The sequence below is a fragment of the Ambystoma mexicanum genome, chromosome 6q, assembly GCF_040938575.1.
Source record: "Ambystoma mexicanum isolate Mex_15411 chromosome 6q, UKY_AmexF1_1, whole genome shotgun sequence".
Lineage (NCBI taxonomy): Eukaryota > Metazoa > Chordata > Amphibia > Caudata > Ambystomatidae > Ambystoma > Ambystoma mexicanum.
In genome coordinates this window covers 978,537,103-979,503,028 of record NC_090937.1, presented here as the reverse complement: position 1 = coordinate 979,503,028, position 965,926 = coordinate 978,537,103, and the positions used below count along the sequence as shown (strand labels likewise).

Below are 965,926 nucleotides of genomic sequence, written 5' to 3'. Positions count from 1 at the left end.
CAGGCATGATATGTGCTATTAGTGCCGCATTTTGGTGCAGCCAGTCTAGTCACTCCTCAGTTTGGTCTGACTTTTTTTTTAACTGCACATTTCTGATAAAGCAGACCTGCTAAGTGTAATTACCTGGCTAGACTGGCACTTGGGTGCTTCCAGTCTAGCCGTTTCTTACTATGGCATTGTATATTTTTCTGAACATCTGTAATAAAATGATATGATATAAGTCATTTATAACAGGCCTGTACACAAGTGTTTCTAGGCACAACAAGAAAAGGGTTGGGAAGATAGAGGGAGAATAAGACAAACAATCTTACCAGGCCTTGTGTCATTCAGATCGTGCAAGTGCAAGAACAAGAAATGGGAGGGGGAGTGCAAGGAAGAGGGGAGGGGAAAACAGGGCAGTAATGCTCTGAGTGGGTGCAGCCAGGGCAGCACGGCTCTGGGTAGTGCAAGTTGACCAATGGACTGTAGGGTTACAGTTACAGCCCCTTTCTGCACGGTAGGCCTGAAGGCAGTGCAAGGGTGACTGATCAAGAAAGAGCCTGGACTAGGTGAGACTCTGAGGGTAGCCAACCAGTCGGTACAGCAGACGGGTAGGTCAAGTAGGTCAGCAGGGGAGGGAGAGAAAGCAGAGGAGAAGAGGAAAGTTCTGACCTGCTTCCGGAACTTCAGGTGGTCCGCTCAAGTTTGAGAGGGGCAGGGAGGCCATTCCAGAGGGAGGCACCTGCAAAGGAGAGAGATCTATCCCCCACTCTCTGCCTGGAGAAGAGTCTAACCCTTAGAGATTTGGAGGTATCTGGGGGGAAGGGCTCGAGAAGGAAGGTATTTTGGAAGAGAGCGTTGGATGTAGTGTGGGCCCCGGCCCCAGAAAGCCTTGTGGACAATGCAAAGGGTCTTGAACTTGATCCTTGCAGCCACCGGGAGCCAGTGGAGAGATTTCAGGGCTGGAAAGATACAATCCCTCAGTTTAAGGCCAAGGATACATCTCTCAGTCCTGTTCTGGATTAGTTGCAGAGGGCGGAATGTAGAGGAAGGCAGATTGAGAAAGAGGTTGTTGCAGTAGTCCAGTCTAGAGCGAAGCATGGCTCTGGAAACAGTGACTTCTTGGTGACGTCCATGATGTGAGGAGAGAAAGAGAGAGGTTTTTTGCCTTGAAGGAAGGTGAAGGAAGAGTGCCCAAGGTGGGCGGCCAGAGTGAGAGAGGGAAATCAGGGGCACGGGTCGCAATGAGAATGATCTCTGTCTTACTGGCATTAAGGCAGAGATCGCTGGAGGCGCACCAATCCTGAATCGCGGATTGACAGTCAGGAATGAGCGAGAGAGGAGAGGATCCTGAAGGAAAGCTGTTTGTCAACCGCATAACACTGAAGGTTAGAGGAGAAGGTAGAGATCAGGTGGGCCAAGTAGAGTTTGAAAAACCCAGGTGAGAGGATAGAGCCCTGGGGAATGCCACAGGTAGAGAGAGAGGTGGCATATCGAAAGGGACCAAGTTGGACCTACAGGGGCAGTCATGAGGAAGGAGGTTGGCCACTCCAGGGCCTGATCCGTGATGCCCAGGTTCTCAGGATGGCATGGTTGACTGTGTAAAAAGTAGAGGAAAGATCAGAAGGATTAGGACAGAAGGAATGCTGGAATCAAGGTTAGAGAGCAGATCTTCACGGGTGTACAGCAGAGCAGTTTCCATGCCTCCGGCAGCTCTAAAGCCAGACTGATGGTCATGGAGATAACCAACAGATTCAGTGTGGAGAGTAAGCTGGGAGATGGCCAGCTTTTCCAAGAGTTTGCCCAGGAAAGGGGTGATGGAGATTGGGCAATAGTTTGCCGGGCAGGTAGGATCGGCAGACAGCTTCTTGAGGAGTTGGTGCATAAGGGAGTGCTTAACGGGAGAGGTGAACGTTCCAGTGGCGAAAGAGTGATTTCAGAAATCGGCCAAGGCTGGAGCGAGGGTGTCAATATGGTCCTTGATGGTTCTAGAGGAGCAGGGGAGCACCTGTTTGGACGACACTTTCATAGATCGAACTTGTCTAGAAACCTTGTCAGGTGTTGTCAGGGAGAAAGAGGACAAAGGTGGAGAAGAGGTAGAGATGGCCAAAGGGGGGCAGAGAGAGGAAGAGGGAGAGGAAGAGGAGATAGAGGAGGAGATAGAGGACAGCATGTCCTGAGTTTAGCAGAGACGTGAGAGGCCAGAGCCATACAGAGGGCCTAGGAGGGAACAGGAGGGGCGGAGACCGCAACAGGATTGACCAGTTTCTTGCAGATTTTAAAGAGTTTGGTTGTGTTGTTAGAGGCCGCAGAGACCCAGGCTTCAATGAGTGCTTTCTTCTTGATGAGTGTTATTGCTTTGACTGGCAATTTGGTGCAACCAGTCTAGGCTTGTCTAAATGTGGCCTGGCATGCTTTACTGTAATGTTATTATGTGTCTACACTGGTCTACATTGTGCAGAAGTGGGACATGTTTTCAATGTGGCATGGAATTTTTAATAGCAAAGCATTAATGTTCCTGTGCACTGTGGGTGACTTGAATGTATTAGATTGGCATTACCCTACAAACCAATTGCAAACACTCTGACTTTTTAGCCAATTTTTCTCAGAAAGTGTGCTGTATATTGCATTAAAACACATATTTATATATTTCTCTTAGTACAGTGTGCGGCATACCCCTTCAGCAGCACGTTTGTGCGTATTGTGCAAGCGTGATCATCTAGGCCGGCCCAGAGTTTGGCATGACCCGTAATTTGTTGCCGAGATGGGGGGCCCCTCTCAGCATGGCTCGCAGGGGGGCCCACATTTTGTCTCACGCCACTGAGTTCAGACAGTCAGCAGCAGCGCCGCAGCCCGGGTAATGGTAATGGTAAACAAACAAGATTCTTAACTCTGCTGCCTTCTGCGCAGCTTGCTCATGCGTTCCCCCTCCCCCCGCGCCGGCCGCCTGCGCATTTGGAGCGTCACGTGTCCAGGCCAGCATACTGCACATGCACCTGTGAGTGCGCAGTCTCAGCTTCAGAAGCCACTAGCCAGGCAGCGATGCATGCTCCTGACTACTGACAGCGTGAGAGAAGTGTGACTCCGCCGACTCAACCTCCTGGGCTGGAGTCCTGAGGAGAGACCTCACACTTACTCAGCCTACTAAGTAAGGTAAGTCAAGTTAAAGTAGCCCCAGGCAGGTGTGTTTTTGTGCAGGGGTGCCACAGCGATGCAACACTTCCTGTTTAGTCAATGTTTCAAATTCAGGAAAAGCCAGCGAGCCCCTTAATTCGTCCCACTTGTTAATTATGTTGCACGCGATCAATTGTAACACTTCCCCATGTTTCCAGTCTGGCACCTTTAAAGCTGCATAAACTGCTGATGGCGCCAAGCGGGGAGCGAGGGGGTTTTGTGCAGCACGGTTTCTCACCACACAAACCTGCGCAGCTTGTTCACACGCCGTGGATCTAAGCAAAAGATCGTGCACAGCTGTGAAGTGCCCCCCCCTGCACCCCCATGTCCTGTCTGACACCCTGGGAGGTGCAGTGCATGCCGGGCCGAGCCGGCATCGCGTGTTGGTGGAGGAGGGTTTAATTAGAGGGAACAAATGAGCAACTGTCATATATAATACGCTGCACGTGTTAACTGTACAAATGTGATATTTATACAGTTAACACATGTGGCGCCTTGAAGTTGAAGGAGCTGCTTGTGCTTCCTCAGTGTGGGCCCGCCCCATGCAGCCTTGCATGCCCCCCGTGGGCAGGCGGCATACTTGCCAACATTCTGTGACCAAAAAGTCTAAGATGTAGGATTTTTCAAGTTTCAAAAATAATACTTAGCATAGCAATGACATCACAGGAAATTACAAACCATACATTGTTGGCACCACTGGAGCATTCTAAAATGCACAACCCATCAAACAGCACAACATGGAGAGATGTTGAAATGTTTACAATGTATAATTTTGAATGGTAAGTTAACACTAAATTTAATTACCCACCTTCACAGAAGGTAATCACACAGAGCTGGTAGGCAAGGTTTGCCACCCCTCAGAAGCGTCAGCCCAGTAAGTACATTTTTATTACTGCAGTGGAGGTGGAACACTGAACAACATGGAGACTGATACCCTCCTCAGTCTGATAGGCAGATGCTGTGTGATGGCGGTACGCTCTGCAACTTGCCTTCACTGGTGGTAAACATAAGGTCTGTCCCTGCAAGAGTGCAGGGCAGAGTCATGTAGCTGTCAGGTCAGTGGATTGATCTGAGCCCATCACTCAAATGTATCACTTATCCACCCACCGCACAGACAGATTAATTGCCTTAGAGTCACATAAATTACCTGCCACTATAAAAAGCAGTAGGATCTGTCACCCAAATCTCTTTAGGCAGTAAGACTGCTTAAAAAGCAGCAGCCCGCGTACTGCCTAAATCAGTAGGGTTGGCATATATGGGGTGGTACACAGGCCCAAAACCGCTGTCAGTCTGGGGCCATGCTGTTTGCGCAAAAGTTGAGGTGCAGCCATTCCAGACCTCTTATACCCTGCCGGCCTCCAAAGAATAAACCTATGCTATCTTTGTCTTGCCCTTTAGGCACTGATCAAAAAAACAAACATGTTTTTGCACAGGATCTGCCCCTACACGACCCCACAACATTGCACTGCAATCCGCTGCAGAGGACAGAAAAAGAGAGGAGCAAGGGAACGGAGAAATGGGAACAAGAACGGAGTGCAGAGGAAAGATAGGGATGGTTTGCAGCACGGGGTGACCAGTGTGTGCAGGGGAGTGAGGGGTGCAGGAAATACCAGAACACAGGACAAGCCTAATCACACGCTCTTCTCAATACAATCACACTCACAGTGCTGCCACACTGATTGTTTTTCACAGGCTTTCACTCCCAACTCACCTTCTCTACACAATGTTCTACATCCTAATTATGGCCCTCCCCATCAAGAAGACATTGCCAGTAGCCTAACAATCTAACTGCGCCATGAGGCTACCATTCCACTGAAAGCTATGCCCAAGTCAGGCTGGAAATCTCTAGGTGTAAGAAAGAGAAGACACGCAAAGCCTGTCTTCACTGTATGACCAAGGATTTAGCGTGTGCTCTCAGTTCCGTCAGACAGTTGGACTGCAAAGTGAAAAAAGGGTAGAAAGGGTGCAGAGGACAGAAAAAGAGAGGAGCAAGGGAGGGGAGAAATAGGAACAAGAACGGAGTGCAGAGGAAAGATAGGGATGGTTTGCAGCAGAGGGTGACCAGTGTGTGCAGGGGAGAGAGGGGTGCAGGAAAGACCAGAACACAGGACAAGCCAGGAATGGTGGGTGGACACCCATTCATTTTGGGACGAGCTATGCTCAGGCCATGAAAGCCTTTTGACCTGGCAAGTGGTAACATTTTTACGTGAACTGAGCCTTCTGATGTGCGATGCCAAATTGAAGGATTTTGTACTCTGAACTGCTTTTCTTTTTCTTAATTTTCTTCTGTTTTCTTTTCTTCTTTTCTCTTGTTTTATACAGTGATGATATATGTGATTTAATACGTACTGCTATTTTAATTTTGGGAAAAGTCGAGTTCTTTGACTAAAACACAATAAATCAATAAAAAAAGCAAAGTCCCAATGTGTGCCCTGTCCCCCCCAGATTTAATGGGTCTCCTACGGCCCTGGCTCAACGACAGTTATAAACCAAATAAACCTCATAGTTTGGGGATCTCGCATTAAGAGCAAGCTACCCATAAGTGGGCACGAACCCCAAAACCTTTCAGCGCCGCAGAAAAAAGAGGCTAAAGGGGGCATGAAAAGGGGCTAAAAGGGGGTTGGGGCGAGCAAAGCATGAAGAGAAGAGGCTAAAAGGGACTGGACAAGAAAATGGGCTAAAGGTGGCGCAAAGAGGGCTAAATGGGCAAGAAAAGGGGCTCTTCTTGGACTGGGGGCAAAGAATGAGGATAAAGCGCAGGAGCTTTAGTGAGTGTGGTGGCTGGGAATATGGGATGGTTCTGGCTTTGAGGGGGGCTCGAGGGCCAGAGGAACACATAGTTGGTAGGTAATCAATGAATGGCTGGGGTAGGACAACGAGTCAGGCAGCAGAACCCGAAAGTCAGATGGGAGGGCTGTGTTTGTATTTATTATTTATTTATTTTTTAATTTCGCAAGTGGGCCTAGTGGCTGACCCCTGTTTTGGGCAGGCACTGACCCGAGAGGAGGGTTGGCCAGAGCCCAAGCTGTAACCCGGGCCGGCCCGAGTCCTGTCAGGCTCGCCCACCTCCAGTGAACAGGGTCACGTTATGGATGTATTGTTTAGCCCATTCCCGGTTCTTTCTATGAATGAATGTCATATAATGATGTGTTATTTATAGAGCGCTTTTGCCAAAGAGCTTTACAGAGAACATATTTACATACTATACCACCCAACCGAAATTGGTACTCATTTATCGACCTCGAAAGGTTGACAGGCTGAGTTGGCCTTGCCTGGATTCAAACCTGCGATCTGCAGATCACACACAGATTGCAGCAGCGAGTGTTCACCACGCTGAGCTATCCAACCAGCTTGTATCAAAGGCCATAGACAAACGAGAGCTGACCAAACGTCACAGACTGCAGCCAAGCTTATTTTCTGGTCTGGTTATTTTACATACATTTTTTTTTGCTTTTTTAGAATTTCAAATGTTCCTCACATAATCCACCAAACGGCTAGTCAGTGTCACACAATGAATACATTCAGTATTACTGCACAATTTAATTTGCTCAGTGTATTTACATTTTTTTGATTTCAGTAATAAAACCCAGCTGAGATTTCTTTAAGATGACATCAATTAAGGTTCTTGTACTTTAAGATTTCAATTTAAGAGGGCCAACATGAAGGTACAATTCTGCTTCTTTTGCACAGCATGCTTCTATAAGGATTTTGATAAGATATCATCATGTTGGTTTATCATGAGATGTGTGTACAGTTCTACAAAACGGGATATCACAGTCGTTTTTGAAAGTCAAATATTCACATAAAAAACTCCTTGCTACAGGACAAGAACTGGAAAAGACTGTGATCAAGTAGCAATATTACGGACTGGGCTCCAATCCCAGCATTAACACTTAACCATAGTGTGTGATCTTGGGAAACATTGAATCTCACAATGTCTAAAGTGTTAACATTGCCAGCCTGTAAATATTTCCAAAATGTCAAACACGACGTGTCTGGTTTTTATAGTAGCCCCACTCGTAGATCCACAGTGTACTTTAAGATTTCCTCTCGTGCTTGGCCTTGGATGTAAACCTGCTAAATCGAGGACTGAACAATAGGCGTCCTCCACTTGACCCTAATTTCCAGTGACACTTTGGCTCTTGAGCTGCCCCCTCTCGACCTTCCTGGCCCAGGTCTTGATGAGTTCACCTCTCCTCTTCCTCCCAGTAATTGCTCTCCTTTTCTCCTTCCCCTCTACTATCTCTCTTAGATGTCCCTCCATTTTCTTCTTTGCTTTCACTCTGCATTGATGTTCTTCTTCACCCCCTTCGTTTCCCGGTCTCTCTCTGCCTCTCGCTCAAGCTCTCTCCATTCTCATTGTACCCCTTCCGTCTCCTCTCCTTCCTCTATGCTCTTCTCCTCCTGTCCTTTCTCTCCCTGCAGGCAGGCAGGGGTGTTGCTGGGTCTGTAAAAGATCAGGGGCTACACTATTGTCGGGGTTGTCGTAACTCGGGGCTAGCTAGCCGTGGCTACAACCAGAAGACCAGGGGCTATAGCCCCCCCTAAGCCCATCCCCCTAGCAACGCCTCTGCCTGCAGGGATGTCTTTTTGCTCTCCTTTCATTCCTCCTCCTCCCCTTACTTTCTTCCTATCCGTTTTCCTCTACTTTCTCCCATTCCTCCCTCCAGTTATGTCTCCTCCAACTCTTCTACTTTTTCTATCCATAACTCCTTTCCAACATCTCCCTCTCCCCCTGTTCACCAACTATCTCCCAACTCCCACACCTACCTCTCTGTCCTTCCTTTTATACTGTGCGGTCAAGTGGCACAGCGAGTAGAGCGCTCGCTTTGACATCCGTGCGCGGGGCCAAACTCAGCCTTTCATCCTTCCGAGGTCGATAAATGAGCACCACACACCGTGGGTAATATAAGCAGCGCTCAGATACCCGAGGGTTCATAGTGCTATATAAATGCCAAATTATTATTATTATTATACTTTACTTGTAATTGGGCTCATTTGTTTTGTTTGTTTGTTTTATTCACTTTTTGTGCGCGCCAGACCCAGGGGTAGCAGGGCGCAGTGGCAAGAAAATGCGAAATTTACAAGATTACATCATAGCAAAATGTACATTAGAAAATACAATCATGAGCAGGAAACCCAACACAACTGGGCACTAATTGGTAGAAGGCTTTATGATTGGCAGGGGGCGGGATAAATGGGAAATGTTCCCCATGTGTGGCTGTTCTAGCCGCACAGCACATCCTGGTTCCCTATAGCAAGGAAGCATAAAGATGGTCTGCCATCTTGAAGTCTGGCAGCCCACTCTCCATGCCTCCCCGACTTCAGATTGGCGTTGTGGAACTCCCTGTCTCTACATTGGGCTGACTTGTGGCACTCCCCAACAGCAGCTCTCATGCACTTGTCTCGCATGAGCCTAACATGCCTATTCGTTTTATTAGGTTGTTTACAGAGGCACATGCCCTCACGCTTGCAAGTGGCAAACTCTGTCCTTACAACATCTCTCCTTTTCAAACTGCAGGGGATACTTCAGGGGTTCTGGGTCTGCAAGATGGAATAGCATACAAGGTTAAGGATGAGACTGAGACCCTGGGGGGCTTTGCTATATACAGTGCCTTAAGTGGCACTACAAATCGAGCCGAGGCTCATCGAGGGGGCGTGGCCTAACAACGGGGGTCTTCGTGGCCCGTTAGGCAACGCCCCCTTGACGAGCCCCGGCTCAATGGGCTACTGGCACCCCTGCCAGGCAGCCTTTTGTAGAGATCAGCACCCTCTCCTCAATAGAGGAGAGGGTGCTGATCTCTGCATTTATTTTTTATAGGCCTGCCTGGCAGGGGACAGCGCCTCGCCTATTCAGCCTTAATGGTGGTGCTGCCCCTCACCAGCTGGGGAGGGGCAGCGTCACCATTAAGGCTGAAAGGGTGAGGTCACTGGAAGCAGAGGCCTTTTTCCTAAAGACTGAAACTCCCGCGAATCCGCCGGTGCTTCAGTATTTAGAAAGCAAGGCCTCTGCTTTCAGCGGCCTCACGTTTTCTCCATAATGGTGGCGCCAGCCTACGTGCATCACTTGATTAAAGGGATGCCTCGCAGGTGCAGGGCCACCATTACGGCTAAAAGGCATTTTTTTCTGAAGCCTGAAGCTTTCGCTCACGAGTGAGAGCTTCAGGCTGTAGAAAAACATGCCTTTTCATGTAGTGGCCGGGGCTGCCAGGGGAGATTAGTGGGCCCCGGTAGGGCCCCGCCTCAAAACGAAATTTCCCACTTAAAGCCCTGGCTATATACCACCTGTGGGGCCAGCGTCACAGAGCAGTCAATGGGCCACAGCCACCACGGTCTCCCAAGTCCCCATCCCCTAGCATCATGACACTGACGTAGTCACATCATCCCTATATTGCACATCACAAAGTAATTTGTTCTTGAATCTATCAATGCTATGGTATGTGCACCCTTCTAGTTGCTTCCCATCGGTCTACTTATCCATCTTGAGCACTTGGTTATTCTGTGATGTTCTGCATCTGTGTGGGGAAGGTGGGGCAGAACATTGTTCACACGGCTACTCATCTGTGTCTCCATAACATGGCCTGTTTACCTTCCTCTCGGCTAGTATTGTTGAAATGCGTCATGTATCTATGCTAGAACACATGTAGCCTCACCGGAGACTGCCAATGTTGCCCTTGTGATGCCACTTGTCTATTATTCTGAATCCAGCACTGATTAAAGGAAGTCTGTAAAACTCCATTCTTATTTGATTGCTGCCATGGCAGCCTCTCAGGTTAAGGATTCAGCGAAACTGTTTGATGGTGGCACTAATCCTGATAGGGAGATAGTTAGGAGAATCAGGAGGTGGTGACGGGTTTCTCAACCCACCATTAATTGACATGTCACCCAGAGGGCTTGAGCAATCATTTAATAACAGAACATGTACTCTAGAGATTTCTAAGAGGGCTAAATAACCACTACATGGGTGCATAAGATCACCTCCCCGGGGACCTCTAGTTATGGATGTTAGAAGCAGGTCATCTGTCCTCAAGATGATCTCCTGGAATGTAGCGGGGCTTAAGGTCAAAGCCATTCACACAGAGAGGGTCATTTACATTGTAAGCAACGATATTGTCTGTCTGTCTATACAGTGGGCCTCATTCTGCCCTATTATGAGGTTCCCTTGCGGTACCCGCTCTGGACGTCTGGTCAGACCAGACGTCCTTTGCGGGTCCCACGAGGGGACCAGGGAGCTAACAACGGCCCCGTTGTTAGCTCCCTCCCCATTCCCATTGAGCCCTATAGGGGCTCGAATGGGAATGGGGATTGTCCGGGTCCGGGTTCCCTGAATGGGGAAATACCGGGCCCTCCTAGGTCGGAATGGCCCGGTATTTCCCCATTCAGGGAACCTGGACCCGGACCCAAGTTTGGAGGCAGCCTACCTCCAAACTCGTAATGAGGCCAAGTGTGTCATGGAGCAATGGCAGCCGATGGAGAAGACTGTTGGGGTCATTACGACCCTGGAGGTAGCCATGCCGCTGTTTGCGGCATGGCTAACTCCTTTCCGGGTACCGGGTCCGGGTTCCCAGAGTGGGGAAATAACAGGCCATTCCGACCTTGGAGGGTCCGGTATTTCCCCATTCAGGGAACCCGGACCCAGTTCATCCCCATTCCCATTCGAGCCCCCATAGGGCTCAATGGGAATGGGGAGCATGCTAACAACGGCCCGTTAATAACGGGCCGTTGTTAGCATGCTGGTTTGCTTGCGGGACCAGCTAAGGCCGCCTGATACCGGGTCCCGCGAGCAAACCTCGTAATGAGGCGGTAGGGGTTTAACGGGGCCGGCAGCTCTAGCGGCCCCGTTAAACCCCTACCGCCAGGGTCGTAATGACCCCCTGTGTCGTTGAAAGACTGTAAGCTTTTCTAGAGGTTGATAGCAAAGGGATTTGACCTCATAACGAACAAGTTTAGGGTTCAATTCCCCCAGATAGTTGGGTAAACCATTTCCAGAATTTGTTTTTTGACCCCGATAGTGTAGAAAAGGCTACAGCAGTAGACTATAGAATTAGTGACATTGTTTTCTCTAAGGAGGAAATATTTGCTTGCATTAAGGTTTTTCGTAATGGGAAAGCGGCTGGACCAGCAGGGATGCCATTTCACCAAAATGCCAGTGGTAGCGGAAGTTACATCACACGACCCTTGATCACTGACGACATCTTAGGAAGTGATGTCATTTGACCCCTTCCCCAAGTGGAATAACAGGAACTGATGGCATATGACATTTTAATTGTCATTGTAATGGGTTATTTATATCAATAATTATTTTTGAAAACACTTATATGAAGTGCGCTTCTGGCACGAACAGTATTATTACACCAACAAAATAACTTTTTCAGTAGTATTTATTTTTTGCATTGAGATCATGCGGTTTCCTTTTTTATACATTGGTACACATCCTTATAATTATTTCTTCTCAGTACACATCCTTATAATTCTTTCCTCTCATTTCCTCTCAGTACACATCGTTATAATTATTTCCTCTCAACACGTGTTTCCCCACGTGAAATACACGTGGTTCATCAGGAGAGATTCTAATTAAGAGAAGAAAATTATACAAAAAGTAAGACAAGATTAACTCTTTTTTAAAACAAACAATAGTGGTGGTAAGTGTTATAAGCAACTGTAACAGTATTGCCTTTCAGTTATACTCACCAAAATTCTGTGTTTTGTAGTATTATTTCAGATATATTAGTCCTTTGTTCATAATTATCTCTCTCATTTATGAAAATCTTTCTTTATTAAAGTAAGATATAAGCAGGTTTCTGTGAAATAGTAAGAAAGGGTATCATGCGTTAAACCCAAGCTTTCCTGTTTCTCCATGGCCTAAAGCTGTATAGTCCTTAAGATGTTCCATTAAAGCCCAGATTCTATTCCTCTCATACGAAAGTTACCTTTTGTTGCCCTTGGTATGATTGCCTCCGGTCTGCCTCGATCCGCACTGCTTAACTATACGATTTTCTCTTTCTTTTATATAAACAGGTATCTCGCAACGTATGATGTCATCACGTCACGCTGCATGATGATGTCACATGTTACGCTGCGCAGTGACATCACACACCACACAGAGACGTCTGGCAGCCATTTTGATTCCATAATTTTACCGTGAGACCTTGATAATTTGTAAGATTTCCTAATTTTAATTTGTCTTACTTATGAGACCTATATTTTAATGATACCCAGCCTCAAAGAATATATGAAGGGTAAGAATAAACGAAAGACTACAGAAAACAAACGAAATCCTAAGAAATAGAAAATCACCTCTTAACAAACAGCTTGACTTTTCTTTGCTACTTCTTGATACATTCCATATTTTAACCCTGAAACAATACTTATCTTTAGCGAACAACTTGTACAGTCTATGCTACTGCTTCATACATTCCATAATTTAACCATAAAACAATACATGTTTAGACCTAACGAAAAAAACAAAAGTTGAGTGAATATGCTTTAAACTTGGTGCTTTTTCAAAGTCTTATACATTTATTTCCAGAAGAATTTGAGTGTAGTAGTGTGTTATAACCAATAAGCCATCTCATTTTCTGAGTTCAAACCAGAATAACAGGTGTCCAAAGTACATATCCATTTAGTTTCTCTTTTCCTTAATTGTAGCTCTCTATTACCACATCTTTCCATTGTGTAAACTCTTTCAATACCTAGAAACTTAATTTCTTTGATGTCAGTTATTTTATGTTCTTGATTGAAGTGTACTGCCATTGGGTATCTCATGTCCTTATTTTTGATTGCTCTTATATGTTCTTGTAATCTAACCTTTAGTGTTCTAATTGTGCTTCCCACATATCTTTTTTTGCATATGCATGTTATTACGTAAATCACATATTTTGTATTGCAATGAATATATTGTTTTATCTTTTGGCATCTTCCATTTGGTAGTCTTATTTCTTTGATTCCATTCTCCATTTGATCGCAAATACCACAATTCCCACAGCTGTGGGTTCTTATTGGTGCCGGCACTTTTAGGAATTGACTGAGAACCTCAGGTTTATCTTCTTTGAGATGACTTGGACTAATTTTTTGCTTTAATGTTGGAGCTCTTCGGTAAATTATCCTTGGTTTGACGTCTATATTCTGTTTGATCGTATCATCACTTTGTAGAATATTCCAATGTTTAGTCAAACATTTCTTTAGAATATATGCTTCGCTGTTGTAAGTGGTGATAAAGTCTACCTTTGTTTCTTTATTCTTCAACTTTGGTTTATCTTTCAGTAGTTCAATTCTGGGTATTTTTTCAGCTCTTCTTATAGCTTTTTCTACTTCTTGAGGTTTATAGCCTCTCTGTATACATTTTTCTTTAAGAAGTAGGACATGATTTTCATATTTTTCTTGTGAGCTACAATTCCGTTTTGTTCTTAGAATTTCACCATACGGTATATTTTTGATTATATGCTTCACATGGTTACTTTCTACATGTAACACTTTGTTTACTGATGTTGGTTTTATGTATAGATCAGTCAGGATTTTCTCTCCATTCGTGTAAATTTGCAGATCCAAGAATTCTATACTTTCTGGGCTTGTTTTGTCTGTGAATTTGATATTATAATCATTTGTGTTTAAATAACCAATGTATTCATGTAGTTGACTCGTATCTCCATTCCATCATTAGAATATCATCGATATACCTTCCCCAGTATACGATACGTCCTTCTGTAAATACTGGGTGCTGCCATGCATGATTGATCTCAGTGACCCATGAACAGGTTTGCGTATAGGGGTGAAAACTTAGCCCCCATCGCTGTACCCTGCTCTCGTCTATAGATTATTTTATTGAACATAAAAATGTTGTTGGTTAAAGCAAAATGCAACATTTCTAAAATCATTTTATTTTGTTGAAAAAATTAGATTGATCTTGATTTCAGAAAGAATTCAGTTGTTTCTAAGCCTTTAAGATGTTTAATACTGGTATATGAAGACACCACGTCCAAAGTTACAAAAAGAAAACTTTTCTCCCAGGGTATTTCTTCCATCTGTTGGATAACATGTTAGCTGTTTCTTAAGTATGATGCTAAATTAGTTGTTAGTGGCTGAAGATGTAGATCAATATATTGTGATGCTCTTTCTGTTAATGAACCTTTACCGTTTATTATCAGTCTGCAGACTGGAAATTGATCGAATGTTTTGTGAATTTTTGGCAGAAAGTATATTATGGGCATAATTGGGTGGGTGTATTCAAATAGTTGTATTCTTCTTCAGAGAGTAGACCCATTTTTTCCCAGTTTTTGATCATGCAATGCCATTCAATCTGCAATTCCTTAATTGGGTTTTTTTGAAGTATGGAGAAACAGTTCCTGTCATTCAAGTGTCTATTTCCTTCAGTTATGTAATCCTTTCTTGGCATAATAACAATGTTACCTCCTTTATCTGCACTTTTAGTTACCCATTGTTTATTTTTGGCTAGAACATCAATAGCTTTTGATTCTTTGAGTGAAAGATTATGTTTGAATTTTATTTAGTTGGTTTATTTTTGAGATAATTTTGTCTCAAGTCTTCAATCACCATTTTTTTAAAAACATCTATCACATTGTTTTCTGCCATTTTAGGAATGAATTTTGATTTCAATTTTAAATTTGATTCTTCTGCTTGCAAAGGATTGATGTTCTGTTCTTCCAAGAACATTTCTGTGGTATAATTTTCCTCAGTAAGATTCATAATATTCAATGTACCTTCTACAATTTCAACTGAAAGTGGTGAAATTTCTTGTTCTGCCTTTTTTTGTTTTTTAATCATTACTTCAGCAAAGTATTTTTTTTATAATTTCAAGCAGAATTTGAACAAATCTACTTGTGTATGAAAGTAATCAGCCTTGTTTGATGGACTGTAATTTAATCCTTTATTCAGCACTGTAGTTATTGTTTTGTCTACTTCCTGTCCAGTTAGATTCATTACTAAATTCACCTGATCCTTTTGTCTTGTGATCTGGTTTGCATTCCCCCTTGTCCGCTTCCTTTGTTTTTGCGTTCCTGCTCTCTTTCCTCTCTTGTTTTTGGTAAATTGGTTGATGTACTTTCGCTTGTGCCAGGTCTTGTGCCCTTTATATTCATCATGTCTTGTTGAATGTTTGATTTCGTGATGGACTTGTGCCTGCGGAATTCTTCTAAAAAATTGAATTCATGTATTCTGTTCGATGTACTTGGTTCTTCTGTTTCTCTTTCCACTTCACTACTTGTTTCTGTATCTGATGATTGAGTGGTTGAGGGTAGTATATTCACATTTTTATTGATTTTAGAATAAGCTTTTGAGATTGGTGTGGTTTTTCCTTTTATATCATATTTTCTCTGATATGTGTATACTCTTCCAATCTTATAATCAATTTCGTCCCTTAGAAACGCTTTTTGTTTTTTGAATTTCAATTCTTCAGTAAATTTGTTCAAGTAATCATCCAATATCTGATCATTTTTAAAGGTTATTTCAGCAAGATTGAATTTTTCAATTGTTTCTTTTAATATTTTTATTTCTTCTAATGCTTTCTAATGTGCTAATGCCGAATGATTTATAATTTTAACCATCATGTCTTTTGAAGTTTTAGTGAGGAGTGCCTCCCAATTTTCCAAATCTTCTGTGTCTTCATCTTCGAAAGATGGGAAGATACATATCCTTAAGCCTCGTGGGATTCTTCCCATATCCATATACATTCTTAAAGTTTTCATCTCCCACCACTTTGCTAATTCTTTTTTAGAAACTGCTTCCAGTCTTTCAAATAGATTTCTCAGTTATGGGTTATTTATAACCTGATTAATACCCAGAGGGTGCTAAGCGCGGACCCGATGATTGAACTTGTGTAGCCCCATCTTGTCTTGCTTTCAAGACAAGCACGTTGCCCCTGAGCTATCCTCCCAAGCTATCCTTGCCCCTTGACAAAACAGAAAGTGGCATCCCATAGTATTGTTCATCAGTACAGAAAGAAAAATGTGGTTACGATATCACTGTAATATGATATACATTTCACACAAGAATGGATTACCATATGGAGCGTTAATATCATTGTGTATAGGCTCATATTACCAAATGACTGTGAATGTAATCAGATGTCCAACACAACAACCTGGACTATTGTACATCACTCGGGCTAAACTGTGAACAGACAGAGCATCTCGAAGAGACCTAAACCCCAAAGCACAGGCATCCAGTGCCTGCCAAGTGTCTGGCCCTAGACTGGAAACGGCAACTGACCAACACAAGTCCAACCAGAAGACAATCAGAAGCTGTACCACTTGGACAAAACCCGGAGGGATTTTCTTGTGAACAGTGCACTTTGAACGATTGCACAGCAACCCACTCATGCCAGTCACCCAGAGCCTGAATATCCCCCAACCATTTTTATCATGGGCACCCCACTATCCACTGGGAGTCGCTAAAGGTCCTCCATCAACAGCTTTAAATGTCTGCCACCCACTCCCGCCCTCCAACACCATACACCTCCAATGCCTTGCTCCAACACCTTCATGTTTACACAGTGCCACTCTGCAGCAACTTAAGTCTCCATCATTCTCCAACACCATTAACCTGAAGCAAACTAGCAACTTAAGTCTCCAGTACCCTCCTTCAACACCCCAACCGTGTGAGTCTCAATTACCCTCCTCAAACTGCTTATATCTGCATTCAATGCATTTCAATTCTCTAACAACACATTGGCCCTCATCATAAGGTTGGCATAATGGGTTTACCGGCACCGGTAAACCCATTCCGCCCCACCATGAGGCCTCCTTGCGGGACCCGCAATGGGCGCCTGGAAAAACCAGGCGTCCATACCGGGTCCCGCGAGGACACCAGGGAGCTAACAACGGGCCTGTCATTAACGGGCCCTTTGTTAGCTCCATCCCCATTCCCATTGAGCCCTATGGGGGCTCAAATGGGAATGGGGATGGACCGGGTCCGGGTTCCTCGGACGGGGAATTACCGGATCCGCCAAGGTTGTGATGGCCTGGTAAATCCTCATTCGAGGGACCCGGGCCCGGATTGCGGTAAGAAGGTAACCATGCCGCTAAAAACGGCATGGTTACCTCCAACCTCCTGATGAGGGCCATTACGTCTCAAATACGCTCTGCCACATCTGTAAGTCACTAGTACAACATCTCATGTCTCCAGTACCGGCCTCCATAACATTGAGCCTCATGCACACACCTCAAACCCAGAGCTGTGCCAGTGTTTATGAATGATTTGAAACCTTCTAGCATCACCTATCTGTTTTGCTCATTTGGTAAGAAACCCAAAGTTTTATTTGTCCGATGGGAGATCGAGGGGAAGGATATGTTGCAGGTCACAGTAACTGCAGGATTTTTTAATTTTAAAATGTAAACAGCAGCAGCAGCAGCTCCATGAGATCACCCCTAGAAAAGGCCCATTTTATTATTTTCTTTGATCCTTTATATGTTGCTTAATGCCAGCCTCCTCCAGTTTCTAAGCACTGGAACAGGAACTGAACCCATGTTGCACTGCATCTTCTTATCCCCGAAGCACGGGCGTTGCCCCTGAACTGTCCTTCGAAATATATATATTTTTATTGCTTGAGGAAGCAACAGATGGTTTACTTAAAAGGCGGAGGACAACTTCATGTAAATTAATTACCTCACCCTGCGTCTATCTACAGTGTGCCTGTGATGCAGGTCTGGCAGATCTGGGTCAGGACACACAGTGCCCAGGCAGGATTGATGGCAGAAGCCACTGGGCTCACCCCTCTCATCACATGCCCAGTGGCTCACTGGATGTGCAAATCAGACAACGCGAACCACTGATGAGATTTGCGTTCATGCTGTGCTGCAGACTGCTCTTACCCATTCCCAGCTAGCTAGACCTAGCCCCCACACCCTGCCTGTTGCTACAGTACTGGGTATGAGCTGTACAGACAGCCCCGCCTCTAAACCCAACCGGTCAGGCATTATTCGCAAATGGACTGCCAACCTGTTAGTGATGGCGGCTTCATGGTTTTTCCTGCATCCCTGTTATTTCTCCAGCTAACAAGATCGAGATTCCAGGTGAAAAAAGCTGTGGCACATTTAGCTGCATTTACAACCACCTTTTTCAGGTGCAACACAGATATCTGCTCTTGGCACTGCCTCTTTATCCAGTAGCCCAGGGTTTGCAAGGACAGGTCTAGGGGTAGCAGAGGGGGAACCAGGGGTAGCAGTTGCTACCCCTGGCAACCCCTAAATAAGGTCCCTGTGGACCAGATGGATTGAGTGGGTGCTGATCTTGGAAAAATGCCATTAGCCAGTCTGAGGCAATTCCAAGCTTCTAGAAAAGTGCCATAATTGTTCAAATGTTTAAAAAGGACTGTATTAATGACCCACACTGCTACTGTTCCATTACTCTTTTGGATATAGGGAGCAAAATATTTAATAACTGCCTGAAAAACAGATTGGAGGAGTGAGCATTCCCAAACAACATACCCCAAGCTGCACAAGCAGGGTTTAGGAAGGAGCTTTCGATCATTTATCATTGTTTTATTTTAAATGCTTTAATCTAAAAATATTGCTCTGTGAGAGGGGCGTAGGCTGTATGTAGCCTTTTTGAACTTTTAGTGCCTCATTACGAGGCTGGCGGAATGGGTTTAATGGCGCCGGTAATTGTGCCGGCGCCATTAAACCCATTCCGCCCTATTACGAGGTTCCCTTGCGGGACTCGCTCTGGACGTCTGGTTTTACCAGGCGGACTAAGTGGGTCCCGCGAGGGGACCAGGGAACTAACAACGGGCCTGTTATGAATGGGCCCATTGTTAGCTCCCTCCCCATTCCCATTGAGCCCTATGGGGGCTCGAATGGGAATGGGGATGGTCCGGGGTCCCTGAAAGGGGAAATACCGGGCCCTCCTAGGTCGGAATGGCCCGGTAATTCCCCATTCAGGGAAGCCGGACCCAGACCCGAGTTTGGAGGTAGCCATGCCCTTATTAAGGGCATGGCTACCTCCAAACTCATAATGAGGCCCTTAGAAAGCGATTGATTCATTCGACAGGGAGGCCATGTGGGGGAAGATGGCATTCTAGAAGGTCCCCATGGGCTTACTTCAACTAAGAGAAAGGAGCTATATGAACACTCATGCACTAGTCGGGTGTTCAAAAGAACATAATAAGGGGGTTAAACAAGGATGCTCTTTAACCCCTCGTTTATTCATACTATTATTAGCAGATTTGAACCCCATATCTAGTGCTAGTGCTGGGAAATGTGCCCGTGGGACCTCTCCTGTATGCAGATGATACGGCCTTGCTTGACCTAACTCCCGGTGGGCTGCAGCAAAGCCTAAACTATGCAGATAACTACTTCAGAACTCATAATCTAAAGTTGAATATGAATAAAACAAAAATCATGGTTTTTGAGAAAGGCAAAAACAACCACTCATTGGGCCTCATCACGACCCAGGCGGTAAGTTACCGCCTGGGCCGTGACTTTACCACCATGGCGTAAACTACGTTTACGCCATGGTGGTTGGCGGACTTACCGCCCCATTCGGACCTTGGCGGGGCGGTAAGTCCCCAATCCCCATTTACCCTTCCCCATTCCCATTTTTGCCCCATAGGGCATAATGGGAGTGGGGAAGGCGTTAATTACGCCACCGTAAATTACGGTGGCGTAATTAACTCCATGGTCCCTTAGCGCCATGGATTTTAACACCTGCTAAAAGCAGGTGTTAAATTCGCCATGGCGCTAAGGGACCTCGTACTCAGGCGGTAAGGGTCGGCGCTGTTTACGGCGCCGTAAACCCCTTACCGCCTGGGTCGTAATGAGGCCCATTGTTTTTAAAAGATGTGAAAATTGAGGTAGTGGCCAGCATTTGCCATTTAGGATTATTTTTTGCAGAAAATGGGAAATGGACCAAACATATAGACATGGTAGCCGAGAAAGCTCAGATGAGGATGGGCGGCCAATTAAGATTTTATCATAAGTACGGAGGATGCATTTTAAACCAGTTTAAATGTTTACAAAATTAAGGTGGGGACAGCACTGTTACACGGAAGTGGAATGTAGGGGTACACTTACTGTTATACAGAATAGCATTTTTAAAAAGTTCACGCGACTCCCACTGGACACTCCAAACAGTGCTCTACTTTTAGAATTAGGGGGTCTCAAAATTTGAAACACAGGCAAGTATCGGATTTGAGTCTTTTTCATGAAGACCCAAATATCCAAAATGCACTAATGGAAATTGGAAACTCCCCCGCGAGAAACAGATATACTTCGTATAATGAGGGAGGGCTGATAATTACTTGTGAAATGGGAGCTTGGATATGTGAATATATTAAAGCAAGCAACTTATGCCCACCTAAGATCTGTTTTAATGCACAGAGCCGCATACGTTGATTTGGAAGCAGATAGGAGAACGGCATGCAACTTGGGAACCCTATGCTTGTATGCCGCTCTGCGGGTGTACACAGCGACAGGAGGTAAAGTGTGTAACGAATATTCCGATGACATGTGCTTCCTCTAAACGCACGTATTTGATGGGGCGGGTAGAAATGACTAATGCTTGCTTTTGTGATACGGCTTCCCGGAGGACGGGTGTCATTTTCTACTGATCGGTAACTGCGTTGTGGACCTGTGTAAGAAACTGCTGAAACAGCGCTTTATCCGGAATAACATTAGGCGGTGCAGGGGAGGCAATGTGCTATATTATGAATTACAATCATGCAGTTTTTTTTTGTCACTTGTATTAATATGTAAGGCTTGCGTTAATTCCTCGAGCAGGATATCTGAAATGTTATGTTTTGATTTTTGATTTTAAGAGGAATTTTATAAAGTTATTAAACGAGCGGTCTGGAATAAAGTCTACACAATGTTTTACCAACTGGTGATGGGTGGTATTTGCAAATTGTCTTTGTATTTATTTGACCTTATCTAATGCAAATGGAGAAATTAGAATTTAATAAACTATGATGATGACTGGGGCAAAAGGGTGTGGGCCAACAGAGATCCTTGGATCCTTTAATTTATTTGATTTGGTTGGGGGGGCACATTTTCTGTGCCTGGGGCCCTAAAATCTGTTTAGACAGCCCTGTCTGTGCTACGTTCAGTCTGATCACAAGAAATGCAGTGCTGCACTGCAAGAGAGGGGTTGGGCCTTCCATCAGTGTCAGGGCATTTCAGTCTTTTCATTTGAAATCTTTCTTGCAGCCTTGATTGCTATTTCTTTCCAGGAGATCAGACACTGATTCGGTGACGCCCACAGTCCTGCCATGGCAGTTGCAGACATAAAAGCTGCAAAGTTACAATCCCAGCTACAAATCAGTGTGATGAGCTGAAATTGAGCTAAGCATAGCTGCAGCCTGCTTCGGCAGCTTAAGATTTGTTGAACCTGAGGCATCTGCATGTGTTTGGCAGTCATATACTTTCTCCATCCCACACGTATCCCAATAATATTTGGACCAATCGGTGTTGTGAAATCAATCGAATCCCACTAAACAAGGCAACTGTCATGTCCAGGTAAATTCTCATAGGTGTAGTAATTCTGAATGTATCTTTGCATCTTATCCCCTACCTTTCTGTAGTAACCAAAAGGAATGCTAGTGGTTGTCCAGAAGCAGAGACCAGTTGTTAGCCTCTTAGTTAAAAAAGTCCTGGTAGCTTTATTATACATATATCTAGTTACCCTTAATGTATTTGCAGGACGGAGCACCTATCAGACATCCTCATGCACTCCAGCTCATGCCTCCAACGGACACATGCAGAAAACTCACACTCATCAACATTGGCCTGAGCTGTCAGTCACACACTTGCATCAATATTCTGTCAGCACGCAACAGGACAATGTTCAGCCGGTCACTTCACTCTCCGACAGAAGCCAACTTGCCCATCTGGCCCGCGACAGGACCACCCAGTAAACTGCTGAGTTTGACAATGTCCATCTTGTCCCCTGTCATCTTCGATCTCTACATGGAACCTCTTGTGGAACTCGCCAACACAGACATCAATATACACCAGTACACAGATGGCACGCAGCTTTACGTAAAGATCAATTGCATCAATGGCATCCATCGACTGAAGCACTGCAAGTCTGGATGTCAAGTACCAACCTGAAGAAAGTCGACCTGACAAATATCGAAACATTCACCTAGGAAAGTCCAGAAAGTATGCCCAAGACCAGAATTGGCTGCGGGACATGAAGCACGATAGATTCATGACTCAACTCTCACCCAAAGCAAAATCTCTCAGCTTGACCATCGACTATGACCTATCATTCAAATCTTCAAGAAAAGACTCAAACAGCATGGTACCAGCTTGCACTTCTCCACAAAGTCAAGCCTTTTAGCTTCACTGCCAGTTTTAGAATAGTTGTCCAAGCCCTGGTCATCTCCAACCAGGAAGCAGACAATGTTCAGTTCACAGGAGTTCCAAATGCTGCTCCGGACCATTTGAAAGCCATCCAGTGTGGTGCAGCGTGCCTTATCACCTGAATGAGAAATCTTGACCACATTACCCCCATCCTTAAAGTACTGCACTACCCATTTAAGCATGCATCAGGTTCAGGACAAACTGCATCCTCTACAAAGCATTAACAACCAAAAGACCACTCTACCTGGAGGGAAACCCATCATCTCTGAAGGCCAGCACTCCACCAGAAGCACGAAATCGCCTGACTGGAAACAAAGGACTGCCTAAGAGAAACAACTAAAACACGCTTTTTTATGCTAAGCACCCTGACGTGGAACAAGTTACTAACACAGATAAGACTGAAACCCTCTAACCTACCTGAAGACCCTACTCTTAAAAGAACATCTTACCAATTGCTGATTACTCCACTCAAACCTACTTTTTCCCCTTCAGAGATGCCCCCCGTAACCCTCTGGGTGTCTCCCCCTGTGTACAGAGCTACGCCGCTTGGCAGATATAGGTTCTCATTTTATATATCCTATACATGCAAAAAAGGAGTGTGAGAATTTGAGTGAAGGTTTGGCAAGACGCAGATTAGTCCCAGAAAAAAACATCTGAACTGGAGAACTTCCAGCCCTTTAAGACGAGGTAGCAATACTAGAGATGAATGGGGACGCAGAGATTACTCATAACATCAATAATAAAACGACTCCAAAAGTAGACAAAAAGATAACTGTTTGAATGTCAATTATCTAAAACAGGGAGTACAACGAACGTCATCGGACGTATCATAGCAAGATCTCAACGAACTCCACAAAAAAGCACTCTTTTATACTAAAATCTCGTCATAGGTGACGTACAACCTGCGTATTACTAACGCCATCCTATGTGGCAAACTAAAAAACCTACTAACAAGTGTGATTGGGCCTAAGGGAATATCTTTGTATATGTTCCATACTAGTCTAATGGGCGTGAAAGAGGTGATGGGTTTCGTAACATCAGTGGGGCAACTAAGCCCTTCCCTTAAAACAGGTCACTATGAACATCATTAAATACACAACGTCCCATTGGTTACTTAACTATAGGGCCCTTAATCATGCAGCCCTCTATCATTGGCTGATTTCTAACCCCTGTCAGCCCTCCTCCACCCACGCTAGCGGCACACAGGCCAGACTGCCATTGCTTGGTGAGCTGGTCATGACCATAGCTTCTCACCAATAAGAACATCATCCAACATCACCTAAGTGGTCTACTGTCAATCAGGCCTTTTGACCCTGTCCTTGAAAATGTTCTCTGTTCCTGCAGAATACAGGGGAGTAGAGATACACTCATTTCTCATGCGTAGGTGTGACCATCATGCGCGTCCAACTTCCTCCCTCCACGTGACTGAAGACCACAAGATTGAGCTAAGCCGTATTAAAGAGACTATTTTCCAATGAGCCTCTGATATCTTCTTTGTTCTTATCCACGTCTTCAGAACAGGTGGTTCATTCCTTCACAGATTGCAACTAATTTCTGTTCCTTCCAGCCTGAAACGACCTTGGCTTCTTGGCTCATTCAACCTCGCCTTTCTGCAATTCGCCTGTATTTCAGTTATTTTCCTACTGCAACACATTTGGAAAAGAACGCAAGGGACCAGTCAGCTCTCAAGCTTTCTTTAACCACACCAACTAACAAGGGTAGAAAAAGATCTAGGCCGTGAAATAGAGGTTGAAGAGTGGGGGAAAATATGGACGAGGTTGCACAAAAGCTCTCAATGCGTCACAAATAGGGAAGGTGGCTATAAGTTATGCTACAGATGCTATAAAACCCCAGTCCAGATTCAGAAGGCTGATCCAACCGCTTCGGGATGCTGCTGGCGTGGTTGCCCCGCTCCCGGATCACTGTTCCACATGGTATGGGACTGCCCAAAGGCAGAATCATACTGGAGAGAAATATTAAAACATATCAAAGACATCACTGGACTCTCTTTACCCTGGGATCCGGGGATTGTTTTACTGGGGTAGACGGGGCGGCGCATACCCATTGTCAGGGCAAAGATCCAGCCTGTGCACCCACCTGCTCTTAGCGGCAAAGATTGCCATGGCCAAACTATGGAAAGATGAAGGGGGCCCATCAACGACGATGTGGTGGTTCAAATGTTGGGACATAGAAGTGGCCAAGAAAATTTCAGCCATCCGAGCAGGCGCCCTGAATAGAATACTGACCACTTGGGATCCGTTTTCGACTTTGCGGCTAAATTCCCAACCCTTACCAGGAGGCCCCCTCTCACCAGATGGCTGCATCATAGCCTGCTTCTCTGAACAATGGGTGCTATGGGGAACAGCCAATGGTAGCATAACTAGAGACAGAAGGGGTCCGAATGGTGCCAAAGCGGTCTCCCACAAACACAGGAAGCCTCTAACATTTCCATGTATTCGACAGCCACCTCGGGGAAACATGACAATATGAATTATCGTGTACTTGTTGCTGCACTGTGATTTTTGTATTAATCTGTAAAATCTAATAAAAAGTTGTTTTTAAAAAAAAAAGAACGTTTTTCCTTCTTTTGATCCCGCTCTGCTATAATGCGTGGTGGAAGACTCCATTCCTTACTTGTACTTTATACACATACATATATTGGCGCTTGGCGCAATCTAATTTACTATAAAGCTAGCCTCCTGAAAACTTTGTCTGCTTGCGTTACTTTGCATCTTTACACGTGTGAATTGGCTTTAATAATTTAATTGTTTCTTCAGCATAAGCCTCTTCATCTTGAGCCTAAGATGTTGCTTATCTTTGATATTTTCTTGATGCCTTATAGAATATCCGCATTCCCTTGTCTCTGCATCTTTTCTAAGTACGTCAGCTCAACTCTCGCATGACGTCACCAATCAGCTCTCTCATGCATTCGTCCTTTTCCTTCTGGGTTTTCATTCAAATAACCATCATATCGTCTTGGATGTAGGTATGGGTTTCCCAACGGGAACCTTGCCTCCAGGATTCTCTTGGGTATAGGCACTTCCCCTGGTATTGCTCGAGTTTCCCACTCTGGTACCCAACATATAGGCAATATGGGCGAGGTGATTGAGGTGGGGGTACTTAAATCCTTCTTTACACATCCATGTCGGGTGTCAAGCTGTTGAGTTTCAGAAGTTGGTCATTCAGTCTAGAATTGAAGGGTTTCACTCCAAAGGTGCCCCAGAGCTCTTTTGTCCCTGACTAGGTGTCCTCATATTGTTTCTAGCTGTTGTAAACTGTCAGTTGTCTTGAATGAGAGTCTGAAAGGGCAGAAATTCTGCTTTGAAGGTGATTCTGTTCTCAAGGGAAATTCCTCATTAAGTCTGTAATTGGTGCCAACTAGATGGCTTACGTATCAGGCTCATGCCTGGTGTGCATGTATAATAGTACTCAGCATGTGTGACAGTTCCTCGCAGGTGAAGGTGCCCATTACCCTTATCCCCTGGAGGGTCAATGTCCTACTCCTTTCACTTTGGATAATCGTTTAACAACCATATTAGTTGGTTCCTCGAGTCTTGATCCAACGCTCTAAGCTTCTGGGGGGCTCTGAAGTGCAGTGGGACCAGAAATGTGTCTTGGGTTGTAGGAGAAAAGAGGCGCATATTGTCTGCCGTGTGCCCTAGGAGCATTGAATCCTTAAATAAGATGTCTGATGTTTCATATCTCGCTAGCTTCATTCAGTCTGGACGTCTTAACAGCCTTGATGCGAAGGCGATGTTGAAACCTGGAGACTCCATGCTGCAATTTAGGATAAAATGCATGACCACTTGTTACAGGCTGTAGAGGAAGCCTCTGGGGAGACATGGTGTGACTTCATGTGGTCGGGCATTGAGTCATGATCCAGGTATCCCCCAGGTATGTATAGATCCCGACAACCCTTGTGGGCAAATAGTACCAACATTAGTACATTTGTTAAAGAACCTGGGGTAAAGGGAAGGCATGCAGGGCAGGCATACATGAATTGCTAGTGCTCGCCTCTCCCATGGGAATGTATTTATTTATTTTATTTGTAAAGCGCGTAAACACGGCCCACAGGCATAACAGCGCTGGACATGACGCACACACGACGACAAAAAAGATCAGGTCAGATAGGACAGGTCTGCACAGGGCTCAGTCTGGAGAGACCGTTGCAGGGAGGACAAGCCAATGGAAAAGTTTGGTACTGAGGTCACGTTTGAATGTCGAGAAGCTGGAGCACGCTATTAAGTCAGGGGGCGGGGCATTCCAGCATCTAGGCGCGGAGTGCGGAAAAGGACCCCAGTGAAACTATGGACAGTTTCGATGTGGGGGAGTGCAGGGGTGGGAGTTGTTAGATCCTAGGAATCCTAGGGGCCTGTAGTATGGTTGGAATCTGGTTATTCCTGCCATTGTATATGGAGGGCCCTCTTGATGAGAAATGTTTTGTTCACATACTCTTCGACGGTTAGCTTGTAGGGATCTCGATTCCGCCTGGTACTAACAACAGCTTTACTGCCTCAATGAAAATTGGGAACTGGGAGGCAGCGATTTACCAGTTCTTGTTAAATATCAAACCTGAAAATCAGTTTGGAGAACTTTGTAAACGCCTGTGAACTTGATCCATCCAGAACACTGATTTCAGTGCCCTGCCTTTGCGCGTGAAGGCAGCATGAGAAGAATTGCCTTTTTGGGCTGCCAAGGATTCTCTTTAGGTTCTTTGCTGAATGAGCCCTGTCTCAGGGAAGAGGGAATGTGATGCTTGCAGTGTGAGATGGTCACTCGCAGAGATCTAGGGAAAAAGTGGGCACCACCTGTAATGAAACAAGTATTGAGATATTCAAGCCAAAAATAACGTAATCAGATCATTCAAATTTCAGAAGGAATGTGTTAAGACCCAAAGCACTTGGGTGCTTAAAGGCATGGTCTAGTAAAAACATTTATTGTCCCTACGGGTTGGCCATGTTTTTTTAAGCCTAAGTGGCTCGATTTTAGAAAACTTTCCTATGGACCTTACCCGAGTTTTCGTCCATTAAACGCACGCGAAATCAAGCACCAGGGAGCCGCCATTTTCTGATAATCCTATCTTTTCCCCCATCGCCCTGGCTGACTCGTTTCAGTGCTCTGGTCAGCTACCTTCGCCGCTTGTAGCCCGTGTGAACAGATACCAGTACCACCGCTATAAATTATTTTAGTTTGTTTAACACACAATGGCTACAATAATGCCCTACATGTACGAGCCCGAGTATACTGAGGAGGAACTACTGGAAAGAGAAGCACGCGAAAACGATGGGGATTCGGACGGCAGTTGGCAGGACGAATCAACAGATGAAGAGCCTGGGCCTAGTCGAATGGACGGCGTCTCCACCTGGTGCACATGCAATTGGTGTGAGCTAATGCCGACCGAGGAGGAGAACTGCTGTTGCCGAGAAAACTCGGGATGCCTGGCCTACATTTCGGAAGGCGAGCCACGACCGCAATGCATCACCGAGCTGCCAGACTTCAGGGCAGCCTGCCTCACACGGGCCGTGTTGAGAATAATGATGGTGCTTATGCACGAACTTCGCGCAACTGTTCGTCCTTGTAATCCAAGTAACGAGTAAGTATACTCTGCTTATCATGCCACTCCTATTTCATGTTCTTCTACTATATCCAAAATTACATCTACATATCATTGTAACGCATGTAAGTCGTTCAATAGTGTGCATTGTCTAGATAGCATTTGTCCGTGCAGAATGCCATTAGTTACAAGAATTGTCATTGACAACAAACGTTTATTAAACTTATCTTGGTCATTTAAAAACAGTTTGATTCATTCCTTTTCACAGGTGGTACAGGCTGGTGGCCTATCGTTCCTTTACATGGTGGCTCCACGGGAGGCTCGGGCACCGCGTTCGAAGAGTGATATCCGCCTGTGCCGTTCATGCCATTAGAGAAACGTTCCCGAGTGACAGCGGTCAGTACAGGGGATTTTCTCTCGCTGTGCTGCAACCTGAACTGTACAATGTTTAAAGTCTTGTATTTTTGTGTCATCAAAATAAGATACAAAATAAAACACCACATATATTTTAACAACGGTTGTTTCAATTTTTTAAATGAATCAAGTGTGTCTCCATTCAAGGATGGACATCAGACATCTGTGCTCCGAATGGGTGAAGGTCTGGTCGCTGTGAAGCAGGGTGGTCACTATCTATCTATCTATCTAAGCTAACATAACATATTCTCGATAATGCATGCACTAAATACCACTTGTTCAAAGTCTTTCAGTGGGTTATGTCTCTATAAAAGTCACACATATGTCTATACTAACAATAACCATTGGATTATACAGGTCTTGGGTCTTGACCACTATAATACACCGGTTGAAGTGTGGGTCTGTGCTCACAAGAATCTCTGGTATGTGGCATTTGTTATTGATAGGCAACGATATACTATCATTGATTTAAAGACGATATACTATATATTGATATAAAGGCGGTTCGTGCCGGTGGATGCGCGCTGGCATGGGGGACTGTCAGGGGCACGAAAGGCCAAGGTGCCAAACTACATGTACACTTCAAAAGGTGTCCCACGCCAAGGGGCCATCGGTCACATGGCCTCCTCAGACCCTGTGTCTCCAGCCAGGCCTCCCCTTGAAGCAGGCCGCCCCCCTGCAATCCACATAAGTGTGTCTCCATTCAGCAGTCTTCCTGTGCCTTATCTGCACGCCCCAGGCCCATCCATCCCACCCCCCTATATCAAAGGCGGTTCGCGCCGGTGGATGCGCGCTGGCATGGGGTGCTGTCAGGGGCGCGAAAGGCCAATGTGCCAAACTACATGTGCACTTCAAAAGGTGTCCCACGCTAAGGGGCCATCGGTCACATGGCCTCCTCAGACCCCGTGTCTCCAGCCAGGCCTCCCCTTGAAGCAGGCCGCCCCCCTGCAATCCACATAAGTGTGTCTCCACTCAGCAGTCTTCCTGTGCCTTATCTGCACGCCCCAGGCCCATCCATCCCACCCCCCTGTATCAAAGGCGGTTCGCGCCGGTGGATGCGCGCTGGCATGGGGGGCTGTCAGGGGCGCGAAAGGCCAAGGTGCCAAACTACATGTGCACTTCAAAAGGTGTCCCACGCCAAGAGGCCATCGGTCACATGGCCTCCTCAGACCCTGTGTCTCCAGCCAGGCCTCCCCTTGAAGCAGGCCGCCCCCCTAAGACCACGACATACATACGTCATTCATTCACAAACACACCCCTGTTTCTAATACTTTATAAACCACTTGATATTTCTCATGAGAACATCTTTGTGCTTTGCAAGTCAACTCCTGAACGTGTTACCTGGCAACCACTGAAATCTACGCTAATCTGCTCGTCGTCGTGCTATCCGTGAACTTCTGTGACCGCTTAGAGCAAACCCATCATTGTGCTACCTGCGGCCACCCACCTATTCTCCTGCAAAATACTGCTCTGCTTGCTGAATCCAACTGTTTGTTGGTCAAGGTAAGGCCATGTATCCTAGTCATATTTCGCAGATTTTTAAATTTCTATCTATTTGCGAGTTGAGTACACAATAGTGCTAGGTTCATTAGTCTCATTGCTATTGACTTGAGTTTCCATTGCTATGCTATCAATAGATCTATTTATTTTCATCTGTGTCTATTGTCATCGAATTGCACCCTTCGGGGGTCCAGTCTATGATGCAAGCATGTTTCCTTCTCGTGAAATACAGAACATCCAAGGGATGAGTCACATGTTCAGTTTTTAGTCACATCATTTATACATTTCTGCAACTTATGCAAATACTAAGCCGCACATAATGAACTGATATAGTTTCTGCGACCAAAACAAACCTTGCATTGATCATTGTATGATTCATTTACTTTTGTATCAAATCTTTATTCTTGAAGATTGTATAATAATGTCGATATTTACTTTTCAGATTTATCAACAATGCCTGCCTGTTCGATTAGCGGTTGCCCTTCGAAGACCCATGCTAAATCTGAAGGCACTACAATGCATGTATTCCCGAAAACTGTTGATCGAATAAGAGAATGGGTCAGACATTGCGGATATCCACTGGATGAGCTGGAAAGTAGAGTCCAACAAGTCTTACAGGACAAGAGGGGTGATCGATACCGCATCTGCAGCCAGCACTTTTCCTTGGACATGTACACAACATCTTGGGTAACAAAGAAGAATAAACGGCGAACGACACGGAAATTGCTCGAAAATGCTATTCCCACTCTATTCGTCCACATTCCGCCACCGGTGAGTCAAGTGTCCGGATTTAGCTTTAGGCCTTGCGGTAGTGTGTAGGTATCCGAACGGATTAATTGATATTGTAGGTGTTCTATCCCTTGTAATAATTTCGATATTGATATGAGTGTATAGTTTTTTGAATAATGACATTTACCAATATATTCTTTTTCGATTTCATAACCCACAAACACAATGTATATAAATGGGAACAGGGAACTGTGCTGTATTGAGCATTTTACAATTATTCTGTCGCCTTACATGGCTATTTTTAATATTGGCATTTCATTATCAATCATTAATTTACCTTTACAACTTCTTGACTATCCCTTGAATCTGAAGCAAGAACATTCTACATCCTTGACGTGGTCGCAGTTATCAACCACTTCTAGCGCGTATCAGGTAATCTTAATAGGCTAATCCGCTACAGACCTGTTTTATGCATGTCAAGTAATATTTTTATTTTATCGTGTAATCTTTTTACCGAATGTTTGGTTAGTGCTTTCCAATTGATATACACCTTAGTTATCGTCCACTGGTGTTTGTTTTCAGTTATAATTAGTGTTATCCATACTAATGCAAGTACTGTCTTTCAGGGAGATGCTGAAGCGTCCGCCACATCAACAACATTTCTAGATGTTCTTCAACAGCAGGAGGTATGGATACTGACAGCTCCATCGAGCGTCATCATCCGAGCTGGAATTCTTGTCGTTTGGTTGTTCTACACAATGTTTCATTCGTGGTTAGCCGTTGATATGTACCTGTGCTGTCGACCCCAGGTGTGTGTTATGTTTTCACTATTGTAATCCTCACTAATGCAAGTACTATGTTTCAGGCAGTTGATGGAGCGTCAACCCCTGCACTTGATGCAGAGCCTGACATTCAAGTAATTCCAGGGGAAGTGGAAGCGGGACCATGCGTATACGAATCGGCGCAACAGCTTTCGGAAGTGCGCACTACATTTGCAACATCCATGGATATTCTTCAGCAGCACGAGGTATGGATAATGACAGCTCCATCATGCGTGATCATATAACCTGATTCCATTTGCTATACTTTCTTCCCTATTAACGCAAGTGCTAAGTTTCAGGGAGACGGCGAAGCTTCCACTACAATCACAACATCCAATTTAGATGATGCAGATGTAAATAAATCGGCGAAATAAGTCGATGAAATGTGATCATATTTAGATTTTCCTTGATTCTTTTGGACAATGCATCATTTGCAGTTATCTCTTTATATGTACCTGTGCGTTCGACCCCAAGTGTGTGTTATGTTTCCAATATTGAAAACCAAACTAATCCAAGTACTGTGTTTCAGAGAGACGACGGAGCTTCCACCACAATCACAACATCTCATTTAGATGATGCAGATGTAAAGGAATCGTTGAAATAAGTCGATGAAATGTGATCATATTTGGATTTTCCTTGATTCTTTTGGACAATGCATCATTTGTGGTTATCTCTTTATATGTACCTGTGCCGTCGACCCCAAGTGTGTGTTGTGTTTCCAATATTGAAAAGCATACTAATGCAAGTACTGTGGTTCAGGGAGATGCGGATGCCTCCTCTCCAATACAACCATTCATGGCAGTCCATGCAGAGGTATGGATACTGACAGTTCCATCGAAATAGATCATCACTGGTCGAATACTTGTCGTTTGATTGTTCCACACAATGTTTAAATCGTGTTTGGCTATTGAGATGTACATGTGTGTTCGTCCTCACGTGTGTTTTATGCTAACAATATTTTGATACATAGTAATGAAAGTACTATGTTTCAGGGAGACGATGGGGCCTCATTCCGTGCTGTCTATGCGGATACAGAAAATATAGTTGTTGCAGCGCAAGAGGAAGGGAGGACATGCGGAAACTAATCGGAGCTACAGCGTGCAGATGTTGACGGTCGAGTCAAAAAAGTTGCAAAGAAAAAAAAACAAAAAAAGGTTAGTTACAAACAGTTCATAACTTTAAAAAAATTTTGTGCTGGGGACTATTTTATGTTATTTTCCAGTCAATTCTACTACACTCCATCTTGTGTTTAAACTGAACATCCCTTTTCCAATCTCTCCTCCAGTTACCCGTGGGTGTCAGAACTATACACACACAGACAGTGAAGCGAATGAGAGATTTGGCTTGCCAGACCATGTACACTATGGAGGAACTATTAATTGAGGCGAGGCGTGTTCAGGCTCGAGATGCTCATGTCCAATGGCCAGAACATGAATTAACTGTGTTTGGAGACTAGAGCAAAGTTGCATTGGACCATAGCTACAGTGCGACCGCACCACCACAAGAAGATGTTATTGAATGTATTGAAGATAGCTCTGAAGTAGTTGCAGATCAATTTACAAAATCTACACCCGCCAAAAATTTGCCACCAAAAAACCTGTCAACATTGTTGTGTTCTCCCATCAATGTTGAAGTAATAGATGTCGAAATGACAGAGAATGAACCAGCCGCAGCATCCATAGACGCATCAAACCTTGATATCAGCGATATTACTTTCCAATGTGTTGAAATCTCCACAACGTCATAGGCCGAAACAACGTTGACGCAGGATGACAGTCTAATGAAAGAGAGCAAATACATTGTATTCGACAGTTGTTTGATGGAAATTATAAGTATGCTGAAATGTGTGCATTCCATTAGAGGGAAAGTATGTGGGAAGCCATTGATTAATGTGACTCGTCAAATAAAAGGCAGTAACGTCAAAATAAATGCCGCCTGTAGATCAAATCATAGGTTCTCACGGGCTGCACAACCGATGCTGGGGAAACTGCCAGCAGGCAATCTACTGTGTGCAGCTGCATCACTTTTTAGTGGCTCCAGTTTTAGAAAGTTAGAGGCTTTCTTTCAGTTTGTGGGACTCCATTTCATTTCTAAAGCGCTGTACTACATATACCAACGTGATTATCTGTTTCCGGCCATTAGTGATGCTTGGAAAATTGAACAATTGTCTCTAGCAAGTACATGCGAAGGCAAACGATTCAGGCAAGCCGGCGATGGACAGTGCGACAGCCCTGGATTTTCTGCCAAGTACTGGACCTACCACTTACAATCAAGGGGAATGCACATCAACCTCATAGCCACGGATAGACACATTTCAATTGCCAAGACAATGAGAGAGCAGTTCCCACATATTAAACATCAATTTGACGTATGGCATCTTGCTAAATAAATCAATAAGAAAATCTCGGCTGCAGGGAAAAAAAGGTTTTGAAAGTATTTTGCAGTGGTCACATTCTATCACCAACCATCTTTGTGGAGCTCAAAAACTTGTGAGGGGTCAGTGGAAATACTACTTGAAAAATGGCGGTCACTGATGCACCACTGTACCAACGTTCACCGGTGGACAGCAAATGAACATTTCCACCAATGTGAACATGGCCCTTTGTCCCCAGAGGAGGCACGGAAGAAGAAGTGGTTGATTCCATCTTCACTGACACACAAAGCCATTGAGAAGATTGTTTTCGACAAAACTCTATCAAGAGATTTGAGAGGACTGACAGAATTCTGTCACACAGGAGATTTGGAGGTGTTCCACAATATGTGCCTAAAGTACAGGCCAAAGCGCTTGCATTTTAGCTTTCGGGGCATGAAACATCGCACTCTACTAGCGGTCTTGGCCCAAAACAGCAATGTCGGACGTGAACAATCTAGGACTAGGGGTAAAGTAAGGATGCCTCGCTACACTAAGGTGTTTTCAAAAAGAAGTAAGCAATGGGTGATCAAACCAGTCTATGATCAAATGCAGTTCGACTTTGTGAAAGGCCTTATTGTTGCTGTGTTAGAGAAGCACAGATATGGAATTTTGAACGTTTCTGTGCAGAGCAGTGATCCATTGCCACCGAACATTGCGACTGTGCCATGCCCACCCGAAGCACAGCTGAATGTGAAGTACAAATCCCGGTTTAAATAATTGCAATACGATTGTCTTTTTGTAAATAAATGTTATTGTACAGTGTACCTGTAAACCTAACCCCCACCTTCACCATCATGGGTGGCGGACAAGCTGGGTGTCATCTTTGAATTCTCTCTATTCACCTCACATATGTGTATGTATATATTTTTCTCATGTCTCATCTCATGTAAATGTAAATGTTGCGCACTGTTAACGGAGGGGAGGCTTGTGTATTGCAAATAATAAAACAAACAAACAAACAATAAATCTCACTTTTAACTCAACTCCTATGGTACTTTATACTTTCCCTGACCTTCCGCAAAAAATTAAATGTCTCAATTTGGGCTGCAAAGCTTGCAGACAACGGGGACAAAATTGGGGCACTTAGAACGCGCCAGCCAAGCGGGCCGTGGCATTTGGGAGAGAAGCCAGTTCGCATTTGCACATTGAGGCGCACTACATAGACGGATTCTAAACTTCAAGTTCTCACAGATGCCTATACTACGTGATGTTGCAAATAAAGAATGCGAAGGACAGCGCCCAGATGAGGCCCACAAGTCGCACTGGAAGTATAAGGGTCTATTGTTTTTTGACCTTGAGACAGGGACCATGCCGAAAGAACTACATTTGAAGGGAGTGCGCAATAACGTAAGAGACGATAAGGCAGAAAATTCAGAAACTAGACCGAGTTTCATTTTAGTTCAGTATACGAAAAATCGTTGTCAAGAGCACGGTCCGTTTTACAGACTGCATTACGAAGAGACACAATGGAAATTTCAAATATAATGTAAGTAAATCTTTACACGCTTTTATACCGGAATGAAGATTTAATGAATGGATGCATGAATAAATGAATGAATGAAGAGCTAGGAAAAGCAAGTAAAACGTGTTCGTAGTGGGCACATGGGCATGCAGGTCCACTGGTCTCACCGATATCGGTCCTTGGCCCAGCCACTTTTCCCTGCACTGCCTACCTGCACTACGGGACTGTCTCTGTATCCTTCAGCCCCTTCTCCCAGCATTTACCTTGCACTTGCCACCAGCTGGCCCTATTATTTAATTTGTATTCAACTAACCATGTACAGCCCTTCCCATGCGCGATCAGAAAGACACCTGGCCTAGTAGGATCGTTGTCTGTCTGCCCTTGTTCCCCACCTGCCTCGTCACGCCTAGAAACACTTGAGTATAGGCGCGTTACAAATGCCATATCATATATCATATCATTCCTCACGCATGTAGACTAACTGTCGTTTATCATTGTGTGTTGGCCTCGATTTATCTCGTTACTTTTCGCATTGATTTTAGAGACAAACATACTCCATTGAACTATCCTTGCAAGCAAATAGTTTCTGATCGGCCGTAATAAATAAAATGAGTAATATTAATGAAGTTCGGCTAGCGAGACTAATTATAATTTTTTTGTTTTCATAACAGGTATTTGATCCCATTCTGCCACTGCCATCTGTTTGAGACACCGGCGGATGGATTCTTCAGCAGACACCTGCAGCTTCGTGTCAACAACTGGAGCACGATCACCATATTATGGGACGATCGCCAAGGGCCCACATGACCTTATGCTGTGCTAGTGGCTAGAAGCAACATATCAACCTTTAGGCTGGACTAGTGCCTAGTTGATGGAACAGCCTTGCGGTTCACCGTGCTTCCAAAGTGATTCTTTTTACGAAAATGAACACTGTGTGTACCATAAAGGAACAGCGCGTGACTCAAGATGAAACGGAACAGTTATTGCGGATACAGATAAAAGAAAATAAATGGCTTTCGGAGTTCATATGGCAATTGCTGAATATTCTATAAACATTTAATGTCAAATAAATGTACTTTACCAAATGTACCGTGTTGCTGTTTCATTTTAAAGTACAGTTTCATATTCCGAATTGTGGCGCGCTGTGTTGTGAGTTGATCTGTGTTGGTTTCCGGGTTCTGTGTGGAGTCGCGCAGAAGACGACTGAGCGCGTTTGCCTGCGCAGCACAGTAACGTCACGGAGAGAGGCGGGGAATATGTATGTTTTGATAATGTCAGGCTCTTGGGCGGGGGAATTGATTTAGTGCCGCAAAAGCAGGTCAGCCAGGGCGATGGGGGAAAAGATAGGATTATCAGAAAATGGCGGCTCCCTGGTGCTTGTTTTCGCGTGCGTTTAATGGACGAAAACTCGGGTAAGGTCAATAGGAAAGTTTTCTAAAATCGAGCCACTTAGGCTTAAAAAAACATGGCCGACCCGTAGGGACAATAACATTTTTTACTAGACCATGCCTTTAAATACTCCAAGAGAAATCCAGGGACAGCCGTCCCAGGAAATCGTATGCTCGACCTAAACTCACATCATTTCATCAAATCGATCAAATCTATGCGAACTGTTAACCTAATAGTGACATATGCATTAGATATAACAAAACCACAGAAAAAGCCATAAACATATAGTGGACAGAGCTTTTGTTCTACAAAAAGAGGAGGACAATGGGTATTACCCAAGTTGACCAAGGCCGATTTGCCCGAGACCGATTTGGTCGAATTTTTTGTAGCTGTTTTTTTACCGCAAATATATGTAGTGGGTGGGTTTGGGGTATTAAATAATATCGGGAGATTTTGGGGGGCTGCAGGGGGATTCCCCCCTCATATATTTGAGTTAAAAAAAGAAGAAAAAAACAGCCAAATCGCCCACGGGCAAATTGATACGAACAAATCGTATACATCCGGACACTGCACATGACGGGCGGTCAGCCATTGCATTTCAGACAAGGCCCGTCTTCAGGGCGACCTCCAGATGTCCACAGCTCCATATGATCTGTGCCACGTCACAACATTGAAAGATACACCAGTACCATCTCCTGAACAAGGCGAGAACTGCAGCCTCGGTTTAGCTCGTTGCGTGCACACATCCCCGTGTGCTTGTGGGCCCACTATCAGAGCTCTACCACATTGCAATCTGGGCCTCTCTGAAATGGCTGGACACAAGCAGTTAAAAGAAGCGATGGGCTTATAAAAGGTCTTGACACCCAATGGTCTCCTCAGAGCACTTTATCTGTGGGCCCATGGATGGGCAGGGTACTGATCTCTGCAGCTTGGGTAGCACAACTCAAACAGGCACTTTTGGCCTCAGGCAACAATTGGTGGTAATTTGGTGGTAATCCCATTACTGCTACATTACTGCCACATTACCGCACCGCCCAACTACGAGTTAGGTGCAGAGGTGGAGGATTCACCTCCAGCTAATAGCTGGAGGTAAATCCACCACCTTTCTGCCAAAAAAACCTGCAAAATCAGCAGAATTACCACAAGCAGTAATTCCACCAAAATCCCAAACTAATGGGGACTAATACTGCCTGCTACGACTTGTAATCCAGCTGTAATTTTTCCACACCAAGGGGTGGTAACAGTAATTCCGTTTGGTGGTAGCTTGGCAGATTTACTGCCGAAATACCAGCAAACTCATTAGGAGGCTGTGTGTCTTTCTATGTCATTAGGAGGCTGTGTGTCTTTCTATGTCTAACCAATGAAAGTAATTAATCTATGGGTATACACCATATTTAGTAGTTTAGAATTAACCAATTTTCAGTATATTTAGTATTCCGTCAAATAACTAATAGTTTGTAAAGTATTCGGCCGAAGCCAAATATGAAGCCGAATAGTTGTTTATTTAATAAATCCTAGTACAAACATAAAGGTGGGACTTACTATCCCATAATGCTGTTTGTTAACCTAAAGGGCAAGACTGTTTTATGTGTTCAGAACTGATATGGAACAACTTGAGTCCTATACAAATTATCCCATGGGTTGCACGAATGCTCCAAAAGAGCTGTGATTTATTTTGTGCATGTGTAACCATTGTTTGCAGACATGAAAGTGACTTGGGACCAATGCACAACGAGCCTGAACTTTACACTTGTGCAAATAAAGGCTTTAAAAGCCATTTCAAAACATTCCCAGGTAGAGCGGCTGCCTTTGCATGCGTTGGGCAGGGCATGTCCACTTATTAAGGCGCCTTTTTGTTGCATTTCTCTGCAGGTGCACCTAGTGTTTGATTTTATTGCACAGCGCTCTGTGTCTAAAAGTGCAGGGTGTGCAGCTAATATCTGCATGTATGCAGGGACGTCATTTAGGGGTCGCCAGCAGTTGCACCTGCAACCCCTGTGGTATGCCTTGCTACCCCTAAAAAAAAAAAAACGAACAAAAAAAAGTTTTTTTTCCTTTTTTTAAATTGAGGCTCCTGGTCTGTGGCCAGCAGCATGTGGCTCTTTGTTTCTGGAGTGGATGGTTTTCAGATAGGTATAGCCGGTAAGATAGCTCACTGGGTTGAGCGCTTGTGGCTGCACTGTGTGTGTGTGATCTGCAGGTTGCAGGTTCGACTTTCGGCAAGCTCAACTCATCCTGCTGAGGTTGATTAATGAGTACCAACACAGGTTGGGTGATATTGTATGTATATATGTTCAATATGAAGTGCTTAAGCTTAAGTGATGTATCATACCACATCATTATCATTTGGCATTGGACGTCTGCTTGCATTCACAGTCATTTGGTGATATAGGCCTACAGGCGCTGATATTAACGATACATATGGTGATCCATTCTTGTATGAAACATATATCACTTTACAGTGATATCGTAACCATGTTTTACGTATTCTACTTGGAAACAATGCTATGTGCTGCCCCTTCCGGTTTTCACAAGGGGTGAACGGTTGTGTTCCATCGCTTCCCGTGATGTCACTTCAAGGTGGGGTAAATTGACATCACTTCCTGTGATGTCATCAGATGTCAAAGGTCATGTGATGTCACTTCCGCAACCCCTGGCATTTTGGTGAAATGACTCCCTGCATGTACGATGTGTAGAAGTATGCAGAGAAGATAATTACTTCCCAAACACAGATGTGTCTCTTTAAACCTGTGTGCAGCTTTATTTTCCATCCGTGGATGACTCACAAATAGGTGATTATAGTTTATTTTATTCAATGGAGAAAAGAACCTTGAGACTGATGTTGTTTTTGTGTCTTCTTTGCCTGATGTCGTGTGCTAGTGTGAGTAAAACCTTTGAAATACTGTATGAACAGTAAAGCAGTCCTCGGTATCCAGCGTATAAAGGTGAAGGTTTGGCGATGGACGAAAGAGGGGGGACCTTGCCCTCAGGATACAGCCCATCTACACCACTGGGCCCAAATCCTGGCAAGTCAGACTCAGCCTTTCACCTCCCTGCAGCAAATGAATGTGTGTATATGAATGAATGAACGTATTCACCACAGTCATTTGAAAAGACACATACGTACATAGTACATCAAAGAAACAGTAAACGATCTTGCCCCACTGAAAATGAAGACAATAAAGACTGAAACCATAAAGAACACCTGGTTCACCAATGAAATTCTTGTAGCCAGACAAGAAAAAAGAGCACTCGAAAGAGCCTGGAGGAAGGATCCTAACGCAAATACACAGGCTAATTACAAAAAATCCATCCTTAATTATAAAAAACTCATCACAGAAGCAAAGGCCACACATTACAATGCAAGAATAGTGAATGCTCAATCTAATACAGGGGAGCTTTTTAAAATCCTAGCAGAATTCCAAAATCAGCCCCCAACCACTCACAACATCATCAAGGACAATAAATGGTGCCAGAGTATTCATGAAGCTTTTTCACTCAAGATTGACTCTCATAAGGAAAAAATAAAAAAAGCCCTAGGCAATGTAACATCCACGCAAAACATTACTGACACCACTTCACCCAGTAACACTTTTAAACACTATACTGAAGATGAAGTATTTAAAATCATAAAAGACCTCAAAGACACGTCCTGTCCTGCGGATGACTGTCCCACAAGCACTCTTAAAGAGTCTTTAGAAACTCTGGTTCCATGGACCACTAAACTGGTTAACCTCTCTTTTGATGAGGGTCTGGTGCCGGAACTGTTAAAGTCGGCATGGATCACACCCTTGTTGAAAAAGGAGAACCTCGATCCAGTGAATAACGACAATTACAGGCCTATTACCAACGTGCCTTATGTTCTCAAAATAATCGATAAATTGGCCTACTTACACCTACAGGCCCATGTCGAAAAATACAATATCCTGGGCACCCGTCAGTCGGGCTATAGGGCACGTCACGGGACTGAGACAGCTATGCTAGATCTCAAATCTACCTTAGCTAGCATAGCTGATAATAATCAAGCTGCCCTGCTCATGTTACTTGACCTCTCCGCAGCCTTTGACCTAGTTGATCACAGCTTACTGGTGTCAAGGCTCGGAGAGGTCGCCAAGTGCTCCGCAAATGCATCCAGATGGATTGCCTCCTTTCTGGGTCCCAGAATAGTGAGAGTTTGCGTGGGCGATAGCCAATCTGCTCCAATTTCTCAGACATGCGGAGTTCCGCAGGGCTCCTGTCTTTCACCCTTGCTCTTCAATCTATATATTCATCCCCTTCTTGACCTCTTAAACAAACTAGGCGTACAATATACGAACTACGCCGATGACACTCAGGTGGTTATACAGCTGAGTGGCCTATATAGCAGCGATTCTGCAACCATCAACAAAATATATAAAGCTATACAAGATTGGATGGCCTGCAACTCTCTTGCCCTTAATGATAAAAAAACTGAAATCCTCATCGTGGCATCTAAAAACATTAGGGCGAAACTAGATCCCGACTATGCTAGCTTCCATATTGCTGATAACACCATTCTCGTCCAGAAGAAGGTCAAGACCTTGGGAGTTGTTCTCGACGAAGATCTGTCAATGAAATTTCACGTTTCCAGCATTAAATCAAGCTGTGGTCTCATAAATAAGAGAATAGGGTACATTCGCCCATTCATATCACAAGAGAACTGCGCTCTTCTTTCCACCGCACTAATCAATTCTAGATTGGATTACTGTAACAGCCTCCTTGCGGGCACCACAGCTCTCAATATCCAATCATTACAAGTGGCTCAGAATAATGCTGTGCGCAATATTTTCATTCAGTCCCGTCGCACACACATTTCCAATTTCAGGAAAAAACTTCATTGGCTCCCTGTCAAACATCGGATAACCCATAAGATATTAACCACGACCCATAAATGTCTTAGTCTCAGCAGTCCCACCTACCTGTCAGACCACATAAGCATTAAGCCAAACGTCAGGAACCTTCGGTCATCCTCAGCCATTATACTCAAACAGCCAAAAACTAGGACAGCTAAATTTGGAGGTACTACTCTTGACGCACAGGGACCCCTACTATGGAATAAACTTCCAGCCCAGATGCGGCAGATTCAGAACTACACCGTATTGAAACGCGCCGTAAAAACATACTTTTTCAACATGGAATAAATTCTTTGACTTATCTCCTTCTCTGCTCTATACAGGTTACTCTATATGTTTGTCTGTCCTGTTAAGTTTCTATGTGCGCCCTGAGGCCTACGGGCATGTTGGCGTGTTACAAGAATTAAAATATATATAAATAAATAAAATAAAAATAGTGCCTGAAGCACATGCGTCGTTGTGCTCTTTGCAGAGGTGCGCTGTGGCGAGAGTGTGACGCAGGAGTCCGGTGAAGAAAGGCATAGAAAGATGCTAAGCTCTCTGTTTCCACCAGGCAGGGTGGAGTATAGCAAGGGCAGCTGGTATGGGTTTGGGGTGCATGGAAGGGGGGCATCTCTGAAGGGGTAGGTTTGAGTGGAGTAATCAGCAGTTTGCAAGATGTTCTTTTAAGAGTAGGGTCTTCAGGTAGGTTAGAGGGGTTCAGTCTTTTCTATGTTGGTAACTTGTTCCACGTCAGGGTGCTTAGCATAAAAAGGCTGTTTCTCTTTTGCAGTCCTTTGTTTCCGGTCGCGCAAGGTCATGGCTTCTGGTGGAGCGCTGGCCTTCAGAGATGATGCGCTTCCCTCCAGGTAGAGTGGTCTTTTGGTTGTGAATGCTTTGTAGAGGATTAAAAGAGGAATCCAAATAGTGTTATTTGTTCAGAATTTTTTGTTTATTGTCAAAGTTGTTAAATGCCCTTTAATAAATACCCTGCCTTGACACGTGTTTCACTGTCTTGAGTGTTCAGATAGTTCATCAGGAGGGAATAGAGAGTCTTTTAGCGGCTCAAAAAGCAAGAGAAGCCTATTGTCGGCTAACAAAATGTCCAATTTTATCTAAAAATAAAGGAAGGTTAACATTTTTTACTGCATTGCTTTCTAGTATATTGCAGACAGTTACTTTGTAGGTTCCCTTAAACATTTCGCTTGAAACCACTACGTTTTATTTTAGCAAATTAGTGCTCAAAATACCATTGATTATTAAGGTGTGTGTGACTTTAACAAATCGTATTTGTGAATAGCTGCTGGTGTTGTTAATAAATTGAGTGAATAGTAAGGAGAAAAAAAGCACTCACTTTTGAGATATTCTGTGGCCAGAATATATTTTGGAGATTGTCCTTGTAAAGCGTTTTGTATTTTTCCCCCGCTTCCTCTATAGTTTCCAATTTTGAAAAAGACTGTAAAAATAGACCTAAGCGAAACAAAACTCTGTAATATTGTGGTCAGTCTTTGTTTTTTACATTCGTCTTATAACTAGCATGAAGGATTCTAATTCAATATTTTGTCGTTTAAGTTTGTATGGGTAAGTTCTAGTTAGGCTTACCTTTTCTGTTGCAGAGACGATCCTACTCTGCTGCAGAAAGAAGATCCTTTCGGGTACGGGATCTGCTGCCTTGATAACCTGCATTCCGCACAGTGTGTAGCCGTATTAAGTGCTTGTTTGGAAGCGCGGTCACGTGATAGTGGTTGTCACGTGACCGTGAGTCCTCCATCTTAGATTGGGACCATTTAGGTTTTTTGTTGAGGTTTTGCTGTTTTTTTTGGTTCCTTTTTAACTAGTAATATTAATTACGCTACGGGGAGTCAGTGAAGGGATTTCAGCGCCAGAGAGATGCGGTCCCTGGGCTTGAGGCCAAGGATAAGCCTCGCAGTTCTGTTCTGTATGAGTTGCAGAGGGCGCAGGGTGGAAGCAGGGAGGTTGAGGAAGAGGCTGTTGCAATAGTCCAGCTTAGAGAGAACCAGGGCTCTGGAGACAGTGAGCCGCTGGGGGAAAGTGAGAAAAGGTAGAGTTCCTCTAAGGGGGGCCGGCCAGGGTGAGAGTGGGAAAGCGAGAGCAGGGGTCCCAATGCTAACAATCTCAGTCTTACTGGTATTGAGACAGAGGTTGTTTGCAGCACACCATTATTGAATAGCGGACAGACAGTCAGATATGAGGGAGGATGAGGTTGAGGGTAGCCTGAAAGATAGTTGCGTGACATCCGCGTAACACTGGAAGTTGGGGTGAAAGTGGCAATCACACTTGCCAAGGCAGCCATATAGAAGTTGAAGAACCAGGGGATAGGTGAGATCCCCGGGGAACACCACAAGTTGAGAGAGCGATAGTCGAGAGAAAGACTCTGAGTTCCACCTGGGATGGGCGGTGGGAGAGAAAGGTGGTTAACCATGCCAGAGCCTCACCTGTGATTCCCAGGGTGTCACAGAGATGTGCAATCAGGATGTTGTGGTTAACCCGTGTCAAAGGCAGAGGAGAGGTCAAGGGGAATGAGGACAGAGGGAGTGTTAGTGTCAAGATTTGAGAGCACGTTTTCACAGGTGTACAGAAGAGCAATGTACGTGCCCCTGGATGCTCTAAAGCCAGATTGACGGTCATGGAAGCAACCAATAGATTCAGTGTGGATGGTCAGCTGAGAGATAGCCAACTTCTCCAGGAGTTTGCCCAGGAAAGGAGTGATAGAGATAGGGTTATAGTTTGCCGGAATGAAGGGTTCGGCAGAGGGTTTCTTGAGCAGAGGGTGCACAACGGAGTGCTTAAGAGCAGTTGGGGAAACGCCAGTGGAAAAGGAGAGATTGCAGAGATCAGCCAATGCTTGGGGCGAGGGAATCAATGTTGTCCTTAATGGTTTTGGAGGGCAGGGGTCCACCTATTTGGATGAAGCCTTCAGAAGTCAAGTAAGCTGAGTGTAGGCATGACTGCACTGTTCAGACCAATTGTTTTTTCTGGTCTTTTACCCCCTGTCTCCTGGAATCCAATAACACTTTCCCTGCTGACACTCATTCTTGCTTCCTAAATGTAATTATGATTGTAAATGAGTGTCAGTGAGGGTTCTGTGGTTCCATTCTACTGCTGGCACCTATCCAATAGCCAATAACTTCCTTACTTCCCATCAGCCCCACAGTCTCTGCCATACTATGAACCCTATGTACCCGCATCAGCCTATATGTCTCTTCGGTAGCCACCGATGTCTCTCCCTCAGCTCACCCAGGTCATCTCCACGAAATCACAGGTCTACCCACCAACATTCTCAGCCTCCTGATATCACCCCCTTGTCTATCATGTCCCCTCAGCAGCTGCCCCATCAGTCCAATTTCTCCTGCTTGGCACACTATGCTTTTCCCCTAATAGACTATCCCATCTTGCCCCCATGCCTCCATAAACGACCTCCTCAATGTTGCGGATGTGTACCAAGCAAACTCTACATATCTGCCTCTAAGCATATGTCACATTTATTCCGCCTTGCCCACCACATCAGAGCTCCATGGCTCTTCTTGTCTCCTATATAAAACCCTCCCCCTACATCACCCATGTCTCTCAATCAGTCTGCCTTGCCTCGCCACATCAGCGCTCCATGGCTCATCATGTTCCTTGTATAACCAGCCCACAACACCTATGTCTCTCATGCAGACCGTCTTGCCCCCCACATCAACAATCCATGGCTCATCCTGTTTGTGAGTATTATTGCTGATTTAAGTATTCATTTTGCCACATTACACCCTCACTATGGAGGTCATATACAATTTCTCCAATGCATTATGTTGTGGGCTTTCTTACATTCAAATATCTGTTCCGACACTTTCCACAGTTTCCTACATTTTGGGGCCGATTCATGGAACAAACGTGCGCCGAAAATCTACGCGCAAGCAGGCGCAAGCAGGCGCAAGCGGAAAAAAAGAGTCCCTGCGCGTGTCTTCCTCGGGATGTGCGCCAAACCCGTGCATGGCGCACACGTCACTGCAACATCCCGAAAGACGTGCGCGACGCGCACAGTGAAAGCGCACAACCTCTGCGCATACACTAGAAAGTGGGCGGAACACGGGGCGTAACGCGCGGAATGGGGAACAACTTGCGAAAACAAGGGCGTTACTGGGGATGTACTGCAGGGAAGCAGAGGGAACGCCCACACGCACCCGAACCACACGTATTCATGGAACGGAATAGGGCAAAGCCACGCACAGCGAAAGACACGCACAAGCCGATACACGTCCGCCACACGAAGGCAGGCGGTAGCGTCCCTGCGCATTACAAAAGTGGCAACATACAGCAATTGTGCGAGCGGGGCACGTGTATTTCGGGGGTTCGCGGGAAGTCACACACGCGACCTGGCCTGGGGGAGCGGGCTACGTGTATTACAGGGGTTCGCGTGAACTTTTTCACGCGATCGGGCCTGGGGGAGCGGGCTACGTGTATTACAGGGGTTCGCGTGAACTTTTTCACGCGATCGGGCCTGGGGGAGCGGGCTACGTGTATTTCAGGGGTTCGCGTGAACTTTTTCACGCGATCGGGCCAGGGGGAGCGGGCTACGTGTATTACAGGGGTTCGCGTGAACTTCATCACGCGATCGGGCCTGGGGGAGCGGGCTACGTGTATTACAGGGGTTCGCGTGAACTTTTTCACGCGATCGGGCCTGGGGGAGCGGGGTACCACTCACCGTCTGCCTTGCGTGTAGTAGAACGCGTAGCCAACACCAGCTGTGAAGTAATAGCGTGTGAACCCCAACGGATGGAAAACACACGCACCGCACGAAAAGCACGTACAGAACATAAAGGCACGCGGGATCTCCAAGCCCTGCCAGGGCAACGCCCGTGCGCAAAACATCACAGACGCGCTTACGCTGTAAGGGCCTTTGGTCCAATGAAATCGCGTACGCGTGCTGACGCGCTTACGCGCTAAGGGCCTTTCCTCGAATTACACGCTGACGTGCAGATTTTTCACGTGCCAAATCACTCCGTATCAAGCTGGCCACGCGAAAACACACGGAAGACCACGCTCCTGCCCAGAAGGCCGAATTACTGCCCCCAGTGCCCCGAGCAGCCTCCCACGTGCCATCTGCTGCTGCCTGCCTGCCTGCTGCCACCGTGCCCTGCCATTTGGTGCCTGCACATCAGCCATCTGCAGGGGTCCAGTTGCTGTGTCCACCCCTGCTGGAACAGTAGACTCCCGACTGGGATACCATCGCTCCACAGCCCAGCCCCAGGACCCAGTTGCCCACCCACGCCTGCCTCGGGGGTCGCCATGTCGGGGCAAGCACCATCTGAGACCAGTGGCGACCCCCAGCCAGAGAGGCAGAGGGCCACCAGCTTCAGTGAGAAGGAAGTTGGTGTCCTGGTGGAGCATGTCCTGGGGCATTATGATGCCCTCTTCGGAAGACCACGCGCCAACAAGGAAGGACGGGAGAGGATCTGGGACGATGTAGTGGTTGCCATCAACGCGGAGGGGGTGGCAACCCGCGACATCAAGCACATCAAGAAGCGCTGGGAGGACTTGAGGTCCAGGACCCTCAATAAGGCCCGGCGCCTCGCGGAGGGGGGCCGGGCACGCCTGAGTGACATCCAGATGAGGGTCCTGGAACGCGTAGACCCAGTGCTCCACGCCCAGATCCTTCGGAGGCAGACCCATCTGGAGTTGGCCGGTAAGTGGCCAAGCATTGCTGTGTGAGACAGGGCATGTTGCAGTGTGCTGGTTGTCTGATACCTGCCTGTATGTGTGACATAGGCCATGTACATATGTGTGTGTGCAGGGACATCATGGTCAGGCATGTGAGTACAGTGATGTGTTCTATTGCAACATGGGGGGCTCTGTGCGGAATGGACACATGGAAGCATGGCAGTCTCTGTTCCTGGACATGGGTGGGGGTGAGGGATGGGTGCTGGTCCCATGTACACGTATGGTGTCCATGTGTGTGTGTCTGACCTGCGTGTCTGTGACTTGTAAATGCCATGGATGCATGACACATGTCTGTGACAATGTTCAGATTCACTGATGCAGCCTAGTCATCCTTGTATCCACTGCGTCTGTGGTGTACGAGGCCAGATGGATGGAACTACGGTGAGGTGTGTGCATGTGATGGCAAGACCCATGATGCATGTGAGTTTAAAACCAACATTGTATGAATCATGAGTCCCTTGGTCATGTATGCCAATGTCCATGGCATGCGCCATGCCTGTTACTGTATGTGTTTTGCCTGCACTGACCCATGTGTTGTGGAGGGACATGATGGAAGTGATGTATGACAGTGCCACTCATCTGCTGTTGCTTCCTGTCTAGGGGACCATTGTACAGTACCCTGATGCTTGTGTTCTATGTCTCCCTCTACACAGTGGCAAGTGAAGAAGAGGGCGGAGAAGGCGCTGTGGAGCAGAGCGGCGGGGATGCCGCCACGGCTGCAGCTGAAGGGGTGGGTGAGCCCCCACAGGGGCTTGCACCAGCGGAAGACGGCGTGGAGACATCCAGGTTGGTGGTTTCCACAGAGGGGGAGGAGGCCGCTACTGAGCCACACATGGGGCCTGGTGGGGGCATCCCCGCTGGTGCAAGTGGTGCAGTCCAGGGCCAGGGGCAGGAGGCAGCACAGGTCGCCGTGGAGGTGCCTGTGCATGTCACTGTCCCTGACACTGTGACTGCACCACCATGCACCAGCAGGGATGCCCCATCCCAGGCCCGTCCGCAGGTAGGGGAGATGTCCATGTCATCTGACACTCCTCTACCTGCGGACGAGGGGACCCCTGGCCATGTGGAGAGGGTCCTGATTGGTGTCGCGTTGCGCACGGCTGGCATTCGTGATGAGGTGCATGCTTCCCGGGAGGAGCATGCACATCATCACGAAGAGCACCGTGCGTACGTGAACCATTTGGGAGCCGCCATGGTCGGGGGTTTCCTACATGTGTGTGGCCTTCTGGCGACCCTCTCCTCCTCTGTGGGGGCTATGCGCCAGTCGTGCTCCATGCCGTCTTCCGGCCCAGATGCCACCAGGGCCCCCCAGGGTCGGACTGGGACTAGAAATAGGCCCGGACACACAAAAAAAAGTGGCCCACCCCTCGCCTCAGAAAAGTGGCCCACCCCTCGCCTCAGAAAAGTGGCCCACCCCTCACCTAAAAAAAGTGGCCCTCAAACCATCATCCGTGAATCGCGTCAATTCACAACTTAACAGAAAATGCTACTTATGGAGGGTTCATGTGTCTGTTGCATGTTATGTTTTATGTAAAACGCCTGGGAAAGTGATAACTGGTCCGATAGCACAGCGAGTAAAGCACTATAAAAAAAAACAATTAGAATTAGAGCACTTGCTTTGACATTTGTGCAGAGCCTGCTGATGCAGGTTCAAATCCCGGCAGGATCAAACTCAGCCTTTCATCCTTCCGAGGTCGATAAATGAGCACCACACACCGTGGGTATTAATAAGCGGTGCTCAGATACCTGAGGGTTCGTAGCGCTATATAAATGCTAAATTATTATTATTATTATTTTATAACATTCCTTTTGTTCTTTTTAAAAAATAAAAACATCATCACTTAGTAAAATACTTATTTTGCAGAACCAGACTCAAAGCATGTCTACTCGTTGACACCAGTAATGAAAATAGAGTTGCATTTAATAAGCAGTACACAGCCAAATGATGACACAATAACAACACAACTCATAAAATAACATAACGTTGCATACAGTTCTGTGACAGGGTCCACAGCTCCTGGAAATCCTGCTTCCAGCTTCATGAAAATCCTGGAAATCACTCAATCAAGAGTTCCTGCAACAATGCACTTTTATGTGCAACCAGGTCGATTATGTCCGGATTTTGCAATTGGACAAGCACATTACGCTCCACTGACATGAGCATAAAGGCTTCGAGGTTGTCCTGGCAGAGGTGGTTTCTTAGGCGGGTTTTAATATTCTTCAATTTTGAAAAACTTCTTTCACATGCTACCTGTGTGCAAGATAAGGTCAAGATGAACTTGTATGCCAAATACAATTGCCGGTAAGCACTACTAAAAAGTTCATACCTTTTTAGAATTGCATAGCAACATATTGCACAGTTACGGCATGTATTGCATTTCTGTACTAAAGGTAGCTCTCCAAAATCTTGTAGTGCTAGATCTTCACTGTGTAGGGCTTCAAAGGCATACTCTTCTGGTAGTGTCCTCCTCAGTTTAGTCCACTTGCTTGCAAAGTCTGAGAGTTCTTCCCTTAACCCCTGTAGCGTTATGGAGTCATCCAGTCTTTCAAGCAAGGAGCACATATTTGTAAGAGCATTGTCGGGTAGACTTTCATTGAAATTTTTGGGATCCAGGCATGCTATATCTGCGGCAAGTGATGAGTGGGTTTTAAAACGACTAGTTAGGCTTTGAAGAATGTTGTCCATAATGGCATTATGTACAGTAACTCTAAACCGGTCTTTAGCCAAGGTGATTGGCTCATCCCTTGCATTCATTCCAGGCATCCTCTTTTTGTGGGCCACTCTCCCCTCTGGAAGTGCAGTTTCTACTCTTTTATCATAGCCTCTCTCTTCCAAGCCCACGTTGGCCCATTCTGCAAATTTTTCAGCTGCAGAATACACAGAATCAAAATTTCTTGACTGTGCAGCAAGCGCTTTTGTAGTGTCCAAGACCATTCTTTGTGCCTGTAGGATGTCCATTCCACTTGTCTGGAGGTACTTAGATAATGGAGTTGTCGAATTAAATACTCTGAGATATAACTGAGCTGTGAGCACTGTTTGGAATTTGCACAGAGATTCAGAAAAGTTTAAAGCTTGGTAACGGACGTTTGCATTGAATTTATCTGTATTTGAGCCAATATTATTGAGTGCAACAACCACATCAATGAACATTGCTTTGTTTGGGTTATTAAAGGAGCCAAAAACATTCCGTAGTGCTGCATCCTTTGCCCACCACCTTGTTTCTCCTATTATTTGGATTGTGCGGCCTTCCACAGACAGCTCACGCCACACATCCATCCTTTTGTAGGACTCCCTGAAAAAAACGGCACAGGAGTTTAACAGGCCAAACAAAGCCATGGATTCATTTGATACTTGTGTCCCCTCTACAAGTACAAGATTTAATACATGTGCATAGCACCAGACATGTATTTGACCAGGGGATTCCTTACTGAGCCAGGATGTGAGACCATTGTACTGCCCCTGCATATTGGATGCACCATCGGTTGAATTCCCAATGCACTTGCGTAGGTCCAGACCATTATCTTTAATAACACTCTGCACCAACTCAAACAGCCCCTTTCCAGTAGACAAAGTGCAGTTGGTTACTGCTAGTAGGCGTTCATGTACAGTGTCAGTAACATATCTAATAATTATAGAGCACTGATCAGTAACACTCACATCTTGGGTTGAGTCTATCTGAATGGAAAATATCTCTGCTTCCTTTATTTCTTGACAGATTACCATTTTGATCAGTTTGGAAATGGCTTCAATCACATACCCAACTGTAGTCTTTGACATGAAGGTCACAGAAGCACCCCGGCCTTGCCCAGTTTTCTTTTTGGATTTGGTTTGAATGACCTCAATATGTTCCTTTAGAGGTCTGTCATATTTACTTAGGAAGGATTTCAAGGAAGTTGCCATGATCCAGCTCTTCATTATCCAGCTCGGACATGGACTCTGATTTCCCACGAAAACTGAGCCCCCTTTTCCCAATGACTTTTACAACATCAATAACGCGCTCCAATATGTCTCTCCTTTTTCTGATTTGCTCACTTCGAGCTAATTTCTGTCGGTGAAAGAGTAAACCGCCTATGTCAACCCCTGAAAAGTTTAACATATATGAATCTGTGCACCTCCGGTGACCTTGGCCTGCCTCATGTTCTGCAATGCGCTGGTAAATACGCCTCCAGTTTTTCATCCCGTTGATGAAAAGACCCCTCTCTCCACGTTTAGTAAACGCTAAACAAACTGTGCAAAAAAGGGCCTTTTGTATTTCAGAGTAACTTAACCAATACCGTTTTGCCCCATCTTTCCTCCAAAAGGCTAAGCTGGCTTTGATGTGTCTATGTTTGGGAGGTTGAATTGGATGGTGCTGAAAGAAATAGGAAAGTTGATCTGGTTTTGGACGTTGAAACAAGTAGTCTGCCACCTGTAGATCATCTTTCCGTGCTCTGTGCTTCACACCCCCGTTCCCTGAGTCTTCAGTATGTTGTAAAGCAGATAAAGATTCTTCCGAATGACTAGTACCTGCCACTTCCTCTGGGGAGATGATGTTGTCTCCAATTATTTCTGGCAGACTTGATTCTGACACTTCCTCCTTGGGGGAATCTTCAATTGTTCGTGGCAGACTGGTGCCACCACTGGCTGCCTCTTCCTCGAGATGGACAGCCTCAATTATTTCTGGAAGACTTGATTCCAACACTTCTTCCTTGGGGGAATCTTCAATTGTTTGTGGCAGACTGGTACCACCACCGACTGCCTCTTCCTCGAGATGTACAGTCTCAATTATTTCTGGCAGACTTGATTCCGACACTTCCTCTTGGGGGGCACATTCAATGATTGCTGACATTGTAGTTGCTGAAGCATCTGCCTCTGTTGAGATGTCTCCAATAACTGCAGAGACTCTGGCTTCTAGTCTTCTCACATCTTGATCTCTTGTTGATGGGTCCAGTGAAGAACCAGGTTTAACACTTATACCTGAAGAAGATGGCTGGTCACCCTCATCCACTTTTCTCCCAGCAACACCACTTGACATTTTGATGGTCTGACCTGTAAACAGATCTTCAATTTTTTTGTTTTGCCGGATTTCCTCTTCAATTCGCCTTTTCTTCTTTTCTCTTAGTTTTTCTGCTCCTCCCTTTCTTTTTTTTGAATCCATTTCTCCCCTAAAAAATAAAATTAGCTTAATTGTGCATCGGATTCCTACCTTTATCACAGTAGGTCTAAGTAACCTGGCTGCCAGTGCCAACATCCAAAATATAATTTCAGTAAGAGGAAACAAGTGCTTGTCAGCATTTTCAGATGCGACTGTCCCCAGCCTCACCATAACCTCCCTCCCAAAAAAGAGAACAATATCCAGCTGGGTCTATAAAATGCTGAGTCTAACAGTAATCCAGTCCCATGGCATGGTAAATGAACTGGATGCATGCATCTTATTTCTCCAGGCGAGCAAGCAGTGGCCTGGACGTTGTATTATGGCATGACGTCTCAGAAAAAAATAGTACCCAAAAAGGAAAGCTGCATTGTAATTAACTTATGAAAAACACCAAGGGTGCATGCAGCAACATACATATAGCAAGTGAATGCCTGCTGCATGCACACAAATGCACACATTTGTGTAATCATCCTACCCTCCACCCCAGTGTTTGAGAGTGGTATAATCCAGGTTTTCCTTTTGCCCTAGCATACATTAGGCCTGGATGCAAATTCACAATAACAAAACGTGGCCAGATTGAAAGAGGAGGAATAGGCTAGGAGTTCTGCCTGGTCACTGTTCTGCTTATATGCTGGACTGGAGCCTAGGGTGGCCGTGCATCTGTGGGGAGACAACAGGTGTGCACAATAAAGGCTGCCAAAGTAGTTTGAGTGTGCTATACAGGACCACCTTACATTGCACTGCATTGAATATGTACAGTCACTAGTGGTTACTTACCCACAGGGATGAGCTTGCCTGGCTGGCTGTTGGTAGCTCCGCGCTAAGGCCTGACTCGAGTGGATACTTGAACAGTGACCTGCCTGCAAAAAGAAACAAGGTAAAGATGACGAAAACCCAATAAACACAGTATATAGCATATAAATACAGTGCATGGCTTGTAACAAAGATATGATGGGCACCGAAGCAAGCATCCCCCAATAGCTAGGGGCTAAACCGTAGTCTGTCACAAAAAAAGGAGTAGAGCATCCAGGTCCATAAAGGCTATATGCAAATTGAGCTAAAAAACAATAGAGGATGATTTGTGATGTGTTGATGTATTCCTTGTTTCATTTGGAGGATGCAAATTGCTAAAGCATTTCCAGATAGTAATGTGCTATTGCAGGGAACTGGGATTGCAGTAAACAGGTAAAGGTCATTTGAATATAAGCTCTAAACTAGACATCAACTACAAGGGCTTGTAAAAAACAATGTGTGTGAGTGAGACTTGATACAGAGTGAACACTGACTGAGGAATCTGTGCCCAGCAAAGCGCAATGCTATAGAAAGGAATGCATTGCCTACCACGGTTCTCACTGCGCAAACACAGATGTTTCTACAGAATCAGTGCCATTAATGAAACACTACCTTTCACCCCTTGACAAAACAGGAAATGGCCATGAAATAGCATTGTTCCTAAGTACACTATGAAAAATATGGTTATGATTTCACTAATGTGATATACATTTAATACAAGAAAGGATCACCATATGTATCAATAATATCTGTGTCTATAGATCCATATTGTCAAATTACTGTGAATACAAGCAGACGTCCAAGGCCAAATGATAATGTTATTGTATAGCACTTACGCGTAAGCTCTTTTTTATAGAATAAATATGCATACAATATCACCCAACCTGTCTTGGTATTCATTTATCGCCCTCAGGATGAAAGGCTGAGATGACCTTGCTGGGATTCGAACCTGCAGATCACACAGACATCACAGCAGCGAGCGCTCAACCCACTAAGCTATCATATCGGCTATAGTAAAATGAGCATCTGCAGGTCTGGTGCAAATTTGGCCGCATTTCAAGACTGTGTGCAATGCATCTACTTTTCAGGCTCTGCCCACAGTAGTGCTTGTGTGACAAGGGCCTCAGCAAATACAAGTGCATGCATGACACAAGGCAATGGCGCCTGACTGTTGAGGGTAGTTTCTAAGATCCCAACGTGCAGTCTCTAGTAAATCACGTCCATGACAAGCTGCCAGCCAATCCCAGGGCCTTGAGCACCTGATGGTAGGCTGATGTTGTTAGCTGGATGTCAAAGCCAGCCTGAAAACAACAACATCACGTCAGTAAAACACTGTCAGTAAAGGCCCTGTTTCTGGAACAAACCACCAAGGCATCTTTCTCCCTTTCAGCCCTACAAAGGGAACCCGGCGCAGTGGAGCATGGTCGGGGAGACAGCAGGGTATGGTCATACATGTCAGCATGCCCCATTCCATTCAGAAGATGGTAGTCAGGTCAGGTGCTGCTTGTTTCTTAGCGTTCTGGGACTTGTAGTCTAGGATTGCCCCTTATGACTCCAAGACTACAAGGAACAGAAGGCAAAGATAAAAACAGGAATGGACTACCATCTCATAAATTGAATGGGTCCTACATGTTGGCATGTATGTGGTGGACATGCAGCAAAGCCACAACATGCTTGAGTGGTGCAACGACCATTGTGCAGATTGGGGTTTAGTCGCCCCCTAAATTTTGGGTTAAGTTGATTTGTCCTGGGTGATCTACACAGCGTTGGCAGAACAAGACACAGACAACGCCTGCAGCTGCACAGTTAACAAAGGCCTGCAATTAGTAACGCAAAGCATTTCATTGTTGGAAACTGCATTTGAATGCATACATTTTTAGGCAGTTGAAATCGTGATGGGGTGTTAGTACTAACATGTCAAGGGAGTGATTGGAAGGGTGGTGGGGGACAGGACACAGCTCATTCACACGGCAGTCTTTCTGTGGGCGCTTTCAGACTTAAATGAGAGAGTTAACTGCTTGTAACATTGAAGCTGAACCAAAATAGTCTCATTAGACTGTGTAAAGAAGTTAGATGCCAGCACACAAGTAAGTTTGACCCCTCCTACCTGTCGAATACCTATCACTTGCCCACACAAAAGCTAAAACTACCATAATGTCCGCTTCAAAATGGTGAAAGGAAAGCACCTGGGCATATGCCTTCCTATTTAGTCCCGATAAACAATCCAAATGATTGTTTTTGTTACCGAGGATCACTGATTGCATAGAAAGTTAACATAAAGATGCACTGAAAGTATCGGGCTATTCAAAGCTTGATAAACGGCAGTGCACCAGCAGTCTTTGGTTCATGCACTAATGAATCATTGCTGCCCAGTTGTCGTTCTTTCGTCGTGCAAGCGAGGGGACGGGTTATATTTATCAGTGTGAGTTGTGACCAATCACGGCTGTCAACTTCAAGCCGGTAAAGTGGCAAACGGACCATAGATAAACTCTAGCGCCGGTGACTGTGCATTCTTACGTATGACTGCTCATACTGCTAGTGCCTAGTAGTTCCCCAAGGCATTGGCAGTGTACTTCTGAAAGAAGTCGGCCACACTGGCGCTGCGGCACCTCCACCCTGAGTTACCCGTAACCCACCCAACGGTGTCGCGTCGTCGTTCATTAACCCCGGGTCACAATGGACGCCGGCGGGATGTGAAATTGGAACGTCATTAACACTGATGATATGATAGTGAAGTTGGCATGGAGGAGTTTGAACCCAACCCAGGTGTTCAGATTATAGAGTTTGCAATGGACCACTGCTAAACATTAGGCAAACCACCAGCCAGCTATACACTTAGAAAAAGGCAAAGGAGCGCGGGAGCCCGATAACGTATGCGCAATTAGAATGCAAATTCCAGCAAAGTGAATTTTAAATGCGCCTATGCCGTTCTCCACAGTAAAAAGCGAGATGCATGTACAGAAGTTAATCAACTGTATTTGTTAAAATAGTACACTAATGGCCAGTTATGTAAAAAGTTGACAACGCTCATGAAAAAGTACACTTCCACATATCATTTAGATAGGGATAGATACTGTGGTGCATTTGGAGATAGGCAACAGCATATACATTACCAAATACAATTAAAAAGGCTCAGCGAGTTCAATGCTTGCTATTGCTACATAGACAAAGGAACACATACACATTGCCGTTTCCAGCTCAAGCCCCCAGCCCCGCACGCACACCCTGTTCCTTAAAATTGCACATTGCATCACATTTTAACAGAAAACTCCGCCTTGGGCACTATTCAAACAGTGCCACAAAAGGAAGTTAAGGAACCGTTCCAGCTCAAGCCCCCCAGCCCCACGGCACACCCTGTTCCTCTTAAATTGCACAATTTGCATGATCACATTTTAACAGAAAACTCCCAGTGCCACAAAAGGAACACATTGTGGGCAGTGGGCTGTTCCGTGCGTGGCGTGCCCGAGTGAGTCCGAGACAAATATGCCCCACTTCTTCGACTCGAGTCGAGCCAGCCCAGCAGTGGCCCGCCGCCAGCACCCGCGGCGCCGGCCGGCGGCCGCCACCAAGAAGAGAGTTAGCTAAGCTAGCTGCTAAGCTCAAACTGGGCTCCAGCCTCCAGGGGCCCTACTACACCTCCCCGCCCCGGCCGGCTGTAGTGTAAAGGGGCGGGCAGGGGTCAGACTCAGAGCCCCACCGTGGTGCACGTGCACGTGCACCGTGCATGCATCTCTTACCTGAGCAGCCTGGCTCGGACGGTGGAGGCTCCTCCTGCTGAACTTCGTCTGCGGTCTCGCTGCTGTCTCTGTCTCTCTCTCGTACTCGAGTCGTCTCTGGGATGATCTGATCATGGTGGAGAGAGAGGCCCGCGAACGCCCAATTTATTCTCTAGGTAGTTGCCGCGGCCCGCCGCCCGGCGACACAGAGTCTGGGACAGCGCCGCAGCCTGAGCCACATCCATATTCCAGAGTCCCCGGCCCAGCCCCGCCCAGGCACAACAGTTGTTTCAACTTTGCACAAAGGGCAACACCTTCTCCTGAAAAGTTGAAAGCAAATTGTTGGGCCCGGGCGGGCGTGGAGGAGGCCGGCGCCTGTGTGCTGTGCCCCCTGGGGGCCTGGGCCCAAGTCCAGCCCCCCGGCCCAGCCCTGGCGGCAGGAGGAGGCCGCAGGCGGCGCAGGCCTGCTAATTTCATTAGCAGAGCGACGACGGCGAGCCGGGGGGCGGCCCCCCAGGCCCACAAGGCGAGGGAGTGAGCACTAGTGACAGTGAGCACCATCTACGCCCATGCCATGGCTGCACGGTGCATCTGCATGATGCATAAATTATAATGCACGATGGCATCATGCAAATTTGCTAATTAATGTGCTGCTTCCTCCTGCTTTATCAAATCATCAAAGCAAGGTAACAACAACGTGTGTGTTGTTACCTTGCTTTGATGCGTGACAGCCAGCCTGACCCCTGCCCGCCCCCCCCCCTGCTGCAGTCGGTGTGTCAGTTTCCTGCGCCTGAAGTGCGAGTGCGAGCGAGGCAGCAGCAGCCAGCCTGGCCGGCCCTGCTGAGTCGATGCAAAGTTAACATGTAAAAAAAAAAACACGGCCCGGGCCCGGCAGCGCTGGCACACTCTCTCTGCCACTGCTAGCCACTGCCAGTGCCGTGCAACAAACAGTAAATAAAAAAAAAAAAACAGTAAATTTAAAAAAAAAAACGGCCCAGGGGGTGGCTTCACGAAAAACTGGCCCCCAGTTCTCAAAGTACACCGGCCAGTGGCCGATCGGCCGATGCGGCCAGTCCAACCCTGGGGCCCCCTGTGGACCTGCCCCGACCAACGCAGCCAGCTCGGTGGGGACCCCATCCCTGCCACAGTCGGGAGTCGAAGGTCCAGCAGGGGTGGACACACCAGCAACTGTCCCCCTGCAGATGGAGGATGTGCCGGCATCATCTGGCAGGGCACGTGCACAACGGCATCAGTGGATTCCATCAGCCTGGATGCCGTCGTGCTGGCAGAGGCAGTGGCGTCGGAGGCAGCAGCAGGCTCGACGTGGGAGGCATCATGGCTCGGGGCCATCAAGATCAGAGGGGCAGGCATCGGCCGGAGGGCAGGAGAACCCTGGGATGGCAGTGTCTTCCGTGTGGGAGCAGTTGGTCCAGCGGATAGGTGCGGAGCGGCAGCGGGCGGAAGAGGAGCGGCTCACCATGGTCAGGGCGGAGTTCTCCATGCGTCGGGCGTTGAGGCGGGCTGAGTGCCTCGAGGAAGCTCACAGGGAGTTTGAGCTGGACACGGGGTTGTCCCTGCGAGACCTCGGGGCCAGGACAGAGTCCCGCCTCCGGGACATCGACATGGAGTTCGATGATGCCCTGGCCGGCAACATCACAGAGTGAGCCGCAGGACTTGCCCGCTGCCATTGTATATAGTTCTTTAGTTAGTTAGTGTTAGGTTTCCTTTATTTTTTAAGTTTTTTTTGGACCGCTCGGACAATGGCCACTTTTCTGTATATATTTTTTTCATTAGTTAGTAGTAGTAGGTTTTATTTATGGTGTTGGGCTCATGGACCCTGGGATCTTCTTGTACATAGTTTGATGTTTGGAAAACATTTGTTGGATTTATATTTCTGTTCACCATGAGGCAATGGTTTTTCCTTATTTTTTCCCCCCATTATTTTGCTTTGGACTACATTAGTTTTTGGATTCCTTTGTTTTTTGATTTTTTCTATTAGTTCTCGGACATGGACCATTTGTATTGTCATCCCCATTGTTGTGTGTTTTTTTTCTTTACTTCATTTTCATCTTTAATACATATATTTATTACTTACATTTGTGGTATTTTCTCATTGGTTTCATGCATGTCATGATATGGGTTTTGACATTCACTTGCACCCATTGTGTATGTGTGTGTGACGGACATGTGTTCATTTACATACTTGCCATTGGGGTTGTATCATGTAATTGCATCTACTATGTGGGTGGATGCAATCCTTGGCTGGGTGTTTGTGCTGGGTATGCTGCCCATTACTGCCATGATTGCGTTTCGTCAGGACCTGGGGGCTGGGGGACATGAGTGGGGGCCTGCTGGGGGGTGGGGGTGCAAGTGGACATGGTTGGGGGCCTGCTGGCAGGTGCCCCACAGTGCTGGGGGGTGGGGGTGCAAGGGGACATGGTTGGGGGCCTGCTGGCAGGTGCCCCACAGTGCTGGGGGGTGGGGGTGCAAGGGGACATGGTTGGGGGCCTGCTGGCAGGTGCCCCACAGTGCTGGGGGGTGGGGGTGCAAGGGGACATGAGTGGGGGCCTGCTGGGGGGTGGGGTGCAAGGGGACATGGTTGGGGGCCTGTTGGCAGGTGCCCCACAGTTCCGGGGGGTGGGGGTGCAAGGGGACATGGTTGGGGGCCTGCTGGCAGGTGCCCCACAGTGCTGGGGGGTGGGGGTGCAAGGGGACATGGTTGGGGGCCTGCTGGCAGGTGCCCCACAGTGCTGGGGGGGTGGGGGTGCAAGGGGACATGAGTGGGGGCCTGCTGGGGGGTGGGGGTGCAAGGGGACATGGTTGGGGGCCTGCTGGCAGGTGCCCCACAGTGCTGGGGGGTGGGGGTGCAGGGGGACATGAGTGGGGGCCTGCTGGGGGGTGGGGGTGCAAGGGGACATGAGTGGGGGCCTGCTGGGGGGTGGGGGTGCAAGGGGACATGTGGCTTGGCTGGGGGGCATGCCCATGGTGGATGGGCTGCCTGCGGGACATGACCAGGGGTGCAGGGTAGTCCCCTGTGGTGTGGGCTGCTTGCAGAGGTCGTGGAGGGGGTAGAGGGGAGACCTGGGAGGACCCAAACTGGCAATTCACCTCTTCAACTTCCCGCACACCCACGTAATACACTGCCCCACTCGCACAGGCCCAATCGCATGTAGAATTTCTCGCGCACCCCTGAAATCCACGTACCCAGGCCAATCGCGTGTAGAATTTCTCACGCACCCCTGAAATACACGTACCCTGCTGAAATCGCGTGTAGAATTTCTCGCGCACCCCTGAAATACACGCGCCCAGGCTATTCGCGTGTAGAATTTCTCGCGCACCCCTGAAATACACGCGCCCAGGCTATTCACGTGTGGAACTTCACGCGCACCCCTGAAATACACGCGCCCAGGCTATTCGCGTGTGGAACTTCACGCGCACCCCTGAAATACACGCGCCCAGGCTATTCGCGTGTGGAACTTCACGCGAACCCCTGAAATACACGTAGCACGCTCCCCCAGGCCCGATCGCGTGAAAAAGTTCACGCGAACCCCTGAAATGCACGTAGCACGCTCCCCCAGGCCCGATCGCGTGAAAAAGTTCACGCGAACCCCTGAAATACACGTAGCACGCTCCCCCAGGCCCGATCGTGTGAAAAAGTTCACGCGAACCCCTGAAATACACGTAGCACGCTCCCCCAGGCCCGATCGCGTGAAAAAGTTCACGCGAACCCCTGAAATACACGTAGCACGCTCCCCCAGGCCCGATCGCGTGAAAAAGTTCACGCGAACCCCTGAAATACACGTAGCCCGCTCCCCCAGGCCCGATCGGGTGAATAAGTTCACGCGAACCCCTGAAATACACGTAGCACGCTCCCCCAGGCCCGATCGCGTGAAAAAATTCACGCGAACCCCTGAAATACACGTAGCCCGCTCCCCCAGGCCCGATCGCGTGAATAAGTTCACGCGAACCCCTGAAATACACGTAGCACGCTCCCCCAGGCCCGATCGCGTGTAAAAGTTCACGCGAACCCCTGAAATACACGTAGCACGCTCCCCCAGGCCCGATCGCGTGAAAAAGTTCACGCGAACCCCTGAAATACACGTAGCACGCTCCCCCAGGCCCGATCGTGTGAAAAAATTCACGCGAACCCCTGAAATACACGTAGCCCGCTCCCCCAGGCCCGATCGCGTGAATAAGTTCACGCGAACCCCTGAAATACACGTAGCACGCTCCCCCAGGCCCGATCGCGTGAGTGACTTCACGTGAACCCCTGGAATACATGTAGCCCGCTTGCCGTGCTGGTACAGGGTTAGCGCAGCCCTTTGCGCTGGATTGGGGATTTTCATGGCTTTTCCCTGCGCGGAAGGCGTTCTTGGGGGCGTAACTGGCGCTGCTGCAAGGTCGCTGCGCCACTATGCGCCACGGCTGGTTTTGGTGGCTGGAATCCATGAATACGCTGTGCGCGGAAATGGGTTTTGGCGCACGCGGCTGGCGCAGGGATTCGCACGCGCACACTGTGCGCCAGCCGCGTGCGCCACTTGTGCGCTGAATTCTATGAATTACCCCCTTTGTCTTTCCATGACTCAATATCTTGCAACAGCTATTTCCCATGCAAATTCCACCTCTGCATTTACCCTCACATCTTATGATGACATGGCTAGATTGCATACTAGATCAGAAATATGGATCAATATATATATATATATATATATATATATATATATATATATATATATATATATATATATATTAATCACCAATCTATAATCAAATAAACAACCTACCTGAATTATATTTCTCACTTCAAAATCATTTTTTCCCAAGGTACAGCTCCACAAATTCTAGGTGCCATATATAACTAAATTACCTCTCTAATGTTCCCAAAAAACAACCTGTCTACTATGCAATACAATACACTAATGCAACTTCACATTCATATGTGATCTTGCACACAATCTGTGATACACAATGCATATGTGTGTTGACAGTGATGTCACTATCCTAGGTCCCCAGACTGAGCCCACATTGTGTAGAGTATAATTGTGGATTAAGTATTAATTTAGCTAACATACACCCTCTGATTTCACACACCCTAGTACACAATCACACCCCACACTTTTTAGACAAGAAACATGCTGCATTTGGAGTTTAAAATCTATTTATTTAAATGAAACCAAAGCTGGTTCCCTAACATTTTGCTGGGGAAGACGCCACAATATAAAACAAACATATGCAGCTTTTTTTTTTTTTTTACAAAATGAAGAATTTACCTGCCTGTGAAAATCTCACTAACTATTTTTATTTTATTTATTTTATTGAGCATTTGTTGGCCGCTTATACATCAGAATTGTGTTTCAAAGCGCCACAAGGCTAAATCGGAAGGGAACAGGGGAAATAAAAAAAACATTGGCAAAACAGTAAATGTACAGTTGTGGTCCTACTAGGCCTTGTGGTATTCAGATTTGCAAGTACAGTGAAGAAAAGTGAAGGAGGAAGGAATGGTTGGGGGGCAAGGAATGGACAAGGGCTGGTGGGGGGACCAGGAGGGCAGTGCCGAGGGGAGCCAAAGAGGAGGCCTCAGACTAAGCGGTAGTGCCGCCGACTCACATGGGTGGGATGTAGAGCCGCCAAGCAGGGGCCTGCAGGCCAGTGCAGTGGGGGTGGAAGTGCTGGTATCGACTGGGTACTGGGCCTGGTATCCTGTGGGATTCATGAAGACCAGGCCACCGGTCGCAGTGGCAGTGGGGTGATTAGCAGGGAAGGGAAAGAGGTGGAGAAAAGCAGGGTTTTCAGCAGTTATGAGAATTTAAAGAGATCTGGCTTAAGTCTGAGAGGGGCAAGGAGGCTGTTCCAAAGGGAGGCGCCAGCCAAGGAGAGAGGCCTGCCCCCTACTCTCTACTTGGAGAAGCATTTGACAATCAAAGAGTTAGAGTTAGAGGAGCAGAGGGCTGTAGCAGGGAAGAATTTGGGGAGGCAAAGTTGGAGATAGCATGGTCTCAGGCCCCAGAGAGTCTTGTGGATGATGGAGGGGGTCTTGAATTTGATCCTTGCAACCACTGGGTGCCAGTGGAGAGATTTTAGGGCTGGAGAAATGCAGACTTGAGACCATGGATACGTTTTGTAGCCCTGTTCTGGATTAGCTGGAGGTGGCATAGGGAGGAACAAGGGGGGTTGAGAAAGAGGCTGTTAACATATCTAGACATCGATTTCTAAATAGCAGAATGCAATTGACAGTTCCTTTGTTTCATCACCACTTTCTGGCTATTGTAAGTTAAAGACATTTGCAAAACATAGGCCATTCAAGCCAGTATTGGCATCCGCAAAAAATTAAACAGAAAAATGACATTACACTTTTATTATATTCAATGTACATTCCCCATTAGCAATGTGTTCCCAGGTGCAATGTAGTGTGGTTGGTTTCTAGCATATGCATGTAAATATAAGCAATGGTGGGATGCATCAAAATCAACAAGCTTGAGTTTAGGGAAGCTCTGCTATCAATTTAGAACACACATATTATCGATTCATCTACACTGCATAGGAATATTATTTTATAATGTTCTGACACTGTAATAAGTGTCCATCTCACTTCACTTTACAGATCTGGTATATTTAATGCAGGGTCCTCCCCTTTCTGCACTATGTCATGAGCAAGGTTTTAATTTTCATTTAAATTCATATCATTTTCTAAATTGAACTGGCCCAGCTAACTTCCCTTTTATCCCAATAACTCTTTTTAAATGACTATGCCTTCACAGGTCTTGATTTATACATTCTCTGTTAGGCTATGGAGTGCTGGCAACAGGTTCACAGCCCCAGTTGTTGAGAATACCTGTGAAAACACTGGGTTATGTTTGCTTGGCTATGGCTTAAAAAGACTGTCTATGCTGCCTAGAAATGCTGTTGGGTCCCAGTTTAGATTAATCTTATCTTGGCTATGAAGATGCTTAAAAATGTGCAATATACACAGGAAAAAGTGATTTCTTCTACACTGAATTAAATCTTCCTCGGGTTTGAATACAGTGAAAACGCAAGGTGCATTTCACAACAGAATGCTAAAGAATTCGATTTGGAATCGGTTGCCTCCTAATTGTTCCCCCTCCCAGTTCCACCCATTTCAGGGACTTAGTCAAGAGCAGAGTATAGAGGGGGGCATATAGAGGGCATATATACATAATTGCATTGGGGCTTTGCATAGTCACCTTTACATACTTTCTTTAAGGCACAGAGCCAGCATGTGCCCTCAAAGCCTGCAGGTATTCTTCCCATTCAGCTAGGCGTATTTGCTGTCTGATCTGTCTGCTTTAGGGTAATCAGATATTCCTCAAGGATATTATGTATCACTCCAGGTAAAAACCACTTCAGTGTTCTTCTTGGGCATGGCACATTGTCTCTCTTATCATAAGATGTCATTTCATCTCACCACCCATCCGATTAGACAGATTCCACTTTCTGAAGCTTTCAGAATCCCAGAGCTCCTTCCCTACTTCCTGTTTGTGCCTTCTTACATAGGCTCTCATTTTCCCACACTATGCTATATTACATCACAATTTTTGAGAGGTCAAATCTGCCCATTGGCTGGCTTAACATATTGACACCCCCATAGGACACACTCCTTAATGTCATAGGTTAATCATATTCTGAATATGTGACAGGGATTGGTTTTGGGCAATTTGGACACAATCTTATTTTCTTCCATATCTTCCAGTAAACATTTTTCCCCCATCAGCGAGACATAGAATTCCAGATTTGCATGATCAAGCCAAATTCAGGCATGTGCAAAATGTTTGTGAGATGAAATTCGACTGAATTATTAATATTTTTACAGGTTATTAGTTATTAATAAATGTTAATATATCATGTTTGGTCTTGTAGTTCAGGGGAGACTCACAATGTCAGCTCAGTTGTCCTTTTTTCAAAAAACCTATGCATTATGAAGAAGATCTCCCCTGACATACTAGCAACTATCACTGCTGCCATAAACAATTACTGCCAGTCAGGATTGGTTCCTTCAGAGCTGAAATCTGCAAGGGTTCTCCCCTTCTCAAGAAGCCCTCCCTTGACCCCACAATTCCTGCAAATTTCAGACCTATCTCTGTGCTTCCCTTTTTGTCTAAACTCTTGGAATCTCTTATCACCCCCCTCCTATCTTCTTACCTGGAATCTTCCAAATGTTTTAACCATGCCCAGGCTGGTTTTAGGCCAGGGAGGGGCATGGAAAGTGTGCTTGTTTCTGTACAAGACGACATGTCCAGATTAGTTGATGCGGGTGGACTCAGTGTTCTGATCCTGTTAGATTTGTCAGCTGCATTTGACACGGTCGACCACCCAATTCTGCTCTCACGCCTGACACAGATCGGGATATCTGGTCCAGTCCTTGTGTGGTTTGCCTCCTTTTTCTCAGAATGTACCCATGACTCTCGCCATGCCCCCTTTTCTTTCGTCTGCCTGTCCCCTCACCTGTGGTGTCTCGCAGGGATCCTCACTTTCCCCGATCCTGTTTGATATCTATATTTGGGCTCTGGTCTGCCTCATTCGCTCCTACGGACTCAATTGTTATTCATATGCTGATGACACCCAAATCCTGATCCGTCTAGACCAAGATCGGGCTGGGATCTTGTCACGCCTTCATGACTGTCTGCAGGCGGTTGGGCACTGGATGGACCAGAACTGGCTTAAACTCAATGGCGACAAAATGGAGGGAATGGTGGTGGGTTGTCCTCTCTGTGGACCCCTGATTTCTGGCCTACCTCTCTGGGTCCTTTTCCTGGCCCAGTGAGCAAAGTGAAAAATCTAGGTGTCACTCTTTCCGCCTCCCTCTCTATGTCGAACCTGGTCACTGCTGTGTGCCAGTCTGCCCACCATCAGATTAGAGTCCTCAAGAGGGTCTTGCCCATGATACCAGAAGCCGTCCGCCCCCCCCGTGGTGGCGGTAGTCCTTACACGGTTAAATTACTGTAACTCTCTCTATCTATCCCAACCGATCGGCCTTATGCAGCGTCTTCAGCGCATGCAGAACCTGGCGGCCAGGTTAGCCACTGGCTCTCCCTACGGTGCCCATATTTCGCCAGTGCTCCATCGACTTCATTGGCTTCCAGTGGCCCAACGTGTCCATTTCAAGTCACTCTGTATTGTACATCGTGCGGTCCATGGCCAAGGAGCAGAGTTTCTGCAGTCCACATTCCTTCGCCATACCCCTGAACGTGACTTACGATCCTCCACCACTAATCTCCTTACTGTCCCTAGTTTTAATCGTGAAAGGGTTGGCGGCAGAGCTTTTTCCATTGCCGCCGCCAAACTCTGGAATAATCTTCCACTGTCACTCAGAAGCACTCTGAACCATTTCGGTTTCAGAAGAGCTCTCAAGACCATTCTATTCTAGCCTCTGCGTTCTTTCTTCACTGGTTCTCCCTTCGATAAGCAGTCTTCTTCTCCAGTGACATGATGCCCTTGGGCGACCGTGCACTATGCACATTCAATTAACATAACATTATAAATATATAGCCAACATTTTTTTCTCCACCAAATGATTGGTCATTTAAATGGTGAGCTTTATTCCTGTTGAACTCTGCATGTTAATTCCTCCTTTCAATTAATGATTAATATGAGCGACTGGCAGGTGCCTTTATTGGATTTTCCATTAGCTCGCAAATGGTTATATTTATGGGTGATGTAATGTCAAAGTTGATACTTTAAGTGCATTATATTGCCTTTGAAGCTGTGGTTTTAAAACCCAGACCATTCTCTCATGTGACCACTAAGATTTCATCAGAATGGAGGACCATGCAGTGGGCTCTTCCAGAATGTGTTTCAATGTATTTGTAGGAGCATGTCTCTTAAATCGAGCCCATGCTGCTTGTGCAGCCCATTAATCGGAGGCATTGAACATGGAATTATTTTGTAGTGTTGGACTAAAGGGGCCTATTTGATGACAGGATAAACAGATATGGCTTTCCAAATGGCTGAGCTAATCCCTGGGACCTCCAATATAGTTTGCCTTTCCCATTCAATTTAATCTGAGTTTTACCTTATAGTAGACACACTGAAGAACCAGCAAAAACATGTTTTTGGCCAATATGCCTAATTCCTAATATGTTAAATACACCCAATTATATCTGTGTTTTAACATGTAGGCCTTCATTTATAGTTACATCAAAGTGATTTCTCTTCCATAGTGTGTACAGAAAATGATAAGGCACGTGTACTGCTTCCAGGGAAAGAAACATGTTTTACATTTTACATTATTTCACATGCCTTGAATGAAATACATTACAGAAGAAATCAAACATTGTCAATTCTGAAACATATATTGATCTTTGTAGAAAGAAGTTTAGTATTCAGAGGAGAAGTAATTTTCTTCATGTAGGAAATGAAGCTTTGCTCCATCTGCAAATACATGGCATGTTGGCTTAGGAAATTAAAGGTGAAATGCTTTGCTTGTGTGATTTATGTAAATAGACATTGCAGTGGCACAAGCTGGTATTTCTTTATATAGTTGCTGATGTTTCTCACATATGTAGAAACAGGCAGCAATTCTGTCGGATTTCTCCTTCCATTTCACAAGTGCGCATTCCCTAACATGTATTTGATAGAAAAGTAGTTCTCAGCATGTCTTGCTCGTAATTGACAGTTTAATAGAACCCAAGGTGCTGTGTACATGAATAAACATGCACTTCTCAACACTATGCACTCTGATTCAGCCAGTCTCTATCTTTCTTCCACTTTCTCCTACAATGTTCTGTATGTAAACTGTCCTCCCATCCCATGTATCTCATTCAGTCAGCCTTGCCTCCCCACATTTGCGCTCCATGGCTCATCCTGTCCCTTATGTAACCTGCCCCCCCATAGCACCCATGTCTATCATTCCGTCCACCTTGCACCCCCACATCATAGCTCCATAGCTCATTGTGTCTCCTATATAACCTGCCCCAGCTGTAAGGAAGGCATGGTACCAACAGTAAGACAGACACAAGGGACCACAGTTCAAGGGTGTTTATCAAACTTAAACAAGGGTTTGAAAAACACCTATCCTAAAACAAAAGATAGGAGCATGCTACGACTATAAAATAATAATAATGCAGTCCTAGTGGTATCTTGTCAAAGTAAAAGGGCCTATACTAATGAACCTATTGCCAGTCCTTACCTCTAAATACAAATAGTGTGGGAAACAATGTTACGAAAAAGAAAGAAGGGTTCATAAAATGGTATGTCAGGGCCTTCCTTCCCCATGTTTTCAGCACGGGATAAGGCAGTACACTCCAGCTTAGCACAGTCTCTGGCTTCTCTAGCATGAGGATATAGTTAAATCATTAGCAACAGGGCATTCTGTTCCCAAGTCTCTTTGTCTTTCAAAGTCTCTTCATTCAGACGGCCTGATACGACAAATAAATTATACGTTCTTTTCTTCTTTCAGATCTTAACAACTACTCAATTTCATAGGCGATTCACTATTCACCTCGGATGCCCCTCAGCTGGGCTCAGATCCTCTCAACACAATGTTCTTCACATTGGATCCCCCTCATCGGGGCTCAGATCCTTCTCTTATCACAATGCCTACAATCTCGGGTGTCTCTGTTCACCTTGCATTCCCCTCAGCTGGGCTCAGATCCCGGATCCCTCTCAGCCGGGCTCAGATCCCCCTCAGTTGGACTCTGCTCAACTTCATATACTTTTTCACCAATTATCGAAGACTTTCGAATCTGCACAGGGTTTTGCTTGACCCGTTGCAGGACCACTTTGATTTCACAATTCTTTATCACTTTTACAATACCATCTTTCAGCTGGAACCCTAACAGAGACTTTAGAATGAGCACCCATGTGGTACCAGACCACTCTCTCTAGGGTATCGTATCTTGGCTTCAAAGTTCAATCACTCCTCTGCTGTTTAATTATGTTTGCATCGCTTGCCAGATATGCTTCGTACACTGTTCTCCTCAGTTTTCACTATACAATGTTGCCGCTTGCAACCTTGGCTTCAACACAGAGCGGTCTGGTACCAGTCTCCTCAACTCACCTGCTGTGCTGACTTCACTGGTCGTTGCTTTGTTGCAAGAGCCAAGGACAGTGCCACAGCGGCAAACGATTCTCCCAGCCTTCACTGTCGACCCAGGAGAGCCCCGGGTACCTCCGACACACAATGCAGGTTTCTTCAGCCCTGATTCCTGGTCTTAAATTTTTGTTATTCTCGAAGGTGCATGAAAGTAACTGTCTTTTGGTGAAAAGGTCAAGGGCACGTCCCTCCTTGCAATCCTCTTCGGCCTTGCCTTCATTCGCCTTGTGTTAAACTGCTATCTTGGAACTGCTACTTCCTCGTGTGCTTTGCCTCGTTCCGAGTGTGCTTTCGTGCTCTGCATTTTATCCATGTGGGGAAGTGTGATGGAAGTCTGGTGTGTGTAATAATCAGTAATTGCCTGACCCTGCCTGACCATTGTATTGGGACATGTCAGGTATACAGCTCAGGTGTTAGTCCGTTTTCTCTCACAGTGAGCTGTCCATGAGAAAGTGTTTGTGTTGGAAAAGGGGCGTGGGGGCTGAGTTCCTAAGTATCCTACCTGGTAGGATGGGGTAAAGATGTTACAGGGAAGGGGATACCACGTCTCACCATCCGGTGTCCCACTTCCACTCCCCAAAGACCCCTCACCCAGGTGAACCTCCTGCACTGGTCCACCCCCAGGAACTGGATTCAAAAGCGATAGCCATAACCTGGCCACCTGGATAACAGATCCCCGGGGACTACTGGGTGAGACACCTTCAGGTTTCTCACACAGCCCACAAAACCTATGTCTCTCTTTCAGGCCGCTTTCCCCCCACATCAGTGATATGTGGCTCATCCTGCCCCCTATGTAACCTTCCCTTGTGCCCCACTGCACCCATGTCTCTCATTGAGTCTGCCTTGTCCCCCCACGTTATTTCTCCACGGTCCATCCTGTACCATATTTAACCCACTGAGTGGCAAATAATGACCACTCATGATTCTGGTGGATTGATGAACACTTTATTTAGTAAAGCAATAAGCAAACAAATGACCAACGGCAATACAAGACTTCCGCGCATGTGAAAGTGAACCCCTCTCCCTCCTTGTTCCAGATCTCTTATGCTCACAGTAATATATGAATGTCAATGGAAGAAGGGTCGTATCAGCCTGCCAAGGAGGTCACACCTTGCAACTTTAATTGCTGACTGAGACAAACCCTCATTGTACAGACTTTCGATGCCAGCTGCACTCGGCAGTGCTTGTTAGTGTTATCAGTAAAAGCAGCACAGTGCAAGGCGACTACACTCCCTAATACTTCACACTCTCCTTGAGGCAGGCGAGAGGTCTAGTAACATGACATCCACCAGCTAAAGCTGCCTTTCAGTAAAAGGCAAGAGCAGAGAATACGCTCAGCTATGTCAAAACAGATATGTGTCCAAAGCGTGAACAGTGGAGGCGAGCATTCTTAAGTGGTGTGTGAAGCGCTGTTCTAAGGGTGACATGGGCAGTGCAGTGTACCATCTACCCTTCATGCAGGCTAGAGGCAGTGGTTTAAACATAGTGTAAAGACAAGCAGAATATACAGTCACACAGTGGAGGGTAACAGGAGGGTACTTATATGATTATGCCGTATTACATTTTTTCTATGAGACCTTCACTCCAGTCTCATTACACACATTTTTAATAGTGCATTCTTCGCATCCAGGCATGTCATGACAAATTGTATCTACATTAACCTGACAGTACATTACTCGAGCAGTTGGCGAAACATCTGAACAGGAGCTGATTGCCCCTTGACAAAAGCATTCACATACCATGGACAGACAGGATAACCCTAGAGGTATGACCACAGCTATGAGCGGAATTCGCCCAATAGACTATCCTAACGGCCCCAACGACACGCAAACTCATTGCTGCTGTGTAGGGGGGTTACGGCATTATGAATGTGTGTGATGATATCCGTGATATTGCTAGGGTAATCTGGAAGAAATATACAGCACTCGCTCTTTATGACTGCGCATGTGCCCCCTGGGAGGCTAATATGATATGTAGGGTCATACAGTTCTAGAGTACCATTGTGCGGATGGACAGCTATCCATGGGACAATAGTGACAGGGACACAGTGGTGGCGTTGGCCATGTCTTCCACTAACAGGGATAGCTGGGTCAAGCGGTTTTGGTTTATTTTGACCCCAAGGGCTGGTATCAGGTACTCCACCCCTGCAACAAAAGACTCCCAATCTGAGTTTCTCTTAAAGTGGGGTGGAGCACGGAAAGTGCGGGGGTGGCACACCGCAGGCAAGATATATCCCAGGTAACAGCTACCTCCCCAGTTAATGGGCAACCATGCATAAGCCTTATCCCCACAAATGAAATAAGTTCCAGAGTATGTTGCTTACACAGATTGAGTGAACATGAACCCAGGGTCAAATGCGAGCATAACATTGTTAATTACTACACTAGAGCAGGTGGACATTTAGTGCATACATTTTGTTGTTCCCATATACAGGGACCCTTAATTGGTATAGCATAGGAGCCTAGTTGCCATTGAGGGCAGACGAAGTGCAGCAGGTTTGGTCTGCACCTGGTCTGGGGTGGGGATTTTCGGCGGCTCCTTGAACCACATGTTCCCGACAGGGTCTGGAGCCTTTGGAATGGATAGTCAGCATGAGGTCCAGGAAGAGATCCCCCCACTGGAAAGGAATGAGGGCAATCTGAAACTGGGCAGACATGCTGTGAGTCAGGTGGGCACACACACAGCTGTCCGTAAGGTTGAAAATACATTCATTCGGAGCCAGGATACCGTGGAGGGCCGCTGAGCGAGCTGCACCATCAGCTGAAGCATTTCCCAAAGCGGTAAAGGACTGCGAGGGGTCCTGTCCTTCGCATTTCACTATGGCTAAAATAGCAGGGAGGAGCAATGCGCCCAATAGAGTTGCCTCATATCTTCCATTCTGTATTGGGGTACCAGTGGATGTCAACTATCCACGCTGTTTCCAGAGGACAACAAAGTCATGGACCACCCTGTGGGCGTACCTGGAGTCGGTGTAGATCGTGACTGATCTACCCTGAGCCAGCACACAAGCACGTGTGAGGGCCAAGAGCTCAGCTACTTGTGCTGACTTGGTGGTGGGCAACCTGTGGGCTTCTAGGACTGAGTGGGGTGTGCATATGGCATACGCATAGAACAATTTTCTGGTCTATGGAATACATGTGCATGAACCATCGGTGAAGAGAATGAGCTCTGGGTTCAACAGGGGCTCATCAACCAGATCAGTGCGAGGGGACAGCAATGTCTCTACGACCACCTGACAGTCATGTGGCTCCCTATCTTCAAGGGTTGGTAACAGTGAGGCAGGATTAAGGACAGGGCAGCGATTTAGGGTCACATTGGCAATGGAAATGAGCATCTTATCATACCTCGTAAGGCGGCAATTAGATACATGTTGGGTTTTACCTTTTAGCAATAATGACAATATAGTGTGGGGGAAAGAAATAGTGACGGGATGCCCTTGGACCAAGGAGTCATTTTTCTGAATCAATAGGGCAGCGGCAGTGACAGCCTGCTGACAAGCTTGGAGCCTCACCATCACTGGTTCCAGAGCTACGTTGTTGAAGGATACAGGTCGATCGATACTTATCCCCATGTAACGGGGTAAACACACCTTGAGCAAACCCGTTGCGCTCATCGCAATATAAGACAAAGGGCTTGCTATTATCTGGCAGACCTAAGGCCGAAGTCGATGCGAGCGCCTGCTTAATGGTGACAAAGGCATCTTTGGCTTCCTGGGACCATGGCAGGGGTTTGGGGTCAAATCATGGGTGAAGTTCTGAAGGGGCTTCATGATAGCTACAAACCCGGGGACCCTTTGCCTACAGTAACTAAACATCCAGATGAACCCTCTGATCTGTTTCTTGGTCCAGGGTTTTGGGACTTTCTGGATTATGGAAATCTGATTTCTTAGCAAGTACTTTCAACAGAACCATTATGACTTTCTCACACACTTCTAAGGAGGGGAGGCTATGAACAGATAGTCTACGTACTGCACTAGCATCTACACTCCTGGGAACTGCACCAAATGAAGGTCTTTCTTTGGAATTTGGGAAACCAGTGTGGGGCTTTTCTAAATACCCCATTGGAAGATGAGTGAATGTATATTGCATCATTTTAGGCGTGAACGCGAAGAGATAGTGACTCTCTGGGTCTATGGGTATAGAGAAGGTGTATGGGTATAGAGAAAAAGGCTGAACACAAATCTACAACAGTGCAATACTTGGCAGTGTAGGGAATACACAACAAGATTGTAGTGGGAATGGGTGCCATGGGATAAGATGGTAGCACAGCGGAATTCACTGTATGCAGGTCCTGAATAAAACGGTACACTTCTTTCTGGCTTCTTTTTAGACAGCATCAGGGTATTACAGGGACTGGGTTTGGCACAATGATACCTTGTTGGAGCAGCGATTCTATTAACGGGTGAATACCCTCTTCTGCTCATCACTAAATAGGGTACTGAGACGCACATGGCAATGGTTTAGCAGGATTTAGTGTGATTGTAACTGGTTCAGCACTCACCATGTAACCAGTGTCATTCGCATGGGTTGACCATAAGCAGACCGGGAGCTGGTCCAATATCCACTGTCACGGACAGGGGCTATCAATCCGATCATCAGGTTTCGAGTGGGCTACTTCTTGTAACAGCTAGCACTTCGTGCTCTCTATGAGCGAGGATAACCAAATACACACCATCCGAGGAACAATGAATGCTACAACTCAGTTTACACAACAAATCTAATCCAAACAAATTCACAGGAGAACAGGGGCTTAGTAAAAATGCATGCTGTTCAGAAATAGGTAATAACGTGGCCATCATAGGGGTGGACATGGGGTGAGGTATTGGCATACCTCTTATGCCTATGGCATATACTATCTATTCTGTCGGGGCAAACTTGCATGCTCTTAGAGTGGAGTGTGAAGGCCCTGAATCCACATAGCGTTACACCTTTTGACCCGCCACCTTACATTCGACATAAGGGGCAGCAGGATTGATCGATATAAGCGGTGCAACAAGCTCTGGGACCCCCTGGCAATCCTATACATTGGTCATAAGTAGTGACTGTGTGGGCAGACACTGCGCAGCCCCTCCTGGGACGGTCATATGTTCACCCCGACCGTCATAATGAGGCTGATTCAGGCACTTGGCTTTCTAATGCCCAGACTGCAATAATTGCACTGGTCAATGTTTGTGCTTGATGATATCCTTCGGCAGCTTGTCCTGCCTGAAATGACTGGGGATCCCCCTTTCCCTATCCACTGCCCCGTGCCCGGAACCCTCCTCTTCCTTGAGAGGGTTGTAAGCTCTGTATTTGTAGTGCCATAAACTTGGCTTCTGTTGTTTCTTTCTGCCTTTCGACCTTCTTGTGAAAATGTTGTGCGGCCAACACAACCTCAGCCAACCCCTTTCCTTCCCATCCAATCATTATAGCCTTGATCCCTTCTGCTACCTTGGGTTGCAACCCCATAATACACTGTGCCAGTACCTCATGTGGTGCGGTAATCGTGGCATCCACAATCCCTGAATGTTGTTCAAAGCATAATTTCAGTCGTTCAAGATACTCCGCAGAGTGTTCTCCCTTGGACTGATTGCACGAGTTAATCTTGGCACAATTAGTTTTCCGAGGACAAATGGTAGGAATAATTGGCACCAGTCTATCAGTAAAGGTCTTTCAATCTCTGGGCACAGCGCGTCCTTTGGCTGGCCAATTTCCCTGTGTTTTAAGCAGAGCAAACGAGTCCAGGGGTAACACTGCACGCAATAGCTGGTTTAAGTCTATGCAAGTGGGATGGTAACAGTCTATTATTACTTGGAGCTCTTTCTGGAATTTAACAGGATCTTCTCGTTTCTTGGGGAATCACTGCAGCATGTTAAATATGTCAGTGGTGCTCCAAGGGGCATGTACTGTGACTAGGGTGTTGCTTCCTCCCGGGAGCTGTCTGAATGGAAATACGCCAGTGCTCGAGTTTAGTATAGAGTCTGGGAAGCCTTTGAACGTGCCTCAGGATGGTGAAAATAATTGGGGTTTCCTGTTTTATGGGTTTATTTATTTTACTTCCGGTGGTGTTTTTCCAATTTTTTCAAAACATTTTAGAATCTGTGTTTATCATTGCTTTCCCATTTGCCTCTTTCAAAAAATCGCGGGCAACGGTTTTTTTCCAGCGTCAACACAGAAATATTCTTTTATTTTTTCATTGCGTGCATAAGTAGGGTAATATCTCTCAGTGCAAGATGTTATGAACACATTCACGTTATCCCAGTAATATCTAAAAAAAAGGTAGCAGGCGCTCCTCTCCAGAAAGAACACGGCATGATAACCTGCTCTGAGATGAGAGTTTGCAGCACACGCTTTTTGCTCACTGTACCCTTCACAGATGGGAAATATCCATTTGCATATCAGCCTTTGTCCCGCCCACATGGGCAGTCCAGCACCGAAATGCTATGGCAATTCCTCTCTGAACAAGAGTACCAAAAGCAACCCCATACACGTGTTTCAGCCTTGTTGGGCCTCATCATTGAGGTGAAGCTTTGTCTCTCTGAGCACAGTGAGCAGGGAGTCCACGTCTGGTTGCCCCCAGGTAACTCAGGGTGACCAAACCCAAGTTCCTTTCAAATATTTCAAAAAAGGTAACAGGCGCTCCTCTCCAGAAAGAACATGGCATGATAACCTGCTCTGAGATGAGAGTTTGCAGCACACGCTTTTTGCTCACTGTACCCTTCACAGATGGGAAATATCCATTTGCATATCAGCCTTTGTTCCGCCCACATGGGCAGTCCAGCACTGAAATGCTATGGCAATTCCTCTCTGAACAAGAGTACCAAAAGCAACCCCATACACGTGTTTCAGCCTTGTTGGGCCTCATCATTGAGGTGAAGCTTTGTCTCTCTGAGCACAGTGAGCAGGGAGTCCACGTCTGGTTGCCCCCAGGTAACTCAGGGTGACCAACCCCAAGTTCCTTTCAAATATTTCAAAAAAGGTAACAGGCGCTCCTCTCCAGAAAGAACATGGCATGATAACCTGCTCTGAGATGAGAGTTTGCAGCACACGCTTTTTGCTCACTGTACCTTTCACAGATGGGAAATATCCATTTGCATATCAGTCTTTGTCCCGCCCACATGGGCAGTCCAGCACCGAAATGCTATGGCAATTCCTCTCTGAACAAGAGTACCAAAAGCAACCCCATACACATGTTCAGCCTTGTTGGGTAATATCTAGCAATTCTACAAGTCAAAATGATTGTAGTAAATCATGCAGTACTTTTTCAGGGACTATTTGCCCATCCTTGCCCTTTCTTTTCTTCCCAACTGTCTTTGATGAACATACAGTTTAAAGCTTAGCTATCAATATTACTTTGGCAACCACATTATAGCAGTGATGACTGGTGTGTGACCTGGATGGGTACAGATCCCTTGAGTCACTCAGTGTGGTAATTTCTGCCCTCTGTAGAGACAATCAAAAGCGGGCACCCATTAATATATGCAAAGTAAGTGAACATTTATTAAAGTGAAACACACACATTTAGTTGAATTTAACTTTCCCCTTAGAACAGGGGTCTGCAACTGGCAACTCTCTAGATGTTTTGGACTATGACTCCCATGATCCCTCACCACTGACTATGCTGGCTAGGACTGTTGGGGTGTGTAGTCCACTACATTTGGCGAGCCAAACGTTGCAGACCCCTGCCTTAGAAGAAAGTGCACAAAACAAATTAGCATTTACCATTTAATAAACATGAATCAACCTGGAAATATAATCAGAGGGACGAGAATGTTCAATAACTATGCTGGCAAAGTATAAAGGTGCCCCCCTTTTAAACATGATTGCATGATTAATGTAATGTGCAGAATTCCTTTGAAATAGGTGTTTTCAAGCATTTAGGGTTTAAACAGAGTAATCTCCGACAGAAAGTGAGGCCTGTGCACTATTGCGCCATTGGTAGATATGCCAAGTTAACCTCCACACTCCACCAGACCCATGGGACATTGTTTCCTCAGAGAGTCAGTGGGATGCGGAGTACGTGCCTGCAGGGACTACATGCGGTCAATGAAAGTCTAATATGACACATTGTGCAATCTTGAGTGTATGGTGCAATGTGTGTATGTGCAGTGCACATGCTATAAGCCGCAGCTGCAACAAACAGTGGCCAGTGCAAATGTGTCGATGCTTTGCACAAAGGGCCAACATACAGGACAACATTAATCACCAATAATGCCTTTTGAGAACCCTAATAAAGTTAATGAAATCGAAACTAATGGGTACGTGTTCCTTCATACTTGATTTAAATTGACCCTAATTAATTAATGTATCCAATATTACGATTATGGTAATTAATATGTATTTTCTTTTACTCCTTTTAATGTAGAGTCACTACTTCATAAGACAAAATGTCGTTGGAATGCGAAAAATGCATTGTCATTTTGGGACTCATGCCGCCCTCAGGAACCGAACCACGGTTGCCCGGTTCGCAGGCCAGCACTTCGCCTCTACCCCCTATAACATGTTTTTTTTTTTAAACATTCTTTATTAAGTTTTTTAAAACAGTCAAACATGACCTGACCGTCCCCCTGCCCTCCCCAACTCACTCCCTCCCCATCCAGTCCCCCCACCCCCTCTCCCATCCACCCCGTGCCTCAAGCGCCATCCAGTCCCTACCCCGACTCCCGCAGCGCCCGACATCTACCCTATAATATGTTGAGTCTTTACATTGTTATTTTTCCTTTCCTTGGCCCAGCAATGCGGCTAATTTCTGGTAGCCTGCTGTGCCCTTCCATATTGCATGAAATATTCAGAGTCTTCGCAAACAATGCCCCCAGAGGGAGTTTTATGGCACAGTACTGCACTGTGTGACCACCTGTCAGGGGCTGCCGTTCGGCAGATGTTTATTCTGCAACATGAAAATGCCCTAGTAGTGGTTGAGATCACGCTATATAGGTAGCTATACATGCCATACCTGAGGAGAGGCCCCAACAGAGACCCTTCTGAGTGGACCACTTCAAGGGACGCCATTTGGGGGTAACCAGGGGTCACAGCTGCGACCCCTGAGGTCTCCCTTTCTACCCCTGTGGTCTCCCTGGCTACCCCAAAAAAGAAATAGTTTTTAAACGTAAGCTCCTGGACTGCGGCCAGCGCCCTGTGTCTCTTTGTTTCTGGAGGAGCTTTAATGTTCAGGCCTCTTAAAAAAAAGTGGGGGTTCCACAAGTCTAACACTTTGAGCAGTGACCCTAAATAAGAAAGACTAGGAATAACACATGTTTTGTCTTTCTGGCATTCTATACAATAAATGCTAGACTCATTAAAGGGTTATTTCAGGCACACTTCAGGGGGGTGAGTCACTGATTTAGTCTGTTCTTAAACACCTCAACTCAGCCGTTCATCCTTCTGAGGTTGATAAATGAGTAACAACACAGGTTGGGTGATATTGTATGATTATTTGTTAAGTGCTATATAATAACACATCATTCTCATTTGGCCTTGGACATCTTCTTACATTGACAGTAATTTGGAAATATGGGCCTATACCCACTGATATTAACGATACATATGGTGATTCATTCTTGTATGGAATGTATATCACATTATAGTGATATTGTAATCATATTTTTCGTAGTGTACTTAGGAACAATGCTATGTGATGCCACTTCTTGTTTTGTCAAGGGGTGAAAGGTCGTGTTCCATCACTTCCCGTAATATCACTTCAGGGTGGGGTCAAATGACATCACTTCATGATATGATATGATGATATGATATGGCATTTATAACGTGCCTATACACAGGTGTTTCAAGGCGTGACGAGTCAAGGGAGGGGAACAGAGGGAAGACAGACAGCGATCCTACTAGGCCAGGTGTCATTCAGATCGCCCAAGTGTATGGCAAGGGGAGGGGGGAGAAGTGCGGGGTGGGAAGGGGGCGAGGACAGTGCAGTATATGGGATAAGAAAATAAATAACAATAGGTAAAGTACGACCAGCAGGTGGCAAGTGCAAGGGTAAGTACAGACAACAGATGTCAAGTGCTGGTAGTGGGACTGTAGGGATATAGAAAACAGTCCCCAAGTGCGGGGTTGCCAGGAGGGCAGTGCAGGAGTGCGACTGGCGGGGGCGGGGACCTGGGCCCGAGATCAGAGGGCGGCCAGGCAACCAGTGCAAAGTCAGTGTAGGCCAGGAAGTCAGCAAGGGAGAGGAGGAGAAAAAGCAGAAGCAAAGAGAAAGGTTTTGAGGTGCTTTCGGAACTGAAGATGATGCTCCTCAAGTTTCAGGGAGGCTAGTAGGCTGTTCCAGAGGGAGGCCCCAGCCGAAGAAAGATCTACCACCAACTCGTTGCTTGGAGAAGCGACTGACCCTGAGGGAGTTTGAGGCAGATGAGCGAAGAGCTCGAGGAGGAAGGTATTTAGGAAGAGAGAGTTGAAGGTATTGAGGCCCCAGGCCCCAGAAGGCCTTGTGGACGATGCAGAGGGTTTTGAACTCAATCCTCGCAGCCACAGGGAGCCAGTGCAGAGATTTCAGTCCTGGAGAGATACGATCCCTGGGCTTGAGGCCAAGGACAAGTCTTGCAGTCCTGTTCTGGATAAGTTGCAGAGGGCGGAGATTAGCAGCAGGCAGATTTAGAAAGAGGCTGTTGCAGTAGTCCAGCCTAGAGATAACCAGAGCTCTGGAGAACGTGAGTTTGTCATGTTATGTCATCAGAGGTCAAGGGTCGAGTGATGTCACTTCCGCTACCCCTGGCATTTTGGTGAAATTACATCCCTGACCACTTCCCACAAAAACACGTTAGGTAGCCTTGTTCTTTCTACTTAAAGGGGGGGCTCCCCCATGTTTATGAAAGATAAGCGTGATAGTTTCCGTTCTAAACACCCTTTTTGCAAAGTCAGACTTTGTAATTGTAATGCATTGTTAATGTCTGTCGAACTCAGTCCCTCACCTCAGCAGGGCTTGCGACTGATGAGTGTGGGGGGCCTTTAATTGCAGCAGCTTGTGTGGCAGAGGACTCACGTTACACCGGGAACCCTCCACAGTATGTGGCTTCCGCTGTAAAACAGAGCTGCTCCAGCGAGGCAGTGAACAGAAGGCTCCCCCCGCTTCTGACTGGGAACAGAAGGCTTGCCCACTCTTGGATTGTTGCAAAAACCATATCAATATCCACTGTTGTGCCCTACTTGTTTTTCGAGGTGGCGCTTTTAGCTCCTACTTTAGAGCTGATCCACTCCCTTAAACAGCAGAGGCCCTGTCTGTCTGGTGCCCGCTCTGCGTAACGTGAGACTTTTGCTCCCACTTCCTTGGAGCTCAGTTCCCTCACCAACACAGGCCCTGTGATGATCCGTTTGCTCCAATGAGCATGGGGGCCTTTGACTGTAGCTGGCTGGGTGGCAGAGGACCTGCGTTGTGCTGGGGCGTTAAATATGTTCTTGTGGAGTGATCAATGTGCAACTCCAGGTGCTGCCACACAGAAGCTGCCAATCAGGAAGTTTCCGATTCAATGGAGCCGACAGGATAGCGCAGGGGCAATGTCTTTGTCTAGGATGCAAAAGCAAGCAGAGCAATACAGCTTCGAATCCCACTCCTGCACGTTTGATTAATTAATTCTCTAAAATAACCAAAGTTTTTCAGAGTCCACTGAGTAAGCGAAAAACAATCTGGGGAACTTAAGGCGGTTGTGAGGAAAAATCAGGACCATCACTCGTTGATTTGGTGGGTTGTTCAAAATGGCTGGGTTGTGACTGTCCAGAATGTCTTCAGGGCTTCCTTTTGTCTGGGGCTCCCCTTAGAGGACTGGATATAATCGGTTGTATCTGGTTTTGTGGGTCGGGACCCGCTGGTTTGCGCACTCATTCTTCGTGTATTTTACTTGCTCCTGGAGCTTCACCTGCGAGTCCTTTAGTGCCCGGATCTTAGATTCAGTTATTCTCTTAGTGGCTTTGGTATACCATTCGAGGTAGCCATCCAACTGGCGTTGGTGTACATGTGAGCCCTTTTTCTCTAATGCTGTTTGCAAGTTTGTTATTCTGTCTAGAACAAATGTGCCCTCCTAGGTGACTCAGTCTGTGTGCATTCATTCCATTCCTGCCATTCATCCAGGTACTTGCATGCTTTTTGCGAATAGTGAGCAAACACAAAGTGGGCTGGACTCCCTTTAGGAGGAAGCAGTACTTGTCTAAATTGCCCTGCACTCATTTTCTTGGGGGTGGTGAGAGGGTTAAGACAAGGTTTGGCTCATTATGGGTCCGGATCCATTCCTAACCCTGTCTGCACTGGGACAACATCGAGTCCCGTGGCTGGCAGTGTGGGTATGGCTCATGAACTTAATCGGTCTGCCATGTCTATTTGGCAGCTCGGGTATCCTCTGGGCCCTGTTCCTCCCCATTACAGATATTTCAGAGAAACACTGCAAGTGTAGGTCAGGTTCAGATAAGTGCTGCATCACATTTCATTTCCCCCATAATCCTACCTACAATGCAGAGCAGTATTCACTTCTTCAGAGACGTGGTATGTAAGGGTCAATGCCAAGACACATAATCGGTAGAAACACAGCCTATTACAGCTCCCGTACTAGGATAGAGGAGAGTGTGAAATGTAAAGCAGGGTTGCAAACTTTCGTTGCACAGAGGGTTTCAAGTGACAAGGTCTGGGTCGAGAAAAGGCAATCCTGAACGACATCATGGTCTCATGCCTTCTCAAGTCACTAGGGAGCATGGATGCGCTGCTTTTTAAACTCCGGTGGCCAACCATCTTACTCTTTTTTTACTTCTGATAACTAGTTTTAGTTTTAGGCATACCACCTGCATTCCCATTACTCCAGACAGATTCTATACTTTGAATCCACATACAGCTTTTTTGACCAGATTCAGACAACACAACACATGACATCACAATACATTGAGGAAGTTCCCTGTGTTCATCAATCCACGAATTTTCTTTCGATCAGCTCTTTCCTCTGCATCCGCTCTGTTTGCCCCCTTCGAGTCTCCGGGCGTTGAGGCCAGCCCTCCTCTCTGACGAAATCATCCTTTCTTGGGCCCAACGGGGATCACCGGGAAGTGCGCCCGGCGGCCCTTGTCTGCCCACAGAGCAGCAAGATCTGACATCTAAGGCACCAGATTGTAGTCGAAAATAACGACCACTCACAATTCTGGTGAATTGACAAACACTTTAGACGTAAGTAAACAAATGACCAACGGCAATACAAGCCTGTGGCGCAAGTGAACCCTCCTCCCTCCTTGGTCTAGATCGCTTATACTCAAAGGAATAGATGATTGTCAATGGAAGAGGGATGGTCTCAGCCTGGCAAGGTCACACCTTGCAACTTTAATTGCTGACGGAGACAAACCCTCATTGTACAGTCTTTCAATGCCAGCTGCACTCAGCAGAGCGTGTTAGTTTTATCAGTAAAATAAGCATAGTGCAAGGCATTTCTTTAAGGGGAATACACTCTCTAATAATTTGCACGCACAGCGAGGGAGGCGAGATGTTTAGTAATATGATGAAAACCGTCAGCTAAAGCCGCCTTTCAGAAAAAACGAGAGCGGGGAACATGCTTAGCTATACCAAAACAGATGTGTCAGATGCGTGAGCATTAAAGGCGAGCATTCTTGAATGGTGAGTGAAGCGCAGTTCTAAGGGTGTCATGCGCAGTGTACCATCTACCCTTTATGCAGGCCAGAGACAGTGATTTAAACATGGCATGAAGACAAGCAGAACATACTGTCACACAGTGGTAGAGTGATAGAGGGGTACTTATATGATCATGCCTTATTCAATGTTTCCCCCACACCACCCTTTCCCCCTCCTCCACAGCATCCATGTCGCTTTAAGGCTGCATGACCTTCTAGAGCCTCATGCGTCCCTCAGATCCCCAATGTTTTCCCCTTTGCTAGACCAGTTTCTCCAGACATGTCTGTTTCATCCAACTCCAGGTCAGCATATGGCACCCCTCATATCTCTGTATTGTCCCAGTCATTGTCTCCCAGGCCATCCATTTATGCCTGCCTCATCACTGCCCTGGTTCCCCATGTCTGGCCCCAGCCCCCCTGTCTCACCCATGTGCCCCATGAAGACTTCATGGTTCCTGCTCACGTCTATCCCTCTCCCCTCAGGCGCTTGCTGGAGAGGGATCAAATTCTCCTTTGGCCCATGTAGCTGCGCATGGGCAGTCTGGAGGAAAATGATGCTTAGGAAATCCATGTGTCCATTGGCCGGAGAGGAACTAGGTGCGGAAAAAGAGCAGCAGGTGGCTTGCAATGAAGGAAATAGGATTCTTTTTTATGTTTGTATAATCTTTATTAAAAATTCCAGTTTGCAGCCTGCCAATAAACAATGGTTGATAACAGCCACAAACAACCAACTACTAAAACGAGCAGAATCGAAGGCATCGTTAATTTCAAGGGACAGTGGTGAGCCTGGTTGGATCAGAGGTTGCAAAGAAATTCACAAAAGTCGAAAACAGCCACTTATGGGAAGCAACTGGAAATCTGAGCTCCCCTAAATGGTGCTCCGGGCAGGGGTTCCCCTCATCAAACCTACTGGTACATTACAACTATATGGCCCAGGGCTTGTTCAATATCGTATACACTTTTACCTGATGAGAGATACAGTGATGAGACATACAGTGAGGCACATTCTTACAGATTAAAAGAATGAATATAGGCACGAGTTGTACCGAATGTGCAGACACTATCAATATTACAATCATTCAATGGCCTGTGTGTGTTCTAGAGAAAAGCTGCCAGATGGTATGTATCCACCAGAAGACCAGCCACACAGTCTTCCACTAAAATATTTAAACAATTCAAGAAATATATATGCCCTCTTAACAGTTGCACTATAGAAGGCACTCCAGGTGTTCACATCCCTGCCCGCTGCAGACTTCAAACTGGAATAGGTTTAGAGCCCTAAACACGGACGTTGCATCGCATATCATTAATTCCGAAGAGCAGTGTGCAAGCCAGCAGCGGTACTCACTTGGCGAAGGTATTCAAGCAATGGCGAAGCAGTGGGGGATTACCTATGGTACAAGCCCCTTCCTGGACATGAACATTCTAATGGGATTCTTTTGCTGAGGCTTCTGTCCCTGTCATCTTGCTAAATGCCCAAACTCCTTAGATTTTGCCCCCCACCCCAACAGGGATATTCCTGATCTATTGTCTCCCGCCTCTGCTCCACGTCCAAGTCCTTAGCCCTTTCCTCCCCATCGATGGCCAAACTGCCTAGTTCTCTCTCCACTGACAAACAAATGAATCCTGCTTCTCAAGTGCCCCATTACCAATCTCCTACTACACGCTCCCACCTCTCTCTCCACTGTCAAATTCCAGAGCCCTTTCCTCGCCTTTCACCAAAGGCGTCTGGGGTTCATGATGGCCAGGCAGATGAGGCGCTTCCCACCACCCATGGCGTTCACTACTAATTCAATGACAACTAAGGATCCGCCCCTAAACAGAAGTATGGTTGTTGATCAGTTATATCTAACTCCATCATTACACGTCTTAAGCAGCAAAGACATAGGTTTTATAGAATTTCTATCAAACTAGGCACAAACTGTCTCAATGCACTTCTGTAGTTTGATATCTACGGATTTCGGTTCCCGCAATGCAGGGGTCTCCGTTGCACGGTAGAGATTACCACTCTGATTAATTCTAATATTGAGATGGAAGATCCCCCAACCTCATAAAAGGGAGGAAAAGGTAATAATGGAGAAGAGTGGAAAATTATCACTGAGTAATAACTATTTTTGGCTGGAGTGGGGTCCTTTGCTACCCTATTGTTTAAGAAATGCTGTTTTGGGAATTCTAAAAGAGGGGCAGAGAATCAATATAATAACCCCCATTTGGTTAGGGGGTGATGCTACAATGCAGAAGTAGGTTAACGGATGGGAGCTATCCCTGAAGATGAAAGAAGGGTTGGAGGAATATTCGGGAACGTCTTGGTTCAAAACAATTCCAACGCATACTATGTTACCACTCCAGACAATGATCACTCCATTCCTAGCTTTGATTCCATCCTGGTAAAAATAAATGTCAATACTGGCTTTCTGCAGGACATTAATGGCTAGAAAGTAAAAAATTGGTGCCGCAACAAAAATCCCTCAAAGTAATCACATTTCCCAGAAGAAAAGTTGATACATTAAATCACCTTTATATTACATGTCCGAAGTTAGCATCAATAAGCAATGTTGTATTCTGCATATATAGAACATATAAGTGAAACCAGGAAAACACATTTTTTGGCAGAGGGCATTGGGTGGACAGGAGCATTTATTAAAATTCTCCATTTTGAGATAGACGGACATTTTAGGTATTTAAAAGTGTGTTAATACTTTCCCACTGGTTACTATATAATTTGATTTAACTAAATTGAAGAAATGATCTAATGTATTAATCTATGCAATATTTCTTATGTGGATTTTTCATGTTCATTCTCGTGTATAAGTTATTATAAACCATATGATACTATAATGAATTGAAAAAGAATGTCAACTATAACAGAATCGATGCAAAGTCCGATTGTGTGGTCAGGCTGTAAAACATTCATTTACAGTCAGGTCCCTGGGTGGGAGGCAGAGGGGCTCTGCAGCACTGGAGTAAACCATCTGTGCCTCCCAGGAAAGGGGATTTGTATATGACCATTCTTCCTTCAAAGGGGGTAATATTCTTACAGCTCTAAAGACCTGGCTGGGCATTACACAAAGGCTGAATAATGCCCACATGTCTTTCATTACCACCTAGCGAGAGGAATTTAGGAGGTGGGGGGATATTACCTAGTTCAGCCCACCTGGCCTGTTTATCAGATTGCATTCACAAATGAGTAGCAGGACAGCCAATCACAGTCTTCAGAATGCATTCCTTAACTGCTAGTATAGGACTGCTTTGGGGCCGCCTTTAGAGCACGGCGCAGCCTGATTAGAGGACTGAGGACTGGGGCAGGAGAGGGCGGTGGCACTGCCGACACGGTCATGTTCTTATACAATGAGTGGCCTTAGAAACCTTCAGTAAGTAACACCATTGCCCCCTCCCCTCTTTCTTGAGGCCTCTGCACCTAAGTTTAAGTTGATAGATTGGGGGAGGGCCAAAACACCATTATTCATGATCAATAAGGGTACTGCGAGAACTTCCTTCTCCTACCCTTCGCAGCATGCATTTAAGACTGAGGCCCCTACTTGTAGTCAAGTAGACGAAGGCCCTGAATACAGAAAGTTGCATTGAAAAGTGATTGTGGGCCAGTCCCATAGAAACAAAGAACTTGCTCAGTTGAGGACCACGGTGTGCTGTTACGCAGTGCTTACATAATGTATAAATGCAGGCCATGTCAAGTTACTGGTCGAAGTGTTTCGTGACTGTATGTTCAAGGGCTGCTAGGCAAACACATAAAATAGGACGAGAGCCAGCACACCGGTGCTCAGCTGGACAGACTGGGTGGGCACCGCCCGGCTTGGCTGGCTGCACAGCATGCACGCCACCCTGGACCAGGATCCATCGTTCGGCTGTGCCTTTGTTCCAGTAATATTGCACATGATGTTGTAAACATCCACTGATCTGATCGGAGCAGCTTTGAAGTTTTGTTTGAAATCTGAAAAAACACAGTAAAATGATATTGGTCTCTGAATGATGAAAGGTGTGCACTTAAGAGTAATACTGGTTTTCCCATCATGTCAATTAAAAGTAACACACGTGCATTGCAGGCTACATTTTTGGTTATTATTTATACATAAACATGTTGGGCATCATTGTGCTTGTGGTGCAGGTCTGCGCTTGTATTGGTGTGTGCATGCCTTTGATGGGGTGTTCACATAGTGTGCAGGCGCTGGCATGTGTGGATTTTGAGGTCTGTATTGTCATGTGTGTTTTGCAGTGTGTTGGTTTTGGTGTTCGGAGATGAACAGCGAGAAAAAAAAAATCAAATGATATGTTAGTCAAGAAAGGCCCCAAACAAAGATGATGATTTTTTTTTCACAGCGATTCATACATTAATGACACAAACGTTCTCTCTTCCATCCTTCCTCCCACCTTTCCGCTTCTCATCCCCACATTGTTGCGCTACACTTCCGTTTCTACCTCACTAAGTGGGAGGCTGCATGCAAGGAGGGATGCACAGCCTGCAGTCATCCTTCTGTTATCTACCAACACACTGCACGCCCCTGGCTGTGCCATTCACCAGGGGCGTTGCTAGATCTGGAAAAGATCCGGGGCTGATGTCGGGACTCGAGGCTAGCTAGCCTTTTGGTTGTAGCCCCTGAGCTTCTATACAGGGCTACCACCAAAACACCCGAGGCTATAACCCATCCCCTAGCGACGGCTCTGCCATTAGCTAAAATCCCACCCACTGTACACTGTAACCATGCATGCCCCCTGCAATATCCTTTTTCTGAGTGTTTAGTAGCAGACGTATGGAAAGAGGCTATTTTGACACTCAAAATGGCTCACCTGGCAAAATAAAATACATTATGTAACACTGTCTTTGTTTATTGTACATGCACCCATCAATACACACAATGGGCCTGATTCACAACGTGTTTTTCAATGGGACATACCCATTGAAAAACACTTTATGAATCAGGAGGTTGGACCGCTGCAGTGTTCTTTGGATCTGAAGATGCTTTTTCACTGCTTTAAGAAAATGCACCAGTGAGAGTGGGCGGGGGATATAAGATATACCTGAATTCGGGCTAGTGAGGTTGTGGGAGGCAGACTTATTTAGAAAATGAGCACCAAGGGTGTTGCTAGGTCTGGAAAAGACTCGGGGCTAAGCTAATGTCGGAACTGTTGGGACTGGGGGCTAGCTAGCCTTTTGGCTGTAGCTCCTGAGATTCTATCCGGGGCTACAACCAAAAGACCAGGGGCTATAGCCCCCTTAACCACCCCTAGCAATGCCTCTGATGAGCACTATCTACTTTGGAGAAAGGCACCCGCAAAGCAAACAAGGGCAGCCACTCACAAACATAACTGTCATACCCCTTCGAGATTGCCCTCCTCCCCAAAGCAGAAGACTTGCCATTGTGCCACATTGCTTGCATCTGCACAGTTCCTCTCTGGGAGCTGGCAAGAAGGGGACAGTCTTTCACCTGGTCTTCCACAGTCAAAACAGGAATTGCAGGCAATGATGAACAGTGCTGTTCATGTAGCTTCGGTGTAGGAGCTGTTAGGAAAGATTTCCATTCATGTGTAATTTCCCTCCACTCGTGAACCCCCAAACTTTTTGCTTTTGTCTGACCATCCTAGCCTGACTTTTACCAGTGAAGCTCAGCCTTCTGCTGTACTCAGCTGGGCTTTTGCTCATTTTGTTAAGAGGAAACTGACATGCCCTTCAGATTGTCAGTACCGGGAGACTTTGTTTCCCTTAGTCTTTCACTTTGTTACCATTTCTTGGTAACTTTTTATTAGTGCACAATGCACCTTCCAGTACAGTGTGGTGGGGTCTCTTTTTCATTTTTAAGGCCCTAGACACCCTTGAAGGATTTTTGGTGAATGTCTAAGTGTGCCCAGGACAGAGCTGGTGGCAGCTTTTACTTTTAAAGCATTTATGACTCTTTTCAATGGTCGAAACCTTGTTTGCCGCGTTTGGCCCAGGACAGTGGCCAGTGCCTAAAATGGCCCTGCCACAAAGTCCTTTGTTCTGTCCTTTGGCCATTTTGTCCCTTTGCCTTCCCAAGGTCGAGTAGACCTGGGAAAGTCCTTATTTGGTCATGCAGACCCCTGCGCAAACCGAAGTTTTCGCGGGCTTCTGCATGTCTTGTGTGTGTTCGCCCCCATGATGTAAGCTGGACTGTCTAGTTCCAATACACATCCAGGGGGGCCTGAATGTCTGGTGTGCTGGGAGGACTGTGACACTGTGGTCCATGATTGGTCCATGTCTGGGATGGTTGAATGTGAGCAGATCTCCCATTGGATGCCCTTCATTTGGCGTGAAGCAAACTTTGGATAAGAGAAGGCACCCTACACCCATTCCAGGTTGATCTTCTGAGTTCACACTGAACTCAGTAAAGGAGCCAAGTATCCTGACCAGAAGAAACAGATCCGTGAAACCGCTGGTGACCCGCTGGAAGGTTTGGCATTCTGACCCCACTTTTGTCCCATCGGAGCCCCTGTTTCTCATCGATAATAGTAGGCCTGCAAGGGTGCTTCGACCCGTTGGAGTAGTGGGACCAACTACTCTCGGCACCTCCTGCTTAACCTACAAACGAGCCCCTTCGGAAGTGTTCCTGGACCGCCCAGAGAACTGACCAGCTCGTACGGGACCTTTGCTTTGGAATCGCCGCTATCTTGCGTTTCGACTTGAGACTTTGGAAACCGTAAGCTGTTGGTAGAAGGCACTCTTTTGCCGACCTTCGTACACCTAGCATTCCTAGGTCTGGAATTAGGAGAGTCTGCCCAAACCTGAGCCTATGCGAAACCCGTTTCACCCCGCTGTTGTGGCGAGCTTCGTGGGTGCCTTCCTGCTGTGACCCCATGTGCCCTAAGATGACCTGCAGTGGAACTGACATGGTCCCTACTCCAGAAGCAGAGAACAGGCCACTGTCCCGATACGGACTAAGATCCTGGAACGCAGCCCTGAAAGGCAGAGAGACGCGTAATGGCTGGACTCGAACCTGCAAGCGAAATGGACTTGACAAGCAAAGTTTGGTCCGGACTGCGTCGAGGGTCAGTGAGTAGTTGCAACACATACCGGTGGCCCCTGGTGCATCCATAGACTTTTACGCACAAGTGTCCCCCAAGGGCCACTCACCTTTGTTAGGGTAGCCTGTGCTACCATCCTATTCCTGATTCCTGGAAATCACTCTGCCCCCTTGTGGAGACCTTCCTTGAATAGTGGAACCTTATTCTTCATCGTCTCATCCACCTTCCTGAGACACTACAGCCCCTTGAAGAGACTTAAACGCCCAATCGAGCTCTGCCGCACTAAACGTACTTTTGAGCACACTGCTCCACACTTCGTAAGGATTGGACTACCTATTAGTTAGAATTGCCTAAAGTATATTTGCACTGTCTGACCCTCTTCTGTTATGGGTTGTGGATCTATACCAGCTTAATATTGCTTTAGGATAATAGTTACTGTGTATATATTCCCTAGTATTTTGTTGTGTTAGCATTGTTAATAATTACTGTGGTTTCATCTTGTGTTTGACTTAAAAGGCCTTTAATAAATGTATATGTATTTTTGATATATACACCTGACTGAGAGTAATTTGTGGTGTTGTTTACTGTGTGCGCTCATTGTGGTCCTTCGATCACCCTCACCCCTCCTGAAACCTAGTCTTGACCTCCGCCAATGCGACCTTGATTGGTCTGGCTTGTCCAGAAGCTTACCCTGTTCCAAGAAACTAGGCTGGCCTTTTGTACTTTGGCCCACCTTTTCAGAGTTCAGAAATTCATATTAACAAATTGGTGTACAGTGGTGGGATAGGATCGAGGGTACTCATTGTTGCGCACTGGTAAATGTACCCGAGTTACACTTACCCAGGACACAGTGACCTTAGTGAAAACTGCAAAGCTAATGACCTATCTTTGAACATGAAAGCAATAACTAACATAACTTTTCTTTTTTTTTTTAAATATTTTGTTTATTAACATTTAAAAACACAAACTGCTGGATGCCAGCACCAATTAATCAACTTTTAAACTTCTTCTACATTTGCACAAACGATTAAGAGGCTCTATGGGGGGAGGGGTATGAGGGGTTACATGCAGATCAAGCATTATGTGTTACTTAAAGAAGGAGTCTGATAGAGCGGACCCTGGTCAATAGGTTGCGACACAGCTGGAGGGAGTCCGGGGAGGGCCGTAACCAGTCCCGGCCTTCTGTCATGTGCTCTTCATGCATGGTCTGAGTAAAGTGGGCTGGCAGTTCCCATGTTTGCCAGCGTGAGGCTGGTATTGATGACCCAACTATGCTCCGGGGCTGTGAACATTGATGATTCTCCTAACCTATATCACACTACTCTGCTCGCTAATGCATTGGGTTTGACTGGGTTCAGTGGCCTCCTCATCCCCGGAGTTCAGCAGGTAATATATATATGGGTCCCACATGTTGGTTGGTGCAGTTCGATAGGAGGTGAGGTTCCGATACCCTGACTCCAAATCATTACTCCTGGCAACGTCCTCAAGGGAGTCTTCCACTTTGGGGGGCTTGGAGCCTTTCCAATCTATTGCCACTTGTCTTCTGGCCAGGAGTTGCAGTAGACCAGCCAGTCATCGTCTACTCTTGGGGATAGATCTGGAGTGCCCCAGACGCGCTACCATGGGGTCCATTCCTAGTTCTCGTCCCAGTATCTTCCCGACTGTTTTGTGAAGCGCCCTCCAGAAGGCACACGCCATGTGGAGAAAGTCTGCCCTTGGGTCGCTACATCTAATACAGTCAGTGGTTGCCTCAGGAAAGAACCCATGGATCTGCACCGGAGTATAGTAGTATTGGTGCAGGTATTTCCAGTGTATCAACTTATATCTGGCATTTACTGCAATACACTTGGTACCCATACAGCAGAATCTCCACTCTTGGTCTGAAATTGTGTGACCTAGCGAGTGCTCCCAACTCCTCCTGGGCGTGTCGTCTGCCACTTTGATTCCCTGAAATAAAGCGTACATAACGGTGGGTCCCCGGTGAGCATTCTGTTGAATATTGGGGCTGACATTGGTTGCTCTGGGAAGGTAGAAAACATCTTTTGGAAGGTAGTCTTTAACCTAAAATACGAGAACACATCTAGGGGACTGAGATTCCCTTTCATTTTGAGCTCATTCAGCATGATAAACCTCCCCTTTGGGAACAGTTCCCCCAATTTGGTTATCTGCAGTCTGTTTATAAAGCTGACACAGCCCCTCTCTGAGGTGAGTGGGATGCCCGGAGTGAATAAGAGCAGCAGCTCTGGGGAATATATGACTTCTGTCCCAGCCCTACCTTCTAGCTTTGCCCAGGACATGCAAGTGAGTTCTACCATGTTTCTGGAACGTCGTCTTCTCCCGGGTGCTGTAAGGATACTGGACCTGAGCAATTTAGGGGCTGCAAGAGCCCTTTCCACCTCTACATGCCTCCTCTCCCTCTGACCTCAAAACCAGTGTAGGGCATATCCCGCCTGTGCAACTGTGTAATAAGCTTATAGGTCTGGTACAGCCAGCCCCCCCCCCCCGATGCACTGGTGCCGTTATATTGTCCCAAGATACTCTTAGTTGTTTACCGGCCCAAAGAAAGTGAATGAGTGATGATTTCACCTCCCTGAAATACTCTGGGGAATCCCCTATGGGTACATTATTGAACACATATAAGAATCGGGGGAGCAAGATCATTTTAATTAAAGAGACCCTACCATACAATTGAAGTGGCAGGTGCCTCCACCTGGCAACGGCCTCTTTCGCGTGTTCCAGTGCCTTCTGGTAATTGCTTTCGAAGAGTGTGCGTGCATCTCAGGCTATCATGACTCCGAGGTAGTGGGTCTGTGAGAGTTGCCATTGGAAGCCCCATTTATCGGCATATTGTGCCACACTGTTAGTCAGCGGGAAAAGGACTGATTTGGCTGCATTAATTACCAGGCCTGAGAATAATCCAAACTCAACCACCTCCTCCATGACAGGGTCCAAGTTTAGTTCTGGATCCTTGATATATAACACCATGTTGTCGGCATATAGTAAGATCATCACCCTATGTTTAAAGAGCTGATTTCCTCTATGTATGTGAGCCTCTCTGACCCTTTCCGCCAAAGGCTCGATCGCCAGGGCAAATAGGAGCGGGGCAAGGGGGTAGCCCTGCCGCATGCCCCTGTGTAGAAGTATGGTTTGGGTGAATCGGCCATTCACCTTTATTTTAGCTGTCGGGGACTTGTATAATAGTGCCACCATTGCTATATGGTGTTCTCCGATCCCCATCCTGCGTAACACTGTGAACAAGAAGGGCCACTCCACCGATGGCGTCCAGCATTGCAGCCACCACCTTGTCCTCCGGATTGATCACCGATATCAGCCCCCGCATTCTCCTAATCCCAAAAGAAGTCAAGCGGCCAGGAATGAATCCTGACTGATCTGCCTTTACCATTTTCGATATCTGCGGTGCCAATCTGGAAGCTACTATTTTGGCTAATATTTTATTATCTAAATTTATTAGGGAAATTGATCTATACGACACACAGTCGTTAGGTGGCTTCCCTGGTTTGGGTAGCACCGTCACCACTGCCTCCCATAGGGACTCCGGTAGCTTCCCCTCCCAGATGCTCTGTCGTTACATTGATACGATATGTGGGCCTAGTTTGGGAGCGTAGTACTGATAGAAGTCGGCACTGAAGCTGTCCGGTCCTGGAGCTTTCCCAGACGGGGGATTTGATGGTTGACAGTACCTGCTCCAAAGTTATAGAACTGTTAAATCCTGCCCTTTCCTCCCCAGTACACCTGCACAGTGCTGTTTGGTCAAGGTACCCTTCTAATTCAGTTTGGGTTGCCGATAATTGGGAGAAGTATAGGTTTGTGTAAAACCTGCCAAACTCCCGGTTTATTGCTTCATCGTCAAACCGCTCCTCTCCCCGACCAAATATTATAGATGGAACTCATTCCTTATGCGCCTCCACTCTTGCCGCCCTTGCCAGAAGCCTGTCTAACTTTTGTCCTTCTCCATATTGCCTCACGGACGCTCCCCAACCCAGCAACTTCACCTCCCTGTGTGCCAACGTCTTGAATTGCTCTATTAGCTGTCTGGTTTCGGCCTGTCGTTCGGGGGTCCCCAGCGTGCCCACGGCTTGTAATGAGCCAAGATGGGTCTCGATGGCCGTAAGCTCCTGTCTAATTTGTTTAAGTATGCCAACCTCCTTTGCAATGCACTCCCCTCAGATCACGCATTTAAAGCTCTCCCAAAGGGTTCCCGTGGACTCTAGTGATCCTGCATTGAACTCAAAGAAGGTATCAATGGCCGCCGCGATCCCATCTCTAAACAGTGTATCTGATAAGGCCTCCCCCTTAAATCGCCATGGTTCCCTTTCCCTCCCCCACCCTACCAGTTCTACTTCTAGGAGTACCGGGGCGTGATCTGAGAGGGTGCGGGCCAGAATGGTAACCACAGTGACTGATCCCATCATCCCCTGCAATATTAAGAAAAGGTCCAGGCGAAAGGACTGAGGAGTGGAAGGTATATTGTCGTGTCTCCCTGTTTTTCAGCTGCCATACATCCTTTAGCTTCCACATCTGAACCATCCCCCTATCTCATTTTGGCTTCTCGTGGGAGGCCGTGTTGGGCCAGGTGTCTGATCTAGTACATGGTCTATGACGTCGTTAAAGTCACCGGCCCAGATTACCTCTCCTTCTGGAACTCCACTTAGTTGTTGGGATAGCCACTCTAGGGTCGTAACCAAGTCTTGATTGGGCCCGTAGCAATTGACCAAGGTGTATAGACAGCCTTGAATTGTACCTTGAACTACAAGTTCCCTTCCCTCAGGCTGAATCCTACCTTGCTGTGAATGAGAGTCGGATTAGAGTAGGAAGAGAAGTATATGTGATTACCCCAAGTTTTCCCGAACCACATCTCACCTGCTTTCCCAAGATGCATTTCCTGTAAGAATGCCACCCCACTCTGTGACATTGCAGGTATAGCAGTACCCTCCGGCACTTGGATGGACAGTTTAGCCCCTGCACATTCCATGTTAGGAGCCTAATTGACCCTGCCATAGTTGGAGTTCTTCATTCCCCTGTCCCAGTAATGCACCACCAGACTCAAGCCTATCCGCATTGTGTGTTTGCCATCCTCCTCCCTCTCCCCGCCACAGCCTCCTGTGCGTCAAAATATAACCTCCCATTGTGCCTCTTCTCCCTCCCCCCACCCCCTTCGACTTCCCCAACCTGTCAGTACCATCCATGCCTCCCCATTCCCTATGCTGGCTTCCCCAACTTGCCAGACCGTGAACTGTTACCTGCTTATGCTTGGGTGTAAGCTAATGGGCCGACCTTTTCACCACACCATTGACGATAGTGTCTGTTACTTGTCCTTTAGTCTCAGCCCTTCTTGCCATCTGTTTTGGGAACCAACAGTGTGATCAAAGGCCGGATCTGTCACATGCGTTGTTCCCTCTGGGCCTCGGATTACGAGGTAGGCATTCCAAGAATTTGTTGGCCTCCATTGGGGTTTTAAAGAACATCGTCTGCTCCTCGTGTTCTACCCAGAGTTTGGCCGGGAACATTATGGCGTAACGTATGCCCTGTTGTTGCAGTCTCTTTTTAACATCTATGTATGTGCGGCGCGATGCTTGGACTTTGTCGGAGGAGTCAGGGATGATCCTAATGCGGTCTCCTTTGTATGTGAGGGTCCCTAGTTCCCAGCTCTCTGAAGTGCTGAATCCCGGTTGCGGTAATTCAGCATTCTTGCAATAATTGGGTGTGGCGGTGCTCCGGGAATCGGTTTCCTGCCGCTGGGAATTCTGTGTGCTCGTTCCACAATAAAGATTTCCAAAAAGTTCCCCCGGCCCAGTACCTCCCCCAGGATTTCCTCCGTTATTGTTTCCATGTTTCGTTGGTCAATCGATTTGGGAACTCCAATTATCATCAGATTGTTTCTTTTCCTGAGCTCCTTCAGTGTTCTTGTTACTTGTTGTAGGTCCCTTGATGTAGAGGCTGTCTCGTCTTTGACCGTGGAGATCCTCCTCTCCGTCAAGTCGTTCCCCATGCTTGTCTAAGCAGACCTGCATGTGGTAAGCGTGTTCATTTTCCCGTCTAGGGACTGTATGCTGCTTTGGAGCTGGCCGAACATTACCTTTATATCTTGGAATGCAGTCGAAGTCGAAGAGTCCTGGGTGTCCTGCATGCTGCCTTCGGACGAGTGCCGTGTCTCGGCTTGTCGTGGCTGTGATGCATCTTCGAATTGGAGCTTTGTCTGCTGTTTTCCTCCCTTGCCCGCTTTGGACATGTTCCAAGCCTGTGTGCTTCAGTTGGTGTTGCTCCCGGGTGATACTTGATTTGTTCCACTCAAGGGGTCGCAAGGTGCATGCTCTGCACTTCGGTGTCAATGTGGTCGTCGCTGCCTGCTGTGCGGTGTGCTACATTGTTCTTGTGTGACCACTGGAGTGGAGTGTGCACCACCACCTCAGTGCTAGGGGAGAGCACCAGTTGGGTTGACCTTGCTCCGGTTTGTCAGTAGGGGGGGTGTCGTCCAATTGAGTGGCCACCCCCAGTATTGCGGGACTAACGGGCCCCCTCTGATTTTACCACCTTCAATTCCCCCCAACTTGACACCCAGGTCAGGCCTGTGTGGTGGTCCCGTCATGGTTTGTCTTCTATCCGTCCTTTGTTATGAGGGCCCAGGGTCCCCGCTTGTGCCAGCTTTTGCCTGAGAGGCCCCTGTGGTGTTGCACCCGGTTATCTTTGGGCTGTTGCCAGTTCTGACTGGTTCGGTGTCGTGTGGTCCTGTTCTGCTGTGGCCTTTTCTCTGGACTTGTGGGTTGTGTTCCCCACTATTCAGATTGGATGACCCACCACACCAGTGTAGAGCAGCTGGGGAATCAGGGCTAAGGCCGTGTTGACCACCCCTTTACAATGTGTTCAGCAGTGCACCTCGCAGTGCGTTGTTCGGAGTTTTGTATTCGTGCTGCCTCAAACGTTGCCTGCTGCACACCCCTCATGTGCGGGGTCTAGGGACCGGGTTACAAGCTCCAGCCCACAGCTATCGCCTTGATGTGGGTGAGGGGGAACGCTTCTGCCACTGCTGTGCATTCAGGGACGGCCCTCTGACAGGGTCCTGTTCCCAGTACCAACTCCTGCATGTGGTTGGGGCGCTCCAGCAATGTCACTCCCCCGTGGCCACCCGTGGTCCTCTGGTTTCTCCTCCAGCCCCGTCTCCCCTAGACGTATGGCCAGCAAGTGGGTTGATTTTATAGGCCGCGCGGGACCCTGTGAGGTGGCTGCAGTCACTGGGGTTGGGGGTGGCCTTCCCACTCCACTAAGCACGGTCATCCCCGCGTGGCCCTGCTATCCAGGGTGGCTTTGACGCTACTGCAGGGATATTCTCCCCTCATTGATGCTCTGCTGCTCCTCCTTGTTGCTGCGGGTGTTGCTCCTAGATTCTGTTGGCTTCCCTCGGGCCTTGTTGCCTGCTGCAGCTGACGTCCAGGTGTCCAAGACCTGTTGTTCCTGAGGCGGGTGTCTGGGCTGCAACTTTCACTCTCCGCCCGGCACCCGCCTCTGAAAGTGTCCGCTCCTGTTTCCGTACCCGAATCAGGACGCTCTTTGTGTAAGAAGTCTTCTTTTCCCAGTTGTGCAGTGGTAGGAGACGTCGGGCTTGTTGTGGGTTTCTCTGTGTCCTGATGCAGGTGCGATGCCGTCCCCCTGGTCCCACAGTGTCTGCGAAGAGTCTGATTACCGTTCCAGGTCAGCAGCAAGTCCTGGCGCGCGGCCCCCTTGGGTCACTCTTGACAGGGTGCAGTACCACACCTGAGGTGGTTCTTCAGAGACTCTCGGGTATCAGGGCGAGAGTCCGCCAGTGGGTGTCTCACTCTGCTACTTATCATAAGTTTCCGAGACAACACTGTTTCACCTGGCATTTCCTCTCCCCTCTGCCGTGATATTGGGAGCTGGTGTCGGGTCTCCAGCGTAGGATGGTTTCCCTCGGGCTGATTTGCTCCTCCCATGTCGCAGCCGTTGCCAGTGAAGCGGCTCGCTCTGCTCTTCCCCAGGATCGTCAGAGCTTTAAAATCAGTCTGATTGCTCCATGGGTGATCAGCCACTGTACCCTACGCTTCTGGCTGGTTTCAGGGCAGTTTAACGGCTGGATTTCTGACGAATATTGAGTATGGTGTGGCAAGCTCACGGGCCTGCAGTGATCTTGGTTGGGCTCTCTAGCGCCCCCCCATAACTAACATAACTTTGAATGCTTCCAAATCATAGACACTAAGAATGTTGTGTACCGAAAGAGGCTTATCAGCTCGAGGTATCAAAGTTGAAATGATCCAAAGGATGATGGATTGGCAAGAGCATCAACTCAATGACCTCACTTCAGATGATAGTGCAGAAGGTGGTGGGGTTGCTGTAACTGACAGTTCTTACAAACAGTTCTTACAGGTGTCCTGCCTGTGGTATTTAAGCAATTGCAATATATTTCAATGCAAATTCGGTCAATAAGAGACATTCATGCAAATTACTAATTTTTGTCGTGTAACTGTTACACTCACCTGGTGTCCACAGGGACGCCACCCAGCCGGGTTACTCGCTGGTATGCTTCTCAGCTTTGCCCTGATGTGGTCTGCGGGGAAGGTTCTGCCTTGTGGTAGAATTGGGCGTGCTCTCTGTCCTGCCTTCTTTGCAGGGGCGCGTTGTCTTTCATGGGCGAGTGCGGTCCAGTTACTTCACTGACGCCGGCCCGTTTGATATTGTTCAGGTAGGTCTTATTGCTGTTCTTTAGGTTTGTTGCTATCCTGCATGCCTTTCTTTGTTTAAAATGTCTCTTTTTTTCTCCCTTAGGTATGCAGAGCTTCAGCGCGGCGAACTGGCTTGGTTGAGCCCCGCTGGTAAATGATGGCGCATTAAGAGCGCTATGATGCGGTAAGTAAGCGTTATGCGCAGCGCTGCAAAGTCTTGCCTTTGCTAACTTGTGTTTTCCTTCCTTGTAGGTCGCGGTGTTCTTCAGCGCGAGTGGAATGTTCGGAGTGGTGCCAGCCGAGAGGCGACCAGTCAGGTTAGCCTTTTGAGCAGTTCATAATTTGTAAATGTCTCTACAGCTTTCTTTAATGTTGCCTCTATCTTTCTCTTTCAGGTCGTTCTGTCCAGGAGGCGTGCAGATTCGAGGAAGCTGTTCTCAGTAGCTGCGAGGGTTTAAACATGAAGACTGCAGGTAAGATGCTGCTGCTAATGATGTTCCTTTTGCCTTCTTGCAGGTTCTGCTCCTCCGAGGTTCGAGGGAATAGCTGGACACGGTGAGCGTCACGTTGCAAGCTGCAAAGTAACACGAAGCATGTTCTGCAGTCAGGGTGTGGTTTATATAGCCCAGGTAAAGTAGTACCAGGGAAAGTAGTTCCAGGCCTGCCACACCCAAAACACTAGACCGCATAGCTTGGTTCTTACGGAACCAAGCTATGTGGATGCCTCCATGTTGGCTGACAATAAAGTAGTTCACAAGCACATTGTTGTTCATGGTGTATAAGGAATGGCCCCATGAGGACTTTTGAAGAGGATGCCAGGCTCTAGAGGCCCGAGTCCTGACTCCACCTGGCCAATGGGTTTGCCAGAGGGGGTTTTTGGGCAAGGGTCGTGACAGCACTACCCCCTAAGGCCCCTCCCATGGTGTTCCTTCTGTCTGGCCCAGGTTTGGTTGGGAAGTTCTGTGGATATTCTCACTGGGCTCCCAGGATCTATCTTGTGGTCCAAATCCTTTCCAATCGACGAGATAATATAGCTTGGTCCTAGAGTATTTAGAGTCCAAGATATCTTTGACTTCGAATTCTGGTTCTCCGTCAACAAGTATGGGTTTAGGTGGTGTCCCAATCCGTGTGCCCGGTTGCATTGGTTTCAGGAGGGACACATGGAATACCGGGTGGATGTGTAGATTAGGTGGTAAATCCAGTTTCACGGGTGCCGGCTTGATAATTGCCTTAATGGTATAGGGTCCTAAGAATCTGGGATGAAAGGTCCGGGTTCCCTTGATGGGTACGAATTTAACTGCTAACCAAACTTTGTCTCCTACTTGATAATCAGGGGCCTTTTTCCGGTGTTGGTCAGCGAATCTCTTTTGTTTTTCTTTGGCATGAATAAGGTGTTCCTTGCCCTTTTGAAAGCCTGACTAATGGTTGTGTGTAGAGTCTTTACCGCTGGCATTTCCAAGCTGGCTGGAAGGTCTAGTTCAGAGGTACGTGGATGTCTGCCATGAAGGGTATAGAAGGGCGTTTGTCCCGTGCTTGAATGCAAAGAATTGTTATATGCATATTCGGCTATCCATAGTGGTCTTTCCAATTCCTTTCTTCCTGCTGCATGATGCACTATAAATATTGCTCAAGTGTCTAATTGGTTCTCTTGGTTTGGCCGTCCGTTTGGGGATGGTGACTGGTAGATAGCTGAACATCGATCTGCGCCATTGCACAGCATTATTTCCAGAAGTTTGAAACAAACTGGTTGCAGCGATCAGAGACCAGAACCGAAGGAAGCCATGTAGCTTAACCACAACCTCCAGGAACACTTTTGCTAAAGTGGCTCCGTCTGGGAGGCCTTTGAGAGGAATAAAATGCACCATCTTCGAGAATAAGTCCACAACTACAAGGATGGTGTTGAACCATTGGCTTGGAGATAGATCAGTGATGAAGGGAAAGAGTGTGCCATGGAACTGGAGGAATGTCCAATGGTTGTAGGAGACCAGATGGTTTTTGTTTCTGTGATTTATTTTGTGCACAGACACCGCAGGACTGAATATACTGAATGATGTCCTTACGCCAGGTAGGCCACCAAAAGTTCTCTTTCACCTTAGCTAGGGTTTTGGTGATCCCAGGATGCCCTTCGATCAGTGAATCGTGATTGTTTGAAATAATATGCTGTTGTAATTCCTTCTTGGGTACATATAGATGATCCCTAAAAAAGGGTAGGCGGTCCTTGATGGTATATTGTTCTCCTTGAGTTTGCCATGCGAGGTAGGCATCAGGATTCATTGTCTGTTGGATTTCTTTTCGTAGTTCTGCTTGTGTTAAGGCTGTCATGATACCCAAGAGTTTGTCTTCAGGTATAATAGGTACTGGGTCTGGGGTTTGTTTATACTATTTAATCTATGCCCATGCGAGATAAGGCATCCGCCTTTCCGTTTCTGACTCCTGGTCAAAATGTGATTACATAATCATATTCGGCGAAGAAAAGGGCCCACCGTAATTGGCACGAGGACTGGGCCTTGGCTGTTTTGAGATATTGCAGGTTTCGGTGGTCTGTGATGATTGTAATGGTGTGTCTGGCCCCCAGAAGGTAGTGCCTCCAGGCTTTAAAGGTGGATTTGATAACCAGGAGTTCCTTGTCCGTGATGGCATAATTAATCTCTGGAGGTGAGAACTTTTTCGACCAGAAGGCCACAGGATGTAGCTGGCCGTTTTCCGGGTCTCTGTGTGAAAGAACAGCCCCAATTGCGAGACTGGACGCATCAGTTTCAACGACATAAGGGAGGTCTGGTCTAGTGAAATATAGCGTTGCTATGACTGATGTAAGTTTATATTTATGCAACCAAATACTTGTTTTTCCGAATTAAGTTGGGAGTGTGGATTTATTCACAAATATGCGTCGATCTCGTTACAGAGACCACTGCGGAATAGATATCCCCCATGGACGAATCCGCGGGTGACGTGCAAGTCATTTTTGAACACTCGCATTTTTTGAAGGTTAGTGGATTCGGCGTGGCAAACCTTTCTGAAAGGAAGGTTATGTTATGGATAAGGAGGTTTACACCATGACCATCACACTGATTATTGTTCTTTTGTTATTTTTCATTATTTGTTTTTTATGGTGTCTCAATCTTGGTAATCTCGACATGATTAATGGAACCTACATCACCAATATGAAAATGGGGTAATGTACTAACGCTATTGTGTTTTAATTTATTTCTTTTGACTTTTGATGATTTGGTCAATATATGTATGAATACATTGATATGTGAATGTTTCATTGATGTTTTGGGAACTGATGATTTTTTTGTTTGATTTTGTGATGCAATGTTAATTATGCTATGATAGTTGAAATTTAATACCTTGGGAAAAGGTGTAATCACAGGCCCTGAGGAAGGGTTCATACCCGAAATGCATAAGCCATTTATGTGATGAATTCTGTCATGAAAATTTGATTTGAAGAAAACGTATGAAGGTTGATGAATTAAAGAGCATTCGTAAAGAAAGACGCAATATGAGAATATTCTTTACCATTATTTTTGAATTATACCACTTTATAGTGGATTAAGGATGTGCAGCCCACACCGCTGGCCACACGGCCAAGGTCTGTTCTTGTAGGGGTTCCGAACTGGCGTCATCATGTAGGTGATAATGTCTATCATCAGTGGGGTTTTCACATTACTCAGTATCTAACATGCATGCATGTGCAGAGGCATTTATACTCACCAATCAGCCATGTGTCGCCATGCCGCCCAGCTTCCAGGTCCCGGTTCAGGGGTGACCATCTGAAAATGAAACTATAATGGCTTGACCCTGGATAGTTGGCATATACTGAAGTGATGATTCTCTTGGCATCACATACTACCTGCATGTTGATTGAATGCCAGTGCTTGCGGTTTCGATATATGTGCTCAGTGGCCCTGGGAGGACGTAGAGCCACATGGGTGCAATCAATGGCACCTAGCACTTTGAGGAAGTGTGCCACCCCGTAAAAGTCCTGGACCACGGCCTGCCTTTCTGCTGGTGTTCTGGGCATGTTTATGTGCCTGCGGACTGAGGGGCATGCAGTCATGATGGCCAACACATGGTGTAGGCAGCGTGACTGTGTGGCCTGGGACACCCCCCCCACTATGGCACTTGTCCGCTGAAAAGAACCAGTAGCCAAGAAGTGCAGTACATTGAGTGCTTGCGAGCACAGGGTGGGTGATGTGAGGTCATCCTCCCACTCACTCACCAGGTCTAGGATTATGTGTGTTGGAAATCTGTACCTCCCATCCACCTGGTCATCAGGCATCCCAAAAAGGCTGGTCCTGGGTAAAAAAATGCAGGGCCTGGCTATCCTCCTCCTCTGCGGTGTCCCAAGACCATTGCTGCGAGGAACAGTATATTCATCATACCGTCTGAGCTTGTTTGTCGTTTGCACGCACTTTTATGCTGCGCAGGGCCGCTTACGGCTGCTTCCTGCTGGCGTACGTGTTTCCGGATTAGCGTGTCTTTTTTGGTGCACGCCTTTCCCCGTTCGATTCCATGAATACGTGTTGTTAGTGTGCGTGTGGGCGTTGCGAGCATTTAACTCCTGTACTTCCCCCGTAACGCCCACATTTTCACACGTTGTTCCCCATGCCGTGTGTTATGCCCCGTGTTCCACCCACTTTTCTTGTGTGCGCTGCACTATGTGCGCTTTCTGTAAAGATACCGGTGGGGGGTGTCTGTACTTCCGCTCTCTATATGGTAGAGGAGAGGCACAGCGGACCCCAGCCAAGATTCTCTATAGGGTAGCAATGGATGAGCAATCAAGGCCTAGCTTCTCAGGAGGTGATGCGGGCTGGTTCTTTAGTACAGTGTAGTCCCCGAACCCCCACAAAGGAATGTCCGCACACTGTATTACTGAAAACACAGTCTTTATATAATTAATATTCAAAGGTATGTACACGATCACAATAACGCTTTTTGTACTCGGAAATCAACCATGATAAATATATACAATTCTTAAGTGGTACCACCAATGTTATCAAATCTCATTAAAGTGAATCAACTGTACGGTTAAAATGACGCACAGATCAATAACAAGGAAACCAGCAATAGAGATAGGAGGTAAAGCAAGAGGGTTGAAACAATAGGCAGAATACTGGCCCCTACCGATAGACACCGTTCTGTGTGGAGATCCCCCCACCTGGGCAACCTGTAAAATAAAGATATATAGCACAAGCCCAGTCCATATATTGTTCACTAGTCTTATTTCCTCCTATTAAGTTTTTACCCCCCCCCAATGTACCTGGTGGAGTAGAGTTCTTCGAAGACACGTCGAAGGATCCTTCTTGAATGACTCCCTTTAAAGCAGGAGCCACGGATCGTCGAGAGGCGTCGAAGATGGTGAACTTGTCGACGGCGGTGATGGGAAGTTCTAGGGTGCCGAGACCACGGCGTCGATCCAGGCGGTGCTCGTCAGCGACGTCCTGCCAGGATGAGGTGTGCGGGGAACCTCGGCGATTGATTGTTCAGGACCGCAAAGAGTTTCAGAAGAACTGTGGCCCAACAAGGGCATCGAGTCGTCAAAGTCTTTGTGGCCTTCAGGTGGCGGGAAACCCACCGGCGGATTCTCCTCGGCGTGTTGGTCGTCCTCGACTTTCTCCGGTGGGACAAAGCGGTCGACGTTGCAGACAAGGGAGTCCTTGGATTCAAATATTCTTAGGCAAAGGAGCGGGCGGCTCCGGTCGTCGGTGGCACGGCATCAAGGGGTCCTCACGGCTGGGCAACACAACTTCGACGGGCCTCCAGTGGTTACACAACCCTGCGAACCCTGGTCAACGGCAATAGACCTTGACAGCGGCGAAGTCCGGATGCTTTGCTTCGTTTTCCTCGGCAGTCCCATCTCGGGTCGGCAGCCTTTCAAGGGTCTGACTTCCAGGGAGCTTCGGCAAAGGTTAGCGGTGCTCGATGGTCCCTCGGAGTACGGGAAGAGGGCGCCTTCCCAGGTCCTCTCTCGGATCAGTCTTCGATGAATACAGCAGCTTTCAGATCAGGTCGAAGCAAATGCAACAGCAAGTCTTCTTCTTCCAGCTGGGCGTTGAGGATCAGCAGTTCCAGTTACTCTTGAAGTGTAGACACAGCTTCTGAACAATTTCCAGTGGTGAGAGGTCCCCAGATATACTATCTTGTCTCTCATCCACACTGCTGGGTCACTCTCAGCAGCCAATCATACAGAAGGGCATTCATGCAGTCAGTCAGCTAATCAGGCACACAGTGCATTCAGGCCATCCTCCTCCCTCTCAGACACTCACAACAAGGAATGTGGATTGGGACAAGTACCCAGCCATTCAATACTACACACTGCATTCAGGCCAGTTTTGGGCAGGGCTGTCTCAGTCTTTGTCTCTCATACCAGAAACAAGACAGCGACAACAAGAAGTGCATATTGGTCACACACTTCATTCACCCAGGTCCCACCCACAGGGTGTATCCACAACATACAGTCACTGGGAAGGCTCCAGCTAGTCTGGACTGGACTTTACAACAACACCATATATGGAACTTCCACCCAACAGCCAGTCGGGGGGAAGGGACAGAGTCAGGGCTTCCCAGGACTTTGGGAAAACAAGGTAACAGGCAATAGAAAGCAAGAGGCCACAGGGGCCATCTTGTTTTCTATCAGGAATCAACTGATTTCAGTGGCAGGGCCTGGGTATCCCAAAATGGAGGATACTCAGAGCACCTGTCAAATTCAGCATGGAGCTGCCACCAGCCCATACCCTGCTCTGAGGGCCACCCACAGTTGCCCAAAAACATACATTAGGGGCACAGGGCTGTACCCCCACACATGGGTGCCGTAAGGGTATCCCATGGGTCTGTGCACCAAACCAAAAGAGAGAGAGCTGCACCGCCAGGAGTCCCACATGAACTGTGCGGAAAACACGACAGAACACACGATAAAAAGGCAATAAAGGACAAGGATACGGAGGCCCTGTCCCTCCAATGCATTTCCAGCATCACAGTGGCCCCCCCCAGACTGAGGTGGAGGGTGCCTAATCTCCCACGGGATAGACACCCTCATCCAGACGGTCAACATGCCTTCTGGAAAGGCCATCTGCATTATCGTGAGTCTTCCCTGGTCTGTGCTCTATGGTGAAGTCTAGCCCTTGCAGGCTAATGGACCACCTGAGCAGTTTCGGGTTTTCACCCTTCATCTGCATAAGCCACTTCAGGGGCTTATGATCTGTTTGGACCTTGAAGGTAGACCCCGTAAGGTAGGGCCTAAAACTCCTAAGGCTCCAAACTATACTGAAACATTCCTTCTCAACAGTAGCCCACCTAAGTTATCTACCCTTGAGTTGTCTACTGATGAAGATGATAGGATGTTCCCTCCCTTTGTCATCTAACTGGGACAAGACAGCTCCGATTCCAGTGTTGCAGGCATCCGTCTGGACGATAAAGGGTCGGCTGTAGTCAGGCGCACACAACACAGGTGCCTTACACAGACTTTCTTTCAAGCCATCAAAGTCCCTCTGACAGTCTTCAGTCCAATTAACCTTCCTAGGCTGTTTGGGTGAAGTCAGAGCTGTCAGGGGTGCAGCTATGGTCCCATAGTCTGCCATGAAATTGCGATAATACCCAGTGAGGCCCAAAAAGGCTCTCACCTGGGTTTGAGTAGTGGGAGTCTCCCAGTCCTGTACATCCTGTACCTTACTGGGGAGAGGTTGGATTTGACCCCCTCCTACCTCATGACCAAGATATGTGACTTTCCCCTGAGCTATCTGGCACTTGGTGGCTTTGATAGTGAGGTTAGCCCTTTTCAAGGCCTGCAACACCTTACCCAGATGTGTCAAATGCTCTTCCCAAGTGGAACTGTAGACGGCAATGTCATCTAAATAAGCCACACAAAAGCCTTCCAGCCCACTGAGCGCATGGTTGACCAATCTCTGGAAGGTGGCAGGGGCATTCTTCAACCCAAAAGGCATGACCCTAAACTGGTAGAGTACCTCTGGTGTTGAGAATGCCATATTTTCCTTGTCATGGTCCGTCGGAGCTATTTGCCAATAGCCTGAGGTGAGGTCAAAGGTGCTCACAAATTTGGCAGCACCTATGGTGTCCACGAGCTCATCAGCCCTGGGCAATGGGTGCGCGTCAGTCTTGGTGACTGCATTGACTCCTCGGTAGTCCACACAGAACATCCAATCTTTGGTACCTGCCTGGGAACTTGCCTTGTGGACAAGGACCCCGGGACTGGACCAGGGACTGGTTGAGGGTTCAATAACACCCAGATCCAACATCTTGACAAAACCTCAGCCTGGATGTGGTTCTTAACAGTATCTGACATACGGTAGCTCCTGCTTTTGACAGGCACGCTGTCACCACTGTCAATCTTGTGCTTACACCACGGTGTAAGGCCTGGCGTCAGTGAAAATAAAGAGGCGTACTGTTGGAGCAAAGTCCTGAAGGCCCTCTGCTGCTCGGTTGTCAAATCTGGAGAGAGATGCACTCCCTCCACTGAGCCATCCTGAGGGTTGCTATACAGCAAATCAGAAAGGGCTCACTCTCATCCTCTTCTTGCTCTGAAGCTAGCAAGAGACATGAGACTTCTGCTCACCGGTGGAAAGGCTTGAGCCTGTTAACATGGAATACCTGGGGGGCTACCACAGAGGCTCCCATGTCAACCAGAAAATTGACCTCGCCCATCTTGGAGATTATCCTGAAGGGTCCAGTCCATTTATCTGCCAATGCCCGAGGCTTGGTGGGCTCCATCACGAGGACCTCCTGTCCCGGAGTCCAATCCACTTGCGACGCTTTAAGGTCATGCCAGTACTTGTTCAATTCCTGGCTGGCCTTGAAATTTGCTGTTGCCTGACCCATCATCTGTGTCATCCTCTGTCTGAGGCCTAACACATAGTCCCCCACTTGCTTGGCGGGTCCTGGAGGGTTGGCTTCCAAACCTTCTCTGATGAAGGCAAGGGGCCCCCTCACGGGATGTCCAAAGAGTAACTCAAAGGGGCTGAAACCAACACTCTCTTGAGGTACCTCTCTGTAAGCAAACAGCAGGCATGGCAGGAGGAGATCCCATTTCCTCCTTAGGGGCTCTCCCAAAGCACCTATCATGCCCTTGAGAGTTTTATTAAATCTCTCAACCAGACCATTGGTCTGGGGATGGTAAGAGGTGGAGAACTTGTAGGTTACTCCGCACTCTTTCCACATGGTCTTCATGTAACTAGACATGAATTTGGATCCTCTGTCAGAGACAACCTCCTTAGGGAATCCAACATGGGTGAAAATGCCCAGGAGAGCCCTGGCAAACACCTTGGCAGTTACGGTCCGAACGGGTATAGCCTCAGGGTACCTGGTGGCATGATCTACCAAGACCAGGATGAACCGATGTCCACCTGAAGTGGGAGGGTCCAGGGGACCAACAATGTCGATGCCCACCCTCTCAAATGGTGTGCCAACCACTGGCAATGGCTGCAGTGGGGCAATGATACTGCCTCCAGTCTTGCCAGAAAACTAACAAGTTGGGCAGGTCCTGCAGTGTGACTCCACTTCTACTCCCATCCAAGGCCAGTAGAAATGGGCAGAGAGCCTCTGCTTAGTCTTCTTGGTACCAAGATGACCAGCTAAGGGTACCTCATGCGCCAACTGCAGTAGGAAGGGCCTGTAAACCTGGGGTACCACCAACCTCTTGTGGGCACCAGGTTCAGGCTTAGTGGGCTCACTAACAAGGAGCTCACCCTCCCAATAAATCCGGAATGTCCTAGGCACTTCTCCTTGCGCCTGGGACAGGGCCTGTTTCCTCATACCTTCGAGAGAGTGGCACTCTCTCTGTCCTTTACAGAAGTCTGCCCGGGAGGGTTCCCCTTCAGCTAACAAGCATTGAAAATCGGGATGATCCTCCGGGTTCAGAACCTCTCCCACAGGAGAGTCTTCTGGCTCTTCTCCCACAGGAGTTGAAACAGGGTTTACCGCTGGACCCAGCCTGTCCGGAGCATGGATCCCAATGGGTGCTGTAGGAACAGCAGGAAGAGAAGGAGCTCCCTCCACAGAGGTGGCCTTCTTGGTTTTCCTTCTTCTTGCCTTAGGCCTTGCCTTTGGCTCGGGTACCTGACTCACAGCCAGACCCTGTGTCACCTGTGACCTAGTGGCCGCAGCAGCAGTCATGGGAAGACCATCCGAGATCAATCCCAACTCTACTAGATCATTACCTAACAGAATGTTAGCAGGGACATTGTCCTGAACCAGGACAGGAAGCTTTGCTGTCTTGTCTCCAATTACGAGTGTGACTAAGGCTATAGACGATAATTTGGGAGGCCCACCAGCTAACCTAATGGTTCTCAGAGGAGCACCTACATAGTCCTCTGGCTTGAGCAGGGTTCTGTCCACCACTGTCATGCTTGCCCCAGTGTCTCTCAAACCAGAAGAAGGCTGGCCGTTCAGGAGGACACTTCTCAAAAACCTACGGGTGTTCTGTGGGATAGTCGCCAGTACTTCTGCGTACTGGTCCCAGGCCCCAAGGGACACTAACGAAATTTCTACAGAAGCACCAAATGTGATCCCAGTAGAGGAGAGGAGGACAGTGGCCTCTACCTCAGACATGGGGTGAGGGTAGGTCACGCTGACAGCCTATACTCCAAGTGCCTTACCTTTACACTTGGAGTCACCCCTCTTGTGATCCAGAGCCCCACAATCCCAACAAGTGCCGGGAGTGCGGGTTACGGTACTGGCACCACTGGGAGCCTGCTTTGCAGCAGGTGGATCACTACTCTTATTCCCATCCACAGATGACTTATCCCCACTAGAATTTTGAGTTTTAGGAGAGGAGGGTTTAGGTTCACCCGACTGTGACTGCTTTTGGGACTCCTCAGCTTTCTGAGAGGCCCCCTTTTCTTTGTCCTTATCCTTCCCACTGGAGTCCTTAGGGGACACCCGGTGGGAGACCCACTTGTCAGCCAGCCTAGCCAGCTTCAAGGGATCCAAAATGTTCTGGTCAGCAAAATACTGACACAGCTCCGGTGAACAGGCTTCAGAAAAATGCTCAAAAAACAACAGGTGGGACAATTCAACAAAAGTTTTCACCTTGTAACCATCAATCCACCCCATCATGTTCATATGCGCAGCACTCACCCAGTCAACCCAAGTCACATTCTCTCTTTTCTTAAAATCCCTGAACCTTTTAAGGTATTGGGTAGGTGTCTTGCCAAACTTGGCAATTAAAGCAGACTTCATACACTCATACTGACCCCGGTCTTCCACACTCAGCTTCAGAATACAGTCATATCCAGTCTGAGGCACTCTGCTTAACAAACACTTAGCCCAATCTCTTTTGCCAACATCATGAATTGCACAAGCCATTTCAAACGCTTCAATCTATTGGAGGATATGAGAACCCACCACAAACACACCAACCAAATCTTTCATACATTTGGTGGCTGGAGACCTGCCACTCTCAAATGGTTTAGCTGAAGTCTCCACTCTAGCTTTCTCTAGCTGGATTCTTTGGTGCCCAGTGTCCCTGTCTTTGAGTATCACTTGCTGTGCCAACTCCTCTTTCTTCAACTCAGCTTCTGTTGCCAACTTTTTGTATTCAAAGGCTAACTGTTCCCGTTGTAGCTCCAATTTTAAAAGTTCAATCTTCAGGGCTTCCCCTGAAGAGCAGTGGTGGGGTTCGGAACAGAGGCATCAGGAATGGTGGCATTCCCAGAAACAGATTCAGTAGAACCCCCAGGAGCAGAGTCCTCATTGGTTGCATTCCCCCCTCATCAAGAGTTTCACCATCAGTCTAGTAGTCCACCAGGGCAGCTATCAGCTCAGCCCTAGATTTATCCACAAAGTCTAACTCCCTGGCTTCACAAGCACTCTGGAGAGCCTCTAAACTCATCCTAGTCAATTTACTATTTGCAATAGACTCCATTGCTTGTAATGCAGTTTATTTAATTAAGGTTTGGTTGTGTACAAAAAAAGTGCAGATATTTTGTAAGTGGCACGGTTATACACTGATTCTTAAAACCATAAGCATCCCACCGCTGCCACCAGTGTAAAGATACCGGTGTGGGGTGTCTGTACTTCCGCTCTCTATATGGTAGAGGAGAGGCACAGCGGACCCCCAGCCAAGATTCTCTATAGGGTAGCAATGGATGAGCAATCAAGGCCTAGCTTCTCAGGAGGTGATGCGGGCTGATTCTTAAGTACAGTGTAGTCCCCGAACCCCCACAAAGGAATGTCCACACACTGTATTACTGAAAACACAGTCTTTATATAATTAATATTCAAAGGTATGTACACGATCACAATAACGCACTTTGTACTCGGAAATCAACCATGATAAATATATACAATTCTAAAGTGGTACCACCAATTTTATCAAATCTCAAAGTGCATCAACTGTACGGTTAAAATGTCACACAGATCAATAACGAGGAAACTAGTAATAGAGATAGGAGGGAAAGCAAGAGGGTTGAAACAATAGGCAGAATACTGGCCCCTACCGATAGACACCATTCTGTGTGGAGATACCCCCACCTGGGCAACCTGTAAAATAAAGATATATAGCACAAGCCCAGTCCACATATTATTCACTAGTCTTATTTCCTCCTATTAAGGTTTTACCCCCCCAATGTACCTGGTGGAGTAGACTTATTCGAAGACGCGTCAAAGGATCCTTCTTGAGTGACTCCTTTTAAAGCAGGAGCCACGGATCGTCGAGAGGCATCGAAGATGGTGAACTTGTAGTCGACGGCGGCGATGAGAAGTTTGAGGGTGCTGAGACCACGGCGTCGTTCCAGGCGGTGATCGTCAGTGACGTCCTGCGAGGATGAGGTGTGCGGGGCATCTCGGTGATTGATTGTTCAGGACCGCAAAGAGTTTCAGAAGAACTGTGGCCCAACAAGGGCGTTGAGTCGTCGAAGTCTTTGTGGCTGTAACGCTCACCTGATTCTCGCAGAGGCGCCGGTCTTGACTGGGCGACTACCGTATCTTCAAAGGTGATGTGTAGCACCCGGTTGGCTCTTTGGGCTGGACCTCTGTGCACTGTATGCCTGACGTGTAGAGTAAGATGTCTGCAGATAGAAAATATGGGGTTAATGAACTGGGGTTATTGGGGTGTCCCTATCTCTTTCCTCTTCTCCTCTCCTGTAGACCCCAAAGGTTAACGCTCTCACCTTAGGTAAGTGAATGCCGAGCTCTCCATCTGCCTCGGGGCAGGGTGCTGTAGCCAGTTTCTTCACTGGATAGGTAGCGCAGGCCTCTTGACTTCAGAGGACTGCTGTCCGTCGTTTACTGCACGAACGGTAAGTTTCGAGTCATTCAAATGTCTTTTTAAAGTCTTTAGTAATGATGTCTCTTGTTTTGCAGGGTTCCGGCGATGGCGGATGACGGGCTGAAGTGAGTTGAAGATGGAGCCCGTGTGATGAATAGAAGCGCCTGGAAGCACGTGAGTAAGCGCTTGTTGCCTGCTTCACGATGCGCTCTAACTGTCTTTTTATTTTGCAGGTACGAGTTCGGAGCGGCTGCAGGGTGCCGGAATACCCACTGGATTAGATGTGGAAAGGAGTAATGGCACGTGAGTATTAAAGTTCCCCAATGTCTTTAAACGCACCTTGTTTTGTCTTTCAGATGCGGATGCAGCGCCGAAGGCCTCCGGAGCGTGCGAAGAGTTGGTAAGCCTTTGCCTTTCCGATGCCGGAATGCTAACCTGTTCTTTCTTGTCTTTATAGGTGTTGCTGAAGACTGGATTCAGGATGGTAAGCCTTTGCCTTTCAGATGCCGGAATGCTAACCTGTTCTTTCTTGTCTTTATAGGTGTTGCTGAAGACTGGATTCAGGATGGTAAGCCTTTTTCCTTAGGCCCAGGACTGGATGCAGAAGACACGATGAGCGTCCTGCTGCAGAGGGTGCAGAATAACGCAAAGCAAGATTCATCCACCGGGTGTGGTTTAAATAGCCTCCTGTAGTGCTTAGGTGTCTCCTTCCACAGCCACGCCTAAGTAAGAAAAGAGTTCCTGGTAAGAAAAGAGTTCCTGCCTTCCAGAAGAGTTCCAGTGTTCTAAATCTAGGGAGTGGCTCCAGCCCCACCCAACAGGAAAAGTAGTTCCAAACAGAAGAGGATCAGAGGCTCAACTGGCAGGCAAGTAAGCAGCATGGTCTGCTGCAGGTAAGTCCACCCAAGCATTATGAGCCCGGCGCTTCCAGCGCTGGGACTGGGCATATTTATGAGCCTGGTGCCACTGGCGCCAGGACTGGGTCCAAAAGGTCCCAATTGGGACTGGTTGGCACTCGGAACCTGGGTTATGGATTTGCTTCCAAGGGAGTTGGGAAAACCCTGACCTTTTGGAAGCAGAGATCATGACAGTACCCCCCCTCAAGGCCCCTCCCAAACCGGGCTTCTCCGGGGGTTTTGGCTTGTCAGGAAATGTTCGGTGAAATCTTTTGATTAGGCGAGGAGCGTGGACATATTCAGCAGGTTCCCAGGATCTCTCTTGGGGGCCGTAGCCTTTCCAGTCAATTAGGTAGAATAGTTTAGATTTGGAGATTTTTGAGTCCAGAATGCTTTTGACTTCAAACTCGAGTTCTCCATCCACTAGGATAGGTTTTGGAGATTTGGTTAGTCGGGTTTGAGGTTGCACGGGTTTTAATAGAGAGACGTGGAAGACCGGATGTATCTTCATGTGCGGGGGCAAGTCCAACTTGACCGCTACTGGGTTTACTATGGTAGTGATGGAATAGGGACCAAGGTATCTTGGGTTGAATGTGCGTGGCCCTTTTAGAGATAGATATTTGGTGGATAACCAGACTTGATCCCCTACTTGATAGTGAGGGGCTTCCTTCCGATGTTGGTCTGCTCCTTTCTTGTATTGTTCTTTAGCCCTTTGAAGGTGAGAAACAGCTTCCTTAAAGGCTTGGGTGATTGTAGAATGCAGGTAGTCTACTGCTGGTGTTTCAAGATCTTGGAGGGGATCCAACTCCGAGGTTCGAGGGTGACTGCCGTACAAAAGAAAAAACGGGGTTTTCCCAGTTCCCGAGTGGACAGAGTTATTGTAGGCATGCTCGGCTATCCAAAGGATATCTTTCCAAGTTTTTTCAGTTTGTTGCAGCATGCAGCGTAAATACTGTTCCAGAGTTTGATTGGTCCTCTCGGTTTGTCCGTCGGTCTGAGGGTGGTGACTGGTCGATAGTCTCACATCAATTTGAGCCGACCGACAGCAACTTCGCCAAAAATGAGAAATAAATTGACTACCTCGATCCGAAATTAGAATCGAAGGAAAACCGTGCAGTCGGACGATGTTTTCGAGAAATTCTCGGGCCAGAGTTGCTGCTGTTGGCAAGCCTTTGAGCGGAATGAAATGCGCCATCTTGGAGAATAAGTCCACGATTACTAGAATCGTATTGTATCCGGAGCATGGAGGTAGATCGGTGATGAAGTCCATAGAAAGCGTATGCCAAGGGCGAGGTGGGATGTCAATAGGGCGTAAGAGGCCTGCTGGTCTTTCCTTTTGACTCTTGTTTTGGGCGCATACTCCACAGGACATTATAAAGTCTCTGATATCTTTTTTCCAAGACGGCCACCAGAAGTAGCGCTTGATCTTTTCTGAGGTCTTGGCTATACCGGGATGACCTTCCATTAAAGAGTCGTGATAACAAGAGATTACTTTTTTCTGTAAATCTGTGCTGGGTAGGTATAATCGTTCTTGGAAATACAATAAGTTGTCCTTTACTGCAAAGTCCTTTCCCTGCAGATGCCAATTCTGTATATCTGCTGGAGTTACAAGTTGCCTGGCTTTATCCTTAACTTCCTCTATGGATTCTGTGGCGATTACACCCAGAATTCTTTGCTCGGGAATGATTGGTACAGGTTTAGGGTTGATCAAGTGTTCTTCCACTCCCATCCGAGAAAGGGCATCGGCTTTACCGTTCTTTGTACCTGGTCGATAGGTAATTATGAAGTCAAACTCGGCAAAGAATAATGCCCAACGGAGTTGTCTAGAGGATTGGGCTTTTGCGGTTTTCAAATATTGCAGGTTTCGGTGATCCGTAATCACAGTAACGGTGTGTCGGGCCCCCAGCAGATAATGCCGCCAAGCCTTAAAGGCAGACTTGATAGCCAGAAGTTCCTTGTCAGTAATCGTGTAATTGACTTCAGGAGGCGAGAATTTGCGGGACCAAAATGCCACGGGATGCAACTGATTGGTTACCGGGTCCTTTTGTGATAGAACTGCCCCCATGGCAAGGCTTGAAGCATCAGTTTCCACGATGTAGGGGAGTTCGGGGCGAGGGTGTTTTAAGATTGGTGCAGAGATAAATTTAGTCTTCAAATCCTGGAAAGCTTGTTCCGCCTCGGTAGACCATTCAAAACGTTTGTTTTTCTTTAACAAGGCAGTGATGGGCTGGACTATTCGAGAGAACTCGGGGATAAACCTGCAGTAAAAGTTAGCGAAGCCTAACATGCTTTGCACACCTTTTACGGAGGATGGTGATGGCCATTTGAGAACTGCATCGACCTTCTTTGAATCCATACGCACCCCGCCAGGTGATAATATGAATCCCAAGAATTCAACTTCAGTCACGTTGAAAACACATTTTTCCAACTTAGCGAAAAGTTTGTGTTGACGCAATCTTTCGAGGACCATTTTCACGTGTTTCCGATGTTCAGATTCCGATGAAGAATAAACGAGGATGTCGTCAATGTAAACAACAACACATACATCTATGAGCTCTCTGAGGACATCGTTCATAAAATATTGAAAGGCGGCCGGGGCATTGCAAAGTCCGAAGGGCATGACCTGATATTCAAATAGCCCATACTTGGTGCGGAAGGCCGTCTTCCATTCATCGCCCTCTTTTACTCGTACCAAGTGGTAAGCTCCTCTAAGATCCAGCTTTGTATATATGCATGCTTTTCTGACTTGGTCCAGGAGTTCAGGGATCAAAGGTAACGGATATCTATTCTTAACGGTGATCTGGTTCAGGGAGCGATAATCGATACAAGTTATAAGGTCTCCTTCCTTTTTTGGAACGAAGAACAAAGCTGAAGAAGCAGGGGACTTGGAAGGACGAATAAACCCATTTGCCAGGTATTGATCCAGGTATTGTCGAAGGTGAAGGTTCTCAGGCTCGGTGAGGGCATAAATTCTACTACAAGGAGGAGTAGATCCAGGTATCAGGTCTATCTGGCAGTCATAAGACCTATGAGGAGGTAGAGAGTTAGCCTGATCCTTCCGGAAAACATCTTGGTATTCTAGGTATTCGGGAGGTAACTGGGGAGTCTCTGAAGAAATTGCGGCCAGTGCAACACCAGGTGGAGGGTGACAAGTAGAGACACATTCTGGAAACTGGACCGTTCTTGCTCGCCAATCGATCAGAGGATTGTGTTTCTCTAACCAAGGTATTCCTAGAATAATCTGAAACTGAGGGGCCTTGATCACATCGAACACGATCTTCTCATGGTGTCCATCTTGACTTACTAGCGTCACTTCTTGAGTGGTATGCGTTACTGGCCCGGAGGCTATCTCCGTACCATCCACCGTAGTAATGACGTCCTTTACAGCCTTGGGACAAAGAGTTAGATTCATCCTCAAAACCATTTCATGATCCACATAATTGCCGATGGCACCGCTGTCGACGTAAGCTTCAATTGCATGTAATCGATCCGGATTATCAGGGCTAATGAGGACCATAGGTATCACGAAATGCGAGGTCACGGAACTGGTTTTTACACTCGGCAAGAGGACCTCTATTCTTGTCGGGCGAGGTTGTTTCCCTGCTCAGAGTTTGTAACTTTGGTAACTGCAGCTCCTACTGCCTTCTTGGCAGGTTTCACCGGACAGTCTCGAAGAAAGTGCCCTGAGTTTCCGCAATATAGGCATAATTGCAACTGTTTCCTCCTTTCCCGCTCCCGTTGTGTTAGAGGACCTCTCAGACCCCCTATTTGCATGGATTCCCCGGAGTCTACCCCTTTGGAAGGAGTTGGCGGTTTGGAAAATACTCGAGCATCAAACTTGGAACGATCGGCCTTCCTGTTCTGCAGCCTGTGATCTATTTGAACGACCAAGTCTATGTAATCCGAACAGTCTTGTGGGGGATTCACTACTTGGGCTAAAACGTCTTTGAGCTCTCCACGTAGACCTCTATAAAACAGCGTAATCCTTTTGTCCTCAGGCCATTGAGTTTCCACTATTAGTCTATTGAAAGATGCAATATAAGCCAAAAGGTCTTGATTACCCTGTCGCAACGAAAGAAGCTCATTGTCCAAGGCCTGTCCCTGTGAATGTCTTGCGAACAGTTTTTCCATACTAAGCTGAAAGGCTTGAAAATCATGGAGAACCGGATCATCTTGATGAACTAGAGGGATCGACCAGTCTGCCGCATTGCCACTAAGGTACGAAAGTACAAAAGCTACTTTAGCTTGATCAGTTGGAAAGGCTGCTGGCCGGCATAAGAAGTGCAACCGGCACTGATTGATAAATACTGCAAACCTCTTTGGGTCACCAGAAAATCGCTCGGGCGGAGCCAGAGGTACATTCCCAGGTAGGTTGATCTGCACTGGATTCATAGAGGATGTTGAAGGAAGATTTGCCCCTGATGCGGGTAACGGGGTCTGTCCGGCTTGTGACTGTAGCACTTGTCTAGCAAGATTGTCTGTTTTCTCCTTGGAAATAATTAGTTCCCTTCTTAGAGCATTCGTTTCCTGACGAGTTGCATGCACTTCTGCCCTTAGTTCCCCAAGTAACCGGGCTAGGGGGTCAGTATCCGAGGTTTCCATAGCGCCTGGGCGAGAGTTTTGCGGTAGGCTTTGCGTTCTGTAACGCTCACCTGATTCTCGCAGAGGCGCCGGTCTTGACTGGGCGACTACCGTATCTTCAAAGGTGATTTGTAGCACCCGGTTGGCTCTTTGGGCTGGACCTCTGTGCACTGTATGCCTGATGTGTAGAGTAAGATGTCTGCAGATAGAAAATATGGGGTTAATGAACTGGGGTTATTGGGGTGTCCCTATCTCTTTCCTCTTCTCCTCTCCTGTAGACCCCAAAGGTTAACGCTCTCACCTTAGGTAAGTGAATGCCGAGCTCTCCATCTGCCTCGGGGCAGGGTGCTGTAGCCAGTTTCTTCACTGGATAGGTAGCGCAGGCCTCTTGACTTCAGAGGACTGCTGTCCGTCGTTTACTGCACGAACGGTAAGTTTCGAGTCATTCAAATGTCTTTTTAAAGTCTTTAGTAATGATGTCTCTTGTTTTGCAGGGTTCCGGCGATGGCGGATGACGGGCTGAAGTGAGTTGAAGATGGAGCCCGTGTGATGAATAGAAGCGCCTGGAAGCACGTGAGTAAGCGCTTGTTGCCTGCTTCACGATGCGCTCTAACTGTCTTTTTATTTTGCAGGTACGAGTTCGGAGCGGCTGCAGGGTGCCGGAATACCCACTGGATTAGATGTGGAAAGGAGTAATGGCACGTGAGTATTAAAGTTCCCCAATGTCTTTAAACGCACCTTGTTTTGTCTTTCAGATGCGGATGCAGCGCCGAAGGCCTCCGGAGCGTGCGAAGAGTTGGTAAGCCTTTGCCTTTCCGATGCCGGAATGCTAACCTGTTCTTTCTTGTCTTTATAGGTGTTGCTGAAGACTGGATTCAGGATGGTAAGCCTTTTTCCTTAGGCCCAGGACTGGATGCAGAAGACACGATGAGCGTCCTGCTGCAGAGGGTGCAGAATAACGCAAAGCAAGATTCATCCACCGGGTGTGGTTTAAATAGCCTCCTGTAGTGCTTAGGTGTCTCCTTCCACAGCCACGCCTAAGTAAGAAAAGAGTTCCTGGTAAGAAAAGAGTTCCTGCCTTCCAGAAGAGTTCCAGTGTTCTAAATCTAGGGAGTGGCTCCAGCCCCACCCAACAGGAAAAGTAGTTCCAAACAGAAGAGGATCAGAGGCTCAACTGGCAGGCAAGTAAGCAGCATGGTCTGCTGCAGGTAAGTCCACCCAAGCATTATGAGCCCGGCGCTTCCAGCGCTGGGACTGGGCATATTTATGAGCCTGGTGCCACTGGCGCCAGGACTGGGTCCAAAAGGTCCCAATTGGGACTGGTTGGCACTCGGAACCTGGGTTATGGATTTGCTTCCAAGGGAGTTGGGAAAACCCTGACCTTTTGGAAGCAGAGATCATGACAGTGGCCTTCAGGTGGCGGGAAACCCACCGGCGGATTCACCTCGGCGCGTTGGTCGTCCTCGACTTTCTCCGGCGGGACAAAGCGGTCGACGTTGCAGACAAGGGAGTCCTTGGATTCAAATGTTCTTAGGCAAAGGAGCGGGCGGCTCCAGTCGTCGGTGGCATTGCGTCAAGGGGTCCCCACGGCTGGGCAACACAACTTCGACGGGCCTCCAGCAGTTACACAACCCTGCGAACCCTGGTCGACGGCAATAGACCTCAACAGCGGCGAAGTCTGGGTGCTTTGCTTCGTTCTCCTCGGCAGTCCCGTCTCGGGTCGGCAGCCTTTCAAGGGTCTGATTTCCAGGGAGCTTCGGCGAAGGTTAGCAGTGCTCGATGGTCCCTCGGAGCACAGGAAGAGGGCGCCTTACCAGGTCCTCTCTCGGATCAGTCTTTGACGAATTCGGCAGCTTTCAGATCAGGTCGAAGCAAATGCAACAGCAAGTCTTCTTCTTCTAGCTGGGCATCGAGGATCAGCAGTTCCAGTTACTCTTCAAGTGTAGACACAGCTTCTGAACAATTTCCAGTGGTGAAAGGTCCCCAGATATACTATCTTGTCTCTCATCCACACTGCTGGGTCACTCTCAGCAGCCAATCATACAGAAGGGCATTCATGCAGTCAGACAGCCAATCAGGCACACAGTGCATTCAGGCCATCCTCCTCCCTCTCAGACACTCACAACAAGGAATGTGGATTGGGACAAGTACCCAGCCATTCAACACTACACACTGCATTCAGGCCAGTTTCGGGCAGGGCTGTCTCAGTCTTTGTCGCTCATACCAGAAACCAGACAGCCACAACAAGAAGTGCATATTGGTCACACACTCCATTCACCCAGGTCCCACCCACAGGGTGTACCCACAACATACAGTCACTGGGAAGGCTCCAGCCAGTCTGGACTGGACTTCACAACAACACCATATATGGAACTTCCACCCAACAGCCAGTCGGGGGGAAGGGACAGAGTCAGGGCTTCCCAGGACTTTGGGAAAACAAGGTAACAGGCAATAGAAAGCAAGAGGCCACAGGGGCCATCTTGTTTTCTATCAGGAATCAACTGATTCCAGTGGCAGGGCCTGGGTATCCCAAAATGGAGGATACTCAGAGCACCTGTCAAATTCAGCATGGAGCTGCCACCAGCCCATACCCTGCTCTGAGGGCCACCCACAGGTGCCCAAAAACATACACTAGGGGCACAGGTTTGTACCCCCACCCATGGGTGCCGTAAGGGTATCCCATGGGTCTGTTCACCAAACCAAAAGAGAGAGAGCTGCACCGCCAGGAGTCCCACATGAACTCCTGTGCGGAAAACACAACAGAACACACGATAAAAAGGCAATAAAGGACAAGGATACGGAGGCCCTGTCCCTCCGATGCATTTCCAGCATCACACTTTCCCTGTGTGCATAGCGCATGCCGTTTAGTGACGTGTGCGCCCGCGTGCGCCCCCAACGAATTTCACGCACATCCCAGGATTTACACGCGCACTGAATTCCATGAATCAATGTGCGTGGCTTTGCCATGCGTGCGCTGTGATTTTCACACTTGTTCTGCGATTTTCACGCTTGCGCTCCCCTTTTTGGCACACATTTATTCCATGAATCGGCCGCTTAAATTCTTCAAAAGCTATCCTCAGCCTTTTAATATTCATGTACCACTTTTCTGTCTTTGCTCTATGGGCACACAGTCCCAATCTCTACTACTAGACCAAAAATTGTTCTCTCTTTGCCATGTTACTTTTTGGCACTTTTAAAACCTGGTGCTCCTAACAATTCTGAACTTATCAGGTCACCCTATGAGGTTGTCCTACTGCGAATGCATTCCTTCCTTCTTTTTGAGCTAACAACTTTTATTCCTGTGTGTTTTTGTGCATTCTGTGTCTACATATAGTTGAGCTTACATGTGAGCTTACTTACTCGTCCTCTGTAGTAAATTCATTTTGCATGCCGTGCACTTTATTTTCACAAAATGCAACATTCTCTTACTCTTATTTGAACCCGAACCATTCCTCGCATTCATTGCGGCGTGGTTCCTTTTTATTGCCATACTCGCATCAGCATAGCTACTTTATCGCTCTACTATAATGACTACTGGGAGTCATTATGCCCGCTCTCATGGGTTTATTCACTAATGGCTTGCTGCACAGGAGTGCTGCTCGCTTGGAGGTCACCCCTCCTTTTTCCAACGTGCTAGTTCTGTGCATGCTGTCGACGTCACATAGGCTGGCACTGTACACCATTACTTCCTGGTCTACAAGATTTCTCTGCTGCAGTAATCGGCGCCACTTAATTCAGCAGCCTAAGATGCAAGGCACGACGGTAACCATATATTCTGTCAATACTTCAGACATCCCAACTGATAAGATAGCTCAGCGAGTTGAGCGCTTGCTGCTGCGATCTTGAGCGTGATCTATAGGTTGCAGGCTCAAATCTCTGGCAGGGCTAACTCAGCCCTTCATCCTTCTGAGGTTGACACATGAGCACCAATTTCAGTTTGGTGACATTGTATATGACTGTGTGCTCTGTAAAAGCGCTTTCAATAAAGGCGCTATAACACATCATTATCTCCATTAGTCGTGTGCTTTACCCCAGCGGCACCTGTACTCTAAATCTATTACCCTGATTGATTCTTAAAGAACCGTTAGGGAAGAGAATCTCTCCCGCTGGCACTATTTCTTCCTTTACCCTTGAGGATTCATCATGTACAACATATTCACCCTCCCACTTTTCAATGACCTGGATCGTCGCGACATAGCCTACACCAACGACACTCAAGTCCTACTCCCTCTAACCAGCATCTATTAACAAGATGCTGCGGCCCTAACCAAGATCTACAAAGCCATCCAAACATGGATGGCAGCCAACGGCCTCTGTTTAAATGTGGACAAAACAGAGATCCTCATAGTAGGCACCAAAGAAACCCTTATGAAGCTCCCACCACAATACAAAACCTTTACTATCGACAACCCCACCATCACTTTCCCAGCAGCTGTAAAAACCCTAGTAGTATACCTTGACTCAACCCTGTCCATGTCACATCAGGTTAATGCTATAGCCTCCTCCGCCACACTCACCACTAAGGTTATCAATGCAGTCAAGCCCTTCCTCTCTACCAAAAATTGCCTATCTATTGCCAGAGCTACAGTAGGCACCAAACTAGACTACTGCAATGCCCACTTCCTGGGCACCTCAGCAAAAAACCTCAACAAATTGCAAGTCACACTGAATAATGCCTTGAGGGCGGCACTGAGTAGCCCCAAAAGGGAACACATCTCACAGGCTAGGAAAGATGCACGCTAGCTACCAATAAAAGAACGCATTCTTTTCAAAACCATGGCCATCACACATAAATGCCTAAATGTAACCTAGTGAACCTACATAGCATATCAATACTGCCATCCCTTGTACTATTTTTACCTGTTCAATGTATTCCTTTACCAAGTGAGCATTCTGTAACATCGCCACAATGCCCCAGGGCTGGCAGAGTGCTGTAAAAATGCAAAATAAACAAAATAACCAAATCTTATCACTGTGCTGTCAGCCCTCATAATGGCATACTCAATGGTTGTCATCTCTACTCACAAGGGGAGTGACCCCTTATCATTGGGTCCAAAGATTCCCCTGCAGTGTGCATGAGGCTTACCCTAATATGAGTCTCTGAATGTGCATATTCATTAATATCAGTTCTATTTACATATGGAATAAGAATATTTCTTCAGAAGTATTTTTGAACTGGAGTCCACTCTGTACTCCTCCTCTCATTCATCAAAGCCCTTCCTTGATTTGTCAGATGTACACTAGGGGGCATACTGTCCCTTTTTCTTATAGACTGTTCATTCTGCACACATCTTTGGCTTCCATGCATCTATGCAAACATGTTCTAACCTACCTTATGTGTAATGCACAAGAGTAAGGCTCCCAACCCGTCCATCCTGCATATTTTGATCGTCTCGCTGCATATTTTAAAACTCACCCGGGTTATTCTGAGAATGTCCCTAACTTTTTTAGATGCCTCTATCCTAGAAGCTTCCCCCATTTTAAGATATTGCTAACTATGAATTCGATTTACCTCTACCATTCCCGTTGCCTTTCCCATGGTGTATTTTAACACTTGTTTTGCATTGTTTTTTGTGCTATTCTTTTCTTGCAGAAGCCTGCACTTAATGCACAAAAGTAGTTCATGCCAGCATGAGCTTTTAACAGCTTATGGCATTTCTAATAGCTCCCCCATCTAATATGTCTGGAAGCAGCACTATAAACGCTTTCAAGACCAATGCACTTTAATTGTTTGCACAGCGCTTCATTATGAGCAGTAATGCTTAAATATCTTCCCTTTGGCCAACTGTCATCAGTTTTGTATCCCCACAGCTAGAAGACCGTTGCTGTCTCCTTTAGCTAATGTGATCTCTGCCACTTTTCCTTGTACATGCATCCACTTCTCGGCGCTAGAGTTTCTGATGCCCAAAATACAGAATGCATTTCAATCTGACCACCCTCAAAGAAATGCCCTTCAAAGTCACACTGTCCAATTGGCTGTTATGCTTAAGGCAAACAAAACCTTTCACATTTTCCAATATGCATTGATACACGCTTTTGATTTAAAAAATCTTATCAGAGGCTCATTCATTTGTACGCGATTTATAACTCTTCTCATCCCTTTGTTTTCCCCAGCTATAGCCTCCACGAGCTGACATATTTTCAACTAATTAATTTTGCTCACAATGCTCCCGAGTGCTGCATTCCTTTATTCTCTCTTAACTTAAGCCAATTTTTGTTTGCCAAACTTCTTCCTCAAGGCTGCTTCATCGCGCGATATTACAGCATTCCTGTCTAACTAATCTCCGTCTCACTCCCTCATGTTTTGCCTCAGTTTTGCCACTAGGCAAACTAAAACATAATTGATGTTTGTATTCCTGCTTGCGTACTACAAGAATCTCATTATTTCTGCATACTTCCTTTTTAAACTGTATTTTACTATTTCTTTCCAAATCTCTCATGTCTATTCTCAAAAACGTTTGTCAAAATTTTGTTTTGTCTCATATATCACTGTCACTTCTCATAACTCATTTTGATGTGTTTGGTCCAAGTACAATCTCTTTACGCATTGGCCTGACTTTCTACTGCATTCTACACATAAAAACACCATTTAAATCTCAGCTACATCTCTCTGAAATTGTGCGCTCCTGGGCACCTTTTCTCTGCCTTCATGTCCACATGCCTTCCAATTTTTGGAATCTTAATCAGCTGTAGCTTTTGCATGCAGCTGCACAAGTGTCCTTTATCACGCACACATTTTTCTCTAAACCAAATGCCTTCTAAATTTTTAAACAACACATTTTTCTTAAAACCAAAAATGACACGACGCCAGATAGCCTTATTCATGCTTCAAACAATAGCATACATTTTTGATAGCCTATTGTTCTATCAATGCAAGCTTTCTCATTTTAAAAAGACACCAATCTTGTCAACACCTCAGTTCATGTCTTAGAGGCTAGCTTTGTCTTGAAACAAAAACAAAAACTGGCATTCCTTTCCACTGCAGTTCCTGCGCGCCTCTGCCTTCATGTTACGCGCTTCATACTCTATTCTAGTTCTTTGTTCAAGAACCATTTATAAATTAATGCGATTCTTCTGCCATACAAAGCCTATCATCTGTCTGAAAGGTCTGACCTCATTAACTGTTTGCAATCCCACACAGTGTTTTTTCAAACATGCTCCTGCGTCATTTTTTTTTTAAACACCAACTTTAGTCTATCTTTGAAATACTGTATCTTTATCTACTAAACACGATTCACTGTAGTTTGCGGTGCATGTCGTAAATTCCGTTGTCAAGTGTTAGAAAATCAAGAATCAAGAATTTAACTACAGAGTTGCTGGGTTTCAATATTTTATAAAGGGAAGCAGTTTCTTCCACGCAATTTGTGTTTATCTCACAAGGGTTTGTCTTTTTTAACATGAAAGCAACACAGATTTGTTTACTTTGATCTCTAGTATCTATTAATCTCAGAATTTATTTACATTTGATCACTTTTAAATCTTGGCTAAATGGCAATTCTTTTAAAATCAATTTGAAAATGCATTTTTTCTTACTCATAGTCATAAACAGTACTGCAAAGTGCACACATTGGGACATAAAACATGACACATAAACAAAACCAAACAAACAACACACTTGGCCGACCACATACAACCTATGCTATCTGCTCTCTCAGACGCATCTTGACCCTAATGTCTGTTCCGACATGGAACTTAAGCCTATCTCTTTCGGATTGTCTTTAATCAATCTGGTCTCCTAGGTCATCCCATTTACAGGACTTTAGAAAAGGGCTTCTGCTAGCATTCTTTAAAATGTAGGAACTGGGCGTGTACTCTTATCGTGTCCACACTCCCGATAACTCTTACTTGCTCTGCAACACTCAAGTCAGGTTTCTCAATAACTCCTTAACGTCTTGAGTTAATTTCTATTGTCTCTTACTCTTTCTAAACTACTTATATTACACTTAAAAAAAAAATCTTAAAAAAATTTCTTTAGTGAGGTTCCCTACACTTGGTACATCTTGTGTCTAAAAAGACCATCAACAAATAATCTCAAACATTTTTCTTAGTTCCCCATGAGTGTTTTAAGTTGTTTCTAAAAAGCTGTTAAAATTAAACTGAAAAATAATTTTCTAAGAGTGGTCTCCCAATGATTTCTAAAAATGGCACCCCGAAATAGGCCCCTAAAGATGCCCCCCCCAAAGCGGTACCACAATAATTTCTAGGGGGGTACCCCAATACTAGCCTCCCCAATCCACAGATGATAAAGGCTCTCTGTCATGCTATCAAGCCTGCAAGACCCTCAGAGGTCCAAGGTCTTATGCCATACTGTTCTGCCTGCATGTCCCTCCTCTTCTACTGGCTAGGGCAGCTGCAGACTGCCCTTCCCCCATCTTACTTTCTAATCCATTCTCATCCCTCCCATCCAGGCAGAACAGTATAGCTTACCTCATTCCTTGGTCCGTCATTACTGGAGACATTTTGCTCAGATCCTGGCTAGGCTCACCAAATGTGAAGATAGTTCCATCACCATCTTTTCCTCTTAGGCCTGGCATCTCTAATGGCAGAAAGGGGACTCAGGTACAAGCAGGAGACTGAAGCAGGTTTTCCAAGACATCAGGTTTTTTATTCTTCCAACAGACCGGCACACGGCATACATCTTAGACAGCACAAGAACTCAGCACAAATTCATAGAATTTCCCTCCTTTTATACACATCTAGATTGGCTCTGTTCCCTACCTATGATGCAGAACACTCTCATAGATTCAGGCACTCCGAGACAAGCCCCTTCCCCCTTTCGGGTTGGCTGACTGAGCTGCCAATTCACAAAAGTTTCCATGTCATGTCCACACCTGTTACTGATTAGATTGTGTGTGCTGTACTTAACCTTTAAATGAGAACATTTACTGACGCCCAGTCTGGGATTATTTTGGCACCGGCCACACAATTCCCTGTCCCAGAGGCCCTAATATGGGCACGAGCTGCATCCTCTTTGCTAACTAAACCAGCCAAATTCATCATTCACTGTCTTCCCTTGAATATTATCTTGCTTCCTCAGAGCACACTGTCACGATTAGAGATATGACACACGGAAAGTCCCATTCTCTGACTACTGACTGTCCTTGAACTTATCAAGAGGTAATTCTTTTTATTTTAACACTGTTCTACAGAAATTCACTTAATTAAATATACAGCATTTCTCTTCAAGGTAATTTGCCTTAAAGCAGTGGCCTGTCACAAAATGGTGGATTAGCCTATTTCTAGTCATATCTTGACACCTGGTTAGTTTCTAATCTAGTTTTCTTAGTACATGTACTTATCATGTACTACTTAGCCTTTCATTATTTAAAACATTCTGACCTTATAATCATAACTCAGTAAAAAGCGCTTGTGCTTTGAAGCGCTATGATTTCAGTTTTCTGCACATTTAAAGACATAAATCGCTCCACCAAGTTCCTTACGCTTGGTTTAAGTGAGGGGGGTCTGTCCCCACTGAATTCAGTTTAAGGGGTGGGGAGTTTAGACTTCCTGTTCACTTCAGTGACGACAGTTTACCAAAGCCAGATGCAGGACACAGAGAGCCTCTCTCTCCTCTTGGATAGCCAGCCTCCACATTGCTTCTCGCTGCGCATCCTCTGCATCTACCTGGGGTTCCGACCTTCAGCACTTGATCTGCACAGTGTCCTACTGCTGGCATCGTGTCGGTCCCCACTTCTGATTTCTCCTGCTGCTGCTCTCACAGCTTCCACTGCTCGCACTGCTTCTCTTAACCTGCAGCTGAAGGGCCTTTAAATGTTTAAAGGTGCCGCTCGGATGTGGGTGGTTACAACCACTAGACCACTCACTGCAGTTTAGTAACTCTGCATCCCTCTTCCTCATCTAAGTACTAAGAGCATTATGGGACTTGAAGTCCATAATTTGCTTAGTTGTTTTAACGTTAGAATCTTCAACTCCACAATAAGCCATCAAAACTTTATGATCATTAGGGAAATTATTCAGAATGTTCTCTCGTTCATCCTGACCCGATCCTCCTTCCATGTGATCTTCCCACATAATACCACCCGCAGGGTCAGAACCAGGTAGCGGCTGCCTTTCCCTGGCCACATGAGAATCGTTCCAGGCCAGGGCTGCCGGCATGATCTCCTCTGATTCATCACATACATTGCTGCCTGTTTCTCTGATCCATTGCCTATCAGCCGCTTTCTGGTCTGAGGACTCTTTCCTGTGCAAAGTGGGTAGAACAGTCTGACAGCTACCTAGCGTGTTGGTTGTGTAAGCAGCCATTTAAGAGTTTATAGTGGTTGGTGTGGTATGATACCGCAGGTTGATAAGCCACTCTAGATAAAGTCACTTTCACTAATTGCGGTTTGGTTATTTCAACAGGATTTGAATATTGTTAGTGTAAAGTTGGGCACATGAGGCAAAACTAGTAATACCATGTGCTAGGGAGTGCATGTAAGCAATAATTAAACAGGGAGAGAAAGTGGAGCCCTGAGGTACCCTACATGTTAGGGGATGGGTTTGGGTTGGGGGCAGGCTGGGATCCCAAGTGTCATCTTTGTGGATCAGGCTTGTAGAATGGATTTTTCCCAGGTGTGTTGGACGTGGTAAACAGAGCTAATATAGTCCCTTTTATATAGCTGCTGTCAGAGCCGAGGGCTTAGCAGATGATTAAAAACCATGTACAAGGTCACCTTTGTCTTTTATTTTGTACCAAGTCAAACAAGCATTAAGTTTGGCTAGGCCCATGGGGATTTTCGTAAATCAGTTGATCTTTCAATTAGGACCGTAGTTCCTTCCTCTCCCTTAGATCAGGTCAGCCTTTTTGTCAGCAAAGTCATTCACATCATCTCTGAGGTTTATAGTGTCCCACACTTATTTCTTGGCCTTCGTTTGTCTTTCTTGGTTGCTGCTGATGTTGTCAGGGTCCGGTGATGGTCCACCTGGATTCTCCTACCAGGAACCTCAATCTGATAACTATAAGTCTCCTGGCAATTGCTCAGATGCTAAGTCGTCAGGGGTTACCAGGCTTCCTGCCAGGCCTTCAAGATCTTTTCTTGGAACCACTGTATGGTATTGGGTCCTTTTGCTGACACCCATTTTTCAGACAGGTGTTTTGACGCTGGGGTTTTGCCAAAAATTCCCATCTAAATGTTGGGGGGGTGGGAAAGGGTAAATAAAAGGTAAATAAAAAAAATGAATGGGAGCTTGGGGGTGAACCCCCCCAAAAATAATTGAAAAATGTTTTGAAGAAGTTTTTTGGCAAAGCTCCTGTGGCAAAACACCCATCGGAAAAAATGGGAAATCACATGGAACCCACTGTATGATCTTTCTTAGGAACAAGGTTCTAGGGACCTTCTCTCGCTTGCCTCCATTTTGTCCTCCAAACCCTCTCTGTTGTTTCCCATCTCTTTCCTTGTTCTCTCTGCTCTCACCCTGGCTCCTCTCTTCTTCCTCTCCACAATTCCCTCTAGTCTTCCCCTTCTACTTCTCTCTTACTCCTCTCTGTTCTCTTCTCCTTACTGCATTCTCTCTCTTCCTCCCCTTCAGCCCTTCTTATCTGCTCCCGCTTTCTCCTCTTCACTTCCATATTCTCTCTTTCTCCGTGTAGTAAATACCCTCCATTGATGTGACAGTCCACTCACAGACCAGACCAGCTGCAGGGCAATGATGGATTCCAATGATGGATTCCAGGTGACTTTATTGTACATAAGTGCATATATAGAGAACTCCAGTTACCTGCAGGGTATTTACATAGTACATGGAAAGTATGTCATGGTAACATCCAGTGCCAGGGAAGACACCCACCGGCCATCCTCATACATCCAGCTCAGGCCCCCAACTGCCAATCCATGGAACACTCATGCATCACACTCACTCAACATTCCCCTGAGCTGACATCATCCATACACCAACATTATGTAAGCATACATTCATGGCCAGTGAGACAAACAGGACTAGCTCACTACATAATATCTCCCGTTCATACAAACAGTCATAACCCACAACATCTCCCTTTCATACGGAAGACACTCACCAGGAAAACATGCATAACAGATGCACACCAGTCATACGCCTACTGCAACACCAAGCAACCTCCCATCCAGAGCTGCCAACCCTGAACACAAGGTCTGCCACACCCTGGCACCCCCCCGCATAGCGGGAATCAACCACACAGCAACTATACACCAAAAGCGGGACACAGGTGGGGAAAAGGAAAGAGAGTGGCGATTACCCAACACTGGAACAGGGAAGCAACCTGCCTCAAGGATGCAAACTCCTGCGCAGAACTTAATGCCCGCCAACGTCCAAACTCACGTCCATTCAAAGAGAGTGGCGCTGCCCATACCCAGAACAGCATGCACAGAAGGGGACGTGTCCACACCTCTTCCACCCTCACAACCTCACACTCATAACACATGCAATCACCTTCCAAACCCAGTCCAACCACTCAATCCCAAGAAAAATACAAGAAGAAACACCTACCTACATTCATCAAAGATAGCAAGAACACATGCGCCTAGATAACGTACATCAATCACCACACAGTTTCCCCAATAGTTTCACCACACCCGGCATACCAGTTTCTCACACAACAACACTCACCCACATAAAACAAATGGGGAAGAAACGGTACTCCTGGCAGTACCAAATTAACTGCATAGCACACTATATAACTATAATATGCAAAACATTTTTATCTTACAAACTTATTACAATACACTCTTGGCCAACCTATACACACATAACTATACAAAGGTACCTTACATAGATCCACTAATAATCTTCATATTGCGTAAAACCATTAAATCTCTTGAAAACAATATTTTTTAATATATTTTTTTAAGATATTAATCTCTTTTTTATTTTTTATTTTATTAATCTATTTTTGTTAAAGATATTAATCTCTACGGCACACATCTTTTATCTTTTATAATTTTCCCAATGTAACATCCCTTAATTCAAATTAGAGTACTCTTGTAAATTGGCCCAAACCACAACCATTTGAGGCAACCAAAACCCACAGTAACTTAAAGTAGGTGCAATTCGATGCTCCCTAGTAGCACCTCATAACGAGTGCTATCAGAAAATTTCCCACAAAACCACATTTCATTTTTGGTCAAAAATTCCCACAAAAAATACACTTTTAAAATTTCTCAAATGAACCACACTTTTCCCTATGACCCTCCCTGACGCCAACAAAACAATGAGGCGCTAGGTACCGGGTAGCATAATACCATCCTATTCATATGTAATGCAAAACAACAAAATACTTTTCCTATTTAATCCATAATGTAGGCCACAAGACATAACGTTACTTCGACAAGACAACGTCCCACAGAACTGCATACACATGACATTACCTCATATTATTCTAGTTGCAGTCTCCAAACATTTGCATTTCACCAAACATTTGCATCATTATACAACATTCCCTGCATTGCCTTGCATGCAATTTCAAAAATTCACTTAACAAAAAAAAAATGTCTTTTAAAATACCCAAATGCTGCATTACCACTCATTGTTGCATTCCCACATAATATCGTATTGTCCCAAATAGTGGAGGATTGGTCAGGGCCACGCACTAAATACCCTGAATAAAATATTCGTTGAATTATTAGGCTGTATTCCCAATCAATTCCGCAAGGCTGCTTTTCTTTAAAGAAACAAGTAATGAGAACAGCAGTGATCTATCGCTTCCCTTGTTCATTATGCATAACATCCCCTTTTCACTGGGACTGAAAAATATCAGCTCTCAACTGCACCTCGTTCCGTTGAGCACAACATTTTAATTACTGTCAGTTGTACATCACCATAAAAAATGTTTCCGAGTTCATATCCGCTGCGGAGCCATGGACAACCACACCAGTCTTCATTTATTTATTTATTTTCTCTGCCAACTTCCAGGCCATGCTGTGACTTTCATAACACACGTCATTACTGCGCCAGACGCACAGCTGGTGCATTCCTCAGATGACTTGGAACTCCAAGTGCTGACAATTGAAGGCTTTCCTGCTCCCAGGTGTCAAACCGCCCCTCCCATCTCACGCCGCCGTCGCCATACCATGTGGAGATTCCAGGTACGTCATCGTATATTCTGTGGCACCGAAGGAGTCTGAACTAGCTGAGCACTGCTAACAGTCACTTTCAGCTGACGCCGTCCATAAATCCGGCAAGTTTGATCACCATTCTGCCCCGTAAAATATAAAAAAAATAAAAACTACAGCACTGAATATATATTATTTTTGGTCGTACTCTTTGTCAAAATACCAGCATCAATACACCGCACTTATTTACAAACAGCTAATGGCCATTCATCCCGTTTTCGTTTCCCATTTATCTTGATGGACACATGGAGTACTGCCGCCACCTGCTGTACCATTAAGTCGATACATGTCTATTTCGATATTTGATTGTGTAAAGTTCCAAGGTTGTCCAACATACGGCCGCTGGCCACAATGCGGCCCTCCAAGCCATTTCATGTGGCCCGCAAGGCTGTACAGACAACATTGAACAAATAAATAAACCGAGCCGTGGCGGAGGACTGTTACTGCCTCTGGTGCCGCATGCAAGGGGGCACCAGAGGCAGTTACAGGCCACGGCCCAGTTTATTTATTTATTTGTTCAATGTTTGTCGGGTCCGTGGATCCGATTTATTTATTTATTTCTGCAATGTTGGGTCCGACCAACATTGCAGGAATAAATAAATTAATCGGGTCCACAGACCCGACAAACATTGAACAAATAAATAAATAACCCGGGCCGTGGCCTGTAACTGCCTCTAGTGCCACCGGCAGCAGAGGCAGTTACAGGCCACAGCCCGGTTTCAGGGGTGCCGAGTACGTGGGTGCTCCGGGCCCAGGCACCCGCCGGCAGAATGAAGTTGGGGCTGAGACCCCCCCTTCCGCAAGCCGGATAAAAGAGACGCAGTATGGTGGCCCTTTGTTCCATCCATGCTGTGTCTCTGTCTGGCGGCCCGGGTAAAAGCCGGATAAAAAATGATGTTTAAAAATTGAGGGACGGATGCAAAGCAAAATGCTCTTGTTTTACATCTGCCCCTCAATTTCTAAAAATCGTTTTGGTTCGGGTACCTCTGTGTGCACGGATGTAGAGGTACACCCAACCCAAAACGATTTTTTTTTAGAAATGGAGGCACAGATGCAAAGCAAGTCTGTCCCTCAATTTCTAAAAATCTTTTTGGGTTGGATGTATTTGTACATCTGTGATATGATATGATAGTTTATTTATATAGCGCCTATACACAATGTGTTTCAAAGCGCTTCAAGGCAAGGGAGGGAACAAGGGAAAATACAATGACATTCTTACAGGCCATGAACAGTAAGGATGTGCCACCCCTCTTGGCAAGAGGGGTCCACAGATGTAGAAGTACAACCAACCCAAAATGATTTTTAGAAATCGAGGCACAGATGCAAAGCAAGTCTGTCCCTCAATTTCTAAAAATCGTTTGGGGTTGGGTGTATTTGTACATCTGTGCACCCCTCTTGGAAAGAGGGGTGCACAGATGTAGAGGTACACCCAACCCAAAACGATTTTTAGAAATGGAGGCAGAGATGCAAATCAAGTCTGTCCCTCAATTTCTAAAAATAATTTTGTGTTGGATGTATTTGTACATCTGTGCACCCCTCTTTTGAAGAGGGGTGCACAGATGTAGAAGTACACCCAACCCAAAACTATTTTTAGAAATTGAGGCACAGGTGCAAATCAAGTCTGTTCCTCAATTTCTAAAAGCCTTTTTGGGTTGGATGTATTTGTACTTCTGTGCACCCCTCTTGGCAAAAGGGGTGCACAGAGTAGAGGTACACCCAACCCAAAACGATTTTTAGAAATTGAGGCACAGGTGCAAATCAAGTCTGTTCCTCAATTTCTAAAAGCCTTTTTGGGTTGGATGTATTTGTACTTCTGTGCACCCCTCTTGGCAAAAGGGGTGCACAGAGTAGAGGTACACCCAACCCAAAACGATTTTTAGAAATGGAGGCAGAGATGCAAAGCAAGTCTGTCCCTCAATTTCTAAAAATCTTTTTGGGTTGGATGTATTTGTACATCTGTGCACCCCTCTTTTGAAGAGGGGTGCACAGATGTAGAAGTACACCCAACCCAAAACGATTTTTAGAAATCGAGGCACAGGTGCAAAGCAAGTCTGTCTCCCAATTTCTAAAAATCGTTTTGGGTTGGTATTTGTACATCTGTGCACCCCTCTTGGTAAGAGGGGTGCACAGATGTAGAGGTACACCCAACCCAAAACTATTTTTAGAAATGGAGGCACAGATGCAAATCAAGTCTGTCCCCCAATTTCTAAAAATCATTTTGGGTTGGATGTATTTGTACATCTGTGCACCCCTCTTTGGAAGAGGGGTGCACAGATGAAGAGGTATACCCAACCCAAAACGATTTTTAGAAATGGAGGCACAGATGCAAAGCAAGTCTGTCCCCCAATTTCTAAAAATCGTTTTGGGTTGGGTGTATTTGTTCATCTGTGCACCCCTCTTGGCAAGAGGGCTGCACAGATGTAGAGGTACACCCAACCCAAAACGATTTTTAGAAATTGAGGCACAGATGCAAAGCAAGTCTGTCCCCCAATTTCTAAAAATATTTTTGGGTTGGATGTATTTGTACATCTGTGCACCCCTCTTAGCAAGAGGGGTGCACAGATGTAGAGGTACACCCAACACAAAACATTTTTTTAGAAATGGAGGCACAGATGCAAAGCAAGTCTGTCCCTCAATTTCTAAAATTCTTTTTGGGCACCCTTCTTGCATTGCATCTGCGAAGGGAGGTGGCAGGGAGAGGGCAAATGAGACTGTTTGCATGTTTCTGAGTGTGTACGTGATGAGGGTGAATGCTATGCTAGGGGCGGGGAACGGAGGCGTTGAGAGAGCTAACTCCCCTGAATTCTAAGGAAGGTAACAGCGTGGGAGAGGGTGGGAGTGTGGGGTGAGGTGGGATCACCTTCTTCAGGGGTTTAGCGGGGTGGGTGGGCAGTAGAATGTGATAATTCTGCCTTTTGACCACACAAATCGGCCAAAATAAATCAGTCTTTTTTGTATTTGTTCTTCAAAATGCAAAGTTATCACATAGAACCCAGTATGGACCTTGCCATAGTGTTGACCTTGTTCAGTGTAATAGCATTCAATGGGACAGTACTTGCAGGGCATAATGGTGTAGAGCTAATGGGCTTCTATATTTTTAAAGAGACAGTAACAGCACTTCTCAGCAGGGCTGTGTAATCTATTTCCTACTAGAGCTGCCATATTTGAAATGGGGCAATGCTGGTACTCCTCAGTTAGCTCGCTGAACAGCGCTTCTATAATTGTAATGCTATGCTTTTGTTGAGGCAATGCTAGTTCATCTTAGTGGGGCTGCTAAACTTTTGATGGGACAACATCAGTACCTCACAGTTGAGCTGGTACACTCTTATTGACAAGGCCCTAGCACTTCTCAGCAGATATATTTATTTTAATTGGTTATTTATAATGCGCATAATATACCCAAAGGGATCGAACCTGTGTTGCTCCATGTCGTCTTGCTTCCAAGGCGAGCACGTTGCCCCTGAGCTATCCTCCCAAGACTCTGAAGATCTGAAATATATTTAATGATACAGAACCAGAACTATTGAGCAAGTCTAACATCATCTTCATCATCATCAGAATAACTCAACACTGTTGTGGTTATACAAGAGCTAATATATTTAAAGGGATGGAATTACTCAGAATGTAGCAGCACTATTCAATAACCCAAAGTGCTTAAGCATGGTTAAGGTGAAAATACAACACTTTTCACCATTGCGACAGTACTGCCTTGGTCAGAGTTTCACACTGAAGAAGTGAGTAAGTGATCCGGGTTCTGCAGCCCACACACACACATGGGATTCCCATGCACCCACTTGCGAGATTTGCACAAAATTAGTGAGATTGTGCTCCAAGGTAGGAGGCACATGCACAGTCTTTGCTCTGAGGTTTGACACACTCACAGGATGGGATGGCATTTCGTTCTCCCATCCTAGTTGTGTTGCTCTGCCTTTTGAGGGCTACTACAACCTGGATGATTATAGAGGGGTGGAGTAGGGGCAGTATTGGCCTACTGGAATGCAACTGGAAGGCTTAAACCTCCTTCTTACTTGACTTTAGTATATGCAGTACATGCTAGTCAATGTTTCCACTGTTCTGCACCCCCCAGCCCCCTCGCACCAAGTTGGCGACTACGTGCAAATGCGGTCATATAACTGCTGGTGATGTCACTTCCTATATTTGGGCACCCCTCGGGAAATTCATATGTCGGCTCCCCTGCCCGGTTTATTTATTTGTTCATTGTTTGTCGGGTCCGTGGACACGATTAATTTATTTCTTTCTGCACTGTTGGGTCTGACCAATAAACCGGGCCGTGGCGGAGGACTTTTACTGCCTCAGGTGCCCCCTGGAATTGGATTATGCTTCTTTCATTACCACAGAAGTAATATATGTGTATTACAGAGATAATCTGACATATGTATTGGGCACACTGCACATGCTCAGGCAGAATCAATCATGCTCTGGCCTAATTTGGGAAGAGCCAGCATAGACATGTTGCTACAGAGGCATAATTTGGGCACAACCAGCATACCAATGTGTTACACCAGTGACAGTGCTGTCTTACACTGTGGACACTTTGATCATTAAAATGTGTTGTGTTCTACAATGTTCTTTTCTGCTGTTGGTGACATGGAATGTACATGTTCCCCTTTAGAACTGATTATAAACTTATGGCTTTTTGGTCACTTTTCCTGCTGTAAAATGTACAATTTCAGCCCCATATTTGGAAAACAAATCTTGGGGGGGACCCCCCCCAAACCCTCCCTAGATCGTTATAGCTTCATCGCTACGCTTGGTCTCCCCCACTATTTCAGAGAAATATCAACACATACATACTGGAAGAAATCACAAGAAACTAACCTTTGATCACTGCCCTTGAGACCAAAAGCTATCTTTGGGACTGCATAGCTATGCCTGTGATGTTATTGTGTCAAACCTCACACACCATCGCCTTTGAATATACTGCTTTGGGTGAGGGTGTTCACTTTTGGCTCACCGGCCCACCAGGTGACAAAAAGTTAATGCGTCGGCCCCACATTCAAAAAGGTTGGACAGGCCTATACCAACACCATGCCTTTAATGGGAAAGTGGACTCTCATTCATTTATCCTTATCTTGGACTTGAAATGATCATAGTTAATACCATAAGTGGATATTAAGTGTTTTTTTTCCTTTCATATTTCCTTAAATGTGGATTCCTGGAATCTCTTTTCTACTGGATGAGGGCCTCCCTCCCAGGAAATCCTCTTCATTTTTTTTTTCATTTAGCTGGGCAGGATGTTTTTTTTAATCTGGACATGGGGGAGCGGTGGGTGTCATTATTGGGCTGTCCCCCCCCCCCACTGCTTCTCCTTACTTATAGTCAGTTGCAGAAGTCATCTTCCACTTTACCATGCTCCTTTTTCATCTGGTTTTCCTCGTCGTCAATTGTAGTACATACCCTCCATTGATTTGACAGTCCACCCACAGACCAGCGGCAGAGCCATGATGGATTCCAGGTGACTTTATTGTACATAAGTACATACATAGAGAACTCCAGTTACCTGCAAGGTATTTACATAGTACATGGAAAGTATATCATGGTAACATCCAGTGCCAGAGAAGACGCCCACCGGCCATCCTCGTATATCCAGCTCAGGCCCCCAACTGTCAATCCATGGAACACTCATGCATCACACGCACTCAACATTCCCCTCAGCTGACATCATCCATACACCAACATTATGTAAGCATACATTCATGGCCAGTGAGACAAACAGGACTAGCTCACTACATAATATCTCCCTTTCATCCAGTGGTCGAAGTGTACAATAAAAAGTAGAGGAATGACGTTCCCTCTGCCTCACCCCATTGCCCCACCCCCTTTTCTGCTCCTTTCACTCCCAAATACCAACCGTCATTCCCCCCACTCCCACCCCCAATTCAAACCAACCCTCAACCTGGGTCCACTCCTTCCTTTCCTCCCCTCGACCATACACCATGCTGTTTTTTAAACCAGTTCTCGCAAGTCTGAAGAAAACACAGTGAAAGAATATTAATTTAAATTACCACTATTAGTGTGTCATTGTCCCCCATCAGCACGCAGCTTTATGAAGCCCCCCCCTTCCAATCACCCACCATTCACACCTCTCAAATGACATTCCCAGGACTACAGCCACGGACGCCCTCCTCCATCACCTGCAAACCGAACTGTGCCACAATCACCACAGAGCCTACAGCAATTCCCAGATTGCTGCCTGACTGCTTGGGAATGGGTTTCATGCGCGAGCAGTCCATTGAAATAAACAAAGTTTAGCCAGCACTTGTCAGATAGCACAACGAGGCCTGACACAGGATTGTTACCGCCACAGCCAGTGATTCAAATCCCCAGCTAGGGGAACATTCTTTTTTTAAGTGGTCTTTCCAACCGTCCTGGAATGGTACTCCGGGTCACATAAAGTAAGGGAACTATAACACATTTCCCTGAGAAGTAAGGGAACATCGTCCCCTTTAGTACCCTCTCACTTTGACCTCTACCCTCATCTCCTCTCTCTCTAATCTTCCTCTCCTTTGTGCCTCCATTCCCTTTCTTCTTACCATTAAGCTCCTCTCCTCTCTGTCTCACCTCTCCCCTGCTCCCTCTCTTTTTCCCCATCATCTTCTCTCTCCATGCTCACTCCTCCTCCTTGCCACCTCTTAGCCACTCTGCCGCTGTCTCTCTCACCGTCTATCCTTCTCCCCCTTCTCTCCTCTATGCCTCCTCCTCTCCCATTTCACTCCTCTCACCTGCCCTTCTCCTCTCCGGCCTCCACTCTTCTCTGTACTCTCCATCTCTTGCCAGCTCTTCCACGCTCTTCTCTAAACTTGCAATTCTACACTGACTCCAAGCTCCTGCATAACTCCTCTGCTTTGTCCCGTTTATACAGGGCTGCAGGGCTGGGCCAAGTCATTGTGGGAATGGTGTCAGCTGTGCAGATGGTATAAATGTGCCCAAAGATGGGGCAGAAGCTATGCCAACTACTAAGCCACCAAGTGATTTGAATTGTGGAACAGAAGGATCTACATGTTCACTCTCCATGTCTACAAAGTGAGCGTCTACTATTCTGAAAACATTATGAAAGCCTCCCTCGTTCTGAGGAGTCTTTGCAAAGGCTGGCAGGTCCGCCCTTTGAATTCTCTCTGCTGCCTTCTGACTTTCCTCTGAGCTCTGCAGGCCTTAGCGAACAGGTAGGCATGGGGCTTGGAGTGTTCATCTTGCACACGTTTTATAAACGTTGCTCGAAAAAACATGTACCTGAAAAATGTAGCTCACTCCCGTACTCCCGCCAGGACAGGTTCCGTTTCTAATATGCATCATAATCAATGTTATGGCCTACACAACTTCCAGGAAAATAGTGGGGTCTCCAGGGGAACGGTAATCCACCTGCACTTGAGCTAGGGATAGGATGGGAATCCATCGCACCCCCCAAACACTGCTCCCAGAGCCTGCATACAGATCGGGTGGTCGTCGGCAGCCCTTAGGGTCACCCACCTCCCATTCTCTAGCGTCCACAATGCTGGCATGTTTAGTAAGATCAGTATACGCTGCCGGTTAGTGGGAACCATTTTGAGAATGTCCTCTCTGAGGTAAATCTGTACAGTTCCTGTGCTCCTTGATGGACGGGAAATAGATTGTTGTGAAATAAGTCTTCTGTTTCTAAAAAACCTTGACCTCTTGGGCAGAGCTTACAATGTAGTTCAGGACAAAGGTATACACCCTCAGAAGCTATGAGGTTGTCAATCCTCCTAGGATCTTCCCCAAGGGTTCTAGGTGGTCTTATCGAATGATTTTTGTTGAATTCCATTTGGTTGAATTCCCTTTGTTCTTTTTTTACAATTGACAGCAAATATATGCTGGGGGAAACCTCCGCAGTCGCCCAACCTCCCTCAATCTTTATTATGATGATTAACCCCGCACCCCCTCAACATATATTTGCAGCCAAATTCGTCACAAACATTTCGACCAATTCGACTTCGACCAATAAAATGTGATAGCATCTCCCATTACCTCCTCGAGAAGGAAAGTTGGAGTTGGGCCTATAGGATAATTCCTGGGGGTGTGTGCTTCTTCGGCAGATTTTTTGCAGCGGCCGACTTTAGATAGCCTGGTACTGTGTGATTAAGGAGTGTGTGACACGGTACAGAGCTGTGTTACTGAGGGTTTAAGCATCTTCCAGCACTATAAGGGCTTCCAGGCGGGAGAGGCCCTGGAATGTGAAGTTCTCATTGTCTTTCACTTTAATCGGTTCTTCAGTTGTTGTGCGGGTGAGCGTATTGAGCCTCTGAGTGGTGTGGGGTGCGGGGTGACGGAGCTAGGGATAGTTGGAAAGGTGGGCTTTTGGAGAGGATAGGTAGGTATGTTTAAATATTTGTCATTTTATTTGTGGTGAATGTCCCATCACTGTGAAGGCACTGGCTGAGAAGCCAAGTGGGGGCTTAGAAATGTAGATGGGCAGATCCCAAACATTAACACTTCAAAGGAGCGTTGACTAATTGAGGAAAGGGTCGCTCCTACGCCTTTTGCTCTGTTAAGACCAATAAAAAAGAGCTGCATGTTTAACAGTGAAGAGAACGTGTGAACAAAGAATTGGAGCTCTGTACACCCTTCTGAAGGTACTGTGGGAGCGGGTCCGGACACTTTGTGCCACCTGCACCTCTCCTGACGGCTGTCTGTGTGGTACCGTGTGGCAAAATAAATCATGAGCTCCCCCATTTGGTATGCCAGTGGCGTGTGGGAAACTGAGTAGCAGCAAACTATATCATTTAATGCGAGTGCTACTTAATTTTTCTTTCTCCAGGAGATGTTCAGAAGTTGTTAAACGCCCACGGACCATAGCAACGAAACCTTAATTAGTGAAAGGAACTACTCTTGCCCGCTGACCAGTGAGCCGGGACGTATCTACCTTGGGCCACGTGCTTTCAGTGGACGCCTGACGCCTGTTTCTCAAGTGCATACAGTATTAATTTTCTCGGATATATCTAGTGTGGTAGTCCACTCTTATTTCTTCTATCAGTGAATTGTCCTACGTCTTTTAAGCAATTTTTGTTTTTCACAGAGAGTCTGTTGTGATGCCGTTTAGCTATGGCTTCCCACTAGCACAATACAGGAACGGCCGAGAGTTTCATATCCAGCTGCTGGCATAAAACTCTCTCCACAGAGCAAACGACCACAGCCTTGCTTAGGCTGCGTTGGTTGTGGTGTAAGCTGGGGTGATAGTCAAGGTCATGTGCTTGGTGCATCGAGCAATTCACCAGAAGGCCCGCCTACTCCTTGAGATGGCCGTGCACGCAATACTCCCTCAAGATCTCCATAACTTGTGTCTCAAGGCCTATTAGAGGTCCCCAAATTTAGATCTGCTGCTGGGGAGCAAGAGCAGCTTCTATTCGGGATTCAGCCGGGAGGATAGCTCAAGCAGAGCATGCTGGCCCTGGGAATGGGACCATGCGATATCCCAGCCAAGCCATCTCAGCCCTTCACTCCCTTCAACCCCATGTGACAAACCGGGGATAGAAACAAGCAACAGCAATGACCAAGTGCTCTGAAACTGATACAACACCAACACAAAGAAAGCCTTCCATTAGATCGTAGGGCAACAATTGACCACCTTTCAATCAATTGAAATGGTTTCTATTTCCAAGTTATTTTGGAGCTGGTTACGACCTGCTAGAATGTCCGGGCTCTCACCTCTGAATCGTGTGTTCTGAGGGTCAAGCTGCCTTGTTGAGGTGTTTGTACTCTACCTATAGCATGATGTGCCATTCCATACCATTGCACACCTTACAAATCACCACCTCAAGCTTTTGAAATGTTTCAAAGTCTCACCAAACAGAGAGACCAGAATCTGATTCCCCCCAGAGGAAAAGTGTGCACTGGAGTTGGCAAAGGCAAACCAGATGAAGCTCACCTGGTGGTCGTTTTCTTTAACACATTGGGGACAGCTGCATGTTTGCAGTCCTCTTCGTGCAATTGTCATTGTTTGCAGTAGACCTGGCGTGTTTTGACTCTTTTGACTGGGGTAGCCCAAGTGGGGCACTGCCCTATGCATGGGTGGCATGAAGTACGGGCGCACAGAAACATAATGATCATAGCTTAGGATAATGGGGTGGCACTTGGGGAGGCCAATCAGATTCCAGGGATAGCACGTGCCACCGCAGGCCACTCCCTGGACACGCCACTGGAGCTCTGGACACATGGCAGGAGGCATTTAACACGGATTGCTTTTGCAGCAGGTGTTGCAAGATGTTGGAATCCTCAGGAATTGAATGCTTTTCCTCTAGCATCCAAAGGTGGCAAAAAGCATGTGTTTGACAGGGTGGGTGGCTGGTAGTGACAGGGATGTCAAGTACCCAATCAGGTGAAAAAACGTTATGCATACTTTTTACACCTGATGTAGAATTCTGCAGCGTTGGAAAATTGTGACTAATGTGTTTATGAGGATTTGAGGCACTAATATTACTGTTCACCTGTGTTGTACAAACCGTGTTGCTTAGACTCCAGGCTGCAAGACGAATGGCCAAGGTTCTCACCTCAGTCTGTTCCAAACCCGTCTCTCCATCCTTGCTATGCTTTCTCAGACTTAGTTGGCCTGCAGTTACTGTGTCGCCCCAAACCATTGTAGCTAGCAAGGTTGTAACTTACCCATTAGCCTGCATTTGAAATACCGTGTGGTCTAAGCAAGGGCACCCGTTTGACTGACCAGTAATATGAAAAGTTTGCCAACGCATTTCCAAGCTAGTGTACGTCGGGCCTTTGTTAGCAAACAATGGTACTCCTCCCACGCAAACCAAGCAAACCAAACACAAACCACCTGTGAGTGCCACGATGAGGATACAGGGTTTCCTGGCATTAACAGGGACAGGCCACCTATGCTTTGGCTGCGATCAGATCTCAAGTGAAGTACATGAGTAATGGCCTGCATTTAGAAATCAAATGCTGCAGCCCCCAAACGAAAGGTGGGTGCATGCCAACTGCATGTACGGCTAACAACCGAAAACGCACCAACGCTCAGTGACTGGGTTCTCCGACCTGAAGCTGCCAACAGCACATCAAAGCTCTATTGCTCTTCTCCCTCTCAATCCCACTAACAAAGTTTCCCCAGCCCTCCTTCTTTTTCTGATCCGCCAAAGCGCCAGGAGACCACGCAAGCGGCAGCTGTGTCCGGCAAAGACCAACTAGCATAATATTACCAGCTTTGGGAAATGTAAACACCGGACGTGGAGCCCAACGACATACTAAAGAGCCGCACCCCTGTAACATACCCGTAACATACCCATTTTTAAACGTATGTAAGGTCATTTCTATTAAGGTTTGATTTGAGATCCTCCAGTCTTTGCTGGTTTACTAAACTGTTATACTTCTTTGAAAACAAGCCTTGAGGAGTGTTTCTTAGCAGCACGTTTAACCCCCTTTCACCTCACTGATAATGCTGCCGGTGGCGAATGGAAGTGACCTACTACTTATATCATCATTAAAAACATTTTACTAAATTGTGCAGTTGCTTCTATATGGAGACTTATCATACCATGATCTGCCTCGAACTTAAAATCAATACATTTTCGGAACAGTCTTTCCTGTTTTAGGCCCGTTACTATGCATTTTCCTAGTTTAAAGTTAACAAAAAAGGCCTAGGTTCTTCCAAATTGGGAAGCATCTGTTATGATTCTATTATTGTGAGCTAGCCCTGTGCCGTTTCAGAGTCCCCCATGGATTCTAGAGCGGCACGGGAGAGCCGGTAGTAGGTGCAGCCAAGACAGGAAGTAGCACTGCTGCCCCGGTGCTCCAGGGTCTTTCTGTGCCAATTACTTTGGTGAAATCCCATCGCTGCATGACTTCTTTCCACAAAAAATTGGCTACGAGCTAGCTAAGTGGAGTGAGCGGTAGTGCTGGGGAGCTGTGGGATACAGAGTGAAGGAGCCCCATCGAGCGACTGCAGCGGGGCCTTGGCTTTGCGCCTGCTGTGCTAGTGGGCAGCGGCTGGTTTGCAGAGAGCGCCCATAATGGCACTGGCAACCCTGCAGTTGATTTTTTGGAGAGTGCGAGCTCCGCTGTTGGAATGACCATGTGTGGGCTTGTTGCGCTGATGCTGATGAAGAAACATGTAGCTGTACATGCTAGAGGAAAACACCTGAAGTTGTGAGTGTGCGTTTCTCCATTTTGGATTGGCTTCGAGTTCTGTTCTTCAGAGCGCACTCCTACTCATACCGAATATGTTCAAGGAAGGCAATTGGGTCAGCGTCAGTGAGCATCGAAAAGTGACGAAAGGTCAGTCCACGTTCAGGAACCCGCAGAAGATTGAGAGAGTGGGCAGAAGACTGGGGTCCTGGATGATGGAAAGGTATGGTCGTTTGATGACATTGTTCGGTCCTCTGTTAATGCACCCAATGATGATTCGCTGGGTGCAGGAAGTTTGGTGCAGTTCCCGAGTCATGAGGAGCAAGCAAGTGGCTCTGGAGTGTCTGCTCGGAGGAGGAAGATTTTGCCCAACATCAAAGATGACTTTGTATATTATTGAGTTTTATCCTTTGCAGTTACCCAACTGTCAGTCTGTCTCCCTTTTCTCTTCTCCATCCTCTCCCCTGTGCCCCCCTTCTTTTTCCCCCCTCTTGATTCCCCACCACTGTCTGCAGGGAAAGATGTTATGATGCTATTATTCTGAGCTAGCCACCTGCCATTCTAGAGTCCCCCGTGAGATTCTAGAGTAGCATGGGAGAGACGTTAATAGGAGCCGCTAAGGCAGGAAGTAGCACCGGTGCTCCAGGGGTCTTTCTGTCCCAATAAACCGCTTACCTTGGTGAAATCCCATCCCTGCATGACTTCTTTCCACAACAAATTGGCGATGAGCTAGCTAAGTGGAGTGAGCAGTAGTGCTGCGGAGCTGTGGGACAGAGAGTGAAATTAGCCCTGTCGAGCAACTGCAGCTGGGCCTTGGCTGTGCACCTGCTGTGCTAGTGGGCAATGGCAGGTTTGCAGAGAGCACCCATAACGGAACCAGCAACCGTACAGCTGGTTTTGGAAGAGTGCGAACTGCGCTGTTGAAATGACGGTGCGTGGGCTTGTTGTTCTGATGCTGATGAAGAAATGTGTAGCCGTGCATGGTAGAGGAAAGCACCTCAAGTCGTGAGTGTGCGTGCCTCCATTTTGGACTAACTTTGAGTTCTGTTCTTCAGAGCGCACTCCTACTTGTGCTGAATATGTTCAAGATAGGTGATTGGGTCGAGGTCAGAGAGCATTGAAAAGTAACTAAAGGTCAGTCTAAGTTCAGGAATATGCAGAAGATTGATAGAGTAGGCAGGAAGACAGTGGTCCTCGAGGATGGAATGGTATGGTCGTTTGATGACATTGTTCGATCCTCTGCCAATGCAGCCCATGCTGGTACGCTAGGTTGAGGAAGTTTGGTGCAGTTCCCGAGTCATGAGGATCAAGCAAGTGATTCTGGAGTGTCTGCTCGGAGGAGGAAGATTTTGCCCAAAATCAAAGATGACTTTGTATATCATTAAATTATATCCTTTGAAGTTGCCCAACTGTCAGTCCGTCTTCCTTTCCTCTTCCCCATCCTCTCCCCATGCACACCCTCTTTTTCCCTGCCACTGTCTGTGGGGGGAGATGTTATGATCCTATTATTCTGAGCTAGCCCTGTGTCGTTCTAGAGTCCCCCATGGATTCTAGAGCGGCATGGGAGAGCCATTAGTCAGCGCTGCTATGGCAGGAAATAGCACTGCTGCCCTGGTGCTCCGGGTGTCTTTCTGTCCCAAGAAGCCACTCACCTTGGTGAACTCCCGTCTCTGCATACCTCCTTACCACAACATGACCTTCTTCTTCAAAATCTTGGCAAGACCATCCTCCAGGGAAAATACATAAGTGTGTATAAGTATTCAAGATGGGCACCACCTTGCATTGAAGTGGCTAGACATGATCTGACAATAACTGAAGCTGAAAATTATGAATAATAAAAATATGGAACATAGGGACAAAAATGAAACTCTTTTCATTTAACATGGGGGCAGGGAGCAGGCCGAGTTGGGAGCAGTGGACCCCTTGTTGTTCAGTAGAAATAGGAACAGGATGAAGGGTAGCCACCTCTGAGATGTGGCAAGTCAGTGTGCCTGAGGTGGATACAGATCCTGTGGCTGGGGGCTGCCCACCCAGAAGCTTAAACCTGCTGACTCTTCTCCTAGGGCTAGACCTGCGGTGCTTGGATGTCTCCAAATCTTGTATGGCCGAACACTGCAGCTGAGCTGCCGACCTACAGATTCACTACAATGAGGTTTAACATCCTCATCTTCACAAATCTGGCCACCTCATATTCCCGACCGCTAAGGGGTTGTCCAAGCCCCAAAGGGGCCGCTAGGGGGAAACCCGCATAACAGGACTCCCCTCTGTCCACCCCCTCCTCTCTGCAGTCATCTCCCACCATCTCTCCGAGAGGTAGGGTCATCTCCAGGGTGAGAACATTCGGTGCGCCTTGGAGACAGCCTATAAGGCGGGGGGGACGGGAGCTCAGTCTCTTTCCAGTTCCCCCCTGCCTGAACACCCACCCACACCCTTCTTGGCTAGTGCAGAGCAGACAAGGACCCCATAGGTGGTTGCTGACAGGGGAGAGTTACAGAATAAAATTGTGTAAATATGATTAATTTTGTTTCAGGGGATTTCGAGGTGTAAGTTGGTGAACACTGTTTGATCGTTTTCTTCATTGACATAAATGTAGATGTGATCAAGATGTGGAGGTTTCTAAAGTAAACATTTTTGTTTCAGCAGATTCCGAGGTGTAAATTGGTGAATACTGTTTAAATGTTTTCTTCGCTGTCATAAATGTAAGGGATCAAGATGTGTACATTTTAAATTCTGGTTCAGAGAACTTCGAGGTGTAAGTGGTTAAAGTACTGTTTGCTTGTTTTGCCTTTACCATGTATTAACTGTTCCATTTCTGTCACAGGCGGAGTTTGGGGCAGTCCTAGCGAACTCTCCTAGGAGGAGAGTAACGCTGCGGTGTGAACCATGGTCAGGTTTCCGGATGGCCGCACTCGAGCCAAAATCAGACGATGAGCACTGAGTCCCTTAGGGACTTTGCAAGTGAGGATTCCTCACTTGCAAGATTCAGTGGCCCGAGGAAGAAGTACTCTGTGCAGTACAATCTGGAGCATATGTCCTGTGCCTTGCAAATGCCGTGGGGCCGCAAGGGGACACCGTGAACATTCAGAACTATAACATTGCCCTACTTTTGGGCCACTTTTAAAACGTATGGTCGTGAACCATGATGTGTTTAGGGCTGGGACTGCCCCCTTTTTGTTGTTATGCTCCAATAAATTGTGATCTTTTCTTTCCAAATGTTAAATTAGTGTCTGTCTATTACTGTGGTAGTAGGGTTAGGGTCTATGATTGGTTCTGCCCCCCAAGGAAGTGCGGTGGGGGGCCGATGGGGGCTGACACCAATATGTTTATGTTTGTTTTTAAATGTTTGACCGGTCGCTTCACTTTATTTGCCTGCCAGCCTTTTCCCCACCTCACAATGAGTGTTCAGTTATCCCAGCGCCTATATGCCGTTACTATACACACTTTGCACGCTTTAAAGCAAAACACTGAAATACTTAAAGGGATAGTCCAGTAAAAAATGTTATTTAAAAAATAGATAGGCAACATTAAAAAAAAAATACCTGCACTTTTTTTTTAAACTTCCTATGTAAAATTTTGAGCTATTCAAGCTCAAAATTTGCAAAAGCAAGCTCATGGGCGTATCCATTTTGTGAAATGGATGCCCGCCTGTGCTGGCTTTTGCTTTTGCGGCACTAATGAAGGAAAAGCAGCCATCTGTAGTAAACAAATCTACCGCTGGGTGGCTTTTCCTTCATTGGTGCTGTACGCGGAGGACGGGGACCGGAGACCAGAGCAGGAAAGCTGCAGCTGAATCTCGGTAAATGCTATTAGAAATAAATACTTAGAAATAAAACCGCAGCTTTAAAAACGTTGTATTTATGTTTGCGGTCGCTTTTGAAGCGACCGCAAACATAAATACAACGTTGTGTTTGAAAACGCTGCAGTTTTTCTTTCCAAGTTTCTCAGGCTACTCCGGCTCGGAGGAGCCTGAGAAACTCGGAAAGAAAAACCGCAGCGTTTTCAAACACAACCGCGTTGTGTTTCTGCCTGCTGTGGCTATCACTTTGGGTCTCCGGTGCTCCCCCATGGGGGAACCGGAGACCCAAAGTGAAAGCCAAGGCAGGCAGAAACACAACGCGGTTGTGTTTACATGCCGCACTGTTTCTGCCTACAGCTGATTTCCCATTTGGGGCTCTCGGGCTCCCCACGGGGGGCCCGAGAGCCCAAAATGGGAAATGCTAAATGCTGCAGTGTTTCTGCCTAAATCTGATTTCCCATTTGGGGCTCTCAGGCTCCCCACGGGGGGCCCAAGAGCCCAAAATGGGAAATGCTAAATGCTGCAGTGTTTCTGCCTAAATCTGCTTTCCCATTTGGGGCTCTCGGGCCCCCCGTGGGAGCCCGAGAGCCCCAAATGGGAAAGCAGATTTAGGCAGAAACACAACCGCGTTGTGTTTCTGCCTGCCTTGGCTTTCACTTTGGGTCTCCGGTGCTCCCCTAGAGCCGGAGGAGCCTGAGAAACTTGGAAAGAAAAACTGCAGCGTTTTCAAACACAACGTTGTATTTATGTTTGCGGTCGCTTCAAAAGCGACCACAAACATAAATACAACGTTTTTAAAGCTGCGGTTTTATTTCTACGTTTTCCGGGCTCCTCCAGCCCGGAAAACTTAGAAAAAAAACGCAGCTAGTTCTTATTTTTTAAAAAAAAATAAATAGCACTTACCGAGATTCAGCTGCAGCTTTCCTGCTCTGGTCTCCGGTCCCCGTCCTCCGCGTACAGCACCAATGAAGGAAAAGCCACCCAGCTCTGGCTTTTCCTTCATTAGTGCCGCAAAAGCCAGCATAGGCGGGCATCCATTTCACAAAATGGATGCACCCATGTGCTTGCTTTTGCAAATTTTGAGCTTGAATAGCTCAAAATTTTACATAGGAAGTTTACAAAAAAAAGTGCTAGTATTTTTTTTAATGTTGCCTATCTATTTTTTAAATAACATTTTTTACTGGACTATCCCTTTAAATAACAAGGTCTTATTTGCAGACTTGTTTGAAAAAAATTGCATGCTGAAAGTAGGCAATAGGAATTAAAATAATTACAAAAATAAATGTTTTGAAAGAGAAAGGCTAAACGTACGATTTAATAAGTCCCAATTGAATACAATTGCACTCGGGGAGAAGCATTGTATGTTGTTGCCCCCTTGAAATATTCTTTCATCTTGGCCTTATGATTTGCCTTAAGACCTAATGAGATTGGGCCTCATCATGAGTTGGGCATTAGCCCTTAAATGCGGCGGTAACGCTATTACTGCCACATGCATGGGTTGGCCCAATCATGAATAGGTGGATAAATGAGAGTTTTACCTCCAGTTTTTTGCTGGAGGTGAAAATGTCCCTTTACCACCCGTTTTCAGCCGTTTTGATACTATTACCACTGGCGTAATTACCGGCGGCAGTAATGGTGCCATCCAACCCCATTGAGACAAGGGTACGTACCGCTACTCTTGATCTGACGCTAGTAGCATCACCTGAGTATCGGTAACCCTATTTGCACTAGCGGTATTACCGCCAGGATACCGCCAGACTCCTGATGAGACCTATTGTGTGGACACAATATTGGGGCCCATTACGAGTTTGCCAGTGTGAGGGAAAAAAGTGGAGGTAATACCGTTCACCTCTATTTTTCCTGCAGCGCCAAGCTAAAAGTTTACCTGTATTGCCTTTGGCAATATTACCAGATGCTAATACTGCTGATTTTTGGAGGCAAAAAGGAGGAGATACCTCCAGCTCCAAACATCAGTGGTCTTACCATCTGGTAATAGCACCGGAGTTAATACTGGCAAAAATCCCCAATGGAGTAGGACTCCATAAAATGAGAATTTACACCGTCAAATACCTACAGTGGTATTACCGCATGACCAAGTGGAGGTAATGGTAATTCTGTTTTTGCGGTATTGCGGCAGATTTACCGGCAGAATGTCAGCAACCTCGTAATGAGCCCCATTCAACCTTAACTTGTTCCTAATTTGTGCAGCTATCACTGGTCTTCTTTTCTAATTGTATGCCTCTATACAAATATCCATAGTGGTTTACAGCGGGGGGTGGAGGGGGGATTGGATGGATATACTTGCTTCCAGGAGATGACCAATGAACGGTGAAACAATCAACTTGGTGTTTGAATTGCAAACAAAATGCATCAATAGCAGCACTGTGAGGGATTTCATGGGCCAAAAATATTTGCTTACAGAATAAAGATATTAACACCAACTGCAGAGCATACATCCGGCACTTCAGAGAGAGCTATAGAAAAACTCTCAGTCCGGTAGATATTCGGATGGGTGGCAACGATGTGACTAACAATGCCTCGTGTTTGGCACGGTGCATGCGTTGAGGCCTATATGAGACAGGGCACCTCTGCTCACCATCCTCTATGGGAAATGCTGCTACTGTGAGATTTGTGCATGAAAGACCCTGAAGACATCATGCTCACCATGCTCATATGCACCACCGAAGAAAATGGGAGAAATGAACTTGGGCAACCCACCAGCAGCGAAGGTGTGGCGGTGGCAATGGTCTACAGGATTGGTCTGGGCAAGTGCTCCACTTGGCCTAGAGTTATGGCATGACCCTGCGTTGATGCCTGCTCACCAGCAGCGTCCCAGATTGGTGCGTTCTTCCTTCACATCTGCTGGAGAGAAGTTACATGAAGACCCAGGCGAGCTAGGCAGATGGGCAATGAGACAGACAGACCCATTTTAGCCAGGTGTGCACTGGGATCTAAAAGTGGCCCTGGAAGTGGTTTTCAAGTGGCCCTATATTACACCAGCCAAGCTTGTCTTACCCCTCTAAGTGAGGTTTGGGGGGTTCTATGTTCAAGAACATTTTGGAAAATGGGTGCAACTAGTGTATTGTAAAGCACATTTGTCCCTATATAGGGGCTAAAAAGTAGTTAAAACAAAAAACAGACACATAACATGCTACGGGTGGAGAAGGATTTACTGGAAAATTTATGGCAAATTGTTTTTCACAAGCGAAGTGGGGGAGTGGGGATGGGGTCAGATGGAAGAAAGAGACTAAGATTACTGGGAGAGGGAGGAGCACAAAACCAGGTCATCCACACAAAAGAGGTTCATGATAGAGAGGCCCACTAGGAAATTCCCAGATCACCCTGTGGGCCAGTCCACTGATTTCAGCCCCTGGCTTCTGGGATGTATGCTGTTTATTTGACAGGTTTGTGCAATTTCTTTCCCCGATGAGTCCTCATCAGAGGCACACACAACATGTATGCCCCCTTTGGGTCCATTATCTTGCCAGGATACACTGCGTCCTTGTTCTCCTGTGCGAGTCTTCTCCGAGTGTATTGTTGAAAGTGTGTGGTGACAAAGTAACCTCGAGCTAAGCATCTGTCAGTCTGTGGACATATGACATGGTATCAGATAGGTCAGTGTACCTGAGACTAGGATTCAGGGTCAATCGCGGAGGAAGAGCCCGATGAATGGTGGTCTGTATGCTCAAGGAGGTTGCAAGAAACCAGACAACGGGATTCAAGCAATTACAGTGAAGAGAGGGTCCCCGAAATGGCCCTTATGTCCCCTATGCGCATGTCAGCCCAAAGGATAAGAAACAAGGGCTGCCACTCGTTGTTTGGCCAACCACCGGGTGAACCAGTGCATATCACGTATGGCAACAGATATTCTCTTAGACAACCATTCAAACCATATCCAGCTGATGTCTTTTCGCATACCGGCACCTCATCATTGGATCAGGTTGGCTGATAATAACAACCAGCTATGTTGACATCATTAGTGACAACACGACATAGCAACATTAGTCACAAAGTAAATTCGCATTTCTGCACGAAGTTACGCAGACAAACATACACACACGAAGAACATGCTTACACCATTCTGTAGAGGACAGATACATATACATACTGTCAGAAGCTTTTTCTTTAGACTAGCAGTGATCGAAGTGAGGGGAAGCGGCTAGGAGCGGTGCTCCTCTACTTTTTTTTTTCACACGGTTACCATTACTATACTTTTATTTTAAAAAGAAACCGCTCCGGAGCGGTTCTTTTTAAAATAAAAGTATAGGATTTTACAGAGGTCGGGAAGTCAATCACAGCACTGCACTCGGACTAAACACCCATGTTGCAGCTGCGGAGCCGCCAGCTGAGCCTTCTTTTTTACGTTGAGGAGTTGCAGGTATGTAATGGTGGAGGAGGCCGAGAGGCCAGTGGACAGTACTACTGGGTCAGGAGAGAGGGACTATTCAGTGGACTGTTCAGTGAAGTCCACTGTACCGTCACTCTCTTCCGACCATATTTTTACTGTGTGTGGGACGTCACGGGACCGCCACCTTCAGCCTGCCTTTCATTGCTCTGCAGAGGCAGAGACATAAACTTCCCGTTTGGTGCCATTAATGAAGGCCTGTGTTCCGCACTGAAATACTTGTGCGGAAGACAGGCCCTCGCCTCGTTATTGGCACCAAATACTAAATACATGTTCTATTTGTTCTTTTGACTTTGTATTCAGCTGTGACGCGCTGTCGAGTTGACAGCATTTTCCCGCTGAATACAAACTTAAAAGAACAGTGACACTGGACCTTATCAGTGGCCAGCCGACCTTTCATTGCTCTGCAGAGGCAGAGCCATAATCTTCACATGTATTTGGTGCCAATAACGAGGGCTCGTCTTCCACACTAAAATACTAAATACTAGCTAGTATTTTAGTGCAGAACTCAGTATGCATTAGGGTCTGCTGCAACAAGATAGAATTACGATTACACCTGCAAAAAATGCTTTGAAAATGATACGTTTAGTTAAGAGTCATTTGTTGCAGTGTGACTGGTGTCTTGGGCATGGGGACACAACAGCTGTTTAATGCAGTTTGTGCAGCGAAGTTCAACGAGCCTACAACACTCAGAATGCATTGGTTTGATGCATGGAAAGCACAAGACTGTGACATTTATGCCATAGCTTCATGAGTCATATGGTCACTTTGCAAGTGAAGGCACACTTTCCATGGATACAACCTGCACTATGATGACGAGTTCCTGGTATGAATACAATTTGGTAGGACATATCGGGATAGTACGATAACAAAACGCATCTTTCAAATATTAATAGGTCGGAACTTCCAGACTGAGACATGAAGAGGGATTGTGCAGGGAAGGGTTCATGTGCTCCCAAACCGTCATTTGGACGAGTCTATGAGAACACTAAGCACCAGGAGGCTGTGCAAATATGTCGCTGAAATACAGCAATTAAACGAATAAAAACAGCGTCAGTCCTTGCAAACAACAAGTTCTGCTACACTGATAATATACTGCATGGCGCTCTAAAAACCAATAACAAATGCCAACATTTACATATCCAGTCCTGATTTATTTTAGTGAACAGGTTTTACGTGCTGTGACTTCAAGTCCCATATATGTAAAGAAAAATGGAACTAACTACAAGTCCTAGCATGCAAAGTGATGTGACAAAAAATCTAGAAATCCAGCTGTCAACAGAGAATGCCCAACAAATACGTTGTTCTTGAATTTTAGCAATCTGCAATTGAAACCACATGCTGTTTGCACAGGTACAATAATGCTGCCATGGAGAAAAAATGTGGGCTGTGGGGGCAGGCCAACAGGGAACATAGCTCCACTACTTCTTTTCATGCACTTCGATCACTGTTGACTAGCCAAACACAGAAATGCAAGAGAACAAAGCATGCATGCAACTAGCTTGCAACCACTTCATCTCAACTAACTATGAGGAACTGCAGGGACGTAGAAAGAACCTGTAAGGCCCTGATCCTTACTAATATATAAAGAAAATATTAGAACGTATAGGGAAACCATAGAAGGACTGTAGTGAATTTGCGCAAAGCCACAGGCCTCAAAACACGGAAGAAGAGATGCAGACTCTGCAGCGTGAAGCACAGAGCCAGTGTTCGCAGCCAAGGACATGGGCCGGTGGAGAATTCCTGATTTCCAAGGCAGTGATCCACCTGCAAAATACAGAATAAAATCCTCAATAATTGCAAACTAAAGGTTTTGTGGTCCTCTCCCATGTGACCCAGCCGAGCCGAACAATGGCATTAGACACATGGTGGGAAGAGGAGCTGTTCACAGCGTAGCAGACAAGACGGATGCATGCGTTGTCCACAGAACATTGCAACCTGCAGGCACTCTCCCAGGCTGGGTGGCTATATCAGTCGCAACAATGGGGACACACAGTCTTTCCCATTACCTTGAAAAGGTACACCGAGCGCATTGAACAGAATAGGGTCCAAGGCCTGGGGAGACCCACTCCAGCCAATTCAGTGCTCCAACCGGGGGTGGTGTATAATGTTGCAGGGGTCAATGGTCATCGTGCGACCCTGAAACAAAGTAATAGATAGTTTTTGGGGACGTCTCAGGCGAACCCACCTGACATGGGAAGACCAATGGAATAACTCCTGTAGGGGATTTTCATAGGTGGTATCACCCGAGCTACCCAATGGATACAGCCCTTAGGTTTTTGGGATGGGTTGGTGGTTGTGATGTCACTAAGAAACCAAAACCAACTGATGGCGGCTCTGGAGCTGTGATTGCCAGAGATTTTGTCGTTTCCGGTATGAACCCTGTCTTTTGGAGAATTAAGATGGTTTATTTGCCCCATGACTGAGTTCTCCATTATTGCCGGAGGGAAGGGCTCGGCTTGGCCCCACATACTCTGCTGACTTGTGACAGTATGGATACGAACACCCCCTCTCCTCTGGTATACTATTACAACATATTTCCAAAAGAGCTGGTACTCTGATGGATCCACAAAGGCAGTCAGAAGAAGAGAAACAAAATGACAGACAGTGCACTTATTGATTGTCCTATGAAGGAAGGCTTGCTGAATGGTCATGTGCAACAGAAAATGTCTGTATATGGGGTTGTTCTGTGAAATCCTTGGAAGTAGGGCTCAAGTCAAGGGAACACGTGGGTGAATGGAGTCCCCCACATTTTTCAGAGAGCACCTTGTTAATGCTTATTTCTGGTGACACCACATTCAGTTGATAGGTTAATGAGTCCCCTCACTTTTTTTCTTTTTTTTAGGACTTGACCCCTGCTTGCATGCCATGATCATTTAAAAATAAATGGACACAACTATAATATAGCCTGGACTATGTGACGTTGTTGTGGCTGTGTTTCCCTGAGTCCACAGTAATTTAGCAGAGTGATTCCTGCCCCTCATGTCCCCAGCCCTCCAAGATGTCAGGCTGGATCCAGGTCATGATCACCTACATGGCCCTCAAGGGCCTCTCCATCCCTCCAAAGACACACTTGGAGTCAGACTTAGCGCTTGTGGCACCAGACTCACTCACTCCCATAGGATAACATTGGGGATTGGACTTGTAGTGCATTGATGGGGACAAGATGGATGCCCCCACATATTTCGGTTCCCAGAACTGCATGTGCAGTCTAGTCTTTTGGGTGTGGTTCAGCCCAGAGACACCTCGGATACCCAGAGACTATTTAAGCCACGCCCAGGCTGAGAAACATGCTTTGTGTTTTCTGCACCTGCAGCGTGACACTCACCGTGTTCGGATCGGTCTCCAGTAGGCCTGCATCTTTCTTCTGCGCTCAGCTCCTGCAAAAACAGGAACACTATTAGGAACAGCCTTACCTTGTGGCGCTTCTGCCCCTCATTCATCGCTCCTTCTGTTCTGTGGGCATCTTCGGCGGTGTCATTCCCATCCCGGCACGCCGCTTCCGAAGGAAAAAGGAAAAGAACAGAAAAAAGGCATTAGTAAGCATTCAGCAAATCTTCGCTTATTTTTTAAAGACTGTACGAGCTTCAAATGCTTACCTGAATCCCAGCCGCTCTGGGAGAACTCTATCTCCGGAACTTCTCATCCATCTGCAAGAGGGAAAAGACACTCCAGGTTAGCGTTGAAACATCTAGAGGTGCCGCATACCGCGCTTACTCACCGCATTTCTTCTTCATAACTGGCATCCATGCTGAAAACGTCGCGGCACCTAAAAGACACAGAAAAATAACTCAGTTCAATATAAACACGAAAGGGTCGCATCGCGCATCGTGCTCTCACTCACCTTCAGCGCTACTCATCTCAGCAGCACATCGCCATCCATGGACGCCGGCCATCATCTAAGGAAGGAAAGGAACGAAGTTAGAGAACTGTTCAAAAGACTCATTATACTTACCTGTCGGACTGTTGCCAGTGAAGTAACTAGGCAGCAACGAGCCCGCATCAATCAACGCGCCCCTGCGCTCAAAGCAGGACGGAGAGCACACTTTCCAAGAAAATAAGGCCCAGTCTCCAGTCTAGTAGACTCCAGGGAAGGGTTTGAGGTCATAAGAGGTCAGAACAGGCTGAGTGACGTCCCTGTGGATACCAGGTGAGCGTTACTGTGACCTGTATGCAGAGGAGTACAGAAGAGATACCCCTTGGATCATGACCCTGTTGTCAGCAATTGCCTCACTCTTAAAGATATTCTATGCTATGCACTTATGCTATGTTGTCCTGGAATGCCATGCTAAACGTAATTGTGTTGTCGAGAAAGGCAATGATGTTACCTATTGTGACACATTCACAGACTGGAGGATATGAGTATGGTGACCATGGGATGCTGGGGACTGAAGCCCACTCTGCAGTGCTAAATTTGTGCCGGTATTTGTCGGTGGCCAACACTGCCACTCTTTCTTCAGCATCAGACAGATCTTAAAAGAAAAGAAAATGCCAACACGAGGCGGCCCACGGCCGCACTCCACAGTGTTTCAATAGCAGACTAGCAGTTGCAGAGGCCTTGCCTTGGTGCTCTGTGCTGTCCACCTTTGACACGGCCGCCTCATTGTGGCATTTCATTTTTGGAAGCAGATCTGACTGCTCAGCCACACACTCAGATCTTAATTTATTAACAAATAAAATGGCAACAATGACTGGCGCGGAGGTGCCTGTGCAGCCGCTGTGTTGGAATTTTTTTTGTGGACGAGGAGGTGGTTCATAAGATCACTGGGCACTCCCTTCACTGCTGCAGTGCTGATGTACTGCAGCAGCAGCACTGCACAATTGCTGTTGCCGACGGGTCTGGCAATATGTAGCAATAATTGATCGCTGTCGGGCCTGCCGGGCCTATGGATGCTGCTGCGGCGGGTCGGGTCCTGCTCCAGGCCAGTTCACTAACTTGTGACAAGTAAGTGAAGTGGCCTGGATGAGGGTGACCCGACCCATCATAATGCATAAATATATACTTACTTTAAGTAAGTAATGTTGGTTGCCGCTGGGGCCTGGATTTGCCCCGCTGACAAATAATTGCTGCTGGCTATGCCGCCGGTAAGCAAATCCTGCTCTCCGAGCGGTGCACCGCTCTAGCTAATTAATTTTTTTCTCTTGACGCTGTGGTGTTAAAGATTTTAAAGAGGCGTCACACTCCAGACCAGGACTCTTTATACTGGCCAGGGATGCAGCGCACAATCAAAATGCTTTAAAATGTATGAATTTGGATTCAGCTTTGAAAAGGCAGCCAACCCGTCTCACACCCCATTAACGTACAGCCTTTGTCGCAATGGACCATGAACCACGGTGTGTAATGATAGAATATTTATTTATGTTTAATCATGAAAACAAATCAAACACATTCAATATAGCGCAGCAATCACCAGTGTGGTGATAATTACACAGGAAAATAATAGAATACACTTAGTTTGACCTTTTAACATAAGATACACAATGCACAATTCAATGAAAGCAAGATTACTTTTGGGTAGTGCTTTTAAATGGCACCACAGTTAAGTATTCCCCCTGCAGCACTATTTCAAACCCCTGTTAACCAAATTTTGTGTGGGTGAAAAGGAGTAGCAAGGAGTCAGGCAAACTATGCAGAAATCAGATTGAAAATCTGACCTACCATGCCTGAATAGGAGACAAAATCGGATTGAGTTCCCAAGAAAAATGAGCAAAATGGCACTCGGAATTACTGAATGGTGATTTTACAGGTGGGGTTCAATGAATAAGGCAAGAATGTATGGGGCTGTACTAACAAGGCAAGAAAACTCGCAAGCTACAAGGCAAGGTACTAAACAATGGGCATACAGTGTAGAAAATTGACTTTGGAAGGAAAAGCAGTGCAGCAAGAACCACACGTGGCAAAATTGCAATTGCTACGTTTCACAGGTTTAAAATAGCAAAACATCTTGGAAAAGGAGCTAAACAGACAAAAATCGGAATACGGTTTTAAAGCTAAGGTACAAAGGCACATCACAGGTATGATATGAAAGAAAGTGAAAGGGAAACTGTGGATGGATGCCAGTATGGGATTCTTAAATGGAAAGGAAAATGAGCTTTTTAAATGAAACAGTTGCATAGGGAAAATCGGTTTTAAAAGGAAAATGACAAGCTTTACTGAGACTATATTGTAGTGGCTAGAAAAGAGGAATGTTGCTCGCGACAAAGCTTAATTTGCAATTTTAACCTCTTCACGCTGTGTGTCTCTTTATATGGGAATTAATTAATTTATTCCAAATAGTACTAAGACTTATAAAGCGGACTGAAATGATTTGGAAAGAATGGCGCTAACACATGGAAATTAACACAGATTTTCCTAAGAACAGGATACACAGAGGATTCAGACCAATTTTAAGGATTTTGCTAGTGTATTTATAGGATTTCTATGGGATTGGACATAATACCAGGTAACATAGCATGGGATGCAGTTTTGGGTTACCTGGGAAGGGAAATACTTACAACAAGCACTTGAATGGAATAGTTTGAACAGCCTGCCGGGCCTTTGGACAGCGGAACTTGGGGCTGGTCACTGTGCAGCAGGGGCTCTCCTCTTGGAGTGGAAAAGCTGGGCCTGGTGTGGTCTCTGTAGACAACGGGGTGCATCAGCTGGGCAAAGCAGGCGGCTGGGCAAAGCAGGATAATCCCAAAAGGGTTTAGCAGCCTTCTCCCCTTTTACCCTGAATTATTGGGATTTTTGTAGGGTTTAATTCTGGATTAGAGGTTTAGCCTGGGTAAGAGGTTCTGCCTGGATCTGCTATCAGCTACCCCTGGCCTGTCACTGGAATCTGGAATCTTGCAGGGTGAATGTGGAATGTCTGGATCTCTGGATGTTGATTTATGAATGCTGGATTTTCTTGAATCTTGGATTTTTGAATCTTGGATTTTTTTGAATGTCCTGACTGTCTGTATGTGTCCACCCTATATAGACCAGATGACATCAGAGGATTTTTACTATGTGGGCAGAACTAAACTAGACATACCTCCAAATTAAATAGGTCAGCCTGTAACTATCTCCCTGTAAGCAGATTGGACTGAAGGAAGTGACTCAGTTTTAGTGTGGGTGTTTTTTACAATGTGCTTTGTTCTACCAAAGTTACTTTTGCCAAAATCAGTTATGACACAAAATGCTAATTTTTATAAATGTCACCCTTATAAAAATTAGGAAGGCAAATGCCATATTTCACAAGGAACATTTCTGTCCACACGCCAAGTGTGTGCGATGCTGTTTAGTCATTCTGGCAATCTTTCACCATTTCCATGGAAAACATTTCACCTAAAAGTCTACAATTTCCTAGATATATACATATTATCACTGGACATATTTTCATTAAGTTGCAAGACTGTACCATGTATGCTTTCCCCAAAAATGACATTTTACTGCCGTTTGCGTCCACAACATGTCCAAAAAAAACAATGATGTCTTATTTTAATGGCGCAAAAATGACATTTAAAATGGTCATAATTTCACATTACTGTTTCTTTAGATTACTGACAAAAATGTCCTGATATGAACAGTTTTTGAAATCAAATGGATGGCATCTGTCACTGGAGGGCGGTCCTTAAGATTTCCCCAGTCATCCTACCCCAACTGTGTCAGTTCTGGGCACATGGTTAACGTAGCACCCTTTCATTCTGGCAAATGCAGCTGAAGAGAGGTGTCACAAGGAATTCACACTTGCCTGTGACAAGGCCAGTTCCCCTGATCCATTGTCCCATGCTGGAGAAATTCCAGGAAGTCTGAAGAGGTCAGAATTCCCACACCTTGGTCCTTTCATGCTGTAAGGAAACTTCCTTTCCCATGAAGCTGGTACATTTAGAAGTGCCTGCCTTGCAAGAACAGGTTTGGCAGCAATTTCAGGGCCTTGCCATGATGTGGAAGTTCTTTTTGTGGGGTAAAATACAGTACACAGAGTACAATATACTTATATTTTGGCAGCATTTCTTCCCAACATATATAGTTTTGTTTCAGGGCATGTCACAGCATTATTTTCATTGAGCTGGTACAATATCCACTCACTGCTTTGCAGAGCAGTACAACGCAGGTTTATTTTTACTTTCCCTGGTCATTTACAAATGCGATTTTCTTTGCATCTTTATTCTTTACATTTCCATAGCTCTGGTCAATTTCTAACACACAGGAATATGTTCAAACACAAGAGTTCTTTGAACTGACATAAACAAAGGGAGAAAGAGAGCGTCTTGTGAGGAATTTTGCCAGTGTCACTTTGTTGTAAGAGTAAACGCTTGCCGTACAGCCTGGAGTGAATTTCTCTGCTATTTTACAGTTTTACTTGACACACATGTCATTCAGTGAGGAACGCCATCCTTTGCTGGTGCACAACCTGAAGATAGATGGGCATGAATGTGTCTTATCAGCAACCAAACTGTGTAATGGTGAAAAGATGGAAATAGCATCAGTGCACAGTCATTTTAAACACAGAACATTTTCTCTTTCAGTTAGAAATCTTGAGCATAGCAACGCTGCACCAGGCTGCTTTTTTCTTTTTGGTGCATAGGAAAAAATAACTGCAGCAATTTTCGGGGTGTTCTATGTTTCCTCTCGCCTCATATGTGCTCAACATAGCCAGCGCAGCCATTATTTTTGGTAACTGCTAAAACACAGTTTTGATGTCAGGGAATAAGTGCTCAGCAGAGCCAATACAGCCATTCTTCTTTTAACTGCTGAAAATGCAGTTTGGTGGTGCAGGGGAGTACTGCTCGCCTGGTAAATGTACCCCACAATGGTGCCCTGTGGATCAGCAAGGTGACAGGTCACCCAACATATGTCGTGCCGTGGCCCGTGACTGTATGTGTGGCAGCCAGGCAGGGGTGTGCAGACTCAGTGAGTCTGTAGACACACCCTTGCTGGTGCGCACAGGGTGACAGTGGTTGGTACACTGCTGAGGCGGTCAGCGGCAAACATCCTTTTTTTGGTCCCAGGACTCCATCGTCCCCTTGCAGTCGGGTCAGGACCAGTGCCTCCGGAGTCTTGGTGCCGGTGGGCTCAAAGAAGCAAAAGGTAAGTTAATTAAACCAGCCAGAGCCAGGCAAGCAACACTCTCATGCACGCACAGTGAGATTGGACGAGTTCAGTTGCTGCAACTCATTCAATCTCACTTTGCATGCGTGGAAGTGGAAGTGGAACGAAGGAACTGTGGTACTGGCTGCCTGCAATGCATCCAAAAAAGAAGGAGTGGGGTCGTCAGACAGATGGCTGGGGCGGGCGGGGCGGCGGCTATTGAAAGGGTTTGGGGTGTCTGAACAGGATCACAAACTTTGGCTCAAGTAGTTGGATTTCAGATGCATCTAATAATGTGTAGATTGCTTACAAAAAACACAAATTGCATAATAAATCCAAATGGCAGCATGTAAATCCTTAACATGTTAAGCCAGAAGAATATCATTGTGGCTTTAACTTCCACATACTGAATGGTAAACTACAAGTCCCAGAATGCAAGGTAATGCTAACTTGAAAAATCTAGCTAAGCCCACGGTACTTTCAGTGATTTAAGACATGTAATAAAAGAAGTTGTGTAATAAACAAAGGTAGATTTGCAGATTCTCTTTGTCACACACTACCAGCACATTATTATTCATGGTGTTGAAACTTTTGATTAGTGGCTTAAAACAACTTTGTTTTGCATGTCAAAATAGTAGACATGATGGATGTAAACAATCTTCAAATGGGCACTTTGTGTTGCCCACTTTAACTTGCAGAGATTTACAAGGTAACTGGTATTTTTGAGCTCTCTTTGTGATGGAAATGTTCCATCATGCACATGAAAGTCTCTGCCACTGAAATCTGTTTTCGATCTGAGCACCTCCACGACCTGTAAAGCAACAGACGGTGTGTGCGACAGTGCGTGTTTGTGTCAGTGTGTTTGACAGTGTGTGTGTGTGCAGTGCTTGAATGTCCAGCCTGAACCGATTCTATATTTGGCTCAGGTGAAAGGAGCTGTTTCTTGAGCCTATGAACTAAAGGTACGCACTGTAAAGGTATTAGTGGTACGGCGTACCAATGATTCATACTACACTTCTATCTCTTGCATGACCTGTAAATATTGCCAGGCCCGTTCCCTGATATTTCAAAATGGCCAACTCCTCAGAGTAATTTTGTTCTCAGTGTGCGCACTTCAAGAAAGCTGCGCTCATGGTTTATTGGCGATAGCACTGCTTTGTGTATAGTAATAGGGAGTTCTGGCATATAGCTCATCACAATTTGTTTCTTGGCACTCTCATGGCAACACTACTTAAAGAAATGGGACCTCTAATCTGTCTTCCCCATCTATACTGTGTTATGTGTTATCTGCTCATTGCTACAGGTGTGTCGTTTTCATTAATGGGCAGGTGGTGGGCCAGCACTGAGTCAGGGCACCACGGTGCCGCCAGAGCCGGCATTAAAGGGCCAAGATTTTATAGGCCATGCCACTTATTTATTTTACAAATTAAGCACTGCCGCCTTGTGATGCAGGACCAGTTACAGCATACAGAGGATCCCCCTGGTTACCCACTCCAGTCCTAGCCTCATCTGTAGGACCCAGAGCACCAAATGGAGAACTATTTATGCCTGGGGAGTAAAAGTATGCAACAGAGATTCCATAGAGTTGGAGAGAAAGCCGAGTGCATTGCAGATATGAGCCCTAAGGCATTCACAAGTCGGTGGGTACAATTCCTGAAATCGAGCTGTTACAACAACTGAGATCCCAGGACATTCTTAATACAGAGAACCACAAACCCACTCAGCTCCACGCGCAGGGTCCCATGGTTGTCAGAGTGGAGATGAGAAAAGCTTTGCTCTCACATGTTTGTAAATTTAGTGGCATGCACAGAGCCAGGACAGAAGAAGCAGCAAGTCTCCAAATTGTTGGAGACATGCAAGCCACATACAAAATGATTTCAAGATCGCGAAGACATACTGCCACCACAGCCAGCTGTACTGCGTAGCAGTTCACTGGTCAACTCAAGATAGATAGGAAATCTGTAGTCTGTATAAGAGGCGTCCAAGGAGTTATCTTTGGTAAATTTGGAACAAAGGATTGGAAAGCTTGAATCCAATTGGTCATCTTATCAAGACTTAAATGTACACTCAGGCCCTTCCATTCTTCAGCGTATTTCGCATTTAGAGAGGATGATGCAAGATCCCTTAAAAACTACGCCATCTTTACCAATGTTTTCTAATATAATTCGACCTATTGAATGTGATGACGTTGAAGACATAGCTAATCCTAATGAATCTTGGATTAGTATTGATTCCCATGTGAGAACTGAGGGTCAACCAATACCGAGCCAGACATGTCGAGACTCTATCCTAAAACCACAGAAGCTGGGAGGCTCTTTGTTAAATAAGAAAAAAATTAAACAGTTGTCATCTAAGCTTATACAAAGAAATAAAAAAGCTCTCTCAGAGTTAAAAATAACATCGCAGATACCTCTTCTTCCAGATGTTTCTACGTCTCTCCCTCATAAATCTGCTGCCCTGCTAGCATTAAGCAATGAGATATCTAATAATGACTATGTTAATATACCCGATAATACGCGGGTTGATGGAACTACACAAGATATTCCTCCTCCCTCTCATATTGCTCCCGCTCACAGGAGCCTAGCCGAAGTTTCTAAATCATTCCCCAACTATGATCCACTGCATGAGCTGGTCTCTCTTTTAACATCTAATACTGATAACATACCGCCAACACAGGCCTGCTCGAATGTTCATACGAAATCAGTAATCCAAAATGAGGTTGATTCGACAGGTGCTACAAAAGTATTTCTTCCTAACGCTCCGATAGAAAAAGTAGAAGATCGTTTAACTGCTTTGAGAAATGCAGTCGATTCTTATCTACTTAACAGAAGATCTGAAGTGCTATCTGATACTTTACATACCCTTGAACAGCCCCCTCATACACATAATGTTAATAAAAACCCACAAAATGACGTTAATGTTCTCAAAAACCGATCTGATAATTATATGAAAATCATGCCTCCTCCCTCTAATATGCAGCACCTTCGAAATCAATCTAAAGATAGAAATAGGTGTAACATGAATATACACAATGGTAGTAATAAACGTTATGTAAACGACGATAGTACTGCTTTTTTAAAGAAACTTAACCAGTATCACACTCTGATCTTAAAGTGCCGGGATGGTTCTTTTCCAAAATATGATTTATGTTGTGCAAGTGTCTTCAATATATTTGGAGACATAGAGGGCCTAGAAGCCATTTCCTCATCAGATGTGGATCAAGTGGAGTTTCTTTGTGATAAAAACCTTTCCATCGTTAGGCTATGGATAAAATCTGGTATTGTTCGCAATACACTATGGAATGCCAGAATGGAATTGTTTAATCTGGGTTTTCTGTTAGCCCAAGACCCAGCACGCCAGCAATTTAAAGAGACTGATGGAAATAAGGCTATTGGTGGTATAAATTCTGATCCTTCATGTAACTGCAATTATTGTACTAATTATTCGTCTTCTGATCCCAATGTAGGACCCAATGTCTACTCGTAACCACGAATAACCGTTTCCATCAATACTTTTTCACTTGCTAGTTGGAATACTAGAGGGTACTCTCATTTGCAGTGGAACTTAGATAATAATTTGAATAGTTATGATATTGTAGCCCTACAAGAAACATGGTTATTAAATCTTCCCATATGGGACGATCATGAGATTAGTTTACTACCAGCAGCACATGGTGGTAAAGGTAGACCTACAGCCGGGTTGTTAGTAGCAGTAAAAGTGAGCAGGGGATTGAAAATCATACCCTGGCAAACACCAAATAAATTCATTCAATTGGTTAAGATTCTTTTCAACTCACAGACATATGCACTTATTAATCTATATAGAAACCCCGTAGGCATCACTGACGATAGCTTTTATGATGCCCTGCCCTGTATGTTTGAGCTTATCTCAAATGAAACTAATATTGTTGGAATATTGCTAATGGGCGATTTGAACTTCTCCTGTTTCTATTCTAATAAGAGGAATTGGAGTCAAGAAGGTGCAAGATGGAATTCCTTTATGGAAGATCATGGATTAAGGTTGATAAATGGTGCAATCACAGGTGATATTCCACCTATGAATACCTGGGAAAGAGGTTCCTCTAAATCTACCATCGATTACATCTTTGTTTCGAACTCCATATTTACAAACATTAGCAAATTTGAGATAATCAAACAAACATCTAGTGATCATCACCTTCTATCTTTACATTGGTTGGCAGATAGTGGTGACCACACGAAAATTGCAATGTTCTATAAACATACTCTATCTGTTAATAATGGTAGAAATCGATTCAAATGGTCTTCCAACAAATTACTTGCTTTGAATGATGCAATTCTAGAAAATCAAATTTTACCCGGGCCCAACTCTTATATAGATATTCTTAGCACCTTCGCGAATCCTCTTCCTGTTCATAGTAAACCAGGTAAAAGACATGTTCATAGCTTTGATCTGCTGCTGTATGAACGAAAGAAAGCCTATAGAAGAGAGATTAGAATTGCTCAGAAATTACCACTAATTGATCAAAATAAGGCTGTTAAAAATGCTTCTTCGAAATATCGCAACTGGGTACGAGCAAGGAGAGCTACCTTGTATCAAAAAGATAGTGAATGTTTTTTATCAGCTTGCCGGGGTAAAAATTCAGGCCTTATATGGGAACTCCTGAATAGATGTAACATCTCAGCCCTACCACATGTGCAGCTCAATGGCGCACCTGAATCGATGTGGGTTACACATTTTTCATCCTTGTATAGTGATCCTACGATGAACCATTATATTTACAATAGTATCGTTGTAAACAGTTGGTCTTTACATTTTACAAAAATGACCATTCAAACTTTCATCAAAGCTTCTTCGTCATCTAGAGCGGCAGGTTTAGATGGACTGACCAATGTAATGCTCAAACAAAATATACCAGAGTGGTCATTAATTTTGAATAATATGTTTCTGCAGATACTACAAACTAAAAACATTCCGCAATCATGGCGTTCTTCTGTAATTATTCCAGTCTATAAAAAAGTGATCGGACTAACCCGAAAAATTATCGTCCAATAACGTTACTAGACGTACCGGGAACAATTTTTTGTAGACTGGTGTTAAGAGATTTTATTGACTGGACAAAGAAAGTAAACCAGCGTGATTCAGCACAGACTGGATTTGTAGCAGGGCTGGGCACGAGCATTAATTTAATAACTTTAAATGCTATAAAACAACAAGCAATATATAAAAAGCAAGCCAGATATTTTGCGTTTGTAGATCTTCATTCCGCATTTGATTCGGTCTCAAGACCAAAACTTATAGATAAGTTAGTCAAAGCAAATTGCCCGTCCACTCTTACTGACATTATTTTTGCCCTCCATTCACAAACCAGGGTTTATGTAAGGCTAAACTCTGAGGGGCTTCTATCAACCCCTATTTTAACATTTAGAGGGCTGAAACAGGGATGCATTTTGGCGGCTGCCTTATTTAACTTTTTTATTAATGATGTGCAGGATATTATTCACAAAGTAATCGCTGACGCTCCTAAATTGAACAATGTAAAAATCTGCGCATTGTGGTATGCAGATGATCTTGTGTTGGTATCAAAAACCCCAAGTGGTTTACACAATCTCTTGTTAGCTTTATGCTCCTATTTCAAAGAAAATGAACTTGTAGTGAACACGAGTAAAACACAAATAGTTACATATGTTCCTAAAGGCGCATAGAAACATCTAATGAATTGGCAGATTGATGGAATATCCTTAAAAACGGTACCAAATTATGTTTATTTGGGCCTGATTTTTGAGGGCACTCCAACGTTAGACTCACATCTGAATAAAATTAAGCAGAAGCTAACCATAGCAATTTGTCAGACACGAGTATGCATTTCTAAATATGGTAAATTTTCCATCAAAGCTGCCATCACTTATTGGGATCAGAATGTTGTAGCAACCATTCCTTATGGTATGGAAACACTAATTGTTCCTTTAGGGTTTTTGAATTTATTAGAAGCCAAGTTTTGGCGTTCAATCTTAAATCTACCTCAATGTATTCCAGGAGTGTTAATAAGATACGAATTGGGATTAATTTCTCTAAGTGCACTATATAATTGGCGTTTATGTGCCTTATTTCGTAAATGTTTACTATCTACATATGGTGACTCTACATTATCTACTATTTCAAGTTACCTAATTAATTCTACAGAAATGTTCCCAAAATACTGGACTATGAAAATTTTAACAATCATGGTACATGCTGATATCTCACTAAAACTGCTTATTGCTCATCCAGAGCTGGCAAAGAAGAAGGTGTATATGATGGACTGGATCGACACCAGAACTTTGTGTCTAACTTATAAAGACTTTGATCCTACAATCTTTGGTCCAAAACGCTATAAAAACATTGCGTCCTATTTGCTTTTAGCACCATCTGCTGCTTTAAGATCTGCAATTCTTCGCTTAAGGTTTAACATCTGGCCTACCGGTGAGGTCAAAGCAAGAAGGAAACAAATTGCTTTTGAACATAACTGGTGTCGGTTCTGTAAAAATGTTATGATTGTGGAATCCCTTCAACACTTAATACTGGATTTCCCTGCACTTAGTACACTAAGAAAATTGCACTTTGTTAATCATTTTGCATACTTTGCACAACTCGACCCAAAAAATAGATGGGTCGCCTTGGCTGCTACTGATTGTATGAGTATAAGAATTGCAACAATCAATTTTTTACAGGCCTTGAACCTAGAATGATGATGATTGTATAATATGAATTAATAAAGTTTTTGACTGTTTTATTTGGATTTCTATGTTTAAGAATTTTCTAAATGTATAAATTGAAAAAGTTGATATAAATTCAACTATATTCAATAAAATAAAAATAAAAAAAATAAGAGGCATCCATCACCGAACACACACACACACCCCCACACCCCCTCCCCCCCACACACACATCCCCCCTACCTGATGGCAGTCAGATACTTACATGATCCCGACCCAGCTCTGCTGACCCATAAAAAGGGAATGCAGCCATGTAGGAGTGTGGGAGTTAAGAATCAGTTTGCAGAGTAGTAGGGCAGTGCAGTGAGGAGGAAGAGATAGGCAAAGGAAGTGGAGATGAGAGAGCGAAGACTGGAGGAGATGGAGAGTGAGGAGCAAAGCAGGCAGAGGAGGGAGAGCAAGGTGGAGAGGAGATCAAGAAAAGTAGAGGTAACATGGGAATGAGCAAAGGAGGCAGAGGGAAGCCAAAGGGAAACAGTGTGGAAAAGGGACAGAAGAGAGAAGGAAAGAAGGAATATCAAGATCAGAAGGGAGGAAGAGGAGAGGAGTAGCTGAAAGAGGGAAGGGCCCAGAGAGGGTGCAGAGAAGGGGAGGCTACCCCAAGACTGGGGACTCCGCTAAAACCCTTGAACTGGTGAAGGAGAAGCACAAGGAGACTAGTACCGGCCTAAAAAGAGGTGTGTGGTGCGTGATGATCCCAGGGGTCAAACGAGTCTGAAAGAGTCTGATGCCTGACCCCCATCCAGATTGCCCACTCTACCAAGGGTGGTGGTGCCAAGTAATCAGCAGGTCCTGCAGGGCCGATGCAACCCCCTGAGAAAATGATCAACAGTCAAGAAAGACCAATAAATGGCAAGAAAGAAGTGTGGGACACTGTTAAACTCAGAAACTGTGAGTGACTGTTTGCTGCCAACAAAAAGCAGACCTGGTTAGGAAAATGGGAAGAAATGAGGACAACTTCTTTGGTGTGAACAAAATAAACTTGTTGTGAAGTTTTACTTGGCCTTGAGTCTTCTGTTGATCCTGCTGTCTGTCTAGCACTATGCAGCTAGGGCGTGGTACGTGTGGCAAGGAAAATACACTAAGCTATAGCACCAAATAGAGCAACCTTTCATACCGTGCTAGGTATGATGTCTTACCACACTATTTCATTATGCTAGGCTATGCCATGATATGATATGTTCTGTTTTGCTGTGCTATGTGGCTGTGCTAGACTAGGAAACGCTATGTGATCTTTTTAATGGATTGCAGGCCATAGTGAACTTATGTATATATGCACTATCATTGTTATCGGTTGTGCAGGCAGCGTCTCATTATGGCCTGCCTGGTGCCGTGGACCATTGCACACGCAAGGTGGGCCATGCATCCATGTGATTGGTGGATGGCCGCTTCACAGATGACTGTTAACAATTCATTGTTTGCTGTACATATTAACCAGTACACTCAGGCATCCCTCCCTATCTCGTCTAGAGATGGGAGATCCATCCATAGCCCAGTCATCCCTCCACCCCAGCATGGTTGCTAGAGATTTGCATGTACAATCTATCTCATTTAATGATGATGGCCTAAAGGCAGAATGCAGTATTGCAGTGTGGGGCTTGCATTGCATATGGCAATGCAAGCCATGGAATGTTGGCTAGTGGTGGAACCATGGGTTCCCTCAGGGTTCCACAGATTACAGTTAGGCACTCAGGATAGGAGATGTTACTGGAAGGATGTTATCACTTATGCTCTCCCCATCCCTCTAACCTGTTACCCAGAAACTGAAATAAAGCTTATCTACTTTCTCACCTTTTGGCTCCTGCATAGTCCCTGGATTCTGTCTGCCATTCCTGAGTCTACACACTACACGTATCTATCGAAGTCTCCCTCAGGGAACAGTCTAGATGGTCCCTGCTCTAAAGGCATTAAAATGACTTAGGTTGAATTATGTGCCTTTCAGACACGCAGGCGCCACTTGCTCTTACCCTAACGACACGCCCACTATTCCTCTGCCTAAGTCTAGCTGTCAATCTGACTTGCCTCCATCTACTCATCTCCCTCCTACTCCACCGCCTGCCTCGTCTCTGTCTCCCTGTCACTCCGATGATATTTCTCTCTCTACTTCTGCTACTCCATTGCACCCACAAACATGGACATGACCGCTATGTTATAGTACTGCCGAATATCACGTGAGGTCATACATGATTGTGAAGAGAAGTGTAGAGGAGCAGTCGAATACCTCTACCAGAAGTCTGACCCCCCCATTTTGCCTATATGTTGGAAGCCAGACATTGTGACATGCGCAATGCCAGTAATGATGCCTATACCACAAAAAGCCTTTGAGACAAGGTATCCATTAAGAAAAACCTAGCTGATGTATCGCTGGAGAACTGACGGTCTCCTGGAAGAAGTTCCCAAAGGAATATGAAGATAAATAAAAGAGAAGATTGGTGACGTCAAATGAAGTAAAGGTGATGCACTGAGAAGAGTGACCAAAGGAAAGGGTGTATAGTCCTTATATAATCTGACAACGAAGTAAAGAATCGAGACGGCTTCCACAAGTGGAATGAAGATTGCATGTTTGAAGAGCAATGCAGAACATGCAAGCCGTTTTATAACTGTACAGATGCAGCAACGCAAGTAGACTTAGTAATCATGAGGCTGGCTATAAGTAGTAAATATATATTTTTTTATTTAAAGTTTTATTGGTTTCACAAAGCACAAAGAAACCTTTAACGATGGATACCTTTGAATCTATATGTATCATGTTTCCTTCTTCATAATAATACTTATTGAAAACAAATAAAAACATTTTTAACCCATAATAAACCCAATCAAGAGTCCAAAAAATGAAAGTAGCAAATGAGGTCTAACATTCAATTGTAACACCAAATCAGCCCAAAGCAAAACTACCATAAGAAGGGATCTGTCAGCAAGACCCTATCCTTCATTAAGTACTGGTGAAGGTTTCCCCTTAAGACCAAAGAGTATGTCCATGAATTTCAGCATTCCCAGTACCAGGCCCATCCTTTCCCCTATTAGTATCCAATCCCACCACTCTGTGGCAAATAGAGATATTATTTGATTAAGTTGTGTTCATTAAGCATACGACATTCACTGACCACATGGAAGAGAGATTCTAATTTCTATCTATTCTCACAGAATCTACAAAAGGCACTTACTACCCCTATTTGATGTCTCTTCAATGTACCTCTCAGGTGGGCATGATGTTTAAACGGAATCTGAGAAGAAGGTCTCTGTAGAATGCTGATGGAAATTTCTGAAGATATACTGGCAGATCATTCAGACACTTCTTCGCCTTCCACCAATTATAGCACAGGGATTTTTTGTTTCTCGCCTCACCAGTTTGAATCTAATCTGCTCTTTCCAGAATTCCCTTCACTTTCAGGGTTTTTTTCATCAGCAATTCAATGTCTATTTCATGGTAACGTAGCACATTGACTATCTGAAGTGCCGACTCGCTAAAGAGATTATCATTTGGCATGTCCTGGGTTCTTAATATGGAGGAACATATCAACCCATCAATTGACATACATTTCCAGTTTAATGAGACCGTTTTCCATAGAACTATGGAGGCCTTCGAGGGCAGTCGCAATTCATGGCGGATTACCTCTATATAAAGAGAATTTGGTCATCTTAAATTTTGCACCAAAAGAACCCCTCCATCAAGGCCCATACCTTCCATTCCAAGCTCAGGAGCATCTCTGCCCTATAGGTTATTAAATACGAAAAAGGGGCCGAAGCATGGTCTCTTGTCACATGGATTGGATGGAAATAGAAACTGGGCGTGCATCACCAGACCTGAAGATAAGAACGTGCTCACACTCCCTTCTATTCTGAGGAGCAATGATACTTTGCAAGGCCAATTTCAAAGACAATTGGAATGGCAGAAGGCATGAGTGATGATAGATGGTGGACTAATAGAAATAGTCAAGTCCACCCACTGACACCTGGGGTACCATCTAATGTGCTGCTAGCAAATCAAATGTTCCGTAAGGGCACAATCGTGCGAACCAATTATAGAGGGCCATATAACAAAGAGCCCTATAGTTTAAGAGCAAATGATATACCTTGTATTAAGTAACTGTTGAATATGGCTTGCACTAGGGGTGGGCATAAGTTGTCCACCTGACTGTAGAGACCCAATCACAATCCAATCCCTTACAGAAAGTATACTTAGATGTTCCCCTTAAGCCAATCACAATCCCAAGTAGGTTTTCTTGGTTGCCACATTTTCTATATAAGTATGTTTTTTTATGAACTACTTTGAGACTATGCTGTGTGACATCCGTTGATGTCTGTTGTAACTCCCTGTTTTAGACAATTGAAATTAAAACAGTCTTTCGGGACACTTTGCCAATTTACTGAGTCGGTCTGATCATTTGGTGTGAGAGTTACTCTGCATCTCCCTCCATCGTACAATGTGTTACCTCGATTAAAAGGGCCATATAGTTCATGTGGTAGTTCATGCGGTAGCAGAGGATGGTTACGATCCATCGACCTTTAAGGCTCGAGAGTTTCGGACGATCGAGCACCCTTCACCATCTAGCCAGAAGATCACGGGTTTCATGTGGAGAGCAGTCGAATAGAAATCTTGCAAGAAAATCGAGACGGTGGGCAGAGCCCCTCTTTGACCAAATACCTACCTGGAGGTTGGAAGGCGAATATGGTCGATTGGAGGAGTGAGCCGATACCGAAGGCCTCGAGCTGAACTTACAAATGGTGAGAAAACTAAGGGGAATGGCAAACTGAGGGGATGGGATTGTGATAATTTAGAAAGTAACGGGATTGTATTAATTTAGAAAGTAACAGGATTGGGATAATTTAAAAAGTAACAGGAAATGTAACGGGGTAATTATAAAAGTAACTAGAGATATTTATTTGTGTCTAATAAGAGAGAGAGAGAAGAAAAAAGCCCAGGATTCCTAACCCAAGGGGGTTCTAGAAGAGGTTATCTCACACTCTGATTGGAGTAAACTAGGCTGCGTACAGTACAGGTCTGTATGAGGAGACAATCTACACTCTGTGATCAGGGTATTATTAGGGGCAGGATGATGAGTGTGATCACCGTGATTTAATGTGAAGAGTCGACTAGTCTGTGTGTTTGTGTATATGTGTCAAGCTAAGGTGTCGAAGAGCGACATATGTAAAGGAATTCAAAGAGAAAGTCAAGGAGTTATACTGTCTATCTAGAGAAACTGTCGGTACCGACTTAGAGGCAGATTGAGATTGATGAAAAATAGAGGTTCTGAGCAGCGACTGTTGGAGCGTGCTCATATTTATTGTTTTCATAAAAGTATTGTTTGTAAACACAGGTAAGTAGTGACAGTCAATTGAGACTCATCACAATGGGACACAGTACTCCTCTGATTTATGTAAGACATTGCCGAAACATATGCCCAAGCTCAAACAGTATAGTGCAGAATGGGTAAAGGGCACACCAGACAAGATGTTCATGACATGGCCACAATGGGGAACGCTTTCAAAAGCGGTACTGCAGCACATGAGCACATAATTGCACACTGCGTACACATGGAAGAAATCAGAAAAAAAGTTAGCTATTTTAGAGCTTTGGAAGATGTACCAGGAAGAGAGAGAGGATCTGCCGCCTGAGGAGTGAATGCTTAACCAATGCAGGGAGGAAGGTGTCGAGCCTTCTGCTCCCCTTGTCTCACCTGAAGTAAACAGCGATAGTACGGAAGACGTAGGATTGTATCCGTTAAAGGAACTGAAAGCAGCAACGGGGTATAGTAATCCGATGTACGAACCACCTACTTATAGCAGTGATGATAGTCCTGAGGAGACAAAGAAAAAGGAGGAGATCTTTAAGATCTTACAAAACAAGAAGGAGAAAAGTGAGAGAACAAATGCATCGACAGACATAGAACGAGATATAAAGATATGAAAAGAATAGAAGGATAAAGCTGATGAGGTAGCGCTCGTACAGAATGAATGGATGGGAGGACAGATATTACTCAAGCTAGATGGAAAAAGTATTGAGGAAGTCAGGCAAAGGGAAGATCAAGACGAACAAGATAGGAAGGACAGGGAACGAGAAAAGAGATTGAAGGAGGATGAAAGCAAAAGAAATAGTAGACTACAGCGAGAACAGATGTATCAGGAGGAGCAACAAAAGAAGGAAGAATGGGCAGAGGAGCAAAGAAAGTATGATAATAGGCAGAGAGCAATGGAAGAAAGAGACAGATGAGAGAGGAAAAGAGAAGAGGAGAAGGCACAGGAATTAAGGGATAGAAGAATGCAGAGACGAAAGGAAGAGGAAGAACGAAGAGCAGGGATAAGGAGAGAGGAAACAAGACCGGAGGAGGAGAGAGTTAGATGGGAGACGAGAAAGCGAAGAGAGTTAGATGAAGAATTGGAACAAAAAATGAGACAACGGGAGCACGACATAGATCGTATTCAAATGGAGCTAATGGAACCGAGTCCAGTAATACAATGGGGCAATATAGAGGAGTTTCTTCCATTAAAAGAGGCAATGCCAGGGCCATCTAGAATGACCCTAGAATAGCACTTCGATATAGGAAGCATCAGAGATAGGACCGATAAAGCCTATCCAGACTTAAGAGAAGGTAGCAAATTGGGAAGCCGAGGGAAGGGAGAACGATCCCTGGTTTTTCAATCACGAAGCGAAAAAAGTGATCCATTCAGCCTCGAGTATAGAGCCTTTTCCTTAAGTAGACTAACCTTAGATAACGATAAAGGGGATGAAAGTCACACTAGTTGAGGACTAAACATGTCAGACACAGAGAGAGAATTCTTCCGTGGGGAAAAGGGAGGACGTGCATGCGCCCCGAGTGACGCCTGCAGGCAAACAAGGAAGTAAGATGGTTTGATCTAGAGCAACCTAAGGATAGGACGCCAGATCCTATAGCATATCCAGAGCATCTCAAAGGACAATCGCATAGCGAGAAAGGATAATCACAGCCATATGTAAACAGGTTAAGATCATTGCAAGGAAAGAGACGATCGGGAACCATTGTTCCTACTATGGATAGGCAGACAATGGGAGCTGATTGCGGTTTGGGTTTCAAGCAGTTTCCCTTACTGGAAGAAGGAGGAGCAAGACCACAATATGTTCCATGGACACAGATGGATAAAGAAAATTTGAGGTGTAAACTCCCTAGTTTAACGGCAGGTGCAGGAAAATGGATTTATGAATTAGAGCTGCATGGCTCTTTCCTGACCTTGTTTCTCTCTACCACAGCTTGCGTAAAGCCGAATTGCAATGGAAAAACTCTCAATCTACTTCTGAATTTATTGCACTTTCATCTTTGCATTCTTCCTTTGACTGTGCATTACTTCCTGCAAAAAAACATTATTTTTCTGAACTCACACTTTCTCTATCCCATCACCCTCTTCGTCAACTTCTTCAAATTGGAAAAGGAAGAATGCAAAGATGAAAGCGCAATGCATTCAGAAGAAGATCGAGAGTTTTTCCATTGCCATTCGGCTTTACGCAAACTGTGGCAGAGAGAAACAAGGTCAGCAGAGAGCCAGGGCTGAGGAGTGTTACAAGTAGGAGAAAAAGAGCACAGAGGAGAAACTGAGTCTAGCATGGATAGTACAGAGGAATTCAGGGTACTAGCAGCCGTATCAAGAGAAAAGGAAGAGAAGATAGAAATTGATGGAAAAGACGAGTGCAAGGAAGAAAGAAAAGATGCAGAGCCAAATGAAGAGAGATTACGATGAGAAAAGATAGACAAGGAAGAAGAAGAAATTGGCAGAGCAGAAGGCGAGGCAGAAAAGTAAAGTTGTAAGTGATCAGAGGCATAGAAGTGTCAAACGGTAATTATATAGTGCCTCCTTAGTATTTATATTGGCCAAAGCCCAATCACTTTACGTGGAAAACCATGTTGCAAAGGTCCGATTTTTGGGTTAACTTCGCCGCCATTTTAAGATTCAGCTGCCATTTTAATTTCTACTTGTGTGTTCTTCATTCTAAAATGGTGGACTATGTTTTCAGCTTGAAACCAAGCCTCCGGACCTTTGAGTTCTGTCAATGTTTAGGCTGTCCAAGACCCGACTGTTTAGACTGGGTAAAGAGACCTTGCGCTCCATATAAACTGTCATCTAAGTATTGTCTGCGCACACAATCCTCATCCTTGTATAAACATTGCAATTGTGAGGAGACAACAAACAATGCTTGCTGCAGGATTTGAGAACATACATTGTCATTGTGTCTTCATGGACATGCAAACCCATCTAATCCTTTGCATATTATTGTATAAGCTATATGTGAACTAGGCACGAACTCTAGACCAGGAATTATTACCATGTAGAGAGACTGGACAATATTACTCAGAATTGTGTAAAAGCACAAATGTTTCTAATGTCCAGCACTCTCTCCTCTCTTTGATGGGCTGGTAATCATTGCGGGGTGTTGAGAGCCAGATAGCTATCTGTGTTTCTTTGTAACTGTACAGAATAAAGATCTGTGAATCTTTTTAGCCTGTGATTGGTTTATTTCCTTTTGTGGTACTCAGCCTCGATATTCCTTTGTTTTTACAGATGGCGCTCGAATAGGGACCCTCAAGATTGATGCCACCTTGTTGAAGAGTTGCCGTGGCTATCGGACAGGGATCGGATGGTGAGAAAAGGGGGCCCCTTTTTGGATGAGATGCGATACCTCAACAGTACTGCAAAATCTGATCCCTGGACGGTGAGCACGTGATCCGAAATGGCATCTTGACGATGGTCCATATACCGAGGCGGCCACTTTTGCTGAAATCACCAACCACGAGGGTCCTTTGTTGTCCTTAGTAATCCGATCGGACCTCCCTTAGTCCTTTGAATCAGGTGAGTCGTGCCCCGATTCCTAAGTATCCTGATATTTGATTTGGAGTATTGTCCTCGCGAGCACAATTATTGCCAGGTAACACCAGTAATCTGACATGCCTGAGAAATTGTCTGCCTGTTCCAGGGCGTTATTCTGCAGAGACAGACAATCTTTGATATTTGGCCGACCGGCGCCACTGGATGGGTCGCCGGCATGTCTATGAACTGTAAGAACGGCATTTGGTAGTAGAGTATTCGATAATATTTGGCACAGACAAGCTAGACATGTTTCTGAATTTTAGTGGACAGTCAATGGTAGTTTTGAGATTGCCCGAATAGTGTTCAGAAACTATATTTTTAAAGAAAGGGAAAAAAATGCTAGACCTGCAGTGTTTTGATGTAATACAGAATTAGAAAAGAGAAGCTATGTAGTAACTTAAGAGTAAATAGAAGTATGCATGTCATCATATGTTAAAATTCTGAAGAAAACCACAATTTTATGGTCAACAAAAACAGTCAGAGTCTGTTAGGAGCATAGATAGGGTGCTTTAAACTTGCTGTATAGAAAATATATCTGTCTAAAGATGTGTATGCCCTAAATGAACTAATTGATAAACTCCTAAATGAACAAAGGCTTGGTGCCACTGCATCACCTCCTTATGTACCTATTCCTGCTGTCTTACCTCTTCTTGCTGTTGCTCCTTCTCCGGTAGTAATTCCTGTTCTTCCTGTTGTTCCTCCGTCACTAGTTATTTGTTTTCTAGTGTTGTTTCTCTACTTGCATCTCCACCTTTTCTGACTGTTATTGTTCCAGTAAGTTCATCTTTTGTTGTCAGTAGTAGTGTCTTCACTATTTATTGTACAGGATTTATCTACTCTCTTTCTTTCCCAAGCGGTTTTGCTTCGCTTGTAGCTGATAAAGGGGCGAACACTGAATCAAAAGTTGTAACATAGGACATGGTTTCCAAAGAGAAGAGGAAAAGATTTGAATGCATGGGCTAAGCAATGTATAGAGAAAAGAGAAAAATGTAATGTTTTAGCTAAAACTCCTTATTCTAGACTGTATTCCCGATCAGGATGTCTTTATTGAGGGGATGGGGATACATTTGGTTGAAATGTGGAATAGATTGACGGACGCGGATGTCCCACAAGGGTTGAGGGATTTAAATGTTTTAGGCTATTCAAGCGATTCTGCAGAGAAAGTACCTGAGCATGTCGAGAGGGTTTTGAGTTAAGAAGGGAGTTAGAACGGTTACAGAATGTTGAAATAGATGGTGATAGTTTGGATGCTTTTATGCGCAGAACGGTACCTTCCTCCTTGTAAGTCAAAGAGTGAAGAAACGCGAATCTGCACAAGGGATGCGCTTAGATGGATTTTTGAATGTGTTGATGTCTCCCACAGAAGTATATGCTACGTATAGCTAGTATACTCCAGAAATGCAGAAAATAAGTGTTACAGGTAATGATAGAATACCTGAAGGAGGAGTGTATAAAAAAGAAATGTGTTGTCCCGCAGAATTGATGATTGTCTATAAGGGAGCTCTTTTGCACCCGATATTATTCCTACCACTTTTTAGCACCTGATCTGGTTTTTTCTTTCTTAAACAAATGATCTGAGTTACCTACTTCTCAGTTGCTTATGAGGGAGGGTCCTCCAACATTTGTTCTTAGAGTTGAGATTCAGATAGTTAGAGAGATTGCTCAGAATTCTCTGTTCTTTTCGCGAAATAATCAGCTAAATAATCAAATAATATGTAGATAGTAGAAATATCTTTGATAATGCTTCCACTGTCTTTCTTTCTAAAGATCTTGTCTTTGACGACATATTGTTCCATTAGGGTGGCCCGAACAGGGTCTGAAACCGATGCCTATTCCTGTTAATCAAAGAGGTCTCTATGATGTGATGACGGTGGGGAATAGGAAGCATCTATTTATTCATAGATATGTGGGCACAGAAGTGTTCCGTTGATCATTCACGGGTTCCAGACATTCCACTGTGAGGGAAGAATAACGTTTTTAGGATTCTCTGGTACGCCAGAGGTTAGTTTGATTTCTTTTTTGGTACTGATTTGACGGGGTCCATTCGCGGATTACTGTTTGTTCCTTCTGACAACGAACTGTGGAGAGAATTTTGTTGGGGTTGAATCTGATGAAGGAATTAAATGCGGTAATTAATTGTTCTTAGGATGGAGTGCGTTTGACGATTTCACCTCAGTAATGTTCTGCCTCACAGTTTCCGACTAGACCTTTACCGCCAGAATTTAGGGAAGTTCCAACGCGTTTTTGGGGGGTTCATGATAATGATGTTGGTACTTTACAGACTGAGCCTGTTAAAATTGTTTTGAAACTTGAAGTTAAGTTGTCAAGAATTCCACAACATAAGATTTCAGTTGATGGTGAGCAAGCTTTTGAAGTGTATAGTTTTCAATTTTATACATCAGGGAGTGATTGAGGTATTGCAGGAAGTTGGTGCAATAGCCTGATTTCACCGGAGTACAGGAAAGGGGATCATGCGATTCTATTCCGTTTCATTGTCGATTTACGCGCTATCAATAAAATTGTTGCTCCACAATTTCCTATTTGTGCCTGATGTAACAACAATACTGACAATGATTCCAGCTTCTGTTACTCCTTTTAGTATTATGGATCTTAAGAATGCCTTCTTTGCATTCCCATGTACATGAACAGTAGATATTTGTTCGCGTTCACCTTAGGGGGGCGCTCGTTTAGATTCACCCGTACACCACAAGGGTACACAGAGAGTCAGAGTATTTATAGTAGGGCTTTGGAAGGGCAGTTTGAGACACTTGAGTTGACTTCCGCTTGCACATTATTGTACATTGATGACCTTCTCTTAGCTACAGACTCGGAAAGTGCTTGCAAAGAGGGTACCGTGTTATTGCGTATTAATCTAGTAGAACATAGACATAAAGCTTCATTTGATAACGTTTTAGTACTGTTGACAGGAGGTCGCCTATTCAGGGTATCTCCTGTCAAAGGAGGGATCCTGTCAAAGGAGGGAAGAAGATTGACACACAAATAAAATAAGCATTTCTAGCATGTCTGTCCCAAATACACAGAAAGAAGTTAGAGACTTGATAGGAATGGCGTCTTACTGTAGATAGTGGATCCAAAATAAAATTAAAAAACACAATGTTGGCATTCACAAAGAAGGACATTTCTTTGCCACTACAGTGGAACTTGGATTACCAGAAAGCTTTTGATCTGCTCTAGACTGCGCTGTGTTCAGCACCAGTTTTTGGCACACCAAAGTATGATGAAGCCTTTGTGTTGTATGTGCATGAATGTGATGAATGTGCTTTGGCTGTGTTAATACAGGAGCATGAAGGGGGGGGCGGGAGAATAGACTGTGCGGTTATTTTTTCCTCCACACTTGATCCTGTTGCATGCGCTTTTGCTGCGTTGTCTGAGAGCTGTCGCTGCAGCTGCTGCATTTGTAAAGCAGAGTGAGGGGATGGTTCTAGGCCATACTTTAACTGGCATGACACCTCACTCTGTAGATGTTCTGTTAATAAGAACACAAAACGCAACACCTTACTTCCGCACGATCAACAAAATATGAATTGATCCTATTTGTACCGCATATTCATATTGAACGGTGATGCGTATTTAATTTGGCTGAATTGATTCCTCTTCCGCAAGAAATTGCTTGCAGTGACGAAATGTGACATGACCGCCTTTATACCGCAGAGTAAGAAATTAAAGACGGGATTGATTTAAATGATGCACCTTTGAACGATCTACAAGGAGAGCTGTTTTTTCGATGGCTCCTGTTTTAAAACTTTCGGATGGTACTTCCATTGCTGCTCATGCCATCACTACACTAGGCAAGATTGTGGAAACCAGGAGAACTTTTGCATAACTCTGCCAGGCCGCAGAGATTATTGCACCGATTTAAGCTTGTGAACTTTTTAGAAAGATTTAGAGTGAATATATTTACAGATAACTGGTATACCTTTGGAGTGGTTCATAACTTGTGTTAACAAAGGGTAGAACAACGTTTCTTGACCTCACACGGAAAACAAAAAAATCCAACATGGCACCCCGATAGTTCAGCTACTCTCAGCACTTGAGCTTCCTACTCAACTAACGATCATGAAGTGCATAACACATTGAAAGATAGTAGATGACGTAGGGAAAGGAAACATTTTTGCTGACAGAATAGCTGTATGGATCTCTATTGATTTGTACTTAGAAATGTATGTCAGGAAAGAGACCACAAATATATGTACAGTAGATGAAGGTATTGATTTGATGAAGGACATTCAAGCTGATGCTACTCCAAAAGAATTTAGATACTGGGCTGCGGGTTTTAGCGAGTTTGGATGAGGAAAGGTGTTGGGTAGACAGTTCAAAGGGGAGACGTATGCTACCCGATACAAGCCACCTCCATGATCACAAAGGCTTGTGGCCCCGTTTACATACGTGCTAGAAAAATCCATAAAATACTAGAATCTGTCTGGGTAAACGCAAAACATCTCAGTAATTTGAAATAACTAGACACTTATATATAGCTCCATTGTCCATATGGATGACCCCACAGATTAGAACTGGAATCCCCCCCTGGATGAAACCATGGAGGGGAGGCCAGCTAATATTTGAAGTCTACCAAAAACCTAGAGTGTTAAAAATATGTGGAGTATTTGCTTCTTGCTAAATGCTGTAAAGTAACTCAAGACTTTTATTTGATTTATTAACAGGTGCGAGAAGCCCTCCCAGTTAAGTATGAGGGGCCAGGTCACAGAATTCGACCAGGTAGATGGGTGCTCCCGAAGTTATTTGAGAGAGCATCCAGTCTCGCACCACGTAGAAGAGGACTGCTCCAGGTCCCGTTGGCCACACAGACTGCTGTACGAGTAGATGGGAAAAGACACTGGATCGGCACACATCAAGAAAATACCTTGCTCTTTTGTCATCTGACGGAGAAGAAAAGAAGAAAAACTACTTGCCCTGCTTCTAAGGATCAATCAATCTTGAATAACATCAAGGGTGCTTCGGAGATACTTCCTGAGCCTGTGGGGCCTGGGGAGACAGCTGCTTTGTCTTCGAAATCTTCTTTGGATTGTCCTGCACCCTTGAGTAATCTTTCCCTTATTTCATCACTTCCATCAGGAAGCAACGACACTCTGTTCGCAGATCACGCAGTACCAGGAGTCTTAAGGTATGGTCTGCACCCACGGCACTAGACTTACTGCACAGTGCGGCTGTGTTCACAGGAAATGATTGTTTAGCGTGTCCTTTGCCACTTTTGCGCTCAAATATAAGCAAGTGGTTAGGGACTGGGAAAGACTATCTTAAATCAAGAAACCACGTTTTCAGGAGATCACCAGCAAACGGACTACAGTGTTTTTCGCAGGAACTTTTCGGGGAAGAGCTGTGAGGAACAATGCCTGTCGTTATCTCTACTCGTACAGAGCAATTGAATGACTGTGTGGCTAATAAGGACATTGGACGATCAAATACATAGTCCGTGAGGACGTATTGTTTCCTCTTAACTGTGTTAACCAGTCTTACAGTATTGATCACTTTTAGGTTTTGGTACATAGAAGGGGAATCCGTCTGCTCAAAAACTTTGATACCTGTTGATAAATGTTTTTATTATGTCTTTTACTTTCGTGCATCTGTACACTCTATCCTCTAGGGAGTCCCAACATAGATGGGGCTATTACAATAATGCCCTTTTGTTAATTATGAATGTGATCCATGTCATTTCCAATAGAATTAATTAATGGGTATGTTTGCATTTACTACAATATGGGGAAAGGGGTGGGGCTGGTAAATTGATCCTTTGCCTTTAACTACTGTATGCGATGCCTCTCTAAGGGCACTATTCTTTGGTCAATTGGAGTGACAGCATCTCAGGGAATTTAGATGGCACTAACTCGGATGAGTTGAAAGGCGAGTTCTGACACCACTGGGATGTTCTCTTTTTTAAATAGGATTAACCCTAACGTTGCTTTATTTAGGCCTTTTTGATAAATTTTCCAAGCCCTTCTAATCATTAGTTTCTTTTTCATAATGCCACCCGTAGGCAACCGGGATGCCACGTCTCCTTCTTACACTATCAATCAGAGCCCCTACTCTGTTTCCTTCTGCATACAAAGAGATAGTTCTTAGTCAATGGGTACCTTTAAGGGTTGTATCAATATTGTGAATTTGATTAGTGAGGACAGACCTCTGTATGTAGATGATTCTGTTCACTTAATTTATAGCAATAAAGGTATTACTGCCAAGGGTCTACTGGCAGACAATATATTCGATGAATATCATTTAGGATCATACTTTATAAGCTATTGGCTTAGGCCAAAAGGAGGGTTTGTCAAACCTCCTTAGTATTTATATTGGCCTAAGCACAATCGCTTTACATGGAAAACCGCATTGCAAAGGTCTGATTTTTGGGTTAACTTCGCCGCCATTTTAAGATTCAGCTGCCATTTTAATTTCTACTTGTGTGTTCTTCATTCTAAAATGGTGGACTATGTTTTCAGCTTGCAACCAAGCCTCCTGACCTTTCAGTTCTGTTAATGTTTAGGCTGTCCAAGACCCGACTGTTTAGACTGGGTAAAGAGACCTTGCGCTCCATATCAACTGTCATCTAAGTATTGTCTGCGCACAAAATCCTCATCCTTCTATAATCATTAGGACAATATAAAGCAAACCTTCAGCGTGGACGCAGGCCGAATGCAATTGCGAGGAGACAACACACAGTGCTTGCTGCAGGATTTGAGAACACACATCGTCATTGTGTCTTCATGGAAATGCAAACCTATGTAATCCTTTTCATATTATTGTATAAGCTGTATGTAAACTAGGCACAAACTCTAGACCACGAATTATTAACATGTAGAGAGGCTGGACAATATTACTCAGAATTGTATAAAAGCATGAATGTTTCTAATGTCCAGCACTCTCTCTCCTCTCTTTGACGGGCTGGTACTCATTGTGGGGTGTTGAGAGCCAGATATCTACGTTTGTTTCTTTGTAACTCTACAGAATAAAGATCTGTGAATCCTTCTAGGCCATGATTGGTGTATTTCCTTTTGTGGTACTCAGCCTCCATATTTCTTTGTTTTTACAGAAGGGGCAAGAAGACACAGGAGAAGAAAAAGGAAGTGAAGAAACAATTTGATCAAGGCAAGAACCAGATTGATGAGAAGGAAGGGAGGGATGAATATGTAAATGATAAGAATTAGTGAGTGAGAGTGACATAGAGAAAGATGAATTGGAGGAGGGGAGATTGAAGTCCCTGAGAAGAAACAGAGGCGAGGAAGATGGGAGAAGATGGGATAATAGAAGATCTAGATGTTCAAGAAAATCAGTAGCTAAACCAGGAGGACGATAAAAAAGAAGCGAAACCAGGAAAGGATTCGAAAAGGAAGACAAAAGATATTCAAAGGAAGGAAAACTTGGGAGGCTTAAAGGAGGAGTTAGAAGTCCAGGAAGAATTATAGAGGATTCCAGTGCCCCCACCACGCATCCATGGGCGAGAACTGTGGGAGAACGAAGTGGAAGCAAAGTGAAAGGAAGCTGCAATGAAAGAATTGTCACGGGTAATCCAGGGTTCTGTTAAGCAGAGAAAATGAAAATTACAGCAAAAAATGAAATGAAGGATAGAGTGAGATTTGTTACAAACTGATTGAGCATTCAGAAGACCAGAATTCTACTGGGGGAGAGCATCAGAAGTGATTAGAGCACAGAAAAAATTAGAATGATGGCATGTACGAGCAGAGGATTACTGAGGAAAAGTATGGTGGGTTATCCTAGATGGAATAGGACAGGGCATGAAGACAGAAAAGAATCTGAGAAGAAAATAGATAGATGACTAAATGGCTGGTCAGTGCATGATGAGGCGCGAACAGGGGAAACAGGAATAGTCAAAACCCTTAGAAGGTCGCCCTTTGAATGGGACGCCCAGGGTTTATGACGTCCTAGAGGCACTTGCAACCTCAGCCAAAGACCTTTTACTGCTAACTGGCTCTGCTAATAGCCCTCAGCTTCCTGCTCAGTAGGTTCTCTCAGATCCTATTGGGTAATTGAGTCAGCTGCTACCTGGTGCCTACCTCTTTCTAATCTATCCCCAACACCTTTCATCTCCCTCTAGAGGCTGTAACTTCCCCTGAAAGTCTTCATAAGGGCCTTTAACGCTGCCCCTTTTTCAGTCTCCATTCCTGTCCAGCAGGCCATGGGGTCTTCTGCATCTTTGTCCTATGGTTCTCTTCTATATTCGGGAAGTTATGCTTCAAACAGGGTTTTGGCAGTGTTCCTCAGTCTCCCCTATTACTTAGCAGTCTTTTGCTAGTTCCAGATTCACCACTTCTGCCCAATGCTCCTCTTTAGTTGTTAATATGGGGTTTGTAGGGTAGGTTTTGGGCCGCCCATTCAGCTACTTAATGGGGAAGGGAGTCCATTTTCATTAGGGCAACCAGGTCCATCCTCCTGTTTTGGGCCAGGTCTTGTCAACTACACCCAGCTACATTGTAATACTTGTGGTCCCTGGTGTTGTGTTGCTTCCCGGGATCCATGCTCCATCCTAGTGGTCTGTGGAGCTGTGAATCCTGACAGCTGTAGTCCCTTGCGTCGAGATACCAAGGCATTCTGATCACTATGCCACTGAGGAACCCCCTTAAATATTAGAAAGAGACCTGGCCAGGCAATAGGCAACAATGTACACACATGGCGCCACGCACACTGGAGACTCATAGACCAGGTCCCCCTTGTCTTCCCCAAACCGACTTTGGAGTAGGTCTGGCTCAGGTGTTTCCCTGGCTACCTACCCCATTATCTCAAGGGTCCTGGGACCCCCTTCACAGGACCCTGTCACAACAGTGCCTACTGCAAAACAGAGTTACTTTGTGGCGTGTTCTCATGGGTTTGGATACATTTTCCCTGATACCAGTGGTATCACACTCTTGTGGAGCTCTCTTAGAAGTTATTGATATAATAAGCTTTCGACACAGTTTGTTTTCGTGATTATTAAACAAAAATTATTTTATCTCTGACAGGTCATGCCTGCAATCATGATTGCATGTGTTGTTTAGATACTCAGCTGCAACAGTTCTTCTAAATACTCAAGTACTCATCATGATAATGGTTGACCCACAAACACAGGTTTGTCCCCTAGTGCCAGTGATTTTGAGCAATACCATACAAATCCAACTGTGACATGATGATGAAGAATTGCCCAACATTCGAAGATAAAACTGGGAATTACATCCCACCCTGCTGGAGCAAATCTCAGCGTAAGCAATACAATTACGTTGTCCTGCTGTGGTTTTGTGGATACCACACATTTTGCCTTACACTTAATTGACATGAAGCATGCCTCCTCCTGTACCTGTTGTATGACAACAGTGCCGCTGTCTATCACCCTATCCCTGCGCAGCCCCATTCTGGCCAGTGTCCTTCTCTTTGTCGCCCCGAAACTACGAGGTCATGAGTCTTGACAGCAGCACAATCATCAGACATCCGGGGAGTGAGAATCCTGAACAAATAAGAGCCGGAGGCAACAGAAAATCAGCCCAAATGTAGCCAGCCACTATGTGACCTGATCCAGCCCAAAGATCAGCACAGAGAGAGGTAGTCAAGTCTGCAGGTCGCACCACCATCACGCCAGTGTGAGATGGGGCGAGTTGCGCACAGTAGCATTTTACAGCTACACAAACTACACAGATGACACCCAGGTTCTCATCACGCTGTCAGGATGCTACGATGTTGACTCTAAGCTAATCAACGATATCATATTCGGAAATACAGGCATGGATGGCTGCACACATCCTTTGCCTCAATGACGAAATAATGGAGCTCCTGATTGTCGGCACTCAGGCTCGCCTTAACAAATTGGACCTGCAGTATATGTCCTTCAACATTGATGGACACCCGATCAAAGTTGCGAAGGAGATAAAAACCTTAGGTGTCTATCTCGACGCCACACTGTCCTTAAACAAACAAGTGAGCTCCATTGCCTCATCCACAGATTACACCAACAAGCTAATCAACGCCTGTAAATCATACTTGTCCCCCACCAGTTGCATGACATTAGCTAGAGCTCTAGCGCTCTCTAAATTAGAATACTGCAACACGCTGTTCCTAGGGACCTCTGAACAGAATCTCAACAGACTCCAAGTCCTACAGAACAACGCCTTATGAGCAGCACTAAATATTCCCAGATCCATCCATATTACCAGCATTAGACAGAAATCCAACTGGCTGCCAGTGCGCGGTAGAAGCTCACTTCACGCTTTGGCTATCACCCACAAATGTATGGCCAACTCTGAACCTAAATATTTCTCAGATAAATTCTCCTTATACCAGCCAGCCCAACCCACCAGATCCTCCCAAACACACCTACTATCAGTTCCCAGGTTTAACCTAAAAACTGGAGCCAGCTTCCTTGTCTAAGCTGCCAACCATTGGAACTCCCTGCCTCCCACCATTAGAATGGAACCCTCCCTCAGTGCCTTCAAAAACAGGGCAAAAATCTGGCTCACTGATAAATCTAACATCTGAAGCCCCGGCTGCCAGTGGACCTGTACCGTATCTGCATTATTCTGATTGTTTTGCCCTTAACTGTATCATATCTGCACTATTCTGTTTGTTATGCCCTTACTGTATTTATCTGTTTTCCAGACCTCTCTAACCTTGGTCGACCCACCTGCTAGCTTCTTATGTATGCCTTTTTTTGTAAGTATGTTTCTGCAACATGTTAAGCTCTCCAGCACCAAGTTACCTCAGAGTTAGGTGTGCAATACAAATAATAAAAAAATACAAATACAAAATACAGCTGAGTGATCCTCATTCGAACTGGGACAAGGACTTTGTTGGACCACCATTGTGGGAGACTGGCAGACCTGCGTGTGTAAAAGGTGTGGTGGTTAACCTCCTTTTGAATGTTTTGATGATTCTAACACCTCTCCGGGGAAAAGGGCTGTCAGGGTTTGGCCTATGGAACCTGAAGAGGAAGGCAGCTAATGAAGAGGGTGAGGGAAGGATAAAAGTGTGGGTTGTTTGGGTGAGGTCAAGGGAGGAGCATGATGACCAAGGGATCAGGTGGAGGAAGGACAATGCACAGGAACGTGGAGGAGACTTTTTCATGGGTGTTCAAGGTGAGGTATTAGTTGGTGGGAGTGAGTGGAACTGGTGTTTGAGTGTGCATGAAAGGTGTGCAAGCGATATTAGTAGTGGGAGAGTAGAAAGCAAAATAGAGGTGACTCGGGAGATGAAAGGAGGGTCACTAAGAAAGATGGTGGGGTTGGACCCAATTCTTATAGTGTGGAGAAAGGAATAGTAGTTGTGTGGAGAGGGGAGAGTATTAGAACAGAGGGAAAAGAGAAAGAGTAATAAGGACTAAGATCGGAGGGTGGAGGCAGACAGTAATGGGAGGAATGGACAAAAACTGGAGAAATCTCCAACAGTGTTAGTTCCACCTAAGTACTAAACACAGTGGTTAACTTGAACATATACACAATACAGTTAAAAATGTGTAACAGTCTTCTTATCTGCATAGACCATCTTTATTTGAATATCTCCTTCACCAAAAATACACAGTGACAGAAACAGCAGCAGTGGCCAATGCATTTCGGACCAACGTCCTTCGTCAGGGCAATCTCTGGCATCAAGTGGAGCTAAGATGCCCTTTTAATCGAGGTAACAGATTGTACGATGGAGGGAGATGTAGAGTAACTCTTACACCAAATGATAAGACCGACTCAGGAAGTTGGCAAAGTGTCCTGAAAAACGTTTCAAATTTCAGTTGTCTACAACGGAGTTACAACGGACATCAACGGATGTCACACAGCATAATCTCAAAGTATTTCATAAAAAAACATACTTATATAGCAGATATTCATCATACGTGATGTTATACTACGTGGAAAACTAAGAAAACCTACTTGGGATTGTGATTGGCTTAAGGGGAACATCTAGGTATACTTTCTGTAAGGGATTGGATTGTGATTGGGTCACTACAGTCAGGTGGACAACTAATGCCCACCCCTAGTGCAAGTCATCTTCAGCAGTTACTTAATACAAGGTATATCATTGGCTCTTAAACTATAGGGCTCTTCGTTATATGGCCGTCTATATTTGGTTGGCACACTTGTGCCCTTCTGGAACATTCGACTCTCTAGCAGCACGTGTCAGTGGGTGGACTTGACTATGTCTTCCCATCCAATTAGCCCACCATCTATCATCAATCATGCCTTCTGCCATTTGAATTGTCTTTGAACTTGGCCTTGCAAAGTATCATTGCTCCTGAGAATAGAAGGGAGTGTGAGCACGTTGTGATCTTCAGGTCTGGTGCTGCATGCCCAGTTCTATTTCCATCCAACCCATGTGACAGGAGACCGTGCTTCGGCTCCTTTTTCGTATTTAATAGTATTAAATGAATAAAACTTGGCGCTCATGGTGTCTTTTCTTCGCACCTTACGTTCTCTGTTTCTTTAAGGATAAATAACCAGTTCTTGGCTGCCCCAGCTTTTGACACCAGGTCAGACAGCCTTCTCGAGCCTTCCTCGATCTTCATCTGCTTTATTCGCTGTGCGACACTCTCAGCTATTAATCCTTCCTTCTCCATAAATCTGAGCTTACTAAAGTTGTGACGTCGAATATCTAGATTCTATATATATATAGTGGCGGCACCGCCTGCAGTCTATTAACTAGGTATAGCCAGCCTCATGAATAATTAGGCTATTTGCATTCCTGCATCTATACAGTTATGAAACTGCTCGCATGCTCTGCAGTGCTCTTCACACGTGCAATCTTCATTCCGGTTGTGGAAGTCTTCTCGATTCTTTACTTCATCAAATTCTATAAGGACTATACATCCTTTCCTTTGGTCACTCTTCTCAGTGCGTCATCTTTACTTTATGTAACGTCACCAATCAGCTCTTTTATTTAACTTCATATTCCTTAGGGAACTTCTTCCAGGAGACCTTCAGTTCCCCAGGGATACATCCGTGTTAGGAAGAATTCTCCAGAATGGCTAATTTCCTTTACCTACTGAGTCCCTCAGCAGCTTTGCTGGATTTCTAGGATACATTTTTTTCACCTGGTAAGAGTGTGAGCCTTTTTTCCCACTCTTACATGTGTTTTGCTGTGTGTGTTTAACATTTTTGTGTTCATAGACTCTGGAGCCTCACCTACTCCGTAGGCATCATCTTTTACTGTGTGTGTTACAGAGCACCTTCAGTGCATTGACACAGGGTTGTCTTTTTCAGACTTCCCACTGAAACTCAATTTTTCTGGGACTGACTACTGTCTCCCAGAAACATGTAAAGTTGCCATTGACTTTATTAGTCTTTTTAAATCACAGACCCAGTACAAACTATCTTACATAGAGTTTTGGAAAGGGTTAATAGTTATCCTTTTTGTCTGTTTCTCATGGAACATTGTTTCGTTCCCTTTCCATTAAGAGTTGGCTGGTGGCAGTGGTAACTACCCTATGTTTCATACCGCAGTGGTTTTAAAAACCTTGGTATTGTTTTAGGCTATCTTAGTAGCCTCGAACTTAAACCCGCTGACCATATGTATTTTTATACGGTTCCGGCTGGGTTTATTTGCCATTTCTTTTTGTAAAAGTCTTTCTCGTGTTTTACTCTGTGCGCCAAACCAGGTTTGGTTCCTTTGTTCGCCGTCCTTTGGCGGACTTCTGCACAGAAGCCCTCCTTAGGGGCCTGAATGTCTGAGGGGGACAGGATGTGAGGGAGGGGTTTGGGACTCCCTGCACAGGGTCTCCTTGGAGACCCATGTCACACTCTGGTATGATTGGCTGTGGTGTACTGCCCCGGCGGGACAGCCACCCTGCAGTGTGATTGACAGCCAGGCTGTGTGAATGGGGGAAAACTGCATAAAAAGCAGGTCTCTGGGACTGAGAAGGCAGAGTCGCCACTGGATCGAGAGAACCGACGAGAAGCTGACAGAAGAGCACCTCTACCACGACTGAACCTCCCGGTGAAGCCCTGCTGCGGGTCTGAATCTTCAAACTTTGACGACAGGGAAGATCTGCAAGGAATCTTCTCCCCTTGAGTTGGTGGGACCAACCAGTTCACCAAACTGCAAGCCAGGCCTCCCATCTCTGGTCGAATTTGCTGTGCACAGCTACAGTGAACCAGATAGCCACGAGGAACAGACCCTGCTTAGGTTTTAAGGAGTGCACCTTTTATTTGTTGCTTTGCTCTACTGCTGGTTTCTTCCCTGGGCAGTGCAGGAGCCTCCAGTCTTCCTACTTTCTGTCAGTCTTACAGTCGCTTCAGGAACCGTGAGTCTGCAGGACCTGCCGGTACGTCCGCCTCACTACAGCCTTCTTCATCATTTAAGGTACTGTTCAAATCCGGTCGCCCGTTTCGTCCGACCGCGGTAAAAGTGCTTGAAAGCTTTTGCCAATCCGAGGGCTTGTCCTTCTCTATTCTTTAAAGTAACTTTTCGTCCGACCAACTTCGTTCTGAACTCTTGGCAAATCCTTAACCGCAAACTACTCTGAACTGTGTGATCCTCTGCATAGACTTTGGTCCATTGACTTTGGCCCAGGCCTCTTGATTTGATTTCCTCACTGTAGTTCCTTTTTCTAGATTGCCCTGCTTACTTACTTGTTGGTGCTGCTCAACTTCAGTCTAACTTTGTCTTTCCCTCCCTTTTAAATTGCTGGAGTGCCATTTTGCTCACCCTTCATTTTGAGCCTAACTTGTCCAGAACCTATTGGGTGTGGTGTAGTGTATTAAGCTTGTGATTTTTCAACTGCTTGATAATAGTGAAATGTTTTATAAGTGAGGTTTAAATAAATGTATATTCTTTTACCCAGAAACCTTGAGTGAGCGTTTGCTTGAACCGTAGTAATTGCTGTCCTTTGTGTAGCTATTGTTTCTGCTCACTTTACTCTTGAGATGAGTCTGGCTGCTCAGCCATCGCTACCACTTTACTGTGTAGTACAGGCTTTTACCAAAGGTGAATTTGTACTGTCACTTGTAGTCTTAATTGTGAGTGGTGTTCCCAAAGGGTACTGCGTATGATTCTACCTAACAATCAGATAAGGTTTTCTTAATGGATACCTTGTCTCAAAGTATTTTCTTGGTATAGGCATCATTACTGGCATTGCGCATGTCGCAATGTCTGGATTCCAACATATAGGCAAAATGGGTTCGGGACTTCCGGTAGAGGTATTTGGCTGCTGCTCTACACTCCAAAGCAGCTCTGCTCTGTTGGGAGAACACAAAAAATCTTGGCTTCTCAGTAAGGGGCAAATCTACACGAGTTACTGGAGTAGGGAGAATCAAAGGAACTTCTGCCTTCTTTGGATCCATAAATAATAAATCAGAAGAAACAAGAAAGCACAATGCGATCCTGCAAAAAAGTATTAATGTCAACACCATGCCTAACATGAGCAGGATAAGCTTGAAGGTTAAATACAAAAATAGTAAGCACAAGACAATGCACATCTCCCTCTGGCATAACCATAAAATCAGCCAATCAAATATGCTGTAAGAAACGAATCTGGGTACTGCTCAAGTGCGGTCGGTTAAGCATAGTCATGGCATATCAACAACTTTCTAAAGTTAATTTCCAAAGATTCCTGTGGCTCAAGCAGTGGGTTTGCACACCTTCTATAATATCTATAAGGAGTGTCTGAGGGGAGCCACCGTCCAAAATCAAAGTTTGCATTTATCACATCTTTGCCTTATCGTCCTTCTTCTTCGTCATCGATCGAGTCTGCACATGCTGATATTCAAATTCTTTTCTTGCTTCTGGATCAATCATTGGGGGTGCGACGGTCTCACTGATATGCCGCTTTACGTCATTGAGGTAGATCCAAGCTCGCCTTTCTTGGACCTTTACTGCTGAGGGAGTAACATTTTCAACTAAGTACGGGCCGTCGAACCTTGGCTCGTGCCACTTCCTAGTGTAGTTTCTAATTAGCATGGTATTTCAGTGTTGATAATAGTTCTGAAGGTCTGGTTGCTGAATGGTTTTCATCTGTGTTCTGAGACCGACCACCTAGCGCTTGAGTTGATCTGAAATGACAGAGATACTTGCGGTCATACATGTCAAATATGCACATAGCTCATTTCCTAACAGTTCTGCAGTTTTCTGGGCATCACTTCTACTCCTCAATGGAGGAGTTAAAGGTATTCTCATTCACCTCCCTGTCACTAGCTTGTGGGGTGTGTGGTGGTGATCCAAACGAGGCTGATTTCTTAATGCATACAAAGCTAAGGGCAAGCAATGTAGACATCCCTTCTTCAGTGTTAATTTAAGCTTGGCAATCCTCTCTTTAAGAAGACCGTTGAGTCTCTCACATAGACTGTTTGCTTGCAGTTCATAAGCAGAAGAAAATGTGTGCTTAATACTCAATAACAGACTTATCTGTTCAAACACTCCCTTAACAAAATGTGGTCCATTGTCAGATCTCAGCACCTCATACACTCCCCATCTTGGTAAGACTTCTCATACTAAAAATTTCGCTGCGCAAGTGGCATCAGGGTGTGCACGCTGACCTGCTTCCATCCACCTGGGGAAGGAACACACCACCACTATCACGTACCTATATCCATTACATACTTGCAACATATCAACATAGTCAATATGTAAATGCTGAAAAGGACCATTCGGTTGAGGAATTACTCCTCTAATCACAGTGTATGCCTAGTGGTAAACTTTTGACATACGATGCAGTTTACTACATAAAATGCAATGTGTTTGAACAAATTTGGCACAAACCATTCTTCTGCAACAGTTGCATCAAGGCTTTTCCTAGTTACATGTGCAGGATAGTGCAGCTGTTCAAGCACTACCTTTAATAATGCTACTGGCATCACTGGCCTTCCAGTGCTCTCCTATCGCCATAATGCTTCTGTGGGGATAAAGAACACCCCCTTTGTTTCCATAATTCCTGCTCTTCCCGTCGTGCACTGCCTTGAATCTCCATTAATTGTGTTCTTGGTAAATGATTAAATCCTTCGGTCACTACCATAATCGTGACTACTTTTTCCTTAACATCTGGAGTAACAAAATTTAAAAATCTGGTGAATATACAACCCTTTTGGCTTCTGCATCTGCGGCTTCGTTCCCGCAAGAGATAAAATCAGTTTGCTTAGTATTCGCTGCACATTTAACTTTCGCTATGGCTACTGGGAGTTGTAGTGCCTTAATAGGCCTGTCCAATGAAGATGCGTGTTGCACTGGAGTGCCGTCTGTTCTGAGGTAGCCCCTCCTTTTTTGGCATGCTAGCCTTGCGTGTACGGTTGATGTCACATAGGTGGAGTCACTGTACACTGTCACATCCTGCCCTGCATGATTTTCAAGCGCGACAATAAGCGCTACCAATTCTGCAGCTTGCGCAAAAAAGTGAGATGGTAGTCTTGCACTTGCTACAAACTCAAATTCGTCATTTGCTCTATGCCTCACTACAGCTGCGCCAGAATGCCTTTCTCCACTAGTTTGCTAAATTTTCAAAGAACCATCAATAAATAGAATTTCCCCTCCTGACAGTGCATTTTCCTTTACACGCAGTATGTCATCATAAAACTCTGTGTAATTTGCGCAATCATGCACCTGCTCTCCTTGGCAAGGTTCACTATTTTACAATCAATATGATCACCTCATAAGCAGAGGCTCTCTGAGATGTTAATGTACCCTTGGGTTTTTCTAAAATGGCAAACAAAGCATGCTCTACAAAAGCATCATAGAACAACCCATTATAATACTTGTAGATTTCTCAATCGCGAACGCAGCTGCTGCTAATAACTGTTTGCAAGGGAAGTGTCCTTTCATAACTGGGTCTAAAATCCCACTGAAATATGCCAGAGGTTTGTACCCTAATGTATTCCTCTGTGTAAGCACTGCTGTCATGACCTCCCATTTGTGTGTGAAACCAAGAAAAACTCCTCAGCATAATTTGCAATTCCTAAAACAGGAGCTGTACAAATTGCCTTCTTCAAACTCTTCCTCCATTATCTCAATCCATTCTATTTTCTCTTTATTCACTTCAAGCCTGCAAAAGGGGTCTTGTGTACAAACTATAGTCAAACACCCATGCTCTTACATAACTAAATAGTCCTAAAAACTGTTGCATCTGCTTTACCATGTGCGGTTTTACAGTTTTCATGATCGCCTCAGCTCTTTCAGGCGTTACCCTCTTTCCTTCATGTGAGATCAACTGGCCTATGTACAACACCTCTTCTTGACAGTACTGTAACTTCTCTTTGTCTACCTTGTATCCCTTGTCTGCTAGGATAGTCATTAACTGAACTGAGTCTTGTCTGAATTCGTCTTCTGTCATGCTACAAATCAAGATATTATCTACGTACTGTATCACAGCGCTCTTCAAATCAATATTGCCTAGGTCCATCTGCAGGACCCTGTTAAAGATCAATGGGTACTCACAGTACCCTTTGGGCAAACAAGTATTTTTCAGTCGGATTTGGCAAAACGTAAATGAAGACAAGTCTTCTGAGTCCTTGTGCAACGGGATTGAGAAAAACGCATTTTTCAAATCGATGACCGTAAAATATTGCGCTTCTAGTGGGATACTGCATAGTATCATCGCAGGATTAGGAACTATAGGAAACTCTGCCTCTACAATCTGGTTAATCGGTCTCATGTCCTGTATGAATCTCCATGTCTCTCCCTTTGATTTTTTCACAGTGTACACCGCGGTGTTGCACGACAATTTTGACGGTACAAGGATACCTTCTTCAATCAGTGCTGAAATAGTCTTAAAAATACCCTCATCAGCCTCTCGAGACATTGGGTGCTGTCTTGCTCGAGGTAAAATCACTCCTGGCTTCGGTTTTACCTCCCCTAGCCCATTCAATAGGCCTACATCATAAGGGCCTGTAGTCCATAAAGCAATTGGCACCTTCCCCAAGTCTTCATCTAAGAATGCTGGGCACTGCCACATTATCACCATTCACTGTGGGATCTCTCTTTTCTCTATTCTAACCCAATATGTAATGCTCATAGAGAATACCACTTCATCATCTGATGGGTCATCTTTAAACATTTCATCATCAGTGACGTCAGTCAGTCTCTACCCTTCCCCAATGGCAATCACTGTTCTCCACGGTCTACCCTCATTACCTGTTCCTTAGAGCATTGCCATTTCCACTCGTACTATGGCTGCATCTAACTCTAGGGAACAGTCGGTGCCCCAAATTCATCTATGGGTATCTGTGGTCTAAATAAAAATTCATAGTCCTTCCCACTAAGCCAGGTAACCATGTTAACAGAATGCTCACTCCATAAATAAAAACTTCTGGTTCCATTTGGCACCCCTCATAGAGCCATTTGCCCTGTAAATGCCAATATTCATTCGCCCACATTCATATAATGTATCCCAGGTGTGGAACACACTGGGCCTCATTAGGACCCAGGCTGTAAGGGCTTTACGGGAGCGTAAACAGCGCCGACCCTTACCGCCTGATTCCGAGGTCCCTTAGCGCCATGGAGGATTTAACACCTGCTTTTAGCAGGTGTTAAAATCCATGGCGCTAAGGGACCTTGTTGTTAATTACACCACCGTAATTTACGGTGGCGTAATTAACGCCTTCCCCACTCCCATTATGCCCTATGGGGCAAAAATGGGAATGGGGAAGGGTAAATGGGGATTGGGGACTTACCGCCCCGCCAACCTCGGAATGGGGCGGTAAGTCTGCCAACCACCATGGCGTAAACATAGTTTACGCCATGGTGGTAAAGGTACGACCCAGGCGGTAACTTACCGCCTGGGTCGTAATGAGGCCCACTATGCCTTTATCAGTAAAAGAAATCGTCATGTTAAGTTTCGTCATTAAATCTCTCCCCAGAATGTTAACTGGTGTCTGCCGTGAATACAAAAATGGAACAGACATGTCACACTCTCCTATAGAGACTGGCAATTCATCAGTAAAAGGAACTTGGCCGGTAGCTCCAGAGAATCCCTGAGCATTCATGGCAATTCCCGACATTGGATATTTTCAATCTCTTATACATGAGCGAGTTGCGCCAGTATCTACTAAAAACAAAAAAGATTTGCCTCCTATCGTCACATCAACCCTTGGTTCCTCTTGGGGGTCGGGTATCACTGATAGTACTGAACACATCAGGTAGTTCTGTGAGCTGTCCTATTGCGGATACAGAAAGAAAAAGAACCACCGCTACCTCCTGCTCCTGTTAACCTACCGACTCTTATTAGTCAACAAACCCCACAGACCAACCCACGGGGGTTAGTCACAGACTTAACTCCCGTAGACCAAAATAGTTTTAACACAATTTATTCAGAAAAAACATCCTATCAATATCTAAACCATGACATATAGTTATTCATACATCAATAAAAACAAATCAATAGGCACAAATCACAACTCATTCGTACAGGGTTAGTCCATTGTCATACCAAGCATATAATGCTATTGTTAAATTCAGAAAGAAGTTCTATTGGATCTAATGAGCTGCCAAGATCATATCAGTGTCTTACATAGAGTGTTACAAGGGTAAATCTTAATATCCAGACCCCCTATTGTTATTCACTGTGGGAAGAACACTCCCTAAACGTGTTCTATAGAGTTTGTAGTCACTCTTTTCCTTGAAAGAAGTCTCAGCACCGTGTCTGGAAAGTGCTTGTTGACTGTCACTTTCCTTCGGTTTTTAAATGAAAAACATGGATAAGCAAAATTGTTGTCGACGCACTGCGTTTTGGGCTTTTATGTTGAGATAGCACCCATCCATGCAGTGGTCTTCTGAAATGATGTAGCAGGGCCTTCATCAGGACAGAAAATGAACCATTTCGAGTAGAACATAAAACTTCTAACCCCCTATTCGCCTTCTACAATTTAAAAAGAGTAAAACTATATGAGGATATTGGTCTACAACTGAGGAATAAATACACAGTCACAGGCAGGTAGGACTGTGAGGGTAGCACCACTCACCTGGTTGAGTGGTCCAGACAGGGACAGATAATCGAAAATGAAAATCACCCAAAGGATGTTCTTGGTTTGTTTCGACCCACAACTCCAGGTCGTTAATGGCAGAAGATACGGCTAATATACCTGGAGGCTAAAAATATGTGTATATATTATAATACCCATGCTGATGACTATCAACAAAAGGTAAATGCTCACACAGGTGAAGAACATACCTTCAAAGCAGAACACTGAAGCACGGATCTTGCGCCGAGGAAATCACTGAATGTGCTGCGTCTGGGCAGCCCCCCATTTTTGGATCACGGGATGACTCAGGTTTGAAAAAAGGCCTGGGAAAAAGATGTACAGAAAAACTATAATCCCGGCACTATAGCATAGCTGACCAACCGGAGGGCATTCACTGTACCCGGTCATACCTTGTAGTAGACCTGTTTGCTGCACTGGAATACGGCCGAGGCAATCGTGTCCGTCTCACAGTGGGAGCCCCAAAATTCTTCTATTATACAAGCCTGGGGCAAGCGCCTCCATTGTTAACCTATGAGTAGGAAAAACGGGCAGGTATCACACCGCTGTTCGAGCCCACCACTAATGCACAAATTGAAAGCCAGCCTTATTGGAACGCTGAGGTGTCATATTGCGAAACTCCCTGTGCCACTGTATCAATACCCGTGCTGGCCGAAAGGCGTCTTAATACACCCTTGCTAGTGTTCGTGATCACCTTACAGAGGGTGGGAAACCATGGGGGCCTTACCTGCTCCCGCTTGATCAATATCCATCTTCAAACCTTCCGTGCACTAAGGAACCGCTCTGCCATCTGCACCATGTCAGGGCAGGCAGGTCCTAAACCAGAATGGAAATAGGACTACTAAACCAGAATGGAAATAGGACTACATTGAGCATGCTCTCAGTAACGAGGAACAGCCGTAAACACAAACAATGGACTAGGGGCCAAAAAGAGTAAGCTCCTAAATACTGCTGATGGCTATACTGCAACAGACGTGTACTTTACCGACCGTGGTGGACATTATTTTAAATAAATGTAAGACTTGTGGTCCTGCAAACGAGTTAGACTTAAATATAATCTGACTTGTACAAGGGACCTGGCACCTATTCTGATAGTTGCAGGAGTGTGTAGGTCCGGTCAACCCCACGCCGTCATGCCTATTCAAGGATACACGGCTATGCATACACAGGTCCTAAAGTGGTATAACTTGCATGACATGCGCTGTGTACAACAAAAAAAGGTCGACTGTGGAACACTCATAACCAGACACCACACGAGAAAGATGTTATTGTTTATACGAATAGTGGAATAGTAATTAGCCCGCGCTATGCTGACATGAAATGCTGAAGTGTGACCATTTGCACACCCAGGTGTAGTGCTAAATAGATGTAACGCTGTCAAAATGTATATAACCACTCTGTGCCTTGACACAACATCAAAATATATCAAAAAACAAACAATATATAAGCGATCAACAAATGGTATCTTATACATCACGTGGGGATAAATACAATATAGCTGTTGTCCGCTATATACAGCCACCGCCTTTGACACATACATGTTGTTGTTTTAAACAGATGGTAAATCAGATGTACATGAAATACTGAGATGTGACCAAACACACACAAAGGTTAGTGCTATATAGATGTAACTATGTCAAAATGTATACACCGACTCTCTGCCGTGACACAACATCGAATTTATCAAAAAAACACAAGCAGACAACAAACAGTACATGGGCGATCAACACATGGTATCTTATACATGACATGGAAATATATACAATATAGCTGTTGTCCGCTGTATACACCCACCACCTTTAACACATAGGTGTTGTGGTTATTAAACAGATGTACCACAACCGCAGCTTCTACTTTTCTGACTGAGAACTGTACAGTGAGAGATTGTATTTTCATATGGTTTACATCTTCCATCTTCCGCACACACACCACCTCTCTCCTACAGTGACAAGGGAACATGTATCAATCTACAAAATTAGATGTGTACCAACAATGGTGGGGCTCTATACATATCCCAGTGCTACACTGATGGATGAATCCCTCATCTCTTAAAAGAACAGGTTCCACTCAATACTAGTGTTCAAAAGAAAGAGCGAAAGACGACTCCCAAGGGAAAGAGGGATACAAAGGTCAGACACTGGCGAGTCCGCACCGAGGACATCAGAGTCAGCCATGCAGTCTGACCGACATGAAGGAGTACCTCATGGTCGGAGGGGGGTGTCTTCACTGCCCTATGTAGACAGGCTAAGGACATTGCCAGGTAGATGGTGATGCAGGAATATTACCCCTGCAATAGACAGGAGAACTATGAGAGAAGAGAAAGAGGGCTGTGCTTTCCAATTTCCGCTACTAGAGAAGGGGGGAGTAAGACCACAATATATTCCATGGCCACACAGGGATTGAGAAAACTTGAAAAACAAGCTTCCAATGCTGACATCGGGAGCCGGAAAATGGATACATGAGTTAGAAAAAATGACAGGAGGAAACACGCTAGCTATAGGGGACATCAAAGGTCTCCTGATCGCCGTACTTGGTGAGAGAGCAGACAATGTGTGGACACGGGCAGGCTACCCTGGTGTACCCACAATTAATACTGCGCATGATGGAGCACAATTTAATAATTGTAGAGCAGCAGTATGGAAAGCGCTACGAGTACTTTACCCAGATATTTCCGATATGGGAGCTATAATGACTCGAAAAATGAAGGATTCTGAAGATCCGTTAATTTATATACAGAATTTCCAAGAAGCATCGGTGCTCAAAACGCATGAATCTTTGACCAAATCTATGCCCGTATTTTACCATATATTATGCCAAGGATTGCCAGAACCGGTACAAAAAACAGCTCAAGAAATTGGTGGGAATCGAAGCTAAACCTTGGGCTGAAATACAATTGACTATTGCACATTATTGTAGACTGTTGCAAGAAAAGAATCGCAAAAAGGAAGCAACTCAAAAGGGTGAGGAAGCAAAGTTGGTGCAAAAGAAATTATCAAAGTATGCTCTTGAAGGAGCCATGCTAACTAGCGCAGCTGAACAAAGCATGCAGCAGGTGGCTGGTCCACAACAGAATAATCAGGGTAACGTAGGGTTTTACCCACGGGGAAGAGGATTTAGTGGAAAAGGATAGCAGAGCAATCAGGGAGGTTTCCAAAATAATCAAGGAGGCTTTCAAAATATGCAAAATGAAAACTCGGATATGTCAAATGGGCAAATAATCTGACCACTGCCAGTATGTTGGCTGTGTGGAAAGACAGAGCATTTGGCGGGCACATGCAGAAGTCAAGTCATGATGCAGAACGGCCAAGGAATGGGAGCAGGCACGGCGAATCCACCTGCAATTTTACAACAGGGCACTGCACAGAAATACACGATGCAACAACAAGCGCCAGGACCGTAACAAGGAGTGCAACCTCAGAGCATGGGCAGTTTTCTACAAAGACAAACCCAACAGGCACCGTTGCAAGTGTCACACACAATGAGCACAGCGCAGACCCAGAACCCTGGAAGGTAAAGTAACAATGGGAATGGGGAAAATCCACAAGTGTACAGTGGGCCAAACTTATATATGGACTAGGACAGCTCACTGGGAACCCTGATGTGCTCTATCCTATCAGTGACACCAGACCCTCATAGGGGACCTAGGGTGGATGTCGTTATGGGGTTAAAGAACATTCCTTCCTAGTGGACACGGGTGCAACACGCTTGTGTATACGTGAAGGCAAGTTTTCCTTGTCCGGCGAGGCCATAGATACTGAGAGTTTTACAGGAGCTCACAGTCGAGTTCCCTTTACAGACGCACTCCCAGTCTCCATAGGAGAGTGCAAAATGAATGTACCTCTATCATATTCACGTCAGACCCCAGTAAACATTTTGGGTCGAGACTTAATGACAAAGTTGAACATGACAATTTCGTTTACGGAGGAGGGCATAGTATGCTCCACTCCAGGAATGCACTACTCAAATGTATGCGAAATGATTAGAGCATACTCAGGACACATAGCCATGAGGGCCATACCATTGGAGTCAGAAATTTTCGCATATGGCATGCGTGTGCTTATGGCGGGATTGCCAGACCTTGCAGACAGGTTCATGAGAACCCCAGATGAGTTTTTATTCAGACAAGGAATACCTATGCATGAGGAGGAGGGACATGTATTTCCCTTGATGATACATGCAGCTGCAGTGCAAGGGAAAGTGGTATTGGTTGACGGTTACGATGATGAAGGCAGAAAATGGTGCGTGATTATCGCCATCGAAGAAGGATATCAAATGACTGATGTCACTGATGATGATCTGTTTGAAGAACAAGCACACATGGGAGAGACAATGGTGGAAGTAAGTCTCACCTTTTGGGTAAAGATGATCAAAACAGAAGTGCCTCAGAGAATGATGTTGGCGCTAAAACGTTCTGAATATTTTTATGATGATATAGCTAAAGTGCCTGTCTCAGTGTGGACTACAGGACCCTATGACATAGGCTTCTTGAAGGGGGTGGGAGAAGAGAAATTTAAAATGAAACCAGGAGCAATTTTACCGATAGCCCAACAATATCCCATGTCCAGAGAGGCAGATGGAGGGATTGCTAAGACAATTTCTAACATGATGGGCCAAGGCATCTTAGTGACGTCAGAGTCACCATGTAATATGGCAGTTTATCCTGTAAAGAAATCAAAGGGGGGGTCTTGGAGGCTAATTCAAGATCTTAGACCGACAAACAATATTGTTGAGGCCGAGTTACCTTTAGTCCCGAACCCTGCTACAATATTATGTAATATACCCATCGAGGCAAAATATTTCACGGTGATTGACTTGAAAAATGCCTTTTTCTCAATCCCGTTGCATCGTGACTCACAAGATCTGACGTCATTCACGTTCAGACAAATGCGTCTGAAAAGCATGAGGCTACCACAGGGATACTGTGAGTCTCCGTCTATTTTCAACAGAGTCCTGCAGAGGCTCTTGGGCACTATTGCATTAGAAAGTATCGTCTTGCAGTATGTGGATGACATCCTAATCTGTAGCACCACAGAAGAGCAATGCAGGCACGATTCTGTTCAGCTACTGACTATACTGGCTCAGAAAGGATATAAGGTTGACAAGGAAAAGTTACAATATTGTCAACAGGAAGTGTTGTACATAGGCAGCTAATCTCACATGAAGGCAAGAAAGTGACCCCAGAAAGGGCTGAAGCCATATTGAACATGGCTAAGCCACACACGATAAAGCAAATGCAGAGCTTTCTAGGCCTGTGCAACTATGTTAGGGCATGGGTTTTCGATTACAGCTCTTATACTAAGCCTTTACTTCAGGCCCTAAAGAAGGCCCAAGTGACAAAAGAAAAGATTGTATGGTCTGAGACAATGGAGAAAAGGTTTTCTGAACTCAAGAGAGCGATTTGTACAGCTCCAGTTCTCGGAATTCCCAATTATGCAGAGGAACTTTACCTGTTTTCACACACAGATGGCAGCGTTATGACGGCAGTGCTCGCTTAAAAAACCTGGTTGGGGTACAAGCCCCTAGCATATTACAGTGGGAATCTGGACCCAGTAATGAGAGGCCACTTCCCATGCAAACAAAGTTTAGCTGCCACAGCGTTCGCCATACAGAAGGCGACAACCATTGTAATGGGATGCTCCATGACCTTGTACGTCGAGCACTCATTATTTGCCATTCTAGAGAAACCAAAGGGCACATTGACATCTCAGAGACCTTCTGCCTATGAAGTGATCATATCAAACCCATTGATTAAAATAATCTGATGTAAGATAATGAACCCAGCTATGTTTATAGCAGAGCGGTCACTGAAGGAGAGCCGATACATGACTGCACAAATTATGAAGAATTCTATGATAAAATTCCCAGGGTAAAAGAAAATGCCTTGGCAGGAGGAGAGATCGTCTTTATTGACGGGTTTTCGAGAATCGAACAATGTGGCGTCGCTGTGATAAAGAACACAGCGAATGGAGAGTTTCAAGTGCTTCTTCATGCTCACGCAGGCTTAGCATGCTGGAAAAGGAGGGGCTACCTCCGAGTGGACGGCATGCCAGTGCAGCACGCAGCCTTATTGGACAGGCTGATAAAGGCACTACAGCTCCCAGTGGGCATAGCGGTTGTGAAATGTGCAGCCACATGAAAGGGACAGATTTTGTCTCATGCGGAAATCACGCAGCAGACACAGAAGCCAAGCGTATGGCATCCAAAAGTGAGACGATTATGGAAGTGGAAGTGGCGTGCACCCATGAAAGAATTATGGTTACACGCACCACACCTGAAGCCTATAACAATCTTGGGCAAACACAACTAATGGAGCTCAAAGGGGAGGCACCACAGGAAGTGAAAAACCTGTGGAAACGTCTTGGGTGTTCCTTAAACCCCTCTGACAGCTTGTGGTGACAAGACAGCACTGGTAAACCAGGAATGCCTGTAGCCCTACTAAAAATAGCGCTGGAGCAGTTACATTACCTGGCGCATATGACAAAGGAGAATCTAGCAGCAACGCTCGCGAAGACTGGTTCATACCGAATTTAGCTGAGCATGTTGCATTCTTTATGGTAAACTGCATAATCTGCCAGCAATTCACCACTGGGCACACATTAAAAGTAATAAGAGGAGTCATCCCCAGGCCAAATGGGCCTTTTCAGCACTTGCATGTCGATTACGTCGACATGATTCAAGTATGCAATGGGTACAGATACTTAATTGTTGTGGTATGTCCATTCTCTAGATGGATAGAAGCAGGTCCATGTACGCACCCAAACTCTACCTGTGCAGCCACATTTTTTGTGAGGGAAGTGTTCCCCAGGTGGGGGGTTGTGAAGTCATGAGATCAGATAATGGGGCTCACTTTGTCAATGCAGTCTTCGAGCAGATTAGCTTGCTGCTTGGTATAAAGCACAAGTTCTCATCGCCATATCATCCAGAAGGTAATGGGTTCTGTGAGAGGCTCAACGGCTTGTTAAAGAAAAGGATAGCCAAGTTGAAGCTTACGCTAAAGAAGGGATGCTTGCACTGCCTTCCACAGGCACTGTATGCTCTTTGGAACCAACCTGGCTCTGACCATCATCTTACGCCTCACGAGATAGCCACAGGAAGAATAATGAGAACTCCCCTCACTCCCCGAGATAGAGCTAAATGTGATGCCCAGTTGACAGGAGAGGTTTTTGGGTCTGAAATGCAAAACTATCTCAACTGTATGACATCTTGCCTTACTGTAATTTCAGACCAGCTGCAGTGACGACGAAAAGGGTGCAGTGCAGCACACAACACAGAAGGAGACACTACACCAGACTCAGCTCAAGGTCTACGTGTTCCACTCATCTTCCCTGGAGACGCCGTCTTGGTGAGAAACCGTACAAGGAAAAAGTGGTACGAGCCAAGGTTCAACGGACCGTTCACAGTTGAAGACGTTACTCCATCCGCAGTCAAGCTACAAGTAAGAAGAGCTTGAATCTTCCTGGGTGATATCAAGCCATACATCAGAGGAGCCCCCCTGCCTGCACCCCACCACGAAGAGACTACAGACAACGGGGAAGAACCACAGCATGTGCAGACGAGATCCATGATGAGGAAGAAGGACGCACCAAGTGGAGGGCCAGCTGAGCGCCTCTTCGCCTACCCGCTCTCTTCAGCTGCTCCACGAGTGCGTTTTACTGCTCCGCTGATTCGTGCTCCGTGAGCTTTCCTGCACGTATCATCATATTGGTGCTGTCTGAGACCACGCCCCCTTTCTCCTGGAGGACGTAAAGGTGGACACCCGCGCGCACGAGCAGTGCCTCTTCGCCTACCCGCTATCTTCAGCTGCTCCACGAGTGTGTTTTACTGCTCTGCTGATTCGTGCTCCGTGAACTTTCCTGCACAGTACATTTTACTTAATGGCCTGTGAATAACTAGAGCCGATTTGAAACTTCATACCACAGACTATAGCTTGTTTTCTTTTACTCTAGTATCATCATTTTGGTGCCGTCTGAGACCACGGCCCCTTTTTCCTGGAGGACGCAAAGGCGGACACCAGCACCAGTGTGCGCGCACCAAGCGGAGTGCCAGCTGAGTGCCTCTTCGCCTCTCTGCTAAGTGAGCAAGGGTGAGGGTTCACTCGGCTGGTCCCACCGGGTGCGACGGGGTGTTAATTAGCGGAGTACGATATCATTGCATAATACTGCCGTGCATTAGAAATCGCGTCTTCAACATGCAGCGCAGACTGCAATCACTGAAGGCGGGCATGCCGGTTTCTGCCCACTCCCTCGCTAATCCTTTAAACTCTGGCTCTTCAATCATTAAAAGTATGAAGCGGCCCGCTGCCTTAATGAGCTCTATGCCTGCTAAACATCCTCCAACACCGAAAGGGAAAAAACCCATATCGAAATTGGCGGTACTGGCGGACATTCGGAAGTATTGCAAAGACTTTAACCTGGAGGTGACTACGGCTCCGGTCCATCAAACAAGTCAATCAGAGAATCGTGTGGCTGTCTTGTCGCCACCAACTTCACAAGACAAAGCGTGTGAAACCCATTACACGCCTGGTGAGACAACCAAATCAGTGGTCGTTTTATCACATCATGCTCCATCGGATAACACGCTTCTGGGCTCGATCTCTAATGCACCTTTTCTTGCAGGGCATGTTGTGCATGCTTTGCCTCGTGTAAGTGAACTAAATGTGATTAACCTGAGTGATCAAACATCAAGATCATATCACAAGGTGCCCCCACATTCATTATCAAAGTCTCTGGTGTTGTTCTTAGACTCGAGTCACACTTCTGCTAGCAGCATAGCTTCTTACTCTGCCCCAACACCGCGCAAAGTATGTGATTCCCCTGAACCACCTAGAGCTCCTCCTCCTGACTCTATCACTAAAGTGCTTGAAATTACTTTCACAACTATGAATTTAGCACTACAAACAATGACTAAACTTTTTGAAACTTTAGAAGGAAAATGTGCATTCAGCATGCGCAGATAGAACAAATACTACAATGGCAACGTGAAACATCTGTCTTCTTGCATAAATCTTTATCACAACAAACATTAAATTCTAACCAAAGAGTCCCTTTGTCACTGACATCAGTATCTTCACAGACGGTCAGTGATCCGACATCTGACTCAATATTGCCGGTGTTTCAGAACCCCATCACTGAAATCAGTATAAGACCCACGGAGGGTAATTTTGCCGGTGGTTGTCTCCTCTGATTTGAAATTTGCTGATTCCCAACAACCACAGAGTGCACAACAATTTGCAGTTGTTCCTCCAAAAAATAAAAAAAACTGCCTATACCATCTTCAATAAAGCCAAAACAACCCCTCCAATGACAACGAAAGAATTGAAACTTCCCAAAAATCAGAAAGCTCAAACGAAAAGCAATGGAGCAAAAACTAAGCAGTTCATTAAAACAATATCGATGCCAAAAGCGACAAAGAACTCACTCTTCACGACCTTCGCTTCCAACAGTATGGAGAATGTAGAAGTAATATCTTATGCTTCCCTTGACGATTTGGTAAATGTGATTACAGAACAACAACCCCGACAGGTCCACCAATCAAATCTGCCCCAAAAAACAAAAGATCCCTTAGTGTTGCAGAGGTCTGAAATTCGAAAAGCGGTGGACGCCTATATGTCGGCTCATTTACCATCAAATAGAATAACGGCTAATCCTTTGACTTCAGAGATCAAAAAGCTAAAAATTGGGAGTAACTCTAATGTAGACAGTAAAACTTCACAATCCATACATAATCATATCCAACCCAAAAGAAAGTGTGCGAAAGAGTCTTTAGTTTCACCTGTTCAAACGGAAATTCCTAAACTGAATAACCAAGACTGTAATCCTCCCAATTGTGAGATTGAGTCCCTGGCTCGCTTTGATCCGGGATTGGGTGAGCCTCTTACAATTGATTCGACCCAAATTATACAATTACTTCAATCAATTTTGACAAAATTCTTTACCCCAACTCAAGCTAAGAGTTTGAAGAAAAGCGAAGGGACAAAGGCTTGTGATTCTAAAGAAGATCTGTTTCCGCTAGTAAGCCAGATACCAGCCTCCTATGCGGTGACCCTAACGTGTCGACCAACACCATCACCACAATATGTTTTGAATCGACGTGCGGCCTTGGCAATCTTTTCAGACATACCACAGTTGGCAGACATCAGGTCATCCAACATCATACTTGTTGACTTGTCAAATTAGAAATTATATTGTGCCTCCTATTGCTATGAATATATGTATATTGGCCTACGCCAAGCTGCTAACAAGCTGCTTATAAACTACATGTGAATAAACTCGCATTGCAAGGTCCTGACCTTAGAAACCATGTAAACTGTCATTTTGGGTCAAGCCGCCATTTTAGGTTTTCTTGTTCTATAAAGTCACCATGTGAGCTAAAATGGTAGCCTATGTTATTCAGAACAGAACTCGATTGTCATGACCTCTGTACAGCTAATGTATAACTTGCCTGCAGGCCACTTGTTAGGGTCATGAGCTGAGACCTTGTCCTTCTGCTGACCTGTGTGCAATGGATTACCTGTATCACCGAAACTGATCTATAATTGAATGAGAACACCTGCTTAACTACATTATATAAACTAAGTCCCGCATTGTAATGTTAGGCCTAGAGCATACATTATTACCATTTCTTCTTGTTAATGTATAAACCTAAGATGAACTAGATTTGACCTGGCAAGGGACCCAAGAGCAGTAACTTATTTATGGAATGGTTAACCTGCAGAAAGGCTGGACAACAGGCTGGAGAAATGTATAAAAGCCTGACTGTTTCAATGAATATTTGCACTCACTGAGCACACCGAACCACGCCGGAGTTCGCTGTGTTGTACTGAGGGTCGATAGCTATCTGAATTTTGTTCTGTTCTTTTGTAACTGGATTCAGTATAAAATAAAGTGCTTTGTATGTTCCTTTGTAACCTGTGTTTGGTGTGTTTCCTTTTTGGTTACCCTGCCTCATATTATTTCCTTGTTTTCACAGTTGGCGCCCGGAATAGGGACCCTAAAGATTGATGCCGGATTATTGAAGGTTGACGCACGCTATCGGACCGGGATCGGACGGTGTGACATAACGGGCCCGACTGAACGAGACGCGACACCTCAACAGCGCTGCACGATCCGTTCCCTGGACGATAGCCATGTGGTCTGAGACGGCATCTTGACGAGGGTCAATTTTTTGAGGCGGGCAGATTTGCCGAAAATCACCATACACAAGGTAAAATTCATTAGGTAAGTCCTTTGTAAACCGATCGGTCCTCCTTAGGTTTGGTCAGGTGAGTCGTTACCCGACTCTTAATTCAACCCTGACAATTTGAATTTGGCGCATTGTATCTGCAGACACAATTATTGACCAGGTAACACTGAGTATTTGAGAAATGCCTGGGAAATTGTCTAGCTGCTTTAGGGCATTATTCCGCAGCGATAGACAATCTTTGGAATTTAGCCGTCCGGCACCACAGGAGGGATCACCGGCATGTACTAAGTACTGTAAGCATGGCATTGGAAGTGTAGTATTTAATACAATTTGGCACAGACAAACCAGACATGCCTCCGAACTTCATTGGCCAGTCAATGGTAGTTTTGAGATCCCTCGTATTGAATATTTAGAGTCAGTCTTGTTAAAAAAGAAGGCCAGACCTGCAGCATTTGATGTTTTGCAAAATTGGAAAAGAGAAGCGTTGCAGCAGCTTAAAAGTAGGGGAAAACATGTGCGCCGTCATAAAACAAATGCTGAAAAGGCGTTGTTATATGATCAGGACAAACAGTCTGAGTCGGTTAGGAATATGGACAGGGCTTTCTCACTCGATATTCAGAAAATCTATCCTTCTAAAGATCTTCATGTTTCTGATGAGTTTATCGACAAATTGTTAAATGAACCAAGGCCTGGTGCCTCTGCACCACCTCCGTATGTTCCTCTTCCTCCTGCTGTACCTCTTCCTGCTGTTATTCCTGCTCTTCCTGCTCAACATATTGTTCCTATTCCTCCGGTTGTTGTTCCTCCACCTGCTCCTCTGCCTCTTCCCATTGCACCAGTAATAGTACCTCCATTGAATTTGCCTGCACCCTCACTCCCAAGTAGTTCTGTACCGCTTGTAGTTGATCAGGGTGCGGGGTCGAGGATTGTTACTTGTAATACTGTACCTATAGAAAAGAAACAGGATTTGTTTGCATGGGCTAAGCATTGTATGGAGAGAGATGATCGAGCTAATGTTCTTGCCACACTTTCTAATATGGATAATTTTCCTGAGAAAAATGTTTTCATTGAAGGTTTAGGGATTCATTTATGTGTAATGTGGGGTAAATTAAATAATGCAGACCTCCCACAAGGGTTGAGGGACCTGAATACTTTAGCGTTTTCAAGAGACACTGTGGAGAAGGTACATGAGCATGTTGAGAGGATATTTGAGTATAGAAAGGAGTTGGAAAGGTAACGGAATGAGGATGACGAAGAAGAAAGTATGTATGTACAGAAACGATTTCTTCCGTGTCATAAATCGACATGTGAGGAGGCGCGAATTTGTACAAAAGATGCGATAAGATGGATTTCAGACATATCGATAACTCCAGTTGAGGTATATGGCACATACAGTCAATATACGCTAGAAATGCAGAGGAAAGTGATGCAGGTAATGGTAGAGTACCTGCAGGATGAATGTTTAAAGAGAAAGGTTAGTTGTCCCACAGAGTTATTGAGCATTTATAAGAGAGCTTTTTCACTTGACACTTCTTCAACTGCTTTAGCGCTCAACTTAACTCTGTTGCTTAGTAAGTGTTCGGAGTTGCCTACATCTCAGTTGCCTATGAGAGAGGTTCCTCCGACATTTGTCCCAAAGGTTGAGATTCCTGCTAATGCTGCAGCAGGTACACCTGCTGTGGACATTCCTGCACATTATGTATCGCAGTTTGTTCACGTCCCGTTTTCACGACAGGAAGTGAATACTATTAGACAAACTATTCCTGACATTAGGAAAAATCCGACAGGGTTCTATAAAGAGATAGAGTCCGTTTTGCAGTCCTCAGTGTTTACCCTAGGCGACATTGATTTGTTATTCCCTGTACTCCTGCCTGTAGATTTGTGGAAACAAGTTAGAACTATAGACGATGTACCAGGGTTGGGAGATACATGGGCTAACATAGTTAGGCTTGATGGGGAAAGGCCAGCTGGTGAGAGACCACCTCAGGTGATACTAACTTTGCCTGACAGAATAATTGCAAAACTGAAAACTATAATCCCCGAAAAGAGAATTATTTGGGACAAGCTTACGGCCTGTGTCCAAGGAAAATCTGAGGGTGCTACCGAGTTCTTTAATCAGTTCGAACAGGTATTCTCGGATTTCAGTGGACAAGACTTAGGCATAGAGTCTGGGAAAAGATTATTTGTGGACAAATTTGTACGTGGATTGCTGCCTGACATCAAGTCACAAATTATGTCTTTTGAGAGCGCTTGGCAGGCGAAATCCCAATCAGAAGTACTGCACATGGCTCAGTACTACGAGAACCGTGTCAATAATGAAAAAGATAGAGTCGAGAAGAGAAAAGGTGATTTGAAGACTAAAGTATTGTTACAGAAAATTGTTAGAGGCCCCAGAGGGGGTAGTTCGCAGATTAGAGGTCAGTATGTTCCACAAGGGAATGTGCCCTTGGGTCCTGTGAATATTAACCAGTGTGCCTATTGTCGCCAGGAGGGTCATTGGCGTGCACAATGCCCCGTCCTTCGACAGAGGTCGAATAACACATTTGGAAATATGGGTAGACGATCCAGAGGTCGCCCGGGTGTAGGGGGCCCTGGTAGAGGCCAGTTTTCGCAGGATCCCCAACGACCTTTTTCACAGGATAATCAGACTTCGAGTGTGGATACTAGAAACATATTTGATCATCCTTCTGCTGCATATCTATCTGAGGAGCTTCCTTTTGATGATATTTTGTTTTGTTAGGATTGCCCGAATCAGGGTTTGGAACCTACACCTATTCCCGTTAATCAGAAAGGTCCCTACGTTGAAATGGTAGTGGGAAATAGGAAACATCAATTTTTGATAGACACTCATTCTCGGGTTCCAAACATTCCACTGTCAGGGCAAACCAATGTTTCTGTAGGGTTTTCTGGCACACCAGTTGTTGGTCCGGTTTCTTCACTGGTACCTATTTCTTTGGGTCCCTTTACGGACCACTGTCCATTTCTCTTGAATTCGAATTGTGGAGAGAATTTGCTGGGGTTGAATCTGTTGAAGGAATTAAATGCGGTAATTCATTGTTCTTTTGATGGAGTGCGTTTGACGATTTCACCACAGCAATGTTCTGTTTCGCAATTCTTGACTAGACCTTTGCCGCCAGAATTCAGCAATGTACCAGAGTGTTTGTGGGCAGTTGGCGACAATGATGTCGGTGTTTTGCAGATTGAGCCTGTTAAAATAGTTTTGAAACATGGAATTAAGCTGCCCCGTATTCCACAGTATAAGATCTCAGTTGAAGGCGAGCGAGCTTTGAAGAGCATTGTTTCCGATTTTGTGCATCGTGGGGTGATTGAGGAGATTGCAGGAAGTTTGTGCAATAGTCCGATTTTACCCGTGTACAAAAAAGCTGATAATGCAATTCAATTTCGTTTTATAATTGATTTACGTGCCATTAATAAAGTCGTCGCTCCACAATTTCCAATTGTGCCTGATGTGACGACAATATTAACCATGATTCCAGCTACTGCTACTCACTTCAGTGTTGTGGACCTAAAGAATGCTTTCTTCAGTATTCCTATACATGAGGATAGTAGATACTTGTTCGCGTTCACCTTAGGGGGACGCTCATTCACATTTACTCGTGCACCTCAAGGTTATACTGAGAGTCCTAGTATTTATAGTAGGGCTTTGAAAGAGCAGCTTGATACCCTTGGATTGCCCCCTACTTGTACGTTGCTTCAATATGTTGATGATTTGCTTTTAGCCGCTGACTCTGAGAGCTCTTGTAAAGAGGGCACTGTGTTGTTGCTCATCCATCTAGCTAAGCATGGTCACAAAGCTTCGCTTAAAAAGTTTCAATATTGTTGCCAGGAGGTCGCCTATTTAGGCTATCTCCTGTCAAAGGAGGGAAGAAGATTGACACCTGAAAGAATAAAACACATTTCTGGCATGTCTGTCCCAAATACACAAAAGGAAGTTAGAGCCTTGATAGGTATGTCTTCTTACTGTAGGTTATGGATCCCAAACTTCTCACTAGTGATAAAAACGATGTTGGCCTTGACGAAGAAGGGTATTTCTTCGCCATTGCCATGGAATACGGAGCATCAACATTCATTCGAGTTGCTCAAGACTGCATTATGTTCGGCGCCAGTTTTGGGCACACTGAACTATGAGAAGGCCTTTGTGTTGTTTGTGCATGAATGTGATGGATGTGCTTTGGCTGTATTAACGCAGGAACATGGAGGGAAGAATAGGCCATGCGGTTACTACTCTTCCGCCCTTGATCCTGTTGCATGCGCTTTGCCAAGATGTTTGCGCGCTGTCGCTGCTGCTGCTGCGTCTGTAAAACAGAGTGAGGGAATGGTCCTAGGCCATGATTTAACCCTGATGATGCCTCACTCTGTAGATATTCTATTGAACAAAACCCAAACGCAACACCTCACTTACGCACGACTGACAAGATATGAATTAATCTTGTTTGCTCCCCACATTCAAATTAGGAGGTGCTGCGTTCTTAATCCGGCTGAACTCCTACCTTTCCCGCAAAATACTTTTTGCGGTGACGAAGAGTCACATGACTGCCTGTATACTACTGAACAAGATACAAAAGGCAGAGTTGATTTGAAGGACACTCCTTTGGATAACCCACAAGGGGAGCTGTTTTGTGATGGCTCCTGCTTCAAACTACTGGATGGTACATCCACAGCTGCTTATGCAGTCACTACATTGAGTACGGTTGTGGAGACCAAGAGAATTACGCATAACTCTGCGCAGGCCGCAGAGATTATAGCATTGACTCGAGCTTGTGAGCTTTCTGAAGGGCTAACAGTAAACATATATACTGTTAGCCAGTATGCCTTTCGGGTAGCTCACAACTTTGGGAGACTTTGGTCAGAGAGAGGGTTTTTAATTTCGCATGGCACCAAGATTCTACATGGCTCCCTGATAGTACAATTGCTTTCAGCGCTTGCGCTCCCTAGTCAGTTAGCAATCATTAAGTGCTCAGCACATCGCAAGATTATAGATGATGTAGGGAAAGGGAATGCTTTCGCTGATCAAATAGCTAGACAAACTGCCTCTGATCTCTTCACGGAGATGTATGTTTCAAGGGAGACTCTAGATGCCTATGCAATGGATGAGGGTGTTGGGTCTGCACGGGATATCCAAGCCGATGCCACATTAGAAGAATCCAAGAGGTGGGCTGAGGGCTTGGGGAAACTCGATGATGATGGGTGTTGGGTGGACATGGTTGAAGGGAAACGGTTGCTTCCTAATGCCTATATAGTAATGATGGTTACCATGGCACACGGTCCCACACATGTGTGCGCTCAACAGATCACGAGAATGTTAGAGAAAGTCTGGGTGAATGATAAGATTTCAAAAATTGCCCAGCATTATGTCCAAAATTGCATGATTTGCCTACAACACAATGTGGGAAAGGGGACAGCAACTCCAAGAGGTAGCTTTGGGCCTCCTTCTGTCCCGTTTGAAGTGATTCACTTTGACTTTATTGAAATGGAGCGATGTAACAATCTAAAATATGTCCTTGTGGTCATTTGCGCCTTTAGTAAGTGGGTCGAGGCTTTCCCTGGTAAAGACGCTTCAGCCATGACCACTGCAAAGACCATGTTAAAGGAATTCTTCCCACGGTTCGGTTTGCCGAGAGTTATCTGGTAGGATAATGGTCCACATTTTATCGCTGCTGTAATTCTACAGATATATACGGCATTGCAAATTGACAAACCATTCCATTTGGCCAGACATGCTCAGAGCGCCGGATTAGTGGAAAGACACAATGGTATCATAAAAAACAAGCTCGCTAAGACGTGTGCCGGCACCAAACTAAAATGGCCGGACGCCTTACCGATCGTGTTACTTTCAATGCGGACAACCCCTCAAACTAAGACTGGGCTCTCTCCCTTTGAGGTGGTAATGGGAAAACCTGCTAATATTTGGGGTTTGCCTAAAAGCTGCGCATTGCGCGATGTAGAAAATGTACTTCTCTCCGACTATTGTAACCAGTTAACTAAAAACCTCTATTTCATTTATCACCAGGTGTTTTCAGCTTTACCTGTACGGTTCACGGGCCCAGGACACGATATACAGCCTGGAGGTTGGGTCCCAGTGAAGGCCTACGCAAGGTCTTCCTGTCTCGCTCCTCGTTGGAAGGGACCCTACCAGGTGCTGTTGGTCACTCGGACAGCAGTGCGGGTCGCTGGAAAGAAACACTGGATCCACGCGACGCATGTCAAGAAACTTCCTCACCCGACGCCACACGTTACAGAAGAAGCAGAACCCCTTGCTGATGCTACAGTCCCTGATCTTGGAGTAGCAAACAGCGCTGTGAGTGCGTCGGAGAATTTCTCTGAGCCCGTGGAGCTTGGGGAACAGTCCATTTCGTCTCCGCACTCTTTTGAAAAATCACTTCCGGAAAATACTGTTTCAAGCTCTGCGACTTCCGTCGCCTCTGATACGTTGCTTCCCTCAGGAAGTGACGACACCTTATTTTCGGACCAAACAATCTTGGGTACCACCAGGTACAACCTTCGACGAAGAAAATAGAACTACGGCACAGGTTTTTCCGTGCATTTGAGAAAGAGAAGTGATCGAAAGTTTTCCTTTGTATAAGAAAGTTTCTGTTGAACAAAAGGGAAAAAAAGGGATTCTGCTGGCTAGGGTTGGGAAGGACTAAGAAATCGCACGACAGTAGCGTCGCCAGCAACGAACATTGGGGTCGTCGATTGAGGAACTACAATGCCTGCCACCTCCACTGCTGCTCCCCGCACTGGACCTGTGAATAAAGGGGTGACCAACTTGGACAATGAACAATGTGCCTGGGCCCTGAAAACGTACTGCTGTGTTTTGATAACGATAATTGTTATTTTTGCAATTACTGCTGTAGGACTTTGGTACTTTGAAGAAATCTATCCTCTAAAACTTTTACTACCGACCGAGATTGTACCGACTGCTTTGACTCCCTCTGTACAACTTCACACTCTGTCCCCTAGAGACTCCCAACATATTCAAAAGTATCATAATAACACTCTAATGATAGTAATGAATGCAACGCATGCCATTTTCAATAAGAGTAATTGTTGGATTTGCACTCATTTACCGCAACATGGGAACAAGGGACTGGGATGGTATATTCACCCTTTACCTTTAACGACTGCTTGTTATGCTTCACTTAGAGCACTGTTCTTTGGCCGATGAAATGATAGCATCTCGGGGAACTTTGATGGCACTAATTGAAATAGTTTTGAGAAATGGTTTCTGACTCCCCTGGGATGCTCGCTTTTCGTAAATAGGAGTAAGCTCAATATTGCTTCTATTAGGCCTTCTGATAGACTGTCTCGTCCTTTCCAATCTTTGATTTCCTTTAAAATGGCTCCGATAGGCAATAAGGATGCCGTGCCTCCTTCTTATACTGTTAACCATAGCCCCGATTCAGTTTCTTTTTGCATACAGAGGAATGGCACCCGGTCAATGGGAGATTTTAAAGGTTGTGCCAACGTTGCAAATTTGATTGGGGAAGACAGACCTTTGTATGTAGGCGAACCTATCTATTTTGTTTGCGGTAATGTAGCATTTCCATGGTTGCCCAGGGATTGGCAGGGAACTTGTTATCTAGGAATCCTGTTACCTGGGGTGTTTATAGCAAGTACTGTAGAGGTTTCGAAGGCTCGTCCACGGCAGGACGAGAATGGCGACACTCCAGCACAGGTTTTAGGAGATGTAGCGAAATCATTCCTTCCATTCTTTGGGCAGATAGCGAATTCTGAGGATATCAGGAAACTAGCGAGAGTACTGGAGAGAACCATCAACCGGACCACAGATATACTCTATAATATGACTTTAGAGCAGAAAGCGATCAGATTGGTAGCGCTTCAGAACCGGATGGCATTAGATGTCATTCTGGCTGAACGTGGTGAAGTATGTAATCTAGTGGGGTCCGCTTGCTGTGTTTTCATACCGGATTCCTCCCCAACTATTTTTAAGGCAATACAGAATCTGCACATTCTTAGTTCAGAAGTGCATGTTCCCGAGGGAAATTGGGATCTTAGCGCTTGGTTCTGGGACTTCTTGCGGTCTTGGGTTTGGAAAGTGTTTTCAGTCTTGCTGATTATTTTAGGAATTCTGCTATTACTTTGTTGTTGTATCCAATGTCTACCAAGTATATGTTCAATGCTAGGGGGATGTTGCGCTCAGGCGATAGGTACAATAGGACATAAAGTGTATGCCCCGGATAAAACCTCTAAGGAGTATGTACTGAAAGAGATCTTAGTAAAAGATCTAATGGTGATAGATATTTCTGACAGCTATTCAGGGTGTATGGACGATGACACATGGAGTTTTTTGCAGGGAGATCAGAAGTAGTTTAGCACTTGGCTTAGGCCAAAAGGAGGGTTTGTCAAACTAGAAATGATATCGTGCCTCCTATTGCTATGAATATATGTATATTGGCCTACGCCAAGCTGCTAACAAGCTGCTTATAAACTACATGTGAATAAACTCGCATTGCAAGGTCCTGACCTTAGAAACCATGAATACTGTCATTTTGGTTCAAGCCGCCATTTTAGGTTTTCTTGTTCTATAAAGTCACCATGTGAGCTAAAATGGTAGCCTATGTTATTCAGAACAGAACTCGATTGTCATGACCTCTGTACAGCTAATGTATAACTTGCCTGCAGGCCACTTGTTAGGGTCATGAGCTGAGACCTTGTCCTTCTGCTGACCTGTGTGCAATGGATTACCTGTATCACCGAAACTGATCTATAATTGAATGAGAACACCTGCTTAACTACATTGTATAAACTAAGTCCTGCATTGTAATGTTAGGCTTAGAACATACATTATTATCATTTCTTCTTGTTAATGTATAAACCTAAGATGAACTAGATTTGACCTGGCAAGGGACCCTAGAGCAGTAACTTATTTATGGAATGGTTAACCTGCAGAAAGGCTGGACAACAGGCTGGAGAAATGTATAAAAGCCTAACTGTTTCAATGAATATTTGCACTCACTGAGCACACCGAACCACGCCAGAGTTCGCTGTGTTGTACTGAGGGTCGATAGCTATCTGAATTTTGTTCTGTTCTTTTGTAACTGGATTCAGTATAAAATAAAGTGCTTTGTATGTTCCTTTGTAACCTGTGTTTGGTGTGTTTCCTTTTTGGTTACCCTGCCTCATATTATTTCCTTGTTTTCACAGACTTCCCTAGAAACAAAGTGATCCTGAGCATAAAACTTTGGATTAATTCTAGAGTTGTGCAAAAAAAACCATATGGCAAGCAAAAGATTCTCTTTATAATTTGGGCTTTGAAAGGGCTGTTGTTGACGTTTAAAACCTTCAAATGAACCCAAAAAAGAGCTCTCTAGTGGTAAAAATCCCAATTTTATTCGCAAAGATGATCCCAACCCTCATACGAAATCAGTAGCATGCACATGTTCACAAGCTCAAAGATAGCCAATACAAGCTGTTTCGGGAAATTGGGGCATATTGTTCAGCTGGAACACGAGAGGTTATAAGCATCTATCAGTGAGTTTCAGTGATCTCATGAAATACGATTTTATAATGCTTCAAGAAACTTGGCTTATGAATCCCCCCCTTAATAGATGTTTTTGATGTTTTTCTTAATGCTGCTTTCAAATCAGCCAATAGGCGCCCCTCGTCAGGCCTGCTAATCGCTATTAAAACGCAAACAGGAACCATAGCTTGTCAATGGCCAACGACAAATTGTTTCATGCAAATGGTAAAGGTTAGTAGTATATTGAATGTATATGCACTTATCAATTTGTACTGGAACTCAGCAGGCATTTTGGACGTACGGTTTATGGAGAATCTATACAACCTTATGCTAACAATTTCATTGGATAGTTCAATTAAACATGTCATCATTGGAGGTGATCTCAATCTCAATTGTTTAGGCAAAACTGCACAGCAATCTAATTCAAGACGTAAAATTTGGGACAAATAAATTACTTCCCATAATCTGGTGATGCTCAATGAATCATGTGAGTCCGACTTGCCTGCTCATGCAACCTGGCGGCGGGGAGTCTCTGTCGCCTGGATCGATTACATCTATGTAAGTGCCTCCTTGTTCTCAACAGTGGATGTGTTTCAGATTGTGAATACGCACTATAGCAATCATGAATTACTCACTGTTAAATGGCGAATTTGAACAGGACCAAGAATTATTGAGAAAGCCCCAGCCCTTACAGATTTGTCTGTTAATACCAGAGGCAATAGACTATGATGTTCAGAACAACACTTGCAAAACTACAATAAGTTTTTAGTGGACCAGCTTTATTCCATAGAAAATTCTCTTAGTACTGATACAACATTTTATACAAAGATGCCTCTTTTTCTGACTGGAAGTCAAAGAAACCTATACACTCAAGCAATCAGTTGCATCAATATGATGGTGAGCTAAAAGTGAGGAAATCGCAATTTAGAGCCAAAAAAAGATCTATCTGCCATCTTCAAGTAAATTTAAGAAGTGTGGCCCTAGTGAACATCAAAACCCGATATAAACACTGGTTAAGAGCAAGACGGGCTTCACTATATCAAAAAGATGGCTCTCACATGTTGAATCTTATTCAAACCAAAAATTCTGCAAGAGTATGGTCTATCATCAATGGCACCCATACTGGATCTCAGATGCTTGCTCAAGTAAATAGCGTAACAGAAAGCAACTGGATTACTCATTTCACTAATCTTTATGCTACTCCAGCAAACAAGGCGAGTCTCGATGAAATGCCCTGCCCCTCCAAGTTCTATCTGAAGTATGATCTCCTGGATATACATTTATGTATCAAATCTATTAGTCGCTCAAGAGCCTGTGGCCCCGGCGGCCTTTCTAACTACATGCTTAAACAAAATCCAATCTTGTGGGCCCAAATTCTTTATAATATCTTCACTTTAGTAAATAAACACCAAACCATCCCGCAATCTTGGCGGCATTTGGTAACTGTTCCGATATACAAAAAGGGCGACCGTCAGGCACCAAGCAGCTACCGTACAATAGCTCTTTTGGATGCTCCTGGCAACATTTTTGCCCGCTTTCTGTTGAAGGAACTTAAGAGTTGGATTTGTAACTCAAACTTACTCGATCCTTTACAGGTGGGTTTTGTATCAGGAGCGGGCACGATCCCGAATATTATGATTCTACATCTTATCAAAACAAATGTAAACCGTGGCCAAAATTTATTTATGTCCTTCGTAGATTTCAGAGTTGCTTTTGACTCGATTGATAGATTACTACTATATCAGAAATTAATTAAATATAATTGTCCCCCATCGTTACTAGCCCTTATTATGCTTTTACATACCCACACCTCAATGCAAGTGAGGTTAACATTGGATGGGCTACTATCTGCAGATATTTGTACTCAAAGAGGATTAAAACAAGGGTGCATCTTAGCATCTACTCTCTTTATTTATATTGGATATTAGATGCGCCTTTCAAAACATCATCTGTGATGCACCAAAATTGGGTCCACATTCCATTAATTACTTATTATATGCTGATGACTTAATTTTGATAGCTCAAACGCCGAGTGGGTTGCAAAATATGCTAGACAAGTTAAATAGTTATGCTTCTTCAAATAACATGATCATAAACACTTCCAAAACAAAAGTTCTTGCACAAGCTTGTAAGTTTAAGACAACCATCAAATTGCTACACTGGCACTTGGGCGCAGAAAAACTTGGAAAAGTTATAACCTATAAATATCTAGGAGTTTCAATAACTAATTCATTGAGGATGGATAATGGTACTGTAGAGCTTCAACAAAAACTGCAACCTCTAATTAATCAAGCAAAACTCTTATCGCATAAATTTGCAAAATTTTCCTATAATCATATCGTAATGTTTTATAGACAAAAAGTAGTACCCATACTAACATATGGTGAGGAGACGTCATTACCTCGACAATAAGCCATTTGGGATGCGACTGAGGCGAAATTTTGGAGAAAGACTCTATGGACCTCATTACATGGTATGCGGTAAGGGTTTACCGGTACCGGTAAGGGCACCGGTACCGGTAAACCCTTACCGCCTTACTACGAGGTCCCTTTGCCGGACTCGACCTCAACGGCTGATTTTACCAGCCATTAAGGAACGGGTCCGCAAAGGGACCCTGGTGCTAATTATGGTACCGCAATTTGCGGTACAGTAATTACCTCCTTGCCCATTCCCATTGAGCCCAATGGGGGCAAAAATGGGAATGGGGACGTGCCTTGGTGAATGGGGAATTACCGGCCCCGCTCACCTTGGAGTAGGCCGGTAATTCTGCCATCCACCAAGGCGGACACGGTAAAATACCGGCAGCAACCATGGCGCTAATAGCGCCATGGTTACCGCATACCGTGTACTGAGGCCCTATGTCTTCCTAATTGTACACCTCGAGCAATGATACGATTTGAAGTTGGCTTGTCTTCATTAGTTTCTCAAGTACAATGGAAAAGATGTGCCCTGTTAAGAAAGTGCCTAAGCAATTTAACAGCTGTAAATGTAGTTGGTATGTTGGCCCGATATTTAATGACCTCTAAGGATTCATTTCCAAGTAAATGGTTGGAACATACTTTAAATATTCTCGCTGATGCAGACATTCCACTGGAAATGCTATTACATAATCCTGGCAGAGCCAAAATAAAATTGTACCAGATGGACTGGATTAATATGATCAGTCAATGCTCTCAGTTAAAAGATTTTGATATAATGCTGTTTGGCCATAAGAAATTAGGAACAATGGTGGACTATCTTTACAGATGGCCCTCTCCCCAATTGCGCAGTGAGTATCTACGTTTTAGATTTAATCTTTGGCATACACTAGATGTATTAGCAAAAAGAAAATTGATAGCAAACAAGCAAAACTATTGTAGATGGTGCAAATCAAGAGTGCAGAAAGAAACATTGCAGCACTGCCTAATTGAATGTCCGGATCTAACAGATTTGAGAAAGAAGTATTTTTCAAGAGTGACTATGCTTTTATCCCTTATGAATCAAACACAAGCGTGGCATTGGCTTTTTACTAATAAGACACTCACAGTTCGTATTGCAATTGTACAATATCTTAATGCATTGTTTGTTTGTTTGTTTGTTTATTATTTATAGCGCGCACCAAACCCGAGGGTAACCGGGCGCGTTGTTCAAGGATACTTTAAACTTTACAGGTTACGCATGCTTACAAGTGGTACATCGTAGAAATTACATAATGCAGGACAGTAGGGAGAATATACATTGAGTATAGTATAAGCATATAACATAATATATACAGGAAATATGCAGTAGGAGATGGAGAGTATATAATTATGTGCATAGTACGTCGGTAGAACAGTAGTTGTGTTGGTGTAGGGCAGGACTATTGGTCATTTTCTTTGATCCAGTTAATACAGTTAGATCTGAAGAGAGCGTAGGATTGGGTAGATCTCAGGCCGGGCGGGAGGGAGTTCCAAAGCTGGGCAGCTTTGACCGGGAAGCTGTTTCCTCCGGCCGTACTTAGTTTAAATGGGGGTATCACTAGCTGGTTGGAATATGCTTCTCTGGTGGGTCTAGTGGAGATTTTTCTGTTGAATCTAGCAGCTAGGTATTTGGGTGCTAGATGGTTGATACTTTTGAAGGTAAGAGAAGCTGTCTTGAGTTTGATTTTGTCCGCTGTGGAGAGCCAATTGGATTGTCTTCTAGCCTCTGAAATATGCTCCCTTCTTGGAATTCCTAAGGCAGCTCTAAGAGCATTGTTCTGTAGTGTTTGAATCTTTTGCAACGTATGTTTATTGGCCCCTAAGTATAGTGCGTTACAGTAGTCCAATTTCGACAGCACTAATGCTCGAGCAAGGGTTAGGCAGTTGGCAGTGGATAGGTATGGTTTTGCGGCTCTAATCAGCTTGCAGGTATATGCGGTGCTGGATGCCATTGCGCTCACCTGTTTGGTTAGGGAGAGGTGGGAATCAAGGTAAAACCCTAAAGTTTTTACCTCTTTTGCCACCTTGATAGTGTTGCCGTCTATGACGAAGGAGGAGTATTCTTCTTTTAATCTATTGATGTTTTGTGTGTTCCCCAGTATGATAAGTTCCGTTTTGTCATCATTCAGGCATAGCCCGTGGGTGGCCATCCATGCCTGAATGATGAGATAAATCTTGTTCACCAAGGCCAAATCTTGTTCATAATCCCCTGAAAGTGGTATGAGAATCTTTGCATTGTTCAAATCTGGCTAATAGACCATGGCCAACTTTTCATTATTTTTAATGTCATATTTTTTATTGTTTCTTTTAATGTTATGAATTTCGTGTTGCCGATGTATTATTTATGTTCTTATCAAAAATATGTATTTGTAAAGAAATCATGAGATATATTGATCAAGTTGTTATATAATCAAGTAATCATGATCTGCTTTTTATACGTTTTGAAAGGTTTAATACTTTGAACCCACCAAAATAAAAATAAATTTAAAAAAAAGAAAGACGCATGACACGCAAAGTAAAGATAAAGAACTTTTTGCAGGTTGTGGCTTAAATTGGACACTTTCTCTAAGCAAAAAAGGGAATAAGGACATAAAAACGGACACTCTGTGCATCCTAGTTGCAGGGTGAAGAAGAAAATTGCGCGTATAAGCCACCACATGTTTTGTTGATTTGAACTTTTGAACTGAGGCACACTTAAGCCGTGATGAGAAAAAAGACTATGACAAATTTCGACCAAGGATATTTACATTAGAAACAGATACAGTATCCCGATTCACCCAAAACCGAGACTTTGTTTGGAAGCACTTATGGTGTCCCACAGTAGACACATCACAAAGGACGTGGTCACCTATTTCAACCTAGTGTTAAGATCATACCCGTCACTGGTAGGGAGGCTCACCAGGGTCACAGACTTTCTCCAAGATCCTAAAAACGAAAAAAATAATAAGACAACTGCTTACTGTCATTGCCGAACAATTCATCATATTTCCTGAGTACAGCGAGAAAGAAGCAAATGCTCCCAACACATGCGGAAATAGATGAGCTTATCAACACACTGTTCTGTTGCATAATTGAAGACTGTCCAACTCTTATTGGAAGGACGACAGACACTCTCACATTCCTTCGAGATCCAGCGAACACTGAACATTTAAGCCATCTTTTAAATAAAGTAATCATTTTGTTCGCACTCCACGCAAACGGACAGTGCAGACATTGTTTACATCAAGGGAAACACATATAACCTTGAAACAAGCAAAGACAGGACAAATGTCCCTGTCACCATAAGACAGCAGATTGGTGCACAATGTCCTTTTTCGTCTAGTTACTGACTTTCCAGAATTGATGGGGAGACCTATCGAGGTTGACGTCCTCACCTTCACCAGAGATCCAGCTAATGTCGCACAGATGGGAATGCTCCTGCACGGAATCATACCCCAAGTGGAACTTTCCAACCATCAGAGAGATTATCTGAGGAGATTCTGAGGAAACTTTCTGCTAAAGGGACAGATCGAGGGAGCAGGAATAAAGTCAAGAACTTTATTTGTTATATTTGTTGTCATTTTTTCCCTATTTCTACATACTGACCAGTGTCCAATATGTCCTCGGGACTGAAGCAAATTCGAGGAGTGGACTGGGAACGTACTTTGAACATGCACAGTAAAGGTGACTCATCGAAGTATTATTTTAATCTATTTTTCCCATACTTTAGCAAAGGAACTGTATCCTGTATTAAGAGACAATTGTCACTCGCAAGAGGGGGGACACTTGTGAAGCACCTGACACTTTTGACACAGAACGTGAAGAACAATATTGGGTGGGGGAACAATAACACTGACATTTGGCGAATGATCGAGATGGGGGCCCAGAGCAGCAACCTGGTCCTCCCACAAGCAGAGAGGCACCCCCGCTTCTCTGGAAGAAAATGCTGTCGCCTTACATATCGAACCATAATGTACTCATGCATTGTATTTATCATTATTTTACTGTCATTAACATTGAGAACTGCATTTTTTATTGGTGCACTGAGCGTTTCAATTTCAGTGCACCCACCTGATGATACACGCATGAAACCCACAAGAGCACCCAGACCCTATATAGTCATTCCAGTCCCTAGAAAATCGATGGTAGAGTAAATGAACTTGAAATTATCGTGATTAATAGTGATATACACACATTTATGGTAACAAATGAGTAGGAAAGCCGGAGACAGGGTCGGCATGAAAATAATGAAGAAAAAGCACTGACAACTACACGCACACACACACTGAATGCACACGAAACAGGCCTAGTGTCAATGACCACAGAACCACAAACGAAAGCAGCAGAAAAGATGGGACTGCCTACTATAAAATTCTTCAAAGAAGATAGTGGGAGAAAACAAGAAGAATTAAGAGAAAGGCCAACAGAAGCAGTCATATCAGAAGCCCTTAAGAAAATAGAAGCGGCCTCAGAAAAACTCTCCGCAAGGACACAAATGTTAGTAAACTTACTATTCCCATACAAAGACAGAGCGAGGAAAACGACAAGAGGAACTGAAGAACAGAACAACAGACTGTATTACCCATCACACATATTCTAACACAAGGAACAAGTTCCAGGTCTACAATACAGCCATATACCGGACCAGTGTCAGCCTGGTTGGCATGGGCATTTGCATGCAGCAGAGAAAAGATGCATGAGGACCAGGAAAGAGCTGCCAGACTCTTGTCCACTCAAATGGCGCAGATGAGGAAGCCTGAGGAAGCCTGCACCATGGACCAGGATACCTGAAAACCCTCGAGCAAGAAAAAGCACTACAGAGGCATTCAGAGATGTTGTTATAGCAAACTACAGGAAAACCTTAAGAATCAAGAGAAGCATGCATGAAGATAATAATGAACTAAACGACTACCTGGACAGCACAGCACATCTAAGAAACAACATTTGGTACCAGCACATGAAAGAAGTTGGAAGACAAAATTCAGAAGGAGAATGCTTTGTTTGTGCACTTCTACCGTACAGCATGGGGAAATCCAAGATCTTTGTGGCTGTAGAAATCGATGTCCCAACAGCACACTGTCTCTCACACATAGCAATGTGCAACACCAGAGGCCAGTTCATGGGAAATGATGCCTCGTTGATCTGGGCAACTGAAACAGCTTATCCCGATGAAGATGATTATGTCAAGGATATTAAGACGAGAAATAGAGCCCATACTAGGAATCACGTGATTAGGTACGAGAAACCTGAAGTTAAAGGAGCAGGAATAAGATGGGAAATAAACCCGAGACTGAATGTGCAAGGAAAAACACCAGAAGAGGCTCATATTTGGAAAAACAGAGGCCAAATGCAGATTTGGGGAACAGTGCTTTCACCAAACGGATGGGAAGAAGGAGTAGTGATCTGCCGAGCATGGATGGTCCTTGGAGCCTGCAACGAAGCAATAGAAAACTCACTCAGACTGTGCAAACCACTATGGCCAAAAAGTACAAAATTACTGACATGGGTCGAAGACAGAGGAGGACCCTTGCAGATAGTGGCACTAGAAAGCCCGAAATTGTGCTTCAGGAACAATGGCACAAGGAAGATGGGAGAGAATCAGAACTGCGGACACATTTTTGAAGCTCCAGGAATGACTCATGGGACTGCAGTAATTATGGATCCTTATTGGGCATGTGGATCAAAAGCATACATCAGACTGCCGAAAAACTGGGGAGGCATATGCACAATAATGTCCATGTTCCAGCACTAGTGAACCCGAAAAGGGACCTAAATATTGACAGTTTCCCAAAAGCAGATGCCCATCTGAGGAAGAGGAGATCTGTGGAACTGATAACTCGAGTGAAGAGAGAAAAAAAAATCTGGCAAATCAGAAGAAGTATTTCATGCAATCCCATATGAACACAGGCTGTTCAGCCTCACCTCATCAGTGTTTGCGACAACCTTCATGCCAAGATTCCAAGTTGGAGCAAATACTAAATGGTTGCAGATAACCAGATGGGAGTTACTGCAAACCATCAACACGACAATAAAAGGATTCAATGCGATCAAGGAAGAGTTAAGAGCCATCTGACTGATGAATCTCCAGAACAGATATGTACTTGACATGATCACAGCTATGGATGGAGGAGTTTATGCAAAAATTGGAGAATCATGTTGCACATTTATACCTTCTCACAACAAAGAAAATGGAACTTTAACAGAGGCCATAGGTATGCTGACAAACCTACAGAACCAGATGATCAATGAAACCGATGAAGTTGATGATGACATCTGGTTTGGATCGCTGTTTTCATGGGTTCCGCAATGGATGGCTGATGCATTCAAGTTCCTAGGAGCCCTGCTAATAATGATATTACTAGGATTTTGTGTTATCAAGATAATAATCTCGCAATGCCAGAAAACTGCAAAGAAAGCCATAGGGATGAAGATCATGATTGATGTCAAACCAGGATGGAAGCCCATCTAACTGATGATGAAATAAGAAACTTTGTAAAGGCCAGCGAGCATGCGCCAGAAGGTACAAAGTTTCTTTATCCCAGGAAAAGCAGAAATTATGAAGGAAAATGGAACTATTGCAGCCCAAATGGACAATGTCAGCTAATGACATGGAACAAAGACGAACATGTAAGGACAGCAGGAAGTCTGAAAGGAGTGATAAAAATATGGACTCCAAAGAGACACTACTTCAAACCATCATGTACAAACCCAGAAGATGAAGAAGAAATGAATACAGAAGAACCAAGTAAGACGAATCCAAAAGAGGAAGCGGAAGTGGTCGATGTATCGACCAGAGGGGGCAGTGTACAGGAGGTCCCAAATATAGCCTGCACTCCAGTCGCCCATTTTGAAGTACAAGGAACATTCACACCTAGATATGTGACGTATGATGAGCAAATAAACCAGCAGAGAGCCGCAGTAGGGTTCTGCCCAGTGCCTATCAGAAGAACAATACCTATTGAAGCACCAATAACCAGACAACCATGGACAGTAAGGTATCCATTGAGAAAACCTTACCAGCAAATGAAACAAAATGAAGATTGCTTAAACACTGTCCCGGAAGAAACTCAAAAGGCCTTAATTGAAGACGAATGGTGACGACACGAGGGCCCGGACAGACTCACAGATGAAAGAAGCAACATCCAAAAGATGACACACAGAGACGAAACGCCATGAATAAGGATATTGTGAACTTAGAAGGAGAGACGATGTTGAAATAAAAAGAAACTTAAGCCGTAAGCAGGATGAAGATATTCAACCAGCTAAACAACCTGTAAGAAAGCTAAGAAAACAGTGCAGCTTGATTTGCTAAGTAGAAGAATAGAGCGGCAAGCGCCACCTATACATATCTACCTCAACGAAGCACAATATATAAGTGCGAGTCCACTTTACACAAAAGCAAAATTAACTCAGGTTACTAGGGGTCAAACAGGACAGGATTCGTATTCCCGCTAAAAACGAGAAGAGATGGCTGAATCAAAACTCAGCAAGAGCAGCTTGTGCATGGGAAGCCAAGGTCAGACCGAGAGAAGGAGCAAACAGTAGCTTAGAGGAATCAAAACTTAAGAACAGAATAGTCTATCTCAGGAATGGCGAGATAAGGAGGCCCAGGCAGGTGGCAAGCCGAATAAAAATGAAATGCGCAAATAGAAGGAAAACTAGGCAGATTCACGGTGTGCTAGCCCGTGACCAGCCGAGCGAGAAGAGGCACAGTTTCACACCTACGCCTGGCTGTCGCCCAGACAGAGATATCATAACTTTTTCTGACAAGAAGATACAGTTTCACAGCCAACTAATTGACACATAGCCACTAAAGTAATGATTGATGGAAGGGAGGCCGGGTGAATCTTGGAGCATCCTGCACCTGGTTGACCATTCTCCGTGCTGCCATTAAAGTGGAGCTTTATGCATGCCAACCCAATCACAATGGACCAAATAATCCAGGATCCTATAGATAGTAGAACCAATGGGACGTTGTACTTTTAGTGACGTCCACCGTAGTCATTTGTGAAAGAAGGGCTTAGATGCCCACCTGATAGTGTTTATCCAATCCCCACACTCCGTTACCATATACAGATATAGCACCTATATTAAAGTTACCTTTTTCCAACCAATAGAATTGCATGTTAACTTTTGAGTGTTACACGTCAATGATGATGAGTTTTGGGTATAAATGTTACTGTTTGCATGAAGTTTTTGGGAGTTGAAGCGAGACGGGCTATCGCATCACTGTTGATTTCCATGTTTCCCCGTTTTTTGTACTTGTCATTAAACGGACTCCCCTTTGCCAAAACATTGAGTTGTCCTTATTGATTGGTGTTGGAGCAAGAAAACCTGCACCCCCATCCATCTCAAGGTGCAGCTATCTCGTTTTAAAGTACTGCCGAGCATACCCTGACTCTATGGGCCGGCCGAGGGTCTCTCGGTTCACATCAAGTAGGGTCTTCGCAATGGATACCTTGTCCCAAAGGCTTTTTGTGGTATAGGCATCATTACAGGCATTGCGCATGTCGCATTTTCTAGTTTCCAACATATAGGCAAAATGGGGGCGGGACTTCCGGTAGAGGTATTTGGCGGCTGTTCTACACTTCTCTTCACAATCATGTATGCCCTCAGGTGATATTCGGCAGTACTATAACATAATGGTCCTGTCCATGTTTGTGGGTGCATTGGGGTAGCAGAAGTAGAGAGAGTAGGAGGGAGGAGAAAAGGTGGAGGCAAGTCAGATTGACAGCTAGAATAGTGGGCATGTCGCTAGGGTAACAGCAAGTGGCGCCTGCGTGTCTGAAAGGCACATAATCCAACCTAAGGCATTTCAAAGTCTTTAGAGCAGGGACCATCTAGATTGTTCCCTGAGGGAGACTTCGATAGATAGGTGTAGTGTGCAGCCTCAGGAATGGCAGACAGGATGCAGGGACCATGCAGAAGCCAACGGGTAAGAAAGTAGATGAGCTTTATTACAGTTTCAGGGTAACAGGTTAGAGGGATGGGGAGAGCATAAGTGATAACATCCTTCCAGTAACATCTCATCTCCCATCCTGAGTGCCTAACTGTAATCTGTGGAACCCTGAGAGAACCCATGGTTCCACCACTAGCCAACATTCCATAGCTTGCATTGCCATATGCAATGCAAGCCCCACACTGCAATAATGCATTCTGCCTTTAGGCCATCATCATTAAATGAGATAGATTGTACATACAAATCTCTAGCAACCATGCTGGGGTGGAGAGATGACTCGGCTATGGATGGATCTCCCATCTCTAGACGAGATAGGGAGGAATGCCTGAGTGTACTGGTTAATATGTACAGCAAACAATGAATTGTTAACAGTCATCTGTGAAGCGGCCATCCACCAATCACATGGATGCATGGCCCACCTTGCGTGTGCAATGGTCCACGGCACCAGGCAGGCCATAATGAGACGCTGCCTGCACAACCGATAACAATGATAGTGCATATATACATAAGTTCACTATGGCATGCAATCCAGTCAAAAGATCACATAGCGTTACCTAGTCTAGCACAGCCACATAGCACAGCAAAACAAAACAGAACATACCATGGCATAGCCTAGCATAATGAAACAGTGTGGTAAGACACCATTACCGACCACAGCATTAGAGATTGCTGCATTGGGTGCTATAGCTTAGTATACCTTCCTTGCAACACATACCACGCCCTAGCCGCATAGTGCTAGACGGACAGCAGGATCAACAGAAGACTTGAGGCCAAGTAAAACTTCACAACAAGTTTTTTTTGTTCACACCAAAGAGTTTGTCCTCAGGTAATTCTTCCCATTTTCCTAACCAGGTCTGCTTTATGTTGGCAGCTTACAGTCACTCACAGTTTCTGGGTTTAACAGTGTGCCACATTACTTTCTTGGCATTTATTGGTCTTTCTTGGCGTTGATAGTTTTCTCAGGGGGGGTTGCATCGGCCCTGCAGGACCTACTGATTACTTGGCACCACCACCTTTGGTAGAGTGGGCAATCTGGATGGGGGTCAGTCCTGTTTGACCCCTGGGATCATCACGCACCACACACCTCTTTTTAGGCCGGGACTAGTCTCCTTGAGCTTCTATTTCACCACGTAAAGAGTTTTAGCAGAGTCCCCAGTCTTGGGGTAGTCTCCCCTTCTTTGCACCCTCTCTGGGACCTGCCCTCTTTCAGCTACTCCTCTCTTCTTCCTCCCTTCTGATATTGATATTCCTTCTTTCCTTCTCTCTTCTGGCCATTTTCTACACTGTTTCCCTTTGGCTTCCCTCTGCCTCCTTTGCTCATTCCTATGTTACCTCTACTTTTCTTGATCTTCTCTCCTCCTTGCTCTCTCTCCTTTCCCTGCTTTGCTCCTCACTCTTTATTTCCTCCAATCTTCTCTCTCTCCACTCCACTTCCTTTGCTTATTTCTTCTTCCTCACTGCATTGCCACACACTACTCTCCAACTCTGCAAACTCATTCTTAACTCCCACACTCCTACTTGGCTGCATTCCCTTTTTATGGGTCACCGGAGCTAGGCCGGGGTCATGCAAGTATCTGACTGCCATCAGTTGTGTTTTTAGTGTGTGTGTGTGTGTATGTTCGGTGATGGACGCCTCTTAGACTACAGATTTCCTATCTATCTTGAGTTGACCAGTGGACTGCTACACAGTACAGCTGGCTGAGGTGACAGTATATCTTTGCCATCTTGGAATCATTTTGTATATGGCTTGCATTTCTCCAACAACTTGGAGACTTGCTGCTTTTTTTTACCTGGCTCTGTGCATGCCACTAAATTTACAGAAATGTGAGAGCCACGCTTTTCTTGTCTCCACTCTGATAACCATGGGACCCTGCGAGGGTAGCTGAGTTGTCCTAACAACTTGATTCTAGGAATGTTACCCACCGACTTGTGAATTCCTTAGGGCTCATATCTGCCATGAACTGGGCTTTCTCTCCATCTCTATAGAATCTAGGTTGCATACTTTTGCTCCCCAGGCATAAAGGAGTTCTCCATTTGGTGGTCGGGCCCTACATATGAGGCTAGGACTGCAGTGGGTAACCAGGGGGATCTTCTGTATAATGTAACTGGTCCTACATCACAGAGTGGCAGTGCTTCATTTGTAAAATAAATAAATGGCATGGCCCAAACAATCTTGGCTCTTTAATGCCGGCCCCGGCGGCACTGTGGTGCCCTGGCTCAGTGCTAGATCGGCCCACCACCTGCCCATTGATGAAAGCAACACATTTGGTGCAATGAGCAAAATACACATAGCACAGAGTAGATGGGGGATACAGATTAGAGGTCCCGTTCTTTAAGTAGTGTTGCCACGAGTGAGCCGAGAAACTAATTGTGATGCTCTATATGCCAGAGTTCCCTATTACTATACATGAAGCAGTGCTATCACCAATAAACCATGAGTGCAGATTTCTTGAAGTGCGCACACTGAGAACAAAATTACTCTGAGGAGCTGGCCATTTTGAAATATTTGGGAATGGGCTGGCAATTTTTGCCGGTTATGCCAGAGATAGATGTACACTATAAATCATTGGCAAACCGTACCACTAATTCTATGACAAGACAGGAGACTCATAATATGCATTACAATCTTTACTCTGAAACCACAGCAGCAAAGAAAAAAACTTTTACAAACATAAAAGTTGTAAAGAACAGAACTAAATAGAGTTCAATGTCAATGTAAGGGAGCTCCCCAATCCATCATGGAGGACAGGTCATGCCCTGCAGGAGACCAATGAGCAGGACCCATCCTTATATAAGTCCATTACTCTAAACCCAATTCCTCTTTTTTTGCTGCTGACACCACAGCTAAGTCCTTCCTTTCAGTTTGTGTCTTGCATGTTGTCAGTAGAAATAATAAACCTTAATTTGTTGTAGCATTTTGGTGTTACATTTAATGCATATTGGTCCTTTATAAGGCATGTATCTGGCTTTGCATGGTGTGCCCAAGTACTGTTTATTTAACTTTGTAACCTCGCGCTGGATTGTGTCACGCCCACCTGGTCTCCACAGGGGCGTGCTCGTGTCCGCAGGATGATGTCTGCACTGGTGTTGCTCTGCTTAAATGAGGGTGCTAGCTTGCGTCTTCCCTTCGTTCTTGCCTCAGGAGATGTTCGCCTGCAAGTCAAAACAAGATATTAGCCAATTGAATGGAGCTGGTTTTGGTTTTCACCTCCTTCCGATTTTCCTTGTCTTCCTCTGGCTCACCTTGGTTTTTTAATGGGTGATCTCTCCGTCCTGCACACTCTGGCAGGGGCACGGTTACACTGTCATTCATGATCAAGTTACTTCACTGATCCGATGGAGGTTGCTGAAGTGGAAGGACAGGAGTAAGCAGGTAAGTCTCTATTCCAATAGCTCCTTGGAAAAGCTGCTTTAAGTCTTTCTGCTCAAGGTATCTAATGTTCGTTCTTGTCTTTCAGGTGCGGCATTAAGCCGCTTTCGGATGATGGGATGACTCTTCTGACAATGATGAGCAGGATTCCTGCCGGTAAGTATAGTGCTGTGCGGGATGCGCTAATTGTTCGCTTTATTTAGCTTTCCTTTGCTGTGTGCGACTAACCTGCTTTGTCTTTTCTGTTCGGCAGGTGCGGCGCAATTCCAGGAAGAAGATGGAAGAACCGTTTGACGGTGTCGAGTGGCGGTGCAATGCAGAATGATGGAGAACTGCTCGATGGAGTACCTGGAGGTGGCCGATTCAGGTGAGTAGTTACCCGAGAGGGTACCTTCTGTTCGGTTGTTCTACAGATGCGGCGGTCCGTGGGTAAGAAGAAGGCGAGGTCAGGATGTTCTGCAGGTAAGGCCTTCAATGCGTGAATAACTCCTGTTCTTCTCTTTTCACAGGTGCCGATGGATAGAAAACTCTAGCTGGGCGTGGGAGAAGGGAAGCAAGAGCTGGACTGACACGGTGAGCGTTACGCTGCAGGAGTGCAGAATAACGCGAACCGTGTTCAGTTTGCAGGGTGCGGTTTAAATAGCCTTGCAAGTAGTTCCAGGAAAATAGTCCCCTTAACTGTATCCTGCCTCTCAGGTAAAATAGTCCCAAGCCACACCCTGTACTGAATGGCTTAGCATCTCAGAGCCAAGTATATGGACCACATGTTTAACACCTACCAGGACTGAGTCCAGGTAAGCCTAGCTGGGGCCTGAGAAGCCCCCAACGAAGCCCGAGGCAGGGATGGGCTCGCCAGTTTCAGGGTTTTGGGAGGATGCACCATGACGGCTTGCCTCTGGGCATTATGTTTAGGCATGTACTGTTTTCTTTGCTTTGGTCTGAATGGAAGCTTTGCTTCAGACCCGGCGCACAAGGGTCTCTCTTTTATGTAGGATTTATGGTCTTCACAGAAGCTGCTAATGCTTTGTGCCGACGTGCATGAGCATTCGCTTTCTTGGTCTGAATGGAAGTTTAATTGATGTTTATTTTAGGTTTTACTGCCGTCAAGCGCATGTCTGATTGAAGCTGATACAGCTTCTAGGCCAGCTCACGCGAGCCTCTGTTTTGTTTGTTTAGCCCTCAGTGTTTGTTGGGGCTGGGTGCCCTCCGTGTTCAGAAGGCCTGGGAGTTCCAGGTGCTGGATGAACAATACTACGGTGGCGCAATAGCTTATTCAGGCCTGCAGTGCTGGCGACCCGAGTGCAAAGCCCTTTTGTGGGCTGCAGTATTCTTTCGGAAAGCACAACCTCCAGTGGCTCAACGGCTAAGTGCTTGGTGTTGGAATGCTGGGGACCTGTGTTCTAATACAATGTCTGGAACATCATGGGTATTTAGAAAAATGTATATTGATTAAATGTACTTCTCTTTTTCCTTTAAATTGCACCTGGGACTGCCAGATGCTGCGGGCGCGCTCGGTCCGCTATGTTTTTCCTATGTTTTCCTTGTTTTTTTTAAATATATTTTGAAGCCAGACTCTGTAGCACAGTTGTCACTTGTATCTGGAAGGTTTCAGGTTTGAACCAATCCTCCAACTTCAAAATTCTGAACGTGTTGGGAAAAATAATTACAATTTTAATTACCATACGCCCAGCCATGCAAAACCCGGTCGGGGTTTCTAAAAGGAAAACCGGGTTGTCTGGTCGCCCTAGTTATGCGGGACAACTTGAGCAAGCCCAGCCCGGATTTTTTCACTTTAACAAAATTATATATAATTTTAATTACATTTTAAGTAGGAATATTTTGTAATATACATGTTTGGAACCTGCCCGCTCAAGTGCCTGATGCGCTTCTAGTCTGCAGCCTTGTTTAAGCGCGGCATATGGCATAGATGATTACCTTTACTATAGGTGTGCCACAAACTTGCTTGGTTGCAGGCTTTGCCTGTATTCTTCTGCGAGATGAACACCTCGTGTGCTGCTGGTTCCACACCCTGCTCGGGTGAGCAGTTTGAAGTGCACTTGCTCAGTGTATTCCTCCCTTAAGGTCGGCAGCTTGGTTTAGGTGATGAATATGGCAGATGTCATTATTTTCCCTGTAAGCGTGTCATAACCTGAGCGGTTTCAGGCTTTGCCTGGGTTTTACTGCGAGGTGCTCCCTCGTGTACTGCTGGTTGCCACACCCTGCTAGGGTGAGCAGTTTGAGGTAAACTTGCTCAGTGTATTCCTCGCTTAAGGTCGGCAACTTTGTTTGTGCAGCAGATGGCATTGGTGGATACCTTCACGGTCTGTGTGCTATAACCTGCTCGGTGGCAGGCTTGGCCTGTGTTCTTCTACGAGGTGAACCCCTCGTGAACTGCTGGCCGCACACCCTGCTAGGGTGAGCAGTGGAGGTGCACTTGCTCAGTGTACTCTTTGTTAAACAATATATTTAAGGGGCCTGGAGCACATTTACGTTTTCAGAATTGTCAGTAGCCCGGATAGCTAAGTAAGCTTCAGCTTCTATATGGGGCCAGGGTTCGGACCCCTGTGGGGGTGTAACCCCACTTCCTTGGCATATTATATTATTTTATATTATTTTATATTATTTTATATAATCATTAAGTACTTTAAAGAAAAGAGTGTGTGGATATGGTTGTAAACAGACCCATGTGGGGGGTTGTACCTTCCTCTTTAGCCATCTCTCAGGTGTTAACCTTTGGCTTTTAGTTAAATTCTGTCACCCTTTATGCTAGTTAGTTTCAGGACAACTCAGTCCGTTTCCTTAGGCATTTCCTTCCCCAATAACAATTGCTCCACTCAGTACCCGTGTTCATTAAGTTGCAGAATTTTCTCTCGACATGAGGAGGAGAAAAATGGCACTTTTATGTCCCTATTGAGGGCTGCAGGGCTTGGTTCTCTCTTTAGAGGGTGGCATGTTTCCCTTACTATTTGTCCCATTATGACATTCATTATACAATTAGGAAGGCTTTGTTGAGCAACCATGTTCTGATTTGGATTAGTGTTTGGAAACACTTGCTGGTATCAGAGGGATGGGTTACTAAATATTATTTTTTTAGCGCCAGCCCCATGGTTTTTCCTCCCATGGCTTGGCCTGTTTTCCGCTAATCGTCTAGCGGTGTGTTATAATTTCTCCTCTGCTCGAGGAGTACAAGCAGGGTTCTGTACCCTCAAGAGAGTTGTTTAGTTTCTTTCATTTTATATTTTGAATACAGTGCAGCGAATAGAGTGCTTGCTTTCAGATCTGTGCAGAGCCTACTGCTGTAGGTTCCTATTTTGTAAGATCTAAATCAGTCTTTCATCCTGTTGGGATCGATAAGTGAACACCTCACCACACACTATTGGTAGTAATGATGAGCAACATTTGTATACCTTCGGGTTCGTAACACTATATAAGTGCTATTTTAGCTATGGGCAATGTGCTTAATTTTTTCCTTCCCCTGATCCCCAGAGAGGCCAGTCAGCTTTAAATGCATACAGAGGCTCAGGCCTCAGTCTTTGAGGGGACAGTGGTCCCAGTATTCTTTCACAACCGTTCATTTTCAGAGCATGATAATTGTCCAAACGTGCTTTCCCCCCTCGTTCCCCTTCCCGCCATCCTTGGGGGAGATTGCATCATAATAGTACACCTCTTGGAGTAACACCTGATGGTTTCCGTTTTCCTTTTACAGGAGTTCTGGCTCATGACCAGTGCAGACTCGCACTGAGCATTTCCCTCCCGTCAGTTTACATTCCTTTGCGCCAATTTCCTGATATTTCACCAAGTTAAGCGGAGCCCCCTTCCACGGTCAGGGGTTGTTGGTTAGAAGTGCAAGAGTGTATTTATTTTAAGGGTGTAAAGTGGGGCTTTAGTGTGGTCCTCAGGGTAGCCTTCTTCTGGGTTGCAAGGTTTTCCTTAGATAAGTGGGGGAGGTTTCTCCTCCTTTGGGAAGGCACAATATCCCTTGGTGGGATAGAGGAGTCTGGGTGTGCTACTCACCTTCCATTCAAGGTATTACGGCCCTCTATCACAAGGCGTTCCGTCTCTACATTAACTATCTCAGAAGGTGTCTGTCAGTGCGATTTCCAGAGGGCTGGGATATATTTAGTTAATGACTTGGTTCTCCTAGTCACCTGCATGGCAGGTAGACCTTTTGGGTTTTCACAGGAGATGGTTCGCAATAAGGTACCAGCACAGGGTGCTGGGGCCTTTAAGATTCCTCAGATTGGCTAAGATAGAGGTTAGTCCTCTCCTGGTGAGCACTTCATTTTAACTGTTTAGTGATCAGTTCTGTGCATTTTAAAGTCTTTGCTAAGACTATGGAATTTAGTGGTCCTCCTTCGGTTAGTTTATGATCCTCTAGGGGATTTATCAACCATGGAGGAGGGAACTGGGTCCAAGCACCTGGCACATCTACAAAGGGGTTCAGATATCACTATGATGGTAGCGATTGGATGTAAGATACATTTTTTCTCCTTCCCAAGTTCGGTCTTTTAGGGGTCAGGTTTTGTAAATATCTTCCTTTTGTCATGATAGCAGAGTCCTTCTGCAAGAGCTCGGGAGATCTGTTGGTCTCCGTCTTGGCGGTTTGGCAGGTTTAACCTTTCAGGTGGGGCCCCTCTCTTCCATTCTGCTTCTGCCTCCAGAAGACATACCTTTCTTAGTATACACATATGTCGGGGGACAATTGTGGGTTAAGTCTATTGTTTTTCAGTTCCGCTCAGCACTGATCGTCCTATTACAGATTAACAAAAATGACATTTGACTCCCATTTTACCTTTTATGAACATTTGTCTTTCCCCCTTGGTTCCCCAGTGTAGTTATGTGACATGTCCTGTTTCTAATACGATATCTTCCTTTAACGCATGGGAAGGAACCTACAAAGCTTTCATCCATTATGGGGTGTTTTTCTTTATCTCCAGGAGACCTAAGTTTTTATCTTCTTTTGTTTGCTATCTAGGTTCCCAAAGATGGTATGAATTTAAGGGTTTTAAATGTTTGATTGGACAACAGAGGAGTTTATTACTCTGATGAGTTTTTCCCTAACCTATTAGTATAGGAAAACTTTGTTCAGTGTACCCCCCCCCCCCTTTAACCAGTTGGTTTTGGTGGCCCGTAAGGAACGCTGGATTTGACACATCTTCCAGTTGTTTTTCTTGCAGTGGATTTGGCTATGCCTTATAAAACAGTTATTCGGGCAACCTAGCCTAGTCAGCTGATTGATCAAATGAAACCATTTAAAATATTTTCTTCTCCTATTATTTTTATTATATTGTCACTATTGTATTGATCATGTTGTAATAATGGGATGCAAGGGCTTCAAACTTGCATAATATGAGCCTCCTGTCTTGTCATAGAATGGCTAATCCCCCACACTAACGTGAGATGGGGGTTTAGATTCTATTAAAGACAAGGAGCCAAGTATTATGCCACCCACCCACCCTTGATATGATATGTTATGACAGTTATGACACGCATATAAACAGGTGTTTCAAGAGAGAACATTCTTTGGTTTGTTGTTCTTCCCATCCACCAACCCTTCTTGCTTGTTGTTCTTACGGCTACGAGTTGAGGTTCTGATCAGGAGTGTGGCTCACAGTTTCAAGATGTGGAGTGTGTGGTACGAGAGTTTCGCTGGATTTGTCGTCATTGTTTATCATCTGATCTGTGCAGTGGACGTCTGGTTCAAGACAGCAACAGAAAGAGGAATTGGGTTTAGAGTAATGGCCTTATATAAGGAAGGGTCCCTGCTCATTGGTCTCATGCAGGGCATGACCTGTCCTCCATGATGGATTGGGGAGCTCCCTTACATTGACATTGAACTCTATTTAGTTCTGTTCTTTACAACTTTTTTGTTTGTAAAAGTTTTTTTCTTTGCTGCTGTGGTTTCAGAGTAAAGATTGTAATGCATAATACTTGCCTCCTTGCCTTTAATAGAATCTAAACCCCCATCGCACGTTGGTGTGGGGGATTAGCCATTCTTTTAATGTTTTCAGAGTGTACCTTTACTTCATAGGCTCAAGAAACAGGTCCTTTCTCCTGAGCCAAATATAGAATCGGCTCAGGCTGGACATTCAAGCCTTGCCTATTTCCCAAATCACAGCCACATACATACATAAATACACACATACACACGCACACGTGCGCACACACACACATACACACACACTGTGGCATGGCATGCACGGACAGTCACTGGCCACGGCACGACATAAGTTGAGTGGCCTGTCACCTTGCTGACTCACAGGACACCATAGCGTCAAGAGAAAAGCGACGGCAATCAATTATTGCTACATATTGCCAGACCCGGCAGCAATGGCAATGAGCATTTCATTGCTGGGATGCTGCCAGGCAGGTGTGGTGCTACTCATACCTGCCTAACCTCCGGAATTTTTCTAGAGACTCCGGAATTTTAAGCATTTCTCTGGGTCTCGGAAAAGTCCCTTGAATCTCAGGAATTTTGAGATTCTTTCCGGTCCGTCATATTCTCCACCTGATTGGCTGCTGCTGTTAGCCAATCAGGTGGAGAATATGACGGGACCGGACACAGCGCGAAATGTTCGTGCCCACTGCCTGCACCACTGTAATAATAGTGCTTTCAATCCATGTCATTGGATTGAAAGCAGCATTATTTCTGATGCGGCGCCGCCTTCATTTTGCTTACAATAGCACTGAAAATCAATAATTCAATTCTATAGTAAGCAAACTGAAAGCGCCGTCGCCGCAATAATAGTGTTTTCAATCCAATTACATGGATTGAAAGCACTATTATTTCGGGGGCGGCGCTGCCTTCATTTTGCTTACTATAGCATTGAATGAATTATTTTCAATGCTATAGTAAGCAAACTGAAGGCTACAACAACCTAGTTTACCTTTTTGACAGGTGGGCAGGGCGTGTGGGCGGAACCGTGTGCAAACGGGCGGAGTCTTGTGTGGCTGTGGGCGGGGCTTACATCTCTGGAATTTTTATTTTCAAATGTAGGCAGGTATGGTGCTGCTGCTGCAGTGCATTAGCACTGCAGCAGCGCAGGGAGTGCCCAGTGATCTTCTCAACCACCCCATCCTCCACCACAAAAAATGTCAACACAGCGGCCTTACAGGCACTGCGCACCAGTCGTTGTTGGCAATATTTTTGTAAATAAATCAAGATCTGAGCGTGTGACTGAACAATCAGACCTTCTTCCAAAAATGGAATGCCACAACGAGGCAGGCGCACCACAGGCAGACGGCACAGGGCACCAAGGCAAGGCCTCTGCAACTGCTGGCCTACTATTGAAACACTGTGGAGGCTATAGCAGGCCAGCTGCTGCAGACGCCTTGGTACACTGTGCGGTCGCGGGTCGCCATTTTCTTTTCTTTTATGATTTGTCTGCTCCTGAAGAAAGAGTGCCAGTGCTGGACCGGCAAATACCAGCACTTCCGACTGGGCTTCAGTTCCCAGCACCCCATGGTCACCATACTCCTATCCTCCAGCATCCGGCCTGGGAATTTGTCACAATAGGTACACATCGTTGCCTTTCTCAACAAAACAATTACGTATAGCATGGTATTCTAGCACAATATAGCATAAGTGCATATAATGAAATATCATTAATAGTGAGTCAATTGCTGACAACAGTGTCATGATACAAGGGGTATCTCTGCTGTGCTCCTCTGCATACAGGTCACTCTGCTAAATTACTGTGGACTCAGGGAAACACAGCCACAACAACGTCACATAGCCCAGGCTATATTGTAGTTGTGTCCATTTATGTTTAAATTATCATGGCATGCAAGGGTCAAGTCCTAGAAAAAAAGTGGGGGGACTCATTAACATACCAACTGAATGTGGTGCCACCAGAAATAAGCATTAACAAGGTGCTCTCTGAAAAAACTGGGGGGACTCCATCCACCCACGTGTTCCCGCGGCTTGAGCCCTACTTGCAAGGATTTCACAGAACAACCCCATATACAAACATTTTGTGCTGCACATGACCATTCAGCAAGCCTTCCTTCATTGGACAATCAATAAGTGCACTGTCTGCCATTTTGTTTCTCTTCTTCTGACTGCCTTTGTAGATCCATGAGAGTACCAGCTCTTTTGGAAATATGTTGTTATAGTATACCAGAGGAGACGGGGTGTTCATATCCATACTTTCACACTGTCACAAGTCAGCAGATTATGTGGGGCCAAGCCGAACCGTTCCCTCTGGTAATAACGGAGAAGTCAGCCATGGGGCAAATAAACCATCTTTATTCTCCAAAAGACAGGGTTCATACAGGAAACGACAAAATCTCTGGCAATCACAGCTCCTGAGCCACCGTCAGTTGGTTTTGGTTTCTTAGTGACGTCACAAACACCAACCCATCCCAAAAACCTAAGGGCTGTATCCATGGGGTAGCTCGGGTGATACCACCTACGGAAATCCCCTATATGAGTTATTCCATTGGTCTTCCCATGTCAGGTGGGTTCGCCTGAGACTTCCCCAAAAACTATCTATTACTTTGTTTCATGGTCGCACGATGACCATTGGCCTCTGCAACATTATACACCACCCCTGGGTTGGAGCATCTGGATTGGCTGGAGCGGGTCTCCCCAGGCCTGGGACCCTGTTTTGTTCACAGCGCTCGGTGTACCTTTTCAAGGTAATGGGAAAGACTGTGGGTCCCCATTGTTGCCACTGATATAGCCACCCAGCTTGGGAGAGTGCCTGCAGGTTGCAATTTTCTGTGGACAACGCATGCATCCGTCTTGTCTGCTACGCTGGGAACAGCTCCTCTTTCCACCATGATTATAATGCCATTGTTCGGCTCAGCTGGGTCACGTGGGCGAGGACCACGAAACCTTCAGTTTGCAATTATTGAGGATTTTATTCTGTATTTCGCAGGTGGCTTACTGCCTTGGAAATCAGGAATTTTCCACCCGCCCATGTCCTTGGCTGCGAACACTGGCTCTGTGCTTCACGCTGCAGAGTCTGCATGTCTTTTATCTAAATAAATAAATGGCCCAAACAATCTTGGCTCTTTAATGCCGGCCCCGGCGGCACCGTGGTGCCCTGGCTCAGTGCTAGATCGGCCCACCACCTGCCCATTGATGAAAGCAACACATTTGGTGCAATGAGCAAAATACACATAGCACAGTATAGATGGGGGATACAAATTAGAAGTCCCGTTCTTTAAGTAGTGTTGCCACGAGTGAGCCGAGAAACTAATTGTGATGCACTATATGCCAGATTTCCCTATTACTATACATGAAGCAGTGCTATCTGTAACGCTCACCTGGTTCCCACGGGGGCGCTGGTCTAGTCTGGATTGCTGTGGCCTCTTCTAGCGTGATGCGCAGGACCCTGAACACCGATTGGACAGGACCTCCAAATCGTGCTTGCCTGGCCCGTAGGAATATCCTTCTGCAGATGAGAAAGGGGATTAACAGTCTGCAGAATAGTGTGCTAGCTCCCCCCTTTCCCCCTTCGTTCCTCTCTAACTTCCTCCAAACCCCGGTTTAAGCTCACCTTATGGTTTGGAAGGATGAACTCTCCATCCTGCTTCTGGTGCAGGGGCGCGCATTCGTCCAGTTACTTCACTGGTTTTCAGAATGGCGCTGGCAAAATCCACTTGACTTTCCTGAGCGATGCGCCGTAAGTATGAAAGTTCAAAGTTCAAGTGAGGCCCCCTTTATGTTGTCTTTCTAACCTGTGACCTGTCCTTTATTTCAGGTGCAGAATGAAGGCGATGCGTCGAGGGGTTAAACTGCCGAGGTGAGTAGTGATGAGGGCGATCCCTCTAAATGTCCTTATCATTCCCCAGAAATGTCTCTTGTCCTTTCCCCATAGGGGCCGGGGTACGGTACCTGCCAACGGGGCGGCGCCGACCCGAAATGTGGAAGAAAAGCCGGTAAGTATTATGGCTGTTAATCAGGCTTTCCTTCTGTGTTCCTTCTGCTCACCTTTTGTTTCTTCCTCTCTCCCCTAGGTGCAGAGATGTGGCGTCCGATGCTGACAGCCGCGATGGAGCCGGGAGATGTCTCGAGGACAGGTGAGTGAAGCGTGGCGCTGCAGCGAGCAATGCGATGCTTTTAAATGGAAGTCTTTCTTCAGGGATGCTGGCGAGAAGATTCCGGATGCAGGTAAGAAGTTTGAAATAGTCCTTGGTTTTCACCTTTCTCTTCTCTTCCTTCCTTGCAGGTCTTCCAGGTTCGAGGCGGGCGTGGCTGGAGTCCAGGTGCAGGAGCAGACACGGTGAGCGTTAAGCTGCAGGAAGCAGAACAACGCGAAGCATGAGCTGCTGTCTGGGCGTGGCTTAAATAGCCTCCAAAGAAGTCCCAGGTATGTATCCTTCACCAACTAGGTATGTATCCTTCCCTGGCCACGCCCGAGTGAAAAAATAGTCCCTATGAAAAAATAGTCCCTTTCAGGTCTCAGGGAGGCCTGAAGCGTGCAGCATGGTCTGCATCAGGTAAGTGCACAAAACACCTCCCTTTATGAGCCTGGCGCCTATGGCGCCAGGACTGATGTCCAACATGAGCCTGGCGCCAAAGGCGCCAGGACTGAGTCCAAAGAGCCCCTATAAGGGGCAGCTGGGCTTTTACCCGAGGGCATGATGCCTGCTTCCGGGGGTGCTGGGCCTGGCCTGGTGCTCCGGGGGTAGGCATCATGACACTATCACCAATAAACCATGAGTGCATATTTCTTGAAGTGCGCACACTGAGAACAAAATTACTCTGAGGAGCTGGCCATTTTGAAATATTAGGGAATGGGCTGGCAATTTTTGCAGGTTATGCCAGAGATAGATGTATAGTATAAATCATTGGCAAACCGTACCACTAATTCTATGACAAGACAGGAGGCTCATAATATGCATTACAATCTTTACTCTGAAACCACAGGAGCACAGAAAAAAACTTTTACAAACATAAAAGTTGTAAAGAACAGAACTAAATAGAGTTCAATGTCAATGTAAGGGAGCTCCCCAATCCATCATGGAGGACAGGTCATGCCCTGCAGGAGACCAATGATCAGGACCCTTCCTTATATAAGTCCATTACTCTAAACCCAATTCCTCTTTATTTGCTGCTGACACCACAGCTAAGTCCTTCCTTTCAGTTTGTGTCTTGCATGTTGTCAGTAGAAATAATAAACCTTAATTTGTTGTAGCATTTTGGTGTTACATTTAATGTATATTGGTCCTTTATATTATAAGGCATGTATCTGGCTTTGCATGGTGTTCCCAAGTACTGTTTATTTAACTTTGTAACCTCGCGCTGGTTTGTGTCACGCCCACCTGGTCTCCACGGGGGCGTGCTCGTGTCCGCAGGATGATGTCTGCACTGGTGTTGCTCTGCTTAAATGAGGGTGCTAGCTTGCATCTTCCCTTCGTTCTTGCCTCAGGAGATGTTCGCCTGCAAGTCGAAACAAGATATTAGCCAATTGAATGGAGCTGGTTTTGGTTTTCACCTCCTTCCGATTTTCCTTCTCTTCCTCTGGCTCACCTTGGTTTTTTAATGGGTGATCTCTCCGTCCTGCACACTCTGGCAGGGGCGCGGTTACACTGTCGTTCCATGATCAAGTTACTTCACTGATCCGATGGAGGTTGCTGAAGTGGAAGGACAGGAGTAAGCAGGTAAGTCTCTATTCCAATAGCTCCTTGGAAAAGCTGCTTTAAGTCTTTCTGCTCAAGGTATCTAATGTTCGTTCTTGTCTTTCAGGTGCGGCATTAAGCGGCTTTCGGATGATGGGATGACTCTTCTGACAATGATGAGCAGGATTCCTGCCGGTAAGTATAGTGCTGTGCGGGAGGCGCTAATTGTTTGCTTTATTTAGCTTTCCTTTGCTGTGTGCGACTAACCTGCTTTGTCTTTTCTGTTCGGCAGGTGCAGCGCAATTCCAGGAAGAAGATGGAAGAACCGTTTGACGGTGTCGAGTGGCGGTGCAATGCAGAATGATGGAGAACTGCTCGATGGAGTACCTGGAGGCGGCCGATTCAGGTGAGTAGTTACCCGAGAGGGTACCTTCTGTTCGGTTCTTCTACAGATGCGGCGGTCCGTGGGTAAGAAGAAGGCGAGGTCAGGATGTTCTGCAGGTAAGGCCTTCAATGCGTGAATAACTCCTGTTCTTCTCTTTTCACAGGTGCTGATGGTGTCATGATCTCTGCTTCCAAAAGGTCAGGGTTTTCCCAACTCCCTTGGAAGCAGATCCATAACCCAGGTTCCGAGTGCCAACCAGTCCCAATTGGGACCTTTTGGACCCAGTCCTGGCGCCAGTGGCACCAGGCTCATAAATATGCCCAGTCCCAGCGCTGGAAGCGCCGGGCTCATAATGCTTGGGTGGACTTACCTGCAGCAGACCATGCTGCTTACTTGCCTGCCAGTTGAGCCTCTGATCCTCTTCTGTTTGGAACTACTTTTCCTGTTGGGTGGGGCAGGAGCCACTCCCTAGATTCAGAACACTGGAACTCTTCTGGAAAGCAGGAACTCTTTTCTTACCTAGGCGTGGCTGTGGAAGGAGACATCTAAGCACTACAGGAGGCTTTTTAAACCACACCCGATGGATGAATCTTGCTTTGCGTTATTCTGCATCCTCTGCAGCAGAACGCTCATCGTGTCTTCTGCATCTGATCCTGGGCCTAAGGAAAAAGGCTTACCGTCCTGAATCCAGTCTTCAGCAACACCTATAAAGACAAGAAAGAACAGGTTAGCATTACGGTCTTCAGTGACAGCTCTTCACTTACCTGGTCCATCGGCTGTCACCAACGCCTCGCAACGCCTCGCGCTGCATTCCGGCATCTGAAAGACAAAGGCTTACCTACTCTTCGTGCGCTCCGGAGGTCTTCACACTGCATTCCGGCATCTGAAAGACAAAAGCTTACCAACTCTTCGCACGCTCCGGAGGCCTTCGGCGCTGCATCCCGCATCTGAAAGACAAAACAAGGTGCGTTTAAAGACATTGGGGAACTTTAATACTCACGTGCCATTACTCCTTTCCACATCTAACCCAGTGGGTATTCCGGCACCCTGCAGCCGCTCCGAACTTGTACCTGCAAAATAAAAAGACAGTTAGAGCGCATCGTGAAGCAGGCAACAAGCGCTTACTTACGTGCTTCCAGGCGCTTCTATTCATCACACGGGCTCCATCTTCAACTCACTTCAGCCCATCATCCGCCATCGCCGGAACCCTGCAAAACAAGAAACATCATTACTAAAGACTTTAAAGACATTAGAATTACTCGAAACTTACCGTTCGTGCAGTAAACGACGGACAGCAGTCCTCTGAAGTCAAGAGGCCTGCTCCCCTTATCCAGTGAAGAAACTGGTTACAGCACCCTGCCCCGAGGCAGATGGAGAGCACGGCGTTCACTTACCTAAGGTGAGAGCGTTAACCTTTGGGGTTCTACAGGAGAAGAGAAAGGGAAGAAGAGAGAGACATTCAATAACCCAGTTCCTTAATCCCATATTTTCTATCTGCAGACATCTTACCCTTCGAGTCAGACATGCAGTGCACAGAGGTCCAGCCCAAAGAGCCAGCCGTGTGTTACACATCACCTTTGAAGATACGGTATACGCCCAGTCAAGACCGGCGCCTCTACGGGAATCAGGTGAGCGTTACAGAACGCAAAGCCTACCACAAAACTCCCGTCCAGGCGCTATGGAAACCTCGGATACCGACCAGCTAGCCCAGTTACTTGGGGAACTAAGGGCAGAAGTGCATGCAGCCCGTCAGGAAACGAACGCTCTAAGAAGGGAACTGATTATTTCCAAGGAGCGAACAGATGATCTCGCTAGACAATTGCTACAGTCACAAGCCGGACAGACCCCATTACCCGCATCTGGGGGAAATCTTCCTTCTACATCCTCTATGAATCCAGTGCAGATCAACCTACCCGGGAATGTACCTCTGGCTCCGCCCGAACGATTTTCTGGTGACCCAAAGAGGTTTGCAGTATTTATCAATCAGTGCCGGTTGCATTTCTTATGCCGGCCAGCAGCCTTTCCAACTGATCAAGCTAAAGTAGCTTTCGTGCTTTCGTACCTTAGTGGCAATGCGGCAGACTGGTCGATCCCTCTAGTAAATCAAGATGATCCGGTCCTCCATGATTTTCAAGCTTTTCAGCTCAGTATGGAAAAACTGTTCGCAAGACATTCACAGGGGCAGGCCTTGGACAATGAGCTTCTTTCGTTGCAACAAGGTAATCAAGACCTTTTGGCTTATATTGCGTCTTTCAACAGACTGATAGTGGAAACTCAATGGCCTGAGGACAAAAGGATTACGCTGTTTTATAGAGGTATACGTGGAGAGCTCAAAGATGTGTTAGCCCAAGTAGTGAATCCCCCACAAGATTGTTCGGACTATTTAGACTTAGTCGTTCAAATAGATCACAGACTGCAGAACAGGAAGGCCGATCGTTCCAAGTTTGATGCTCGAGTATTTTCCAAACCGCCAACTCCTTCCAAAGGAGTAGACTCCGGGGAACCCATGCAAATAGGGGGTCTGAAAGGTCCTCTAACACAAAAGGAGCGGGAAAGGAGAAAACAGTTGCAATTATGCCTCTTTTGCGGAAACTCAGGGCACTTTCTTCGAGACTGTCCGGTGAAACCTGCCAAGAAGGCAGTAGGAGCTGCAGTTACCAAAGTTACAAACTCTGAGCAGGGAAACGACCTCGCCCGACAAGAATAGAGGTCCTCTTGCCGAGCGTGAAAACCAGTTCCGTGACCTCGCATTTCGTGATACCTATGGTCCTCATTAGCCCTGATAATCCGGATCGATTACATGCAATTGAAGCTTACGTCGACAGCGGTGCCATCGGCAATTATGTGGATCATGAAATGGTTTTGAGGATGAATCTAATTCTTTGTCCCAAGGCTGTAAAGGACGTCATTACTACGGTGGATGGTACGGAGATAGCCTCCGGGCCAGTAACGCATACCACTCAAGAGGTGACGCTAGTTAGTCAAGATGGTCACCATGAGACGATCGTGTTCGATGTGATCAAGGCCCCTCAGTTTCAGATTATTCTAGGAATACCTTGGTTAGAGAAACACAATCCTCTGATCGATTGGCGAGCAAGAACGGTCCAGTTTCCAGAATGTGTCTCTACTTGTCACCCTCCACCTGGTGTTGCACTGGCAGCAATTTCTTCAGAGACTCCCCAGTTACCTCCCGAATACCTAGAATACCAAGATGTTTTCCGGAAGGATCAGGCTAACTCTCTACCTCCTCATAGGTCTTATGACTGCCAGATAGACCTGATACCTGGATCTACTCCTCCTTGTAGTAGAATTTATGCCCTCACCGAGCCTGAGAACCTTCACCTTCGACAATACCTGGATCAATATCTGGCAAATGGGTTTATTCGTCCTTCCAAGTCCCCTGCTTCTTCAGCTTTGTTCTTCGTTCCAAAAAAGGAAGGAGACCTTAGAACTTGTATAGATTATCGGTCCCTGAACCAGATCACCGTTAAGAATAGATATCCGTTACCTTTGATCCCTGAACTCCTGGACCAAGTCAGAAAAGCATGCTTTTTTACAAAGCTGGATCTTAGAGGAGCTTACCACTTGGTACGAGTAAAAGAGGGCGATGAATGGAAGACGGCCTTCCGCACCAAGTATGGGCTATTTGAATATCAGGTCATGCCCTTCGGACTTTGCAATGCCCCGGCCGCCTTTCAATATTTTATGAACAATGTCCTCAGAGAGCTCATAGATGTGTGTGTTGTTGTTTACATTGACGACATCCTCGTTTATTCTTCATCGGAATCTGAACATCGGAAACACGTGAAAATGGTCCTCGAAAGATTGCGTCAACACAAACTTTTCGCTAAGTTGGAAAAATGTGTTTTCAACGTGACTGAAGTTGAATTCTTGGGATTCATATTATCACCTGGCGGAGTGCGTATGGATTCAAAGAAGGTCGATGCAGTTCTCAAATGGCCATCACCATCCTCCGTAAAAGGTGTGCAAAGCATGTTAGGCTTCGCTAACTTTTACCGCAGGTTTATCCCCGAATTCTCTCGAATAGTCCAGCCCATCACTGCCTTGTTAAAGAAAAACAAACGTTTTGAATGGTCTACCGAGGCGGAACAAGCTTTCCAGGATTTGAAGACTAAATTTATCTCTGCACCAATCTTAAAACACCCTCGCCCCGAACTCCCCTACATCATGGAAACTGATGCTTCAAGCCTTGCCATGGGGGCAGTTCTATCACAAAAGGACCCGGTAACCAATCAGTTGCATCCCGTGGCATTTTGGTCACGCAAATTCTCGCCTCCTGAAATCAATTACACGATTACTGACAAGGAACTTCTGGCTATCAAGTCTGCCTTTAAGGCTTGGCGGCATTATCTGCTGGGGGCCCGACACACCGTTACTGTGATTACAGATCACCGAAACCTGCAATATTTGAAAACCGCAAAAGCCCAATCCTCTAGACAACTCCGTTGGGCATTATTCTTTGCCGAGTTTGACTTCATAATTACCTATCGACCTGGTACAAAGAACGGTAAAGCTGATGCCCTTTCTCGGATGGGAGTGGAAGAACACTTGATCAACCCTAAACCTGTACCAATCATTCCCGAACAAAGAATTCTGGGTGTAATCGCCACAGAATCCATAGAGGAAGTTAAGGATAAAGCCAGGCAACTTGTAACTCCAGCAGACATACAGAATTGGCATCTGCAGGGAAAGGACTTTGCAGTAAAGGACAACTTATTGTATTTCCAAGAACGATTATACCTACCCAGCACAGATTTACAGAAAAAAGTAATCTCTTGTTATCACGATTCTTTAATGGAAGGACATCCCGGTATGGCCAAGACCTCAGAAAAGATCAAGCGCTACTTCTGGTGGCCGTCTTGGAAAAAAGATATCAGAGACTTTATAATGTCCTGTGGAGTATGCGCCCAAAACAAGAGTCAAAAGGAAAGACCAGCAGGCCTCTTACGCCCTATTGACATCCCACCTCGCCCTTGGCATACGCTTTCTATGGACTTCATCACCGATCTACCTCCATGCTCCGGATACAATACGATTCTAGTAATCGTGGACTTATTCTCCGAGATGGCGCATTTCATTCCGCTCAAAGGCTTGCCAACAGCAGCAACTCTGGCCCGAGAATTTCTCGAAAACATCGTCCGACTGCACGGTTTTCCTTCGGTTCTTATTTCGGATCGAGGTAGTCAATTGATTTCTCATTTTTGGCGAAGTTGCTGTCGGTCGGCTCAAATTGATGTGAGACTATCGACCAGTCACCACCCTCAGACCGACGGACAAACCGAGAGGACCAATCAAACTCTGGAACAGTATTTACGCTGCATGCTGCAACAAACTGAAAAAACTTGGAAAGACATCCTTTGGATAGCCGAATATGCCTACAATAACTCTGTCCATTCGGGAACTGGGAAAACCCTGTTTTTTCTTTTGTACGGCAGTCACCCTCGAACCTCGGAGTTGGATGCCCTCCAAGATCTTGAAACACCAGCAGTAGACTACCTGCATTCTACAATCACTCAAGCCTTTAAGGAAGCTGTTTCTCACCTTCAAAGGGCTAAAGAACAATACAAGAAAGGAGCAGATCAACATCGGAAGGAAGCCCCTCAATATCAAGTAGGGGATCAAGTCTGGTTATCCACCAAATATCTACCTCTAAAAGGGCCACGCGCATTCAACCCAAGATACCTTGGTCCCTATTCCATCACTACCATAGTAAACCCAGTAGCGGTCAAGTTGGACTTGCCCCCGCACATGAAGATACATCCGGTCTTCCACGTCTCTCTATTAAAACCCGTGCAACCTCAAACCCGACTAACTAAATCTCCAAAACCTATCCTAGTTGATGGAGAACTCGAGTTTGAAGTCAAAAGCATTCTGGACTCCAAGATCTCCAAATCTAAACTATTTTACCTAATTGACTGGAAAGGCTACGGCCCCCAAGAGAGATCCTGGGAACCTGCTGAATATGTCCACGCTCCTCGCCTAATCAAAATATTTCACCGAACATTTCCTGACAAGCCAAAACCCCCGGAGAAGCCCGGTTTGGGAGGGGCCTTGAGGGGGGGTACTGTCATGATCTCTGCTTCCAAAAGGTCAGGGTTTTCCCAACTCCCTTGGAAGCAGATCCATAACCCAGGTTCCGAGTGCCAACGAGTCCCAATTGGGACCTTTTGGACCCAGTCCTGGCGCCAGTGGCACCAGGCTCATAAATATGCCCAGTCCCAGCGCTGGAAGCGCCGGGCTCATAATGCTTGGGTGGACTTACCTGCAGCAGACCATGATGCTTACTTGCCTGCCAGTTGAGCCTCTGATCCTCTTCTGTTTGGAACTACTTTTCCTGTTGGGTGGGGCAGGAGCCACTCCCTAGATTCAGAACACTGGAACTCTTCTGGAAAGCAGGAACTCTTTTCTTACCTAGGCGTGGCTGTGGAAAGAGACATCTAAGCACTACAGGAGGCTATTTAAACCACACCCGATGGATGAATCTTGCTTTGCGTTATTCTGCATCCTCTGCAGCAGAACGCTCATCGTGTCTTCTGCATCTGATCCTGGGCCTAAGGAAAAAGGCTTACCGTCCTGAATCCAGTCTTCAGCAACACCTATAAAGACAAGAAAGAACAGGTTAGCATTACGGTCTTCAGTGACAGCTCTTCACTTACCTGGTCCATCGGCTGTCACCAACGCCTCGCAACGCCTCGCGCTGCATTCCGGCATCTGAAAGACAAAGGCTTACCTACTCTTCGTGCACTCCGGAGGTCTTCACACTGCATTCCGGCATCTGAAAGACAAAAGCTTACCAACTCTTCGCACGCTCCGGAGGCCTTCGGCGCTGCATCCCGCATCTGAAAGACAAAACAAGGTGCGTTTAAAGACATTGGGGAACTTTAATACTCACGTGCCATTACTCCTTTCCACATCTAACCCAGTGGGTATTCCGGCACCCTGCAGCCGCTCCGAACTTGTACCTGCAAAATAAAAAGACAGTTAGAGCGCATCGTGAAGCAGGCAACAAGCGCTTACTTACGTGCTTCCAGGCGCTTCTATTCATCACACAGGCTCCATCTTCAACTCACTTCAGCCCGTCATCCGCCATCGCCGGAACCCTGCAAAACAAGAAACATCATTACTAAAGACTTTAAAGACATTAGAATTACTCGAAACTTACCGTTCGTGCAGTAAACGACGGACAGCAGTCCTCTGAAGTCAAGAGGCCTGCTCCCCTTATCCAGTGAAGAAACTGGTTACAGCACCCTGCCCCGAGGCAGATGGAGAGCACGGCGTTCACTTACCTAAGGTGAGAGCGTTAACCTTTGGGGTTCTACAGGAGAAGAGAAAGGGAAGAAGAGAGAGACATTCAATAACCCAGTTCCTTAATCCCATATTTTCTATCTGCAGACATCTTACCCTTCGAGTCAGACATACAGTGCACAGAGGTCCAGCCCAAAGAGCCAGCCGTGTGTTACACATCACCTTTGAAGATACGGTATACGCCCAGTCAAGACCGGCGCCTCTACGGGAATCAGGTGAGCGTTACAGAACGCAAAGCCTACCACAAAACTCCCGTCCAGGCGCTATGGAAACCTCGGATACCGACCAGCTAGCCCAGTTACTTGGGGAACTAAGGGCAGAAGTGCATGCAGCCCGTCAGGAAACGAACGCTCTAAGAAGGGAACTGATTATTTCCAAGGAGCGAACAGATGATCTCGCTAGACAATTGCTACAGTCACAAGCCGGACAGACCCCATTACCCGCATCTGGGGGAAATCTTCCTTCTACATCCTCTATGAATCCAGTGCAGATCAACCTACCTGGGAATGTACCTCTGGCTCCGCCCGAACGATTTTCTGGTGACCCAAAGAGGTTTGCAGTATTTATCAATCAGTGCCGGTTTCATTTCTTATGCCGGCCAGCAGCCTTTCCAACTGATCAAGCTAAAGTAGCTTTCGTGCTTTCGTACCTTAGTGGCAATGCGGCAGACTGGTCGATCCCTCTAGTAAATCAAGATGATCCGGTCCTCCATGATTTTCAAGCTTTTCAGCTCAGTATGGAAAAACTGTTCGCAAGACATTCACAGGGGCAGGCCTTGGACAATGAGCTTCTTTCGTTGCAACAAGGTAATCAAGACCTTTTGGCTTATATTGCGTCTTTCAACAGACTGATAGTGGAAACTCAATGGCCTGAGGACAAAAGGATTACGCTGTTTTATAGAGGTATACGTGGAGAGCTCAAAGATGTGTTAGCCCAAGTAGTGAATCCCCCACAAGATTGTTCGGACTATATAGACTTAGTCGTTCAAATAGATCACAGACTGCAGAACAGGAAGGCCGATCGTTCCAAGTTTGATGCTCGAGTATTTTCCAAACCGCCAACTCCTTCCAAAGGAGTAGACTCCGGGGAACCCATGCAAATAGGGGGTCTGAAAGGTCCTCTAACACAAAAGGAGCGGGAAAGGAGAAAACAGTTGCAATTATACCTCTTTTGCGGAAACTCAGGGCACTTTCTTCGAGACTGTCCGGTGAAACCTGCCAAGAAGGCAGTAGGAGCTGCAGTTACCAAAGTTACAAACTCTGAGCAGGGAAACGACCTCACCCGACAAGAATAGAGGTCCTCTTGCCGAGCGTGAAAACCAGTTCCGTGACCTCGCATTTCGTGATACCTATGGTCCTCATTAGCCCTGATAATCCGGATCGATTACATGCAATTGAAGCTTACGTCGACAGCGGTGCCATCGGCAATTATGTGGATCATGAAATGGTTTTGAGGATGAATCTAACTCTTTGTCCCAAGGCTGTAAAGGACGTCATTACTACGGTGGATGGTACGGAGATAGCCTCCGGGCCAGTAACGCATACCACTCAAGAGGTGACGCTAGTAAGTCAAGATGGACACCATGAGACGATCGTGTTCGATGTGATCAAGGCCCCTCAGTTTCAGATTATTCTAGGAATACCTTGGTTAGAGAAACACAATCCTCTGATCGATTGGCGAGCAAGAACGGTCCAGTTTCCAGAATGTGTCTCTACTTGTCACCCTCCACCTGGTGTTGCACTGGCAGCAATTTCTTCAGAGACTCCCCAGTTACCTCCAGAATACCTAGAATACCAAGATGTTTTCCGGAAGGATCAGGCTAACTCTCTACCTCCTCATAGGTCTTATGACTGCCAGATAGACCTGATACCTGGATCTACTCCTCCTTGTAGTAGAATTTATGCCCTCACCGAGCCTGAGAACCTTCACCTTCGACAATACCTGGATCAATACCTGGCAAATGGGTTTATTCGTCCTTCCAAGTCCCCTGCTTCTTCAGCTTTGTTCTTCGTTCCAAAAAAGGAAGGAGACCTTAGAACTTGTATAGATTATCGCTCCCTGAACCAGATCACCGTTAAGAATAGATATCCGTTACCTTTGATCCCTGAACTCCTGGACCAAGTCAGAAAAGCATGCATATATACAAAGCTGGATCTTTGAGGAGCTTACCACTTGGTACGAGTAAAAGAGGGCGATGAATGGAAGACGGCCTTCCGCACCAAGTATGGGCTATTTGAATATCAGGTCATGCCCTTCGGACTTTGCAATGCCCCGGCCGCCTTTCAATATTTTATGAACGATGTCCTCAGAGAGCTCATAGATGTGTGTGTTGTTGTTTACATTGACGACATCCTCGTTTATTCTTCATCGGAATCTGAACATCGGAAACACGTGAAAATGGTCCTCGAAAGATTGCGTCAACACAAACTTTTCGCTAAGTTGGAAAAATGTGTTTTCAACGTGACTGAAGTTGAATTCTTGGGATTTATATTATCACCTGGCGGAGTGCGTATGGATTCAAAGAAGGTCGATGCAGTTCTCAAATGGCCATCACCATCCTCCGTAAAAGGTGTGCAAAGCATGTTAGGCTTCGCTAACTTTTACCGCAGGTTTATCCCCGAATTCTCTCGAATAGTCCAGCCCATCACTGCCTTGTTAAAGAAAAACAAACGTTTTGAATGGTCTACCGAGGCGGAACAAGCTTTCCAGGATTTGAAGACTAAATTTATCTCTGCACCAATCTTAAAACACCCTCGCCCCGAACTCCCCTACATCATTGAAACTGATGCTTCAAGCCTTGCCATGGGGGCAGTTCTATCACAAAAGGACCCGGTAACCAATCAGTTGCATCCCGTGGCATTTTGGTCACGCAAATTCTCGCCTCCTGAAATCAATTACACGATTACTGACAAGGAACTTCTGGCTATCAAGTCTGCCTTTAAGGCTTGGCGGCATTATCTGCTGGGGGCCCGACACACCGTTACTGTGATTACGGATCACCGAAACCTGCAATATTTGAAAACCGCAAAAGCCCAATCCTCTAGACAACTCCGTTGGGCATTATTCTTTGCCGAGTTTGACTTCATAATTACCTATCGACCTGGTACAAAGAACGGTAAAGCTGATACTTTTTCTCGGATGGGAGTGGAAGAACACTTGATCAACCCTAAACCTGTACCAATCATTCCCGAACAAAGAATTCTGGGTGTAATCGCCACAGAATCCATAGAGGAAGTTAAGGATAAAGCCAGGCAACTTGTAACTCCAGCAGACATACAGAATTGGCATCTGCAGGGAAAGGACTTTGCAGTAAAGGACAACTTATTGTATTTCCAAGAACGATTATACCTACCCAGCACAGATTTACAGAAAAAAGTAATCTCTTGTTATCACGATTCTTTAATGGAAGGACATCCCGGTATGGCCAAGACCTCAGAAAAGATCAAGCGCTACTTCTGGTGGCCGTCTTGGAAAAAAGATATCAGAGACTTTATAATGTCCTGTGGAGTATGCGCCCAAAACAAGAGTCAAAAGGAAAGACCAGCAGGCCTCTTACGCCCTATTGACATCCCACCTCGCCCTTGGCATACGCTTTCTATGGACTTCATCACCGATCTACCTCCATGCTCCGGATACAATACGATTCTAGTAATCGTGGACTTATTCTCCAAGATGGCGCATTTCATTCCGCTCAAAGGCTTGCCAACAGCAGCAACTCTGGCCCGAGAATTTCTCGAAAACATCGTCCGACTACACGGTTTTCCTTCGGTTCTTATTTCGGATCGAGGTAGTCAATTTATTTCTCATTTTTGGCGAAGTTGCTGTCGGTCGGCTCAAATTGATGTGAGACTATCGACCAGTCACCACCCTCAGACCGACGGACAAACCGAGAGGACCAATCAAACTCTGGAAGAGTATTTACGCTGCATGCTGCAACAAACTGAAAAAACTTGGAAAGACATCCTTTGGATAGCCGAATATGCCTACAATAACTCTGTCCATTCGGGAACTGGGAAAACCCCGTTTTTTCTTTTGTACGGCAGTCACCCTCGAACCTCGGAGTTGGATCCCCTCCAAGATCTTGAAACACCAGCAGTAGACTACCTGCATTCTACAATCACTCAAGCCTTTAAGGAAGCTGTTTCTCACCTTCAAAGGGCTAAAGAACAATACAAGAAAGGAGCAGATCAACATCGGAAGGAAGCCCCTCAATATCAAGTAGGGGATCAAGTCTGGTTATCCACCAAATATCTACCTCTAAAAGGGCCACGCGCATTCAACCCAAGATACCTTGGTCCCTATTCCATCACTACCATAGTAAACCCAGTAGCGGTCAAGTTGGACTTGCCCCCGCACATGAAGATACATCTGGTCTTCCACGTCTCTCTATTAAAACCCGTGCAACCTCAAACCCGACTAACTAAATCTCCAAAACCTATCCTAGTTGATGGAGAACTCGAGTTTGAAGTCAAAAGCATTCTGGACTCCAAGATCTCCAAATCTAAACTATTTTACCTAATTGACTGGAAAGGCTACGGCCCCCAAGAGAGATCCTGGGAACCTGCTGAATATGTCCACGCTCCTCGCCTAATCAAAAGATTTCACCGAACATTTCCTGACAAGCCAAAACCCCCGGAGAAGCCCTGATCCTGGGCCTAAGGAAAAAGGCTTACCGTCCTGAATCCAGTCTTCAGCAACACCTATAAAGACAAGAAAGAACAGGTTAGCATTACGGTCTTCAGTGACAGCTCTTCACTTACCTGGTCCATCGGCTGTCACCAACGCCTCGCAACGCCTCGCGCTGCATTCCGGCATCTGAAAGACAAAGGCTTACCTACTCTTCGTGCGCTCCGGAGGTCTTCACACTGCATTCCGGCATCTGAAAGACAAAAGCTTACCAACTCTTCGCACGCTCCGGAGGCCTTCGGCGCTGCATCCCGCATCTGAAAGACAAAACAAGGTGCGTTTAAAGACATTGGGGAACTTTAATACTCACGTGCCATTACTCCTTTCCACATCTAACCCAGTGGGTATTCCGGCACCCTGCAGCCGCTCCGAACTTGTACCTGCAAAATAAAAAGACAGTTAGAGCGCATCGTGAAGCAGGCAACAAGCGCTTACTTACGTGCTTCCAGGCGCTTCTATTCATCACACGGGCTCCATCTTCAACTCACTTCAGCCCGTCATCCGCCATCGCCGGAACCCTGCAAAACAAGAAACATCATTACTAAAGACTTTAAAGACATTAGAATTACTCGAAACTTACCGTTCGTGCAGTAAACGACGGACAGCAGTCCTCTGAAGTCAAGAGGCCTGCTCCCCTTATCCAGTGAAGAAACTGGTTACAGCACCCTGCCCCGAGGCAGATGGAGAGCACGGCGTTCACTTACCTAAGGTGAGAGCGTTAACCTTTGGGGTTCTACAGGAGAAGAGAAAGGGAAGAAGAGAGAGACATTCAATAACCCAGTTCCTTAATCCCATATTTTCTATCTGCAGACATCTTACCCTTCGAGTCAGACATACAGTGCACAGAGGTCCAGCCCAAAGAGCCAGCCGTGTGTTACACATCACCTTTGAAGATACGGTATACGCCCAGTCAAGACCGGCGCCTCTACGGGAATCAGGTGAGCGTTACAGATGGATAGAAAATTCTGGCTGGGCGTGGCAGAAGGGAAGCAAGAGCTGGACTGACACGGTGAGCGTTACGCTGCAGGAGTGCAGAATAACGCGAACCGTGTTCAGTTTGCAGGGTGCGGTTTAAATAGCCTTGCAAGTAGTTCCAGGAAAATAGTCCCCTTAACTGTATCCTGCCTCTCAGGTAAAATAGTCCCAAGCCACACCCTGTACTGAATGGCTTAGCATCTCAGAGCCAAGTATATGGACCACATGTTTAACACCTACCAGGACTGAGTCCAGGTAAGCCTAGCTGGGGCCTGAGAAGCCCCCAACGAAGCCCGAGGAAGGGATGGGCTCGCCAGTTTCAGGGTTTTGGGAGCATGCACCATGACGGCTTGCCTCTGGGCATTATGTTTAAGCATGTACTGTTTTCTTTGCTTTGGTCTGAATGGAAGCTTTGCTTCAGACCCGGCGCACAAGGGTCTCTCTTTTATGTAAGATTTATGGACTTCACAGAAGCTGCTAATGCTTTGTGCCGACGTGCATGAGCATTCGCTTTCTTGGTCTGAATGGAAGTTTAATTGATGTTTATTTTAGGTTTTACTGCCGTCAAGCGCATGTCTGATTGAAGCTGATACAGCCTCTAGGCCAGCTCACGCGAGCCTCTGTTTTGTTTGTTTAGCCCTCAGTGTTTGTTGGGGTGGCTGCCTTCCGTGTTCAGAAGGCCTGGGAGTTCCAGGTGCTGGATGAACAATACTACGGTGGCGCAATAGCTTATTCAGGCCTGCAGTGCTGGCGACCCGAGTGCAAAGCCCTTTTGTGGGCTGCAGTATTTTTTCAGAAAGCACAACCTCCAGTGGCTCAACTGCTAAGTGCTTGGTGTTGGAATGCTGGGGACCTGAGTTCTAATACAATGTCCGGAACATCATGGGTATTTAGAAAAATGTATATTGATTAAATGTACTTCTCTTTTTCCTTTAAATTGCACCTGGGACTGCCAGATGCTGCGGGCGCGCTCGGTCCGCTATGTTTTCCTTGTTTTTTTTTATATATTTTGAAGCCAGACTCTGTAGCACAGTTGTCACTTGTATCTGGAAGGTTTCAGGTTCGAACCAATCCTCCAACTTCAAAATTCTGAACGTGTTGGGAAAAATAATTACAATTTTAATTACCATACGCCCAGCCATGCAAAACCCGGTCGGGGTTTCTACAAGGAAAACCGGGTTGTCTGGTCGCCCTAGTTATGCGGGACAACTTGAGCCAGCCCAGACCGGATTTTTTCACTTTAACAAAATTATATATAATTTTAATTACATTTTAAGTAGGAATATTTTGTAATATACATGTTTGGAACCTGCCCGCTCAAGTGCCTGATGCGCTGCTAGTCTGCAGCCTTGTTTAAGCGCGGCATATGGCATAGATGATTACCTTTACTATAGGTGTGCCACAAATTTGCTTGGTTGCAGGCTTTGCCTGTATTCTTCTGCGAGATGAACACCTCATGTGCTGCTGGTTCCACACCCTGCTCGGGTGAGCAGTTTGAAGTGCACTTGCTCAGTGTATTCCTCCCTTAAGGTCGGCAGCTTGGTTTAGGTGCTGAATATGGCAGATGTCATTATTTTCCCTGTAAGCGTGTCATAACCTGAGCGGTTTCAGGCTTTGCCTGGGTTCTACTGCGAGGTGCTCCCTCGTGTACTGCTGGTTGCCACACCCTGCTAGGGTGAGCAGTTTGAGGTACACTTGCTCAGTGTATTCCTCGCTTAAGGTCGCCAACTTTGTTTGTGCAGCAGATGGCATTGGTGGATACCTTCACGGTCTGTGTGCTATAACCTGCTCGGTGGCAGGCTTGGCCTGTGTTCTTCTACGAGGTGAACCCCTCGTGTACTGCTGGCCGCACACCCTGCTAGGGTGAGCAGTGGAGGTGCACTTGCTCAGTGTACTCTTTGTTAAACAATATATTTAAGGGGCCTGGAGCACATTTACGTTTTCAGAATTGTCAGTAGCCCGGATAGCTAAGTAAGCTTCAGCTTCTATATGGGGCCAGGGTTCGGACCCCTGTGGGGGTGTAACCCCACTTCCTTGGGCATATTATATTATTTTATATTATTTTATATTATTTTATATAATCATTAAGTACTTTAAAGAAAAGAGTGTGTGGATATGGTTGTAAACAGACCCATGTGGGGGGGTTGTACCTTCCTCTTTAGCCATCTCTCAGGTGTTAACCTTCGGCTTTTAGTTAAATTCTGTCACCCTTTATGCTAGTTAGTTTCAGGACAACTGAGTCCATTTCCTTAGGCATTTCCTTCCCCAATAACAATTGCTCCACTCAGTACCCGTGTTCATTAAGTTGCAGAATTTTCTCTCGACATGAGGAGGAGAAAAATGGCACTTTTATGTCCCTATTGAGGGCTGCAGGGCTTGGTTCTCTCTTTAGAGGGTGGCGTGTTTCCCTTACTATTTGTCCCATTATGGCATTCATTATACAATTAGGAAGGCTTTGTTGAGCAACTATGTTCTGATTTGGATTAGTGTTTGGAAACACTTGCTGGTATCAGAGGGATGGGTTACTAAATATTATTTTTTTAGCGCCAGCCCCATGGTTTTTCCTCCCATGGCTTGGCCTGTTTTCCGCTAATCGTCTAGCGGTGTGTTATAATTTCTCCTCTGCTCGAGGAGTACAAGCAGGGTTCTGTACCCTCAAGAGAGTTGTTTAGTTTCTTTCATTTTATATTTTGAATACAGTGCAGCGAATAGAGTGCTTGCTTTCAGATCTGTGCAGAGCCTACTGCTGTAGGTTCCTATTTTGTAAGATCTAAATCAGTCTTTCATCCTGTTGGGATCGATAAGTGAACACCTCACCACACACCATTGGTAGTAATGATGAGCAACATTTGTATACCTTCGGGTTCGTAACACTATATAAGTGCTATTTTAGCTATGGGCAATGTGCTTAATTTTTTCCTTCCCCTGATCCCCAGAGAGGCCAGTCAGCTTTAAATGCATACAGAGGCTCAGGCCTCAGTGTTTGAGGGGACAGTGGTCCCAGTATTCTTTCACAACCGTTCATTTTCAGAGCATGATAATTGTCCAAACGTGCTTTCCCCCCTCGTTCCCCTTCCCGCCATCCTTGGGGGAGATTGCATCATAATAGTACACCTCTTGGAGTAACACCTGATGGTTTCCGTTTTCCTTTTACAGGAGTTCTGGCTCATGACCAGTGCAGACTCGCAATGAGCATTTCCCTACCGTCAGTTTACTTTCCTTTGCGCCAATTTCCTGATATTTCACCAAGTTAAGCGGAGCCCCCTTCCACGGTCAGGGGTTGTTGGTTAGAAGTGCAAGAGTGTATTTATTTTAAGGGTGTAAAGTGGGGCTTTTGTGTGGTCCTCAGGGTAACCTTCTTCTGGGCTGCAAGGTTTTCCTTAGATAAGTGGGGGAGGTTTCTCCTCCTTTGGGAAGGCACAATATCCCGTGGTGGGATAGAGGGGTCTGGGAGTGCTACTCACCTTCCATCCAAGGTATTACGGCCCTCTATCACAAGGCTTTCCGTCTCTACATTAACTATCTCAGAAGGTGTCTGTCAGTGCGATTTCCAGAGGGCTGGGATATATTTAGTTAATGACTTGGTTCTCCTAGTCACCTGCATGGCAGGTAGACCTTTTGGGTTTTCACAGGAGATGGTTTGCAATAAGGTACCAGCACAGGGTGCTGAGGGCTTTAAGATTCCTCAGATTGGCTAAGATAGAGGTTAGTCCTCTCCTGGTGAGCAACTTCATTTTAACTGTTTAGTGATCAGTTCTGTGCATTTTAAAGTCTTTGCTAAGACTATGGAATTTAGTGGTCCTCCTTCGGTTAGTTTATGATCCTCTAGGGGATTTATCAACCATGGAGGAGGGAACTGGGTCCAAGCACCTGGCACATCTACAAAGGGGTTCAGATATCACTATAATGGTAGCGATTGGATGTAAGATACATTTTTTCTCCTTCCCAAGTTCGGTCTTTTAGGGGTCAGGTTTTTGTAAATATCTTCCTTTTGTCATGATAGCAGAGTCCTTCTGCAAGAGCTCGGGAGATCTGTTGGTCTCCGTCTTGGCGGTTTGGCAGGTTTAACCTTTCAGGTGGGGCCCCTCTCTTCCATTCTGCTTCTGCCTCCAGAAGACATACCTTTCTTAGTATACACATATGTCGGGGGACAATTGTGGGTTAAGTCTATTGTTTTTCAGTTCCGCTCAGCACTGATCGTGCTATTACAGATTAACAAAAATGACATTTGACTCCCATTTTACCTTTTATGAACATTTGTCTTTCCCACTTGGTTCCCCAGTGTAGTTATGTGACATGTCCTGTTTCTAATACGATATCTTCCTTTAACGCATGGGATGGAACCTACAAAGCTTTCATCCATTATGGGGTGTTTTTCTTTATCTCCAGGAGACCTAAGTTTTTATCTTCTTTTGTTTGCTATCTAGGTTCCCAAAGATGGTATGAATTTAAGGGTTTTAAATGTTTGATTGGACAACAGAGGAGTTATAAACATATAAACAGGTGTTTCAAGAGAGAACATTCTTTGGTTTGTTGTTCTTCCCATCCACCCACCCTTCTTGCTTGTTGTTCTTACGGCTACGAGTTGAGGTTCTGATCAGGAGTGTGGCTCACAGTTTCAAGATGTGGAGTGTGTGGTACGAGAGTTTCGCTGGATTTGTCGTCATCGTTTATCATCTGATCTGTGCAGTGGACGTCTGGTTCAGACGTCCACTGCACAGAAAGAGGAATTGGGTTTAGAGTAATGGCCTTATATAAGGAAGGGTCCCTGCTCATTGGTCTCCTGCAGGACATGACCTGTCCTCCATGATGGATTGGGGAGCTCCCTTACATTGACATTGAACTCTATTTAGTTCTGTTCTTTACAACTTTTTTGTTTGTAAAAGTTTTTTTCTTTGCTGCTGTGGTTTCAGAGTAAAGATTGTAATGCATAATACTTGCCTCCTTGCCTTTAATAGAATCTAAACCCCCATCGCATGTTGGTGTGGGGGATTAGCCATTCTTTTAATGTTTTCAGAGTGTACCTTTACTTCATAGGCTCAAGAAACAGGTCCTTTCTCCTGAGCCAAATATAGAATCGGCTCAGGCTGGACATTCAAGCCTTGCCTATTTCCCAAATCACAGCCACATACATACATAAACACACACATACACACGCACACGTGTGCACACACACAAATACACACACACTGTGGCATGGCATGCACGGACAGTCACTGGCCACGGCACGACATAAGTTGAGTGGCCTGTCACCTTGCTGACTCACAGGACACCATAGCGTCAAGAGAAAAGCGACGGCAATCAATTATTGCTACATATTGCCGGACCCGGCAGCAATGGCAATGAGCATTTCATTGCTGGGCTGCTGCCAGGCAGGTGTGGTGCTACTCATACCTGCCTAACCTCCGCAATTTTTCCAGAGACTCCGGAATTTTAAGCATTTCTCTGGGTCTCGGAAAAGTCCCTTGAATCTCAGGAATTTTGAGATTCTTTCCGGTCCGTCATATTCTCCACCTGATTGGCTGCTGCTGTTAGCCAATCAGGTGGAGAATATGACGGGACCGGACACAGCGCGAAATGTTCGTGCCCACTGCCTGCACCACTGTAATAATAGTGCTTTCAATGCATGTCATTGGATTGAAAGCAGCATTATTTCTGATGCGGCGCCGCCTTCATTTTGCTTACAATAGCACTGAAAATCAATAATTCAATGCTATAGTAAGCAAACTGAAGGCGCCGCCGCCGCAATAATAGTGCTTTCAATCCAATTACATGGATTGAAAGCACTATTATTTCGGGGGCGGCGCTGCCTTCATTTTGCTTACTATAGCATTGAATTAATTATTTTCAATGCTATAGTAAGCAAACTGAAGGCTACAACAACCTAGTTTACCTTTTTGACAGGTGGGCAGGGCGTGTGGGCGGAACCGTGTGCAAACGGGCGGAGTCTTGTGTGGCTGTGGGCGGGGCCTACATCTCTGGAATTTTGATTTTCAAATGTAGGCAGGTATGGTGCTGGTGCTGCTGCTGCAGTGTATTAGCACTGCAGCAGCGCAGGGAGTGCCCAGTGATCTTCTCAACCACCCCATCCTCCACCACAAAAAATGCCAACACAGCGGCCTTACAGGCACTGCGCACCAGTCGTTGTTGGCAATATTTTTGTAAATAAATCAAGATCTGAGCGTGTGACTGAACAGTCAGACCTTCTTCCAAAAATGGAATGCCACAACGAGGCAGGCGCAACACAGGCAGACGGCACAGGGCACCAAGGCAAGGCCTCTGCAACTGCTGGCCTACTATTGAAACACTGTGGAGGCTATAGCAGGCCAGCTGCTGCAGACGCCTTGGTGCACTGTGCGGTCGCGGGTCGCCATTTTCTTTTCTTTTATGATTTGTCTGCTCCTGAAGAAAGAGTGCCAGTGTTGGACCGGCAAATACCAGCACTTCCGACTGGGCTTCAGTTCCCAGCACCCCATGGTCACCATACTCCTATCCTCCAGCATCCGGCCTGTGAATTTGTCACAATAGGTAACATCGTTGCCTTTCTCAACAAAACAATTACGTATAGCATGGTATTCTAGCACAATATAGCATAAGTGCATATAATGAAATATCATTAATAGTGAGGCAATTGCTGACAACAGTGTCATGATCCAAGGGGTATCTCTGCTGTACTCCTCTGCATACAGGTCACTCTGCTAAATTACTGTGGACTCAGGGAAACACAGCCACAACAACGTCACATAGCCCAGGCTATATTGTAGTTGTGTCCATTTATGTTTAAATGATCATGGCATGCAGGGGTCAAGTCCTAGAAAAAAAGTGGGGGGACTCATTAACATACCAACTGAATGTGGTGCCACCAGAAATAAGCATTAACAAGGTGCTCTCTGAAAAAACTGGGGGGACTCCATCCACCCACGTGTTCCCGCAGCTTGAGCCCTACTTGCAAGGATTTCACAGAACAACCCCATATACAAACATTTTGTGCTGCACATGACCATTCAGCAAGCCTTCCTTCATTGGACAATCAATAAGTGCACTGTCTGCCATTTTGTTTCTCTTCTTCTGACTGCCTTTGTGGATCTATGAGCGTACCAGCTCTTTTGGAAATATGTTGTTATAGTATACCAGAGGAGACGGGGTGTTCATATCCATACTTTCACACTGTCACAAGTCACCAGATTATGTGGGGCCAAGCCGAACCGTTCTCTCTGGTAATAACGGAGAATTCAGCCATGGGCCAAATAAACCATCTTTATTCTCCAAAAGACAGGGTTCATACACGAAACGACAAAATCTCTGGCAATCACAGCTCCTGAGCCACCGTCAGTTGGTTTTGGTTTCTTAGTGACGTCACAAACACCAACCCATCCCAAAAACCTAAGGGCTGTATCCATTGGGTAGCTCGGGTGATACCACCTACGGAAATCCCCTATATGAGTTATTCCATTGGTCTTCCCATGTCAGGTGGGTTCGCCTGAGACTTCCCCAAAAACTATCTATTACTTTGTTTCATGGTCGCACGATGACCATTGGGCTCTGCACCATTATACACCACCCCTGGGTTGGAGCATCTGGATTGGCTGGAGCGGGTCTCCCCAGGCCTGGGACCCTGTTTTGTTCACAGCGCTCGGTGTACCTTTTCAAGGTAATGGGAAAGACTGTGGGTCCCCATTGTTGCCACTGATATAGCCACCCAGCTTGGGAGAGTGCCTGCAGGTTGCAATTTTCTGTGGACAACGCATGCATCCGTCTTGTCTGCTACGTGGGAACAGCTCCTCTTTCCACCATGATTATAATGCCATTGTTCGGCTCAGCTGGGTCACGTGGGCGAGGACCACGAAACCTTCAGTTTGCAATTATTGAGGATTTTATTCTGTATTTCGCAGGTGGCTTACTGCCTTGGAAATCAGGAATTTTCCACCCGCCCATGTCCTTGGCTGCGAACACTGGCTCTGTGCTTCACGCTGCAGAGTCTGCATGTCTTCTTCCATGTTTTGAGGCCTGTGGCTTCGTGCAAATTCACTACAGTCCTTCTATGGTTTCCCTATACGTTCTAATATTTTCTTTATATATTAGTAAGGATCAGGGCCTTACAGGTTCTTTCTAAGTCCCTGCAGTTCCTCATAGTTAGTTGCGATTAAGCGGTTGCAAGCTAGTTCCATGTGTGCTTTGTTCTCTTGCGTTTCTGTGTTTGGCTAGTCAAAAGAAAAAGCTTCTGACAGTATGTGTATATATCTGTCCTCTATCTACAAAATGGTGTAAGCATGTTCTTCTTGTGTGTATGTTTGTCTGCGTAACTTCGTGCAGGAATGTAAATTTACTTCGTGACTAATGTTGCTAAGTTATGTTGTCACTAATGACGTCAGCATGGATGGTTGTTATTATCAGCCAACTTGATCCAGTGAGGAGGCACCGATCTCTGCGAAGACATCAGCTGGATAGGGTTTGAATGGCTGTCTAAGAGAATATCTGTTGCCGTACATGGGATACACTGGTTCACCCAGTGGTTGACCAAACAGGGAGTGGCATCCCTAATTTTTTATCCTTCGGGCTGTCATGCACATAGGGTACATGAGGGCCATTCCGGGGACACTCTCTTCACTGTAAATGCTTGAATCCCGTTGTCTGGTTTCGTGCAACCTCCTTGAGCATACAGACCACCACACTTCGGACTCATCCTCCGCGATTGACCCTGAATGCAAGTCTCAGGTACACTGACCCATCTGATACCACCTCATATGTCCACAGACTGACAGATGCTTAGCTCGACGTTACTTTGTCACGACACACTGTCAACAATGCACTCGGAGGAGACTCGCACAGGAGAAGAAGGACGCAGTGTATCCTGACAAGATAATGGACCCAAAGGGGGCATACATGTTGTGTGTGCCTCTGATGAGGACTCACCAGGGAAAGAAATTGCACAAACCTGTCAAAAAAACAGCATACATCCCAGAAGCCTGGGGCAATAATCCGTGGACTATCCCACAATTTGGGAATTTCCCAGTGGGCCTCTTTATCATGAACCTCTTTTGTGTGGATGACCTGGGTTTGTGCTCCTCCCTCTCCCAGTAATCTTAGTCTCTTTCTTCCATCTGACCCCATTCCCCCCTCCCCCACTTCGCTTGTGAAAAACAATTTGTCATACATTTTCTAGTAAATCCTTCTCCACCCGTAACATGTTATGTGTCTGTTTTTTGTTTTAACTACTTTTTAGCCCCTATATAGGGACAAATGTGCTTTACAATACACTAGTTGCACCCATTTTCCAAAATGTTCTTGAACAGAGAACCCCCTAAACCTCACATAGAGGGGTAAAACAAGCTTGGCTGGTGTGATATAGGGCCACTTGAAAACCACTTCCAGGGCCACTTTTGGATCCCAGTGCACACCTGGCTAAAATGGGTCTGTCTGTCTCATTGCCCATCTGCCTAGCTCGCCTGGGTCTTCATGTAACTTCTCTCCAGCAGATGTGAAGGAAGAACGCACCAATCGGGGACGCTGCTGGTGAGCAGACATCAAAGCAGGGGTTCCATGTGTTAAAATCGCAGCAAAAATGGCCATGAACACAAAATATTGCGGCAAAAAGGCTGTGGTTTTGCTGCCACAATCCATTTAAAGGATGTGGGGGACACCCCCACAACCCCCGGACCCATTATACCATTTAAGTGATGCAGGGGACACCCCTGAAATCCCTGCTCCTCTTAAATGGTGTAATGGGGCACACCTTTAAAGGGTCAAATGACAGCATTTTTGCAAGTTTTTTGTTCAGGCAACATTTTTGCCGCAATTCTATCACTGCATACCAAAGCAGGGTCATGCCATAACTCTAGGTCAAGTGGAGCACTTGCCCAGACCAATCCTGTAGACCATTGCCACCGCCACACCTTCGCTGCTGATGGGTTTCCCAAGTTCATTTCTCCCATTTTCTTCGGTGGTGCATATGAGCATGGTGAGCATGATGTCTTCAGGGTCTTTCATGCACAAATCTTACAGTATGGTGAGCAGAGGTGCACTGTCTCATATAGGCCTCAACGCATGCACCGTGCCAAACACGAGGCATTGTTAGTCACATCGTTGCTGCCCATCCGGATATCTACCGGACTGAGAGTTTTTCTATAGCTCTCTCTGAAGTGCCGGATGTATGCTCTGCAGTTGGTGTTAATATCTTTATTCTGTAAGCAAATATTTTTGGCCCATGAAATCCCTCACAGTGCTGCTATTGATGCATTTTGTTTGCAATTCAAACACCAAGTTGATGGTTTCACCGTTCATTGGTCCTCTCCTCGAAGCAAGTATATCCATCCAATCCCCCCTCCACCCCTGGCTGTAAACCACTATGGATATGTGTATAGAGGGAAGGGCATATACACTAAAATAGAGGTAAACGGTATTACCTCCACACAATGGGCCTCATCATGAGTCTGGCGGTGTCCCAGCAGAAATACTGCCAGGATAATAATAATAATTTGGCATTTATATAGCGCTGCGAACCCTCAGGCAGTTGAGCGCTGCTTATATATTACCCATGGTGTGTGGTGCTCATTTGCTGACTTCAGAAGGATGAAAGGCTGAGTCTGGCACTGCCGGGATTTGAACCTGCCTTGGTGGCAGGTTCAGCACGGATGTCAAAGCAAGCTCTCCACTCGCTGTGCTATCTGACTGGCTGATACAGCCAGTGCAAATAGCATTCCCGCTACTCAGGTGGCGCTATTAGCGGCATATCATGAGTAGCGGTACAGCAGTACGTTCCCTTGTCCCAGTGGGGTTGAAGGGCGCTATTACTGCCGGTTGTAATAGCATCAAAACGGGCGGTAAGGGGAAATGTTTACCTCCAGCAAAAAGCTGGAGTTAAAACTCCCACTTCATGATTGGGCCAACCCATGAATGTGGGAGTAATAGCGCTACCGCCACATTTAAGGGGTAAGGTCGAACTCATAATGAGGCCCACTCATTAGGTCTTAAGGTAAACCATTAGGCCAAGATGAAAGAATTTTTCAAGGGGGCAACAAAATACAATGCTTCTCCGCGAAGGCAATGGTATTCAATTGGGACTTATTAAACCGTAAGTTTAGCATTTCTCTTTCAAAAAATGTTTTTTAGTATTTTTTTGTATCCATATTGCCTACTTCAGTGGAAAATGTGCCTGGTAAGGGCATCTAGGCGCTGGGATAACTGAACGGTCATTGTGAGGAGAGGAAAAGGCTGGCAAGTGAAGCGAGCGGTCAAACGTTTAAAAAAAAACTAAACAGAAAAATAAGGGGGCAGCAGAGGAACGTGTCAGGGAGTGGAAGGGATTATAGAGCGAGGCAAAGGACTAGGAAGTATGGGGGACACCCTCCTTAAAGATCAGGTCGGCAATAAGAGGTGGGCAGATTTGTGAAGATGAGGATGTTAAACCTCATTGTAGTGAATCCGTCGGTCGGCAGCTCAGCGGCAGGGTTCGGCCATATAAGATTTGGAGACATTCAAGCACTGCAGGTCTAGCCCCAAGAGTCAGCAGGTTTAAGCTTCTGGGTGGGCAGCCCCCATCAGTATCCCCCTCAGGCACACTGAATTGCCACATCTCAGAGGTGGCTACCCTTCATCCTGGTTCTATTTCTACTGGCCAACAAGTGGTCCACTGCTCCCAACTCCGCCTGCTCCCTGCCACCATATTAAATGAAAAGAGTTTCATTTTTGTCCCTAGGGTCCATATTGTTATTATTCATAATTTTCAGCTGCAGTTATTGTCAGAACATGTCTAGCCACTTCAATGTGAGGTGGTGCCAATCTTGAATACTTATACACACTTATGTATTTTCCCTGGAGGATGGTCTTGCCAAGATTTTGAAGAACGTTCTGTTGTGGAACGGTGGTATGCAGACACAGGAGTTCACCAAGATAAGTGGTTTATTGGGAAAGATATATCCCCGGAGCACTGGGGCAGCAGTGCTACTTCCTGCCTTAGCGGCTCCGACTAATGGCTCTCCCAGGCCGCTCTAGAATCCATGGGGGACTCTAGAACGGCACAGGCCTAGCTCAGAATAATAGCATCATAACATCGCCCCCCGCAGGAAGTGGTGGGGAAAAAAGAAGGGGGGTATGCGGGAGAGGAAGGGGAAGAGGAAAGGAAGACAGACTGACAGTTGGGTAACTGCAAAGGATATAACTCAATAATATACAAAGCCATCTTTGATGTTGGGTGAAATCTTCCTCCTCCGAGCAGATACTCCAGAGCCACTTTCTTGCTACTCATAACTTGGGAACTGCACCAAACTTCCTCCACCCAGCGTACCATCATTGGGTGCATTGACAGAGGACCGAACAATGTCATCAAACGACCATACCTTTCCATCATCCAGGTCCACAGTCTTCCTGCCCACTCGCTCAATCTTCTGCTGGTTCCTGAATGTGGACTGACCTTTAGTCACTTTTCGATGCTCACTGACGCTGACCCAATTGCCTTCCTTGAACATATTCGGTACGAGTAGGAGTGTGCTCTGAAGAACAGAACTCAAAGCCAATCCAAAATGGAGGCACGCACACTCACGACTTGAGGGGCTTTCTTCTAGCATGCACAGCTACATGTTTCTTCATCAGGAGCAGCGCAACGAGCCCATGCACCTTCATTGCAACAGCACAGCTTGAACTCTCCCAAAACCAGCTGCAGGGTTGCCAGTGCCGTTATGGGCGCTCTCCACAAACCAGCCGCTGCCTACTATCACAGCTGGTGCACAGCCAAGGCCCAGCTGCAGTCGCTTGATGGGGCGCCTACACTCTCTGTCCTTCAGCTCCCCAGCACTACTGCTCACTGCACTTAACAAGCTCGTAGCCAATATGTTGTGGAAAGAAGTTGTGCGGAGATGGGGGTTCACCAAGTTAAGTGGTTTCTTGAGACAGAAAGACCCGTGGAGCACCGGGGCAGCAGTGCTACTTCCTGCCTTGGCGGCTCCCACTACCGGCTCTCCCGTGCCGCTCTAGAATCCTTGGTGGACTCTAGAACGGCATGGGGCTAGCTCAGAATAATAGCATCATATCAGGTCCTTCCCAATTTGGAGGAACCTAGGTCTTTTTTGTTAACTTTAAACTGGGAAAATTCATAGTAACGGGCTTAAAACAGGAGATACTCTTCTGAAAATGTATCGATTTTAAGTTCGAGGCAGATCACTGATGTGATGAGTCCCCATTTAGAAGCAAATGCACAATTTGGAAAAAATATTTTTAATGATGATTTAAGTAGTAGGTCACAGCATTATTAGTGAGGTGAAAGGGGGTTAAAAATGCAGCTAAGAAAAGTAAAACACTCCTCAAGGCTTGTTTTCAAAGTTGTATAACAGCTTAATAAACCAGCAAAGATTGGAGAATCTCAAATCAAACCTTAATAGAAATGACCTTACATACGTTTGAAAAGGGGTATGTTACGGGGGTGCGGCTCTTTAGTATGTGGTATGGGCTCCACATCCGGTGTTTACATTTCCAAAGCTGGTAATATTATTCTAGTTGGTCTTTTACTGGACACAGCTGCCACTTGCGTGGTCTCCTGGCGCTTTGGCGGATCTGAACAGGAAGCAGGGCTGGGAAACCTTTGTTAGAGGGATTGAGAGGGAGAAGAGCAAGAGAGGGTTGATGTGCTGTTGGCAGCTTCAGTTCGGAGAACCCAGTCACTGAGCGTTGGTGCATTTTCGGTTGTTAGCCGTCAATGCAGTTGACATGCACCCACCTTCTAGTTCTTTACATTTCATTTGGGGGCTGGAACATTTGATTTCAAAATGCAGGGCATTACTCATGTACTTCACTTGAGATCTGATCACAGCCAAAGCATAGGTGGCCCGCCCCTGTTTATGCCAGGAAACCCTATAGCCTCATCTTGGCACTCACAGGCGGTTTGTGTTTGTTTTGCTTGGGAGGAGTACCATTGTTTGCTAACAAAGGCCCGACCTAAACTAACTTGAAAATGCGTTGGCACACTTTTCATATTGCCAGTGAGTCAAACGGGAGTCCTTGTTTAGCCCACAACGTATTTCACAATGCAGACTAATGAGTAAATTACAACCTTGCTAGGCTCATAGTATAAATCAGTCCTGGAGCCTAAGGCGCCAGGCTCATAGTCATCACTTACCTCAGGCAGACCATGCTGCACATGCATCCAGGCCAACGTGATATCTGGAGGGACTATTTTTCCACAAGGACTACTTTTCACTCGGGTGTGGTTCTTGGGACTTCTTACCTGGGACTACTTTCAAAGCTATTTAAACCACGCCCGATCTTCAACACACGCTTCGCGTTATTCTGCATTTAGCAGCGTAACGCTCACCGTGTCAGCAAACCTGCATCCAGCCTTCTGCCACGCCCGCCTCGAACACGGAGCCCCTAGGAGAGAAAGGAAAATAGAAGAAGAGGTTAGATTACAGACTTTAATCTGATTCCTCATCTGATTTCGGATCCTGCATCACTCCGAGCCTGAAGGGACATTCTTCCGGCACGCGTCGCATCCCAGCTACAGCGCCGCTCCATTTTCACCAGCCCACAGCATCTCCGACTCGGCGCTGCCTCCGTCACTTTTTCAGTGATTTTCAACACCTGGGGAAAAGACATGAAAAAGCAAGGTGAGCCTAAAGAGACTAAAAAGACAATCACTTATATTACAAGACTTACCTGATTATCACCGGAGGCTTTATCCTTCAATACGCTGCATCTAGGAAAATAGGAAAAGACAGTGAGCAATTCTCACGCACCTTTACAGGACAGTTTGGGTAATACAGACTCTTACCTGGACACCGCCAGCAACCTCCAGACAGAATTTGCCGCCGCAAATCAACAGGGGAGTGCAAGAGTGAACTTTGGACATTTTGAACTCTTTAAAAACTTGGCAAACTCAGGACTCAATAATCGTCCAGAACCCCAACACCTAAAACCAGTGAAGTAACTAGTATCTATGCGCCCCTGCATGCCACGCAGGATGGAGAGCTCACCAATCAAAAATATAAGGTGAGAACACTGACTAGGAATATCGGAGGTGGCAAATGGGGAGAACGGGAGCAGGGAGAGGGGTCTGCATGCACACCCATGGGGCTAAATACCTTTCTCCATCTACAGGAGAATATTTCTACGAGTCAAGTTTACAAGACTGAGGGGGTCCGTCCAGACGGCCATCTTTGCCCTACGCTTCACGCTGGTGGAGGCTGCAGCTGTCCGGGTTCGATCTACACCCCTGTGGGAACCAGGTGAGCGTAACAACGTGTGACAATTGTGAGAGTTGCTGAAAAGATGGAAAATTAAATTAGGAATATGCTTGATAACTTACATATTCATAACTGTTCTACATTTTATGAAAATGACAAAAATGTGCCACATGGGATATGCTACATCATACGGATTTGGCGGTCAGCTTGTCTAATTCCCCATGATCAGCTAAAACTGAATATATGTTTTGTATGGCAGTTGCTAGTACAATTATGAAGTTGTGATACTTAACACATTTTTGCCCAAAAGTTGTAAGGAGAACAAAGGATGGTGACAAATGGAAAAAGACAGATGTTGCTCCAAACCCCTAAACCAATCCTGACTGGGGGCGGAGAGAGAGAGGGTAACTGTCCAATTCTAGTGCCAGGGATTATTGCAGGGTACTTCCCCTAGATTGTAAAATTAGTGAAGTAATTTCTCCTATATAAGGGGGAGTGTACTAGGACTTAGGACACATACAAAAACCAGGGAGACAGAAAAGGAGGATGGTCAGAAGGCTGCTTAAACTTACCATCTTTGAGAGAAGAGTGACCAGACCCCTGCCCTATCTTTGCAGAGTGTCCTGAGATGCAGCTGGCCTTCCTGAAACCTTTAAAAAAGGCTTGCCATGTAAGTAGCAATAACCCCAGCCCTAAATTGCATAAGCCCTTAATTTTTGTAGCAGTGCATGCAATATTTCCCCATTGAAAACCCAAATTGCCAGTGTAGTTCAGTCATCCCCCCATAGAAGAATCTCTTGTTTGCCTGTGTATGTTAGCATGTCCCCTTTGAAAAACTCTGCATTTGTCTGTGTAAATCCTTAGTATTTTTGCAAGTAAATCAATTAATTCCCCCATTATATTTCACAGGATTGAGAATGTTAGCATTCAAAACTAACTCTCGCTTCCCAGTGTCTTCTGAGTCATATAGTCATAAATTGCTTCCCCAAAGAATTAAATTCATTAGGAGCTAAAAACCAAATTTGTCTGTGTATTTAAAGTTTGCGTTGCCAAACGAATTCCTATTTGCATCTGTCAGTTTAAACCCCAACTGATTTCATTAGTGTGAGCAATCCCTTTGTCCAGAAGTCTACCTGTTATGTGCCTCTGTCATTGTAACTGAAAACCGATTTTCCTATTGTAAGCTTCCCTATTTCCCCGAGCTGCATGTCATTGTAATCCTTAGTGAAAACGAATTCCCATTTGCATTTTTCTTTTCCATTGCCCACGTGTTGAATTTCCCAGAAAACGATTTTCCTACTCTATTTCTATTTTCCCGGGTGTGCGGATTAGTATTCTCTAAACCTCTGCCTGTCTCCTAAGTGTAAGCAGTACGAATTTTCTATTCTCTCCCCTAGCAGTTGTGAGAAATTATAAAAAAAACATTCTTCCATTTTGCTCCAAAAACAGGTTTTCATTTTCTTTACTGGCTTCCCATATTGTGGTGGTGGGCTTCACCCCAAAACCGATTCCCCCCCCCCTATATCCTAATCCTTGTCACTGCCTTCGATTCAAAGTACCCAAGTCAAATTGATGTTTGCGGGTGAGTGTTGCAGGGGGGAGTGCTTAACTGTAGGTGCTATCACTTTGTGTGGAATGGTTGTTTTCCTGTGTTGTCATTAAAACAAAAGCGAGTGTAGCAGTCTATTTCAACGTGGTCACTCTAGATAGGATATTGCATTTGTGTTGCCACAATTTTGGTGGCTGTTGTATTTTGATTATCCTCCTTTACATTGAATAATAAATTAATAAAATATCTTATTAAGACCCACCAGCCTGGTTCCTAGTCCATTGTGTCACGGGGTGTTGGTGGAGGTTGGGTGCGGAACGGGTTGGAGGCCTGCTCAAAAAAGGATCCATAGTATACTAAAAATAAAAAGCGTATTATTGTGCGCCACATTCAGTGTAGGGGAAGGAGTTCCCTGGCTGGCGTCTGCCGTGTAATAAACCATGACACCTGTAAAACACTAATGTTTTTTGTCAGTATCTGATTTGGATGCTAGAGGAAAAGCAGTAAATTCTTGTGGATTCCAACATCTTGCAACACCTGCTGCATAAGGAATCTGTGTTAAATGCCTCCTGCCATGTGTCCAGAGCTCCAGTGGCGTGTCCAGGGAGTGGCCTGCGGTGGCACGTGCTACCCCTGGAATCTGATTGGCCTCCCCAAGTGCCACCCCATTACCCTAAACTATTATCATTATGTGTGTGTGCGCTCGTGTGTCTGCGCTCGAATCTGTAGTATACTAAAAATAAAAAGCGTTTTATTGTGTGCCACATTCAGTGTAGGGGAAGGAGTTCCATGGCTGGCGTGTGCTGTGTAATAAACTGTCACAAAGTGGGGGCTTGTTCCGTAATTGTGGAAGAGTTTTCACTTGTGACAGTGCAACACAGCAGACTAACCCATTGAAGGTATTGTTACTTTTAGTGGATAGAAAGCTGGGTTGCATTGTAAAGGCTCCATCCAAAAACTTGTACCCTAGGTGTCAGAGCTGTGTGTCTAAACAAAATATTGTAAGCATAAACTAGGCAGGAGCAGGGTGGGGATTTTGCCCTTGCATAGACAACCCAGCAGGTACAGAACACTCTTCACAATGAGCACAGTGGAAATTAACATGGCTAGGCAGCACCCCCTATACATATTTTTCATTAAAGGTGAATGGGCAGAACAAAAACATGAAGCCTGGCAATCTAGAATGATGCAAGAGGTGACCCCTATAAATATGAATGTGTGGCAGGACAGCGGCCTGTTACATCAAGCCCTGACAGAGTTCTATATGACGCAGAACAACAAAGATGAGCAAATTAAAATGGTCCAGCTCACAGCATATATGTACCTCCACATGATAGTTATGGAAGAAAGGTAACATAGATTCAACAAAAAAAAACAGAAAAATGCCAGGGCTGGTGGAAAATTATGACATGTAATGTAACTTTTATGTGCTTTTGTTTTTTACTAAATATTTTGTATCATCTTTGTAAAGGCTTAAGCCAAAACAAATAAAAAAAAAAAGAAAGGTACCAGGAGAGTGTAGCATTGGTGCAAAATCAATCTGAGCTTTTAGATTAAACACAGGGGGTCATTACGAGAATGGAGGTAGCCATGGTACTATTAGCGCCATGGCTACCCCCATACCGGGTCAGGGTTCCTTGAATGAGGAATTACCGGGCCATTCCAACCTTGGAGGAACCGGTAATTCCTCATTCAAAATACCCATCCCCATTCCCATTCGAGCCCCCATAGGGCTCAATGGGAATGGGGAGGGAGCTAATAACGGGCCGGTAGCTCCCTGGTCCTTTAGTGGCTCCCACTAAGGGCGCCTGGTAAAACCAGCCGCCCTTAGCAGGACCCGCAAAAGGACCTCGTAATGTGGCGGTAAGGGGTTAAAGGCACAGGCACCCTTACCGGAGCCATTAACCCCTTACCACCAGGGTCGAAATGAGGCCCACAGAGTGAGTTAAGGCAGGTACAGAGCCAAAACTCTGAGTTAGAATTAGGAAACATTATTCAGCAGCTAAAGGATGAGTTGGCAGCACAGCAACAAATTAATTCAAAGCGAGAGTCACAATTTTCTGTACTGAAAGAGGAGTGCCAAGAAGGGGTTGAGAACCTAAAAGAGAGTCCGCTAAAATTGAATCAACAAGTGATGCACATTAGACTCTATTTAGAGGATATGGGCGCTTTTCAAAATCAGATTACAAAGTTGAAAGAGGAGAACAACCAGTTGAGTATTAAAGAGGTCCATTCCCAAGAGGAATTTGACCAGGAGCAATGGAAGTTGAGCGCTATGAAACAGCAAAGAGATAACCTCAGTGAACAGAATAGCACACTGTATTGGGAAAAAGATGCCCTATGCCAGGAAGTGTGCCAGTTGAAGGCAGACCTGGAGAAAGGCGAGTCATGTTTTCAGGAACTAACTAACATAAAATTAGAGAATGAAAAATTAATGGGGCATATGAGACAAATAGAATGTGACCTAGAGCTGGTCAAGTGGCACAGCGAGTAGAGCGTTCGCTTTGACATCCCTACAGAGCTTGCAGAACGCAGGTTCAAATCCCGGCAGGGCCAAACTCAGCCTTTCATTCTTCCGAGGTCTATAAATGAGCACTGAAAAACTTACAAAGGACTGGGGAATTTTTGAACTAGAGAGGTTCAAGACAGTCCCCCTTACGAAAATTTAAATCAAAACAAAATAGTCTTGACACCTCTCAAGGAAAGGCCCTTTTGGGATCTAGATTCATCCCTGGGAGAACAATATGAACTGGATTCCTCCATGGCAACAACTGATGCTCAGACCAAATTGCAAAAAATATATTTATCTTTTATTTAATACAAATCATTAGGTAAAAAACATTTCATTAAGAAATAGCATTTAATTTTTTAAAAAGACTTTTCTTTAAAAGAACGGTAAATGAACCGTCAAACTCTCGAATATAATGGAAAACCACAATAGTATAGACCTAAGGAAAACTAGTGCCAAACAACCAAATAAAAAAAAAACTCAAATAAGTGGAAAAAAATATACAAACCTAATAACAAGAGACTAAACTCAAAAAATGTATACCAAAACAACTATATGACATGAAAACAATATGTGCAATTATCACATAACAGATGAGACACACTTTGATGTTCAATCTGAAAGAATGTCTACATTGAAACACTTATTTAGATTCTCAGTGACAAATGGCTGCAAATGCCTTATTAAGTTTGTGACAAAATTCTCACAATTAAAATATTAGCCCGACATGTTTCATTCCCATTAATCTTAAAGAAGACAGATGGTGGGAAATTCTTCAGGGGACGATGTTGAAAACATCGAGTAGCATGCCAATGACTCGGTGATGTGTCGTATTCAATTTGCAACACTTGAAGCCAAAAGAGGAGAGCAGTTCATAAAAGGAGCCTTCTTTTGATTATGAAGGAACAACCTGATGGACAGAAAAATGAAACAAAAGACCAAATCAATTGGAACCCTCCTGTCTAAAAGTGTGAATAGTGTCTCTATTCAAACTGATTGTCAAAATTAAGGCTTACCTTGCTGCTCACTTACCATTAGTGGCAGGGGTAGTAACGCGAACTGCTTTAGTGGGACCAATTTTTCTTTCTGAAAAAAGTATGGACAAGGGGGGATATTTAGAACATGATTAGTGGTTGCCTACTGCTAGCAAAAATGATTAACCTGACAAAAAAGGATAAACAGTCAAGAAAGTATCTAGATGCCTGACTGAAAACATGGCATTCACTATGCTTTAGACATTTGTAGCATCCGAAAAGAAAAAACGCCGCTCACACGTGAACAGGCTCTAAAATGTCAATAACAAACGGCTGCAGCAGAAGGGAAGCACAGCAACTTTTGTGCTCTTCGCCTACGGTTGTGGACCGGCTTTTTAACAAAAGGGGAAGAAAGAAGAAAGAAATCTACCGTGTCACATCACGCTATTTCTTTCTGCAACGCCAGCCGAGTGGATGGAAAAGAGACAAACAACAGGTGGAACTAACCTGTTCCGAGACCAAGTTCTCCAGTGTGTCCACAGCTCGCACGGGGGATGGAAAATACCTTCTACAGTTCCTCCGTGCTCTACAATGCTCAGCTGCCATCTCTAATGCGACCGGTGTCCGAGCGTTCTTTTCTCCGCCTGTGAAAAAGGAAATGGACACGCCTAAATATCGTATTCAGCATTGCTACGCTGAAAAACTACGGCGGTACCGCTAAACCTCTCTGCAGCAACAGCTGCGATCGGAATATCGTATAGTACACAGGCTCCTCTCACCTTACTATTTCGATGGAGGTGCTCTCTTTTGTTGTTCTTGCGCTTGTCTGGCTACTGCGAAACTCCGAGGTTGATCGGAACAGCAGTGTATTTCTACTGGGCTGGTATAGAGTGTAGAAACGGACGAGGGAATACAAGATCGCTGCATATCCAAATGTATGCCGGCGGCCATTTTCAAAGTGGGTGACCTTCTTATACCGAAATATAGGTCACCTAACTGGCCAAAGGCTAAGTCGGAGGGAAAGCAGTCTGGAAAAAGTGAACATGACAAAATAATATCAGAAGGAGGGGGAGCTTATAACACCTGTTTTTTGCCTCCTGGTCAACCCGTCTGTAAACGAAAATATTGCCAGCAAGAACCGTGTGGAGCCCCTACAGGGGAAGCAAACAACGGCTACATACGGAAGTAGTTAAGGTGCGGCAGATGCCTGAAAAATACAAGGGGGGAAGAGCAAAAAACCTTAGCTAACGCGGTCCCACTCGATGTTCTCGTTGAGGCCCAACTCTACCGAATTACATAGATAAATCAATCTTTGTTCTGTGTCAAACAATTTTTGCTTATTTGCCGATGTGTTCTCTTTAGAGGACATCTGTAACAAAACACTCAACTTGAACGACTCTGGTGAATGATCCATAGATAGAAAATGGCCTACCATAGGGGCTGAGATGTTCTTATTACGGATGCAGCTTTTGTGTTCGATGATTCTAGTTTTTATTTTGCGTTCAGTCATCTCAATGTGAATTTTGGGGCAAGGGCACCAAATAACATAGACCACCATATGTGAGTTACAATTGGTGAACTGCCTCTGTTGCCAAGGTTTGGACAGGCCTAAATCGATCTCCTTAGTGCGTTTGGTGCTTGAACAGCAGCTACACCGACCACAGGGTGCATGCCCGATGGTTTTTGGTAGCCCCCATGATTCAGTCAAAGTTAATTGAGATGACTGTACTGAAATATCATTCCTGGTGACCAAATCTTTTATATTATGGCCTCTTTTGAAAGCACACAGAGGTTTCTCGATCGGGTAATCACCGGTATCTAAAATCTGCCAATTGCGTTTAACAATGGCATTTACCTTGTTCGAGATGGTGTTGAAGGTACTGACAAATACGATTTTATCATTATCTGATGTTCCGTTGCGATATTCGAGAAGGGCTTCTCTGTTGTTATTTTTTGCGCGTTTAAAGGCTCTCCTCACAATCTTTTTCGGGTACCCTCTTCTGCACAACTTCTGGCTCAAAATAGCTGCTTCTGCTTCGAAAGTCGCCCTATTAGAGCTATTCCTCTTGAGTCGTAGGAATTGTCCTACTGGTAGATTGTTTCTAATATGGCTCGGGTGACAGCTGTCATACTGCAGGAGTGAATTTCTATCAGTCGGTTTATGATACGGCTTAACTTTCAACGTGTTGTCGCTCGCATCAGCCCAAATCGTGATGTCAAGAAAATTGATTGAGCTCCTGCTGGTGGTAGCAGTAAACTTCAAAAATGGGTTCTGTCCGTTAAGCCATATTTTGAAGTTATCAAACGTCGTATCGCCATCCCAAATAATGAGGATGTCGTCAATATAGCGCCTCCAAAGATGCAACTGACCCAAAAAAGGATTGAAGGAGCTATAAATGGCGCTTTTTTGAAATGATTCGACGAACAAATTGGCCGCAGAAGGCGCGACTGCTGCACCCATGGCAGTGTCATGTACTTGCTGAAACAGTTGCCGATTGAAACTGAAAACATTTTCTTTTAAAGACATAGATGCACACCAAAGTATGAAACTATTGGGACACGTTCCTTCTTTTCTTTTTTCAAGAAGCACCTCTTCCAACACTTCCAGAGTCTGATCTTGGGGGATACACGTATACAAAGATAAGATATCTAAGCTCACAAGCATTTGTTGTTCATTGTTGAAAGGGTAGTTCTCGATAAGAGTAATCACCTCTGTAGTATCCTGAATATATGAATACATCTCCAGGACATACGGCTTCAGATATTTGTCCGCAAATTTAGAAAGCGGTTCTAATATGGAACCTAGCCCTGAAACAATGGGGCGACCTGGAGGGTCAAGAAGGGATTTGTGAATCTTGGGTAAGATATAGAACTTAGATATAGAAGGTTTTGTGGCTGTCAAAAAGTCATATTCTTGTCTACAGATCCAGTTTCTTTCGAGAGCTTTACTTGTTTTTTCTTCAATCAACAGTTTTAGGCGGGGTCTAGGATCTTCTTGGATTTTCTTATAGAATGAAGTATCATTCAGTTGTCTAGTGCATTCTGAGATGTAAAAGGAGCGATTGAGTAATACAATAGCCCCTCCTTTGTCTGCCTTTCTGATAATGATCTGTTCATTATTTTTCAGTTGGTCGAGGGCTTTACGCTCTTCCCGCGTCAAATTTTGAAAGAAATTGGTGTTCGCATTTTTCTTTTCCAATAATAATAGTTCCGCAAGCACTCTTTTTTGAACACTAAAGCTTCAGGTGTAAGGCTCGAGAAGGGGGGGTGGAAATCAGAGCGGTTTTTCAAACCGCTGGCGTTGAGTTCACCCTCATAGCTCTTATCTGCAAAAAACTGTCTCAGATGTATCTTGCGAAACAGTTGGTGGAGCTCGGTCCTCATCTGGAAGCCATCGTAACTCGTAGTGGGAACAAACTCTAAGCCTTTGTTGAGCAATTTTTCTTCTGTCATGGTCGGGGTGTAGTTGGATAGATTAACTAGTAACCCCTGGTGCTCCTCAATTGGCGGGGTGCATAGTCGCAGTCGTCGTCATGCGTGTCCTCTTCTAAAAAATGTTGTATTTGGGGAGGGAGCCCTAGTCGGCCTCTAGACGGTCTATTGTAGTTCTGCCCCCTACTATTGTTCCTCCTTCCTCTACCTTGTTGTCTCATAGGGTAGCTGCTATTCTTCTGTGCTCTAGGATTCGAAGAGGCGTCTTCGCCAGAGGAACCGGATGAAAAAGAGGTGTTACCAAAGTGTACCTTCCGCTGATTCTGAAATTGGACTGTTTGGTTTTTGGCTGGATCATAACCTTCTTGTGTGTATTTAAACGCCTTTTCGTGGGAATATTCAGTAAGATCTTTTTTCATTCTTTTGATCCTTTCTTTCGTGGTGAATTCTTTAAAGTCGACCATCTCCTTCATGATTTCTTCTAGCCTCCGTTTAAAGGTATCTAGAGGGACTAGTTTCTTAATTTCAGCTTCCATTTCTGTCAGATCCTTTGAGATTTTGATGGACATCTCATTGGCTGTGTCTATAATAAGAACAAGCCAATCTCTCCCACATTTATTGGCGATATAACTCCATTTAATCACAAACTCCTTATTGTCCAAAAACAATCGGGGTTTGTTATGGACGATAAGTCCTTGGGGGAGGGTGCCGGCTCTTAAGTATTCAATCATAATGGAACCATGAAGCTCTGTCCTCACTAGACGTTTTTTTAGTTGGGACAGTTCATCCCAATTACTCAGGTTTGATATTAATGATCCTTCTCCTTCCTCTGAGAAGATGGAAGCTCTAGCCAAAAGTTCTTCAATGTATTTGTCGTCAAAACTGATTACCTTCTCCACACTCATTTTTAGGGGTGTACGTAGTTGGTAACAACCAGCTCAAAACGTGTGCTCTACAACTTTAAGATACCAATCAATTCTTATACGAACTAGGTGTGGTGCATATACAGGCAGGCAACTGGTACCCCCACTAACAGGATTTATGCCAGTCAGTCACTGTTAAATGTTCAATATATCAACCCCTTGAACCAATACGAGAAAAATCACCACTTTAAACAGTTGCTGTGCCCATATTAGGGACTACAATGAGGTCCTGCGGCGTGAACCGCGCTCAAAACTGAAAAACATACAAAGGACTGGTGAATTTTTTAACTAGAGAGGTTCAAGACAGTGCCCCTTACGAAAATTTAAATCAAAACAAAATAGTCTTGACACCTCTCGGGGAAAGGCCCTTTTGGGATCTAGATTCATCCCTGGGAGAACAATATGAACTGGATTCCTCCGTGGCAACAACTGATGCTCAGACCAAATTGCAAAAAATATATATATCTTTTATTTAATACAAATCATTAGGTAAAAAACATTTCATTAAGAAACAGCATTTAATTTTTTAAAAATACTTTTCTTTAAAACAACGGTAAATGAACCGTCAAACTCTCGAATATAATGGAAAACCACAATAGTACAGACCTAAAGAAAACTAGTGCAAAACAACCAAATAAAAAAAAACTCAAATAAGTGGAAAAAAATATACAAACCTAATAACAAAAGACTAAACTCAAAAAATGTATACCAAAACAACTATATGACATGAAAACAATATGTGCAATTATCACATAACAGATGAGACACACTTTGATGTTCAATCTGAAAGAATGTCTACAGTGAAACACTTATTTAGATTCTCAGTGACAAATGGCTGCAAATGCCTTATTAAGTTTGTGACAAAATTCTCACAATTAAAACATCAGCCTGACATGTTTCATTCCCATTAATCTTAAAGAAGACAGATGGTGGGAAATTCTTCAGGGGACGATGTTGATAAATGAGCACCACACACTCTGGGTAATAATAAGCAGCGCTCAGATACCTGAGGTTTTGTAGCGCTATATAAATGCCAAATTATTATTTTATTATTGTTAGAGCAGACAATATAGACCACAAATGCGCAGAGCGAGGAGATTAGTCTCCTGCAAAAGAAATGGTCTGACTATTCCCAGACAATACAAAACGCATAGAAAGAAAATTAGGCCCTTTCTGAGGAGAACAGGGGAATCCTGGGCCAAGTAGTAGCACAAGGTAAGGTCATAGAAGCCAGTCAAGCCCTGATAGAAGAGCACAAAGATCAGGCCTCTGCATACTATCAAGAAATAGGGGCTGAGAAAGATAAATCAGAGAGATTAGAGAAGGAGTGTGCTTGGTTTAATCAGGCATTGAGGAACCCTGAACTGTTAGGGAATGGAAGGGCAACCCCTGATCATGGTGTGGTGTCCTCTGTACCAGGGGCCTCAAGCCAACTCACCATCCTGTATGCGCAAGGCGCTGCTAACTTCATACCTATGAGTTCACAAGAACCAGGAACCCCATTAGGCAGCTGGACTCAAGTAGGCCTAGCATGGCTTAGACGGAAGGCTAGCCCCCATCAGAGATTGATGAACGTGCATCGTTCCTTAGGTTTAAAAATAGTTTGGCGAACACATCTGACCAAGAGGACACCTATGAAGAACAGATCAGGGAGCTAGACTGGCAGAGACATAGGTTACAAAGGGACCATCTGGTCCACATTGCAGATAAAGAAGAGTCAGAGTTAGGCCCCAAAAGAACATTCTGAAAACCTCCACCCATTCATGGAGATGGGGGGAGTTCTCCACCAATCCCGGAAGAAGGGAGGAGTCAGGTGAGAACGACCCCTGGGGGAAAAAGGGAGTCCAAGGGGAGTGAGCCAGAGGGCCCACAATACAGCAGGGGAGAAGAGACTAGGCCAGTCATTCTGGGAGAGACTCCCAGTCTCAAAGAATCAGGGAGCGCATAGAGGATAGGGACGGGACCACAAATAGTAGCAGCTCTGAGTCTGAGGGCATATGGACTCGGGTGCAGGGGAAAAAGAAGGCTGCCAAACAAGAAAGAACTCTGGTAAAAGACCCCATTCAGCAAATAAAAGCCATTAGAAACTTCATGGCCCTTTACCACAAGGGGAACAGACCCATTTTGGGGTACGTATGGACTCCCACAGCTCAAGGGGGGATCCAATCAGGTAAGTACGGCCCCAGGGAACTTTCCTCCAAATTTCCTACAAAACTTCCCTCAGGAGGACAGTAATATTCCACCCTCCAATTTAGGTTTCTTCCCTAGGCACCCTCCAAATCCCAACTTGCAGAATAATCCCCCTCTCTCTCCCTGCTTTCAGGATTCTACACCACCAAATCAGGGAGAAGGGAGACCAAGAATGAAGGGCTACCAGAGAAACCCTCAATACCCAAGCTACTCGGTAATAAGGGACAGCAACTCCTCCCGAGAGCAGAAAAGATTTGATCCTAGACCCCCATATCAACCAGAGAGAGTGTTGCAACTGGAGCGCCAGGTCCAGAGCTTGACCCAAGACCTGAGTCGCATGTTGATGGCTCAGCAGAGCCCTCAAATGAACATGGCTGCCCATAACAGCTCGAACCCAGGGTCTGGCACCCCGGAACAATGACGGGGAGAAATCCCTGACAACCAACAGGTTCCAGAGGAGGAGGCTCGGGAGGAAGGGGATGCAAAGCCCTAGAGGAAGCTTCCTTCCTCACCCGTGAAAAACCCCTAGAAACCTGAACATGAACCCATATCTCCTACCCCAGAAAAGCTGCAACCTAGGGCACAGAGGGCAAGTAGGAGAAACCAAGGGAGAAAGAGGACCCATTTTGTGGAGGAAGGCCACGTCCTCCAGTTTGAAGGGGAAGAGTCCCTGGAGGATTCTGGGAAGAAAGTCTTCTCTTTCAAGGATGGGGAATTCCTCCCAAAGAAAAATGGGTCCCAAAAGACCCTAACTTAGACTGGATAAGTATGGGGACTGACCTAGAACCGCCGATCCCTGATCCCCAGAAATGTCACACCATTGACTTAGAAATAAAGGAGGGATCCTACCCCCAAACCGGTTCAAGTGACTGCCTCCAGGAAGAGGGAGACAGCACAGAATCAGGGGAAAAGGGGGATTCCCAAACTCCCCAAATCTCAGGATGCCACATTTTTTCTACAGATTCATGAACTCCGACACAAAACTGCCCAAGGTCCCACAGTGTTGGAGTTGAAAATAAACAGATTAACTGCCCAGTTGGCCCAAAAAGCACATTTCCTTTGTCCCCTGGAGGAGAAAGAAGGTAGGTTTTATTCCCCCATGCGGGTACAGGGCCAGTGTGCATTTTCAGCGCTGGTGGACACAGGATCCCAAGCCACCCTTCTATCCAAAAAGGCATTTGATCAAATCAATTCAGGAAGGGAGGAGAGTCACCAAATTCCCCTCACACCTCTTCCTGGACAACTCCAGAACTTCAACGGAAATGACATTCCCGTCGAGGGGACTGCAGATCTGGAGATCAAAATTGGGCGACACAAGGTGAAACACCTGGTTATAGTCGTCACTCCAGAGGGAACATCCTGTCTCCTAGGGAATGACCTCCTCCGGAGGTTGTCACCCCTAATAGACTGTGTGAACAAGGTCCTCTGGACACAGACTAACTGGCCAATAAAATTAAAACAGAGCACCAACTATGTCAGTCTAAATGGCACATGCCATATGGTTGAGCAGCGGTCTGACAAAATATAGTTCCACTTTAGTAACAATCAAGTCGCTGACATAACTCTAATTGATGTAGGAGAACAAACTGGTGATGGGAACCCATCTCCATTCATGAAAATCAACCTTCCTCCCAGTTTTCAGTGGCATTCCACACTGAAAGGAAATACCCTGAAATGTTATACTGATCCACAATTTGAAGAAAATCCAAACCCCATGATAAAAGGCGATGAAAAGCCAGCTCAAAGCTTGGCTGATATTCAGAAAAAGGGTGAACAGCTGTTTTTCCCCATTCAAGTAAATGTGGGGGGCCTGTTCTCGCCAGAGTATGCCTGAATAATTTAAAAATCTTAATCAGCAAAGCGTTATTCAGGAAACTCCCAAAAGATCAGACCATTCCCACATTTAAGTTGATTGATAAGTGGGAAATGGGTCAGGAAACTCCCAATTCCAAACATCTGCTGCATGCTAAAAATTTCCATTGGTAATAAAAGCATGGAGCATAATTGTTGAGTTGTGCGAGATGTCCCCTCGGCCTTCTACTTAAGCAGTGACATTCTCAATCGATTAACAATTAATTTCGACCTAATTAATATCAAAGTCTAGTCCCGACTGGGGGGTAACCCCATGGGCTTTGATAATTGTGAAAAAGCATTCCAGTCAGCTCAATTGCTGCCGTATGCAGTTGAAGTTCAAACTGGAGAAGAGGTGACCATCCCAGGACTGGTCCGAAAATTCACTACCCCCCTAGAAATTAAGAGAGGACAAAAACTCCAAAACTTGGACGCTTATGTAAATTTAAATCACCATCTCCAACAGCAGGGTTTTTTTAACCTGACCCCACTAGTTGACTTAGAACACAACACCATTCGAATATTGATGGATAACAGCGATGGTATCACTCTGGGTGCAGACACCTTTATTGGAATGGCGGTTGATGCCCAACATTTCTCCATTGACTTAGAGGATGAAATCATGGAACAGATCCCCAATGACTGCTACGATTGTGACGATAACTTACCTCCCGAAAATATTATCACCCGGCAAGGGGGGAATTTCTTGGTGTACTTTTCCTCCCCCCCGGGGGAGGAAGAGGTGACCTGTGACATCAGGAAGGATGAGGTGGTATTTCAGGTCAACGGTAACTGCCTCTCCTACCTGAATCCTACTGTCCACGCCAACACCATAACAAGAGATCTCTCCACCCAGCTGGAGGATACTGCGGAGATTGCAAAACCGGAGATATTTCCAGGCTTCAGGCAGATGGTTGAGGAACAAATCAACTTTGCTGATGCCTGTGAGACCGAGGAGCAAAAGCAGAAGCTGAAGCAGGTGTTTCTGGATTTTCAAGAAATCTTTGCTGAGGACTCATATGACTGTGGTCGTACCGAGATACATTCGACATCAATACCCACCGACCCGGGGATGGCTCCTGTATTCGTGAAGCAATATGGGTTGACTCCCGCGTCTATGGAGTCACTCACGGAGATCATAAAGAACTTAGAGTCCCGTGGGATAATTCGTCCAGTCGACAGTACCTTTAAAAATCCGGGGATACTAAAACCCAGTGGCCAATGGAGACTGTACGCAGACCTTAGGGAGTTGAACAAACGGGTGCTCATGTCCCGATGGCCTCTTCCATAGTAGGGAAGACCAGTACAAGCTGGCCTTTACCTTTTGGGGGGCAGCAGTATAGGTGGACCCAAACCCCCTTTGGATACAGAAACTCTGGCAATGAATTTAAAAATGTTCTGCACAAGGACATGCCCGACTTAGGTGAAAGGGGAAACCTGGCCTATGTGGATGATGTTCTAATTAAAAGCTCAACTGTGGAGGAACATATTGCAGAAATCCGGTTTGTTCTGACTCAGTTTAAGGAAGCCAGAGCAAAACTGTCCTTCCAGAAGGCACAGTGGTGTAAGACCCGTGTGAACTTCCTAGGGAATGAAATCACCCCTGAGGGTCTCTGTCCCCAGGCGAAAAAGGTGAAGCCTTATTAAAATTGAAAGACCCCACAACTCTGCGTGAACTAAGAAGCCCTCTTGGACTGACTAATTATAGTAGAAAGTTCATAGAAGACTACGCAGACGTCATGAGACCCTTGGTCCATTTACTAAAGACCAGGGTCAAGTGGGAGTGGGATTTGTAAACATTAAAAGCAAAAACAACCTATACATGTGTTTGTAAAGAAAAACGGCTTTAAAAAGCCACAATGGAAAAAGATATCACTGCTCACAGAAAAATGTCAGGAAAGCAAAACATGATGTGTGGGGTGACCAAAGCAAATGTATATTATGTTTCACCCACAAAACTCCAGTAACATTTGAAGAGACACTTACTTCAGGAAAAACCTGTTGTGGCTGAGATCAAAATTTCACAATGAAAACCCCCACCTACAGGACGGGATGTTACATCTCCCATCTAATGACGACCTGCAATAGAATCTGCTGATTAAGGTGTTGAAAGCCCACTGTTCCCCAGACTGGCTGACCTTGAAGGTAGTTCAAACAGGGACTTCAAAATAAAGCCATCCTTGGCAGAAGCATGACAAAAAGGTGTGAGCCCTTGTTGCACCCACTTCAAAAGAGCCCACACTGACTTTAAAGAGGTTCATAAAAAAACTCTGGTCATAGGTGAGCCCGGGGAGACGGATGGCTGTGGGGGATGAAGCAGCCATCCATTTTGCTGACCAGGAGACGCTCCCAATTAATTTAATATACTATTTTCGTTTAAGAAATTTTGCGCAGCAATCAGACTGAGGATTGATTTAATTTTTATGCAATTTTTCATGTAATTTCCAGGCGATATTGGGGGTATAAAATGCATCTACCATTGACACTGGGAATTGTAATGGCCAGTTAGTCTAGGTTTCTGGTTGAACTGAACATGTGACAATTGTGAGAGTTGGTGAAAAGATGGGAAATGAAATTAGGAATATGCTTGATAACTTACATATTCATAACTGTTGTACATTTTATGAAAATAACAAAAATGTGACACATGGCCATGCTACATCGTACGGATTTGGCAGTTAGCTTATCTAATTCCCCATGATCACCTAAAACTGAATATATGTTTCATATGGCAGTTATTAGTACAATTATGAAGTTGTGATACATAGCTAGTTTTTGCCAAAAAGTTGTAAGGAGAACAAACGATGGTGACAAATGGGAAAAGACAGATGTTGCTCCCAACCCCAGAACCAATCCTGACGGGGGGCAGAGAGAGAAAGGGTAACTGTCCAATCCTAGTGCCAGGGATTATTGCAGGGTACTTCCCCTAGATTTTAAAATTAGTGAGGTCTTTTCTGCTATATAAGGGGGACTGTACTAGGACTCAAGACACACACAAAAACCAGGGAGGCAGAAAAGGAGGACGGTGAGAAGGCTGCTGAAACTTACCATCTTTGAGAGTGGAGTGGCCAGACCCCTGCCCTATCTTTCCAGAGTGTCCTGAGATGCAGCTGGCCTTCTTGAAACCTTAAACAAAGGCTTGCTATGTAAGTAGCAATAGCCCCTGCCCTAAATTGCATAAACCCTTCATTTTTGTAGCAGTGCATCCAACATTTCCCCATTGAAACCCCCAATTGCCAGTGTAGTTCAGTCATCTCCCCATAGAAGAATCTCTTGTTTGCCTGTGTATGTTAGCATTTCTCCATTGAAAAACCCTGCATATGTCTATGTAAATCCATAGTATTTTTGCAAGTAAATCAATTAATTCCCCCATTATATTTCACGGGATAATGAAAGTTAGCATTCAATACTAACTCTCGCTTCCCAGTGTCTTGTAAGTCATATATTGCTAAATTGTTTCCCCAAAGAATTAAATTCATTGGGAGCTCAAAACCGAATTTGTCTGTGCATTTAAAGTGTGTGTTACCAAATGAATTCCTATTTGCCTCTGTGACTTTAAACCCCAACTGATTTCATTAGTGTGAGCAATCCCTTTGCCCAGAAGTCTACCTGTTATGTGCCTCTGTCATTGTAACTGAAAACCGTTTTCCTATTGTAAGCTTCCCCATTTCCCCGAGCTGCCTGCCATAAGCCTCAGTGAAAACAAATTCCCATTTGCATTTTTCTTTTCCATTGCCCACATGTTGAATCTCACAAAAAACGATTTTCCTACTCTATTTCTATTTTCCCTGGTGTGCTGTTTAGTATTCTCTAAAACTGCCTGTCTCTTAAGTGTAAGCAGTATGAAAGTTCTTCTATTCTATCCCCTATTAGTTGTGAGAAATAATAAAAACCCCATTCTTCCATTTTGCTCCAAATACGTGTTTTCCCTTTCTTTGCTGGCTTCCCATATTGTGGTGGTGGGCTTCACCCCAAAACCGATTTCCCCCCTATTTCCTACTCCTTGCCAATGCCTTCTATTTAAAGTAACCAAGTCCAATTGATGTTTGGGGGTGAGTGTTGCAGGAGGGAGTGCTTAACTGTAGGTGCTGTCACTTTGTATGGAATGGTTGTTTTCCTGTGTTGTCATTAAAACAAAAGCGAGTGCAACAGGCTATTTCAACCTGGTTGCTCTAGATAGGATATTGCATTTGTGTTGCCACAATGTTGATGGCTGTTGTATTTTGAGTATCCTCCTTTACATTGAATAATACATTAATAAAATATCTTATTAATACACACCAGCCTGGTTCCTAGTCCATTGTGACACAGGGTGTTGGTGGAGGTTGGGTGTGAGACGGGTTGGAGGCTACTCAAAAAAGGATCCATAGTATACTAAAAATAAAAAGCGTATTATTGTGCGCCACATTCAGTGTAGGGGAAGGAGTTCTCTGCCTGGCGTCTGCCGTGTAATAAACCGTGACACCTGTAAAACACTAATGTTTTTTTGCCAGCATCTGATTTGGATGCTAGAGGAAAAGCAGTAAATTCTTGTGGATTCCAACATCTTGCAACACCTGCTGCATAAGGAATCTGTGTTAAATGCCACGTGCTACCCCTGGAATCTGATTGGCCTCCCCAAGTGCCACCCCATTACCCTAAACTATGATCATTGTGTGTGTGCGCTCGTACTTCATGCCATCCCTGCATAGGTCAGTGCCCCACTTGGTCAGTACCCCAGTCAGAAGACTCTGAACACGCCACTGCCCCGCTCCTATTTGCCATGGTTTGCACTATGAAGTGCAAAAAATGCATGGAAACCCAGGTCTACTCCACCAGGAGTTGTGCATTGTGTGCACTTTGCAGTGCAAACAATGAAAATTGCACGAAGAGAACTGCAAACATGTAGCAGTTCCCAATGTGTAATTAGCATGTTAAAGAAAACGACCACCAGGTGAGCTTCATCTGGTTTGCCTTTGCCAACTCCAGTGCACACTTTTCTTCTGGGGGAATCAGAGTCTGGTCTCTCTGTTTGGTGAGACTTTGAATCATTTCAAAAGCTTGAGGTGGTGATTTGAAAGGTGTGCAATGGTATGGAATGGCACATCATGCTATCGGTAGAGTACAAACACCTCAACGAGGCAGCTTGACCCTCAGAACACACGATTCAGAGGTGAGAGCCAGGACATTCTAGCAGGTTGTAACCAGCTCCAGACTAACTTGGAAATAGAAACCATTTCAATTGATTGATGGGTGGTCAATAGTTGCCCTACGATCTAATGGAAGGCTTTCTTTGTGTTGGTGTTGTATCAGTTTCAGAGCACTTGGTAATTGCTGTTGCTTATTTCCATACACGGTTTGTCACATGGGGTTGAAGGGAGTGAAGGGCTGAGATGGCTTGGCTGGGATATCGCATGGTCCCATTCCCAGGGCCAGCATGCTCCGCTTGAGCTATCCTCCCGGCTGTATTCCGAATAGAAGCTGCTCTTGCTCCCCGTCAGCAGATCTAAATTTGGGGACATCTAATAGGCCTTGAGACGCAAGTCATGGAGATCTCGAGGGAGTATCGTGTGCCTGCCCATCACAAGGAGTAGCTGTAACAAGGGGGTTGTCCTCCCCTCTGTGAGTCTAAGTGGTGTACGCAACTAGTTAGGAGTACACTGATTTATATTGACCCTAATGGGAGCACATGTCATTCTGGGCAACCATTAAGCAAACTAACATGATAGCTGGTACTAAACACATAACTCAAACAGTATATGGAACGAATTTTTAATTTTTCATTTAGCTTGTTATTGTAAGCTGTTTTTTTTTTTTTTTTTTTAAACTTTATTTTTGAGCTTTTCATAACATCGGTACACGTGCGCCAACATGGTGCACCCTCTTAATAACAAAGGAAAGAAAAGAGGGGAAAGGAGAGAGGGGGAGATGGAGGTGAAGGAAAGAACAAGAGAAAGGAATAATATAACGTTACCCACTAACAAGCTCTCCCGCCAAGGCCACCCCACCACTCCCGTGTCAGCAGAACAGGTATCAATGCGTTCATTGCTTAAAACGGACTCAAAGTTATACATTAGTTCTTCAGTCATAAAGCTCCATCTCACGTTCCAGTGGTATCGGAATCAAATGATACAGTACTATTTAGCAGATATGCGATGTATGGTCCCCAAATGTCCGGGGGGCGAGCGTGCAAAGGTAGGGTTCTAATAAATTCACTCTCTACGTCCTGGCAGTATGTTACGTCTTTCTTCCAGTCTTCGATTTTGGGTAGAGGGCCGCTGCCCCACGCCATGGCGACCCGCCTTCGGGCCAGGACCAGCAGGAGTGACGCTAGTTTACGGGATGCAGGTTGTAGATGTCTAGTGAGGCCGAGAAGAGCCGCCAATGGCAGCGGGGCCACCGGCTCCCCTATGATGTCTGCAATTATTTGTAAGACCGAGACCCAGAAGCGCTGAATTCCCGGGCAATCCCATGCTAGATGAAGGAAATCTGCACGCGGCGTCGTGCACCGTTCACATTGGGTCGAGGCTTCTGGATGATGTTGATGCTTCTTGACTGGAGTGTAGTATGTTTGATGAACGAAGTTGAAGTGTATTAGTTTAAAGCGCGTGTTTATGGCGACTTTTTGAGTTTGGCGCAGGATATAGGACCAGTCTTCAGCGCTTATTGATGTCTGAACGGCAGATTCCCATTTTTGCTGTATTTTAGGATTAGGTGTTCCTGTGTCTGCTACGAGGGAATTGTAAAGTCGCGATACCAGCCTCCCCTCTCCCCGCGCCTGGATGGTGTTGTGTAGCAGCTCCCATGTGGGGGGTTGTTTGGGGAATGAAGGAAACAGTTTGTGCAGGGTGTGGCGCAATCTAAAATAAAGGAATATATCCAGGGAGGTGTTCCCCCCTCTGTCCTTGGCCATTTGTGGGGTAAGGAAGGTGCCCTCCGGGAAGAGGTCCCCGAAGGAGTGGACATTTATCTTATCGGCCCAGATTAGGAAAACTTTTTCATTCGTGAGTGGGATGCCCGGTATGTGTCTGATGGGTAATAGGGGGGAATATCTTACGTTTACGCCGTATTTGACAGCCATCTTTTTCCAGATTGCATATGTGGACAGTGCTGTATTCAGCGAGTTATGTGGTACTGGGATTTGACTTATAATGATGGCACTGAGCAGGTCTGGTGAGGCTAGGGCGCGTTCTACCTGCACATGTGGGCGTACGAAGTGGGACATATACCAGTAGCTCAAAAAATGAGCTTGGGCTGCCCAATAGTATTTTTCTATGTCTGGTAATGCTAGGCCCCCCTTTGACGTTGGAAGAACTAGGGTGTTATACGCGACCCGCGCAGGTTTACCTGCCCATAGAAGTTCCAGGACTGCGGACTTGACTTTCAGGGGAAAGGCTTTGGGGAGTAGGAGCGGGATATTAGAGAACAGGTACAGGAGCTTAGGGAGAATGACCATTTTCGTCAAGGAGGTTCTGCCCCACAGTGTTAATGGAAGCGTCTTCCACCTGTGTATCCGTTCCTGGATGGCGTTCAGCGCGGACACATAGTTGTCTCTATATATGTCGTGGTGGTTGCGAGACATATAAATCCCCAAGTAGCGCACCCTTGAGTTTTCCCACTTGAAGCCGTGATCGTCTACAAATTCGACTGTATTGGGGGTCAGGGGGAACACTACAGATTTGGAATGATTAATCGTAAGGCCCGACATTTGGCCAAACTTTATTACTTCACGCATTACGGGGTTGAGGTTTTCTTGGGGGTTGCCAATAAACAGTATCACGTCATCGGCGTAGAGGGAGACAATCAGTTTGTGAGGACCTAGTTTAAGACCCCTATGAATTTGGTATTCCCTCAGTCGCGACGCCAGGGGTTCCATAATGAGGGCAAAGATCAGAGCAGAGAGTGGACATCCCTGTCTTGTTCCACGTTCCAGTGCTATGGCCGAGGACCTAGTGTTGCCCAGGGTGATGTAAGACCGGGGGTTGTTGTACAATAGTGACACTAACTTAATGAAGAATTTGCCAAAGCCCATTTGTGTAAGCGTTGCTAACATGAAAGGCCACTCCACGGAGTCAAACGCTTTTTCAGCGTCAAGAAGCACTGCTATTGCTTGTTGTGTGGGGTCTATGGCCTCGATAACACCAAACAGACGCCTAATGCCAAAGGTGGTGCTGCGACCCGGAATGAATCCGGCCTGGTCTCCAATTACCAGAGCCGGCATAAGAGGGAGAAGTCGTGATGCGAGAATTTTTGCGAGAATCTTATTGTCCAGGTTGATCAAAGAGATAGGCCTGTATGAAGCGCATTCGTCTGCGGGCTTACCGGTTTTATGCAGCACTATTATATTGGCTTCACGCATCGTAGGGGGGAGGCTGCCCCGTTCAACAGATTCTTGATAGACTTGGAGCAGGAGAGGCGCCAGGATAGCCGCGTGTGCTTTATAGAACTCTCCCGTGAGCCCGTCTGGTCCCGGCGCCTTGGAGCTCGGGAGGGATTTTATTGTGTCCAATATTTCTGTTTCTGTTATTGGTGTGTTCAGTGGTTCTCGTAGGACTGCCTCTACCCAGTACAACTCAGTGTCGTTGAGGTACTCTTGTATCGAATTTGAGCTCGAGCCACCCCTGGAACTGTATAGGTTCTGATAGAAGTCCTGGAATGTATTGGCGACGTCCTCTTCTGTGTACACCAGCTGTCCGCATGCGTCCTTGATGCATTCCACTCGGGTTGGGGTTTTGTCTATTGAGAGCAGCCGGGCTAGTAGCGCACCAGGTTTCTGTCCCTCTCCGTATTGACGGATTCGGTGGGCGCGGCTGAGGAATTTTAGTTCCCTTTCGGCTGTTTCCCTGTATTTCAGGAGTTCTTTTTTCAATTCTGCTTGGAGTTGAGGGTTTGGTGCCTTGGAGGCTCTCAACTCTATCTCTTTTAGACGTTGTTCGCTGTCGGAGAGCTCTCTACGGATTAGCTTTAACATCCCGTTTTCTTTGGATAGGCATATACCTCGAACGAAGCACTTCAGCGCTTCCCATACAGTGCTGGCCGAGTCGACAGAACCCTGGTTGATCTCAATGAAGGCTGTCAGTTCCTGACGCAACTCAGCTGCGAAGCCCGCATCCGAAAGTGAGCCCGGCTTGAATCTCCATCCCAGTCCGGGGACCGTTGTGCCTGCTAGAGAGGCCTCAAGTGTGACCATCGAGTGATCGGAGAGAGTGCGTGGTAGAATTTGACTCGTTCCCCATGAGAACGGACAGTGGGTAGATGCCATAATGTAATCAATCCGGGAGCTTGTGTTATGGACGGATGAGTAGAATGTGAAGTCTCTCGCGTTGCGGTTATGCTGTCTCCATGTGTCCGAAAGATCGAACGCTTGGCATATCTCTCGGACTTGCATGCTGGCTTTGGACGGGTTCCCAGTTGTGTTGTGGGATTTATCAAGTTTGGGGTCAATTGGCGTATTTAGGTCGGCTCCCCATACAATAGTTGCTGTATTGAACTTTCCAAGTTGGGACATTACCCAGTTGAAGTTGTCGGGGCCATCGGTGTTTGGAGCGTAGGAGTTCACAATCACCACTTCTCTCCCTGCGATTATTCCTCTCACCAGTAGGGCCCTTCCCTCAGAGTCTTTCTGTGATTCAATTAGGCTAAAGTTGGTCTTTCTATCTATCAGGATCGCAACCCCTCTGGCGTAGGACGAGTACGACGAGAAATATCTATGGCACCCCCAGGATTTGGCCCACTGAAGTTCCGTCGTTGGCAGGAGATGGGTCTCTTGGAGTATGGCAATGTTGATTTTGTGTCTGCGTAGATACTGGAAAATGTTCCTATTCTTCGCTGGTTGGTTACCGCCACGGATGTTCCAGGTGGCTATTTTAAATGTTCTTGCTGACATTTAGGAAGTCAGGTAGGTTCCTGTCCAGTATGATCTGAGGGTGAAACCGGAGTCTAGATCCAGGCAGGAGTGTGATGGGCTTGTCTTCCGAGTGACTTGTGAGTCGCGGTGCTGCTGCCTTGGGATGAGAGTGGGGGGAGGCCCGGGTGCGGTCGAGCATAAAAAGGTAACTGAAGAACATCAACTTCCCTCCCTTGCGTGGGCAACCCCCAACACGCCCACGATGTGCCCACCCGTGACTATAAACTACAGCCATTGCTGTGCTTAGGGCGCGGGTTGCCGAGCCGGAGGCCGCGTGGCCCCGAAATCGATAAATTTGGTGTACTGTGGTGAGTAGTATGTGGTTGCTCCGCTCAGCGGTGTCGAGAAAGGGACTCATGTCGGGTTTCTCCTCCTTCGATCGTCCCGTTGTAGATTCGGAGCATTGGCTGCAGGTCTGCAACCGGTCCTGTCCAGGTATTCGGCAGCCTCCTCAGGTGTGGTGAAGAAATGCGCCCTCCCGCCATGCTGGATGCGGAGTTTGGCGGGGTACAGCATGGAGTAAAGGATGTGGTTATCTTGCAGTCTGCGCTTAATTGACGTGAAGGAACGCCTCTGTGTTTGTACTGCCGATGAGAAATCGGGAAAAATTTGGATAGGGTCGCCGTCAAATTGGAGTTTCCCCTTTTCTCTGGCTGCTTTGAGTATTGCATCTCGGTCTCTATAGTTGAGTATCCTAGCTATGATCGGGCGTGGGTTCGCTCCCGGAATAGGTCTGGCTGCAGGAATCCTATGTGCTCTCTCGACTATGAATAGCGAGGAGAGGACCTCTGATCCGAACAGTTCGGTACACATGCGTTCAATATAGTCTTCCATTTTGGTCTGGGTTTGTTGTTCCCGGACCCCGACAATTCTGATGTTGTTTCTCCGGGAGCGGCCCTCTAAGTCTTCATTCTTAGCGGAGACGGCCTTCAGTTGGGATTCTAGCGCGGAGACCCTGGTGGTTAGGGCTACCGCACCATCATCGAGATCCGACACACGTTGCTCCAAGTTGTCTAATCTATCGGCATGTTGGTCGAGGCGGTGCTGGATACGATCTACTTTGGAAGACAGATTGTCCAGTTTGCTCCCCAGGCTGCCAATTCCGGCTTTCAAGTCTAGGAGAATTTCTTTGATATCGAGGCCGAGGGTCGGGTCTTCGGTGGGTTCCATGACTTTTATCGGGGATGCAGGTCTGCCGTTGGGATCTGTTTGCCTGGTGGAGGAGCTGGCCTCAAAGTTCAGTTTTTTCTGCGACTTGTCTGTCTTCCCCATTGTCTGCGCACTTCCACCTGCCCCCCCTTGGCTGTGCGTGTTGCTCACCCGCTAGTGTGATGGGCCTGAGGCCCTGTGCCGACGCTGGCGATGAAGATGCGTAGCCGCAGAGTTTGGTGTGTATGGGCAGAGAGCCCGGACTGTGGTGAGCTTGGAGGTCCCCTGCAGCCACCGGATCGCAAAGGGTATGCCGTTAGGTGTCCAGTTGTGGCCACTGGGCTAGTGTGCCGATGTCGCACTCAGCTGTCCCACCAGTGTAGTCGGTGCTCAAGGCGTTTTGGTGGAAAGCGGCATAAGCCTGTTCGCACTGGCTGGTACTGTTGTATTGGTTCCGGGGGCTGGAGGCCAGGGAGTGGGAAGAATGTCTCCGTGTCTGGCCTGCCCGCAGGAGAGAGCCGCCAGACGGAGGTGTTCGCCGCCCGGGGGGGCCGGGGCCGCGGCGCCGCAGGGGTACCGTCGGATCCGCAGGCGATACGGCTGGCGCCGGCACCAGCTCGTAGTACGCCGGGCTGGCGAGGGACCTGAATGCGCCGGCTGGCGCGCGCCCGGCTGGGCTCCTACCTCCTTCTCTCGCCGGACCACGAGCCCCCGCGGGGACGGAGACCACAGCGTCTCTATGCGCGCCTGGGGCGCGAACGTCAACCCGACTCCACTCGGTGGGCCGCCGCCGAAGAGACTGGCGTCGCAGCGATCCACACCGCCGGGGCACTCCACCCCCACCCGTCTCGGGCCTGCTCCGACGGGCCGCGGCCAGACGTCTGGAACTCCGTCGATTTTGGGATCCTCGGGGCCCGGATGGTATCAAAATGTGCAGCACGGCGTCTGGGATCCGAGCAGCGTGCTCTACGTTGAGTTTGGGCACCACAGCAGGATGGATGTTTCAGGATATTATCGGGGCCATGCAGAGCTCCCTAGGAAGCCGCCATCTTGCTCGGCTCGCTAGCGCCCCCCTATTGTAAGCTGTTTATTTTCTTTTTTATGCAGTAGTTCAAAGGTTACTTTGCATAGTTACTTTGCATTACAAACCATAGTGTCATAAAATCATGTACATAGTTAGATATTCACTGGAGAGTAATATTTGTGACATGGGATGTGGGTTAGTAATTTGTGCGCGTGAACACTATCTAGAAAATACAATGTCCCATGTCATTGGAAAAGAAGGGCACACTAAGAAAGTGTGAGTAAAAGAAACAATACGTCTTGGTCTCTTCTGCCCAGCTGAAATCTGACCTTATATTAGGTCTTTACACAAAGAGGTAATTTAAAGGGCCTCTATTATAGCTAGTGCTATATCAAGACAAAATATAACGAAAAAAGGCTGCCCTGAGGCGGGAAGGACTGGAGGGCTGGAGAAGCTGTAACAAGGGGGTTGTCCTCCCGTCTGTGAGTCTAAGTGGTGTACGCAACTAGTTAGGAGTACACTGATTTATATTGACCCTAATGGGAGCACATGTCATTCTGGGCAACCATTAAGCAAACTAACATGATAGCTGGTACTAAACACATAACTCAAACAGTATATGGAACAAATTTTTAATTTTTCATTTAGCTTGTTATTGTAAGCTGTTTATTTTCTTTTTTTATGCAGTAGTTCAAAGGTTACTTTGCATAGTTACTTTGCATTACAAACCATAGTGTCATAAAATCATGTACATAGTTAGATATTCACTGGAGAGTAATATTTGTGACATGGGATGTGGGTTAGTAATTTGTGCGTGTGAACACTATCTAGAAAATACAATGTCCCATGTCATTGGAAAAGAAGGGCACACTAAGAAAGTGTGAGTAAAAGAAACAATACGTCTTGGTCTCTTCTGCCCGGCTGAAATCTGACCTTATATTAGGTCGTAGGTATTTTTGGTCATCCAGGAATAATGCTGGTTCGTTCCGCACTAGGAGACCAAGAGGTATCATGTTGACACGGAGGTATTCCCGTAGAAAATGTCCGTGAACCTCGGTGCGGAAGCAACGTTTCTTGAGGTTCAGAAGATCGTCACCAGTGGCTGTGGAGGCTAGGTGTTGTTGTGCCCCCTCCATGTTGAACATGGATGGGCCTTGTATGATGTCATTGATCTCAGTTTCAGAGAAGCTGAAGGTCTGTTCCATTGTAGTCAGAATGGAACAGTGAGTAAGAGAAGGGAGCACGAGGAGTGGAAGGCTGGAATGCCTAAATGGGAACCTAAAAGGTAGGAGATGTGCTGGCCCAATTTGAATGGGGGGGCCCGTATGGGGGACCTTTACACAAAGAGGTAATTTAAAGTGCCTCTATTATAGCTAGTGCTATATCAAGACAAAATATAACAAAAGAGGCTGCCCTGAGGCGGGAAGGACTGGAGGGCTGGAGAAGCTGTAACAAGGGGGTTGTCCTCCCCTCTGTGAGTCTAAGTGGTGTACGCAACTAGTTAGGAGTACACTGATTTATATTGACCCTAATGGGAGCACATGTCATTCTGGGCAACCATTAAGCAAACTAACATGATAGCTGGTACTAAACACATAACTCAAACAGTATATGGAACGAATTTTTAATTTTTCATTTAGCTTGTTATTGTAAGCTGTTTATTTTCTTTTTTTATGCAGTAGTTCAAAGGTTACTTTGCATAGTTACTTTGCATTACAAACCATAGTGTCATAAAATCATGTACATAGTTAGATATTCACTGGAGAGTAATATTTGTGACATGGGATGTGGGTTAGTAATTTGTGCGCGTGAACACTATCTAGAAAATACAATGTCCCATGTCATTGGAAAAGAAGGGCACACTAAGAAAGTGTGAGTAAAAGAAACAATACGTCTTGGTCTCTTCTGCTCGGCTGAAATCTGACCTTATATTAGGTCATCACAAGGAGTAGGACGGCCTTCTGGTGATTTGCTGGATGCACCAAGCACATAACCTTGAATATGACCACTTTGGGATTACTGCACAAAAACACCCAGACTCGCTTGTAGTGGAAAAAGTCGCTTTAATGTGACAGGCCGCAGCTCACAAATAAACAGCACCACCCACTTCCTTTACTGTGCTAGTACCCCATTGTGGTTCCCCCCTTCCTCCAAAGGGCCATGTTCCCGGCATACCCCTGCAACTCCCCTCTACACCAAACTCCACTTTCCTATGACCTGTAGCCAGGCTGACCTGTCACATCAGCAACAAAGAACCTTACATCATAATGCCCAACTAACACCCCAGCCTGTCACACGAAAACTACCAGCCCCCTTGACCCTTTAACCCTCACACCCCAAAAACCCTGTCCTCAGATGTAGGGGGAAAAAACGGACATTCCAATTAAAATCTTCACCCCCCACTCTTTATACCCCAGACAAATCCCGAAAAAGAGGATGGGCGGGCGGGGACACACGCTCGTCCTCAACTGTCGCGAACCTTCCCTGCCCGCCTTTATACCCCGCAGCGGCGCACTATGCACAGCCCAGCTTGCTGGCCTGTGAAGCGCCCAAAACCACCCCGGGGGAAAAGCTTTGCTTTCCCCCGCAGCTCCCCTTTGGGCTTACAGCACAAAAACGCCCAGGCTCGCTGTTAGTGGAAAAGATTGCTTTACTGTGACAGGCCACAGCTCACAAATAAACGCTAACCTGGCTCCCTGGCCTTACATACTAACATATCTGTTTTTAACAAATTGCCAAACAATTTAATAATTAAACACTTTTCATTCTCCCACAATTAAATAATTAAAGCAATTCAAATTCCCCCTTCCTATCCCTTGCTCCCTTTCATCTCCTTAACATCTTCCTAAACCTTCCTTCCCGCTTTCTCCCTTCTTCTCCCCGAGGCCATGCCCCTCCATCTTCAATACCTGTTCCCCCTCTTTGTACCCCCAGGGTAGCCCATTCGTGCAAACAGCACCACTCCCTTCCTTTCCCGTGCGTGTACCCCATCGTGGTTCTCCTGACCCCTCCTCCAAAGGGCCATGTCCCCGGCACCTGAAAAACCCTCCCCTGAGGTGTTCTTTCTGCCCCACACGCCCTTTACGTTTCCTTCTACAACCAATTTTATATTGTCTCCTGCACTTGCAATGTTACATCCACAAGGTAGTAACTGTTCCCGAATACCGATAGATGCACTCTATCATCTTGGAAGACTGAGAAATCCTCATACACTATCTCTCTGTGCTCAAGTACTTGTAACCCAAGCCACCCTACAAAATGCTCCCATCTCCCTATTGATTTTTTTTACTTGTTCTTTCTACTGCCCCTTCATTCACTGCTCCCCTCCAAACTCTCATCGGCAATAACTTTGTCCAGACCAAAATTACCTTGACCCATATCTCCCGTAGCCATGCCAAATCCCTTTTCATTTTCCTCAACAAAGCCACACCCGTGTCTCGTACCAAATCATTCTCAACCGCATATATTATTACCCCTTCCGGGACCCCATAACGCTCTTTGAATCCCACCAACAGTTGAGTACCAAAACTCCTTTTTGCCGCCTCTTTCCCCACCCATTTCACTATTGAATGTCCACAAATCCAAATCTGTGGCAACTCGCCCCTCCTCCGAGCCGCATCTGCAAAAAAGTATTATATTGTGAATTTCCTCTCCTTGACCTCCCGAAATCCCCCCAGCCCGTCCTCTGTGCTAGCCCAAGCTCTCAAACAGCCCCTTTTCCAAAATCTCTGATATATCCTTTGTACTTCCCCGACCTCCACCGACCCAGGTTTTTAACCTTATTCTCTGATAACCTCATCCTCCCGGGCACCACTCCTTACTATACCTCCAGAAGCGCGCCCCACCCTTTCCTTTCTAGACCCATCTTTGATCCGCAGATCTTTTTCCACCTGCTTCTGATAAATGAACCTCCCCACGTTAGACCCCCTTCTTCTGTTATCATGTTCCCCACCTGTTCTCCCTTGTCCAACCCTCCAGCACCTTACGTCCATATCATCATGTTTCCCCCACTGCACCAAGGACCCTCGTGCACCCCCGTCCATGCAATCCCTTCTCACTGCTGTTCCCCCCAGGCACGAGGGGCCATCCTGCACCGCCGTCCATGTCACTCCTTCTCAATGCTGTTCCACCCCTCTGCACCAGGGGCCAATGAGCACCCCCATCCATGCAGTCCAATTCACATAACCTGCCACTTTACGTAGCCTCTCGGCACACTTATCCCCTTGATTGCTGCTCTTCTTCTGCTCCTTATTCGAGCCCGAAACTCTGATATAACCCCTTTTTTGCCCCCATTAAATACGTCCAATAATCTAAGCCAAACTTGCCATTACCTTTAACCGTACCTTCCACCTTCGCCTTGCGATGTGGGAACTGAGTTCCCACCCTAGCCCGTGCCATGTCTTCTACCAACCTGCGAACCAGGTCACTACCGGACACTCAAATTTGAGATACCCACTTAACCTCTGCTTGTCTCTCATTATTGTTTTCCATGCCGCTATCACCCTCTCAAACCACCCCACAAGCCTTCTCACCTTCTCGTGCGGCAAGCGTGAGGGTCCTAGCGCCGCCTTCCACTCCTTCCCTATAAAGGTCAACACCCCCACCGGCTCTTTTGTTATCCTACCACCACAGCACTCCCCCTTTCTGCATTGATGTCTGACAATCTCAACATCTTCGCATTCCTGTCCTCGCCCGCTCCCTTGCGATCATTTCGCTAATGCCCCCTCCTACATAACCCACTGCAGATAAAAAAAACCTGCACCAACAAAGCTAAAATGCAAAACCATGCACCTGAAAAAATGCCCAGCCCTCAGGCAATGCTTTGTCCCCATAACCTTGACCCCCCTCCCTTTAAGCGTAAACTGAGCCACACCCACGGAACCGCAACTTTAACTGGTGTACGGGCCTTCCCCGCCTACTCCTTGCCCTGTTCCTTGCCCTTTCCCTCTGTCCCCTAATTGGAAGCATTGTGTACTCGGGTGCCGACCCGCGCATCTGCTGCACTCGTGCTTGAATTTGCACACTGTCCTTGTGCATCCCTCCCTATTGAAGGTCCAACATGCTGCTGAGGGCTGACCCCTACCCCCTCCCTCCGGGGTGACGAGAAAGGGCCAGTAAGGCATGGGTAAACCGCTTGCTATGTGTAACATTGGAACTGGCCACCCCGGCGCCATCCATTGCTGCCAGAGATCCATGTCGATCTCACCCTACACCGCCTGGCTGTCCTCAGCCATCCTCGCCCTGAACTCCTCGTCATATCTTAGCCACGCAAAGCCCCCAAAACTTGTGAATGCCTTCCTTATCACATCCATGTATTTCAACAGTGCTACGCACCTCTCTGGGAACTTCTCCCAGTAAACGCTTGCATAAATAATAAAATCTGCTGTCCAATTCTCAATCGTGACTGGTACCTTTGGACGAGAGGCCAACTCCCTCTCCTTTTCCGTAGACCCCTCCTTCACCCATACTTCCCTATGCAGGAGCTTAAAAAAGTCCACAAATTCTCATGCCCATATCTTATCCTTTGTTACCCCCATCAAATCCGCAGCCAATAGCTTCGTAATGCCCATGTAGGGCAACCTTTTATCCTTCCCGGTACCTTCCGCAGCCTTCTATTTCGGAGCCTGTATTGCCTCAGGTGCTATGGGCTCGTCCGCATAGTCCGTCTGCACCTCCACCGAGGATACCATCCACTCCATCTCCATGGCCCCAGTGGCCAGTAAGCCCTTTTATCCCCCTTTCCCCTGTACCCCAACCCCTTCCCTTCCTGCCCCCCACCTTGTGCCACCCCTGTGCCAAGCTGCTGACCCCTTCCCGCTCCCCTCTTTCTGCCCTGCTGTCGCCCCACCACAGCGTGGCCTCCATTCCAACACTCCTCATCTCCTCCCTCTCCCGGCTCCTGCTGCGGGGACAAAACATATCAGCAGTCTCCCCTAACCGATTTTCCCGCCGTCCCCCTGGCCTCCTGCCCGCCATTCTTGGCCTTCCCCTTCCCACCTTAAACCCCTTCTCACCCTTTCCCTCCCCCTTACATGACTGTACCCTTCGTCCTACCACTGTCCCACATACTCCTCCTCCCCTTCGTCATCCTCGGTGCAATACCATGGCTGTTGCAAGGTCATGCTCGGGACGGGAAGCTCCGAGCCCGGGGTGTCTGCCCTGCCGCTCCATCAACGTCTTCCCAGTGGGGCTGTAGAAACCCCTACATGCTCCTCCCTTCTCGGGAGAGGGGTCCTCTCCTCCACCCTTTGGTCCTCCGTGCTAGGGGCCGTGCTGCGCCCCTAGTCTGTCTACGTAAGTCCTCCAGAGGAGCCGTTCTTAAGCCCTCTCCTGTCTCCACTTCAGGAACCGCGGGGGCCATACTATGCCCTCTGCCTGAAGTCCTCCTAGACGGGGAGGCCGTTCCGCACCTCTCCCTTTCCTCACTACTCGCTGGCGACCGTTTTTTCCTCCTCCCACCTGAACTCTTCTGCAGGTATTTTTCTCCCCTACCCCTCCGCACCGCCACCCCTCTGTGGTCCCCGGCGCCCCTATCTTCACCCCCAGCCTACCTTGCACCCACTTGCTGTCCCCTACCACCAGAGTCCTCCACTGGCTTTTTGTCTCCCAACTCCCTCCTTGACCCTTCACCTACCTCCCCCCCGAACGCTCTCCTGGCAATCTCCTCCCTGCTCATCCTGACCCCTTTATCCCAACCTCCCCTCTACCGGCCGCAGGGCTACATGCAACCACTGCAGCGAGAGCCCCATCTTCGGCCGCCCTCCGCTGTGGACTCGCCCCACCAGCTCTTGCTTTCCCTATAATTTCACCCACCGCCCCCTCGAGCTGGGCTTTGGTTGCCCTGCTAATAATCTTCAGGGCCTCCTTCAACGCCTGGGCAGCGGCCAGTCCTTTCCTCTTTGACCCTTGCTCCACCATCCTGCTGCAGCAGCACTGCTTTCACTGCGTGCAACTGCCCCTGGCTGCTCTTCAAAATATAAGCTGGCCCCCGAGCCGACGGCCCCCCGCGTGAACTGCTTTTACTGAGAGGGGGTAAATACCAGGCTTCGTAAATTAAACCTAAGTAATTCCCCCTGCTACCCTATAAATAACCCAACCTGAAAAAATGTATTTTCTATTTAAAACTTATTTCCCGACTTCTTTAATTTTATATATATATATATATTTTTTTTTTTCTTTTATATATCTAGCTGCGTGCCCCTCAGATCAATGAGCGTGCTGCTAATGAGGCCCCCTATACTGCTGTACGGGTCAGGCAACCGCTCGACCGTGCTGCAACCCACCGCGAGAAGGACCACGTGGGCGAACCTCACCTAAACCAGGAGCTAAACGACCCGTTGCGCCTTGGCGTCTTGCTGAGCTCACCGACACAGAAAATCCCCTCATTACGAGTGCCACACTTACCCACCAGCTCACAGCGTATGCCACGCCCGCGGAAGGTACTTAACAAGGTAAGGTGGGGGGGAGGGTACTTTATTTACAGTACCCCCGGCTATATCTCAAAATTAAATCGTAAGTGGGGGCCCCCGGGGTGGCTTTGGGCGCTGTAGAGGCCAGCGAACTGGCCTGAGCATAGCGCACTGCTGGGGGGATATTTAAGGGGCAGGGAAGGTTCGAGAGCAGGTGACCATTGAGGGCGAGTCTTTGTCTGGGTCGCCTGCTTCTGAGCCTTCCCTGCGTGGGGCCTGGTAGAGTAAGGGGAGGAGGTGAGGTAGGCGAAGGGGTAGTGTTGGCGAAGGGGAGCGGGTGCCTTTTAGTGAGGGCTATATAAAAAAAAATAATAATAATCTGGTGCCTGCAGTTGGCAATTATCGTGGTAGGTGTAGGTATTCAGAGTTCGGGGAGTTGCCGTATATAAGGTATTCCCCAGGCGTATCTCCGTTGGGGGGGTACCCATTGCGGTGTGGCGGGTCTGCTCATGTGTTCTTAGGCCCGTGGGGGGGCTCCCTGGTGGGTCGGCGTTGCCGTTTTCTGCTTGCGGGTCTCCCTGGGGGGTCCGGCGGGTGAAGTGCGCACCAACCCCGGTTGGCTAAGAGCGGACGCCTGTCACGGTCTCGGCGCGCGAGTGCAGTGCGGGTGGTCCCCCAGCAGGGGGCTGAGAGTAGAGAGAGGGAGGGGTTTAGGGGCTCGACAGCAGCCAGGAGAAGGAGACGGGTGTTCAAGGATGGGAGGGACGGTTGTGGGGGAATTTTGGCAGGTGGGACGGGATTTAAAAAAAAAAAAACGTTTTGATGATACTGAGTTAGGCAATACTTTTGGAACATTTATGTAGTGACATAGTTGAATTCAGGGTTGTTCATAGGGGGTTATCTATTCTGTCGCCTGTACCCACAGGTAATTGGGGATAGCTGTTGTTCACTTTGTTTCTGGGTTTTCTGATGCTGGAAAGGTGGTTTTAGTTTTGGGCTTTCTTGGTGTGATTCCTGTTAGGGAGGGGGTCGCGGTCCAGGTGTCAGTTAACAGGTCGCAGCAACTTATATGGGGTCCATTCGGGGGTGGGTGGCCAGAGCAAGTGCCTGGTAGCGCCAGGGAGTAGCTGGTGTTAGGGGTTTCGGCAGGAATTATTGTGGAGGTCAGGCTGCGGTGGCTGGGGTATTGCAGGGTTTTTTCTGGTGTTAGGGAATTGTGCCTGGTTCGCTGGAAGTTTTCCTTCCCGGGGTCGGCGGACGCGTTGGGGTGCTAGTGGTTTGTGTGGGTTGTTGGTGAGGAGTGTTTTATCGGGACGGCCCACGAGGTTTTGAGGGGTGCCGTACGAAGATGGTGGGCCAGAAGGCTAATAAGCAAGGGATCATTGATGCCAAGGCATTGAGGGAGGCCCTGGCGATAATCAGCAGGGCTTCCAAAGCGCAGCTTGAGGGGGCGGTGTCGGAGGTTACGGGAGGAAAGGAGGGAGATGGAGGTAGACCGCAGAGGAGAGCTGCAGCGGACTGAGTGCTTGCAGCAGTAGCGGCATGTAGCCCTTTGGCCGGTAGAGGGGGAGCCTGGGTGGTGGGGGGCAGGAGGTCCAGGAGGGAGACTCCTAGGAGAGCATCAAGAAGGGTCGGGGAGGGGGAAAATAGAGCAAGGAGGGTGTCGGGATAGTGGATGCAGGCAGAGAAGGAGGTGAGAGGAATGTGCGGGGGTGAGGGCCTGGCAGAGGAAGAGAGGAGGGGAGACGGGGTGCGGAAGGGGGCGGAAGCACAGAGAGGTAGGGGAGGTAAGTATCTACAGAAGAGTGTGAGGGCGAGAAGGAGGGAGTGGTCACCGGAGAGCAGTGAGGAGAGGGAGAGGTGCGGAACGACCTCCCCATTTAAGAGGGCATTAGGTGGAGGGTTTGGGACGGCCCCCACAGTTCGTCAGGAGCAGCCAAGGGAGGGTTCGAGAACAGCCCCCCTACAGGATATTGGGGTGCAGCCTACAGGGCGCAGCACAGCCCCTAGCGAGGAGGATCAGAGGGTGGAGATGAGGACCCCTCGCCCAGGAACAGAAGAGCAAGCAGGGGTTCCTACAGCCCCGCCTAGAAGAAGGAGAAGGAGCGGTGGGGCGGATGCCCTGAGTTCACCTGAGGAGGAGCTACCCGGAACAGGCATGTGCTTGCAACAGCCCTGGTATGGCATTGGGGATGATGATGGGGTGGAAGAGTATGCGGGCAATGGGGCGATGAGAGTTACATGGTGGCTAGGAGGATGGGGGAGAGGAAGCGAGGGGTTAAGGTGGGAAGAGGATGTGGAAAGGTATGGAGGTCAGCAGCTGCTTGGCCGGGGGAATATTGGGTTAGGCGAGTCTTCTGACATGTTTTCTTCCCGCAGCAGCAGCCCATTAAGGAGGGAGACGAGGAGCGTTGGAGTGGAGGCAAGGCTGCAGTCGGGCGACGGCAGGGCAGAGCGAGGTGAGCAGGGTAGGGAGTGGTCAGATGCATGGCAGAGGGGAGACACGTGGTCAGGGGTAAGTGGGCAGGGGGTGAGGGGGCAAGGGGTGAGGAGAGATGTGGGCATGCAGGCTGTGGGGGCTTTTTGTGGGGAGAGAAAGGTTTCATCAGTGGAGGTCCAGACTGATGGGGCGATCGAGCCCGGGGCAACGGAGGTGCAGGCAACGAAAGATAAGGAGACAGAGGGTAAAGTGAAAGATAAGAAGCTGCCATATATGGGCATCATTAAACCATTGGGAGCACACTTGATGGCTTCTACAAAGGATAAGATTTGGGCCGGTGAATTTGTGGACGTTTTCAAGCTGTTACACAGGGAGGTCATAGCCAAAGAGGGTTCGAAGGAAGAGGAGAGGGAGTTAGCCTTGCGCCCGAAAGTTCCTGTGACAATAGAGAATTGGACATCAGCATTTATCATATACGCCAGTGTTTACTGTGAGAAATTCACAGAGAGGTGTGTTGCACTGTGGAAGTATATGGATGTCATTAGGAAGGCTTTCACAAGCTTTGGAGGTTTTGCGTGGGTGAGATACGACGAGGAATTTAGGGCAAGATTGGCTGAGGATAGCCAGGCGGTTTGGGGGGAAATAGATATGGACCTCTGGCTGCAATGGATGGGGCCGACAAGGCCTGCGCAGACGGTGCACACGGCAAGTGGCTTACCTGTGCCTTGCCGGCCCTTTCTTGGTCGCCCCGCTCCCAAGGGGGCAGGGGGAGGAGGCAGGGGTCAGCAGGTGGCAGTGTGTTGGGGTTTCAACAAGGATGGATGCACACGGACGGCGTGCAGGTTCAGACATGAGTGCACCAGATGCGCAGGTCGGCACCCGGTTACACGGTGCTTCCAGCAAGGAGATCTTGGGCGGGGGCGGGGAGCAGGACGAGGGATTGTTGGGAAAGGCTTCTACTCCGGTTAAGGTAGAGGTTCTGGAGAGATGGCTCCATTTATATCCGGACAGGGAGCGGGTTGAAGATCCTGGGGGATGGTTTTAGGGACGGTTTCAGGTTAGGGTACCAAGGTCCGAGGGTGCGCAGATGGGCTGAAAACCTGAAATCGGCCAGAGAAAAGGGGGATGTGGTTAAGGAGAAGTTGCGCAAGGAAGTGGCAGCCGGGCGGGTGTTTGGTCCATTTGTGGATTTACCGGGCAATTTGGTGATATCCCCGTTGGGGGTGGTGCCCAAGAAGGTGCCGGGAGAATTCAGACTGATACATCATTTATCATGGCCGGAGGGCTTGTCAGTCAATGATTTCATTGCCCCGGAAGATTGTGGGGTTTCACATGCGAGCATGGACCAGGCAGTGGAATTGATAAGGAAAGTGGGTCGCGGAGCATTTTTGGCCAAGTGTGATATCAAGGCAGCGTTCAGGTTGCTGCCGGTGCACCCTGAGGATTTTTGGTTGCTGAGAATGCAATTTGAAGATTGCATCTATGTAGACAAGGCTCTACCATTGGAATGTGCAATTTCTTGTGCTTTGTTTGAACGTTTTAGTTCATTCTTGCAGTGGGTTTTTACTTATAGTTCAGGTGCGGAGGGGGTTTTACACTACCTGGACGATTTTTTGTTTATCGGCGGGGCGGATGATGAATCTGAGTGCAGGAACATGTTTCAGACTTTTCAGACATTGATGCAGGAGCTGGGGGTGCCTTTGGCCGAGGATAAAACAGAAGGGCCGACGGTGGTTTTAACATTTTTGGGGATTGAGCTGGATTCCAGGACAATGACATCACGCTTGCCGCATGACAAGGTGAGTCGGTTGGTGGGTTTGCTGGAGAAGGTGGTGGTGGCGCGGAAGGCGACTTTGCTCGAGATGCAGCAGTTGGTAGGGCATTTGAATTTCGCATGTAAGGTCGTGGCCCCGGGGCGTACCTTTAGTAGGAACATGTCGAGGGCCATAGCGGGAGCTAAATGCCCACATCATCGGGTGAGGGTTTCAGGGGCGGTGCGGGAGGATTGCAGGATCTGGCTACGTTTCTTGGAAGGATTTAACGGGGTGTCCACGTGGCTACAAGGGGATCCAGTAGTTTGGGAGGTGCAGATATTTTCAGATGCAGCAGGTGCGGGGGGGTTTCGGAGTCTTCTGGCAAGGTAGATGGTGTGCGGAGAGGTGGCCTTCGAGGTGGCTGGAAGAGGGGAGGAGTATTGCATTCCTTGAGTTCTTTCCATTGTTGGTGGCATTGGATCTGTGGGGCAGGGAGTTGTCAAATAAGGGTGAATTTCAATGTGGACAATGAGTGCGTGGTCAATGTCGTCAACAGGCAGTCAGCGAGGGACCAGAGGGTGGCGAGGTTATTGAGGGAGTTTGTGTTGCGATGTCTTGAATGGAATGTGCTGTTCAGGGCTACGCACGTACCGGGTAAAGATAATGGCATCGCTGATGCATTATCTCGTTTTCAATGGCAGAGATTCCGTGGATTGGCACCTGGAGCAGACCAGATCGGGCAGCGGATCACGGAGGAGCTGTGGAAGCTAGGAACCTGAGAGCTCTGTCGATAGTGGAGGGCTCTCTGGCACCGTCGTCTAGGGCACCGTACAGGAGGGCGTGGGGAGAATTTCTAAAGAGGGGGGCTCGTAGCTGGAAGGGCTGGGAGGATGCTGAGGAACGCAGAAGGGATGATGTGGTTAATTTTCTTTTGTGATGTATGGATAACGGTTGGTCGAAGGCCACCATAGCGGGGAAATTGGCTGGAATAGCCTTCTACGGCAAATGGTTTTGGGGGTTTTCACCTAATGGTGGGGAGTTGGCGAGCAGGATGTTAGAGGCCTGGGCGAGGGAAAAAGGTGGGGTGAAGGATAGCAGAAGACCGATATCAGCAACCCTGTTTGTCAGATTATGCCGGGCCCTGGAAGTAGTTTGCTGGTCGGGTTGGGAAGGGGTTATGTTTCAGGCTTGCTTTACATGGTTGTTTTTTGGGGCATTCAGGGTGTCGGAGCTTGTGGGAGCGAAAGGGGGTGCGGGTGGATGGGTTGCAGTGGGAGAATGTCAATTTTTCGGATTTCGGGGTAGATATTTGGATTGGAAAGTCGAAAACTGACCAGAAGGGGAAGGGCTGCTGGGTGTCGCTGGGGTGGGGAAGTAAGGCGCTGTGCCCGGTGAGGGTGGGTTTGGCATGGAAGGAATTATCAGGGGGAAGGTCGGGATGGTTTTTCGACATGCTGAGGGGTCAGGGGTGTTGGCAGCGCAGGTGCTGGGGGTTCTGAGGACAGCATTGGGGGTTGTGGGGGAAAAGCCTGAGGTTTTTGGTACGCATTCATTTAGGATGGGTGCGGCATCTGAGGGTAACCGTTTGGGGTTGTCGGAGGATAAGGTCAAGAGTTTGGGTAGGTGGAGGTCTGGGAAGTATAAGGGATATATCAGGGAGCTGGGGAAAGAGTCTGGTTGAGAAGGGGCAGTGGGGTCGTGGTGAGGGGGATCTTTGTGGGGGTGGAGGTTCGTAAGTGACACTGTGATTTCTTTTTCAGAGACTGTGAGGAGGCCGGGGCAGATTCGGCAGATTTGGATTGTCGGGCATTCGATTGTGAAGTGGACGGGCAAAGAGGCAGAAAAGAGGGTTTTTGGCATGCAATTGGGCTGCAGCTATGAAATGGGGATTGTGAGGTGGTCGGGTCTTGGGGGGCTGTGCTGGGATCAACTGCTGCCCATGCTAACGGGGATGAAGGAGCGTTTCGGGGCCCCAGACGGGTTAATCATACATGCTGGGGAGAATGATCTGGTGTGGGATACGGGGGTAGCTTTGTTGAAGAAAATGAAGAAGCATGGCTTAGGGAAATTTGGCCTAAGGTAAGTTTGGTATGGACTAAGTTGTTACCGAGGAGAGTGTGGAGGGGTGCAGTGAGTGAAGGCGTGGTAGAGCGTACAAGAAAGAAGATAAACAGGGAGATGATAAAGTTTTGTGGCCTGACAGCTGTGCGAGTTCTTGAGCACAAGGAGATTATATATGAGAACTTTGAGGTTTTTAGGGAAGATGGAGTTCATTTGTCGCTTTGCAGTAATAGCTACTAGCTTCTGGATTTAAGGTTGTTGGTGGAGGGTATGGTGAAGATTTGGAAGGGTTGAGCAACTCAGTGGTGGGGCAGAAAAGAACACCTCAGGGGAGGGCTTTTTCTGGTGACGGGGGGCATGGCCCCTTTGGACTAGGGGGGAGGCAAGCAATGGGGGGGACAGTGCGGGTAAGGATGGGGGTGGTGCTGTTTGCACGAATGGGCTACCCCGGGGTGCAGAGAGGGGAGCAGGTCTGGAAGATGGAGGGGCATGGCCCCGGGGAGAGGGTGGCAGAAAGCAGGGACGAAGGCTGGAGAAGATGGTTAGGGAATCGAAATGTTAAAGCGGTTAATTTAGTCTGGCCAGGTTAGCGTTTATTTGTGAGCTTTGGCCTGTCACATTAAAGCGACCTTTTCCACTTTTAAGCGAGTCTGGGTTTTTGTGCAGTAAGCCCAAAGGGGGGGACCGGGGGGAACGCGTAGCGTTTCACCCCGGGGTGGTTTTGGGCGCTGCACAGGCCAGCGAGCTGGCCTGCGCATTGCGCGCCGCTGGGGGGGGATTTAAGGGGCAGGGAAGGTTCGAGAGCAGGCAACCGTTGAGGGCGAGTCTTTGTCCCTGCCCCCCCCTCATTTTTTGTGAGGTCCATTGGGGTGAGGTAGGGGTGGTTGATTTGTGAGTGGGAATTCTTTTGTTTTTTTTATTTTCCCCCAGGTTTTGGGTTTTTTCAGGTTGTTATTGTGTTTAGGGCATAAGGTAAAGGGGGTTGTCGGTAGTTTTGGTGTGACAGGTCGGGGCGTTAGTTTGGAGGAATGTTAAGAGGTTTTGTTGCTGATGTGACAGGTCGGCCTGGCTGCGGGTCTGAGGTAGAAGGAGATTGGTGTTGAGGGGAGTTGTGGGGGTGCATGAAGTATGTGGCGGGGCATGGCACCTTTGGATGAGGGGGGAGGCAAGCAATGGGGGGATAGCAGGCAAGCAATGGGGGGATAGCACGGGTAAGGATGGGGGTGGTGCTGTTTGCACGAATGGGCTACCCCGGGGGTGCAGAGAGGGGAGCAGGTCTGGAAGATAGAGGGGCATGGCCCCCGGGGAGAGGGTGGCAGAAAGCAGGGATAAAGGCTGGAGAAGATGGTTAGGGGATGGTAAGGACCTGGAGATAGGTAGGGAGGAAGTTGGGGTTATTCATTCAATTGTTGGCGGCTTAAAGAGTTAATTAGTTATTTAATGTTCGGCAAAATGTTAAAGCGATTAATTTAGTCTGTAAGGCCAGGGGCCAGGTTAGCCTCTCACATTAAAGCAACCTTTTCCACTTTAAGCAAGTCTGGGTTTTTGTGCAGTAAGCCCAAATTAGCATGCACTCTCACCCTGGCCCCCCCCGCTCCACTGCCCTCAGCTTACCCTACTGGATCCTCAAATCCAGTTGCTGGCATTAAACTCTCCATAGAGCAAACGGCCATAGCCCTGCTTATGCTGCGTTGGTTGCCGGTGTAAGGAGTGGGGCCACACCCCTGCTTATGCTGAGTTGGTTGCTGGTGTAGGAAAAGGGGCACCGGAGGGAACGCGAAGCGTTTCCCCTGGGGTGGTGTTGGGCCCTGCACACCTGCGCATAGTGCGCCACTACAGGGTATAAAGGGGGGCAGGGAAGGTTTGGGAGCAGCAACACGGGACAAACGCTCGTCCTCAACTATCACCTGCTCCCAAACCTTCCCTGTCCCCCCTTTATAGCCCGTAGTGGCGCACTATGCGCAGTGCCCAAAACCACCCTGGGGGAAACGCTTCGTGTTCCCCCTGTGGGATGTATTTACCCATGCATCCGAGCCCTACCTCAAAACTGTGCAGTACTGACATGGAAAACATCATGATGGCCAGAGCTTCCCAGAAAATGCACAGGGAAATGCATGAAGAATAGGCTGCCACTCATTTTTGCCGATGTTATGGGCACAGAAGGACGCTGCCTAAAACCACCATTGGACTACCCACACAGTAGTCTGAAACCATTGGGAGTGGAAATGCTGATTGACAAAAGCAAACCCATAACTGTTGGGAATTCATTTTCTTAAATCCCAAAAAGGGGTGCAGTACCAGTACTCACCACTATCCAAAAGCCGGCGTTTTAAAACCACCAGATTTTGTAGAAAACTGAATAAATGAACCCAAAACATGCCAAAGAAAGACATTTTAAGAGGTGGATCCAATGTAAAGTTATATTCTGAAGTGACTTGAAGGTTTATAACAAGACTAGCTGAGCTGTGGATTTCAGCAGTTTAAGTAAATTTGGACTGAAAGACACTACAAATCTAAATGTTTAAAAGAAATGAGTGACCTACTTTGAGTGTCACATAGGTTGCAATTGTTTAAATGTCATAGTTTTAAACTTAGAATCAGCATCCTAGCTGCATATGTAAAAAAATGTCTTGACTTAAACTGGGGAACAGAAATGACATGTAGCTAAAAACTGGCTTAAAGAGATTCCAATTTTGCCTGGCAACTACCCCCCATCAGGAGTGAAACTTGAGTCACAGCTGTGTTCCCAGGCCTATCTGCCTTTTGCTGGCCACACTAAGGATATGCCATCTCTCTGATAATTGAATTAAGGGGAGCCCCCACAGAATACAGGAGCTCTGAACAAAGCCCTGTCCTGACTCAGGCAAATGTTTTATTGGCGGGAGTCGTAAATGGAGCTTCCTCTTGGCAGAAGCTGGGAGGGGCAGGGTCTCTGAGCTTGGCAGAAACTGGAAAGACTGGTTTCTGTACCATGTGACATGAAAAGACACACCTCTATAGCCAGAATATGGTTTTAGAAAAAGATGAATAACTCATAGAGCGGACTTGTGAAAATTATTTAAATGACACCATAATTCTTGTGATTTTTCTGCCCACATTTTAAGAGGTTTTTAGAACCGGTGGCATGTTCAGGGGGGTTTTAGCGGAAAAGAGGATATTACTCAAAATGTGTGCATGTGAAAAATCTGACACTTCATCAACTAATGTCCATACTCCTTGCGCACATGTGTGTAAATTTGGGGTAATGTCCGGTATTGCAAACCAGTTAAAAAGTGCAAAATATTGCCATTTCTGAATGCAAGCTCCCAGGAAGAGCAGAGTTTGAACAGGGTATACCTCCTGTGATATGTGATGGGTGCATGTAATTTCAAACCACTGTGTAGCTATGAAATATGTATTTGGGTCAAATCTAGATTTGTGTGCAAGTTGACAGGAGGAGTGGACTTTCTGCAGGCTGTAAAATGACATCACTCTGACACAACTTAGCTCCCCCAATCAGGGGAGAAATGAAAGCTTGGCCAATGATAAGTGGAGAGGGGCTGGCTAGTGATGCTGCTCACACACACCCATTTTAAAAACACATAAAAGCAGAGAGACAGGACAGATAGAGACCTTCAAATCCATTTGCAGCTGGAAGCTCTGCCGGGAAAATCCATACTTTACCTCCATCAACCTTCAGAGACCCAGACCAGACCAGCAGAGTAGAGCTGACCTGTTAGCAGAACCAGAGAGAGCTGACCCAGATCACTGTGAAGTGCAGAGACCAGAGTCCAGTCTAAAACCTGACCAGATCCGTGGCGACGCCCATTTAACTCAAGAATATAGTGTGAGTACCTAGAAAACTGTGCAGAACCAATCTCTTAGTTAAAATAATATAATTCAATCCTATTTTAATCTAAGTAGAACTGTCTCCTAACTGTCACCTGTCATTTGTAAAGCTGTCACTTGTCATTTTCTAGTTGCAAGCTGCACTTGTCTTTTTGAACTTTAAAATTTCAAATCTGAAAAACGACCTTTATTTAATCGCTCATATCTCCGTAACCGTTTGTGCTAGAGACTTGCAGTAACTTTCATCTGAAAGCTGGGATCCTAGGCTTTCCTAGGACCCCAAAACGATATTGATAGCCCTTGTAGTTCTTCTGTAATAGCGCCCGGCGCATTCGCGAATTTTGCCGCGATTTGCAAATTTCTTCACGTGTAAAAATCTGCTGCTGCTTGCCTTCCATTTGCCAGAAATTCGTTTAACCTGCTAATTATCCCTGAATCATTGCTAGTGTGAGCCTGGACTAATATTAACTAGATACCACTCACCCTGAACCTCTAGAGGGAATTAAAAGCATTTTAACATATTTTCACTCCATTGCCAGCACATATCAAAGCATTTGGGCCTGTGTTTTCAACGTCTGTAGTCTAAGTTGCTGGGGTGAACTGAATTACATTTGAATTGCATTTCTGAGAATTGTGTGCCTTCCTTCCATTTCCCTGAATTGCATAAAAGGGGGGGGGTGAATTGTACAAGAAAGTGATTACATTGTCTTTGCTGAAATTCTATCAAGTTATTTTCTTTACTGCATTTCATTCCACATTGCATCCATTTGAAACCATAAAAGTATTGTTGCTATCTTATCCATTTCATGTCAACTCCTTAGTGATTATCAAGAAGTGTGCTAGTGCCAGATTCTCCGTTGTTAATCTTTATCATCTCAGATTAAGTGTGATATTCAATTATTAATTTATTATAAAGCGTGATATATATATATATTGTTTAATTTATCAAATAAACCTTTAACTTGCAAAACAGAACTACTTCTTGGCTCAGTGGGGTCAGGAGGATTCCAAGAGAGGGGTGTTATATAAGGGTAGTCATCCAGAACGCATGAACTGGACATAAAGAAATATCAATAAGGGTTTCCATTCAGTATCCCAGACTAGGCATTGACTTAGCTGTAGTGTTGAATTGAATCCTCTTACAAATTGGGGGCTCGTGCCGGACGTTTGGATTAGATCTATCACTTGTGCAGATTAATACAGCGTGCCAGCTGACCAGATACACATATCCGGTCGGAGCACACGCTGTGTTACGCTGTAAAGCACTTCTCAAAGGAACGCTCTAAGAAAAAGGTCTGTTTTGCAAAAATAAAATACAAACTTCTGTAAGTCAGGACAGAGACCAATCTCTAGAATGACGACCTTAGTAGACATGAAAATAGCCAGAGAGCACTTCTTACATAAGTTATTTGTGAGAGGTGAGTGGACTCACCAGGACCAAACAGTCTGGTTGCAGGCCATCACACCCCAAATCACGGAAACAGGGTCAGATATATGGAGAGACCAGGGTCCCTTACATGTGGCCCTGAGTGAACTATATATGTCCTCTAAGGCCAAGGATGAGCACAACAAGATTGCCAGGGTAGCGGCATATTTATATTTACATATGGGAGCCATGCAGGACAAATGTGCTGAAGGCCAAGATCTGGCGAGTAGGCAACTGCTGGCATTACAGAAGGCCCAATCTGAGCTGGACTCTTCTGAGCAGAGGCTGCTCAGGAGCCAGGAGTCAGAAAATGACAGTAGGCAGTATATCATTAAAATAAAAGAGGACATGGATATACTGCAACAGGAAAAGGCTGACCAGGATACTAGATTTCTGGCCCTGCAGAAGGAGCACCGAGACAGTTTGGACTCCTTACTGCAGAGCCAGAAAAAGCTGGAGCAACAATTAGACTTTAACAGGGCATGCACGGAGCAGGTAGCCACCCTGCAAAGTCATCTAGATAGAGTGATGGTAGAGAGCAACAAGCTGATTTCGAAAGACCTGGATACTCAGGCAGAGTTTGATGAAGAACGCCAGAAAGCTGGTGCCTTTCAAAGGCAGAGGGACAACCTGGCGGCACAAATGCAGGCTCTTAGTCAGGAAAGAGACGCCTTAGGCCAGGAAGTCTGCCATTTAAAAAGAAAAATGGAAGAAAATCACCTGGCCCACCAGGGACTGGGTGACCTCCAAAAAGAACACCAGAACTTGTTAGAGCACACCAGGAGGGTGGAGGATGCTCTAGCAAGAAAGGAGCAGGCCAATAGGGACACAGCTCAGGAGGTAACCCTCCTGCAGCAAAGACTGGCCCAGTGCTCCAGGACCAATCAGGAAACACAGAGAGAGAATGAGGCTCTCTGCCAGCACAATGATAGGCTCCAGCAACAGGTAGCGATGCAGGAGAGACTGATAGAGTCTAGTAAGGCCTTAACTGAGGAACTGAAGGCACAAATGCAGGCTCTTGCATTGCAACAGGGAGCAGGGGCGGATAGAGATGAGGTTCGCTGGGAAAGGGAAGCTCCGGAGCATAACCTCAGGAGCCCTAGTACCAGAGGCCCTCATACCTCTCAGTCACTGGACTCTGCCACCCCCATATTCCCTGGCTCACATGAGCACCGGGCCACAGGGATGGCAGATTACTATCCAGCCAGAAGCATGGGGCTCATAGGCCAGTACCACCCAGGAATGGAGGGGCGGGCATCCGGGTATGGGCACCCAAGCACAGTGGAACTTAATGGGGAACCCCAGGAGAGTAGGCCCATTAAGGGCATCCTGAAAACCTCTGCCCAGTTAGGTCAGTGGAGGGGGTACCCATCAAATCCTGGCAGCAAGGAGGAATCTGAAGACTCCTCTGAACTGCGCAGGACACAGGAGACGAGGTCCCCACATTCTGCCAGCCATTCCCAGGCTCGCAGAATCCGGGAAAACCTGGAAGAGCAGACAGGAACCTCTGGGAGCAGTGCCTCTGAGTCAGAAGATGAATGGACCAGGGTTACCCGGACCAAAAGGGCCAATAAGGCAAAAAGGGCCTTGCTTAAGGACCCCTTAAAGCAGATTAAGGCGATCAGGAGCGTCCTCACGCCTTACCATAAGAACGCTAAGTATTCTGTTTGGGAGCACTTAGAGTTGTTTGAGCAAATGATGGAGACTTTCCATTTGAAGGACAGCCAAAGCTGTATTCAATATGTAAAGTGGACCTTCTCCCCGGAATACTCCAGTTTCTTTGCGGGGCTGGAGGACCAAAATCATGTAAGATGGTCCACCTATAAGGCGGCCATCTTGAAACATTTTTCTGTTCACAGAAATCCTCAAGAGGCTCGCAAGGCAGCCTACAATTTGCAGTGTGGGGAGGATCAGGCCCCACAAGAGTTTGTGCAAGAACTGAAACGTGCTTTTGCGCAGACCACCAGAAGGGTGCGCACAGACAGTAGAGAATTCATTAATACATTTTTTCATGCCTTGCCCAAATACATAATGACCCAGCTCGTGAGGGATTTTCACGAGAAAAGATCTTTAGACTGGGTCATTGAACAGGCTACCCGGATCTATGAGGCGCAGAAACCGGTAGATAGCAAAAGTAATGCCCAGAAAAACCCCAAAGCCAACAGCACCCCTGCTGCTGCCAAGGTGGCAGAGGTAAAGGTCACCCCCGTTTTGGATTTGGAGATGGGGGGGGCTAAAAACCTACATGCACCTAATAATGCTAGGCCCAGAAGGTCCTCGGGCCAGTCACAGACAGGGAGCCAGGGAGGCAGCCCCACAAATGGGCTCCCTCGCTCTCCTTATTATGTAAGTCCCCGTTACAAGGGAAATCGACCCATCCTGGGTTATGTGTGGACTCCTCCAGCCCAAGGGGGGAGATCCAGCCAAGAACCTAACCCAGGGAACTTCCCTCCTAACTTCCCACAGGAGGGCAGAAATTCTCCAAACCCTGGGCAGAACTTTTTCCCCAGGTATCCATCCAATTTCCAGCCCCAAAATCCTCCACCCTTCTTTCCCCAATTCCCTGAGCCCAGACAACCTAATCCGGGAGAGGGGAGGCCAAGGGTGGAGGGGTACCCAAATCTTCCCAACCCGGGGTATTACCAGAGGAGGGACAGCTACCCTTCCCGGGATCAGCCCAGGGGAGAAAACAGGGCCCCGTATCAGCCTGAGCGGGTTTCCCAGTTAGAGCACCAGGTTCAAAACATGGCGCGGGATCTGGGTCACATACTGAGGGCTCAGCAGAACCCTCAGATGGGCGTGCCGGCGCAGAACGCACCCAACTCTGGACCTGGTGCTCCAGAACAATGACGGGGGCAGCACCCCGATAACTCACCGGTTCCCAGGGTGGAGGCACAAAGGGAAGGGGGGTGTAAAGCCTTGGAGGAAGCTTCCTTCCTCACTTGTAAACAGCCCCTGGAAACCCAGGAACCGGAAACAAAATCTCTTGCCCCTGAAAGTCTGCCTCCTAAGGAGCAGAGGGGGGGTAGGAGAAACAAAAGACCCAAACAGACTCAGTTTGAGGAGGAGGTACAGATATTCCAATTTGAGGGAGAGGGATCCTCAGGGGATCCTGGGAAAAGGATCTTCTCCTTCAGAGAGGGGGGAACTCCTCCCAAAGAAAAATGGGTCCCTAGGGATGCAAATCCAGACTGGGGAGATGTGGAGACTGAGCTACCGCCGCCCACCATCTCATCCCAGAACCAACAGCAAGAAAATCCCCTGGTTCAAACCCATCCTGGTGACTGCCTCCAAAAAGGGGGGGGCGGCCCGGAACCGGAGCCAGGGGAACCCACAATGGCTCTGATCTCCAGTTGCCAAATTTTTCTTTCAGATTCCCAAGGCTCTCCACAGAATTCCGCCCAAATCTCTTCGCTAGCGATGTCCAAAACCAGAAAGCTAGCCCACCAGTTGTCCAAAAATGTGCATTATCTGTGCCCCCTTGAGGAGAAGGAGGGAAGATACTATGCCCCGGTACAAGTACAGGGGCAGGGTACAATTTCAGCGCTGGTGGACACGGGATCTCAAGCTACCCTTCTGTCCAGAAGGGCCTTTGATGAACTGAATGCAGGAAGGGGAGAGAATTACCAAATTCCTCTCACCTCACTTCCTGGACAACTCCAGAACTTTGACGGGAAGGAAATTCCCGTCGAGGGGGCGGCAGACTTGGACATTAAAATTGGGCGACACAAGTTGAAACACCCAGTCATAGTTGTGACTCCAGAGGGCACCCCTTGTTTACTAGGGAATGACCTCCTGAGAAGGTTGTCACCCCTAATAGATTGCATAAACAAGGTCCTCTGGACCCAGACTAGCCGACCAATAAAATTAAAACAGAGTGTCAACCATGTTAGTTTAAACGGCACCTGCCACATGGTTGAACAAAAATCTGACCAAGTAGAATTTCACTTCCAGAACAACCAGATTCCAGACGTGACAGTAATAGCAGTAGGACAACAGACTGGTGATGGGGGGTCCTCTCTATTTCTGAAAATCAACCTCCCTTCCAGTCTAAAGTGGTACTCCACGCTGGAAGGAAACACCCTGAAATTCTATACTAATCCACAATCAGAAACTCCCACTCCTATAGTCCAGAAAGATGTGAAATCAGCTCAGAGCCTGGCTGATATTCAGCAAATTGGAGAGCAGTTGTTCATCCCTGTTCAGTTAAATGATGGGAAGGACTCTGTTCTCGCTCGAGTGTGTGTGAACAACGGTAAGAGCTTCATCAGCGAAGCCATGTTCCGCCAACTCCCAAAAGATCCAGCCATTCCCACATTCAAACTGATAGACAAATGGGAAATGGACCTGGAAGCACCCAATTCAAAACATCTCCTGCCAAGCAGGTGTATGCTCAAAATCTCCATTGGCAACAAGAGCATAGTCCATAATTGTTGGGTCGTGCGAGACGTCACTGCCGCCTTTTACTTAGGCAGTGACATTCTCAATCGCTTTGCCATTAGTTTGGACCTAATAAACTTCAAAGCTTGGTACCGATTAGCGGATAATCCCATGGGCTTTGATGATCCAGAAAAAGTATTCAGGTCAGATCAATTGCTACCTTATGTAGTTGAAATTCAGGTTAAAGAGGAAGTCACCATCCCAGTAAGGACCCGACAATTCTCCCTGGAAGTGAAAGTTAAAAGGGGACAAGAGTTGAAAAACCCTGATGCTTACATACATCTAAATGCTTCTCTCCAACAGCAAGGGTTAGGGGTAAACCCAACTCCATTAGTCAACATAGAACATGACACCATTCCAATAGAGGTGGATAACAGCGACTTAAAGAGTATTACTCTAGCCGCAGGCACCATTATTGGAATGGCGGTTGATGACCGACATTTCTCCATTGATCTTGGAAATGAACTGTTAGGACCAATCCCCAAGGACTGTTTTGACAGTGACAGGGATGACAATACAACACCAGACAGAATTTTTACCCGGCATGGGGGGAACTTCCTGTTGTACACTTCTTGCCCTTATGGTAAGGAAGATGTGACTTGTGACTTCCGGAGGGATGAGGTGATTTTCCAGGTCCATGAGGGCTGCCTTTCCCACCTGAAGCCTCCAGTCCAAATCAGCACTCTGACCAGGGACTTCTCCACCCAGCTGGAGGAGGCCGCTGAAATAGCCAAACCAGAAGTCTTTCCAGGCTTCAGGCAGATGGTGGAAGAGAGAGTCAACCTAGCTGATGCCTGTGTGACTCTGGAACAAAAGCAAAAGTTGAAACAAGTTTTCTTGGATTTCCAAGATCTCTTTGCGGTAGACTCATATGACTGTGGTCGCACCGACATCCACACAACAACAATCCCCACGGACCCTGGCATGACTCCTGTGTTTGTGAAGCAATATCGCTTGCCTCTCGCATCCATGGAGTCCCTTACTGAAATAATTAAGAACCTTGAGTCCCGGGGAATAATCCGTCCAGTTCACAGCACCTTCAATAATCCGGTGCTGGGAATATTAAAGCCAAACGGCCAGTGGAGACTCTGCGCCGACCTCAGGGAGCTCAACAAACGGGTCCATACTTCCCGATGGCCTCTGCCTTACATTGACCAAGGGCTGGCCCAGATCCAGGGGTCACAGGTATTCACTGCAATAGACCTGACCAATGGATACTGGACTGTGCCTGTCAGTAGGGAGGACCAATACAAGCTGGCTTTTACCTTTGGGGGCCAGCAATACACATGGACCCGGACTCCCTTCGGATACCTTAACTCCGGTAATGAATTCAACATTTTCCTACATAAGGCCATGCCCGACCTGGGTGCGAGGGGTAACCTGGCTTATGTAGATGATGTCCTCATCAAAAGTTCATCTGTGGAGGAACACATAGCGGAGATCCGTTATGTTCTGACGCAGTGGAGGGCCGCCGGAGCAAAACTTTCCTTTCAGAAAGCACAGTGGTGTAGAACCCGTGTTAATTTCTTGGGGCATGAGATTACTCCTCAGGGTCTCTGTCCCCAGGAAAAGAAAGTGGAAGCACTTCAGAAACTGAAAGACCCCACAACTCTGCGGGAACTAAGGAGCCTCCTTGGACTGACTAATTACAGCAGAAAGTTCATTGAGGGCTACGCAGAGATCACCAGACCCCTGATTCATCTCCTGAAGGGGGGGTCAAGTGGGAATGGGGTCCAGAACAAGCCGAGGCGGTAAAACAACTCAAAAGAAGCCTCTCACAAGCGCCTTGCCTAGCTTACCCTGTCAGAAACAAGGAGTTCTTCCTGGAGACGGGGTTCTCTAATACGTGCTTGACGGCAGTATTATACCAAAAGCATGACAAGGTCAATAAAGTAATCTCCTATGCGAGCAAAACTTTATCCTCTGTGGAGGAAAAATTCAACAATTGTGAGAAGGCACTCCTGGCAACAGTGTGGGCATTGAAGAATTACTGCCCGTTTATCCAGGGGGAACACATCATAGTGGAGACTCCACACCAGCCTCTGCAATATCTCCAAAGTGACAGAATCCGGGCCGGAAATGTGAGTAATTCCCGAATTACTTCCTGGATTCTGTCAATGCAAGGCTTTCCTGTGGAGGTCAGATATGGCCAAAACAAGAAGAGTCCCCTCGCACAAGGTCTGGCTGACTTGCATGATTGTGCCAGAGAAAACTGTCTCGAGGACGAAAGTCTAAAAATCAAGGACAACATGGAGGCATACCTTAATTCCCCACACAAAGTCTTTGAAGAGGACAAGTGTGAGGGAATGCCCACTGTCTATGTGGATGGATGCTCGTACCATGTTGACAACAACGGGGAGAAAGAACTGGTGGCCGGCGTAGGGAATGCATGGGTGAATGAGTCCCCAGAACCCTCCGCTGGATACAAAATTGGTCCCCGAAGTAGTCAGGTGGCAGAATTGATGGCTGTGCATCAGGCCATCCTCACTGCTGTCCAGCATCAACTCCACGAACTGGTCATAATCACAGATTCGGATTATGTACGGAACGGGTTCGTGGAGCACCTGGTTAATTGGAAAACCAGAGGCATGTTATGTGCTAACAACAAACCCTTGAAACATGGGAAGTTGATTCAAAACATTGATGACCTGGTTACCTCGAATGGGATGACCATGTATTGGAAAAAGATCAAGGGTCATTCCAAAGTAGAGGGACCAGACAAAACTGGAAATGACTTAGCTGATCAGCTGGCCAAAACTGGGGCCATCCAAGGGGATCTAATTGAGATTGAGTCCCTGTTGGGGGAAATCCAGGTCACTGCTATCACTAGGTCCCAGACAAATGCTCACAACAACCTTTCAATTGCACAATGGAGTAAGGAGACCCCTGATGCTGATTTGATTACAGCTCAGAAGGGGGATCCAGTTATTGGTAAGTTTTACCAACACCTTGAGGACCCTGAGAACTTTCCCCTGACGGATACCGATTACATTGGGAAAGAGGACCTAAGAGTGTTGATGAAATGTCCAAAAATGTTCCGAATCCAAGACGGTTTGCTGGTAAGGAAATCCAAAGCTGGCCACGATCAGTGGGTGGTTCCTACCTCATTCCGAAGCCTGATGTTAAGTCACGCCCATGATGCGGCCACCGCCGGTCATAGGGGGTTTCACACAACATTGGAAATCTTAAGAGAGGTTGCATACTGGCCACACATGGGGCAGGACCTCGACCAATACTTGAAGGGGTGTCTTGTGTGTGCACAATTTCAGCCATCATCCCTCACGCACCGTGCGCCTCTCCAAAAGAGGGGGATGACACTGCCATGGTCAGATTTACAAATCGACTTTGTAGGCCCTGTGATTCGCTCTGCTAGGGGGAATAAGTACATGTTGACTGTGACCTGCTTGTTTACCAAGTGGGTGGAATGTCTCCCAGCCCCAAATTGCAAGGCAGAAACCGCAGCTGCCCTGATGATTAACCACATCTTTTCCCGTTTTGGTGTACCTCAAAGGATTGAGTCAGACAGGGGTAGCCACTTCACCAGTGAAGTAATGACAAAGATGTGGGAGATACTGGGGGTCAAAAGGAAGTTGCATATTGCTTATAGACCAGCTTCTTCTGGGGCAGTAGAGAGATATAACCGAACCATTGTGAGCATCTTAAAAAAGTTTGTGGCAGATTCTGGGCCAAGTTGGGATATCCGATTACCTCTGGTCCTAATGGCCATCAGATCTAACACTTCATCTGCAACCAAAATGTCACCATTTGAGTTGATGACTGGGCGCAAGATGGTGCTTCCTCAGCATTTGCTCTACAGGACCCAAGAGCAGACACTGATAAATGCCTCCACTACTCATGAGTATGTGGAGAATTTAAGGAAACACCTTCAACATGCTTTTGCTTATGCTCAGCGGAATCTAGAAAGATCGGCTGATAGCATGAAGACCCACTATGACCTGAAGACTTCCAGGAAGGAATATCAGGTGGGGGACCGGGTCTATCTATACAACTTCCAAAGAAACCAGGCAAAACAGCGGAAATTCTTGCCTACATGGAAAGGACCCTTTGAGATCATCGACAAGATCTCCCCTGTGGCCTACAAAATCCACATCCCCAAAGGCGGTTTGGCAGAGGGGGAAGACAAGTGGGTCCACATAAACCAGTTGAAATGTTGCCATCCCAGGCACACTCTGCAACAACTGGAGGAATCCTCTGGAATCCTAGCGGGTACTGTCTCAGACTAATTCAGTTCCAACCATAAAACATACCACATCTAGTCTCTAAAATATTGTGATTTGCATGAAACTGTCTCTTAGTTATACTGTTTTTTTTTCAAAATAAGAATGTAATGTTTCGTTATGATGAAATGCATATGCTGCCCCACTATCTCAACAGTGGTGGAAAATGTCTATGAATAGGTATTGCCGCTCTTCCTTTGTCGTCCTAGGAGAAAGAAAACCTGGAGACGGGACAAGGAGGACGATCCGGAGACCGGGAGCAGAGACGCAACGGGCCCGGGGTACCGCCCAATCTTCCCATCAGGACCGGCGAGGAGAACCGATCGATCAGTACCGGATGGAGGAAAAGATGCTGAACTGTGCCATCTATTGGAAGAAGATGAGGAAACATCCCAGGTCTTGCGAGTCCCATTAGTGAAATAGAATGGCCATCGCCAGAGGGGGGCTTGTGGGATGTATTTACCCATGCATCCGAGCCCTACCTCAAAACTGTGCAGTACTGACATGGAAAACATCATGATGGCCAGAGCTTCCCAGAAAATGCACAGGGAAATGCATGAAGAATAGGCTGCCACTCATTTTTGCCGATGTTATGGGCACAGAAGGACGCTGCCTAAAACCACCATTGGACTACCCACACAGTAGTCTGAAACCATTGGGAGTGGCAATGCTGATTGCCAAAAGCAAACCCATAACTTTTGGGAATTCATTTTCTTAAATCCCAAAAAGGGGTGCAGTACCAGTACTCACCACTATCCAAAAGCCGGCGTTTTAAAACCACCAGATTTTGTAGAAAACTGAATAAATGAACCCAAAACATGCCAAAGAAAGACATTTTAAGAGGTGGATCCAATGTAAAGTTATATTCTGAAGTGACTTGAAGGTTTATAACAAGACTGGCTGAGCTGTGGATTTCAGCAGTTTAAGTAAATTTGGACTGAAAGACACTACAAATCTAAATGTTTAAAAGAAATGAGTGACCTACTTTGAGTGTCACATAGGTTGCAATTGTTTAAATGTCATAGTTTTAAACTTAGAATCAGCATCCTAGCTGCATATGTAAAAAAATGTCTTGACTTAAACTGGGGAACAGAAATGACATGTAGCTAAAAACTGGCTTAAAGAGATTCCAATTTTGCCTGGCAACTACCCCCCATCAGGAGTGAAACTTGAGTCACAGCTGTGTTCCCAGGCCTATCTGCCTTTTGCTGGCCACACTAAGGATATGCCATCTCTCTGATAATTGAATTAAGGGGAGCCCCCACAGAATACAGGAGCTCTGAACAAAGCCCTGTCCCGACTCAGGCAAATGTTTTATTGGCGGGAGTCGTAAATGGAGCTTCCTCTTGGCAGAAGCTGGGAGGGGCAGGGTCTCTGAGCTTGGCAGAAACTGGAAAGACTGGTTTCTGTACCATGTGACATGAAAAGACACACCTCTATAGCCAGAATATGGTTTTAGAAAAAGATGAATAACTCATAGAGCGGACTTGTGAAAATTATTTAAATGACACCATAATTCTTGTGATTTTTCTGCCCACATTTTAAGAGGTTTTTAGAACCGGTGGCATGTTCAGGGGGGTTTTAGCGGAAAAGAGGATATTACTCAAAATGTGTGCATGTGAAAAATCTGACACTTCATCAACTAATGTCCATACTCCTTGCGCACATGTGTGTAAATTTGGGGTAATGTCCGGTATTGCAAACCAGTTAAAAAGTGCAAAATATTGCCATTTCTGAATGCAAGCTCCCAGGAAGAGCAGAGTTTGAACAGGGTATACCTCCTGTGATATGTGATGGGTGCATGTAATTTCAAACCACTGTGTAGCTATGAAATATGTATTTGGTTCAAATCTAGATTTGTGTGCAAGTTGACAGGAGGAGTGGACTTTCTGCAGGCTGTAAAATGACATCACTCTGACACAACTTAGCTCCCCCAATCAGGGGAGAAATGAAAGCTTGGCCAATGATAAGTGGAGAGGGGCTGGCTAGTGATGCTGCTCACACACACCCATTTTAAAAACACATAAAAGCAGAGAGACAGGACAGATAGAGACCTTCAAATCCATTTGCAGCTGGAAGCTCTGCCGGGAAAATCCATACTTTACCTCCATCAACCTTCAGAGACCCAGACCAGACCAGCAGAGTAGAGCTGACCTGTTAGCAGAACCAGAGAGAGCTGACCCAGATCACTGTGAAGTGCAGAGACCAGAGTCCAGTCTAAAACCTGACCAGATCCGTGGCGACGCCCATTTAACTCAAGAATATAGTGTGAGTACCTAGAAAACTGTGCAGAACCAATCTCTTAGTTAAAATAATATAATTCAATCCTATTTTAATCTAAGTAGAACTGTCTCCTAACTGTCACCTGTCATTTGTAAAGCTGTCACTTGCCATTTTCTAGTTGCAAGCTGCACTTGTCTTTTTGAACTTTAAAATTTCAAATCTGAAAAACGACCTTTATTTAATCGCTCATATCTCCGTAACCGTTTGTGCTAGAGACTTGCAGTAACTTTCATCTGAAAGCTGGGATCCTAGGCTTTCCTAGGACCCCAAAACGATATTGATAGCCCTTGTAGTTCTTCTGTAATAGCGCCTGGCGCATTCGCGAATTTTGCCGCGATTTGCAAATTTCTTCACGTGTAAAAATCTGCTGCTGCTTGCCTTCCATTTGCCAGAAATTCGTTTAACCTGCTAATTATCCCTGAATCATTGCTAGTGTGAGCCTGGACTAATATTAACTAGATACCACTCACCCTGAACCTCTAGAGGGAATTAAAAGCATTTTAACATATTTTCACTCCATTGCCAGCACATATCAAAGCATTTGGGCCTGTGTTTTCAACGTCTGTAGTCTAAGTTGCTGGGGTGAACTGAATTACATTTGAATTGCATTTCTGAGAATTGTGTGCCTTCCTTCCATTTCCCTGCATTGCATAAAAGGGGGGGGGTGAATTGTACAAGAAAGTGATTACATTGTCTTTGCTGAAATTCTATCAAGTTATTTTCTTTACTGCATTTCATTCCACATTGCATCCATTTGAAACCATAAAAGTATTGTTGCTATCTTATCCATTTCATGTCAACTCCTTAGTGATTATCAAGAAGTGTGCTAGTGCCAGATTCTCCGTTGTTAATCTTTATCATCTCAGATTAAGTGTGATATTCAATTATTAATTTATTATAAAGCGTGATATATATATATTGTTTAATTTATCAAATAAACCTTTAACTTGCAAAACAGAACTACTTCTTGGCTCAGTGGGGTCAGGAGGATTCCAAGAGAGGGGTGTTATATAAGGGTAGTCATCCAGAACGCATGAACTGGACATAAAGAAATATCAATAAGGGTTTCCATTCAGTATCCCAGACTAGGCATTGACTTAGCTGTAGTGTTGAATTGAATCCTCTTACACCCCTGTGCCCCCTTCTTACACCAGCAACCAACGCAGCATAAGCAGGGTGAGGCCGTTTGCTCTATGGAGAGAGTTTTATGCCAGCAGCTGGATTTTCCTCTCTCGGCAGTTCTTGTATTGTGATAGTGGGAAGCCGTAGCTAAACGGCATTACAACAGACTGTGAGAAACAACAAGAACTGCTTAAAAGACGTAGGGCAATTCACAGATAGTAGAAATGAGAGTGGAATGTGAAAGGGAGCCGACCAAGCTCCCTTACGTGCGGGGCTTCCGCAATGAGGCCTGTGGCAACGCAAATGAAGGAAGACAGACACAGCTGACAGGGTGAACCCCCAAAGTCACTTTCCCCCAACAGTTTGGCTCAAACTGGGGCCATAATGATGCGGGAGGGCGCGGGGGCGGGCAACGTCACGACGTGACAACTACCACACTAGATATTTCCGAGTCAATTAATACTGTATGCACCTGAGAAACAGGCTTAAGGCGTTCACCGTAGGCCCGTGGCCCAAGGTAAGATTAGGTCTCTGCTCACTGGTCAATGGGCCAGATTAGTTCCTTTCACTAATTAAGGTTTCGCTGCTATGGTCGGTGGGCGTTTAACAACTTCTGAACAGCTCCTGGAGAAAGGAAATTAAGTAGCACTCGTATTAAATGATATAGTTTGCTGCTACTCAGTTTCCCACACACCACTGGCATACCAAATGGGGGAGCTCATGATTTATTTTGCCACACGGTACCACACAGACAGCCGTCAGGAGATGTGCAGGTGGCACAAAGTGTCCGGACCCGCTCCCACAGTACCTTCAGAAGAGTGTACAGAGCTCCAATTCTTTGATCACACGTTCTCTTCGCTGTTAAACATGCATCTCTTTTTTCATTGGTTTTAACAGAGCAAAGGGCATAGGAGCGACCCTTTCCTCAATTAGTCAACGCTCCTTTGAAGTGTTAATGTTTGGTATCCGCCCATCTACATTTCTAAGCCCCCACTTGGCTTCTCAGCCAGTGCCTTCACAGTGATGGGACATTCACCACAGATAAAATGACAAAGATTTAAACGAGCCTACCTATCCTCTCCAAACGCCCACTTTTCCAACTATCCCTAGCTCCGTCACCCAGAACCACTCAGAGGCTCAGTACGCTCACCCGCACAACAACTGAAGAACCGATTAAAGTGATGGACAATGAAGAACTTCACAGTCCAGGGCCTCTCCCGCCTGGAAGCCCTTATAGTGCTGGAAGATGCTTAAACCCTCAGTAACACAGCTCTGTACCGTGTCACGCACTCCTTAATCACACAGTACCAGGCTATCGAAAGTTGGCCACTACAAAACATCTACCGAAGAATCACGCACCCCCTGGAATTATCCTATAGGGCCAACTCCAACTTTCCTTCTTGAGGAGGTAATGGGAGATGCTATCACATTTTATTGGTCGAAGTCGAATTGGTCGAAATGTTTGGGACGAATTTGTCCGCAACTATATGTGTGGGGCAGGGGGTTGGGGGGGTAATCATCATAATAAAGATAGGGGAGGTTGGTGGGCTGCGGGGGTCTCCCCAGCATATATCTGCTGCCAATTATAAAAAAAAAGAACAAAAGGAATTCAACCAAATCGAATTCGACAAAAAACGCTCGATAAGGTCACCTACAACCCTTGGGGAAGATCCTAGGAGGATTGACAACCTCACAGCTTCTAAGTGTGCATGCGTTTGTCCTGAACTACATTGTAAGCTCTGCCCAAGAGGTTAAGGTTTTTCAGAAACAGAAGACTTATTTTACAACATTCTATTTCCCGTCCATAAAGGAGCATAGGAACTGTACAGATTTACCTCAGAGAGGAAATTCTTAAAATGGTTCCCACTAACCGGCAACGTATACTATTCTTACTAAACATGCCAGCATTGTGGACGCTAGAGAATGGGAGGTGGGTGACCCTAAGGGCCGCCGACGACCACCTGATCTGTATGCAGGCTCTGGGAGGAGGCAGGGGTCAGCAGGTGGCAGTGTGTTGGAGTTTCAACAAGGATGGATGCACACGGACGGCGTGCAGGTTCAGACATGAGTGCACCAGATGCGCAGGTCGGCACCCGGTTACACAGTGCTTCCAGCAAGGCGATCGGGGGCGGGGAGCGGGACGAGGGATTGTGGGGAAAGGCTTCTACTCCGGTTAAGGTAGAGGTTCTGGAGAGATGGCTCCGTTTTTATCCGGACAAGGAGGGGGCGAAGATCCTGGGGGATGGTTTTAGGGACGGGTTCAGGTTAGGGTACCAAGGTCCGGGGGTGCGCAGATGGGCGGAAAACCTGAAATCGGCCAGAGAAAAGGGGGATGTGGTTAAGGAGAAGTTGCACAAGGAAGTGGCAGCCGGGCGGGTGGTTGGTCCATTTGTGGATTTACCGGGCGATTTGGTGATATCCCCGTTGGTGCCCAAGAAGGTGCCGGGAGAATTCAGACTGATACATCATTTATCATGGCCGGAGGGCTTGTCAGTCAATGATTTCATTGCCCCGGAAGATTGTGGGGTTTCATATGCGAGCGTGGACCATGCAGTGGAATTGATAAGGAAGGTGGATCGCGGAGCATTTTTGGCCAAGTGTGATATCAATGAGATCTTTTTCTGTAGGTCGAAAGGTATTGGTTTTACTTCTACCTTCGGAAAATAAAATGCTTTTCAGGTGGCATAGCCCTTATGAAGTCATAGAACAGATGGGACCTTCCAACTATAATATTTCTCAAACTGACAGAAAGATTGAACCTCACATCTATTACATTAATCTAATTAAAGAAGGGAAAGAGGACCCTATTAAAAATACTTCAGTGATATTAACCAGTCTTTAACTGAAGAAAATGAGACCAATAAATGAATAACTCTTGACTTGGCACAAAACCAAAAGCAAGATCTAATGGACCTCCTACAACAATTCCCTGATGTATTTCGAACTGAACCAGGAGGGGCTAAAGAATATATCATTATATTCATACTCCTTCAGGAATGGTTGTTCACCAGAAACCTTACAGAATCCCTGAGAATAGGAAGAAAATTATTCAAGAGGAATTAGAAGCTATGTTGAGAGCGCATATCATCAAACCATCTCAAAGTCCTTGGTCCTCACCCATTGTACTAGTTGCAAAACCTAATAATTCAAGGAGGCTTTGTATTGACTTCAGAAAGGTTAATGAAGTATCAGTTTGATAGCTACCCCATACCCAGGATAGATGATCTTATTGATTGATTAGGGGAAGGAAGGACAAAAAAAGATTATAAGTATATCTATCCACAATCGATTTAACAAAAGGATATTGGCAGGTACCAGTTAAAGGAATGGTTTGGTCAAAAATGTTTATTGCCCCTACGGGTCGGCCATGTGTTTTTAAGCCTAAGTCGCTCGATTTTAGAAAAATTTCCTATGGACCTTACCCAAGTTTTCGTCCATTAAACACATGCAAAAACAGGCACCAGGGAGCTGCCATTTTGTGATAATCCTATCATTTCCCCCATCGCCCTGGCTGACCTGCTTTTGCGGCACTAAATCATATCCCCCGCCCCTGAGCCTGTCATCAGCAGACGCGTACTACCCATTTCACAACGCCAAAGCACGTCTCGTGTCAACATTCGCTGCGCTTCAGCTAATGACGTGTCGCCATGGAAATGGCAGGACGCCTCTTTCCTCAATAAGTATAAACAGACCGTTTCACAACACACAGCAGCAGATTTTCGATTCCATTCCTCTCTCTGTGTTACTTTGAGTATTCTGTGACTCGTTTCTGTGCTCTGGTCAGCTACCTTCGTTGCTTGTAGCCCGTTTGGACAGATACCAGTACCACCGCTATCAATTATTTTACTTTGTGCAACACACAATGGATACAATAATGCCCTACATGTACGAGCCCGAGTATACCGAGGAGGAACTACTGGAAAGGGAAACACGCGAAAACGATGGGGCTTCGGACAGCAGTTGGCAGGACGGATCAACGGATGAAGACACTGGACCTAGTCGCATGGACGGTGTTTCCACTTGGTGCACATGCAATCGGTGCGAGCTAATGCCGACCGAGGAGGAGAACTGCTGCTGCTGTGAAAACTCGGGATGCGTGGCCTATATTTCGGAAGGCGAGCCACGACCGCAATGCATCACCGAGCTGCCAGACTTCAGGATAGCCTGCCTCACACGGTCCGTGTTGAGGATAATGATGGTGCTTATGCACGAACTTCGCGCAACTGTTCGTCCTCGTAATCCGAGTAACGAGTAAGTATACTCTGCTTGTCATGCCACTACTATTTCATGGTCGTCTCCTATATCCAAAATTACATATACATGTCATTGTAACGCATGAAAGTCGTTCAATAGTGTGCAGTGTCTAGATAGCATTTGTCCGAGCAGAATGCCATTAGTTACAAGAATTGTCATTGACAACAAACGTTTATTAAAATTATCTTGGTCATTTTAAAACAGTTTGTTTCATTCCTTTTCACAGGTGGTACAGGCTGGTGGCCTATCGTTCCTTTACATGGTGGCTTCACGGGAGGCTTGGACACCGCGTTCGAAGAGTGATACCCGCCTGTGCTGTTTGTGCCATAAGAGAAATATTCCCGAGTGACAGCGGTCAGTACAGGGGATTTTCTCTCGCTGTGCTGCAACCTGAACTGTACAATGTGTAAACTTTTGTATTTTTGTGTCATCAAAATAAGCTACAAAATAAAACACCACATATATTTTAACAACGGTTGTTTCGATTTTTTAAATCAATCAAGTGTGTCTCCATTCAAGGATGGACGTCAAACACCTGTGCTCGGAATGGGTGAAGTTCAGGTCGCTGTGAAGCGGGGTGGTCACTATCTAAGCTAACCAAATATATTATAAATAATGCATGCACTAAATAACACTTGTTCAAAGTCTTTCAGTCGGTTATGTCGCTATAAAAGTCACACATATATCAATACTATCAATGAACATTGGATTATACAGGCCTTAGGTCAAGGGTCTCGACCACTATAATACAGTATTTGAAGTGTGGGTCTGTGCTCACAAGAATCTCTGATATGTGGCATTTGTTATTGATAGGCAACGATATACTGCAGTAGGGGTCTAATGTTAGTTGGGGATCTGCTAGGTGGCCATCATGGCATGGTCAGTGGTCTGGCACATGAAGAGAATACCTTGCAGGGACACAGGGTCAGAATGGCAGTTACTTTCCACTGGCGAGGGTGCGTGGGCAAGGACACGTTTGTGGAGATGAACGAGCCATGTGCATGGTTCAAGCCGGTTCACATGCAGGACCGTGATCTCAGAGAGTGATGTGTTACATTTATTAGCTGTTGCAAATACCTCTGGAGTTTTCCAGTCAGAGTGGGAACGAGGGTGTGGGCCATGTGCTCTGCGCGCTGTGCTATCGCAGTGAGGCCTGGTCACCAAAATGGAGTGGAAAGGGGTACAAAAATGGATGCCCTGTGTCCTTTAACATCGCATAAGGGCAAGGGACAGGTGCAAACGGCCAAGGTGCCAAACAGAATGTACACTTCAAAAGGTATCCCACGCCCAGGGGCCATCGCTCACATGGCCTCCTCAGACCCCGTGTCTCCAGGCAGGCCTCCCCTGAGGCAGACCGCCCCCCTGCAATCCACATAAGTGTGTCTCCATTCAGCAGTCTTCCTGTGCCTTATCTGCACGGCCCAGGCCCATCCATCCCACTCCCTCTATCAAAGGCGGTTCGCACCCGGGGATGAGCGCTGGCATGGGGGGCTGTGACGAGCGCAAACGGCCAAGGTGCCAAACAGCATGTACACTTCAAAAGGCATCCCACGCCAAGGGGCCATCGCTCACATGGCCTCCTCAGACCCCATGTCTCCAGCAGGCCTCCCCTGAGGCAGGCCGCCCCCCTGCAATAAACATAATACCACGACATACACATCATTAATTCACAAACACACCCCTGTTTCTAATACTTTATAAACCACTTGATATGTCTCATGAGAACATCTTTGTGCTTTGCAAGTCAACTCCTGAACCTTCTACCTGAGAAGCACTGAGATCTATGCTAATTTGCTCGTCGCTGTGCTATCTGTGACCGCTTCGAGCAAACTCGTCAGTGTGCGACCTGTGGCCATCTACCTGTTCTCCTGCAACATACTGCTCGGCCTGCTGAATCCAACTGTTTGTTGGTCAAGGTAAGGCCATGTATCCTAGTCATATTTCGGTCATTTTTACATTTCAATCTATTTGCTATTACAGTACCCAATAGAGCTATGGTCATTGGTCTCATTGCTATTGACTTGAGTTTCAATTGTTATGAATTTCAGAATTTTCAACAATGCCTGCCTGTTCGATTAGCGGTTGCCCTTCGAAGACCCATGCTAAATCTGAAGGCACTACAATGCATGTATTCCCGAAAACTGTTGATCGAATAAGAGAATGGGTCAGACATTGCGGATATCCACTGGATGAGCTGGAAAGTAGAGTCCAACAAGTCTTTGAGGACAAGAGGGGTGATCGATACCGCATCTGCAGCCGACACTTTCCCTCGAACATGTACACCACATCTTGGGTAACAAAGAAGAACAAAAGGCGATCGACACGAAAATTGCTCGCAAACGCTATTCCCACTCTATTCATCCACAATCCGCCACTGGTGAGTCAAGTGTCTGTTTTTAGCTTTAGGCCTTGCAGTAGTGTGTAGGTAGCCGAATGGATTCATTGATATTTTAGGTGTTGTTTCCAATTTGTAATACTTTCGACATTGATATGAGTGTATAGCTTTTTGAATAATGACATTTATCAATATATTATTTTTAGATTTCATAACGCACAAACAAAATCTATATATGGGCACAGGGAACTGTGCTATATTGCGCATTACTCAAGTATTCTGTCTCCTTACAAGGCAATTTTAAATATTGGCATTTAATTATCAAACAATAATTTACCTTTACAACTTCTTGACTATCCCTTGAATCTGAAGCAGGAACATTCTACTTCTGTCACATGCTCGCAGTTATCAATCACTTCTAGCGCGTATCAGGTAATCATACTTGGCTATTCCGCTACAGACTTGTTTTATGCATGTCAAGTAATAGTTTGTATGTATCGTGTGATTATTTTACCAATTGTTTGGTTAGTGCTTTCCAATGGATATACACCTTGGTTGTCGTCCCCTGGTGTTTGTTTTCAGTTATAATTAGTGTTATCCATACTAATGCAAGTACTGTCTTTCAGGGAGATGCTGAAGCGTCCACCACATTGACAACAGCCCTAGATGTTCTTCAGCAGCCCCAGGTATGGATACTGACAGCTCAACTGACCGTGATCATCAGGACTGAAACACTTGTCGTTTGATTGTTCTACACCATGTTTCATTTGTGGTTAGCCGTTGATATGTACCTGTGCGGTCGTCCCCAAGCGTGTGTTGTGTTTTCAATATTGTAATCCGTACTAATGCAAATACTATGTTTCAGGCTGTTGTTGAATCGTCAACCCACGCACTTGATGCGGAGCATGACATTCAAGTAATTCCTGTGGAAGCGGGACCATGCGGATACGAATAGGCGCAACAGCTTTCGGAAGTGCGCCCCACATTGACAACAGCCCTAGATATTCTTCAGCAGCATGAGGTATGGATACTGACAGCTCCATCGAGCGTGATCATATAACGTGATTCCATTTGCTATACTTTCTTCCCTATTAACGCAAGTACTATGTTTCAGGGAGACGATGGAGCTCCCACTACAATCACAAGATCCCATTTAGATGATGCAGATGTAAAGAAATCGGAGAAATAAGTTGATTAAATCTGATCATATTTAAATATTCCTTGATTCTTTTAGGCAATGCAACATTTGTGGTTATCTCTTTATATGTACCTATGCCATCGACCCCAAGTGTGTGTTATGTTTATGATATTGAAAACCATACTAACGCAAGTACTGTGTTTCAGGGAGTTGCTGATGCCTCCTCTTCAATACAATCATTCGTGGCAGTCCACGTAGAGCCAGAGGTATGTTGTGACGATGTGACAGCATATGAGCCTTCTTACTTGTGTCTGCCGGTGGTTATGTACAGCGGGGAGTACTATTAAAGCCCGAATACAGAACCAGGAAGTGATCCCTGTATGGACTTTCCTCTAATCAAGGCTGTGTTTTGGTATCCTAGGAAACGGGAGACGAGGAGGAGCAGGAGATCGAGACCAACGGTTGCAGCTGGGCCTACTGAGGGAGTAGACGGCGAAACGAGAGAACCTCAAATCCTGGGGGTTTTTCCGGTCGAGACGTGAAGAGAAGTAAAGGAGAGGGAGCGTTTTAAACAAGGCGATCGTTGTCGCCAGTCCAGGTTATTGAGTTGGTCGCACTGTTGCGCACAACGAAGTTCGTTTTCAAGAGGGGACCGCTGTCCCGATGACGGGTTCGCTGTGAGTATCCGGGCCCGCCCGCTTAGAAAGAAGAAGCAGTGAAAACAGAGAGAGAGAGGGGTGATACTGAGGGAGAGGCGAAGGACTGGATGTCGACTCACGCATGGGAACCAAACCCAGTGAGAGAGGGGAATTAAAGATGCGGCCGCCTCACCAGCGGTGCTGAGCAAAGTCGGATGCTGTTGCGCTCATCAGCGACGCCGATTTAAAGGGAGAGTGAAGTAAAGGAGGAGATAAATAACAACAAGCACAACAGGCTACGGCGAAAAGGATCTTGTTGCCAAGAGGTGGAAGGAGACTAGCTAAAAGGCAACTGAAGTAAAAGCAAGGGTTGGGAAAAGGACAAGGAAAAGAGAGAGAGAGAGAGAAAAGGAGAGAAAGAGGAAAATTCAGGAAGATCAGAGGGAATCGGTAGGAGAAGGGCAAACCCCTTTAAAGACTGTTTGAGAGGAAAGAGACAGGTCGGAGGAAGCGAAGAACTCCTGAAAGTCATAGTGTACGGCAAATAATTAAATGAAGGAAATCCCGACCTGAAAGTGATCCAACAGACCTTCATTTAAGACCCCTGAGAAGATCTGAGAAACGTATCCTTTATCAGTAGTACTGAAGAAAGAGTTTTGTTAATAAAAGATTTGGGTTCTCGTTGAAACTCATACAACTACGCATTCGACTCAGAGTCTTATTGTTGTCAAAATTAATCAAACTATCACAGATTTGGTGTCAGAAGTGGGATCGTGAGAGCGCCATGGAGGACCTAATTAAGACACTAAGTGAAGGCCAACAGCTCTTACAACAAGCCTTACAAATGCAATCACAACAAGCTCAAGCTGATAGATTAGCCTTTCAACAGGCTCTACAAATGCAACAGGCCCAATTACTTGGAGTAACGAATGTACGAAGCAATCCTTAGGTCCCTACCACTGTGTTGCAAAAATATTCGGTAGGCGAGGATCCAGGACATTTTTTCGTGAATTTTGAGAGAGTGGCTCGCAATGCTCAGTGGCCCACCGAGAGATGGTGTCATTACATCGCACCATTGATGACCGGTGAAATGCAATGTGCATATCAGGCAGCAAACCCCACCGGCGACACCAGCTATGGGGACATGAAGAAGGTGGTGTTAGAACGGATGGGGCACGACGAGGAGACGTATCGAGTCAAGTTTAGAGAAGTCAAACTGAAAGGGGAAGAAACCCCGAGACAGTTATATTACAGAGTAAGAGAGTTGGCGGAGAAATGGTTACAGCCTGGTGCATCCACCACTGCAGAGATAACAGAAAAGGTCGTTTTGGAACAGTTCATCGAAGCCCTCCCTGGGCCTGTACAAAGATGGGTCAAACAACACCCCAGATTGTCATTAAGCGAGGCAGTGGAAGTAGCTTCAGCCTACCAAAAAGCTGGACAAGGCAAGGTCTTGACCTATACAACGAACTATAAACCACATCTCTTGTTGAATAAACCAGCGACTCAACCAAGATGGCCAAACTCAATGCTGCGAAGACCGGAAGGAGAAAATGTACGTTCCAGACCCAATAGTGAAGGTCCTATACATTTTCGTCAAACCACTCTTACCCCTAAGGGTCCACAGTGTTTTGACTGTGGGGACTGGGGACACCTTGCAAGATTTTGTCCGAAAAAGCTGAAAGTGGAACCAATGGATGTTGGAGTTCTCGAAACTCAAAAGAGAAATGAAATCCCAGAACAGATGAATGGGAGACAGCCCCAATATCTATATACCTGTGAGGCAGAGGTAGATGGAAGACCTACCACCGCGCTGGTCGACTCTGGAAGCCTACAGACGGCGGTGACATCGGAGCTGGTAGGTGAAGATTATTCTTCTTCAGGGGAAATACCTATCCGGTGTGTCCATGGAGATATAAGAGTTTACCCCTCCAAGAAAATACAAATTAAAATGGTCGGGGAGAAAATGGGGGTGACTGCAGCAGTGTTACCCCGGTTGCCTAAACCTCTTCTAATTGGCTCAGATATTCCAAAATTCTCAGAATTAGTTCATAAAATTGAGAAGAGCTGGTTGGAAACGGCCCCGTTTTGCAACGAAGAAATACCTAGCCCGAGTCCTAAATCACAAAAGAGCAAAAGGGTCAAGCGATTACTGAAGAAAGAGTGGAGAGCTAAAAATGTCTTCCCTGTGGCAGTCGACTGGAGGATAGAGGAAGACGGGGACAGTTTTAGGTCTGCACAAGAACTAGATCCCTTGCTACAATTTGCTCGAGAACGGGCCCGAGAAGAAACAACAGGACAAGGTCCACGCTTTATTAAGGAGAATGAATTATATTATAGATTGAGCAAGTCACGGAGTGGGGAGGATCTGAAACAATTACTAATACCCCGGAAATTCTACCAGACTATCCTAGAGGTCGCTCACCTTCAGGTTGGTGAAGGACACATGGGGACGGAGAAGACAACCAAGAAAATTCTAGACAGGTTCTATTGGCCAGGAGTGTACCAACAGGTGGCCCGGTTCTGTCAGTCATGTGAGGAGTGTCAGCTGAAGAACAGGGCCAATGTGAAGAAAGCGCCACTTCAACCTATGCCCCTGGTCATGGAACCATTCAGCAGAATAGGAATTGATATGGTAGGGCCATTGGAACCAACTCGAAGGGGTCACAAGTACATTCTTGTGGTGGTCGACTATGCTACGAGATATCCCGAGGCATTTCCTCTAAAGGCAACAAATACCCAACAGATTTGTGATGCAATAATTCCTTTTATTGGACGAGTTGGGATACCACGGGAGATTGTCACCGACAGGGGGTCGAATTTCATGTCCAAGGTGCTCCAACAAGTCTGTGAGACGCTTAAAATAGAACATCTGAAGACCGCTGTGTACCATCCACAGACGGACGGGTTGGTGGAGCGTTACAACCAAACCATCAAACAAATGCTGAAAAAAACAACGTCCTCAGAGAATAAGGACTGGGATAGAGTATTACCCTGGATTTTAATGACTCTTAGAAACACTCCTCAGTCATCAACTGGATTTTCGCCCTTTGAATTGTTATTCGGAAAACCTGTTCGTACTTTGTTGGACCTGTTAAAGGAAGGATGGGAGGAACAACCAAAACATGAGGTAACGTTGACGGAGTATGCCTCTCAGCTGCGAGAAAGGGTAGAAAAGCTACTAAGTATTGCCAAGGATAACCTTCTTCGAGCACAAATAAGACAAGAAAAATACTACAACCAGGGTGCGCAGTTAGGTACGTTCAAGAAGGGAGACCAGGTACTCGTGTTGGTACCGACCTCCGAAAATAAAATGCTAGCTACCTGGAAGGGACCTTATGAGATTCAAAAAGTTCTAGGTCCATTAACGTACAGGGTGAGACAGCCGGACAGTAAAATTCCCTATCAGACCTATCATGTCAACCTACTTAAAAAGTGGGCATCTCCAATCCCAACCATCGCCATGATATCTAGGGACATAACAGAAGAACATTTTCTGCCATTAAAAGAGAAGACGAGTTCAGAGGGACTGAATATCAGTCCAAACTTATCGCCTGTCCAAAAGGAGGAGTTGTCCAAATTAATACAAAGGTTTTCTTACATATTCTCCTCCTTACCAGGGAGGACCAACTTGATTAATCATCGCATAGTCACCAAACTGGAGGCCATAGTGAGGCTAAGACCTTATCGGATCCCCGAGTCGAAGATCAAAGCCTTCAATCAGGAGGTACAGGAAATGCTGGATCTGGGAATCATTGAACCCTCTTACAGTGAATGGTGCTCCCCTGTAGTCTTGGTTCCGAAGTCGGATGGGAGTATAAGATTCTGCATAGACTTTCGGAAGTTAAATGAAATTTCTAAGTTCGACGCGTATCCGATGCCCAGGATAGAAGATCTGCTTAATAAGTTAGGAAAGGTGAAGTTCTTGACTACGATTGACTTAACCAAAGGATACTGGCAAATTCCCCTGCTACCCGCGGATAAGGAGAAGACAGCGTTTGCCACGCCTACTGGTTTATATCAATTTACGATGCTACCCTTTGGGTTACATGGGGCGCCTGCGACCTTCCAGCGACTAATGAACCATATTACAAGGGGTCATGAACAGTATGTTGGGGCCTATCTCGATGACATCATAGTTTACAGCAACACCTGGACAGAACATCTGCAACATTTGGCGAAAATACTTGAAACCCTGAAACAGGCGGGATTACATATCAACCCCAAGAAAACTCACGTGGCCATGTCTCATACAAAGTATCTAGGATATCATGTTGGTCAAGGGGTAATCCGACCCCAGGAGGAGAAAATCAAGGCTATCAAACAGTTAAAGTTCCCCGAAACACCAAAACAAGTGCGAGCGTTTCTGGGGTTCGTGGGATATTATAGAAGATTTATCCCACATTTTTCTACCTTAGCCACTCCCCTCACCGATCTATTGAAGAAAATTCCATCGACAAGGAAAGTTTGGAAGACTGTGGAAACATTACAGGCTTTTAACAACTTGAAGGAGGCCCTCACCGAAAGAGCGGTATTACATTGCCCAGACTTTAGTGCCCCATTTTTCCTTCACACAGATGCCTCAGGTACGGGTCTTGGAGCTGTGTTGTTCCAAGATCAGGGTGAGAAGGAAAGACCAGTACTATTCATTAGTCGGAAGTTATTACCTCACGAGTTGAGTTATCCAACCATTGAAAAGGAGTGTTTGGCAGTAAAGTGGGCCATTGACGCCCTGAGGTACTATTTGCTAGGTCGAGAGTTCACCCTAATAACTGATCATGCTCCGTTAGTATGGCTTGCTCGTAACAAAGATTCCAATCAGAGAATCCTCAGATGGTTTCTTTCCCTCCAGCCCTTCTCTTTTAAAACAATTCATAAACCTGGGAAATTCTTGGCCCAAGCTGATTACCTGTCCAGAGCAGAAACCCTTACCGATCGTAAGGGCTTAGTAGAGGGGGTGTGATGATGTGACAGCATATGAGCCTTCTTACTTGTGTCTGCCGGTGGTTATGTACAGCGGGGAGTACTATTAAAGCCCGAATACAGAACCAGGAAGTGATCCCTGTATGGACTTTCCTCTAATCAAGGCTGTGTTTTGGTATCCTAGGAAACGGGAGACGAGGAGGAGCAGGAGATCGAGACCAACGGTTGCAGCTGGGCCTACTGAGGGAGAAGACGGCGAAACGAGAGAACCTCAAATCCTGGGGGTTTTTCCGGTCGAGACGTGAAGAGAAGTAAAGGAGAGGGAGCGTTTTAAACAAGGCGATCGTTGTCGCCAGTCCAGGTTATTGAGTTGGTCGCACTGTTGCGCACAACGAAGTTCGTTTTCAAGAGGGGACCGTTGTCCCGATGACGGGTTCGCTGTGAGTATCCGGGCCCGCCCGCTTAGAAAGAAGAAGCAGTGAAAACAGAGAGAGAGAGGGGTGATACTGAGGGAGAGGCGAAGGACTGGATGTCGACTCACGCATGGGAACCAAACCCAGTGAGAGAGGGGAATTAAAGATGCGGCCGCCTCACCAGCGGTGCTGAGCAAAGTCGGATGCTGTTGCGCTCATCAGCGACGCCGATTTAAAGGGAGAGTGAAGTAAAGGAGGAGATAAATAACAACAAGCACAACAGGCTACGGCGAAAAGGATCTTGTTGCCAAGAGGTGGAAGGAGACTAGCTAAAAGGCAACTGAAGTAAAAGCAAGGGTTGGAAAAAGGACAAGGAAAAGAGAGAGAGAGAGAGAAAAGGAGAGAAAGAGGAAAATTCAGGAAGATCAGAGGGAATCGGTAGGAGAAGGGCAAACCCCTTTAAAGTCTGTTTGAGAGGAAAGAGACAGGTCGGAGGAAGCGAAGAACTCCTGAAAGTCATAGTGTACGGCAAATAATTAAATAAAGGAAATCCCGACCTGAAAGTGATCCAACAGACCTTCATTTAAGACCCCTGAGAAGATCGGAGAAACGTATCCTTTATCAGTAGTACTGAAGAAAGAGTTTTGTTAATAAAAGATTTGGGTTCTCGTTGAAACTCATACAACTACGCATTCGACTCAGAGTCTTATTGTTGTCAAAATTAATCAAACTATCACATATGTATACTGACATCTCCATCAAACTAGGTCATCAGAGCTCGAATACTTGTCGTTTGATTGTTCCACACAATGTTTAAATCGTGTTTGGCTATTGAGATGTACATGTGTGTTCGTCCTCACGTGCGTTTTACGCTAACAATATTTTGAAACACAGTAATGAAAATACTATGTTTCAGCAAGTCGATGGAGCCTCATTCTGTGCTGTCTATGCGGATACAGAAAATATAGTCGTTGCAGCGCAAGAGGAAGGGGAGACATGCGGATACGTATCAGAGCAACAGCGTGCAGATGTTGAAGGTCGAGTCAAAAAGGTTGGAAAGAAAAGAAACCAAAATAAGGTTAGTTACAAACAGTTCATAACTTTAGAAAATGTTTTGTGCTGGGGACTATTTTGTTTTTTTCCAGTCAATTGTACTATACTTTATCTTGTGTTTAAACTGAACATCCCTTTTCCAATCTGTCCTCTAGTTACCCGTGGGTCTACGAACTATACATACACAGACAGTGAAGCGAATGAGAGATGTTGCTTGCCAGACCATTTACACTATGGAGGCTATGGAGGAACTATTAATTCAGACGCAGCGTGTTGAGACTCGGGATGCTCATGTCCAATGGCCAGAACATGAAATGAATGTGTCCGGAGAATCCAGCAAAGTTTTATTGGACCATTGCTCCAGTACGACCGCACCGCTGCAACAACATGATACTGTAAGTATTGAAGATAGCTCTGAAGTAGTCGCAGATCAATTCACACAATCTACACCCGCCAAAAAATTGCCACCAAAAAAGCTGTCGACATTGTTGTGTTCTCCCATCAATGTTGAGGTAGCAGATGTTGACATGACAGAGAATGAACCAGCAGCAGCATTCACCGACGCATCAGAACTTGATAGCAGCGATATTTCTTTCAAATGTGGTGATATGTCCTCAACGTCAAAGGCCGAATCAACTTTGACGCAGGATGACAGTCTAATGAAAGAGGGCAAATACATAGTATTCGAAAGTTGTTTGATGGATATTATAAGTATGCTGAAATGTGGGCATTCCGTCAGAGGGAAAGTATGTGGGAAGTCAATGATTCATGCGACTTGTCAAAAACAAGGCAGTAACGTCACAATACATGCCGCCTGTAGATTACATCATACGTTCTCATGGTCTGCACAACCGATGCTGGGGAAACTGCCAGCAGGCAATCTACTGTGTGCAGCTGCATCACTTTTTAGTGGCTCCAGTTTTAGAAAGTTAGAGTCTTTCTATCAGTTTGTGGGACTCCATTTCGTTTCAGGGAGTCGATGGAGCCTCATTCCACGCTGTCTATGCGGATACAGAAAATATAGTCGTTGCAGCGCAAGAGGAAGGGGAGACATGCGGATACGTATCAGAGCAACAGCATGCAGATGTTGAAGGTCGAGTCAAAAAAGTTGTAAAGAAAAGAAACCAAAATAAGGTTAGTTACAAACAGTTCATAACTTTAGAAAACTTTTTGTGCTGGGGACTATTTTATGTTTTTTTCCAGTCAATTGTACTATACTTTATCTTGTGTTTAAACTGAACATCCCTTTTCCAATCTGTCCTCTAGTTACCCGTGGGTCTACAAACTATACATACACAGACAGTGAAGCGAATGAGAGATGTTGCTTGCCAGACCATTTACACTATGGAGGCTATGGAGAACTATTAATTCAGACGCAGCGTGTTGAGACTCGGGATGCTCATGTCCAATGGCCAGAACATGAAATGAATGTGTCTGGAGAATCCAGCAAAGTTTTATTGGACCATTGCTTCAGTACGACCGCACCGCCACAACAACATGATACTGGAAGTATTGAAGATAGCTCTGAAGTAGTCGCAGATCAAATTCACACAATCTACACCCGCCAAAAAATTGCCACCAAAAAAGCTGTCGACATTGTTGTGCTCTCCCATCGATAGCAGATGTTGAAATGACAGAGAATGAACCAGCAGCAGCATTCACCGACGCATCAGAACTTGATAGCAGCGATATTTCTTTCAAATGTGGTGATATGTCCTCAATGTCACAGGCCGAATCAACTTTGACGCAGGATGACAGTCTAATGAAAGAGGGCAAATACATAGTATTCGACAGTTGTTTTATGGATATTATAAGTATTCTGAAATGTGGGCATTCCGTCAGAGGGAAAGTATGTGGGAAGTCATTGATTCATGTGACTCGTCAAAAACAAGGCAGTAACGTCACAATATATGCCGCCTGTAGATTACATCATACGTTCTCATGGTCTGCACAACCGATGCTGGGGAAACTGCCAGCAGGCAATCTACTGTGTGCAGCTGCATCACTTTTTAGTGGCTCCAGTTTTAGAAAGTTAGAGTCTTTCTATCAGTTTGTGGGACTATTTCGTTTCAGGGAGTCGATGGAGCCTCATTCCGCGCTGTCTATGCGGATACAGAAAATATAGTCGTTGCAGCGCAAGAGGAAGGGGAGACATGCGGATACGTATCAGAGCAACAGCATGCAGATGTTGAAGGTCGAGTCAAAAAAGTTGTAAAGAAAAGAAACCAAAATAAGGTTAGTTACAAACAGTTCATAACTTTAGAAAACTTTTTGTGCTGGGGACTATTTTATGTTTTTTTCCAGTCAATTGTACTATACTTTATCTTGTGTTTAAACTGAACATCCCTTTTCCAATCTGTCCTCTAGTTACCCGTGGGTCTACAAACTATACATACACAGACAGTGAAGCGAATGAGAGATGTTGCTTGCCAGACCATTTACACTATGGAGGATATGGAGGAACTATTAATTCAGACGCAGCGTGTTGAGACTCGGGATGCTCATGTCCAATGGCTAGAACATGAAATGAATGTGTCTGGAGAATCCAGCAAAGTTTTATTGGACCATTGCTTCAGTACGACCGCACCGCCACAACAACATGATACTGGAAGTATTGAAGATAGCTCTGAAGTAGTCGCAGATCAATTCACACAATCTACACCCGCCAAAAAATTGCCACCAAAAAAGCTGTCGACATTGTTGTGCTCTCCCATCGATAGCAGATGTTGAAATGACAGAGAATGAACCAGCAGCAGCATTCACCGACGCACCAGAACTTGATAGCAGCGATATTTCTTTCAAATGTGGTGATATGTCCTCAATGTCACAGGCCGAATCAACTTTGACGCAGGATGACAGTCTAATGAAAGAGGGCAAATACATAGTATTCGACAGTTGTTTTATGGATATTATAAGTATGCTGAAATGTGGGCATTCCGTCAGAGGGAAAGTATGTGGGAAGTCATTGATTCATGTGACTCGTCAAAAACAAGGCAGTAACGTCACAATATATGCCGCCTGTAGATTACATCATACGTTCTCATGGTCTGCACAACCGATGCTGGGGAAACTGCCAGCAGGCAATCTACTGTGTGCAGCTGCATCACTTTTTAGTGGCTCCAGTTTTAGAAAGTTTGTGGGACTCCATTTCATTTAAAAAACGCAGTACTACAAATACCAACATGATTATCTGTTTCCGGCCATTAGTGATGCTCGGAAAATCGAACAATTGTCTCTAGCAAGTACATTCGAAGGCAAATGATTCAGGCTAGCTGGAGATGGACAGTGCGACAGCCCTGGATTTTCTGCCAAGTACTGCACCTACCACTTTCAGGACATGGATAGTAAGAAAATTGTGAGTTTGGTGGTCGTGCAGGTAATAAAATGTACATCTTCAGTGGCCATGGAGAAACTAGGATTTATAAAATCAGTGGAATATCTACAATCGAGGGGAATGCACATTGACCTCATAGCCACGGACAGACACGTTTCAATTGCCAAGACAATGAGAGAGCAGTTCCCACATATTAAACATCAATTTGACGTATGGCATCTTGCTAAATCAATCAATAAGAAAATCTCGGCTGCAGGGAAAAAAAAAGGTTTGTAAAGTATTTCTGAGTGGTCCGAGTCTATCAGCAACCATCTTTGGTGATGCTCCAAAACTTGTGAAGGGTCAGTGGAAATACTACTTGAAAAATGGCAGTCACTGATGCACCACTGTACCAACGTTCCCCGCTGGTCAGAAAACCTACATTTCCACCAATGTGAACATGGCCCTTTATCCCCAGTGGAGGCGCGGAAGAAGAAGTGGTTGACTCCATCTTCACAGACACACAAAGCCATTGAGAAGATTGTTTTAGATAAAACTCTATCAAGAGATTTGAGGGGACTGACAGAATTCTGTCAAACAGGAGGTTTGGAGGTGTTCCACAATATGTGCTTAAAGTACAGGCCAAAGCGCTTGCATTTCAGCATACAAGGCATGAGACATAGGACTCTACTTGCCGTCTTGGCCCATAACGAGAATCTCGGCCGTGAACAATCTAGGACGAAGGGTATTGTAAGGATGCCTCGCTACACTAAGGCCTTTTCAAAAAGAAGTAAGCAATGGGTGATCAAACCAGTCTATGAGGAAATGGAGTTCGACTTTGTCAAAAGCCTTATTGTTGCTGTCTTAGAGAAACACAGATATGGAATTTTGAACGTTTCTGTGCAGAGCACTGATCCATTGCCACCCAACATTGCCACTGTGCCATGTCCACCCAAAGGAGAGCTGGTTGTGAAGTACAAATCCCGGTTTAAATAATTGTAAAACGATTGTCTTTTTGTAAATACATTTTATTGTACAGTGTGCATACAAAGTACGCTAATCCTAACCCCTACCTTCACCAACTTGGGTGCCGAACTACCTGGGTGTCATCTTTGAATTCTCTCTCTATTCACCTCATATTGCTGACCTTGTCTATATGTGTATGTATATATTTTTGTTGATGTAACTCATTTTTGCAATCTCTTATAAATGCTGGGCACTGTTAACCGAGGGGAGGCTTGCGTATTGCAAATAATAAAACAAACAAACAATAAATCTCACTTTCAAATCAACTGCTCGGGTACTTTATACTTTCACCTGACCTTCCCCAAAAAATTAAAAGTCTCAATAGTTATGGTTCTTTGGGGCTTCAAAGCTCGCAGACAACAAGGACACAATTGGGGTCTTAGAACGCGCCAAGCGAGCTGTTGCAGATGGGAGAGAAGCCAGTTTGCATTTGCACATTGAGGCGCACTACATAGATGGATTCGAAACTTCAAGTTCTCACAGATGGCTTTACTACGGGATGTTGCAAAGAAAGAATGTATGCTAATTTCTAGTGAAGGTCAGCGGCTTTGATTTTCAGCTCGCGCCCTGAAGAGGCCCACAACTCGCACTGGCAGTATAAGGTTCTATTGTTTTTTGACCTTGAGAGACAGGGGCCATGCAGAAAGAACTTCATTTGAAGGGGGGCTTGTGGGTGCAATAACGTTTGAGACGATAAGGCAGAAAATAGACCGAGTTTCATGTTAGTTCAGTATACGAAAAATCGTTGTCAAGAGCACAGTGGGATTTACGGACTGCATTATGCAGAGACACAATGGAAATTGCAAATATAATGTAAGTAACTCTTTAGATGCTTTTATACCAGAATGAAGAATTCATGAATGGATGCATGAATAAATGAATGAATGAAGAGCTTTGAAAAGGTTTGTGGGATCGTCCTTGCAGCGGGCACATGGGCATGCAGGTCCACATTCCACACGCATGTAGACAAAAAGTCGTTTCTCATTGTGTACCAACCTCGATGTATTTAGTTAGTTTTCGCATTGATTTTAGAGCCGAACATACTCCATTGCACTATACTTGAAAGCAAATAGTTTCAGCTCGGCCGTAATAAATAAAATGAACAATATTAATAAAGATCGGCTGGCGAGACTAATTATACATTTTATGTTTTCAAAATAGGTATATACTCCCATTTTGCCACTGTCACCAGTTTCAGACACCGGCAGACGTTTCTTCAGCCGCCAGCTGCAGCTTAATGTAAACAACTGCACCATTCTGATGATTTTATGGGACGATCGCCAAGAGCCCATATGCCCTTAGTAGCGGCTAGAAGCAACATATCAACCTTTACTCTGGCCTAGTGCCTACTTGATGGAACAGCCTTGCGGTTCAACGTGCGGCAAAAGTGCCTCTTTGAACGAAAACCAACACCCTGTGTACCATAAAGGAACAGCGCGTGACTCACGATAAAATTTTAAGGATTCGCGGATAGAGATAAAAGAAAATAAATGACTTTCGGAGTTCATATGGCAATTGCAGAATATTCCATAAACATTTAATGTCAAATAAATGTACTTTACCAAATTTACCGTGTTGCTGTTTGATTTTAAAGTACAGTTTCATATTCCGAATTGTGGCGTGCTGTGTTGTGAGCTGATCTGTGTTGGTTTCCGGGTTCTATGTGAAGTCGCGTAGAAGACGACTGGGCGCGTTTGCCTGCGCAGCACAGAAACGTCACGGAGAGAGGCGGGGAATATGAATGTTTTGATAATGTCAGGCTCAGGGGCGGGGGATATGATTTAGTGCCGCAAAAGCAGGTCAGCCAGGGCGATGGGGGAAATTATAGGATTATCACAAAATGGCAGCTCCCTGGGGCCTGTTTTCGCGTGCGTTTAATGGACGAAAACTTGGGTAAGGTCCATAGGAAATTTTTCTAAAATCGAGCGTCTTAGGCTTAAAAACACATGGCTGACCCGTAGGGGCAATAAAAGATTTTGACCGAACCATTCCTTTAATCCCATGGATAAACCAAAGACAGCCTTTTCTATTCTGCTAGGATTGTTTCAATGTAAGGATTTACCCTTTGGTTTATATAGTGCCCCAGCTACCTTCCAAAGACTAATGGACCAAGTTCTTAGACAATACGATTACTTTTGTGAGGCTTACATTGATGATATTATCAACCATAGTATGTCATGGCCAGAATATATGTCCCATTTATATAGGATAACTCGAGCTCTAAGAAAAATTGGACTTACTGCCAATCCCAAAAAATGCCATCTTGCCAGGTCTGCGGTCAGATATCCAGGCTTCTTTGTGGGAAATGGTTTGGTTCAGCCTCACAATTAAAAGGTTAGGGGAGTGGAAGAAACACAGGCCTTTACGACCAAGAAAGAACTACAGGCCTTTTTAGGCCTAGTTGGTTATTACTGACTATAATAATAGTAATAACAATAATAATAATAATTTCGCATTTATATTGCACTACTAACCCTCAGGTATCTGAGCGCTGCTTATTATTACCCACGGTGTGTGGTGCTCATGCTCATTTATTGACCTCGGAAGGATGAAAGGCTCAGTATCGACCTCGGAAGGATGAAAGGCTGAGTTTGGAGCGCTGCTTATTATTACCCACAGTGTGTGGTGCTCATGCTCATTTATTGACCTCGGAAGGATCAAAGGCTCAGTATCGACCTCGGAAGGATGAAAGGCTGAGTTTGGCCCTGCCGGGATTCGAACCAGCGTTAGCAAGCTCTGCACGGAAACGAGCGCTCTACTCGCTGTGTCACTTGACTGGCTGCCACTATTTATTCCTTACTTTGCTTCCATCACTTCCATTCTTACAGACAAGCTTAGAAATTCTGAACCGCAAAAACTTAAATGGTCCCCTGAAGATCAAATATGTGTTGATAAATTCAACACATTAAATGGAAATACAATTACATGAAAATACATTATATGAATAAGTACGAATTCTTGGAGGTTGGTAGAATGGAGGGGCCATGTCGTTTTAATGGCCTGCTGTGGCAAAATATTACAGAGGCGAGAGCAGGGGTAGATCGGGTTTCACTATCAGATGTAAACAGTCCGATTAAAGCTCCTCAATAGAGTGAAGCAAGGCAAGTGGGTTGGTTCATTTCTAGCGGTTCAGAACATCTGAAAACAATAGCAAATCAATATTGGCGCATTAGAACATTATCAAACAAGACAGTTTAGTGAGGGTGCCTCAGGGCAACAGCAATCAAACAGTTCAGTCTGGTGCTTCAAAGTAACATCAAACAGAGACTGTTCAGTACTGGCGCATTAGAATATTATCAAACAGGGCAATTCTGATATAGCGTTTTAAGTTACTTTTAACTCATCAACAAACAAGTGGCTCCGTTCAGTTATAGCTCTTCATTAGTTGGCGCAGGTAGGCAGAAGCAAATTACTGGATTGGATCTATGGTACGAGCAAGATAGCGCCTGGCCATTCAGAATAATTAAGAACGCACTGTTGCGGTATGCCTGCATCGGGTCAGGATAGTGGGGCGATCAGGTGATGGTCAACAAAGTGATACACCGCATTAGCCAAGTTGCGAGGCGTGGCAAATCAAGAACAAGGTGGGAAGGACGTAATGAGTACGAGGAAGCAGAGGCTGGAGGAGTTCACAGTGGCATCTCAGTTCTACACAAGGAGCTTTCGAAGTAGGTAATCATGCAAGCATACAAAGCCGTGGTGCATATCAACACAATACTGGTTAAAAAGGCAGTGTTACATTGGTAATTGTATTTATATTTGCAATGCGTACCAACAGGCATGCACAAGGTCCGGGTGGGCTAGATGCGGTGCATTGTGTTGAGTCAGGGAGCGGAGCGGTGGCCAGAGTTAGAGCAGCAGTTCGAGTAATTGGTGCTCGGCATGGAAGGGGGGAGTGTAATACAGATGTGTCTTTGGCTGCGGCATGTTCCGGGTACACAGCTTGGGATATACTTATGTAGAGGAGCAGGTGGGGTAAATGAACAGATATGTGTATGAGAGTGTTCAATGGTTCCACTAAGTGGTTTCCATTTTACCTGGCTGGGTCTTTTTCCATAACCTTCTCCATTCATCAAAATGGAGGTTGTATTTTTTTTGTCTGTGTCAAATAACTATCCATTGTACCTCTTTCTGTGTGCGAGGAGGGGGCCAGATTTGGCCAGTTGGTATGTGTCACAAGACTGGAAACCAATTCTGACTGGCAAATGCAGAAGCCTGTTCGGGACAGTGTGGATTCCTCCCTTTGTGCAATACCTTTCCAGAATGCCTGGGTGTGCTTTGATGATTGGCTGACCACACCTCTGTTGGTATTATTCTGTGTGAGGGATTTGGTGCTGTGTTCACTTATTAGTTACCAAGGGTGATAAAATCAGACATGCTTGCCCACAGTGCCTCCTGCTCAAGGAAGGTCGGATGCGCTGCACCAGCACCTTTGACTTCCCGGATAATCGAACTGCAAAGCAATGTCTCCCCAAAGACTTGCCTGGCAAAGTCCCAAGGCTCCCAATCTTGGTCTTTAATTGTTGCAGTCATGAGTTGTTATCAATCACTATGACTGCCGCTGCTACTCATATTTACCTCAACATTCGTAAAAATGCATCCTCTTCTTTCTAATTACTCTACAAAAGCTGTAATCTCCACTCTCATTCTCAGCAGACCTGACCACGGCTCAAGTCTACCCCTTGGCCTTCCTCTCTACTCCTTCCCTCTAGACAAAGTCCTAGACTTTGCTACCCGCACTCTCTACAATCTACCCACATCCTACCGACAACATGCTGGTTGGCTCTCCATTCACAACTGCTCTTCAAATTCAATCTCCTAATCTACAAAGCTAGCAATGATCTTGCTCCTCAGTAATAATCTGATTGTATCTCCTGTTACCCACCATCGCGTCATCTCCTTTCCTCCTCTGCACTCAACCTCACTGTCCCATACCCTCCCAGTGCTTTTCTCCTTACTCACCCTGCTCCACTGGGAACCCACTGCCCATACCAATCAAGGGCAGCCCAACTGTGGACCTCTTCAAGGCTCACCTTGAACTTGCATCTTTATTTCATTTGGCAGCCATCCCCTGCATCAGTGGGCCATGGCTGTAGTTCTTAGTTGCTGTGCATGTTGTTCAGTGACCACTGCCTCTGGAAATTGTCAACTTCATCCTGCAGAACTGCTACTTGATCCCATGGTATTGCTCTCCTGCCAGTGCTGCCAGGCTTTTGTTCATGCTCTTCATCCCTGAGCCCCATCTTTACAAACTCTTTAGGGTACCCCTCCCTCCAATGTTACTCCATGAACAGCTCCTTGAAGGCACTTTCGTATGAGGTAACTACCTCGCCAAAGACTACTCCTATTCTCAATACTGGTCCCTCTTGGTCTCTTGTGAACTTGCCTGCCTGAATTGAAAAGCTTTTTTTCCTTCTCAACTTTTATTTAAACAGGAAACAACGGGTGTAGCAGTAACCCTGGACAGTGGGTGAAACGAATACGAAAACTGTGTACCTGCACAATAACAATCACAACTCCTGCCCCCCAATAGAGGCGGGAAACTAATATACCACCCAGAAATAGAACTTCAATGATTAGCCCACATTTGAAAGTAAGGGACGAGACACAGTATTCTATGAATGGAGACCAAATATTGAAATATTTTCATTGTTGATTATTTATGAATACGGTGACCTTTTTTTGGCAATCAGTAGATCCCATAACTTTATCCACCATAATGACAATATCTGCCGTTCTGGGCTCTTCCAAACCCATGAAAGTGTGATTCTGGCAGCCAGCAGAAGTTGGGGTCACCAGCTGCGCCCGGTATCCTGACCTGCGATGGACCTCAACCCCCTCCACACACACCCCTAAGAGGACCACCAATGGGTCAATCAGCAGGTCTGTCCCAGTAATAACTTTAGTGAAAGTTAAAAATGTTACTCAAAATGTGTGGGTCATGGGGCAGGACCACCACATGTAAAAATAAAGCTGCCTGCTCCATCCTTCCTATCCCCCAAGCCCTCTTCTGCGAAGGCCACACCCATTCCAACAGTTCAGGTCCAGGTCAGGGTTCATTTTGTGTAAAAGTACCAGCTATAGCACAATTATTACATGCAGTCTCTATTGGTAATGCATTTTGAAGAAGCATGGTTTCAAGCAAAGGTATCGTCCTCTATAAGATGTCTCATATCATTTCCCCAATTAGTGACATAAGGTTTAGCTTGGAGTAAGTTTACCCCCAGCAATTTGTAAAGCCGGGAAATCCTGCCCCCATCAACACCCCGGATTAGAGTGAGCTGAAGTCCCACTGGATCTCTCAATATCCTACCGTTCACCAGGGAGTTGGTAACCCAGTGCAGGTTTAAAACAGTTGGACTTACCCAGGGCGAATTTAACTTTACAATCTTCAAACACGAGGGGGAACCGCCTTGATACAACTGGGGCAGAAAACAGAAACCTCCCCTAGTCCGGCTTGAGAAACTGTGTCCCAAAAACCCCGGAGTGAATTCCAGGTTCCCAAAAACCATGGTTCAGAGACTTGTCCCAGGAAGCACCCCCAATCCAAACGCCCTTTTCTAGTAATATAGCAAAGCCTGCATCGCACTCAGTATGACCCCTCTCCTGACTTTGCACAACACGAAAGATTTGGGAATCCTGGATTGGGTACCCCCTCCGACACGAAGTGCTGAATCTTATTTTGCAAAGTCAATAAGGCAGAAGTAGGCATTTTAACTGGGAATGCCTGGCAAAAGTATTCATTTTCACTGCAGTAATCTGCCTCATCAATGTGATATCTTGCTTACTCCATCGATGCAGATCGGCTAAATCTCTGAAAAGCCTCTGGGAGATTGGCCTGATAAATCTCTTGAGGGGAAGTAGGAATTTGCACAACTAGGTACTGTATGGAGGAAGGCCTGCACGCCAGAGGGCGAATATCGGAAGTCATAACATTCCCAGGTACCTGGATCGCCAAGGTGGCAGACTTCTGGTAATTGACGGAAATCCTGAGAACTTCTCAAATTGTTGCAACAGTCATGACGGCACCAAGAGCAGTTGGCAGACTAGTTGAAGTCAATATGACTTCTGCACAAAGCAAGATTTTGTGAGAGACATCACCAACGTTGTCTCGGATTCTTTAGGCAAAAGGTTTCATGATTAGGGTGAATATCTGAGGAAACAATGGACAGCCTTGTTGGGTCCTTCTGGTAATACGAAGGGGAGGGTTATAATCCTGATTTACCCTTATTCTGGTAGAGGGGGTGATAGCCAGGACCGTTCGTTGAAAAGCAAGACCAAAGGCCTGTAGGACCTCATGCAGGTAGGGCCACTGCACTTTATCAAAGGCCTTTGAGGCATGCAATGCAAGCACCTCCAGACGTAGGTTGTCCCTCCCAGCCACATTAATCAAGTTCAACACCCATCGAACGTTGAGTACTATGCCCTTGAAATAATCCCTGCCTTTCATTTGGGGCATAAAGGGAAATAAAGGTGAACAGGTGTCCAAATAACAAGCCCTTAACCCCTACAAACCACCCTCCCAGGTTATGCTTAACCTCCAGGTCGATAAAAGGGGCATCACTAGCAAACAACATCTTGGTCCCTCTGCTCTTGGAACCACTGGAGGCTTTATAGTGACGGGGAAAGAGTACACTACGTAATCTACAGAAGGGCACAGGAGAGTCTCCTGAAGTAAGGCGATAGAACAATGCCTTTCTTAGAGCCTTTGGGAGATGAACTTGCGTTTATTAGGTGAGTTAAGCCCCTGAACATCGAGGGTTAAAACTTTGATCCTAGACTTGGCAGGGTCTACCAAACCTTCGGAACCCACAGTTCAAGAAATAAAAGCATTGCAAAATCAACTGTTTACAACCAGAAGCAAACAAGAATGAGGTGACTCTGTTAGTCTCACACCCAGCTAACAATTTACCCCCACCACCCAACCAATGATAAGACAGAAAGAAAAGAACCCAAAAGGGAATCCAGCAAATAGTTGAGCTACTGTCTTCATAACTCTATGTTAATGCTGGCCATAGCCGGGCCTTATACTCATTAGCAGAACATTAAAGCAGCCACAGTCCACTCCAAAGCTTAACATCCAGATAGCAGAAGATGGTGGTTGGGACGCATGAGAGGCAAACAGTTATTACAGAGAACACGGAAGTATCACCTATGGGATCCATACCAAGGCAAGTACACATCCCTCATATGATCCCAGAGGGTCCACCAGCCTTCAAAGTCAGATGATACTGTTACATCGGGGTTAGAGAACTTCATTCGTTGTTTCTTTGAGGATAATAGAGGTACGGCTGGGGTTACATCTGTTTGGGATTGTTTTAAGGCAGTTCTTAGGGATGAACTGATTAGTAGATCAGCTCATGCTAGGAAGAAAGGTAAGGATGAACTTAAGAAGATGGAGGAAGAGATAAGGTCTATGCAGAAAGTCTGTGCGGATAATGACTCGGTACAGAACAGGACACGTCTAAGGAAGTTGGAGTCTGAGGTAAATGACTATGTACTATGTTTTGGCAGATAAAGGTATGTTTTATTCGAAGCAACGGTTTTGGGAGTTTGGGGCTAGGAGTGGGAGATTGTTGGCCAATAAGCTTAAGGGAATTGCGGTGGATACGAATGTTTCATCTATTCTGACGGAAGCTGGTGTTACTTTAAATAAGACTGAAGAAATTTGTGAACACTTCAGAGGTTTTTATGAGAATTTGTATAGAGAAGATGTACAGCCTGAGGATGACAGTTTAGCAGCTTTCTTTAGTAAGATTACTCATTCCAAGTTGTCTTTGGATAAAAGAAATCAGCTGGAGGCTATGATTGATGTGTCTGAAGTTAATTTGGCGATCTCACAAATGAAAGAGGGTAAATCCCCTGGACCGGATGGTATAGTCTCAGAATTTTATAGGAAATTTGAAGCAGACTTGGCTCCTATCTTGTGTGAGGTCTACAATGTACTTATGGAGTCGGGCGAGATGTGTGATTCAATGAAAGAGGCATTACTCATTGTGATCCCGAAGCCGAATAAGGATACTAAGCGATGTGGAAATTGTAGGCCAATTTCACTACTGAATGTAGACTTGAAAATGTTTACGAAAATATGGGCCAATAGATTGAAGTCATGTATGGGTGATTTGGTTGATGAATCTCAGGTAGGTTTTATACCAGGGCATTTTGGGTATGATAATATACGGACTGTGTTGGATGTGATAGGAGTACATTTTGGAAAGGAATCAGACAAGATCATTGGTTTTTTCGATGCTGAAAAAGAATTTGACAGAGTCAATTGGAGATTCATGGAATATACTTTGTTGCAGATGGGTTTTGGACCTGTATTTATGAAGATAATAGGATTTATTTATTTATTCACATTTGTTAGGCGCACATCAGACCGAAGGCATCGTGGCGCTGGTTACAGTGTTTCTTAAACTTAGTTACACGCAGTTGTGCCCTTGGTTACATTGGGCAATGGTTATGCTTAAGTACATGTACATAGAGAACACAGAGGTGGTCAGGTGCACAAGTTAGTTGAAGAGAGAGGTTTTAAGTTGTTTCCGGAAGGAGAGGAGGGATGATTCTGCTCTGAGGTTGGTGGGCAGTGCGTTCCAAAGCTTAGGTGCCAGGTATGGGAAGCCTATACCTCCTGCCTTGGATCTATTGATGCGTGGTATGGTGAGACGGTTGGCGTATGTGGATCTGGTGGGTCTTGTGGATTGGGATCTAGACAGTGTGTCAGATAGGTAGGATGGTGCTGTGAGGTTGATGCATTTATGCGTTGTGGTGAGTATTTTGAAAGCAATCCTGTCCTTGACTGGGAGCCAATGGACGGCTTTCCTGGCTAGGGTGATGTGCTCTCTTTTTGGTATGCCGAGTGCTGCTCTGAGGGCATTATTTTGGGTGGTTTGGAGCCTTGCTAGGTTGTTCTTGGAGGTGCCGGCTAGGAGCGCGTTGCAGTAGTCCAGTTTGGCTCCAATAGTGGCTCTTGCGATGGACAGGCAGTTTTCTTTTGTTAGGAACGGTTTTATAGCATTGATGAGTTTAGTGCTCAATGCCCATGCCGAGACGATTGCGCTTACTTGTTTATCCATAGATAGGGTGGCATCTATGTGAACTCCTAGTGTTTTAACTGATGATAGGACTGGGATAGTGCAGTTGTCTATGCTAAAGTTAGTGTAAAGTGGGTTGAGGTTGGCAAGGGTGGGCTTCTGGCCTAAGATGAGGATTTCAGTTTTGTCCCCATTCAAGCAGAGTCCGTTGGTGGCCATCCAGGCTTGTATGGTAGAGTAGATTAGTTGGAGGGAGGTGGAGTCTTGATGATAGTTACCAGTCAGGGGCAGGAGTATCTGCGTGTCGTCAGCGTAGTTCGTGTAAGTGATCCCCATAGCGTCCAGTTTGTCGAATAGGGGCTTGGTAAAGAGGTTGTATAGCGTAGGGGCCGTGCAGGAGCCTTGAGGAACCCCACAATGGATGATGGATGGCGCAGCATGAGCTGTGTTGGAGAAGACTTTCATTGCTCTGCCTTGTAGGAAGGAAGTCACCCATGAGGCCGCGTTCTTGGAAAAGTGTGCTACTTGTGTTAGATGATTGGTGAGAGTGTCGTGATCTACTAGGTCAAATGCTGCTGATAGGTCGAGGAGGAGGAGGAGGGCAGGCTTGCCCTTGTCGAGGATGTTAGTGATTTCATTTTTTAGGTCTAGAAGGGCGGTTTCGGTTCCGTGTCCCTTACGGAATCCAGATTGCCTTTTGCCTAGAATTGCGTTGGATTCTAGGTAGTGTTGGATCTGTATATGTGCGGCTTTGTCAAGTAATTTTAGAAGGAATGGGACTGTGGTTATGGGGCGATAGTTGTTAGGGTTTTCGGGGTCAAGTGTGGGTTTTTTTAGGAGGGGGCGCACCCAGGCCTCTTTGAGGGTGTCTGGGACTATGCCTGACCTAAATGATGCATTGATGAACGCAGTGAGGAGAGGAGCGAGCTGCTCAGCACATTCTTTGATGATTTTTGGGGGGCATATGTCACCCTTACAGAGTGAAGGTTTGAGATGTTTGAGGATGTTGATGACCTCAGTTTTGGTGATTTCGGTGAAAGTGAACTTGGGTATGTTGTTGGCTTTGACACTATGTTTCATGTGTGTGTGTGAACTTTGGTTAGGTAAGGAGTTGTAGTGGTGTGATATCTTTTTTTGGAGGAGGTTTATTTTTTCTAGCATGGCTGTTTGTATGCCTGTGCACCAGGCCTCGTCCTTGATGATCTCGTCTGGGCAAGAGGGCGGTATGGTTAGTTCTTTAAAGATACAGAATAGCTCTTTAGATTGAGAGTTGGCCGCCGTGATGCGTTGGTTGTAGGCTTCGGATTTGGCTCGGAAGATGGCCTCTTTGTATTTTTTGGCTATGGTTTTGAATATATCTTTTGTGTTGTCGCAGGGATTACGTTGCCAGTTCTTGAGCGCTTGGCGTTTGTCTGTGCGCATTGCTTGGAGATCCTCTGAGAACCAAGAGTTGGAGTGGAAGGATTTTTTCTCTTTTTTGCTTTCTAAAGGGGCGGCAGTGTTGACTGCCCTTGTGATAGAGTCTTTAAATATTTCAGCGAGTGTATTAGGGTCTGATGAGAAAGGGGGCTTTAGACAGGGCACGTTGAGTAGTGCACTGATATTAGCTGCTGTGAGTTTTTTGGCACTTCTGGCTAGAGTTGCCGCAGCTTTGGTGGGCACGCTACTGCTTACAGTGCAGGGGATATCGAATAGGATGAGGTTATGGTCTGTCCATGGGAGGCTGGTGTTGGCGGTGATTACTATGTCGCAGTTGTGGTCAGAGATCCAGTCTAGGGTGCGCCCTTTGGCGTGAGTGGGCGCTAAGATTTTTTGAGAGAATCCTAGGTTGTGGAGGTCCTTGGCTAGAGATAGGGCAGCTTTGTCCTTGAGGTCGTTGAGTCCTAAATTTAAGTCTCCTAAGAGGAGTGACTTCGTGGATTTTTTAATGTTGTTTCCTACGAGGTGGTTAATTTGGCCTTGGAAGTTGGTGGAGGGGCCAGGTGGACGGTAGATAGTATGGATATTAATAGTACAGTTAGGTGATGGTGCTAGTTTGATAGAAAGGATGTCAACATTTCCGTCCTCTTCATGAGGTCTGGTTCTAATGGGTATGGTTTCCTTGTGTATAAGGGCAACCCCCCCTCCTGTTTTGGTCATTCTATCTTGTCTGATGATGGCATACCCTGTAGGTAGGGCTAGAGTGATGGCAGGGCAGGACGCTTGGTGAAGCCATGTCTCGGTAATGGCCAGTATGTCTAAGTCATTGGAGGTAAGTAGGTCATGTACTTCTATGGCGTGGGCATTGAGGGATCTAACATTGAGGAGAGCGCACTTGTATGGAGTATGGCCGGAGTTCTGAGGTCGCATGGTAGGAGGATTTGGTGTAGTGGTATCGTTAATAGTGGCGCAGGGATTACTGCTGGGTATATTGATTGTAGACTTACTCCTGTGGTATGAGGTAGAGTTCCTTTGATAGTGTGGTGTACTAACTTTCGTGGTACGTGAGCTGAGTCTGTAATTTCTGAGTGTTAAGTGTGCAGTATTGGCCTGGTGTATGAAGGGAGCTGTGCGGGCTCTGAGTCTGCCTAATCTGAGGTTCGCATCTGGTGTCAGTGCCGTGAGTTGTGGTAGAGGTGTGGGCGTGCGCATACGGTCCATTATAGTTGGGTGTCTCTGTGAGTGTTGTGCGAGAGTGTGGTCTCTGTTGTGGCTGAGTATTGTGATCATGAGGGTTAGTAGTGCACATAGTAGGGAGGTGTGGAGGAGCGAGGAGAACATACTGGGCGTGAGTTAGATACACAGGGCAAACTAACACAGTGGAGTCAGGCTAACACAGTGGAGGCAGGCTAACACAGTGGAGGCAGGCTAAGACAGTGGAGGTAGGCTAGCACAGTGGAGGCAGGCTAACACAGTGGAGGTAGGCTAACACAGTGGAGGCAGGCTAACACAGTGGAGGCAGGCTAGCACAGTGGAGGTAGGCTAACACAGTAGAGGCAGGCTAACACAGTGTAGGTAGGCTAACACAGTGGAGGCAGGCTAACACAGTGGAGGCAGGCTAACAGTGGAGGCAGGCTAACACAGTGGAGGCAGGCTATCTCGGTGCTGGCTAAGGCGATTCTATGCATTAACATTAGCAGCAGCTGTGGTGACTTACGATTGCTCTGTCTTCCGTGTGTTGAGACTGAGCGCATTGTAGTCCATAGTTCTTAGCTCGATGGATTGCAGGGCAGCGTATGTATTCATAATGGTGTTAGGGCTAGGTTGTTGGTTAATGGAGTTATCTCAAGGTTATTTCAATTATGAAGAGGTACGCGCCAAGGCTGCCCATTGTCGCCGTTTTTGTTTAATTTAGCATTGGAACCACTTGCTGTGTATATTAGGCAATGTGAACTGATAAAGGGAATTAGTGTTGGGAAGGTCGAGGTTAAGCTTTTGTCTTATGCTGATGATATGTTGATTTTGTTGTCCAATCCAAGTGAATGTGGTGTTGTGGTAAGGGAGATGTTTGAGGAGGTTGGTAGGTTGTCTGGCCATAAAGTTAATTAGGAAAAAACTGAGATCTTTCCACTGTCTAGAACTTGCGATAATGGTATTAGGGACATTTGGAATTGTGGCTGTGGGGGTCACTTATTTGGGGATTTGTGTTGTTGGGGATTTGAATAAAATAGTGCAATGCAATTTAGTTAAGGTGTTGACTAAGATGGCCTTAATAGTTAGGAAATGGGAAAGATTGAACTTGTCTCTATGGGCTAAAATAAATGCCATTAAGATGGTTCTGTTGCTCAAAATATTGTATATTATTCAATCCATTCAATTGTTGATTTATAAAAAACTATTTTTGAAGATTGAGAATCTCTTTCAAACTTTTTTGAGGGGGGTTGAGAAAAGGCCTTATGTTCCGAAGTTCATTTTGATGCAGAAAGTGGATGAAGGAGGTTTTGGCTACCCGGATCTAGTAAAGTATTATCGGTCCTTTTTACTCAAAAAGGGCTCCCATTACTTTAGAGTAGAGACTGTTAAGGAGCCATTTTGGTTACAAATGGAGAGAGGGATGTGTGTGCCGTTTCAATTGGATAATCTTTATTGCATGGAAAAGTTGTCTAATAAGAAATTGGTTTTGAAGCCAATTGGGGTTACCAGACAGGTTTTGGGTGCTTGGTTTGATGAGAATGGACAGACTTATGGTTTCAGTGCAGATGCCTCCATTTGGCATAATGAAGCAATAAAGATTGATAATAAATGTCTTCATTGGAAGAGTTGGGTCTCAATGGGTATTTTGAAACTGGGAGATGTTTTGGATGGCACTTGGATGTTGAGTTTTGTGGAGTTGGTGGATAGATTTAATCTGGGTCAAAGAGAAATGGCTAGATATTTGAGATTGGCTCCGATGGTTGAACATAGAATTGCTATGGCAGGTGGCTCGCTTGGGAGGAGACCGGAGATTAGTAAATTATTGGATGGTCCAGAGTATGGTGCACGAACTTACATGAATTTCATGCCCATGAATGCGAAACACCTGTTAGCATGGGGTGGGTTGAGGACTGCTTGGTCGAATGATATTAGCAGGGTCATTACTGATGTTGAATGGAAAGATATTTTGAGAGTGGGTGTGAATCTAGGGAAAGATTTAACCTTGCATTTAATTCGGCAGAAAATTGTGGGTAGGTTGTATTGGACACCTGTGAGGATGTTTAAGTTGCGGTTGAGTTTGGATGATTTGTGTTGGAGTTGTGGTACGAATAGGGGTACTCTTTTACATCTATTGTGGGAATGCCCTAGAGTACTGTCCTTTTGGTGTGAGGTGATAGAAAGGATTGATTTCATTTTTGGAATACGTTTACCTAGATCTGCGGCGAATATAATCTTGCTCTCGCATGTTGAAAGGGGTGCTCAAATTAGGAAACATAATTTTTGGATTGATAGAGCTGTGATGGTTGCAATTAGATTAATCCTCGGGATCTGGAAAACTAGGAAGAAACCAGGCATTGAGGATTGGTTGATAGACCTGAGGGTGTTGTCTAGGTATGATAAGGTTTCGTTGAAGAATAGTGGCAAGGAGGACGAGTATTTGTTGCTGTGGGGTTCGTTTGATGCTCTCTATGATTGATTTGCTCATTCATGGAACATTTTGGTGGCAGGTGGAGATTGGTATAAGGTATTTTTTTTCTTTTTTTTTCTCATTTACTTCCCTTCTCCTTGTGATGTTGTGTTTTGTCTTCGTGGTGTTTTGTGTGTGTAGGGCTAGACATTTGGTGAGGTTCATTTAGCTGAGTTTTACATAGTTGATTTTATTGCAAGATTTGGTTTAATTGGTTTGTTCGTGTTTTCATTTGAATTGAGTGCTTTATTGTTTGTTTCAGCCTATGTGGAACTGATGTATTGTAAACCTAAAAAACAGAAGTTAGAAAAAGAAAAAAAAAGTCTCATGTTTCCTGAGACAATTTTATCACATGCTGTTTACCCTCAAGCATAAAGAGCAGGGCCATAGGGAAGCCACACCTAGAGCGGAATCCCTCCTCCCCGAGCCGAACAGTGAGCGGACAGAGCTCCCTGCACCTCTGAATTGTGTCCTCAGCCAGGTCCTGCAATATCTGAAGATTAGTGCTCTGGAAGTTCACATCTGAAGCAAGGCGAGTGGCATCCATTCTTCTTTGCCGGAGGGAGAAGACATAAACCATACTAGGAACATCGGGAGGCAAGTTCGTACCATCTCTCAGGGGACCTCGAAGAATCTGATCCAGATCAACCTCTGCATCATAGTATGTTGGGTTGTTGTCTTGTACCGCGTACTGTTGCTATTGGTGTGGTCTCTGGGCACTGACGTGGCTCTGTAGGAATGAGAGCAGGAGGGTTAGTGAGGGATAGGATAGAAATTGTGCTCTTCTGTTGGTGCTTTTGGAACAAGGAGAAACTGGTGTCTTGTGCGAGTCGGTTTTTTAATGCTGGCCATAGCCGGGCCTTATACTCATTAGCAGAACATTAAAGCAGCCACAGTCCACTCCAAAGCTTAACATCCAGATAGCAGAAGATGGTGGTTGGGGCGCATGAGAGGCAAACAGTTATTACAGAGAACACGGAAGTATCACCTATGGGATCCATGCCAAGGCAAGTACACATCCCTCATATGATCCCAGAGGGTCCACCAGCCTTCAAAGTCAGATGATACTGTTACGTCGGGGTTAGAGAACTTCATTCGTTGTTTCTTTGAGGATAATAGAGGTACGGCTGGGGTTACATCTGTTTGGGATTGTTTTAAGGCAGTTCTTAGGGATGAACTGATTAGTAGATCAGCTCATGCTAGGAAGAAAGGTAAGGATGAACTTAAGAAGATGGAGGAAGAGATAAGGTCTATGCAGAAAGTCTGTGCGGATAATGACTCGGTACAGAACAGGACACGTCTAAGGAAGTTGGAGTCTGAGGTAAATGACTATGTACTATGTTTTGGCAGATAAAGGTATGTTTTATTCGAAGCAACGGTTTTGGGAGTTTGGGGCTAGGAGTGGGAGATTGTTGGCTAATAAGCTTAAGGGAATTGCGGTGGATACGAATGTTTCATCTATTCTGACGGAAGTTGGTGTTACTTTAAATAAGACTGAAGAAATTTGTGAACACTTCAGAGGTTTTTATGAGAATTTGTATAGAGAAGATGTACAGCCTGAGGATGACAGTTTAGCAGCTTTCTTTAGTAAGATTACTCATTCCAAGTTGTCTTTGGATAAAAGAAATCAGCTGGAGGCTATGATTGATGTGTCTGAAGTTAATTTGGCGATCTCACAAATGAAAGAGGGTAAATCCCCTGGACCGGATGGTATAGTCTCAGAATTTTATAGGAAATTTGAAGCAGACTTGGCTCCTATCTTGTGTGAGGTCTACAATGTACTTATGGAGTCGGGCGAAATGTGTGATTCAATGAAAGAGGCATTACTCATTTTGATCCCGAAGCCGAATAAGGATACTAAGCGATGTGGAAATTATAGGCCAATTTCACTACTGAATGTATACTTGAAAATGTTTACGAAAATATGGGCCAATAGATTGAAGTCATGTATGGGTGATTTGGTTGATGAATCTCAGGTAGGTTTTATACCAGGGCATTTTGGGTATGATAATATACGGACTGTGTTGGATGTGATAGGAGTACATTTTGGAAAGGAATCAGACAAGATCATTGGTTTTTTCGATGCTGAAAAAGAATTTGACAGAGTCAATTGGAGATTCATGGAATATACTTTGTTGCAGATGGGTTTTGGACCTGTATTTATGAAGATAATAGGATTTATTTATTTATTCACATTTGTTAGGCGCACATCAGACCGAAGGCATCGTGGCGCTGGTTACAGTGTTTCTTAAACTTAGTTACACGCAGTTGTGCCCTTGGTTACATTGGGCAATGGTTATGCTTAAGTACATGTACATAGAGAACACAGAGGTGGTCAGGTGCACAAGTTAGTTGAAGAGAGAGGTTTTAAGTTGTTTCCGGAAGGAGAGGAGGGATGATTCTGCTCTGAGGTTGGTGGGCAGTGCGTTCCAAAGCTTAGGTGCCAGGTATGGGAAGCCTATACCTCCTGCCTTGGATCTATTGATGCGTGGTATGGTGAGACGGTTGGCGTATGTGGATCTGGTGGGTCTTGTGGATTGGGATCTAGACAGTGTGTCAGATAGGTAGGATGGTGCTGTGAGGTTGATGCATTTATGCGTTGTGGTGAGTATTTTGAAAGCAATCCTGTCCTTGACTGGGAGCCAATGGACGGCTTTCCTGGCTAGGGTGATGTGCTCTCTTTTTGGTATGCTGAGTGCTGCTCTGAAGGCATTATTTTGGGTGGTTTGGAGCCTTGCTAGGTTGTTCTTGGAGGTGCCGGCTAGGAGCGCGTTGCAGTAGTCCAGTTTGGCTCCAATAGTGGCTCTTGCGATGGACAGGCAGTTTTCTTTTGTTAGGAATGGTTTTATAGCATTGATGAGTTTAGTGCTCAATGCCCATGCCGAGACGATTGCGCTTACTTGTTTATCCATAGATAGGGTGGCATCTATGTGAACTCCTAGTGTTTTAACTGATGATAGGACTGGGATAGTGCAGTTGTCTATGCTAAAGTTAGTGTAAAGTGGGTTGAGGTTGGCAAGGGTGGGCTTCTGGCCTAAGATGAGGATTTCAGTTTTGTCCCCATTCAAGCAGAGTCCGTTGGTGGCCATCCAGGCTTGTATGGTAGAGTAGATTAGTTGGAGGGAGGTGGAGTCTTGATGATAGTTACCAGTCAGGGGCAGGAGTATCTGCGTGTCGTCAGCGTAGTTCGTGTAAGTGATCCCCATAGCGTCCAGTTTGTCGAATAGGGGCTTGGTAAAGAGGTTGTATAGCGTAGGGGCCGTGCAGGAGCCTTGAGGAACCCCACAATGGATGATGGATGGCGCAGCATGAGCTGTGTTGGAGAAGACTTTCATTGCTCTGCCTTGTAGGAAGGAAGTCACCCATGAGGCCGCGTTCTTGGAAAAGTGTGCTACTTGTGTTAGATGATTGGTGAGTGTCGTGATCTACTAGGTCAAATGCTGCTGATAGGTCGAGGAGGAGGGCAGGCTTGCCCTTGTCGAGGATGTTAGTGATTTCATTTTTTAGGTCTAGAAGGGCGGTTTCGGTTCCGTGTCCCTTACGGAATCCAGATTGCCTTTTGCCTAGAATTGCGTTGGATTCTAGGTAGTGTTGGATCTGTATATGTGCGGCTTTGTCAAGTAATTTTAGAAGGAATGGGACTGTGGTTATGGGGCGATAGTTGTTAGGGTTTTCGGGGTCAAGTGTGGGTTTTTTTAGGAGGGGGCGCACCCAGGCCTCTTTGAGGGTGTCTGGGACTATGCCTGACCTAAATGATGCATTGATGAACGCAGTGAGGAGAGGAGCGAGCTGCTCAGCACATTCTTTGATGATTTTTGGGGGGCATATGTCACCCTTACAGAGTGAAGGTTTGAGATGTTTGAGGATGTTGATGACCTCAGTTTTGGTGATTTCGGTGAAAGTGAACTTGGGTATGTTGTTGGCTTTGACACTATGTTTCATGTGTGTGTGTGAACTTTGGTTAGGTAAGGAGTTGTAGTGGTGCGATATCTTTTTTTGGAGGAGGTTTATTTTTTCTAGCATGGCTGTTTGTATGCCTGTGCACCAGGCCTCGTCCTTGATGATCTCGTCTGGGCAAGAGGGCGGTATGGTTAGTTCTTTAAAGATACAGAATAGCTCTTTAGATTGAGAGTTGGCCGCCGTGATGCGTTGGTTGTAGGCTTCGGATTTGGCTCGGAAGATGGCCTCTTTGTATTTTTTGGCTATGGTTTTGAATATATCTTTTGTGTTGTCGCAGGGATTAGGTTGCCAGTTCTTGAGCGCTTGGCGTTTGTCTGTGCGCATTGCTTGGAGATCCTCTGAGAACCAAGAGTTGGAGTGGAAGGATTTTTTCTCTTTTTTGCTTTCTAAAGGGGCGGCAGTGTTGACTGCCCTTGTGATAGAGTCTTTAAATATTTCAGCGAGTGTATTAGGGTCTGATGAGAAAGGGGGCTTTAGACAGGGCACGTTGAGTAGTGCACTGATATTAGCTGCTGTGAGTTTTTTGGCACTTCTGGCTAGAGTTGCCGCAGCTTTGGTGGGCACGCTACTGCTTACAGTGCAGGGGATATCGAATAGGATGAGGTATGGTTTGTCCATGGGAGGCTGGTGTTGGCGGTGATTACTATGTCGCAGTTGTGGTCAGAGATCCAGTCTAGGGTGCGCCCTTTGGCGTGAGTGGGCGCTAAGATTTTTTGAGAGAATCCTAGGTTGTGGAGGTCCTTGGCTAGAGATAGGGCAGCTTTGTCCTTGAGGTCGTTGAGTCCTAAATTTAAGTCTCCTAAGAGGAGTGACTTCGTGGATTTTTTAATGTTGTTTCCTACGAGGTGGTTAATTTGGCCTTGGAAGTTGGTGGAGGGGCCAGGTGGACGGTAGATAGTATGGATATTAATAGTACAGTTAGGTGATGGTGCTAGTTTGATAGAAAGGATGTCAACATTTCCGTCCTCTTCATGAGGTCTGGTTCTAATGGGTAGGGTTTCCTTGTGTATAAGGGCAACCCCCCCTCCTGTTTTGGTCATTCTATCTTGTCTGATGATGGCATACCCTGTAGGTAGGGCTAGAGTGATGGCAGGGCAGGACGCTTGGTGAAGCCATGTCTCGGTAATGGCCAGTATGTCTAAGTCATTGGAGGTAAGTAGGCCATGTACTTCTATGGCGTGGGCATTGAGGGATCTAACATTGAGGAGAGCGCACTTGTATGGAGTATGGCCGGAGTTCTGAGGTCGCATGGTAGGAGGATTTGGTGTAGTGGTATCGTTAATAGTGGCCCAGGGATTACTGCTGGGTATATTGATTGTAGACTTACTCCTGTGGTATGAGGTAGAGTTCCTTTGATAGTGTGGTGTACTAACTTTCGTGGTACGTGAGCTGAGTCTGTAATTTCTGAGTGTTAAGTGTGCAGTATTGGCCTGGGAGGGAGCTGTGCGGGCTCTGAGTCTGCCTAATCTGAGGTTCGCATCTGGTGTCAGTGCCGTGAGTTGTGGTAGAGGTGTGGGCGTGCGCATACGGTCCATTATAGTTGGGTGTCTCTGTGAGTGTTGTGCGAGAGTGTGGTCTCTGTTGTGGCTGAGTAGTGTGATCATGAGGGTTAGTAGTGCACATAGTAGGGAGGTGTGGAGGAGCGAGGAGAACATACTGGGCGTGAGTTAGATACACAGGGCAAACTAACACAGTGGAGGCAGGCTAACACAGTGGAGGCAGGCTAACACAGTGGAGGCAGGCTAACACAGTGGAGGTAGGCTAGCACAGTGGAGGCAGGCTAACACAGTGGAGGTAGGCTAACACAGTGGAGGCAGGCTAACACAGTGGAGGCAGGCTAACACAGTGGAGGCAGGCTAGCACAGTGGAGGTAGGCTAGCACAGTAGAGGCAGGCTAACACAGTGTAGGTAGGCTAACACAGTGGAGGCAGGCTAACAGTGGAGGCAGGCTAACACAGTGGAGGCAGGCTATCTCGGTGCTGGCTAAGGCGATTCTATGCATTAACATTAGCAGCAGCTGTGGTGACTTACGATTGCTCTGTCTTCCGTGTGTTGAGACTGAGCGCATTGTAGTCCATAGTTCTTAGCTCGATGGATTGCAGGGCAGCGTATGTATTCATAATGGTGTTAGGGCTAGGTTGTTGGTTAATGGAGTTATCTCAAGGTTATTTCAATTATGAAGAGATACGCGCCAAGGCTGCCCATTGTCGCCGTTTTTGTTTAATTTAGCATTGGAACCACTTGCTGTGTATATTAGGCAATGTGAACTGATAAAGGGAATTAGTGTTGGGAAGGTCGAGGTTAAGCTTTTGTCTTATGCTGATGATATGTTGATTTTGTTGTCCAATCCAAGTGAATGTGGTGTTGTGGTAAGGGAGATGTTTGAGGAGGTTGGTAGGTTGTCTGGCCATAAAGTTAATTGGGAAAAAACTGAGATCTTTCCACTGTCTAGAACTTGCGATAATGGTATTAGGGACATTTGGAATTGTGGCTGTGGGGGTTACTTATTTGGGGATTTGTGTTGTTGGGGATTTGAATAAAATAGTGCAATGCAATTTAGTTAAGGTGTTGACTAAGATGGCCTTAATAGTTAGGAAATGGGAAAGATTGAACTTGTCTCTATGGGCTAAAATAAATGCCATTAAGATGGTTCTGTTGCTCAAAATATTGTATATTATTCAATCCATTCAATTGTTGATTTATAAAAAACTATTTTTGAAGATTGAGAATCTCTTTCAAACTTTTTTGAGGGGGGTTGGGAAAAGGCCTTATGTTCCGAAGTTCATTTTGATGCAGAAAGTGGATGAAGGAGGTTTTGGCTACCCGGATCTAGTAAAGTATTATCAGTCCTTTTTACTCAAAAAGGGCTCCCATTACTTTAGAGTAGAGACTGTTAAGGAGCCATTTTGGTTACAAATGGAGAGAGGGATGTGTGTGCCGTTTCAATTGGATAATCTTTATTGCATGGAAAAGTTGTCTAATAAGAAATTGGTTTTGAAGCCAATTGGGGTTACCAGACAGGTTTTGGGTGCTTGGTTTGATGAGAATGGACAGACTTATGGTTTCAGTGCAGATGCCTCCATTTGGCATAATGAAGCAATAAAGATTGATAATAAATGTCTTCATTGGAAGAGTTGGGTCTCAATGGGTATTTTGAAACTGGGAGATGTTTTGGATGGCACTCGGATGTTGAGTTTTGTGGAGTTGGTGGATAGATTTAATCTGGGTCAAAGAGAAATGGCTAGATATTTGAGATTGGCTCTGATGGTTGAACATAGAATTGCTATGGCAGGTGGCTCGCTTGGGAGGAGACCGGAGATTAGTAAATTATTGGATGGTCCAGAGTATGGTGCACGAACTTACATGAATTTCATGCCCATGAATGCGAAACACCTGTTAGCATGGGGTGGGTTGAGGACTGCTTGGTCGAATGATATTAGCAGGGTCATTACTGATGTTGAATGGAAAGATATTTTGAGAGTGGGTGTGAATCTAGGGAAAGATTTAACCTTGCATTTAATTCGGCAGAAAATTGTGGGTAGGTTGTATTGGACACCTGTGAGGATGTTTAAGTTGCGGTTGAGTTTGGATGATTTGTGTTGGAGTTGTGGTACGAATAGGGGTACTCTTTTACATCTATTGTGGGAATCCCCTAGAGTACTGTCCTTTTGGTGTGAGGTGATAGAAAGGATTGATTTCATTTTTGGAATACGTTTACCTAGATCTGCGGCGAATATAATCTTGCTCTCGCATGTTGAAAGGGGTGCTCAAATTAGGAAACATAATTTTTGGATTGATAGAGCTGTGATGGTTGCAATTAGATTAATCCTCGGGATCTGGAAAACTAGGAAGAAACCAGGCATTGAGGATTGGTTGATAGACCTGAGGGTGTTGTCTAGGTATGATAAGGTTTCGTTGAAGAATAGTGGCAAGGAGGACGAGTATTTGTTGCTGTGGGGTTCGTTTGATGCTCTCTATGATTGATTTGCTCATTCATGGAACATTTTGGTGGCAGGTGGAGATTGGTATAAGGTATTTTTTTTCTTTTTTTTTCTCATTTACTTCCCTTCTCCTTGTGATGTTGTGTTTTGTCTTCGTGGTGTTTTGTGTGTGTAGGGCTAGACATTTGGTGAGGTTCATTTAGCTGAGTTTTACATAGTTGATTTTATTGCAAGATTTGGTTTAATTGGTTTGTTCGTGTTTTCATTTGAATTGAGTGCTTTATTGTTTGTTTCAGCCTATGTGGAACTGATGTATTGTAAACCTAATAAACAGAAGTTAGAAAAAGAAAAAAAAAAGTCTCATGTTTCCTGAGACAATTTTATCACATGCTGTTTACCCTCAAGCATAAAGAGCAGGGCCACAGGGAAGCCACACCTATAGCGGAATCCCTCCTCCCCGAGCCGAACAGTGAGCGGACAGAGCTCCCTGCACCTCTGAATTGTGTCCTCAGCCAGGTCCTGCAATATCTGAAGATTAGTGCTCTGGAAGTTCACATCTGAAGCAAGGCGAGTGGCATCCATTCTTCTTTGCCGGAGGGAGAAGACATGAACCATACTAGGAACATCGGGAGGCAAGTTCGTACCATCTCTCAGGGGACCTCGAAGAATCTGATCCAGATCAACCTCTGCATCATGGTATGTTGGGTTGTTGTCTTGTACCGCGTACTGTTGCTATTGGTGTGGTCTCCGGGCACTGACGTGGCTCTGTAGGAATGAGAGCAGGAGGGTTAGTGAGGGATAGGATAGAAATTGTGCTCTTCTGTTGGTGCTTTTGGAACAAGGAGAAACTGGTGTCTTGTGCGAGTCGGTTTTTTAAGTGGGTTTGATTCTGTACACTGGCTTGTTGTATCCAGAGGGGTAATGCCCAGTATTAGGGAGTGTTCGTTGTTTGAAAATATTTGTTATGTTGGATGTGTGTTATATGTGTGGCATTTGGTGGTATGCGGAGAGAGCAGGAGCAGTGGTCGTTAGTACGTTGGCTACTCTATATGCTCTTCTAAGTGCAATACCTTTGCTACCACCACAATACTTATAAGTTGTTGTGCTTAGGCTAACCTTCACCATTATTCCAAGCGCAGTACATTGTGCCGGCTTTCACGGTTTAAAGTGCAATAACTTGGTTACCCTTGAAAATTCTTCAAAGTGCAATACATAGCCTATCCTTCGTAGTTCTTCGAGGTGCAATACATTGGCATCACTTCACAATTCTTTCAATTCTTTTAAAGTGCAATACATGGTATCCAGTGAAATAGTGAATGAAAAACGGGGACTGAATTAATGACAAAAACATTTACAACGAAAAAATATCGATTTTTTATTTTACAAATATCTATGGGGGTTGGGTAAGACGTTAACATTGATGGGTTTAAAAGCATGGGGAAATAGGGACTTGCGGAGGAGGGCCCAAATAATAAAAAAAAGATATTTTATTTGTTAATGTTTCACTGTTCATTCTCTATTATTTCATTTATTATAATCACATAGAACCCAATACATAGGTTGCCTTTGCAGTTCTTCTAGATGCAATACATTAGTTGAGCTCCACAATTCTTCTAAACGTAATACATGGCTAGCCTTCACAATTCCTCTTAAAGCAATACATGTGTATTCTTCTAAGTGCAATAAATAGCATACCCTTCACAATTCTTCTAGGTGTGATACATTGGCAACCAAGGCAAACTAAAGAGCACAGTGCATATCAACACAATGTTAAGAGTAAGTTGTAGTTATGTAGGAGTGGCAGGGTTTTGCCGGAGTACAATGATGGCTGCACTTGCCGCCCGTACCGCCTTACCTTGTTGTCGCAGTTGGATGTTCTGTCAGGTGTCCACAGGCAAACTGGATGGTAGCTGCCCTAGGCAGCTGCCCTTTGCCTCTGGCCCTTGGTCAGCTGCCCGGGCAAGGCTGCCCTAGACGGTTCCCAGAAGATGGGAGCATTTGGTCACATGATGTAAAATAAAAGCCAATCAGCCCCAGTAGGGTTGGGCAGTGGGTGGGGGGAAGGCAGGCCTGTTCCTGCAAGCACACAGAAAGTAAGGGAAGCATTGAGAGGGAAAGGAAACCACAGCAACCATTTGAAGTGCAACCTTATCCAAAGCACTATGGAGAGAACATGCACACTTCCTGGTTGAGATCACATCAGGAAGACCCAGATCAGTCCTACGGAAGACCTAGGAGGAGGTGAAAGAGTGCGCATATAATCCGGTAAGTCAGCATCTCCCACCATGCAGATCGCTTCTCCATGTCCTCCTGCTTGTGTTCCAGAGCGTCGCACTTCTTTTCCAGGTCCAACAAACACTGGGATTTCAGATTTCCAGAGCATGTTCACGGGTGGTATCCTCAGTCTCTCCTATATGTTACTCTGCCTCGACAACCCTTTTTATCCAGAGTACAGATATTGGAGGAGAGATCAGCCATGCAGTTCTGAAATTCGTGCTTCCTCCCCCAGCACCCATGGCTGGAGGAGAGTACAGCAAGGCTGTTGCAGTATTGGTGTGCTTTGAATTGTCATGTACCTGGAGCATTGTTGCAATAGCTATGTTCCTGGGGTTTGCCATCCCTTTAGTGGTACCTCCGGAGGGGCAGAGAGTATTAGCTGGCAAGTCCAACTTGGGCAGTCATCAAAGCACCCCAGGAGAACACAACGCTCCAACTAAAGAGGGATCCAAGGAAGCCAGGTGCTAAAGTGTTGGCACAAACTACAACATGGGGCCAAACAGCCCGGTACCTAGCACCACAGAATCCAACAGCAGATGAGTCCAATCATCAAACCCATATTAGCACAGGTACTCTAGACTCATCAGCAAAGGCATTTAGCAGGGATTTGCCTTGTAGCCCAGAGAGCACCGCAGGTTAGGAGTACGGGTGCTAATGTCACCACAGAAGTACCCCTCCACCGGGCCCGAGCTTGCTGCCACCGCGGTTTTCCTCCAAGAACAGCCATGGGACCCAGACGAGCCTCGGTCCACCCCGCACCCACCCAGTGACACACGAAGCAAGTCGCTATGCAGAAACCCCACAGGGCCTCAGGCACTCCTGGAACCATCCTGTGCCAGCACACACCTCCAGGCTGCCTTACGAGGGCTCCCAACAGGCAGCGGGTACCATCATAGATCTGGAGCACAAGGCTCTGAATGGGAGCTTTAGCACAACAAAAGCAGGGACCATGGGAGCCAGCGGCGTGACCCCGGATGAACCATCGATTCCCCGCTCAGCTCCCCAGAGAGGGAGTCACAGAGTTTCGGGCTGCAGTAACATCACAATGGGCGCAGAGCTGTACAGAGGCACTTAGAGAGACATTGGCCTCATTCCGAGGTGGGCGCAAAGGGATACCGGGCACCGTTAAGGACATCGGTGATGGTAATCCCTTTGCCCCCTATTCCGAGGTCCCTTAGCGGGTCCCGCAATGGGCACCTGGTTTTACCAGGCGCCCTTAGCGGGAGCCGCTAAGGGACCAGAGAGCTAATAACGGTACCGCAAATTGTGGTACCGTTATTAGCTACTTCCCCATTCCCATTGAGCCCTATGTGGGCTGAAATGGTAAGGGGAATGGTTTTTTCAATCGGGATTTACCGGTCCCTCCAAGGTCGGAATGGACTGGTAAGTCCCCACTGAACCAGGGCGGACTCGGTACCAGTATAGGAGGTAGTCATGGCGCAAATAGCGCCATGATTACCTCCATAATCAGAATGAGGCTCTCAGTTTGATCCCGGCCACACCCAGAAAAGCTTTTATATATATACTGGTTACTTCTGTTTTCTTTTTCAGGAATGACTTTGGGCTTTATTACGAGTGTGGTGGTAAGTGGTAAAATTGGTGGTAACTCAGTTACTGCCAATTTTACCACTATGCCAAATTATGAGCTCGTGCCTGGAGTGGAGGATTTACCTCCAGGAAAATCCTGGAGGTAAATTCTGCTACTCACTCGCGAAAAATCTGGAGAATCAGCGGCATTACCACGGTGGACATTCCACCACAGTAATTCTGCCATGAAAGCCCCATTGAGTCCATGGACTTAAAATAAATGGGGAATTACACCGCCATTGTCACTTGTTATCCAGCGGTAATTCCGCCGGACCAAGTGGCAGTCACGGTAATTCCGTTGGTCCGCCCAACTCGTAATGAGGCCCTTGAACTCAGTATTTTACAAAGTTTTGCTGACCTGTTAGTGTATCGTTTTTCTCTTTGCCTTTCCTTAAACATCAAAGGTTGTATATTTTTATACGAATATAGTAGGTGGAACTTTTCTTACTTGGTATCTAACGAAAAGTATGTACTGTACATGTGAACCACCCTACTTCGTCTCCTTTGAGGTGGGCTGCTGTGCCGCGACAACCATTTGAAGAGCCTGGTGAGCTTGAGGGAATTGATAGTGGTACCCTAGTCAGGTGGCACCATACCAGGGGTCATAAGGAAAATATTCCTAACAACTACTACAATAGTGGCACGCGCGCCTGGTGAATGCGCCGCGATGGATGGTAAAGGCCCTACAATGATGGATAAACACCAACATGTAGAAGGACAAACATTTTGTCAACCCGCCATTTCAAGTAACGATTACAACTCCTCGCAAGCTGATTGGGAGGGGAAGAGAGTGGGGGGGAGGTGCATTGTCAAGAACTCCAAGCACAGGGAAGGTGGACAATTCAGCCGGCATCTCGGCACAGACATGTATTAGAAGTGCTAGCAATCAGAATGCCCCTATCCAAGCTCCAAGCGCACATTTCAAACAAGAGCATCCTTATCAACACAGACATTGCCGCAGCCATGTTTTACATAAACGGGACACCTGAAAGTGCTACCTTTTCTTGTCCAGCAAATTTGGCACTAGTGCACAAGCAGCACGTGCCACGAGTGATAGTTGCCTTGCAGACCACTTGAAGAGGGTGTTATTCCAGGAACATGAATGGGAACCCAACACAAACCTACTCAAACAGATTTTCACAGCTTGGGCTTCTCCATTAATAGAATTGTTTGCAACCAAGAAAATGCAAAAAAACGAGCATTGGCCTCCAGATACCCACTGCAGGGGTCCCTAGTCCACACACTATGGATTAAATGGTCAAGGATATTTACACAGTTCACTAACCACTTCAGGAAAGCTTAACCTTAATTCTCATTGCACCAATGTGGGCAAGGCAAGTGTTGCATCCAGGCCACCCGCGCATGTGAATGTGCCCACCAGTCAAGCTGCATCCATTTCCCAAACTTCTCACCCATCATCTGCATATTACACACCCAGGTCCCAAATGTATGAACATAGCAGCCTCCTCCGGATGTCAGAGTTTGGTAATGTACACCTGCCTCCATGATGTATGGAAATACTGTGCGAGGCAACTGTGGTGTCGTCACCATCCCTCATGTCACATGGAGAGGGATACAGGGACACGGGAAACGGGGAGGGGCGGGCAGTGGAAGGAAACGTCAGTTCTGGTTTTGCTATAAAGGAATAAAGACGTGTTTGAATCATCTCTCATGCCTCCGCCTCTTTGTGATACCAAGGTGGGCAGGAGGACCAACTGGAGATAGCAGGGTCCACATCAAAATTCCACACTGGCCGGCGAGGTGCATCCGAATGACTATGCTCGTGCACCCCGTGCTCGTGGCCGGTGGAAAAGGACGCCACTGTGAGCTGCGGTGCACTTCCAGGCAGCATTCTGGCGGGAAGGACTCCCCCAGCACCCGAGGGAGCAAACAGATACGTCTTTATGGGAGGGCAAAAGGGGCACTTGTCCAGGGTCCCCACCTTGGAGAGTGCCCCACAAGGCTGCCTGATCTAAGGAAGTAATATTCCTTTGTTCACCAGACTTAAATAGCACACATCAGGATATTGTATTACATGGTGCCAAGGCTCTAAGCCTATTGCCTGTCTGTTTTGGCAAGTACACTCGCCCTCAATCAATTTATCATGTAATGCTTTCTGTGCTCACTGTGGTATATATAGTTTGTGTGTTCCTTGCGGCACGACTCCTGTAGCATTCTTTCTTTCCTGTGGGAATTATGTTGATCATGTGCAATAAACAAATTTGAAATGCACATTGGTAAATTGAGTGCCACAATGGTTCAGAAGTTAGCTCAGTGTGTTAAGCACTCATTGAAGAGATATGTGTTCCTATGCAACATTAGAATAGCACATTCCTGTAAGGCCGGCTGAGCCTTTCCTATGTCTGAAGTTTATAGACCTGTCTGCATAGGTAATTGGTCTTGCAGCACAACAGGTGCTATTATCAGCAATGTACCTGCACCAGATAGAGGTTGCTATAAAAACGAACATGTCATCCTTATGGTGAAGGTCTAGAAAATGATTTGTTCATATGCGATGTTGTAAAACCTAGGCAATCACCTCCAACAATGAGTATAAACTGTTAGGTCAAGAGATGAATAAGTATCCGAATTTGGAACCAAAACATTCATGCTTGTATCCTGGCTTTCCCAGCAGACAATACAGTGATCCTGGTCAATCATCTAATATCTTGTACATTAATGTACTTTCTTCTGTGAAGTTTGACTCCTCGCATGCTGGTGGCATTGTTTACCCAATCTTTCCTGTTATGTAGGCCATTTGAGTGGAAGGGGTGGCAGACAGAAGTGAGTGGACCAGATGGTGAAGGACTCGGGCAAGCATATTTTAAAGTCTGCTTGTTTAACACAAAAAACGCTTTGCATTTTTGTAAAAGTCAAAGGTTTTTCTGCACGTTTATAAATGACAATTTCACAAGCCATTGTTTTGGAAGTATGTAAAGCTTTAAAATACAAAAGCCCAACCCAGATTAAATCTGTTAAATCACACTGATTGGTATGCTGGTACTTCTATACTTCCATTGATGAAGGAGAGAATTAAGCTAGAATCATTCCCATTTTGCGTAACACCTTTCTATAATATTTTATTGTTTTAAATGTTCATGTTTGGTAATGTGATTGGTGTACTTTCCAAGTCAGTTTTATAAAATGAGATTATTTTAGTTCATGGTAAGAACTGGAAAAGAAAGCGTTCAAATGCAGAAATTGCAGAGTTGGAACAAATCCCAGATTCACCCCTTAACCAGTGTGTATAATACCGGGCATCTAATTTAATCTTGTATTGCCTAGCCTCTCGAAATTGCCAGTACCTAAACGTTTCAAAATTGTCAGCACTTTTAGAGAGATTTCCTTCTTAGGGTATCTTCAAAACAGACCCACTCACGGTTTCACTGGCTATAGTGTTGCTTCCACTATAATAGTGAGCATTGATATATTGCACACCACAGGCACTTTATTCTTTTGATCTCTAATGGCAACACTTTTTGAAAACCATGTCCCACTTCTAATCTAAGTCTGTCTGGATACGGACGCTTTCCTGTTAGCTTCCAATTTGCATCCACTATCTATGCTATGGTATGTGTAGCTTTCTCCTTGCTTCCAGTTGGTCGCCTCTATCCATGCTTGAGCACGTTTGCGTTCTGTGAGGCAGCAAATGTGAGTTCTCTGTCTATTCTGGGTTACATATACCTTTTACATACAATCCTGCATTAATACTACAGGCTGCATACCTTCCTGAATTCTATTGATAAAAAGTCTCCTGTATCTATGCTTATTTGAAGGAAGCCCTGATTGAAAAAGCCAATATTAGGAACCTGCAATCTATGAACACCAATCAACTTAAAATCCCTAGATGCACTCTGCCTCAGACCTCCAAATGTACTTTTTATATGTCAGCCCCCAGGGCCTGGAATGTCATCCGTCCTCTCATTAGAACACTGAGGGATACAGCTCTGTTCAAGAAAAAACGTAAGACCTTGTTATTTCGATAATTGTTTTGACTTCTTCCTATACTGGTTGGCTTTGCTCTCTGTACCTGTTCAGATTGTTTGTTGCGCCCTTAAGCCTCCGGGTACCCAAGTGCATGTTACGAATACTTTAAAGTAAAGAACAGAAGTAACCTCTTCGTAGACTGCTAATGTTGGCCTTCAAATGGTACTTGTTTGTCATTCTGATTAGAGCTAGAAAGAAGAGGGTCAGGGGACTTAAATGGAGTAAATATCCTTATTTTGATTGCTGTGAGGCAGCATATCAACCTATGGGTTGTGATTGCGGTGGGGCGGGGGGCGCGGCAGATATTCTTGATCACTTAATTCCTTTGGTTTTGTGGAGGGGGCCCCAAAGATGTCCGTGCCCAGTGCTCCAAAAGTGCTTAAGAAGTCCCTGGGAGCAAAGGCAGGTAGGAGCGCGCAAGTTCCCCGCCAACGGGTTGTGCGCCACACACCATCTCCCCAGAGCACTCAGGCAGTCCGAGCAGCTGCTCCTGCCAATGGCAACTAGCGGGTTGGAGCCTGTAGACTCCTCCCTACCCCTTTTCACATCCGGGCGGTCGGAGGAAAATCTCCCGCCAACGGCAACGCATCATCAGAGCGGGTCGGAGCGAGAGGGCTTCCTGCTGCTCATTGTCATCCCAGACGGTCGGACAAGGCCTTGCCGGAGGTAAATCCAAGCAGAACGTTTTCCCGCCATCGCAGAATCTGATCCACACGGCCTGACGCGCCCTTCCTACAGAGGCACATCAGGACCGAGGAGTGGCCTGGACCCCGCAGGGTCAAAGGATATAACACAAACTGCTTGTGGCGCAGTGGTCACATCGGAACCAGCCACAAGAACTCCAAACAGAGCAAAATCACGCCAGAGGAGCATGCGGGCCCCACGGCCGTCCAGCCCGCGAAAGCTATGCGTCATCAAAACCATGTGCGCACCAACCACCACGGAGGAAGACATCACACTACGACCGGCCATCCCATTTCAAAACAAGGTCAGTGGGGGGGGAAGAGACAATCTAAACTCACCAGAACTTTCTAGCAGACGTACTCACAGACAAAATGCTGGAAATTGAGTCATTAACAGTGCCGTTAACACCGGCTCGAGCACTCCCTCCCAGGATGCATGACAGCCTCATAATGCAACTGCCTACTAACTTCGACCTCAGTGACACCAGCACTCTGGGCCCACGATGGAAGAGGTGGCTGAGAGACTTTGAGGTGTGTCTCAAAGCCATTGGCCCGGTTGATGATGATGAAAAAAAGCACAGTCTGCTTACATTTTCTATAGGCTCCAATGTAATAGACATTGTAGACGAACTCCCTGCAAGTGTCACCGACACCTACTCGAATTTGAAGGCAACACTTACAGACTACTTCACGCCACACACAAACGTAGATTACGAGACACACATCTTCCATACAACCAATCAGAGGGGAGACCATGGACGCTTTCGTGATGCGTTTGAGACTCAAATGAAGCATTGTGACTTCAACAATTACTCCAACAAAGAGGCGCTACGCTCGCAAATCATAGTTGGGTGTGAGAGCGTAGACTTTAGAAAATGACTGCTACTGAAGTCACGAAATTTGGAAGAAATCCTATGCCTTGCTTGTTCAGACGCCGCGCTAGCATCACAGGTGGAGTGACTGGATGACATCAAAATCACTCATGGCAAGCAGGAGTGTGTCAACAAGCTGGAAGGAGCATCTAAGGGTAATGCTGCATGAGGGACAATGGCCAGCCATGGGTCAACAGTGTTCCGCCTGTGGTGGGGAGAACCATTACAGTGCAGTATGCCTCATATACCACAGCAAGATACGAGGCAAAGGAAGACGCGGAAGACCAACCCAAGAAAGGGACCAAAGACTGCCCCGAATGACAAACCAGGCGTACAACACCGCTCATCGCAGGCACAGGGATGACAAGCCAGATAAAGAAGGAAACGAACGTCGAGTGACTGGAGAGACAGCACACCTGCCAAATCCAGACCAAGGAGAAGACCCAGAAGATACGTCAGATATCTGGTTGAACACTCACAGTCAGACAGCGCCTCCAGCACATTCTGCAAGGAAAACACCTGAAGAAGCAATAAACCAAGGGAAGAACCACGAAAAAAAGGATACTTGTATGCTCTACGCAAACCGACAGCAAAAGAGCACAGTCCAACTCTAGTCCTACAAATCAAAAAGACGGCGGCAGAATTCCTGGTGACACTGGAGCCACCGTAAATGTAATAAGTGAAGAGGCATACAACAACATACCACACGCCCCACGTCTACAACCCGCAAATGCATTGATCTTCCCCCACGGCGAGAAGACGCCCCTGCCCTGCAAGGGTTTTTTCACAGCATCATGCAGCTACAAAGGACAAGCCAAAGACATCCCCATGCACGTCCTGGAAGCTGCCACTGAAAGCGGATGTATCTGAAGCTACAAGGCCACAATTGGAATTGGCCTCATCCACATCCTCTATAGACTCATGGTGCACAAATACCTTGATCCCACAGCAAACATCGAACAAGTATTTCCAGCACTCTTCAAAGGGAAAGTTGAAAGGCTGCCAAAGCGAACTACACATCGACACCAAGGTCACCCCAGTGGCGCAACACTATCTGGGAATCCCCATAAACATACAAAGGCAAGTCGAAGAGGAGCTGACCAAATTGCTGGAAGCCAACATTGAACCAGCAGAGGGTCCCACACCATGTGTGTCCCCCATAGTGCCTGTACCCAAGACAGACTCGACGGACTTTTGTATATATGCGTGAACATGCGGCGGCCCAACAAGGCCATCATGAGAGAACGTCACCAGGCTCAGTGCATCACTGACATGGTGCACCTCCTCAACGAAGCCACAATCTTCTCCAAGCTGGATCTCAACAAAGGGTACCATCAACTGGAGCTCAGCAAGGCTTCCCAATATATAATCACGTTTGCCACTCATTTGGGCCTATACATGTATAAGTGTCTCAGCTTCGGAGATTCGTTGGCGGCGGAAATCTTTCAGTCAGAGATGCATAATGTCATCAAACGCATACCCAACTGTCTGAACTACAGTGACGATATTCTGGTGTTCGGACAAACCCAAGAACAGCACGACAACACACTCATGAGAGTGTGCATGGCCCTTGAAGAGGCCCAACTCAACCTAAACAAGGACAAATGTGAGTTCAGGAAACAGACACTTTGTTTCTTCGGACACATATTTTACTCCAAGGGAATGACGCCTGATCCAGAAAAGTTCAGCGCCCTCACTGACGCGGAACCTCCAAGCTCCATAACTGACCTCAGATCCTTCTTGGAATCAGCTAGCTACTGTACACGATACATAACAGACTTTACGTCTGTCAGTGAAACCCTCAGGGCATTCACCAAGCGAAACACAGAATTCAAGTGGTCTGAAAAATGCCAGCAAACGTTTCAACTAATAAAGCACCGCATCTCGGACACCAAGAACATGGCCTATTTCGACCCGAGGAGGGCCACTGAACTAATAGTGGACGCAAGCCCAGTAGGACTCAGAGCCATTTTGACCCAATTTGACGAGAGAGACAACCAATCCAAGCACATCATATCCTACGCAAGCAGGAGTTTATCCAAGACTGAACAGGCATACTGGCAGGCTGAGAAGAAGGGCTAGCCGTAGTATGGGCCTGTGAACATTTTCATTTATTTTTATATGGGAAACCTTTTACAATTGTCACAGATCACAAGGTAATCCTCAAGCCAAGATGTCACCACGAATCGCAAGATGGGCTCTGAGGCTACAAGACTATCACTTCAACATAATTCACAGGCCGGGGAAAGATCACAACCCAGTCGACTTCCTCTAACGACATCCAGGCAAGGAATTCTTACCAAATCAATCCATAGCGGATCAATATATTAGATATGTGATACAACGAAATACACCAAAAGGTCTTGACACGCACCAAATAGCTCAAGAAACAAACGCTGATCAAGGACTACAGATCATCTTGAGATGTCTGTAGACCGGACACTGGAAACAAGCCCAGCAGTTGAAGGAAAGCATGGGGGAGGATACCAAGCAAGATATCACCTGTTTTCTGGCCGTCAAGGATGAACTCGCAAACTCTGAAGGTCTACTGCTCAAGGGCACCAAACTAGTGATCCCACGCAGCCTAAGACATAAGGTCCTAGAACTAGAACATGAAGGGCACCGGGGCATAGTGTCCACAAAAAGGATGCTTAGGCAAAAACTACAGTTCCCTCATCTCGACACTCAAGTAGAGGAGCTGCTTAGAAACTGCCCCACATGTGCAATCATAAATCCACACACCAGACTAGAGCCGCTGTGCAGGACCACACTGCCAGAGGGCACCTGGGAAGAAATCGCTTTGGACTTTTTTTGGGCCACTAGAAGGGGGTGAGTACATACTAGTAGCGGTCGCCGAATATTCTCGATTCCCAGACATCCAGAACGTGCCGTCCACATCAGCATTCCACACCATTCCCACTCTCGACAGAATGTTCGCCACCTATGGTATCACCAAAGTAGTAAATTCGGACAATGCGCACCCATTCACAGGGCAAGAATTCAAGACATTCTCAGAATACATGGGATTCCATCACAGGAAAATAACACCTCTTTGGCCCCAGGCAAGCGGCACGGTAGAGCGCTTCATGAGCAACAGCAAACGAACAACACAAATTGCTCGATTTACAGGTGAGCCCGTAGCAAAGATGTTATGGCAACTAATGCGAGATTATAGAAATACCCCGCATAGCACCACCGGGTAAACACCCTCTGAAGTGATGTTTGGGAGAAACCCAAGGACCCGGCTGCCACACATAACAACAGAAGACAAAAGGTACAGCGGCAAATAGGAAATGCGAGAACAGGGCTCTCGACGGAAAGCAAAGATGAAAAGAGGAACCGATGAAAGGAGGAGAGTGAAAGAAAATGACCTCGAACCTGGAGACGTGGTCATGGGAAAACAAACCCAAAGTCGCAAAAATGAGGCTGCTTTTGGAGAAGAGCCCCTCACCGTCATTCAAGTGAAGGGATCCCTCATCACAGCTGAAGGTGCCCGGAAGACCGCAACAAGGAACTCTTCACATTTTAGGCGGATGCCCGGGATCATGCCAGTTGCCAACTCCTCTCAACGAGTGGGATGCACCTTATGAACGGGACGGAGAAGACTCCAGCGGCGAAGCACCACCCTGGCCGCATCTGGAACATAAGGAACAGACGGACACTGCGACCACAAAGAGCTCGTAAGGAACCCCAGAGGCTCATTGAAAAAATTAACTAAAGCGGGACTTAGTGTTTAGTATGGGGGGGTGATGTCATCACCATCCCTTATGTCACGTGGAGAGGGATACAGGGAAACGGGAAGGGGAGAGGCGGGCAGTGGAAGGAAATGTCAGTTCTGGTTTTGCTGTAAAGGAATAAAGACATGCTTGAATCCTCCCTCACGCCTCTGCCTCTTTGTGATACCAAGGTGGGTGGGAGGCCTGACCGGAAATAGCAGGGTCCACATATAAATTCCACAGCAACCAAACACCCAAATCTGCTACTTCAATAAATGGGGCGTGGCTTGTCTGGCATTTAAAACACATCAATCCAATCGTTACTGGTACACTAGGGTGAGTAGTATAATCTTTATACCTAGAGAATGGCTGATCTAACATTTGTATATTTTCCCATCCTATAGGGTTACCACACTAGCGACCCTGCAATCCATTTCCAGTCATTTTAACTATTTCAGCACACATCTGCACTAGTCACCCCCTCCCCACTCCACTTGCAGCCTGCTTCACTGCCTGCCTGCCTCCCATCCCTCCCACCGACCGTCTGATTAGGCCTTGCAGCCCACATTGGAACCAACAAGGCTCTAGGCTGCTCACACCCGTCCCCAGTTCCACTTGGCACCATCAGGCTTGGGGTAAGTGCATCCATCTTACCAGCGACCCTGAAATCCATTTTCATTAATTTTAATGATTTCAGTGCACATCCATGCTCATCTCCTCTACCCACTCCCCTCACAGCCCGCTTCCTGTTTTCACCGCCCTCTCGCCTCCCATCCCACCAACCGACCTTCTGATTGGGCCTTGTGGCCCCTTTAAGACACCCAATCAGGGCAGCCTCTGTCCGGGCAGCCCTTGGATAGGGGCCACAAGGCAAAGGGTAGCCCCACTCCGTGTTTCCCGTGTTCGCCTGGGTAGCCTGATGCAGACATCCTACAGCAACGGATAGGGTAAGTGTGCGGGCGGGGAGTGGAGCCATTGCTGTACTCCAGTAGAACCCCTTCCACTCTTATTACGTTATGCTATATTGCAACCTGCATTTAGCCTAAATTGTGTAAGGTAGCTTTATTTTGCATCTAGCCTTTTATTTGGCATTTAGCCTAAATTGTGCGGGATATCAATTTTTTGCATTTAGCCTAAATAGTGTACCATAGCCTTATTTTGCAACTAGTCTAAATTGTGTAAGGAAGCCATTTTTTTCTTTTTGTTGCTGCATTTAGCCTACATTGTGTATCGTAGCCATATTTGGCATCTAGCCTAACTTGTGTAAGGTAGCCTTATTTTGCATTTATCCTAAATTGAGTTAGGTGACCTTGCTCTTCTTTCAGCCTTATTGTGTAATATAGCCATCTCCCACTTTTAGCCCATGTGAGTTAGTTAGCCATATCTTGCACTTAGCCTAATAGGGTAAGATAGTCTTATTCTTCATCTATCCTAATTGTGGAAGGTAGCCAACCATGGCATTTAGCCTAAATTGTGTATGGTAACCTTGTCCTCATTCAGCCCACTGGAGTTATTTAGCCATATCTCACGTTTAGCCTAATTGTCTAAGGTAGACTCGTCCTGCATTTAGCCTAACTGTGTAAAGTAGCCATCTTGTGCATTAAGCCCAATTGAGTTTGTTATCCATATTCTGCTTTGTGCCTATCTGGACAAGACAGCCATTTTCTTCATTTGGCCTATTGGAATTAGTTAGCCATACTTCAATCTCAGCCCAATTGTGTAAGGTCTTTATTTTAGCCCCACTGTATAAGATTTCCATTCCGATTTTTAGCCTTCTTATCTTAGTTAGTTAGACATATTTCGCATCTATCTTAATTGTGTACGGTAGCTTTACTTTGCCTTGAATCTATGGTGTAAGGTACCAGTTCTCTGCTATTAGACCTTCTGAGTTAGCTATCCCTCTTCTGCTTTGAGCCCTTTTGTGTCAGTCAGCCATGTTCTTGCATTCAGTTTAATGGTGTAAAATAGCCATATTCTGTCTTAGCCTTATGGTGAAGGGTAGCCCTATCTAACTTTTTTGGCCCAACCGCATCATTCAGCCACAGCTTGCATCTAGCCTATTGCATTATCCTTGAATCCAAGTGTGTTAACCAGCCTATTTGCACCAGACTAATCTTGCAAAGTAACCATTTGAGCCTAATTGGTGTTGGGCAGCCTTCTACAAAAGGTATTTTCTTAATGTCTTCACTCTTCACCTTACATCTGTCTACACTTTCTAGGCCATACGCCCCTTCTCCCTCTGAATCTAGTCGCCACTCGCGGTCCTAACCAAGTCCTCCACCATGCCAAACAATTCCAAGGCCAGAGGAGCACTCTGGCGTATCAGTAACCAGAACCCCACCCCTCCACGTAATCCACCTCTTCCCCTACCAGTGCCACTGACCTTCAAAACTGATTGTCCCCCCTTCCCTCTCTGAAAGACCTCGTCACTCTCTGTCCTCCCCCTTCCCACACCTCCTTCGAGCTGCACTATCCACCCCTGTCCAACCGCTTCCCTCGCCCCCTGTTAAACCCCCTGCTGACTCCTCCACCTCACCCCTTATGTCCTCCCCGCTCCTCTTCCTCCTTTCTCTTCCTGCCCAAACCTCTCCTATCCAACACCAACATTCCCTTCCCTCATCACAGCCCACACAGCCTTGGCCAAATCTTCCAAATCAGCTGACCCTCTCCCACACACCCCTTACACCTACTCGCCGACCCAGGATCATAAGACCTTCCTTCCGCAGCTGCCCCACCCACCTCCACAATCTTCACTGACCCTACCCCCTCAACTTCACCTCCTCCTTCTGGCCTCATACATCACTAACCCCTCCCCCTCTACCCAACCCTGTCCATACGATATCCCTCTCCCCCGATAACCCTCCTTGCCCCTGTTTCACTCTCCACTGTCCGCACCTGCCCTCTCCACCACCCCCCATTTCTCCCGGCCCAATCCCCCCCTCCGTGACACTCAACCTTTGCCTCATTAAGCAGAGCCCGCTCAGCGATGGCCAAAACTCCGGACTCTGCAGACCTCCTACCCTCACACGCCTTTGGCAGCACACCATCGGCTGAGGCACAGAAGACCCACTCACAACTGCCAAACTCCTTCCCCTATACCCCTGCAACCCTTTCCATGCCCCTCTGCCGCACTCAGACCCCTCCCCCATGCCTAGTCCTGTCCATCAACTCCCCTCTTTCATCCTCTCCTTCTTCTTACCCAGCCTAACCCCCCCAGCTCCCTTTTCAGGACCGTGCACCCTCACCCACTCTCTTGCATCCTCATCAACACCAGATCAGTCGCCAGAAACAAACAATTGATTTTTTACTTTCGCTCAGACGAAAGCCCGGACATCCTTTTCATTACTGAAAACTGGTTCTCTGACGATTTTCTCCCCTCCGCACACGAGGCCTTCAACCCCAGGCTACTTCCTGATCACCCACAATAGAGCCAGCACGGTATAGCCATCCTCCACAAACTCTCACCATAGACCTCGAGAAACAACCCTGCAATGATGACTGCAAATCCCTGCAAGTCAAATAACAATCCTGTCCTTCTTTCTCCCTCAGCTTCCTCCTCCTTTTTAAATCCCTTGGCTATAACAGAACATTCACATACTCCTAGTTACTCTGTATCGGCCATCTTGATTTCTCATCCGACTCTCACTGTTTTTGGTGATCTAATCATCTGGTTCGACACCCCCTCCAGCCCCATGACCTGTCAACTCATTGGCAACATGGAAGCCTTTAATCTGTCAGGCAAACAAACATTGAAAGTCACACCTTAGATGTTTAGCTCGTCCAACCTGATCTCTTCCCCTCTCACTCGCCCCGTCATCTGGACTGATCACTCTGCTATCTTGTTCTCAGTCCTGACTCCTGCACTCCCTCTCTGCATCCCACCCACTGCCACCTCCCCCAGGACCCCGCTCTGAAACAAGGTCACCATCTGCCTTGATCTTTCCTCCATCCTACTCTTCTCCCTTCCCAATCTCCCCCTCCAGGGAGGGACCCCCTTCCCAGAATTTTTTGACCAATGGCTCTCAGCCGCTCTGTCTCCCTTACCCCCTACCAAACCTCCATCCCACCACACAAGTCGTTCCCCCAGGTGGTTCAGCCCTCGCCTCAAATTCCCCAAAACCCTCAACCATTGCATGGAACGACAATGGCAGACCAACCCTTCTGCCGAAAACAAAGCCACTCTGGCTAGACAGATGAGAGTCTACAGATTCAAATTTAGAAAAGCCAAACATGCCTTCTACAACTACTGCATCACCAATGCAAATAACCCATGCAAAGAACTCCACAAGAGTATATGAGTTCAAGACCCCCCTCTGCTCTTCCTTTCTAACCCGCCCCCCCCTTCTCCCAGGCACTGTGCGGCACACTTTCCGACCATTACTTCAACATAGCCATTAAAAGGAACCTCACAATCTACGCTAAACTACCAACCTATTCCGCCCAATAACAACAACCCCGTCCCGCTTCCCCAACACATACGCTCTTCAGTTCCTTCTCTGCAATCACCCACCCCTGAGGATCCCAGAGAGACCCCTGCCCCTCCTTAAAATCATCCTCTCCTTCACCTCTGCAGGCACCCTCGCAAGATCTATAATCAACCCCACACTACCAGCTGGGATCTGCCCACCAGCATACAGAACCTCTCACGTCAAACCACTACTAAAAAGCCCTCTTGATCCCCTCCTCACCTCCAATTACCACCCCATCTCCAACAATCACTTCCATAGCCGAAATACTTGATTACACAGCTTACTCCCAGCTCAGTCTCTTCACTAAATCCTACAGCCTTCTTGACCCTGACCAGTCCGGCTTCACACCACTCCATGTAACTGAATCCTGCCTTGTCTCTATCTGGGCTTACCTGAAAATAACAGCAGACTATGGAGGGCTGGGCTGCTCCCAGCCTTCTTGACCTTTAAGCAGCCTTCGACATGATTAACCACTCTATCCTCACAAACAGACTCTGATTTACGCATAAGGGAAACCACCCACAGATGGATCTCCTCTTTCCTCTCCTACCGCTCCCAAATCATCTCTCTCCATCCATTCTCCTCTGCCCCCCACGAAGTCCCTCAGGGACCCTACCTCTCCTCCCTCCTCTTCAATCTTTACTTCTCACCCCTCCCCAAGCTCATCCGTTCCCACAATCTCAGCTGTTACAACTATGCGGACTACAATCAGATCATCCTCAGGATTCCCAACTCCCCCTCCTCACCCCACCCAGAACTGGCATCCTGCCTCTCAGACATTTCGAACAATCACCTGCTCCTCAACCCCAGCAAAACCGAAATCCTAATCTGTGGAAAAACAGCTCTCCTTCCCCAACCTATCACATAGCCGCATTCATTAGGACCTGCACCCATTGCATCCCTCTCAGTCAAACCCGAGGATGCACTTTTAGCTCCTGTCACATCAATGCCATCTCCAGATAATGCACCTTCCACCTCTGCATCCTCAAGCAGATTTTTCCTCATCTATCCTACCCCCACAGGGTCTCCGCAATCATGGCTATCATCCTCTTGCGCCTCGACTACTCTAGGCACGCCTACATATCAACTCCGAAAGCTCCAACGGATTCAAAACGCCGCAGCAAGCCTCATCCTCGCACTCCACCACCACAATCTCCCCCAGAAAACACATGTCCCTGCAATGAAGCTACTTTTAATGACAAAAATTCGAACTGTAGCTTCCCATGTAACTATCTCCTTAAACACAATTCCACCAACCTTTCATTCGTAGCATACCTCTGCTGCACCCATACACACCCCAGTTAGATATGGGTGACTAGCAGGGTCTTAGCCACATTCGCATAACTTTAATGGCTGAAATGCACACACACATAATAGCACCTTCCAATCCTCCCAAATCTCTGGACTCTGGCCCCTCCTAGGGCGTTTGACCAACACTGCGTTGAGACCATAATTATGGTGAAAAGTGCTATACAAATGGCAAAACAAATGAATGAATGAAACCACAATTATTAAAACGTCTGGGTTTTTAGCAGGCTTTCTAATTTAAATGTTGGGTCTTGGAATTCTGGAGGCCATTCACTCCTCTTAAATAACTCAACTCTTTGTAGTCCATTTACAGATCGCTCGATCATCATGTTCCAAGAAACCCTCCTTTTACATGAAGTAATGTTAAATGGATTATTTAATTATTTTGTACAAAAGGCGCCCTGAGGAGATAAGGGTAGACCCCTGGGTGGTTTATTGATTGTAATTCTGTGTAGTTGGGCCTCTCAAACCTCAATCCTTGATGACTCTACTCCAGGCCTCCTAGCCCTTTACACTAATAGTGCGGCCTTGGGGAATTCATTACTTGTAAACGTATACAACAACAAAGTATTTATTCCTTTAGAAATATGTATTTGTAGAATTGGACGACTTCTAGCGAATTGGGCGAATTAATTTAAACATCATAATGTATTAATTGCAGAAGACTTTAATTGCCATTGCTTAGTAGACCACCCAAAGCATTACATTGGTGGATAGCTTGACCACCTACAAATTTAGGCAAAGCCGTAAAAGAAGTGGTGGCTACGACTATTCGAATAATGGAATTCATTTAAATGGAAATCTAATTGGCAGTTTGGAGGGGGTGGCACTTGGCACAGAGATGATTTAGAATCAACTATTGACTACATATTTGCCACAGAGACCTTATTCAAAATATGCGTTGCACTTAGTACTAGTGTGGAGGTTTTAAGTAATCATAATATGTTGTGTGCTGTGTTAAAAGGTTTTACTATTATCAACAACCCTTGTCACCCACTTAACGTGACTGTTTTCACAGGAGGTAATCGTTTGACATGGCCTTGCAATAATATCTATCAATTTAACAAACCTATATCTGACCCATTTGATACTTCTAAATTGGAATAGCGAAATGCAAACTTTCCCCTTCGAAATTTTAGTTATTTATTCGCCACAATTTGGGTGATTGATTTTTTCAAAGACAAGTGTGCATACTAAACGACTGCATACCTTTGATCTAAATATACAAAAGTTGAAAAACGAAATGAGATTGCAGATATGCCTTGCCACAAAATCCCAGCTGACCATTGAAAACAGAACTGAGCTAATCTGTTGAATGTGTCAATCTTATAAAAATCAAGGGGAACTAATGATTGACCCTCTACTCACGAAATCGGAGATAAAATATTGGGAAATGGTGAACTCCTTGGGACTATCTGCTTTCTGATTTTTAAAAAAGGCAATAGGCCTGACCAAAGAATTACAGGCCTATCATCCTACTAAATGCTTTTTTCCGCCCTCATACTCAGAATGTGGGAATGGGCATTTAATCACCTTAACCCAAAACAGGTCCACCACTTAAGAAGCAAGTACATGGTTATACATGAAGCAAGTTTATTGTGCAAAGATCTGGGTAGCAGTTAGATGGTGTTGCAGGACCAAACTAACCCAAGTCTCAACAATACATCAGTTGCCATCTTTTATACTTTTTGTAACAATTTAAAACACTCCCAGATACTTTATTACCATCCACCACCCAAATATGATTGGACAAAACCTCTTAAAAGAAATCCCATCTTTTCCTGAAACTTCAATTTCTATTGGCCAATCTTATATTGATTATTATCTTCAGAACATATTCAAAACACACCTCTTCTTGGAATGTGTCCATAGTAGGTCATGACGTCAGTACATAGTTAAGCATTGGTATTGAAAACATAATTCATTGCTAGCAATAACTGGCCTAAGGACTTTAAGTATGATTGCACATGGTCTGCACATGGTCTGCTTACGCATTTCAGTAATTAGAGGAAGGTCTGCATAAACAGGATTTTCTTTGAACTACTGATTGCGATCTCAATTCCCCAGACACCTGGCACCTCTAAAAACCTAATTTATGCAGCCACATACAGCCTCTGATGACCTGGAAACACACTTAACTGCCGGACACTGGCCTCGGGCCTCATGTTTATTACCACCAAACAAATGACTAACCCCCTCTAAAGATTTTAATACAAAGGGTGAGATAACATCTGTCCCCTTGTGGGACTGTAAACCTTGCCCTGTTCGTACGCTGACCTTCTTACTAGGTAACTAATTCAAGAATGTCCCCGCTACTTAGAATTCATGTATAACAGCTAACCGTGGAGCAAAGCACCCCATCGCGTGGACTTTGCTCGTGTTGCATTTGCAGTTTTAATATTGTATCTTTCTACGTGCGTGAAGATCTAATATGTATACATTCTAAACGATTCTAACACTAAAAGTAACAAATAATAAACTCCATTCAATTCATATGGATTTGCAACACTGCCCCATTTTACTGCCATCCCCCTGTCATCAATATGATGTGCGTAACATGAATCCCTTATGTTAATGTTAAAGGACATTTGTACCACGCACTATCACCACCGGAGTGGTCCCCTGGCGCTATGGCAGCTCTGAAAAAAGGGAAGGGGGGGTGGTGAGTTAGTGGGAATAAGCTGGAAAAGTGCAAGAGAGCAGTGATGTGCTGTTGGCGGCATCAGCCCGGTAACTGTTGGATGGGCTTGGGGTGTTTTCCGGTCGGTAGTCGTCATTTGCTGTTGTGCGAGTCTATGTGTGGTTTGTTTTGTTGTTGCAGTGTAGTGAGGTTTGTGCGGATTGTTGTGTTAAAGGCTTGTGGTTGCATTTGGTTAGAGATTGAGAGGTGTATGCAGAGGGGGAAATTGTTAGTGGATTGGTTAATTGGCACTGCTGTCTGGGAGCGAGGCGCTAGACGTCCGTATTCTCTCCAGGTGAGGTGGTGAGCATTTCTGCGTCTCCGTCGGGATCTGGGACCGTCCGACACTCAAAGACCCTTTCACACATGGCATCCACTCACATTCAGAACCTTGCTCTGGCCACCTATGTGATACCTGTCTGTGTGCGGGGCAGGCAGGCGTTTGTGTGACCTGGCCCATAGAGCATTTCCAATCCAGTCGGTGCGCGGCATCGGTCAGCCAAGGCTACTCCATCCATATTTGCTGGCTGGTTGGCATTCAGTTAAAAAATGTGTCACATTCCAACGCTTGCAATTAGTTCGGGGGCAGCGCCTGCCTTCATTCACAGCTCCATCCGGTCAATGCCCATGCCCACAACCTAGTTCAAGTGTGGCAAGTGCTAACATTCACACAACTCTGTGCAAGTATGATACCTGGTAGCAATTATGGAGCAGGTGAGGTTGTTGGCTGGAGTCGCTAGGGATGCTGATTCTGACCTTGTGGGTGTCGCTCATAATAATCGGGACCCCCCTTGACCACCCCAACAAGTGATCTAGACATGTGCCATCGAACAAGGCATTCTGAAACGGCAACAGGCCAGATTCCGTAAGGGAGTCATTACAAACCTTAATGGTTAAGTCAGTAAATGTATCCAAGCTGCATGGATTCAAAATTATCCACCTAGCTACGTGGCCAGTATTGATCTTTCAGTGAGTTTTGATAATGTCAATAGACATGTACTGTGGGCCAAACTGCACCACTGGGGCCTCCACGATCCTGGCTTAATATCATAATTGTTTTACATAAACAAACCACCCTAAAAATAAATTAGATTAAACACACAAGGCTGATTTATAAAGGCTGTCAGAGGCCTCAGACAAGGATGCATTTTGGCCCGAGCCTTCTTAATCTCCATCTGGCTGATTTGGATGAATTACTAGACGGAGCTGCCTTTATTTCTCCAAAGGTTAATGGCTAGAAGATAGCGCATCTCCTATGCGTGGATCTCCTATGCAGATGATATAATGCTGTTCGACTGTACGCCGGTTGGACTTCAACGGCTGCTGAATGTTTTTCAAGGGTATGCAACTGTGAATGCTTTAGTTATAAACAATCAAAAAACAAAAATGATGCCCTCTATCCTAGCAAAGACAGCTACACATAATTGGTGGTTGATGACCTAAAATATCTGGGTCTCAACATTACGTCACCCCTACCCCCCCCAATGAAGGTTTCCATCTTATTGTCCTTAAAAGTAAAGCCCTATAACCTGCGGCACAGTTAAAGCATTTTAACGATAGATTCAAATGATTTTCCCTCTTGACGGCCATTAAAATGTACGGCGGAAGGTTGGTCCATCTTTGATAGATGGCCTTGAATCCTATCATCAACTAAGGCATCTGGATGCATCCCCACTTTTAGGGATTATCTGGAGATAGGTGTTGTCCCTTCCTGACGGTATTCCAATGTCGATCATTCGTTTCGAATTATGAATTCCCTCTGCAAATATGGGCTTTACATGGAAGCGTCTTTTACTGTGCCAAAATCTGTTACTCCAGCCATCACATTCTATGTTTGAGAAACCACTGAGGGATGGCAACAGAAGCCCTTATGTTGCCAATTGCAGGAACCTGTTAACAACTAATGGTCTTGGACAACTCCGCCGCAATCATTGACTAATCATCCCTTCCTGCGAATCGCTTCTCGTCAAACTATCCCTCCCCCCAATGTTCTCCCACAGCTTCCTAATCATCTACAGACCTCCTGGCTACGAAAGACAATTCTCAAGCAACCTCTGTGATTCGATAGCCACCATCCAAATAAACCATCCCACCCTCACTCTTCTAGGAGACTTCAATATCTGGTTAGACATTCCCACCAACCCTATGACCCACTCACTGGTCGACAGCCTAGATGCGCTCAACCTCCGCCTCCACATAAACGGCCCAACCCACTCTAAAGGGCACACCCTTGATGCCATCTTCAGCTCCCACGACCAGATAAATCTAAACCCCCCCAAACATATCATCTGGTCTGATCACTTCATTGTGCTTTTCACCATTCGCTCGCCCGCTCCCCTCCCCTTACTCAAACCAGAACCCCCAAATCAACGCAAATGCTGGAAGAAACTAAAAATCCTCCCGGACCTTGCCGACGCGCTCCGTCAATCTCCTCCCCCATCCACCCTACGCAATGAACCCTTAACCACCGACACCTTTTACTCATGGCTCAATCTCTCATTAATCCCACTCACCCCCACTTGCAAATCTTCTGCTCGCCATGGCCCTTTTCCCAGATGGTTTACACCAGAACTGAAGATGGCAAAACAACTGTATAAATCCCTCGAACGCAAATGGCGGAAAGATAAAATCTTCCTGAGTAGATCCACCCTAGCCCGGCACCAAAGCCGAAATCCGAAAAGCAAAAAAAGTCCACTACAACTCTCCAATTCTCAACTGTGAAAACCTCAGCAAGGAACTCCACAAAATCATTGTTGAATTTCACCAAACCAACCTCTACCACCACCCAATCGACCCCATCTCAGTCTCTCTGAGACTCACTCTGTCTCCACTTCTACACCACTGCCCTTGAAAGAACAAATTCTTTAAACAACAAGCTGGCCCTCATGTCCCCGCCACGTAATCCTCCAACCTTACCTGTCACCCCCCGCCTGCCCCAACAACAGCAACCCAACCCACCTTCGACTCGTTCACTCCAATATCAACAGACCAATTTCTCAAACTTCTCTCCGTCCGGAAACCATCCTGCTCCCACCTAGACACTTGCCCCACCTCAAACCTCAAAGAAATATTTGCATCTACCTGCGCAGCAGAGCATGCAAGATCCATCATTAATGACTCCCTCTCCTCTGGAATTTTCCCTGATGCGTTCAAAACTGCTCATGTCAGGCCTCGTCTAAAAAAATCTTGCCTTGACCCTCTCGACCCCAAAAACTATCGCCCCATCTCAAACACCAGGTTCCTTGATCGAACCACATACTCCCAACTAAATGCCTTTGTCGAAGCCACCTTGACCCTGCACAATCAGGCTTCAGACCGTTACACAGAACCAAAACCACCCTGACCTCAATCTGGGACGACCTTAAAAATCACTGCAGACTCGGCAGGATGCGCTGCACTAATCCTTCTAGACCTATCCGCCGCCTTTGACACAATCAACCACTCAATCCTCCTCAACCACCTCCACTCCCTAGGAATCCGTGGAAACGCTCTCAAGTGGATAGCATCCTTGTGCACCAATAGGAAACAAATAACCCACCTCTTCTCCTATGCTTCCGCTGCCCGACCAGTCAATACCAGAGTTCCACAAGGAGCGTGCCCATCAGCCCTCGTGTTCAACCTCTATATGTCCACCCTCCCAGGAATAATCCGCTCACACAGTATCCGGTGCTATAACTACGCCGATAACACACAATTAATCCTAAAACTCCTCAACGCAAACCCCAACTGTCAGCCCGACCTCGCTGCCTGCCTCCTTGACATTGATCGCTGGATGACCACAACCCACCTCCTCTGAAATCATGGTGTGCGGCAACACCAAGCTTCTCCCCCACCCTCTACCCTGGCCATCATCCATCGGCAAACCACCAATCACCTCAACCACAGTAAAAAACCTTGGATGCACTCTCGACTCTGACCTAACACTCTCTCGCCAAACCACCAATATCTCCAAGTCCTGCCATTACCACCTCAAAATTCTTAGACACATTTTTCCATACCTCTCCTTTCCCAACAGACTCCCCGCTGTCCAACCCATTGTAATCTCAAGACTGGACTATGCCAACTCCCTCTACCTCGGGGTCCATGAATACCACCTCATTATATTACAAAGAGCACAAAAGGCTGCAGCCATATTGCTTATAGCACTTGGCCCAAGAGATCACACCTCTCCAGCTCTCAGAACTCTCCACTGGCTCCTGGTTGGACGAAGGGTGACTTTCAAAACTTTATGCATCTCCCACCGAGCAGTGCATAAAACCGGACCGCTATACCTACAGGACAAGCTAAAACCCTACCACCCACCGCGCACACTAAGATCAAGCTCTGCCCTCCTTCTAGTGATACCAAACATCAACTCAGTCAGGTTAGGAGGATCATCATTCTCAGCCTTAGCCCCCTCTGTGTGGAACTCACTTCCACCCCACATCTGACTCACCGAAGACTACATGTCTTACCGCAAACTACTGAAAAAGTGGCTCTTCCCTTAAAGAATCGGCACTCAGAACAAACAGAATAAATAGCCACAATAAATAGAAACACAATTTTGTTGAACAAAGAAAACAAAGAACAAAGGTAGTCGATCGAACAGATAGAAAGAGTAAAATGGATAATACAACTAAAACAGAAAGGCTGAGTGGAACGAATGAAGTGGATGGAACGGATGGAGCGGATGCAAACGGATGGGACGGACAGAGTGGATGGAACCAGATGAATTGGATGGGAAGAATGGAGTAGGTGGGTGGAATGGACGGAGTGGGTGGAATGGACAGACTGGATGGAGGGGATGAGTGGATGGAGGGGATGAATGGATGGAGGGGATGGAACGGATGAAGTGGAAGAAATGGATGGTATGGATAGAGTGGATGGAATGGATAGAGTACCTGAGCGAACAGATCAGATGAAGGGAATTGAACAGATGAAGAAAATGGAACGGACAAAGAGTGGAACGGACGAAGTGGATGGAACGGACGAAGTGGATGGAGCGGTTCGAAAGGATTGAGTGGATAGATGGATTGAGTGGATGGAATAGATGAAGTGGATAGATGGATGGAATACATAAATGAATTGATGGAGTGGATGGAATGGATGAAACGGATGGAACCGATGGAAGCAATGGACCCGATGAAACGGATAGAATGGATAAAGTGGATGGAACGGATGAAGTGAATGGGAAGGATGGAGGAGATGAGTGGATAGAATGGATGAGTGGAGTGGACGGATGGAGTGGACGGAACGGATGAAGTGAATGGAAAGGATGGAGGGGGTGGGTGGAATGGATGGAGTGGATGGAGAAGATGATTGGATAGAATGGATGAGTGGATGGAACGGATGAAGTAAATGCAATGGATGAAGTGGATGGAATGAATTAAGTGGATGAAGTGGACGGAACAGATGAAGTGGTTGGAATGACTGCTATGTACCTATACCGCCATGTTACCCTATCTATCCTGTCGCTTAATATATGTATGCCGCTATGTACGCCCCCTGTCCTGCTCTTGTGCCTGGCCGTAGGCGCTTCACTGATAAAACACCATATCACACCACTACGCTTACGATCTCCTATACACCATCATTCAACTATAACACAGCTATGCTATGACACATTCGGCCTAGCTGTTCTCATACTAGCATGACCCCACGAACACCTCATCATCCTAATAAAACACAGCTAGCAGAGCACATTCCGGCTAGCTTAGGCGTCTCCTCGGGCCAAACGCAGCCAGAACGCAGTCTGAGTGTCCACCCTCCAGACTGAACACATCCAACCGATTTCCTCAGCACCACACCTACTGCTAAGAAGCAGCTACCATGCAACAACCCCACCAGCTGCACACATATGCGGTGAACACGCACCATATGACACTCACTCTCTCTACTGACTTGAACTGCGGATTCCAAGGGCGTTCAACCTACCAGCTCTTTGAGATCATACCAATGATACATAAGGCGCTATATACATGCCAAGTAACATAACATGAATAACCGGTTACTTTACAAAATATATGATTTGATATGCAGAATGGTGTGAGACCTGTGGGTCTATACAGCAATACAAGGTCTTTACCATTGTGAACGAAACCAATAAAGGGCCTGGGGCGCTCCAACCCCTCCCAAACCTTTTAAAATGCCCTTCTCCTAAATTGAGAAACGCACTCCTTCCAATGACGTTTTATGCAGCGTGTGTTAATAGAACGTGTGGCTTCTATTGTATAACGTTGAAAAAAATAAACGTGCTTGTACATGCATATTCAGCCTCCTTCTTACAACGATGTCCCGGATGGATGTGGGTGTAAGAGCCCTCTTCCAGGCACCACGTGAAGCCCTATTGGGAACTCTTAGCTCGTCCGCTAAGCCGGCTCTTCCCAGGACTCGGGATTACCCTCCCAGCAGGGTGCGAGCTAACCCTTGAAATGTTGGGGAGGCACTAACTTCAGACACGTTGGGGGAGGGGGGAAACGTATTTGTGTGCGGGGCATCTAACTTCCTTAAGCAATCTACAGCGTCGATGTAACAAGCAGTTAACTCTCATTTAAATCCGTTCAGCTCAATGGTGTTGCGCCACTGCCTCGCAGTCCCAGCTGCTCGAGTGAACCGGGGGCACTGAGGCAGGCAATTGTCAGCACGTGCTGCTGGCTGACTAAAGGTCCACCCCACTGCACGGGTGGCTGCCGAGAGCACACCCGCGCTCGCTGGCACAAGTGGCAGGCGACAGAGACAGAAGGCTGGCAGCAGGAGCTCTGCAGACATGGCGAAGGCTGCAGCACTTTCTCTCGCCCTGGTCCTCCTTGCTTGCCTGCCAGGCTCCGCTCATGCCCGGCCGAAGTTCCTGGTCTTCCTGATAGACGGCTTTAGATGGGACTACCTCAATGCCAAGTCGCTGGAAGTGATGCCGGGCTTCAGGGCGCTTGTAGAACAAGGCGTGCAGGCGGAATACCTGACCCCCGACTTCCCTTCGCTTTCCTACCCCAACTATTACACGCTTATGACCGGTGAGTACCGATTGCCCTTCCCACGTCTCTTCGGCGACCAGAAATGCACGGATAATTGCCGATGTCCTTCTGTGCTGCTGACCCTGCCTGTCCCCTCTGCCGTGGAGCACGGGGAGCTGGGTGAACCCTGAAACGGATGGGCGGAGGGAGTGTGGGTGGGTGCTGCCTGATATGAGGGAGACACACATTCTGAAGAATCAGGGTAACCGGCGGGAAATTCTGCCGTTACTTTAGACTTGTTGTCGGCGTGGCGCCGGCACGCAGCACTCTACGCCGTATCCAGTTTACGGCATGGCGAGCTGTGTTCCCGGCTTTAATTCCATTGTGTCGGTATCGTCGTGTAGCCACAGCTCAGGAAAGTGATAGATGTCATTTTCCCATGACTTGAGAGACTAAGGAATACGCATAATAATGTATATTTGGCTCTTTGAATATTTTGCTAATGGCTAGCGCAGCAAGTAACGGAAGTCTCACGGTGACCCGCTGCACGCGTTCCCGCTGATCCTTTTAACGACTACCGCTTTGCATTCTGGTACCTGTAGTTTTATTTTTCTCACCGGGCCGACAAGAAGCAGACTTCAAAGCAATTTAAAGCCGGGCCTTGGTTTAATCTTCAGCAAATCTGTATTCTAAGAGTTCAGGAACAATGGCCACTGTGTTGCTTTTGCATTTAGTGTAGTCATGAGTTTCTGTGAGCTGCCAGTCACTGTTCTCTAGACACGCATCACTCATATTTGTGGGTTCGACACTCCGTTAGAGTAAAAAAACATTGAGTGCCACAAATACTTCAAATGATGGAAGCACCCACTCTCAGTGGCGTAACCCAAAATGTGAGAGGGCCCTTGCGAGCCATGCTGAAGGTCCCCCTTCCCCCTCCATGCTCGGCAACAGAACATGGGCCGCGGCCGCATTCCAGGCCAGCCTGGAACACCATGCATGTTTATTCAAGAACTGGGTATTTTCCCTATTTTTGTTAGCGGGGATCAGTTCTCAAGAGGGAAATTTTTAAGAACAAACGAGAGAAAAAATTATCAATAGTACCTGCAAGACTGAAAATAGTAAAAGTCTTCCATAAAAATGAATTTTCCAAAATATTGATATTTACCACAATGTGATTTGGGTTTCTCATTTATGTGGATGTCCAAAATGGGTGTTTTTTTTTTAGTAATTGTTAACCTGTATCATAGATGCCGTGTTGTATAGGATACCATTTTTAGGTACTATTGATAAATTAATACAGTGGAAGTTTTTGTAAATAAGTGTATGTGGTCTTGTGGTGGGGAGAATTGTCTTGTTAGTGCTTGATTTGTACAATGCACACATTTTAAAAGTCTCACCAATCTGTTATCAGCGGAGAGAGGGGTAATCAGTTTTCCAATTTTTTCCCACCACGCATGTGCAATGCGCATAGTGATCATGCTGCTGCAGGGGGCGCACCACACACACTGCACTCATTGAAAGATGCAAGCATGTGTTTTAATTAAACCTTAAATCTTTCACCTAGCAAAGGAACAAAGTGTCTGTGCCTGGCTCCTGGCACCCCAATGTGATCAACCAACTCTGGGTGTGAGCAGTCACAGGGGTGCAACGCAACCTACATTGCAGGGGGAGGGGCTAACTCGTGATAGGAGGGACCACTTCAGAAACTGGGAGGGGCAAACCTGGCAGCTCTTCCTCCTCTATTCAATACCAAAGGTGGTCCGTTGTGCGGCCCAAGTAAGCCAGGGGACCAGACGGTAGTACAGCATGTCACCCCCTTCCCTCTCCCACACACCCCCTCGCCTCGCCCTCCGCCACAACTCCTACCCTCTCCCCACCAAAATCAGCCCCTTAGCCCAGCATTACACACCCACAAACACTCCTTCACATACATAGCCACGTTCAATAGACTCATAGTTGAAGCAGAATGGCCAGTCGAGAAGAGAACCATGTTATTTCATCAGGGGTTGGGGGGGGGGGAGGGTCAAGGATGTTCTCGCACAAGTAGTGAACACATTACACAATTTATGTACACACTCCTTGCACACATGCATGCATACATAATGAGCTACCATGCAATAATGCTTCCCTCACCTCTTTGCTGAACAAAAAGTAAATGCGCACATCAGCCCCCTCGCCTCAGATGTGAAAGAGCACATACGTTATATGTTGGCTCGCATCCGTGGGTAGGGGGCTGATGTGTGCATTTGAGCGGAGAGGCGAAGGAAGACTTTCCTGAAACTAGCAGCTTTAAACTTTTGCTGCGTTTGTACGAATACTTTTTTCTGCACGAACACAGTGAAACTTTAATGCCACCAGTTTTAGGAAAGCCCCCTCCCTTTCTGCTTAGCAAAAAGCAAAGTGTGCATATCATCAGCCCCCTCCCCACAGGTGCGTGCCAACATATAACAACGTTTGTAATATGTTCTTTCAGGTTTGGGGTTGAATGAGCGAGGTGAAAATGTTCGAGGGATAAAAGATTGAAGATAATTTTTTCGAAATAACCTTTGGTCTTTTCTCCCCTGAACATTTCAGACTTGGCCAATTCCCTCTCACACCCCCCAACACACCCTAACCCCCAGCCTCCTACTTACCTTGCCTCCGACTTACTGGTCCCTGCGACAAATTGTTCCCTTTTACTGCCATGATCGGGAACCAGTGCCACGGGACAGCAGTGGCGTAGGAGACCCATACAATCTAAGGGGGACAGGAGACACCTTGGGGCCTATGCTTTTTTTATTTGTTTATTGTGTTTTAGTCAAAGAACTCAACTTTTCACAAAGTTAAAATAGCAGTACGTATTAAATTACATACATCATCACTGTATAAAACAAGAGAAAAGAAGAAAACAAAATAGAAGAAAATTAAGAAAAAGAAAAGCATGGAAAAGGCACTAGCTAGGCACCGCCATAGTGGTATTAGGTACCCACTGATGGTAGCAGCTGCAAAATGGTGCAAGTACCTGGACATATAATAGCAGTGCTAGGCAAATGACCAATACGTATACACAAGCAAACACCTGCCATTGCTGGTTTTTAGCAGGACTTCGGTGAAGGAAATGCCCAGTGCTAATAGAGTGGCTGTAGGCAGCTCTGGATAAGACATTTGTATTACACCAGTAGTATGTTCCCAGCTCCAATTAAGTTATTAACTACACAGGGCTTTGTTGTAAACATGCCTAAGCCAATGGCTTTTTCTAAACAAGAACTGGCACTTTACGTGCCTTTTATGGATAATTCTAGTGTTTTTTAAAGGAATCGGTTATGGCGTAAAATGAGTCCGCTGCCTGCATGGCATCCACCAAAGACCCATGAAAGTTGCTAAAATAGCCCAAATAACAGGAGGCTGTGTCGCAAGGCAAGATGCCATGCACCCTGGCACCAGCTCCCACTACAGGACAGGTCAGGGGTGAATATATACCTAACTTAAGGTTTGTGCTGACTTTATCTTAGCTCGGGTAAAACTCAGACAATCTGCATGCAAACCCCCATAAACCTTTCCTGCACCAAGCTACCGTACGTACACGCACCCCTAAATCAGATCGGAACCCGGGCTGCATACACACACCCCTAAATCTGACACCCGATCTTACCTCTGTGTGTTAGATTGATATTTTGTTTCTATCGCGCTCGTACACAAGTATACAAGGATGTTGAATCCTATGTGCAAGTGTCTGTATGCCTGCCTTCGGATAGCATGAGGGCTTTGCATTGCCATTTCCCCGCCGAGAGGTTGCGCACTCGGATATATGAATATGGGTCATTCCAAGCAATAGTAGGCGTGCAATGGACTGCCAGCGGGCCGTTCCTCGTAATGGCCACATTTTCCCTGTTCTTCCTCTTTTTCCGCGTTCCACCCTCTACCCTGGACTCCGCGCAAGCCACGCCAAAGCTCTGCGTGGCGTCTCGCACAAGACCCTCTGCCTCTCGCAGTGACGTGCCGAGCCTGCACTAAGTCCCTGCGAAAAAGTACAGCGCTGTCGATTCCATGAATTGACAAACAGGATTTCGGGTGCAGTTAGGTGGCCAAAGTCCCTATTTTCTGTGCAGATATTTCCATGAATTGGGTCCTAAATATGCAACTTTTAAATCTCTAGCAAAACCCTTCACAATGTAACACACAACCCCACTCCACTCTCTTCCAAGGTCTTGGTTTTAAGTCTACTTCATGCCCCGCACCTTAATGGTCACTATTATATTGGTGTGAATGTGCTTTCATTTTGTAATTTTAGTGAGTTTCTCAAACACCCGTCTGGGTGCATTGTGGAAAATACCTGCACATCTCCCCAAACAGACACCGAGTATTAGAAACAACCGTGCAGAACTGCCGCTGGCTATGGCCAATACAAACACCTTTCCCCGTCCATCGAGTTGTGTTCATGTGTGTAAGAATGCCACAAAAGAAGAGTGCATCAGGTCCACCATTGCCAAGGATGGGGCGCCTAGGCGGTTTCAGGGTGATTAACAACTGATGTCACAGAAAGGCAACACCACCGCCGCCTTTAGCCAACTCAAGAGTGTACTCATGTGCAAACGGAAAGCCCACTGGGGTATGAAAAGTCGAGGGCCCCAGTTCTGGACTATGGTAAGATCTCTGCTGCAAGTGCATTAACCCGATGAGCTCCCACAACTCCTACATTCCTAGAAAGACAACAGATCGGATGCAGGCCCAGAAACGTGAAGGTTGCCAGCAGGCCAGACAAAGCCTTTCATTGGCTAAAGGTGAATACATTGGCCATTGGAATCAAGCTCATTAAAAAAAAAAAAAAACTACATTCTGAAAACGTGGTGCGCAAGCTCTCAGCACTGGTATTTACACACACCATTGGCGAATAGGCTCCTGAGTGCCACAGACCCAACTGGAGCAGTGTTGTGTGTTCAAGCAGTGCTCAAGTGGAATAAGGGAGCTCACACTCTTCTAATAAGTCCCTCTTTTACTTGGTAGTTTTGCTCAGACGCCTCTATTTCCTGACGTGCGGCCCTACAGTACAAGGAAGCATGTTTAATCACATGAAACTCTAAAACCAGTTTTCCATGTCTATAATCTCTTCTGGATAAGTTGCCCAATGTCAGTTTTATTTTCTTTGCTCAGTGGGTGATTATGTAGCTCAGCACACTAAGCGCTTCAAATATTTAATCTAACTACTTATTTTTGTGTCATATACTTATGCAGTTTGCACGGTCTCATGGTACGTTGGGTCCTGCAAGAAATAAGGGTCCGTTAGTGGGAGAAGAGCAAAGGTTCGCATTTTATTCCTGAAGACAGTACATTTATGCACAAACACAAAATCTACGGGAAATATTTTCAAAATCCGTCTATGCTATGGTTGATGAGGGGTGGGCGGCCCGAGGTTGTGTCATGCCCAGTCGAGTGACCAACTCAAGGACAGGGTACAGATTACAGAATTACACTTCACTTACCTTAGGTACGTAGTAGCTGAGGAGGTCAAGTCGGAGTCTCACTCTGTCTCTAGTCTCTCCCTCGATCAGCACGAGCACGCGTCACTGCCTGACTTATCCTTTGTTCTGGAAAAACAAAGGCTGAGGCTCAGTCTGCGCAGCAGTGCACTGTACAGGGGCACGTGCAGTTTGTTCCCCTGCCTGGGCACGTTCCATATGCGCAGGCGCGGGGCATGCATGAGCGAGCAGCAGAAGTACTTGTTAGTTATAACTTATACTTTTGCTGTTTTGCACGCATGCTGACATGACAGCTGCAGCCTGCAGTCTGAAGGCTGCCAGTGCCAGATGTATTTTTACATGCTGCAGAGACACAATTTTGGGGGGGATAAATGCCATTATATCCCCCCACTTAAAATTGTGGGGGGGATTTGATCCCCTGTCCCCCTCATGTCCTACGCTCATGTGATTCAGCTGCGGGGGTGTCCCCAGCAACCCCTGTATAGTATAGGGAGAGGGGGTTGCTGCGGACTGCCGCGCAGTCCTTTTTTTGGGGGGGGTGATTGCAGGACAGCTGCGGGGGTGAACATTTTAACCCCCGCTCTCTGTACTGTATAGTATAGTAAGTGGGGGTTGAGGGGACACCCCCGCAGCCCTGGTCCAAATTGAAAAGACCTTCCAAACCAAAAGGCAAACTTTTAGAAGGTAGAACATTTGGTAGTACCTTATTTCAGACTTTTGGTTGGGTAGGTCTTTTCAATTCAGTCTTTTTGGATGATACCTTCTTTCACATCCATGGGGAGGGGGCTGATGTGTGCACTTGCTTTTTGTTAAGTAGAGAGGTGGAGGAAGCCTTTAATGCCGCAAGTTTCAGAAAAGGCTTCCCTCCCCTCTCTGTATAACAAAGAGAAAGCGTGGAAGCCCTGTCCCCTCACCTCACATTTCTGAGGGGCTAGAGCCCAATTAGCTCAATGGCGTTGCACCACTGAGCAGTGATATTATGCACAGTAATGATACCGTAAGGAAACATGTTCATGCTGGCCCTGCCAGTACATGCCAGGATCCCCATGTACGAACATTCTCTTCTTGGCTTTTCCCTTAATGCCAATAAAAATGTATTTATTAATTTATGTTAATATACAGGAAGGAACTATGCTTTTTTGGTCACAAAAGAATGTACAATAGATAAGAAACAAGATTTTATGGGAAGCAGTGAGCTTCTTGCAATGGGTTGAGTTTGACTGGGACGTTATTAGGGGGTTGCTATGGGTGCCCCTCTGCCACCCCTAGACCTGGACAAAGAGGCAGTGCCAAGAGTTCTGTGTTGCACTGGAAAAAGGTGGTTGTAAATGCAGCTAAAAGTGCCACTGCTTTTTTCACCTGGAATCTCGATCTTGTTAGCTGGAGAAATAACAGGGATGCAGGAAAAGCCATGACGCCACCATCGCTCACAGGCTGGCAGTCCGTTCGTGAAGAATGCCTGAATAGTTGGGTTCAGAGGTGGGCTGTCTGTGCAGCTCATACCCAGTAATATAGCAACAGGAAGGGCTGATCTAGCTAGCTGGGAATGAGTATGATATGATATGGCATTTATAACGTGCCTGTACACAAGCAGCCTGCAGTACTCAGTGACTGCACATCAGGAACACAGATCTCAACAGTGTTTCTCTTTGTCTGCTTTGCACATCAAGTGAGCCACTGGGCCTGTGATGAGAGGGCTGTGCCCAACTGACTTCTGCCGCCAATCCTGCCTGGGCACTGTGTGTCCTGACCCAGATCTGCTAGATCTGCATCACAGGCACACTGTAGATAGACGCATGGTGAGATTTATTTACAAGAGGTTGTCCACTGCCTTTGAAGTAAACCATCTGTTGCTTCCTCAAGCAAAAACATACATATCTGTGAAAGGATAGCTCAGGGGCAATGCACTTGCTCTGGGAACAATAGGTTGCAGTGCAACATGGGTTCAGTTCCTGTTCCAGCGCTTAGAAGCTGGAGGGGGCTGGCGTTAAGCAAGATGTAAAGGACCAAAGAAAATAAGAAAATGGGTCTTTTGTATGGGTGATGTCATTGAACTTCTGCTGCTTGCATTTCAAAATAAAAGAAAACCTGCAATTACTGCGAACTGCAACATATCCTTCCCCTCTATCTTCCATTTTACAGAAAAACTGTGGGTTACTTACCAAATAAGAAAAACCTGGAAGGTTTCATTCATAACCACTTAACCACTAGCGCAGCTCTGGGCAACCCTCCAGACAGTGGCAGGCACTGGATGTCTGCACTTTGGGTTTAGGCCTCTTCGAAATGCTCTGTTTAAAGTTTAGTCCAAGTGATGCACAATCGTCCCGGCTGTTGTGTTGGACGTCTGATTACATTCACAGTAATTTGGTTATATGGGCCTATAGACACTTATATTAAATCTACATACATCAATGCCCTCAGAGCAGTCTGGGGTCTGAAATGCTCTGACCACATTTCGCTAGTAAGATGAGAAGCACACTGGTTACCCATCAAGGCACGGATCGAATTAAATATTTTTTCCATCACACATTGCTGCCTCACAATACTGCCTCTCCCTACCTCGCCCATCACATTGCTAGGAAACTCAACCCTCTCCTCCTGCGATCCTCTTCCCCCACCTCCCCAAGCTCCCTGAGATTCACCAGAAAAAGTGCTGGAGGCATCAGCTTCACCTCTGCTACCCTCTGGAGTACACTCCCATCCTGCACCCAAGGTGAACCCTCCTACCTGAACTTCAGAGAAAGAAAAAGTAAAAAGCGTAAATTCTGCAAATCTGCCTCACCTTTTTCACCCCTTACTGCTCACATAGAAAGCTGGCTGTTCATTGTCCTAATCTACCCCTCCACTGCTCACTGCCACAATGCTGAAGCCTGTTCAGCTCAATGGTGTTGTGCCACTTCCTCCCAGTCCCAGCTGTTTGAGTGAATCAGGGGCACCGAGGCAGGCAATTGACAGCACGTGCTACCAAGTGCAAATGTGCTGCTGGCTGACTAAAGGCAAAAAACAAGGGGGGTCCTGGGAGGCCCTCTGCTAGATATTAGTCCTGGTTACGAGAGCCTTACCCAGAGTCTTTAGCTCACTATCTTTCACAGAGGAGAAATATCTTACAGTAAGTTACTAGGGGAATCCAGACGTGGACCCCTTGCTCACTATTCTTAAAGAGGCACAGCTCCACCCTACTGATGAGGTCCAACCAGACCATAACACATGTCTGGGGTTGCTGTTGGTCCTCTTGTTCAGAGAAGAATTGCCCAGAATTTCGGTGCTGGGCTGCCCCAGGGTAGGACAAAGACTGATATGTTTATGATATTTCTCCTCTGTGAAAGATGGTGTGGTAAAGAATCTGGGTAAGGCTCTCATAACCAGGACTAATGTCTGGCAGAGGGACTCCCAGAACCCCCCTTGTTAATTTGCATTATTTAATTTACTTTGGCTCTCACGCTAAGTTACTAGGGGAATCCAGACTTGGACCCCTTGCTCACTATTCTTAGAGAGGCAGAGCTCCACCCTACTGTTGAGGTCCAACCAGACCGAAAGACGTGTCTGGGGTTGCTGTTGGTACTCTTGTTCAGAGAAGAATTGCCTAGCATTTCGGTGCTGGACTGCCCCATGGCAGGACAAAGACTGATATGTTTAGGATATTTCTCCTCTGTGAAAGATAGGGAGCTAAAGCATCTGGGTAAAGCTCTCATAACCAGGACTAATGTCTGGCACAGGAACTCCCGACCCCCCATTGTTAATTTGCCTGACTAAAGGTCCATCCCACTGCACGGGTGGCTGCGGAGAGCACACCCACGCTCGCTGGCACAAGTGGCAGGCAACAGAGACAGAAGGCTGGCAGCAGGAGCTCTGCAGACATGGCGAAGGCTTCAACACTTTCTCTCGTCCTGGTCCTCCTTGCTTGCCTGTAAGGCTCTGCTCATGCTCGGCTGAAGTTCCTGGTCTTCTGGATGGATGGCTTTAGATGGGACTACCTCAATGCCAATTCGCTGGAAGCTTCAGGGCGCTTGTAGAACAAGGCGTGCAGGCGGAATCCCTGACCTCCGACTTCCCTTTGCTTTCCTACCCCAACTATTACACGCTTATGACCGGTGAGTACCGAGTGCCTATTGCCCTTCCCACGAATCTGCGGAGACCAGAAATGCGCAGATAATTGGTGATGTTGTTCTGTGCTGCTGACCCTGCACCGGGAGCTATGTAACCCCTGAAACCGATGGGTGGAGGGAGTGTGGGTGGGTGCTGCCTGATATGAGGGAGAAATAACTGCTGAACCCATATGCATGCATAATTATTTGCCGACCCCATACCCTCACCCGGAATAATTTGGCTCACACATTGTTGTCAAGTGTTGGCAATAAAAGGCTGTAGGTTTTTATTGTACAGATATGGTTATGGAGATAACAATAATCACATATCATTTTAGTAACATACTTTTGGGCACCGGGTCTTGTGGTTACCCCCTCTGGCCCGTGCCTCCACACGTGGGCAGGTTGGTGCTGACCACGTTCCCCCGAAAGTATCTCCTAGTGGCAACCCCTGGAGGCTAGAGTTGCTGTAATTTCTCTAAATAAATGTTCCATGCCCTGGTTTGATAAATGGGTGCCGTCTTTGTGAAAAAGGTCCAGGTCACCCAGTGTAATGGCCGGGTGCTTTATGAAGCCCAGTCCTCTTGCTGTACAGAATTTCTCTAGCCCCCTGTTGAGTTTTCTTCTGGAAATGTCTATCGATTTGTAGCAGTTGGCCCCTTGCCATTTCTTTCTTGTTAGGATGGCGAGAAATATATTTCTGTTCCCCTCCAATTATGTGAAATGCCTGCTACGGAGGAGCACATGTCCTCGAATACATCTCTCCTTCCAATGGATACCAGGTCATTGCCCCCTAGGTGTATGACCAAAAATTCTGGCGGGTCTCTGTATGCGACCAGTTCTGCTAGGGTTTTGTGGATCTCGGCCCATCGTAGGCCTCTGTATCCCCACCATGAAGAAATGGTGTTTCTGACAGGTGGCTTTTCTTTAGTCTCCTCTGCCCATCGGCCCGTCCTGAAGATAAATGAGTGGCTGACTATCCATGCTGATTGGAGAGCAGTCCTCCCTTCGCCTGTTGTTTCTGTAGGAAGGGGGAGAAAGAGAAATGAGGGAGGATGGCTATATTAGCTGTGGTCTGATGTATCATTTGTAGCAATCTGACTTCCATCCCCCTATGTTTTTTATTTGTTGGGGAGCTATGTCTCCTTGCCATGCTGAGGTGGCGGCACCTATTCGGAATGAATGGGTGCCAAAACCCTTGGGGTCCCACCGTGCTTTGCTGATTGCTTTCATCAGCACCCCTTTGAATTGGTAGCGGCTTAGTGCCGAGGCGTCCTTGTGGATTAGAAACCTCCCCCCTACCTTGGGCCTTTGCGTGTGATAAAGGTTGGTGATACATACCGGGCAGTTTGCTGCCTCATCAATGCAACAAATGTTGATGGTTCTTTTGGCTCCAGTTTTTGATTGTTGGATTTCTATGCTGACGCTCTCCTGACCTCCATGACACCCAGGCCGTTGGTAGCCTTGGTGCTGGAGGCAATGAGCTCTCCAACACGGAAAGCCCCGAAGTATGCCAGGAAAAAAGCTGTTTTGAATAATAAAATCTCGTATGGATGCCAGCATATGGCATCCAGCTGGTTTGCAATTTGTACCAGTTTGTTGAAATCTAGGGGGTGGCGGGGGTCCTCCTGGGGGCCCTCTATTCTACCCCATCCTTTCATTGCGCAGGAAATAAGAGCGCTCTGTGTGGGGTCTGAATCACCCCGTATTTTTGAAAAATACGAGATTGCAACTAGGTGTCTTTTTGCCCAATCTCTCTTAAAGCCTTGTTCATGCGCCCATTTTAGAAATATTTCTATGTCTTTAATCGTTATTAAGCCTACATGGTTTACACCTGTGGCTTTAAATACTGTTTGTAAGCACTTACTGTACTGTGCCGCGGTGGTGCTTGCCAGTGCTTTCTCTGCCATCTCTGTTAGGAACCCTAAGGAGTTGTTGGCACCCGTTATTGAGGTGCCTGGTTCTTGTTGGGCATCCCGGCCATGACTCTCTGGCACTGGCATTGATGCCATTGTTTTGATGGCACCCGTTTTTGAGGCGCCTGGTTCTTGTTGGGCATCCCGGCCTGGGCTCTCTAGCTCTGGCATTGATGCAGTTCTTTTTGATTTTCCATTATTGCCCAGCAGTCCGCTGGTATTGGCGTCATCTGTTCCTGGGCGTGGGGCGCTAGCTCTCAGAATCTAGCCCACTGAAAGCGAGATAAAGCATCTGCAATGTTATTATCCGCCCCAGCGATGTGTTTTGCTTTGACCACAATGTTTTCTTGTAGTGTGACTGCAGTGATATCTCGTAGGACTTTTAGCACTAGAGGGCATTTGGTAGACCTTCTGTTTATGGAGCCTACTACGGCCATGTTGACGCACCAGACCAAGAGTTCCGTGTTAGCTAGCTGCCTGCCCCAGATGTGTAATGTTAGCCAAATGGGAAATAATTCTAGGAGGGTGATGTTCTTAGTCCACCCCGCCGGTTGCCATGAGGTGGCCCAGTGTCCTGCCACCCACTCTGAGTCTAGTATGGCTCCAAACCCCTTACTCCCGGCTGCATCAGTGAAAACAACCCTTTTCGTCCATGTGTTCAAAGGTGTATGCCAAAGTGAGGTCCCGTTGAAATCTTTGAGGAAATTCCCCCAAATTTCCAGGTCTTCTTTCACCTCTGTGCCTAGCTGGATGTGTAGGTGGGGTTTGGTGTATGATTTGATTTTTAGTTCCAGACTTCTGTAAAATACCCTCCCTTGGGGGATTATTCCAGCAGCGAAGATGAGACTCCATGCTAATGATTGAATTTCTCTAACTGTGCTCTTGTCTTTTGTTATCAGGCCTTGTATATTCTCCAGGAGTTCTGCAATTTTTGTCTTTGGGATCTTGAATAGGCCCTGTACAGAGTCAATTTCAATGCCCAGGAGAATTTTGTTGGTGGCAGCTTTGCTCGTTTTATCCTTTGCTAAAGGTATGCCCCACTGTGCGGCCATTCCTTCTAATTTCGCCAGGGCCTTGTTGCATTCATCAGAATTTGCTGCGCCCATTACCATGAAATCATCGGAGTAGTGTACTACTTTGGTCCCTGGTCTCTGTTTTTGGAAAGCCCATTGAAAAAAGGAGCTGAATTTCTCGAATAGGGCCAGTTGTCCCAATTCTGTTCTACCTGGGCATTTCTGGTTATGGCTTTGGGATCCGTAAAAGCATCTTTCCCTTTGCATTGGGCTTCTATAAGTGAAAAGAATTCTATGAACTCTTTGGCCCATATGGCCTCTTTGATTGTGGTGTCAATATTCCATGCTAGGCATCTTTTATGTCTATTCAATAGTTCAGTCTGGAAGGATGTCAATGTTAATTCTAATTGGGCATTGCTGATCATTGCTATGTCTGTTGGGTTGCTGTTGCTTTGCCCTGTCTGTCCCAGTGGTTCTGTACTGGGGGTTGCCCATGCTTTTAAAGCACCTGTTGGGTCTGCTATGGCTGCAGTTGGCGCAATTGTGCTGGCAGCTGTTGGCATTGCTGGCACCTGTGGGAGTGGTGTGGCTGGGGCTGCTGTTGTTGGGATCGTTGCTGGTGGGGGGGTCTCCGTTATGGTAGGTTCTACGGGTATGTTGGGGTTTGTGGGTCCCTGCTCCCCTGTTTGAGGTAATTGTTTCCCCTCATTTCGCGCAATAATTGTTGCATTTCCGATGTGTTCTCACACAATTTCGCCAGTTTTTTGTTACCTTTTTTTAGGGCCATCTGTCACTTTCTGTCTCTTTGGTGGTGTTGTGACGTCATCTTGATTGGATGGTATGGGTGTCCCTTCCCTTGGTAGGTCGTACATATTCTCCCTGACCCATGCCCAACCGTAGTGTTCCGCTGCCTCGATGGCTGCCATAAGGTGGGGTGATTTAGGTTTCTATGCCGGTGTTGTGGGTTCCTGTGATTTTTGTTTGGGACCCATGTTTCCTTTCAGCCTGTTTGATTAAAAGAAAGATATATGAAAAAGGCTGTGTTTGGCCCTGCAGGGATCTGAACCCGTGTCAGCAGTCTCTGCACAGATGTCAAAATGAGCTCACTACTCGTTGTGCAATAGCACCGTCTATCATGCACATTATAATGCTTGTTGTATTATTTGTGGATTCTTGTGGGCTTGCAAACAATGCTGTTTCCAGTGCTGGGTAACTGTAGAGTGTTGCCCCAAAAAATATTTTGGTTTATGTTCAGACAAACTGCAGCAGTGGTCTTTGGTGAGCTGAAATTATTACTTGTGCCCAGGTTCGAGTTATGCGTATAAACTATGCCTTTGTTGTTCACTGCAATTAATTGCGTGTGCCCTGTTGGCTTGGGCCTTAAAAAATGCCCAAATGCTGTATGAACCAAAAGTTGTCTGCCTACTGCCTCAATTACAATGTTCATTGTACTTTTGTGATAAGGTTTCCCGGAACGGGGTTTCCCTGCAGCCTCCGCGTTTAAACTTGCAATATTTCTATTGAAATTGACGCGCAGCATGCGTTCCGGGTCCGCCGGCGAGCGGCTGCCCACGGATGTTTATCTTTGTTGCACGGGGTTAGAAAAAACAGTGTTCTATTTCATGCTCGCAGCCCGGCGTGGCAGTCTACCTGAAATTGACGCTTGACTGAAGCCACCGCCTACGCCGGTCTGCTCTGCAGGTTCCTCCTTCCTTCATTCGCGCTGGTAAGTGGAGTCCTACTTCCCTTCGGTTCGTCCCGGGAGACTTTGTTTGTTTGTTCAGTGTTCGCCGCTCGCTGCCGTGCAGAGGTTCATGAACAGTGCAATGTTCAAAGGGAAACAAAGACGCTGCGAATGCAACGAACTTCAGAGTTTGCTAAAGAAGCAAAGGTTTGGAAGGCACTGAGTAAACAGTGCACCTCCTGTGTGTTTGGGTCCCCGTTCAGGGTCCACAAACTGTTTGTGTTTTCTCAGAGCATGCTGCTCTGCATTTATAAGTCCCAGGGGAGCCCTGGGTCTTTGATATGTATAGTAGTGGGGGCTGTTGTGGTCCAGCCCCCGGCCAGATAGCCGACTGTCTGGCCCCCTGGGGGGGCAGGTCTTTGAACCTGATACCTGCCTGACTGTTGGTTTCCTTAGGTGCTTAGCACATTGCTGTATGGAGGAAGGGCGAGGTGATAGTTCACACCTCACCCTTCCTCAGCTTTGTATTGCACAGACTGCGTGTCTCTGGCTTGGGGGAAGGAGAGGAGCAGAGAGGGGGAGGGGTTGGGCTGCCCCTCTCCAGGCCTTCTGATGGTAACAGCAGTTACCCTGCCTCGCTTTGGGCGGCCCTGCAGCATTTCCCAGAAATGCTGAAGAATCAGGTTTACCAGCGGGAAATTCTATCGTTACTTTAGACTCATTGCTGTTGTCGGTGTGGCGCAGGCACGCAGCATTCTACGCTGTATCCAGTTTACGGCATGGCAAGCTGCATTCCCGACTTTAATTCCAATTTGTCGGTATTGTTGTGTAGCCACAGCTCAGGGAAGATATATATGTCATTTTCCCATGACTTGAGAGACTAAGGAAGACGCATAATAATGTATGTTTGGCTCTTTGAATATTTTGCTAATGGATAGCGCATCAAGTGACGGACGTCTCACGATGATCCGCTGCACGCGTTCATGCTGAGCCTTTTAACTACTACCGCTTTGCACTCTGGTACCTGTAGTTTTATTTTTCTAACTGGACCGACAGGAAGCAGACTTCAAAGCAATTAAGAGCCGGGCCATGGTTTAATCTTCAGTAAATCTGTATTCTAAGAGTTCAGGAGCAATGGCCACTGTGTTGCTTTTGTATTTAGTGTCGTCATGAGTTTCTGTGAGCTGTCAGTCACTGTTCTCTAGACACGCATCACTCATATTTGTGGGTGCAACACTCTGTTAGAGTATAAAAACATTGAGTGCCACAAATACTTCAAATGATGGAGGCATTCACTCTCAGTGGCAACCCAATGTGAGGGGGCACTTGTGAGCCATGCTGAAGGCCCCCCACCATGCTCGGCAACAGAACATGGGCCGCGGCCGCATTGCAGGCCAGCCTGGGCCACCATGCATGTGCAGTGCGCATGATGATCATGCTGCTGCAGGGGGGCGCACCACAGACTGCACTCGGTGAAAGATGCAAGCATGTCTTTTAATGAAACCCTAAATCCTTCACCTAGCAAAGGAACAAGGGGTCTGCGCCTGGCTCCTGGCACCCCAATGTATCAGCCAACTCTGGTTCTGAGTAGTCACAGGGGTGCACCAAAACCACAATTTCAGGAGGGGTCGGGGGGGAGGTAACTAGTGATAGGAGGTGCCACTTCAGAAACTGGGAGGGAAAAATTTGGCAGCTACACCTCTTCTATTAAATTCCAAGGGTTGTCTGCCGTGGGCGCAAATAAGCACAGTATGCCAGTGAGAATAACCAAGTGATTGGATTGAATGATAATGTACACATTTAGTTGCTTTGATAATTTGTATATCTAAAGCCGAGGTATCCGATCAGACATCACCCTTTAAGCACAACCAACCACCAGGGGACCAGACGGTAGTACAGCATGTCACCCCCTTCCCTCTCCGACACACCTCCACGCCTCACCCTCCACCCAACTCCTACCCACCAAAATCAGCTCCTCGGCCCAGCAATACTTTTGCATTTACTTATATATACACACACACCATTCTCCGTACTTGCTCACATGCACAGCCAGTCCACCATTCATCATGCAATCCTTCACACACACATTACACAATTTATGTACACACTCCTTGATCACATGCATGCATACCTAATGAGCTAACATTCAATAATGCTTCCCTCACCTCTTTGCTTGACAAAAAGTAAGTGTGCATATTAGCCCCCTCGCCTCGGATGTGAAAGAGCACATATGTTATATGTTGGCTCGCATCTGTGGGTAGGGGGCTGATGTGTACATTTGAGCGGAGAGGCGAGGGAAGCCTTTCCTGAAACTAGCAGCTTTAAAGTTTTGCTGCGTTTGTGGAAATACATTTTTCTGCACAAACACAGTAACACTTTAATGCCACCAGTTTCAGGAAAGGCTTCCCTCCCCTCCCTGCTTAACAAAAAGCAAAGAGCGCATATCATCGTCCCCCCCTCCCCACAGATGCGAGCCAACATATCACAACGTTATGTGTTCTTTCACATCCATGGGGAGGGGGCTGAAGTGTGCACTTGCTTTTTCTTAAGCAGAGAGGTGGAGGAAGCCTTTAATGCCGCAAGTTTCAGAAAAGGCTTCCCTCACCTCTCTGCATAACAAAGAGAAAGCGTGGAAGCCCCGCCCCTCAACTCACATTTCTGAGGGGCTAGAGCCCGATTAGCTCAATGGCCTTGCACCACTGAGCAGTGATATTATGCACAGTAATGATACCGTAAGGAAACATGTTCATGCTGGCTCTGCCAGTACATGCCAGGATCCCCATGTACGAACATTCTCTTCTTGGCTTTTCCCTTTATGCCAGTAAAAATGTATGTATTCATTTATGTTAATATACAGGAAGGAACAATTCTTTTTTGATCACAAAAGAATGTACAATAGATAAGAAATCAGATTTTATGGGAAGTAGTGAGCTTCTTGCAGTGGGTTGAGTTTGACAGGGATGTTATTTGGGGGTTGCCAGAGGTGGCAAGTGCTACCCCTGGCTCCCCCCTCTGCCACCCCTAGACCTGGACAAAGAGGCAGTTCCAAGGGTAAATATCTATGCTACAGCGGAAAAAGGTGGTTGTAAATGCAGCTAAATGTGCCATAGCTTTTTTCACCTGGAATCTAGATCTTGTTAGCTGGAGAAATAACCGAGATGCAGGAAAAACCATGACACCGCTATCGCTAACAGGTTGGCAGTCCAATAGTGAATAATGCCTGACTGGTTGGGTTTAGAGACTGGGCTGTCTGTGCAGCTTATGCCCAGTACTGTAGCAACAGAAAGGGTGTGGGGGCTAGGTATAGCTAGCTGAAAATAGGTAAGATACGATATATGATATGATAAGGCATTTATAACGTGCCTGTACAGTATCAGCATGCAGTACTCAGTCACAGCACAGCAGGAACGCAGATCTCAACAGTTTTTCCCGTTGTCTGCTTTGCACATCCAGTGAGCCACTGGGCCTGTGATGAGAGGGGTGTGGACCAGTGGCTTCTGCCAACAATCCTGCTTGGGCACTGTGTGACCTGACCCAGATCTGCCAGACCTGCATCACAGGCACACTGTAGATAGACACAAGGTAAGATAATTAATTTACATGAAGTTGCCCTCTGCCTTTGAAGTAATCCATCTGTTGCTTTCCCAAGCAAAAACATATATATATTTGAAAGGATAGCTCAGGGGCAATGCACTTGCTCTGGGAACAAGAGGATGCATTGCAACATGGGTTCAATTCCTGTTCCAGTGTTTAGAAGCTGGAGGGGGCTGGCATTTAGCAAGATATAAAGGACTAAAGAAAATAATAACATGGGTCTTTTCTTGGGGTGATGTCATGGAGCTGCTGCTGCTTGCATTTCAAAATAAAAACAAAAACCTGCAATTACTGCAACCTGCAACACATCCTTCCCCTCTATCTACATCTTACAAAAAAACTGTGGGTTACTTACCAAAAAAGTAAATCAGAAAGGTGATGGCTGGGAGGTTTCATTCATAACCACGTAAACACTAGCACAGCTCTGGGCAACCCTCCAGACCATAATTTCTTCTGGTTGGAATTGTGTTGGTCAGTTGCTGTTTCCATTCTGTGTCCAGACACTTGGCAGGCACTGCATGTCTGGGCTTTGGGGTTTAGGCCTCTTCGAGATGCTCAGTTTACGTTTTAGCCCGAGTGATGCACAATCGTACAGTTTGTTGTGTTGGACGTCTGATTACATTCACAGTAATTTGGTAATGGGGGCCTACACACGTTGATATTAACGCTACATACATCAATGCCCTCAGAGCAGTGTGGGGCCTCAAATGCTCTGACCATATTTAGCCAGTCAGACGGGAAGGAAACTGGTTACCCATCAAGACGCTGATCAAATTCAAACTTCTTTCCATCACACATCTCTACCTCCAGAATGCTGCCCCTCCCTAACTCACCCATCGCATTGCTAGGAAACCCAACCCTCTCCTCCTTCGATCCTCTTCCTCCATCTCACTAACCACCCTGAGATTCACCAGAAAAAGGGCTGGATCCACCAGCTTCACCTTCATCGCTCCTACCCTCTGGAATACACTCCCACCCTGCACCCAAGATGAACCCTCCTACCTGAGCTTCCGAAAAATAGTAAAAACTGCCCTCTTCAGCAAATACGCCTAACCATTTTCACCCCTTACTGCTCACACAGAAAACTGGCTGTTCCTTGTCCTAATCTACTGCTCCACTGCTCACTGCCACAATGCTGTCAGCTATAAAGTCTGAGTTTGAATGCAACCTCGCTGCTGCTATGTCTGTAACAAATTGTCTCCTGATTGTGACCACACTGTAACCCCAAAGTCACAATGCATTTACTATGATGTAACCTCCCTAGCGCTCAGACCCTGAGGTATCCCAGTGCTATCAACAAATAAAATAAAATATGTTGATCCATTCTTATGAAATGTATATCATATTTCAGTGATATCGTAACCATATTTTTCTTAGCGTTTTTCCTCAGTACACTATGTGATGCTACTTCCTGTTTTGCCAACGTATGAAAGGTTGTGCGCCATCACTTCCTGTGATGTCACTTGGGGGTGGGGTCAAATGACATCATTTCCTGTTATGTCATCAAAGGTAAATGGACGCGTGATGTCACTTCTGCTACCCCTGGCAGTTTGGTGAAATGACATCCCTGGCCCTGGCGTTTGAGTGACTATCTGAGCAGGTTGTGGAGGGCAGTAAATGGAACAGTCACCGGGGACAATACATAGGTGGACTTGCATAGATGAAGGGTGACCAACATTGGACGTTTTTAAGTGCAGGTAGGTGGTACGGCTAGCTGTGTTGGGGATGTGACCATGATGGATGAAGTGATAGAGTGGAAGCAGAGGGAGGGCTAGTGTGGAGCCAGAGAAAGTGAGAGGCAGATTAGAGGCAATGAAAAAGGTTAGGTAGAAGGTAGATTAGAGGTAGGTTAAGAGGGTAACTCAGAGGCAAGGAGGTAGGGTTTCAGTTTGGTTTTGAACAAATTGGTGTGGATGGTTTCTCGGATGTCCGGGGGAAGAGATTCCATGCAAGTGGAGCATGAAGAGGGAAAGAGCAGAAGCGAGAGGAAGCACAGGGAGGGTGCAGTTTCACAGGGGTAGTCGAGGAGGCAGAGCGCACATTACAAGAAGGCTTGTAGAGTAGGATATATACAACGTGCCTTACCATAGATAGATTTGTGAACCAGGAGAAGACATTTAAATATGGCCATGTCGGTACAAGCAGTGGTGGACTGGGAACAAAAAGAGGCCCTGTAGATAATTTTCAAAGTGACCCCATATTACAAGTTTTCAGCAAGCTCAACCCTTTTCCTATGAGAAAATGCGGAAATAAAATAGGTTATCACACAAGAGGCCCAGGGATCAGAGGCCTACTTGGAAATCTCCATAGTTCCCTATAGGCCAGTTTACCCCTGGGTACAAGAAAGTGGGTGTGAAATGAGGAAGTTCAATGAGAGTCCTGGAAGCGAAGTTCATGATATTGTCGAGACGACAGAAAGCATAGTTTGGGCGACCAGAGGATGCTGACACAGTAGTGCAGTATAGAGAAAACCTGATTGGTTGAGAGATGCTTGGTGTTGTTGAAAGGACGGAGGTACCTGATTTTCCTAATATTTAGGAGTTCTGCTGTTGCAGATATGGAGATGAAAGTAGAGAAGGTGTGAGAGAGGTCATTGATGACGCCGAGGTTTAGTTGAAGAAGAGTAGGGGAGAGTGCCAGGTGGGAACTGGATAGGCAGGGGAAGAGGTGAGAGAGTATTTGGCCGGGAAAAAGAGCACCTCTGTTTTTGTAGAGTTTTAACATCTGAGAGTGCAAAGCCATCCAATATTTAATGGCAGAGAGAGCGAGAGTAGGACGTTTTGATAGAGAGATCAAAGGAGAGTTTAGGGAAAGAGTGATGATTTGGGTGTCATTCGCAAAGAGTTGGTACGAGAATCCAAAGGAGGAGGTTAGTGCCCCAAGAGCAGAGGTGTAGAGTGTAAAGAGGAGGAGACCTAAGACAGAGCCTTACGGACACCAAATGTTTGAGGAATGAGGGGACCGGCCAAGGAGAATCAGGTTAGAGGATAGGTTTGGAGTTCTTAGCAAAGGCAATGAAGTTGGAGACCTTCATGAGAGCCATTTCTGTGGAGCTAAAACTTGCTTGTAAGGGGTTCCGAAGGTGGTGGATGTTTAAGAAATGTGTAAGATGGATGAACACAACCCTTTTGAGTACTTTAGAGTAGTGTAGAAGGAAAGACTCAGGGCGAAAGTTAACTGGTAGGTTTGGGTCAGCAGCTTGCTTTTTTAGGACAGGGACGAGGGATAACCATTTTCAAAGTACAGGTTGAAGAGTTCAGTGAGGTGAGAGGCCGCTAAATGGGTAATAGGCATGACTAGCTGAGAGGTAGGGTGGGGTCCATGTGAGACATCCTTAACGCATGATTTTCCGCACTCTATACTAATTGCTTGGGGCCACCAGTCGTTCTGAGCGGTGCTATTGCCTTTCTTTTGGCAGGCTCCTCTGCTCCTGTGTCCTGCTCCCTCCTCCTTCCGAGAAACATTTTTGAACAATGTGTTCAAATGGTGCATTATGCAGCACACTTTCTTTGAAAAATTGGGTAAAAAGCCAGACCGTTTGCAACTGGTTTTGAAGTCCTATAGATGCATGTCAACAGTGCAAAGGAGCATTTCCCAAATGCATTTTCATGATGCCTTTGCCCACAATATATGCCAGTATAAAAACATGTTCCCGCTGACCATACATTTTCATGCAGGCTGCACCAATGTATGTCAATATTCTCATATAAGAACATACTGGCATTATACGCAAAGTAAGCATAAGTAATGATACTATCCATGCTGGATCTGCCAATATGGCAGTATCCTCCCGTAAGAACATACTCCTGTTGCCTTTGCCATTAACAATGTCATGCCACAATAAGGAAAACCTGTCCAAACTGGCTGCACAATGTAGGCCAGTCTAGACACACAATAACGCTTATGATTGCTTTACCCTTGATGCTCAGTAGAAAATACTGTGCCACAGTAAGAAAGAGCTATAATGGCTGCACCAAAATGTCAGTCCATCCACGTAATAAAAGACATCATGCTTGCTTTATTGTATATGCCCATTAAAAAATGTCATTCCACAGTAAGAAATGTCTAGTCGGTCAGCACCCAAATGCCAGTAATCATGTAATAATGCATATCATGCTTGCTTTGTTAAAATTGCTGTATAGCCCCTAACCACTGCCAAGTTCAACTTCTCACGCCTGCACAAATACAAGCACATTCACATTTACACACCATTCACTCACTCTTTTACACACACCATTCACTCGCGCACCCATAGGCCATACACTCGCTCTTTCACACATACATCCTGCCACCCGTACCTAATACTCAATTCATGCACACATCACATAATACATATTTTACACCCTTGCTCGCACACTTACCTCTTTCCTGATTCCGTCCCTCCAAGGGACTCTTGTCCAGGCAAGCCTCCAGCTGCCAGGCTCCATGTATACAGGAAGCAGGGAGAGGTTCCTGGCTCCTGACATGCGCTGGGGAGCCAGTGCAGCTCCATCTCGCACCACAAAACATTTCAAAATGGAAATCATTTCTTCCTGATGGCCACCGTAGGACGTGAGGTGGCAGGGTCCCTTACTACACCAATGCCTATTGTGTAGGTCTGGGTTTTCTTTTTTACAAATCACTAGTTCCATCCAAAGTGTACAATTAAACTTCACATAGACAACACCACTAAAGCACACCGAACCACACGAACTTCACTACATCGCAACAACAAAACAAATCACACATAGCCTGGCACAACAGAACACGACGGCTGCCAACGAAAAACAGCATCTAAGATCAGCAAACGGTGTTAACCAAACTGAAGCTGCCAACAGCACATCACTGCTCTCTTGCACTTTTCCCGCTCGGTCCTATAACTCACCCCAACCCCTTTTCTTTTCAGATCTGCCAGAGCGCCAGTGGACCACTCCGGTGGTGATAGTGCGCGGTACAAATGTCCTTTAACTTTAACATTAACAATTCGTTAACTGGCTAAATGATTGCCAGGGACTGGAAAACTATTATCACTCTATCATGGGAAATCATCTGGCTACCCTACAAAGTGATGTTCCTTCATATGACACTCCATAACATACTATCTTAGCACTAGTTGAGCCGGTCCAACAGTTGGATGTCGAAAGACCTTCAGCATGAATGCCCTAAGTTGCGAGCTATGTTTTTAATGTGCCCACCACCAAAAACGAGATATGGATTTGTTTTAATAATCTTTAGCTTTGCCTGTTAGGGGGTACTGTGAGCGCTGCATGTAAGGGGAGACTACTGGCATGGAAACTGAGGCTAGGAGGGAGAGTTCTATGTTATTACATTAACAGTCTTTTTTTCAATGGTTTTTTTCTCAAAAATGTTCATCAAAAAATACATCGGAAAAATGATCGTCGATGTACCCACCATTGGCCACCAATGCCATGCTAATCCCTAGGTTCATTCCTGCTCACTATATGCTCTTCCCTGCACAAGGCACCACCCATGGGATCTCTTCCAAGTAGCTCTGTGCTGTTCAATGATGACATTGTTATTTACTCGCAGCTGTAAATTGGATCCTGGTGTAATAACAAATCTTAATGTGTATGTCTTCAGCCACCTAATTTACAAGGAATGTGTGTCATTGTTTCTTTCCGTCTAAGTGAATTCCGAAGTCTTGCCCTGAATAGCTTGTTTAAACCAACACTTTTGGCTTTTTTACAGGCCTTACCTTGGCATTTGCCAGGCACTGTCATAAATGTTCAGGTACTGTCTAGTCATGGTTGTATACAAAATATCTACTTTATTATTATTACAACAGACCATTCTAGCACACTACAAATTACAGCCCACACTATAAAGGAAAAAAGAGGACAAAAGAAAGGGAAGCACTCTGGATACTGACAGGAGGGTAGTTGGTAAAGTAATCATTTTTACTGTTCACGGTTATTTTGTTTCAGCACCAAGGGCAAAAGGCTCGTAACTGTCTCTAGGAGCCTTTGGAGAACTACAATGTACCTGGTGCTTAAGAAGTTCTTGATGCTCGACAGTGGCAATGCGGTCCCAGGGCGCTCGACAGCCCCTAAGACAGCGTTTGAGGCAGGAGACAGTGTTGGCTATCAGACGACAGGCAGTTCATCAAGCGAGGCTGGACGGACAGCTGCACGCTGGCCTACACAGTGATTCGGGGTCAAGCATCGTTGTCTCTGGGGTGGTTGGTGGATCTGGAATGCTGGCTGAGGCGTCTCAGAAAGCTCTTGTGACTGCGACGTGACAACAGTTAGCGGTGTAGCCGATTGTGGTTTAAGGACTCGACTGTCTCGAAAATGTCCTTAAAAGATGGACGCTGGTTGATGCTTCCGTAGCACTCCTAGCTTCTTCACAGGGCTTGTGTTGTCCTTTCTCGGCGGACGGCCCAAAGCTTAGGAGAGTGTTTGCATGTAACGGCCTTGTCCGTAGTTCATATACTCTCTGGCACTTCCCACTTAGGAAGCTTGCTGGCAGAACCTAGCAGGGCCGCCCTGTCTGGTCGCTGGGTACCAGTTCTGGAGCTGCTGGATGGTTCCTCTGATTCCAGTACCTCCCTCTGTTCCCTGGGAGATGTTTAGGGGAGGGATCTTGCTTTCCTCTTGGAACTCCTGGCCTTACTTCACTGGGGGAAGATGTAAGGTAGACTGTACCTTCAGCTCATTTCCAAAGGAGTCCTTCTTCTTAGTCCTTTTGAAGTCACGTCGGATGATCTGCTAAGTGAGGGTTTTAGCCCTCTAAAGCCAAATGGGCCCCAGTGATTGGTGCAGGCTAAGCCCACCTTAATGAACCAATCCTGGGTCCCCGCCAACAATCTTCTGTTACGCATGAGCACAGGACCAGAGGGCTCTGCAACAGGAAAGGTAAGATGTGACAACATATACCCAAGTCTCACTCATCTTCCTGTCTGTTGTAGATCAAAGTGTCTCTCTGCTTAACTGAGCCCTCTGTGACTCTTGATTCAAGCGCAGGTCTCCCTTGAAGTTATTGATGAGAGCAGACTTCCTGTCTCCCTCAAATCACATACTTCTCCCCTCTGAAAGGGTTCTGCTCTGTAGGGATACCTACGGTAACTGATGGACCCAGACATGTCATTTGCTGCCTTTCATACAGAGGGGTGGGAAATAGTTTTAAGTTGACACATTGCATACCAAAGGGGTGTTAGCCCTGCTTTTCTGTTGTCTGTCCAGCAACCAAGCCCCTTCCAGGCTTGCCTCAATTATCTCTCATTAGTATGCACTGCCACCAACTGCACTAAACAATAGGAAAGCAGATCCATGGAGCCTTTGATATTTTAATCAGGCTGCCCATGGCCGGAGGAAGGTGTGCCTTCCCCCTTCTTGAGATGCTTTGATGTACCCGTGGCTGTCACATTTCATCTGAACATAACAGGGGAGGACGCCGCCTGTAAGTTGTGTCCGACCGGAGTACACGAGGCTACGTGTTTTGTGCGGTGAGCATAGAAAATGTGTGCAGAATGGCCTCACGCATTTTCCGAGGTTGATCTCCCATCATTCATTTTCATTATACAAAATTTTAAAAAGGCCAGGCGAGCGCACACTCCCCGTGGGGATGGTCGAATTCCTCACAGTGATTAACTCCCACTCCGCAATACCCTCCCTAGGGGTAGAGGCAAGTGGGACCGCACCGGGAGAGACTCCCCCCTTTGCCGACAAGGACTCCCGTTGCCAAGAGGAACTCCCTAGAGAACCTGCCAAAGTACCATCTTTAAGACTTCCCAATAACAATATCTTTGAAGAAATGGCCCATATGTGTTATTGCCAACCTGCCATGGAAACCTCCTACATAACTCCCATTCAACTGGGACGAAGAAGAGGATGTATAGAGGAGAAGCGAATCCACCAGAGAAAGAGTAGAAGGAACCGATTCTTGTGCAGGGGAAGCCCACGGCTATGTCAATCCAAAATGGGGAGGAGCCTGGGGAAATGAATTTCTAACGCAGACACACACTCGCTACAGAAAGCAACAGCAGAGACGAGACACGCAGCGCCCTATAGCTATGAGGAATCGAGAGGTATTGGGTGTGCTACCACGAGTAGCAAGGACACCGGAGGAACTGAAGCAAGATGCACAGCATCTCAAAGCCAAAGAGGAGAAAGGCGCAGAGATTGGCGGTGTGACCATGTGACGCTCTTGGTGGACATAGGGTACACGCTACCCGATATACCGAAGCGCCATCAAAGAAGAAAGAACGAAGGAGAAATGGATGATGGAAAATGAAATGCTTGACTGAAAAGAAAGGAAACCGATCCTCACCAAACGAGAAATGCAGTGACGTTAACCTTACAAATTAAAGGTAAGGGGGATAACAGGAGACCCGGGGGAGGGAGTGATGATGGTTGTTGGAACACTCCTACTCATCACAGTTAGGAGACAGAGGATATCCTAAGACCCAAACAAAGGTTAAATAAGAAGTATTTTTGGAATGCTCCTACTCGTCACAGTCAAGAGAGAGAAAACCTAAGAAGAGTGATGAGAATCATTATTGGAATGCTCATAATCATCACAGTCAGGGGAAAGATAACCTAACAAGAGTGAATCAGAATCATTATTGGAGTCCTCATACTCATATTAGTAAAAAAGAGGAATACTGTAACCTCAATACCTAGAGAAGAAAAATAGAGACGTTTTTGGGAAGGCACCAATTTATGATAATTCCAAAGAAGGCCTAAGAGGAATAAAAGAACAGGCCAGAACTGAGAAACCTGAAGACAAGATGGACTTTGTAGCAATAGACCCAGGGAAGGAGAAAAAGAGACACAAGGATTATGAACTGGTCAAAACCCGAGAAGGTTGTGAAATAGGTCTACTAGGGAAGAAGAGAAGGATCGATCCTTGTAGTAAAAAACAAGAGAAGAAACAAGAGTCTAAAACTGTAATAAAGTAACTGTTTGAATTGATAAAAGTACTGGCTGAGAGACAAGTTCTCCAACCTCCGGAGAAGGGAGCCAGTCTCCTGACTTTGAGTTGTTAAAATAGTGACAGGGTCAGAGAGGTCAGTGTTGGACGTGGACTGTTCCTTTTATAGACATTCACAGAGGACCTCCAAGCAAAGGAAGTGTCCAAAATAATAGTTTAAAACGGTACTATTTCTTTCATGCTGCTTCTTTTCCAAACTTTCAATTCCACTTTAAACCACTTCCATGGCACTGGTGATGAGTTACTTCACTATGCGGATAATAGTTTTGACCAGTGTTGCTGAGTAAATATTCTTTAAAATGCACAATTTACATTCCATTTTATAAAAAAAAAAAATCCCCCTTGGGTATTATTCAAACACGTAGATTTCTCTTCGCCCTAAGCAACGTTTTTCTTCACTTGAACCACACCTGGCACAGCTCCTGCAGCTCCCCTCTGAAAGCAGTTGGGTGGCTGCATTGTGTGAGATGTTAATAGGGGTATTTAATTATGCAATGTTTGTTGGATACCTGTATATTTATTTATTTATGCAATGTTTGTCGGATACAGGTTTCCGACAAACATTGCCTAAATCTGGTTTCATTTATCCTACAAACATTGCATAAATAAATAAACCGGATCGTGGCTGAGGACCGGGTCGTGGCTGAAGACTGCAACTTCCTCTTGTGACATCTTGCATGGGTTCACCAGAGGAAGTTACCGGTTTTTTTTCTTCTTCCGAGCGCAGAGTAGGGGCTTGGGGGGCTGACTCTCACTCTGGCCAGATCCCGAGATCCGGCTACATATCTGGTGCTATATCTCGGATCTGCCGACAACCGGCCCAATGACCAGCGCTGTGTGTTTCAGAAAGGCATAGCATCGGTATATTGACCAGGCCTCGCACCAGCATTGCGAAGTTACAGGACCGAGTGTACATTGTATGGCTTTTTGCACATTTTGAAGAAACGTCTGCTGTAAGAATGCAGCGTTTCCAGAAACGAAAGTGCCATGAAGAAAACTACTAGGGATTTAAGCCTACTCTGCATTTTAGGAATATGACTACATTCCTGCACAGTTGTATTGGGGAGAGATCTGTTAATGTTTGGCTTAAAGAGTTTAAATAATCTGTTTTTATCCAGCTGATTTAAAGAGGGCAAATAATACAATACACCAACCTGTCAGATATACCCCGGGTGGGTATTGTGAGTTAATGATTATGGGAATGCGCGGTGGATAAACATGCCCCACGCTACTCCCAAGCCAGCAGTGACCCCAACAGGACAGGTACAGCTCCTGCGCCTCTTGTGATCATGTGCGCCGACGACAAACAATCCTCTGCAGGTGGGATGTGAGCTAAGAAACAAGCTTCCAAACAGCTGTGATAAGAGCATGTCCAAACAAGGCTTCATGCAAAACATAGGAGATTTTAATTACACTAAAAACACACGCAACTAGTAAACACACTAATAACCCAGCCCTGCAAACGAAGACACGGACATTGCACACTAGGCAATGCAACGGGGCACTCTGGGTTGGAAGACGATACGCAGACAATATTTTCAGCAGCAACGTCCAGTAAAAAAGATAGTCTTTAAAAAGGCAGGGTTCGAAATTGAGGGGAGCTGGGAGGTAGTCTCCTGCTTCTAGCATAGTAGAGCCTGGTTAGCTTAAATACGACAGTTACCAGGGGCTACTTTTGGCTCCTGGGACTAACTGGTGCCTTCTAAACATGTAAATATGACACTAATTTTGAGTTTTTGAGGATGTTAATAAAGAATAATTAGAACACATCTAATACACATTTAAACAAAATGGTACAAACAAAATGGACAAAAATGTTAGTTAAAGTAGCATGTCCGTTAGCTCCTGGTTCCCTGCGGTACCTCCTGCCTGCTGGGTGATGCCCGGTGCCCAGGAGCTCCTGCTCATCGAATCTCGATTTCGAACCCTGAAAAGGTAAGAGGCAGGGTCTTTAGTGTCACTCGTGCCCTTTAAGGCAGCGGATCGAAGCTGGAAATCGGGACCTAGGGCTCTTCCTTGACTTCTGGTTACTGGGTGGACCCCATGCAGGGAGTCCAAGGGAAAGGCCAGTCCTTGTTTTGCACTTCCCAGCAAGGACGGTTGCCAGAGATCACTTGCAGGGAGGACTGTCCCCTCCAGTGAACCGGATCCTAGGTGCCCGTGGTCATTGCTGCAGGCAGGCCTTGACCCGACAGCAGGTCACCCCAAATGTTACTCTGGCATTAGTGACGGGCACATCATTTTTCCTTCTTGGAGCCTTTATCTTCACATCTATGGAAAAGGACTTTCGGGCAGGCTATATGCCCAATACAGTTTCACGTGTAGTCCTCCTTCTGTAGTACAAAGGTGATTCCATTAAAGGGGTTTTCTCACACCCTTTCATTGTGAATGTGTTAAAGTGGATTGGTCAATTTCAAGCGTTTTCTAAGGCTTCCTGCCTGTTGTGACCACTGTCTCCTTCCTGGTGATGTCAGTCCCAGAGTGCTTTGTCTGCAGACATTGGGGAGGAGCACAGAAAGTGTGGGGACTCTCAGAGCTTCCAACATGGCGTGGGGGCCCTTGTGTGTATTGGGACCCCTCTCCTAGGTAGTCTAATTTTGTACTCTCTCCTGCCTTCCCTGCATCAGTGTCTCTTGTAATTGCCAGCCTGGTGTGATATCCTGCAGCCTGACAGAGCAGGTTCTTTGAAGCACAAGGCCTCTCCTTATACTGACCACCAGGAAGGCGACCAGTCTTTCCATGGGGAGAACAAAAAACTTTTGCTGGGGCTGAGCCCAGATCATCTGTTTCGGGTGAAACTCTGTCCTAGACAGTGAATACACTGAAACCATGGCCAAAAAGTCACTAGAAATCAAGATGGCAATAATATGACACCAAAATGTTTTGTAAGCATAAACACCAATAGGGATGCTCTAATAATGTCTACACAACAGAGTTGTATGTTCCTAACCCTATACAATCAGTGCAGATGTATGTCAATTTCAGCAAACAATTCTAGCCTGTAGTCATCCTTTTTATCATTACTTTAAATTCTTAAACATTTGACAACCACAAACTTGGGGAAAACATAGGGATGTGACAGACAGTGAGGTGCTTTTTCTAAACATCACATCATACATGAAAGGCTTTTGTTGGGCAGGAGCTAGCGCTTTACCTAGCGCCTTCCTGCACCCCTCAAACACTTTACAATTGGGCAAGACTTCTCTAAGCACTATACCACTGAGAAAGCTTTTTTCATGCAAAAATAATCACACACAGACGTGGCCAGCCACTAAATGAAGATTGCTAGTATTTGAAAATAAGGCGTGAATAACCATTAGCGGAATACACTTATAAATGTTATTCTATGTAGTTTTAAAATCTCAAAGCACGATAAAGAGTTCTGTGCCAAAGGGAATGCAGCCTGTGCTAAAAATAAACTACAGGCATTCCATCACTGAGGCTAGCTCTGTCAGAGCACACAAAGTAGCTCAGCAGCTGTTCCCTGTCCATCAAAAGCCTATGTATACTAAAAGACTCAATGCACAACATACAGAGTACTATGGAAACAAGGTTTTAAGGAGAATTACTGGACCAGATAAAATATAATTATATTGAGTGAACTGTGGACAGTATGGCGGGACAGTGTGTTTATATACACATTTTTATAATGTAGAAAATGGTGCTAAACAGGAGCTACAATGTATTCCTGCAAAGGCAGCAGTATGCTAAGTAGTTTGTAACCTGGCCATGCAAGAAGGAAGACTGCAGCTTCCCTTTTAAGGAAGAACAGTTTTGGATGTGCTATGCCAGTATCCAGTAACCAAGTTGAACAGTATATAAGGTGCCTGCTTGGCATCAGTCTGGAGGAGCCGGCCACGGAAGAAGGACAGAATGCTGGTCGGGGGGAGGGGGGCAGAGACCTTTGCCCCATCCTCATTTTTGTACAGATTAAAGTTTGTTATCCTCGCAAGATAGACTCTTGCCCTTAATTCCCTAGAGGAGTGAACTATTAATCTGGTGTGAGCGTGATTAGGGGTCCCCGTATTTAAGGGGTACCCCTGAAAGTATGGCCTACCTTTCACAGGAAAGATTGGTTGGACTATTTTAAAATCCCATAAAATTGCATCATCCACTTTGTCGCCAACATGCATCTTTCAATCCCCTTAAAAGTGTTTTGAGAGCTTCATCAGGGTGCCAAAAATATATTTCTCTTCCCAAGTGTACACAAATTAATATTTTCCAACAATCAAAATGAGCACAGTGTGATTAGCATACATTCTTGAATTAAATAACCTCACCCAATGTGTTGACTGCACTTTGTAGTTACACTTGAGTCCTTTAATGCAAGAGTGTATTTCTATCGGTTGAATTAATCTAAAATAAGCCATCAGAATGTTTTTTTATCATTAAATGCCCCAACAACAATTTGGACATTACTCCATTGCCATAACAATTTAATATACATATTTAGATTTTACACCAAAAGGTAGATGGTGGCTTGGGGGCCAGGCTGTATTGTTTGATTGTTTGGGAAGTGGTTGAGGGCAGGCGGGGTTGGGCTGGGTGCATCTCTTTCATCTCCCGCATTTTGTGGTGATAAATCCGGTAAAAATTAAAAAGAAATGTGATCAGCTAAAATAGTATAAAAATATAGAGAAACAAAAAGTCATTAATATTCCAATGCCATTTTTTGGTTTGATCTGTAAATGGGTTGTTGTTAGTAACCAAACTAGCACTGTTAACATTGGATAAATTAGGAGCAAACTCCAACCCCTTGCCTCTACCCTTATCTTGGCTGGGGTGATTTTTAAAAAAAAAAAAAGTTTTAGTTTTTTTTTTTTTAGAAGCTAATTTATTTTTCTCTTTTTTGTGTGTCAATGCTGCTCCTGTTGCAAGTTGTGTTATACAGTTTGTGGGTACTATACATGGTCTCGCCCTGCTATCTAGAAACATGGTTAAAATCTCCCAGAGAACCTGCTTGAGGAATATTCGTGTACAAAGATTTTACATTCATAATAACCAGAAGTTGATTGGCATTGAATTTAACGTTTTCCACAATTTGAATCCTATGGCATGTATCTTCTTCATAACTGTATTTTCAACTAAAGGTTTAGAAGCCATTTCAGAACTGAATTAAGGCCAGATATTATTGGCCTGCTAGCAGCATCTTAAATGCTCTTATATATTTTAGATAATATATAATTGCTGGCAAATGTTTCCCTTATAATATTTAAATCTTCACAATCAAGCACATTTTTGTTCTCCCTCTTGATGAAGATTCCTTTTCCCGCTTCTAGAGATGCTGTGCGTCCAATCGCTGCCCTTCCTGCTTCTAGAGATGCTGTGCGTCCACTCGCTGCCCTTCCCGCTTCTAGAGATTCTGTGAATTTAGTCTCTACCCTTCCCGCTTCTAGAAATGTTGTGCATCTACTCTCTGCCCTTCTCGCTTCTAGAAATGCTGTGTGTCTGCTCTCTGCCCTCCTGGCTTCTAGAAATTCTGTGTGTCTACTCACTGCCCTTCCTGCTTCTGGAGATGGTGTGTGTCTACTCACTGCCCTTCCCACTTCTAGGGATGCTGTGCATCTACTCAGTGCCCTTCCCCGCTTCTAGAGATGCTGTGTGTCTACTTACTGCCCTTCCAACTTCTAGAAATGCTGTGCTTCTACTCACTGCCCTTCCTGCTTCTAGCGATGTTGTGCATCTACTCAGTGCCCTTCCCGCTTCTAGAGATGCTGTGTGTCTACTTACTGCCTACCTGCTTCTACAGATGCTGTGCATCTACTCGTGTCCTTCCCGCTTCTAGAGATGCTGTGCGTCTACTCAGTGCCCTTCCCACTTACAGAGATGCTGTGCACCTACTTTCTGCCCTTCCCACTTCTAGAGCTGCTGTGCGTCTTCTCAGTGCCCTTCCCGTTTCTAGAGATGCTGTGTGTCTACTTACTGCCTACCTGATTCTACAGATGCTTTGCATCTACTCGGTGCCCTTCCTGCTTCTAGAGATGCTGTGCATCTACTCAGTGCCCTTCCCACTTACAGAGATGCTGTGCGCCTACTTTCTTCCCTTCCCGCTTCTAGAGATGCTGCGAGTCTACTTACTGCCGACCCGCTTCTACAGATGCTGTGCTTCTACTCTGTGCCCTTCCCACTTCTAGAGATGGCGAACGTCTACTCAATGCCCTTCCCACTTCTAGAGATGCTGTGTGTCTACTCAGTGCCCTTCCCTCTTCTAGAGATGCTGTGCGTCTACTTACTGCCCATCCCACTTCTAGAGAGGTTGTGCATCTACTCACTGCCCTTACTGCTTGCCTTCCCGCTTAGGAGGGATATGGTGTTCTGAGGTCCCTCCTCATAACCAGACACTTATGCAAGGCTCGCTGTTCCAAGGAATTTAGGGCTCTCTATAAGTCCCCTCCCTGAATCCCCTGGCTGGAATCAGAACTTGTGAAGTGCAGGCTTGCCCCATGTGTGAGGCGAGGGTTTAACCATTTTGCTACCCATCGGGCAAAAATAACACTGCTTGTCGAAGTTTCAGTGACTAATAGTTTTTTTTTTATTTATTTTTTTAAAGTTTTTATTATTTTAAAAACAAATAAACAATACAAACCAAACTAGCAGCATTATTTGCGACAGACACATGAACATCAATTAATGCACGCTACTGCTCCCCCAATCCCTCCCCCCTCAAGAGCTTGTATGCGTTTCTCATTCTGTATCTGCTGCGTGTGGCCGGGTATCGCTTCCTTCCGAAGCGGCAAAATCCATTATTGTGCCAAACAATCCTGTTATTAACTCTCTCCATGCCATCAGGTTACCCACTTCTTCTTCCCCGCACTTGCTACATGCCTCCTGCCATACTACCGTTTCAGCCTCCGCCCATTTTTGCAAATCCCGCCACCATACCTCAACCCGTGGCTTGTGGCACTGCCTCCAGCCCATGGCAATCCTTCTTTTTGCAAGCACATATGCCAGGTCCCTCAGTTTCCCAACATGTTTAGTATTCCGTCGTCTGGGAAACCCTCCCAACAGGCAGGCCCAGGCCGTATCTATGTTGAGCGTGACCCCTTTATCCGCTAGTTTTTGTGCCACTTCCCCCCCAAAGACCTTCAATCACTGGGCAAGACCAGAACATGTGTGTCATATCAGCGTCTTCTTTATCGCATTTTGGGCATGCTTGTCTTCCTGCATTTACAAACTTAGATATTCTCTTGGGGGTCATATAGGCTCTATGCGTTATGTATAACTGTATTTGTTGCAATCTGGCGTTTCTGGACACCTTCTTGTGGTATCCCATAGCACGCTCCTACATCCCATCGGTCATCTGTGCCCCCACCTCCGCTTCCCAGTCCAGCCTCAAATGCGTCAAATCCTTCCCCACCCGGGTCATCACCATCTCATACAATCTAGAGATCTCGTGCCCTCCTTCTGATATGTCATATATTGTCCCCATAATGACGTCTGGCTCCTCCGCCAGTACAGTCTCTGGCCAGGTTTTACGAATAATCTGCACTAGCCTAAGATACGTGACATATTGGCCTTTGTGTAAGCCTGCCTCTTCCCCCAGTTCTTCGAAATCCTTAATGATCCCCTCTTGCCATACATCTCCCAATGTGACCAGCCCGACCGATTCCCAATAGGTCCTGATTATCATTATTAGTTGGTTGTCTTCCCCTGCTAAGGCCACTAGTGGCACTTGTGGGGAACACGGGTACGGGTTCTCCATCAGTCGGCATACTCTACGCCACATCTTCCACCCAAGCAACATCATACCCGGGCGTTCTTTCATTTCAAGTCTAGGCAACCAGATAATCTCCTTTAGCTAAAACGGAGTGCAGTCCTGTCCAAACAGCCTAAGTTCAGGAGTTTCCTCATCAGAAAGCCATTTGGTTACATATTGCAACTGACCAGCTACATAATAGGCCTCAAAATTTGGCAGCTTAATGCCTCCTCTATCATAGAAGTTCTGCAGCTTCCATAGCGCCACTCTATTTCGAGTGCCATGCCATAGGAAGTCTCTGCACATGCTATTCAGTTTGACAAAAAACTTTTTGGGCATCAAGTACGGTATATTACTGAAGAAATGTAACAGCCTGGGCAGGACCACCATTTTGAGCATCGCCCCCCGTCCCATCATCGCCAGCGGCAACTTCTCCCAAAACTTCATACTTGTTCGGATTTTTCCCACAGCCACCCCGGTATTATGCAAGTGTTCCTCCTCTACCGTGTGATACACATCTATTCCGAGGTAGCGGAAGGAATCAACCACCCATGGTACAGACAACACTGGCAACTGCTCCAGAGGGGTTCCTCTGTAGCTTCCCAATGGGAACATCCTCGATTTTTGGGGGTTCACCGCTATGCCGGACAGTTCTGCATACATTTCCATAACCTCTAGAATATATTGAAGATTTTCCTCCGGATATTTCAGGTATAGTAGCAAATCGTCAGCATACAAGGATATTAGATGTTTCTCTCCCCCTACCTCAATACCTATCATGTCATATTGTTGTCTGAGGTATACTGCCAGGGGCTCCAAGGCTAGAATGTATAACATCGAGGACCAGGGGCACCCTTGTCTGGTGCCCCTGCTAAATTTATAACCGATCCTGTACGCACCCTGGCCAGTGGCTCACTGTATAGTAATTTTGCCCACCTAACATAGCCCGGCCCCATCCCGTATTCCCTCAGGGCCTCCAGCAACCATGGCCACCTCACTGAGTCAAAAGCTTTGACTGCATCTAGGGACACAACCACCATTTCCCCCTCGCTCCTGTTCCCCTCTTCAATCACCCAGTGGAGTCGCCTATGGTTATGGGTTATATTTCTGCTGGGGACATAACCTGTCCGGTCCGGGTGTATCAGTTTGCTAATAACTCTACGTAGCCTATTGGCCAGGACCGCCGTCAATATCTTGCTATCCTGGTTCAACATTGACAAAGGCCTATAGGAGCCGCAGCTATGCCCTGGCTTGTTGGGCTTAGGAAGCGGCACAATTAACGCTTCTCTAAGCGATTCCGGCAGCCGGCCCATCTCAAAAGACTCATTGAGCATCTCTAGCATAGGGGGGAGTACTTCCTCTCTATATGTTTTATAAAAATCGCCAGGGAATCCGTCCGTGCCCGGGGTCGTACAGGTGGGCAGCTGCTTCACCACCTCCTCCAATTCCTCTAAGGTAATCGGTGCGTCCAACTCCTCCCTTTCTTCAGCACTAATCTTAGGTAATTCCATGTCTTTTAGAGTTTCTCTTATCTCCTCTCTATTGTCCCCTCTTCTATCGTCATACAATGTCCTATAATAGTCTAAGAATGCCTCGTTGACTCCCTCTTGGGTGTCAACTACCTCCCCGTCTTCTCTAGTTATCGTCCTAATCGGGGGCCTAGGGGTTTCGCTCTTATATAACCACGCCAACAAGCGGCCAGTTTTATCCCCACCTGCATGTTGCCTCTCTACATACTTCTTATAGTTAAGGTTGCAGAGCCTTTCCCAAAGCTCTGCACACCGCTGCTGTAGTTCGAGTACAAGTTCCGCATCCCCTCCTGCCCTGTTGCTTTCCCGTTCCAACTTCACTTCCGCTTTCTCTAACTCCGTTAGGACCCCACCCTGTAGGCCCTTTGATTTAGCAATAGCAGCACCCCGCAATACCACCTTAAAGGCTTCCCAGAGCGTGCGCGCTGAGTCCACACTGCCTGTGTTTTCCTCAAAGTACTGTGTGATCGCATCTCTGATATCTTCCCTGAAGACCGGGTCCCGGAGCGCCTCCGCCCGGAGGCGCCACGTCGGTATCCGCGCCCTGGGGCGGCAGTACTGCCAGCTCAGAACCAGAGGCGAGTGGTCCGACAGGACCCTCGCTCTGTAGTCTATTTGGGTGGTTTCTATCACCACATCTGGCGTGGCAAAAAAATAATCAAGTCTCGTATGCAGTTGTTGCCGGGCTGAGTAATGCGAGTACTGTGTTTCATTGGGGTGTTTCAGCCTCCAAACATCTGCCAGCCCGAAGTCGTTGAGTAATGTCTGCAATACCCTGGTTGCTGGGGTGGGCCTATCAATCCTATCATCGGATCTGTCTGCCTTGGGGTTGAGCACGCAGTTGAAATCCCCTCCCCAAATGACCGCTCCTCCCATACATGCGCCCAGATGAGTACACAGGGTTCTAAAATATGCTGCAGTATTTTGGTTGGGGGCATACGTATTTATAATGCACACCTCTCTATTCTCTACCAAAGCCTTTAATATGACCAACCTCCCCTCCGTGTCCACCACCTCTTGTGTAAGTTGGAGCGGAACGTGCGGTGCCACCCAGACCAGCACTCCCCTAGCGTAGGCAGAATACGGAGAGCCTACTACAGTACCTCTCCACTTCTTCCCCACCAGTTCCAGTTTCTGCTGGGTCAGATGTGTTTCCTGCAACAACGCAATATCAATCTTCTGTCTTTTCAAGTACATCATGACTTTGTTTCTCTTTAAGTAACTGTTGAGTCCCCTGACATTCCATGTTACGATCTTAAGGTCCCCCATAGCTCATGAGTGTCCTCTTCCCTTCCGTGTAGCGAATCCCCTTTGCCCACGTGATTCAGATACAGCTCTCCACCTTTACTTGTAGCTTCTTGTACAAGCTCAAGCTACCCATAACTATGTACACAACAACTTCCCCACTTTCCTCCCCACCCTCCACCCATCCCTTCCCCCACACCACACACCCCAACTGTTGCCCAGCTCTGTTCTCGGAACTCAGGCACCCCCACATCTAGCCCTACAAGCAGCAAACAATGCCCAGAGCTCAGTAGGGTGAAGTCGCCCTAATGGCCACTTAACTAAGATTACTGTGGGGTAAAGAGATCCGCTCTGCAAGGCTCCTATTAATTCAATAATAATTACAGTGCTCATAATATCTAGTGTAACAGGCTGACCTTCTCTACTGAAGGCTGCGCAATTGACTATATTCAAGTCTCATGGGTCCGTGCCCGCCTTCTTGTGGCACCCTCCTCGTGCATTACTTATCTCTTCCATGCTCTTTCTCCGTCCGAACTTCAGACTCCTGGGGACATCCCTGCGCATCGAGCCATCCCATGGCATCCTCCGGGGTTTCAAAAAACAAAGTTTTGTGTTTATGTATAACTTTCAATTTTGCCGGATACAGCAACATGTACTTGTGGCCCGCCTCTCTCAGTCTCCGCTTTACCGTCCCAAAGTTCATGCGGCTACGCTGCACAGACAGGGTATAGTCCGGGTAGGCCATGATGTTTGCAGCTCCTCGTATAATCGTTCCTCCGTTGTGGAAGTGTTCCAATATCCTCTCTCGGTCCCGGTAATTAAAAATGTTGGCTATCACCGGCCTAGGCGGGTTTCCTGGCGGCGGCCTCCTTGTTAGAGCTCTATGTGCCCGTTCCACCGCAAATCCTTGAGATGGGGCTCCTCCGGGTATCTCTTGCAGTAGCATGGACTCGATGAACTCCGTGGGATCGTGGCCCTCCAATACCTCCGGCAGGCCCACAATGCGGATGTTGTTTCGTTGGACGCGTCCTTCCGCCTCCTCCGCTTTGCTCTCCAAGTTGCCCACTCTCTGTATCAGGGCATGCAATTCGGCCTTATGGGAGGCACAATCCGCGGTATTCGGGCTCACTTCCTTCTCAAGGGTCTCCGTGCGCTCCGCCAAGCCCTGACGTCCTGCCGGAGTAGATTAACTTCCTCCTGCACCTCTCCGACCTTAAGGTCCAGTGCCGTTTTCAGCTCAGTGACGGCTAGTTCGAGTTTGGCTTTCCAGGCCGCCTTTAAGTCTGCAATCGCAGCTAGGACTTCTTGGTTAGTGCCCATTGCCGTCATGCTGCTTGCAGGCGACTTATCCTTGCTCTTGGTATTTTCTTATCCAGGGGACGTCTTAGCGAAGTCGTCCAGGCTGGGCTGCTTCGCCTTCGGCCTCACTGTTCTATTAGACATGACCCATAGGACCTGTATTCTGCACAAGTGACAAATGCGCACCCAGTACGCCTCTTTCGCTCGATCACCGTGCGGCCTGTTCCTTCTTTTGTTCCGGACATTGGTCGGCCATTTTGTGTCGTGTTTTGTCTCCGGCGCTTCTTATCTTATCCGCACAGGTCTCTGCCGCCGTTCTTCCTACACCTTCCAAAAGTTCGCCAAGCGTGGTCCAATCATTCACACACCAACATGTGTATTTTCAGCAGTCGTCGGCACGTCGTTGCGCACTTTTACGCCCGGATCATTTCAGGATCTCGGGAGCTCCTCCAGATCAGATTCTCCTACATGGCCCTCGTAGCCACGCCCCCGTGACTAATAGTTAATACTGGATCCAGGTGCAGTTAGTTGAGTTCCTAGATATCTACTGAACTGCTATAGAAAAAATTGCAGTTGACTCAGGGACATCTTGGAATTTGAGATTTTTGTTTTGTTTAATGGGGTGTACTGATTTGTGTTACTATGGTTATTAACGGGTAGAGTTTCTCGTGTTTCTTCTGCTAGGCCTTTATAGTTCAGTGCCCATACATCTATTTACTACGTATAGATCCAGTCGAACCAATGACCATCCATACGAAATTCCACTTGGGAAAACTAGACCGCACCAGTTCAAGCTTCCTTCATAGACCCAGAAACCGCATTGCAATCTTCCCTAGTGCACGTAGAGCAAATACCAAACCAGGTGTTCAAGCTTCCCCCGTACCAGGTACAGGGCAGGTTGTGGGAGAGCAACACACCCTCACACACACACACCACCCCCTAAGAGCTATGGAGGGTACAATGCTAGAAAACAAAATGGGGATGGGGAAAAAGGATAGATGGCCAAATGTGTTGCAAGGGCGAAAGAAGCATGTGTCTATGGTTCTTTATAGTTGACTAGTGTACATGCCAGTGTACATGGGCTAAAGTACAGGTTTTCATTCAAACAGTAGGACAGCTATATATCCTAAGCCCACAGCTCCCTCTAGCAGTGACAACAGGCGAAGCTAAGCAAATTGGACCACTTTATATCCTAAGGCAACAGCTCCTTTTAGAGCATTATGAAAACAAAATAAAAAATTTAAATGATGTGCGTTCGGGCAGCCTCTACTGCGCATGACGGTACTGGACACACATACATCTGGACTTTATTATAAGTAGATGGATGTTTTGTTCTTTATTCAAAACTGTTTCAATTTAGATGTAATTGCTGTGGGGGCTTTGGATTTGCCGCTCCCACCCCCCAACTGAAGAATACCGCATACATTGTTCTACAGCTTAGCAGCAAAGCAGGAGACAAAATGAATTGATTAAGTTTAACAATATTACAAAGGTAAAAAGAAAGGCCCTGGAGTTTTGAAATGGTTGCAAAAGTAGTGAAACTATAAACTGTAAACAATAAAAGAAGTGGACCTTACTTCCTGTTAGTTCCCACCCACTTCGACCTTTGAAATGTAGTACAAGCGGCCATCATAAATACACAGAACCATTGTAGCATTAGCAAAAGTAGTGCAAGCTTACTGCACACAGTATGTAGTTGAATGATCCATAATTCTAGATGTATTATTCACCTCCCAAAAACATATATAAATATAGTCTGTATTCTGGTGCATACTGACTGGCCTTTTCATGATACTGCTCCAGACATTTGAGATTAAAGCCCAGCGATGCGTCAAGGACAAAGGGCGACTGCAGGGCAATGGTTTTTGGCAGCAGAGCATGGATCATGGACCTGGTTAGGAGGATCAGAGTAGGGCCACCCGCAGATGCTGGGGTACAAGTGTGGCTCACCTGATGGTCCTGTGTGTCACGGGCTTCGGAGTAATGCACAGCCATAGTGTATTACGATTCTGTGTATTGGAAAACATTGGAGGGATTTGCACACATATTACCTTCCCGTCCACCTTGCTCACAGAATGAGGCATCTGCACCTCTGTATGGATGCCTCATGCTTGGACTGACCTCCGACCCTTCCCCTAACTTGGGAGTGTATAAGGGTACATCTAACCTGGCATTCCTCCCGTTGTTCCGGTCTTTCGAGAGGTCGTCTTAGGCTGAAGCCACCCATCGCTCTTTAGACTTCTTGCATCACATGGTTGGTGAATTCTCCAAAAGACACTCTGACCAGTGTCTTTCCCTCCTTGGTGGAGTACAACCTAAGAGTCTGCACTTTCTAGACGATCTGGAACTGGTTTGGTGCTCCTGACTGGATCCTCTTGCCTCCAGATATAAGGCCCTCCTTCCCTTGTACATATGACACGCAATTATCTTTCAGGCTACCCTCAGCCGGCGCTTCCTCCTCGATCATACCTGTCTGTCCGCTATTCAGTCATGGTGTGCTGCAAACGATCTCTGCCTCAATGCCAGTAATAAGACTGAGATCGTTCTCATTGAGACCCCTACTCCTGGTTTCCCACTTTCGCTCTGGCCGGCCTCCCTTGGCCCTGCGCCCGCACCCACCTGCGAGGCAAAAAACCTCAGAGTCATCTTCGACTCCACTCTCACCTTTTCCTCGCACATTTCTGACATCTCTAAAAAGTCTATCAGCTGCACCTCCTCAGAGGTACTCTTCCTTTTCTCACTTTCCCCCAGCAGTTCACTGTCTCCAGAGCCTTGGCTCTCTCTAGGCTGGACTATTCCAACAGCCTCTTCCTCGACCTACCACCTTCTGCCCTATGCCCTCTGCAACTCGTCCAGAACAGAACCATGAGACTTATCCTTGGCCTCAAGCTCATGGACTGCATCTCTCCGGCGCAGAAATCTCTTCACTCGCGCCCCCCGTGGCTGCAAGGATCAAATTCAAGACCCTCTGCATTGTCCACAAGGCTTTACGAGGCCTATTTTATTTATTTATTTGCATTTTTAAAGCGCTCACACAGCCCTGGGGCATCGAGGTGCTGTTACAGAATTTTTCGTTGTTGTTGTCTTAGTTGCATATGTATAACCTCTATACCCAGAGGTTTTTAAGCGCGGACCCGGGGATTGAACCAGAGTTGCTTCGTCTCGTCTTGCTTCCAAGGCGAGCACGTTGCCAATGAGCTATCCTACCTGGGCCTACCTATCTGCAACGTTGCCTACCTAAATACTGTCCCTCACAAGCCCTCTGCTCGTCTACCTCCAACCTTCTGCGAGTGAGTCGGTTCTCCTAGCAGAGATTTGGAGGGAGATCCTTATCTTCAGCAGGTGCCTCCCTTTGGAACAACCTCCCTGCCGCCCTCCTTCTTGAACCTGACCTTCTTAAATTATGGAAACTCATCAAGAACTTCCTTTTCTTCTCTTCCTTCACCCTTCCTCTACCCTGCTAACCTAGCCCTCTGCTCTCTCCACCTCTCCTCTCTCTTCCTTACAGCTTGATGAATGGCTGCCTGGTATACCTCAGAGTCTTACTGGTACTGGGCCGCCCCGCACCATTCCTCTCTCACACTTGCCTCAGGGCCCTACTCCTACCACTGCACTTATAATAACCCAAGAGAGTGGCTCTCTCCGCACTTACCCCAGTCTCCACCAACTGGGTGCACTTGGACCTGCCCCTCCCTGTCACTCTCCCTGCACTTGCACAACCCAAATGCAGCGTGCCTGATGATTGTCTGTTCTCCCTTATCTTCTCCCCCTAATTGCACTGGTAAAACTGCAGAATCGCCGTCAGGCCTATTTGCTGTGTCTCAACTGTTAAATGTATTTTACGCACTTACTCTGCCTGTGCAGACTATTATCCTCTCCGAATGTCAAGCAACTGTTGTTTTCCACTAGTTCCCACCCCCCTTGAGCACTTTGAAACACTCTCATGTGTATAGGTGCTATATAAATATTCAATACAATACAATATCGAAGGTCCTAGAGCCCACAGCAGTGAGCACGGACACCCTTTCATCCCCTCGGCTGGTGACACTTCTCTTTGCCCCACCCCTTTCCATCTTTCAGAAGGTCCTACTCTGGCAACGAGGGAGAGGGTGCGGTTGATTTAGATTCCTTTTAGCCAAGGAAACGCTGGTTCCTTCTCCTCCACCTTGCCCTGGGGTTCACTCTCCATCTTTGACACGCCCGGCTTAGATGGCCTACTCTGCCCACTCCAACCCTAGCCCGCCTTTGATTGATGGCCGTTTTGCTGAATGGTTGGGTCTTGAAAGGGAGGGTAATTTCCCCTGACATCGTCCTGGTGGTCCAGTATTGCAGGTGCCCATCCAACGTTAAGCCCTACACTAGGCACGAGTGGTCTTTTCCACTTGGTGTCTCAAGGCTAGTGTTTATCCCCTTCCTTATAATCCAACTATGCTATTAGATTTCCTTTTAGGTGTCCAGGCTGGGCCCATTTAATTCTACCCTGAGAGCCCAGCTGGCAGCGGTGCAGGTGTCTCCTGGGTCCCCATCACTCGCTTTGAGAAGGTAGCCTCCGGCCCTATTAGAAGCAGAGATTTCTTGTCCCCGGGTCGGATTTCCCTCTGCCTGGTTATCTACACCTCCCTTTGAAGCCTGGAGGACCTCCCCATCAGCCGAAGGCCTCCTATTGGTGGCCAGTGCCTCTGCCTGCAGGCTGTGGGAATGGAGGACCTTGTTTCTTCTGAGGCCTACCTGAGGTTTCTTCTGAAAGGTCCGGTGCTCAAGGTCTCTTTCTCTCTTTAGGTCCAAGGTTATTTCTGAGTTTCACCTTCAGAAGCATTTGGTCTTGTCGGAGGTAGTGCCCCGATGATTCTGGTGCCTCCCCTCCCGACCGTGTTGGTGTTGGTCGGGTTGTGAGACTTTACTTGGGCATGACAGCTCTCACCAAACAGCGCAATGAACTGTTTATCTTCTGCCCAGGTCAATGGCAGACAATGTCGACCCAGGAGTAGTCGGACAGTCCTTAACATGGCATACAAGGCACCTGGTTTGCCTCCCCCTGGCGCTGCCCAGGGTAGGTCTATGTGTGTCTTGTTCTTTTCTTGGGCGACCTCCAAGGGGCACATTTGCAGGGCCTCCACTTGGGATGCACCCTGAGACCTTTATCCTGCAAGCTGTTTTCTCCCCTTCCCCCTGCACTTTTCCCAGTCCCCTCTACCCTTGCACTTGCGCGGTTTGCATGACACCTGGCCTAGTAGGATCGTTGTCTGTCTCCCCGTGTCCCCCCCCCGCCTCGTCACGCCTTGAAACACTTGTGTATAGGCGCGTTACAAATGCCATATCATATCATATCATATGCCGGCTTGCGGCGGCAGTCCTTCGGGTCAGAGGCTCCTTCTTGTATCAATCCTTTGGGTATATGGGCTGTGTTTGTTTTTATGTGCAATTTCCCCCTTGTTTATTTCCTTGTATGGCCTCGTTCTGGGACTGGGGTAAGGAAGAGGAATGAGGAGGTAATGTCAAGCTTACTTACCAGTCATCCCATTACTCCAAGTCCTCTTCCTCGTCCCACTCTTAAATTCCTCCTCCGCCCAGCCATGGGGGAGTGGCAGCAATTGCTGGAGGGTACATTCATTGATGGATGGAACATAGGTAGAAGGAATGCTGGGGGTCGGGGGTGCCCTAATTCCTTCCCTGCGTGAGGGGAGGTGTTGGGGTGGGGTGCATGAGGGGAGGTGTTGGGGGTGGGGTCGCGGTCGCCCCCAGCAAATGGGATTCTCATTGAATGAAAAAAGAATAGGGCTGCATGTGGGAGGGGTGGACCCCTCTTTCTGTGAGGGCAGGGACAAGGACTCTAGAAATAGGATTACTGGTAAATAATCCTGGCATTTCTGCACGATGCTGCAGCTTTCCCTGGACTGGCCTATGAGCTTCACTTGCGTGCATTGGACTAGCTACGTTAACCCCTTGACTACTGGGCTATTATGCATGTTTTGCAAATAGGTCGAGCACACTCGTCCAGGCACGTGACTTGGGACACCGTCGGGCCAGTAAATAATGATTTGCAAACAAAAGGAGGGAAAGGCAACAAGTTATGATTAACACATGTAAATATCGGATGCATATTTTAACTTGTGCCAGCTCTGCAGTTTTATAATGAGTCGAGCACGTCCACCTTTGTATAAACTATATGGCGCATAAACCTGGCCTCTTTAGAAGGAAACGCGTCAAATCACTCTAAATGTTTTTTTTAAAGCAAAATCTGACCCGTTTTAATCACTTTATGCGAGTCAACGCCGCAGTTTTTTGAGTGAGTTCCCCCGTCCGCAAATTACAGCCAATCTTTAATTACTAAGGAGATGGGTGTTTTTAACTGAGACAAAAATGTAGCCCGGCACCAAACCACAGTAGCGTATATCCGCCATTCTTGTGAGTACCTCCGGCTGTATCATTGTTGCTAAAATGTGTGAGTAATCGTGCTTTTTAAAGCACATTAGACCTGTAACATTGGTTCAAGCGGCCAGCTGCACAGCCATGAAGTGGCCCACACAGTGCTTTAAGTGGGATGCTATATCAAGAGAGGCAGGGGCTCTCGTTAGGGGGCGTGACCTAAGTACAGGTGGCATTGTCACCTTTAGTGCGCCCAGCCCCTCCTTTTTGTTCCAAATCACAGGCTCGGAGCCTGTGATAAAGAAACAAAAGGAGAGGCTGGGCGCACCAAAGTTCTCCTTTTCTGCCTCCCACATGCAGCAGGTGACCCTTTCGTTCAAGGACGGACGTGGTTAAAGGGTTGCCTGTCGGGGTTGCAGGCAACCCTTTAACCACCCGGCTCCTTGAGTGAAAGGGCTGCCGGCTGCCTGTTGGTGTTTAACTCAGAAACAGGAAGGGGTCTGGGTTGCCTAGCGCCTTCTTTTTGTTTCTGATTAAAGACCCAACATGCAACAGGAAGTCCTTAACGCTAGCAGCGCTGCACAGTAAAAGGGGCTTACTGCAGGTGTCAGAACTTTGGATTAGAAAAAAGAAGAGGCGATAACTTTTCTCTTTTCTAATCCGGTGCAGGCAGCCCCTTAACCGTGCAGCGATGCCTGGTTAAATGGGCTGCCTGAGGGGTCAGCTTAGCTCGGGATAGTTGGGGCTGTGCACCGGCATGGCCCCGGTTCTGCAGCCCTTTTTTGGAGACTGCCGGGGCTCTGATCAGGCCCACTTAAAGCGCTGGGCTCACATTGGCTCAGGAAACTGCCTCACAATGGTCTGTCAGAGCAGCCATTGCCCTTTGAGTCAATGCAACCTTGTTAAAGAAAGTGAAGGTAAAGCACTGGATCCAGGATACTATGCATTTTGGAGGGAGAGCGAGTGGGGTGTAAGGGGTACATACAAGTGGATGTACATGGGGAGAGTGCGGGGGGCACCTATTTGTAATTTTCTTGATATCTGCAATTGTATCTGCCCTGATCTAAACAGGAAGCAGGTTTTATCACTAGTCTCACTTTAACTAGGTTTAATACCTCTAATAGTAACAGAAAGTATAATACGTGTATAGTACTGTTACCGTTTTAGGGAAATATAATAACTGTGCTTACCTTGTTACGAATAGGACATCATTAATTTACATTGACTACTTCATGAAGCAGTCACCAAAAATAGGATATGATGCCTCAGAGTAAGGTTGGGTGCCCCAGTGAGTGCGGCAGGGTGACCTGAGAGCAAAGGTTGGGTGCACCAGTGAGTAAGACAGTGCGACCGGAGGGCAAGGTTGGGTGCTCCAGTGAGTGAGGCAGGGTGACCTGTTTGCAAGGTTGGGTACCCCAGTGAGTGAGGCAGGGTGACTTGAGAGCAAGGTTGGGTGCCCCAGTGAGTGAGGCAGGGTGACCTGAGAGAAAGGTTGGGTACCCCAGTGAGTGAGGCAGTGTGACTTGAGAGCAACGTTGGGTACCCCAATGAGTAAGGCAGCGTAACCTGAGAGAAAGGTTGTGTGCCACAGTGAGTGAGGCAGGGTGGCCTCAGAGCAAGGTTGGGTGCCCCAGTGAGTAAGGCAGTGCGACCGGAGCGTAAGGTTGGGTGTTCCAGTGAGTTAGGCAGGGTGACCTGTTTGCAAGGTTGGGTGCCCCAGTGAGTGAGGGAGGATGACCTGAGAGCAAGGTTGGGTGCCCCAGTGAGTGAGGCAGGGTGACCTGAGAGCAAGGTTGGGTGCCCCAGGAAGTGAGGCAGGGTGACCTGAGAGCAAGGTTGGGTGCCCCCTTGATTGAGGCAGGGTGGCCTCAGAGCAAGGTTGCGTGCCCCATTGAGTGGGGCAGGGCAGGGTGACCAATGGGAAAGACATTGAGAAAGGGGCAGGTGCGCGAGTAAATGTTAAGCGAGGCAGGGTTGGGGGGCAGCTGATGAACAAGGTAGATAGTGCACGAGGCTGACTGCCCAGTCAATGGGTGTTCTGAGGAAAGAAGATTGTGCGGTCAGTGAATAAGGTAAGGTGATGAAGTTAAGGGTTGTGCTCACTCAGTTTTTACAGCGTGACAAGGGAGTGAGTCACATGGGCCAGTGAAGAGCCAGGAGTAGGAGATTTTGAGAGAATGAGGTATTGAGCCGGGAACGAGGATCGGGTGGCCAGTAAATGAGGCAGTGGCAGACAAAGAGAAAGGCAAAGGAATGGGACAGGCTGGGTATGGAATGCAGAGGTGAGAGGGAATGGGGCAAGCTGAACAGAGAAAGCAGAGGTGAGAAGGAAATGAGACAAGCTGAAAAAGGAATGGAGATGCGAGAAGGATTGGGACAGGCAGAACAGGGAATGCAGAGGTGAGGGTGAATGAGGCTGGTTGAACAGGGAAGGCAGAAGTGAGAAGGGAAGACATAGGTTAGAAAGGAATGGGGAATGCAGGTGTGAGACAAGAAGGGGGCAGGGTGAACTGTGAATGCAGATGTGAGAAGGGAATGAGGCTGGAAAAGGGATGCAGATGCGAGATGGAAATGGGACAGGATGAGCAGCGAATGCAGAGGTGATAAAGGAAATGAGAATGGGTGAACAGTGAGCGGGGAATTGAGAAGGAAATGGGACCGGGGTTAACAGTTAATGCAGAGGTGAGAAGGAAATGTGGTGAACCGAGTGATGTCACCACTCCCTCTCTGGGGAAACTCTCTACCTAATCCTAACCCTGTGGGTGGATGCCTGAGGGAGGACCATCTAGGGGGAGACAACCTTCATCAAAGGGAAGGAGACTCACTGGTAGGAACTTGGTATCTCCCTTTCCACTCAGGATATAACACTCACTCTTTAAATCCCCGAACCTATATTGCATATTGCGACATAGAACCGGTTCCCCCACTCAGTGCTGACTGTCAGGCTTTTTTTCCATTCTCCTTATGGAAAGACTGAGATGAGAAACAGCAAAGGAGTAATGTAGAGCATGGAACTGGAGACATCGCTCTAGTTGTTGGAAATGCCAGGACATTACAAAAGCCCGGCACCACAAAGAAGATGTGATCAAGGGGCAGCAGATCCCCTTTACCCGACGGGGGTTGGGGAATAAAGCAGATGACAGCCGGAGCAGGGAGCAGGCTAGTGGCTGTCTGCGCCGTCGCAAGAAGCTGGAAGGAAGGTATGCCGCCCGAGAGCCTGCAGACTGAAAGGCTGTGAGAAGGAGGCTATGGTGAAAAGGGTACCGGAGAGCTGACAGGACACCATCAGCAAGACAAGGCTCCCCGGAGAAGGAAGGGAGGACCGCAGAGAATGCCAAAGCCGCCACAAGAGACCGGTGAGCCCAAGCAATGGAAGTGGGACACAGGGGCGCTTCGTAGCGTAGATCACGCAGCACACAGAAGCAGTGTGAAAGCGAATCCAAGCAAGGGAACAGGAACGCTGAAAGTATCAAGAAGGGAAACCAGTGAAGAGGGGTTGATGACTCCAAGGATAATTGAGCGAAACAGACATATGTTGAAGACGACCTGGCAGGTGAGTATACCAGGCAACGTGTGGCGAGTCTGGGTCCCGCACCCAAAAGTGAATCTTGTAAAAGTCCTGGCAGGAGAAAACACCAGGCAAAGAGATTGTGAGCCTCGGGCCCACACCCAAACACAAAGTGAAAATTGTAAAGGCACAAAGGAAGTCTTGTACCTCTTTGGTGCAACCTGTTTCGAAAGCCCTGGCAAGAGTATACCAGGCATGGGAGAAGTGTGAGAACACAAGGGAAGACTCATAGCTCTTTGGTGCATCTATACAAAGAAGTCCTGCCAGGAGAGTATACCAGGCATAGGGGAAAGGTGAAAATACAAAGTGGAAGTTGTGAGAGCCTGTCAGGAGAGCACACCAGGCAATGGAAATGTACTGTAATAGTTGAGAAGAGGGAGAGTGACCACTTAAAATTGTGGAAAGGCCAGACATGGGAGAAGTGTGAAAGTACAAGGGAAGACTCATACCCCTTTGGTACGGCTATATAAATAAGCCCTGGCAGGAGAGTATACCAGGCATAGGAGAAAAGTGAACATGCAAAGTAAACATTGGGAAACACTGGTAGGGGAGCACACCAGACAATGTAAAATGTACTCTAAGAATTCGGAAGAGTGCGAGTGACCTCTTAAGATTGTATATTGTGAGGAATTCGACCATCGGGGAGTGTGCGCTCGCCTGGGCTTTTTTGTTTTTTCTGATAATGAAAATGAATGATGGCAGATCAACCTCTGAACATGTGTGAGGCCATTCTGCACACATTGTCTCTGCTCACTGCACAAAATACATGGTCACATGTACTCTGGGAGGACACAGCCTACAGGCGCCGTCTTCCTCTGTCATGTTCAGCTGGAATGTGACAGCCACGGGTACATCAAAGCATCTCAAGAAGGGGGAAGGCACTCCTTCCTCCATCCACAGACAGCCGCATTAAAATATCAAAGGCTCATGGATCTGCTTTCCTATTGTTTAGTCCGGCTGGTGGCAGTGCATACTAATGAGAGATAATTGAGGAAAGCCTGGAAGGGGCTTGGTTAACAGACAGACAACAGGAAAGCCGGGCTAACACCCCTTTGGTATGCAATTTGTAAACTTGAAGCTAGTTCCCACCCCTCTGTATGAAAGGCAGTGAGTGGCATGTCTGGGTCCATCTGTTAGCATATGTACCCCTGCAGAGTGGAACCCTTTCAGAGGGGAGAAGTATGTGATTTGAGGGAGACAGGAAGTCTGCTCTCGGCACAAACCTTAAGGTAGACCTGTGCTTTAATCAAGAGTCACAGAGGGCTCAGTTAAACAGAGAGACACTTTGATCTACAATAGACAGGAAGATGGTTGGGACTTATGTATATGTTGTCACCCCTTACCTTTCCTGTTGCAGAGCACTCTGGTCCTGACCTCATGCATAATAGAAGATTGTTGGTGGGGGACCAAGGATTGGTTTATTAAGGTAGGCTGAGTCTGCACCAATCACTGGGGCCCATATGGCTTTAAAAGAGGTCTGAACACCCCACTTAGATCATCTGACAACTTCGAAAGGAGTAAGTAGAAGGTCTCATTTGGACCCGGACTGTCGCCAGTGTTAGAAAGGCCAAGAGTACCAAGAGGGAAGCAAGATCCCTCCCCTAAACATCTCCCAGGGAACAAAGGGAGATACTGGACTCCGAGGACCCGTCCAACAGCTGCAGAACTGGTACCCAGCCAGCACACTGTGTGTCCTGCTAGGTTCTGCCAGCAAGCTTCCTAGGTGGGAAGTGCCGGAGAGTATCTGATCTAAGGACAAGGCCATTACCTACAAAAACTCTCCTAAGCTTTGGGCTGTCCGCCTTGAAAGGACGACACAAACCCTGCAAAGAAGCTAGGAGGAGTGCCACACAAGCATCAACCAGTGTCTATCTTTTAAGGATATTTTCGAGACGGTCGAGTCCTCGAACCACAACGGGCTGCACCGCTGACTGTTGTCACGCCGCAGTTATCAGAACCGTCCGAGACACCTCGACCAGCGCTCCGATGCGCCACAGAGACAACCATTCTTGGCCTTCAGCTGCCGTGAAGGCCAGCCTGCAGCCGTCCATCCAGCCTGACTTGCCGAACTGCCTGCCTCCTGATACCCACAGCTGTCTCCCGCTTCGAACTCTGTCTCAGGAGATATGAAGCACCCTTGAACTGCCTCGACACTGTCGAGCATCAATAATCTTTTAAGCACCAGGTACATTGTGGTTCTGCCCCCCTGGTCCTTCTCTGAAGGCCCCTAGAGACAGTTACAACCCTCTGCCCCTTGGTGCTGAAACCAAATAACCTTTAACAGTAAGACTGATTACTTTCCTATCAGTATCCAGAGTGCTTCCCTTTCCTTCGTGAAGTTTTCTGTTTCTGTGTTCCTTTACAGGGTGGGTTGTATTTTGAAGTTTGCTAGAACTGTCTGTTGTAGTAATATTAAAGTACATATTTTTAATACAACCTTGACTGGACAGTCCCTTTAATCATGGGTAATAATTGTATTTTCACTGTGCTGCAACTAACCAATGATCCACAACCTTTCAGAGATAAGCCTGCCGTTCCATCCATGTGATCAAAAATTGGACACAGAGGTTTATAATTGACGTGTGTTCCAATCTGTTCGGATCCCTTCTGGTGTACTAGAGGCGTGGGGCTGATTGATGGTTTAGAAACCGACATTCATCGCTGGACCACTGGTGTCCCGGAAGTTGATTCGTCACACATATACTCTAGGGGAAGGTAGCGATACCCACCGAGCGAGAAGCTTGTATAAACTCTCATAGACAGTATTATTTAGAAGGTGTAAAATGCCAAAGGAGCTCTGTAATGAGGGAAACACTGCCTGAGTGTGACTAGTAGTAAATCATCATGAGAAACCTCAGGGCAAGGGATCCCCATCTTGAGACTTGTGGAACTTTGATTATTTTTTCTCTTTTTGCACCCGTTTGGAACTTTGTGTTGTTTCGTTGAGGCAGGGAAAACCCCTCATAATTATAGGACGATGTAGGTCTTTCTGCAACCCCCTTTTCTGTTAATAAAGGTTTATCGCAATCAACAAAATGCCCTTGTGTCTGCGTCTTACTCCTGATTCCTCAAATAATTCCTTACAGTTTGGCAGGCTGAACAGTGAATTAGTGCAGACGTGAGGCAGAAATGGGACCGGCTGAACAGGGAATGCAACAGTGACAAGGGAATGGGCAGGCTGTACAGGGAATGCAGAGGTGAGAAAGAAATGGGACAGGGTGACCAGTGAATGAATTCAGAAGTGAGAAGGGCATGGGTCAGGCTGAACAAAGAATGTGGATGTGAGATGGGAATGGGTCAGGCTGAACAGGGAATGCAGAGGTGAGGAAGAAATGGGGCAGGGTGAACAGTGAATGCAGAGGTGAGAAGGAAATTAGGCAGAATGAACAGGGAATGCAGAGGCGAGAAGGAAATTGGGCAGACTGAACAGGGAATGCAGAGGTGAGAAGGACATTGGACCAGCTGAACAGGGAATGCATAGGTGAGGCGGGAATGGGACAGGCCAAACCGGGCATGTGGCGGTGAGAAGTAAATGGGACAGGCTGCATAAGGAATGCAGAGGTGAGAAGGAAATGGGACCAACCGAACAAGGAATGTAGAGGTGAGAAAGGAACGGGACAGACCAAACCGGAAATGCAGCAGTGGGAAGGACATGCGACAGGCCGAACAGTGAATGCTGAGTGGGCAAGAGAATGCGAAGGGATAGTGGGGCAGAGTGAACTCCAAAACAATGCATACGTGAGAAGGAAATGGGACAAGCAGAACAGGGAATGCAGGGGTGAGAGGGCAGGGGGGTAGGCTGAACAGTGAATGAATGTAGAAGTGAGAAGGGAATGGGGTAGACTGAACAGAGAATGCATAAGGCATAATGGAGAGGTGAGAAGGACATGGGACCAGCTGAGCAGTTAAAGAAGAGGTGAGCAGGAAATGGGACCAGCTGAACAGGGAATGCAGAGGTGAGCAGGGAATGGGACAGGCTAAACAGGTAATGCTGCATTGAGAATGAAATGGGACAGGCTGACCAGGGAATGCAGAAGTGAGAAGGACATGGAGTTGGCTGAACAGTGAATGCAGAGATGAGCATGGAATGGGTCAGGCCAAACCGGGAATGCAGAGGTGAGAGTGAATGGGGCTGACTGAACATGGAATGAATATGTGAGAAAGAAATGTGACAGGTGAATAGGAATGCAGAGGTGAGAAATGAATGGGTTAGGCCAAACAGGGAATGCAGAGGTGAGAAGGGAATTGGGTAGGCTGAACAAGGAATGCAGGGGTAAGAAGGGAATGGGGCGGTCTGAACAGGGAATGCAGAGGTGAGAAGGAAATGGGACCAACTGAACAAGGAATGCAGAGGTGAGAAGGGAATGGGACCAACTGAACAAGGAATGCAGAGGTGAGAAGGGAATGGGACAAACCAAACAGGAAATGCAGTTACATTCCTTTCTCACATCTGCATTCCCTGTCCAGCCTGTCCCATTTCATTCTCAATGCGGCATTACCTGTTTAGCCTGTCCCATTTCCTGCTCACCTCTGCTTTAACTGCTCAGATGGTCCCATGTCCTTCTCGCCTCTCCATTATGCCTTATGCATTCTCTGTTCAGTCTGCCCCATTCCCTTCTCACTTCTGCATTCATTCACTGTTCAGCCTACCCCACTGCCCTCTCACCTCTGCATTCTCTGTTCAGCTTGTCCCATTTCCTTCTCACATATGCATTGTTTTGCATTTCACTCTGTCCCACTATCCCATCGCATCGGTATTCCCATGCCCACTCAGCATGCACTTATTCCCTTTTCACCTATTCATTCATTGTTCAGCCTGTCCCATGTCCTTCTTACTGTTGGGTAAATAGGGAATATAGTTGTGAGAAGGGAATGGGGGAGGCTGAACATTGATTGCAGAGATGAGAATGGAATGAGTCAGGCCAAACAGGGAATGCAAAGGTAAGAGGGAATGGGGCAGGCTGAACATGTAATGACGATATGAGAAAGGAATGTGACAGGTGGAATAGAAATGCAGAGGTGAGGAGGGAATGGGTCAGGCCGAACAGGGAATGCAGAGATGAGAAGGGAATGGGGCAGGCTGAATATGCAATGCAGCTGTGAGAAGGGAGCGGGCGGTCTGAACAGGAAATGCAGAGGTGGGAAGGACATGTGACCAACTGAACTTGGAATGCAGAGGTGAGAAGGAAATGTGACCAACTGAACAGGGAATGCAGAGGTGAGAGGGAAATGGGAAAGCTGAAAAGGGAATACAGATGCGAAACGATAGTGAGGCAGGCTGAGAAGTGAATCAGTGCAGAAGCGAGAAGGAAATGGGACCAGCTGAACAGGGAATGCAGAGGTGAGCAGGGAATGGGACAGGCTGAACAGGTAATGCCACAGTGAGAAAGGGATGCAACAGGCTGAAGAGGGAATGCAGAAGTGAGAAAGAATGGGACGGGATGAACAGGGATTGCAGAGATGAGAAGGGAATAGGGAAGGCTGAACACAGAATAAATATGTGATATGGGAATGGGGCAGACTGAATAGAGAATGCAGATGTGAGAAGGACATGGGACCCGCTGAGCGGTGAATGCAGATGTGAGAAGGAAATGGCAACAGCTAAACAGAGAACGCAGAGGTGAGCAGGGAATGGTACAGGCTGAACAGATAATGCTGCAGTGAGAAGGAAATAGGACAGGCTGAACAGGGAATGCAGAAGTGAGAAAGGAATATGACAGGGTCAATAGAGAATACAGGTGTGAGAAGCAAAGTGGGCAGGCTGAACAATGAATGCAGAAGTGAGAAGGAAATGGCGCTGGCTGAACAGTGAATGCAGAGCTGCGAAGGAAATGGCAGCAGCTGAACAGGGAATGGGACAGGCTGAAGTGGGAATGCAGCAATGAGATGGAAATGGCACAGGCTGAGCAGGAAATGCAGAGGTGGGAAAGGAATGGGACAGGGTGAATAGGGAATGCAGATGTCAGAAGGCAATAGGACTGGGTGCACAGTGAATGGAGATTTGAGAATGAAATGGGACAGGTTGTACAGTGAATGCAGAGGTGAGAAGGAAATGGGGCAGACTGCACAGGGAATGCAGAATTGAAAAGGGAATGGGGCAGGCTGAACACAGAATGCATACGTGAGATGGGAATGGGGAAGGCTGAACACAGAATGCATACGTGAGGTGGGAATGGGGAAGGCTTAACCGCTGATAAATGCAGATTTGCATTTGGACTGTGACTCCCCTTGGACACTCCTTATAGATATTATAGCAGGTGTGCAGTTCTTTGCTAGAGTCACAGGAATTATGAAAATGAACATTAGAAAAGTGTTAAACGACAGCACCTGATTAAGAATTGGAAACGAGAGCAATACCCGGACTCGTTTCACACTGAGTATCTATTTGACTAGATCTATGGTTCTCACAGGCATTGATGTACATCATCTTGTGCTTGCTGTTTTTGTGTTTTATTCTTCAAGCTTATCCTGCTCTTGTCAGAAGAGACGTTGATGTTCGCACTTTTTTACAGGATCCTATAAATGGGCCAGTGATTAGAAGACTGCAATTATTGAACAAATATTACAACTCCAGGAGTAAAGTTTTTCTTATTTTTCCTCAAATTATAACTGTAGAAATGAGGAATAATGAGGTGAACATGATTTTGGAGAATGAGCAAGCCCAAGAAATTGCAGAATGGCACAAGTGGTGGCATTTAATCTGTTGGTTTGTGATATACATATGTACAATTATGCGTCTTTCTGTTTCTCCTGATTCATCTTTTCTATGTCATTGATCTAAAAAAGGCAGATGTCCCTTTGATCCTCCCCACTCCAGGAACTATTGTTGATTTACCCATTACTGGTGAGCCAAAGCCCCTTGTGTTGTCTTCCTGTATTAAAGCTGCTTTAGCGTTGTTTCCATGGGCTGCAACCATTATGTTGGGGAGACACAAGAGAAGCGTGGATGAAGATAATTAGCGACTAAATACATACTTGGATAGAGCAGCACACCTGAGTAATAACGTGATATCGGCACATGGAAAAGGTGGGAGAGAGAACATCGAAGGAGGGTTGATACGTGTGTTCCCTCATACCTTTATGCTTTAGAAACCTCCAGAATATTCAGAGCCACAGAAATATCAGTGAAAAAATCCCATTGCCTGACAAGAGGACAGTTCCAAGGCAGAACAGCATCTATAGTGAGGATGAATAAAGCGACATCTCAAAGAGAAGCCAATTATGTGTAAGATTTAAAGACCAGAGAGAAGCAAGAAATAAGCCATTGAATAATAAAATATGAGCAGCCTGGAATGGATGGAGCTGGATTTATGGTTGAAGAAAATAAGATGATAAATTGCCATGGAAAGAATGAAGAGGAGATACAGAGATGTTGAGAAAGAGGACAACTACACATTAAAGGAAAATTATTGACTCACGAAGGATGGCTTGATGGACTAGTTGTGCGCAAAGCAGCAGCATTGACCAGATAGTGGGAAGCAGTTGTGGAGAATGCAGCAAAAAGAATGCAAAGCTCAATGGCCGACGATTACAAAATTGTTGACCTAGGTTGACAATCAAGAAGGACCATTGCAGATACTACCCCTGAAGGATGTGTCCTTATGTTTCAGAAATAATGGTATGAAGAAGGTTGGAGAGAATCGCCAGGTTGGCCGAATTTTTGATGTACCAGGTATGAAGGAAGGGACATCCGTCTTAATGGATTATTATTGGGCTTGTGGGACCAAAGCCTACATGAAGCTGCCCAAGGACTGGGGAGGGACGTGCTCCTTAGTGCTTGTCCATGTTCCAGCGTTAGTGATTCCTCAGAGTGACCTGAACATTGGTGAATTTCCAAAAACAAATGCCCATTTGAGAAGGAGAAGATCACCCAAATTTCTCAATCGAACAAGAAGGGAGAATTATTTCTCTGCAAAATCAATATAAGACTTTGATGCCATCCCGTATGAGCACAGGTTGTTCAGCAAGACTGCTTGAGTATTTATGATTATCTTTATGCCGGGGAGCCAAATGATGACTAATGCAGAGTGGTTACAAATCACTCGCTGGCAGCCTGTGCGGACGATCAATACCACCATAAAGGTATTCAATGCTGTCAAGGAAGAATTGAGGGCCATACGACTAATGAACCTCCAGAACAGATATGTCCTGGATATGATCACAGCGATGGAAGGAGGAGTTTGCACCAAAATTGGACCATCATGTTTCACATTCATACCTTCTCACGATGATGAGAATGGGACCTTGACAAAGGCCATAACGTTGCTGCCAAACCTGCATAACAAGATGGAAGATGATACAGAGGATGTTGCAGATGACAGCTGGTACACATCTATATTCTCAAGGGTCCCACAGTTGATGGCGAACATCTTCAAGCTTCTTGGAGCAATATTGGTGATGTTTGGATTCTGTGTAATCAGGATAACAGTTGCACAATGCAAGAAGACAGCCAAGAAAGCAGTGGGAATGAGAATCATGATTGATGTTGAGTCAGGATTTGAACCTAAGGAATTGGCTGATGAAGAAATCAGAGGATACATAAAGGCCAGCATTGTAGCACCTGAGGGAACGAAGTTCCTGTATCTGCAGAACCACAAGAAGTACGTGGGATGATGGGTTCATTGTAACGAATGGGCAGTGCAGTTACATGACCTAAAGTGTGGAAGAACATGTTAAATCAGCCGGTTCCCTGAAGGGAGTGATGAAGACCTGGACTCCAAAGAAGCACTTCAAGAAAGAGTATCATGATGCGGAGACTGATGAAAGTGTGGTCGATGACTCGGCCCAGAGGGGAAGTCCCGCCCCCTGCTACCTGTATGTTGGAAACCTGAAACTGCACCATCCTTGACACCAGTAGTTGTGACCATACCGTGATGAGTGTTCGAGAAAAGGTATCCATTAAGAAAACCATACCACATGTATGCACAAAGGGATGATAGTCTCTTGGAGGAGATCCCTGAAGGAATATGAAAACAAGAAAAAGAGAAGCTGGTGACGTCACAAAAAGTGAAGGTGACACACTATGAAGATGATGTATGGACCTTCTAGCAACTAATGACGAAATAAGGAATTGAGTAAATGTTCTGATTGCATATATGTATGATGCACTGCAAAAAAAGTCATTCAATGAATGTACAGATGCACGAACGCAAGTAGACCAAGTGATCATAGAAGCTGGCTATACATAGTGAATAGACTGCAGGTGAAACCGGCACTTTATAGGGTCTGGTCATCGGTGCCACAAATGTTAGTAAGTTCAAAGCCACAGAGAAAGAAGGATCGAGAGCTGTGTGTGTCGCAGCAAAGAATTAACAGCAGATCGCGGCCTTGAAGGGTGAAGCTGTTTGGCTTGGTATTAAAGCTGGAGCAAGCTAAGGCTGGTTATCTATCCATGAAGAACAGTGAACGTAACAAGCTGAATTATCCCTTGTTAAGGTGCAAGGAAGGAACACCATGAGTGTCAAGTTTATTAATTCAAGACAATTAAATGCTATAAAATGGGCTGAATTGCGGTCTCCTGTCATGTGAGCCAAGGATGGAAATAGAAGTTGGGCATGCAGACTAGAACTGTGATCAGCCTTTAACCATACTCCCTTTTATTCCGAAGAGAAGAGAATCTAGTGCAAGGCCAAGTTCAAAGACAGTCTGCATGGCAGAAGGCATTGGCGATGAGAGATGTGGGGCTAATTGGGTGGGATGCAAAGTCATGTCCACCTCCTGGCACCTGGGTATGAGCTTACGTGCTGCTAAGGAGCTGAATTTCCAGACATGGCACGAGCGTGCCAACCAATTTTAGAGGGCCATATGATGAAGGGCCTTATACTTTAAGAACTAATAGTATTCTGTGTACTTAATAAGTGTTGAGGATGACTTGCACTAGAGGCAGGCATAAGTAGTCCACTTGACAGTAGATGTCCTATCACAACCCAGCCCAGTAAAGAAAGTATACTTCGATGTTCCCCTTAATCCAATCCCGATCCCTAGTAGGTTTTTCTTATTTTCAACGTAGTATGACGTCATGTATGACACATTTTTGCTATATAAATGTATTTATGTGATTTTCGTACAGACCATTCTCATAGGTCGCTACGGGGGATAGAAGGGCTACAGCCCGAGTCTTTTGATTCTAGCCCCGGAAAGAAGCTCAGGAACTACAATGCAAAGAGTAGCTAGCCCCAAGTACCGACATTAGTATAGCTCCGGCTCTTTTCCAGACCTAGCAACACCACAGGCTACCACTTATACAAGTGGATTTTTAGGAATACCAAATGTGTAAATATTGGTATTTTTAGGAATACCGCCAGCTGCAGTTGTAATTAAACTTGCCAGTATTCCTACCAAAGTACATTGAACCCATAATCTAACTGGTATTGTTCTATGCCTGAGTATCAGCGATTGACACTGCACTTTTACTTTAAAACAGAATGCAACATATTTAACTGCTTTTTTGCTGTACTGCTGTATCATACCCAACTTCACTTCACATGTTCTTAGGTATGGAAAGTCTGATTCGGAAAAGCTTAATGGACTGGGGCAGAGCCAGCCACACCTAATGTAATCTGGTAATGGGATTGAAGCTGTCCCAGCCCAACCAGCATTTCAGAGACTCTGGTCGATTGGCAGTACTTACTACAGCCCAGTTTGAGAAATCAGATCGCCTTCAACAGTAGCTCTGCGCATCTCTTAATTAAATTGTAAACTATGATCATTATCTATGCGTGCGAAGGAATTTCATGCCATCACTGCATAGGTCAGTGCTCCACTTGGGCCACCCCAGTCAATGGAGTATGAACCCGCCACTTAGGGTGACCAGACATCCCGGTTTTGCTGGGACTGTCCCGGTATTTGGTGCTCTGTACCCCTTTCTCAAAATTATGTTCCCATTGGAAACTGCAGTGGACCCGTTATTTTGTGGTTGGTCTTCACAGCTGGCAGGCGGGAATGCACAATCTTGCACAGAAGAAATGCTAAATTTTTCAACTTAAGATGGTGTTAGTTTGTGATAAATTAATTGTAGTGTATTTCCTTGAACAGTAACACTTAAACCCCCTTCTCTTCCAAACACTACTTAAGTGTAGTGCCTTTTTCAAGCGGTAGTCCTACATTTATGTTCGTTGCCCTGTCCCAGTTTTTCACTTTTTGAATCTGGTCACCCTAATGCCACTGAACTGAATGCTCCAAAGGTCCCTGCTGGGGCCTGAGCCAGTGAGTCGGTGGGAGTGTGACGGCGTCTACTGTAGCTGTGACCCCGCGATAGAGACTTCACGCATAACTCTAGCATACTTGCCAACATTCTCTAGTCAAAAAGATGTAGGATTTTTCAAGTTTCAAAAATAATACTTCCCATAATAATTAATCACAGGAAAATACAAAACATACATTGTTGCCACCACTACAGCATTCTAAAATACACAACCCATCAAACAGCAGATGTTTGGAAAGATGTTCAAATGTTTAAAATGTATAATTATGAATGGTAAGTTAACACCGAGTTCAATTACCTAACTTCACAGAAGGTAATCACACAGAGCTGGTAGACAACGTTTGCCACTGCTCTGTAGCAGCAACCGGGCAGTACATATTTATCCCTGCAGTGCAAGATGAATAACTGAACAACACGGAGACTGATAACCCCCTCAGTATGATATGCAGATGCTGTGTGATGATGCTACGCTCTGCCACTTGGCACTGGTGGTTCACCTAATGCCTGTCCCGGCCAGAGTGCAGGGCAGAGTCATGTAGCTACGAGGTCAGTGGATTGGTCTAAGTCCATCACTCAAAGTAATCACTTACCTGCCCACCGCTCAGACAGACGAATGTGTTGTATGCTTTGTCCTGGGCCGGTCTCAAGCAGGTGGCCTTAGTGTCACATACATTACCTGCCACTGTAAAAAGCAGTAGGATTTGACCCCCAAATCTGTAGGCGGTAGGACTGCTTAAAAAGCAGTAGCCTACTGCCTAAATCTGTATGGTTGGCAAGTATGCTCTAGCCCCCGCCTCCGCTTTCCCAGAAGCCAGGACAAGTAAAGTACATGGGAAAATGGTTCAAATGACAGTTGCAAGTGTGTATGCGAATGAAAGTCTCATTGGTAACACACGGACCTGAATGGAGAGCGAAGACGTGCAACGCGCACGGCTCTCACAGGAACAGAACAATGTATGTTTCCTTTCATGTGACAGGCCAGGCCTGGGGGAGGGATGGGCAGAAGACTCCTTTTTGGGTGTCGTCCAATCGCCGGCCTTTGTGTACATAACGTCCTGGGTGAGACGTTCAGTGTTCTCCCGGAACTGCTTCTCCTAATCTTGTATAGACATCCGGCCCTAGACCAGGATACTGGCCGGGAACTTCATGTTCACTGGCACTGCGGGGACCGAACCAGTGATGTATAAGGCAGCCTGGCCGGACAGAAAGCGGTTCAATGTGTGGCCTCGGTGAAGCGCAAGGGGTGCAAAAGACTATTGCCGGTCTTCACGCTCATTTTACTGCTCCGAGCCATTGTCGAAACGTTTTAGAGGTGAGGAAGGGCATAGATGCCAACTTTTCACAGTGGGCTCGGGGGTCTCTTGTGGTTTGCCCACACTCCCATGTCCTGCATTAGAGTTCGAAACAAGCACAGTTCACTTTTATCTTTGTGTAAAAGTATTTAATAGTGTAGATAAGTGCATTTGCCACAGTAAAGGTGACAGTTCCTTAGTTGACCAATTTGTGATTAGTTTGACAGACACGTGTGCGCTGCATTGTACCTTTTGAGTTACCCGTTGATGGGTATTCAGAAGTGGTGAAATATCACTGGAATGCCTTGTGATCTTGGGCAAAACGCTTCCTTAGAATATGCGATCACTATCAGTGTGACTATTCATAACGGAAACATGAGTAACTAATATACGTAGTGATGGCGCAAACACACTTATCTGGGCATTCAATCAACCCAATTGTAAACACTGGCATATCTGTCTCCCAACTGCATTATTTATTTTCAACCCAGCCCCACTGATAACTTTTGAGCCTGACTCCAAGGCATTTAAACCGCCTTTTTTGGAGATGAGAGAGCAAGGCTGTACGTTTTTAGTATTCTGGTCTTCGAAATCTGCAAATTTAAAGAGATCACAGGGGCAGAGGGGTCAAAGCTCTGTGACCTTTCTAGAAGCAGACCTCGTTAACGCACCTGATGAATCGCTTGCTTTGCATCTAAAACGAACAGCACTGCAGAAACACAATTACGTTGTCTCTCAGCCTTGTTGGGGGCTGCTCCGGGTCACCGGGCAGCCCCATACTCAGGTCGGGTAACACCCGACCGGATACCCTGGTGCGGCGCTCCTGCCGCAGACTCATGGGTGGGGAGTCACCCTAACCGCTCCGGACCACCAGAGCTCCACACGTGGCCGGGGGCACCCGGATCACCGGGGCCCGGCTCTGGGGGCACCCAGGCCGGGTTCGCCACCCCAGCCCGCCTCACATGGCTGGGGAGGACACACAAGGAAGGCGTTGCCCGGCAGGGGCACTGTCCGGACGGTGTTGCCCGGCAGGGGCACCGTCCTCAAGCTGGGCCCCGTCCTTGGGCCCAGCGCCTGCAGCGCAGCACCAGCATAGTGCACCAAGAACAACGCTGGAGCCTCGGATAGTCGGACTGACGAGCTGGAAGCGTCCCGTTCGTTTTATTATGTTGGTCACGTGGCTACTGCTATGTGACTCATGACAACATCCTGGGAGCTACCGTGCTCCCAGGGGTTTACATTGCAACACCACTCCATTTTTTAATAAACAACAAAACAAAACATGTGCCACTAACTATGCCCTATTACTCGTATTACCACTCTGCTAATATACCCTTTATTAACCTGGGCGAGTGGTCAACTAGCACACAAACCACCAGTTCACATCAATGGCACCACACAAAACATTCTGCATGTGCAGATGTACACCACATAACATTGCCCGCCCGCTGGGGCCATTCCAAGCCAGGCAGTGTCGGCCAGCTCTCGGACTTCCCGGGGTGTCGATAATGATGCCCATCCTCTGCACTGGTGGAGCTGCAGGAGACCAGTCAGGGTCTTCACCAATGTTCACCCTGGACACTCGCCAAAAGTCACACGAGGGCCGGCAAAGCCGCACCTGGGGAGGCCCAGGGGCCACATCGGCCAAGTCCACAGTCTTGAGTGCTCCTGTGATGGCACCATGGCAGCAGGCCACTCATTCTTCTCCCTCTTCCTCATGGGGCGGACGGTGGGAAGACACCGGTGTTCAGGTGCCTGAGCTGCAGGCCCATAAGCACGCACAAACACCCCCCTGCTGTGACCCATTCTTCCTCTCAGGGCACACCTTGCTTGCCTGCCTCCATGTTCAAGTGTCTCGCTTCCCTACACCACTTGCTCTTCCCGGCTGGGAGATGAAGACGGTGCCGCAGGCACCATTGTTCACATTACCCCTCTTGACAATACAGGCTGGGCACCTGCGGTCACACTGTGGGGCAGGGTACCCGTTGTACCTCCTTACAGCGTCGCTTGGGGGACTGCATGTGAGCCCGAATTACTTGAGCGATGCCCTTTTCTTTGTTTGGCGGCCGCGGGTTTCCTTTGGCGGTCTTCTCGCCGCTCTTCAATCTCATGACTTGCGGGTGGGGGAGGGCAGCAGCCTCACCCTCGTTGCCTTTGCGAGTTGACTTTTGGGCCCGCCTCAGCTGTTTGCCGGGCCCCGTACTTTCCACTTGTGCGGCCAGGGGGCTTCCTTCTCTCATCGCGGCTGATGCTGCACAACCCTCCTCCCCCTCAGGTGGGAGAGGAGAAGGAGCAGATCACGTGGCCGACGCCGCCAATTCTCTCTCTCCGGGGGCAGCGGCACCTCCTCACTGCCTTCGCGGGCCCAGTTGGATTTGGGCCCGCACCATCATCATTTTTTTCTTCACGGCGGCAGGCCCAGGGTGTTTGGGGCGCTGCCGCAGGCTTCCTCCTGAATCGCGGGCCCCGACTGGGATGGGCCTGTCTTCTGTTGGGGAGGAGCGGCCCACCTCGCCTAGGGGGGGGACTTTCGTGCATGTCATTGCGGCCGACGCCGCCCTTTTCATTGTAACGGCAGAGGCCGCGTGCATCTCTCCCTCACAGATGGGAGGGGGGGGCGCTCACCTCCACCATGCGGCCGACGCCGCAGATCTCGCCCCCTCCACCCGGGTGGGGGAAACGGCACCATCCGCGTTGCCCTTGCGGGCCCAGTTGGGGTTGGGCCCGCACCCTTTCCTTCGGCGATGTTCGCCACTCTTCCGCGGATAGGGGGGGTCGCCTCCTCCCTGCAGCCGCTCTCTCATCGCGGCCGACACCGCGGGCACTCTCGCTCCCCATGGGGAGGGGAACAGCTTCCTCCCTTCGGGTGGGGGCCATGATCTTCATCATGCGGTCGCCGTGGCACAACTCGCTGTGCGGCGGCCGCCTGCGCAGCCACCACCCTCTCCTCTCCGTTGTCGGGGAGAGGCCTCCTCTATTGGGGGCCCAGTTGGAGATGGGCCCGCCTCCGCATGTGATTTCACGGGCATGCGGGGCCCAACTTCCTCGTTGCCATTGTTGGGGGCTGCTCCGGGTCACAGGGCAGCCCCATACTCGGGTCGGGTGACACCGACAGGATACCCTGATGTGGCTCTCCTGCCGCAGACTCATGGGTTGGGAGTCACCCCACCCGCTCCAGACCACCGGAGCTCCACACTTGGCCGGGGGCACCCAGATCACCGCGGCCCCGGCTCTGGGGGCACCCAGGCCGGGTTTGCCACCCTAGCCCGCCTCACATGGCTGGGGGGGACATACAAGGACGGCGTGGCCCGGAAGGGGCACCGTCCGGACGGCATTGCCCGGCAGGGGCACCGTCCTCAAGCTGGGCCCCTCCTTGGGCCCAGCGCCTGCAGCGCACCATCACCATGGTTCACCAAGAACGACACTGGAGCCTCGGATGGTCGGACTGACGAGCCGGAAGCGGCCCGTTCCTTTTATTATGTTGGTCACGTGGCTACTGCTACGTGACCCATGACAACATCCTGGGAGCTACCATGCTCCCAGGGATTTACATTGCAACACGCCTACCCTGCTTGCTGCTTCTGGGATTCCCTGACACGGTTGGTTTTGTGTTTTATTTGCAGGGCACACCTGCAAGTCGCGGATCAGTTGACAGCTATGAGGCAAGGAAATGCATCTCCTCCTTCCCTTTCCCGCTCTATCTGCAAGACCTCACTCTTTTACGCCAGCATGAGATTTCTATGCTGGTGCAAATCTAAGGAATTCCTGTTGAAGCCACCTTGTAAAAGCCGGCGCAGCCCCTATCCGCCGTCTGCAAACTGTAATTTGTTTATATTTAAGAGATTTGAGCACAAAAGGATAGGCGATTCTCCACGTATTTTCTCTTTCCTTATCGCACCCCGGTTTGTGATAATGGAATATTGCATGCAGGTGACCCACCAGTAAGTAAGTGGTCCCCTGCAAGCAATTAGCATTTTTTTCACCAACGTGCACACTTTCCAACGCTGCTTTTTAAATAGTCCTACCGCTTTTAGAACCACTTCCTACCGCCTTTATGTTCTTTTACAAGGATAGCCCGGAAGTAGTTGCATTTGTAAACCCAGGCTCCTCTATGAATGATCTGTCGAGCATGTGCTCAAAATGTCCAGTTGTAGGAAGCGTAAAGAAACGGACACTAGAACTACGTGCTCCCTGACACATTCTTCACACTAGTTTCCTTCCTTCTATGCCCTACTCCTATAGCAGTTACCTTGTTTTAGAATATGTTGGTCTACTTCCGGGTTATAATTCAGAATGTTTTCCAGTTATTTGTTGTAACAAGGAAGGACTCTCTTTAAAATTAGTTTTCCTGGTTGGTGAGTCAAACACAGGGAGGTATCTGTCACTTTTGCCTAGCGACTGGTTTACTTCTGATCCCAAATTGTCCTGCCGGAATTTACAGGATCAGAGGCCTCTTCTCTGGTCAACATGTCATGTAATCTGGTCAAAATTCATGTGGTACAATGTTCATTCATTGCCCGTTTTTGCAGCACAAACTCATCGAACCATACGGGGAGAGGGGTAAAGGTATATAAGGGGTTAGTGGGGAATAGGTTGTAATTGCTCGAAAGGGGGGGTTTGAGGGAAACCCAAAAATCTATTGCGTTTTTGCAGCAAAAAAATCTGTGGGGAAAAAAAGGACGATGGAATGACCTGGAACCGTTCATGTGATTTCATTTCTTGTGATGCCATCATTATTATTATTATTCTGTTCTTGACAAATCCGACCTCTTTTTGATCAAAGAAAGTTGGCAAGAGTGACCAACTCTTGCCCATGGAGCCGCACTGCTTTCCAAGATGCCTCCCATGAAAGAATTGACATAAAAGAAGACCCCTCATCCCAAGGACCAAGGTCAGGGTTGGATTAGCCTCTCCGGGAGTCGCGCTGGATTCTTGGTACGCCTGGGCTATTTTGAAGAAAAAAAAAATTGAAGAAAAAAAAAATTGAAGAAATATATATTTGAAAAAAATAATGTATCCCTTGGTCTCGAACTCTTATCTGGCTTTTTAGTTTTTCATTCAAACCGTTTAATATCCTCAATTTAGATGTACTAATCCTGTTTGATATCATCGCATAACAATTACAATAAGTACCACATTGTTTCTGACAGATTTTACCCTTTTTAGATACAAGAGCTCCCTTCAAATGCGCAATTTTGCTCTGTATACTGTTAAGAAGTTGTTTGCCAATTTTCTGCATTTGCGCTTTCTATTCTTGTAAATATTGACAGGTCCCACTATTGTACTGTATGTATATGTAAGGCATATATGTAATGCGTTGGGGTGATCTTAAGTGGTATAGGCACGTCTTTGGACTGACCTTTCCCCATTCATCTGGTTAGCCCACCTAGCCCTGGCACATATCTAAAAGCTGAAAATGTCACTGTTCTAAAAGATCCCATTCGTCAACCACTCTGTTACAGTCCACTTTCTAAAGCTCTGAGTCTGGCAGATTTGGGGTATTTAAAAAAAGGGAAACTCTGCCAAATGACTCAGAGATAGCAGAGGAAAACGTTTACTCACAGAAAGAAAAGCTTCTAGGCCCTGGTCTTTGCCCAGCAACCCTATAAATTATGATGCATGCATCATTCACATGCTGCTGCAGCATGCAAAGTTGAGGGGCTGCGGCCACGGCCAGGCCGGTGGCTGTCACCGTGCCACCACTCCAGGGGCCACGGTGCCTCCTGGAGTGGCTGTGCTGTTGTATTAGTGATAAATATGTATTAGTGATATTAGTGATAAACGACCAATTTTACAGTAGAATAAGCATCCATTTCGGACTATGTATTTTGCCTTTTGCAAGTTGCAGTAATAGCTTGTTTTTTTCTGCAGTTGTCTCTTACAATCATCACAAGACATTCCATCTCGGTGTCTCGGTCACTTGACAAAATCCTTGTGCCTAAAAGCTTCTGTACAGTGTAGAAATATTTGACCATAGCACATCAAGTGGCCATTGACTTAATTGCGCCACAATTAATGCTTTGTTGTAATGTGTCTATCTTTCCCATCTCCCTGGCATGCTGTTCAGGAGGTTTGTTTGCATTTATGAGGTAACAAGTGCTCAGAGTATGGGATGTCCTGTGAGTGCGCTGCTTTCCCTATTTTGCCAACCTCTGAAGCCTGAAAGTAGATGCATGCAGGCTTGACAAACGGCCAACTTTGCACCAGACCTGCAGATGAACTTAACTGGTCTGCTGTTAAATTTCAGTTACCATATTAATGGTATCCACAACAGAATAATTGTTATTTTACTATATCCGATATGATAGCTCAGTGGATTGAGCGCCCGCTGCTGCGACATGTGTGCGATCTGCATGTTCGAATACCAGCAAGGCCATCTCAGCCTTTCATCCTTCTTAGGTTGATAAATAATGAGTACCAACACAGGTTGGGGTGATATTGTAGGCATATTTGTTCTATAAAAAAGAGCTTAAGCAAAAGTGCTATACAATAACATTATCATTTGGCCTTGGACGTCTGCTTGCATTCACAGTAATTTGACAATATGGATCTATACACACAGATATTAGTGATCCGTATGGTGATCCATTCTTGTATGAAATGTATATCACATTAGTGAAATCATAACCATATTTTTTGTAATGTACTTAGGCACAACGCTATTTGATGCCACTTCCTGTTTTGTCAAGGGGTGAAAGGTCGTGTTTCATTGCTTCACTGGACGTCACTTAGGGTTGAGGTCAAATGACATCACTTCCGGTGATGTCATCAGAGGTGAAGCGTTGTGAGGGGTGGGCTGCTTTTTTGAGGCGAGGGGTGGAGGGCACTTTTTTGGGGTGTCCGGACCTATTTGTTGTCCCAGTCTGACCCAGACCAGGGTGGAGCCTGTGTCTCGAACAAATGGAATTGTATTTTGCCGTGATTCAAGAGGCAAATGTGGCAAAGACATCAGTGATGCTGTTCGTGGCCGGAGGGTCCATTCACAAAATGTTTGAAACGATTGATGCAAGATCTGGCTCCTAGATGCTGCCAGGAGAACCATCAAAGCATATTTCAGCCCACTTGTCAATGTGGATTATGCAAGCTTCTAGCTGTGCTAGTGTTGACAAACACACGATTTGTAGTTTGTGCATCATGCCTGGCTACATCTGGCCCTCTCCTGCAAGGTACTCCTTGAGGATCATGAGGTTCAGACAGACTTCATCGAAGCCTGTTTCTTGGCAAACCTTCATAGGCAGATCCCATGGGAGGCAGGAATCGATTTTCTATGAATATTGGGACCTCATAGATTACATGAACTGGCCAGCATGAGCACTGGCCACATAGAGGAGGCCCAGAAAATAATGAGGATCTTAGAAGTCAAGAATTTGCGATCGCCCTCTCTGTTGTGGGGCTGCACCAGAGGTGATGGTGGCCAGCGCAGATCCTCACAGAAGCCATCTGTGGATCTACAGACTCTCTGTGTGTATTCCATGGGGGTTCCCTGCCACACATGTGGAGCTTTGCATCTTGGGGATCAAACATGATGCCAATGTCAGAAGCATAACCATTACACCAAGGTGTACTGTGCAGCATTTCCTGTGTCGAAGGACTCAAAACCATGGCCAAAGTGGGTAACCTAGAACTAGCAATGGATGCCCGTTCCAATATGCTACTGAAGACAAGAATGAAGAGGAAGATTTTATCCTTTCTGTAATTTTGTATGCCAAGACAGGAAAGAAATGGCAACCTCAGTACAAAATCACTATCTAGTCGATGAGCATTCCAGCTCTAGACTAATAGACACTAGAGCATGGTCAATGCTCTGGCCAGAACCCAACTAATGACACTCCACCCATGTCCAACACTGACCAAACCAAAGGTGAACATCTTCACGTATTGTGGATGGACGCCCATACCCTTCAAGAGTGCCTTTGTTACAGAAGTCTAGCACGACCTAGACGCGGGACAAGTGAAATCGTGTCACCTCTGATGGCAGGGGCACATTATGTAGCTTTGTCATGGGAGAGGTTGGTACACTTTGGGTATTGGGTTTTTTGAAGACCATGTCAAAACCTTATTGGTGGATAAGGATAATCCATTCTCAACAGATACGTCTCCACACATATCCCATAGTCCAGCCTGAGGCCCTGCATCACCGCAGGGTGCCCTTCCACTTCAGAAAGAAAGTGAAACAAGACCTAGTGAAACTTGAGGCACAAGGTATCCTAAAGAAAGTGACATTGTCAACTGTTTGGGTAACCCCTACTGTAGTGGTGCTCAGTAACGCTATAAAGCAGGAAAGGAATCGGACTCCCATTATTGCTGCTATTGAGACAGACTTAAAAGTGCTGGCAGTATTTTCAAAAATAGACCTTACCACTGAATACCATCAGATGCCAATGCAGAAAGACTCTGGATACATATCAACTTTCTCTTCCCACATTATTATTTATATATAAATTGATCAGCGCTGTGTTGTCCCCTGCAGTGCAAGCGTTTGAACACTCCACCAGAGGGTCCTTTCAGGGCTCCCAGGAGTTATCAATGTAAGCAATGATATTGATCTCCATGTCATCAATAAAAGAACACCTAGTGGACTGGCTAACGCTTGTCAACCCCTAAAAGAGCATAGATAAGGAAAAGTGTGTGTTCTGGGTGGTAAACATTGGAATAGGAGATACAGTTCTTACAAAGAAACCAACCTCATCACAATCAGCTAAGTTTACCCGTTGAGCCTCATCCGTGGCTGAGCCTCATCCATGGCTGCAGTGGGAAGAAAAGACTCCATGCAGACAGCAACTAATAGCTGAGATCAGATATCGAAAAACACAAGCTAGTTTCACAAACTGGTAAAGGGCGGGATCACAAACTGTACTCTGCAAACCCCAGTACGTGATGGTGATGGAGAAGAGACCACAAAGGAAAATGGAAGACTGGACAGAGAGATGCCACCCCGACCTATAACACAACAAACTGACTGGAGTGAATAGATTACAGTCTAAGGGGAAAGCAGACACCCAAGCGGAATGGCGAGGAGAATCCCACAAAAAACGCCCTGATCATCTGCTGATGAGTAAGGATAATCAAAACAAAACACCTTATGGAAGGTACTCTTTTTTTAAAAAAAAAAAAACGTTTACTTTTACCTTTATTCCCATTCATTCCAACTTTTTATGCACACATTCAGGTTGTACACTTAGGCCTTTTAAATTAAAAAAAAAATGTTTATTTTAACAAACACATTTCAAAAATACAAAAAATACACACCTTTTTCACAATAAAAAGTGACTTGGACTACAATATTCTCATTTGCTACATTATCACACACAATACACATTTCATTAAAGGGCTGGGGTTAGTAAGTGAAACACTTGAATTTCTGTCACTCAATGTAAACGATTTAAAGCCCTATTTCCTTGCACTATCGCACTGGTATAGACTGACTCCGCTATCACTTTTTTTTTTTTTTTACCAACGGCCACCCCAACGCCATATACATTTAAATAGTTAGGTAGCCTGAAAGATGCAAACATCAACAACACTCTTATATTATGTGCTGAAATGTCCTGTCTTAGACCTCACATGATTTCATGTGCAATACATAACACTCAAAAACTGCTTCCATGTTTTTGCCCTTTGCATGGCTTATGGGTGCTTCGGGTCTTGCAAATAAGAAAGGGGCTTTTAGGTGGGCTATTGGGAGCTGCGGTCGCTATTAGATTATCTGCACAAGGCAGGCTAGATGCTACAATTGTCTCTGTTGGTGTGAATGCACACTGGGGTGTTGCTAGTGTTGGCATTCAGCAAGCCACAGCCAATAGCCTGCTCGGGTTAGTGAAGGTTGTGGCAAGAATGGGCGAAAGAGCTGGGACCTGTAGTGAGTGTTTGATTTGTGTGATGGGATGTTTTCAAACACGTGGATGGTGTTATGGATGTGCACGGGTGTTGGTTTGGGTAGAAGGTTGAGAGTTAAGATGATTAGAGTTGCACACTTTTGACAACAGAGCATGGGTCGTGCAAATCAAATCCTTTGCCCGTCTTTGTCAGTGCATCACATCCGCAGCACATAGTTAGTTTGCTTTATGCAGAGACGTCGCTAGGGGTGAGGGCTGGAGAGCTATAGCCTCGGGTCTTTTCGTTGTAGCTCCATATAGAAGCTCAGGGGTGCAACCAAAAGGCTAGGTAGCCCCGAGTCCTGACATTAGTGTAGCCCCAGATCTTTTCCAGACCTAGCAACACCCCTGCATGAGTGTGTCACAGGGACCCTGGCACATCCGGACGCGGCTTAACGCAGGGTGAAGCATTACAGAGTAGCATGCCTTCAGCAGATTGTACCTTTCTTTGAGTTGTGATGTGGGGACGTCCTCTTCCAGTAAGGCACAACATAATCATTGTCGGGGGGATAAGCGTGGTTGTTTGGTATGAGGTGGTGGCAGGCTGGAGGATACTGTAGATTACAACCGGTCGAGTGTGGGTTGTTTGCCGTATTGCAGCATAGCGTGGCATAGCGTGTAGCAGTAGAGGGTTAAAAAGCAACTTGGGAATGTGGTATGACCGGCCTGTATCAAGTGGAGGCATAACCAGGGATCGAAATAAGTATTTGTTGAGTGGAAGCTAATATCGGGCATCATCAGTTCGGGCAGGAAATCGGGCATCGCTAAGTAAGCCGGAGCTACATCTCGGGAAGAAAGAGTTAGTACTTGGAATGCCACAACTACAGCTTCCACATGAGATGCTGATACACACTAGCGATTGCACCTTACGCATAACTCGTTGGGCTTTAAAGCAGGGATGTTACTAGGTCTGCAAAAGATCAGGGGCTGAGCTAATCTTGGGATTGGCAGGACTCAGGGCTAGCTAGACTTTGGTTGTAGCCACTTCTATTCAGGGCTAAAACCAGAAGACCCAGGGCTTTAGCCCCATCAGCCCCCCCTAGCAATGCCTCTATAAACTGGGCAATTTGCTCCTCTGAACCAGACCCTACTAGGCTGCATGCAGGAGCTAAATGGCTCGCCGCACCTGGCAATCAGGCTTACCAGACCCTTCTAGGCTACAAGCAGGAGCTAAATGGCTCGCCACACCTGGCAGTTAGGCTTACCAGACCCTTTTAGGCTACAAGCAGGAGCTAAATGGCTCGCCACACCTGGCTAAATGGCTCGCTGCACCTGGCAATTAGGCTTACCAGACCCTTCTAGGCTACAAGCAGGAGCTAAATGGCTTGCCGCACTTGGCAATTAGGCTTACCAGTCCCTTCTACGCTACAAGCAGGAGCTAAATGGCTCGCCACACCAGGCAATTAAGCTTACCAGACCCTTCTAGGCTGCAAGCAGGAGCTAAATGGCTCGCCGCACCAGGCTTAATAGTACCCTTCTAGGCTACAAGCAGGAGCTAAATGTCTCGCCGCACCTGGCAATTTCGAACCCCCACATATCCTGATGTGGTGTGTCAAAGGGCTTTTCACACAGCTTAGTGCCAGATGAAACAGTGTACGCAGCCGTGATGTTTTTTGAGCCAGATGGGTTACGCAACTACTCCATCCCATATCTCAGCTCCTCAGACCAGAACAGGGAGAACAATGTCCTTCCCGAAGGAAGATGTAAGTGGTAACAAAGTGCTAGTGTTAGTCCTTGAAGTACAAGTTGTACTATGCACCTCGATGGGTCTGGTGGATCGGCGAGGCTGGAGTGCTGTGCAGGCTTATGTTTGTGTAGTAGGGGATGGTTCCAATGCACTTACTGAGAGACAACGGGTGTAGGTGGGCACAGCAATATGCTCTTCATCATCACACTTACCGTATTTTTGAATAATTAACCCGCTTCTTACCCGTCTCCAGCCCGAGAAACCTGAGCACCTGATGGAGGGGTGTGTTCCAAGGGACGTCGCCGTTACGAAGCCGTGTTCAGGCTTCATTCCCTCCCCCTCAGCGCAGCCGATCCACGAGGAGGGTGCATGTCTATCAGGTGGGGAGGCAAAACCAGTAACAATCACACACCATGATTATGGAAGGATATACAAATCACTCTATCCACACATTTTCACAAAATAATTAATTTACAAAAACATTGAAACGTACTTGTGCAATTTGTTCACTAAACCTGGGAAAGAAAAGGGGTAGGTATGACCAGGTAAGTAGCAGTGCCTCCAAAAAATGTAGTGAGGGGTGAGTCCAATGTGCTTATTGGGAGACCAGTGTAGGTGGGTGCAGTAATACACTTTTATCACACTTACCTTATTTTTAAACACTTCACTCGTCTCTTAGCTATCTCCAAGCCCCGCTGAGCTTGGAATCACCTTGGCGCACCTCTGTGTGAAATGAATGTACTGTGAAAAGGCAACGGTAATGAATGATTCCTTAATCCCCTAGGGAATACACAATGGATTATAATAACTTTAAACGCACACAAGGAAAGGCAAGGCAGACCATGCAATGCTGGTGTATGATTACTTTAGCTGCTGCTTTGATATTTGCTTTCTTCCAGGTCACTAGCTGTTTTTTTAAGCTGTCACAAAAGCGGAATCACAAGACACTTTGTACACTATCCCTATGGAGCCGCTTAGCTACAAAAGTAGAAGTTCAAAACACTCGAGTCCTTTCAAAGAATATAAACGATTCTTTAAAAATATAGTCCTTGGAAATATATACAAGGGTCTTTATACAGTTCACTGTAAACTGTGTGTAAATAAATCTTACTGGCAGACAGCCTGACTAGGGCTGTCTCAACGTCCCTCTTTGCTACATGGTTATCTGGCAGGCGGGGCAGCATCGCAGTGGTGGATGGGAGGGTCCCTTTTTAGATGGCTGGGTTGCGTATATCCGGTGCAGCTTTGCAGTGAATTGTAGCAATGGGTGGGGATCACAGGCGTGTCCTCAACCCTGGCCACATCTGCCAGCAGCAGCCCAGGGAGTAGCAGTCGTTTTGGGCCTGCCTTGACAGTGGGCGGGCCCTTTCAGTAGTCTCACGTCGCTCCTGTGTTTCGCACAGAGACCGCCATATTTGGCATAAGCAGCCTGAGAGGCAGCGGTGAACGTTGCCGCTCCCCATTGGGGGAGTGCCTGTGTGCTGGCCGCAGAAGTGGCGGAGGCCACTGGGAGGCAGCGGTGTCTTTGGGTACTCCTTTCCCTATTAGGGGAGCACCACACTTTCAGCCCGGTGTTGTGTTTGTGCTTATTGTCAAATAGACCATGGATATCAATATATGCGTGTTCACTCTTTTATTAATAAGCCTCAACTGCTTGTCAACCCTCTCCACATTCTAGATTCCCTCCACTACATTCCATATTCCACTTAACTTTATTATTCTAATAAACTTACATATATTTACTACACAACAACCTCCCCCCCCTCCTTACTTATCATCTAAATTCATACTTACAAATCAGTAGCAGTTACATCTACTCAATTAAACGAGCCGGGTTACGGACCTCTCTATGCAGCCGACATTCTATGGACACATCTTGTGAACCAGAACTTCCACTAAATTCCAACCCACCAGGCTCCATATTTACAGGAACATCCCCTAAATTCCCATAACTACACGTTCCAATATTTACAGGCACATTACGGGATCCTCCAAAGTCATCTTCATCCAATAAAAGTAAGTTAGTGTAATTTTGCCATCAGACGTTTTCATTTCAAAATCATGTTCATCAGAGTCATTTTGGAACAATTTCTTGAAGAATGATGTATTCCTTCTTATCTCACAATCACTTCCTTCAGCAGTGACCATGGATCCCTTAACTTCTTTGCTCTTCAATGGCATTGGCCAATATTTCTAATCTAATTTACTACGCTGTCTCTGTTGAACTAGCACAGAATCTCCTACATGCAGAGGACTCTTTCCAGCCTTCTTCTTGCTATCTGTCCACTCTTTAATCTTTATCCTCTTCACTTTATCTCTCTCTCCGATGTCATTGTCCTCTGCAGATGTATAATCATCCAAACACGGAAGTCTCGTACGAGGCTTATACTTTATCATCCCCTCTGAAGGAGAGTATCCTGTCATCTCATGAGGAGTGTTACTATAACTTCGTAACATCTGAGAAACAGCCTGTGGCATTGATATATTATCCACAATTGCCTTCTGACGGGTTTTCTTTAAGATACTCATACATTTCTCAACCATACCATTGGCTCGAGGCCACAAGGGTGTTCTTTCCTGATGCTTAAAACCCATATGTGATGCAGATTTGCCAAATTCATGACCTTGAAACTGTGGTCCATTATCCGTTTTGACCACATAAGGGACTCCCCACTCATTGAATAATTCATCCAGCACCACTGCTACATGATGGAATGCAGTAGATGACACATGCTTTACTAAAGGAAACCGCGAATACTCCTCTAGAGCCACCAACAAGTATCCTCCATCCAAAGGTCCAAAGAAATCAACACCCACCCTATTCCATGGCCCATCAGGAAGTGGTACTATCGGAAGGGGTGCTACATTAGTAGTTGATGATGTCACTTGACATGCAAAACAGTTTTGCAGGGTATCTTCAACAATTACATCCATACAAGAAAACCACACCTGATTCCTCAATATTTTCTTTGTGTTCACAACCCCACAGTGCCCTTCATGCGCCAGCATCACAAGGACCTTTTTCAAACTTTTCGGAGCCACTAGTCTGTTTCTTCTAAGAAGCACTGCTTCCTTCGTTGCCAACAGCTCACTACTCATTTTTGCCAATCTCTGAAGATCTTTCATGTCCCCTTTTTCCACTCCTTGTTCCATGTCAAGACACTGCCACTTCCCTGTTTGGGTGAGACGAACTGCTATTTGAATCATTGGATCAGCCTTGCTTCTCTCCATAAATATCTCCTTTGTGACTGCCGGTGGAAAGGCATTAAGAGATAAATATGATATATACTCCTCTGCATTTCTTTGCATCTTGGTCTCCGCTAAACATTCTGGATGCCTTGACAAATAATCTGCAGGATTGGCCTCTTTTCCAGGTTTATGAATAATCTTATAATCATACTCCTGCAAACATATATGCCCCACCTTTCAATTCAAGGGGACATCTTGATCCTGGGATTTCCAAACAAAGATAAAAGAGCCTGATGATCCGTAACAAGAATAAAAGGCTTTCCAATCACAAAATGATTAAACTTTTCACAGGCCCACACAGCAGCCAAACTTTCCCTTTCAGCTTGAGAATACGCCTGTTCAATGTCACTCAGAGCCCTGCTAGCGTATGCCACAATGTGCCTTTCATATTCGTGTTCCTCTCTCGGATCTATTTGTGCCAGGATGGCCCCCAGACCCACTGGACTAGCATCCACTATGATTTCAGTCTGCAATTTCGGAATTTCTTCTATGTTATTCACACATGCTCAATGGTTTGCCCTAGTGATACATTCTCCAGTTTGTCACCGGATCTTGCTTTACTTACTTGTGGATTTTATTATATCCGTTTTTGTTAACCATCCATGTTTTACTCCATTTAAGTTAGTACAATACGTTGTCCTGGCAACCTTTACTGTCTCATTCAATTTCCTGAAATATGGCGGCACATTATCTGACGTACCCGAGTCCTTTCCTTTATGATTTCCGACACCGGTTTATGTGTCATACGCCTCGCGCTGCCTCTCGCGCTCCAAGTACGTTGTTTGTGCGCTCTTTTGAAAAATGCTTTTCTGTTCTTTTTCTTTCACTGAGGGTTGGGCTTTCTTTTGCTGTTCAATAGTGCTCCACTCCTGCCGCAAGTTACGTTCCTTTTTGTTCATTTGAATAAAGTGACCCCTGCATTGTTTCTTTGTTTCTTTTTCATTTTGCACGGGTTTGCATGTGCCGCTGCATGCCTACAGTGGTGTGTTCTATGTGATTCAATATCCTATGGGTTCTACTGATCTGCAGTCCAGGGGCATCATCTGTTTGTTTGAAGCTCTCTTTTGGTGAAGGTTATCATGGCCTGTGTGTAGTTGAGTAAGACCTGTGTGTGCTGTGGGTGTAATTATTTTCGTTGGTTGTCTGCCTACTGGTGATGTTGGGTCATGCATCAGGCATGTATTTCCAAGGCCGGTAAGTACTGCATCTTGGTGTGCTTTGGTGGTAATGGTTGTGTGTGAGCAGATGGTAGACGGTGGAAAGGGTTGAGGGGAGGCTAGGGTGGTGCGGGAGCAGATTTGGTGCGTGGGTGCTTGTTTAGCATGGCACCATTGCCGATGAGTTGCAGGGTGTTTGTCATATGTGGTGTTTTCTTGGGTATAATCTCAATGAGCAATGCCATGTGCATTGGTGTGGCTTGCTTGGGACTGGGTATTAGTGTTGATATCAAGGTTCTTCAGTCCCACGTGTGCTTAGTAGATCAGGCCCAAAGAAATAGAAGCTCTTCAGCGTGCAGCGATCTGAGTCGTGTCCTATACAAGATATGGGTTGAATTGAGTGTATGTGGGTTTGAAGGTAAAATGCGGAGGCCCTCACATAAAATATTTGACAGTCTGTTGATGTTTTGGTTATTGAATAACAGCAGTTCTTTCTTCCTCTGTTTACTTCACTGAGTTTCTTGTTGCTAATTTGCCCATGTTTAGCCTGAGCATCCGTTTACTCGTTTTCATCTATCTTTGTATCACCTTTTTTCAGGACGTTGGGTTATGATTCCTTTCTTGGGCTCAATCTCATTCTGGTCTTTGGCTGCTCTTGTGGATAGCCAGGGGTTGTGTTCTTTTCTGAAGAACAGGTGATATTGCAGATACTTGGAAGTAGGAGTTTCCACTGTTTAACCCTGTAACGGCAAACAAGAAGCACCTATGGGACGTTCTGTCATATCTTGGGACAAGGAATAAGGCTTCATGTGTGTAGCTCCATATAGAAGCTCAGGGGTGCAACCAAAAGGCTAGGTAGCCCCGAGTCCTGACATTAGTGTAGCCCCAGATCTTTTCCAGACCTAGCAACACCCCTGCATGAGTGTGTCACAGGGACCCTGGCACATCCGGACGCGGCTTAACGCAGGGTGAAGCATTACAGAGTAGCATGCCTTCAGCAGATTGTACCTTTCTTTGAGTTGTGATGTGGGGACGTCCTCTTCCAGTAAGGCACAGCATAATCATTGTCGGGGGGATAAGCGTGGTTGTTTGGTATGAGGTGGTGGCAGGCTGGAGGATACTGTAGATTACAACCGGTCGAGTGTGGGTTGTTTGCCGTATTGCAGCATAGCGTGGCATAGCGTGTAGCAGTAGAGGGTTAAAAAGCAACTTGGGAATGTGGTATGACCGGCCTGTATCAAGTGGAGGCATAACCAGGGATCGAAATAAGTATTTGTTGAGTGGAAGCTAATATCGGGCATCATCAGTTCGGGCAGGAAATCGGGCATCGCTAAGTAAGCCGGAGCTACATCTCGGGAAGAAAGAGTTAGTACTTGGAATGCCACAACTACAGCTTCCACATGAGATGCTGATACACACTAGCGATTGCACCTTACGCATAACTCGTTGGGCTTTAAAGCAGGGATGTTACTAGGTCTGCAAAAGATCAGGGGCTGAGCTAATCTTGGGATTGGCAGGACTCAGGGCTAGCTAGACTTTGGTTGTAGCCACTTCTATTCAGGGCTAAAACCAGAAGACCCAGGGCTTTAGCCCCATCAGCCCCCCCTAGCAATGCCTCTATAAACTGGGCAATTTGCTCCTCTGAACCAGACCCTACTAGGCTGCATGCAGGAGCTAAATGGCTCGCCGCACCTGGCAATCAGGCTTACCAGACCCTTCTAGGCTACAAGCAGGAGCTAAATGGCTCGCCACACCTGGCAGTTAGGCTTACCAGACCCTTTTAGGCTACAAGCAGGAGCTAAATGGCTCGCCACACCTGGCTAAATGGCTCGCTGCACCTGGCAATTAGGCTTACCAGACCCTTCTAGGCTACAAGCAGGAGCTAAATGGCTTGCCGCACTTGGCAATTAGGCTTACCAGTCCCTTCTACGCTACAAGCAGGAGCTAAATGGCTCGCCACACCAGGCAATTAAGCTTACCAGACCCTTCTAGGCTGCAAGCAGGAGCTAAATGGCTCGCCGCACCAGGCTTAATAGTACCCTTCTAGGCTACAAGCAGGAGCTAAATGTCTCGCCGCACCTGGCAATTTCGAACCCCCACATATCCTGATGTGGTGTGTCAAAGGGCTTTTCACACAGCTTAGTGCCAGATGAAACAGTGTACGCAGCCGTGATGTTTTTTGAGCCAGATGGGTTACGCAACTACTCCATCCCATATCTCAGCTCCTCAGACCAGAACAGGGAGAACAATGTCCTTCCCGAAGGAAGATGTAAGTGGTAACAAAGTGCTAGTGTTAGTCCTTGAAGTACAAGTTGTACTATGCACCTCGATGGGTCTGGTGGATCGGCGAGGCTGGAGTGCTGTGCAGGCTTATGTTTGTGTAGTAGGGGATGGTTCCAATGCACTTACTGAGAGACAACGGGTGTAGGTGGGCACAGCAATATGCTCTTCATCATCACACTTACCGTATTTTTGAATAATTAACCCGCTTCTTACCCGTCTCCAGCCCGAGAAACCTGAGCACCTGATGGAGGGGTGTGTTCCAAGGGACGTCGCCGTTACGAAGCCGTGTTCAGGCTTCATTCCCTCCCCCTCAGCGCAGCCGATCCACGAGGAGGGTGCATGTCTATCAGGTGGGGAGGCAAAACCAGTAACAATCACACACCATGATTATGGAAGGATATACAAATCACTCTATCCACACATTTTCACAAAATAATTAATTTACAAAAACATTGAAACGTACTTGTGCAATTTGTTCACTAAACCTGGGAAAGAAAAGGGGTAGGTATGACCAGGTAAGTAGCAGTGCCTCCAAAAAATGTAGTGAGGGGTGAGTCCAATGTGCTTATTGGGAGACCAGTGTAGGTGGGTGCAGTAATACACTTTTATCACACTTACCTTATTTTTAAACACTTCACTCGTCTCTTAGCTATCTCCAAGCCCCGCTGAGCTTGGAATCACCTTGGCGCACCTCTGTGTGAAATGAATGTACTGTGAAAAGGCAACGGTAATGAATGATTCCTTAATCCCCTAGGGAATACACAATGGATTATAATAACTTTAAACGCACACAAGGAAAGGCAAGGCAGACCATGCAATGCTGGTGTATGATTACTTTAGCTGCTGCTTTGATATTTGCTTTCTTCCAGGTCACTAGCTGTTTTTTTAAGCTGTCACAAAAGCGGAATCACAAGACACTTTGTACACTATCCCTATGGAGCCGCTTAGCTACAAAAGTAGAAGTTCAAAACACTCGAGTCCTTTCAAAGAATATAAACGATTCTTTAAAAATATAGTCCTTGGAAATATATACAAGGGTCTTTATACAGTTCACTGTAAACTGTGTGTAAATAAATCTTACTGGCAGACAGCCTGACTAGGGCTGTCTCAACGTCCCTCTTTGCTACATGGTTATCTGGCAGGCGGGGCAGCATCGCAGTGGTGGATGGGAGGGTCCCTTTTTAGATGGCTGGGTTGCGTATATCCGGTGCAGCTTTGCAGTGAATTGTAGCAATGGGTGGGGATCACAGGCGTGTCCTCAACCCTGGCCACATCTGCCAGCAGCAGCCCAGGGAGTAGCAGTCGTTTTGGGCCTGCCTTGACAGTGGGCGGGCCCTTTCAGTAGTCTCACGTCGCTCCTGTGTTTCGCACAGAGACCGCCATATTTGGCATAAGCAGCCTGAGAGGCAGCGGTGAACGTTGCCGCTCCCCATTGGGGGAGTGCCTGTGTGCTGGCCGCAGAAGTGGCGGAGGCCACTGGGAGGCAGCGGTGTCTTTGGGTACTCCTTTCCCTATTAGGGGAGCACCACACTTTCAGCCCGGTGTTGTGTTTGTGCTTATTGTCAAATAGACCATGGATATCAATATATGCGTGTTCACTCTTTTATTAATAAGCCTCAACTGCTTGTCAACCCTCTCCACATTCTAGATTCCCTCCACTACATTCCATATTCCACTTAACTTTATTATTCTAATAAACTTACATATATTTACTACACAACAACCTCCCCCCCTCCTTACTTATCATCTAAATTCATACTTACAAATCAGTAGCAGTTACATCTACTCAATTAAACGAGCCGGGTTACGGACCTCTCTATGCAGCCGACATTCTATGGACACATCTTGTGAACCAGAACTTCCACTAAATTCCAACCCACCAGGCTCCAGATTTACAGGAACATCCCCTAAATTCCCATAACTACACGTTCCAATATTTACAGGCACATTACGGGATCCTCCAAAGTCATCTTCATCCAATAAAAGTAAGTTAGTGTAATTTTGCCATCAGACGTTTTCATTTCAAAATCATGTTCATCAGAGTCATTTTGGAACAATTTCTTGAAGAATGATGTATTCCTTCTTATCTTACAATCACTTCCTTCAGCAGTGACCATGGATCCCTTAACTTCTTTGCTCTTCAATGGCATTGGCCAATATTTCTAATCTAATTTACTACGCTGTCTCTGTTGAACTAGCACAGAATCTCCTACATGCAGAGGACTCTTTCCAGCCTTCTTCTTGCTATCTGTCCACTCTTTAATCTTTATCCTCTTCACTTTATCTCTCTCTCCGATGTCATTGTCCTCTGCAGATGTATAATCATCCAAACACGGAAGTCTCGTACGAGGCTTATACTTTATCATCCCCTCTGAAGGAGAGTATCCTGTCATCTCATGAGGAGTGTTACTATAACTTCGTAACATCTGAGAAACAGCCTGTGGCATTGATATATTATCCACAATTGCCTTCTGACGGGTTTTCTTTAAGATACTCATAAATTTCTCAACCATACCATTGGCTCGAGGCCACAAGGGTGTTCTTTCCTGATGCTTAAAACCCATATGTGATGCAGATTTGCCAAATTCATGACCTTGAAACTGTGGTCCATTATCCGTTTTGACCACATAAGGGACTCCCCACTCATTGAATAATTCATCCAGCACCACTGCTACATGATGGAATGCAGTAGATGACACATGCTTTACTAAAGGAAACCGCGAATACTCCTCTAGAGCCACCAACAAGTATCCTCCATCCAAAGGTCCAAAGAAATCAACACCCACCCTATTCCATGGCCCATCAGGAAGTGGTACTATCGGAAGGGGTGCTACATTAGTAGTTGATGATGTCACTTGACATGCAAAACAGTTTTGCAGGGTATCTTCAACAATTACATCCATACAAGAAAACCACACCTGATTCCTCAATATTTTCTTTGTGTTCACAACCCCACAGTGCCCTTCATGCGCCAGCATCACAAGGACCTTTTTCAAAATTTTCAGAGCCACTAGTCTGTTTCTTCTAAGAAGCACTGCTTCCTTCGTTGCCAACAGCTCACTACTCATTTTTGCCAATCTCTGAAGATCTTTCATGTCCCCTTTTTCCACTCCTTGTTCCATGTCAAGACACTGCCACTTCCCTGTTTGGGTGAGACGAACTGCTATTTGAATCATTGGATCAGCCTTGCTTCTCTCCATAAATATCTCCTTTGTGACTGCCGGTGGAAAGGCATTAAGAGATAAATATGATATATACTCCTCTGCATTTCTTTGCATCTTGGTCTCCGCTAAACATTCTGGATGCCTTGACAAATAATCTGCAGGATTGGCCTCTTTTCCAGGTTTATGAATAATCTTATAATCATACTCCTGCAAACATATATGCCCCACCTTTCAATTCAAGGGGACATCTTGATCCTGGGATTTCCAAACAAAGATAAAAGAGCCTGATGATCCGTAACAAGAATAAAAGGCTTTCCAATCACAAAATGATTAAACTTTTCACAGGCCCACACAGCAGCCAAACTTTCCCTTTCAGCTTGAGAATACGCCTGTTCAATGTCACTCAGAGCCCTGCTAGCGTATGCCACAATGTGCCTTTCATATTCGTGTTCCTCTCTCGGATCTATTTGTGCCAGGATGGCCCCCAGACCCACTGGACTAGCATCCACTATGATTTCAGTCTGCAATTTCGGAATTTCTTCTATGTTATTCACACATGCTCAATGGTTTGCCCTAGTGATACATTCTCCAGTTTGTCACCGGATCTTGCTTTACTTACTTGTGGATTTTATTATATCCGTTTTTGTTAACCATCCATGTTTTACTCCATTTAAGTTAGTACAATACGTTGTCCTGGCAACCTTTACTGTCTCATTCAATTTCCTGAAATATGGCGGCACATTATCTGACGTACCCGAGTCCTTTCCTTTATGATTTCCGACACCGGTTTATGTGTCATACGCCTCGCGCTGCCTCTCGCGCTCCAAGTACGTTGTTTGTGCGCTCTTTTGAAAAATGCTTTTCTGTTCTTTTTCTTTCACTGAGGGTTGGGCTTTCTTTTGCTGTTCAATAGTGCTCCACTCCTGCCGCAAGTTACGTTCCTTTTTGTTCATTTGAATAAAGTGACCCCTGCATTGTTTCTTTGTTTCTTTTTCATTTTGCACGGGTTTGCATGTGCCGCTGCATGCCTACAGTGGTGTGTTCTATGTGATTCAATATCCTATGGGTTCTACTGATCTGCAGTCCAGGGGCATCATCTGTTTGTTTGAAGCTCTCTTTTGGTGAAGGTTATCATGGCCTGTGTGTAGTTGAGTAAGACCTGTGTGTGCTGTGGGTGTAATTATTTTCGTTGGTTGTCTGCCTACTGGTGATGTTGGGTCATGCATCAGGCATGTATTTCCAAGGCCGGTAAGTACTGCATCTTGGTGTGCTTTGGTGGTAATGGTTGTGTGTGAGCAGATGGTAGACGGTGGAAAGGGTTGAGGGGAGGCTAGGGTGGTGCGGGAGCAGATTTGGTGCGTGGGTGCTTGTTTAGCATGGCACCATTGCCGATGAGTTGCAGGGTGTTTGTCATATGTGGTGTTTTCTTGGGTATAATCTCAATGAGCAATGCCATGTGCATTGGTGTGGCTTGCTTGGGACTGGGTATTAGTGTTGATATCAAGGTTCTTCAGTCCCACGTGTGCTTAGTAGATCAGGCCCAAAGAAATAGAAGCTCTTCAGCGTGCAGCGATCTGAGTCGTGTCCTATACAAGATATGGGTTGAATTGAGTGTATGTGGGTTTGAAGGTAAAATGCGGAGGCCCTCACATAAAATATTTGACAGTCTGTTGATGTTTTGGTTATTGAATAACAGCAGTTCTTTCTTCCTCTGTTTACTTCACTGAGTTTCTTGTTGCTAATTTGCCCATGTTTAGCCTGAGCATCCGTTTACTCGTTTTCATCTATCTTTGTATCACCTTTTTTCAGGACGTTGGGTTATGATTCCTTTCTTGGGCTCAATCTCATTCTGGTCTTTGGCTGCTCTTGTGGATAGCCAGGGGTTGTGTTCTTTTCTGAAGAACAGGTGATATTGCAGATACTTGGAAGTAGGAGTTTCCACTGTTTAACCCTGTAACGGCAAACAAGAAGCACCTATGGGACGTTCTGTCATATCTTGGGACAAGGAACAAGGCTTCATGTGTGTAGCATAATGCCCTTCTTGGTTCCTGCCACTGGACTTTCGTCTGGATGAGACTCAGCACCTTTCTCACAAGGGCCATGTGTCAGTCACAGCTTGATGATACTCTGGACCTCTCAGAAGGTCGGGCCGCTGTGCTTCAACTCCACAGTTTAATAGGTCCCACAGGCTAAGGCACAGTCTATGTGACAAATTCTCCCAGGCAGCAGTGCTACTGAACACACCCTTTCAGGAACTTGAGAAGTAAGGACAACAAGAGCTGGAGTGGAGACAGAATAGTTACATTTAATGCCCCTTCCACACAATTGTAAATGCACTGTAAATGGGGAAAACGGGACATCCTACTATGGGAATAATGGCTCCTGGCATTCAGTGAATGATCCAGAATGCTAACTAAGTACCTACTAGAAACTAATGAAGAAGGGAACAGGAACTGGATTCACAGGTCTGTGGCAATGTGGAAATACGACCGCTGCGAGAGCACTAGCGGTTAGTTTCATCCTAAGAAAAATGAGCATCACGCAAAAATCCAAGTTAGAGGAAAGGACCTTGCAGCACAGTGACGCTAAGCGGCATGACACGTCTGTCACAACTGCAATGGACACATTGTTCTGAGTGGCCTTACGAACAGCCCACATGTGCCAAGGAATCTGGTAAGAATTTCAGAAATACCCAGGAACTGTGCAGGTTGAGCAGGCACCAGTGCAGCGAGGCGACAGAGCTCACCGATTCCTAACTCTCTGGCTATAGATAAGGCTTTGGTCTGCATCCTGCATCTAGTTGGGAGCCAGTTCAGTGCACAAAGTGCCCGTTTTCTCTCTCCTCTCTAGTCCAGGAATAGTAGTAGTTTAGCTGCAGCATTTTGTTTATCCATAGCCATCTCAGGAGGTGTTCAGCAAATCCTAGGCAGATAACATTAAGAAAACAAGGGAGATGATTGTGAGCTACCTTTTATGAAAAGGTGAGTCATGGCCTTCTTCTGGGTTTCAACTGATGTTCTGCATGGTGAGCTTGATGAAAGCTGCCTTGAAATTACAAAGTATTGTCTCCTGGAGGGAAGATGAATTGGAGTGACCCTTCAACTAACTACCAGCAATTCGCCATGTTTTTGTAGCTCTCCAGTTGAGGGGCCTGCTGGTGAGCCTGTGCGGTTGATTGTTTTTGGGTGGTTTTCATTGTGTGGTCCTGTGACAGATGCAAATGTATTCAGTGGTGGTGCTTTTTCCTGTAAGCATTGTTTGTTCCTTACCTTGTCGCGGCTCCATGATTCCTGTTTTCTTGTCTAGGTGGCAATGTATCATAGCGACTTTCGAAATATGAAGTGATGGAGCTGGTGCAGTCGCAGCCAAGCGATGGACTGACGACTCAAACTGAATTATGACTTTACTTCTGGTATTTATTTAATTTTAAAACTGGCATTAAGCGCTGACTGGTATCCCCCCAAAAGTGTTGTTTTGTATCACATAACTGCCCATGGATCAGTCTTTCCTTGCCATTCCCTCTGGTTGGGTCCACCTTCTTGGCAGGAAACAGCTGCTTAGTCTCTTCTTGGCTTGCTGCTGGATCGTTCTGGTCTGTGGCTGATTTTGATCGCCATTGATGTCGCCAGGACAGTGTTGATCTACCTGGACTCTCTTAGCAGGTATCATCACACTGCTTCCATCACTACTTAGAACGCTGTTTCCATGACATTACTACTTCTACATGCAACTTATGTCCTGAACAGCAGTTCTTTGCTACCACTTACGTTTACCTCCGAAGTCTTCTTCATGTGGTGCAAGTTGGAGATGAGCAATATTACAATTGCGCATACTCCTTTGAGTGCAATGTCAGTGACACCAATGACATTACCAGTTTTGTTTATTGCATTTGACTGCTTTCCTTTTCTTTCTTGGTTGTCATTATTGAATTTCTTTGGACGATTTCCTACCTTTATTTTATATAGCCGTTTTTCTCAGACCGCAACTTGTACATGCATTACATTGGGTGCGCTCTCACCTGGCTATTCTTCAGGTGAGGCGGCGTGCTTGGATCGCGTTACTGTCTTTAGAGACATTGATGCAGTTTGTTTTTTTGGTACTTTTTTCAGATTGCATCATCGACGTTCATTCAATCAGATGCGCTTTACTTGGCTAATTTGCAGGGCCGGTACGATGCTGATTTTCTTTTTTTCTAGTTTCTTTGATGTTTTTGACATTGCTCTTCATCAAGAATTGTTATTTCTTTCTTTTTATCACTGTGATGAAGGACCTTCTTGGTCTGAAAAGCATTGGCCTATCATATGCCTAAACATTATAAAATTTCTTGAACCACCACTTTTGAGACGTCCTTTTATTGTTTACTGTCTGATTAACAGCATGAATGTTGAGTGCATACAATTGTAGTGTTTCACTACTAATGTGAAACCATCACTGTGGACTTGTCCTCAGTCTTTTTCCACAAGGAAATGAAAACAAATAGTCTGGCACACCTTGACCCCAAAGGAACTAAATACAAACTGCCAACGAAAATGTAAACGGAAAGAAAAGATTGACGATACATCAGAGCAGAAACTCCAGTTTGGGATATGCCACATTGGGGACGATTAAACCTCTGCACATAGGGAAACAGGCACGGGCTGACATGTATAACTCCTTCACCTCTTTTGGTAGTGCAGGCTGAGGACAGGCTATATCTTCAGGAGGGGTGTGAGCTGATACATTTGCAACACAAACAACAGTAGTACAGTGGTACCAAAATAAATGCATGTCCAATCAAGGTCCTACAAAAATAGAGACTTTAGTGTTTTTGAATAGTTGAGTGCATAAAAACATAGACCCACCCCTGTAAGAGAAACACCAAGAGTGCAGACTCTTGATTGAGAAGAAAGGGCACTCTAGGTTGATAAACAGGGGCATTCAAGCAAAGTGCTTTCAGCTGGAATATCAATTTTCAAGTATATGTCTTTAAAAAGGCAAAGAAGGGGTTTAAAAGTCACTATTATATTTGTATTTTTATTAAATGTATAACGTGTTGAACAATAAAATAATTCAAAAACATTCTAAAGCAGTACAATCAAATGATACCAATGATCCATGTTACATGAGCAGAGAAAAGGAAAAGGTTAGAATTTGACTTCTAGGAAGCAAGCGACGAAAGAAAATAGAGTTTAAGATTTGTTTGAAAAATTAGAAGAGATGAGGAGAAGCGAAGTGAAAGAGGAAGGGTATTCCAATGTTTAGGATCCAACAGAGAAAAAGGGCAGAAACAAGGCAAAGCACATGGAGGCTTAGGAACAGTTAGAAGAAATAGATTCAGAGATTGTAGCAAACGTGAAGGGACATAAAAAGAAAGTTGGGAGGAAAGTTAGGGTAGGGCCAAGCCATGGGTGCATTTGAAAAAAATTGAAAGAAAGTGATACGAGATTCGAGGGAGAATAGTAAGATTGAGACCAGGGAAGATATAATAGGCGAACTAGGGGGAAAAGAGAAAAGAAGACAAAAGGAAGACTTATAGATGGAACAAATAGGAAAAAGATGACAAGCAGAAAGATCAAGCATTAACTAGGAGCAATAATCAATATGGGTAAAAATGAGAAAAAAGGAGGAGTTTAGTAGCATGAAAAGAAAGATAAGGTTGAGCGCGGGGAATGTTAAACAAGGCATAGCAACAGGAGTGAGCACTAGAAGAGATATGAAGAGAGCAGGAAAGAGAAGGGCCAAAGGTAACGCAGAGGTTGCACGCTGAAGGTGAGAAGAGGAGAGGATGGAGGAAAAGAGAGAGAATGAGGAGGTAAGGTAGGAGACATTGCAGGAGAGGGGAGAAACACAACCTCAGGTTTTGAAGGATTAAGATGCAGAAAGTGGGACAACATCCAGTTCTGAACAGCTAACAGGCAGTTTGAAACCGTAGAAGCAACACAGAATCGAAAGAAGAGAAAGAGAGAAAGAGCTGGGTGTCATTAGCATAAAGATGAAAAGAGTAGATAAGGCCAGAAAGAGGTGCAATATATAGAGAAAAAAGAAGAGGACCGAGTATTTAGCCTTGGGTGGTAACGGAAAGAAGAGGGAGTGGAGAACAAAAGTGGCTAGCCCAGGCGACACAGTAGGTTTGTTGTGAAAGATATGAACAAAACCATTTAAGAAAAGACCCAGAAATACCTAAAGTGGAAAGAGAGGAAATAAGAACATAGTTATTCACAGTGTCAAACGCCGCAGACAAGTCAAGAAGAATAAGAATAGAAGAAAGATTCAAGTGGCAAGCTGAAAGAAGAGAATTAGAAACATGAAGATGGGCAGTTTCGGTGGAATGAGATAGGCAGAAGCCAGACTGCAAAGGTGGAAGAATTAAGTGAAGACTCAAATAACAAGTTATCTGAGTATAGGCAGAATGTTCACGAATTCTGGAGAGAACAGGTGGTAGAAGAGAAATAGCTGGTGAAGACGGGTCAAGAGAAGGTTTTTTCAGAATAGGAGGAATAGATGCATGCTTGAAAGCTACAGGAAAGCAAGCATGTAGAAGAGAAGAGTTCATGAGAGAAGTAAGATAAGGAAGAAGATGGGGATATACTTGAGAAATAAGGGAAGAAGTAAGAGGGTCAGAAGGAGATACAGTAGGATGAGCATGAGTCAGAAAAGCGTATCAAGATCCACAAGAGGAGAAAAAGATGCAAACGATTAAGGTAGTGGAGAAAAGAAAAAAAAGCAAAGGCAGAAGAAGAGAGTAAAAGCAAGATGGAGATTGGCTACTTCAGATGTAAAGTAGTTTGCAAAATCAAAAGAAGAAAGGGATGAGAGCGCAGAAGGATCAGGGATTTTGGAGACAGGATATTGTGCAAAAGCTGATGAAGACGACGAGGGTGGTGAGATAAAGAAAGTGTAAGTTCAGAGAATTAAGATTTCTTAGCAGTAAGCAAGACCAAATGAAAAGAGAGAAGCAGTGAATGTGTAACAAGATGGGAAGGGGAGTGAGATCTTTTCCAGAGCCATTCGGCTTTACGCAGACTACAGCGAAGGTAAATGATACTAGAAGTGAGCCAGAGCTGTGAAGTTTTACAAGTCGGGGGGGGGAAAAGAATGTAAAGGAAAGGTAGATTCCAAAACAGATTATACAGAAGAGTGTAAGGTACTAGCAGCTAAGTCAGGAGAAAGGGAGAAAAAGAGGGGAATTGGGGAAGAGAAGAACATAATGATGAGAGAAAAGATGGGGAATCGAAGGAAGAAAGGATACGATGCATAAAGGTAGTCGAAGGACGCACAGGCAGAAGAGGGGGAGAAAGAAAGAAGTGAACTGAAGCATAAAAAGGAAGAGGGGGAGAAGAAGAGAAAAGTAAGTCAAGACAGGAGTCAAACAGATGAGACGAAGGAGAAGAAAGAAAATGCAAGTGATAAGTCAGTAAAAGAAAGCAGCAACGCGAGTGAGGAATTAGAAGCAGGAAGATTAAAATCCCCACGATCACTTCTGTCTTTTAAATCAGGACAGGACATCTTCAAAAGGGCCTACCTTTTGCCTCTTTGTCTTAGGTACTCGATATAATTGAGCCAGGCTTCTGGACGCTTTACTGCAGTCAAACCATTGTCGAGACATTTCAGTCATGTTGATCCAGTGGCGAAACCACGTTGAGTCAGCTACGAGATTAGGCTCTTTGTGGATCGAGTTGGTGCTTCAAGTGGTTTGAGTTGAGTTTGTACAGCTTATGTCAGCAGTCTGGTCAAAATGATGCATCCACTGGGTCAAGTCGTAGTTTGAGATAGGTGAGCTGATGGCTTCCAATGGGCTGAATCTGCTTTCTATTCGGGTTGATGCAATGCTTCTGTTGGGTCGTGTTGGTACTCAAGATACATTGCGTTGGGTGCTTCCACAGTGACGAGCCAGTGGTTGAGGCAGCATAGTACTTCACTGAGCTGAGTTGGCATTGAGAAGCTTGAAGATGAAGAAGCAGGTAGGAAGTTCAAAGTCCTAAGAGTGCCAAAAGCAGCTCTGCGGCTCCTGTAGTGCCTCAAATTGAGTAGAGTGTGGATGAGCTGCGTCAGTGTCGTTTTAGGGTGGTAAACCGGATTCCAAGATGCTACTGGCTTGCTGGGAGGCCCAGTCCAGGGTCTCCATGTGCAAGGCAAGTCTTTAGTTCTGCACTTTCAGCCCAGGGAGTTGTCTGGCACCTTCAGGGGGTCCTTCACCTCCAGTGAACAGGATCTTGGTTGCAGTGCACAGATAGCAGAGAAGATGTGGCCTGCAGCAGTGTCACCCCCACTGATCCCTGGGAATGGTTAGGGAGCAGAGCCTGACTCTGCCTTGGATTCTTTCTGTCTTCACCCTATGGCAGAGGATCAAAAGGCAGCTTTCTGGCCATTGCCCCACGTGGCTTTTGTAGAAACACCCAGACTAGACAGCTAATACACACCCCTGTCGTAGCTAAGCACTGCTCACACCAATATGACATCAAGTTGCTTTGGCCATATCATTCTGTGACCCCAGTAGCCACCACACCACAACGAGACATAGCTTACATTTATAGTTTAACATACCACCGGGCTGACTAGGGTACACGCTTATTATGTTTTACTCTGAGGTGCAGAAAATTAAAAAACACATCAGCCTTTTGTAACTGTGGGTTCCAGTAACTGTCAGAAATGCATGTAACCATTGAAACTGCCCAGCCACCAGTGCAGAGTAGTTACTGAAGTGCCAGGAGCCTGGCACAGCAAAGGCACATGAGTCCACTATGCTTTTGGAATCGAGCATTCTGAATGTGTGGTCTGATCAGCAGCGCCCACTTTTCAAAAGCAAATTAGCCATATAATTTAATCCAATTAAAATCAAAAAAGCTTGAGCTATGCTGCCCTACTAGATGGCTTTCTGGCAGTTTCCTTTTGGGAGTGTACACAGCGAACAAAAATCAGTGTTTAATGCGTGGCTTGCCGAGATGCAGGACACGATATTAATTAAGGGAAAGGGCACTTTATGTGTTCATTGACATTACAAATATCCATGAAAAGTGCCAGTGTTTCTCTATGGAAAATATACACATGAAACTCTTTGCCATTTAACATCTCTGAGATTGACAACCGATGTTGGAAGTGCACAAAAAGAAGTAGTGGAACTATGTTCCCTGATGGCCCGTCCCACTCCTCGCAAGCCCCATCGCTGTGCTCCCTCCCACACGCAATACAATCCCCATACCCGAGTCCCGCCTTTTCTTAATTCCACCCCGACCACTGTGTAAAGGCTGAAAGAAACAGAGTGAAAGAAAATGCAAAATACATTTTAAATTACCCCATTACCTTTATTCATTGTCCTCCACGGCATGGAGCTTTAAGCAGCATCCCTTTCTAATCACCCACCTTTTGGACCTCACAAGGGGCATGCTAAAGATTAAAGCCACTCTTTCCACCTACCCACCTGCTGCACGTGCAGCTGTGCCTGCAGTATTTTCATGTTAAATTGCTTAAATGCAAAATACAAATTCTGATTACTGCGGGAGCAGAGCTATGATGGGGCTTGGAAATGGGCTTTGTTGCAAGAAGGCCACTGAAAAAATAAAAACAACCCAGCAGTTCTACGATGGCTCTCCATAAGGTGGGTTTGGAGCTGATCCAGCAGGTCTGAGCTTCAAATCCCCAGTAAGGTGAAGAGATGTTGTTTAAGTGAAGAGCACTGAAGTGCAACTTTCAACTTCTTCCTACACTTTTATTTTAAAACAAAAACATTCAGGAACGGGTTCTTTTCAAAATAAAAGTATAAGAATGGTCAAACTTAATTTAATAAACCAGTCCTGCCCACTTTGACCACTGTTGACCAAATAAACCTTTAGCCATGAATTGGGAACCTGCATTTTGTTTCTGTTCTGTGCTTTTGTGCTCTAGCACCTTGAGGCATCTCTTGTGCTAGATGTAATTGCCAGTGTAGATCTTGGACCAAATAAATGGACAGACTCAGAACAAAACACGGTACAATAAAATGCATAAACATAAATTATAAGAAAACCATCAATCGGGCATTTTGGAGAAAATGAGACTTCAATGACCTAGGGAATAGAGAATAGATGGAAATAGAACAAAGAGAATAAAGAAGGGTGTTCCAATGTAGAGGAGCTAAAAGAGTGAAGGTATGAAAGCGAGAATGAGCGCATGGGGGGTGAGGTGCCACCAAGAGAAACTGGGAAGAGGAGCCGAGAGAATGAGAAGGGGTATAGAAAGATACCAAGACAGAAAGATAGTCAGGAGCAAGTCCATAGAGGGACTTGAAGACGCGGCCTACAACATTTGTAAGTTGAGAGTGAAAATATAACCAGCCAAGAGTAGCGAGAGAAGATGAGATAGAATCTCAGAAGGAAAGAAGACAAAGAAGATGAATAGATGAGATGAAGACAGATTTTAGAGGGGCAAGATGAGAAAGTGAAAGCCCAAAGAGAGCAGAGGAGCAGTAGAAGAGTCAGGAGAAAAGGACAGATCAATAGTTTTGATGCTTGAAAGGTAAGTAGGGGGCAGCTTTGGGGATATTGTGTAAATGAAAACAGCATGCATGCGATGTTAGAGAAGTGTGGTGTGAGAAGGATAGACTAGAGTCAAGATAGAGCCCCAGATTGTGAGCCGTAACAGAGATTGGAAGCTGGAATGGGGGAAGGAAATAAAGGAGGGTGGAACAGACGGGGAAGAGTGTCAGCGGGGAAACAGAAATCCTCTGTTTTCCCAGCGTTAAGTGTGATATAATGAGAAGACGTGCAAGATTTAATGGCTAAAAGACGAGCAGAAAGAGTGTGGTGAAAAGTTGAGTATCATCAGCATAAAAGTGGTGCGAAAGACCAAAGCAAGAAATAACAGCAGAAAGAGGGGAAGTGTAGAGAGAAAACTGAAAAGGACCCAGAACGGACCCTTGCTGAACGCCATGGGTGAGTAAGAAGGATTTTGATGATTTCCCAGCCCATGAAACAGACAAGGTTCTTTGAGACGGGTATGATTGAAACCAAGAAAGGACCGAACCCGTGAAACCAAATGAGGAAAGGGGCGCCAATAGAAGGGAGTGGTCAATGGTCTCAGACGCAGCGGACAAGTCCAAGAGAATAAGAAGGGATGAATGTTTAGAATAGCGTGCAGTGAGTAGTGAATTCAAAACAGAGAGAAGAGCAGTTTTAGTAGAGTGACGAGGGCGAAAGCTTGATTGAAATTGTTTAATGACAGAGGAATTTGAAACAAAAGTAGAGACTTGAAAGTAAACCAACCGTTCAAGTAGTTTTGAGACATAGCGTAGCAAGGAGATAGGATGAAAATGTGAGACGAGTAATGGGTCTTTCTTTAAAATTGGGATGATGGAGGCATGCTTAAATGAGGGAAAAAGTTGAGGTTGAGAGACGGATATTAAATAAAGAAGTGAAGTATGATAACAAAGTAGGGTAGATTTTGAGAATGAGTGCAGAAGGAATTGGGTCGGTGGGAGAAGCAGTGGAGTGAGCTTTAGCCAATAGAAGAGAAGTGTCAGCATTAGATATTGGTTGAAAACAGGAACTACAAGCAGAGCAAGCAGGAGTGAAAGAAGTTTTAGGTATGGGTGAGATGGAACCTTCAATGTTGGAACGAAGGGAAGCTACTTTAGAGGAGAATAATTGAGCAAAGTCAGAAGCTGAAAGAGTAGAACTTGCAGAAAAGTCAGGAGTGGGAGGGGATAGAAGACTACTTTATTCTCAATTTAATAAAGCAGGGCAAACTGCCAGACATCGGACTGATGCTTGCACACTCACACACAAACTTGATTATACAGAGGTTCTATACCCCAATATGCTTCATCTATGATGTCAGCCTACGTGGCCAAACTGTAAAACCTATTGAGGGGAAGGATTGGTTAAGGAAACATGTGTACCTATGATATTCATATGGGTTAGTACTTTATTGGGTGCCCCTTATCTGTAAGGCACACCTCAAACTACCTCTGAATATATATAATACTGATTATACCTAAGAAAATGGCAGCAGATTAGTCAATGCAACATTGGGCTTCATTCCGAGTCTGGCAGTAACCCTGCCGGTTCTACCGGTGGATTGCCGCCGGAATCGGAATAATTTACCAGCGCCGGTATATTTTTTGATCCCCATTCCCATATGGGAGTGGGGACACAGAAGCACTGGCACTGTTGCTAACAGTGCTGGTGCTTCCGTGAGCAGTCTGCCTACTGTGGCTGCTGTGCCTGGCAGAGTCAGACCTGTCGGGCACAGCGGCTCCGGCAGGGAGACTCATAGTTTGCCAGTCCAGAAACAAGGGAGCCGATGAGCTTACTGGCACCCTTACCTCCAGACCGGCAAACTGGTTGGCATTCTCACCCAACCTTGGGCTTTCAGCTCATTATCAGCACATAAGCAAAAAGAAACCCAGAGGCTTGAGTCACGTCAGATTACACCCCACTTTTCTAATGAATCAATTATCTCTCATCAGTCCAGACACAAGCCTATGTTTCCCGTCTGTAGTTGACCTTTTAGTCTTCTCTTTGTTCTGGGACATTTGAGGGTGTGTAAGCACATCACTATCTTCATCCGGAGCTTAATGACTAGCCCTTGTTTTTGACTTCTGAATCACGTGTGATGAGACCGCAAATTTGTCCATGTTGACCTATTTACTGCTATTTGATTTTCTTATACTGGGAGTTCTTGCTGCTCTCGGCCTCTAGAGACTTGCTCACCCCATCTTGCATAGACCTTATCCCCTGGTAATTGTCCAATACTTGGCTCTTGCAAATGTTTTCTTCTTTAATCTAAGAGAAATATTTATTACGTGCATAGCTTTATCTGTCTGCTTCCCCTTGTGCCTTGCAAGTATTCCTTAAAATAGCACCCTTGATCCGAGGCCAACACAGACTCCTCTTTATTTTGCACACAAAGTTATTTCTCCAATGTCTTCTGACTGCATCCCTGGTCTGTCTCTGAGGTAACTGGATTGAGTCTTGACACAAACCGACGTCCATCTTCCTATTATGGCCACCCTTGCTACGTTATATTTTCCTCTATGGCAAGCTTCTATATGTTTAATCTACCTTGGGATACTGTGTATTTACACTTATTGATCAGCAAGTTACTTTATCTTCGTTGTATATTTGATTACGTTATCATTTTGTAGATGTTTCTCTTGTCACTTCAGTTACATCGTTACTCTTAAGTATTTTCATATTGTTTCAGTGTGCCCTCCTATGTCTTCTTCATGACATCACTCTTCCCTCATCAGATTTCACTCAGCGCTCCATGATGTCCAAAGGTGCAGGCTGACATCCTTCCACTTTTTCAGTACGAGGGTACATTTAGTATGGTTGCCTGAGTGCATATCGTCTCGCGTACACTTGATGCGCTATAGGCACAACACATGGGGTCCCACATGTAGCCCTTGTCCTGCAGTTCCAATATGTTGGTGGTGAGGGGACAGGAGCTAGGAAAAACGCATCCACCAGCTCCTCTACACTTTGGTGTTTGATCGGGAGGTCCTGATGTTCTGCTTGGGAGAGGCAGTGAATTGCCCTCTCTGTAAATAGATGCACTGTATGTTTCCAATGTACACCTGATTTTGAGGGGTGGTATTTCTCGCTGTTTCAGTGATCCATATAAAACGTGACAGTGCCAACGATCATGATTTTCTATTGATCATTTAGCCAAATGATAACATATACTCCTGATGTCATACAAGCAATATACCTGCATGGTATACACAGAGCTGGCTCGAGGCATGGGCAGTCTTTGCGGTGGCCCAGGGCCCCACTCTCAGAGGGGGCCCAGCAGGCACTAGTGCATGTCTCAACTATACCAAGAATATTGCTTTAAGGGGGGCTGTGTGGCTTCCATATACTTCCATATAAGCTTGCGTGAGTCCACAGTGTCGTCTCCCAACCTCCTGTGGCTCTCTGGAGACCAACACCCACTCCCAGCAGCCCATCAGACTTTGCAGGCCCCTTAATAACTATCACTTTCTTTGTTCAAGCAGAGCATTTAAAGTGGGAGCGATTTACAAGTGATAACCCATTTAAGAGTGCTTAGTTTTGGAGAAGATGTTTGTAACGTTTCTGTGTTAAGAAATGCAGCACCAGTTAGCTGCCTAAATCTACGCTCTCCTCCAGGTCAATTACAATATATCACACAAAACGTTTTTAAATTAGCTACACTATTTTTAACACGCAAAAAAGTTTTTATTTTTGGTAGAATGTGATGTTTTCATCACATCATATATGAAGCCTGCATGTGTCAAACACTTACCTTTTCACACATTGCATGTTGTTATACGTCTTGAAAATAAAAAGGCAATTTTTGGCCTTTTGCTAAATTGTATTCTGATATTTGTAGTCCCTCAGACAAGATTGGGGAATAATGCACAATTGTACTCTTTTTGCTTAACATATTTCTGCCAGGATTTATATATTTGAGTGGGTACCTTACTATGGTATGTGTACTTTTCAAGTCATCTTCATAAAGGAAAGTATTGTTGAAATGTAAGTGATTTCAATCCAGCACTCCAACTAAGTCAATGCCTAGTATTGGATGCCCAATGGAAACCCTTAGTTATATATTTTTATGTCAACAGTTCTTTTAATTCTGGATGATGTACCCTTATATAACGCCCATCTCTTTGAATCCCCCAGTCTCACTGAGCCAAGAAGTAGGTTTGTTTTGCAAATGAAAAGATTTATTTGAAGAATTGAACAATATATAGATTACACTTTTATGAATATGAATAATATCTGAATATCACACTTATGAATATGAACAATAATCAGCAATGAGTAATATTACAATATCAACAATCTCTTTAATCAATTAGGAGTAGGAATATGAAGAATAATCTAGCAGAGAATACTTTGTATGGGTTCAAGAGATTGCAATGATAGGAAGAAATGCAACACAGAAATAAAACTTGATATGACTTCAATCAAAAGACAATATGATCACTCTTTCCACTGTTACTACTCACTCCCCCCACTATGCAATATGAAGAGATGGAATGAGGGCACACAGGTATCGGGAATAACAATCAACAATGCAGTTCAATCCCAATTCCCCCAGCACGTTTAGAGAGAACAGGTATGATTTTAAACAGGTCAATTGCTTTTAAATGTGATTTTGTAATGTATGGAAACATGCTAAAAGTGATTTTAATTCGCTAAATGGGATTCAGAACTAGTGAGAGTTGCTTTGGATGGGGTCAGGTCAACACTAGCAATGATTATAGAATGATTAGCAGATGGAAAACGAAATTCAGAGGTTGAAAGCAAGAAACAGCTATTTTACATGGGGTGAAATTGAGGCAATTGTAAATTTGTGGCAATTTTTCTGCGTGCGGGAAACACGATTGCGGAAAAACTATAAGGAATTGGAATGTCGTTTTGGGTTCGTTTTAGCATCAACATGACATTTAAATGTTTCTTCTATGACGCACGGTTCAAAAGTTACAGAGGTTTTTGTGAAGGTAGACTTTTCAGAAACAGAATCAAAAATCAAAATGAAAGATGCGCTTTAAAGATTAGGAACCAAGATGGACTTACACTAAGGGGCTATGACAGTACAAGATACCCAACGGAACAACCACCCGAACAGGGCGCCTTCCGCTCTGATTGCTGTGCGCCAAGGACACTTGACTTTCTACAGAAAATATCAGTGCACAGATGATTTTTGCTACAATTATCACAGACTATATAATGAGAAGAATTCAGGATGGACACAAGATTCTATAATGCAGTTCTGCATAGGTTAAAATTGATTGAATAGGATTACTTTAACTAAGAGATGGCTATGGACAGTTCTATACTAAATACTCACTCCTATGGCTTTGGAATGAATGGGCCTGTCAAAGATCTGGTCAAGGGTTTGGCTGGGATTCTCTTGCCACCAGACAGGTCTCAGGCACTGGGTTCTGCTCTCAGCAAGGCCCTCTGGTCTGCGTGGCCTCTTGGACTGGATCTGACGGGTTGGTTCTGGGTACAGCTCTGCTCTTTGGGTCTGGATCTTGGTTCTAGCATGAGGTTCTTAGCTAGAACAGCAAAACAGCTCAGCCAGGCTGTTGGATTTTGTGGTGCCCCTTGGAAGTTTAGGGGTTAAAATCAGATTTGCAAGATTGTTTAAAGGCCTGCTGAAAAGGGTTCAGCTTTTTGGATTAGGCCTCTGCTTCAGGGTTCTAGAGTCTGGTTCTAGAGTCTGGATCTAGAGCCTGGTTCTTCCTGCAGGGTGCTTCGCCAAGGAATCAGTTGATGAGTGGAAAGTGTGTGTTTTTCTGGCTCCTGAACAGTCCCTATTTATCCATTTCCAAAGTGGGTGGGGAGGCTGATTATCTATGCCCAACCCTCTAAGGATCTGATAGGTCAGAGAATTTCCCCTCTCCTGATTTGAGACAGGAGCAGTGTGTCATATGTGTCAGAGTGACACTGTGTTTATGGTCCAAAGGAAATCCCTATCCTTTGCTTTTACTTAGGAAATCTATTTCCCCAAAAAACATATTTCCAAGATGCACAACTTGTTAATGATACATAATTACATGACAGATTGCTTAAGGTACATTGCTGTCCAACTCTCATCTTCCTGCGAGCTTCAATTTATAAATGACAACTTTTTCACACTTTTGGTGGGTTTCTCAATGTTAGTTCTGCACCAATTTTTATACATGCATACACATCCCATCTGGGCATATCCCTGTAATTTTTCATGTTCCTAACATAAACACAATGGCTGGAATATGAATAATTTCCGGGATCAGTCTCAGAACATCGCACAGATTCCAGATTAGTTTTAAACTGTGAGCGAATTTTTCATTTTAACAACCTATAAGTTTCATATTTTTGTATGTTCACTACAATTTGCTATAAGCATTTTTCTAAAACATACATTTACTTCAACTTCAATCCACATTTCCAGTCTGGCCCGCCTCCAAAGCTGGGCCGAGTCAGAAGGTCACATGGCTTGTCTTCCTGCCAGAGTAGTTGATGTCAGTCACACCCAAATTAGCATTTTCTATTCAGTTCAAGGAACCCATTGTTTCTTGCTCAGGGCAGTAGAGGAAATCTCCTCCCCTTCTGATTAACATGCCAATGCAAAATCCTCTCCTTTTGGTGGGAATGAACAAGGTGGGAGGTTCTCAGGGGAAGAAAGCATCTTGGAAGTTTTAGCTGAATTAGGTTGCCTTATGGTCAATTGTAACATAGTCCCTTGTGAAAACATTACATTTATAAATTTAAAATAAGCAAACATATTTTTAATTCCAGTCTTTTTCAACATGAAAATCAAATGTGTGGCACTCTATATGGCATTTTGATGAAAATCCCTTCTTTGACACATTTAACTTTGAAAACACAAGATTCTCCTGTCAGATTTAGAGAACGCCGGCGCCTGTCGATGGCGGGTAACGGTACTGCACCCGTTTTTGACAGATTTCTTTCCACCAAGTATCTTTAAAAGTGTATTTTGTGCTGATAACATATGATTCTTGCTGACATTGTATTTATGGGGATTCTTGCAGTAGAATGATGTGGAGCACCCAACAAGGGGGTTGGATCTTTTAGGTGGTTTGTGAGCCATGATTTTTGCAACTTTGATAACCAAGACAAACGGATTTCCAAACAGCTCTGTGTTTCTTTTGGCAATCAGCATTGCTTTTTCAAGTGGTTTCAGGCTACTTTGCGGGTAGCCCAATGGTGGGTTTTGGCACTGGTCTCCTGTGTTACCCCTGCCATGGGCAAAAGTGGATGGCGGCCTATTCTTCAGATTTTTACTGTGCAATTTTGGGTGATTTTTAGCGAGCAGCATGCTTTCCAGTGGCCAGTGCTGAGGTTTCTGCTGCCATCAATGCACAGTAATGTTGCAGGGCCTGGACCAGTGGGTTGAAACATCTCACAGCCAGACATGGGGTTGAGGAGGGGAAATTATGAGAGGGCAAGTGAGTCCTGAATATTGGCCCAGGTTGTGGCAAAAGAGGTTGCAATCCTGGAGAATGGTTCAGTTATTTTTCCCTGATTGTAACCATGTGCTGCTATTCAGGGCACAAGAAAAGGATAAACGTGGGTGGACAGTGTAACATTTTTCAGAGGGCAGACACAACCGCTTGGGTTTTTGAGGTTGGTAAGCTTGCTCAAGTATTTGGCTAACAGGATTTCCCCAGGTTGTCATGTTTCCAGTGCAGACACATTAAATGATCATGAAAGCACATGCTCATATTGGGATTTTGTTTCCAGGGAATATTTCACTACATATTGTTGGGTTTAAAAGGTGTGCACCTTTTATACTTTGCCAGTGTATTTATTGGAAAATGTCCTCTCTCAGGTTATTTTTCTGTTGCTGATAACTTTGTTTTTGAAAGGCCAATGCTCTTTTGTCTATTGCATTTTCTTCTAAGGGGGAAGGTCAACTGAACTAAATGTGTATCTTTCACTTTAAGATATGTTCACTTACTGTGCACATGTTCTTGGTTGCCAGCTTTTGATTTTCACTATGGGGGCAAAGGTTCCCACACTGAGTGAAATGAGGGAGCTGTACTCGTCACCATGACAAAACACCACATTTTATAGCACATTGCCACAGGAATAGGAAAGAAGAGATATGATTTACAGGAAGGTCTAAACGTATAACAGTCTCCTAACCCTGCTCCGTTGCCTCTGCAACTTTCTGCTATAGGATCCCCTGCTATTCTACACCGGCAAACAGTTTTGGCCTGCTCACCCGCTCCAATTAAGGCTCAGGGGGTACATTAATGAGGCTGCCTCCTCATTTTGTAGCGAGCAGCATGCATTTGTGCATAGCAGCTTCAGGATACATTTCCTACTGCTAGCATCCTGTTTAAACTAAAAAGCACTCCCTAAAGAGAAGTGCGTTTCAAGGTTTTTGCTATTCAACTACACGTGAAACGTCTGCGTTCGCAAAAGTAACTGGAAAATGGTACACCAGAATTGCAGCCATATGTGTTGTGGAGCAGCTGTGCCATGGCGTTACCCATCCCTGTGACACGTGGAAACGCAGACGTGTGCTACTGTCTGAAGTGGGATTTGTGGGTACACATAATGTGGTAATGTGCTCTAATTGAATGTGTTTCTCAGGATTTTAAAAGTGGTCTTGTAAGTAACGTAAGCCGGTTAGATAGCACAGCCAGTAGAGCCCTAGCTTTGACATCTGTGCAGAGCCTGGCTACGCAGGTTCAAATCCCAGGTAGGGCCAAACTCAGCCTTTCATCCTTCCGAGGTCAATAAATGAGCACCACACACGTGGGTAATAATAAGCAGCGGTCAGATGCCTGAGCGTTTGTAGGGCTATATAAATGCAAAATTATTATTATTAATGTACAGAAATAGATTCTCCAAATGTCCTGCAATCATGCACCCACATGGATCCCCCCAGGGTTCTAAGGGACAGCATTTGTCCGATCCCCAAAATTCACAAACCTGTCTGCCGAAGAGACAACTGGGTTGTCTTGGTAGCAGCCTGATTTCATGTTTCCCTGCAAGTCAACAGCGTTTTTGTGTTTATGCAAACTTGATGTGAGATGTGCCCCTGCTGTTGGCCCCGAGAGGCTTGTATATCGGAAGCCAAGCGTGCACGTCTGGTGTACGAGGAGTCGCGCGTGCACATGTATGTTACCTTCTGACTTGTCTAATCTGGTTTAAAAAGGGTCCCGCACCATGTGACGTTCTAGACGGTGTGCAAACTATCCATGCTGAGACCCCCTGGGCCCCAAAGTAAAAAATATTGCTGCCAGAACGCACACCTCACATACCAAAAATGCTTATATTTATTTTATATTAAAAGCAGTCACTGTTCCTCCCTAAATGCCTTGGAACCCCTGGACTACTGCTGCACCCTATCAATGCCCCCGCTACTAAAAGTCTTCACTGTGGGGGGGGACACAAGGGGGGGACCACCACTGCTGCCACCACCCATAGCTGCTACCCAGTGTCAACAGATGTGGCACCTGGCACCTGTTCATCGTGTTTGATGGATTCACTGACTATCACCACTTCATAATTTAAGTGAGTCTGAGACATTAAGTCTCACTCAGGTCATGCGTCATAAATAAGTGCTAGGGCTGAGCCCTGGCAAACACCCCCACACACCTAGAACTGTGCTTTGTAATAGATATTTGTGGTGCAGCATTTAATAGGCCTGCCTGTTTTTTTTATTTTCTTGTTACTTGGATCCTCTAGATTTGTGTGTGCCCTGCTCTTTCTAAATTCAGAGCGTAGTCTATTTTTTCTTCCCAAAACCTATGAACACTGACCACTGCTCACAGAAAAGATGGCCCATTTATCAAAACAAAGGCTTTTTTTTTATTTTTTATCTTGAACAGTTCCGAAAAGTCAGTCTCCAGTTTTTGAAAGGTAATCGTTTTGTTGGTGCAATTGGCAGAAAGTCATACCCTATGTTGCCCATTTTTTTCTTTTCAATTATTTCTTGTTTGGGGCGTAATCTAGAAAAGGAAAAAAGTATCTTAGACACCATTTTGAGAACCATAGAAAAGGTGTAAACCTGTCATAGATATTTGGCCAGTCTTACATACACTTTGCACCATTGTAGCAAAACTAAACACGGCGTTTTAGAGCAAAAATGCATTTTGCAATATATATTTTAAACTGGACATTGTTTTTTTTCCATTGAAAAATACTAGTGTTGAAGTGCTCTGCACTAGTGAAAATGCTTTTGAAGAAACGTGGTTTTTAACCCTTTAAATCAAATATCTGCTTTTTCCTCTCCTTCTCTAGTGGCACGCTGGTATTTTAAAAGTGAACATGCAAAATACCAGCTTGGCACTGGAGGAGAGGAGAAAAATCATTGGCACCTGAAGGGTTAAATACCACATTTCAGGAAAGTACATTTTGCATGTTGCCTGAGTTGACTTGTTCCCAAATATATGTAAATGTTTTGAACGGCACAATCGAGCTTTCAGGAGTACTTGCATTCGTTAAATCTTTTGAAAACGGTTTTCTCTAACTGGTTCTGTTGCAAAGTATTGCCAAATGTTAATAGCGATGACCGAACTTCGGCTCTTTACAAGATGTCATTGTTTCTGATGGTTGGCGAAGGGTCGCCGATCTGGCCTGTACCCAGCCAGCCAGAGCTGCCCTGTGTCTGGAATCCGGCCTCCGTGATGACTGCTTACAGGCCTCAACCATGACTGCTTACAGGCCTCTGCAATGACTGCTTGCAGGCCTCTGCATCCTTGCATTGGGAAAACAGCATCCATTCTTCCTGATGCGTTTTAATAAAAGAAATGATTTCCCTGTGTCTCCTTTCACCCCACACGCACCCAGCCCTGGCAGCTCCTCCGAGGCATTCCCATTTCAGGGCACAGGTTGATGAGGGTATCCAGAATCGCTCAAATCACTGCCACGTTTAAGACAATCCAAGTACAACAAGGGCACACGGTTCAGTTCCCCATAAAGGGAATGTGTCCAGTCCGCATCGCTGCTGCGGTCTATGGACATAAAAGCTACATGACACAACTGAACAGCCAACACGTCTAAAGTATAGTTTCATGGCCACTACGTTGGAACCTGAAGCTAACTTGGCATCATACAGGTCCTCATTTGACCTGCTTCTTTACTCTCTTAGTGAAAGGGGCAATGCCAGCCATTTTATCAAAAGTGGAGGCCTTCTAAAACCTAAACAGGTGGGTGAGGAGGTGGGAGGTCAGCATATGTGCCCTGGCAAGTTTGGGGTCCCTCCCCCGTTCCCTTTGTTGTCACCACTCACCCGAGTCACCCCGATCTTCTTTCTTCCAACACAGGATCCAGCCTGGGCCGGATTTTGGGCCGGGGCAACCGGGTAAGTGCCCGGGCGCCACATCAGCCCGCCTGGCACGCCAGCTCAGGAGAGTCTTTCTTTGAAATTGACAGGGAATCTGACCTTTAGCCTCTCTTTATAGGGAGCTCCTCCTGAGTCACCCACGTACAGACGAGACACGGAAGTTTGGTAAAAGCTAAGGTAAATTAGACGCACATGCTTAGTAGTGCGTTACACTTACTAGCACATTAAAAGTAATGAAGGCACTCACTTTAATTTACTTTTCTCCTTTACCTATCCGCATCAATGAATGGACCTATTACTTGCTTATTCATCCACCTGATGGTATGTACATTTGGTTAATTAATGCAATGTTGAAAATTGATTTTTGTATACATTTACTGTTGAAATGAAACATATGATTATGTGAACTACAGCCCTGATGATGGTGCGCAGCACCGAAATGCATTGGCACAATTAGCTTACATTCTGAATTGAGGAATTACTAATTTAAATATAGTGTGAATAAAACACAATTTATTTGCACAACGTTGGTGTGAAAAAGTACTTGAAAATATATCAGGATAACAATTTTTAAAGGTTACTTTTCTTTGAAGACGCATTAGAATACAGAATGTACAGAATCTATAATGCATTCAAATTCAAGAATTGAAATTGAAACTCCTCACGAGGAGGAAGGAGGAGCACAGGGTCTGACGGGGTGGCTTCCACTCTGTTTCTTTTTTGGACATTTCAGTTATAGAGCCTGTGTGTCATTGGGCTCTTTTCAACCCAGAAGCTCCATATATAACAAACTACAGATACCAAACATTACAAACACTTAAGGAAGATGAACAGAACCAAATAACAAGTAGTGCCCACCTCAACCCCACGTTTTTGCAAATTCCTGAATAGGCCCATTGGGGAATGGGGACTTACCGTTCTGCCAAACCTGTGATCTGGTGCTAATATCGCCAGGGGGGTTGGCGGTAGGGCTAATATCGCCCAACTCATGATGGGGCCCATAGTGCTTGTGTGATGCTTGAATGAATTGGAGGGACATAGCCTCCTTGTCCTTGTTTTATACCTCCTTAAATTAAGTGTTCTGATTATTTTCTGCCCTGGGGAGTCCAGTTTGGACTCCAGGCAGTGCAGCTATTCATTTTGTTCTGGGAGAACAAAGACCTATGGGATACCCTTAGGGCAACCACAGCTCAGGGTACAACCCTGTATCCATAGCATATGTTTTTGGGCACATGTGTGTTGCCCACAGAGCAGGGTTTTGACTGGTGGCAGCTACATGCTGATGTGACGGGTGCTCTAGGTGTCCTCAATCAGTGGATTCCTAAACAAATGCAACATGGCCACTGGGTGCCTCTTGGTTTCCTTTGCTTTTACCCCCTTTTATCTCAAAGTCCTGAGAAGCCCTGGCTCTGTTCCCTTCCCCTGAATGGCCTTTGGGTGGAAGGAACATATATGGCTCTAGGGCGGTCTCCTGCCTGACTGGCCAGAGCCCTCCCAGGCCCTGCTTGCTGTGGGTACATCCTTGGAGTGGACCCTACCTGAATAGAGTGAGTAGTCAATATGCATCCTGGTTTGTGGGTGTCTGTTTGTGGTTGTGTGACACAATGCCTGAGCCAATCAGAAATGTGTCTTAGCTGCCCCTCTGCGAGAACAAACACGGCAAAAATTGCCTGTTCTTTGGGAAGGTACCAACTCGAGAGTCTGCAGCCACACTGCCTGAGCCAGCCCTGACTGAAACTTGAATTAATGCAGTGTAAGTCCCAAGTCCACATCCTGTGTTGTGGGTGACTGGTTTCTGGTGAATAGCCTGAATGCCTCTGAGCCTGATGGGGTGCTGCCTGCATGTATGCACTTGTGTGTGATTGACTGGCTGAGCCTGGCTCGGCCTGAGTGAATGGGGAGTGTTTTGTATAACAGGGGGCCCCACACTCACCTCCTTGTCAGAAGCTGAAATAAGAAACCTAAAGCAGAAGCTGAAGTCATCTTAAGCTTGCATCCTGGAATCCAGCTGGAGGAAGAAGTCTGCTCTGCGTCTCTTCATCAAATCTGAAAGCTGCCATGCAGATTCAAGGACTGAACCAGAGAGGACCTGGATAGGTGACCTCTTCCCATAGCTACAAGGGAACATCATGCAATAGCTGCTCTTTACCCAAAGTGCCCTGGAAGGTAGTCCTGTGTGGCTGCCGTCCAGAGAAGGGATCTTCGTCGGTCCAGAAGAGGAGTGGCTGAACATCTTGAAGCCCAAGTTTGTCTGTGTCGGCCAGGGGCCAGAGGAGTGTTTGGAACTGCTGGAAGCCAAGCGCCTGAGTATCGCCCGGAAGAGGGCGTACCCTGGAATAGTGCTGCCCGATACCCAGAGCTGCGAAAGTTACATCCATCTAAGAAATCTTCATGGGGCATCCCAGCTATGACATCTACCCACTTTTCCATACCAGAGAAGGTCCAGGGTCACTAACTGCAGGGGAGTGTCTGCCGATGGGTTTCCCATCACCAAAATCCAAAGAAGATGTTCAAGTGTGGTAAGGGTCCGCAGTGCAGTGGTCATTTCCATGTTGCCAGAAGACATCCTGACATCTGTGCTGCAGCACTGTAGAACCAAAAGGCGGTGAACCGCAAAATCCCCACAGCACCCGTCGGCATCAAAAGTCATCCACAGCTACCAAGGCCCTCATTACGACCCTGGCGGAGAGGGTTTACGCCAGTGGAAATCATGGCGTACCCTTCCGCCTTACTACGAGTTCCCGTAGCGCCATGGAGCCTTTTTCCGCCTGCTTTTTCCGGGCGGAAGAATCCATGGCGCTACGGGACCTTGATGTTAATTACGCCACCGTAATCTACGGTGGCGTAATTAACGCCTTCCCCACTCCCATTATACCCTATGGGGCAAGAATGGGTATGGGGAAGGGCAAAATGGGGATTGGGGATTTACCGCCCCGCCAAGGTCGGAATGGGGCGGTAAATCCGCCAACCCCCATGGCGGTGTTGGCAGCTTTGCGCCATGGTCCATGGTGCAAATTGCACCATGGATCCCCGCCAGGGTCGTAATGAGGGCCCAAGGGTCTTATCTGCTTCAGCCCGGCCAGCCCGGCCTTGCCGAGGTCCACAGCCAATTTCAACTTCATGGGACATCCACAGCCGCAGTAGCAACCCGACATCGGAGACCACCACAAAAGTCCTGCATTGCTGCCTTTGCGACACTGCTTTGTTCCCTTCTTCTTCTTGACACCCACATCCCAGTGACTACTTCTTCCGAGGGAGGTCCATCCTTGAGGGGTCTCGTTGAGTAAAGCCAAGAAACCCCAGCATTTGGCCCGACAAGGCACCCAAGGTGACGAGGAAGAGCATCTTCCATCCTCAGGATTCATCCATGGGTCCCAGATTTATCTTGGATCCTGTTCTCCTGTGGCTTCCCAGGTACTTTTGGGTAGTGGGATCTGTAGAAAGAGAAACTGACTATTAATGAACATATTTGAACTGGGCTGTAATATACAACATAAAGTACTCCTTAATCCTTACAGGTTGCCCAGGTTGGGGGGATCCTCACAAAGTGTTGCATGTTTAACCTAAAGAAAACATGCTGCCTTTATTCTAATTATTACCTGCCTTTCTACAGTAACATTTTATGAAGTTAACCCTTGCCTAATAATTGTTAAACGCTTTTTATTAACGGTCAGCAGTTGGTGCATTTCAATTGAATTTAAAGGTAACAGTGGTAACACATAGAACTGTAATGATATATTAAGGTAAGTTACCTGTTTAGATTTCTAGTACCAAGTGAGTTATTTATTTGTATATACCTACCTGATTATTTATCCTTTATGGTAATAATAAAAGGACTGTTATCACCGAACATAGTGTTTAGACATTCCATTGTGGGCAGCTTGGGAATTCACGGTACCTAACAACCAGCCTGCATCACCTCCCTTGAGTCTCAGCCTTGGTTGCTCGTCCATAGCTACCATTGGAGAACCTTGGCTGCGGTGCTCTGTGCCTCTACCCCAACTATATAGTGGGCAGAAGTACAGATATTCCCCTCCAGCCTTTACAGCTTTACATCAAAGTGCTGTACAATAAAAACGGTACATCAAAAGTCAGCATGGGGGAAAAACAATAAAGTCATCATGAGGAATAATATTCTTTAAGGCAGGTTTGAAATGGAGGGTAGGAAGAAAGAGAGCAAAGAGCCAGTGGGAGCATGTTCCAATGGAGAAGGGCTAAAAGAGTAAAGGTGCAGAAGTGGGACAGGACACCGGGGGGATGAGGTATAGTAAAAAGAAAGCGATTGTGAGTGCAGAGAGCGGAACAGGGGGTTGAAGGAGAACAGCGAAGAGAGAAAAGGAGGAGAAAGATTATGTAGACATTTGAAAACCAGACATAGAAAATTAAACTGAGGTCGTGTGCGAAAAGGGAGCCAGTTGAGAGAGGAAAGGGCAGGGGAGATGGAAACTCTGTCAGGCAGATAAAACAAGAGACAGATGGAGGAATTGTAGTTAGAGTAGAGTGGGGATAAGTGGGAGTTGGGGCGACCAAAAATCAGGGAGGAATAATAGAAGAACCGAGAGAAAATGAAAGAAGAAATTTGAAGTTTGGTAGCACTTAAGATGAGATAAGGACGTGCTTTTTGAATATTAAAAATGTGGGCTCTACAGGATTGAGAAAGAGAAGAGATATAAGAAGAAGAGGATAGAGAAGAGTCAAAGTGAATGCCAAGATTAAGATCATTATGAGAGATAGTTAGAAAAAGAAATGGAAACAGGAGTAGAGTGGCGAGATAGAGGAGGCAGGAAAAAATAGGTCCTTTGTTTTGGAGGGATTGAGTACCAAGTAGTGTTTGGCCATCCAGGATTGAATGGTCAACAGACAGCTTCAAATGGTAGCATGAATCTGGGAGGAGAAGGGAGAGAAGGATAGAAAGAGTTGGGTGTCATCAGCGTAGTAGTGGTGGGAAAGACCACAGGAAGAGATGATGGAAGCAGCAAGAGGTGGAGTTTAAAGCAAGAAAAGGAGGGGTCAAAGTACAGAGCGTTGGGGTATTCCTTGAGAGAGGGGGAAAAAAGAAGATGCATTACCCACCCAGTAAACCGAAAAGATACGATTAGCCAGCTAGGATGCGAACTAGGGTAGTACAGAACTGGAAAAGCCCAAGGAGGACAAAAATAGGGAAGTAGTGAGTTAGAGGAGATAAGAGTACACTGCACGCTTAAGAAGCTTAAATAAATAGGAAAGGAGAGAAACAGGGTGGAAGCTAGAGGGAAGAGAAGGGATCAAAGAGTGTTTAAGAATGGGAAGGATAGTTGTATGTTTAAAATGAGAGGGGAGCATGGCGTTTAGTAACAAGATATTAAACAGATCAGCAAGAAAGGGAAGAAGGAGAGGATCGACTTTGAGAATAAGAGTAGATGGAAGAGGGTCAAGAGAAGTCGAGGCATGGTGTGCATTGGCCAACAGGGCGTCTGTGTCAGAGTCAGAAAGAGGTGTGAAGGTGGACAGAGAAGCCACAGGCGAAGGCAATAGAGAGAAAGGGCAAGAAGAGTATGAGAGATTGTTACGGAAGAGAGTAACTCTAGAGGAGAAGTACTAGATCAAGAGCACAGATGGAAGAAGAAAGAGCAGGATCAGGAGAAGCTCGAAAATAATGCAAGATAGTGTTTGGAAGAGACACTGAGGATGTGAAGAGTAGGAATGGAGAAGGTCGGAATAGTATGCCATATTGATTGGGACCTGGGATTGGGCCTGCATGGTTCCAGTCTGGAGTCTTCTTCCCTTGAGCGTGGTGGGATCAACCAGCTCATCTTTCACAGCCAGAGGATCCTCTTCTGTCATGACTCTTGCCCTTGGCCCTCACTAGCAAGTCAGCCTTCCAGTTAGGGCCAGGTCAAAGGCCTTAAAACCTCATCCAAGACTCTCTTGGAGTCAGTCCTGGCACCTTTGGCGCCAGGCTCATAACCATCATGAAGACCAACATTAGAATGGGACTATTTACTTGGGACTATTTGACTTAGGGGGTGGGGTCAGCCAACATGGAGGCACACACATAGCTCAGATACAAGGAACTGAGCTATGGGGTCTAGTCTTTTGGGTGTGGCAGGCCTGGGACTACTTTACCTGGACTATTTTGGGTGTGGCAGGCCTGGGACTATTTTACTTTGACTATATTACTTGAGACCATTTAAACTGCACCCAAACAGCAGAACATGCTTTGCGTTATTCTGCTGTGGGCAGCGTAACGCTCACCGTGTCCAGTTCTTTGATGCCAGTTTACCTAAAACCAAGGACCTGCAGAGAGAGAAAGAACACTACGAAACTTACCTGGAACAGTATCCTGTCTTCTATCTATTGCTGACCTCAGTTCCACTCACCTGAAGGTACGAACTCCATCATCCGGCACCGCATGCATCCTCGAATACCATAACCTGGAAAGAGGAGAAAGAAAGACAACATTAGTAAGCGTTTACTCACGTTTCCTCCCGAATGAAGAAAGCCACACAATTCTTACCTGGGTAGTCATCTCCTGGTCAGTATCATTGCTGGAACATTACGGCGCTCGGCGAGGAACATCACGACCTGCAAGGAGAGAAAAGACACAGGTTAGCAATATAAAAGACGAAACAGCACCGCGCATGGCACATTACTCACCGGACAGCATTGCGCACACCGCGCTTTCACCTACCGGCCCATGCTCATCTTCAAACTGCATGACAACACCAAAATACCTTTCCATACCTAAAAGGAAAGAAGCAAGACCTTATTATTCGAACTAAACAGAACATAAGAACTGCATATAAAGACTGTAAAGCAGCAAACCTACGGCGTCGCAGCAGGCCTGGATTCCCACACTGGGGCTTGCACCAGTGAAGTAACTTGGTCGCTGCTCGCCCCCACATCTACGCGTCCCTGCCATGAGGAGCAGGACAGAAAATCCACCTTTTACAATATTAAGGTGAGGAGAAGGCCCAAGGGGGAGGAAGGAGTTGAGGCCAAGGGAGGTGGGAAAAACATAAAGACAATCTGGCATTGAATCCAGCTCTCCTATATTACAGACCCATCTTTAACCAGAGGCATCACCAAGGGACCGGGAGAGGGTTTGAGAGTGCAAAGCATCCAAGCAGGGCTGGGTGGCGTCCCCGTGGATACCAGGTGAGCGTAACAGGCATTATGAGGTAAAAGCGTGTAGCTTGTATATTTAATTGTTACAAAGGTGCTAACAAAAACACTCGCACACAAATTACCCTCGAACTCCCAACAAATATCACCTGTTAGATGTCTGTCATAAATGTAGATTGCCAGGTGTGTTATATTTTCCAGTCTGGCTTCAATGTTCTAAACCATATTATCCTAGCTTTTCATTTGAGGTCTACCACGTGTCATAACAGCCTTGTTGACAACAGGCACTTTGCACACCGGCAAATGAACCCATTACATTTATGACTCTTAGGGGTACATTTCACACATGTGGGACAGTCAAAACGTGGCTCACAGACAGCAGCCCATATGGCTGCTTTCTCACTGTGAATATTTAGACAAACACGTGACCTAGCAAAGGTGTAACATTGCCAACATTTTGAAGGTCTCTCGCTAAGCTTTCTGCGTGTCTTTTAAAGTCAGGCGACAATGATACTTACAGCTATGTTTATTTTGTTGTTGAAAATATGGTGTCAATGCTTAAAGACGTTTTTAGCCCCTGGGAAGTTTTGTAGATTTGTTATACTCTAGAAATGATTGTCGTGTTGTAAAACATACCACGTGTTGTTTGCTGTTTTAGTTGTTAGTGGGAATTATCGCCATATAACTCTGTTGAAGTACAGTATTTTGATGGCTCTAGCAAAATACCGCTCAAAGAGAGCCAACTGTCCAAAATGTACATGAGTGTCCAATTGAATACCCAGCTCTGTATGTGCTACCAATGCTTTGTCACGTATATCTGTATCTGTTCAACTTTGCAGTTCGATTAAACCTATGACACTAGACACAAGACTTAGATTTAATGGCCCGTGATTGAAATTTAATAGCCATATACTTTTCCATTTTATAATATGACTGTGAATGAGTTTGTTAAAAGGTTTGTAAATACCTTCGGAACAGGGCCTAACAGTGACCGCAATGATTCTTAATCGTGCAAAACAAATCATATCGGTCTTACTTTGCATGAGCAGCCTCATATTTTCCAGAAATTGTAAAATGCAGAAGACATTGTGCTTGATTTGCCTTGTAAATAAGGTCCTGGTTAAACCATCAGTGTCCATGCGTTTCTGTATGAAATCGTTGGGTTCAACAGTTTCTAATGTACACCTGACCAATGTTTCTATGGCTTCTGTTATAACAGCTGGCACGTGTCCCAGGAACCATAACTGATCCAAGTTTACAAATCAGAATTCCTTGTAACACTCGATGACTGCAAATGTTTTACACACCTGTTGATATGCCCTCACTCTTTCTAAATACACAGGAGCATCAGGCTGTGGTGTTTGGGGTTGTGGTGTGTTAGGACAATCACGTCTGGGTATAACTAGCCTGGTCTTTTTGAAGATATTAAATAAAAGACTTTGATGGGCTCTGGACCTACACCATTTTAAGGATCATTAAGTGTCTGTACGGTTCCTCTGAACTGGTTTTCCACACCCCCCTCTGTAGAGACGTACTGACTGTAACAGTGCTTGTGTTTTCAGCTTTGCACATTGGATCACTCCTGTTGCATCTGACACTGATTAAATGCAAGCATGCTCTAGCAGTTAGCTGGCTGTTTAAAAGATGTGCCTGTTCTGTAACATGTTATTTTGTTTTCAAGTGTGAGCTATTTACTACTCACAAGCGATTGCTGTTATTAGACCCTGTTACATCTGATGATTGTGATACCCCTTGAGCGGGTATTAGTGGGCTAGGTATCACTATACCATCAAATTCAGTGGGTATCATTGGCGTAGAAGATGTGTTATGGTTTTCAAATGAGCCAGGCCCTGCAGTCCCTGGTATGCTATGTTGCACATTTTGAGCATTGCATGTTGCGCTATTAGGATAGTCAAGCTGGCTTAACAGGAATGTTCCACAACGGCCCACCGATAAGGCTGTAGTGCCCTCATCAAGCCATTTTATTAGTGTCGAAACTACCTGTTGCACATATTGAAAAGAACCCCTGATAGCAGGCCCCTCAATTTACTTTTACAATAGGGCTTCAGAGATTTCATGACAGCCAGCATTTTTTTAAAGCTCTGTTTTAAGGTGGGGTGTCTACAGGGTTTTTCCTGTTCTTTTTTTCTGAAGTTGTGGGGTATCGCACGATACTGGGGCCCGCATATATGATGGTTGCATACCTGCATACATCGGCTGTGTCATCTATAGTGATGATACTAGCATTAATGCCAGGGATGATAGCTCAGGAGCAATGTGCTTGCCTTGGAAGCAAGACAACATGGTGCAAAACAGGTTCAGTCCCCGGGTCCGCACTTAGAAACCTCTGGGTATTAAGCACGTTATAAATAACCAATTACATATTACATTACATTACATATTTTGAATGTTAGCGGGGTCTGCCTGGCGATTATCACACATCCGCTTTGAGACATTAACGCTGCTCAGCATTATGAATAATGTAAGCATTTGTGTCATTTTATATTGGTGATACCGATGGCAACACCATCTTGAATGGGTGTTATCACAAACAATCTGAATCACTGACATAGTTCTTTTGAGTTTCAACATCATGATCGTTATATGTGCTTGTGTGTTTAGCGCTTGTACTTGGGTCATTGACTAATGTTTCAGGGGCGGTTCGGAAGAGATTGTAAGCAATTTCACAAACCTCCTGAGTGAGTAGGGTTGTAACTCACCAGCCCTCAGAGCACCCAGTGCTGCATCTATACAATCAAGGTTCACACCCTCATTAACAGGCCTATCAGAAGCCCCCAGAAACACATCCTCATCCTCCCATGGGCTGATGTTTTCATACGGAGCAAGATCAGGCTCATACTGGTAAATAGACCCTACATATGCTGGCAAATGATCGGCCTGAGCTCTGGTGGTGCTATTGGGTAGGTTCATCCGGGCATTGACAACAGTATTTGCTATAATTCGATTGTTACAGTTACCTATATTATTTTCTAATTCACAAGGAATACCTGTTCCACTTTGCCCATTAGTTAACAGTGTAGACTCAGTTTTTATCTATCAAGATGTTACATGCTATCCCATAATCGGCTATGATTACCACAGCTCGGGCTGTGTCATTGCTCTGTTGAACACAACAGTGTGCCACCCGGCGATAGCAATTATCTGCTGTTGCTATAGCCCTAAGACCAAGTGCATCAGCAGAGTCCATACCAGTGCCGTCTGGTAGCGTAACACCACCTGTCCCACTATTAGGCACTTATTTACTTCTTTTGCGGCTCAAGCGTGTCCCTTTAGACCTTAACCCTACATCAACAACATGTTCATTTGTAACATTGTTCTGTACCAGTGTTTGTGGCTTTTGTCTTTTGCCGGATTGGGCATTTAAAACAGATGTTGTATCTACACAACCCATCTCTTTCTTGTGCTCTGTTCTTACCTGAGGCTGTTGAATACTCTTGAAGTGTTGTTTTAAGCACAAGCGATCCACTGTCCTGCATGATGCCACAGGGCTTGCAGGGTGGCTCATCCCCATTCCTACACATCTAGTAACGGGTTGCCCCTGTAAAGGAATTGCTGGTCTACAATGTCTGGGTATTTTGATCTTAGGACACCGATCAGTGCTTGACATAAAGACATTAATGGGCCGCATTACAAGCTTGGAGGTAGCCTTGCCTGTAATACACGCAGGCTACCTCCAAACTTGCAAAAAATCTGGCACCCGCGAATGGGCAATTACCACGTCATTACGGCTCAGCCGAACTGGTAATTGCCCATCCGCGGGTGCCAGAATGGGATGCTCTCCATTCTCATTTGAGCCCCATAGGGCTCAATGGGAATGGGGAGGCCGGATGCACCAGCACCGTTTATAACGGTGCTGGTGCATCCAACATGCTGTGCTTGCGGGTGCCTTTCATTCTGCCAGGTCAGACCTGGCGGAATGAAAGGCACCCGTGAGCAGAATTCGGAGTTTGTCGGTCTGGATACAACGGTAGTGGCAGGTTTACCGGTACCGTTGTATCCGGACCGGCAAGCTTGTAAAGAGGCCCATTTTTTTGTCGGGCGTTGTAGGGGTCCTGGTTCCAGGTGCCCTTGGTGTAAAAAAAAGACTGTGGCCTGTAGTGCCCCAATTATGCAAATCAGCCCCCAAAACAAAGGCGCTCTGATCTGTTGTATGGACACTGGTTGCAAGGGTCTTTGGTGTAACATCACACTGTGGCCTACAGCACCCCATGATGCAGATCAGCCTCCATGCAAAAGGTGCTCTGATCTTTTGTAGGGTCACCAGTTCCAGGGGACCTTGGTGTAACAAAAAAGCTATTCCGATACACTGTAGCATTCTCCACACTGTAGCTGGCTCCAGGGGACATCAGAGGTACTCTTCCATTTCTTTTAATGGATCCAGGATTGCTGTCTGTGGGTAAGCTCCATTTCACAGGGTTAGCCCCACTCTGTGGCTCCCCCACTGATTGCTGTGTGGCCCCATGTATGGAATCCATTGTAACTTTAAAGAGAGTACAAGACAGTTTGGATTTAAAACACACTCTCAACATGTCTATGAAATGCTGCCTTTAAAGGTTTCAAATATCTATAGACTAATGACATAAGGCATGGCGTCTGGCTATTCTTACCCATGCTTATAATATGGCTTTCCTGTTGAGATATAGGGTTTGTGTTGTGTCGCTATGTCCAGTAAAAAGTGGGCAGCTACTGTGCTTTGTCTGTAAACGTGTGCCAGTGCAGCGTCGTGCTCAGTGGTCAAATGCTCCAGAAGGCTTGTTCTCTTCACATGCCCAGCCTAAAGAGAAAAAGAACATTTGGATTTTAAAAATACGATCTCAACTTGTCTATAGAGCAACTGGCTTCAGAGGTTTAAAATAACTATTGATTGGCTATTTAAGGATTGTCTTACCTATTCTCACAGGAGGGTTTGAGCCTGGGTCAGGCATTGGTTGAGTGTTGCAGGGCTGTCCAGTAGAAGAGCTTTGATCATGTATTATGTAAACATGTGCTCCAACACTGGGTCGTGCCTTGCGAGCGGATAAGACATTGGTCTTCAAAGGGTCCAGCTCATTGTTATCATCATGAGGTAGCCCAACTGCTGGATTAGTGTACCACCCTACAAAGTCATCTCTTAAAGGCTATGTTAATGCCCTGTTAAGGATTATCAGATTGTAGCCACATGCCACACATGGGGTAGCAATTGCTCCGTCTCATGCTGCCCTCCGACGAATGCTTTGGACTATCATGGAATCAGACTGCCTTTTATACCAGCTAAAAGCAGGCAGATTCCAAAGGAATCCATTGCAAACACTGCTTGCTATGCATAAATGGCAAGTGGCATTTACTCAATTTCCAATACAAAGTGAACAAACTAAGGCGTATAGGCGATTATATCTTCATTTACACCTTTGTTTTGCACTTCATAGTGCAAATGACTAAAATTGCATGCAGAAGACCTGTTCGAAGGGCAATTTACATTTTTAAATAAAAGGACCACCTGTATTTTTTAAAGTGCTGAAAGCATACTGTTGTGCATTCCTTTGGGGAAACGGGAATAGGGCACCATACAGGTACATTTGCCCTGTCCACACAGACTCCGAAGGCAGCCCTCCCCTACCACGTGACGCATTAACCCCTCCCCCTGCCTCCCGAAGTTACAATTTTGTTGCGCCCCTACAAATGGTGTATGTCAGTGCTGGCCCACACTGCATCTTGGCTCTGCAGTCCTCCACACCTCATTGCATTCATGCTGCAGAGTTCACTGCAGACATGATGCATTGCAGATAGATTTCTATCTGTAATGCATGATGTTTGCAGTCCATGCCGTCTTTAGCATGCCTGCTTTCTGGAGGGAATTGCGGCTGGAAGAGTGGTCCTGGGCTCGGCCGTGTCCTAGCAGCGCAATTGCAGATCGCTTAAAAATGTTAATCTAAGCCAATCAAGACATCCTACACTGCATTGTTGTTGCACCACATAACAAGAAAGAGCAGGGGCTGAGAGCGACCGCGCGCAGAGCAGTTGCGAGTTTAGAGCCTGGCACCCATGTGTGCTTAGGTGTCTCGCACTGCTTTGGCAGATCCCAACAAGACAGCAGCTACCTACAGGTTTGGCGGTTTATCATTGGAGGAGGGAGATCCACGTTACTGGGGATGTGGGGCGCCATTGGGTTGAATAATGGCGCCTCACACCGTGACCATTCTACATAGCGCATGCTGTACATCCTTCTGGAAGATGATCCGAAGCTTTCCCTATTCTCCTTTTCAATGGCAGGAGAAAAAGCCCACTCCTCAGCAGAAGGGAGTTTAGTCCTGTTTAAGTTGGCACAACAGAGTGTTCACATTGGTGATGATAATTGTCTTTTGGGAGTCATTGAAAGCCATTCGGTCGCTTCAAATGCACGACACCCTGAGAGTTCAGGATTTAAGAGCATGATTCTTAAAGATTTGCACCGGTGCAAATCGGAGCAGCACATGAGCTTTTGTGATTTGCACCTCCTTCTTATACCCGATTCACAAAGCCTATACTGGAGCAAATCCTGAGCTACCTGTTGCATCTCCGAGATGCTCATGAGCCAATGTGATACCCAAGCATCTCCAGATGTGCTCCAGTTGTAGGCTGTGTGAATCCGGCATAAGGAAGCAGGAACACATAAGAAATGTTCATGGCATCTCTGATTTGCTCCAACAAAAATCTTTGAGAGTCAGGACCTAAATGTTTAATTTAGTGGGGAACATGTGTGCTGTTTACCTAGAACCTTTTTCAATCTTTTGGAGAAAAATTTACCATATTCAACAGAGGTTGCCATGGGCACAAAAAGGGGCAGCTTTCTTGATGCACCCGCCCGTTAAATATCATGCAAGCCTTAAGACAGGGATTAGGAGCTCTCCTAGAGTATTGGGACCATGCCATCCTGTGCTGATGCCTCAATCTGCTGCCACCTCACCTCTTTTGTATGCTTTAAGCACACTACATGCCAATTGCTACACAGAAAGGGCTGTATTAAGTAATACCATCCACACCCAATCACCCCTCGAAATGTTCCTAGGAATGTATTGCTGTGTGTCGATTCCTGGCTGTGCGTCGGTACCCGCGACTCCAGGCATGATGTCACAAGAGCCTGGAGACTGCCCCTGCTCGATAGCGCATGCAGTATAAATCAACATAATATGGGTTCAAGGGCATCTTTTTTATTTTGTTAACATTTCCACATTCAGAATCATTACATTTGTAGCAACAAAAATAAGTGTTAGAGGTCGTCAGAGCTATTACAGTAGCTCCCGCACTTTGGGGCCTTCTCTACTTGCTATTGGAACCAGATGCCTCTTTGTGAAGATAACCTACGTTTCTCCACCTTTAAAACCTATACGTTCCCATTAGCTTCTACGTGATATTAGGTTAAACTGAAAGGCTTAACCTTGCTTGGGTAAAAATCTAGGTTAGACCATGTGCTGGTAATAAAGTCATTTCTCAGCTTCAAAAAAGTAATCGCTTACCCCAAAGTTCACAGCTCAAATTGGATGCCTTTGCTCTCGAAGTACTACCTGCATCGATAAAATAGTATTGAGAGCAGAGTTTCTCATTTTCCTACTTTTGGAGGGAACACATTGTAGTTCCCAGAACTGAAAAGCCCCGACTGAAAGTGAGCAGCATTACCTCGGTTGAAAAGTATAGAAATTGCAAAACTGTCGTACATCGGCTCCAGGGGTCTAGCATTTAAACCAATGTTCCCGATTAATTGACTCGTGCCAGTTTTTGAACTTTGAACCGACTATTTGTTTTTTCTTACTTGGGTGTGTTAATAGTGGATGGTAATGTGATATGATACGAGCAGTCATTTATAACGCGCCTGTACACAAGTGCTTCCAGGCGTGTTAATAGGAACATGAATGTTTAGTTTTAGCTCATAGTTGATGATAGCTGCATTTATGAAAGAAAGTGTATGTGGCTTGACACTTTGGCGTTTGTGGAGATGTGTGTATTATATATGTATACACCCACACACACACAGCCACCAAGACCCTTAGCACATTCTCTTTGTTATAAATGCTGGTCCCATTCAGGTGATTTGAAACCATCATTTCTGCTACTAAAAAAGTGGTCTGGAAGGTAATGGGTTAACATCAGCCGCTGCCTTTTCTATACTCCTGTCACATTGCTGACTTAGCACTCTTATCACTCAGTACTTGGTCTCGTTTTCCTTTTGTATTCAAAATGTAAATACTACTAGTAACACGTTTTCATTGTTTTAATGACCAGTAGTAAAATGTTACTAATTTCATTGGGATCATTTCTCGAAACTGTTAATGTATTATCATGTTCAAAGTGTATCAAAAAGGTCAAACCTCTATGCCAATGGAATAGCCAAAACTGTTTTGTTTTGCCAGCGTATGTTGTATTTTTCTATGATACACTGTGGTTGAGTGGGCCAAGAGAGTACAAAAGAATGCCAACAACATTGGAGTACAATGAGAGATTCCAAAGTAAATTCCTCCCCCAAAATGAATACAGTAAATGGTGTCCTGCTGGTCAATACTCGGGTGCAGCAGCTGCCTTGCAAATGATCAAGGAAGAACCTATGGTGAAAGGACTGTAAAGCTCTGTTGCTTAGATGATCCCATTATCCGTACATTTGGAACTAGTTTGGCTTCATCACAACCGTGCAGTAGTGATTACACATATTCATCAATATTACGTTTATTTGAATACAAAAATATGATCCATTTCTTTTTTGTTTAGTGCAGCTTATTTACATTTTTCAAAGGAAATATCTTGTCCCCATGTTAAAAAGTTGGGTGTTCAGGGAAGCCTGAGTGGCTTTATTTCATAAAGTACCCAAAACAATATCTCAGGTTCCTAAAAATGATCGTGCTTGTGCAATGCATATTGAATAACCAATTGAATTCATGTACACTCAATCTTATTCTTAACTGTGAGAAGGCTGCAACGGGACTGTCAGGTCCCCACCTGAAAGAGTCCTTTCACCAACAAATGCTATCTACACAACAACACCTTTTGTGCACCAACCATAAGCATGTAAACACAACCAATCTTGTTTGTTTGATATTTTGAAATACTTTTTCATTACTTGTGCAATATTAAGAATTTCACAATTTACCTAGTAATTGTGGCAGATATGACCCAGGCTTTGCAATAAATTCACATTGAACCAAATATCTTGAAACAGTATAGGTAAATCAATACAATATGCTGACACATGTTTCGGTTAGGGGTTGCAATACATCTCAGCAATTAAAGTGTTTCATGCTTATGGTTGACAAAGGGTGTCGCCGTGTAGACGGCATTGGCTTTATTTCATATTCAAGTCTTATCCAATAACCACGCTGCATTTTTGATTTATCTTTCTACTGAGCTCTGTCTGGCAAGTAGAAACTGTTTCTTTGGAATTGTCTTATGTCTGTATTACATTGTTTTACTTTTCGTGCACTGAAGTTCTGTCATAAATTATAAAAAGTAGACTGAAGTTATGAAAGATATAGGTTTTTAAAGATAATATTCTGGAGTTACCGCTCCTGCTCTTTTATATGCATGCATTTGTAAAATTGTTAGCATGTTGAATGGATCTTTTGTAGAACACTGTTATATAACTATTTTTGTAGTGGTTTGATTTGTATTATTTTTTGGAAATTAAACACTTTTAAAATTCTTTTTACATAGAATAAAGTTCATCTAACTAAAATGTCATTGTCACAAGGATATCTTCAAAAACATAATTGAACTTCACATTAACAACACCAGTATTTATGCTGATCATAAAGAAGATTTAAATGTATATATTGCAAATTATAGGAACATCATCTGTTAGCATATGAAAGAGATCAGACACATAAACATTCATGAGATAAAGGTTTTTTTCATAAAGTTATGGCCTATTTTTCCCGTGGCCTTATATAAAGACTGCAGAAAAATAAAATATTGAAACCAGTTCTAGATGGTAAGCCATCACTTTCATAAGATGGAAACTGAGCAACAAGACAAAAGAGGGGAATTTCGAGGCAGTTGATTCAAATGAATCTGAGAACTCAAACTCCTCACTTTCTGATTCGAAGTAGATGTAAAAGTAGCTAAGAAGAACACTTCAAAAAGTTCATAAGGAATACATTCATAGTATTATCTAACAGGGTTTTTTTAAATTGCATAACTCAATATTGCTTCATATTTCACCATCACAGCGGTCCTTCACACATTTGCATCTTTTTTCGTTACCATAATCCTCGAATCATAAAGGTGTGATGAAGTCAGTAAACATAACATGTTCTTTACTTAAGAAAGCCATTTGCAAGCCTTGCTATTGTGCATATACATGATGTCCCATATAATCGAATGCGATACTGTGGCTTTGTCATTTCACTACATAACTATTCATATCATACTTGGAGCAGCACTAAGAATCCAATCACAAGGAAGATTGTTAGGGTTAAGCCAATTCACTTGCTGTAGATTTCCTAACTCCAAGTAAAGTTTTGAAAGGATTCCTCTGAACTTTGTCAAAATAGCCCATACTCTGGCTGGTGTCTTGCCAGGCTATATGCTTAGACACTATAAACCTTTAATGTGGAGATAACTGCATTGCCGCAATGAGTATCTGAGAAACTGATGATTCCTGAGTTAACTTGTGTCCTATGAGCTGCCACCTTTTGATTTTGACAGGTCCATTCCCATTTGGAATCAAAGCAAACACCAAGCTCGTAAATTTCTGAAGTGTTATTGTGCCAATAGAAAATCGTTGCACCACTTTGTGTGGTTTTTTCAGTCACATAACCAATGATTTCAACATATTTACAGTACCCCTCGTTTGAATTTCATTTTATTTCCTTTTCTCAAACTTACCCTATTTCATTTCTGATCATTTATCACCCTTCTGGTGCTTGCTCTTCATTCTGTATTTCTTTAGTCTCTCCTCCCTCTCCACTGTGTTCTTTCTCCTCGGTGACTTTAATCTCCATTTATCTACTACTCACTCTACATCTCTGTTTCTTGCATTAATAGACTCCTACAATCTTTTGCAATATCCATCTCTCCCTCTCATTCCACTGGCTCCTCGCTTGATCTTGTTTTCTCCTCCCTTCTGTCTGATTCTGTTATCTCTGCTTGTCCTTTCTACTCTTCTGATAATTTTCTTCTCCCCTTTCACGCCCTCCCTCCCTTGCCGTCTCCATAGTTCTTCACAAATGTTTTTCAGTCATAATCTTTGTACTTTTGACACCTGTCTTGCTTTCTTCTCCCTTCTCTTCCTCCAATTGCAACCTTTTTCTCTTCCCATTGTTGCTACGCGTTCCACTCTCAATGCTGCTCTTCATTCCTCGCTTGACTTGTTTCATTGATTGCGCCCCTTTTGACCATTAGCCAAGCCTTCTTAACCGTGGCTGACCCCGGAACTCCACTCTCTTCACTTCTTACTTAGGTGTGTGGAGCATCTTTGGAAAAAGACTCCCTCTCGCTCTGACGTTTCCTCACTCTCCTCCCTTCACTCGTCCTTTGACTCTGCTTTTGTTGCTGCTAAAAAAACATTAGTTTTCTAAACTTATTACCTCATACTCTCCTTACCCTCGATGTCTTTTTCATCTTCTGAATCAAATACTCTCTCCTCCGTCTATTTTGTTTTCTCTCTCCCCCTCGAGTTTGCCAACCTTTACATCGCTAACGTTAAGCTCTTACGTTCCTCCTCTCTGTCTACTACTTCTGCTTCTTCTTTTGTGCCACCCTATCCTTCATCTTTTCGTTCTTCTTTCCCTCCTGTTGATGAATCTTATACTGCTTCTGATCTGTCTGAACCTGCTCAGCCTACTAACCACTCTCCCTTCCCCTCTTATCACTAGACTTTTCCCTCTCTTGTTGCCAATACCTTATCTCTCTTATTAATCTTTCTTTCTCATCTGCTCTTTCCCCACTGAATATAATAGTGCAGTAATCCTTCCACTTCTGAAGAAACCTTCTTTGGATCTCTTGTCCGCCTCAAGCTACCGTCCTATTTCTCTGCTTCCTTGTCTCTCTAAAATCTTGGAACAAGTCTCCTCCTATCCCAATCACAACTCTCTTCTTCTTTTAACCCAATCTGGATTCTGATCATTTCATTCTACTGAACAACCTTTCTTTCCGTCTCTAATCTGTCCTCTCCACTAGACACTAGATCTTTCAGGGGCTTTTGATACTATCGACCACTGCACCCTCCTGTCAATGCTTCAGTCTTTGGGTTTCTCTGGCCTGGCTCTTTCTTGGTTCAGGTCATAGCTGTACAATCTGTCTTTTTTTCCGGTTTCCTGTGGTGGCTTTATCTCACCCTTGTTTCCCCGTGCCCACGGGGTTCCTCAAGGCTCTGTCGTGGGTCCTTCTTTTTTTATAAACCTCACGTCTATCTATATCATTTCTCATTTGGGATCTCATCACACTTCTACGTGGACAAATACCAACTTTATATTTATTTTTTTCTTCTCTTTATTCAAACATGGATGCATTCTCACTTTCTACACTTAAATGCTTTCAAGACTGAAATGTTCTTCTTTCCTGCCTCCGCATTTCTTTGCCACCTGCTCTCTATTAACCTTTCTCCTGCTTCCCTTTCTTTCACTCCTGCAGCCCGTGATCTAGGTGTCCTCTTTGATTCATAACTTTCCTTTTCCTCACACATGTCTAATGTTCCACGTTTCTGTCCTTTTCAGCTTTTTAACATACGTAAAGCTTGCAATTTTCTCACTTTTCATATCTGTTCACTTCAGATCACTTCACTAGTGTTCGCACGTCTCGACTACTCTTCATGTCTTCTTGTTGGTCTTTCTACTTCCCATTTTTCTCCTTTGCGATCCATCTTTAATTCCACTATTCGATCTCTTTGAACTATCCCTCCTCGTTCCTCTATTTTTCCCTCTCTTCTCTTTCAATACTGGCTATCTTTTGAACTTCGTTTACAGTTACATTTTCTTTGTGCCACCTTTAAATGTCTGCATGGACTGGCCCCACCTTATCTCGATCGTTGGTTCCCTTGTATGTCCCATCTCGGCCCTTTCGTTCTGAGTCTCAAATTATGTTAGTTTTTCGTAAGCCCTCCTGTGCCCAATCCCACTTTTGAGCTTTCTTTCTCCTTACCACCAAACTTTGGAACGCTTTGCCCCTACACATTGGATCCATCTCCTTTTATTCTATACTTGACTGTCATCTCAAAAATGACTTACTTTCCACTATGCCATAACTACTCATCTTTTGGTTGTTCTTTTTGTTTTACTAATATTTGTCTCGTTCTTTTATGTGTAGCACTTTGGCACCTTATAAACAAACAAAATACAAATTACACATCCCTGACATACTCCTGAGTAGCAAAGGCATCCGCTCTATCGCCTGCCCTGCTGCAGGTTACAAATGCGATAGTATTAGTATATAATTGCATTATAACACTTAGCATAAGTGTAACTCATACAAGGACCAGTCCACCATGTCAAAGATGGTAGATATTAATGCCAGTAAGATGCCACTTACCTTAATGACATGTTACTTAGCTATCACTGATAATATATTAATACATTGGGCCTCATCACGAGTTTGGCGGTAGCCCTTAAATCCGGCGGTAACCCTGTTACCGCCGGATTTAAGGGCCCGCCTTATCACGCCTTCGGATGATTGCCCCCCAGCTCTGAGCTGGGGGGAAATCCGCCGAGAATTTGTCGATTTTTGGCACGTTTACCGCCGGAGGGAAATCCACCAGCGGTAAAAGCATGAAATTTCCCCATTGAGCCCAATGAGGAATGGGGAATTCCCGAATGGGCTCAATGGGGAATGTGCAATACCCGTTCCGCCAAACCTGTGATCCGGCGCTAATAGCGCCGGTGTGTTTGGCGGTAGGGCTAATAATGCCAGCGCTTTTAGCGCCGCCGTTACCGCCCAACTCGTGATGAGGCCCACTGTGTGGTAGTGCCTATGCCTTGTCTGGAGCACAATTGGATATCAGGCAAAATTGCATTTTTCCTCCACCTAGTGTTTGCAATTTAGAAAATACAAATGTACTAAACAATTTTAATAATGCTTCACTAACTCATTTTGGCTATTGGATACCGACGCTTGGCTCCATCACCATTTAAAGAATGGAACTGGATAACCACATACTGTGCAAAATTCAACTCTTTAGGAAAGATTGTTAAACATTAGTTAAAACCAATGCCCATATGTCTGGGCCATATTTATATACAACCCAGTACACCATTTGGCACCAGACCCTTATTTCAAGCCAATTCAAATATAAGTTATTTGGTTGTTACTGGTATATGTTCCTTGATAAGAGAATGAGAAGAGGATAAAAAGCCATTTTCAAGTGCTTCAAAGCTAGTCCTACCATAAACATTGCTAAACGACATTAACCATTCTAGTTCAGGAAGGTAACCTAAAGATACCTCCTCAGTCACGTCTAGGTTCGTGCCATTACGTACTATATATACATCAACAGTTAAACATATCCTGACTTCAATGGCCCATCACTATACAATCTCATTCGTCCATTTTTGTTGTTGCTCTTAAAATATTAGCCTTATACTCTTTCATGCTAAAGATTTCTGTAATTGCGTTACACTAGAAGATTTTATAATCTCAAGGAGTTCTCTTTTCAACCCTACATCCCTTATCATATCATGTAATTTTGTGTTGCACAGCTGTAGTTTTCTTTTCCACTGCAAAGTGCAGCTGATATCGCATTAAGAGAATTAAAAGCATTTATTGCTGAGCCTGGATCAATTTCAAGGCATTGAAAAATAGGCATGTATCATTGTGTTGTAATCTATTTAGTCAAGTAGTCCCCATTACTAGCAGACCACCTTTTACAATACCTATTATTCATGCTTACAACAGCAATCACTTTGTAGGCGTCAATAGCGTGTGCTTTGCTTTGTATTTGGCAGTTTTATCTAAGCGGATAGCAAGGATTTTAATTTTTTTACTGTAAAATCATTAAAAAACACAATCAAGCAATACTACAAATTGTAAAGTGAATTTGCGTATAAAGGTATGTGCGCATGTTGGCCATAGGGCTTTTGATCATTTAACGCACATACTATGACAATCTAACAAATTCATTTATAATCTTGTTGATTTGCAAAACCAGATTGAGTCTGCATATCCAGTATATCGTTGATAGATTGACTGTCATAATTACCAATCTGTACATTCAAATAAACCATTAACCTAATATAAGTATTAACCATAGAGAAAGATGGATATTTGTCAGAAGTGACTTCCAGAATTACCTCTAATTGCACTAATTTGGTAAAATCAAAGGATCACTGCAGCTGTTATAAAAATTAATTAAAGTACATTGGTCGGCCTCTGGAGTTATAAGATCAAATAGTTGAGTCTTGCATGTCAGGGCAATTTCACTCTTTTAACTTGTAGAAACAAAAATTATTGATCCACCCATGGTTCAACCTCTTTTAGAAGGAGCTGGATCAAAGAACGTTTTAAAATTCGATATAAAACTGCACTACATTACCCAAGTTTCTTGTAATGCTGTTGTACAAAAATTAAAACTGGATTTTTTCCAATCTGGGTCTGCATGTCTTGCCCTAATCCCAGCTATATTCCAAGATAGCAGAGACCACTTAAACGGAGTCTTTGAATCATCAACAGGCATTGTGCACCTGGCCACCCTCTGTTCTTTCGGGCCCAGGTATCTGCACACCCTGCCACCCTCCTGCACTGCCTCCCGGCCACCATCTGCACTAGGGTTCTGTGTCTGTACCCATACAGTCCCCCTCCCACGTTTCTTCTGCACTTATCAGATATAACTTTCTGACTAACTTTCACCTGCCACTTGCTGGCTGCACTACCATGGTTTAAAGCCCTTATTTATTATTTATTCTATTAAATATGTATTTATGTTTTCTCTCCTCTGCTTCGCACTTTCCACTCCCCCTCTCCTTGCACTTTTCCCCCATTTTCCTTTCCCATGCACTTGTGCTTTCTTAAATGTCACTGGGCCTAGTAAGATTGCTGTTTTTTCTGTTTTTTCTCTCCCTTGTTCCCCTCCCTTTTTGCCTGGTTGCGCTCTGAAACACTTGTGTACGAGCGCGATATAAATAAAATATCATTTCATTTCATTTCCATATTAGACAAAATGATAATGTCAGAACAATGATTCTCTTCTACTTTATACCAATGTATAGGCGATGTGCCTTTGATTGCTTACGTAGAAACTTCATTAATGCCATTGTCACCATCTAGGGCCCAACAATACATAAGATGTAAACTCATTGTTTCTACTGGATTGACAGCAAGAGTCTACTAATTTTCCAGTCATTGGTCTGTGCCAACATTATATTAGTTGTATTACTTAAATGATTATGCTGTAAGATGCATTGCATCTGCAGTTCCCTGGACAGAGTCGTTGGTTAAAGGAATTGTCTTTATATGAGACCTGAGCCGCAATTTTGTTTGAGTGCCTGATGGAAAAGTAGAGCGACATTCAAACACTAAGAGACCTGGCACAATATGCGAATCATAAAAAAAGAACGTACTATAATCATTTAAGCCATCTTTGCCTTTACGAAATTGTTTAGCTGATTTTATGTCACTCCGTATTACTGCGGCACATCCCCTCTCCCCTCTCCTGATGCATCCAATCAATACTTTCATTTAAAGAAGATTCAGGGGTCTCATATTGGCCTGGTTTATTTCATTTTAGAACTCTGCAAATGTACACACCATTTGGACTTTTAGCCTGTTTAGCATAAACTTCAGTTCTAAAAGGATGGTATAGTAGCTGAATGTCTGTTATCCATAAGTGTAGTACTTGGTCCTCTGAACTAATTTCTTTCTATCAATTATTGAATTTACTGTCATAACAGTCTTAAACAAGATGGCAGTAAACTCCTTATTTGATTCAGCTGGACATAAAGGATCAAAGGTTTTCACAGGTAAATCGGGTAACTTTTACTTGCATACTGAATGACATTCAATTTTGTAGTGCATATAGACATGATTATGACAATTTTGGTGTAACATGATAGTGATATTGACCCCTGGTCTATAATTTTCTTCTGTGTTAAGATGTGGAGAGGCCTTTACTTGCCATTCAATGGCATATACAATTTCTTAATTCGATCAGTTGTAGAAAAACTGCTTGAAGGAAAATATAATACAATTTACCTCCCAGTAAACGGCCCTTAATGTTGTTGTTATGGTTCTACACTCATTGCAGGATTGGAAAATAAGGATTTGACGGGAATCACAAGGTTATGTAATTGAATTTACTTTCTTAATCCTATTAGGATTTACAACCTGTTTGTCTGGTAATATAGTAGAAACAACACATTTCCCCTCCCCCTTCTCAGAAACGCTCTGTACATTAACATTACTTTTTTTATAATCCGACTTCACAAATTCACGTTTAATGAGCTGCACATGGGCAGCTGTCTGCTCCGGTGCTGCTACATACACCATTGTCATATTAGTCAGCTGTTTCTTCCTGTCGTCCTCAGGGGAGAAGTTTTTATATGTGTGTTTTTTGTAGTGGGAATTTAAAGGGTAGTGTTAGTATATTAAAAATAAAACTTAAGATAAATCTTCCAACCTCACCCTTGTTAATTAAATGGTGATATTTACAAATGAAACTAGTAATACATGTGGAACACCTACATTATGGTTGAGCGTATTAGGGTGCTGCCCTCGAAACATCAATTCCTAGCTCCATCCCTGGATGTAGCTCACACTTCCTTTTCTTTAAAAAAAAATAAGTTAAAGCCTGTAATACGATAGGATAACATGTTCTGTCATCCGTGTGGTCCTATGGAAGATGCTTTTCAGGGATGTGGGCCGAAGCGGCTGATTTGGTTTCTACCTGAAGTTAGTGACTTCCATCTTTAGGCCCCCCGCTGTTTGTTGGTGGTGGCTATAGTGGGGTTGGATCCGAAGCGTGCATCTCTCTGTTACTCCTATTGCACTTATGCTGACTTCAAGATAACTGCAGGGATCAGAGTGTACTAGAGATGCATGTCATGTCAAAATGGTGGTGTGAATTGTATTGCATTTACCTGCATACATGTGATCCTTGGTTGAGGGAGTGGACGAGGTGAGAACCTTCCCAGTTTGATAGAAGGTGAGAGGTGACAAAGTATTTGCTTGCACCTGTATATAGACTGATGTCTCACCTTGTGTTGAATGAAGTTTTTGAGCTGATACAATAGAGGCTAAACATCCATGTGTTAGTCCTGTTTTATTTACATTTTGGTTTAGCAAAAGCGCTTTACAGATAAAAATGATACAAGAAGTAGTCTGAAGCAAAGATAGGGGAACTGTACAGGGAGGAGGCGTTTGGATCCGAAGGTGAGTTTTATTGAAGGGGACAAAGCGTCAAAGTAGGGGCAGGACAGACAGACAGACAATGCAAGTGACTTCTGGAGTAGTTGGGCTAACAGAGCGAAAGAACAAAAGCTGGAAGAAGTGCAAATTGGAAGAGAAAGTTGGATTAGCGAAGAGAAACAGCGGCAGTGAGCAGGTTTGCAGAGAGAATTATGTAAGGAAAGGGACTGCTATGCTTGGCGATGCGTGGATTGGAAGACTGGGCAAAGGAAGTAAAGGAGAGATTGTGCGGGAAAAGGCAGCCAGAGAAGAGAAACAAGTGTGCCCTCAAAGGGGCCACAGAGGATTAGAAAGGCCCAGACAGGAAAAATCCACACAGGATCCAAGCTGATGAATAAACCAGTTTCTTATTATGCACAAGATAAAAGACACACAAATTCTCAGCTGAGATTTGGGGAGCGCATTATAACAAGTCAGCGAGGTTGTCAGAGGGAGCTCTGAAGTGTGGACTCAGAGAAGCATCTTATAAAGGGGATTTGCTAATATCCAAACATATTTGGCATGAGTCCAGTTAACACTTTGCATAACTGAGCTTCAGATCACAAGGATTGTGGTTACATTATGTTGCAATACAGATCAGCAAACATATCATACGTCAAAACAACCTAACAACCAGTCCATATAAGGTAAGGTTATGGAAAGGGGAAGTAGGTCCAGTTGGATTTGATGTGTGTTGTCAGGGGTAGCTGAAGTCTGCTCTTTCATGCCTGGAGGTCACATGTGCTGTGTGCAGAGTGAAAACACAGAATGGTTCAGCGAAAGTAAACTACGGGCCCAACGTGATATAGAGAACATATCAGCCGGTCAGATAGCACAGTGAGTAGAGCAGTCACTTTGACATCCAGTGCAGAACCTGCTGATGCTGGTTCGAATCCCGGCAGGGCCAAACTCAGCCTTTCATCCTTCAATAAGTGAGCACCACACACTGTGGAAAATAATAAGCAGTGCGCAGATGCCCGAGGGGTAGTGCTATATAAATGCAAAATTATTATTATTATGACATAGATATTCTTCCACATCACAAGGGATGGAGAAAGGTGGGTGGGGTTTGAATAAGAGATGGAAAGCGGTATGAACAATAGATTAAGGGGTGGGGGTAGCCCATAGATTGGGAGTCTGTCTGGGATGATAGGACAGTAGTCCAGATGGAAGAAATCGAATGCAAGAAGGAGGGATTTGATGGCAGAGGGAATTGTAAGATAATTGATTTACACAAATTGTGCAGATAATAGAGACAGGTGTGGGCAAGTGGAGAAATGCCAGGAATGCGAGCGTAGGACAATGGATTTCAGGCAATAGGGAGACAGAAAATGGAGACGGGCGTGTGCAGATAGAGCAGATAGTTCTGTTTTGTCCGAACTGAGATGGTGAGAGATGCTGGCGTTTAGGGCTTGGTTGGCGCATACATTACAGAGAATTCCAAGCTGGGAAATGATGGAGCTGAGAGCGATAGTGTAGCTTGAACATCTGCACTACCTGCTTCTGACCATGCTCCATCACTCTACCCCCAGAGAAGGTATATATTCAGATCACACTAAAGATACTGCTGCTGTCTCTCACAAGGCTTCTAATTGTGTAAAATAAGTCTTCAAATACTCCAGATGCAGCCACCATAAGACCACTTAATTGTCACAGAATTCTTCCATGTATATTTCTCCAGAGGGAAGAGATGTCCTTCTTATGCATTAGAGAATTTGGTGGGACATTTCTTAATAGGTTAATAGGTTACATTTAATTCTTTCCCAGCCCACCCTGTTCATATTGTGCCATACGTGTTTCTAAGGGGCACATGCTCATTCTGCTTATACTGTCAGACAAATCCATTGATGTCGTCACTTCTCCCCTACAGGGGGGAACCTTTCCATGAGGCCAGGGAGGTGAGGCTGCTACCCGATAGTCCCCTTGCGGGTGGTACTCAGTGGGAGGATCCCATGGGAGGGGACCCCCTCTGCCGGAGAATGGAAGACTATCGAGGGAGAATACGAAATATGTTAACCACCTTGCTGCCATGCATTGCTCACCCAACACATATAGGGCCCATACACCCCCACCCTCTGTCTCCTCTTTCTTCTGTTAGTTACTGCATGCATAGTAGCCCTGTCTATCAGATAGACACAACTGTGATGAGGATGAGTGAGGAAAGACGGAGAGTATAAGGGTCCAGAAGTACTGACACAAAGAAGAGCACAGCAATGAAGAGCCCTAAGTGGTACCAAGATAAACACACTGGCTGTCCGGAATTCAAAAAAAAGATGGCTTACTTAAAAACTGACGAAGGTACACATGACAATATTAGGAGAAAGTTAAATCTCATCAAATCTGCCAAAAGGAAGGGGGAAGTATTTCTGGTTATTTCCCTTGACGCACACAAAGCGTTTGATCTGGTGAATTGGGACTATATTCAAAGCACACTCACACACATGGGATTAGGCCGCAACTTTATAAAATGGACCATGGCAAACTATAAGATCCCGACTACTCAGCTCTGGGTCAATGGCATTAGATCGGAGGTCATCTCCATATCCAGGGGCACACGACAGGGTTGACCCTTGTCTCCGTTAGTATTTGCCTTGTCCATGGAGCCGTTTGCAGGAAGGATTTGGCAGACCCCAAACATCCGGGGGCTCACAGTGGGGAGGGGGGACAGAATACAGGCTGCAATCTATGCGGACACAATGGGGGGGACAGAATACAAGGCTGCACTCTATGTGGAAGATGTTATCTTAACCATCACCTCCCTGAAAACTTTACTGCAACCCCTGTTGGAGGAGCTAGAAGCCTTTGGATCAGTCTCTGGCTTCAAGGTGAACTATGACAAGTCCTCTGCTTTACCGATCAACTTGACGGAGCAACAGAAGGATCTCCTCACTCAGGGTCTTCCCATCCCATGGGCGAACTCCACAATTGGATACCTGGGGGTCCGCATTCCAAGAACCAGCACCCAGATCTACCAATGTAACTTCCCACAGCTTTTTAAGGACCTTCGCTCAGACCCGGCCCCGCTGGATTAGCCAGGAGATCTCCTGGTTGGGGCGGGTCGCAGCAATAAAAAAGAACTTGATCCCTAGGCTGATCTACTACTGCCTAGCGCTCCCAACTCGCATCCCAGAGAGCGACCTCAACTCCCTGCAGCGAGAGATAATGACATTTATTTGGAGGAGGAAGAGACCTCGAATCGCGAAGAAAATTATGATCCGCAGTCGAGGCATGGGGGGCCTGGGAGTCCCAGATATATCCAGATACAGACGTGCAGCGCAACTGTCGCACGCTTTTTCTTGGTACTGGACCTCAGACCGGCCGTGTTGGCTACAGATTGAGGAGACATGGTGCAAACCACCACTATCCGAGCCTGCCGCAAATGCAAATCTGGAAGGCCAATACTAACCTAAACCCGCGACCAGCATCGCGGAACACGGTGGAGAGCTGGAAGGCAGCGATCAGGAAATGGGGAACCACAGGATCATTTGGCATACTGAGGCCGATGTGGGATAACCCAGGTTTCTCCCCAGGACTCTGCCAGTGCAGCTTCGCCGCCTGGAAGTCCGGGGCCTTCAGAAGATTTCCGATTTCCTTGAGGGAGGTCTCCCCCTGACGTTTGAAAACTGCAAGGTGAAGTTTAAGATCTCTGAGAGGGAAAGGTTTCACTACACGCAGATCCGTCACTGGATCTCCCAAAGAATCGTCAAAGAACGGGGCTCCAGGAATTTGACACCATTAGAGCCCACACTAACAGCAGCCCCCCCTAAGGGGAAAATGTCCACTCCTGGAGAAGTCGAACCCCGAGCATAAGGAGAAGTATTGGCCAATTGGGAAAAGGACATAGGGTGCACAATGGACCCATCAACGTGGAATAAAATATGGTCAAGACTGCACAAGAGCACCCATGCATCACCAACAGGGAGGGAGGGATAGTACAAGGTGTGCTACAGATACTATATCACCCCGGTGAAACTGCATAAGTCTGGCTCCTCCCCCTCCCCGAACTGCTGGAGAGGTTGCCAGTCTTAGGGATCTCTGTGCCACCTCTTGTGGGAGTGCTCGAAAGCAACAGGCTACTGGAGATGCGTCCTGAACCACATCCACTCAATCACAGGACTATCTATCCCTTGGGACCCCGGGATTGTGCTGCTGGGGGACACAGGAGACGGGGACCTGACATTATCAGGCCACATGTCTCGCCTATGCACTCACCTACTAACTGCAGCCAAGATTGCCCTTGCAAGACTCTGGAAGCACCCCGAGGGGCCATCCGTTCCACTGTGGTGGTCCAAGTGCTGGGACATCGTGGCTGCAGAAAAGATTCCAGCACTTCGCCTGGGCAATCTAAACCTCTTTCAAAATGTTTGGGTACCTTTCATGGACCATGCAGAACATTTCCCTGGTCTCACGCCTAGGCCCCCATTAACCCGTTGGCTATACTAACCCACACAGCCATGAACCGCCTCCAACTTGGAGTTGCCCCTCCAATCCCCAAAGCACGCACCCACCCCCCTCTCTAGATCTGAGAATGACTGAGGATCCCATACTGAAATTGTGTTGTGCCATACTGCTATGTATAAAAGCTGATGGCTGATGTTAAAACCAAATAAAATATCTAGTTGAAAAAAAACGGACAAAGGACTCTCCTCAGGGTCAGTCCTGCCCCAGAGGAGCATTGATCTGGGGAGCAGAGCTGCTCAGGGAGGAGACCCGTATGCCGTGAGAGAGGAGTCGGTGTATGACAAGGGTGAACAGAGCGAGGGCTCACCTAAAACCTGGGAAATCCAACATCTGGTGACAGGAAGGAAGTCATGCGAGTGGTCCAGGTTGCCCCAATACGGTCGCCCCAATCACATAAGGGAAGGCTTCCTCAGCTTCCTTATGTGGCTAGAATCTGTAAGCAATCGCCAAACTTTATGCTCAGAGTGAGGTACATTTACCAACTTTTTAATTTGGGCTTTTCCACCAAAGGGAGTCCAGTTTCCCAAAATGAGTTAGAACTCCAATTTCTAGCCAGACATTTTTAAAAAATGCCCGGTGTTGCACTAAAAAAAATAATCCATGAATGGGGCGGGTCTAAGCACTATGTCGATCAAACTCGCTTCAACTCGTCCTCTGGTGAACCACTCAAAGCGCCACTGCAGCACGAGATGTGTACTTTGGACAGTATGCCACCATGGTTGTGCCTGCAGTCCCAGGAAGCCTGCCAATAACAAAGCAACATAATAGTTTACTAAGTGTCCACTCGTTTATGAGAATTAAGCTTGTGTGATGTAGTGTACTACAGTCTCAGATGCTGGCAGGCATGAATAATGTGAACACGTGCTAATCAGCAAGTATGGTAATTAAGAAGGCACAGGTATGACGGGCTTTACACATATTATTGGATAATGCCTGGGATTAATGTGTTGAGTGTACAAACAAATATATTTGCAATAGTAAAGAAGATATACATATAATGGGGCTCATAACAAATATGCCGGTCTGTAAACAACGTTGTTTCCGAACCGGCATACTACGGAGCCACCGTGTCCGACAGGTCTGGCCCTGCCGGGCACAGCGGCCACGATAGGCAGACCATCACAGAAGCACGGGTACCGTTAGCAACAGTACCGGTGCTTCCATGGTCCCCACTCCCTTAGAGTCTGGAGACTTACAATTTACCAGCGCCTGACTTTCCGGGCCACCAGGGTTGTAATCCCTCAGTGGCACCTGGAAGTCGGGCACTGATAAATATTTACTGGTCCAGCAGCAACCTGCTGGTATCACCGTCGCGGTTACCGCCGGACCCGCAATGAGCCAAATTGTCTTCTTTCCTCTTCGTACCTAGCCACTTGTATTCCCCCCTCCTTCTTTCCGGTTAGCCAACAGTCCCAATACCATCAAACCAACAAGACCTCTGACAGCCCTCTAGTGGCAGAGCCAGCCATGGTTTGATGGGACTGAAGCCCTCCCAAATTGATGAAATTGCAGGAAGAAGGCAGCACTCTGCAATGACGCCCAGCACATGGCTCGGATAGGAAGCGGGTGCTACAGCCAGCGGTCGAAGTGTATGAAAAGAAGTCTTGGAACTATGTTCCATGATGGCCTGCCTCTGCTCCCCACAAACCCCATCGCCATGCCCCCTTCCAGGCCGCAATCAAACCCCCCAAACAAACACACCTGCTGTTTTGTTTAAGGTAATATTCAGAGTGGTGCATTAAAGTGCAAGCTTGAACTTCTTCCTATATTTGTATTTAAAAATAAAAGTATAGGAACAGTAACACTTAAAAAAACAAATCTGCCCCATAACCCTCCCAATCTGAACTACTCCACACATTTAGTGTAAACCTGTCTCACTGTTTTCCCCACGAAGGCACCACAAATATACAGCTGCAACCAAGGAGAAAACCAGAAATGCTATCCTGGGAAATTGAGACGCTATCGGTCCACCTTTCTTTCTACATCAACAAGAATATGGTTACCAGGAATGGATCCAGAGCCTTCTCAAAGTAATGTATGAGAGGAATTCGACCATCTGCATGGTGGGTGTGTGCTCGCCTGGGATTTTTTAAAACCTGGTTTAAATGAAATTGAGTGATGGTAGATCAACCTCTGTAAAATGTGTGGGGCTAAACCGCACACATTTTCCTATGCTCACAGCATGCCATACACACATACCTGTGTACCCTGGGTGGACACTACCAACAGGCACATTCACCCTGCCATACTTAGTTGGGATATCACAGGACGAGTACATAATGCATCTCCAGAAGGGGGAGGGCCAAATCATTCCCCCTGCCATGGCCAGCCTAATTAACTAACAAAGGCTCCATGGATCTACCCTATCCTTTTGTTGGCCCTGCAGCTGCTGGCAGCAATTATCAAAATTAATATACTAATAGAGTGGACATCAAACAGGCCCACACGGGGCCTGGCTGCAGAGGTGAATAAAAGAGATAGGAAACCCCAACACCCTTTCATATGCACTGTGTCACCCTGAAGCCAGCTCCTTCCCAGAGTATCGATTGACAGTGAACTGTCATGTCTGGGACTGAATGTTTACAGTAGTCCATGCCACAGGAGGACCCCATTCATAAGGTACGAGTATGTTGCTTGGCAGAGCCAAAGAGTCTGGTCTCACTGTAGGGGAGACCTCCCGCTTTAAACAGGAACCACAGAGGGCTCCATTAACCAGAGAGATCCTTTGATCCACAACAGAAGTGGATAGGTGGGATTTAGTATTGCATGCCTTCACCCCTTTACCTTTTCTGTTGCGCAGCACTCTACTTAGGACTTCCTACATACAGGAGATTTTTGGTGGGGACCCAGGATTGGTGTATTAAGGTAGGCTTAGCCTACACCAATCCGTGTGGTCCATTTGGCTATAAAAGAGGGCCAAGCCTCTCTTTTGGCGGATCATCCAGAAGCAGAACTCATCCTTGGACCCTGGCTGAAGGTACAGTCTGCCTTACATTGTCTGCCAGTGAAGGAAGGCCAGGACTTTCAAGAGGGAGGCAAGATCTCTACCCTAAACATCTCCCAGGGAACAGAGGGAGATGCAGAATCCAGAGGACCCTCCTGCAGCTCCAGAACCGGTACCCAGCCAGCACACATTGTGCCCTGCTAGGCCCTACAGCAGGCTTCATAGGTGGGACGTGCCGGAGAGTCTCTGAACCCTAGACCAAGACCAAGAACAAGGCAGCTGCCTGTAACACACTCCTCAGCTTTTGCCCGTCCTCCTTAAAGGATGACACAAGCCCAGTGAAGAAGCTAGGAGAAGTGCATCGATGAGCATTTACCGACGTCTGTCTTAAAGGACATTTCTCATGCCAGTCGAGCCCCTCGAGTTGCAACCGACTACACTGCTGACTGTTTTTATGCTGCAGTCACTAAGGCCATCCAAGACGCCTCGTCCAGTGCTTCAGAAATGCTGGCCCGCTCTGAAACAACAATTCCTGACCCTGAGCCGCTGTGTAGGCCAGCCTGCAGCAGTCCATCCAGCCTCGCTCGACGAACTGCCTGCTGCCTGATATCCACAGCTGTCTCCCATCTTGAACTCTGTCACAGAAGTTGCAAAGTGCCTTGAAACCGACTCGACCCTCTCAAGCACCAAGGACACCTACAGCACAAGGCACGTTGTGGTTCTGGCCCTCTGGTCCTTCCCCGAAGGCACCTTGTGACATTTTACGACCAATTTCTCCTTTTGTCTTGAAACCATGTATCCTTCAACTATTGTGATTATTTACTATACAGACTACCTTCCTGACAGTATCCAGAGTGCATCCCTCTTCTTTCTTGAAACTTCCTGTCCCCTGCATTCCTGTACAGAGTGGGTTGTAATCGAGGCAACACATCATACGATGGAGGGGACAGAGAACAACTCTTGCACCCAAAAATAAGACCAACGCAGGAAGTTGGCAACATTTCTCTGTTTTATTCTCAATTATCTAAAAGAGGGAGTACAATGGACATCAACGGACGTTGGACAGCATAGTCTCAAAGCATTTAATAAAAAATAACACTTTTATAGCAAAATCCTCTCATACGTGACATCATATTATGTGGCAAACCACGTGGAATTGTGGTTGGTTCAAGGGGAACATCTAAGTATACTTTCTTTAATGGATAGGATTGTGATTGGGTTTCTATAGTCAGGTTGACAACTTATGCCCTCCCCCTACTGCAAGTCATCTTCAACAGTTATACCATTGACTCTCAAACCCATAAGACCCTTCTGGAACATTTGATTCTCTAGCGGCTAGTAGCTGGTACCCCAGGTGCTGGTGGGTGGACTTGACCGTACCTACCCACCCAATTAGCCCATCATCTCTCTTCGCTCATGCCTTCTGCCATTCAGATTTTCTTTGAACTTGGCCTTGTAGTTGCTTTTCTTCCCTGGGAATGTAAGGGAGTGTGGGCATATACTTATCAATGTTCAGGTCTGCATGCCCACTTCTATTTCCATCTTGAAATCACGTGACAGGAGACTGTGAATCGGCCCATATTATAGCATTTAATTCTCTTGAATTAAGAAAGTTGGCACTCAGGGTGTCCGCTCTTTGCAACTTAACAAGGGATGCCTCAGCGTCTCACATTCACTTGTCCTTCAAGGACTTATAACCAGTTTTGACTGCCTTTGCCTTTGATACCAGGCCAAACAGCCTTCCTTAGGTCCATCTTCAAGCTTATGCTTATTTCTTTGCTGCGACACACACACATCTATCAATCCTCCTTTCTCCAAGGGTTGAGCCTACTAAAGTTGTGACATCGAATAGCCATATTCTAGATACATATATATTTTGGTGGCACTGCCTGCAGTCTATTCACTACACATAGCCAGCCTTTACAATTACTTAGTCTACTTGCGTTCTGGCATCTGTACAGTTATAAAACGGCTTGCATTTCCTGCAGTGCTTCTCACACGTGCAATCTTCATTCCGCACAAGAAGGTCTTCTCGATTCTTTAATTTGCCATCAAATTCTAAAAGGTCTTTGCCTTTTTTTCTTTGGTCATCGTTCTCAATGCATCATTCTCATTTCTTGTGACATCATCAGCCTTTCCTTTTCACATCTTCACACTTCTTTGGGGTTTTCCCTCAGGAGACCGTCATCTCTTCGGCGATACATCATATAGGGCTTTCTCGGTGGATACCTTGTCTCAAAGGCTCTTCGTGTAATCGGCACCATTACTGGCGCTGCACATGTCGCAATTTCCAGTTTCCAACTTATAGGCAGAATAGGGGCGGGACTTCCTGTAGAGGCATTCAGCTGCTCCTCGACAGTTATATTTTGTAGTGTGCTAGAACTGTCTGTTGTAATAATAATAATAAAGTAGATCTTTTTATACAACCCTGACTGGACAGTCCCTTTTATCATTGGATAATAATTGTATTTTTGCTGTGTTGCAACTAACCAATGAGCTACAACCTTTTCGGAGATAAGCCTGTCGTTTGTTCCACGTTAGCAAAATTGGACAAGGAGGCTTAAAATTTGCTTCTGTTTTTAGTCTGTTCGGATCCCTTTTGGTGTACTAGAGGTGTGGGGCTGATTGATGGTTTAGAAACCGATATTCATCCCTGGAACACCGGTGCCGCGGACGTCGATTAGTCACAATGTACTTCCCACTATTCATGTATTTATGTGCTTCATTATCGATTGCTGACTGACTCTGCAATCTGGAGGCATCTTCACGCTCAAAGTGTGCTGCTTTTTAATACCAAAGCCTCATTTTACACTTGAACACCATGCAATAGAATTGAGATGTTTGAATAGGATTAGTGCCAGGTACATCATTCCATATTCATACCAATATGAGATATAAAAAGCTCTAGCTCGGTGCTTAGTACATACATTTTTAGCAAGCACAACTGTCTCGACTTTAGTGAAATAGAAGATGCTCTGACGGGACCAGTAAGGTTAGGGAATCTTTAGAGCTCTGCTTCTACCTCGAATGCAGTGCCACAAGTGATGGTAATTCATAGAATCCAGCGCACAAGTAGCGCACGCGGCTGGCGCACAGCGTGCGCCTGCGATAGTCTGTGCCAGCCGCGTGCGCCAAAACCGAATCCGGCGCACAGCGTATTCATGGATTTTAGCTTCCCCAGGCAGCCGTGGCGCACAGTGGCGCAGCGACTCGCTGCAGCGCCAGTTACGCCCCCAGGAACGCCCCTTGCGCTGTGAAATCTCATAAAAATCACAAACCAGCGCAAGGGGCTGCGCTAACACTGGACCATCACGGCAAGCGGCCCATGCGATTTTCAAGGGTGCGCGGGAAGTTTCACATGTCAAATCCCAGGCTACGTCCATTTCAGGGGTGCGCGGGAAGTTCCACACGCGAATAGCCTGGCCGCGTGTATTTCAGGGGTGCGTGGGAAGTCCCACACGCGAATAGCCTGGGCGCGTGTATTTCAGGGGTGCGCGGGAAGTCCCACACGCGATTACAGCAGGGTACTTGTATTTCAGGGGTGCGCGGGAAGTTCCACACGCGAATAGCCTGGGCGCGTGTATTTCAGGGGTGCGCGGGAATTTCCACACGCGAATAGCCTGGGCGCGTGTATTTCAGGGGTGCGCGGGAATTCTCACACGCGAATAGCCTGTGCGCGTGTATTTCAGGGGTGCGTGGGAAATTCCACACGCGAATAGGCTGGGCGCGTGTATTACAGGGGTGCGCGGGAAGTTTTACACGCGACTTCAGCAGGGTACGTGTATTTCAGAGTTGCGTGGGAATTCTCACACGCGAATTGGCTTGGTACGTGTATTACAGGGGTGCGTGGGAAGTTACACACGCGATTAGGCTGGGTGGGCCCTCACAGGTGTACCCTGTACACCCTCCACGGCCCCTGCAGGCAGCCCACAAAACAGGGGACTACCCTGCACACCTGATCATGTCCCCCTGCACCCCCATCCACCAGTGGCACCCTCCACCAGGCCCCCACCCATGTCTCCCACCACCCCCACCCCCCATCCACCAGGGGCACCCTCCACCAGGCCCCCACCCATGTCTCCCACCCCCCCCACCCACCAGCACTGTGGGGCACGTGGCCAGCAGGCAGTCAGGCAGCAGCAGATGGCAGGTGGGAGCGTGCTCAGGGCTCTGGGGGACTGTAATTTTGCCTCCTGGCCAGGAGCGTGGTCTTTCGTGTTTGAACGCGTGGACAGCCTGATAGGGAGTGAATCTGCACGTGAAAACCCCACACTCAGCGAATCGCGCGAAAACCCGTCACCAGCATATGTGCGTCTATAGTTACCTGCACGTGCAGTGTCAAAGCGTGTGATTGGTGAAAATGGATCTACACGCATGAGTGACAAAGCGTGTGATTGGTGAAAATGGATCTACACGCAGGAGTGACAAAGCGTGTGATTGGTGAAAAGTGAGCTACACGCAGGAGTGTCAAAGCGTGTGATTGGTGAAAAAGGATCCACACGCAGAAGTGACAAAGCGTGTGATTGGTGAACATGGGCCAAGCACGTACACGCCGTAAGTGACGCTGTACGTGTGGGCCTGTATATAAGGTAGTGTTGAACACCATTTCCTTGTACGTGCTTTTCGTGGAGAGCGAGTGGGTGAATTCTGTACTTCTTGTCGTTTCACACGCGATTTACTTCACGGCGTTTCCAGTTCGTACTCCCTGTTACCTCTGACAGCTTTTTCTCTTTTTCCTCTTGTACTGGTTTACCTGGGCCTGTTCCCTCAAACAGTGTCCCCTTCTACTGTTGTCCTGTCTCCTCAGACAGCGTACACATCTTCTTTTGGCGGGGGTGTTGCCAACCAAACGCGCTCTTTTTTCACGCTCTTTTACCTGGCAGACGGTGAGTCACGCACGTATCTAACTTCTGTGCTTGCCCCGTGTGTAGCCTACCCCTTCAGAGGTCATTCTAGGCTGCGTGTGACACGCATACGTTCATTGTGTTACTGGATGCCACAGCGTAGTGCAGGGTTTTCCATCAGCACACGTGGTCTAGGAGGGGTATTGTGCATGTTCCTTAACTTTTCTGGGGTGCCTGTGCGTTGCGTGACCCGTCATCTTTCCCCAGGGGTGTCATATAGCCTTGCCACTGCACTAGGGTACGAATACCATCTGGTACCCAACCCCTTTGACACCCAATTGCCCAGGACAATTGTGCACACCGACTCCCATACGCACAATAACATCAGTGCCATGGTTGGGAGGCGTGCAAGCCGTAAGGGTGGCAAAGGTGGCCGAGCCACACGTGGTGGCCGTGGAGGATCCACTAGGGGACGTGGTTGTGACTTGCAGGGTGCCCCTGTCCCCCCCAGTCTGGAGGACCAGTCAGGGACACCCATGCCCCCCCCCCCAGTTGAGGGTCATGTGGCTGATACCAACCCTGATCAGCCCTTGTTGGACCAGCCCATTGTGGCAGCAGACCTGTCCGAGGGTGATCCCATCGCTGACATCCAGGTCAGCAGGTCCACTGCACGTGCACCGGTGCACATTGGTGTCATCAGGGCACACGCATCTATGCCAGATAGGTCATCTGCTGGCCCCCGTAGCCAGGGTGTGGCTCCATCCACCCCACCTCTCATACACCCTGCCAAGACTGTGTCGGTCCTAGTTCATGCACCTCAGATCAGGCCTGACCCCATCCCACTACCCCCAATGCCTGCACCTACTCCCATGCTGAGTGTGCAATCCCACACACCCAGTACTGAGTCCACCACGGCTCCTGCCCCTAGTGTCCACAGCGGCGTAGGACACTCTGGATCCCCACCCCCTTCCAAGCGCAAGAGGAAGAGTGCACGTCCGGCACAGGCTGATACCCCAGGCACGGCTGCACAGTCCGGCCCATCAAGGAAGCCAAGCTTCACAGACGCCGAACTGAATGCACTTGTTCAGTATGTGTCAGATCATGATAGGGAAATGGTCATCGTTGCAGGGTCCAAGACCACACATGCCAGACGCCAGGCACACTGGCAGACCATTGCTGACAGAATAAGTGCCCTTGGAGTAGTGAGGCGCACAGCTAGTGATTGCCAGAAGCGCTGGAATGACCTTAAGCGCAGGGCAAAGGATAAGCTGGCCTCAAGTCATGCCGCAACCTTGGTGACTGGAGGTGGGTCCCCAGCACAGGAAATAGAACTCACACCACACGAGTCCGTAGCTGGATCCTACGTCACCGAGGGACAACTCCAAGGTGTGGGAGATCTCCCTGATTACGAGGCATCATCCGGTGAGTGCACATGCATGTGTGTATTATCCATGTGCATGGTGTGTGTGTGAAGCATTCATGTTGGGTGCCTGTCAAGGGGGTGTGTGGCAGAGTAGATAGTGGCACCCATGTGCCTCATCCAGTATGTTCAGTGCAACACCATCTGCCCACAGCACTATCCCAACTGGCAACAGTGCACATATGGCCCTACACCATGGAAGTTGCCCTTGAATTGTCATTTTGTCACTACATTGTTGCTCATACTCCCCTGTCTATTCATCTGATGTCTTACATACCATTCCTATACTTTCCCCCAGCCAATCAAGTTTCATCTTCACATGCCTGACATGCAATGATACCACATGCTAATGCGTCCTCTGTATATAAATGCCTACCAACATGCTGTCATACTGTGGATGTTGCCTTGACATCCACCTCCTACCTGTGTGCTTTGGTACCGTCTGGTTTCGAGCCCCATTCCCTCACACTCCATGCTGCTCTTCATGGTCTATCTTCCCTGACTTCTACAGTTCAGACCATCGTGCCCTACTCACGACACCTGCTTGCTAACAGTCAAATGAGGGCACCCTGCCCTCCAATGCGACCCACCCTATTGCTGACAAGTGCATCTGAGCCTACTCAAAGCCAACTCTCACTGACATCTGCTCATACATGCCTTTGCCTGTCCCATAGACCCTTCACATGGTCCCTGTCCTCTCTCCTTGCTCCTCTTCCACCATCAATGGTGGGACCCGTTGGGGTGTACTCCTGGCCACCTTCCAACCCTCAGAGGCCACAATTGATGTGCATGGTAATGGGAGCATCTCAGTCCAAGGCCCTTAGGCCAACCTCATTCTCCTTGAGAAATGCTAGCCACATCTCATCAACTTCCTTACCTCTCCTGCTGTCCCCCCTCCTCTCTCCTCATCAATCCTGCACTGCCTCCCTGCACCCTCCCATGATCCTTCTCCGCCTCCCACTCCAACTCCTACACATGCTGCACCTCTGATCTCTAGCACTCCCCGTAAGTCCTCCAAGGCTGTCAACCTCCTCCACAATTACACTCCTTTCACTGCGGCTGCATCAGGCATTCCTCCGATATCTGTCACTTACATGAGGTTATGCACCTTGACATCCTTGGTCTCATGGAAACATGTCTGACGGCCAGCTCTGTCTGCATCCTTCACACACTCCTACCTGATGTTCAGGAGACCCTCTCCTTTGCCCGCCACTACTGTGCAGGGGGGGTGTGCCCTTGGCTTCCCTGAGGGTATTCCTGCCACTGTCACTCCTACTTAGACCTACTCCACTCTGGAATGGCTTGTGTGACGTCTCTCTCTACCACACCTTGACATTCACAAACTGTGCGTACTGTGTCTGGGAAAACTGGTCAAATGTACTACTTCCTTTCTGAGTGTCCTCACCTCTCCTCCTCACTCATGTCCCCAGACACAGAAATCCTCTTCCTTGTTGCTGTACGCATCCACCTGCATGCTTGTTGACCCCCCCACGTGACCTTTCTGTGACCTCAGCAACTCCCTCTCACCCTCTAGACTCCCGTCTGTCCCTACTCATTCTGCAGGGCACACTCTTGATGCTCTGATCTCATCTGACTTTCCCCTCTCCGTCCATCTCTGCACTCCTCTCTCCTGGAGTGATCACATTCTCCTCTCCTCCCAGCTCACCCTCACCACACCACAGGCAAAGCCACCCTCACCACTGTCACACACCTTCTTGGTATTCCAACCCATGAAGTGTGTGTCAGTCGAGGCTCATGCTGCCAAAATCTCCCCCCATCCAGCTCCCCCTTAGGCTCACTCCCATCCTGACAGGGCCCACTCCATGCTCCACTCTATGTCAGGTACACTGGATGTCTTTGCCACGGTCATGACCACCTGTCTGAAGCCCCATGCCAATGCAGAGTCCTGGCATGACTCGGATCATGTGAACCCAGACCACAGGTGCCGGGTGGCAGAGAGGGAATGTCCTGCATCATGCTCATCCTCTGGCAAACTGGCCTGCCACATGCTCCAAAGGCAATAGCGCCTCACCCTTCTCACCAAGATGAGATCCCCAATCCAAGGGCACATATCTGCGGCATGTGACAACTCTGCAGGACAGATAGAAATCTGCAAGGACCTTGTCGAGCCAGATGCAGTGTGTACATCTCCTTTTCCATCCGAGCCCACAGCACTGCATGATTGTCTCTGTACCCCTATAGGCCACCCCCCCAGCACTTGTCTGCGCCTAACACCATCTGCCCTTGACGTTAAGTCCTACTTACCTTGTACAGCACTTCCAGCCGCCACTTCCCCTTGCACATCATTGTGCCACCCACCCCTGCACTTGCGTGACATGAATGACACCAGCACCAGTAGGATTGTTGACTGGCATCCCCTACTGCCCCACCACCCCTCAGTGCTCCGCTGTACCTTCATACATTTCTGGACCGGTGCTTCACGAATGCTATATGATTCCTTTACAGGTGATGGGGAGGTGGAATCTCATTGTTTACTGCATTTCGTTGATGTAGACAAGGCACTGTGCATCGTGGCCAATTTGGACTAGCAGATCCATGTACAACATGTCAACTTATTGATGTGATGATGCAATGTCAGGACCAGAGTGGTAGAAATCCAAAAAAGTTGCCCTCCTCTCCCTCTTCACTTGGTGGCTATGTCACATGCCATGTGTGTGATGGCATGTGCCTTTGACATGGCAATCACCGGCCAATGTGTGATGGCAGTGCTAGGCAGCATGGTGAGCAGGCGTTGCTCTCCAATCTGTACATTGTATGCCCTGAGCCTCCCCTACAGACCCAGTGATGGTGAATGCATAGGAGGTCTCCCAGTCATGTGGGACATGTGTCGTAGAACTACTGCCTCTGTTGTTCATCAGCCCTTGTTGCATGCCATGGTGCTAATGCCTGTTTCCATTTTTCTCTTTCATGTCTTTGCAGGGGACGAAGCACTTGTTGATGCTGGGGATGTGGTGGTTGAGCCGTCCCAGGAGGGCAACCCGGGCCGACCTTCCACAAGTGAGGGACGTGGTGTGTTTGTGGGTGAAAACCCACAAGTGCTGCAGGTCGTGCTGTCGAGGGGTGTCTCTGGGGGTTCCTCCCCCGAGCAGTATTCAGGTGTAGACTCGGAGGATGACACCTATGTGCAGTCGCAGGTGAGTGTTCTTGGGAGAGAATCTCCTCTGTCCGACCCACCTGCAGCCGGGCCATTGCCCTCAATGGGGATGTCAGTGTCGGCAGCTCAGCCTCCGGTGGTTACGGATGCAGGGCCACACCACACAATCTCTGATCCTGTTCCTGGGGCTGCAGATCAGAGAGGGAATGCAGTCCTGCAGCCTGAGGCCTTGCCGGCACAGCAAGGCGCAGTCCGCCTTGCCCCAGGCAGGTGTGGTGCCCGTCAACGTGGTGGCCGTATGCCACCTGGCAATACCGCTTGGGAGCAATCCATCTACGGTATGGCCAACCAACAGGCAGCATCATCCGAGATGATTGCACAGGCCATGGATAGGGTGGCCACTTCCATTGTCCCCCCAGAAAGGCTGATGGAGCGACTGGAGCAGGCTACAGAGTCCATCAGCCAGGCACACAGGGAGGATATGTTGGCGTCCAACAAGGACAGGCGGGCGGCACTGGCGACTCTGCGGGAATCACTTTCCATGGAGTCCCAGCGCCACAGGGAAGGCCTGAGGGAAGAATTCCGTCACCTCAGGTCGACCCTGTTAGAGCTTGAGGCTTCATCCCATAGAAGGACAGAGGAGCAGCTGGAGCGTCTGACACGGACGCTCTCGGCCGAGATGCAGGCAACTCGTGCGGAGGTCAGGTCATCCCGGGAGTTACTGCATGGGGACCTCCGCATGATTATAACCCAGAACCAGAACTACCAGACCCGCCTGCTTGCAGCCATGGAGGAGCAAACTCGTGCTTTGCGTGGGCTGCCTCCCATTGTCACACCATCTTCTGAGGCAGCACCCCCACCTCCTGAGTCAGCTGCAGGGTCTGGCCAGAGCGATAGCGACTCATCTCCCACAACAGAGTAGCCGTGTGGGCCACGAGCCTATGGGGTGTTTTAGTTTCCCATGATCCACACAGGTGGTTTGTGGCGTGCATCCTGTCCTCGGACCTCATAGGTGGCCCCCCCCCCCCCGCCGGCCCTTTCATGGCCATTTTTTCTCAATTTTCTTTTTCCTTTTCCAAGAGTGTTGCCTTGTGTGGGTACCTGGGCATACACTGTATTGTGGCTGGGCACATGCAGGCTTGTCCTGAGTTTGGTTTAGATGCTTGGGTAGCAGACATCCACACCCCTCCTGCTTCCGTTTACATGGGCTTGCAAAGGGTGTGCCCAAGTGACAGCAAATTACACGGTGACATTGGACTCCCATGAGCTGTTGGCCAGTCCATAGTCAATACTGTGTAGGCATTCATAGTGTACATTGTTGTTGCACCTAACTATGCATGATGGTTTGATATGTGCCTCTACTTACATATGTTGCTCATGTTTTGCAGGTATTTCACACAGTTCTTCACACGGGCATACTCTCTGGAGTCAGACTACATGTCGGTAGATGTGCACTGACACTTTTGCGTGGCGCCATCACTGTACATCTGGACGGTGAGGACATACCAGCAGAATCAGGTAATGAGACTACCATTGATTACATGCATTGTGTCTTGTTTGGGTGGGCTTCAAGGTGGGTTGGTGTGTAATTTGATTGAAATTACTCTTACACAGGTGTGTAGTAGTGGCTCCAGCGCGGTTAGCTGTTCAAGTGCGGCTATGTTCCATTTGGGGCACTGCTATTTGTGACACCGGTGTCATGTTGTGATGGCCAGTTTGTTTGCTCTCACATACCATGACATGGTGTCCTCAGTGGCGGGACTGTGAAGGGAATGGGTGACATGGCAATGTTGTCATGTAGTGAATCGCCTGTGGCAATGCATATTTGATTGATGGAGTTGTGTCTTCTCGTTGTGATGCATTGCTGGTGTATGTGTAGGTAGGGGTGCACACATAGTGACACTTCCATGTTAACAATCTCAGGCTGATGTGTATCTGACAGTTTATTGTCGAGTAATTTTGTGACATTGTCAGGTAGTGTCATCATTGATTGTCAGATGGTATGTGCCAGAGCAGTGTGCACTAGCCAGCACTGTGATTCCTAGGTGAAGAAGTTGGCCACCAGTTGCGTACGGGCTGCCACCCCCCGTGCCCTTTCCCCTCCCATGCGCAGCGGGCGTGCATGTGGTTGTGGATGTGGGGGCACCACCATGTCCACGGGCAGGCCCCGGCGTGTTGCAACGTTGTGCAGGACACATGCTGCCACTATGATCCTGCACACTATTCGGGGAGCATATAACAGCTGCCCGCCAGAACGGTCAAGGCAGCGAAAGCGTGACTTCAGCACTCCGAATGTGCGCTCCACTATGCCCCGTGTTGCAATGTGGGCTGTGTTGTACCTTACCTCGGGTGGCGTGGTGGGGTTCCGGATTGGGGTCATCATGTGGGGGCTGATAGGGTAGGCACTGTCCCCTGCGGAGGTGGTGATGGGTATCATTAGTGGTGTTGTGTCATGACCCAGCATCTGACATGCATGCATGTGCAGTGGCATTCATGCTCACCAAGCAGCCATGTATCTCCATGCTGGCCAGCCTCCAGGTCCCGGCATAGTGTAGACATTCTGTAGATGAAGCTGTCGTGGGTGGACCCGGGATAGTTGGCATATACTGATGTGATTATTCCCTTGGCATTGCATACAACTTGCACGTTGATGGAATGCCAGTGCTTGCGGTTTCTATAGATGTGCTCTGTTGCCCTGGGTGGACGTAGAGCCACATGTGTGCAGTCAATTGCACCAAGCACTTTGGGGAATTGAGCCACACCATAGAATTCCTGGATGCACGTCCGCCTTTCTGCATGAGTCCTGGGGAGATACATGTGCCTGCGGACTGATGGCCGTGCAGTGATGATGTTCAAGACCTGGTGTAGGCAGCGTGACTGCGTGGCCTGTGACACACCACCCACTATGGCACTTGTCCGCTGAAAGGATCCAGTGGCCAAGAAGTGCAGTACATTCAGGACCTTCTGCAGGGGGCTGAGTGCTTGGGAGCACAGGGTGGGTGATGTGAGGTCATCCTCCCACTCACTGACCAGGTCCAGTATGATGTGTGCTGGAAACCTGTACCTCCCATACACCTGGTCATCAGGCATCCCGAATAGGCTGGTTCTGGGTGTGAATATTCTGGCCCTGACTCTCCTCCTCCTCCTCCTTTGGTAGCCCACTGCCACTGCTGCTAGGAACGGTATGTTCATCCTGGCATCTGGCTTGTTTATTGATAAGTGCGCAAATTAATGCCTTGCGCGTGTTCTAGGCGAGCGTGTGACCCTCGCACCCCTGGAATCTAGTTCCCACTCCAATAGCGTGTGGAAATTCCCACGCAGCAGGCATACAGGTGCGCTGACGTACTTGCGTGTGTAAGTGCCCGCGCACCCCTGTAATACACGTACATAGGCCAATCGCGTGTACGCGCACTTTTGGCCAATTACACGCGATGTAATACACGTACATTGGCCAATCGCGTGTACGCGCACTTTTGGCCAATTACACGCGATGTAATACACGTACATTGGCCAATCGCGTGTACGCGCACTTTTGGCCAATTACACGCGATGACACTCTGACGTGCAGTATTTCCACGTGTGCTCCGTCATCACGTGCTGAGTGGGGAACGCCCGTGCGGATCACGTCAGACGCGCTTACGCGGTGAGGGACTCTGGTCCAATAGAATCGCGTATGCGTGCTGATGCACTTACGCGCTAAGGGCCTTTCCTCGGATTTCACGCTGACGTGCAGGAATTTCACGTGCCAAATCACTCCGTATCAAGCTGGCCACCCGAAAACACACGGAACACCACGCTCCTGCCCAGAAGGCCGAGTTACTGCCCCCCCAGTGCCCTGAGCAGCCTCCCACGTGCTATCTGCTGCTGCCTGCCTGCCTGCCTGCCTGCTGCCACCGTGCCCTGCCATTTGGTGCCTGCACATCAGCCATCTGCAGGGGTCCAGTTGCTGTGTCCACCCCTGCTGGAACTGAAGACTCCCAACTGGGATTACATCGCTCCACAGCCCAGCCCCAGGACCCAGTTGCCCACCCACACCTGCCTCTGGGGTTGCCATGTCGGGCACTTCGACATCTGGCACCAGTGGCAACCCCAGGCCAGAGGGGCAGAGGGGCACCAGCTTCACTGCCACCGAAGTTGGTGTCCTGGTGGAGCATGTCCTGGGGCAGTATGATGCCCTCTTTGGATCGTCCTGCGCCAGCAAGGAAGGACGGGAGAGGATCTGGGCCGACTGTGTGGTTGCCATCAACGCGGAGGGGGTGGCAACCCGCAACGTCCAGAAGATCAAGAAGCGCTGGGAGGACTTGAGGTCCAGGACCCTTGTGAAGGCCCGGCGCCTCGTGGAGGGGGGCCGGGGCCGCATGAGTTCCATCCAGAAGAGGGTCCTGGAACGCGTACGCCCAGCGCTCCACGCCCAGGTCCTTGAGAGGGAGGCCCGTCTGGAGTTGAGCGGTAAGTGTGCAAGCATTACTGTGTGAGACAGGGCATGTTGCGGTGTGCTGGTTCTATGATACTTGCCTGTATGTGTGCCATGGGCCATGTATGCATGTATGTGTGCAGGGACATCATGGTAATGCATGTGCGACCAGTGATGTGTGACCCACATGGTTGTTGCATGTGTTGAAATGTGGCATGGGGAGCCCTATGCAGATTTAGGACATGAGAGCATGCCAGTCTCTGTACCTGGACATGGATGGGGGTGAAGGATGGGTGCTGATGCCAGGTACATATATGGTAGCCATGTCTGTGTGCCTGACCTGCGTGTCTGTGACTTGTGCATGCCATGGATGCATGACACATGTGTGTGACAATGCACAGATTCTGTGACGCACCCAACTAACCCTTGTTTCGCCTGTGTTCGTTGTGTTTGGGGCCAGATGGATGTGACTGAGGTGAAGTGTGTGCATGTGATATGCATGAGCCATGATGCATGTGAGTCACATATCATTGAATGTTTCAAGAGTCAATTGGACATGCATGGAAATGTGCATGGCATGCACCATGCCTGTTACTGTGTGTGTTTTGCCTGGACTGACCCATGTGTTGTGGAGGGACATGATGGAAGTGTACTTTGACAGGGGTGCTCATCTGCTATTGCTTCCTGTCTAGGGGACCATTTTACAGTAGCCTGATGCTTGTGTCCTTTGTCTCCCTCTACGCAGCGGCTAGTGAAGAAGAGGGCGGAGACGGCGCTGTGGAGCAAGGCGGCGGGGATGCCCCCACGGCTGCAGCGGAAGGGGTGGGTGAGCCCCCACAGGGGCCTGCTACGGCGGGAGACGGTGAGGAGCCATCCAGGTTGGTGGTTTGCACAGAGGAGGAGGAGGCCGACACTGGTGCACACATGGGGCCTGGTGGGAGCATCCCTGCTGGTGCAAGTGGTGCAGTCCAGGGCCAGGGGCAGGAGGCAGCACAGGTCACCGTGAAGGTGCCTGTGCATGTCGCTGTCCCTGACCCTGTGAGTGCACCACCATGCACCAGCAGGGATGCCCCGTCCCAGGCCCGTCCGCAGGTAGTGGGGATGTCCATGTCAACTGACTCCCCTCCACCTGCGGCCGTGGGAACCCCTGGCCGCGTGGAGCAGGTCCTGATTGGGGTCGCGATGCGCACGGCTGTGATTCGTGATGACGTGCGTGCTTCCCGGGAGGAGCACGCACGTCATCACGAAGTGCACCGTGCCGACGTGGCCCAATTGGGATCGGCCATGTTCGGGGGGTTCCTGCATGTGTTGGCCAATCTGACGGCCCTCTCCTCCTCTGTGCAGGCTATCCAACGGTCGTTCTCCTTGCCGTCTTCCGGCCCAGATGCCACCATGGCCCCCTGTGGACCTGCCCCGACCAATGCAGCCAGCTCGGTGGGGATCCCATCCCTGCCACAGTTGGGAGTCGGAGGTCCAGCAGGGGTGGACGACACAGCAAGTGGACCCCAGCAGATGGAAGATGTGCCGGCATCATCGGGCAGGGCACGTGCACGACGGCGTCGGTGGTTACCATCAGCCTGGATGCCGTTGTGCTGGCAGAGGCAGTGGCGTCGGAGGCAGCAGCGGGCTCGACGTGGGAGGCATCATGGCTCAGGGCCATCAAGATCAGAGGGGCAGGCATCGGCCGGAGGGCAGGGCAACCCTGGCATGGCGGTGTGTTCCGTGTGGGAGGAGTTTGGCCAGCGGATAGGTGCGGAGCGGCAGCGGGCGGAAGAGGAGCGGCTCGCCATGGCCAGGGCGGAGATCTCCATGCATCGGGCATTGAGGCGGGCTGAGTGCCTCGAGGAGGCTCGCAGGGATTTTGGTGAGCACATGGGGTTGTCCCTGCGAGACCTCGGGGCCAGGACAGAGTCCCGCCTCCAGGACATTGACATGGAGTTCGAGGATGCCCTGGCCAGCATCACCAAGTGAGCCGCAGGACTAGCCCGCTGCCTTTGTATATAGTTTTTTAGTTAGTTAGTGCTAGGTTTCCTTTATTTATTTTTATTATTTTGGACCGCTCGGACAATGGCCACTTTTTTGTACATATTTATTTTATTAGTTAGTATTAGGTTTCATTTGTGCTGTTGGGCTCATGGACCCTGGAACATTCCTGTATATATTGTTTTATTTTGGGAGATACATTTTTTGATTTTTTTATTGTTTACACCATGACGTAATGGTTTTTCTTTGATTTCCTACTACATGGTTTTGCTTTGGACAAATTATATTGATTTTTTAATCCTTTGTTTTTTGGTTTATCATTTTTGTTATCGGACATGGACCTTTTATTTACTTTGCCACATAGTTGTATGTTTTATTGGTTTACTTGATTTGTGTTTTTAATACATTTTTATATTATCTTACACTTGTGTTATTTTCTCTTTGGTTTCTTACATGTCATGATATGGGTTTTGACATTCACTTGCACCCATTGTGTATGTATGTGTGACAGACATGTGTTCTTTTGCATACTTGCCTTTGGGGTTGTGTCATGTGATTGCATTCACTATGTGGGTGCATGCAATCCTTGCCTGGGTGTTTGTGCTGGGTATGCTGGCCATTACTGCCATGATTGTGTATCGTCAGGACCTGGGGCCAGGGGGACATGGGTGGGGGCCTGCTGGCAGGTTCCCCACAGTGCTGGGGGTGGTGGGAGACATGGGTGGGGGCCTGGTGGAGGGTGTCCCTGGTGGATGGGGGGTGGGGGTGGTGGGAGACATGGGTTGGACATGGGTGGGGGCCTGCTGGCAGGTTCCCCACAGTGCTGGGGGTGGTGGGAGACATGGGTGGGGGCCTGGTAGAGGGTGTCCCTGGTGGATGGGGGGTGGGGGTGGTGGGAGACATGGGTTGGACATGGGTGGGGGCCTGCTGGCAGGTTCCCCACAGTGCTGGGGGTGGGGGTGGTGGGAGACATGGGTTGGACATGGGTGGGGGCCTGCTGGCAGGTTCCCCACAGTGCTGGGGGTGGGGGTGGTGGGAGACATGGGTTGGACATGGGTGGGGGCCTGCTGGCAGGTTCCCCACAGTGCTGGGGGTGGTGGTAGACATGGGTGGGGGCCTGGTGGAGGGTGTCCCTGGTGGATGGGGGGTGGGGGTGGTGGGAGACATGGGTGGGGGCCTGGTGGAGGGTGTCCCTGGTGGATGGGGGGTGGGGGTGGTGGGAGACATGAGCAGGTGTGCAGGGTAGTTCCCTGTGGTGTGTGCTGCCTGCAGGGGCCGTGGAGGGTGTACAGGTAATGCCTGGGAGCACACAGCCATATCGCGTGTGGAACTTCCCGCGCACCCCTGAAATCCACGTACACGGCCATATCGCGTGTGGAACTTCCCGCGCACCCCTGAAATCCACGTACCCTGACTAATCGCGTGTGGAACTTCCCGCGCACCCCTGCAATCCACGTACCCGGCCATATCGCGTGTGGAACTTCCCGCGCACCCCTGCAATCCACGTACCCGGCCATATCGCGTGTGGAACTTCCCGCGCACCCCTGAAATCCACGTACCCGGCCATATCGCGTGTGGAACTTCCCGCGCACCCCTGAAATCCACGTACCGGCCATATCGCGTGTGGTACTTCCCGCGCACCCCTGAAATCCACGTACCCGGCCATATCGCGTGTGGAACTTCCCGCGCACCCCTGCAATCCACGTACCCTGCCATATCGCGTGTGGTACTTCCCGCGCACCCCTGAAATCCACGTACCCTCACTAATCGCGTGTGGAACTTCCCGCGCACCCCTGCAATCCACGTACCCGGCCATATCGCGTGTGGAACTTCCCGCGCACCCCTGAAATCCACGTACCCGGCCATATCGCGTGTGGAACTTCCCGCGCACCCCTGAAATCAACGTACCCGGCCATATCGCGTGTGGAACTTCCCGCGCACCCCTGCAATCCACGTACCCGGCCATATCGCGTGTGGAACTTCCCGCGCACCCCTGAAATCCACGTACCCGGCCATATCGCGTGTGGAACTTCCCGCGCACCCCTGAAATCAACGTACCCGGCCATATCGCGTGTGGAACTTCCCGCGCACCCCTGCAATCCACGTACTCGGCCATATCGCGTGTGGAACTTCCCGCGCACCCCTGCAATCCACGTACCCGGCCATATCGCGTGTGGAACTTCCCGCGCACCCCTGAAATCCACGTACCCGGCCATATCGCGTGTGGAACTTCCCGCGCACCCCTGAAATCCACGTACCCGGCCATATCGCGTGTGGTACTTCCCGCGCACCCCTGAAATCCACGTACCCGGCCATATCGCGTGTGGAACTTCCCGCGCACCCCTGCAATCCACGTACCCGGCCATATCGCGTGTGGAACTTCCCGCGCACCCCTGAAATCCACGTACCCGGCCATATCGCGTGTGGAACTTCCCGCGCACCCCTGAAATCCACGTACCCGGCCATATCGCGTGTGGAACTTCCCGCGCACCCCTGAAATCCACGTACCCGGCCATATCGCGTGTGGAACTTCCCGCGCACCCCTGAAATCAACGTACCCGGCCATATCGCGTGTGGAACTTCCCGCGCACCCCTGCAATCCACGTACCCTGCCATATCGCGTGTGGTACTTCCCGCGCACCCCTGCAATCCACGTACCCTGACTAATCGCGTGTGGAACTTCCCGCGCACCCCTGTAATCCACGTACCCGGCCATATCGCGTGTGCAACTTCCCGCGCACCCCGGTATGCACGCACACGTTTATTTTTTCTCTCAGCCCGTGTCTGTGTTTGTGGGTACCCCTTTGTACGTCATTTGTCCTGGAGGGCCACAGTATTGGACATTGATCATGTCTGTATATAGGTGCTATTTGTTGCCGCACCTTTTAGCGCACATTTCTTGCAGGCGCAGAGACGCTACCGCCTGCTTTCTTGTGGCGGTCGTGTTTGTGCCTGTTTGTGCCTGTGCGCTGCTTTGAGCGTGCGCTTTTTTGCCCTATTCTATTCCATGAATACGTGTTGTATGCGAGCGTGTGGGCGTTCCGCGCACTTGCCTCCTATACTTTCCCCGTGCCGCCCACATTCTTCCCCATTCCGAGTGTTGTGCCCCATTTTATTCCCCATTCCGAGTGTCCCGCCCTGTGTTCCGCCTACTTTAGAGCTGTGCGCTGCGCTCGGAGTGATAGCGCAGTGGCCGTGGCGCACGACGTTGGTTGACCTGTGCGCCGGCCTGCGCCGCGCGCTTTTTCAGCACACGTCCTCTGCTTTTCTTGCGCACGGACTTCCATGAATCGACGTGCGCTGGTTTCCCTGCGCTTTTCGCTTATTTTCGGCGCAGCGCACGTATTGGCCCCTCTGCGCCGGGATTTTCGGCGCACATTTATTCCATGAATCGGCCTGAAAATGCCTATGTCGGTATCTATATCATATCTGTGAACCACTATTGAATATTGGTCGAATTGTGGTCCTTATTATTTCCTTGTACAGCCACTGAATTTGGACATTGTGCACAATATTACTCCTCATTTTTCAACTAACTATATTTGGGCTATGCCCCCCTGGGGTTTTGTAGGGTCTTCCCAAGTTACTCACTCCTATTTTGGCTCCAAGGAGTGGGATCCTTTGAAGAAAGAACAGCTGAACCTACCTGTTTAAGACAAGGCATGGTTATGCCGTTATTAGCAAAAGACCATTTAAATTCTTCCTCCATGGCAAATTTTTGTCCGACAGAAATGTTCAAGTCATGTTTAAAGTGATGTACATGTGTGGTGAAACTATTTTAGTAATAGCGATAAGGCCATCTGGGCCCTTTCTGTATTTCCCCGGGAAATTACATTAAAACATCTATGGTGTAATCCTGCGATGATCTGCTAACTACCGCTGAAGGTGGTGAGGCCGAGGTTCTTTGTCTTCTGAACCTGGGGCTGGAGCAAGTTGCCATCATAGGGCCATCTTCTCCATGTTGGTTTCAAGACCTCCCGAATGAACTGTCTCAAAGATTGAAAGTGAGACCTTCTTTGTGTGACTGCGACGTCATCACTCAACTAACATATTATTTTCCATGTTCCCTCACCACTCTTCTCTGGAGTAAATCGTTCCAGTGATTTAAACTTTGTACACTGATATTATGCAATGCTCTACTTTGTATGTGACTTCCAATTCTTAAGATTTTTACAGAGTAAGAAAATGTATTGAAATCTCCCCATAATATCGAATTTCAAATCTCCACCAATTCAATGGCAAAAAAATAAGTTATTTGTCTGGTTCTTGAAGGCAGACCAGTTCTACCAGATTGTCCTCTTTTATGGTAGATCTTCCTCCCTTGAAAAGATTTTAAAAAGTGAGTTTATTGTAGCTACCCTTCGCTGCCAAATGATAGCAATCTGTAAGAACTGTCACTTTAATGGCCTGGCTATGCCGTAGCACAATGTCCGTACATCAAACCCAGTGCTGCAAGGCACTTATAGGTGACTGGCTTTTTATTTTTTATTTAAAAAAAAGATTTTGGAACTTTCTAACTAAACATAGATGCGCACATTATTCTGGAGGGATTATACTGTTTGTTGCGTTGTTTGAGAGAGGGAATATTCGGATTTAGAACTCAAAAATGTACCGCCATACCCAAAAATGATGTTTTAAAACCTATTAGCACCATGGGAGAAACAATGGAATCCTGACAAACAATTGGAGAGCAAGGCTTCCTGGCAATGTTCCCCTGGGTAGCCATGGATCCTGACAACTGTCGGGACTCCAACGTTCATTTTCCTGCCCCATGCTTCCCTCACTCCCTTACCCTGTATGCCCCCTCACTCATCTGGGACTTACCTCTGCCTGCGTCGCCATCTAGGCCCACCACTCTTTCTGCTGGCTCTCCCGCAGCGTCCCCTCCATGCTGTAAAAAGCAACTACAGTCAAGACGCTGGCCACAGGTGCCGTCCACTCCTCGCAGATTGAGGAATTACATCCCTGGGGTGCACTTCATCATGAGGAGAAGACAGACTTGCGACCTCATGCACTAAAGTGGGATGCTCGTGCGGTCTGACATCATGGGCAAACAGGAGGATGCTGCTGTTGCCCCAGCGCCAGTGCCACGCAGACAACAAGGTACTTTGGCGCCCATGCCTGAATTTGATCTATCAGGGCCCCCGTCCAAGCTCGATCCCAAATGGTTATTATGGGTGAAGAAGCTGGAATTTTTGTTTTAGGGCCACCGGCGAGACAGAGGACGATGCCAAGGTGGCAACCATGCTATACTCAGCAGGATCGGAAGTGCATCGGATCTTTGAGTCGTTGAACTCGCAGGCGACGACATATGCAACTGTCAAGACTGCCCTACAAAACCATTTTCTACCCCTTGCAAATATGGATTATAATAATAATAATAATAATTATGACAGGTTCGTCATGTGTGCAGAGAAACAGTCTGATGATGAGACATTGGGCCAGTTCTGTGGTAGGTTAAGACAATTGGCTAGCACATGGGGGTGGGAGTATGAGGAAGGCATGGTACGCAACCAACTTATTCAAGGGTGCAGCTATGGGAAGCTGAGAAGGCAGGTACTCCGTGAGCCAGGCCTGACACTGGTGTACATTTTGGACATGGGGCATGCATATGAGCTGGCGGAGAGCCCGGATGGATGCAGCTGTCCACCCTGGGAAGTGTGAAGAGGATTTTGCCGTAGTTCGCTCAGCCTCTCAAAAGCAGCGCTGGAATCAGAAGAAGCCTGAAGGATTTCAGAAACCCGATCTGTCAAGGAGTTCCCCCTTCTCACCTGAGTCCGATCTTTACTGGTGTCCTTGGTCGATGCCTTCTTGCGGATGGACCGGGTCTTGAAGAAGGCTGCCCGAGTCTCTTCCGAATCCAGAATGCGTTCAGTTTCCGGGACGCCGAATCCAGGAATCCAGGAGGCAGTGGAAGCATGCTAGCCACGAATCCAGGAGGTAAGTAGAAGGGGGAGGACAAGGAAGGGATAGCGGAATTGGAAAAAGGAAAAGAACCGAGAGCTATGGAGCACACGTCTGGCCGCACCTTCGCAATAGCATTGAGACGCGCGGAGCCGCAGAAGTCGTAGTCTATTAGTAGAAACGGCTACGTCCAGTGCATGGATCGATAAGGGATTTCGCTGGACGGCCATGTTGGGAGTATTAATGAGTGCAAGTCCGCTGTGACAGGGACCAAGAAGCCCAAAAGGGGCGCACTCTGTGATTCATGACAGCATGCCTCCTCCGAAGACCTTTCCCTCCAGGTTTGCCCGGGTGAAAGAGATGAAATCTTCTGAGCAGCCGAGGGGCCTTGATGTTTGACATAGGCTCCCAGGTTCTTTCACTAGGGGGATATCCTTTCCATTCAACCAGATATTGAAGCTGGCCCCTTCTATACCTGGAATCACAAATCCGGTACACCTCGTACTCCATTGGTTGTCGACCAGTATAGGAGGAGGTTTTCAGGGTTTCCGGGAGGATGGATAGTAGGGTTTCAGCAAAGATGTGTGAAAGACTGGGTGTATTTTCTTCCAGGAGTCTGGCAATTTGATCCGATAAGAAACGGGATTTATAACTTCTTTGATGGGAAATGGACCATAGTATCGAGGGGCCAATTTACTAGGCCGTAGATGTCAGGGTAGTAATTTTGAGGATAACCAGACCCGGTCACCGATTGCATAAGAAGGGCCTGGTGTTCTTTTGGAATCTGCATATTTCTTGGTCTGTTTTCTGGCCTTCTCCAAGAATTCCTTGGCCTCCTTATGTATATTGACAAGGGTTTCGATCCAAGAGTCAACTGTAGGTACTGGTGTAGGTTGAGGAAGAACAGAAGGCAGGACCGATGGATGGAAACCTTGACTGTAATAAAAGGGGCTGGTCTTAAGTGCCGAATGGTCGGAATTGTTGAAGGCGAATTCAGCCACGGCTATCAGGAGGGACCAGTCATCCTGAACCTTGGTGGCGAAGCATCGAAGATACTGTTCCAGGGTTTGATTGACACGTTCTGTGGCTCCGTTGGTTTGAGGGTGATATCCTGAAGAAAGGGCACGTTGGATTCCTAAGCATTGACAGAGACATTTCCAGAATTGTGAGATGTATTGAGGTCCACGATCCGATATGATCTTGGAAGGGAGTCCATGTCCATGCAAACGGAATATGTGTTCCAGGAAGATTCCTGCTAGTTCAGAGGAGGATTGCAGTTTATGCAGGGGTGTAAAATGAGCCATATGAGTGAACAAGTCTATGGTAACCATAATGGTAGTGTATCCACGGGAAGGTGGTAGTTCCACAATGAAGTCTGTAGCGATAATCTCCCATGGCCTGGTTGACAGTGTACGTTGCAGTAGAAGGCCCGCCGGTCTCTTGTTATCATGTTTATTTTGACTGCAGACAATACAGGATTGAATGTACTGCCGTACGTCGAATCTCATCCTAGGCCACCAGAATTGCCTTTGTATAAGACAGAGGGTATTGGCGATGCCACGATGTCCAGAGTGTAGGGTATCATGACAGAGATTTATTATTCTTTGTTGTAGCCTTTTTGTAGGGATGACCAATACATTGTCCTTGAACAGATACCCTTCCCGGACCATTAGATTCCATAGATTTTTCTTGGATATATCCTTCCACAGATCAGAGGATTGGGTCTGAGCTTGGATTTCTTCAAGGAGGTTGACTGCTTGGGCTACAAAGATCTTGGGGGAAAATATCTGAGGATATGCGTTGTCTTCAATGGGCTTGTGGTCTGGTCGTCGAGATAAGGCGTCAGCAATTAGGTTTTATGATCCTGGAACACGAGTGATGTGGAACTGCTACTGGGCAAAGAAGTAGGCCTTTGCCTACTTCTCAAGGCTTCCAGGATGTCTGAAATCAAGGGTAACAGGTACCGGTCCTTGAGGGTGCATTGATTTAGGCCGTGATAATCGAGGCAGGGTCTGAGTTCCTTGGTATCCTTCTTGGGAACAAAGAATAGGGAAGCACCAGCAAGAGATTTTGAAGGTCTTATGGTGCCATTTTCAAGGTTGGTATCCAGGTATTCTCTTAGGGCCTTTTTCTCGGGTTCGGAAAGGATGAACATCCTGCCGAAGGGAATCACTGCAGAGGGTTCTGTATCTATTGCGCAGTCTTCAGGTCTGTGTGGTGGTAAGGCCTGGACTATGGCAGTCGAAAACACATCAGCATATCCTCGATAGGCCTCAGGAACGTGTATGACATTAGACACCATGAGTGATGTCTGTTGTTCCCTTGTGGGTTCCTTTGGGTGTGTTAACAGAGGTTCCAGGGATAGGCAGCGAGACATGCAAAACTCTGAGCCTAGGAATAGAGAACCCGCTGTCCAGTTGATATATGGATTGTGTTTCTGTAGCCAGGGCATAACCAAAACCATGGGGTAATGAGCTGACTTAATGATGTCAAACCTAATCAGCTTCTGATGATGATTTATTGAAAGCTGGATCTCTTTAGTCTGCAGGCTTATGGGCCCTGATGCGAGGGGTCTTCCGTCAATAGCTTCCACAGGTTGCATGGTGCTTCGTGTCACGTACGGAATTCGATGCTTAGTAACCCATTCTTGATCGATGAATATCCCCATAGCTCCGCAGTCTACCAATGCCATAATGGAATAGGTCTTATTCTTGGATGGTGATAAGAAGGCCTGTAATATCACCAAATTGTTTTGCCCAGGAGAGTTCAAGGATGGAATTGATGTGGAGCAAACATCTCTCTCCCGAAGCTCTGCTCCATCTAGGATCGGGAGCTGACGTTTCCCGAACGCCGAGGGGGTGCTAGAGGGCATTCCCTAACCAAATGCTTATCTGAGGCACAATACATGCACAAGCCCGTATGAATTCTTCTCATTCTCTCTTGCAGAGATATGGGTCCACGAAAAGCCCCAATCTGCATGGGCTCTGGATCCGTGACTGGGTTGGTGTCCGTTCTGACGGTACTCTCAAATGATACCTTGGGAGGAATTCCCCTGGTTTTTTTCTTTTCTGTCTTCCTTTCCTGGATACGGAAGTCAATTTGCATGGCAAGATCCATTAGTGCCTGGAACGAGCTTGGTCGTGCCACTCTGGCCAGCTCATCCTTAATCTCTTCATTCAATCCTCTCCTGAACAGGGTAAAGCTCGCCTCAGCGGACCAGTCAGCTTCCTTAGCCAATTGTTTAAACCGGGTCACATACGTGAGCATATCCTGGGAACCTTGCTGTAAGTCTAACAGGCGTTCCTGGGCGCTGTAAACCTGCTCAGGGCGGTCAACCATGTTTTTAAGGGCCTGTATGAACGCATCATAGTTGTCCAAGAGGGCATCACTAGAGTTAACGAGGGGAGTAGCCCAAGTTAAGGCATTCCCGGAAAGGTGAGAGATTATAAAACCCACCTTGGCCCTGGGGGTCGAAAAGTAATAGAGCTTGAAGGTAAAGTGGACCAAGCACGAATCCAGGAATGCACGAAGGGTTTTTGCTGAGCCGTCCAGTAAGATACTTTCTTTTGTAGCAGAATCCCGGGATAGGACCAACTGTTTGAGAGCGGCATTCTACGCCTTTAAAATCTGTACCTCGGTTGATAATTCCTGCATACTACGCATCAGATCCTGCACGGCAGCCTCTATATCAATATCAAATTCGGTCGGGTGGCGTCTCAAACTGTCAAGGAGTTCCCCCCTTCTCACCTGAGTCCGATCTTTACTGGTGTCCTTGGTCGATGCCTTCTTGCGGATGGACCGGGTCTTGAAGAAGGCTGCCCGAGTATCTTCCAAATCCAGAATGTGTTCAGTTTCCAGGACGCCGAATCCAGGAATCCAGGAGGCAGTGGAAGTACGCTAGCCACAAATCCAGGAGGTAAGTAGAAGGGGGAGGACAAGGAAGGGATAGCGGTATTGGAAAAAGGAGAAGAACCGCGAGCTACGGAGCACACGTCTGGTCGCTAATTCGCAATAGCATTGAGACGCGCGGAGCCGCAGAAGGCGTGGTCTATTAGTAGAAAAGGCTACGTGCAGCGCATGGAGCGAGAAGGGATTACGCTGGCCGGCCATGTTGGGAGTATTAATGAGTGCAAGCCCTCTGTGACAGGGACCAAGAAGCCCAAAAGGGGCAGAACTCTGTGATTCATGACACGATCTCGCGCATCCCTATCAATACTGTGGTTATGATCTCCCACATGCGGGCGAGTGTCCAGCAAAGACTAGAATATGTGGCCGTTGTGAGGTGCCAGGACATTACGCAAGGGTGTGCAGAGCAGCGGTACCAGTGGCTACGTCCAGGGGCCCAGCAGGGGTTGGCAGTGGTAACCCAAGAAAATCTAAGAAGGTTGGGAATGGTAGAACAAGGTCTACAAGAACTGGACATCAGAGAGGAGGAGGCGGAAGAGGAAGAAGTGTTCTTCATCTCGACTATAGCATCTGGCAAAAGGAAGTGATGGCAGCCAACATGTATGGTCAACATCGGAGAAACCCCTACGCCAGTATTAATTGACACCGGAGCATCAGTGTGTGTTTTAGCGGCTGAACATTATGAGGCTCTACCAGGCCCACCGGCGCTTGAGGGCAACAAAGCAAGAATTTGCACCTTTGGAGGAGACACGCCTCTACCATTAAAAGGGCATTGGTGGCGTCAGTCACCTACGGACAAAACGCCATAAAGGCCAGGTTCTTAGCTCCCATTCACTACTAAGCTGTGAGGCCACAGAGGCGCTGGTCATTGTTCACTTCGCCATGTCAGTGTATCTGACGGACATTGATCACATCTTGGAACGATATGCAGAAATTTTCAGAGGCATGGGCAAGCTCAAGGGGGAACCCATACGCCTCCACATCAACGAGTCAGTGAGGCCAACGGCACTGAAGCACAGGAGAATCCCATTCTACCTGAGGGCGCAAGTCGAACATGAATTAAAAGCTCGTGGGGACATGGACATTATTGAAAAGGTCGAAGCCCCACTCCATGGGTCTCCCCAATTGTGGTAGCGGCGAAACCCAAGCAGCCAGGGGCCGTGATCATTTGTGTCGATATGCGGCTGCCCAATATGGCGATCCGACGAGAGCATCATTTAACTCCGACATTGGATGATGTAGTGGGTGAACTCCAGGGTGCCAGGGTGTTCTCAAAACTGGACCTCCGCTCTGGGTACCATCAGCTAGAGCCACACCCTGAGTCCCGCTACATAACGACTTTCACAACACACAAGGGCCTATATCAGTTCAAAAGATTAAGCTTCGGCATCTCGTCAGCCGCCGAGGTCTTTCAAAATGTCATCCTAGGTGCCCTTGCTGGACTGAAAGGCGTCATAAATTTAAGCAACGATATTCTAGTTTTTGCTTCCTTAGAGGCAAAACATATGAAAAGACTAGAAAAGACATTAGACAGGATCAAAAACCTAGGCATCACGCTGCATAAAGGTAAATGTGAGTTTTTCAAAGACCGAATTGAATTCTTTGGATTTATTTTCCATGCAGGGGGCATATCCCTGGACCCAGAGAAAGTGCGGGACATACAAGAGGCAGTGGCCCCAGAAACACCTCAGAGGTCAGGAGGTTTCTAGGTATGGTGAACTAGTGTGGGCGGTTCATCCGGGATCTGGCGTCTGTCAGAGCCGTTGAGAGCACTTACTAGAAATGATATCGTCTGGGAATGGACTACCAGAGAGCAGAAAGCGTTTGAAGACATTAAGCCAGCGCTGACGGGCAGCGAAGCAATGGTCTACTCTAATCCCGGGAGAGAGTCAGAGATTGTGGTGGACGCCAGCTTGGTAGGATTGGGCGCGGTGCTACTGCAGGCAGACACCCAAGGACAGATGCATCCAATTGCGTATGCCAGCAAGGCTTTAACTGACACAGAAAAAAGGTATTTGAAGGTTTCAAAGAGAGGCACTTGCCATCCTATGGGGATGTAAGCACTTCAGACTATACATTCTGGGGAAACCTGTGGTGGACCACAAGCCACTGATCCCCATTATGGTGGGCGGGTCATCGAAACTACCCCCTCGGATAGAGCGGTGGATGTTGTCCCTGATCGAATATGGGGTGAAATTACAGTATAGACAAGGTACCAACAATCCCGCCGACTATTTGTCTCGTCACCCAGGATGTGGCCAAACACAAGAGAAACTAGAGGTGATTGAATATGTCGAAATGGTCCGTCATGTCATGGAAACGGCAATGCCCGTGGCATTAACAGTCCAGGAGACAGTGGAAGCATCTAGAACCGACAAGGTGTTTCAAGTAATTCAGGCGGCCATGGACACTGGTGATTGGAAAGGAGTACTAGCCAACAATACTAGGAGAGAGATGGGGGCTCAACAAGACATGCAAGCACTGTGGCGGGCCGGAACGATCTGTCGATTTCAGAAGAGGGACTGATGATGAGAGGACGGCAGATTGTCATACCTCACACCCTAGTTGCAAAAGTACTGGACCTAGCCCACAAAGGGCACAAGGGTGGACCAGTGGTCCCGGTACCCGGAGATTGAGCTGGTGGAGTCTACTGCCTGCGATCATACCATACTAGCTCTGGAGAAAATCTTTGCCACACATGGTTTTCCATACGAACTTGGCTTGGACAACGGCCCGCCATTCCATGGTCAGCAGTTTGCCAAGTACATGGAGGAACGGGGCATTAGACATCGAAAAGTGACTCCCCTCTGGCCGAGGGCCAACGGTGAACCCAAAAGGTTCATGCATACATTAAACAAAGTATTCCGAAAATCACTGAATGGAGGAGGTGAGCTACGTCAGAACTTGTTTCAATTCCTAAGGGAGTACAGGGCAATCCCATATCAGTCCACCGGAGTAGCGCCTGCGGAGGCACTGTTTAAGCGTTGCCCAAGAGGTCTCATACCTGAGGTGGAGGGAAGGGAACCAGGTATAATGGACAATGAAGGAGTTCAAGAGGAGCGGCAGGCGTAGAATGAGAAAGAAAGCAGCTGGAGAAATCTACAAGGCAAGGTCATTTCTGTAGGATATACAGTGTTGGTGCGCAACAGACATCCAGAGGGGAAGATGTCCCTTACGTACGAATCCCAGCCCATGGGGATCCATGATAACTGCGGCTGATGGACATGGAACTGTGACACGGAACGTGTCATATTTCAAAAAGATTGAGGGCCATCCGTCCGAAGGAAGCCACAGAGCCAACGAGCCGGGGGAAACGGGCATCGCCCTGACGACTGAAGGGTATGACGGTGGAGGGGACCCTCCACCAGTGGACTCGCCATGTCCGGCCCAGGACGACATCCGGAGGTACCCAAGCAGGGAGGCGAGGAGACCTCCAGCCCGATTCCAGGACTATGTAATGGACACTGATGCCTGAGCAACTGTGGTGGTGATATAAATTGACCCACGTTGGGTCGTTGCAATATGTTGTGTTACTGTTCTCTTTTTCGTTTAAAGAAAAGGAGGAATGTTACGGAGCGTACTAATTGTTTGTACGCATGTGCGAGCCTCGTTTCTGGCTTGCGCATGCAAGTTTAATAAAGGAGGAACCTGAAGGCGTCATTTGCCGCCGGGACCCTTAACCGCACAGACGTGTCCGAGCATTTCTCATGCAGGGGCGTGTGTGTGTGGATGGGCGGCCTGGGGCAATCATAATTACCAACAGGCGCTAATAACATTACTGTCCTTGCCAGCTGGCAGTACGGCTCCTTATATAGTTTAATGGAAGTAGTCTTGTATAGTGCCCACCTTCTGCTGTTGGTGGCCTCGCTGTGCTTAAACCTCATCTGAAATGTGAACCTTAGCCCTTATGCACATAGGAGGCCACGTAACAAGGCTTAATAATTAAAATGTCAAGTGGTACTAAAATCCTGATAAAAATAGTATAGTGTTGAATAAATATACGGCAGTCTAAAACATTGGACGTTTAATGCTCAAATTGGGTATGCAAACATTATCTTAAGAAATCGTAGTTAACTTTCCTGGGAAAGAGTCTCCCTGAATGAAGCAGTCAATGTTTTTTGTGGACATTTTAATTTTTTTAAAACAAGAGTGCAAGCATAAAGTGTAATCATTTTAGTGTATAGTGTGACTTTAAGCGGAACAATTTGCCGTAATTGATCAAACTCCATCTCTTTTGATGCAAATTCTTGCACGTGGATGCATATCTTTTTTGCCCTCTTGCATGACAGTGTGATTGTCTCGGTAAAGTGGAGACTCTCTAAATTTGAAACAATGTGGGGCGGAGGATGAGAATGTGGTGCTTTGGCCCAGGGAAATGAATGCACAAGGGTCAACCTTGCAGCCATCAGTAGGTACTCTACTGACACCAGCTCCATCCATCTCCAATACATTTCCACCCATTTCCTCTCATATCTCCATGAACATCTTTGTTGCTCCCCCAGCCCAGCTAAAGCATTCCTTACCAGCCCATCTCTGTTCCCAGCTATCTTGTTCTGGTTTCTCTCAGCCCCACTCTGCTGGCAAGTCCTTTTCTTTCCTAGAGGGTTTCTTTGTATCATAAAGGCGTACTCTAACCCTCTGTACAGGCCTGCTCTCGTGGTTGTCAGAGAACATGCGAAACATCTCATATCCGTGAGATTTGCCCGCTGGTGGCTGCATAGTGGGGCCAAAGATGCACGTACCAGTCTTTCTCTCATGTTCAGATCACGTGATCAAAGGTCTCCAGTGAGCTTTATTTTTGGACGTCGTTCAATGTGATGTTTTTCTAGAGTTATGGAAAGTCTTTTTCTGATGGGGGGGGTCTGCGATCTTGATGGCTGGAACATTAAATGCATTGGATTGACTTGGTTTTCTTCATAACTTCCCGTAGGGCCTTCGTTTATCGTGTTTTACCAGCAGAAGCTTTTCCAGAGCCGCTCTTGGTGTTCCCTCTTTTTTCCTGCTGTTTTACTATTTCTCTCGTTCCCAGTTCTCTGCTTGTGTGTTCTTTGTTGTCATGGTGTCTTTGTGTATTGAATTGTCAATGCTCTGATGCTGCTCACCAGTGTAAGGGGGGGTGTGACTGAGGAACACTAACATTGGCTCCACGTGTTTCTCTCGGTTTGTGATATTTCTCCAGTCTTCTGCAAGCTTTGCATTTCTGCTTTTTGATGTTGTACTTATCTGTTGAATCAAAATCCTACATATAACTCTCAGAGGATGTCTGGCAATAAAGGACTCTGCCTGCCTACGTAGATGCCCAGCCCCTCCCTTTCTGCAGTTCTCTGGAAACAAGAGGGCCTCGGGACACCAACAGAGCAACAGACATTTCGACCATTGTAACTTCCAATCTAGATCCTTAGGCTGTTTTGAATGAGTGGACATGGCTTATGGTGACTAACATGTAATGTTAGGGTGAATGTTGTGAAAAATCAAATGAGCACCATGACACTGGGCCTCATTACACGGATGGCGGTAACCATGGCGCTAGTAGCGCCATGGTTGCCGCCGGAGTCCGGCATGGTGAATGGCGGAATTACCGCCCCATTCCAAGGTTGGAGGGGGCGGTAATTCCCCATTCACCATGGCCCTTCCCCATTCCCATTCGAGCCCCCATAGGGCTCAATGGGAATGGGGAAGTTGCAAATAACGGTACCGCAATTAGCGGTACCGTTATTTGCTCTGAAGTCCCTCAGCGGGTCCCGTCCTTAACGTGTGGTCAGACCACACGTTAAGGACGGGACCCGCTAAGGGACCTCATAGTAGGGTGGTAAGGGATTACCGGCACCGGTGCCCTTACCAGTGCCGGTAATCCCTTACCGCCATCCGTGTAATGAGGCCCACTGTGTGTTAGGTACTTAGTAATTTAAAGGAATGGTTCGGTCACATTTTTTTTATTGCCCCTACGGGTCGGCCATGTGTTTTTAAGCCTAAGTCGCTCGATTTTAGAAAAATTTCCTATGGACCTTACCCGAGTTTTTGTCCATTAAACGCACGTGAAAACAGGCATCAGGGAGCTGCCATTTTGTGATAATCCTATCATTTCCCCCATCGCCCTGGCTGACCTGCTTTTGCGGCACTAAATCATATCCCCAGCCCCTGAGCCTGACATTATCAAAACATTCATATTCCCCGCCTCTCTCCGTGACGTTTCTGTGCTGCGTAGGCAAACGTGCCCAGTCGTCTTCTACGCGACTTCACACAGAACCCGGACACCAACACAGATCAACTCACAACACAGCGCGCCACAATTCGGAATATGAAACTGTATTTTAAAATCAAACAGCAACACGGTACATTTGGTAAAGTACATTTATTTGACATTAAATGTTTATAGAATATTCAGCAATTGCCATATGAACTCCGAAAGCCATTTATTTTCTTTTATCTCTATCCGTAAATCCGTAAAAGTTTATCGTGAGTCACGCGCTGTTCCTTTATGGTACACAGGGTGTTGGTTTTCGTTAAAAGAAGCACTTTTGTCACACGTTGAACCGCAAGGCTGTTCCATCAAGTAGGCACTAGGCCAGCGTAAAGGTTGATATGTTGCTTCTAGCCGCTAGTACCACGTAAGGGCATATGGGCCCTTGGTGATCGTCCCATAAAATCATCAGGATTGTGCAGTTGTTTACATTAAGCTGCAGCTGGCGGTTAAAAAAACCATCTGCCGGTGTCTGAAACTGGTGGCAGTAGCAAAAGGGAAGGATATACCTGTTTTGAAAACATAAAATTTATAATTAGTCTCACCAGCTGATCTTTATTAATATTATTCATTTTATTTATTACGGCCGAGCTGAAACTATTTGCTTTAAAGGATAGTGCAATGGAGTATGTTCGGCTCTAAAATCAATGCGAAAAGTAACAAAATAATTTGAGGTTAGTACACAATGAGAAACGACTTTTTGTCTACATGCATGTGGAATGTGGACCTGCATGCCCATGTGCCCGTTACAAGGACGATCCCACAAACGTTTTCCAAGCTCTTCATTCATTCATTTATTCATGCATCCATTCATTAATTCTTCATTCCGGTATAAAAGCGTCTAAAGAGTTACTTACATTATATTTGCAATTTCCATTCTGTCCCTGCGTAATGCAGTCCGTAAATCCCACTGTGCTCTTGACAACGATTTTTCGTATACTGAACTAACATGAACCTCGGTCTAGTTTCAGAATTTTCTGCCTTATTGTCTTACGTTATTGCACCCCGCCCCCCTTCAAATTAAGTTCTTCCTGCATGGTCCCTGTCTCTCAAGGTCAAAAAACAATAGAACCTTATACTGCCAGTGCGAGTTGTGGGCCTCTTCAGGGCGCGAGCTGAAAATCAAAGCCGCTGACCTTCACTAGAAATGAGCATACATTCTTTCTTTGCAACATCCCGTAGTAAAGCCATCTGTGAGAACTTGAAGTTTCGAATCCATCTATGTACTGCACCTCAATGTGCAAATGCGTACTGGCTTCTCTCCCATCTGCAACTGCTCGCTTGACGCGTTCTAAGACCCCCAATTTTGTCCTCGTTGTCTGCAAGCTTTGAAGCCCCAAAGAACCATAACTATTGAGACTTTAATTTTTTGAGGAAGGTCAGGGAAAGTATAAAGTAGCTGAGGAGTTGACAGTGAGATTTATTGTTTGTTTATTTTGTTATTTGCAATACGCAAGCCTCCCCTCGGTTAACAGTGCACAGCATTTACAAGAGATTGCAAAAATTACTTGCATCAACAAAAATATATACATACACATATAGACAAGGTCAGCAATATGAGGTTAATAGAGAGAGAATTCAAAGATGACACCCAGGTTGTTCTGCACCCAGGATGGTGAAGGAAGGGGTTAGGGTTAGCGTACTTTGTATGCACACTGTACAATAACATTTATTTACAAAAAGACAATTGTATTACAATTATTTAAACCAGGATTTGTACTTCACAACCAGCTCTCCTTTGGGTGGACATGGCACAGTGGCAATGTTGGGTGGCAATGGATCAGTGCTCTGCACAGAAACGTTCAAAATTCCATATCTGTTCTTCTCTAATACAGCAACAATAAGGCTTTTGACAAAGTCGAACTCCATTTCCTCATAGACTGGTTTGATCACCCATTGCTTACTTCTTTTTGAAAAGGCCTTAGTGTAGCGAGGCATCCTTACATTACCCTTAGTCCTCGATTGTTCACGGCCTAGATTCTCATTATGGGTCAAGGCCGCTAGTAGAGTCCTATGTCTCATGCCCTGTATGCTGAAATGCAAGCGCTTTGGCCTGTACTTTAGGCACGTATTGTGGAACACCTCCAAACCTCCTGTAATGCAGAATTCTGTCAGTCCCCTCAAATCTCTTGATAGAGTTTTATCGAAAACAATCTTCTCAATGGCTTTGTGTGTCGGTGAAGATGGATTCAACCACTTCTTCTTCCGTGCCTACACTGGGGACAAAGGGCCATGTTCACATTGGTGGAAATGTAGGTTTTCTGACCAGCGGTGCACGTTGGTACAGTGGTGCATCAGTGGCCGCCATTTTTCAAGTAGTATTTCCACTGACCCTTCACAAGTTTTGGAGCTCCACCAAAGATGGTTGCTGATAGACTGGGACCACTCTGAAATACTTTCCAAACCTTTTTTTTTTCCCTGCAGCCGAGATTTTCTTATTGATTGATTTAGCAAGATGCCATACGTCAAATTGATGTTTAATATGTGGGAACTGCTCTCTCATTGTCTTGGCAATTGAAACGTGTCTGTCCGTGGCTATGAGGTCGATGTGCATTCCCCTCTATTGTAGGTATTCCACTGATTTTATAAATCCTAGTTTCTCCATGGCCACTGAGGATGTACATTGTGTTACCTGCATGACCACCGAACTCACAATTTTCTTACTATCCATGTCCTGAAAGTGGTAGGTGCAGTACTTGGCAGAAAATCCAGGGCTGTCGCACTGTCCATCGCCGGCTAGCCTGAATCGTTTGCCTTCTTGCTAGAGACAATTGTTCAATTTTCCAAGCATCACTAATGGCCGGAAACAGATAATCATATTAGTATTTGTAGTACTGCGTTTTTTAAATGAAATGAAGTCCCACAAACTGAAAGAAAGACTCTAACTTTCTAAAACTGGAGCCACTAAAAAGTAATGCAGCTGCACACAGTAGATTGCCTGCTTGCAGTTTCCCCAGCATCGGTTGTGCAGACCAAGAAAACGTATGATGTAATGTACAGGCAGCATGTATTGTGACGTTACTGCCTTGTTTTTGACGAGTCACATGAATCAATGGCCTCCCACATACTTTCCCTCTGACGGAATGCCCACATTTCAGCATACTTATAATATCCATCAAACAGCTGTCGAATAGTATGTATTTGCCCTCGTTCATTAGACTGTCATCCTGCGTCAAAGTTGTTTCGGCCTGTCACGTTGAGGACATATCACCACATTTGAAAGAAATATTGCTGCTATCAAGTTCTGATGCGTCGGTGAATGCTGCTGCTGGTTCATTCTCTGTCATTTCAACATCTGCTACTTCAACATTGATGGGAGAACACAACAATGTCGACAGTTTTTTTGGTGACAATTTTTTGGCAGGTGTAGATTGTGTGAATTGATCTGCGACTACTTCAGAGCTATCTTCAATACATCCAGTATCATGTTGTTGCGGTGGTGCGGTCGTACTGTAGCAATGGTCCAATACAACTTTGCTGGATTCTCCGGACACATTCATTTCATTTTCTGTACATTGGCCATGAGCATCCCGAGTCTCAACACGCCACGAATGAATAGTTCCTCCATAGCCTCCATAGTGTAAATGGTCTGGCAAGCAACATCTCTCATTCGCTTCACTGTCTGTGTATGTATAGTTCGTAGACCCACGGGTAACTAGAGGACAGATTGGAAAAGGGATGTTCAGTTTAAACACAAGATAAAGTATAGTACAATTGACTGGAAAAAAAACATAAAATAGTCCCCAGCACAAAAAAATGTCTAAAGTTAGTTACCTGTTTGTAACTAACCTTATTTTTGTTTCTTTTCTTTGCAACTTTTTTGACTCGACCTTCAACATCTGCACGATGTTGCTCCGTAACGTATCCGCATGTCTCCCCTTCCTCTTGCGCTGCAACGACTATATTTTCTGTATCCGCATAGACAGCACGGAATGAGGCTCCATCGACTCGCTGAAACATAGTATTTTCATTACTGTGTATCAAAATATTGTTAGCATAAAACACACGTGAGGACGAACACACATGTACATCTCAATAGCCAAACACGATTTAAACATTGTGTGGAACAATCAAACGACAAGTATTCGAGCTCTGATGACCTAGTTCGATGGAGCTGTCAGTATCCATACCTCTGGCTCTGTATGGACTGCCAGGAATGATTGTATTGAAGAGGAGGCATCAGCAACTCCCTGAAACACAGTACTTGCGTTATTATGGTTTTCAATATTGTAAACATAACACACACTTGGGGTCGACGGCACAGGTACATATAAAGAGATAACCACAAATGTTGCATTGTCTAAATGAATCAAGGAATATTTAAATATGGTCAGATTTAATCGACTTATTTCTCCGATTTCTTTACATCTGCATCATCTAAATGGGATCTTGTGATTGTAGTGGAAGCTCCATCGTCTCCCTGAAACACAGTACTTGCGTTAATAGTCAGTATCCATACCTCGTGCTGCTGAAGAATATCTAGGGCTGTTGTCAATGTGGTGCGCACTTCCAAAAGCTGTTGCGCCGATTCGTATCCGCATGGTCCCGCTTCCCCTGGAATTACTTGAATGTCAGGCTCCGCATCAAGTGCGTGGGTTGACGATTCAACAACTGCCTGAAACATAGTATTTGCATTAGTAAGGATTACAATATTGAAAACACAACACACGCTTGGGGTCGACCGCACAGGTACATATCAACGGCTAACCACGAATGAAACATGGTGTAGAACAATCAAACGACAAGTGTTCCAGTCCTGAGGATCACGGTCGATTGAGCTGTGAGTATCCATACCTCGTGCTGCTGAAGAACATCTAGGGCTGTTGTCAATGTGGTGGACGCTTCAGCATCTCCCTGAAAGACAGTACTTGCATTAGTATGGATAACACTAATTATAACTGAAAACAAACACCAGGGGACGACACCTAAGGTGTATATCAATTGGAAAGCACTAACCAAACAATTGGTAAAATAATCACACGATACATAAAAACTATTACTTGACATGCATAAAACAAGTCTATAGTGGAATAGCCAAGTATGATTACCTGATACGCGCTAGAAGTGGTTGATAACTGAGAGCACGTCACAGAAGTAGAATGTTCTTGCTTCAGATGCTTCAGATTCAAGGGATAGTCAAGAAGTTGTAAAGGTAAATTATTGTTTGATAATGAAATGCCAATATTTAAAATTGCCATGTAAGGAGACAGAATACTTGAGTAATGCGCAATATAGCACAGTTCCCTGTGCCCATATATAGATTTTGTTTGTGGGTTATGAAATCTAAAAATAATATATTGATAAATGTCATTATTCAAAAAGCTATACACTCATATCAATGTCGAAAGTATTACAAATTGGAAACAACACCTAAAATATCAATGAATCCATTCGGATACCTACACACTACCGCAAGGCCTAAAGCTAAAAACGGACACTTGACTCACCAGTGGCGGAATGTGGACGAATAGAGTGGGAATAGCGTTTGCGAGCAATTTTCGTGTCGATCGCCGTTTATTCTTCTTTGTTACCCAAGATGTGGTGTACATGTTCGAGGGAAAGTGCCGGCTGCAGATGCGGTATCAATCACCCCTCTTGTACTCAAAGACTTGATGGACTCTACTTTCCAGCTCATCCAGTGGATATCCGCAATGTCTGACCCATTCTCTTATTCAATCAACAGTTTTCGGGAATACATGCATTGTAGTGCCTTCAGATTTAGCATGGGTCTTCGAAGGGCAACCGCTAATCGAACAGGCAGGCATTGTTGAAAATTCTGAAAAGTAAATATCAAGATTATTATAAAACCTTGATGAATAAAAATGTCATTAAAAAAGTAAATGAACCATACCATGCTCATTGCAAGGTTTGTTTTGGTCGCCGAAACTATACAGGTTCATCATGTGCGGCATACTTATTTGCATAAATTACAGAAATGTTTTAAATTATGTGACTAAACTCTGAACATGTGACTCGTCCCTTGGATGTTCTGCCTTGCTCGAAAAGGAAACATGCTTACATTATAGACTGGACCCCCGAAGGATGCAATTCGATGACAATTGACACAGATGAAAATAAATAGATCTATTGATAGCATAACAATTGAAACTCAAGTCAATAGCAATGAGACCAATGACCATAGCTCTATTGGGTACTGTAATCGCAAATAGATAGAAATGTAAAAATGACCCAAATATGACTAGGATACATGGCCTTACCTTGACCAACAAACAATTGGATTCAGCAGGCCGAGCAGTATGTTGCAGGAGAACAGGTAGATGGCCACAGGTAGCACACTGACGAGTTTGCTCAAAGCGGTCACAGATAGCACGACGACGAGCAGATTAGCATAGATCTCAGTGCTTCTCAGGTAGAAGGTTCAGGAGTTGACTTGCAAAGCACAAAGATGTTCTCATGAGACATATCAAGTGGTTTATAAAGTATTAGAAACAGGGGTGTGTTTGTGAATGAATGAAGATGTGTATGTCGTGGTATTATGTGGTTTGCAGGGCGGCGGCCTGCCTCAGGGGAGGCCTGCCTCGAGACACGGGGTCTGAGGAGGCCATGTGAGCGATGGCCCCTGGGCGTGGGATACCTTTTGAAGTGTACATGCTGTTTGGCACCTTGGCCGTTTGCGCCCGTGACAGCCCTCCATACCAGCGATCATCCCCGGGTGCGAACCGCCTTTGATAGAGGGGGTGGGATGGATGGGCCTGGGGCGTGCAGATAAGGCACAGGAAGACTGGTGAATGGAGACACACTTATGTGGATTGCAGGGGGGCGGCCTGCCTCAGGGGAGGCCTGCCTGGAGACACGGGGTCTGAGGAGGCCATGTGAGTGATGGCCCCTGGGCGTGGGATACCTTTTCAAGTTTACATGCTGTTTGGCTCCTTGGCCGTTTGCGCCCGTGACAGCCCCCCATGCCAGCGCTCATCCCCAGGTGCGAACCGCCTTTGATAGAGGGGGTGGAATGGATGGGCCTGGGGCATGCAGGCAAGTGTGTGGGAGCGAGGGGCCATCAGGCCCCTCTCATCCTTTACTTCTGAGTAGAAACTCGTACCAAGTGCCTCCAGTAGTGGGTTCGCCCCTTGCCCTTATGTGATGTTAACTATGGATGACATTCGCGTAGATGGGAACACTGAGCAGGACACGGGGCATCCATTTTTGTACCCCCTTTCCACTCCATCTTGGTGACCAGGCCTCACTGCGATAGTACAGCGCGCAGAGCACATGGCCCACACCCTCGTTCCCACTCTGACTGGAAAACTGCAGAGGTATTTGCAACAGCTAATAAATGTAACACATCACTCTTCCTCTGAGATCACGGTCCTGCATGTGAACCAGCCTGAACTAAGCACATAGCTTGTTCATCTCCACAAACGTGTCCTTGCCCACGCACCCTCGCCAGTGGAAACTTACTGCCATTCTGACCCTGTGTCCCTGCAAGGTATTCTCTTCATGTGCCAGACCACTGACCACGTCATGATGCCCACCTAGCAGATCCCCAACTAACCTTAGACCCCTACTGCAGTATATCGTTGCCTATCAATAACAAATGCCACATACCGGAGATTCTTGTGAGCACAGACCCACACTTCAAACAGTGTATTATAGTGGCCAAGACCCTTGACCTAAGGCCTGTATAATCCAATGTTAATTGATAGTATAGATATATGTGTGACTTTTATAGAGACATAACCGACTGAAAGACTTTGAACAAGTGTTATTTAGTGCATGCATTATTGATAATATATTATGTTAGCTTAGATAGTGACCACCCTGCTTCACAGCGACCTGACCTTCACCCATTCCGAGCACAGATGTCTGACGTCCATCCTTGAATGGAGACACACTTGATTCATTTAAAAAATCGAAACAACCGTGACACAAAAATACAAGACTTTAAACATTGTACAGGTCAGGTTGCAGCACAGCGGGAGAAAAACCCCTGTACCCCTGTACTGACCGCTGTCACTCGGGAACGTTTCTCTTATGGCACGAATGGCACAGGCGGGTATCACTCTTCGAACACGGTGTCCAAGCCTCCCGTGAAGCCACCATGTAAAGGAACGATAGGCCACCAGCCTGTACCACCTGTGAAAAGGAATGAAACAAACTGTTTTTAAATGACCAAGATAAGTTTAATAAACGTTTGTTGTCAATGACAATTCTTGCAACTAATGGCATTCTGCTCGGACAAATGCTATCTAGACACTGCACACTATTGAACGACTTTCATGCGTTACAATGATATGGATATGTAATTTTGGATATAGTAGAAGACCATGAAATAGGAGTGGCATGACAAGCAGAGTATACTTACTCGTTACTCGGATTACGAGGACGAACAGTTGCATGAAGTTGGTGCATAAGCACCATTATTATCCTCAACACGGACCGTGTGAGGCAGGCTGCCCTGAAGTCTGGCAGTTCGGTGATGCATTGCGGTCGTGGCTCGCCTTCTGAAATGTAGGCCATGCATCCCGAGTTTTCACAGCAGCAGCAGTTCTCATCCTATGTTGGCATTAGCTTGCACCGATTGCATGTGCACCAAGTGGAAACACCGTCCATGCGACTAGGTCCAGGCTCTTCAGCTGTTGAATCGTCCTCCCAACTGCCTTCTGAAGACCCATTGTTTTCGCGTGTTTCCCTTTCCAGTAGTTCCTCCTCGGTATACTCGGGCTCGTACATGTAGGGCATTATTGTAGCCATTGTATGTTAAACAAACTAAAATAATTTATAGCGGTGGTACTGGTATCTGTTCACACGGGCTACAAGCAACAAAGGTAGCTGACCAGAGCACAGAAACGAGTCACAGAGTACTCAAAGTAACACAGAGAGAGGAATGGAATCGAAAATCTGCTGTTGTGTATTGTGAAACAGTCTGTTTATACTTATTGAGGAAAGAGGCGTCCTGCCATTTCCATTGCGACACGTCATTAGCTGCAGCGCAGCGAATGTTGACACGAGACGTGCTTTGGCGTTGTAAAATGGGCGGTACGCGACTGCTGATGACAGGCTCAGGGGCGGGGGATATGATTTAGTGCTGCAAAAGCAGGTCAGCCAGGGCGATGGGGGAAAGGATAGGATTATCAAAAAATGGCAGCTCCCTGGTGCCTGTTTTCGTGTGCGTTTAATGGACGAAAACTCGGATAAGGTCCATAGGAAATTTTTCTATAATCGAGCGACTTAGGCTTAAAAACACATGGCCGACCCGTAGGGGCAATACAAGTTTTTGACTGAACCATTCCTTTAAGCATGCTATCCTTTTTATCATAGATGTATTTGTCAAATATACAGATCACTGGTTTCAAAATGCTTTTCGATTTTATGCAAAGCAGCTAGGACACCTTGTTGATTTAATTTGTCCTCACTCTCCTTCCACATGTGGGTATTTCGAAAGAGTACAAAATGAGTGCATCAGACTGCCCATCTATCAGAAAATAATATGCATGGTTATTCTATATTTTTATATTGTTCTTTGCTCTGTAGGACAAGTGTTCTTATTGAGACCGCCATATGTACTGGAAGAGATCACTATAAATGAACATTGAACACTTTTAGAAATAAGCACTTCATAATGTTAGTGCGATTAAATCAATTTATTTTTTAAAACAGTCCAATCCCCCCTCTTCTTTTAACAATGGTTTGGTGGCTCTTGAAAATGCACCCCTGACTTCATGACGCCGGCCTGTACAGAGAACGCGAGGGAAAGAAAGTGAGCAAGAGAGGGAATAAAAGAGATGTTAAAAAGTGAATTAGAGAAAGAACGTGTGAGAGCGATTAGGTAAGAAGGACAGATGGAGAGAGGAAGTGAATGCCAGAGATGGCTTACAAGCACCCTGAGCTCCCAAGCCAAGCCTTCCATGTACCCCTGGTTGTCAATTAGAGATTGGCAGTGCCTGCTATCCAGAGTTCTAGCTACAATGATGGCATAAAGGCATTAGCTTTTGTTTTACTCCCGCTGGGCTTCTTCTAGGTGGTAAACCTAACAACTCCCCTGGATAAGATTTCAATAGGTTGTTTTGGTTTGATACCTTTCCAAATTCCCAGTTGCTCTAACTCTGGACTTTCACTTCCATGCATTCTCTCCCTGTTGTTTCTTCATCTTACTCCCTTCTCTCTCTCTCTTATATTCATTTTTCCCCCCAATGTTGTGTGATAGCAGCGGGAAACTTTAAAACCCTCTTCGGCTCTTCCTTCTCTCCGCCTCTACCCTGCTAACCCAGTTCTCTATTTGTCCCTCTCCCCCTCCTCTTCCTTACAGCACGCTGACTGGCCGTCTGGTGTACCCCACAGTCTCACTGGTCCCAGGCTCCCCCTCCAGTCCTCTTTGGCACTGCCACAGGGCCCTACACCCGACCCACACTCGATGGATTTGTGAAATTAACCCTAGAGAGTGGCTCTCTCTGCACTTACCCCAGTCTCAACCAACCGCATGCACTTGATCCTCCCCCTCCCTGTGACCCTCTTTGCACTTGCTCGATCATTACGCACCACGCCTGAAGATCGTATATCTGTTCGCCTTTCGTCTTCACCGCTTAATTGCACTGTTAAAACTGCAGAATCGCAGCCAGGCCTATTTGCTGTCTCCCAAACTGTTAAATGTATTTTTTACTCACTTTGCAGACTATTGTCTCAGAATTTCAAGGGCTCTGAGCGACTGTTTGTTTTTTCCCCTGTTCGACCATCCTTGAGATCTTTGAAACACTTGCCTGTGTATAGGCGCCATATAAATGAACAAAACCTACCTACCTAATTAGTGCCACCCCCTTTCCGCACATAGCGCTGCTGAAGCCAGTGTCTTCAGTGTGGGGTTCTGTGTTTGTGCTATAGTTGCCAAGCTGTGGCGATTCATTGTTAGCTGCATTATCCTCCAGTCACCCTTCTCTTGCTGTGACCCCGCAAGGCATTCCTTCAGCCCTTTGTCTATGCCTGGGAACTTTTGCAGCGGCCTCGCTGTGAGATTTGTTAGTGAGGAAGTAATTTCATAAACATGGATGGGCGCAATCTGGGGTTATTTGAGGAGATCCTAGTATTACAAAAGAAGACGTTTCCACAAAGCGTTTTAAACAGAATTACAAAGCTGCAAAGATGCTCCAAAGCAAACATTCAGTAATGTTTCAGGTGCATTTTTAGAAAATGGAGGAACGCATCAGTAAATTGCATCTAGCCCCGTGATGTGGCCAAAATACCTGGGACTTTGTCCAACCCCAAGCCCGGCATGCATGTGAGCTCTGGCATTGTAGTTCATGAATATTTTGCAATATTATTCTATTGGCCCAAACCACAGTAAGTTCACATGCCACTCCATTTCTTGCAAGGAGGAGCCAGAGTTCATGAAAGCAGTTCTGCTAGGCTTGCAAATTTACTAAATATTACGCTGTCTAATTTACACGCATTTCCACTGGCTTGGATTTTGGTTTGACTATTGGGGCCAAGCCAGAGTTACAACTCTGCTCTGCCTTGGCTTTCCTGGGCCTATGTGATTACTTTGGCGACCAGTCACCAGGGCGGGCTGCACCAGATGCCGGGATCACTCGGCTCACCACTTCACACTGCGAGCTTGCAGCAACCGTCATGCAGGGGACACCCTACAGGATCCGGAGCACCAGATGCTTGTTCCGTGGCTGGGGGGCACCCAGCGGAATGCAGCCTCGGCTCGGGGGCACCCAGGCTAGGGCTGCGAGTAGGCCGTGGTCACACGGCAGACAAGGACCAAAGAATCACACAGACACGAGTTGTCACTTCCTGGTGCTCGGCTGCTGGCTCTCCCTATATTGTTCTGGACTTGCACACGTCTGTTGACATTTGAGAAGTAGGGGCCAGGTGGTGCTGGTCAGCTGAACACCAAAGGGACATTTTCAGCAAGATAAATCGTCATAACTGGGATCTAAGCAAACCACTCCACAGAAAGCATCTATCCATTCTCTACTGCTAATCCTACAGCATGTGACTCAAATACGGATGCGTGCTCAGGGCTACCCCTGGACCAAAGGAAGCCCTATAAATCGGTCAAAATAACCATGAAATATCCAGCTCACAGATCAACAGTAGGCCCACTCTTTATTCCACTCACTCAACGCAGTGCAACCCTGTCCTCCCAACTGCGTGGTACTTGTGGAATGAGTACCAAGCCAAGCCTGGGTGTTCTATACATGTGCACATGATCCAACACAGCTGCAGCATCCTCCTGACTCTTAGTAGCTAGGTTACAGGTATCCCTAGTTGCTGCCAATGTGTATGCCCAGTTGTGAGGAAACACATTATGTGCACTACAATGATCAAGACTAACTCTGTAGGTTCAACACTGATGGCTCACATACCCTCATAGAAAACCATTAAAAGACCTACATATTTAGGACCTCCAACAAGACCACTGTGAAATACTACAACTTATCACAATAAAAAGATCATCGGATCGCTGGTGAGCAGGAGCATATTTTTCATGTTGCTAGTGCCCAACGTAATTCAGTATTGCCCCTTTAAACATATGTTCATGTTGCATGTGATGATAAATGCCAGCATGCCACTGTAAAAACACATTTTCGAGTATATGCTCACAAGCCATTGTTAGAACTCATTTTCATGCTGGCTGCATCCAATACCTATTTATGTGGATGTTTTGTAGAGTGCCAACGCATGGGAGTTCTGCTACAAAACACAGTTGTCCTGGATCGGTGTCTATGTCGTCTCCTGGAGCACGCAGCGAAGCGAGGGGAAGATGAAATCTATCCATCTCTAATGCAAGTTCTTTCAGGTGTAGGAGGTTAAACGATGACCCACACAAGAAATTACCACTGAAGGCCCAGAGCGTCCAAGATTACCTTTGTTCTTTAATCAACCAAAAGGCCAACCTTTCATGGTCAATATATGCAAGTCAGCAGTGATAGGGGAAAGGGAAGTGAGAATGAGGTAGATAGAAATGCTGAGGTAGCTAGAAATGCATATAACTCATCAAGCCGTGGCACGTTCCTCGCCTTCATATCTGGGGAAAAGCCTCATGATATGATATAATATGATAGGTTATTTATAACGTGCTTAATAGCCAGAGGTTTGTAAGTGGGGACCCGGGATCGAACCTGTGTTGCTCCGTGGCGTCTTGCTTCCAAGGCGAGCATGTTGCCCCCGAGCTATCCTCCAGAGATCCGGGATAGTCCTCACTCATGGTTTTCGGCTGCACAGGATGGGAGTGCGCTCTGTCCGGTGATCTGTACGATTTCTACTGGGCTTGAATTTTGCCAACTAATTGTAGAACATCATTCCTTTGTATACTCTTACTCGCATTTCATACGAAATTGTGTAATGTCTACAAGCTGGGCAAAACCGAGTGTGCTGACCGAAATTCCTCTCCCAGGCAGTCAAGGACGTTTCACTAGTAATGTTGTCAGAACTACATGTAAATAATAACTTGGCAACGCTACACATATCTACTTCACCGACCTGTGTGGAGCTAGGTAACTCGTCGGATTCCATTAAGCAGCTGCTTCCACTAAGAATCTCAAACACACAGATCTGTTTCACTCGTCTTTTAGCTGATTTTGCAAATAAGCAAGTCGTTTCCCACGTTATGGCTGTTTCAGGCCCACTACAGCAGTAAAAGGGGAAAACACACAAAAGAATTAAAGGGAATGCAGTCATTCGTGACAGTGGTTGGAGTGGGTTTACAGAACCAAGAAATGGGTTTCAGAAGCGAATGTCGTTACAGTTCTGTAGGTTACAATACAAACAAAAGACTATTGGCAAATGATTGGGGTATGGTTACAGACCAGAGCCAGAGGGTATCTTTGTACTTGCATGGCTACCCTGGGAAAACATGTGCTGCCATATGTGTGTGAAGGTTTAAATAACCATAACAGCTATGCAAGTAAGAGGGGATGAGTCGGATAACTTTTTGCCAAGCCAGGAGAGGCAAAGTCGATGTTTACAGTAGGAAATGACTGATAGCAAATGGGCGGAAGTGCTGAGGCGGTCTAGAAGTGGTGTTAGTCTTGAAGTGGTAAGTTTGCAAGATTATGTGCACATTGGATTAAGTGCACAGGGGGGATAGGCTAAAGATTGCTGCAGGAGTGTCTGTGGCCACTGGGGCCGGGAGGCAGTTGGGCACCAAATGGCTAAACTGGGCATTCAGACCTCTTATCTGCGAGCTATAGTTTGAGTAATATTTTAATTCTTTTGAAGCTGGATTCAGACTTCAGATGTGGGAGAAGATGTTCCAGTGAGGGAATTCCCATCATGCCTTGCTTTTCTAAAGCGAAGAGTCACAAGGTCATTATTTGGGTTACATCTCAGGGTTAATTTCGGGTAGGACGTTCTTAGTTATATAGAGGTTGAGGTAGCTCTGGCTCGTTCTTTTGTGGATCTAATAGCCGAGGCCGTGTCTTATGTCGGATACTTTTCTCAGTGGGAGCCATTTTAGGGATCACATCTCGGGGCTAACCTCCCAAGGTTTAAGAATGCAATTCTGGTGACTTTCTTTGGAAGAAATGTAGTGGCTCAGTATTTTCTGCTGGCTAACCTCAATTGGGAGTGGCTTTGTTAGGTTATAGGTCAAAGGATCGAATCAAAATGATCGAATGACAAAAGGGTCGAATCAAAAGGACCGAAAACAAAAGGTTCGAAATTTTTTCTTTTTTTGTTTGTTTTGGGGGTCCCCCCCAACCCCTGTTTTTGTGGTAAAAAACACGTTTTTTTACCTAAACGAAAAACCCCCCAAAAATATATAATTAAAAAAAAAATGTCGAACCTTTTGTTTTCGATCCTATTGCCTCTGACCTTTTGCATTCGATCCTTTTGTATTCGATCCTTTAACCGGACACCGCTTTGTTAGGTAGGGTATTGTGTTTCAAAATATGTGGAGCTGGAATTTTGATTTTGTTGGTTGATATGGAGTGCGACAATTTCTTGTTAACAATTCACACCAAGGTTCTTTGTTCACGAGGGTGGGGCGCTTGATCCATCATAGAGGGCCAGCTGAAAGGTAGCTTAGTAGGGGTAGCAATACGGAAGGATGGGATTTCAGTTTAAGCAGCATTAAGGCAAAGGTCATGGTCTATGACCCAGGCCTGTATTTTCTGTAGGAGTGCAATGATACGTGAATTGCAGTTCTGTGAATCAAGCTTGAGGATGACCTTCATGCTGTTTGCATAGAACACTAAGGAATGTGTGACAGGAACTAATAAATCAGTATTTGGTTTCACATAGATTTTGAATAACTTTGGTCAAGTGTTAGACCCTTGGGACACCCCTGTATTATTATTTTTATATTATTTTATTTATAACACGCCATAGCCCGTAGGCATCAGGGCGCACAGGTAACAGGATGTTACAGTCAGACAGACAGACAGAAGGAAGAAGCATGGGAATGTATTCAAAAAGCAGCTTTTTTAGATTTTTTCAGAAGGTAGAACCTTTTCCTTCAGAGCGCATACACAAAGGGGAGAGTATTCCATGCATTGGCCCATCTGTGAGGGGAGGATCTACCCTTTCCTCTGACTCGTTTAGCACGTGGAATGGTAAGAAGATGAGCTGAACCCGATCGCAAAGTCCTGCTCGGGTTATGTCGTGTCAGAGTGTGCTTGATATAGTCAGAGGCCATTTCCGTATATACACTTGTGGGTCAGGATCAGGGTTTTAAACTGAATCCTTTTTTCCACAGACAACCAGTGGAGCTCTTTTCTGAAATTGGTGATGTGTTTTTTCTTAGAAATGTTGTATATTATCCTGATAGCGTCATTCTGGATAGTCTGTAGTTTTCAAATATTTTCCTTGCTAGCTCCACTAACTAGGTCCCTGTAATAATCCAGCTGGGGCATTATTCGTTCGGACCAGAGTTTTTCTGTTCTTTCATGAAACAAGCAGGTTAATCTGCCTCAGGATTCTGAGATGGTAGTGTGTATTTTTAGAAACATTATTGACTTGGGCGTCCGAGCTAAGGGATGCTTCTAATACTGTGCCAAGTGCTTTAACTTTTTCGACCACTTGGATGGAACAATTGTCTAGTTTGAAGCTAGCATATGCCTGTCTTAACTTATCCCTTGACTGTTTGTACCAAAAATCATGAGCTCAGTTTTCGAGCAGTTGAGGCACATCCAATTACTAACCATCCATTCCCTGATGGATGCATAGATGTCATTAAGTTTAGCTGAGTTGGTCACATAGTATCCACTGAGATCCATAATAAATTGGAAGTCATCAGCGGAGTTGGGGAAGTGGAGACCCTTTGCCTCCAATTTCTTGCATAAAGGTTTTATGAATATGTTAAACAGGGCTGGGGAAATACATGCCCCCTGAGGCACTCCACAATTAATGGGAGCTGAGTCAGAGCGGGCAGTTCTGCAGAAGATTCTGGAGCTTCTTTCACTCAGGAACGAGTGTATCCATTCGATGGTGTGGTTTGAGCAATTTCCTGTTTTAGCTAGGGTTTTGAGCAGGCGTGAATGATCAAGCAAATTGAATGCTGCTGAGAGGTCCAAAAGGATCAGCAGCCCTGTCCTGCCTTCATCGAGTCCCTCCAACATTTGGGCCTGCAAGTCTAACAGGGCACATTCTGTCCCATAGTTGCTTCTGAACCCTGATTCTTTTGTGTGAAAAGCCGAGGATATCTCAAAATGGGTCTGCAGTTGCAGAATGTCAGCCTTATCCAGGATTATTAGCAAAAAAGCAGTATTCGTAATGGGCCTTAGGTTGGCTGGGTCCTTTAGGCCAGTGGTCGACGTGTACGAAAAGAAGTAGTGGAACTATGTTCCCTGCTGGCCTGCCCCTGCTCCCCGCAAACCTCATCGCCACGCCCCCTCCCACACACAATACACCCCCCGCTGCTGTTTTAAGGGAACATACGGTGTAGTGCACTGAAAGTGAAGGGTTCAAGTACTTCCTACACTTTTATATTAAAACAAAACCATTCCGGAACGGTTTCTTTTTAAAATAAAAGTATAGGAGCTATACAAGGTAATTTAAAAAAGTATAGGAGCACCGCTCCCGACCGCTGCCGCTCACTAGGTTTCTCCACGATTGGGGTTATTGCTAGTTCCTTTATAGCTAAAGGCACATTTCTGTGTGAAAAGGAGGAGTTTATGAACCTGGTAAGAAAGGGTGTAAAATGTCGCTTTACTATAATCTTAGCTGGAAGAAGATCTCCTGGACATCAAGTAGGCCTGATATTGGCTAGTATTTTGGTCGTTTCCTCAATGGTGATAGCTTTAAAGGAAATACTAAGGGCACACCTTCTTCCCCAGGATCAGTAACTGTCTCTTGTTCCCAAGTTATTTCTTTGATGTTTTGCTGATAATTAATTTTAGGCCTTTTGTACTTTTTCACAGTCATCTTTATCCGGTACAGAGGAGTGGAAGAGTGCTGTTGGTTTTTCCCATTTCCTATAAAGTTCAAAGGGTTTTCTAGTACTATTTCCTGCATTTTCAATTTGATCATTGCATAAGTGTACTTTAGTATCAAGGATCTTGGCTTTGTATGTGTTTTCCAGGCATTTCCATGTATCTCTGTTTTAAATATTTGGATATTTCGGCCATGGTCGCTCAGCCTGCCTTTTGGCCTTTTTTTAAGGTGCATGGATCAGGGCGGAACCAGTTCTGTTGGTTGGGACAGCCGCGCACTATCTTGGGTCTTAAAGGGGCGCTTGTATCAAGTAGGCCAGTGAAGTGGGATTTATAAGCTTCTACCTGTGTGTAGGGGGAATCTAGGTCAGATGAGATTTTCATGATGCATTGAATGCAGGTTTCTAAGTCTAGAGCATTAAGTTTATTGAAATTCCTGGTAAGCATTTTTTTTGGGAAGTGCGCGGTCAGGGCCTGCATGTTCAGGTAGATGGAGAATGCAGTCAGTGGTATGGTGGTCAGACCAGATACATGTATTAGTATCAACATTGCTTATATTAATGTTACATGCCATCACCCAATCCAAGATATGGCCCCCTTTATGAGTGGGCTCGTGATTATGGGCTAGGGAGCCTGTATTTGCAAGATGTTGTTCCAGCCCAATGGCATCTTTGTCTTTTAAGTCTCCTTTCTACCGATTCAAGTCTCCCAGAAGGATTGGGGCTGAGTTTGGTCAATTGAGGGGGTTTAAGAGATGACCCAGTTCTTCGTTGAATAATGGCATATCAGATGGAGGTCGGTAGACTAGGATGAGGTTGATGCAATTGTTTCTAGTCAGTGTCATTTTTACATGTAACATTTTGCACCCTAAGCATTCAATATTGGACTCAAAAAGTCCAATATCTTCTTTGCTTATGGTTGTCACTGCACCCCTTTTCCTTGTGATCGATTCTTGCAGAACATATTGTATCCTAGAGGAGTGGCTAGATCTATACTTGAGCCACTACTTTCCTGTAACCACGTCTCTGTAACACGTCTATCCTAGTATCAAGCATATAGGGCCTCATTACAAGTGTACCAGTCTGGTAACAACGGTGCCGGTAAGCGTACAGGCACCGTTGTTACCGGACCAGCACACTACGAGTCTGCGGGCGGGTGCAGTCCTGCCCGCCAGGTTCAGACCTGGCGGGCAGAACGGCACCAGCCCTCAGACTTTCACGGAAGATGACTGATGCACCGGCACTGTTAATAACGTCGGACTTGCAATATTTACCGGTGCCTAGCTTGCCGGAATCACCAGGGGGATTACGACCCCGGCGATCCGGGAAGTCAGGCACTGGTAAATTGTTAATTATTGCAGGGAAATCTAGTTTATCAAAACTATACGCAGTTTGCAGCGTCGCCAAATGAAGGTTGGCTACTACACACACTGCAATCAATGCTAGGGCCTAGTGCCCAGTCAATCAATGCTAGAAGTCTGAATATGCTACAATTCTAAGTATAGGCAGAAGTCGAACCTAGGTGATTTTCCAAACGGAATAGGTTTCCATTTTAATAAATCAAAATGAATAGATCAAAATTCTAGCAATTTCTAAGTAACAGTTCTTTCAGCACAATTACAAATTGCGAATCGATTTTAGGCGTAACCGCCCAGCCCACAGCAAAATAAGCTTAACAGTCAAATATTCATCTTTAAATGCGCACTGCTTGGCAATGGTAAAATAACAAGCTGTTCCCTAACGTTTCATCACACACCATGCATTCGTACTCACCTGAAAGATGGTGAACTTCAGTGACGGACATATGAAGAAGGAATAATGGATTGGTGCTTACTCCTAAAACTCTCTGGGCTCCAATCTAAGATTTGCCATCCTCCTTGAACTACGTACATCAAAAAGAGCGGGGGAAACTTTCCACACCCAATGGAGTTTCAACTGCAGCGTCACATGTTGTCATGTTGTGTCATTTCATGTTTTTAACAGGCTTTGGTATGGCACAAAGTTACCACCACAGCACACATAGTCTGATCTTGCAGCACAGAAACATGCTTGGAGTGACATATTGGGCCCGCTGTGAACTAAATCTGCAACATGTTATTCAAAAAAATGAATTTTATTCTGTGACCACCAACTGATGAAGAAATCTATGGGACTTTGAAAGCTAATGTACTGTGCCAGATCTATGCATAATGTTTTTCAGTTATTGAAATCACAGGTATGAAAATTTAGATTTTGTGTCACTTTAATACTGGACTAGCATGGCCTCAAACCTTGCTTTGTACCTGACCTAGAAAAAAGACTAGATTTGCAAGGGAGGAAGAAAGTGATTAGAATTGTGACAAGAGTACTCTGATTACAGCATGCCCACCCCTCAGTGTGCACACATACACAACTTTCTCTTGTTCTCAAACAGAAATAGGGGGACCTACACGAAGCAAACATAGGTTGGGGCAATTCATAAAACTAAGATGTACATTCCTCACCCATAAGTAACTTGACTTAGTCGACAGACCTGTGATATTTGACACCATACTCTGCCAACTTACTACAAGGTGTTATTCATCGCGGTACGAAAATGCAATTGCCTTTCACACTGTACTGCATAACGCTCTAATCGACCGGTACATCGAAGTATGACTTGCAACAATATTCTTAAGCCTGTAGGACCTGCAACCATATTCTTAAGCCTGCATAGCCTGTAACTAAATTCTTAAACTTGCTGTAATCATATTCGTAAGACATGTGCCCAGATGCCTGAAGGTTAGACACACACTACAAATGTAATAATAAATAAATAAACATAACTTTTAAAAATAACAGATTTTGCTTAAGCTGGCATCTATCCCATAAAAACATTGTTACTTGCATGCTATTACAAAGCAAGGGGAGGTGCCAACATTTAAGTAATTAAATCTCTAAAAATTGAAATGTGCGGGAGAGAAAGGGGTGTTTGGTGAACACTTGGGGAAAAAGAACCTGGAGCTGCAGTGATACAAATATTAATGGAATGGGCAGTGATACAGGTCTGGGTAACCATTTTCTGCAACTGAGTTATATATATATATATTTTTATTTTTTATTTTTTTTAAAGGTAACATTTCATTAGTCTTAGATGTTTTCAACAATATCCGGAATATTCTGGTATTCACCAAGAAGACTTTACCAAGCATAAATCAACATTAAGTCCCTCCCCTACCCTCCTCAGCCTCCAATCCAACCCTCCCCAGGCGTGCACTCGGGCATCAAGGTTAAGTTCCAACAAGTTATCGAGGAAACACATAGACAAGAAAGGGATAGGAAAGATGTTCTAAGGCATATCAACCAGGTTGAGGGCTCTCAATAGGACTGGGCATGTCAGAGAATTGAAGCCTTTTTGCATAAGGTTCACAAGCGACGCCTCCAGATTGACATGAAGGTTAGAAGAGAGTTCCTCATATTGGGGGCAAGCTTTTCCATGGCAAAAACTTTCCATGCTTTATCCAACCACAAAGTTATAGAAGGTGGTTCAGATCTCCTCTAGAGATGAAGGATTGACAGTTTGGCCACCAATATTAAGTGTGCTAGTAGTGTAGTTCAGCTGTCATAGAGCGCTTCCTTAGAGGACCATTGTGACCTAAGATAAAGAGCAGGCGGTCTTCTGGAATCTCGACCCCCGTTATTTCCTTCAGTTTGGACCTGACCTCTTGCCTAAATTCCTGTACTCCCGGGCTTCCCCATAGGGGGGCCAGGTGCCCCGCTTTCATGTGTGGTTCTACACTACGGGCCCCCCGATCACAGATAGCTGTCAGCCAGTCCCCTTATCGGCGGTAGTTTCCGGGGCGTCTTTAGGATCTCACAGTCTCTGCGTCTGGGCAACTCCCCTGGCAACACTCAGTCGGTGGGCCACGGGTCACCCCTCTGACTCTCTCACTCAAGAGCGCACCCTACCACAGCAGATCACCTGGGCGTGACACTGCGTAAGGGGCTGGCCCGCTTGAATGGTAGAGCATTTCCCAGGTACAGCTTGCCCATACGATATTGGCAGGATAAGTCAGGGCCATGGAGAATCAAGGCATCCAGCACTCCAGGGAGCCCTCCAGCTTGTGCCACGAGGGGCCAGAGCTCGAATCAGTACTTAATAGTGCCCCCCATGTCTGCAGCTGCATGCGCCCATAGTCAGATCATAGTAGAAATCAGGGGGGTGCCTGCTCCACGCCCCTTCAGAAGCACCCAGCAGCTAGCATACACACTGCTTTCAGGGGCAGTGTCAGAACAGGAGTTGAGGCTTCCAGAGGCCTTATGTACTGAAGGAGTATCGGCCTCCTGCAGTGAGCCTCCCGGGTGCCGCACTCATATGCTAGTCAGGCACGCATATGGGAGGGGAAGCCTCCCGCTCATACACAGAGCACCAGAGCTGCACAGAAAAGTAGCTAGGTCCTCCGCGCGGGCTGGCAGGCAGTGAGCTTCACCCACAGGGGGTGATGCCTCCTGCGCACTCTGCTCCCTACATGTGGCACTGGAGTGTCCCGGCAGGACACACAGGCTGGCTCCCCACTCTCCATGCCCAGCCAGGTGACCAAACACTGCAAGGGTCGCCAGACCTCACATGGCAGCCGCCATCTTAACAGCCACCTCACTTGGCCACAGCAAAGTTTGCCTCATCTCTGCTTCTCGTCGGGCTAGGGCCGCGTGGTTTCAGCAGCTCTCCCCCCAGCGTGTGGGGAGTGTCGGGTGCCCCCTCCAGCCAAATCAGCACCACCAGTAACGAATTGCAGGCTGGTGGACGGTGAGGGTTGGAGGCGCACGTCTGACCGCACCGCCATCTTGGCCACGCCTTCATTATATATATTTTATCTGTTTGACTCATGTTGGAGGTAAATCTTGCTTTGTTTTTTTCGAATATTGTTAATTTGTGATGTATTTTAAATTCGTTTTGCATGAAAACTGTAGAGAAATTCTTGTGTGTACCTAATGCCCACAAAGTCCCCCAGGCATGTTTTTGCCCAGTTTGCAGCTCCAAAAAATAGTAAATGTTTGAATTAAGATGGAACTCTCCTCGTACATGCCTGGTCATGTTCTGAGATTAATTCTGCACTGCAGTATGTGCTACCAAACGACGTACCGCGTCACGCTTGCGAGTTGTTACTTATTTTATTATTATTATTATTATTATTATTATTATTATTTTGAATATAGCTGAGTCCTCTGATCAGATCACATTTTTTAAGATGACATTGGCATTTCACATTTTCCACTTGCCACTTCACCCACCTTTTGATGTCCCCCCCCCAACACTGTAAACTGTTTGTTGTTTCTTAAGACACAATAAGACCCTGTTTTGTGTAGCAATGTTTATGTGGGCACACTGGCACTCTACTCTAAAAGACGTGATTGTTCGATTACACAACACAAGGGTACATACCCCTGAACACACAACCTGTAATAAGAACAGGCTTGTAAATTTCATCGAGGAAGTCCATCATTTTGGAACATTTGCTTAGTATAAGGGTTCAACTTCGCAATGTAAGTGTGTAGCCTATCAGGGATAGGCTGTTTTCGTAAAGGAAATTAAGTGAAATGTATGCAGCTCTCAACCCTCAACTCTAAGTGCAAGAAATTACCCCTCAGCCGCTACCTAAGTACCACCTGTGGTGGCATCAGACACTCATGTCAGGGGACACAGGGACACGGGAAGGGGAGGAACGGATGGCGGGAAGGGAGTTCAGTTCCATGATTGATGTTTAAGAATAAAGGTGTATTAGAACCGCTCTCTGGCTCCCGCCTCGCGCGTTCGTGCAATGCATGCTTGAGGCCAGGGATGGATGCAGCAGGCCCCCCTTAGATTCTACACCACCTAGGCTCCTTTAGTTCCTGCATCACAGCTCATCCCTGTGGCTGGACCATGCTGTGCCACATATTGTAAACGCCTCCTTAGCTCCCATGTTCCCTTCAATAACATCTTGTTTCCTAGCTACGTTCCAAGCTACGTTCACACCACATGAAATCCAACTACAATACACTTTAGACTTCCAGGGGTGGCTTAGCGCCACTAGGTGCCAACCCCATGATGCAGAGCCAGGCTGAGGTGTCTGAACTCAGCACGTAAATTGTACCCTTCATGGTGCATCCTTCACTTGCCCCTGAAATACTAGGCCACACAGCGAGTCTTGCCTTTTCTACTCGACTGTCCACCCGATTTGCAAAACGTGGGTTTACAATGGTTTGGGACCTCATTTTGATTTGGTTTTTAATAGGAAGATTTCAAAATGGAGTTCACTCTAGGGACTCATGGGGACACACCTTGTAATCGTTGGGCTGGTCTACATAGAACCTTTAATAGATGTATTATGGAGTTCTCATTTTGTATAGTGTAGGGGGCATGGATTCTCATGTTATTCCTGGAGTGGAATGGAGTTTAACAGTAGGAACTCTTTTTCATGTAGACACATACACCAGAGCCAATGGCTACCATGATTAGACTTTGTTTACTGCCTGTTATTGACCCTATTCCATTAAGCTGCTCACTCAAAACGTCACATTACACTTCATTGACCAATCCCTAATGAGACATGGCCAGTGGACCAATGGCAGAAGAGCAAAGCTGGACGGAACACTCCATTGCCATGTGTTCATCACAGGTGGGGACCTGTCTGATGATGGGCCTAATGGTGCATTCAGCATTGATTGTAAATACCTCACAGGTGCACAGGAGCCAGGCTGAAAGAGGTCCACAACCGTCCACTCTAGAGCTCTGAATGGCACTTATGTGCCTTCTAAAATGTGGCACTGTTGCACACATGGTCCTGACATGAAGGTTCAGAATGCCTTGTCTCACAGATGATCCCTTGGATTGCTGCTCCTTGGGGCGGTCAGCGGCCGGCTGAGACGCTGTGCACTGCTGACTGATGCCGTTTTAGGGACATGGGGCGGGACCGAGGTGTGTGCTAAGCACACCTCTTGTCATACCTGCTCTGTACTTTTTGATTTAGATTCAGGTGAGCAATACGGAAGTGCGATCCCGCTCCAGCTCCACACTTTAGATCAACTGGGACAAATGTGAAGTTACCGGGCCTGCCGTTGAAGACCTCTGCCTATATATTGACAAGGCTGCCACATGAGGTGAATACAAATATGTGCACAAACTATTTAGATCAGGATCAATCCATGCACTATGGCCACAATTGATTCCGACATTGTATCCTTCTAGACATAATGGGGCCACTGACACAGGAACTCATTGGCTCAATCGAGGGTGACACAACTGCTAAACTTGAAGAGAACCATCTACGGTTCCGGAAGCAACTCAAAACCTTCCTCTTTGCTTCTGCTCTCTCTCCCCCTCTCCCCTGCTAAATTCCGACTGAAACTGCACTGAATCTGCAACTGTGCCACTCTCACCGATCTCGGTCCCTGGCCCAGCCTCTCTGCCCTTGCACTGCCTCCCTGGCAACCCCTGCACTGCAGGACTGTCTCTGTATCCTTACAGCCCCCCCTTCCCAGCACTTGTCTGCACTTACCTTGCCACCATCTGGCCCTTATTATTTATCTTGTTATTCTACTTCCCCTGTACTGCAGTTTCCCCTCTCCCTTTCCCCTTTCACTTTCCCTTCCCCTCAGCCCATGCACTTGCGCGATCTGAATGATACCTGGCCTAGTAAGATCGTTGTCTGTCTCCCTTTGTCCCCCTTCCCTGCCTCGCCACGCCTTGAAACACTTGTGTATAGGCGCGTTACAAATGCCATAGCATATCATCATCATATCATAACCACTGAGACCATTGCTGTAAAACTCAAATCTGTGCAACAACCGCCATATCACCATATATTATGGTGAACTAGTTTGGCAAAGAACTGCTTGACAATTACGTCCTTGTGGGTAAGAGGGCAAATCTTAGGCGAAAGTATTTTAAGAATTTCCATCTAGGCCTTTCAGTGTTAACACCTATATGGAGGGGAAGGCATACGGGTCCCTGACTGGGCTCCTCCGATAAGTGTTGGGTTCTTTATGTGTGCGTGGGTCACTTGGGGAAGTCCTGTCTGGTTAGGAAGAGGGCAGCAACACAACCTTTCCCAAATATATAAGAAATGTGTTTTCTTTATTTATTTTAGGTCTGCAAGTACTACACACTTAGACGATGCCTCTAAATGGATGGGACATTAAATAGGCGATCATACAGCTAATTACTAGTGTACTATACATAATGAATTGCCACAGAGACTTATTGAAACATATACTTTTTGTTTCCTTCTGTCTTTTTTTTTCTCCTCTCTTTTTCCTGTTTGCAACTCATTTTGTCAATTGAAGGATTGGAGTACGAAACACACAAGAATTAATACAGTGGAACATCCGACAAATGAACCTTATGACACACCATCAAACCTGATGTGAATGGACATTCAGGAAAAACGAATTTAGCAGGCAAAACCTGACTAAGCAATAGAGACGTTGAATAACCAGGCAAACTTGATTGAGTAACTGAGACACTGAATATTCAATCGGTATTAAAAGTCCATACATTGATGAGTGCTCTATTGCTTTATGTTGTCCAAATATGTAATGTTTTCTGCTCACTAGAGGCTGCTTTAGCAAAACCACTCTTCTCAAATTACAATCATCTTTTGTGGATTTCGCTGCTTTACACACTATCCTTATGAGCAACCTGTTGCTTTCAAAGCATTTCTATGATATGCTTAAGAACAGGTTCTTTTTTTGTTTATTCTTTTGTCACTACAAAATTAAAATGTTTAAGATTCTTTCTTCTTTTCCCTTTTGTTTAAGTTTACTGTTTACTTTAACTACAAAGGTAGAAATAGTATAGAGATATCTAACGATACTCAAAAAATTAAATTGAATTTATTTCACCATTGGGCAGAATAAGTTGTTAGCAATCTTTTGGAAACTTAACGTATGTGCCTTATGATACACCAACCTGCATGTATTTTTGAAAATGTATTTTTTATTTTGCATGCCCTGATGAGCTACACTGGTTGTAAATAGTCCTACCATCTTGTTGCCCGACACTCCATCCAAGAGTTGGACCCTACTTGGGGTATACAGAAAAATTGTGCTAATCATATATATTTAAAGAAATTTGACAATATATACCACCTTTAGAATATATATCGATGCACTCTATGAGACAATAAATACTGTCTAGTATTAAGGGTCTATGGGTATAGACCGCTTGTTCTGTTTATCAGAACACACATTATAGATTATTGCTGTTTGCACGGGTATGAATGATATTGGTATGCATGGGGATAAAAGGGTATGAGAGGAATTGTTTGAGATATATGGTCACCGGTTGGTGGGGTGCTTTTTACATTTGAGATTTTAATGTTTGTTCAACTAATCATTGTCCTTTGTACACATTTCTATGATAATGTTTGTCATATTATGAAAATAAGAACATAAATGAAATCCATCAATTATGTTGTTTCTTTTTACAAATCACTTCTACAAGGATTTTTCCTCATTGGAAGGGATTGTTCTGTTTTTTTAATATGTGGTTACACACCCCAAATACTTAGAGGGCTGGTACTTGTCCATTGACAATTGTACCTTTTGTATGGTCACAGATGCTTAGTAACTGACCTCTACGGTCTTGTGTATCGGTTTCAGGTGTTTAGAACTGCTGAAGGAAGAAATGTAGGCATTCTTCAGAGCTAGTAGATGTACAAATGAGTTAGACTTAATAAAGTAATTATCTTTGCAAGCCCGTAATTTGTGTCCTTTAAATTAATAGACTGCACTTTTCTTCTGACTAACACAGTTACTATTTCACGCTCTTCACTCTTCCCTGCAGGGCGTCACACGGAAGTCCACCAGATGACTGGGAATTACATGTGGGACCCTAAGACGAACACGTCCTTCGATATTGGCGCAAATGAAGACAGCCTGCTCCGTATGTGGTGGGATGGATCTGAGCCACTGTGGGTCACGATGAGAAATGCAGGAAAGAAGGTGTTCATGTATTACTGGCCGGGTAAGTTTCCGGAGGCTCCCCTGCCCAAACAGAAAGCATGCCCGTCATGATTCATATGCACACAGCATAGCATGAAGCAATGATTTCGGATGTGTCCACGGTGCAATCTAATGTTTATTACCATCAATGGAAAACTATTCCCATCCACTAAAGGAAAAGAAATACAAATTTCCCCCACCGGTTGGACCCATTACAACACACACAATGACGTGACAGTTCTCAACCTCTTGCATGTAGAGATCCAATGAAGGACTCTTATTGTAATGAATGATCGATCCAGGGGGTCGTAGATGGCTGTGCTCTTACCTTTCCAAATGCTGCTGTGGGGACACCATGGACCTCGTGCAGCAAGGTCTGGGCAGAACATTGTTGAAGGGCATTGGCTTGACTGGTGCCACTGTCCATGTCATGCAAAGGTTATGAGGTTAAGAGCATTTATAGTGCCCAGAGCCGAGTGGCATTGATTTTACTGGCCAGGTTACGTGCAAATGAATCTGCGGGGTGGCTCTAGGCAGCTCATTGGCCACTTTAGATTGCATTAGTCTCCGCACAATGCTGCATTAATCTCAGTCATCGCTACATACTACATTGAGGTGCCTGACTGCTCTAGACCACCTCATCCACTGTTCCTGCTCTATTTAGCATTAATCTCAGTCACTCATCTAGAAACACTGCATTAGTCTGAGTTATCACTGCATGCTACATTGCATTCTGTACTCCTCTAGGCAGCATTACCCTCAGTGACCGCTCTAGATTGCATTAACCTTAGTGACCCCTCTAAAGCACCTTGATCTCTTTGCTCAATGTTGCATTAATCTCAGTTATCACTATATGCTACCTTGAGTTCCCCAAATTCTTTACACTGCATCATCCTCAACTACTGCGCTGGAATGCATTCATCTCAGTGCTGAAAGTGCATTAATCTCAGTCCCAACTATTAGCAGCGGTCACTCCTATATGCTACATAGTGCTGTGTGACTGCTGTAGGCTGCATTGTGCTCAGTGATGGCTATGGATTGCATTCATCTTAGTGACCCCTCTAAAGCACCTTGATCTCTTTGCTGATCTCAGTTATCGCTGTATGCTACATTGAGTTATCTCACTGCTCTAAACTGCATCATTCTCACCTACTCCTCTAGAATGCATTAATCTCAGTCGTCAACGTGCATTAATCTCAGTCCCCGCAATTAGCAGCAGTCGCCCCTTTATTCTGTCCAGTGTTCTGTGACAGCTCTATGCTGCATTAGCCTCTGTGTCGGCTCTAGGTTGCATTCCTCTCTTTGGCCGCTGGAGTGTAACTCTGTTTATTTGAATTTAAACAGCACAACAGCAACCTGAATATAAACATAGGCATTCATCAGAGAAACAAGGCAATATTGACAACAGTAAAGGCGACACAGGGCCGAGGGGCCATGACACAGCCGCAAGACGGGTAGTTGCTGGCAATACTGGTAACGTTTTGTGTCCTCGATTTAAGGGGAGGGTGAAGGGGAAGAGCAAGAAGGGGGGGAAAGGGGGAGGGGGAGAGGGAAATAGGGAGGGGTGGAATTCAGTGAGCATCGAGCCATTTACTCCATATCTTTTCAAATTTACGGGGGCAACCCTGCGCATTAGAGATTCGATGCTCCAAAGCTGCACATCTGTTTAGTTCATTGCTCCAATGGTTCGGGTTTAATGGGTCTGCGGAGCCCCAGTTAGCAGCAACAAGCCTTTTGCCCGCCCCCAGCGCAACCTCCAAAAACATTTTTTCATACTTTGTCAAATCCACTTCTCCCCAAATTCCCAAAAGTGTCATTTTGGGGTCTTTAGGAATTGCCGTCGCCAGGACGGTAGAGATCGTATTGATGCAGTCCCCCCAGAAAACTTGTAATACTTGACGGGCCCAGATCATGTGGTAGATGGTGGCCGGCTCTCGCTTGCATCTAATGCATGTCCCATCCTCGGCCCCCCCATCTGGCCATGGCTGTGCAAGAGTAGTAAGAGCGGGGAGGATTCTAAGCTGTATTAGTCTGAGCTTGGCTTCTATCCCAATCTCTCCGGGGGACATTAATGCGTCTATCCAGTCTTCTGGTTCCAGTTCACCTGAGTCTCTTTCCCACCTTTCCTTGAGCCGATCTAGTTGTTTTGCCCCAAAGGAGTTGAGGGCCTGATAAAGGGTAGAGGTGACCTTGGAGAGAATTTGTTGTGGGAGAACATTGGTCTCAATTGGGGAGCAGGGGGGTATGGTTGTTGTGTCTGGGAACTGGGTGCGAATGGCATGAGCCAGTTGTGCATGTCAAAACTGATCCATAGGTGCTAAGCCAAATTGATCTTGCATGGCATCAAAGCTTAGGAGGTGACCCCCTTGGATCACGTGGGCTAGTGTGTTTATCCCTTTTGCTCCCCAGTGTTCAAAAGGGCCAATTTTCACTATTTCCGGGAGGTATGCATTATGCCATATGGGTTGGGATAGTGTTGGTTTCCCTTTCCAGCCAACCAGTTTGAGTGCGTCCCTCCAAGCGTGACGGATATGGAGTGTTATTCTTGGTAGCGTCGGGAATCGCTGGTGTGTCTTGATCGCTGTGCTCAACGTTGCATTCATCTCAGTTTTGACTATATGCTGCTTTGAGTTCTCCGACTGCCCTAAACTGTCTCCACAACTAGCAGCAGTCACCTCTAAATGCTACATAGAGTTATGTGACTCTTCTAGGCTGCATTATCCTTGGTGCAAGGTCTTGGCTTCCTTAGTCGCTCTATGCATCATTTTTTCCCAGTGACCTTGCTTGGACCACTTGTTCTCAGTGACACAGAAGGCTGCGTTCTTATCAGTGGCATCACTAGACATTCTGAGCACATTTCACCTGCCCTTCGTCAAGGGCATTGGCTCCCAGTGACTAACCAGATTGAGCTTAAATCCCTGTGTATGTTGCATCGGGCCCTACTCTTCTACTGGCCACCCCTCCTAGCTAAATAATGTATTAATATTCGTCCTAGACGCATTTTAAGATCTGGTTCCAGGCTTCATCTAAAATGTCCCATGTTCTGTGAAACTAGGGCAGGGGATCGGCTCAGCTCTGGAATAAGGCCCGTCTGTCACTCTGCTCCCTTCTCCACCATCTTGTTGATCTCTCTAGCCAAGATTTTTCGCCACGGTTACCCAATCAGTACTCACTTTTTTCTTATTCGTCTTCTTTATTGCTAGCCCTCAACGGTTAACCCCAGGAGACCTTTGGTGCAAGAGCGTTTTAGTATTCTTAGTGGCTATTCTAAGACCTGTCATTGCTATTGACGGTCCTAGGCTGCATAACATTGGTCCTCATTACACTGTAGGCGGTAAGGGTTTACCGGTAGCGGTAAACCCTTACCGCATTACTACGAGTTCCCTTTGCGGGTCCCGACCTTAATGGCTGGTTTCACCAGCCGTTAAAGTAGGGTGCCGCAAAGGGACCTTGGTGCTAATTACGGTAGCGCAATTTGCGATACAGTAATTAGCGCCTTCCCCATTCCCATTGAGCCCTATGGGGGCAAAAATGGGAATGGGGAAGTGCCTTGGTGAATGGGGAATTACCGCCCCTGCTCATCTTGGAGTAGGACGGTAAATCTGCCATCCACCAAGGCGGACACGGTAAAATACCGGTGGTAACCATGGCGCTAATAGCGCCATGGTTACCGCCTACCGTGTAATGAGGCCGATTGTGTGTCCCCTTCAAGCGTCATTTATCTTAATGACGACTGAGTGTTCTATTAAACTCTAACGGGTCTAGGGTGTTTTACTGTTCCCTGGTGTATTCATCTCAGTGCTGTATATAAACTATGCATCTATTCTATAATCACAGTCTTAGTTGGACAATATTCATTTTTCTGGTCAACGTTGATCCATGCCATTGAGGACTATCACTTTATTTAAAATTTTTACATTTTTTTGTATTTACCAAAAACTGTTTGGTTTTAACAAAGTTGAAAATACCTTTTTCCTCTTTCTTATAAAAACAAGAACCGTTTGGTTCTTTGAATGCTTGCATTCTACTTTTTTTTTGTCGTTTGCTTAGCCTTTTTCTTTGCCTTGCTCTATCAGAATGAAGGCGTACTGCAAATTTTCGGCGTAGCGATTTCCCATGATGTTTTATGTCCGCTAATTAGCCGTGGCAATCAGGTCTCCTCTTCGTGGAAAGATGACGCTTCCAGGACAATTGACAACAAAGCCTTTCTCAGCGTTTTCAACACAGTGCAAGATGTTAGTAGGTGTCGAACTGATTCTACCGCCTCCTCCTCTTTGCACAATCTGCAGGAGTTAGTGTCACGCTTACCAGGAGACCGGGGTTCACCGTTCGCGCTCCCCCTCCCTGGCGCCTCTACCCACGCTTCCGCGTTTGGGGAGGCGCAGGGGGGAGAGCTCCAGGGACAGGGGCGGCAGCTCCGCGGCGCTTACGTCGGGGACCGCAATTACGGCCCCGCGCATGCGCCGTGGGGGCGGCCGCCGAAGCCTGGAGCAGCTTGCTGCTCAAGCCTCATTCTGAGGCCGCCGGCGCCTGGCAACCATCGGGCTTGCGCTCCAGGCCTCGCAGGCGCCGGCGGCCCATAAAGGGGAGGGCGCGGTCGGGAACAGATCGCGTCTCAACGCGTTCTGTTCCGGATCGTGTCCTCGCCTTTCCCCGCGCTACCAGTTAGCTCCAGTCTTGTTTTTCCCTGCTTCTCAGTCCTTACCTCCTTCCCTGCCGGTCCTCTCCCTCCTGCTGCCGGGGTTCTCCTGGCACCTCTCTCTGGTCCAGTTTCTCTCCTCCTGGGTTCCTCCCTATTCAGCCCTGGTTCTCAGCCCTCTTTCCTCCCTATCTTTTGCCTGGCTATTCTGGGTTCTCCTGTGCCATTCTTTGGATTCTCATCCTCCCAGCTTCCCCTGCCTGCTACGGGTGTGGCCTCCCACACCTTGGACTTTGCTCCTCAGCACCCATTGCCTGCTACGGGTGTGGCCTCCCACACCTTGGACTTTGCTTCTCAGCACCCATTGCCTGCTACGGGTGTGGCCTCCCACACCTTGGACTTTGCTTCTCAGCACCCATTGCCTGCTACGGGTGTGGCCTCCCACACCTTGGACTTTGCTTCTCAGCACCCATTGCCTGCTACGGGTGTGGCCTCCCACACCTTGGACTTTGCTTCTCAGCACCCATTGCCTGCTACGGGTGTGGCCTCCCACACCTTGGACTTTGCTTCTCGGCACCCATTGCCTGTTACGGGTGTGGCCTCCCACACCTTTGGACTTTGCTTCTCATCATCCATTGCCAGCTGTGAGTGTGGCCTTCCACACCTTGGGACTCTAACTTCACCTCAAGGATTCCCTCCTACCACTTCTTCGGTCAACGCCGTGCAGAACTGCCATCTCTGCAACCTGGTTGTGGCATTGGGAATCGGTTCATCTTCCACCCAGTTCCCATTCAGGGTGGAGGAAGGGCTGGTTGCTTGTGTTACCAAGTCTTCCCGTCAGTCTGGCTGCCCCGTCGAGATCATCCAGAAATACAGGTACGCAGCATTCCCGTGATTTCCATCTTAACAGATTGAGACGCCTTCCTTCCGATTTGGATATGGAGGACACACAGGACCTGCGAAGTGAGTTGCAAGCCCTCAGGGCAGAGACGTCTGCTCTTCATCAAGAAAATCAAGTTCTACGACAGATGGTAACTCAGGGGACAGGAGGTGCTCCACAGGCCGAAGGTTCATTGGCCCATACTGCCCCAATCAGGTTCGATGGAGACCCGCGTCGAGTAGCAGAATTTTGTAACCACTGCCGTATCCATTTCCTTTTCAGGCCAACCTATTTCAATAATGATAAGGCCAAGATCGGTTATATCTTGGGAAACTTAACGGGAAACGCCCTAGCCTGGGCAACACCTTTTGTGGCCACCAACAGTCCCATCCTTAACGACTTTGCTGCTTTCGAGAAGGCATTTCTGGAGGTCTTTCAGACACCTAACTTGGCTGCCGCTGCGCAGAATCAGTTAATGGACATCAAACAGGGCAGCTCAGACATAATAACATATATTAGTCGCTTTCGCCTGCTGGCTACGGATTCGCAATGGCCCGAAGTAACGCAAAAGACCCTGTTTCGCCGAGGGCTGAGGGAAGAATATAAGGACGAACTACTTCACATCCCAGAACCTGAAAGTCTCCAACTCTTAATAAACCAGGTGCTTCGCATAGACCAGAGACTAACTGAACGAAAGACCGAGAGACGTCGACTAGAGAGAGTCACTCCCAGAACGGCCAGTCTTCCCGCCGGCGCTTTTGGTTCAACAGACTCTGGACCAGAACCTATGCAGTTGGGTGCCGTGAGAGGGCCTTTATCAGAGGAAGAAAGAAGGAGAAGAAGAACATTACGATTATGTCTGTATTGTGGAGCCGCCGGACACTTTTTGGGAATGTGTCCTTTACGGCCTCAGAAGAAGAAGTCGGGAAACTAGAGGACCTGTCGTATGAAGGAGAGGCAACGACAGGTCTCACCCCTTTTTCAGACCTTTCCGCCTTTTGCTCGATTCTTCTTCCCATGCAACCAGCTGTTTTATTGACCTTGAAGATTCAGATTCAACTGCCCGGCCGGACGCTTGAAGTGTTTGGATTGTTGGATAGTGGAGCATCGGGCAATTACATTGATGAGGATTTCGCTAGCACTCATAAGATCCCTCTTTTACCCAGACATTCAGTCCTTCCTGTGGAGGTTATTGATGGTACTCCTTTGTCCTCTGGACCAGTTCGTCTGCATACTATCGGACTAAGATTTAGGATCGCCGATCATGTGGAGAGGCTTGCTTTTGACGTTATCAGGTCACCTACCTACAAGTTGGTCTTGGGGCTACCTTGGCTCCAGTATCATAATCCTGTTGTTAATTGGAGGACTCATACTCTGACCTTCTCCTCTACCTCTTGTACCTCGAGATGCAGTTTGCCTGTCCAGACTCAGGCTTCTTCAACTAAGCTGGAACTCCGAGACAAGGGGACTCACCTTTGTTCTGCATTGCTGATTCCTCCTGAGTATGCTGACTTCGAACAAGCGTTTGCCGAACCAAGTAATATACCTCTGCCACCTCATCGGTCGTTCGATTGTGCCATAGAACTATCTCCAGGAGCTGAGATTCCGCATGGCAAGCTGTATGCATTGTCTCGAGAGGAGCGACGAGTATTACAGGATTATTTATCAGACTGCTTGAGTAAGGGGTACATTGTACCATCCAAGTCCCCTGCTGGGTTTCCTCTATTTTTCGTAAAGAAGAAGGAAGGTTCCTTAAGACCCTGTGTGGATTATCGGCTCTTAAATGATATCACCATCAAGGATCGGTACCCACTACCGCTGATTCGAAGTATTCTAGAGACCCTACATCAGGCTCAGATTTTCACTAAACTAGATCTTCGAGGGGCATATCATCTGGTCCGAATTAAGTGTGGAGACGAATGGAAGACAGCATTTAAGACTCCTTTTGGGCATTTCGAATATAGGGTTATGCCCTTTGGTCTGTGCAATGCCCCGGCGATTTTCCAACGGCTCATGGATCATATCTTTGGGGACATAATTGGAATCTCTGTCTGGATCTATCTGGATGACATCTTGATCTTTTCCCGATCTAAAGAGGAACACATAAGTCATGTACGGGAGGTTCTTGATCGGCTGCTTCATAATCATCTGTTTGTCAAGGCGGAAAAGTGTTCTTTCCATCAACCCAGGATCGAATTCTTAGGGTTTGTAATAAGTCAGTCCGGCATTGAGATGGATTCCAAGAAGGTAAAGGCAATTCAAGAATGGCAGCAACCCCATGACGTAAGATCTCTGCAACGCTTTTTAGGGTTTGCCAATTTCTATAGGCAATTCATTCCACGCTTCTCTGAAATCTCAGCACCTCTTACGAGATTGACAAGCAGCAAGATAACTTTTCTGTGGGATGATTCTGCTTCGCAAGCCTTTAATGCTCTGAAATCAGCCTTTATGGCTGCCCCGATCTTACGCCATCCACAGGATGAATTGCCCTTCATCGTTGAAGCAGACGCTTCGGACTTTGCTGTTGGAGCTGTCCTGTTACAAAAAGATTCTGCTACGTCAATCGAACATCCCGTAGCGTACTTCTCTCGCAAACTGAATCCTAGTGAGAGGAACTACGCAGTTATTGAGAAGGTTACATGGTCTTCCTGAGAAGATCATCTCAGATCGAGGATCTCAGTTTCTCTCTTCCTTTTGGGGTAAGGTTTGTGGTCATCTCGGCATTCATAGAGCTTTAAGCTCGGGATATCATCCACAAACCAATGGGCTCACGGAGAGAACTAATCAGACCTTGGAAGCCTATCTCCGTAGTTTTGCCAATGCCACACAGACCAATTGGAGTACCTATTTAGACTTAGCTGAGGTCTCCTACAATAATTCTTTTCATTCGTCCATCGGAACCAGTCCCTTTCATTGTTCTATGGGACAACATCCTAAGTTGATTCCCTTCCACCCTGTACCAACCAGTACGGATCCTTCCGCTGACGCCTTGGTCTCCTCCATCCAACAACAGCATGAATTGGCGCGTGCCTCTTTGACGGCTGCTCGTGACCGCATGAAGGTTCAGGCTGACCGAGGGAGGCGGATGGAACCCGATTTCCAGGTTGGTGATAGGGTTTGGCTGTCCTCTAGGAATCTGCCTCTCCGCAATCTACCTGTTAAGTTGGCTCCCCGATACTTTGGCCCATTTAGGATTATCAAACGCCTATCCTCTGTGGCTTTTCGTCTCCAACTACCTCGTTCATGGCACATCCATCCTGTTTTTCATGTTTCCCTCCTGAAACCCTATGTGGCGGATCCTTATGGTCGCTCCAGTGTTTGTCCAGCCCCAGTTCTAGTACAGGGGGTTCCGGAATTTGAGGTTCAGGAGATCTGTGATGCCCGCTATCGCAGGGGGGTGCTCCATTTCCTGGTGGATTGGAAGGGGTACCCGGCCTGTGATCGCACTTGGGAACCCTCTCGGCATGTGCACGCTCCGCGCCTTGTGCGTGAGTTCTATCGGCGGTTTCCCTGGAAGCCTGGGGCTCCGGATCTTCCTAGGAGGGGGTATAGTGTCACGCTTACCAGGAGACCGGGGTTCACCGTTCGCGCTCCCCCTCCCTGGCGCCTCTACCCACGCTTCCGCGTTTGGGGAGGCGCAGGGGGGAGAGCTCCAGGGACAGGGGCGGCAGCACCGCGGCGCTTACGTCGGGGACCGCAATTACGGCCCCGCGCATGCGCCGTGGGGGCGGCCGCCGAAGCCTGGAGCAGCTTGCTGCTCAAGCCTCATTCTGAGGCCGCCGGCGCCTGGCAACCATCGGGCTTGCGCTCCAGGCCTCGCAGGCGCCGGCGGCCCATAAAGGGGAGGGCGCGGTCGGGAACAGATCGCGTCTCAACGCGTTCTGTTCCGGATCGTGTCCTCGCCTTTCCCCGCGCTACCAGTTAGCTCCAGTCTTGTTTTTCCCTGCTTCTCAGTCCTTACCTCCTTCCCTGCCGGTCCTCTCCCTCCTGCTGCCGGGGTTCTCCTGGCTCCTCTCTCTGGTCCAGTTTCTCTCCTCCTGGGTTCCTCCCTATTCAGCCCTGGTTCTCAGCCCTCTTTCCTCCCTATCTTTTGCCTGGCTATTCTGGGTTCTCCTGTGCCATTCTTTGGATTCTCATCCTCCCAGCTTCCCCTGCCTGCTACGGGTGTGGCCTCCCACACCTTGGACTTTGCTCCTCAGCACCCATTGCCTGCTACGGGTGTGGCCTCCCACACCTTGGACTTTGCTTCTCAGCACCCATTGCCTGCTACGGGTGTGGCCTCCCACACCTTGGACTTTGCTTCTCAGCACCCATTGCCTGCTACGGGTGTGGCCTCCCACACCTTGGACTTTGCTCCTCAGCACCCATTGCCTGCTACGGGTGTGGCCTCCCACACCTTGGACTTTGCTTCTCGGCACCCATTGCCTGCTACGGGTGTGGCCTCCCACACCTTGGACTTTGCTTCTCAGCACCCATTGCCTGCTACGGGTGTGGCCTCCCACACCTTGGACTTTGCTTCTCGGCACCCATTGCCTGTTACGGGTGTGGCCTCCCACACCTTTGGACTTTGCTTCTCATCATCCATTGCCAGCTGTGAGTGTGGCCTTCCACACCTTGGGACTCTAACTTCACCTCAAGGATTCCCTCCTACCACTTCTTCGGTCAACGCCGTGCAGAACTGCCATCTCTGCAACCTGGTTGTGGCATTGGGAATCGGTTCATCTTCCACCCAGTTCCCATTCAGGGTGGAGGAAGGGCTGGTTGCTTGTGTTACCAAGTCTTCCCGTCAGTCTGGCTGCCCCGTCGAGATCATCCAGAAATACAGGTACGCAGCATTCCCGTGATTTCCATCTTAACAGTTAGATGAACTGCTGCCTCTGATGAACAAAATTTCATTAGATGGTAACAAGTTTAGTCTTGCTTTAATGAAAAGCTGTCTCAGAGGTCTGCTAGGAAATTTTTTATACATTTCTCCAGGATCATTGTATTTTCGCTGTAGAGGAGGTAGATGACTCAGTTTATTCTCTTCTGTCATCTCTAAGGTAGTGATCCAATCCTGTTCCTCCAGTTTCTTCTTTATTGTAAGGGGATTTGTGAGCAGGTCCTCTAGGCGATCCAGGCGATAGATTTTAGTTGTTCCTTTTTCTTTGTCGCCCATGTTGCTAGAGTCTTTGAGCCCCCTATTTTGATTTCAGTCGCCAACAAGTTGTACAAAATTGGTGATTCTGGCAAGAGGATTTTTCTGTAGAAAGACATGCTGTTGTTTTCCACAACGGCTTTTAATGAAATCAGCCCTAGTTCTTTTCTTATTGCCGGTAGTGAAGTTGATTTTGGGACTGAGAGCAGGGCCTCCAGAAGAAAGATTCGATTTTTGGCCAAATTTTGTCTGGCAACAGAGGCATAGCCTCCACACCGTATGCCAGGCACGGGATGACCTTTGATTTGTAGTATTTTAATACCAGTAGCAGCGAAAACGCCCAAACTTGTTGTCCAGCATTCTTGCTTTTGTGGTCATGGTGCGCGCCGTAGACCAGATAAAACTTTGCATGCTTGTTTCCTGTTTGGTGTTGTCCAGCATGACCCCCAAGTATTTGAAATTTCGGACTATTTCTATCACAAGTTTTCCAGAGGCCATGAGGCTGCCGTGCCACACTTGTTCTTTTTGCCCATAATCATTATTTTTGTTTTTCCTATATTGATTTGGAGTTTGTTTTTGTTGATATACTCCGCCAGGTTTACTATTTGGCGTTTGAGGCCTATCGGAGTCTGGTCGATCACAGTGATGTCATCGGCATAGAGGATACTAGGTACTGTATGCCCCCAACCTCAGGGGGAAAAGCCCTGACGCCTTCTGTAGATTCTTTGTAATCTCTGATAAATGCCCTGAAGAGAGCCGGCGCTAAGGAGCATCCCTGTTTTACACCCCTTGTGATTGCAATACTTTCCGATAATAGACCTTTTCAATTTAACTTTACCCGCATCAATGTCTTTGAATAAAGTGCTATTATCGGGTCCATGATGTTTCTTGGACAATTTGTTGCTGACAGTTTATTCCACAACAGGGATCTTTCCACTGTATCAAAGGCCTGGGTAAGGTCTATGAAGGCTAGATAGGTGTTAGAGGACCCTTCTAATGATTTACTCTTCAGGAGACTGAGGAGCCCCTGCGTTCTTCTAGAGGCCAACTTGGTTAGGGTCTTATAATGAAGCAGACTTTATCCATGCCTGAAATTTCTTAAGTAGTGGCATGCCGAAGACTTTCCCTATGCAATCCAGGAGCGCTATTGGTCTGTAATTAGATGAATCTGCTATGTTTCCCTTTTTGAAAATGGGTATAACCACAGATGAAGTCCATGAGACCGGCACTGATTTGACTGCGGCACAGTTTTCAAAAACTTTACTGATGAAGGGCACCTACTTGTCTGGGAAATATTTGAGGTCCATGTTGGTGACGCCATCGGGGCCTGGTGCGCGTGAGGTTTTTAGTTTCCTTATGATTGATTTAATGTCCTCTTCATCCAAAAGGTTAAACCATTCCGAGTTGTTTACTGTCACTTCTGTTTCCACCTTCCCGTCTGAGTCTTTGAAGAGGGCTGAGAAGTGCGCGATCCAAACTTCTTCGCTCACGCAGTTTGCTTGTGACAGGGTGGTATGCACCCCAGATTGTTTGATAAGCGACCAAAATTCTGCTGTGTTTTTGCTTCCTAGTTCCTTTAACATCTCCTCCACATCATTTTGGTACATGGAGATACAATGATTTCTCAGCCACTTCTTGTAGTCTTTGCTTGCCTGACTTGCTTCCTTTAAGGCTATCGCCGTATTTGTTTTTTTAGCAGTTCTTATTAGCCTTCTGACTAGGGCTCTTTTTGCGACTAGGCTCTTATCATATTTAATGATTTTTAAGATCCAACCCTGCCGCCTTTTTCTTTGTGGTCTTTATTTTAAATGGGCTTAGTAGTGGCTGGTAATCTGGGATTGTTGGTGTCACTGTGCTTTTGCGTCGCTCTTCTTTATGATAATTTAAGTTTAGAGTATTTATTCTTTCCGCTGTTAATTTGAGTCCGTTTCCTTGGCCACTCAGCTCAATTTGAGATTTGCAGTAACGTTGTTCGTGATTTGGAAATTCCCAGGTGGCTTTGAGAAGATTGTGGTTGCTTGCTCTTGTTTTAACAATTTCAAAAGTTGTAGCAAGGCTTAGAATGTTATCTGTAGCGAAGATATAATCGATGGTGGCACTGGAGGTGTCTCTTTCCCAAGAAGGCAAACAATTACTATTTGGAAAGGCCTTATCAAAGTCATAGCAGCCACGTGAGGTCATTAACTCCTGCCAACTCGCACCTCTTTTTTTCGGCTGGCGTTTTAGGTTGTTGTTGAGTAGCCCCTCTTGGGGAGCATCTGGCATTTAAATCTCCACATATTATGATGTGCCCTACTTTTAATTCAATTAATAGGTGGTCCAATGTTTTTTCTATGTTCTTTAGAAAGTCTTCATCTGAGATGCTCCTTGGGTTCCAGTATACAGCAATTATTGCTACTGATAGCTCAGCTGTCACCTTTTTTGTTTTGATTCAGCAAAGTCCATTTGGTCAATATTGCCAAATGGTGTAGGGATGACGACAGCGTGTTTTGAATGCTGACTCCGCTTCCTGATCGAATCGCTAAAAGAATCCCTGCTGATGGTCGGCCCAATTAACTCTTTTTTTGCGGGAGAAAATTCGATCAAGAAGCCATCTAGATGTGGTTTTTCTGTCAGCCATATTTCTTGTAAAGCTAGAATGACGAACTGGCCCAAGTTTACGTCGCCCTTTTCCAGTATATGGTGATAGCCTTGCGTGTTCCATGATCCCATACAAAGTTGAGAGTGAGTGTGTTTGCACCTTTTGCCACACCGTCGCTCGGAGCAGCTCGCCGTGGATGTCTGGCTGCTATTTCTTGGCATACGCTGATATGGTTTTCGGTAGCCAAGCCCATAATTGCTTCATCGGAGGGAGGGCTGATTCTATTTTAGATGGCTGCTGCTTCTTCGTAGCAGGTGTTGACCGAGTAGGTCGAGACCTGGGGGTTATTGACATCAATGAGACTCTTTCTTCTCTGTTTTTTGGACTCCTACCTACTTTTGAGGTGGTGGGTTCTTTTAGTACATCATATCTATTTCTCCCCTTTATGTTGTTTTGACTACTTAGCTCCGATGGATTGATAGTTTCTTTAGCACTTTGCTCTTGAGGCTTTGCCTTGTGCCTTGGTAGTCTCTGGGAGCTATAAAGATCATCCGTTTTTGATCTATAACGAGTTGGTGTCATTCTTGTGGCGTGTCTCAAGTCATAATCTCCTCTGGCTACCTTGTGATTGATGTCGGCTAGAATTGACAAGAGAAAACCATCTTGAGAGAGTTCCTCCAGAGCCTTGCTGATCGAGTGAGGCATGGCCGCAGCCCTTATCTGAATGTAAAACTTTACCATCGACCCTCTATGGTACGGTTCCACCCTCACATAGTCGCCAGCTCTCAAGCTTTTTAGTGTAGAGGTCGAGCTAAAGATGTTTTTTTCTGTCCTCCTATTCAACACGATCTTCTCCCGGTTTTTGTTCTAGTTTCAGGATGACGGTTTCTCGGGATTGCTCTTTCGTGCTGTGTATGGGAGGACTCACTTGCTCCTCTGATGGATGCCTCCTCCGATTGTGTGCTTTCTCGCTCACCTCTGCATCCTTTTGCTTATTGGTTCTTACTTGATGGTGGTGTACCAGTATGTCTGTTGATCTCTCTTTTCTATTGGTGCTCTCTGCACTGAGGCTCATCCAGATTTTTGCTTTTTGTTGCTTTCTCGGTCCGAACCTCAAATTGTTCTTCTTCTACATCACTGTGAGAATACTGCGACAAGTTCATGGCAGATTTATCAGCTAGGAATCCTTTAATTGTTTTGGGGGAATTTGCAAAGGGGGTACTTGGTCCTCGCTCAGTGATGGTTTCATTTATTGTGTTGCTAAGTACAGACTTTCCTTTCAACTTTCCCCTTCTTTTTCCATTACTGTAATCGATTTGATGTTTTGTTCTGTTACAAGGGTCGGACTGGACTCTGTTTTTTTGGCTAATTTCTTATGAGACGAGTCCGATTTACTTGTTTTTCTTTGTCCCTTTATCAGTAATCTTTGCCGATCTTCTGCCATCTCGACCTTGCGGCCGGTTCCACCTTCCTTCTGGGTCATTGCCAATGTGGCACCTTTCTTTGGGGAGCTGGCTTTGAAGAAGAAAACCTCCGGTAGGTTAGGCTTTCCTCCCTCCTTGTTGGTATGGGAGTTGAAGATGCTAAAATTGGTTCCTTTCTGGTCCTCTCTCGAGACGGCTTTTTGGTGTATGTGCTCCGTTTGTGTTAATTGCGCAGTCTGCCCCATTTCTTGCAAATCTTGCACTCAATTGCTTCTGATAGTTCTAATCGGGCTGGTCGCTTCACCACTTGCGGGTTTAACTGGCATTCTGTCTCTGGCAATGCTTTGTTTGTTCTGTGCTGCAGCTTCAATGTATCCTTCTAGGAATATGAGTTTAGTATGCATCATGGCTATCAATGTCGCCTGATCGTTCAGGCTTTCATTGATGGTCTCATAGAGTTTACAGAAGGGGTTCAATGCTATCGTAATTGCGGACATTATCGTGGTCATATCAGGTTTTATTGTTGGAGTATCCTTGGGCATCTTTGGCCATTGCTCACCATAACTCTGACGCCTGTGCGATGAACTAATGGAGGCATCCTGCACATTTGCCCTTGTTGGTGAGTAAAGTTTTGGTATGGTTGGGATGCTCTTGCGTGGTTTCATTGTAGGTTCCTCTACAAGTTTTACCGTCCTTTGTCTTTGTGGCGTTTCAATTTCAGTCCGCTTGAGAGGCTCCGTCCCTGGTTGATGGTGTTCATTGGTAACTTGTTCTTCTGCCACTGTGTCATTCTTTGATGCCAGGTTCTCCTTGCTTGTACTGCAAGATGCCTGGGACTCACCATCTGTTAACTTCAGTGGCACTGCACCCTCATTTAGTTCTGATGCTGAGGATTTCCTCAAGTGCGGCTCAGTTAAGTTTGTTTTTTGTTAATTTCAGTCTCTTCAGAACCTTCCTGGGGGGAGATTGAAGGCGCTGTTGGATTTGTTTTTTTTGTATTTAGATCATGTGATGTGGCTAGAGATTCTATCTCAGCCAAAGGGGAGCTAGTAGTTAGTTCCACACAAGTTTGTTTTGCACACACAGAGAGCCCCTTTTTCCTCACTTTTAGTGGTGGTGTTGGTTCCCTTAAAGCTTCAAGGATTTCCGCGTCCGAGAGCTCTTCAAGATGGTCGTGGTTTCTCTTACCAAGATTGTTTGTCACGTAATTTGCAGGGATACGTAGCGCCGTCTTTTGGAAGAATTTTTTAATTGAAGACATTTGTGGCTTTTTGTACTTATTCAACCGCCTGTGTGCTGAGTTTATTCGCCCTGGGATCCGGGCGCTTGGAAGTGATTTTACACTCTCTTGACTGTCCCCCTGAATCACTTTAGCAAAAACTGCGCCCTCCTTGGCTGGATTGATTGTCTTTTGTGGCTGTTCTGAGGTAAGGATCACCTCCTTCAAGATCGTGTTCTGCGACAAATCGCTGGCAGTCTGAGGCTCCCCTCCGCCATCTCCAGACTCGCGCTCGTACACCACCTCTGAGTCTGGAGTGGCAACACAACCATTGCTCGATGCTCGAGGCTCTGCTCTGCCCTTCCCGGACCCTCCCCGCGGGCCTAAGGCGGCGGAGCCTCGCACGCCAGACAGCCCCGCGACCTGCGCGTCTGCCAGGGGAGGCCGAAGAGATGACTCCACCGCGGTCGAGGCCCCCTGGCCGGTTAGTGGGATTTCAGCGTCCTCCTTGTTGTTACAGGTTTTACCTGATTTTCCTTCCAGAGGTGCTGCGTTCATGGATGGCTTCACTGGGCTTGTTGTAATGGCACCGTTTTTATGTGATGCTGCATCCTCCGGGATTGCGAGTGCTACGACCGGCTCAGCCGCAGGGTCACTCCCTGTCGTCACCCCTCTGGCCGCCGACGGGGAGGATCTACCCGCCGCACGATCCGGCTGGCACTCGAGGTCTGAGGTTGCTTCTCCCACCTGTTGCAGCAACTGGAGCTTAATTTCCCCTCCCTCGTTTAACGCTGCCGGGCTGCCATTAATCTGTGCCTTGATTAGTGATGTGGTCTTTTGCTGTCCTAAAAGCGGCGTTTCACCATTTCGTGGGTGACTACTGGAACATAAACTTGGTGGAGCTGATTGGAGACGGTTTCTCGCCGCTTGCTGGCCCTCTAGAGGTGCGTTCTTTTCCAAGGTTAACTTGGAACTTCTGAGGCGGCATTTGTCAGACTCTCCTTCCATTTGCAAAAGTTCCATTATTGCAAGGGGGTTGTATGCAGTCGCGGGTTGAGACATGTCTAAGCAGTCCTGCCGGCCTGACAAGGACTGCAAAGACTGCTCCAACTTCAGCGACAAGCTCCGCGGCTCTCAGCAGTATTTGTAGGTCCTCCTACAACTGTAGCAAAGGCATTAGAAAGCAGACTGGAGTGAAGTGGAACTGAAAACGCTAGGTGGAGAGCTCTCTGCAAAGACTGCTCCAACCTCAGCGATAAGCTCCGCCCCCGCTCCACGGCTCCCAGCAGTATTTGTAGGTCCTCCTACAACTGTATCAAAGGCAGTAGAAAGCAGACTGGGGTGAAGTGGAACTGAAAACGCTAGGTGGAGAGCTCTCTGCAAAGACTGCTCCAACCTCAGCGACAAGCTTCGCTATCACTTTATTAAACTTTCTTGTAAAGTGCAGGTTTTGCACTAATGTTCGTTGGAGAAAAAAAAACACATTCATACAATATGACAGCCCTAAAATCTTATTCTGCAACACAATAGCAAAACCAACAATATACTTACACAGACTAGAAGACTGCTCTTTAGGAGAAAGACTTCTTTAGAGACAAGCACAAGATGTAACAGGCCTCATAGAAGTGCTGTGGAAATGGTATATCGGGTATTTCCTAATACCGCCAGTTTTACCACTCCGCCTGCTTCTAGATTTTGTGATCCTTCTAACCAAAAACCACTTTCCCTGACATCAAGGTAAATCCTCCTTTAAAACTGATGATAAGGTTTCCGGCAGAAATATTGCATGCAGTAATTTTGCCAATCCCCAAATGAGCCCAATGTGATGATATAATGTGGAATAACAATGAAATGTAATTTTGCAGATTTAACACAAATGCCGGCAGCAACAGTAATTGAGTTTGCCGGTAATAGCAGTGCTAATACCATCAAACTCATAATGACAGCAACACCCTCTGCCCATGAGCCTTTCCTGACTAGCATCATACTACAGCACTTTCTCTGGGTAGCCCCTGAGCTGCTTATCCTTCTATTCGTCACTAATCCTAAGCCTTTTTTCCCTGGGTGGCATCAATATACAGCTCTTTCCTGGGTAACATCAATATACAGCTCTTTCCCTGCGTGGCATCAATGTACAGCTCTTTCCCTGGGTGGCATCAATGTACAGATCTTTTCCTCGGTGGCATTAATGTACAGCTCTTTTCTGAGCTGCATATATATACAGCTGGTTCCTAGATGGCAACCATATGCAGCTCTTTCCTGGGTAGCATCAATATACAGTTTTTCCTGGGAGGCATCAATATACTGTAGAGACGCAGACATGTACATCATTGATAGAACGCGTCCCCTCACCTCCAACATACTCGATGAAGGACAAGAAGACACTGTGCATGACACTAGGTATTATTCTAATACCACATCGAGTATATGAGAGATGTTATGCACTCGGACAACCGTACCCTCGAACTGAAGTGGTAGCAGGAGATTTGCAGACTCCACTGAACATTGAAGAGCTGTAAAAGAAATGTGACAGGTGCAAAGTGATGTCATAAGGAGAAGGTACGATGACGCACTGAAATGATATAAGAATACTTAAAGTATGAAGATTTAATTAAAGAAGCAAAGTAAACATGTACACGAGTGAGAAGAAACCATATATACACAGAAGATAAATAACCAGATGAATAGTACATTTATATACGCAAGAACGCAAGGTAGATGAGCCACATAGACGCTTACTGCAGTAGAAAATATAACACGGGTAAAGTGGCCATGTTGAAAAGATGGACATCAGCTCTTAATAAAAATAAGCGAGAAGCTTGAAGGTGAGAGACCAGGTTTGCAGAGCTGACCGATGATGGAAAATTGATTCGCACACTAATAGCTGTTGGCCAGAGATCAAGAAGAAATTGCAGGGTATAAAGGGAGTCAACGAGGATAAGCAATATAGGCAGGACATATTTCTCTTAGATTAAGTAAATGGGCAAACATTTGTGAATACAAAGTATTGAACAACTAAAGATGTAGAAAGCATATGTGAGATGGAGCAACCAAGTCTCCAGATGCCGATTAGAGTCATGACGCCCAGGATAATTGAATCGAATAGCATAAAACAGAAAGACGAGATGGACAAAATCAGGGTCTTTTCACATGTGGTGCAAGACCAGAAAACAAGGCATATTCATAAGGTCACTATACACATCTTTCCCTGGGTGGCACGAATATACAGCTCTTTCTCTGGGTGGAATCCATATACAGCTCTTTCCTGGGTAGCATCAATATGCAGTTCTCTTCTGGGTGACATCAATATACTGATCTTTCTCTGGGCGACATCCATACACAGCTCTTTCCTGGGTGGCATCAATACACAGCTCTGTTGTACTTTCTATGCTACCATGCGCCCCTCCTGGTAGCTAGGGAACTTGGAAGCCATTGCCAGGACCGGTTAAAGGTCTTATTCCGAGTGCCATGTAACATAAGAAAAGTGTAATTTCATGACTGAACCCCACAATTGTTATTTTCTCCTTATTTGTTTCTATATTTATGAACTAAACCATTAAGAGGGAACTCCGGGATACACCTGTACCTAGGTACATGTAGACTTGACCGTGGCCCGGAATCAGAATACGACCATCAAGAAAATAGTACAAAAAATTGAAAAAGAAACAACATGTTATCACATAAATTCCATCACACATACACAATACATACTTTGGGACCAGTAAAGATGTGCTAATATATGAACATTGACTATCAAATTATCTCCTGAGGAATGATAAGAACGTAATGAGAGTTGAATGCGGAACAAAGGAAAAGATATGAGAATATCACTCGAATGAAACAGAAAGTGATGTGCATTTGCAAACAAAGTGAATTTAAAGAGACCGCATTTGCGAACACAGTGAAACAAATAAAAAGCAGAAAACACTATTGGATAGTGTGGAAGCAAAGTGGTAACCATGAGAAATACGACAAAGGAAGGTGTGTGATAATTACCTGTTAGTAAAGGCAAGAAGCCGCTAAAATAAACCAGAAGCATATTTGGATGTATGACATAAGTGCAGAAAGGAAACCTGTATTGTCAAGGAAGTCTTATGAGAAAGAATAAACTGTTGTAAAGTGCCAACGGTTATCAGTTGTGCGACCTGTGATGGGTGGACTGTGTGGTCTGACAACTGTGTTTAGACCTAGGAGCCCTTACTTGGAGTAAACCAAGAGAAGTCTAGAGGCTGAGGCTGGTCGGGCCTAAGATTGTTCAAGTGATAAAACGAGTATTCAAACTGAGCAAGTGAATGTAAAGGTGAATTTGAAACCTGTGGAACCATATTGAACTTGGGCAAGGGAACCCCAAGACCATTCTGTGGAACTGTGTTGAACTTGGGGAAGGAAACCCAGAGACCATTCTGTGGAACTGTGTTGCACTTGGGGAAGGGAGCTAAGAGCAAACCATGAGCTGGAAGAAGCTCAGAATTGTAGTTTGAACACCATTTCTTTGGTTGTTGACATCCGTGCACATTGTTTAGCTTTAGTGGTGAGGGCAAGGATACATTTTGGACACAGACAGACTTTAAAGTTGAAATGACTTACTCAGACTATCCTTAGTTTAGTTAGGTAGGGAAATCCACCTTACCATGGGGCACGTTGGGCCTTACACCATCCCGGCATTTGAGTTAATGCAGATGTTTTATTTGAACTTTGAATCTGTTGTCTGTGTCTTGCTTCATGATGCCTTCACACTACATATAAAGTGGTATCATGACTATAACTACTCTTCCGTCAGCATTAATACCAGATCAAACAACATCATCACTTGTTATAGAGCTCAAAGAAATATCAGAGGCCTCGTTGCTCAACTGTTATTGTTGAACCTTCCCTGGGAGCTAATTTGGTAGTAACTGTTCATATATCAGTGCATTCCAACTGGTCCCAAAGTATGTATTGTGTATCTGTGATGAAATGTATGTGATTTACTCTATTTTTTCTATTCTGTTTTTTTATTGTTGATGGAATTAAACGTTTTTTTTTATTCTGTGAGTTGTGTCTTTAGATAGATGTTGTTATTTTGGTAATTTAGAAAGTTGGATCAGTGGCGTGAACCCCCACTAGTGCTGTTTACCAGACTTTGCCTTTACCTGATGGTCCTACATTTATGAAGACCCCGAATATGGAGAAAATAATAAAAGAGCCCTTTCATCACATCATGGCACTGAATAAATGTTACATAGAGTTCAGAATCACGCCCTAAGGTGTCCTATATCACAGCTAGAGGGAAAGTGGCGCTGACCCTTCAGTGGGTCATGTCTTTGCCCCATGAAAGCCAAATGATGACGGCAAAAGTGACGCACTGAACACGTGCACTATTTTCGAACAGCCATAAAAGTAGGCCCCAACTGTCCCTCCGAATTGGACTTATGCAGAGCTCTCAACTCCTAGTTCCATCTGTTAGAAAGTCATCTAGTCCGTTTTGTCTTTTGCATTTTAAATGTAAGATTCCAAATCCTAAAACGCGATTGGCTGGCTTTCGCGCGCATGGAATGTGGACATGTGGGAGCTCTGCTTATGGTATCCCAGAACCCCCACTGTCTGCCATGTCCTGGCTTCCCTCATGTCCACCAAAGGTCATTGTTTACGATACATACGCATGTGTTTTGTATCGGACACATTTACAATCTGTTACTATCGTTTATAATGACACCCCCTTTACTGTGCCTTACAGTTTCCCACTGTTTCAGCCCCAGAAAGCCATCTGCTGTCTGCCTGGAAGCGTTTCAGCGCTGTCCGAATGTAATTGTTTCTGTGGCCGCCATGACACCCCCTCTATGAGAGATCGCAGGCAGCTTCTTTACATTGTTTGCACTTCTGGTTTATGGCCTATAATCAAACACATAATCTAGTTACTTCCCTTCTTGGAGCAAAGTCTAGACAGGATGATTGCAGGCGATGTGCACTAATCTCCCTTCAGAAAACCAGTGTCAACATTTCACTCTTCCGTCGAGTCCCTGAATGGGATATTTTGCAGGCGACTTGCCAAACCATCTGGAAAATTGTTACACACTGGTTTGGTACTTATAAGGTGAGACTCTTCAATAGTGAGACTTTACAATAAAGCTGAGCAATTCCAGTATTTGTGTGGAGAATGTCAAGGACCAGACATGAGGGGCTGGTGTCAATGATTGATGCAGGCCCTGACTCCATACATGTGCAGAAAGTGTGAAATGTATGGATGGGAGGGTTAAATCTTGACAGATGTGGGTTGCAGGCACATCTAGTCTGCGCACTTCGCACAATTTTTCTATTTTTACATCCTCGTTTCTAGTCTGCGCACTTCGCCCAATTTTTCTATTTTTACATCCTCGTTTCTGCTTGGCCTCCAGCTTTCCTGGGGCTGTCTTACCTTCCCAGCCTCCTGATATTGGGTTCATGCAAGTGACTGGAATACAGCTGGTTGGAACATAGTATTTGAGAGGACCTGCTGTCTTGAAAGCTGGCAGCCTGCTTAGGGTATGCAATCCTTAGACAGTATAGGACCATGTACTGGATGGCAGGACGTTGATCAAAGTATGAGCCCGGTTGCCATGTGGCTTCAATATACCGCTCCCTCTCCTTGATTGGCCTGAACTATGCCTCTCCAGTCCAAGCACATTTTATATTTTGTTATGGAGAGCCCTCCACTGCCTATTGAGGCACAGAAGAGTGGATAACCGCCTATATACCAGCTTGCCTAGGAGGGTGGAGAGAAGCAGTCGCAGACGATCCTTTTTGCACCATTTTGGGGGAGCGGAGGTGGTTCCACTGGTAGGCTATCCTTCCACCTTTTGTGCCAGTCCACACAGGTCATATGCACACACGGAAACATGGACACAGAAATGATAACTATTTTAAAAGGTGCACAACCAGCACGTTATGAACACTAGATGGTCAAATAAATAGGGGGGAAGCCCCCTTAGAAGAGTGCACCTGCTTACCCTTGCAGCCAAGATGGTGGTACCCTAAAAGAACACTCTGCTGCATTCAAAGATTAATGGGGAAAACCCCTGTTCCTTCATGTATCCGGCATCCTCTCCACAGGCCAATCTCTGGTTCAGTCGTTGTCTTTCAGTCTTCATAACTTATAAAATTGAGTTTACAACCTACCTTCTATTTCGCTCGACAGGCCATCCATCCTAACTGGTGCACTATGAGTTCATAGGAAAGGATATTATTAATACTTGAGCTCTTCATTCTGATGGCTCAACAGGCCAAATAAGAGTCTGCCAATGTGCTGGGCGACAACCCCACAAACTGCCCAGACAACCCTCACTACGCTTCCCTACTGACTAAGAGTCATCAATAATATACACATACACATCCATCAGGCATTGCACATCCTGCTCAAGAGCTTCACTTATCTGTGGCACAGTGGACTAATGCATCCACTACATGGGCCTGGTCACGGGTTCGAATCCTGGCATGTCCACTCAGCCCTTCATCCTTCCGAGGTTGATAAAAATGAGTACCATTAAGTTGGGTGATGAGAAAAAACTCTTACCTGTCAATAGCGCCAAGATGCCCCTCTGGGGGTGAACGACCTCAATACAAATACACCTGTTCTGTTAGGTTACCTTGCACCACACAATTGTCAAGCTTAATTGTGCAATGTTCCATAAACCCCAACTGAGAGGGTGAAAATCATACGCTGCCAAACCTTTTCTGGCTCATCATTTACTTGCCAGTAGTTCCCCTTCTAACTTCTCCTTGCTGGGAGCGAAACCTCACCCCTCGCCCCAAAATGTCAGAGGAAGAAGTGGGTGTGGGGGAGTTTGATGGTGCCCCATTTGTGTCGAACAGGTACCACAAGTATCTGAGTTACTCAGACACTGGCAGAGGAATTCCCTGCAATTTAGAGGCGTGAGGTAGGGTTAGGGGGTTTGATCATAGCACTTATACCAGGCAGAGTGCCAACGCCCGACATAGTGATTGCTTTGACCGCCTCCCACCCACCTACCAGGCCTACGGCTGCAACCCTATATGCTGCCCTAATGCATCTATCCTTGGTCCACAAGTATCAAGAGTGGCAATGGATGTGGCTCAGTCCCTTCCTGACACTCTTAATGCTGGAGTGCCTCAAGGATCCTTATTTTGCCAGCCCTATTCAAAATTTACATCAGAGCAGTACTGGATTTGCTTGATCGTCTGGGTGTCTGTTATATGAACTACGCTGATGATACCTAGGTGATCTTTAAACTCTCTGCGGACTACAAATTGGACTCTGAGACACTTAATGAAGTCTACTCGGCAATCCAGTCCGGGATGCTTACAAATGCACTTGCTCTTAACGATAGCAAGACTGAACTTCTTAATGTCGCAACCAGACACATGGTAAACAAACTTCATGCCCCGTACAAGAATGTTACTATTGCCAATAACCAGATCCCTGTGTCCACCAGTGTTAAAACACTCGGTGTCCACGTTGATGCAGAGCTTAATATGAAAGACCATGTATCCCATATTAGGACCTCCTGTGGTTATGTGATCAAACTCCTTAACCAAATCAGGTCCTATATCTCTATTGAGAACAGATCTACTTTGGCATCGCCCCTTGTCAATTGAAGACTTGATCACTGCAATAGTCTCTTGGCAGGGACAACGAAGTCAAATATCCAGTCCTTGCAGTTGGTTCAGAACACTGCAGTTCGCACCGTCTTTGGTCTGCGAAAACATGATCATGTCTCTGAGGCCAGGAAAAAAGCTACACTGGTTGCCTGTGGTGCGCAGGATCTCTCATAAAATTCTCACACTGACTCACAAATGTTGGTCATCCACTACCCCTCTCTATTTAACAAAACAATTGACACCTGATAAACCTGCTTGTGCCTTACGATCGGGGGACTTAGATACATTTAAACAGCCAAGTTTCAAACTGTCTTCATTTGGTGGATGCAGTTTCTCAGTGCAGGCATCCAAGGAACTGAATGTTCTTCCAATCAAAATATGTTCCATTACCTCCTTACCCTGCTTTAAGAAAGCGTCAAAACACACTTTTTCTGGCTAGATCTATCAGCTGTGCTTCCTTTAATTAGGCCCTACATCTGTTCTTTTATGTCTTTTCATCTTTTATGTGTGCCTTGATGTGTATGTGGATTTGGCGCGTTAGAAGAAATGAATAAATAAATAAGCTCCACGGTCTTGAAAATAAGAATTATTGCCTTTTTAAAGAACTTTTGTTTTTTGGAATGAAATGTTTAGTACGAGATCTTAAAACCTTAGTTATCTGCATATACGATTTTAGAGGAATTGTGATGATAATGAAATGTTTTTGATTTTAAAATGCTGTTTATGTTGTATATTGTGTTTTTTTATATCTTGTGATTCTACTTTTGTAAAGGTTTATACAAACCATATACAAATAAATAAATAAATAAATGAATAAATAAATACATAACAAATCCTTGGTTATCTGGGTCCTACCCAGTGTGACCCAGCCCCCTTTTCAGCACTCTGCTAAACTGATCCAACGGAGCTTCCAGTTGATGTGAGCAAGTCGCCTTCTTCCAGCATGTCGGCTGTCCTCGAGTACCGGGCTTTGCACCACTTGACCAAGCGTCCATCCACACGGTTATATGGGACACCATTACAGCATCAATACATCTGAACATCCGCATCATAAGCACCCTGTGATGTACATGAATGGCTAACAGCAAGCAGATTTGATCCACACAGAGGTATTAGTTTGTGGAGCAATAATTGTCTCCTGTCGTATAGTAAAGTCCTAATCATCTCGTTAATATACTTTAGTTCGTCGGGGAGTGCTAAACCATCCCGATAAAGTAGCCTCTTTCTTCCAGATCAGCAGGAAAAGTGATCGTCTTTTCCTGGCGACCAAAAGGCAGAGTGAGAGGCCTACAGGCCGTTCCCCACACACCCACACCCAGATAATCTAACCAACACCATGGCATCGACTGCCGTATGCTAATATAAAGGTGCTGCTTCTTTTAAGAGACCTGGCCCATGGTAAAACAACGGGCGAACATTTTTCAGGTAATCTTGTCCTTCCACATGCATCTTGCCAATGACACAAAACATGGTTCCATGTCTTAACATCTGTGCATTTACATCTTTTTACATTCACATAATGTTAAAAAAGAAATGGGAGGCAAGTCCACAGTACCTTGTACCCTTTTTATTTTTTCGATATCACTTACTCTTTTTTCCATCAATTTTGCTTGTTCCCTGAAAAATGGGCAACATGTATGTAAACGCACAGATGCAAATGCACTGATGCAACTGTTTCAAGATGCAAATGCATCACTGTAAAGATATTTAGCACAGCCACAGTGCACACAATTCCTGGAAAGGGTTTAGCTCCTGCTTGCAACCTATTGGGCATAGTTAGTTTAACACCTTCAGCTACTCTGCACTATTTATTCCATAGACCACCTACTGGCATAGAAACAGCAACTCTTTTTCATATAGGATTGGTGGGTGTGTAGTACTACTGCGCAAGGGACACCAAGTTCAAATTCTCAAGTCGCAATATTATACAGTGTTCAAAGGAATGGCCATCCAGATTTGTGAATGGAGAGTTTTAATTGTGTTTTCAGCCGACACGTGTTTCGACCCAAGGGGTCGTCCCCAAGGCAAGAAGTAATGGGGATAAATCCCTCTACAGAAACAGTTACTGCATGGTTCCAGGAATACAACTGGGGTCTCCTAGACTGTTACCAATTGGGTGTGCTGTGTAGCCCCCATGGATTCAACGAAATTGGTCTTTTAGAGGGTTCAGTGAGATGATTCAGTTGTAGAGTCAATAGTAGGTATCAATACCTGTGGTCGTCTATATATGGGTTAAATGGCCAAATACTGCGGGAGCATGTGGTCCTGGCCGCTGCAGCAGTGTGTAAACTCGTACTATGCAACACATCGTACCCAAGCAAGAGCTCCTGCTCGCTGGCTGGAGGCTGCTTCACCCTCCAGCTCATCGTAGTAGGAAGTCGGCATGCAAATAAGCGCCTCCTTCCACTCTTATTCAGCAGGGACTTCTGCTTCCTCATGTAGCAGGGCTTTCCCAGCAAACCTGTCTCTTTACTTCACTAAACTTCAGTGCATCTGAGATAGGGCACACCAGCATTATGACATGCACATCTTACACTCCCAAGTTGCTTATCCATTGTACCCCTTGCATTAGTCCCAATATTGTCTTTCACCTCTGCTGTGTTGGGCATTTGTATGTTGCATTAACCATTCTATGCATTACTTTATTCTAGCTGCTCACAGTGGAGTTGGCCCAGGGCCTGTATAAAATGCATGTGCATTTGGCATCACATAACCACTAACCCCATTTATAGGAACCTCTGCATTGTTTACTTTCAATATCTTATTCAGACACAGTCTTCTTCTCCTAGGTGTTTATTTTCTCTCCTTAACAAACTCCACCTCCATTCAACTCTTTTTTAATTCTACTTTCGATTTTGACGATTTTGACGATTTTGCTAAATTGTTTTTTTCTAAAGTGCAAGATATTGGTTCTTCTTTAGATCACTGTACTCCACCGGTGAGATCCAATACCTCAGATGCTTTTATCTCTACTGCTTGTGATTATTCATGGTCTTCTTTTGTTCCAATTTCTGAAATCAATATTACATCTACTATTGTTTTTTCTGACCCCACCTCTGCTCCCTCTTATCCACTTCATACTTTCTTAATTAAACCGGTTTTATCTTTATTTTCTTCCTTTTTAAATAAATCATTCATTATCATCTGGGATCTTTCGTTTACAGTAGCTATTATCAAAGAAACCTTATTTGGATACTACAGTGCTATCCAGCTTTTGTCCTATTTCTGTTTGCCTCTTTTATCCCAGCTCCTTGCATCTATAGTCCACTCTATTTAAATATGCATCCCTTACTTCCGTCTTATCAATTTGGGTTTCGTCCAGCTATTCTACAGAAACTGCTCCTCTCTCTGTTACAAACTCTCTCATGCTCTCCATTTGATTCTATCTTCTACAGTAGGTTTGTTAGATCTTCGTGCAGCATTCTACATGGTGGAACATCCAACATTGCGTCCTACTCAGTCTTCAATGGGTGTTTCTGGTGGCTCTCCTCTTACTAATCTCATCATTATTTTGCAGTGTCCTGGAAGGGTTCTTCTTCACGTTCCTATTGGATTCCACAGGGTTCTGTTTCTGGCCCTTTGCTTTTCACTCTTTATACATCTTCCTTGGCTTCCTTGATATCTGATCATGGTTTCCAGGACATTTGTTACCCGGATGAAACTCAAATCTTTATTTCTTTTCCTTCTTTTGATGACCCTGTTCATCAACGTCTATTGACCTACTTTCTGGCTGTTGAATCATGGATGTCTTCTCGTGTCAAGACTCGAGGCTCGCGTGAAGTATAAATACCTCCGTCCCTAAGCAACCAACAGAGGGATGCAAAACACTTGCCTTTCGAGGATTAGGGCCACAGGTGGCAGGAACAGGAACACCAGATCCTCCAGGTGGCTGCTGTAAAGAAATGGGCAGGTAGGGTGAGTATAAACAGTCTTTGAGAAATGGATGAATGACCAAGTAACAATAATGATGCCTACCAGGAGATGAAATGCAGGAAAACTGACTTGGAGGAAACCTGAAGTGTTGCAGGATACTCGAGGATAAAATTCTGTTCCCTCAGTGAGCTACAGCAGCCAAGAGTAGATCACAACACTGAAAAGTATAGATGAATGTTGAAGTAACTCACTGGAAGCACCTGAGGCAAGTATAAGAATGTTGAATTATGCACAATTCGTGGAGCTCATAGACGAAAGCAAGGGCAAGTTGCCAAGTTGCGGTCTGTGATAACAAGGAAGCAAGATTTTGATGTCTGGGAAAGCAAGGAGTTAGTAGGGTGGATCCGTAGCAGTCCATGGCGTAATCCGAGGTCGTAGTGAGGAGGTCAGCAGAGTCACGGTGCGTAGTAATCAAAGGTTGAACAAGAAGAGGTCCAGTAAATGATAGCTAAGATCAAAATACCAGATAGCAGGATCAAGAAACACGAAACACGCTAAACGCTGAACGAAAACATCTGAGAAGCGTTGTATGGCGGGAACCACTGTTGTTTTAAGGCGTTTCTATGGCATCCACATCACGTGATCCAGAAGTGCGCGTCACGTGATGGGTATCGTAGTTCATCGTCTTGGGAGCATGGGAAATCGAGTTTTGCGGGACAGACTGAGACGTTGTATCATGTGATTGCTGAGGTAGCAAACGTTTCCTTCTCTTGTGTAGAGTCGCCATGGAAACACGTGCTCGTGTGGATAAACGCCAGGGGAACTTCCATCTGGAATATAAACAATGCTGTCCTCTCCAGTGCCCCAGATACGTTCTTCTGTGCTGGAGAGCCGGTGGTACAGAACCTTTATACTGCTGCTGAGTAACAGGATGTTTATCCCTGAGTGAGTCCTGTGGCTTGGAGGGAGTAGTTGAATGTTTTGTGTGCATGACATCTCGGTTTTTATGTCTTAAGCTCAAGAAAACAGAAATAATTTTCTTTCCTGTGACTTTCACTATTATTTTGCTTCTTTTAATACCCTTTCCCCAACTTAATTTATCGATAGGGCTTTCATCTTGTAATCTGAGTTTTGTTTTTGATTACTCATTTAATTTACAGGCCCAAATTTCTACATTGGCTCAAACCTGTCGCTTTCATCTTTTCAACATGAAGAAAACTCATTATCTTTTAACTTTTGCTTTTAGTAAATTATTACGACAAACCACTGTCTTATCTCCGCTCAACTACTGTTGTTCTTAGTCTGTTAACCTTCCTGGCTATGCTCTTTTCTCACTTGATCCTGTTCTTCATTCTGCTGTTAAGTTATTGCTTGAACTTCAGTATTCTTCAGATATTTCCCCCAATTTAATCTATCTGCGCCGGCTTCCGATTAAATCTAGATTTGAGTTACGCTTTCTTTATTGAGTCTTTAAGTGTATTCATGCACTGGCTCTGGGTTATTTGTGCTCTTTGGTTTCTTTGTATCACCCTTAAAGGGTTCTTCATTCTGCATCACAGTTTCTTCTCTCTGATCCTCTGCCTCCGTGTGCATCTTCTTGGTTCCTTTCAATAACTAATTCCCAAACTTTGGAATTCCCTTGCTTTGGATATTTGTTCCTGTTCCAATCGCTCAAATCCCATCTTCTACTACTTTGGACTGTTTGGGATATGTGCAGCTCTTTATAATTGTTGCAATACATAAAGTGTACCTCTGTCACACACACTTTGGAGCCACTTACCGTCTAAGGGATTCCAATTTCGGTGATCCTATTAGCCAAATGAATGGCAGACCATTGCAAGGATGCCAAGGCAGGGTCTGCTCTCGGACTGCTAGTTGAGTAAGCAGAGAATGCTCTTAGTAGCAACAGCGATTGTATAGTCACTGTATTGCCCTACGAGATATGGGAGTCCTGCCGTCTTTCCCTAGTGGTTTCTTTTGTGTTGTCTTGGATCTGACATGGCCCTTACCCTGTCTGGATTAATAACGGGGACCACTTTGGAGTTGTGCGAGGGGATTGCAGACCTGGCTTACCTCTGCTAGAAAGCCTCCCCATAGGAGCAACTTCAGTGGACAAGTTGGGCGTCATTCGATAGGCCATCAAGGTTGATTACACCACCTCTTGCAATGGGGTACCATGCACATGTGCAATGTGAAGCACTTTGAGGATCCCCATGCACAGTTCAAAGTCCCAATTAGCTTTGGGCTTTAATGTGATTCTTTAATGGTGTATGCCCAATGACTACTGGAATTCCTTAAAGTTCTCTTTCTGGAAGTGCAGGCTTTGGTGAGCACAATGAAACCTGTATAGCGTGAGCCACACAAACGTTTATACAATAGAGGAATACTGGAATATTCTGCAGTGGATGTCAGGAATTCCACATTGGTATATCATGAAAATTCATCCACCACAATAAAAAGCTGATAGTCTAGTACAGTACTACTAAAGTACATGTTGATGGCCTGCCATAACTTGTTATCCTTAATGGACATTCAGCGGGGGGCTAACTGTTCCTTGTTGGCTGTGGCCTGATACCACAAACACTGCCCAGTATGATCCTCTACTAGTTCTATAAGCCCTGGAAACCACTCCTGCTTCCTAAGCTGAGCCTTTATTTGTACTGCTCCTTGGTGCCAGCGTCATGGCTTGCTCCATCAGAGCTGTATGTATAACCGTTCTCAACTGAGTAGCAGCCCATCTGTTGCCACTGATAATTCCGACCCTACGTGCCAGATCCCTTCCAGCATCCTCTTTGCTCTATCACTTCTGTGGCCTGTGTGGACAACAAGTCGTTCAGTTGTTCTCTTCCACCTGGTGGATTATTAGTTGTCAACACCTATCGTCAGCAGTGGCTGGCTTGACACAATCAGTGTCATTGACTGTGAAATTACCACTGTATTGACCAAGCAAATATCCTCCTCTGCCAAGTATTTTTGGGCGCTTTATTTGCGGGCTGTACTTGGTGTTTTGCAAGCTTTTCTTCTCCTGCCTTGTACACCGCATCACCCCACAGTACAGCAGTTGTAGGAGCCATCTCTTAATTCTTGCAGGCAGATGAGGGGATGTTCCTAACCTGATTGGCAGCAGCAGATTCTGCACATATGGTCTTTGCCCTTCTGTAATGGCTTTGCAGGCTGAAAAACTATGGTCTGGAAGTTTGCTCAGAGCTGAGGCCGTTGTTATGATTTATTCAAAACCTTCCAGCCATCTTTTGTTTTTTCTTTAGTTTCCCTGAGTGGGACGGGTATGCCCAGACGTGGGTCCCCAGCCTGCTGGGCCTAGAGACCCAAGCTACTCCTCACTAATGACACCCAACAAGGCCGAAACATGTCTGGAGATGCTTGTGGTCTCATGCAGAGGGAATGTGACCTAGCAATTCGGGCTGGACCGCCCCTTTTGAGGTAGGACCAAGCCTGAATTGCATATGGTTTTCCCCTTCTGTAATGGCTTGGCAGGCTGAAAAAACGATGGTCTGGAGGGTTGCCCAGAGCTGAGCTTGTGGTTCTGATTTATTCAAAACCTTCAAGCCATCAACTTTTGGTTTCACTATTACAGGGTGACCAAACAAATAAAGGGGGATGTGTTTGCAGCCCCAAAGCACTCCCAAGGTTTCCTTTAAAATCTGTGAATAATGCTGCTCTACACCAGTCATCACGCGTCTGGCATAAGCTACAGGCAGTCTCAGAATGTTCTAGCCTTTTTGAACTAGCACATCCCCAATCCCTCTTGAACTAGCAAATACCAGTATCTTTGTAGGCCTCGCGATCCAAACAATTACATTGTTTCCGATGAGATGGCTTGTTTGATGCTCCCAGTCTGTCCTTCCCCACAAACTATCCTTTTTCTTGAAGCAACCTAAAGGCTGAATGAGTAACGCCAGATCAGGAATGAACCTCCCACAGAAGTTCACCATCCCAAAAACTCTTCCCCTCAGACTAGGAAGTAGGAGGAGCCAATGCATATATGTCAGCCACATGTAAGATGTACCCGATGAACTCTGTCTTCGACTAGAGGAATAAACACTTGTCCCTGTTAAGGGATAGGCAAATGTCCTTTCGATGTTTGAACAAAGCACTAAGTCTCTTTAGATGTCATGCACTGATATTGCAAAACAAGACATCATCACTCAAATTAGGGACCTTTGGAGTTCCGGCCAGCACTCCTTGGATGTTAGTTGAAAGTTAGTTGAAAATCTTTGGCTGCAAAGGACACCCCAAAGCTGAGTCGCTTGTGCGTGAACAGGCTTACATGTGTTAATGTGGTGATGCAGCGGTAGTCCTCGTGCAGCAGAACCTGGTGCTAACAGTCCATCAGTTCCACCATTGCGAGCACTGTGGTGCCCTGAAAGTCTTCCACAGTGTCATCTATAGATGGAGTAGAGTGTCTCTCCCACTTTATTTGTCAGGCGAGTGTGCACTCAAATACTCAAATGCACACCTTATCAGCAAAATCCAAGGTATTGGTCCAGTGACCCTTTCAATGAAATCATCTTTCTCCAGTTTTGTCCGTTCAATTTCAACTTTACAACTTGGATGGAAAGGGATTTCGTTGGATCAACGCATAGCCGCACTATCTGACTTCCAAGGGATCCAATATCTTGAAAACTGGCCTGATACTCCCTGAGCAAGTGAAAGTGACCTGGCCCATGCCCCCGGTCATGCTACAACTGAGCCGAGTGTCATTGGATATTAGATTGGAGTGCAGCCTCCATACATTAACATTTTGACTTTAAAAGGCACCAATGTGCGACTGGGAGTCAATCATTTGAAATGGGAGAAGGCCATGACATTTAGGCTCCCTTGTCAATACAAATCAGTAATGTTGTTTATGAGATTACCACATCGTATTTGGGTTGTTGACAGCAACCAGAACAGCGAGTGCATATAAAAGAGATGGAAAATGTGTCCTACACATCCTCTTGTTCATCTTCACTCCGGGGTATGTGTAGGCGCGTATGTAGGCGCGTACTCCATTAACAGCCACAATCTTCTTTGTTTGTTGTTTTAGGCTCATAGGTTTGGTCAAGGACATCACTGGAGCTGCTATCTTGCAGACTGTCACAAAAAAGTGGTTCATCTTCAGGCATGCTCCACATATCTGACCAGCCCCACACAGTATTCACAAATTGTGTCTTGCATTCCAGGCGTTTACTGAGGTGATGAGGGCACATTACTGTGAGTATGCAGCTGACCTCTCAAGGGTGGTCTGCCCCTTATGGCTTACATCCTCGAATCTCAGGGGCTTAAGAGCATCTTCCATGTGATTAGCATGTACAGCTGCAAGCACACGTGACCATCCCATTTCCACAATGTTTTGTAGGGCTATGCATGGCTGCTGAAGGATTTCATGTCTTCAATGAGGAGAGAGAAACTGCCCGTGAGCTGTGCCCTTACAGTGTCCTCCTGATCCTGCACCGCGCAGGTCAGATCCGGATGCTTCTGAGCGCCCCATGTTGTTTGTCCTAGCTAGAAGTGTTGATAGCCTCCGTTGATCGGGTCTTGAAGTAATCATTGAGCATGGGTTTTGTTGAATCATAGAAGTCAACTGATACCTGCTGAGATTTGAAACATTTTGCACTGCACCCCCAGCAAAGAGAAGCATTGGCATCTTGGCCATGTCATCAGTTCACTTTATTGTCATGAAATACATATCCAGGTGTTTCACCCAGGGGTCCTCCGCGGGCTCTAGGAATGAAGCTTCCCCTTGGGTGCCAAACTCTGCTACTCGGGCATGGTGAAATGCAGCCTGGATCGATGATGTTTCTGACAGGCACATTGTTTGCGGTGTACCAGCTGAGCCTGAAGAAACTACTCGTCCATCATTGGACATGGGTGCAGTGGATGCAAACATGATCGTGTGGTGGAGGACATAGATGAAAAATATGCCCGGCAGCTTCTGTGAGGCTGCACAGCGCACACTTCTTTGTACCCCGAGATGCGCTCTGATGGCAAAGGGTGTCAGCAGGATCTCATAGGGCCCGGGGGCTATACTATGCGCATTGCAGCAGGAAGGATCTGCAGCGTGAACTCCAGGCTCACAAGATTCGTGTAACCTCACACACACCGCGATCACCATCGGGTGAGCTCAGAGCTGACTTCCGCGTATACAGATCCCTTCACCTAGCATTGGGAGGTGTGTAGGGCCATGGGCCTTTGTAGCCATTTGTTATGGTGTGGGTGCAGGGTAGGGACCCTGTACTAGCCCGGTGCCCTAACAGTAACCACACGGACTCCCCGGATGTGTGTCTTCCTTTTTATTAACTTTGCACGATGATGCTTTCTGCTTATTCACCATGCCTATAACATCAGTACAGCATATGATACCATCAAAGTGCCTGGACTAGTGTGCCCTCAGCATAGAAATGTAGAGGCTGACAATCTGGACCGGAATTAAGCATTCTAAAGAGTCGTCCTCTTTCTCAGTAAGCAGGGTTGATCAAATGGCACATTTGTTGCTTCCATTTAAACTTTTAATCGCAGAGCTTTTATCTGTACCATACAATGATTTTCAAGATAATTGTTCCTTTTCAGTGTATGCTGGTCTCAACAAAGGGTTCACTCGCACTTGAGGTGCTGTTCTAAAACCTATACATTGTATTGCCCTACAAGTGTTATGTACATAGTTGCAGCCCCGCCTTGCCGGCAGTGCACACCTTAACCCACTTCCTGTAAGCGGACTAGGGAAATAGTACAATATAAACACATGCCTGCATTGCGGGAAGTTCCCACCAGAATAGTGGCACAATGCTCTGAGAAACTCTATTGCATCCCTTGTAACTCATAATATATTTTGGTTTATTTTTGTGATTGTTATCTTGCTGGGACCTTCCATTTTATCGACCGTTCAAAAGCCTGTAACCTGGAACAACCCCTTCGGGCTCACTGCACAAAAAAACCCAGACTCGCTTGAAGTGGAAAAGGTTGCTTTAATGTGACAGGCCACCGCTTACAAAACCTGGCTCCCTGGCCTTACAGACTAACAAATCAATTAACAATCGCCAAAACAATTAATTAAGCAATTAACAATTCATCACTTCCAGTCCCCTGCTCCCTCTGCTCCCCCTCAATTCCTCTCAACCTTCATTCCTGGTTTCTCCCCCATATTCTCCCTGAAGCCATGCCCCTCCTTCTTCAATACCTCTATCCCCTCTTTGTAACCCTGGGCTAGCCTGTTCATGCAAACAGCGCCACCCCCCTCCTTTACTGTGCTAGTACCCCTTTTTGCTTCCCTCAACCATCCTTCGAAGTGCCATGTCCCCAGCAACCCTGTGCTCCTCCTCCCCTCCCCACCAAACTCCCCTCAAAACCACTCTTCCTCTGACCTACACTATTACCTGCAGCCAGGCTGACCTGCCACAACAGCAACAACATGAACCCTTTAACATAACCATTGTCCAATTCGAACTGCCCCAGCCTGTCACACCAACACCACCATCCCCCCACCTAATCGACCACCCAGCATCCATCTCTGACCTCTCCAAAAACAAAGGGGGGAAACTTCAAAACCCTCCCCTGCCCAGTAACCCAAAACATCGAAACCACTAAAGGGGCGGGAGGGTGGGGGACGCGCGTAAATCTGCCAACTGTGGCTTGCTCCCGAACCTTCCCTGCCCCTTAAGTACCCTCAGGAAAGGGGACACTCTGTCCCGGCCAGCTCGCTGGCTAGTTGGCACCTAAAATTCGCCTGGGGGGGGAACGCTTGTGTGTACTCCTCTGGGCCCCCCTTTGGACTCAATGCACAAAAAATCCCAGACTCGCTTAAAGTGGAAAGGGCACTTAAATGTGACAGGCCAGAGCTTACAAAATACGCTAACCTGGCACCCTGGCATTACAGACTAACAGATCAATTAATATTCACCAAAACAATTAATTCATTAAGCAATTAACAATTCATCACTAGTGGACCCCTGCTTCTTCCCCTCCCCTTCAATTCCTCTCAGCCTTCATTCCTGGTTTCTCCTTCCATCTTCGCCCTGAGGCCACACCCCTCCTTCTTCAATACCTCTTTCCCCTCTTTGTACCCCCGGGCTAGCCTGTTCAAACAGCGACACCCCCCCTCCCCTACCGCACTTTTTGCTTTCCCCAACCATCCTCAAAAAGGGCCATTTCCCTGGCACCAGAGAAACCCTCCTCTGAGGTGTTCTTTCTCCCCATCTCCCTTCCCCAGCCCTACTTCTATCTCCAACCTCTTATGATATCCTAAACCACCAACCTAACATCAATCAAATAGTACTGGTTCCCCGTAAGGGAAAAATGAACACCATCATCCTGAAACAAATCAAAAGCTTCATATTTGATCTCCTGGTGCGCCAATGTCTGCACCCCACATGACCTACAAAACTTCAACATCTCCCTGTTGATCTTTTTCCTCATCCTTTCCACCGCCCTCTCCTTCACAGCTCCCCTCCATACCCTCCTTGTCATAAACTCAGTCCAAACCAACGCAACCCCTGGCCACATCTTCCTCAACCAACTAAGGTCCCATTTAATTTTCTTTAACAATGCCACACCTGTATCCCTAACCAGGTCATTCTCCCCTGCATATAAAACCAAAACCGCCAGCACCCCATGAAGCTCTTTCTGCAAAAAGTACGACCACCAATCTCTGCATGTCCACCAGTGTCATTTTACGTGCCGCTATCCCCCTCTGTAGCAACTGAACCAGCTTGCTCACCTTGCTGTCTGGCAAGCGTGAAAGTCATGGCCACTGAATCCAGCTCAATTCCCAGAAAAATTCAGAACCACAGTGTTATCTTCTGCCAATGGCACTCCCTACTCTAGCATCAACAACTGAAAATCCTCCAGCATCCACCGGCACTCCTCCTCTCTGCCCGCCCCGCCCCGCCCCGCTGATAAACAAGAAATCATCCATCTAATGCAAAACACCCCCAAAACACGAACTGTAAGTAAAAACCCCAGTGCTACACTTCTGTAACTTTACGCGTAGCTTATCGCCTCCATGTAACTTGTCATTTACTGATGTATGCACAATGACCTGCAACTGTAAGTAAGCCAAATCCATGTAACAGCGCCACAATGCCGTCGGGCTGTTTGTGCGCTTTATAAGTGCAAAAAGAAAGAAAACTGTAGAAAAGAGCTAAAATGCTCAAACAATGCACATGACACCACGCAGACCATCGGCAATGCTTTGTCCACGTAACTTGACCCTCAAACTGCATCCCCAGCCACCAAAAGTCCTCTGGATGCACTGGCCACAAACGAAAAGCCGATTTGATGTCACACTTGGCCATAAAAGCACCACACCCTTCCTTTCTCACCAAACTCACTGCCTGATTCACACTTGCATAGGACACCCCGCAATCCTCGGGGGCAATGAATCCATTCACCGACATACCCTTTGGCTATGACAAGTGGTGAACCAACCTGAATTCCCGTCAGATTTTTAGGCACCACCCCTAAGGGAGAGACCACCAGATCACGCGGCAAATCCAGAAAAGGCCCAACCACTTGGCCCTATGTCACCTCTTTCCGTAGCTTCACCCTCACCGCCTCTGGATTATTTCATGCCGACTTTAGATTCTCAGACCACCGCTGTATCCTCGGGCACTGGTATACCAAATTAAAACCCTCCCGGAAACCTGCAACCAAAACCATAGTCCCCTCCCTGTATGGGTAAAAACAGAGCCACTCCTCCAGTACCTCTACCTTAACTGGAGTATAGGCCTTTGCCCACAACCCCCCTTCCTGCCCCACACTCCCTCGCCCCCTCTCCTGTCACAAAACATTGTGTGATGGGATGCCGTCCTGCGCACCTGCTGCACCTGTGTCTGAATTTACACACTGGCCTAGAGCAACACTCTTTATTAAAAGCCCAGCACACAGCTGATGGCTGCCGCCTGCCACCTACTCCCGCCCCTTCGGGGGGCAGGGCAACCATGAAAGGGCCGGTAAGGCACGGTTAAGCCACTCTCTCTATGAAGTCTTGGTACCGGGTGCATGACTCATTGCATCCATAAATCCATGTCAATCCCCCCCCCTCTTGCTTGTTCTCTCCCATCCTTGCCCTGAACTCCTCATTGTACCTCACCCAGGCAAAAACCCTGAAACGCGTGAATGTTTTCCTAATCACATCCATATACTTCAAAGTGGTCTTTTACAGCCGAGTCGAATATTGTTCAACAACCTTGTGCTTTCCTTTAAAAGGTTCTACCACCCCAAAGTACTTGAGAGTCCATGGGAGAACAGGATCCAAGACGAATCTGGGAGCTCTGGAAGGCTCCTGAGGCTAGAAGATGCTGTTCTTCGTCACAGTACCTTTAGTGCCTTGGCACGCAAAGTGGCAGAATTTCTTGGCTTTACTCAACGATTCCCTCGGAGGATGGTCCCCTTTGGAAGAAGAGCCACTGGCATGTTGAGTCCAAGAATAAAAAGGAACCAAAGTCTTTCGGAATGGCAGCAGTTTGGCTCTTCGCAGTGCTCTCCTTTGGTCGACGATTTCTCTGACTGTAGTAGTCCTGTGAAGAAGAAACTTGCTGTGATCTCCTTAAAAGCTTGTGGATGAAGATAAGACCCCTGGGCCCCTTCGATGACTTCTGGCAGTGATGGGTGCATTCGTCACTTTTGGTGTCGGGTTTCAGAATATCGCGGTTTTCCAACTTTCGGTTCTTCGTTGCTGCAGCACAACCCTCTAGACAGCTTCTGGCAACCTGGACTCGACCACTGTAGTGAACCTTAAACCCTCACCCAGGCTGGACTCTTGGGATGACTGATATCTTTTGGTACCGGAAAACCCACCAGCGGACCTTCCACAGCACCCAATGACTCTGGGCTCTCTATGGTGGGAAAAAGTGGTCAGTGGTGACTGCAAGAATGTACTTTCAAATGTTCTTATGCAGTTTGGAACTTTCGCAGCTCCGGGTGTCGAGCAGAACTATACCAGTGTACCCCCTCTTCTGGGCAGTAGATGGCAACAGCTTCCAGCGGTCACAAAAAGCACCTCTGGACCTTGTCAGACACCAATGGACTTTTCTGGCTCAAGATGTCCAGCACTCCTCCTCTGGAGTTTGAAGACCCCTTATCCAGACGCAGGCACACTGGACTGGCTATTCACTCCACCCATAGACCCATAACAAAAGATGTGCATTGGGGCAACCCTTTCAGCATACTACAATGCATTCATGTCCGTTTCAGGCAGGGCTGTCTCATTCATTGTGTCACACACACAGAAATAATACACCCACAAAAGAGAACGTGAGTACACTTCAGTCTCCATTCACACAGGTCCCCACCCCTAGGGTATACCCACAACACATAACGTCTGGGAAGGCTCCAGTCAGTCTGACAGGAGGCAGCCCCAGAGCCATATATGGTATTTACACTCATCAGCCAGTCGGGGGGGGAAAGGGAACAACAGAGACATATATGGTGTTTCCACCCAACCCCCATTCAAGAGGAAGGGACAGAGCCAGGGCTTCTCAGGACTTTGGGAAACAAGGTAAAAGGCAATAGAAAACAAGAGCCCACAGGGACCATCTTGTCTTCTGTCAGGAATTCTCTGAATCCTATGGCGGGGCATGCGTATCCCAAAATGGAGTATACTCTGAGCCACTGTCAAGTCAGCATGTAGCTGCCACCAGTCCATACCCTACTCGGTGGGCAACACACAGGTGCCCAAAACACACATAAGGGGTACAAGGGTGTACCCCCACCCATGGGTGCCATAAGGTTATCCTATGGGTGATGTTCGCCAAAAGATAAGAATGAATAGCTGCACAGCCAGAGGTTCATGCTGGACCTCAGTGGCAGAAAACATAGAGTAAATGCACACTGCGTAGTGGTAGGACAAGGAAAGGAGGTCCTGCCCCTCCATAAGGCATTTCCAGCATCACATGCAGGAATGGTGAAATTTACCATAAACACATAGGGAGATCCACAAGAATTCCTAATGTACTTACTACAAGTTCTGGAAATACGCGTTCGCAATTCTTGTTACTGCAAAACTTCTTATGAAGTCTAATGTAGTTAGAGTATGCCAACAGGTATCTTTCTACTTTAAACATTCTCACATTAACAACACTTCAAACAAACCTACTACCGCACTTACGCTGACATAATTGTAGTAGGTTTTTATATCCTCTATGGATTTTTTACCCAATGATTATTCAAGTCAATACAACAACATTGTAGCACACACTAATGTTGCACCAAGCATAAGCTTTTCACTATCCTGCTTAACAAATTACACTGTTTTTTTTCACAGAAAATGAACCAGAGATTCCAGCTTTACAACTGTATAGAGCTGAGTAACCGAACCCAGTGTAAACAAATACATATTCCATAAGCACTATCCTCAATTGTACTGCAATCATAAATACCAAATACTTTCTACTCCCCCCTACAGTAGCTATAATTACTTCACAAGAATCTGGTCACTGGCCACAACCACCACAATATAATTAAATCATATAACAAGTACACATAATACACCTTCAAATAACAAAACTCGCCCTGAACCCCCTGCCATTGAATTGGTGTCCACGGACACCAAAATTGAATGCGCACTCAGCGGCACATGGCAACCCTTTTATCACCTATAAACACCGCTACATATCATCTCTATTCCACTCCCTACCATTTCCACGCCCTCTTTCAACAATCAAATAACCCCAAATGTGTTTTCCGAACTGTTCGCTCACAGCGCTGTCTGCGGACTATCCCGGCACCTGTATGCCATTTTCCCATCTATAAAAACAGCCCCATATCATCTTTATTCCATTCCCCAGCCTTTCCAGGCCCTCTTTCAGCCACCAAATAACCCAAAATGAGTTTTCCAGGATTTTTCCCAGCTGCGCTATCCTCAGACACTGGCCAGTGTCAACGGACCTAACATGGCGGCCGTTTAAAAAAAAAAGATGACACACCTAACGCTTTTCACCATCCAATCAGCGGGCATGTCCGATGTCCGTGGACATTATGCTGGACCCTGATTGATCCATGGGGGGTGTCCGCGGACCGAATAGGGAAGTGAGTCTACGGACTGGACCCAGAAATCACAAAGCTTTAGGCGTGAGATTTTTTTTCTTCCATTGTGTCTATGAGGAAAACCACACATTTTGGGACCCCTAGAACCCCTCCCGGACGTGACCCCACCAAACTTCGGGTAAATCCTCTATCTATCTATCTATCTATCTATCTATCTATCTATCTATCTATCTATCTATCTATCTATCTATCTATCTATGTTCTTGTAGTGCGCCACAAACCCAAAGGCCTCAGGGCGCACACAGGAGGGAGAAAAAGACAGACGACAGATAACATAAAAAGTTCAGAAGGAAAAAAGCATGAGACACAAAGTAGGGCCATATTCATCTAGTATTCCACCAAACAAAAAAACGATGTAGGGGTACATACAGTAAGATACAAGACTGAATACTCCAGCAGCATGAAAAAGGAAATAATTATCCTTGACCTATGTCCAACAGGAAGGTTTTTAGTTGTTTCTTAAAGATACTCAGAGAACTTCTATCAGCAAGGTGTTTAGGCATGGAATTCCATAAGGCTGGAGTCCAGGAATTAAAACCTGTTCCCCCATATCTTTTCAAGGTAGACAAAGGTTGAACTAGAGGGGTGTCGCTACTGGAACGTAATGTAACGCTCACCTGATTCTCGCAGAGGCGCCGGTCTTGACTGGGCGACTACCGTATCTTCAAAGGTGATGTGCAGCACCCGGTTGGCTCTTTGGGCTGGACCTCTGTGCTCTGTATGCCTGACGTGCAGAGTAAGATGTCTGCAGATAGAAAATACGGGGTTAATGAACTGGGGTTATTGGGGTGTCCCTATCTCTTTCCTCTTCTCCTCTCCTGTAGACCCCCACAGGTTAACGCTCTCACCTTAGGTAAGTGAATGCCGAGCTCTCCATCTGCCTCGGGGCAGGGTGCTGTAACCAGTTTCTTCACCGGATAGGTAGCGCAGGCCTCTTGACTTCAGAGGACTGCTGTCCGTCGTTTACTGCACGAACGGTAAGTTTCGAGTAACTCAAATGTCTTTAAAGTCTTTAATAATGATGTCTCTTGTTTTGCAGGGTTCCGGCGATGGCGGATGACGGGCTGAAATGCCTTGAAGATGGAGCCCGTGTGATGAATAGAAGCGCCTGGAAGCACGTAAGTAAGCGCTTGTTGCCAGCTTCACAATGCGCTCTAACTGTCTTTTTATTTTGCAGGTACAAGTTCGGAGCGGCTGCAGGGTGCCGGGATACCCACTGGGTTAGATGTGGAAAGGAGTAATGGCACGTGAGTATTAAAGTTCCCCAATGTCTTTAAACGCACCTTGTTTTGTCTTTCAGATGCGGGATGCAGCGCCGACGGCCTCCGGAGCGTGCGAAGAGTTGGTAAGCTTTTGTCTTTCAGATGCCGGAATGCAGTGTGAAGACCTCCGGAGCGCACGAAGAGTAGGTAAGCCTTTGCCTTTCAGATGCCGGAATGCTAACCTGTTCTTTCTTGTCTTTATAGGTGTTGCTGAAGACTGGATTCAGGATGGTAAGCCTTTTTCCTTAGGCCCAGGATCAGATGCAGAAGACACGATGAGCGTTCTGCTGCAGAGGATGCAGAATAACGCAAAGCAAGATTCATCCACCGGGTGTGGTTTAAATAGCCTCCTGTAGTGCTTAGGTGTCTCCTTCCACAGCCACGCCTAAGTAAGAAAAGAGTTCCTGGTAAGAAAAGAGTTCCTGCCTTCCAGAAGAGTTCCAGTGTTCTGAATCTAGGGAGTGGCTCCAGCCCCACCCAACAGGAAAAGTAGTTCCAAACAGAAGAGGATCAGAGGCTCAACTGGCAGGCAAGTAAGCAGCATGGTCTGCTGCAGGTAAGTCCACCCAAGCATTATGAGCCCGGCGCTTCCAGCGCTGGGACTGGGCATATTTATGAGCCTGGTGCCACTGGCGCCAGGACTGGGTCCAAAAGGTCCCCATTGGGACTGGTTGGCACTCGGAACCTGGGTTATGGATCTGCTTCCAAGGGAGTCGGGAAAACCCTGACCTTTTGGAAGCAGAGATCATGACACGTAATGAGCAACCAGCTGGTTTCTTTATTCTGGCAGTGAGATAAGATGGGGCTTTGCCACACAGGCATTTATACACTATGGTCAGCCCTTTATGATGTAGCCGCTTTTGAACTGGCAACCAATGCAGGCTACGCCTTGCCTCGGAAACATGCATATTGCGCTTGAGTCCCATCACAGCTCACACTGCGCTATTCTGAATCACCAGCAACGTCTTAAGATTGGCCTGGGAGGTACCAATCAGAAGACTCTTGCAGTAGTCCAGCTTGCAGTTCACAATCGCATCTGCGAACAGTGCAAGATTTTCTTTGGGCAAATATCGACGTATCTGCCATAAGAGCTGGATATAGTGATGGCAGGAAGATTTGAGATAATTAGTCTGTTGGGTAAAGGACAGTTGAGGGTCAAAAAAGACCCCTAAGGTTTTCACAGATTTTGATATGTGAATAACATGTTGACCAATCAAAAAATTGTCATATTTTGTATCCTGTTTCTTTAACCTCTGATGAGTGCCCAAGACCAGCAACTCAGTTTTGGCATTGTTAAGGGCCAGAGAGTTTAACGTCATCCATATCTGAATTTCGGCAAAGATGTAATTAATATGCTCTAAGTCTTTTTGATACTCACCAGTGAGTTTGATAACAATCTGCTTATCGTCAGCATAATTGGCAAAATAAATGCCCATAGCTGACAGAAGAGTGCAGAGAAGACGTGGGTAAATATTAAAGAGCAAGGCGAAAGACATGAACCCTGCGGCACGCCACATAATAATATAGAAGCAATGGAGTGAGTATTGTTCTTAGTTACTTTCATGTTTCCTGGACCCAGAAAAGATTTAAACCATGGTAATGCTTCTGTGGAACATTTACCAATTGAAATCAACCTGTCTGCCAAAAGTTGATGATCAACTAGATCGAACGCGGCGGATAGGTCTAAAAGCAGCAGCAAGGCGGTATTTCAATTTTATTGGTGTTGCAGAAAAAAGTTTTACAGTTTTTCATGTGAGCAAAAATGAAAGATTATAACATGTAACAGTTAGAGAGCAACTTAGGAGTGCGACATACAACGTGTTGGTTAGAAAAACATTATAATAGCCCCCCTAGCCCTCTCCCGTTCAGTTCGTGCCCTCGATGAGAGCAGAGGCAGCTTTCTTGGTTCTTGTGACTTTTCTTTACAGGATTTATATGGCAGGATTAGGCACGATTGTTCGAGAACTCTTGAGACCTTTTGACAATGGCACAGGCGGCAAGTAGATTGTTGTGTTTGCATTACGGCATTATGCACACATTTTTCTCATGTGGCGTATTTTGCACGGAAGTCCGCCCATTCCATTTCGGTGGAGGCACCTTTTCCGTGTAGAGCAGCGGTCAGAGCCTCCATTCTGAAGATGGTTCGCGCAACGCTCACCCATTCCTCCTTGGAGGGGAGGGATGGTCTCTTCCAGGTCACTGTAGGGCAGGCTCTTGCGGCCATCAGGAGGCCCAAAGTCATCTTGGGAGCTTTTAGGATTGTGTCTTCTTCCTGCAAAAGGCCGAAGAGGACCAGTAGGGGGCATTTCTCCCTTTCTTCTTGGTCAAGGTCCTTGATCCAACTGAGAACCTCGTCCCAAGAAGCCTGGACTTTATTGCAGCCCCACCACATGTGCCAGTAGTTTGCTTCTTGACCACAGCCCCTCCAGCATTGCGGGTTTGCCCCTTGGTACATTTTCGCCAATCTAAGCGGGTCGTACTGCCACCTGTAGAGGAGTTTGATTGCGTGGAGTTTATATTGGCATGATATTGATGCTTTGGCCGCCTGTCTACATATGCGCAGCCACATCTCTTCCTGGAGAGGTCCACCTAAGTCAGCTTCCCATCTGTTCCGCAATTTGGTAGAAGGAGCTAGGTTTGTCGTTATCAGAGCGTTATACATAGAGCTTATCAGGCATCTAGAGCCCACAAAGGTGTCCAGTATTTTTTCAAAGGGTGTAAGGTCTCTCTGTAGTTGAACTTTCCATTTCTCTCGTGTCATTACTCCCTTCAGCTTTAAATACTGGAAGACAGACAGCGGGCCTATGTTGAGTGCATCTTCAAGTTCTTGTATGGTTATAAAGGTCTTGTTTCTCCATAATTGCCCAGCTCGTTCCAGGCCCGCTTCATAACGAGACTGGTAGCTTAAGGTTCAGATATGTCATCACGTATCCCTGGGACCCAGATGTGTCCCAGGGGAGAAGGCCAGGTCGTGATTCCTTTCATGGTGCTATCGGGTTTCCAAATTGCCCAAATGGTTCCAAGTATGGGATGGTTTCGGATGCTATTCCGCAGTTGGGGTCCCGGGACCCATAGCCATTCTCCAACGGTGTATGGCCGAAGGTGGAAGTTGTCGAGGGCTATCCAGTGTAAATTCGTTTGCTGTCTCACGTGCGGGATTATTATATGAAATTGGGCTGTTTTGTAATATGCTTCCAGGTTGGGGGAGACCCACTCCCGCATCGTCTTTCTTGAGGTAAAGAAGGGATTTTGGGACTCTTGGTTTTTTGCCTTGCCATAGGAAAGCCATCATGGACTTCGTTATTTCAGAAAATAATTCTTTGGGTATCTTTATGGGGAGCATCTGAAACAGGTACAACATTTTTGGAAGAATCACCATTTTGATGGCATTTAGGCGCCCCATCCATGCGATTGTAAGTTTGGCCCATTTTGCCATGTCGCTTAGCAGTGTCAGTAGGATGGGGGGGAAGTTGGCATTGTACAGGGTGTCAAGGTCACGTGTGACGTTTATGCCCAGATATCGCAGGGTGGTCAGGCTCACTTTCATTCCCAATGGGATGAATCTCTCCACCTCGTTGTCTTTGTTTTTGTCGAGTGGGAGGAGGATTGATTTCCCAGTGTTGATCTTCAGGCCCGCCATCTGTCCGTATTCCTCAATGATGTTCAGGGCTGTCGGGATGGATTCAAGTGGATGAGTGAGATGTAGCAATATATCGGCGGCGTAGAGGCCAAGCTTGTATTCCCTGTCCCCCACCTTGATCCCCCGGACACCAGTGTCCGATCTCAGTCGCTGCGCAAGGGGTTCGAGCGACAGGACGAACAAGGTGGCAGATAGCGGGCATCCCTGTTTTGTTCCCCTTTCCAGGGGGAACCATCTGGAGTAGCCTCCGTTGACTGAGACTGATGTTTGCGGGGACGTGTGGAGTGCCTTTATGGCAAGGCGTAGCTTTGGGCCGAAGCCCACCTCAATGAGAACCTTTTCCAGGAAGTCCCAGTCCACCCTGTCGAAAGCTTTCTCAGCGTCCAAGGAAAGAAGGGTTGGATCCCCCGGCATGTTCTGAGCCTCGTGAATCAGGTGGAGGGTTTTTCTCATGGTGTCGGCACCTTGTCTTCCTAATATGAAACCCACTTGGTCCGGGTTCACCAATCGCGGTAAGTGGACTTCTATACGGGCTGCTATGACTCTTGCATATATCTTGGCATCAATGTTGAGGAGCGAAATGGGGCGATACGATCCACAAAGTTTTGGGTCTCTGCCTTCTTTGGGTATAACAGTGAGGAGGGCTTGTTCGAAGGAAGGGGCTGCTTTGGCTGTTTCGAAGCTATCGTTGAAGAGTGTTGTTAGGAATGGGACAATATACGAGGAGAACGATTTATAGAAACCTGAGGTGAATCCGTCGTCTCCGGGGGACTTCCCTGTTTTGAGCCGCTTAATAGCATCAGCAACTTCCTCCTCACTGACAGGGACATCGAGAGCCTCAGATTCTGCACGTGTTAGCGACGGTAGTTTGACGTTTTTGAGGTATGCCTCTATGGCATTTGGCGGGGAGGGCGGGTCACACATGTATAGATCTTCATAGAAGAATGCGAAGGCTTCCTGAATCCCCTGGGGAGAGGTCTCTGTGGTATCAAGGAGTGTGCCGTCCGTCCTTTCTATGGTTTCCACCCATCTCTCGGCTCTCTGTGCGCGCAACCTTGCCGCTAGGAGGGCATCCGCCTTATCACCTTTTTCGTAGAATTTTTGCTTTAGGTGTTGTAGGGTTTGGGTTATTTTGCCGATTTCCAATACTTTGAGTTCTTCTCTAAGTTCTTTGGCTTCATTGATGTATTTTGTTAGTTCGAGCGGTTTTGATTGGGCTTGCTTCTCAGCCAGATTCAGTTTCTCCCTAATGTTCTTTTCGATTAAGGATCGTTCTCTCTTTTTGCGGGCTCCCTCTCTGATGAGGATGCCCCTCCAAGTGGCTTTGGCTGCTTCCCACACTGTGGTCTTTGGGACCTCCCCTGTGTCGTTTAACGTGAAATATTGTTTGATTTCGTTTTTCGAAGTCATCTCTGAATACTGTCCTTCCATAAAGAATCGTTGCACCTCCATTTTGTGGTTCGGGGAGTTTGATTCGCCCAGTGTATTTCGGCCATGTCCAAATCATGATCCGACCATGAGATCGGGTATATGTTTGCGGCCGTGGTTTCCCGCAAAAGGCCTTCGGACAAGAATAGTCAATTCGTGTGAGAGTTTCATGTGGGATGGAACGGAAGGTGAAACCACGATCTGTGGGGTGGAGATGACGCCAACTGTCGATTAAGTCAAATGTCGAAAGGGCTGCCTTCACGTCTGCTGCATCGTTCATGTGGGATGGCTTGGGTGTGCTGGTCTTACTTTGCCTGTCTAGAGAACTGTCCATCCACAAGTTGAAGTCTCCCCCCAGGACCGTGTGTCCTTGTGCAATATTGAACACTTTTTCAATCGCTTTGTGGAGGAATCTTTTCTGTCCGTGGTTGGGGGCATAGACCGTGGCCAGAGTGACTGGAGTATCCTGTATGGTCCCTGTTATAACCGCTGTTCTTCCCTCCGTGTCGACCCAAGTGCTGCGAATCGACATACAGAGGCCCTTCTGTATCAGTATCCCCACCCCTGCCTGTTTTGATAATCCAGAGCTCCACAGGGAAAAACCGGCAGCTCTACTCGGGATTGTTCTTTCTGTTCCCTTGAGGTAGTGAGTCTCTTGTATGAATAGAACGTCAATTTTGGAGCGCTTGAATTCTCTGGCCACAAGAGAGAGCTTTGTGGGGGAATTTAGGCCCTTAACATTAAGTGTGCATATGCGTAAACGATCAGTTTTAGGTGTGTTTGCCATTGAGGATGTTTAGCAAAGATATTGCTGATCTCTGTGCCTGCCGTGCTGCCTCTCCTAGTCCTCGTGACCATAAGTTCAGTTTTTGTCCTTTGCCATTAGAAAGAAGCTGGGTCAGTTTTACCACATTTTGTAAATCCGCCCCGTGTTGTAAACAAAAAGTCTGTAAAAATCCAACATTTCCCTCCCAGCCCCCCCTCCACCCTCCAGGAACAGGGCAGCCCAATGTAGGGTCACCCACACCCATCTCTTCCTGCGGAGTCCGATTCAGCTGGGTTAACTTCACCCAACCGATGTCGAACCACCAGTATGAACCGCACAACATTCGGTCCAATGATCAATAGAACACAACATAACTTTAACTTTTGAGCCCCCAAATCGTGTCACTCGAGACCCGGAAGCAAGAGGCTTTCCGTGTCATCAGGCAAGACTGTTTCAACAGTAGCTCCCTGTCCAGGTGTGATCGAGTTCATCAACATTTCCCCCCCTTGACCCCGGCCTGTACCTTATTGCACGTGATTCAGCCACGGATACAGCCTGGGGTTCATTGCAGCGTAATCGTCACCCAATGTAGTTTAGCCGTTTAAAGTGTCACGTTATGATGGGCGGTCGAGATGATGGAAGAGTCAGTGTTCCATATCTGAGGAAGCATTCAAACTCTTGAATTTCCTGGAGCCGTGCATTTTTCTTCTTTGAGGGCCTTTAATTTGCCATGAGCCTTCAGCGTTTTTCTGTGCCGGCACATGAGGTCCGTCCGCCTGGGGGCCTAATAGGTCTGCAATGGCATTGACAATGTCTCTTTCAGAGGTCAGCTTCATCCCTGTGCCTTCCAAGTCGAATGAGAGGGAGAATGGGTAACCCCATCGGTATCTGATGCCTTTGTCCTTGAGGAGTTTCGTAATCGGAAGGCATTTCCTTCGTAGCACCAGTGTAAGAGGACAGGTCCTGAAAGATGACAATGGGTGACCCTCCCAGGGAGATCTGTGGTGTAAGTCTGGCCTTCTCCAGGATCCGAGCCCTGTCTGCATAATTGTGGAACTGGGCCAGGACTGATCTCTGATCGCCTGGTTTGCCCCCGGCTCTGTGGATTCTGTCGATTTTCGGCTCGTCTATTCCATCATCTCCAAATAATAGTTTCAAGATGTCATGCAGAGATTTTTTCAGATGCGTTCCTGTTTCTTCTTCCGTCTCAGGGATGCCAAAGACAAGTATATTTGTTTTGGCGCTCTCTATTTTCCAAATCGTCAACTTTTAGACGGAGTTCCTCCTCCTTGCTCTCAATTTCCGCAAGGTGGTGATCGATTTGCATTTCCAGTGTGCTTGATGAGGTTTGGTTGTGTTCGACGTTCTCAAGCCTCTCCTCCATTTTATCGATTCTGTTTGTGATCTTGTCAATTTTATTCCCAATGTCCGCCCTCATCCCTTTCATTTCTGAAAGGAGGTCAGCAATATCGCCCTTGGTCAGTGCTTCCTCGGCATTCTTGGAAGCCATGGTCGAGGGGTCGGGCAGGTGGGGTGCTTCGGAGGACTGTATGAACTTGAATTTGGCCAATTTTGATTTTATGTCCATGGACTCGAAGTGCACCAGTGGTCCGCTGGGCAGTGCTCAGTTAACACCAGGCCTATCTGTGCCGACCGGGAGAAGGATGGGTGAGGGTTTGCGCCACCGTGGGGACCTTGAGGGTACGGTGCTTCTGTCACTTCGTTTCTCCACCGCATGCGCGGGGCGTGAATACGATGTGCTCTCGTGTTCTATCGTGCGTGGCCTCAAGGGCCCTGAGACAGGTCTGTGATGGGAATGAAGAAAGGCGAAGGAAGGTCCTTGTCACAGTGGGGACCCTTTGGACACAGGGCCTTTGAATCCATGTCTTATTTCCCACATGCACAAAGGGTGGCTCGCCTGTTCAGCATAGGCAGAGCTGACTCAATAATGGAGTGACCACAGGGGTTGTGTAGGGGGTCCACTCACTGTTGCGGGGGGGTTCCACTTAAAATTGGTGGATGAGGTGGGGTGCCTGGTCTAACCGAGGAGGGAACATGCCCTAAGATTCGGGAGCCCAACCCTCGAGTTGCCAAATGTCCGGTATGTTGATGGGGCAGCGACCACTGCCCTATCCCGCCAAGTGAAGGGGATCCAATTCAAAGGTCTGTTTTCCCTTTCCGTGGTGAAGCCCTGGGTGCGATAGATCTCGGCTCTCTGCCGTAGGCCTTATCCCAGACCCTGCATCCAGCGGCGCAGATCAAGGAGGATCAAGTGTCTGCTGGGCCACAGGCTTCTGTGGGAATGTGAACTGATGTAGACACGGGCGTAACCTGTACTCCCAAAAGGAAGTGGATATCTCGGCCCCGCGATGCTCCTGTGTTGTGCTGCGTGGAGGCCGCGGTCCGCGCCTGGCTCTCAGATGTGCCCGGGCGCCCCTGTTCCGGCGCTTCTTCCGGGGTCCCAACCCGCGGGACCGTCTGCAGGACGGCCGCCGGGCGTGAGAGATGTCTTGATGCAGGCCCGGATGGTTCTCTCCTGCGACTGCCCTCACAGGCCGCAGGCGCACAAGGCCTCTCCGCCAGCTGCGTGTGCGCCTCTGCGCACCGTCAGTGCGCCGGAGTCTCGAGGCCCGAGTCCCCCCTGCTGATCCAGAGTCCTAGGTTATGCAGGACGGGGGGGCGAAGGTGTGTGCCATGCCGCAGCATCTCCTAGCCGTGGGAGGCCGCCCACGTCCTGATGCGGGGTCTCCGTGGAGCTTTGACTGGGCAGGACGCGAGCTGGGAGCGATGCTTCTGTTTCAGGCACGGAGACGGGGGACCACGTCAGACGGTTAATTCAGGGTGAAAGCTCCACCGTTTCACTCCAGATTTTCTGCCACAGGCCCCCGGCACATTCACAAAGCTTCGTGTCAGAACTCGGCCGTGGGGGGGGGTCCTAAAAGTGGGGGCTCAGACCTCTTAAAGGACCATTGCGGAGCGAGCTCAGACGGGGCACAACATCACCTGTGCGCCCCCTGGTGGCCAGTCCTATTTTCCTTTTTTTATGGAAGGTTTAAGAGGAGCAAGTATTTCGAAGGCTTCATCAACCGCAGATCTTATATTTGCTACAAAAGCTTCAAGCGGCATAGGCTCCTCCAAAGATGTTAATAATGGAAGAGCCGTAGCACGAAAAGCATCTTGTGTAATTTTTCGTACATTCCTCGTCATACCAGGTATAACCAACTGTTTGTCAATATGAATAGTATGATGATGATCTGTCTCAAAGCATACTAAATGATGATCTGACCAAATGCATTGATCCACTTTGATATTAATGATAGGAATGTTTTTCGATATGACCCAGTCTAGTGTGTTTCCACCTATATGAGTAGGAACCTTGACATGCTGAGTAAAGAATAATGAAGATAAAGATTCATCTAAAGAAATAGAGGTTCCATCCGGTGGGTTATTTGCCCATAGGTTAATATCTCCTATAATAATAGTAGGAGAATGTGGCTTGCAAGAATTACCAACAAAAGCCAGTATTTGTTCTTCAAAGAGAGCTGTATGAATAGGAGGTCTATAAAGCAGTAAGTTGAGAGAAGATGTTGGGGCAAGACTGAGTTTAAGAACGAGTGCCTCACATTGATCCAAAACTGGTTTCCCTGATTCATGTAATTTAAGGGTAGTTCTGTATATTGGAGCCACAGCTCCACCCTGTTTTTCTTGTCTATCTGAATGAAAGAATAGATAACCAGGTGGGGTGGTCATTTGAAGAGAGTGAATAGCAGCATCATGAACCCAAGTTTCTGTGAGAGCACATATATCCACTTGTGTTTGTATAATGAGGTCCGCTACCTCATGGCAATGCTTAACTAGAGAATGTGTGTTCAATAGCAAGTACTTGATTGTAGTCCCTTTAAGTATAATTTGACTTGGTATATTTGGGACCACACTAGAATTAGGTTCCGAAGGCAAAACCTGTTCAGGTTGGCTGGGACTGGAATCTGTTATCATATGTGTTAAAGCGGGGGCAGAACAAATAGCAGCATGATCATGTGTTACCGACAGTAACCTGTTTCTACGGTTATGTAAAATGGTTGTAACCAGGTCACAACGGGACATCATATTTAATCAGTATACGAAAAGAAATCAATAAAATATAAAAATAACGATAGGGATAGTAGCAGATACAGATACTCGCTGCCACGAACCGTCACAAACCATCCCAGACACGCTGGTGCTGACGTGCTGGCGCTGACGCATCTAGAAATACGAAGCAGGAACTACAGTACAGATGGTATTTGTAGCTCTAAATTGCTACGGTGCAGTAAGTATAGTGCAGAGAGAGTCCCCAAGAAAGGAACGTATTAAAATTGACGTCGCTGTTTAAAAAAAATTTAAACAAAGTAAGTCACTAAAACTGCCACGCGAAAATCACTAGAATTGCTCAATACTGCTAATCTGATGAAATAGAATTCTAGCAACAGAGATATTTTCAAATTTCAACAGCTATCTCATTAGAATACAGTAAACACGTAGCTAAAATACAAATTCAAAAAATGAGGCTGCTAATAATAAAATGGCTTTTTGATTTGATGCAATATAGCTATCTATTTTTGAGAAGGAGGCACCCCCTTCCCTGTTAAAATATTGAAATAACTACTGCACGGATTAACCCCAAACCACGCATGGATCACGAGTCAATGCTTCGTGCCCAAGTTGTTTTGGACCTAGTCCAAATCTGTTCAGCATTTGGGGCTGTGCACTTTGGAAAAAATTGACCTTTTTTTATGCTTAATAACTTTGCAGTCTGCGGGGGGCCGTGAGTCCTTAATCATTTTTGGAATTTTGGTCAAATCCGTTACTCGAATCAAAAAGTTATTAACAATAGAATTTTGAGGGGTTCCTATGGGATTCCAACTCACCTTAACTATAGGGTGGCTATTGCAGCCCTATAATATATATATATATATATATATATCATTATTTTTCTTGCACCAAACATTGGCGCAAACTCGAGCCGCACTCCCAGGATGCTGTGAATAGTTGCAAAGTAAAAAAACGCTCTGAACAAAAGCCAACTGCACCGTCGCTCAGTTAAAAAATCTTCTTTATTTCATACAAAGTTTAAAAGTTCCATGTGGAAACCTCCAGCCCAGCAGAGGAAAAACCTCAGAGATAACGCGTTTCGCTACGGCTTGTAGCTTGTTCACATGAATTCAGTTTTACACGACACAGTATTTAAACCCTCCCCCTACAGTTTAACCTTCGAAATAAAGGTAGGACTAAAATTAATTCAATGTCCTCTGCTTGTTCAAGCTGTCTGCCATTTTTGAAGAGGTTCAATTACTCGATATAACATAGGGATTAGGGTGTTCAAATCAATCAATATTGTATCATTTTCTATGTGCACATGTTCTATTTTAGAAAAACACCCCACTTTAAACAGACGGCAATTCGAATCTAAATTCGTATGTTTATGAATCTGATTGCCTCCAATAGTTTCTTGGAACATATCTAATTCTCCAACCCAAACAGTGGTTTTGAGTATCTTCCACTACTATGGTGTAGAACCAATGCCGCATCCCTTCGGGTCTATGGCTTATGGTGCATAATTCATCCCTTCGAAGGGTGCGGTTACCGCGGAACTGTAATATAATGCATAATGCATATAATCTAATTTTTACCGCGGCATACCATTATTATTATCTTACCACAGATTATTGTATACGCCTATTGTTAAAGTGGCTGGTGCTAAAAAGAGAATAATAATGATGAAAAACACCGGATCTTGACCATCTCCCTTATCTAAGGCAGGCAGGCATGCTAGTTTAATGTGGTTCTATAAGGGGGTAGGATAACCTGTGTCAAAACATAATTAAAAACAATCACGCCAGTGATATCCATCTGGCGGAAAAAACCTCCTTTCATAGGGGGAATTCTCAAGAAAGGCTTAACAGTCTTCAGTGCATAGTCATTTTACTGGTTTTGCAGGAGGAGGATAATATAACAGCCCGATGGTTTATTCGCCCAAGAAAGTATAAAGTTCCTCATCGATATTGTGTCCCAGTGGGAACTTGCTCTCGAAATCAATGATGATTCTTGTTTCTCGTTGTCTGAGTAGTTTCTCTCTGTCTCCTCCCCTTGGTCCAATCTTCACTTGTTGTAACCCCATAAACGAAAAGTCACTTAGTTTTCCTTCATGTTTCTCCCAGAAATGTTTGGCAATAGGGTATGAATAGTCTTGATTTTTAATGGCTCTTATATGTTGCTGTATACGAATCTTGAGTTTGCACTTGGTACTGCCTATGTACCACTTATTACAAGTGCATCTGAGTGCATACACTATGTACTCTGAGTCACAGGTTATTCTGTCCACAATGGAGATAGTTCTCTTGAGTATAGGGTGTAGAAATGTGCTGCACTCCTCCGCATATTCACATATCTTGCACTTTCTGCATTTGTAGAAGCCATTCTTCCTACTGCTGAGCCAAGTAGGTTGCTGGGATGTGGTGTCAGGTGGCATAAAACTACTAACTAGTTTGTCTTTAATAGATTGACATTTTCGGAAGGCAAAATTGGGATATTCTCCCAGTGAATGTCTCAGGTCCGGGTCCACTATCAATGTCTTCCAGTGTTTGCGTATGATGCTTTTGATGTATTTTGCAGATTGTCCATACGTCAAAATCAGACGAGTTGTAATTTCTTGCTCCGTACTAGAAGTCTTATTGCTATGATCTAGTAGCAATCTGGACCTCTCGCATTGACGTGCTTTTAAATAGGCTCTTTCGATGATACGTTTGGGATAACATTGGTTTTTAAAGCCCCAAGCTGCGATTTTACTCTCATCGTCATAAGTGCTGAGTTCCGAACAATTTCTTCGGAGACGGATAAACTCGCCGTACGGAATACTCCAGATTAGATTTTTGCAGTGGGCACTGTTCGCATGTAATGGGGCATTTGTTCCTGTTGGCTTGCGGAACATTTTCGTTTTTATTTTCCCCTCATCAATTTGGACCGTGACATCCAGAAATACAACTTCCTTAGGACTGTGAGTTTCAGTGAACTTTAGATTGTACTCATTTTTATTTAGATGTGCCACAAAGTCCATCCAGTCCTTTGGAGAGCCCTTCCAAATGATGAATAAATCATCTATGTAGCGTTGCCACATGATCACCTTATTCGTGAATTTTTCGTTACTTTCCTTCCATGCCTCATATTTCTCCCAATACCCCATTGTGAGATTTGCGTATGACGGGGCAAAGGTTGTTCCCATCGCGGTACCTTGCTTCTGTCTATAGTACCTCTGGTTAAATAGGAAAACATTGTTCGTCAAGCACAGATGTATCATGGCCAAAATCATTTCGGAATGTTTGGAAAAATTCAACGACCTAGTATTCAAATAATGAGTACAGGCTTTGATCCCTTGCTCGTGTGTGATGGACGTGTATAAAGAAACCACGTCCATCGTGGCCAGTAGAAAATCTGATTCGCAGGGTAATTCATTGATCTTTGATAAAAAGTCCTTCGTATCTCTCAAATATGAGGGTAGTGTTTGAACGAAGGGAAACAGAGACTCATCAATGTACTTGGACATGTTTTCTAATAATGACCCTGTTAGTGTAACGATGGGTCTCCCCGGAGGCTTCGAGATATTCTTGTGTATTTTAGGCAGGAAGTATATTGTCGGGGTTATAGAGTGAGATTTATAGAGAAACTTTATGTCATCATCTTCCAGCATTCCTTCTTCTACCCATTTGTTGAGGAACGTCTGTACTTTTAGTTCCAAATCCTTCATAGGATTGTCGCTTACTTTTTCGTAGCAAGTTGTATCATTCAGTTGCCTATTGGCCTCATATATATATTGATCTCGGGTCATCAACACAATGTTTCTGCCCTTGTCTGACGCCTTGATGATACAGTTGGGCAAGAGGTTCAGTTCTTTCAGAGCTTTCGTGTATTCTTTTCCAATATTAGGTTTGTATTTTCTCGCCTCCTTGTGTCTTATCTTTTTCAGGTCATCTATCACCAAGTTTTGAAATGTTTCCACAGTGCCTCCTATAATCATAGGGGGCATGAACTTGGATTTACTTTTCAATTTCGTACTTTTATACCACTCCATATTGATATCCAATTCATCCAAATCGAGTTCTGCTGGTTCAAAAGTTGGATCTCTATCATCCTGTAGGGATATGAGAGTAGATAAAGTGTCCAAATCTACTTTAGAAAGGTCAGTTCGCCCAGTTTGGGCAATTCGTATCTTCTCTTTGACAGGATTCATCATAAAGAATTTCCGTAGTTTAATTTTCCGTATATATTGGTCGAAATCTATCCTGGTCTGCGGATAGTCATATTCTAATGCGGGACAGAAATTCAGACCCAAACTTAGCACTGAGCGTTGTGTTTCCGTTAGGATATGTGTGGACAAGTTGACAATGGACATTTGCAGACTTTTTTCCATAGTTGTTTCTTTTAATTCCCAGAGCGCAGTAATCGCCCTGAGGTGTTCCTTGTCGGTTTTTTGGCCCCTCTGCCCCCTCCTCGTTTTTGTCTTCCTCCTTGAGCTTGTCCCCGTGTTTTGCCTCCTCCAGTCTGCTTGTTTGTCCTTCCATCCTGACAAAGCAAGCGCATCTCTTCTAAAAAATTTAATCTAACTGGAGGTTCCTCATTTTCACTTTCTATCACATCGGATTCAGAGGCTGTGGAGTCTTCATTGGAGGTACCAGCTCTATTCTCGGCAGAGGGTTTCTTCTGTGCCTTCGTCTGTGCCCTCATTTGATCGAATATATATTCAGTGAAAAAACTTAGTTAAAGGGACGTTATGGTTCAAAGTAAAACCGAAAAACCCCTGAAGTTCGGCAGTTATGGTAAAATAAGCAACCATAACTCGCGCCACCGTGCACCGCTAACATTAACACCCAGGACATCAAAGATGACATCACAAATGTCATTGATGACATCACTGATGACATCACATGTCTGGCTCCCCCTTTTTTTCCTTTACTGACATATCTAGGCCACATGGTTTTGCTCGGTAACAGTCAAGGGGCCTCGTTACGACCCTGGCGCTAAGGGATTACCGGTACCGGTACCGGGAATCCCTTAGCGCCTGATTACAAGGTCCCTTTGCGGGTTCCCACCTTAACGGCTGGTTTTACCAGCCATAAAGAATTGGACAAGCAAAGGGACCTTGGTGCTAATTAAACAATATATAGTAATTGTTTTATATATAGCCGCCCTATAGTTAAGGTGAGTCGGACTCCCATAGGAACCCCTCAAAATTCTATTGTATATAACTATATATGTATATATAGTGTAATTGTTTTATATATATATATATAACAATTACACGGCCCACGTTAGCGGGCGTTTAGTTATGGTTAAATTGCTCAACCAATAGGAAGACCACATTTTGGGAGGCTTATAACTTCGCTCCACCTGGATGAATTTGCATGAAACTTTGCAAAAGAAGTATATGGCCCACTCTGAATTTTTGTGGGAAGGTTGGTGAGATTTCGTACAGGGCGGCCAAAGTTATAGGGGGTCCCAACATTTGTTTTCCATCGACTGAATGGACATAACCTTTGCGCACGCATACAGGGCAAATCGTTGGAAGGATTTTAATGAAATTTGCGGCAGGAGCGGCGGCTTGGTCCCGAAAGCGTGATTTTTAACATTTTGTGATAATCCGTCCTGTACTTTTTTTCTAAAGCAGGTGAAATGTACGTCTCAAAAAATTACTGATGTCTGGCTCTACTCCACGGTCCCATTTCCCTGTTCGCTCCGCAGTCAAAAGTCTGATTGGCCTGAAGTGTGGTGTGCTGTCGGCAGAGATTGGATGCACCCGGTGGTTGGCTGAAGGGAAGCATGATGTGCGTCAGAAGCTTGGGTAACGCTGCCATGCTGTAGCCGAGGATAGTGCGGCGGCGAAAGGGGCTGGAAACATGCGTTCCACCATATGGTGCTGGGAAGACGGGATGGAAAGGGTGGGGGAGTGTATCTGTGCATATTGCGCCATTTTGCAGGTACTTCGTTAGGCTATTACCTCGTATGGTGACTGCACGCAGTCTTCGTTATGGCACAACGGGTCCTGAGAGGACCTCTTTCTGTGGTGATTGCTGCCAGGCTAAATTGCAGATGGGGAGTGGATTGCACATGACATCAGCATTTTTGAATAGGGTGTACTAGGTTGTTTTGTGTGTGGCAAGCCCCTAGCACCTTGGATGTATGGCTGGAGGCCTTGCACCAAAAAGTATGTCCACTTTTTGCAAGTACGTTTCACATTGTTGCCTTGTGTGTGTGCTGTGTCAGCATTGTACATATTCTTAGTTGAATGGGTGATTGTTAGCACATCCTACAGTTTTGGATGCATGGCTGGACATGATGGAGTCAACAGTCCTGCAATGTGTGTACTGGTTGATGTGTTGGAATACTGTGTGAATAGAAGTGCATAGGGTTCCAGTGACTGTTTTATGTGGTTGGGTTGTGGCCATTGCACACATTACAAGGTTCTGGTACCTGGCCACATTGTCGCATGCATGGCAGCATAAGGTTGCAGTAGGTGTGGCCAAGGCCTCGGGTCTTGGGTGCATGGACAAAGGCTGTAGGCTGTAGGCCATGCACCCTAGAGGGTAGGCCTTGGCCAAATACTATGTGTGTGGAAGTGAGTAGAGGTGCCGGCGGCTGTGTTATCTTTGTGGATTTTGCTCACTGCCTACATGTTTGCATGCATGGCTGTTATGGTGCAGGGGTTGGGTAGGAGTGTTGGTGGCTTTGTTACAGTTGTGGGTTCTGGTACCTGGCCACATGTTCACATGCATTGCTGTATAACGTTGTAGTGGGTGTGGCGAAAGCCCAGGGTCTTAGGTGCATGGACAAAGGCTGTTCACCCAAGAGGGTAGCCTTGGCCACACCCACCGCAACATACTGCTGCCATGCATGCCAACACTGTGATACTGGTATATGGATTTTCTTTTTCAATTGCATAGAACCTGTACATTTGGGGCAATTCATGCATACCACTGAAGCCTATTTTACAATGAGCTTCTCCCCTGTTGATAGAGAGGTATGACGGGTTTCCATTTTCGGCCACCATGCGGCTAGAAAAACAAAATTAGACGGCAACGTGCTACATACATGCTTTCTAATGTACGCAGCATAGTGACCTGACCTGGTTGTGTCGCCTGTGTGGTATATAATGGCTATGGTATGAACGTTTTTTGCCAAATGATACCTGTGCGTGTGTGAAGGTAGCAAGCTTGCAGTTACTTTTTTTTCGCATCTTCATTGTAAACATTTACATTATGGATTGTACATGAAAGTTGGAACGATTATAGGAATTGCAAGGCCTACACAATATGCTATGGTTTGCATTTTGTACCTCCTGTTGAAATGAAATGGAATCACAGTTAGGTATACATACATAGCGAAAGCGTTTGTTAGGGACTTGTTCCTGAATGACGTGAGTGCACAAAGTAGATGTATGTTTCTACATGTAGGAAATTTTAAAGATTTAATTTATGGGTATGATTTTGCTTTCCAATACATGCAGTAAGTACATTACCACTTCCTGTGGATCTACTTGTCTGTTTAACATGCATTTACCATTCAAGCACAGTACTCTAATTCCTGCCTTATTCCTGAGCCACTGTAACTATTTGTAGGAATCTGTGCAGAATTCTGTGCAGGCCTATTATTTCCAAATACAACTGGTTTGAGCCATTTCAATAAATGTTTTCACCAATTGATGCCATTTGCAATACACGTTTGCTTGCTACATTTGCATAGTAATTTGTATTAGGTGATCTCTTTAATCTTTCTATTCAAAATCTGCTAGGGGTGCATGGGTACTTTCTATGCTTTTAGGTAGAGCTGGTCTATTTCTGCGTTGTTTGCAACCGAGTTCCTTTTTGCTGTGCTGTGTGTAGCAGCTGTTGGAGAAAAAAGGCAAGTGTAGGCCTGAACATTTTGTGATGTACATGTGTGCATCTGTGCATGAATGGATGAATATGAGGGTAGGAATACAGATAGAGGAATTTGATTGTTTAATGGTGTGTTAGTGTACTGTAGGAACACGATATTACTATTTGGAGTTGCTATAATGCCGGCGACATGATAACACAAAGTGAGCAAATGCTGAGGTGCACTTAGTAAGCATGAAGCAAATAGCAGTGGGTTGATGCAATTGTGTACCTTTAATATACAAGAGCAATGCACATGCTTAGTAAAAGGTGCACCTCCACGATATTATTGGACTTACTTTATTGGCTGTCGAGAGTAGGCTTCCTCTGGGTTGCATTTTGAAGTTGACAAGCCACTGGCTTTTAGGACAAAGGTGGTAACTGCAACTGTGAAGGAAGACCGTAAGACAATATGTTTGTTAATGGCATACTAACTGCATTTGGAGAATGCATTACAGAAAAGGGTACAGGGATGTGTTGACAGGAAGAGCTAGTGTTTGTAATTGGATGGCTTTGTACATGAATGGGGATTTGGGAGCATCAGCATTGTTGGCAAGGGGTACGTGGTTTATTTGTAAGTGCACCGTATGACGTGCCATTTAGCAAGTGTGTGCATTGGTGTAGGACTATTTACTTTGCAAATGGATTAGTCCTACTTGTCGAAGGGTGACGAAAAGGTTGGGAAAGGAAAATGTGTACGTGTATGATATTCATTTTCTGCACATAAATGCTTCCTACATGAGTACAGCAAATATTTCACTTCTTGGACTTGCGCACATATATGTTTTTGCTATTGTCGGTAATGTTACATTCTGTGAAGTGTGCAAGGTAAGTGGCAGGCACCCTGTGTTAATGCATGCAATTTATGTATTTGGTTTAGGTTGATAGGATACATTCTGTGCTCGTTTTCTGCGATAATTTTATGAATTTTGTAGGAAATGTGTTAGTGGGCAAAAGAATTTGTACCATTGTCGGAAGGAAAGAAGAGAGTAACTGTTTGGATATTACAATGCCTGATATGGGCAAATGAAAACTTTACAAGCACATACCATTGAACTGGTACTTGATGGTAGGTGATGGGAGACATGACAGTATGCTTTTTAAGTACGTTATGGAGGTTCAGTGGCAGACACCCTGCTCATAGGGACTTATAGCAGAGTTGTAAACATACTGTACAAAATGTATTCATAGCTGCACTTTGTGGTGATGGGTGCTGATGTGGATGAATGTTGATGCAGAAATCTTGGATACTTTTACAGAACTTTGTACTGGAGGTGCTTTCGAATCACACGAGACTTGCACTCTCAATGTTTAACGGTACATATGGAGTGTTGTACAGAAATTATAGTGTTAGAAGCACAGGTCTTGAATGTGATTGGAGGATGCGTGTGTGACTATTTAGCAGTAGCCAAGTAGTGGAAAGGGAAAAAAGACTGTTCCTGCTTTACTGGGGCCCGGCCCTCACTGTAGTTTGGGAGGTGCATGTGCCTCATCCTGCTCATCTAACCATGCTGGGCATGGGAATGGGACTGTGGGGAGGGTGCTCAGGGTGTGCTTCACAGGAAGGGGTGGTAAGACCTTTTTTTCATTACTCTGTGTAGTGAGGCTGGCAGGTATGGAGAGACGCACAATGTTGATTGTGGGTGATGCCTTTGTGCAAGATCTGCACAGGTATGCCCTGAAAAGAAACTTTGGTGGCAATTTTGAATTGGAAGGAGTGGAGGCTTTGTGGTGCAGTGTCAATGTGTGTAGTTTTGATGTTGTGCTTGAACTTTGCAGACATGTGGCCACTGTCGCTACTGTTAATGTTTTCATGGTGCATTATGGAGCCCTGCATTTGGGTTACATGACTTGTTCACGTTTGCTCCGTCAACTAAAGAAGCTGATGAAAGCAGTGAAGCAGATTTTTCCCACTGCCAAGGTGCTTTTCTCATCCATGCCACCAAGAAGAGTATGGCACTATCGCAATGTAATGTATCCCAAGCCAGAGGTCAGAAGGTGTTCTATAAACAGAAGCATGTTTGATTTGGTGGTCGCTGCTGGGATGTTCGCCTGTGAAAATGATTTCCTCGATTCTGGAAATGTGTACATTTTCCATACAACTGGCATTTCTTTGTCCACCACTGGAAATGGTATTTTGTTTTGCAATCTACAAGATGCATTGAAGAGGTTACTGTAAGAATATAAGGAGAAGAAAACACAAACCCCTATGAAAACCGAAAAAAGGTGTTTGTTTACAAGCACCTAAAAAAAGGCTCTTTTCAGAACCACCACTAAAGACCAAATGCCCTACCTTGGTTGAAATATATTCCCCCACTCCCGCACACAGCACAATAAGTCCACGGCGTCTTCAGTAGTTGCAGGATTATACGTGCCACATCCAGGGTTTTTGAGGATGGGCGGCATGGAAATGGGAATGTGGAGGCTAAGGGATTGCTCAATAAGGTTTCTGGGTTTCTGGATGTGGTGTGGTGTGTACGCAGAGACTGTGGCAGAAGTTGTATTTGTAGAGAGGAATGCAGTAGCTTATGGCTCTGTGTTTCAGGAGGCAGAGTGTATGGATATTGGGGGAGTCCTAGATACATTGGTTGAAAGTGAATGCAAAACACTGTGCAGTGGCTGCACATTTTGGATCCTATCATGTGGATGTGCACTGGTATGGAGTACATGCAATGCAGTGGCTGATTTTGGTTCCTATTTGTGCCACTTTGGTGACGCTCGATCATGCAGACATTATTTCTTCATTGTGGAGGGAAAGGTTTAGGGCATGTTACCGGAATGTGTCTGCAGTTTGCAATGGAGGAGGCCCTTGGCCAGGTCATACGTATGTTTGCGAACTCGTGCATAATTCTTTGTTGCATTATGGACCCACAGATGTGGCAGCGTTCTTCTTCCTTTGGTCCGCGAATGGATAAACCAAGGCGCATTGTGAAGAAGGCTATTGTGTCTTTTTCCAACATGTGACCCTGTCCTACTCCTGTAATGGAAATATTACATTTAATAACACAAAGATTGTTCCCACAAATGGCGTTCATCTTACTGATCCTGACAATGAGGTTTTTCTGCAACCTATCCAAAATGCATTGCTGCCCTTTTTGCAAGTAAAGTAAGCATTTTTCTCGTACATGTTGCACACTTCAACCCTTCGAAATGCAAACACACACCACCAAAAACCTCTTTTTGCAGGCAGCCCTCTCTACCCGACGCAACTGCAATGTTTTTCACAAAACCAGGCCTTCCATTATTTACAGTACAATTTGTGGAGCGTATATTCTTCAATTTTTTTACCTCTGAAATGTGGCTGTGAAAAGAGTCTTTTTTTAAACATTGTTCCTTTTTCCGTTGCTTTGTATTTTTCTTGGTCTTCTAACACACACCACAGAAGGAAAGGAAGGGAAGGGAGGGTACTGAAGGGGCAACAACCACAGGGATAAGATGGGGGGGAAGTGCAGAGAGAGGATTATGTTGGGTGGCCCTCACTTAAATGGGGTTCAGTCATTCTCATGCTCCCTGACCAAACTCTCGAAAAGCACTTCGAAGTTGCTCCCCCCTGCAGAGTACCGCGTTGCAGTACATGCACAATACAATGACTTTTGACAGGTAAGGGGCGGCTGCACAGCACATGGCCTGAAAGGATGCTTTAGGGATCCAATGCCCTACAGGATTGTCCCTGGTGTTGGCAAGAGCAGATGCGGAGAATGCTATAGAGGAAAGTAATGTACTGCATTGTTCGAAGGGCAGAACCGCACCTGTCGCAAGTACTGTTTAAGTACTGCTTGGCTGCCATGGCTGCTCCTTCGGCTGCTCCTCTGCCGCTTTTGCCGCTCTTGCTGTTGGACCCTTTAAGGAGAGCTCCTCCCCCCATTCAAACGAGCTCTTCCTACTTAAGCCATTGTGAACGCGCACCCGCGCACGCACCTGTCGCAAGTACTGTTTAAGTACTGCTTGGCTGCCACAGCTGCTCCTTCGGCTGCTCCTCTGCCGCGTTTGCAGCTCTTGCTGTTGGACCCTTTAAGGAGGTGAACTGGATTCAAGCACGAGCACTTTGTGGACTTTGTGGACTTCTTTCTTCATTTACTGATACACTATTTTCCTTCTTTCTAGAGCTCCTCCCCCCATTCAAACGAGTTTGGGCTCTTCCTACTTAAGCCATTGTGCACGCGCACCCACGCGCGCGCACCTGTCACAAGTACTGTTTAAGTACTGCTTGGCTGCTTAGCTGCGCAGCCAGCGGCGACGGTGCCCTATATTATATTTATAATTTTTTTAACATTTTTTTGGGAGTGTTGGAAATTGCGTGTTAATCTGTGCCCACTAAAAAGCCTGCTTGTTTGTTTTGCTGTACCAATGTGTACTGTGTTGTGTCACTAACTATAACTTTCTTCACAGGCCAGTACACACGTTCTTTTGTGCTAGTACACGCTTAAGGCGTATTTGTTAACAATGGGAATGCCTCTAACATTACACCGGAAGGGGCTGACTACACCATTCACACGCCTCTCGTGCTTATCTCGTAAGACCATCACTCTCTCTCCTGTAAATACGTTGATCAGCTCCAAAAGTACAACTGTGCTAGCTCAGCCTGGGACAAATACTGAAGTTTTACCAGATGCATACAACTCTTTTCTTTATGAACCGATAGCGCAGGTTCAATCAAAGTTTGATGCAAATGTGGCTGCGCTCCCTTTATCAGATAATACTATGTTGCATACTCCTCTGCCGCGCTTTTTCACCAAAAGGAAAGGCTCTCGACAGTTGCCGAGGCCCCTAACTTCCTCCCTGTGTTCTTACCCTGATCTCTCAATTCATGCTAGCCACTGTGAGCCTCAAAACCTCTTGCTCACAGATCCACATAGTGTAATAGATCTTATTTCAGGCACTTCAGGCACGGAGTCCTCCCCTAGTCCTCCATCCATTTCCTTTGTTTACCCCACTCCCAGAAGAGTGCAGGTTCAAGACACACAAGAGTGTTCTTCTCGGAGTCCGATGGACGATTGCATCTCTCCAAACATGCCTATCTCCCTCTCCCCCTGCACATTAGACATGTTTGTTGTGGCCTCTATTGCCGCCCCCCGTGTTAACAATTCCCCCAGCCCAAAGTCTGCATATTGCGCCCCCACCTTCTACATTGGAAACTGTATTAGCGATGGCTCCTGCCCCCTCTTCAGTGCTCGATGTCACCCTAGCCGCTATGCAGCTAAATCTGCAAAGTCTGTTCAAACTATTTGAAGGACTAGATGCAAAAGTAACAAAACAATTGGCGCAAGCCTATCAAATCTTGTCTTTATTAAAAACCCTGGCTTGCCACCCCAAATCGAATCTGCATGGTTCTCCGACTGCAGATAAAGCTTCAGACGAAGAGGTCTCAATCATTACTATTGGCTCGCCCGGACCTCCGCCTTCCCTCCATTTGCCCATTTCAGCTCTTCCTGCATTTGCGGACATTATCACTCCAGAGGGTCGCGTGAGTGCTCCCATTGACCCTGCTCCTCTGAATAAGTCGTGGGCAAGCCTCCTGCCTTGCCCACGTGCTTCTGGGCCCCTTCCCACCCCAATTTCGGTGACTCGCACCAATCTCACCAAGGAAGGGAATAGCACACCTTGTTTACTGGTTATGAGAAAAAGAAACAAGGCCTTGAAGGTGTTTTGCCCCGTAACCAAGAAAAACCCCTAACACCTCATACTAAGGGTTCTGAAACAAACAATGAAAACCTTCGTTCAAACTTTGAAACCAGTGTCAGTGACAACAGATGACGTGCAAGCCTCTCAGCCTTCAGTGCCTCTGCTAGTCCCTGCACTCCCGATGCCAATACTTGCCCCTGCTCTGCCATCCACTGCTAGCTTCGAGAAAACTGGCCCACTTCTGCAGGCGCTCACAGCTCCTTTGGTAGTCGACTCAGTGCTACCATTAAAAGAGAACCTGCCTGCTCCACCATTGAGACAGGGCCTTTTAGAGTCCCTTCCCAGGCCCTCTGCCCCAGTGGTACAGCCAGCGTCTAGTATCACCGCGGTTTCGTTTTATCCTCCCTTGGATGCACTAATCCACGAATTAGATTTGGCAGCTGCGCGAAAGCAACCCATCCCTGATAAAAGCTCCATGGGCCAGGCTGAGTGCGATAACATCATGACCCCTGTTACCAACTTGAGATCTAAAACTGCTTCTGAACTCTCAACCACTCAAATATGTGAGGCGGTGCATGCATATTTAGCATCCTGTACCCAGCCCATTCCCTCTATTCCACCCCACAAGCCATGCAAAATAAATGGCTCCTTCCAGGTCCCTTGCCAACGTGAGCTGGCATTCCTCAGCTTTCTATGTTCTCTTAGTCTGCCCCAGGCTGCTCCAGCCCAGCACATGGAAATGCCCAGACATCAACCTACCGATGCTCCTAAACCTGTTAACCTCCAGCCACGAAATGACTCGGCATTGACAACCAAACCCCATGCCCTAGCTTCCCGGAAATGTCACTCATTGATTTTAAAATGTCGGGGAGGGGTTTTTGGCACCTACGATCACAATCGATGTAGCGTGCTAAATGTTTTTTCCGAACTAGTGGAACTCGAAGATATTTGTTCAAGTTACATCGAACAAATTGAATTTATCCCCGAGAACACTTGTTCGGTTGTACGATTGTGGATACCTTCGGGAATTGTTCTAAACACTGTGTGGAAATCAAAAATGCAATTGTTTAACATGGGCTTTTTTACTAGCACAAGATCCAGCACGTATGAATGCGGGATCCGATGTAAAACAAATGGCTTCTTACACCAATTCGATCGAATCAACTGTAAATAGTATCCATGGTGCCCAGTCTCACATGTCATAACCATCAGTGACATCGAAAGAATGCCTTATTACTGTTGCTAGTTGGAACACCCGAGGCCACGCACATTTGCAAACTTCCATTGCTGGTTTTCCAACTGTATTTGATATAATAGCACTTCAAGAAACTTGGCTGTTGCAAACCCCAGCATGGAATAACTATGAGATAGTTCTACTTCCAGCTATGGCTGGCCAAAAGGGCCGACCGTCATCAGGCCTACTAGTGGGAGTAAATATGTCTAGAGGCTTTGCTATCTAGGCCTGGGCCTCGGTATCAGTTTTTATTCAACTTGTAAAAATGTCATGCCCATTGCATAACATTGCACTAATCAACATTTATCGTAACCCTCTTGGGCTAACTGATATTCCTTTCTATGCAGGCCTGACTAGACCTCTGGATTTGGTACTTCTATCTTCAGACATTACGGACACCCTTATTGTAGGAGATCTCAATTTAGATTGTCTCCATCCTAAAGGGAAAACCACCATTGATAAGGTTAAGCGGTGGTCTTCCTTTATGATGGAACGCAATTTCCACATGACCAATGGTGCAATACAAGGTGATATCCCAGCCCAGCCAACGTGGCAAAGAGGGTCGGTACACTCCACAATAGACTATATGTATACTCATACCAACCTAACTGGGCAGATTAAATCTTTCCAAATTATTCCTCAGGTAAATAGTGATCACCACTTGTTGGTTCTCACAATAAATTGGAATTATGTAGCTCCTCACAAGTCTTACTATTCGTCCGAACTGGTGGTCAACAATGCTAAGATGCGTTTTCGTTGGTCAGTTAACTTATCAGCCTTATCCCATTTGGTCATTTCGAACAGTAACTCCGATAATCCAAAACAGTACACTAATCTTCTAATCACATTCTGGCATTTAGCAAAACATGGCAATCAAATAGAGACCCCCCACAAACACTCTTTCAATCCTCTAGTTAAAGCTAGAAAGACTGAATTCCATTGTGAAAAAAGGATAATCTGTAAATTAAATCAGGCTAATTGTCTTCAGCAATCGAGAGCTGCCAAATGCAAATACCACAATCGGATGCGTCAACATCGAGCACATATACTGCAAAGAGATAGTGAGCATATGCTCAGACTAATAGCGAACAAAAATACAGCTGAGCCCTGGGTTATCTTCAACCAATGTGCCCACAAGAGCCAGAGTGATTTACAGGTTCTTAGTGTATCTGAGGCCCAGTGGATCGAGCACTATATCAATCTATATGCGGATCCGTCCTTTGTGCATCAGGCCCAGTTACCTGATAGCCCTCAGAGTTGGTCTCTTGATTGCTGCCCGCTTATTCTTGATAGTTACATTAAACATATTAGCTCTTCTAGAGCCAAAGGCCCTGATGGCCTTAGCAACTTTATGTTTAAATCGAATCCCTCAATGTGGGCTAAAATCTTGAACAATCTTTTTCAAAACATTATTTTCTTTCGTAACATTCCACACTCATGGAAAACCTCCATCATCATACCAATCCACAAGAAGGGTGATCGTACCGTTCCCTGCAACTATAGGCCCATTGCCCTTTTAGATGCTCCAGGCAAGTTGTTCTCCAAACTTATCCTTCGGGACTTTAACATATGGACTAAAGCTGCCCATACAAGAGACCCCTTTCAGACAGGCTTTCTTGCTGGCTTAGGTACAAACATCAACTTGCTTTATCTCAATGCTATTAAATCCCAGGCACAAAGTTCCAAACAAGCACTATACTTTGCCTTTGTGGATCTTCATACGGCTTTTGACGCCATTTCTCGTCCCCTTCTTTTTGCCAAACTCACCAGAGATAAATGCCCTCAGACATTACAGCAAATTATTCAATCACTCCATTGCGAGACCTCTGTGCGCATTAGACTAAATCTAGAAGGCCTACTATCTAGGGCCATTCCAACCGCTCGTGGCCTAAAGCAAGGCTGCCTCTTGGCGTCCGCAATCTTTAATTATTTCATGTATGATGTGCGTCAGGTTTTCGAGGCAATATCATCGGACTCACCCAAAATAAACAACCATAAAATTCAGACTCTTATGTATGCTGACGATTTGGCGCTAATTTACAAAACCCCATGTGGCCTCCAAAAACTACTTGATGGTTTTAACAGCTATATCGTGGCTAACGAACTGCGGGTTAACACTGCTAAAACCCAAATTGTCATTTATAGATGGTTCCTAGACATAAAATCGAAATCAATAAAATCGAAAGTCAAAATGTCGAAAAAATAATCTCGAAAAAAAAAAAGTCGAATTTTTTTTTAATACGTTTTTTATTCGAAATGGGGGGTTCCCCCCAACCCCCTTTTTTTTCTATTTTTTTTTTATTTTACCCCTTTTTTTTACTTACCAAACCCAAAAAAAATATATAAATAATAAAAAAACAAATTCGACTTTTTTTTTTTCGACATTATTGATTCGACTTTTTTGTCATTCGACTTTATTTTTTCGATATTATGACTGGACACCTTTATAGATCACATAACACGGCTAGATCCACGTCTTGCTGGTCCATTAACCAAATAAAATTGGCTACGGTATCGAGTTATGTTTATCTGGGTATGATCTTTGATGGTAGTGCCTCATTTGTTGCTCACTTGGATGTTATGAAGTGTAAACTTGATTCGGCCATCTCACAGACTAAAATCATAATGCACCGCTATGGTGCTTTTACCATTAAAACCGGCAATACTCTATTGGAAACAAAAAGCGACTCCATGTATTTTATTTGGGCTTGAGTCACAATCACCCTGGCAGTCAGGAGTCTTAGATAGGCTAGAAGGTACATTTTGGAAAACAATTCTTCAACTACCACAATGCACCCCAATAGTTTGGGTGCGTTATGAATTGGGCCTAACCTCCCTGAATGCACAATACCTGTGGATAACTTGTGCCCTCCTTTGGAAATGTCTGATGCCTAATCGGGAACATATTGTTTTGCAATTTCTGTCGAATTATATTTTTCACACTACACATCATTTTGTCAAGCAGTGGTTACGTGCCATCTATCACATTTTAGTGGAAGCGGATGCATCTCTTAATATGCTTTTGACAAATCCCGACAAAGTAAAACAGCTAATTTATCGTAATGATTGGATCAAGACTCGATCCAAATGTATTCAATACAAATCTGCAATACCCGAAAAATTTAGGCACAAAAGGTTGGGATGTATAGAACCATATCTTCTAAAGCTCCCTTGTAAAAAAATACGATCAGGTATTTTGGGAATGCATCTGAATTTATGGCATACTCGCGAACTACTTGCTCAATGCAAGAGCTGCGAGGGGGTTGTAACTTTCTGCAGATACTGCTTAAACGCTCAGGTCACAGAAACTCTGGAACACATTTTATCGTCATGCCCAGCTCTAGTTCAGGAGCGCCTGAAATATTGCTCTGGTTATCGTGGCTACTTGGGGAATTTAGATCCAGTACAAAGATGGTCCACTTTACTGTGCACGACAAAGGTCTCTTTACAAATTGCAATTGTCAACTTTCTCTATGCAGTGAGATTGACTTGTTGAAGAATTGTGTGTTTACTTACTGGTACCTTTTACTCTTGTGTGTATCTCGTCAACTTTTAATTGTTTGGTGTTTTATATTAATTGAATAATTCTTTCTTCCTTTTTTGTCTTTAATGATTGCTAAATGTGTAGTATTTATATTATGGAAAGTGTGTTAATTTTTACCTATCATTCATTGTATGTAAAGTCTTATATTGAAAAGTTGATTTATTTCAACGATATCAATAAAAGAAAAAACCACCCTCCGCTCTGCTGCTTTGTGTTTCAATTTGACATGTTGCCGCACAGAAGTGGAGCCAGTTAGTGCATCTCACCTGGTTAGCATGACATTTCGGCATGTGACCTATGCTGGTAAACAGTTTCCTCACCCAGCAATCACGCTGGCTGCAGACATTGGGGATTTGCTGTACTTCATCCTCGCTCTCCTCTTGATCCCTATCTACATAAGCATGCCTGTTCCCTTGTTCAGTCCCTTAGGAAGGAGGTGGTGATGGTGAGGGTGTGGGTGCTACAGACTTAGAGGCAGCAGCCATGGTTGCCATTAGTTGCAAAGGTAATATAGCACAGCGGAATTGCTCCGAAAGCAATTCCACCACAAAGCAATGTGGGCCACTACTGTGCTTTGCAAAGCTAAAAACAGAATGTGGAACAGCTCTGGGGTGCGGCCTTTTGTAGGGCTGCTGTGGAGAATTTTTAACAAGAAAACAAGCCTAAATCGCTCAAATAATAGTTGCATATACAATGGCACACTGTGGGATATTTGTAAGCATGTATTTTCAGAATGACACTCCTTACATTGCAGAACACAGTACTTTTACGATGTTGGAGGGCCTGCACCGTGTCAGAGAAATAAGGACCAACGTGCAGCGTGAAAGCCGTCACATAGTGACATTGCAAATGTTTTGAAATGGGACCGGTGTCCACAGGACACGTATTGGGCAGAATACTTTGTGCGCATGTCTATAGGTGTGCTACGAACAGGGTTGCCCTCCCCGGACTCATTAAAAGTGTGACACATGTCCAGCGATCATTTTTGCACAAGCTGGGTGTTTATAGGCTACAGCAATTGCAATGTTCATGTACACAGCTGTCCTTCGGACGTGGGTGGATGCTCCGATCTACTGAAATTATTCTACAGCTTTTTCGTACCATGCTGGGCAGGCGTGGTGGTGTTAGCAGAACACAAAGGATGATATACGCATAGCTGTGGAACAGACAGACGTGCGGTCCCACAACTAATTAAAGGTGCATTAGGAGATGAGCATATCCGTCCGGTACTGGCGTACTACGGATACCTGCATTGTGATTTCGCATACACCAGGCAGGTGCAGTGTCCCTATGAAACCTCCATTTTGCTTAACTACAGTCATCTCGGTCCGTACTGTGCGCCGCAGACTCATAATGCAATTTCAACACAAAAGGGAAGGCACTCACACACCCACCAACACTTTACATCTACACCTTTATTTTCTAAGATACATAGACACAATTAGGAAAGGAAGGGGTAGCACAAATGGATACATACACAGGGGAATTGGGGATTTGAAAAAGTTCATCATGAGGGGAGGCACGGATTGAGGTCTCATCGTAACGTGTCTGCTCACAGGGATTTTGTTGGGGATGGTGGGCTGGGAAATGGGGAAGGGGTAGACGTGAAGGTAGGGCTGTGGTATTTCATGTTTCTCAAAATATGTCCTTGTAGAACATCTTTTAAGGTGGCTAAATTGTTTAGCAATTGTTGCATTTTGACGTACGGGCTGTCTAGGTTGGTTTTTACAGCGTTTCCTTCATTTCCTGTGGCCATATGCTGTTGTGGAAGAGGTGCCGATTGTGGTGCATTTCTTTCATTTCCAGTATGCCCTGTTAAAGATACTAATATCTGTTAGTTGTATATGACACAATACATATCAACTGTCTTACTTTTTAGATTGTGCTGCATACCAATGGCGTTACTATCGTTACTCATTTCGTCATGCAGGAAATTCCCTTCCAGCCATTCTCGGGTGCTTGGCATTGCTGCGTACAAAAGAAACCATCATGTTTTTGCACTACTGTACACTGCACAAACTGTGCAATTATAGCCGAAACTTTAGTGTAATTATCGCGTTGCAGTGACGTTCTGCTCTGCATAGTTTGCAGTCCTTACTCTGCCACTTACTTCTTCGTTCCTATGTAGAGCAGCAGTGCAGTAATATTGTTTGATGCAGACATTATTTCCCTTATTGGTGCATTTGTTTTCATTTTTAACTTCCTGCTTGGCACTCAACCAAAAAAAACAGGCCTAGATATGTCAGTGAACAAAAAATGTGGGAGACAGAGATGTGATGTCATCAGTGATGTCATCAAAGACATTTGTGATGTGATCTTTGATGTCACGGGTGTTAGTCTTATCAGAGCACAGTGGTGGCTCGAGTTATGGTTGCTTAGTTTACCATAAATGGCAAATTTCTGGGGGTTTTCGCTTTTACGTGTACCCATATAATGGATATGTTGTTGTTAGTGCAAAGTAAGTATAACGTCCCTTTAGCAAAGTTTTTGCACTGAATGTGCTAGGTTTTTCTTAGGGCAACTGAACCATAACGTGCCTTTAACAACTTTTTTTCACTGAATTTGATCGGTTTTTAATAGCGCAACTTAACCATAAGGTCCCTTTAACAACATTTTTCACTGATATATTTCAATTTGCTCGTACCGTATTAGCCAAGGATACTATAAAGTGGTCATCCAAAGGAAAACAAAAAGTTGATACATTAATTAGGCTAACAAAGTCATTTATTTGCAAGCTTTTTTGGTTTTCACCTCTTCCTCAAGCAGGGATGAAATGAAGACTTTGACCAACATCACATTGTTACAGCATAAATAGCTCCTCTAGGGATTCCTTTTTCTTATCTGTACCTGTCAGTGTACCTGGTTTGTGGTTTGCAGAATGGTACACTGTGTTATGTGGGGGCGAGGTCAGTGGAACTAAAGAGAAGGACAAGAACAAAATGGAAAAACCACACAGTCCACTCTGTTAGTGCTCTCGGGAAGGCATGGGGGGTTTGATAGTGTCGTGTCATGGTAGGTGCAGTCCATTTGAAATGCTGTGTGTCAGGCCGGTTCTTATGCAAGATCGGTGGTGGTCCAACTCTCCAATAATTAGGCTTGTGACTCTAAAAATTAGGCTTGCACCTCTATAAGGCTGATCGGGATAAAGCACAACATGTCATGTGTTAGGCCTTTTACTCGTGGAGCCCATTGTGGTATGTTTGTGTCAAATACTATATTGCGATTGTGTTGTATCACAATCATGAGGAATGGGCGGGGTCTGACTTAATACTGAGTCCTTCACAGGTCTCTGTGAAGTGTTTGAGTCCGGGGCTTTTAGAGGGCTGATGGGCCTGGGCTGGAATGGGTCTGCAATGAACATTGCCTTATAGAGGTTGGTGGGGCTGGTGCAGTGTCAATCAGAAGTCACTGAACGGCTTTGGAAAAATTGATGGAAAGTGTCAGGTATTAATGTTGGGATCCCTGCATCTCTGTAGGTGAAAAGAGTGCATGTCTGTTAGTTGGTATAGTAACTAATGAACATGCGATGTCTTTTGAAGCCCCAACAGTGTATTGAAAATGTGCATGCATTAGCATTCATGGGTCTTCCTGGCTTTGTCAGTGCTGAAACTACCCCGAAGTACAGACGTTTTGCTTCTAAAAAATACTCTCCTGGGCTCTCCTTTGTGCTTCGCTTCATGCTTTGATGGTGGAGATTCATGCTTTTATGTAGGGGTTGACCAGCTTACCCTATCGAGTACCCTTACCTGGGGCATTTCATGCACATAATCAAGTACACAATCTTGGTTGATGCACATGTAAAACACTCCATAGTTTTGTAGTCTTGCCACGTGAAGGGTGTCTTGATTAATGTCCAAATTTTGATATGTGGGTAGGGTCGGACTGGGCCATAAAATGGTCTTGGGCACCAATAAAAAAAAGTGGTCCACAGTTGCATATGGCTATTCATTTCTTTTGTGACACTGTTTGAATAGTACCCAAGGGGGAGTTTCCATTGTGAGAATGTGATACTGCTGTCGGAAGCAGCTGTCCGTTTTCACGGCGGTGCGGCTTGACGGCATTACTGTGCTGTGTAGGTCCCTTCCTCTAATTGTCTCCTGCTGGTGTGCTGGTGCGCGTTGCTGCCACGCTGCTCCAGGTTCTCTACTCCTGGAGGGGGGTTGTAACAGTTTTTCTCCATGCCTTGCCGAGCCTTGCTGTACCTACGGACATACGGAAAGTTCAGTTGGGTGCCCTGAGGCCTGCGGCCGCTCTGCTCGCAGGTATGCCCTCACTGTTTTTTAGGGACTATCCTTTTTAATGGCGTCTCCATCTCTTTTACAGGCGCTCTGTGCCTTGCGCCTGGTTAATAACTGCAGTAGCTATAGTGCTTCATGATGCCTCTAACTAACTTTGTGGCCAATTCTCCAATTTCCCAGCCAGTCTTTAAAAAATACTGAAGTTTTAGCCCACAGCTCTCGTAGGAGACAGCGCCTTAGTACCAGACATCTTGAGCCACTGTCTGACTCTTTGGGTTCTCCTGACGAGTCCTGCACCACTTCTGATACTGGTCTGGCTCGTTCTTCAAGGAGCCCGGTAACTATGGGTACAACAAATAAAAATTACCCAACCCACAGGGCAGTTAACATTAACTTGCAGGCAAATAATTCTGGTTTATTTACTCCTACTACATCAGCAATGTCCAGTTGTGAAGACAATTTTAATAAGATCTCTCAAGCGTCTCCCCAAACCACTGAAACAAATGGAGATTGGCTATCCTCCACCATACTGGCACCCTCCTCTCCAGGGAGAAGTAGGAACATCCTTAACCCTGCTTTGCCTCCACTATCCCCCTCTGTCTTGCTGAAGAACATTGACACAAATGTTATATTTGAACACTGGCGCCTTTGGAAAGAATATCTCATAACGCGGTTGTATAATTGTAACCTCCGAGGACTTCGATGCATGGCTTGTGACTTTAGATATCTCTGCAGAAAAATATCATGCGTTCTTCTCTTCTAGAAATTTGCATGCAGCCAATGTTCCATTTATGACAGTGTCGCCTAATAATAAGGTGTCTTGTTCCTCTCAAACTGATTGGCCAGAAGCAGATAATACTCCATCTGTGAGCTTGCAGCCTACGATTAAAGTAACCTGTTCTACTCAGACAGATTGTCTTTATAAAGAAGTTGCAACTTCTGCTCACCTAACGAGGGTGCCGCATATTGGCGTTAGGGCTGTCCTGTGCCCCCCTCGGAAAGATGTAGCATCCTCCCTCTCTTCCTTCGTGAATAAGTTACGACAGAATCTCAGTCTGGTTCTGTTGGAACCTCTCACTGTTCCTGTGCCAGCATGTTCGGCTGGTCATCGTGAGTTTGAGAAGCCTAGAAGGACAGACCTTAGGACTGTTCGCCGGTATGTCCGCCTCAAGAAATCTTACATGCCACCGCTGGAGAATGAAAACATTAAGGCCCTAGTGTTGGACAATCGAAACGTTCTCTCTAATGTCCCCAAACTAGCTATGAACGAACCCAGAGACGCACTCGGTAATAAATTCCTGCCCTGGTTACGTGCAAGAACGGCGCCAGGCGTAGTGCGTTCCTCCGACATGGACCTTCTGTGCAGAATTGACTTGGCCAACTGGTGTTCCCAAGGGAATAGTGACTGTATCTTGGTAGGATGTGGAGTTGGCACTATGCCCATGTATTTGAAACTTTGCAAATACCTGCCTATGGGCTCTACAAATCTTGAGCTTATTGTCTGACTTTGCCTACCATTTGTAAACCTGAGTTGTTTTGTACCAATGGGATCCTCAAAATCTCTATGATTTTAGTGTGATATTTAACAATTTGTAAAAGTTTGTCCTTTTATATCCATTCCCCGTGATGCTTCATTTGGATTGTTCCTTTGTATTTATTTTGTTGTATTTATTATATTTATGTTGTTTGTAAGTTTCTGTTTTGTGTAGCGCTCTGAGGCCTATGAGTTTGTAGCACTTTATAAGAAATAAATCAAATCAAATCAAAAAGTGGTCCACAGTTGCATATGGCTATTCATTTCTTTTGTGACACTGTTTGAATAGTACCCAAGGGGGAGTTTTTAAATAAAATGTGATGTAAATTGTGCATTTTAAAGCAAATGTATTCAGCAACACTGATCAAGACTACTAACCACATTGTGAAGTATCTGATCAAAATGGCCCACATTGGCCAAAAAAGTGGCCCACTTTGACCCATAAAATCTGGCCCACACTAGCATTTTGTGTTTTTGGTACGGCCACTGGCTTATTGTCCTCCAGGCCAGTCCGAGCCTGTATGTGGGCAGGTTAGGCATCTTTGCTTCTGCATCCCATGGTTGCGTTTTCTGTGATATTTGTAGTAGTTTGCTCCTTACCATCGTTCCCTTTAGATTGGTTGGTTGTCTGAAAGGAAGAAGAGGCATCTCTGGGAACATGTATCCTTGTTTCAGAATGGGTTGTAGTTCGGTAGCAATCTTATGGCGGGCTTCTAACTCTGGATTGTATGTGACTACCAGTGGCACCCAGGTTTGGGCCTTTCTTGCTCTATAGGTTTCCTTTGAAGGATCCGTTTTGCTCTGTGAATCTGGCTGTCCACAATTCTGTGGTTGTAGTCATGGTTTATGAAGTCTGATCTCAAAGCTTGCATGTTTGTATCCTGGTCCCTTGTGTCTGAGAATATTCGGTTGTATCTTAACGCTTGGCGGAATATTGTAGCATGCTTTTTGTGCACTGGATGGAAGTGCTCTCTCTTCAGATAGTTGGCTCAGTTGTTTGGTTTGCGATATATTGTGGTCTGATGCTGGTCATCCTTTATTGTTATGGTGATATTGAGGAAATGCAGGTATGAGAGGATGAGGCTGATGGTTGTGTGGAATTAATTAAATCTTCAGTGAAAGCTTAGTAGGTTCTGTTTCTCAGCAGTCCAATATAAGAAACAGTGTACGTGCAAAGTTAACATTAACCTAAGGGGGGGGGTTCAAACTACAGAGGAGTAGTGCATAAATATATACATTTACATTATTAAGTGGGACTGAAGGGAGTGGTGGCGTCCGGTATTTTGGATGGAGGAGATGGTAGGGGGAGCTTCCCCATTAGCAAGTAGAGCTTTGAAGAGATGCACAGTTGGGATGGCTTTCCTTGTTATGGGCAGCGGGTTCCAGTGGAACAAGGTGAATAGTGAGAAAAAGGGAAAGTGAGAGGAGGCACTGGATGGGCATGGGACGGTGAGGCTGAGTGCAGAAGAGGAAGAAGAGGAAACGAGCATGTGAGTAGACCGAGATACAATCAGTCAGCTACTGAGGAGCAGGACTATTGATAGCTTTCTAGATTAGGAGAAGGAATTTTAAACCAGAGCGGTTGTGCATGGAGAGCAAACCAGCATGTTGTCAGTAGGAAGAAGTGGGGGAGAATCTGGGAAAGTTGTACTAGAGTACGGATAGCAACATTGGGGACTTTGGGGAGAGGGAGGAAGGAGTAGAGAGGAAGGCAACTGAGCAGGCTCGTTCAGTAGTTCAGTTTGCTGAGCATGAGGGTGGCAGTAGTTTTAATAGAGTGGTTAGTAAGACATTGATGAATTTTCTGTATGTTGAGAAGTTTTATACGAGCAGCAGAGGCAGTGTTATAGATTAATTGTTGCCGTTAGCGGTAGTTATCAAAGTGAACCCCAAGGTTGTGAGCTTTGGGTGTGGGAGCAAGAAGGTCAGGCAGGAAGGAGATGGGGGAGGGTAGTGATGGCTTTGGAAGCCACAAGAAATATGACTTCTGTTGTGCAGTGCTTTGTTGTGTTTGGTGTGCTTATGTAAAGGGGGGAGATGTGTTGTGTATGGCTTGCCTGGGTAAGCAGGAATGCTGTGATGTCACGTGGAATGTTTAGGTATGAGTGTTGGAATGTGTGGGTAAAGGTTCCACCCTGGTCAGTTGGTTAGCCCTCTGCCTGGGAGACGGGCTGCCAGTGTCTTAATGTCCTTTATGTAACTTAGAAAACTGCTTATAAGGATAGCTATGAAGCCAGTAATAAACCTAGCAAGTCCACCTAAGAAGGCTGGGAGCTGCTTCATTTCAACTTCCAATTCTGAAGTGTTCATTAGTTCAGCATAAGGCAGTGCGGGGACATCCAGTAACAGATTGCGGTGAGGCAGTTGATAATCCGTTCCGAAATGGCTGCGGTGAAGGTAGTGGCATCACACAAAATGTGGGGGGCCTATGCTCTGAGACAGCCTGGACCACCACACATGTGCAATGCACAGGATGATCATGCAGCCGCAACAAGGGGTGCTGAGCACAGAAACAAAGGGGTGGTTCATAACCCCTGGCACCTGAATGCAACTGCCATATGTGTGAGGCCAGAAATATTATGTGCAGCAACAATACCATTTGAGAACATACTCATGCTGACACTGCCAATATATGCCAGTATCGCCATGTACGAACATCCTCGTGTTGGTTTTGCCCTGAATGCCAGTAAAATTCTGATGCTAAAGCAGTAAAGCATATTATTGCTAGCTGCACAAAATCCCCCCCCCCCACCATGTAAGAATAGTCTTCATGTTGATGTTGTCCTTAACACCTGTACTAAACGCAGTGCTACAATAAAGTAACGCTTCCTTGCTGGCTGCGCAATTACCCCAATGTAAGAAAACACATCATGTTGACCTTGTTCTTAATGCAAATAAAAGAATATCACGCCAGATTAAGAAAATGTACTGGCTGCCTCCTCCATTGTATTATAAACCCTCCCACTCGAACAAGTTGTCTTTGCCCAAAAATGCCAGTAAAACAGGACGTGTTGATGAGAGAAAACATAAATGCTCCAATTCCCATTGGACCCCAGCCTTGCACACACACATGTATTCCCATTTACCTTCCAGTCACTGACCCATCCAGCGCCTCTCTCAATCATAAACCGGAGAGCAAAGACATGCATGTTTGCATCCTTGGTGGATTATTTACTATCGAAGCCAGATTCGAAATGGACTTGATGGAAGTGGAAGTGATCCGTTGGAAGACCAGTCGCACAAGAACCTTTGGATAATGGGGCAAAAAGGGAAACCGGATGATAGTTGTCTGGGACGTTTGAGTCAGTAGTGGGTTTCTTCAACAGGGGAAAGACTGCAGCAAATTGGAAGAAGGCATGGAAGAGTTCAGCTGAGAGAGAAACGTTAAAGAGCTCGGACAGATGAGGGCAGGTGATTGAGCCTAAGTCTTTAACCGTTTAAAGAGCAAACAGCTTGATAGGAGCACGTGATGGGTTTGCAATGCGAAGGATGTGCGATAATTCAGTTGAAGAGGTAGGGGAGCAATAGTTGAAAGTAGAATGAGCAGGGGTAGAGGTGGCGGACAGAACAAGACTAGGGAAGGGAGAGCGAGGAGGACTCTTAAGAGTGCCACAAATTGGAGGATAGGTAGTGGACAGAGTCAGTACCAAAAATACAGAAGGCAATGGATATTGACCTGGTAGGTGTGAGCAATGCTTGAAGGGTAGATGGAAGTTTTCAGGGGTAATTGCAACTTGAGGAGATTAGGCTTGTGAAGTAGGAGGATTTGGCAAAGTCTATTGCAGATTGGAGGGCAGTAAGTTTTATTTTGTAGGCTAGGAGTACGGTTGGCGACCGTGATTTGCTCCAGCATCTTGGATAACGGTACATCTTTGTTTTGAGGGTTTGAATTTCAGAGGTGATCCAGGCAGAGGATGGGCTTGGGAAGGTGTGAATGTGCGAGCAGGATAGTGATGGTCAAAGGGAGTCTCATAATGGCATGGTGAAATTCAGAAAAAGTATGTTCAATGGAAGAAGCATGAATAAGAGAGACAGTAGAGACAGTAGAGAGGTCCTCACACCGTCAAGATAAGAGGCAAGAGATTCTTGCTTAAATGTCCTCTTGGTAATGAAGAGGGGAGTGGAGGAGTAGAAGGTGCAGGGGCTGAGACATTAAAGTAAACAATGGAGTGATCGGCAAGATAGGGATCAATGGAGATATCGAAGGAGGTAAGTGTTGTAGAAAGACATGGTCAAGAGAGTTCTGACCCGAGTGGGTAGGCTGCTCATGGAGGGAGTAGAGGGAGTGGTCAGGTTAAAGTCCCGAGCATGACAATAGGGATGTCGGTAGGAGGTGACTCAAGGAGAAGGTTCAGACGGGAACAAGGAGTTGAGAGGACCAGGTGGCTGATAGGCAGAACAGGGAGAGGAGTACGAGGAAGGAGTTGCATATTGGCATTTTAGTGCTGCCTGACACACACAGGGCCACCTTAAAGATTTGGCGGTATTAGCTGTGCTAATACTACCAAAACGAATCACCCTTACTACTAATAATAATTAGGCTTTTATATATAGCGCTACAAACCCTCAGGTATCCGAGCGCTGCTTATTATTACCCACGGTGTGTGGTGCTCACTTGTCATCCCAGTAATTTACTACCCAATTGAGGGTTAGTATTTATTTATTGGAGTTTCATAGAGTGCCATTGGAGATGGGTGGAATAACTGCATGCAATCATTTCTCATGGACGGCTACCTCTGCTTTTCACAGTCGCATCATCTCCATGTCAAGGCAGCCGTGTTTTAAATAATATTGTTTACTAAACCCATAATCATATGAGAAGCGCCTGTTCTACTGTTACTAGGTTACGATGAAGCCCACAGTGTAACGATGCAAGCATGTTTTAGAGATCATTGGAATAGCAATTGAATTCTGCATGTATTGGTCTTGTGAGGGCTTCAAAATAATTAATCTTCCATCTACATTTATGAAGGCAGACCTATTGGCTTTGCCAATGCTTGCTTTACATCGTTGACCAGTTTCATAAGCACGCAAGAGGCTCCAGCAGGCTCGGACTGCCCTATAGGGCAATAGGGCAATGCCTGAACCAACATTCTAGTGTGGGGCTGTTTTTTATGGTCAAAGTGGACCATTTTTTGGGCCAATGCGGGCCCGTTTGATGAGTTACTTCACTATGCGCGAGTAGTTTGGACCATTGTTACTGAATAATATTCTTTAAATTACACAATTTACATCACATTTTATCAAAAAACTCCCTCTTGGGGACTATTCAAACAATCTGTCACAAAGGAATTAATTGTACTTTGCAACTGTGCGCCACTTTTACATTGGTGCCCGGGACAATGGGACAATGTCATGCCCCAGTCCGACCCTGGGCTCCAGGGACACAAAGGCTTTCCTTTTTAGGTTCCTGTAACACAGCCTGTCTAGGGCCTTTTGGGGCATAACCCCTGTTTCCCCAACACTTCAACTCGTCCTTTGCTTGAACCGCGGTAGTTTTTTTGGCGCCATTTATTACGTGCGACAGCAAGCAAGGCCTCAGAAAAGCCTGCAGTGTTCGCGGTGCATGCGTTTGATTTATTCCCTGCCGCCTAGGGTTTATAGGATTGTAAGCAAGGCCCTATTTTATAACGTCGTTTCCGAGCCCTCTTAAAGTATAGCTTGGACGTTATCAGCTGGCGATCGGCCATGCAGTAAACCTTGGCGCTGTGTGGAATGCTTTACCTTGTGAACTGTGGCGCACGTTTCCGGGATAGCGAAAGAACTGTGAAGGGACATGCCAAGGTCCGCGGGCCGGCCTTGTTCTACTCGAGACTGCAGGCAGTTTGCAACTTAATCTATTGCTGCGGCTTGAAGTACAAAAGGCCTGTTTCTTGTACAAAACGTCTGAGGCACGGGATGTGAATGCCAATGTGATTGGATTGCAGGGCCGGAGAGGGCAGCAAGGACATCGGTGCATTCTTTAAAAGGTCGGCTTGAATGTGCCAACGACAGAAGAAAGGAAAGGTGTCCAATTTTCTCAAATTCAACTTGTGGCTTCATCTTCCTAATAATTTTTGCTGATATAAAGGGCATTATATCGGATTTACTGGACACAAAGTTGCAAAGTAGAGCCTGCTCCCTGTCCAGGACGAGCCTTCAACTTGCTGACTATCCCCAAAGGGAAAATGGTTTGAATAGCATTTGGCCGGCCATTTTGGGATGAATTGTGTTAAATTCTGCATTTAAGACCACATTAAGCCGGTAATATTTGTCAACTTAACAGCTGCACTGTGCACTGAGCCACTAAACGGGTCAATTGTCCCGCAAAACAGACTCACATGTACTGGTTACACCCACTGTTCTAGTATAGGCTTAAGCACTACCGCCAGACATAGCCTGCCGATCGTAGATCTGCGGATTAAATTGCCCTTTTGTCCTATATTATTAAGCAAGGTTAGTCTTGGGCTTTAGAAGCATCCAGGGAAGGGGCACCCATCAGTGTGAGTACATAACAATCCTAACAAACAACTCTATGTACTAAGGGCATTGGAAAAGTATCCAGAGCCTAGGCCTCAGCAAGTTTAACGTCCAAAAAGAAGAGTAAGTCATTGCATTGTGACAACTGATGCTGAACATGCTGTCTATGCGATATGGTAATCCCTTGGGATCTGTACCTGGCCCATCATGGAGAATGATCTGTCCCTCCTAACCACTGTAGATCAGCGCTGTTCCTGCTCCTAAAACAGCCCCTTTCTCTAGCTCCCACACAATCTGTCTTAAAAAAACCAAGGAAGATGCCCCGCAGGCACGCCCAGTTACACAAGAAATATTGTGCAAGCCCTCCTCTTCCACCAGTCCCTACATACTACATTCACTTTATGGTCAGCCCACTCTTGGTCATTCCCCCCTTACACAGCCTGCCCGCTGGTTGCCACACACCCATCCACCATCAGACCTTGGTCAACCTCTCCCTCCCTCAGACATCTACCAATGGAGAAACTCTTATAACCTGCCCGATCTTCCGAGAGTTGGATAGTGATCATAAACCTGTATAGTATTGGAGGAGGCTATTGAACCGGTAAGTAGTATGCAAGTGTCCCTCCTCGTGCAACTAAGCAAAGGCTTCTTCTTTCAAGGCATAGATTGGGCTGTGGACCGACCTTCGCATTTACCCTTTTAATAGGTTTAAGGGAGAAGCCAGTCTTTGGGACTGGAACCGAAAATACATTGCTCTTTCAACTAAGGCTTTGGCAAAGGAATATTTGCATTTCGGTCTCGCTTTTGTCACCCTCTAACAGAGAAAAAAGGAGACACTCTCAGAAATTAGACACTCTGGAGAATCTTGGACCGAGATTAAAGATAGGGAAACAACTCAGAACCGGTTGGTTTTGTGAGAAAAAGAAACACTAAAACATTTCTTAATTTATTGTGAGGCATTATATTTAAATATTTTATTTATTGGACATTTGTATGGCGCCTATACACAAGAAGTGTTTCAAGGCGCCATAAGACAAAGAAAGGGGGGGGGGCAGATGAGAAATAACACCAATGCATGGTCTTACTAGGTCTTGTGATATTCGGACCATGCAGATGCTGTTAGAATAAGTGCAGGGGCAGGGGGGGTTGGCAGGTCAGGGCGGAAGGGCTGGGATAAGGGAAGGGGAAGCGAAGAAGTCCCGGAAAGCTGGCGCCCCAGAAGCTGGGCCAGTGCTGAGGGGAGCCCAGGAGGACGAGTACAAGGGGAAGCAGGCGTAAGGGTAAACTAGTTCCGGGACAGGGTTGAACCAGTTCCAGGCTAGTCAGGGAAGGATGCCTGAGGGCAAGTGCTGGTTGAGGGGTGCTGGGGTAGACTGGATGAGGAGGGCCTGGCCCCTGTAAGGCACATAAGGCACCAGGCACCAGTCACAGCGGCAGGGGATCATTAGCAAGGTACGGGGAGGGGGAAGGAGCAGGAGAAAAGGGAAGTCTGGATGATATCAGGGTGAAACTATTCGGAAGCATGTACATAACATTATGATGTTGAATTCGCAGGCATTTGGGTCATGGGGTCTCATTACGACCCTGGCGGAAGACCATGGTGCTATTAGCACCATGGTCCATGCCGGTAAGTTACCGACTCCGCCATGGAGAAAGGGGGAATTACCACCCCATTCCAAGGTTGGCGGGGCGGTAATTCCCCCTTCCTCCATGGCCCTTCCCCATTCCCATTTTTGCCCCATAGGGCTCAATGGGAATGGGGAAGGCGCTAAGTACGGTGCCTCAAATTGCTGCACCGTAAAGCACCAAGGTCCCTTTGCGGGTCCCTACTTTAACGGCTGGTCTACACCAGCCGTTAAGGTCGGGTCGAGCAAAGGGACCTCGTAATTAGGCGCTAATAGGTTAACGGCGCTGCAGCCTTTTACGGCGCCGTTAACCCATTAGTGCCTGGGTCTTAATGAGGCCCATGGTGTATGAATGGAAACCACATAAAAGCTTGATCTGATCCGAACATATATAGTAAATGACTCAAATGATCAAGGCATGTGAATACTTTTTTCTGTGTGTAAACGCAATTGATTGTGCACTTGCGAATAAAATGTTAGAGCAACTATGTGTGTGTTGTTATAATATGATTTTATTCTTGAAAAGGAAAATGGTGTGTATGGTTTTATGTAAACCGTAAACATACTTTAAATAGTTTCTAAAATACCACCAGTTTATTTCTTAACATCAGTTTTATTCAAACCAGTGTCACACTCCACCGGCAACTACGGAATCTCATCACGTCAGTCTTCGATTATCCGCGGGCAGCAAAGAAATCCCAATATTATCTCTGCACCACTTCCTGTGAACAGGGGTGGACTGGGAACCAAAAGAGGCCCTGGAAAAATGTTCAAAGTGGCCCCAGGTTACGCATTTTCAGCACGAGCAACCCGTTTCCTATGAGAAAATGTGGAAATACCGCAACAAAAAGAGGCCCAGGTTGCAGAGGCCTACCAGGAAATGTCCAGAGTTCCCTATAGGCCAGCCCACCCCTGGCTGTGACCAAGGGAATTCCTCTTACCAATGCTTGCATTCCCCTACCTCTGAGGTGCACCTGCATTGACTTAAGCCAAACCACAAACTGCAGATCTCAGCCAGTGCCCCAAAAATACACAGTAAAGTAACTCCTCAAGAATGAATAATACTGAAAATTAAGTAAAAAAAGAAGAAAGCAAAAAGGAATCTTTAATATTCAACAGAAAAACATCAGGAAATAGTTCAGAACAAACAGAAAAATAATTATGGCCAAGAAGATTGTGATTTAGAGCAGGTGAGAGAAGGATTTAGGCGGGATGCAAGTGTGCATGTGCGTACCCCCGTGGGTTTCGCACCATTTTCAAAGCATACCGTTATTGTTGGCTATAGCTAAGTGCAAATGAAGAGGTTTTGCATTGTGATGCTGGGTGTTGCATAGGGGTTGCCCTGTTACCCCCAAATATAACACAATACATGTTTATTTTGGCCCTGAGCCACAAAACAGGTGCCATTCCAGGACCCCCTGACCCATCAAAATGTACAATTTCATAAAACACAGAAACTACCACATTTAAAAAATAAAATACAACGAAGTGTAAACTCACTCCAGACTCCAACAAACTGGAAATACATACAAATAATCTGTATGATAAATATAATAAATGCTGTCAGTGGGACACCCATTCACTTCTCCCTACCTCTTGCCAAGATCTGCCCATGACATTGCCTGTCTGTTCTTATTGAGATTGGACCATGAAGCTGCATAATCCAGCACAAGTCCTTCTGACGGCCAAGGGAAATGTTGTTAGTGCCAAGACCATATCATGACCCTTCCGTTTACACAAAGACCTGTTCAAGGGGGGGAGCATTTAACCTCTGCTTGGTTAGAAGGATACTCTCACAGCTTTAGCACCCTAACGTGTTTAATTTCCAAAGCACAGAGTCCAAGTCCAAGCAATTGGAGTACCCATACCTACTGAAACCTTTTCAGATAATAAATCATTGGTTCTGATGGGATGCATGTCCAAGCCCCCTAACCCCCAAACGATTCAGATTGAGGAACAAATATTAATAACCAGAGGGCCCAGAGGAGGGTGGGTGAAAGTAGGGAGGGATGGGACAGGCCTTTGGCTATATAAGGGTGATGCATGGACAGGGGTAGAGTGGGGCTGGGGGCCTGAGAGGCACCATGAAAGGAGGTTAGGGAAAACATTAGTAAGCAGTGTGAATGAACACAGTAATAGATAGCCCGGTGTCACGGTAGAAAACACTGGAGTTCCGCCATTTTAAGATTGAGGCCCAGATCACAGCAAGAGCAATAGCAAAAGCGTATCTTGGCACCCAGCGCAAATACACTTTCCCAACCCAAGCCAAAGAAGAGAAAGGCCTTCACACCACACTGACCCACTAGCTATTGTCTCATGTTGCAGGGCCATGCAATCAGAAAGGAATGCGAATAGTCCAGTGCGAGTAGGGCTGCGCCTGTCCGTGAAGGCAGGGTCGGACTGGGCCATAAAATTGTCTCGGACACCAATGAAAAAGCGGCCCACAGCTGCAAATGGCTATTCATTCTTTTTGTGACACTGTTTGAATAGTAACCAAGGTTTTTTTTTTAAATAAAGTGTCATGCAAATTGTGCATTTTAAAGAATATTTATTCAGCAGCACTGGCCAAAACTACTAGCCGCAGAGCGAATTAAGTAGGCCGCCAATCATATTGCTAAAATCTAAGTTGGCAAGGCCACAGACCACGTGGAAGGGGACTGGCATGAAGATACCAATCATGCGGCATCCCATACAGAGCGGATGGTGTGTACATGGGGGTGACGAATGGGTGTGGGGAGTGAGTACCTTATATTGTGTACGTCACAGGTGACGTCAAGTTCCTTTCTAACCCGTTGCTTGCTTTTGAACTAACCAGTGCGCTCCATTGCAGTTGGATGTGAAGGCTCCTACTGACATGTATTGTTTCTCTTTTGTATGAGAAATAAAACCTTGTTATCCTTGCCAGAGGTGCACCTAGCCTTCTTCCTCAGCGCATTGTTTCTAATTTGGTCTTGTTGTCCGGTGGTTTTCCTACAGTTCCCACAGATAAGTCACCATGTGTTACTAAAATAGGGTTGTCCCAAAAAAAACATAACTGATAATGTTCAAAGCTGCTTTGACATAGTTAAGCACAGGGACTTTTCTTGTCCCTTCTGAAAGTAGGATATTAGTTATAGTCCATCTGGATGATGGGTATCAGTGTTGGTTTGTAAGTGTATTCAGTTGCAGAGAGGAGATAACACTATGAGATTACTAAAAGGTTTGAAACCTATTATGATGAAGATAAATTAACTGCACATAGTGTTTGCCTTAAACACGTGTATGATCTTAGCTCTATCTTGCAGGAACACTGGTAGCTTGCAGGAATACAGATGCTCCTGCATGCTCCCTGCAGCCCGACACTTAGAGAGATGATGCAACTGCCTTGTCTCAATAAGCCTTGAAAGTGGAAACCAAGGCCTTCACACCGTGGTGCCTGCTGCATGAACGACGGGTGGTCTCTTTGGCAACGTGCTGTCGCCATGATAAAGAGTAGTAAAACGGTAGTCCTAGAGAGTCACATCTGCTACCATCTCAACTTGGTCTTGCACAATCTTCTGGTCATATATGAAAATATTTTGCACCAGCGACCATCACATAGGATTTTGCTACATTAATTCCCAGTTCCGCTTGGCACAGAACTCCTCAAGAGTGAAGAGTGTATTCAGTAGTTCCTATTAACACAACATGATCTGTGAAGAGCAATATCAATATTTTATTGGCTATAGTATTGGGTACATGAGTCACTATGCCCCAAAGAGCAATCACAATCCCAATAAAATAAATGTTAAATTTGAATGGGCCTATGATAAGGCTTTGGCGCACCCTTTTGTATTACCTTTATCTAGTGGACCTCCATGTCTAAATCGAGCTAAAGTTGCCAAAGTGTTTGATTTCTTTATCGAATGTGGACTGAGGTCTATAAGGTTGGTTAAAACGTTTCATGGAGAGGTTTATGTCCAGACAGAACAATGCCTCCTTGCACCCCCATTGCTGTTCGATGCCAACAAGCGCCTCAAATCATTACATTCAATAGACTCTGGTGTGCATTCCCTTGATGGGGTTAGTGCTCAGACTTCTTTTCTTTGATTACTCCCTAATGAATCAGAAACCAAAACAGAGTTTACGACAGTTTGCAACAAATACATATATTTGCACAGATTTACATTTTATTTAGAAAAAAACAAGTAAGAAAATGTTTATGTATACTTTATGTATACTTTATTTTAAATGCCTTCATTTTGACTTTTCAGCATACAATTATTAGTTATTTGTGTCCCATTTTCATCCCTGCACTTTCAGTCGTGTTATTATTTCAGAGATATTTTAACATGGAATCATCCAAAGAAAATCCTTTTGTCAAGCCATGATTTTACCCCTCACATTGTCCGTTCCTAGTTCGATGAAAACCGAGCAAGCCCTCTTTAGGGCCCCTTTGCTTATTTTACCTTTTAGGAGGACACATGATTGTATCCCACAGATGGATATTCTCAGGCCCCTTGGCTTTCATACAAACCAATCATTTCAGCGTTGGATCTCCCACTGGAACTGCTTATGAACATAATCCCCAGACCATTCACTGGTGCCCCCGCCACCATTCTCCTAGAGACCAAGAGACTCTGTACTACCAGTTCTCTCTATCTCCTGGTAACCAAGGGAATCACACCCTTGAGGCAATGATCTGACACCAATTCTCTCTTCTCAAAGGAATGCCTCACATCAGCCTCTCTCACACTCACATCCTTGTCAGTATGGGAAATGTGTTGTGAAGGTCATTACAATTCTCATTCACTAGACTTCAGTTAATGAGGGGAGTTGTCCCTGCAGCTTTCAATCGCCCATTTGGGCGAGATGGACAAGGCAACCCATCCCGTGATTTGCAGATCTTCCCCCTGCTCCAGGATTAGGAAGGATCATTTCTGCCGTCCACTCACATGTTCTTCCTGGCTCCCGGTAACAAGTGAGCACTTCCTAGTGTCCCCTGAACCCAGGATATCACCTCAAGACTCTCTGTAAAGAAAGGATTGACATATTGCCTGCCCCGAGCTCCCCCTGTTCTTGGTGAATAAGAGAAATTCAATCCCATCAGCCCTGGGTATTCGCTCCCAGGCTCAGTATCTGACCAAGGGGAGCATCTCCCATCTTTGGGTGCACTGAAAGAAAAAAGAGTATGGAAAAGTACTTCAATGTAATCCAGTCAGTCACAAACGTACAAAACTGTGTAACACGTCGGGCTGAGCTATTTATACACTTTTTCAAGAGTTCACATTCAAGAGCAAAACAATGATATCGCGAATTAGAGCTCAATGCGTTTTGGAAAATTCCATCATCAGGAGCGGTTCCACATCAGCAAAACCTAGACATGTTTGCGGCCTGTCAAACTACTTATATTCCCTTTCTTTGCATAGGCTGCCAAGTAGTGTTTGATTCAGATTATTACTTGTTGTTTATTCTAATTTTAAAAAGTGTCATCGACAAGGTGTTCCTGTGACACTACTCCTCTCCTACGCATACAGGGACCCATGATCCTTCATGCCATGATGGCCTCAGATTTAATTTTCCCACTTTTGGGTTGGACGAATACATGCAGAGTGAAGAAGTGTTGAGCATTTTCTATTGGTTCACCGAATAATTGAGGTCGAAGATGCGAGGCAAGTTCTGATCAGCAGCTTGCTTGATGTCAAAAGCTTCAACGACATCTCGTTGTAAGGCACACTGTGGGGAAAGCAGGCGGTTCTTTGAATCAGAAAATAGATTTGATTAAAGGCATTTTAGAATGCCTATAAATGTTCACAATAGTTTGCTTGATCTCCCCAATATCCATGGAGAACACCCCTTTTACATTTTTGCTTGAGGTATAACACTAAGTTCCCTTGTAAGGACATGCACCGCGTGTGCACAACCTACCTTCCAATGGACTACGACGAGGGTCAGTGCCCAGCGTGGCAACAATTCAAACAAAAAACATAGAGTATCGTAACCAAGCGCTCGGCCGCACACGTGATGCAGGCCAAAAAACAAACAGGGTGAGTCCACCACTGCTGTGGAGGCTCTCGACGTCCATGAGACAGGCATTGGGATGAAAGCAGTCCCAAGGAGAGCGTTATCAAGCAGCCAGCTGGCAAATCCACACGGATGACAGCAGGCTTAAAGCATCAAGCACAATAGGCCTTGATGGCGGAAAAAACAAAAAAGATATGCATATGAAAGAAAGGTGGCACCAAAAGGAAGGGTCGATACACAAAGTTCAGGCTTCAATACCATGCTACACCACTACACAAGAGGGAGGCTCCCTTATTTCCACAATCAAAAGAGTTTTACGGAATGGGAGGAGGAAAAAGGGCCTGTGAAAACCACATCTCTTCCAGACATTAGACATGAAACACAGCACAAGAAGAGTTGGTCCATGGATGATTTAAAGCCACTACGTCTCAAACGATCTCATTCATTGTATCCAATGAACAAAGGGCCCTAAATAGAAAACAGGATACCATAGAAGAGGGACAGCATCCCGAAAAAGCTGGGCACAACCTGACCTAGACATGCAGGATGAAGACTTCTTGGACCAAGACGATGACATTTACGAGCAAGAGGACATTAATAGATATGGAAGAGGACATTGACCGGAGGAATATCCTAGGCCCTCCCCTGGTGAAGAGAATCCTCCCATTGCATATTCTCAAAATGAAGATCAGTTTTTATACACATCTCTAAAAGAGAACAGCAGGCCATTTAGGAATCGAGGCAAAGGTTTCCGGTGAAGAGACTTCATTGAGGGTGTCCTATAAGAAAAGAAGCAGATCTCACAATGCAGCCCACTTCTTAAATCAATCAAAAGCGTTGCCCCATCCCTCATAAACCCGGTGCTCACAAACCCAGCAATCCCATGGGTGGTGAAGATGGATGTACAAGCCTTCCCCCAACTGACCCAATTTACATAAGGGCCCAATTGCTGCCAGATTCCTTGATAATCACTACAGCATGGAAACGAAATAACACTTCTCTCTCCACATCTGAGTACCTACCAGAAAGGGAGAGTAAGAAGACTCTTTTGGAAGAGAAATGGCCACCATCTTGGCCTATGGGCTACGTATTGCAATGCCATTGCGTTGATGGTGAGATAGAGTCGCGCTCAGTGGGATGACCCAGACAATTTGGTCAAGGGGGTGCCTGAACCACTCAGGGCAGACTTCAAGATTATGCATGAAGGCAAAAATCAGTTACGGCCTTAATAGAGCATTCGCTGGGAGCAGCATGGACGGCTGGTAGATGGGTGGCATCAGGGGTGGATGGGAACCAAAAGAGGCCCTTGAAATAATTTTTAAAATGGCCCTGTATGACGCATTTTGAGCAAGCCCAACCCTTTTCGTATGAGAACATTTGATAATAAAATAGATAACCACCCCAAAGTGTCCCACGGAGGCCTACCGGGTTCCCTGCAGGCCAGTCCACCCCTGGGTGGCATGGGCCACAAGCGTATATAGTCATGCTTGGCTCAGATGTACAGGCATCATCCTGAGACCCAGAGCATAAAATTCATGAAACTAGTGGAAGTCAGTTTAATTTGCCCGGTCTGTGGATGAGGCACTAGAAAAGGTAAAGGAGAACACGACAGCTTAACATGTTTAGGCCAAATCACTGGAAGAACATACAGCAAAAGGGAACATCCATCAATCAGTGTTCCTTTCATTCCTATACCTACTCACAGCCTGCAAATCAATATGCCCATTCTTCAGGAAGAGGATGGTATTCTAGCTCAGCGATGTAGCAGTCAAACTATTCAAACACACAGCATCAACAAAGAATCAGATGTACATGCAGAAGAGGCCAGAACCCAAAGAGAGCACTCTCTGCTGCCCAGCAATGACTCGCCAATATACGTCTCTTCCTATGGTTCTCCAGGCGGAGGACGATTAATATCTTTTGCCCATACATGTGAGGGGATTACATGAGACAAGTGAGTGTTGAGCACAATCAAACAAGCTAACTGTGTGGAACTTCTTTTCAAACCACACAGTTTGCTTCCACAGAAAACGAAAATGCCACACAATCATCGCACACTTCTCAAGAAGGAGGTTGAGGCGATGCTGCAAAAGTGGGCAATTGAGTCTGTACCAGACAATCAGGTAAACAGGGGTATTTACTCAATGTATTTCCTTGTACCAAAGAAAGACAAAACCAAGCAGTCCGTATTATGCCGTCGGCCAGCAAATAAATATGTAAAACCACAAACAGAAATTCTGGTTGACTGCTTTCCACATTGTAATTCCACTGCTAAAAAAGGGGAGTGGGGGTTACGTGGCAATATTGGGCATACAAGATGCATACTTTCCTATTTCAATGTCCCAGGTCCTCACACATATCTACTTTTGAAGGTGGTAAACAAAGAATCTCTCAAGCCGGTCCATAACTCACCCATTTCTCTGACCAAAGAAGACTACACCCTCCACATTGCCACCATATATCTGCCTGTAATGGAAAATAGTAATTGCTAGTACTCCTGATTACAGACCGATCCCCACCCTGCTAAATAAAGTTAATACGTTCACCAGCTTCCTATCTCCTCAACCACTGAGTGTGCCGCAAAGGAATTATTTCCATGGTGTCTGGTTCACCTCTCATGTCCTGGATCAATCCAAAATCCATTGCCCATCATCCCGGTACTCCATTATGTCCCTAGTTGCTGCAGCCAATTAATTGGTTTGGCCATGAGTAAAAGGGGATCTCCGTAGCTGTTTCTCTTTTTCTTTCAATGGACACTGAAATGACCACAGACCCAGGCTTACAAGCAAGACCTTTTCGAAGAGGCAATCCTGAACCATGTGTCTTCTCTTTCCTGTATCATTTTGCATATTTGTCAAGAAGACTAAAAGACTAAGATCGTAAAGGCTCGTCAATTGACCTATTTGATAAGTTGTTTCTCCAAGAGCAATGCAGGGTTTTCCCTGAGTGGGACGCTAATGCTATACAAGCAATGGTTTTGTCCTTCCGTCTTGTATGGATTAGAGGGCCTGGAGCTACACAAGTGGGATTGACTAAAAAGGATTGAGGGGTTATTTTGGCATAACATGCTAAATCTGACCCAAAGCACCCCAATAGAATACCTGCGCTTTGAGTTAGGATTATTATCCCTCAAAGCAATGGTGCTAAAATGGAGGGGGGGACTATATGTTTGTACCCAGATAATGAAGAAGGATTCCTAGTTGGCCCTAGTGGCAGGATATATACCGGGGGAGTCAAAGAAAAATGACAAATACTTGGAATCTATAAATGAGCTATTCATTGACATAAACTGGCAGCCCGACTTCGCCCGTGGAACTTCTTATAGAAAGTTTTAAAAAGTGCTATCAAGGAAAATCTCCCAGTGGGACTGGTTAAGTTATTAATCACTGCATAGGTACGAACAGGTGTCAAAAGTGACCCATAGTTTTATGCAACCACATTCATACCTGATGATTTCCTGGATCCGGGAGTTAGATGTCTTCGACTACAGATAAGGATAAATCAGATCCCCACATGTACGGTTATGGGGGGGTTAAATGAAACTTAATCAGGAGAGTCGTTTTTGTAGGATCTGTAAAAATCCTGCGAACGCCGAAACGGTGAGACATGTTTTCACCAGCTGTCCTGAACTGGGTCCATTGTACATGGTGCGTTTAGGCCACTTGGTCCACGTTTATGAGTCAATCTTATGTGAAGATTTCTGGGTATTTTGCCTGAACACACAATCTACATCAGTACACATTGCTTTGTACCAAATTTAATGGAAACATTTATGGTAACCATAAAGTGTGAAATGAGGATTGGATTAATTTGTGTAGTAAGGTATGAGTTTTGCTAACTCTTTTTTTGAGGTAAGAATGTTTGAAATTTGCATTGCATTGTATCTTGGCTCATGTCTATGTATTGCATATTAGAATGTCGAATGTATGTATATTAATGTATAATTGTGAATTACTTATGATTTTATGTGTATTGTGTATTATTAATGTATTTATACGAAGTATCTATGAACTAAACGTATAATAAATATTATTTTATTTGTTAAGTACTGAAGGTCAAGTGATAGTTCTTAAAGTTGTGACATGGCCAGTAGTCTGGCTTTGTCAAAAGAGGACGGAGAACCCTTTCTGCTAGTGGGGGAAGGTCTACAAAGTAGAAATCTCAAGTCTATCCTGTTCCTGAGGGTGGTGACAGATGACAAGGGTCACAGTTCCTACCCCCCTTGTTCCAGCATTCTAGTATGCAGTCCACAATTGTCTCACACCTTGCCTCCAGCACATCATTCTTGCCAGACCATTTCTGTTTTTTGTAGAGTCAATTAGAAGCTCATCAGCCAAGACCATCAGCAAAGAACGATAAACCCGTCAGCACCACCCGCGCACTGTATATTTTTGGCAGCCGCCTAAAATGAACATAGACAATGAACGCCTAGCTCGCCATCAGTATTCCTCGACAGACGCACGCAGGAAAAAAGGGAGAAGCATATCCTTCAATTTAACAGCTCCGTTGATTGTATCACTACCCGGTAGGGAACATCAGGGCTAGATTGGTTAGTGGAAGTGACCCAATAGCAGGAAGAATGGGAATATAAAAAGAAGACCATAAACAGGAAATTGTTCCAGTGAGGTGAGAGGTGGCGGAGTTGGTGGACTAAGAGGCTAGCGGGAGGAAGGAAGGGTCAACGGATTGTGGATGGTGATTTTTGGAGAAGGTGAATATTGGTTAATGAGTGCAAGTGGTACTGCAGTGTGAGTGTGTGTTAGTGTGGCAAGTGTGGTTAGATAAGATGGCGTAAGGCGTGAGAGTGAATGTGACTGGGTGACAGGAGTGGGACTGAGTAGCAGGCCAGAGGAGTAGTAGTGTGAAGGAGGGAATGGTAGTGTGGAGGAGGGAGGAAGTATAATGGAGAGGGTGGAGTAACAGCAAAGGGTGGAGGTGAGGTGTAGAGTGAGGGACATCAGAGAGACAGCAGAGTTGAGGGAGGCGAGAGAGAGAGGTGGGCGGAGTTGGAGTGCAGGAAGAAGTCAGGAGAGCGAGAGAGGAGAGACTGAGAAAGTTAGAAGGACTTTTTGTAAGGCACAATTCCTTATCCCTATTGAACACTAACAGGGTCGAGTAGGGCAGTTACAGAGTTTAAGTAGAGAACAGGCCCTGCTTTTAGGTCCTCACATCTATGAGCACCTGGTGCTGGAGGTGCAGCCAAATACCCTCGCTTTCCTCAGGCCTTTAACTCGGGCTACCGGACCATTACCCCCGGTGTAGCCTGTGGAACGGGTAGTTAACACTATATTATAAGCCTAGACAATAGGGGACAATCTTCAGTACCTACTAACCTGGAGCTTGTTGCATGATTTTGAGTTCCAATTAGGACCAATTGTTTTTGTACCCAGAGACACTGGAAAAGCAGACAATACATTACATCCCCACAGCCAGAGAGAGTGCAATATTCGGCAGAATTACTAGAAGCAAAAAACAAGTAGGGCCCTGGAAGTCCCTCTGCCAGACATCTGTCCTGGTTACGAGAGCCTTACCCAGATTATTTAGCTCACTATCTTTCAGAGAGGAGAAATATCCAAAGCATATCGGTTTTTGTCCTGCCCTGGGGCAGTCCAGCTAGGCAATTCTCCTCTGAACAAGCGTACCAACAGCAACCCCATACATGTGTTCGGTCTGGTTGGACCTCATCATCAGGGTGGAGCTGTGCCTCTCTAAGAATAATGAACAAGGGGTCCACATTGGGATTCCCCTAGTAACTTAGGGTGAGACCCAAATTTACTAAAAATATGCAAAATAAAGGGGAGGTCCTGGGAGTCCCTCTGCCGGACATTAGTCCCGGTTACGAGAGACTTACCCTGAGTCTTTAGCTCACTATCTTTCACAGAGAAGAAATATCTAAAACATATCAGTCTTTGTCCTGCCCTGGGGCAGTCCAGCACCAAAATGCTAGGCAATTCTCCTCTGACCAAGAGTACCAACAGCAACCCCAGGCACGTGTTTACTAGAAGGTCATCAGCATCCATCCAGATCGGCACCACCATATTTTGAATACCTGATGGAGTCTCGTTCTCTGAGCCAAATCGCCAATGACTCCATTGCTTTGATGAAAAATGGGAGTGACATTGGACAACCTAGCTTAGCCTACCTGCAGTGGGAAAGGCTGTGGGGTGAGCCAATTGCTGTATACATTTGTAAAAGGTAAGCTATAAAGGTACTCAATATAAAAAAAAAACTGACCCATCTCATCAATGAAAAAACATAGGATCATTCTGTTTCATAGAGTTCAATTGGTGTGGCCTGTCTCCGCTTCCTCATCTCCTTCAGGCACATCTGCAAGAGCCTCTTTCTCATGTCTGTATTGAATTAATGAGAACCAAGCAGGATTTGTCAAGGAGTCAAACTATCATTAATACCTTTCTCCAAATAGCTTCCTTCTATGCCTTGTTGCCTCCACCACACAAGCACTCTCTACATTAACCTAAGCCTACCCACAGCTATAATCAAGATTTCTGCAGGGATCCTCAATAATTTAAAATGCCCTCATAATCAGTGTGCATCTTCACCCCAGCCTGATCCGGCCACGCTAGCACCATCTCACAACGCCCCAGTCTCACCTCACCCTGATGTACCCCATCTGCCATATAAAGACTAGCCCAACCGAAGTATCCTCTGGTCGAAGCCTTGCCATTGAAGTACCCTTCACACTGGTCTCATTACTGATTTTAATCTTGGATTCTCCTTCCCATCGTCGGATCCACCATGACTCAAAGATCCATGTACCTAATTGGCTCTGGTATGGCCGCAAAACTAACGTAGCACTCTCCCGCTCAGCGACACATTTAAAGGACCAACTCCTTGCTGGCCTTGGAACCACAGAACAACTAAAATACACCCCATCAAGGGAGAGATAAGTCCTGGTCCTGCTAAAACCAATCACTTATGTCACAAATTAAGGTAACTCACCCATGGTTCCACTAATTTAAGATTGGCTGTAACTAAAGGCAGAAACTTATGTAAACCTGTCTGTTACTTATGCAAGTAATCTCTGCACCCCATGGCTCATGTGAACAAATGATGCAATGTCACCCGGCTGTACACCCTCGTTTACACAGGGAAACCGATCCTGGAAAGTGCTGCACTTGCTCGCAGCATCCCATCCTGGTAATACAGACAGGCACCACACCAGAAAAGCAGTGCAACGTGCAAGAACAACCAGCAAAATATTCCTGAGCCATGGCTGCCCTATGTCCGGGGCCAGGATTGGAAAAGAATGGAATGGCTCCAAAGTGCCCAAACCTTTCTATTCACATGGAGCCTAAGCTTTCCAAGCTGCTACTGAGTCTTTTGGTAGCTTGCCTGTGTCAAAAGCCTGACTGCTTTGAAATGTGTGATTTTTATGTTCCAGCACCTCTTTCAAGGCTGAGTTCAAATATAATCGTGTGTATGGAGACTAAATAGTCCTGACGCGCTCCTGCAATGCTACTTCGCTTGCGCTTCAATGGGTGGTTAAGGGGAGGCAGTGTTGCCTTTGGTGGGAACATGAGCTTTCTGGTGACGAGCTGTGGTTGTAAGGTGAGATTTGCTAGGCATTAATTCAACTAATGTCCAATCTTTGTTCGAGTGTTACATGTTTGCTGGTGATGTGATAGTCATATTAACTCACACGCAAATGTCTGGGAGTGCTGCCTGTACACGTAGACTGGAAAATATATGTATTTTAACTCGGTTCCAAACTTAATCAAGTATACATTAACACAATTTAACAATGTAATAATTGAGAAGGTCAGATAGCACAGCAAGTAGAGAGCTAGCTTTGACATCCTGCAGAGCCTGCGTTCGAATCCCAGCAGGGCCAAACTCAGCCTTTCATCTTTCCAAGGTCGATAAATGAGCACCACACACTGCAGGTAATAATAAGCAGCGCTCAGATGCCCGAGGCGCTATATAAATGCAAATTATGATTATTATAGAAGCAAAAACAGCACAACTGTGATGGAAAATCGCGTTAGGTTTTATGATGATAGCTGATTTTAAGGGCTTGTTAACTTTTGTGGCAGTGGTAAAATGTTCAAGGAAGTGTCTATCTGTAGAGCAAAGTCCTTTACAGGTCAAGGCTCTGGGGCGCCGGCATCTCGTGAGGCTCCTAGGACTTCCGGCAAGAAGGCACCGTTTGCCTTTGCCCTCAGTCGTCTTTGCTGAGCAGTGCTTTCTTTTGCACTTGAAGGGACATGAGAGATTGATAATAGCACAGATATCACGAGGAGAGATAAGTTAGCCATAAATAGAGTTCAAGAGGCGCTGTTGTGAAAAGAAAAAGGACACCACATCAAGCATTGCCTGTTTAGCAAGGTGTTAGGCAAATTGCCGTTGAAATACAAGTGTCACTGATCTCTTTGTAAGAGGCATGATTTAATGGCTGCAGCAGCGTAAAGAGTAGGTTGGTGCTTGTTAAACTCTGACAAGTATTACGAATAAGGCAGGCATGCAAATAAATGAAGCAGGGTCAATGAAGCGCCGAGGCGTTCTCTGTGCGTGTAACCTCTTTAATCTTTTAGTGCGAACTGGCGTGAAGGCATAATACGTGGGCTGCAACCCACAAAACAAACAACTGATAAGGGACAGAGTGCCTTTGCGTTACATTAACAATAGAGAGAGGACACTACAGTGCTAGATCTGAATTCATTGGTAGATTTAGAGGAAGGCAGAATCTAGAGCTACTCATCACAAAATGGACAGATCTCGGTGAGCAACTGCCAGAAGAGATGAAGGTGTTGAAGGGAGTGTTGCTCCCTGGGAGTTTACAATGAATTATGAGAGTGTGCAATGTGATTGTGCCCTAAACCCAATATATTGAGGTGGTACCAATTGGGTGGAGGACTCTCATCCTCGTGCAGGGTCTAACCTCACGCACGGTCTAACTTGAGGTCTGAAAATAGGGCTGCACGGACCCAACCATTCCCAATGTGTTTGACGAATTTGTCAGTAGTGCCGGTCGTATGAATCCACATGGAAGGGGTCTGGCTCGGGTGGTGGATCAAAGTGAGTTTGAGTGTTGGGCAGCTGTTGAGTATGATGAGGGTTGAGATGCGGAATACTGGACATGCAACCGTCAGTGTTGAGCTGGAATCTAAGGCAGCTAAGATGGTCGATGGTGGAAAGCTTGCAGTCTTTCAGAACTTTACTGTGGCTGCTGAGTTGTTGAACCTCTCTCCTGATTAAGATCCTTTTTCTAATCTATGGCTCGACTGCCTTGTTGACACTTCCTTTCCTACTGTACTTCAGGCAAGCCTGCGTGGCACAAAGAGGTGTTTCTCCTATCTCTGTACCCTCGCTTCTCCTTGAATCCTGTTGCCTCCTTTTTTTCAGACTGGGAGTCTCCCTTTCCTTAACACCAAGCCCACCCAAACCACCCCCTAAGGAAAATGTGGGATGATCAAAACTATCAAATGGGCTCCCTTTCTGCTAAAGTAAGGGGCGGACCGAACCCGCACTGCAGAAGATGGTTCCTCTTCCTTGAATCATTCTTGTGCCGACATAGTCTTCTGTTCCTCGTCTTGTTGCATTTAGTGTCATTTTGTATTCTTAGAACCCAGGCTAACTCTGGCCTGCACATAACATTTTATTTTGTCGGCATGTGCCACATTCTTATTCTTGGTGGGTTTGGGGGCCTGCAATGCATGCTGGGATGCATCAAACTGCATTCTGTCCTTTCCCAACAAGCCTTACCTCTAAGTGGGGTTTCCCTGCCTCAACAAAACTAGCTAATGAAACTGTCTGTGTCAGAATGTCCAAAGTAAAGTTTGCTGTCCTGTGTCCAAATCCTAACCTGTCTCTCACAATCTAAACTTAACATAAGGTGGAAAAGGGAAATGTCTCTTGACTGCTGACCTGCAGCCCGACCTCGTAGGCCAAACACAAAAGTTCCAAAAAGGTGCAAAAAGTACGTAAAAGTTACACAAGACTCAAGGGGTTGATTCCCTATCCCCAGAGTCTTTCTAGAGTTCATGCAATGGTGTCTGTAATGAGCAGCCTTTTCTTTATCTGGCAAGCTTGACTCTCAGGCCCGGTGACAGGGATGGTTGGCCTGGACACCTTTTCCAAGCCATCTTTAGGGTTACTGACCCTTTCTCAGTATCCCCCTACTTGGTCTACTCTCTCGCCAAGTAGGATAATCAATTTTCTCATTCACCCACAGCCTTGGTTTACTCTCCTGCCAAGGTCTCTGAGTGTCCCTTGTATATGCTTGCTTTGGGTTCCTTGATTTTATGGTTTAGGGTATTCGTCCCACGTATGGGTTCATGACCCCCTTTACTTGATTAGCTTCCCAGCTCTCTTTCTTTAAGCCTAAGCATTGATTCACTCTCCTGCCAAGGTCTGTGAATCTCTCTTCTATCCATAATGTTTATATTTATCTTGGTTACTGGTTGGGGACATTTCCTTAGTGTGGATCCCAGACCCCCTTCACTTGCTTGTTCTCACTCTTCCTTTTGTTTATAAGCCACAGCCTTGGTTTACTCTCCTGCCAAAGTCTGTGCATGCTGCTTGACTATACAAAGTTCATACTGTTCTGTATTTATTCTCCCACTGTGGGTCCCAGGCACTCTTCATGTGATTATTCTGCCTCTTTGGCTCCTTGTGTGCCTTGCCTCAAACCTCTTGCTCCCTCTGGTTCGCCCCAACCCTGGGATCAGCCAGCCTGTTACTTGTAGGGTCCGGGCCATCCGACACTGGTTGTACACAGGTATCCAAAGAGCTTCAGCGGTTTCCCAGGCTCTCTGATCTTATGCGTGCTTCTTCTGCTAGTCAGCATCGGCCCCTGTGCACTCCAGCGGCTCTGGTCACCAGTAAGCAGACTGGTAAGCAGTTTTCCTTCACTCTGGTCTGCTTCCCGTGTTGCGAGCCGTATGCGAGTGCTGTTCTCCATTGGACGTGGTCTACCTCTCCAACTGACTGATCTCTGCGTACCTGGAGGCTCTCGTGGTCCATGCCAGACCAAGAACAAAGACACCACCCTTCGCTTTCCTCTCTGCTTTTGAATGACAGTGGGCCAATCGGGTCACTGCAAAGGCTAGAGTGCAGATCTTCGTTTGTGTTAGTAAAAATCATTACTCATGGCCTCTTCCTCGTCGCAGTAGTTATCACCTGGAATGTATTACAACAATACATGGGGGTTTCGGGTAATCTGGAGAAGAATGGGTTTTGAGGGAAGGTGGGAGAGGGAAAGGGATATTGTGTTCTCCCAAGCTGATCACCATTCCCAATGGGGTTCTCCCTCCCCATGAGATCATCCTGCTGAGTGCCACCCCCAAGGTGACTATCGGGTAGCGTCCTCATCTGCATGGCGTCATGTGAAGGGGCTCCCCACTCTAAAGTAGTCACAACACCATTTGTCACACAGTGTACAATTGCTCTTATTGACTACTCCCATCACCCAGATATATAATGCAATACAACTGGCCTAGACCATGCATTGCTGCCCCCTGAACTTATGCCCCGCCTATGTGAGCTAGGTACTCATCTATTTCTCTTTTTCTAAGTCCCTGCTACTGTCTGAATTCGATATTGGTTTCCTCTTTGTGGTATAAGAGACCAGCAATATCCACGTTTTCTGGTTTTATATGCTCAAGTCAGTGTAATGACTAAATAATAAATGCAGAGTTTTGCTTAACCCAGAATTAGTCCACCTTTCATCCCACACTCCATCATCACTGTCTTTATTTGTAAGGCAATTCAGGAAAAAGTTTCCTGATCTCATCCTGTAATCTGAGGATCGTTCCATGGATGTAGTTCCCCACCTTGCATTAATAAGGGACGGAGCCCAATGCGTGAGAGGGACCGGACTAACCTTTTTCCATCAATCATCAAAGAGTGCCATTTTAGAGCCCTACGGTCTGTCAATGCCTTCTCCCTTGCAACAGCATGTTCGAGTATGGATGTGGGCAGCTGAACCTGGCCAAGGTGTCCCTTTGGTATGACCTCCCCATGCTCCTGAAAGACTAGGACAGTAGTCCCTCTAGTTCAGGACACGTTTTTTAGACTCTCCTCTTCAAACTCTTTGCACATGATGATGGTGAATGTCTGGTTAATCGCTCTGGTGGCTTTAATGCGCTTGCTGTTCTGCTACACTGATCTTACATTGCACCATGCACACCTACTTGGCTGCTTCACTTACTTGCTCCTGAAAGTGCCCAGGCTTTTAAGGTTGAGTCACCTCACTGGTCCCGCCTCTCACCCCTTTTTGGGGGTGTTACGACTGTGGACACGTTTGGCACCTTACACCCTAACATTATGTCTGACTCAAGTGGTACCATTATAGCTGACTTTGCAAGGACAAACGGCTTTCTGGATAATACCAATCCTTAGGGCTGACCACGCCACAGAATGAAGGGGCGATCTTGCCAGATAATATTGCTGCTACAAAGCCCCAGGTACCTTCCAGCACCTCATTTTTGCCTGTTCAGCTTCCCTGTGTCCAGAGGCCTAAAACATGAACTGCATGATGACTAATACACGTTCTCCAGTCAGACATGCTACAGAGGTGGCAGATTACATTCGGGACCATAACATTGACATCTGTGCTGTCACTGAGAGATGGCTTCATGCAGCAGCGGGACCCTCTTTCTCCCTGGCCATGCCTATAGGATACAAGATAATCCGAACTGATCATATATCGGGTCGGTGGAGCGGATTAGCCCCGATTCACGAGGCCTCACTCCAAATCCACCAAACTGAGGGCATGACTTTGGTGAGTTCTGAAATCCTACTAGCAAAACTGTTAACCAGTTCCATGTGATAATATCCCTGCAAAAATGTTGCCATACAAGAATGGTGCTGTTTTTTGCGGCTATATTGCCCCATGTAACCTCCGTGGAACACCCCCGCAACCCCCATATTTTTTTAAAGGGAGCGGGGGAAACCCCCAAGCCCTTGCTCTAATTTTCTACATAAATTATCCCCATAAATGTCACCTATGCTGTTTCCCGGTGACTATGTGTATGGTGACATTATTTATGGGGATAATATTACCTGATACCCTGTTAACCCCAATACAACTATGAACATCATCTTGGTACATCGTCCACCGAATAAAATGCCAGATTTTCTCCTCCATTTAAGTGATGTGATTCTGCCTCTTCTTAAACCCTCCTCTAAGGTGATCATTCTGTGGGATCTGAATCTTGGGTTTACAGACCCAACTGACATATATCTGTAATTTGGGAAGGTTGTTGATAAATCCATGGAATAGCCACCAAAATAATGTACTGTTCCTGCCAATCGGTCCCATGGAATTACCACAGGATGATCAGGGGCGTCAAGACGATGTTAGTCCAACCCCACCCATTTTGAAGTACATTGGGCACAATAGAGATTTTTATGGGAATTTAGCAAGAGTGGTAATTCTGCTGTGGTAAATCTGATGATTTGTTTGTGGTGAAGTGGAGGATTTACCGCCAGCTATGTGTTGGAGTTAAATCCTCCACATCCTCCCCAAACCTCACTGTGCGGCGGTGTCCTAAAGTGGCAGTTATTCTGTAACTGCCATTTTCCAACCATGTTTCCCTACCACTGTACTCTTAATGGGCCCAAAGTCCTTGTGTATATTCAGTCATTCCCCCACTCGGTCACATTATTTTGAAAAATGTCAGGAGCTATGGGATCCCAGTTGGAAGATGTTTTGTCCTTTTTTTTTATCCGAGACCACCACTCTGCTTTTACATTCCCCAAGTGGTCGCATGGGTTTGCTGCTAATAAAGTGCCATTACTGGGCTGGAGTTGGAATATAATAGGGAAAATGTCATGACCGTACAATGAAAATCACAGTAGAGCACAAACATTCTTCAGACAAAGAAAATGTACAAACATCACACGCAATATCCCTGCCAAATTAGAACAGCATGGACCAACTGCGTGCTGACAGGAAGTGTTGGAGCATTTCTAGATATGGTGGTAGTACAATCTAAACCTATCACTGAGAGTACCGGGCCCCCATTAATGGATGCATTTCACACCAGTATATTTGATCAAATGTATGGGCTGTATCGTATGGCACAATTTGCAACATAAATAGAAAATTCGTAATAGAAGCACAGGCACTTTTAGCTCAAGCACAAACTCTATATGAAAAGTCCTAGAATGATGGCTACCACAGCAAGACCTATGATGGTTCTGCTTGGACAGCCCCTGGCATTATCATGACTTCACATACTACATTTCAAGGCAGCACGCACTGTAATTCAATATATGGTTGAACAACTTCGTCTGCCTAAGCACTGTCATTTTATGAATTGAACATTTATTGAAGGTTGTTTGTGATGTCGCATTCTATGATGTCAAAAGGGCCAAATGTTATATGACATCACTTCCTTTGATGCCATGAAGGTCATACATTAAATGTTAACCCTGGTATTTTAGTGTATTGACATCCCAGGTCTTGGGGTCTGCCTTTGGCCCATTCGGTCACACAAGTGAGGAAGATTAATCCCAAGGATTCTATTCTTATCATTTTATAAGCTCTTAAAATGATAAAGTAATGCGCTGTCTGCTCTGAAGATGCTGTTCCATTGTTCCCTGTTCTGGGATCTCGGCCAGTCAATTGTTTCTTCCTATCTTCTGTTCAATTCATAAATGTTGCAGTCTCTGGGAATTCATCCAGTCTGGAACTCGGGATATGGGCAGCAGAAAGACTTGCTAAACATTCTGCGCTTCCCAAGTCCCTGTACCACATGATCCAGCATTTTTTACCCAGCAGTGCCTAATAGGTCACTGGAATAAGGCTACAATAGCTGGGCACATGACATTTCAGCCTGCATGGCACACAGTGCATAGAGTCCATGTAGCACTTCTCTCCTCTGGCACTCCCCATCGCTCAGCCTGTACCCGGTCAATTGCACCGTTGCTCTGAAGCAGCCTTTAACCATTGTGATTGCTCTACAAAAAGCACTAAAATAGAATCTAGAACTAAACAAAAATATGGTCTGGAGGTTTGCCAGTGGGTTCCAGGCCAACGTTAGGGCCAGTATTACATAAACGTTGCACTAGTGCAGTGCAGTTTTGCACATTCGTACTCATGGAGGGGGAGGAGTGCAAAGGGGTGGTGGAGCGGAAGGGACAATTGTTTCAGGGCTTGCTCTTGCATGAGAAAGAAAAGAGTCAAAAAGGAATAGATGGTGGATACAAGCAATGCCTTTATATGCCTATAGAAAACGTGCATTGGCATGGTTTACTTCCTGGGGTAATGCCACTGTACTTTTGGTAGTTGAGTATGCATAGGCCTATTGCCAGTGTAACAATCAGCCTGTCCATCACCGGGAGTTGGCTGTGGGAACGTATGCATGGGCCTGTTGATAATACATAAACTGCCAGGGGCCATCTTGGGGAATACAGTGACACTTACATGTCCATTGACTTTAGCAAGTATAACATGGCCCGCATATGAGCAACAGCCAAATTATAAGGAACAAAAATGAATGTCTCCAGTTACAGATATTTACCAAAATTAGCGCATTGGCTTGCAATCCAGAACATGGGACTACCTTAACACTTCAATAAAATAAGGTGGTTGATGGCCTTAAAGTCTGATTTGGGAAGTTCAAACCTGATGGACAATCAGCGAAGATTATTCGTCGTAAACCACGTTTGAAGAATGTGATTGAGGATGTGAAAGTAATTTGTAGAAAACCAAATACCTTAGGAAAATTGCAATATATATTGTCTATGCACGAAACATTCCTTGGTCATAATAGGTGGAGCCTTGGAGAATATTGGATTTATTTTTGAAAATTGTAAATGTTTGTTAAAACACTCACACGTGGATTAGCATGATCTACTTCTTAGTGGTAATAGCTACTTACCTTTCGGTCTTCACATTCATATGGCTATACACAGGCCTATTGATGGTATATAAATCTGCCTGTTCTGTCCCCGGGAATTGGCTGTGGGAACGTATGCAATTTAATGTTAAACATTAATATGGTTGCTTTCATTGTTGATTTGTTTTGCATTTTGTGAGCAATCAAGTTCCCGTCTAATATCTGGGACAAAACCATAAGGGTACCATGTAATTATGTCCCTGCAAAAATGTCTCCTGACAAAAAGTCGGCATTTTTTGGGGAGACATTACTACATTGAATATGCGGGGTTGGGGGAGCAGGGGACATCCCTGCAACCCGTCCCCATACATAATGTCACCATATATAATGTTGCCAATGGCTTTTCCCGGCGACGTGATTTATGGGGACATTATTACCTGATACCAACAGAGTGTCATAAGATATTCTGATTTTTAACAATACACTCACCCAGGAACTCTTTTGGGTGACACACGAGAGGATGCAGATAGCAACATACCCCACTTTGGTTAAAACAGCACATATCCATTGACCTGCAATGTAAGTGTTGAAATCATACATTCACAATGTCTACAGTTGTTTGCATCTGCAAGAAGATCTAGTGATTTGTAACTTGAAAAACGTGTACAGCAGGGATTAATGTTGCTAAAAAGGGACCTGGGAGAAAAACGTCAAATGGGATACATTCAAGAAAACCAGATATTGAAAATTAAGATGCAAAAGCTATCTATCTATTGAGTAGAGGTAGTCGCCGGCCCAAGTACACAATAAAGTTGCACAATCAACAATATTCATAAACAACAACAACATTTTCTTAAAACAAACTCCTGTTAGATATAATCAGAATTCATCAAGTCATTTGAATACATCTGAATAAATATATCTAATTTGATGGAATACATGTGTACAAAAGATGCATAAAGTGCATTAACACAAAAATGCTAAGTATGAATAATGTGGAAGCTAAAAAGGTCAGTCTCTCACAAAGATCTTTAAATGCCCGATTAACAGTTCAACCTGTGTCTACAAAGCTTCATGTGTGGCTTAATAGTATAGAAATCATCAAGCCACTTTTGGTTCTGGGTGCTATTCGTTGTGGTCTCTTAATGTCGTTCTAATCTCTGAAACAAAATCACTACTTTCGACATATTCGGCCATCATTTCATGCACCATGTTTTCCTTGGGACCGAATGGCCAAATCTTCAAAAACATTTCTTGGTTGGCCGTTCGTCTGTGTTCAGTGAATCCCATGGAACATAGTTGCCCAAAAAGTATCTTGTACAAGTCATTAGCATATTGGCAGCAGTGTATGGGCTAGGTGTAGTGTCTTCATCTCCTGACCTGGGGACCTGGGATGGTAAAATGCTTTTGCAGTTGTTAATGCTTGCATCTTTAAATTGTTCTCTTTCACCTTCCTGCAAATGAAAAGTATCCGTCAGCTACAGGCTGGAATACAACACACCACAACAGAAACATAAAAGGCGTGACATTTCCCAGGTTTTACCGTGTGGCACTTTACACTTGTAGTGGCATTGGAATTTGACAATGGAGAAGCTGGAAGGACTGTGGATACAGAGACTTGGAGCCGTAGCTGTAGGCCTCTATAGGGATCATGAGCTAAACATTTTGATTGGAGCATAAAAGTGCTAAAGATCACTTGGAAGCAGGAATTGTACAAAAAAAGCCATTCTGTTGTGTTTCTGTTTATTTTTAGCGATCTGATTTGATAGTTTAATATTTGATAGAAACAATAACTACTACATTACAAAGAAACATGCAGGATCATCTTTGCACTAGGGCAATAAATAGCAACATTTTGGTCTCTTTGCTGGTCGTGGTATGCTTTTATAGGATAAACGTGTGGGAAATTTTGGTAAACTTTTACAATCACTTCTTTTTTGTAGAATATTGTGTGCTGTTTTGAGTCTTCTGCTTGAAATGAACAAGGTTTATGTTCCAAGAGTAAATAAAATAAACCTTTACAGTAAATCATTTTACCTCATATATTTTCTGTGGATTTGAAGATGGCAGGAGTATATTTTCTAAAGAATTTCGAACTGCTTGTTCAAAAAATGCACTGGTATGAAACGAATTCACAAGTAACGCAATATGTCATGAAAAGTGAACCTCTTCAGGTTTCTGTGACCAAACTTTCTTTTTTCCTTTTTCTGACTTTAGGCTGTGAAGTAGAAATTTTAGGGGTCCGGCCAAACTACTGCAGACCGTACTACAATACACCATCTGATGCCAATTTTTCCATTGCAGTGAATGACGCTGTTCAATCTTTGAGGTAAAATGCATTGACGTCATTGTTGTAATGGTACATTTATGCGTTCATTTTATTATTTCAGAAATGTTTAATAAAGCTGTCGGCCATTTTTGCTTTAATGGCCACCTTCAGTAATACACTTTGCACTTTCCGGATCAAAGGATCCCTTCTCTAATAGACTGAATGACAGTAGAGTTTATTATACAGCAGGGGTAGATTGTCCACCTGAATTTCAGAAGTGTTTATAATGTGATTGTTTCCCTCATCTACTATTAATGCGCTGCAATAAGTTCAGTGGACCCCATTAAAGACATATGACACTTCTATTCACAATGTCCTTGGCAACGCACCGGGTGCTGAATCACATATTTGAAAATGAAAATGTCACAGACTTAATCTTCCTAGCAAGGAGAAAGTCGCGGGCCTGTAAAAGATTCAGGAATGTGCAAACTCAATCGTGTGATCCCTGCCCAATGCCCTGCTTCTCTACTCCGACTTGTGGAGTGCGGTGCATATTCGCCTACAAATAAAGGAGAACTGGTGTCCCATTAGTTCTGTCCAGGTTTCTAGACTTATTTGAAGAACAAGAGAAAAATCCATACCATGGGCATGGCCCACCCCACAGCCGAATCTCTACTTTGTGTGCCTATATGCGGTTTAGCAGACTTGCTCCCCTTAGTACCAGGGAGTCTTTGCTTTGCGATCCACCAGCTGGGAGACCACCTTGGCTGCCAGGGTCTCTATATCTGAAGTTTGAGGCAGTTCCTGATCCCATTCACTAGCCGGGTGACTACCATGGCTGCCAGTGCCTGTGTATCTCTGGCTTGATGCTCCTGATCCCATTCACTAGCCAGGTGACTACCATGGCTGCCAGTGCCTGTGTATCTCTGGCTTGATGCAGTTCCTGATCCCATTCACTAGCCGGGAGACTACCATGGCTTCCAGTGCCTGTGTATCTCTTGATACAGTTCCTGATCCCATTCACTAGCCGGGAGACTACCATGGCTGCCAGTGCCTGTGTATCTCTGGCTTGATGCTCCTGATCCCATTCACTAGCCGGGAGACTACCATGGCTGCCAGTGCCTGTGTATCTCTTGATGCAGCTCCTGATCCCCTTCACTAGCCAGGAGATTATCATGGATGCCAGAACCTGCATCTCTGGCTTCAGGCAGTGCCTGATCCCATTCACTAGCCGGGTGACTACCATGGCTGCCAGTGCCTGTGTATCTCTGGCTTGATGCTCCTGATCCCATTCACTAGCCAGGTGACTACCATGGCTGCCAGTGCCTGTGTATCTCTGGCTTGATGCAGTTCCTGATCCCATTCACTAGCCGGGAGACTACCATGGCTTCCAGTGCCTGTGTATCTCTTGATGCAGCTCCTGACCCCTTCACTAGCCAGGAGATTATCATGGCTGCCAGAACCTGCATCTCTGGCTTCAGGCAGTGCCTGATCCCATTCACTAGCCGGGTGACTACCACGGCTGCCAGAGTCTGTGTATCTCTGGTTTGAGGCAGTGCCTGATCCCATTCATTAGGGGCCCTGTGTAGCAGAGAATGTACAGAAGGCACTGATTGAAACTAAAACATGGTGTATATGGTCAGGACATTATAGAAACTGCAGGTGTTTTCTGGACTTTCTCGATGTGAGTCCATGGAGGAGCCACTGCTGCGAACACTATCTGTGGGCCTGCGTATGTGTGTATAATGTAGTGACCCTCAGTTAATGAGGGGTGGAGGGGCATACGCCAAAGCAATATCATAATCCACTATCAAAACTAAATGTATTACTCTACCATCACCTGTTCTAAAGTATTGTATTAGATATGAAACCTTTGCTGAATTGCATAGCCTCAACTGTAGTATGAAGTTGGTTAATCGTGTGTGCTAGAGGGACAGATCTCTGCTTTTGTATACCCATCTAGAAAGGAATACCTTTGATGTGTCATTGCGGGTAACTCCCAATAAGATTGGCTGTTTTGGTAAATTGTGTACTGTGATTTGTCGGAAGAAGGAGTCAGACTTTTTAAGGACATTCTAATTCACTTTTAGTGAAATTATAAGAAAAAGGCCTATCTTTCCCTATTTCTAGAGGAAGTTCCCTACCTATCTGAAGGAACTGAAGGTGCTCGTCTGTCGACAGGAAGTCTCAAAGAGAGAAAAGTACTCAATCTGAATCTAATTGTACCTGCGTCGACCACTAAGATAACTGACTTACACAAGTCCAGGAGATTGGCTTGATCTTCCTGGCGTGCCAATATCTTCTGCCAGTCTTTGTACCAATTCCTTGGGCTGCTTGTCTACAACAATCTTCTGTAATAGTCTCTCTTTATCCCTTGGATTAACTCTTCTAGCACTTCTGCAACAGTCTTTGGTTTTGTACTCTTGTTAGTGATGTATCCGTTCCTTGTGATACTTTCTTTTTTTCTTGGTGGAGGTATTAGACCCCTCCTAATCTATTGATTCAGGCTTTCTCAGCTTGGATGTGGTTTCTTCCCACTTCTTATTTTCGCTCTCATGGGTTCTGTTTAAGCAATATGCCCCGAGTGGCGGGGGCATTACTGACTCAGGTAATGCCCCGGGGGCCCATAGTTATGGGCCCACAGCGAAGCGATGCCTTAACGAAGGCCCCCGGGCATTACCAGAGTCTGTAATGCCCCCGCCGCGAGGGGCATATGGCTATTAGTAGCCCGGCCCGCAAAAACTGTGTGACCGTGGCACTAAAAGCTTTATTAGCGTTTCGGGAAAAAAAAAAGACGTCAAAGAAAATGGCCGTCATGGAATGGGAAAACGGAGTCCGTTTTCCCTTTCCATGGCGGCCATCGGGAGCGGACGCGCTGGAAACAGAAGCGTTTCCAGCGCGTCCGCTCCCGAAAAAAGAGAAGGTAAGTGGGGTTGGGAGGGCGGAAGGGAGGGGAAAGGGAAAAAAAAAGAAAAAAACGTACCTGGGTCCTCGGCGGGGGACGATGGAAGTCTCCAGCCGTGTGGAGGCTCGGAGCTGGGCCGGCTGGAGGCTTTCGTCGTCCCCCGCCGGGGACCAAGGCATAGAAAGTAAGTGGGGTGGGGAGAGCAGGGAGGTGGGAGGAGGGAGGCAAGGAAAAAAAAAAGCCTTACCTCTGTCCCCGGTGGGGGGCGAAGGTAGCCTCTCCGCCTTGGGGAGGCTCGGAGCAGGGATGGCCCTGCTTCGAGCCTCCACATTGGCTGAGGGACTGCCACGCCCCCCCGCCGGGGACGAAGGCCGTGGAATCCTGACGGAGGGATTCCCGGCCTGGTAACGACTCGGCGAGGGCCAATCAGAATGGCTCTTTCATTCTGATTGCGCCCTCGCCGGGTACTCATTATGTTTAATTGATAGTTTTGTCTGTCCTTCTTTATTACAAGTTGTATGCCACAGTTTCTCCCCTTTTCATCTTGGTCCTCCTATAGTAATTTCCCTCCTTTATCGGGTATTTGTTCAGAGTCTTCATAGACTTTCCATGCAGGGTTCTTCAATCTCCTCTTTATCATCTTTACATGGTTCAAATGACACAGATTTATATTAAGTAACTCGCTGTCAGTACAGGGACTAGTTTCTTTTCTTGTATTTGTCTGCCCTAGTGGGCTTATACTTCGCCTGTTCTCCAATTTATCTCTCTATGTGTCAGGGAACGTTGCAGGCAATGGCATTCACTCTGGTGATACTTTTGAATACTACCTTTCTTGTTCCAGTTCTCGGCTTTCCTTCTGACGTGTGCGGAGATTGGCGGTGGGAAGCTGTTCGCGTTCACAGTGGCCTTCTTGTTATGCATTTTCATTCGTCTCCCGTACTCTGCTTCCCTTCTGCCGTATATGGTTGTTAATTTCCGGAAGTTGTTCGCAGTTCAAGTTATCTTCTCTGATGGTCTCTACGGGTTTCGTCGAGCCTCCTGCTCAACGTGATAAGGATGTGGTCTCGCCACCACCTGACACAGAACTCTGCTTTCCTGTTTCTCAACAGCTTCTCCGTTGTCGAGTGCGCCGGACCTCCAGCTTCTTACTCTGGCATTCTGCAGCTTTTCGAAAGTCACAGGCTCTGCGGCTCGGGTCCACCCATCCAAGATGTGCTCACGTCAGTGGGCTTCCCGGGCATAGGCAGTGATGCATTTACAATAAGGCCAATTAGGCTCAGGATGGCAGATTTACACTGGAAAACATTTTTATTAGCATTTTATTTCAATAAACTTGTCATCTTAAAAAAAATATTTCGTTTTTCAGAGTTTTGCCTATCCACAACAACACTTGAGGGATATGGAGCTGTTAGCAGTGGTTGCACATTGACAATTAACATTTTTTTCTGGTCAAACATGTATAAATGCTTGATATTTACGAAAGCTTAAGTGTTAGAGTGACTTTTGTTTATTTTTTAAAAAAAAAGGAAATGCGAATCAAACGCCGCGTGCGTTAGGTACTTATTGATTCAGTCATATAACTGTCACTGACATATATGGCCGATATACACCTTGGTCATTCATATGTTCCCAGAATGCACCTTAATGTGCAAAACAGTCAGAGCTTTATTGATTTTATTGGTATCACTCTCCATTATAATTGAGTTCGTGCTAATCAACATCTACTGTGTTATGCAATCTATTTTTATGTTCAAAATACACATTATATACATTTTTTTAAACTATTGCAAAAATTAGAATTTTCAAAGGTTACAAGGGCTACATCATTTTACAACGTAAAACGCAATCTTATGCTTAAATCAAGCACAGTGATTCCACGGGTTGGAACTAAAATGATGTTCAGAACCAAGCCTTCTTTCCCTCCCAGGCCCCACATTTCAGAGGTTTGTGGCCACCCCCAAAATGTGCAAGTACGAAATTGATTTAAGTTATTCTATTTTAATGTCTTTAGTTCCTAAGAACTTTGTACATACATCAAATCTAACAATATAAACAACATTTCCATCTCATGTCAGTACACATCAAAAGATCTACTTGATTTTTCAGATGTCAAAATGGTGACAAGTGAATCTAAATGCATGTGTTCACCAAGAAGCCCATAAAATGGTACCCAAAGCATCAGAAGGGTGAGAGGAAACAACTGTGTGCCAAAGGTACACACTGTTTCACACCTGTAAAGAAGAAAGGTCTAAGGTGTCCCGTCAAGATATCCTTTCAGCCATATTTACAGAAGCTGCCCAGTGCTCGGCAGGCAAATGGCATCTCTGGTGGGTTTATCATGTGTCTTTTATGTAATAGAGCTGTGCTCGCTCTACTACCAGTATAACAACTGCAAAATATGCCACACAATGAATTAGCTTTTAAATACAATGTATGACCTTTATTGCAAAACTATTCAAACCAAGTCTAAGGAGTTACCAAATATTTTAAATTGCCACAAACACAAGCTTGCAAGACCCATAGACCAAACGCCAATCCACAAAGGTAATGTTGTGCTGGAAAGCCCAACCCATTACTCAGTTTCACTCTTCGGGAATTGGGCAATGACACAAACAGCAATGATGTAAACAATATTGAGCCCTTAACTTGTTATAAAAATTCAGCACTGCACAGCGATGAGGAATTCTGTTGCTTCCCACCCATGAATATGGAGGTTCTCCTTTATCCATTACTCCATTGTGTGAAAGCTCAGCCAAAGGTTACAAGTAGCGTATCCACAGTGGCAGCCCATATGTATGGAAGGAGGAGTCCTGCCCTCTTGTTTGAGTTGCAGCCATCACTGTCCCATTAAGTGCAGGTGGACTGTGCTGCCTGCCTCTAAGCAGGGGAGCATTATCAGCTATGTTTTTTAAATGCTGAGCCCTTTGGGTTTCACAAAATGCACAAAGCACAATAATGAGAGGACAGCAGGGCGTAGGAAGGTCAGCTCCACCTCCTCTCATCATTGCGCTACTAACGTAGGAGCGCACTGACTGACATGAGACAAGCCCTCTCCTGCCAACCAGCACACTCTGTGTGGGGTGGGCTTTCCAGTCGGTGTTGTGGACTGTTCCGGCATGTTGAAGGTGTGAGGTAAGTAAAAATACGCGGTGTATGTTGTGCATGCGTGAAAGTGGGATTAGCTGAGTGTGCATGTGTGAACTTTGTTTATGTATGCTGCTTGACTGCTGTATGAATGCTTTGTTGAATTAGAATGCATGTTGTGTGAATGTATGAATTCCTGGGTGAATGGGAGAGTATGTTGTGTGAATCTATGAATTCCTGAGTCAATGGGAGAGTGTATGCTGTGTCAATATATGAATGCCTGGGTGAATGAGAGACTGTATGCTGTTTGAATGAGAGGATGTGTGTGCCTGGCCTATGCAGTGTGAGGTGGAGTGGGCCTCTTATTTGGGGGGGGGTGCCATTTGCTACTGGTGGTATTGACATTATTACTGGGCACCAAGGGTAAAGGAAACACAAATCCCTCTGGGTTGGTTTGGGCTCCCTCCCTATGCACTATCTCTCCCTCATATTCGAGGCAAACAAGATTATACATTTCACTTGTGATTTTGCCATCTTTTAATGGTATTCTAGGCCAAAGGATTGGAGGTACATTGGCTGCAGCAGGTGGCAATTTGCCTTATCTCTCTTATGCCCTCTGCTAACACCAGAGCTTTAACCATGAGCAGAAGAAGGTTTCATTCTTTTTAATTTTTGAGATGCACCTGAACCACCAGCATATATTTCATATGTAAACTATACCATTTCACAAGACATCATGTAGAAATGTAGTTATGTTACTTTTGTTGCTTGAAACATTCCGGAAATAGACCAGCCTAGGTACTTCTCATGGGGTGACATCGGGCAACTCGGGGGAAACCAGATATTAACATTCCTTGTTCCACCCCTTCGTCACTTGTGTCCAGACAGCTTATGTTCTGATCGCTTCCTCTAAATGATTGTTCTCCGACATAATCGAAAGTTGCCACTTGGCCTCAACAAGATCTCTAATGCATTTAAATGTAGAACACATTGCCTTCTTCAAATCATTCCCAGCAGAGACTTGAAAACACTCTTTCAACTAGCATAAGATAAAAGATTAATTAGACTGGAAGCAATAACTTTCTAATCCAGTCTGATTCAAAAGCCTCCTTATATTTTTATGGAGCCAAAATGGGACAAGATGGTGGTGAAGGGGTGTAGTTTGGCAAAGGCGGACAAAGTCCTTTGAAGTGGAGGCATCTAGTGAAGGTGCGGATCTGGCAGAGGTAAAGTAAAGTTGGAGGGAGGTAGCGTGTGCATACACTTAGATGGGCCTAGGGCAGCAGAAAGCCTAAATATGTCACTGATCCCCGCAGCACTCATTAAGGTGGCCTCATATCCTGGGTGCTGCCCACTTTCTGTAGATATGATGCAATCCAATCGTGCCAACTTCACCTTTCTGGAAGAAAGCTGCCTGGGCAGATGCTTCCTGTGAGAAACCAGGTGTCTCACCCACTAGTCCTTGGAGATCTGCCATCCAGGTGGCCAGGACATGGCCATTGCTTTTGGATCCAGTTCTTGGGAGTGGACCAGTGCGGGAGGATCACCTGGGTGAGGGTCTTCGGGGAGTGGGACACCGGATGGTGAGATGCGGTATCCCCCTCCCTGTAACACCTTTACCACATCCTACTGGGTAGGATATTTAGAAACTTTACCCCCAAACCCTTTTTACAACACAAACACTTTCTCATGGACAGTCCGCTATGAGGGAAAACAGACTAACACCCGAGCAGTATACCTGACGTGTCCCAATACAATGGTCAGCGAGGTCAGGCAATTATCGACAATCACTCACACCTGGCTTCCAATACACTCCCCCCCCACATGGGTAAAAGGCGGAGCACGAGAGCACACTCTGAGCGAGATAAAGCACACAAGGAAACTGTAGTTTCGAGAAGGCAGCTGAGCAGAAGAGGAAAGGCAACAAAACCGAAGGGGATCACAAGGAGGGAAATTCCCTTGACCTTTTCGACAAGGAACCGTTACTTTCCCAAAACCTCGAGAGAATGCGTAAGACCAGGAAACCAGGCTGAAGAATCCTGCATTGTGTGTCAGAGATACCTGGGGCCCTCCTGTGTCAATAATCAAGGCAGGGAGAATCACCAGGCACTGTGGTACTATCCTTGGCTTCAAGAACAAAGCTGATTCAGTGAAACCAACACAGCTGGTGAGTTGGGAGACCGATACAAGACCGGTCTGCGTTGAATCCAAGGTTGCAACCAGCAACATTGTATGGCGAGTACTGGAACGAACATTGTTAACATGCATGTGATAAGAGACGCAAGTAAAGTGAACTGCTGATGAGTAATTGAATGTTAAAGCAAACTAACATACCTTTGACAGAGTCGTCTGGCACAGCATGGATGCTCAATCGATGTTCTCTAAGGTATCCAGCTGAGGAGTGACGAAAGTAGATAAATTTGATCTGAGCCCGGCAGCGGGAGATCATTTGAAAGTGAACGAATAAATGTGAATCAAAGTGGTCCTGCGACGGGTCAAGCAGAATCCTGTGCACAGTCGAAAGTCTTCAATTTTGATGAGAGAAAGTTTGGAAAACTACATGAATCTTGTCCGAGTCTGGCAGAGGGAGACCAATTGAAGATTTTGCGTTAAGCTGAGCCCGGTGGAAGGGGACCCGGGGTGAACAGTAAATCACCTGAGAAGTTGTATTAGTGAAAATACTGAGAAGAAAAGAACTTTTATGTTTTGACGTGTTGCGTCAAGCGCTCTGAAATAAGAGACTTTGAATGACAAAGACTTTGGCACAGAAGGCCTTGATGTGAAGTCCTGAACTGCTTCCTCATGCTAGAGAAGCCAGAGTGTGTGCTAGGCTAAAGTGTGCCGCCTTGCCCCGTGCTTAAAACGCAGACAAGGGAAGCCAACGGCTTGAATATCCTGACATATCATTTCTTGAACATTTTCCTTTTGAATAACATTGTTTCCCACATTATTTGTATTTAGAAGTAAGGATTGGCAATAGGTTTATTAGTTTAGACCCTTTAATTTTGATAAGACACCAATAGGACTGAGTTATTATTATTTGATGGTCGTAGCTTGATCCCATATTTAGATTTAGGATTAGATAGGCATTTTTGAACCCCAATTGAAGTTCAATAAACACACTTGAACTGTGATCACTTGTATCTGTTTTACTGTTTGATGCCATTGCCTTCCAGGATCTAGTTCTGACCAGTATATGCAGATGCCTGTCTGGGGTAGTGTGGGTTCACTTCCTTTGAGTGTAAGAACTTTGTAGAGTTCATGGGTTTTGTTTGGGAGGGTGGCCTGCCATTCACTGATCACCCGTCTGTTTGAATGATTTTTGCAGTGCGATTGTGTGCTGTGGCCACTCACTGCCTCCAAAGGAAGCAGGTCCTCTTGCCCACTCACTTTGTCAACTGCTGGAACTCTGTAGTGCATTCTTGGAAGGCCTGCTGCTCAACAAGGTCTGAAGCTCTGCACCAGCATACATTGATGCTCCACTGAATCAGATGGCAAAGTTCTATTTCTCCCGATGAACAGAAGGAACCGCCTGCAGTGCTCCACTAGAACACAGCTTCTGCTCGAGGACAACCTGGGAACGCTGCATTGATCACTACCCCCGACCACAGCTGTGACTCTGACCCTCGACCTGAGAAAAACGGAATCTCTAATTACCGTCCTTCCCACTGGTCTTGGGGTGCCTTCTGCACTTGTGTGTCATTCCTGGAAATTAAGGAGCTTGCCAAACAATGTGTGCAGCGACTACCTCCGGAAACCGCTGAACGGCTGCTGTAGAACTGCTTTTTCTGTCTGAAAGCATGGCTCTTCTGACTCTAAGGTGTTGCTGGTAAGCCTTTACATTTATTTATTTATCCCTGGGCCCCCTCTTCATCTTCAAAGGCCTTCTGCGGGCTTCACTCCACTGGAACTCCAGAAGCTGCTCCCTAGGACACTTTTGCAGATGGCAACTTTTCTGCTAGAGACTGCTCAAATCCACACAACTGGTCCCCATGGTCTCTCTTGAAACCTTCTGGCCTAAATAGGAAAAGTGTATTGCGTCCCTGCTACTGCCTTTTCTCCTCAAGGAAACACCTTTACTGAACTAAAACTAAACAAATATTCCTGAAACTGTATTACTTGTTGCATTGTGGCAGATTCATTTTTTTCCAAAGTTTACTTACTGGAAGTGCAATGATTTTACTCTTGCCTTTTCTTATAGGAAGATTGCATTTTCACTAAGATGTAAAGTATGGACATTCTCTCACTTGATATTAAGGAAAATGTGTTCTGTAATGATGCATCTTTTCTTGGAATCATGGGGCGAGGGTGATTGACCGAGGCTGCTGCCGGGAGAAATTCTGGCAAGTCCTTGTATGGATGGATTGGGGCTAATGTGGTGCAAATTCCAAGTGCACAGGGTTGCAGTGGTGTAGGGTAGATTTCCTGGGTGCTGATGTCATGATGGGTGTCATGAGGGTCATCTGAGAGGTTGAGGGCAACGCGATGACTGGTGAAGGTGTGGAGGGGCCATAGTCTGAAGAGGGTGGTAGGGTGCAGGCCATGGCATGTTGGAGTGCTACAAGTCATTGTTATGGATGCTTCATGCTGCTCTTGTCCATCAATGACATATTGTACACCATTAGTAGGTAGTGTCCCATGTTGCAGTCTAGCCCGTGCCGCCAGTCCACCGTGCTCCTTTTGCATGTTTCACCTTAACAGACGTACATTGTTCCTTAGGAAGTACAAATGCCGCAGCTGGCTCTATAGGTTGGTGAAAATCCCCTGGATCCAGGAGTGAAAGGTGCAGGGACAGCCCTGCGGGTCCCAGTATTGTCTGCAGGTGCCCAAAAGACCCTCATATAAAGGACAACCCTGCACTTCAGGACTGTCCATGCCGTCTCGAAGATTATGGGCTGGTTTTGAGCCCAGCTGTTTTATCCTTTCTTCCGCACCCTCCGCTGTGCACTAGACCCTCCACTCAGTCTGTGATATAGTAGTCAGGTTGATCTGCCCCCTGACCTTTGACGGATTCTTGTTCTATGACCTTTTTCTCCCTGTTTAGAGATCAGTGATGTCTAATCAGGTCGAGTGTTGGCAAATACTATGCTCAGGCTTGAACTGGCAGTAATGGAGCAACTGGCAAGCTCTCCCGTACTGAAAGGCCATTTACACAACAGCAGAAGTTCTGTGATGCAAACTCCCAACTTTTTTTCTGTTTCTGCAAGTGCTGCTATGGTACGGCAAGGGTTCGCCTTGAGGGTGTAGTCTCGCTCCCCAGGGAAAGCCTTGCTGTGTACTTGGTCTGTAATGAAGCGCAGAACACCTTTGAGGGTACCCTTGATGGGCCGAAAACCGATGGTCCCAGCTGTGCGTCCGGTGTGAATGGGTGGGCGTGGGAAGAGGAGGGCAAAGCAGCTGTAAGATGCTAAAGTGGGTCCTCTTATCCAGCTGTGGGAGAGGGGGGTCCATCGAGAAGAGCAGATCCTTAGGTGCGAGTTCTGAATAGTGCTGTAAGAGCCCCATTCTGAAATGCCAATGCAAATGTCATGGCTCAAGAAGCAAAAGCTCACACCTGCCTGGCCCAGAATTACACTATTACCATGCCCTCTGACCTATTACAATAGGTTAATGCGCTCACCCTTGCAACAGGGAGGCTGCAATGGTGTCTGGTACCCCCATTCAATGAGCATGATCTCCAGAAGCAACCTACAGGATGTGATCGTGTGTACTTTACTTGCAATTGACATTTGCAATATTAGCTGGCACACAATGCAACCTTTGCCACAATGAGAGCCTTTGTCTTGGCAAGTGGTCTCTGGGGAATGTTTTTCTTTTTTCCTGTCACGTCCCCGGTCCTGCCCTCCTCCCGTCACTCACCAGGCACCATTCGTTCCCATACCCACCACCCACACCAACGGGGAAGACACGGCAGGCGGGATGTTCGAGGGGGCAGATCCTCCTCTTTCCGCCCATTTCCGTGCTGGCGCTTGCCATGGCGTCTCGTACATGCCCGACGGCTCCGGCGTCAGCGGCTCCAGTTTCCACGCACGGGGGAACCTGATCGCGTCTCGCTCAGACGATCACGTGACTGGTCACGGGATCGCCTGTAGCAGACGCTGGCGTCCACATCGGACGAACACCAATCACTGATGGCGTCCGTCCATCACGTGACGCCTCTGTGCGGTCACGTGCCCTGTCACATGATCTACCTTTCATTCAAATAGAGCTGAGAGGAAACACTCAGTGCTTCACAGCTGTTTCCACCAGAGACCTGTTCGGCATTACCCTCGTTCTTCTTGTAACTCTTTGGAACTCGACCACGGACCGCTACTTGGACTTGTCTTGGATTGCCCTTCTTGTTTCGACGCATCTTCTGGACCCTTGGAACTCTTGACCACCCTTTCTCTGGCCCTGGAATTGCTCTGGATTACCCTTCTGTTTTGGCGAACTTCTACCCACGCTCCTGGCGATCACGTTTTTTCTCCTGAGTCATTTGGGGTTCACCACCTGGACCTTGGATGGACTTGCTATCTGGTCACGCTCTGGCTATCGGTGTGAGTTGGAGGAAGTACTGTACATCCCAGCCTGCTGTCGGTCTTCCCTCGTTGTCTGTTCAGGCTTACTACCTGTCCTATCATCCCCAGGGTAAGCTGTGCCATTTTTGTTCCTTGTTTGCTTGCACTGCCATTATTGTTCATAGTATACCTGAACCTAACCTTTGCCTTACAGCACTCAGGGGTCCTTCCGGTGTTCCGGGTATCCGATTGACGACGCCACTCATCACCTGTGGCCTCAAAGATTGCTAGGGCAGTATTCTTTACCTGCTCGAGCGGTACTTGGGGACGGAGGTAGTTTATAGCTGCACGACCATCAAGGCGGATCACCAGGATCAGAACATTTCCCCATTGACTGTCTCAGCTGAAAGGTGTAAACTGTGTACTAGGAGGCGAAAATGACTCTTCCGGTTGCACAGACCATTAAACATGATACTGGCTTATTGGGTGAGGGACAGGAGGTTCACTGAAATGGGCTCTGTAGACGGCTTGACTCACATTGTTTAAACAGGTGCCACAGTAACGGGCTCTCCCTTGCCACATCATAAAGTAGCTCTCAGCCAGTTCACCTTGGAACATTTAGAAAGAAAAAAGTTGAGGTGTTAAATATACTATATACAGAACTGATTCACTGGAATGCATGCACCATTAAAACATCAAGGCAATACATGCATCTTTACGTCACAAATCAAAACATACATGTGTGTCTTCATTGAAATGGTTCTATGTTTTTTATATCGGCAGGTTTTTTTTCACTGTATTTTTGACGAATATTTTCAGCCAAAGAAACTACATCGTTTTGTTTTTTCATTTGGGGGGTTCCCCCACAGACTCCCTTTACCTGTTATCTACTCCCTATTCCCCATACCCCCTACACTTTATATCTCCTTACTCACCACCCGTGCCCATATTTTTCGTTTCGTTTTTTCAGCTGAAGATTTTCAGAAAAAACTCAGTGGGAAAAAAGCCTGACGATGTAACAACATCGTACCATTGAAATTCAAACCCGTATTGAGTAAGTACTAAAGTTGTACATTATTCAGGGACTAAATCAAAACAATACCTAACAACTAATAAAAACAAAATACAGTTTGACCAGCAGTGTCTTCTGTATACGATGGCAAAGTTACATTGGGTGAACCATTGGGATAGAAACCTGGTGCCCAGTTTGAGAGGTTCTCCTAGTTGACTGAGGGGTTCATCAAGATCGAACACCCCATGTCGCAAATTGTAACCCCTCCCTCCATATGTTACCTTGGATGAAATTTACATCACTCAGCTGCTGCCCCTATTGGATTGCGGGTACACCATGAGAGCACCCCATATTACGGGGTCCTGAACCTCCGTCCTTGAAAGGACGTCTGTCAACCTATCCTCCTACCGTGTGTTTGAGGCCAGGGCATATGGACCTCCCACCCCCACCTACCCCGTCGAATCTTAAGGTGCCACCTAGAGCCGCGACTCCTACGATCCATGGATAAACATTTACAAACTGTTCCATCCCCCAGATTTCTTTTTTCCCCATTGACTGTCTCATCTGAAAGGTGTAAACTGTCTACTAGGAGGCGAAAATGACTCTTCCGGTTGCACAGACCATTAAACATGATACTGGCTTATTGGGTGAGGGACAGGAGGTTCACTGAAATGGGCTCTGTAGACGGCTTGACTCACATTGTTTAAACAGGTGCCACAGTAACGGGCTCTCCCTTGCCACATCATAAAGTAGGTCTCAGCCAGTTCACCTTAGAACATTTAGAAAGAAAAAAGTTGAGGTGTTAATATACTATATACAGAACTGTTTCACTGGAATGCATGCACCATTAAAACATCAAGGCAATACATGCATCTTTACGTCACAAATCAAAACATACATGTGTGTCTTCATTGAAATGGTTCTATGTTTTTTATATCGGCAGGTTTTTTTTCACTGTATTTTTGACGAATATTTTCAGCCAAAGAAACTACATCGTTTTGTTTTTTCATTTGGGGGGTTCCCCCACAGACTCCCTTTACCTGTTATCTACTCCCTATTCCCCACACCCCCTACACTTTATATCTCCTTACTTACCACCCGTGCCCATATTTTTGTTTCGTTTTTTCAGCTGAAGATTTTCAGAAAAAACTCAGTGGGAAAAAAGCCTGACAATGTAACAACATCGTACCATTGAAATTCAAACCCGTATTGAGTAAGTACTAAAGTTGTACATTATTCAGGGACTAAATCAAAACAATACCTAACAACTAATGAAAACAAAATACAGTTTGATCAGCAGTGTCTTCTGTATACGATGGCAAAGTTACATTGGGTGAACCATTGGGATAGAAACCTGGTGCCCAGTTTGAGAGGTTCTCCTAGTTGACTGAGGGGTTCATCAAGATCGAACACCCCATGTCACAAATTGTAACCCCTCCCTCCATATGTTACCTTGGATGAAATTTACATCACTCAGTTGCTGCCCCTATTGGATTGCGGGTACACCATGAGAGCACCCCATATTACGGGGTCCTGAACCTCCGTCCTTGAAAGGACGTCTGTCAACCTATCCTCCTACCGTGTGTTTGAGGCCAGGGCATATGGACCTCCCACCCCCACCTACCCCGTCGAATCTTAAGGTGCCACCTAGAGCCGCGACTCCTACGATCCATGGATAAACATTTACAAACTGTTCCATCCCCCAGATTTGTATACAGGGACTACGGGCGCTTCCCAATATACAGTCCTACACTATGGAACCTGCTTCCATTCTACATTCGTAGCATTATGGCCCTCACACTATTTGGAAAATCATTAAAGACTCATCTGTTCAAATAATCCCTGAGCTCTCTGTCTCCTGGACTAAGTGCACCTAACGGTATATTTTCGACATGAACTGAACACCTTGCCTTAGATGCAGTTAATTCATTACAGAGGAGCACAGAGGCACTACTCTTCCTCTGCCTTTCTCCACTTATGGTGCAAATCTGTGTCCATTTCATGCTTGGCACGTAAACACTCATGAAATCTCGTGTGGTGAGTCCCCACACACCTCCTTTCGTGGGAAAAGCTGGTTCCTAGTTCATGACGAAGTCTGTGAATTTGGTTGGCTTCCTTCTTTCCTGTTGGGGCCGGCCCTGGTCAATGGCTGCTATGGGGGACTGGTGGTTATGCGAGAAGTGTCGCAGAGGGCTTGTTCTGCTAGGGTTGCTTCCCGGTATGCAGTGCTTAAAGTGGGCCGGGGCCTGCCAGGGCCGGGCCCCGGCTGTCTCCAAAAAGTGGGACTGAGCCGGGGCCCTGCCGGGGCCGCCGTCCTACTGCAACATTGGCGGGATGCATTATCCCGTCGCGGCCGCAGCCGCGACGGGAGATTCGCCTGCCATGAAGTCAGGCGAGCTGACAGAAGTGCCAGCCAGCCACAGCGACGCTGTGACTGGCTGCCACTTCCGTCAGTCATAGTAACTGCATCTGGTGACCCCTCGCGTGAGAGGTCACCAGAGGCAGTTACTGTCCCTTTGTTTCCCCAGGTCGCCGAGGTGTCTCTAACCCTCGGCGAACCTGGGGATTCCTCAACATATTTCGAGGTTTATAAAAGATGGCTTTGAAAGTACACAATGTTGTCCGTAGTCAAAGCTTTATAAAAGATGGTCTGAAAACTAGGCAAACCGTAGGGTATGCACACAAATATATATACATGTTATATATCTGTGTGCGTACCTTACTATGGTTTGTGTACTTTGCAAACCATCTTTTATAAACGTAGAAATATGTTACATATTTCCCATTGAGGCCCCCATAGGGGCCGTAATTAGCACCCTGGTCCCTTAGCTGGACCCGCAAAGGACGTGTGGTCAGACGGGTCCCGCTAAGGGACCTCGGAATTGGGCAGTAAGGGTTTAACGCCACCGGTCTCCTTACAGGTGACCGTTGACCCTTACGGCCCACCTCAGAATGAGGCCCATAGTCCAGCATGACTACCCAGTACCTATTGTCCCTCGACATGCCATCCAACGGGCCAATGAAATCCAGCCCTATTTTGTGCCAGATGCCCTGTGGGATTTCTGTGGTTACCATGGGTGTTTGCCTCACTTTTAATCTTTTGTCGCTGTTTGTGCACTCGTGGCATCTTTTGATCAATGCCCTGACATCTTGCTCCATTGCAGGCCACCAATATGTGTTGCGCACTCTGCATCATGTCATATTGCTATCTAGATGACCTGCATGTACTCTGCACAATATCACCTTTCGGATGCTACTTGGAAAAATCACTTGGTCGCCTCTCATTATTAGACCATTCATTTCTGTGATTTTAGTTGCTAACTTTCCAGTACGGTCATAGACCTTCTGGGACGGCTCTCTTGTTGGGCCACCCTTTGCGGGTCTATTCTACTTCTCGGCCCACAACGTCATCCCGTACCATTTCTTCCTGCCAATGCGACTCGCTCATCTCCATAAAATCTTTGTTCCTTGGAATGTGGTGCCCGGCACTTTGATCCATTAATCTGGACATGCAGTCTGCTTGGTTGTTTTTCCAGCCTGCAATGTGGGTGATCTCATATGTATACTTCTGCAGCTTGGCTGCGATTCTTGTTAGGCATGGTGCCACCGTTTTGGTGCTGCCAGGGCTCAACTTGTGCACCAGCGGTTTGTGGTCGCTGACAAACGTACGACCTGAAATACTCCACAGTCCAGGCACACACCACAATCTTTTTATCGTCAGTCGAGCAGTTTCTTTCTGAGGTGGACAGTGCTTTTGACGCAAAGGCGACAGTATTTTCGGTGTCTCCCTTCTTTTGGGTGAGGGCGGCGCCCAATCCGTAAGCGCTATCTTCTGTGATTATATAGGTTTCCCATTTGGGATTGAACGGCTTTAGACATATTGCGTGCAGGATTATTTACTTGATTTTCGGCGAAAGCCTCGACTTGTGGTGATTCCCATGTGTACTCCGCACCTTTCTTCAGGAGCTCTCTCAAAGGCGATGCAGTTTCGGAGAACCTAGGAACGAATTCCGCTTAATACTCGGTGAGACCCTGGAACAACCGAAGTTCATTTCTAGAAATCAGAGCTGGGGAATTAACTATAGCTTCTAGAAGGTTTTTCTTGGGGCTTACTCCTTCTTTAGAGATGTGGCAACCAGGTATTCTTTTTCACCCGCTCCAAATATGCACTTCTCGTGACGCAGGTGGACTCATGCGCTTTATAGTTTGTCAAGTACTTCTCCTATTACTCTGTCATGGGTTTCAGTGTTCTTGGCGTATACCAGGATGTCGTTGTGGAAATACGACACGTTGTTGATGCCATGCAGCAGTGAGCTTATCATTCTTTGAAAAGCTGAGGCAGCGGACGACAAACCAAAAAGGCATTTGTGTATATTGGAATGTGCCGAATGGCGTGATGAATGCTGTGAGTGGGCGTGAGGCCTTTGCAGATCAATCTGATGGTAGGCATCCCGCATATCAAGTTTTGAAAATACTGTTGCTTCCTTCATCATCAATATGAGGGGAAACTGTCCGTAACCACTTCCAGGTTGAGGCTGCGTATATCTATGCACACTCTCAACTCGTTAGAGGACTTCTTCTTAATGAGAACCACCGGGATTGGTCATTCGGAGGACTCAACATTCTCAATCGTTCCTTCGTTGACCATCTTCTGAAGCTGGGATTTGAGTGCCACTCTTGCTGTCGCTGGAATGGGCCTGACCTTGTGCTTGACCGATACTGCATTGGGTTTTAGGCACATTTTGTGCACGTTATTTTTTATTTTCCTAGGTGCTTAGGAGAACAGCATGGGGAATGCACTTTTGAGATTCGCCACTCCCCCCTAGGAGACCAGTAGGACTTGATCAGTAGTGCTGGGGTCTAACCGGATGCTCAATCTATGCTGGTCGTCCCAGCCTAGTACAGCTGGACTCTCGGACAAAAAGTAGACTTTCGTTGTGGTGCACCTATCCGTGAATTCGAGCTTGGCTTTGATGTAGCCCAATAGGTCAACAGTGGCTCCCCCGAAGACTGTGGGCCTTTGCTTGGTGCTTCTGATCTTGACCCGTTCGCGCCCCATCATGTCTTTGTATGTCTGAATGGGAAATATGGTCAGGTCGGACCCCGAATCGGCCATGACTCGTCCACTCCATCCACTCTCACGACGCAACAGGGTTTCTCCCTCCTTGCTCGAGGTGCTTTAACAATGATTACCATTGGCTTGTCGTACGAATCTTTTTCATCGCTCCTTCCTCTAGCTCCGTCAATGTGGATGACATTCTTTACCTGCCACGTGCATGCTACGGCAATGTGGCCAAATCGTCTTCCCTTGGAGCACTCTTAGTTCCTTGCAGGGCAATCTCGATCGTTCACCAGGTGCTTAGTGCTGGCGTATCTTTAGCACTTGGGTGCTTCTGTTCACTTTGGTCCTTTCTCTCAGGCGGTGTCTTGTGGTTCTCTCTCTGTGCCCCTTTCATTGCACCGCAGCCATTTCAGGTGTGGGCGACGGCCCACTTGGTTCTTTGCTCCTACTCGAGGTCTCTTCTTCGGCCCTTGCAATTTGTATGGCTTTATCCAGGTCCAGTTCTTTCTCTTATATGAAGTTATCCTGGACTTTGCAAGAATTAGTGTGGACCACTAACATGTTGCAAATGTCTTTTTCCACATTATCACCGAATCCAAACAAAGCCGCCACTTCTCTCGTTCTGGTAATGTAGTCATTGACAGGTTTGTTACCCTCCTGTTTCCCTGTGTAAAATTTGAGCCTGTAGATGACCACGTTTTCTTTGTTGGAGAACCTTTTGATTATTCTTCCAACTGCCTCTTTGTAGACGTCATCGCCTTCGTTTGTGGTGGGCATGTGGTGGGCATGGCCTTCAACCCTGTGAAAATGCACTGCCCTTCGACCCCCATGGCGTTAAGTAGCATGTTCTTCTTTCTGGCCCGGGATTAGCCCATACCTCCCAACGCTTCCAGATACGTGGAGAACAGTGGTTCCCATTGCCGCCCTGGGATTGCCGGCATGCCAGAGGATTGGAGGAAGGCGGTTGTGGCGTGGTGCCCTGCATGGTTAGTTTGCGGGTGAATTCTGGTCCTCGTCGCCATTTATGTAGTGGTTTTCAAGGATGCTTACGTGATAGAAAGAGGTGTTTATTTGACACCTGGTACATACAGAGTAACAAGGCTTTTTTTGAGTCATGGGGTGAGGATGGAGCAGTACTCACAGTTCAGTTCTGGAGCCCAGAGCAGTTGGCTTCACTGCATGGTAAGTGTGCTGGGCCTTTAATGTACCCAGCTAACTGGAGCTCCCAGGAGGCTGTCCTCAGCCCTGGTATTACACTGCAGTTCTCAGAGGTCTGTAGCTGTGTCAGACTCCACAGGAGGGCTGGATTCACTCATTACAGATGAGCACTGAGGCACGACTCTCTTCCTCCGCCTCTATCCACTTCTGGTGCGATCTGTGTCCATTTCGTGCTCGGCGTACAAACTCCCGTGAGATCTCCCTGTGAACGAGATCTCGCATGGTGAGACCTTACAGCCGGCCTCACACATGGGACCAGACTGCACATTACAAGTTAAAATTCCGATAGGGCCGATTCATCCTTCATCCTTCAAAAGTTGCTCAAATGTGTAGCATTAAATTGGTAGTAATAACGACTTTCTTTACAGCGCTAAAAAGTGGGAGAAGTCTGGCATGAAGCGCTATATAAAACATGTTATTGTTTTTCTATTGTTATTAGTTGTGTTAACATTATTATTATTCCAAGGATATAAAAGTGGCTTTCCTTTTTGTTGTGAGCTGATGGGCCTACTAGCTTTCCATTGCACTACCCTAGCCCGCCTGGTGAGGGCGCGGACTTCAGAACGTACACTGATCATTTCCTACATCTTTTTGCAGCAATGGCAGCGCAGACATGGCGGCAGTCTACTACGAACGTGTGGATTTGGAAGGCCACCATAACGGTCCCGAGTCTGATCAAGTGAAGGCGGCCGCAAAGGTAGTGGACCGTATGCTGAGCGACCTACTGACACAAATCAAGGTGAGTGAAATCAGTAATTCTTACTGTGTTGCTGTCAATGATCATCAGAACGTATGTCAAGCAGTGGTCGAAGTGTATGAAAAGAATATAGCGGCTAGAAACAGGGCCGGCCTTAGGGCAGGGCAGGCCGGCGCCTGCCCGGGGCCACATAGCTCCCCAGGGCGCCATTAGCCTCCCCGCCACACCAGCTCGGGGGAATCTTTCAAGGGCTCCCACGAGCTGGTGTAGTGGGAGAAGGCGGGACAGGCTACCCTTTTGTTTTTAAATGTGCCCTGCCGCAGCAGGCGCATTTAATAACAATAGTATTGAGATGATTACCTCCCCGCTCCGACGTGAGAGCGAGGCGTTTTTTTTTAGAATAAGGCACTCGTGCATTGGCATGAGCGCCCTATTCCATTGATTGACTCCCTGCTCAGGTGCTAGAGTGGGGAGTTAAAAAAGAATGGACTGCCCCCCCCCCCCCCCGACCCGCCGGATTGACCAGGGGTGTCCTGGGAGGGGCACCAAAGTTTTCGTAAATTGCCCTGGGCGCTGCCGCCGCTAAGGCCGGCAGTGCTTGGAAACACCTTCAGCTGTATAGTTCGCCTTATAAATAAACAATAAATACATTAGTAGAACTATGTTCCCTGATGGCCTGCCCCCTCCCACGCACAAAACAAACCCCCAAACACGTGTCCCTGCTCTGTAAGGGAACGTTCAGTGCATTGAACTGGAATGCAAGTTTAAACTGCTTCCTAAACTTTTACTTTAAAAGGAAACCATTCCGGAATGGTTTCTTTTTAAAATAAAAGTATAGAACAGTAAAACGTAACTAAAAAAACTAGAGGAGCACCGCTCCCGCCTACTTCGACCAGTGATTTCAAGAGCAATTGTTTATGTTTTAAATTAGTAGTGTGTTCCTAGAGGTATGTAGTGCTAAGTCATGATCTCTCCATCATCTTTATAGGGCCCTTCGCATCCCTGCACCATAATAGCGACATGGAAATGTTGGCAGTAGCCGCCATCAGGCACTTGCCCCAAATATGCTAGGAGTGTGTATTGGAATAGTAAAAGGAGCCATGCATAGAAAAGGTGGAGAGTGCTTGACACTGGGTGCCTCCATTGGACACTGGTCCCAGTGATGCTGGCGCAGGAGTTAGAGTGGTGAATTAGCATTGGAATAAGCCAGTAGTGCTTGACAGAAGCCCTGGGCGAACTTCCACCGGACAGAACTTCTTCATCGTGACGCCGAACACACAAGATCTCACGAGACCTTCCGGCAGTGCATAATTACGCTCAGACACAGGTTGCGTATGTGGGGCCATTCTGACACACGGATACTTTTGGCGACATCCCGTGAACTAATCGGAGCCCCCGATTCTCTGGAGAGGTTTGGTGGGGTGATAAAGGCCCAGCTCAGCCCTTTGTTCTTTTTGGGTTGTGCTTGGGGAAGAACAGGGCTGATTCACGCTAGGATAGCCCGAGAGCTTATGCTGTAGCCAATGAGTGTATTTTGACCCCTGTTCACTTTTCATTCTCCGTTTGTGACATGTTATCTTGTGTTGTGCTTGATTTGAGAAGTTACTCGAAGTACTCCACTGAGAAACGCTTTGTGAATCTTTTGTGATTGCTTGTTTTTTAAATGCCTTTTCCTTACCCTTTTTCCTTTCACCACCAGAAAAAAACAAAAGTAAAAACACCATTGGCAAAGCCAACAGTGTTGGCTTTTGTGTAGGCATGTTATAGGCCGTTGCCATTCATTGCCATCATGCTACTACAGGGGAATATAATGGCAACAAATGGAAAAGGGTGTGAGTACCTGGGCAAATGTCAGTGCCTGACAAACGCCTATCCAATACCTATACACCAGCCAAAGCTGTTTGTTTTGCCAATTATTGTTTTTACAAAGACTTTGGCACAAACAACAGATATGAGGACCCATATTCCTAATAAATGAAGTGGCTGCAGGTACACTTGGTTAAGACATTTCTATTAGATGGGAAGCTCATTTACAAAAGCAAGTAAGCCATGCACTTTGAGAAGGCTGCTTAGAAATAGCACTTGCTGATCCTGTACATCACAGAGTTTGTTACTGCATGATAATTAGCTATACTATATCATAGAATGGTGTATTTTGGGCGCAGAGGGGGAGGTAGTGAGTGGGAATAGCCTAGGGTAAATGTTATGTTTGTTATGTTAAGGACATTTTATAGCGCAGTCTCCCGAGAGTATCATGGCGCTAGAGGGGGAGGACAGCGAGCCAAGAGCCAGTCAGTAGCAGTCATCTAGGACAGATATGTTTTTACAGCCTTTCTAAAAGCCAAATGAAACCAAATACAGCCCATAGGCTCATCCCTCCTCACATCGCATCTCCTGTCTGTATTCCAATGCAATGATTTTGGTTCATAGGAGGCCTTTTGGCACCACCTAAGAGTCAAATCTAAATATAACTCCTTTGTGAAAAATCTTTCACTTAACCTTCCTCCTGCCACCAAATAAATGATAAAGTAACCCATTGTGAAACTCTTGTTATGAGCCCATATGAAAACCTTTTTCTGTGCCACTTCCATTCGTTACAATCAATAAATAAAAGGAACACATGGATCTGCTTGGGAGCATATCCTCTTCGGGCGAGGAGGTGGTGGTGGGTGCTAGGGTACATGTGGTCCTAGATCCACATGCGGTTGAGATGGAGCTGACGCCTTGACCGGAGGCATAGATTTGGAAGCCTTGGAGGCTAAATGTGAAGAGCCGCCAAGTGATGCATAATAACAGCAAGAGGAGCGGGAGGCGGTAAGGGTCAAGGTGCAGCGTTGTAGCAAGCAGTTATTGGGCATGTACCCTCAAGAGATGCTGGTGTTGGGGAGAATATAGGTTTCCTATGGAGGAGATGTTGACTGTGGGAGTATGTGGCTGCAGTCATTGTCGAGATTAGCGCATCTGAGGCAAATGGCAAGGGGCATCAAGAGAGTGAGTTTGATGCAAACCAAGAAGGGATTGAATAACATGAGGCGGCACCCAAGGAGGTAGAGATGGAGGGAGGAGCAGCAGGTGGGTGAGGTGAGGATGATGCAGGACCAGATGAAGAGGAACACAAGCAATGTGGAGACGCCAGTGGGATTTGTGGAGGTGAACACTAGTCATAGCTGGGCAGGAGGAGGGGCAGCAGGAGAAGGAACATGAGGCAGATGCAGGTCAGGTGGAGGATGGTGAGGAACAAGGGCAGAAGCATTATCAGGCAAAGGAGGAGGAAGCCGAGTGTGCCGATGCTTCTGGCTCCCACCCTATGAAGGCAACGAGGTGAGCCAGAGGACAGTCCATAAATAAAGGACTCCTCATAGAACTTTCTACGAGAGTCTGCTCCTTCTCCTCGCCTACATGAGACCTTCTGGCATGTGGCAGTACTTCTCCCTTCCTGAGGGGAAGACACAGTCAGATGAATATACAATTATGTGCAAGCCCACAAGAGTGTGCGGCAGGACATGGGTGAGTGTTATGCATTTATTGAGCATGGGTGCAATGTGCAACCACATTCTATGGTAGCATAAAAGCACTTTTAATACCAATGTTGCATCAAACACTGCCACCGCCATGGTACTCTTGTCCAGTGGTGCATAGGAAGCCTCTGCTAGCACATATAGAGCTATAGGTTCTTTCCCACCACTATCTAGTGAGAGTCTGTGTGAGAGAGTCCCAACCACAGACAGTGGTTCTGTCCACAGCTAAATGTCCTGTTGGCTCTCTGCCCCCTTGTGGTGGAAAGGCTGATTCTGCTTCCAAACCAGATCATCCAGTGTGATTGGCTACATGTAGGATGGTGGTCTGCCAGAGGGAGCTAGAGGAATGTGCAGCCCAAGATGTTCTGGGACTCTCCTGCATAAGCCCTAACCCCAAAATTCCCTGCTAATACCAACATTTCCTCCATGAGGAAATCGGCAGAAAGCAGGTGCCATCTAATAGGTATACCCTGTGAATTATTTGTGGCTGTCATGTAAAAGGGAGAACTCCTGTTTCTCAAGGGTGCGCTCTACTCTGTTGAAAGTTGTCTCTTCACTTCTGCGGTTCTTAAATAGCAGGGACAGGACTTAAGAACCATAACGTCAGTACCACACATTCTAGTGGCATCTTGTCTCATTATGTCAGTCACACCAGTTGTCATTCAGAGTGCCAAGAAACCATGCAGGTGGCAACAGTGTGCGGTATAAGAACTTTTAACACAATATAACATTCACTAGAGCTAACCAGTCTACAACCACAAGCCCCACTAAATCATCATGCTTTTTTTATTGGTGTGTGGCTTGAAATGACAACAAGTCTGAAACCACCTGAACTGGTGTGTTGGCTAGGACTAGATGCCTTGCCATAGTCTTCCACAATTTAATGCTGATTTGTTATAATGAATGTTAATTTTTCAACATGAGGCACTGCAATACTTTTCCTGCAATCAATATAATGGCCATGGGTGCACTAAACACTTGCTTCAATTTACATTGGCAGGGGAACACTAGGCATTCTTTGGCATCACTCACCCATGCTTCTGGCCAGACACAACGCTTACTGAATCAGTGCTCACTTCTACATTTCAGGAAGAAGCTGAAGATCCTCCTCTTCGAGGAATGGCTCCTCCTTTACACCTAGGTCCACACACCGTCCTATTCCAGCTAACTTGAGATTGGGTGGTCTTCTCCCCCACTGTTTCTGCCCCTGCTTGCCCTTGCTCCCTAACTTTCCACCTATTCTCGTTTCAGCTCCTCGTTATATTTTTACTTCCCTAACCATGTCCTTCCCACTATGACTTGTAAAGCACTCTGTTTCATCCCAAAGCTAGGTCCGTGATAAGAAAATATACTAATAATAATAATAATAATAATAATACTGTAGTAGATCATCCGTGCTCATGTGCGATGCATGAAGTAAATACGCATCAACCATCTGAGCTGCTGAAGGTCTGCTATATGCTGTTGTAGGCCCATCAAAAGTGAAGATTCCTGGTTGAGTGGGAATACTTCTCGCCCCAAAGCTATCATCAGTTGTGTTTCCAGAAGATGGGGTCAGGTGTTGTAGGCGACGAGGGGGATGTACTTCCTGAAGACTGAGATCCTGTTCTATGCATCTGTGCTTGTGTGTTGGTCACATGGGTTGTTGCATGCTCTATCTGACTTGGTTCCTAAGGCACCTTCATTTTCACCCACCGCATAAGTGTATATTGGTACATTTAGCTCTTAAGTGTTCTCATCTGCCTCATATGGCCTAAAAGGTGCCACTTTGATCTTGAAACATGGGTAGAGAAATAACACCTATATCTATCTTCCATTGAGGATATGCATGGATATGGACATTCATGAAGATTGAGAGTACACCTCTAACCAACTGAGTATGTCCACCTCACCAGTCAAATCATCAGCCCTTATGTTGGACAGGTTCATTTCTAGAAGGAGCACCAGTTCCAATACAACATTGAGTGATGTGCTGTGTCCACCAGCATACTTGGAGATCTCTTCAAATGGTTGTAGCACACAAGACATCATCCAACAGCTACCACTATCGTGAAGTAAAGAATGCCCTAATCGTGTGCACGCCTATGACTGTTGTAATATTCAGTGATGGCATTGTATTTTGCACTTAGCCAGTCCAACCTGTGCAGAATAGAATTCCAGTGGGGGGCAATTGTGGTTTTCAGGTTGTGCTGTTGCAACTTGTGGCACACTTGCAATTGGTGCACCAGATTTCTTGCACTGTGTACACAGCTGATATGGGTGGCTAAAGCGTGAGCTGGTCTTTTAGGCCACAGCAATCATTTTCTTCACAGGCTGGCAATTTCTGATGACACGTCACGCAAAGGCCAAAAACATGCTGCGTAAAATAAGGGCCATGCATGGTATTGCCAATTCCCAGGACAGCAGAGCTTTTAGCCATCCCTCATGAATAATCATGAGAAGAAATGTGCATACATTTAGAATCATTGCATGGAAATGTATCACATGAAAATTCATGAGTACTATCCTGAAAATCCGATATGGATCCAGCCCTCGAGGCCCGGAGTTGGTCAACACTGATTAGGCCCATTCTTGGAGGCCGCAACACCCACGTGTAGGTGTTGTGGGATTACCCACTGCACCACTGTCTCCTTCACCTTGTCACAGAGGCCAGTGCCTCTGTGGCCACTGCCTTTAAATCCTTGCATGTGCAGAGTGGCCTTGGGCAGAGCTGCATGAAACTGCTGCCTCTACAATTGCTTGGGGATGAGGAAACCGTTCAGCTGGAAGGGGCAGGAAAGGTCACCCAGTGCATCAGGCATGCAGTCCATTCTCTGGCCACTGTTCCTCTTGTCCATGCTAAAGTGAACTTTCTGGCCATTGGCTGAATTATTGCCTGCCTTGCTGCAAAAGTTAGCATGTCATTCAACTTTGATACAGTCTTGCATGAAAAGTAACGCTGACTGTGGACTTCCCAATTGTGATCGACTTTACTCACGAAATGTTGAAAATTGGTGTTTTTAACAAAAGAATACATCAAGAGGTCCATAGACCACATTACAATATGTTGGTTGTACAATATGTATGTGACTGGTTATATTTTTGTCCATGCTGAAAAATCCCCATCACACTAGCCTGGTGCAAAGGTGTCGCTGTGGGAAGCCGAGACGGGTCTTAGTGTCCAGAACAATGCTTGCTCTGCAGCAACCTTTTCTTGGTGACCGTACCAGCTGGGTGTGGGCTGGTGACTGGCTGCTGGTAGGAGGACCACAGTTGCGCTCCTGAGTGTTCCTCCCAGTTCTGTTTGCTCTGCAGCAACCTTTTCTTGGTGACAGTACCGGCTGGGTGTGGGGTGGTGACTGGCTGCTGGTAGGAGGACCACAGTTGCGCTCCTGAGTGTTCCTCCCAGTTCTGTGCATACTGTTCCATTTTATGGGACCACAAAAATGTGATACCCAATTTGGTCCCAGGCCCAAAGTTTTTTTTGACTGAGTTCATGTGGAGAGATGCTATGTTTCTCCTAATTGAAAAAAAAATCCATACTTTGGGTTTTTGTGGTGGGCTGAGATATGTCCTACTTTTCTCAGCCAAGTCCGAAGGTGGTGGCGGCATTGGTGGTCTGGCTTCTTCACACTGATTACTTTCAGGTCGTAATATTTGAAAGGCACTATTCACAGGTGGAGGAGAAGCTTGGCTTTTCCCTACAATCTCAAACTGTGAAATCCTCCTCCTTTGTGTCAGTCGTTTCAGATTAATGTGTTACAACCCAGAGCCGGATGGGTCATACAGCTTCACTATAAGGTTGCTGGTATCCTGTCGGTAAATCCGACAGGATACCGGCAAATGTTATTACCGTTTCTGGCACTCGGTCCGGCGGTGTTACCGTCAGATTACGAGTGTCGGAGTGACAGTGTTAATCCCCATTCATGGAGTCCTACAGGACTCCATGGGTGGATTAGCCATTATTACTGGCGCCGGTAATGACTGATTTTTGCCGGTAGTGTGCCTGCCTTACCTGCAGCTGGAGGTAACTCAAGTGACCCATCCGCAAACGTGTAGTCGTCCGGTACAGTAAAGTGCTGGTACACACTAAATCTGGAACTTTAATACCCGACCGGTCCATTTATAATGAGACTGACAGTCTTTATTTAGCCTTTCATCATTTTTCTCATACTCTGTATCAGGGTGGTTGTGGAGGTCAGGCACTTCCAATGCTTTGATTGTCAAGATTATGTTCCACCTGGCTTACTCTGCTCAGCTATGCTTCGAGGCAAATTCTCTCGAACTATTGCAAAGTAAAAGGGCAAAGGGTGAGCTTGTTTTAAATAAGCTCGTTTGGGAAATGTGCAGGTCGCCTAATGTGCAAGTCACCTTGTTCTCAAAGGTGACATTCATGTTTCAGGCAGACTGCGCAACAGCAGAAATTATGCACTGTCCAGTCCGTTTGCATACCTTAATTGGAGCATGCTCCTGGCACCAGCGTATGGCAAGGGCCCAACAGTGAATTTCACAGTGACAGGTCTTTAAAGCGCCTTTCTGTGTGAAATGTTAAAGCCTCTATATCCCTGCTTGATGGATAGAAATGTGAGTGGGACAGCGGTGGTTCACGCCGCTGCTGTTCTACTGTAAAAATGTAAAAATGCATCACAGGCTCAGGAATGGCCCTGTCAAGAAAAAGGCACCTGTTCCAAACAGTTTTACATGCACCCAATTTGTGAATTTGGTATGTGCTTTAAAATGTGCAGAAGCACCTGTTTGCACTAGTGCGTAAAAGGGGCATTTGAAAGTGTGCATTTATGATGAGCACAGCCCTTTGTGAATTAGGCTTATCTTTTGGGTGCAAGAGATGAGTTGCGCTAGCCCATCTTATTACTTTCACCATAACAAGTCTGGAGAAATCTGCCCCTTTGTGCTGTTTCTCCTGGCTCATCATGCGTTTTTGCACTGTGTGTTATTTCTGGAATAAATCTCCTCTTCTGACCACAAAACCAGAGCAATTACTACTACTATGACTTTCACAGCAGGTGCTGATGAATGTGACATTGAAGCCTTCAATTTCCATGCACAAATCTGGTGTTCCACCATGCACACAGCAGCTGCTGCGGCTGATGTAAAACACCTTTGATATTCACCCCCCCCCCCCCACGGCACGGTTTGGTGCTCCAGATATATTGGCCCTGAAAATGGTTATTTCTCCCACTGGCAAGAAATGTCTGCTTCCTTGTTTGTACAAGTAGCCTCGAGATGGTTGCGCTTTTGGTGCACACTCTGTTATAGCCACTGAATATAATCCACTGCCTTTCAAACACCTTTTTCCTCAAATGTAGTATTTTGTCTCATCACAAAGTTAGCACACTCCTTTCCTCCCACTGAACGTACTCTCCCCAGGCCTCCAAACAGTTCAAAGAATGTTTTCTTCACAATTAGTATTTTGTCACTTCACAAAAAGCTGGCACATTCAGTTACAGCTACTCCTCTGCCCCCAAATAATTCTAAAAGAGTTTCTACGCAACTAGTATTTAGTTTCATTACAAATGTTTGGTCAACTGGTATTTGTTTTCATCAATTACAAAAAGATGACCCACTCAGTTTCAGCCACTGAATGTAATTCCCTGGCTGCCTCAAAACAATTCCGCGAATTTCTCCTCACTCCCTAATCACGGATAGGAAATGTCACACCTACACACATCATGCATGGTCGTCATCGAGATTCAGTCTTCCACTAGCAGTCTCAAAGATTTCAATTTCTGTGTCTCCAGCAACTAAATGCCATTTTAATTGTCTAACCCCCCTTAACTAAATCATATTTTCATTTTCTCTTTGTCCCTAAACTAAAGCCTATTTTAATATTTTGTCTCTCCCACACTGCTCTAGCAACCACCTGTTTCTGCCTACAAGACTGGTCACCAATTGTACCTGTTCCTGCCCTACACATGTGGGTCATTATGAGCTTCCCGGTATACCCCCCTTAATTCCGGGCGGGATATCGGTAAACTAATTCTACTGCTACCGGCGCCTTATATCAAGGTTTTACCGGAATATTCCAGGTGCCAGCAACAGCAGTAAATCCCTATTCCATGGAGTCGGATTGCAGGTGTTTCTGGCACTGGTAATACCGGTGTTGGAAATATCGGGTGTTTTTTGCTGGTGGGGGCCCGATTTACCTCAAGCTCTTGGCTGTAGTTAAATCAGTGCACCCCCATGGACAAACTTGTAGTTTGCCGGTTTGGGAAAATTGACTGTCACAGAATTACCGACAAATTTATCTGCAATTTTCCCGGACCGGCAAACTTGTAATGAGGGCCATACTGTTTTAGCCTGAACTCGCATGAATTGCTTTCCTCAAATACAGAATGAAGTTCAGAAAGAGTGATTAAACGGAAGCGCTAAACATTTTGGTGAATCTGATTTTTGGCCAAATACGTTCACCCTGGTTTACTTGATATTTCGATTTGCCCATGCTTTACATGCCAATCTGATTTTGTGTTGATTAGATTATGGTGATGTTTTTACAGAAATTAGGCCTGGATGTGTATCGAACTTACATTGGACATGGCCTGCAGGGTAGCAGTTGACTGACCATGACCCCTGTGCAAACAACTTGACCAGCCACGTCTTCAACTCGAGGTGAATTTCTCAGTATTGGAAGAACATATTTACTAGCCCAATCAGCCAATGAAAAAGCACCTCCATGGCATATGAACCTTTCGTTTCCAATCTTTCAATGTGACAAAGACCTGTTCTTGGCAGAGCTCACACTGCATGGCCCCAGTCGACCTATGTGTGTCTGTCTGCAACAGCACACTCTCGACCAGGCAGAGCTCGTTCCGTTTCCGGTGTAAACACAGAAAGAATGAGTGGGGCAGAGAGACGAGATCCAGAGCGCGCTCGAGGCCAGGAACAGGATACTATGGATTTTGCTCTAACAATAACACACGTACGTGGTTTACGGGAAGTCTGCAATAGCAGCGGGACACTTATGGCAGCTGTTCAATAAAAGTTTCACGTTTCATTGGGCCTTTTTTGCTAATTTTCAGACCATGTCTGGCACTTGATCAATTTACTGTTCGACTCGCTTTGTCTTAGTTTATAATACATGGTGTTCTGGTGAAATAGTTCAGCTACGGGTTGAATTGGAAGTTACGCATCTCATTCAGAGAACCGCTTTACATCACGTCCAGGACAGCCGTGCACGCTGGGGCAGACAACCACCTTTCATGAAGGCAATAGGTGTTGTTTTTGAAGTGTTTGTGTGTAATGGATGGATGCATGGGCTGCTTTTTGTATGTCATTTTAATGTGTTTTTTGCTTCGAGTGTGTGTTTGTATGATTCAGACATGCTAAGTCTCCCGACCTATGACTCAGACATGCCAAGTCTCCTGACTAGGTCGGATGGAGATTTTGCTCCAGAAGGCGGGAGAAAGGAATTTCCCCACAGGATTGCGTTGGGTTTGTAATTATTTTTGGCGGGAGCGAGTGCTGGAGTTTGTCTGCCTCTTATGGAGCCTTTGGACATGTGTGTGGCTGGTGTGTTGCTTTGGGGATGAGCGGTGGTGCTGAAGTACTCGACTTGCATGCCAGATGTTGGCATAGTATGACTACACACTTCACCTACAGAGATTCTTTTTTCTGCGTATTGACATCATATTCCCAGGATATACGTGTGTACTCCTGTCACATGCCGAATACTGTCGCAACATTCCATAGGTGGGCAAGTGTGTCCATCATGTGCCCTGCTCTGTAGCCTCATACTCTATGCCAGTTAATGGCGTGCCATGTCCTGGTATTTGAAGGCAACATGGGGGTCTAAGTGAAAATCAAGCAGTCACATCTTGCCAGGTTATGCCATCCTATGCTCTGGCATTCCCACCAGATGCCTTTGTGCAGTCATGCCAGTTAGTAGCCCCTCATATCAGGTTTAAGGCACTGACCTCATTCTGAATGTCAAGGCAGTCCCATTAAATGCCATATGTTGCCTTGATATTCCCCCACACACAAGATATGCACACATTCACTCCTGTACACAAAGACTAACCCCCCCACACACATAGAAGCACATAAACAGGGGCATGCAACCCACATGCACCAACACACATATGTGGCACACGCACATGCAATAAACTGCCATGCTATGTAGTACAATTATAGGCCAGTAGCCAGGCACCCATGTCACATACCAGGTGTTGGCATCATACGTCTATGCATATAACCCAGTAATGCCCTCATATGCCTGATATTAACTAATATGCCAGGTACAGCTCCATCATGTCCTTCAAATTCGGCCTACTCGCTCATAGTATATACCAACTATTGCTGTCGCATTACCAGGTTACATATACCATATTTCAGGTACTGCAGGATGTAACCACATATTCACGCCATGTTCCTTCCCTTAGCATACATGATCCAGTATTTCAAACACTTGTACTGTATTGCCACCATATGCACTGATACTGCCATCATTTACATGTCTTTATAATGAATCATTTTATAACGAATGCACATATAATGACAATTATATAACAACAAAACATTTTTTTTTATGAATCATTTTATAACGAATGCACATATAATGACAATTAAATAACAACAAAACATTTTTTTTTTCTTTTGGGGGGGGGTCTCCAAAATCCCATTTCCCCCAACTAAAAACCCACCCCACCCAATTCCCCACAAGATTGAACCCTTTACCCCACCCCACACACATTTTCGTAATTTTTTTCGTTATATAATGTTCATTATATATTCATTCTTCATTAAATTTTCATTATAAAGAATCTATACCCATAGGCCTCTGTAGTATCATATGCACAAGTTCTCCCCTTCAAATCCCAAGTATCGCCATCATGTACCAAGACTCAACCGTCACATGGAAGGTATTGCAAATCGGAGCAGTGAGCTCGCTCTCACTCACATGCGTGCACATGCGTTGGAATGCACAGAGCTACACACAAGCAGACAGGCACACCAGGCCAATGGTTGACTTGCCTCTGTGCCTCTCAGAGGCTCTTTAGCATGCGTGACACTTTTAATGGAAATAATGCCAGACGAGGGAGAAGTTTGAACAAAGTATTTATACAGAAGTAGTGGGTGGTTAGGTTTGGCTTTTTTGGTGAGTTCTGGAAATCACACTCGCTCTCCCAGCAGCTACTGTTTTGTCCACTAGCCTATTGCTCGGGTTTGCTGGGTACTGTGGCTCAATCTCCCAGCATGCAGCAGGATTTCAGTATTGGTCTTTCTCCGTTCACCCTGGAAACTTAGATTCAATGTTCAAACTACCAACCGGTATTTGTTGCAGGCACTTCTCAGTTTGTGTTAGGCACCTGGACGCAATACTCTTGCAGGTAAAAGTTTTGCCACCACTGGTGCTGCCCGTACACTCTGGGAGTTTCCCTTCACTACCCCCGTCCTCCGCAGTTTATCCACCAGTGATTTTTTTCAAGTTGCCCCTGGAGCTTAGAGTCAATATCCCACTAAACGGTGTTGCCTCAGCTCATACGCAGTGCTTAATTTGTAAGAAAATAAGTGCCAGGGCGCAAATATATTCGAGCACGCTTGTGACACTGCATGCGGGGAATTCTCATAAATGTGCCAATTCCTCCCACCTTAGAGCCCTTCAGCTCTTTTGCTAAGCTTTGGGACTTTGAACTTTTCAAATCAATGTGTTTTCTGTGTTTGTTTCTTTTTGGTTATGGAGTTTAAACAACTCCATAGGCATCATCCTTTTCAATTGTGTCACACAGCAACCTCAGTGCAGTGACAGAGGAAAGCCTTTCAGGCTTTATCAAGGTTTAACTACCTTCTCTGGGATAAACTACTGTTTCCCAGAGTAAGTAAAGTGAAATTGACTTTACTAGTCATTTAAATTCCTAGACCCAGCACATCCTATCTTACAATAGAGTGCTGGAGTGGTTACTTGGTATCCCCTGTGTCTAGATACTCATGTAGCAGTCAAATGCTACCCTTTCCTCTCAGAATGGCTGGTCGCAGTGGTTGTACAATGAACTACCATAATTTTTCCCGACCGCAAACTATTGGTAGTTCCGGTAACATTAAATCGCGAGAGCCATGTTTTTCAAGATGGCGTCTGAGCCCCCTCTGTAAAAACAGGTCCCAGTCTTCTTTTTTCACCATTTCTTATTGGAAATGTCCTTCTAGAGTTTGTCTCTGCGCGCCAAATCAGGTTTGGTCTCTTTGTTCATTCACCTTTGGCAGGCTTCAGGGGTGAAGACCGCCTCTGGCGCCCGAGTGTCTGGGGTGAGCAGGGAGTGAGGGAGGTGCCCGAAACTCCCCGTGCTTAGTCTCCTAGGAGACCCAAATGCACTCTGTGGTGATTGGCTGGCTGACTGTCTGGCAAGAACAGCCACCCGGCTGGGTTAGTGACAGCTAGGCTGGAATGAATGGGAGAGAACTCAATAAAAGGTGAGTCTCTTGGCTTGGAAGGCAAAGTCGGCTACTGGCATGAAGGAACCGAAGACAAGCTTGAAGAGGATGGCTGCTGCAACTCTTGGACCGTTGGTTTGCCCGGTGAACCCTTGCTGCAGGTCCGAATGGACAAGTTCACCTTGACAGAGAAGCTCTGCAAGGACGACTTCTCCCTTTGAGTTGGTGGGACCAATCAACTCGACAGTAAGTCACCTGGATACCTATCTTGGAGCTGGTTGCATTTTCCTGAGAGTGCTGCAGGAAACCATATAACCAGGGAGAGGAACACCAGCTTGTGTGCGTTACTTACAGCCACCGGAATTGAAGTATTGCCAGTTGCAAGCTTTTTGAGCAGTCCCAGTGCAGTGCAGAAGTCCCCCCGACACCCTCCCTCTTGTCCCCACGACTGAGGCACAGGAACAGCGAGATCTGCAGGAATTGCCAGGAACAGAAGTCATCAGCTGCATCTTTTTCTTCATTGTAAGGTACTGTGAAATCAGACTGAGAGTACTTACCTCTCGCGGTGTTTGTGCTTGAGACATTTGCAACTCCCAGGCCTAATCAGCTTGTGACCCAACATATGATTCTTCTTTTTACAAACTACTTCTGAGAACTTGTGCAGAGACTTTTCCGTTGAACTACCAGAACCGCTTTATCCTATCCAAGACTTTAGCTTATTGAATTGAATTGACTCTTCTGGTGAACTCAAAATATGTACACTGTCTAAGAATAATTGTAACCTTTCATGTTCTAATAACATTTGCCTTTTACTCCTCTTGAAAAGTATCCTGAAATAGTATTGAAGTATATTTGTGTGTTATATAATTGCCTCCTTCTTATGAATGTTTCATTACTGACAGATAAATTAATAAGTATTTATTAAAGAAACATTAAGTGTAAGAGTTTATTTGAACACCTGTGATTGTAGACCTCTGTGTAACATCATTACTGCTCACATTCCCCTCTTGACATAAGCCCGGCTGCTCAGCCCCGCTTCCAAAACTGTGTAGTACAGACTTATACCAAAGGCTGGTTTGCTTACACCTGTAGTCATAGTTGTGTGTAGTGTTCCCAAAGGGTACTGCATACAAACCTTGCCTAACAGCTGCCACCACCACAGCGTCAACACATTTTGGGTTAAACTACAGCTTGCACCTGCTCATTGGGGTTGTTGGATGCTCTGGCTGCCATTACTTCATAGTCTGAGACAATAAGTGCTGGGGCTGAGCCCTGGCAAACACCCCCACATATTAAGCTCTGGCCCATAGTCCCTTCACTTCTTTCTGGGGATGTGGTTACTCTGTCTCTGGAGGCAGGGCTTTCTCCACAGGTGCCCCTGCCAATTTGTTCTGTGACTGTAGTTTCGGTGTCCCAGGCTCCTGTGGATTTTCAGCATGTCCTTCCATCAGTTTACTCAAAGGAAAGTTTGATTCCTTGTCACAGTGTGAAACAGTGTCGCTGCATATGCTTCCTTTGGTACACTTGCAGGACTTAATTTATTGTCCCAGCAGACAGCAGTGTTCCCTACAGTTTGCTTTGGAAACATAGTCAGTGCCCTAGTATGCAGCGGTTTCACAGTATGGGTTTTTCAGTTAAAATTGGGCAGCTAGAATCAATGTCTTTGCATGCACCATATTCCTCCCATAATCCTTATTTTCTGTTTGGCTTCTCCCCAGGGTGCTTCAGGCTTCTCTCTTCCGGCCGGCAGCTTTATCCCTGGCATCTTCCCAATCAGGGCCGACCTTAGGGCAGGGCAATCCAGGCAACCTCCCGGGGCACCACATTAGCCCGCCTGTCACGTCAGCTCGGGGGAGTTTTTCAAGGGCTCCCCTGAGCTGGCATGGTGGGTGAAGGGGCGGCAGGCACCCTATTTTAATAAAACATGCCCGGCTCACCAGCAGGAGAGCAGGGTGCTTTTTATTACAATACCGCACACCTGTCAAACTAGCATGGGGCAGCAGCCCCATGCTGGTTTCAGAGCGTGCTGTATTGAAGTACCTAATTCCCTGCTCCTGCATTGGAGTGGGGAGTTAAGCCTTTAATTGTACACAGCAACAATATCTTAGACTCCTGGAGCCGACCCGGGTCCCTGTAGAGGGGGCACCCACATTTTGTTGACTTTCCCCTGGCGCTTCCAAAGTTAAGGGCGGCCCTGGTCCCAATTGTGAGGAATTTGACCATTTGCACAGGGAGTGTGCGCTCACCTGGGCTTTTTTAAAGTTTTGTAATGAAATTAAATGTTGGAAGATCAACCTCTGGTAAATGTGTGGGGCTAATTCACATGTATTTGCCTATGCCCGTGACACAACAAACACATAGTCATGTGTACTCTGGGGGGACACAGCATACAGCTGCAGTCCTCCTGTCATGTTCAGCTCAAATGTGACAGCCATGGGTACATCAAAGCATCTCAGGAAGGGGGAAGGCAACACCTTCCTCCTGCCATGGCCAGCCGAATTAAATATCAAAGGCTCAATGGATCCACCCTGCCTATTGTCAAAGTTCTGCTGGTGGCAGTGCATACTGATGAGAGTTCATTGAAATAGGCCTGCGAGAGGCCGATTTGCAGAATTGACAAAAAGGGACAGTGATCCAACACCTCTTTCATATGCAATGTGTCAACTTGAAGCTAGCTCCTACCCCTCTGTATGAAGGGCAGTGAATGTCATGTCTGTGACAGTTGTTTACAGTAGGCAACCCCTGCAGGGGGACCCCCTTTCAGAGGGAAGAAGTATGTGATTTGATGGAGACAGACAGTCTGTTCTCGCCACAAACTTCAAGGGAGACCTGCACTTTGATCAGGAGCCACAGAGAGCTCGATTACCCAGAGAGACACTTTGAGCCACAACAGACATAAAAGTTGGGTGGGACCTAGTAGTACATGTTGTTTACCTTTCCTGTTTCAATGCACTCTGGTTATGACCTCATGCATAACAGAAGATTGTTGGTGGGGACCCAGGATTGGTTCCTTAAGGTAGGCTTACCCTGCACCAATCGCTGTGGCCCATTTGGCTTTAAAACAGGGTTGAGCCCCTCTTTTGGCAGATCATCTGACGACTTCGAAAGTAGTAAGAAGAAGGGCTCATTTGGACCCTGGCTGAAGGTACAGTCTGCCTTACAGCTTCTGCCAGTGAAGGAAGGGCAAGATTTCCAAGAGGGATGCAAGATCCCTCCCTAAACATCTCCCAGGGAACAGAGGGAGATACTGAACTCAGAGGACCCTTCCAGCAGCTCCAGAACCGTTACCCAGCCAACACACAGCATGCCCTGCTAGCTTCTGCCAGCAAGCTTCCTAGTTGGGAAGTATCTCTGACCAAAGGGCAAGGCTATTTTCTGCAAAACACTCTCCTCAGCTTGGGGCCATCCGCCTTAAAGGACAACACATGCACAGCGAAGAAGCTAGGAGGAATGCCACAACAAGCATCAACCAGTGTCCATCTTTTAAGGATATTTTTTTGAGGCAGTCCAGCCCTCGAACCGCGCCCGGCTGCACCACTGACTGTTGTCACGCTTCAGTCACTAAAGCCATCCAAGACCCCTCAACCAGCATTCCAGATATGCCAACCAGCACAGAGACAATAATTCTTGAGCCAGAGCTGCCGTGTAGGCCAGCCTGCAACCATCTGTCCAGCCTTGCTTTCCAAATTGCCTGACACCTGATAAACCCAAGTTTGTCCCATCATGAACTCTGTAACAGGAGCCACAAAGAGTCTAGGAACCAACTTGACGCTGCCGAGCATCACAATCATCTCAAGCACCAGGTACATTGTGGTTCTGTCCTCCTGGCCCTTCTCTGAAGGCCCCTAGTGTCATTTACGAACCCTTGCTCCCTTGGTACTGAAACCAAATAACCTTGAACAGTTAAGGCTGATTACTTTACTGACTACACTCCTGTCAGTATCCAGAGTGCATCCCTTTTCTTCGTGAAACTGTCTGTCCTCTGTGTTCCTTTACGCGATGGTTTGTATTTTGTAATGGGCTACGACTGTCTGTTGTAATAATAATAAAGTAGATATTTTTATACATCCTTCACTGAACAGCCCCTTTCATCATTGGGCAATAATTGTATTTTTGCTGTGTTGCAATTAACCAACGATCCACGACCTTGTAGAGATGAGCCTGCCGTTTTGTCCACGTTACCAATATTGGACAAGGAGGTTTATAATTGATTTGTGTTTCCAATCTGTTCTGATTCCTTCTGGTGTACTAGAGGTGTGGGGCTGATTGATGGTTAAGAAACTCCAAATGTGGAGTTTTCCGTAGCTCTCTTCTTCCTTTCTCCAAGGTGCTGTGCGCTTCTCTCTCCTGGTTTGCAGCTTATTCCTTCAAACTGTTTGCTGTGTGAACTTATACGCACTGTCCCAGCATGTAATGGGGTCTTCTAAAAACAATTATTTTCGGCCTGGCTTCTCAGTAAGGCGCTAGGGGCCTCCCTGTCTCCACTGTGTAATTTTAGCTTCTCCTGTCTTTTTTTGCATCTGTTTCATAACCTTGCTTCTCCCTCCAACAGCATCTGTGTTTATGTTTTTGGGTTTCCAGTTTCCACACCCTTTTGCAAACTGGGTTCTATGTGAAAAGACCTAGGAGTCGATTCATGGAATTAATGTGCGCCGAAAATTCCCGCGCAGAGGTGCCAAAACGTGCGATTCGCAGTAAAAGTGCGAAAATCACAGGGAAACCAGCGCACATCGATTCATGGAAGGGAGTGCGCGAGAAAAAAATCGGATGTGTGCTGAAAAAGTGTGCGGCGCACGCCGGTGCACAGGATATCTAACGGCGTGCGCCACGGCCACGGCGAAATCGCACATAACGCGGCGCACACAACAAAAGTAGGCGGAACACGGGGCGGAACACTCGGAATGGGGAACAACTCGTCAAAATGTGGGCCTCACGGGGGAAGTACAGGAGGCAAGTGTGCCGCCCACACGCTCGCCTACAACACGTATTCATGGAATCCAATAGGGCAAACCAGCGCACGTTCAAACCAGCGCACAGGCCCAAACAAGTCCGCCACAAGAAAGCAGGCGGTAGTATCCCTGCCCCTGAAATAAATGTGCGCCAAAATGTGTGCCAACAAAAAGCACCTATATACAGCTATGATGAATGTCACATACTGTGGCCCTCTAAGACAAATGACGTGCAAAGGGGTACGCGACAAACACGGACACCCGCTGTGTGAAAAATAGCGTGTGCGTGTATTCTGTGCTGCGCGGAAAGCCCCACACGTGATTTGCCTGGGTACGTGTATTCTGGGGTGCAGGGAAAGTCCCACACACGATTTGCCTGGGTACGTGTATTCCGGGGTGCGTGGGAAGTCCCACACGCGATTGGCTGGGTACGTGTATTCCGGGGTGCGCGGGAAATTCCACACGCAAATTGCCTGGGTCTGTGTATTCCGGGGTGCGCGGGAAGTCCCACACGCGAATTGCCTGGGTCCGTGTATTCCGGGGTGCGCGGGAAGTCCCACACGCGATTGACCTGGGTATGTGTATTCCGGGGTGCGCGGGAACTTCCACCCGCTAATTCTGCAGGGTACGTGGAATCCGGGGTGTGCGTGAAGTTCCACATGCTAATCCTGCAGGGTACGTGTATTCCGGGGTGCGCGGGAAGTTCCACACGCGATTTCAGCAGGGTACGTGTATTTCGGGGGTGCCGGGTAGTACTAAACGTGAATTGACAGTGTGGGTCCTCCCAGGTGTTCCCTCTACACACTCCACGGCCCCTGCAGGCAGCCCACACCACAGGGGACTACCCTGCACCCCTGCTCATGTCCCGCAGGCAGCCCATCCACCATGGCCATGCCCCCCAGCCAACCCACATGTCACCTTGCACTACTGATCACCAACGCATGTCTCCCAGCACCCACAACCACCAGCAGTCAGGGGCACCCTCCACCAGGCCCCCACGCATGTCCCCCTGCACCCCCACCCACCAGCATCCAGGGGCACCCTCCACCAGACCCCCACACATGTCTCCCACCACCCCCACCCCCCAGCAGTCAGGGGCACCCTCCACCAGGCCCCCACACATGTCTCCCACCACCCCCCAGCAGTCAGGGGCACCCTCCACCAGACCCCCACACATGTCTCCCACCACCCACACCCACCAGCAGTCAGGGGCACCCTCCACCAGGCCCCCACGCATGTCCCCCTGCACCCCCACCCACCAGCATCCAGGGGCACCCTCCACCAGACCCCCACACATGTCTCCCACCACCCCCACCCCCCAGCAGTCAGGGGCACCCTCCACCAGGCCCCCACACATGTCTCCCACCACCCCCCACCCCCCAGCAGTCAGGGGCAGCCTCCACCAGGCCCCCACTCATGTCCAACTCATGTCCCCCTGCACCCCCATCCCCCAGCAGTCAGGGGCACCCTCCACCAGGCCCCCACTCATGTCCCCCTAAACCCTGACCCACCAGCAGCCAGGGGCACCCTCCACCAGGCCCCCACACATGTCTCCCACCCCCCACCCCCCAGCAGTCAGGGGCAGCCTCCACCAGGCCCCCACTCATGTCCCCCTGCACACCCACCCACCAGCAGCCAGGGGCACCCTCCACCAGGCCCCCACACATGTCTCCCACCACCCCCACCCCCCAGCAGTCAGGGGCACCCTCCACCAGGCCCCCACTGATGTCCCCCTGCACCCCCACCCACCAGCAGTCAGGGGCAGCCTCCACCAGGCCCCACTCATGTCCAACTCATGTCCCCCTGCACCCCCACCCCCCAGCAGTCAGGGGCACCCTCCACCAGGCCCCCACTCATGTCTCCCTGCACCCCCACCCACCAGCAGTCAGGGGCAGCCTCCACCAGGCCCCCACTCATGTCCAACTCATGTCCCCCTGCACCCCCATCCCCCAGCAGTCAGGGGCACCCTCCACCAGGCCCCCACCCATGTCCAACTCATGTCCCCCTGCACCCCCACTCCCCAGCAGTCAGGGGCACCCTCCACCAGGCCCCCACTCATGTCCCCCTGCACCCCCGCCCACCAGCAGCCAGGGGCACCCTCCACCAGGCCCCCACACATGTCTCCCACCACCCCCACCCCCCAGCAGTCAGGGGCACCCTCCACCAGGCCCCCACACATGTCTCCCACCACCCCCACCCCCCAGCAGCCAGGGGCACCCTCCACCAGGCCCCCACACATGTCTCCCTGCACCCCCACCCCCCAGCAGTCGGGGACAGCCTCCACCAGGCCCCAACTCATGTCCAACTCATGTCCCCCTGCACCCCCACCCCCCAGCAGTCAGGGGCACCCTCCACCAGGCCCCCACTCATGCCTCCCAGCACCCCCACCCCCCAGCATCCAGGGGCACCCTCCACCAGGCCCCCACTCATGCCCAACTCATGTCTCCCAGCACCCCCACCCCCCAGCAGTGGAGGGCACCCTCCACCAGGACCCCACTCATGTCCAACTCATGTCTACCAGCACCCCCACCCCACAGCAGTGCAGGGCACCCTCCACTACGCCCCCACTCATGTCCAACTCATGTCTCCCAGCACCCCCAGCATCCAGGGGCAGCCTCCACCAGGCCTCCACTCATGTCCCCCTGCACCCCCACCCGCCAGCAGTCAGGTGCTCCCTCCACCAGGCCCCCACTCATGTCCCCCTGCACCCCCACCCACCAGCAGCCAGGGGCACCCTCCACCAGGCCCCCACACATGTCTCCCACCACCCCCACCCCCAGCAGTCGGAACAGCCTCCACCAGGCCCCCACTCATGTCCCCCTGCACCCCCACCCCCCAGCAGTCAGGGGCACCCTCCACCAGGCCCCCACTCATGTCCCCCTGCACCCCCACCCCCCAGCAGTCAGGGGCACCCTCCACCAGGCCCCCACTCATGTCTCCCAGCACCCCCACCCCCAGCATCCAGGGGCACCCTCCACCAGGCCCACACTCATGTCCAACTCATGTCTCCCAGCACCCCCACCCCCCCAGCAGTGCAGGGCACCCTCCACCAGGCCCCCGCTCATGTCTCCCAGCACCCCCACCCCCCAGCATCCAGGGGCAGCATCCACCAGGCCCCCACTCATGTCCAACTCATGTCCCACTGCACCCCCACCCCCAGCAGTCAGGGGCAGCCTCCACCAGGCCCCCACTCATGTTCAACTCATGTCCCCCTGCACCCCCACCCCCCAGCAGTCAAGGGCAGCCTCCACCAGGCCCCCACACATGTCTCCCTGCACCCCACGCCCCAGCAGTCAGGGGCAGCCTCCACCAGGCCCCCACTCATGTCCAACTCATGTCCCCCTGCACCCCCACCCCCCAGCAGTCAGGGGCACCCTCCACCAGGCCCCCACTCATGTCCCCCTGCACACCCACCCACCAGCAGCCAGGGGCACCCTCCACCAGGCCCCCACTCATGTCCCCCAGCCAACACGTCATCACAATCCAGATCCCAGGCTCCTATGCCCACCCAAATCCCACCCCACGCCACCCCAGTCCAAACACCCAACCAAGCTTTACATCCATTCAAAATGGAAATACCCATTACATGATAGATAACAAATAAGCAGTATGCGCATGAGTACAAGTCCGTCAGACCCACACAATGGCAACACATGACTGTGAAAACCCACATTCTGACAGGCATGAAACCAATGAGAGAAGTCCACACATTGAAGTAAGAAACAAAAATGTATTACAGTGTAAATGAAGTGAATGAAATATAAACAAAAAATAATGGCAACAAATATCAAAAAGCAGCATGTCCACAAAAATAATAAATAACGAAAATGGGACTCCAAAATAACCGTAAAGAAATTGTGTCCAAAGTCACTGTCCAACAAAGCAAATCCAAAGGGAAAGTAAAGTGAAAATCCATTGCTCCATGGTGAAAAAAATAATAAAAGATGAAGGCCACAAATCCACTGTCAAACTATGTACAAAGAGCAAATCCAGGATCCATGATCCCAACGATGTAAATGAAACCTACAATAAAACCTACTTAACTAATAACTATATACAAAAAAGTGGGGCATAGTCCAAGCGCCCCAAATTAAAAAAAGAAATAAAACCTAACACTAATTAACTATATACAAAGGCGGCGGGATAGTCCAGCGGCTCACTCTGTGGTGTCCCGGGCCAGGGCATCATCGAACTCCTGTTCGATGTCCTGGAGGCGGTCCTGTTCCATGGCCCCGAGGGTCCGCATGTCCTCCTCCAACTCCCTGCGGATTCCCTCGAGGCACTCGGCCTGCCTCAGGGCCCTCCGCATGGAGTTCTCCGACCCTGACCATCGTGAGCCGCGCCTCTTCTGCCCGCCGCCGCTCTGCACCTATCTGCTGGCCCAACCGCTGCCACACGGAAGACACTTCCCGTCCTGGGTCCTCCTGCCCTCCGGCCGATGCCTGCCTCTCCGATGTAGATTGCCCCGAGCCATGATGCCTCCCACGTTGACTCCGCTGCTGCCTCCGACGCAACTGCCTCTGCCAGCACGACGGCATCCAGGCTGATGGAATCCACAGACGCCGTTGTGCACATGCCCTGCCCAATGATGCCGGCACATCCTCCATCTGCTGGGGCCCAGTTGCTGAGCTGTGCACCCCTGCTGGACCTCCGACTCCCGACTGTGGCAGGGATGGGATCCCCACCAAGCTGGGTGCGTTTGTCAGGGCAGGTCCACAGGGGGCCCTGGTGGCATCTGGGCCGGAAGACGGCATGGAGAACGACTGGCGTATAGTCTCCACAGAGGAGGAGAGGGCCGCCAGATTGGTCGACACATGTATGAAACCCCCGACCACGGCCGATCCCAACTGGGCCACGTTGGCACGGTGCTCTTCGTGATGACGTGCAAGCTCCTCCCGGGAAGCATGCACGTCATCACGAATGACACCCGTGTGCAATGCGACACCAATCAGGACCTTCTCCATACGGCCACGGGTCCCCTCGTCTGCAGGTGGAGGGGAGTCAGATAACATGGACATCCCCCCTACCTGCGGACGGGCCTGGGATGGGGCATCCCTGCTGGTGCATGGTGGTGCAATCACAGTGTCAGGGCCTCCTCCTCCTCTGTGGAAACCACCAACCTGGATGGCTCCACACCGTCCTCCGCCGTTGCAAGCCCCTGTGGGGTCTCACCCACCCCTTCCGCTGCAGCCGTGGGGGCATCCCCGCCGCTTTGCTCCACAGCGCCGTCTCCGCCCTTTTCTTCACTTGCTGCTGTGTAGAGGGAGACATAGAACACAAGCATCAGGATACTGTACAATGGTCCCCTAGACAGGAAGCAATAGCAGATGAGTGGCACTGTCAAAGATCACTTCCATCATGTCCCTCCACAACACATGGGTCAGTGCAGGCAAAACACACGCAGTAACAGGCATGGCACATGCTATGGACATTTGCATACATGTCCAAGGGACTCTCCAAACATACAATGTTGTTATGGAACTCACATGCATCATGGGTCATGCCTATCACATGCACACACATCAACGTAATTTCATCCATCTGGCCTTGTACACCCCAGACACAGTGGATACAAGGATAACTAGGCTGCATCTGTGAATCTGTACATTGTCACAGACATGTGTCATGCATCCATGGCATTCACAAGTCACAGACACGCAGGTCAGACACACAGACATGGATACCATACATGTACATGGCATCAGCACCAATCCCTCACCCCCACCCATATCCAGGAACAGAGACTGGCATGCTCTCATGTGTCCAATCCGCGTAGGGCTCCCCATGTTGCATTTAAAAACATGCACCAACCGTGTGGTTCACACATTACTGGTCTCACATGCATGACCATGATGTCCTTGCACACATACATGCGTACATGGCCTATGTCACACATACAGGCAAGCATCAGACAACCAGCACACTGCAACATGCCCTGTCTCACACAGCAATGCTTGCCCACTTACCGCTCAACTCCAGACGGGTCTGCCTCGCAAGGATCTGGGCGTGGAGCACTGGGTCTACACGTTCCAGGACCCTCACCTGGATGGTACTCATGCGGCCCCGGCCCCCCTCCACGAGGCGCAGGGCCTTCAAGAGGGTCCTGGACCTCAAGTCCTCCCAGCGCTTCTTGACTTTCTGGATGTTGCGGGTTGCCACCCCCTCCGCGTTGATGGCAACCACCAAGTCGTCCCAGATCCTGTCCCGTCCTTCCTTGTTGGCGCGTGACGATCCGAAGAGGGCATCATACTTCCCCAGGACTTGCTCCACCAGGACACCAACTTCGGTGGCACTGAAGCTGGTGCCCCTCTGCCTCTCTGGCCGGGGGTTGCCACTGGTGCCAGATGTTGCACTGCCCGACATGGCAACCCCAGAGGCAGGAGTGGGTGGGCCACTGGGTCCTGGGGCTGGGCTGTGGAGCGATGGTATACCAGTCGGGAGTCTTCTGTTCCAGCAGGGGTGGACACAGCAAGTGGACCCCTGCAGATGGCAGATGTGCAGGCACAAAATGGCAGGGCACGGTGGCAGCAGGTAGGCAGCAGCAGATGGCTCGTGGGAGGCTGCTCGGGGCTCTGGGGGGCAGTAATTCGACCTTCTGGGCAGGAGCGTGGTCTTCCGTGTGCTTATGCGTGGCCAGCTTGATACGGAGTGAATTGGCACGTGAAAATCCTGCACGTCAACGTGAAATTCGAGGAAAGGGCCTTAGCGCGTAAGCACGCATACACGATTCCATTGGACCAAAGGCCCTCAGCGCACATGATGACAGAGCACACGTGGAAACACTGCACGTCAAAGTATCATTGCATGTAATTGGATGAAAGTGCGCGTACACGCAATTGGCCTGGGTATGTGTATTGCAGGGGTTTGCGGGAATTCTCACACGTGATTTGCTTAGGTCCGTGTATTATGGGGTGCGCGGGAATTCTCACACGCGATTTGCTTGGGTACGTGTATTACAGGGGTGCGCGGGAATTCTAACACGCGATTTGCTTGGGTACGTGTATTACAGGGGTGTGCGGGAGGTTTTACACGCGATTTGCTTGGGTACGTGTATTACAGGGGTGCGCGGGAGGTTTTACACGCTCGCCAACAACACGTATCCATGGAATTGAACGGGGCTAAGGCATGCGCACAAAAAAACGTGCTAATCCGGAAACACGTACGCCAGCAGGAAGCAGGCGTACGTTGACCCGCGCAGCATAAAAGTGCGCGCAAACAACAAACAAGCTCAGACGCCAGGATGAATATACCGTTCCTAGCAGCAGTGGCCGTGGGTTACCAAAGAAGGAGGAGGATAGTGAGGGCCCGAATTTTCACACCCAGAACCAGCCTTTTTGGGATGTCTGATGACCAGGTGTATGGGAGGTACAGGTTTCCACCTCACATAATACTGGACCTGGTTAGTGAGTGGGAGGATGACCTCACATCACCCACCCTGTGCTCCCAAGCACTCAGCCCCCTGGAGAAGGTCCTTAATGTACTGCACTTCTTGGCCACTGGATCATTTCAGCGGACAAGTGCCATAGTGGGTGGGGTGTCACGGGCCACGCAGTCACGCTGCCTACACCAGGTCTTGAACATCATCACTGCATGCCCATCATTCCACAGGCACATATACCTTCCCAGGACACCTGCAGAGAGGCAGGCTGCCGCCCTGGATTTCTACGGTGTGGCACAATTCCCCAAAGTTCTAGGTGCCATTGACTGCACCCATGTGGCACTACGTCCCCCCAGGGCATCTGAGGACATCTATAGGAACCGCAAGCACTGGCATTCCATCAACGTGCAGGTAGTATGTAATGCCAAGGGAATCATCACCTCAGTATATGCCAACTATCCAGGGTCCACCCACGACAGCTTCATTTACCGAATGTCTACCCTAAGCCGGGACCTAGAAGCTGGGCGGCATGGCGATACATGGCTGCTTGGTGAGTATGAATGGCACTGCACATGCATGCATGTCAGATGCAGAGTCATGTCACTACCCCACTAATGATACCCATCACCTCCTCACCAAGGGACAGTGCCTACCCTCTGAGCACCCACATGATGACGCCAATTCGGAACCCCATCACGCCTCCCGAGGTAAGATACAACACAGCCCATATTGCAACCCGGGGCATAGTGGAGCGCACATTCGGAGTGCTCAAGTCACGCTTTCGCTCCCTTGACCGTTCTGGCAGGCAGCTGTTATATGCGCCCCCAGTAGTGTGCAGGATCATAGTGGCAGCATGTGTCCTGCACAATGTTGCAACACGCCGGGGCCTGGCTGTGGACATGGTGGTGCCCCCACATCCCCAACCACATGCACGCCCGCTGCGCATGGGAGGGGAAAGGGCACGGAGTGAGGCAACCCGTACGCAGCTGGTGGCTAATTACTTCACATAGAAATCACACCTCTGTGGAGTGCACACAGCCCTGGCACATACCATCTGATAAGCAATGATGACTCGACCTGATAATTATGACGAACAAAGGGACAGTCAACTGTCAGAACCATAGCAGCCTGAGATTGTTCATGTGGAAGTGTCACAATGTGTGCATCCCTACCTACACAAACACCACCAATGCAGTGTCATCAAAAGACACACTTCCATGCAGCAGAAATGAATACCTACTTGCAAAATACTACATGAGAACAGTGCCATGTCACCCAACCCCTCCCCGGCACAGCCACACAACACACCATGGCATGTCATGCAATGTGAGAGCAAACAAATTAATCCCCATAACATGCCCCAAGTGTCACCAACTACAGTGTCCCTAATGGAAACTGGCCACACATGAAATGTCACAGTAATGCAGGACCTACAACACACATTACCAAATACTTACCAAGAATACCAATCACCTACACAACCTCCAACCTACCTGAAACATGACAGTACAGACTTAAAAAATTGGTAGCCTCACTACCTGATAATGCCAGCACTTCGAACACTTCCAAGTATACAGTGTTAGCGCCACGCAAAAGTGTAGGTGCACTGCTTACAACATGGTCTCCAGTTCCAAAGTAGACCGCCTTGTGAAGACATGAGAAATGGACCTCCAAATTAGGAGGATGAGATGTCTGCAGAGGCACATATCAATAAAGCATGCAGTGTACAATACAACAACAATATGCACTAGGAATGTATACACAGTATTGACTACAGACTGCCCACACATCAAATGGGAGTCCAACGTCACTGTGTACGTCAATGTCACTTGGGCACACCCTTTGCAAGCCCATGGAAACGGGAAGCAGGAGGGGTGTGTGTCACACAAACCCAAGCATCTGACCCAAATTCATGACAAGCCTGCATGTGCCCAGCCACAATACAGCGTATGCCCATGGGAGCCACACAAGGCAACACTGTCCAAAAAATCAAAAGTTTAAAAAAAAAAAAAAAATCAAAAATGTAATGGGCCCGGGGGGGGGGGGGGGGGGCACCTAGGAGGTCCGAGGACAGGGTGCACACCAAAACCCACCTGTGTGGATCTTGCAAAAAAAAAAACACCTCCATGGGCTCATGGCCTGCACGGCTACCCTATTGTGGGAGAATCGCTGCTGTCGCTCTCCTCACCCTCTGCAGCTGCCTCAGGAGGTGGTGGCACTATGGGAGGCAGCCCACCCAAAGCCCTAGTCTGGTCCTCCATGGCAGCAAGCATGCAGGTCTGGAAGGTCTGGTTCTGGAGGATAATCGTGCGGAGGTCCCCATGCAATAACTCACGGGATGACCGGACCTCCTCACGAGTTGCCTGCATCTCAGCTGAGAGCGTACGTGTGAGACGCTCCAGCTGCTGTTCTGTCCTTGTGACAAGAGTCGTCCTGAGGTGACGGAGTTCCACCCTCAGGGCTTCCCTTTGGCCCTGGGACTCTATGGAAATGGCTTCCCGCAGAGTCGCCAGTGCCGCCCGCCTGTCCCTGTCGGATGCCAACATGTCCTCCCTGTATGACTGGCAGATGGAGTCTGTTGCCTGCTGTAGTCGCTCCATCAGCCTTTCTGGGGGGACAATGGAAGTGGCCACCCTATCCATGGCCTGAGCTATCATCTCTGATGATGCTGCCTGTTGGGTTGCCATACCGTATATGGATTGCTCCCATTCGGTATTGCCAGGTGGCGTACGGACACAACGTCGGCGGGCACCACACCTGTCTAGGGCAAGGCGAACTGCGCCTTGCTGTGCCGGCACTGCCTGAGGCTGCAGGACTGCATTCCCCCTCTGATCTGCTGGCCCAGGAACAGGATCAGATGTTGCGGAGTGTGACCCTGCATCCGTAACCACCAAAGGCGTACCTGCCAACACTGACATCCCCATTCAGGGTTCTACCCTTGGTGCAGGTGGGTCGGACAGACCAGAATCCCTCCCAGGAACACTCACCTGCGACGGCACATAGGTCTCATCATCCGAATCGACACCTGAATACAGCTCGGGGGAGGTGCACCCAGAGACACCCCTTGAGAGCACGACCTGCAGCAGTTGTGGGTTCTCACCCACCACCACACCACGTCCCTCACTGGTGGTCGGTCGGTACTGAGACCCCTCCTGGGTCTGCACCATCTCCACAACCCCAGCAGTATCAAGTGCGTCATTCCCTGCAAAGACATAAAAGAAAAGAAATGGAAACAGGCATTAGCACTATGGCACACAATTAGGGCTGAGAAGCTACAGAAACAGTACTTGATTGACACATGTCCCACATGACTAAAACCCTCCCATGCATGCACCGTCACTACGTATGAAATGGAGGCAGATGGCACACATTGATGACACCAAGATGGAAGATGAACACATTTGCTGCATGCTGCCTAGCAGTGGCATCACACATTGGCCTGTGATTGGCAGGTCAAATACACATGCCATCACACAGATGGCATGTACCCTAGCCATAAAGTGAAGAGGGAGAGGGGGGCACCAATTGTTCATTCAGTCTAGTTTGCTCATGAAATTGCTTTTTTCATTGAAATGGTTCAAATGTTTAACCTGGAGCTGCCAGTCCAAAATGGTCCCATAGCACAGGGACATGTCTAAACAAATGATATCCAGGAAACAAAGTCAGTCCACTGTACCATAGCCATGTCAGACATGTGACAATAGGACTGAGAAATGCCTAGTAAAAGTGGTGGAATGCAAACAATCTGCCTGAATAAATAGAGAAAAATGAGCAACAATGTTGTGGCAAGATGACGCTTCAAGGGCAACTGGCGTGGTGTTGGGCTAGATGTCTACTGTTGTTAGAAGGGATACTGCTATACCCAAATGCTGGTGCGCAGAATGTATTGGATGAGGCACATGGGTGACCCAAACCACTCAGGCACACACACCCTCACCTGGCACCCAAACAGAAGCCCTCACACACACACCATGCACATGGATGACACACACATGCATGTGCACTCACCGGACAATGCCTCGTAATCTGCCAGTTCTCCCACGCCTTGGATCTGTTCCTCTGTGACGTAGGTCCCAGCAACATGCTCATGTGGAGTGAGTTCTATGTCCTCTGCTGGAGACCCACCTCCAGTCACTAGAGTAGCGGCATGACTTGAGGCCAGCTTATCCTTTGCCCTCCGCTTCAGGTCATTCCAGCGCTTGTAGCATTCAGTAGCTGTGCGCCTCATGATTCCAAGGGCACTTATGATGTCCGCGATGGTCTGCCAGTGTGCCAGACGTTGTGCAGGTGTGGTCTTGGATCCTGCAACAATCACCATTTTGCGGTCATGTGCGGACACATACTCTACAAGTGCATTCAGTTCGGCCTCATTGAAGCTGGGCTTCCTTGACGGGCCGGACTGTGTAGCCGTGTCTGGGGCATCAGCCTCTACTGGACGAGCACTCTTCCTCTTCCGCTTGGAAGGTTGTGGGGATCCTGAGTGTCCTACGCTGCTCTGGACACTAGGGGCAGGAGCCCCGGTGGACTCTGTACTAGGAGTGTGGGATTGCACACTCAGCATGGGCGTTGGTGCAGGCATTAGCTCAAGTGTGATGGTGCCAGGGGGAATGTCAGCAGGATGGACTAGGATCGACACTGTCCTGGCTGGGTGTGTGAGAGGTGGCTTGGATGGAGCCGCAGCTGCCCCTGCAGCCTCCCCAGCCTGCCTACGCGGGGCAGCAGATGACCTAGCTGCCCCTGATCCACGTGGCCTGATGACACCAACGTGCACCGGCGCACGTGGCCTAGACCTGCTGACCTGGAAGTCAGCCATGGAGTCACCCTGTGCCAGGTCTGGTGCCACAGTGGGCTGGTCCAACAAGGGCTGAGCATGGATGGTGTCAGCCATGTTACCCTCATCCGGGGGGGGGGGCATGGGTGTCCCTGACTGGTCCTCCACACATGGGGGGGCTAGGGGCACCCTGCAAGTCACGGCCACGTCCCCTACCGGATCCACCACGGCCACCACTTGGGGCTCGGCCACCTTTGCCACCCTTACGGCTTGTTCGCCTCCCAGCCATGGCACTGATGTTATTGTGCGTATGGGAGTCGCTGCGAACTATTGTCCTGGGCAATTGGGGGTCAAAGGGGTTGGGTACCAGATGGTAATCGTACCCTAGTGCTCTAGCAAGGCTGTATGTCACCCCTGGGGAAAGATGACGGGTCACGCAACGCACAGGCACCCCAAAAAAGGGAAGTAAGGTGCACGCAACTCCTCCTAGGCCACGTGTGTGGGGAAAATAAACCTGCACTACGCTGTGGCACCCAGAAACACAAGAATGAACGTATGCGTGTCACACGCAGCCTAGAATGACCTCTGAAGGGGTACATGACACACGGGGCAAGCACAGATGATAAATACGTGCGCGACTCACCGTCTGCCAGGAAAAAAGCGTGAAAAAGACGCGCGTGTGCGCGCTGGCAACACCTTTGCCAAAAGAAGAATTGTATGTTGTCTGAGGAGACAGGACAACAGTAGAAGGGAACGCTGTTTGAGGAAACAGGCCCAGGAAAAAGAGGAAAAGAGAAAAAGCTGTCAGAGGTAACAGGGAGTACGAACTTGAAACGCCGTGAAGTAAATCGCGTGTGAACCGACAAGAAGTACAGATTTCAACCACTCGCTCTCCACGAAAAGCACATACAAGGAAATGGTGTTCTACACGTACCTTTTATACACACGTCACAGACGCGCATACGCGCTGAGGCCATTTCCACCAATTACACGCTTTGACACTCGGACGTGTATTTTTTTTGGACACGCGCCATTCTCTACGGCCATGCGCGTGACGTCATAGACGTGCCTGGGGGCCTTTGGGCCAATGAATTAACATACGTGTGCTGACGCGCTTATGCGCTAAGGGCCTTTCCTCGAATTACACGCAGACGTGCTGGATTTTCATGTGCCAAATCACTCCGTATCAAGCTGGCCACGTGTAAGCACACGGAAGACCACGCTCCTGCCCAGAAGGCCGAATTACTGCCCCCCAGAGCCCCGAACACGCTCCCACCTGCCATCTGCTGCTGCCTGATTGCCTGCTGCCCACGTGTCCTGCCATTTGCTGCCTGCACATCAGCCAGGGGTGCTGTTGCTGTGAACACCCCTGCTGGAACCGAAGACTCCCGACTGGGATACCATCGCTCCACAGCCCAGCCCCAGGACCCAGTTGCCCACCCACTCCTGCCTCTGGGGTTGCCATGTCGGGCACTGCAACATCTGGCACCAGTGGCAACCCCCGGCCAGAGAGGCAGAGGGGCACCAGCTTCACTGCCACCGAAGTTGTTGTCCTGGTGGAGCATGTCCTGGGGCAGTATGATGCCCTCTTTGGAAGGTTGCGCGCCGACAATGAAGGACGGACTCGGATCTGGACGGACATCGTGACTGCCATCAACGCGGAGGGGGTGGCAGTCCGACTATTCCATCATGTGAAGAAGCGCTGGGAGGACTTCAGGCCCAGGACCCTCAAGAAGGCCCGGCGCCTCCTGAAAGCAGTGGATGCTAAGGGGCGCCGGGGCCACTTGTCGGAAGATCAGATGAGGGTCCTGGAACGCATATCCCCAGCGCTCCACGTCCAGGTCCTTGAGAGGCAGACCCGTCTGGAGTCGAGCGGTAAGTGTACATGCATACTGATTGTAAGCTGTGCGTGTGGTGGTGTGGCAGGAGTGTGCAGGTTGCACATGTGGTTTTATGCGGCCAAGTATGGGGGAGGGTACAGGGCCGTGAGGCTGACGCATGCGAGGGCTCTCATGTGTGACACATGGATGGTGCTTGTGTGTGTAGGCTTGCATGGCAAAGGATGTGGAAGAATGATTGGCAGGTGTGACATGGATGCTGATCTGAACACTGCGACAGTTGGCGGAGGTGTACACATGCATGCAAGTGTGGTGGTGTGTGTGCATGTGTAGTGCACTCCCTGTGTCACATGTGATGTCTGGCTCACCTTTGCCTGCTCATGCTGTTGTATGTGTATGGATGGTGCTGGCTGTTGCGATATGGCTGTGGTATAGCTCATGTGTGCAAGTTGAAATGACGTGTGTTGGGGATTGTGATGGCATGTCTGAGGTTTGCCAATGCCACTCATGTACAACTGTCATGTGTTTATGAGTCCATTATACAGTGCCCTGATGCCTGTGTTTTATTTCTCCCTGTCTGCAGTGTCAACTGATGAAGAGGGCGGAGAAGGTGCTGTGGAGCACAGCGGCAGGGGTCGCACCACCAGCCGGAGACGCAAGGCCCGGCTCCCCTCCCAGGTTGTGATCTCGTCAGGGAGTGAGGAGTCTGGTGCCGCATCCGAGGCCGCAGCTGCCGAGGGGAGGTCCAGGAGGCAGAGGTTGGAGTTGGACTCCTCGGCAGCAGAAGGGGCAGCTGGGACCCCACAGGGCCCAACGGAGGAAGATGGCACGGAGTCATCCAGGTTGGTGGGGGGTTTGGTGGAGGAGGAGGCCGTGCAAGCAACAGAGGCGGGGTCTGGAGGTGGGGATTCCACTGGTGCTAGTGGTGCAGTGCAGGACCAGGGACAGGTGGCAGCACAGGCCGCCGTGTGCAATCCTGTCCCTGCTCCTGTCACTGCATCATCTTGCACCAGCAGGGATGCCTACCTCCAGACCCGTTCTCAGGGAGGGGATTGGCTTAAACCAACTGGCCTTCCTCTCCCTGCGGATGTGGCTATCCTGCAACAGGTTGAGCCTGTCCAGGGTGGGGTGGCGTTGCGTCAACCGGCCATGCGAGCTGACCAGCAGTCTTTCCATGATGAGACTGCACGTCTTCTCGCATGGCTCGTTGACCGCGTTGACCCACTGGGACAGCTCACCATGGCCGGATTCCTCCATTTCCTGGACCTTGTTCCGACCCCCACCTCAACGGAACCCCCTATGCCCCAGTCGTCCTCCATGCCATCTTCCCACCCATGTATCACCTGGGTGCCCTGTGGAGCTGCCTCTGACCGTGCGGCCAGGCTGGTGGACAACAGATCTCTGCCACAGTCGGGAGTCGGACGTCCAGCAGGGGTGGCCACATCAACAACTGCACCCCAGCTGGAGGAGGATGTGCAGACACCATCAGACAGGGCACATGGACAGCAGCAGCAGCAGGAGGCTGTAGGTGGGAGCCACGATGGCTCGGGGCCTTCGACATCGGAGGGGCAGGCATCGGCCGGAGGGCAGGAGGACCCAGGACGGGAAGTGTCTTCCGTGTGGCAGCGGTTGGGCCACACCATAGATGCGGAGCGGCAGCGGGCAGAAGAGGCACGGCTCACGATGGTCAGGGCGGAGAACTCCATGCGGAGGGCCCTGAGGCGGGCCGAGTGTCTCGAGGTAATCCGCAGGGAATTGGAGGAGAACATGTCATCGTCCCTGCGGACCCTCGGGGCCATGGAACAGGACCGCCTCCGGGACATTGAGCAGGAGTTCGATGATGCCCTGGCCCGCAACATCCAGAAGTGAGCCGTTGGACTAGCCCGCTGCCATTGTATATAGTTAATTAGTGTTAGGTTTTATTATTTTTTTTTAATTTGGGGCACTTGGACTATGCCCCACTTTTTTGTATATAGTTATTAGTTAGGTGGGTTTTATTGTAGGTTTCATTTACATCGTTGGGATCATGGACCCTGGATTTGCTCTTTGTACATAGTTTGACAGTGGATTTGTGGCCTTCATCTTTTATTATTTTTTCACCATGGAGCAATGGATTTTCACTTTACTTTCCCTTTGGATTTGCTTTGTTGGACGGTGACTTTGGACACAATTTCATTACGGTTATTTTGGATTCCCATTTTCATTATTTATTATTTTGGTGGACATGCAGCATTTTGATTTTTGTTGCCATTATTGTTTCTTTCACTTCATTTACACTGTAATACATTTTTGTTTCTTACTTCAATGTGTGGACTTCTCTCATTGGTTTCATGCCTGCCACAATGTGGGTTTTCACAGTCATGTGTTGCCATTGTGTGGGTCTGACCGACTTGTACTCATGCGCATACTGCTTATTTGTTATCTATCATGTAATGGGTATTTCAATTTTGAATGGATGTAAAGCTTGGTTGGGTGTTTGGACTGAGGTGGTGTGGTGTGGTGTGGTGTGGTGTGGTGTGGTGTGGTGTGGTGTGGTGTGGTGTGGTGTGGTGTGGTGTGGTGTGGTGTGGTGTGGTGTGGTGTGGTGTGGTGTGGTGTGGTATGTGGGCATAGGAACCTGGGATCTGGATTGTGATGACGTGTTGGCTGGGGGACATGTGTGGGGGCCTGCTGGGGGGTGGGGGTGCAGGGGGACATGAGTGGGGGCCTGGTGGAGGGTGCCTTGCACTGCTGGGGGGTGGGGGTGCTGGGAGACATGAGCTGGACATGAGTGGGGGCCTGGTGGAGGGAGCCCTGCACTGCTGGGGGGTGGGGGTGCTGGGAGACATGGTTTGGACATGAGTGGGGGCCTGGTGGAGGGTGCCCCTGGATGCTGGTGGGTGGGGGTGCAGGGGGACATGAGTGGGGGCCTGGTGGAGGGTGCCCCTGGATGCTGGGGGGTGGGGGTGTAGGGGGACATGAGTGGGGGCCTGGTGGAGGGTGCCCATGGCTGCTGGTGGGTGGGGGTGCAGGGGGACATGAGTGGGGGCCTGGTGGAGGGTGCCCTGCACTGCTGGGGGGGTGGGGGGGCGGGAGACATGTGTGTGGGCCTGCTGGCAGGTGCCCCTGACTGCTGGGGGTGGAGGTGCTGGGAGACATGAGTTGGACATGAGTGGGGGCCTGGTGGAGAGTGCCCCTGGATGCTGGGGGGGTGGGAGTGCAGGGGGACATGAGTGGGGGCCTGGTGGAGGGTGCCCTGCACTGCTGGGGGGTGGGGGTGCTGGGAGACATGAGTTGGACATGAGTGGGGGCCTGGTGGAGGGTGCCCCTGGATGCTGGGGGGTGGGGGTGCTGGGAGACATGAGCGGGGGCCTGTTGGAGGGTGCCCTGCACTGCTGGGGGGTGGGGGTGTTGGGAGACATGAGTTGGACATGAGTGGGGGCCTGGTGGAGGGTGCCCCTGGATGCTGGGGGGTGGGGGTGCAGGGGGACATGAGTGGGGGCCTGGTGGAGGGTGCCCTGCACTGCTGTGGGGTGGGAGTGCAGGGGTACATGAGTGGGGGCCTGGTGGAGGGTGCCCCTGGATGCTGGGGGGTGGGGGTGCAGGGGGACATGAGTGGGGGCCTGGTGGAGGGTGCCCCTGGCTGCTGGGGGGTGGGGGTGGTGGGAGACATGTGTGTGGGCCTGCTGGCAGGTGCCCCTGGATGCTGGGGGGTGGGGGTGCTGGGAGACATGAGTTGGACATGAGTGTGGGCCTAGTGGAGGGTGCCCCTGGATGCTGGGAGGTGGGGGTGCTGGGAGACATGAGTGGGGGCCTGGTGGAGGGTGCCCTGCACTGCTGGGCGGTGGGCGTGCTGGGAGACATGAGTTGGACATGAGTGGGGGCCTGGTGGAAGGTGCCCCTGGATGCTGGGGGGTAGGGGTGCAGGGGGTCATGAGTGGGGGCCTGGTGGAGGGTGCCCCTGACTGCTGGGGGGTGGGGGCGCTGGGAGACATGAGCTGGACATGATTGCGGGCCTGGTGAAGGGTTCCCCTTAATGCTGGGGGGTGGGGGTGCAGGGGATCATGAGTGGGGGCCTGGTGGAGGGTGCCCTGCACTGCTGGGGGGTGCGAGTGCAGGGGGACATGAGTGGGGGCCTGGTGGAGGGTGCCCTGCACTGCTGGGGGGTGGGGGTGGTGGGAGACGTGTGTGGGCCTGCTGGCAGGTGCCCCTGGCTGCTGGGGGGTGGGGGTGCTGGGAGACATGAGTTGGACATGAGTGGGGGCCTGGTGGAGGGTGCCCCTGAATGCTGGGGGGTGGGGGTGCTGGGAGACATGAGTGGGGGCCTGGTGGAGGGTGCCCTGCACTGCTGTGGGTTGGGGGTGCTGGGAGACATGAGTTGGACATGAGTGGGGGCCTGGTGGAGGGTGCCCCTGGATGCTGGGGGGTGAGAGTGCTGGGAGACATGAGTGGGGGCCTGGTGGAGGGTGCCCCTGGATGCTGGGGGATGGGGGTGCAGGGGGACATGAGTGGGGGCCTGGTGGAGGGTGCCCCTGGCTGCTGGTGGGTGGGGGTGCAGGGGGACATGAGTGGGGGCCTGGTGGAGGGTGCCCTGCACTGCTGGGGGGTGGGGGTGCTGGGAGACATGAGTTGGACAAGAGTGGGGGCCTGGTGGAGGGTGCCCCTGGATGCTGGGGGGTGGGGGTGCAGGGGGACACGAGTGAGGGCCTGGTGGTGGGTGCCCCTGGATGCTGGGGGTTGGGGGTGCAGGGGGACATGAGTGGGGGCCTGGTGGAGGGTGCCCCTGGCTGCCGGGGGGTGGGGGTGCAAGGGGACATGAGTGGGGGCCTGGTGGAGGGTGCCCCTGGATGCTGGGGGGTGGGGGTGCTGGGAGACATGAGTTGGACATAAGTGGGGGCCTGGTGGAGGGTGCCCCTGGCTGCTGGTGGGTGGGGGTGCAGGGGGACATGAGTGGGGGCCTGGTGGAGGGTGCCCCTGAATGCTGGGGGGTGGGGGTGCAGGGGGACATGAGTGGGGGCCTGGTGGAGGGTGCCCCTGGCTGCTGGTGGGTGGGGGTGCAGGAGGACATGAGTGGGGGCCTGGTGGAGGGTGCCCTGCACTGCTGGGGGTGGGGCTGGTGGGAGACATGTGTGTGGGCCTGCTGGCAGGTGCCCCTAACTGCTGGGGTGTGGGGGTGCTGGGAGACATGAGTTGGACATGAGTGGGAGCCTGGTGGAGGGTGCCCCTGGATGCTGGGGGTGCAGGGGGACATGCGTTGGTGGGCAGTAGTGCAAGGTGACATGTGGGTTGGCTGGGGGGCATGGGCATGGTGGATGGGCTGCCTGCGGGACATGTGCAGGGTAGTCCCATGTGGTGTGGGCCGCTTGCAGGGGCCGTGGAGGGTGTAGAGGGAACACCTGGGAGGACCCACACGGGCAATTCACGTGTGGTGCTCCCCGCGCAACCCTGGAATACACGTACCCTGATGGAATCGCGTGTGATACTTCCCGCGCACCCCTGAAATACACGTACCCTGCTGCTTTTGCATGTGATACTTCCCGCGCACCCCTGGAATACACGTACCCTGATGGAATCACGTGTGATACTTCCGTGCACCCCTGAAATACACGTACCCTGCTGCTTTTGCGTGTGATACTTCCCGCGCACCCCTGGAATACACGTACCCTGCTGCTTTTGCGTGTGATACTTCCCGCGCACCCCTGAAATGCATGTACCCTGCTGTTTTTGCGTGTGATACTTCCCGCGCACCCCTGAAATACACGTGCCCTGATGGAATCGCATGTGTTACTTCCCGCGCACCCCTGATGTACACGTACCCAGGACAATCGCGTGTAAAACTTCCCGAGAACCACTGGAATACACGTTCCCTGCTTGCCGTTTGCTGTTTGGCAGCCCTGTGAACTGGTCCAGGGTTAGCGCAGCCCTTTGATTTGGGAATTTTGAAGGCTTTTCCTTGCGTGAGGGCGTTCTTGGGGGCGTAACTGGCGCTGCTGCAGGGTCGCTGCGCCACGGCTGGTTTTGGAGGCTAAAATCCATGAATACGCTGTGCGATGAAAAGGATTTTTTTGCACGCGGCTGGCACTTTTGTGCGAATTTCTATGAATTACCCTCCTAATTTTAAAGCTCTCAAGTGGAAAATACCAATTAAGAATGACCGATTTTGTATTGCTCGTAAAACCAGCATTGTAAAGGTTTTTTTCTAGAGAGAGCTTTAAAATTAGTTTATCTCTTTTTTTAATATTCAGGAGGTTTCACCCCCCGATTCCCTCATTGTTCCTTCCCACCCTCGCCCGTGGGATTTAATTTAAATCGGGTGTTTTGCTGCCCAAACCCGCATCTCCCAGGCCCTGCCCCCTCCTTCCCCACCCAAGACTCCACCCACCTGAGACTAACCTAAACCAAAACACAGCCAAACACACAACACACACATCAACAAACTTGTGCACACACTTATATTACCTGTTCTCCTCGTCCTGTGCTTCCGGGTCCCTCTGAGCCTGTCAGCCCCAGCACACACTTGTGTGTGGCAGGGGGTGACAGTTCAATTTAGAAACACCGTTTAGTGCGGTCACAAAGCGGTCTTTCTTAATCGATTTCTTTTCCATTCAGGGAAAAAAAGGTCATTTGACCTAGAACGGCAAACTGCGGTCTCACATGCTCCGGTAAGGTCTCTCAAAAAGAGACTGTAATGAGTCACCTGTAAACGCTGATTCCAGCAGTAGCAGTTCTTGCTCCTTCTTGCCACTCCACTCTCCCTTGCCGGTTGTGGTTGTTATTCACCAGTGCTGCCTTTCCAGGCTTCATCTGTGAGCACCTGGTCACTGTCTGACTTTAAATGCATCAGGTGGTTTGGCCTTGTCCCTCTGGTCTACTCCTGCTATAATGGAAGAACAGCTTATTTTAATTCCAGCAATGCACCCATATTTTTCCCACATGATATGAGTTGTGGTGTTCAACATCTTGTTTACGTTATCTCTAAGGTGTGACTAGCTAACTGGGGGGCAGTGATTGTTTCTTGAACTCCTCCTTATATGTAAAGCATGTATGTTTCAAACACCACCCGGGGGACCACCATCTGAATATGAATGTTATGCTGTTGAACCTCCATCAAGAGGGACGTAACACCTCCACGTTCTTGGAACTGTGGAGGTGGTTTGAGGTCATGGGTTGTATATATATATACATTTGTTCTACTGCTGGCGGGTATGGGTGTGAAAAACGACATGATAGATGGCATAGCCCAAACCTTCATAGGTCGGAAAAGTAGGTACCCTTCCATTACTTATATTATTATTTATTATTTAGCATTTGTAAAGCGCGCCTAACCCGTGGGATTCTGTGCGCTGGACAGGAATTAACAGACGGTGATAAAATTGCGTCAACATATAATACAAATAATAGTTATGATAATTATAATTTACAATGTACAGAATTTACAGGTGTTGCAAGGTATTTACAGTTTTCCACAAGTGTCTTCAGGTATCTGATAGGCTGTTACCGTTTGAATGTGAAGAGCCAGTTTTTGAGTTTTTTGCAGAAGGATGTGTGAGGAGGGGCGGATCTGATGGCTAGTGGGAGAGTGTTCCATTCTTTGGCAGCTAGTACTGGGAAACTGCATACTCCAGATTTTGTTATTTTGAATTTAGGAACTGTAGAAAGGCTGTGGAGGCGTGTGTGAGTTGCATAGTGTGTGTTGGAGTCAAGAGGTTGGTAAGGTATTTGGGGGCCATTTTACTGAGGCATGTATGTGTAGTTGCTAAGATTTAGAATCTAATTCTATATTGGATGGGTAGCCAATGAACTTTGCATCTTGTTTCTGAGATATGCTCTTTCCTGGGAATATTTAGTGCAGCTCGAAGGGTGTTGTTTGGGTAACTTGGAGTTTTCTGATGCTGCTACTCGAGGCACCAGCCATGAGGATGTTACAATAACCTAATTTTGATAGAATAAGGGCTCTTGCTAGGGTCAAGCAACTGTCAGGTGTAAGGTAGGGTCTGCAAGCATTAATGAGCTTGGCAGTATAGGATCCTGACGAGATAGATGCATTGACTTGTCTGGTCAAAGTGAGAGAGGAGTCCAAGTATACACCTAGGGTTTTGACCTCCTTGGAGACAATGATGAGTTCCCATCTATTGTGAACATTTTGTATTTCGGGTCCAGTTTTTTTAGGCAGGTTTTTGAACCGACAATCAAGAGCTCAGTTTTTTCATCATTTAAGCAAAATTCGTTTGGGGCCATCCAGGTTTGGATGATCAGTTAGATGTTGTTGAGGGTGGCAGTGTTTTTGTCATAGTCTCTCGTAAGGTGCAGTAGGATCTGCGTGTCATCTGCGTAATTAGTGTACGACACTCCAAGTCCGTCTAGGCGGTTGAACAGGTGCTTAGTGAAAATGTTGTAAAACTTTGGTTACAGGATCCTTGAGGCACTCCACAAATAACTAAGGCAGGGACAGCCACTTGCTATGTTAGAGAAGACTCTCATTGTTTGTTCTGAGAGGAAGGATTCAATCCAGGCAATGGCTTTATAGGAGATGTTGGCAGCGCTGGCCAGATGATGGCATAGGATTTTGTGGTTTAGCAAATCAAAGGCTGCTGAGAGGTTTAGGCGTAGTATTATTGCTAGGTTGCCATTGTCATTTGATTTTTTAAATCCAACAGCACTGTTTCAGTGCCATGTCTAGCTCTGAAGCCAGATTATTGCAGGCCCAAGAGATTATTTGTTTCCAAATGCTCTTGGATGTGTAGGTAGGCTGCACAGTCTAACATTTTCAGGAGGAATGTTACTGTGGTAATAGGGCAGTAATAAGTTGGGATATTAGGGTCTAGCGTGGGTTTTTCTAAGAGGGGGGATGCAGGCATTTTTAAATTCTTAGGGACCAATCTTTCTGAAAATTAATTATTAATGAGGGATGTGATGAATGGTGCTAGTTCAAAGGCACATTCTTTGATGAGAGGTGCAGGGCAGATGTCGCCCTGACATCTAGAGGGTTTCAGTCTGGATACAATTTTGATAACCTCAGCAATGGAGACAGGTCTAAATTTGAATGGGGGCAGGGAAGGTGGTCGTTGTGGGAGTCATTGAATGAGTCAGAGGTGATTAGTTTCGTTTTGTTGTTGGCTATTTTGGATTGCAGCATAGTCATTTTATCCATCAGTGCGTTCTGAATGTTAGTGCACCAGGTTTCAGCTTTTTGGCATGATTCAGGGAGGCTTATTGGAGTCTCCAATTCTCTTAGTATGGAAAAGAGTTCTTTGGACCCCAATTTTGCATTGGCAATTCTCTCGTATGTGAGACTCTTTGCTTGGAGTATGGCAAGTTTGTATTTTTTTGCAGAGATAAGGAAGAGTTCTATGTTGGAGTTGGTGGGTGAGTCTTTCCAGTGAGATTTTGCAATACGTTTATTAGTTCTTAGATTTTTAAGGTTAGGAGTAAACCAGGAGTTGAGGTGAGTTTTGGGTTTAGGTTTGCAGGGCTTGAGTGGGGCAATATTGTCCAGGGCTTTGAGGATAGTAGTGTTGTAAGGGTCTACTAGAGCGGCAGGCTTGTCAGGCCAGTGGTTGTGCCAGTGGCTGTGCTCTTTGATAGGGCCTAGCAGTGGGAGCATGTTGATGCTATTGATATTGTGCGTATTTCTAGCCAGAGAGGCAGGTGCCAGTTGCAGTGTTGCTTTGGGCAGAGGTTCTCTAGTTAAGGTGAAAGTGATGACATTGTGGTCAGACCAAGGGCAAGGGGTGTTGGCTGTTATGCTAGTTAGGCCATTCAGGTCTGCAAGCCAGTCCAGAGTTTGGCCTTTGTCATGTTTAGCCTGGCCTATGCGCTGGGTGAACCCTTGGACGGCAATAGTGTTTTGTATGAATGTTGCGTTAGGGTCTAGTTTGTCATGCAAGCAAAGGCTGAAGTCACCTAAAATGATGATTCTAGATGTAGGCTTAGTGTCTCTGGAGAAGAGGAGCGCTATGTCCTCGACAAAGGCGAGGAAGGTGCCAGGGGACCTGTAGAGTAGGTGCATGGAACTGAGACTGCCGTGGTGACGGTCTGGGACAATCTGCTGGGGGCCGGCGATGAAGGTACTATTAGCATGCTTGTCATGCTGGACCTGTCAGCTGCCTGTGACACAGTGGACTTTGACATACTCATCTTAAGCCTGTCATCAGTGGCACATGTTTCAGAAGAAGCCATGAGATGGTTTGTGTTGTTCTTATCTGATTTCACCCAACAGGTGAAGATCAGCGACTGCCTTTCTGAGACAGTGCCGGTCGAGTGTGGGGCACCCCAGGGGTCTTCACTTTCACCCCTATTGTTCAATATTTATATTTGAATCTTTTGAACATTCTGTCAGATTTTGGGTTGTCATACCACTCATATGCGGATGACACCTAAATGTAGGTGCGACTGAACCAACCAGCGGAAGTAGTAAATACTGTGTTATCCTGTGCAACTAAAAGGAAGGACTGGATGCTCAAAAACAAACTTTAGTTGAACCCGGAAAAAACAGAGGTTATTGTACTGGGTGCAAGGAGTCTGGTACGGGACATGGTTCACACTACTGTGTGCCCCTCTCTTTTCGGTGCCCCTACTAAGTATGTAGATTCTGTAAAAAAAACCTTGGTTGTATTTGGCAGTCCAGTATGGACTGTAATTTGCAGGCCAGCCAGATGGTAAAATCGGTCTATTTCCATCTGAGGCTCCTAAAACCTCTAATGCCTCTAATTGCAGTGAAGGACCATCCAACTGTGGTTGGAATATTAACAAACGCCAGGCTGGACTACTGCAATGCTCTTCTATGGGGGGGGGGCACACATTTCAGATAAAGAGGCTTTAAGTAGCCCAGAATTACGCCATTAGGCTGATTTTCTCATTGAGCAGAAGGGCCACAATCTCCCAATTCAGAAGGCAGATACAGTGGCTTCCAGTGTCTCAGAGGATCCTTTTTAAGTACTGTGTCTGTTGTTGAAGTGCATCCAGAGGATGGCACCAGCCTATTTGAGTGCTAAAATCCAGATAAACCGCCCCCAGAGACAACTGCGCTCCTTAGACCAGAGCCTTTTGCAAATTCCTAGGGCCAGAATGACCACACGGGGAGAGCGACGGTTTTCCTTCCACTGAATCTTCAACTTCTTGAATCCCTAACCATTTTTTGAAAAAAATTGAAAACATTTTTGTTTGCCTAGTGCTGCTTCTTATTGTCAGCTCGAACCCCTGTGACACTGCAACAAACTATGTAAGAACATCTCTTTGCGCCTAGATGCATTCGTGCTTGGTCCCCTCATCGCTATGCACTATACAAATTCCCAAACCAATCAAATCAGTATGTGGAAGGTGATGGTAGCGTTGTTGGGAAAGGAGAGTTCAGTGAGAGTAGTTCCCCTGATAAAAAAGGCTGATTGGTGATTTCACTGAAGGACAACGTGGATTTGGCAGAGGTTCTGTCATTCCTGTAGATTTTGAAACTGTCTAGGATGGCCAACAAGAGTGTTGGACTGGCTGCAGGGTGTAGCCAAGCTTTTGTCACCACTAGTAGGTCAAGTTGGTTGGTGGTAATGAGGTCAGAGATGTCGAGGGCATGGGCCAGTAAGAAACTGGCGTTGATGAGTCCCCCTTTGATACTGGTTGCCTTGGATGGATTTGAAGGCATAGGCAATGACTCAATTAGGTTGATTTTGTCAGATCTAGCGAGTTTGGCACTTTGGGTTTGGTCAGTAACGAGGGGCAGGTGCTTAGGGCATTTGCCGGCCTTGTGAGGTTTGTTTCTAGTAGAGTCCAGAGTGGTGGAAGGCTCTTTGTGGAGCTGATCATGGCAAGCAGGGACCAGGGAAGAAGGTTTGTTGAGGATGGTGTGCAACGGTGCTGTGGTGCGCAGCATACTGGTAAGGTTCTTGGTAATTGGGTACAGGGCGTCAGGGGGTGGCACAAATCGGGTAGTGCATGGGACGTTGAGGTCCTTCAGAACCTCATGTATATTAGGAATGGAGTGCAGAGCAATCAGATCAAATGGTACCATTGGGGCATTACAGACAGCACTCAGTGTGTGGGGTGCCTTGTTGGTGCTACATTGAACATTGAGAACATGAGGCGTGGTAGAGGTAATTTACGGAGAAATCGGGTCATGATGCTCCATAAGGCCCTGCGAGACACATTGAAAGTATGCTGTCCCTGGAATGTTATAGGTTGCCATAAAGCTTTAAGTGATGTTTTGTGCCTGTACACAAGTTGTTGGTGTACTTGAGGGGGCATCTGGGGCGAGAGGGGTGAAGAGCACAGGGCCTAATTGATTAATTGGATGAACCAGACTTTCACCAACAGTAGGAGTGTTTGTACTCCTTGAGCGATCTTCCCGAGACAGGCCCCATCTCCCTCAAACCTGGCCACTTGGCCTGGTCCTAGTCTAGAGATATGAACTGGAGAGACACTTTCAGTAACCCTCTACCTTAGCCCTTTCATAGTGTTCATGGTGGTATATACACCGAGGTACCTTTTTAGGGCTTGGGGTGGGAGGGTAGTGTGGTGGGTCGGATGAAGGAGTTGGACACATTAAGGACATTATGAACTCTATTAATGAACCTATATTAAAAGGCCTAACTTTCCCTATTGCTAAAGGGATCGCCCTGACTATCTAAAGAAACTAATGGTGCTTGTCTGTTGTCAGGAGGTCCCAAAGTAAAAATGTCCTTGGTCCAAACCTAACCCTACCTGACCCTACCACTAGTTGAACCAACTTAAATTCAGCCAAGAGAAGGTCTATCTTCTCCTGGGATTATCGTAGTCTCTGTATGGAAATATCTCTCTTATACTTGTGTTTCTTAATAAAATCTTCTTTGGTAAGCCCTGGATATCTCATCCAGGAGTTCTTGTAAAACACTTCTGGGCGTGGTGCTCTCTTTAAGGTTATGCTGCTTACAGTTTGTTTTGAGATAGTCTCTTGCACTCTTGTCTTCACGTATGATCCTTTCACAGTCTCTCAATTCATCCTTGGCTACTTTGCATGGGACATGATCCCCTTTTACATTCCCCCACTCCTGGGCGCTCTCTTTTATACCCTTTCTTCTATTATATGGTTCTCTTGATAGTCTTATACCACATTCATCAGAAGCTGTGCGTGGGCTTTGCTTTATCCACTCTTTGCCTCTTTGTTCATAAGACCTTTTCCCTTCTTCCCAGGTCAATTGTCTACAGTCCCTCTTATTGTTTATTAGTGCATATAGGTTATACAACATTTTACTCAAGAACAATACACACAAATATAAAAATACCAATTAAAAATAGACAGATTAACAATAAATACATTCATCAATTAATTAATTACAGAATTACATTAAGTTGATCACACTAAAACCTTATTTAAGAATTTTAATATCACAATATCTAAAATCGGTTCCTGACTATTTAAAATTTTGGACCAAATCAACTCTGAGTTTAGAAAGAAAACATAAGAAAAACATCTACCAAACATATTGATTCAGAGGTTTTGCAGCATATTACAGTCAATGAGTAAATGGTGAAGCATTTCAACAGCTTCAGCACAATGTCTACACAATCTATTATTCTCAGGATTTTAGCTTGAGCTGAGATTTCTCTAGTAGGCATCACATTTAGGTTAAACCTCAGCATATCACCTCTATGGAATCTGGAGGGGTGCTATTCTGGTTGGCATATATAAATATCCCAAGGTATTGAAAGCTGGATACTATCTCCAACTGTGTCTGAATCAAGACCTAAAATTTTTGTGTTGCGCGCTTGGTTTAATTTAGCGTTAATATATTGCATTTCTTTAAGTTTAGATTTAGATCCAGATTCAGGAAATATGAGTTAATTGCAAGAAGAGCTTGTTGGCGTCCAATAGGAGTTACATTAAAAAGGACAATATCGACCACATAAACTAGATATTTTTATGGCCAGACTACCCAATTGCAGGGGATTGTAGGGGTTATTCTATAAGGCTTCGCCAAGATTGCTAATATACACCCTAAACAAAAACAGCGCGAGCTTGCAACCCTGGTGAAGCCCGCGATACGTGTTCATCCATTTAGTGGTGTTAACTGCCTAATCCATACGTATTTCTATCTTCGTCTTAGTGTGCAAATCTATCAGGATACTAAGAATTCCAAATGGACACCCTAATTCATCTAATTTGTGCCAAAGGACTGCTTTGTTTGCACAGTCAAAGGCTTGACTGATGTCAAGAAATGCGCAATAGATAGGTCACTTTTGGCACTGGGCCTGGGTCTGTAAAAGAGTAATCAGAAAATAATTGAGAATAATGCCCATTCCTCCCTTGAATCCTGATTGGTTTACATCCAAACACCCCTTAACCCTTGCCAAACTCTGGATTCTTGCAAGAGTAAACTACCAAAGATTTTACTGGCCGAGTCCAAAAGGGAAATCGGCTGGTTGTTTTCCGGCAACATTCTGTCACCGTTTTTATGAATTAAAATAATCAATGATCCCCTCCAAGAAGTGGGTAAAGAGTTCAGTGAAAGGATGTTGGTAAATAGTCCCAATAAAACGGCAGACCACAAAGGTACATCAGATTTATAGGTAGCATTCGCTAAACCGTCCGGTCCTGGGGCCCTGGATGCTTAACTTCTAATAATACAGGCCTGCACCGTGGACAAGTCCACCCGCATGTAATCTTTCCAATTTACCTCAGACGGGGGAAGTCTAGTGTTGGCACCAATCATCAAGTATAGTTTAGAAAAGTGATCTTCCCAAATTGAAGACGCTATAGGTTTCAACTGAAGCAAACCTTGGGATTCTGGCACCTTAATAAGCTTCCAAAATGAGGCTGGATCTCGTTTGCTAACTTCATGTAGCATGGCTTCTGCATCAGCAGTGTACAATTTGGCCCAATAACTTTTGGGCCAATTCGTATAAGCTCGCTTCAGGGAATTTGCTTCCTTTTTGAAACGTTCATCCAATTTGTTAAGATCTCTAATCGATTTATGGAGAAGACGCTTCCTATCATGAACCCCTTACTCAAAAGTGTGCCTATGTATTTTATGTCATAGGCGAAGAGGTCCAATAAAGCATGCTTTGAGGAAGTGTCAGCACCCAAGACAGCATTATTAAATCTGACAGCAATGCCATGTTTCTATATGAGTGCATCATTTCTTGGATTAACTTCTGCTCATAGACTCTTAGGGATTTCAAACTTTTTCAAAGGATCAAGTTCTAATGTCAAAACAAGCAAACTATGATGACTCTTTTTTTTAAAACTTTCAAATCCAAACAGACAAAGTTCAAATGATATGACAGAAAAATATAATCGAGTGTAGATTGTGCAAAGATATTGAACCAAGTATAATGTGGCCAAATGTCATCACCAACATTTCCATTTACAAGTGAAAGCCCCCAACTCCTTGCTGTTTCTCAACATAGTAAACCTTTCTATTTTGCTAGCACAGATGCTCCAATTCTCTCGTTTGACAAGTAGGGCTGCAGGTCCAAACATTCTCAGTTTAAATCTCTGAGAATAATAATGGTTGACGGGTCTTCACCCCTAACCTCTAAAAGCAAATTTGAAATATACTCCAGGAAACCCAATAATGTATCACTCTTAGGATTAAAGTACACATTAAAATACCTGTTTACCCATGACAATTTTATCAACTGAATGTCATCCCTGCTAGTATCTACCTGTGACATTTGTATATCTGTGTTATCTTTATGGGTACAAAATAGGCTTCTGTAGGGTCGCACCCTCACACCTTTTTTGGCATTCACACAACAGGTTGAATAACTGCATAATAGGAGTAGGGACTATCCAGGTTTCCTAGAGGCAAATCAGCATATAGTTATTCAACCTGTCTAAAGAGGAGACTAAGTTCATATAGCCTCTATAATTCCAGGATACCATGGTAACAGAGAATATAGTTTAATTTTACCATGTGCGGTGCTGCCATGTAGCGTATTCAGAATAGAACACCAATTATACGGAGGGCACAGTTTAACAGAACTAAGATCAAGTACCCTCTGTTATTTTCCAAGAGAGGGGATAATGCAAATTTTCAAAGAACAACTCTGAGCCAACTCGTGTTTTTGAACAGCATTGAGTGATTCTGAATCACCATTGGTTTCACAGCGTTTTGTCAGATTAACAGACCGCAGCACATCAAAAGCCAACAATAATAATTCCTCAGATTCCGCTAGGACCACATTTCCTACCATATAGGAATAGAAATAAAGTTTAACAAAACTTGATTTATCTACAAGGGGATTTAGACAATGCTCCACCCAGTTCTGGAGATATTTCTGGAGCCACAGATTCAGAAGTAAGTGGCTTCGGGCTCTGAGACTTTAGGTTCCTTAAGAATTTACGTGAACCCGTTGCTCTTTTAAGGAAGATTCTTGATGTTCGATGTTTTTTTATTCGCTAAATATCGCACGACTGTTGTGTTTGTACTTTTGTCATTGTCATTTTCAGGGCAAGAAGCTGCTGATGCACCAAGTTGGGAGGCCTGTATATAGATAATCGGAGATGTTGAGACTGATGGAGCTAAATGCTTCTTGATAACCCCCATTTCAACAGTACTCGTTTCATGATGAATAATGTCTTCATTTTATTGTGCACCGATACGCATGCCTTGTGGGTTACCAAACAGCTTATGAACAGAGCCAAAAATGAAACCCTCCAATGGATCCAAGGTGAAACAACGGTGCTGGTAAGCTTACCGGCGCCGTTGTTTCAGGACTGGCAAAGTTATAATGTGCCCCATCATCTTTTCGGTTCCATGTGATAATGTCCCTGCAAAAATGTCATCTGACAAAAATGTCACCAAAAAATGGCTGAGGTTTGCAGGGACATTATCACATTGAACATGCAGGGACAACCCCGCAACCTCCAAACCCTTTTGTTTTTCTCAAAGGGAACGGGTGACACCCCGGAAACCCATGCGCCCCTTGACCCCATATATATGGTCCCCATATATAAAGTCGCCACAGCCTTTTCCTGGCGACCATATGTATGGCAACCATAAATATGGGGTTAATATTACCGGATACCATATTTTCCTTTTTCTGATTCACTTCAGCATTGCCTGCAGTCATAGATAAAGATGTTCCATTCTTCTTCTCCCATAGGCAGTCCCATATATGCCGATATGTTGGGCATTCTAGGGAGTTCCTCGTGGGAATGGGAGTCTTTATCCCCTAAGGAGGAGTCACTCCCAGCAAGGTCCCACTTGCCAAGACTCCAACGGAGGGTCTTGCAGAGTGGGCTTACCTCCATAGCCTCAAAGGGGGTGGCTTCCTCTTAGGGAGAAGGGACCAATACCCTCAATTCGTCACATACCCTTCCCCTTACGGTTGTGGCTTCCCCATCTCTGAAAAAATCTGGTGAATTCTCCTCCTCTATGGTTTTTTTAACTGTCTGGTTCTACAGAGGTTAATTTATCTCTTTCGAGGTTGGAGTCTTTTGGGATGTATTTGTTTCCCAGGTCCAGAGTGGTGATTCTTGGATATTTTTCAAAGGTTTCCCATGATAATAGGGGGAATATTTGACTGACAATTCGATAGGAAGATAGTGTGAGAGGTTTGGGACTATGTTACCATCTAAATACTTGGTATTGGTTTTAAACTCCCCCTAGGCAATTTTAGTGAACACTGATGGATTTGTGGGAGGTTAGATATTCCAGTAAATCAGGGATAACTGCCACCTCTATCTGTGACGTTTCACCCAAGATGGTCACAAGTATTGTGACAAAGGGGTAATCTTGGGTATGTCTGTCAATACATCGGACTGTTGTGACTGTTTATAGATGCCGGATCGGGAGGACACAACGCGTCGCTACTCTTCAGAGAGACGCTTCGTAAGTTTGATACTAGGTTCTTACTTTCCTAACAAACTCGTTTTCCTCTGTTAACCCGCCTGCTGTAGATTTCCTTTCTTACCTGCTGTATGTGTGTTAGATTCTTTCCTACAGATTCACCCTTCGCCTTTCCTGCCCTTGACTCGATTCAGACTCGCGTGGGGAAACTCCTCCTCTCATCTGCCGCGGATCTTCCGATGCGAAATGTCAGTTGGAATTTCAGCCGCTCCTCGCCCTTCGGATCATTCTCGTAGTAGGCAGACTATTCTATTGTAGTTGCAGATCAGGTAGACAGCCTAGGAAGTTCCGACCCTATTCTCCCCCATCTAATACAAGTAACGCTACCTCAGGGAAACTATTCTCATTGTTTACCTTTTCTCATAGACAGTTTCTCATCTGGAGTTTCCTTCTCGCCTACAAAAATCCAAGACCTTGCAATACCGTCTCATGTAGATGTTTCTAACACTGTCAGTTCTGTATCCCTCCTTTCTGATTGTGTCATGTACTTACTATTTCTGTCATTGCGTACAATAGAATTCAACAAGAGTCTTGGACCCAGCCACAACTTCAGTGACTCTTCCATTGCGAAGAGGATTAATCCCCTGCGACTCCCCAGCTCGCCAGACAAGATTCGAAGGATAGGAATTCGAAATTAACATCGCACCCCATTCCAGACCAAGGGTTTTCTTCCCCAGAGGGTTTCCCTGGGAGTTACGCTTTCCTCCGCTCTGTATCAATTCAGGTGGCAGACTGCAGGGCTCTCAGGGGGATTTCTCATTGTCACAAAGTTGCTGTCATCTGACCAGGTTAGTGGTGTTCTGAAACTATTTTGTACTTGTCTTTGAGCAGTTGTAATAGTTTGGGTGATGATGGGACTCTGTCCAATTGGGATGTTAAGGTCCTAACTCTTCTGGAGAGTGTGCTGATTCCATCTTAGATGTTGGTGGGAATGTTGGGCATATAGGTACTTTTGTGTGAGCCAACTCTATATTGGGTTATCCAGATCCCAATCCTGAAAGCATATTTGGTGGGTCGGAAGAAGGAGTCTGACACATTAAGAACCTTATGGACTTTATTTAATGAAATTATATGAAAAGGTTTAACTTTCCATATTGTTAAAGGGATCACCCTGCCTATCTAACAAAACTAAGGGAACGTGTCTGTCATCAGGAAGTCCCAAAGTAAAAATGTCCAGGGTCCAATCCTAACTCTTCCTGACCCTACCACTAGTTTAACCAACTTAAATGCAGCCAAGAGAAGGTATTTCTTCTTCTGGGCTTCTCGTAGTTTCTGATTATCTCTGTATGGACATTTCTCTCTCTTACACTTGAGTTCCTTCATACAATCTTTCTTGGCAGGCTCTGGATACCTTCTGCATGAGCTCTTGTAGGTCTTGTAAAACACTTCTGGAATTGGGGCTCTCTTTAAGGTTATGCTGCTTACAGGTTGTTTTGAGATAGTCGCTCACACTCTTGTCTTCACTTACAACCCTTTCACAGTCTCTTAATTCATCCTTGGTTGCTTTGTATGGGGCTTTATCATCTTTTAGATTCCACCACTCCTGGGTTCTCTCTTTTATGCTCTTTCTTCTATTATCTGGTTCTCTTGCTAGTCTTATATTCCTCAGAAGCCGTGCTTGGGATTTGCTTTATGCACTCATAGTGTTTTTTTCATAAAACTTTTTCCCTTCTTCCCAGGATGATTGGCTCCAGTCCCTCTTTATTCTTCTCACAGACGTATTTGTTACTTGCTTTATGATCCTTTCACATTGGCAATCAAACAACTTTATTCCTCATAGCGTGTCTTTCTTACTGGGATGAGTTGCACTCTTCATGTACTCTTTCCCCGGCGGTCTCCCACTTTTCCCGTTCTCCCCGGTACCTTCATCTGCGTTGGGCAACATTGCAGGGCTTGGCACACGTTTGGATATTCTTCTCCCCTTTCAGTTTTCCTGTTTTGGATTTTTGGAAGCATCTCATTCTCGGCTTCCCCTCAGGCTGCAGCCGTCTACAGACGCAGGCGACAGGCAGCTCCTCGCTCTCCCAGCTGTGATGGTCTTGCTTTCATTCAGTGGGCATCTCACCCTCCACAAGGCGTTCGCCGTCATGCCACCACCAGCTCCTGGATACTTCTCTCTTGTCGTGCAGTGGTTTCCCCATTGGCATTCTAGCCGGCCTCCTGTCGTCTCACGGTGGCGTTCTTTGCCGATTCGAAAGTCGTGGGCTCCGCCGCTTGTCTCTGCTCCACCTTTGCATTTTGTGATCACGTCAGGGGGCTTCCACTGCATACCACACTCTCTCCTCCTCCTTCCTTCACTTGTCTCAGTTAAATACACATCTCTTCTTAAAGAGACATCCTCTTTTCCTTTTTCTTATAGATTCACTTCAGCATATCCTGCAGTCAAATAGAAAGATGTTACATTCTTCCCCGCAGGCAGTCCCATATATGCTGATTTGTTGAGCATTCTAGGGAGTTCACCATAGGAATGGGAGTCCTTGTCCCGTAAGGGAGAGTTACTCCCAGCGAGGTCCCACTTGCCAAGACCCCCTAGGGAGGGTCTTGTGGAGCAGGCTCACCTCCCTAGCCTCAAAGGGAGAACGGATGAATACCCTCAATTTGTCACAGTAGTAACAGTTATGCCTCATCCCTGATCAGCTCCATCTGCATTGTTCTGTGGTCTCTTGTTGCTAGAGGTTGGACCTCTGTGTCAAGTCCTGTGGCATCCCACTTCTAACATGTGTGACATTCTTGATGTAAAGGACTGATGACGGGATATTGTTTAAAGAAAACGTCATCTTCACATTGTGAAGGTGACACTGGATGTGTTTAAGGTTAGTCTAAGGTTCGGGTTTGGGTCAGTGTCTGGCAACGGGGAAGAATATGGGATAGAAAAAAGAAGGGAGGGCAATGAGGGGTGGTTCCATGTGTTTATAACTAATACATTAATAATGAAAACCTTTTTAGTGAATTAAAAATAACAAAGAAATGTTGAATTTGTTTCTTATTTGGGTTGCTCCTCCTCTTAGCCCCCTGTTTCCACAGCTGTATTACCCCACCCCAACCCCCACCCTCCTTTTTTATCTCTTACCCGACACCCCACATATACTTTTAACCCAGAATTCGACATTTTCTCATTATTTCTTTTTCATCATTCAAGTTTTTTGTTATTTGTTTTTTCGTTCTAATCGCTGTGTCCCGTGGGGGGTCTGCCCTTGTAATTACGAAGTGATTGCTAGGAGAAGTGGTAGACTGGAGAAGTAAAGGTATGTTAATGTTAATGTTAAAGGTCATTTGTACCGCGCACTATCACCACCGGAGTGGTCCCCTGGAGAAGTAAAAGTGTCAAAGTGAATGTATGGCAAAGTGAATGCAGGTGAAGACATGCATCCCCCTGTGGTGCCTGTACTCTGTAGCTGTGTCTTTGTTCTTTGGCTCTGGGAGTTGCCTGTACCTCGCCCGGCGAAAACAACACAAGGGTAGGGGTCCCCTTAATCCTTCATAACTCGCCAGGTATCACCCCTTGTTGACCCATGCCTTGGACAACTGGAAAGTCTGCATTGCCCCTGTAGATCACTGAGCACCATCCATTGGCCTCTCGACCACATAGACACTGTCAGGAGTTCTCTGCTAACCCCGAAGCGAGCAATGAAGGACCTCAAGGACCAGGGCCAAAGAAGCTGAGCATCCGGTCCAACTCCAGCTAAATAAAAACAGACCACGAGGTAATCCACGTGAAGGTTTGACATCTGGAACTGAACTTCAGCTGAAGGATTCTGACTGTGCTGTAAAATGTGTTTAATTTTGCTTAATTTTTTCACTGAACCCTTTTACTGAGTTGGTACTCATTTATCAACCTCAGAAGGATGAAAGACTGAGTTGAGGTGTTTGAGAACAGACTAAATCAATGGCTCACCCCTGAAGTGTGCCTGAAATAAACCTTTAATGAGTCTAGCAACTATTGTATAGCATTCCCGAAAGGCACATTATTTGTTATTCATATTCTTTCTTATTTAGCGTCACTGCTGAAAGTGTTAGACTTGTGGAACCCATGCCCTTAAAAAATATATATATATATTTAAGAGACCTGAACAAGAAAGCCAGCCACTCCAGAAGCAAAGAGCCAAATGGTGCTGGTCACAGTCCAGGAGCTTCCATTAAAAAAAATAACACCCCTGGTGACTGCTAAATCACAGCGTGGTCATATTTTAGATCATAAATAGGAAACAAGAGTAAGGTGATAGATATATGGATGGACAAATGCGAGAGATTGACTTGAGGGCTGAAGAAGGAATATTCCTCTTGCAAGGGGATGAGTCCTGTCCCCAAGGAAACCCGCAGAGTAGGGAATCAGAATCAGTTCTAACTTTATAGAAGCAGATCAGAAGAGGCGTTGCTGACTGGGAGATTTACAATCTGAGAGCGTCCATGCTGATCCCAAAAAACTGAAAGTATCATTTCAAAGGGAGTGTGAGAATTACTCAAATTAAATGATATATGCTCTCTAGAAAAATTGTTTTGCTAAGTCCCAGAAGGGGGTGTTCTGGAAAGGGCATGTGACGGGATGGCCCACCACAAATAACTCTGACGCGGGATGTAAGTACAAGGGTATTTATTGACCTTCAATAGACAGACTGGACACTGAATTTGGGTGTTCTTTGGGTTTCTCAGGGCTTGGGGCACTAAGGCTGTCCCTCTCTAGCTCAAATTCCCTGGCCTTTTCCTCCTCCCTAGCCCAGGCATCTGTAACGGAGATGTTACTTCTATTGAATGGTGCCAAATACTTTACAGACCCCTCTCTCTCTGTTAGCCTCTGCACTCCTGTCACACTCGCCTCCTCTGTTCTCACGGGTATCCTCCTCCACTGCCCGTCCCTCACCCAACTGCAGCCCACACTAAACTCCGAAACCCTTCTTAAATAGCCTAGCCCTCTCAGGACTGGCTAACTTACCAATGGTTTTCCTTGCTCTCAGGGGGTGTGGCAGGGGAGGGCGTGCGAGACTCGTTAAGGGCTTTAAGCCCACCCCTTTTTCTACAGGGCCCTGCCACATTAATGAGTTTTTCCTGGTGCACGGACGCTTCACCTTTGCTGGTCTGCTGTCTTTGTTGCTGGGATGCCTTGCAGCGTGTCGCCGGGGCCTGCTGCCTGCAGATTTGAGCCATCTTCTGCAGCCTCTTTTCCTCTGCGCCTCTTTGTGGTGCTGCCACCCTCTTCCCTACGACGTCTGGCCATGGTGCTGCCCTTGTGGGTAAAGAGGTGCTGGGAGGGGGCCTGCTTTCACATTCTCTGCCACCCAGGGGTGCTGTGATCAGGCTCTAATCCCATAGAGTAAAAGCATCTCGCGTCACTGGGTCTCATTTTGCAAATATAGAGGGGAGGGGTACTCCTACTTGTATGAGAATATCCTAAAACTATTCCCATAGGTTTAGTTGATGGACCAAAGTTCTGTGCATTCTGACTCATTAGTACTGCATTCATTCCCAAAACCGGCAGAATTCTGATGCATCTCAGCGCAAACATATGATGAATTTGCATAGACATACTAGCAACCCACAGAACCATATTAAGATGGGAAATGTGAGGTATGCAACAGTTCTCTGATTCCAGCACTTGTTGGTGTATTGAGGAAAGCAAGGTTCTTTCGATAATGTGGTATGTAACATGTGTCATTTAGAACTATTTTGAAGTCGAGAGAGTATTGATAGACGGACCAACAAATGGCTGAATTACAATTATAATGCATATTGCTATTCAGAATTATACATAGAGATTTGATTATGTAAATGGTGGATATATGCAAGAAATAGCAGATGCAGGATATTTTAGGTTTTGTAGATAAGCTGTCTGTGTAATTTTGTGGTGACCTCCCCTGCATACATCTTGGGGTCACATTTGCATTGATTCTACTTTAATAAAACATATTGATTCCAAAATTAGCCTGTTTCTTACCCCCAGAAGTGTGAGGTTGGATTGTATGTCAGGGGGCCTTAAATCAGGGGTGCTTTCCTCATGAAACAAACCAATACATAGCAGTTAATGTCTGACACGAGACTTCACTTACCTTGAGAGATCCCAGACTAAAGTCTCCTAACATGAACTTGGACATTTGCTACTGACAATGCCACCAGTATTCTGCTGCTGGCCTGCAAAGAGAAAAGGGGTGCGGCTTAACACACTATTTCCTCTCTTTGCTGATTGCAATAACTCCCAGGTGGGGAAGGCAGGGCCAGATTGGCCAGGACAAGTGAGCCAATGGAGGTAAAAGGGGGGAGACCTGTAGGAGGACGGAAGGTGAAGGGGAGTGTGCAAGCAATTTCTGGAGCAGCTGAGGTATTGATTAGGAACACAAGTGGTACTAGTGGTACTGTGTTGTGTGTGTGGCAGGGTTAACAAGTGCGGTTTGAAGAGAAAGTGTAGGGAATTTGTGAAGTTTCGGTGTGAGTACAAGAAAGGTGTCTGTGAAGGGGTTGAAGTGGTAGTAGTAATGTGAAGTAGTGAGTAGTAGAGTGGAGGAGGGTATAGTAGAGCAGAGGACGGTGTAGTAGAGGGGAGGAGAGAGTAGTACTGTGGAGGAGGGAGTAAAAGTGGCAATTGGAGAATAGGAATGTCATATAGCAAGAAAGAACATCAAAGAGCGGTGGCGAGGCTTGGGAGTGAAAGTCATCGGAGGGACAGAGTAATACTAAGGGAGTAGGCAAAGTGGAGGTGGGTGGCGTTGGAGGAGAGAAGTAGTGAGAGAAGAACATTTAGGGAGAGAGGGGGAGAGAAATACATGCAGAAGAGAGGAGACCGAGTCAGGAAGAGTGTCTGTAAGGCACAAGTACAATACCCCTTTTAGATTGATAGTGTAGGCAGAGACTAGGAAGTCCCTGAAGGAGTTTAGACAAAAAGAGTATCCTGCCTTTAGGCTTCACATCCCACATACGACAGAACTTGGACTGTAGGGGGTAAATAATCAATATTTATTAACCTGGGGTTTAGGTATGCCTGGGTTAGAGAGGAGGTCCTTTCATAAACAAGGCAGTGAGGGCCCATTGAAAATTCAATGCAAACCCTTGAACCATCTCAGTGTGGGAATATCCTTTGAGCCATCTATAACACTGTATACAAATGAATTTTTATTAACATTGTGAGAGCTATATGTAATAAGAAAATATTTATGTTCATTGATGTTTTTATTGTGTTCTGTATCGATTTAATTGGGGGTTTCAGTAAACCAGATGCACCATGAATCTCTATATATAAAACTGCAAATGTGTTTGTATGTTCCTGGTACAATTTCACACCGTACCACCAATCTGCACCAAATTTTGCAAAGGGACCGGTTAGCAGTAACCGAGCATTATTGTACTACATGACATTTGGACACCCCACTCCTTCCCCCAGATTTCATTCCCTTCAAACATGAGACAGATGCCTGAAATTGGCGAAACATCAATGTTGTCGGAAGACCGGTCTCGACACGAGGAACAAAACCCAAGGTCCTCCTACAGGACCTCAAAAATAACATTGCATGGCCCGAGGACGCACCGTTTCTTAGATTGTTGCACCGCAATGCACTGCAGGCGACAGGTGGGGAGAGACCACAGAAGTTTCCAGTGTGCTGCAGCATGCCAACTTTCGCCGCCCCTCCAAAACCACGTTGTAAGGCCCTCGGACACACCGTTTCCTAGACACTTGCACCACAATTCACTGCACAACGCGAGGGTGAGGCAGCAGGTGGGGAGAGCCCACACAAGGTCCCAGTGTGCTGCAGCACGCAAACTCTCGCCTCCCCTCCAAGTCTGCTCTGGAGTATATCACCAGCCACACGCCCCGATTCGCAGCCCAGTTTACTCCAGAATGCAAAGCACATCAAGCGATAAGCGACTTGGGACAGCAACCTACAGGATGATTGACTTTCAACAATTGATGAGAGTGTTATCATGTCTGTCTACAGAACCCGTGCAGAGCACGGGTACGTTTTGCTAGGAAGCAAACAAATAATCTCAAAGTCCACAGCTGATCCCTCCATTCTAACAATTTGCAGCAGACTGGAGGTAAGCTCTTGGTCAACGGAGATGCCTGAAGGGAGGTAGTTTACCACTACCTGCCAACAACATCTGCTGATCCGAAAATTGAGCAGGCCATTGGCTCGATTTGATGAAGACACTCTGGAAACAGGGTTAGGGCAAAGGCCGAGCCACAGTCTGTAGTACTGGCAGTATTTTTGCCCCAAATCAGACATAGATAGCATTTTGCTACAGGGTTTCACTGAAGTAGGTAAACGCCCCCTTCTGCTAACTACTGAATGAAGGCGCAAGTTATTTTAAGAATCAGCAGACCTCCAAGCCTTCATTTTACTGAAAGAAGCTTTCACATGTAAAATAAATCTTACTTAAATAGCTCCTTAAATACACAAACCTACTTTCAAACTTTTGCCCCAGGTCTACTGACACTGAGGAAGGCATACATGGGTCACATAATGACCAACATGATTGGCAAGTGCCGAGACGATTCATGCCTAAGAAAAATAACCATATCACTTTTTATATACTGCGTCATTGCAGATTCTTGTGCTTCTAAGCACTGTATTGCTGGATATCATTATTACCTGATTTAATGGTACTCAGTTTATCAAAGAAGCATGAAGGGCTAAGTTGGCTGTGCTATGATCGCCGATCTTGCTCGATGCACTACCAATGGGAGAGACACTCAGAAAGAGTTCCAATGCGCCATTGTTACCAGTCCTGCCCCACTCACTATGGACCTTATGCTCTGTGAGCCATTTTGTGACTCCACTTTGCACGTATAGTACATTATATTGTCCAAACCTTTGTGAGTCCGGTACACTATAGCCTCTCCCTTCATCAATTGTCAACTACGGAGGAGACTTGGAATGACAACATGCCAAAGTGCATCTTATTCCAATGGCCGCCATAAAACAAAGAAAAACATCCTGAGACTACTTGTTTTAAAGATAAAATCACCCAAGCCCATGTTATGCCTTCGTTTTGCAACTCACTTAGAAAAATTGTCCTTCTGGTCCAAAATATCCATGACACTATTTTCCATTTTTCCGTGACATTTTTGTATTCCGTTTTGGTTCATTACTTTTGTAATCAAAACAATTGAATTTGTTTTGTCCCCCCATAACATCTTGGACTGCAAGCTTTTTGTTTTCGCAAATATCTAATACTTATATGGGAAAAATGCTACTAAATTGAGGGGTCACGTTTTCTTGCAGATAACTCAGTTAAGCACCCTTTGCTTGGGTTCCGCCTGTTTGGTCATAGATTTGAAACCAGTCAAAACCAGTCAGGGTTGAATCATCTTTTTCATCATTCTGATAAACTGATCGCTGTTAAGTTTCTGATGTTGTTGTTGGGTGTTGCGTTGTGTGTGCTCATCCCCTAGATTAGGACAATAGAGGATGCACAGTCGGCCCTTTGGGGCACAGACCACATGACTTTTGGTGACAGTCTTTCCCTTCCATTGCTTGCTGTAGGCGATGGCTTCCCAGATGACGTTCTCGGAGAAGCCCTGGAGCATCTCGCAGAGCTCTCCGTAGACGGGGCCAGATTTTTATTTGACTCCGCAGTGGGCCGGGCTGCAAATGTCAGGTTTGGGTGATGGCCTAGAATGTATCTCTTGGCGCCACCTTTGCCAAGCCCTTTCTGTTCTTTGCCACATCCAGACATGGTTCCTCTTCTCTTCTTCATGAACAAGCTAATAATGTTCGGTGATAGTAAAATCGCTTACGTATTTTGTTACAAAACGTCAAACATTGAAGTAACGTGTCATGTAAAAGTCCTTTATTTTTCCCTTCAAGCAAGGCTCCATGAAACACACTTCTGGTTCCCAGAGGAGCCTGTTGGAGATCAGAAGTCTGATGCCCAGTGGTAGAATTGTACCGGAAAAAGTAGTAGGGCTGTGGTCTCGGCAGGGGAGAGAATGGGCGGAAGGATAGTGCAACTTGTAACAAGGTGTTGCGGCCGTGACATTGCAATAGTCTAAGTGACTAGTAACTAAGGCTCCTATGACAACTTTACACTTGCACAGGGACATGGATGGACAACTCCTCTAGATCGAATGGTGAACATGGTCGTAAAAAATAGAGGAATGGTAAACAGAAAAACATAAAAGTAGTGGAACACTGCTCACGACCGTTCCCTCTCACTTTGATCACTGCGGATGCCACTGCCATGGGCATCACTTTATATAGCCTTTAGCTTTATACAGGTTGGTCTAAACAAGACCAGCATCTAATAGAAGTCAAAAAGTCTTGCTAGTTTGAGTAAAAAATGTCATTTTGTAGGGGGCCGGGGGTATAACGCCGAATATGGTCTGTTCTGAAATCATTGGGTTACAGTTAATTTGAGGATGTTAGTCAACCATGTCCATTTTATGTCTGATAACAGGACAAGAATCTTCAGGACGACCTGAACATCATTCTGTTTTCCGATCATGGGATGACCGAAATCTCCTGGATGGAGAAGGTGATCGAACTCCAGAACTACATCAATTCCAGTGATATTGTGCAGAGCAAGGACCGGGGGCCCGTTGTGAACCTGTGGCCAGCCGAAGGCAAGCAGACGCAAGTAAGACAGTTTGTCATTTCTAATCTTTGTATTCGTCCCCAGTCACTGAACCATGCTTATGTGGGCTGTGATATCAAGCCTTGGGCCTGATCTGGTGACTGGATTTGCTCAATCATGGCACAAAGAAAAGTGGGCCCGGGGAGCATGGATCGTGGGGACGGAATTCTGTTTTTTATTCCACCCCCACTCCAAACACAAGCTTCGACCCTGCACACCTCCAAAGCTGTGATGTGCAAATAATATATATATTATGCCATTGCGCTTGCGCATGGCATAGTTAAGGTAAAGTACAATATACCTTTCTAAATAACTTTAGAAAACTTGAATGAAAAAATGTCAAGATGTTCCACAGTAATATTTCCGGCAGCCGCCTGTGCATGGAAACTTTCTGAATTGTACATTGATGGCTTCATAGTTTAGAAATGGTTTACTTTTGAACGCATTTTGAACAGCTTCTAACATGAAAAATTTCAGCCAGAATATGTCGAAATTGGCTGCTTCGATTTTCACAATTTTTTGCATGGTTCTAAATATAATCAGGAATTAGTGCACTGAAGAAAAAAATTGAAAATCGACTTGACTGATTTTGAGATGTTAACGTTTTAAGATTTATCTATATATGACGCAACCCAAAATTAATATGTGCATCTATCATACGGACTGTATCTATAGGTGTCTTCACGTACGTTACACGCTTAAATCAGGAAACTCACATCAAAGCAAGGGCTCACTTTGATGTCAGTTTTCAGGAGATGTAATGAATGGACTTTTTTTATATGAACTGTACAAACAGGCGTATTAGTTTCACAATTCAGACATTACCCCATAACGCTTCTACGGCACATGCTCGTATGACATGCGCACCTACGATTTGCGCTCCTATCACACACGATCCTATGACATGTGTGCAACACACCCTTGACATGTGCTCCTACAACATACATGCTTATGGCAGCACTTATGATACACGCTCCTATGACACATGCTCCACAGACGTAAACTCTCCTATGGCACGCTCTCCTACAACAGCACACGCTCCTATGACACACGCTCCTATGATACGTGCTACTACGACATTGACACCTATGACCTGCACACCTACAACCCTTTCACCTATGGCATGGAACATTTGCTACTACGACACATGCTCTAACAACATCCACATCCAAAACACACATTCCTATGACACGCACTTCTATGACACACGGTCCTATGATAAAAAACACACATTCTTACAACACCAAATCCTACCACACCCACTATTACCACTCTCACTCCTTATGACACATGCTCCTACGGCATGCGCACCTACAATTCACACTCCTACCACACACAATCCTATGACATGTGTGCAACACGCCCTCTTGTGATACACTTGACATGTGCTCCTACAACATACACTCTTATGGCAGCTCTTATGACACACGCGCCCACGACGCACGCTCTGCTACGGCACACTATCCTTCAACAACACAGACTCCTATGACACTGGCTCCTATGACGTGCTCCTATGACGCGTGCTCATATGACAAGGACACCCATGACATGAGCACCTACAACTCTCGCACCTATGGCATGCAACATTTGCTACTACGACATATGCTCTAACGACGCACACATCTAAAACACGCATTCCTATGACACATACTCTTATGACACATGGTCCTATGATACTGTCTTACGACACACATTCTTACAACATCAACTCCTACCACACGTGCTCTTATCATACCCGCTCCTTCGACACATGCTCTTATTACATGTGCATCTATGCCACATGCACCTACGACACATGGTGCTATGACACATGGTCTTACAACACACGCTCTTATGACTTGCTCTCCTATGATATTCTCTTCTACCACACGCGCTCCTACCACACATGCTCCCACCACATGTGCACCTACCAAACCCGCTCCAACCACACCCATTCCTACGATACATGCACCTATGACACCCTTATGGCCCACCTTGTTACGACACACCCTCCTAAGACACACGCTCCAACAACACATACTGTTACCATGCATGCTCCTACATCCTGTGCTTCTATGGCCTGTGCTTGTATGCATGTGCTTCTGCTGCACGCGCACCTACAGCATGCACACCTACAAGGCATAGGAGTTTCAAAGTTCATATATTACGCCATTACATCTCCTGAAAAGTGACATGAAAGCCAGAGCTGACTTTGATGATAGTTTTCAGGAAATGTACATTGCATACTAACTGTCTGTATCTAGGGATGTATGTAAGCACATTACACACTTTACATCAGAAAAGTCACATAAAACCGAGGGCTCACTTTGAGGTCAGTTTCACCAGATGTATCGAATGGACATTTGAAATACAAACTGTACGAACAGGAGTATTGATTTGACAATTCAACCACCATTAAATCTCCTGAAAACTCATATGAATGTGAAGGCTGACTTTGATGTTAGTTTTCAGATGTAATAAATGTGCACGAACTGTACAAAGAGGTGTAGGAGTTTTACATATCGTACATGAAACATTTTAAACCTCGTGAAAAATCACATGAAAGGTACAGCTAACTTTCATGTCAGTTTACAGGAGATGTACATTGCACATAAGTACGAACTGTAAAAGTCATATTGTACATATTGAAAACACACGTACAAGTTAGATTTAACTTTACTGTAAGCTTTCGTATAGATAGGAGACATACAAATACAACAGGCACTCCTACGGCACGCTACTATGACATGTACTTCTACAACACACTCTCTTACGACACAAGCGCCTATGACACAAGCTCTCCTAGGACACACTCTCCTACAACACACACTTCTACAACAGGCGCACCTACAACACATGAACCTACAACACAGTCTTACGACATGCTCTCCTGTGATATGCTCTCCCACAACACGCTCTCCAATGGCATGCTCTCCTATGGCTCGCACTCCTTTGACACGCTACTATGACATGTACTCCTATGATATGTTCTTCTACAATACACACTCTCCTAAGACACAAGCTCTCCTACGACACACTCTCCTACAACACACAAATCTACAACAGGCACACCTACAACACATGAACCTACAACACAGTCTTATGACATGCTCTCCTGAGACACGCTCTCCTACAACATGCTCTCCAATGGCATGCTCTCGTATGGCTCGCACTCCTACGACACGCTCTTATGACACACACTCCGACAACACATGCTCTTAAGACACGTGCACCTACAACACATGCGCCTACGATACATGCACCTACGATGTGCTCTTACAGCACACATTGTTACAACACACCCTCTTAAGACTGATTTATTTATTTGTACATTTGTAAAGCACCTAAACTCAAGGGCATCAAGGCACAGTTGCAAGACCAGTTACACACATTGAGGAGGCATGTAGATACTACATTTATACATACATGGAGTTCATACAGTTCTGGTGACAGGGCACCAGTGCTAGGCAAACAGCCAGGTTTTCAGAGCTTTACGAAGACTCAGTACGAGTCCTCTGCTCTTAGGGCAGGTGGGAGAGAGTTCCAGTGATTAGCAGCCACCTTAGGGAAACTAGAGCCTCCTCCTCTAGCTCGTCGGAAATTAGGTTGGACAAGACGGTGTGAGTGGGCTGACCTGCCTGGTCTCGTGGCGTTGGCTCTCTGGATTCTTTGTGACAATACATGCTCCAATAACACACTGTTACTATGCATGCTCCTAATGCGTGTGCTCCTACGGCATGTGCACCTATGATATATTCACCTACGAGGCATATGAATTTACAGTTCTTGTAGAATGCTATTAGATCTCTTGAAAACTCGCATGAAATTCAGGGCTTACTTTGATGTCAGTTTTCATGTAGAGTATATACACTATGCACGGTCAGAATAAATGTACACATTCTATACAACATGTACACGGACATGTAGTGTATGTACATTACACACATTCAAAATGAATGTGCAGCTTCTTTACAGAATATACATGAACAGGTAAAGTATGTACATTATGCACACGTATTATGAATGTACAGCTTCTATACAAAATATACACAGAGATGTAGAGTATGTACATAACGCATGCTCAGAACAATAGTGAGAAGACAAATAAGTCGAATTTTTGTCACTGAAAAATCAGCAGAAGATGAAACATGAACAGTTGGGAACAGCATGTTTTCTTTTGGTAAAAACAATGTCAACCAACACCATATTGTATTTCAAATAGGAGACACATCTGAGACATTTCAGGTATTCAGAAATGTTCAGTAATTTCATGGCCAAGGTTTTGTTGTATGAATTTATATAATGGGGAGAACCCAATTGCCACAAAAAGGATTCTGGATACCATGGAGTATTTTATAATTGTTTCAGGGCATCCTTTGCATTTTGGGTAAATTAGGGTAAAGTAAAGACCAGAGGTGATCTGAATTGATCAACATTTTCCAGAGTGGGTATGTTCTGTCAATGCAGTAATGGAACTGATTATTGGCTTGTAGGGAGGGGTTTCATATCCTTGGTTGTGGACTTTTGGTAGCAGATGCAGTATTTCCATGACTGGATGTGGAATAACATTACTCATTTTTATATAGCGGTGAGATGGAATGACTACTTCTGTGCAGGAGTACAGGGATGAGTATTGGCTGAAGAAGCTACTCAGTCCCCCACTACTACTAAACCATCAGTGATCCTAATTAGAAAGGTGAAACAGGCAAAGCCTGAAAGGTATACCTCTTTTGCCTCTTTTAGTAACGGTAGCAACGGACAGGCTATACTCTTCAGGAGGGGTGTGGGCTGGTACAGAAGTGATCCAAACTGGAATGATATGGTGGTTACCACAATAAAAGAGTGTCCAACCAAGGTTTGATTAAAAATAGGATCTTTAATTAAACTAACAAGAAGGCACACAACTAATAAATATACTACTGTCCTGCCCTTGTAAGGGAACATTCAAATAATGCAGACGTTAAAAACTCTGGTTTGGAAGACAGGGTGCTCAGGCAAACATTTTAGGGGCAAAATGTCAAGTTCATGAATAGCTCTTTAAAAAGGTAGCATAGGGTGCTTAAGTCACAAGAGTACTCTAAGGTGGACCTGGATGGTGGGGCCACTTCAAATACCTTATGTTCTTGTCTTTGGGGCACAACAGTAGAGAGCCAGGCTATTAGGCATCAAACCAGTAGTCTGGGTGCTATTGGCACAGAGCCGGGGCCGAGTCTGTGAGTAGCAATGACTGGTTCCAATAATGCAGTGTTCTTCAGCAGCAGCAACGGCTTGCGGGTCAAAGAAGTTATGAAGGCAGGCGATGCTGGATTGCAGGCGCTGGAAGACGCAATGGTCTCTAGTGCAGAGAATCAGACACTTGCCCTTGGCAGTGCGTGGGCTCGGGTGGCTGAACCCAACATCAGGGTAATGCAGCAGCAGTCCACTTGGAGCACAAAGTAGCTGGTTACCAGGTGGTGGTGTCGAGTTGGGGATGCTACAAGACTCGGGAGAGGGGGTATCCCAGATGCACTGGCTGCAGAGCTTCAGTGCCCCATCAAGCAAAAGGTGGCTCAAGCAATTCCCTTGCAGCAACTTGGATGACATTGAAGGTGAGCAAACTGGCATTGATGTGGTTCAAGGAAGCAGGTGCTGCTTCATTGTTTCAATGGTTCCTGGAAAACCAAGTGCAGGTGAGTCCTTTCCTCTGACATTCCCAGCCAGGAAGGTTTGCAATGAGCACTTGCATGACTCTTGAGACAACCAGTGAGCAGAGTCCTGGGTAACAGTGTCTCAGTTGCAGTAGGCCTTGTCCAACCAGTGTGTAATCCTGCATAGGCCCTGGGCATGGTTAGGGACAAAACCTTCTCTTTTTTGAAAGCCAGTCTTCACCTATGCAACAGACAACTTTAGAATAGACCGGATTCCTTACAGAGTTCCAGTGAGTCCTTGTCTTGAATTCTAAAGATGAATCGACTAAGGAAAGAGTTCACATTCTTCCATAGGACAATTGCTACAGGGGATTGTTCCTCAGAAACTCTGTTAAGGCTCTAATTCTGGCTGCTGTAAAGTATCATTTCCCTGCTGATATTATACCTAGTGTACTCTGTCTGCAGGAAATGGGGAAGGGGATATGAAGTTTGGAAGCCTTCACAAAAATCATGATGGTTAGACTGCTTAGCCCTTCCACTGGGCTACTCTGTCTGATTATTTCCTCTGTTTGGCTACTCGAAAAGGACTCCAATTATATTATGTGTGTAGGGCAGCTGAGAGCAAATGGAGGGCTTCTTGTTCATCCTCTGACAAACTGGCCTGTCGCCTGCTCCAAAAGCCATATGGACTCTCTGTCCACACTAAGAAGAGAACCCACATCCAAGCCTGTGTCTCTGTGGCATCTAACAACTCAGACAAACTCTTTAAAATCTGCAAGGAACTGGCCAACCCTGCTGCAGTCTCTACCCTCCTGTCACCTCTCAGGCCTTTTGCACGGCCCGGGCCTCTCACTTCATCTCAAAAACCCAGGACATCCTGTCCACTCTCTCCTCCATGCTCCCTTCTCTCCTCCCTCCTTCTGTGTGCTCAGACCCTCCTTCAGCCACCCCCACCCTCTTTCGCCTCTTTCCTATTTTCTCCCCTGACGCGTTTGCTAGACAAGTCCGATCTATGAAAGTCTCATCAAAACAGGTTCATCCTTGTTCTTCTAGAACCATAAAGCACCACATTGACACCCTCACTCCTGCCCTAGCCGATTTCTGCAACCTCTCCTTTGCCTCAGGAGCCTTACCCTCCCCTCTAAAGCACTCTCTTCTCAAGAAACCCACAGCTGATCCTTCTTGCCCGGCTAACTATCGCCCATTTTCCATCACTCCATTTCTAGGCAAACTCCTGGAAAAGCTGGCCATCTCTCAGCTTAAACTCCACTCTGATTCTGTTGGCTGTCTCCACGACCATCAGTCTGGCTTTAGAGCTGCCACAAGCATGGAAACTGCTCTCCTGAACATCTGTGAAGATCTGCTCTCCATCCTTGACTCTAGCATTCCCTCTGTCCTCATCCTACTCAATCTCTCCTCTGCCTTTGCCACAGTCTTACCATACCATCCTGCTCAACAGTCTCTGTGACAACTTGGGCATCACTGATTAGGCTCTGGCCTGGCAGACCTCTTTCCTCTCTGATCGGCCCTCCCAGGTCCAACTTGGGTCCTTCCTTTCCTCCATCTCCCTCTCTACCTGCAGTGTCCCCCAGGGGTCTAACCTCTGCCCCAGGTTCTTTAACCAATACCTGGCAACTCTCGCCCACCGCATTGTATTTTCTGCTCAAATTTCCAGTGCTATGCTGATGACACTCAACTAATTTTCAGAGTTCCCTTAGCCACCTCTTCTCCTTCTCTCATCCCTGACTGCCTATCTGCCATTCAGGATTGGTGTGCTGCCAACGATCTCTGCCTGAATGCCAGCAAGACTGAGATCCTCCTCATCAGCACTATCTGGCTCGCCTCCCTTGGCTCTCATCCTACCCCCACCTGCGAGGCCAAAACCCTCAGGGACATCTTTGACTCCACTGTTAGGTGGGGCCCGCCAGGCAGGCCAAGCCGTGCTTGGAGCCTGCAGGTGCGAACTTGTGGAAACTCCTGACTCCTTCCCTTAGCCAAATCAAGAACGCCAGGTCCAAACAAGAGGCAAGGTACTACTGAGATTTATTATAGCCAGTAAACCACAGGGATCACATGTGTGAAGGCAAGTTCATGCATCTCTCAGAGAGCTCTGGCTCGCAGGCTAGTTTTGATGACCTGCGATGTCACAATTGGCGCCAGTCTCTGTGACTTCCCCAAAAACCTACCCCCACTCGGTATCGGTCGCCGAGTGGTAGGTCCCATATAGGAGCCTTTAGAGACATAATGTTACTGGACAAGACTGTGGCCCTCATTACGACCCTGGCGGAAATCGTGGCGCAAAATGCACCATGGAGCACGGCGGAAAGCTGCCGATAGCGCCATGGGGGTTGGCGGATTTACCGCCCCATTCCGACCTTGGCGGGGCGGTAAATCCCCATTCCCCATTTTACCCTTCCCCATTCCCATTTTTGCCCCATAGGGTATAATGGGAGTGGGGAAGGCGTTAATTACGCCACCGTAAAATACGGTGGCGTAATTAACAACAAGGTCCCGTAGCGCCATGGATTTCTCCGCCCGGAAAAACCAGGCGGAAAACGCTCCATGGCGCTACGGGAACTCGTAGTAGGGCGGACGGGTCCGCCGCGAATACCGCTGGCGTAAACCCACTCCGCCAGGGTCGTAATGAGGCCCTGTGTCAGGTGTTATGCTTGGACCATCCCCGAAAACTGTAACCTTGAAAATGTTACAGTGAACAGACCCCCTGATTGGCCAGTGACCCCCGTCATCCACCTCTGCATTCCTTGATTTTGATTGGCTGATCTGTGGGCCCCCAAGCCTGGGACAACTGCTGTTCCCAGCCCGCTGGCCACCTGTGAACGCTACATGTGTAATTATGTGTCTGCAAGGTGCAACTATGTGTCCACATCATAACCTGTATGAGCCATAGCTGCCATGAGAGCGTTACGTTTTGCAACATAGATCTGTGACGTGCATGTATCAAATTTGTTGCAGCCATTGTCTGGTTGGTGAGTCAGGTTGTTCTTCTCAGCCACCAAATCTTGGCAGCTCCTGAGCTTAGCCAGATCATGTGCTTGGAGACCACGTTTGTGAGCTTGGGTCTCTGAATTATTCTGTATTTTGACAGAGAGCGCGCCTCTCCTGCAGTGGGTGTTACTTTGGTTCAGTGTGAGGAATGTTGTTTGCAACATTTTGACCTTGGCATTGGCTTTGTTCCTGCCACAGTAGTTCTGCTTGCATAGCATTCAGTGAGGCTCAGGGTCTCTCTGGGTCCGTCGTGGCCTACTAGATTTCCTAAGCCATAGCCTGTCTTCTACTATATGCATCTTCCATAGTGTCCATATGTTAGTGCGTCATAGCTGACGGGCCCCTTGAGTGCTCCTGTCGTACCATGCGGTTATTTGCATGTAAGCATCTGCAAGCATTTATACAAGCCCTTTTTTCTTCTTGCATTACAGCGGTGCTCTAACAAGCCTAAGGGCAAAAATAATAAACGTTCAGACAATATGCATATGTCACTGTCCTCTAACTCCTAGAACTGTATAGCCGTGTTCTTCATGTAGTTGGGTGTGTGTGAGTGTTCAGAGTGTGCGGGTAGCACGTGTGCTTCATGTCTAACGTGGCTATGTCATCATGATGTCTCTAACAACTCGCGGCATGTTGTCTTGGTGCTTTAGTTGATTCTATCCATGTAACTGTCTCCAACTCCGTCGTGTGCCTCTTCATTCACTCTCGGTAAGATCCGTACTGCTGCAGGGTTGTAGGGCCTGCTGAGAAGGTACCTCTCATGATAGCTGTCCATCCTAGGAGCAGTGGGAATTCGTCTGAGTTCATGTGAACGGCGGCCATATTGTCTCTGGTGCTTCTTCCTGTTGGAGGGTCTTTTGGGATGGGAGGCATATTCTGGCTTTCCCTCTTCATTCCCCCCTCTGCTCGACTTGTCAACCACACTACCATTGTCTGTTCCATCATCTACCAGACACCACACTTTCGTTATCCCAGCCAGGTGTCCATAGTAGTTGACATGATCTTCAAATTACCAATTCATGTATACACATCCACCTTCGGGTTTGCAGTATACCTACTTCCCTATGTACTTCTTTGGGTTGCGCAGGTTTTATACCTTCATTCCTGGCTGGAATATATCAGATGCTGCCATCTGTTGTCTCAGCCTCTCTCTTTCTTTGATGATATCATCCATTTGCTTTCCCTTCTCCAGCTCCATAAATAGTTGTACTCCCAGTAGCTCTTCTGATGCCCGCTGACATCTTCCAATGCACATCTTTATTCCAAACAGTGTTGTTGTTCCCAGTATTAGTCCTACAGCCAGTACTTTCAGACCATCAGCCATCCTGGAGGGCATCCATGACCAGAGGTACGCGAACCAGCTCTGCTCTTGTCCCGTCCCCCTTGCTTCTTCTTCCATTTTTGCATGCATTTGGGCCAACTGGGTGACTGCGTCTGACAGTGTTCCGTTGTCTTCATTGTTATCAGGAATGAACGTGCAACAAGAACTTCCTATTTTTGTGCAAACTCCTCCTTCCGTCGCTGTGAGGTGGTCAAAGATGTATCTGTTCTGGAGTGCCACCAACCTTATTGCTCTGAGCTCTTCTTTTATTGCATTGAACCCGTTTACCTTCGACTTTATGGTGAACATCAGTTCCCAGCGGGTAATTTTCAGCCATTTGGCATTTGCATGTGCCTGTAATTCCAGGAAATAGTGAGGCAAAGAACATATGTGTCTTGCTGAACAGTCTGTGCGATGCTGGTATCTCGTCCAATGCTGCTTCTGATCTTCACCATAAGTAATTTCCCTCTCTTTTCACCCTGCTGAGTGTCTCGTCCTTGTTGACATTCTGCGGTTGGCCAGTTACGGAAGTGTTGAGCAATCTTTTCTTCCTTCATGTTGAGCTGTATTTTCGGTAATTCATCAAGCTAAATGTCTTTCCTTGGCACCACTAAGGAGGGCATATTCACATGTGCTAGGGAGCATATTGCTCCCCAGTTTGGCGATAGCTTGTCGTATGCCTTTGCTCCACAGGCCCACTAGAGATCCATCAGCACAGCTGTTCCGTTCCCATTTACGGGATCATTTCTGTTCTTTCGCATCTGACGTTTTCTCCCACTTATTCTTCGCCATTGTGTTGGTAACAGAGAGCTGGTGTGGTGAGTGGAATTATCAGCATAGGTCCAACTTCATTATCTACCCATGTCACAAGTTTTGCGCTTCTGTCCCACTCCTTGAGGCATTTGTCATTTCCCTCTTGTACCCTATTCACTGCTGCTTTTGCTAATGTTACTGCTTTGCTTCCCACTACTACATCTACCAACCCACCATCTGTATATTCTTGTCCATAGATTAATATTTGTGGTCTTTTCCAGCATCCTGGTTGTCCTCCAACTTCGCTCTCCCTCCGCATGCATGGTAAGTATTGTAAGGTTATTATTTTAGTTTCTCCTTTCTCAGGTCCTTCGGTTATGTACTGCAGCCCCTCGGCGAGTTGTCAATGGTTGTTCATCATGGGTAAGGTTTTAATATAATTATCTTCATACAGCAAGGTTGTCTTAGACATCTTAAGGTTACAGATTTCTCTTGGAACCTCCCCGTGTTTGGAACGGTATCCGGTCATATTTTCGAATACATATTTTTGAAACACCATTATGTCGAAAACATTTTGTTGAAAAGTTTTTTTTTTTATATATATATTTTTTTATTTTCTATGTTTTTTTTTTGTTTGGTAAGTAAAAAAAGTGTTTAAAAAAAACAGTGATTTGGGGGGTAACCCCCCTATTTAAAACATAAAATTTAAAAAGAGAAAATTTGAAAAAAAAACTTTAGGCAAAATTGTGTCAACATAATAGCATTCGAAAATATGGCATTCGAAAATATCACTATAAACCGTTTGGAACATTGCTAGATACATCAGGCATTGTGCTGTTTCTGCAGGAATTTCTGTTGCTACGAAAGTCGTGGAAGCATTCGTGGCATAGGGGATCAATGAGCAGACATAGCAGCTCTCCCTGGTTGGGTCCCTACCAATTTTGTACATGTGCTTATACCAGATGTTGTTTGTTATGTGTGCAGTGTCTGTAAGATATGTTTCTACCTCTCTCATGTCTATGACAACACTGCGCTTACCTCTCCTTACCTTTTCAGCAGTGTCGTCTGTACCACCTGACACAGTAGTCTGTGCAGCTTGGGTCGGGAAGTGATTCTGTGGGATACAGCAGAGACATGCACAGCAAGATATAGCTGCCAGAGGGCAGTGGCTAAGAGCCCAGTACATAGCAGTAACCACACAGTAGATATAACTATTTTCATTGTGTTCACCATTATTGTATTCCATGAACCCTAGGTAATAAATTTATGGTGACCAGGCTCTAAAATGCCGGACTCTCTTTATGGTATTGACAAATTGGTTGAAGAGTGCTTCAGGGTGATGAACTGGGGGCACCATCAATGCATTTCTACCACTTGCACATTTCCTAACAATTTACATCAACATTCGCAGAACCCTGCATGTGCAAAGAAGGAGAAAGGTTAAGACAGTGTTACTTGTAGTCGGTAGTGCGAGCTGTGCGTGCGGTATGGCAAGTTAAATCATATTGCTACAATCCAGTGTTCCAGATCAAGGGAGTTCATTTGGGCAGGGCAGGATAGGGCAATCCTTCTTCACTCATCTATTTGCACCAGTGTTGCTGTGGGAATTTTAGGGACTTGGGAACGTCTGACAATAGGATGGCCAGTAGTCTCTAGTTCATTGGGGTTTGGGACATTTGTGCTCTCTTGTTGATGCAACGTTGGCCCTGTCGATTTCTGCCACCACGCATTGGGGTGAGGCTGATGCTTTATAGGGCTTGACGTCCTGCTGGTGATTCTAAACACACTTGCCTTGAAGCTTCACTGTCTAGTCAGTTACGGCCTCCACAAGGTGGGGGCCTGTGAAACGGGGTGCGTTCCAGCAGTGAGTAACATTTTTCAATAATACATAATCCCCTATATGAATCGGTGGTTCCTTGTGTACCTCCTAGTTGCTGGTGTCTTCTTGTGTGTTGTTTTTCGGCCTCCATGTTGTCTGCTGTATCTGGCAAGAGATAAAAGAAGCACTAGAAAAAAGTTAAGTTACGTAATCATACATTTCCTGTCCTAACACATCTGCTACCTTCTCGCAATCCCCCAGAGCCCTTGTGGGTGGAGTCAATGGAAGGTGCATTCTTAGTCCTGTCACCACCTTGTGGGGCGTTAAATGGTGGTCGATCCAGGTTTTTTGCGCAATTCGAACAAGCCTAAGGGCAGGCAGTGGAGCCAATTCTTCTTGGTGCTCTGCTGAGTTTTGGCAATGCGCTCCTTCAGGGGGCCATTGAGGTATTCACATATCCCGTTTGCTTGGGGGTGGTACACACAGGCAAATTTGTGTTTTATTCCTAACAGGGCAGTGATGTGCTGGAGCATTTCATTGGCGAAGTGAGGCCCATTGTCAGACCGCAGGACCTCACAAACGCCCCTCCTTGGGAATACTTCTCGGACGAGGAATTTTGCAGCTCAGAGGGCATCAGCATGGGAACATGGTCCAGCCCCTATCCATCTCGAGAATGGGCATACCACTACAATAATGTAGCGGTAGCCTTGACATACTTGGATCATGTCCACGTAGTCAACATGGAGGTGGCGAAACGGGCCTTGAGGTCTTGGTATGGTTCCTGTGACATCAAACAGTTGCTAATAAAGTATGCTGCATGGTCTTTCAGGTCGAGCAGAAACTTGATTCTCCAATGCGTGCTGCAACGACCTCTTTCCCTATGTGCATGGGGTAATGCAATTGCTCTAGGGCTGTTTTCAGTAGCGCAAGTGGCATGACCACTTTTCCTGTGTTGTTTTGCCGCCATAGGGCATTGGTAGGGGACATTTAACATCCTCTCTTTACCCGAAGTTCCTTCTCCTCTTTTGGTGCAGCTGCCTGCAGCTCCATTATCTGTGTTTCGGGTAGGTGAGTGTATCCATCTTTTAATAGCATCTGTATCACCCCTCCCTTTTGCTTTTGCTTCTCCTTCAAGTCCCACAATTCTCCAAAATATGATGCACATTTTGCCTGATAATCTGCCACTTCATTACCCCTTGAGATTGGATCCTCCCTATGCTATGTGCTTGGCACTTCACCAATGCTAAGCCTTCTGGGTATGTTATTACTTCTATTAGTTCTTCTAGTAGCAGAGCATGCTGTATTGGGGTCCCATCTGCCCTCCTGAACCCCCTTCTGAGCCATCTTGCCAAACCTGAATGTACTGTGGAGGTGACATAAGCACTATCTGAGTAAATTGTCACCATCTTCCCGACACCATTTGCAGTGTCAGTATTAGTGCTACTAGTTTTGCAGCGTGTGCTGAATAATGAGGATGTTAACAAGCACTCTGTACTACCTCCCTTGTCGAATTTTCCTTCAATCTTGCCACAGCTACTCCAGTTCTCCTAATACCATCAGTTTGATTGATAGTTGATGAACCATCAATGTATAGTACATCTTGTGATGCTGGAAATGCATTGGAGTGACAAGGCCTCCCTGTCCTTGTCCCGTAGTCCTTTTTCATTTGTGTTTTGTATTGTTTTCTGCCCAGGAGTCCATGTGGGACTCCTGGCAGTGCAGCTCTTCCTGTCTTTGGTCTGTTGTATAGACCCATAGGATACCCTTATGGCACCCATGGATGGGGTGCAGCCCTGTGCCCCTAGTGTATGTTTTTGGGCACCTGTGTGTGGCCCACAGAGCAGGGTATGGGCTGGTGGCAGCTCTATGCTGAATTTGACAGGTGCTCTGGGTATCCTCCATTTTGGGATACCCGGGCCCTGCCATTGGAATCAGTTGATTCCTGATAGGAAACAAGATGGCCCCTGTGGCCTCTTGCTTTCTATTGCCTGTTACCTTGTTTTCCTAAAGTCCTGGGAATCCCTGACTCTGTCCCTTCCCCCTGACTGGCTGTTGGGTGGAAGTTCCATATATGGTGGTGTTGTCCAGGCCAGACTGGCTGGAGCCTTCCCAGTGACTGTATGTTGTGGGTACACCCTGTGGGTGGGACCTGGGTGAATGGAGTGTGTGACCAATATGCACTTCTTGTTGTGGCTGTTTGGTTTCTGGTATGAGAGACAACGACTGAGACAGCCCTGCCCAAAACTGGCATGAATGCAGTGTGTAGTGTTGAATGGCTGGGTACTTGTCCCAATTCACATTCCTTGTTGTGAGTGTCTGAGAGGGAGGAGTATGGCCTGAATGCACTGTATGCCTAATTGGCTGACTGACTGCATGAATGTCCTTCTGTATGATTGGCTGCTGAGTGTGACCCAGCAGTGTGGATGAGAGACAGAATAGTATATCTGGGGACCTCTCACCACTGGAAATTGTTAAGAAGCTGAAGTCCACTACAAAGAGTAACTGGAGAAAAACTGAAGCTTAACCTTGAAGCCCTGCTGGAAGAGAGGTCTTGCTGCTGCTCGACTTCGTCAATCTGAAAGCTGCTGTGTCTCCAAGGACTGACCCAGAGAGGACCTGGTAAGGCGCCCTCTTCCCAAGCTACGAGTGACCATCGTGCACCAGCTGATCTTTGCCAAAGCTCCCTGGTAGACAGACCTACGACAGGCTGCTGACCGGAGATGGGGATCACCGCGGAATCCCAAAGAGAAGCGCCTGGACTGTTGTCCGCCACCGTCGACGACCGCCATCGCCGAGCAGAGCCTCCATGCTCCCATTCCCTAAGAACTTTCAATTCACGGATGCACTCGTCTGCACCGCGGCCCGCCTTAACCCGCCGGAGAAGGCCCGGCCGTCGACGTGCCAAGGAGCATCCACTGGTGGGTTTCCCACCACCCAAAGACCACAGAGACGCCGACGACTTGATGCCCTTGCTGGTCCACAGTTCTTCAAACTCTTCGCTGTCCAGAACTATCGACATCGAGTCGAGGTGCCCCACATGCCTCTTCCTTGCAGGACGTTTACGCTTCCCAGTCGACGAGCACCGTTAGGAACAAAGCTGCCACTTCACCACCGTAGTTCACCGTGTTCATCGCCGGACGTTCGACAACCCATGGCTCCTGCCTTAAAGGGAGTGCACTCAAGAAGGGCTGTCGAATTCCCGATGAGGAACTCTACAACACTAGGTACTTTGGGGTTGCTGAACTATTGGAAAGATTCTTGTGAACAATATATGGACTGGGCTTGTGATATATCTTTATTCTACAGGTTGCCCAGGTTGGGAGATCTCCACACAGAACTGTGTCTAGTGGTAGGGGCCAGTTTTCTGCCAATTGTTCTAACCAACTGCTTTCCTCCTATGTCTAGTGCTGGTTGCCTTAATTAAGTGATCTGTGTGACATTTGACCAGAGTATAGTTGATGCACTTTAATGAGATCTGATAATTGTGGTACCACTTTAGAACTGTATATATTTGCCATTTTAGATTTTCTGAGCACAAAGTGAGTTATTGTGATAGTGTACATAACCTTGAATATTAATTATATAAAGACTGTGGTTTTACTAATACAGTGTGCGGACATTCCTTTGTGGGGGCTTGGGGACTACACTGTACTTAAGAACCAGCCTGCATCACCTCCTGAGAAGCTAGGCCTTGATTGCTCGACTACGTTACCAATAATAGAGAATCTTGGCTGGGGTCCTCTGTGCCTCTCCTCTACTATATAGAGAGCAGAAGTACAAACACCCCCCTCGGGTCTTTACACCTCTCCCCCCTCAAGTGCATCTTCCTCTACCTTGCGGGTTTCAGTGGAAAAACTCCATGTTTTCTGTACAGTCGTGAGCCCATTCTCCTGGTTGGTGAACATCTGCTATGAATTGTGCTGGGTTAACATTTATATATCTCACTATCTTCAGTTATGGTCTGGATAATATAATCTCATACCACGATGCTCTTTGCATTATCAGTGTGCTCTTCTTTGGCTCATCTAGTATCACAAAGAGGGCATGTTCCACATAAAGGGTTGTTGTGCACCCCATTGTTATGGATGAAGCCCGTTCTACTGCGAAGGCTGCAGCAGCCAAGTGTTGTTCGCACAGAAAGTGTCCTTTCATTACTGGGTCAAGTTGGCCACTGTAATAAGCAATTTGCTTATCGCCCATGCTTGTCTTTTGGGCCAGTACTGCTTTCATGACCACGCCGTCGGCGTGTGAAAACAAGAAGAATTATTTTTTGTAGTGTGGGGTCGCTAACATTGGGGCTGTGCTTATTGCTTCTTCCAGCTCATTGCATGCCTCAGTCATTTCCCTTGTCCAACCCAGTGGCTTTGCTCCCTTTTGTGCTTCTTTACGAGCAGTTAGAGGTGGACATGTATAAAAGCTGTAGTCAAAATTGTTGCAATTCCCTTTCTGTTTTAGGCTGTGGAGTGTTCTGTATTGTCTGTGCTCTTTTTGGGGATATGTGTCTCCCACCGTTTGATATTAACTGACCAATATATAGTACTTCCTTTCTACAGTATTTGGAGTTTAGCTTTGTCTGCTTTTTACCCTTTTTCTGCAAGTACTGTGAGTATGCGTATTGAATCTTTTCTGCATTCTTCCCCTGTTTTGCTACATATAAGTATGTCATCCACATATTGCAAGACTGCGCTCTTTGTCTGGACATTTCATTGGTCCTTCTGTATTACTCTGTTAAAAATGGAGGGTGACTTACAGTACCCTTGTGGTAACCCGGTGTGTTTCCATTTCTGGTTACGATACGTAATGCTGGTCAGATCTTGTGAGTCTGGGTGTAATGGCACTGAGAAAAAGGCATTTATGAGGTTGATAACAGTGAAACGAGTTGCTTCCGCTGGGATGCCACATAGGATCGTTGCAGGATTTGCTGCTACAGGATATTCTGCTTCTACAATGTGGTTAAGAGGGCGTAGATACTTGGATAAAACGCCATGACCCCTGTCCGCCTTGCATACAGGGTTCACTGCAGTGTTGCATGGATATTCTAATGGTACCAAAATGCTTCTTTCAGTGAGGGCGTGGATTGTTTTATAAATGCCCCCATCTGCCTCTTTCATCAGTGGGTATTGTTTCACCCGAGGTAGTATTGCACCAGGTTTCAGTTTTATCTTCACCCCACCTATGCTTTTTATGCACCCCACATTATAGCGACTTGTGGTCCATAAGTTGGTGGGTACCTTGACCAGGTCCTCCTCCCAGAATGTCGGTGGCACTTCTAGTGCCATTGCCATTTTCTGTGCAACCTCCCTAAATGTGATGTGTAGCCAGAAGCGCACACTCATTTCCAACATCATTTCTGCCTCGCCTCTATCTTCTGAAAATAGTTCCTCATCTGTCACATATGTTAACCTGCACCCTTCTGCTACTGCAATTATTGCATTCCCTTGGTCATCTATTGCATGTACTGCAATCCAATCCTGTCTTGCCACAACCCCTTCTATATCTATGGATACAACTGTTCCTTCTTCCTCATCTGATGGTGTCTCTGGTCTGAATAAGTACTCACCTGGTCTCCTCCATACTTTCCCTGCAATCCCTGGTAACCATGCAGGGGCCATGTCTGTCCCATACTGGAACAACTCGGGGTCAATTGGCTCCCCCCTCTGTATTCTTTTCCCACAATATGCCTGAACAATTTGTCTTACAGTGAGCATATGTATCCCTGGTGTGGAGCATATTATACCCTTGTCTGAGAATGAGATGGTCATGTTCAGTCTACTCATGATGTCGTATCCCAATATGTTTACAGGTGCTTGTTTAGAATAAAGTAGAGGTAGAGATAAGTCGTGATCTCCTATAGATAAGGAGATGATATCAGTAAGGGGAACTACTTCTCGAGCCCCAAAGAATCCTTGAGTGTTCATGGCATGGCCTGACAATGTAAAAATCCCTTCCCAGATGCATGACCTAGTCGCCCCAGTGCCAATAAGAAAGTTCAACATTTTGTCACCTATCGCAACCCTTCTGCAAGGTTTCTCCACAGGATTAGGTGTGACCGACAGGATGGGACACAGCAAGTTTGTCTGTGGGCTGTCCAGTCCCCCGTGTAAGGATTGTTCCCCACTTGTTTTCTTTATCTGTGTGTTTGCAGGGAACGTACTGTGGTCTCGTCGCTCCCCTTTCCAATAACGGCATCTGTGAATATGCAGCCCTTTCCTCCTGTGTCCATCTGTACTGCCTGATCTGGATGGGCCCTCTCTCATCCTCAATGTCTGCACCTATGTCTGTTGGCTCTATTGTGTGAGTCTGTGATGGTCTGTTCTTCACCCCTGACAGTCGCTCCCTGGAGCAGGAATGTCCCCTCGATTGTGCAATCGCTGCCCCATCCCTCCTGCGCCCTGGGAGGTCCCTAAATCAGGGTGTTGTATGGTGTCTGGGGGGCTACCCCCTCTGCCGGGTCTTGTGTTGGTTTGTTTGTGTCATGCCCCCCAGCCCTCTGCTCATATGTCCTACACTCCCAGCAGTTCCCTTCATCAGTACTTGTTAGGTAGAGTTTGTTGTGCCCCTCCCTTTCCTCGTCACTGTTACCATCGTCATGATCAGAGTCATCATCCATGTCACTACAGAACCCATTTGAAAAGCTTAATTTCCACGTGATTAGGTTGGGTTTATGTGATGCATTAAGATCAATGTCTGTTAATTTTCATGTATTCTCCTCCCCCCGCACTCCCAGGCATTCCGCACCTCATCCTACTACCATTCCCTTGTGTGTACCTGTGCTCTCCTTTTCTCTTTGTTTCTCCTCATCTTGCCTTTTCCTTTCCAATTCCACCTTTATTGCATCACTTACCCGTTCCAATGCCCTTGCGTCTTCACCCTCCCTATTTTGCACCCTTCTCCACCTTTCCAACCTCAACTGCTTCAGCTGCTTTTCTTCATATTTACGTGATGCCTCCAATAATATTTTCTTCCTCCATAATGCCATTTCCATCTCCCTTTCCTCTTCTCCCATCTTCTCTATTTCCTCCTTTCAGGGGCGTAGGAGACCCATAAAATCTGGGGGGGAGAGGGGACACCTTGGAACTTTTTTACTTTTATTTATTTATTGTTTTTTAGTCAAAGAACTCTACTTTTCCTAAAATTAGAATAGCAGTACGTATTAAATCACATATCTCATCACTGTATAAAACAAGAGAAAACACAGCATAAGTCCACCAACCTTGCTCTAGTGAAGCATAAAGCGCATCTCTCGATATAAATACATCAAGTATCCTTGACAAAAAACGCATAGAAATATACTAGAGCCTGCATGCATCAATACAGCATCAAAGCAATCTTGCACTGTTTCATGTTGTGAGTACTAACAAAAGTCAACCATGTTCCCTTACATATCCCAGAACATCAAGAGACCATGCAAATAGAAGCAGTGCTCCTAATAAATCCAATAACATAGCCTAACTCACACTTCCATGTGTGCTCACTCGGCTATGCTTGCACACACAACTCCTCCACACAGACCATGAGATGAACACAGTTCTGTTAGCAGCGCTGCAATCATGTTGCAGCCACACACTTCTGCTGGCATGCACCATGCCACACGTGTTGCATGAAATTGTGTGGATGCAGGTGTTTCTGAAAGTCTAGGGATGTGCATGCACACTGGGGCCATTCAGCAGTGGAGTGGCAGCGTTTTGTCAACCCATCCAGGTTGTTTCTTTCGTTAAAAGGCAGGATCAGAATGCATACAGTTTCAACAGAAGTAAAAACTAGTTCGTGTTGAGAGGTTCAACGAGGAAAACCTAGCTCCAAAACAAACATAAATTCTCAAAATACTTTGAAAATGTCATCATTCAAGATCCTGCCTCTAAACACAAGGCAGGATCAAAATGTATTGAAAGATTCAGTGGGGGGAAAAAACTGCTCCAGAGCAAGAACTAGTGCTCAAAATGCATTCAAAGAGTCATCAGTGAAAAACTAGCCTTTAGACGCATAGTAGGAGAGAGGGACAAACTAGCTCTGAAAAACACATACATGTGACGCTCAAAATGCATTGAAAATGCCATCATTCAAAATCCAGCCTGAAAACTACAAGGGAGTATGCACACGTGCTGAATGGATGGATCAAACGATGGTAAATACAAGCTCCAAAACACTCAGAAAAGCTTAAAATGCATTGAAGATTTCATCAGTGAAGCCTGTAAACAGCAGTACATTTTGATCCTGACTTGTGTGGGAGATGAGAGTTGTTAAATATATCAGGATTCTAAGTAACAAAGCATGGAAACCCAATACAAAATGGAATGTACCAGAATTTGCATTTACCGAAACGCGAGACAAGTGTGTATTGAAGCTGTTTTTGTTGGTCTTTGATACGTTTCAATACGTTTTGTTACTCACTAGTAGTTTACAAGTTGTATGTTGAATAATGGATTTTTCAATGCATTCTGAGCACTTATGCGTCTGTTGGAGCTCATTTTTTTTTCTCTTGGCCTATCAAGAGGTGGTAATCCTTCCTTGAAGTTTACAGACTGGATTTTGACTTTTGAATGCATATTGTGCATTTCAGCTTATTTTGTACCTGTTTTTTTCCTTCCGTTTCAATACATTTTGATCCTGATTTGTGTGTTTCTAACAGGGAGTGTTAGAAATACATCAGGATTCGAATTTCCAAAAAGCACAGAAACTAAATGCATAATGTGGCTGTAGAGTCGTTAGAAACCTTCCTGAATTATTTACCAAAACACGATGACATGAAGGAACAAGGCAGAAGGAAGAGAGAAGGCAGGTGAGAGGAAGGGAAAGGACACAGGATCACTGGTGTCTAAACCAGAGAGCAGGGAAGTGAGTGGTTGCAACATGAGTCATCCGCAGTAGAGTTGTTAGAAAACTTCCAGAATTATTTACCAAAACGCGATGACATGAAGGAAGAAGGTAGCGGGAAGAGAGAAGGCAGGTGAGAGGAAGGGAAAGGACACAGGATCATTGGTGTCTAAACAAGAGAGCAGGGAAGTGAGTGATTACAACACAAGGTGGTTCAGTGAGCAGGGACAGAAAGGAAGAATACCTGAGGACCTTGGAGGTGCAGACACATTGAGTGATAGTCTCTGCCAGCGTCGAGTCAGGCTCACTCACTCTCGGAAGCCCAGCAGCATGCGTTGCTGCCTGCTGAAGTGGCTTCTGAAGGTGAAAGGAGGCTGGCAAGCTGCGCAGCAGTGCACGGTGCCCTCCCAGGCAGGGCTGGGCTGGCAGTGGCACGTGCTGTATTCCCGGGGGTTGAGGGGAGAGGAACGCACGAGCAAGAGTTGTTGTCAACAACTCTTGCTCGTGGTCCTGCATCATTCTCCTCCCCATTCCCCACTGTTGTTGTGAATCATGGTCACTGTGGATTCAGATAGAATCCAAGGCCCGCGCCAGTTGCGTGCAAACAGCAGTGCACATGATGGCACATGAGCAGACTCGAGGGCAGGACACACAAACTGGGGGGGATAAATGACGTTGTATCCCCCCACTTAAGATTGTGGGGGGGTTTGTCCCCCGTGCTTCCCATGTCCTACCCCATGCCTCCTTCCTCTTCTCCATCTCCATCCATTGTCTTTCCTCCTTTGTCTCTCTCTCTCTCTACAATGTCTGTTCGCTCTCTTTCTAATGTTGCCAAATGCTTTCTCTGTCCCTGTTCCCGCAACTCCAGTTCCTTTGCTAATTCTCACTTTCGTTCCAGGTCCTCCCGTTCTATTCTTGCTTCCTCGGTCCTTGAAGGTGCTCCATCTCCTCCTCCCCTGCCTGCGCTGCCCTTCCACGGCACCTGTCCCCTAGCTCCAAACTTTCTATGGCTTTCGTTGCACCTTCAGCTTCTCTCGTTGAGGCCCCTTTTAGTTTTATTAGTATCTGTGCAACTATCCATTCTTCCGGTCCTATTCCTGCAAATTCATTTTTTGCGCACCGCAGCCCCTCCTCATCGAGGTCGGAGCCGCCGGCCTGCTGCCCCCTTCCTCGCTGTTCACTTTGGGCGTATGTGGGTTGTTCATATGTAGGGTTTGAGTCACCTTCTGCTGCTTTTAGTTCCCTTAGTGGATGTATGCCCTGTTCCTCCTCCGTGTCGTTGGATATTACGCTAGGCAGTGCAGGGGGTAGAGCGGAAAGGATCCAATCCCTCTTCCTTCACCTACAGCAAGCTCATCATCCGTGGGCCGGTCCTCCTGGAACATAGGCCACAGTTCAAATATTTCCATGCGGTTAGCTAATTTCTTCCCCTTGTATGTGCTCTGTAAGTGGGTCAATAGTGATTGCAGCACGTCTTTGGAGAAACTGCTGTTAGGCGGCCATGGCCTTGCTATCTTCCCTTCCGTACTCTTAGACCACTGTACGCTATATTTCACTATCTTGTCTTTATACAGGGCAGGGTTTTGCAAAGATGTTGTATAGGTGTTACTGCTCCGCTATACATGATCCCTGTCCTGCCGTATTAATACATAGCAACGTTTATCTGTTACCTAACCTCTAGTCAAGTTTTGCGATATTCTGCTGTTAAGGAAGGAAAAAGGGGTTATAGTAAAATCTTTTGTTACTGTACTTTCGTTACGATCCTCCGTGGCTCAGCACCTTACACAGAGGGCTTTGCACACAGCCCTGCCTTCACCAGCACTGCCGCTGTCTGGCACACCACCTCAAACGTGCACAGGGGCCTTCCACGCACTGCCGCTTGTTCACTTTGCCTCCAATCCCAATTCCACAATGCTAGCTCCTCACCGTTACAACACACCGTCCTATGCACCAACCTATGGGTGATGTCACCAAGCTAAAGTTTGAACAGATGAATAGACACTTTGTGTGCACAGAACAATGACTCATTGCTTCAACCCCACACCAAACCCCACATATCCAAAATCCCCAGAGCTGTCATCCCACCTCTCTAGGGTGGAGTAAACTCTTTATTTTTGTGATTAACTGTTCCCACTGCATCGCCTGACATGAGATATGCCTCTCTCCAGGAGGCTTAACCAGCAAAACACCTTCCGCAATCTAGGATAGCTCCAGCTAGCCCTTACGGGAATCTGTCATCTATGCTTTGTGCTAGAACGTCCAACTCATAGGAATACTACACAAATACATATACTTACAGTCCAGGATTATCAAGTCTATGGCCCATGCTTATCACCGGAGCCCCTTGCCTCGCAACCCGAATGCTTTCTAGACATAGAAAAGGGAATTCTACCTCCACTCCGGTCCCTGCCACAGTGCGCATGCTAACACAACTTCAACACCGATATGGATCCCAAATTACACCTCCCTCCTCCCACACACATTAAACCCACCCACACAACACATTGCCTGTTATGTGGACCGTGGCTTACGTTCTTCTGCGTCCGTCAATGCTGCTCTGCTGCTGGCTCCTCGTTAACCACGCGTCTCGCCCCTCTGGACTGCGTGGACACCTCGCCGACTGCGGGTGGGATAGATTTCTCAAGGCGGCTCCCGGCAGCCTATCTCCGGTTGCGCAGCCCGGTTATTTTGCAATTCCCGCAAGGGTCCTGCAGTCTTCCGGGTCCGATGGCTAAGGAGGCAGCTTCTGGCTGGGCTGACATCACAAACTATCTCAGCGGTGCCTCCAACTTGTTAGGGGAGCCTCCCAGGCAGGCCGAGCCGTGCTGGGAGCCCACAGGTGCGGACTCGTGGAAGGCCTAACTCCTTCCCTTAGCCAAATCAAGAACGGCGGGTCCACAAAAGAAGCGAGGTACTACTGAGGTTTATTATATCCAGTAAACCACAGGGTTCACATGTGTGAAGGAAAGTTCATGCATTTCTCAGAGAACTCTGACTTGCAGGCCGGTTTTGATGACCTGTGATGTCACAATTGGCATCAGTCTCTGGAACCATCCCCAAAAACCTACCTCCACTCAGGATAGGTCGCTGAGTGGTAGGTCCCATATAGGAGCCTATGGAGACATGATGTTACTGGACAAGGCTGTGTCAGGTGTTATGCTTGGACCATCCACGAAAACTGTTACCTTTTGGTTTTGTGAATGTTTATAATACAAGATTTCCTATTGTAGAGAATTGTCGTTTTGCTGAGCTAACCGTTTGCTCCGAAGCCTTATTTCGGGTTTTTTATTCCTCTGACCAGTCCCTATCATGCATTCTCAAGAATTCAAGTCTCTTTTGCATACCCATGTACCCCTGCTTGGATTAGATACTGCTATTTGCGTCCTGAAAATCATGTTGCATTCCCACCTATGGTCCATGACGAAAGGTTGATTGGAAAGGGTTGGGTGGATGGACAGTTTTGTGAAAATAAACAGTCATCCTAACGTGGAGAGTTTTCAGAAATACTTTGGAAAATTCAGTTCGGTACATTATACTGACGAGAAATATCACAAACCTCTGTAACAGAAGTGACTTGTTCAGCAACCAGAAAAGAATAATCCACATTTTGAGATGTACTTACCAGCTTTATTGATAAAATGTTAACTTTAATTTTAGTATTACATGCTGTTAAAAATGTTGAAACATTTCTGAAAAACAATGGCAATGTGTGCAAGAAACATCATAGCCACATTACCTATCGTAGGTTCAAAAGAGTACTTAAGGCCTGAGGTGAACCAAAATGAATGCCGTTGGGATGCCTGAGAAGCCTGGAATGATGATGTACCACTGACTCTCAGCTCTCTGGAAGTTCCAATCCTGCATGCACGGCCGGGGGGGGGGGGGGTGCTCTAGGCCATGTTAAGTTGCACACTGAAGAGAGAGCAGTGGCAGATTAAGTCCCAGCACCTGCCCCTGTGCAATATGGTCTGAGAATAGGGAGAAATCCACACACAGGGTGTTTGGCTCTTGTACAGTGTTGTCCGGTTTTACACCATATGATCTCAGAATAAACTGTTTGCCTAGGATCACACAGCTGCTCTGCAATATTAAATTCCCTTTCCAGTGCTCATCACTTCAATGCCTCCCATTGATTGCAGCAGAAGAGCTATGGGTCCCCTGTTTTGCCAAGGCAACGTGGCTGTTCTGCAATGAATCCCTCCAACCCCAGGACTGACTGCTATATGGAGTGCTTTCCTTCCCGTGACTGGAACACACGAGCTCAGAATATGCAGTTAGCCAAAGTTCACAAGACTGCTCTGCGTGTACTGATTCCTTTTCTTTGCTCTGTGTGGGGAATAAGACCTAACTATGTATCATGGGATCATGATCACAAAGCTTTACTGTCCTGAATCCTCCCATCGCCCAGTGCTGATTTCTTTTCTTTCCTTCCCATAAGACAAAAAGGTCACACTCTATTCCTTGCCCTGCATCACATGAATACCAGATAATATTATCTGGGCCTCATTATAACCTTCGCAGTACGGGTTAACGGGCTCCGCTAATGGAGGCGGACCCGTTAAACCTGTGCCGCAAAATTACGATGTCCCCTCACGGGACCCGGTAAGGACGCCTGGTAAAACCAGGCATCGTTACCGGGTCCCGCGAGGGGAAGTGGGAGCTAAGAAAGGGCCGGTCGTAATCGGCCCGTTGTTAGCTCCCTCTCCCATTCCCATTGAGCCCTATGGGGGCTGAAATGGGAATGGGAAAAGTCCGGGCCCGGGGTTCCCTGAGGGAGGACTTACCTGGCCCTCCGAACTCGGAATGGCACGGTAATTCCCCATTCAGGGAACCCGGTAAAGGAGCCCGGTTTGGCGGCAGCCATGGAGCGAATAGCTCCATGGCTACCGCCAAACTCGTAATGAGGCCCTCCGTCTCTCAGTACAGAATTATTCCCCTTCCTCTTGGAGTGCACGTGCTAAGTATCTATGACTATTGCCCAGCATCACAAGGCTGCACTGCAAGTAATCCCTCCACCTCCAAATGCTGATAGTTTTGCTTCCCTTCCAAAGGATGCACAAACACAAGGTGCAAATTGCTGTATTATTTAAGAGGAACCCACCCTCTCTGACACTAAATGATTGTAATGCTTGCCATTGCATGTTTTAAATGGAGTATCACAGTGCACTTTGTGTTGTAAGAATGAGTTGTGTAATCTGAGTAGTGTCCTTCTCATGTCTAATTGAAGTATACTGCCTGCTTTGGGGGAAATGTTTAATATATTTTCGTCTAGTGATTTTGTTCCTCTACCATATGTGAAAATTAAATATTTTTGGGAAGGATAATGTCCTGCACCCCTGGTTGATCTCACGTGGACCCACAAGTTAGGTCTAGGAACATTGATTATAGCTATATATACATATTTATTCGTTGCAAGAAAACAATGTGAAGACAGCATTTATACCATTATAAAAATGTTGTGGCACAGTATTCATAAACATGAGTAACATAGAAGGGGGGAATGTAAGCAACAGTGAAGCCGACATGTGGCCACTGTTTCTTGCTTAGTGCTTTGTCAAGGCCTAGCAATTGTTATATTCCCTAAAACTTGACCAACGTTCCCCCATTGGTCAATCTGTGGGCTATATGGGATGGCATAGCTCGCTACTCTTGCATAACGTGCAGATTGACGAATAGGGAAATGCTGTATCACTCCTGCTGTGTTCCTCACCCAGTCAATAATAGCGGCTCGCTTCCTTTTCATACAGAATTTCCGTTTAGGAGGCTTCTTTTAGCTTATTTGTTGTGTGGACATGTGACCATGCCCACGATTACAGCTTGATTATTATTGATTAAAGCAAAAAATACATCTTCTGGGTTTGTGATCACTTTACCATGGTCGTTTGAAAAGGAAGCTATCAGCTATTATTGGGATAACCTAAGAAAGGATTGGAAACCGAGAAATCCTGGAAAAAGCACAAGATTCAAAGCCTTCTAGCGTGTTGAAGAGTTTAGGACTATCAGAATCAAAAATACCAAAATGTCCATTAATAATTGTTCAGCCTGGACCTCTGGCCACATGTCATAAATATCCTGTGCATCTCTATAGTCATTGCTCCGAAATGGTAATGATCTCATGTTTGGGTCAACTTGAAAAACAATCAACAGGCGGCACAGGGCAATATCCCTTCAAAACATAATGTAAAAGTACCCAATTCACTTATGTGGACATACTCCATAACAGGAATGCTGTGCATCAACACATGTATGTGCAACCCATTAAACTAGTAATCAAGCATTTGTTAAACATATGGTTAGCAGCACCTTTGCTTGTCGCGCAGTCGCCCTCTGGAACCCGATCCTGGTATCAGCTCGGAATTCTGCAATTTCACAAATCTCTCAAAACGTGGCTTTTCGAAAAACACCTGACCATGGATTAATCCCTATGGATGCACAAACCGCAACTCACAGTGCTGCCTATTGTTAAAAGATGCTAGCCCAAACGCTGGCTACCCACACCCTGTAGAGCGCTCCGCTGCTCTCGAATTACGGCCGCATTATAAACAATAAGGGAAATGAAATAAAAACAAGAAGAATCGTGGAACAACTGTGCTAATATATGATAATAAACGGACACAGTATGAAGATGTGTCAACCTCTTTTGATTCCCATCATGCTTTCTTTGATCTCTAAAGTTTAAATATACAACTACAAATCATTGTAAAGATCCATTGACTGGGAAGGCTATAACCATACCCTGAAAGTGCTGCCAACCTCGTAACACTGTTCCGCCGCCTGAGATCCCCGTGCCACTGGGACATTACAAGTCCCAGCGGCCCGGGATGTCTGCTGGTAGAAACTTAAGTCCCCATTCCCGTGGAGTCCCACAGGACTCCACGTTAATGGGACACGGAAGCACCGGCAACAGGAGCATAGGCCCCTACAGGTATTCTCGTAGTCTGGCGGTCTGGAAAAGTTACCCAGACTTGAAATGAGGCCCAATGTCTTGCAAAAAAAAGTGGTAAGTGAAAATCTGCTTCTACAATATAATGCAGACATTCTTTCACTATAAATGTATCATTGTATTACAAGTTACGGGTTGAAATGAAAACATGTTCAGCCATAATGTTCTCACGGACAAGAATCAGTGCTTTGATATGTCTGCGTTTGGCGATTCAGAGCAGTACAATAGCATAGTAACTTGTGACACCCCTCCACCACACACCATTGTTAGGTAAGGTATGGCCTACCACTCCAAGATGATTAATGTGAAAATGCTGCTTTTATTAAGAGGCAGATGCAAAGTACTCTGCCTCCTCCCACAGGCACTGATTGGGATACATTGGGAGCCTCATTGGTATTCTATTTTGCCACACTACCTTGTCAAACATAGTCAAACAAAAGGTAAGTTCTAAAAAAAATAACAAAATGATCACTGTATCAATCAGCATAAAAAGAAAAAAATAAAGCTGCACCAAGTGTGGGAAAACAGTGTACCAAGCATTGTAGAAATAAAGTTAGTTCTTAAGAGCAAAATCCACACTCTTCCACCCCAACTTAGAGTCACACTTGCTCCAACAATATTCCTGCCACTTAGCCCTACAGATGAGTTGCCTACCCACAACTTGTACTCCCTACAAATGCGCAAATACCCCCAACAACATTAATAGGGTAATTCATAGAATTCAGCGCACAAGTGGCGCACGCGGTTGGCGCACAGTGTGCGCATGTGACTTTCTGCACCAGCCGCGTGCACTAAAATCCATTTCCGCGCGCAGCGTATTCATGGACTTTAGCTTCCAAAACCAGCCGTGGCGCAGCGACCCTACAGCAGCGCCAGTTACGCCCCCAACCCCTCCCCATGCACCATGCACAGCGCACAAATCCCGTACATGGCGCACAGGCCCCCAACCACGAAAACGCCTGTAAAACTCCCCCCGCACCCCTCTGAATACACGTACCCCACTGCACGGAGAGTCTCACACGCGATTGGAGCGGAGTACGTGTATAACTGGGGTTCACGGGAAATTTCACACGCGATTGGAGCGGGGTACGTGTATTTCATGGGTACGCTGGAAGTTTCACACGCAATTGGAGCGGGGTACGTGTATAACTGGGGTTCGCGGGAAGTTTCACATGCGATTGGAGCGGGGTACGTGTATTTCGGGGGTGCGCGGGAAGTTTCACACGCGATAGGCCCTGTGCGAGTGGTGTACGTGCATTACTGGGGTGCGCAGGAACTTTCACATGCGATAGGCCCTGTGCCAGTGGGGTACGTGTATTTCGGGGGTTCGCGGGATGTTTCACACGCGATTGGAGCGGGCTATGTGTATTTCATGGGTGCGCTGGAAGTTTCACACACGATTGGAGCAGGGTACGTGTATTACTGGGGTTCGCGGGAAGTTTCACATGCAATAAGCCGTGTGTGAGTGGGGTACGTGCATTACTGGGGTGCGCGGGAACTTTCACACGCGATTGGAGCAGGGCACGTGTATTTCGTGGGTTCGCTTGAAGTTTCACACGTGATAGGCCCTGTGCCAGTGGGGTATGTGTATTACTGGGGTGTGCGGGAAGTTTCACACGCGATTGGCCCAGTGCGAGCGGGGTACGTGTATTACAGGGGTGCGCCCGAAGTTTCACACGCGATTGGCCCAGTGCGAGCGGGGTACGTGTATTACGGGGGTGCGCGGGAAGTTTCACACACGATTGGCCCAGTGCGAGCGGGGTACGTGTATCCAGTGGGGTGCGCGTGGAGTCCCACACATGAATTAGCACTGTAGGTCCCCCGGGTGTCCCCTCTACCCCCTCCACGGCCCCTGCAGGCAGCCCATACCACAGGGGACTACCCTGCACCCCTGGTCATATGCCGCAGCCAGTCCATCCACCATGGGCATGCCCCCCAGCCAGGCCACATGTCACCTTGCACTAGTGATCACCAACTCATGTCCCCCAGCACCCCCACCCCCCATTAGTCAGGGGCACCTGCCAGCAGGCCCCCACTCTTGTCCCACTCATGTCCCCCAGGAACCCCACCCCCCAGCAGTAAGGGGCACCTGCCAGCAGGCCCCCACTCATGTCCCCCAGCACCCCACCCCCCAGCAGTCAGGGGCACCTGCCAGCAGACCCCCACTCATGTCCCCCAACAGCCCCACACCCCAGCAGTCAGGGGCACCTGCCAGCAGGCCCCCACTCATGTCCCCCAGAACCCCCACCCCCAGCAGTCAGGGGCACCTGCCAGCAGGCCCCCACCCATGTCCCCCAGCACCCCCACCCCCCAGCAGTCAGGGGCACCTGCCAGCAGGCCCCCACTCATGTCCCCCAGCACCCCCACCCCCCAGCAGTCAGGGGCACCTGCCAGCAGGCCCCCACTCATGTCCCACTCATGTCCCCCTGCACCCCCACCCCCCAGCAGTTCAGGGGCACCTGCCAGCAGGCCCCCACTCATGTCCACCAGCACCCCCACCCCCCAGCAGTCAGGGGAACCTGCCAGCAGGCCCCCACTCATGTCCCCCCCTACAAGAAATACAGATGCACAATCATGTCCCACTTCTACACCAAAATACCACAGCACGCCACCCCATTCTTGAGACGCAATGATTTCCCAATCCACCCCACACTGACATGCCTATCTCAAGATACAAACCAATAGTCAACTATGTACATCAACACATGTCCGTCACACACACACTGGTTGGCATTGATTGTGTAAACCCACATCTTCACATGCATCAACCCAAAGAGCGAATCCCACACATGGAACTAAAATATGAAAATGTATTATGTAAAAAAAAAAAAATCAATGACATGAAAGCATAAAAAAACAGCAAACATGAAATGAAAAGCATGTGCAAAAGATGAGTAAATGAAAATATAACCAATCCAAACAAATCCGAAAGAAAAATAGTCCAAACTCTCCCAACAATGCAAATCCAAAGGAAACGTAAAAAGAAAAATCCATTGATCCATGGCGAAATCAAATGAAAAAGGTCAAAATAATCCATTGTCCAACTATGTACAATCCATTGTCAAGGGTCCATGAGCCCAACGAAAGAAATGAAACCTACCTAATAAACTACCTAATAAAAAAACTATATACAAATGTGGGTGGCATAGTCCATTCACCACAAATCAAAGAAAAAGGGAAAGGAAACCTAACTCTAAAAACTATTTACAATGGCAGCGGGCTAGTCGACGGCTCACTTTTTGATGTCCGGGGCCAGGGCATCATCAAACTACTGCTCAATGTCCTGGAGGCGGTCCTCTTCCATGGCCCCGAGGGTTCACAGCTACGACGACATGTTCACCTCCAACTCCCTGCGAATTGCCTCGAGGCACTCGTCCCGCCTTAGTGCCCTCCACATGGAGTTCTCCGCCCTGACCATCGTGAGCCGTGCCTCTTCCTCCCGCTGCCGCTCCGCATCTATGGCGTGGCCCAACCGCTGCCACACGGAAGACACTTGAAATCCTGGGTCCTCCTGCCCTCTGGCCGATGCCTGCCCCTCCGATGTTGAAGGCCCCGAGCCATCATTGCTCCCACCATGTTGCTGCTGCTGCGCCTGTGCCTGTGCCCTGGCTCTTGCTGCCTGCACATCCTCCTCCGGGTGGGGTGCAGTTGTCGTGGTGGTCACCCCTGCTGGACGTCCGACTCCCGACTGTGGCAGGGATGTGTCCTCCACCAGCGTAGCCGCTGGCCCAGAGGCAGCTCCACAGGGTACCCAGGTGATACATGGGTGGGAAGATGGCATGGAGGACGACTGGCGCGTAGGGGGTTCAGGTGAGGAGGGGGTCGCAAGAAGGTCCAGCACACGGAGGAATCCAGCACCAGTGACCCGTCCCAGCAGGTCAACGTGGTCAAAGAGGCATCCGAGATGACATGCAGTCTCTTCACGAAAAGACCGCAGGTCATCTCGCATGCCCCGTTGACGCAACGCTATCCCGACCAGGACAGGCTCAACACGGTCGCGGATAGCCACGTCCGCAGGTAGAGGAACGCCAGTTGTTGTGTGCTCATCCCCTCCCTGAAAACGGGTCTGGATGTAGGCATCCCTGCTGGTGCCAGATGTTGCAGTGACAGGATCAGGGACAGGATTGCACACAGGCACCTCCGCGGCAGCCTGTGCTGCCTCCTGTCCCTGCCCCTGCACTGCACCACTAGCACCAGTGGAATCCCCACCTCCAGACCCCGTGTGTGTCCCTTCCGCGGCCTCCTCCTCCACCAAACCCCCCACCAACCTGGATCACTCTGTGCCATCTTCCTCCGTTGGACCCTGTGGGGTCTCAGCTGCCCCTTCTGCTGCTGAGGAGTCCACCTCCCACCTCCGCCTCTTGGACCTACCCTCGACAGCTGCGGCCTGGGAAGCGGCACCAGACTCCTCACTCCCCGACGAGATGGCAATCTGGGAGGGGAGCCGGGCCTTGCGTCTCCGGCTGGTGGTGCGATCCCTGCCGTCGTGCTCCACAGCACCCTCTCCGCCCTCTTCATCAGTTGACGCTGCAGACAGGGAGAGATAAAACATAGACATCAGGGCACTGTACAATGGATTGATACACACATGACAGTTGCACATGAGTGACAGTGTCAAACTTCAGACATGGCATCACACTCCACGACACACATGTCATTTCAACTCACACATTTGAGCATTTCCACAGCAATATTGCACCAGGCAGCACCATCCATACACATACAACAGCATGAACAGCCGAAGGTGAGCCTGACATCACATGAAACACAGGGAGTGCACTAGACATGCACACACGCCACCACACTTGCATGCATGTCTACATCTCCTCCAACTGTCGCAGTGATGCGATCGCAATACATGTCACATCTGGCATTCAGCCTTCTACATATCAGTGTCACGTGCATCCATGTTGCATCACAGTTGCACACTTGTCAAATACACACACATGCACATGTACACAGTGCAGATACATGAAGCAGGAACCACCATCCATGTGTGATACCACAACCATGCCAACGTACATACACAAAGAATAAAACATGTGTGCTCCCACACCTGCATTTGCACAGCATGCTTACCAACACATACACCATCGATGTGTCTCACACCTAAGAGGACTCGCATGTGGCAGCCTCGTCCCTGTTCATACACATCCCTACATGGCCCTACGAAAACACATGTGCAACCTGCACACTACTGGCACACCACCACACGCACAGCGACCAATCAGTATGCATGTACACTTACCGCTCGACTCCAGATGGGTCTGCCTCTCAAGGACCTGGACGTGGAGCGCTGGGCATATGTGTTCCAGGACCCTCATTTGGTGGTCGGACAGGTGGCCCCGGCGCCCCTTGGCATCCGCTGCCTTCAAGCGGCGCCGGGTCTTGTTGAGGGTCCTGGGCCTTGTTGAGGGTCCTGGACCTGAAGTCCTCCCAGCGCTTCTTGACATGTTGTAAGTCGCGGACTGCCACCCCCTCTGCGTTGATGGCAGTCACGATGTCCATCCAGATCCTGGTCCGTCCTTCATTGTCGGCGTGCGAACTTCCAAAGAGGGCATCATACTGCCCCAGGACTTGCTCCACCAGGACACCAACTTCCCTGGCACTGAAGCTGGTGGCCCTCTGCCTCTCTGGTTGGGGGTTGCCAGTGGTGCCAGATGGTGTTGTGCCTGACATGGCAACCTCAGAGGCAGGAGTGGGTGGGCAACTGGGTCCTGGGGCTGGGCTGTGGAGCAATAGTATCCCAGTCGGGAGTCTTCGGTTCCAGCAGGGGTGGTCACAGCAACTGCACCCCTGGCTGACGTGCAGGCAGCAAATAGCAGGGCACGTGGGCAGCAGGCAGTCAGGCAGCAGCAGATGGCAGGTGGGAGCGTGCTCGGGGCTCTGGGGGGAAGTAATTCGGCCTTCTGGGCAGGAGCGTGGTCTTCCGTGTCTTGTTGCGTGGCCAGCTTGATACAGAATGATTTGGCACGTGAAAATCTTGCATGTCAGTGTGTAATTCGAGGAAAGGCCCTTTGCGCGTAAGCGTGTCAGCACACGTATGCGGTTTCATTGGACTAAAGGCCCTTAGCGCGTAAACGCTTCTGTGACGTGACTCGCGCGGGCGTTTGCCTCATGACGTGGGCATAGTGGTTCAGCGTGCGTGAAAAAACTGCACGTCCGCATGTGAATGTGTGTAATCCGAGGAAAGGGCCTACGCGCGTAAATGATGTGACACGTGCATGCGTTTCCATCAACACGGGTGCATGTTCATCGTACACGTCCAAAAACTGCACGTCTGAGTGCCAGCTCGTGTAATTGGAGGAAAGGGCCTTAGCGCGTACACGCGTAAGTGATGCTGTACGTGTGGGCCGCTTTAAAAGGTAAGTGTAGGACCCCATTCCCTTGTACGTGCTTTTCGTGGAGAGCGAGTGGGTGAATTCTGTACTTCTTGTCGGTTCACACGCGATTACTTCACAGCGTTTCAAGTTCGTACTCCCTGTTACCTCTGATAGCGTTCTTTATTTTTTTTGGGCCTGTTTCCTCAAACAGCGTTCACTTCTTTTGCCCTGTCTCCTCAGACAGCGTACAATTCTTGTCTTGGCGGGGGTGTTGCCTAAGCGCACACGTGCGTTTTTTTCATGTTATTTTTCCAGGCAGACGGTGAGTCGCGCATGCATTTACCAACTTTGCTTGCCCTGTGTGTCGCGTACTCCTTCAGAGGTCATTGTAGGCTGCGTGTAACACGCGTATGCTTGTTTTTGTGTTTCTGGGTGCCACAGCATAGTGCGGGTTCATTTTTCCACGCACGTCGTCTACGAGGGGTTGCGTGCACGTTACTTTTTATTTTTGGGGTGCCTGTGTGTTGCGTGACCCGTCATCTTCCCCCAGGGGTCACAGACAGCCTTGCTAGAGCACTAGGGTACGAATTCCATCTAGTACCCTACCCCTTTCACCCCCAATTGCCCAGGACAATTGTTTACTGCAACTCCCATACGCACAACAACATCAATGCCATGGTTGTGAGGCGACCAAGCGGTAAGGGAGGCAAAGGTGGCTGACCTCCAAAAGATGGGTGCGGTAGGGGACGTGGCCAGGATTTGCAGGGTGCCCTTAGACCCCCATGTCTGGAGGACCAATCAGGGACACCCATGCTCGAGGGAAACGTGGCTGACACCATCCCAGCTCAGCCCTTGTTGGACCAGCCCATTGTGGCACCTGACCCGGCACAGGGTGACTCCCAGGCTGACTTCCAGGTCAGCAAGTCTAAGCCACGTGTGCCGGTGCAAGTTGGTGTCACCAGGCCACGTGGATCTGGGGCAGCGATGTCATCTGCTGCCCCAAGTAGGCAGGGTGGGGAGGCTGCAGGGGCAGCTGCAGCTCTAGCCACCACAGCTCTGAGTCTCCCAGCCGGGACAGTGTCGGTCCTGGTCCATCATACTGACGTTGCCTCTGCCAACATCACACTTCAGCCAATGCCTGCACCAAGACCTATGGTCATTGTGCCTTCATACACTCCCAGTACCCAGTCCACATGCGCTTCTGCCCTTACTGACCAGAGCGGCGCAAGCCACTCGGGCTCTGCTCCACCTTTGAAAAAGAGGAAGAAGGGTGCTCTGGCACTACAGGCTGAGACCCCAGACACGGCTACACAGTCAGCACATCATGGAAGCCTAGCTTTAATGACCCCGAACTTGATGCACTTGTGACCTATGTGTCGGCACATAGCCGCGAAATGGTGGTGACTGCAGGGTGCAAGACCACACCTGGTCAACGTAGGGCACACTGCCAGACCATCACGGACCGCATAAGTGCCCTTGGATTTGTGAGGCGCACAGCTGATGATTGCTACAAGCGGTGGAATTACCTGAAACGCAGAGCAAAGAACAAGCTGGCCTCGAATCATGCTGCTACTCTGGTGACTGGCAGTGGGTCTCCACCAGAGGACAACAAACTCACTGAACATGAGTCTGTTGCTGGGACCTTCGTCACAGAGGAACAGATCCAAGGCGTAGGAGAGCTACCTGATTATGAGGCATTGCCCGATGAGTGCCCATGCATGTGTGTGTAATCCATGTGTATGTTGTTTGGGTGACGGGTTCTGATTGAGTGCCAGGTGAGGGTGTGTACTCCTGAGTGTAATGGGTCACCCATGTGCTTCCTCCAATCCATTCATGTGCCTTTGATTTGGGTATGACAGTATCCCTTCTGCAAACAGTAGCCAATTAGCCCCACATTACTGCTGTTGCACTTGAACTATCATCTTGTAACAACATTGTTCAGATTTTTTTCTGTGTTCATTCAGGCTGATTGTTTAGATTATCCCATTTTTCATATGCTTTTTTCATCCCTAATACCACATATGTGACATGCTTCTGTCATTGTTTACACCCCACATTGTACCACTTTAGTTACCTGGTTATGTGAATGTTTAAACCATTCAGGGCAAGGGAGTATTGGCCTGCTGAAATTTATTTTTAGGGCCTGTTTGCATGTGGAACATGATAGTTGTTTCCTGTCATGTTGAAGTGACCAACCATTCATGTGTACATCTGCCTACAATCACTGTCTAATTGTACACTGGATGTGTTGCAGTGTGCGGCACATGCATATTTTGCAACACTATTCTGCATTAATCTTCTCATCATGTCCATGTGACATGGATGTGTGACAGTACTCATTTACTGACATATCGCTGTAGTTGTCTAATTTACCATGGCTATGCGACATGACATCTGTGTTCTGGCATGTGTCATGTATGTGTATTGGACATGCCATTCACAGGCTGATGTGTGATGCCAGTGCTACACGACATGCTTCGAATGTGTTGCTTTTCCATCTTGGTGTCCTCATTGTCTGCCTTTTTGACTCCCCTTCAGAATCATTGACCGTGCATGCATGCCAGGGTTATAGTCATGTGGGACATGTGTTAACCATGTACAGGATCTCTGTCTTGTCAGGCCTATGTGTGTGCTATGGTGCTCATGCCTGTTTCCATTTCTTGTGTTTCATGTTTTTGCAGGTGACGACGCACTTGATGCTGGTGAGATTCAGGAGATGGTGCAGACCCAGGAGGATGCTCAGCCACAACCAGGCACCAGTGGGGGACGTGGTGTGGTGGTGGGTGAAAACACTTTGGTACTGCAGACCATACTGTCGAGGGGTGCCTCTGGGTGCAGCTCCCCAGACCTCTATTCAGGTGCTGTGTCGGGTGATGAGACTTATGTGCTGTCGCAGGTCAGAGCTTCTGGCAGGGATTCTGTTCTGTCCAACCCACCTGGACCAGGGGTAGAACCCTCTATGGGGATGTCAGTGTTGGTAGGTCGCCTTTGGCGGTTACGGATGCAGGGTCACACTCCACAGCATCTGATCCTGTTCCTGGGCCAGCAGATCAGAGGGGGAATGCAGCCCTGCAGCCTCAGGCAGTGCCAGCACAGCAAGGTGCAGATTGCCTTGCCCCAAACAGGTGTGGTGCCCACTGACACGGTGGCCGTGCGCCACCAGGAAATACTGTATGGGAAAACTCCATGTACGGTATTGCAACCCAACAGGCAGCATCAGTAGAAATGATGGCTCAGGCAATGGAGAGGGTGGCCACTTCCATTCTGCCCCCTGAAAGGCAGATGGAACAACAACAGCCGGCAACAGACTCCATTTGCCAATCACACAGGGAAGACATGTTGCCGTCCAACAGGAACCGACGGGCGGCACTGGAGACTCTGCGCGAACCCATATCAATAGAGTCACAGGGCCACAGGGAAGCCCTGAGGGTGGAACTCCAGAACCTCACGCAGAGACTGCTTGAACTTGAGGCTTCCCGAAATGTTAGGGCAGAACAGAAGCTGGAGCAGCTCACACGTTCGCTCTCAGCTGAGCTGCAGGCAACACGTGAGGAGATCCAGGCATCCCGCGAGGCCATGCGTGCAGAAGTGCAGGCAACCCGTGACGTGCTGCATGGGGATCTCCGCACTTTAATCCTCCAGAATCAGACCTTCCAGACCTGCATGCTTGCTGCCATGGAGGACCATACCAGGGCTTTGCGTGGGCTGCCTCCCATAGTACCACCACCTCCTGATGCAGCAGCAGAGGGTGAAGAGACCGACAGTGGTTCTTCTACAATGCACAATGGCATAGCCGTGCAGGCCATGAGCCCATGGAGGTATTTTTTTTACGCAACATCCACGCAGGTGGGTGTTGGTGTGCACTCTATCCTCGAACCTCCTGGGTGGCCTTCCCCCCCCCCCCCAGGCCCCACATGGCCATTTTATTTTTTTTACAGTGTGTTGGCTTGTGTGGCTTCCGTGGGCATCCACTGTATTCCGGCTGGGCACATGCAGGCTTGTCCTGAGTTTGGGTTAGATGCTTGGGTTCGTGACACACAAACCCCTCCGTCTTCCCATTTCCATGGGCTTGCAAAGGGTGTGACCAAGTGACAGTGACTTACACAGTGACATTGGGCTCCCATGAGCTGTGTGGGCAGTCTGTAGTCAATACTGTGTGTACATCCCTAGTGGGTATTGTACACTGCATGGTGTATTGATATGTGCTTGTGCATCCATGTCTTCCTCCTAATTTGCAGGTTCCTTCCTCATGTCTTCACAAGGCCGTCTCCTTTGCAGATGGAGTTCATGTTGTATGCAGCACACTGACACATTTGCATGGCAGCAACACTCTACAGTTGGAAGGGGTCGATGTGCTGGCTTATTCAGGTTGTAAGACTACCACTACTTTGACTTAGTACTGTCATGTTTTTGCAATGTTTCATGGTGTGTTGCTGTATTGTGTTGGTGGTAAGTATTTGTTCATGTGTGCTGTTTGTTATTGATTACTGGGAGCATATTGTCTGTGGGCAGTTTCCATTTGGGACAGTGCACTTTGTGACACTTGTGTCAGGTCTTGTGCATTGCTTTGTTTGCTTTCACATTGCATGACATGCCATGGTGTGTTGGGTGGTGGAGCTGGGGAGGGGTTGGGTGACATGTCGCTATTTTCATGTTGTATTTTGCAAGGGAGTAGTCATTCATGCAGCATAAATGTGTGTGTTTTTTGTGACACAGCTTTGGTTGTCTTTCGGCAGGTAGGGATGCACACAATGTAACAATTCCAGGTGACCAATCTCAGGCTGGTATGGTTGTGACAGTTGACTGTCCCTTATGTCATCATCATTGATTGTCAGCTGGTATGTGCCAGGGCTGTGTGCACTCCACAGGGGTGTGATTTTAGCTGAAGTAATTAGCCACCTGCTGCGTACGGGCTGCCTCACCACATGCCCTTTCCCCTCCAATGCGCAGCGGCCGTGCTTGTGGTTGGGGATGTGGGGGCACTACCATGTCCACGGGCAGGGCCCGGCGTGTTGCAACGTTGTGCAGGACACATGCTGCCACAATGATCCGGCACACTACTGGGGGCGCGTATAGCAACTTCCCACCAGAGCGGTCAAGGGAGCGAAAGCGTGACTTGAGCACTCCGAATGTGCGCTCCACTATGCCCCGGGTTGCAATATGGGCTGTGTTGTATCTTACCTCGGGTGGTGTGGTGGGGTTCCGAATTGGCGTCATCATGTGGGTGCTCAGTGGGTAGGTACTGTCCCCTGGGGAGGTGATTATGGGTATCATTAGTGGGGTTGTGACATTACTCGGTATCTGACATGCATGCATGTGCAGGGGCATTTATACTCATCAAGCAGCCATGTATCACCATGCCGCCCAGCTTCTAGGTCCCGGTTTAGGGTTGACATTCTGTAAATGAAACTATCATGGGTGGACCCTGGATAGTTGGAATATACTGAGGTGATGATTCCCTTGGCATCACATAATACCTGCACGTTGATGGAATGCCAGTGCTTGCGGTTTCTGTAGATGTGCTCAGTTGCCCTGGGAGGACGTAGAGCCACATGGGTGCAGTCAATGGCACCCAGCACTTTGGGGAAGTGTGCCACCCCGTAAAAATCCTGGACGACACCCTGCCTTTCTGCAGGTGTTCTGGGCAGGTATATGTGCCTGCGGACTGATGGGCATGCAGTCATGATGACCAACACCTGGTGCAGGCAGCGTGACTGTGTGGCCTGTGAGACCCCCCCACTATGGCAGTTGTCCGCTGGAATGAACCAGTGGCCAAGAAGTGCAGTACATTAAGCACCTTTTCCAAGGGTCTCAGTGCTTGGGAGCACAGGGTGGGTGATTTGAGGTCATCGTCCCACTCACTCACCAGGTCGAGTATTATGTGAGGTGGAAACCTGTACCTCCCATACACCTGGTCATCAGGCATCCCAAAAGGCTGGTTCTGGGTGTAAAAATTCTGGGCCTGACTATCCTCCTCCTCCTGCTGTATCCCACGACCACTGCTGCGAGGAACGGTATATTCATCTTGGCGTCTGAGCTTGTTTGTTGTTTGCGTGCACTTTTATGCTGCGCCGGTCCACGTATGCCTGCTTCCTGCTGGCGTACGTGTTTCCAGATTAGCGCGTCTTTTTTGGCACACGCATTGGCCCCGTTCAATTCCATGAATACGTGTTGTAGACGCGTGTGTGGGCGTTCCGCACATTTGGCTCCTGTACTTCCCCCGTGACTCCCACATTTTCATGCGTTGTTCCCCATTCTGCGTGTTACGCCCCCTGTTCCGCCTACTTTAGTTGTGTGCGCTGCGCTATGTGCGCTTTCGCTGTGCGCGTAGCGCATGCTGTTTGGAGACGTGTGCGCCAGCGTGCGCCACGCAGGATTTTAGCGCACATCCAGGGATTGACACACGCACGGACTTCCCTGAATCGCTGTGCGTGGGTTTCGCTGCGATTTTTGCACTTGCGCTGCGATTCGCACACTTTCGCACACTTGTGCGGGAATTTCCAGCGCACATTAACTCCATGAATCGGCCTCAAAATGGGGAGTAAAAATACCCTGAACTAAAAATATGAACTACACACTTAAGAACCAGCGTCGGTTGCCCCCCCTCCTCAAAACTCCACTGCTGTGTTATTATCAGTACCAAGAGAGCAGTGCTTTAGGAAATACACCTCTTGATGTGCATTGACCTTTGGAGTACAACAGTTATCTGCTCTAGTGTTAAATACATCTTTCTTCACCACAGAAATACTCGTCTTGGCAATGTGGACTACATTTTTACTCCTCAAATATAATTGCACTCCAAATCTCAGAAAATAGGGAGTAAAATAGTCCTACTTCAAAATCTTACTCGGAACACTGTGGCAACTATTACAAAACCTTCGCCATGATGCTGTTTTCTGCATCACAAAGCAACAGATGCCGGAGCCTTTCGAATATGTATCTTCAAGAGTTCTGGCAGAGCTCAAACTCCCTCGCTAGCCAGACCAAAAATAGTCTTCGTAGACAAACATTGTCTATACATGTCCTCGTCCAAAGCAGACGTTTAGTGAACTAACAAACTCAAGTATAAATAAATAAATAGACCAATTCGTAGTAGAAAGCTCAAACAGAAACTAAACTATGAGAGAGCAGAACAAAGAAAACATGCAGTCACCTCATAGTCCAATAAGACAGAGAATCCTCGCTCCTCTAAGCACGAGGAGCGTCGGATGAGGTGAAGGAAGTCCAGGAGAGCAGTATTCCCAGCAAACCCAGACAGAGCAGTCAAACTGCAAAAGTCCAAGGTGTCGCCCCATTAAATTGGCATACAAAGTCCAAGAGTTGATAAAGATGGCAGAAATATTGGTATAGTATGGTCGCTGTTGCAGCTCTGTAGTTAAGGTTCCACGACACTTCATAGAAAAATAAAGAACAAGATGTCTTTTGTACCTTTTTCTTCTCCTCTATACATTTGGCATGTTACTGGTCCTTCCCAATCCGAGCACTCATCCTAAATTGGGTGAAGTTCCAGAACTTTGGAAAAACCTGTTGTTTTCTGCATTCGATTTTCCATAAAATCTCCAAAACATGCTTGTGGGATACATATCTGTAAATGGTCAGCCTCGATTTCGAGAATTTTGGTACTCCTCCAGCCTTCTTGAATTGATGTACACCCATGCCTTTTGAATATGAGATAGTTACTTTTTAAGAAAAAAAAGTTGCATCAATATATTTGTGTATGTGTAATGAGACCATTGCAGAAATCATAAGCTATTTTGCAGATGAAGCATGTGCAAAGCAGTGCACACCATGCGCACCCATCACCAAAAATAATACATGTGAAGTAACACACACACACAATACAATGTAGTGCACACCATGACCTGTAACAATACGTTCAAATTAATACACTCAGAATAACAGACACTTAAGATTGAATGACATGATTTCAGAAAATGAGTGTAAAAAACACGTTTCTAAGCCTTAACTCGCACCTCACTGCTACGTCACAACACTTGCTTTAAATATTAGCTAGCTCACATCCATGCTACAATTAGTGAGGCTTGAGAAGTGAGTGTTGTGTGTTCGTGTTTTGGCCTTTGCATTGGGCAAATGCTCCATTTGGTGCTTCTAGCTTAACGTTGGCATTCCCAACACTTGCCAATTTACCCCTTTTCCCATTTTCATAGTTGGTCACCGTAACTCTTGTAGAAACTTTCTTCCACTGTTATAAATATAGAGAACTAATGCTAAGGAACTATGTGAGGCACAGGCAGAGAAATCCCTCAATTTTCCAAAAGCCAAACAAATATCATTGATGAAACAACAGGCCTTCAGCGTGATTCAAGATTTCTCCCTGCTTCTCCTATTTACCGGAACTTGCTGGCTGGTGGGCCTGAGGTGGTGTGGGCGGAAAGACGTTTGGGAGTGCTTGCTAAGAGACAATAGTGTGCTGAAGGCTTCACTCCTTTATGTACCACAGTAGTGTAAAGAGGAACTGTAGAGGGTGGGGCATCCCCTGCTGATAAATACTTGCTGCGGTTGCCCTGGGATCGCTGTGACCTGGGTCTAGCACCTCCATGTGACCCCCCTGATAGTGTTGCAACTGGCAGGCCTGGCAAAGTGCTCCAGATGGTGAGTTCAACAGTACCAGGCAAGCACAGCAATGGAGGCGTATAGGGTAGGGATTTGGGTTGCCTTGTGTGGCAGGTCAGAGGAAGGACGTGGACGCTTCAAGGACATTGTTCATGATGTTTTTATTAAGTAAGATAAGGCCTAACGTTCACTGTCTCAATGGGTGGTTGCTACCTATATTTCTAACTACAGTGTTTGTCTGTCAGTCGTGAATGTTCAAAAAGAAAGTCTGCTGTTCAGAACTACCCTATCTGACCCTCGCACTATGAGAACGAACTTATAGGTGGAGAATGCCTCCCTTCTCCTGAGGTTACTTCTAGTGCCAGTCTCTAGGCTCCTTATCTAATAGGTGATCCTTAACTAGCCTCTGCTAATGTCTTGCAAAATTCTCTGTAACTCTGCAAGTGCAGTTTCTAATCCTCCCTTCTTTACAAAAGTCCCTTTGGGTTCCCTATGACAGAACAGCTTTTTTCTCCTGACCAGTTGTGGCTTGATTCCTCTTGGTCTATTTGCCTCTGGTTTAACTTCACTTATCTGATTTCTCTAAACTCAGATTCACTGTAATATGTCCTTTTTACATTCTCTTCTTCTTTTATAAACTGACTTGTGACACCCCTCATCTCCCAGGTTATTGTTATCCACAATCCTTTTCTCTGTGTATTCATTTTCTCTCTTATTTGATTCTTTCCTCTTATATCATCATAGTTTAAATTCCTTTCTTTCAAGGGGTACGATTTCTCATGATTTCTACTGAGATAAGTTATTTGTTAAATATACGGATCACTGCTTGGCCGCCTGTTATACCCGTTCTGCCCATTACCTTCTGTTAGTGGAGGGCACGCTTAGGGGATCCTTGTTCCTTTGGGACCTCTTCCCCAGTCCGCGGCTGTCGTAGCCTTCACTTTGGCTTCATGCTTCTCCTTTGTCTCTCTCCTCTCTTTTGTCCATTGATATGCAGTGGTATCAGTGACATTGGCACAACAGACTGTCCACCACAGGGCTCCTGTGGTCTTGCCACCACCTCAGTTCGGGCTCCTGCCCCACGAATTTCTCAAGTTTGGCTGATGCCATGTTGCTGCCTCCCTCTCTGGGATTCTCCTCTTTGGCTTTCTCGCCCTGGGTTGACGCCATGGCTTTGGCATGCCAGCGTCTCTCTCTGGGTCTCCTCTTGTCTCCCGCTTCAAGCGAGTTTCAAACTCGTGGGCTTGTTGGCTTGTGCTGACTCTGCCTCTCTTGTCTCTGTACGTATGAGGTTATTTAACCTCATCGTCTCAGTTTATGGGATATTTGGATTTAAAGGAACCTGTTCCTTTTCTGTAAGATGCTGACATCTACTCAATGTTTCTTTGCCCCAGTTGTGAGATTTAGGAGTTTCTTCTGTTGTGGAACACCTCATGTAGGCTATGATGTGGTGATCTCTAGAAGTTCCTCATGGGAACGGGAGTTTCCAAAGGGGGATTCTCTCCCGGTCAAGTCCCACTTGCTTCTACCACTAGGGAGGGTATTGCAGAGCGGGCCTACCTCCCTAGCCTCCCCGTTGGGGTAAAGGGACTAATTCCTTCGATTCATCACACTTGTGTACCAATCCAATTTCTGGCAGTCTAGTGTTAGGGAAGGTTATTTAGCTATAGTGGATGCTATTGATATCCAAGCGTGCCTTGTGGATTATTCTTTTAGAATCGCATCTCAAAACTTAAGTTTGGTTACCTTCATCTTTAGACTCTCCACTATTGTTCCTGGTTTCTGCATCACTCCTCGGTGTGGTCTCGCCTTGGACAAGGCACTATCTATATATTGTGTATGGCTTACAAAAGCGGCCCTTAGCACATAAAGATGTATCTTATTGCTGTATCCTCCTGCTATGACATCACACCAGCGCAATACAGAAGTCCTATTCAACTAACATGACCTGACAACAGGTGATGCAGCATTTCTTCTGACTCCGCAGATCCCCAGTGTTGTAGAGAGGAGAGTCGGGTGTTAATAGATGGTAATAGATGGACACGTGGATGCTGGCAGGAACCAAGAAATGTATTAGGGAGTCCAAGTTGTGTATGCATACCTTGTATCTCCCATATTCAGCTACTGTACTACCAGTTCATGGGGACAGCTGCAGTGGAAATCGGATGCTGACTGGTGGCCATACAGAAGATAAAATTGTGGATGCTCCATATTAACCAAGGGGTTGTTACAGATCCAGGTAACACGTTCATGGGTCTCCCCTACCATCTAAAACCTATTTACGAAGCTCCTATTTGATCACCTAGATGGCCATGGCATATCATACACAAACTATGCAGATTATACGCAAATACTCATCGCTCTTTCAGGCAACTATCAATCAGACTCTGCACTCATAAATGATATCTACAGCAAACTTCAGGCTTGGATGGCCAAACATGGCTTATGCCACAACGATGACAAAACCGAGCTTCTACTCATTGGATCTAAGCTGAGACTTAACAATCTAGGCCTTAAATATGCTACCTTCAACATTGACGGCAACCTTATCAAAGTTGACAAGGAAGCCAAAACTCTAGGATTCTATCTAGAGTCTGCCCTAAAGTCACAAAGACAAATTAACGCCACTTCATCCTCAACGGCTTATACAGCAAAACACATAAACGCTTGCAGACCATTCTTGTCCACAAGCAGTTGTATCACCCTTGCAAGAGCCTTTATACTGTCCAAACTGGACTATTGTAAAACTCTATACCTTGGCACTAGCCAGAAGAACCTCCACAAGTTACAAGTACTGCAAAACAACACACTCCGAACCGCCCTAAATATTCCTCGACCAACCACATTTCACAAATCTGATGAAATACCAAATGACTGGGGGGGCGCTGTTGAGCAGCCTACGAAATGGCTGCCTAGCACTTAAGCTCCGTGTGGCAATGATGAATCCGACATAATCAGTGGTTTTTACTCAACATTTTCTAATTGTGCCTACGACTGCATGCTGCTGGAATCCTGAGGCATATCCGATTCCAACCCTGGGCGAAATTGGTGCTCCACGACCCTATTGTGAATGAAGTGCCTGCTGCGGCCTGTGCACCTGGGCCATGGGGATTTCCCTGAACTTGCCTCTGAGCTGCGGCCCGCAGGGCTTCCCATCTGCGTGGAGCTGACATGTTCGGGTGCTGAGGTTGCCCCGCTTCCCCTCTGTGCTCACCCCTGCTCCTCACGCTGGCTGAACTGTTTGATCCAACTGATACGTTATAGACTGTGCCGTGTGTTGGCGTCTCACGGCTTCTGTGCCCTTGAGCGGGTGCATGACCCGGCGCCGCTTACCTGACCATTTGCTCCGTTCACACGCTGGGGAGGAGTGCTGTCGTTGGCCGAGGAAGGCCTTGGGTGTCCACTGGCCTGTGCCTGCCCCGGCTCTCTCCTTGTGCGGTGCCTCGGGAGGGGGCACTGTCGCCTGGCCGCTGCCATGTGAAGCGGCTGGTGCTCTCGGTTGGCGCCCTCCCCTCGGACCCGCCATCGGCACGACCCTGCCGAACATACAGGTGAGCTGTTGTGGGGGGAGCTTGGCCGCCCAGGGGTGCTCGTCACGTGGGTTCCCGCACCTCCCTCCGCGGCCCCCCGGTGTCTGTTAGTTTTTTTGCATAGAAGGGAAAAGAAGAGTCAACAGCTACCCCTTTTCAACTGTGTGAAGGAAGTAGGCCTAAAGGAAGCAGATAGCTAGTTTGTACAAATACTGGCTATTGAAGGTCACAGACTGGTTTCGAGAGAATTTTATGATAATTCAATTTATTCATAAATTCAGACACACATCTAAAATCTGTAGGTTCTCAAAGAAAAACACAAATGAACCTTTAAAAATCACATTTAAGCCCTATTTGGCTTGCAAAAAAGTTGCAAACTGTTTTATACACCACAATTGAGTGAGTGAGGGTTAGTAACATAAGTATATAGTGCGAATTCAAATACTACTTGTAGACTGGTAGTATGTTATTCTTCTCGACACATAGTTATGTTGGTGTTTCTGGTCCGGGATGGAGTCAGCCTTCACTGGGATTTAACTGTTTGCAGGTAAAGGGTCCGAACTGTCATTAGGATGTAATTCAAAAAGGTGAACGCCTAGAAGGACAGATGACACGTGAGAGAGAGTGTCAGAGAAAGGGTGACCTCACAGAAAATAATTTCTGTATAAAAAACTGTGTGCTAAAAGCCTACTTTGGTAGTATCAGTGGTTGAACTTTAGGTTATTAGGTGCCTGCACTGGTTTCTGGCAGGAAGTCTGTAGCTAAAGTCTACAGGGAAGGGGTAACAATGAGTTACCTGGATATTATGTTGATTCATAGGAAACTTAATTGTTAACAATAGAGAAAACATACCTTTGGATGAGGGTATGTCGGGTCCAGCGTTGAGGCTGGAGGAATTCACGAGTTGGGTGCCGTGTTGACAGGGACTGGATTTATGTTGATAAAATGGTGTCCATGCTCACTGAATGAGGGAGAAAGTATAAAGTAAGCTTCTATTTGACTTACTTACAGTAGCAGATAGTGCGTCTTGCCGTGGAAGTGCCTAGAGTGGTAGAGGCAAGAAGGGTGCTGAATACCGTAATAGATTGGAGTACATTATTGCTTCTATTTGGCTAGCTTATACAAGCAGGTAGTGCATATAAACGTGGAGGTGCCTGGAGTGGTTGAGGCAAGAAAGGTGCTAAATAGAGTGCTAGGTTGGAATTCATATTTGCTTAATGCAGAGCCTATAAGACTCAAACTAAAGGAGCGGTTAATCTCAGATTTGATTTTAAATGGTACCATGCATCTAAAACAATAGGGCTTAAATGTGATTTTTAAAGGTTCATTTGTGTTTTTCTTTGTGAACCTTAAGATTTTAGATGTGTGTCTGAATTTATGAATAAATTGAATTATCATAAAATTCTCTCAAAACCAGTCTGTGACCTTCAATGGCCAGTATTTGTACAAACTAGCTATCTGCTTCCTTTAGGCCTACTTCCTTGCCACGGTTGAAAAGGGGTAGCTGTTGACTCTTCTTTTCCCTTCTATGCAAAATTGCCTTTTTGAGTCAAGCCCTCTATAACAAAAAAGGCGGCTTTTTTCCTTGCCCACCTTTTCTCTTTGTGTTAGCCTCGTGCATTAACTGTGCCTAGTCTGCTCCTTAAAGAGACCTGCGGGGCCGGGGCCTTCCTAGCAGGGGCTGACTGGCGTCCCCTCCTGCTCCCTTTGTTTGTGCTGTTGCTGGTGATCCCTTTACGGCCTGTGGACTCTGAGGCCTGATGCTGCCAGCGATCTCTGGAATCTAATGGGGCTGGCTCCTTTTACTCATGCAGACTCTCAGCACTGCTCCTAGTGCCACCCCCCATGGCTGCAGCTACTCGCTTTATTGACTCTATACCCCATGTGCACGCATGAACTGCTCTGTTACTGGGACTGGCCGCACTGCTCTCATCTGCAGGCTCCTGATTGACTTTAGCATCTACATCTCCCTTTTCTGCTAGGTCTCCTGCCTGGTGCTTCATCGCCCGTGCTGTTCTAAATATCAGTGATACTGGACCTCACTAGCTCCTAGGACTGCTCTCTCACAGGGCTACCAGAGTGCTCATTCTCCACGGCTGCCATTGGTACCCGGCTGGATATATCATCCTGTTTAGGCTTTCTACACTATCTTTTGCCATCACCACTGGGCCCATTACCTCTGCCGGTGTTGACACGTCCTGTATCACCCTTGGCTCCACATGGTGAGGGTCCGGGTACCGAGGCTGCCGCTCTGCTACATCGGAGCTCCCACCTGCACTCCTCCTGATCGGGGATTGCAGTGGCATATCCCCACTCTCCCGGCCTCTCTCCCAGGTTCCTCATCGACTCTTGCCGTGACTGCAGGGTCTTGAATGCCCTGGCCTGCACTGGGTCGCCGCACTGCCCACCACCTATGTGCCTCAACGTGCTTAACAACATAGTGATGCCAAACGGATCACGTGGGTTCGGCAAGTCGGGGACCATGGATAAGTTCACTAAGGCTACCCCTAGGCCGGAGCCGGGCCACCCATCTTCTAACCAGGAAGAGTCGAGTCACACTTGAGTATGCCGGCCCCAGACCTCGCTGCAATGATGGAGTCCGTGGCTAAGAACTTTACCTCGTTCCATGAAAAACTTGATGACATCAATGCCAACGCTGCATCGCTCAAATCCCAAATCGACCAGGCTGGAAGCAGGATCACCGAGGCGGAATCCAGAATCAGCACTAATGAAGATGGTTTGCATACCCTTCAGAATAACGTTGCTTCCCTCATTCGAGATATGAAAACCATAAAAGCGAAGTGTGATGACCTGTAATCCAGATCACGCAGGAGTAACATCCGGATAATCGGAGTTCCGGAAAATGCCCTCAAGGGACGTATGGAATTAGCAGTGGAAAATCTCCTAAAGGACTTGCTAGACAACCCCCACCTCTCTCCTTTTTTTACTATTGATCGCGCCGATAGAGCCCCATCACCGCAACCAAAACCTGGAGACTTCCCTAGGCCTTAAATAGCCAGGATCCTAAACTACAGGGAGAGACCTCATCCTTCGCTTTTCACGTGAGAAGGGCGAGATGCGCCTTGGTTCCCAAATAATCCGGATGTTCCCCGACTTCTCTGTGGGCATGCAACAGGAGAGACACCAATTTATTGGAGTTAAAAAACTACTCCAAGAGCGGAATGTTCCCTATGCAATGTTGTTTCCGGCCTGCCTCAAGTTCACCTTCAAGGAATAATTGTACTTTTTCACTGTTCCAGATCAAGCTGTGAAGTTCATAGTCACAAATACCTATCCACAACCCTGTGGAGGATCTGATGGATAATGGCGTGATCTCACTCTCTTCGCAGGTCCCATGTTTTGAATAATGTTATCCACTTGCTGTACTACTGATGGGAGTAATTGCCACATTGGCCCCCCATGCATTTATGTATGGGCTACTGAATTGTGGCGCACCTTGCTTGCACGGTTACACCTGGTCAATCTCAGTTTTGCCCTTTACTTGGCTTGTGTGATGCAATTTAATGCTCTTAGCCTGGGTAGAACTACCTGCCCCATCGTTTGCCTAGTACTGATTGACCGTATGTCCTTAAGTTCTCTATGTTGTCTTCTCTCACTGCACACACCATTAGGATGTAACTGTTTACTGGTAATGTGTAACACCTGCCAATGTACCGCCTTTGGTACCTATCTTCTTCTGACCAGTCATCTGCACGGCAACAGCGCACCCCACTGCAGCTGCAATGGTTAACCTTGAGGGGTTTTTGACTGCTGGTCCCTGTTGGGCCCTCAGAGCGGCTGGACCGCCGTCATCTGGTTTGGGGGAGTCGTTGGTAATCTCGGATGGGGGGTGGATGGGGACACCGCCGTTGGTTGTTGGGTGGTGGGGAGGTGGATGTGTTCGGGTTGTTTACATGAAAAATGGCAGTGGTGGTACGGCATTTCACATCATGAAAGAGTCACAGAACGGTGACGGTCTTTATGGAAGATGCACACAGATTCACACATTTGGGATTTACCCTAGAACTACAAGATGCCCACTAAATTGATGTCCTGGAACGTCCGGGGCTTGAGCAATTACACCAAGGCTCACAAAATTATTGCTTACGCCCACCAGAGACAGTGTTGGGATACTTCTGCTGCAGGAGACGCATTCTCGTGCCCTTTTAGCAACTGCTATTGCGGCGTCCTTGGGACCTAACAGATTCTATACAACTTATTCCACACAGGCCAGGGGTGTTCTTACACTCATTCACAAATCCATTAAATTCACTCTTAAGAAAAGCTACATCGACCCAGATGGCAGGTATGTCATATTATATTGCACGCTGGTAAATAGGGAGTACCTTTTAGTGAACACCTATAGACCTAATGTTGATTCCCCTGAATTCTTTGATACTGTGGCCACAATCCTTCGGCTATGTTGGGGTTCGGATCATCTGGGGAGGCAATTTGAATCTTATACTTGATGTCGGTTTGGACAGAACTGGATCGGCACCCAGGACACTGTCACGACCAGCATGAACCCTACATGCACAGAGCACCGCTCTTGATATACGCGATGTCTGGAGGGCTTTCCATCCCCTTTCGCGTGAATACACCTACTACCCAGCAGTACACGACAGCTCATCCAGAATAGATCTCTTCTTGTTGTCCAGCGAGCTGATGGGTAAAGTTTACGAAACCCAGATACTAACTCGCACTTTATGGACCACGCACCTATTACCCTGTCTCTTGAGCTGGGCTCGCCTATGCCCACATGTAGTACTTGGTATTTCAAGTCTGCCGCCCTCCTAAATTTAGTATTCAGAGCGGACATACTGGCAGATATTGTGTCCTTCTTCGAATAAAACACCTTACAGGACACACCTGCGGGGATCCAGTGGGAAGCTTTCAAAGTGTATATTAGGGGGATGTCTTGTGTATAGGCGCGTTACAAATGCCATATCATATCATATCATATATCATGTCCATCTCCAGGGAGGCCGGGATGCTGAAGACTATAAGAAATGACCTAAACCGGGCCGAGTCTAGGCTGCATGACCTGGAGCATGACTGCGCCACTGCGGCTGATCCCACTAAACGTGCACTACTTAGCGAGGAACTTGAAGTCTTTGAGGCACATGCCACCAGGGAGGTACGCTACTTCAGCTGCCCACAAGCTGCACGGAAATATGGGGAGGGTGATAGGCCCGGGAAAACCCTTAGCAGGTTGATTCGGGGGGGGGAACGCTTTAGGACCCAGATTGTGTCCATCAAAGATGCTGATGGCGATACACAATGGGCTGATCAGCAAATACTGGGGATATTCGCTGAGTTCTACACTCGCCTTTACGTGTTGCCCCGGAATAAAGCAAACAACACATGAGAGACCTTCTCGGCCAGATTCCCATGACTTCCGTCTCTGACTCCACTAGGAACCAATTGGATTCCCTGATCTCGCTGGACGAGATTGTCAGGGTGATCTCGGACCTCCCGAAAGGTAGGGCGCCCGGCCCCGACGGGCTAACCCCAGAGTTCTACCAGAAACATGTCGTCATTCTTGCTCCCAAACCTTTGGAGGTTTGGGATTAATCTCTCCGACTGGCTGTTCTTCCTCCTTCCCTATGCAAGGCGATCATTACAGTGCTCCTCAAGCTGGGTAAGCCGGCAGACGAGTGAGGCTCATATTGACCCCTTTCTCTTATGAATGTTGACACTAAGATTTTCACCAAAGTTATAGCTAACCGTTTTCTCCCACTCATGACACACTTGGTGCACGAAGACCAGGGGAGGTTTGTGCCAGGTAGGTCTACCTCCCACAACATCCGCTGGCTCTTTAACATCATGGCCAGAATAGACCAAGACGCCTCTGCCATCGCTGTTACACGTGATGCCCAGAAGGCATTTGACATGGTTTCGTGAAAGTATACATGGCTGGTTCTGGAAACTATGGGAATCGGTCCTGAAATTATCAAATTTATTAAACTACTGTACACCGCCCTGGTGGCCAGGGTTCAGGTCAACTCCTTGACTTCTGCGATCTTCACGCTTTTCAGGGGCACTCATCAGGGCTGCCCTTTTTCCCTGATTCTGTTTGCGCTTGTCATAGAGCCCATGGTGGACCACGTTAGAGGGCGACATGCCCATAGGGGGATCCGTTTGAAAGATAACCCTGAAATTATATCTATGTACGCGGATGACATGCTCTTGTACATTAGAGATCCCACCACCCACCTTGACCCAATCCTACGGGACGTCACACACATTGGCACCTGCTCAGGCTTTACGATCAATTACTCCAAATCAGAAATCTTCCCGCTTACTAGCAATACCCAGCAACCTGAGTACCCACTCCGCTGACCCCCCGGCGGCTTTAAGTATTTGGGCATCCAAGTGTCCCTTACCAAGTCTACCCTATTGGCGGATAAGTATGTCGCTACTGCACACCTTGCTGAGTCAAAAATGACTAGGTAGCTCTCTCTTCCGCTTTCACTGGCCGGAAAACTTTCCCTTATCAAAATGGTTCTGGTCCCCAAACTGCTATATATGCCTTCTGCAATATACCAATCTGGCCTGGGAAACAGTATTTTACGAAACTACACAAAACTTGCGCACAATTCCTCTGGCCTTCAGGTGCGGTCCATAAGAAATGGCAACACATGGTCCTCTCATACGAGAGAGGAGGGTTCACAGCACCTGACTTCATGCTATACTGGACGGCGGCACAAGCCCAATATGCAACGTATTGGTACCCGAGCCCCCTTACTCACCCGCACGTTAAACTAGAGATACTGGCTGCAGCCAAGACCAATATTATGACTCTAATACTAATACACCCCTGATTCTCCGCTTGACCCAGTTGTGGCTACTCTATTTACCTGGGGCCATTTATTAAATGCCACAACCAATGCATGCCCCCACTACAAATGGCTTCCTGCCTGGAGGTTTCCCGGTCTGAAACCTACATACGATACAGCTCCCTCTCAACACTGGGAGGATCTGGGTTACTGTGCAATCACAGACTTTTTCCCTAATGGGAAATTTATCAATCAACAATCATTGAGACCGGGTCACTCCGGATCTGCGCTTGAGGTGCTACAATATTACAGGCTCTGTGCCGCCTTCCGGGCCAGGTGACCCCCCTTTCCCGACAAACCTCCCGATACCCCTGAGGTTGCCTTTATAGCCAACTCAAGTGGGACCCGCAGCACTGTCTCCTCCTTGTACAAACTACTACCAACTGGGATCCCAACCCAGCCCTCCAGGGCCCGCACTGAGTGGGCGGGTGAGCTGGACCTTGAGATTTCCCATCATCTATGGGAGAAGATGTGCACACATACCAAAAGGGTATCCCTCAACTTCCGCCACCGTGTCATGCAGTTTAAATTGCTCAACAGACTGTACTACACCCCCAGCAGAATCTCTAGGTTCACTAGTACTGCTATGCATATGTGTGCCTGATGTGGGGAGGGGGCTGCAGATCATTTAAACATGTTCTGGTCATGTCACAAACTGGGCGACTTTTGGGAGGGAATTGTGAGGGCCCTCTCAGATATCACTAAAGAGGATATTGAGCCCAGCCCGCTGGGAGCCCTGTTTGGAATTTGGGAATCTGCTGACACCAAGTGGTTTGCTAAGTTTCTTGATATAAGTCGTATGGTAGCCAAGAAATGTATACTTCAGGCTTGGAAAAGCCCCGTCCCCCCGACCTTCCAGAAATGGCTCAGTGCACTCATCTGGTCCCACACCTCTGAGGAGGAGTACTTGTCAATGCTCCTGGCACATTCCCGCCCAAAGAATGTGTGGGCTGCCTTTAATAGTTACCTCCGCAATCAATCTGAGAATGCATCTAGTAACTCACCTGGGGTTCCCTAAGTGTATTATCAAATGTCTGTGTATCTCACAAATCCATGTTCTCCTGTGCTTGATCTGTTGCCTGCTTCCTACGTTTACTGTCTATCGAAAATTTACTGATTGCATAATATGCTCTGCCGTATGTGTGTGCTGTATTACTCTGCCTTTAAAAATAAAAAAATGTAGAAAAAAGGAATACCAAATGGCTCCCTATCCAAGATAGAATCACCTTTAGAACTCTTATGATCACCCACAAGTGCCTTAACAACTCAGTCCTTAAGTATCTGAAGGACAAATTCTCCAGGAAAGAGTCTGCTAGACCCACTAGAGCCCACCATGCCCATTGCCTTAACATACCTAAATTCAAACTTAGCAAAGCTGGTGGTTCCAGATTTCCGGTGCTTGCTGTCAAATCCTGGAATAAGCTATCGCCGGCACTAAGGACAGACTCAACTTTCCTTTCATTCAGGTACAAAGTAAAAGTTTGGCTGTTTGATCAATCTAACTAACTTGTATGTTCATGATCTTTCGACTTCTACTCGACTATGCCCATAGCCCAAGAATTCCCTTCTAGTTGGCCGTCTGCGGCCCTCTGCAAGCCTGATCTGGAGCTATGTTATGAATCTTGTACACATTATGTATATGTCCTCATCTTGTATATGTCTTTACATTACTATATCTATGACTGTCTATATTTCTGTATCATTGTTGTAACAATTAGAGATCCCACCACCCACTTTGACCCAATCCTACGGGACATCACACACATTGGCACCTGCTCAGGCTTTACGATCAATTACTCCAAATCAGAAATCTTCCCGCTTACTAGAAATACCCAGCAACCTGAGTACCCACTCCGCTGACCCCCCGGCAGCTTTAAGTATTTGGGCATCCAAGTGTCCCTTACCAAGTCTACCCTATTGGCGGATAAGTATGTCGCTACTGCACACCTTGCTGAGTCAAAAATTACTAGGTAGCTCTCTCTTCCGCTTTCACTGGCCGGAAAACTTTCCCTTATCAAAATGGTTCTGGTCCCCAAACTGCTATATATGCCTTCTGCAATATACCAATCTGGCCTGGGAAACAGTATTTTACGAAACTACACAAAACAACCTTTGTTGTATCCCCGGGAAAAAGCACCCAGATAACCTTTGGTTCGGTGTGCTATGCAAGCAAATAAAACAAACAAAGTGATATCCTACACTGCAGCTTCCCACTCATCGTCCTTCAGCTACGACTTAGCACCCTAAGTTCCCATTGCTGATAACTACCATTCTACAATTCTATATATTGCTCTGCACCAACTGCTGTCCTTTCTGTTGCCCTACATTTGTAGCCCTCCCTTCAGTGTTTGGAATGTTATTGGCACTGTGCAATACTGTGATAGTTTAACAACTAAAGATTCTGTAAACATTCAATTGCATGAACTGTTGTCTGGTATTGAATCCCTTTCATTATTGGCTCTTGCTACCATCTGACAGTGCAGCACCACGTGGGCAATAGAGCTCCACTGATGACGGAATGGGTGAGGGGGATTCCTTCAATTTCTCTATACGGGGCATATGTTGTAACTCTAATTTTATTAACTAAAAGTGTATTTATATACTAATACGGATGTCATTTCAAAGTGAAATGATGTGCAGAGTAATGCATATGGATGACAGAGTTGATATCTAGGTAGGGCGCCTTCACAATGTGGTCTAGAAGTCTGAATAAGAGCAACTCAGTTGATGTAGGGGTGTTATGAAGAAACAGAAAGGGGACAGAAACTAACTGGGGACAAACATGAATGGGATACACAATGGATGCATACTAGCCTAACATATTATCAATATATTTATACTAATTTACTCCATTTCACAGGTGTATAATAACTTGAAAGCCGTGCAGCACATGAATGTTTACGAGAAAGAAGAAGTTCCTGACAGATTCTACTATAAAAATGGAAAATTCGTGGCTCCACTGACGCTTGTCGCTGAGCAAGGATGGTTCATAACATGGGTAAAGCATTCATCAAATTTTACCTGGAAAAAGTCCTTTATGTTTATGCCCTAATACACCATATTGCATGTAATATAGTTTTACAGTAATTGTCCTACTGTGGATGACAGAAAGGAATTTTCCCGATGAGCAGAGAGTTGGCAAGGTTGTGCCAGTACATCATTTATATCACTAAAAGTTAGAGCTGGGTGTGTGGCTACGGATAGTGTTATGTGAAATAAATTACAGATCATATTTTCCCATGTGGTAATTAGTCTTGGGCGGTCCAACCACATTTTGGATGGCTTGAGGTCCCTCAAACTGTTAGGTTTTGATGGTTTGGTCAAAAAGGTTTGAGGGTTTACCCAAGCCCCGCCCTTGAGGTGTTGGCAAGGCTTCCTTCCCTGGCAATGCTATTTACAAGCCCCATTTTCTTGCCTTGGGCAGTCAGGCATGTCAAGTGGTTCTAGAAATGGGAAAACATATTTTCTATTCCTTCACCAAGAGGGATGCTTTGGCTGGAAACTAAAAACATGCAATCGTGTTTCTGTCTGCTTGTGATGAAAACAGAAAGGATATTATTTCTATTTCTTTTATTTTATTTTTTAATATAAATAGTTTTTCGGTACAAGTTGTCCAGCACTTGGTAAAGCATTAGTTTCTGTTCCCAACAGGTGAGTTCTCCCACCCTACATACATTTTCTATTTCTATTATGGGCAGATATATGTGTATATATATCCCCAATTAAGTGGGTAGGCGTTTGTGTGGGCTTGCGTCATAAGCGTGCTTTGTGTGAGGGGCTTAAAGGAAGTTTGCCCTGCTAATATTCAGGAGTCACTCAATGTTTAAAGGTTCTATGTGAACTTACCTCATTTTAAAGCTCTCAAATGAAAAAGACCGATTTACAATGACCGATTTTCTTTTGATCGTAAAACCAAACCATTGTAAGGGTCTTTTTTGCTGGAGAGCTTTAAATGAGGTTTTTTGTTTGTTAAATATTCTCTGTGCGGTCACAGAGCGGTCTTTCTAAATCAATCTTTTGGTGAAATGATGACCTGTGAATATGGATAATTCTGGGCCACTCCTGTTCTTTATTCATCGAGCACTAATGATCCTACCAAGCAGCAGCATCAAAGCGCAAGGTTTAATAACATGTTGTCTAGAAAAGGACCATTTTAGGCTCTTCTTAAGCCATTAGGTGGTCACAACAATGGCGTTCCATAGTCTATCAGCCAGTAACTTGAATGAGGCATCAAGGACTTGGTACTCTAATAGGTGGCTTCCTATCTCTCAGACCGGTCGTTCATCTCCTGGAAATCCAACAAGGAGAAGAAATTCAGTCTTGGTATAATTACAATTGAGCCAGCTTTCGTTCGTCCAACCCATGTTGGGATCAAATAGGTTTTAGATGCAGGGGTCAGTTTGTCAGCCAGTTCCCCAGTTAGCCTAAATATGCTTTGCATGTCATCAGCATGGTTATGAGATAACGTACCTTCTTTGATATGCAGGTCAAGCAGAAGCTTAGTATAGATATTAAAACGATGTTATCAGCATGACCCCTGAGGTACGCCATACTCAACTATGGATGGCAGAGAGTGGAAAGGTTCCTTTAAGACCCTAAATGATGATCAGCTGAGGAAAGAACTACACCGTTTCTCGTCTTCACCCAGCATGCAGACCAACCCCATAAGTCTACAGAACATCATCTGGTGATCGATCATGTTGCACATGTTTGATAAGTCAAGCACCACCAGCATGCCAGGCCCATCGCAATCAAGCAATGATCGAATGTTCTTCCTAACATCTAAATAGGGAGTCCTGGACTGCACGACAAATTACTGAAGTTCGGGTGGTGGCTGCTTTTACCAGTCATGTTAGTGTGAGGCCTGCAGTTAGTGCAGTGACTAGGGTCCAGCAAACGTTTTTTTAAAAAGTCAAGTGACCCAGGTTTCTTTGTCAGAGACGAGGCCCTGCTCAAATGATTTATTATGAGTGAAAGGGGGTAAGGGGTTCGTTAGAAAGGGTTCACCAGAGCTGGTGCCAAGACTGAGTTTCCTGATAAAGTCGTGAGCTTCATTGATGCCAATGGGTTGAAAAGGAAACCACTACAGATGGGCCCAATAGCTGCATCACGGGGATGATCTGCATTAGAACCTGAAAGAGCCCTGGAGGGAGATTTGTAAGTATTGACTATGTTGTACCTAAAGAATGTAATTTTCTTTGCCTTTAGAATTTCAGCCTCACAGCATTTTTTCATTGCGTCTCATTGATTGGTTTCTTCGGATTATGACGCTTTCCCAAATTATGGCCTGTGGCAAACTTGGGAGCTGGTCATTACCCTGCAATAATGGATCCCTCCATTGGCCTGTAAGCGATATTCAATCAACACCACAGCTAAGTCAATGCCTAGTCTGGGATGCTGAGGAAAACCCTTATTGATGTATTTTTATGTCCAGTTCAGTACTCTGGATGACAACCCTTGTATAACACCCCCCTCTTAGAATCCCCCTGACCCCACTGAGCCAAGAAGTAGGTTTGTTTTGCAAATCACACTTCTATAAATAAATTGATAATGGATATTACACTTGTGAAAATGAGCAGTAATCAGCAAGAGGTAACTTATGAATAGGAACAGAAGAATAAGGTGGGCAAGAATGCTTTATATGGTTCAAGGAAACGCAATGATGAATGAAATGCAGTACAGAAAATAACTTGATATGGCTTCAACAAAAGACAATGTAATCACTTTTTCTCTGGCAATTAACCCCCCCCCCCCTATGCAATGTAAGAAATGGAAGGAGATGGAAAGAGGAGCACACAGTTCTCAGGAATGCAATCAAATACAATACGAAATTCAGTTCCCCCCCCCCGCAAGCTTAGAGGAAACAGGTAGAAGTTTGAAACACAGGCCCAAAATGCTTTTAAATGTGATGGCAATGGATGGGAAAATATGCTAACTGATTTCCCTCTAGATTCAGGGTGAGTGAGAGATGCTTGTTGGTATTAGTTCAGGCTCACTTTAGCAATGCTCTATGAGTTATTACCAGGTTGCAAACGGATTTTTAACAAAGGAAAGAATGAAGCAGCTATTTTGACAAGTGGAGAAATTGAGCCAAAATTGCAAATCGCTGTAAATTTCGCGAGTGCGTAAATCGCGATTGCGGAAAAAGTATAGGTAGTAGGAAGTCAGTTCTAGGTTGGTTGGAAAGCCTAGAATCACAGCTTTAAAATGAAAGTTACATTTCGTTCCTAGCTTTAAAGATGACACGATTTCTAGGAGGCAGTTCTACTTAGGTTAAAATAGCTTGAATTAGATTATTTTAACTAAGAGATTGGTTCTGCACAGTTCTGCTAGGTACTCACAAATATAAATTTGAAATAGGCCTCGTCACGGATCTGGTCAACACGTCCGGCGGCGGTTCTGTCTGCTCGGCGGGTCAATCAGGCACCGGTTCTGCTCACAGCGATCCGGATCTCTGATTCTGCTCACAGCGGTCTGGGTCAGCTCTGCTCTGCTGGTCTAGCCTCTCTGGATACAGCGGCCTCTGGTTCTGGATACTGCTCTGCTTTCCGGTCCGGATCAAGTGGATTCTGGATGTAACACTGCTTTCTGGGTACTGGCAAAAGTTCTTGGCAAAAGAATTCAGACAGCTCGCCCGGCTGTGGAATAGTTTGCAAATGATTTTAAGGATGCTGAGGCCTGCTGAGAAGAGTTCTCAGTTTGTGGGTTTAGGCCCTTGCTTTAAGTTCTGAAGTAAATTTCTGGTCTCTGAAGATTGATGGATGTGAAGTCTGGAGTCTCCCGGCAGAACGTCCCGCAGAAAATGGAATTGAATCCTCTACCTGTCCCAGCAGTCTCTTTTTATGTGTTTTGGAAGTGGGTGTGTGCGTGGCATAACTGAGCCTGCCCCTCTCTACTTGTCATTGGCCCAATTCTCCCCTCTCCCATGATTGGGGGAAGGAAATGGATTGTCATCATGATGAGGTCTGTTTATGGGTAAGAGGATCCTCCCCTGGTCAATTTGCCCACAAATCTATATTTGATTCAAATATATATTTCCCAGATACACAATTTGTTGAAATTACATGTACACATTATATATTCCTTATGGTCCATGCTTGTCCGCCTCTGATCTTCCTGGGGGCTTGCATTAAAAAATGACAACATTTTGCGCTTTTTGACTGGTTTACCAATATCAGACATTTACCAAAAATAACACACACATGCGCAAGGAGTATGGACATTAATTGATGAAGTGTCAGATTTTTAACATGCAGACATTTGGAGTAAGACAGTATTTTCCGCTAGCAACCCCCCAGCATACACCACAGGGTCCTAACACCTCTTAAAACGTGCACAGAAAAATCACAAGAATAATGATATTACTTATATAATTCTGACAAGTCCGCACTATGAGTTATCTATCTTTTTTAAAATTATGCTCTGGCCCAGATGGGTGTGGTTTAGGTTCCAAAGCACATGGGGGAAGCTTCTGTCTGCCCCTACCTCCAGCTCGGGTGGCTCCCAGAGGCACTTCTCCTCCCACTTCTCCCAAGAGGAAGCCACTTTACGCCCCCCCCCCAATATAACATTTGCCTGAGTCCATTGTTCAGTTTCCTGCAGTCCCCAGGTAATTCAATCAGAGAGGTGTCAGCTCCTTTTGGTGGGGAAGCAGGATGCAGCTAGTCCTGGGAAGAGTGGCTGAGTAGGTTTCTCCTGTCGGGGGTAGTTGTCAGGCAGAATTCAGCTAAATGTCACTTTAGTTCCCAGTTTAAATCAAACTTACAATTTTTACCTATACATTAAATAATTACTTCCTTCAAGTCATTTCAGAATATAATTTTACATTGTATCCACCTCTTAGCAAGTCTTTTCTTGGTCTGGTTTGGGTTCCTCTGTTCAGTTTTACACAAAGGTCTGGTGGTTTTAAAACGCCGGCTTTCTGATAGTGGTGAGTATCGGTATTGCAACCATTTTTGGGATTAAGAAAATTAATTCCCCACAGTTCTGAGTTGCTTTTTGGCAATCAGCATTGCCATTCCCAATGGTTTCAGGCTACTGTGTATGTAGCCCAATGGTGGTTTTAGGCAGTGCCCTCCTGTGCTCACAACATAGGCAAAGATGGGTGGCAGCCTATTCTTCATGTTTTCCCTGTGCACTCTCTGAGGAGTTCTGGCCATCATGATGTTTTCCATGCCAGTACTGCACAGTTTTATGGTAGGGCTTGGATGCATGGGTAAAAACATCCCACAGGCCTAAAAGGCTAGAACAGCATGACAAAGAAATCCGATTAACCTGGGGAGAGAGTGAAAGGTCATCACCAAGTTAAAGCCTATGGGGCAGAATCCAGCTGTGCTTGTTTAAAATGTGAGGCTCCAAAGATGAACATGGTTTCGAATGATGTTCGCCTTAACTTTGTTGGAATCAAGTCTGAGCCAGTTGAAGCTAATCTAGTGGGCAATGGCAATCATACATGCTTGTAAACATGAGGTGAACGTGAAGTAAGAAACCAACCACACTAAAGGTTGAATATCTAGACTACAGAGGATGGAAATAGTGAAGGCCCCTAGGGGGTACCAGAGATAAGAGTCTGAGGGAAAGCAAAGAAGGGAGGGGGAACAGCCTTCAACTGGCCAGTGAGAAAAGAGGAAATCCAGAGTAGAAGAGAGCTCCAGATCCCACAGGCCAGGAGAAGGGCCAGAGAATAGCATGATCCAGTGTTTGTTTATAGGGCGCCAGAAAACCCTTGGGTAGCTGGGCGCACAGAATAACAAGAATGCTTAGAACTTGGTCACAGGTTGCAGCTATACAGATAACATATATTGTATACAGTAATTACATTATATACATTCTTTGCATGTAAGGGTAGAGAGGTAGCATCTTACATACAGTAAATACATTATGTACATTTTACATGTGGGAGTGGAGGGGTACATATGTCATTAGATCACAGTACACAGGGCCAAGAGCTGTAGAAAGTCCAGCATGATAAGGCCAATGGCATCACCAATGTCTGTAGTAATGCGAAGTCCAGATCTACATTTTTCACAAGCAACCATAATTTGGAATTAGTGAACGCCTGATAATGAAAGACATTTAAGACGCATTCAAAGAACTATGATTTTCGTTTCTAGCCTTTTAGATCTAGTTAATCATTCATTTGTTGCTGTAGTGTATTTTGTTGTGATGCAATAATGTCTTTTCCATTACCCGCTTTCATCGGTCGTGGCTAGTCCTGTCCCATGTGTGTTCTTATGTAGGTTTGTTTAGATTCCGACCGCCAAGTGGCTAAAAGACAATTAGCAAAATTGTAGATGTTAGTAGTGTTGAAAATTGTGGGTGCAAAAACTGTTATGATTTTGCTCTATTAAACATATTTTTAAAAGAATACTAAATGCCAAGGAGCATCTGTTACAGCAGGGGACATGGTCAAAGAATATTTCATCTGACAGCTGAGACACTACTACCAATAGGCCTTTAAGTGGACTTGTGGTCTCTGGGGATCAGCCCTGACAGGCTCCTCAAATTGCTCTCAAGTTGAGGCACTAACCAGGCTCCGCAGCCTGATTTCTCTGTAAGGTTTTAGACTAAATGTGAATGAAAATTTGCGCGACAATACCGCTCTTGCCCCATAGATGTCACTATTGCCCCTTAATTAGAATCACATCATCGGTTTGATAAAATTGGAATTTGATTAATTGTTTTGTAATATGTTGAAGAGAACATATATTGTAAAGATGTGATGGCCAATGGATTAACAGATGCTCAAAGCCAATTTTGTATTCTCTAGTTTCTTTATTCTTGTTTGTTTGTTTGTTTCATTTGCTTATATAGCACACCAAACCCAAAGGTATCTGGGCGCTTTTCTTAGTATTCATGGTTACAATCGTTATACGAGATAGAGTAAAAGATACAGATATCTATTCAGTCGTAGATACAATACTATACAGATATATATATACAAGGTGAGGAAACATACAAAATGTACAGGTTCATAACATAGCTTACGACAAGATTGCAGAAGGCCTAGGTGGCCAATGGGTGTGTCATATCTAAGCTCTGGGCATGGTCAAGAGGTTAGCTGGGTCTTGAAGTCACGATAGTACATAGTGGTCATTAGTTTGATTGCGAGAACAGCCAAGTTTTTACTTTGTTCCGGAATGAATGGAACATACGGTCAATCCTTAGTGCAAGTGGTAGCTTGTTCCAAGTCTTGGCTGCGAGCAACGGAAAATTGGGACCTCCCGCTTTGTTGAGTTTGAATTTCAGAATGTTAAGACAGTTGGAATAGTTAGTTCTAGTGGGTCTGGTGGACTCTTTTATAGAAAATGTGCCCATCAGATACTTAGGGGAGGAGTTGTTTAGGCACTTGTGAGTAATCATGTGCGTTCTAAAGGTGATCCTATCTTGGATTCGGAGCCAGTTAGTGTTATTTCGTATTTGTGAAATGTGGTTGAAACGAGGAATATTTAGGGCAGTTCTGAGTGCATTGTTTTGCAATACTTGTAGCATGTGAACATTTCCTCTGGCTAGTGCCCAAGTAAAGAGTATTACAATAGTCCAGTTTGGATAGTATAAGTGCTCCTGCAAGGGTGATACAGCTATTGGTGGTCAGAAATAGTCTGCAGGCATTTATCAGTTTTGATGTGTAGGCCATTGAGGATGAGGTGGCGTTGATTTGTCTTTGAAGAGTTAAGGCAGAATCTAGATAGAAGCCTAGTGTTTTTACTTCCTTGTCAACATTGTTGAGGTTACCAACAATATTGAAAAAGGTATATTTGGGACTTAGCTTGTTGAGTCTTAACTTGGATCCAATGAGTAGGAGCTCAGTTGTATCGCCGTTAAGACAAAGGCCGTGTTTGGCCACCTAAGCCTGGATTTTCCTGCAGATTTTGTTTAGGAGTATAGAATCTGATTGGTAGTCGCCTGATAGAGTGAAGAGTATTTGCATATCATCTGCGTAATTCGTATATGATGTGCCTAAATCATCTAGATGGTCAAACAGAAGCTTAGTGAATGTATTGTAGAGGGTAGGGGAGACACAAGCGCATTGTGGGACTCCACATGTGATGGGGAGGGATCAACAGAAGCAGTAGGGGAGAACCCCCTCATGGATCTGTCCTCCAGGAAGGAGTTGACCCAAGCTGCAGCTTTGATGGAAAAAGAAGCGACTGTGGTGAGATGGTTAGTTAAGATGTTGTGGTCCACTAGATCGAACGCTGCTGACAAATCCAGTAGGAGGAGTAAAGTGGACTTTCCATTGTCCCTTGCCTCAGCCATTTGGATTTTCTGATCCAAGAGGGCTGTTTCTGTCCCATGTCTTGGTCTGAAACCAGATTGTCTGAGGCCTAAGAGGTTATTAGTCTCAAGATGATTTTGAATCTGGACATATGTAGCCTTGACTAAGATTTTTAGGCGGAAAGACACTGTGGTGATTCGTCTGAAGTTGGTGGGAATATTGGGATCAAGGTTCAGTTTTTTGATGAGGGGCATGACCCAAGCGTCTTCAAGATTTTTGGGAACAGTGCAGGATGCGAAAGAAGCGTTTATAAAGGAGGTGATAAAAGGGGCACATTCTTTGGCTCCTTCTTTTATGATGGAGACTGGGCATATGTCTCCTTGGCACCTGGACGGCTTAAGACTTCTGATGATGGACTCAACCTCCAAAGTAGTGACGAGGTGAATTCGAAGACTTTGTTCCGATTGGGGGGGTTAGCGGATTGGGAGCTCAGATTGGGCTGTGTATTGTCTGAGTTGCTAGTTTTGGCAGAGGTCGTCAGGTTACATGCTTTTGCTTCGGTTTTTGATTGAAGTAATGTAATGTTGTTGAGTAAGGCCTTTTGGATGTTAGTACACCAGAGGACATCTTTCTTACAGGAGTCTGGAGCGGTGATCGGAGATTCCAATTCTTTGAGGATAGTGAATAGCTCCTTAGTGCTAGATTTGGCATTAGAGATTCTATTGTTGTAATTTTCCCTTTTTGTATCTAGGATAGCGGTTTTGTATGTGGTGGAGGCAATTATGAATTTATCCTTATTCTGCGTTGATGTTTTTTTTCCAGGATGCCTCTGCATCTCTTTTAGCATTACGTAGCATTTTCAGCTCGGTGGTGAACCATTTATTAAGGTCTGCTAAAGGTTTAGCTTTCCTTAATTTAAGTGGGCCTAGTTGGTCAAGGGCCTTAAGTAGATTCTGGTTATATAGTTCTACCATTGTAAAAGGATCTGAGTCAAAGGGCAGCTGTTGATCAGTGATAGGTTGAAGTAAAGAGAGTATGTTTTCTAAAGAGATTAGGCGATTGTTTCTAGTTAAAGCTGGTAGGGCTTAGAGATCCTTAGGTGACGGTTGTTTGGAGTCGTGGACTTCAAAGGTAATGACGTTGTGGTCTGACCATGCACATGGTGTATTAGAGAGGATTTTAGTATTGCAGTTAAGGTCTGCTATCCAGTCTAGAATTCTGCCTTTACAGTGTGTAGGGTCAGATATCTGCAGTGAGAAGCCTAGTTCTGAAATAGTGTTTTGGATGGCTAGGGCATTAGTATCTAGGTTATCATATAAGCTGAGATTCAAGTCGCCTTGAAGCAGGATTTGCGAACCAGGTTTTGTGTTTTGTGTGAGGAGGCAAGTTATGTCTTCCTCAAAAGAGGATATTTGGCCTGGCAGTCTGTATATGGTGTGGATAAGGAGTGTTTGCTCTGATGAGAGAGGGTGTTTCACTGAGAGGAGTTCTCCGGAAGGGAAAGAAATGATGTCACTTTCTCTGGTAGCCAGAGTGTTTTTGGCAATGATAGCTACCCCACTTCCTCTCTTAGTGGTTCTATCAGATCTGATATTATACTCGTCTGGGACTGCTAACATAAGAGCAGGGCCTGCAGCTGGGTGAAGCCATGTTTCTGTGATCGCTAGAAAATCTACTTTTTTGGCGGTGATGAGGTCTGAGATGTCTAAGGCATGAGCAATTAATGATCTAGCGTTAATAAGGGCCCCTTTAATAGTGTTGACTTCTGGTTGTGGTGGTGGTGCGAGGGCATTGAACGTCAGAGTTTGTGGTAAGGGGGTGAAGGAGTGCATAAGTATTTAGAGGTAATGCTAGAGCAGTTGAGCATAGGGGTCTGATATTGTTCGCAGCGTTTTGTTGTGATGCAGGAACCAAGTCTTTTGTTTCTACAAATGATGGTGGAACAAGATAGGTTTGAGGTATTGAATGCGGTCGTGTGCATAATAGGGCTATGGACCAAGGAAAGGTGACAGTTCAACTTGTAGTACAGGATACCTAGATCCTGTTGAACTATTACTGGCATATGCGTACAGAGGCTTATTACATCTGTGGTAGAATCAAATGCAGTAAGACCAGTGGCCAGATCTGGAGAACACTCAAAAAGGTGTAAAAGGCACTCCAGCAGGTCGCCATGGGAGTGGATTAGCAGTTATTATTGGCAAGAGCTGTGTTAGTGAGTGTATCACTGCTGGGCTGGATACTTACTAATGGTGGTAGCAAGTTAGGTGCAAGAGTAGGCAAGTGGCACAGAATAATAATATCCGGTGGCTAGTGCACGTATGGTGAGAGTGGGAGTTTGGCAGTTGTCATCAATGAGCATGCTGTAGTGATGATTGTTAGACACACAGCATCACTGCGCGTGTAGTGGTAGTAAATGATACACAACGACCTTGACTAGTACAATTAGGACGGCTGACTAACTGCGGATGTGGGTGAGCACAAAGGGAGCAGCACATATCAAGTACGTATCAGGTGAGACAGTAGGTACAAAAGAAATGCAGGCTGATTATGGCGATGGGCATGCACCAGGAGTATCACAAGTCAAATACATATCAGACAAGTATCAGGCACATATCAGGTGACACAGTAGGTACAAGTGAAAGGCCGGTTATCAATGACAATGGGCAAGCACCATGAGCAGCACCATATCAGGTGCGACAAAACATACAGTTAAAAAGGCAGACTGTCTGTGGAGAAGGCATGCACAAGGGGAGCAACGCAAGGCAGGTGGAACGGCTGTTACAGATAGTATTGGATGCTATCTGTGTCAATAGGGAATTACAGATAGAGCAACATGTACCAAGTAAGGGGCAGCTGTATCATTGATCAGTGACATATAGTCAGCGGCAGTAGACAAAGCAGTGACCAAGTGATAAACGCCAATACTGTTACGAGCGTACAGACAAAGTTAGGTCTACTAGATGGATCGTTCGGGCAATGTCTACAATGTCTGAATAATATTGGAGGCAGCCCCAGGTATCCCGGTGTAGGTAGAATCTGCTAGACAGATTGGTGGGTCCATCCGATTAGTGACAGCGTAATAGCGTTTATAATTCGATATTGGTTCAGATGTTGGGCAGTAGCACTGCTATAATGTACATGTGTAGTAAGGTCACGTGACACACACGGCAATACAGCGGAAGTATAGACAGAACTCGGGAACCAGAAACAGCAAGGTAGTGAGGAGTTAGATGCCATGGGCAACACTTAGGCAAGGTTGGCGAGCAATTAGCAATGACTAGGTTAGGCTTACCTTAAAATGCAAAGGTGTGAGTGGCAGTGTCTTCTGGCAATAGAAGTGCACCGCAGTGGTGACAACGGGTTCAAAGGGCATAGAGTACTCAAGCTCAACGCGCTCGGTCAGGCTCAGTCAGGAGCCTTTTTTGTGAGCCTTCGTTGGGGGCCGGCTAAAGCCTGCTGGTGCCCCGCGATTGGCTATGTAGCCAGTGACAAGGTGACTGTCCAATTAGAGGCAGGTATTTCCAAAACACAAGATGTATGCCGATTTCAAACACAAGTGGTCATCTTGCAGTTGCAGATCTTGTGGTTTCTATCAGCCGTGGATCACAAAATAGCACGGATATTGGCCCAATGGCCACAGGGGAAGAATTCACAATTTCGGCCGAGAAGTGGTGCAAATATGGTGAGATGCTTCAGTTGTACAATGAAATAAAGCAGCTCCAGATGGAGCGCTGCTATTTAAGTCCACTGGCTTACCTTAGTCATTCATGTGATTAGGTGGGGAGGGTGGGCTGCTCTTGTTGCTTCTTGTTAACAAATGGATTAGGCTTCACTGAACCAACAGTGATGAGGTTAGAACCTGTACACCAAACAGCCTGGTGTCATGCCAGATCCTTCACTTCCTTTAGAACTGTGGGGCTAAGTCCTTCCCTCTCTCTGTTAGTTTAATACTACCTCCTTGCTTGAGTTAGTCATTCAGCCACTGGGTTTTTATACTGTCCTGAACTTTTCTTTCCTGAATAGGTGTCCTTCTTAGCTCTGTCTTTCATGGCTGGTGAATGGGTTATCAGGGTCTCGTATTGGTTACCCTGGACCTCATTAGGAGGTACCCTCAGCCAGTAACCTTAAATGGTTTGATGAGGGGTCTGGCGCCAGATTCTGTACAAGAGTTTTACCCAGGGTTCTTCAAACTTTCCACTCATATTTGCTCTGAGAAATACAACTTCTAAACTTTGGACTAAAGATCACCTCCCTTAGTTCTTTGCTTTCGGGCTGAGCTCTGACCCATGATCTGGCTGCTCTCCACTACCTTAGGAGCACCTTAACGGCCCATGTCTTGAAAGGCTCTACTCCGCATTACTTCCTCCCAGTACGTTTTCCTGTTTTCTCAATTTTCTGGTTGTCTCCTCCTTCCCCCAGTTGTCTTTCTGCCCCCTCCATTTGCTCTCTCCCTTTCCCCAGTCGTTCTTTTCATCTCTACTCTCCCCTCTTTGATGTTCCTCCTCTTCTGCTAATTCTCCATCCACTCTTCTTTGATGTTTCCCCTCCACTCCCTTTTGTCTCTCTCCTCTGTTCCTCTGACGATATGCCTCCTCTTCTTCACTTTCTCAACTTTGCTTCACATTCTCCCTCCTCTCTCCTCTGCCCACCTCTGATTGCCTCTTTGTTCTCTCCAACACTCTTTACTCCCAAGCTGCTCTCTGGGCTGTGCCTACATTTATACTCTCACTGGGGTTGTAATTGGGCTTATGAGGGGGAGATGTGTAGTATCTCTGAGCTAATCAGGTGCCGGCTATTTCATTGGCAAGGACGTGAGAAAATTGCAACTTCCCCAGGTGCGTTTGCTTATGCTTTGGACCATCCCTTGGGTCTGCACACTGAGGGGATGTTAAGGGTCTATCATGTTGGAGGCTCTTTGTTCTTGGCCACCTGGCTCCAGAATGGCCCTGTGAAGAATGCTGATGAATGCCAAACTCCGTTGTCTGTCTTATCGTTCACCTTGTTTGAATGTCTGGCTCCCCTTAATTGCAGTGGATCCCACAAGCCAAGTACCATCTTCTTCTGTCATTTGGTGTTTGTGGAAGGTAACATGAGACATGCGGAGCCCCACACCTATAAGCTCACGAGTGGCATTTACAGTGGGTTTTTCCTCTTGGCCTGTATATCACAGTTCATGGACCTTGATGGGGCTATGTGGGTTTTATCGGGCACCTGACACAAATTTGGGGATAGAATGGGGGCTCTGGAGGATCACCTGTTATACTGTACTACTCTACTCTGTTAGCCCACTTCTTTTAAAGGTCCCTTAGCTTCTTGCAATTCCAGGCACAGAAGGTGGCCCTGGAAATGTTTTCCAACATGACCTCAGATTACACTGCTTTAAAAAGCCAGCCAAATCCCAGTAAGCAGAAATTGGGGGTTTATTTATTAATTTAATAGTTTTTTTATTATGCGCTTAATAACTGAGTTTGGTTTCTTAGGGTGGATCCGAGATTCGACCCCCTGTTGCTCTGCGTGATCTTGCTTCCAAGACCAGCACGTTGACACTGTGCTATCCTCTGGTTCCCTCTGCGGTAAAGTTTATAAAAATGGGTCCAAATAGTGAATTTTAAATTACATTTGTCGCCATATATGCATTAAAGTGTATTTAAACATAACAACAACAATGGCTAAGATTGAGGAAAGCATACTGTAAGATTGATAACAAAATGTTTGCTTCCAAGGGATGTGGGTGACGGGGATAGATGAAGGAAAAGTGGTTTTGTGACAAAGAGAGGGTAAGAGGAGCACAACACCAGGGTACCCACACAAAATGGGCCCATGGGAAAGAGGCCCACCAAGACATATCTGGAGTGTCCTGTAGGCCAGATCACTGCTGGTGCCAGGTCACCCAAGAACCTTCTGAGGCTCCCCCACCAAATATTGTTTTTGACAAGTGAGGGCTCCTCCTCGATTTCTTAGCCCACGTAAAGTGTGCACTACCATAAAAGCCTCCTTCTGTTGGGTTCCCGCCCACCATCACCCACATATCTGCCCCTTCCCATACTGCTGTAACACTCTTGTGGCATTCTTTGGCAGTGTGAAAGAGGGGTAGATGCATTGCTGTGAAAGTTTTACAGCCATCTTTGACTGGTGAATTCAAATTCTATGGCGGCTGAAGTATACTTGAACATATAAGATCACAAAGCAAGGGCGGAATGAAGGTATTAGTCAGAAATAGTTATTCAATTTATTTAAAACATGTTTAGTTTTGTAACCACCACCACTGGCTTCTGCGTTAACAGTAAATAGTTGTAAACATAGTACACATATCAAACCAACACAATAACTATATAAAGTGCAATGTGCAAACAGTGCAATTGGTGTATCCCAAATTCTAGGAACCTAATATGCAAAAGATGCAATCACCCCTATTCAATAAGGACAGGAACATATCCAGATACACTCAGAATTTTTATTTATTTATTTATTTGTTTGTTTTGACACTTGTAAAGCGCACCAAACCCTAAGGCATCTAGGCCCTGGTTTTATATCTAAAACATACAAATATTAAAAAACAAGCATACAAGAATGTTATATTGCATTCATATAGCACTTTTAATTATGCCAGTCTACTTGGCGAGACAACGGGATGCTGTCAAATTGTATACTTGTATATAAACATCAACACCACAAAGCACATATATTTAGTAGATATTATCAGTAAGTATGAAATGATTGGTTGTTTTATTCAAGTATAGTCCATAGTACATGTGGCCAACCAGTGCTGGTCATTGGGCCGGCTCTCGGCCGATCCGAGATCCGGCACCAGATGTGTAGCCGGATCTCGGGATCCGGCCAGAGTCAGCCGCCCAAGCCAATGAACCGCGCTATAAAAAATAAAAAGCGCCCGTGACGGCAGCATTGCCGTTTACCGCTGGCTTTGTCACTGGTGTGTAATGCACAATGCTCACTACATGTACAACTGAAAGAAATCAGTTGTACATGTAGCGAGCATTGTGCATTACACCAAAGCCGGCGGTAAACAGCAATGCTGCAGTTGCAGGTGTTTTTTTTTCTTTTTCTTTTTTTGGCACTACAAAATGAGCCAGGGCTCATCAAGGGGGCGTGGCCTAACTGCAAGGGTCCTGCTCCCCTGACGAGCCCGGCTCAATGGGCCACTGGCACCCCTGCCAGGCATCCTTTTCTAGTGATCAACACCCTCTCCCCATAGGGGAGAGGGTGTTGATCTCTGCATTTATTTTCTATAGGCTTGCCTGGCAGGGGACAGGGCCTCGCCTATTCAGCCTTAATGGTGGCGCTGCCCCTTGCCTGCCGGGTAGGGGCAGCGTCACCATTAAGGCTGAAAGGGTGAGGCTGCTGGAAGCTGAGGCCGTTTTCCTGAAGACTGAAAATCCCTCGAGTTTCAGTCTTCAGGAAAACGGCCTCAACTTCCAGTGGCCTAACGTTTTCTCCATAATGGTGGCGTCGGCGCACGGGCATCTCCTGCTCCTCCTATACACCTCAAAGCAGCCCTCATTAATGCACGGTCCATACCTGCTCATGCCACAGATACATGACTACATCACATCACTGAGCAACAACTTGACCTACTTATAGTGACTGAAACCTGGCTCCACAAAGCTTCCGGTCCTTCACTCTCTATTGCCATTCCTCCAGACTACACCATCCTTAGGACGGACAGAATTAAGTCAGTAGGTGGAGGAGTAGCTATTATTGCTAAAACCCATCTCAAAATAAGAACCTGCCCTAATGAGAACCCAGACGGCTACGAAGTCCTGCTAGCTAAACTAGCTACGAACCATAAGACTACTATAAACATAATAACTATCTATAGAGCACCTAATACCAAATATCAGCCAGAATTAGACATACCACTATTGCTAACGCCACTTATTAAACAGAACACAAAATGTCTAGTCCTAGGGGAATTGAATCTAGGATTTAATAATACCCAAGACCACAAAGCAGAAGCACTACACAGTGCACTCAAAGACATGGCATTCACACAACTTGTGAATGCCCCGACCCACACAAAAGGGAGAATATCAGACTGGATACTACCCCTCAACACAATAGTATCCATAGACTCCATTAACTTGGTACCCTGGTCAGACCATCACAGTATAAACTTTTCTATTTTGTGCAATGAACCAGACCTACCTAAAACTGTCATTGTGGAATCCTACGTAACCAGAAACATCTGCAAACTTTCAGCAGAAAACCTCAACCCATTATTAGCTAACACCCTTAATAACAAAAAGAGCAATACTGTAAACCCCTGTGCCCTGGCTGACATTTACCATAATTGTCTCAACAGCACAATTGACACCCTAGCACCTTGTGTTAACAAAAACAAACGCAAGGACAAAAAATCTTCTTTTTGGTTTAATGAGGAATTAGTCTCTCTTAGACGGATTAAAAGATTGTTCGAACATCGGCTTAATAATACCTTAGAAGCCATGGAAGCATTCAACACTGCAAACAAAATCTACAAATCAGCCATCATTGCCCATAAAGCAGATGCCTTCAATACCAGAATCAGTAATACATCCTCTGATAGTAAAGAATTATTCACCATACTCAAGGAGTTGGAGAATCCAATCCCCATAATCAACCCAGTCCAACCAGGTAAAGAATGGTATACCACCATGCAAGATGCCCTGGCATCAAACTATTACAAAACAAAATCATCTCCAAAAGAAATCTCCTATCTGATAAGCAATCCACGTCTAACCAAATCACCATGAACATAGAAGCTACCACCCCTCTCTTTAACTTCACCCCACTCTCCCATGATGTAGTACATAGTACTATAACCAAACTCAAAGCTTCAGATTGCAAAGGAGACAACTTTCCAGCTCATCTAATTAAATTATGTGCCCCCACCCCCACACCTATAATTACCAATTTTGTGAATGCCTCATTCTACACCAATCAGGTCCCAGTCGGCATTAAAGCGCCATGGGTCACCCCTCTACTAAAAAAGCCCACTTTAGATCCATTAGTGCCTACGAACTACCGGCCCATAACGACTGTCCCCTTCTTACTTAAAATCATCGACAAAATAGCCTACAACCAAATACAAACCCACCTCAAACAAAATAACGTACTAGGAGCTAGACTATCTGGCTTTAGGCCCAACCACAGTACTGAGACAGCCCTTTTGGACCTGAAAATCCATCTGGACACTATCAGAGACTCAGGCAAATTAGCCACCCTAATGTTGCTGGACCTATCAGAAGCATTCGACTTGGTAGACCATGACAAACTATGTGACACTCTAAAAAAAGATTTCAATTTCTCAAACAACGCCACTCAGTGGATCAAATCCTTTTTAACGGACCGTGCATTCAGAGTTGCCATCGGAAACTATGCAGCTGACCCTATAGTAGTACCCATAGGAGTCCCCCAGGGATCCTGCCTCTCCCCTACCCTCTACAATGCACTAATACACTAAACTCCTATTCTCGGCCCTTGACGATATGGGTGTCATCTACACTGACTTCGCAGATGACACCCAGATCCTCATTCCCATTACAGGTGACTACACCCAAAACACCTACACCATCAATAGAGTATACTCTATAATTCAAAATTGGATGGCCCTAAACAGCCTTTGCCTTAACGACGAGAAAATGGAGGTTCTCATCGTGGGCTTCCAAAAAAGAATTAGCACCCTCCATCCTGACTACTCTCACATCAACATTGACGGTACACAGATCCCAGTACTCAAACTAGTCAAAACTCTTGGTGTATATATAGATGCCAACCTCACTATGCACAAACAAATGCCAGCCTTCTCCTCGTCTACAGCCTACACAGCTAAACTCATTGCACTCAGCCGCCAATTTCTTACTCCTACAAATTGTATTACTTTGGCCAGAGCGCTGATCTTAACGAAACTGGATTATTGTAACATCCTCTTTCTAGGAACCTCCAAAACCAACTTAAATAAAATCGAACTATTACAAAACAAAGCCCTTAGAGCGGCTCTAGGTATAAAGAAATCCGAACACATATCCATCATCAGGAGAGAAAACCACTGGCTGCCATTTGAAGCGTGAATCATCTTCAAAACACTTAGCATCAGCCATAAATGCATCACCAAGAAAGCGCCTAGTTACCTCAACAACACCATCAAGAAAAAAATCTCCTGTAGGACACTGAGATCTAATAAACTGGCCCTCTTGGAAGTTCCTCAATACAAATATAGTAGAGCAGGAGGAAGTAGCTTCAAAGTCCTAGCCCCATCGCACTGGAACGCACTACCCAACAGCATCAAAAATAAGGACTCCCTACTAAGATTCAAAAAAGCGCTGAAAACTTGGTTATTCAACAAATATTAACCTCAACTAGTCCCATTCCACCTCTGTACTAAACGTTTCTGGTTTACCTCCTTTCTTTGAACCGAAACACTAAATGAAGCTCCCATGGACCACATGTATCTCCAGTGGTCACCTTTAGACCTGCAACTATTATTTTAAACAAACTGTGATTTGCTACCTTGACCGATTGTAACTTAGTATAAGAAATCTGATTATATGACTTTAATTGTAATTCAGTATAAAATGTGTTTTATTTGACTGTAACACTGTATAAAAATGTGATAATTCGGCTGCAATTTCGCTGTGATACCTTCGGGTCTGGGCGAGTAACAAATGTAATAAATAAAATAAATAAATAATAAATAAAGGGATGCCTCGCAGGTGCATTGCCACCATTATGGCTGAAAAGCAATTTTTTCAGGAGCCTGAAGCTTTCGCACACGAGCGAGAGCTTCAGGCTTCAGAAAAAAATCCTTTTCGTGTAGTGGCCGGGGCTGGCAGGGGAGATTAGTGGGCCCCGCAGGACCCAGCCTCAAAATGAAATTTCAAAGCCTGACTGGGCTGAGCCCCGCAGGCTCCGGCCCACTTAAAGCCCTGGTCGGTGGTAAAAGGCAATGTTGCCGTTGTGGGCTCTTTTTTTTTTCTTTCTTTTTTTAAGTATTTATCTGATCGGATGGCCACTACCAACCCCGCCCCCTCTAGACCACGCCCTCTCTGCTCCCCATCTCCTCCCTCACCCCGGCACTTGTGGGATCCCCCACCACATTTTTTCCATTTCCACCACTGTGGCCAACACCCCAAAGGCCACAGCATGGCTCGGGGAAAAAATATGCACTTTTTTGCAATTACGGCTTTTTATTGCCAATCCAGCCACACTCTTACTAGGCCTGTGTCGCTCTGCAATAGGTCCAGAGTGTTAAAGATTTGAGTTTAAAACATGGCTGTGGATTAGGGCTGCCGGGAGTTTATTCGCTTAAAGTTTGCCATCTTGGGTGCACCTCAGCCAATCGGGTTGCTTGAAATGTGGGCTATAAACACTGCTTGTGCTATTTCCAGACAACCCAATGGCTACTTCATTGTTCTCCACCATGCCTCTCCTTTCTCCTTGCACACTTCACACTCCTTCCAGACAACTTGTCAGTGTGCTGTGTCCCGCCTGCCCTGCATTCCTCTCAGTCTCCTTCTGCTTCTCTTACGTTTTCTTATGGCTTAGCTATACACCCCGCCCCCTTTCTGCATACATTCTCTTCCTGTATTTTCCGAAACATGCTGTTTATAGAACACTGGGCGGCGCCATTTTCCCCCCAGATCCGTCTGGTTTTACCTGATATTTCGCTCCATTGACTTACTATTTCTTGCGCGCTGAGCCCATGCTCCAGGGTGTGTGGGTAGCATTCCCAGGGCATCTGTTTCTCTTCCTTTAGGGGTAGGAGCCTGTGTTGGCATTTCCTTTTTGTTTTCCAAGTTTCCCAGTATACGACTATGGCAAACCCTCGGCTCAGCCAGGTGTAAAAGCTGCATTATGTGAGAAAACCGGCCCTTAATTGCGTTAAGAACCTGCAAATGACTCTTGCTATGTAGATATGTTTGGGGAATCCCTTTCTCCAACCACGTCTGCAAATGTAGAAGCCCCCACAATGCCCTCGGGTCACTACTTAAATAATACCCCTCATTTTCTTAGACTTGCGGCCTGCCCTCGGCTGGGCCACCGCGCCCAGCTTCTGGAACTCCCAGGCCGGCTCTGCCACCTATTGCTCTACAGGGGCTTGCCCTCTCCACGAGGTTACCAGGGGAATAATGTCCTCTGGTCTACACATGGGAAGCAGAGTTTGCATTAGGCACACAAGCAATCCTGAATGTCCCTTTCAAGTACCAAACTCCTGCAGTGAATTACATGTATGAAGCATTTACAGATGTTACATGAACATGAGCATACTTTGTGAAACCACTCTCGCCCCAAAGGGTGGTTACATTGGGACGATTTAAGGTTACCGGTTCCAGCAGTGTGGGATTTAGCTTGGAAGAGGGCTTGAGATGGGTGAGCAGGTGCTTTTTTCTCATCCGAGTACACTGGCTGGGGTCCAATTTAGCACAGCACTGCACACACAATGTCACTTCGAGCTGGATCAAGCAGGGTTCTTCTCTTACTCTCAAATGCACACCAGTGTCCTCCAGTGCTGGTGGCTCTTGCTCCTTGTATGTAACTGACAGTTTGTGTGCAAGTGGTTCTGCCTCACCATACACTGATAAGATTAACACCCACGACATCACAAATTACATCACAAATAGGATCATTGATGACATCACTGATGACATCACATATATCAATTCTGATTAAAAGTCCCTATGAGGGGGTTCTGTTTAGAATGTTGCTAGCAACATATCAAAGGGGATCAAAAGACCTCTCATGAACTACTCCATTTATCAAAAAATGTACTTATTTAAATCAAAACGTTATGTTGAAGTGTTGTTAATACAGCAATGTAATAATACATAATGATATGATATGATATGCATTTATAACGTGCCTATAGACAAGTGTTTCAAGGCGCGAAAAGGCAAGTGAGGGGAAACAGAGGGAGGACAAAGACAACCATTTTACTAGGCCTAGTGACATTGAGATCGCGCAAGTGTAGAGGAGAGGGGATGGGAAAACTGCTGGGGGGAGGGGAGGAGGCCAAGTGTCGGACATGGGATCAAAGCAACAAGTAGTGCGGCCAACAGGTGGCACGTGCAAGTGTTAAAGTACAGACAACAGGTGTCTAATAAGTGCGGGTAAGGGGACTGTAGGGGTGTAGATACAGACCAAAAGTGCAGTGGTTGCGAGGAGGCAATGCAGGTGTGCAGCTGGGTGGGCAGGGACCTGGTCCCGAGTTCAGAGGGTAACCAGGTGATCAGTGCAGTATCAGACAGGAGATCTGCAGGGAGGAGGAAGAGAGAAGGCAGAAGCAAAGACAAAGGTCTTTTTATTTTTTTTATTTTCTTTAAATCTTTTTATTAGTATGTCATTAAAGTAAATCACAGAATAATCAAATACAGAAAGAAACAGTTAATCAGAGAAAAAAAATCAAAATCTTCCAATGAAATAACATAGCAATAAGCAAACAACATAATCAAATAATCCCCCGACATGCTTAAACAATAAAAGAGCAAAATACAACAGTTAATTAAAAACATTAAACACAGAACACACACACAAACACCAACAACACACAGACACCAAACCAAACTCCCAAAAAGATAATAGTAAAAAAAAATAATAATAATAATTCAAAGAGGAAGGTCTTGAAGTGCTTCCAGAATTGGAGATGGTTCTGCTCAAGTTTCAGAGAGGCAGGGAGGCTGTTCCAGAGTGAGGCACCAGCCGAAGAAAGGGATCTGCCCCAACTCTTTGCTTGGAGAAGCGACTGACCCTCAAGCAGTTGGAGGTGGAGGAGCGCGAGGAGCTCGAGTAGGAAGATATTTCCAAACAGAGAGTTGTGGACAAGGCAGATGGTCTTGAACTTGATCCTTGCAGGCACTTGGAGCCAGTGGAGTGATTTCAGGGCTGGAGAGATACCTGGGTTTGAGGCCAATGACAAGTCTTGCAGTCCTGTTCTGGATGAGTTGTAGAGGACGGAGAGTAGAGGCAGGCAGATTTAGAAAGAGGCTGTTGCAATAGTCGAGCCTAGAGAGAACTAGAGCTCTGGAGACAGTGAGCTTCTGGGGGAAGGTGAGAAAAGGAAGAATACCTCTGAGGAGGTGCAGCTGATAGTGTGACTTCTTAAAGACGTCAGAGATGTGAAATAATGAGTCTAGAGTCGAAGATGACCCTGAGGTTCTTAGCCTCACAGGTGGGAGCAGGAAAAGGGCCAAGAGTGGCCAGCCAGAGAGTGGCAGGAAAGGAAGGGGCAGGCGTGCTGATGAGGTGGATCTCTGTCCTACTGGCATTATGGCAGAGATCATTGGCAGCACACCGGGATGAGAGAGGGAGAAGAGGCAGCTGAGGGGAGCCTGAAAGCGAACCGAGTGTCATCCGCATAGCACTGAATGTTGGATCAGAGAGCGGCAATGCAGTGGGCGAGAGGTGCCAGGTATTGTTTGAACAGCCAGGGAGAAAGGTTAGACCCCTGGAGAATACCACTGGTAGAGTATGAGATAGAGGAGAGCCATACACACAGGCAATGGCTGCAGCATGGACCAATTGAAGTACAGTATTTTAAATCTGATATTATTATCCAGTAAAATCCTAAATCCAAGCCTACCAGAATCTTGACTAATGTTAAACTTGGAATTAACAGCTGTCAATACAAGAATTACAAAGAACATTTGTTAGTACAAAAAATACATACACGGCCCCGATATGTGTTGTGATCAGCGATGCCATCAATGATGCCATTTGTGATGTAATCTTTGATGTCTTGGGTGTTAGTTTTAGCAGTGCAGGGTAGTGCAGTGAGTTATGGTTGCATAGCTTACCATAACTGGCGAATGTCTGGGGATTTTCTGTTTTACTTGTAAACATAACGTCCCTTTAACAAAGTTTTTTCAATGAATTTCATAGGTTTTTATTTTCGGCTAAGCCGCATTCCCCAATAGGCAAATCAGAGTAGACATTTGTCCTTGCCGAGGGCCAGGCTCACTGCCCAGGCACCAAAGTTATATCACTATATTTTGTACTTATATTTTGACACTTCAGAAAAAATAAAACATAGGACAGATTTGCAAAACGATGCTTTGAGGTCCTTGCTGATGCTCCTCGCGAATGTTTACTGCAATCCTGTCCAGCACTTCGGGCTGTAGCCATGAGCAGAATTCTTTCCCCATTCACACCTATCCCGATAAAAAAAAAAACTTAACCACATAGCCGGTCCCGGGTAGCAATGACCACTTTAACCCCTTTGCCGGTCCCTTGTGGTCATGGCCAGTAGCCAGATTGTCCAGATCATGACCTTTGGCCATGACTCTGACAATCTGCCCACTGCCCATGGCAACAGGTTATACCCCAGTCACCAAAGATATATTACTGTTTTGTGTACCTACATTATGACACTTTTCAAAAAATAAAACACAGACACATTTGCAAAACCATGATTTCAGGTTCTTGCCAATGCTCCTTGCACGAGTGTGCTGCAAATCCGTCTAGCGCTTCGGGCTGCAGCCGCAAGCAGAATTTTTTTTCCCATTTAAACTTGGAGCTTCGGCCATTCTCCATGCCCCAATAAGAAAATCTGAGTGGGAATTTGTCCTTGCCGAGGGCAAGGCCCACTGTCCATACACCAAAGCTATATCACTATTTTTTGTACTTACATTTGGACACCTTGGAAAAATAAAACAAAAGACAGATTTGCAAAAGCATGCTTTCAGGCCCTTGCTTATGTTCCTTATGTAGGTTTGTTGTAATCCAGTCCAGCACTTCAGGCTGTAGCCGCAAGCAGAATATTTTTTCCCATTCAAACCTAGGACTTCGGCCATGCCGCATGCCCCAATAAGCAAATCAGAGTACACGATTATGAAGTAATTGCAGGGTGGTATAATGGGTAGATCACTGCGCTTAATCTAGTACTTAAGTCGGATTATCCTGATGCTGGTGATGGGGTCCTTTTGTGAAGGTGCCCTTCCTTCTTCAAGGGTTAGGTTTCAAAAAGGAGAGTGTGCCCTGCTCACCTGAGTACTGGGTTATTCAATAAGTAACTGTTGTCATAATAAAGCAGTCTTGAAAACCATTGTTGATGCTATATTTATTATTAGCAGTCAGCCGATATGTGTTTTGACCCTCTAGGGTCTTTCTCGAGGCGCGTGGATTGTGGGCCAGTCATTGCTGCAAGGTTGTGGAAATGAGTCCGGGATGCAATCCCAATATCTTGTCCCGGTATGGTCGCAAATAAGGGTGGTTGATGATTGGAGTGGCCTGGTGACCACATGGGTAGCTGGTTCGGCATGCTCTGTAATTATTTGCCGATTAGCATCGGCTCAGAGCCTGTTTGGGCTTGCAGTGTATGCAGAGGTAGTCACAGCGATCTGTTGATGCCATCCTGTCCAGCACTTCGGGCTGTAGCGATGGGCAGAATTGTTTTTCCCATTTAAACCTGTCCCGATTTCAAAAAACATTACCACACATCCGGCCCCTGGTGGTCATGACCATTGCTGGGCCCTCGTGGTCATGGCCAGTAGCCAGATTGTCTGAGTCATGGCCTTTGGCATGTCCACATGCTATGCCACAGTCACCAAAGGTATATCACTATTTTTTGTACCTACATTTTGACACTTTTCAAAAAATTAAAAACGGACACATTTGCAAAACCATGCTTTCTGTTCCTTGCCAATGGTCCTTGCACGAGTTTGCTGCAAATAAGTTGATGTTTTATTTTTTGAAAAGTGTCAAAATGTACGTGCATAAAATAGTCCTATAACGTGGCTCCACTTGACAAAATCAATTCAGACTTTGCACAAACATTCAAGGTTAGATCTATAATCATTTTGAAATAGTTTGTGCACATTCCTCAAATGGCAGCAAAGTTATAAGCCATCTAAAAATGTTGAGACCCCCCATTAATTTTGCCCCCTCTTGACAAAATCCCACCAAACTATGCAAAAACTTCAAACCTGGGTGTAAAATCGTTCTGCAAACGTCTGTGCAGATTCGTCAAACGACACCAAATTTATAACACTTTCAATATTGGAAAATTACATGCAGTTTCATTGAGTAGTGCCAAAGTTAGAAGCCATCCAAAAACCGCTTTTCACCAAACCTCTTATGCAGAAATATGTATGGATGCACCCGAACATCCGGACTGTTTGCGGATTTCGGAGATGAAGAAACACCTGTTTTTTGGCTTTTTATGGCCATATACCATTCCATCCTCATCGCCCCTCACCTCCCCAAAGATTGTTTTATTATTTTGACAAGTGCAGTGTTGTGTTTTTTAATATGTTTTTACCCAGTTGTCCGCAGACAACTGCGTCTCTCCATGGATCCAATATGTTTTTTTTTTTTAAATGCCGCACCTCACATTTTTAATTGATCAATCAGCGGGCACGTACGATGTCTGCAGATATCACAACGCTCTCTGATTGGTCTAGGAGCTTATCCGTGGACCAAATAGGGAAGTGAGTCCACGGACCAGACCCAGATATCACTAATTTGTTTTGACCTACTTTTTGGCTGTTTTTAAAAAAAAACCTGTACGGATATACACCAAATTTACAAAAGCATGCTTTCGGGACCAAGCAAATTTGGTGAACATCCGTGCAGCGGTCTGGGCTGTAGGTGTGAGCAAAATATTTTTTCCATTGCATCTATGAGGATTTCCAAACATTTTGGGACACCCTGTAACCTTGCCCCCCCATCGAAAAAACCACACTAAGGGCCTCATTACACGGAAGGCGGTAATGGTTAACGGCCACCGTTAATGGTAACGGTGACCGTTAACCATTACCGCCTTACTACGAGGTCCCTTAGCGGGTTGGTGCTTTAACGCCTGCTTTTTGCAGGCGTTAAAAACCAACCCCCTAAGGGACCTCAGAGCTAATTACGGCACCGCAAAATTACGGTGCCGTAATTAGCGCCTTCCCCATTCCCATAGAGCCCTATGGGGCAGAAATGGGAATGGGGAAGGGCAATGGCGGAAGGGGGATTTACCGCCCCACCAACCTTGGAATGGGGCGGTAAATCCCCTTTCCGCCAAGGCGGTGCCGGTATTTTACCGGCATGAGCCATGGCGCTAATAGCGCCATGGCTCACCGCCTTCCGTGTAATGAGTAAAACTTTGCAGAATCATCCTGAAGGGGCCATATACTTTATTTGCACAGTGAGGATTCATCCATGGGGTGCGAAGTTATAAGCCACCCAAAAAGTGCTCTTTCTATGAGTTGAGCAGCTTAACCATAACTACAGGCATCTACCACAGGCCCTATAATTATATGGAGGCATCCATTAGTTTTCAAAAATTGATTAGCAGAATTTTCTTATTAACTTTTTTAATTAGCAAACAAACACATTTGTTTAGCAATATTGTTTTACTAGTTTTAATGTCACCAGAAGTTATTTGTACCCAAGACATAAAATGAGCAACAATGCAGCCGATTTGTGTACCGCAGAAGTAAGGCATCGGTGAGATGACTCAGGCCTTGAAAATTCTTTAAAAATCCATATGACTGGAGACCTCCAGGGGGCACGAAGAGTGAAAGCCACATAAAGCTGAGCTCTGCCGTCAACCGTCCACTGGCTGACATTGGAGTCTTCTCCCTGGCATAATTTGAGTTCGCTCCCGGTGGGATTGCAGCAGCGAGGTGCAGGGGTACTCGTGCTTGACTGAAGCAGGGGTCGCACATCCACATCGGAAGCAACAAGGCCAGTGAGGACGACAGTCGCACCGGGTGAGAGGCAGCCACGAGGGAGGCCAGACTGCGAGCAGAGGCATGAGGAAGAGCGGACGAGGAGGAGCTGGCATGACCTCGCAGCAGAGACGCTGAAGCGAGGGAGCCCCAGAGACAGCTGAGAGCCTGCAGTGTTGGTGTGCAAACGCTGCACCCTGAGACCTGGCCGCTTGCCATGACACTGCAAGTCAGCAGAGAGCGGTCCACAGGTGGAGGAGGGACAATTGCGGCCCAGGGGCAGTGCAAGGGTGCGGATCAGAGGCTCTGGGATCAGCGAGGGACACCCCTTGCACGCCAGAGGTGAGGCCTTGTAGTGAGGGGAGGCCGCTCTGATGCTACATTGTAGAGTCCACCTGGGGGGCTGGGGTCGCCTCCACCAGAAAGACCTGGTGCCAGTGGCCACACTCAAGCCCCCGACCTGGAGGTGCTGCAGGAGGCCCCGGAGGAGGCCCGAGATACAAAAGGCAGCGGCAGAGGACACCTAAGTGCAGGGCCCCTTGGAGCTCCCTGAGAGTAGCATGGAGGAGCCCACACAGGACCCAGGTTGGGCGGACAGCTGGGGAGCACAGAGAGGGGAGAGTCCCAAGCCTGGGGTGGGAGCTGAGCTTGGAGAAGCTGGTGGAGAGCATACCCCATGGCGTTAGATTCCCTGCAGCGCTTTTGGAGGGAACCCGTGATGGAGTCAGAAGAAGCGGCAGGCAGAGGGAGAGAAGCGAAGGAGGGAGGATGCCTCAAGGGAAGGGTGGACAAGCTGGAGTACAAGATGGAAGGGATGGAAAACAATCACTTGAAAGTGGATCTCCTGGAGATGAAATACAAGGCTAGGTTGACGGACCTGAAAGCACGGGGGAGGACACCCTTTTGAAGCTTGATGGGAGCTTAAGGAAGTGTCGAAACAACCTACGCATATTTGGCCTGAGTGAACAGAAGGGCGAGACTGCTGCAGATGTGGGAAGGAAGGTGCGGGGTCTGATTAACACCCTTTTCCACTTGGAGTGGGGGAAGGAGGTCCAACTGTAGAGAGCGCACAGAGGTGGAGGTGGAAGGGGCAGAGGCCTGGAAATGCAAAGCGCATGGGGAATGTTCAATACGAGGGGGTCTTGGTTAATGTGTTTCAGCACCTTTCAGGACTCACTTTGTCCCTTCGAAGAGACTGTCGCCCTCTCACGCAATGGCTGACAGAAAAGGGGATCCGATATAGTTGGTCATTCCCATTTGCCTTGTCTTTTGAGAGAGACGACACAGACTATCGGATTACTAATGGCCAGGAGGTACTGAAGAAGGAGGTCCCAACCCTGGATATGTGCCCGGAAAATGGTGTAGCACCCACAAACTTGTAGCGGAGACAGAAACTTATGGCAAAGAGAAGGATGCCTGGCAGCAGTAAATACAAGAAACTTAACAACCCCCCTCCCCCTCAGGGAAAGGTCTATGATCGGAACATGAGGGGTGCTGCTTGGGGGTTTGGTGACTTCACATGGCCTCAAGTGTACTTGTGATAAATGGGGAGGAGAGATGTCATAAGAGGGATGGACAGCGAGGCAAAGTTATCGTTGATGGCCCTTCGTATGGTGGGTGTCTCTGGCCTGATGGTGGGGGAGAGGAGACGGAGGGGGGATTGGGTGGGAGACAGTGGTGGGGTGGGGGGGAATGAAGGGAGTGAGATGGGGAGTTCGGGGAGCGGTTTTGGAACAGTTGGGTATGTTATTTGTTCTTGCAAGACAATGGTCAAGAGTTAGTTTGAGTTACAGGTATGGTGCGCATAGAGGTGGGCGGGCGGACGTGCTCAGGGTGGGGAGCATAAATGTGAAAGGCCTGAACTCTCCTACAAAGCGCTCGCTGGTTTATGTTGTTTATTATTTCTATTGCGCACCAGGTACCCAAGGGCTTAAGGGCGCATACAAACAAAAAGCACACAATACAAACAACTCTTATAACAGGAACAAGACTGAGCAAAAGGGAAATATATCATAAACATATTACAAAACAAGCAACAGAAAAACATAGCATAGAGAACCGGCTAAAACCGCATAAATGATAATCAAGTTACAACCAGTGGATCCCCTAGGCATATATTTACATAGTCGTAGGAAGGCTGGTAGGGAGCTGGACCCACACCCCACCAAGACACAATCTTTATTGTCCTCTGTATTCCAGTCTCTCAAGTCCAACCTATGGAGGATTTTAAGTTCTGATAGCCTGACTACACCCGGCCCTGTTCTTTGTCTGAGCCAGGCTAAGGGCCTCATTACACGGAAGGCGGTAATGGTTAACGGCCACCGTTAATGGTAACGGTGGCCGTTAACCATTACCGCATTAATACGAGGTCCCTTAGCGGGTTGGTGTTTTAACGCCTGCTTTTTGCAGGCGTTAAAAACCAACCCGCTAAGGGACCTCGGAGCTAATTACGGCACCGCAAAATTGCGGTGCCGTAATTAGCGCCTTCCCCATTCCCATAGAGCCCTATGGGGCAGAAATGGGAATGGGGAAGGGCAATGGCGGAAGGGGGATTTACCGCCCCACCAACCTTGGAATGGGGCGGTAAATCCCCTTTCCGCCAAGGCGGTGCCGGTAATTTACCGGCATGGTCCAGGGTGCTGATAGCACCCTGGACCACCGCCTTCCGTGTAATGAGGCTATAAGACTTTAAAACGTAAGGCTTCTTTGAGTTCATGCCCCTCAACCTTGCTAATATTGGTGATGATCAAGTTTCTCGGGTCTGAAACAAAAACCTGAATGTTCGTATCTTCTATCCTAGGCATCCGGCATTTTCTAATACGCAGGTTCTGGGAGGAGCCCATAATCGGAAGAGCATTCGGTTGATTGTGGGCTTCTTGACCCAATTTCTGTGCCACTGCTGAAAAAGCAGCAGCTGGTTCCACAGGCGGAGAGACGATGAGGGACTTTATAGTAGCGCTACTTTTATTTATCGGAGCACTAAGTGGTGTCTGAACTACCTTAACACAATGGTCTGATTGCGAGGCCTTATCTAATAGCTTTTTTTGAGGATTGAATTGACAGGCCTTATCCAGTTTATATGTCCCAGTTCCAGCATGTAGGCAAAAAGAATCATTAGTTTGTGAAGCCATGTTCTTGCTCAAAGAGCTTGGACCCCCCACAAGTTTACTAAGAGAGTTCACTAGGAGTCCCAAATCGAAGGGGCTTGTACATAGCAGCAGCTCTTTGGCGATACTGGCCATGAAGCCCGGCCAATAATCGAGAATAGATTGTTCAAGAGATAGGGAGGGTGCAGGACCAGCCTGCTCCAATTCCATATCGGACTGATTAGTGGGATTTTACGTACTACAGATAGAAAGGAGCTACTCCTGGCTCCTTAGAATTGGATGATGGAAGCCCCCCTGATATACGCGTGATTAAGAGGCGATGTTCCTTCCACAGGTATGGAAACACCAGCAGCGTGAGTGGCCCACTCAGCGTGTGCACAGCCCCTCTCTCCAGGGAGAACTCTACACGTCTGAGTGTGACTCCTCTTATTCTGCCTCGTGCCTCCCGCACTGTGGCGACAGAAGGCGGAATATGGCGCTCAGTGCCCTTTCCCCCAGGGGCCTGAGTAGCAGGTGGCGAGGGAATTCCAAAATCAGGGGCTGGACGGCATGCTGCTACAGGAAACAAGGCTTGTGTCGGGTGAGGAGAGGCGTATCCTAGGGTGACAGATCGGTTAGGTGTTTTGGGCATCAGGGACAACCAAGAAAGGTGGGGTTGGAATCCTCCAGTGCAAGCGGTTTCGCCTGGGTGACAGGAGGGTGTGGCTGAGGGTAGATGGTAGAGCCTTGCTTGTATCCGGCACCTTGGAATGCGTGCAGATGATGCTAGCTGCTATATATTGCCCAACTAGGGACAGCTGCAATTTTTTCAGGAAGCGTTGGGGGAAATATTTCGGCAATTCAGCTGCCTCCTACTCATAGGGGAGGGGGGGGACTTCAACATGTGGGCGCACCCAGGGATGGACAGAAGTGGGGGCGATGGTCAGCCTGTGGGGTGGGACCACAGAAGGGCAGTGGCTTCTGCAGCCTCTTGGCAGGAGAGGGTATGTTGGATGTTTGGAGGGAATGTCATCCTGAGACCAGGGGCTATACTTTTTACTCCCCCGTACATGGCACTCGGACAAGGACATTTACTGGTGTATACAGAGCAAAACATAGGCAGGAAGTCTAATTGTGATCTTACCCCCATCAGCTGGACGGATAATGATATGGTACTCATGGGCATCTTGATGGTGGGCTTACAAACTAGAGATTCCTTATGGAGATGCAACAACATGTTGCTTAAGGATGTGGCCTTTGTGGAGGAAGTTAGAAAGGCAGTGGACCTCAACATAGTCTGGGAGGCTGCAAAGGCAACATGGAGGGGGCTCCTGATAGGAGAGGGTGCAAAGAAGAAAAGGGCCAGGAGCCTGTTGCTGGAGAGGTTGAGGGGGAGATCCGGGACAACAATATATTGGGCACGGAGAGGGCACCCCCTCCTTTAAACAGGCTTTGATATCGGTTATTCCAAAGGAGGGGATGGATCTAAGGAGCTATAAATCGTACCGTCCTATATCCCTCATAAGTGTGGATGCAAAGATCTTTAACAAGGTATTGGCATCCAGAATGGAGCGTGTCATGCCTCGTCTGGTCTACTCAGATCAGGTCAGATTCATCAGGTGGAGGTAGGGGGCGGACACACTCTGGAAGACACTGCACCTGATGGACCAGGTCAAGAGTCAGGGGGGTAACCCCACACTTTTGCCTTGGACGCCGAAAAGGCTTTCAATAGGGTGGGGTGGAATTGCCTATTCGGGTCCTGAGGAAATATGGGTTTGGAAGTTGGATTTTGAAGGGCATTCAGGGACTGTACTCTTCCCCTAAGGCGAGGGTAGCTGTCAATGGTAAGCTGTCGAGGGTCTTTGAGGTGAACTGTGGCACAAGGCAGGGGTGCCCCTGCTATTCGCCCTGTCCATGGAGCCTCTTGCTGAGCGACTGAGTGGAGCACCACAAGTGGAAGGTATTCTGGTGGGGAGCAAGGAGTTTCAGATGGGTATTTATGCAGATGATGATCTCCTACACTTAAAGAACTCTCTAAGCTTGGTTCCAGCAGCTATGCCACTGATTGAGAAATGTGGGTCATTCTCTGGATTTAAAGTAAACCGCCAGAAGTCAGTTCGATTCCCGTTCGCCAAAGACGGGCTGAGGGACATTGAAGCAGTCAGGTGGTCTGGATGGCGTTCCAGGGGGAGAGCATTCACTATCTGGGAGTCAATATTATCAAATGTCTGGGGGACCTGACTGGGGTTAACTACCCCCCTTGCTGAACAAAATGTATGGAGAAATGGCCAAATGGGGCAGACACAATATCTCGTGGATGGGTCGGTTGAATGCTCTAAAAATGAATTCCCTCCCAAGGATACTATATTTGTTTCAAATGCTGATGGTAAGTGTCCCAGTCGAGCTGTTGAAAGAGGCTAACGGATGATACTTCGCTTCCTCTGGCAGAAGCAGAAACCAAGGGTGTCATGTGACACCTTGGTGTTACCAAAGGACTGGGGGGGTCAGGACTTCCAGATTTAATACTATACTACAAAGCCGCTCAACTAAGGGCTATAGTACCACACCTTTGGAAAGATGCAGACAAACAATGGGTTTACCTATGGAATCACCACTTGCGCCCAGTCACAGTCATGGACGTAATTTTAGGGGGGGACAGGGATATTTGTCCCCCCCAACTTTCATGGAACACCATTTTGTCCCCATTCATTTGGCTGGGCACCTTTTCTTCAGATGTCATGCCCCCCCCCCAACATTTTCAGCAAAGTTACTCCACTGGTCACAGTAGGGGAATGGTTGTGGGTCCCAAGGGAAAAGGTCCCGAGAGGAATTTGGGAGAAAAGGATACTGGGAGTTTTGTAGGAGGTATGGAGGCGGAGTGCTGGTATGCGAGGGGTCAATACATGGCCCTCACAATGAGCCACATCTGGGCCCCACTGATAAGGGATGATATTCAAGAGCCTTGGAGCTATCAGGGGTGGTTTGAAGCAGGGCTCACCAGAATAGGACCGTTATGGGTTAAAGGATGTTTCATTGGGATCCAAGAGTTAGAGACAGTATTGGACGTGGGGAAGTTGCTGGTCTTCCTATATATGAGAATGAAGGGTGTGCTCACAGCAGAGAAACGGAAGGACTCGCTACAGAGGGACCATACTCCTATGGAGAAGATCCTAGACACACACACACTGAAATGAAAGGACTCAATTCGCTACTTCATGGGGCATGGTGGGGGTGATGAAAGGTACAGTCGAGGGGCTCCAGCAAAGGTGGGAAAGAAATCTGGAGGTGGAGTTGGACGATGGCTTATGGACCCTGATGTGTAGGAGGGCCTTTAAGACCTTGATCGCCTGCCAGTTCAAACTACGTAAAGTTGTTGCACAGATGGCAATACCACCCAATACAGTTGTCCAAAATGTTTCCATCGGTAAGCCCCTTGTGTTGACATGGCTTTGTGGAGAGGGGAGACTACTGGCAAATGTGGTCGGCGTGCCGGGAGGTCCAGGTCTTTTGTAATGTTGATATTATTTTGCTTGGAGAAGCAAGGTGATCACTGGAGAGCTCTGCCCCATATGGTACACTTTCTGTTGCTGGCAGCCAGAGCATGCCTGGCTAGATATTGGAAAGGGGTGCACCTCCTGAGGTTGGATGAATGGGTCACGAAAGCTAAGGCCATATACCTTATGGAGAAGGCCACGGCCACAATCCACAGGGAGAGTTTGGGCTGGAAGGGGAATGGGTGAGGTTCCATAACACATTTTGGTGTTCAGGCAAAAGACGGCACTGACCATGAGTATGGTGCCTGGCTCCTAAGCAGGGCGTCGCTTCTAATGGCTGTGCACCAGATTGTTGCTGTTCAGTTTAGTTTTTATGACTTTTTTTATTTTGAAATACCCTCAGTTGTGTTTAGGGGCAGGGGGCGGAGGGTGGGCTTACTGGAGGGAGCGTCCCAAGCAAGGGAGTGTGAAATGTATGTGATCAATGATCTTGACTATTAAATGTTGGAAAATGTATTTCTCCCTGCCTTGGTGAAAAATCTATAAAAACGTAAATTTAAAAAAAAGAATTCCACTAAACCTGCAGGTCGAGTAACTTAGTTTACCTACTCGACCTAAGAGAAATGTGATCGACTCATGGCAATGGATGACCACACAATTAAATGCATTTTCTCTAAAAGGGGGCATGTCACCACAAAGACACTTTATGTTTGGAACACTGCTGTCACCCAGAGGCCAGCCATGCACAGTGAAACATTTATTTGACATTTACTGCAAACAAAATAAATGTTAAATAAAAGTTTCAAACATCCCCAGCAAATGGTGTGCACCGTTCATAAAATCTACTAGACTATGCAAGTGGCTGAAAGGACTTTGGAGAGTCCTGGTTGAGTGTCTGTAAAATGTAAAAGGCTAGGTGCATGAATGGCCTTAATAAATAAATAGATGTGATAGAAAGGCTATGAAAAGAGTTTGGCCAGTTAGCTCCCATAGGTGCTAACATATAATGAAATCATGATCATCGACCAAAGCAAACTCTGGAGGCTAATTACAGTGTATTGTAGTGCAGTAGAGCTGCAGATGTACGGACTGGATGGAACTATTCATCACTACTTTGTGTTAACATGTAGTTAGCTTTGTGTATTCATTATGTAAGAGAAAAGAAAGTAACAGACTGAACAGCTTGGATGGCATAGCACGCAGAGAACTGAGCAAACTAGGTGGAATATTGTAGTTTGCGGCCATCTCACTTTCAGGGTTGCTGATTTAAAACACCAGGTTGATAAGATAGAATGTCAAGGAGTATAGGATCAGATCATGGGTTGAGCACCAGTTGCACAGATGTATGCAACCAGCAGGTTACAGAAAGAACTAGGTTTACCATCAAAAGAATGTGGTCATGTACATTTTCAAAAGCGTTCACTCATCATCTTCCCCAACAAAATGAAATATAGGTCACATTATGAGATTTAGATATACAAACCTAAACTTTACTGGAAAGCATGGAGACAATGCATTGTTTTACAGTAGCAATACCGTATCTATGCATATGTGACAACTACATGTTATTAGGCATAGAATTGCATGACTGTCTTAAAAAAAATAAAGTTAACACATACCTGTGTTTGCCAGACAGGATTTAGTTTGCTTAATAAAAGTATTCTCCAGATTACATCTGGTTTGCACTTATTTGAAAAAGAAAAGAAAATCTCGCCTAGCACTCCCACACAGGTGTTTGGCACTTAAGAGTGGAGGAGAGGATACCTGCTGCACTCTTTCTCCATTAGCCCCTTTGGACTTGCAGCAAACAGAAAAAAGAGGGTAAAGGGAGCCCTGAGGGCAGGAGCACAATTCAGGACGAGTTGTGCTTTCATTGAACAGGGTAACATTAAATAGCTTTGCTACACAACTACCAATTTAATTGGCAAACCTACAGAACTGCATAGCAAATTGCTATGCTACACTACTTATTGTATGCCTTGCTATATATTTGATGTTATGTTGATTTATACCGCGCACTGCTACTACCCAAGGTCAGTCTCCAGGTGCTCACGTGGCTCTCCAAGACAGGAGCAAAAAAAAAAAAAGAGTGATGGCTGGAAGGTTTGGAGTTAATCCTAACCTATGGCATTGCTCTGGGAATCCCTCCATAGAATCGTTCTTCACCTGCCAAGCCATTACAAAAGAGGAAAGATCATATGCAAATCAGGCTTGGTCCCACCCCAAAAGGGGCAGTTCAGCCCAGTGAATAACATGAATAGCGCTTATAAATCAATTGTCTGAAGGCAGGATATTTTAATTATACCAGTAGTGGGGTACAGCTCGAATTAATTAATTACCTCTCAGAAGACTTATCAAGAAAACAAACTGGCAGGCACTGGAGTGCACGGCTTGATGGTAAGGCGTGATTAAAGCAATCTCAAATTGTTTCCATGAGGAGGGGTTTTGGAAAGGGAAGGGCAGGAACTGGATGGGGATGGCCATAGGGATTAGCATGGCCATGGTTAGTTATTGGGTGGACAAATAACCAAACAACACCTATAGGCTGTGTGTCCCTCCTCGTATGCTATTTCTCCCTATCTGTACTCTAATTAAATAGTTAGAGCTTATAGGTGGCGCAAGGGCCACCTAATAGCCCACACTCAAAATAGTGTTGAAGAAGACAACGGGACAACACCTATAGGCTGTGTGTCCCTCCTCGTATGCTATTTCTCCCTATCTGTACTCTAATTAAATAGTTAGAGCTTATAGGTGGCGCAAGGGCCACCTAATAGCCCACACTCAAAATAGTGTTGAAGAAGACAACGGGACAACACCTATAGGCTGTGTGTCCCTCCTCGTATGCTATTTCTCCCTATCTGTACTCTAATTAAATAGTTACAGCTTATAGGTGGCGCAAGGGCCACCTAATAGCCCACACTCAAAATAGTGTTGAAGAAGACAACGGGGAGGCAAAATAGTCAGTAACTCTCAAAAAGACCTGGAGCACAGAGGGCAGCAGTACTGCGAGCAAGGAAGAGTAAAGGTAGACACCATGTAGTGCATGTGTGCTACGAGAAGGTGTGTAGGTGACTGGGTGCAACTGACAACCAGCATCTGGAATCAATTGATTGGGTTTCTTTGCACCTGTGACTTGTAAACAAAAACATGTATTTTAGATGATGGTTGATTGAAAATATTCCAGTGGAATATGATCTTTGCATTATGCAATGCAATGGAAACAGAGTAGAGAGTAGAGTAAGCTAGACAATGCAAATAACGTGCCACTAATCAGTTTTCCACTCAAGAGCTATGTATGCGATGTTTCATAAAAAAAAGCTGCTGCTGTCTCATGAGCACGGTTTGCATTTTGCAGAGTAAAGCACTACTCCCTTACTGGAACAATGGCACTGGCGTGAAGGAGGCCTGGCAGCATGGGTGGCACGGCTACGACAATGAAATCATGGACATGCGGGGATTCTTCCTAGCGCATGGGCCAGGTAAGATGTGTGATGTTAGCCACATACCATATAGTTTAGACTCTATTCTGGAGATAAAGATGCATGCCACTTTACGTAGGAAAATGAAAAATGTTGTCCTCTGGAATCTTTTTTTCTCGCTGATGAATGCTTACCCAATTTGTTCAACACCCATGCCAAATGTGGGGCGATTCATGAACGTTTTCAAGCAGAAAAATAATGTTCAAGCAAGTATTGACAAAGCCAACTGTTTTGGTTTTTATGTAGGCATGGGATAGACATTTGCCAAGCACTTCTAACTGGCCACAAATTGCCACAGCTGGAAAATAGTCTGAATATCACATTTACAGCTGCAGTTAAGCCCTTACCACTCACCAGACCTCTTAGAAATAGCACTAACATGCCAAAGATGGATGGTATGGCTTGATAGAGATAGCTGAAAGAGATCTCAGGAGGCTCTATTCTGGGGCCATCGTACCAAAACAATGAACAGGAAAATAACGAACACAAAAATGCTGAATTTCGCACTGCTCATTACACTGCAATTATATGTGGGAGGCGGTGGGTTACGGTAATAGAAATATGAGGGGAGTATAGGAGGAGCTGCTCGGGGTCTCCCCCGCATATTATTGTGGTGACATGTGTGGAGAAAAGAAGGTCGTCATTTTCCTGCTCATGACTTATTTTCTCCCAGTATTCACATATATCCATTTTGGGCAGGTAGTGGGAGTGAATGGCCTAGGGATTTGCATGGCATTGCCAGGTCAGTGGGTGGATAAAGAGCCAAACACTCACAAGATGTGTGTCCCTCCTCACATGTCCTCTCCCTCATTGCAATAATGCAACTGTTTCAATGTATACATGGCGTCTAAGCGACACCCAATGGCCAAAGCAAAAGAGTTGGGTTTAAAAAAGATAACATTTCATAACCATCGACCGCATAGCAGCAAATGTAAAAGATCATTTGTATTCATTGTTGTGATAATTTGTTTTTCTGATGAAGTAATGATTGTATTGGATCCTGTGTGTTTTTATAAGTGTTTAAGGTTTATGGTAAACCACATATCACTTAACACTACAAAAAAATTATCTGTGGTCACATAGGGATCGAATCATCTCATTATCGTTCCATAAAACCAAGTCTTTCCATTCATTTATGTTCGTCAACATCCTTGAGGGAAACCAAAGTAAAAACCAAGAGAGCATCCAGTCTAGTCGGAGTCTTTTTCCCGCCCAAGGGCCCGTTCTAATGCCAAAAAGGTTTTCAGAGATAATATTTTTTATCAAATATCTTTGATCATAGTATTTGATGATCTTGGCCCCACCTGAGAAGTTTGTAGACGTTCCATTGATAATGGAGGTAGTTTGTCAGACTTAGAATCATCTATTTATCTAGAATGGAGAGTATTCACATAAACAGGATAAATATTTGCTGAGAGACTTGGTACACAAGCCAGAGATCTAGTATAACAAGAATAAAGGCCGCCATGGTCATCTCCTATGCAGTCTTCAAACAAGTCCCACACTTTTCTTGCCACAGGCGATTGATGTCTTTCCCTGTAGCGTTTCCTTTCATATTCACAAGTCTGAGACAACAATTTTCCCAAACCCCCACTACGCTATTTTCTTAAGAAGTGAATATCTCAAGTTTGACTGATGCGATTTTCAAAGGTTGCGTGACATGAAAAGTTCAGGGTCAGGGTTAGGATGCAAAAATCTCAAGAATCAAACGCGATAATTTCCAGATATCTGTACCAAAAGCATGCTCTTGGCTGGTCTATGGAAAGCCAATGAAAAAACACCCTTTTTAGCATCTCCAAGTTAACTTGTGACTTTGTACGTCCCCATATGAATTGCCCAAACTGCTTTTCCGGATCCCGGATAAAGTTCATTATTCTTCAAGCATCACTGCTCAGCTGCTCCTCCTGGCTCCTTTGCATGCCTTCTTCTGCCTCAGGCAGCCCAACCTCTATCTTTTTAGTCATCTTCATCCGCGTTTCCTTTGAACCAATCTCGACTCTCGCTCCTCTTATAACCTACACTGTATATCGGTAACCATTCTGCAGCGCTGCCCCTTCTGGGTAGAACCCATGAACTCATGAACTGTGTAAGGTAACTGCGTTCACATATCTGCCTCATCTCATCAAATCTAACAGTATAATAAAAGGCCACATGTATGTTTGTCCCTGTGTGTTTGTCTGATGCAGTAGCTTCACCTGTTTTCACCGCTAGAGGGAGTCGTTGCCTTAGGATACATAGACATAATGCTAATTTGCATAGCTTCGCCTGTTGCAGCCTCTAGAGGGAGTTGTTGGCATAGGATCTATAGTGGTCCTACTGTGTCAATGAAAACCTGCACTTTGGCACGTGTACACAGCCTTATACACTAGTCTTCTAATGCACGTGTGCAAGGCAAGGGACAAAACACTTTGGTGGGCCCCTGTTATTAGAAAGTACTGTGGGCCCTAGTGTGCAAGGTGGCGAGTGACCGACAATTCTGAGCAAGTCACTGCCCCTGCCATCTACTTTACATTAAAGTGACCACTAGGGACCTCCTTCTTGTGCAAAATGGAGGAGTGATGGACGGAAGGTTTTGAACGGATCAAAACCTCTGGCATTGCTCTGGGCAACCCCAGAAGTCACGTTTTCTTTCCACTTGCCATGCATTACAGAGGAGAGAAAACTATCTGATCACACTTGGTCGCAACCCAAATAGGGCAGTCCACCCCAAACTACAGTGTCCCTCCCTTTCCTGCAATTCCAGGATAAGACAACCCATCAGTGACTTAGCCACTCATTTGGATGTCCCCTTCGGCCACGTGTCTTCACTCGTCAAAATCTCTCACTTCTCCGGCTCAATGCTTAAACCATTGTCATAAAATGAGTGAGGCCGCTAGCAAAATACTGTGAGGGACACCCTAAGATTCCAGCCACTCAGCGACCTGCGCAGGGCTTGGGCAATCTGGGGAACTCTGAATATAAGGGTTTCTTTCCATCACAGGGGCTAGAACGTTTTCTGTTCAGTTACTGGCCGAAACCTCTCAAATATTGAATCATCCCATCCTCTATTAAAAATTAACATTGGGCCCAAACGGTCCAGGAAGTTGTGGTGCCATTGAGCACATTCCTTGCCTAGTAAAGCTGACTGAAAACAAGTCCCAGTCTAGCGGCATAATCGTGTGGAAAGCCACTCCTCCTGGACTGCCCTTGCCAGCCTGGCTGCCCATGGATATCCTGCTGCATGTGATACATGCCGGACACTTCTCCTGGGAGTGCGAGCACAGGAATGTCCATTTTCTGCATACATGTAGAACTCATGTTAGGATATTCACATAGCTCCTCTGCTGGTTCCCCTCTGGGATTCTCAAAGAACATGGCAACAGTTGAGAACCTGCAAACATTTCTTGGAACAGGGGAAATGTGATCAATGTTCTCTCCAGTGCGTCCTTGGCTGACAGGAAGGACAATTCTCTCTTACCACAAAAAAGGTGGCATGCCTTCTGGCTTCACCTAGAGCATGACTTGCCGTGAGACCTCGTGAAAGGTTCCAGAGAATGAAGCGGCCCCTAGATATAGATGGGCACTCGCTTTAGTCCACAAACTGTGGACTATTGGCCCTTCTTGCACGGTGGATGAACCGCATTCCCTTCGGACCCCTGTTCTATACGGTAGACAAGGCATGCTCTGGATAGGGTGCGCGCCTTGTGGAACTTTGAATTGTTGGCGCCTCGTCGAAGAAGATTTCTTGATGCGTGTCAACTGGAACGATTGGATAAAACGACAGCGGTGTATGACACTAAGCGGCATTGTAGGAATGGCCTATTTATTTTGAGACCATGCTGAAAAGCGGTCAATCTTTCCATGTAGTCCTTACGCCGTTGGGACATGCAACAGGCAGGGATGAAGAATGGCCAAGCCGGCCTACTAGACACGAAGAGCCTAGTGAGGCACACATGCGGGGTGACACACAGTGTGTTCGAGGATAGCTTCATTCTCTGGTTCGCTTAGAGCAAGGCTTCCCTACATTACAGGAGAGCATTAAATATAACCTGTTCTATTCAAGGGCAGATAAAGATCAAAGTTTCCACTTCTATGCCTTCCTTTATGCTCGTCTGTGGTCGAGGGGGGTCGGGAACAATGAGGACGTCACACATATGTCTTTCTGATTGTTAGCTCAGATCTCTAGATTTCACCTTCGGAACTGCATCAGATTTCCCAGGGTCACTCCACCAATCTGGTGTACAATACCCTTCCCCCCCTGCCAGCCTTTCTGAGTTTGTGGGCATAGCACCTGCAACGATCGCATTTGAGCTGCAGGACCTCGCCAACTTAGCTATGCGTGTGAAAAGACTTCAAGAAAGCATTGCACAAGGAAGTCTTTTAAGTAGAAATGGTGAGGGATTTTAGTCTGTGATATGTCACAATGAGTGTATTCCTTCTACAGATTTCTCTTCCTTCCAGTGCAGGGATCTCCAAATGTTTTGGACTGCATCTCCCACCGGCCCTAGTAGGCTTGGAGAATGGTGGGTGATCTTGGGTGTTGTAGTTCTAACTATCAGTCACAGGTTGCAGACCCCTGTTCTAGTATATTGTCTTCACATGGTCAGATTAGGTTTTGATATTAACATGGTTAACGTTCATAGTTTGCAATTACAGACTAGGAGAGATTGGAAACCATCCCCTATTTCATATTTTGTGGAAACTGAAAAGAAACTCAGTTCTTCATTTTGGGAGTAATTTCCAACAAGTCAACTTCATTTAAATATGCTGTTTTAAATATAGTTATGTTGTTGCTTCCACTGTCATTGGAAGATTTAGCGGAATGTGTGCATTATATGCGAAGCCTTCCTGCAAAATATTCCATTCAGTAAACGTAGTGGTTAGAAATATAGAAATAGGACATCTTTGGCAAGAAATGTACATGTGTTCTCTTTCAATCTGACCAGTATTTTGCATGCGTGTGTCCACGCGCCCTATACGGCTAATAAAGGGAACGTGTGTAACAGGTTTTGAAGGGAGCACCTCAGTATTATTTAGGAACGAGTGGCCTCGGGGTATTTGCACCTGCCCTTCGTGGGTATGCACCCTACTGTAACATGGACGCCGGTAAAGGTGCACGCCATCTTGGAGCCGATAGGTCAATGCCTTTAGGTCCCTCAGCGGGCATGCCCCAGTCCATAACGTCCACCGGCTATACCAGCATTCCAGCAGATAGATTACAAGCCGCTTGGTCTTCTCCACACACGGTCAGCAGGGCCATTTTGTCAGCCCTGACTCCGATTTGTCAAGGCATTGTAAGGAAATGGTTCAGCTCTATAGCCTTGGTACATCTCGGACAGGATGGACGCCATCTGCACTACCGACCTGATTGGGCCGGAGGAAGTACGCTGTTGAGCCAGAGACTGGGATGAACCATTCTCAGAGGTACATGCCTCCAGCATAACCACTCTGCTGTACCAGGGGCAACTGTGGTCCATTGGTTTATTAAGTTTCCTTTTCCTATCTAGAGCCCCTCCCTCCACCCCCTGCATGAGTGGCGGGGTTTTATTGCCAGTTCTACTACAAAACATATGCCAAACCAGGATCCTAATTATTAAAATAATTGCATGATTAATTCCAGCAGCAGCAGTATAGATCAGCTCCGAAATATTGCATAACATCGTTTGCAAATCAGGTGGCAAGCTTGCCACTTCAAAAAACCAAAACATTACAACATGTCCACATTTCAATTCAATAAACAAGACTGTGTTTCACAAATAGATGTGACCTTTAAACTGGGCACAAGGAGTGCATTATGAAAGATGTCTTTAACGGGTGAGCTGGTTGACCGCCCCAGAAGGTTTCTCACAACAGATCGAAACATGATGCATTGTAAGTGCCGTTGCACAAGGGTACATTTTTACTTACGAAAGGTACTTACGTGTAAAATGAGCTGTAAAATGCACTCAAAAAGTGTTGTCCTCACTGTACAGTACATTGCTCCCAGGTTTAGTATGGCATGGCCATACAGTCATCCTTGAGATATGTACTTGTATGAGTTCTCCTGCTCCCAGGACACTCTCCAATGTAGATGTTCCTTCCCCGGGTGCACATTGGTCACTTGTGATGCTGCTGCGGCCATTGCACCAAAGAGGGATAATAGCAAAAGGCCCCCTAACTTGACCCCTCACACATGGATGTTTTTTGGAGGGTCAATGCTGGTGGTAACAGAACAAGAAAGATGAAGGTCAGCACCCTGAGAGGTTAAGGAGGTGGCCAAATTATGGCATGTCACTTAGTTGGAGCATGGCCTTGACAAACCTTCCAGCGGGTCACCAGCGGTTCCACAGATCTGTTTCTTCAGTTCAGGATGCTTGGCTCCTTTACTAAGTTTGGTGTGAACTCAGAAGATCGACCTGGAATGGGCTTAGGGTGCCTTCTCTTATCCAAAGTTTGCTTTGCATCAAACTAAGGGCAACCAATGGGAAATATGCTCACATTGAACCATCACAGACATGGACCAATTGCGGACCACAGTGGGCCCAGTCATCCATGCAGACCGGATATCCTGGCACCCAGGATGTGTATTGGAACTGGACAGTCCAGCCCACATCCTCGGCGCACACACACAAGGCATGCAGAAACCTGCGAAAGCTTCGGTTTGCGCAGGGTCTGCATGACCAAATAAGGAATTTCCAGGGTTTGCTCGACCTGGGGAAAGCAAAGGGGCAAAATGGCCAAAGGACAGAACAAAGAACCTCGTAGCAGGGTCATTTTAGGCACTGGCCACTGTCCTGGGCAAACGCAGTAAATGTAGTTTGGACCATTGAAAAGAGTCAAACATGCTTTAAAAATAACAGCTGCCACCAGCTCCGTCCTGGGCACACTTGTACATTCACCAAAAATCCTTTGAGGGTGTCTAGGGCCTTAACAATGAAAGAGACCCCAGCGCACTGTACTACTGGAAGATACATTGTGCACTGATAAAAAGTTACCAAGAAATGGTAAAGTGAAAGACTAATAGAAATAAAGTCTCCCATTACTGAAGGGCATGTCAGTTTCCCCTTAACGAAATTAGCAAAAGCCCAGCAAGTACAGCAGAAGGCTGGGCTTCACTGGTAAAAGTCAGGCTAGGTTGGTCAGACAAAAGCAAAATGTTGGGGGGGGGTTCACAACTGGAGGGACAATTACACATAAATGGAAAACATTCCTAACAGCTCCTACACCGAAGCTACATGAGAAGCTACATGAACAGCACTGTTCATCGTTGCCTGCAATTCCTGTTTTGACTGTGGAAGACCAGGTGTCCCCTTCTTGCCAGCTCCCAGAGAGGAACTGTGCAGATGCAAGCAATGTGGCACAATGGCAAGTCTTCTGCTTTGGGGAGGAGGGCAATCTCGAAGGGGTATGAAAGTCATGTTTGTGAGTGTCTGCCCTTGTTTGCTTTGCGGGTGCTTTTCTCCAAAGTGGATAGTGCTCATATTCTAAATAAGTCTGCCTCCTACAACCTCACTACCCCGAATTCAGGAATATCTAATATCCCCCGCCCACTCTCACTGGTGCATCTTCTGAAAGTAGTGAAAAAGCATCTCCAGATTCAAAGAACACTGCAGCGGTCCAACCCGGAGACATTGGTCCTGATTCATAAAGTGTTTTTCAATGGGTATATCCCATTGAAAAACACCTTTTGACTCAGGCCCATTTTGTTTATTGATGGTAGCAAGTACAATAAACAAAGACAGTGTGACATAATGTATTTTATTTTGCCAGTTGCGCCATGTTGAGTGTAAAAATATCCTCTTTCCCTACGGCTGCTACTAAACACTCAGGGAAAGGAGATTGCAGTGGGCATGCATGGTTACAGTGTACAGTGGGTGGGATCTTAGCTAATGGCAGTGGCGTTTCTAGGGGGTGGGGGCGTATAGCCTCGGGTGTTTTGGTGGTAGCCCCGGAAAGAAGCTCAGGGGCTACAACCAAAAGGCTAACTAGCCCTGAGTCCCGACAGTCCCGACATTAGCGTAGCCCCAGATCCTTTCCAGACCATGCAACACCCCTGGTGAATGGCACAGCCAGGGGCGTGCAGTTGGCTGGTAGATAACAGAAGGATGCCTGCAGGCTATGCATCCCAACTTGCATGCAGCCGCCCACTCAGTGAGGTAGAAACGGAAGTGTAGCGGAACAATGTGGGGATGAGAAGCGGAAAGGTGGGAGGAAGGATGGAAGAGAGAACGTTTGTGTCATTAATGTATCAAAATTCATCATCCGTGTTTGAGGCCTTCCTTGACTAACATATCATTTGATTTTGTTTCTCGCTGTTCATGTCCGAACACCAAAACCAACACACTCCAAAACACACATGACAATGCAGACCTCAAAATCCACACATGCCAGCGCCTGCACACTAGCATGTGCACACCCCAACATAGGCATGCACAAAAACATGCACACACCTACACATTCGCAGACCAGCACCACAAGCACAACGATACCCAACATGTTTACGTATATCTAATAACCAAAGATTTAGGCCACAATACACGTTTGTTACTTTTAATTGACCTGATGGGAAACCCAGTATTACTCTAAAGTGTCCAGCTTTTTTCATTCAGAGACCAATATATTTTTACTGTGTTTTTTCAGATTTCAAACCAAACTTCAAAGCTGCTCCAATCAGAACAGTGGATGTTTACAACATCATGTGCAATATTACTGGAACAAAGGCACAGCCGAACAATGGATCCTGGTCCAGGGTGGAGTGCATGCTGCGCAGCCTGCCAAGCCGGGCGGTGCCCACCCAGTCTGTCCAGCTGAGCACCGGTGTGCTCACTCTCGTCCTATTTTATGTGTTTGCCTAGCAGCCCTTGAACATACAGTCACGAAACACTTCGACCAGTAACTTGACATGGACTGCATTTATACATTATGTAAGCACTGCGTAACAGCACACCGTGGTCCTCAACTGAGCAAGTTCTTTGTTTCTATGGGACTGGCCCACAATCACTTTTCAATGCAACTTTCTGTATTCAGGGCCTTCGTCTACTTGACTACAAGTAGGGGCCTCAGTCTTAAATGCATGCTGCGAAGGGTAGGAGAAGAAAGTTCTCGCAGTACCCATATTGATCATGAATAATGGTGTTTTTGGCCCTGCCCCAATCTATCAACTTAAACTTAGGTGCAGGAAAGAAAGAGGGGAGGGGGTAATGGTGCTACTTACTGAAAGTTTCTAAGGCCACTCATTGTATAAGAACATGACCGTGTCGGCAGTGCCACCGCCCTCTCCTGCCCCTCCCTAGCCTCAACCTGCTGTGATCATTGCCAGTCCTCTGATCAGGCTGCGCAGTGCTCTAAAGGCGGTCCCAAAGCAGTCCTGTACTAGGAGTTAAGGAATTAATTCTGAAGTCTGTGATTGGCTGTCCTGCTCCTCATTTGTTAATGCAATCTGATAAACCAGCCAGGTGGGCTGAACTAGGTAATATCCACCCACCTCCTAAATTCCTCTAGTTAGGTGGTAATGAAAGACACGTGGGCATTATTCAGCCTTTGTATAATGCCCAGCCAGGTCTCTAGAGCTGTGAGAATATTACCCCCTTTGAAGGAAGAATGGTCATATACAAATCCCCTTTCCTGGAAGGCACAGATGGTTTACTCCAGTGCTGCAGAGCCCCTCTGCCTCCCACCCAGGGACCTGACTGTAAATGAATGTTTTACAGCCTAACCACACAATCGGACTTTGCAGCGATTCTGTTATAGTTGTCATTCTTTTTTAATTCATTATAGTATCATATGGTTTATAATAACTTACAACACTAGAAAGAACATGAAAAATCCACATAATACATTAGTTCATTTCCTCAATTTAGTTCAATCAAATTATATATGAATCAGTAGGGAAGTATTAGCACACTTTTAAATACCTAAAATGTCCGTCTATCTCAAAATGGCGAATTTTAATAAATGCTCCTGTCCACCCAATGCCATCTGCCAAAAAAATGTGTTTTCCTGATTTCACTTATATGTTCTATATATGCAGAATACAACATTGCTTATTGAGGCTACCTTCAGACATGTGATATAAAGGTGATTTAATGTATCAGCTTTTCTTCCAGGAAATGTGATTACTTTGAGGGATTTTTGTTGCAGCCCCAATTCTTTACTTTGAAGCCATTGATGTACTGTAGAAAGCCAGTATTGACACTATTTTTTACCAGGATGGAATCAAAGCTAGGAATGGAGTGATCATTGTCTGGAGTGGTAACCTAGTATCTGATGGAATTGTTTTGAACCAAGACATTCCCGAATAATCCTCCAAACCTTCTTTCATCTTCAGGGATAGCTCCCATCGGCTAACCTACTTCTGCATTGTAGCATCACTCCCTAACCAAATGCAGGTTATTATATTGAAGAAAAGGTATTTTTACTCCCGGGTACCTCGTTTGGTTTATCAGAAATAATTGTTTCCAACACTGCGGTTAGTACGAAAAAATTCATTTATTTGGTGTTTTCTTGTGTGGTTCATTCATAACAAATATTTGTGTTTTAAGAAACACTTGTTAGAGACTTGCTGTCCAAGTTTGGTCAGCCGACACGTATTTCGGTACATGCCTTGAGGAAGACCCTTTGGGTCGAAACACGTGTCGGCTGACCAAACTTGGACAGCAAGTCTCTAACAAGTGTTTCTCAAAACACAAATATTTCTTATGAATGAACCACACAAGAAAAACACCAAATAAACGAATTTTTTTCATACTTACCGCAGTGTTGGAAACAATTATTTCGGATAAACCAAACGAGATACCCGGGAGTAAAAAGACCTTTTCTTCTACCTACCAAACTGGGGCTTAGGCTAAACCCCAAAACCACTGCTGTGATCTTGCTAGAACTCACAATCACAATACAAATGGAGCTTAGCACAGGCAGGTTCAATTCCTAGAGCCTCAACCTACCTCAGGTTATTATATTGATTCTCTGCCCCTCTTTTAGAATTCCCAGTGTTCAGGAGGAGAGGAATTCACTGACGGGCCCATAGGTCAGCGCTCACCCTCTAGAACTTGTAAGACAAGATAGCTGCACCATGTGAGGACAGGGGGTGCAGGATTCACTTACTCCAACACGACTCAATAATGAGGACTCAGTAAATTGGCAAAGGGAAGTCTGTTTAATGACAAGTACATCAAACAGAGAAACAAATGGAAATCAGCAGCATTGCGATCACCTGTCTTGCTACGACTTCCTCGAACTTCAGTTGAACAGCAATTCTTATAGGCAATATTCGTCATCATTGATGTCTAACTCTACAAAAACTCAACATGCAATATAATTGGTTAGGAAAGGTAACTTAAGTATAGGTGCTATATCTGTATATGATAATAGGGCATGCAAATTGGATAACTCTTATCGGGTGGGCGTCTACGCCCATCCCACTACACCACACGTGATTGATGTCACTACAAATACGACGTCTTATTGGTTCTACCATCTATGGGACTCCAGATAACTTGGTCCATTGTGATTGGGCAGATTACATCCCTAGACATAAATCCCCATTTTAATTAGCGGCATGCAGAATGGACACCCATGTGCCTGGTGTCCTAAGTTTCACCCTGCCTCCCTTCCATCAATCAGTATCTTAGGGCTGTGTGTCAATTAGTTGGCTGGGTATGGCCTCGAAACTGTAGCCTCTTATCAGGAAAAGTTATGGCATCCTCGGGTCCTGGATGACATCAGGCGGTGGTACTTCTTCACGCCTGGCTGGTCACGTGTTAGTTCACCATGAATCTGGTTCAGTTTCCAGCTTTTAGTGCATTTAATTCTGTTTCAGCCTCGCCACCTGCATGGGCCCCCCTTATCCTGACCTTCATGAGGCAGGCTGCTATGCTCTGAAGTTAGAGTCTTGTTAGCTGACACTCTCCTCCCTTTCTCTGGTTGACCTCGATTTCCTAGGCATGAGCCGCTCTTTGTTGAGTTTCGATTCCGCTCCTTCTCTTGCCTTTGGCTGGGTTACGAAACTTGGCCTGTCAGGCCTCTGGCAGCCTGGGTACATTTCTGCTTTTACAAAATGGAGTCGCACTTGTATAATGTGCCTTATTGAGGTATTTATTTATTTGCATTTGTTAAGCGCACTTGCAGCCAAGAGGCATCGAGGCGCTGTTACATAATGTGAGAGGAACTTGTGATTAGCAGAGTGGATGACCATAGGTCTCATAGTTACACATAGATATACAGTGATATAAACATACAAGTACAGTGGTATAAAGTGATATACACATAGATATACATTGGTATGCAGAAGCAGGAATAGTGCAAAAGGAGAATCACATTGGGAGGCCTTTTAGACAAAGAGCCTGGTTTTGATGGCCTTCACGAAAGGCTATGTGTGACTCAATCAGTCTGAGATGGGGTGGCAGTGCGTTTCAATGTATGGCAGCTTGGGTGGGGAAGCTAGAGCCACCAGCGCGCACTTTACGCGCAGGTAGATATATGGTTGGCGCTTGCCGCTCTAATGTTCTACTAAGCATTGCAAGCAGTATTGTTTCTTTTGCCTCTTGCGTTCCAAGCCTATTTCCACACGTTTGACTGGTCGGTTGCTCCCATCTTGTCTCGTAGCAACGTTTCCTCACGTTTTAACATCGTCTCTTCTCTGTGTCCATTACATTTATTTTCGTAGTTACTCGCACTGGCGTGCTATTTTTGATAGCTGCTTTTGTTCATTCACGAGTCTGTTCAGGCCCTTCAGTCATTTCCACTGACCTTCCATTAGGGCTCTTTGGGTCTCTTCATGGACCGTCTGTAGGTACTCTTCGTTTGGTATCAGCGGCTGGTACAGCTGTCTGATAGGGTATGGTGCTGCCCAGGGTTGTCCGGTTATGGGCGCTTCAACAGGTATGGATCTTCTGATGTATACTGGGCAGAGTCCCAATGCAGCTCTTTGTTGGTTCATTTGCTCCTCATACGTCACATACCTTGGCAAGTACGCTCCTGGTACCTCGAAATGAGGGGATGGGGTGCAGGCCATATCTGGGACCTCCTCTACACCAGAATAGCTTTTCTTAAACAGCAGGCTAGCAAAGGACCCCACTCCAGCCAAAAATAGTTATTACTCAGTGATAATTTGCTCCCGTTCTCCATTATTACCTTTTCCTTTTCTTCCCTTTTATGAGGGTGGGGATCTTCCATCTCAATATTAGAATTAATCAGAGTGGTAATCTCTACCATGCAATGGAGACCCCTGCATTGCGGGAAACGAAATCCATAGATATCAAACTATAGAAGTGCATTGAGACAGTTTGTGCCTAGTTTGATAGAAATTCTATAAAATCTATGTCCTTGCTGCTTAAGACGTGTAATGATGGAGTTAGATATAACTGATCAACAACCATACTTCTGTTTAGGGGCGGATCCTTAGTTGTCATTGAATTAGCAGTGGTCGCCATGGGTGGTGGGAAGCGCCTCATCTGCCTGGCCATCATCAACCCCAGACGCCTTTGGTGAAAGGTGAGGCAAGGGCTCTGGAATTTGACAGTGAAGAGTGAGGTGGGAGCGTGTAGTAGGAGATTGGTAATGGGGCATTTGAGAGCAGGATTAAATTGTTTGTCAGTGGAGAGGGAGCTAGGCAGTTTGGCCATTGATGGGGAGGAAAGAGCTAAGGACTTTGAACTCGAGCAGAGGCGGGAGACAATAGATCAGGAATATCCCTGGGGGCTTGGGGGGGAATTGGCCATTTAGCGGGATGACAGGGCCAGAAGCCTCAGCAAAAAAATCCCATTAGAATGTCCATGTCCAGGCAGGGGCTTCTACCATAGGTAATCCCCCACTGCTTATCCATTGCTTGGATACCTTCAAAGGGAGCACCACTGCTGGCTTGCACACTGCTCTTCGGAATTAATGATATGAGATGCAATGTCTGTGTTTAGGGCTCTAAACCTATTCCGGATTGAAGTCTGCAGCGGGCAGGGATGTGAAAACCTGGAGTGCCTTCTATAGTGCAACTGTTAAGAGGGCTTATATATTTCTTGAATTGTTTAAATATTTCAGTGGAAGACTGTGTGGCTAGTCTTCTGGTGGATAAATGCCATCTGGCAGCTTTTCTCAGGAACACACGCAGGCCATTGAATTATTGTAATATTGACAGTGTCTGCACATTCGGTACAACTCGTGTCTATATTCATTCTTTTAGTCTGTAAGAATGTTTCTCACTGTATGTCTCATCACTGTATCTCTCATCAGGTAAAAGTGTATACGACATTATTGAACAAGCACTGGGCCATATAGTTGGAATCTACCAGTAGGTTTGAGGAGGGGAACCTCTGCCCAGAGCACCATTTAGGGGAGTTCAGATTTCCAGTTGCTTCCCATAAGTGGCTGTTTTCAACTTTTGTGAATTTCTTTGCAACCTCTGATCCAACCAGGCTCACCACTGTCCCTTGAAATTAACGATGCCTTCGATTCTGCTTGTTTTAGTAGCTGGTTGTTTGTGGCTGTTATCAACCATTGTTTATTGGCAGGCTGCAAACTGGTATTTTTAATAAAGATTATACAAAAATAGAAAAGAATCCTATTTCCTTCATTGCAAGCCACTTGCATGCTCTTTTCCCGCAAATAGTTCCTCTCCGGCCAATGGACACATGGATTTCCTAAGCATCATTTTCATCCAGACTGCCCATGCGCAGCTACATGGGCCAAAGGAGCATTTGCACCCTCCCCTGCAAGCGCCTGAGGGCAGAGGGATAGACATGAGCAGGAACCAGGAAGTCTTCATGGGGCACATGGGTGAGACATGGGGGCTGGGGCCAGACATGGGGAACCAAGGCAGTGATGAGGGAGGCATAAATGGATGGCCTGGGAGACAATGACTGGGACAATACAGAGATATGAGGGGTGCCATATGCTGACCTGGAGTTGGATGAAACAGACATGTCTGGAGAAACTGGTCTAGCAAAGGGGAAAACATTGGGGATCTGAGGGATGCATGAGGCTCTAGAGGGCCATGCAGCCTTAAAGCGACATGGATGCTGTGGAGGAGGGGGAAAGGGTGGTGTGGGGGAAACATTGAATAAGGCATGATCATATAAGTACCCCTCTATCACCCTACCACTGTGTGACAGTATGTTCTGCTTGTCTTCATACCATGTTTAAATCACTGTCTCTGGCCTGCATAAAGGGTAGATGGTACACTGCGCATGACACCCTTAGAACTGCGCTTCACACGCCATTAAAGAATGCTCGCCTTAAATGCTCACACATCTGACACATCTGTTTTGGTATAGCTAAGCATGTTCCCCGCTCTCGTTTTTTCTGAAAGGCGGCTTTAGCTGGCGGATTTCGTCATATTACTAAACATCTCGCCTCCCTCGCTGTGCGTGTAAATTATTAGAGAGTGTATTCCCCTTAAAGAAATGCCTTGCACTATGCTCCTTTTACTGATAAAACTCACACGCTCTGCTGAGTGCAGCTGGCATTGAAAGACTGTACAATGAGGGTTTGTCTCCGTCAGCAATTAAAGTTGCAAGGTGTGACCTTGCCAGGCTGAGACCATCCCTCTTCCATTGACAATCATCTATTCCTGTGAGTATAAGCGATCTAGACCAAGGAGGGAGGAGGTTTCACTTGCGCCACAGGCTTGTATTGCCGTTGGTCATTTGTTTACTTACGTCTAAAGTGTTTGTCAATTCACCAGAATTGTGAGTGGTCGTTATTTTCCACTACAATCTGGTGCCTTAGATGTCAGATCTTGCTGCTCTGTCGGCAGACAAGGGCCGCTGGGCGCACTTCCCGGTGATCCCCGTTGGGCCCAAGAAAGATGATTTCTTCGGAGAGGAGAGCTGGCCTCAACGCCCAGAGACTCGAAGGGGGCAAACAGAGCGGATGCGGAGGAAAGAGCTGATCGAAAAAAAAATCGTGGATTGATGAACACAGGTAACTTCCTCAATGTATTGTGATGTCATGTGTTGTGTTGTCTGAATCGGGTCAAAAAAGCTGTATGTGGATTTAAAGTATAGAATCTGTCTGGAGTAATGGGAATGCAGGTGGTATGCCTAAAACTAAAACTAGTTATCAGAAGTAAAAAAAAAGAGTAAGGTGGTTGGCCACCGCAGTTAAAAAAGCAGCGCATCCATGCTCCCTACTGACTTAAGAAGGCATGAGACCATGATGTCGTTCAGGATTGCCTTTTCTCGACCCAGACCTTGTCACTTGAAACCCTCTGTGCAACGAAAGTTTGTGCAACCCTGCTTTACATTTCACACTCTCTTCTATCCTAGTACGGGAGCTGTAATAGGCTGTGTTTCTACCAATTATGTGTCTTGGCATTGACCCTTACATACCACGTCTCTGAAGAAGTGAATACTGCTCTGCATTGTAGGTAGGATTATGGGGGAAATCAAATGTGATGCAGCACTTATCTGAACCTGACCTACACTTGCAGTGTTTCTCTGAAATATCTGTAATGGGGAGGAACAGGGCCAAGAGGATACCCGAGCTGCCAAATAGACATGGCAGACCGATTAAGTTCATGAGCCATACCCACACTGCCAGCCACGGGACTCGATGTTGTCCCAGTGCAGACAGGGTTAGGAATGGACCTGGACCAGTAATGAACCAAACCTTGTCTTAACCCTCTCACCACCCCCAAGAAAATGAGTGCAGGGCAATTTAGACAAGTGCTGCTTCCTCCTGAAGGGAGTCCAGCCCACTTTGTGTTTGCTCACTATTCGCAAAAAGCATGCAAGTACCTGGATGAATGGCAGGAATGGAATGAATGCACACAGACTGAGTCACCTAGGAGGGCACATTTGTTCTAGACAGAATAACAAACTTGCAAACAGCATTAGAGAAAAAGGGCTCACATGTACACCAACGCCAGTTGGATGGCTACCTCGAATGGTATACCAAAGCCACTAAGAGAATAACTGAATCTAAGATCCGGGCACTAAAGGACTCACAGGTGAAGCTCCAGGAGCAAGTAAAACACACAAAGAATTAGTGCGCAAACCAGCGGGTCCCGACCCATAAAACCAGATACAAACGAATATATACAGTCCTCTGAGGGGAGTCCCAGCCAAAAGAAAGCCATGAAGACATTCTGGACATTCACAACCCAGCCATTTGGAACAACCCACAAAATCAGCAAGCGGTGGCCCCGATTCCTCACAACCGCCTTATGCCCCCCAGATTGCTTTTTACTTACTCATGGGACTCTGAAAAACTCTGGTTATTTTAGAGAATTAATTAATCAAACGTGCAGGAGTGGGATTCGTAGCCGTATCGGTCTGTGTTGCTTTCCATCCTAGACAAAGACGTTGCCCCTGAGCTATCCTGCCTGCTCCTCTGAATCGGAAACTGCCTGAATGGCAGCTTCTGGGTGGCAGTGCCTGGAGTTGCACATTCATCACTCCACAAGAACATATTTAATGTCACAGCACAGCACAGGTCCTCTGCCACCCAGGCAGCTACAGTCAAAGGCCCCCATGCTCATTGGAGCAAACAGATCATCACAGGGCCTGTGTTGGTGAGGGAGCTGAGCTCCAAGGAAGTGGGAGTGAAAGAGCCACGCTCTGCAGAGCGGGCAGCAGACAGACAGGGTCTCTGCTGTTTAAGGGAGTGGATCAGCTCTGAAGTAGGAGCTAAAAGCGCCACCTCAGCAAACCAGTAGGGCACAACGGTGGATATTGATATGGTTTTTGCAACAATCCCAGAGCAGGCAGGCCTTCTGTTCCCAGTCTGAAGCTGGGGGCCTTCTGTTCACTGCCTCACTGGAGCAGCTCTGTTTTACAGCGGAAGCCACATACTGTGGAGAGTTCCCGGTGTAACGCGGGTCCTCTGCCACACAAGCGGCTGCAATAGAAGGCTCCCCACACTCGTAGGTCGCAAGCCCTGTTGTGGTGAGGGAGCTTAAAAATGCATTACAATGACAGTCTGGCTTTGCAAAAAAAAGTCTTTAAAATGGAAACTATCACGCTTATCTTTGATAAACATGGGGGAGACCCCCTTTAACTAGAACGAACAAGGCCACCTAACGTGTTTTTATGGGAGGTGGTCACGGATGAAATTTCACCAAAATGCAGTGGTAGCGGAAGTGATATCACTCGACCCTTGACCTCTGATGACATCACAGGAAGTAATGTCATTTGACCCCACCCTGAAGTGACATCACGGGAAGCGATAGAACACAACCTTTCACCCCTTGACAAAACAGTAAGTGGCATGACATAGCACTGTTCCTAAGTACACTATATAAAATATGATTGCGATATCACTATAATGTGATAACATTCCATACAAGAATGGATCACCATATGTATCGTTAATATCAGTGTGTATAGGCCCATATTTCCAAATTGCTGTCAATGCAAGCAGACGTCCAAGGCCAAATGAGAATGATGTGTTATTATATAGCACTTACGCTTAAGTGCTTTATATAGAACAAATATACATACAGTATCACCCAACCTGTGTTGGGACTCATTTATCAACCTCAGAAGGATGAACGGCTGAGTTGAGGTGTTTAAGAACTGACTACATCAATTATTCAACCCCCTGAAGTGCGCCTGAAAAAAACCTTTAATGAGTCTAGCAATTATTGTATAGAATTTTAAAAAGACAAAATATTTGTTATTCATATTCTTTATTTAGGGTCACTGCTCAAAGTGTTACACTTGTGGAACCCCCTGCTTTTTTTAAAGAGGCCTGAACAAGAAATCCTGCCACTACAGAAACAAAGACACATCGCCAGCCGCAGCCCAGGAGCTTACATTTAAAAACAATGTATTTTTTAGGGGTATCCTGGGAGACCACAAGGGTAGTAAGGGAGAACTCAGGGGTCGCAGCTGCGACCCATCGTGGCCCCCAAATGACATCCCTGGAAGTGGGCCACTCTGAAGGGTCTCTGTTGAGGCCTCTCCTCTGGTATGGCATGTATAGCTACCTATATAGCGTGATGTTAACCCCTCCTTTGACCTTTTCATGTTGCAGAATAAACATCTGTAGAACGGCAGCCCCTGACAGGTGTTTACACGGTGCAGTGCTGGGCCATAAAACTCCCCCTGAGGGTACTGTTGCGGAGACTCTGAATATTTCATACACTATCGAAGGACACAGCAGGCTACCAGAAATTGGAGCTTGTAGGAAAGGTAGGACCAATGAGCTGATCTGCTTGGTGAATCGATTGTGTGTTGTTATTCCTGCAGCCGTTCCAGGCTTCCTGTGGGACAGAGCTCCTGATATCCCAACATTCGTTGAGAAAGGATAAGTTGGGGTTACATCCCTGGCATTTTGTGGCGCTGGATTAGACTGTTGTCACATGTTAAGGTGATGCTTGGGTGGAGGCTCACGGAATCACTGCTGGACACAATAAGGTTTTCATGTTGCTTGTTTTTATTGGTCGTTTAAGGGGCAATTGGTTGCCTGGGTCTTGCAAGCAAGTGTTAGTACATTTGCATAACAAGAAAAAGCCAACACGTTTTTCGACCAGGGGTCTTTATCAAGGCAGAGAATAGCAGGACTGGCTTTGACGAAAGGTCTCTGCTCACTGAGATCATAAGATTTGCAAATCTTACGATCACTGTGAGCTGAGACCTTTCGCTGAAGCCCTGCTGGGCACTACAGAAGCTACTCCGCTACTAAGTCCAGGACCTTATTTTGTCCAGCAGTGATTGCGCCAGCCTCCACCCAGACATCACCTTAATATGTGACAACAGTCTAATCCAGCGCCACTAACTCCAGGGATCCAACCCCAACTTATCCTTTACCCGAAATTAGCCGCATTGCTGGGTCAAGGAAAGGAAAAATAACAATGTAAAGACTCAACATGTTATAGGGTAGCTGTCGGGCGCTGCGGGAGGCGGGGATAGGGACTAGATGGCAGTTGAGGCGGGAGGTGAATGGGAGAGGGGCGGGCGACGGGACGTGGAGGGGAAGAGTGGAGACGGTAAGGTAATGTGATGAAATTTTTAACTGTTTTAAAAAACGTAATGAAGAACATTTTTTAAAAAAACATGTTATAGGGTGTAGTGGCGAAGTGCATGGCCTGCGGACAACCGCGGTTCGTGTCCTGAGGGCGGCATGAGTCCCAAAATGACAGTCAATTTTCACATTTCATCAACATGTTATCTTATGAAGTAGTGACTCTACATTAAAAGGAGTAAAAGAAATTACATATTAATGACCATAATCGGAATATTGGATACATTAATTAATTAGGGTTAATTTAAATCAAATATGAAGGATCACGTGCCCATTAGTTTTGATTTCATTAACTTTATCATGGTACTCAAAAGACATTATTGGTGATTAATTGTGTCCTGTATGTTGGCCCTTTGTGAAAAGCATCGGCACATTTGCACTGGCCACTGTTTGTTGCAGCTGCGGCTTATAGCATGTGCACTGCACATACACACATTGCACCATACACTCAAGATTGCACAATGTGTCATATTAGACTTTCATTGACCGCATGTGGTCCCTGCAGGCACGTACTCCGCATCCCACTGACTCTCTGAGGGAGCAATGTCCCACGGGACTTGTGGAGTGTGGAGGTCAACTTGGCATATCTACCAATGGCATAATAGTGCACAGGCCTCACTTTCTGTCGGAGAATACTCTGTTTAAACCCTAAATGCTTGAAAACACCTATTTCAAAGGAATGCTGCACATTACATTAATTAACATGCAATCATGTTTAAAAGGGGGGCACCTTTATAGTTTGCCAGCATAGTTATTGACAATTCTCGTCCCTCTGATTTATTTTTCCAGGTTGATTCATGTTTATTAAACGGTAAATGCTAATTTGTCTTGTGCACTGTCTTCTAAGGCAGGGGTCTGCAACGTTTAGCTCACCAAATTTTGTGGACTACACACCCCAAAAGACCTAGCCAGCATAGTCAGTGGTGAGGGATCATGGGAGTCATAGTCCAAAACGTCTAGAGAGTTGCCAGTTGCAGACCCCTGTTCTAAGGGGAAAGTTCAATTCAACTAAATTTGTATTTTTCACTTTAAGATATGTTCACCTACTGTGCATATATTAATAGGTGGCAGCTGGCAGCTTTTTATTTTCGATACAGGGGATCCAGATCACACACTCATCATCACTGCTATAATGTGGTTGCCAATTCAGTCACCCGACACAAATATAACCAGGTGGGTCATAGGACAGGTAGATGCTGCTGTCAAAGTGTGTGTTTGCATGTGTGCGTGTGCGTGCATGTGTGTGTGTGTGTGTGTGTGTGTGTGTGTGTTTCCCCCCTGCCCATTCATGCATGTGAAATTGATAGCTAGGCTTTAATGCTCTGTAAGCAGGGGGAACTGAATGTTCATCCATGAGGGCAAGGATGGGCAAAGAGTCCCTGAAAAAGTATTACATGATTTACTACAATCATTTTGACTTGTGCAATTGCTAGATATTACTGGGTTAAAATGAAAGTGTTCATTACATCTTGCACTGGGAGTTATTACCCTACTTATGCACACAATGAAAAAATACAAGAATATTTCTGTGTTTACGCTGGAAAAACCAGTTACCTGCGATTTTTTGACAGGGACAAATGGGAAACCACTGATCAACACAGATTCTGAAATGTTTTGAAAACAACGAAACACACCAACAGAAGTAAAATAAAATAAACCCATAAAACAGGAAGCCCAAATTATTTTCATCATCCTCAGGCAAGTTCGAAGGCTTCCTAGATTCTATACTAAACTTGAGCACTGGCATATTCCCACTCAGACAGCTCCCGGGAGGAAGCAACACCCTAGTCTTAGTACATGCCCCTTGGAGCGCCATTGACTTATTTAACATGATCCAGAGATTCCCCAAGAAACAAGAAGATCCTGTTAAATTCCAGGAAGAGCTCCAAGTAATAATAGACTGTTACCATCCCACTTGCATAGACTTAAACAAGCAACTGCGTGCAGTGTTACCCCTGGACTCGGTTGCTCTGCTTAAAATACAGGCAAATTGGCCGGCCGAAGGACCTGTTGTGCCCAGAGATTGAAAGACTTTACTGATAGACTAGCGCCAACTATTCTTACCATTTATCTTCGGGAAACTGATTGTGCCAAGATTAACTTGTGCAAACAGCCCAGGGGAGAACTCCCTGAGAAATATCTTGAACAACTGAAATGATGTTTTGAACAACATTCAGGGATTGTGGATGCCGCGATTACTGCACCACAGGCGGTAGTGCCACAGTTCGTTATGGGGTTGCAACCCAAGGTACAAGAAGGGATTAAGGCTGTAATGATTGGATGGAAAGGAAAGGGGTTGGTTGAGGTTGTATTGGCCGCACAACATTTTCACAAGAAGGTCGAAAGGCAGAAAGAAACAACAGAAGCCAAGCTTATGGCGCTACAAATACAGAGCTTACAACCCTCTCAAGCAAGATAAGCATTCCAGGTGTGGGACAGGGGATGGGGAAGGGGGGCTTCCCAGTAATTTCAGGCAGGACAAGCTGCAGAAGGATATTATCGAAGCACAAACATTGACCAGTGCAATTATTGCAAACAGAAAGCTAAGTGCCCGAATCAGCCTCAGTATGACGGTCAGGTCGAACAGGTGACACTCCCAGGAGGGGCTGCGCAGTGTCTGCCCACACAGTCACTACTTATGATGACCAATGTATAGGATTACCAGGTGGGTCCCAGAGCTTGTTGCACCATTTATATCAATTAATCCTGCTGCCCCCGTATGTAGAATGTAAGGTGGCAGGCCAAAAGGCGTCATGCTTTGTGGATTCAGGGACTTCACGCTCCCTTCTAAGGGCATGCAAGTTTGCCCAGACAGAATAGATAGTAGATGCCATGGGCATAAGAGCTATGCTGATACCTCACCCCATGTCCACCCCTATGATGGCCATGTTAGGACCGATTTCCGAACAGAATGCATTTTTACATTTCTACTGTGAATTTGTTTGGATTAGATTTGTTGTGTAAACTGAGTTGTAACATTCATTGTTCCCCCGATGGTGTGTATTTGGTTATCCTCACTCATAGAGAGCACAAAGTGCTAGCTTTTACAAGAAGTAGCCTACTCGAAACCTGACGATCGGATTGATACCCCCTGTCTGCGACTGGGGATATTGGACCAGCTCCCAGCCTGCTTATGGTCAACCCATGCAAATGACACTGGTTACATGTTGAGTGCTGAACCAGTTACAATCACATAAATCCTGCTAAACCATTGCCATGTGTCTCCCAGTGCCCTATTTACTGACAAGCAGAAGAGGGTATTCGCCCGTTAATTGAATCCCAGCTCCAACAAAGTATCATTGTGCCAAATGCAGTCCTTGTAATACCCAGATGCTGCCTACAAAAAAGCCAGAAAGAAGTGGGCCATTTTATTCAGTACCTGCATGCAGTGAATGCAGCTGTGCTACCATCTTATCCCGTGGCGCCCATTCCCACTACAATCTTGTGTATTTTCTACACCACCAAGTATTTCGCTGTTGTAGATTTGTGTTCAGCATTTTTCCGTATACCCATACACCCGGAGAGTCACTATCTCTTCGCGTTTACTCATTAAATGATGCAATATACGTTCACTCGTCTCCCAATGGGGTATGTAGAAAAGCCCCACACTGTTCTCCCAAATTCCAAAGAAAGACCTTGATTCGGTGCAGTTCCCAGGAGTGTAGACGCTATTCAGTGCGTAGACGATCTGTTCATAGCCTCCCCTCTTTGGAAGTGTGTGAGAAAGACACACTGGCTCTGTTGAAAGTACTTGCTGAAAAAGGTCACAAGGCGTCCAATGACAAGTTACAGTTGTGTCTGCCCCGAGTGCGATACCTGGGCCATGAAATTTCTGCTGGGGAAAGACACCTGTCCCATGATCGGATTTCAATAATCTAGAAAGTCACAAAACCTTGCACCAAGAAACAGATGAGAGGGTTCATCTGAATGTTTAGTCACTGTAGGCAAAGAGTTCCCTAGTTTGTAGCTATTATGAAGCCCCTTCAGAACCTCCCCCATGATTTGACCCCAAACACTTGACATGGTCCTAGGAAGCAAAAGATGCCTTTGTCACCATTAAGCAGGCGCTTGCATCGACTTCGGCTATAGGTCATCCGGATTATAGCAAGCCCTTTGTCTTATTTTGCAATGAGCGCAACGGGTTTGCTCAAGGTATGTTAACCCCATTACATGGGGATAAGTATCGATCGACCTGTATCCTTCCACACCGTAGCTCTGGATCCAGTAATGGTGAGGCTCCAAGCTTATCAGCAGGCAGTTACTGCCCTATTGATTCAGAAAACATACTCCTTGGTCTAAGGGCCTCCCGTCACTATTTCTGTACCCCACTCCCTATTGTCATTATTGCTAAAAGGTAAAACCCAGCATGTATCTAATTCCCACCTCATGAGGTATGAGAAGATGCTCATTTCCATTGCCAATGTGAGCCTAAGCCACTGCCCTGTCCTTAACCCTGCCTCACTTTTACCAACCCCTAAAGATGGGGAGCCACATGACTGTCAGGTGGTCGTAGAGACAATGCTGAACCCTCGCACTGATCTGGTTGATGTGCCCCTGTTGAACCCATAGCTCATTCTCTTCACAGATGGTTCATGCACATGTATTCCAGAGACTAGAGAATTCCTCTATGGGTATGCCATGTGCACACCCCACTCAGTCCTAGAAGCCTACATGTTGCCCACCGCCAAGTCAGCACAAGTAGCAGAGCTCTTGGCCCTCACACATGCTTGTGTGCTGGTTCAGGGTAGATCAGTCACGGTCTACACCAACTTCAGGTACACCCACGGGGTGGTCCATGACTTTGGTGTCCTCTCGAAAAAATGTGGATAGTTGACATCCACTAGGCACATTGCTCCTCCCTGCTGCAGTAGCCATAGTGAAATGCGAAAGACAGGCCCCTCGCAGTCCTTTACCACTTTGGGAACTGCTTTACCTGATGGTGCAGTCGCACAGCGGCCCTCCAAGGGATCCCGGCTCCTAATGAATGTCTTGTTTGAGTTGCAGTTCCACCGTCACCCATCCCATCTCTTGCCAGTCTGGCGAGCCTTCAAGATCAAGTTCTGGAGACTGAGAAGGTGGCCTGGAATCAGCATAGTTATACCATGGGAGTAGACTCCTTGTGCTGCTCCCCAGATGGGTGCCTGGTTGTGCCCAATGTACTGCTCCCTTACTTGTTAGCAAAACACGTGGCGTGTGGCCCATTCAGGTAAAAATGCCATGATCACGTTACTCCAGAGAGACTGAATAGCACCTGGTTTAGCCTCTGTGGCCCACCACTTTTAGGAACACTGTGTAATATGTTTATCATATAATGCCAGTAGAGTAGTGTCAACAAAACTATCTGTACGCTCTGTACCGGAAGGTCCATTCTTGCACGTGCAGATAGAATTCATACAGCTTCCTGCCTGCTTGACATGGCTGTACTGTTTGGTGGTAGTAGATGTGTTTTCGGGGTGGGTGGAGCCTACCCATGCAGAAAGGCAGATGCAATCACAGTAGCCAAGAAACTACTAGCTGAATGTATACATTGGTTTCGACTGCCCCTAAGCATAGATAGCAACTAAGGCACCCACCTCACCAGTCATGTTCTTAAGCAAGTATGCAAGTCTCTGAGAATAGCACAGCAATAAATTGCGCATAACACCCACATTCTAGCGCACACGTAGAATGCTGCAACAGTGACCTTAAATTGAGATTGAGCAAAGTTTGTATAAATACTGGGTTAAATTGGCCCCATGCCCTCCCGTTAGTCCTGTTGGCCGTGAGAAATTACCCACAGCGAAAGCATAGACTGTCCGCACATGAAATCCTCCCAGGATGCCCAATGAGAATGGGAACTGCTCCACCCGCAGTTCCCCGTACCCTGAGTTTGCGACTAGAGGATGACACATTAATCCAGTACTGTCACACATTGATTAAGATTGTTCAATCACTCCATGCACAGATCTGCAAAGCCTTACCAGAGCCAGCTCTGGGACCATCCCACCCTCTGCCACCAGGACCCTGGAAAATTCACCAGCGGAAGACATTGCTTCAACGAAGGTGGTGAGGCCCCTCCCAGATCCTCCTCACCGTGAACTCTGTAGTGGAGTGTAACAGGACCCCGGCCTGGATTCACGTGACGCATTGCTGCAAGGTCCCTGATCCCTCCGATGAAATCACCACAGAGACCACTGATTTTCTTTGGGCAAGCTCTGGAGCTGCCAATGCCTCAGACACCACCATCTGTGATGCCTCCAGCCCTGTGTTAGTGTCAGAATTATCCTGGGTTTCTGGATCAGACCGAAATATACTGGAGAGCAAGGGCCAGACCCACAATCAGCCAATACATTAAAGATGCATTAGGTTTACTGTATATTATTCATAAATAGTAAATCATCATACAATGTTAGAAAACAATATCAATTTGGCATCCAATTCATTATTGAGCAACACTTTTTTAATAATAATTTCAAACAGTAACAGCTGAACCCAACATGTTTCGAGAAGCAATTCTCTTCATCGGGGGTATAATTTTTAACATGCAGTACTTATGATCACATACCTTATTGTTAATTATCGGATTGCTTTGAAAAGTCTTTTCTTATAATGGTTCTTTGTGATTGTTTGCAGACCTATTAATAAGTATACCCCTGATGAAGAGAATTGCTTCTCAAAACGTGTTGGGTTCAGCTGTTTCTGCTTGAAATTATTATTAAAAACAGTTTAGCTCAATACCTAATTGGATGCCAAATATTGTTTTCTAGCATTGTATGATGATTTACTATTTTTGAATAATGTACACTAAACCTAATGCATCTGTATTATAATCCTCGTACTATACCATCTGGCTTATTTAGGCCACAGATAGCGTGCAGGGGATGGGAGTTCCCAAAATGGGGAACATTTTGTTTTCCCCTTTTCTTGTCATGATAATGAGGGCCCCACTGCGAACGCCTGGACCACAGCGTAAACACCTATTTGCCCCATTTGTGGCAATATGCCTGTATTTTCAACTTTACTGACTGCTGTTTGTGCGCCCACCTGACTCACGACATGTCTGCCCAGTTTCCCATTGCCCTCATTCCTTTCCAGTGGGGGGACTTCAGCCTGGACCTCATGCTGACTACCCAGTCCTTAGGCTCCAGACCCTGTTGGGAACATGTGGTTCAAGGAGTCGCCAAAAATCCCCAGACCAGGTCCAGACCAAACCTGCTGCACTTTGTCTGTCCTTTACGGCAACTGGGCTCCTATGCTATACCAATTAAGGGTCCCTGCATATGGGAACAGGAAACTGTCTGCACTACATGTTCACCCACTCTAGTATAGTAATTAACAATGTTACGCTGGCGTTTGACCCCAGGTTCACATTCAATCAATCTGGGTAAGCAACATACTCTGGAACTTACTTCATTTGTGGGGATATGGCTTATGCATGGTTGTCCATTACTTTGGGAGGTAGCTGTTACCAGGGATATATCTCACCTGCTGTGCACCACCCCCGCACTTTTCATGCTCCACCCCGCTTGAAGAGAAACTCGTATTGGGAGTATTTCTTTGCAGGAGTGGGGTACCCGATACCAGCTCTTGGGGTCAAAATAAACCAAAACACCTTGACCCGGCTATCCCTGTTAGTGGACGACATGGCCAGTGCCACCACTGTGTCCCTGTTGTCCCATATACAGCTGTCCATCTGCACAATGGTACTCCAGAACTGTATGAGTCTAGACATCATATTTGCCTCCCAGGGGGGCACATGCGCAGTCGTAAAGAGCGAGTGCTGTACATTTATACCAGATTACGCTAGCAATAGCACGGATATCATCACACACATTCATAATGCTGTAACCCGCTTACACAGCAGCAATGAGTTTGCGGTTTCTTTAGGTCATGGATTGTAGGATTGTTGGGGCCATTAGGATCGTCTATTGGGCAAATTACACTCATACCTGTGGTCATACTTCTAGTAGTTGTCCTGTCTGTCCATGGTATCTGAATGCTTTTGTCAAGGGGCAATCAGCTCCTGTTCAGATGTTTCGCCAATTGTTCGAGTAATGCACTGTCAGGTTACTGTAGATACAATTTGTCATGACATGCCTGGATACAAAGAATGCACTATTAAAAATGTGTGTGTGGATTAATAAAGTCCTATTGATGGAAAAGAAGCAAACAAAGGTCTGGAAGACTAGGAAGAAACCAACAGTAGAGGATTTGATTTGGATGTGCAGGTCTTGTCAAGATATGAGAAAACTATGTTTTATAGGCAGTACAGGGGTGATCTTTATGATGAACTATGGGGGAGCTTCACTGATCTTTATGGGTGATCCTGGATGGTATTGTAATACATTGGGGTTGTCTTTGATCATATTTATTGGGTTGGGGTGGGTGGGCAGGTGTATTTGTTGCGAGTTTGTGTGGTGTTGTTCTGTTTGTTTGTGGTTGTCGGATTCTTACTGGTTGGTTATATTTTGGGCTGATTTATCCTTATTAATTTGTTTATATTTTGACTGATGTTCATTGTGTATTATCATTTTTGTTAATAATATGGTGCGGTTTATTCCATAGTGGCCTAAGATGTATCCTTTGCTGTTTTGTTTTTCTATTGATAATAATAAATAAAGAGTTGGAAAAAAAATGGGTGTAATGATACTGGAGTGTATGTCTCATTGGACGGGACTTTGGGGGAAAATATGCTTTACTAAATAAAGTGTTCATCAATCCACCAGAATCATGAGTGGTCGTTATTTTCCACTGAGTGGGTTAAATAGGGTACAGGATGGACCATGGAGCATTGACGTGGGGCGTGGGGGACAAGGCAGACTCAATGAGAGACATGGGTGCAGTGGGGCACAAGGGAAGGTTACATAGGGGGCATGATGAGCCACGGATCACTGATGTGGGGGGAAGCGGCCTGAAAGAGAGACATAGGTGTTGTGGGCTGTTTGAGAAAGCTGTTTGAGAAACCTGAAGGTGTCTCACCCACTAGTCCCCAGGGATCTATTATCCAGGTGGCCAGGAGATGGTCATCGATTTTGGATCTCCTGGGGGTGGACCAGTGTGGGAGGATCACCCCCACACTGGTCGACCCCCATGGCCTCTGGGTGAGGGGTCTTCGGGGAGTGGAAGTTAGACACCAGATGGTGACATGCGGTATCCCCTTCCCTGTAACGCCTTTACCCCATCCTACCAGGTAGGATACTTAGGAACCGAGCCCCCATGCCCCTTTTCCAACGCAAACCCTTTCTCACGGACAGCTCACTGTGAGAGAAAACAGCCTAACCTCCGTGCCATATACCTGACATGTCCCAATACAATGGTCAGGCAGGGCAGGCAATTACTGATCCTTACACACACCAGACTTCCATCACACTTTCCCACACAGATAAAAGGTGGAGCACGAAAGCACACTCGGAGTGAGGCAAAGCACACAAGGAAGTAGCAGTTTCAAGATAGCAGTTTAACACAAGGTGAAAGACGGCAAGGTGCGAAGAGGATTGCAAGGAGGGAAGTGCCCTTGATCTTTTCACTGACTGTTACTTTCATGCACCTTTGAGAGTAAGAAACGTAAGACCAGGAATCAAGGCTGAAGAATCCTGCATTGTGTGTCAGAGTTACCCGGGGCTCTCCCGCATTGATAGTCAAGGAGGGGAGAATCCTTTGGTATTCTTCTGCGGGATTGTGTGGCACTGTCCTTGGCTCTTACAATAAGGCAGCGCCAGTGAAGTCAGCCCAGCCAGTGAGTTGGGGAGACTGATACCATACCGGTCTGTGTTGAAGCCAAGGTTGCAAGCAGCAACATTTTATAGTGAAACCTGAAGAGAACAGTGTAAGAAGCATTTGTGGCAAGCTATACAAACATGATTAAATAGCAGAGGAGTCATTTAACTTTGAAGCCAAGATACGAAACCATAGACGGTGGTCTGATACCATGTCGGTGCTCATTCGAAAGTATCTGTTAGGTATCCAGCTGAAAGGTGGCAATTGTAAAAGTGATAAAGAATTGTGAAATCTAAGTGGACCTGCAACGGGTCAAGAAAAACCCTTTGCACATTCAAAAATCTTCGATAATTGGTGAAAAAGTATATAAAGTTGATCTGAGCCCAACTGAGGGGGATCCAGCATCTGAGCCCAGCTGAGGGTGATCCAGGGTGAACAGAGATACCCGAGATTGAAGGCATTGTGATAAGAGAATAATCTGAGCCCGGATGAGAGGGATCCATGGTGAAGAACATTGTGTTGAGATGCTCTGAGCCCAGCTGAGGGGGTTCTGAGGTGAATAGTGAATTGCCTATGAAATTGAGTACTTATGAAAATCTGAAAGAGGAAAAGAGCTTATCATTTATTTGTCGTTTCAAGTTTTCTGAATGAAGAGACTGTGAAAGACAAAGTCACTTGGGCAGAGAAGGCCCTGTTGCTAATGATTGAACTGTATCCTCATGCTAGAGAAGCCAGAGACTGTGCTAAGCTCAAGTGTACTGCCTTATCCCGTGCTGAAAACGTGGGGAAGGAAGGCCAATGGCCTGAACATCCTGACATATTGTTTTATGAACACTTCTTTCTTTTTCGTAACATTGTTTCCCACACTATTTATATTTAGAGGTAAGGACTGGCAATAGGTTTATGAATATAATCCCTTTTATTTTGACAAGACACCACTAGGGGGGCGTTGTTATTATTTGATGGTCGTAGCTTGTTCCATTCTGTAGTTTTAGGATTAGATAGGCGTTTTTTCAAATCCTTGTTTAAGTTCAATAAACACCCTTGAACTGTGGTCTCTTGTGTCTGTCTTACTATTGGTACCATGCCTTCCTTACAGCTGGGGCAGGTTATATAAGAGACACATTGAGCAATGGAGCGATGATGTGGCGGTGCAAGGTGGACTGAATGATAGACATGGTGGCTATTGGGGGCGGGTTACATAAGAGATAGGATGAGCCATGGATCACAAATTTGGGGAGGCAAGGCTGACTGAATGAGAGTCGTGGGACGGGAGGGCAGTTTACATATGGAATAGTGTAGGAGAAAGTTAAAGAAAGATAGAAACTGGCTGAATCAGAGTGCATAGTGTTGTGCACGGATGTCATTTGGGTGTCGCCAGAGGTCGCTAGTGCGACCTCTGTGATCTCCCTTGCGACCTCAGTGGTCTCCCTTGCGACCTCTAAAAAAAAGAATTGTTTTTGTTTTTTTTGTAATGCAAGCTCCTGGGCCGTGGCCAGCACCATGTGGCTCTTTAATTCTGGAGTGGCTAGCTTTCTTGTTCAGGCCCCTCAAAAAAATAAGAAAAATAAGAACAGGAGTGCCACAAGTCTAACACTTTCAGCACTGACCCTAAATAAGGAAGAATAGGAATGCCAAAAAATGTGTCTTTCTGGAATTCTATACAATAATTGCTAGACTCATTAAAAGTTTATTTCAGGCACACTTTAGGGGGTGAGTCACTGATTTAGGGCCTCATCATGAGTTGGTCGGTAACGCCGGCGCTATTAGCGCCAGTGCTAACAGCCCTACCGCCAAACAACCAGCACTACCGCCGCATTTAAGGGTTACCGCCAAACTCGTGATGAGGCCCTTAGTCTGTTCTTAAACATCTCAACTCAGCCTTTCATCCTTCTGAGGTCGATAAATGGGTACCAACACAGGTTGGGTGATATTGGGTGTATATTTCTTCTATGTAAAGCGCTTAAACGTTAGCGCTATATAATAACACATCAATATCATTTGGTCATGGATGTCATCTTGCATTCACAGTAATTTGGTAATATGGGCCTATACACAGTGATCTTAACGATACATATGGCGATCCATTATTGTATGAAATGTACATCACATTATAGTGATATCGTAACCATATTTTTCGTAGTGTACAATGCTATGTGATGCCTCTTTCTGTTTTGTCAACAGGTTAAAGGTTGTGTTCCTTTGCTTCCCGCGATATCACTTTGGGGTGGGGTCAAATGACATCACTTCCTGTGATGTAATCAAAGGGGTCAAGGGTCGTGTGATGTCACTTCCGCTACCCCTGGCATTTTGGTGAAATGACGTCCCTGGTGTTGTGAAGTGCATGTTTATTCATGTACACAGCACCTTGGGTTCCATTAAACATTCAATTACGAGCAAGACATCCTAAGAACTACTTTTCTATCAACTACATGTTCAGTAATTCACACTTGTGAAATGCAAGGAGAAATCTGACAGAACTGCTGCTTGTTTCTACATATGTGAGAAACATTGGCAACTATATAAAGAAATCCAAGATTGTGCCACTGGAATGTCTATTTAAATAAATCACACAAGCAAAGCATGTCACCTTTAATTTCCTAAGCCAACATGCCATGTGTTTGCAGATGGAGCATCGCTTCATTTCCTACATGAAGAAAATTACTTCTCCTCTGAATCCTAAACTACTTTCTACAAAGATCAATATATGATTCAGCAATGACGATGTTTGATTTATTCTGTAATTTATTTCATTCAAGGCATGTGAAATAATGTCAAATGTAAAACATGTTTTTCCCTGGAAGCAGTACAAGTGCCCAGTGCCTTATCATTTTCTGTACACACTATGGAAGAAAAATCACTTTGATGTAACTTTAAATTGAGGTCTACGTGTTGAAACACAGATATATTTGGGTGTATTTAGCACATTAGCAATCGGCACATTGGCTAAAAACATGTTTTTGCTGGTTCTTCAGTGTGTCTACTACAAGGTAAAACACAGATTTAATTGCATCGGAAAGGCAAACTATACTGGAGGTCCCACAAATTAGCTCAGCCATTTGGAAAGCCATATCTGTTTATTCTGTCATCAAATAGACCCCTTTAGCCCCTTTAGTCCAGCACTACAAAATTATTTTATGCTCAATGCCTCTGATTAATGGGCTGCACATACAGAATGGGCTCGATTTAAGAGACATACTCCTACAAATACATTGAAACATATTCTAGAAGAGCCCACTGCATGCTCCTCCAATCTGATTAAATCTTAGTGTCATCGATACGCTGTCCTCGAGGCCCTCCATCGAGCCAACGTCACCGGATGTTATAAGTAGGACGCATGACGCCCGTAGCCTCAGTTCCGTTTTTTCCACAAACGTGTTTGCTTCAGAGATCTCGGCGCGCCTCTGTTCTTCTGTTACTTCTATCGGTTCTTCGAACTTGGTGTTTGTGAAGATATCATGTCTTCGTCTTCTTCTACCCTGCGGTCGGGATTCAAGAAGTGTCGGGACTGTGGTTCCAAGATGTCACTTACGGAACCGCAAGACATCTGCCGCTGGTGCCTCGGCGAGGACCACACCAGCGATGACTGTGACAATAGCCAGTCGTTAACATCGAAGGCCTTGTGGGAGCGGAAGAAGCAGCTTACTGTAGGTAGGGTTTCCAAACCCCGAAAGTCAAAATCCGCTGGTCTTTCGGCCGACAATTCGAGGGGTGACTCTCCATGTCATCGGCATAAGTCCAGGGCGTCTCAGTCCCAGAGTGGTTCCCGCCATTCATCTGCCTCCTCGAGGCACTCGTGGAAGCGCTGTCACCGGTCGCCTTCGCCGTCCTCGTCTGAGGACTCCGCCAGACGGCTGGTTGCTTGTCCCAACAAGCATTCCTCTCCTGCGGAATGGGATGCAATTCGTCTGGAGATGATGGCGATTTTCCATCGCAGGGCTCTGTTCCGTCCGTGTCTTCGAAAGAAGCCAGCAGGGAACGTGCTAGGGCCACCACTCGCATGCCTTTGGGCTTGAGCGGTCGGCATGATCATCTGGAGCCTTCGAGGTCCCGATCGGACAAGGTGGATCACTCTAGCCATGCCCGCTCCAGGTCCCGGTCCTCGACGCCCTCGAGACCGGCAGAACCTGTGAGGTCTTCTAAAACGATGTCAACACCATCAGCGCCATGTCTGTCGAGAGACTCTCTCGAGGCTCTGCCTCCGAGGAAGTCGTCGACGCCATCGGTGCTGAGGCCGTCGAAGGACGCGCTCATGCACCGCTCTCCAGGCCTGTGTCGAAGCCATCAGCGCCACGCTCGATGTCAACGCCGATTCCGTCGAAGCCCTCGACGCCTTATATGGAGGCTTTCCCGGAGGTACCCCGTGCATCGGTGGAAACTCTGAGGAAGGCCCTGAAGAAGTCAGTGAGGCCTGTATTTGAACCTTTTTCTGTGCCCTCATCCACGGATTTATTCCAGCCTCTGGATTATATCTCTGAGGTGGATGAAGGGTCTGAGGAAGCTTTGCTACCTGATGAGGTTCCTGACGACCTGTTATCTGGTCATAGCCATTTGGAAGATTTGCGTCAGTCTTTACACGACGCCCGTGGTCTTGATACCTCCCCAGAGGTCGAGTTTGGCAGGCCTGGTGCGCATGCTGAATCTTCATACAGGCGCCTCATGTTGAGGGTGACGGAGTACTTGGGGTGGTCTGCACCATCAGTGGACTTTCTGCAGGATGACCTGACAGATATCCTTGACCAAGGTCCACCCACTGACCCGGTGCTGCCATTTTATATGGCTTTACAGAGAAGGGTGGCAGCGGCTTGGACTGCTCTGGAGAGTCTCCCGGCAGTGAGCAAGTCTTGCCGAAAAAATACTGTCCAGCCAATAGCGACCCCTGCTACCTGCTACTTGACGATGCACCCCACTCCGGAGAGTTGGTGGTGCATGCGGCTACGGCCCCGGCAAAGCAGGCGTCGTACCCTACCATCCCTCCTGATAGGGACGACAAACGTTTTGATGGCTGGGCGAAGAAAGTGTTTTCTTCAGGAGGTATGGCTTTACAGGCAGCCAACTCTGAGTGTGCCTTAGCACGTTTCACTCACACTCTGTGAAATTGTGTGTCTTTGGCGGCTGAACATATTCACGAAGGGGAGGAACGGGATGTCGGGGATTTCTCCTGACGTACAAGCCCGGCTTCTCAACATGTCCTTTGATGGTGTCCATCTTTTTGGCAGCAAGGCTGACGAGAGCCTTGAGAGGTTGCAGACCTCAAAGGCTGCAGTGAAGTCATTGAGCGCTGCAGTCCGCCAACCTCCGCCTTTCGTCCTATGGGAAAGCAATGGAGGGGAGGTTCCTTTCGGTACTACTCGTCTTTTGGTAGATCAAGGGGAGCGTCCAGTCAAAGGGGCCAACGTAGGAGTACCAGAGGTGGAAAACAGGGTACTCGAGGTGCAAAGGCCGCTCGAGCAGTTGCCTCTTTGCCCTCAGAAACTGCCGCAGTCGCTTCTGCTCAGTCATGAGGCCATGTCCCATGGTTGGCCGGTTGGGGGAAGGCTGGTGCAGCATCTTGTAGAATGGTGTGACATTACTTCAGATGTGTGGGTTCTGGAGATCATAGCCCACGGCTACAGTCTTCCTTTCCGCCAGAGGCCTCATAACAATCCACCAGGGAATCTCTCTTTGAAGAGTCTGGATCCACTCCTTGCGCAGGAGATCAAATCCCTGCTTGAGGAAGGCATCATAGAACTGGTGCCTATAGCGGAGAGGAACTAGGGATGGTATTCCCCATATAAGATGGGGGATTGAGACCCATCATGAACTTGCGTGCTTTGAACAAGCTCCTCAGGAAGGACAGGTTCAAGATGGTTACTCTCTCTCAAGTCCTCCAGGGCCTTCAACTTCAGGACTGGTTGGTGTCTCTCGACCTCAAGGACGCTTACTTTCATGTGCCGATTCATCCCAAGCACAAGAAGTACCTGAGGTTTGCGGTTGGTGACTCGCACTTTCAGTTTCTGGTCCTGCCGTTCGGATTGACCTCCGCCCCAAGGGTCTTCACCAAGCTCATGGTGTTGGTGGCAGCGTACCTCAGGAAAGGGGGGATTCACGTCTACCCCTACCTGGACGATTGGTTGATCAGGGCGCGCTCTCCCAAGCAAATCCTGGATCATCTGTCAGTCACCTGCCACTCGCTTCACAGGCTGGGCTTCTCCCTCAACTTAAAGAAGTCCCACTTGACACCTACCCAGCAGCTCCAGTACATCGGAGCAGTGCTCAACACAAGCCTGGGGCTGCGTTTTCCTCCCCAGGTGAAGGCTCATCACATTCTGCAGATGGTGAACAAGTTTCAACATGCCCAGAGTCTCCCGGTGTTCGAGTTCTTGAGGTTGCTCGGCCTCATGGAATCCTGCATTCTCCTGGTGCCAGAGGCCAGGCTGCGGATGAGATCTCTGCAGTGGGCTCTCAAGATGCAATGGTCACAGTCCTCTGGCAGGATGTCGGATCACGTTCAGGTGCCGCCCTCGGTCGCCCAGGATCGTCTGTGGTGGGCCGCCGAAAGGCAATCTGGTGAAGGGGGCTCCATTTTGGCTATCCTGACTGGAGGTGATGGTCGTGACGGACGCATCCCTCACGGGATGGGTAGCTCATGCCAACGAGTTGGCAATCAACGGTCGTTGGTCTCCGTCAGAGTCCAGACTCCATATCAATCTGTTGGAGCTGAGGGCCGTCAGGCTAGCCCTGAAGGCTTTTCTGCCGTCTGTGCGGGGGAAGACTGTCCTGATTCTGACAGACAATACAGTGGCCATGCACTACCTCAACAAAAAGGGGGGGCAGGGTCTCTCCCTCTGTGCAGAGAGGCTATGCAGCTCTGGTTCTGGGCCATCCAGCAGGAAATTTCGATCTCGGCAGTTCATCTGACCGGAGACGAAAATGTGGCAGTGGACGCTCTGAGCAGGCAGAGCACGGTCTCTCATGAGTGGGAGCTGGCTCAGGAGATTCTCCTGGAGATCTTCGCCCTTTGGGGGACCCCACAAGTGGATGTCTTCGCCACTTGTGTCAACCGGAAGTGCGAAAGATTCTGCTCGTGGGAATTTCCTCCAAGAGGAGCCTTAGGGGACGTGTTCGTAGTGGAGTGGTCCTTCCCACTGCTGTACGCGTTTACTCCAGTCCCCGTCATTCCGCAAGTGCTGCAGAGGTTACGGAGGTTCGGTTCCCGAATGATCCTCATTGCTCCAGCATGGGCCAGGAGAACGTGGTACCCGGACCTTCTCGACATGTCCATCTGCCCTACCCGCCATCTTCCCTACCGAGACGATCTGCTCTCACGGGAGGGGGGTCAGGTTCTCCATCCAGAGGTCAAGTCCCTCAACCTTCACGCTTGGCTTCTGAAAAGTTGAGGTATAAGGATTGGGTCCTCAACAAAGATGTGATGGAGGTTTTGCTTTCGGCCAGAACGCCTGCAAAGAAGTCCCTGTACTGTTGCCGTTGGAGAAAGCTCTGCGACTGGTGCAGGGTTAAGAATGTGGATCCTTTTTCATGTGCCATTCCTGTGGGTCTGTCTTTTTTGCTTTTGTTAGCCCACAAGGGCCTGCATGTGGGTACAATTAAAGGTTACCTGGCGGCGCTGTCCATATTTAAGCGCTCGTCTGAGGAGTGTCCTTATTTTAAAATTCCTTTGATTTCTCAGTTTCTGAAAGGGCTCACTAATGCGTTCCCACCGTCACCTTTCCACGTGCCCGGTTGGGATTTGAACCTGGTTCTAAAATTCCTAATGGGAGCTCCGTTTGAGCCTTTACATTCTTGTCCTTTGAGACTGTTGACCTTGAAAACTGTATTTTTAGTTGCGGTCACTTACACTCGCAGAGTGATTGAGTTGCAGGCACTTTCCGTTAAGCCACCATTCACAGTGTTCCATAAGGACAGGGTTGTCCTTAGGGTTCGTCCTTCTTTTCTTCCGAAAGTTGTGTCGGAATTTCATTTGAGCCAGAAGGTCATTCTTCCGGCGTTCTATCCTCCTCCGCATCCTGGTAAGGAAGAGGAGAGGCTCCATATGTTGGATCCTAGGAGAGCTTTAAGTTTCTACATCTCACGCATGTCCCGGGTCAGAGTTGACAATCAGCTCTTTGTAGGATACGCTGGAAGGCATTTGGGACAAGCTGTTAATAAACAGACTTTGTCTAGATGGATTATCTTGACAATTTCTGAATGTTACCCCTTGGAGGGTAAGGACCCTCTTGTAGGCTTACGGGCCCATTCTACTAGGGGTGTTGCTGCCTCTACTGCCCTGCAAAGGGGTGTTCCCATTCATAACATTTGTGAAGCAGCCACATAGGCCTCTGTCCATACTTTTGTAAAACACTACTCCCTGGATTCTATCCATGGGCAAGATTTGGCCTTTGGCAAGGCGGTCCTCTATTCTGCAATTTAATTGGGCATTCTAAAATTCTAAATTCTTTTCCCACCTCCTTACGATGGTACTGCTTTGGGAGTCTGTCATAGATGATGAATACGTCGGAGGAACCAATCCCTTCGAAGAACAAGTTACTTTCTTACCTGGTAACGTTCTTTAGATGGGATGTTCTGACGACATATTCCACATCGTACCCTCCCAGCCTGCCCCTCTACAGAATTTCTTATGCGATAGCAGCTTCCGTTTCTGCAAGGCTTTCTGTAGTCATACTGGCAGAATATTGGTGCCACACGTTCTGGGAAAAAACTACAACTGAGGCTACGGGCGTCGTGCGTCCTACTTATAACATCCGGTGACATCGGCTCGACCAAGGGCCTCGAGGACAGCGTATTGACGTCATTGACGCAGGACGCAGACACAGGAAATTTTGCGAAGCAGCACAGCTGTGGTGATTACCTGTCATAGATGTGGAATACGTCGTCGGAACATCCCATCGAAAAAACGTTGCCCGGTAAGGAAGTAACTTGTTCTTCGTAAGGCGAAACATGTTTGGGGATGCTTGTGGTCTTGTACAGAAGGGATGTGGCCAAGCAGTTAGTCCTGGACTGCCTCTTTTGGGGTTAGACCAAAGCTGATTTGCACATGGTCTTTCCACTTTTATAATAGCTTAGCAGGCTGAGAACGATGGGCTGAAGGGTTTCCCAAAGCAATGCCAGAGTTTAAGACAATTTCTAAACCTTCCAACTATCGACTCTTTTGTTTTGTCATTGTTAAAACCCTGTCATATTCAGATACTTCCCCCAGCTGCAAAATGTATTAATGGGTACAATAATTGAACCATGTTTGTGTCCTGGAGAAAATGGTCATATTCTGGTCCTTTGTACAGCTAGTAGGAGAATAATGGACAAATAAGTGGCATGCATAACCAACTTTCCTTTTATTAAATAATTTGCATGCACTGCTTTTTGTACAAGTGAGATTTGTGTCGATGCCAACATGCATGATATCTATTGGCAAAAATTATTTTAGTGTCACCTATATTTATTATTGCATAGTGTCCTGGTGGAAAAATTGTCATATTTTGATACTCTGCCCATCTGTCACATGGATAATAGACAGATAAGGCATGCCACATTTTTCATAGTTAATTTGCCCTATATTCAAATCCAATTAAGTTACTGTTAATGAGTTTAAATTAACAATGCAATTAATTGATCAAAATATGTAGTTAACAACACCACGCCCCTCTATGAAGTGGTCATCAAATGTTCAAAGTTTTGACCAATGTTTTAAAATGCACTATTTGCCAAAATAGTTCTTAGGAGGTAGCCTCCAAAGCCCCAGTGAAGTTATCTTTAAAGCCTACTATGTAATGACCAGTATTACTCAATCAATATTAATTTAATCATGTTTCTTCATTAAGGTTGCAACATTTAAAAACATGTATATTTCATAAAATTCACATAGAACAAGCTCAAAATATAAAAGCAGCTTTAATATATTCAAACAAGCTATATATAAAATCCTGATCATAATAATTAGTTATAGAAAACGTCTCCAATGAATGTCCACGCATATGCAAAACAGAGAAACAATGACAAGTTAACAGAAAATGAAACAAATCTTCACTGACTGCTATTTTGCATTCTCCTGCGCACCTTCTACATTTAATGAGGGGTGGGTAAATGTACACGTACCATTAGTATCAGCCTACTGTATTTTGGGGATCTTATTTCACAGATTTCTCTTTGCCATCTTATATGTGTATGTAAGTCTGGATACAAAGCTAAAGAGGTTAGCCTATGTAAATAAGTACAAAATCTTAACTGGCCCCACTCCTTCAAACTGAACATCCACAATTCAGCTCATAAGACGCAACCAAGTGTATCTGCAGGGAGACCTGCTATTTGGAACATGAATTTATTTTGCAACCCCTCCAGGACATAACAATTTGAATCACCCTAAATTTCGCTGCCATAAAAATCATGGTACAGACTTTTCCCTTTATATACCTACAGGCACTTGTCCAATCAAAATGCTCCAAACTTGAAATAAAAATATAAAAAGCCATTTAATCCTTAATGATGCCCTTTCAGTTGTCTTCTTAAAATGATTGATCCAAGCACTGCTCTTCGAGAAGAGTAGGCTGAAATACAAATGAGACTGCCTCCTCATCTCTACATTAATTTAAAAACTAGAAACAAGGTTTCACCCTTTTCATGAACACCATCATTTTTGTTTTCATCATATTTAATTTCAAACTATAATTCCCAAAAATGTAATTTGTGTTTAGCAGGCCCTGTTGCAGACCTGCCCAAGTTAAATCCAAAAGAGCTGCGTCTACGGCATTAAGAAGCATGCTATAAAATGCACCCCTCGGATAGGATGGATTAGCTCCCCTAAGAGAAGTACTAGAATCGGCATCTAAAGGGAATACATTAGGCCAACTGACATCTCTGCTTCTCACCTTTACTGGTGGGGGAAAACAATGCATAATTCCCCGATCTTGTATACAGGACAGACGCTGAAATGTCTGCATAGCACAGTTGGATAAGATTTACTAAAACATTAGGGACCTCCAATAAAATGTAAATTACGCCACACTATGTTTCCATCAATCAAATCAAATTCTCCAAATCTGAAAAAAGGCCCAAATGATCTCCCTCCCGTAACCTTACCATATTTCTCGGTTGTATACGAATTGTTCGTTTTACAACTGCTCGAATGTCAATTGACCTTTTCACAATTGACCGAATTGTGAAGGTCAATTGTACCATATATGTGGGGGGAAAACCCCCATGACCCCCCACACAACGCCAAACCCCCCATATATTCGGTCAATTATGAAAAGGTCCATTGTGACCCTTTAAATTCGGTCAATTGTTCATTCAAACAATTGTAAACGAACAATTTGGGTAATACCTATTTCTCCATGATGGTGCTCCGAGTGAAGCAGTGGTCAACTGTACTAAGCCCTCCCCTGAAACTGTTTGGGAGGGCGTCAAGATATTGTGACTTTGAGCGTAGTCCTCCAGTCTAAACAACAAACATTTGGAGAATATCTTGCTGGCAATGTCCGGTGAGGAAATTGGCCTATAACCATGGGGGGGGGTGGTGGATGGTCCAAGGACTACTTGTCCAGTGAGATGGCATGCCAGTCTTGACAACTGCTTTAAACATAAAACAATTTGGTATCCTTCGAAAGCTCCCATTGTTTCTCAAGAAATTTTTTTATTTGTCTTTTGGCAATTTCTATATGCCATTTTGAAACTATAAATCTGACCAGTCATAGCCGGTCAAGTGGCACAGCGAGTAGAGCGCTCGTTTTGACATCAGTGCAGAGCCTGTGAACGCAGGTTCGAATCCCGGCAGCGCCAAACTCAGCGTTTCATCCTTCCGAGGTCGATAAGTGAGCACCACACACCGTGGGTAATAATAAGCAGCACTCAGATACCTGAGGGTTCGTAGCGCTATATAAATGCCAAATTATTATTATTATTATTATTATTATTATATGCACCATTAAATCATGTTTCCATTTTCTTTTAGAGATTCTACATTCTGCATCGAACCACGGGGCCTCCCTTTCTGTAACCTGGACCTCCTGAACTTGGGGATGCTGTTTGCCAATAGTTCTGTCCCAGATAGTTTCAACCAACGACTCACACTAACACTTTCCTTTGTGGTGTCTACCCTGGCCATTGGAAAATTAACTCAAGAGAATAGTGTTTACTCTTTGTTCATTCAGAAAAGCAAAATGTCATAACATTCCTGAATAAAAAACAATCCACATTACAGTAACCAATGACCGTGGAACAATAGTGCTGATCTTGTATGCTTGAGAGTGCACCATTTGCCACTAAAGATCCCCAAACATTCCCAAGCAGAATCCCAAAGTACACCTGAAAATCAGTGCTCCATTTGTGACCAATTTTACTGTCCAAACATTTGCACTACATTCCTAAAAGATATTTTGCTCAATAACCTGGTAATGTTTATTTAGTCCTACTATATTTTTGATCAGCTTGACTGGTCCTATTTGTCTAAAAATGCACTACTAACCACCCAACTTCATCAACATGTCCTGTAAACAGCCACTTAAAGTCAAATGAAGTTAAAGGCCTTGCAAATTGACTTTACTAGAATTGCATGTGGTCTAGATAACTATTAAGTACTGCAAATTGTGAGATGTTTTTACCCACACATCCAAGCCCTACCACAGAACTGTGTATTACTGGCATTGAAAACCTCATGATGGCCAGAACTCAACAGAAAATGCACAGGGAAAACATGAAAAATAGGTTGCCATCCTTTTTTGCCTCTGTCAATGTTAATACAAGAGACCATTGCAGGCCCTATCCTTTGGTTACACACAGAGCGAAAACCAGTGCAAAGAAAGATGGTTCTGTTCAAATCCGTTTTTATTAATGTCAAAAATTGCTAAAATCATGGGCACGAAACCACCAAACAAAAATCCAACTCTGGTTGAGTGTTCTACTTTACTCTACTGCAGATCCACTTCAATGCCATGTTAAATAAGGATCATATACCATCAAGTAAGATTTTGAAATGGATTAATTCAAGACAGCTCCCAAAAATGGGTGCAGTACCGGCCCTTGACACTAACCGGCGCTAGTGATCTAAACTCTGACTGGGGACCTGTATTTCAGAAGCTAAACAGCATCCTGAGCTAGCTGGGACTTCAAAGGCTTGTTGATTAATGAAAATTCTTAACACCTACTGTTCCCAGGCCCTATACTAGAAGGCAGTCTGATTTAATTAAAAGCTCAAGAGGATGGGAAGTCTTCACACCTGCTCTTACCACCAACAGTACAGGATATCGCCTTGACATGTAAATTAGGAGGGGAGGAGAGTTTCCTGCAGTCTGGAAGAAAGGAACAATAGCCTCTTTCTATTGAACAGAATATGCTGATTTTGGGTGTTACCTGTCAACACTGCTCTTGGAGAAACAAGACATCTGATCTCTGAGTCAAGCCAAGCGTCTGGGGGACAGACCCAGACTCAGATGTGAATTCCATTAAGGGCAAATGTATGTTTTATTATATTGCTTATAGAATATTGTATTAAGCTGACAGAAATGTACAATTTGGAGATTCTTAATATGAAAAATGTACCTACAATTTGAGACTAAACCCCACTCTGTACGATGTTCTGGGACCGAACCCCGCAATTTATTAATTTTGCAGACACAGTACTTACACTAGCGAATTGAAAACGTATTGTAATGTGCCCAGAGAGGGGGTTTACCTCCGGGGAAGATTTGAAGAAAAACTAATATGGCGAAACCTACTAAAAAGCGCAAAATGTTGTCATTTCTGAACCCAAGCTCTTAGAAAGACCAGGGTTGGTCAGAGACCTGTCTTAATTCATCCATCATGTGTACATGTATTCGCAACAACTTGTGTACCTTGGAAACATGTTTGATTATGAAAAATTGGGTTCTAAGTAAAAGCAAAGGGGTGTTTTTTCAATAGATTGTAAAATGGTAGCATCACTCTGACACACAACTCTGTTCTCCAGTCAGAGAACAGAAAATCCTATAACCTATCAGGATCCTCAGAGGGTTGGGCATAGAAAGTCAGCTTTCCCACCCACTTTCAAAAGACATAAAAAGACCCACTGAAACCCAGGTAGGGACTGCTCTTTCCACTTTCTTGTGAAGCACTTTGCCAGACCAGACAATATCCAGGGACCAGAACTTAGAATCCAGAACTTGTAGCAGAGGGGCCTGAACCACAAGCTGAATCCTTTTTCAGCAGGCCTCAAAATCTTTTGCAACCTGATTCTCAACAGCCGGGCTGTGCTGTTTGATTCTGGCTAGAACTCTCTGCCAGAACCCAGAAAGCAGTGCTGTATCCAGAGAGACCCAGACCAGACCGTGGTACAGTGCCGAGACCAGAACCAGAGATCCAGACCAGCAGAGCAGAGCTGACCCAGATAGCTGTGACTTCAGAACTACTGGCCAGAAGTCCAGTTCAAACCTGTTGACCAGATCAGTGATGGAGGCCCATTCCTTCCAAGACTAGGAGTGAGTATCCTGAGAACTGTGCCAGAACCAATCTCTTAGTCTAAAATAATCTAATTCAAACCATTTCCACCTATCTAGAACTGCATCATAGAATTGTGTGTCCATCCTTTTGATTCAAAACCTTCCACAGCGCATCTGTCATTCTGAAACTTTAATTTTACTTCTGAAAATCTACCTCCACAAAAATATCCGTATCTTTTGATCCGTATGATTTAACTTTCATTGTAAAGCTAGGATCCGGAGCTTTCCAACAAGCATAAAACCGACTTTCTAATCCTTATAGTTTTTCCGTAATCACAATCGGCGCACTCGGAAAAAGTGAAGTGAATTGCAATTTGATTCCATTTCACCCCGTGTAAAAAATAGCTGCTTCTTGTTTGCACTGCTGAAATTCGTTTTCAATCTGATAATCATTCCTGAATAATTGCTAGTGTTAACCTGAACAAATTCAAAGTCACTGTCACCTACCCTGAATCTCCTATAGGGAATTAAAATAATTTTTTTGCATATTTTCACTTCTTTGCAAATCACATTTAAAAGTATTTTTGCCTGTGTTTTAAAATCATCCCTGTTGCTCTAAGCTTGCTAGTCGTATTGTATTGTGATTGTGATTGTATTCCTGAAAACTGTGCGCGCTCCTTCCATCGCCTTATATTGCATGGGGGGGAGTGAATTGTCAAAAGAAAAAGTGATCATATTATCTCTTGTTGAAACCATCTCAGTTTTTTCTGTGGTGCATTCTTTTCCATCATTGCATTTCCTTGAACCCATAAAAGCATTCTCATCGTTATCCTCTCTATACCAACTTCTAAGTAATTAAATAAGTGTGCTAGTGTAATATCATCCATTGTTGATCAACATTACCTTCAGAAGTGTGCTATCAAATATTAATTTATTTATAAAAGTGTGATATATATCTTGTTTAATTTTTCAATAAATCTTTTAATTTGCAAAACAAACCTACTTCTTGGCTCAGTGAGGTCAGGGGGATTCAAAGAGAGGGGCGTTATACAAGGATTTATCATCCAGATCTATGAACTTGTCATAAAAATATATAAATAAGGGCTTCCATTGGGCATCCCACACTAGGCATTGACTCAGTTGGAGTGCTGAATTGAAGTCACTTAACAAAATGCAAATGTTCTATAAGCAGTTTTATGTTTATTACATTTCTAATTTGTGTTGCAATCATTTGTCCTCCAACTGAGAGAAAAAGTATGTTGCTCACAATTTCATTTGATCTGTACATTTTGCTCATTGCACACAAAAGGTTGGGAACCCTGGACTAGGGTGATCAGGTGACAAGAGCATGTGTCATCGCTTCTGTTTTGTTTCTTCATTTTCTGTCTGGAACTTCACTGCCAGGGCCATCTTGGATCAGTGGCATCACTTCCGGGGGCCATCATGGATCCTTTTAACACCAGCAAGCATCTCTTAACCACTCTTGTCTGCTCTAAAATGGACTACTGTTCCAGCATCCACTTTGGTCTCACCAACTATGCTTTCTGTCTTCTTGACAAGATCATTAACTTCGCTACCAGGACTCTCTTGGAACTCTGTCACTTCACACCTACTTCCTCGTACCGTCACCAGGCTGGATGGCTGATAATGCAAAACAGGGCCAGATTTAAATGTCTTCTATTGGTTCACAAATCTATCCACGGTAGTGCACCACTGTATCTATCTGCCTCTATCCAACTCTACAAGCCTTCTTGTAATCTCTGCTCTGCCTCCTCAACTACCCTAGTGGCTCCTTGTCCCCCATGTGCTTCCTCTCACTTCTGCTCTTTCTCTCTTCTTGCTCCACTTGCATGGAATTATCTTCCCTGAGACATCCGAGAAACACTCCACATGGATTTGCTTAAAAACCAAACTGAAAGCCTACCTCCTCTCCTCTAAGTTACCCTCAAAACCTACCTCTCTTTTGCATGCAAGCTAACATTTTTCCATCACCTCCAACCTGACTCTGTTCCTCACTTCCTTTGCTTCACTCTAGCACTTCACCCATCATGGTCACATCCCAAACACAGCTGGCCATACCGCCTCCCTGTACTTAGAAATGTCCACTATTGGTTGTCCTTAATCTATGTCTTATGTATTGTCCACGGTGACTATTCCATTTACTCCCCTCCACAACCTGATCAGAATATCGCTCAAACTCACCCCATTGTAAGAAGCTCCCTGCTTCCCGTCAAATCGGATTTCATATCTATTGTACATTCTTTTGTGATGAAAAAAGCATTGTCCTACTGTATACAAATAAATATAAATAAATAAAGGAAACCCCAATCTTAATATCAGGGCAATAAGGAGTGTGAGAAGACAAAACTTTGAGGAGACATTCAACAGTCTAAAAATGTTCTTACTCTTAAAGGACAGCCACACATTTACTACTTAATCCCTACCAACACATTGTGCCTCATTACGAGGTCGGCAGTAACCCGTCGGTGCGACTGGCGAGTTGCTCCCGACCCGTAATACCCTTTCTGCCCCCTGATATCCCTGCGCCACCTCAGTGCCACCGGGACATCACAAGTTGCGATGGAACGGTTACTCATCATTTCCGTGGAGTCCCACGTTAGTAATGTTGCCAGTGCTTCAGTGAGAAGTCTGAATGGTTACGGTAGTGAACGGTACGTTGCTACCAGCACCCTTATTTCCGGACCGGCAAACTCATAATGAGGCCAATTGACAGAACCCTACATTTGATAGCACAACCCCACAACCTATGTCTCAAAATGTAAACCCCCCCCCCATTAAACATAAAATGAATGGTTTGACCACAAGTTGGCACAACTAGAAAGGCTTGGTGGGAAAGTAGCACGCAAATACCATAACTCACAAATACCAAATGATAAACTGGCCTGTAAAATACAAACAAGAGGATACGAGGCTGATGAATGAAAAAATCGTATCAAGATTACATCGCAAGAGCTCAAAACAAATCCACGGAATATTTCAGATTCTACAACCAATTGAGCAACCCGGAGCAAATAGACATTAACCCTACACCTTAAATCAAACTTTAAAATGGCATCTAAAGAAAGTTTCTAAAATGTAAGATAATATCAAACAACAAACAAGATTGAGACGCCCCTCAACCACTGACATGAGAGCAACTGCAAAACTGCAAAAGGTTAATCAAAGTCGCAAACAATTTAACAGCTGCAGTAGAACAATGTCAAGTATAGTCTGCAACCTCAATTAAAGAATTGGGATACTCGCTAGCACAGCCCCAATGGATTCGGCAGTGCATTGCTGCGAAAGGAGTGGAACCACCTACAATGGAATTTGCCACCATTGTAGCACCAATAAATCAAGCATTGGCAAAACTAAAAAGTTTGGCTTTGGCAGCTGTATATTGCATTTTACTTTTGAAGCCATGACATTATGTTGGCTCCACAAAGATTGGTCCATGCTTAAAGAGCATGCAAGTTGAAGTACAAGCCATCACGTGACTATTAGGTTAGCGGTTAGTCTCAGCTGGTGGGTTAGATTCTCTAACTTTTAGAAATCGGGGGTGTGCCATAAAGCCCCATTAAATGCTTTTTATCTCTGTACCCTTCAGCAGATGGCATCAACAATGGCACAACACATCTTGAAGATTGAATTGCCTGGGCTGTCAACTGTGTACAACAAAACAGTGTAGCTCCATAACAATCCATTTAGTACAGGGCCATATATTTCAACTCTGTAATGGAACACAGAGGTACATATGACACCATGTGTAGGAAGGCCTGTGCTGCTTGGTAGCTATTGTTTACAGCAAGATGAGAATATTGTTCTGTACCAAGACTCAGCACCAGTTTACCATTTACCCCCGTGCAAAGAAGGCATCAATATTCATGGAAACATGCTAGTTATAACTGCTGTATAGCAGCTCGGATTGTATGAAGACCCTCACGTTGTTGTGTGTACTCCCTGGGTGGTCCTGCTAAGAGGGGTGATACAATTGTATCACGTGTAAGAGACTTTTTGGCTAGCTCCTTCGGGTGCCCCTGCCCCTGTGCATCCTTTTTAATGGTGTCTCTGCTGGGCACTGATGCCCTGCCTCTGATGAGCCTGCCGAGTCTGCTGAGAGCTGCACCTTGTATTATTCCCTATTTATTGTGATCATGTCTTACCCAATTCATGTGCTTGTGATCTCGCTCGCTCGATAAGCATAGTTTCTTCTCCAGAATTCCCACCTTTTTGAGTATGCTCCTGCCATTCATGACCTGATCACTTCTCTTGATTTACATATCACGTGTGTGTCTGGCAGCTGTTTAAAACCGAGTTCTAGCCGGGTGTTTGGTACACTTATACTTTATGACTACACAATGATTTGCTCTGCTCGTAGATTGCACCCAGGTGGGGCCCTTGTTGTAACTTTTAAGACAGAAGTATCTGATTTCTTGGCAGGACAGGACACGTTTCTTTCTCCTTCCTTTGAATGTCTTTTCTTTCACTTACAAACCCATTCCTCTTTTCTTCCATTGGTTTTGTTTCCCCTCAACCCCTGGAATTAGCTTGACCTTTAAAAAAGAATTCTGATTTTGTGACTGCCACATCTGGAGCTCACGCAAATATGTTCTGGGTGATTTGAATGTCCATTTGAATGTTTCTACTGGCTATTTGCGCAACCATTTCTCTTTCTATTCTAAATCTTCAACATGTGACTTCTACAACTCATCGTCTAATCCCACCTTTTTCTGCATGGTTCTGTGATTCCCCCATTTCTGGATATGACTGACTACTGTGCTGTTTCTTCATTTTTTTCTTCATCCTGCACTCAGCCTACCGTGCCCAACTTTAAACCACCATGAATGTAGTTTCTTAAGAAGGCCTCTACTGATTGCTTATCCAACTGCTTTTATTCTACTTGTAAAGCCTCTTTCTTCTGATTTTGTTGATTTTTTTTAGCTTTGGACTTTCACTCTGTTACTGACTCCCTCGCTACTTCGTAGTTGGTAAAACCAAAATACCGTTATTCTGCCTGCTGGTATTCTCCCAAACTATTCTTCAAACTATTCACTATATTCAAAGGTTATGGCATAAGCCTGTTTCCAAGCAACTGTCTGCTTTGCTCCACCTACAAATCACACACACATGATGCTCGATCTATCCACTTTCAACATTGAATGTTGTGTTGATCCTCCAGATGGTGTCACTCGTCCCCAGAGGGGAGACTCTTTTTTGGAGTTTAGGGAGGTTAGGCCGCTAACCAATAGTCCCCTTAGGGGTGGTAACATACGGGAGGACCTCATGGGGACAAGGACGCGAGTCTGGGACACGGCCTATTTAACTCCCAACCCCACAGGGTAATAACACCCAACCTTTCTTTACATATGATCAAGTCAGAGACTATGTGTTACTGTAATGAGTTAGACAGTCTCACTATGATAAGGACTGGGACCAAGAAGAACCCAAGAAAACTACAATCACGCTTAAGAGTGTTTGACCAGCTGGTGCGCTGGAGCAGTCCCAGCTACTTAAGCTGAACAGTAAAGGAGAACAAAGAGAGCGACATCCAGAAGGAGAGGTCTGCAAAGTCAGAGGCTGCCAAAATGCCTGCGAGTTTGAAACAGGGTGTTCGAAGGCTGCATTAAAGCAGAGGTGTGAAGTGATGAGACCGAACTGAGGGATGCCAGGAAAGCGTCTCGTCAGACGGCTAGGAGCCGACAACCCTGAAGTTGAGTCAGTGTGGTGGTGGCGTAACCTGTGATGGGTGGACAGTCTGGTCCAAGAACTACGCCGACACAGCCAACACTAGCCTACTGCAGAGTCACATGTAGGTGCCTACATGGGAAGTTCGAGAAACTGTGGTGGTTGCGCATCCTCTAACTGGTGGACAGTCTGTTTCGAATCTTGCACCCAGACCGCCAACAGTAATGGACCACGAAGTCAAGCGTGCCGAAGAAGTGCAGAAGAAGAAAGAGAATGAATCTGTGACCCCTGGCGAAACCGGTGAAGAGTTCCCAGAGATAAGGTAACGGAAACAATAATAAGTCCTGGAGGGGACCGGGAAAACTTAAGAAGGTGAAACAAGAAGACAAGATAATAGTAGATCATTTGGTGTGGTAACTCCTTGGTCCATTCCATAAGCCTGTGGCTTTGAAGAGTCAAGAAGGGCTTGGGAGCCTCTCCCTCACCCGGGTCTGGGCAAGTTCAAGGACGCTGTTCAAGTGGAGCTGATACTAAATCTGTGGAGAGAACTTAAAGAATTGATGAAGAATCTAAAATTGACATAACTCAAGAAAAGCCTGTGCAAAACTGGATCTAAACTAAGAGAAGGGAGTCATTCTCCTAGTCACGGGATTTGGGGAACTTTGTGAAACCCAAACTTTGAGAGACTTCTACCCAGGAGAATGAGGTCCTTCTCCTGGGTTGGGATAAGGACTCTTCCATTAGCTTAGTGATTTGTGTTTGAGTGAGCGGGATAGAATATGAGTTTGGACTAGGACAGTACCTTTTCATTTGACACAACAGACTTCCTGACCGGCCCAAGTTTTAGTTTTGTTGAGGTAGGGAAACCACCTATAGTTTTAGGGACAAATAGGATTTCATTTTTATTTTGGTTAAGTAAAAGGTTTGTAGCAACAAACACGCCTTCACTTGGTCAGACTCCTCATTCCAGGTCACCACGATGTCTAAGGCAGTGAAAAAAGACATTAAGTGTTTAGAGTAATTAAACATTGTGTAAAGCCCTCCCTTCTTTTCTACTCAGGTCAACACTTTTAAAACATACTTTGTTGAAAGAATTCAAGAATGTATTATTGTTAAACTCCTATGCAGATGCGATCTTCTCCCTGCTTAACTATATCCATTCATTGATCTCTTGGCTCCCACTGGTAAATGTCACCTTTTCTCAAGAGGCTTTCCTAGCTCGCCTCAAACATCGGTTTGACCCTGTCAGAGCAGCACAGGGACCCCTCTCTACCTCGTCTAGTCATTCTACCAGGACATAGGCAAAGCCAGACCTATCCATGGATTCTGGGGGGGTTTGAGAGGGACCCCGAGTTCCTGGCAACCCAGCATGTTTGAAGTTAAGTTTGCTGATGGGTATCACTGTCCCTGTCCTGGTGCCTAGTACCCTCTGCCTTGGCCATGTCTCTCTCTAATGTTTCAGATGGTCCAGAAAGTAAAGGAGTTCAGAGAAAATGGGTATCATCACGCTAGAACCAGAAACTACAGCTGCCAGCATGCACCACACTTCTCATACCACTGTAACGGTCAGTGAACCATGGAGAGCAGTGCCTTCCAGAGACCAACAGCAAGGACTGAGAACTTTGGGCCCCAACAGAGCTCAAACCAATTATGCTGCTGTAAGCAGCAAGTGAGATAAATCCTCTTATGTGAAAGGACTACAAGTCCCATAATATACCTGGGTCCAAAAACAAAACCCCCACCGCGACCATAAAAAAAGAAATCCTTGCACTGATATTTTGGAGTTTCCCCACCTATGAAGGAGCCAAATGAGAGACCAAAGCCTTGCCCAACGGTCCCCAAACCTGCTGTAAGGGGACAATGGAACAGAGGCAGCAGAGTTAGGACCAGCAGGTGGGGGCAGGGAACACACTTCAACAACTCTATGGACAGTAACTTGCCTGAAACAGAAAGAGGAGAAGAAGAACAGAACAACCAGCACCAGGAAATGCATGGCCAGATGGAAGAAAATGGAGGCGAAAGGGGAAAGGGTTAAAGGCCTTTATGAAGTCTCCCAGGAAAGGTTCTAGCCTAAAAGAGGAAGAGATAGGAGGGATTTGGTTTAGACAAAGCAAAGATTGGCTGAGGGAGACAGCCAACCCCATTGCCCAAATGGTGGCTAGGTAAGTTTCGGAAAGGAAGGGGAGCTCCCTAGAAACCCAGAAAACTCAGTCTTCAGGGAGAGTTGTTTGTGTGTGATACGAAGAGACGCCGGATGACCAGGAGACTAGAGAAGAGTATGAAACAGTTGGAAGAGGATCTGGAGAAGAGTACTGGCATGTTTGGAGAGAGAGTAAAGCTAAGGTGTTGGGATTAAGACTGGTGCCAATTTGTTGTGAGTGAGAATGTGATTGAGGGTAATCTTGCAGGGAGAGCAGGGGAGGATTGAAAGTAGGAGTCAGAGAATGTGGGAAGAGGTGAAAGAGAAGAGGAGGAGTGGGAGTAAGAGAAGAGGGGAGAATAATGAGGAAGAGGAATAGTGAGAGTTATTCGAGAAGGGAACAGTGAAGTGTGGGGAGGAGTAAGAGGTGGGAGAGGTTGCAAAAGAATTTTGGAGAGAGACTAGGATTAGGAAAAGGAGTAAGGAAAGTCAGAGAAGTAGGCCAGAACTGAGAAGAAAAAGGGAAGACTGACTCACCATGAGAAGGACCATCCCTGTTAGGTCACTTAGGAATTTTCAGAAAGAGTACAAAATCCAAAGAATACAAAGACACGAAACCCGGGATATCAACTCGAACCGAGACCAAACCAAAGGACACAGAAACAATTCAGTTCTACTTAAATAACCAAATCCAAATAACTGTTGAAGGTCTAAACAAAAACATCGGGCCAACTCAAAAGAATGACGCAGAAAATGGAAATTGGGCATGGTTAGCTGCAAACCTAAACAACAAAAACCATGATTAATGCTTAAATCGGAGTTCACCTCAGTGCCTTAATTTCGGATCGTGGAACACACGGGGTTTTGTTCACCTATTCAACTCCCCTTGGATGAACAACTTAGATCTGATTTGTCTACAAGAAACTTGGCTGACAACCTGCCCGTTGTCGCCTGCCTTTGAGATAGTGGTAAATCCAGCGATTAAACCACCCAAAGGTAGGCCGATACCTGGCCTTTTGATAGCGGTCAAAAAAGATCGCGGACTCAGAATTATTGAGACAGAAAATGTTTCATCATATATACAAATTGCCAAAGTGAGTATTACCTCCCTCGACAAATCAGAGTCCATGTACATAATTAATCTCTATTGGAATCATACTACAACTGGCGCTGTTAAGTTTATAGATCAGGTGATCGCTATATTGGACAACCTAATGGAAAACTCAAGCAGACCATCGATTCTTCTTTGCGGTGATCTTAACATAGACTGCTTGAATCTGAATACTGCGTCAAAAATAAACTCCTTGACTCACAAGGTCAACGAAAAAACGGGACAGCTTTGGATGAATGAAATGATTTTGAGAAACCTTACACTTTTGAATGGGAATACACCGGGTGATATCCCGGCACAGCCCACATGGAGACGTGAAAATCAATCTTCAATTATAGACTATCTCTTCGTGTCTGAAGATCTTGCAGCCAAAGTACATCGGCTCGAGATCACAAAAATGAAACATAGTGATCACGACATGCTAAAGATGTCGTTCAATAGCTATAGTCAGACATCCCAACAATTATGGCTCCACGACACCACGTACCGATCCGGAAGAATTCGCCTTAACTTTAAAACCAAAGATATAAACTCGGTAACATCTGCTTTGGAGGACACTCCAGGTGAGATTGAATATCAACACCTGTTGATTCAATTTGTGGAACGCAAACAAGGCCTTAAACAACAAAAAACACAGCATAAACATAAGTTTGATCTACAAGTATTGCAACAAAAACGAACTCTACGTAAAGAATTAAGGATGATACCTAGAAGTAACAAAGAATTATACGACGCAGCTAAAAAACGTATAACGCAAAAATACAGAAACTGGAGAAATAATCACTATGCTACAATCTTGCAGAATGACGCCGAAGAGATGATGCGCAATCTCAAAAATAAAAACTCAGCTGAATTTTGGCGTATAATAAACAATCTTGCCGCCCCACAAATAGCATTACAAGTATCTCCAATTCGTCAAGAAACTTGGGTAAAACATTATACGAACTTGTTTAACACATTTGAAGTGGAAAACAAAAGTAGAACAGAGCACAAACTCCCGTGGACACTGGAGTTCGACATAAACAACATCACAAACTCAATTAAGAACTCCAATGCATCAAGAGCTTCAGGGCCGGATGGCCTCACGAACTACGCAATGAAACAAAACCCGAAAGAATGGGCAAAGCTCTGTTTACTCCTCTTCGAAAGAATAAAAACAAAACGAGCTACCCCAAGATCTTGGAAAAATGCCATAATTGTGCCGATTTTCAAAAAGGGGAACAGACTGGACCCGAGAGACTACCGACCTATCGCCTTGTTAGATGTAATAGGAAATATCTATGCAACTCAACTACAACAAACCTTAAAATCGTGGGCACTTAAAAGTCATCGTAATGACCCACGACAAGCGGGTTTTGTTAAAGGCATAGGTTGCAGTCTTAACACCCTTCTGCTGAATCTCTTAAAAATGGAGTCAATACGAACTAACACTGCCATCTATGTTGCATCTATTGACTTCTCACACAATTTCGATAGTGTTGATCGCCACATTCTGTGGGAGAAACTCAAAGCTTGGAAGTGTCCAGTGGATCTTATAGACGCAATAAAAGAGCTCCACTCTAATACCACTGTGCAAGTCAGACTCGACCAAGGAGGATTCTTATCTCCTTTGATTCCAACTTATAAAGGAGTGAAACAAGGATGCCCCTTGGCTGCAATTGTGTTCAACCTCTTCATTTCCGACATAGGCGACGCATTAAACGAGGCAATAGCATTTCCACCTAAAATTCATGGCTCGCAGTTGGGTTACTTGTTGTATGCTGATGACCTATTACTCTTGGATGTCACACCGGTCGGCCTACAACGAAAACTAGATGCCTTAGAAAGATATGTAATGGAAAACAAGCTTTGTTTAAATAAGAAGAAATGCGAGATCTTGATATTGCGCAACTTGTCAGCCTATAAAAAGAGATCAACCCAATATGTGTGGTACCTGGAAAAAATACCGCTCCGGATCTCTACTCACATAAAATACTTGGGATCCATAATAAGTGCACACATAAATGACAATCCTTGGGTTGAGGCCACTAAAAGGAAATGTCAACAACTGGCTTGCCAGGCCGCGATCATAAACAAAAAATTCGGGAAATTTTCTATAAAACCTGTGATAAATTTTTACAGACAAAAAGTAATACCAACCCTGATCTATGGTGCTGAAAATATGTTCGGCTGCTCACACGAGTTATGGAACACACTTGAAAACAACTTTTGGACCAGAGCGTTACACATCTCCAAAGGATGTCCGACTAGCAACATAAGATTTGAACTGGGACTGACTTCCATACAAGCGAGAGTTTGTTGGAATGCTTTAACTTTATACAGGAAGTCACAGCTCTCCAATGCAGCCCCTCCATTCAAAATAATACATAAGCCGGACTCAGAGCCCGAATACACAATGCTTGCTAAATGGAATCGGCAATGTTCTGAAATTTTGGACGCAAATGACATTGACATTACTACTTTACTTGAAAATCCTGATAAGGCCAAACGTAAACTATGGAGTGCGGACTGGCATCAAACCTGTACTGACAGATCTAGCTCTCGTCTCTTAAGAGAAGTACCACCAGAAGCAAGAGAGCTAGACAAACTACAACCGTATCTGACGCAATTTCCTGATCAGAACTCAAGATTACTATATCTGCACTTTCGACTTAATCTTTTCATGACAAAAGACCGTACAGGTACTTGGTTACGTAAGGAACCTGTCGATTTAATCTGTCATTTTTGTAAACATTCGATAGAGACACTAAAACACTTGACGTTGTTCTGCCCAGAATTTCGCTCTTTGCGAACCAAGTTATTCGGACCGCTTTTTGAGGCAAGATGTACCTATACGGCTGATGATTGGTGGAAAGTTATATTTGAAGGTGCTGACCGAAAAATTATGTTTGGTTTAGTTCAATTTTTGAAGGAATTGAAAACCCGTCTAAAAGAGCCGATTCTGACAGTAGGAGGGGACGATTGACAAAGCGTCTAATAACATATGTTTGGTGAAAGAAGTAGGAAGAAGTGTATCTTGTTATCTGTTTTAAAGGTTTTCCTTGTAAACCATATAAAACTAATAAAAAAAAAAATTTAAAAAAAGAGTGAGAAAGATAGAAGGGCATGGCCTTTAGTACTCCACATGGATAGGAAAACAGATGGTAAACAGCGAATGACCAGCTGCTGATCGGTGGGCCTGGGTTAGGGAGGTGGGGGAGTCTAAGTAGGAGGGATAGTCTTAGGGGATCACACATAGACCTGGGACTCCACTCTTGTGTGCAACTAACATTTAGAAGCACAAAACTAATATATTGGTCTTAGAGGGTTATTGACAACTTGTCACAGTGCTTCGATGATTCCTTTACTGAAAATGTCTGACCTTGACCCCTTGGACCATGCCAGCTACAGATCAATAGCATCCTTGCCTTTCCTGAGAAACTGTCTTGATGAATGTGCAGCTCTTCAACTTTCCCATCACTAATCCAAACACTCTTCTCTGGTTCTATCAATATCTGTCTTAAGTCCTTGGTGACGCACTGAGTCATCCACCCTGCAGGTGTTGGATGATGTCATGTGCACACTGGATTTTGGAGGGGTTTGTCTTTTAGTCTTCCTTGATCGCTCAGCAGTGTTTGATTCTGTCAGCAGTGAGGTATTAACATCTTATCCACCAGTGTGGGCATGAGTGATTCCGTCCTTGCTTAGTTCACCTCCTTTCTGTGTGTTCTGACACAGTTTGTGCAAGCAGTCCCTGCCAGGCCAGACCCCCCCTGCAGGTTTGTTATGCTGTTTCTGAGACTGTAATACTTTTGCCTATGCTGTTTAACATCTACATGGAACCTCTATGGGATCTGATTGACTTAATGGGAGTAAGGATACACCAGTATATAGATGACCCACAGATCTATCTTAAGATGTCTTCCTCTTCTGACATTGCCTACCTTGGAATGCTTCTCAGTGAAGGAGGAAGACAGACTGTGACTAAGGAAGAATGGTAAAAAGGAAGACTGTGCCAAAGGAAGTATGTGAAAATAGAGATCGACTGTGATGACGGAGAAGGACTGTGATGGAGAAGAAATATGCTGACTGTAAAGGATTGTGATGAAGGAGAAGAACTGTGACAAGTGATTGTGATGAAGGAGAAGGACTGACATGGTCTAAGGAAAAGGTCTATAAGGAAGCATAAGGACTGTGATGAAGGTCTCTGATGATAGAGAAGGACTGCGATCGATTGTGAGAAGAAGGGCCAGAACTGTGATGAAGGAGAAGGACAGTGACAAAGGAGAAGTACTCTGACAAAGTAGGACTATGATGGAGAAAGTCTATGAGAAAGGATAATGACTATGACAAAGGAGAAAGACTGCTCTAAAGTAATGTGTTGAAGGAGAATAACTGTCAAGTAGGACGACTGTGAAGGACTGTGATGAAGGATAAAGACTGACACACAAGGACTATGACAAAGGAGATGAACTGTGATATAGGAAGGGCTTTGATGAAGGACTATAACAAAAGCAAAGGTTTATGGCAGACTGTGAAAAAGAAGGCCTGAGTGTATGGAGGAGGACTGACAAAGGCCATGGACTGTGATGAACTATAACAAGGAAAAGGACTGTGATGAAGGAGAAAGATTGTGACAAAGGACTATGATAAACAAAGACTATGATGAAGCAGAAGGACTGTCATGAAGGACTGGGACAAAGGAGGACTGTGCACTATGACAACAGAGGACTATGATGAAGTAGAGGGTCTATGATGAAAGATTGTAATGGAGGGCTGTGATGAAGGACTGCAATGAAGGACATTAACTACAAACCGTGATTAAAGAAATGGACTGTGATGAAGGACTGTGAGGAAAGTAAAGGACTGAAATGAAGGAGTGTGATGAAGTAAAGGATTGTAATGAAAAAAAGAGATGTAATGAAGCACTGTGATTAAGAAGAAATGATGAAGCATAAGCAATTGACAAAGGAGAATGAGTATGCCAAAGCACTTACAATGCAGACGGACTGTGGTAAAGGAAGGTCTGAAACTAAGTACTGTAATGAAGGACTGATTTCTGAGTGGGTTTATATTGTGCCACAGACAGACCAAATTGCATCTAAGTGCAAGCACAAGTGACTTAGTTGAAGGCAATTAGCAGAAAATAAATGTTTTAAATAATTTATTGAAGGTGGAGAAGAAGTCAAATAATGGTTGAATAATTATGTTAAACAAAAGGGTGGAGATTGTGGGTCCTTGCAGCGCTCTGCAGTTATTCAACACTTTGGAAGAGTGAAGGGAGCCTAGCTTCATAAACTGTGTCTTGTAAGTGAGGACGAAATAAAACCATTTAGTTGCATGTTTTAAAATGCCTAGAAGATCAGATAATCTAGACCGGGGGCTACAACCTGTGGCTCTCCGGATGTCCTGTACTACAACTCTCATGATCCCTCACTATTGACTTTGCTGGCTAGGGCTGATGGGGAATTGCAGTCCAAAACAGCCGGCGAGCCAAGGGTTGCAGATCCCAATTTAGCCAGTAAGAGGTCAAAGTCCACTGTGTCAAAGCCTGTGTTATAATTATAGCATGATCAAACGAGTCATATGGCCAGTGCCAGAGGTAGCCAGTATGTCATCCCAAACCGTAAATAGGACTGCCTCAGTTCTGTCTTTTGGACAAAAATCTAATTGATAATTGTGAGGTATGGCATTGTCCTCCACAAACTGTTGCATTTGTGAAGTCACAACTTGTTCAATGATTCCCGAGAGCCATGAGGGGCCAGCCACTGGGCGATAGTTGCTCAAATTAGATGAGTCTGAGGACACTTTAAGAGGGAAAATGCATGACCACTTCAGAGCATCTGGGACGACCCCTTTGGACAAGGAATTATTAATGAAAATGATAATTTCATTTAAGATTGAAGATGCAAAGTATTTGACAGACAAAGCTGGCAGAGGCAGGGCAAGGTTTTGCAAGAAATGGAAGAACATTTGAGGAAGAAACCAGAAAGAAGTCGAGCCGTACTCAGAGGCGAGCTTAGGCAAGGTGGTCTAAAGATGGACCAATCAAATAATTTGAAGAGCTTAAGGAAATATTCCAAGCAGCAATTGTGGTTTAAATGTCTGAGATTGTATTCAGGAAACAATTCTTCAATTCATCAGCTTGCTCAGGTGATATACCATTGTGAGCCAGTGGCTGGATTAAGAAACAAATGAATCGCCTGTAAAGGTTTTCTAGTGAAATTATCAGTTTTGAGCTTTTTGTTCACAAAAAATAGATTTGTTATATGCAGTGTGAAGGGTTTTGACCCTGGCCATGGCATCTGTGGGAGATTTTGATTTTTTCAAACTCTTTCAGCTTTGGTCTGGACCATTTTAGCTGCCTTCCTGTATGATGAAAAACCAAGGCTATGTTGGCTTTTTAGGTCTGATGACATGCAAAGGGACAATATCATTGTAGATTTAGCTAAACTGGCTGATAAATACTCAGCCAAATTAAGATAAAAATCATTAATGTCCAAAGATATTATTTCACTTGATTGGAAAGAAGTTTGCATTTCTTTCTAGTAAAATAAGGTGAATCCTAGACCAGATCGGGGATACCCTGTTGAGGGTAGATTAAATAATCTGATAGAATTGTCGGTCCAGGAGACTTGGATCGTATCAACCTCAGCAAAGACCCTGGCAAACGCTTGGTCTAAACAATGTCCTTTCGTGTGCATAGTTGCATCAAGTAAATGGGCAAATCCATACTTAATAAAGAAATCTTTCAGGCAATTGGGTTTCGAATTCTTGGGGAAATTCATCCACAAGCTAAAATCCCAAAGTAGAATGACTTTTCTAAAATGTAATTGTAAGAAAGGCATGGTATCAATAGTAAACATAGACAAAATGGATACAAGATTCGAAAACATTTATTTGGTGTTTTGGTTGGGTTGGTAGAATTCCTAACTGGCCTTAACTCTAGAATGGGAGTAGGCTCCACCATTAAACAAATAGCAAACAAGTCCAAGTCGGTCTAGTCAAAATAAAAAATCCCATACTAAAGAAACCTAACCTTGCCCTCTTTCCCAAAATGACAAATCTGTTAAAGGAATACAAAAGGAAAATATTGTCTCAAAAGAAATGCCAGAATGGCTTAAATAGAAACTCCCTTCCTCACGTTCAGCACCACAGGGTCTAGAGAGTTCCCTAAAAAGGATGGGTGGATGGACAGTTCTATCAGTCTTGCACACTTGGGCTTACTGGCACCATTCAACAGTTCAGGCTTGGGCTTCAGGATTCTGGTAGTTCAAGCAGTTCCTTAGATATGATATGATATGGCATTTATAAGGTGCCTATACACAAGTGTTTCGAGGCGCGACGAGGCAAGGCAGGGGAAACGAGGGGAGACAGACAACGATCCTACTAGGCCAGGTGACATTGAGATCACGTAAGTGCAGGGGAGGGGGGAAGTGGAAAAGTGTGGGGGGGGCAGTGCAGTACATAGGATAACAGTAAAATAAATAAAAACAATAAATAAAAGTGCGGCCAGCTGGTGGAAAGTGCAAGGGTAAGAGCAGAAATCAGGGGTCAAGTGCCAGTAGTGGCTGTAGGGATACAGAAACAGTCCCCGAGTGCAAGGGTTGCCAGGGGGCAGTGCATGTGTGCAACTGGCAGGGAGGGCACCTGGGCCCGAGATCAGAGTGTAACCAGGTAACAATTGCAGTTTCAGATTCAGCCAGGAGATTAGCAGTGGAGAGGAGGAGAGAAAGCAGAAGCAAAGAGGAAGGTCTTGAGGTGCTTCCGGGAACCGGAGATAGTTCTCCTCAAGTTTCAGAGAGGCAGGGAGGCTGTTCCAGAGGGAGTCCCTAGCAGAAGAAAGAGATCTACCACCAACTCGCTGCTTGGGGAAGCGGCTGACCCTGAGGGAGTTGGAGGCGGATGAGCAAAGAGCTCGAGAGGGAAGATATTTAGGAAGAGAGAGTTGAAGGTATTGAGGTCCCAGGCCCCAGAAGGCCTTGTGGACAATGCAGAGAGTTTTGAACTTAATCCTCGCTGCAACTGGGAGCCAGTGCAGCAATTTCAGTCAAACATACCCCGGGACCACATGGCATGAATTCAAAGGGTCACCAGCCTTTTAAAGCTCATCCTCCTGCGTTCTGAACTGCAAAGCCTCACTTATAAGTTATAATAAGATCTCTAGAGGAAACCACCTGATCATCCCAGCCAATGAGACAGTAGACACATGCTGAGCCAATAAAACAGAGTCTGTTTCCCCAGTCTCGAGGAAAATAAGCAGAGTGCAGATGTGACCTGGAGATCTGTGGGACCAGAAACACTAGAAAAACCATGGGGGCCACTGGCGTAGCAGGGTACCTCCGCAGCCACTGCGGTGCAGGGAGACCAGATAGTACATGTCCTGGGAGAGGGCACCTCTAGAAAACAAAATAATTAAAAAAAAAAATCTCCAACCCCAAAATTAAATTATTTCTTTTTAAAATCACTCCATTCATAAAGAAATTATTTCTGTTACAACAGAAATTATTTCTTTATGAAGGCAGAATGACTTAAAAAAGAAGCGTTTTTTTTTTAAGTCCGAGGGCTGAGCCCACCCCATGAAATGGAAGCCTCCAGGCTGGAGGCCTCCATGTCATGGAGTTGGAGGAGCCCAATGACTAAAAAATTAAATAGTTTCTTTTTGAAGTCACTCTGCCTTCTTAAAGAAATTATTTCCGTTAGGGTTCGGTCCTTTAACAGAAATAATTTCTTTATAAAGTCAGAGTGACTTCAAAAAGAAAACATTTATTTTTGAAGTAATAAGGCTCCCCTCCACCACATGACATGGAGGCCTCAAGATCCTCTGCAGATGATGGGAATAGCCGTTCCTGGCTGCTACAGGGAGCTGAAGGACTCGTTCCCTGGACCAAAGGTAAGACAATGTATTGTCTTTAAATGTGTGTGCATGCATGCAAGTGTGTGTGCATATATGTATATAATGTAACGTGCATGAATGAGTGAGTGCATGATGTATGGATTGTGGCCTGTGTGTGCCTGTGTGAGTGTATGGTGAAAGGGTGCACAGATAAATGTATAGGTGGCTGCCTGTGTAAGTGTAACACTTGTGTATAGCGCACCTTGAAATACCTGTGTATAGGCGTGTTATAAATGCCATATCATATCATATTGTGAAAGGGTCCACGCATAAATGTATGGGTGGCTTCCTGGGTGGGCCTGTATGGTGAAAGGATGCACACTAAAATGTATGGGTGGCTGCCTGGGTGTGTGTGCCTGTATGGTGAAAGGGTGCACACTTAAATGTATGGGTGGCTGCCTTGGTGTGCTTGTATGGTGAATGGGTGCACACTTAAATGTATGGGTGGCTGCCTGGGTGTGCCTGTATGGTGAAAGGGTACACACTTAAATATCTGGGTGGCTGGGTGTGCGTGCGTGTGTGTATGCTAAATGATGTGTGTGTATTAGGGGTGTCACGGTATTAGTTTTATGACGGTACAATGACCTTCTTGCCAAATGACGGTATATCATGCTTATCGCGATATAGCAGGTGGAGTTAACTAATCTTAAATATTTTCTAAAAGGTCATACATTGTCAGATTTATCATCACAAACAAAACTAGGCACCCAGGCCAGAATTGGGCTTTTCAACATACTTTCCACTGAAATGCCACCCCTTGCTTCCACCAAACTCAAACACACGTGTGGAGAGGAGGAGGGGTGGGGGGAGCCCTGCTGTGACTGGCAAAGCAAACTGAATGGCTTTTCTTAAGTGGTCATTTAGGCTTTTAGCCCCCCCACTGGCTACTGGTGAAATGAACATGTTGCTATTTTGATAACCTGCATGCCACAGATCAATGGAGTCTGATGGTAGTATACGCTTGTGCGCATACACGCACACGCACTCTCTCTTTACGTTACAGCCTTTAGTTTACTTGCGGGCCAAAAGGTGTTCAGTAATCACGGACATGTTGCACCTTGGTATGGCAGCAGGGAATACCCACAGAGATGAGTAAATTTCGCAGTGTGACTTATTATATGTAAATTCAATGATGGAAGCAGGGAAATCCCCCATTGTCATATGTTTAGAAAACATTATCCATTATAAATATATAAACCTCAAAGCCGCCAACCCAAAGTAAACCCTTTTCCTTCTTGGCACTGTATTTATTCTTCCTATTGCTAACATAATGATTTTGTGTCGGGCACGTGTGGTTTATGGAATGGCATTTAAAAACTGCTCCAACTGAAACTACTTGGCAGACGGCACATCCAACAGTGCAAGACCAAGACTGCGCAGCACTTGCTTATCGCAGCCTTTCCAAATCAGATTGAAAAGCACATTTAACGGTATGAACGGTATACCGGTAAAAACAATGTGACGGTTATTATTGTTCAATTAAGTGGTTCACGGTATCTTTAACGGTATACCGTAATACCGTTACATCCCTAGTGTGTATGCTAAATGGTGTGTGTGCATGCTAAATGGTGTGTGTGCTTGTGTTCAGGGGCGCAACAAAACTTACATTTCAGTGGGGGCTAACCTTTCAAATGTTGGGAGAGGCTCTAACTTCACGGAGCGGTGGGGGAGCAGTGGGGGAGGGGCAAATCTATCTGTGTGGGGGCATCTAACTTCTTCACGCATTCTAATGAGACTATTCTAGTGCTGCTTCAATGTTACAAGCAGTTAACTCTCTTCTGAAAGCACCCACTTATGGACTGCTGTGAGAATGAGCTGTCTCCTGTTCCCTCTTTACCCTTCAAATCACTCCCCTGGTATGCAAGTACTAAACCCTTATCACGATTTCAATTGCCTAAAAAATTAAGCACTTGAATGCAGGTACTAAGAGTGTAATGCTTTACATTAGTAATTACCAGGCCTTTGTCAACAGCGAAACCCAGGCGCCGTTTAACATCAGAGTCCTGTTCTGTCAGGCAACGGCTCTGTACGTCAGCCAGGTCGAGTCAACATAGCCCAGAATTTCGGGGGCTGGGTCGAAGCCCAGTCAGCTCAATGGTGGTGTGCCACTGCTCGTGATTAATGCCTTGATTAATGATTGGTAATCTTCACTATTCCTATCCCTATTCTTCCTTGCCCCAGTACTTGTGTATGAGGCACTTTGCCTCATACACAAGTGCTGAGATGAGGTAGAGGGACATGGAGTTAAAGCCTGGCTTAGCTACATGTAATTCATTACTCCTAGCCCCACTCTTGTCCCAGAACGTACCTATGAGGCAAGGTGCCTCTTACGTAAGCACTGGGACAGGGAAGAGGGACGTGGAGGCAGAGGAGCTAATTTTGGGGGTTGGGGCAAGGGGTGGGAGGGAGAGGGGATGTGTGGGGATGGTGGAGTCTGGTGAGGATTGTGCGTTAAATCCTAATCGTCAGATATGTCCAGGCTAAGCAGGCGTGATATGTGGTATCAGTGGCTAGAGAGGCATTTTGGTGCAGCCAATCTAGTCATTTCTTTGTTTGGCTTAACTTTTTTTTAACTGGGCATCTCTGATAAAGCAGTCCTGCTAAGTGTAATTGCCCGGCTAGACTGGCATTTGAGTGCTGGTAGTCTATCTGTTCCCTACTGTAGCATTGTATATTTTTCTGGGCATAACCATGATAAGTGGTATTGCTTCAACTGGCATTTTGGTGCAACCAGTCTAGGTGTGTCTAAATGTGGCCTGGCATGCTTTAGTGTAATATGTTATTACGTGTCTAAACTGGTCCACATTGTGCAGCCAGTGGGACGTGTTTTCATTGTGGGATGGCATTTTTACTAGCAAAGCATTAAATTAAAGCATTAATGTTCCTGTGCACTGTTGGTGACTTGCATGTATTGGATTTTTGGATTGGTGTTACCCTACAACTGCAAACACTCTGGATTTTTAGCCAGTTTTTCTCAGAAAGTGTGCTGTATATAATGCATTAAAACACATATTTATGTCTTTCTCCTAGTGCAGTGTGCGGCGTAGCCCTGCAGCAGCACGTTTGCGCATATTGCGCAAGCGTGGTAATCTCGGCCGGCCCAGGTTGTGGTGCTACCCGTGATTTGTTTCTGAGGGGGGCCCCCTCAGCATGGCTCACAGGTGGGGGGCAAATCTTGTGCTTCGCCACTGATGGGGCTGAGAACATTAAGAAGGATTGGAGACCTGGAGATAAAGCAAAGGCTAGGGCATCAGAAGCCCTTCCCTAGTGGGAAGGGGTCCCACTCCTTGCAGAGTAAGAGAAATTAAAAGAGAGAGAGGCTGCCCCAGAGAGATTGGCAGGCCCTGTGAAAGAGTCAGACCCAGGGAGAATACAAGAGACAGAAGGTGACTGACACAGCCCTGCATAGATGCGAAAGCCTCTCACTCCTCTCCAAAACAGGCAGATCTATGCTCTTCATAGCCAAATAAGATAACATAGTGTGGGGGCCCTCTCTCTGACTGACAGAGGGAGCACCCAGGAGACACGTGCATATGGTGAACCCTTCAATCAATGGTTGTGCATGGGCCCTTCACTCTGGAACTCTCCTTCCTTCTTCCTCTCTCTCCTTCTCCCTCTCTCGTATTCTGTCTCTCACAACCTCCTCTCACTTAAGCAATACTCCTCATTACAATGGTCCTCTCTTATGCTGTGGTTTATGCGCCCTCTTCATACCTAAAGAGGATACCTCACTCTCCATTCTCTTTCCTGGGGTGTGATGTCATCATTGTGTTCATGGCAGAAAACACAAAGGGGAGTGGGGAATGACCATTTGCATGGCCTGGCAAGCGGCCCTGGCCTTCCTAAGTGAGTCACAGACCCCAGCAGTAAAATGCACCAAGAACCATATGCATGATATACCTCACCTCCCAGCAGGCAGGTACACCAGTAGGGGCAATGTTACACAGGATTATGCTCAGATGGTGCATAAAAATACCCCTAAGCTACTCTGATCCTATCACACCGTCATCCACGTGCACATAGTTGGCGTATAGTGCATTGAAGACGCATCTAAAAGCATAGCACATTAGTTCCCAGTTCCAACCGAAGGTAATCTCGAGGCCAAGATTATTACTTGCTTTCAGAGTATCCATTGTAAGTATTGTGTTATCTGTAAGCAGTCACAAAGCGTATTCCTATGTCAAACCTTTCCGAATTGGCAGTTGCAAGCTCAAGTAGTGAGTACTCTCCAGCAAACACAATGTGTACAAAAACAGTGGGAGGGCGTTTTCCCATTTCGCCATGTGAACAAGCACACCTGTTATTTTCTCAGGGGCCACCAATTTATCTTGACAGCCTTCTTACGCCTCGTTCATTCTCAGCATCACAGAAAGTCTGCAATTCTGGAAACCTGGAAATTGGCACAGAAAAGGTGCCATGTATTCCCCTCTCCGTAGGGAGGCCTTGCTGGAAGGCTATGGGCTTAATCTCAAGCCCATGCATTCTGGAGATATATACACGGTTTCAGACAGCAGTGGCTGTCTACTATATGATTTTCCCTGTGCTATGGCAACCATAGGTTCTATTTTGGCCACCACACAATAGTGCCAAAAAAAGTAGGAAAATGCAGTACTATTGCTTGATCTATAAAAATCATTAAACACATTTGAAGATAATTCCTTTGAAGAACCACACTGTGGAGAAAACCTACACAGCCTGCTACGTAATCTCTCGACTTCATCTCCACTACAAACTTCAGAACTGTCGTCCACCCTCTGACTTTCCCTGGTGGTTGGAGTCCGCCTCATAACAGGACTGAGTAATACAACCACTTCACTTGAGCCCTCGTAGACCTACACTGGTTATCTCCAAGCCCACGTCACCTCCAAAACCTTCTGCAACACCTACAAAATAATGATAAATTAAGTTTCATTTTATCTGGTTGAACGATTCCCCTCCTGTGGAGACCCCCGTAGCATCAAAAGCCACAATATTGTCAGACTAGAATTAAAGAGATGCCAGAACAAACCAGAAAGGAGTCCTTCTCCTGGTCCCACCTCTCCTGCTGTGACAAATCAACTTTCGGAGCACCAGTGGTCAAGGGATGAATATCTGTTTCTAAACCATCAATCAGCCCACACCTCTAGTACCCAGAAGGGATCCGAACAGATTGGAAACACAAGTCATTCATAAACCTCCTTATCCAATTTTGGCAATGTGGACGGAACGACATGCTTGTCTCCGCAAGGCCGTGGATTGTTGGTTAGTTGCAACACAGCGAAAATACAATTATTACCCAATAATAAAAGGGACTGTCCAGTCAAGGTTGTATGAAAAATAGACTTTATTATTATCACAACAGACAGTTTTAGCACACTACAGCAGACAACCCGTCCTGTAAAGGAATGCAGAGGACAGACAGTTTCAAGAAGGAAAGAATGCACTCTGGATACTGACAGGAGGGTAGTCAGTAAAGTAATTCATCGCAATAGTTCAAGGATACTTCGTTGCAGCACAAAGGGAGCAATGGGTTGTAAAATGTCACTATGGGCCTTCGGAGAAGGACCAGGGGGACAGAACCACAATGTACCTTTTGGTTGTAGAAGTTCTTGGTGCTCGACAGGGTCGAGTCGGTTTCAGGGTGCTTTGCATCTTCTGCGACAGAGTTCAAGACGGGAGACAGCTGCGGGTATCGGGCAGCAGGCAGTTCGGCGAGCGAGGCTGGACAGATGGCTGCAGGCTAGCCTATATGGAGGCTCAGGAATCTTTGTCTCAGTGCTGGTTGGTGGGTCTGAAGCACTGGTCGAGTCATCCCAGACGATGTTGCGACTGCGGCGTGACAACAGTCAGTGGTGCAGTTGGTTGCAGCTTAAGAAGCTCGACTGGCTCATAAATGTCCTTTACGGCAGACCACCAAAGCTGAGGAGAGTTTTCCAGGCACCACTTTGCCCTGGGTTTGGTTCAGAGGCTCTCTGGCACTTCCCACATAGGAAGCTTGCATGCCGAGGCTAGCAAGGCACGCTGTGTGCTGGCTGGGTACCGGTTCTGGAGCTGTTGGAGGGTCCTCTGGATTCAGTATCTCCCTCTGTTCACTGGGAGATGTTTAGGGGATGGATCTTGCTTCCCTCTTTGGAAATCCTGGCCTTCCTTCAATGGTGGAAGCTGTGAGGCAGACTGTACCTTCAGCCAGGGTCCAACTGAGTTCTTCTTGTTACTCCTTTCGACCCTGGCGATCCTTAAATGCTGTCCCTGAGTGATTGGTGTAGTCTAAGCCTAACTTAATGAACCAATCCTGGGTCCCCACCAAAAATCGCCTGTATGCATGCGGTCATAACCCAAGTGCTTTGCAACAGGAAAGGTAAAGGGGTCAAAACATGTACTACTAAGTCCCACCCATCTTCCTGTCTGTTGTCAATCAAAGGGTCTCTCTGTTTAATTGTGCTCTCTGTGATTCCTGATTAAAGCAGACATTCTGCCTCCATCAAAAAAACATACTCCTACCCTCTGAATGGGGTTGCCCTACTGGTGTTGCCCACTGTAAACACATGTACCAGACATGACGGGTCACAGCCCCTGATAATGAGAGGCGGGAGCTGGCTTCAGGTTGACACAGATGCATATTAACGTTGTTGGGGTTTCCTGTCTTTTGTTAGCCCTGTGACCAGGCCTCTCGGGTGTTAAAATCCATGGCGCTAAGGGACCATGGAGTTAATTACGCCACCGTAATTTACGGTGGCGTAATTAACGCCTTCCCCACTCCCATTATGCCCTATGGGGCAAAAATGGGAATGGGGAAGGGTAAATGGGGATTGGGGACTTACCGCCCCGCCAAGGTCGGAATGGGGCGGTAAGTCCGCCAACCACCATGGCGTAAACGTAGTTTACGCCATGGTGGTAAAGTCACGGCCCAGGCGGTAACTTACCACCTGGGTCGTAATGAGGCCCCATATATAATAAATCCCCTAGGATCCCAAACCCTGTTACATCCAGAAACTACCTCTCCCAGAATCCCTGTTGTTCTGTTGTCCACCTTAATAATCCCAGTCATTCTCCTTCCCGTACCTCTAATTATTATTTCCCACATTCCCAATCTGATCACACAAAACACAACCGTTCCCACAATCCTGGTCCTTCTTGTTTGTTTCACAAACTCTACCACGCAGAATACTCAAGAACTCTACCTCCCTCTTTTCTGACATGAACATTAAAGCCGTATACCTGACAGTGTCCCAACCCAAGGGTCAGGCAAAGTCAGGCAATTGACCAGGATCACACACACCTGACGGCCCTTTCCTTTCCCCACAGGGATAAAAGGTGGAGCATGAGAGCACAATACGAGCAAGGCAGGCTGCACGTCGAGAGAGCTAACTCAGCACGGCAGTTCAAGAGGAGGAGAAAGGCAGTGCAAACCAAGAGGGTGAGAAGGAGGGAAACAACCTTTCCCTTTCCGACCAAGGCCCATGAAACCTCTGCCGAAGGAAATGTAAGACCACGAACAATAGCCAGCGTGTGTTGCAGCAGATGTCAACGGTACACAGGACCCTCCTCAGCTAATAAGCAAGCCGGGGAGACATGCTTGTTTACATGGTACCAATCTTGACTCCACGGAGAAGAAAAGCCAAGCCGTTCATCCCAGTCAGTGAGTCGAGGGGAGAGCCAATAAGAAACCGAACTGTGTTGAACGAAAAGCAGCAAATGGCTAATTGAACTGTGAAAGCATAAAGAACTATTGATAATAAAAAGGGGGAACACCAGAAACAGAGGAGTCTGGCACCACGTGGGTGCGCACTCAGGAAACTCTGGGGGATTTTCCGATTGTTGAAACTACCATTACCAGAAGGCCTTGGGAAAGGCAAGAAAGTGGTTCAAAGTGGTCATACAGGGGTCAAGTAAAATCCTCTGTACAGTCAATAGTCATTGACCGACAGATGATTGTGAAGCTAAGGGAAGTGAATCCCGCCACGTAAAGCTGATGACAAAGTTGGCAAGAGTGAATCCGAAGGAGGGATGCTGATAAACAAGGGGCGAAGTCTAAAGTCACAATATACAGTGTGTTGACAAGAGTGAACCCGGCAGAGGGATGTCCACAGTGAACTGTTTAAAAAGACATTAAGATTCATGAATGTCACAGACAAAAAAGCTAGGTCACCTGGCCTAAGCCCCGCCCACTTGGTACCTTCCTGGTTGCCGCTCTTTTTAACTACTTAAGAAGCCCTCCAGCCTCTTTTCCTTTGCAGAACCACCCTCCTTCTTAGCCCTGCCTCTTCCTTTCTGCTTTTAACTGTTAGATCAAGCATGTCTCTCGCTCAGGTGTCCGAAGCGAAGGGCAGTTGAAGAAAAGGGCAATTCCTGTTTGGGCCTGTTTGGACTAGCAGGACCCTGGACCCGAAACGCTGCCAAGACAGCAGGTAAGCATGTGCCAACATGTGTTTACTCCCTCTGTCCCCACAGGCCATGCCCACCATCATCAGGCAATGCCAACTTCTCTGGTGCTGGGGTGAGGACAGGTGCTCTGTGACAGAGTAAGTTGTGCATTTGTAAAAGTTGTATTCTTGCACCGCAGCATGTGTGTGCCCGCTGCCCCCTCCCTCCATCCAACCGCACTCCCATTGGTTGGCAGGCCCTTTAAATCGACCAACCAAGTCACGCCCTGTCGCGAAAGCCCCTTGGCCAAGAACCAGAGGCTTTGCCCTTCCCTGCGTTGCCCCTCGAATTCCTTGATCGCGTACCCATCTGTGCCCTTCTATACCTGCTTGCTATGCGTGTGCCCTTGCCACCTCCATCCTCACATCACTCGTGCTTCGACCTCCCTTACCTGTGCAATCTTCCAATGCTTTGCCTCTGCGCACGCTGCGCGTCCCCTGACTTGCGTGGTCCCTTGCAATCTTAAATCTCCTTCCCTGTCTCAAGATCGTGTGTGCTCTAGCACCCTCTCCATCCTCGGCCACGCCTGCTCCTGCACGCCTTTGGCCTGTGTGGCCCCTCGTAATCCCTGATTGCTTGGTTCCTTGCACTTCCACCCTGGGTTCACTCACAGCAGAGCCTCCCTAACTGCGTAGGCCCTTGATACTCCCTGACCGCGTGTTCCTGGCAACTCCCAACCGTATGTTCCTTGCACTTTCCATCCTTGGTTCGTCGCATCGTGCATCCCTGACTGCGTGGTCCCTCGTAACTCCTTTGTGCCTCATGCCCCACCTTCTCCAGCCTCCTGCACCCATGCGCCCCCTTTGCTCTTCCTCATTGACTGCCCTGTTTTACATTGTATTGCTTTGTGTTCTGCTGCATTCTTCCTTCTTCTAGGTTTACATTTGTCGATTGCTATGTTCTTTTGTATATTGTTCTGTGTTCTGCTATGCTCCACCCTCCTCTAGGTTCTCTTTTTAATGACGGCTCTGTTCCTGATGCCCTGGTAACCTGATTTGCTTACCGGACAGCCTTGTTTTTTGCCTGCTGTTCCATCTGAGCTCTTGTCTACTTAGTAAATCGTCCACTATTGTCTGTTCCCGTTCTGTCTCGTCTGCTTGCACTCCTCTTTGTCTCCTCCCGTAGTGTCTCCCCCACCTTTCCCCTCCACCCATCTTCCTCTCTCCTCTTCCCCACCCTACTCTATGGTGCTCTCTGTTACTCCTATCTTTTCAAACTGCTTCTCTATTGACTATCCTGCTCTCCTCACTACGTCTGCTAGGAAGAAGTTTAAAAAGGATATCCTGGTCTCCAACTCAGGCCGCTCTATCGCTGACACTTATACTAGTGCTTCCTCCAGACAGACCCTCACCGACATCCTCTTTGTCATTCCCTCGCCAGACTGATGGACTCTTCATATGGTCTCTGTGCTCTCTCCTTTCTCTTCTACCATTAATGCTGGCACCCGGTGGGAGGCCCTCCTGACCCCCTTCCACTCCTCTAAGGTCATCATTAATGTTTACCTATCTTGGTGCAAGGCCCTCAGGCCAACCTTCTCCTCTTTGATAGACGCTTCCATAGCCTCATCAATTTCCTTTCTTCTCCTGCTGTCCCTTCTCTCCCTTCTTCGGCTTCCTTGCCTCCCCCCTCTGCCTCCTCCTTGGCTACCTTGCCCTCTCCTTCTTCCTCTTCTGCCCCCCCTGATGTCCTTCAACACCTCCTCAGCGTGTACCTCTGATTTGTAACCCTCCTCTGAAGTCTTTCAAGGTTGGCAACCTTCTCCATATTGCCACTTTCAACTCTCGCTAAGCTGTCAAACACTGCTCTGACATCTGCCGCCTCCTGGAAGAACTTGGTCTCGATGTCCTCGGTCTCACTGAGACATGGTTCACGGCCAGCTCTGTCACAAGCTTTGACACTCTCCTTCCTGATGCTACAAGATCCTCTCTCTGCACAGATCCAACCGTTCCAGAGGGGGTGCAGCCTTGATCTTCCCAGAGTGCATTCCTGGCTCTGTCATTCCTATGCAGGCCTACTCCTCTTTCGAATGCCCTGTCTGCATGCTCTCTCTCTCTCCTGGCCACTCTGTTACCCTGGCTACTATTTTTCGGCCACCTGGTCAGATCACCTCCGTCCTCTCTGAGTGGGCAAACCTCTCCTCCTCCCTCCAGGCCTCGACCACTCACCTCCTCCTTCTTGGAGACTTTAACATCCACCTGGATGCTTACTGTCTCTCCTCTGTAGAGTCGCAGAGGTCCCTCCTCCTCTGGACTCTTTCGGGACCTCTGCGACTCTACCTCTCTTTCTATTCTCACCTCTGGCCCGACTCACTCTGCAGGACACACTCTGGTTATTCTGATCTCCTCAGACCTGCCCCTCTCTATGCACCTCAACACTCCACTTTCTCCTTTCCTCCCATTTCTCCCTCTCTACCCCTCAGGCCAAGCTAACTCCAGCACTGCCACCTACCTTCTCGGTCATCCATCCCATGAAGTGTGTGTCAGTTGATGCTTTCGCTGCCTCTTTCTCTCGCCCCTCCTCCTCCTCCTCTGGCTGACTCGCATCCTGACACAGCCCTTTCCATGCTCCACTCTTCTATCTCTGATACTCTTAATGTTCTTGCCCCTGTCATGTGGATCTGCTTGAAACCCAAAGCCAAGTGCAACTCCTGGTATGACTCTGACCTTGTCACCCTTAAACACAAGTGCAGAGTGGCTGAGAAGAAATGGCTAGCTTCTTGTGCATCCTCTGACAAACTGGCCTGCCGCCTGCTCCAAAGGCATTACTGGCTCTCTGTCTGCACTAAGAAGAGAGCCCACATCCAAGCCCTCCTCAACCCCTTCCTTTTCACTTGCACTCCCTCCTCTTTTCTCTGCACTTCCCTTCCCACTCAAGCACTTTGCATTTTGTGCAGACCGGCACACCCTCTCGCTCTGCCTGTTACTGCACTTGCACGATCTGAATGTCACAAAGCCTAGTAGGACCGTTATTGTTAACTTTCTGCCTTGTCCCCACCCTTTTTTGTCATGTGGTGCCCTGAAACACCATTTGTTGTATAGGTACCTTACAAATTTCCAATAAATAAAATAAATATTAGCTCAAATGAGGACAATTACAATGAAATATTGTGCCTTTTCATTGTTATAATTTGAGGGTCATTTCTATTATAACATATGGCCTTGAAGTGGTGGAGCCATTACAGGAGAGAGACTTGCAAATATCGAGGGCTAGAATTGGAACAACATTCTAAACTTGCCCTCCAGCCTGCAGATTGCATAGATCAGACACGGATAGGCTTACAGTCTATTTGTTCGAGTGTCAATTTAAGAAAAATAATGGATCCTCAACCCAGTTAAAGCAACTTTATGCAACAAATTTAATGCACATAGTTATTAGTATCAAATCACCTGTACTTATGATTTTTGTCAATGAAGATGGACAGGGGGCGATGCAGGGGTTGGGGGGGTGTCATGTACAGGTACATTTATGTAATTGACTAAAGCAAAATAAAGCTTTGGATAATGATGTCCTATATAAGGAATTATCGAACCGTGGCCGAGTCAAATCCCTTTCCTATAAGTTGTTAGCAGGTTTACTAAGCAGAAGGGTGAAGTCTGAGTTACATCAAAGACCTGTTTACACTCTCTCAGTATAAGGTCATCAGCGAGGATATAAACTCTTACATAATATAACCTACTATAGTTGTGTGCTATACCTTCTCAGATTACTTAGTTCGAAGTCAGTGTACAGACTCTGTTTAAACTGGATGTGAATTGTCAGGGTTAGGATGAGATATAGAGCTGCCTTGGTGAAAATCAATCTCTGCGTGAGACCGGCCTTCCAGAAGGAGAGAAAGGCCCAGCTGTATGCTGGGAGTGGTGGGAAGACCAGATGACCTGGCCTCTGCAGACGAGAACTGGCCCAGGAGTGCATGGATCTCTGTGAGAGGACTAGGCAGACTGTCCTGCTGCTCACATCAAGCAGACAGGAAGAAGGGTAGTGGGGGGAGATCTATGTGGGAGACCTGTGTCAGAGTTCCCAAATGGCAGCAACTCGGATGCTTCTCTTTTCAGCACTTGCCTTGATCCGGGGCAAGGATTCAGGCCTCTTGGCCAGGCTGTGGGCCTACGGTTATCACATCTCCATTGTACCACTCTATGTAGTCCTAGCCCTTCGATAGGTCTTGGAGCCTGCTTGCCTCCTGGTGCTCACCAGGCTCTCACTCCTACCTGTGCTAGTAACAGGGCCATGTCATCTGGTGTCCGTTCTATTATTCACACAAAAACTGTGTTGCATAAAAGTGTGTATCGTTTACAAGATAAAACCTTTTACATAGTGAGTGCCAGAAAAACAAAGAACAAATACATTGTTATGCCATTAATAAGAAGGGGAAAATGATTTACATGAGGAACATATTAAGACAACCACAACTAATATGACATGATTAATAGTAAGTGAGTTGAAAACAACTCTGTACTCATTATTCGCCACAAAAAAGACTCAGTATCGTGTCGGGGTTAGAATGTTGCCTAGGTACAAGGAGGAGAGAGGAGTTTTTCAACATCTAACCATATATGATATGCTGCTGCTGCGGCCAATGTCAAAGACTTTGCTGAAATTAGGTATGTCTAGAATTGATCAGTTTGCACCTGCGCAAGATTGCATACAAACCCTGTGTATCCTGCAAATTAATTTAATTTTTTATTGATCACAAAGAGTCAATACCTGTCGAGACGATTCTAATCCAGCCTGACGGATCCGGTGTATTCTGGATTCATAAGGGATATTTTTCAAAGCGCCAGTATATGCATATACAGATGTTATATAGGGTATTTTCCCCAACTAGATTAGACGATGAACTTCAGGGGAACTCATCAGTAGAGCAAAGGACTGGAGCAACGATTCCACTGGGGCAATGTATACATAACCAAAATATAGTGCTAGTTTTAAGAAACATTCAAAACAATTGCAGAATTATACTTCTTTGACTGACACACTTAAAAACGAATATACATGTATACAATACTACACCAATGCAACTCCATCCGTTATCCATGATCATTGGCCTGCTCTGAGGCTGCTAATCCGAGTTCTTCTGTGTCTATTCGACACCTCCTTTTGGTCTTTTAGAGAAAAAAAAAACTTTACTCTTCAGGACAGACCTCCCGCAATACTTGCGTGGGCACTAGCTTAATATCTGTACTACCTGAATATATAAATGTATATAAATGCATATTGTATATTGCGTAAAATGTAACTTTGAAACCATGATGCTATGTTCCAAATAACTGTAACCATTTTCTTAAGTATGTAACAGCGCCTAGCTGCCTCTGGGCTTTGAGCGCTTTATAAATGAATGAATGAATAAATGAATAAATAAATATTCTGGCGTATGTATTCCTTTTTCATAAAGCTACTGATTTGTGTTCTGCAATTATGCTACAGCTGGTGTACCTTCCTCGTGGTTTGCTATGGTTAAAAGGTGCCCTGTACCTATGCTAGAGTACAAGTACAATACTAAACCAGGTTCCCAAATCACCATATTGGGCGATTTCAACCTCGGCTTGCAAGACCTTAACGACACAAATGCCACTACTATCAATGACACTATCACAAGACTAGGCTTGACACAACACATTAACAAACCCACACATATTAAAGGCAGAACACTGGACTGGCTCGCTGAAGTCAACTGCAACATCTCAGTGACTGACATTACATCTTGTGCCTGGTCAGATCACCATCTTATTACCTTCACTATACCCATAGCTACACAAAAGAAGGTACACACTACCGAGGCACCTAAAACCTTAGCCAGAAATAAACGTAATCTCACCATGGATAACCTGAGACCACTGATAAAACCTATCACCTCCATTAAGGGCAACTCCACCAACTCTAATGCTACATCATTAGTCGACCTTTACAACAACACCCTGGAACAAGCCCTGAACAAAATAGCTCCTTGTAAGCTAAGAAAGACCAAACCCACAGCCCATGTGAACAAATGTTTCTCGGCAGAACTAAAGACATTACGCAATCTCAAGAGAACAGCTGAATCCAACCGGAGAAAAGCACCGTCTCCCACTACCAAACAAAAATTCTCCCGGACAGCAGCCACCTATAAAGACGCTATTATGAATGCCAAAAAAGAAATCTTTAAAGGATAGTTCCGGGACTTTTTTTTTATTGTCCCTACGGTTCGGCCATGTGTTTTTAAGCATAAATCGGTAAATCGTAGAAAACTTTTCTATGGACCTTACCCGACTTTTCGTCCATTAACGCACTCGAAATCAGCCGCCATTTTGTGATAATCCTATCATTTCCCCCCTTCGCCCTGGCTCACCTGCTTTTGCGGCACTAAATCAAATCCCCCGCCCCTGAAACAGACTTTATCAAAACATTCATATTCCCCGCCTCTATCCGTGACGTGACTGAGCTGCGTAGGCAAACGCGCCCAGGCGTCTTCTACGCGACTCCACACAGAACCAGGAAATCAACACAGATGAGCTCACACAACACAGCGCGCCACAATTGGGAATATGAAACTGTACTTTTAAATTAAACCGCAAGATTGTAAATTTGGTAAAGTACATTTATTTGACATCAAATGTTTTGAGAATATTCAGCGATTTGCATTTTTATTTGCTCACGTTCCAAAAAGTTTGTTTTGAGGCACGCGATGTTCCTTTGCTGTACACAGGGTCTTAGATCATCTCACAATACAGCGCCACAATTCGGAATATGAAACTGTGGTTTAAAAGCAAACGGCAAGATTGTACATTTGGCAAAGTACATTTATTTGACATCAAATGTTTTGAGAATATTCAGCGATTTGCATTTTTCTTTGCTCTCGATCCAAAATAGTTCGTCTTGAGGCACGCGATGTTCGTGTGCAGTATACAGGGTGTTGGTTTACGATAAAATAAGCTCTTCGGTCGCACTGATAATCGCATGGCTGTTCCAACAACGAGGCACTAGGTCACCACAACGGTCTGTATGTTGCATCTAGCCGTTAGTACCGCGTAAGGGCATACTTGTACTTGGCGATCATCCCATAAAATGGTCAGGGTGGTAACGTTGTTCACGCGGAGAAGCAACTGGCGGTTGAAAAACCCATCCGCCGGTGTCTGGTACTCGTGACACATGCAATAATGGATGATGTACCTGTTTGAAAAACATAAAAAATGAAATTAGTCTCACCATCAGATCTTTATTAAAATTATTCATTTTATATATTAGGTCGGGAAATTATTTCATAGCTAGGACAGTGCAACTGGGTATTATACGTCAAGGGGGGGCTGTAGGATACTGAGACAGTCCCCCAGTGCAGGGGTTGACAGGGAGGCAGTGCAGGTGGAGAGTGGAAGGGCCCAAGACCGAGGTCGCAGACAGTGGACCAGTTGTAGCAGGGGAGAGGGAGAGAGAAAGCAGAAGCAAAGAGGAAGGTTTTGAGGTGCTTCCGTAAAAGGAGGTGGTTCTCCTCAAGATAGTGCGCGGTACAAAACAATATGCCACATAGAACGAACAAGTACAACTTAACCCGTCTTTAAAGCTACTGTATAGTAATTAAATTGCGGTATAAACTCATCTAAAGAGTTACTTACATTATATTTGCATTTTCCATTGTGTCTGTGCGTAGGGCAGCCCCGAAATACCACTCCTTCTATGCCGACGTTATTTCTTCTAATGAACGAACATTAAATGGCTTTCGTTTCTGAAATTATATTCATTATCGTTTCTTACGTTATTGCCCCACACCCCCAAAAAGAAGTCTTTCGGGATGGTCCCGGCCTGTCAAGGTCAAATAACAATAGAACCTTATACTGAGTCGTGGGCCATTCCGGCACCCGAGAAAAAAATCAAAGCAGCTGACCTTCACTTTGAACGAGCACACATTCCTAGTTAGCTACATTCAGTGTAAGGCCATCTCACAGGACTCACAGAGCAATCACTTTTATTTACACAATACATAGCTACACATATTCAATGGACCTGCGACATGAGGAGACTCGAGAGAACAGACAATCAAATTACAATCATTTAAACCGTCATATGTATTTCTCAATGAGCTCTTCTTTAGGTGGACATGGAACAGAGGCAATGTTGGGTGGCAATGCAGTTGTCCCCTGCACAGGTTCGTTCACAACTCCATGTATGTGCCTATCTAGGACATCAACAATAAGTCTCTCAATAAAGTCATATTGCATATCCTCAAACACTGGTTTGATAACCCATTATTTACTTCTTTTAGTGAAGGCCTTATTGTAGCGAAGCGTCCCTAAAGTTCCGGTCGTCCTACTTTGTTGACGGCCAACATTATGGTTATGTGCCAAGACCGCTAGAAGAGTCCGATTTATCATGCCCTCCATGCCAAAATGCAATCGTTTTGGCCTGTACTTTAGGCACATATTGTGGAACACCTCCAAATCTCCTGTGTGGCAGAATTCCGTGAGTCCCCTCAAATCTCTTGTTATAGTTTTATCAAATACAATCTTTTCAATGGCTTTGTGAGTGGGTGATGAAGGAATCAACCACTTCTTCTTCCGTGCCTCCTCTGTGGACAAATGGCCATGTTCACAATTGTGGAAATGTTGGTTTGTGTTCCAACGGTGAACGTTGGTACAGTGTAGCATTACTGACCGCCATTTTTCCAGTAGAACTTCCAACGACCCTCCACATGTTTTTGAGCTCCACCAAAGATGGTTGCTGATTGACTTGGACCACTGTGAAATACCTTGCATTTCTTTTTTTTTTACCTGCAGCCGACATTTTTTTATTGATTGTTTTTGCAAGATGCCAAACGTCAAATTGGTGATTTATATTTTTGTACTCATCTCTCATTGTCTTGGCAATTGAAACGTGTCTGTCCGTGGCTATCAGGTCGATCACCATTCCCCGCGATTGTAGTTCTTGCAATGATGCTACAAAGCCAACTTTCTCCATGGCCTCTGAGGATGTACTTTGTGACACCTGCACGACCACCGAACTCACAATTTTCTTACTTTCCATGTCCTGAAAGTGGTAGGTGCAGTACTTGGCTGAAAATCCTGGGCTGTCGCACTGTCCATCACCGGCTAGCCTGAACCGTTTGCCCGCGAATGTACTATCAATAGACATTTTTTCCATTCTCCAAGCTTCGCTAATGGCTGGAAATAGATAATCGGTTTGGTATTTGTAGAACTGAGTTTTAGCAATGAAATGGATTCCCACAAACTGAAAGAAAGACTCTAACTTTTTAAAACTTGAACCACTAAAAAGTGCAGCCGCTGCACAAAGTAGATTGCCTGCTGGCAGTTGTCCCAGCATGGGTTGTGCAGACCATGAGAAAGGATGATATTTTGTACAGGGGGCATGTATTTTAAGGTTAGTGCCTCGAATTGCACGAGTCACATTAATCAATGGCTCCCCACATACTACCCCACCTACCGAATGCCCACATTTCAACCGAATAATAATATCAATCAAACAACTATCGAATACAATGAATTTGGCCTCTTTCCTTATACTGTCACTCTGCATCCCAGCTGGTTCGTCCTGTAACGTTGAGGACATGTCACTCACATGAAAGGTAGAATCTCTGATATCGTCTTCCGCTATGTTCAGTGATATTGATGGTGTTTCATTGTAGTCCACTTCATTCTCTTCCATTGCAACATCTGTTCCTTCTCCGGCGATGGGTGAATAAGACAATTTCTTCAACTTTCTCGCGGTCTTAGTTTTTGCGGGTGTGGATTCTGTGAATTGATCTCCGACTGCATCGGAACTACCAGGAGGACATTCAACATCAATGGCTGGTGGTGGTATAGCTCCGTTGTCAATCACTTCATATTCTTCCCATTGGCACGATGCATCTCCAGTCTCAAGTCCCTGCCAAAAGGTTTGACAAGCAACATCTCTCGTTCGCTTCACTGTCTGTGTAGATCTAGTTCGTACACCCACTCGCAACTAGAGGACAGAATGGAAAAGGGATGTTCAGTTTAAACACAACTTACAGTATTGAACTATTAACAGTGAAAAACAACATAATATAGTGACCAGGACACTAACCTTCTTTTGCTTTCTTTTCTTTGAAACTTTCTTGCCTCGAACTTCAACATCAGGACGCTGTTGCTCCGACTCGTGTGTGCATGTCTCCACTTCCTCTTGCGCTGCAACGACTATATTTTCATGATAAACACATCCATCACGCACTGACGCTCCATCGACTCCCTGAAACATAGAACTTTCATTAGTATGTATAATAATATCGAAAACACAAAATGTACTTGGGGACCAATACCCACGTACATCTCAATAGCAAAACACGAATAAACGCTTTGTGTAGAACATTCAAACGACAATTATTCACGCATAGTTGATCTAGTTAGATGGAACTGTCAAGATCCATACCTTGTGCTCCTCATAGACTTCCATTGATGATATTATTGAAGATGATGCTTCAGTAACTCCCTGAAACACAGTAATTGCATTAGTATGGTTTTCTATTTTGATAAAAAGAACAGAAACTTTGTGCAGGCGTCAACGGCTCATCTAAATAGACCTGCACAAATGATCAGTTGTCTAAAATAAATAATGGATATCTAAATATGATTCGATTTGCTCGATCGTTGGAAGTGTCACCACCCAGAGATCTGCATCAACTACTAGGGGTGATGTTCTTGTAGAAGAAGCTCCGTCATCTCCCTGAAACATAGTACTTGCGTTAATAAAGAAGGAAGTATAGCGGATGTAATCACGTCATATGATTTCGCTTCATCGAACTGTCAGTATCCATACCTCGAAATGCATAAGAACATCAAGGGACGATGTAACTGCGGTGCACACTTCTGCAAGCTGTTGCGCCGACCCGTAACTGCATGCTCCCCCTTCTTCTTGGACTAATGCTCCATCGACTCCCTGAAACATAGGACTTTCATTAGTAATGAACACAATATTGAAAAAAGAAGACACATAGGAGGGCGACGACAGAAGGACATATCAATGGCTAAAAACGAAAGAAACATTGTGTGTAACAATCACGCTACAAGAATGCAAGATCTGATGATCTCCATCGATGCAACTGTCCGGAAACGTACCTCGAGCATCTGAGTGACATCAACGGTAGTCATCAATACGTTGGACTCCTCAGCATCTCCCTGAAAGACAGTACTTGCATTATTTTGGATAACAATAATTATAACTGAAAAGAAAGACTAGAGGACGAGTACAAGGGTGTACCATTAGGTAAAATAATTACACGATAAATTAAAACTATTGATTTACATGCCTAAAACAAGTCAGTGGCAGAATAGCCAAGTAAGATTACCCGATAGGCGCTTGAAGTGGCTGATGACTGCAATAACGACACGGATGGAGAATCTTCCGCCTTCATATTGAGTGGATACATAAATGGGGAAATTATTGTTAGCTAATGCTACACACTACCGCAAGGCCGAGAGATAAATACGTAAACTTGACTCACCAGTGGAGGGATGTGGACGAATAGAGTGGGAATAGCGGTTGAGAGCAATTTTCGCCTCGCTCGCGGTGTGTTCTTCTTTATTAGCAATGATGTGGAGTACATGTCAGAGGTAAAGTGCCTGTTGTAGATGCGGTATCGATCACCCCTCTTGTCCGCAAAGACTTCTAGGACTCTACTTTCAAGCTCAGACGGTGGATATCCGCAATATCGGACCCATTCTCTTATCTGATCTATTGTCTTAGGGAAAACATGCATTATAGTACCTTCAGATTTATTATGGGTCTTCGAAGGGCAACCGCCAATGGAACAGGCAGGCATTGTGGAAAGTTCTGAAAAGTAAAGATCAACAATTCTCTATGAATACCAATGTAAACTCAGAACATGTGACTAGTTCCTTGCATGTACTGTCTTGAACGAAAAGAAATTGGACGCAAAATGATTATGGTACATGGCCTTACCTTGACGAACAAACAGTTAGATGCAGGGATCAGAGTAGTTTCTTGTCGCAGAACAGGGAGAAGTTCACAGGTTGCAAACTGAGGAGTTTCCTCGAAGTGGTCACGGAAGTTCACAGAGACGAAGAGCAGATAACCAGCACCTTCACGGGTTGACTAGCAAAGCGCAAAGAAGTGCTCATTAGAAATATGAAGTGGGTTATAAAGAATTCGAAACAGGGGTGTGTTTGTGAATGAATGACGTGTATATGTCGTGGCATTATGCGGTTTGCAGGGGGCCGTCCAGCGTGAGGGGGGATGCTTGGCAGGAGACACGGGGTCTGGAGGTAGACATGGGAACAACAACCCATGCTCTATAGACCACTTTGAAGTGTACATGGTCTTTGGCACCTCTTGGCCTTTATCGCTCCCTGACAGCTCCACTTGGAAGCGCAAGTACCCCGGTGCGAACTGCCTTTGATAGGGCGGGGGGTGGATTGGGGCGGTGGTCGTGCAGACAAGACACAGGAAGACTCGTGAATGGAGACACACTTATGTGGATTGCAGGGGGCCGTCCAGCGTGAGGGGGGATGCTTGGCAGGAGACACGGGGTCTGGAGGTAGACATGGGAACAACAACCCATGCTCTATAGACCACTTTGAAGTGTACATGGTCTTTGGCACCTCTTGGCCTTTATCGCTCCCTGACAGCTCCACTTGGCAGCGCAAGTACCCCGGTGCGAACTGCCTTTGATAGGGCGGGGGGGGTGTGGATTAGGGCGCTGGTCGTGCAGACAAGACTCGTTTGCCGCAGGGCCTCACCAAGGAGAGGCCATCTAACTGCATGTAAGAGGCAGGCTGAAGGATCTAGTACATGGAAGGCAGGGGGGTGAGTTTATAAATACCTCAGCCTCCCAGGAGAATATATGGGTGCAGTTCACCCTGGAGACCCTGGATGCCTAGGCAGTTAGTCAGCAGCAGGCTGGCCTGTGGTGGCAAGGCGGCACGGGCCAGAGGGGGTCATCTCTGTACCCGGTGCCCAAAAGGATGATTTATTATGATCAACCATATTGATTATTTACCTATAACCATGTTTTGTATCAATAAAATCCAACGGCCTTCCTTTTATTGCCAACGCTTGAACAAAGTGGAGACACACTAGATTCATTTAAAAAATCAAAACAACCATTGTTAAAATATATGTTGGGTTTTATTTTAGATCTTAATTTCAATTGAACATAAATAATAAACATTACACATTGTAAAGTTCCGGTTGCAGCACATCCAGGGAAAATCCGCGGTATTGTCCACTGTCGCTGGGGAAATGTTGTCTAATGGCAAGTACCGCACAGGCAGGTATTACTCTCCGAACGCGGTGTCCGAGCCTCCCGTGAAGCCACCAAGTGAAGCAACGATAGGCCACCAGCCTGTACCACCTGTGAAAATGAAAGATGCAAACTGTATTAAAATGACAAAACTTTCTTATCACTGTCGATTCAGGTAAAAAATGTCATTCTGCTTTGAAAAAAATTCTATCTAGAAAATGCACAATATGGAACCAATTTACATGCATTCGAACGATATGTAGATGTCATTTTATATGTGGGAGACGACCATGACATAGTAGTGGCATCACTGACATCACAACCAGAGTATACTTACTCGTTACTCGGATTACGCGGACGAACAGTGCCGCGAAGTTCGTGCATAAGCACCATCATCATCCTCAACACGGTCCGTGAGAGGCAGGCTTCCCTGAACTCTGGCAGCTCGGTGATGCATTGCGGACTTGACTCGCCTTCCGAAATGTAGGCCAAGCACCCGGAATTTTCACGGCAGCAGCAGTTCTCCTCCTCAGTTGGCATTAGCTCGCACCGATTGCACGTGCACCAGGTGGAGACGCCGTCCATGCGCCATGGTCCAGGCTCTTCATCCGTTGACTGGTCCTCCCAACTGCCGTCCGAATCCCCATCGTTTTCGCGTGCTTGCCTTTCCAGTAGTTCCTCCTCGGTGTACTCGGGCTCGTACATATACTGCATTATTGTAGCCATTGTGTGGTAAAGAAAGTAAAATAATTTACAGAGATGGTACAGGTGTTCACAAGGCCTAGAAGCGGCGAAGGTAGCTGACCAGAGCACAGAAACGAGTCACAGAATACTCAAAGTAACACAGAGAGAGGAATGGAATCGAAAATTTGCTGCTGTGTGTTGTGAAACGGTGTGTTTATACTTATTGAGGAAAGAGGCGTCCTGCCATTTCCATGGCGACACGTCATTAGCTGAGGCGCAGCGATTGTTGACACGAAATGTGCTTTGGCGTTGGGAAATGGGCGGTACGCGTCTGCTGATGTCAGGCTCAGGGGCGGGGGATTTGATTTAGTGCCGCAAAAGCAGGTGAGCCAGGGCGATGGGGGGAAATGATAGGATTATCAGAAAATGGCGCCTGATTTCGAGTGCGTTAATGGACGAAAAGTCGGGTAAGGTCCATAGGAAAGTTTTCTATGATCTACCGATTTATGCTTAAAAACACATGGCCGAACCGTAGGGACAATAAAAAAAAAGTCCCGGAACTATCCTTTAATACTAGAATACAGAATGCCAAATCGGGCGCGAAAGAGCTCTTCTCCATCTTACGAGAACTGGAATCCCCCGTGCCCCCAACTGATGATTGCATCAAGGACAACACTTGGTGCACCAACATTCAACAGGCTCTCTCAAATAAAATAGCCTTACTACAAGCTAAAATAGAAGCCAAAAAGCCAGCCTTATGCCCAAAGACTATCCCGGCAACCAGCACATTCTTCAACCCCCTGATTGCCCCCTCTTCACTTCTCTCCGATCACAGAGGAGGAAGTAATAAATATAATAGCAAGTCTAAAACCTTCTAAATACCTAGGCGACCTATGTCCTGCCACAGTCATTAAGGATGGGGCTAGAGACCTAGCACCCTTCATCACATCTCTGATTAACACCTCATTCAAAAATGCAACTGTCCCATACAACCTCAAAGAGGCTTGGGTCTTACCCCTGCTTAAAAAGCCCAACTTAGACCCCAACACACAGATCAATTATAGACCCATTACTACAGTCCCATTCCTCCTAAAAAATTAGACGGAGTAGCTTACCTCCAAATACAACAACATTTGGAGAACAACAACCTTCTAGGACTGTGACAATCTGGCTTTAGACATAGGCATGGGACGGAAACAGCCCGCCTAGATCTAAAAATCCAAATGGATGAATCTAAAGACAAGGGCAAGCTGGCCATCCTGCTCTTGTTGGATCTGTCTGCAGCCTTCGACCTAGTCGACCACAAAATTCTCACCGAACACCTCTCCTCGGCTGTTGCATTCTCTCAGGATGCCTCCAATTGGATTTGGTCCTTCTTATCGGACAGAACAACCAGGGTCTTCTCCCCGTCTGGTGGAGCTGCCGCAGACCCTGTCCCAATCCAATGCAGAGACCCCCAAGGCTCATGTATCTCCCCCACACTTTACAACATCTTCACCAAGCTCCTCTTCGACCGTCTTGACAACTTGGGTGTCACCTACACTAATTATGTGGATGACACCCAGGTCCTCATTGACCTCACAGGGAATTATGATGAGGATGCTGCTAAACTGAACGAGATCTATCTAGTGATTCAAGCATGGATGGCCACACACAGCCTCTGCTTAAACGACGATAAGATGGAACTGCTTATTGTCGGATCACAGAATCGCCCCAACAAACTGGATTCAAGATACCAATCCTTCTTCATTGATGGCAACATCATAAAAGTGTCAAAAGAAGACAAAACATTGGGGGTATATCTTGACTCTACACTTTCCCTTAAAAAGCAAATTAATGCCACCATCTCAGCTACAGCCTACACCAACAAACTCATAAATGCCTGCAAACCATTCCTATCCACCAATAGCCGCCTTACATTGGCTAGAGCCCTCATACTGTCCAAGTTGGACTATTGCAACACCCTATTCTTGGGTTCCACTAATAACAACCTGAACAGACTACAAATAATCCAAAATAATGCCCTCCGCTGTGCCCACAATTTTCCACGCAAACGAATCCCAATGGCTCCCCATCCGTGATAGAATTAAATTGCGGGCATTGGTCATTACTCACAAATGCCTACCTCTCAGCCAAATTCATGAGACAGAACTCCACCAGACCAACCAGATCACCTTACCTTCACCAACTCAATATACCAAAGTTTAACCTGAAAACAGCTGGGAGAATTAGCTTCCCTGTACAGGCAGCCAAACAGTGGAATGCATTGCCCACGGCTATAAGAAACGATCCCTCATTCTGGTAATTTAGAGCCAAAGTCAAGGAACTGCTTAGCACCCAACAATAGCCAGACTAAGGCTTAGACTTCCTTAACGGATCCAATACCGCACTTATGCTTCTGAAACTATTCTATTATCCACCTGACCAATCAAATGTATGTTATGCGTACTGCAGCCCTAATTGGAACC

General features: G+C 46.2%; 1 protein-coding gene across 1 annotated transcript; it reads left to right on the top strand.

Annotated features, from left to right (window-relative positions):
* Nucleotides 1-399,186: 399,186 nt before the first annotated feature.
* Nucleotides 399,187-889,395, top strand: ENPP6 (ectonucleotide pyrophosphatase/phosphodiesterase 6). Its single transcript, XM_069631484.1, has 8 exons — nt 399,187-399,602; nt 595,355-595,534; nt 704,198-704,309; nt 724,625-724,766; nt 785,722-785,901; nt 842,287-842,424; nt 879,224-879,347; nt 887,946-889,395. The coding sequence occupies exons 1-8, from the start codon at nt 399,359-399,361 to the stop codon at nt 888,158-888,160; spliced, it is 1,335 nt and encodes a 444-aa protein (XP_069487585.1). The 5' UTR covers nt 399,187-399,358; the 3' UTR covers nt 888,161-889,395.
* Nucleotides 889,396-965,926: the final 76,531 nt, after the last annotated feature.

Excerpts from the sequence above, each read along its gene's own strand:
- ENPP6 (XM_069631484.1), top strand. The coding sequence starts at position 399,359 with ATGGCGAAGGCTGCAGCACTTTCTCTCGCCCTGGTCCTCCTTGCTTGC. Across the intron at positions 785,902-842,286 it reads CCGAAGGCAAGCAGACGCAA|GTGTATAATAACTTGAAAGC; the intron begins GTAAGACAGTTT and ends TCCATTTCACAG. Across the intron at positions 879,348-887,945 it reads CTTCCTAGCGCATGGGCCAG|ATTTCAAACCAAACTTCAAA; the intron begins GTAAGATGTGTG and ends GTGTTTTTTCAG.